This window comes from Aedes aegypti, chromosome 3 (genome assembly GCF_002204515.2).
Source record: "Aedes aegypti strain LVP_AGWG chromosome 3, AaegL5.0 Primary Assembly, whole genome shotgun sequence".
Lineage (NCBI taxonomy): Eukaryota > Metazoa > Arthropoda > Insecta > Diptera > Culicidae > Aedes > Aedes aegypti.
This window is the reverse complement of record NC_035109.1, coordinates 162006349-163159781: the sequence shown is the minus strand read 5'-3', so window position 1 is coordinate 163159781 and position 1153433 is coordinate 162006349. Positions and strand designations below refer to the sequence as shown.

At 38.3% G+C, this 1153433-nt stretch overlaps 12 protein-coding genes and 1 long non-coding RNA gene across 28 annotated transcripts; 6 read left to right on the top strand and 7 right to left on the bottom strand.

The window, feature by feature from the left end:
* Positions 1–37433: 37433 nt before the first annotated feature.
* Positions 37434–46895, bottom strand: LOC23687887 (chorion peroxidase). The gene is made up of 6 exons (XM_021852784.1): positions 46732–46895; positions 46248–46674; positions 38237–39287; positions 37988–38176; positions 37737–37926; positions 37434–37676 (listed from the first exon to the last, which is right to left on the bottom strand). Exons 1-6 carry the CDS (start codon positions 46784–46786, stop codon positions 37510–37512), a joined length of 2079 nt encoding a protein of 692 aa, XP_021708476.1. The 5' UTR covers positions 46787–46895; the 3' UTR covers positions 37434–37509.
* Positions 46896–67813: 20918 nt separating this feature from the next.
* On the bottom strand, positions 67814–70217 carry LOC5578438 (chorion peroxidase). Its single transcript, XM_021853460.1, has 4 exons — positions 68731–70217; positions 68476–68664; positions 68225–68417; positions 67814–68160 (listed from the first exon to the last, which is right to left on the bottom strand). The coding sequence occupies exons 1-4, from the start codon at positions 69508–69510 to the stop codon at positions 67994–67996; spliced, it is 1329 nt and encodes a 442-aa protein (XP_021709152.1). The 5' UTR covers positions 69511–70217; the 3' UTR covers positions 67814–67993.
* Positions 70218–82943: 12726 nt separating this feature from the next.
* On the bottom strand, positions 82944–89906 carry LOC5578439 (chorion peroxidase). Of its 2 annotated transcripts, none has more exons than XR_002502151.1 (6): positions 89616–89906; positions 89131–89560; positions 83796–84834; positions 83529–83717; positions 83273–83478; positions 82944–83217 (listed from the first exon to the last, which is right to left on the bottom strand). XR_002502151.1 is itself a non-coding variant. In XM_001656905.2 (6 exons), the coding sequence occupies exons 1-6, from the start codon at positions 89689–89691 to the stop codon at positions 83051–83053; spliced, it is 2094 nt and encodes a 697-aa protein (XP_001656955.2). In that variant the 5' UTR covers positions 89692–89897; the 3' UTR covers positions 82944–83050. The 2 variants fall into 2 exon arrangements, 1 of the variants encoding a protein (XP_001656955.2); XM_001656905.2 differs by having other exon boundaries at positions 83273–83465; positions 89616–89897.
* Positions 89907–179344: 89438 nt separating this feature from the next.
* On the bottom strand, positions 179345–189839 carry LOC5578440. Of its 2 annotated transcripts, XM_021854631.1 has the most exons (8): positions 189738–189839; positions 189473–189684; positions 189196–189354; positions 187664–187995; positions 182291–182414; positions 179914–181767; positions 179725–179854; positions 179345–179652 (listed from the first exon to the last, which is right to left on the bottom strand). In XM_021854631.1, exons 2-8 carry the CDS (start codon positions 189625–189627, stop codon positions 179626–179628), a joined length of 2781 nt encoding a protein of 926 aa, XP_021710323.1. In that variant the 5' UTR covers positions 189628–189684; positions 189738–189839; the 3' UTR covers positions 179345–179625. The 2 variants fall into 2 exon arrangements, with proteins under 2 accessions (XP_021710323.1, XP_001656957.2); XM_001656907.2 differs by having other exon boundaries at positions 189473–189815.
* Positions 189840–200134: 10295 nt separating this feature from the next.
* LOC5578441 lies at positions 200135–283766 on the top strand. Of its 6 annotated transcripts, none has more exons than XM_021852549.1 (4): positions 200135–200442; positions 200516–200855; positions 213237–213346; positions 283440–283766. In XM_021852549.1, exons 1-3 carry the CDS (start codon positions 200250–200252, stop codon positions 213343–213345), a joined length of 642 nt encoding a protein of 213 aa, XP_021708241.1. In that variant the 5' UTR covers positions 200135–200249; the 3' UTR covers position 213346; positions 283440–283766. The 6 variants fall into 6 exon arrangements, with proteins under 6 accessions (XP_021708241.1, XP_021708242.1, XP_001656959.1 ...); XM_021852550.1 differs by lacking the exon at positions 283440–283766 and adding an exon at positions 217542–217667; XM_001656909.2 differs by lacking the exon at positions 283440–283766 and adding an exon at positions 213675–213777.
* Positions 213205–239135, bottom strand: LOC5578442 (dynein heavy chain 6, axonemal). The gene is made up of 17 exons (XM_021852546.1): positions 238821–239135; positions 238597–238767; positions 238088–238539; positions 235031–235460; positions 234874–234969; positions 234503–234808; positions 234212–234444; positions 232300–234145; positions 230965–232241; positions 230088–230685; positions 227667–230030; positions 227192–227333; positions 226400–227136; positions 226074–226340; positions 222895–225364; positions 213395–213744; positions 213205–213336 (listed from the first exon to the last, which is right to left on the bottom strand). Exons 1-16 carry the CDS (start codon positions 238877–238879, stop codon positions 213400–213402), a joined length of 11793 nt encoding a protein of 3930 aa, XP_021708238.1. The 5' UTR covers positions 238880–239135; the 3' UTR covers positions 213205–213336; positions 213395–213399.
* LOC5578443 (mitochondrial proton/calcium exchanger protein) lies at positions 263898–305187 on the bottom strand. Of its 2 annotated transcripts, none has more exons than XM_001656913.2 (6): positions 304681–305187; positions 265368–267061; positions 265007–265252; positions 264840–264944; positions 264514–264768; positions 263898–264351 (listed from the first exon to the last, which is right to left on the bottom strand). In XM_001656913.2, the coding sequence occupies exons 1-6, from the start codon at positions 304745–304747 to the stop codon at positions 264154–264156; spliced, it is 2565 nt and encodes an 854-aa protein (XP_001656963.1). In that variant the 5' UTR covers positions 304748–305187; the 3' UTR covers positions 263898–264153. The 2 variants fall into 2 exon arrangements, with proteins under 2 accessions (XP_001656963.1, XP_021708239.1); XM_021852547.1 differs by lacking the exon at positions 304681–305187 and adding an exon at positions 267175–267454.
* Positions 305188–312951: 7764 nt separating this feature from the next.
* Positions 312952–328135, top strand: LOC5578444. The gene is made up of 6 exons (XM_001656915.2): positions 312952–313417; positions 313478–313653; positions 318867–319816; positions 319968–320915; positions 327444–327715; positions 327773–328135. The coding sequence occupies exons 1-6, from the start codon at positions 313284–313286 to the stop codon at positions 328044–328046; spliced, it is 2754 nt and encodes a 917-aa protein (XP_001656965.1). The 5' UTR covers positions 312952–313283; the 3' UTR covers positions 328047–328135.
* Positions 328136–337967: 9832 nt separating this feature from the next.
* Positions 337968–338719, bottom strand: LOC5578445 (U6 snRNA-associated Sm-like protein LSm1). Its single transcript, XM_001656916.2, has 3 exons — positions 338564–338719; positions 338315–338499; positions 337968–338260 (listed from the first exon to the last, which is right to left on the bottom strand). Exons 1-3 carry the CDS (start codon positions 338688–338690, stop codon positions 338090–338092), a joined length of 483 nt encoding a protein of 160 aa, XP_001656966.1. The 5' UTR covers positions 338691–338719; the 3' UTR covers positions 337968–338089.
* Positions 338720–339623: 904 nt separating this feature from the next.
* Positions 339624–353992, top strand: LOC5578446 (exostosin-3). The gene is made up of 3 exons (XM_001656917.2): positions 339624–340033; positions 340093–342678; positions 353309–353992. Exons 1-3 carry the CDS (start codon positions 339884–339886, stop codon positions 353411–353413), a joined length of 2841 nt encoding a protein of 946 aa, XP_001656967.1. The 5' UTR covers positions 339624–339883; the 3' UTR covers positions 353414–353992.
* A 10628-nt stretch (positions 353993–364620) lies between these two features.
* On the top strand, positions 364621–537013 carry LOC5578447 (regulating synaptic membrane exocytosis protein 1). 3 transcript variants are annotated; one of them, XM_021855306.1, is made up of 24 exons: positions 364621–364960; positions 380852–381774; positions 405737–406541; positions 414493–414697; positions 426899–427018; positions 427076–427495; positions 427570–427789; positions 466396–466961; positions 476096–476294; positions 476546–476746; positions 477008–477279; positions 477335–477472; positions 477529–477666; positions 484751–484936; positions 485708–485842; positions 497789–498155; positions 498217–498421; positions 501294–501487; positions 504828–504986; positions 509030–509189; positions 527406–527592; positions 527659–527826; positions 527891–528025; positions 536030–537013. In XM_021855306.1, exons 3-24 carry the CDS (start codon positions 406432–406434, stop codon positions 536030–536032), a joined length of 4488 nt encoding a protein of 1495 aa, XP_021710998.1. In that variant the 5' UTR covers positions 364621–364960; positions 380852–381774; positions 405737–406431; the 3' UTR covers positions 536033–537013. The 3 variants fall into 3 exon arrangements, with proteins under 3 accessions (XP_021710998.1, XP_021710995.1, XP_021710996.1); XM_021855303.1 differs by having other exon boundaries at positions 527891–528562; XM_021855304.1 differs by lacking the exon at positions 509030–509189 and adding an exon at positions 505311–505461 and having other exon boundaries at positions 364622–364960; positions 527891–528562.
* A 17212-nt stretch (positions 537014–554225) lies between these two features.
* Positions 554226–1146504, top strand: LOC110679566 (protein couch potato). Of its 6 annotated transcripts, XR_002502595.1 has the most exons (9): positions 613371–613388; positions 614596–615157; positions 716658–717346; positions 1075143–1075274; positions 1075503–1075565; positions 1083625–1083772; positions 1096972–1097174; positions 1107572–1107807; positions 1142866–1146504. XR_002502595.1 is itself a non-coding variant. In XM_021854566.1 (8 exons), exons 3-7 carry the CDS (start codon positions 717116–717118, stop codon positions 1097130–1097132), a joined length of 735 nt encoding a protein of 244 aa, XP_021710258.1. In that variant the 5' UTR covers positions 554226–554921; positions 591805–591838; positions 716658–717115; the 3' UTR covers positions 1097133–1097174; positions 1142866–1146504. The 6 variants fall into 6 exon arrangements, 5 of the variants coding, with proteins under 5 accessions (XP_021710258.1, XP_021710259.1, XP_021710257.1 ...); XM_021854566.1 differs by lacking the exons at positions 613371–613388; positions 614596–615157; positions 1107572–1107807 and adding exons at positions 554226–554921; positions 591805–591838; XM_021854567.1 differs by lacking the exon at positions 1107572–1107807 and having other exon boundaries at positions 613324–615157; positions 1096978–1097174.
* LOC110679568 lies at positions 951814–969665 on the top strand. The gene is made up of 2 exons (XR_002502596.1): positions 951814–952178; positions 969589–969665. It is a non-coding gene; the product is annotated as an uncharacterized LOC110679568 (long non-coding RNA).
* Positions 1146505–1153433: the final 6929 nt, after the last annotated feature.

Here is a 1153433-nt window from a genome sequence, read left to right as displayed (position 1 = left end):
TTAGCTTTTCGGTAGTTGTTAAACTTCCACTCGGCTGGTCAGCCGTAAATCACGATTCATAATTAATTAAAAACAGGCACGTTTGAAGGCCATTCGAAGTCTTAACAGTAACTTAACAATATTTGCTAGCTACCACATTGAAAACATTTCCCAAATTTGAGTTATTTTACGGTTTTAAACAGTGTCGAAAAGTTAGTCGAAAAATGGGGGTAGTTCAAAATGATCATATGGGTGGGTAGAATGCCATTTAGTATGAAAAATTGTGGAATTTCACTGGAAAATTAAAGGAAAATCTATGAGTTTGTCGCAGGGCTGTAGCAGAAACACTTGGGTAAACATTTTTGAACATTATTCGGCAAATTATAAAAATTGAAACGTTCTAGGAATGATCTAATGAGTCAGGTCATTTTACCCCATTGGGCCATCTTCCCCTACTGGATGACGATGTCTTTTTTATTTCGTCACCGCACAGTGACGAATCTGACGATTGTCTGCCCTGGTTTAAAGCAACATGCATTCGGTCAGTGGTATTTCGTATCGTTCCTATCACGCTATACTGCAGAGGTCGTGCTGTACAAACATCAGCATTCTTGGACAATGGCGCCTGAACAACACGATCGCTAATAAGCTGAATGCGGACGGTATTCCAGAGCCATTGGAAGTCATTTGAGCAGAAGCGGTACGAAGAAGGGTCACGGCACATTGATCTTTAAATCTCGGGACGAGAATTTTCGAAACGGTACAAGCTAAAGGAGGCATGCACTGTGAATGAATTAGTGCTTCCAAAACAGGAAGTGAAATTCGAGGAGATAGTCTGCCGATATCGTCATCCAAAGGGACCAGCAATTACCGATTACGGAGTGGAAGTTCCCCGCATATTGATCAGCTTAGATAATCTGCATCTGTTCTGGAATCCAAGGTGGGAAATATCGGCGAACCCATAGCAATTCGTTCACTACTAAATTCACCAAAAGCGTACGTGCAAGGGATTGATATGGATACGCGACAACGTAGCTTTTCCAGACAATAACCCCATGGCGTCGAAACGAAGATGGCACTTGAACGAAGACTTTCCAAGGAACCTCAACTCCAAGCTGAAGTTCATCAACAGATCAATGCTTACTTACAAAAGGGGTACGCATACCTTGCAACTAAAGATGAATTGGATGATGTATGTAGCTCTTATATGTATCTGCTATCTTCCGTTGAATGTGGTTCTTAACGCCACGGCGACTATCAGAGGTATTTCCCTAAATTCCATCTATTAAAATGCCCCGACCTCATCACCTCTTGTTTTGCAATCGACTACAGATGACACGCAGACATTGTACTTTGTCGGAGAGGCCTGTGTCATCCGCAAACAAAGATTTTTGACATCCCTGAGGTAACTCAGGTAAGTCAGATGTGAAAATATTGTATAATATTGGTCCCAAAACGCTGCCTTGAGGAACACCAGCTCTTACAGGAAGTCTTTCAGACCTGGAGTTCTGATAATTAACCTGAAGTGTACGATTTGACAGATAACTTTGAACTATTCTAACAATGTATGTTGGAAAATTAAAGTTTTTTTAATTTTATGATCAAGCCTTCATGCCAAACACTGTCGAATGCTTTTTCTATATCTAGAAGAGCAAAACCAATAGAATAGCCTTCAGATTTGTTGGAACTGATCAAATTTGTTACACGTAGAATGTGATGAGTGGTCGAATGTCCATGACAGAATCCGAAAAAAAAACTGAAATTTCGCCGATGCGGATCATCATTCTGTTAAAAATGGCCTTTTCAAAAAGTTTACTGATTGGACGATAGCTAGAAGCTTTTGCAGGATTTTTGTCTGGTTTAAAAAACCATGGCTCTTTGAGATACATACTAACGTTCAGTACAGTTGTCCAATAACCTGTGGGAACGTTGGCTGAAGGAGTATACACCAAGCTTAAATCATCGCTTCAAATAATTCGCTGAATAACCGCCCAGCGGTTATAAGAACCAGTTATGGACTTGTGAGGCGAGCGACTGATAATCTGGCGGTACTAGAGATCGAGGAAAGTACCGACGCAGCTCCGTTGAATCTACAATGAGTTGCGACCGACGATGAGACAATCGACGTGCCGTGCATCAAACAATCCATCAGCAGGGCTATCTATACACCCATGATATGCAAAAACTAATTAACGAGAAAAGAAGGAGGTTTTTAGAGCTAGAATAGATTACTCACGTTTATCTGAACATTAATACTTTATTGAACATAACTTAAGTATAATTCCCTATGTTTCAATGCTTATTTATATTTCTTCATTGTTCTGATGGTTTAATTTAAGTTTTCTTGAAACATATACTAAATTACGTGAATTTCATTATGAATTTGTTATCTTACCAAAACATTATTAACTTGATATTCTATAATACTGATATATGCCAAACAATTAAAATTTCCTAAAACTAAGGTCCTTAGAAACAAACTAAGTCTAGACAACATGTATGATCAGAATATCTAACGTGTTCTTAAATCTATAAAGGTCAATCACACAACCGATCAACAAGTGTTGGGAATTAACCAGCCTGATGAAATTGGAAGAAAATCGTGTGGTAAGTTTGTATAAATTGAGTACCGTAAAACGGGGTAACTTTGATAGTTTTTTCGAAGAAAACTTGAATATTTATGCATGCTGTTTCAAAGAATAATAATTTATATTTTTAAAACAAGTACTGACATCCTAGCTATCGATTGCAGTCGAAAGATTTCCAAAAGATTTATTATGAATGGATATATAATTTTTCATATAATCGAAAGTTGGTTTTCTGTTTCGGGGTAACTTTGATAATGGAGTATTAATCGAACAAAATTGAATGAATAACGAACATTTGTAGGGCATTGCATACCTCTAGGCGTTTAACGTTATATGGAAATTTCTGACTTAGATTACAAAAATGGTCCCAGTTTGTGAAAATGCTTTTCGCTAAGAGATTTGAGACCGTATTCAAGTTCTTTGATAACTAGGCTGTCAAAGATAAGTGACCAACTATTCAAAACTACATCAAATAGTGATCGTAGAACAGATTGTTTGCAAGCGTTTCGAAAATGCTAAAATGTGTCAATTTTTAATATTCGTATAAAAAGCCTCAAATGCACTTGATTCCAATGAAAATAGCTTTGACATGAAGTGTCATACTAATACTCTTTACTTTTGCATTCGTTTTGCTTAACTGATTAACAGAAACTTCGTTATTTCGTTTCATATGTTGTGGGTCTCGCACTATCAAAGTTACCCGCATTATCAAAGTTACCCCGTTTTACGGTAATTGCTAAAAATATCTATAATAAATCTTATAAATTAAATTAATCTTCAAGTTGTCAACAACAAGACAGCTGAAGACCGTTTGTAGTTCTATCCAAACAACCAGTATTGTAGCACAACTTATGATCTCGCCCGTAAAGTCATTGATACCGTTATTACCAATGGCTTACTGTAAGATGACGAAATTAGGTTGGAGGTTGTGAAAGATTTCTTCATCGGACCTTCGTGGATGATGGGTCTAGTTTGTTTTCATCTAGACTAGCAAATATGAGAATCAAACTAGATAATCTTTATAAACTTAAAACTGAAAAAATAACAGTTTGATCTTTTAAATTATTACATCATCAGCAACCAGCAAATAAACAAGTTTGGCATTAGTATGTCTCTCGCACGATAAACTTAACAACCAATTGACTAAGTTTTCTGATACCATCTATCTATATTGCAATCCCGGTCACAAAGGACCAGGGAAAAAAGATCTGTTGACAGCAATGTAAATCTGCTTTTCGGATAAACATCGCACTCCTCTTCTGAGCTAATACAGGAAAAAGTGGATGCGCAATGTTGTCATTTGCACCGTTGAAAGATGGCATAAATCCACTAAAAACGTGCTAACACCGATGCCAGAAGTGTACTTTCCACTTCATTACATTAATTTTCCGTGCCTCTGCTTTCGGCTTCCGTCATTGGGCTTTTGCATTGCTTTCGTTTCGGTGGCATCACGTTAGCTGCTGAAGGACTTCTTTTACTTCATGCCACGTTAATTTAAAAAGTTTTTCTTGTTTGCCCAAAAATGTGAAAAGGGCGGAAAATTTATCGTAGACGAATTTCTATCCCACCGTTAGCTCTAGACGGTGGTATTTTTTTTTTCCTGTGAGATCCCTTGTTATAAACTGTTGTCACACGTCTAAGACTATGGTTATAAATCTAATGTTAAGGAAACAATACTAAAGTAAATCAAATTCATACTAAGATGAGTGTTGATTAATATTCTACGAAATAATCTGACAAAGACACATTCTGGAATCATGCAATATTTTAACAATCTCATTTCCAGCTAAATTCTGTTCCATTTCATCACACCGCACCGAGCACAGTCTAAGGCAAATAAGAAATGAATTTTCCCCAACGCCCAGCCCTAACGACATCGGATGTATTCCTACTTCGTACGATTGCGGTCTGACAATTGGAAAGATAAATCTTCTAATTCAAATATGGTGCCAGTTATTCAAATTGTTTCTGTAATCTCACAATCCGTCATTGACTTCCGCCTATGGGCCCGACTGGCACTTTCCCAGCACACAAGACAAAATTTATGCTACTTTACACAAAGCCATTAAGCAAATATTATTGCAAACGTTCATGCACATCTACACATATAGACTGAAGCAATCTGTTATCTGAGCGATTCCCATGTTTCCAACCGAATAAGCACGTAGGGATAATGGCGGTGTGGTACTAGATAATCGTACCAAGAATGTCGTAATTACTGTTTCCAGATCGGAAGAAAATGAGTGCCGGGGAACTATCCACTGATGCACTAGCCTAAACGGGTGTACCGGAACCTATGCTGCGAAAGCGTAGGAGATTATTACCTACTGTGGGCAACCCGATCTTATAGGATGGAAATGAAACATGTTACGGCTCATCGAAATAAGGTAGTTATTACCATTGCTGCCACGACAATGCTTTTCGATGGCAATATATTGAAAATTTCTTCGAATTCTGCTTTATGCTCCCATATTTGTCGTATTCATTACTAAGATTTTACATGGGTAGAGGTGATTGGCAAATCACGAACAATTTTTTTTGTCAGAATCAATTTTGTTTTTTTTTTAAGAATTCTACGAAAAGCTGAAAAAATCAGTACAATAGCAAAATGTAATATCATATCAAAAATGTTGTGAACCTCTTAATCTGAATATCAGTCGAAACTTATAGAACAAACACTGAATATCAAATTTTGTGATCACAACTAACTTTTTTATTGCAGAGATGTTTACTATCTTCTATACATAGGGTAGATGTACCAATAGTGGAGGTACTAAGCACGATTGATCTTCATTTAACCGCCTAAATTCAAGAAGCGCAAAGAATGTACATATTATCGTTGTAACGGGAAGTAACAACCAAGAAAAATGATTTCATCGCATTAACCAACGACATGTCAGTGAAAAATAATGCCTCCACTATTGGCACTCATCAATTTTTAGGCAATTTGAACGCTGTTTTCAACTATTTCATGTTTCAACAAGCCAATACGTCGATTGGCAAAGTCGGTTCTGTGGATAATGCAACAAAATCAGTGAAAATGGCATTACCGCAACTATAGGAACACCCACAACTAATGGATCACTTACCCTTACAACAGTTCACACCCCTTTCCACTTACTTACTTAACTTTTGATGACACTACGTCCTTAAGACATTATCTGTGTCACAATGTTACGCCAACATACTCGGTCCAAGGCTGCTTGCCTTCCACATCGTCCAACACTTCCAAGATCCTGCTCCACTTGGTCAAACCACCTAGCTCGTCCGTCAAGATATCTTCATTCTTATCCCGACACATTTCGGTTCACAGCAGAAAACCTTTGCGGGATTTATTAAGTTTCTTGTAGAACTTACACGTTTCTTGAGAACTATACAGCTTCGCATTCCAACTATTCTAGGTGGCGCTTATTACTCCGGAATAGATGTGTTTGCAGCCTTCGCTTCTGGTTGTAACGTTTTACATTTTGACGGATACCTTGCTGCAGCATCATCGAACGCGCTGCATTCTTCTTGTCCAAACCGTCTGACATTCCTCATTGAACCAACCGTTACGTCGATGTCCTTCCACCAACCCAATGGCAACTTCTGCTACAGTCTTAATGACTGCTTTGACACTATTCCAGCAGTCTTCAAGAGGGGCTTCGATGAGCTCTCCCTCATCTGGCAACACTGCTTCAAGGCTTTGCGCGTAATCAGCTGCGACTTCGGCTAGCTTGAGTCGTTCCAGATTATACCATGGCGGACGTTGGTACCAACTGTTGTTCACAACGGAAAGTCTTTGGCATACTTTAACCATCACAAGTTAGTGGTCCGAATCGATGTTTGCGCCGCTATAGGTTATGACGTCGACAGGATTTGCAGAATTCGCTCTCACTTGAGTATGAAGCACGATCAAAGCAAGCAAAGAAAAACATCCCATCTGTTGCGGTCCACGATCGTCATTGTATCGCAAGGTGTAACAAGTCTGATAAATGGAAGCAGCGAGCGAGAGCCCCAAAGAGAGAGCGATGATAAAACCCATTTTACTCGCTTATTTACCGTTGGGGATAGGTGTTTTTCTTTACTGGCACGATAAACAATCCACGAACTTCCAGTAGCAATAGTGTCCCCCAGGCTTGGAGCTTGTTTAGAGGGGTTTTATCATACACTACTATCCCCCCAATCTGATCAAAGTTGTAGCAGTATACGATAAACAGTCTCTCATAATGTGCAGCATGTTATGATAGTTACAGAGAGCGATACGTGAGCGATTCTCTCAATTTTCTCAGGATTCAATCCCTGGACGTCGATTATAACCGAGAAGTGTCGTTAATCAATCAACACGTGGTCACTTTGTGATTCAGTATGTTGTGGTGATCTCCAGGTACTGATACGGGACACTGTGCTGGAAGTATTTACTACGTATGGACATGTTCTTGGAGGCGGCGAAATCAGTGAGTCTAAGGCCGTTGTCGTACGTAACCTGGTGAACGCTGAACTTCCCTATAATCGGTCCAAATTCGTCCTCCTGACTAACCTGAGCCTTGAGTTATCCAGTTCATGGCTTGAGCTGCTGTCTAATTAACGTGGAGCGCGTAGAAAACGTCTTTATCGTCATCGTCACTTGCTAGATGAGAGTTGTGTACGTTGATTATGCTGATATTGAAGAAACGGCTTTTGATCCTAAAATTGCACATTTAAAATAATTCAATTACCTAATGCATGCCAGCTTATCCTACGCAGATACATTATAATGCCAGAAAAGACAAATTAGCGCACAGTTATATTTCTGCATTATAATATCAAATGCAGAAATATAACTGTGCATTTCTGCATCACAAATGCTAATAAATAAATTTCCCACCGATGTACGCTTTCCGTTCCAAACTCCAGACTTTCGACTTTTCAGTCTAAGGGCTTTGAACGGTAGTTTTAACTACTCGAATTTTCAGCTGCACCTGAATGCTTACCTGAAATTTTCACACGATTTGGCACATCTTGCTTTGTCGCTCTTATCAGTCTTGTTCAATTCTCAGGGAAACTGTTCTCGTCTATGATTTTTCCTAGGTCAACACTGTCGATACCCTCATATACCACCTTAAAGTTTATGAACTGAACATGTGATGCCTTCGAACCAGGTATCCACAGCAATTTTGAAGGAATTTCTGTACACTTAAGTTATGATTCGTTGTTTATCGGCCGTCAAAAAGGTTAGCTTGACAACTACCCACGATCACGTTATCTACAGTTATCCCACAGTTATGGATAGTACACAGATATGGAGCACAGTTGGATTGAAACGGGAATACCACATCAAATAGAGTTGCCATTGCGCAGAACACATTTTACCTACGTGAACCATAAATCTGTACAGCATCACAATCAATTATAATATGCTTAAGCATATGTTTTCCGTCCGTAGAAAATAAAATGTTAACAGTATTCTCAGAAGCGTTGACTCATAACTATGGGGCATTGAAAACCATACCACAGATCTGGACTAACATTTGAAAAGGGTCCAAGAGGTCTTGAGCCTTTTTTCAGACATTGCTGTTGAGCCCTTTTAGCCCGCCCACGCAAACTAACACCACTAGCAAAAAGATTGGTGTTAGCTCTTCTAATAGTGGTAATGGTGAGCGTGATCGAGTTGAATTGGGCAAAACAGCGGCTTGCAAAGCCAATGTTTACTAATGTCGATGTGCCCTTTTGAAATGTTTGTCCAGAGTAATGAATCAAAGATAAGACAATTCCAAACCAAACACCAAAACGTATTCTTTCACTAGCACACCATTCGTTGCCTCACAGATAAATTGCCAATAGTGTTTTGATCCATAATAAGGATCCTCCTCTCCCACTGATCCACATCTGTAGGGTGGACATCGTTTAAAATCGACACATTTTGGTGAATACCGCGATTTTTGAAGTGTATTCTCAAAAACAACTATATTCTGCAGTGCTAGGGAGGTAATTTTGTTTTGTACAGCATCACCATGTTTTTAAATCATATTTTGTTCTGAAAAATGACAGATGACAAAATATGATCTGGAATAACACTTTGTAGGCCGCATTCAGAATGGCGATCTCTCGGAAGTTCTCACAATCAAACTTGTCACCTTTCCTGTAGAATTGGAATACTTGTTTTTGAAGGGATTTTCTGCCGTTGGCAGGTTCGTCCCCAGTAGGGTCAAAAAAAAACAGAACAAAAGTGATGTACAGTCAGTGACATAAGTTAGTAACCAAATGCTGTTTTTCGATGCAAAATGACCAAGTTCGGGGTGCTGTATCTTAGCTTCTGGTGGTCCGAATTGACCCAAATTTGTAGGGGAATTATTACATTGCAGTCATTTTACATAGAGTTTCAGAGGGTTGTTCAAAGACAAAAGTAAGTGACCGAGAGACTTTTTAATTTAATTCGAAAACGGTAAGTCGTGGAAAGTTGGTGTGTTCTGCAAATTTGTGTGACTTCTGAAATTGAACAACTTTGTGGAAAAGACCAACCACCCACAGCTTACCGTTTTAGTATTAAATTGAAAAGTCTCTAGGTTACTTACTTTTGTCTTTGAACAACCCTCTGAAACTCTACGAAGAATGACTGCAATATAATAATTCCCTTGCGGGCAAAATTTGAAGGTATTTGTAGTTCGTCATTTTGTATGGGAAAACAGCATTTGGTTACTTACTTATGTCACTGACTGTAACTTAACCTAAAACACAGAGTTTTTAAATTGGCACGAAATGAAACAACAATGAGCTAGACGCATAATATATACCCGTTTCGTATGTGGCTAACGTTCAGAGCGGACAAAAGATCCGACAAGTTTAAAACTACTACAAAACATACATATCTTGGGACTGCAACAGATAGTGGGTTACGATCACGTTAATTTTTCAAGTACGGTATCTCTAAAGCTTAAAGTATAAAGCGTCTGTTCCGTACGGAACGAGCCGTAAACAAGTGCGACTCAAAGTGTATCCGAATGTGGCCCCTTCTCGACCCACCCTGACTACGCCACTGAGTGCACGGGTATCAACAGTAAGCGTGAGTACCATGTGAGTTACCAACAGGAACTCAAGTGTCGTGAGTTCCCTATGAATGATGAATCCCCGACGAGAGCTCTAGTGAGTTCCGTCACTGAGTGTCAGCTGTTCCAGAACGTTCGAGGATGAGATCTTTCGACATTCTTCTAGAACATGTATTGAGCGACTAGAAATACCGAACCGCTTCGCACTAGGAGTCAGTAATGTTTTAACCGCCGCGTGATATACATCGACCGAAAGTGATCAATAGTGAACAGTAGTGCAATAAAGTGCAGTGACTAGCAGAATCAGTGGTGTTGTTCATTTCATCCCGAACAATACAGTCCATCCGACCCGACCGGAGTTGTCCACGGTTAACGCGCCAACAGCGTCCTTTATGAACGAGATGAGTGCCGCCATTGAAGAGGGTTCATCCTGCAGGGCTTCTCGAATACTACCAGAAATCACATACATCTGTCTGAGGCCATCAAAGGCTGGGCAGTTGCAGATACCTCAAAGATCCGATGGAAAGCGTTTCCTTCATAATTTCAGGAAAACGTTGTTTGTCCGGTTCTCAACCAGGGAATTTTTATTTGATCCTTCATTGACCTCATGTCTGTCTAAGCATCAGAGCAACGTTTGATTTTTAGCAGGTAGGCCCCTCGCGACTTCGCCTACTCTGCCTGCCATGTCTGGTGTATGGTTGATTTTACCAACCGTCGAATATCGACAAGGGGCACCCTAGTGCTGTATATAAGGCCGGAAGGGCCAGTTCCTGCTAGGAAGTCTGCGGTTGCATTACCAGGAACATCGCTATGGTGACATCGTACGGAGCCTTTTTTATTATCCCCTGTATCCACGGGTGACGAGGGGCTTCGGATTGGAGCTCTGTGAAGCAGCTCGCTGAGTCGGTGATGATGACTATCGGGCTAGTTGTATCGAATGGACATTTGGTCGAATTGCTTTGGAACATTTATATTGGTAGTTGAATGGAAATTTGGTTGAAAGCTTATTTTCAAATGGTTTATTGAAAGATCATTTGGTAAAATAGATCATTATTTTCTAGTTTTTTTTAAGTTTGTAAGATAACGTAATCTTTTTGATAATCTGATCTTTTAGTCTTATTTTTAAATTTCATACATTTTTTTATTTATAAATTGAAGTTATGCCAAAATCTAGGATTTTGATGATTGAACTTTTTAGAAATAGTTTTCTTGAACATCGACTGAAATATTTAGCTCTAGTGAATTTATTATTCTTTAAAAATAACATCATTCTTTGAAAACTGCTCCACAAGTTATTTTTTTTCTCAACGATGTGAACATAATATTTTTACTATTTATTATTCTTGAGAAATGTCATCGTTCTTCGTAATAAAATGCTGATCTTCATCTGATGGAAACATTCGGAGAGTGTGGTCGGCATCTTTCTTTAAATTTTGGGTCTTGCAGCTTACGGACGTGGGTAAGATTTTTGAATGCGGAAATCAGAATTAAAAAAGCAGGAAAAATTTTTGCTTTAAAGAAAACCTTTATGACGAAGTGAATGTTAGGTGTCGGTAACTCTGGCCAATTGGCTTATTGTGACTACCAGCTTAATAACATTCCTCAAGCAAATATATGGCTTTGCTGACAGTGTTGATGACCTCTGGTGAATAACAGAGTTGGCAGCAGAAGAAATTTTTAAAATAAAAAAATTAAATAAAATAAAATTGAATTGTTTAAAATGAAAATCTGCTAATTCTATGTATCGGGAAAGAGAAGACTTTTGACTGTTTAAGTTGACTGAGGCGACAAAAGTTGCTTCATTTAAAGATCAGCATATCTAGAATCGCAGAACATCAGAACATGTCTGAACGGAAAAGCATCATGAAATGTCAAAAACGCGAGAGGTTGATCAATATGTCGGAAAAGCGTCCATCAAATTCAATAACCAAACTGTAGTAGTCGTGCATACATTGTTGATAAAATGGCTGAGAATCTTTCAATTATTCAATCACTCTTGTATTAGCGACAAAATGCTACTCTCGACGATAGTCAGACTAAACGTAAAACTTAGTTGTTAATGTTGATCGGAGGCCCACGAACCCAGTGCCTAGATAAGAATAAATGGCATCGGACACTTTAAGAAGCTGACAGAGGAAGCACTATTGGCTAACCTGGTAACGGCAGCTTGGGCTTTCCTTCGTGTAGCCAAATACAAATATTTTGACGCCGTTTGGAAGGTCTTGGAAGATGCCGTTCATCATTATCAAGAACAAAGTCACCGATAAGACGGATCCTTGTGGAACGCCGGTCTCTTTCCTGAATGTACCGGATGTGGTGTTTCCAATGACCACCCTGAAGATACTATTGATGATAAAGGTTTTTACAAAGTGCAAAACGTGGCCGGTGATGTCCCAGCTGACTAACTTTTCCAAGACGAGTGGCGTCCAAACCCTGTCCAAGGATTTCGCCTCCTGCAGAGTCTCTCCGAGGGCCGCGAAGTAGGTATAAGTACCGTAACCGGGCCGAAAGGCGTGCTGTCGGTGATCCAGCTGGCCGCGTTGCTGGAGTTGATGCGTAAGCCGACGCTCTACTGCATTAGAAAGGTAGCAGGTGAGTGCATTTGGACGATAGTTTGCTGGTTCTCGAGCTTGATTGTAGGGTTTCGCGATTGGGACAACGATGCTTTGTCGCCATTCGGGCGGGTAGGAGTCATCAGTCCACAGCTAATTTATCAGTTCAAACAGGTTTAGCTTACCATGACCTTCAAGATTTTTCATTAATCCAATATTGTCTAGGCCTGCGGATTTCCCACTACTGCGACTTATAGCATACTCCAACTTCCTAAATGAGAAATGTTGATTAATGGCAAGCGGCACATTACCCTCGGGTACAGTGAAACTGTTCATGTCGTTGGCAGTCGCACCGGGCCGTAGGCAATGATTTCTGGATCCGCAGTACTGTTTCCATCAATATCGAGGGTGGGTGGATTGACGACTCTTTTTCCGTTGAGGACGTTGACCTTGACCCATAGATCAGCGATTGAGTGGATTGCATTGATACTACCCAAGAACTCCTCCCAGATGGCTTACCGACAAGTGTTGCGTTCGATGTGATACCGATCAACGATTACATCTCTGTTTGGATGGTCAGGTGCCATTCTCTTCATGGCACGAAGAGCCTTTCTACGTGCCTCGATCACTTTTTTGATCTCTGGAGACCACCAACGAAGAGTAACGTTTTTGACGACATTAAGCTCCCACAGCAAACTAGCTGAACAACTTGAGGCTGAGACTGACGTACCGTCGTTGGGGGTGAGAATGGGTCAAAAAGGGATATGTACAATTTGTTTATTGAATAACTATCGCAATTTAACTCCAATAAACTTCAAATTTGGTGTGTATGTACTTTGATGGTACATTAACAACTGTTCAAAAAATCAAAGAAAAATATTCATTCACAGCGGCACCACAAGTGAATGAAAAATGACCCAATCTCACCCCATAGAGGGGGTGACATTGGGTCACTGTAATTAAAATAACTTGTTTTTGAGAATATGATTGCAAAACCATTCACAGCTGAAAAATATTGATGAAATACGATGCAAGTAAGACGAAAAAATATCTAAGATGTTTTACAAGTATGATAAACCCACTTAAAAGAACGATTTTACCAACAAATTGAAGAGCTATGAGAAAAAATATGTAAACCCAACATTTACCGTCAAGTTTACATAAATTTTCTTGTTTTTTCCCTCAAATTGTCTTGAAAGCCTCATCCCCATTGCCACAAACCCCATTCAGTTTCCCCAAAGGTGTACTGAAACAGTGATTATTTTAAACCTTCGCAAATAGTTAAATTTCGGTGCGACATACAACGATCAATACATTTCAGGCAGAGGTTGACGTCATAATCCCGGTATTTCAGCGATCCAACTCATCCGTGAGATGTTTATTTAACATGAAAACACTGATAAATAATTAAATTCCAAAATAAAATCCATTTGATAAAATTTTACGATGTTGCTGCGCACGAAACACAGTTGCTAGTTTGAGAAATTGTCAAAATGCGTTGCATTGTCGTTCAATGCACGGAATACTCAAGTAGGCTTGTTTGATGTTTCAGAGATGCTGTGTTTGAAAAGAATAAACACATCTCAATGAAAAAAGAGAACACCGGCACCGTAAAATGTCAAAAAAGTGGACTTACAATTTCATTTACTATCGTTCTTGCTTGACCCAATCTCACCCCAATTTTTACCGAAAAAAATAAAATTTTTGTGGAAAAATCAAATAGATTCCGGAAAATACGTGTGAAGTGTCATGAAAAGACTTTCTACCTTCTACTAATATAACGATAGAGGTTAAAGTACATGCGTGATACTTTGCACAGGAGAAATTTAATGTTGTAAATTTTATCTAATTTCAACATACAAGTTTATTGATATAGTAAACAAAAACTACTATTTCTAAAAATGTATATTGTGATGAATTGCATGTAATAATATGTTCCCTAACATATGAATAATAAAATTTAGTAATATCAGCGTTATTAGCTGAAATATTTCATAAATCATATTTTTCCGCTTTGCCCCAATCTCACCCCCTAGGCCCATTGTCACCCCCATCGACGGTGCGGTAGTGCATGAGCACAGCCCTCCCTCGGTGAAGTTGCGTGATGTAGTTCCGGGGGAGATCGACGCATAGGAGCAGTAGGGAATGTTTTTTAGTAGTTAACCAAACCTAACGTGAGTCCCACACCGTGTCAAAACACAACAGGTCAGGCTATTGAAGCCTTTTGTACCCTACTATAAAAAAAAGTGTAGCAAACTGCTTCTCCTATCAGACTTGATTGTTGTATCGAAGATGCGCTATATACCACCGCACCATAGGATGCTGAACAAGGTGTTGCTGTATTAAAGACTACTGAACCTAAGGCGACTGTACTGAATGTTGCTAGGCTGAAAACTGATGCACTGACGTGACGGTTGTTTTGCCGAAGTCACTATACTTGCAGCTGCTGCACTCGACGCTATTGCAACGTTGCAGCGCTGTGTTCTGCTGTTCCGTTAGTTACTACGCTTAGGGCCGATGTATCGAAAGTTGCTGTACTGAAGGCTACTGTACAGGAGACTACTGAACTGAAGGCTGTAATACCTTCAAGAATTGAGCTGTGTTGCTGAGGTAAGGTGTACGCCTCTTTTAAGTAGGTATTCACTGGTATCAAGTTATATGTTTGACTTTCCTGGTTCCTTTGAACGCGATCAACAATTTTCCTGAACCAAATAGTAGACCAAATCCAGCCTGTCCCATTCCATTTTCCAATTTTCACAAGGACCTGACCATGTCAGTCCTCGATTTGTGAAGGAAATGTCGAACATGTCTACTTACCCTTAGACATGTTCCACATTCCTGTCTTGCGGTAACTATCGAGAAGGAGGCAATCCTCTCAAAACGATCTAGGTCTGTACCACCTATAAATTAATACGGCTTGCCAAATGATAATGGCAATTTGTAATAAATTATTTGCTAATCAAATTAATTCTAGGGGCAACTATTAGTCTATCACCATTTTCTCCACACTATTACAGACAGTTGCAAACAAGAACTTTATGCCCTGCCTGAAAGGATGATGAATACAACGGTGATTCCAATGGCAAACAATACCAGGAAGAAGTCGAGCCTGAAACAATTAAAACGGATTCATTTTCCGATCAATTGTGCTGCCGCTGCAGCAATCGTCGTCGTCATCATGTCGTCATGGAATTGCAAGGGAGAGAGAAAGCCTCCAGCAATTTTCCACTTTTTCCGTATCAACTTTTACCCCGGCAACCATAAATTACACCGCAAAAGAGCTTTGTCAGACGATTTCATCATCGCACCATCTGATCCGACGACAACGATTATGGTAGGTACCGGTGAGCTTGTCGCATGCATTTCACACCAATTTACATACACACCTATACGTACATTCATAAGTGCAAAGCGGAGGAGAAACAATACTAGGTACCTTACGATAGGTTTTCCGCGCTGGTTGCGGTATTATGAAAAGGCAAGAGCACGAATTAAGTCATCATTCAACCGAATTAATCCTTTATGTATGTTTTGCATAATTAAACTATCATTAGCGTTTCCATATTTTCATGAAATTAAATTTTTGTATCAACTTCAACGCGAATGTTGTCAACGATGACGATGATATTCGTCGGCACAGTTGGATGTTGTGGACAAGCTGTGAACGGTGGTTTGGCAGAATGTTGCATTTTTACCATCATGCGTATAATCCGGATCAGTTATAGGGCGATTTGTAAAGGAAGAGAAATTGAGAAAAACTCGAAGTAATCGAAATGATAACCATGAAGAAAATATTATTAAAACACAATAGGTTGTAGTGTAGCAATTCCATATTTCCGTCAGGTTTACCATAGAACAATACGTATTTTTTCCAACCAACCTACCGTCTATTCCATAGTTTCTCAAACTGTAGGTTGCGAAAAATATCTAATATAATATTCTTGCCTATGTTGTTAACCACCCATAAAATCATAAATGCCCCGTATGGATTTTCAAACCAACTTATTGATGAGCTACAATTCGCTACGATGAGTCTGCGGCGAATGTATGAGTCTTCTCCACTGGCTGGGCCAATCGCTTCCAGTCGCCCTGTACGTTAAGTGTCCTTAAGGTGAAACATCTCGGAATCCAAAGATGGCCGGCACAATGGCCGACTTCTCCCCCTACTCACGTTTTCAAAGGCACAAAACTGGAGAAATAGTTGGCAAACGATCCTGATCTTCTTATTTTAAGCTTTCTACCAGTGCACAAAGCCAAAATAAAAAGTGCACTGTTGTGGGATGCTTTCTTCGCAAGATTTGTGCCTTTGAAGTTTTAGTGCAATCTTAGAAGTTGATTCCGAACTGTTTCACCTTAAGTCCTCCTCAACTGCAAAAAGCCATCGTGTGCGCGGTCTAGGGGCGCCTGGGGTAATATGCACTGCCGGGGCAAATCGCACCTTGTTAATTTCTCTGAAATAAACGAGTTTTGAGAGAAAAACACGATGCGGATTGATAAAACTTTGCAAATAATAGACACCCTGAGAATTTGATACATTCTGAAAAACTTTACAGGGAGATAGAACATTAAATTCAAAAAGCACGATTCTGATGTAACTTTCCCGATCATTTCACTTGTTGTTTTACAAGCGACGAATTGAGAATTTTTACAACCATAACCATAAAACAGATGATTGGAGACTGGGTAAGTTGTTGATGACAGCGATTTTTATTTTCCATAACATTTTCTGTTAAGTGACCGGTTGAGGCAATATGCACTCCATTAATCGGGGTACATACATGTTGTTTAGTGTTCATTTCGGCACATTTTCCTTAAGTGATGCATATTACCCCAGTAACCCCTACCACAAAGTCGGTGGCCTAGTCCGGGTTCTCTGTTAATTATTATCTTTGCATGTCGTTCTTCCGGCATACGGGCAACATGACCAGCACAACGCAGCCTGCCGTGTTTTATGCGCTTGCCAATATCAACCTCTTTATACACTTTGTAAGTGTTTGGTTTGTTGATTAATAGTGCTGAAGGGATTTTGTATTTTGTTTGTCCGTTGAAATATATGACAGGAAATGTTTGTAATAGTTGTGTATGTTTTTCCCAGTAGCATTAGGCATACAGCTAGGGCAAACATATGACAGCTGACGTAACCATTCAGGCTACCACCCACCGAGCTCCCAAAACCCACCACCAGATGTCTGGTAGAATAGCGACCTAGGTCAAGAACCTCTTGGGCAGAAAGTACATGACTGGTCGTTCACTTGCCCGGATACAGCTGAAGCAGCTAGTCGCTAAATTAAAGATAAAATTAAGGAAGTTTAGTTGAAAGTATTGTGAGAAAGTAGTGAACGAAAACTGGACACCAGGTAATCGCCAAACCACAATTTCCATTACCGCGGTAGGAGAACGCTGGCGGCCGAAACCAGGCCAAGATGAAGGAGTGGACAGATGGTAGCCAGAAGAAGAAGGGGCCTTAAAAAAAGAACAGGTCAGATTAGTTTATAAGAAAATGGGAAAGAAGTGGATTGTGAGGAGTAGGTTGTAGCCCAAATAAAGCTGTGTTTGTAATACAGAAGGAAACAAAGTAGGAGTTTTAAATTGTGAAGTTTTGTGGATTTTCCCTAATTTCGAGTGCAATGATTCCCTGTCCGCGGTAGACTTAGGTGAGCGTGCAAACCCTGGAGCAATTGAGTCACAGAGACACCAAGACGCTCCCGATTGGCTGACCGAAACATACAACTTAGTACATCTCGTGATTCATGCGACGCCGCTAGATACCGTTTTCTAGTTTAGCACAGAGTGTTGTTCGCAGCACATTACGTTCAAACACCCCGGAAGCTCTCCGATCGACTTCCTTCAATGCCAATGATTCATGGCCATATAGGACAACCGGAAGGATCAGTGTCTTGTATAACGCGAGTTTTGTTTTCGTGTGCAGGCTACAGGACTTCAGCTGGTTGCGGAGACCGTAGAAGGCCTGACTCGCAGATGAAATACCATGATGCATCAATATCCGGGGCAAATGTTCAAATTCAGTTTCGATTATTTTTTTCTCATGTTAAGAATAAGTTCAATTATCTTATAGACAGTTTTATATAAGATCTATGTAATACTGACAAATTTTATGTCTGAAATTATATTTATAACATGTAAATCTCTGATTTAATAAACTATGTCTTGTCCTTAAATCCGGACACCAGAAGTAAGCTTCGTATTTGAATCCGGACGCTTGCGAATCAAAATCCGGACAGCTGCACGTAACATGCATTTTTTATATAGTATTTAAAAAGAATAGCTTTATTCGATGAAATACCTCATTGATAAGAACATTGAACACGATCAGGCTCCATCATACATGATTGAATGAAACATAATTATATTTTAGCTTTAATTACCTCACCTGAAGCCAGAGATATCCGATTCGGAGCTGTGGGATCGAAATATTGCGTTGGTTATTAAAATTGATTTTTTTTAAGGCATTCAAACGGCATTATGTTCACTAATGACACATTTTAAAACGACGTTGGGTTAATATTGTGTTCATATTATTATTTCACACTCGAACACGTAAAACTAGAGACGTTCCGATACTTCCGATATATCGGAATATCGATATTTTGCTTTCGATATTCGATATTTTGGTATCGATATTTCCTATTCAATATATCGGTGATATCGATATTTGCTTCCGATATATCGTAAACCAAGATTTAGATAACAATTGTAGGGTTTTCTCCTAATACAATTAATTTTTAAATGTTTGATGTATCATATAAAAAAAATCATGTCCCTATAGATTAAAATACCGGTAATATTTAGTGTCCAAAGAATTCTTTCTGAATCGTAGAAAATTTAACGCGTGGTATCTAAGCGATACAAGAATTTTGCACCCTTCAAATATATCAAATGATATTGCGAAATATCGATATTTTGATTCAATATATCGGTGGTATCGATACTTTGATTCGATAATCGTATCGAATCGAATATCGATACTTCGCAATATCGGAACGTCTCTACGTAAAACACACCACTTTAAAAAAAATGTTCGGTTTTAGAGCCATTTGCCTGTAATTCCGGGCAGTCTCTGTTCACAACTTTAAATGGCAATTTACACCAAATACAAGCCACGATGTAACACAATTTTCGAAAAATCGTCGTTTTCACTTGTATGCTGCAATCACATATCTAACAATATAATTTAAGCTCGTTTTCGCTGACTAAATGTTGTGAAGCGATTGTCACAGTTCTGTAAAATTGAACCACCACTAGCAAAGGAATGATGTCTAACTGGGGGTACATGTTTGTTTTTATTCCTGTTTATTATTTGGCAATGGTAACTAGATTGTGAATGATAGTGAAATGAGCAACAGTGTTAACAGTATAAGTTACCGTGGTGAATCAAAATCCGGACAGTACCAATATCCGGACACTCTGATTATATAATTGAATTAGAGTTGAAATTAAGGTTTAAAATGTTTGGTATTTATTAACATTTTTTATTGTTAACATTGCTAATTATTCTACATTATTTTTAATCAAGTAGCCAATGACGAATAAATAATAAAAATAAAAACAAATAATTTGTTCGTGGTGGACGTCATTTCGTCGCGATTCAACTCCAATCAAAGTTCAACGGTCGATGAACGCGTGAACAATGTTTGGTTAAAATAATAGTTTGTGAAATATATTTTTATAGAAAGTTTTACCCATTAGTGCTTGAAAAGAGATGTTTTGAACGTATTGAGGCTCCACTGCAGTTACATATGTTGGAAACATATATTTATCCGTGTTTGAAGAGACTGTCCGGCATTATGAGCCAGTGTTTCAAGATCCGGACATCATTTATAAGACCCACGTATAACCAGTGTAAGTGAATTTTAAAGAAGAAAAAATAGAAGGAACAACTATGAGAAGCTTAGTGAGTTAACAGAAATCAATTGAGTGTTAAATAAACAGTTTATATCTTCCAGAATAACTGTTCGAGTCGTATCGGCTGCAGTTCAAGCCATGTCCCCTTCAGCTCAGGTAATCAAGCCACTAAAAACACAAATGTGCTATTATTTTTGACATTGTTGTTGAAACGCGGACAAGTTCAATAAAGATTGATATTTAATTGTGTGGTGAAATGGGTTTCATTCGAATTAAACGAATATTACATGCCAAAATACAGTTGTCCGGATTTCGATTCAAAAGTGTCCGGATTTAAAGACATCGTTTGCATCAGGTGTCCGGATTTATAGACAAGACATTAGGGTGGGGCTTATTTCCAAAAATCTTCCGTAGTCAGAATTTACACAGTGGAAAATGATCATCGTTCCCAAAATAACATCCAGTGAAAAAATTAGAATTTTTGGTGAAGGTTTAGAGGTGGCGCAAAGGGCGTAAGTGCAGTTTTCCCATTTTAGTGAACTCTGAAAAATTTTGGTATGCTTTTCAGCTTGTTTTGGTGATTTTAAGACCCTTAAGGGCAAAAAATCACCTCAAAATTGCGATATCTCCATTCCTTTAGATGATATTTGACGAAATATATATTATGCATGCGATTTTTGGCCCTTGAATAGGTTACGCTGACTGATTACTATGAACCCGAATAAGCATATGAATAGCTGGGGAAAATTCCTATGCTAGTAGAAAGGAACAAGGAGCAAAGAAGAATGATAGAAAGAACAAAGAACACAGAAGAATGTAAGGTGGGGTGGGTTAAACAGGTGGGAGGGTGAAACTAGTTATGTCTTGAGCGTAACTGAGGAATCTAGAAAACGATGATTATATTAATTGACTTCATTTGTTTTTTCAATCTTTATTAACGAGATTTTTAGCTCTTTAGCTGTGGGCTAGTTCATCTCGAGACCAACGGGTTTACTTCCCTTCCGAAGGATGTCGCCACTGAAATTTTTAGTGACTATCTCGGGGATGGGATTCAATCCCAGATCCTCAGCGTGAGAGGTGTGTGTTCTAACCACTACACCAGGTTCGACTCCTTGACTTCTATTTAATATTACCTACTTCAGAAATATTTCGAGCAATTTTTCTTCAAGTAGGGGAAGAGCACCAATTTTTTAACCATCTTTAGTTTTCGACCTATGTATACGATTTTAGATTACTCTTTATGGAAAAATTGCAGTACCGGCTAAAATGTCCATAATTTCATGCGAAGTTTCATCATTATTCTCCTGGTAGAAATAGATAAATGTACGTCACTTTACTGCTTTAGTTCAATAATCGTTTGGTTGTTTTTTTTTTCTGAATGATGATAGCAATTTATCGAAAGGGACCGTTGCAAAATTTACATCCTGGAAAGTCAGCCTCACGCAGTATCTATTAAATTCATAACTAATTTATGTATACATAGGACAACCTGTGAAAATTCTTTCATGTAGCTCTGTCCTAAAAAATATGTTTCAGAACTGTGACGACTTAATTTTGGTTTTATTTGAGAGGTTTTCAACCTGAAGTGCTTTATCTCTTGCACCCTATAGAAGCTCGTGCACTAATTTGAATTTTGACTACCGATTTCTTTTTTCCTTCTGCTGTTGTTTATATACATCGATTTCAAATACAGATGTAGAACGATGTATTGAACTTCATCTGCATTTTCGTTTGTCCGAAGTTATGTTGAAGGTGTTGTGGCGAAAGTGAAGTATTGGAAGCCCAAACGCAATTAATTGCTGAAATGGCATCATAATCCAGAAATTCCTGTGGAAATTCTAACAAGAAGTGTTATTGCTGGTAAGCAAAAATCGTTTATGGATTCACCTAATAAGGATATATCGTGTGGGATCAAAATCAAAACACCTCAGAAATGAATCTAAACCCATCCACTTCATATAAAACTCCTTCTATTTGTATGAAGTGTACGGATTTTGATCCTGTATGGATTTGGGCCCCTCTGTAATTTCTTTCAGATTATAAAAGCAATTGCTGGAGTTATATCAAATGGACATTCTAAAATACTAAATGAGTGTTAAACTTGCATATAATCACATCTCATACATTTAACCGAGATATTTTCACTGCTCCGTAGTTGATTCTAATATAATATCATCAGTTACACCCTCCCACCTTTTTAAACCACCCCACCTTACATTCTTCTGCGTTCTTTGTTCTTTCTATCATTCTTCTTTGCTCTTTGTTCCATTCAACAAGCATAGGAATCCTCCCCAGCTATTCTTATTCGGGTTCATAGTAATCAGTTATTGTAACCTATTCAAGGGCCAAAAATCGCATGCATAATATATATTTCGTCAAATACCATCTAAAAGAGTGGACATATCGCAATTTTGAGGTATTTTTTTGCCCTTAAGGGTCTTAAAATCACCAAAACAAGCTGAAAAGCATACCAAAATTTTTCAGAGTTCACTAAAATGGGAAAACTGCACTTACGCCCTTTGCGCCACCTCTAAACCTTCACCAAAAATTCTCATTTTTTCACAGGATGTTATTTTGGGACCGATGATCATTTTTCACTGTGTAAATTCTGACTACGGAAGATTTTTGGAAATAAGCCCCACCCTAACAAGACATGCTTCATTATTTTAACGATTTTTATGCTAAAATCATGATTCTTACCAGAAATTTTATATGTTTCATAAAGATCTGGCTTGAAACAATCTTTGAAGCAATATTACATTAGGAATTTTCCAAAACAACGCACTCTTTTTACAATTTGAACTTAGGTGTCCGGGTATTGATGCACCACGGTATGTGTAAAATCAAACATAGAAACTTTTGATTTTACTCGTAATTGATAAATATTATCAGAGTGTCCGGCTATTGATACCGTCCGGATTTTGATTCACTACGGTACGTCTTTTCACTACGCGGGTAACATCATTATCGCATGTCACTAGTGTTCCAAGATACACAAATTCTTCCACCACTTAAAACTTTTCATCACCTAGCACCATTTCGCTACCACTAACACGTCCGGACCCACGTTTACCACCAGCTATCATGTACTTCGTTTTTGTGGTGTTGATCGTGAGCCCGATTCCCGCTGTCTCGCTCTTGAAAGGCACGAACGCCTCTTTCACTGCCTGACGGTCAATCCCAATGATGTCGATATCGTCCGCAAAGTCAAGGAGCATATGAGAAATCACACGTTCACACGTTGGAACTGCATACCGGCTCTCCTGATAGCACCGTCGAGCGCTATGTTAAACAGCAAGTTAGAAAGAGCGTCACCCTGTTCCAATCCCCGCAGTGATTCCCAAAGTGGGTAAATTGACCCACAGGAGGCGATTTTCTGCTTCAGGGGGTGGAAATTTATAGAACTGAATTTGGGGGGCGAAAAAGCATTGAAAGGGGGCGAAAGTTCTAATATTAAAGCTAAAGAATCATGCAAATTATAGGATCACTTAATATATCACTTTACCTATTCCAACCGGTCGCTTCACGGAGTTCATAAACCTTTTTTTTATTAGATGACCCTGGAGGGATCTATTCTGCTTTCACTTGTTAAAAAGCAGATCGTTGAACGCGTAATCGACTATTTTTACGCGAAACCAAATTCTTCATTCTGTAAATCAAACATCTTTCCTCTTTTGAATGCCGGCATTCAAGAGATTAAATTAAAAACAATTAAACAACAAATGCTCTGGGTCCATCGCTAGCTTTTCAGGTGAATCCTCATGACCTAATACCCCTCCCAGCCCCCAACTCCGTAGCACTTATGAGGGTGTCGCTGAGTCGGAGGCCTCTCGCTAAGTAAGTGCTACATCAACATTTCCTTCCCCAATCCCAAGTTACGGTTAAGATGGCCTTGGCCGGAAATAGCAATATTCATGCTTTTGGTATTCTTGTTTAAGGTTGGATCAAGGTTTATTTCCTAGCAAGAGGAAAGGAGCAAGAAGGCATTCTAGATGAGATTATCAAAAGAAAAAAACACAGATATTGTTAGTATCCAATCTACGAAGTATACCGTAACTACGCTAACGCTAACGCAAAAAGGCATTGAAAGGGGGCGAAAGTACTAATAATAAAGCTAAAGAATCATGCAAATTATAGGAGACATAACTATGATACCTCTATTTATTTGTACTTTTAAATATACTCATGTTTGAATCCAGATAGAAAAAAAATATCAATGTCAAAAACAAAATGTTTGTATTTTTGAAACATGAATTAGATACTAAGATTTTATCAAAAGTTTTTAGTGACAGATATCATAAAAAGTATTTATAAAGAGAGAGATTTGTTGGAGCTGTTGGATTTTTTTGGAGCTTATTTTAAAATCAGAGCTAATATTAAGAAACTTTTTTGTAGGGGTACTTAAGATTAGGCAGCTAAAGTTTTTATTTGGGGAAACTGTTTTTTTACGAAAAATATCGACATAATTAGTTTTTGAATTTTGGTTTCACATTGTCTTTTTAGTTATCATGATACCAACTATTTCGAAACTTTTGTCAAATCTGACTGACAAAAATCGGGTGCTATGAATAAATCACTTATCATTAAAAACGGAAAATTTTAAATAAGTCTGACACATATATTTACTTTTTTATGTCAAATACCGTCCAACTACTTCAAGAACTCGAAAGTTATGAAAGGACGAAAATTAAATTAATTATATTTTTGACTTCCATAAGATATTTAAAGTTTTTAAGTCCGGTAATCGACGATCGAAAATGGTGAAAACGCTATTTTTCATGACTTTCTTCCAAAATAAAAACTCGTTGAATTAGTTTTTTTGCTTTCAATTTTTTTTGTTCCTTATTTATGTTTAACACGCTGTAGAAATCTGTAATGTGATCGATATGCGGATACGTTTCGTCACGGGACAATTTCCTAATCTAGAAGGCCTTATCTAGAACTCATATTTCATGTCATCGGGCATATCGTTCGTTGGTGTATATATGCTGATCAGGTTGTAGTTGAAGAACCTGCCCTTCATTCTCAACACACAGATTCGATCGCTTACCGTTTTTCACCGAATAACTCGCTTCATCTGCTTCCCAATCACTATGAAGCCAACTCTCCGTTCTGATCTGTCGCCGCCGCTGTAATAGATGTGCTACTTGAATACATCGTGATAGAGAGGCTGCCTCCTCAGTGCCATTACAACCATCCACCTTTGGCTTTGGACCTGAGGCTCTGGTTCTCAATAGTTCAAGTTCTTTCGGACATGCTACTATAGTGAGTTGTCATACGCTAACGGTGTTACTTATACTTTATGCCAAGGTAGTTCAAGACAATTTTTATTAGAAGTTTTGGAAAACAATAGCAACATAATTAAATATATTGATGCGAGAAAAACAATTGTGAATTTTCAGTAAATAAGCGATTATGGAACGATGGTCTAGGGATCTTAAAGTGTCATGGATTACAAGTGTTTATTCAGTAAGGAATAAACTAAAAGAACGTAAAAAAAATAATTTTATTTCAAACATCAGGGTAAAACATATATTTGGACATTTAGGGCAAAATAAAATGGATATTTCCAAATTGTATATGCCTAACGGACTGTCGAAATTACTTCTTTTACAGAATCGACACGTCAATGTGACTGTTTACATACTTTGACGAGATGATTACAGCTTACCAAAACTATGATCAAATCAAGATTTAAATAATAATGCCAAATATGATTTCGATAATATTGATCATTGTAGCCTAATTCTTACGGTTCGTGTGCAAAATTGTTCTTTTGTTTCGCCTGCGATTTGTAGGTTTGGAATGGAAATCGTTGAAATTTCTTATGTAACAAAATTAATGTTTTTAAGTTAGGCAAATATGAGTATCCGATTTGTAATTCACCAGTGGTGAGTGGTACAAAATTTTATGGGACAGTCTTCAACCTTTTGGAGAGTGACTCCTGACGTATCATCCTAAAGCTGCCTTTGCTGATTACTCAGCGCAACAAAAATGACATTATAGCTTGTCTCAAAGATCAAATTATGTGTCTCTAGTAGATTCGGGGTTGTTGAATCTGATGCCGATCTCAAAAACTTCCCAGCACGTTACAATTTTTAGCTACAGGTCGCCAAAGTTGTATGAAACATTGGTTTTATTGATGTATATCTAAAATTTTAAGTATATTTTATCAAACTTTTTTGTGATCTTATCCACCAAGCATGCAAAAGAGGACTTAAACTTTCGTTTTGGATATACCGTTTTGACTCATATTCCGAACACTTAAGGCCGAGAGTGACTTCAAACGCATCTGATAGGCATATTTTAGGCATATTTTAGGCATATTTTAGCTGTTAGTTGTTGGGTGTGCCGATAAAAATGTTTATTTAAACCTGTTTAGCATTGTTTTTACGCTAAAGTATGGAACAACATTTTGATTCAAATGCCGAACACTGCGTTCATTCTGTCTCATATTCCGAACACCTTGATTAAAATTCCGAACAGCACGAATAAATCGTATTCAAATGAATAATTTCGCAAATAAATTCATCTTAGCTGTTTTTACTGACCTTGAACTAGAGAACCATCACTACTACTGAGGTATAAAATAGATTTTAAGACGTTAAAATTGATTTGCAATTGACTGCCATTTACAGGTAATATGGTGACATATTTCAACGAAACATTTCAACCAAATCGCCATACAAAAACCGAGTGTTCGGAATATGAGTCTGTTCGGAATTTGAGACAAAACGGTATTTTGGTTGAAATTTCACGATTAAATTTAGATTAAACCGATCTTTTTCAACATGCTTGCAGTCTCCATACGAAACTCTTCGTTTCTCATATATGGCAAAATACAATACTTTTCTAAACCATCAAAAAATAATTTTTCTGCATCAAAAATATTATAAACTTTGTAGTATTGTTATACACATAAAGTTTGAATTCTGTGGCAAATTAAGCAAATAAATTGCCTTACAAGCTGGCAAACTTGCATGCAACTTGGCTGAAATAGTCAATTTTCGCATTTTCAACAACCAATATCTCAAAAACTAGACGTGCTATAATACTTCTGTAAACGGCAATGGATTCAGCAACCCCGAATAAAGTAAATAGAGGTATTTTGATGCTGGAGACAAAAACGTGTTCCGCAGTGTTATTGATGTTTGCCGCATTTCGAGCTGAAATTGAACGCTTATCTAATAAAGGCAATCTGATGGTCTAAAATAGTTATGCGTTCACAAAACGCATATAACATTATTGCTCACGAGAAACACTTTACACACAAACGCACAGTGCACCGCGTGCAGTGAATGAAGCCATTCTCTAGATTTTTGCTCAAAGCCCCCAATGTCCAACACAGTTGAGCACACATAAATGCACTACAGGGTACGTGAAAAAACATCAACGTAGAAAAACAACGATGTTACCGAATAACGAAAGAAACACCAAAGCATTTTTGAATTGATCATCCAGTGAAGTAATTTTGGGAATTTAATAAATAAAATCACTGTTTCCGAGTGTTCAAAACATGTATCATGTTCGGAATTTGTGACAAAACGGTATTTGAATTGCTGAAGAATTATTCCTGTAATAATGTAGTAAGTAATACCTATACTAAGATATAAATTACATGCAAAACGCACCTTACTTTTTAAAAAATCTATGAATACAAAATGAGATATACAAAAAATTCACTGTATGAAATATCCAAACAACAACAAAATTTTTACAAAGCACGCGTAAGCGACACATTTTTGAGGCACTCTTTATTGCGGACCAGTATTTTATTGAGCAACGTACGGCCCTCCAACGATGTTGCAACAGTAATTAAAATTACCTCATAATTATTTAATAGCGCAATCAGGATTAACATTCGCCAAACACAATATCGCGTGGGAGAAGCACACTGCGTTGTGACATTAAACCAATATTATGCTCAATACAACAAACTAGTCACTAACCCACTATGAGCATGGATCGATTTGATTATTGTTTTTTTCTGTTTTTACGATTTTTGTATACTTTGTAGAGAGTACCGCTGAGTAAGATACAAGCTAAGATAGTGTAAGTTATCAACAAACTATAAGGAGAGTATATGTTTGGTGTAGTTTAATTATATGGAGTAAATAAAAGTCACCCCACCACATTCTAAAGCCACAACATTTTTTTTTTTTTTTTTTGATAACTTATTTGGGAATCGCACAAAAAAAACAAATGGAACGGAATGGAACAAATTTTATGCACGAACAATAGTTCTTCTAATGATACCAACTGCATATATGTATGTATAAGTACAACTGTTTGTATACGTGCCCGACAAATTGATAAACTAACTCCACTTAATCTCATTTATATATGCTAATTGGTATCCCTCCAACATTTTAATAAATGCCCATACTATAGCCAGAAAACTAATTATCAATGGAAATCAAACTCAAACAAAATCCGCCAACAGTGTGGAAGCTGTGATCCCAAATTAATTCCGAGCGACATGCATTGCCGAACGACTAATCCACGGCATCTCAGTGCACACATGACTGGGTACGTACGAAGGGAGAGTACACAACATAATCAGGGAAATATGAAAAGTCAATAAAAAGTAATGATGATCAAAAAGTTATCCTACCGGACACTCAAGTAAGAGTTTTTGAACAGATTTTTTTTTTCTATTTTCTCTTTTTGATTGGTTGCCCCTACGCTTTATGCCTCCATTACGTATAACGATTTTTCAGTTTTTCTCACCCGCGGGTTGTTTACGTTGGCCACGACCGATGGCTAACCTGATGTCCGAGAAAATAACCATTCCGTAAGCGAAGAAAAGAGCAAAAAAGGCTCTACCTAATCCTCGATAAATATTTACACATCCGGAACCCGAAAATGTACGCATCTAATAATAAAAACCTGATTCTAGACCTGTTGTTTGCTCAGGTTGTTGTGTCCGCTCCGTTGAGGTTTAACGAACCCTCGGACACAAACGCTGAACAATTGAGCAATTTTTCGTCCTTAATTTTGATACTAACTTCTACATTATGAATTATAACCGTTGAGAGGCAACGGTTGACAGCGAGTGGCTGAGTATAATTTGAATTCTACTAATTAAAGTTTTTATTTCTAGAGAACAACCAGAAAGAAATGTATACAGTTTGAATTATAAGTTATCTTTATGTTTCGAGTTATGGCAATACATTACAAATATTTATAATGAAATAACTCGTTTGAACTACTCAATCATTCGTTGTTTTCTGCAATAAATCATTTTAATGTAGGTTACCGTCTAACGGAGTAACTTGCAACACTTTTCAACCTCAAAGCCCTGTAGACAACAGTCCAAAAGTTACAAATGAATGAAAAGCAATTGGATGTACTGAACACCACGTGTTGAATATGAATATGTAGTATATTTTACCAAAATTTACGGTAATTTGCAACACATAGTACGGTAATTTGCAACACATAGTGCTACTGAAAGTTAACCATCAATATTTTCATAAATACACTAACATTTTCATCATTCAATACATTACTAAAACAAATGCATGATGGGGACGGACCTGATGTAGTGGTTAGAACACACGCCTCTCACGCCGAGGACCTGGGATCGAATGCCATCACCGAGATAGTCACTAAAACTTTCAGTGACGACCTCTTTCGGAAGGGAAGTAAAGCCGTTGGTCCCGAGATGAACTAGCCCAGGGCTAAAAATCTCGTTAATAAAAATATAAAAAAATGCATGATAATACTCAAACACTAGGAAAAATTGTTTAGGAGAAAATTTAAAATATTACGCTCATTACTTTAACTACAGAAAGGTAATGAAATCATTCTCATTTTTTACTAAACTCCCGTTATGAGTGAGTTCGAAAGGTATGGAAGCCAAACCCATATGATATGTTCTCAAAGAGATTTCTCATCTGATATGTTCTCGAGAGATTTCCCAGTACTTCGGTACTTATGAACAAAACTATGATATTATTGGATTTATACAATCTTTATATACAATACCCTTTAAGTCAATATGGTCTTTTTTGGGTCACGAACAAATATATTTAGATATTTTATCAGGAGTTTTCATACTACTTTTCGGTGATTTTCGGCCACAATCTTGAAGAGTACCGAACTTATTAAATTTGTACCGACGCCATTGGGTTTTAATATGTGTCAAGGGAAATATGAGAAGTAACCCGAGCAAAGTCCAACATCAAAAAGAAGGCAAGTCAAAAGCTTATATTGTTCTCAGCATCGATTTGATATCATAATTTGATATCAATTAATCATCAATATATTTGACATCATATTTTGTTTTCGTTGTGCTATCATTTAATATTTTTGTTAATGTTATAATTTTACATAGTTATTCATTTATTAGTGCTACATGTATAAACACAATAATAATTTTAAAACAAAGCAATCATCTTGTTGCAGACTTTTATCCATATCAAACAAATATATGTATATCTCAGTGAGTTTTAAATTTGCTCTCCATGATAGCAAAAATAGTTTTCAATTTGCTTTCACTGATAGCAAAAATAGTTTTCAATTTGATTTCATGGGAACATTTATCTGCTCTCAGTTTTGATATTTAAACCGTTAAAACGACCAAAATGACAACAATCTGCGTTATCAAAATCTGCAACATCACAACATCAAAATTAGTTTTCAATTTGATCTCAAGCTTTGCGCGGGAACACGTTAAGAAATGCCTAAAATTAATTTAAAAACAATCTATCCGTATTATTCAGCTTGTTATATATAATGGGTCTACCAATGCTAAGCAGCACGCTTCTTATCAAATTACACTATATTATATCTAGCACTGACAATAAAGCACTGAATTCTAAGGATATGTGTCGATTGCAGTTTATTGAACTATAAGCTTTACACAACTGGACTATAATATGGCCATTCGTAGCACCTACTTCCAACATAGTCTTCCGTACCGATACACCTGGAGATCACCACAGCAAACAGATTCGCAAATCGACCACGTTTTGAACGATGGACGGCACTTCTCCGATATTGTCGACGTCAGGACCTATCATGGCGCTAACATCGACTCTGACCACTACCTAGTAATGGTAAAGCTGCGCCCAAACTCTCCGTCGTTAACAACCTACGGTACCGACGCCCGCCTCGGTATGACCTTGAGCGACTGAAGCAGCCGGAAGTCGCCACAGCATACGTCCGACATCTCAAACAAACGTTGCCGGAAGAGGATTCGCTAGCCGAAACCCCTCTCGAGGACTGCTGGAGTACAATAAAAGCAGCCATCAACGTCGCAGGCGAGAACGGAGTCGACGGAACGATTGGTTCGACGAGGAGTGTAGAATGATTCTGGAAGAGAAGAGCGCAGCGCGGGCAGTAATGCTGCAGCAAGGTACTCGACAGAAACAGAAGCGGAAGCATCAGACCGGTCTGTTCCAGGAGAAAAAACGCCGCCTGCGCTTGGAGGAGACGGAATGGGAAGAAATGGAGCTGTTGCACTGCACCCAAGAAACGCGAAAGATCCATCAAAACCTCAACGCACCCCGCAAAGGCTTCGTGCCGCGAGCCGAAATGTACAGGGATAAATATGGGAACATTTTGTCGGACGGACGCGAGATGATCGAAAGGTGGAATCAGCACTACGACGAACACTTGAATGGTGCTGATAGCACAGGCACGGAGGATCAAAGCAGCGGAAGAAATGACTATGTCGGAATGTTGGGCAATAGCAACCAACCAGCTCCCAGTTGGAGGGAAGTTAAGGATGCCGTTGAACAGCTCAAGAATAACAAGGCAGCTGGGAAGGATGGTATCAGAGCGGAACTCATTAAGATGGGCCCGGAGAAGTGTGGAATAATATCTTCTTCCGTCGTCTACACCAATAACAAATGAGCTCGTGGGAAGTTATCAAGCATTCTCGGACAAGTGCTCGACCGATATAGACGTGTGACTCTTTTGCTCCAGTAGAATATTGCGAACAATAGTCCCTCGTGGCTATTGTTCTATTTTTTTGTGATTTAAATAGCGGAATCTTTCTTTCGAGAAAGAGTTTATTATAGCAAAATGGCTAACAGTGTCAGGAAAAATACGGTGAAACTTGTGTTCGGCCCCAACAGCAAAGTGCCCTCGCATTTGGAAGTGCTAAAATTTGCAATCGGTAAACTCAAGCTTTCGGCAGCGGACATCCATACAATTTACAAGGAGGAAACAGGCGGACAGTTCTACGTTAAGCTGATGGACGAGCCAACGTTTTCCGCTTTCATAGCGGATTCTGAGGAGCAGTACATCTTTAAATATGATGACGGATCAGAGACCAGCATTCAAGTCGACCAAGCCAGCCGTATCTTTCGATACGTACGTATCTTCAACCTACCACCGGAGATAGAAGACCGCGAGATCCAATATGTATTGGGACAGTATGGCACCATACGACAGCACGTGAGAGAGCGCTTCCCTACCGAAGTGAACGTGAATATCTTCACCGGTGTACGAGGAGTACACATGGAAATTTCCAAAGAAATCCCCGCACATCTGTATGTTGGTCACTTTCGCGCACGTGTCTACTACGACGGATTGAAGAACAAATGCTTTTATTGCAAGACTGAAGGACACGAGAAGTCGAATTGCCCAAAACTAGCAAACGCTGCCTCGGGAGAGGCAGGTAAATCAGGCAATTCCTCCAAAACAACAGGCTCTACTTCCTTGGGAAGACCCAGCAAGCCAATCATCGACACCGCAGAACCAACACCAGCAACCATGACTGTCCTTTCTTCGAAGAATCGTGGCACGCGGGCATTGGCGACCGATGAATCCGGAAAGAAGACTACCAACACCCCTTCGAAACCGCTGCAGAACATGCCGAATACCGATGATCACGTGGCACCGAGGAAAGAACAACGAACACAATCGGACGTAAGTATTGTGGTTGGCAAAACCGCAAACAACCACATGGACGAAGAAGTAAGCGAAAACGGAAGGGCACTCATTAAACGACCGATGAACACCTCGTCGGAAGGCTCGGACAACGATGAAAACCTGTTAAACGATGGTAAGTCGACGGTTCCATTGAACGATCCAGTTTTGGTGAGTGGCAAAAAAGGAACAAAGCCGAAAAGGAACAGAAAGTAAAGAATAGTGACCATTTCGATTCGTTGCAGACGGTTGCCGTGAGTTCTAAAATGCCCACGTTTTCAAGAAAAATTGCTTCTGTTAACATCAATGCGATCAGCTCTACGCTGAAAAAGAACTTGCTACGAGATTTTGTTTGGAGTAATGAAATTGATATTTTATTTCTTCAAGAAGTCGCTTTTGAGAACTTTAGCTTCATTCCAAGTCATCTGGCTTTTGTGAATATCAGCGAAGATAACAAAGGAACCGCGGTACTGATACGAAAAAACATCGATTTTTCTGATGTTCTTTTGAACCCAATTGGGAGAATAACTTCCATCAGAGTTGGGGAAATTAACTTCATTAACATTTACGCGCATTCTGGATCTGCTTTTCGTAAAGAACGTGACATACTTTTTACTCAAGACGTTTTGACTCATCTGTCACAGAACTGTTCCAACGTGATATTAGGCGATTTCAATTGTATTTTGTTAAAGAAAGATTCAAATGGAACCGTCAAAAATATTAGTCAGGGACTTCAACAGCTTGTTGATAGTCTAGCTCTCCGAGATATTGGCAATTCGATCAGCTCAAAGGCTTCGTATACGTTTTTTAGAGGCGATTCAATGTCAAGACTAGACCGCGTGTATGGGCCAGACACATTTCTTAATACCGTTAGAAGTTTTGAGACTTTAGCAACTCCTTTTTCCGACCACCATTCTCTGATCGTCAAGTACGAAACAGATACCAACTCAAACGTAACAGTATATGGGAAGGGTTACTGGAAAATAAATCCGACCCTTTTGATTGATGAAGACATTAAAAAGGAATTCATCATGGAGATACGAAACATCAAACGAAGGCACGCGTACAATGTGAATTTTGGCGAATGGTGGTTCAATCATCTAAAACCAAAAGCGAAATCTTTTTTTAAAACTAAATCGTTTGTAATCAATAAGTGTATTGCCGATTCAAAGAGTTTTTTGCATGGTTGCTTAAAGGAAATAACTGTGAAAAAAAAATAGCGGCGAAGATGTCTCTGAAGAACTTAGCTACGTAAAGACAAAATTAATGAACATTGAACAATCCAGGATCGACAATTTGAAAATGAAAACAAGCGCGTGCAACGTTTTGGAGGACGAAAAACTCAGTCTTTTTCAAATTTCAAAACGCTGTAACAAGCAAAATAGTCCAATGAAATTAGATGTCGATGGGAATTTATCCTCTGATCCAAAAACCTTGAAAACTGCTATTGAAAATCATTTTGAAGCTCTATACAAAAATGACAATGTGTTTCACCCCGGTGCATCAAATTTTCTTGATTCCATCGATAAGAGATTATCACCTGAACAGTGTACTAATTTGACAGCTCCAATTACACTTTCTGAGTTAGAGCAAGCCTTACAGCAATCAACCAAGAAAAAAAGCCCTGGACCCGATGGTCTAACATACGAATTTTATTTTACCTTTTTTGATGATTTAAAAGAAGATTTGCTACGATTATTTAATGAGTATTTATCAGGAACTACGCCACATTCGTCGTTCGCTGAAGGAGTTATAACACTGATACCGAAAAGTGAAAATTCTTACGCTTTGAAAGACAAAAGACCCATAAGCATGCTCAATTGCGACTATAAGCTGTTTACAAAAATATTATACAATCGTCTAAAACCTTCAATTGAACCCTTGTTAGGCCCAAGTCAAGCGGCCTGTATTTCGGGAAAGTCATGCACAACAAACCTAAAAATTCTTAGGAACATTACGTTAAGAGCGAGTAGATCTAAGAAATTCAAAGGCACAATTGTTAATATTGACCTGGAAAAGGCATTTGACCGTGTAAATCACAATTTTCTTTGGCTTGTCATGGAGAAATTTGGATTTCCAACACAATTTGTAAATTGTATTAGAAACCTTTACAGCAAATCTTCATCGAAGGTTTTGTTTAACGGAATGCTAACAAAAGAAATTTCAATTAAATCATCAGTCCGTCAAGGTTGCCCCTTGAGTATGGCATTTTTTGTTCTTTACATAGAACCTCTTGTTAAGAAAATCAGCAGCAGCATCAAGGGCTGTTTCATAGATAATAGCTTTTACAAAGTTATTGCCTATGCAGACGATATTAATATCTTCATCCGTAACGATGAAGAGTTCGATATAATTTTACAAATTATCAATAATTTTAGTCTTTACGCTAAAATTAAATTGAATATCAAGAAATCGTCTTTCATGAGAATAAATAACTGCAGAACAGGACCACATCTGTTACAAGAAACTGATTCCTTGAAAATTCTTGGTGTAGAAATTGTTCAACTGTACAGTGATACCATTAATCATAATTACTCAAAAGTGATAAAATCAATTAAGTATCTCATTTCATTACACCAACAACGACAACTTAACATTTTGCAGAAGACTTGGATATTGAACTATCTCATTCTTTCAAAACTTTGGTATCTGTCACAGGTGTACCCTCCGACCAATAGTCACATTTCGCAGATCAAAACAATCTGCAGAAACTTTATTTTTAAAGGAATAGGAATATTTAAAGTTTGCTTACACCAACTGTATCTGGACGTAGAAAAAGGGGGTCTAGCTCTCGTAGATGTAGAAAGTAAGATGAAAGCCTTGTTTATCAAAAACATCCTACTCCAAGATCATACAGGTAGGAGAGATGATTTCATGATTTCACAAGAATACAGCCGCTCAATTACCCGAAATACGCGAGAATGGATTCGTATCGCAGCAGATATTGAAAATCTAGGATTTGATTTGACGAGTAAAAGAATATATAGTTTTCTGTTAGACAATAAAAACATTACGCCTAATATTGTAAACAAATACCCTAACAAATGCTGGGATATTTGTTGGCAGAACTTAAATATGAAATTCATAAGCTCAGATGAAAAGCACTTTTTATTTTTATATATAAATGAAATTATCCCAACAAAATACAAGTTGTTTGACAAGAAGATTCCTGGAGTCGCTAATAATTTATGTGAAATTTGTGGAAGAATAGATACGCTTGAACATAGACTAAAGTTTTGTACAAACAGTAAAGTTATTTGGGAATGGATAACGATCAGCATAAAGGAAAAATTAAAAATATCTGTTAATGACCCAGAAGAAATGCTGTCTAGAGTGATTCGAGGAAGACAGTATCAAAGTAAAGTTGCTTTGTGGCTAACAACGATAGGTATCAGTTATTGTTTGAAGAATTTTGGAAAACACGATTTGTATAGCTTTAAAAACATGATTCGTGAAAAACGATGGAACAACAAAATGTGGTATGCAAAATGCTTCAGCAGATGGATTAATGTACTGTAAGAATAGAGTTGTATTAGTATAAGTTTTGTAACGTTTTCGTTTTTTCAATAAAAAAAAAAAAAAAAAAAAAAAAAAAAAAAAAAAAAAAAAAAAAAAAAAAAAAAAAGAAAAAAAGCCGGTTCGAACGGCTGCTTCGACGGCGGACCAGATCTTTACAGTACGGAAAATCCTCCAAAAAATCAGGGGGGTGGATAGCATTACCTGTTCATTGATTTTAAAGCAGCATGCGACAGTATCGACCGCATTGAGCTATGAAGAATCATGGACGAGAACAGCTCTCTCGGAAAGTTACAAGGCTGATTAGAGCGACGATGGACGGTGTGCGAACTCTAGTTCGTTCGAGTCCCGCCGGGGGCTAAGACACTTTCGTGCCTGTTGCTCAACATTGCGCTAGAGGGTGTCATGCGGAATGCCGGGTTTAACAGCCGAGGCGTGGGCTCCAGAAGAACAATCGGTCAAAAAAGATTCGTCCCCGCACCAAATGTACCATGTACAAAACGCTGATAAGTCCAGTTGTTCTTCACGGGCATGAAACGTGGACGGTGCTCGAGGAGGACCTGCAAGCACTCGGAGTCTTCGAACGTCAGGTGCGTAGGACGATCTTTGGTGGTGTGTAGGAGAACGGTGTGTGGCGGCGAAGGATGAACCACGAGCTCGTTACACTCTTCGGCGAACCTAGCATCCTGATGGTAGCAGAAGCTGGAAGAATGCGTTGGGCGGGGCATGTTGTAAGAATGTCGGACAACAACCCTTCAAAAATGGTGTTCGCTTCCGATCCGGCAGGTACAAGAAGGCGAAGAGCACAGCGGGCACGGTGGGCTGACCAGGTGCTGCAAGATCTGGTGGGCCGCAGCCGAGGATGGAGGGAGGCAGCTGCGAACCGAGGTGTATGGCGTGAAATTGTTGACGCGGTTTTATTGTAATAGCAATGTAATACCAATAAATGAATGAATGGACTAAAATAAGTAAATCAAATGTAGGATTTTTATCGAAGATCAGATAAACATGAACAACAAACGCAATATGTATAAAACAAATGCGACAAATACGTTTGCTAAAGAATAAGGAATGTTGTTGATTTTTAATGACTTTTCCGATATACAAACAGATTTATGCACACCTTCAAAGACTACAAAATAGGTGATGTTTGCTATTCATCTCCTGCTTTATTTTGTTTGCATAAATCGCCTCTGAGTTGATGAACCAAGGGTTTCGCGGCACCTGTTCTATTCCACCAAACATCGCCAACAAAGTTACCATGTCAATGGAGTTAATCAATTCCTTTTGAGCTAAAAATAAAAAAAATAGTATCAAACTAAACGTACTAGATTATGTTAGAATTGCAGTACCAGGTGTCAAGAACTGATTCCAGGAATAGAAGAAACGATCACTACACTTCAAATTTTTGAACTGTAAGCATGTCGAAGCTGCTACCGTCCTGGGCATGAAAGCTCCATTTGGTATTTCCTTCTCGAATATTAGAAACAATGCATCTAGATCGAATGGACTTTCATAATGTTTTTTGAAGACGTTGATGAGCTAGAATAAAAGTTCAATATATCATATTAGACACGGTTAGACGATTATTTGAAATACTCACTTCTTCGTAGAATATGTCATTCAAATCATCAAACGATTCATAGCATTTGGTTGGATTTTCTGAGATTCTATCAAAGTAATGTTTGTACAAGACTAATGGACATAAACCAGCGTCGCGGCCTCTTTCCAAATCAAGACACAATAAACAATGTCCATGTACTCCGTCGTCTGTGAAAAATGTGTTGATGAGCTAGAAAAAAAAATCATCGTAGTGTTACATTTGAACAGTTTGTGAAATATTCGTATTTACCGTCTCCGACAAGGTATCAACACGAATCGAGTCGTTGAACATCCCCTCTAAAACACTCTTACAGTCGAATGAACCGAAATTGTGGAAAAACTCAAACACTGGTTTTAGCACTTGTTTTCCACCTTCGGAGAGTGAAAAATGATCAGGGATCCATATGTGTTGAAAACGACCGGGTGCGTTGGTGTACGTCGAGGAAACACTCGATTCCAAATTTTCATCATACTTGCAGTTGAAATCACACTGTTGGAATAAATCGTCGCCAAATAAGCTGTACAACCATTCGTCATAAACTATTCTTTGGTAGACACCAATCGTTAATGAGCGGCATTTTTCTATAATATCCTCTTCTTTGGATTCCTGCCCACATGATCGTACTCTATCAATACAATAATTATGCAGTTGGGCAAACAGACCTGCTATTGCCATGAACTGAATTGATATAACATGATTACGATCGAATGTAGCAGACGCTCCGCAGTATGATGTTTTCAATTTTCCATTTTCGTCGTACTGATCGCCATTACCGTACATTGCAGATAAATCGAGGTAACTAGTCGCGGTATTCCTCTTGGTAGGGTACCTTAAATCACATTGATCATTAGCATTTTCAATCGGACTAAAATTAAGGCATTCAACGTTCTTTGGTCCATAGTTTGAGTCGTCCGGAAGAACAGTCAAAGGCGCCGTCAAAGGTGCTTGATACGGAGATATTCCTTTTCCATCAGCCCTGCAACCTCGGAATCCACCGGTACTGTTGCGAGCACGCTTCATTACTCGACCAATCATATCCGAAGTGGCGAATTCAGCAAACATCAGACCAAATATGCTGAACATTTCATCCGATACATGCCTAGCTGTAATGTTCCTCAATGCACGCTGAATATCGCTTATAACTTTCCGGTTGTTTGGCAATGTTCTTCCGGTTGAGCTTCTGCGCTGTTTCGAAACAAAATCATCGAAACAGGGTGCTATTTCCAGTTTCATGGGATTCCCAGCTTGACCCCACGTCGCATGCTGTAAATTGTTGCAGATACCATTGTACGAGCGATAGCTGCAAAAAAACAAAAGTCAGTTCAATTAAAGCCACATCGCAGGGTCACATATGCTACAACTAGGAACAGTTGAAAATTTAAGTACAGCTTATATGTAAAAGTTTTAAAATTATATAGTTTGGATTTCTTAATCAGATAAAGAACAATGTGAGGACAATGCTGAATCACGCAAACATCGAGAAGGCAGTCCCTCTTCTATGATTAAGGTGTAGAACAATTCTGGATAGATCTATCAAATACTTTACATCAACCAAGAAAAGCAAAAATTAAGTAAACGAATTGATTTCACGGCAAGAGATCTGGAAACGAATGGCAATCAGTACCTAGTACCTACTTCGCATGTAATCTCCGCAAACACATTTATTTGATCTAGGCCCAAACATCAATTCGGATCCAACGCAGGTTGGGAAACATGAAGCTGTAACCACAACGGTGCCGGACTAATTGGCACTGATCAACAACAAAGCAGAAATAACTGGTTCGATGAAGAGTGCCTGGGAGTGATAGACGTGAAGAATGTCAACAAGCACCGAATGGTAATTGACGGCATGCTTGATAGAAACTCCTCTGCGATGCAAAGATAAGGCGATTTTGCCGTTTTTCAGAGAAGTAAAAACTGAACTCAAAATGTTCAACACAGATACTCAAGCGACTCGAGTGAGAGTCCAAAATATGCGGGTAATTTTTCAGATACTCTCTCTCTTGTTGTTATGCTCACCTTTACTCACACTTCAAAAGAACTCTTGAGTGTGCCGCCCAAACAAGACGGTCCTCGGGGAGTTTTGAAGGCATTCTTTTCTATGGAATTTCATTCTGTTGTGTTTTGTGCTGCATCTTCCTCGCTCATTTTTCGTTGCCTCTCTGCTTAGCATTTTTTCCCTCCCTCGCAAAGAGACAAAGGCAGCACGCTGCTCTAGAGTATATCACTGAACTCTGATGATTTTGGGGAGTATTATCCAGCTTGGGTTAAAGATTTCCGAATAGCCGGTTGGGTGCTTCCGCTTGAGACGCTCAGGTTTGCATACCTACACTGATAACCAATTGGATTTACCAAATGCTCAAAAACCGACATCTTATCTGGAGATTGCATCATGCTGCGATACGGAAATTGAGTGTTTACGGATGCCCTCATAAGACTCCCCATGAACTGCGCTATTGAAGCAACTCAATTATAGCGGTTTTCCAACTTATGGATTTTCCGACGACTGTAAAGCTTAGATAACTAGTATGTGCGTAAGCCCCCTTTTCGACTTGATGCAAAATGCTGTGCAGGTATTCGAGAGTTGGTGTCTCCAAAATGGTCTTTCGGTTAATCAAAAAATTAATGCATCTACTGTTTTTTTTTTCACAGAAAGACGAAACCGCGATGGGAATCGACCTATACGTCTTTTTGGCACTGAGATTACGGTAACTGATCAAGTAAAGTATGTCGTAGTCATTTTAGATTCCCAACTTTCCTGGACTCATTGAATTCAGAATCAAGTTAGCTTGCAAGGCCTTCGGTCAGTGCCAATGAACCTTTTGTAGAACTCCCAAGTACCGTTTTGATTCATATTACGAACAGCTTCGAATTCCGGACACTCTACTTTGTATGGGAAACATTTCACAGTAAATGTTTCAATTTTTGCCGGTCAAAAGTTATCTCTTTCGAGGCTCGCTTTAATGAGCATTTTCCATTAATATCTATGAGAATTTGTAATGTCCAACTACCTTAAACGTCTCTTTAGCGGTTTGACGATTTGACTGTTCTACTTATGATTTGCTTGAGCTGTCCGGAGTTCGATTCAAAGTGTCAAATTTTTCACTCATAATTCAAAAGTTTTATATTATGAAGGCTCCATTACGCTAAGGAATCATACAGAATGATTTATTTTATATGCTGTTTGATGAGTTATACTTCACTAAGAGCTTAAGTGTCCGTAATATGAAACGACGGTATATCAAATGGATTTACACAACAGTTGTTCGACCAATATTGGCTTGTGGATGACTTGTGTGGTAGCAAAAGGGCGAAGTGAGAACAATCCAATCAAAATTGGGCCACTCCCACGGCAGCACTCGAGGCTCTTTTCAACGTTGCACACTACACATACATCTCAAATAAGAAGCACTTGCTTGCTGTTACCGCGTATGGGTATTTGATCCACTGGAGAAAAATCCAATGAATCGAAGATCTCCACACACTTCGTTGTTTCAACTTTTGTTGAATTGGGACAAAATTGTCCTTGCTCCAAGTGATCTCACAATTGCTTACCCCTTTCCTTACAGGATATTGACCACACAATTCCCTTCAAGGGAAGAGTGGACGTCTGGCTATTTGTAAAGAAGTATATCAAACAATAGTGTTTTACACTAATGGCTCCCTTCTTGAAGGTAGAGCTGGTACTGGTGTATATTATCGTGAGCTAAGGCCTAATCATGTATACTCATTTCGTAGACACTGCACCAGTTTTGGGCGGAAATATTTGCTCTTAAGTTTCATACATAGATGACTTGATTGGACCTTCCTTAGCCGAGTGGTTAGAGTCCGCTGTTACAAAGCAAAACCATGCTGAAGGTGTCAGGGTTGGATTCCCGGTCGGTCCAGGATCTTTCGTAATGGAAATTTCCTTGACTCCCCTGGACATAGAGTATCATCGTACCTGCCACACGATATACGAATGCAAAAATGGCAACTTTGGCAAAGAAAGTTCTCAGTTAAGAACTGTGGAAGTGCTCATAAGAACACTAAGCTGAGAAACATGCTCTATCCCAGTGAGGACATAATGCCAAGAAGAAGAAGAGGGTGACCTGATATTGCTACACGCTATGTCTAAACCAGCAGATTATACGAATCGAATCTACCTCGGATTTTTTCCCACTAGATATCAGTATTTGGTCTATAATTTCATAATCGGAAGGAATGGAATTTGTTAAAGTTTCAAGAGCATTGTCAATACCAAGTTTAGTGTGTAAAGAAATGTTAATTTTATATCAAACTCCTCCTCCTCCAAGAAATGTTAATATCATGACTAGAGTCAATATATGTTTCATATATGTTCCAATCGGCTCGAAAATAATTGAAAGTGAAGCTGATAGGATTGAGAATCGCTTCATGTGATATTTGAAAAGTAACAGGGACTTGAACAGAATCACAATCGGCATGAGTAACTAATTGGCTACAAAGATGACTAGAGTCGGTTAAGACCAAGTCAATCGTAGATGGATTTCTAGAAGAGGAAAAACATGTAGGGCTATCAGGGTATTGAATTGAGAAATATCCTGAAGAGCATTCATCAAATAAAATTCTGCCGTTCGCATTACTTTGAGAATTATTCCATGACCGATGTTTGGCATTAAAGTCACCAATGACAAAAAATTTTGACTTATTGCGAGTCAATTTTTGCAAGTCAGTTTGGAGCAAATTAACTTGCTGTCCAGAGCATTGAAAAGGCAAATAGGCAGCTATGAAAGTATATTTACCAAACTGTGTTTCAACACCTAAAGTTTCAAAAACTTTAGTTTCAAATGACGAAAACAGTTGATGTTTTATACGCCTATGAATGATGATTGCAACTCCCCCACATGCACCATCAAGTCGATCATTACAATAAACAAAAAAGTTAGGATCTCTTTTGAGTTTAGATCCAGGTTTTAATACGTTTCGGTAATAACTGCTATATGTACGTTATTAACTGTAAGAAAATTAAACAGCTCGTCCTCTTTACCATTCAAAGAACGAGCATTCCAATTTAAAATATTTAAATTATTTTTGGATCCATTAGAAAAACGTAATCCAGTAACAATTTGATTAGTAAATTTTACACCAACTTGGACTGCTTCAGTCATAGTAGTGGCTTTGAACATTGCATCAATCATTAGATTCAATTGTTCAGTTAGAAAATTAAAATCAGAGGCAGAAATATCACTTGAACTGGGTACATTATCTGATGATTTCCCATTAAAATTTTCGGTAGACGAAGATGCGGAGTAGGAGTTACCTGTGGCCGTAGGGTTTTTTTCCATTTGGTTTGAAACAAGTAGAATGGGTACTCATGGAACGAATAGGAGAGGAGTTCAAATTACCTGCTACGATATCGGCAAAGGATTTTCCGTGGGTAAATACATTCAAAATTGAAAGATTCGAACGGCTACCCGACGGATTAAAATTAGTTTGTGAATGAGCATGATTATGATTCATGATTAAGCGATCGTTAACTGATAAATGAGCATTGTTCGATACTCTACCAGGCAAATTCCGGAAACGACCGTTATCGTAACGGATATTATCTTTCATCTGCCTGGCACGAGCCTCAACGACTCTCTTGCGCCACGGGCAAGACCAAAAATTTGACTTATGATGGCCCTTGCAATTGGCGCATAAGAACTTATCGGTATCTTCCTTCACTGGCCAGACGTCCGTGGCGTGAGAAGAATCTCCGCAAATCATACATTTAGCATCCATGCGACAATTTTTTGTACCATGACCCCACTTTTGGCACCGACGGCACTGAGTGGGGTTCTGGTAATTTCTTCAAGGTTTCTGGAAATGTTCCTACGTCACAGGGACATCGAACTTAAGTTTTGCTTTTTCTAAAGCTTCAATATTATTTAGTTCTGTTTTGTTAAAGTGAACTAAATAATATTCTTGAGAAAGCCCTTTCCGAACAATGCCAGATTGGGTTCTCTTTTTCATAATGATTACTTGGACTGGGGAAAATCCAAGTAAATCATTTATTCCACTTTTGATCTCTTCAGGTGACTTATAGTAACTTGAGAGACGACTTTGAACAAACATTCAGTTTTGTCGTCCTAAGTAAAAAAAATGTGCTTCTTCTCTTCAAGATGTTTGAGAAGAAGTTCGCGATCTTTAAGAGTTTCCGGCAAAACGCGACATTCTCTTTTCTTTGCGATTTGGAAGGAAACCTTGATTCCCCTAATGAAGTTCAAGATCTCCTGCCTAAATCCCCCAAATTTGGAACAACTGACCACGATAGGTGGAACTCTTTGCTTGCTCACTTGAATCAAAGAGCCTGGGCTAGAGGCTGCTTCGATTTGGTGTTCGGAAAATTGGTCTAGAGCATCGAACTGATTGCTCATTTCGATACAATTATCAACATTATTCATTTCACCCTTGGAAGAAAGTTCGCATTCCGGAGAAACGTCCTTTCTTCCATTCTTGCCACGTTTAGTGACAGTTTTAAATCCCACTTTTTTGAATGGAAGTTGTGAATTCAGAGATTCACCCTTCCTTCTGTTTGTAGTTGCAACCATGTTAAGTGAAAAAATTAAAGAAGACGTGACCTCCTAAGATTTTTTTCCCAAGACGGTGTCCAAGAAGGATTATCACTGCTAGCTTTCGCCAATGGGCCAACGAAAAATCGAAGGCACGGGTCCAAACAAGAATCGTAAAGGGATCAATAGTAGAAAAAAAGTACTGAATAGTACTATTTTAGTAGCACCGAAAACTTCCAAGAGCAGAGAGAATTCGTGTACGCACAGCACGAAGGTACGATGCGCACTGAAATTTATCAATGATTTGTCTTGCAAATGTTAGGCGTATTCGAAGTAAGTTCAACAAAATTGTAATAAATTTGGAGTAAATTTGATAATGGAACAGTGACAACAAAAAGTTTTCCTCATAAAGGGGCTTACAGAATCGGGTCAGTCCTGTATGAGAAAAACAAAGAATTTTGTATGCTTGCATGTTAAACAAGTCGATTTTTTCTAAGATCAATCATGAATTTTATGCCAAGTTACATATATCTTAAATAAAGGTTAAAATCCTATTTTACATGCATGGTCGGCTAAACCACTAAAAATTTTGATAAATCAGAAAACTGCTTTTTCAGTTCTGACTTTTGCACCATTTTTACTTGGGCCTTAAAAATACAACAGCACGAACACTGAAGTGTTGTCGATTTGCCGTTTTCATATTGACCGTTGCACGAATTTTTAGATTTGAATGAAATTGTTCATTTGCTAGATACATTTGCACACTCACTAAAATCCACAGGGGTATGCTTTGAAAACTATTTATGACGTTTCAGAATAGTTCAAAGCAGTTAAATAGATTGAATCAAAACTTTTTAATTGTTAAGTTTATTTGAAAGCATGTAAAAATTATGCACCGTCCAGCTACACACCACAAACAGACTTCTTTTCCCGACAAATGATCTTTGAAACCGTAAACGGCAACCAATAGCGATCAGCCGTAAGGCTCATCGGGGAGGATTACCTTTGAGAAATTATTCTTACTGGATCCAAAATGATATAATTTTGGAATGGAATCAGGTCCGTTTCAGCAGATTCAGGACGTAATCGATTAGCGATTTGGCATTCCTCCTAACGAAATAACTTTCAGCAATTTAATCTTAATCGTTGTCTGAAGTTCTGACTCTGAACTCTTCGTTTAGTGGTATTAATTCTGCACCAGACACTGGGGCATTCTTTCGATGGCGTTTCCGGAAATGTTTGGATTGCATTCCTAGACAAAGTGAATTTGGTTTACCAGTGGGTAAGTCACAAATTATGTCACGCTCCAAATGGGGAGAGGGGCAAGCCAAACGTGGTAGTTCTTACAAAATACAAAAAGCGAGTCAAAAACGGGAGGGGGCGGTAAAATTGAATGTGGCATAGTTTGTGTTCCATCGCTTATGCTAATCGTTCGCATAAAATCAAAACAAAGACGAAAAAAGTTAGATTGAAGCATGCTGTAAAATTGCAATGTGGGTTTGATTGTGAGGTGTGCAAATGTTCACTGTGCAAAAAAATTCTGAACAGTAGTCTAATAAGGTGCAAAATGCTCAATACCCGAATGAAAATATACCGTCTGATATTCTATAAGATGCTGCTACTCACTTTCATTCCACTTTTATTCGCACTTCTCACGCATTCTAACTGACTCACGTGGCCGCGTAGCAACGTATCCATATGACTACACTTCATCAACATAACGTTTATAATTATGCGCAACTTACGGATAGTTTGGATCACATTTATACAATCTTTGGTGTTGGCATTCTTCCAGAGACAATGCCCGACTAACATTCGGACATCGACCTTCCAGCAGATTCCTCACAGGGCACTTTGCACCACTAGCCAAATATTCCAGCAGAATATCTGTTGTCATCGTATTCTTCACTCCAATTTCTTCATCACTCGATAATGCTCCGGTGGAAAACAAATTGTAATCGTATTCACTATGACTGATCAACGAGCACGGCTTATCCGTGAAGCTTGATTCCCACTCGAAACGAGAGTATGCTTCCTGCTGAGCCCAGCGCTCCAAATCTTTCCAGTCGTAGACTTCCGGGCATCGACGATCGCTTGCACATTTGACGGGTACATGACATTGTCGACTGTATTCGTTATAATGCTTAGGATTATCAGGTAAATGGAGATCGTCTGTAAATGCAGCTCTATATTAAATTCCAGGCAATTTGCGTTAATTGAAAAAAATACCAAAGTATGCAAACACAATCAAAGATAGATTCAATAGAAGTATAAATCGAAGCATTTTCCATGCACACAAATTACTTCAATGCAAAACACTTCTGCCTCTAGCGAGCTTCTTACTTCGGAGTGAAAATAAGTAATTAAACCTTACACTGTTTGTTCGGTCAATTCTCAGATTGGAAAGTACATAGGTCCAAAGTATGCAAACATTGCTGTCTTTTTGCATCATTGTTGTAACTATTTACTGTTATGGCGAGTAGATAAATACTGCCTCTCGAAAAAAAATGTAACAATCGATAACATTCCACCTTTAAGCACCAAGCACGTGTCTACTGTGTACAAGAATATACACGTTAAATAGAATGGACTGCATCAGCAAACATAAACCTGTATTATTTTCTACCTCGATTTTGTCTATCTTTCGTATTTTTCCCTTATCATTTTGTTTTTGCGCACAAGGATGTCTCTCTCTCACTTTTCTTTTTACCCTTCTAATTGTCCTCTTCTCGTCGTGTCTCCAACAAACCGTTTCTGTTTAGTTTCATTACAGATCTGGACATCCTGTCCCTTCAAGCTTCATCAGCTTAGTAGTATAAGTAGTTTTAAAATCCTGGAAAATCCTTCCCTTCCTGTTACAAATGTATTCCCTAACCTTAAAACTTCCCTAAACTAACATAGTTTTTAAAATAAGGGGTCAATCACAAATTACGTCACGCTCCAAAGGGGGGGAGGGGTCGATCCAAGCGTGACAAGCCTTACAAAATTTTCGGAGGACTCATACAAAAAGTGTGACAAAGGAGGGGGGAGAGGGTCGAAAAAGTTGAAATTTAGCGTGACATAATTTGTGTACCATCCCTAAGTACAAATTTCAAAATGTAAATAATGTAAAAAAAAGATTTCGGTTCTGTTATGCCCTACGGCGCCTGAGCCTGCCAAATAAATGAGATAAGAAAAAAAAGGACACCTCTAATAAAAAAGCACCCTTGTGTTTTAATATTTTTTGAGATGAAAAGAATCAATTAGCACAGGAGCAATTTTTCAGGATGTGTAAAGTTATAAACACGACGTGTTGGTCCAAAAGAGCTGCCGTGAATTTTACTTATTTTTGTGTAGCTTTGATTTAGAGTAAATGGAATGTGCAGTAATTGCGTAAACAACATGCACGTGACGCTCGTGTACATCGGTTTTATCGAAACAACATGAACCTATGCATGCTATTGTCGCACCGCCACCAAACCGGATCACGCCAGTGAGACTCGCGACGCGCCTCAAATCGCCGGATTTTGAAATCAGTTTTTTAGTGTGGCGCTGCATTCTAACGATTTTTATGAACACAGCGCACTATTCACAGATTAGCTGCGACGCTCCGGCCCCGAGAAAACAATAGTTTTAAATAAATGTTGGTCTTGATTTCTACCGGATGCATAATATAAAACGTTTGACTTTTACTGTGCGCCCTGTTTTCAAGTTGCCCGTGCGAGTGAGCGAGACAGCACCAACACACGGCGCACAGGAAAAGTCAAAAGAACAAAAGAATTTATGGCACGTACAGAGGCTCATTATTCCAAACAGACAGATAATAATCGTTCATGTTTTGTGAGTGTGTTAGCAGGTGCGTCCCACTCGGGTTCAGATTGGGTACTACTTCTAGTACTGCATTTGGTCCCTTGCTACTGCAAAAGGTACCCAAATTTGATAGATCACAGTACACTTTTCACGGCATTCTAGATTTTGCTCTATTACCTTTTGTGCCTCTAAAGTTCGGACAAGTGCAAAGGACATGAAGGTTTTTATTTCGTCTTTGGTGTTAGTATGACTCACAACGCTGCTAGACATCCCATTGTTTGAGTGTTGAAAAACATCAGCGTTCACTGCTTGGCTTGGCCCGCATTTCCGACCTGTGCTGTTTGGGCTGGCCCGCGTGAGAGATCATTGTTAGGCAAGCTTTGTTCGTAGTTGACAGTCGTAAACCCACCCTGGTTGAACGCCCTACCCAGAGAGAGGATTTTGACTTTGTTTATAAACTATATTTGCAAAGACTATCAATAATTGAGGTCATTCAAACAATATTTTAGTGTGCGTGTCATCCTGTCAGTCGCCATAAGAAACCAAGCTTATCAATGATGTCACTTTCGTATTGCTTTTCACTAACACACATCCATCGTCAATTTTGCGTAACATCTCTTTGAGTCTCATTGAATTTTCTCGATTGGAACCACGTTTGACGGTTCAATTGGTGGTTTCAGAATCCGCGCTTCTCTATATAAACAAATTCTCTGGCCCTACCGAGGTAATGTTCTAAATTGTTTGTATCCTAATATGGAACAACAATGATTCTAACGGAAATCTAAGTACAAGTGAACATAACCTCATGCCGTCAGCCATCGCCAGTACCACGCTCGAACCTTGGCGAGCTTTTTATCCTGATATTAGAATGTGTGGTTACTAATCACTGGTTAGTGTCAACAGGCATTCAGGTATATCGTGGGTTCGATTCTTGTTTTTTTTTTGTATGGAGCATTTTCCGATTGCGCCACTGAGCATTACATGCTGTTTCGTAATTGTGGTGCTTCCTCCAAAGTACAAAATCGTCCATTGGAATTATTAACGTGTTGGCGTGTTATTTTCAGTATATTCCTTTTTGAGCTACTTTATAGAACCACGAAATAAAATGGTGTTTTAAATTGGAAATGATACGTAAAATTCATTTTAAGCATTGAGAGCAAAAACCGAAGCTTTTTAATGTTTTATTTATTTATAGCTAGGCCTGGATTAATTCAAAAATATGTTTATTTTTTGGTTTATAAAGAAAACATAATTTTCAGCATAATTGGCATTATAACTTTTTTTTCGTGTAAATTGTATCTTTAACTAATGAATGAATTGTCGAAAATGTAGTGAAAATTATATTTTGTGAAAATTAAAATGGAGAGAATGGGCAGACTCCACTGGAGGTTATATTCCATAACTTGAAAATTCACCTTCACGTCGCTTGCGCTACCTTTAAATCTTAAAATTTTGGGCTCAAATTTCGAGGTTTATTTCCTTATGCGATTTGAATTCATAGGAGCATGCAAATTTATGGTTTCAAAAACTTTCGAAAAATAAGCCTCATCCTGGTGCCTGTAAAGTCTGGTTTCGGAATAGTAATTCAGACAGGTAGTTAAAAGCACTTAAATTACATTTATTCGTCCGATCGTTTTACAACCCGCGTTCCGCACGGTCTCACTCACTTGCTTTCACGTCAACTCTCCACGGAACTCTCCCGACCGTCGCTAACGTTGCCAACCTAGAAGCTTACATTGAAATGTAGTCTAACTTATGAAAATGGATTATAATATCAAACTCTACATCCCCCCTTAACTTTACTGACCTACAATCAATTATGTTCGATATTCATCAAGATAAGTCGGCTTTCGATGTGTGCGCGTAGGACGTTCCAGCTTTGTGCTAGGGTTGGTTTGATTCGCTCGTTCAGATTTTTCTTCACCAACGGTACAGTGATCTTCGCCAGTTCCTGCTCTTACCGTTATGTCTTCTTCGCTTGTTATCATTGTTTCTGCATGTGCATCTCGAGGAAATAGTTTCAAGTGAGCGACGTTCCGCTTAAAAAGTCGATCAGTTTTCGTTGAACGCAAAGTAGCTTCTGGGCCGTCCAAACTTACTATTATACATTCTTCTGGTTCGAAACTGCTAGAAAGCTTATTGTCCTTCGTCATGCGCTTTGTGACCACTGTCTCGCCTTCTTTGAAAACAGATTGCTTTGCTCCACGTCGTGCATCCGCATACTCTGCTCCTTTGATTTTATTTGTCCAATCTCGATCTCGTATTTCTTCGTCATCGGCACGTCTACCCATTTCCCCGAAAACTGGAATTTTGTCCCGCAAAATACGACCGAACATCAGTTTAGATGGTGAAACTCCTGTAGTCGCATGTGGAGTAGAATTGTACATGAGAAGGAATGACCGCAAGTCCCATATCCAATCTGTGTTTTCCGAAAGTTGACTGATTTTTAAACGTTTAAGTATGGCTCGGTTCGCCCTTTCTACTTCGCCATTGGCCTGAGGCCAATATGGCGTCGTTTTCAATAGTTTTATTCCGTATTGGGCGCAAAATGATTTTAGTTCTTCGCTTATGAACTGTGGACCATTGTCAGATCGGATAGTCTCTGGCATTCCAAACCTGCAAAATGTTTCATGTAACGCCTCAACTGTTCGCTTAGCAGTTGTTTGTTTCATGACTACTGCCTCAGTGAATCTGCTATAGTAATCGACCATAACAAATATCGAATGACCGGAAGGAAGTGGCCCCATAAAGTCCACTGCAATGTCAGTCCATGGATTATCTGGCATTCTAGAGCGACGTATCGGCTCTGGCACTCCAATGGAACCAACTAATATACACTGTTTACAGTTCTTCACGAAGTCTTCTGCATTTTTGTCGATACCTGGCCACCACACTTTTTGGCGCAATCTGCGTTTCATAGCAGCAATTCCAGGATGTGCTTCATGTGCTGCTTCGAGAACACGATGTTGAAGATATCGAGGAATTACCAATCTAGTCCCTCTGAGCAGAACACCTTCAATTCCACAAAGCTCATTAGTAAACGGTTTGAATTCTCTTGGAACATCGTCAAACGACTTTGTTTGTAATGCTATCATAACTTTTTGAATTACTTCATCCTCCTGGGTTGCTTTTACAATGTCACCAAATTCTATTGCTGCTACCGCTGATTGCTCAGCTACTGTACGAATAAACGCATCTACAGGTTCATCAAAATGTTCAGGTGAGGATAACGATAGTCTCGAAATGGCATCAGCTATATTTGCATTTCCCGGAATATGTTCTACGTCGTACGTATAGGCTTGTAATCGAAGGACCCATCGTTCGATTCTGGCACAGGGTTTCGATCTGGTGCTAAATAGGAATTTGAGAGCCTTACAATCAGTCATTAGTACAAACTTTCTGCCTTGTAAGTATAACTTAAATTTTTCTACTCCCCACACAAGGGATAGAGCTTCTCTTTCGGTTTGAAAGTATTTTCTTTCTAGATCCGTTAGAGCCTTACTGGCAAAAGCGATTATTTTTGTTTGTCCATTCATATCTTCTTGTAGAAGGACAGCTCCTAACCCCGTTGGACTTGCATCGGTTATTAGCTTTGTACGGTGCTTGGGATTGAAAAATCCCAAGTGCTCAATTTTACATATATCCGTTTTTATCGAATTGAACGCAATTTTCTCTTTTTCCGTCCATTTAAATGGTACCTCTGCGCGAAGCAACTGTCTCAAACAATCAGTTTTTGCAGCTAGATGTGGTATAAATCTACCCACGTAGCAAACTAGACCCAAAAAACTTCGTAGTTCTGATACGTTTTGAGGCTCCCGAAATTGTTGAATAGCACTCAATCTGCTTTCCTTTGGACGAATGCCAATAGCAGAGAGCTCATGTCCAAGAAATTCTAGTGATTCGGCGTTATAGACGCATTTTTGATCATTTAGCATAATACCATATTCAGATAGTCGTTGTAGTGCAGCGGCCAACCTTTTATCGTGCTCATCTTGATTTGTACCATATACCATAACATCGTCGAGGTATATAACTACTCCTTCAAGTCCGGCAAGAACTGATTCCATAACTTTCTGGAATAGCTCTGGTGCGCAGCTCACACCGAACATTAGCCTCTTGTATCTGGTTGAAAGCAATGGTGGTTAAAAAAAACAATTGGAAGAATAAAACAAATAATTTCAATGGGAGTTCATCTATTTAACATTATACAAAACAACTTCAAATTCATCTGAATAAAAGAAAAAACTTGGAGATAACGTTCTCGCTTTACCTGAATAGCCCGTATTTGGTGATAAATGTAGTAATCGGCCGAGACCTCTCAGAAATTTCCACCTGATGATAGGCATCCTTTATGTCTATCTTCGAAAACCGAACAGCACCATTTACTGACCCCAGTAGTTCTTCAACAATAGGCAAAGGATGAGTTTCGCGCAGCACTGCTTTATTCGCCTGACGCATGTCGATGCATAGGCGTATTTCCCCCGAATCTTTCGCTACCGGTACCATTGGCGAAACCCAGGGTGATGGTTCCGCAACGCGTTCAATTATGTCTCGCTCCAAAAGCGCACGAAGCTTCTTCCCAATTTCTTCCTCCATAGCAATCGGAGGGCGCCTATAGGGCTGTTGGACTGGCTGGACGTCCTTATCGATTGGAATCTCAACCGTGAATCCTCGGATTTTTGGAAAAGGTTTCTTTGGTTCAGAATTTATCGAATTCACATTTAAGCCGATTTTCAATACTTGTAGTTCTTTGGCTGTTTTATCACCCAACAAGCATTGTTGCCCATTTTCCACGACGTAGAATGGTGAAAATGTTCGTCGATTACCTGCTTCGATGTCTGCGTGGAACATACCTTTCATCTTCATTGGTTCGTTCGATGCGTACGCAATGAGAGTTCGATCTACTTCATTGGTCATCTCGCAAACCTTAACTCCTGATTCTTTCATCTGTTCCCAAATGTCGCTTGTTATCACGTTCGCATCCGCTCCTGAGTCTATAGTCATCGGGATGTCAACTCCTCCCACTTTGAACATGAACACGTTTCGACCCATAGCGAAAAAAATGTAATCCGATGATTTCTGCTTTTCGACTTCCTCAGTGATCGCACGAATTCGTTTTTGAGGTGGTCCTCTGCCAGGGGATTGTTGACGTCGCTTATGAGAATCCCCACGAGAATAACATCGTTCGGCCCAATGCCCAATTCTACCACAATTTGCACATTTTGTGCGCTTTGCTGGGCATTCATCGCTGCCTTGTATGTGACCTCTTCGACCGCAACTGTAGCAAATAAAACGGTCGGTTTGACGTTCACTTGTTCGTTTCTCAAAACGAGGTTGTTTAAACATGCCTTCCCGCTTGGTATTCTGAGGTTTCCAATTCCAGCGACGTTCCGAAACTTTGTTGATATCGTGAGATTCTGGTTTCAATGTGGACAATTGATAGAATTTCTTGGAGTGCTCGGCCGATTCGACCATGCTGGTTCCCAAAGCAACAATTTCTTCAAGGCTTCTATCTTTTTGGAGGAGTTTGATACGCAAATCTTCCGATGCACACCCTTGGGCAATTCTGTCCGCAATGAGTTCGTCTACTACATTTGCGCCATAACCACATCTTGAGATTTGTTTACGGAGTCGCATAACAAAGTCCGCAAACCGCTCACCAGGAGTTTGTCTAATTTGATGGAATACGTGACGTTCAAATGTCTTGCGACGAAATGGTTCAAAATATTCATCGAGACATCTGATAGCAACATCGTAGAAAGGAGGATCTAATGTCACATGTGGAACCTGGTTTACTCCCGGAAGGTGACGCAGTAATTCTTGAAGTCCCGGTCCACCCAAGTATGCCAGTTGTGCTCGTCTTTCGGATTGTGTTTCAATACGTTGTGCAATGAAAAACGATTCAAGATCCAGTTTCCATACCTCCCACTCCGATGGTAACCTGCTTGTTTCGATATGCACATCGAATGGCTTAATGCGGCTAGGTATGTTCATCCTGTATTCAAAACATTTAAATGTAACATAAAATCTTACATTTCTTACAAGTGTATTTAGTTGTTGCATTGAACCGTCAATAATGTTGTTATTTGTTTCCAAAGAATCATATCATGATCCGTTACGGAACTCCGTACAATTTAATTCATATAAAAAAAAACAATAAAATTCATGAGCATGTAACATGCGTAGAATTAGTTAAAATACATTAAAATTAAAAAAAATCATTGAACTGTTTTTTTTTTCAAAATGGTGCTACATATATCGGTGAAAATCATAGTATCTGTAAACTGTAATAATATCTGTTATACGACCAAGTCAGATTTCCACTTACCTTGGGAGCTCGAAACGTTTATCGAAAATGCATGATTCTGTCACCCTCGCATATGGCGTGTATTCGGCGCATAACCATACTCCTTTACCTTACTAACATAAATGCAGAACTCATCCAACCACTTACGTTATTCCATTTAATAGTCGCTTTTCCTCAATTAACAATATGTTCATATGTAATCACTTCATTCGCTATTATTTCTTGTATTGTTCGCCATACTTTTTTTTTCTTGTACAGCTAAAACAAGAACTGTTTCACATGGCACACAGCCAAAACTCTTTCCCGCAGTGGTACACAACCTTCGCTACATTCAGAAATAATCCGCACACAGGTATACAGCCTTTTCCATTATATGGTACACAACCAGGACTCTTGTATTATGGTACTCAACCATTTTCATTCTCATTTTATTCAACGCACACAGCAACAAAAAAAAAAGTTTTCCTCCATTGGTACACAACCTTCACTACATTCGGAAAGGATCCGCACACAGGTACATCACCTTTAACTCCACTGTATGGTACACAACCAGAGCTCTTGTATTTTGGTACCCAACCGTTGTCTTCTCAATTTATTCAATACTGCCGTCTCACAAACGCGTCCAAATGCTCAATTTAGGTACACTCTCATCACAAGATCAACAACCCAAAAACAATTTCATTTTCAACCTTCACGTGTCTTATTTTGCAGCTGTAGAATATCCATCTGGGTACACAACCCTCCCATGACGTCCTAATTGAAAACAAAGTTCCATACAAAACGCAAACATAAAAAAATTTCACCACTATTTCTTTTGTTTGCTTTTTCATTCTCATTCTTCGTCGGTCATACCACCGTTCATAAAAACACCGTTAGCACCATTGAAAAAAATATATAAACAAAAACAACCATATTGACGATTCTAACACTGTTTTCGAAGCTCTTCAACAACTACCATCATGTTGTACATAACCTCGTCGCTTACCTTCTGCTGGAAGTCGAGGGCAGATGCTGTGCCTCTTTTTCTTTCACTCACTGCCTTCAGCCTTTGCTCCAGTCTCACAACTGGTATTTCCTCACTTTTTCTGAAAAACTTAAACCGCGAAACCTTTTGAATTTCAATCCTCGTCGCCAGATGTAAAGTCTGGTTTCGGAATAGTAATTCAGACAGGTAGTTAAAAGCACTTAAATTACATTTATTCGTCCGATCGTTTTACAACCCGCGTTCCGCACGGTCTCACTCACTTGCTTTCACGTCAACTCTCCACGGAACTCTCCCGACCGTCGCTAACGTTGCCAACCTAGAAGCTTACATTGAAATGTAGTCTAACTTATGAAAATGGATTATAATATCAAACTCTACAGTGCCCACTTGGGGTCTTTCGCTTATTTAAATGAATATCTGTTTTCTTTATTTTTAACAGATTGTACCTGGCCAACCCTTCAAAACGTAATAATGAACAAAGATTCTTTATCGAATACGGTATCCAAAGATTTTTGTTTCATATTCCTACACATAAAGAAAAACTAATCTGCATCCTATTGACAGATGAATAATAGATAGGTTCATGATCTTAAATCATGTTTTAAGAAATCGAAAAAAAAAATCTTAAAAACTTGTCCATACCAGTTGGGTAATCTTAAGTACTGATTTCTAGTCTAAGCATGTTTTATCTTAAAAAAATAAACATTTAACTCTCTCTCTCTCTCTTTCCGATTGTAGCACATGTGATCCAACGATTTTCAACGAACGCTAGTTAAATCAGATTTGTACGATTAGTTCAATATAGAAACGTTATTATTGAAGAAGAGTTTTCTCCCATATTAAGCTTTTTGGCGCTTTAGGGAATGCTCCTGAAAGCCCAAGTAAAACGGTTTGTTTACGGGACGCCGAGAAGTTTTGCGATTCGCGTTGTGCGAGTGTGAAAAAATATTCGTGCGTAGTCGAGGATGGAAAACCAACTAGTGAGCTCGTTTTATGCTTATGATTACACATTTTTTCTAACCCCCTGAAGAACACGCGCTAGCGCTGAGTAAACAAATTTAAGCTTTGCGCTCATCAAACCACGCGCGGAAGCGACAAAAGTCGTATGAGAAAAAAATATACTATTGATAATCGTTGTGTCTAATAAAATGTAGTTAAATTATCTAGCAATTACGGAAAACTGGATAAATTAATACGCACTTAACACCAGAATGGTAGATAAAACATGAATGTCACATTCCCAATGCCTAAAACGGTATTTTTGGACGAGCTGTCAAAACAGCACCAAATTTTTGGCTTCACTCCAGTGGTTCGTGAATGACAGCCGTTTCAGTCAGCGTTACTTTTATGTAGTTTTAAAACAAACTATCTGTACGGTTCGTCTCTACAAGTGTCAGCACTTTTCTTGTTCTATATAATTCCAATATACATATATTTTCTCTTCGCCATTTTTGAAAACATCTGTTGAATGATTCGACATTATGGATGTTGACGTATTTCTTATATCTACAAAAACTTTTCATTCTTATCCATGGATCGCATCACAAACCAAAGGTGATTCCCAGATCATTTCCTCCCTCACTAATAAACACCCTTCCCGTGATGATTGTGCAGATCCGGAGGTATTCTCGGTCTCTAGAAGCAACAATCATTACACCCTAACATTCCTTTCCCTTCACTACTGACTGTAAGGATTTGGCCGTCGCCATTATTGACCTATAATATCTCAATCTGCTAAAATGTCCACTTCGAGAATAAGCGGAAAGTCCCACTCCTTATTCCTTTGGATCGAAGAGCAATGTTTACCACTTCTGATCAATCATGGAGTAGTAACCATTGCACATTGGGCCAAACCGCAATATAAGGAGGAAAAAAATATTTTGACCGTGAAGATGAATTTTTAGAACAAAAGTGTCTTCAGCAAAAATGTTACATATAATGAGGTGAGGACTACTTTCAACTAAAATCATGAATTTTCAGTAAAAAATGATCGTTTTCACATCAAAATTATACTGTAAATCCTCCAATATCCTCGAGAGATACAATATATCATTTGAATCTCTTATTTATACTTTTCAGATCATGAGCAAATTGCATCCCCGTTTATCCCCCTTTTTGAGATATTGACGTTTGAACAAGAATGGTCATATTTCATGAACTAATGAATAGAATCACTTAACTCTTTCACCAAAATGCGCGTTTCAATTAGTTCTAAAACTTTTTAGAAGACGTAATTTTGATAGAATTTGAAACAAAAAAGTTATGGGCAATATATATTAAAAACTTATAAAAACTGCCAAAAATATTGCCGTATTTTGTAGGACCACCCTATCACCTAATGTCAGAATGTAGAAGACACCGAAGACACTTTTGTTCTAAAAAACCATCTTCATAGTCAAAATATTGTTTTCCTCCTAATATTGTGGTCTGACCCTATGTGCATTGACATGAACATTCAGTCTATGCTATGCTATGAAACTTTTCGGCGTTTCATGGTTGTAATCCTTCGTCATGGACATATTCTAGCATTTGAACAATTTCCCTGATTATTAAAGAGAATTCTAAGTTTTTCCAGGCTGAATGGAATGTACTGGAAATTCCAGGTTCTACAGATTTTTTCAGCTAGTAGACATTCTCTAATCTCTACTTAATTAAAAGAATGTTTTCAAAAAACTTATTGCTTTATCTTGAACAATATAAACTATTGAAATAATTTTGATAAAAATAAGGTTTTAAAAGTGTTTCTACGTGGTGTGACTTGAATTAATTAGTTTACAAGTAATTTGAAGTTCTAAAACAATGGTACATTTTCTGGGTCTATTTCATAATCAAAAGAGTAACAATTTAACAATAAGCAAAAAATGATGAAATCTTGTTCAGTAGAGATATAGGACGTTAGGGTGATTCAAAATTCAAACAAGTTTGAAAATCTCTCATGTTTCCCTTATCAGCCTTACGATAAAAAAATGCTTAGTGAAATTTTCAGCTTTTCCGGTGATGATTTAAAGGTAGCCATGTGCCAAACACGTCCTGTAATGTTTGTATAATCTTATCATCTCATAGTAAAAACTCATTCTTCAAACCGTAATTAAGAATGTTGCTGAATAAGCAAATCCTTTTAGAGCTAATTTTGCATGAGATTTTTGCAGCATTTTTAACATGTAGTCAAATAATAGTAAACAAATTCATGAAAATCTCTACTCCCATCCATTGGGTTGGAATTGGTTTTCAGCAATTACTTTAACCTTCGAGCTGTCGCGCTGTTGTACTTTATACGACAGTTGTGATTTATATGCTATTATTTTGCAACAAAGCTATCTATCGACACCAAACCAAAATGTATTCCTCAAGAATCTTCTTAAGAACAATACTCGACAATTTTTTTACAGTATGACCCATTATAATACGGTAAAATCAACAAATGTACATGGAAGTCGCATAATAATTAACGCACTATGTACGGTTCGAGGAAACCACAGTTTGAAATCGTCATATCTTAAAATCCAGATAATATAGGAACGTGGGGGTCTTCATTAAAGTTGTTCTGGAGGTGAAGCGCTATCTGATGGTACCTCATTTAATTCGGAATTTGACCGCTAAGTGGCACTAGTGGGCATGGTAGATTTATTTTTGTTTTGCAGATATTTCAGAATCCTGACTATTTAGAAGGATGTCGTCTTCGGCCAAGTTTTTTATTAAGTTAAGGACTGTCATTTTTCGAGCTAGTTGATTCAAAATTTTGCCACTAGGCGGCGCTAGTGAACATGAAACTTTTGTTTGCAGATATCTCAGGAGCCTGGCCACTTAGAAAGATAGTGCCTTCGGCAAAGTAGTTCAGTAGCTCATGGGCTATCATTATTTGAGCCAAGAAATAGGGTATTTTACCACCAGGCGGCGCTAGTGAGCATGAAATTTTTGTTTTGCGGATACTGCAGGATCTCGACTTTTTAGACAGGCACCTTCGGCAAAGTTGTTCAGAAGTTCAGGGACTATCATTATTTTACAAAATCTCGTACTTTAAGGATTAAACAAAGAAAGAATTTTAGCTACTGAACAACTCTGCCGAAGACACCATCTTTCTAAGTGATCAGGCTCCTAAGATATTTGCAAAACAAATGTTTAATGCCCACTAGCGCCGCCTATTGGCAAAATTTTGAATCAACTAGCTCAAACAATGATAGTCCTTGAGTTACCGAACAGCTTTGCCGAAGACGTCATCTTTCTAAGTGGTCAGGATCATGAGATCTGAGAAACAAAAGTTTCATGCTCACTAGCGCCGCCTAGTGGCAAAATTGCGAATTTCTTGGCTATAATAGTAATAGCCCTTAAGCTACTGAACAATTTTGCCGAAGACGCCATCTTTCTAAGTTGTCAGACTCCTGGGATATTTGCAAAACCAAGGGTGTTGTACAAAGTACAACGCGCGACTACTCGCGTTACAAAAATTCGCGCGACGAACGAAAGGTTAATTAAAGATTAAGGAATAAGTTTTCAGTATGAGATGATAAGTTTGTACTTACATTACAGCACCATCATGTTTAAAACATTTTTCTAAATTTCTCAATGGTAATCTCTTAATAAACATACATTGTTCTTCGGCCACCCCTAAATCTCCCACCGAAAGAGGCGAAAATTACAGAGAACACTATTTTTATCATAAGGATGGTAAGGACGATATGGGAGATTGGATTTTCAAACTTTATTGAATTTTTAACTGCCCTAATAAGACGTTGATAATTTTACGCCTCATTTTCTCATATGAAAATATAATAATCAGTTTCTTATCAATAAGCAATCAATCGACTCTTATATTAGTTGAAATGTTCAAATACAATTGTAACAATACTTATCAAGTTAGACCAATAACAAATATCGACATATTGTTGTAGATAACTATATGAGCAATTCTCGCTGAAACCAGGCCGCCATCGGCACCCATCGGTAGAATTCCAAGTAACGTCACTGATCGTTAGTATATGCTAAAACTAAAGGGCGGTCCTTTCGGTTTTCTCAAATTGGTGGACCCCTCGTACGTCAGGTAGCTGAACAGTTTGCAAAAAAGCCCATTTTTGATCAATCTTAGCTGTTTCTTCGCATGATGTCTCATATATATCTTGGAACACATAACAAACTTAGTGGCATCGTATAGAGGAAGGATGTAGCTTTCATTTGAAGCTAAAACAATTTAGCTACCATTTTGAATTCGACGACCATCTTGAATTTTGTTTGAAAAATATTTTTTTACCATTAGCGCACCGCTTGTTTTGAATTCTGAGATCACCACAGGCTGAGAAAAAAACTGAGTAAGATAGGCTACACAAACTACGTAAGCAATGGTATTTACCCTATGAAATGATTGATTTTCTAAATCATGTTGTACGATTTTTCGTATATGGCGAGTGCAATCAATTTAAACATCATTTTTTTTTGCACTACAAAGAATCAAGTTTTCAATCGTTGGTGTTTTATTAAAGTCGAATGGAGAATATAAGTGCTGTAATATGATTTAGAAAATCGTTCATTTAATAGGGTAAATACCATTGCTCACCTCATTTTTGTAGCCTATCTTACTCAGTTTTTTCTCAGCTTTCTGATGGTGATCTCAGAATTCAAAACGAGTGGTGCGCTAATGGTGAAAAACGATTTTCTAACAAAATTCAAGATGGCATTTAAATTCAAAATAGCCGCCAATTTTTTTTAGCCTTAAATGAAAGCTACATCCTTCCTCTCTACGATGCCGTTAGGTTTGCTATGTGTTCCAAGAGATGAGACATATCACGCAAAGAAACACCTAAGATTGATCAAATAATGGGTTTTTCACAAACTGTTTAGCTAGCTGCCGTACGAGGGGTCCACCAATTTGAAAAAAAAAAAACTGAAACTAGCGATCAGTGACATAAAATTGGAAATTTAACTATGAGTGCCGATGGCGGCCTGGTTTCAGCGAGAATTGCTCACATTAACATTGAGTGTTGCAAGAACTAGTAAATTATCATCTACCATGACCCCACGGTTATGGATCAATTAGTGTCGAATCCAAACTATTAACACTTCAGTCGTCGCGCTGTTGTATTTTGTACGACACTATTGGAAAAACTACGCTTTTTGTTCACAACAGCAGCGTGGTGTTGCTGACAGCAGCAAACCGCGCGACGACTGAAGGGTTAAATTCAATAAAACAACATAGAAAACATAACACTTTAATATAAAAGCATACCAAATACAATTTGAAACAATACAAAATTATACCGTTTCAAATTGGAACTTCGGTTACGTGTATCATCACTCTGAATTGCATAAAAAATAAAAATTCGCTGGTTTTCTGAAAACATGGATCAAATTGTGTCATATTATGGATCAGTGTGCAAATAAAGAGATTCAATCCATTGGTATTGCAGTAATTTGGTGAAAGTTAACAATGCGTCACGTCTTTTTGAAAAGAATAGAAGAATTGGAAACACGGTTATAACGCCTTTTTATGAACAGTAGGGAAAGGAACTAGAAATGGATCAATAAAAAATATCCGGAGGCGCTTTTCACATTTTATTGACATTTTGAGAAATCACGCAATGACCATTCTACCATGATAATTGTCATTGTTTTCAAGCATATTCAATATCTAAATATGTTGCTACTCTGATTATATATTTTTTGGAGATTTTTTTTTTATTTTTTGATCATATTGGACTGTAGTAATTGAACAAAAGCGATATGGGAAAGGAAAGAGATCGATGCCTTCGGTAGAGCTTCGTGGCGATAAACTGTGCGATTTGGTTTTTGTGATGACTAGAGTAACGAAGCGGGGGCCAAAAACGCCAAAAACCGCTGGTTTTTTCCTATGCCTGTTTACGTTTACGTTCGTGTTTCGATTGCCGGCATCGAGAAGATGGTGAAGTCGTATTGCAGTGAAAAGAAGCAACTTCACGCGTGTTGGGTGCGTGTGTGTGAGTGACGAGCAATGATTCGAAGACGAAAATCGGTGAGTTTGTTCCGATCTGTAGCCAAGGCGCATATTTCGAGTGCTTCGTGAAGCCCAAGCAGGATAGTTCGGTTTTGCGTCGTCGGATAGATTTTGCTCACGGTTTCGCGCGTATTTTCGTCTCCGAAGAATTTTTTTCTGTTTTGGAGCGTCTTGCTGGGTAGGTATTTGGGAAGGCACAAGCAAGACGGTTTGTTGTCGGGACGCCAAGAAGTTTTGCTGTCAGTGTCAGTTTTGTGTTCAGTCGAGGATGGATTACCAACTGGTGAGTTCGTTTCATGCCTGTGATAACACATATTTTCTTGAAAGCGTAACTTTTAAGTAATATTAAAACAAACTTTGTATGGTTCGTCACTATAAGTGTCGGCATTATGTTTTTTTTTCTTATACAATTTCAATTTACATATATTTTTCTCTTTTTGAAATTATTAAAAAATATCTTTTGAATTGTTCGACATTATGAATGTTGACGTATTTTTTAAAACTTCTACCATATCGAGACAAAATGCACAGTAATACTCATATGTAATTTTCAAACAAACTATGTATAGTTCGTCACAACAAGTGTCGGCATTATTCCTGTTTCATATAATTTAAAATATATACATGTAATTTTCAGTTTTCGTCATTAATAAAAACATCTTTTGAATTGTTCGACATGTTGACGTATTTTTTAAAGCTTCTACCAAAAACTTCTCGAGACAAAAGTCGTATATTTCCCCATTGTCCATGGATCGCATCATCGACCAGAAGTGACTCCCAGATCTTTTCCTCCCTCACTAATAAACACCCTTCCCGTGATGATTGTGGAGATGCAGAGGTATTCTCGGTCTCTAGAAGCAACAATCATTACACCCTAACATTCCTTCCCCATCCCAACTGACTGTAATGACTTGGCCGGCGCCGTTATTGATCAATAATATTAGATCTGCTAAAATTGCACTTCGAGAGTAAACGGAAACTCCCATCCCTTATTCATTTGGATCGTAGTGCAATTCTTACCAATTCCGATCAATCACGGAGTAGCAACCATTGACATGTACAGTCAGTCTATGCTATGCTATGCTATGCTATGCTATGCTTCTATTATTCCTAAACTGAATGTTTTATATCGTAGTTTTTTATATGTTTTCGTTTATTTTCTTAGTTAGACTTATAACAGGTTAGGTCATGATAACGCACCCCCAGTGATCGATCAAATTCATAGACATACTGGAATTGATGATTTCCTAATTTATATATTCATAAATTATATAAGTATATATATATAAACTTCCAGGAGCAACATGGAGTCTGCATATCATAGATACTTACTTAATTAATTATTTTCGTATAGCAGCATGCCATTCTTAAATTATATAAAATTGCGTCTGTTCATGTAAACATTTGTTTATCATTATAAGTGTACCTAAACATAACACCAATAATTTCTGCGTTTTTAATCTTCTTTTACATATTTACATTTAAGCGAATGGAATTGTTATTCTTAATATTTTACAGCGATACATCAAGGAAAGTAAGATCAAGCATCACACGCTATGTCTGAACCAGACGATTTTATGGGACGAGTGTGCATCGGATTTTTTCTTGCTAGAGATCAGTGGTTGGTCCATATTTTGATAGTCGTGGGGTTTTAATGTGATCTATCGGTGAATTTTTTTTCCATACATTTTATTTTGTAAGGGCTGAAGTGCGCCGAAAAACGAGGTTTTCATGGGTTTTAGTATGAAAAATAGCTGAAAAGTGAAAACAATCAAAATTCCACCGATAGAATATTTTGAAACCTTCCGATTGTGGAAGTATGGATCGGTTTCTGGTCTCTGGCGGGAGGGAGTCCGATGTACTTTCGATTTTTGTAGTCGTCTGGTTCAGACATAGCGTGTATCAGTGCTTGGTTCTTACCTACCATTCTACATACCTAAAACCATAAATAATTAATAAAGTTTTGTTTTGCAGTTCATTTTATGCCTATATACCATAACAACATTGTATTGTTGTCGTTTCATACAAGGGACTAGTGTGTAATGTTATTTTATGTTATATTGTGTAGCGTTATACTATATCTACTGTTCATAGATAATAAAAAGGTATACAAAAAATTCCTTTGGCTCATAAAATAACAAATAATTTTTATTCCTTATAGCTACTAGTCCAGTGGTGGTGCACGAATTACTTATATATAAGTGTAACAACACTAATTCTTTGACATAATTTCCAGAAGCATCATGGAGTCATCGGAGATACTAACATAATCACTGCTATTAATATTTCAGCCGTTCTATTCCGGAAATTGTAATTCGTCCTTATTTTGGAGACTACCTAACGAGGTTCAATTCGTCACAATTAAAGAATGGAAATTCTGAAACATCTATATTCATATCATATACAACTATAAATTCCATTTTATATATTTACTATAATTATTTTATTTATTATATGCTGGGTATTGAGAGGGTGCATTAGGGCATCAGAAAAGTCACAAATGGACGATGTAGTAGGGTGTCAGCCGGAATCTAGGAGAATGTGCCGTAACATCCTTGCACTACATGTTGCTACTTATAAATGACTTTAATGTAATTGTCTTTGTTAACTACAGTAGGCTACAGCGAATGAAACGAAGCGGCGGATGTAATACTATTTTGTTTGTCCTCCCTAAACATATGGAAGCTGGAATTTTGTTTTTGATGTATCCGGAAACTTTATTAACAAATCGCTGATTTTTTATTTTTATTCAAATTATTTGTTTATTTTCATCATTCTTCTCTCGACATATCATCAGTAGCACAAATATTCAAAAGAAAAATATATGTCGGCCGATATAATACTGCATGCTGTTTCACTGCGTCATATTTTATTGTTACTTTCATTTTATTTTCATATTTTATTATCATATTATTATATATATTATAATCTTATATACTATATAACATATCACTATAATTGAATTTCTCATGTTTTGTGGGAGGGAGGAAGCATCAGGGCATCATTGAATTTACAACTGGACAATGAAGTGGAGTGCCAATCGGAGTCAGGAGGAAAAGTGTTAGTCGTTCGCGTCTAGTACTTCTCTCTCCAACAGTTGTGAAGGATTTGACGCGCCCTTCTTCTAACAAACCTTTCCGTGGAAAGTATTGCAAATTCTAATACTCAATCTGTTGGATCATATGGCTGGAAGGAGATTCTTTATTTCCCGCGGGTTTCGCGTAAGTGTTTCTACTTACGGGTCCGCCACCCCCCTTTTGGCCCTTCATACAGCGATATGTTGAATGCAGATTGGTAATAAAATTTGACCTTACTGTTGAGTGGAGCCGCATGCAGAGCAAGACTCAAGCAAGGATTGGTGGCTACCTACATACATACATACATATATATTGGACTGTAGTAATTGAAAAATGAACTATTTTCGCTCTAGACCAAGCTATTACCTAATTTGTATTGGTTTAAATGTGAAATTTACAATTCTTGATGTTGTTCGTGTTTTATTCTTAGTGCTATTGCCTAAAATGGTCAAATCTAATTGATATGATAGGCAGAAATCTTTTTTCTTTGGAATTGATCCATAATTGTGACAAACGATCAGTTCCCAGTTGTAACTGCTCATATTCAGTATATAGAATAAAACAATATGGAAAAAATAATATCAAGAAAAATGTTGTCTAAAGATAAATTCATACTGAATCTAAGCGAGTGAGCAGTGTGCATGACATAACATTTGATTTATATCACCTGTGGGAGCTTATGAATGCTGATGACACTTCTTACAAAAAACGATGTTGATTCGATAGCTTTCGAAGATCAACTCAACATTTGCCAAAAACACCATTATCTTACGGTTGAATGTTATGCTCAATGTTACATACGATAGAAGACAAATACAGTCGACTCTCCATAACTCGATATTCAAGGGACCATCGACTTATAGAATTATCGAGTTATAGAATGTACCCAAACAAAATATCACAAAATCGAAGGAACAAATTTCTGTATTTTTAATACATTAATGATCACCTCTGTGAGAAAGTAATATTATTTTGTTGATTGTACTTTACAAACTATTATTTAAATACTTTTTTCGAAATGCTCGAAAAATCACATTATTTTAACTGACAATATTTTATTTTTATTTTCATGTTATTCAACTTTTATTACAACTTGCAAGTATTTTTTTCATCTCCAAACAAGAATTTGACCACGTTTCCCCAAATAAGAAAGATTGTAAAAAAAATATCGAGTTATGGAGATAAATTTCCCTCTCACGTGACATCGACTAGTGGAGATATCGAGTTATAGAAATATCGACTTATGGAGAGCACGATGTATGGAAATTTGAAGGGACCGAAAAATCCATCGAGTTATAGAGTATAACGAGTTATAGAACATCGAGTTGTGGAGAGTCGACTGTAGTATGATTTGTTAAAAATATGTTTAACGTCAACGTGAATGTTTTAAGCGAGTTATCCGATATTTAACACCAAAGTGATCCATTACTGTGGGTGATCCGTAACTGTGTGTGGTATTTAAGGATTGTCGATAAGAAAAAATGAGACGAATTAAGCTTGTGTCATCTCATTCTGTGGGTAGGCCGGCCATTGCAAGTTCTACAAAGAATTTGTAGTTTAAGGTGTCGTTTAGATCTTGGTTTTCGTACCGTTCTGATTCATATTACGGACACTTAAGGTTTCAGTGAAGTACACCTAATCGAAACACATACAAATTGAATCGTTCTGTACAAAACTTTAGCGTAATCAGGCCTTGTAAACACTTAAATTTTGAATGGTGGTTGAAGATTCGGATTCCACATCTTTAATTCACTTTAATCAATAAAAATGTTCGTCCTCTTCATGATATTTATTCCGGACACAACCACACTTTTGCTTCATATTCCGGACACTTTGATTCGAATTCCGGACAGCTCTTGAAAAACACACAAGAATAGTTGAATCGTTAAATAAACGCATTAAGCCGTGAGATAGACGTCAAAACTAGTTGAACATTGTAAATTTCCATGGATTGCTATGTAAAATGTTTGTGAAAATCATCTTTCAAATTGGGAACTTTTTCACGGCACATTTTGAAACATTTCGAGTGAAATCTTTCCCATACAAAGTAGAGTGTCCGGAATTTGAAGCTGTCCGGGATTCGAATCAAAACGGTAGATTAAAGTTGAAAAGTGTTGCTAATTATTCCGTTTGACGATAGCTTTTTGGGGTGCAAATTAACAAATTAGAGGGGTGAAACTAAACACTTGATTCGGGTTGAGTAACAATTCTTATATTTCTTTCTAATAACATGCAACTAAATGTGATGCGTTAAAATGAACATAATTATTATTTGTTGTCAGCCTAAATATTACACACCAAACCAAATTGTTGTCTTAATTTTAACAATCTTTGAAACTGTTGTTTTGTTAATTGCTGCACTTCTTTACGAGTTAAACGCTACAGAAAAGATCCGACTTATGATTAAGTTTATTTTGCAGCTTTTTGGCTGGCACTCTTTCAGAATAAATATTCCACGGATCTACGGGAACCTCTTCCATGTCACCGAACATTGCCAAGAGGGTGGACATATTAATCGAGTTGATAAGTTCTTGCAAAGCTAAAAAAATAAGAAAAGTAGGGGTAATACTTTTAATGAACAGAACATAAAAGAACTTTCATACCCGGAGTTAAGAATTCATTCCAGCTGTAGAAGAAACGGTCACTGCATTTCAAAAGTTTGAACTGCAAACACGTAGCTGTCCCTATTGTTTGTGGCAACAAGTTTGTCGGGTCGTCTTGAGTATATTCAAATAGTAGGAATAGCAAATCGATATCATATGGGCTTTCGTAGTGCTTCTTGAAAACCTCTATCACCTGAAATATACCAGTGGATTCAATTATGAATAAATTGCAACAAACAAAAAACACTCACCTCGAGATCGAAAGTATCCGCCAAGTCATCAAACGAATTATAGCATTTTGTTTCGCGTCCAGCTATCTTATCGAAGTAATGTTTGTACAAAATCATAGGACACAATCCCGAATCTCGCCCTCTTTCCAAATCAAGGCACAGCAAACAATGGCCCAATGCTCCGTCTTTCGAGAAGAAAGTGTTGATTAACTGTAAATGTTGAAAAATAACATATTTATCTTCATTCTAATTGAACAATATGAAAAGTTAGATTACCGTTTCAGATAGAGTCCCTGTGTGAATCGGATCTTCGAGTAATCCTTTCAAAACTCCCGAACAGTCATGTGATTCGTAATTGCGGAAAAATTCGAAGAATGGCTTCTGCACACGATCTTCACCTTGTACTATTGTAACATTATCCGGTATCCAAATATGCTGGAAGCGTCCTGGACCGCCAACGTATGACAAAGATATAGTAGATTCGAGATTTTCATCGTATTCGCAATCAAAATTGCATTGGCTATAAGAATCTCCTAATAACGTTGGTAGAACTTCTTCGTAAATTATACGTTGATACACACCGATGGTTAACGATCGACATTTTTCAATGATTTCTTCTCGGTTTTGGAGATTACCACACAGTTTGACTTTATCAACACAATAGTTATGAAGCTGTGTGAATAATCCTGTTACTGCCAAAAACTGTATTGAGAGTACTTTATTACTTTCAAATGTAGAAGAAGCATGGCAAAATGATGAGATAATTTTTCCTTCACTGTCGTAATTACCGTGTTCATATACATGTGACAGGTCAAGGTAACTACTTTCAATATTCCTCTTGGAAGGATATCTAATACTGCATTGATCATTGGCTTGTTCTATCGGGTTAAAGTTCAAACATTCAACATTCAGTGGACCATAGTTGGGGTCATCTGGTGACACACTCATCGGGCAGGCTAAAGGAGCCCTATAGTAAGACACGCCGCATCCATCTGCACGACATCCACGGAAGCCAGTCGTAGCATTTCGAACACGTTTCATTGCTCGACCGATCATATCTGTATTGATGGATTCACAGAACACCAAACCCAACAAGCTGAACCAACTTCCTGATTCTCCGCCAAAATACTCAAACACACGTTTTAGATCGCTTATGACCGCTCTATTATTTGGTAGATCACGTCCCGACGAACTCAAACGTCGCTTTGAAACATAGTCATCGTAGCATGTTGCAATTTCGGACTTGAATGCATTGCCATTCTGACCCCATGAAGCGTGTTGCAAGTTGTTACAGCGTCCATCGTATGAGCGATATCTGAAAGTAAAACAATATTACTATTGTTATTATTATTATTGTCACCATAACTGAGATTTACCTCCCAGTAATAGAAGACATACCTTTGGTACTCGACAGGTAAAAATCAATCACTCTTAAATTTTTGTTTGCTATGCTTTATCAAGATAATAAAGAGCCATCCATACACCCCATGCATAACATACAGGAGGGAAGGGGATACCAAAACTAATCCAAGATCCAACACTAGTCAACGGAGATGGGGGTGGGGTAAAATGAAATGTCTATCCGCGATCTTTCAGTAGTGAATGATCTATTGATCGCGTCGCGCGCTCTTGAGTGGGCGAGCGATGAACACTTGTTCGACGTATAATGCGATTATCGAATTATTTTGCGAATCCGGTTATTTCGTGAATTGGTGACTACCAGATCTCTACTTTTCCCACTAATCCAATATCCTTTCCATGATAACCGTGGAGATGCAGAGTTGATCTCGGTCTCTAGTAACAACGGTAGTCACACTAACATTCCTTCCCTTCCCCGATGACTGTGCCATGTGGTGCCGTTATTGACTTTTAAAATTTGAGCTCTCGATTTGTGCACATTGAGGAATGGTAAGCTAATCCCAAGCCCATTCATTAGATCTCTATGCGACTTCGATTGTTCTGGTCAATCACGGAGTAGCAACTACGAATTGTACGATCATCTATGATTATTAGAGTGGTTCAAAAAATCGTTTTTGCTCCACACCGCTCATTCGATTCTAGATCAAATTCTGAGTGTCCTCTCAAAGTTTGAGCTCAATCGGATGAAAATTGAGACTGCACAAGCCCTTCAAAGTTTATATGGGAATTACTATGGGAAATGCAAGCAAATCATTCAATCGGTCATAGTGTTTGCCCATGTGCTCTTGGGGATTAGAGCTACGTTGATACTGTTAGATACATTCATCAGCTACAACTTTGCCGAAGATCGTTTTCAAATTAGACGCCTCAGTAATTAGTTATTGATTTATATCCAGTCACAAATTCTTCAGCAGTGTTCATTTAACTTCTGAACAGGCACCATTGCTGCACCTGGCGCGAAGGATAGCACGCACAAATCATGGCTAATATGTTTTACTGCATATATCCAGTGATGCCTGCAGAACAGCCCAATAATTATAGCCAAAGTTTCACAACTCATTCAAAAATCAATAGCTAATTACTGGGGCGTCCGATTGAAAAACGGTCTTTGGTAAAGTTGTAGCTGATTATTGCATCTCACAGTATCAACATAATTCTAATCCCCAGAAGTACATGGCCAAACACTATGACCGATTAAATGAATTGCTACCCGAGCAGAAGAAAATAACTACTGAATACCAAATTGAGGTATTCCATACCAGACAATTTCCAATACTTACAACCTGAATGAGGTATGAATGAGCCCTGCATAAGAGCTAAAATACCTCAAATAATACCTTATGCATATTCTACAAATACCAAGCTGATAACTAGATCAGGTATTGTAATACCTAAATAATACTTGATGGATTTTCATATAAAAGTGAAATTTTTCAATACCTCCAGCAGACCTCAATAGCTATCGAATACCAAAATGAAGTATTTTTAATTGTTTTTCAAATACCATTATAATACCAAAATGAGGTATTGACAACTGAATAATACCTAATTATGGTATGATACCAAAATATGGTATGCATTAGTTATTGAGGAGTTATTTGTTCCTCCTCGGGTAGCTTTTCCCATAGTAATTCCCATATAAACTTCAAGGGGCTTGTGCAGTCTCAGTTTTTATCCAAATGAGCTCAAATTTTGGGAGGACACTTAGGATTTGATCTAGAATCGAATGAGCGGTGTGGAGCAAACCACTCTAATGATTGTGCTTATGCTTAACTTTAACCAAATTATCTATTTATCAATCTATCCAACATTTCTGTATTAATTTGTTCTTATGAATTTTGCCCGATTTTTCGGTTCAGTCGTTTAACGAAAATGTGAAATATTTACGAAAAGTTTTTTTTTCTATCATAAGTTGGTAATTGCCTATCTGTAGCTTGTCTTTTGACATAAAAGCGTTTTTATCAAGGAAGCTCCGCATAATACAAAAATAGGTGCTCTTTTTCGTATTCTAACCCTCTGAGGAGAATCTCAATAAAGAAGAGGTGGGACAATGAACACCACTTATTACGGATGGAAAAAAATCAATTAGTTTTTATAACGCACTGACGATTTAGAGTGTTTGTATTGAGACGGAAGTCAATTGAAGTAAAATCATCTACGAAAACCAAGATTTTAGAAATTTTCAAATATGTTTGATTTGCTTACGCATTTTGTTTGATGTTCATTTTTTTTTTTTTTCGAAAACAAATATTCATTTCACCCACAAAGGGCAGGTACAATGAACATTAGCATAGCATTAACGACTGTACAAATCGTGGGTGGCTGTACATTGTACAATGCTCATCACTATCGGTTTTGAGAAATCTATATGTAGTGTCACATAAAATCAATGATGCTAGTCTCTCCAAGATCAAACAACACAATAGAAAAATAGCTTACCCAAAGAAAGATGCGTAACACGATTCTTCTGTTTACTCCTACAGAGGCAAGCGACACTACTGCTCTAGTGCAGGTAAATGAACATTCCCCTCATATGTTGTAAACAACTAAAATATGTGTGAATTACTACTGCTTCAGATAACATCTCAATTTTAATGTTGTGTGATAAACAAAATTAATTGTTTTTTGTTTTTCGTTAAAAACAATATCCTTAAGATGTTCAATATATCACCCTTTCCCTTACCTAATCCCTGCAGAAATTTGCTGAGGAATTCCTTGACATGCCAAAAAAGTAATCACTGTGTTAAGATGCGACGCAGCCAAATATCGAATTTTCCAAAGCATTAATCTAGAGAACCAGGCAACCGGTTGTGTCGAAAATTTGATTGATTGGTCACTTGCTGGTGGTGACTAACCGATCAATGTTTCAGCCCGATCAGTTGTTTGATTCTCTTGATTTGTGCTCTTTAAAATTCGAGGTTTTTCATCGATGCACATTCATCAGTCTGGACGGAATCTTTATTATTTTTCGTAACTTCTTAAAATACGAACCGGTCAGTGCTTCCAGTGAACGATTTACCCTTTGAAGGAAGCACCACGCTAAACAACGGACTAGCATGCAACGCCCAGTGGCACAGTCGAAATACGTTCCTAACGAAAAGTTTTCCGGACCGAAGCAGGAATCGAACCCACATTTCTTGACTAACATAATGACAATAACACGGTGTTTTTTACAATTTCACCAGTAATTTGAAGTTTTGAAATACAATTTCTAAGGCTTCGTGGCCGTGCGGTTAGTGTCGTCAAGTAGTGATCGCATCGTGTGGGTGTGGGTTCGACTCCCAATTCAGCCATTGAAACTTTTCGTAAGGAATTTTTCTCAGCTGTGCCACTGGAACATGCTTGTCCGTTGTCTAGTGTTAACTTTACAGTTTGTGTAGCTAAATGGCGTGTCTTTTTATAATAGAAAAAATCTTAAAACAATTCATATGAACATTTTTTGTCAATTAGCCAATAAGTTTTGGAAAAAATATAATACAAAATTTTGCTCAAATCATTGTAATAGTTATTGGTGTTATTTCAAAAGATTATTAAGATAAAACGCTTGATGGAATACTAGTTGTAATTTAAAGATAGAACCTGAATGACGACACTTATAGGTATCCTTAGGGGAATTTCTGTTCGAATTGTCTTAGGACCCTTAAATTTTTACCTTCTAAAAGAACACGAGAAAAAAATTGCAGAAAAATAAAATTGTATTTCTGAAACACTATATAAATTTCTCGAATTCTTGGAAGATTTTCTTGAAAAACTACTTGTAATGGCCTTAGAAGAACTATTGTAAGAGTATTCAGAGGGATTCTTTGACATAATTCTATCAGAATCGCTAAGAAGTTTCTCGAGAAATTGCCTGAACAAGTTAAAAGTTGAATTGGAAATAGACGGCCATTCAACTGATGAATTCTCGCATATTTCTTGGAAAAAAACCGGAAAGAATTCCTGGAACAATTCATATGAAAATTGCTGAAGAATAAGGTTAATGGATCATTGAAGGTAGTTTTTGCATTTGCTCACCGTATCAAAACAAAGGCGCCACTGTATATGGGATTTAACATTGTGACAGCATTGCTGTTCTGTCAAACACATAAGGCTACGGTGGCGCTATCTATGCCTTCCATAGCGGCCGTTTTAGTTATTTTAATGATCCATTAAAAAAAAAATTAAAAAATATGGCTGAATTTACTCAACAAAAATTTGAAATAACGATGAATTAGGGGAAGCGTACCAATTTGCAACCTAAGACTAATCTTCGACCCATTTATACGATTTTTGTCTACTTTCATGAAAGTCCGAAAATTAGCAAAGAATTATTTTTACCCAATTGGTGCAATTTTAAAAGACAATCCAGTTAAAATTCTGTAATTTAATGACAGAACCCAAAGGACGAAACTCATAGGTCGAATTATCTGAGGACCCTTTACTTTCTGGAAAAACCCGTGAAAATGATAATATTTGTGAACCGATTATAGTGGCGCACTTTCATACAGGTACCAAAAGCTAAAAAAACGTCCAAAACCGATTTATAAACTTTCTTAGATACCAAATATCACTTTAATGGAAAAATAATATACGTATTTAAAATCTATTTTTTCGTTTAATATTGCCAAGATGACGTATCTGATGACCCAACGATGATCGTAGATGACCCAATCTAAAAGATCTCGAATAGAATACAAGGATTTGAAGGGAGATTAAAAGCAGGATTAACCTTTCCAATTCGATTTAAACTAGAATTTTGGCAAAGTTATAAAACAAGGCAAAGATTGTATCAGTAAAATTAAGGTTCAAGATCAATGTGAAATTCAAACCTCTTAAAGCTGACAAGTCAAAAAAAAACCCAAACCTTTGAAAAAAAAAAAAACGCTTGCTTTATTGGTGAAAAAACAAAATTTGTCCATCTAATCCAATTGCAAATTATATGTAATGTTTAGCTCTTCGGTAGTTGTTAAACTTCCACTCGGCTGGTTGGCCGTAAACCACGATTCATAATAAAAAACAAGTATTTATCGAGCAACGGACTCGTGTTCCGTAACCGGTCGTTTGAGAACGTCGCGACCCATTGGAAGCCCACACAATAGAAACCTCAGCCAGCGCAGTTGCTGGCTAGTGTAGTGTGCTATTTCCATAGGGCAAAATGGTCCAAAATACCACTTTAAGGATTGTGACGTTCTAGGAATGATTCAATGAGTCGGGCCATTTTACCCCATCGGTGCATATTGGGCCATCTTCCCCTACCTAAAAACAATGCGCTCTCGGGCTAGGCATTGGATATATACAGAAAGCGTTGTGTTTGGATGGGCATCTAATTCCACGATTCATAATTAAAAACAAGTATGAACATAGGATTGAATAATACCTTTTTTCTATTCCGTTGCATATCACAATTATTTTCATCAAATGGATGAACAACATAACGGCCTACTTTTCATAACAAAAGGAAGAGTATCGAAAAGTGCTACTTTTCAGCACTGTTAACGGTGCTGAAAACTAGCACTTTTCAGTTCTGTTTTTGGTGTCATCAATAATATATCTGATCCTCTTCTTACGCGATTCCTTCAATATTTATAGCTTTCTATTTAACCTAGTAGGAATAGCTTCAAATTATACATTCGCTGGGCGATTGGGACTTTACTACGGTCTTTCTGATATTGAATCAGAACATTCCACGCACATCTATGCCAAGGTATCAAAAATTCAAACTCTGAAATATTTCCAAAGGTATGCAGAACATGAAAGACAATATGTTGTATTATATGAAAAACATAAATTTGATTGAAAATACAGTAAAACCATACCTGAAAAGTAATATAAAGTTTATATTATTTATTGGTGAGAAATTTAGACATTTATCAACATTTTTATAAAAGCACTGTATCACAGTTTATCAAGTGAAAAAGGACTGTTTTATCCGTTAACTAGAAGTGTATTAGATGACACTATTATGTGCGGGTTATTTTTTTCAAACGAACTATTGATTCTTTGAAAACGTATTTTTTCAAATAGTCACATTATTATGGTGTCACGTTACGAAAATTGCCTAATTTTTGACATTGTAGAATAAATACTTCGTATAACTTGTCTTGAAATTAAAGTGCTGTAACTCTTATATTTTGGATTCTCTTCCTACCGTCAAGATACGTGTTTCCATAAAAAAAGATCTAAAATCGAACCATTCTTTGAAATGTTACACTAGGTGCAAAATTATGGTGTCGCGTTACGTTAATTTTAACCGTAAATTTTCCGGATGAAATTACAAAATTCAAAATGCTTGTTCTCAGCAATGCTACAACCGATTTTCGAAATTTTTGGCTTCTAGTAGAAGGAAATAGTTACACTAGCTTTAAGCGTTGGTGCCGCCCCGCTGGAACCCTTTCCGTTCTTGCGAGATGTGAGTATGTCTGTTTTTTCTTGTTTTTCACTAATATCTGGTCAAGTAGCTCTGGTTTTGGAATGAACTCGTTGGATAGTGACTAAAATCTTATCAGACAGGTGCCATTCAGTGCAGGAATAGTCTCTTACATGTTATGGAATACTTGGCTTCGATGGTGAACAACGTGGTTCTCCGGCGGATAATCCGGAATATTCGTAAAAAATGGTCAATTCATGAAAATAATCCAATACATTTTTTTCTGCATACTCATCAGAATTCCTTATTATAGAACGCAATAGATTATTTAAATTGTTCATGGACCTAGGTGGTCACAACAACGGCCTCTGGATGATCCGGAACATCCGTAAAATAGTCATTTCGTGAAAATCATCCTAAATCACTGCGGTTTTTTTTTCATACATATCAGAAATCAATTACTAAACATAACGGATGATTAGGATTGTTCTTGGGTATAAGTGGCCACTATAAAGCTCTTCAGAGGATCTGAAGCAACCGTAAAAAATTGTCATCTCTTAAAAATCATCTACGTGTGTCTATAGTTTTTTTTTTTTTTCAAATCTTCTGGATGTCTTGTCCTGACATTTGTCTATGTTGATATTCATCCTTTACGTTGTATGATAGAGAATTTGATTAATTTTGCAAATAACATCGGTGCTCGAGGTGGTCTTTAATTTCAAGACAAATTATACGTGTATTGTAAATTTTATATGTTCTATAATTATGATTTTTTACGTGTTTATAAAAACACGCAGTGGTCTAGGATGATTTTTACGACCAATTTTGCGGATCTTCCAAAGGGAGTTGTAGTGGTCCATAGGCAGTCCCGATAGGATGATTTTATAGATTGATAATTTTTATAAATATTGATAATTTTCCTGTGATCCAGGTTGTATACTTGGTTGAAGCCAAGCAGTTCCCAACACTGACCGGCACCTTTCTGATAAGATTTGGGTCGCTTTTTAAAACCAGACCGAAAACCAGAGCTATTTGATTAGCTTTGTACAAAAAAAAAGAAACATAATTACCTCTAACAAAAATGCGGAAAGTTTCAGAAGAATGGCGCCAACGCTTAAATCTGGTACAACTATTTCCTTTCAATGAAAGCTCAAACAATCGGTTGAATTATTGAGGAAGTAAATTTTATGAGTTAAAATGTATTCACAGTTTTGTCCAATAATCTGATCTAACAACTCTTCTGTGCGGCAGAATTCCATGATATTCAGATCACTATTTTGAGATCATAAACGTCCTCAACAATTTTGCTAAAACATGATCCTTAAAATACGACCTAGATACTTTGAAATATTATTGGCCCAATATCAGGTTCAATTACACCACTGTGCCACAAAATTCTGTATCCTTCAGACCGCCATTAGTAAATCCTGAAAAAATACACACGTTATGTCTGAATCAGCAGATTATAAAAATCGAATGTACATCGGATATTTTCATCATCTTTACAAAAGATCAAACACACTTAATTTAGAATGCCGAATCTCGGCTAATTTCAACCGAGATTCGCACAGCCGAGTTGTCGGCAAACAAATGTACTGGGATCTCAGGAAAAACAGTATCAGTAAATCGTGCTTCGTGTTGCTAACCCATGATTCAGAGGTCCAGGCCCCCCTGGCCCCACCCTATTTACGCCATTGATAATGGTCTTATAATATCTCTTGCAAGGATATTTAGAGGAATTCTTGAACAAATTTATGTCAGAACCGCTGAAGAGTTTCTCGAGAAATTGCTGCTGTTATACCTGGAATCAGAGGAATCATGCCGGGAAAACTTTGAGATTTCTTGAGTTACCCGCATTGGAAAATGTCTAGAAGTCTCTTAAGTAAAATTCTTAGTTGGATTCTTAGAAAAATCCTAGAATAAAAATCTTTGAAAAATTTCCTGGTAAAGTGTTTGTTGAAATTTCAGGAATCTCTAGAATAATTGTACAAAGAAGAACGCAAGAAACCACTGAAAATTCCTGAAATAAAATCCCTTTAAGAATTACTAAGTTGGTGGTAACGTGCTGCTTCGAATTGCCGGATGCATCAAAAGCCGAACACTCGCTTTTGCAACGGTATTTATAGACTAAATAACGATTTTTTCGCGATCCATCATTATAACGTCTTTCTACATGCTGCATAAGCAAGTTGAATCACTAACAAAATATTTTGAACGAAATTTCGACAATAAAGTACGAGTGATGATTCTGAACAATTACAGGACAAGCCATTACTTGTTACTCGACACTCAGAAATATTTTTTTCGCTAATCATGTATAAGGATTTAAAGCTGAAACATTATTTTCAAGATAATCAAAACAGGTCTGTCATGTTTCTTTACTTTAAGAATATAAAAAAGTACTACATAGAAAACCAGATGAGAAATTAAAAATATTCAAAATACTTACGGGTAGTTTGGATCACACTCGGATGGTGTTGTACGGTGACACTCTTCCAAAGACAAAGACTGGTTGACGTTAGGACATCGACCTTCCAGTAGATTTCTTACGCTGCATTTACCCTGAGTACTTGCCAAGTATTCCAGCAAAATATCCGTTGTCATCGTATTTTTGACGCCAATTTCCTGATCGTACGTCAGGCCTTTAGTGAAGAACATGTTGAAATCGAATTCGTTCTCGCCAATCAAATAGCATTGATTATGTTCGAAGCTAGAAATAAGATCGAACTTAATATTCGCTTCCATCTGAGCCCAGCGCTCCAAGTCTTTCCAATCACAGATTTCAGGACAACTTTCGTCATCGCTACACTTTACTGGTGTATAGCATTGCTGACTGTAGTCGTTATAGTACACAGGGTTATCCGGCAATTGCGTAACGTCTACAAAATCACTGTATTAAAATCAATTTTATTATATTAAACATTGTGTAATACCGTATGCTGCCGATGCACATGACACTAAAATGGAAATCACATTGATTATGAACATATTATTTTTATTATTTTGACCCATCGTCTAATTGCCAAGTAACATGATCCACTGAACAAGTAACCAAACGGACTAATACTTCGGGCTGCGACGACATACTTTATTAGGATGCGCTAGAACATCGATTACTTCTAGGCAACCATAAAAACTAAATCTGTTATGTGGTTTTTGTAGGATACATAGCCCTAAGGGCAAAAAGTGCTGTTACACACTTTGTTAGAATACGTTAGAACATCTAACCTGTCTTCGATCACAACTAAGCAATTGTAAAAACTTCAAATGTTATGATGGTTTTTGTAAGATACAAAGTACCAAAGGCAAAAATGCTGGTACGTGCCTTCATTATAGATAGGTCGTATGGTGGATCTATTTGTTTACGGGAGCGCTATCATTCAATAACAGACAAACACCGTTTGTAGAAGATAATTTTTGTTTTCTCCGTTTTCTTCACTAGATTTTTTTTAATTTGAAAATGTAAATTAGTAGTGTTAATAATATAATATTGCAGGAATAGCTTCTACCGAACTATTGTAAAATTCAGTGAGGTTGTTTACAAGGTGTTAAAAACGGTGTGCTAATTATTTAACTCTGTTAGATTATCGGAAAGCAAAGCTTTATTAGGGGGAATTCCCAAGCGCTGGGGGCCTTCCTTAGCCGAGTGGTTAGAGTCCGCGGCTACAAAGCAAAGCCATGCTGGAGGTGTCTAGGTTCGATTCCCGGTCGGTCCAGGATCTTTTCGTAATGGAAATTTCCTTGACCTCCCTGGGCAAAGAGTATCATCGTACCTGCCACACGATATACGAATGCGAAAATGGTAACTTTGGCAAAGAAAGTTCTCAGTTAATAACTGTGCTCATAAGAACACTAAGCTGAAAAGCAGGCTCTGTCCCAGTGAGGACGTTAATGCCATGAAGAAGAAGAAGAACCCAAGCGCTAGACAGCACCCAATACCGGACATTGTAGAAAAAAATAGAAAACATGATTCACTCAAGATACTGTATTAGAAGAAAAATAAGCTGTTTCAGAAACCAATATTTGCCTGGAAAACAACTTCTTACAATATGCATGCTTTTTCAGAAATTACAAATGTTTGGAGAATACACAATGAATGATATAATCAATCATGTTTTTATTATATGCATACCAACCTGTTACATCAAATTGAACATCACTGCGAAACAAATTATTTCAGTCTTGCAATCTTGATCCTGTTTCGGACAACTTAATTTGATGCGAGATATCATTGTTACAAATAACATGCTTTTTTTAATGTTTTAACGATTGTGATATATTCTAACGATCTATTTTAGCCTAAAATTTTCCAACGCTCTTCAGTGCTTTTAAAATTGGCAACAAACCACTTACTCCTGAAGTGTAAGTTTGAATTTTATTTGAATTTCAAAACTCCGGTATCGCAGGCTGCCTTTTAAAATCGGTAAACATGATACTGAAATACATCATCAAAATTCAATATTAACATTTTTAAATTCGTTTATTGTGCAAAAGTATTGATGATATTTATCATAAACGGGTTTCAATGTCATATAAAACCAGCAGTTTCAGAGTTAAAACTTTGGCTTGGGGGTATGTGTGGGAGGGGTGGATGAAAAAATTGCGTTTTGAATCATGATTTAGAGTTGAAGACTCTATTTTGGGCATAATCATTATATTTTAGTTCGAATAGAACAAAATTGCTGTTTTCCAGCAATGAGACTCTCAACTTAAAAAAATCACCGATCAAGGCACTAAAGAAAAAGAAATGAAAGAAACACGTGTCGTAAGACAATCACACAGTTCTACTTCTACTTTTTCGCCTAAGTGATGAAAGCAAAAGCCATGCGTAAAAATGCGACCTACAAATGCGTAAGAATGCGTACACCACAAACTCTTAGGCGACGAAAAAATAGTATTATCGACTTGACAAAATGGATCCAAACCTCCGACGATCAGTATAAAGTCTCACAAGCTAACGAAGTACCACTAAGGAACGAGCATTTCAATTAACTATGTCCAAACAGTTCAGGGTGGTATTGTTCAGGGTTCCAACGTGTTCGTGCGTAGAACAAGGAGAAAACTAACGTGTCAGTTTGCACGGGAGATTGCATCCATTTTTCAACAGCCTAGTGATTGAGATAAAAACAATTTTGATAATGTCATCGACTGTCTATCAGATCAAATGGACTTATGCTTTGTGACATTACGTCCCATAAGCATAAATTAGTTGATATCTGTTAAAGTTTTATGTTTTTCGCAAAGTCCGGCTGTTAGCTGCTGGGTGTGCAGATGAAATTGTTTATTTAAACTTGTTTAGTATTGTTCTTACGTAAAAGTAGACAACAACATTTTAATTAAAATGCCAAACACTGTGTTCATTCTAGTTTTACTGGTCTCAAACTAGATAATCTCACAGCTTCCGAGGTAAATATATAGATTGGAAGATGTTAAAAATGAAATGCAATTGACTGTCATATCCTTGTAATTTATTGACATATTTTAGCGAAACTTTTCAACAAAATCGCCATACAAAAACCGAGTGTTTGGAATATGAGTCTGTTCGGAATTTGAGGCAAAACGGTACATTGAGGAAATCATTATTCAGCTTTAGGAAGCAAATTCAAGCAAGTGAAAATAATCAATTCTAAGGATCTTGCTATTTGATGTTCTTTTTATACTCAAGTAACACACATTTCCCAATTGAGACATATCAGCTGTTATATGATCAGATCTGGCCTCAATTATAACATGTGTGTTTCTTGTACACACGTTAATGGCAATTTCAAATAAGCGATTGAAGCGAAACAAAAGCATTTTTTACTAGAAAAAATACTTTACACAATTGCAAAGTAACATTAGGAGAAAATTGTACTCTACTGTATGGATTTTGTTCACCATAAATCATCGAATCTTCAGAAGACACTTTGAAAATGCCATTTTGTGCAAGACTTTTTTTAATGCTTTAAAAATCATGTTGTTTTATATTAATACTGCAAACATATCAGTATTCGTGTTTATTATTTTCAATGCTTCATAGCATAATAAATATTTGCTTGATATAAAATTAGTTAAAATTTGATGCATTGCCATTTATCGTTTTGAATGTTTGCGACTACTGTTCGATACACTCCTGCGTCCACGTTTTGGCAGTATTATAGCCCGACGTTTCTGAGATCTTACATGAATGTTTATTGAATTGCATACAGCAGCAAGCCGTGAAATACGGAAGCGCATCATCAGTGGAAGTCGGGCCTCCACAAGAAGCTGCGGTCAAAAAAGATTCACACCCGCACCAAATGTACCATGTACAAAACGCTCATAAGGCCGGTAGTCCTCTACGGGCATGCAGGAAAACGGTGTGTGGCGGCGAAGTATGGGCAGGGCATGTTGCAAGAATGCTGGACAGCAACCCTGCAAGGGTAGTGTTCGCTTCGGGTCCGGTTGGTACAATAAGGCGTGGAGCGCAGAAAGCTAGGTGGGCGGATCAAGTGCGTATCGATTTGGCGAGCGTGGGACAGAACCGAGGATGGAGAGGTGCGGTCACGAATCGAGTATTGTGGCGTGAAATTACTGATTCAGTGTTATCAGTTTAGATGTTAGCTAAATAAATGAAGTGAACAGCAGCAACAATAGAGTCTAATAACCACCGCAATAATAATACACAGACAAAGTTCATTGAAAAAAATTGTTTTGATTTTTCCCGAATTTTACAAAATACCATAATAAAAAATAACACAATAGATAGGATTACTCGAAACGATTATTTTGTCTTATTTACAATAATCTTTGAAATTTGTTTTAGATTGCATTGTTTTTAATTTTAATGAGCGTATTTCTCCAAAACTCTACTTAGAGGCTACAGAAAAGATCGATCTTTTGATTATTCTTATCTCTTAGCATTTGTGCTGACACCTTATCAGATTGAAAATGCCAAGGGTCAACAGGAACCTCTTCCATTCCACCAAACATTGCCAAAAGCGTTGACATATCAATCGAGTTGATTAGTTCTTTCAAAGCTGTTAAAGAAAATAAACGATAATACTTGCAACAATCAAAGTAGGATCCACATACCCGGAGTTAAGAATTCATTCCAGCTGTAGAAGAAACGATCACTGCATTTCAATAGCTTAAACTGCAAACACGTTGCCGTTGCTACTGTTTGTGGCAGTAAGATCGTTGGGTCTTCTTGGTCCTTTTCGAATAACAGAAAAAGCACGTCGATATCAAATGGGCTTTCATAGTGCTTCTTGAAAACCTCTATCACCTGAAACATAACACTGGAGATGGCTGTCAATTACTTTCGACAAGAAAGTACTAAACCACTTACCTTTTCATCGAAAATATCTGCCAAGTCATCAAACGAATTGTAGCATTTTGTTGGGCGACCGGAAATCTTATCGAAGTAATGTTTGTACAAAATCAAAGGACACAATCCAGAATCTCGCCCTCTTTCTAAATCGAGGCACAGCAAACAATGACCCAGTTTTCCGTCTTTCGAAAAGAAGGTGTTGATTAGCTGAGGATTTATAAAAATAATTATAATATATATTAACAATATGAAAATGTAAATTAACAATATGAAAATGTAAATTACCGAATCCGAAAGAGTTCCGGTATGAATAGGATCTTCAAGCATTCCTTTCAATACACCAGAGCAGTCATATGAGTCGTAATTGAGAAAAAATTCAAAGAATGGTTTCTGCATGCGTTCTTTATCTTGTATTATTGTAACATTTTCCGGTACCCAAATATGGGGGAAGCGTCCTGGACCGCCGACAAATGACGAAGATACAGTAGATTCGAGATTTTCATCGTATTCGCAATCAAAATTGCATTCATCATAGAAATTTCCAAGAATAACTGGCAGAACTTCCTCGTAAATGATACGTTGATACACACCGATAGCTAACGATCGACATTTTTCAATAGTATCTTCTTGCTTTTGAAGATTGCCACAGAGTTTGACTCTATCAACACAATAGTTATGAAGCTGTGTGAATAATCCTGTCACAGCCAAGAACTGTATTGAGAGCACTTTATTGATATCAAATGTTGAAGAAGCATGGCAAAATGATGAGATAATTTTTCCTTCACTGTTGTAATTGCCATCTTTATATACTGATGATAGATCAATGTAACTGCTTCCGGTATTCCTCTTGAGCGGATATCTAAAGCTGCAATGATCATTGGCATTTTCGATGGGACTAAAATTTAAACATTCAACATTCAGTGGACCATAGTTTGGATCATCTGATGGCACGCTCATCGGGCAGGTTAAAGGAGTCCTACAGTTGGATACACCGCTACCATCTGCACGACATCCACGGAAGCCAGTCGTAGCATTTCGAACACGTTTCATCGCTCGCCCGATCATGTCAGTGTTGATAGTTTCACAGAACAGCAAACCAAACAAACTGAACAAATTTCCCGAATCAGGGGCAAAATAATTGAACACGCGTTGCATGTCGCTTATGACCGCTCTATTGTTTGGTAGATCACGTCCCGTCGAGCTCAAACGTCGCTTCGAAACAAAGTCATCGTAGCATGTTGCAAATTCGATCTTAAAAGGATTGCCAGCCTGACCCCATGATGCATGTTTCAAGTTGTTGCAGCTTCCATCGTAAGAGCGATATCTGTAAGTAAAACCATATGTGTCATTATTCATATTGTCCCTCCGGCTTGTATCCGAAACGTTCCGTCCGGAGAATGAAACATATACCTTAAGGTTGTTAAAAGAAACTACTGCAAAAAAAACCTACAATAGTTATTTATGCAACAAGTTGCAGAATGATGATTTTTTCAGCACGAGTTGTACATTTATCCAACGAGGCTCGCCGAGTTGGATAAATACAACGAGTGCTGAAAAAATCTAGTTTTGCAACGAGTTGCATACAACATTTTTTGCTGTTTCGAAATAGTAGTTTACGGAACAAGTTGCAGAATGATGATTTTTACAGCACGAGTCGTAAATTTACCCTACGAGGCTTGCCGAGTAGGATAATAACGACAAGTGCTGTAAAAATCGAGTTCTGCAACGAGTTACGTACAACATTTTTTGCAATTTCGTAGAAGACCACTTGAGGGTATCAGAAATTATATCGGAATGCATTCACCATTGTTTTACAATTTCTGAAAGTGTTGTGTTATGATTCATTACGCAACTCAAAACAGATGCGTAATGAAAAAGCGTTGCGTAATGAATCATTACAGCACTGGTTTCAGTTAGGTAATGTCTATTCCCGCACTGCATACTTCAGTGCAGGAAAGTAGGCCGTTTCATGACAGATTGACGTGATGAAAAACAGCCTATTACGATGAGAAATTGCAAAAAATGTCTCGTAAATTTACGACTCGTGCTGTAAAAATCATCTTTCTGCAACTTGTTCCGTAAACTACTATTTTAGCTGGATGAACTCTAAAAGCACAAACAAACATTTCAAAAGAACCCACATGGGTATACAGCCATGCGTGAAATTACGCATTCAGTATTTTTCAATCACGTAGGCTGTGATGCAGTAGTACTCATGAATGTCACAAGTTTTCTCGCTCCCATCGGTATCATGCAGTTCTCTATTCCCTATTGAAGGGAAGAACAGGTAAGACAGCACATACAGTAGCTGACTACAAATGCTGGTCGATCCGATCCCACATCAGAATCACCAGCCTGTGTCAGAACCAGATCGCACAGCGGATATAGACTCGAGTGAAGTGACTCGCCATGTAAATCTAATAGAAAGTCACTTCACTCGAGTCGAGAATTGTCACCTCGCTGTACGAGACCGACAATTCTCACCTCACGCCAATCGTACAAGATACCCAAGAATATGATGCAATTGTGCTTATGCTGTGCGGGATGCAAGACGAGACAAGTTGGTGAGGTATCGACTCGCTCCCATTTGATTAGTCGCCTCACGTCACCCGTGGTGAGAACAACTCGGCTCGACTCACTCGCGCAGAATAAGCACAAATGGCATGAAGAGACTGGGTTATTCGGTTGATACCTACCAAAACAATACTGAAAAGTGCTACTTTTCAGCACCGAAAAGAGTGCTGAAAAGAAGAACTTTTCAGCACTGTTTGTTTTGGTAGGAAAAGTAGGCCGTTATGTTGATCAACTTCTCAATGAAAAGTTGATTGATTTGCAACGGAATTGCAAAAAATAGTTTTATTTATTTGGACCCCAGAAGTTACTGTGCAAGTGTAAGTGGAATTCGTCAGCTCTAAGGGTGATTGAAGTTTGTATGGAGATAATCGCCCAAGTAAATGGTACGAAAGGCTTCCCGTTTGATGTAGTTTTTTTAAGACGCTGACACGTTAAGGCCCAAGAAAAATGGCACAAAATTCAAAACTGAAAAAGCAGTTTTCTCCTTTTAAAGAAGGCTGTGTGTTTTTATTTTCTTTGAATTTGTTGTTTGAAATAAATTTATCGACTACAGTGCCATCTAAACTCCCGTGCAAAATTTTAAGTTCAGAAATGTTTTGTACAGATCTCTGGGATTACATGTTCAACTCTCTATCGCTAATTTGAAAGATAATGCACAGCAAAAAATAAAGTGTAACATCACGTCATTTTCGATGCACATCATATGCGTCTCAAAAGTGATGTATTGTTAAGTTTTATTTGCGACACTTGAAAATGATGTACCGTAATCCGGGGTATCATTGATCAGCGGGGTAACATTGATCGGAATGACTCATCTCGTAAAAAGTTCGTATCATCCTATATTGATGGAACATTTCCAAATCACGAATGGTGCCTCTCTTTCTTATATTCATAAGCTAATGTAAGTGGGGATTTTTGCGTAAATTCCGTTTACATTATCCGTAAATTTGTCAACTTTTCGAAACAATGATTTCAATGGGTAAGGATGACACTACCGAAGATCCATATCTCACATAAGTTCTGCAAGCGATATGAGCAAGGAAAATGCGGTTCTCACTAAAAATGGCATCGCCCAAAACGATTCCGCTGTCAAAACTTTTATAAGTATGTTCAATTAGGCAACATTAACGGATTACTGTTAAGTATGTAAAATTCCCTTAGGAAATTGCCTACCTTTAGGCGTATTTCGCAGTTTGAGGTGTTTTTAATTTTAAATTAACTCAGTAAGTAAATGAGATGTAAGCGTTTGGACATCATATTCGGCTTCAGGGGCCATGATTTAAGTAAGTAACGACATTTTCAATATTACCGAATGTTGTTTACATGGATGATCAATGTTACCCCATATCAGCTAAATGAAAAAATCACATAAAACATTTTTGTAAACGTGCTTAAATCTTTCAAAAAACAAAATACAGTATGTAGTCACGAGCTATGGGTGGCAGTACTTGTTTTAAAAATATAAAACTCAGAACATTTGCATTTTTGAATTAAATATATAAGAAATATCCTAAAAACTGATCAATGTTACCCCGGATTACGGTAGTTATGAATTATAGTAGAAGTACAATGATGTAATATGGAAAACACGTAAAAAATCAGATGTAGTCAAAAAGTAAGGTAAAAACGCTACCGGGTAGGTTTTCATTTCGACTCAATTTTATTCCAATCGCAATCAAATCACTATTTTTTTCACTATCAAATTACTTAAACTTCACCACTTATTTTTGTTAAACACGCCGTTGTAGCCTTTAAATACGGGAAAATTGCAGAAGTAGACTGCAGGACTGCAGGGGCTCAGATAGCCGTAGCGGTAAACGCGCAGCTATTCAGGAAGACCAAGCTAAGGGTCGTGGGTTCGAATCCCACCAGTCGAGGATCTTTTCGGGTTGGAAATTTTCTCGACTTCCCAGGGCATAGAATATCTTCGTACCTGCCACACGATATACGCATGCAAAAATGGTCATAGGCATAGTTAGCTCTCAGTTAATAACTGTGGAAGTGCTCATAAGAACACTAAGCTGAGAAGCAGGCTCTGTCCCAGTGGGGACGTAACGCCAGAAAGAAGAAGACTTGCAAAATTTTAGCGCATTCTTATGAGCACTTCTACAGTTATTAACTGAGAGCTTTCTTTGCCTAAGTTGCCATTTTCGCAACCGTATATCGTGTGGCAGATACGATGATTCTCTATGCCCAGGGAAGTCAAGGAAATTTCCATTACGAAAAGATTCTGGACCGACCGGGAGCGGGAATCGAACCCAGACACCTTCAGCATGGTATTGCTTGGTAGCCACGGACTCTAACCACTCGGCTTAGGAAAGCCTCCAACTATTTTTTGCAAGTGCTCTTCTAAAATTATGAGATCATGGTTCTGATTTGTTTTGAATTTAGGTCGATCCAATGCTGAGAAAATTATCCATGCACACCCCCAAAATTTATTGTGATTTACGAATTTTGGAATGCACATAAAAGAAGCGAATCAAATGACGTGAATTTTTGTCGAATTTTAAATAGGTTAGTGTATGATTCGAAAAATATCGATAACAGTTCCATCGTTTTCGTGTCCTTTAAAATGTAAAGTTATATTTTTTGTTCAATACATCTTCAAGAACACGTTCTTGTGTCGTTCCATCACTTACATAATGTGTCATTCAGTCATAACCAGAATTACGTCACAGTATTTTTTAAGAGTGTGTTTTTTCAGCGTAATTAAAAAAAAATCACAGCTTCAAGTAAATAAATTAGTAAACAAAATTCAAAAAATGTTTTCGTCAAAATGGTAAGTAAGATTAACTAATTTCCTTTTTGAATGAGCCATAGAGGGTTTTAATAAGATGTGTGATCTCAGAGATATAGACAAAAAAACTTTTGTATGTATGTATGTAGGGGTATGTAGGGGAAACTTTTCACGGGAGTGAATGGTCGTAAGTGTAATTATAACCATTTTTACCATATATTTTGTCCATTTTCTCCATACAAACTGCCAATTCGTTTAGTACAGTATTAACTGTTTCCAAATTTAGGAGATTCAAAATCAAATACTTACGGATAGGTTGGATCACATAGATATAGTGACGTACGCTGACACTCGTCCAAAGACAAAGACTGACTAACTTTTGAACACCGACCTTCCAGCAGATTTCTTACGGTACATTTTCCATAAGTGCTAGCCAAATATTCTAGTAGAATATCTATTGTCATCGTATTCTTCACACCAAATTCCTGTTCACTCGTTAATTCTCTAGTAAAAAACATGTTGAAATCGAATTCGTTCTCGCCAATCATGTAGCTTGAGTTATTCACAAAACTCGATAAAAGATCAAATTGAGCATGCGCTTCCTTCTGAGCCCAGCGCTCCAAGTCTTTCCAATCGAAGACTTCTGGACATCTTCGGTCACTGGCACACTTCACAGGTGTATGACATTGTAGACTATAATCATTATAATACACAGGATTATCCGGTATCTGCAAAACGTCTACAAAATCACTCTATTAACATCAGTTTTATTTTATATCGAGACCGTATAATACCGAACGCAGCCAATACACAAGACACTAGAATACAAATCACATTTACTGTGAACATATTGATTTTACTTTGATTCATCGTCTAATTGCGAAGCGAACATTATTCACCGAACAAATAACTGAATGGACTAATCATTTAGACTGCAACGACAGACTTTATTATTATATGATTGAACGTTGCTCATATCCTCGAGCACGATTACAGTCAGATGTCCCACAACACTGCTGTACAGGCAGGTCTCAGTCTCAGTTAATAACTGTGCAAGTGCTCATTGAACACTAAGCTGAGAAGCAAGCTTAGTGCTAGTGAGGACGTAATGCCAAGAAGAAGAAGAAGAAGAATAGAAGGGTTTCTATAACACCCCACCATCAACAGTGTTGTAGGAGACCCGACTGTGAGAAACTTTTGTAAATTAGATAGAAGCAAGTGCAAAACTACTGGTGCGTGCCTTCAATGGATATATGTATACGATTATGGGAGGTTTCACTCTTTCTTTTATTTATCATTTAAGCTAAGAAATATTTGAAATACTTGTCGTGTTTGCATTTTTCCTATAGTGATGTAGCGCTTGCATAGTCTTTGTACATGATTCAAAAAATGCAGCAGGATGCCGGTAGTAGTAGTAGTAGATGATACGAGAACACTAAGTATCGATACTTTCATGAGAGGAATATACTCTAAAAGCCATTAACTGTTGTTTGCAGAAAAATACACACTAAATGTTGATGATAAATTTACATAAGACAGGGTTAATTGTAATGTACTCAAGAATTGCAGTTTTTCGCTACAATGGTAGCTAATGAAATTCTGATAACTTTTTTTTACACGATCACTTATCAGGCATGATTCCATAAATTTAAAGATATGTTAGTCGATGTACCCTTAGTAGACAGTCCCCTATAGTTACACTAGTGGTGTTTACTGCCTTTTTGTTATAAATCGTTGCAACATATTTGTTGATATGAAGGTCAGGAGCATTTTATCTAAGTACCATCGATTCACAGCATAATTTTGATGAAAAGATGATCGAAATAAAAACAGGGTGTCTACTCATTTACGGAAATGAAATACCCTGAGATTTCCAGGTTTTTAAAAATAATTCCAGGTTGAAGAAATCCCTCAAAATATAAAAATAGTAAATTTTAGATGACTAAAACTTTTTTCAAATGAAAGGTATGTTTGAAAAAATATGTATCTAACAAAAAATTTCAAAGTTTTTTTCACTTCAATAAAAAACAATTTTCTGTTTTGTGCTTCGTGTAAACACAGGAAAAATTCAAAAAAAAATGATGATTTTTATTAAATTGCCACGGAAATCAAATGATCTGAGTGTGCCTTAAATCGTCAAAGTCAGATATAAAAAAATAGTCTATTCGACATTAAGAAAAAAATATCCTATCTCTTAAAATGGGATTAAGGATTCCTGGAGAGCATTTTTGGGGAAATCAGAGCTGGTAGTATGACCGTATTAGAAATAAGAAATTTGTAGACCTCTTCCTTGAGAAAAACAAAACGACCAGGAAGCACGAGATGAGCGTTTGATTCCTAAGTTGAACAGACATTTTTCTAAATATAATTCAGAAGCCCTTTTCGGAATTTCTCATGACATTACGACAAGTAAAACAGCTCGATTTATTATAGATTTCTTTCACATATTACTACGCAGATCTCTTCCAGAGTTTGTCTTGAGATTTGTCACGAAGTTTCTAAGTAATTTTTCCATGAATTTCGTTTTATATACCTTTAATAATTCAATCTAGATAATCACATCTGAAATTATCCATCCAAAAGTTATTCCATTGATTTTCTTTTAGAGCATCTTCAAGAATTCAAAATTCCTTCAGGAATGCCCCAAACTTTTTTTTTTTAATTTCTCAAAGTAGTTTTTAAATATTCTTTCATCCAGCGAAATATTAAGGATTTTTTTAGATTGTTTTGGGGAAAATAAAAAATAAATGAGTTTGATTTCAGATGAATTTCGTGTGAGTTCTAAGTACGTCTTGATGAATTCCTTCGAGGATCTCTTTGATAAAATTTTTCCTAAAATATTAAAAAAATAAATAAAAATGTTTAAATAATGTCCTACAAGACGATTTTTGAATGCGGACCGTATCCCTGAACCTTGACTAATGTTTTGAAGAATCGAAGGAAATTTGGTTAATTTTATTTGAAATTTTTTAGAGAAATGTTTGAGCCCTTGCAACAGTATTTCGATGATATGCTGGATACATTACAAAAGAAGTTTCTGGAGGAACCTGATGAGGAATCCTATGCCAAATTTATCGAGGAATTATCGAGGAATGTTTATAATACATATAATTTAATAATGCCTGAAGGATTTTGGAGCAATTCCTGAGAGTAATTGTGGATAAATATTTGAAAAATCCTTATCAAATTGCCTGGAATAAATGACACAATCGGCTTAGGAATTATTGTAGGATTTTGTGGAAAAAAGTCGAAACGATTTTTTCCAAAATCTCTGGAATAAACATTTGTGGAAGCGTTAGCGTGCTCTAAGATTTTTGGACCCAATTCTGAAAAAAATCCTCAAAGCAGCCAATGAAAAATCGCTGGTAGCATCTCTGGAGTAATTTCTGAAGGTATTAAAGAAGAAACCACTCGAGAAATGACTAGAGTTAATGGAACATTCATTGCGAGCTCTACGAAAAATATAATTAAGAACTTGTGGACAATTGAGCTTGAGCTTGAGCTTGATTGGCCGCCCGTGGATGTTACTCCAGTATCGCCAGATCAGCTGCACTTACACAAGGAACCAACCGAATGACTGCTTGGGACTAACAGGCATCCTCAGTGTATAAGTGATGGTAATCTTCTATTTTTAGCGACAATGGTGCCTGCCACGTCAGAATGCTGACCAATGTGGGGAAGGGGGAGGAATTGATGATGCATTAACTGGCTCCCACGTAGACCGTATATACCACTGCATCTAATCCAGTTCATGCGGGAGTGTGTGGATTGGGGGAAAGGCATGGCAGAGAGGTTTGCTTTTGTGGTTCGCAGACTGCCTAATATGCGGCAGTGCCTATGTATCAGGCGTAAGGAAAGGCATGCGCGTGGAAGAATGGAAGCGTTAGGGAAACGGTTTCTTGTCCGTCTCTGGTTCTAGCGTTTGCTATGAACGAATAGTTTGAGTGTGATAGATTTAGAATGGAAGATAGAAGCAAGTGGGAAATATACAACTACAAAGTACGAGGAAAGGGACGGGCCTGGGATTAAACCCATGACCTTCTGCTTATGAAGCAGAAGCGGCAGCCATCAGACCACCAACCCCGTCATTTAAGAACTTGTGGACAATTCGCCAAAAAGTTTTTATAGATTACTTTTGAGCCTTTAGAATTTTGGATCAGAATTCACTGCAAGCAGATTGAAAAAGTGACTTGAGACATATTTTTTATTGAAATGAAGACTTTAAGGACCATAATCAAAAATGGAGACTTGCATTAAAACAGTGATCAAGACTTTTAAAGAAAATTTGCTTACTTGAGAAATGTACTATGTATCGTGCCTGTTGTAATTTTTGCTCATTTCCTACAAAGTTTATTTTTTTAGGCGAAAAAACATTTTTGTTATTTTTTTTGAATGTTTTTAACTTATCAACTGCTCATGAACGCCTCCTTATTGGAGCTGTACTTGCCTTTACCAATTTGGCAATCTTAAGATTCCTGGTCGAAACATGTTTTACGCTGATTAATGAAAAATCGTTGAAAGGACTGAACATGTCAATTAGCGTTTTATTGTGCATTCAGATTAACTTTAGACCGAAGTTCATAAAAGAAATGAAATATCACCAATAAAAGTTCGCCGAAGTTCGGCGTCGGCATTCTACCGAAGTGCTACGCCGACAAAGGTATTCCTTATGCGTCGGCGAAGCACTAAATTAGAATGCCGACGCTGAACTTCGCCGAAGTTTTGTTGGTGATATTTCATTTCTTTTATGAACTTTGGTCTAAAGTTAATCTGAATGCACCATAACGCCGAACTTCTAATTGTCACTCGAATTAACAATAATAGCGGCGCAGCCGAAAATTTTTTGATTGAGGAGATTTTGTGTCACAAAACCGACATATTCTTCCATCTATTAATGTTTCTAAATAACTTCCCTGAGTGTAGCCAAAATTCCCTGAGAATTCCAGGTTTTTTCCAGGTTGAATTAAATTCCCTGATAATTCCAGGTTTTCCAGGCTTTTCCAGGTAGTAGACACCCTGAAAAAGCTTCCAGTACAATTTCAACTCGTTTGCATCTATAGTAAACCTATTTTACCCATAGTCAGGGCTGTAAAATGTCATAAATATCACGTGACTTTGACAATTGAATATTGATAATATCATTCGATGGAACGGTTGGTTCGACGATGAGTGTCAGACAGTTTTGGACGATAAGAATGCAGCGCGTGCGATTATGCTGCAGCAAGGCACCCGTCAAAACGTGGAAACACAGAAGCGAAGACAGCAAACTCATCTATTCCGGGTTAAAAAGCGCCGCCTGGAAGAGTTGGAGTGCGAAGAGATAGAACAGCTGTATCGTTCTCAAGAAACGCGTATAAGAAACTCAATACATCTCGCAAAGGCTTTGTGCCGCGAGCCGAAATGTGACGGGATAAGAATGGAGGTATCTTGACGGATAAACGTGAGGTGATTGAATGGTGGCAGTAGCACTGCGATGAACACCTAAATGGCGCCGAGGAGAAAGACCAAGACAGCAGGAGGAATGGCTTAATCAGTACGGCGGATGAAGAAGACGTGCCAACTCCCACAATAGGTGAAGATAAGGATGCTATCAAACAGCTCAAGAACAACAAAACAGCTGGAAAGGATGGTATTGAAGCGGAACTTATTAAAATGGGCCCGGATAGGTTGGCCACTTGTCTGCACCGATTGATAGCCAGGATCTGGGATACAGAACAGCTACCAGAAAAGTGGAAAGAGGGAGTAATATACCCAATATACAAAAAGGGTGACAAGTTAGAATGTAAGAAGTATCGAGCGATCACCATTCTTAACGCAGCCTATAAAGTGCTTTCCCAGATCATCTTCCGCCGTCTATCGCCACAGGCTGTTTTTCATCACACCAAGCTATCACGAAACGGTCTACTTGCTTGCACTGAATTATGCAGTGCAACTTATAATGATTATTACGCAACGTTTTTTCATTAGGCAACTGTTTGAGTTGCGTAATGCATCATAACGCAACAGTTTAAGAAATTATGGATTAATGATAAATGCATCCCGAAATGATTTCTGATTTCTGACGTCCAGTGGTGTTTCGCGAAATTGCAAAAAAGGTGGTACGCAACTCGTTGCAGAACTCGATTTTTGTGATTCCAAAAAAATAAAGCAAAATATTCAAATTTTCTCGTGATCGAAAATGTTTTGCACCAGAAATGTTGGTTTTAGAGGTATGGTGTCTTCAGAGAAGTTGTTCGGGATGTTTAAGCTCTTCTTAAGAAAGTATTATTTTTGTGATGAATCCACCTAGTAGTGAGATACACCAATGGTGTCTTCGGCAAAGCTGTAGCTAATTTCACTACATGAATATTTGCCGATTACACTTTTGCTCTATCTATTGCATTTTAAGAGATATGGGTCATTTTTGTGAACGACTCCTTAAAACTAGTTTTTTCGTTACCGTTAAACGGGGTGACTTGCAACACTTTTCAACTTCAATCAACCAAAACCATGAACCGTCATCTAAAAATATAAATTCTTTGTAGAACTTTGAATGACCGGCCCGCCTACAGAATGGGATGATAGAAGATTGAATCGATTTTTTTTTGTCATATCAAAAGTAATAAAAAAGGTGAAATTTTTTGAATGTCCTTGTGCGGGGTGACTTGCAACACTCAATGCTAATTATGTTTTTTCCAACAAAATGTTGATATTTTTTATTAGTCACACTTGTTAAGTATTGTTATTCATGTATTTAAGGCATTCAAACCAGTACAGGAGCATTTTGAATACCATTTTGAAAGAAAAAAATTGAGCTATTTTTGTATGGGAAGAAGAGGCGTTAAATCATCAAGGTCCAATATCTTAACTGAACAATACTTTCAACGAGTGTTTGTAGTTGATTGATGAATTATTACTCTTTCGATTATAAAGTAGACTTAACACAAAAGTTTATAACTTTTATAAAACTCTAAATTGCTTAGAAATACAGTGTTGCAAGTCACCCCAATAATTTATATTAAAAAGTTTAACAACTACCGAAAAGCTAAACATTACATATAATTTGCAATTGGATTAGATGGACAAATTGATGTGAAGATTTGCGAAAAAGTTACACGTCTTCTCAGTGAGAATCGAACTCACGACTCCCCGATCTCTAGTTGGGGGCGCGTTAACCACTACGCCATGAGAGGACTCATGAACGCAGAAGTTAACCTGAATTCGATTTCAGCTCAATAATCACGTGGTCCTCTTTCGCAAAGTGCACCTCTTTCGGAAGAATTAGATGCCCATCCAAACACAACGCTTTCTATATATATCCAATGCCTAGCCCGAGAGCGCATTGTTTTTTAGGTATAGGAATAGCACACTACACTAGCCAGCAACTGCGCTGGCTGAGGTTTCTATTGTGTGGGCTTCCAATGGGTCGCGACGTTCTCAAACGACCGGTTACGGAACATGAGTCCGTTGCTCGATAAATACTTGTTTTAATTATGAATCGTGGTTTACGGCCAACCAGCCGAGTGGAAGTTTAACAACTACCGAAAAGCTAAACATTACATATAATTTGCAATTGGATTAGATGGACAAATTGATGTGAAGATTTGCGAAAAAGTTACACGTCTTCTCAGTGAGAATCGAACTCACGACTCCCCGATCTCTAGTTGGGGCGCGTTAACCACTACGCCATGAGAGGACTCATGAACGCAGAAGTTAACCTGAATTCGATTTCAGCTCAATAATCACGTGGTCCTCTTTCGCAAAGTGCACCTCTTTCGGAAGAATTAGATGCCCATCCAAACACAACGCTTTCTATATATATCCAATGCCTAGCCCGAGAGCGCATTGTTTTTTAGGTATAGGAATAGCACACTACACTAGCCAGCAACTGCGCTGGCTGAGGTTTCTATTGTGTGGGCTTCCAATGGGTCGCGACGTTCTCAAACGACCGGTTACGGAACATGAGTCCGTTGCTCGATAAATACTTGTTTTAATTATGAATCGTGGTTTACGGCCAACCAGCCGAGTGGAAGTTTAACAACTACCGAAAAGCTAAACATTACATATAATTTGCAATTGGATTAGATGGACAAATTGATGTGAAGATTTGCGAAAAAGTTACACGTCTTCTCAGTGAGAATCGAACTCACGACTCCCCGATCTCTAGTTGGGGCGCGTTAACCACTACGCCATGAGAGGACTCATGAACGCAGAAGTTAACCTGAATTCGATTTCAGCTCAATAATCACGTGGTCCTCTTTCGCAAAGTGCACCTCTTTCGGAAGAATTAGATGCCCATCCAAACACAACGCTTTCTATATATATCCAATGCCTAGCCCGAGAGCGCATTGTTTTTTAGGTATAGGAATAGCACACTACACTAGCCAGCAACTGCGCTGGCTGAGGTTTCTATTGTGTGGGCTTCCAATGGGTCGCGACGTTCTCAAACGACCGGTTACGGAACATGAGTCCGTTGCTCGATAAATACTTGTTTTAATTATGAATCGTGGTTTACGGCCAACCAGCCGAGTGGAAGTTTAACAACTACCGAAAAGCTAAACATTACATATAATTTGCAATTGGATTAGATGGACAAATTGATGTGAAGATTTGCGAAAAAGTTACACGTCTTCTCAGTGAGAATCGAACTCACGACTCCCCGATCTCTAGTTGGGGCGCGTTAACCACTACGCCATGAGAGGACTCATGAACGCAGAAGTTAACCTGAATTCGATTTCAGCTCAATAATCACGTGGTCCTCTTTCGCAAAGTGCACCTCTTTCGGAAGAATTAGATGCCCATCCAAACACAACGCTTTCTATATATATCCAATGCCTAGCCCGAGAGCGCATTGTTTTTTAGGTATAGGAATAGCACACTACACTAGCCAGCAACTGCGCTGGCTGAGGTTTCTATTGTGTGGGCTTCCAATGGGTCGCGACGTTCTCAAACGACCGGTTACGGAACATGAGTCCGTTGCTCGATAAATACTTGTTTTAATTATGAATCGTGGTTTACGGCCAACCAGCCGAGTGGAAGTTTAACAACTACCGAAAAGCTAAACATTACATATAATTTGCAATTGGATTAGATGGACAAATTGATGTGAAGATTTGCGAAAAAGTTACACGTCTTCTCAGTGAGAATCGAACTCACGACTCCCCGATCTCTAGTTGGGGCGCGTTAACCACTACGCCATGAGAGGACTCATGAACGCAGAAGTTAACCTGAATTCGATTTCAGCTCAATAATCACGTGGTCCTCTTTCGCAAAGTGCACCTCTTTCGGAAGAATTAGATGCCCATCCAAACACAACGCTTTCTATATATATCCAATGCCTAGCCCGAGAGCGCATTGTTTTTTAGGTATAGGAATAGCACACTACACTAGCCAGCAACTGCGCTGGCTGAGGTTTCTATTGTGTGGGCTTCCAATGGGTCGCGACGTTCTCAAACGACCGGTTACGGAACATGAGTCCGTTGCTCGATAAATACTTGTTTTAATTATGAATCGTGGTTTACGGCCAACCAGCCGAGTGGAAGTTTAACAATCGTGAGTTCGATTCTCACTGAGAAGACGTGTAACTTTTTCGCAAATCTTCACATCAATTTGTCCATCTAATCCAATTGCAAATTATATGTAATGTTTAGCTTTTCGGTAGTTGTTAAACTTCCACTCGGCTGGTTGGCCGTAAACCACGATTCATAATTAAAAACAAGTATTTATCGAGCAACGGACTCATGTTCCGTAACCGGTCGTTTGAGAACGTCGCGACCCATTGGAAGCCCACACAATAGAAACCTCAGCCAGCGCAGTTGCTGGCTAGTGTAGTGTGCTATTCCTATACCTAAAAAACAATGCGCTCTCGGGCTAGGCATTGGATATATATAGAAAGCGTTGTGTTTGGATGGGCATCTAATTCTTCCGAAAGAGGTGCACTTTGCGAAAGAGGACCACGTGATTATTGAGCTGAAATCGAATTCAGGTTAACTTCTGCGTTCATGAGTCCTCTCATGGCGTAGTGGTTAACGCGCCCCAACTAGAGATCGGGGAGTCGTGAGTTCGATTCTCACTGAGAAGACGTGTAACTTTTTCGCAAATCTTCACATCAATTTGTCCATCTAATCCAATTGCAAATTATATGTAATGTTTAGCTTTTCGGTAGTTGTTAAACTTCCACTCGGCTGGTTGGCCGTAAACCACGATTCATAATTAAAACAAGTATTTATCGAGCAACGGACTCATGTTCCGTAACCGGTCGTTTGAGAACGTCGCGACCCATTGGAAGCCCACACAATAGAAACCTCAGCCAGCGCAGTTGCTGGCTAGTGTAGTGTGCTATTCCTATACCTAAAAAACAATGCGCTCTCGGGCTAGGCATTGGATATATATAGAAAGCGTTGTGTTTGGATGGGCATCTAATTCTTCCGAAAGAGGTGCACTTTGCGAAAGAGGACCACGTGATTATTGAGCTGAAATCGAATTCAGGTTAACTTCTGCGTTCATGAGTCCTCTCATGGCGTAGTGGTTAACGCGCCCCAACTAGAGATCGGGGAGTCGTGAGTTCGATTCTCACTGAGAAGACGTGTAACTTTTTCGCAAATCTTCACATCAATTTGTCCATCTAATCCAATTGCAAATTATATGTAATGTTTAGCTTTTCGGTAGTTGTTAAACTTCCACTCGGCTGGTTGGCCGTAAACCACGATTCATAATTAAAACAAGTATTTATCGAGCAACGGACTCATGTTCCGTAACCGGTCGTTTGAGAACGTCGCGACCCATTGGAAGCCCACACAATAGAAACCTCAGCCAGCGCAGTTGCTGGCTAGTGTAGTGTGCTATTCCTATACCTAAAAAACAATGCGCTCTCGGGCTAGGCATTGGATATATATAGAAAGCGTTGTGTTTGGATGGGCATCTAATTCTTCCGAAAGAGGTGCACTTTGCGAAAGAGGACCACGTGATTATTGAGCTGAAATCGAATTCAGGTTAACTTCTGCGTTCATGAGTCCTCTCATGGCGTAGTGGTTAACGCGCCCCAACTAGAGATCGGGGAGTCGTGAGTTCGATTCTCACTGAGAAGACGTGTAACTTTTTCGCAAATCTTCACATCAATTTGTCCATCTAATCCAATTGCAAATTATATGTAATGTTTAGCTTTTCGGTAGTTGTTAAACTTCCACTCGGCTGGTTGGCCGTAAACCACGATTCATAATTAAAACAAGTATTTATCGAGCAACGGACTCATGTTCCGTAACCGGTCGTTTGAGAACGTCGCGACCCATTGGAAGCCCACACAATAGAAACCTCAGCCAGCGCAGTTGCTGGCTAGTGTAGTGTGCTATTCCTATACCTAAAAAACAATGCGCTCTCGGGCTAGGCATTGGATATATATAGAAAGCGTTGTGTTTGGATGGGCATCTAATTCTTCCGAAAGAGGTGCACTTTGCGAAAGAGGACCACGTGATTATTGAGCTGAAATCGAATTCAGGTTAACTTCTGCGTTCATGAGTCCTCTCATGGCGTAGTGGTTAACGCGCCCCAACTAGAGATCGGGGAGTCGTGAGTTCGATTCTCACTGAGAAGACGTGTAACTTTTTCGCAAATCTTCACATCAATTTGTCCATCTAATCCAATTGCAAATTATATGTAATGTTTAGCTTTTCGGTAGTTGTTAAACTTCCACTCGGCTGGTTGGCCGTAAACCACGATTCATAATTAAAACAAGTATTTATCGAGCAACGGACTCATGTTCCGTAACCGGTCGTTTGAGAACGTCGCGACCCATTGGAAGCCCACACAATAGAAACCTCAGCCAGCGCAGTTGCTGGCTAGTGTAGTGTGCTATTCCTATACCTAAAAAACAATGCGCTCTCGGGCTAGGCATTGGATATATATAGAAAGCGTTGTGTTTGGATGGGCATCTAATTCTTCCGAAAGAGGTGCACTTTGCGAAAGAGGACCACGTGATTATTGAGCTGAAATCGAATTCAGGTTAACTTCTGCGTTCATGAGTCCTCTCATGGCGTAGTGGTTAACGCGCCCCAACTAGAGATCGGGGAGTCGTGAGTTCGATTCTCACTGAGAAGACGTGTAACTTTTTCGCAAATCTTCACATCAATTTGTCCATCTAATCCAATTGCAAATTATATGTAATGTTTAGCTTTTCGGTAGTTGTTAAACTTCCACTCGGCTGGTTGGCCGTAAACCACGATTCATAATTAAAACAAGTATTTATCGAGCAACGGACTCATGTTCCGTAACCGGTCGTTTGAGAACGTCGCGACCCATTGGAAGCCCACACAATAGAAACCTCAGCCAGCGCAGTTGCTGGCTAGTGTAGTGTGCTATTCCTATACCTAAAAAACAATGCGCTCTCGGGCTAGGCATTGGATATATATAGAAAGCGTTGTGTTTGGATGGGCATCTAATTCTTCCGAAAGAGGTGCACTTTGCGAAAGAGGACCACGTGATTATTGAGCTGAAATCGAATTCAGGTTAACTTCTGCGTTCATGAGTCCTCTCATGGCGTAGTGGTTAACGCGCCCCAACTAGAGATCGGGGAGTCGTGAGTTCGATTCTCACTGAGAAGACGTGTAACTTTTTCGCAAATCTTCACATCAATTTGTCCATCTAATCCAATTGCAAATTATATGTAATGTTTAGCTTTTCGGTAGTTGTTAAACTTCCACTCGGCTGGTTGGCCGTAAACCACGATTCATAATTAAAACAAGTATTTATCGAGCAACGGACTCATGTTCCGTAACCGGTCGTTTGAGAACGTCGCGACCCATTGGAAGCCCACACAATAGAAACCTCAGCCAGCGCAGTTGCTGGCTAGTGTAGTGTGCTATTCCTATACCTAAAAAACAATGCGCTCTCGGGCTAGGCATTGGATATATATAGAAAGCGTTGTGTTTGGATGGGCATCTAATTCTTCCGAAAGAGGTGCACTTTGCGAAAGAGGACCACGTGATTATTGAGCTGAAATCGAATTCAGGTTAACTTCTGCGTTCATGAGTCCTCTCATGGCGTAGTGGTTAACGCGCCCCAACTAGAGATCGGGGAGTCGTGAGTTCGATTCTCACTGAGAAGACGTGTAACTTTTTCGCAAATCTTCACATCAATTTGTCCATCTAATCCAATTGCAAATTATATGTAATGTTTAGCTTTTCGGTAGTTGTTAAACTTCCACTCGGCTGGTTGGCCGTAAACCACGATTCATAATTAAAACAAGTATTTATCGAGCAACGGACTCATGTTCCGTAACCGGTCGTTTGAGAACGTCGCGACCCATTGGAAGCCCACACAATAGAAACCTCAGCCAGCGCAGTTGCTGGCTAGTGTAGTGTGCTATTCCTATACCTAAAAAACAATGCGCTCTCGGGCTAGGCATTGGATATATATAGAAAGCGTTGTGTTTGGATGGGCATCTAATTCTTCCGAAAGAGGTGCACTTTGCGAAAGAGGACCACGTGATTATTGAGCTGAAATCGAATTCAGGTTAACTTCTGCGTTCATGAGTCCTCTCATGGCGTAGTGGTTAACGCGCCCCAACTAGAGATCGGGGAGTCGTGAGTTCGATTCTCACTGAGAAGACGTGTAACTTTTTCGCAAATCTTCACATCAATTTGTCCATCTAATCCAATTGCAAATTATATGTAATGTTTAGCTTTTCGGTAGTTGTTAAACTTCCACTCGGCTGGTTGGCCGTAAACCACGATTCATAATTAAAACAAGTATTTATCGAGCAACGGACTCATGTTCCGTAACCGGTCGTTTGAGAACGTCGCGACCCATTGGAAGCCCACACAATAGAAACCTCAGCCAGCGCAGTTGCTGGCTAGTGTAGTGTGCTATTCCTATACCTAAAAAACAATGCGCTCTCGGGCTAGGCATTGGATATATATAGAAAGCGTTGTGTTTGGATGGGCATCTAATTCTTCCGAAAGAGGTGCACTTTGCGAAAGAGGACCACGTGATTATTGAGCTGAAATCGAATTCAGGTTAACTTCTGCGTTCATGAGTCCTCTCATGGCGTAGTGGTTAACGCGCCCCAACTAGAGATCGGGGGAGTCGTGAGTTCGATTCTCACTGAGAAGACGTGTAACTTTTTCGCAAATCTTCACATCAATTTGTCCATCTAATCCAATTGCAAATTATATGTAATGTTTAGCTTTTCGGTAGTTGTTAAACTTCCACTCGGCTGGTTGGCCGTAAACCACGATTCATAATTAAAACAAGTATTTATCGAGCAACGGACTCATGTTCCGTAACCGGTCGTTTGAGAACGTCGCGACCCATTGGAAGCCCACACAATAGAAACCTCAGCCAGCGCAGTTGCTGGCTAGTGTAGTGTGCTATTCCTATACCTAAAAAACAATGCGCTCTCGGGCTAGGCATTGGATATATATAGAAAGCGTTGTGTTTGGATGGGCATCTAATTCTTCCGAAAGAGGTGCACTTTGCGAAAGAGGACCACGTGATTATTGAGCTGAAATCGAATTCAGGTTAACTTCTGCGTTCATGAGTCCTCTCATGGCGTAGTGGTTAACGCGCCCCAACTAGAGATCGGGGAGTCGTGAGTTCGATTCTCACTGAGAAGACGTGTAACTTTTTCGCAAATCTTCACATCAATTTGTCCATCTAATCCAATTGCAAATTATATGTAATGTTTAGCTTTTCGGTAGTTGTTAAACTTCCACTCGGCTGGTTGGCCGTAAACCACGATTCATAATTAAAACAAGTATTTATCGAGCAACGGACTCATGTTCCGTAACCGGTCGTTTGAGAACGTCGCGACCCATTGGAAGCCCACACAATAGAAACCTCAGCCAGCGCAGTTGCTGGCTAGTGTAGTGTGCTATTCCTATACCTAAAAAACAATGCGCTCTCGGGCTAGGCATTGGATATATATAGAAAGCGTTGTGTTTGGATGGGCATCTAATTCTTCCGAAAGAGGTGCACTTTGCGAAAGAGGACCACGTGATTATTGAGCTGAAATCGAATTCAGGTTAACTTCTGCGTTCATGAGTCCTCTCATGGCGTAGTGGTTAACGCGCCCCAACTAGAGATCGGGGAGTCGTGAGTTCGATTCTCACTGAGAAGACGTGTAACTTTTTCGCAAATCTTCACATCAATTTGTCCATCTAATCCAATTGCAAATTATATGTAATGTTTAGCTTTTCGGTAGTTGTTAAACTTCCACTCGGCTGGTTGGCCGTAAACCACGATTCATAATTAAAACAAGTATTTATCGAGCAACGGACTCATGTTCCGTAACCGGTCGTTTGAGAACGTCGCGACCCATTGGAAGCCCACACAATAGAAACCTCAGCCAGCGCAGTTGCTGGCTAGTGTAGTGTGCTATTCCTATACCTAAAAAACAATGCGCTCTCGGGCTAGGCATTGGATATATATAGAAAGCGTTGTGTTTGGATGGGCATCTAATTCTTCCGAAAGAGGTGCACTTTGCGAAAGAGGACCACGTGATTATTGAGCTGAAATCGAATTCAGGTTAACTTCTGCGTTCATGAGTCCTCTCATGGCGTAGTGGTTAACGCGCCCCAACTAGAGATCGGGGAGTCGTGAGTTCGATTCTCACTGAGAAGACGTGTAACTTTTTCGCAAATCTTCACATCAATTTGTCCATCTAATCCAATTGCAAATTATATGTAATGTTTAGCTTTTCGGTAGTTGTTAAACTTCCACTCGGCTGGTTGGCCGTAAACCACGATTCATAATTAAAACAAGTATTTATCGAGCAACGGACTCATGTTCCGTAACCGGTCGTTTGAGAACGTCGCGACCCATTGGAAGCCCACACAATAGAAACCTCAGCCAGCGCAGTTGCTGGCTAGTGTAGTGTGCTATTCCTATACCTAAAAAACAATGCGCTCTCGGGCTAGGCATTGGATATATATAGAAAGCGTTGTGTTTGGATGGGCATCTAATTCTTCCGAAAGAGGTGCACTTTGCGAAAGAGGACCACGTGATTATTGAGCTGAAATCGAATTCAGGTTAACTTCTGCGTTCATGAGTCCTCTCATGGCGTAGTGGTTAACGCGCCCCAACTAGAGATCGGGGAGTCGTGAGTTCGATTCTCACTGAGAAGACGTGTAACTTTTTCGCAAATCTTCACATCAATTTGTCCATCTAATCCAATTGCAAATTATATGTAATGTTTAGCTTTTCGGTAGTTGTTAAACTTCCACTCGGCTGGTTGGCCGTAAACCACGATTCATAATTAAAACAAGTATTTATCGAGCAACGGACTCATGTTCCGTAACCGGTCGTTTGAGAACGTCGCGACCCATTGGAAGCCCACACAATAGAAACCTCAGCCAGCGCAGTTGCTGGCTAGTGTAGTGTGCTATTCCTATACCTAAAAAACAATGCGCTCTCGGGCTAGGCATTGGATATATATAGAAAGCGTTGTGTTTGGATGGGCATCTAATTCTTCCGAAAGAGGTGCACTTTGCGAAAGAGGACCACGTGATTATTGAGCTGAAATCGAATTCAGGTTAACTTCTGCGTTCATGAGTCCTCTCATGGCGTAGTGGTTAACGCGCCCCAACTAGAGATCGGGGAGTCGTGAGTTCGATTCTCACTGAGAAGACGTGTAACTTTTTCGCAAATCTTCACATCAATTTGTCCATCTAATCCAATTGCAAATTATATGTAATGTTTAGCTTTTCGGTAGTTGTTAAACTTCCACTCGGCTGGTTGGCCGTAAACCACGATTCATAATTAAAACAAGTATTTATCGAGCAACGGACTCATGTTCCGTAACCGGTCGTTTGAGAACGTCGCGACCCATTGGAAGCCCACACAATAGAAACCTCAGCCAGCGCAGTTGCTGGCTAGTGTAGTGTGCTATTCCTATACCTAAAAAACAATGCGCTCTCGGGCTAGGCATTGGATATATATAGAAAGCGTTGTGTTTGGATGGGCATCTAATTCTTCCGAAAGAGGTGCACTTTGCGAAAGAGGACCACGTGATTATTGAGCTGAAATCGAATTCAGGTTAACTTCTGCGTTCATGAGTCCTCTCATGGCGTAGTGGTTAACGCGCCCCAACTAGAGATCGGGGAGTCGTGAGTTCGATTCTCACTGAGAAGACGTGTAACTTTTTCGCAAATCTTCACATCAATTTGTCCATCTAATCCAATTGCAAATTATATGTAATGTTTAGCTTTTCGGTAGTTGTTAAACTTCCACTCGGCTGGTTGGCCGTAAACCACGATTCATAATTAAAACAAGTATTTATCGAGCAACGGACTCATGTTCCGTAACCGGTCGTTTGAGAACGTCGCGACCCATTGGAAGCCCACACAATAGAAACCTCAGCCAGCGCAGTTGCTGGCTAGTGTAGTGTGCTATTCCTATACCTAAAAAACAATGCGCTCTCGGGCTAGGCATTGGATATATATAGAAAGCGTTGTGTTTGGATGGGCATCTAATTCTTCCGAAAGAGGTGCACTTTGCGAAAGAGGACCACGTGATTATTGAGCTGAAATCGAATTCAGGTTAACTTCTGCGTTCATGAGTCCTCTCATGGCGTAGTGGTTAACGCGCCCCAACTAGAGATCGGGGAGTCGTGAGTTCGATTCTCACTGAGAAGACGTGTAACTTTTTCGCAAATCTTCACATCAATTTGTCCATCTAATCCAATTGCAAATTATATGTAATGTTTAGCTTTTCGGTAGTTGTTAAACTTCCACTCGGCTGGTTGGCCGTAAACCACGATTCATAATTAAAACAAGTATTTATCGAGCAACGGACTCATGTTCCGTAACCGGTCGTTTGAGAACGTCGCGACCCATTGGAAGCCCACACAATAGAAACCTCAGCCAGCGCAGTTGCTGGCTAGTGTAGTGTGCTATTCCTATACCTAAAAAACAATGCGCTCTCGGGCTAGGCATTGGATATATATAGAAAGCGTTGTGTTTGGATGGGCATCTAATTCTTCCGAAAGAGGTGCACTTTGCGAAAGAGGACCACGTGATTATTGAGCTGAAATCGAATTCAGGTTAACTTCTGCGTTCATGAGTCCTCTCATGGCGTAGTGGTTAACGCGCCCCAACTAGAGATCGGGGAGTCGTGAGTTCGATTCTCACTGAGAAGACGTGTAACTTTTTCGCAAATCTTCACATCAATTTGTCCATCTAATCCAATTGCAAATTATATGTAATGTTTAGCTTTTCGGTAGTTGTTAAACTTCCACTCGGCTGGTTGGCCGTAAACCACGATTCATAATTAAAACAAGTATTTATCGAGCAACGGACTCATGTTCCGTAACCGGTCGTTTGAGAACGTCGCGACCCATTGGAAGCCCACACAATAGAAACCTCAGCCAGCGCAGTTGCTGGCTAGTGTAGTGTGCTATTCCTATACCTAAAAAACAATGCGCTCTCGGGCTAGGCATTGGATATATATAGAAAGCGTTGTGTTTGGATGGGCATCTAATTCTTCCGAAAGAGGTGCACTTTGCGAAAGAGGACCACGTGATTATTGAGCTGAAATCGAATTCAGGTTAACTTCTGCGTTCATGAGTCCTCTCATGGCGTAGTGGTTAACGCGCCCCAACTAGAGATCGGGGAGTCGTGAGTTCGATTCTCACTGAGAAGACGTGTAACTTTTTCGCAAATCTTCACATCAATTTGTCCATCTAATCCAATTGCAAATTATATGTAATGTTTAGCTTTTCGGTAGTTGTTAAACTTCCACTCGGCTGGTTGGCCGTAAACCACGATTCATAATTAAAACAAGTATTTATCGAGCAACGGACTCATGTTCCGTAACCGGTCGTTTGAGAACGTCGCGACCCATTGGAAGCCCACACAATAGAAACCTCAGCCAGCGCAGTTGCTGGCTAGTGTAGTGTGCTATTCCTATACCTAAAAAACAATGCGCTCTCGGGCTAGGCATTGGATATATATAGAAAGCGTTGTGTTTGGATGGGCATCTAATTCTTCCGAAAGAGGTGCACTTTGCGAAAGAGGACCACGTGATTATTGAGCTGAAATCGAATTCAGGTTAACTTCTGCGTTCATGAGTCCTCTCATGGCGTAGTGGTTAACGCGCCCCAACTAGAGATCGGGGAGTCGTGAGTTCGATTCTCACTGAGAAGACGTGTAACTTTTTCGCAAATCTTCACATCAATTTGTCCATCTAATCCAATTGCAAATTATATGTAATGTTTAGCTTTTCGGTAGTTGTTAAACTTCCACTCGGCTGGTTGGCCGTAAACCACGATTCATAATTAAAACAAGTATTTATCGAGCAACGGACTCATGTTCCGTAACCGGTCGTTTGAGAACGTCGCGACCCATTGGAAGCCCACACAATAGAAACCTCAGCCAGCGCAGTTGCTGGCTAGTGTAGTGTGCTATTCCTATACCTAAAAAACAATGCGCTCTCGGGCTAGGCATTGGATATATATAGAAAGCGTTGTGTTTGGATGGGCATCTAATTCTTCCGAAAGAGGTGCACTTTGCGAAAGAGGACCACGTGATTATTGAGCTGAAATCGAATTCAGGTTAACTTCTGCGTTCATGAGTCCTCTCATGGCGTAGTGGTTAACGCGCCCCAACTAGAGATCGGGGAGTCGTGAGTTCGATTCTCACTGAGAAGACGTGTAACTTTTTCGCAAATCTTCACATCAATTTGTCCATCTAATCCAATTGCAAATTATATGTAATGTTTAGCTTTTCGGTAGTTGTTAAACTTCCACTCGGCTGGTTGGCCGTAAACCACGATTCATAATTAAAACAAGTATTTATCGAGCAACGGACTCATGTTCCGTAACCGGTCGTTTGAGAACGTCGCGACCCATTGGAAGCCCACACAATAGAAACCTCAGCCAGCGCAGTTGCTGGCTAGTGTAGTGTGCTATTCCTATACCTAAAAAACAATGCGCTCTCGGGCTAGGCATTGGATATATATAGAAAGCGTTGTGTTTGGATGGGCATCTAATTCTTCCGAAAGAGGTGCACTTTGCGAAAGAGGACCACGTGATTATTGAGCTGAAATCGAATTCAGGTTAACTTCTGCGTTCATGAGTCCTCTCATGGCGTAGTGGTTAACGCGCCCCAACTAGAGATCGGGGAGTCGTGAGTTCGATTCTCACTGAGAAGACGTGTAACTTTTTCGCAAATCTTCACATCAATTTGTCCATCTAATCCAATTGCAAATTATATGTAATGTTTAGCTTTTCGGTAGTTGTTAAACTTCCACTCGGCTGGTTGGCCGTAAACCACGATTCATAATTAAAACAAGTATTAAAAAGTTGTTGTTACAATTTTCTAAAATAAAATTCGTCATAGTATCACTTATTAGCTATAGAAACAACATGTAGAGTATTACTTTTGTAAATTAAATCTATCTTATGTTTTCAGGTCACGATTTTGAACTTCCATCAAGTATCAATTTTCAAGACATTTAAAAGAATTATGTTTATGGTATAATCATATTCATAATAACAGTTTTAATCGTGACCCCTACTTGAATTGTGAGTCACACGTATTGAAGCACCGATTTTAAACAAATTTTCTGTTGCAATTTGTGTTTTATAGTGCAATTTAGTTGTGAATAGCAATTGTGTTGCAAGCCACCCCGCCGTTGCAAGTCACCCCGTTTGACGGTATATCTTTTTCTGGGTATTTTTGAGTTTTACTTCTGTTCAACAAAGTTGTTTGAATCGATGAAATACGAATTTCTTTAGGAGACATAAAAATTGTATCTCTTATATTTTCGGAGTTATATGATACTTTATGTTGAAAAATCGACTATTTCGCCTTCCTCTAACATTTACAGGGGCAAATTGAGGCAACATTTTAAGCTTGCATATAAAAGAGTAACTCAACAGCTATCAAATCCATGGTAAATTACACGTGGCACTGCTTTCCTTGACTACAAAATATGTTCTGTAAAATGTTTGAAATTAAAATTATGCAGTAGGGTGCGGCTTATTTTTCAAAAGTTCTCAAAACCAAAAATTCGTGTGCTCTACTGAATTCAAATCACATTAAAAGAGAAACCTCAAAATCTGAGCCAAAAATATTAACATTTAGAGGTGGCGCAAGCGTGTTGAAGGTGAATTTTCAAGTTATAAAAAATGACCTGCAGTTCAGTAAACATAACTTTGTTATTTTTCAACCGATTTCAAAACTTTTAGCACCATTTTCTTTCAAATTAAATTTATAAAAAAATTGTAGAACATCAAATTTGTCTAAAATCAAAACTTGTCTTAGTTAAAAATACTTTTATCCAAATTTTGCCTCATTTTGCTAAAAAAAATAATTTTTGTTTGACCATAACTTCATTAAAACTCAATCGAATCCAAATCTTTTTACATACTTTTGAAGCCAATTTATTTGTTTTCAAGCTGTACATACAACATTTCTTTCTAAAAAATATTTTTGTCTTAGGTATTCAACAATGCAATAATATGCAGCTTTTAATAAATACGCCATTCTTCATGGGTCTGGGTCATTTGACATAAAACCATTTGGCATAAGGTTATTTTACATAACGCCGTTTGGCATAAACGACATTTGGCATAACGGTCGTTTGACATAATCGTCATTTAGCATAAACAAATTATATGAAGAACAGGCATATTTTAAAAGAAGGGATTTAACTCTAGTTATGACAAATGGACGCTATGCCAAATGGCTATTATGTCAAATGGCGTTATGCCAAATGACCTTATGCCAAATGACCTTATGCCAAATGGCTTTATATCAAATTCACCGCTCTCATTTTTCATGGCTGAGTGGAAAATTTGCCTGTTCAGTAAAAGCGTGATCTACTAAATAATTACTAAAATATTTTTGGATATTGTTCAAGTGAAATAGCTTGAAATCCAAAGAAAATATTGCACTAAAACTTTAAAGACACAAATCTGGTGATAGAGGCATCGAACCACAGTAATTTTTATTTTAGCTTTGTGCACTAGTAGAAAGCATGAAATAACAATATTAAGCTTGTTAATTCAATATTTGATCAGTTAAGTGCTTTTAGAATGCGGACACTACCATGACATAAGTCGGCAATTGAGACGACCACCTCTAGATTCCGATATGATTCACTTTGAGCACAGTGGATACTGTAAGTAATCAATTCGCCTAATACTACATATCATCTCATAAACTATGTGTCAACGCTAATCGAAAATTTAGAGAAACGACAACAAATCGATGCGGTGTATATTGATTTTTCGAAGGCTTTCGACCAAGTTCCACATCAGCTTGCTGTTGAAAAACTCAAAAGGATTGGATTTCCTGACTGGTTGACAAAATGGATCTCTTCTTACCTCAGCGGCCGTTTTGCATCCGTGAAGCTTGGGGCGGTTAAGTCGGATCCTTTCCAGGTTACTTCCGGCGTCCCCCAAGGGAGCCATCTTGGACCGCTTCTCTTCGTGCTTTTTGTGAACGACCTCTGCAGTGAATTGAAGTCTTCCAAAACAATGTACGCTGAAGATTTGAAAATTTTCCGCGTCATATCATCTCTAGTGGACTGTTGTGCTTCACAAGAGGACATCGAACACGTTTTGAGATGGTGTGAAAGGAACGGAATGGAGGTGAATGTACAGAAATGTAACATAATCACCTTCGCGCGCATTCGCTCTCCGATAGTTTTCAGCTACGCAGTGAAGGATTGCTCTTTGAACAGAGTCTCACTCGTAAAGGATCTTGGTATTCTGCTGGACAGTAAACTACGTTTCACCGAGCACATTTCATCAGTCGTAGCCAAATCGTTCGCTGTATTGGGCATCATAAAACGCAATGCTCGTGAATTTAAAAACGTTTACTGCCTCAAAACACTGTACATATCACTAGTGCGCAGTATTCTCGAGTATGGTGTAGTTATATGGACTCCTTTTCATGCAGTGCATATAGAGCGAATCGAACGAGTGCAGAAGGCGTTTATCAGATTTGCGCTTCGACGACTTCCATGGAGGAATCGGCCTCATCTGCCTCCCTACGAACACCGGTGTGCACTGATCAACCTGCCCACATTGAAAACTCGTAGAACTTATTTACAACGGCTTTTCATCTTTGATCTCCTCGAAAACAACATCGACTGTCCTGAATTGTTGACGCGACTTCGTTTTAATGTCCCAGCAAGAACTACTCGCAGAACGGAATTCTTTCGACGCTCCACGCATCGAACGCAGTATGGTCAGAATAGTCCCCTTTATGTTTGCTGACAATCTTTTAACGATGTGAATCAATATTATGAATTTAGAATAAGTAAACTAGCTTTCAAATCAAGAATTAGATTTTAAGAATTAGTCTGAGCGATTTTTTTTTTGTCGAAGGCTGTAAATAAATAAATCATATGAACACTTATGTAATACTAATAATAATGCAAAATATAGTCTTTTTATGGAGAAAGAAATTGTAGAGTGAGAGAACCAAAGAAATAATCGACATAGCCAAAAATATTGAGATGTGTATAATCGCAAAGAAATATATAAAAAGGGGCTAATTTAAAATTTTCTTCTTCACATTCACAAGAAGTAGTATCTAAAATCCTAAAAATACATACAACAGCGAAATATATAGCTTGTTCATGGTAACAGATGATAATCCGTTAGAAGGTCATTTCGTGACATACGGACACCACTTTAGTTTAATTTTTATAGAAAGATGGACAGATTTATAAAGATTATGTTCTCTTGTAAATCTTAAAAAGCAAAACACCAAAACTAAAGAAAACATTCCTTCTTTTATTATTTTAAGCTTATAATAGGATGACTTCCGTTTTTATGCAAATATATTACTAACATTATTCAATGTGCTTTATACTACGTTCAGAATAGATGTTACGTAACGTTACGTAATATAGGCTCTCTCTTAGATTTCATACATCTAGTTTTCACTGTAAATGAGAAGTATGACATTTGTTATCAAAAAATCCTATCTTAGGCAATATCAGCATTAGCCAAACCGAGTATATAATTGCCTAGTAGACCTGACAATTGTCACTCAGCCCTGAAAACATTGGCGTAAATAGGGAGGGGCCAGGGGGGCCTGGCCCCCCCGAATCATGGGCTTGGCACCCCCGAAATAAAATGGAGAAGAAATGAGAATATAGTTAAAACTAGTTTTTAGTATAAAACATGCACTTATGAAACTAAACGCGTTAAATGCATTTTGAATATAAATTTCTGGATGATCATTGTTTGACAGGCAATAGCAATATGTAATTTTGAAACGTCTTATAGTGCCATACTGTTTCCTTTTTTCCCTTTCCCGATTTTGAAATTCATGAGAATTATGGTAAAATTTTACAAAAAAAATCTCAAAAATAAACAATGGTGCAGCAAGCGAACTATAGTTTCTTCACATTTTTCGCGAACCTTTAAAATGTTTCATATTAAAATTTATTAGTCATTCGATGTATTTGTCTACAAAACGTCGGGAACAGATATGAACTGCTAGTAAATTGACGACAGTGAAGCAGTTGCATTCAATAGTGACAGCTAAACTGTGAACATTGAAATTCCTTTACGTATAGTAAGATAGTGGTGGATTCGTATAAAAAACAACATCAAACCGTGTAAAGGCGTAGATTTCGCAACATTTTTTTTCAATTTTCAATTAACAAAAATGTTCTGAAGTGTTCAGATTGAAAAAATAATAAGACCATGTTACTATTTGTTTCTGTAGAACAAGCGTAAAACCTAGTTCATACTGAAGATTGTTTTAAGACACGCTTTTAATTTTTCTATAAGTGTTTATAATATGACTTTTTTTATTATGTTTTCTTACGCAACATTTTTTGGCGTCTTACGTAGGTTATATGGAAATTATTTCAATTCTTTTTTTGTCTTTGTAAACGAGATTTTTAACCCTGGGCTAGTTCACCTCGAGACCAACAGCTTTACTTCCCTTCCAAATGAAGTCACCACTATAACTTTTTTAGTCATAAGTGACTATCACCGGGATGGGCTTCGATCCCAGGTCCTCGGTGTGTACGGTTAGCGGTTAGACTACACTAGGTCCGTCCCCACATCAATTCGGTTCAGAGATTTTTTTTTCGTTTTAAATATATATGCATTCATGTACAATTTCTGCTATTTGTAAGAAAAATAGAAAAAACTTGTTTCTAGAATAATGAGGAGATATCGATGATGTACTGCATTGTTTTTTATATGTTTTTATTGCAAGTATGAACAAATCTAGAAAGCCTAGGCATCATAAGGATGCTTTGAGGTGTATTGATTGCTACATAATTGCTTGGAATCAATTTTTGACCCATAGTGTGGCAAAAGTTTGAATCAGCGGGGCAAAAGTTCAAGTCATATAAGCTTACAGAGAAATTCACAAATTACCCCAAATTCACACGAAATTTAACGAAATTTGGCTGATCGTGCAAAAAAAGTCACAAACTTTTCACATTTTCACTTAGTTTTGCAAAAAACTGCTTTTTTTGGGCTTTGGGCAATTTTTCTTTTCAACTGCTATTGTTTTCCATCCTGCTTTCTTCAAACAACTGTTATCGTACGAATTTGCTGACAAAGGCTTTATTTGAATACAAAAAAAAACCTTTCAATTCTTCAATATGATGTTAGCCAAGCAGCTTTTGGTTTTAAAGTTTTTAACTCTAAAAGAGTATTATTCAATCCTATGTTCAAATTTTGGTTTCGTGAGGTTTAGAGAAATGAATCGTTCGCTACAGAAATTCTGAGCAACAATAATCCATATTTTCAAACTAGCAAGCGTTATTTTTTTTTCAAAGGCTAGGTTTTTTTAACTTGTCTGCTTCAAAAGGTTTGAATTTCACATTGATCTTGAACCTTAATTGAACTGATACATTTCAATCTTTATCTTGTTTTATAACTTTGAAAAAGTTCTAGTTCAAATCTAAATGGAAAGGTAAATCCTGATTATAGTGTGTTTTTTTAATTCTTGTATTCTATTCGATATCATTAGATTGGGTTGAAATCGTCATCTTGGCAATATAAAACGATAAAATAGATTTAAAGATGAAAGTGACATTTGGTATCTAAGAAAGTTGATCAATCGGTTTTGGACGATTTTTAGGTTTTGATCCACCTCTGTATGAAAGTACGCGACTCGGTTCACAAATATTATCGAAACAAGCATTGTTAAGTTATCTAAATCCCTTATGACTTTTATCTCTCATGAGAAAGGGGCCGTGGCCCCCCTCAAGTCTGATGGCTATTTACGCCCATGCCTGAAAAATGGCGTATTTAAAAATGCCCGATATTAAGAGCTGCATATTTTTAATTTTTAAGCATTTTACGGAACATATTTTGTAGTCAAGTGCCACGTGTAAGTTACCCAAGAGTGGAACAACGCGGAGAAGGGAAGGTGGACTTACCGTCTAATTCCAAATGTGTCACTGTGGGTTAATAGGAAGCATGGAGAAGTGAACTTCCATCTGACGCAGTTTCTGTCCGGACACGGCTGTTTCCGGAAGTATCTGCATCGGTTCGGACATGCTTCTTCACCTTGTTGCCCGGATTGCGAGAATGTGGAGGAAACACCGGAGCACGTAGTCTTCGAATGTCCTAGGTTCGAAGAAGTGAGGAGGGACATGCGAGGAGTCACTGTCGATAACGTTGTCGAAGAGATGTGCCGAGAAGAAAGCATTTGGAACGCTGTCGATAGCACGGTATCGAGAATAATGTCCGAGCTTCAGAGGAAGTGGCGTAGCGACCAACGATCTGCTAGCTAGAGTGAACGCACGAAAAAGAAGAATGGCTGCTCGGTTTCGGGAGATATTCCTTTGCCGGGGAACTTTCTGACGGAGTAGGCTAGATCCACCGTCGGGGACTAGCTGAGTAGACGCGGCGTTGCACCGGTCCCGGGTCGTAGGAGCACCAGTGTACCGGACGATAGGCTTCACCGGAATCGCTGGACTGACTTCGGCACCCTACCGGTCGTCCCGTAAAAAAAAAAGTGAAGATCAGCAGTAGCAGCAGCAGCAGCAGCAGCAGCAGGAGAATCGGTCTCGGGAGAACTTCAATCGCCGGGGAATTCTTCGTCGGTGTAGGCTAGGTCCACCGCCGGGGACTAGTTGAGTAGACGTGTCATAGCGCCGGTTTTAGGGTCGTCGGGGCACCAGTGAACCGGAAGCTAGGCTCCACCGGAATCGCTGGACTGACTTCGGCACCCTTCCGGTCGGCTCGAAACGTAGAAAAAGAAGAATCGGTCTCGGGAGAATTTTCACCGCCGGGGAATTCTTCGTCGGTGTAGACTAGGTCCACCGTCGGGGACTAGTCGAGTAGAGTACGTCGGGACGCTGGTAATGGGTAGTCGAGGCGCCTACGAACCGGAAGTTATGCTCAACCGGAATCGTTGGACCGACCTCGGCATCCTACCAGCTGAACAAAGAAAAGGAGAAGGTCGTCGTAACTGTGTGAGTACGCGCCCTGAATGAGTGCAGAGTAGTGTACAAACTGGAGCCGAAGGGCTCAGAATGTTGCATGTAGGTACTAACAAATTGACGGGTCGCCAATGGGCGAAAATAGGTACTAATAAATTACTAACGTGAGGAGCCGAAGGGCTCAGCATGAGGCACAACGTTGTACGGTTTCAAAACTGCTAACAGGAGCCGAAGGGCTCAGGAGCCAAAGGGCTCAGGAGCCAAAGGGCTCAGGAGCCGAAGGGCTCAGGAGCCGAAGGGCTCAGGAGCCGAAGGGCTCAGCATGTAGAGTAACAAATTGAAGAGGTGCGCTCAGCACGTTAGCCTCCCTTCCGAAGTAATACTGGAAGGTGGTTCCGGAGGGTTATGGTACTAAACCTAGGAGAGTGTTTTTAGTGGGGAAAGCACTAAGGATCCCACACCGCGCCAAAAATTACACTGGCATGAGCATGAACATATACAGGCCAGTCTATGAAGATTTTTAAACTCCTAGTTGCATAAAAAAAAAAAAAAAAAAAAAAAAAACATACCTAAAACGATAAATAATTAATAAAGTTTTGTTTTGCAGTTCATTTTATGCCTATATACCATAACAACATTTTATTGTTGTCGTTTCATACAAGGGACTAGTGTGTAATGTTATTTTATGTTATATTGTGTAGCGTTATACTATATCTACTGTTCATAGATAATAAAAAGGTATTCAAATAATTCCTTTGGCTCATAAAATAACAAATAATTTTTATTCCTTATAGCTACTAGTCCAGTGGTGGTGCACGAATTACTTATATATAATTGGTTGTTACACTAATTCATTGACATAATTTCCAGAAGCATCATGAAGTCATCGGAGATACTAACATAATCACTGCTATTAATATTTCAGCCGTTCTATTCCGGAAATTGTAATTCGTCCTTATTTTGGGGACTACCTAACGAGGTTCAATTCGTCACAATTAAAGAATGGAAATTCTGAAACATCTATATTCATATCATATACAACTATAAATTCCATTTTATATATTTACTATAATTATTTCATTTATTATATGCTGGGTATTGAGAGGGTGCATTAGGGCATCAGAAAAGTCATAAATGGACGATGTAGTAGGGTGTCAGCCGGAATCTAGGAGAATGTGCCGTAACATCCTTGCACTACATGTTGCTACTTATAAATGACTTTAATGTAATTGTCTTTGTTAACTACAGTAGGCTACAGCGAATGAAACGAAGCGGCGGATGTAATACTATTTTGTTTGTCCTCCCTAAACATATGGAAGCTGGAATTTTGTTTTTGATGTATCCGGAAACTTTATTAACAAATCGCTGATTTTTTATTTTTATTCAAATCATTTGTTTATTTTCATCATTCTTCTCTCGACATATCATCAGTAGCACAAATATTCAAAAGAAAAATATATGTCGGCCGATATAATACTGCATGCTGTTTCACTGCGTCATATTTTATTGTTACTTTCATTTTATTTTCATATTTTATTATCATATTATTATATATATTATAATCTTATCTACTATATAACATATCACTATAATTGATTTTCTCATGTTTTGTGGGAGGGAGGGAGCATCAGGGCATCATTGAATTTACAACTGGACAATGAAGTGGAGTGCCAATCGGAGTCAGGAGGAAAAGTGTTAGTCGTTCGCGTCTAGTACTTCTCTCTCCAACAGTTGTGAAAGATTTGACGCGCCCTTCTTCTAACAAACCTTTCCGTGGAAAGCTCGACAAGTATTGCAAATTCTAATACTCAATCTGTTGGATCATATGGCTGGAAGGAGATTCTTTATTTCCCGCGGGTTTTGCGTAAGTGTTTCTACTTACGGGTCCGCCACCCCCCTTTTGGCCCTTCATACAGCGATATGTTGAATGCAGATTGGTAATAAAATTTGACCTTACTGTTGAGTGGAGCCGCATGCAGAGCAAGACTCAAGCAAGGATTGGTGGCTACCTACATACATACATACATACAAGTGCCACGTGTAAGTTACCATCAATTTGATAGCTGTTGAGTTACTCTTTTATATGCAAGCTAAAACTTTTGCCCCAATCTGCCCCTGTAAATGTTAGAGGAAGGTGAAATAGTCGATTTTTCAACATAAAATATCATATAACTCCGAAAATATAAGAGATACAATTTTAATGTCTTCAAAAGAAATACGTATTTTATTGATTCAAACAACTTAGTAGAACAGAAGTAAAAACCCAGAAAAAGAAATGACGAAAATACTAGTTTGAAGAAGTCGTTCAAAAAAATGACTCTTAAAATTCAATAGATAGAGCTAAAGTGTGTTCAGCAAATTTTCATATAGTAAAATTAGCTACAACTTTGCCGAAGACACCATTGGTGTATCTCCACTTTTGCAAAAAAGTAAAAATCTATCTCACTACTAGGTGGATTCATCGCAAAAAGAATACTTTCTTAAGGTGAAGAAGCATCGAAGCCAAATCTAAAATGTTCATGAGCACAAATCTGGAGATCCAAATATGCATTTAAGCTGAAAACTTAATCGATTGGATAATAGCTGGTGGTGACCAATCGATTAGGTTTTGAGCTTAAAAAGATGTTTGGTTCTTCAGATTTGTGCTCTTGAAAATTTGGGGTTTGGCTTCAATTCATCTTCACCTTAAGAAGGGCTTCAAAATCCCGAACAACTTCTCTGAAGACACCATACCTCTAAAACCAACATTTCTGGTGCAAAATATTTTCGATCACGAATTTGGGCCCTTGGAAGCACTGTGCATGAGTTGGTTAAAGTTTAGGTCTTTCAAGAAGCTTTTAAAGGACAAATTTAGCATATGTTTTGCATGTAATGCAAACTATGACAGTGCACAAGTTGGCTCCCGGCGATTGTTTCAGAAATTTGGTTGTTTATCGTCCTAAAAATAGACTTTGAAAATCGCACAAAATTGCAACAAAAATGGCGAAGAACGTTTTTATACGTTTTTAACGATTATTTTGAGAAAAACACATAAAGAAAAACATGTAGAAAAACATTTTTATCCATTTTCTATGATCTAGAGTGAAAAAAAAGCATTGCAAAACACATCGTTCGACCAAATCGGGGGTGGCGCGTTTTGCCCCCTATGGGCAAATTACCCCCAGTTCCCCTATCGCTGAATAAACGAACATAATGAATACTAACAGAACTAGAAAGTTCGAAACAAGTTTGAATCGAACTTGTTCCCTACGTTATGGTAAACATCATTCTATTTAAGCAACTTAAATGAACTTTATGTGAACTGAAGTACTGTTTATGTGAACTGATTACTTAAAAAGTGAGATGTTTAAGTGCGAACTCCTGAACTAAATTTTGAAATCTTATTGCACTGCAAGCATAGTTGTTCAATCATAAAACCATTTACAGGTCGGATTCGATTATCCGGTGAATCGATTATCCGGGATTCGATTATTCGGAATTTTGAACTCGATTATCCGAAATGTTTGAATATTCTTGTTTTTCAGTTAAGATCCTTTATCGCAGATTTTAATTTTTCTTTTAGTGATTCGATTATCCGGAGTGAAAAAATCGATACTCCGGATAATCGAGTCCGACCTGTATTACAAAAAAACGTGATTATTTCAATGGAAATTGCCTACATTTAGGCGAAATGCGCTGTTTTCCTAAGTTATATTTAGGCATAATTTGGTCAAATAAACGAGTTGTAAGAATTTTGACGATATTTTCATAATCACATGACCCTAATTTAGTAGATAGGAAAACTTCTTATTTTCCTAAGCCTGTTTTGTAATATGATGATCAATTTCGCTCCAATGTGTCATTTTCAATCAACTGTCGCTGAAATAAATAGTAATTAACCAAAGACGTTTAGGAAAATTCTGGTGTGTAGTGAAGGCAACAGAACATACCAGATATGCTATACTCAAATGCGAAGGCTTTCCAAAGTACGTGATAAACTGATTCGCTCAACTGTCACGTAAATAATTGCAGGTATTGTGATCTTCTATCAATGTTAAATGAAGTGATAGCAAAGTGAGAATTCGTCGATCGGACGTGCTCATACGGTAAGAAACAATTTGCAGGACGAATCACAATCAAAAATATGTTCTGCCTTGGCACCTACAGCGCAATGATGAACTCTAGCAGCGAAATAATCTTCTTTGTAACAACTATCTCACGTTTTAAATTCGATTTCTAGCATCAAATCAATATTTGAGGTCATATCAAAACGTGTCACATTTTCATCTGCAATGAATGGTCTGCGTTCGGCTCGGGAGCGGTGTATAGTGTATAATAAACTGAGACAGCAAACTGTAGCCACATTATTTATGGCATCAATCGCCTACCTCCATAATGTCTCCCAGCAACGATTACACGTGAAATAAAATCTTATGAAAATTCATCGCCGCATTGGAGATTTACATTCGACACGTTTTGGTAGGTTGTTCATAAACTATGCGCAAAACAGATCTGCCCGTACAATAAACATTGCTTACGAACAACCCCTATGACACTGCATATATTAGACCCATTGCAGCTGGTACCTGCGTAAGTTCCAACGAAAAATATAAAACGCATTTGAGTACGCTCCAGCGCGGCAGTAAAATCGAAAGCGTATGGAAATATCCGAATTCCATTTTATTTTTAATGGAAATTCGAATTGATTTATGGGTTGACTCAATTGACGATGCAAATTTGAACAACACATGTGCCAGTTTTAATATTCAACGTCAAATGCATGAACCAGTACACAAATTCAGACCGTTTTTACATGTTGTTTGTGCGATTGTATTGTGCTTTTTTTACATTCTACACCACATCCTTTTTCAGAACAGGGCAGCGAGAGCTGTAAAAAAGCGAATCCATCACAAAAATAAAAGGCAGTACGAAGAAAGTGTGGTATTTGAAGCACAAGATAGCATGAACCGAAACAATATGCGGAGATTATATTCAACGGTCAACGGCACACGGCACAATGCCGCATAAGGGCCCGCCATGTGCAATAATCAAAAGGGGAATTTGTTGACCGGTAAAACGACTGCCAGGTTAAAAGGGCACTTTCAGCTATAAATGTAAACAGGGTGATGACATCGACGGAGACGGGTGAACTGTGGACCCACCGACCATTAGTTGAAGTAGTTGAAAAAGCTAAGCCTACATAAAGGCTGTCAGCAAGCTAAAGAACTGTAAAGCTGCTGGGAAGTCAGTGGAGGAGACCTTTGTGCCTCTGAAGAGGGAGAGGCCTATCCTCGCCTGACCATTAATTCTACCGAAACGAAGTACATTGTTTCAGATAGAGGTATTGGGGCTGTTTGATGGAAATGTGTTTGAAGTTGTTTAAAAAAATGTTTATAACTTTTTTGATGAACTTCTTCAACAATCAAAAGGCTTTTCGCATTGATCATATAATATTTTTAATAATATTTGTCAACGGCAAGGCAGCACGAAGAAAGTTTGGTAGCTGACGCTCAAGAAAGCATGAACCAGAATGATATGCGGATATTATATGCAACGGTCAATGATGCGCGGCACAATACCGTACCAGTGCCCGCCATGTGCAATGATCGAGAAGGGAATTAGCTGACCGATAAAACGGCGGTGGCTGCTAGGTGGACGGAGCACTTTTAGCAATTGTTGGACGGTGAGAATGGAAATGTATCGAGGAACAGGATGAACATAAATGATGACGATCAAGCTGTGGACCCACCGACCATAGGAGAGGTTAAATAGGCATTCAGCGAGCTGAAGAACTGTAAGGCTGCAGAAAAGGACAAGATCCCGGTCGAGCTTCTCAAGCACGGAAGTGAGCAGCTTTACCAGTCGATCCACCGAGTACTGCTGAAGGTATGGGAGGACGAAGAATTGCCCCCCGGCTGGCTGGTATCTTAAACAGGGGCGAATTGATCACTATTTTACAACTTTTTGTTATATTATCCTAATAAATTGAGTTATTGTCATCCAATCAATACTTCGTTGGTCTCTACAGTGTACGTAATTGACTTTTTATAAAGTTAGCATGAATAAAGCATAAAATTGAAAATGACAGTTTGCGAAAATGATCACCATGTAACGAAACAGGTTGAAGAATGAAAAAAATCAATACCTTCAAAAATTGGATCCACTAAATCAGAAGATGCCGTCAATATTCTTACAGATCCAATTTATTGCAAATTCAAATTTTGGAAGTCAGCATAATACGCCTATTTGTAGAAAATTTTCTTCCAAATAAGAAGGTTTTATAAACGGTTTTACGATTGAAAAACAATGCATGTAATGATGTATGATTTCAAAAATGATAGTCAATAGTTCACACATGAGCTTACAAATTATTTCAAACAATCAAAGTTTGCATTTTGGCTTAGCTCCAGTGGATTGTTTAGTATTGACTTTTCCACCTGTATTATTTACGCCTTCAAAAAATATTTGTATGCAAAACTAAACTAAAAAAAAAATTAAATTCTTTTATGATAACCATTACACATCTCAACTGTTTTATTTCATTCGTATTCGAATAGCTAACGTATGACACATATAAAAAGCTCTTTAAACTAAAGAATAGTTTTCAAGGATGTCCGGATTTATTGTGGTACAAATATTTATTAATTATAGAAAACTTTCATTCCAATATATTTGAGTGCTAAAACTTTCTGTGTAAATCGGTTGATATGTATGACAATGATAGGTCCAGGCCATTCACCGCTCATCTTAATGATGAGGCCCTATATAAAGCACTAGGTAAAATTAATTTAGTTTCATTAGCTGGTTGTTATCATTGTACTGTAATACGACAACATATCAAAATTATATGAATTTTACTCTAATAGAACTTACTCACATTTTGATATGCTACTACATGGTTATAACTTTTATTGCGTAAATTCGTTAAGTTCTTTTTCAAATAGTTCAATGAGCGGAGAATGGCGTTCATATGGTATTAAACTTTAATTCAAAACTTCGTGCTAAAATAAATAAATAAAAATTTAAAAAAATGTGAAATAAATATTTCGAATCACTGCTAATCACTGAGAAAAGGAAAATATTTTTAATAAGTATTAAGTGTAGCGAAGAGAAAAATAAATCGGGAGATTCGCATAAATTTATGTGTGGACGTTTCGCATACGGACGTTTGGCATAATGGACGTTTTGCATAAAGCAGTTTCATATAAGAACAAGTAGCATTTTAAAGAAGGCATATAGTTCTCTTTATGCCAAAAGTCCATTAAGCGAAACGTCCACCCATAAATTTATGCGAATCGTCAATATGCGAAAATAAATCAAATCAAAAATAAATCATTGAAGATATTCGAAGGAAAGTTGTTCTCCCAAAACCATAGATGCACAATAAAAATATAATCAAACATAACACAACTTATGGTGGTTTAAAGATTTTCAGCTTGAAAATTTAACTTCAAGACAATTTTCCCGGTAACCATATCAAATTTCCGGTTTTTCCCGTCTTTTTCCCGGTGGATTCAAATTCCCGTCTTTTTCCTGCTTTTCCCGTTTTTCCCGGTTCGGTGGCCACCCTGCGGGAGTATAACTTGCAGACTCACCATCTGTTTATTGATTTCAAGGCGGCGTACGACTCAATGAAAATAAATGAGCTTGGCAGATAATGTCTGAAAATGGTTTTCCGGCGAAACTAATTAGGCTGATACGTACTACGCTGGATGGTTCGAAATCAAGTGTTCGGATGCTATTAGGAGATCTGGCGTGCAGAGAAATGGCACTATTATCACAAGGTCGCACATGATCCTTGGCTTTGCGGACGATATAGACCTAATTGGAATCGATCGCAGGTCAGTGGAAGAAGCCTTCGTGCCTCTGAAGAGGGAGATAGTGAGGATAGGCCTGACCATTAATTCTACCAAAACGAAGTACATGGTTGCAAGTAGAGATAGAGTCAGGCATGGTGGTGTAGGTGCTGAGGTAGTGTTTGATGGGGATGTGTTTGAAGTTGTTGAAGAATTTGTTTACCTTGGAACACTTGTGACATGTGACAACGACGTTTCCCGCCAAGTGAAAAGACGTGTTGGGGCTGCGAATAGGGCCTTTTACGGACTACATAACCAGCTTAGGTCCCGCAGCTTGCAAACGGAAACAAAATTCGCCCTGTATAAAACATTGATTCTTCCGGTGGCTCTCTACGGGCACGAAGCGTGGACGTTGAAAGAGTCAGACCGGAAAGCTCTCGGTGTTTTCGAGCGTAAAGTGCTGTGGACAATACTCGGTGGGAAACTCGAAAATGGTGTGTGGAGCAGACACATGAATCACGAGTTGTGTCAAGTGTACAAAGATGCGAATATTATCAAGCGTGTAAAATACGGCATACTTCAGTGAGCTGGTCACTTAGTGCGAATGTCGGAAGAAAGAATTGCGAAAATAATATTCAGCAGGGAACCAGGTAGAGGTCGGCGGCTTCGGGGAAGACCACAAATACGCTGGCTATACGCAGTGTAAGAGGACCTGGCGACCCTAAACGTTCGGGGTAACTTGAGAAGTTTCGCCCAAGATCGACGAAGATGGAGCTCTACAATACGCCCGGCAATGGCGTGACGCTACGCTGTAGCCATGAAGGTATCAAGGTAGGTAATATTTGTCAACGACGAACCCATGTAGACTATGAGATAAAGTTTTAGTTTAAAGCAGGGCAGGCAATCGTCAGATTCGTCACAGTGCGATGACGAAATAAAAAAAAGACATCGTCATCCAGTACTGGCAGGTCGCCTTCTCGTCATCGACGAAAGAATGCACGACAACGTCAATCCAAAATCGTCAACGAACCACTTTGTCTTCATTCCGTTTGTTCCCCTTTCTCAAACGAAGGAGGCGTTTATTGTATACTAGTGGTCTCAGCAAACTTCGTCTTGCCATCAAGTAGGCTGTTGGAAAACGTCAAGAAATCCCCTATACAAAATGATACCATAGTCTTCTCCCGTTTTCCCCATTATTCCGGAGATTTTCCTGAACTTTTTCCTCGCACGAACACGTCGCATCCCTCGTGGAGGGCAACAGTGAAAAACTTGCGTCAATCCGTTGACTCGTTCTCGAGCAATTTCGTGAAATACAAAGACCACTCCATTTTTATTTATATAGATTCGCTTGCTATGCACAAAGCGGCGAATGCCATTCCAGAATTGCTTGTATTGGCAATTTAACCCGTACTTCTCAAGCTTCAACAATAGCTCTGTTGGTAAGCGCGTGACGTTGACGATTCAAAGCTCGTTTCGAATTCCGGACACGTTTTGTTGTTTTGTTTTTGTTTTATTTTTCCAAAAAAGGCTCATAATCTATCGACGCCACGGTTCATATTTTTAGTCGGCTCAGAGCTCCCGAACGAAGATTCGACCATAACGAAGGAGGCTTCTCTGTTCGTCATGACGCCGAGCCTTTGTGGCGGACAACTGCAGCAATTCGTCATCCAACGCTGGTTGAGTGACGATGACAACCCTTTTTTTAGTTTCGTCGACGACTTTTTCCATTTGACGGTGTCGATTGCCTGCCCTGGTTTAAAGTTCAGGAAAAACTCAAAGACATAAAAAGATGATTCCTAAAGAAATTTTGCCAAGATATCCTCTTGAAGTTTCAGTAAAAATGAACAAATAGAATTGAAAAGCAAATTTAGTCAAAGATAGTTAGTGCTTTCTTGGAGTGTTAAGAAGAGTACTGTACAAATTATCAAGAACAAAGTATAACATTTTCAAAAAAAATAATTGTAAGGGAACAAATAAAACCCTATTTCATTGTTCTAACTGTTGTTCTAATTTCCATGTTATACAATTGATTATGCGATATATTTGCTTATAAAACACCCGTGTTGAACTAGCATAATGTTAAAAAACACGTTAATAAAGATGAAAAAAAAATGCTTATAAAACAAAAATCATTTAAATCAACCGATAGCCTCATGAGTTTCCAATTTTCTACTCAAAAAGTAAAGCATAATTAATGCTTAAGGCAGTTAATTGTTATTAATGGCACGGGATGCCGCAAGTTGATGTTTTGGACGCAGGTGTCATACCGTCTTATAATGGGGATGAATCTTATGAATTTGCTGTCGATATTCAGTGGGTTGGTTGCTCGATGGGATGTTGCAATCACAAGGACACGAACAATATTTTATGGTTTGGTGCTTGAAAGGCCGTGATTTTCCTTAAGATTAATTAGAAACAATTTTGAGTGTGCGTAAAATTAGCTCACAGTAACGAAAGGACTAGACCTTCAAACTAGCAATCCAAGTAGAAACTCAGAGTACTATACAAACGTTATACAGCCTACTGTATAAAGAGTGTTAAAACAAACGTTGTGCCATTAGCAATTATCAAAATTTGAAAAAAAACTGGTTTGTTCGTTCAAAATTAAAGAAATGTTGATGAAAATGTTATCACTACTTTGCAGACAACGGGTGGAGAACAGTGATAGTTTATTTTTTGTTTTAAAGAATATTTTGCTTCTAAGCGGAAATATATATTTTTTTAATATGGTAATTATTTTTTTCTTAACTTAGAGCTTGATTTGCCATTTATTAATTTTATAACGTGTAGCACGCTCGAAGATAGTAAACGCCTTGCTCTATACTCTGGAAAGCCGAGAAAATTTGAGATTGGGATTGGAACACATTATTCAGCATGGTCTTGCTGAATACTTGTGTGTTTACTGCTATGGCTGTTTGGGTTCTCAAAATCAACAAAAGTATTTTTACTTGGTTTAGAGTGAAATTGGCTTATAATTTTGAAAACTTCATCGAACTAGCCATTTTTTCAGTTAGTATATATATATATATATATATATTTTCTTTTTCATTTATGCTTTCTGACAAGTTCCTGATTTTCATTTAGGTCATTTTGATGGATTTGAAACACAAACATGTCTTTACTTGTTGCAGCCACAAAGCTGCGAAAATCGCTCAAAATTTTGCCTGAATATGGTATATAATAATATACTGATAGCATTTTAATATTCCAAATCTAAATTTATCTGCAATGCCCAAATTTCAATATATTTCATTACCTCGGAAACAACGGAGCTTGTCCTTGTCATAACTGGACAGATTGATATTCAATAATTTCAACCGAAAGATAGCATTCGGTACCTTCACTGGAAATCCATTCGGAAGGTGGAAAATGAAGACTCGAACAAACCAGGCAGTGTGTGCTTTTTTCCGTAAGCGAACGGGAAATAGATTTGAATAAAATCAATTTCCACGATTTTCAGAGCAATTGAATGTTTTGTTCCGCTGTCGAGGAATATACGGTGAACATTTGATGACGGTGATGCCGCTGCTGTGCTCTATTGACTGGAAATCGGGAATTTTCGGATACCGCAATTCGAAAAAGCATCCACAATGACAAGCTTTGAGAGAAAGGGAAGATTTCATTTCGTCTGAAAGAAAAATGTTCGGTGGCTTTTGACACTTTGAAAATTTGAATATGTTTTCCGGAGTAGGAAAGGGAACAGTTCCCACGGAGGCTTCGATATGAATTGATTGATTGACGTATAACGTCTATTCCAGAAGAAATTATAAAAAAATGTCAGTTGGTGTGATGTGCGTTTGACGACAGCTTCCCTCGGTATTAGATTGGTTTTTGAGCGCATTGATTGTAATCATTGTGTTTAAAGGTGAAACAGCTTGGAGTTCAAAGCCAATATTGTACCAAAACATTGAAGTCACAAATCTCGTGCACGAGGCATCTAATTACAGTAGAATTTTTATTTTAACTATGTGCACTAGCGAGTAGCTTAAAATAAAAGGATCAATCACGTTAGTTCACTATTTGTTCAGTTTAGTATCTTTGAAAACGCAAGTAGAGGCACAAGTCAGCCAATGTGACGGCCATCTTTGAATCCCGAGATGTTTAACCTTAAACTTATTTCAAATATGTTTGTAACACCTAAAAAAAGCCTTTTGATTCCTTCCTTTTTTTCAATTTTTGTATTAGTAACTTTCGAAACATTAGGTACTTATATTCGTTTCTTATACGTGTTCTATATTAGGCAACACTGCATCCTAATGGGGTAAAATCAAATTGAACTATTGGTATGAACATTTTGTTAACAACTTATTACATTTTAAATGCAGTAGCAGTTCAGATGTTCACGAAAAACAAATGATACCAAAAAAATACCACCAATAGCATCAGGCTCAACAGTAAAGAAGTCGAAATCTAAACCCAGCATTACAAGACAAAAAAAAAACTTTTCAATTCAGTGCGGAGAAAGTTCCAACTGATGTTCTTTAAAGAGATAGTTTCTTGTTTCATAGTGAAAAATGAACGAACGACAGAAAATCGAAAAATAATCTTGAATCTGTTATTGGTAAAATGTATCGAAAGCAGCGAACGAAAAGACGAAACGACAACAGATACCGCAGTTCTCACAGAACAAGTTGATATAGACGAAAAGTGGTTATATTTATGGAAAAACTTCTCGCAACTGTATCACTCCAAGAGAACCGAATAAAGTTTTACCAACTTTGAAAGGTAGCCGCAAGCACTAAAGAGAAATGGGTTTCCACCAACATGCTGAGATTTGTAAATGCTTTAACTCTAAGTGGCAATATGCACTGCTGTGCAGTAAATCTCTATATATTTTATTAATCATTTGTTTTATTGGCAGTATATATACCCTATATCTGTTAAAGATGTCACATAAATAACAATTACATGCTAATTTCTAAAAAAAATCTCCATGTTTTAGAACATGATCATTTAGGCATTATTATAATCTCTTTGCCTGCGATTCTGCAATTTTGTGTTTAGCTACTGTTTAAGGTTTTCCCAAAAGTCCTTGGGATACACGACATCCATTCTGCAAGCAGCGCAGCTCCGCAACCATCCGCATACAAATATGAAACTTTCTAAAGTAGACCATATTTTCTTAAAGCTAATTTTAAAGCTATATCAACAAAAAAAAACTTCAAACATTTTCTTAGGATTTAGCTTAATAAAACGATTCAAATTTTAATTTTGAAACAAATGGTTTGAATCTACGACAAAAGGTCGGAAGGATAGACAGTCGAGAGACAAAAGGTCGAAGAACAAAAAAGAAGGGACAGAAGATCGGAAATGTTTTTTCAAAGAAAGCAAAACTTCCCAAGCAAATAATTTTCGACCTTTTGTCTTTCGATTTTTTGTCTTTTCGACGTTTTGTCTTTCGACTTTTTGTCCATAAACCATTTTTGTTATTATTTTGTTATTACAATGGCAAAATATGATATTTAGTTGTTATGCCATACAAACTTAGTTATTATTTCTATTTCTAACAAGCAAATAACAAATTTTGACATTCAAACATTTTTATTTTAATGGTGAATTTTGCTATTCATTTGATATTGTCCTCCATCCGGGTAATGTTTTTTAGTATTTTTTAACAAATAACAAATGTTACCATGATAGTATATTTTGTTATTAATTAAATGACTTTCGAGGATTTCAGATCAATGGTAAATTTTGGTATGATTGTATGTTTTGGCTGTTGATGAGATATTTAATGTCATATATCAATAACATAATATTGGTTCAAATAGATATGATGGCAAAATTTGTTTTCGTTTTCTCCATCATTTCATTATTCATCTCTACACGGGTAATTCAATCAATTGTTATGTCAACATAAATTCATGACCATTTGTATCTTAAGATTATAAATAATTAGAAGATAGGAAAATCACTACCTCGTTTTTGATAAAATGTCATCAAAGTTTTCTTCCGAACTGTTTTTTGGTAAATTATGGAGTAACTTTATTTCATTGAACGGAAAAATATCCCGCATAAAAATGTACCGTACTTGCAATATTCACAAATGTAATGGGAACATATTCACTATTGTTACCTATTTACTATATATTCATTCTACATTCCAAGCCAAATGGTAAAACAACAGCGTTGTAATAGAAACTGCAGTTACTGCACCAACTATGGTGTAAATATGTTTAAATAGTGCCACGTTTTAGTTACCATATTTAAATTTAGTTTAACCATATCAGTTATTATACTCTACTCTAGCCGGAGAAAAAACTCAACGCTTCAAAAGAGCTCAAATTTTGAATGTTGAAAACTTGCTTTTATTGATGATTAATCAGATATAATATAAATTTTTAAACATATATTCAATTTCAATACGATGCAAAATATTAAGCAATGGGGCTCTACACAAAAAGTATTCCCTCTCTTTTACTCTTCCATGAAATTAGTAAACAACAAGGCCAGTAAACGTCAATATTCCATACAAAATCAAAACAATGCAGAGGCCTATAGCGGATAACTGCTGGTTAACATTTTGAACTTTGGATCTTGTCATTAGTTAGTCCATTTTTTTTGTGATTATCAGCCAAAACATTCGTGATTTTTCCGGTGTTAAATTTTGCGTGGTTCCAGTACAGAAAAAGTACTTTTTAAACCTGATTATATTGTTTTATCAACGTCGACGAGCATACGCGGATAAAAACGTACCATTCAGGTGATTATAAAACGAAGCCACACCTCAAATTTTCAAGAGCACAAGACTTGAGAACGAAACAGCGCTCCGTGTAGAAAATCTATCCCATTGGTCACCACCAGCAAGCAAGCAATTTGATTGTTTTTCAACGCGAACTGTTGTCACATTCTCTCGTCTTGTGCACTTGAAAATTCAAAGTTTGGCTTCGTTTTATAGTCACCTTCAGTGAATGGAATAAGCCACTAGTGTACAATATAACGTATTGGATACAATACAGCGTATTGTAATTGAATGTCGAAGCAACATTATTCTTGTTTTAATATAGAATTCAAAACAATATAATATGTTGTAACAGAACAATGTATTGTTTTTTATTGGTTTTATACCTTACAATTTTGGTCAAATTCCTATTTTTGCGTAAAACAACTTTGGCTTTTTCCTGTGTAGCTTGACTGAAAGAAGTTAACGAAACAAGTTCAGAAAGCAAGAAATGTTGATGAAAAATATTCAAAAAGTAAAAATAAGTAGTTTTGTGGAAGTCACTAGACATAAGCTGTGACGACGAATGCAACCATGATTATGGAGTTAAAATTCTTTTGCTACTGTTGGTACGAATATCCGGTAAGTTGGCGGACAATCCATACAAAATACAAATTCTATACTTTTCACCACCAATTGAAATACAGTTCGTTGTTTTTTTTTGTATTGTACAACAATACACAAATTGTTAATCAAGACAATACATGAACAATATTGTATTTTCAAAATGTATGTATGAGAAAATATCTATATTTGTATTGTTACGATACTTAACAACCCATACCGTCGTGCGGGGTGACATTGGTCCATAAGGGTGACTTTGGGCCAAGATTTTTACAGCAAACTAAAACCAGAATAATGAGAACAATGTGGCAAGCTTCAAGAATACGTTATAAATAGCCACTGGATGGTCATGGATTAGCTTTTTGCCTCCCGTGCTAGTCAAGAGATGCATGGAAAAGGGCGGTCAAAGTCTCCCTAGGACCAATGCCACCCCGCACGGCCATTATATTGGAAAAATCTCATATAGGGGGAGATCCCCCAGTCCCGGACAGCACCTAATACCGGACAAAGTCGAAAAATTGAGAAATCATGATCCAATCAAGATGGTGTATTAGAAGAAAAGGAAACTCTTATAGAGAGTAATGTTTGCACAGAATAACATATCCTTGAAATATGCATACCTTTTTGAAAAAGTTGAGATGTTTGAAAATTGTTGAAAATTTGACGTATCGCCCTAAATTTGAACCTAATTAATAGTTATTTTGAATACGGCAAAATAATTTGGATCACGCAAACATGATCGAATATAATCATAATTTGAAAGTATGAATGTATTTTGTACCATACTTGAACTAAATATGGTCAAACTACAATTTTGGTCCAGCACCTTCTATCTTCCAGTTTCAGATAGCTTGATTGTTTACAAGATATCTTTTAATGTTCGCACCTTCTCACCTGTGTCTCAAAATCAAGGATGGAAAAAAATCAGCTCTAACGACAAACAACACGGTATCTGAATGGTCCGAGAGGGCCGTCGTTCTTGCAGCAACATGATTTCAACACCTATATATATCCAGCACTAGCTGTCTACCGGAGAGTCTTGAGACTACCGGAGAATTGTTCCCGCCATTTGGAACCCATATCCCAACTGCACTCGGACTCCCTGATGAAAGAAATCATCTTGTAAGTACTAAACTTTTTGTTACCATTACAAAGTGACAAGTGTATCTCGTAAAGTGCATTAGTGAAAATTCTATTTGAGGGGAGAGTGAATATTGAACCCAAACAATTTTTATCTTAATATTCATTTAAAAAGTGCACTAACAGAATTTTGTTTGTGGGGAGAGCGAATATTGAACCCAAATAATTTCTGCATTAGTGTTCTGCAACCAAGCAAACAATTGCTCATTAAGTGTGTTGGAATTCTATTTGGAGTAAGAGCGTATATCGAGCTCAAATAAATTTCGCTAAACACAACCAAAATTAGCTCGAAAACAAAAAGAGCCATACTATTCAACGCGAATAGGAAAGTGGATATAACTAACGAATTGACCAAAGAAGAGCTTATTGCTCACGTACAAAGGTTAACGGAGAACCAGCAATCGCTATTTGATACAATAGCCAAACTGCAAAATAAAGCAGAGGATCCATTTTTGGCATACAATACGCCCGATCCCATAAAAATTTTAAGCCTTTTTAGCGGCAACAAAAAAGAAACACAAGCGTGGATCGAAGACGTTGAAGACACCTTAAGTCTTTTCGAAAAGCATAAAAATACGCCAACATACTCCCAGATCATACGCGCGGTTAAGAGTAAAATTACTGGCAATGCAAAAGAAATACTTATTGCAGCCGGAAACCCGGGCACTTGGGACGAAATTAAAGAGGTGCTACTAAACGCGTACTAGGTGCTACTGGCCTCGCATTTCCAGTCGCTCTTTTATATCAACCAGGGCAACAAAACAATCACAGAATACTATATAATTAAAGGCATAGATACGGCGATAAAATCAACAGCTGCGGTAATGGATGATTACAAATCTAGTACGAAGGCGATAAATAAATTGATTGGTCTTATGACTCTCACAAGATTTATTGACGGTCTTGGGGAAAAGTTATCAATGCACGTCCAAAGTTATCGTCCCGAAACATTAGAAGAAGCTTACAACATAACGATGCAATACTCAAACGCTGCTTACAGACAGAAATTAGAACAAAAACCTAATATTCCACAACAACATTTTTCCAAACGCCCTTCAGGTAATCCAAATCAATATAATAAACCACAATTTAACAATTCAAATAACAATCAAGCCTCAAGCCAGTCTGGACAATTTAAAAATCATGCATCCAAACAGCTGATCGATAACGATGTTTCAATGAGAACCTCCCGTTCAAAAATGCAAATTAACACACACGTAAACGGTAAAAGCGACGACAGCAAACTTGAGCCAGACGAACCAGAATTTGACACCCCACCGGTCGTCGACAGTACTTTGGAATCCGATGAAGACGATTACTTCATTGGAGAAGAGCTAAATTTTCTCCAGGGTCTAAGCGACGATCCAAACAAATAAATAATAACAACTTTCTGCCGTATATTACTTTCGTCACCACTAAAGGCGAGTTGAAATTCTTAATCGACACTGGCGCGAATAAGAATTACATTTCTGCTGATAAAGTAAACCTAGATTACTGTGACATTGTAAAAGGTGTAAAGGTCTCAAACATTAAAGGGGCCCACGAAATTACACATTCGGTTTCATTCGATGCGTTCCAGATCAAGAAGAAACTGAAATTTTATGTTTTTAAATTTCACGAATTTTTCGATGGTCTGATCGGATACGAATCCTTGAGAGACCTAAAAGCTCAACTGAATATTTCCAAGAACACATTGAAAGTCGGAAGAAAAGAGTTTAAAATGAAACAAAAATTTCGCAATGACTTAAGGATCAATACAACGGAACAAGAATTTCAATACTTGACTTTAAAAACTTCAATGGACGGAGATTTTACAATCACCGATGAAAGAAATTTCGGTAAATTTTCAATTTTACCTGGAATTTATAGAAGTCTAAATGGAAAGGCAACGGTAGCAATTCAGAATCATTTGAAAACACCTCTTGAGATAAATATGAACCAAATTGATATCAAGCCGGATAAATGCGAAATTGCAGAGAAACCAAACATCGAGATTTCTCCTAAGAACGTTGATTACTGCTTCAGGAATGAGCATATGAATAATGAAGAGAAAAAAGCTCTCGAAGAAGTGATCCATAAAAACCTAGAAATTCTTTATGACGAAAACGAAAAACTTACGTTTACGCATAAAATAAAACATAAAATTAGAACTACCGACAATTTGCCGATCCACGTTAAATCTTACAGATATCCACAAATTTTTGAACAAGAAATTCAGAAACAAGTGAAAAAAATGTTTAACGATGGTATAATTAAAGAATCAATTTCTCCATATACTGCACCTGTATGGGTCGTACCAAAAAAGGCCGATGCCTCTGGGAAAAAGAAATTTCGATTAGTTATCGATTACAGAAAACTAAATGAGAAAACCATAAATGATAAATATCCTATACCCGATATAACCGATATATTGGACAAGCTAGGTAGAGCCCGTTACTTTTCCACAATTGATCTGGTATCTGGTTTTAATCAGATACAACTTGATGAAGAAGACACTGAAAAAACCGCGTTTTCCGTGAATTCAGGCAAATACGAATTCACCCGAATGCCTTTTGGGCTTAAGAACGCTCCGGCAACATTCCAGCGCGTAATGGATTGTATGCTCAGAGATCTGATCGGAGTTTGCTGCTTCGTCTATATGGACGATATAATTATATTTTCTACCTCCCTTGAAGAACATCAACTTCATCTTGACATGATTATGAAGCGATTAAAGGAGGCCGGACTAAAGATTCAGCTTGATAAGTGTGAATTCTTTAGGAATGAAGTTCAATTTTTAGGTCACACGGTCACCAAAGACGGAGTGTTACCAAATGAGGACAAAATAAAAATCATAAGAGAATGGCCAATACCAAAGAATGTCAAAGAAATTAGACAGTTTCTGGGAACTTTGGGATACTATAGAAGATTCATCAAAGATTTCGCTAAACTAGTGAAACCTTTGACGAACTTACTTCGCAAAGACACCGAGTTTGAAATCACTCCAGAAATGGAGGAATGTTTTCAAAAATGCAAGGAAATCCTTATTAGAGATCCAATACTTATCTACCCAGACTTCGAGAAAGAGTTTATTTTAACGACCGATGCGAGCGATTACGCCATTGGAGCGGTACTTTCTCAAGGAACACCTGGGAAAGATCGGCCAGTAGCATTTGCATCTAGAACATTAAACGTAACAGAAGAAAGATACAGCACAACGGAAAAAGAACTCTTGGCAATCGTTTGGGCTGTAAAACACTTCAAATCTTATTTATATGGTCGCAGATTTAAGCTGGTAAGCTGTGACGACGAATGCAACCATGATTATGGAGTTAAAATTCTTTTGCTACTGTTGGTACGAATATCCGGTAAGTTGGCGGACAATCCATACAAAATACAAATTCTATACTTTTCACCACCAATTGAAATACAGTTCGTTGTTTTTTTTTGTATTGTACAACAATACACAAATTGTTAATCAAGACAATACATGAACAATATTGTATTTTCAAAATGTATGTATGAGAAAATATCTATATTTGTATTGTTACGATACTTAACAACCCATACCGTCGTGCGGGGTGACATTGGTCCATAAGGGTGACTTTGGGCCAAGATTTTTACAGCAAACTAAAACCAGAATAATGAGAACAATGTGGCAAGCTTCAAGAATACGTTATAAATAGCCACTGGATGGTCATGGATTAGCTTTTTGCCTCCCGTGCTAGTCAAGAGATGCATGGAAAAGGGCGGTCAAAGTCTCCCTAGGACCAATGCCACCCCGCACGGCCATTATATTGGAAAAATCTCATATAGGGGGAGATCCCCCAGTCCCGGACAGCACCTAATACCGGACAAAGTCGAAAAATTGAGAAATCATGATCCAATCAAGATGGTGTATTAGAAGAAAAGGAAACTCTTATAGAGAGTAATGTTTGCACAGAATAACATATCCTTGAAATATGCATACCTTTTTGAAAAAGTTGAGATGTTTGAAAATTGTTGAAAATTTGACGTATCGCCCTAAATTTGAACCTAATTAATAGTTATTTTGAATACGGCAAAATAATTTGGATCACGCAAACATGATCGAATATAATCATAATTTGAAAGTATGAATGTATTTTGTACCATACTTGAACTAAATATGGTCAAACTACAATTTTGGTCCAGCACCTTCTATCTTCCAGTTTCAGATAGCTTGATTGTTTACAAGATATCTTTTAATGTTCGCACCTTCTCACCTGTGTCTCAAAATCAAGGATGGAAAAAAATCAGCTCTAACGACAAACAACACGGTATCTGAATGGTCCGAGAGGGCCGTCGTTCTTGCAGCAACATGATTTCAACACCTATATATATCCAGCACTAGCTGTCTACCGGAGAGTCTTGAGACTACCGGAGAATTGTTCCCGCCATTTGGAACCCATATCCCAACTGCACTCGGACTCCCTGATGAAAGAAATCATCTTGTAAGTACTAAACTTTTTGTTACCATTACAAAGTGACAAGTGTATCTCGTAAAGTGCATTAGTGAAAATTCTATTTGAGGGGAGAGTGAATATTGAACCCAAACAATTTTTATCTTAATATTCATTTAAAAAGTGCACTAACAGAATTTTGTTTGTGGGGAGAGCGAATATTGAACCCAAATAATTTCTGCATTAGTGTTCTGCAACCAAGCAAACAATTGCTCATTAAGTGTGTTGGAATTCTATTTGGAGTAAGAGCGTATATCGAGCTCAAATAAATTTCGCTAAACACAACCAAAATTAGCTCGAAAACAAAAAGAGCCATACTATTCAACGCGAATAGGAAAGTGGATATAACTAACGAATTGACCAAAGAAGAGCTTATTGCTCACGTACAAAGGTTAACGGAGAACCAGCAATCGCTATTTGATACAATAGCCAAACTGCAAAATAAAGCAGAGGATCCATTTTTGGCATACAATACGCCCGATCCCATAAAAATTTTAAGCCTTTTTAGCGGCAACAAAAAAGAAACACAAGCGTGGATCGAAGACGTTGAAGACACCTTAAGTCTTTTCGAAAAGCATAAAAATACGCCAACATACTCCCAGATCATACGCGCGGTTAAGAGTAAAATTACTGGCAATGCAAAAGAAATACTTATTGCAGCCGGAAACCCGGGCACTTGGGACGAAATTAAAGAGGTGCTACTAAACGCGTACTAGGTGCTACTGGCCTCGCATTTCCAGTCGCTCTTTTATATCAACCAGGGCAACAAAACAATCACAGAATACTATATAATTAAAGGCATAGATACGGCGATAAAATCAACAGCTGCGGTAATGGATGATTACAAATCTAGTACGAAGGCGATAAATAAATTGATTGGTCTTATGACTCTCACAAGATTTATTGACGGTCTTGGGGAAAAGTTATCAATGCACGTCCAAAGTTATCGTCCCGAAACATTAGAAGAAGCTTACAACATAACGATGCAATACTCAAACGCTGCTTACAGACAGAAATTAGAACAAAAACCTAATATTCCACAACAACATTTTTCCAAACGCCCTTCAGGTAATCCAAATCAATATAATAAACCACAATTTAACAATTCAAATAACAATCAAGCCTCAAGCCAGTCTGGACAATTTAAAAATCATGCATCCAAACAGCTGATCGATAACGATGTTTCAATGAGAACCTCCCGTTCAAAAATGCAAATTAACACACACGTAAACGGTAAAAGCGACGACAGCAAACTTGAGCCAGACGAACCAGAATTTGACACCCCACCGGTCGTCGACAGTACTTTGGAATCCGATGAAGACGATTACTTCATTGGAGAAGAGCTAAATTTTCTCCAGGGTCTAAGCGACGATCCAAACAAATAAATAATAACAACTTTCTGCCGTATATTACTTTCGTCACCACTAAAGGCGAGTTGAAATTCTTAATCGACACTGGCGCGAATAAGAATTACATTTCTGCTGATAAAGTAAACCTAGATTACTGTGACATTGTAAAAGGTGTAAAGGTCTCAAACATTAAAGGGGCCCACGAAATTACACATTCGGTTTCATTCGATGCGTTCCAGATCAAGAAGAAACTGAAATTTTATGTTTTTAAATTTCACGAATTTTTCGATGGTCTGATCGGATACGAATCCTTGAGAGACCTAAAAGCTCAACTGAATATTTCCAAGAACACATTGAAAGTCGGAAGAAAAGAGTTTAAAATGAAACAAAAATTTCGCAATGACTTAAGGATCAATACAACGGAACAAGAATTTCAATACTTGACTTTAAAAACTTCAATGGACGGAGATTTTACAATCACCGATGAAAGAAATTTCGGTAAATTTTCAATTTTACCTGGAATTTATAGAAGTCTAAATGGAAAGGCAACGGTAGCAATTCAGAATCATTTGAAAACACCTCTTGAGATAAATATGAACCAAATTGATATCAAGCCGGATAAATGCGAAATTGCAGAGAAACCAAACATCGAGATTTCTCCTAAGAACGTTGATTACTGCTTCAGGAATGAGCATATGAATAATGAAGAGAAAAAAGCTCTCGAAGAAGTGATCCATAAAAACCTAGAAATTCTTTATGACGAAAACGAAAAACTTACGTTTACGCATAAAATAAAACATAAAATTAGAACTACCGACAATTTGCCGATCCACGTTAAATCTTACAGATATCCACAAATTTTTGAACAAGAAATTCAGAAACAAGTGAAAAAAATGTTTAACGATGGTATAATTAAAGAATCAATTTCTCCATATACTGCACCTGTATGGGTCGTACCAAAAAAGGCCGATGCCTCTGGGAAAAAGAAATTTCGATTAGTTATCGATTACAGAAAACTAAATGAGAAAACCATAAATGATAAATATCCTATACCCGATATAACCGATATATTGGACAAGCTAGGTAGAGCCCGTTACTTTTCCACAATTGATCTGGTATCTGGTTTTAATCAGATACAACTTGATGAAGAAGACACTGAAAAAACCGCGTTTTCCGTGAATTCAGGCAAATACGAATTCACCCGAATGCCTTTTGGGCTTAAGAACGCTCCGGCAACATTCCAGCGCGTAATGGATTGTATGCTCAGAGATCTGATCGGAGTTTGCTGCTTCGTCTATATGGACGATATAATTATATTTTCTACCTCCCTTGAAGAACATCAACTTCATCTTGACATGATTATGAAGCGATTAAAGGAGGCCGGACTAAAGATTCAGCTTGATAAGTGTGAATTCTTTAGGAATGAAGTTCAATTTTTAGGTCACACGGTCACCAAAGACGGAGTGTTACCAAATGAGGACAAAATAAAAATCATAAGAGAATGGCCAATACCAAAGAATGTCAAAGAAATTAGACAGTTTCTGGGAACTTTGGGATACTATAGAAGATTCATCAAAGATTTCGCTAAACTAGTGAAACCTTTGACGAACTTACTTCGCAAAGACACCGAGTTTGAAATCACTCCAGAAATGGAGGAATGTTTTCAAAAATGCAAGGAAATCCTTATTAGAGATCCAATACTTATCTACCCAGACTTCGAGAAAGAGTTTATTTTAACGACCGATGCGAGCGATTACGCCATTGGAGCGGTACTTTCTCAAGGAACACCTGGGAAAGATCGGCCAGTAGCATTTGCATCTAGAACATTAAACGTAACAGAAGAAAGATACAGCACAACGGAAAAAGAACTCTTGGCAATCGTTTGGGCTGTAAAACACTTCAAATCTTATTTATATGGTCGCAGATTTAAGCTGGTAACAGACCATAAACATTTGATATACTCACTAACTAATTCGAACGATAAAATTGTAAGATGGAAGTTACAATTGAGTGAATTTAATTACGAAATCGTCTATAAACCCGGAAAGCAAAATGTCGTAGCGGACGCTTTATCGAGAATACAGACGAACGAAGAATTAAACGTGAATACAGCGGATACTGATGAAGACTTGGAAACCATTCATTCCGCAGATACTAGTGACGATTACTTTATAAAGTGCACGGAAAGACCGATTAATTTTTTCAAGACTCAACTGTTATTCAAAATTTCCAGAATTAAAACAGATTCTCATGAAGCAGTTTTTCCAAAATATAACAGATACATCATATCCCAACCGGGATACACGGAAGAGGATATGGTGAATGTATTTAAAAGATGCCTTAACCCTAACGGAATTAATTGCATAAAAGCCCCTGTTTCCCTTCTACAGCTTATTCAGGAAACATACAAAAATCATTTCTCTGCTAATAAATTATACAAGGTTTTCATTTCAGAGACACTGTTGGCAGACGTCAGAATGGGCACCGAGCAGGACGAATTGATCGAAAAGACCTATGAATATGGACATCGTGGATTGAAAGAAAATAAAAGACAGATTCTCCAAAACTACTTTTTCCCCGAGCTAGAAAGAAAGCTCAAAATTTTTATAAGCTCTTGCGACACTTGCAAACGTAGCAAGTATGATCGCAATCCTCCAAAATTAATACAAAAAAGTACTTTTGGTGACAATGTCTTTGATAGAATTCACATCGATGTATTTTTCATGAAGGGACAAAAATGGCTTACTATAGTGGATTCGTTCTCGAAATTCGCAAACATAATTTCGATACAAACTAAAACCATAGTTGATATGAAAAGGGCAATCACCGAACACATTAGACAGTTCGGAAGGCCGAAAACTATAGTATGCGATCAAGAACCTTCATTTAAATCCATTGATTTCATCGGGTTCCTGAATGACTTAAATATTGAAATCCACCATGCGAGTAGCTCTTGCTCAAATGGAATTGTCGAGAGATTTCATAGTACTCTAATCGAACTTTATCGGACTCTCCATTCAAAATTCAAAGATCTCAGTCTTAACGAAATAATGAACGTTTTGGTCGACATCTACAATAATACATTTCATTCGGCTATCAATCAAAAACCACGGGAAGTAGTCTTCAACACATCGAATTTAACCAATCAGGAAGAAATAGCAGAAAACTTCCATAAAATTCAATCAGCCGTTAAACTCGAGTTAAATAAGAGAAAAATAAATCACGAGAAAAAATTCGCGGATAATGAAAGCCCTAAACAATTAAATCAAAACGACAAACTTTTTATTAAAAACAGTCAAAGGCTAAATAAAGATCAAGACCCGTATAAAATTTCAACAGTTAAAACCAATAATGAACTCACATACATAGATAGTAATGACATTAAAATACACAAAAACCGGATTAAACTATAAAAAAAGCAACACATAAAACCCCAAAACCCATAACAGAATAAAATATTAAACAATTAAAATATATTCCTTTTCAGACTAATCCTCATCCACATGGTAAACGCGACCACATACAAGAAAATATCCAATAAAAATGGCATGGTCGCCATAAAAATAAAAACAGTGCGGATAAGGACAGGATTTGAGAGAACGTTACATAGGATTAATTTAGTATCTCTAGAGGATAACATTAAATACATCGAAAAGATCACTCACTCGTATAAAACCGTTGAACATTTAGAGCAAACCCTTCAGGAGAAGTTAACAATAGCTAAAGAAAAACTTTCTAGTTTGATCCCACGTAGGACAAAGAGAGCACTGATAAATGTCCTTGGAACAGCGATTAAATTTATTGCGGGGAATCCCGATAACGAAGATCTTGAGATCATACATGAAGGATTAGGAATATTAAAAAATCAGGAAAATAGGTTAACTCAAAATCAAATCAAGCAAATCCAAATTAATGAACTTTACAAAAACAAAATCAATAACATAACAGATTCTTTAAGGAAAATTAGTTCTACAATCTCTAGAGAATTCAACACAGTTCAAAACCTTAGATCAAACTTAGAGTTCATCAATCTCATTTGAAATACGGATAGAATAATTCACATTTTGGAATCTATAGAAGAACAAATAGAGTTCTCCAGATTAGGCCTCATAAACAAGAATATCCTTTCGTTAGAAGAAACAGGCAATCGCAGGGAAACTTAGGAAGCAAAACATCCTACTTAACTATTTTGACGAAATCTTTCAGTTTTGCTCAGCAACTATCGGTATCAGCGGCGGACAGGCGATGGTACTTGTGAAGACACCGGTACTAGACGATAAGGACTACGACCTCCTGGAGCTTCACACGCTAAAGGTCAACAATTCGAGGATAGAAACTGACATAAACCTGGTGGCAAAGCACGGCAACCTGATCTACGCCCAAACGGAAAAATGCGACATTTGCGATGGTATCAAGGACGAATGCATCTATAATATCTTAACACATCCATCACCAAAATGCTCATTCGTAAGTACAAAACGAGGATTCCAAGCCAAAGAGATTACGGACAGCGTGATCCTAATTGACACAACAGAGAACATTGAGGTAAACGACTCATGCGGGGATTCAAGAATCATTACCGAACCAACAATAATAGAGATCGGGAATTGCACAATCAGAGCACGCAATTTCACATTCTCCGGTAACATAGATGTCATAAGCCAAGACAACTACCTAATCCCAATTTACAGCAAACCTCTGCAGAAGCCAAACTACACATTCAAGGAAGAGGAAAACGTTATGTTGCGGATTCAGAATCTTGAAGAACTAAGCGAGATTCAACTTTCCCTTAACAGCACACATAAAAGGGTAACTTTTGGAGGCTTAGCCCTCCTGGTTTTAATATCTCTTTGGTTCGTCATTGTTTTTCTTTACAAGACAACTCACAACAAGGATGCCAAGGAAAACCACGTCGACGCTCTGCTGCTTAGAACAAGGAATCTAGGAGAAGTAGAAGCAACCGATGGTCCAAATACTCAAACAACAGGAAAGCATCCCGAGAAGAAGCGGTTGAAACTCATCCCAGAACCAAGGTTCGAGCTCCTGAAACATCAAACGAGGACGCTTGATACTTGAGGGGGGAGGCGTTAGGAACAGAGTTGCCCACGTGCCAGCCAATCAGAACGAACCATCGATCGGCCCATCGATCGATGCAACATAGAAATGATGACCCAGCGGATTATCGAGGTGCGATGGCAACATGCACCCAACCGACGCGAACGACGACGGATCGGAAGGTGTCGATGCAGACTTTGACCGGGACCGTTTTGCTGAGTCGATAGGTTTAGTCAATAAAAGGTTTAGCGGTAGGAAAATTCAATCAGTTTCGAGTGTGAAGTGGTTAATATTTGTTGTAACTTAGTTTAATAGTGAAATAAAATTATTTTTTTATCAAACTCTGATCCTTCAGAGCATTTCTTAGTATTCTTCCAGTACGGTTATGATCTACGCGGGATGTCACAAAATAAAATTTGTTTTGTCTCTACAAAAAAAATTAATTCGGAAGACTTATTATGGAACTTTTGATTGCAGTAGACAGTAAACATTGGACTCGGAAAAATACGACACTTTGTTTTGGGTTCAACTTCTTATCTCGTGGATAAAAATAATGAAATTTTGGGAAATACTAATTAGAACTGTTATGTTTATGTGTGTAAAATTTGTTTCAAGTTGTTTTCAAGATGCATTCGAAACAAGAAGAGCTACACGGAGAAATCAGACTACCCAAAAAATAAGTTCTTTTACTCAAATTTGGGTAAACTGCATTTAGTTTTTACCCACGGTTGGGTTGTTTTGCCTCTCTCGCAACAGCAATGTTGTCAAAACAGAGAGGTTCATGTGAGGATTTGAACGGCTTGTGCATAATTGGTATAAACACAAAGTGGAATAAGAAAAAAACTCAGCAATCATAGAAAAAGAAGACCGTCTTCGCGAGTCTCGTGTAAGTGTTTGATTTGTCAATTGATAGTGTTAAGGTGATTTTGTATTTTGTTTGTTCGTTGAAATATATGACAGGAAATATTCGTAGTAGTTGTGTAGGTTTTTTCCCAGTAGCACTAGGCATACAACTAGGGCAAGCATATGTCAGCTGACCGTAACCATTCAGGCTACCACCCATCGAGCTCCCAAAACCCACCACCAGATGTCTGGTAGCATAGCGTTCGGCGGCCATGAGGGGTGGCGAAATGGGGGCCATCATAGAAAACCCGAATGAAAAAGGGGAATGACCGATGACCTAGGTCAAGAACCTCTTGGGCAGAAAGTAGATGACTGGTCGTTCACTTGCCCGGATACAGCTGAAGCAGCTAGTCGCTAAATTAAAATTAAAATTCAGGAAGTTAAGTTGAAAGAATTGTGAGGAAGTAGTGAACGAAAACTGGACACCAGGTAACCGCCAAACCTCAATTTCCATTACCGTGGTTTGAAACCATTTTTCATTCCACCAGGACCCCGCCGTTTTTTGGTATAAAAACCACTGTATTTCTATTACCGCCCTACGACGTCCTAGAGGGCTATTCCGGGTACTTTTGGGCATCGATATTAGCCGAAGACCGATCCGTCACCAAATCGGTAGCCTAGGACGCGTAGGAGGGTCCCAGCAGGCTGCAGCCGAAGTCCCCCAAGCCAACCCGAGGAGAGCGTGGCCAGACGTGGCCGAAACATACTTGTGTGGAAGGAGAACGCCGGCGGCCGATACCAGGCCAAGAGGAAGGAGTGGACAGGTGGTAGCTGTGAGAAGAAGGGGCCCCGAAGTGAAAGGTCAGATTAGTACATAAGAAAGTGGGAAAGAAGTGGATAGCGAGGAGTAGGTTGAAGCCCAAATAAAACTGCGTTTGTGAAGGAAATAAAGTAGGAGTTTTGTTAAGTGAAGTGCTTGGGTTTTCCTATATTCTAGTGCGAAGATTCCCTGTCCGCGGTAAATTAAGGTAAGCGTGCCGACCCTGAGGCAGTTGAGTCGGGGAGTCTCTAAGACGCTGGCTCACGTTGGGCGCCAAAGTGTAAGTCTCGGTCAGCCAATCGGGAGCGTCTTAGAGACTCCCCGACTGCAGCCTGCTGGGACCCTCCTACGCGTCCTAGGCTACCGATTTGGTGACGGATCGGTCTTCGGCTAATATCGATGCCGGAAAGTACCCGGAATAGGCATCTAGGACGGCGTAGGGCGGTAATAGAAATACAGTGGTTTCTATACCAAAAAACGGCGGGGTCCTGGTGGAATGAAAAATGGTTTCAAACCACGGTAATGGAAATTGTGGTTTGGCGGTTACCTGGTGTCCAGTTTTCGTTCACTACTTCCTCACAATTCTTTCAACTTAACTTCCTGAATTTTAACTTTAATTTAGCGACTAGCTGCTTCAGCTGTATCCGGGCAAGTGAACGACCAGTCATCTACTTTCTGCCCAAGAGGTTCTTGACCTAGGTCATCGGTCATTCCCCTTTTTCATTCGGGTTTTCTATGATGGCCCCCATTTCGCCACCCCTCATGGCCGCCGAACGCTATGCTACCAGACATCTGGTGGTGGGTTTTGGGAGCTCGGTGGGTGGTAGCCTGAATGGTTACGGTCAGCTGACATATGCTTGCCCTAGTTGTATGCCTAGTGCTACTGGGAAAAAACCTACACAACTACTACGAATATTTCCTGTCATATATTTCAACGAACAAACAAAATACAAAATCACCTTAACACTATCAATTGACAAATCAAACACTTACACTCGTCTCAGATATAAACATCGAGTGGAATAAGAAAAAAAAAACTCACCAATCACAGAAAAAGAAGACCGTCTTCGCGAGTCTCGTCTCAGATCCTGATCAGTCGCACAGATGGATCGGCAAAAGGCTTGGAATCCACCATACCACCGTGTCCCGCGTTGTGAAGATGTTCCAGGAGAAGAAGACTATCAAGCGGCGCGCTGGGAGTGGCCGAAACCGAAAACGGAATACCCAGAGAAGGCGCGGATGATAAGGCAGTACTTTAAGTATAACCCGAACCTTTCCAGTGGCCAGTGGCCAAAAAGGTCAAATTGTCCAAGTGATTCGCCCAGCAGACCATGAAGCGGGCTGGGCTACGTGTTTTTAAGATAAGGGCGGCACCAAGCCGGACGGACAAGCAAAACACGGTGGCCAAATTGCGTGCGCGGAAGCTGTACCGTGAGTGGCTGGTCATGCCAGGCAAGCTCGTCATTAACGACGAGACATACATCAAGGCAGACACCAAACAAATCCACGGCCTCGAGTATTTTGTCCGTACGTCCCGCATGGAGGTTCCGATAGAGAAAGATGGACAAATTCGCGACAGGCAACCTGCGAATGCGGACGGTACCGCAAGCCTTTCGTTACAACTGGCACCATAAATTGGCAGATTTATCGAGAGGAACGCTTGCAGAAGCTTCTTCCGCTCTCACCATGGTCCCCGCTGTTCTGGCCGCTTCGTGCCAATACACCAAGCGATTGGTACGAACCGTAGAACGTTAATGTGGTCCCGTAAGACCGAACCCAACAAATACACCAGAACTTTGTCCGATCGAAAAATTTTGGGCAATAATGAAAAAGAAGTTGAAGAAAATCAGAAAACATTCAAAACCGATGAAGCTTTGAAGAAAAACTGGGTGAAATTGTGTAAGAAGGATGGGCAAAGCCTCGCCCAAAATATCATGAGCAGTGTTAAGAGAAATGTACGAGCATTCAGCTTGAAGGAGGAAAATCAACAAATAAAGTATGCCAAAAATAGCTATTATATAGTTATTAAATCCCTGAAAATTTTGAAAAGTATCCGATTTAAAATGATTTTTTTGTGATCATTTTTGTGTGTCTCATTTTTTCCAAATCCAGTCTTTATTAATGATAACAAAGTAACCAAGTAAGTTTGAGTTATGAAACATACATAAATGTCAAGTTTTATATCTAGATGGATCTTACTTGATTTTGTCGTCCACTATGTGGAACGATACTCCATAGCGCAGCTAAATGGAAAAAAATGAAAAGCTTTCAGTAAATATTTTCTGATAGCGAACCGTTTAGTGGCACGTAAACGGTAAATGCATTCTATCACTACGGCATATCTGCTAAGGAAGAATATATAGCAGAATTCATGTCATATTTTATGACTAGTGGCAGGCAGTACTGCAGGCGATAAAAGCAACCGACGTCGCACTTGACTTATTTAATTTCACCTACATAGTGTCATCCGCAATAGACAACAGCATTTGCTTCAGGTATACAAGCAATTTATGAATTCATCGTTGTGACGCTGGAAAAATTTGGTCCAAAATCAATGGAATGCCTTTTATATGCGCAAGCATTCCGGGTGGAGCCTCCACCGTAGTTTGCTCATTTTCCGCAAAACACATAAAATCAAAAAATCCTGATTTTCCATACTGTCTAGATCAGTGATTCCCAAAGTGGGCGAATTCGCCCCCCCTGGGGGCGATTTTCAAGCTCAAGGGGGCGAAAATTTGTAAAACAGAATTTTGGGGGTCGAAAAACCCAGAAAGGGGGCGAAAAGGCTAACATTGGATCATTTGAAACTAATTACGCATAACCTTTGGAGAACACACATCTGAAGGTTAATCAATCAAACTTAAGGGGACACGGGAGACCGTGTTGTTTTCCCTATCTTTCGTCTCACTCTAACAATTATCATCAAAACTTTGTGGAAGCAAATCTCGAGTTTTAGTGAACCGATGAAGCTGAAAATGTATTGGGTTGTGCACTACATATATAGAATCATTGTGATACATTTTTCGCAAGTTTGGGAAGTATTGGTCTAGATGATAACCTCAATGGTAGGTAAAGTTACATGTGTAGTTATGTATTTTCTTATATATGATATTAAATTATGTAGCGTATCAGGGGTAACCAGTTTTTCTTAAGTTAATCATCTGTTTTTACAATACGAGAGACGAACCAGCCTAAGACTGCAATTTTTCATATTCGAAACACAAAAAAACTGTTAGCACAAACATCGCAAGTTTAAAATGAAAAAAGATACCCCTTGAAATTTTCGACTAGTTATTGTATTTTATTATCTGTAATTTTTTTTAACTTATTCAGACTTTTTAATATCCGTGATTTAGGGAAACAATGATCACCCATGTAAAGAATGTTTGGTAAGATTGAAAATGATGTTCTTAACTCATTAGGCACTTGGCATCTAAAAACGAGTAAGAAGACTGGAGTCCTGAATAATTGAGATTATTTAAAAATATAAACGCCATTAACTTTCCGTTAATCGCTCAAAAATACTCCACTGGTCGCATTGTGTACACGCGGAGCTATTTTGATTGGTAAATTAAACAAAAGCAAGATAGCCGTAGCCGTAAAACGCGCAGCTATTCAGCATGACCATGCTGAGGGTCGTGGGTTCGAATCCCGCTGGTCGAGGATCTTTTCATAAAGGAAATTTTCTCGATTCCCAGAGCATAGAGTATCTTCGTACCTGCCACACGATATACACATGCAAAAATGGTCAATCGGCAAAGAAAGCTCTCAGTTAATAACTGTGGAAGTGCTTATAAGAACACTAATCTGAGAAGCAGGCTTTGTCCCAGTTGGGACGTAACGCCAGAAAGAAGAAGAAGAAGATAAAACATTAACGACAAATTTACTCCCCAGCAAACGAACAAAAACTGCAAAATGTCATCGTTTCGTAAATTGTTAATGAATACTTTCGTTATATCTTTCGTATTATCTGAGTTCATTAGAATATTGGAAGATTTAGATATTTCCAATGGTCCGGAATTATTCCGGACTGGGTCATGACAGGTAAAATATATCTCAACTTCCTCAGCATTTATTTATCGGATAGCACCCAATGAACTAATCTACGATGACGTCACGCTGCAACTTCCAGCGGGAAGAAAACCTTTACTACGGGCCGTGTTTACAAAAAAATGAACGATTTCGCTGCGCATTCATCCACTCAATGTTCATTCCTTCACTGGATGTTGGTCCGGATGTCATTTTATGTAAACACGGCCCGCATAGGCCAGGGGAAGTGGTTCACCCAGAGTGAATTTATGGAATTTATAGCAGAGAAAAAGTAGATTTTGTATGAAAATTGACAGAAAAATGAATGACAAGTTCATCCACTTCTCCTGGCCTATTTAGAGGGGAAAAGAAAAAGAAAATCGACAATAAAAGAGAATCGTGGATAAGTTCACGCCCAATGGTATGCGTGCCCTAGTGTAGATGTGGTTGTGAACTTTAGAGGAAAACAATATGCACTCTGTCTTGAAAAACACCCAGAATCCGGGTGTAAATTTTTCAAATAGGGTAATATGTCCATATACATTTTGATGAGTCTGCAAAGCGTGTGCAAGTTTCTTTGAGGAAAACAAAAACAACTAGTCTTCGTGCATTCAAATGTCACTAAGCTCTATAACGGACACCGTCGAAAAATTGAGAAATCATGATCCAATCAATATGGTGTATTCATGATCAAACATCAACATCCCACCGCAAAATCGCTAGTGTTAACCTCCAAATTGCGAAATCATCACCTCCATGTCAGTTATATGAATTATGGTGGCGCGTCGATCATCGCAAGTTTCTCGTTAAACAGTCAATTAGAAGAAAAGAAAGCTATTATGGAGAGTAATGGTTGCGTAGAACAACACATTCTTGAAATACACATGCCTTTTTGAAAAAATGAGTTGTTTGAGAAGTGTTAAAAAGTTGTCTATCGCCTTAAATTTAAGCCTTATTAGTAATTACACAGCGTAACAAAAATGACATTTTTGCGTGTCTCAAGGATCAAATAATGTATCTCTAGTAGATCTTTGGTCGCTGAATCGGATGCAATACTCAGAAATGATCCAGCACGTCACAATTTTTAGCTACAGGTCACCAAAGTTGAATAAAACTTTGGTGTAACTGACGTTTACATGAGATTTAAAGTATGATTCATCAAACTTTGTTGTGATACAATCCACCGATCATGCATAATAGGACTTGAACTATCAATTTAGATGTAATTTAGTTGGAATTCCACGATAAAATGCAGTTTAAATCGATTTTTTTCAATTGGCTTGCAGTCTCCATACTAAATTCTTCGTTTCTTTTATATGACAAAATACAATACTTTTCTGAACTACCAAAAAATAACGTTTTACCATCGAAAGTATTATGAACTTTGTTGATAAGTATTGTCAGCCCTGTCGTCCTGCTTAGTCGCGCTTAGTCGACGACTAAGAAGCTTTTCTCAGATTTTTTTTGATTTTTCACCCGAAGTCATAGAAAAAAATGTGCAAAATTAACAACAATTTAACGCCCCATAAGATATCAACCGAAATTTACAACCTGTACCCAACGCTCTGTTACCCTCTTTCTTTCAGAACTTCATATACAACATATTACCGCCCTGTAAAAATTCCATCGAAATTTTTGAGCTGTATCAACGCCCTAGAGTAATTTCACATTATTACAGTAGATCAAAATTGAAAACTACAAGCTGTATCAACGCCCTAGAGTAATTTTACTTTGTCCCATATAGATCCGTAGCATCCTAACGCCCTGTATGACATCAATTAAAAATTCAAGCGTTATCAACACCGAATAGTAACTTGACCTCCCTTATGTAGACCAAGTGCATCCTTACGCCCATCTTTACGCCCCACATCACTTAAATATTTTAAGCATTATCAACGCCCTGGAGTAACTTGGACTCGTGCCATGTAAATCAGCTGCATCTTAACGCCCTGTGGGACAAATGTCAAGATGTACAAACGCCCTTGACTTATTTGACCTTGTCTCACGTAGATCAGGTGTACCTCAATAACCTGCATTGATTGAAAGCTACAATCTATTGACGCCCTAGAGTGATTTGAACTAGTCTCATATAGATCAGCAACATCTTAACGAACAGGGCTGTAGGACATTATTTAAAAATTTCAAGCTGTTTAAATGCCCTAGACTAATTTAACCTCATCCCAAGTAAATCAAGTGCATCTTGACGCCCTGTGTGACCTCAATAGAAACTCCAAGCACTATCAACGCCCTGGAGTGATTTGACCTAATCCTATGTCGATCAAATAAATCTCATCGCCCTGTAGGACATCCATTAAAAATTCAAGCTTTATCAACGTCCTGGAGTAATGTGACCTCATTTTACGTAGACCAAGTGCATCTTTACGCCCTGTAAAACATCAATTGAATATTCAACGCCCTGCAGTGAATTGACCTTGTTACATGTAAATAAGCTGCATTTTAACGCCCTGTGGGACAAATGTTAAGATGTATAAACACCCTTCACTTATTTGACCTTGTCTTACGAAGATCAGGTGCACCTCAATGCCCTGTATCGATTGAAAATTCTAATCTGTATTGACGCCCTGGAGTAATTTGAGCTTATTTTATGTAGGTCAGGTACATCGCAACGTTCTGTAGGACATAAATTAAAAATTCCAAGCTTTTGCAACGCCCTGGAGTAATTTGGCCTTATTTTACATAGTTCAGAAACATCTCAACACTTTGTATAACATCAATCGACCAAGCTATATCAATGGTCTGAAGTAATTATATTTATTCCATATAGATCTTTGCAAGATCTGGAGGATATTTACGCCCTGTTTAAAATCAATAGAAATTTCTTAGTAGTATCAACGCACAGTATTTCGATCGGCCGAAATCGTGAACTTAATTCTGTAGCACCTTTAAACGTGATTTTTTCGGAATGGTGTCTTCGGACGAAAATTTTCTAAAAATATAGCGCATATATTGACGGTAAATGTTAGTTCGCAACTTTGCCACGGGCGGCGCTGCAAAATATTTTTTTTGAAATGACGATCTTTAAATTTGATGTCTTCGGCAAAGTTGTAGATAATTCAAATACAAACAACTTTGCCAAAGACACCTAGTGTGTATTCAGCCACATTTCCAAAATACGGGAGTATTTAAGGAACGACCCCCTAAAACTAGTTTTTCTCGTATATTTTGAAAATGTGAAGTTTCCGGTAGCAACAATGTTCTACAAAATTATGTAAACAGTCAAAATGAATCATTCTCTAGAAGACACTAGGTTTCTAAAGACCGAGGAAAAGCAGTTATAACCATTTAAGTGCAAAAATCAGTCATTTTTGGGGTCCGTGTATTTATTCGGGTGGCAGCTAGTGGCAGATGAAACCTAGTAGGGTTAAAAATACACCATTAATAGTTGTAAATGTCGATAGTGTCATTAGTATCCACGAGTATCCCTTTTACTTAGAGAAAGTTTCGTCAATGACTTTTTTTTCGTCCGAAGACACCATTCCGAAAAAATCACGTTTAAAGGTGCTACAGAATTAAGTTCACGATTTCGGCCGATCGAAATACTGTGCAACGCCCTGGAGTAATTTGACTTTATCCTTTGAAGATCAGGTGCATCTCAACGCTCTGATTGATGTCATCGAAATTGTCAAAATATAACAACGCCCTGGAATAATTTATTCCTTTCTCACGTATATCTTAACGTCCTATATGCCATCAATTGGAAATTCTAGCCTTCAACGTCCTGGAATATTTCAAGCTTATCTTATGTAGTTCAGGTGCATCTTAACGCTCTTTAGAACATTAATTGAATATTCCAAACTGTATTACCGCCCTGGAGTAATTTGACCTTATTCTATGTAGAACAGGTAGATCTCAATGCTCTGTAGGTCATTACTAGAAAATTCCAAGCTTTATTAACATCCTGCAGCAATATAACTTAAGTAATTTAACTTAAGTCCACATTAATCGTAACGCCTTGTAAAAATCAATCAAATTTTTCATTCTGTATCAACGCCCTGAAGTGATAATATTTTGTTTCACGTAGATCAGCTGCATCTTAACGCCCTGTAAAAAAAAAAAAACAATTAAATTTTGTTTGCTCTCTGACCTTAACTAACGTATATCAAGTGGAGAGTAGTATTTGGTACTTTAGTTAGTCGTCTGCTCTTGCGAGAACGAGCGATGCAATCAAGATCAATGTTGATTGTGTATGCTGAGCAATTTATTAATTATATTCATTTATTTATTTATTGTTGTCAATCATGTTTGTAGACCGTTACAGAGAGTTTCTTATGCGCTAGTTACACTGTATTGTTGTTGAGTTTTTTACGTTTTATAGGGCTCATTCATTTATTTCATAACGCTAAAATTGACCATTTTGGACACCCACCCACCCTTTTGTAACGCTTTTTGTGTGAACATTATTCAATTTTTGTATGGGCCGTAACATCCTTAGGACACCCATCCACCTCCTCAAGCGCTATGATATTTGTGAATGGGCCCACACGTTGTTTATAATATCTATATTTTGTCTCATATTATATTTCCATACTATTTGTCAAACGATTTTGCTACTTTTCCTCGAATGTCGCTTCTGCGAATGACAGTTTTATCCTTTTCCTAGAATCCCATTTTTCCGAATGACCTGTCACTTCGAGAAGTGCAGTTCATGAAGGTGCAAGAATAGTTCTCAGTGACAGAGTGCTACCAGATGGACCAGTCATCTGGTAGCACTCTGTCACTGAGAACTATTCTTGCACCTTCATGAACTGCATCACTTCTCGAAGTGACAGGTCATTCGGAAAAATGGGAAATGTAGGAAGTTGTGAAACGGTATATTCGGAGAACAGACATTCAAGGGACTGACGTTCGAGGAAACGACATTTGGGGAATTAATATGTAGGGCAAAGTAGCACAATCCCTTAATTAAATGGGCTGTATGCGCTTAATTAAATGCGCTGTATCCCAAATATTCGGTATTATTAAATAAATTGTTGGTTAAATTATCTTGAGAGATCCTTCGATAACAGCACGTGATTATTAAGAGGCCCAAGACCACTCTCGAAGTTTGATGAAATATGTTAATGTTTAAAGCTGAAAAAAATTTCAACTTATATGTTCTTAAGATAGTCAGTTCATACCCTTGTTTATTTTGGACCAATAATTTACAAGTGAACTTTCATAATCAGGTATGCAAAAAACGCAGCATTTTCGTGTTATTAAATTTGATAAAATTCTGTAATTGATACTTGACAATTCCAAGATTCACAAATACATCCAACGTAAAACTACAAAAGATAAAACCATAGCGGAATCCAGAGCAATTGTTGACGTTTTTCATTTTGATATCACTTCAAGAGCGATATTTTGTTTTAATTTAAGCCAGCCGTAGCGGTAAACGCGCAGCTATTCAGCAAGACCAAGCTGAGGGTCGTGGGTTCGAATACCACCGGTCGAGGATCTTTTCGGGTTGGAAATTTTCTCGACTTCCCAGGGCATAGAATATCTTCGTACCTGCCACACGATATTGTGTCAAAAATGGTCATTGGCACAGTAAGCTCTCAGTTAATTACTGTGGAAGTGCTCATAAGAACACTAAGCTGAGAAGCAGGTTCTGTTCCAGTGGGAACGTCATGCCAGAAAGAAGATTTGTCTGAAAATTGAACACTTCTTCTTAAAGTTAAAAAAAGTTCGAACGTTCTAGATGTCCTGCTTTTAGAAAACTCAAAAAAAAAGTCTTTGTTAACATAATTATATGATTTATTTTTTTAAAGAAAAAAAAGATAATATTTTTCTATATGTATGTATAATATATGAATACTTTACGTTCAAATAAAATTAATCATTTGAAACATTGAATATTAAATATTAATTTATTAATGCTTAACTTTAAAACTTTTCTTTGCTTACTAATCAAATTTTCTTAGTCTGACAGGACTGAGAATACGCATAATACTTCGTAAAAAATGTTTCGAGTTATGGTTGAGTAAATATCGCTGAAATGTGATTACCATTGGCATACAAAATTAGAATTACAGTTTGTGTCGTATTTCGCTTCAATTTCATAAAACTAGAGGAGAAGCGTTTTGGTTAATTAAAATTGCGAGGCGAATGAACTGGCTAATCAAGTTTAAACCCTCATAAATAAAAAATAAAAAAATAACTCAAAATGCTGAACCCTAGGCTTGACAGTTTGCAAAAAGCTCAGTTTTTTGAAAAAAAAAATCTTTGTATTTCTTCACGTATTTTTCTTCTCATATATTCCTTGAAATACAAAGCAATCTTAGGGGCATTTCGAATTCGACTCCATTTTGAATTTTATCAGAAAAACGTGTTTCACCGTTAGCGCTTCGTTTTGAATTCTGAGATAAGCATCAAAAATCTTATAAAAAACTGAGTTTGAGCAGCTGCATAAACTGTCCAATAATATTAACCGAATGAACGAATTTCTGATTAAATCCAAACATCATATTTTGTACAAGGCCATTTCGTTCTTAGTCAATTTATTAAACAAAAAGAAATACAAGAAAGTCAAGTAATAAAAAATATCACACTATTCAGTTGTATTGTCAAAATTATGCTTTTGACTTTTGACTGTTGCATCAATTTGCTTAACTTTTTCACAATTTTGTTTAAAAAACGAAATGCAATAACAATATATTGTTTTAAAAGCAAAATGCCGAACATAAGAAAAAAAAAATTGAGGCAGACACAAAAACGTTTTCAAATAAACGGTTCGATGAGGTTTTTGGATTTGCACTCGATGATCCGTTTTACATTGAGTGATAGGTTCTAAAAGACTGAGTTTATTTCATGGATTGAGATTAATTTTAAAGTGCACATCGTAATAGTCTTAGTTGTTAGACTCTAATAAATAGTCACAGGTATTGTTATGTTAGTTTCAATTGGTACAAGGAGTAAATAATTTTCACTTTTCACATAAGCAAATTTATCAACTGAATCATTTTAAGCCCATGTACTTGATATCTTCGTTCCATATTTTAATAGAAATGGAATACAAACTAAATACGTGCAAAAGCATATTAGTTCTCATTTGTTAGGAATGTATATTGAAGTATTTGTGATATTTGTAATTTTTATATATTAAATGTTGCTTAGGTTTTTGGATTTTCGTTTATGATATGTACAGACTAAAAGTCGAAAACCCATAGCAAATATAACCTCCGTCATAGTTGATCCCTACATACTAAAATATGTGTGATATTTCTTATGAGAAAACATCATAATGCCTGGAAACAGAAGCGCCCTCTGGGCTAAAGTAACGCCCCCCTCAAAAAGGGACGACTAAGAAGCTCAAATTTTACGACGACAGAGCTGAGTATTGTGTTACACATGAAGTTTGAATTATGTGGCAATTTAAACAAATAAATAGCCATACAATATGGCAAACTTGCATGCGAGTTGGCAGAAATAGTCAAATTTTGCATTTTCAACAGTCAATACCTCGAAAACTAGACGTGTTATGATATTTTTGAAACGGCAATGGATTCAGCGATCTTTAATTAAGCGAATAGCGGTATCTTGGTGCTTGAGATAAAAACGTGTTCCGCAGTGTTACCGGGTACCCACCACATTTTAATTAGTACCCCACTAGTTTGCACATCGTTCATAGATTAAAAATGCTTCAAACGTCATTCTGCTCATTGAACGGTGTAAAGTGTAATGAAATGTGGAACGGAACGCAGAATCAATACGAAACAGCCAAAGGGGTAATCTGAAGTTCGATTTTCTGTTCTTGTTAGGGTGACTAGAAGTTCAAATTGGGGCAAAAAATGAATCCCGATAGTTTACATAAGGTATCGTTTCAATATTGCAAAATAGTTTGGATCACGCAAGCATAATCGAATATGATCATATTTTGAAAGTATAAATGTATTTAGTAAGTACCATAATTAAACTAAATGTGGACAAAAATGTGTTATTTTTCTTCATGTATGAAAGAGGTTTTTGATGGACATCTTGCAATCTAAATAAAACTTAAGTTGTTCTTGTAAATGTTGCAAATGCCTTAAATTAGCTTTGAAGTACTATTCCTGAAGTAAAAACATTCCTTGATGAACAAATTTACAGATTTCGAGTCATTTCCAAATTGTGTCCAGTATTGGGAGCCACCTTTTATGATTGACCAATTCTGGACAAACATTTCAAAAGGGCACATCGACATTGGTAAACATTGGCTTTGCAAGACGCTGTTGAGCCCAATTCAACTCAATCACGCTCACCAATTGAGCTCTCGCCGAGCGGTGTCAGAAAAAAATGCGCAATGTTTGGCCATTGGCCGGTTCATCTCGGAAAAATACTTAAAGGAAACCAGAAGGGTGACCTTTAAATGAAAACCATCTTTTAACATTTGATCACTTAGTTACTAACATCTTTTGGATACGTATTTTTCGAAACATTCATATTAATCAAAATCACACAAAGATGTGTTTCACATTCCGATGGATGGATGGTTTTGGAGATGCAGTAGTGGTAGCAGGAAGCGTCGCCGGGAATCCCTCATTGAACTTATCGTGGATTACAGCGGAGTCGCCGCGATAGATGTTGTAAGATCTAGACGTTTAGTACTACTTCGAATTATATGTTAAAATATAGACATGCGTCTTTGATGAAGCCTATCAGACAGCGAAGCACTGATGGATCGTCGGCCAGGACATTACGGATGCCATCCGGCATGCCTTTTTGTTGACGAAGCATTTCGTATTGTGGACAAACACACAGAATGTGCTCCACAGAGGCTAACGTGTTGCAGATTTCACAGACCTTGTGGAAGGGAACACCAAAAAAGTTGTGAGATATACGAGTATGTCCCGTTCGAAGACAGGATACGATTCGCTGTTCTTTCAACGATTTGACATCAGTCCAGGGATCAATGCCTTGCTTAACTTTACGTAGATGGTGACCTCTAGATAGTGTCCATTCCGTTTGCCATGCGTTGCGGATTGTAACCCCCAGCCACTTTTTGATATCAGCAAGAGGGACGGTTCTGGAATAAATTGGACCGGTACGCCCAGCTCCAGCAAGTTGATCGGCGGCTTCATTACCAGGAAATTCCACTGTGTCCTGGTATCCACATGAAAACGGCGCCAGGAGGAGTTTTTTCACAATAGACCATTTCCGTCAGATCTAACCCCCAGTTTTTGTATTTTTCTTCGAAAGACAATCATTTTTAATGAATATTAACGCTTTCAGATTTTGTTTATATGCACTCCCGATTTTCTTACAAATTTTTGAAAACATGAATACTCACCACATTTTGAAAAATAATTCGAGATGCGGCACAGTTTGTTCAACCCTATGGGTATCAGCGTGGTGATTTTTCAACGGTTTTTTTGATTCCACCCCTGCATTGGGATGCTTGTTTACATTTGCAAACGTCAAATCAGGTGCGCGCTCAAACTGACCGTGATCCTGGTCAGGGCGCCCCAAACAGGAGCGCCACCGAAACTACGCATATACAAACGTTTTTAAACCAGGTTGGAACTGGCGCAACCCGTTCTGAATCACAGTTCCAACTCCAACCCGATTTCACAGCCTCCCTCGGGGATATCCGGTGGTCATAAAAGTAGCCACTTTAATTAAATGCCCACTCTGAGTCTACAGTTACTTTATTCACGACAAAAAGCCGTCGCATGATATGTTTTGGTGTGAAAACAGAAACGTCCCCAATGACAGGTTCCTCCGGGAAATTCCTGTGGTCCCAAAAGTGACCACTTTAGTCAAATATCCACTTAAGGTCTACAATAGCCCTATTTAGCACGAGACATGAAGAATGAACCGCCGCAACAGTCGCAAAATCGAAATGTCCCCAATAAAAGGTTCCTTAGGGAACTACAGGTGGTCCTCAAAGTGACGATTCTAGTTAAATATCCATTTTTGGTCTAAAGTTGACCTACTCATGACTAGACATGAAGAATGAGCCGTCGCACGACGATTTTTGGAGCTCAATTCCAATTTTCCCCAATCAAAGGTTCCCTAGGGGACACCCGGTGGTCCCAAAAGTGGCCACTTCTATTAAATTCCAAATTTGAGTCTACAGTTAGGCTGATACAAATATTAGTTTTCTTTTATGTTACCCCCCCCCCCTTCAAAAATCCAAAAATTTTGAGGGGGAGAAAAAAAAGATTGATCATTTTTCGACATTAGTTAGGTTTTTTCAATTTTTAAAGTAAAAAACAAGTAAAATAATGATCCAGAGGACGTTTGAAGAAAGTTTAACAATAATCGTTAAAAATAAAAATTCTAAAAAATAACTTTTTTTTCATTTTTATTTGTTTGTTCTTTATTTATTTTTATCCCCCCCCCCCTCGTACCTTCCAAGTGGTCTCGGACATAAAAGAAATTTAATATTTGTATCAGCCTTACTTTATTTACGACAAGGCATGAACAAAGAGCCGTCGCATGATATGTTTTGGTGTAAAAACAGAATTGTCCCCAATGACAGGTTCCTCCGGGAAATTCCTGTGGTTCCAAAAGTGGCCACTGTTGTCAAATATCCATTTTAGGTCTAAAATAGCCCTATTTAGCAAGAGACATGAAAAATGAACCGTCGCACGATATGTATTGGAGTTCAATTTCAATTGTCCCTAATTACAGGTTCCCTCGGGGACATCCGGTGGTCCCAAAAGTAGTCACTGTAGTCAACTATCCATTTTGAGTCTACAGTTGTCCTATTTACGACAAGACATGAAGAATGAGCCGTCGCATGATATGTTTTGGTGTCGAAATCGAAATGTCCCCTATGCAAGGTTCCCCCGGGGCACTTGACGGAGCCAAATCTGTACAAGACTCATTTTCAACTTATAATAGGGTATTTTATGATAAGCTAGGGAGAAAGCAGTATTGCGCGACATATTTTGAGTGAATAAAATGTATAATCCCAATTCGGATCCATTACCGACACCGATTCCGGGGAAATGGCCATATCTAGGTTGTTTCTGGACCGATCTTAATGCTTGGCGCACCAATCGCTTCACAATTTGATCTTCTATCTCCATGTGCAGTAAAATTTTGATTTTTTAACCGAGATCTTTGCTAAAAACACGTCATAATTTTACTGCATAAGACATGCTTCCGGAAATCCGGATTATCACCGGTATCCGGTGGTCATAGTTCGTCCCCTTAATGCTACAACTAGATAACTCGAAAATCAATATTTTGAGATGTATAACTTTGAAAATATGTTTTACAAGGTGATGGTTAATCACAGAGAATATGATTGGAAAATAAACTTCAACTTATGTACAGTCAACTTTCGTTCGTTGCACTAAACCCGTGGCCCGATTAGTGAAAGACTTTCACTAATCGGGCTAAGATTTGAGCTGTCAAAACACCGATTACAATAGAAATTCAGGACTACCAACATTGACAAATTGCGGTTTATGTCAGAATGTGACGCTTGTCTTCGTTTTAGGTGGGCTATAGCCCACTTAACGGGAGCCCGATTAAAACGAAGTGCAATTAAACGTAGTGCAACGAACGAAATTCGACTGTATTTTGAATCACACGCTTATGAGCTGTGGATATTTTGCATTTCCTATTGAGAATAATGTTTTGACATATTGAAGTCAAAAATTTCAAATTTAGAGTTATCTAGTTGTAGCATTAAGGGGACGAGTTCATCTCCGTGAATGCACCTCAAAACTAGATTAGTTGACCCGTCCATTACTTTTTAAAGAATTGAAATCGGTCAATTTTTGTCAAAGTTACAGCATTCCCAAGTTGACCCAATTTTTGCCTGTCCCGGTTATTTTGACAACCCCCTGTACATGACATCTGACGCTTTTGGGTGCCGAAAGGTCGTAACCATTGGTTGCGGCCCATTTGGCGATTCTATTCACAGCGGCTTGTGTTTTTCTTACTGTTGCAGCCAATGTAGAACCAGAAACTAGTAGGACGATATCGTCAGCGTACACAAATATTTGAATGTTCACTGGCAAATCATCGAATACGCTATCCATAGCTACGAGGAACAAAGTGACGGCCATTACAGACCCCTGAGGGACGCCAGTTTCTTCAGGGAAGGTTTTTGATTGAATGTTACCGATTGCTACGCGAAAAGTGCGGTTGGACAAGACTGCCCATAACTGCAAAACAGTCACATTCGACATTTTTGACAAAATGGAGTTAATACCATGGAGAGTCATCAAATGATAAATACATTCGATCAACTTACTGAAAGCTATGAGATTGTTCTAGAAAATTCGAAAAAAATACCAAGTTGTTTTGTCACATTGGTAATTATAACCGCATAACAGTCACATTGAGATTATAAATGGGCCTCGTAATGTGATAGCAATAAAATTTCTATCAGAATTATTTTCTGACAATTCACCCAGTATGCGATTTGAGTTGTACAAAATATCAGCCTCAAATAAGCACTTTTGAGTTCCTGGTAATTTTTAGAAATTTTAGGTTCCTCCCATACTTCCATAAAATGCACACTTGGTGTTCCATTTACTCAATGCCTACTTTTGTCGAATGTTACAAATATGCAGTAGACCTATTCATATTTTCAAAATTGTCTGTAAATTCGTCAGTCAACCAATATTTGGATTTTTCATGTTGAAATGAACTTCTGGTCAAAATTTCAGTTATTTCGGAGATAATTTAGGTGTGCTTCAAGTCAATTATGTGTTTTTGGGCTATTTTCAAGCTTTGAAAATTCATAACTACTGAACGGAACACCAAAACTTATCGGAAATACCTCTACATAGTAGTTTATTCAATTTTACGAACTTTTGTCGAACACGAATTTATTATTGGACCAAGTTTTAACATAGTTTGGTTGAGATTTGTGCTTCAAGGTTCTTGAAAATCACTATTTTTGGGGAGTTTTCTGTCTAAAAAACACACCTGTATGAAAATTTTGGATTTCAAATTTCTAGAACATGATGTCTATGCATATCAAAAACCCAATCACTATTAAAGTTACCTTTTATCTTACGAGAATAAATTGTAAAAAATAAGTAATTTGGAAGCACATTTGTAAATCCGCTGTGGGTGAGCCAAGAACACCACCATGTGCTTCAAAGAATGTAAAAAATGAACACGTTAGCACTGCTTTTTCCTAATCGATGATGATGATTGTTTTCAAATCGTTCTGAATAGTCAGTGAAATGCGATCATAACAATCATCACTCGAAAAGAAAAAGCAATGCTAACTTGTTCAATTCATTCATTCGTCGGTACATGTGTCATACATGATAGAACTATCATCAGGTTGGGATGGGTTGTTCGATCTTTGGGCATTTTTCGTCATTTATTGCCTAAAGCAACATGTAATCTGTTAATGGTTAATGAATGCATAGATCTATTTCGTTTGATGCCCGTTGACTAGGGCCTGAAAAAATGATGTCAATGTGTGTTTTATACACCATACATATTTAGAAAACCGTGATTTCTGGGTACTGTGGAAAACAAATCTCGATCAAACAATATTTAAACTTCATTTAATCATATTGGGGTGTTCGACAAACTTTTACAAAATAGAATTAGCAAGTGGTTTTGATTTATGAGTTTTGAGTTATGATTTTTCAAACCTTAAAATAAGCCTAAAAACACATTTTTAACTTGAAGCATACTGAAATCATTATCAAATGAGCTGAAAATTTGACCAGACATTGTTCTTAGCATGAGAATTCAGAATATTACTTGACCGGAAGATTTCCCGACATGATTTCAAATATGAACAGGTCTAATATGCAGTTATGGGCAGAAGAAGCCTTGAATAAAATGTAGAATATGGCCAGTCAGCCCCCAGTTGGCCAGCTTTTCCAAGATTGCCGTGGTCCACGTTCTGTTGAAGGCTTTACAAATGTCAAGCGACACAATCTCGGTGTGATGTCCTTTGGAAAAGGCATCATGAAGAACATCTCCAAGAGCAGCAAAATACGTGTTGGTCCCATACACGTAGTACACGTAGATTTTGAACGGCAGCTTCTTTTTCGGGGTGATCTACGGGAAGGCGCTTGACTGCTCGGAGAGCCTTCCTACGAGCTTTCACTGCTTTTTTGGTTTCACTATTCCACCAACGTAAAGTTTTTCTTCCAGGTCTGCTGCTGCTTTTGGGGATAGATTTCGATGCTGCATTATTGAGCAGGAGCATTTCGGTAAAATCTCTAAGGTTTCCGGGAGGATGGTCTTGGAGCATTTCACCAACGAGAAGGTTGTAGCTGGTCCAGTCTGCTTGATCGTAAAGCCATCTAGGTCGACGGGTTGTAGTAGGGGCGGATACCGAAAGTGATATTTGTATCGGATGGTGATCGCTACTATACTGATCCGTGTTACAGCACCATGAAAAAAGGGGAGCAGTAGAACGATTGATTGCAGTGATGTCGATGGCGGTAGAGAAACGGTTGTTGTAATATGTTGGAGATCCGTCATTTAGGATTATCATGTCGGAACTTTCTAGAATGTCGAAAATAATACAGCCTCGAAAATCGGATCGGTTTCCACCCCAACATGGATGGTGCGCATTGACGTCACCGAGAAATATACGCGGCTCAGGTAAAGAGTCGAGCGTTTTAACTAGTTGATTGCGAAGGTCAGCAAGTTCTCCACACGGTAGATATACACAGGCGATGGAAATCCCGCGGAACATTACTAAAGGACCTATGTACAAATGAGAGATTCTCTCCTCTCTCGTTCTCTTTCGATTATAACAGTGGAATACTGAAGATTTTGGGGAGTTTTTCACTATAGATCGAAAGTCAATTTCCTTGACTAGCGTTTCATACAAAAAACGCAACAGAAGAGATTAATGTGACTCAGTTATTAATGAAAGAGAAAGTAAACAAAGAGAGCCTCTCAATGTTAAATAGGTCCTTTAGTAATGTTCCGCGAGAAATCTTGATTGGCCCTTCGATGGATACTCCGATGACTGGTAGAGTTGTGTCAATTTCAATGGTAGTGAACGGGATGGATCGTAGTACACCAATTGCTACGGAGTGTCGAAAATTGCTTCCAGATTTAAGGACCCATTCATATCGTCCACGGAGTGGTTGAGCTGGTCCGTCGTAACTTTGTTCACTTCTTGTAGGGCTAACACCCATGGGGGATCTTCTGCAGTTAGAAGCTCAATGTCACCAAGGTTGTTGAAAAAACCGTTGACATTCCATTGCAAACAGAAACTACTTGGCTTTGGTAGTGCAGGCGCTTGGAAAGTTGGTTGGCCTTCAGGAATGTTGGCATCATTGCAAGGACATATGCTTGTCGCTGATGGGGATGTCTCTGCCGCACGTAGTGGTAACATACTATGGGATGATGGTGATCTGCTATCCTCGGATAGCTGCTCGTTGATCAACGGTTCGATAGTCAGTGGGAGGGGTGTTCCGGTAGCGGGGAAAAAAGGCACAGCATACGATGACAACGATGAAGATGGAAGTCCACTTATTTCGATACTGTTTTGGTTTTCACTTGCTTTGTTTCCCACGTGGTTCTTAGGGGTATAGGATGGACATCGCTTTTCCGTCCCTCTTCCGACTTTCCCATGGCGCCAAGGGGGAGCCTCCAGTTCCGGTGTGGGAAGATCGTCCGTACTGGAGGGGCCAAGACTACCAGTGGATATCATCGGGTTCTTCGTGTTATCGCTCTTGTATTCTTCTTCGTCCTTCGGATACCAAGGTCGGTTCGACTGTTCCGGTGGATCCATTGTTTCCGGTCTGTCGACGCCCCGGCTCTCCGAGGCACAAAAATCTTCATCTTTTTCCCCAGATAACCGAAGTCGGCCCAGCGATTCCGGTTGGGGTATAGATGCCGGTACGCTGGCGCCTCGGCCATCCTGAGGATGCTGTTGTTGTACTGGGTTACGAAGTCGACACGGCGATTCCGGTTTGAACAAGTCTTCCGGTACGCCGGCGCCTCGGTGACCCAATTCTTTGTTGTTGATGTAGTGTTGGTAGTTTTCTTCGTTTTGCTGATCATTTTGACTATCGTTTTTTATTGTAGTGCGGTTCTGTGGTTATGAGAGAGGCAACATGTTGGAGGAACAAAAAGGACATCAACGTTTGGAAGTACTGCCGGTACCCACTGAAGAAATTTTATGTTTAACTTTTTTCTGCTGTTGTAGATTTACTGGATCGGAGGTATGTAAGGATCTTTTCATTACCGTGTTTTGCGGACTGATAATTGCTTTGATATTGATCGGAACGGGGGTAACCGATCGAAGAGGCTTGATTGTAGGTTGATGGGTTGATGATCTCGATGGACGTGGGGTATGAACTGTCGTGTTGCTATTTGGATTGTGACCTGGCGAGGGAAGGTCGGAGCTAACGAGGGTTTCATCATCACTCGTCGGGTTTTTGCTGATCGGCCGGAACTGTTGAAAAGTTATCATTAGGATCTGGCAGTATAAACTCTGAAGAAGTCGCAATTGGTGCAAAAGAAAGGGTGTCTTCTGATGCCATCACTGAACCTGCGGGCATCACCATGCTAAGAAAAGCAGATAGTTGATCGATGAGCTCCTGGATTTGTTTAGCCTGACTTGTCACAATAGCTTTTAACTCTTCGATTTCTGATTTGTTCGTTGCTGATGGCGCATTGCGCTCTGCCAGGGCGGCGCGAAGCTCATATATTTCGCTGTATTTTCTTGTCCTCTAATTTGAACGGTACCTCATGCAAACCATCGGGGTTCGTTTTTAATTTGAACATCTAGTCACCCTAGAAACGTGTTTCTGGTTACCTCTTTCACTGTTTTGTTTTGATTCTGCGCTCCATTCCACAGCGTTCCATTTCTCTTTACTCTGTTCCATGAGCTAAATGACGTTTGAACCATTTTTAATCTGAACGATGTGCAAATTAGCGGGGTACAGATTAAAAAGTGTTCAGATTAAATGTGGTCAAACCAACGGGGGTCCCCGGTACAATAGTAGTTAGCTGGTCAACATTAGAACTGAGCCGCATTATTTCATCGCTGTTGACAGTTTTTACTGTGTTGGCGAAGAATTTGGTCCCGGGTTCTCGTTGGACTAATCTTCGGGCTGCGGGATAAGAAAGCCCTTGATCAACCTTGATGCGCTGGATATTATTTTCTAGTTTGTATTGCGGGCAGGATCGACTAGAATGCCGTATTCGTTCGATTGGCATAGTTTACAATAACTCTCGTTGGTACAGGCCCTGTTCTCAGGGATGGGATGATCCCCGGAACACTTTCCACACGTGGCCGTTTTGCTTTGGCAGCGCAACTTTGTATGACCAAGAGCCCAACAATTAAAACATTGCATCGGACTGGGGTAGTAGGGCCTAGTCCGACAGCGAATATATCCGAAATAGATATAATCTGGTCGATTGGTACCCCGACACGTGATAATAATCGAAGGAGTGTTTTCCCGTGTGTTATCAACACGACATGTTATTCTGCGTACATCTTTGAGTCCTTGTTCCTTGAGCTCCTCCAATATATCAGCTTCAGGGACGTCGACCACATCACGGCAGCTGACCACGCATCGAGTGGTATTAAGCGTTGGGTGTTCGGTTACCTGGACAAGAGTTCCATCGATCAGTTCCTTCATCGTTAGCAAACGTTTAAATTGCCTGAGGCTCCTGACCTTTAGCGCATATGTGGCCCTATTGGCTTCTGGAAAAGCACCCTCAATACGACCACCGATAAAACTTTGAACGGATTTGCGAATGATAACAGGCACATTAGGAAGCGGTCCATTGATACCAGAGATCCTTAATAGATGTAATTCACCGTGGTTTTGTTCATCGTTCATGTAGGCTGGGAGGGTAGCCCCCGTATACGAGCCATCGATCTGACTAGTAACCCTTGATTGACCATCTCCCCATGATGAAGGAGTTGGTCCCCATGAACTGGCCCCCCGTTCCGGAGAAAGCACCGCTACAACCAACTATCAGAAGGCCGGTTTTGGATTCCGAGACAGTAAAAAATATGCCGAAACAAGCAGCGTTGAGTTTATTTGGAGACCACTGGTTGAAAAAAGCTTAGGGCCACCTCACACAGAAAGTAGTGAGCGTTCTTCTGATGACTTGATATGATTATTTTCACGCCCCTTCTCACTACAAATTTTTCCTCGGATTGATATTTCTTCAATTTATATATATTGTATCTTCAGATAAGAAAGAAAACGACTTGTTCGTTTAACGTGTGAACAGAAAGTGAAAAATTTATTTAAACCAAAGTCATGGCTTACTTATATCTAACACTCCTCCTTAAGCTAGGACTCCTATGGCTTCACGATTCTTTTCAAGCTTCATGCGTGGTAATGGTTTCGTGAGGCCATCGGCGAGTTGATTGTCCGATTCAATGTATTTGATATTTATTATTCTTCGTTCCAGCGCATCCCGTATGTAATGGTGACGGATGTCGATGTGCTTGGTCCGAGGGTTGTAGCCACCGTTCTTAGCAATCGCAATGGTGCTCTGGTTGTCGCAGTTGATGGATATTGGACCCGTCGCTCCGAATTGTGCAGTGAGTCCTTGCCACCACGATGCTTCTTGAACAGTAGCAGACAGTGCCATATACTCTGCTTCGCAGGTCGATAAGGCAATCGTCGGTTGGCGCTTGCAGCACCACGAGATAGCTGCCCCTTGCAGCGTGAAAACATAGCCGGTGGTGGATTTTCTGTCGTCCACGTCGGCCGCCCAGTCTGCATCACTGTAACCATTGATGTTGTTGTCGCCATCCTTGCGGTACACCAACTTCATCGATGCTGTTCCGCGCAAGTAGCGAAACAGGGTTTTCACAGCACCCCAGTGCTGCATTCCGGGATTGGAATTGTACCGACTCAACTGATTCACGGCATACAGAATGTCTGGCCGAGTACATTGAGCGAGGTACATCAGGCTTCCAACTGCTTCCTGGTACGGAATGTTGGTCATCTGCTTCGCTTCTTGATCCGTCTTGGGAGACATGTCCTTCGTGAGCTTGTCGGTCATCGGCACCTTCGCTGGTTTACAGTTCGCCATGTTGAACTTTGCCAGCATCGCTTCTACGTACTCTTCCTGATCAAGCGCTATGGTTCTATCCGTCCGTGTGATTCGGATTCCAAGACAGTTCTTTGCCGCACCAAGATCCTTCATCCGGAAATGACCACTCAGGAACGCCTTCGTTTGCTCAATCCATCCGCTGTCATTGGAGAATATCATAACGTCATCCACGTAGACTGCCACGAATATCATGCTGCTACCCTCGATGCGGTAGTACACGCAGGGATCGTACTTCGCTTGATTCAGCCCGAACTGCTTCAGCATGTGGTCCAGCTTCTGGTTCCAGACTCGACTGGACTGCTTCAGCCCGTATAGCGCCTTGTTGAGGCGACACACCAGGGATGGATTCCGCCGATCGACGAACAGCGGAGGCTGCTCCATGAAGATTTCTTCCGTCAGTTCACCTTGGAGAAAAGCGGTGACAGCATCCATCTGTTGAACCTCCATATTGTGTTTCGCCGCCATGGCGAACAGATATCGCAGCGAACTGTGACGGACTACCGGGGAGTAAGTTTCGTCATAATCTACCCCCTTTCGTTGCGAAAACCCTTTGATCACAAGTCGCGCCTTGTGTCGATCAAGGTTTCCATTGGCATCCAGCTTCGTTTTGTAGATCCATTTGCAACGGATCGCCTTCCTATCCTCAGGAAGTTCCGTCAAGGTCCACGTTTCGTTCGCCATATGAGCGTCAAACTCCTCCTGCATGGCAACCTTCCATTTGTCCGAATCATCTCGACTCATTGCTTGTTGATGCGTGGTCGGGTCGTCAGAAATCGTGGCTTGTTCGTCACTCTGCTGCTGAGAGGCCACACCAGTGAATTGGCTCGAGCGCTCAGGACCCAGGGATGAACCGCTTGCTTCACCGCTCGCCACATCGGAATTCAATGGGTTGTTGTCATCGATTGCAGGAATCTGGGAAAAACGAGAACAGGGCAAGCCTTTGCTCGAAATAGCAAAATCTCTATACTTGCCTGGAAGTTTGTGCTCCCGACCACTGCGCCTCAACACCTGTGACGGAGGTGGATTTGAAGTTTGTCGTGGGGGGAGCACGGTGATGTCAGTCACGGTATCTGTGGAAGAACTACTGATGTTGCTTGCTGCTTCTTCGAATTCTTCTTCGTCCCAATCGCTTTCATCGACTTTAACTGAACCAGTTGCACCATCCGCGGGAGTCGGATGCCCGCCGGTAGCTTCTTCTGGGTTGGGAAACGATACCGCCTCTTCTACGTCTAGCTTGATAATCAGTGGTTTGCTGCTTTTGATTGTCGCCGCCGGTGTACCGGCGTCGCTCTCATTGATGAACGTTACATCTCGACTTCTTGATATAGTCTTCGTTGCCGGGTCGTATACACGATAGCCTTTCGTGTCTTCATCGAATCCAACCAGACGACATTCATGGGCCTTCGCATCCCACTTACGCCGCTTCGGTTTCGGGACATGAACCATCACCTTTGCTCCATAGATCCGAATGTTGGACAAATCCGGCTTCTTTCCGCTCCAGCATTCTTCGGGTGTCATCCCATGACCGCGAGTCGGTGATCGATTGATGAGGTACACCGCCGTCGAAACCGCTTCTGCCCAAAACGATTTTTGCAAGTTTGCTTCAAATAGCATGCACCTAGCACGCTCGACGATTGTCCGGTTTGCCCTCTCAGCCATACCGTTCTGCTGCGGGGTGTAGTCATTTGTTCGCTGATGCCGGATACCAAACTTTTCCAAATAGCTCTGGAATTTCCTGTTGGTATACTCCAGCCCGTTGTCGGTTCGGATGGTTTTGATTTTCGAACCGGTCTGCCGCTCAGCCATCACGTGGAAAGCTTGAAACACCCTCAAAACTTCACCTTCGCATTTCGTTCGTAGGAAGTATACGAACATGCGGCGTGATTTGTCGTCCACAAACAGGATGTAGTATCTGCTACCCCCTAGCGACGGTACCTCCATCGGACCGCAAATATCCGAGTGAACGACCTCCAACAATTCCTTTGCTCGGGAACCCTTTTTGCCAAATGGTAATCGGGACTGTTTCCCTTTGGCGCACACGCTGCAATCACTAATGCTACTTGAATTGAAATTCATGCCACTCACCATACCGCTCGCTAGCTTTTTCAGATTCGCCTCGCTGAGGTGGCCCATTCGCCGATGCCAAACGTCCATGGAATCATCCGTCGGACAAGCCAACGCCTTGCCGGCTCCGCTGCGCTCGTGCTGTTCCAGCTTGAATAGTCCATTTTCGTGGCATCCAGTAGCCACTAGGTCGCCGGTCGAATTCATCACCTTGCAGCCAGCGTTGTCGAACATCATCGAGTAACCTTTACTTACGATTTTGTTGACGGAGAGGAGATTCACGGACAGCTGTGGAATGTAGTGGACATCGCTCACGGATATTTCACTTCCTTGGTCCTTGCAGACGGGCTTGAGAGCAGCGGTTCCTGTTCCCTCGATCTTCATAGCGGCCTTGTTCGCGGCCACCACAGTGCCACTGGACGGCTTCACGTTCTGCAACAGAGCCTTGCTTCGTGTCATGTGAGTCGTGGCTCCAGAATCGAAGTACCAGTCAGCATCACTGGCGGCTTCGAACGTAGACAGGACGGTGCAGAAAGCGTCTCCTTTTTTTGTGCTTCTGCAGTCCTTCGCAATGTGCCCGTAGTTGTGACACTTCCTACATTTCGGTCCCTTCGATGATGTGGATTGCTTCGATTGATTTCCACGGTTGTGGTTGCTATCGTTGCCGTGGCTGGGGTTACCATGGTTACGTTTACCCTTCGACAACAACGCCGCATCAGCCGATGGAATTTGCACCTCTTGAAGCAGCTTCGTCTTTATCGCGTCGCCGGTGATTCTGATTCCAGAATTTTCCAGGGCCATGATCATTGGCCTGTATTCCTCCGGCAGACCGCAAAGCAGCAGGGCACCAATCCACTCCTCCGAAATGTTGAATCCGATTCCGTTGAGTTGATGGGCCGTGGAAATTATCCGATTTACGTATTCGGACATGGACGAACAGCTCATCAGATCGGTTTTCACCAGCTTGTGAAGGAGACCGATCCGCCTGGTTAGGCCGGAATCTTCGAACGCCCGCTCCAGGTTTCCCCACACTTCCTGTGCCGTTTTCGCCTCCTTTACGTGAACATAATTCACCGGTTCGAGGAGAAGAATTACCTTGGCTCTTGCTTTCCGGTCCTTCGCAGGTTCCACGGCTTCGTACGTTCCGTCCTCTCTCAGCGCAGGCTTGACGGCTTCCCAGAGATCTTCCAGCTCGAGGTACGTTTGAACGGCAAACTTCCACGTAGCCCAGTTCTCTCGTCCGGATAACCGCTCGATTCCTGGCAGACTTGAAATCCCTTGCACGGAACTGCCGCTTGATCCTGCTTGACTTCCGGAATTCATCTTGAATTTTCAGAGCTTCGGCTTGAAAACGATAGGCCCATAACCTATTGTATCTTCAGATAAGAAAGAAAACGACTTGTTCGTTTAACGTGTGAACAGAAAGTGAAAAATTTATTTAAACCAAAGTCATGGCTTACTTATATCTAACAATATATATATTTCAAATTTACAGAACCTACATCATCAAACTGTAATGTCAAAATTCCTTAACCCGTTAACGCCCAAGATATCTTACAATTGGAATTCACCTCCGTTTTTGTTATTCATAGTTGTATTCCCATTAGTTAAACCTTATTTCACCAAAAAATATTGCAGAATGATAAATTTTACAGTACGAGTCGTAAATTTATCCTACGAGGCTTTCTGAGCTGACTACGCCCATTCTTGAAACTACCATGGAATTTCAGACCAATTTACTATGTTTACGATACATCCCACCACATTACTGGTACATTTGACAGAAATAATTTAGGCGGCATCCATAAATTACGTAACGCGCTAGGGGGAGGGGGGGAGTAGGCTCAAGCGTTACGACTCATACAAAAATTTAAAATTTTTCATACAAAAAGCGTTACGGAGGGGGGGGGGGAGGGGGTCGAAAATTTCCAATTTTAGCGTTACATAATTAATGGACGCTGCCTTACAACAATCTGATTTCGACTACGGACATGGTAAAAACAAGCGCATTACTGGTCTGCTGAAAATTGCCGGTGCGAGCGCTTAAGTTAACCCCCTAAAATGGTAGTTTTTACCGCACAATTTTTTTTGCGTGTACGTACAACATGTTTTGCAAATTCGTAGAACACCACTTGAGGGTAGGATTTCGTTCTACTTCGTCGTAAGCGCTATTATTCGTCGTATCAAACTTAAAATGTTCCACTACGGCAGATATTCCAACTGACTTGCAACATAGATTCATATTCCAAGTGAATTTTTGTGAAAGCTGTCATGGTTTATACACTTGTACACCAAAAATGCAAAAACACTACTGTATTTCATTAAATAACTTCAGTTAAGTTATCCATTTTGCACTTTTTCACCGAAATCGCATGGACGAACACGATTTGAGAGAAATGCTTATTAACCAAAATTCTATAAGCAATAATATACGAAAAAAATCGCTTTGAATTTCAATTTATAAACTAATGAGTTCAAAACTTGGGCTTCTTGTAGTTTTTCAAGCAAAATAAATTTTAAGTGTATTGAAAAATTAATAGTTTTGCTCAAATATAATCACTGTTCTTGTACAATCAAATTTATTACTAAGAACTACATGTCATTGATTTGCAACTTGATTTGTGGGTATATAGTTATACAAAATAAGTTTTTTCAAGGGTAATTTTTGGTAAAATAAATTTTGAGTATGAGTTTGAGTGGAAATATTTTAATCAGCGATTTTATTTTTTGAGTAGGCTGTTCAATCGAATTTCGCCGGCAAATCGGTGACTTCGTCAGTCGGATGAAAAGGGCTTAAGTCAAGAATCATCTTGAGCAAACGATTTCGTTTAACTTGGACTTTTTTCCGGTGTGATTGTGCACAGTCGTACCAAGCAGGAAAGCCATACGCAACCGTTGGCCTGAAAACGGTTTTGTATAACAGGATCTTGATACCAGGGTCCAAACGGGAGCGTCTTTTTACAAGAGGGTACAGCATTTTGACGACCTTATCGCATTTTCGGAGGCAGTTGGTCAGGTGACAACCAAACTTTAGCTTCTGATCCAGGGTTATACCAAGATAACCAACATTTGGTGACCATGGAATGTCTACACCGTTGCAAGAAACGTATCTCTGGGGTATATGACGAGGGCTACGACGGCGAGTAGAGAAAATGGCTTGCGATTTCGTTTATACTCTTGGATGGAGTTCTGGGCATGCTGTAGCGTGTCGATTATTGTTTCTGCGTCGCGATGTGAGGCAAGAAAACCAGTGTCGTCAGCGAAAAAATAGTACTGGACTCCGTTGACTTTTACTATGTCGGCGGAAAAAATGTTGTATAGTGTTGGGCTCAGAACAGAACCTTGAGGAACACCGTATGGTACGGACATTCGATCAGACGTACAACCGTTTCCTGCCACTTGGAAGGAACGATCCTTCAGGAAGCTTCGCATTATTTTCATGATCGACATTGGAAAATTACCCAGCATCATTTTGTGCAATATCGCTTCATGCCACACTGCATCGTACGCTTTCTCTACATCAAGGAGGATTAGGCCTGATGATTTTCCTTGCTGGAAATACGTTTTATCTCCTTCGCCATCCGCACGATTTGATGGCTGGTAGAATGTCCTTTTTGAAACCCAAATTGTTCATGAGGAATCAAACGAACTGTCTCCCGGTGTTTCTCGATGCGCGTCAAAATGACGCGTTCGAAAAGTTTGCTCAATGTTGGCAACAAGCTGATTGGTCTGTAGTTAGATGGTATGGAATGGTCCTTATTCGCTTTCGGAATGGTGACAACTATAGCGTGTTTCCAGTCAGTGGGAAAGTAGCATAGTTTGAAACAAGCGGAGAAAATTTTAGCGAGAACTACATACCCTTCTCATGGAAGGCGTTTTAGAAGCATGTTTTTGATTCCATCATGACCAGGCGCTTTTTTGGGTTTCAAATTGCGAATGATTGTGGCAATTTCCTTGGGGCGGACTAACCAGGAGTTATCGGCCACATGCGGAGAAAGGTCGATCTGTTCGACAGAACGCTCAACAGCTTCAACTGTGTCCCTATCACTAGTAGCTTGATTGTTGTGAGCAAGCGCGAAATTTTCAGCAAGCAGTTTGGCCTTCTCCTTAGGACAAGTGTATAACGTGTCTCCACTGCGAAGTGGAGGGCTGTACTTAGTCGTTTTTTTGTAGCTCCATTGTAGCTAACGTGTGAGAAAACTTGCTGAACCGTGCGTTTGCGCGTTCCCCATGAATGCGATCATTTAACGAAAAAACAATTTGTTTCAGCATAGGATCTCTGGTTCTCATCCACTGCCGTCGACGCCGGTTACGAAGCTGGATGAGTTTTGTTTCGTCGGGAATTTGCGCTACATCGTACGGACGATCAGCGACACAGCAAACGATTCTGCGTCGAGAAGAGCGTCTTTGAAGAAATTGAGCGCAGTATTAACTCCATTTTCATCGCAGATGTTGGAAAACATAGGGTCGTTTGGACACAGTTTTGTATTTATCAACCGTTGAAAAGCAAGCCAGTCTGCACGTCCATAGCAGCGAACAGTGGCAGTATTTGCCACAGGATCGGCCTACAAATTGATCTCGAAGGTAACTGGCAGGTGGTCAGACGACAGCTCATTGTGAACGATTGTTTTCGACATGTTGACCAAATTGTTAGACAGCACAATGTCTAACGTGGATGGGCTTCCTTGTCTTGCAGAAATAAACGTAGGGGAGTCAGGAAAGTTGATGTTGAAGCCGGAGTGTGACGCCTCTTGACACAGGATAGTTCCAGCTTTGTTAATCTTGACACAGTTCCAAGACAGGGTGTCTACTCGTTTAGCTAAATGAAATTCCCTGATATTTCCAGGTTTTTTCCAGGTTTTATAAACATAATTCCAGGTTCAAGAAATACTGTAATTTTATATGTCTAAAACAAATTAATGAACGGAACTTTCAAGTGCATCAGTATGTGTCTTCTTGAAAGTATTTTGTGTACATATTATGTACCATTCATTTCCATCGGTCGTTTGGATAACTTAGATAGCTTCATGGGCGCTAAATTAAACTTTATTTGGATATGTGGCAATATATCTACAATCTAAATTAACACAAATAATTCGTAAAACTTTTGGATCCCGGATCCATTTTTTTATGATAGAAACACGGATTATCAAGCCCCTGGGTAATCGCGTTCGACCGTATAATATTTGACTGTGGTAATATGATTAAATTATAAATGTTTGCATTTCATTCGAAAAAGTTCTAAATTAGTCATGATTGTTACGAAATTTCGAATTGATTGTTGTTCAAGTTCCAGTTTACTTTTCGAAATTTTTTTCTGATGTTAAATATTTTCCAATAATTTAAAAAATGAATGAGTTTCTTGAAAATATGAAATTTAGAAACCTCTTTCCAGTAAAAAAGAGATTAAAAAGTAATTAAAAAGAGACCGAAAAGTGACAAAACAGTAATCAAAAACCGAAACCTAACAGGAATCAGGACAAAATAGTTTAATCAGACCAGACATTTCTTTGAAAATATGTTTAAAACTTTGTTTTTTTCAAATATTTTATTTGCGACATTACGACGACATACCAGCACATCTGGTATATGCCAGTAAAGGACAAACATTCATTGATGTATTACGAAGACATTACGAAAGGGATGGATTCATATCTATATTTAAAATATTCACTCTCCAAAAATTCCAAAGAATTCCTCCAAAAATTTTGTTTTTTATATCTCAAAATAGAACCAAAATTTTCCCAAACATTATCACAAAAAATACCACAAGGCTTTCATCAGAAATTCCTTCAGATATTTTTTGTGAAAAAACCCTTAGTCCTCGAGGGTCCGGTGATTCACCAATTAGTTTTTTCTAGAACATCCTCCAATGTTGTAATATTCAACTAGAAACTTCTCCAGATGCCTCCAAGGATTTCTCAGGATTTTCTACAAAATTGTTCTTTAGAATTTTTATAAGATTTTGACTACAAATTTCTCTGAGGATACCTTGCGGCTAGGATTTCTTCCTTGCGGATTGCGGCTAGGATTTCTTCTCGGAAATTCTTTTATTAATTCTAAGATATTTCTCAAGGAAGTTTTCAAAACCTTTTTCTCAAGCATTCTTCCAGGAGTTTTCACCAAGGAAATTTGAATGTAATTTCCCAGAAAGCTGAGAATTAAAAAAAAATCCTTGACGTAAATTTATGGGTATCTTCTGTTACAGTTACTTATGTAATTTCTTAGGCCACCCTTGATTAAAGAAGATTTTCAGGAAGACTTACTCTTTAAGAACTTTTAGAAGATTTCCAAGATTATTGCTACGATAATAAAAAAAATAATTGCGCAGGATCTCCTGGAACACTGGACGAAATTACTAGAAAATTGTGTAGTAATAATCATTCCTACAGTCGAAGCATTTCATAGAAAAAATTGCTGTGATGTTAAATTGTGTGGAACCTTAAAAGAACTTTTCAATATTCCATGAGGATTTTTTGAGAAATTCATTGAAAAATGTTTGGATGAACTCCAGTGATCCTTGGATGAAATGCTGGAGAAATTCCTAGAAAAAAAACTCTAAAGAAACTTAATAATGAAACACAGGTCGAATTGAGGAAATTATTTGAAATGTTCTCAATATATTGACTCGACTCGAATAACCCCTCGAGGAGCTTTTGGATCTATTCTTTGGAATAACCGTAGACGAAATGGCGTTGAAATTCTTGTCATGTTTTATTGGGAGAAATTCTGTGGGAAACTTTGGATATCTCTTTGATTAACGACTGTAGAATTCGGTTGGATAGTTAGTGAAAAAATATCTGGAGGAAGTCCTAAGATAGTCTTTGTTCAAAGTATTGCCTGAGAAAAATTTCTAGAGGTATTAACGTTGAAATGTTTAAGGATTTCCTGAAGCAAATTATGGAGGAACTCCTGTAAGCATCCTATGAAAAAAATGCTGAAGCAATTTTTTGAAGAATTCATAATAAAATCTTTAGGGGACGGACCTGGTGTAGTGGTAAGAACACACGCCTCTCACGCCAAGGACCCTGGGATCGAATCCCATCCCCGAGATAGTCACTAAAAAATTCAGTGACGACTTCCTTCGGAAGGGAAGTAAAGCTGTTGGTCCCGAGATGAACTAGCCCAGGGCTAAAAATCTCGTTAATAAAGATAGAAAAAAAAAAAAAAAAAAATCTTTGGAGAAACCACAAGGATATTTCCTGAGGCTGTTCTCGAGAAATACGAGAAGAAATTTTGCATCTCAGTTATCTGCAAGCAAGATAAGGAAAGAAAAGAGACTTTAGATACTATTTTGGTTAAAATAGAGACTTCAGACACCTTTTATCAAAAATAGAGACTTTTTAGAGACTGTATATAAAAAGAAACCTGCTACCAGCCCTAGATATGTTAATCCTTTACCGAATAAATTTAGATACATTAAAAACATCAATCATGTTTTGATAAGCTGATGAAATTTCATACTCGATAGAATTCTCACTGAACAGCTCATATAGTTTTTGGAGAGCGGCGCAGCCGAATTTTTTTCGAATGAAGATAGATTTCTGGCAATTAATGATAGCTCTGGGTTATAACGCAAAAATCCTTTGTCGTGAACATATTATATCATGAATTACTGCTTCAAAATAATTTCCCTGATTGTGATCGAAATTCCCTGAGAATTCCAGGTTTTTTCCAGGTTGAATAAAATTCCCTGATAATTCCAGGTTTTCCAGGTTTTTCCAGGTAGTAGACACCCTGCAAGAACGATGTCTGGCGTTTAAATCCCCAATGACCAAATACGGTGAGTTTTGCGTGACCAAAGAGCGGATTTCACGTCGAAACTGGGACCACTCAGAGGCCCGACGCGTACCAGGGAAGTATGCAGCGATTATGCGTATTTCATTATTACCAGTCGTTGAGATGGTAACTCCTGTAGCCTCGATTTTTTTGGTCGAGATATTCAGCTGCTTGAAAACCAATCCTTTACGCACAGCTCACGGCATAAAAAATTAACAAATATAGTACACCGTGCGCACAGCTATTAGTACACCTCCTCCTCTGCCGCCTTCATCACTTGATGGCCGATCGAGACGAACACAGGAGAAATTTGGATGAAGGAATGCAGTATTTGGGCGCAACCAGGTTTTGGTGACGATAGCTACATCTATGCCATGACGTTGTACAAAGTCGAAAAATTCTAGCAATTTGCTGTGAACGGATCTTCCGTTCCAATTAACTACGCGTAGGCAGGGTGGGCTAGCCATTATACACGTATTTGATAATTAGCTCGGATAGAGCTAGAAATTGTTACTTCTTAGAACGGCAGCCTAGCAACCGATGAAAAAGGTCCCTCGCCAGGCGAAGAAACTCGGTGATGGAAAAAAGATCCGCACGTCGCTCTGGTTGGCCGGAACCTTGCAGTACTTGCGAGAAAGAAAGTCCTTCAGCGACGCTAGGATTGTTCAAACGACTTTGAACGCTGGAATTGATCCTAGGGAGAGAGGTCAGAGGTGTTCGGCATCGTAGTTTTCTTGGAAGCACGCTGACGATTTTCTTCGAGTTGCTTCAGCCGGCTGGGACAACCTCGGAAGTTGGCTGTGTGATTACCACTGCAGTTTGCGCACCTTGAGGTTGGCCTTCACCGGGAGCTTGCAGTTTGCTGTGAGATGTTTCTCCCCGCGTTTGACACAGGATGAAGAGATGTTACAAAAGCGCATTCCATGGCCGTGTTGAACAGAGTCTTAACACCTTGCAGCTCCGAAAGCTTGGTAGATCTTTTCTCGAAACAAATCAGATACAACACAGTTAATTCGGGATCATTTTGCTTGCGAGAGAAAATTCTAACATCTAACGGGCACACTGCATTGAGCAACAATTCCTCCTTCAGCTCTGCCAAATCATACAGCGCGAGACCCGAGAGTATGAATCGTACGGTTGGTGCGATGGAGTGTTAGTGAAAAACTCCGAGTTGGAGTCTTGCAGCACCTTGATGACGGCATTGAAGACGTTCTCGTCCGTCGCATTAAGCTGCGTGCCAGCTTTCAGTTGGTAACCGGACTGCGGGATATCGGCCAGATTCATCAGCTCGCGAGAGTGTTTGGTTCCTTTGTTTGCTTACGATTGTGGTTATCGACGGAGTTTTATCGTAATCACGGCGAATGATTATGTTGGATTGCGAACTTTGCACATTATTGCGCGGAATATTACGGCCCGAGGCGTGATTATCCACTTTATTGGCACGAAGTAATTTAATCGGCGAAAAAATAAGCGAAATCAACGAAAAACAACGCATCAATTGCTTTGACAGCTCTAAACTGGAACTTTTTTATTAAAGCATATGATACGATGATTGGAATACCTACTGAGAACTTTCTCATTATTTTTCTATATATGAATAAACCAATGTGTGACTTTAATGGAAACATTTATTATGCTTGATATAAATTAGTTAATTTTCTACAGTGCCGTTCATTCAACTTGAATTCAGAACATCAAACTGATAGTTGAAGACATTCCAACAACAGTTGGGAGAAAGTGGAAATGCAAAGGCGCCAAAAAATAATCAAACATACTTTAATTGAGCATCCTACTCGGCGATTAAGCAAGGATTAGTTGTATCAATATTGAACAAATATTTATAGTTGAAGTATCCACTGAATACACTTGCATCATATGTGATAAGTATGATTTAATAATATGCTCTGCGGGGATTGTTCTGCCACGAAGGATAAAATGATTAACAAACTATAAAATATTGAGAAAAAGCAAATAATTGATTTGGACTTACCAATGGATTTGGTCGAAAACGGTATGCCAGCATCATGCGTTTACGATAAGCATCGTATTCATTATCATCCACTTCCGGATTATCGGCAGAAATTGTACCTAACCCTTGATTACTATCACGTTGCGATGCTCTGACAAAACAAAAATATAGAATTAGAAACTGCATGCGTCGTTTAATTATAATACAAACTTGTTAATTGGCTCGACTATTCCGCTTCCATCAGCACCCAAGCCTTGTCCGTCCTTCCATCCCAGCTTTTGCAACATTTGAAATCCAACGTTATCCTCCTTTAACTTGTATTCTTTATAATCGCTCAGATTAGGTTGACGACTATTCTTTTGTGCTTCGTATTTTTCCATGAATTTACGTAATTCTTCCGGGGGCAAAAAGTCGCCAATATGATGCTTCCCCTCTGACTTTTTAGTCAACTCATTTGCCCATAGTTGGGTAGCTTCCATTTCTTGTGAACGCAACTTATGCTCCCATGTACCTCCGATTGTATCTTCATCAGAATCATACTCGTATTTGAATTTACCACTCGCAGCTAATCTGTCGATTTCTTGCCTTTTCCTGAGCATATCTTGGTAGAGCAGATTAATCTTGTAGTGATCTTCTGCCTTTTTCCAATCCTCTTCCGAAAGATTGGTGCTACCAAAATTCTGTCGCACATAAGCCAACAGAGCGGGATCGGTACGCTGTACGTTAGTCAATTTGGAGGGAGCAGTGCTTGGTTTAGACGGACCAGGCGTTTGGGGAACAGAGGGCATAGTTGCACTGCTCGAATTGGCAACAGCTGGTGAATGTTGTGTTGTCGTCGAAGACCCAACCTGATCGCCCCAACGACTTTTACGACGTCGCGTGTTCTTATCAGTATCATCTTGAACAACGGCTTGTCGATTGACTTCATGGCGAGAAACAGTTTTACCTCTCAGATCAGGATCCGATGAACTGTACTCACCTCTGGAATTAGTAGAAACAATTTTTGCTTGCTCAAGTTTAAATTTTTTGTATTCCTCAAAACTTGGCATGCAATCATTCGTTCGTTGGAACTTGTTCATCAGGTTTTCGAACTCATCTCGTAGCAAAAAGTCTTCCAATCTAGGCGAACCTGAACGCTCATAGAACTTAGTTATTTCATTAATCCACAACAACACAGCCTCCATTTTATTCGCATTAAGTCGCTTATCTTCTTCGAAGTCTTCTCGCAAATCGTTGTTCCCACTCATCAATCTATTGCTTGCAAATCTCTCATGTGCCTGAATCTTACTGGACATATCTTCGTAAAGCAAACGAATTCTGAAATGCTCCTCTGCTCTTTTCCAACTTTCTGGACTTACTTCAACGGTATCAAAACTTTGGAAAACAAATTGCAAAAATCCAGGATTGGATCTAGAATTCTGCTGCTGGATTTGTCCACTATAAGCGTTAGAGGAGAGTTCGGAAATTGTGATCGCACTGCTATCTTTGCATTCACTAGCATTACTGGGTTCTTCAGCTCCTTCTATTTGGTCTCCCCATCGTGACTTTTTACGGTGTTTCTGACGAGCGGTCCTGCCTCCACTATTTCCAGAAGATTTGTCGCTCATCACCTCTTGCTTTCCGTCAGACGATTCATTGAACTGATCATCGGAATCACTTGTACTATCTTCACGCATATTTCCTGCATTCATAGTTTTGTGCTTGAGGTTTTTCAAATTTCTCTTGCGAGCTTCACGAACATATTCAGTATCGGAATCCGTTTCCGTCGTGGACTTATCGTCGTAGAAGTGTCGTTCATCGCCATAGTAATTAGGCTGCATTTGGATTGGAACATCTTCGCGCTGAGGATGAACCCCGAATGCATGAGGATCCTCATCAACTTGAGTGTCGTCGAGTACATCTGCCGGATCATATTTGGAATCGTCCATGGAAGGTTCTGTTTTATCAGTTTTAAAAGATTGGGCAGCTGGTAGGGCATGCTCGATGCCGGCCGTCTTAAAAAGCCTTGCGACAATCATGTGTCGATAGTTTCTGTAAGCCTCTGACTGTTTGTCAAATAAGAACCTATGCATAACGAAAAGAAGGCAGGATATATCGTGAAAGTAATAAATGTTATCAAACACTATAAAGAACACAATACAGGTGAGAAGTTGAAAATACTCAGAAAGTCATTCACATCGATCCGCTGGATGATAGTTTCGATTGTTTTGGGTTGCCGAATAATTATGCCCAGGACTATTGATTGCTGATTCTAGTTCCGATAAAAAAAAGTTCAGTAGAGTTAATTTAATTGTTGGTTTATATAATGAGAAACTTTTCAGTGTGATCCGAGAATTTGTATGCAGCAAATACGTTTCAACATGATAAAATGTCTCCATTGCAACAGTAGTTTTGATACCAGTTTATCACAAAACGAGCAGCCTCAAAACAATCGAAACAATGTCCATGTCACAGCGCAGAGTGTGTCACGATGAGTTTACGGTTCAGCACACTGTTGTCTCTCTTAGCGTAGTTTCTGCCGTGCTTTATAGGTTTCATTATGAAAGAACAAGGGTAGAAATATATGTATATAAGTAATAACATTTACCAAAGCGATGGATGCAACTCATTTTTACGTGAACTTAATTTTTCTTCATAAACATCACCGATATCGGCAACCAATTCAACTAACTCTTCAACTGTTGTTGGTAATATATCATTCTCTGAAAATACTATACAAAAATTATAACTAAAAGAACAAATGCTTTTGTTATGTTATGTGTGATAAAATACAACTGATAGAATGGACTTTTAGAATTTAGGAATATTTTTCATTTCGTTGTGCATATTTTTCGGGCGAGGTGAAATAATGGTGCATTGCGGCTGTCCATAAGTTACGTTAACTTTTTATTATTTTTATTTGATGTTTTATAGTGACCAGGGTTCTGAATTTTCGTATCAATGATGCGAAATCTACGATTTTTCGCACGTAAGGAGAATGCTTTTGTTCGCTTCCTCGCGTGAACATCTTTTATCGCTCACACTAATTTTTCATGGAGCTACCGATGGAGGATAACCGAAAATCACTCCACTCTGTGGATAATTTGTTTTTCACTCCATTATATTTTCGCTCACCAACTGCTCCCGAGAATTATCACTGTGTGGATAAACAAAAACTAGTGCCGGCGAAGGGATTCGAACCTAGAACATTGCTAAAAACAACCGCGGTGCGTGCACGCTAACCATGCTACCACACCAACTTGACGAAAGGAGTGGTTAATTTGGTGCATAAAAGCAACTGCTGCTCGTGGCGATGGATACAGGAAAAGTTCTCCATGGATCGGAGAGAGAGAAAACAAACTTCTCACAGCTGCGGAAATGTGCAATTATCTATTTTCGCTTTGTTTTGTGGACGGATAAAATTGCAAGGCAGCTGATCGCTGAAAATTGCTGTGAGGGATAAATCCATTATCGTAAGAGTGATTGAGAATTCGGAAGCCTGATAGTGACTTTTTGCATTGGTGAGTAAGCTACTCAGTAACGTGAACTTTTTGGAAAGATGAAGGACAAAAACATTTTTGAACAGATCGTAAGCTCCATTGCATAGAATTGCGGTTTTCAGATCTCAAGAGCACTAATGATTCCTTGATACTAAATGAGGATTCATCTTGACTCGTCTACTCGATATATTTTGAAAAGAAATCGACCATACTAAAGTGTTTTGGTACCAAAATATTTAAACGTTTGAAGAGTCTTTAATGGCTTTGCCATAATACAGTCAACGTTCCATAACTCGATATTGAAGAGACAGTTACAGAACATAAAATCAGTGTAGGGGGATACGGGGCAGTATGGACACCCTAAGGAATTTGCCTATTTTGACTGTAAAAACATGAATATTATACTGTTTTTTATGTGCAGTCTACTTTTTAAAGTTCTTGAGCATTTGTTAAACATGGTTACATAATCAGGAAAAAAATATTTTGTTTTCAAAAAAAGGTTTAAAAAAGCTTATATTTGGTAGTCGCCATCAAGCTAACGGGGCAAAGTGGACACCCCCATGGGGCAGTATGGACACCTCAATGTTTATAGGAAAATTGTGCTGCGATCGTTCTCAAAACCTCGGATAATGAAGTACATATTCAGGAAACCATAGTGACAGGTCACTGTGCCACTGAAAATATGATTAACCCCTCTACCGGCAGCTTCATTTTTTACCGCAAAATAAACATTCAAATCGTTATAACTTTTTTGTTTTTCAATATTTTTGCACCATTTTTTCACAAGTTCTCAAACAACTCTTCTTGTTTAGGAATCCGTGTCGATATTAATTATTGGTGATCTGGTTTTAAAGATATTCCAATGTTCCTTGGGGAACCGACATTTTCCATATAAAATGTCTTTGGCGGCCATTTTGTTTTTGATCAATTAATCAAAAAAAAAAATAAATGTGGGCTATATAATGCCAGGTAATATGAAGCTTCTCTTAAAAAATCATACAAATCGGTTCAGTATTCTTGAAGATATCTGAAAATTACGATATGATGTTTTTTGAAGTTTTTAAGATCTTTATTTGGCCAGCGTGGTTCCAGAAACCTAATGGGTCATTACTTAAAGACGGCTGCACCAAATTGCTTCATTTTTTCACAACATACTCTCATTAATGTATTGTTCCGAAGAGTGAATATCCGAATACGATTAAAATTCTGTAGCCTGAGAAATTTACGAGGGGATCTAGTTACGGGTCGGTCCCCCAAGGAATTTTGGAATATCTTCAAAACCAGATGACCAATGATCAATATCGACACAGATCCTAAAACTAGAAGAGTTTTTTGAGAGCTTGTGAAAAAATGGTGCAAAAGTTTTGAAAAACAAAAAAGTTATAACGATTTGAATTTGAATTTTGCGGTAAAATATGAAGCTGCCGGTAGAGGGGTTAAAATCAATTTACGACATTTTTCGTAGAGATGCTTTCAATATTGCCTCCAGGTTAGTTTTAATCAAGAATTGACGATTTTCAACCGATTTGTGGTTCCACTTCATAATTATTGCATTGAATGCTAAATATTTTTGGATAATTTTGTGTTTGAAGTTATATTTCTTCCTCTTTGAAGTGCCAGCTCTACTTTGCCACCCGGTGTCCATATTGCCCCAACAGTATAAGAAATTTCCATATAAGTTTTTCAATGTCTTAAAGTACCAGAAAAAAATCTACTATATTTTTGAATATAGCATAAATAATTGAAGATTCAATCCAGAGCTACATTATCGGTCAACTTGCAGTCATTTGCTTCTGAAACCTTATTCAGTGATGTGTGAATGTTATAACACAGACAAACAGACGTAACACTTAGAACAAATTTCAATCAAAATCATAGTCACGGAGACATGTACGCCCAATGCTAAAATCCTTGTGTTTGGCCGATGGGCCAACAGATGGCGGTAGTGTGTAAACGTCAAACACGAACAAAACCGATGCGAGCGCTGCGGGTGGTGGATTAGCCACCTACAATATATTTGAATTGACCGTTGAAAAGGTCAATGGATATCAATGAGAGTGTGACGTCTGTTTGTCTGTGGTTATAATTTTCGAACCAAATAAAATCATGCTCAATTTTTCGATTTAAAATCAATGTTTTGAACATTTTTTCTGAAATTTTAGTGGATAGTTTACTCTTCCGATAGTCAACTGAAATATTGTTTGCATTGAAAGTGTAAAAGTATTCGCCTATAGTGGTTATCACGCCCAATGGTATGGGTGCCCTAGTGTAGATGTAGTTGTAAACCTTAGAGGAAAACAATATGCACTCAGTCTCGGAAAACACCCAGAATCCGGGTATAAATTTTTCAAATTGGATAATATTTCCATATGCATTTTGATGAGTCTGGAAAGCGTGTGCAAGTTTCTTTGAGGAAAACAAAAACAAACTGTGTATGACGAGCGTGTGCTAGTCTACGTGTGTTCAAATGTCACTAAGCTCTATGTAAAGATACAGGGGGCACAGACAAACAGACGTAACACTGACGAAATTTCCATCGACCACTCATTTAACGATCATTGCAAATTCGCTATGTTACAAATCTCACAACCAGAGGCGCGCGCATCGTTTTTCTTTGCGTTTGACGTTTCACACTACCGCCATCTGCCGGTCTTGTTGCACGAAACACCTTGTCGTGCAACATGCTCACTAGATGATGATGGTGTAAACTGGGCGATGGATTTTGAAGAAATTTGTTCTAAGTGTTACGTGTGTTTGTCTGTGCAGGGGGTGTCCATACTGCCCCCGGTACCCCTAACTGAGATTCTGAGACTATCGAGTTAGACATTAAAATCAACGTTTACTATGGTTCTCCAACTCGATCTCGAGATACGGAATGTCGAGTAAGGGAGAGTTGATAGTACTAATTACTTGGTACAAGTGTAGGTGAAAAAAATGTGAAATTTTAAATTTTACTGAAAACTATTTTTAGGCAAGTGAGGACTGCTAGCAACGAAGTGTATAAAAAATAGGACCTTTAGAGGGCCAATCTCTGAAAACAGAGATTGAATAGGACCCAATAAGAGAACAAACAGGGACCAAAAAATAGTCCTCAGAGAATATGAACAAACAACTCTTAGAGGGTATTCCTAAGAATTTCTTTGGAGATTCAACGTAGCATTACGCCAAAAATGCAATGATGTAATTAAGATATTTGCTCATTTCTATTTTATATATTACTCTACAGATTTCTTCAGTATTCCTTTTAGTGAATCTTTAACGAACTTCCTAAAGAATTTCTCCAAGAATGAAACAGACAATTTCCCAAATATAGAGAGAATTTGTCCAGAAATTGTTACAGGGAAGTTTCCAAGAAATTGCCATTGACAATAATCCCTGAAGAAAAGTGTGTATAAAATGGTCGGAATAATTGAAATATTATTTATTAATGCGAAACTTTAAATGAAATTTTGGTGAATCCATGTGATATTACTTAAACGGTTACTCCAGACTTGTTTGGAAGAGCTGCAGGAGTAATACGTAGATGAAATGATGGTGTAACTTCAAGATAGATTTATGGAGGGTATTTATAATGAATCAATGATCGAAATTATTGTGGAATTCCTGGAAGAGTTCTCAAGAGATTTCGTGTAATAATTTATGGAAGAAGTTTGGAGCAATTCCGTAGAGGAATTCATATTAAAATGAAAAATGACTAAGGAATAACTGAAAAAATCAGCGTAGGAACCCCTTGGAGGAATTCCTGGAAAAACCTTCAACGAATTTCTCCAATGGTCTAGAATAAACCCTTGAGGATTTTTTTTAAAGAACTCCTGTAGGAATCATTGGAAGATCTGCTAGAGTAAGTACTGGAAAAATCGGTGGAAACCTGGAATTGGTAAGAAACAAATCTTTAAAGGGAATCCTGGACTAGCATTTCAGTAAACTTTCAAAACAATCCCTGGGGAAATTCCTGCTTAGATATTTTAATTAGAGACCAAGTCTCTAGGGGCCCAGATAGCCGGTAAACACGCAGCTATTCAGCAAGACCAAGCTAAGAGTCGTGGGTCCGAATCCCACGGGTCGAGGAATTTTTCTAGTTGAAAACTCTCTCGACTTCCTTGGGCATAAAGTATCATCGTACCTGCCACACGATATACACGTGTAAAAATAACCAATCAGCTCAAAAGGCTCCCAGCTTATTACTGTAGAAGTGCTCATAAAAACACTACGCTGAGAAGCAGGCTCTGTCCCAGCTAGGGCGTAACGCCAGGAAAAAGAAGTTCAAAAAAAACCTGCAACCAGCTCTGTATTCAGAATAACAAAGCAAGAATTCAGTAGATGAATCTCTGAAGGAAATACTAACAGATTCACTGGGGGTCGCAAATTGTTCAGATAGAGAGGATTCGATTTATAAAAGCTATGAGTAAAACGTTTCGTTACACGTTCCAAGTCCATTCCACAGCAATTCTATCACGTAAAATAAGCTACGGGTTACAAACCTTTGCAGTTGGCCCCAACATCCGGTACGTTTTCAGGTGGCGCCTGTACCTGTACTTCCGCCTCTTCAGCCGCACTGGGGGCCGGCATCATCGGCAATGCTTGGACAGTTTCTATGAGGCAAACTTCCGGTATGGGCGGAGGCATCGGAGTCGGTTGGAGTAATGGCATAATTGTTGGAGCCTGGGCCATGGCATAGTAAGTGGCATACGAGATTTCCATAGGCAATGCATTTGGTATGGCCACCGAAACCGGAGGAGTTGGCGGTGCAGGAGGTGGCGGTGGCGGAGGAATAGCTACAAGAACTGGTTCTTCGGTTCTAGCTTTTTTCTCGCTGTAAAAAACAACACGAAAATTAGCAGATATGAACAAAGATCAGTATGGTCATTTAGAATCGAACAACAAATTCCCTAGTTTTGCTTGGTTTTCCCAGTGATTTATTAAAAATTTCTCCTGTACCGAAAACCATAGTGTTACGCAAAAAGACTAAAACAATAATTTATTGTGAAACTTAAGTGGTTTGATGGTGGAATCACCAATATAATTTCTGCACGGATCTCTGTAAATCTCTGTAGCAATGACTAGAATAATTCCGTACTAGAAATAGAATTTTCAGTCGCTGACACCATGATTAATTGCAAGTTGAAAAAGGGACTTCAGAGACCATTTTGGTTGAATTAAACTTTGTAGACCTTTCATTAAAAATAAAGACTAAGTTTCTAAAAAGAAACCTGCTACCAGCAATGTTAGACGACATAAATCGTAATTTCATAAATATGCGAATTTCAGATATATCCAGAAATTTTCCTGAACACCAGAACCTACGGACTGCGTCCTATATTCGAACCTTTTTGATACTTTTTGTTCAATTTGTCCAAAACCAACAATGTATCTTAAAATACTTTGTTTTTAAGCGAAAAATCTTATTTTAAGGTGAAAAACATGTAAAAATTTGAAGTTTACAATTACCTACTGGTAATAATATGAGTATAAGCAAGATATGGGGCCTTCTTTAGCCGTGTGGTTAGAGTCCGCGGCTACAAAGCAAAGCCATGCTAAAGGTGTCTGGGTTCGAATCCCGGTCGGTCCAGGACCTTTCGTAATGGAAATTTCCTTGACTTCCCTAGGCATATAGTGTCATCGTACCTGCACACGATTTACGAATGCGAAAATTGCAACTTTAGTGAAGAAAGCTCTCGGTTAATAACTGTGGAAGTGCTCATACAAACACTAAGCTGAGAAGCAGGCTCTATCCCAGTGAGGACGTAATGCCAAGAAGAAGAAGAAGATAATCAATATATATCATATAATCGAGCAAATTAATATTCAGTGAAAAACTAGACTTGAGACCATATTAACTTCAAAAAAATAAAAAAATAAAAATTTGAAATTCAAATTGGTGCGCACAACTAAGGTTGGTATAAGAAGCCATTCAATTTGAAGGGAAATTTTCCTGGTAATTTCGAATTCCCATTTCCCGTTTACCGCAATTCCCGACTGAACCCTGAACGTTAAATTTGTTGTCCAAACTTACATGTTCGATTCCGCCTCTTCTTCCGCTGGACGTTTAGCTGTCTCTTCGGTAGTTTTGGCTAATTTTTCGCTAAGTTTTTTGAAGTTCTCCAAAAATGAACCATCATTGCTGAAGGGTATCTTGAGTGCGCCCGCTTTTTCCGGCTCCTCCTCATTTTCGCTGTTGAATGCAAAAGTAATAAACATTATGTAAGTCGCCATTGATTTTACCTCGAGTCAGTACATGCAAGTTTTGGTTGACTTCAAGGTAATACAGAAAATAGCATTCCCAAACTTACCCGGTGCTATTTTTTGTCGCTTCGGCTGCAATCTGTTTGGCCATCTGCAATGTTCGCTGTTTTTCCAAAATTTGCTGCCGTTTCTGAGCGATAAGCTGCTCTTGCTTGGACATTTGCGCTATCCGATCCGTTCTAGTGTAGTTTATACGAGGCATTTTGCACTAATGCTTCCTTCCGTGGCTATTCGCAAATGGTACCTCAATTCAGTAGAACTAAAATGAACTTTTTCAACCGTTTTCAATATTGATTATTCGGAAAATATTACAATATTTTGTGCAGCAAACAAAAACGATGATGCATTACAAAATTTTCGCTACCAATATTTTACTGAACAGACGGCAGCGTTGCCAAATTCAAATCTAATCAATCCTCTTCATGACAGCTCTGTCATGGTGTTAGGGGTGTCCTAAAAAAATATCAGAGTCGATCGGATAAATCAGACTACCCAAAAAATAAGTCCTTCACACTCAGATTTGGGTAAACTGCATTTACACCGAGGGGGACGACACATCCAGATTTGTTAAGATTTCTGAATATCATCAAAAATCATTCACATTTCTAAAACAATCAAACACAGCGCACTATCTGTTCATCATCTGTGTCATCTCCATGCATCTTTTCCATCTTTTCGCATCTACTTCTTCGCTGCGCATCCTAGGACTGTCACTTGCGCATCTTTTTGTTGACACATCACCAAAACAGCAAAATGTTTCTTTGAATGGGAAAAAGCTAAATTTATCAATATTGTTGTAAGTTTCTTTCTAAATTGTTAATTAACGGTCCCAGACAGGTAACACATAGGTTGTATCCGAGGCAGTCAATAATTTGTAGGAGTACTAAATGCACTAGGTAAGTCGACTCAACCGTGTGTTTCAGTGAGGTTTTGTTTTCAATTTGGTTTTTAAACAATCTTCCAGACTCGATTTACACGCAAACAAATGTTGTTGTATAATCTACCGAATTCATGGTAGAATTAAGAACTACACCAACGATTTTCAACCGACTACAACAATCTGTTAAGTTTACTATAATCTGGTGAAAATCACTGAGCAGTGCAGTAAATTTGACTATGTCCATAGTAGCATCCACTACAAAGCATTGTATTTCAATCCATGAAGCTATGAATAGGGTCCTAAAATGTTTAATGAAATCTTGTTTTCATTTAATATTTCGAAAGAGCATGTTACTGCAACTACTTTAGAATTTTTTCCCGCTCAAATATCGGATAAATCATATTAAAACTTTAATTTAAAAATTGGATCCATAAATGAACCTTGACATTTGAGATCATGTTTGACGTTCGCTTAGTCGACAAAAATACCACAGGGGTTCAACTTTTTAACACCGGGGTTGTTCTTTTCTGACATTTCGGAAGGGACACGGAAAACAAAATACACCCAAAATTTGAGTTTAAACTAAGAGGTGTGACAAAATTTAAAAAAAAAACTTAAAAAATGTTTTTGGGCTTAAACCATCGGAAAACATTAGAAAATTGAGTAAACATATGTTTTTGACCTAAACTTATGCGTTTGGCACTAAAATTGGAACAGGGCTTTAGGACCCTATTGTAGGGTTCATGTGACTACGTTTACGGAGTACGGTCGAGTTAGTTTAACACCGCGATGGAACGACGGCAGTATGGCAAATCGGCTAAATCAGCCCAATCGGCTGATGGCCACCACAGACAAGTCCCATGAAATTTGGTCGAGGCTTGTCCGCTACGGCGCTAGATGATAGTCTCATATTCATGTTCTGCTCACATGCTCTTTTTTCGCTTAGCAGTTCAATAGGGTCCAAAAATGTTTAATGAAATCTTGTTTTCATTTAATGACACGAAAGAGCATGTTACTGTAACTACTTTAGCATTTTTTCCAGCTCAAATAACGGATATATCATATTAAAACTTTAATTTAAAAATTGGATCCATAAATGAACCTTGACACTTGAGATCATGTTTGACGTTCGCTTAATCGACAAAAATACCACAGGGGTTCAACTTTTTTACACCGGGGTTGTTCCTTTCTGACATTTCGGAAGGGACACGGAAAACAAAATACACCCAAAATTTGAGTTTAAACCAAAGGGTGTGACAAAATTTAAACAAAAAATTAAAAAATGTTTTTTGGACTTAAACCATTGGAAAACATTAGAAAATTTAGTAAACATATGTTTTTGACCTAAACTTAAGCGTTTGGCACTAAAATTGGGACAGGGCTTTAGGACCCTATTGACTGCCAATAAGCACATTTTTACTACCACGTAAGGGCCCATTCACAAATTTCATAACGCTAGAGGGGGTGGGTGGGTGTCTTAACGATGTTACGGTCCATACAAAAATTGAATAACATTCATACAAAAAGCGTTACAAGGGGGTGGGTGGGTGTCCAAAACGGCCAATTTCAGCGTTATGAAATAAACAGGCCCATGGCACGGGACGACTTTTAGCGTAGTCAACATCTCCATGTGTTTACTCAGTTTCGGGTAATTTGAATCTAGAGTGCAATCAGAATGCAAAGTTTTGTTTAATGTTTATCATCCATACTCGAGCAAGTGTCGCAATCAAATCACTGCTTGCTTGCTTGGAAGCTTGCAGGATGCCTTTTAATGTTTGCTCTCCTTCCAAAACCATCGAAATGTTGAATGTGCTTCAACTTTTTGGCACTTTATTAGCTGATTTAACAATATCAAAAATTGATAATCAAACCATAACAAACAATTAAACAAAGAAATGGTCTTTATTTTCACAGTTGTCACAACTGACAGTGGGCGATATTCATTTATCGCCCGGGACATCCTGGCTACGAAGAACACTGTGTATCGATATATGGTTGACATGGGCCTGGAAATAAATGAATGAGCCCTAATGAAAACATTAGGATTTTTATGCATCGAGCTTTTCTTATTCTATCCACAACTGACTAGGTGACTAGGCGACAGTCTTATTGACGAATGGCCACATCTTACCCTTAGTTCACATCTTACTTTCAGTTTTTTTTTATTAATGAATCATTCCTGGGAATAATTCACTCATTACGTGCGACATGTTCACCTAAAATTACCATCGTATGCCACGTATCGAATTTTAGACCCAAACTTCTTCAACATCGCTTAAATCTTTTCGGGCTATGTTAGATTCAGATTTAGTTAACAAGATCTCATGGGCACGATTTTGTTGAGTCCGATCCAGATTATTTTAAGATCACATGGTGAAATCGACTAAGTGCTTCCTTTTGAGTCCCTACCCATTTCATTTAAATTACTCAATCTTGAAATTCTACCTTCTAGGCACCATCCTAAAAATATACGGGGTTATTACAGATACTCTTTAGTAATGTCAAATTCTGTCGAAAAAGTAAATTATTTGTATGGAATTATTATATGAACATGAGAAAATTTTCGCAGCATTCTTTTACTGAATCAATCACTTTGAATCATGTTCGAGCGCGCCAAAATCCTTCCGATTGAAAATGGGTTGGCGGTGCTTAAGGTGCAACTGTTTGCTATCCATAAATGATGATCAATTTTGTAGTTTTGGGGATGTGATATCGGTTCTACCGGACATAGATGAACTGAAAGTGTATCAACATGCCTGTTGTTAGCAAGCATATGGTCCGGATAGATCCTATGATAGATCACCGAATGATCGATATGATATAAAACAGAAATATTTTCTTTTCAACGATAGTTTGAACATAGATTGTTCATGGATGCCACGATGAGTCTATCGTGTGTTACCTTAAGTTCGTTGATAAAGAAGAGGAAACAGGGTCCTAAAGCCCTGTCCCAATTTTAGTGCCAAACGCTTAAGTTTAGGTCAAAAACATATGTTTACTAAATTTTCTAATGTTTTCCAATGGTTTAAGTCCAAAAAACATTTTTTAATTTTTTGTTTAAATTTTGTCACACCCTTTGGTTTAAACTCAAATTTTGGGTGTATTTTGTTTTCCGTGTCCCTTCCGAAATGTCAGAAAGGAACAACCCCGGTGTAAAAAAGTTGAACCCCTGTGGTATTTTTGTCGATTAAGCGAACGTCAAACATGATCTCAAGTGTCAAGGTTCATTTATGGATCCAATTTTTAAATTAAAGTTTTAATATGATATATCCGTTATTTGAGCTGGAAAAAATGCTAAAGTAGTTACAGTAACATGCTCTTTCGTGTCATTAAATGAAAACAAGATTTCATTAAACATTTTTGGACCCTATTGAGCGAAGTTCTCTTTCTGAATTTCATCGGGATGCACAATATTGCAATATCCGAATGGCGAAATATTCAATCCAGATCTCTTGCGCAATGATGGTTTTGAAGACTGGTAGAAGACTTATACATAATTTCGACCAAGTAGAATCTTTCTTTAAGGCCTGTTTGCTACTGACAAGAAAAGGAATCGCCTATCTCGATGCGTGGAAAATTTCTCCCAAGAAAAGGTCAAGAAAATCACTTTTTTCTGATCGCAGTACGCAGTTGAGAAGAAATGTCACTTCAAAGGGGGCTCTCTGTAGGAAATTTCTTGACCCTTTCAGTCAAGGAATTTCTTTACTTTTCTTGAGCGAAACAGCATACTTAGCTTTAACAGTTGGCGGTCTTTGTGATACATACATTGTGTAGTTGTTTTCAGCGTGACGAAATCATAACCGTACATTTCTAGGCATACTTGGATCATTTCTATGAAAAATTTGCCCTGCTGCTTGTTGATTTTCAGTTTGTATCCCCAGATTTAACCCATCACGGGGACTTCGAAATCTAACGCTGGGTTGATTTTTTGTACTGAGCTGTTTTTTTTGCTGTTGTCAAACGAAAACAACCTAATGATAGCTATATCCAGCTTTTTACGAGCGCTGATGGCTGCCGCAAACAGTCTCGCTTTCTGGTAGGGATTAAACGATTTGACGTTTAGCTTGGGTCCGTTCAATAGAAAACGACCCAAGTCAAACGTCAAATCGACATGTCCCTACCAGAAAGCGAGCCTGTTTGCGGCAGCCATTAGCGTTTTTAAAAACCTGGATATGGCAGTTAACCCAAATTTGGGTTCTCCCACGGAAGATCCGAAATGGGTGGGTGAAACATACCCATTTTTTCTAGTAGTGTCTCACCACATTTTATGAATAAACCCGGATTACCCATTAAAGGGATCGTTCAAATATTACGTAACGCAACAGAGGGAGGGAGCGGGTTTTACATAGTGTTACGGCTCATACAAAAATTTAAAATTTTCCATCCAAAAGCTATTACGTGGGGGAGGGAGGGGAGGGCGTTACGTAATATTTGAATGAACCCAAAGCGCTTTAATTTTCACCCATTTTTCAAAAAGGTTCGCAGTTTCAAAATGGGTGAGAACTACCCATTTTGAGGATATTGTCTGTTTCATTCCCAACAAAACGCGCCGCCAACTTTTGAACAGACTGAAAAAATCGTCACCAGCAAAACCAATCGAAGGAGGTGATTTGCCTTTGTGTTGGCAAGACTGGTGAAACGTCAAATACACAGTGGTTGCTTGCCTGGCGACGATTTTGGCGACGGTTTCACCGGCGACGATTACAAATCGTCGCGTCCGATAGGGTGCAAAATTTACAATAATCAATTGAGGTTTAAAAAAAACAATAATTTTGGGATTGTTTTCGTCTCGTTTCATTCACAAATTCCATAACGCCAAAAATGTCAATTTTCTATCTAGCTTTTTACGAGCGCTAATGGTTGCTGCAAGCATGCTCACTTTCTGGTAGGGATTGGTCGATTTGACCTTGGCTTGGGTCCGCTCAATACAAACTAACCCAAGCCAAACGTCAAATCAAACGATCCCTACCAGAAAGCGAGCCTGTTTCCGGCAGCCATTAGGGCCCATTCACAAATTTCCTAACGCTGAAGGGGGTGGGTGAGTGTTGCAGCTCATACAAAATTTGTAGAGTTTCCATACAAAATGCGTTACAAAGGGGTGGGTGGGTGTCAAAAATTGTCATTTTCGGCGTTATGAAATTTGTGAATAAACCCTTAGCGCTTTCAAAAAGCTGGATACCGCATTTTGTATGAATATTTTTCAAATTTTATATGAGCTGTGACATCTTAGACACCCACCCAATTTCCTTTGCCGTTCCGCTAGCATTGCGTTTGGGCCAAAGACAAATTAAAGACCTCCATGTCCCTTGCAGTTGCCCAAAATTTTATGGCTCATAAGGTAATCTAGAATGCCGTGAAAAGTGTACTGCGATTTGTCAAACTTGAGTACCTTTTGCACTACCGAGAGACCAAATGCAGTACTAGAAGTGATACCCAATCTGAGCCCGAGTGGGACGGACCTGTTTGGGCCTCAATTGGGTCCTAAAATGTTTAATGAAATCTTGTTTTTATTTAATGACACGAAAGAGCATGTTACTGCAACTATTTTAGCAATTTTTCCCGCTCAAATAACGACTACACCATATTTAAACTTTAAATTACAAATTGGGTCCATAAATGAACCTTGACACTTTTGATCATGTTTGACGTTCGCTTAATCGACAAAAACACCACAGGGCTTTTAGTTTTAACACTGGGGTTGTTCCTATCTGACATTTTGGAAGGGACACGGAAAGCAAAATACACCCAAAATTTGAGTTTAAGCCAAGGAGTGTGACAAAATCTAAAAAAAAATGTTTTTTGGACTTGAGCAAAAGAAAAACATTAAAAAATTGAGTAAACATGTGTTTTTGGCCTAAACTTAAGCGTTTGGCATTAAAATTGGGACAGGCCTTTAGGACCCTATTTATGAGCAAGCAACATGGCTGGGCTACCGACAAGCATGTTAGAGATGGTACACAAATTATGTCACGCTAAATTTCAACTTTTTCGACAACCTTCCCCTCCCCTTTGTCACGATTTTTGTATGAGTCCTCCGAAAATTTTGTAAGGGTTGTCACGCTTGGCTTGATCCCTTCACCCCCATTAAAGCGTGACATCATTTGTGCATGACTCCTTAAGCGAAGTATACACTTCAACAGAAAAGTAATCGCCTATCTCGATGCGTGGGAAATTTCTTGCAAGAAATGATCAAGAAAAGCATTTTTCTTTGATCGCAGTACGCAGTTGAAAAGAAATGTCAATTCAAATGGAGCTCACTGTACGAAATTTCTTGACCATTTCTTGAGCAGAAATTTTTACTTTTTTTGAGCAGAACAGCATACTTAAGGTTTATTCACAAAATTCATAACGCCAAAAATCTCGCATAATCTGAGATAACGCCCTAAAAGCCATTGGTAACCACGTGTGTAGTTCGTTGTTTCTGAGCAAATTAATGAATAAGCATCCAAACAAACACCACTGGCAGGTTGAGAATGATCCTTTCTCACCATAGAGTTGTTAAATAACGTGTAAATCCATTCAAATACTCAAAAACAACGAGCTACACACGTGGTTACCAATGGCTTTTAGGGCGAGATCATAAGTTAAGCGAGAAATGATCATTTTTGATACCCACCCACCCCCTCGTAACGCTTTTTTATGTGGATATTTTACAAATTTTGTATGAGCTGTAACATTTGCAAGACACCCACCCACCCCCTTCAGCGTTATGAAATTTGTGAATGGGCCCTTAGCTTTACAGTGAATTGTAGGTATTTTACACTGTAAACTCGGCATTACCCTTTAAAAGATACGGACACCGTCTTCAGCCATTTAGCTGCACAGACTGTAACTTAACACTAGACAACGGACAAGCATGCTCCAATGGTACAGCCAGGTCCGTCACACTCGGGCTCAGATTGGGTACCACTTCTAGTACTGCATTTGGTCCCTCGGTAGTACAAAAGGTACCCAGGTTTGACAGATCGCAGTATTTTTTTCACGGCATTCTAGATTACCTTATGAGCCATAAAATTTTGGGCAACTGCAAGGGACATGGAGGTCTTTAATTTGTCTTTGGTACAGCCGAGAAACATTCCCGACGAAAAGTTTCAATGGCTGCAGCGGGAATCGAACCCACACCCCATGACACGATACGCTCATTGCCTGACGACACTAACCGCACGGCCACGAAGCCCACAAATGAGGGAAAAATACCCATTTTGTCTTGATGTATGTAAACGTCAAAATAAAGAGTACTTTCAAATTTTGAATAAAGGGTATTTTTCTCCCATTTCGAAGTTCGGAGCATTTACCCATCAAAGGGTGAAAAAATTCTTGACGTTTTTGGAATCGACCGAGCTTGATCATTCAGTCCAATAGCCGAAAATGAAAAATGATAGACCGTTGATACTCGTTGTTAAATGTAAGTATAAATTATTTATTCTGCTACTTTCTACCACTATACGTCTCACTTAATCCATAAAAATGAATATTTACAGAAAGCGCTGCTTAAAAATGTGGAAACCAACTTGGAACGGCAAAAAATCTTCCGCTGCCATAATCTGGCAATTTTTTCACAGGTGATTCAAGACACAAATAATCGGGAAAAGGAGATATCCAGCATCGCTTGCATCCGTTAGAATATATATCAACCGGAATACCACTCCTTTGGCAGAATAAAAGCTCAAAAGATTTGTATAATATTACCTTTTGATAAATACATAAAAATACTCAACCTACGTATAAAATTGGTCATATTTTATTATCATAAATATTTTACAAAAATCATTCAAATTGAAGTCTTAAAAACAACTAAAATAGAGTAAATTTTACCCACTTTGCTAAACGAACACATTCAGAATAGTGGGTAAAATTTACTCGTCGATTTGACGTACAAGCCCTTTACTCTTTAAAGAGTAAAGGTCCTTTACTCTTTTTATGAGTTAAACTAGTTTCTTTCAAAGAGGGTACTTTTTTACCCATTAAAGGGTACTTTGGTCTTACAGTGTATAGGCCTATTCACATGACGTCTCAAATCAGCTGATCGGGAAGCACTTTGACAGTTCTTCTATGAAAATGACAGGCCAGTGTTAGCACCGGTCCTCCACCGATGTAAACAAATGCATAGACGGATCTGTCACATGAAAAGACCTATTGCAATAAGCCATTTTACGAAGCCTGGTCAAATGACAGGAGACCTGCACGGAGATGGAATTCAACTCAATTTTGGGTTGTTTCAACGCAATTCCGTAGTAGAGCCCAATAATTCAATTTTGGCTAAATTTCCAAGGTCCCCACTAGGTAGTTTGGCTTTAATTCCATTAGAAAAATATACTCAATTTTGGGTTGATTTAACGCAAATTTGAGTTCTTTCGACCCAAATATAAGAAAAGTTGCATTTACCCAAATTTGGCTTATTGGGCCAAAGTACCCCCATTGGGTAGATGCAGCTCTCTCTATTTTTGACAACATTCGTGTGGGAGAAAGAGAAAACCGAGAGATTTTGGGTTGAAACTATAATCGATATATTGTCGCGCGCCCACCAAATCGGAACGCGCGTGTGGGACACGCGACGTGTGACTCGTTCCCGACATAACTGTCATAATGACATGTGCGGCGCTGCATTCTTACGATGTTTATGAACACAGCGCACTATTCAAATATTAGTCGCGACGCTTGAAGATTAAGAAAATAATATATTTAAAAAAAATGTTTGTCCTTATTTCTGTCGGATCCATAATACTTAATTTTGGGTAAAGTAAACTAAAAAATTAGGTAAAAATATTTCTCCGTGTGGGATTTTTCAATCATCGGCGTCAGTTTACGCGATGATGATGGTTGATGACTGTGCGCATTTCTAGCGTAGCTTTTCATCCAGGCGAAAACTTAAATGGAGAAAAATTATTAAAATATTTCTGATCACAAAAGTGCTTTTTTATGTGCAATATGGGTAACAAAGAGGTAGCTGATACAATAACTAGGTGTAATGTTGCAGTAACGAACATTTTTGGATCTCATTTTTGTCATTTTCTCCATGCCCTCGTTTGGTAAGATGAGGCGTTATTGAAAATCACGCTGGATTTAATCCCAGGTCTCCTGTCAATTGACGCCGTTGCGGCGATCAGCTGTTCTGAAACGTCTCGTAAAATGGCTCATAGTATACTCCACTGCACTGTGACGTCACGCATAAATTTTGACAGGTACTGGTCCTGTTGTTTACAGTTTGGACTTCGTATTTTTTTCGAATCATTCTTAATTTCGTGAAAGTTTGCTGCGATGAGAGGTCAAATCCACTGCAGATACCCACAGATCGTATTATTCTATCTTCCTACCGTGGAAAATCGTCACCATCAGCATGCTGGTGATAGAAATGCGAAGATGAAAAAATGATGGAAAAAACCGAAAGTCCGAAACGTAAACAACAGGACCAGCAGCTGTCAAATAAGTGAGGTTAGGCTCGTCATATGCAGCGCTCTATTGTTATTATAAGTAAGGTATGCTGTTCCGTTCAAGAAGAGTAAAATTTTCTGCGGAAGAAATGGTCAAGAAATTTTCTACAGTGCAACATTTGAATTGACATATATTTTCAACTGCGTACTGTGATCAAACAAATATGCTTTTCTTGTGCATTTTTAGCAAGATATTTCCCATGCATCGGAATAGGTGATAAGTTTTCTTTTCAGGTAGATATTCCCCATTACAATATACTGTATTGTATTTCCAATGATACTGTTAAATATAATACGTTGAATTGATTTTATATTGTATTTTTCGAAAACATTCGATTATACGTTTCCGCGATCTTTTTAGCACCCCTAGTTTTTGTTTTGGGTACAAAAAAATGAATAAACCGTTTTCAAATGTGTGATGTGACTGTCTTCATGGCGCTTGTTTTCAGTTATCTGATTTAAATATCTTTTAATTGATTTGAAATAAATTTACCACTAACTTGTAGTTTGAACATGAACGATACTAAACTTCCCTTTAACCAGAGTGATTTGAATTCGTCCTACACAGAAGAGCTTCGTACCGAATTGCAAAAATGGTACAAAACCGAGTTCATAGTGAAAGTACTGAAGCAACGAAATTCGCCGATTTCCGTTGATCAGAGAGCGTTGCTGGGAATGTATCTGAACGACAATCCTCTACCTCTAGGTAAATACGTTGTGACTGGTTTGCAACACCAAATTATGTTGTAATTATAACACATTGCCTTCTTTTCACACAGGTTTGGACCGAATACGGAATGTAGAGTTAAAATATCTGGACCGGCTAAAACTGAACGAATATTTAGAAAATGAAATTATCCTCCATACGAAACCGGCTATTGAAAAAATGTCCCAAATCACTCACAACTTAAATGCACTCAGCAATCCTCCGTACAAAGACTTCCTCGAGGTCCTTGATCTGGAAGCGGAGAAGCGTAAATTAACAGAAGAGTTGATCAAGTTGAAAAACCGTAAAGTGCATTTTATGAACCTTTGTGCAGAAATGAGAACCGGTCCTTATCAGAAAAATACGGTGGAAACGAAAAATGCCGAATGCAAAGCACTACAAATCAAAGCAGAGTAAGTATTATTTTTTCAAATACTGTATAACTAATTATAAAAGAACCCCTGATAAATGTGCACCTTTTTAGTGCCTATCTTTAAATCTGGCCGAAAATCTGACACGTAATTATCGTGGTATTGCCATTATCTCTTGTATTCCAAAACTTTTCGAGTCAAGTGTCAACGAAAAAACTATTTCTTCAAATCAATAATGAAATTACTGACACACAACATGGCTTCTTTAAAGGTCGCTCGACCTCAACAAATTTACTTCAATTTGTTGACTATTCATTGAATCCAATGGACAATGGAAACCAAGGTATCTAAAAGGGAGGTACTTCAATGTGTGGAATTGCTCATTCCGCCATGTTGGAAACGTATATGACAGCTGGCTTGTTTGTTTTGTTAAGACAGACTAGCATGCCATGAAATTGAAAACATTGTTTGGCGTTAGATTCCAAACTCTTACAATGAAATTATCTAACAGTCTGAATCGAATCATTGAAAATGTTATTAATATTTTTTCCTTGGAGCTTACTTATATAATTTGGCCCGAAGGAAGTTTTATTTTAGTTCACGATTCATTCAATTTACATGTAGAAGCAAAATAAAAACACGGTATGAGTGCACTCCCCAGCTTACAGTTCCTTCCAATATCCGCAAAAGGTCTGGACTGTGTTACGCTAGCGCTCTCAATTAGTAGTTAATGCACTGCAAGTTGATTATGGAATACAATAAAATATTCCACATCGAAAGTCACTTGTAATGTATGCAGTTCTGTGCCCTTTCAGTGAAACAGTTACGTTTCGCGATGTGTTTCATATAGCGTCTGCAAATTGAGCTCTGCCAGTGTTTCAATTCCAGGATGGCCATCTTCATAACGTACAAGTATCAAGTTCTAAAATAAAAAAAGATTTACATGTAATATAATGCCACAAGATAATTATTTTGAATAACTTACTTCTCTAGTCAAATAAATCACTCAGCAAAATAAGGAGGGTAGCTGATGCGCGAAAAATTTTCACTTGTGTATTCAAAACAAACATCCCCTAGCAACTCAGTTTCCAAGGTGTTGAAGATACCATCATGCACACAAACTCACCAGCTGTCACCTCCACTTCCCCCACAGTGTAGCACACCGCGCATCCACTAACTGCTTAGATTACTTTACCTAGCATTCCAGGTACCTTGGTAGAAGCTCTTTATACGGACTTTAGCAAGGCATTTGATCGCATAGACATACCAATGCTACATTTCAAACTAAGAAAAATTGGAATCGAGCCAGGACTGCTGAAGTGGCTTAAATCGTATTTAACTGACCGCCAACAAATAATAAAATTCAAAGGAAACAAATCAAAACCAATTCAAGTCACTTCGGGTGTCCCTCAAGGCTCTCATTTGGGACCTCTTCTTTTTATTATGTATGTAAACGACATTTTCAATAAACTCAAAGTGTTAATATATGCCGATGACATGAAGCTCTACCTGGAAATATTAGTAGACATCAATGTATTCCGCAATGAAATAGAAAAATTCTACATATGGTGCAAAAGCCTGAAGCTAAGTATGCTGTTTCGCTCAAGAAAAGTAAAGAAATTCCTTGACTGAAAGTGTCAAGAAATTTCCTGCAGAGAGCCCCCTTTGAAGTGACATTTCTTCTCAACTGCGTACTGCGATCAGAAAAAAGTGATTTTCTTGACCATTTCTTGGGAGAAATTTTCCACGCATCGAGATAGGCGATTCCTTTTCTTGTCAGTAGCAAACCGGCCTTGAATGTAAAAAAATGCAACCTAATATCATTTAGCAGAAAAAGAACAACACCACGAATTTAAATTTCATTAGGAAATAAAAATGTGGAAAAATGTGAAGAAGTAAGGGACTTAGGAGTAATCTTAGACTCTAAGCTTTCTTTCGTAGACCACTACAATACAATAATTCACAGGTCTAATAACATGCTAGGGTTCATAAAACGCTTCTGCTACAACTTTCATGACCCATACACAATTAAAACTCTATATATTGCATATGTAAGATCAATCATGGAATACTGCAGCATTGTATGGTCTCCTTTCTCAATCACACACGAAGAAAGATTATAATCTGTACAAAAACAATTTCTACTATATGCTCTTCGTAAATTAGGTTGGACATCATTTTCACTTCCACCCTACAAAGCACGCTGCATGCTTATTGACATACAAACTTTGAAAGAGCGGCGTGAAATCGCAAGAGTTTCATTTGTAAATGATATCGTTTTGCAACGTATTGATTCTACAGAAATCTTATCAAAATTAAATTTATACGTTCCTTCTAGGCAACTACGAAATCGTAACTTATTCTTGACAAATCATCATCAAACAAATTATGCCAAAAACGGGCCTCTAAATCAAATGATGGCCATTTACAATCAACATTGCGAAACTATTGACTTTACCATGTCTCGGCAAAATCTAAAAACATACTTCAAATCCATTAAAAATCGCAACACATAAAATAAAACAAAATGAAATTAACATTACTTACACTACACTTTCTTTTTCAATATTTTTTTTATAAATTTCATAATTTTAGTATTAAGAAATAAAACAAAAATTATGTATATGTAAAATGTACTAGTCTAAGTCGGTTGACGTAAATAAATATATGCCATATAGTTTTAATATACGTCTTACTAGACATCAAATTTGTATAGTTCAATGTAATCAATGTCGACGTCAGAGGTGCGTCCCCGTTCGAAACCATGGGTAGGACAAACGTTGGCAAATATTGTGCACAGTGGAGCTTTGGACATTAAATGTCTAAATTTTAGACAGTGGACATTTTGGTCAGTTTCGGGTTGAGTATTCTACTGTTTCCAAGCTTTCTAACGATATTTTCAGGTGATTTTCCCGCTTAACAGAAAACAAAAACACAATTATTAGAAGACTGATTTGTTTATTTTTGACTCCCATACAATTAGTATAAAATGGAAAAATGCTAAAGCAAATTTGACTAGTTTTTTGTAAACTATGATTTTGTTGCTGACACCCTTTGTTTCTAATTCCCTCATTTTCATGTCAGTCGTTACCGCAAGACTGAGAAAGCTTTTCACTTCCACCCTTAGTATTTAGAATCGTTCATTAGGTCAACTTGTGTAATCAATTTTATTAAAAAATATGAATATCCTTTCTATTTATATTCTTTTTAAATTAGTTGAATTAAACAAATATGACAAAAAAAACTGCTTGCCCTTACAACCAAAACTTCATAATTTTTTTACACCGAAGTCACTCGGTCAATCGCTAAAGTTTTCGCTTCAGGAAAGATTCTTGAAAAATCTTTCATCGCGCGGAAAATCCCTCAAATATTAAACAAAAAAAAATCTGTCAGAAAACCTAATCTGCTCTGAATATTTCTATAAACGATGCCACATACCATCAGTGGGATCATTCGTAGAAGAACTACTGGGCCAATTTAAAAAAAAAAATCCTAGGAGGGAGAAATTTTGATTTGAAATTATTGAATTAAAAAATCAATATAATCCATTTTAAAATTTTGCAATAGCACTGAAAAAACCTACAAAAACGCTCAAAAAGTTGGCCAAATTGTTCTCAACTAGTATGAAACTGTTACCGTTACTGTTGTTATAATATAATAACACATATATATTTACTACTGACTCAACATACCAGAGTGGCTTAAATATGTTTCCACATGGCCTTAACCAGTAAGCTTAGTTTAATATAATGAAATCACAGAAATAAATTCCAATATGCAATTGATGAAACATTCGATAAACTTGAAACATTCAATGCTGAATATTTTTAATTTACAGCTTATATTTCGACTTTCACACTAAGTGACCAGCCCACCAAAGTCTGTCGTATTTATTTTGCATAATAAAATTTGCTTCTTTGTACATCTGGTACTACGCTTGATGTTTACGTCTAGTTTTCCACCGAGTATTGCCCTCAGCACTTTACCTAAAAAATATCCTGTTCAACATTCTCAGTAACAACTGGATTAGACCTGCACGGAAAACATGATTTCATATATCGAAGATTAACAAAGTCTTTAACAACCTCAAACAAATCCCCAATAAGTACTACTTAAGTATATCAACATCAATATGACTTCCACTCTATATACCTGCAACCATATACTTAGTTCATTTGTTTACGGGATTCATCGTTAATCTGTTTATTGATTTCTAGGTCGCGTTCGACTTAGTATCTAGCTTCTTTAAGCTGATTAAGCTGGCAAATACAATCAAGTGTAAGAATTGTATACGAGGAGCCTATTTTTTTGTAAAATTAAATGGAATGAAAAGAGAAGAGTTTCCGAATTTACTGTTCAATATTGCGCGTTGTCGCGTATACTCCTTGATTTTGCAGACGATGACTTTATTGGAATTGATCGCAGTGCAGTAAAGCAGAGTTTCACTATTTTAAAGATGAACAACTAGCATAAGCTTGTACTGCCATTTACTCTACCCAAACGTATATGGTTTCATGTAGAGAAAGAAGCAGGTTCAGATGTGCTGAAGCAGTGCTTAATGGAAATGAATTTGCTGAAGAGCCATATAACACTTGTGACGTATGATAATAATGTTTTCCGTGTAATAAAAACACGTGGGAGGAAGAACAAATGCCTACTAGTTAGTTGGAAGGTCTCATTTCCCCTTTGTACAAGAAAGGGTATCGACTGCAGTGCGCTAATTACCGAGGGATAACACTCCTTAATTCGGCGTACAAAATCAGGTCTGGAATTCTTTTCAACAGATTGAGAAAAGTATGAGGAGTCCTTTGTAGGCAAATACCAAGCTGGTTTTCAAGCGGATCAAATGTTTACCCTGCGTCAAATCCTAGATAAATTCTGGGAGTACAACTTGCAGACTCATCATCTGTTTGTAGATTTCAAAGCAGCGAACGTTTCAGTCAAGAAAAATGAGTTGTGACAAATTATGTCCGAACATGACTTTCCGGCGAAGCTGATTAGACTGATTCGTGCAACGCTTGATAGACGAGATTTCGTCATTGTTCGTAACCTTAGATGGATTGAAACAGAGTGACGCTCTTTCTAACTTGCTGTTTAACATACACGCTAAACTTCATCCGCTCAGAAATGAGTGCCGAGTACACAAAATCGGCCTCTCTCCATGCAGCACAGATTCTGTGCAAAGGGGGCTGTACACAGTTTTGTGCAAACGGTGGTAAACAAACCGAATGAGTGAAATGCGCACAGAGGAGGAACGCTTGGAATGCGGAATTCGCTTCCATGTTTGTTTTGCTTCTGAAAACATTAAAAAAACATTCCGATTTTGAAGTTTTTCAGAGATTCTTTCATTCGTATAGCCGAAGCGGAAGAGTTCTGTTTGATCCTTCGACCTTGACGCTTGCTCCTGGGCAGTGCGTCAAGAAAGCCCGAACAGTTTTTTTTTATTCTTTTTGGGTCGCGCGCTTATTATTATTTTTTTTCCTGAGTGCTTTTTTATAGCCGAGCAAACGAGTGAAGCCGAAAGTGGATTGTGGCTGCTCAGTCAAGGATAACGGATCAATTGGTGAGCTCGTTTCATCCTAGTATTTCTAATCTATAAAATATGTATGACTGCACATTCAATCGTTACAATGGTGGGATGTAAATATGATTTTTCAACAAACTATGGATGGTTCGTCACTGTGAGTGTCGACACAAACTCTGATTCATGATTTATTTATGTTTAAAATTTTTTTTTCAGAACGCCTCTTATAAACCTTTATTTTTGTAATTAAAAAAAAACTTCGAATGGTTCGACACTACAAATGTAGACTTGCGAAAGGTTCACTTTATTCAACAAACTTTGGATGATTCGCCACTGTAAGTGTCGGCATAAGAATAAGAGTGTTCTATGATGTCCCAACCAATCGAGTTTTTTGTTTCTTTTCAAATGAGTAAAATATAATAACACATGCTTTCGTCCTGACAGCTGTAGGAATGTTACATTTAGGTATTTGTTCAACAAACTTTGAATGGTTCGTCACCTCAAGTGTCGGCATAATTTTCCTCTACATAGAAATTGTTCATATCAAATGAAAATATTGTATTTACGTATAAGCATGTATATATCTCACAAATCATTGTTTATCATGGTCTAATCGCTAATCAAAGTGAATCCTATGACCCAACGATCCTCCCCATTAACAAACATCCCTCCCAGTCCCCATAGTGGGCTTCGTAGCCGTGCGGTTAGCGGCGTCAGTCGTTTAGGCGTATTGTGCTACAGAGTGTGGGTTCGATTCCCGCCCCAGTCGGAGAAAACTTGTCGTCAAACGAAAAATTCTTCGTTGGTCCACTGGTCGTTCCGTGTGTCCGTTGTCTAATGTAAATTATGTTCAGTCTGTGCAGCCTATGGCTGAAGACGGTGTAAATTGTCTTTTTTAGTAACCTTTGTGGAGATGCAGAGGCAAACACGGTCTCCAAAAAGCAAAGGTTACACACTAACATTCCTTCCCCCAATCCCACCTGACTGCAAGGACGTGGCCGGCGCCGTTATTGACCCTGTATAAATAGAGGCACTGAATTATGCACACTGAAGAAGATTATGGCCAATCCCAGCCGAACTTCTAGTTGATTCTTTGTGCATTTTCACTGACTTCGGTCAATCACGGAATAGCAACCATTGATATGTGTAGTCAGTCTAAGCTAAGCTAAGCTAAGATTCTTTCATTCGAATAGCCGAAGCGGAAGCAAATGGGGGAAAAACTTTCTCATTTGCGACCATCTTCCGGCTTTTCGCTGGAAAAAATCCCTGAAAACTCCCCATCTTACCAACGGCCAACTGTTTGCTGCCACGCGGGAGATGACTGACAGTTCCATTTCCATCGATCCGCGCACAGCCAATGGCCAACACATCGGTTACACATAGCATGAGTGCGACTTACACAGAATTTTCACTCAGCCAGAGAGTCCTGCATTGGTTGCCTCATTCTGTGTAGTTTCAACACATGGGCTGCGTTGAGCAGGCTTAGCGTGTAGCGCTCGAAGGTGCTATCAGGAGAGTCGGTGTGCAGAGAAGCGGTACCATTATCCCACGTTCTCATATGCTCCTAGCTTTGCGGACGATATCGACATCATCGGGATTGAATGTTGGGCAGTGGAAGAAGCGTTCGTGCCTTTGAAGAGGTAGACAGCGAGGATCGGGCTCGCGATCAACACCACAAAAACGAAGAACATGATAGCTGGTGGTCAACGTGAAGAAAAGTTTGAAGTGGTGGAGGAATTTGTGTATCTTGGAACACTAGTGAAGTACGATAATGATGTTACCCGCGAGGGGAAAAGACGTATTGCAGCTGCGAGTCGGACTTTCTACGGGCTCCGTAACCAGCTGAAGTCCCGTAGCCTGCAAACGAAAACAAAACTCGCGTTATACAAGACACTGATCCTTCCGGTTGTCCTATATGGCCATGAATCATGGACATGGAAGGAAGTCGACCGGAGAGCTTTCGGGGTGTTTGCACGTAAAGTGCTGCGAACAATACTCGGCGGTAAACTAGAAAACGGCATCTGGCGGCGTCGCATGAATCACGAGTTGTACCAAGTGTATAAAGAGGTTGATATTGTCAAGCGCATAAAACCCGGCAGGCTGCGTTGAGCTGGTCACGTTGCCCGTATGCCGAAAGAACGACAAGCAAAGATAATATTCAACTGATAACCCGGACGAGGCCGCCGACTTCGTTGAAGACCGCGCACACGATGGCTTTTTGCGGTTGAGGAGGACTTAAGGGCACTTAACGTTCAGGGCGACTGGAAGCGATTGGCCCAGGACCGAGCCCAGTGGAGAAGACTCATCCATTCGACGCAGATTCATCGTAGCGAATTGTAGCCCATCAAGTATCAATTAAGTAAAAACACGTGTTCTGACTGCGAATATCTCCTTTTACGGATCATGTAGCCAGCTGAGGGACCTGCAACCAGAGATGCATTTGAACGCGTTCTGTTCGTGTTCTGTTCAAAGCATGTGCTCACGAGAGCCGTGATCAAGTTCAAACAATTAGCTTCGTTTGAACACAGTGCACTGTTCATCGCCTGGCAACCATTTCTATCAGTCATTGTTTTCTCCGCCGGGTGTAGCAAATACTGGTCAATTGGGCAAGTTAGAATTGTTTGCATCAAATATACAATAATTTGCTATTTTTTAATGACAATTTTGTTTCAGGATCATAGATCTAATCCACCAAAATGCTGTTGAAACCCGACGATACAAAAGTGGTCTGGGAGACGATAACTGTTGTCATTCCAAACAGGGACCGCACAATGAGATCTGTTCAACAAACGTTTACAGCAGGCCTGCCCAACCTTTTTTGACTTAAATGGTTGCCGCGTTTGTAATAATAGTCCGATCGGAAATATTTGAACCTCAAATGAAAGCTTGGTATTATATCTGATCGATCCATGCATAAAAATTTAAAGTTGTATCAAACTCTTGGTTACAGATGCAGTTTGGTCAGAAAATTGGTCCGGCCCGCGGGCCGGATTGATTTTTGCCTTTATCCGCATCGCTAGTAAAGAGTTTAATATAACTTTGAATTTTTGTACATGGATCAATAAGATAGAATACCAAGTTTTCATTTGAGGTACAAATATTTCCGATCGGACTATTATTATGAATGTGGCAATCATTTAAGTCAAAAATGAGCCAAAAAGGTTGGGCAGGCCTTGTTTACAGCCTTGTGAACCTTTCTCCTGAAAGTTCACAAAAAAGTGGTCTTGTTCTTGAATGTCCGGATAATTTCAATATATTTTCTAAAATAATTGTATACAATACATCTAACAATGCTCTTTTTATCTGTTACAAATGTTATTTGAAAATCAATCGACATTCATAGTATTTTGGAAGGTTTACTCTTACTATACGAATGCCAATTTGCCCCGCTGCCGATTAACTTCCATCCGTTCGTACATCCCTTTCAAATTATTACGATTCACACATGTAGAGTCATTCGATTTTCGGCAGTGTTTTGTCGAAGGGCAGGAGTTGTTAATGTGCACATTGCGTTATTTTTCAGAATTTTTCCCATCATTTGAAAACTAGCGAATAACATTCGCTTGTTGGAGTGCAGTCGGGGCCCAATCGAAGTATCCGCGTCTAGCTATTCAAAACATGGAATGTTGTATGGAACGCTAAGGTCGAAGTACGCAAATACGGTTTGCGATTTTGCATAACACAACTTCGTGTTCAATCTAGTGGGCGTGTGTTTGATCAAAGAGCTGAACACGAACACGAGAGCAATAAAGGATCATTCGCGAACGCTCAGAGAACATGAGCGTTCAGAATGCATCTCTGCCTGCAACATGCAAAGGGAAACGACAGTTCTACACTGTTGCTTGATAAAGGCTTATCTGACTTCATAGATCCATTTCCAAGTAACAATGATAGCTGAATAAAAGCTTGTTCAGCTAAAACGCGATTTCTACATCCACTTTACAGCTGAATAAACTGTTGTTCAGCTACCAATGTTACCAATGTTACCAATGTTATTTCGTTAATAACTTCACCAAAACACCTCGCGATCCTTTATCGTACAACAGTGAGATGTATTTCGAAAACTAAATCAGTTTCCAATAATAATGCAAAGAGAGCAACGATGAATGCATCCATGCCCAAATGAAACATCATTGTCAATTTGATCGAGGTTCTGCTAAACCGCACCAAGTGCCAAAATATTTATTCCGAGATATTTTACTTTAAAGTCTTTTCCTGTACTAGTTTATCGCGGACGATAATTTTAATGTTTTTATCGCTCACATGCGATTAACAGTGTTTAATAAGTACACCGAGATTAAATATACTAGTAAATCATCAAAAATTAACGATGTAATTGGATTCCATTAAACAATATGGAGCACTCAGTTCACTCTGGCTGAACAAAAATTGAAAAATATTATTCTTGGTTCGGTATGGTTGGATGTGTTTCACAGTTTTCAACAACACAAGTAAAATTGGAGATAAATGATGCTTATCATCACCGTGCATGTTGGAATCCACACAGTGTTTTTGGGAAGGATTCGTATGTATTGAATCAAGGTTCTCACGTGTTCATACATAAATCCTAAAGATCGAAGAAAACCATGAATTCGCTCTGCCAAAGCGCACCAAGTTGCTCCCATTTGGTGCACCTTTGCTGATCAAGTTCACAGTTCAATGCGTAGTGTTCACCAGGAATGACCATCATTTCAGATGTACATTGACCTGCTGATGTTTTACTGCAATATAAAAATAACCACAGAATCTAAAAGTTGTTTGATTTCCATCACCATCGGATAGAACATCAGAAAAAAAAGTTTCATCGGGATTCGAACTCGTGCCTTCTGAGTGGTATTCTAGTGTGCTACCACTAGGTCATCTTCACTTCTTGAAGGAATGGTGATAAACTTGAATCATGTACTGTGCACTTTGTCTGACGGGGTTTGATGGCGAAAATGCCATTTTTTGAACAACTAAAGCGCACCAAGTCCACCTGAGTTGTTAACACAGTAACAGATTAAATGAATTCGTTTTTTCATTACGGCTTCTGTGTGGATTGATAAACATGTTATGTAACAAGCAAATGCAAGTATTTATGACATGCAAATGCCTTTACTTCATGTCTAAATGTGATTTTCAGATAAACAGTACTTAGTGCGGTGTGGCTGGATAAAATTTCAAAGAAAATAGATCAACGCCACCGAAAAAATATTTAATTTTAATTAATCAATTGCTGCCCAATTTCACTGGCCTCTGTTTCTATGAGTTGCTTGGAATGGATAAATTGTAAGAATATAGAAGGAAATTGGAAAAATATAGCTTTATATCTGAAAAATGAATTCTCTCTGATAACGTGCGTTGGTTTATGGTTCACTCTGGCTGAACAAAATTACAGTTTTACGTGTTCTTCCAAACAAAATTTATGATCTAAGATTACAACGGATTGTTCAAATCACTCGATATTTTTATGGTAGAGAGGTTATGATTATTTAAGTCCTTTGGTGTGAAAAACTCAATTTGGGAAAAAATGGCACTTGGTGCGGTTTAGCAGAACCTCGATCATTTGGCCTTTATAAAACGCTGATTCGCGAAAACTATTGAGCGAATAAAATAGGCAAACTTCAGTGAGCTGACAATTTAGTGCGAATGCCGGAAGAATTCATTCAGGTGGACGTCAGCGGTCTCGGGAAAGATATCCACGTATGTTTATTTTGATATTGACGTGAGCGTACCAGAGCAACCAAATCATTCCAGATTTGAAACAAACGGTTGATACTAGCTCTAATCGACTATAAAAGTATTCACATGGCTTATCTTTTAACTATTATTGTGCTACATTTATTCTCAGACCCTTTTTTTTCGAAATAACAAAATTGTTAATTGTTAATATAATATATTTCTTTTACCTTTAAATCGGTTCAACATAGAAAACAACAGTAAAATAATTTAAACCAGTAAAAAAACATACTTAAGCCTTTTCGGTAAGTTAAGTCAGTTGTAAATTTCTAATTTTAACAACGGTAACAATTTTATATAAATTGAGAACAGTTTGGTCAACTTTTTGAGCGTTTTTGAAGGTTTCTTCAGTACCATTTCAAATGTTAATAAGGATTATATTGAAAATTTTAGTCAAAAACTCCAAATCAAGATTTCTCGAGATTCCTCCTAGGGTTTTTTTTTAATTGGTCCAAAGGTGCAGAATTGATCAGATTTGATGGACAATTTTTTACATAATAAAGGTCTTTCGGGGCACCGTGTATTTCATTATTCGATAATTTTCAATCATAACGGTGGTGATTGGTCCCTACTAGGGACTCCCTAGTGATGAATCCTACCTCCGTTCTGGTCACGATCTTCAGATTGATTCGTCAACATTCGTATTGGTAAAGTGGGGGGACAGGCTTTAAGTAAAATTTGTAAGAAACGAATGTCAGAACAGGTATCCACCGGCGACGCCAACGAAATCAGTTGTTTGTGGCCCCGCGTGGTATCGACATTTTTTATCTGGTTGGATTCATTCAAATTTGCGTTTTTCGATATAATGGATTACCCATCTTAAGGTGAAGGTGAATCGAAGCCAAACTTCAAATTTTCAAGAGCACGGATCTGGAGAACCAAACTTCCGTTGAAGCTGAAAACTTAATCGATTGGTCACTAGCTGGTGGTGACCAATCGATTAGGTTTTCAGCTCAAACGGGTGTTTGGTTCTCCAGATCCGTGCTCTTGATAATTTGAAGTTTGGCTTCGATTCATCTTCACCTTAATGTGCACAAATAGTAGAAGAACCTCAAACCAACATAATTATAAAAAAATATTGATGTTTCTATAAATGAGCGCATTTGTCAAGGAGTCTTATATAATGCATCAATAAAACATATTCAAAAATTACAGAATTAAATAATTATGTTTATTTGCAGAACAATACAAAAAGTTATGATTCATGAGGTGACTACAAGTACGGCACATGCATTGAAGGCGGTCAAGGAAGTAGAAGCAAACATCGATGCTCTTCTCAGTCTGAAATAAGGTAAGCAAACTTGTTTTAGTTGTAATTTATCATTTCGGAGGCACCAACCTGGCTTAATCGGTTATTAAAGTAACGAGAGCAGTTCCACGTAAAATCCAATAGTCGGTAGATTTTTTGGTGTCCAGTAGAATAGATAGAACAAAATTTGTCGAATGACCGGTGGTAGAGAGTACACCTGCCCGTACGCTGGTTTTGTAGAGAGGTGCTTCATATCGATTGCCAATATCAAGGTTAACACATGGTTTCAGCCAAACTACCGGTAATCTAGAAACCAATTCTCCAATTTTGGCATCACATAATCCTCCTTCTCGTACGTCCCATCTACCAGCTTCGATGAAGAGTCCGTGGATGAGGATGCCGGAACCAGGTACTTTGAGATCTTCAAACAAGGAATTACTCTGTAAATATATTGAATTGTATTTTAAATGTTATTGCTGAACTGATTCATACAATAGTGATGACTGCCATTAGGACTTATTATATAAAAAATGAAATTTGAAATGCTAAAAACTTAGCACGTAGATATTACAGCTCGACGAATATACGTTTTGTGTAGCCTAACAACAAGTTCTATTTCTTTACTTCATAAATTTAATGTTTTTTTTTCAAATTTTAATGCATTTTTCAAACATACAAAATCATTTGATTTTTCCAGCGAAATATAGGAAAACCCCGCTTGTGCCCATAATAGGAATGTTTACAAATTTGCCGTTTGTTATTATGTGGCCTCCATTTGATGTCCATATTATCCGGCTCGCTGCCGACGTAAGGTAAAAAGGTGTAATACGCCCCCCTTAAGGAAAAACTGCTCTATCGCAGTAGCAAATGCATCATTTCTAAAGTTTCCTATGTCAATGTGTTGCTTATAAAGTTGGCCATGCTCTGCACACAACTCTCTCTTTCCACGTTGCTTCTAAAAAGTGTACAAGATGTTTTTTGTAAACGGTCCCAATGTTTACGTTTCAAAACAACCCGGACAATATGCCTCTCTCATAGAAAAAAGTTCCACTGCGTTGTAGAAACGTTTCCAAGGAGAATTCCACCACCTGCTAATCTTAAAAGGGTCCATTAGAAGTCGTCTTCCGGTAAAAGTTTTTGTATTAAGTACAATAGTAAAGGAAGGGCTTCATTTACGGCAAGGCTTGCTTATCGGAAGCATAATTTTACACCAAAATCCTGATTTTCGATATTTTTAGAATTTCTATTAATTGTTTCTACTTCTCAAAGAACATATATGTGCAACATCATTTTATCGCAAATATTTAAGATATGTTAAGCTTTGATTACACAGTGCGTGCAATGGACGAACGTTCGCTCAAAAAAATTCGTTCGATATTCGCGCGAACTGTTCGAGGTTCTGCATGAACGAACTGTTCGTCCATATAGGGGTGATCGGGGCAATATGGGCCGCCTAAGGAAAACGTCATGGAATGCATAGAAAAACAGCAAAAAATATGGTTTACATGCAAGTGAATTGTACTATAAAATGTTATCTTCCATGTTACGTCGATAAATAATGTTAACATCAACTTGCAAATTATTTCAGGAACTTTTTGGAAAACCATGTTTTTCTACGTGGTCACCAACCATATGGGGCATTATGAGCCACCCTACGGGGCAGTATGAGCCACCTCATTCGATCGAATGATTTTTATTTAAAACAGTATAGAGAAGAGTTAGTGGTGAAGAGTACATTATTGGAAAGGAAATTGTATTAGCTTTGCTTGAAATTATTGATTCTAGCGGCTTATTTTTTAAAGATACATAATACATAGTAAACAGACCATGTTGTACTAGTACTTAATTGCTCTACTTGGTTCAACGTATTTTCTAGCAAAGTGTTCCACTTGTAATGGTGCATAAAGATGAATATGCAGTAAAAACATAATCTGGTATATTTAGGCAACGCATTTATATCCCTGGGCTTGGGATTATATTTTCCAGGGAGCGATGAGTTTTGATAATTGATCGCTGTTGTTGGTATCTTTGATTAGATTTTGGGTGAATTTCAAAGCAATGGCAACCTTTTTTTTTACAAAATTTAGATTTTGTCTTCTGACCTAAAGATTCTGGTTAAACTACTGCATAGTACGGCTATCACTCATCAAAATAACTTTCACTTCGGGAAAATATAATTTCAAACTGGCGAGAAGATTACAAACTGAGGGTGGGTTAGGAGCACAGTCAGACCCTTGAATGTGCAATGTGGGGTAGTAATTGGGAATGCCATTGACGGTTTGTAATCTTCTACGAGGTTTTCGAAAACCAACAGGGCGCGTGCACCGGGTTGCGGATAGGAGCAAAGGGAGATCAATAGCATCTACTTAAAATAATGGAGCAAAAAGCCGTTCCATGATTAGGTAATGTTTAGCGATCTTCTATGGTGTTCTAGTACTATAAAATTCTTCACTCACTGGGAATTCTGGCCTTGATAATATCCATAGTGATAAAAACATAAAATAATACCTAATACTGTAGTAATAAACGAAATAAATCAAATCTTCTATACTTGACAAGGTTTTGAAGACAATCAATGAGTGAAAGAACTACCTATTAGAAAAGCCACATAAGCTAAGGCTATACATATACAAATGTTGGTCATAGGGTCATGGCGAGCATTCGGTTTGTATGTCTATGATTGATTCTTATCTAATAGGGGCACTAGAAGACCACGCGGACAATTTCGAAACAAATTATTTTTATACATCGGTCTTATGATCCGAAAGGCTCAGCTATGCTGTAATGTCATTTTTTAGCTATTCATTAATGCTGTTTAATTGTTTATTATTCTAACAAAACTACATAATTACTCATTACTAATCCTGTTCCTATATTCTCTCTTTCTCACCTTCTTATCTGTTGCATGATTATGATCATTACTAATATAATGCATGAGCATGCACAATAAGAATAATTTCAGAATTGTAAGCAGTCAATGGATAACTGGATAGAATAGCTTCGAAAAGGTTGCTCAAAACAGAATAATTCTGGTCAGGGAAGTATAACCATCATGAGTAAGTAACACATTTCATTTTAATAATATCAAATATTTTTATATAAATCAACACCGCCAATCAGTGAACTGAATTATAATTTTATATCTGTACATGATAAAAACAGATAATGTTTGTAAAATTGTCACTATCGATTGAATTGCGTTCTTTATAGTATGTTCAATTATTATCAACTATTAGCTCCTAAAGCGTCGCATCGTGCCATCAGCAGTTCTTAGCATCACTCTCATATTGTTATTACTTTGTTGTTTATTAAATTTCTATAAAGCGATCAGCTCATTCTTTATTACTTGTACAATTGTTTGGAATTTTAATAAATCAAACCAAACTTCAAAACTCAAATTGAATTGCTCTCAGTACATTTACATTTTGCAGCATTAATCGCATTACTGTGTCAAGTCTTCTCCAATTTCCTATACCCTACCCCAACCCTTCCTCTCATTTCCGATGGTGTTCAAGTGGTCCGCATAGACTATTACGGCCATTACCTATCCCTACCCCCGGCTTTGGACTGACTTGCGCTCTCATTGCCCCACCAAACGCTGCAAAATGAAAATGAAAATGAAATATTTAGGCAACGCATTTATATGTTCAAAACATCGTTTGTTTTGCTTAAATCTAGGTGGCTCATTTTGCCCCGCCCCTTCATCTTGAAAATAAAATATTGTTTATTAATAATTTTGTTTACGAACAAATCTAATTTCGCTCACGAACTGTTCATTATGATCAAAAGTTTCAATGGATTGGTAAAATTTACCAGAATTATAAATATAATTGTCTTATAGGCTTAATTAAAAACTGCCAAAATTATAAGCTTTTCATGACGAAGGACAAATTTGTACATTTTTGTAAATATCTTGAGTGTTTAAACGAATATTCTTATGGTTTTTATTGTGGTGGCTATTTGAGGCATCCTTTAGCAGATCGTAACGACACTAGACATTAAAACACTGTTTTTGAGGTTAAAACTGGGGTGGCTCATATTGCCCCGTATGTTCATATTGCCCCCATTGCCCCTATTACACGGTTCGAACAAACACGTCTGTGGTTCCATGACTGATGGTCGTAGCAACCAATGTGTAGTTTACTTATTGATCGTCAAAATGTCACTGCTGATGTTGCTGTTTTCAAAGTATATTATTATAAACGGTTTCCCTCAACTAAACTTTCTTTATTTTCAGATATAAATTGAAAATATTTCTCAGGAATGTAAGTGATCTTTCAAGGAGTATTTTCGAGGAATTCTCCCATCATACGAGGAATACAAAACCTACCAAAGATCCTTCCAAAAATCCATGCAAGAATGTACTGTATTGTCTTCAGGAATCACCCAAGAGAAATGTCAAGGATAAAATTTCATCGGAAACTCAAGAACTTCACGATTTATAGAAATTCCTTGAGGACATCGTCAATGTTGCAACATATCCTTCCATTACCGTATACAGATTGCATGCTCAAATTAATTAGCGCTTCCTTCAAGGTTTTACTGAGGAATTTACATATGTTATGACAATCTTTCATTAATTTTCAGGAATTCAGGAATCGATTCTTCAGAAAGTACTCATTAAACATTTTTCGTATATTTTTAAACATTCTAGCTTTTACTTAGAGATTTTGTTCTACGATTGTTTTAATACCTCTATCAGGCTTCTACTCAAAAATGTAATTTGTATCTGGAATAGAGAATCAAGCATTGCTGAAACAGATTTTTTACGAAATTATGAGGAAAACTTCCTTGAAGCACTTCTTTATAAATTTGTAAATGTATTTGTTCTAATACAAAAATTATACTCTACAAATTCTCAATATATATTTCCCCGAATAAATCTACAATTGTATCCTGGAATCCTATAGGGAATTCTTCGTTTCATTAGTTGTTCCAGGAATTCTTCCACCACTTTCTCAACAAATTATTCTATACAATCTTTGAAGATTAAACAATTACTCGAGATTCCTCTAGCAATGTTTTTGGCACATATAAGATGATTTTTTCCAATTTTTTTTTAATTCCTAGATGAATAAATCAGAGTTGGAGAAAGTATTCGCTGGAAGTATTTTAGGAAGGACTCATAATAAATTTCTGGAGTTATCCTTCTATTTTTTTTTTTTTTTTGAGAAAAAAAAAACAGGGAAAAATTCTTTTAGAATTCTTGAAACAACTCGTAGATGAATACTATAAGAAATTAGAAGAAAAGGTCCTGGTGGAATGAATTACCTGAAAACTACCAGCAATCATCAGGATTATTTATATTTTCCTTGATTGTTTTTCATTTTGAGTTAATTATTAATGAAATCTGAGAAAAATATTTTGAATGGGTTCTTGCAGTAATACCGGAAAATAATCCATAGGAGAGAAATTTCCTAAAAAATATTTTCCTTAAAAATGTGATTAAGAAGGAATATTAAAAAGTATTTTTGAAGGAAGCCAGTAATTACTTCCTGGAAATTTTCATATTAATTTTTATTTTTATACATTCAACTAATAGAACAGTTTATAATTATCAATCAAACTACCAAATAATTTCATATTTGAACATTGAATATTCTCAAGTTCTTAGTTCTTTTATTGAATGTTTTCGTTAAAAATGTCTACAGATTTTTTTCAAAAACTATTTCAGACATTGCTTGAGATTTTCTTCAAGAATTCTTTCCAAAAATTTCATCTACAAATACCTTCAAATTTTCGTTAGAGTACTTCAATAAAAATCAAAACGACAAAATTCTTTTAGAGACTGTTTATAAAATTCTTTTAATGGACACACTGACAACTGAAATTTACTTCAGAGGGAACTGGTAGTTGTTATATTCAAAAATTCATACGCAATGATACGACGGATCAAGTTTTATGATTATTTATTCAAATGTACAAAAGGATCAAGAGTGTGGTCCTCTTACAACAGTTAGATTTAGCCGGAATACTCCGCAACCGATTCCTATAAGGTGTAACCATTATCAAACCGTCTTATACTACGGTAGCTAAAAATTCATGATATTTTATCCAGATTTAAATAGACACCATGGCAAATATCACAAATAAAATTATTATATCAGGATACCCGGAATTGTTTTCGAAACAGTTAAATTAGTTAATTTTGATAATAAAATCAATTGGTATCATTCAATGAATCATAATTCATAAATTTTACCTAAAGTAAAGAGATATTTAAACTCTACATTTTTCAAAAACTCACTCGCAACCGCAGTTTTGGTAACGGGTCAGCTAGGGCCCAAAGAAAACCTTCTGGGATTCCTTCTGAAATGCCTTCAAGGATTTCTTTGTGATTTTTTTGTAATTGCTGAGAGCTTTCTGCAGAGATGTGTCAAACGATTACTCCACAAATTCCTCCAGAGATTTATTCATCGATATATCCAGGGATTCCTCCCAGACTATTATCAGGAATTTCTACAAAAATTTCTCTAGCGATTCTTCTAAAAAACTTTCGATCGCAACCGTATTTCACTATCAGTTTCGATAGGGCCCTTTACTCCAGAGATTCCTCCAGAGATGTCTGCATGGATTCCTTCAGCAATTTATCGAAATTTCAACAGGAATATTTCCAGAGATTTCTCTTTACAAATTTCTCCAGAGATTACTTCACAAAAATGTCTACATAGGATCCTCCAAAAAATGTTCAAAGGATATTTTAGGAATCCCTCCAGAGAATCCTGCAATTGACTTCTTCAATAGAAATTTACCGGGATTTGGTATTTTTTCTGGAAAAATTCCCCTAGAATAAATACAGGTAGTAATTCCTGTAGCGATTTTAGATTTCGAGAAAATTTCTGGAGGAAACTCTTGGGGAATCCTTTGATAGATTCATTAAGTAATTTCTAATAGAATCCCTAGAGGTGGCAAGTATGCTTGGAGAAATTTCTGGAGTAATCATTGGAGGAGTTCCTGGACAAATCAATGGGGACATCTTGGCAAGAATCTATATAAAGTTTTTACTGGAAGAGCCCTTGGAGGAGTCTCTTAAAGAATTTATGAATGAAACTCTAAAAGAATACCATGATAAATCGCTTCAAGAATCCCTGAATGTATCTCTGCAGTAATCCTTGCAAGATTAATTGGATAAATTCCAGGTGGAATACCAGCAACAAAATTACTGGAGGAATGATTGAAAGCATTCCTATAAGAATTCCATACGAACCTTCTTGCGAAAGAGGAACCTTTGTTGAATCCCTGGAGGAACTTCTGGCAGAATTTCTGGATGAATTACTGAAGGCATTCCCAGAGCCCTATCGGAACCAATCTAAGAAAGGTGGTTGCGGTCTAAAGTTTATTCTGAAGGAATACTAAACACACAACAACTGAAACTACTGAAGCTAGAGTTCGTTTTTGATTTTAAGATAATTATTGGTAGAATCTAGGAGAGAATTCCTGAAGGGGTTAATGAAGGGATAACCAAAAAAGTAAAATAATTCTGGAGGAATTCTTCAAAGAGAATTGAAAAAAAAACATCAAAACTCTTTGGACTAATATCAGAAGGAATATATGAAAGTATTTTTGAAATAATCTTGTGATAAGATTCTGGAACAATTCAAGTTTTTATTTTTACAAGAAAAATAATTTAGTCAACCTCTCATTATTTACCAAACATAACCAGAAAAGGGACCTTCTTTTGCCAAGTGCTTACGTCCGTTGCTACAAAACACAGCCATGCTGAAGGTGTTTGGGTTCGATTCCCGATCGGTCCATGATCTTTTCGTAATGAAAATATCCTTGACTTCCCTGGGCATAGACCTGTACACGATATACAAATGCGAAAATGGCAACTTTGGCAAAGAACACTCTCAGTCAATAACTGTAGAAGTGCTCATCGAACACTAAGCTGATGAACAGGCTCTGTCCCAGTGAGTAGGTATTGCCAAGAAGAAGAAGAAGATCCAAATAATTTTAAATTTAAAAATTGCAGGAACGTTTTCCAAATACACATTTTGAATAAACATTCTATGTTTTTTTTTTGGAATGCTTCATGGGTTTCATTTGGAAACGTTCTTTACTTAACATAATTTTCAAAAGCTCCTTTTAAAAACTTTTTAAAATATTCATCATGAAAAATCGCTTGGAAATACCTTGAAGAATCTATGGACAAATCCCTGAAAAAGTTCATGGAGAAATTTTTAAAGTTATTCCAGGAGGAATCTTATTAAAAATTTTACCGAAGGATTCAATGGAGAAATCACCGGAAGAATTCTATTTTGGAACTCTTTAAGAAACTCGTTGCGAAATCTCTAGAGGAATACCAGTAGAGATTTTCCTGGAGGAATCCTTGGAAGAATCCCTGAAGGAACTCCAGGCAGAATTTCTGGAGGGATAGCTGAAGGTACACCTGAAGCCCTATCTGATCGGGTCTGAAAATGATCTGGTTGCGATCAAAACTTCCCCGTGAAGGAATTTCTGGCGAAATCGTTGTATGTATCACTGTAGAGATTATCTTGGATAAATTCGTGGGTAAATACATGGAGGAATCTTCAAAATCCTGGAGAAATCTCTGGAAGAGCCTTTGGAGAAATCCTCTCCCAACACCAATGTTTTCATTATCAATTTGATTTGCTTTCCTTTCATACTACACAACTTTCTACGGTTACTATGCAACGCAAGTTCGACGAACCAACATGTTTTAATGCACGAATATGTTCCCACAAAATGTTTGCTAGTAGTTCGTGTATATATTACACAGTTCGCGCAAACATTCGTGCAACTTGCACAAATGTTCGTGCATTGCACGCACTGTGTAATCGAAGCTTTACCATAAATACGTACAAAAGAAGCCTCAATCCCGTGAAAATGAAGAGGGGCGTATTGCCCCGTTGGGGCGTATTACACCGAGTTACCCTACTTATTGAGAACCCACCTGGAATTGCTAGTTATGGCCCCTCTTGTGTGATTTAAATTCACAAAACTGTTAAAATATCTGTATTTATGCATCTCAAACCAAATATTTTACCTGAAACTACTGCCTAACAATGAAAACGAAGTTCCTCGGTGAAGTTTTATAGGAATAAGGTTGATTTGAGTGTCAATTTTATGGTTTTTATTTTCCTGTAGGGTGTCGATTCCCGGTCGGTCCAGAATTTTTTCGTAATGGAAATTTCCTTGACTTCCCTGGGCATAGAGTATCATCGTACCTGCCACACGATATACGAATTCGAAAATGGCAACTTTGGCAAAGAAAGCTGTAAGTTCACAACTGTGGAAGTGCTCATTGAACACTAAGCTGAGAAACGGGTTCTATCGCAGTGAGGACGTAATGCCAAGAAGATTTGCTTTCAACCAGGATCTTGTCGTTCTTGGTCCCAAGTTACGACACTTTTTAGGGTCAAATTCGCCTCAATTGCTTGTCTTTCGACTCGACTCGACTTCCACTTGCAATTTTTATGATTATAAACGTAACAGTTTATTATGAACGTAACAAATTATTAAATATTGAAAAAAAAAATGATTAATTTTGAAGAGTTTATAATTTATTAAGACCACGACTTGTTCGTAAAAAAATCAAAAATCTTACAAAATTTTAAGATTCCGCTTACCTTTTGTCCCCGAGCTCGTCGCTCATATATGACCTGTTGATTCAACGTACAGTTCATAACCTCGAAGTCAAATCGCAGGGTGTCGATTGGAATATCGTTCTTCCTCGCATATGTCTGCAAAGTACCGGTCAAGAATGACTGAGGGAAAAATAAGCCGCATATCCACGACGATATCGGTAAGCCATCATCAATCCATGACTGTATGTATTCAATTCGTTGCTGCAGATCAAATATCCAACTTCCTAGCGATTTGGTGGATAAAAAGCCAACAGTGTGCCATAATTGTGGGACTTGATTATTAGAAAATGCACGATATATCATTTCTAGACTCTCTGACATGACTACGAATCCTTGTATGGCTTTCTCCAGGTCGTTCAAGTTGCTATGCATTACACCAAGTAATCGATCAAATCTATCTATTTCCTGTAACAGGACTGTCGTTAATGAAGGTATTCGATTCTTGTTGTCTTTCTTCATCAAATCTGGATATGGGTTATCGCTATTGATATTTTTTGCAATTGCTGATCTTATACTTTGTATTTTTTCCAAGCATATCTTATCCATAGCTGCCAATGCAGCTTCGCTTAAGGAATCACCGCCGCTCATGCTATTTAAAAGAGTGTCAATAAAGAATCTAGTTTCATTTCGGTTGAAAATAATATTAGCATTCTCATGCATTCCAAACATTTCCGGGGGATCATGTATAGACAAACTGTTCGCATAATCTTTGTATTCGTCTAAAGTTTTTGCATCCGGACAGTAGTAGTGACCGCTTTCACTATATTGGTATCCAATGGAAAGTACACTCTCAGAAGAATATATTTTCATAATCGAGCGCAAACAACGCTGGTCCCAGTTATCCGTAACTCGGCCTCCGTAAGTGATCTCACCATTGATGTATTCCAAGGCATCCCAAGGTATGGGCGCTCTAGTTTCCCGTTCGCAATATATGTCCAATGTCCTCAAAGCGCATTCTCGATCACTTTCGTTAAACTCGTACATAATATTCCAGCCTATAGGGCCAAACTTGCGCCGCTCCAATATAATACCGTGGAACATACACAGACCAAAGATCATACTTCTCCAATGTTGTCCAAGTACATGTAATTCAAAGCTTCCTGTGTCAAGATCGTTCAACGAGCGAATCAAATTAGCGCGTAAGCCTCTCGGAGGTTCATTGGTAACTTTTACCGAGTTCTGAAGCACACTGATGGGAAACGTTTTTACGGGCATAGATGAAAGGAATAATCGAAAACCATTATGAACTGGTTGCAATCCCATGGCTATGTTGTTCACAATTCGTTCCATTGACTCCATCCATGAGGTGGCAAGATGACAATTCTGCAAAAACACCCAGTGACCCAGTTTGGTCCCATTTGCCAACAAGGTTTCTGCTGCTGGGCCTTGTCCTTGTCCTAACGAGATGGAGAATAATTTCTCCGAATATTCTTTATCTTGGGCAAATTTGATTAGTGCCGTCATTGGATCAGAACCAGGAGATAGTACAAACACTAGGGGAGTTATTGGAGATATGTCTTCGTATAAGGATGGTAAGCTGGTATTCTTAGGTGGTTCCGTGTAATGTTTTCCAAGTTTCAAACGAATAAACTCTGTTATAGCAATTACTAGACTTTCTTCTTTTAATGCCGCAACAAGCATAAGTTTTTCAGGTGACGTCAAAAAATTGTTCCACTGTTTTGAGGCTACTGTAGATTTTGGCGCTGACGTAAGATTTTCTTTATAATCTTGTATTTGTACTTCTATGTGTTCATGAAGGCACTTTGTCAATCCAGTAAAAGCTGTAAACGTTTCTTCCAAAAATTTGCAACTGAACCATTGGTTCTCTGTTACATGTTGAGGTTTCAGTTCTAGAGGATAATTTCGGCTAGTTGGCCCTCTTAAAATAAAGTTTAATTGATCATCTGTGATTTCATTAGACTCTTTGCCGATTCCTACTGCCAGGAGAAATGCATAGATCAATTTATGCTTCTCTAGCAAGCCTCGTGAAATGTTTGAAAATATAGTATATGTTATATCATCCAGCAACGATGTCAATCGTTCAGGAAGCTCCATTTTTTCGTGTGGTTTGGCTATCACCGAACAGTACACATGTGAGAAATACCGTAGACTAAATTGGTACATGGGGTCGATGTCTGCTAATGACGATACTACGAAGTATAAAACTGCTCCTCGTGATGCTAATATTCGATAATTCTCTCTAGTAGCTGCAATAGCCATCTCAGTTTTTTCTGTTTCCACTAGCCGATCTGCGATAACCATCGAGGTTTCCTTTGATTCATTGAGGGCATCAACAAGTTCTTCATCGTCCAAAATATTGCCTTGAGAACTGTACAAAAGCTTTAAAACTTTGTCTTCTAACATCAAAAGCTGTTGTTTGTCTTGGTTTATTCTAACAATAAGGTCGCTGCGTTGTTTCTCCATATCCGGCAGTTCGATTTTAATAATATCGCTGTAAAAGAAAAAAAAAGTTTACCAATAGTGAATAAGTATATACGATTGAAATAAAATTTAGTTTATTGACTATTTCTAAGCTAAAATAACGTTTCTATTAAAAAAAAGTCGCATTTTTTTTCAAAAACTTTGTTATTGTTTATAAATTGTTGCACTATTACCTAATACATTAATTTATCTCAGTTTGTTGACAATTCGTTGAAAATTAGGGAAGCTTTAGAGCTGCCTTGAGAAAAAGAAGGTTCACATGTACTAGAAAGAATATGAAAATAAAGCGACCGACTCTTTGTTAAATCAAAGGATTCAAACTAAAATAAGATCGCATGTTCGCGGTTTTAAAGAGTGTAAAAAAATCAATTAGGTATGCCTTATTGATAAAGTACTAGCATACTTTCTGGATGTGAGCGCATATATCAATTCTTTTTCAAATCAATATTGACTATGAGGACTAAGTAATATCACCTTGCAACATATAAATGGGAAATCAAAATAATTGACGGGCTTTTAGCTAAATCTTTGTAAATTGAATAAAATTAAGCCAGAGAGAATTAGAGAATTTTGTCTAAATTTATACAAATAAAATTTAGACAAAATTCTCTAAATTTTGAGTTTTGAAGTAAAATGCAATAAAATGTATTATGTATGTATTATTGTTGTTAATGTTCTAAAACTAGGATACCATAAAAAAGTAAATCAGTTCTACTTACGCAAGTAACTGGTCTTCTAATCCACTCCTGGATACCAAGAAGTTTACTAAGCTTACTTGTATACAAATTTCAGGCAGAAAGTGTGGATTCGCCAGTTTAGTAGTCATGTATAGTCTAAAGCTGTGGTCATAATCAACGTCAACATCTCCCAGTTTTATCATTGGTCTGCCATTTTGCATGAAAACTCGTTTGAGTAACACTGACTCCAGAACTGGATCGAGAGTTTCTTGAATGTCTTCTATTAACATAGGAGTTCCCTGCCTGATGCTGTAATTAAAACGGTAGTAATAAGTATTAGAATAAAATTATCATTGATAGCATTTTACCATATCTCTAGTATTCTCATCATGTTTGAATCAGTCAATTTTATAATTCTTAGCTCGTTGTGTGATTCCATATTACGAATCCAGCGATTGGCTTGTTCTTGGGGATCAATAATTAATGGCCATCTACCGGCTTCAGTTGAAATAATTGCATTTTCGATCGATATCTCATCTCTCGGTAAGCCAAATATGTTCCATTGTCGAATTTGAAATGAATCTCCCAAAATTTTCACTAAATTGAACTTATCACTACTAGGAATGTTAAGGTTTCTGCATTCCTCGACCCAATACTTAGTAAGTTCACGCCTATAACCAATTGGAAAAGCTCCAAGATAAGCCACATATGCCGATGCTACTAGAACATCTCCAGGAACAGCAAATTGTTCAGCAGTTAGCTCTTCCACAGTGTCTCGCCAACGAATTTCTTCATCAGCTAAAGCAGATGTTAACCGACCAGCTCGATTCAACCGTGCAGCCGTCAGGTCATTATGATCTTGTAGAACTTTCATCTCTCGTTTCTTTTCATCAAGATTAGATATTAGCATCAATATTTTAGCTTCTATTTCAGCCAGTTCATTTTGCTTGGACTTCAACAGCTTCATAACCTGGTTTAATTCGTCTTCAGCTTCCTTCTGTCGCTTTATTTTTGGCTCAACTACTCTGTATACTTTAGCATATCGTTCGACAGCTATCACCCATAAGCACATCGATTTTGCAACTTTAGACACCTTTTCAACAACCTGTAATATATTCAGATAGTAGACAACCTCCTTGGAAATTATTAGACATACTTACAGGTGGTTGGAAATCTTTATGTTCAATATATGTTTTTAGTTTCTTCAGCATTGAATCTGGAATATGTTCTTTATCGTAATCTTCGAGCTTCTTCAAAAAGTTAACATCAGCCATCACAACTTTAGCAGTATTCCAATCAGTTCTGACAAGATAATAAAATATATAAATGTATGGTTATATACGTTAGTTTCTGAAGCCAATTTTGCATCAGAGGCCAATCCTAACCAAATCTAGCGTTTTGTATCATATAGGCATAATTGCAATGATCTTATTCTCTTCATCGATTTTATCTCTGGATTTTGTAAACTTTCGATTTTCGTTGGATTTTATGGAGAAGGACGACGTAAACTTATTTTTCAAATAAAAATAACTTTCAAAAACATGTGTCGATCACTGCAGTTACGCCGTTGATATCAAACGCAAGAACTGGTTAGAGTCTGTCAGAGTCAGAGGTGCATTCCAGAAGATATCTTACTTTGATCCCAGGAGAATGAGTACAGCTTCCATAACAAACTGTACAAGCTTTGGAGGTTTTTGAAATACTCTTAACTCATTAATATCGTTTTTGTTCAGCGCCTTCAGCGCATCTTGTGCAGCTTGTAAAGTTGGCATAACGATCTCTAAATCTTTTGCTGCTTCATCAGCTATTTCTTGCGTTTCAGCAGCTTTGATTTTGGCTTCGGCTTCATCTTTTGCCACACTCCTTTTAACGCCCTCAGCAATAATATTATCTTTGTCAAGTTTTGCCAGCAGTTCCTTCATGTTTCTAGACTTTTCTTCTAAAATAGGAACAAACTGCTTCAATTCTTCGCCCATTTCTGCTACGACAATATTTGTTTCCAAAATTTTGCTCAGCCCATTGGCTATCCTATCCTTCTTTTGTTGAATCACCTCAATACGTTTTTGGACCAATACACGATACTGATTCAACAGTTGCAGATAACTGCTAGGAGTGGTGTAATAGTGTCGTCGCATTTCTCTATGGAACCTTTCCGAGATGATTTCCACACTTTCATGTATCATTACGCAAACTTGAGCTAGATGCTTGCACTGAACTTCATTTTCAGACACTTCTTTTAGGGATCCTACTGCCACGGACAAAAGAGCTTCCGCTGGCCATTTCACGAACCAATCTATCGTACAACAGTTCACCAAAGAAGGAAACATTCGACAACGTCGTCTGAAGGTATCGCCGACAGGGCTCATGCATAATATGACGTGTAAATTAGCACGAACGCGTTTGATGAAGAATTCAAAAATTCCGTCCCTTGTCGTGTTGGGATAACCACTCTCTAAACAGGGTTGTCGAGCATTCAGGATGATTTTTTCATATTCGTCTCCTTCAAATAGATTGGGAACCTCTCCTGAGTTGAGAATGTTATTTATATCCTCCATAAATTCTTCCTTTACAATTTGAGTGTCGGTTATCAAAAATACGGTAGGTTTATTCAACACTCCAGCGATCCAGTAAATTTTTCTCAAATCTTCGTGGAAACAAGTGTGATCATATCCACGCCTCAAGGCAATTTGATTACACTGATAACCGTTAATGTGTGCTGCCAATCGAGAGAGACTTTGTTTGCCCATTCCGGATACTCCAACCAAGAGACCATTTCCTCGCTCCGACCGCAGTAATCGAGCCAAACGGACGATATGTTCAACAGCATCTCCAAAAAATATTAGATTCATCTCTTTACCTCCAGTGGAGTTGTAATCTTCCAAATAATCGATCAAGACATTTTTCATCTTTTTAGAATCTTTTATCTCTTCATAAACGCGGTCTTCCGTTGCTTGCCCAAATATCATGAAGTCTCCGAAGAAAACATTCTCTTCTTGTTGGACAACCGTAGTCTCGAAGAATTTCTCGCAGCAGTCTTGCAACAATTGTTTGAAATACGACTTGTCCTCCTCACAAATCAAACGATCGTAGAATATTCTCATTGATTCGTGATAAAATAACCGAAGCATTTGTATTGGATTCACATATGATGAAGAATCAGCTTGAAGGATACCCTGAACACATTTAGATAAATCCCGTAGATTGAACACATAATGGGACTTTTTAGGTGTTGGTAAAAGCTCTTCAGAAATTCTTTCGTAAACTGCGACAGCTGCTTCTATGATTGGTTCAGCCAGAGGACGTATAGCCATGCTAAAATCACTCAAAAATCCCACCAGAATTGCTTTGAAAATAGTTTTTAGAGTGTCACTGTTAGGTGTCGGGAACGAGAGTAATGCGAAATGTCTGATAAATCTAGGAGTTAGAATATTTCTTCCACCACCTGGAGGAGCACATGCTGCGCCCAGCGTGACATCAACTATATCTTTCCAGAATAATTTATCTCGATCATAAACTCCGTGGAAATCGAGAAACTGACGAAGTAATTCAATTGGGGGTTGACTTCCATACATATCTAGCTTTGGCATGTTGACATCGTCGATGAAAATTATTATCTTCTTGTTGATTGGCGCTCCCAGTAAAGTCTTCTTACGACGTTCCAGTCTTGATTCAATTATTTCCTGAGTACGAGCACTTTCCGATTGAGCAGAGAAGTTAACAAAAATTGGTATTACATTTTCTTTCATCAATTTGTTCAGAATATCACGTGCCAATACAGATTTGCCAACGCCAGTGTCACCGGTAAACAGAACCGGGTATTGCTCGCGAAATAACATTTCAGCTATGAATCCATATTTTGTAGTATCTAATGTCGGCACAAGCATATCGAAATATGCTACATTCGGATTATAATCAAATTGTGGATGAATAGATAACCAATTTTCCCAGGACTTTATCATCGGGTTTATCCTATAGTCCCACAGTGATCCTTCGGGCAACCTGAAAGGAAATTCGGTCTGTTCATAACTTAAACGTGATTCCAAGGATATAACTTACAGCGCAACATCACTCTCCTCTAATAATGATCTCAAAAATTTTTCAAATCCAACTTTCGACTCATCCAATAAGTTTCCTGCAAACGCCCAAAGTGCACACCATGTAAACAGTTTGCAAACGTAGTTTTTCGCATCTCCTCGTTCCATAAGGTTGATTCCCTGAGTTTGCTTAAGCAGTACCAATAGTAGTTTTGTCATCATCGATAGCTTGCTCACGTTTACTTGATGGATACTCCAACGACATTTCCTATTTATGTACTTGATCATTCCATCATAGTAGCGACTGAATAGCAAATGAATATGCTCTTTTAGATCTTGATCTAAGTAGAACTCCTCAACCGTATTTAGCCAAGACGTTATCAATGGATCCCATCCCAGGTGCATTGGATCAAGATAAACCATGCCGCATCGAGACACCGTTGCAGGTGATGCCTGTGCTAAGTCCTGTACTTCGAATACCATGTGCACCCAGCTCGTTAGCTTAATACGTTCAGAATTGGCCAAACACAGCATCTTATTGTCGTCGAGCACAGTGTTTAAATTTTCTATCCAAACAGCATCTACAGGTCCATCGCAAACCACCCATTGATGTTCTTCTTCTGCGAAATGAACACAGGCAAAGAGAATTATGGGATACAACAGTTGATAAAGAAAATCAAGAAATTGTGATCATAAACAGTGTTAAAGTGAAGATGAATCGAGGCCACTTCTCAAATTTGTATGAGCACAAATCAGAAGAACCATCCAGTCTTTTAAAATAAAAACATAATCAATTAGTTAGAAAAATCGATTTTTTCAGTACGAACGGCTGTCTGGCTATCAAGATTTGAGGTGTGCCTTCGACACAGCTTCATCTTCAGCTTTCGAAATAATATTACCTAGAACATTTACTGCAGCTCGAATTGCCAGACCTAGCAAACCATCCTTCCATTCCATAGTAGCCAAATTCACAAATCCATACAATTCGTCCATACTGATCGCTTTCGGATTAAGGGTTTGAATATTCACCGGTCTGTAATAAGGCCCTTCGACGATGTCATTGTATAGCTTCTCTAATGCACATGCTAGTGTATGCAGCACTGTTGTCTTGCCACTTCCAGTAGGGCCAACCAACATAACACCCCAACGTACAACCATAGTTTCATATAGCTGGAGCGTCTTCAATATTAGCTCTGGGACGGTCTGCAAATTATTCTGCTCCATGCAGATTTCAATCGCTGCCTGCAAACTACCTCTTTCTGGTTCAGGCAAATCGATACCCGGAAACAAATCTCCCAATATACCGGTGAAAAGAACGGCATCATTTGCTAAGAATTTTGGAAGATTAGAATCTCTCAATGCACAAATCAATGTGATATCCTCTGGTTGATCGGGTGATGCGCGTTTAAGAGCCCCTGCCATTACCAAAACGCTTTTTACAGCTCGCATCCCGAAATCGTAATGATCCTGTTGACTTAATTGCTCACTGCAAAGTTTATACATCTGTACCATTTTTTTCGCTAGTACTTTCGATGCTTCAAATCCTTCGGAGTACAATATAACTTCAGCAATCAGAGCATAATCCGGAACCATCATAGATATTGGCCGAAATAGTGCTTTTAGATTGTCTGGAAGTTCCGTTCTTCCTGCATATCCAGGATTCATGGTAATGAATGCAGCACAAGAGGGTTTCAATTTAATTTCACGACCTTCAAACATGAATCGCTTCATTTTCATGGCTTTGGCATTTCTTATTGTTATCAATTGCTGGGCAATCACTGAGAGTACTTCTATATCTATTCGGTTGAACTCGTCAAAGCAGCACCATGCACCCGATTGTGCCAAACCAGTGAAAAACCTTCCCATCATCTTGTAGTCTAGTCCATCAGAACAATTGAACACAACACATTGGATTGCTAGAGCTTTGGCAAGATCCTTCGTTGTTTCAGTTTTTCCCGTTCCAGCAGGTCCCGCCGGAGCACCACCTAAATCCATTTGCAAAGCACCCATTAGGCATAGATAACACCTGTCTGTTAGGGGCGTTATGACCAAAACACCTCCTGCGCCAAGATATTCATAGAAATATGGTTGATTCGATGACGCCATTTTCGTTTCTACCGTATCTGTCTCCGACATCCAGTAATAACGTAGCATTTTAAGCCATTCGAAATCAGACCTGAAATTATAAAAAGGCGATTATATCTATCATAAGAGATGCAGTGTATAATACATACGATTTGGTTACTTTTTTCTCTACCATTAGAGAAACCGTATCCATAGCGTGCACGTCAATAGTGATCAGAGCGCATAGAACCTTTCGCACCAACTTTGATATATTTGTTCTCGCGATAGATGCTAGAATTGCCAAATTTTTAACTAATTTATCTCTGAATGCAAGTAATTTCTTGGTAATTTTTCCTTTGCCGTCAAGTATCTCATGTACATCGGCACACCATTGTTGTTGCGATACAGTTAAAACTATCTGATTAGGGTGCTCTTGCATCCAATACGATCGATCTTTTGTCGGGTAACATCTATATCCCAACCGCATGTACCTTTTCACTGCTAAGAACATTGCTTCCTCTACTTTGGATAACCAATCTTCGACGGCTCCACGTGCTTTCAATCCAATGCCAAAAGTAAGACGTTCACCTTCCGGTGAGACCATTGCAATGATATCATTCGTCATCAAAGATTCTCCACTATCCGTTTTTTTCTTGCCAAACTCAATTCGAGCTATGGCGTCGAAGCATTTTCTCAGATGAGGTTGTACCGCATGTGGATTTTTGGTTTGCGCCAAAATTTCCAACAGTTCGTCGTTCGATAAGAAATAGAATCTCGGAAAAGCCATACGTTTGACTTCGAGATATGCTTCCAAACACCTTGTAACTTTCTCCAATAAAACGTTGTTAATCTGTAGCTGCTCCAAAACCCCTTCAGCAGTCATTGCACTTAAAGCCATTGGTGATTTCTGAGTACGCCTCATAAGATCTTTCCAGCTCTTGTCAACTTGGAGGAACATTTGCGTTTCATGTGGTAGCTGCCTTTGAATATCAGGTGCTGAAAATATTGCCTCCAAATAAATCCAAGATTGCTGGCAGACCAACCACTCATCCAAAGTACGAGAAAACAAATCCAGTTGCTTAGCCCAATCGTCAACTTTTGATTTGATCGGCCCAACGTGTCTTGATGCTGCTATCGTGCTGATGTTAATACTAGATTCATCCAAAACAGTTTGAATTTCATCAGTTCCTGCCAATATAAAAACATCCCGAGCGTCCCTGTGGTTCACAACAGTAAGTTCCAATTCCTTCCAAGCATTTTCAACCTTGTTCAGGAGTGTTTCTAGTCCAGATTCAGCGCTAGCCATGTTCGATACTTCCATTAGTTCGTTAGCAATATCTTCTTCAAATGCATTAGCGTCTTCAAAAGTATGCAAATAAATTTCTTCTTCGCCAGCGAGACGTTTGTTCAATATTTGTTCAATTTTAATCCAGTGCCGATTTTTCAATGCCGGGTTTCGAAGATATGTGAGGACAGGTATTTTTTCTTTAAATATTTCCGCTTCTAATCTCAACTTTGGAATGATATCATTTTTAGGGAGATTCTTATCGAGCATGGCACAGTTTTTCAAAATCTTATTGTTAAGTGCTTCAACCTCTTCGACATTCAGATCGTAGAATCTGATTTCACTCCAAAGTTCTAAGCTATCTTTCCATTGTTGGACGCCGTCCCACAAAGTTTGACGAAGTTTAACTTCATTCATCACTATATCCAGTTTGTCAAAGCGAGTAACTTCCAAGCGAAACTCTTTCTGATATTTCCGATACTCTTGTGCCTTACGTTGACATGAGCTAAGTCTCTCTGATAAGTCTATGAGACAGTCACGGATTTGCGCTGGGTCAGAATTTACGTCCAAAAGCCATTCTTGGAGTACATGTTCGCTTATCTCTTCCACTTCCAAGAATATTTTGGCAATGTCTGTTTGCAAGCATAGGTCGAACTTATTTATCATGTCACGTTTCAGAGTTCGTTTAGTGTCCATGATGTCCTTAATTTGCACCATCAATTCCTCCATGTCTAAAATTTATAATTATTTTTATTTTTTAAAGACTTAGAAATTATGCCAAACAGCCATTCACAAACCTAAATACTTGTCCTTATCTTCGTCTCTAAATGGAATTCTGTATGCTTTCATTATCTTCAATGCTTCGTAGGCGTAATTCAATTCCTTTTCCAAGCTTTCTACTTGTTCATGACATATTTCAAGGAAGTTGAAATAATATATGTATTGATTAGTTTCCTCCGGGACAATCATAAGTTTAGTAGATATCTCTTCGCCTTTCTGGTTTACATAGTTGATCTTTTCCATGGCAAGTCTGTAATGTAAGCATATTAGTAGTTTTGTGTCTAAAAATGCGAAAGCAGCTGCATTACCTAGGTAGAGTCTCGTCTAATACGGATAATAGCTCTTGGCAAACAGGAAGGATTTCCTCGCGAAACGTTAACTGTTTAACTTGAACCAAGCCGAGTCGCTCTGATTCTTGGATGTTTTCTAATTCCGCCATTTCTGAGTTATATCGTTCGCAGAATTTCGCCAAAGTACCCAAGTCAGATTCATTTCTAATCAAGTTTCGATCCATCGCAATTGCCTGATGATAGTTGTCCCGAATTTTATCAAACTTTGCAGTATACTTGTCAACAATGTCGTATGCTTCATTGATATGATTATTTATAGATTTACTAGAACAAGTATAAAAATAAAAACATAAATAGCTAATTCGTTTACCCTACAATTACAAACTTACATATTATTCAAAAGTTCAATATCGTTATCCATTATGAAATTGAAACTTGGCGGGTTGCCACAGAGACGGTCTTCTTGACGGCCCATAATTATCGGTCTAGTAAAGTAAAAAAACATAAGTAAATATTTTGTTATATCATGTTTTTTCTTAATCTTACTCTGTGAATATTGTGAAATATTCATCACTTTGAAATCGTTTGATGCATCTGGTTGATTCTACCACCATCGAACAAATTTTATCCAATAGAGAGACAGCAATTTCCCTCGAAGGATCTACGGCTATGGTGGTCGGTTTCAAAATTAATTCAATCGTCATAAAGGGGGCTTTCCCTCCTAACTCAGTTGAATCGTATCCTTTGAACACATTCGAAAGATTCCGAAAGGACTCGCTCAAAATTTGATGTAACAAATTGATAATCATGTGGTCAGCGTATCCTAAGAATCTAGCGAGCAATGCACATAGTTTACGTTTATTAGCTCTCTCTGTGAAGCTCATGATGTCCTTTAGCTTTTTCTTATTCGTACAGTTTAATGCTTCGTCATTCGGTGAAAACCCTCGATCGGTAAGAGTATTTGTACAAGCATCATCTTGAAAGTAGAAAAAAAGTTTAAACATTTGCTTAACAGAACACATTGAAAAAAAACACGAAATTTTAGAAACTCTTTGTAAATCATAAATACTGTGTTGCACAACGAGCGGCTTGTGGGCTACAACTAATGAAAAAATGAGAAAATGAGTAATTTATGAATAACTCTGTTATTTTAAAATATAGCGTTATGCAATGCTCACACGTTTTTGGTATGGCAAACAATTTTACATATACAGTGAAACCTCCATGAGTCGATATTGAAGGGACCATCGACTCATGGAAATATCGAGTCATGGAACAGAAATGCTTTGGAAAGCAGTTCCAAGGGACCATCATAGTAACCATGAAATTTTGTTCTTAGTATGGTTCCATGAGTCGATATCGAGTCATGGAACATCGACTCATGGAGGTATCACTGTAAAATAGAAGCTCTATTTTTTCTGTTGCTCCTTGCGATTAAAACTAATATTTACACGTCAGAAATTAACATAATAAATTAAGAAAGTCATCTAAATTGAACAGAGATTTGTATTGTACAGTGAAACCTTTATGAGTCGATGTTCCGTTACCCGTTATCAATTCATGAAAACACACTTAAAATCAAATTACATGCATACTATGATAGTCCCATCAAACACATATTTTTATAAGTCGATGATCTCTACAAAATCAATGAGATGAGCCAGCAAAGAGACGAAAATCGCAATAATGAAGAATGAAAAAAAAAAAATAATGGAGAGTTCACTGTACATGACTTTCAGTTCAGGTAATAAATTCCGATTATCAGAAAATCTCGTTTCGTTACCAAGTAGAAGTTGACAATTTGTCATCTGAATTTCAGTTGAAATTTATAAACCAAGCTTTACACAGCTAGCAAACTCAAAATGAATGTTTGTCTCCACTGAAAATATTGCTTCACTTTGCTCTACATTTATAAATTGATCATAATTGAACATAAGTATTTTTTTTCCTTTTTCAAAATTTTCTCTAATACAGTTAACTCTCCCTTACTCGATATTGAAGGGACCATCGAGTTAGGGTGGTATCGAGGTACAGAACACATATTTTTCTAATTTTAAATATTTTATTATTTTGACAAAATACATTCAGAATAGTTATTTTCACGTAAAAAACAATACAATTTTACCACATTTACCTACGTTACACTTTTTTTCCGATCAGCAAAAATCAAAAATTTTAACACCCATAAATTGGCAGTAAACCTTAATTTTACTATAAATTTAATCACAATAATCATATTCATGAAATTTATTCACGTTTGGTGAACATTTGGAACTTTTCATAAAAATATCGAGTTAAAGAGGTAAACTTACTTGGGAAACTGAAACAGATAGCATCGAGTTAGGGAACATCGAGTTAGAAAGGTATCGACTTACAGAGGTATCAAAGCATGCTAGATTGAAGGGACCGCGCGTTCCATCGAGTTAGGGGAAATATCGAGATACAGAATATCGAGTAAGGGAGAGATGACTGTAATAAAATTCCTCGAGTAATTGAGAGTTTACCGTACAATAGTTAATAGGTACGGCTTCGAATCACATTCTAAAGTATTTCGATAGTCCCTTCAAATATCGACTCATGGAAATTTGAGTGCATAAAATTACACAGCATGGGGGCCTGCCTTAGCCGGGTGGTTAGAGTCCGCGGCTACAAAGCAAAGCCATGCTGAAGGTGTCTGGGTTCGATTCCCGGTCGGTCCATGATCTTTCTGTAAAGGAAATTCCCTGGGCATAGAGTATCATCCTATCTACCACACGATATACGAATGCAAAAATGGCAACTTTGACAAAGAAAGCTCTCAGTTAATAACTAAAATGCCATGAAGAAGAAGAAAATTACACAGCGAAAAGAAATTATCGTATACATGCTACATGCAGCTGATTTATGTGCTTAATTTACTACAGTCGCCTCTCCACATCTCGATATCGAAGGTACCATCGAGATAGGGAGAGATCTAGACATAGAACATTTTTTAACGAATACTAGATTGAAAATCACTCTGTTGCCAGGAATATTGAAAACAAACAGACGTCATTTCGTCTTCGCAAATTGTTTTGAATCTCTAAAATCTAGTCTAGTAACCTTTGATAATGGGCATATCCACATACGGAGAGAAATTTGGGGGCGAAAATCCCATCGAGATAGGGAGATATCGAGATAAGGAGGATATCGAGATATGGAGAGCGAGAATGTATGCAGAATGAAGGGACCGAAAAAATCATCGACATAGCGAGAGATATCGAGATGTAGAACATCGAGATGTGGAGAGTCGACTGTACATAAATCAGTTTCAAGGTACTAAAGAATACGAATCAATAAAATTTGTAAAATTTTCGTAATTGAAAAAGACTTATTGATAATTTGTAAAAATATTGTATTTTGCCATATGCAAGCAACGACAGAGTTTGTATGAACACTATGAATATATAATTTATCAGGAAAATTTTAAGCAAACTTTGTCTCGTACAAAAGTTTAAATCCTATTACATGCTCAGTGGATTGAATAACCAAAAAAAAATCATGGTTTAAGGGTGACGTGCTGGAATATTTCTGAGAGCGACAACCGGAGAAATAAAAAAAATATATTAATAAATGGTCACTTACACAGCACTTCACGCATTTTCTTGTTCAAGTTGAATAGCAAATCTCGCACTTGCTCATAAGTCGTCAGCTGAGTTTCCACAAAATATGGCAAATGCCAGTTTTCACATACAGACACATCGAAGTAGCGAAAATGTATCAACTGCTCGTATTGTTCTCTCATATACAGCAGTGCTTTTGCTAAACGAGGCATAGCAAGGAACAAACTTGCGGCTAGCATTTGCTTGGCAGTTTCGTACTTGGCACGCTTAACGTTTTGACGCCATTGACAAAAAGCCTTTGCGAAGCGATAGTTACCGAAAAAGTTTAGCTTTGTTAATTTCTTGTATTTTTCGTAGTCTCCTAACCACTCGTTCAATTGACTGAAATGGTTTTCGGTATCGCTCCAGTAGGTGATCCCATGCCGGCTAACTGTGTAGTACTCATGCTTGTCAACCTTACTGAAAGGGACCTCCCTGGAAATCGAAGTAGTTTTATAGTATTGCATTTAATTTGTCACTTATCATACTCACAGAAACAGGTATGGTCCGAAGCGTTCACTACATCGTGGGAAAGCATATGTTAAGAATAAAAAACTATTATCTTTTAATTTCCGTATCCTTTTCTCGATAAGCTCTTCGATATTGATCGGTGACGGTTTAGGCAGCTTTTGGGTTCGAGCGGAAATTCTTTTTTTACGGGCCCTAGAAAGAACTTGATTAAACTTCCAATCACAATAAATGTGCAATTTACCAACTCGTTCACTTTAGATGGCGCCTTGAAGGTCGTTTTCGGTTTTATCGTACTTGATTTCATCTTTTTGTCAATCCAGTTGTCCAGTTTGCCGGTGCATTTCGGTTTATAGCTAGTTTTATAAAAGTAACAACGTCCCTAACGACGCCTTTCAGTCATAGAGACCAACCGCTACTTAGATACCCGGACATGCAACACGTGGCTCAGCCGCGTGTGGTTCAGTATTTATTAGGGTGGTAGAGTCGTAGCGTGCAGATGGCAAGATTTATGAGCAGGAAATGAGAACTTGATGAGATCGTATTGCGGAGTAAAAATTCAACCTTAGTGGAATAATCCATATTCCCAGAAAAAAGCAACAGTCAAACGAAAAAAATACTCCACAGTGAACCTTCAACATATTGTTACAATTTTGCTGAACGAGCTTCCCTGTCCTTTGGTTCAGAAAGGGGTACGGGCGCGTTCTGCCAACTCGGTCGAGGCAGATTTCTTGTGTGAACAAGTTACAACATGGACGTTCTAAAGTGCCAGAATAAAGTGTTGTGCTTGTGGGGAGCACTTGAAGATGGGATGGAAGGTCATTACTTCGCGTTCGTGCTATACTTCTGCTTATCTATAAAGTTATATGCAATAACCAACCCTTCGCTTAATTATTTAAATTAAAAGTTGCAACTACAATAATCGTTTTGAGCTTACTAACATGTCGTCGCGTTAATTTAATCATAATGATCTTTTATCTACATCCGTCGAACCATTCTGAATGGCCGTTGTGAGAATATCACTAAAAACTTCTCACATGCAATAAAGCTGGATTGTCCTACATTGAAACATTAAGGTTTTCGCTCTTTTGGATTTATTTTTTGTTGTTCGTCATCAGTAGTGTTGAGATGTCCTGAATGCCGCACATGGCGTACAGTGATCATTGCCATGGAGTTTCTCGGAAGCTGCATGGGGATTGTTATCATGGGAATCCAAAAAGCGAATTTTGTATGATTTCATTGTAGGTCAATACAGCAATAAAGCATGTAACAATCACTAACATTTCTTTTCTCTTTATCCTTGTTTTCATATCTAACCCGCCATTACAACGAGGAAAAAATCATCCGAGAGGAAGACATGGCAACGTATTGGCCGAGAAAAGATAAGTATTATGTTTCTGTAAATATTCTTATTACTGATTGCAAGGTGAATAAGATCAACTAAATTTTTAACTAATAACAAATTTGTTCCACAGAGCTATTTACAAAAAACCACACAAAATCCCTCCAATTCGATATCCTTAGGCAAAACACTTCACTACCGCTATATGTATGACTGATTCATGTTCTTTTGGCCTTGCATCATTCATACGTGTATTGGAAGTCAAGAGTAGAAGCAAAACTTAAAGAACCTTCTGGTCAAAGATGTTGCGTTGCCTACTTCCCAAACTCCAAAACCCCCTCGGTGTATTATGGACGGTGTGAGTTTTCAAACTTATGCTGGAGACTTGGCCCCTGACCCCCTTGTACATCAATAAAAAAAAAAAATAAAAATTTTGCTGAACGAGCTTGTGTCAACATAATACCACATTTTAGTTATTACAGCTTAGCTTAGCTTAGCTTAGACTGACTACACATATCAATGGTTGCTATTCCGTGATTGACCGAAGTCAGTGAAAATGCACAAAGAATCAACTAGAAGTTCAGCTGGGATTGGCCATAATCTTCTTCAGTGTGCATAATTCAGTGCCTCTATTTATACAAGGTCAATAACGGCGCCGGCCACGTCCTTGCAGTCAGGTGGGATTGAGGGAAGGGATGTTAGTGTGTAACCTTTGCTATTTGGAGACCGTGTTTGCCTCTGCATCTCCACAAAGGTTACTGGGAGGGATGTTTGTTAATGGGGAGGATCGTTGGGTCAAAGGATTCACTTTGATAAGCGATTAGACCATGATAAACAATGATTTGTGAGATATATACATGCTTATACGTAAATATAATTGTTCATATAATTTCTATGTAGAGGAAAATTATGCCGACACTTGAGGTGACGAACCATTCAAAGTTTGTTGAACAAATACCTAAATGTAACATTCCTACAGCTGTCAGTACGAAAGCATGTGTTATTATATTTTACTCATTTGAAAAGAAACAAAAGACTCAATTGGTTGGGACATCATAGAACACTCTTATTCTTATGCCGACACTTACAGTGGCGAACCATCCAAAGTGTGTTGAATAAAGTGAACCTTTCGCAAGTCTACACTTGTAGTGTCGAACCATTCAAAGTTTTTTTAATTACAAAAATAAAGGTATATAAGGGGTGTTCTGAAAAAAAAAGTTAAACATAAATAAATCATGAATCAGAGTTTGTGTCGACACTCACAGTGACGAACCATCCATAGTTTGTTGAAACATCATATTTACATACCACCATTGTAACGATTAAATGTACAGTCATACATATTTTATAGATTAGAAATAGTAGCATGAAACGAGCTCACCAATTGATCCGTTATCCTTGACTGAGCAGCCATAATCCACTTTCAGCTTCACTCGTTTGCTCGGCTAGCACTTAAGAAAAAAAAAAAAAAAAATAGGCGCGTGACCCGAAAAAAAAAACACGAACGACAGCTCGGGCTTTCTTGACGCACTGCCCAGGAGCAAGCGTCAAGGTCGTCGAAAGATCAAAAAGAACGAACCGATCGCGGCACTTTTTAACTTGCTCCAACCGAACTCCCTGATCACGCCACTTTTTCACTTACGAGATCGACGCGCGACATGTTTGATCCTGCCCTCGTCGCTCGCTCCGGCAAAAACAAGCGTCAAGGTCGAAAGATCAAACAGAACTCCACACTTTGTTTCGTTTTTTTCTTCCGAAAAAACGCGAACCGGACACAATTGATCCGGATCCCGTCGCTCGCCCTCAAAGGAGCATGCAACAGATTCAACGGATCAAACACTACTGACGCGTCGATACTTTTTTTCACCCGCACTTTGTTTTCGTTTTTTCTTTCGAAATACGCGATCCGGACACAATTGATCCGGATTCCTTCGCTCGCTCTCAAAGGAGCATGCAACAGATTCAACGGATCAAACATTATTGACGCGTCGATACTTATTTTCACCCGCACACTTTGTTTTCGTTTTTTCTTCCGAAAAACGCAATCCGGACACAATTGATCCGGATTCCGTCGCTCGCCCTCAAAGGAACATGCAACAGATTCAACGGATCAAACACTACTGCCGCGTCGATTCTTTTTTTTCACCCGCACTTTGTTTTCGTTTTTTCTTCCGAAAAACGCGATCCGGACACAATTGATCCGGATTCCGTCGCTCGCCCTCAAAGGAACATGCAACAGATTCAACGGATCAAACACTACTGACGCGTCGATTCTTTTTTTTTCACCCGCACTTTGTTTTCGTTTTTTCTCCCTAATACGCGATCCGGACACAATTGATCCGGATTCCGTCGCTCGCCCTCAAAGGAGCATGCAACAGATTCAACGGATCAAACACTATTGACGCGTCGATACTTATTTTCACCCGCACACTTTGTTTCGTTTTTTTCTTCCGAAAAACGCGAACCGGACACAATTGATCCGGATTCCGTCACTCGCCCTCAAAGGAGCATGCAACAGATTCAACGGATCAAACACTATTGACGCGTCGATACTTATTTTCACCCGCACACTTTGTTTCGTTTTTTTCTTCCGAAAAACGCGAACCGGACACAATTGATCCGGATCCCGTCGCTCGCCCTCAAAGGAGCATGCAGCAGATTCAACGTATCAAACACTATTGACGCGTCGATACTTTTTTTCACCCGCACTTTGTTTTCGTTTTTTCTTTCGAAATAAGCGATCCGGACACAATTGATCCGGATTCCTTCGCTCGCTCTCAAAGGAGCATGCAACAGATTCAACGGATCAAACACTATTGACGCGTCGATACTTATTTTCACCCGCACACTTTGTTTCGTTTTTTTCTTCCGAAAAACGCGAACCGGACACAATTGATCTGGATTCCGTCACTCGCCCTCAAAGGAGCATGCAACAGATTCAACGGATCAAACACTACTCAATACCACATTTTAGTTATTACAGTTTTAAAACTCATTGTCTTCAACGAACTTTTATCCCAAATCTCGATTACTTTTTCAAATCGACGTAAGTAACTTTCATACGATGTGGAGAAAATAAATTTAGAAGAAACACAACCTGTCTTCTAAAACTGTATTAATAATTTAATATGAGTCATTTTTTTAACATTGGTAGATAGGGTAGATGTACCAATAGTGGAGGTACTAAGCACTATTGAACTTCATTTAATCGCCTAAATTCAAGAAGCGCAATTTATGTAGGGTGGTAAATGACTGGACAATGCGTACCATTGGTACTTCGCGTACCTGCAGGTATAAAATAGATCCCATTTGTGGTCCTTAGCCTCTTGTCCAGTAACTCCTATCCCTACCTCCCCGTGGTGACGCCTGGGGTACGAGTAAACGTAGGGAAGATCGGGTAACCAACCCTGGTGGGACCTCGGTCGTATGCTGACAGGGAAGGGGGGCTCATCTCTTCTGAGGGTGTAGCTTATCAGAGCGTCTGTTCTCCATGTTAGGGGCGGCTCAAAACAGCGTCTGTTCTCCATGTTAGGAGCGGCTGATCATCGTCCTAGTGCCAGCGTGGGACTCTAAAGAGTGCTGTGCACGATGATCCTCCGGCGAGACAGGGGGTTGGTGCAGGCCTTACAAGTCAGCCGTAAAAATCATCAGTACAGGAAGCATACAATGTAAATTCGGACCGGAACAATCGGCATAGACCCAGGCATAGAAAACGGACTAACGATTGGAAACTCGGATCATGGAACTGTAAGTCTCTCAATTTCTTGGGAAGTACCCGCATTCTTTCCGAATTATTGAGGGTCCGCAAGTTCGACATCGTAGCGCTGCAGGAGGTTTGCTGGAAAGGGTCGACGGTACATACGTATAGGGATGGTTATACCATCTACCAGAGCTGCGGCAACACACATGAGCTGGGCACAGCTTTTATCGTGATGGGCGAAATGCAGAGGCGCGTGATTGGGTGGTGACCAATCGACAACAGAATGTGAAAGTTGAGGATCAAAGGCCGTTTCTTCAATATCAGCATAATCAACGTGCACAGCCCTCACCTAGCAAGTGACGATGACGATAAGGACGCTTTCTACGCGCAGCTGGAACGTGAATACGACGGCTGCCCAAGCCATGATGTCAAAATCGTTATCGGAGATCTCAACGCTCAGGTTGGCCAGGAGGAGGAATTTAGACCGATTATAGGGAAGTTCAGCGCTCACCAGCTTACGAACGAAAATGGCCTTAGACTGATTGATTTCGCCGCCTCCAAAAACATGGCCATACGTAGTACCTACTTCCAGCACAGCCTCCCGTATCGGTACACCTGGAGATCACCCCAACAAACTGAATCGCAAATCGACCACGTTTTGATTGATGGAAGACACTTCTCGGACATTATCGACGTCAGAACTTATCGCGGCGCAAACATCGATTCGGACCACTACCTAGTGACGGTTAAAGTGCGCCAACGACTCTCCGTTGTGAACAACATTCGATACCGACGCCCACCACGGTATAATCTGGAACGACTCAAGCTACCCGAATTCGCAACTGATTACGCGCAAAGCCTTGAAGCAGCGTTGCCGGAAGAGGGAGAGCTCACCGAAGCCCATCTCCAGGACTGCTGGAGTAGTCTCAAAGCAGCCATAAACAACGCAGCGGAAGGTGCCATTGGGTTCGTGGAAGCAAATCGACGGAACGGTTGGTTCGACGAGGAGTGTCAGACGGTTTTGGACGAGAAGAATGCAGCGCGGGCGATGATGCTGCAGCAAGGCACCCGTCAAAACGTGGAATGATACAAACAGAAGCGAAGACAGCAAACCCATCTATTCCGGGATAAAAAGCGCCGCCTGGAAGAGTTGGAGTGCAAAGAGATAGAGCAGCTGTATCGTTCTCAAGAAACACGAAAGTTCTACAAGAAACTAAATGCATCCCGCAAAGGCTTTGTGCCGCGAGCCGAAATGTGCCGGAATAAGGATGGAGGTATCTTGACGGACGAACGTGAGGTGATTGAAAGGTGGAAGCAGCACTACGATGAACACCTAAACGGCGTAGAGGAGGAAGATCAAGACAGCAGGAGGAATGGCTTCATCAATACGGCGGATGAGGGAGACGTGCCAACTCCCACAATAGGTGAAGTTAAGGATGCTATCAAACAGCTCAAGAACAACAAAGCAGCTGGAATGGATGGTATTGGAGCGGAACTTATTAAAATGGGCCCGGACAAGTTGGCCACTTGTCTGCAACGATTGATAGCCAGGATCTGGGATACAGAACAGCTACCGGAGGAGTGGAAGGAGGGAATAATATACCCAATATACAAAAAGGGTGACAAATTAGAATGTGAGAACTATCGAGCGATCACTATTCTTAACGCAGCCTATAAAGTGCTTTCCCAGATCATCTTCAGCCGTATATCGCCACTGGCAAGCAGATTTGTGGGAAGTTATCAAGCCGGTTTTGTAGACGGGCGATCGACGACAGACCAAATCTTTATGTTGCGGCAGATCCTCCAAAAGTGTCGCGAATATCAAGTCCGTACGCACCATCTATTCATCGATTTCAAAGCGGCCTATGATACCATCGACCGCGAAGAGCTATGGAAGATTATGGACGAGAATGGTTTTTCCGGGAAACTGACTAGACAACGATGGATAGTGTACAGTGCTGTGTGAAGATATCGGGTGCATTATCGGACCCGTTTGAAACACGCAAAGGACTTCGACAAGGCGATGGTCTTTCCTGCCTCCTGTTCAATATTGCGCTAGAAGGTGTTATGAAACGGGCGGGCTTCAACATGCGGGGCACGATCTTCAATAAATCCAGCCAGTTCATTTGTTTCGCTGACGACGTGGACATTGTCGGAAGAACGTTCCAGGTGGTTGCTGAACAGTATACCAAGCTGAAACGTGAAGCAGATCGGGTTGGATTGAAGGTAAATACGTCGAAGACGAAATATCTGCTGGCTGGAGGAACCGAGCGCGATAGAGCTCGCATAGGCAGACGCGTGACGATCGACGGGGATGAGTTCGAGGTGGTGGACGAATTTGTCTACCTCGGATCAATGATAACGTCGGATAACAACTGCAGCAAAGAAATTCGAAGACGTATCATTGCCGGAAGCCGTGCTTATTATGGACTACCGTTCCATGCAAAGATTGTTAAGCTAAAAATAGCTATTTTCACGTTCCTTTTTAACAGTGACCCCTCCCCACCAAGAACCACCCCCTTTTAAATTTTCTTTTCTTTTAAGTGAAACTGAATCGAACTTTCTTTCCAAAACAGCAACAATCGATTGAAAGTCCGTGAAGTTATTACGATTTAACGCATCGCACAGACAAAAGTTTAATCTGATCTCGCTCGGTACGTCTTCGTCTTGCGGTTTTGATGAAAATGTGCGAAGTGGATAATTGCATTGTTATTTATCAAAATACAGTGATTTTATTGTATTTTTGGCGCGCACATGGACGAACCATAAGTGCTCATAAGAACACTAAGGTGAGAAGAAGGCTCTGTCCCAATAGGAACGTAACGCCAGAAAGAAGAAGAATGGAACATTAAGTTTTATACGACGAATAATAGCGCTTACGACGATGTATATCGAAACCCTATGACAATGCGAAATAATCAAGAAAATATGTTTTCTTCGATGCAGTACGCAGTTGAGAAGAAATGTTATTTCAAATTGAATTATATGTAGAAAATTTTCTTGATCAATTCGGTCAAGGAATTTCTTTACTTTTCTTGAGCGAAACAGCATAGTTACAGCACATACAAACAGACGTAACACTTAGAATAAATCGCGGTCAAAATCATAGTCGTAAAGGCCATGTACGCTCAACGTTAAAAATACTGTTCAGCTCAATGAATTCACCTGTAAAGGTTTCAGCACAGACATGTCTGTTGTTTCAGTGTAGGTTAAGGTGAAACATCTCGGAATCCAAAGATGGCCGGCACAATGGCCGACTTCTACCCCTGCTCACGTTTTCAAAGGCACAAAACTGGAGAAATAGTTGGCAACCGATCCTGATCTTCTTATTTTAAACTTTCTGCTAGTGCACAAAGCCAAAATAAAAAGTGCACTGTTGTGGGATGCTTTCTTCGCAAGATTTGTGCCTTTGAAGTTTTAGTGCAATCTTAGAAGTTGATTCCAAACTGTTTCACCTTAACTGACTGATTGACATGTTTATTGGACTACTCCAATATAACAATTAAGCTTTATTTTACAAAGATGTTTTGTAAATTTTTAATATCGGTAGTCCTCTAATCGGTCTATTGAAATACAGTGCTGTTACAAAAACTTTAAAATCTTATTCACGAAAATCACGACTTCTAAAATTTGATACCCAACTGGAAACACGAACCGCGACAAGAAAAAATCACTTCATTCCTAATGACTATGACTTCAATACTATTGATCAAACTTTGATCATCAAATGAACGAACAAATAAGACAAAAAAACGGAAATATTTCAGTAGAGGAAGTGATTTTTGCAGCCCTATTAAAAATAATCTATCATCTGTGAAATACAGCTACAACTTTATTGTTTCAAAGTGCTTTCAATTTCCAAATAACATCATAATAATTAAATTCGAAAAATATAGTCATTTGGACGAAATAGAACCAGGGATATTGTTCTAACGGTGGTAGATTTGTACGACAATTGAAGAAGCTGTTCAGATTGTTAAAAAAGGCCATCTCTGTGTACATGTAACCGAGTAGTGTGGCATGACATTGTTTTACGCGGTTTTATTTTAATTACAATGTAATAGCAATAAATGAATGAATAGTTGAATCCGTAATTTTTTAAATTGTATTTTATTAACTTGTGACTTTTGCAACTAGCGCTCCACATTCGCAAAAATCGCGACTGTTTTACCAGTCCTGTGAATATTAGGGGATAGTTTGACCATATAAGGTACCCCGGAGGAAGTGGGCCCTAAAAAAACGATAGTTCAAACAAATCGTTCATAAAAAAAAAAATTCTTACTTTTATTTGTTAGGCACTTCGTGACCTTGGCCACTACTATGCCGATTATCATATACAGAAACTATGTATATCCTAGTTCTTATTGTTATTTCTCTTATACTGAACAGGTAAAGGAGAGTTCTGCCGTTGGCCCAATCCATGTCCATTAGAGTGATGCAAATTTTAAAATTTTAGCTCCCCTATGCTTAAACGATTTTAATTATGGTAAATAGCATCCTCCCAAAGTTTGAAGTGATTTAGATGAAATTTGACTGTGCACACGCCATTTGAAGTTTATATGAAGATTACTATGGAAAACGCCAATCTTTTGTGTTCAGCCCTCTATCTCTTCGTCATAATATTTTATGGAAAAGTGAACACACTCATCTCATGTGAAAACTTCCTAGCTACAACTTTGCCGAAGACCACATTTTGATTGGACGTCAGGATAAATTGTTATTCATCATCATAAAGTTGGTTTGCATGTAGCATGCTTCACCAACTGTCCGGCAGGCAACAGTGGTGCTCCTGGCGTGAAGAATAGATCAAAGTAATCCAGGCTACTATGTTCTACAGCAAAGAAGCAGTGTTGCTCTGAAAGTAATTGAATGATCATCTCAGCATGATATAGACTTTGTTATCAATAATAACAAATTATCCTTACGTCCCATCAAAATGTGGTCTTCGGCAAAGTTGTAGCTGGGAAGTTTTCACATGAGATGAGTGTGTACACTTTTCCTTAAAATATTATGAGGAAGAGATAGAGGGCTGGACACAAAAGATTGGCGTTTTCCATAGTAATCTCCATATAAACTTGAAATGGCGTGTGCACAGTCAAATTTCTTCCGAATCACTTCAAATTTTGGGAGGATCATTTTCATCATAATTGACATCGTTTAAGCATAGGGGAGCAAAAACTTCAAAATTTGCATCAGTCTAATGTCCATATCGAAGTCATTGGTGTGCGGTGGTTCATTTTGCCATGTGTCGTGTGAGACAACCGCCTACAAAGAGGGTCAGTGTGTCTCAGTCACCATCCGATACTGACGAAGGATGGATGTGTTCCCCAATACACAGTCCTTCGTGTAGCGTCTTCTGGTGGCTGGACGGTGTTTTTGTGTGGGGGGATTGAGAATCGAACCCATGACCTTTCGCTTACGAAGCGAAAGCGTAACCTCGAGGCTACGGGACCCCCAAAAAAAAATCAAATGTCAATATTTTGCAAATTCAACAACACCGTAACATTTTGATAACGTATTTGGTGATGTGATGCCTGAATTTGATCGAATAATTTCGAAATTGTGAAAACTCTATGAGAAAGTTGTAAAATGAGCCATTAGACACAGTTACCTCACTAAACTAAAGCCATTAGACACAGTTACCAACTAAACTAAGTGGGACCCATATAGTTTCATGAGCAATCCACATCAGTAAGTCAACCATTGCAATAACAGGATTGATAAAAAATATTTTTAATTTTGAGTACATATTCAATGTATATAAGGGATCAACCATAACGCTTTAGGAAGACTATGTACATTTAATGGTATGTCACATCGCATCTCATATTAACTGGAAATTCCTCACTAAAAGCGTAAAGAGGATTATGGATGTTCAAAATATATTATAATAAAGTGGTTCAAAAATCATTTATGGTTCACACCGCTCATTTGATTCTAGATCGATTACTTGGTGTCTTTCTAAAATTTGAGCTCATTTGTAAGAAAACTGAGACTGCGCAAACCCTTTAAATTTTGTATGGGAAAAGCAAGAAATTCATTCAATTGATCATGGTGTTTGCCCATGTGCTCATGAAGGTTGGAGCTACGCTAATACTGTTAGATACATTTGTCAGTTACAGCTTTGCCGAAGACTGTTTTCAAATAGGACGTCAGTAATTAGTTATTGATTTATATCCAATCGGAAATTCTTCAACAGTGCTCATTGATTTTATGAACTGGCACCATTGTTGCATCTGGCGTGAAAGATTGCTCACACAAATCGTGTCTACTATGGTGCACATCATATATCCAGTGATGCCTGCAGAACAGCTCAATTATTACAGCCAAAGATTTGAAACTTATACAAAAATCAATAACTAATTACTGAGGCGACCGATTTGCACTCGGTCTACGGCAAAGATGTAGCTGGCGTATGTACCTAACAGTATCAGCGTAGCTCTAACCTTCATGAGCACATGGGCAAACACTATGACCGATTAAATGAATTTCATTCTTTTCCCATAGTAGATCCCATACAAACCTTAAAGGGCTTGTGCAGTCTCAATTTTTATCAAAATGAGCTCGAATTTTGGAGGACACTCAGAAATTGATTTAGAATCGATTGAGCGGTGTGAAGAAAAAATAATGTTTTGTACTAGGTTACCAGTTAATGGGACGGAATTGTTCTCCGCAAAAAAAATATTCTCATGATGTTTACGAAATTTCATCTATGTATTTGTTGAACTTCAAATTCGTATTTCAACAAAAAAAAAGAAAAAAATATAAAGGAAAATTGACGTTTTCTCTTCCTTATAAACAATTACGTAATTTGAGATTGATCTTTTTTGGTAAAAATCCCGTGGTAGCTTCAAAGCTCCATTTGGTTTCTATGAACACGAGCCATATCGAAGCAGATGAATACTATTCAAGGGGGAACGTCATCTATATGGGATGACGGGGTTAAGACCGTCCGCCTAAGCAATTTAATTCATATGTCAAAATCAAGAATCAATGAATCCTTTTTCGACGAAGCATGTCGTAATTTGAAGCCTTAGGCATGATCAAAAAATATCACAGGTGTTTTATTTCTAAAATATATTTATTTTTTGAAGCTTTAAAAAAGTGATGCCTTATCACGATTATTTTTAGCGACGGGGTAAAACCGCCCACCCACGGGGTAAGAGCGACCACCACGATTTTCGTACACAATTTTACGAAAAAATATATCAGTTCCCTGTGATTCTAAAAAGTATAATGTTTTATAAATTCTACATTGATAAACGTGGATATTGAATCATTTTTAGGATTAATTATTCCTAAAAACTTGAATATATACTTATTAGTACCTTGAAACACCCATATTTTGGAAAAACTATGCGGATTTAACTTGTATTTTTCACAAAATTGATGTCATTTCACTTGAACAGTAATTTACAACGTAGTTACAACTTCTAAAATGGTTTACACAGTTATTTGGTATAAATCAGGGGTGGCGGTCTTACCCCGTCAACAGTGGTCGGTTTTACCCCGCTTGCGCAATTTTCACAACTATGGCCTTATTTCAAAGCTTAATATTTACAATTCATATTTCACTTCACCGAAGCATATACACGGGTAATTTGTTATGTTTTACCAAAAAAATCCCTTCCGAAATCCTTAAGGCTAAGTAGCCCGTCATTCGTTTTAGCAGCAATGATGACTTTGCTGCTTGCATTTCAAAGTGATAAAACTCAGTCTTGATAGTTTATATTGGCTTGAAAAAGTATCACTGTCCGCGCTAACATGCATAAAGTGTGCTGATACTTTTTCAGCTGTGTCAGTGCAAAACCAACTGATTTTTTTTGGTTCGAAATCGTGAGATGAATTAGCAACAATCATCAACGACGCGTACAAATTTCAATGACGGCCTACTTCGCCTTAAGTGAGCATCTGTTAAATGTAGATCAAATTCACTATCGACAAGCAGAAACTTTGTTTTTGACATTTGCTATGAAAAATTTGATGTAAATATCACACTAAATGCTCCGGAATGTCAAAAATCTTGTGTTCATTGAAAGTGCTTGATGAACTTTTAAGAAAATTGTCATTTTCATGCCAAACTGAAGGTGGTCCGTCTTGCCCCGGCGGGCGCTCTTACCCCGTCTTCCCCTATAAATAAAAATGGAATGGTGTTTGTATGTCACGAAATGGCTTACGAACGGGTCAAAGGAATTGAATGATTCTTTCTCCGTTTTGTTCGTCAAGGGTTCCGACGTGTTTGTGTGTATAAAAATCCCAAGATATTCACCGGGAATGTTGGATAAACGAGCGCTAACGAAACTGTCATTTTGTATGGGACGATCAATAGCGTTTTTCAACAGCCTACTTGATGGCAAGACGAAGTTTGCCGGGGCCACTAGTTTGGCATATAATAATTTGGCGTAACGATCGTTAAAAATAGAATTGAAGAAAAGTTTTTTTTTTGTGAATACCGTTAAGTCACCAGTCACCGTGCGGCCTCCATTCACCGTGCATATATAAAAATTCCTACAGAATATTCATACAATTTTCACAAATTATTTTTTTGTCAGCAAAATAAGATAAAACTGATGAAACGAAGTAGTTCTTGTCACAAAGCATTTTGAAAAACCTAGTTTATTTAGTCAATATCATGTGAATTCTGTTTGATAATGAGATTTTTCAATATTCTTTGTAGAAACGCCAAAAATTCACAATTTTCATTTTAACGATAGGGTATGAAATTTTTCAAAATTTCAACAAATTTTCACTGTGGATACAATTAGTTAGATGTATTTCATCGTATAAGCAATGAGATTTTATGCAAATTAGAATTTTTTATTGCGTTTTAGTCGACACCTAAATGCACGGTAAGTGCATGAATCCTTTTCAATATATATGGTTCCTATTACCGTGCATTAGTGTAAAATGCATGAAATTATTCGGTAATATTAGATTTATTGTTATGTCGTCATTAAACTACTTTTAGTTTTTGAGTGTATATGGAATGGTTTGGACAATACAGTCAAATTTCCTATAAGGATTTTAATGAAAAAAAAAATATTTAGCCAATTTTTAAACTTTTTATGGTTTTTATTATAAATGAAGATTTAAATACTCTTAAAAATGAGTGCGCACACTACTAGCAGTATAGTTGCTCCATCCACAACGTTTTTTCAAGATACAAAATCAAATCATGACAAAAACTATACGCACGGTGAATGGTGCACTAGTGTACACGGTAAATGGTGACAAAGAACGGTACGAGGCGACCTTAACATGACATTTTCAAACATAATTTTTGAGTATTTTTTTTGTTATGCAATACTAGTTTTAGATTTTTTCCTGAAGTATTATATAATTGCACGCTACATAGTGGTATTCTAGTACGCTACAAATTATTTGGAAAAGTTATATATTTTTTGAAGTGCAAATTTTTCTTAAATGCACGGTGAAGCTCGACGGTACTATCTATTTTCCTATACCCGCAATTTGGTGGTTTGTGCGCACAGGTCGCACCATTGAAAATCTGACCCTTTTGCATTTCAAGCACTTTTTGTAAAAAACGCCTTTCGTAAAGAAATAATCGTTCAAAGCCGTGAAAAAGGAAGGAGTAAGAAATTTTGTGGAAGAATCTTTTGAAAACATTTATGATGGAATTCGCATATCTCTACACGCAAAAAAAATGTGCGGTAAAAACTACCATTTTAGGGGCTTAACTTAAGCGCTCGCACCGGCAATTTTCAGCAGACCAGGAATGCGCTTGATTTTACCATGTCTGTAGTTGGAATCAGATTGTTGTAAATTATTTCTGTCAAATGTACCAGTAATGCGGTGGGGTGTACCATAAACATAGTAAATTGGTCTGAATTTCCATGGTAGTTTTAAGAATGGGCGTAGTCAGCTAAAATAGTTATTTTTACTACAGAATTTTTTCCCGTGTAGATTATTTTTATAAGTCTCAGGTTCATTTCATCAACAATTTTCAGAGCAGATGACAACGACGAAATCGATGGATTACAGCAAGCCGCGCGCGAAACAAACCGTCACGTTTTTTTCTCCTCTCCGCGTATAATTTCAATTCAACTGTCAAGTTTGTAAATCGGCTGGTGCATGAACAAATTTTCAATGGATTGGATTGAATGGATTCAATGGAATTATAACTAACGCTGCGCCAGTTTTATAACTTATCAATTACACTGTTCGACAAAAAAAGTCGATCTGAATGCACAGAGACCGGACACCCCGGGCTTGAAAGTATAAAAATAAACAAAAATAATGGCGTTTTCAGAATGTTCGTGGCTGCCCCAGGTCATTTTTAAAATATACTTGAACTTTTTGCATTTTTTTATTTAAAAATCTAATCTAATCAATAAACCGACACAGTGTTTTATATTCAGGACAGCGGAATTCATGTGCCATATAATGTTTTCAACTTTAAATACAATATGGAGAGTTGTAATAAGATTTGCAGGGAGCCCTCCGCCCTTTTTTTGTACCCTTCCCATTTTTAAAGTATCGCAAATGATGGAATATTTGATACACAAGGGGTTGTCAAAATAACAAACACACAGGGACAGGCAAATATTGGGCCAACTTTGGAATGCTGTAACTTTGACAAAAATTGACCGATTTCAATTCTTGAAGAAGTAATGGACGGGTCAACTAATCTAGTTTTGAGGTGCATCCATGGAGATGAACTATGACCACCGGAAACCGGTGATAATCCGGATTTCCGGAAGGATGTCTTATGCAGTAAAATTATGACGTGTTTTTAGCAAAGGTCTCGGCTAAAAAATCAAAATTTTACTGCTTGACTCCCACCAAAGCACAAGAGGAATTTGGAGGTACCTACGAAGACAAATATTATTGCAGGAATCTAGCCTTATGAGATTAGAACCAGAAGAATTTATTTATCCTTGCTTAAGAAACATAAACCAAGCTTCTAAGAATTATATAATCAAACTGTTAGGAATTTTCTTCAGTTATCATATTGAAACCAGAGGCGTCGCGTGGCCTAATTATCAACCTGTGCACTTCCAATTTATGTCGAATTCGTTTTTGAACCTAGGTTGGAACTGGCGCAAGGGCCCATTCACAAATTGCATAACGCTAGAGGGGGTGGGTGGGTGTCCCAACGATGTTACGGCCCATACAAAAATTGAATAATATTCATACAAAAAGCGTTACAATGTGGTGGGTGGGTGTCCAAAAAGGCCAATTTCAGCGTTATGAGCCCCAACCTGTTCTGAACCACAGTTTCAACCCCAACCCGATTCAAGTTCGACCGAACTACAATTTGCTTGACGTTGGTTTATTTATGTGCTGATAACCGACCCAGTTCCTAAAAACGGATACAACATTAGTGTCATTTTATATATGTCATTATTAGGTACACCTTGGATTCAAACCATATTTTTCTAAGGTAATACAATATATAATCAATCTTTACTAACCTTCGTTGATGAGAGCTCATTTCCCAGGATCGATCCCATATTCGGTTGAAGAGCAGGTTCTAGATAAGGTAGGACATATATGGTCTACAAATGCCTATCAGAAAGCTTGTGAAATCTTCACTCCATCGAAGGTCGAATGGGCACTGAGTTCTTTTCAGCCCTTCAAATCTTCCGGGAAAGATTAAATTTTCCCAGCTCTACAGCGTTACACTGTCTTACATTCCTAAGGCGTGGCGAAAGGTTCGAGTTGTTTTTATTCCTAAAGCTGGCAAAAGGGATAAAACAACTCCCAAAGCCTTTAGACCCATAAGCCTTTCGTCTGTTTTGCTAAGGACAATGGAAAAAATAATTGATGATTTCATCAAGTCAACAAGCTTAATAGAAATGCCTCTTTGCAAATATCAATTTGCGTATCAAACGGGTAAATCTACTATTACAGCACTACAGACGCTAGTGAGTAAGATCGAGTAATCACTTGAAGCCAAAGAAATAGCCGTGGTTGCATTTCTCGACATCGAAGGAGCATTCGATAATGCATCCTATAGCTCCATGAGATCAGCAATGGAAACAAGGGGCTTGGATAAAAGCATTATTGAATGGGTAATGGCTATGCTCAGAGATCGGGAGATATCCGCTGATCTGGGAGGTGCGCAACTATCTATAAGATCTAAGAAGGGATGTCCTCAGGGAGGAGTATTATCGCCCTTACTTTGGTCGTTAGTAGTAGACGAACTCCTTAAAAATCTAAAGGATCAAGGTTTTGAGGTTATTGGATACGCAGATGATGTGGCCATTGTGATTCGTGGAAAATATGATGACACAATCTCCAATCGGTTGCAATCTGCGTTAAACAGTACTCTCAAATGGTGCAGAAGTGAGGGCTTAAATGTAAACCCTTCGAAAACAGTTATTGTTCCTTTTACAAGGAGGAAAAAGGTGAACCTCAAACAGCCTTTTTTGGATGGAATTCGAATTCAGTTCTCGGAAGAAGTAAAACACCTAGGTGTAACTCTGGACAAGAAATTGAACTGGAATTCTCATCTAAATAAGATCATAACTAAGGGTACAAATGCCCTGTGGGTCTGCAATAAAGCCTTGGGGAAAACCTGGGGCCTACGCCCAAACATGGTACATTGGATTTATTCAGCAATAGTGCGACCTAAAATTACTTACGCTTCACTTGTGTGGTGGCCTAAAACAAATGAGGTAACCACTCAAAAGAAGTTAGCTAAGTTACAAAGGCTTGCGTGTATATCTTTGACTGGGGCAATGAAAAGCACACCATCAGTTGCTTTGGATGCCCTTCTCAATTTACTACCTTTGCATCAATTTGTTAAACTGCAAGCTGCAAAAAATGCCTTGCAATTTATCCGTTACAATAAAATACTAGATGGTGATCTGATGGGACACTTGAAGATCATCAAGGAATTCAACTTGAACTCAGATATAAAAACAGTAGAAGACTGGATGATAACGAAGACAAACTATGATGTGCCCTTCAAAGTGGTTAAACCAAACCGCAATACGTGGGAATCTGGTGGGCCAAGTTTACGTCCAGGGTCTGTTGTATTTTACACCGATGGGTCAAAGATGGGCGAAAATACCGGGGCTGGAGTTTTTGGTCCCGGTATTAGTAAGTCTATAGCTATGGGATGCAGCCCCACTGTATTTCAGGCTGAAATTCAAGCAATTTTAGAATGCACAAATGTTTGTCTCAAAAGGAATTACAGGTTTGCTAAGATCTGTATTTTCTCGGACAGTCAAGCAGCATTAAATACGCTAAAGGCATTTACATGTCAATCGAAGTTAGTGTGGGAATGTATTATCTCTTTGAAGCAATTGGCCAGTAGGAACGAAGTAACGTTGTACTGGGTTCCCGGCCATTGTGGTATTGAAGGGAATGAAATCGCCGACAATCTAGCAAGACAGGGTGCAGCTTCGAGCTTCGTCGGCCCTGAACCTTTTTGTGGAGTTCCTGAGAGTACTCTTAGGATGAAACTAAGAACTTGGGAAATGTCCATGGTAGAAACTAATTTGAATGCCACGGATACAGCCAAGCAAGCGAAAAGATTTATTAGACCCAGTCTGTCAAGAGCCCGGGCCATATTAAATCTTAATAAAAAGAATACCAGGGTAATAACCGGTCTGATGACTGGTCACTGCCCGAGCAGGTATTACCTTTACAAGATTGGAAAAATCCAATTCTCAGAATGTCGATTTTGTTTGAACGAAAACGAAACCGCTGAACACTTGCTTTGCAGCTGTGGAGCATTGTTCAATCAAAGGTTGTCAATATTTGGAAAAGGGTTATTGGAGCCCTCCGAAGTTTGGCAATGCAATCCAAACAGGGTAATAAACTTTATAAAACGAGTTGAGCCTAGTTGGGATAACGTGCTCCATCAACCATTGTCCACCACATCTCAATTGTGAGAGGATATTTGATGAGCACAAAATTATATATGGGTCATACCACAATATTCCTAATTATTGGACGCAGTGGGTAAAAGGCTCTACAGACAAGGAAAAAAAAAACCTTCGTTTTCAAATATATTTTTTTCTAGTCTCTCAGTTGATTAAAAACATTTATGATTGCAGACGCTAATCGGGTTGTTTAGTTTTATTTTTTCCCCTTTTCAATTTTAACGATTGATCATCATTTTTCCCCATTTTGTAAAATTGCATATGAAAATCATTTAAATTATGCAGGTCATCAGTTTCGATTTATAAAGCACTGGATTCTAACTAATATTGCAATATTGAGTTAGTGATCAAAACCCACATATTTTTACATAGAATTAATACAAGATCGTTCGCTTCGTGTACTTGGTGCACGCATCAAGAAAATTGCTCGCTTTTAAACCACACCACAAGCGTTATACTGACGATGACGGTACTGAGGGCACGACCGCTTTTGAATTCATTTTCTGATTGTCTTCTGATTGACCATCACAAGTACCACCGCGCTAATACTGTATGCTGGAAGCGAGGTTCTTAACAAGTATTGTACAAAAAAAACGCGCGGGCCCTGAGTCTCAAACTTACAGAAACTTCTTACCGTCAGCCGTCTAAAAAATCACGCCAGTACTCCACACTACAAGCGTGGTGATGTTGAAAGCGCGAAGGAAAAAAGAGAGCAAGCAAATGGATCTCTCTCGTGAATTGATTTGTCTCTTGCCTCTCCACCGCACGCTCGCATAGATTGATGCGGCAAGACTGTGCACCGGCCAGAGTGCTTTGGCTACTTACACACTGGCATTTGTAGTGCAAAAAACATTCTACCACATATACAGGATTGTGTGTACGACGAAAGGCAACGCGTCTCAATGGTAATATATACCGAGGTGAGGAAGAAGACATTTAGTGTGCGTGACATCCGTGTACGGTGCAAAATGTTTCACAACTACAAGCAAGCGAGCTCCCATAAGAAGACGTAAAAATTAGTGACGTAGTTATTTTTGTTTACGTTTTTTCTCTTTACTAATACATAGCCATTGCTGCTTCTTCCACACCTTAGTATATATTCTCATTGAACGCGTCTCCCGATGAGAGTGCACACGTTAGGTTTCATCGTCACAGCAGCAACGTGTAGCGTGGAACAAAGTGTTGCGTAGCATGCATCGCACTGAGCGCGTAGGGAAAATTAGGGCACAGATCTCGCGCCGCACCAAACAGCTTTTGCATTTAATTTGAATAGCAAAAATATAACAACAAATATTTTGAAAGGTGAAAATTGCGATGATCAATGATAAAGATAATTGAAATAGGCTAAATTTTATTGAGAGAATTAAAGAATCGTACTTCAATGATAGTAAAAATTGTAGGTTGTTATGATGAACGATTTGCCACCTGTGCAGTGCACATGTTGCACATGTGGACGCGACGCCTCTGATTGAAACACCAGAAAACTTAATAGGACTAGGAAACTTTATATTTTATCTTAATATTAACAAGTAATTAAGCAAATACAAATAAGGTTTTACAAAAAAAAATTATGAGCAGTATGCTGAAATTGATTTTTATGTAAAAATGAAAAAAAAAAGTACAGAAGGAGTTTTTGAAAAACGTCTCCTTACATTTCACTTGCCCCACAAGTTTATCGTTTTGAACAATAAATTCATAAACTAACACTTATGTTCACGATTTCTATTAGCTTTAACATTGATAAGGCGTCCCAATGAACAATAACATAAGTAACATGTAAACAAAGAAAATTTTATTCTTATTACTTAAATTTTCTTCTGTTCAGTTATGTTTGTTGAAATGATTCGACAACATTATAACTGCAACATTTCCAATGTTGCTTTTTACATCATGGGGCAGCAATTGCATTTCTGCGCTGTAGAATTTTCACCTTTCGTTATTTGTTCTTAAGAAAATCGGATATGACGTCGGATAACTCTTCGGGAGAAATCAAACGGAATCCTTCAATAAAGAATTTAATAACTTTTTATGTGGATAGACCTATACCCCATTTTTTATGTTTTGAACTAGCTTTACATAGGCATTTCTCGAGATTTCCGTGCGTTCTCTTATATTGGAACTTTTGAATCAACGTCTTCCTTTCAATCGGCTGTCCGAAGTAAGTATATCAATATCGTAATTAATTCTAAACAGTGGCGTCTCGTCCTAAGGTGCACTTGGTGCACTGCACAGTCAAAGATTTCAAACTAACAAATGAAATATATGTATTATAATTCTCAATACTTCCAACATTCATAATGTATAGTTGCTTGAAAATGTTGTTTGATTTCTTCACCTTCAATTGGTGCATCGCCCTCAGTGAACAAACCGTTTGATTCTCCCTCCCATGGTCTTGATCAACCAGCAAGAGAAAACAGCAAAGCGAATAAGACAAACTGCCATGCGTCTCCATCGTATTGCAGAGAATGTTCATTTCAGCCGTGCACTCTTTCTTGTGCACGAAAATAGCTTGTATGGACACAGCAGCAATGTGTATTTGTATTGGCATTTCTAGAGCAACAGTGGCGTTGCATAGGTAAAATCTGGTTCACTCCAATTTGTGCACCCGAGAGAGAAATTGCCCATGACGCTCGCATTGGTTTGCAAGAATTGAGAAAGCGCGCGCAACTGGCGTCACGACGTCTGCTGTTGGAAGAGAAAGCGTCAACGCCATACATGCTTTTTGTGTATGTATGTTGCATGGAGCTTCCAGGTGTCGCGCGATACTAGGCGCAATATTGATTGAAATCAAAACTAGATGTTATAAACATATTGGCCAGATTGATTATGTTTTATCTTATTATATACACCAAATTCATGTGGCTTTGAATTGATTTATAAACTATGTGAGAATATAGCTTTTCTTGCTCAACAGACCGACAACTGATAAATTGCGGTGGGCGTAAAGTGGGTTTCAGCGTTCAACAGTCAGTCATCATTTCACTTAAAAGCTTTGATGTATCAACAAAAGTATACAAGGAGATGTACCAGCGCTGGACATCGTCAAAAAGCTAAGATATCGTGATACAATTAACAAGCTTTTAATAATAAGTATTATTATATAGAATAACAACGTTAGGAATAATGGAGATTCGGAATTTCGCGAAAGCCACGAAATCCACGGAATTTATCCTTCATCGCGAAACTTGGAAAATGACGCGTAAATAGTTGAATTCTGAATGTTTATATGATAATCTCAGAAAAGTTCAGATTTTTGCTCATAAGAATGGTTTATTTATTTGTAAGCCGAGTTTCATATAAAAAAATGTGCTAATCGTTTAGTTTCAAGTTAAACGTCTTTCTTTTTGCTTTAAATTTTGCATTGATAATATGATATATTAAACTTATTATCTCAATTCACAAAATACGAAAAATGCTTGAAATTTACGCATATAAAGTTCATTTTTACTGTAAATATACATTTTTATGTCAAATATGATCAAACTATGATACCGCGATTAATACGCAATTTTTTTCTTGCATCGCCTTGGTATCAGCGAAATGTTGAGAATTTTCCTTGTCCCTAAATATTGTATAAGGAATCATCCGAAATTGTTAAAACATACAACTAGTGATTGAAACGCAGAAAACAAACAAAAAATACGTCCAATGAGCAACAAATATAATAGCTTCCAGACACTTCAAGATTGCATACAGTATTGGAAATTACATTTTAAAGTGTTAATAATAAGAAATTACATTTTAAGCTGAAATGCATTTTACAAAATCAATTGAAAAATTCGTATTCATAATTCAAAATAAACGGTTTGTGCGAGTCAGTGCACAGGTAATCAAATTCCTCACGGGACGCCTCTGATTCTAAAACTTTGCTTATTGCAGTTTAAAACTGTCAGAGGGGACAACTTAGAAGTGGTACAGAAAATTATTTTCCGCAACTTTTTTCCGTTGAAAATATTAAAATAAGATTGCACGCCGCCAACTTGTTACGTAGTGATAGTTGACATGTTAACAATCTTTCGCTCAATTATGCAATGGCTAAAAAATCTCAGAAATCTCTTACCTATCGTAATGTTCTCAATGGCCTCAAAGGTTTACGCATGAGTTTAAGGCGAAGTAGCCCGTCATTCGTTTTGGCAGCAATGATTACTTTGCAGCGTGCAATATCAAAGTGATAAAAATCATTCTTGATAGTTTATATTGATTTGAAAAAGTATCACTGTACGCGCCATCGTATATGAGGTATGCTGATACTTTTTAAGCTGTATCAATGCAAAACCAACTGATTTTCTTTGATTCGAAATCTTGAGATGAATTAGCAACAATCATCAACGACGCAAATTTGAATGACGGCCTACTTCGCCTTAAAACGTTAATTCTTATATTTATATTCCTAACTAGTGGTCCTGGCAAACTTCGTCTTGTCATCAAGTAGACTGTGGATCGTCCCATACGAAAAGACAGTTCCGTTCACGCTCGTTTTCCCGATTTTGCCGGTGAATATCCTGGGATTTTTATACACACAAACACGTCGGAATCCTTGACGAACAAAACGGAGAACGACTCATTCAAATCCGTTGACCCGTTCATAAGCCATTTCGTGACATACAAACACCATTTCATTTTTATTTATATAGATAGAAGATAGATAGATAGATAGATTGCTGTTCAAATGGTGAAGGAAACTGGAAGTCGTCACCCCTTTGGATAGCAAAACCGACTTGGATAATTCGGTGAGTTTGTTCCAATACACTCTTGAAATGTGTTTTTTCGATGACTTTTTTTTGTGTTTATTTATTAGGCTTTAAACTTAATTAGCCAGTTATTTTGTTGTTATTTATTTAAAACTATTACCTCATGGGTGGGTTTTCACGTCTTTCCAGAGAGCGAGAAAAGGCGCTTAAGCCAAGGCTTTTGAGCCAGGGCATAAGGGAGAAATACCTGTATCCCATCCCATGAATATGAGAACCAACACATGGGGTGTGCATTAACATTCTTAGCAACACCACTCCCAACGATTTTATCAATCTCGCTGAAATGAAACGGTTGGTATATATATAGGGGGAGATCCCCCAGTACCGGACAGCACCCAATACCGGACAAAGTCGAAACATTGAGAAATCATGGTCCAATCAAGATGGTGTATTAGTAGTAAAGGAAGCTATTATGGAGACTAATGTTTGCGTAGAATAACACATCCTTGAAATATGCATGCCTTCTTAAAAAAGTACAAAAGTTTGAAAATTTCAAAAAAATTTACGTGTTGCCTTAATGTTGAGCCTATTTAGTAATTATTTTGAATATGAAAAAATACTTTGGATCACGCAAGCATATTCGAACATAAGCCTTTTTTGATAGTCTGAATATATTTTGTACCATAATTGGACTAAATATGGACAAATTACAATTTTGGTTAAGCACCTCCTATCCCCCAGTTTCGGACAGCCTGATTTGTTACATGAAATCTTTGTAAATATTGCATCAGTGTCGCAAAATACATTCATTTTTCATGGATTCCGTCGATCATGGTATCAAAGATGCAATAAAAATAAGGAAAATGAACATTCAGAACAACATCGTAAAATGTGCTATTTTTCATCATATAAGAAATAGGTTTTTTATGTACATTTTGCTAACTAAGAAATACTCAAATTGTTCTTGTAAATGTTGCAAATGCATTGAATTGGCAATTATATACTATTCCTATAGTAAACACATTCAATGATGTTCAAATTTACAGAATTCGAGGCATTTCCAGATCGTGTCCGGTATTGGTGCCACCTTTCAAGATCGATCAATTTGATACTAAAATACATAATCAAAATGCAGTGTTAAAATTCAAATTTATATTTTCAAATTTATTTTTGTACACTATAAAAATGATAATATTTATCATAAATGAGTAACACGAGCACATAAAACATATATTTTTCGAAATATGAATTTAGTGGCTTAAGTGTCCGGTACTGGGGGATCTCCCCCTACGTTTCTTCAACTAAATATTCAAATATTTGCGTTTATCTCGTTATTCATACGTGGATAACTTGATAGTCGTATTGTATTTGAATTATATTCAAACCCAAGTCTGCACAGTGAGCCTGGCCATTTTAATATGTGTACCACGTGTACCATATCACGGATATGATGCAAATATTAATGCTGACTGGGAGAAATTTCGATATTTCCAGGATGCTTTTCAATATTGGCTGTGCAAGCACTTAGAATAAAATAGAAATAACAACGATGCAATCGATGGAGACTGATGTACTAGACTCCCATAATATTGTTTTTTTTTCGGATCAATGAATAAAAGCACAACATTCACATTTGTTCATACAAATGTTTTATTTTCATTTTTATTGTTATGTTCCAAATCATGTCAAATATCTTGAAAGATAGTTGATCTTTGATCGTTTCTTCCAACCTGTTGATTTATTTATATATATATGTTTTTATAAATAAGCTATACAATCACTTGGATGCTGGTAGAAGTAGATAAAACTACTTATTTACTGTACTTTGGATTCTGGCATTTTTGCCTAATGTTATTTTTTCACTGTACATCTGCAACCAATGACTCGCCAAAAGTTAGTTGCCTTATTCTAAAGTCGTTCGTTTTAGGCAAATTTTGGATTCTATTTTTGCATCGCTGGTGAATTAGAACCCTCATTGTCTACCTGAGAGTCTCATATTCTCTTATCCTGAGGAGACTTTGAAAGATCCGATGATGCAGGTGGTGGAACTATGCTGGGTGGAATATTGGGAGTACCCGAAATATGTGACTTTGAGCCCGCATCACTGGGTGTGTCTGTACCAGAGACCGTTTGTTCTTTCCTTTCAGCCGCTTTTTGAAGAATATAACCCTCGAGAACAGATTCGTCCAGCTGACAAGAGAAACATTTTTGGTTTTAGATCATTAAATTTTAAAATATGGATCATTGAATAACATCCGAACCAAACAGATATCGACGGTGCAACTGATGGAATGCTGTATTTTGACAATTTTAGATCTTTACATTAATAATTTTCTCTGTTTATGGACCAACCTTCTTTTCACTTTTGTTTTTCAACTGACTATCCGCCAAAGCCAAATCAGTGGCTTTGTCCTGCAGCTCAAGAAGCTTCTCCTTCTCTTTGCTTTCCTGCTCCTTTTGTTTCTCCTTGGCTTCCAAGCTCTTGCTGAGAGCTTTCTCGATCTTATCCTCTGCTTCCAGGACTTCCTCTTTGTCCAACAAGTCAATTAATTCGTCTAGCTGTTTGGAGTTCAACTGTACATTTTCTTGACCAATTATTTCGATAACCTACATGAAAGAAAATAATGCATGCGGTTAGCACATATGTTTCATCAGAAAATAACACTTTAGTGTTATACCTTCAAAACGTCTTCCACCTTGATTTGACCATCGTGGTCGTCATCAATTTTGCCAAGAATTTTCGCTATCTGGTCCAGCCTAGAATCATCTGGTACTTGTTGAATCTGTTAAAGATAAAAATGTTTAAAAGTAGGTAGATGAAATAAAAGTTTCTATTGGAATTTACCTTCTTTATTGCTGACATCAACTCGTCGATTCTGACTAGTTCCTCAGCAGCAATACTTGCTGGCACATCGACATCAGGTTTACCTGCATCTACGGCGCTTACTTGTTCCTTCAACCGTTTTTCCTTCTTCTCCAAATCTGACAAAACTGTGTCCATCTTGTTGATCATAGAGTTGACCTTTTTGAATAACATTTTGGCCGCTCGCGATTCCTTCACCTTGATCTCTTCAGGCACAGTTGTGATTACCTATGGAATAGATTTAAAGTTATAGTGAATTGTTAAAATTTCCTAGTTTTCCTAATAAGCAAAACTTTGGATTGCCAATTCGGAATCGGCGGGCCTATCTCCAGTGGGAACGTACCTCTTGAAGTTCTTGTACATCTTCTTGATAATCAGCAATTTCTTCCTTCAAATCCTTGATTTCCTCTTTCTCCACTAGCAACTTCTTTTTATCCTTACTGAGTGAACCTAATGCATCTCCCAACGCCTCCAAATCTTTGCTGGAGATTTCTTCCGCAGTTATTACCACTGGAGGTTCCACGGCAGGCTTAACTTGTACTGTGGGTTCTGCAAGATGAATAACTTTCTCATCGGTGACAGTTGGAGCCTTATCCACCAAAGTTTCAGCAATTTCCTTTTGCTTTTCTTTTTCTTCTTCGCGTTCTTCTTTGATCTTTCGTTGTTCTTCTTTGATGACTTCGATTTTAGTTTTATTGTCGATTTTACCTTCCCGTTCACCGATGGCAGCCTTCGTAACAGTTGCAACAGAGTCGGGAAGAACAGAAATTGTTGCTTTAAGTTTGTCGCTTGTAGTGACATTATCCGGTATCATTAGTGCCCTCGAAAGTAACAGCAGTGAAGGTGGCACTTTTTCGTTCAAACTGAGGTTTATCCATTCCCGGAGCTGTGATTGAAGCCGTTCTTCTGTTGTACCGTAAGCTCGCATGCCACGAGCCCGACAAGCTGCTTGCAGTTCAGAAAGATTCAATGATTCTATGCCTTCTTTTTGAATCGTTCGATCATCAGCAGCCAAGCTACGTAATTTCAACCGTAACTGGAAGCGAAGCAAATTCGAGGTACCTATTGGAGACATTTCCAATACTCGGCACAGTGCCTGTAGTTGAGGTCTCGACAAAGAATCAAGAGTAATTTCATCCTCAAAAAGTTTGGAATATTTGATGATGTCCTCGTTGGTTACCGTGAACTCTGAGGAATTGCGCACCTTTGCGAAAAATTCGCTAAAATCTTTAGCCGCCTGTGAACGATGTTCTGTGCTTTGTACGGACATATCATCCAAAGTTTTTTGCAAGAATTTTGCCATCTCCAGTTTCACTTTAAGATTCTGCTTGATTTTATCCTCTCGCTCAGTAGCAGTTTGAAACGTTGATGGCAGCATCCCTGGGAAAAACTTTATAGCCAAAGGAAGTAAAAGCTCCATGAAAGGTACGATGATGAATACCGAAAATGGCACCAGTCGGAACAAATCTGAAGTCGTCCGCACCAACAATCGATGTTCTCGTCGAGTCAGCGTTTTACCGTTAAGTACTCGCCACAGAAGCTTACGGCTTACGTTTATATCAATAAACAGTAACCGAAAGCCATGATAGTAGTGCAACACTTCAGCCCATATCCGTTGTTTAAGGGTTTTTTTGACTGGAGCAGTAGCAACCACCTGATTTTGTGGAGAAGGTGCAGTTGTGCTTGTACTAGCAGTTGCTCCACTTGCTGTTGCAGCTGCTGATACAGTCTGGGAGGAACTAGTAGCAACAGCTTCAGACTGTTGTTCTTGCTTCTTTTGCGACTGTTTGATTTTTTGTACTGTAACTTCTACTTTGGACGACGGCTGGTCGTAGTGCACCACACTTGTCGATATACATCTAATAGCACCATTATTACTAAAACTATAACCTAGTGCATCCAGTAAGGTTTTGTTTGTCGGCGAAATTGCTATCACAGCGACACTCCTACTACTGCTCGTAGGAATCGATCCATAGTATTGCTGATACAATCCTGTCCGATTTGTATGGTAGCTCACGAAACGATTTCGCACATTCGCTGAAAAATAAAAATACAAAAGAAATGTTAGTGCGTCATTCAGTATATAATTCTCAAGGGCATGTGCAAATGACACAGTTTTTACAAATAAAGAGAATATTCAAAAAAATTACCACAACATCCCGGAGCAGCAAAGTGACCCAAAACAATCAGCACCTTCATTTTCTTATTCAAAAAAATAAAATAAATCCTACACGCAACAACTTTGACAGTTGAAATCAATTAGTCGGTCTCTCAACTGAGCGCACAAGAGAGACTATTAGCGAGCACGATTTGAATCAGATATTTACAGACTCAAAGGCGCCGCAGATTGCACAGGCTGGTGTTGTCTATGTTTTCCACTATAGGAAATATATTAGAACACCACAACTTTCTTACAAGAAAAGTTTTATTTGAATGTAGTATATGATTGTTAGTGTTTTTTTTTTTTACTTATTCATTTATTTCTCAGGCTCAAGCGCCATTAGGCATAACGGAGCCGAATTCATTTGATTTTTTTTTTACAAAATCACATTTGCTTCTTAACGTTCTATATTAGTTTTGGGGAACCGTAAAACTCGCGGTTTGGTCGAGATTAGGGAGTACAAAAATTATCGGGGAAGGATAGGATTTAGGGGATGCTCGTTGACGTTCAGCAGCGTTATGTAGTGTTTCGCGTTGTTGCTGCAGGTCAACCGTAGAGTGGACATGACAACCTGTAACGGAACAAACAAACGTATTCCAAGAACACAAGGCGGACAGACGAAGACCAAATGGAGGACGAGTTGGACTGAACAACCAAAGTAGGAAATCAAACAAGGACGTCAATTTGCTTTAAAAATTTGTAAATGAGCATCATAAATTCGAGGTCCAGCCTACCCAGAACATCTCTAATGTCTTCCTTATCTGGTTTCCCTCGGGCCCTGAGGGATTCACATAAATCGGATCTGGCAATGCCGTATTCGGAACAGTACCACACCACATGATTGATGTCTCTGTATCCTGCACCACAACCGCAACGGTTATTGTCTGAGAGCCCTATTCGATAGAGGTGCGATCCCAAAGAGTAGTGGTTGGACATCAGCCGACACATTACCTTGATAAAATCTCGACTCATGTTTAACCCTTTATACCACGGCTTCTTGGACACCTGAGGGAGAATGGAATGCAACCACCTACCCAAGTCACCATTGTCCCATTTTTGTTGCCAACTGAGCAGGGTTTGCTGACGAGCAATTGCAAAAAATTCATTGAAGGCGATTTGACGGTCATAAGTATCGCCTTCCATAGCGCCCACCTTGGCGAGTGAGTCTGCTTTCTCATTGCCCGGTATCGAACAATGTGAAGGGACCCATACCAAGGTGATGTTGTGATTCGATAAAGCACTCAATGAAGATCGTATTTCGCGAAGGAAATACGAGGAGTGCTTTACCGGCCTCATTGAACGAATAGCCTCAATGGAGCTGAGGCTATCCGTAAAAATGAAATATCGATCAGCGGGAAGAGAGGCAATTCGCTCTAATGCATAATGTATAGCCGCTAATTCTGCGACGTATACTGAGCATGGGTTTTGAAGTTTATGGGCGGCACTATGAAATTCGTTATAGACACCAAATCCAGTGGAATCATTTGTTTTTGACCCATCAGTGTAAAACGTTCTGTCGCTGCTGACATGACCGAACTTGTTTGCAAAAATTAGTGGAATATACTCCGATCGGAGATGATCTGGAATTCCATGGATTTCTTGCTTCATGGACAGATCAAAACCTACAGTAGAACTGGAGAAGTCTGGGAAGCAACTACGATTTGGAGCATTCAATGAAGGGTTAACCTCCAGACTCATGTACCAGTAGTACAGTGTCATAAATTTTGTTTGAGGATTTCGTTCGATTAGCTTTTCAAAATTTCCAATCACCAATGGATTTAACACCTCACATCGGATGAGGAAGCGTAGCGATAATTCCGCGAACCGATCTGATAAAGGCAGTACTCCTGCTAAAACCTCTAAACTCATCGTATGAGTTGAGGACATGCATCCTAGCGCGATCCGAAGACAACGATACTGGATACGTTCCAGCTTCAGGATGTGTGTTTTCGCGGCGGATTGAAAACAAAAGCTACCGTATTCGAGGACCGACAAAATCGTTGTTCGATATAGCTTTATCAGATCTTCCGGGTGGGCTCCCCACCATGTTCCAGTGAGGGTACGCATGAAGTTGATTCGTTGCTGGCATTTCTGGTACAAATATTTGATGTGCTTTCCCCAGGTGCATTTAGAGTCGAACCAGACCCCTAGATACATGTGTGAAATACCCTGAGCAAGCTCCTTACCCATGAGTTGAAGCTCTACCTTTGCAGGATCACGCTTCTTAGAAAAGACAACCAACTCAGTTTTCTCCGGAGAGAATTCGATACCCAGCTTCAAGGCCCAAGTAGACAAATTGTCTAGAGTATCTTGCAGTGGTCTTTGCAAATCATCCGCCCCTGGTCCTGTTACAGAAACAACGGCATCATCCGCAAGCTGTCTTAGCGAGCAATTTTCCACGAGACAATCATCTATGTCTCTGACATAAAAATTGTAAAGAAGGGGACTTAAACATGAGCCCTGGGGGAGACCCATGTAACTTATTCGTGAAGTTGTTGAGGTACCGTGAGAAAAGCTCATACGTTTCTCAGACAACAAATTATACAAGTAGTTGTTTAATAATAATGAAAGTCCACAATCGTGGAGTTTGTCTGAAAGGACATCTATGCATACTGAATCAAAAGCCCCCTTAATGTCCAAAAATACTGAGCCCATTTGCTCCTTTTGAGCATAGGCTAGTTGGATTTCTGTTGAAAGTAACGCAAGACAGTCGTTCGTTCCTTTGCCTCTGCGGAAACCAAATTGCGTATCTGAAAGAAAGCCGTTCGCTTCAACCCATTTGTCAAGCCGATAAAGAATCATCTTCTCTAACAGCTTGCGTAAGCACTGCAGCATCGCGATAGGGCGGTACGAGTTGTAATCCGACGCGGGTTTTCCGGGCTTTTGGATGGCAATTACTCTCACTTGTCTCCAATCATCCGGAACAATGTTGGCTTCAAGAAACTGATTGTATAAGTCCAACAAGCGCCTCTTCGCGACGTCTGGGAGGTTTTTGAGCAGGTTGAACTTAATCCTATCCATTCCTGGGGCGGAGTTGTTACATGAAAGGAGAGCAAGTGAGAACTCAAGCATCGAAAAGGGTCTATCAACTTCGTTTCTCTCTGGCAAACAAGCGCGAACCGTCCTGTACACGGGAACGGAGTCAGGACACACTTTCTTAGCGAACTGGAAGATCCACCGAGAAGAGTGTTCTTTATCTTCATTTACCATCGACGCGTTGCGCATTCTTCTCCCGGCGGACCATAATGCTGTCATCGACGTTTCCCTCGAAAGACCGTTTACGAAATTTCGCCAATATCCTCGTTTCTTCGCTTTGACAAGGCTACCAAACTTGCGTTCAAGAGAGGTATAGCGCTCGTAGTTTTCACGAGAACCGCGTTTCCGGTATATTTTGAACGCGGCGGATTTTTCCCGATATACAGCGGTGCACTCCTCATCCCACCACGGGGTGGGTGGCCGACGTCGAACTTTCGATCCCGGTATTGGTCGACGCTGTGCTTGAAGAGCACTGTTGACGATTAATTCGGATAGGAACTGATACTCTTCCAACGGAGGAAGTAACTCGACCGACTGCACGCCATCGATGATCAATTCAGCGTACTTTCCCCAGTCAATATGTTTCGTGAGGTCATACGCTAGGTCGATCTGGCGGGCCTGACACGAATCATTGGTGATTGAAATTTTGATAGGCAGGTGATCACTACCATGGGGATCTTGAATCACTTTCCACGTGCAATCCAATGATAGCGAATTCGAACAGATTGAGAGGTCTAACATGCTTGGAGGAGCTGGAGGTTTTACACGTGTTGCTTCCCCAGTGTTTAAAATTGTCAAGTTGAAGTCGTCGCACAAGTCGTATATCAAGGACGAACGGTTATCGTCATACATTGACCCCCAGGCTGTACCGTGCGAATTAAAATCGCCAACGACTAACCGTGGAGCCGGCATAGCGCAGCAGATGGCTGCAAGGTCTCTGCGAGATACCCTGGCGCTCGGCGGCAGGTACACACTTGCTATGCTAAAGTTTTTGCCTCGTATCGTGACCTGCAATGCGACTACTTCGGTGCCAGTCATCGAGGGGAAGTCAACTCTATAAAAGGAGTGGAGTTTTCTGATCCCCAATAACACCCCTCCATAACCGTCCCCTCGATCCTGACGGATAATGTTAAAATCGTGGAAAGAAATATCTTTATCAGAAGTGAGCCATGTTTCACTAAGGGCGAATATGTCACAGCGCGTGCTGTGGACTAAAAATTTAAACGCATCAATGTTTTTAAGAATGCTTCTACAATTCCACTGTAGGATTTCGATCATATCCCCGACCTCGTTGGTTAAATTATCCATCGAGAGATATGATCGAATCAAGAATCGGCCATTGTGAAAACAGACGTTTCAGAAGAGGTTTCACGAAGTGAAGTGCCATGTTAATGAGGTTTCTTGTTGTGGGAGAAACTTCCAATATTTTGAAGATGAATTCCACAATCCCAGAAAGTGTTAGTTTGTCGGAAGTTTCGACACTTTCCTGTCGAGCCGAAGGAATATTTGCGTGTTGGCTTTCTGGGCGAAAAACTGGGATATCTGGGGTTTTAGATGATCCCGGAAGTGACGGAAAATCTCCAGGGACAAGTCGGAAACCTGGTGGATTTGCTTTAATAGCATTTTCGCCACTTCTTGACTTTTTCAGGGAAGGTCGGAGTTCCTGCTGTGCGTTTTGAGAAATTTGCTGACGATGTCGCAGCTGTCTAGCAACAGCTCGCTTTCTCTTTGATCCTGTTTGCACAATAGTATACTCTTCACCCTCCTCAGAGTCAGAACCTTGCTCATCGTCAGCTAGGGAGGTGAAGATATTGTTGCTAGCTATTGGTTGGGCTGGCGGAGCAACAGCTGGGGCGATCTTCTTCAGCATTTCTGCGTAAGAACGCTTCGACCGTTGCTGTAGAGATCGAATTTGATGTTTCTCCCTCTCTATATACCTAGGACATGTGGTGAGCTCATGTGGAGCTTGACCACAGCATGTACACTTAGGTTCTGTACTGCAGGCACCCTCAACATGTTGCTCACCGCATTTAGCGCATCGTGGTTTGTTACAACAGAAAGGTGTGGTATGACCAATCTGTTGGCACTTATCACAGTGCATGACCGTAGGTTTATAGAGGCGAACGGGTAACCGAAGTTTCCCGATCACCAAGTAGTCCGGGAGCGCCGATCCAGAGAATGTGACGCAAAACGAATTTGAGGGCTGTTTTGTGCCATCAGGAGCCACCTGATTCATTTGTCTGACATCAAGGATAGTGACTGGGGGAACATCACGGTTTTTTAACCCTCCAGCACCAGCTTTGATGTCAGCGCAACTCAAATACGGTTCGGTGACAACCCCTGCGATCTCAATGTCTCGACTCGGTATGTATACTCTGTACTCCATCGAGAAGAGCTCGTAGGAAGCAATTCTATTTGCCTGTTCACGATCACTGACAGTGATTCGGAGCTTGTCACGACTGGGTGCATCTACAGACTCGATGCCCCGAAACGACTTTGCCAAATCTTTTTCGATTTGCAATTTGTTTAACGGTTTACCTTTGGGCCGGAAAAAAACCAGAAAGGGACCCTTAGATCCGGGCGGGTAAGCTTTCTGGCGGGGGTTCGCTTTACCAGGGGTGGAGGGGAGCGCTTGCCGTTGATGTGCAGAGGAAGAATTCACAGATGATGTTTCCATGGGTACTTGTGGACTGACCAATGTTTCGTACGATGGTGATTCAATAGATTCATCCTCAGAAAGATGGGTAATGGAGTTTTCGATTTCAGGCAACCTCACTGGAGTTTGTAATTCAGGCGCTCCTTGTAGGGGAGAAGACCCTGTTTCTAATACGCCGGTCTCCATAGGGGAGACATTTTCAACAAAATTATTGTTTGACTCGTCTTCGGAGGATATCAGAAACTGCGAATCGCCCCCGCCTTCATCATTTGGATCCATTGTGTTGTAATATTAACACAAGGAAAAAATCTAAAACCTAACTAATATTTACAAGTGAACTTCTATTAATTTAGCTCACAGAATATTATTCTATTCTATTGGTTTAGCTCACAGAATGTAGCGTTGTTTACGCTTCGAGGAAAATAACAATGGCAATAACCCAAAAAAAAAGTGATTTGATTGATTTTGCACTGCTATGTGAGTTAATCAATATTAATGCAACACGAAAAAAAAATCAAATTATTAAAAAAAAAATAATAATTCAGCAAAAAAAAAAAAAAAAATTTCAAGGGAAAAAACACTTCAAGACCACTGTGTAAATCAACGTAGATGAAATTGTCCGACCGACGGCAAACAATGCAACCAAGAAAAGGAACAATTTACCTAACCACAGCGTGCTACAGCTTGTTCCTCTGCTTACTGTAGGTAGTCAAACAGGCGTTTTCTCGTATGATGACCTTGGCTCGTTCGATCTGCTGGAGCTGGCTACTACGATGAAAGCGCGTTGATGTTTGTCTGCGATGGGCACGATAGATGACGGGAAGGGGGGACCCCCGGTTTGCCCTTCGATGATGCTTCGACGCACAGTCTAGCCGTAGGACTATGCCAGGACTAGCTGCTTCCACGTGATGCGCGATTACCGTTTCGTTCACTGGTAGGATGAGCGAATGATATAAAAACTCCACTTGGAGAAAAACTCTACCGAAAAAACGAATGGTTCAGAGCACGGAATAAAGTCGACCGTCTCGATAGAGCGCACGACGAGGAATGATTGTTAGTGTTCTCAAAGAGTGCACCAAACAAACATCACAGGAGAAATTCCGCTGTGGTACTGAATAAGCAGGAGACGTGAACAGGGTTTTCCTGTTGGGCAAAGGAAGAATGCAATAAGTCAGAAGTCTCGGTTTCGTTGGTGTATAACATACATCTACATCAGCTTGAAGCTAACTAGCAATACGCACGTATACGTTATAAAGGCATCAGCTGTCTGAGCGCACACAAGTATCAGGCACACATCTATAGTAAGGTAACAGTTTGCAAGGGAAATTATCTTCATTTTATTGTTTGCGTAGTTATCTGGTTGAATGTCTTTTACTAAAGATAAACTTATTGGCTCTAGATAAAGTATTAACAATTTATTTAAGACCTATAGGGAGAACACTAAATAGCGTGAAGCACTACTTCCATGATTCACTTTGGCATGAGGGGTTCTTCTCGTGTCCCTGATAGGCTAGGAAAAGTTGTTCACCTAGATTCTAGATCCTCACCAAATTTTCGATCATTCTTCCAGCAATTTCGTTTGCTGAAACCAATCCAGCAATACTCCATTTTACTGATGTACAGCACTTCTGAAATTTTTTACTGGAATTCAGCAATCTAACTTGCTGGATACTTGTCAACAACATTAGTTTTACTGGCTTTCAGTAATTTATACAGTGGATCCACAATTAAGAATCGTCCACAATTAATGAATCAGCTGACTTTAAATGACAAAATAACAACAAAAATCAACACAAAACATCACGTAAACAATTTTACTCAAAATAAATTATAAGCGAAAATGTTTCCGTGATGTTTTGTGCTATTTTTTACTGTTATTTTGTCCTTAAAAGGCAGCTGATTCATAAATTGTGGGTGATTCTTAATTGTGGATTCACTGTATGACACATGAGTGATAACCAGCAATCCATTTGAAATCTTGCTGCTGGTTTGGGGCGGTCCATTAATTACGTAAGGGTTTATGAGGGAGGGGGGTCTGAGATTTCTTACGCACCATACAATTTATTTTTAATTTTCATACAAAAAATCTTACTATGGGGGGAGAGGGGGTTGAAAAACCCCGAAAAATGTCTTACGTAATAAATGGACAGCCCCTTTACAAACATAACACAGCGTAACAAAAATGACATTTTTGGTGTCTCAATGATCAAATTAGGTGTCTCTAGTAGATTTTGCGACGCGGAATTTGATGCCGTTCTCAGAAATGTTCCAGCACGTCACAATGTTTAGCTACAGGTCGCCAAAGTTGTATAAAACACAGGTTGTATTAATGTTTACATGAAATTTAAAGTATAATTTATTAAACTTTTTTGTGATTTAATCCAACAGTCATGCAAAATACTACTTGAACTTTCAATTTAGATATAATTTGATTGTAAATTTTGCTATTAAATTCAGTTTAAATCGATTTTTTCAACATGCTTGCAGTCTCCATATAAAATTCTTCGTTTCTCTTATATGGCATAAGACAATACTTTTCAGAACCACCAAAAAATAACATTTTACCAGCGGAAGAATTATGAACTTTGTTGAAAAGTATTGTTTAACACATGAAGTTTGAATTTTGTGATAAATCAAGCAAATAAATTGCCATACAAGTTGGAAAAGTTGTATGCAAGTTGGCTGAAATTGTCAAATTTAGCATTTTCAACAGTCATAATCTCAAAAACTAGACGTGCTATGATATTTTTGAAAACGGCAATGGATTCAGCAACTCCTAATTGAGTAAATAGTGGTATTTTGATACTTGAGACAAAAACGTGTTCCGCAGTGTAATTACTGATTTCGTATCAGCAAGTTCTTTGTGTCAACCGATAAGTTTAAAACAAGAAAATTGGAGCTTGAAAAAATATTCAATTGAACAGTCACATTGTTTGTACATGTTTGAGTGAATATCCTTCTGAATATCGTATTTAGTAAGTACTGAATATTTAGTAAGCCATCAAATATTAAAGAATTACTAAAATGTTCATTTCTAGGTGGCATCAATGCGAAACGGTAGACGGTGCTTTTTCTCTGCATCCCTTTATCCCAGAAAAACCGTGTTTATTTGTTTGTGAAAATAAACGTATATGGCATGCAACGTATAAGCATTGTTTCATTGTTTTTAAGACAAGATATTATTATATTAAGGTACCGCGGGGCAAGTGGGTAAATGGGGTAAGTGAAAACAATTGATATATTTTACTGAATATGTGAATTAACGTTTTAAACTCATGCGTAAACCTTTGAGGCCATTGAGAACATTACGATAGGTAAGAGATTTCTGAGATGTTTCAGCCATTATTGCATAATAGAGCGAAAAATTGTTAACCTGTCAACTGTTACTCCGTAACAAGTTGGCGGCGTACAATCTTATTTTAATATTTTCAGTGGAAAAAAGTTGCGGAAAATAATTTCCTGTACCACTTCTTAGTTGTCCTCTGTAACAGTTTCAAACTGCAATAAAAAAAGTAATAGAATTAGTTCGACGTAGACCTAAAAATAACTAAATTTTAACACCGTCGGGCGACCCGACATTGCTGAAAAACAGCAAGAAACGAGAATTTGCTTTGCTGAAAGATCAGCAAATTTTATTTTGCTGGATCGATTGCTAAATTTACAGCACAAAAAAAATCAGCAAAAATTTGCTGGTTTACAGCAATAAAAATGTGGTGTGTCACAGGAAAAGTAGTTGTTGCATGAAAGTTGACAAATATTTGAATGACAAGTTCATCCACTTCTCCTAGCCTACGATTAGTTTTTTAGTTTATTTGAAATAGTAATTTCATAAAAATGACTAGATTTAAAATACGTTCTATGTGGAGTGAATTTCGAATGTAGAGAACTACAATATTTGACATGGTTATTAAATGTTATTTGCCCGGGATAAAATTTGATTGCCATAAAGGGTCAAAAATATGGCGGCATGGCGCATTGGAGATTTAACTTAACGAGACGAATATTAACCCGTATAGGCCTGAGTGAAAGCAAAAATACTAAAACCCTCACCGCTCAGCGAATACGTAACGGATTCAAATAATATTTTGTCAGTATACTGGCTCACATATCTACCCAAGTAACCACGAAGCTATATATGAATACTTTATGTTTGCTCTATAGTATGCTATCAGATTTTGTTTTAAAGTGACATAACCGTTAAGAGCTTTATAAAGCATAATTAAAGTGGAAAAGGGCCCCACAACAACCAAATTAGTAAAGCAGTTTTAATGCACAAGCCCTACTAAGGCATTTATGGTTGTATTTTTAGGGTTCATGATGTATATTAGCTTAAAATTATGTATATTTAGGGCATGCGTTGAAAGTAAACAAAATAATGAGTCCAATGATTCTTCTTTACCACCTCAATGATTTTTTTTTGTTGGAATCAGGATTCGAACTCACAACTAGGATGATGGTGTGCTGGATGCCTGGCGCGTTGGTGTCCTGTGCTAAAGCTGCTGATATGATAAGGTAGGATAAAAGTTTCTTATAAACAAAGCCACTTTGTGTGTTAACCATTACTATTCGCCCAGTTATTACGAATAGAAAGAATTGTCTTCAGCGATTGATTTCCTTTCCTCACCAAATGAAACATCAATAGAAATAATTTGATCACCATTCTTTCTCGTAGAGGAAATAACAGAACTTAATCCACAAAACAAAGCCCTTGCGCATTAAACAGATTTCGGGGGAGAGAAAATGATCGACATTTCCTCTCGCTCCTTATGAATAAAAGAGTCTCGTAGATAAAATACAATAATTTGAATGAATACATATATCCTAAGATCATGAAATGGGGGTTCGAGATGAAAGAAAGTCATTTCATTATTCTTCCATATCCCACAAAACGAAATGAGCGAGTGCAAACGTGCTAGATCATCTTACTTATTTATTACAGATTCGAATGCGTTTAATGAGGTTATGCAATCTTGTACGACAGCATAATTGTATATCGAGAGGGATTCGCGATAAGGGCCTATCTGACAAATCAATAACAATGAGAAAATAACCACTGAAATTGTCATGTGCAATTTTTAATCCCAATTGGAAAAAACATACTCAAACTTTAACCTTTCCACTTAAATACACATTTCATAAACCTAGTTTTAAAATCCTCATCAATACCACACACACCTCCTACAATTTCCCTTGCTATTTCATACTAAAACAAATATTATAAGGTTTCGCCTTAAACGCACTCAAGGATGCCAGTATCGCCCAATGTTATGAGCCTGTAATCGATATTATTTTCAGTGTCGCCTATTACTTTTGCGCCGTGTTTACATTCTGCTTTCAATTAAGCCCGCCATGTACGCCTTGTTTATTTTTTGTTTGCAGTGTCGCCGTTTACTCTCGCCGTGTTTTGATTTCGATTTCAGATGCGCCCATCACTTTGATAAACAAAAACACAGGCGTAATCAATAAAGTGTGTGGTTTGGCATGAGGTGAAGTTTCGTCTTCTACAAATTTGTGTTTTTTGAATAGTTAAATTATCGATAGGGGAAAAGTTCAAGTGCAGTGAATAGACAATCGAGCTACAATTCCAACGCTATATTTTCTTAAATTGTGTACATTGTCAGTTTCGCCTGATTCGCGAATCTTTCTAGATATTCACTCTAAATGCTTAGCACAGAGAAACAGACGTAACACTTAGAACAAATTTCGATAAAAATCATAGTCGCGAGAACATATACGCCCAATGCTAAAATCGGTGTGTTTGGCCGATCGGCCAACAGGTGGCGGTAGTGTGTAAACGTCAAACACGAACAAAAACGACGCGAGCGCTGCGGGTGGTGAGATGGACACCGATAAGAGTGTGACGTCTGTTTGTCTGTGTGCTTAGCATAATGCTATATTAAAATAATGCTACAAAGCATTTACAATGTTATTCAAATGCATCATTGCTTGACAGTTTTTGAATAAATGCATGATAACATTATTAATGCATAAAATGTTGACTTTCGACCAAATTAATGCAATGGTATGATGCTTGTGGTTACTTGGGTAGTTTCTAAAAGTTGCCAGAGGAACTCGGGAATATTCCTGTGGCCGGAGTTATTCCAGTGGCTCACTGGGTCAAGTCGGGTAATAAAGGACGATTTTTTGGGACATGACATGTTAACTTTATTTATTTGTAACTAGTGGTCCTGGCAAACTTCGTCTTGCTATCAAGTAGGCTATAGAAAAATACCATGAAAACGTCCCATTCAAAATTATAGTTCCGTTGAATCTTGTTTTTACAACTTTTCTGTTGAATATCCTGAAATTTATATGAACGCAAACACGTCGGAGCACTTCAGGATCATAACTATGAGAGAATTTTCAAAATCCGATAGCCCGTTCTTGAGCCATTTCGTGACATACAAACACCACTCCATTTTTATTTATATAGATAGATGGCAATAATTTTAATTTGCATAAATCATTAAAATCTGATACTCAACATCCCAAATAAAGAGTTTTTCACCGTTTAGAGAGTACCAGATGTGGCTACTCAGACTTAATGCCCGGAAGAACCGGCTATAGATTTGTTAGATATTAAACCGTTTCAGTTCTCTTGAAGTAGAAATCAAACATAGCAGTTTACTGAAAAGCATTCCCATAATGTTGACACAGATGTTTACATACAAATTGACCACTTTATCGTAAATTTGAGACACCCGGGGACACGAAAATGATCATTTGAAGGATTAAACAAATGCAATACTTAAGGTTATCCAATGAAATCATTTCTCAAAAGTTTTACACTGATGCGTTCACTTTAAACTCCTTGGTAAAGTGGCCACATTATAGACGATTCCGGAAATTATCTGTGACTTGGAATTTGCCTACCTACAGGGGCACAAAACCACGACATTCTTTGCATCCGACCTGACCCAGTGATCCACCGGAATAACTCCGGCCACAGGAACATTTCCGAAATCCTCTGGCCACTTTTAGAAACTAGATATGTGAGCCAGTATACTGACAAAATATAATTTGAATCCGTTTAGTATTCGCTGAGTGGTGAGGGTTTTAGCATTTTTGCTTTCACTCAGGCCTATACGGGTTGACTTGGTATAGATTACTCTTTTAGGGGCCTTCCTTAGCCGAGTGGTTAGAGTCCGCGGCTACAAAGCAAAGCCATGCTGAAAATGTCGGTGCAGCATCTTTTCGTAATGGAAATTTCCTTGACTTCCCTGGGCATAGAGTATCATCGTACCTGCCACATGATATACGAATGCAAAAATAGCAACTTTGGCAAACGAAAGCTCTCAGTTAATAACTGTGGAAGTGCTCATAAGAACACTAAGCTGAAGAGCAGGCTCTGTCCCAGTGAGGACGTAAATGCCAAGAAGAAGAAGTAGGTTACTCTTTAAAATTTATGATTTCAATTGGAAGAAAACTCGTAGTTTATCAAATACCAACTCCGGAAAACAAACTCGTAATACAATTTTTGAAATTCCTGATCATGACGAACTAACTGCAGGCCATGGCCAAAATTTATTGAAGATTTTGAAGTAGAAGTACAACACGAATTACTTTAAGCATTTTTAACAAATCGCTACTAATATCACTATTTAATAATTTATTGTTTAACAATGTTCAAGCACTCATTATAGGAACATCTTTTTTTGTATAGAAATAGTTGATCAAAGTTGTGTAAAAATAGTATCGAGGGTTGATCAATGGAAAAATGTATAGCTTAGGTATTTGTTGGAATTTCTAATGAAATTTCTGAAATTATTTCTTGCACAATTAGTAGTTGGTTTTGAAGCCCTGGACGTGTTCCTGACAAACCCTTTAAATTTTGTTGATTGTTATTCCTAACCGTTTCTGCTTCCGGAGGAGTTTTGATGATATTCTTTCAGAGGGGCAGGTTGAGGTTCCTTCCGCAGATTACTGCGAAAAGTTCAACTAGTAATTTATTCAAGAAGTCTGTCAGTTATTGATCCTGGTTTACGCCAAACTTTATTCAAATATTTCGGCCAGCAAATACAGCCCACAAATGTCTACGAAATATTCATCTGATTTTTTTTTTTTTTTTTAAAGATAGCCTGCAATCCCTATATTTCTTTATGCTTTGATTTTCAAATCACACTCTATTTGTCTTTATAATAACAAATTTCTATTTCTTGCTGTTTGTGTTTGAAAAGCTGATCAGCCTTAAATTGCATTATCCATAGATCACGAAAATAGTGACTTTAGTTACTATTTCTCTGCAAAAGTGACTTTTTGTTGAAAAATAGTGACTTTTTAGTGACCAGTAGGTGAATTCCGGCGCACAATTTCTTCGAAGAGAAGAAATTTTCTTCCATTACGCACCAGCAAGAAAATTTTCTTTTCTTCGAAGAAAATACGCGCCGGAATTCGCCTACAGGTCGAAAAAAGTGACCAAGTAAAAGTAATTACGTAAAGAAATTCTTCTGCATGTATATTTCAAAAAATGACGAAAAAATGCGTTGTTTAAAAAAAATGACGTAGAAACACGTTATTTAAAAAACAATGACGTTAAAAAGTCTTCATGTTTTTGGACGTACATGACCATACGAATAAAAATGTAAAACATTGTTTTGTATGGAAACAAATCTGACTAAGGTTTTTTACGTCGGTTTTTGAAATAACTCTTTTTTACGCCAAACCGCGTCAAAAAAGCGCGTGAACCCGCGCAAAAAAAACGCCTGAAACACACTTTAGTGTATATATTTTTTTGAAAAGGTACATAATTAAAAAAAATCAAATTCTTCTGGGCCCTCATATGAGACTGGTTTGACGTAAGCTATGGTCCAATTTATGTATTTTCACTTAGAATACTTCAAAGTAGTTATGCTTAAAATTAAAATGATCGAAACCCCTGTTGAAATCCGGATTTTGAATAAACATTGTTTAAAAAATAATTTGACAGGTGTCAAAAATATGTCTGCTATCCAAGCAGGGTTGTTTATGATATCAGAACTGACACTTTTTCCTTTTTTTGTATTAGGGTGACTTTTAGCACATATACCTGCGGCTAGTTTATCGCCAGAAAGATCTATCATTTTGATTTTATTTTGAAAATAACTTTTTAAACGTAACAGACCCTTAGTTTGAGATGTGTTATGAAGTGCATCTTTAGAATCACATCATCCAAGGCACAGTATATCTATTATTTTCCAGTTTGACATTCCTTTTCTTCTTTCCAGTGTTTCGCCCCAACTGAGACAGGGCCTGCTTTTCAGCTAAATATTATTATGTACGCTTCCAAGGTTGATTGGCTTGCTCGGAGTATCCAGTTTTTTTACATATTCTGATTCTATGTTAAACGTTGAACTAGAACCTAAAGTTTCAAAATTGTCCGTGTCCTGGAACTGTTTTCAAAATGCGATTGAAATAAGTATGTATATCACTTTTTAATCGCCCCTTGGAAAATTTTATTTTTTTAATTGCATTTGTATCGAGGGAAAAATTATCCCTAAGTACTCTTTTGATACTGATTCTTCCGTGTCACTATAACTATCATCATACAATATATGCAGGTACCTATGTGTCGTTCAGTTCGTTCAACGTTCAAGATCATACACACAGAAAAAAAAATCAAAACATCGAACAGCTGTTTACAGCGATACATTCAGCGTCAGCACACTACGAGAAAGACCATTCAGCTTCTTTGTGCAGCAAAATCTGAACTACGAACACCATCGTACGAAGACCCAGTTTTGTACTATAGCTATATGAAATGACGGACGAGAGGAAGACAGAAACTCATACGACGATGACGCGAATCACGTTTTAAATTTAGAGCTTTTCCGCTAACCAGCAGAATCATGCACAACCCAACAACTGTGCCAAAGGACGACACGAGTTTTCTTTTAAGTTCACCGAAAACACAAAGCTGATTCAGTGTGTCAATGAAGTGTATGTATAGATGAGAATAAGCAGAAGAGTAGAAAGTCCAACAACTTGTTGGTAGGTACCGGCGAACAAAATATAAACCTACATACATACTTTGTAAAATAATACGTCAACAACAGCCTACACGTGACTATTGCGTGCATTGTGATACAAAAAACAGCCAAATTCAAAAAATCAAAATACTTAGCCTTGAATTGATTACAATAATACTATCAGTGACCACAGATAAGCCAACTACGTAAAATTACAACTGCCTAAGAAACTGTACGCAAATCAGACAGGAGTATTTTTTGTCGAAATAGATTAAATCCGGCTTAAAAATATTGCGGCTATGCAGCATGGCCCCTGATGCATCCAATAAGAAAATGCTAAAATAAACAATCCAAGATCATACGATTCCCAAAGTCACGCGTATTTCTAATGAACTGGTTTTTACTGTTTTCTTCTGCTTTTTAACTCTCTATATGTATCTTTGGTACAGGAGGTGTAAGTGTTGTGAACACAGGCGGCACTAGGGGCAGATAAAAGGCATAGAAATGATTATATTTTTCCATATGTTGCGTAATCAGCTATTTTTAAAACGCTGAAATTTTGATTGATTTAGAAGTTTACTTATATCCATTTGCTATTATTTAACCCTCTCTTTCCAGATGCTATCTCCAGAGCTCCTTGAGCTTGATTCAAGACGAATTCGAGGCGAACCGAATCAAATACGTACTATGAATGGGTTTCTAGAAAATTATTTCATACTTATCAGATGAATCCAAAATTCAACTATCCTATTGTACCATGTGGATTTTGTTATACAGCTTTTGGACAATTCCAAGAACCCAATTGGACATTCTTAGATTAGCAGTTAGCATCCAAATTAATATTTTTTCAATCGAATGTTACATTGAAACCCGTTTTTTTCTTTTCATTTTTACTGAAAGGGGTAGGATGGTGTACTTAAGTTCTTGCAGCTCTTGCAAAAAAAATAAGTGTACAAAATCCGTTACACCCACCCCTTCGGGTGTCAAAAATGGTAGTTATGGAGTTTGTGGTTGAACCTTATTCCACAGACAAACAGACGTAACACTTAGAACAAATTTCTTTAAAATCTATCGCCCGGTTTACACCATCAACATCTGGTGAGCATGTTGCGGAGCTCCGCTATGCTTAAACGATGTTGAGGGGCCCAAACGCAAAGTAAGTGATCGATTTTAAGGCAATCTGACGTTTAATCACCTTTCTCTTTCCTGCACACGCACGCATAGGATTGTTTTCATACGGAAACAGTTTCCGTACACGCTAAGATCAGTTTACCCATAAATAGGTAGTTGATTTACCCATATATGGGTTTATTATATAAAACTCATAATATGGGTAAAATTTACCAATATAAATTGGTAAAATTCACTCACATTATGAGTAAAGTCGTTTTACCCAAATATTGGTAATAAAATACCCATATTTGGATGAAAAATAAAACATCAACAATTATCGGCACGATATTCAGTAACAGCAAAGAGGTGATTGCAATCTTTAAGATGTTTTGCTAAAACACTTGGATAATTTAAAGGTATTTATTTATCTATTTATTATCAATAAAAACATACGGAGACTTGAAACATTCTCTCTTTCAGGTTGTATTTATGGCGATATTTGCTGCATCCAATATTCCTCCGTCAAACTCTGGAATACTTAACGTACTCGGCATCCAATCTCGTCAACCAGAAAATTCCAACCTGTGGGACATCCGTTCATCTGGCTGGCTCAAGGTCGGTCACTCTACTGGGACAGTCATTTGCAACCATCTGCATCATGTGCAACGCTGTTGTGCGGATACGTTGGGGATTCGCTCATTGGAGTCCTGCTAGATGGGATGAGTGAATGGTTGGGTGTTCCCTGATTGGAATAAAACCCAACTGACGAGCACTCGAATATCAAAAATCAATTTCTTTATATTTAACTGTTCTATTGACAATACATATTAATTTTTAATAAAATTATTGCATCATGTATTTGCATATTGTAACTAGTTTGTTTATTATTTTCATGATTGAAAATCAGCAAATAAAAGAAAAATGAAAAACTCATATTTGGGTATTTTTTTATTAATTTCGCTCTAAATTAAATACCCATTTATGGGTTTTAAGAGTTTACCTATTTATGAGTAGTTCCCACTTTACCCATAAAATCGGTGTGTGCACTTTTTGGCGATTATGGGTAAACTTTACCCATATTTGGGTAGACTGATCTTAGCGTGTATGAAAATCCCTCCCCTTGGTTATGCGACCTTGCCGCGATGGGAGGGCACAATCCATTAGCCCATTAGATGGACACCAAAGGCGTAACCTGTAGTGGTGGTATCACATTTTGGCATTTTTGCTTAAAACCGCGTCATAATTTATATGGCATAAACGCACTAATATCTCGGATGTGATCCAACAGACGTTCTGCGTCGTTGATAGCGTTGATGCCCATTTCAAATAATTAATCTATTCGAAGTGGACATTAATACTATTCGCGACGATCAGTTTGCCTTTTGCTAACCAGAATGATCCGTAGCCACTTTTACTATTAGCTAGCTAGACACATCGTTATCATATACGACGTAGGGAATATTACTCTGAGGAAAATGACTAGTAGATTCACTGAGTAGAAATAAGTGGCGACAATCTTATTTTAATAGAGTTTTTACATTACCATAACAAGGAATACATCTTTTGTAACAATGGTATAAACAATCTAATTGCAGCTTCATTTTTGCAAAATTTACAATAAAAAGGAAGGCGTTGTGAAGCATTGCATTTGCCACCGAAAAGTGAATCTTGTAGGAGACTGTAATAGAAGCCTAAGATAACTTTACTCTTAAATATTCACTATAATAATTACTATGGAAAGTAAGACGCTGAGATCGATCATTAGGGAATACTTGCTAGTTTCGAGAAATTCTTGAACAGACAAGGAAAGTGACTTTTTTTTTCTTTAAGGATATATGAACGTAATGACCAATAAATACTTAAACAACAAAAAACGAAATTAACTAGAACTACTACTAAACAGCCTAATTTTGTTAAGACTTGACGACAATTGACATTTAAGACTCTAATCTTACATAAAAGACAGGAGTAATGAAAATAGCACTTAAATGACTAGACAGTATTAGCACAGACAAACAGACGTCACACTCTCATCGATGTCCATCAACCACCTTTTTAACGGTCGATTTGAATAAATGGTAGGTGGCCAACTCACCACCCGCAGCGCTCGCGTCGTTTTTGTTCGTCTTTGACGTTTACAGACTACCGCCACCTGTTGGTCGATCGGCCAAACACACCGATTTTAGCATTGGGCGTATATGTTCTCGCGACTATGATTTTTATCGAAATTTGTTCTAAGTGTTACGTCTGTTTCTCTGTGGTATTAGTAATGACACTACTACACTACTGTGTCAAACAAATGCTGATGGAGCTGCTGATTTTCACAATGCTTCCTTTTCTCAGAAGCAAGGGAATATGGGTATTTTTCAAAAACTACCACGTCACAATACGAATAAAAAAAAAAGTTTTCATGTGGGCACCATAGCCTAGTTCGTCTGAGTATTGGTCCTGGTAGAGGGGAAACTTGCCAAAAGCCAGACCGAGGGTTCAGCCTTGACAAGTTAAGCTGTCAGGCAGCTCCAACTGAATACCATACAAAAAAAAAGAGGAAACCGTTTCCCTATGAAAACAGCAAACAAAAAATCCCATTTGATCTTGTTGATGGAAAGATAAGGGTGCGATAGCCTTATACTGAAAAGTTTTACTGTTTCCAAAATTGTATTTTCAGTTGATTGTTTCATCCAACAGGAAGAATAACATAATTTGTATAAGATTGGCTTGTTTTTTGCTTTCTAATTTGCATGGAATTAAAATTAATTCAAAAACTGTCACTTAAACCTCTTTTCTTTTAACCCTCTCAATTATGGTAAAAAGTATCTTTCCATTGTGCCTCTCAATTTGTTCAAACTGACACTTATGTCTATGAACTTTAGAGTTTTTCGAAAAAAAAAATCTTTCCAAACCCAACCAACAATTTTAGCGCTGTAAGCTAAGGTGATTTGCTATACCATTATAATTGTTTCACCTTTTCAAGTGCTGTTCACACATTTTTTTCCAAACTTGAAAAGTTACAATTTCGTAGTTTGAAAATTTGTTCAATTCTACTCATTCAAAATCTATAGAAGTTTTGGCTGACATAACTCAACTTAAACATAGATTTCATGAGATCAATTCTAAATTTTAGTACGTGGTAACGTGGTAGAACATATAATCGTGTCATTTGTCCTGCCGAATATTTTTCTAAGTTGAATAGGGATTCCAAACAATTGACAAACTTCATGGAATGCAAGTGATAGGGTTAATACTAAATATCCCCTAGATCAAGAATTTGACTGTTGAACGTAATTTCACAGACAGACAGACGTAACACTCAAATTTATTTCATCGTCCTGCGAATTAGCGCTCAATTCTTATATTAAGGAGTTGCCTAGCGGCTCATCCGTGCACTATGGGCCAGAAATCATAATTTCGCGACAAAACTCCAAACACTTCCAAAATTAACAAAAGCCAACCTAAAAGTAATACAAACTTAAGGAAGCATGAAAAAGTCGTGTTTGGGACGACTAAGATGCATTTTTAATTGAATTGATAATATTTGTAAGGATCATGAATGTTTGGAATAATATATTAATTAAGGCATTATCAATTCAAATTCGCTCATTTTTCATACTACAAAATTTTCAAAGATATGACTCATACCATACATTACAAAGTATTTTGAAGATACACTATAAAGTTTCTCTGAATAGTTGATAAATACCTGCAAAATGTGATCATATTTGTCATAGTTGTTTGGAATGAATTGGCAACTGTTTATTTAATGTATTTATTGGTTCTTTACATTACATTTGCATTTAATTCATCATTTGCACTATTAAATTTAATAACGCATTGTTTCCAATGTACATAACCTATGACGAAGCCATAAAATCATCACAGAGCCATATAAGCATGGTCCAAAATGGAACAAGATAATATGAACTACATTTTTGTAAATGCTATTTTGTTTTAAAAGATGACAACTCACAATAAAATTGAAGCCTTTTTTCGATCAAAATCACTTTCAAAAAATATTTCCAGAAATATTTTAGCTGTAATGAAGTCGTTACTTGATGTGTTAAAACATCAGAGCATCTAGAATCCATTAAATGATGACGTGCAGCAAATTCTTATATGAGAATCATGATTTTTTGTCCAAATCTCGTATTTGATTGTATTTAAATTGAAATAAATTAATTAAAATTCCTAATATTCCTTTCTTTTTAACAAAATTAGATGATTCATTTATGCACAATTGAATAGTTCACATGATTAAACTACTAACATTCTCCCGACAACATTACGCCGATATTTTTGACAGCAATTTAAAAGGATTCAAACGTTTTTTTTTTAAATTTTCCTTATCGACCTGGCCGTTTTGTGCTGTTTTTTTTTTAAATCTTGTATACTGTATTTATCTGATATTCCAACGTAGTATAGGGAAATAGTACAGGATGTTGATAAGCAACCTTAATATATTTTTTTGATTATATTTTTATTTATTTTATAATCTATTAGGAAATATCAATGCACTCTTAGTAAACCATAAAACTTTAAAACGGGCAGATTTTCGATGTTTCTACTTGTTCTTTATGAATTTTGTAAAATGTTATACCAATGATTCAATCCTGGTTGAAAATTAATAAACAGAGTTTGTATGATTATTTTTAGAAAATTTCTACTAAATTTCTATAAAAAAATGGAAGCCATTGCGACTTGTACAAAAACATAGCTATTTCAGCCGTTTCTTCAAAAATCTATTAACTTTACTTGGATGTTGTCCAGAACCACGCATAAGTTCCTATATTGGGAACCTCAAACAGATTCCTCTGTTATGGTCTTATCACACCATATAAATCATGGCCTCGAAAATTAGAAAAAAATATTATTCTTTATTTTCAATCAACTCAACCTAGATTTCTGAATGTCACCTAGTCCATATACGTAAACTTGCTCAAAAGTAGTGGATTATGACTGCTTCAGTTGTTTTTCATATCAATCAAACTTATTTAATTTGTCGATTGTTTGAAGAGCAGCGAAGTTGAAAATATAGGATTAAAGAATCGACTAAATTTTCGCATGTACTTGAACCGATGTATCTCGGCTATCCGCAAATATATGCAAAAACTTTTGGTAGCACATGAAAGAGTGGAGCCTAGGCTTCCACCTCAAACTGGTTGCAAGCCGAATACGGTGGAATACCTTAACTTTTAAGGTGAACTAGTAAAAATATAGTATATTTTACTGGTACATTGTAAAATGAATGCTAAAATTTAAAATTAACGTTATTTGTATACCAGACATGTAAAATGCGCTTAATTTACTTTCTGAAAATGTATACACAATAATTTTTCTAGCCATTTTTAAACGCAAACTAAATTTTCTTATGATAGGCTGAAATTTATATTTTTCAGTTTAGACAATATTGACCTCCATAAATTACAATGAAGTAACGTTCAACGTTCGCGCACTACTGTTACTTAGTTACCGGTTGGCCCAATCCAGTTTTTTTGGCAATGAGCGTGAATGTCCGAGCAGTGATGGAAAGTGGCGAACATCTCTGCAGAACAAAAACAAACACAAAACCAAATGCTCCCGAGCATCAGAGCGCTGCTTTACTCGCAACTATGGTGGCAGTAAGGGCAGCCTCGAGTCCTCTGGATAATGAGATCGTCAGTTCGATCCCAATAGATGGCAGGTACTATAATTGTGTAACGTTGATAACATTACAACTCGATACGTATGAATTATGACGCTTCGTTTTCGGAACGCTGGGAGTCTGGTTTTTGTTTCGCGTGTTTTGATGGGCAGTGTTTTGAAAAGCCCGAGCAAGACGCTTCGTTTTCGAGACGCCGGGAGTTTGGTTTAGTTTCGCGTGTTTTGCTGGGCAGTGCTTCGGAAAGTCCAAGCAAGACGGTTCGTTTTCGGGGCACCGAGAAGTTTTACTGTTCGCGCTGTGTGAGTGCGAAAAACATTCGTGTTCAATCAAGGATGGATTACCAACTGGTGAGCTCGTTTCATGCTTATGATAACACATTTTTTCATGAAAGCGTTAGTTTTATGTAATATTCAATCAAACTTTGTATGGTTCGTCACTACAAGTGTCGGCATTATGCTTCTTTTATACAATTCTAATATACATATAAAATTTTTGATATTACTTAAGATACTTTTTTGAATTGTTCGACATTATGAATGTTGACGTATTTTTTAAAACTTCTACCAAAGACTTTTCTTCTTGAGACAAAAATGCACAGCAATACACTTATGTAATTTTCAAACAAACTATGTATGGTTCGTCACTACAAGTGTCGGCATTATTCCTGTTTCATATAATTTATAATATATGCAAATATTTTTCTCTTTTCGCCAATAATAAAAACTTCTTTTGAATGGTTTGACATTGTAGATGTTGACGTTTATTTTAAATCTTTTACCAAAAACTTTTCGAGACAAAAATAAAAACTAGCTTTAAGTATAAGTCGTATTTTCCTCCTTATCCATGGATCGCATCACCGACCAAAGGTGACTCCCAGATCTTTTCCTGTTCCACTAATAAACACCCTTTTCGTGATGATTGTGGAGATGCAGAGGTATTCTCGGTCTCTAGAAGCAACAATCATTACACCCTATCATTCCTTCCCCATCCCAACTGACTGTAAGGACTTGGCCGGCGTCGTTATTGATCAATAATATTAGATCTGCTAAAATTGCACTCCGAGAGTAAGCGGAAACTCCCATCCCTTATTCATTTGGATCGCAGTGCAATTATTACCAGTTCTGATCAATCACGGAGTAGCAACCATTGACATGTACAGTAGGCCGTCCCTTATTTTTCGAAAATGCGAAATTTTAAAAGTTCGTCGTTGTCAAATGCTCGTTTTGGTGAGAAAAAAATCAGGTAAAAATTTGAAGTCCGTACGTGGACGCTAAGTGGTCCCCCAACGGCCCTGAAGGTATTGGGTGAAAATGATCTCCGTGCGTCAAATCGAGCTCGCTGCTCTAGTGTACGCAATATGAGTACGAAAAGCCACTAGTAACAAATTGATAATCAGCATAGAATATTAAGTAAAATAGTATTTTATACTGTGGATATCTTCACAACACTGCACGCTGACAAAAACAATCGGAATTACAAAGGGATCGTTCAAATATTACGTAACGCAACAGGGGGAGGGAGGGGGTCTTCCGTAGTGTTATGGTCCATACAAAAATATTAAATTTTGCATACAAAAGCTGTTACATGGGGGAGGGAGGGGGTCTAAAATTGACAAATTTTGCGTTACGTATTATTTGAATCATCCCGAAGAAAACAAACTTCTATGCTGATCATCAACGCATGCAGGAGAATTTGTTAATAGTGGCTTTTCGTACTCACGTTGCGTGCACTAGAGCAGCGAGCTTGGTTTTGCGCACGGGTATCATTTTCACCCAATACCTTCAGGGCCGTTGGGGGACCACTTAGCGTCCACGTACGGACTTCAAATTTTTACCTGATTTTTTTCTCACCAAAACGAGCACTTTACAACGACGAACTTTTAACATTTCGAATTTTCGAAAAATAAGGGACGGCCTAATGTACAGTCAGTCTATGCTATGCTATGATATGCTTCACTTTCTCTACATTTATAAATTGATCATAATTGAACATAAGTTACTTTTGCCTTTTTCGATTTTTTTTCTAATGATAAAGTTCTTCAAGTATCGAGTAATTGAGAGTTCACCGTACAATACTTAATAGGTACGGCTTCAAATCACATTTTAAAGTACAGTCAAACCTCCATGACTCGATATCGATTCATGGAACCATACTAAAATCGAAATTTCATGGTTACTATGATGGTCCGCTCAAACAGCCAAGTCATTTTTGTTCCACTTCTCGATATGTATTTCCATGAGTCCCTTCAGGTATCGACTCATGGAAGTTTGACTGTACAAGTCGAACTCGATTATCCGGTGACTTGATTCTCCGGGATTCGATTATCCGGAATTTTAGACCCGATTATCCGGAGTATGTTTTTTGATATTCTTGTTTTTCAATTTTTATGCATAAATCTATATAAATAAAAATGGAGTGGTGTTTGTATGTCACGAAATGGCTTGAGAATGGCTCGACGGATTAGAATGATTCTTCCATAGTTATGTTCCTGAAGTGTTCCGACGTGTTTGTGTATATAAAAAGCAAGGGATATTTAACGGGAAAGTTGAAAAAACAGGAGTGAACGGAACTTCCATTTTGCACGGAGCGTTCCATGGCGTTTTTCAACAGCCTACTTGATGGCAAGACGAAGTTTGCCGGGACCACTAGTTTAAGATAATTTAGTATTGCAATAAACAATATGAATGGTTTAGCAATCTTGGACGTCTGTAAGAAAAGGGGGGGATTTGAAAAAGTTATTTCTTGTGTATGCTGGTCATTTTTTTTTCTTCTCAAGACCCCCAATGCTCTTAGAAATAATTTCTGGCAACGCCACTGCATCATATAAATAAAACAACACAAAAAGATAATATTTAAGTTCTTTTATCGCAGATTTTAATTTATCTTTTAGTGATTCGATTATTCGGAGGATTCGATTATCCGGGTTGAAAAAAAATCGATACTCCGGATAATCGAGTCCGACCTGTATTTCTGTTCCATGACTCGATAGTCCCTTCAAATATCGACTCATGGAAATTTGACTGCATCAAATTACACAGCGGAACAAATTTATCGTGTTCAAGCTTGTATGCTGATTTATGTAGTAAGAAATCGGTTACAAGGTACTAAAAAACTTTCGTAATTGATAAGGACTTTTTGATGATTTGGAGAAACATGTATTTTGCCATATGCATGAAACAACAGATTTTGTATGAACATCATGAATGTATAATTAATCAGGAAAATTTCATACAAACTATGTCTCATAGACAACTTTAAAACTTATTGAATGCCCAGTGGATTGAAATGCCAAAACAAAAAATAATATATCATGGTTTTAGGTGAAACAGTTTTGAATCAAACTTTCAAGTTTGCACTAAACTTCAAAGGCACTGATCTCACGAAGGAAGTATCTAACAACAGTGCACTTTTTATTTAAGATTTGTGCAATAAAGGAAAGCTGCTATTTCTCCAGTTGTCTGCTATTTCTCTAGTTTGGTGCCTTTAAAAACGTGAGTAGGGGCACAAGTCGACCATTGTGACGGCCATCTTCAGACTCCGAGATGTTTCACCTTAATGGTGACGTGCTGGAATATTGCTGAGAGCGGCAACGAGTTCAGCAATCCCAAATTTTGGTATTTGGACATAATTTGGTCTTTGAATGACGCGAGAAGATTCTTCTTGTTCCGCCGTGTTATTGTTTGCAAATAAATGTTATTTATTAACAAATAAATGTTATTTATTAACAAATAAATGTTATTTATTAACAAATAAATGTTTACTTACACAGCACTTCACGCATATTCTTGTTCAAGTTGAATAGCAAATCCCGCACTTGCTCATAAGTCGTCAGCTGAGTTTCCACAAAATATGGCAAATGCCAATTTTCACATACAAACACAACTTTAACAACTTCAACGCTCCGTCATCGTAATCATCGAAACTTCAAATGCAGTTTTTCTGTTAAAAAAAAAAAATTCGATGAAAATGTGTTCACTGTGTTTCGGTTCGAGAATCGAATACAGTGAACACATTTTCCTGTGAATTTTCTGTGAATTTTGAACGAAAAAACTGCTTTTGAAAATTCTGAAATCAATGACGGATCCTGCCCCCTTAATCCCAGGTCTCCTGTCATTTGACCAGCTTCGCAAAATGGCGTATAGGGAAGTAGGGTGACTTGCGGCTTCGGCATCATTCGACTATTATCAAATTTCAAACGCGAAATACATAGTATGTTTCTATAAAAACACACCAATGAAAATATTCAAAAAATTCTTTGTTCTGCCAGCTTCACGCTGAAGAGATTTCCAGAGTGAACAAAAAATTTCGCCAGAGATGCCATCAGTTCAAATGAATACACCTCTAAATGCGGGTGATCTGCCGAACAGATGAACATTAGCCTGGGACACCGTTGTATGAAAAATTTAGATTCTCGCTCCAGTCCACTTTTTGGATTGCATTTAGGTCCCATAACAACTGTGCAAAATTTCAAATCGATCGGAGAAACTATATTTACGCGCCAGCCGTTCAAAGTTTGTATGGGATTTACTACGGGAAAACTTACTTTTGCAAAGAAAAATCGCCAGAGGTCGCCCATTGACCTCTATAAAAATTCTTAATACAGACCTCAATAGGTATTTTTACGATGAACAACATTGCTGAAGACCGCAAAGCAATCCGATGCTTGTGAAAAAAGTTATTAAGCATAAACTATTCGGAAATTGTGCCCGATTTTGTTATTATTGTTATTCCTTTACGTGTTAATCAACGTCGCCTTGCCAAAAGGTTTTCATTGAATAACTTTTTTCGCAAGTGTCGGATTGTTCCGCGGTCTTCGGCAATATACTTCATCGTAAAAATACCTATCGAGGTCTATGTTCAGAATTTTTATAGTGGTCAATGGGCGACCTCTTTGCAAAATTAAGTTTTCCCATAGTAAATCCAACACAAATTTTGAACAGCTGGCGCTAAAATATAGTTTCTCCGATCGAGCTGAAATTTTGCACAGTTGTTATGGGACCCAAATGCAATCCAAAAAGTGGACTGGAGCGAGAATCTAAATGGGAAAACTGCCGAAGAGAATGAGGCTGCCGACAATAGTCACACTGACAAGAGATGTCCGAAGCGTCGTTAAAACGTTTCCAAAAAGCTTTTAACAAGTATGTCGATGTGAATCGATTGAGGATTGAGCAGTGCATAAATGTAAACGGACAAACACGTAATTTGTCTGCTGCACAGAAAAAAAAAATCGTTCATGTATCCGTGAACAGCAGACGTGAACTCGTCAACAAGCAAATATACACCGTGAACTAGATCAGGTTTATATGAACGCGTTGCCTAGTTCCGAGAACGTTCATGTAAACATGATGGTAGTTCATGGTGTATTTTTGACAGTTCACGTTTACCAGAACGCTTTTTTGAGCGTGTGGTATCTAAGAAAGTTTCAAAAGAAGAGCTTATGTTTATGTTTATTTGTTTATACTAAATCAACAGGCAAGTAGTAGCCCCAATGATGTCTTAAAATATGTGTATATGCAAACATTAACAACAAAGTACAATGACGTCAAAAACAATAAGAATGAATTTAAAAACAAATATTAAATAGTCAGGCAATAAAACTTAAACAAAACACTTAGACTAATTATCTCGTTCAGCGAAAAACAATGAAAATCTTCGACGGAGCGTCTCTCGGGTAATGTTGAAATCAAAAAATGAAGATACTCTGTTGAAAACTCGCTGTAGTCCACTAAGAGCACCGTGAAGTACATAATTTGTTCGAAATAGAGGCAGTCTTAGCATGATGTTGTTGCGAAGCGAGCGTGGTCGGACGTTCAAATTAATTTGTTCCAGAATAGTTCCACATTCGATGCGTCCCTGCAACACATCCGCAATAGTCAAAGCTCTTATGACATCCCTTCTACAGCGAAGAAGGTCCAAGTCTATTAGCTGACAACGACTTTCGTAGCTCGGCAGGCGATCTCTCCACGGTAACTTGCGAAGTGGGAATCGAAGAAATCTTCGTTGGACAGATTCGATCCTTTCCGCTCCATTGTTGTAAGCGGGGCTCCAAACCGCAGCGCCGTATTCCAGCGTGGAGCGCACAAGAGAGCAATAAAGCGATTTCAGGCTGTAAACATCTGAGAATCTGAAGATGAAACCGAGAGTTGTCGAAGCTTTACTGACCGTGTACGAAATATGTTGTGATGATAACTGTGAATCAAGGAAAACACCTAGGTCCTTGATGTGATCCACACGTTCGAGACTCGTCCCGAGCAAACTATAAGGGAACGCTTTTTCCTGGAAAACGTTATGATGGAGCACTTTGATGGATTCACCACCATACCATTAAGAGAGCACCAGCTGGCAAACAAGTCAAGTTGTTGTTGCAGGTAGAAACAATCAGCAGTTGAGCGTATTCGTAAGAACAATTTCAGATCATCCGCGTAAGATAGCCGAGGGGCTTTTAATACGTAATGAACGTCATTGAAATAAAGCAAGAAAATCACTGGACCCAGGTGACTTCCTTGTGGTATGCCGGAAGTAGCATGAAAGCTGTCGGAGCTGCAGTCCCTATCACGACTTTTAACTGACGATCGGTGAGATACGATCTGAACCAGCGCAGGAAGTTACCGCAGATGCCGAACCTGTCGAGCTTTGCAATGGCGATGTTATGGTCCAACTTGGCGAAAGCAGCGGACAGATCGGTATAGATTGCATCAGTTTGAACTCTATCGACCATACTATCAGTTATGTACGATGTGAAGCATAGTAGATTAGTAGTGGTGAAGCCGTGTTGATCGTTGTCAAGCTGATGTTTGCAGTGTGATAGCAATGGTTCAATAATAAAGAGTTCGAAAAGCTTCGAAACTGAGCTCAGAGATGTGATACCACGATAATTATCTACGTCACGTTTTCTCTCTTTCTTATGCACTGGAAACATGTTTGCTACTTTCCAGCATGACGGAAAGATTCCGGTGGAAAGTGATAGACAAAATAAACTGTGCAGCGGAGTAAGCAGACTGTCGATATGCTTCTTGAGGACTACTGACGGAATTCCATCTGGTCCAGGGTTATACGACGACTTGAGTTGCAATGCGGCCCTGGAAATGGCATTATCATCAACATCAAAATTGCCCAGCGTTTGTCCGTTTAGAGGGGCATTGTTGACTGCTAGGATGACTTGTTCATTACTTATTCGAACGTCGCTGAATACGCTGGCAAATTTGGAAGAAAACAACTGGCATATCTCCTGGAAGCACGTTGCGGTTCTACCATCCCATTCCATCGAGGATGGAAGACCAGACTCCTTACGCTGCTCATTCACGTATTTCCAGAAAGACTTAGGATGGCGTTTAAGTTTCTGCTCAATGCTTCGCTGATACTGCTGGAAACAGTGACGACTGACTCGCTGATATTCGTAGTTCGACCTTAGATAGTAACAGCGCGAAGAAGGTGTTCGGTACTCAGTGAACTGCGTCGGCTTAGACGGCCGAGAATACGTAAATTCCCTTAAGTCAACAAAAAAACTTTTCCTCAACTCAGTCTTCAATGATGATGTCAAACGTCCATTATACCAAATGACTATTATGCCAAACGGCTGCTATGCAAAACGGCTTTATGCCAAAAGAAGTCCTCCCTCATTTTAAAGTGAGTTTATATGTAACATGCTTCACCAACTGTTCGGCAGGCTTATCGTGGTAAGAATGAGAAAGAATGGATCAAATTAATCCAGGTTACTATGTTCTTCTGGAAAAAGCAGTTACTCTAAAATAAATTAAATTATCATATCAGTTTAATTAACAATAACTAATTATCCAGACATCCAATCAAAATGTGGTCTTAGAGGGATTCCACGGAGGCATGCAAGTCGATTCTGATCGACCATTTCAAAAATATCTGAAACTTTGCACAGTTTTTCAGTTCCATCTAAATCGTCATTTTCCGATATCAAATCTTCAAGTTGAGTCACGACTAACTTTTCAAAAAGGTGTATGTGAAAATGGTTCAAAAATATTCAAAAAGCTGCACAGCAAAAACGGTTCGTTCGATTGTTAGACAACTAAAGAAACAAAGTTAGACAACTAAATAAAGATTCCAAAAAAGAATACACACAGTAAAAAAATTTTTTTTTTGCATTAAAAAACATCATTTTTGTCACAAAAACTCAAATATCTCAAAACCCTATCGGAATACCAACGTAATTTTTTTAGGGAAAACGGTCCATTATATTAGCTATCTACCATAAAAATTTGGTGATGGTAAGCCAATAAACAAAAAAGTTATGACATTTCAAATATTTCACAAATTTGACACTTAGTGAAAAAAATTTTTTTTTTTCATTGTTAATTTTTTTTAGGTTTGTTGCTGATTTTTTTGTTAAGGGTACCACATGAGGTTAACAAGTTGTTTTCATGATATTTTATTTAATTATTCATAACTATTATAGCATCTATTAGAAAGTTAGACGCGATCCAGTGTTGTGATCTAAAGTCTTGATAGTGTCATATTTTTTATTGTACGTAACTGAAGAAAAATTCTCTCAATAGTGTTGAAACCTTTTGATAAAAGAAACCTATAAGAAATCTAATATTGAAGACAAAAGCTACAAAAAAAGTTTTCTATACAGGTATACGACTAGTTTACCTGCAAAAAGTTTACCTCGTAGAGAACAAGGCGGGTCTATACCCAGGTGATCTAGTATACGTAAAGTAGGTCGGTTTTCTCGGCGCTGATTTTCTACACAAAGTTAAAATCTGATTACACCTGGGTATAGACCCGCCTTGGTAGAGAATAGACTTTGTTAATCATATTTGGGAGAAAGCGAGTAACTTCAACAACATCAAAAACATGATAGGTACATACCATGAACATACTCACGAAAAAGCTAAAAATATACTACCACTATGGTTATAAAAGATTTAATTTCAAGCAAGCGACACCAAACTAGTCAGTAAAAACTTAAAAGAGATTTTGTTTATTAAAATCTAACGAGCAACATGAGTAGTCGCTTTCTCAACTGTTGCAGGCCGTTTGCAGAAAAAAAGTGTTCGAAAGAGCTACGAAATCTCACCGAAAGCACCATAGATAAACTGAAAGCGGCTGGTTATGCTCCAATGTCTACATTGAATACAAATTAACGCATTTGTACGTCCTGCCGTTTAAACGTTGACAAACGGGCAATCTGTACATCATCGGTGGATCAGGTTGCAGGAAGTTCGAAAACAACAACAACTGAGGAATTACTAGATGCACCGACAACAACTGAGGAGTTACCAGAAGTACCAAGTGCAGATAGTCGACATCTGTTTCAACAAATCAATCAGAAGATGAGTGCATCCAGAAGGTCAACATCGAACGCTTCAACGAAGGGATAGCTGGAATAAAAGTGACTCCGATTAAATGGACGAAGATGGGTTACGTCAATTATCCCGAGAAAAAATACCGTGAAATCAACGAAGCTGTACGAAGAAACCTCTTCAAATTAGGACCTGAGGATGTGGAAAATACAGACTACGATGAGGTAATTATGAATATGAAGGAAAGGTTCTCGAATCTAGCCACGACAAGGAAAGAAAAAATATTGATTTTGTCAATGCTGCCAAGCTCGTGGTCTATTCAAGACGCCATTGATGAGTTCAAAACCAATAGAAATACAGCAAAAGAGGCAAAACAATTCAAAAATAACTGTCTTGCAACCAAAAATGCTAGGTCGAGTACTTCATTAACAGATGAGACAAAAGAAAAAATAATTCAATATTTTGAAGACGATGAAGTAAGTAGAGCTATGCCTGGCCAAAAAGATTATGTATCTGTAAAAAAAGATGGAAAGCGTCAAGCAATCCAAAAACGATTAATGATGACTACTTTGAAAGAAGCGTATACACGCTTCAAGGAAATTAACGAAAATATTAAGGTAGGTTTTTCCTCATTTGCAAGCCTTCGTCCAAGGCAATGCAAGCTTCTATCCAATTCAGGAACACATAATGTTTGTGTGTGCACAACACACGAAAATATTAACCTAATCTTACATAGTTTGAAAAGAATCAATTTATCAAAGGATATTAAAATGTTAACTGGTAGTCTTTTGTGTGAAAATACAACATCAAATTGCTATCTACGATCTTGTTCGGATTGTCCAGATTCTTCATCATTGGAAAATACTTTATTCGCTGAGTTTGAAGAAAATTATATTGATCAGTTATCATTTGAGCAATGGGTGACCACGGATAGGTGTGACCTAGAAACTATTGTAAAACCTGTAGATGAGTTTGTGTCATTTTTTTGCTTGAAATTCTTCTTCTTTTTGGCGTTACGTCCCAACTGGGACAAAGCCTGCTTCTCAGATTAGTGTTCTTATGAGCACTTCCACAGTTATTAACTGAGAGCTTTCTTTGCCGATTGACCATTTTTGCATGTGTATATCGTGTGGCAGGTACGAAGATACTCTATGCCCTGGGAATCGAGAAAATTTTCAACCCGGAAAGATTCTCGACCAGCGGGATTCGAACCCACGACCCTCAGCATGGTCATGCTGAATAGCTGCGCGTTTACCGCTACGGCTATCTGGGACCCTTGCTTGAAATTAGAAAGTTTAATTTCTCACGACTTTATTAAAACAGAGCAATCCCGCTTTTTAAAAAATACGAAAAATACATTACATGATGGTGAATTTTTAGTCATTTGTGATTTTTCTGAAAACTATAGCTTTGTATTGCAAGATGAAGTGCAGTCCCATCACTGGACGTACAACAAGCTACAATTCATCCATTCGTTATTTATTTCAATGGAAGTACGCAAATTGAACATTTTAGTTTTATTGTAATTTCCGAAGATTTAAGACACGACTCAGTATCTGTAAATTTGTTCATTGCCAAAATGATTAACTTTTTACGCGTTGATAAGGATAAAGAAATCAGAAAGATATATTTCATGTCTGATGGAGCAGCATCGCAGTACAAAAACCGTAAGAATTTTTCGAGCCTATGTCAATTTAAATCAAAGTACGGAATTGATGCAGAATGGCATTTCTTTACTACGTCACATGGCAAAGGTCCTTGTGATGCTATTGGAGGAACCATAAAGCGCATGGCCACAAGAGCAAGTTTAGCCAAAGAACGTGAGCATCCAATTAAAACTGCAAAAGAACTATTTGATTGGGCGAATCGCAGAAAAGAAGAAGATTTAACAACATTATCATTTTGTTTTACTACTACTGAAGAGTACGCAGCTCTGATGCGCTCAGCGAGCAATATAATAACGCGAAAACGATCCAAGGAACCCAAAAATTTCACTGTTTCATTCCATTGTCAGAAAATAAAATTAAAGCAAAACTATACTCGAACTGTACTGATAATGATGCAAAAGTGTTCGATATTGTAAAAAAAATTGAATAACAATAAATAAATAAATAAATAAGTATTAATAAAATGTTTTCATGATCTCATAACGCATACCCAAATCCAAAACTTTTAAAGTTTATATATAACATTTAGAAACTCATCGATCATACTCTAAAAAAAATATCCTGGTAAAAAAAAAAATTATTTTCGTGTAATCTGTTAATTAATTTTAATTTATACATATATACATATACATATAATATTTATTCATATACATAATATTTATACATCCCTGGGCTTGGGATTATATTTTCCAGGGAGCGATGAATTTTGATAATTGATCGCTGTTGTTAGTAGTTTTGATTAGATGTTGGGTAAATTTCAAAGCAATGGCAACCTTTTTATTACAAAATTTAGATTTTATCTTCTGACCTAAAGATTCTGGTTAAACTACTGTACTATGCAGTTGGGCTGCACTACGCTATCACTCATCAAAATTACTTTCACTTCGGGAAAATATAATTTCAAACTGGCGAGAAGATTACAGACTGAGGGTGGGTTAGGAGCACAATCAGACCCTTGAATGTGCAATGTGGGGTAGTGATTGGGAATGCCATTGACGGTTTGTAATCTTCTACGAGGTTTTCGAAAACCAACAGGGCGCGTGCACCGGGTTGCGGATAGGAGCAAAGGGAGATCAATAGCATCTACCTAAAATAATAGAGCAAAAAGCCGTTCCATGATTAGGTAATGTTAAGCGATCTTCTATGGTGTTCTAGTACTATAAAATTCTTCACTCACTGGGAATTCTGGCCTTGATAATATCAATAGTGATAAAAACATAAAATAATACCTAATACTTAATAAGTACAATGTAGCTTTAATGTAGTAATAAATGAAATAAAATCAATTTTCTATACTTGACAAGGTTTTGAAGACAATCAATGAGTGAAAGAACTACCTATTAGAAAAGCCACATCAGCTAAGTCTATACATATACAAATGTTGGTCATAGGGTCATGGCGAGCATTCGATATGTATGTCTATGACTGATTCTGATCTAATAGGGGCACTAGAAGACCACGCGGACAATTTCGAAACAAATTATTTTTATACATCGGTCTTACGTTCCGAAAGGCTCAGCTATGCTGCAAAGTAATTTTATAAGTTATTCATTACTGCTGTTTAATTGTTTATAATTCTAACAAAACTACATAATTAACTCATTACTAATCACTGTTCCTATATTCTCTTTTTCTCTCCTTCTTATCTGTTGCATGATTATGAGCATCACTAATATAATGCATGAGCATGCACAATAAGAATAATTTCAGGATTGAAAGCAGTACATGGATACCTGGATAGAATAGCTTCGAAAAGGGCGCTCAAAATATAATATTTCTGGTCAGGGAAGTATTTAATCAAGGGTATGTAAATTTTTTCCATTATTAACACCTAGATCACACAAACAAATGAACTAATATCAAATATTTTTTAAATATTTTTACATAAATCAGCATCGTCAATCAGTGTAAAAACAGATAAAGTTTGTAAAGTTATCACCATCGATTAAATTGCGCTCTGTATAGTAATGTTCATTCAGTATCAAAATCTCCTAAAGCGTCGCATTGTGCCATCAGCAGCCCTTAGCATCACTCTCATATTGTTATTATTTTGTTGTTTATAAAATTTCTAGAAAGCGATCAGCATATTCTTTCTTACTTGTACAATGGCCGATCTATTTGGAATTTTAATAAGTCAAATCAAACTTCAAAACTCAAATTAAATTGCTTTCAGCACATTTACATTTTGCAGCATTAATCGCATTACTGTGTCAAGTCTTCTCCATTCCCTATACCCTACCCCAACCCTTCTTATCCTTTCCGATGGTGTTCAAGTGGTCCGCATAGACTATTACGGCCATTACCTATCCCTTACCCCGGCTTTGGACTGACTTGCGCTCTCATTGCCCCACCAAACGCTGCAAAATGAAAATGAAAATGAAAATATACATAATATTTATACATATACATAATATTTATACATATAATATACATAATACTAATGAATACATGAAAACGACTTGTTTAATTCACGCAAGGCCCTTAACAATAAAGCCAGCAACAAACTGCGGTTCCCGTAATAATTTACACCGAAATTTTTTTTTTTCTACTAAATGTGAAAATTGTTACATGTTTGAAATGTCATAACTTTTTTGTTTATTGGTTTACCATCACCAAATTTTTATGGTAGATAGCTAATATAATGGACCGTTTTCCCTCAAAAAATTACGTTGGTATTCCGATAGGGTTTTGAGATATTTGAGTTTTTGTGTCAAAAATTATGTTTTTTAATGCAAAAAAAAAAAAATTTTACTGTGTGTATTTTTTTTGGAATCTTTATTTAGTTGTCTAACTTTGTTTCTTTAGTTGTCTAACAATCGAACGAACCGTTTTTGCTGTGCAGCTTTTTGAATATTTTTGAACCATTTTCACATACACCCTTTGGAAAGGTTAGTCGTGACTCAACTTGAAGATTTGATATCGGAAAATGACGGTTTAGATGGAACTGGAAAACTGTGCAAAGTTTCAGCTCAATAGAAAAAAATGAATTAAAAAATTTACCAAATTTTGGTGCTGTTGCTTGGAATCACTCCTTAGGCAAAGCTGTAGCTGGGAAGATTTCAATTGAGAACAGTTTGTTCATAGGGAAAGTGTACCAATTATGGCCATAGTGGTTCCTTATTTGGCCATATGTGACATTTTGACAACTTTCACATTTTAAATCTTTTTGAATGTTTTAACATCAAGATATATCTTAAATCTAACTACTACAACACACACAAATTTTCAAAATTTGAAGACATTAAAGTAATCACGTATAGCAAAATAGGGAACAACTATGTCCATGACTGGCACACTTACCCTACAATATTTTGACGAGGAGTTAGGGGACTGAACCCAAAAGTTTGGCCTTTTACATATTAATCTATCTATCTATCTATCTATATAAATATATATGGAGTGGTGTTTGTATGTCACGAAATGACTTGAGAACGGGTCAACGGATTGACGAAAGTTTTTCACCGTTACACTCCACAAGGGATGCGACGTGTTTGAGCGAGGAAAAAGCTCGGGAAAGTCTATGGAATAATTGGGAAACGGAAAAAGACTAAGGTTCATTTTGTATGTCCTCCATTCTTGACGTTTTCCAACAGCCTTCTTAATGGCAAGACGAAGTTTGCCGGGACCACTAGTTTACATATAAACTTCAAATGGCCTGTGCTCAGTCTACTTTCTTTTAAATCCCTTCAAGCTTTTGGGATTTTTTTTATCACAGTTGACACCTTTTAAGCATAGGGGAACAAAAACTACAAAAAATTGGCTTTAGTCTGCTGTTCAATCATAGTCTTGTACATCAGTTACTCATGCCTGACTACACTAATGGTTGTGATCTAGCCATCCTCCACATAAGATTGCGCAGAAGTAAGCAGGTATGTATTAGAAGGAAAAAAAAATCTGCAAATACAACTAACCAACACGGATCACGAACGAGTGGTAAGAGTATACAAGCAAACCTTGGCTTTCAATTTCAATACAAACGCGAAATTACATCAGCGTTGCAAAAGTCTAACCCTGACGATGAGCCCTAGCCAAATTTGCTGTGTGACTTCCGAAGGGAAATTGCCTCTACTGACATCATGTACTGATTTAAATCTCTTTAATGTTATTACGTAAACAGCACCGGTCCCTAAAAGAGCAAGGGAACCACCTAGGCTTAGCATACTCACAATCGACACAGCGATAGTGCTGTCCCAAACCAAGAACCACCTTGGGAACTCGGAGAAATGCACTCATCTCGAATCTACTTCAGCTTCCGGATCGGTCCCTATTTTCATCCAATTCGACTCCCGCTGCACTACGTTGTTGCCCTTTGTGCTTTTGATCAATACACTATTTTTCCCTTGGCACTGCTGGCTTTCGCTCCACGTATTCCACTAAACACACAATCGGTAATTTTCCACACGCCCGTCGAAATGAAAAATGCTTTTATTCGCACAGCCAAAAAGTGGTTGCTGGATTAGTTTTCCGAACTTTTCACGGCCTGTTTCACGACACGATTTCCCAAATCACGAAAGCAGTAATATTCCATTTCAATCTGGCCAGACTTTTTGTAGCCGATTCCGCGATACGCAACACCGCTCACGATTGCCGAAAAATGAAAAGTAATGCGCTGCTGTTTTGGCCTGCTCTGGGGTGGTGTGTTTCGCTTTTTGACTGCTGGACGTGCGAAAAATCATTCGATGCGAGCAGGAGACGATGATGACAGCTGTCAGGTGCTCGCATTGTCCCAGTGCTAGAAAAATCCTTATTTGCACGATGTTGTGATAAGGAGGTTTCAAACATTTTAGCCCGCGGAGCATTTTTTGTGTTCTGCCACCAAACGCGCTCGTTCCTTGAACAGTCAGGAATAGTCGCGAAGAAGACACCACAACGGTTTGACGTAACTGAAACAATCTACAAGCACAGCATAAAATCGAGAACATACTGCTGTTGTTAGTCACGTACAGGTCTTTTTGCAAGACGTATAAAATCTGTTTTTTTTTTGCAGCACTTTCATAGTTATTCTTTGCAGATGACAGACCCGTGTTTACACCGGTCCTCCACCGATGTAAACAAATGTAAAGATGGACCTGTCACATGAAAGGCCTATGAATGTTTGTGCAAATGTTCAAATGTGGTACAAATAAAAGCTCACACATGCTTAAACAAAGTCAAACAAAATTGAGTACGATTCGCACAAAATCGAGCTCTTCTATAGACCAACATATCAGGTGTGATTTCTTTTTCTTTTTAAAGCTAAGTATGCTGTTTCAGGGTTGGGAAAAAATCTGAAATTCACTCTACAGTAGTCAAACACAGTCAGCGAAGTGAAACTCACGCCCATCGCTGCTGTAGGCAAAAAACCTTGAAAATAGGGTCCTAAAGCCCAGTCTCAATTTTAGTACCAAACGCTTAAGTTTAGGGCAGAAACACATGTTTACTCAATTTTGAAATGATTTTCATTGGTTTAAGTACAAAAAACATTTTTTTATGTTTTTTTTAGATTTTGGTTTGGTTTGATTGGTTTAAGGCCCAAACGCAATGATAGCGGAACGGCAACGGAATGCGGAACCGATTCGCCAGCATGAACTATAACATGCTTGTCGATTCAGTGTCGGTTCACTTTCATTCGTTGTCAACTCAGTCGAGATGGTGTGATTCTTGCTGGCGAACCGGTTCCGCATTCCGTTGCCGTTCCGCTATCATTGCGTTTGGGCCTTTAAACTCAAATGTTAGGTATATTTTGTTTTCCGTGTCCCTTCCGAAATGTCAGATAGGAACAACCCCAGTGTTGAAACTATATGCCCTGTGGCATTTTTGTCGAAAAAGTGAATGTCAAACAAGATAACAAGTGTCAAGGTTCATATTTGGAACCATTTTTAAAATTGAAGTTTAAAAATGTTATAGCCGTTATTTAAGCTGGAAAACTTGCTAAAGTAGTTGCAATAACATGCTCTTTCGTATTATTAAATAAAAACAAGAATTCATTAAATATTTTAGTACCCAATTGCAATATAGGCTACTTGATGACATTCACGATTTTAAACTACTGTAGTGAGAGAGCCACGTGAAGCCAAATTCAAGCCTACTACTATTAGGGGTCATGCACAAATTACGTCACGCTCCAAGGGGGGGGGGTCGAGCCAAGCGTGACAAGCCTTACAAAATTTTCGGAGAACTCATACAAAAAGTGTGACGAATGGGGGGGAGGGGGTCGAAAAAGTGGAAATTTAGCGTGACATAATTTGTGTACCATCCCTTACCATTCCCAGCACTGTGCTGTTTCGCTCAAAAAAAGTAAACAAATTACTTGCCTGAATGGGTCAAGAAATTTCCTACAGAGATCTCTATTCGAAATGACATTTCTTCTCAACTGCGTACTACAATCAGAAAAATGTTATTTTCTGGACCATTTCTAGAAAGAAATTTTCCACGCATCGAGGTAGGCGATTCGTTTTCTCGTCATTAGCATACCAGCCATTACAAAGGTATATGATGTTGGAATAGAGGTAGTGTCGCACCTCAGGTAGAAGAAAAACAAGATTTCATTCAACATTTTATGACCCTATTGTTCTCTTTTGAAATTCAAAGCTGATAAATCTGTTTCACTTAACCAAAGCTGGAAATAGAGGGCATGATTGGCGGACTCAGTAAGATGACTTTGGAAGATGTCCAAAGTTATGAGGACAAGATAAGATTGCAAATTATGAACCAGAACGAGTTCACCAGCATCATCATTGGCCATGCTTAATGCTTTAGGAGACTGTTGGGGAATTCTCTCCGTGGATAAGGAACAAACTTAATTTATAATCTTTATTTTGATTGCCAATCTTGTACTTATGAAGTAAAGCTTATGGGAGAGGGAGGAGGTTGATTTATTTCCAGCTTTTCTAGACGATTTCTACTTTATTAAATAATTGGTTTATATTACAAATGAAGTCTTAAAATAAGTTTGGTCCACATTGGAGCAGTGGAGAATCTCTCCGTGGAAGGTTTCACAGAAGCTTGAACGTAATATGCCCTTCATATGCCGTTGAAATGTACCAGGTCACATTCATCGCCATGTTGTAGTTTCACAATCTTTTACATAAAATATAAGTCATCCCAGACTGCAAATATAATTTGTCTACATTAACTCTGAAATTGAACCGTGAAACTGCGATCAATTTGAAAGGCAAAGATCTATCAACTCAATCGCTTTGTCAGCGGAACGACGCTGTCCTAGTCAACTACCAGCAAGTCACTTAACAGCTTAAATGCTTACAGGGAAAGAAATACCGATTGTTCCCGTTCCTAATTGCTTTGCAGATCATTAAGAACATCTTTTTGCCAGGCTGCCAGCTTTTCGTACTGATATACTTTCATAACAAACAACGACGCGTTACTATGATAACAAAATGAAGTTTTCAACCTCAGGGCTAAGTTGATGTGAATCACGAAAAAATGCATTTAATGCCATTCAATGTACATTTGATGTGCATCAAACAAGTGATTCACCCCTTGTTTATGTATCATTTTAGCATCACCCCACATCAACACACTTAATCGTTGAATTTCATCTCGGTAAACTTAAATGACGAATTCAGCCGGTAAAACATATTTTTACCGAAATCTCGTTCAATTTTGACAGTTGAGCGATAATGACAGATGCAAATTGACGAAAATCGGTAGTTTACATAAATAACTGAGACTCGGTAATCTATTTTACCAAAACAATCAGCAAACAAATATGTTTACTGAATTTCGGCAAAGTGCATCTGTCAACGCCGAAAAATCAGAGCTGTAGAAACCAACATGTGCTCGATTAAAACGTTCGTGGAAAGAGGGAGAGCGCCTCCATGTAAGTATTCACATAACTTATTGTATTATGGCGTACATTTGTGCCCATAAATGATTCATTCAGACGAGTCAGCTCAGTTAATGCTATTTTTATTACACTTTTAGGAATATTCCCCGGGAAGTACTTGGAACAATTGAAGTGCATCGAAAGTGGTTGTGCTGCTATTATGTTCCAAATATAAGAGCACGAAATTTCACCAATTTTGTGAAAATTTAGATGTTTTCTGTGGTGGTATTTTGTAACCCAATTAAATATGTAATTTTATTAAATTTGTTTCGATCATTGAAATTTATGTGAGTTTTTTTCTTCTTATTCTTCTTCCAATAGAAAAAAAAATACCATTTACCGAATCTCGGTAGCGGTGTGCCGAGATTTTCAGCAAATGATTGCCGATATTTTCGTCAAATTTTGACAGCTGGGTTGATTTAACATTTTGCAGTTCAATCGGCACTTTGAACTTTTACCGAGATTTTTGCCGAAATCTCAGCTGTTGGGTTCTCGGCAATTATTTTTACCGGCCTCGGCGAAATAAATTAAGTGTGAAGGTGTTGATTGGCGAGTGTTGTAATCCTAAGGTACTTGGTTTGATTCCAGGTTGCCTCGATTTTCTATATTCCAGTTCGCTGCGTGTAGAACTATGGCGAATGTAACAAGATCAATATCTATACATGGATCCTTTCTTCTGTGAATAAAGGGGGCATGATACAAGTTTGTTGGTATGTTTTCACTTCAAGATTGCACCGTCCGAAGGGATCGCAAATTTCATAACACCAAAAATGGAAATTTTTAACCCCTTCGTAACGCTTTTTGTATGAATATTCTTCGAATTTTGTATGAGCAAAAAACGCTTTGGCAAATTTTCCAAACAACATTAAAATCATAAATCATACGTTAACTGATTCCAATATTGTGGCTTGATTGTGTTACTACAAATATATTTCGGTTTTGTACTGTATCTCACACTACATCTACTGCTAACGGTTACCGTATAGCTAATTGCTATCAATCAGTTCCATATAGTCCATACTTAGAAAATATGAATAAATCAACTATCTCTAAACTTACGTGGGTTATATCGGAAACGGATACAATTTGGCAAAACATTCAAATATGATTGCATACTATTTAGTATCATGAAAAGTTGTCACACATACGGTGAAGTCTTATGGTTTGATAGTAAACATACCGTACGCGGTATAGTTATATTGCACTTGTGTGCGTTTTGTGAAACCGGAGAAAATTTTTCACCAGTAAAACTGCCATATTTGTGTTCATTTCTGCGAATAGAATGTCGAAACTTGTTTGGTAAGATATTTCATGTTAAATTGCTCAAAACAACGTACTTGATTTGGTTTCTGTGTTTACAGAAGTGAACGCATATTTCTTAGGACTTCAGAGTGGTGCTGCAACATATCTACAGGTAACTGTTATTATCATTTTTCATCGAAGTCAGAGTTGACAATGTTCTTTTTCTTTTAAGAGTTTCTGAAAGATATTACAATAGCGCCGTCGGATCGTGGAACCAGAATATCATCCCCAATGCTGAATCTAGGCGCTGAATTCAACTTGAACCTGTTTCGCAACTTTCAGCGGAAGTAAAGTTTCTGGAGTAGCCCACAGACAAAATATAATCGAGCTAAAGGTGGTGGTCGGAATCCCTACCGCTGATTAGGACAAGATCGACTATGATTGATTTTATATTGTTTAACTTAGTCAATGCAATATTAAGCTTTGAACATATTAATACAACATTTGTTCGTAGATACACGAATTGTCTTGTTTCATTATTATGAATAGGAAAAAAATAGTATGGCATAGGGTTGATATACCGTTGACTGCCATAATCCTATAATTTCACAAATATTAAACGTTTTTATTCAAAATATATTGTTTTACAATTCTAGAACTGTTTCTTTTGTGGTAGATTGAGTGAAAAATGGATAGTATGTCTACCATCTGATGAATAAACGAAAAATTTGGTTCGATAAAATCGACGATTTTTTATGGTTACATAACTTAACTGCCTATTCCCCACATTGTTATTTGTCTGATTACCGTTTCCCATACTGGCAAAACAGTCTGTGGTACTGTGGGTATATTGTTATTCTGAATTTTGTTCGGAATGGTTCAGATATCGTTTGAAGTAGTTGTAGACAATATTGCAAACAGTGCTAATATGGTTCATGATTATGCGGGGCTGTAACATTTCGAGGACACCCACTCATCCTATTCAGCGAAAGGTGGAAAGGTGAAATTGGTGAACAGGCTTTAAAGTGAAAACATGCTAAGAAACATGCATCTTGTCACCTTTAAGCGAAGTATGCACTTCAACAGAAAAGTAATCGCCTATCTCGATGCGTGGGAAATTTTTATGCAAGAAATGCTCAAGAAAAGCATTTTTCTTTGACCGCAGTACGCAGTTGAAAAAAAATGTCAATAGGGTCCTAAAGCCCAGTCTCAATTTTAGTACCAAACGCTTAAGTTTAGGGCAGAAACACATGTTTACTCAATTTTGAAATGATTTTCATTGGTTTAAGTACAAAAAACATTTTTTTATGTTTTTTTAGATTTTGGTTTGGTTTGGTTGGTTAGGTATATTTTGTTTTCCGTGTCCCTTCCGAAATGTCAGATAGGAACAACCCCAGTGTTGAAACTATATGCCCTGTGGCATTTTTGTCGAAAAAGTGAATGTCAAACAAGATAACAAGTGTCAAGGTTCATATTTGGAACCATTTTTAAAATTGAAGTTTAAAAATGTTATAGCCGTTATTTAAGCTGGAAAACTTGCTAAAGTAGTTGCAATAACATGCTCTTTCGTATTATTAAATAAAAACAAGAATTCATTAAACATTTTAGTACCCAATTCAAATGGAGCTCACTGTAGGAAATTTCTTGACCATTTCTTGGGCAGACATTTTTACTTTTATTGAGCGGAACAGCATACTTAGCTTTATTAGCAGAAGAGAAGATCGATGCAGAGAATGGGGTGTTTTATGTATTTTGGACAGAGCGTTACGCGTATATAATTTGGCCACCTCCGTTTGATTTTGCCGTAAATGGCCAAATTATTGTTAGTGCAGACAAAAACAAGAACGAACACAAACTTCGCTCAACTATTTCGCGCGACCAAAACGTCGCTGGTCGTTAGCGAACTTTTAATGTTAGTGCTCGAGTGAATCAGGCTATTTCAATGCGTCGCTGGAGCACTAAACTGCAAAGCGCTCAACACTCCAGTGACGCGACAGTTGAGCGACGTTGCAGCGATTACTCGTATGCATAATATTGCGCATTTCTTTCACCACTGGACTATCGCAGAAGTTTTTACATGTGCGGAAACGCTAATAAAAGTGCGCAATTGCATTAAATCGGGTAGGTGTCCTCGGAGGACTTATTCTTTGTAAATCAAAGAATAAGTGCTCTGAAGACACCAACAGGATTGAAAGCAATCCCGCACTTTTATTCTCACTTTCGCACTTATGAGACCGCACATCGCAGTCCAGTAGTGAAAGAAATACACAATATATACGCGTAACGGTCTGTCCAAATTACTTTGATCACCCTGGATCATAGCTTTACGCCCTTATTTGAGCACACGTTTGAGATATTGTTTTTTTCTCTCCGTGCACTGAACGAAATCTCCCGCCATCAATTGAATGATTTTTGCCTCATCTAAGCCCCATACCTATTTTCAGACACAAACAAGATGATTTTCATCGCTGTCAAAATCATTTGTTTACAAATAGCATCGTATGAAAATCATCCAGTCGAAAAATGATTCATATTGAAGTAAAATATGTTTAAAATTGAATGATTATCACACACACATGTAAACAAACCCCATTGCATTCTATTTCGTGATTTAAAAGAAATCTAATTGAAAATAAGTAATCAGCCATTGGTGGTTTCCACAAGTCATCATTTATTTTGATGATAATAGGCAACATAAAAATCAATTAACAATTCACGCACTGATGAGCCACCTTTAATATAGCTGTTTGAAGCATTCTGGAAGTGTCCACATTATCCACTCCAATGTCCCTGGATCGAACCAGGATTATCGGTTCTTGGTCACCTTGAAAATAATTAACAAATTACAAGTAAATATACTTCCCAATGCTTCTATCAAAATGAGCAATTACCTGCGAAATCCGAGAAGAAATGCTATGTTCCGCTGCTGCCGCCATGTTTTTGTTTAGATTGACAAGGATGATTTCAAGTCAAGGATCATTTGCTATCCGAATGAAGTTTTAGACTATAATTGAATGATTTTTGATTTGGGGCATGGAAGAAATGAATATCCCTCATAAGCCGCATGTTACTCATTTGTGTTGTTAAAGTTCAACTATCAACACATTGTCATACAGATGTATACTGAAAGTCATCATAAAATTGGATGATTTTTGTTCGGCAGTTGATGGGTGCATCATATTGTTTAAAAATCATTCAAAACGAGTAATATGCAGATTTGTAGCCATGTGAATTACAAATCATTCAATTAGTGGTAGGAGCTTTTGTTCAGTGTGTGTGAGAGGTTGTTTCGCGGAACGCTCGCAAAAGGCGCTGCACAGAAAAAAAATACAAAAAATATGTTTTCAAACTGAAAAGGCCTTTTCGTTTGTGACAGACCGACCGCGGTCAAAAAATGTCGGTTTGTGTTTAGTGGGCAGGTACAAGTGGACTGCACTTATCCACTTTATAAATTTGTTTTATTTTGATTAGAATCCTAGATTTTATGTATATTTTATCTAGTTTGATAGGTTTAGAAACAGTTTTGCACTTGATTATGATGTTTCACTAATACGTTATGATAGTAAGCCATTTATTTCATTCTAAATGACGACTCGTCTATTTGTGAGCTAAACGTCTAAAAATGTTAGAATAGAATGAAATATTGTGAAGAGTGTTGAACTCAGTCTTCCTGACTTAAACAAGCTGAAGGGAGTCTTCGAGATGTGTGACAAGCCGAACTCAGTGCGGTTGGACCAGGAAATCGCTGATCGATTGAAGCATGACCACCCGGAACAATTTCTTACGCTAGTCAGGATGCACTTATCGTTCGAGCTGGATTTGAACACAGATACCGAGTTAGTGTGGAATAAGTATTTTGTAATGTGAATGCAACTATTACCCAATTTATTTTACAGAAATGATCCTGCTAGCTTGGAGAAGGTAAAAGTAAAGAAGTGGAAAGGATTTCACAAGAAGGCTCGAGGATGTGCATCTACAAAATCAAATTCACCGGAAACGGCCAAAACAGTGTTAACTACCCAAAACATCCGAGTTGTAAGGCAGCTAATAGATTTTCTCATACAGGACAAAAGTAAGTTATCAGTTCGTTAGTATAATTCTCGCTATACTTAATAATATCATCTAATTAAAAAAATCATTGGTAATCAAATGTGTAGCATGGTGTTACTGAGCAGACGAATGGATTTACAAGTTTTGACGTTAACTACGTCTTACGGCAATATACTGGGTGTCAATTGAAAATCTAAAATGTTGCGACCGTCACGATATTATGTTAGAGTTTGAACTAAAGGAAGGCTGCAACTATGAAAATCGAGTAAAATTCAAATGCAAAAAAATCACTTGGCGTAGTTAACGTCATGCGGTCGTGTCTTGTACACAACCCCCTCTGATTTTTTTCAACAATGATTTTTCTTCTTCCTGGCATTACGTCCTCACTGGGACAGAGCCTGCTCCTCAGCTTAGTGTTGTTATGAGCAATCCACAGTTATTAACTGAAAGCTTTCTTTGGCAGCCAAGGAAATTTCCATTACGAAAAGATCCTGGACCGAGCGGGAATCGAACCCAGCCACCTTCAGCATGGCTTTGCTTTGTAGCCGCGGACTACAATGCTACAATGAATGATAAAGAAGATCCTTTCATATCTAGGGTTTTGTTCTACTTCGTCGTAAGCGCTACTATTCGTCGTATCAAACTTTAAATGTTCCATAACGGCGGATATTCAAACTTACCTGCAACATAGATTCATTATCCAAGTGTAATTTTGTGAAAGCTAATATGGTTTGTACACTCCTACACCAAAAATGCAATAAAACTACTGTATTTCGGTAAATAACTTCAGTTCAATTATCCACTTTGCACTTTTTAACCGAAATCGCATGGACGAACACGATTTGAGAGAAATACTTAGCGATCGACTGAGCCACACCACTTTCCAACACAAGTTTCTTCCCGCCCCTGTGGGTGACTTACTTCGTCGGGCACTTATTTTCACTATGGAAATCCTTCGTACTTCTTCACTGAAGGATTTCATTCCAATCACACGCCGTAAAACTTCAATAAATCACCAAATTTTACGAAATTTCCTCAACCGCTGCGTATAATTGAGAATGTAAACAAAGTTAAATCCGTCGTACTGAAAAAAAAGCTTTGCGCATCAACGTGTGCGCGACGCTCGACGTAAAAATACGGTTCCTTTGAATGTGTTGTTTTCGCTGCACTGTGAGCAAATGCCATAATTGTACGGTCAAAAGGAATTGTGTTCATATGTTTGGGCTGAATTTTGATGACGAACAATTAATTTCAAAGGAAATTAGTATATTCCATCATGCTGAAGGAATGGAGGGAGATGCCCGTAGATCTATATATTCTAGTCAAACATTTTATTATAGCGTTGATATGTTGTGTTTTAACCAGGCGTTGCAGAATTCGCTCTCATTTGAGAATGAAGCACGATCAAAGCAAGCAAAGAAAAACATCCCATCTGTTGCGGTCCACGATCGTCATTGTATCGCAAGGTGTAACAAGTCTGATAAATGGAAGCAGCGAGCGAGAGCCCCAACGAGAGAGCGATGATAAAATCCATTTTTCTCGCTTGTTTACCGTTGGGGATAGGTGTTTTTCTTTACTGGCACGATAAACAATCCACGAACTTCCAATAACAACAGTGTCCCCCAGGCTTGGAGCATGTTTAGAGGGGTTTTATCATGCACTACTATCCCCCCAATCTGATCAAACTTGTAGCAGTATACGAGAAACAGTCTCTCATAATGTGCAGCATGTTATGATAGTTACAGAGAGCGATACGTGAGAGATTCTCTCAATTTTCTCAGGATTCAATCCCTGGTTTTAACCACTCAATACACACAGTGAGCCGTAAGTTGTGAGACGAATCTGGAAGCTGACTGCGACGGAGTTGAAAACGATACGACGGATTGAGAATAGATGCATTTTCTTTGCATTATTTCCAAAAAGAGATCAAGATTTATCAAAATGTTATTGTACAACGCTAAAGCCGTTTTGAGAAAGAATTGTTTGGCATCGGTTTGTATCAGCATCATTCACTGCAATACTGAGGAAATTACAGTTCTCACTGATCAATGCTTAATACGATGGCTACTAGCACATCACCCTACCAGTGGTTATAGTTTTTGTCTTTGTCCGTTCATTTGCTCAAAAACAACGAGCTACACACTCGATTACCAATGGTGTTTTTACTGCTTGAAAGTACACACCCGTAATGGCAAACAACAAACGACCTAATGCCAAATGGCTCGCTCCCATTGTGAGCCAAGCACTAAAGAAATCTCGTCCAGCACGTCGTGGGCGTGTAGGGTGTAATCTTTCAATACTTAAGAAATAATGCACTCTCGGCTATGCATTGCATGTACACAGAGAATGTCTAGAGCTGTGAAAAAAACATGCGTTTCACTCTAAAAAAAATTGAGATGCAGAACTACTTGAACACTTCCATGATTCACTTTGGCATGGGGGGTTTTTCTTAGCCGAATGGTCTGAAACCTTGTAATAAGAATCGCTTCAGTACGACGCATATTATGGCCAAATATGAGCTCTGTAGCTTTTAAAAAACCCACTGCCGACGTAAATCAAAAGTGCCAAGAATAAGATCCGGCTCCCTGTGCGTCTCCCATTCTCTGCGAGTAAATTCGAAGCAAAGTCATTTTGTTTTTGTGTGAGACAAAGCAAAGGGATCATCCAAAAATGACGTCCATCGTTTAGGGGAGGGGGGGGGGTCTATAAAAGTGTGACACTGCATGTATTAGGTATGGGAAAACGCGTGACAGAGGGGGGAGGGGGTCTAGAAATCTCGAAAAACGATGGACGTCATATTTGAATCGTCCCAAAGCACAATCTCTATTCTTTCAATCCCTTTCGTACCAGCACAAAAAAAATAGGAAAATTTTAGCAAGGTATGCTTTGAAGGCAGACAAGCTTAATAGGTGCTTTGCAAAAAATTATAGTTGTGGATTTTAAACGTCGCTCAACTATCGCGTCGCTGGACTGGCGAGCACTTTGCAGTTTTGTGCTCCAGCGACGCAGGCGGAGTTTGTGTTCGTTCTAGATTTTGTCTGCACTGACTATATGTAATAAAGTCATAAACATAAAGTGGTAATGATTTTGTTCATCGTGTGTAATAGTTTTGACAGTCACATAAATATTAGTGAAATGAATTCAAGTGGAATGTTTGGCGCGTGAATTACTCTTGCACGTATCTTTCAAATTTAAGGTGCTGTCTCCTAGCAGGGCGTGTAGCACTGAAAGAGATTGAGTCGCTCCCCATCCCTAAATAGAAAACGTTGTGTTTGGATGGTCGTCTAGGTGCGAGGTGCGCTTTGCAAAAGAGGACCACGTGATTATTGAGCTCAAATAGAATTCATTCTGTCTTCTGCGTCCATGAGTTCTCTTGTGGTGTACGAATAACGCGTCCTATCTAGTTGAGCTTGAGCTTGAGCTTGAGCTTGATTGGCCGCCCGTGGATGCACTCCAGTATCGCCAGATCAACTGCACTTACACAAGGAACCAACCGAATGGCTGCTTGGGACTAACAGGCATCCTCAGTGTATAAGTGCTGGTGATCTTCTATTTTTAGGCAACAATGGCACCTGCCACGTCAGAATGCTGACCAATGAGGGGAAGGGGGAGGAGTTGATGATGCATTGAACTGACTCCCACGTAGACCGTATATTCCACTGCATCCACGTCAGTTCATGCGGGAGTGTTTTGGATTGGGGGAAAGGCATGGCAGAGAGGTTTGCTTTTGTGGTTAGCAGACTGCCTATGTATCAGGCGTAAGAAAGGCGAGCGCGTGGAAGTAGGAAGCGTTAGGGAAACGGTTTCTTGTCCGTCTCTGGTTCTAGCGTTTGCTATGAACGAATAGTTTGAGTGTGATATATTTAGAATGGAAGATAGAAGCAAAGTGAGAGATATACAACTACAAAGTACGAGGAAAGGGACGGGCCTGGGATTGAACCCATAACCTTCTGCATATGAAACAGAAGCGGTAGCCATCAGACCACCAACCCCGTCTACGAATAACGCGTCCTATCTAGTGAACAGGAAGTCGTAAGTTCGATTCTCAACGACGAGACGTGTAACTTTTTCGCAAATTCACTTCAATTTGTCCAAATGCAAAGTATATGTAATGTTTAATTTTATGGTAGTTATTTATCATCTGTTCAATTTACATACTAACTCGATCAAAGTCGTACTTATTCTTATGGAGGATGGGAGACACGGTACGGTTTTCTCATGCCTAACTGTAAGAATTATTACAAACACTTTTTTAACCGTTAGAAAACCTAAATGCGTTAACTGTAAAGTAATTAGTAACGTTAAATCTGTGAAAACCTTCAATGTAATCCGTCTTGGCTAGCCCATCTGGCTAGTCTTTTTGTTGTTAAAAAGTGGCGAACTCGCCAAGGGCGAAAAGCCACTCAAATAAAGATTAATAATTGCCTGCTAGAAATGATCATGGACTATTCAACAATAACTTGCTGAAAGGAACAATCTTCTTTTATAGTTTTTTTCGAGTGTTCAAAGATTTCGTCAATGTTTTTTTCTAAAACACATTTTTTTTAAGGATTACTCCAATGAAATAATAAAAGTAGCATTTATTTTGCTTCGATATAACGTAACGAAAATAAAAATCGAGTTACTTTATTTCGAGGTATTATTGCAATGCATTTTGCAATTATTCTCTGAATATAAACACTGATCGAGCAAGTGGCAGGATAGGCTCGATGGACGACATTTCTTACAGATAGTAAAACATTTATTTCACATTCTTAATTTAACAAAGTGTACACTCAATCGGACTAGACTACGTTGTGTTATTGATTAACTATGTATTAGAATGATGCAGTAGTAGATGCTGTAGAGGAAGAGCTCAGAGCCGATCATACGGTTGGATGTGATGGTGATGGTTTGCCCAAACAAACACTATTGCCTTGTTCTTCACGCATTCATGATAAAAGTGTCCATAATAACAGCGAGTGCAGTAGAATTAATCGGAGTGATTTTCTTTTTGTACTGTTACTTGCTTCATCGTAGTGCTAAATTCCAAAAAGTTTGTGAGATTTCGCTGAATTTTAGAAAAAATCAAAAGAACTTAACTCCAAATTTTGAACTAATTTTTCAAAATCCAAACAGGGGTTTGCCATTTTGGGTGTGTACTTTCAACATCTGAAGATAGAATTTTGTTCACATTCGATAATCTCGAAAAAATTGCACTGTGTAATAAGTCTGATATAACGTTTCTATTTGCAGATATATCTCAAGAAGGTATTTTCCGAAAAACTGGTTCGCTACAACGACAAAGTGAACTTAAAAATGCTCTTATTCATGGAGTTCCTATCAATTTGGAGAATGGAGACTTCACGGCTCATGACTGCGCAAGCGTTCTAAAAAACTTCCTAGCTGATCTCTCTGAGCCCCTTTTGACTGAACATTACTATCCAGCATACTGCCAAGTGGCAGATTTTTGTCACTCTAAAGATTCGATAGCTTTTCGGGAAGAACGATTACTGCATGTTATACAGCTTCTGGTACTTTTACTTCCCAAGGAGAACAATAAGCTTTTAGAATGTATAATTGAAATGTTATATAAAACCGTGCAGCACGAAGGCACCAATAAGATGTCTGCGGATAATTTAGCCACAGTTTTCACGCCACATTTAATATGCCCCCGAAAATTGTCCCCAGAAGCTTTACATGCCACCACTCAGCAAATGTTTGGTATAATAAGTTTTATGATCAAGACTGGACCACGGTTGTTCCACATTCCACCCAAACTGGCAACGGACATTCGGGCTTATTTTGTGGAGCGAAAGCGGCGCAAAACAATGTCCCCGGAGCACATACTGGATGAATCGGTAACATCAGATTCCGTAGCAAATACGGTTTACACTTTCGTCGATCGCGAGAAAACGGCAGAAGCACACGTCCAGAATTCAACCGATACTGCCCTGGCTCAACTCTATGCGCACATTCAAAGTCTACCGGAATCCTCCAAAAAGAAAAAGCTTATCAAACAGTTCAATCGTGAAAATGGACACGGTACGCCACTGCAAGTGCTGATGCTAAGAGAGAAGAATTCCAGTGGTTCGAGTAACAAAATGGTTAAATCTTTCGGTGATTCGATAAAGCGACATATTTTCCACAAGCATCCGATATCTAAGACTCCGAAACGAAATAGTCACACTCCAGTTAGTATACAGGTAAGGTCACTTTGCTTCAACTACCATGAAACACGATCATTAACTGCATTTCTCTTTGCATGCTTGGCATCCATTTCATTGTCACTAATGCGCATGAATCCATGTTTCGGCTCCTTTGAAATCATGCTTTCGTGTCCTATTGATCGATCAGACTCCAAATGGGTCAACCCCGCTCATTCCCAAGCAGCGAGTTCTATTCCAGAGTCCACTACCTGCAACAGTGGATTCTCCTGGAATGTTAGGAAAGCGATCTTCTTCCACGTCAATCTCGTCATCGTCGTCATCTTTAGAGGGTATCGCTTCAAGCTCATATTCCCAATCGCCCGCATTGTCGTCCATAGTCAAACGAAGCAATAGTTCCACGTCTAGCACTTCGATGGATTCGTATCGATGTACCACCAAAGAACCCGTCGTTTCATTAGAGTTAGTTGAAGAAGATGATGTGATTGTCAAACGATTTCGACTGAATCCGGACGATGAACCTCCACCACCCGAGGACGATGAAGATTTCGTTGAACAAGAAGATGATGATATCGGTGACGAAGACGATGACAGTCACGAGATTCACGACGCAGAAGGCAGAACGCTTAGCGATAACGAAGAAGATAGATACTGCTCACCTAATTTGAGTGATAGTCGGTCAAAGTATAAATCGGAACCGAACTTGAGCTCGATCATGCAGGAAGATCGCCACGATCGAGGAAGCAAGGAGAAGAAAATGTCTTTCTTGAAAAATAAGCTCATCAAAGGTGTATCGATGGGTAGCCTTCGATTTCCATTCGGTCAGGATCACAGATCTGGCAAAAAGTGCTCTTCGGCGTCGTTGCTCAAATGTTGCTTCGAGGATAACTTGAGAAGCGCGAGGAAATCGATAGGGGGTAGTGAAGAGAGTTGTCGGATTATTGCAGTTTCGAAGCTTCTCGGTAATACGAAATCGTTTCCCAATGAGGACTACGCACAAACGGTAAACGAGAACAATGCAAACCTAGAGGTCAACGCGTGGAACGTCGGATACCTGACGAGTACTCCGGCGATTAACGGTAGGAACTCGATGTCACCGATCACCAAATCTACTCAACGGATGCCCAAATCGATGCAGGTTGGTACTATTCAATGGTTCCTTATGTAGTGAAAGTGTTTCTAGTTGCAGAATCAGTTTAGTGCCTTTGAAAGTCTGCAAATTGTTATCGCAATTCGTAGGAGTTACAGCTCTATTAGAGCGCTATTAGAAATGTAATTTCTAAAGTGGGCACGTTGTTTTCTTTTTAATGTGTTAGTGAAAATGTTTTCTATAAGGTATCGCGGGGCAAATGGGTAAATGGGATAAGTGAAAATAATGCTGTGAAGTGAAAATATTTTACTGAACGGTTGTTTTGTCCAGGGTTGACCAGGCCCTACGTTATTTTTCTTTTTGGTCCCGGAGAGGCAGACGAAATAACGAACAAACTGTACTTCTACTACTGACGATGATTTATTACCACCACCGAGAGGCAGTGCTCCTGCTCGGTGGGGAAACGATACTCTACAGTTACAGTCACAACTTACAACTAACTCACAACTGAAAGGGTGCCTCTTTTATATCCTAGAGGTAATACGGATGATCTTTACATTACAAAGCACTGTGTTTTAATTCCTCGTTTTCATGCGCTTTTTGAATAGCGCCCTAACCGTTGATTTTAGCGATATAGTTTGTTTGGAGAAGTTTCTTGGTATATTAAGGCGCAACTTTTGACGAAAAAAAATTTGTGATCAATCCACCTAGCAGTGAGATAGAAAAACTATTTTTTCAAAAAATTTAGATAGACATATGGTGTCTTCGGCAAAGTTGTAGAATTGGCAATTCGAAACAACTTTGTCGAAGACACAATTTTTCTATCTCTTATACTTTTTGAGATATAGGCCGTTGTATGTGAATGACCCCTAAAAAATAACTTTTTTCCAAGATTTTTAACATTTTTTGTGTTTTCTACAAAGTTGTTTGTCATAGAAAAACCCGTGTTTTTGCTGAACATATCATCACCCTATCTTTTGAAGTAACAAAGTTATTCATGAATTACTCTTTTTAGAAGGGGTAGTTTAGGCCTCTACAACTGGCTTCGGCGCAAAATGGCGCAGACAACTCTTACAAATCATGAAAGTACCATATCTTCCCTTTCGGCAGTTGATAAAAACTTTTGTCTATAAGCGTCTTTGCATGGGTTTTTACTATCAAACAAATAAGCCTTATTAAAACGAATTCGACTGGTAATTATTTTACTTTAAGAGATAGAGAGGTGCAATGTTCAGCAAAAACACGCGTTTCAAGATGTTTAACAACTTTGTAGAAGATATGAAAAATGTTAAAAATCTTGTAAAAGAGTTACGAATTTTTTAACTTAAAGTACACAAATTTGTATGAAAAAAATAATTTAAAATCATTTTCGATTATAACTTTTTACTTAAATTTTTAACATTTTTCATGTCTTCTACAAAGTTGTTAAACATCTTGAAACGCGTGTTTTTGCTGAACATTGCACCTCTCTATCTCTTAAAGTAAAAGAATTGTCAGTCGAATTCGTTTTAATAAGGCTTATTTGTTTGATAGTAAAAACCCATGCAAAGACGCTTATAGACAAAAGTTTTTATCAACTGCCGAAAGGTATGGTACTTTCATGATTTGTAAGAGTTGTCTGCGCCATTTTGCGCCGAAGTCAGTTATAGAGGCCTAAACTACCCCTTGAAAAAAGAGTAATTCATGAATAACTTTGTTACTTCAAAAGATAGGGTGATGATATGTTAAGCAAAAACACGGGTTTTTCTATGACACACAACTTTGTAGAAAACACAAAAAATGTTAAAAATCTTGGAAAAAAGTTATGATAAAAAATATAATTTTTAGGGGTCATTCACATACAACGGCATATAAAGCATAAGCATAAGCATAAGCATAGATGACCGTACAATTCGTAGTTGCTACTCCGTGATTGACCAGAACAATCGAAGTTGCACAGGGAATTAATGAATGGGGCTTGGGATTAGCTTACCATTCTTCAATGTGCACAAATCGAGAGCTCAAATTTAAAAGTCAATAACGGCGCCGGCCACGTCCTTACGGTCATCGGGGAATGGAAGGAATGTTAGTGTGACTACCGTTGTTACTAGAGACCGAGATCACCTCTGCATCTCCACGGTTGTCATGGAGAGGATATTGGGTTAGTGGGATAAGGTAAAGATCTGGGAGTCACCAATGTTTGGTGATGCGAGCCATGATATAATCACGCCTAACCGGATTCGCGAAATAATTCGATAATCGCATTAAACGCCGAACAAGTGTTCGTCACTCGCCCACGCAAGAGCAAGCGACGCGATCAATAGATCAAACACTACTAGCGATCCGCGGCGCTTTTTCATTTCTCTGAGCGAACGACGCGCGACAAGTTTGATCCTGCCCCATCGCCCGCCCCCGCAGGAGCAAGCGTCAAGATCGAAGGATCAAACACTACTTACGAACCGATCACTTTTTCACCGCTTCACTACCGACGCGCGACATATTTGATCCTGCCCTCATCACCCGCTCCCGCAGGAGCCAGCGTCAAGGTGGAAGGATCAAACACTACTAACGAACCGATCACTTTTTCACCGCTTCACTACCGACGCGCGACATGTTTGATCCTGCCCTCATCACCCGCCCCAGCAGGAGCAAGTGTCAAGGTCGAAGGATCAAACACTACTCTATTCAAAAGATGTTTTTATTAATGACGAAAACTGAAAATTACATGTATATATTTTAAATTATATGAAACAGGAATAATGCCGACACTTGTAGTGACGAACTATACATAGTTTGTTTGAAAATTACATATGAGTATTACTGTGCATTTTGTCTCGATATGGTACAAGTTTTAAAAAATACGTCAACATTCACAATGTCGAACAATTCAAAAGATAATTTTTAATAACGTATAAAAGAGACAAATATATGTATATTGAAATTGTATAAGAAAAAAACATAATGCCGACACTTATAGTGACGAACCATACAAAGTTTGTTTTAAAATTACTTAAAAGTTACGCTTTCAAGAAAATATGTGTTATCACAAGAATGAAACGAACTCACCAGTTGGTAAACCATCCTCGACTGAACACAAAACTGATACTGACAGCAAAACTTCTTGGCGTCCCGAAAACAAACCGTCTTGCTTGTGCCTTCCAAATACCTACCCAGCAAGACGCTCCAAAACAGAAAAAAAAAATCTTAGGAGCCGAAAACACGCGCGAAACCGTGAGCCAAATCTATCGGACGACGCAAAACCGAACTGTCCTGCTTGGGCTTCACGAAGCACTACCCAGCAAGACGCTTGAAAACAGGAAAAAAAAATCTCCGGCGACGAAAACATGCGCGAAAACGTGAGCCAAATCTATCGGACGACGCAAAACCGAACTGTCCTGCTTGGGCTTCACGAAGCACTACCCAGCAAGACGCTTGAAAACAGGAAAAAAAAAAAAAATCTCCGGCGACGAAAACATGCGCGAAAACGTGAGCCAAATCTATCGGACGACGCAAAACCGAACTGTCCTGCTTGGGCTTCACGAAGCACTACCCAGCAAGACGCTTGAAAACAGGAAAAAAAAAAATCTCCGGCGACGAAAACATGCGCGAAACCGTGAGCCAAATCTATCGGACGACGCAAAACTGAACTGTCCTGCTTGGGCTTCACGAAGCACTACCCAGCAAGACGCTTGAAAACAGGGAAAAAAAAAATCTCCGGCGACGAAAACATGCGCGAAACCGTGAGCCAAATTTATCGGACGACGCAAAACTGAACTGTCCTGCTTGGGCTTTACGAAGCACTACCCAGCAAGACGCTTGAAAACAGGAAAAAAGAAAAAATCTCCGGCGACGAAAACATGCGCGAAACCGTGAGCCAAATTTTTCGGACGACGCAAAACTGAACTGTCCTGCTTGGGCTTCACGAAGCACTACCCAGCAAGACGCTTGAAAACAGGAAAAAAAAATCTCCGGCGACGAAAACATGCGCGAAAACGTGAGCCAAATCTATCGGACGACGCAAAACCGAACTGTCCTGCTTGGGCTTCACGAAGCACTCATTTTTGACAAATTTCAGTTAATACCATGAAGAGTCATCAAATGATAAATACTTTCGATCAACTTACTGAAATCTGTGAGATTGTTCTAGCTCATTCACATACAACGGCATATATCTCAAAAAGTATAAGAGATAGAAAAATTGTGTCTTCGACAAAGTTGTTTCAAATTGCCAATTCTACAACTTTGCCGAAGACACCATATGTCTATCTAAATTTTTTGAAAAAATAGTTTTTCTATCTCACTGCTAGGTGGATTGATCACAAAAATTTTTTCGTCAAAAGTTGCGCCTTAATATACCAAGAAACTTCTCCGAACAAACTATATCGCTAAAATCAACGGTTAGGGCGCTATTCAAAAAGCGCATGAAAACGAGGAATTAAAACACAGTGCAAAGGTGTGATACGCCAACAGCTAGCATCACGCAGCCCAAAGCAACAGCATCAAAGCAATTGGGCTGCTTGCTGCTATCAGGGGCGAAAGCAGGGAAATTGAATGCACACGGCTGCGCTGCTGCTGTTTACGAGTGCGCCTAGCCTAAAGCGAATGGGAGATATCGTTGCGGTGAGACCGAACAACGGTAATTCACATACCGTTTTAAATTCATGCGTAAAATTTTAAGACCATTCAGAACATTATGACAGGTGAGAGATTCCTGAGATTTTTCAACCATTATTGCACAATAGAGCGGAGCATAGTTAACCTGTTATTACTCCGTAACAAGTTGGCGTCATGCAATCCTATTTTAATATTTTCAGTGGAAAAAGATTGCGGAAAATAATTTTCTTTGCCATTTCTAAGTTTGCCTGATTCGATGTAGGCCTAAAAATAACTAAATTAAAATACCGTTCATCACGCGGGGCAAGTAAAAAGTTTCTCACTAGAGATTGAATTTGTGTTAGCTTTTTAGGTAGCTATGAGTAAACAAAGTTCCAATAACCATAGAAAAACAGAACATGCTGATAATAGGGTCCTAAAATGTTTAATGAAATCTTGTTTTTATTTAATAACACGAAAGAGCATGTTACTGCAACTGCTTTAGCAATTTTTCCCACTCAAATAACGGCTACCCATATCACATTTAAACTTTAATTTCAAAATTGGATCCATATATGAACCTTGACACTTATGATCATGTTTGACATTTGCTTAGTCAACAAAATTCTATCTGACATTTCGGAAGGGACACGGAAAACAAAATACACTCAAAACATGAGTTTAAGCCAAGGGGTGTGACAAAATCTCGAAATAAACATAAAAAATGTTTTTTGGGCTTAAATAACCGAAAAACATTAAAAAAAAATTAGTAAACATGTGTTTTTAGCCTAAAGTTAAGCGTTTGGCACTGAAATTGGGACAAGGCTTTAGGACCCTATTCAAGAAACACTTTACTCAAAGCATTAAAAGCTTTAAAACATCATGAGACTTTTCTAAAAGAGTTTGCCAAACATTACAATTTTAATGTGTATACTTCGGACAGCTGATTGAAAGGAATACGATGATTGAAAAATTACAATTATAAGAGAACGCACGGAAATCCCGTAGAATGTGTATGTAAGTTCAAGACATGAAAATGACAAAACAGATTCTGAACACTTCTTTGAAGGTTCCGTTCCAAGAAATGATTTCTCCCGAAGAGTTATCCGACGTTATATCTGACTTCCTCAAAAACAAATAACGAACGGTGGAAATTCTATAGAGTAGAAATGTAATCGCTATCCCATGATGTAAGAACTAACATTGAAAATGTTGTCGTTATATTGTTGTCGAATCATTTGAACAAATATAACTGAACAGAAGTTATTTGAATTGCCAAGATTAATACTAATTTTATTTACATCTTACCTTCATATGTTATTGTTCATTGGGACTCCTTAACAAATGTTGAAGTTAATAGAAATCGTAAATATAACTGTTAGTTTTTCAATTTATTGTTCAAAACGATTGTGAAAAGTAGGGTTGTTTTTCAAAAACATTTTCTGTACTTTTTCTTCAATTTTACATAAAAATCAATCTCAACATACCGCTTATATTTGGTGGGAGCTAAAAAATATAAACGACCTCATTTATTTCAATTTACAGTCTTTAGAATTTAAAGAATCTCAACTGTACGATTTCCATTATCAACTTGCCCCATGGTACCTTATTCTCCCTTAGTTTACCTTAATCTCGTATAGCGGGGTGTGAAAGTCTCGATTCGAATAATAGCGTTTGCAATATGGAGTGATATGTTTTGTCGTTTGTTTCTACAAATAGGTACCTATCTATTGTGTAATTGCCTTTATTTTTTCCCTTTTATTCTGTCTTATGCTATGGAAGTAACGACAAATCTTTTTCCGACAAACTGTTATCGTATCCTCACTTCTTCTTTACTAGCGTACTACATATTCGGCTTATCGTTAACAATCCGCTTTCAAGCTTCTTCATATTTCATTTGAATGAAACATGATTTATTCTTGCTTAAAGTATGACTTCTAGTATTTTTTTAAATAAACATGAGCATTCTAACTCTTGATCCTCCATCTAATTCTATCTCATTAGGAATCGATTATGACCCCACGCTCCCGCAAGCCGGTAATGCTGCTGGCGGGATTGAACACCGCTGATCAACAACATACCACCTACACCAGTCAAACAAGTTTTTCCAGCTTGCGAGAGGAAGATGAAGACGACGTTACGTCGGAACCACCACTGAAACCATACCCGATTACCGATAACGCATCGCAGCATACGAATAGCGGATTGGACCATAACGGCGGTTCGGTAGTACAAGGTACAGATGAAGAAGGAAGTTCTTTGACAAGTACATTCAGGTACGGGTCATTGTTCTGGATAAATGTATTATCATTTCAACGAATCATTTATTTCAGGGACTATCTTCTGAGTCGTAGCGTTATGACGGACAGCCCGGCAGATTTGTCGTTTTCAAGCCAGTCGGACGATTATGACTCCGATGCTGATTTGGAGCATTTGAGCGAATCAAAAATGAGCGAAAGTCTACTGTTTTGTATGAACGGAAATACGCCCGATGAGGACAATGAAACGATCATTGGTGCTCGAAGTGTTAGTGCTGAACAGCTGAATGAAGCTGGTAAAGATAGCGAACTACCCAACAAATCGGAACTAGACGAAACGTCTCTATGACGAGGCGTTGCTTTCAGAATGGACATATGCTGGAGGTATTCTTAGTTTTTTCAGCAAGTAATCAAATATATGGAACTTACTTAAACCTATTCCGCTTTTTTGGTACTACGATTGATGACATTTTAAAATTATTTTTCAGAGTACATGTACCTTTGTCTTAAACATACAATATTTTTCTTAATAAAAAAAATAGCATTTAAAGTTCTGCCGACAACACCCCTCGGTGCAGCGACGCCGTTACCAATGACGATCGGTTTCCAACAGGTCGTTCTTGAACGATCTGTCTGCGATAGGGGAGACCGTAGAAACGTCAAGGATAGAGAAACACGAAAGTCATCTATCTAACTATATTTCCATTGTGTATAACTCAGAGCAAAACTGTTATTGAACTTACGATAAATCTTTACGCTGCAGTCTATTGAATTTAACAGAAACGTAATTGTATTTCAAGGCAATTTTCATTTTTTTCCAATTGAATTTATTATTGTAAGTAATCTATGAATTTCTTCAAATTAATTAGATATGTTGCTAACGAATGCTCTCTAAATTCCCAGCCCTTATAACATTATAGTAGTGCTTACGATACGATTCATTCATACTCCATAGTTTGTACACTAAAATTGTGAGTACTTTAGTAGTAAGCATTGAGAAACCATTCAAATAAATTAATTAATTTTCTAGCTTGAAGCTAACAACGACAAAGAGTGTGTTTGCTGTCCAGATTTGGTGATACTTACCCCCACCCCAACAAATCTTCAAGAATTTTATCTACACGGGGTTGTGGAATGGAAGGACATCGTAAGCCTGCCGGTTACAGTTGCCAGTCTTGTACAAGGCCAGATACCGACGACGAAAACTGGGTTGCGTGTGATGGATGTAGCCTTTGGGAACATTTCTATTGCGCAGGAGTGGACGAGTCGGTGAAAAACCAACCGTATATTTGCAGGAAGTGCAAGGCAAAGTCAGCCGTCTCCGGAACGTCTTCATCTCGTATCAACAAACCACCGCCGTCAGAAGGAAGATCTTTAAGATCGTCGACGGCCAAATCTGACCTAAAGCCGGTAAATAAGGTTACCCAACTGGCATCTAAGTTCTCGCGAAGTGTAAACAGCACGACTTCGAGTGTGCGCGCTGCACGTCTCCAGGCACAGATGAAGCTCGTCGAGGAGGAGCAATTGCTGAAGGAGCAAGAATTGGAAGCGCAGGAAGCAATGAGGAAGAAAGAGATGGAGGAAGAGGAACGTCAGCTAGAGGAAAAGAAGGCGCTCTTACAAGCTGAGACTAAACTGCGACAGCGTAAACTGCAGGAGGAGAAAGAATATCAGAAGAAGCAACAGATGATAAGAAAGGAATCGCTGGAGAAGAAAAACACCATCGCACGGCAGCTGAGCGAGTGCAGCAGTAGAGGTGAATCGATTCCGGATTCTGAGCAACAGGTAGCCCGTTGGCTTCAACAATGTTCCCCAGAGCAACTCGAAAACAAAGATTATATTTCGAGAACGGGTGCTGGAGAAGCCTCGCCGTTGATCAGACCGAACCCACCATTACAAAGCCAACACCAAGTCTCGGACCGACAATCACACGTGGAGCAGCAATTTTCTCGAATCTTGATTGATGCCTCTGACAACGACCCGCCTGCAGCTATTCATGCATTCGTGAACCATGATCCGCCACAAGAATCATTATCGCAACTACAAGCAGCCAACGAAGATTCAACTAGCCACCGACTCGACAGAGAGTTTCGTGCAAACTTCTCTGATCACACGATGTTTCATCGTCTGTATGCTGATCGACGAATTCCAGGGACACAAATGGAGCAGCCACAGAAGGCGTACAAACCATCTCAACATGTACCACACTCGTCACGTCAGCCATACATGGATCCGGAAACAGTGACGTTCTCTGCGGTACTTAGTGCAAATCAACTAGCTGCCAGACAGGTAATGGGGAAGGAATTGCCGAATTTCTCCGGTAATCCTGAGGAGTGGCCGATTTTCATTTGCAGTTTCGAGCAATCTACAGCAACCTGTGGCTATACCGATACTGAAAATCTGATTCGGCTACAAAGATGCTTGAAAGGGCATGCTCTCGAATCTGTGCGAAGCCGACTTCTTCTCCCTTCGAGCGTTCCACAAGTTATCAGCACGCTTCGCACACTTTACGGCAGACCAGAGCTTCTCATACGAACACTGATTGAAAAAGTTCGCCGCACTCCTGCCCCTAGACATGATCGTTTGGAGACTGTGGTTGAGTTCGGCTTAGTCGTGCAAAACCTGGTAGATCATCTGAAGGCGGCAAAGCAATATACGCACCTAGCCAATCCGATTCTGATGCAAGAGTTGGTGGAAAAACTTCCAGGTTCAGTGAAGATGGACTGGGCAGTCTATAAAAGCCGGCAGCCCTATACAACTTTAGCCACTTTTGGAGACTTCATGACCGGGCTACTAGATGCAGCAAGCCAGGTAACATTCGAACTGCCGCACCCCATTAGAAACTCTAAATTCGAGGAAAAGCGAACAAAAGAAAGAGGTCTGCTTCTTGCACATTCAATGCCTGTTTATACAACGGAGGATATAAATTCGCAATCAACTATAAAGAAAGCAGGTAAGCCATGTGCAGCGTGTGGTCGAGAAGGTCATCGAGTTGCAGATTGCCACCAATTCAAATCACTAAACGTTATCGAACGCTGGGAAGTTGTCCACAAAAAGGGACTGTGTTGTACGTGTTTGAATGGGCACGGTAAGTGGCCATGTAAGTCTTGGCAAGGATGTGGGATTGAAGGGTGTCTCCTAAAACATCACACACTCCTTCATTCTTCTTCCACTTCGCTCCCTTTGAATGTCTCCGTCAACCATTCCATGCAGAAGAGCGGAATCTCACCCATATTTCGAGTACTTCCAGTAGTACTATATGCAGGCATGCAAAAAGAAGTTGTATTCGCGTTCGTCGATGAGGGTTCGTCAACCACATTCTTAGATGAAACCATAGCTGACCGCCTGGGCGTATCCGGACCCGTAGAACCTCTGACTCTACAGTGGACCGGTAACATCACACGGGAAGAACGAAATTCGCAACGTATTCAACTGGACGTCTCCGCTGAGGGAAGTGAACATCGTCATAAGCTGTGCGAGATTCGAACAGTTAGCTGTTTGGTATTGCCTACACAAACGTTGAACTACAACGAACTGTGCAATCTATAGCCACACTTGCGAGGGCTCCCATTGAAATGTTATGAGATGATCCAACCAAAGCTTCTAATTGGTTTAGATAATCTTCGTCTTGCTGTGCCGTTAAAGATTCGCGAAGGGGGCCCAAGAGACCCGATAGCCGCTAAGTGCCGTTTGGGTTGGAGTATCTACGGGAGTGTAGGGGAAACATCTCCACCACGAGCTGTTGTCCACTTTCATGTTGCTGCCGCTGCCCATAGTGACAGTCAATTGAACGATCAACTCCGAGATTATTTTGCACTGGAGGACGCTGGAATAAGAGGATTTAGTGAGACGATTGAGTCCGTTGAAGAGCAACGAGCGAGAGAAATATTACAACAAACTACTCGGCGCACAGAGCGTGGATTTGAAGTCGGACTTCTGTGGAGAGAAGATAATCCTAATTTTCCAGACAGCTATCCAATGGCTGTTCGACGCCTGATGTCTTTGGAGCGTAAGTTGGCGAAGAATCAACCGCTGAAAAATCGAGTCTGCGAACAAATTGCCGAGTATTTGATAAAAGGTTACGCTCACGTTGCGACTGAATTGGAACTGAAGAATGCTGACCGAAAGCGTACGTGGTATTTGCCGCTAGGGGTAGTCGTCAATCCTAAAAAACCAAACAAAATAAGATTGGTGTGGGATGCACCGGCTATGGTAGACGGGGTCTCTTTCAACTCTAAGCTGTTAAAGGGTCCTGACCTGTTAACACCATTGCCAGCAGTTCTTTGTGGGTTCCGTCAATATCCTATTGCGGTATGTGGTGACATCAAAGAGATGTTTCACCAGCTTCAGATACGTGAACAAGACCGTCTGTCACAATGCTTTCTCTGGCGGAATACCACTACAGAACCAATACAAGTCTACATCATGGATGTAGCTACATTCGGCGCGACGTGTTCTCCTGCCGCTGCGCAACATGTAAAAAACCGTAATGCGGAGGAGTTCGCTGAAGTCTATCCACGTGCAGCTACCGCAATAGTGAAAAAACATTACGTGGACGACTACTTGGATAGCTTCACGACCATCGAAGAAGCAGCAGCAGTAGTGAAGGAGGTAGCAATGGTACATTCGCTAGGAGGCTTCGAGATTCGTGGTTTTCGTTCTAACTCAACTGCACTTCTTCGTGAAATAGGAGACTCAACCGCTGCTGATCCAAAGAACTTTATGCTGGAGAGGAATTCTACTACTGAGTCCGTACTTGGAATGACCTGGGATCCTGTGGATGATTGTTTCTCCTATTCTTTCAATCTGCGGAACGATTTAAGATCAATACTCGACGAATCACATGTTCCTACTAAAAGAGAAGTCCTCAGAGTAGTTATGAGCCTCTTCGATCCTTTAGGGCTTGTCTCACACTTTCTAGTTCATGGAAAAGTGATCATTCAAGGAACGTGGGCAGCTGGAACAGGATGGGATGAGCCGCTGAACGAAGAGCTCATTAAAAAATGGCGCCAATGGGTGTCACTTTTCCCAAAGCTTAACGATTTGAAGATTTCGCGATGCTATTTTTCGCCATACCAACATAGGCGATATACAAATGCATACATTTGTAGACGCCAGTGACATCGCTTATTCCTGTGTGATCTACTTTCGACTAGTTCATCTTGGCCAGGTACAAGTGGTATTGGTGGGCGCTAAAAGCAAGGTGGCTCCCCTGAAGACATTGTCTACCCCACGACTTGAGCTGAAGGCCGCTGTACTAGGAGTACGATATGCTGCGGCAATTAATGAGTATCACTCGATTCCTCTAACAAGACGGTTCTTCTGGAGCGATTCCACTACTGCACTAGCATGGATTCGGTCTGATCATCGTAAGTTTCACAAATTCGTGTCGGTGCGAGTTGGAGAAATCCTAACATTGAGCGAGCCACAAGAATGGAGATGGGTGCAATCTAAATCTAACGTTTCCGACGAGGCAACCAAATGGAATGATGGACCGAATCTTGATTCCCACAGTCCCTGGTTCAACGGGCCCAAATTTCTTCGTCTCGAGGAAGCGTCATGGCCAGAACAACGAGTCATGAGTACGACACTGGAAGAAATCCGGCGAATTCAGATTCACCGGGAACATGAACCGGCGATAGAGTATTTCCGTTTTAACAAGTGGACTAAATTACAACGCACAACAGCCTATGTTGTTCGTTTCATCGATAGCTTGCGTCGACGTAATGTTGGCCAAAACCTGCAACGAGAAATTCTCACCCAAGAAGAGTTGGCACTAGCTGAAGTTCTCCTTTGGAAGATGGCGCAAATGGAGGCGTTTCCGGAGGAACAAATCGTGCTGACGAAAACGATGGGTCCCCCAAATGTAAAGCATGCTAATGTTTCCAAATCTAGCTCAATATACAAAACCTGGCCGTACATGGATGCACAAGGAATCTTGAGAATGCGAGGACGCATTGGAGCGGCATATTACCTACCATTTCAGGCAAGGTATCCAGTAATTCTTCCAAGGCAACATTGGATTACAACTTTGATTGTTGACTGGTTTCATCACCGCTATCGCCATGCTAACCGTGAGACCGTGATCAACGAGTTGCGTCAACGTTTTGAAGTGGCAAAGTTGAGATCTCTTGTGCAAAGAGTGTCGAAGAACTGTGTATGGTGTCGGATTAACAAGGCCTTTCCAAAACCCCCGGTAATGGCCCCTCTTCCCGAGGAAAGACTAGAACCATTTGTGCGCCCTTTCACTTACGTCGGCGTGGACTATTTTGGACCATTATACGTAAAAGTAGGACGATCTCAAGCAAAACGATGGGTTGCACTGTTCACCTGCCTATCGATCCGAGCAGTTCATATGGAAATTGTGTATAGTCTGTCTACAGAGTCATGCGTTATGGCTATCAGAAGATTTGTATCACGCCGAGGTTCACCTGCTGTTTTCTTCTCGGACAACGGTACCTGTTTCCAAGGTACCAGCAAGCAGCTGAAGGAAGAAGCTAATGCCAGAATTGAAGCAATCGCGGACACCTTCACAGATGCCGAAACTAAGTGGAAATTTATCCCACCAGCCGCCCCCCATATGGGTGGCGTATGGAAACGTTTAGTCCGGTCGGTGAAAACAGCACTAGGAACAGCATTGGAACATCCTCGAAAGCCTAACGACGAAACGCTGGGGACAATTATTCAAGAGGCAGAAGCACTGGTAAACTCCAGACCACTCACATACATCCCGTTAGAATCGACAGACCAAGAATCGTTGACACCAAACCATTTCCTTCTGGGTAGTTCAAGTGGAAATAAGATAGAACCAGCAGTCGTAACAGAACACGCTACACTCCGTAGCAGTTGGAAGATGTCGCAATACATAGTAGGAGAGTTCTGGAAGAGGTGGGTGAAGGAGTACTTACCAGTAATAACTCGGAGGTGCAAGTGGTTTAAGGAGGCCAAGGACCTAGCAGAAGGAGATTTGGTTCTCGTTGTAAACGGGACAGAAAGAGCTAAATGGGTAAGAGGACGAATCGAGAAAACATTTGCTGGTTGCGACGGACGAGTTCGCCAAGCTCTAGTGCGTACAGCAAACGGAGTATTGCGGCGACCTGCTGTTAGACTAGCCGTGTTGGACGTCGAAGAAAGACGTGAACCTAAGAAACTTCAGGAAGATCCAGGAAATCACCTAGGTTCACGGGCGGGGGTATGTGCCGACAACACCCCTCGGTGCAGCGACGCCGTTACCAATGACGATCGGTTTCCAACAGGTCGTTCTTGAACGATCTGTCAGCGATAGGGGAGACCGTAGAAACGTCAAGGATAGAGAAACACGAAAGTCATCTATCTAACTATATTTCCATTGTGTATAAATCAGAGCAAAACTGTTATTGAACTTACGATAAATCTTTACGCTGCAGTCTATTGAATTTAACAGAAACGTAATTGTATTTCAAGGCAATAAATTAATTAATTTTCTAGCTTGAAGCTAACAACGACAAAGAGTGTGTTTGCTGTCCAGATTTGGTGATACTTACCCCCACCCCAACAAAAGTATAATAAACTTCGTTGATAAGTATGATTTAATACATAAAAATTGGTTTCTGTGACAAATTCAGTAAATAAATCGTCATACAAGCTGATAAACTTACATGTAAGTTGGCTGAAATCGAGAAAAACAGCCAGTACCTCAAAATCCTGATGTGCTATGAGATTTTCAAAAACGGCAATGGATAAATCGAGGTATATTGGTGCTTGAGACAAAAAATGTTCCGAAGTGTAACAATTACGAGTAATTTATATGCTCATTTATCTCATTCGATACAAAAGTTAGTGCCCTAAGAGTAAAACTGGTGATAAACAAGCAACTAGCTATTGATTTTCAGTTGAAAATTGTGATTTTGAAAATTTAGCCTATTGGAAGCGATTTTTCTCTTAGCATTTTTTTACCAGGGTTAATCTGCTCACAGACGCCTGAGAACTAAGGAGGTGTAGGAATGCTGCACCAACGACGAACCACTAAAACCAGCCAATGCACTACTTGAGCAATTTTTTGTTAGAGCAAAAATAGGAAAAAAGTTACTTTAAGAGACTATTTTGCTTCAAAATGAAAGTATATAAGGGGTATTCACTTAAAGTAGCGTAAACTGTGGTATTTGCGTTGAAACATTTCAAATGAAATATTCCTTTCCTGACTTCAAGCAGCACAAAATAAGAAGTTTATAATCTAGTTACCCAATAAAAAAATATACCAGACTTGTCAGAAGCTTGTTTGATTGTTTGAGTTAGATATTTTATTTGATTCGTTTCAGCCAATAACCATAATTGAAGTCCGTTCGGTTGTTTCTTTCACGGTACCCAGAATTGTTTTCAGATCGTCACCAAGCTGATGCTACAAGAACTCTCCATGCAACATATTATTGCCAAAGTGGTTGCGGCTTCTGTTTGTTTATTTCTCGCAATCATTAAAGTGATCCCACATGAAAATTCTTGCTTGTTTCAGAATCGAAATCTACACCTCAACTAATAAAATGCAGAACGCCTTTACTGATTAGAACAAATTTTGATGACAAATAATGGGAGTCGTTGCGCGTTGTGTTCAGTGTGGTCAAGACTCTCAGGTCAAGACGTCAAGACTTTTGCTTAGACTTATACACGACATTCTTTCACCGAATAATATCCGGTTATAGCAGTAACTCTTTCATTTTTCCCCTACCATACTCATCGTTCTCATATAAATGTTTCCTCAATCATTTTCTAATAAACTCCTCCAATTTTATAGAAAATCGTACTCTCACCATCTTTTTCCAACCACCTTTATTGCTTTGTCATAAATACAACCAAATCAAACCTAGAATCTTAGCAAGTTTTCTATCAACTTGCGTTTTGAAAATTGTTATTTGTTGATAAACAACAGGGGTATTCACTTAACGGCATAAATCCCTGCGTATATCGTGTTAAACTGTTTATCTCAAATGTTTCACAAAATTTCGTAAACTGCGTAGGAAACATTTCAAGCCGTTGAAATTCAACAGTCAACCAATCCAAGAATGCGTCAGTCATCATAGCAACTTGAGTACGTTATTTACAAACAAACAACAAATCATGAAAAACAACTGGAAAACGTAGATGAGAGTAGGATTGTCGATAGGTAGATCTAGGAGAATTAAATAAAAGACTGGGGAAAAGTAAAATGAATAAATGAGTATGATCATAGAACGAGTTGTTTCAAGTGAAAGAGGTTCTGTTCTTATCGGATATTGAATCGTCACAGTGAGGAATAAAATGAACTAGGTGCAGAGTGTTATGTCTGAGTCTAAGCAATATTGGGGCTATTCATTTATCACGTAAGGGGTTATGGTGGAAGGGATGGGAGTTTGAGTTTTCTTACGCGCCATGCTAATAACTTTTCATTTTCTTTCAAAAATCTTTTCGTGGGGGAGGTTGTCTTAGGTAATTAATGGACAGCCCCTGACTTAACCAAACTGAACGCAAGGCACATCGACTACCATTTCATCCCATCGATTTGGGTTCTAGCGGGTTCTGCAATTGGATATTTGAGTAGGTATAAAGGCTGCGTTGTTTTCCGTTTATGAATCACAAGTAAAATTTCCCTTGGGATCACTTGAATGAAATTGAAAAATTATTAAAAGCGGTGGTAACAATTTTGACAATAATAAGTTGAATAAAATGTTCTTGGAGCAACAGTACAAAGGTTGGTTTTCGTTGACGAACTGGAAGGAGTTCTGGGTGCTGTGAATAATACAGGCGAAGGTTCGTCAACTAAGGTGAACCTTAGCTGAAACGATTCGAATAAAAGTTCGTAATTTATATAAACAAACTGTTGACAAGCTTGATAGTTTTGTTGGGTAACTAGGTTATAGATTTTTTGTTTTTATCGCCTGGAGCCAGAACAGGAATATTTCATTTGAAACGTTTCATCGCCAATATCTCAATTTACGCTACTTTAAGTGAATACCCCTAACATATTTTATGACGGTTGCTATAATGACCGGCGCATTCTTAGATCGGATGGCTGTTGAATCTCAACAACATGAAATGTTTCCTAAGCAGTTAACGCAATTTCGTGAAATATTTAAGATAACAAGTTTATCACGATATACGCAGGAATTTACGCCGTTAAGTGAATACCCCTATAGACTTTGTATTAAAAATAGACACTTGCATTTAAATACCAGAGATTGACCAAATCTCTAAAGAGACTTGCCGCTAGTCCTGCGTTAGGGAATATGCTCGATTTTTCAGAAACATTCTATACACAAACTCGTTTACATGCTGTTCCATTATATTGAAGGTAGATTTAAAAGAAACATAAAAACGCCATAAACTCAAGAATATTTCACAACGTAACCTAAGTTAATGGAATAAGACAACCTCTTCCATCGGTTAGAATTCATCCTGCGTGAGCTCCGAGTTCATATTCAATCCTCGCTCTTTCAAAGCCTTTGATATCAGTCGGTGCTTTTCCTGCTTGGCTTCCTGTTCTCTTCGTTGGGCATCCAGAATATCGTCGACGGATATTTCTTTCAGAGGAAGATTGTTTTCCTTCTCACGATCCTGCAATGGAATGCGGCATAATAAAGCCAGATCTTAAGAACTTTCGATACTCACAATTTCACCCAGGAGCACAACATTCTCGCCTCGTATGATGAAAACCCCGCGCTGTATGTCGCCGTATTCATTGCCGACGTGTATCCGCTCGATTGTCCGGTGAAGAACCAGATTTGCAAACTGATCAACGCTTCTCAGGTATCCAATCAGTGTTCGACCGTCACGCAGCAAAACCATTAGTTTCTCTGATTGAAGACAAGCGGTACAATAATTATAGCGTTTATTAGGAAGATATACGTGGATACTTACTATCAACTTCATCCAGAAGATGGGCCGTTCCGAATAGAGGATTTTCCATTTTGTTTCGCTTCAGATTTCCACAAAAATAAAGAGATAGTTTCGTATTGAAATTCACACAGCGGTAAATGGACAACATTTAAAGTAAACAAAGGAGAACAAAGAAGAAAACAACCAACTTTTTGTTTTCCTTAAAATGTCATTTTTAAATTTGTAAAGGCCTTTCCAACACCCAATGAAAATAAAATGACAGTCTTGATGGAGGCTTCACACGGAAAAAAGCTACAGTGGGCAAGATGAAAATTTCATCTTAACCTTCCAGTAGGGGCTTATTCACAAATTTCATAACGCTGAAGGGGGTGGGTGGGTGTCTTCGTGATGTTACAGCTCATACAAAATTTGTAGAGTGTCCATACAAAATGGACCGATGCACGAGTTCACTATTTGACGTTTGAGCGGTGCCGTGTTATTTATGGAACCATGGCAACCAGTGAATTCGGCACCACTCAAACGTCATATTAGTGAACTCGTGCATAGAGCTTAGTGACATTGGAACACACGTACACTAGCATACGCTCGTCATACACAGTTTGTTTTTTTTTTCCTCAAAGAAACTTGCACACGCTTTCTAGACTCATCAAAATGCATATGAGAATATTACCCAATTTGAAAAATTTACACTCGGATTCTGGGTGTTTTTCGAGACAGTGTGCATATTGTTTTCCTCTAAGGTTCACAACTACATCTACACTAGGGCACCCATACCATTGGGCGTGATAACCACTATTGGTCCATACGTTACGAAGGGGTGGGTAGGTGTCAAAAATGGTCATTTTCGGCGTTATGAAATTTGTGAATAAACCCTAGTGAAAGAAATTGGCAATGGACGGATGCACGAGTTCACTAATTTGACGTTTGAGCGGTGCCGAATTCACTCGTTGCCATGGTCACGTAAATAACACGGCACCGCTCAAACGTCAAATAATGAACTCGTGCATTGGTCCATTTAAGCCTCTGAGGTCTTTTTGAAAAGTTACGCGAGATTATTTTTATTTTTTTATTAGTGCTGCAGGGCAGCGAAATGTCACAAATGTAAATAAAACACATCAAAAAGTTGATCAGCCAATCGAATTATTCGAAATAGTTCATAAAAAAATGGTTATACGAAATAAATTGCAAGACTATTGCTAAATTGCGTTTAAACAAATACTTTCGGATACATCCCAGTTCAAGAAACGTGATAATAGTGATTGTTTTTGTTTCCGCGCGGCTGCAACTTGGGTTTGTTTGTGCTCGACAACATGAAGCAGTGAGGAGAAGGTAGAAAGAATCATGACGAATTACGAAGCGCTGGCAGGAACCAGCTCATCTTCCGGCGGTCCTTGTCATTGGTTGAAGCACATGAAGTTGTACCGCATCGGAATAGTTATAGCAGCATGTCTTCTGTTCGCCACGTTTGTATTTTATTATCTTCTGCTGAACGTGAGTATTGTCATATATGTTGCAGTATCCTGTTGTTTCAAAAAAGGATTATCTTTCAGGATGAATCTAATGTCCCCAGCAATGACATCCATCGGTCAAGATCGCAGTTGGAGGCATTCGACGAGGTGAGTCCACTGAAGGCTGCTGATTTAAAGCTGCGGATTGACGAGATGCTTCGGATAAAGGGAACCGTGTCCTTGGAGCTGCGAGATTTAGAGGCTCGGCGTCAGAAATTACAATCGGATATTGGGTTGTATAATCAAAAGATAGACGAACTGAAGCAAGAGCTAGCCCGGCAACAAACAGAGCTAGAAAGATTAAAAATATCGGTTGAACAAGCTCAAGTAGCCCAACGCGAAGCAGTGCTCCGAAATACTCCGGAACTGGCTCTGCCAAAAGCACTGTTCTCACTTTCCGTGCCGGAACACAATCGACCTATCCCAAGGGCATCGGTGCGAGAATGTAAAATGAGTACCTGCTTTGATCATTCCAGGTGTAGTTTAACTTCCGGGTTTCCGGTGTATTTGTATGATCCGGATGTCAGTTCGGTGGTAAATTCGAGATACGATGTTGATGGATTTCTAAAAACGACCATCAAACAAACCCTGGGATATAATGCACATCTAACGGATGATCCCAAAAAAGCGTGTATTTTCCTGGTGTTGGTTGGTGAGGCACTGCCGGAGCAAGAAACTATCCGTAATAACCGTTACGGAGTGACAAATCTAGAAAACGGAGAGCAGCCCGGTGGCTCGAGTTTAAATGTGACAAAACTGAAGCTACTACCGTTTTGGGGAGGCGATGGACGGAATCACATTTTACTTAATTTTGCCCGTCGTGATTTGAGCATTGGAACGGGCAACATATTCCGAAACGCCGACACCGGTCGGGCAATGCTGGTGCAATCAAGTTTCGAAGACGGGCAATATAGGAAAGGCTTCGATCTGATAGTGCCTCCGATTCTGGGACCACCAGGTGGAGATGTATGGCAGGAATGCAGTGCAATGCTGCCTGCGAGAAGGAAATATCTTTTAAGCTTCCAAGGCGAAATGAATGTGCAGAATCAATCCAACCTGCATCACGTCGATGACGAAGCCGAAACCGTTGACGATTTTATACTGGAACACTTGAAAGAGATGTCATCGGGGCATACACAGGATAAGTTCCTGTTGCAGTTTGAATGTATTCCAGCGACAGAACAACGAGACCCTTCCACAGTTAGAGATTGGTCGCTTTGTGGAACTGATAATTCCCGAAAGTCCGTATTGAAGGAGGCAACGTTCACGTTGCTGATGGCACCCGGAGGAAACAGCATCAGCTCAACATTGTTGCAGGCGCGACTGTATGAAGCTCTTAGGGCCGGTGCAATTCCGGTGATTCTTGGAGGGGATCAAATTGAACTCCCATATGCTGAAACGATTGAATGGCGAAGAGCAGCTGTATCGCTACCGAAAGCTAGAATAACTGAGCTTCATTTCCTGCTGAGAGCTATTTCGGATGCCGATCTTCTAAGCATGCGTCGTCAAGGGCGTCTCATTTGGGAAAGATATTTAAGTTCAGTGCAAGCAACTGTTGATACCATTATCGCTAGCTTAAGAGATCGCCTTGGAATTCCACCAAAACCAGTTCCTCCGGTAGTGGCACACAGTGTGTTCAACTCAAGCTTCATTCCACTAAAATCCGATCCTGTGCTGGATACTGAACCGGAAGAATCCCTCGGACCTATTGAACCGCCTTACCCGAGTCCAGCTTTTCGTCGAAATTATACCGCTCATTTGATACAATCTCGCGAAGCTTGGAATGATTGGGCAGATCCATTCGCTTTGTACCCTCAGCTACCTTTCGATCCAGTGTTACCATCTGATGCCAAATTTATTGGATCACATATGGGTTTCCGTCCAATTGGGAAAGGAGCAGGAGGTGCAGGAAAAGAGTTTGGAGAATCTCTAGGGGGAAATCATCCCCGTGAACAATTTACCATCGTGATACTAACCTACGAGCGCGAACAGGTCTTGATGGATTCGCTCAGCCGTCTCTACGGTCTACCGTACTTGCACAAAGTGATAGTCGTTTGGAATTCCCCTAAACCACCTCTGGAAGACCTTCGTTGGCCCGATATTGGTGTACCAGTTCATGTTGTAAGAGCACCGAGAAATTCGTTAAATAATCGGTTTCTTCCTTACGATGCCATAGAAACAGAGGCAGTTCTTTCGGTCGATGATGATGCTCATTTGAGGCATGATGAGATTCTTTTCGGATTCCGCGTGTGGCGTGAGCACCGTGATCGCGTCGTAGGATTCCCAGGGCGGTTCCATGCTTGGGACACTAACACACTGGACGCATGGAATTACAACTCCAATTATAGCTGTGAACTAAGTATGGTGCTAACGGGGGCAGCATTCATTCACAAGTACTACACATATCTATATACGTACACGCTACCGCAAGCAATACGAGATAAGGTCGACGAATATATGAACTGCGAGGACATCGCGATGAACTTCTTAGTGTCACACGTGACGCGTAAACCACCGGTAAAGGTGACCTCTAGGTGGACATTCCGCTGCCCTGGTTGCCCTGTGTCACTCAGTGAAGACGACACACATTTCCAAGAGCGACATAAATGCATCAACTTCTTTACGAAGGTAAGTTCAACTTTAAATTGAAGTATTAAATTGTCTTTGTTCCATTATTTTATGCTAAAAACCCATTCCCGTCTTTTTGTTTACAATAAACAACATTCAGTGTTTCAGAAATCGCAAGATTTACACTTTTCATTCGTGATAATTACCAATCATGATAATTCTGTACCAACGGAAGAATTTTTTATTCACCGGTAATAATTTAATGAAAATCCAAACAAATTTGTAAAAGTTATCGTAGATGGAACGCGAAGGACATTCAGATCATTTTGAAGCCTTGAAAAGCCTATATAGTATGTACACTGTACAGCCAGGAGAAATTATCGAAAAAACTTCTTTTTTTTTCAATTTCGAATCCATAATTTTAGCTGATAAGCGGATCCATCGGATAAGTTCAAACAAGTTTTTGCCTGAGACAAGATGTGACAACTGGCTTCTTGTTAGTTTTATGCTCGCGTAATGTGGGCTTACCCCATTAGCACTTACATGGGAACCAAATACATGTCCAGCCGTGGTGGTATCACATCATAATATATTTGTTTATTGTCGCGTCATAAATCATCTGGTATTATTTATTTATTTATTTGGCTTTACATCAATTAACTTGATAAAACCTCGCCAACAATATATCGCCAATTCACTCGGTTCATGACCGCTTCTCTCCATCCTCGATTGCGACCCACGCTCTCCAGGTCCTGGTGCCCCTGGTCAATCCACCTAGCTCGCTGCGCCCCACGTCTTTTTGTTCCGACCGGATTCATAGCGAACACCATATTTACAGGGTTATTGTCCGGAAATCTTGCAACATGCCCTGCCCAGCGTATCCTTCCAACTTTGACTACCTTCACGATACTGGGTTCGCCGTAGAGTTGAGCGAGCTCGTGGTTCATCCTTTGCCGCCACACGCCTTTCTCCTGCACGCCGCCGAAGATCGTCCTTAGCACTTGGCGTTCGAAAACCCCAAGAGCTTGCAAGTCCTCCTCGAGCATAGTCCACGTCTCATGTCCGTAGAGGACTACCGGTCTTATGAGCGTTTTGTACATTGTGCATTTGGTGCGGGTGTGAATCTTTCTTGACTTCCGCTGATGATGCGCCTTCGTATTTCCCGACTAACATTGTTGTCAGCCGTCAACAAGGATCCGAGGTAGACGAACTCGTCCACACCTTGAAGGTATCTCCGTCTATCGCAACACTGCTTCCTAGGCGGGTCCTGTAGCGCTCAGTTCCGCCAACCAGCATGTACTTTGTTTTCGACGCATTCACCATTAGCCCGACTTTTGTTGCTTCGCGTTTTAGGCGGGTGAACAAATCTGCCACCGTTTCAAATTTTCTCCCAATTATATCCATGTCGTCCGCGAAGCAAACAAATTGTCCGGATCTCGTGAAAATTGTGCCTCGACTGTTCAGTCCGGCTCTTCGCATGACACCTTCAAGTGCAATATTGAACAACAGGCACAAAAGTCCGTCGCCCTGTCATAGGTTCCGCCGAGACTCGAACGATCTGGAGTGTTCGCTCGACATCTTCACGCAGTTTTGCACACCGTCCATCGTTGCTCTAATCAATCTTGTGCTGTTGAATGGCATCCTTAACTTCCCCCATCGTGGGAGCTGGTTGGTTTCCGCTGTCCGCTGTGCTGACGTAGCCATCGCCTTCGTTGTCCTGACCTCCTGTGCCTGTGTTCTCTGCGCCATTCAGGTGTTCATCGTAGTGCTGCTTCCACCTTTCGATCACCTCGCGTCCGTCCGTCAAGATGCTCCCATCCGTATCCCGGCACATTTCAGCTCGCGGCACGAAGCCTTTTCGGGATATGTTGAGCTTCTGATAGAACTTCCGCGTTTCTTGAAAACAGTACAGCAACTCCATCTTTTGGCATTCCACCTCTTCCAGGCGGTGCTTTTTGTCCCGGAATAGGCGGGTTTGCTGTTTCCGCTTCAGTCTGTATCGTTTCACGTTTTGTCGCGTACCATTCTGCAGCATTGCAGCCCGCGCTGCATTCTTCTCCTTTAAAACCTCCTGGCACTCTTCGTCAAACCAATCGTTTCTGGATGTCCGTTCTACATAGCCGACAATGCTTTCGGCAGCGTCGTTAATGGCTGCTTTGACTGTCCTCTAGCAGTCCTCAAGAAGGGCCCTATCGAGCTCGCCCTCATCCGGCAACGCTGCCTCAAGATGCTGCGCGTGCGCATTGGCGACATTCGGTTGTTTCAGTTGCGCTAGATTGTACCGAAGTGGCAAAATCTATCAGTCGTAGGCCGTTCTCGTTCGTCAGCCGGTGGGCGCTGAACTTTCCAATCGTCGGTCTGAACTCTTCATCCTGGCCAATCTGAGCGTTCACATCTCCTATGATGATCTTGACGTCGTGGCTTGGGCAGCGGTCGTACTCGCGTTCGAGCTGCGCGTAAAATGCGTCCTTGCCATCATCAGTGCTTGCGGAGTGTGGGCTATGCACGTTGATTAGGCTGAAGTTGAAGAATCGGCCTTTGATTCTTAAATTGCACATTCACTCATTGATCGGCCACCACCCTATCACGCGCCTTTGCATGTCACCCATCACTAGAAAAGTTGTTCCCAGCTCGTGTGTGTTGCCGCAGCTCTGGTAGATGGTGATTACCTCTAAACGTTCGCACCATTGATCCCTTCCAGCACACTTCCTGCAACAATACGATGCCGAATCCGCGGTCTTTCAGCACGTCGGCAAGTATGCATGTGCTCCCGATGAAGTTGAGAGATTTACATTTCCACGTACCGAGCTTACAATCACTAGACCGTTTTCGTCGCTGTGGTCTTCGTTGATTATTCATTGCTTGATTTTTTTACGGCTGGCTTGCTGGGCCATAGTGCGCAGTTTAGCTTAGAGTCCTTCTCTGGCACTCGGACGTTGATCAGCCGCCCCTGACATGGGGAACAGATGCTGTTGTGAGCCGATCCTAACATGGAGTTCAGACGCTTCAGGCTTGCAGAAGCAAAAGCAAACCCCTCTTCCCTGTCAGCATACGATAAAAGTTCCCATCGGGGTTGGTTATGAATATAATTTACATTTTTGACGATCCTGATTTGTTTTATTGATAATTAATTATAAATAATAATCAATAAATGAGAAATACAACATAGAACAGCCATCATACTAAAAACGGAGGAAATCCACGACCTAACGTAGGGGACGTGTATTTCATAGGAAAATAGGTAACATTACATACAATAATTGAACATAGAAATTGATACATCAGGAGAGACCTACGAGACTGAGTGATAACTAGGAAAAAGCTTCAAAAAAAACTACCACGCCACAATATAATGAAAAAAAAAAAAACAGTGTTTAAGTGGGCACCATAGCCTAATCCGTATGAGTACTGTTCTGGTAGAGGGGAAACTATGTTCGGATCAGGATCTTTTCGTTAAAAAATTCTTTGACTTCCGTGGGAATAGAGTATCTTCGTACCTTGCTACACGATATACGAATGCGATAATGGCAACACAGTTGATAACTTTGAAAGTGCTCATTGAACACTAAGCTGAAAAGCAGGTTCTGTTTCATTGAGAACGTAATGCCAAAAGAAGAAGAGGGGAAAAAAGTTAGAAAACTCAACTGAAAAGCTGAGAAATATGTTTTCATAAATTTCTCCTTTAAACCTTAAAAAGTGCTACAAAATGATGCTCTAAGATGTAGGTTTTTTTTTATCTCGGAGAAATCACTCATTTTGTGCGGACAAATTCAAAGTGAGCAGACTTTAATTCCGTTCCTTGCACCAATCATGGGAAACACTCACTCAGTTATTGCGTTTCCCTCACTCGCTTCCACGTTTGGCTTTCACTTCAAGTTCAAATTAATTGACACAAAAATGTTCATTAATCATGCCATAGATCCGTTAAGAACGCCACGTGAAAAATGAACCATGAACACCTTTGACAGAGCGAAATACAGTGGTTCACAACTGGGTGGCCTAGGCGTACATTGAAAAATTCACTAATTACGCATTTTTATTCGTTTTTGCTTCTTTTTTTGCAACTTGGGCCGGGGCTACTCAGTTAGGAACCATCGGGCTATGCTTCAATGCTCTATACTTGTTTATTTTTCAATTTTAAATTTCAGCGTTACGTAATAAATGGGCGCGTATTACCAAAATGTTGGCGGCATGAATACAAGTACCGTGGACGTACCATATTTGACGCGGTTAAGAAAATTCTAAATTCAAACACTTGTCAAATCGTCTAAATCTATCCGATTTTGTTGAAATTTGAATCTATGCTAGCTCAACTATTATAGAATTAGGGAAAAATCAGTAAAAAAATATTAAACGATTTTTTCTTCATGTTTGATTGACTTTTTGTGGAACACATTAGGTTCCTTAATTGACGCATCAATTCTTCAATGTGCCTAATTTGACGCATTATGTTCCTTATTTGACGCACTTACAAATAATTGCTAAAGTTTAAAATATACAACAGTTTCAGTATTCAATAGTTCAATTAATTGAAAAAAAGCGTTTTAGAGAGGACATAAAAGTTAGAACCTTTGGAAAAAGTTTTGAATGACGTCATCCGGTAGTCACTTTAGCTATGTGTTTAGTTAGTGTAGAAAGTAAAACCGGCGATTGAGTTCAATCCATAGTTGAGCATTATTGTTTAGTTTAATGTATCTTCGTCGTGATATTAAACAAGGGAAAGATTTGAAAACTATGTTGCGCTGGAACGGGGAAGGTAGTTGCTAAAATAAGGACAAATTGGTCAAAAACTAGAACGAAAACAATCGGTTCCAAAAATGGCCGTTTGATAATCTTCGTTACTTATAACACGTGAACTACGCCTACTTGTCCCATGTTCTATGTCACCCTTATGGACCGCGGGACAAATATGCGTAGAACCAACGGCAGTATGGGCCTCGAAATAGATCGAGAACCATATATGGGTCATACATTAAGTACGTCATATTATTAGGGGGAAGGAGGTGTTCTGCAAGATGTGACGAATCATACAAGTTTTTTGAAGGCTCCATATAAAAAGTGTGAAGTAGGGCGAATGGGTGGGGTTTTTGTAGAAAATGGTATGTTTTTGTGACACGTATCTCATGGACACACCCCCTATTGTATAAATTATACGAAACAAATCATTGTAGCTACACCTCACCTCCTGACGCATTTATTGAAGCTTCCTTGAAACATTAGGGGACGTCCATAAACCGCGATAAATTGTACAATTTTCAACCCCTCTCAACCTTGGCCACATTTATTTTATGAAAAGTGCGAATATTTTGTATGAATCGTTGCGTTTCCTTGAACCTCCTCCTCTTCCTAAAAACGTGACGTAATCTATGGATGACCCTTTACATCCGATTACATAAAGCCTCGGATTGTTCTGCGGACGGATTTTTTGAATGCAAGCACCATAAATATTTATTTTCCTATTTTCGATTCAACAAAACATGCTGAACAAAATAGCAAATAATTAGGAACATTGTGTGCCTAATTTGACGCACAAGATTTTCATACAACAATATGTCTTAAAGCTTAAAAGTAGAAAACTTTCGACGTCAATTCATGAATAAAATAATATTACTGACTGTTGTTGATTATATTGCAGTTAAACAGCACAATAATTTCACGAAAATTGATCAACAATAGTTAGCACATTCACTAAGGAATGAAAAAATTGACGCACTTGTCGGATGCATTTTCAAATAAATTTTATTTTTTAACTATTATCAATCAAATATAAACTTTTTTCGATTGGAATCCTTCAATAACATGTAAATAAAGATTAAGCAATACATTTTTGAGTGCTAGTCTGATCTAGAATTAATTTATGATAACATTAATTAGAAAATGCGTCAAGTTTGGACCCGCGTCAAATATGGTACGTTTACGGTATCGACGATTGTCGCATAGCCGTCTTGGATGCCTGCTACGACATTATCGTCTTAACCGAGACTTGGCTTGACTCTGCGATCGGAATCCAAACAATAGCTGTAAACGCACCGGAGGCGGTGTTCTTGTGGCGGTTCGCTCTGGACTGAGAGTGAAAGCTCTTGACAACGGCCTGTGGAGGTGCTTGGAACAAGTCTGGCTATCTATCGTACATTGTTTTTGTGCGCCTTGTACATTGCACCCGATCGGGTGCGCGACATCGAACTTATTAATGCTCACTGTCAATCTGTGTTCTCTATAATGGAGCCAGCATCCCCGACGGACGAAATAATCATTGTCGGTGACTTCAATCTTACTGGTGTTTCGTGGAAACCGTCTCACAGCGGTTTCCTCTATTCGGACCCCGAGTGCTCGTCGTTCCATGCCTGTGCGATTAATCTGTTGGATAGCTACAGTGCCGCCATATTGACTCGAATCAATCACGTTGTCAATGAAAATAACCGTAGTCTGGATCTATGTTGCGTTAGTTTCCAGGAAAAAGCACCAATAATTTCCGAGGCTCCGTGCGCCTTATTAAAAGATGTCGCTCATCATCCTGCGTTGATGATATCTATTGAAGGTTACCAGATATCCGAATTCGACGATCGCCCCGCCTCTGTTTCGTACAGCTTTGTGAAAGCCGATCATCGTAGCATTGCAGATGTCCTGTCAAGTATCGATTGGGCAACTATTCTTGACCCCCGCGATGTTGAAGTCGCTGCAACTACTTTTTCAAATGTTCTCACATATGTCATCGACAGGCATGTACCAAATCCCATACATCTTCAAGACGCACATCCTCCCTGGCAAACAAAAGAGCTTCGCCAACTTAAGTCGCAGAAGAGAGCCGCTTTAAGGAAACTAACAAAGCATCGCACGCTTTCTCTAAGGGACGATTATGTGAGGATCATTAACGAATATAAAAGATTAAGTCGCTTATGTTACTCTCAGCACCAGCGAGATATAGAGCTTAAACTTAAAAATAAGCCCAAGTCCTTCTGGAAATTTGTAAATGAACAACGTAAGGAATCTGACCTTCCGTCTTCTATGGAGCAAAACGGAGAAATCGCATCTACCACGCAAGAAATCTGTCAGAATTGCCAACGTATTCAACGATGAGGGCATTACCGAGGACCAAGTAAGCCGCGCAGCCAGTTATGTTCCTCTGAATTGTCAATCGTTGAGTGCTATCGACGTACAATTCGACGCGATCATCAAGGCCACTTCAAAGCTCAAATCCTCAAATAATCCGGGGCCAGACAGTGTCCCTTCCGCACTCCTGAAAAAAACACATCGATAACTTGCTAGTACCTCTCCGTCGTCTTTTTCAAATGTCGCTTTCCAGTGGTACTTTTCCGTCCTGCTGGAAAATCGTCTACATGTTCCCAGTACATAAAAAAGGAAGTAAACGCGACGTGAATAACTACCGAGGAATTGCGGCGCTGTGTTCCGTCTCTAAACTTTTCGAGCTGGTCGTTATGGAACCTTTGCTCTCACACTGTCAGCAGTATCTCAGCCCCGACCAGCATGGTTTCACTGCTGGCCGGTCAACTACCACTAATTTACTGTGCCTCACATCCTACATCACAAATAGCATGACGGAACGTACGCAGACGGATGTCATATACACCGATCTCTCTGCTGCATTCGACAAGCTGGACCACGCTATCGCGATCGCAAAACTCGACAGACTTGGTGTCAGCGGCAATTTGTTATGTTGGTTCCGGACGTACCTCATCGGTCGTCAATTGGCGATTTCAAATCTAGTAGCTTTTCTGCTTCTTCTGGCATCCCACAAGGTAGCCATTTGGGTCCGTTGATCTTTCTGTTGTATTTCAACGATGTTCATCTGCTAATCAAAGGTCCTCGTTTGTCTTACGCTGATGACCTAAAAATTTTCCTACAGATCCGCTCTATAACCGACTGCCTCTTTTTGCAACAACAGATTGACGCTTTCGCTAACTGGTGCTCTATTAATAGGATGGTAGTTAACCCAGTCAAATGTTCAATTATAACGTTCTCACGACTGAAGCAGCCGACCCTATTCGCCTACAGTCTGTATGGGACGATTATCAAACGCGTTAATCACGTGAAAGATCTGGGTGTCATCATGGACTCACAATTGTCTTTCAGGCAGCATGTGTCGTACACCGTAGACAAGGCGTGCAGAACCCTTGGATTTATCTTCAGGATCGCCAAAAACTTCACGGACATCTACTGCCTAAAGTCGCTTTATTGCTCCCTCGTTCGTTCCACTCTGGAATATTGTTCTGCAGTCTGGTGTCCTGCATACAACAACGGCGCCGAGCGAATCGAGTCGGTTCAATGCCGCTTTCTACGTTTTGCGCTTCGCAAACTACCGTGGACGAATCCGTTCCGCCTACCTAGTTACGAGAGCAGATGCCAACTAATAGATCTCAAGCTACTCCGCACGCGAAGAGACACAATCAGAGCATTGACGATCGCCGATACGCTTCAGGGACGAATAGACTGCGCGTCAATCATGGAACAAATCGACTTGAATGCTCGACCACGACTGCTCCGCAATAGTTCGCTCCTAAGGCTTCCTCTCCGACGGACGAACTACAGTACTAACGGTGGGAATTACTAAAACTTTTCAACCGAGTCGCATCAATCTTCGACTTTCATCTCACTCGTGAGTTCTTACGTCGAAGATTTTATCCTTTTTTGTTGGACGAAACAACTGACAACGACTTTGAATGTGCATTAGATTAAGTTTTAGCTCTTGACTTCCATATGTGTTATTTGTAGATTTGACCTTTCTTGTCTCGATTTGTATGTTTTTAACTATCAACATCATTGGGGCCTCACTTTGCTTGTTGATGTAACAAATAAATGAATAAATAAATAAATAAATTTCTCTCGCCGTTCCCTTACGGTACCTCCCTGGCCACGATCACAGGGTTTGACGGTGCCAAAGTAGAAGGTGCACCATAATAATACCCGTCTGTGAAACATATCACCTTCCCAATACTTTGGCACACCTCCAACGGTTCATGATTTATCATGAAACGGCTGCATTCAGGTGGAGGATCTGTTAATATGTTTCGGCATATTATCAGGTCCTCTTCGAACGGAGGGACCGCCAGGGCTCATTAGTTACTTATAAACCAGTGCTGGTTGTTTGATGTTTCAATTCGTTTACACGAGCTGTGGCATCCTTTGTACTAATCAGCAATGGTGGTTAAGTTTCGAAGCCAACGTGTGATCAATCGTTTTATAATGCAACATAAGAATGGGTGTTTGGTGGAACTGTGCGTTACACTCGTCGTTATTAAATTTAGTGATTGTGAAGGTGCTAATAGTGATTTTATAATTAAATCTATAGTGATGAAAATTTGAAAATTAAGGTGGAAGTGATTCTGATAGTTTTGGTAAAAATATAATAATAATGATGTGAACTCTACTAATTTAATAATGGCCATAATACATTGTGCAATCATTTTTCTGAATATAAACTTAATTGCCTAGTTCTTTAAACGTGCATGATAAAAGTGTTAATGACAGCGAGTGCAAAAGAATGGATCGAAGTGATTTTGTTTAATGTAACTCTCTTGATCATAGTGCTAAATCGTAGTTTGAATAGTAATGACTCTGCAGCAACAAAAATAATGATACAGTTAAATTGAACATCTTTTAATTATTTAGTAATGCTAACAGATGGTAATGCTAACAGATTTATATGAAAATGGTGTGATGTGAAAAGTGATATAATAGAAAGTATATCTGAAGTGTATTACGAAAGTTGATGAGTGATAATCGGTGATATACGTGATAGTGTCAAAAATAAAAGTGATGATAGTGAGTGATGAAATGAAATGGGGAATGAGGACCTTTTGATAAAACTATTTCGTTCTTCACTTTAACCACTCTAGTAGCATTTCAGGCCTTATCATAGTTTGATAGTAGTCTGAACAACTAGACTGCAAAACTACGGCAAGGGCTGATTGCTGCTAGCGTACACAGTGACCATTTGAGCAACATTGCTTAGGAACGTCTGTGTGATGAACGCAATAGAGGCTTATAAAAGCAAATGCTGGGAAGGAGCTTAGGGCAGATTAAGAGTGCCAGTACTACCCCTATCGCTACCGACAAAAAAAAAAAAAAAAAAAAAAAAAAAAAAAAAAAAAAAAAAAAAAAAAAAAAAAAAAATAAATTTCTCTCGCCGTTCCCTTACGGTACCTATCCATCTAGTATTCATTGCTTTCTTCTCCATGCTCCCTCTTACTTCGAGCAAAATAGACCGATATGCCGATAAATAAATTCAAAATAAAATCATCACGGTCGATACCTTTGTATGTTAAATAAATAAATAAATAAATAAATAAATGGACGCTGTTTTATAGAAATTATCCAAAAATAAATGTAGTTTAGTTTGGGCAACTTCTAATAAAATCTAATTTAGATGTAAATATTTATTGTCTAATGTAGTAGGTAGGATACTTTGGCACTTTTATGATTCATTTTGACATGGGGATTTTTTTCTCAACCGATATTTCTGAAACATTGCATTGAGAAGCACTTCAGTGCGACGCAAATCGTATTCAAATATATAAGCGCAACAGCTTTTGAACCCCCTCCCATGTCGAAGTGAACAAAAAGTGCCAAGAATAGGATCTGGCCCCTGTCTATTAAGAAAAAATGTCGATGTTGCGGAAACAGTTTTACTTGGAACGTATATACAATTCACTCTCCATTTTTCTCTTTGCAGGTTTTTGGATACACGCCGCTACTTAACACGCAGTATAGAGCCGATTCCATCCTTTTCAAAACACGAATACCCCACGATAAGCAGAAGTGCTTCAAATTTATCTAAAATAAGTCGAGAAACAGTTTCTTCACTAAAAAGAACAGGCCCATCACAACCTCACAAGCGGCGACTAGGAGAAATCAGTATGGAATTTCCACTAGAAATATGCTAGATTTCAACCTCTTATGCAGCCAGCACGTTTTTAACGTTATACCAAAAATCATAGAGCTATGCACGGACAAAATTCCACTTACACCAGACGTAGATTAATAAAACCTTTCTAATGGCAGCGTACATCGACAGTTTATAGTAGCTAGGTGTATCCGCATTTTTAATTGTATTCTAAACCTTCGATTCACTTTAAATGGTACTCTTATTTGATATTTATAGGACATTTTTTTATTGACAGATTAGTTAACAAATTGTACAACTTTAACTTTCAAATATTCTTTGAATGTTTACTAGTTAACGCTTCCAGTGCCACATTAGGTTAATTTAAATGTTTAGGTTTTATCATGTGTTGTGTCTTTGTGGAAGGATTGCATTTGAATAGAATGTTGTAAACGTATCATACGCTTTATACTACGTAACCGTCTATGAATTAGCTTTCAATGTAATAAAGGTATTGTCATCTATTCTGCCAAACATTTCGAGTTTATTTTTTGCGAAATCCATCCTTACTAACCAAGTTTTGATAGCCTAAAAAAATCACAGGGAAAGAAATGAATCTTAAGATTGATTTAACAATGGTGTGAATTTATTATTTCAACTTTGAACGGGCACTGGCTTATTTTGGTTTGTAATAGAACAGAACTACAAGTATAATTGGTGATTTCTTGATGGTTAACGAATAAGGTATACCGTGATATGCCCTATTACCGTGAGGTTAAGAAATCTGAAAAAAAAAGTTTGATTACTGGGGACGGACCTGGTGTAGTGGTTAGAACACACGCCTCTCACGCCGAGAACCTGGGATCGAATCCCATCCCCGAGATAGTCACTAAAAATTTTAGTGACGACTTCCTTCGGAAGGGAAGTAAAGCCGTTGGTCCCGAGATGAACTAGCCTAGGGCTAAAAATCTTGTTAATAAAGATAGAAAAAAAGTTTGATTACTTACAAGTTTTTTATGTTTTATATAATAGACCGTTTTATATATTTTGCACAAAAAAAAAATGATTCGCACTATTTTGAAAATTATAACCCTCTAATACCCAACCCCGCCCTTAGACGGGGTACACTTTGGAATTTTGTGCATTTTTTCGTAGCTCGGAAATCAAAATGATTTTATTTTTTCTTTAAACCTTGACTCATAACACGCATATAAGAAAAGTTTTTATGATTTTTGAAATTTTTGAAAATTGTTTGAAAAATTATATTCTTATATAACCTACAAATGCCTGGGGTTCATTTAACGTGTAATATAAAAAATCGTACCTTTTATATTTTTCTACTAGGGTAGATGTATTAGTCTTCGTCATGCTTTAGTTTTCGCCCCCTTCATACAAATTTAGATTTTTTTGTATGAGGGGGCGAAGATTGGTGCAAATTTCTTGGGGGGCGAGGGCTAGATTTTTACCCTATCAACCTATCACAGAAGAAAAAAAAAATTTCAAACCAGTTTTTCCGTTAATTACACGGAAAATAAAAATATTTCCAGAAAAATATTAAAAATTTAATATATTTTAAAGTACCGTTAAAACTTGAATTTTTATTATTGCCAAACATCGGTAACTAGAAGAGGCTTTAAGAAAAAATGAAAAAAAGTAAGGAATGTTTAAAAATAAAAATTATAAAACACATTGCCCAAAACGTGTTTAGAACGATTTTAGATAACTAAAAATGATATTTAGATCAAAAATAAAAATTTGGGTATTAGAGGGTTAAGGTGAAGATGAATCGAAGCCAAAGATCAAATTTTCAAGAGCACGGATCTGGAGAACCAAACATCTGTTTGAGCTGAAAACCTAATCGATTGGTCACCACCAGCTAGCTTCGATTCATCTTCACCTTAACCATAGTTTTTTTTAACCATAGTGCATCTGATTCCGACGACCGGGTGGCACCTTGAAATATCTTCCAATTGAACGAACGAAGCGCATCATAATTAAAAATGTTATATCAAACAACGGTTTGGTATGATTGACTCAGGAAATAAAATATATATTTTACTCAGCCATTTTGGAATTATAGCTGAAACACGGTATTTTTTTCTTATTTTTTTTTTAATTATTCTTTAGTATCATTCCAAATATTACATTCATTTCTTATACCTAGGTGTTCTGTATTAGACAACACTATCATCCTAATTTGGTAAAACAAAATAAGGCTTTTATAAACATTTGGTTAACATTACATGTAATAACATTTCATTTGCCGTAGCAGTTCAGAAAAAAAAAACTTTCAAGAGCAGAGATAATTCGTTACGCACAGCACGAAGGTACGATGCGCTCTGTCTGGTTTCTCATTCTGATTTTGATTCTGATGAGATCCCTGTTACATTTCAAATATCCCATAAAGCGATCTCAATCCTATCAGCTCCACTTTCATTAATTATTTTCGAGCCGACTGGAATATATATGAAACACATATCGGTAGTAATCTTGATGTTAATATTTCTTTACAAACAGAACTTGATATTGACAATGTTCTTGAAACTTTAACAAATTCTATTGTTGAAGCCAGGGGCATTACAATACCAAAATGTGAAGTTAAATTTGAATCCGTGATTATAGACGATGATCTTAAACTCTTGATCCGTCTTAAAAACGTGAGGAAATGGCAATTTCAACGCATTCGCGATCCTGTTATGAAAATTATATGGCAGGTTTTATATCTTTGTGTTCTGATTTATAGCAAGACCGTGATTGCGTTAGTGAACTGTAGAAGTAGAATTCCGATAATCGAATGAGACCTTCGCCTCGTATATTTTTAGTTTTGTTTCTTTTTGGATCTGTTTTCGACCATTCCGTTGAGGAAAAGGTTTATACCGAAAACCCACAAGGGCTTATTCTCTTAACAAAACATCGAACAAGGGGTTCTATAGCATTTGGTGAATAGGGTCAAAAATTCACATAAGGATACAACAGTAGGATATGCAGAAAAAAATAAAAAACGATTTTCACAATTAAGAAACAACTGAAAATAAAATGTCTCATTCGGACCCTGGCTTTAAGCCCTTTTGAAATTATCTAAAATTTTGAAAAAACCGCATAAACCAATACCGGCATTGAAAGAGGAAAATAAGTTATTACTAACTAATTGCGAAAAAGCTCAAAAACTTGCTATGCAATTTGACTTCGAAAACATTCTCAATCTAGAGAACGTTTTTGAAAATTCCTGGGAGACTGATTTGGAAGAAGTGAGAACAATTTAAAAAAAAATCAAAAATATGAAAGCTTCTGGCGATGATGGAATTTTCTACATCCTCATCAAAAAACTTCCAGAAAGAAACTTAGATGATTTAACAATTTTTTTCAGTTGGCAATTTTAAAACCAGACAAAAATCCTGCAGAAGCTTTCCTCCATCAGCAAACTTTTTGAAAAGGTCATTTTGAACAGAATGATGGCCCACATCAACGAAAATTGAATTTTTGCCAATGAACGTTTCGGATTCCGCCATGGACATTCGACCACTCATTAACTTTTACGTGTAACAAATTTGATCCGTTCCAACAAGTCTGAAGGCTATTCTAATGGTCTTGCTCTTTTAGACATTGAAAAAGCATTCGACAGTGTTTGGCATGAAGGCCTGATTGTAAAATTGAAAAACTTCAATTTTCCAACATACATTGTTTTAGCATAATCAAAATTATCTGTCAAATCGTACACTTCAGGTTATTTAGGTTATTTTTTATTAAAATTTAAAAATGATTCTGAAGCTTCCTTCCTGGTATAGTATTAATGAGTTAATAGAATACCCAAAGTTGAAACATTGAAACAAATGTCAAATAAAAAAAATAATTTTAAACAAAAATCGTTGCAACTACTATTGTCACGATAAATGCGTTATATATTTAGGTTAAGTAAATTGAAAACTTTTTTCTCTCTTATAAGCAGATGAAATCAGCACTCAAACTGCTACTGCAAATTAAATGGAATATGTTGTTAACTAAATGTTAATAATAGCTTAATTTTGTTTTACCAAATTAGGATGATAGTTTTGTCTAATACAGAACAAGTAGATATAAGAAATAAATGTAATGTTAGGAATGATAGTTATGAAGAATTAAAAAAAAAGATAAGAGTGGCGTCAATGTCAGATTTGGAACATCGGCGAACTGTCATTTCCATACAAAGAGCAGTGTGACATCGACGCAACCAGTAAGACCATCCACCTTAGAAAGGGCCCGCAGGGCACCCAGGTGGCGGCGATCAGGCTGCTGTACGCAGAGGCCAACAAAGCGAAGAACTTGGACATATTCAAGGTAGGCTGGTGGGTTTGCCGGCTTAGCTCCTGTAGTTTGCTTCAAGTGTTTCGGGAAGGGTCATAAGTCGTGGAATTGCAATGGTCCCGACAAAAGTAAGATGTGCAGAAAATGCGGCACCGAAGGCCATAGGGCAAGCGATTTTAAGCAGGTCGCCAAGTGCCTAATATGTGTCGACAGAGCAGACAACGGACACTTAAGGTGAAACAGCTTGGAATCAAAATTCAATAATGTACCAAAACTTTGAAGGCACAAATCTCGCGAAAGAAGCATCAAACTACAGTGCAATTTCTATTTCAGCTTTGTGCACTAGCAAAAAGCTTAAAATAAGAATATTGACTTTGTACGTTGATTATTTTAGCAAATTAGTGCCTTTGAAATCGTGAGTAGGGGCACAAGCCGGCCATTGTGCCTGCCATGTTTAGATTCCGAGATGTGTCACCTTAATGGACGGACCCAAATGTCCGGGCACAAGCGGAGTATCAAAGTAACCAAAACGGAAGTAACACAGTTAAATTTAAACCACTGTGATGCAGCCCAGCAGCTGCTTTGGCAGTCAGTCTCGGAAACTAAGACTGACGTGGTGTTTCTATCAGACCCGTTCGGTATACCAGTCAACAACGGGAAGTGGGTGGCGGATAGGTCTCAACAGCTAGCAGCCATAGGTACGACAGGACGATATACCCAATACAAGAAGTAGTCTCTATCTCAAATCAACGGCGTGTTCTATTGCAATTGTTACGCGCCCCCAAGGTGGTCGATTGAGGAATTTTCTCACATGGTCGACATCATGATAGCCGAACTAGCTAATCAGCAGCCAGTAGTGATAGCTGGTGACTTTGATGCATGGGTGGAGTGGGGTAGCCGCTGTACCAACCAAAGAGGTCAGCTATTGTTGGAATCCCTGGTCGCATTAAATGTAGAGCTGGCAAACGTGGGTACAGTGAGTACCTTCCGCAGAAATGGTGCAGAATCGATTATAGACGTGACGTTTTGCAGCCCTAACCGTTTAGGTACCATGAACTGGCGCGTTGATGACGGTTATACTCATAGCGATCATCAATCGATGCGCTATAGTATAATACCAGGCGGGCGGAAGGCAGCGCGATGTAAACTCGACCCAAGCCCGAGGTTGAAAAACAGCGCGCTTTGACGGCGAAGTATTCACTGAAGCTCTGAGGCGCGAACGGAACACTCTGGACCTAAACGATGAAGAGCTAGTTGCTGTGATATCACGAGCGTGTGATACTTCCATGCCGAGAAATGCCCCTCTTAGAGAGAACACGCCACTGGTGTACTGGTGATGCGAATCAATTGAAAATCTTCGAGTAATCTGCCTCCGGGCTAGACAAAAAATGCAACGCGCATGCACAGAAGCACAAAGAGAAGAACGCGGTGCAACATTCAGAGAGGCAAAGTTGGCTCTCAAAAAGGGAATCAAGAGTCGAAAACGGGCATGCTTCGATAGTTTATGCGAGAGTGCAAATTCGAGTCCATGGGGTGACGCCTACTTATTGGTAATGGCTAAGACCAAAGGTGCCATGGACCTATGGACGAGTTCATTATTTGACGTTTGAGCGGTGCCGTGTTATTTACGTGACCATGGAAACTAGTGAATTTGGCACCGCCCAAATGTCAAATTAGTGAACTCTTGCATTGGTCCATGGACCGATGCATGAGTTCACTGATTTGACGTTTGAGCGGTGCCGAATTCACTGGTTTCCATGGTCACATAAATAACACGGCACCGCTAAGACGTCAAATAATGAACGCGTGCATTGGTCCAAGCGCCTCAAGAGAAGTTGCTGCGATTGATAATCGATGTACTCTTCCCGCACCATCCCACAAGCCCATGGCCCCCAGCGCCGTATACGGCAGATAAAGGAGGAGGAGTGGCGAGAGTGACGAACGAAGAGCTGGCAGAAGTCGTGAAATCATTCGCGTCAAACAAGGCACCGGGACCCGATGGTATCCCGAATGTTGCCTTAAGCGGCAGTTAATGCGGATCCAGATATGTTCCGAACCACGATGCAACGGTGCATTGATCAAGGAATCTTCCCGGATATATGGAAGCGACAGAAATTGGTGCTACTACCAAAGGCGGGGAAACCACCAGGTGACCCGTCGACGTATAGACCTATGTCTACTAGATACGACGGGCAAGTTATTGGAGAGGTTGATTCTCAACAGGCTAGTACCGTATACGGAGAGTGTGGACCTCCTTTCCAACAACCAGTTTGGATTCAGGAAAGGTAAATCTACTCTGGACGCTATTCAGTCGGTCGTTCAGACAGCTGAGGTGGCAATCGAGCATAAAAGTACTAAGGTATGGAGGACCAGTCTGGTCAAAAGTGCTTTGAACAAACAGAAACCTAAAGCGGTTGGAAAGCACGTACAGGATAATGTGCTTAAGAGTAGCAAGTGCACACCGGACGGTATCTGAAGAGGCCGTGAGCATCATAGCCGAGATGACGCCCATCGGACTCATCATCAAGGAAGATGTTCAATACTTCAACCAAAGAGGTACCAGAGGACTCCGCGACACGTGTAAAGAGGAAACGCTTAGAAGTTGACAGCAGGAATGGGATAACTCCACTAAGGGTAGAAGGACCCCCGTCGGCTAATACCAAATCTGTCAGATTGGTATGAAAGAAACCATGGGGAAGTAAACTTCCACCTGACGCTGTTTCTGTCAGGACATGGTTGCTATAGACAGTACCTGCATAGGTTCGGGCACTAAGAATATTCTGCGTGCCCCAATTGTGCTGGTGTGGAGGAAACAGCGCTGCATGTCGTGTTCGATTACCCCCGTTTAATTGTTGTGAGAGGTCACATGCTCGCTATATGCAGAGGGGACACGTCCCCAGACAATACAATAGAGAGAATGTGTACGGATGTCGAGTGCTGGAATGCACTAACTACGGATGTAACTCATATTATGTTAGAATTGCAACGCCTATGGAGCGCCGACCAAGAGTTGGCTGCAGAGGATTAGCCCTGCCGAGGATGGTCCCTTGTAATATTGTTTAAGTCGGATAGGAGAAGCAGTTTGCCTAGGTTAGTTCTGCTACATGTGTTGTGCTATATGCACTGACTTCTCCTCGAAGAAATACAGTAAGGTGGTTCCGGGAAGATAAGGGTCTGAAACCAAGGGCCATGTCGATGAACTTTCAAAAGCAGCAATTCAAAAAGAATTGCTCAAGTACAGTGCATGGGCTAGTTTTAGCGGGTCGTCGCTGGGTGCGTCATCTCCGCATTCCCTGAGTTACCTTCTCGGGGGATCTGTTTGCAGATTTCCCCCTTATAAAAACACAAAAAAAAAATACAAATTCGCGTTCCAACTGAGCAGGAGACCTGTCAAAATTGGAACATGACGTCACTCTTGTTTACAAGCACTCTACGCTTAGGGAGTCGAATTGGGCATCTATGAGAGCTGAAGGAGATGTAGAGTTGTGTGGGGTTGTGACGGACTTTGGTTTCAGGTTGCCGACGGCGCTGTAGAATCGTTACCCGCCTTGTGCAACTCCCTGAAGAAAGCGTCAGTTCTTGAAGCTAGCCACCATATGCGTGGCGTTAGTGCTGAATAAACAACTTTTGGCTTTGTCCTTATGAAACCCCGTGCGATAGCGACAAATGTCGGATGAGAAAAAAATGGTTTATCATTGTGCCTAATAATATGTGGCTAAATTATAATAGAATTGCAGAAAACTGGATAGAGTTATACGCACTCAACAGCAGAATGATAAGTAAAATATGAATGTTGCATTCGAAAACTGGTGTGTATCGTGCCTAAAACGGTATTTTTAGACGAGCTGTCAAATCAGCACCAAATTTTTGGCTTCACTCCAGTTGTTTGTGGATGACAGCTGTTTCAGTCCTGTGGTTTAGTGGCGTAGTTGGTTAACGTGCCCAGTCTAGCATCGTGTGATCGAAGCCCACCAGAACGATTCCATTATTTTTCACAATTTTACATCTCAATTTGTGCATTTAGACTTTTGTGTCTACGAGCTTCAGGTTTTTATTCCAAACACTGTCGGCTGGTTTAAGCCGTAATAGACATGACAACCCTAGTTGCATATTATGTTATTCTTTATTGGCAGGATATAAAAGAAGTAAAGTACACAATTTATTGAAAAATCACCTACAAAAGTGGTTTAAATTGCTATATTTGAAGCAAACATCGTTATAAGTCTATACAAGTTTGTTTAAAATTATATTTCTGTATAGATATAGATTGATTCTCATGTTTCGTTATTCTATAACTATGCTCTCAACGATAAGTAACAAATCCTAATCACAACATGCTATCACTATCGCAGAACAGATTGTTGTTAGCGTTTTTAAAATGCTAAAATCTTATCAAGGTCATGAATGTTCACGATTTCAACAATAAATAGCTCTGGCATGAAGTGTCATAATACCATGCCCACACAGTTACGGATCACCCACAGTAACGGATCACTTTGGCGTTCAACATCGGATAACTCACTCAAAATATAAACGTTGACGTAAAACATATTTTTGCCAAGTCATACTATTTGTCTTCTACCATTTTTAATGTTAAGCACGACAATCAACCGCTAAATAACGGTGTTTTTGACAAATGTTTAGTTGGTACTACACTATAGCTATCATTACATGGTCGTTTTCTGTAAGAAGTGCCGTCAGCATTCATAAGCTGCCAAAGATGGTAAAATTCAAATTTTATAGCATAAAAAATACTCGTTTGTTTAGATTTAGTATAAATTCATCTTTGGAAAACATTTTTCTTGATTGTTGATTCTGAATATTAGCAGTTCTAACTAGTGATCCTTAATATGGGCCAGGAAATGATTGTTTACCACGGTTATTGATCACTTCCAAAGAATGTAGATTTTTGCCATTTTAAGCATTAGATTCACCATTTTCAAACAATAGCACTAAGGATTGAACTTATAAAACATCAAGGTTTGTAAATTTCACTTTTTAGCAGACACAAATGAGTGAAAAACTTGGTGTGGAACGAATACAGTTCATGCAAAGACAAATTAAAGACCCCCATGTCCCTTGCAGTTGCCCAAAATGTTATGGCTCATAAAGTAATCTAGAATGCCGTGAAAAGTGTACTGCGATCTGTCAAACTTGGGTACCTTTTGCACTACCGAGGTACAAAATGCAGTACTAGAAGTGGTACCCAATCTGAGCCCGAGTGGGACGGATCTGGTTCATGTCTCAGCTACTACATTATCACAAAAAAAAATCTAAAACAAAACATAAAACTTTAGCAGCAACTTCTTTAGAGAAGAAATATGCTTCCGTGCAAGCACAATTACCATGATTGAATGGTCATAGCAGGGTGTCTGAAAAGTGTAAACTATCTGAAAAGCGCCTTCAGGTTTTATTTATTGATCCATTCCTAATTCCTTTCTCTAATGTCCATGTAAGGGTATTTTACCCTTGTTTCCAGCTCCAACACTGCTATTTTTTGCAGTAATATGTGATGCATTGTTAGCTTCCGCCAAATCATGCAACACAAATGCATTTAGTACAAAATATTTTGATTTTGCGCACTGATCCGTAATATGTCACAATTTGATCCATATTATGAAAATTGATCCATAATATGGTTTTTTGTAATTTCTCATCGTAATAGGCTGTTTTTTATCACGCCAATCTGTCATGAAACGGCCTACTTTCCTGCACTGAAGTATGCAGTGCGGGAATAGTCACTACGCAACTGAAACCAGTGCTGTAATGATTCATTACGCAACGATTTCTCATTACGAAACTGTTTTGAGTTGCATAATGAATCACAACACAATCATTTTTCAGAAATTGTTAAATAATGGTGATACCCTCAAGTGGTCTTTTACGAAATTGCAAAAAAAAAAAAATGTTGTACGTAACTCGTTGCAGTAAATTTACTACTCGTGCTGTAAAAATCATCATTCTACAACTTGCTCCGTAAACTACTATTAAGAAATCGATAGAATTTTTAATTTTTATGTAGAAATAGGTAAATATTACACTCAAAATAGTTTACTAACCGAAGTTCCAATTTGAAACGATTCAATTCGTGCTTTTACATTTAAATCTTAAGTTTTCTATGTTGCTTTATTGCATTATATAGGTTGGACTCAACACTATTTGATCCATAACTGTGGGGTCATGGTAATACTCCATACTTTTGCAGTCGTATTCATTAACTGTAATTTACATTTTTTTATATAAATAAACATTCTTTAGCACAAAAAACTTCACAACATACAATTCGACAATAGTTAAGATAAACAACTTTTATTTACTATAGGTTGCATTGATATTTGTGCTCTATTAGTAAGAAATAAAATCGTATGACTTGGTAATCAATTCTAACCTGCTGATCAATTTCACCCAAATTTACGGTACATTTTACGTTACAGATCAGACTCGACTATCTAGGAACTCGTTTAACCAATCAGGGGCTATATTATCCGTAGTTTGATTATCCCATTCAAAATGGAATGCATAAACTTTAATGAACTCCTTGTGTTGGTTTAGATTTGGATAAGTTGAAATGTGTTGCAAACGACATTTGTAACAACGATTAGCAAATATAACTATTTTTGCTTTAGACTAATATAAGTTCCTATATAATTTCAATTAGGATCGAGAATGGTAGAGATCTAAAGCATATAAAATAAGCGACCGGAATCATTGGCCATTCCTGCCACTAGTTCGAGAATAACAGTTGTTGCTTTTGCTCCATCATTATGTTGAACGTTTTGAATTCACCATTTCACCTCAACTATGTAAGCGAAATTGTCATCTTCTATGTTTGGCAGAATCTGATGTGATTGAAGTTATCTTATGTTGCATTACATCTACCAACAGAGCATACTGAGAAGATAGATAGCAAACAAAGCTACGAAATATGGGGTCAGGGAATCAAAGGAAAATCGATACTTATACGGTCGAATGTGTCGAAAGCCGCCAAACATTAGGTTTCCAAAAAAGGAACTTGTAGTGACAAGGTAATTGTGTTAAATGATAAACTTGAAGTCGACAGCTTTTCTAGCGCATCTGAGAATTTCCATAGCAATGAATTGTCGAGTACACTAACATACTAAGTGATGGTATCCTGAAATCCAGACGTGTTACATTCTATTGTGCCAAGTGAATCCAAGCCAGATATGATTTGCACTATTCGTGTGTGAACTAAACTAGCAGGTAAATTATTATTAAAAATATACAATCATAGCTACGTACGGGGACGACATAGAACAATTTGAACCGTACATAATGAGCGGAAATCATTTTCCTCTTTTGACACCCCATGTGTCCTCTTGTGATGTTTGTAGGGCAAAAAGTTGATAGCTCTGGAATACAGATGGCTAGTGATTGTGCACAAGGAAATCGGGTGCTATTATATAGATGAATGATGTCAGTTTAAACATGTATTGTTTTGTACAATATTGACGTATAGTTATCCTTTTTTTAATGATATGTATTATAGGCAATTAGAGCTTTTTATTAGCATAGACTGTGCAACAGCAATTGAAAATGCTAACATGTCGAAGACTATTGAAAGAAAATTATTATTGTCTAGAAAGCTCAATCGGTCATTGTAAATTTTCTTGATTTCACAAGATATATGAATGCAAAAAGGGAAAATCTTTAAATAGTGCATTGATGCAGACAAAAACGCATTTAATAGAGAATACTCTTTGCTAGAATCTGTGAATCAATTGATGACTGAAGCACAATTTTCACATCATTGATAGTCACACGAACAGCCGTGTAAAGGAATGTTGAAATTAATTGTTTCACGAAAATACTCGAATAACGGACTAACTTTCGTTGTACACAGACTAGGATGTATCGTTGTCTCGGCTAAGGGGCTTTCCTTAGCTGAGTGGTTAGAGTCCGCGGTCACAAAGCAAAGCCATGCTGGAGGTGTCTGGGTTCGATTACCGGTCGGTCCAGGATCTTTTCGTAATAAAAATTTCCTTGACTTCTCTGGGCATAGAGTATAATCGTACCTGCCACACGATATACAAATGCGAAAATGGCAAATTTGGCAAATAAAGCTTTCAGTTAATAACTGTAGAAGTGCTCTTGAGAGTACTAAGCTGAGAAGCAGGCTTTGTCCCAGTGAAGACATAATGCCAAGACAAAGAAGAAGAAGAAATAAAAGAAGAAGAAGAAAAGGAAGGATAAGAAAAAAAAGAAGAAGAATATAATCCTTTTTGGACCATTTACATGATGTTGACTTATGAAGTACCATGCGTCTCCTTTGTTATAGTTCTTTTTCAATGAGAATGATGGAGCGCGGCATACTTAATTAAAGGCTTAAGGCTAAAATTCCTCATGAATTTTAGCTAATAAGTTCCATAAGCATTGCTTTTTTGTCCAACATACAAGAGTACGGTGGCGTTATCCGTTTTGGTCATTTTAATGATTTATTGACGTATAATCTCATTCTAAATTTTGAAAAGAACGGGTGTGCGTTGATCTTCTTCTTCCTCTTCTTGTTGTTACAATCCCCACTGGGACCGAACCAGCCTGTCAACTTCTACAAGCACTTCGACAGTTATTAGGTCAGTTATTAACTGAGAGCTTCCTACACCAAAGTTCCAATTTTCGCATTCGTATATTATGTGGAAGCTATGATGATACTCTATGCCTAGGGTAGTCAAGAAAATTTCCATTACGAAAAGATTCTGGGCTGACCAAGATTTGATCCCTGACACATTCAACATGCTTTGTAGCCGCGGACGTTACCATTAGATTGAATAACAATCATTTGCCCGTGCTTTAATCATTACACCCCAATACGCGCCTCTTCCACATGTCAACGTAGTTCATAAACGGTATCCAAAGCGAAGTTTTCTCATTTTTTTTAATTACCTTCCCACTGGAACAGCTTTGAACTAAATTGTGGGCTGCTTTGAACTAAATTGTATTAAATATAAAAAATCAATATTTCTTAACTATTGTAAGCAATTTTTCCTGGTGCTCATTTTTTTTTCTATGCTCAATTTTTTGTGAGATAAAATTGTTCATATTTGAAGTTCTCAGTACACATTTTGTTTCAATTACTCATAGGGGTACAAATCTTCAACATGTCAAAGTTCATAATTTTGTATGAAAACGTTGAAAGTTTCCTCGATATTTTTTTTCGGCTGGGTCATTACATGTACATTAGGCCGTGTCGATGTTTGCAAATTTTCGAAATCGGAAAACCGCATAGTCACAAGTGGTAGCAAATGGGCCCTAACAAAACCCTGCAAAATTTGAAAATTCAAAAAAAAAATCGTTTTTCTGCTACTAATGTTACTTGAGTTTGTATGCTCACTAGCGCCGCCTAGCGGCTGAATTCCTAAAAAATAGGCTCACCAAGGGGTAGCCCTTGAATTAGGTAACAACTTTGCTGAAGACACCGTTCTTCTATTTAGTGAAAATCACAAGAATATTCAACATTGAAGTAAAACGAGTTTCAACAACTACTTGGCACCTCCATCCAGTGGGTGGTGATGCGGAAGACGGCTTTGCCACCCATTTTTTTTACATAAAATGCACCGTGATGCCAGATTAAAAAATGGCAAATCATGCGTATAAAATTTTCGGAGCTTACAAATTTTATAACTCGTTTATTTGAAGAGCTATTAGAAAGTTGTGTTCTAACGAAATGTTCACTATTCCATGCCCTAAATTATCAGCTAGGGAGAGAATTTTTAGTACGCCCTTAAAGAACCTTTTTCTATTTATTTTTGAAAGAGTTCGTTTCCCCATACCGAATAAATCATTTTCCCATACTTAAGTTCAAGTCGCTTGCCGAGTAGCTAAACGATTTTCTAGAATTTCTAAATTTTGCAGGGTTTCGTTTGGGCCCATTTTTTACCATTTGTGAAAATTTGCCAAAATCGACACTCCCGTGCAAAAGTTTAGGTTATCCGCATTATTTGCCATTTTTTAATCTGGCATCACGGCATATTATGTAGGGTGGCAAAGCCGTCTTCTGCATCACCGCCCACTGGATGGAGGTGCCAAGTAGTTGTTGAAACTAGTTTTACTTCAATGTTTAATATTCTTGTGATTAGATAGAAGAACGGTGTCTTCATCGAAGTTGTTTCCTAGTTCAAGGGCTATACCTTTGTGAGCCTATTTTTTTCAATTCAGCCGCTAGGCGGCGCTATAAACTATGCACAAACTCTACAGATATATGCATGTAACTCAAAATCCTGATCAATTAAAGGCATGTTTTCTTCTGTAAGTTTGTTCAGCTTGGGAATTTCTGTCAATTAAACATTTTGGAATCCAAGATGGCGGCCTAGAAAACAAGATGGTAACTTCTTGTCCATGAAAATCATTGTATCTCAAGATCCTGATCATTTGAGAGCATGATTTTTTTCTACAAGTTTGTTCAGGATGAAAATTGCTTTCGATTGAACATTTCGGAATACAAAATGGCGGCCTCAAAAACAAGATGGTGAATTTCGGTCCATAAAAATCGTTGGAAATCTATGCATAATGGGTATTTTCAGACTCATCAGGGCTCATTAATTAGATGTTGAAAATGGATGTGTTGCGTTCCTGTAACGCTCCCAATAACAGTTTACGAACAAAGTCGTTTGTATATACGAATTGCATCACACCCGCACTACATATTGGATGAAATCGTTTGATCGATGAGTTTCCTCGCATTAAACTCTATTTTATGAGCTCATATGTACATTTCGTTTACTCGTACAAAGTAAATAGGACCAATCAGTAGTAGCTGTCAAATCATCTTTGTTATCATAAATTAAGTCGCAAAAGAGTACAGATTAGCTCGTAACGGTGTAAATTGTCTTTTAATTTTATTTTGTAAACCAAGAAGGAGATCCAGAACTGATTGCGTCTTTGGCAAAGTTTTTCAGTAGCTCAAGGGATACCTTTATACAAGTCCTGAGATTCAAAATTTATCAACTTGGTGGCGTAAGTGAACATTAAGCTTTTGTTTTGAGGACATTGCACAGTTGATTAATGGTCAAGTTATATATAATTCCCGCCAAAGGAATCTTGCTGTTATGAGGTTTTGACGTTTTGAAGTTTACATGCACACGAAGAACACTTGTTAAATGTACAAATTAAAATTGAACCTGCAAAAACAAACCACGTTTTGTTTTAAGGATATTTCTGAATCGTAAAATTTTCTATAAAAATAGTTTCTACAACTACTTGGCACCTCCATCCAGCGGGCGGTGATGCGGAAGACGGCTTTGCCACCCACTTTTCTACATAAAATGCACCGTGATGCCAGATTAAAAAATAACGAATCATGCGTATAAAATTTTCGGAGCTTAGGTACAAATTTTATAACTCGTTTATTTGAAGAGCTAAGTTGTAAGTTGTGTTCGAATGAAATGTTTACTGTTTTATGCTCTAAATTATCAGCTAGGGAGAGAATTTTTAGTAGGGGAACTGTGGGTAAAATGAACAGGGGGGTAAAATGAACAGGTTTGTGTTTTACGGTAATTATGCTATAAATCTATGCAAAACATAGCACCATCCTTAAATCTCAGACTAAGAAACTATTTGGACAACTCTAGCGCGATCTAGAACTGTCAAAACCTGGAAAAATAAACAAAACCAAAGTACGCCTCTCCGTTTTCTCATATGATGTAAATTTTCACTCGTGGAATTTAAGGTTTTTATTACTAAAATCATCAAAAATCTATTGAACTGCGAAGCACATCATATCTTTAAGGTATTTATGATAAGTAGACGGAAATTGAAAGTATTTTTATCTTATAAATTCTTAGAACAAACGATTTGATTATTTTGATTCTTTGGGGTAAAATGAACCACTCTAGATGGGGGTAATATGAACACCATGGTAGGGCGAATACTACTGAATTTTTTTCAGATGCCGAGAGTTTTCCGAAGAAAATACAAAGACAGAAACCGACAATCATCCAAATGGTTGCAGCTAAACGTTCCATAGATTCCAGAATGCCTGTGAGATATGCATTGATTATGTACCAGATGCCGAGAATCATGGCGAACCCGTTCAATTTGAATGGTGTTCATTTTACCCCCACTGCATGTTCATTTTACCCCCAGCATGTGTTCATATTACCTCTAGTATATGTTCATATTACCCCCATTGTATGTTCATTTTACCCCCAAGTGTATGTTCATATTACCCCCGTTGCATGTTCATTTTACCCACATGTTTGGAACATTGACTCTATGGAAAGAAATTTTCAAAATTAAAATAATGTTGATAAAATTCTATTTCCATCACAATATTTCAACTTGTTACATTGCATAAACATCTTTCTTCAATTCTAAGCTATTGAAAAAGAATCTGACAGCTTCAAAAGCAAGAAAACATGAAAATTGCTTAGGGTGTTCATTTTACCCCCAGTTCCCCTACGTCCTTAATAAACCTTTTTCTATTTAGTTTTGAAAGTTTCGTTTCCCCATCTATCTATCTATATAAATAAAAATAGAAATGTGTTTGAATGTCACGATATGGCTTTTGACCGGTTCAACGGATTTGAATGGTTCTGTCTCCGTTGTGTTCATCAAGTTTTCCGACGTGTTTGTGTGTATAAAAATCCGGGGATATTCACCGAGAAAGTTGAAAAAATGAGCGTGAACGGAACTGTCATTTTGTATGGGACGATCAACAGCGTTTTTCAACAGCCTACTTGATGGCAAGACAAAGTTTGCCGAGAGCACTAGTACTGAATAAATCATCTTCCCATACTAAACTTCAAGTCGCTTGCCGAGTAGCTAAACGATTTTTTAAATATTGCATGGTTTCGTTTGGGCCCATTTGCTACCTTTTGTGACTATGCGGTTTTTAGATTTCGAAAATTTGTCAAAATCGATACAGCCTAATGCACATTGTCTAGATTTAGTTGATGTCTGTGCAGCTAAGGTTACAAGTTTCGAATTCAAATCCCAACAGTTCACGCAAACCCTTCTAATAACCCATATGCATCCATATAATGTCATTATAATATTTTTCTGTTTGATCGGTTTGATCTAGGTTAAATCATAAGCATTGAGTATATAAATAAATCTGTAAAAATATGTGTTTTTTTTCTGTTTGGAGAGCAACATGTTTTTCTCTACAAATTACCGAAAACATGTAGTAACCTTTGAAAAAAGCTACCGTAAAATGAGGTGTTAAGGACTAGTGGGGTTTTAAGGGATTGAACTTTTCCATCAAGTTTGACAAATCACAAAAACGTCGAAAGTCGATATATCAGTCATCTGAAATGATAGATTTGTTCGGAGGATTGTAAGCTGCATTGTGTGATAGGGGATGTCTATTAAAATAAAATATTGTAGAGTCAAGGTATTGAAAACGATTCAAAACATTTTTGTTCGAATTTAATAGGCCAAATACATTTAATGGAGATCACAACGTGGACAAAAATTTTTGAAAATTTTATCTAGATTTCGACTTTTAATTCTTATGGAAAAAATCTCTTTTTAAAAGTAAGTGGAGTGTTAAGGGATTATCTTTTTCACTTTTTACTAGTTACAAAACTCATTCGATTTATGCCGTAATATATATATATATATATATATATATATATATATATATATATATATATATATATATATATATATATATATATATATATATATATATATATATATATATATATATATATATATATATATATATATATATATATATATATTACGGCATAAATCGAATGAGTTTTGTAACTGTATATATATATATATATATATATATATATATATATAAAATATACTTTTGACTTGTTCCGTGAAGTAAAACTGCATTGTAAAAGGTAAGGGGTCTACTTTGTTTGTTACTGAATGTCACAAAAATGTCTAATCTCGGAAATCAGTAAAACTGGTAGGAAAATCTTGATAATAACATTTTTGTTTCTTGATACTATTTCCAAAACTTGTTCGATCACACTGGTACAATGTTTGGAAAGTTTGAATGATTCTTTTATTTGGAAATGGTTGGAAATGGAAATGGAAGCCATTCATCCTTTTTGTGGTAATCCTATGGAGCGGTTAATAATAGTAATATTTAGTCATTTCTCAGAGTCTATAAATAAAGCGTTGCGCGAAGAGTGAAACCCAATCTGCCTATCGAACTGTCAAACCATCTGTCTACCTATCGAGCAGACCAGCAGAAATAGGGTCTATTTTAGAAGATGAAGGAGAACAATCATTCAAAGAAGGCCCTTCGCGCAACTCTCTGTATATGAATTTTGTTATTTGTGAACTCTGTTTGAGAAACTTCGTGGCCTCGTCGGGCACTAAACGCATTGTGTTATAGAGGGAGCGTTAGATTTCCGCACCATACTGGAGTATTTTTTTGATTATGCCACTGGGTGTTGCATGCAAATACTTTGTTCAGTGTAGTGTTTTATTTACAGGGCAAATTGGCCATTTCCCCTATTAAAACTTTTTGAAATTATCCTTATATTATAGATTATTTATACAGTTGCTCTGCATAGCTTATAGGATTCGTAAATTGCAAATATAAAGGTTTTGATCATGTTTCATTTAGGTATAAAATCATTTCAACACAATTTTACGATGTATTAATAATTTCCAAATAAGATTAATAACTATGAAATATTAAGCAGTTAAAATAAAATGGTTTGAGTTTGCAGTTCCAAGTTCAATTAATGTATAATCTGATTAAGGTTGAACATAACTTATGAAATTGAATGAATGTATCAAAGCTATTGACCAAAAAGATTATTTGTTGTGGTTGGCAAAATATGGTTTCATTTACGAAACTCAAATTCCTTAACATCCCGTTTTGCATTTCTGTCAAAAATCACACATTTTCATGATTATTTCAGAAATCTGTCATAGGATCCTCATAATTGTATTTGGCTTTTGATATACACGACAAGAGAAAGGTAGGGTTGTCGTTTGTTCAATTATTGACATACTAGAAGCTACTTGAAATTCGAGTCGAAAATTTTTTTTCCATCCTTTAACACCCCATTTTACGGTAGGGCAAACGCACCGGTTTTGGCCAGCCTAAGAGAAATTGTCGATAAGAATTAAATGGGAAGCCGTATTTAAACTATAAATATGTCAAATGCAAGCTTTTAATCCATATTATGTGTGTAAAATATCAAAACTGAGCTAAAACCATTTTTTCGCTTTGAAAATCCTGTTGGTCAATATAGGCCAACGGAACCAGTTTCGGCCAGAAATTTAATTTCGGTTCCTAAATTGGCCAATCGCATTGATTTCTCATAAGAGTGGCCAAATTAGGAGTGCCCTTGCCAAATTATGTGTATGGTAGTTAAAATTATAAGGAAAATTAATTGTTTTTCTTGTGTTTTGAATCAATTTGGACGAGTATATGAATGTAGCGATATCATGTGAATGTGATCTACTGAACACAAAAGGTTTTATGCTGATTTGCTATGTAAAACGATGTATAATCCCCTATGACTACAACTGGCGTATGGCCAAAACCGGTGCTTCTACCCTACCTCATAAGATTTTTTTTCCAAGATGCACTTCTATACAATGACGATGTTGCCAAATTTCTGTTTTTTTCTTCTTTTTCTTCCTGGACGTTACGTCCCAAACTTGTTTCTCAGCTTAGTGTTATTGTATGAGCAATTTTACAGTTATCAAATGAGTTCTTTGTCAATTGATTATTTTGAATGAATAATATCGTGTGACAGGTACTATACTACTACTCTGTGACAGGATTCGAACCCAGGACTCTCAGCATGGCCTTGCTGAATAGCTGTGTGTTTATCGCTACGGCTATATCGGTCGAAGTTTCAGTCCCGAAGCTTGTAGCGAGGAGAAAGTGACAGTGATAAAAACCTACGTCTTCCTACTACCATACATTTTCATGGGAGGCTTGTGCATGGATATAATTAAATTAAGATCAATGACGGATCAAAATCCAGGCGCAATCCCTATAGAGATCGCCCACCATTCTGACACGACCTGCAACCCACGCCTGTTCGCCTTCAAAATGATAGCGTAGTCATGCTAACCAAGTGCACTTAAGCATTGACGCCAATCCAACCTTTTGCTAGTGTTAGTTAGTCGAGGTTATCCAGGATGGGATATTTCATTAATATCGGCGTGTGATAACGATAGTTAATTATTTGACATTAATGGTTGCTCCTCTTCGGTCGGTCGGTCACTTATCGTATGGTGAGTCGTCCGTCCGTCCGTCCGTCTGTATGGTACTCCCTGTCACTCAATGTCGGCAAAACCTACGTACCTACGTTGTTATGGAACTTTTGCACGAGCTTGTATGTGTGTACCTTCTCCCCAAAAAGGGTGGCTGTGGCTAGATAGGAAGCAGCATGTGCTTGTAGGGGATAGGAGACAACAATGTGAGTGTTTTGGAGTTAGCATCGTAACATTGACTGTTCTACCAACTTGATGTTGGAACTACCCATGGATAATTATTTTTGTTCCAAATTGTGGTTCAATCTCCAGCTCATATTTCAGTTTGGTGGTTCTCTACCAGCAGTTTTCAGATCTTAAGGTTGGTATGCAGAGCACTTTCTAATGGATGGAATAATTAGTGTATTAAAATCTAAACCTGATAATATAGTTTCCTGTTAGTTGTTGTTTAGTATGTTCTCATTTTGTTACAAAACCAAATAATATCTAAATGACCTAAGCACTAAGAAGTGGATTCGGCCGTTCACAAATGTTCAAAGTATACTAAGATTAGATAGCTATGTCGAAAAAGTATTTTAACCAATATCAGGAAGGTTACGTCTGTCGTTTAGAAATGTTAAAAATGCCTTTCTTAGTTCAAACATTGGAGTGAGTATTTTTTCGAGGTAAGCTGTACGTTTTGTCGAAAACATGCGTGAAAATTATGGCATTTCACATTAATGGAAGCGTGATAAGGTTGGCATATTACACAACAAGTAGGAAAATATAGCAAGGAGCAATTTTAAATAAATAGGTTAATTTTATATGAATCAAGTAGGGTGATGTGCTAGTATCCATCGTATTAAGCATTGGTCAGTGAGAACTGCAATTTTCCCAGTATTGCAGTGAATGATGCTGCCACAAACCGATGCCGAACAATTCTTTCTCAAAACGGCTTTAGCATTGTACAATAACATTTTGATAAATCTTGATCTCTTTTTGGAAATAATGCAAAGAAATTACATCTTACCGTATTCTCAGTCCGTCGTATTGTTTTCAACTCCGTCGCAATCAGTTTCCAGATACGTCTCACAACTTACGGCTCACTGTGTGTATTGAATGGTTAAAACACAACATATCAACGCTATAATAACATGTTTTACTAGAACATATAGATCTACTGGCACCTCCCTCCATTCCTTCAGCATGATGAAATATACTAATTTCCTTTAAAATTCATTGTTCGTTATCAAAATTCAGCCCAAACATATGAACACAATTCCTTTTGACCGTACAATTATGGCATTTGCTCACAGTACAGCGAAAACAACACAATCAAAGAAACCGTATTTTTACATCGAGCGTTGCGCACACATTGATGCGCACAAGCTTTTTTTTCTCAGTACGACGGATGAAACTTTGTTCACATTCTCAATTATACGCGGCGGTTGAGGAAATTTCGTAAAATTTGGTGATTTATTGAAGTTTTACGGCGTGTGATTGGAATGAAATCCTTCAGTGAAGAAGTACGATGGTTTTCCATAGTGAAAATAAGTGCCCGGCGAAGTAAGTCACCCACGGGGGCGGGGTGAAACTTGTGTTGGAAAGTGGTGTGGCTCAGTCGATCGCTAAGCATTTCTCTCAAATCGTGTTCGTCCATGCGATTTCGGTGAAAAAGTGCAAAGTGGATAATTGAATTGAAGTTATTTACCGAAATACTGTAGTTTTATTGCATTTTTGGTGTACAAGTGTACAAACCATAACAGCTTTCACAAAATTACACTTGGATAATGAATCTATGTTCCAGGTAAGTTTGAATATCCGCCGTAGTGGAACATTTAAAGTTTGATACGACGAATAGTAGCGTTTACGACGAAGAAGAACAAAACCCTAGTTTCCCGCTTTAACGTGTTTGTGTCTTGAAAATAAATCTCATAAAGGCTAAGTAGCACGTCATTTACTTTGGTAGTCATATTGACTTGTTAGCTCCCTTTTACAAAGTAATAAATCTCCTAATAATCAATATAGATATGGAGTAGGTAAGTGCATAACATATAAAAAGTTTGTCGATAATTTTTCAGCTGTGTCAGAGGAAAATCAACTGATTTCATTACCTTGAAACTGTAAAATGGATGAACAATAATCATCAATTAGGCATATAAATTTTAAGTACGGTATACTTCGTCTTAATTCTAGAGTCAAACCTCCATGCGTCGATATCTAAAAAGACCATCGAGTCATGCAAATATCGAGTAATGGCACATAAATGCTTTATTAAGCGGTATGGCGAGACCATCATAGTAACCACGAAATTTTGTTTCAAGTACGGTTCCATGAGTCGATTTTGACATTACCAAATTTTGGCCATAAACTTAACCAAAATAGTATTGATTCTAATATTCCCAGAAAAAGCAGTTTTCCGCAAAACTAAGGTACTTAAACATTCAATTTTTGTGACTTACACAAATCTGAAAACAGATCCCCTGAGAAGGTAACTCAGGGAATGCGTGGATTACGCACCAACGACGACCCGCTAAAACCAGCCTATGCACTGTGCTTGAGCAATTCTTTTGGAATTGCTCAAGTGGTGAACAGTGCATAGACATGACCCTTGGACTCAGACCCTTATCTCTCTGGAACCACCTTACGGTATTTCTTCGGGGAGGGACCAGTGCATATAGCAAAACACGTGTAGCAGAAGTAGCCTAGGCAAACTGCTTCTCCTAGCCGACTTAAACAATATTACAAGGGACCAGCCTCGGCAGGGTTAATCCTCTGCAGCCAACTCTTGGACGGCGCGCCATAGGCGCTGCAATTCTAACATAATGTGAGTGACAGCCGTAGTTACTACATTCCAACACTTGGCATCCGCACACATTCTCTCTATTATATAGAGCTTTGTGACATTTGAACACACGTAGACTAGCATACGCTCGTCATACACAGTTTGTTTTTGTTTTCCTCAAAGAAACTTGCACACGCTTTCCAGACTCATCAAAATGCATATGGAAATATTACCCAATTTGAAAAATTTACACCCGGTTTCTGGGTGTTTTTCTAGACTGAGTGCATATTGTTTTCCTCTAAGGTTCACAACTACATCTACACTAGGGCACCCATACCATTGGGCGTGATAACCACTATTGTCGGGAGACGTGTCCCCTCCGCATGTAGTGAGCATGCGACCTCTAACAACAATGAAACGGGGGCATTCGAATACGACATGCTCCGCTGTTTCCTCCACACCAGCACAATTGGGGCTCGCAGGAGATTTTGAGTGCCCGAACCTATGCAGGTACTGTCTATAGCAACCATGTCCTGACAGAAACAGCGTCAGGTGGATCTGACACATTTGGTATTAGCCGATGGGTCCATCTACCCTTAGTGGAGTTATCCCATTCCTGCTGCCAGCTTCAGAGCGTTTCCTCTTTACACGCGTCGCGGACTCCTCTAGTACCCCTTTATTTGAAGCAATGAACATCTTCCTTGATTATGAGCTCGATAGGCGTCATCCCAGCTATGATGTACACGGCCTCTTTATATACCGTCCGGTATGCACTTGCTACTCATAAGCACATTATCATGTACGTGCTTTCCAATCGCTTTAGATTTCTGCTCGTTCTAAGCGCTTTGGACCAGATTGGTCCTCCATACCTTAGTATGGATAGCGCCACGCTTGCCAGTAGCTTGCGTTTGCTGGCAATTACAGCAGAGCTGTTAGACATCATCCTCGAAAGCACCTCTATGGCCGTAGATACCCTTTTTTTTATTTATTTATTTATTTATTGGAGTAGGGAAAAGCCCCTAGGAGTGGCGTTCCTTTCGAAGCACTTCTCCTAGAGGCATAAGACCTTCTCTTCTTTTCATCAAAACATTACAATAAACATGCACTTCCAGTGAGAAATAATTCTCTTTGAAGGGAGTGCGGTAAATCTAATTCAATTAATTAACTTGAAGCTGAGCTTGTCATCGACCATTACCCCAAGATGCCTAAGGGATCACTTTGACTCTATGGTGCCATCATCTACCGATATAAGCGCCCGTTGCTCGGACTTGCGGTTGTTGACCACCACCACCTCAGTCTTGTGACGGGCCAGTCCTAGTTTCCTAGACTTCATCCATTCCTCAACTATGGAAATAGAGTGCGCTGCTGTTAACTCTACTTCCTGCATCGATTCACCATAGACCACTAGGGTGATATCGTCGGCGAAGCCAACAATCTTAACACCCGTCGGAAGGGGCAGCCTCAGTACGTTATCGTACATCGCATTCCATAACAGCGGGCCCAAGATTGAACCTTGAGGTACTCCCGCGGTTTATGCTCGATTGCCACCTCAGCTGTCTGAACGACCGACTGGATGGCGTCCAGAGTAGATTTACCTTTTCTAAATCCAAACTGGTTGTTGGACAGGCCGTCCGCACTCTCCGTATACGGTACTAGCCTGTTGAGAATCAACCTCTCCAATAACTTGCCCGTCATATCTAGCAGACAGATAGGTCTATACGCCGACGGGTCACCTGGTGGTTTCCCCGCCTTTGGTAGTAGCACCAATTTCTGTCGCTTCCATACATCCAGGAAGATTCCTTGATCAATGCAGCGTTGCATCGTGGTTCTAAACACATCTGGATCCGCGTTAACTGCCGCTTTTAAGGCAACATTCGGGATACCATCGGGTCCCGGTGCCTTGTTTGACGCGAATGATTTCACGACTTCTGCCAGCTCTTCGTTCGTCACTCTCGCCACTCCTTCTCCTTCATCTACCGCATACGGCGCTGGGGGCCATGGGCTTATGGGATGGTGCGGGTAGAGTACATCGATTATCGATCGCAGCAGCTCGGGCGACTTCTCTTGGGGCGCTATGGTACCTTTGGTCTTAGCCATTACCACTCTGTAGGCGTCACCCCATGGTCTAGAATTGGCACTCTCGCATAGACTATCAAAGCATGCCCGTTTTCGATTCTTGATTTCCTTTTTGAGAGCCAACTTTGCCTCTCTGAATGCTGCACCGCGTTCTTCTCTTTGTGCTTCCGTGCGTGCGCGTTGCATTCTTCGTCTAGCCCGAAGGCAGATTGCTCGAAGATTTGCAATTGATTTGCACCACCAGTAGGGGAAGTGGTGGAAAAATGAACAGGGGTGGTAAAATGAACACCGTGCCTTTTACCGAAAAAAAAAAACAATTTTGAATGAATTTTTATCACGCACGGACGATTTAGAGCATAAATAGGAGTGTTCGGGTTGATATGGAGGTCAATTGAAGTAAAAATGCCAACGTGAACTAAGATTAAAAAAAAACTTTTGAAAATTTGAACTGACGTAACTTTTGGCTCGGGAGTCTTGAGGTTTTTCAGTGAGGTCATTATCGTTATGATATGATGTCAAATCTAATACCTTTAGATTTCTTTTTAAATGGGTTACAATCATTAATAGATATATTTTCTGGAATGCAACGAAAATTTTCAAAAATATTTATTTTACTCACGTTTTTTGCAAGATGTTCATTTTACCACCAACAGCTGTTCATTTTACCCACATAGTGCAGGTAAAATGAACATTTACATCGTTTTATGCTAGCGATAAAAATATGTGAAAATTTAACTATTTCAGTAAGAATTCGTGTCGCTGCTATAGATAACATCCCTATTTTTGATGTTGTGCGGTACAACTATACAATTTCTTCGTTTTTCTATCAGAATCAGGATGATATCCTTAAGGTGTTCATTTTACCACCCCTTCCCCTACACCGGCGGCCTGTTCTCTCTAGGAGGGGATTTTCTCGGCATAGAAGGTGTGATGCTCGTGATATCACAGCAACTAGGGTTCAATGCTAGTAATGGACCCCTTAGTAGATGAAACTAATTCTTGACGCTTTTCCGTAATGATATCTCAGACGCATATACGTTTTGTGGAGTCTAACAAGTTCAATGTTTTTACTTCATAGTACGCCTATGAAACATACAAAACCATTCGATTTTTCCAGCGAAATATGCATTTGGAAAACTGTTGACCGAATGCCTATTATGGACCCTCCCGGGGACAAAGCAAACACATGACGGATAGGTAAGAGCAACTGCTCGATATACGATTTCACGAAGGAAGAAGGAATTCCATCGGGGCCGGGATTGATCGAAGATTTCAATTGGGTGGCAGCTCTAGCAATCATACCATCATCGACACTAAATGCGTTCAATGTCTCCATGACCAACGGAACGTTACTAGCAGCAAGTACTTCGCCCCTCTAAGAAAATAATAGGGGGTTCAAAAGTGCTGCACTCTTCCTTAAAGTTGGCGCCTATGCGTTCGAATCACTATGACATTTATCATATTTGTTTTTAGTTGAACCTTAAAATTAAACTTTTACCTTACTCGAACTTTTGACCCATCTTACTCTACTGTCTACTAGATGGTACCCTGAATCAATCTGTTGTGGATTTATGACTGAATTTTAAGTGTGATTCTTATAAGGAGCTTCCTAAAGCTATTGGAAAATGATTTTGATTACTTATTTATTTCAAATTTGGACCGTTTTAAGCTTTAAGGCAAGTTATGAAAATGTTTGATTTTTTTTCGTCAAAGTTCTTCGTCAAAATTTCATAACATTCAGACCATTACAAAAATAAATACAGGTCTCTAACCATGATCATTGTCAACGGAAATTGATTTTTTTTTACTTTTCTGTTTCCAACACTGTAATCCAGAGCATAATTCTCACAAAACATTATGACAGACTTCTCAAATTTTTACAATGTGAAATTATATGTAAAATATATGGAATAAAATAAATTCATATGTAAAATAAACAAATTTGGCTTAATGTTACCTGACTTGTACATCAGTCTATAAATATAAAAATAAGTAGATAGCATATCAAATCGATGGTGTTTCCTTTTCTGCCTACTCTCCCCTACATCAACAGCAGTTTGCTAAAGACTAACATCTAATAAAATTTTTCTTCGCCTATCTCTTTCCAGCACGATTTTTGCTCAGATTCTGTAGCACACTTCCGAGGAGACGACAGGGTGAAAATCACAAAAAGGATCATATATCTACGGGCTGTCAAAGAGTAAAATCGTGCTCGTAAAAGGTGGAACAATGTGCCCATAATTTTGCACCGTTCCGTTGTTCAGTTTAACCTATCATCTAAATGGAAGGCAATTGGAAAATCTTTCGCGAGTGATTGAGCTGAAACTTACTTTCAGCGGAAGAGGTCAAAATGTTCGAAACATCCCCATTTTCATGGGCGGCCGATGATAGGACAATGTGGAAAAGTTTGGTGAACTCGTACTTAGATGCGCGCTGATGATGGAATTGCCAAGAAATCGAGGCGTGTGGTAGTGTTGCGTGGTGGGCTGTGTGTGTGTGTCGGTCGATGGTGAAGAGAAAAGCTTTTGTGTGCAACCCGTGAAAATTTTCTCGGTTTTTCACCAACATACTTGACGCGAAGTTGAAAAGTGTCTCTTGATAAGTGTCTTTTGCAGTGCAATTTCCGTGAAATGTGCAACGAATCTACGAAATTGTGAAACATAAAGATGCAGAAATTGGAATATCCGCGGAAAACATGGCTAACGTTCCTAGGAAAATGCAAGAATGTGGCAAGAAAAATCGAGGATCAATCTGTGCTCACTTCGGTCCCAAAAGATGGAGAGTAAAACAAGGAGTGTATATGCAGCAGCGTTTTCCTGCACAAAAGTTATCAGAATCCTAATGAATTGAACAAATTAGTCATGAAAATTATTGGGTGATGGGGTATTTTCAGTGAATACTATTTAGTGACAGCTATTTATTTAAACAATGGAAACCAGTTTGTGCAATCGTTTTGGAGTTCCGCGAACGTAGTAAATCCAGCTGTGAAATGGAACTGGTATCGAAGCTGTACCCACCGTAGTGCAAAATGGTAAATTGATTGAAACATTACTACAATTTCATTGAATCTTTAACTATAGAGATAATTTATATTTTTCTATTGGCTGAAATAAAAAGGGAACACAATGGTCCAAACGAATAAAGGAAAATTCAATATCAGAAGCGAAGGCAGACCATCTCGCTTCGGAGAGAGAGAAATTGTGAAAGAAAGTGAACTATATTGAAGATAGGAGGGGTAGTAAGAGAAATGGTGGGAAACTCAAGTGAAAAATCAATATGTTGAAAATGAAAGATAATTATTACTTATATCGTTATCATTGGCTTGGTAACTGATGCTGTGATTCTTTTTCTCCGATAACATCGAATTTGGTATAGGCCACATTCATGAGAGCAGGCTTGATTCGGACCAAACTTTGGCTCCACCAGTAACAGCTGTGACCCCTTTTATTGTCTGTATACCCACACTGCTCTTCCTGTTTCTATGTAGGTTAAACCAGAGATAGGATGGGGATACCGTCGAAAGAAATTAATATCAAATGTGGATAATACATAAACATTCTAAAACTTTTATTTCTACACTTATGGTTACAATTAGTTGCTTTATACCTAAGTAAACATTTTGAAAGATAATGAAATTGGTTTTCGGAGGTTTTCGGAGTTTTATTTTTTTATCATTATTAACGAGATTTTTAGCCTTGGTCTTGTTCATCTCGGGACCAACAGCTCTACTTTCTTTTCGAAGAAAGTCGTCATTATTGCTATAATATCAAGGTTCATAATTAGAGGTTTTCGGAGTTTTCAGGATCATATTGAACGATTTTTCTTTTATCCTAGATTTCAGAAGATCAGCAATGTTCAGTTAAAATATGTATAAAATGTTCTGTGTACTCTCATACAAATTCGAGGTACGATTTTTTTCGCTCTTGTCTTATTTATATTGTTGATAATCATATGTTTCAAAAAGACGTTATAATTATATACTGATTCTTTACCGAAAATATTTCGAAGTTATTTGAATTATCAATTTATTCCATTACCTAAAATTCCGTCATTCATTCAGCTACAATTGAACGTCTGAAATTCTTCAGATTTTGTGGATGTTGTTCCATCGAAACCGTTGTTTTTGTTCTAAATCTCCATTCAGCTCAATCTAGCTCGACCAGCCGTACTTCGTAGCGGGCGTAGATCTTAACATCTATTTTTAAGGTGTTTTGAATCGTATTTGGTCCGTTTACTATTTGAGAATGTCAAAATATTTATAAGCTTTTTTTTACATATTTTCAAAGCTTTTGCAAGGTATCTAGAAAACGTTTTGTTTTGATTTAAATTACGAACTGCTTAAAATTCTGGACACTTCACTTTGTATGGGAAATATTTGACACGGAATGTTTAAAAATTTGTCCAACAAAAGTTCCCACTTTAGGAGCTCGTTTTAATAAGCAATCTCCTTAAATATCTTAGAATTCCCAACTGCCTTAGATGGATGACGTTTTCAATTATGATTTTCATTACCTGTCTAGAATTTGAATCAAAGTGTCCGGAGTATAAGGCAAAAATGAGGTAGCGTCCGGAATACGAGTCAAGAAAAGGCTACAAATTTTTTTTATTGAAATTTTTAAGTTGAAGAAGCGTAATCTTTACCTACCATTCTAAAGTCAAGTTTGATAACTAAATAATCATACACCATTTTATATGATCTTTGCTCGGATATACTTCACTAAGCCTTTGAGTCCGTAATATGAATCAAATCAGACCATTACCCAAGTAGCACGCGAAACATCATCCAAAGAGATGCTTTTCAAAAATGGTTTCAATCGCGTATCAATAAAAGCATCTGTAACTTACCTGGTTCTAGTTCAGTTGCATATGAATATCAAAACTCATAAAGTTTCATTTCCGTTCCAATGAACATGTATTTCACTCCTTGTTTGACGTTCAACATTTTTGAAACGACAATATTTGTTGCAAATTTCCATTGCAAATAGCAATAAAGTCAAGTTTATCAAGATGTTCTCAGGAATTTTTCAAACAAACTCTTGAAACTTCTCCCAAAATGCCGGTTTTAATGTTATGTTTCAAATTACTTTCATTTAAAGCATCCGCAACTTGCATTCAATTTTCGTTCCCATACCCACAACTCACGAAGATTCATCGCAGTTGCGAGAAAGTTGCACTAAACTACGTGTTTGTTTCAATCCAGTTGCAATATGGTTGAGTTGCACCTTACGTATCATCTAACAACTAAAGCATGGTCTAGCAACAGTTTGTTTGTTTAAATGGTGTTTTTCATGTGTTGCGCGGAAGTTTTTGCGAAAACTTTAGATTATTTCAGTCGTGGCCTAATTTTGCCTAACTCGTATTCCGAAGAGTGCAATAAAGTTGAAAGCAACAAGCTTTGATAAATGGGCCATGTGGTCGCTTTTATAGTGTATTGGCGAAGCAATTGTTCGAAAAGCTGGTGGAGTAGTGAGTAGAAGAGAAGATCGGTGGTCTTGAGGTCGGAAGTTCGATTCTCGTTCGTATTTTTGTTTTAATTTTTATTTCTTTTAAGTATTTTGCAACAAATAAGCGATTTCGATATAACTCAAATATGTTGCAGACTTCGCCTCTTGCGCTTTTTGCGTTGCGATCCAATGCAATTGTAAGTTATATTTTCAACAATTGACAATTCTGATTAGTTTCAAGAGATAATTTTATTCTTGAGTTGAAACCAACTGTGCTGCTTGGGTAGATCATCAGATTTGTTATACTGCACATGTTTGCATGTTCGATGTAACCACCAGTACTATTATTGCCGGGTATTCCCGGCTGCATGCTTGTATTGTGCAATCAAATAATCTGTGCATTTGCTAAAGATTTAAGTGCAAAAGCTAACTGAGGGAGATTTTTTGTTTCATGCCATAGTTTTGTCAACTAATACGCTTACTTCATTGTATCCGATCAAACAGTTTTATGATCGATTATATGCATGAATTGACATACCGTAATCCGGGGTAACATTGATCATTTTTCTGAATGTTTCTTCAATATTTCGTTTTAAAATGCAAATGTTGCAGGTTTTAAATTTTTAAAACAAGTACTGCCACCCATAGCTCGAGACTATATACCGTATTTTGTTTATTGAAAGATTTAAGCATGTTAAAAAAAATGTTTTAGGCGATTTTTTATTTAGTTGATATGGGGTAACATTGATCACCTATATGAACAACGTTTGGTAATACTGAAAATGTCGTTACTTACTCAAACCATGGCCCTTGAAGCCGATTATGATGTCGAAACGCTTACATCTCATTTAGTTTTTGAGTTATTTTAAAATTAAAAACACCTCGTAGTAAGTAGTAAGAATCACATTTTGCTTGCTTATATCGTTTGCAGAACTTAGTGTCATCCTTAACATTTAAAACCATTATTTCGAAAAGTTGACAGATTTACGCATAAAGTAAACACAAATTTCACAAAAATATCAACTTTTATTAGCTCATGAATATAAGATAGAGAAACACCATTCATGATATGGAAATGTTTCATCAATAAATGATAATACGAACTTTTGATGAGGTGAGTCATTCCGATCAATGTTACCCCCGGTGATCAATGATACCCCGGATTACGGTACTTATAAAAATCTGGTCACTATCATAGAAACTTTGTTTATACGCTAAACTATCCGAACAAAAAAAACTAGGCTAATCGTGTTTTTGTTGGGGGCATCCGCAATCGCCAATTGACACAATTAAGAGAAGAGAAATGTAGAAAAGAGATATCGGTTTTTGTGCATTTTAGGGTTCATTCACAAATTTCATAACGCCAAAAATGGCCAGTTTTGACACCCCCTTGTAACGCTTATTGTATGAACTTTCTACGAATTTTATATGAGCTGTAACATTTTGAGGACACCCACCCACTCCTTTCAGCATTATGAAATTTTTGAACAGACCCTTATAAATCCAATTCTTGCATAATCTGAGATAACGCCCTAGAAGCCATTGGTAACCACGTGTGTAGCTCGTTGTTTCTGTTCAAATTAATGAATAAGCATCCAAATCAACATCACTGGCAGATAGATAATGATCCTTACTTCACGATAGAGTTGTTAAATAACGTGTAAATCCATTCAAATGCTCAGAAACAACGAGCTACACACATGATTACCAATGGCTTTTAGGGCGAGATCATAAATTATTGGTAATCATTGTGGGTAGCCTGTGATTTCATGTAGCTACCAATATTACATCGAATGATGCGCTACAAAACACCAAAGCATGATTGTTTTTGAGCGTATGCTTTCTCGATATCGTTATAGAGTCACGTTGGTCTTTTCAGATTAGTTAGCATAGGGTAACGGGTTGTAAAATGGTGAGTCGACAACCAGGAAGGAGCGTCCAACATAGCTCTGGTCCTCGCAAGTCCCTACCTCACGCTTCCTCGGGTCTAACGATGACAAAGACCGCTAGCTAAGGGTTGCGTACTTAGCTGGTAGTGCAACCTGGGCACTGTTGTCCTTCTGACATCAGCTAGAGTGAGGGGGTGCGTTCCGAGCGTCTGTTCACCAGGAGGTGCGGCTCAAACAGCGTCTGTTCTGGTATCCAGCGGCTGAGTATGAAATGTTGTATCACGTCAACTAACCTAAGGTGGCAGCCCCATCAACGTGATGTAGGTAGCGCAACCCCGGTAAGGTAGCATATCGAAATTCTTACCTACCACGAAAAATGGAGAAAGAAGAAATAACGAACGATATTTTCGGCAACCGACCTGGCAACGAAATAAGGACTATGAATGGAAACTTGGTACCTGGAATGTCAGGACGTTAAATGAACCCGGACGAGCGAGCCTTTTGGCTCGTGAACTGCAGAAGGTTGGAGTGGGCGTGGCCGCCATTCAAGAAGTGCGGTGGCCTAGATCTGGAGAACGTGAATTCCGGGCGGTTGATCCCATCGCCAACACTACGTTCAAATATAACATCTACCACAGCGGCGGCGATAAGGCAGAACATGGAGTCGGTTTCATAGTGATCGGGAAGCAGATGAAACGCGTTATGAAGTGGAAACCGATTAGCGAACGAATCTGTGTACTGAGGATACGGGGCAAATTCTTCAACTACAGCTTGATCAACATCTATGCACCGACGAACGACAAACCTGATGACGTGAAGGACGCGTTCTATGAAGGCCTTGATAAGGCCTATGGAGAGTGCCCAAAACACGACGTGAAAATCGTTATCGGAGATGCGAATGCGCAGGTCGGAAGAGAGGACTTTTTCCGTCCGATCATCGGTAATGAGAGTCTTCACTCCGTTACCAATGACAACGGCCTACGACTAGTGACTTTCGCTGCTGCCAGGGGGATGGCCATCTGCAGCACCTACTTTGCACGCAAGGATATTCGGAAGCACACCTGGAGACATCCAAATGGTGATATTTGCAACCAGATAGACCATATTTTGGTGGATGGCCGACATTTCTCAGATGTCATCGATGTTAGGAGTTTCAGGGGTCCTAACATTGACTCGGATCACTACCTCGTTGTCAGTAAAATTCGAGCGCGGTTATCAACTGTAGCGAATTCAAGACCACAGCGAACAATGCGATTCAATATCCAGCGCTTCTCAGCAGACGGTGTTACAGCTGAATACCACCAAAAGCTGGACGAGCGGATAAGTGAGGTCAATGTGAGCGAAAACCTCAACAATCTATGGGATGCAATCCATGGAGTGGTGAGTGAAACAGCGCGAGAAATGATAGGTACTGCTCGAAGACGCCCCAGAAGCGGATGGTTCGACGAGGAGTGCCAGAGGGTGACGGATGAGAAGAACGGGGCCAGACGTCGGATGTTAGTGTCTGGTACCAGGCTGAACAGAGAGCGGTACAGGGAAGCAAGATCAGCCGAAAAGCGAATCCATCGCAGGAAGAAAAAAGAGTTTGATGAGAACGTGATAGCCGAGGCGCAAAACTGTATGGAACAGAACGATATGCGACGATTCTATGAAACTGTCAATGGCGTGCGGAGAAAGTCAGCGCCGTCTCCCGTCATGTGCAACGACCGTGAAGGTAATTTGCTGACAGATAAAACGATGGTGGCTGCTAGGTGGAAAGAGCACTTCGAAACGTTACTGAATGGAGGGAACGATAGAGCATCGGAGAACAGAATGAACATCGACAACGACGGTCAAGCTGTGGAGCCTCCATCTCTAGATGAGGTTAAGAAGGCGATTAAAGAGCTGAAGAACAACAAGGCTGCTGGGAAGGATGAGCTCCCGGCCGAACTTCTCAAGCACGGTAGTGAGCAGCTGCATAGAATAATTCACCATATACTACTAAGGCTATGGGAGGAAGAAGAACTGCCTGCTAGCTGGATGGATGGCCTCATTTGCCCTCTCTTCAAAAAAGGGCATAGATTGGAGTGCGCCAATTACCGAGGAATAACACTCCTCAATTCGGCGTACAAAATAATGTCACGTATTCTGTTCAACAGATTGAGACCGCTTGAAGAGTCCTTCGTCGGCGAATACCAAGCTGGTTTTCGTGAGGGCCGATCGACGTCGGATCAAATGTTTACCCTGCGACAGATCCTCGATAAATTCCGGGAGTACAACTTGCAGACTCATCATCTGTTCATTGATTTCAAGGCGGCGTACGATTCAGTTAAAAGAAACGAGTTGTGGGAAATAATGATGGAACATGGCTTTCCGACGAAGCTGATTAGACTGATTCGTGCAACGTTGGAAGGATCGAAATCAAGTATACGTGTTGCGGATGAGATTTCCACATCCTTCGTAACCTTAGACGGATTGAAGCAGGGCGATGCACTTTCAAACCTATTGTTCAACATAGCGTTAGAAGGAGCAATAAGGAGAGCTTGCGTGCATAGGAATGGCACTATTATCACACGTTCGTATATGCTCCTTGGTTTTGCGGACGATATCGACATAATCGGGATTGATCGCCGAGCCGTGGAAGAGGCATACGTGCCTTTTAAAAGGGAGACAACGCGAATTGGGCTCATTATCAATACCACGAAGACAAAGTACATGGTCGCTGGTAGACATCGTGGGCCCATAGGTGATGTTGGTAGTGAGGTGGTGATAGGTGGTGATATATTTGAAGTAGTTGAAGAATTTGTGTACCTTGGAACTCTAGTGACTTGCGATAATGATGTTACCCGCGAGGTTAAAAGGCGTATTGCAGCTGCGAGTCGGGCTTTTTACGGACTTCGTAACCAGCTAAAGTCCCGCAGCTTACAGACGAAGACCAAACTCGCGTTGTACAAGACTCTAATTCTTCCGGTAGCTCTGTACGGCCACGAATCTTGGACGTTGAAAGAGGTCGACCGGAGAGCTTTTGGGGTCTTTGAACGTAAAGTGCTGCGAACAATACTCGGCGGTAAATTGGACAATGGCATCTGGCGGCGTCGCATGAATCACGAGTTATACCAAGTCTATAATGAAATGGATATTGTTAAGCGTATAAAACACGGCAGGCTGCGGTGGGCTGGGCATGTAGCTCGCATGTCGGAGGAACGTCAAGCTAAACAAATATTCAGCAGGAAACCAGGAAGAGGCCGTCGCCTCCGTGGAAGGCCGCGCACCAGATGGCTTTTTGCAGTTGAGGAGGATTTAAGGTCGCTTAACGTTCAGGGCGACTGGAAGCGGTTGGCCCAGGACCGGGTCCAATGGAGAAGGCTTCTTCATTCGGCGTAGATTCAACGCAATAGCAAGGAATTGTTGCCCATCAAGTATCAAGTATCAAGTAGGGTAACCAATATATTTTGGACCTCTATATATTTTGGACCCCCTGGGCCATTTTCCTTCAAATTTCCCAGTTCAAATCGAAAAACCAACTCAATTTGCATGCCATTTGGAAAGATTGGATTATTCCGCAGTTGCATCAACCATTTGTACAAAGAAAATGTGTTTATTTTATTTGAAATTAATTTAATTTAATCGATTCATCCATGCAACCGTTACAACACGTTACACACAAAAATTGGAGCCGTCAGAATTTTTCCAAAAGTAAACAAAAACTTATTTCAAATTTCTGATTTATAAGCGTAGAATTTCTTCGGTTTTCCATTGTCAATGGATTGATTAGACTATGGGCAAACATATCATACAATCAGTGTCGTGGACTTTGTCACCAAACGATAAAAAATGCCGGGGGTCCAAAATATATACTTTGAGGGTCCAAAATGTATTGGTGTGTCCAAAATAATGAAAAACAGAGCTTCACAATATAATTGTTTTCGCCGTTTTTTGGAATCTACATGACCGTATGGACATTTTTATCTCGTAGAGGAAGTTTTTCTCTACATGTTGGCATGTCCTTTGACTTAGTTATGCTGTGCAACTAATTAGTTGGGACAAAAAACTAAAATCACTTCCTTAGGGGGTCCAAAATACGACCGTTACCCTATTTGCCAAATAAAAATCATGGATGTAATGATCGATAATGAATTACAGTATTTTCAGCAAAAAAGAGGCCAGACTGATTAGTCTAAAACGTTGCTCATACGACGCACGTCTCCCTTTTGGGATAAATTGTATAGTAATATCATTTCACGATCTGGAATTGCTCCTTAGCAAAACAGCTTATGAGTAAATTATAAAATATGTACTTGTAAGAAACAACAAACAACTCAAATTCTTTCTGAAGCAGAACAGGATTAATCCTATATGCTCACAAGCAGCAAAACTATTACCCTTACGCCTTGGGGTCATATTGACCTTTAATTCAAATCGTGATAACTTCACGGAATTGCAATCAACTTTCGATTTTTCTGTTGTTTTGGAAAGAAGTTTAATTTAGTTTTACCTAAATATATTAAGTCTTGGGTAATTTTTCGGTTCACTATCGTGCCTACGCGGAATCGTTCTCAAATATGTTAATTTGAAAGCGGGGTTCATGGAGGGGAGAAGTTATTGTGGAAAATGATGTGAAAAAATATTGTATAATATGATACCAAAATACTGCCTTGAGGAACACCAACTCTTACAGGAAGTCTTTCAAGCTTGGAGTTCTGATTATTAACCTGAAGTGTACGGTTTGACAGATAACTTTGGATTATTCTAACAATGTATTTAAAAAAAATCGAAGTTTTAAATCAAACCTTCATGTCAAACACTGTCGAATGCTTTTTCTACGTCTAGAAGAGCAAGATCAGTAGAATAGTCTTCAGATTTGTTGGAACGAATCAAATTTGTTACACACAAAAGTTGATGATGTCCATGTCGCAATCCGAACTTTCCATTAGCAAAAAATGAATATTCATTGATGTGAACCATCATTCTGTTCAAAATGAACTTTTCGAAAAGTTTACTGTAGGGGGAAATGAAACTGATTGGACGATAGCTAGAGGCTTCTGCAGGATTTTTGTCTGGTTTTAAAATTGGCACATTTTTCCATTTGTCAGGAAAAAATGCCAACTTAAAACATTTGTTATATATATCAACCAAGAATAATAAGCTACTTTCTGGAAGTTTCTTGATGAGGACGTAATAAATTCCATCATCGCCAGGGGCTTTCATATTTTTGATTTTTTTTTTAATAATAGTTCTTCCAAATCAGTCTCCGAAGAATTTCCGAAAACGTTCTCTTGATTGAGAATGTTTTCGAAATTCTGAGTAACTTGATTTTCAATTGGACTAGTACCTAAGTCCTAAATTAAAATTTGTGTGTTTTCAAACTGCATAGCAAGTTTTTGAGTTTTTTTTGCAATTAGTTAGTAATAATTTGTTTCCTTTTTTCGATGCCGGAATTGGCTTCTGAGTTTTTTTTTTTTTAATTTTAGATGAGTTCCTCTTTTTTTTCGACTTTAGCAGTCAGCTATTTTTATTTTTAGGGGAAAGGTATCCAATACACAGCGCAACAAAAATGACATTTTCGCGTGTCTCAAGAATCAAATTATGTGTCTCTAGTAGATTTGGGGTTGCTGAATGTGATGCCGTTTTCAGAAATTTTCCAGCACGTCACAATTTTTAGCTACAGGTCGCCAAAGTTGTATAAAACATTGGTTTTATTGATGTTTACCTAAAATTTGAAGTATATTTTATCAAACTTTTTTGTGATCTTATCCACCAAGCATGTAAAAGAGGACTTAAACTTTCGTTTTAGAAATATTTTGGTTGAAATTTCACGATTAAATTTAGATTAAACCGATTTTTTTAACATGCTTGCAGTCTCCATACGAAATTCTTCGTTACTCTTATATGGCAAAATACAATACTTCTCTAAACCATCAAAAAATAACTTTTCCGCATGAAAAGTATTATGAACTTTGATGATAAGTATTGTTATACACATAAATATTGAATTCTGTGGCAAATTAAGCAAATAATTTCCCTTACAAGCTGGCAAACTTGCATGCAAGTTGGCTGAAGTAGTCAATTTTTGCATTTTCAACACCTAATATCTCAAAAACTAGACGTGCTATGATAATTCTGTAAACGGCAATGGATTTAGCAACCCTTAATTAAGTAAATAGAGGTATTTTGATGCTGGAGACAAAAACGTGTTCCGCAGTGATATCGACAGATAGAGATATGTTTGCCAAATAAAGTGTAATTGTGGTAACATTGTGCTAAAAGATTATGTAGCCGGCGGGACTTGAACGAAGGGTATGCGTGTAGTTTGCATGGTGATACGAAACGAGACGATATGCGGAATTTACAAAACTGTTCGTAACTAAATGAAACAAATAATTAAAATATTCCGTGAAAACTGATACGAAATTAAAATCATCGCGAAATGTTTCGAGACGAAAAGAAATTTTTCTAAATATTCCGCGATATTTTTTGTGTGGTGATAATTTTGGTTTAAGTTAGAAGCACCGGTTTTGGCTATACGCCAGTTGTTGTCATAGTATGTTATACACCGTATTGCATAGCCAATCAGCATGAAATATTTATTGTCCAGTAGTCCACATTTACATGATGGAGCTACATTCATTTACTCGGCCGAATCGACTCAAAAAATAGGGGAAATTATTAATATTCTTTATAATTTTAACTTTAATTAATATTCCTTATTATACACTTTATTCGGCCAGAGTCCTACTGATTTAGCCACTCTCATAAAAATAAATGTGATTGGCCAAATAAGGATTCGAAGTTAAATCTCTGGCAGAAACTGATTTTGGTGATTTATTTTAACCAACGAGATTTTCAAAGCAGAAAATGGTTTCAGTTCAGTTCTGATATTTATCATACATAATATGGATTGAGAGCTTGCATTTGACGTATAGGCAGTATATATTGGGCTGCTTTATATATATATATATATATATATTAAAAACATTTTTGCCATACGGACCAACACCAGTGCTTTAACAATATATTCACGTATTGACTTCTTCTATTTTTGACAGCTTCATTCAGTTTGTCAGAAAAAGGTTTTTCCGTTCATCTTCCGTTATCCATGTGGAAATTACTGGAGGTATTTACGGTAGCTTTCTTGAGCAAATACTGGAAAAATATTGTTTTCAGAAATCTGTGAAGGAATTTCTGGACGATTTCAGTGCGAATTGGGTTCTGAAGAGTTTTGAGAATATTACATTTTAGGATTCTTGATTTTAAACTGACTTCAAAATCATATTTACAATAAATGTTTAACCTCGAAAGTATTTAAAAAATTAAAAAAAAAGTTTTCATTTTAGACAACATATCATTGAGGAACTGCTATTAGGTTGAAAAGATAATCCATGTTCGCTCATACAATCCGTCTTTCAATGAGTGAAATTTTATGTTTGCCTACCTTATATATTGATTTCTGAGTTCTGTTTGATCCTTCGACCTTGACGCTTGCTCCTGGGCAGTGCGTCAAGAAAGCCCGAAGAGTTTTTTTTTTTTTTATTATTTTTGGGTCGCGCGCTTATTTTTTTTTTCCTGAGTGCTTTTTTATAGCCGAGCAAACGAGTGAAGCTGAAAGTGGATTGTGGCTGCTCAGTCAAGGATAACGGATCAATTGGTGAGCTCGTTTCATGCTACTATTTCTAATCTATAAAATATGTATGACTGCACATTTAATCGTTACAATGGTGGGATGTAAATATGATTTTTCAACAAACTATGGATGGTTCGTCACTGTGAGTGTCGACACAAACTTTGATTCATGATTTATTTATGTTTAACATTTTTTTCTTTCAGAACACCTCTTATATACCTTTATTTATGTAATTAAAAAAACTTTGAATGGTTCGACACTACAAGTGTAGACTTGCGAAAGGTTCACTTTATTCAACAAACTTTGGATGGTTCGCCACTGTAAGTGTCGGCATAAGAATAAGAGTGTTCTATGATGTCCCAACCAATCGAGTTTTTTGTTTCTTTTCAAATGAGTAAAATATAATAACACATGCTTTCGTCCTGACAGCTGTAGGAATGTTACATTTAGGTATTTGTTCAACAAACTTTGAATGGTTCGTCACCTCAAGTGTCGGCATAATTTTCCTCTACATAGAAATTGTTCATATCAAATGAAAATATTATATTTACGTATAAGCATGTATATATCTCACAAATCATTGTTTATCATGGTCTAATCGCTTATCGAAGTGAATCCTATGACCCAACGATCCTCCCCATTAACAAACATCCCTCCCAGTAACCTTTGTGGAGATGCAGAGGCAAACACGGTCTCCAAAAAGCAAAGGTTACACACTAACAATCCTTCCCCCAATCCCACCTGACTGCAAGGACGTGGCCGGCGCCGTTATTGACCCTGTATAAATAGAGGCACTGAATTATGCACACTGAAGAAGATTATGGCCAATCCCAGCCGAACTTCTAGTTGATTCTTTGTGCATTTTCACTGACTTCGGTCAATCACGGAATAGCAACCCTTGATATGTGTAGTCAGTCTAAGCTAAGCTTATATATTGATTTCTCGTGGTTCAGGTGTGCGAAAAATCGGAAAAATACTGTTGTGCTTTTCCATTTAGAAATACCGTAGGTGCCCCAACAAATTTGGACCTAAAATCGGAATCATCAGAACCATGCAAAAATCATGTCACGTTATAAGAGGGGGAGGCGTGAATAAACCTAGCATGTTTTTATATAAAACAATGTACGCACCTTCCTCGTTTAAGGTGAAAATGAATCGAAGGCAAACCTTAAATAATCAGACAGTGATTTGTCGTACAATGCTGTTATCGATTTATATTGCTAATTCGGTTGAATATATTATGAATCGCATCCCCAACCATAGGTGACTCCCTTATACCATTGACTCAATATCCTTTCCATGACAACTGTGGAGATGCAGAATATTCTTCAGTCTCTATTAACTAACAACCCTTTCCTTCCCCGATGGGCGTAAGGACATGGCCGATGCCGTTATTGGCTTTTAAAATTTGAGCTCTCGATTTGTACACATTGAGAATGGTAATCCCAGTCTCGTTCATTAAATCGCTGTGCAACTTCGATTGTTCTGGTCAATCACAGAGTAGTTACAACGAATTGTACGGTCGTCTGTGGTCATGCTCATGCTCAACATTGATGACTTTTGTCCCACAAGAGTATTGCGAAAAGGTTTTTCCTTATATTTGTGTGGGCGATACACTACATAGGAGTAAAAGCATGTGCTATGCCGTTTTTGTTCGAAATTATACTCGAAATTCCGTTTATATTCAATTTTCCGCGGAGATATTTTTCAAATTTTGCGGACGATACAAAATCGTAAAATAAAAATTCCGCCTGTATGAGTTCCTGGGGCCCAGATAGCCGTAGCGGTAAACGCGCAGCTATTCAGCAAGACCAAGCTGAGGGTCGTGGGTTCGAATCCCACCGGTCGAAAATCTTTTCGGGTTGGAAATTTTCTAGACTTCCCAGGGCATAAAGTATCATCGTACCTGCCACACGATATACGCATGCAAAAATGGTCACTGGCATAGTAAGCTCTATCACTCGATCACTAAGCTGAGAAGCAGGCTCTGTCCCAGTGGGGACGTAACGCCAGAAACAAGAAGAAGAGTTCCGTGGATTCCGCGGAATTTAATTTCGAAGTGTGTTTGAAGGAATCATTTGGTATTTCGCATGACGTTCAAGTTCAAGTCCCATCGGCTACATAATCTATTAGCACAATGTTACCACAATTACACTTAATTTGGCAAACATATCTCTATCTGACGATATTGAATACTTCTTCTTCTTCTTCTTGGTATTAACGTCCCCACTGGGAGAGAGCCTGCTTCTCAGCTTAGTGTTCTTATGAGCACTTCCACAGTTATCAACTGAGAGCTTTCTTTGCCAAAGTTGCTAATCGAACCCAGACACCTTCAACATGGCTTTGCTTTGTAGCAGCGGACTCTAACCACTCGGCTAAGGAAGGCCCCTTGATATTAAATGCCTTTGCCCTGAAAGTTAGATGATTTTCAAAAGGGTCTAATTGAGAAATTTTATTTTAATTTTTTTTGTTTTTCAATTGAGTAAACCGTTTTTGAATTTCTTTTTGCAGATCCTGTCATATGATTTTTATAGCAGGATCGCGAGTGCGTTGAAATTGCCGTTAAGACGTTAAGACGGATCAAGAGTTTAAGATCAATCAAATCAGCGTGAGTAATTAGTTGGCTACAAAGGTAACTATAGTCGGTTAAGACCAAATCAATCGTAGAAGGGTTTCTAGAGGGGGAAAAACAAGTGGGGCTAACAGGGTATTGCTTTGAGAAATATCCTGAAGAGCGCTCATAAAATAAAATTCATAAGCGATGTTTGACGTTAAAGTCATCAATTAAACAATTTGACTTATTGCTAGTCAATTTTCGCTAGTCAGTTGACTGCTTCAATCATAGTGGTGGTTTTTAACATTGCATGAATCATTTGATTCAATTGTTCAGTTAAAAAAATAAAATCGGTAGACGAAGAGGCGGAGTAGAAGTTTCCAGTGGCGGCAGGTTTTTTTCTATTTGATTTGAAACAATTAGAACGGTTACTCCTAGTATGAAAAGGGGAGGAGTTTACTTTCACATTACACCCGATTCTGTTTTTGCACGGGGGATGCGTACCGTGCAAAAAAAGTTTTCGGTTCAAAATTTCAAAAACCGTGATAAAAAAGTAACGCCATTTCTCGAAGTTTCATGCAAAAATAAGGTTTTAGTAAAAAAAAATGTATGGAAACTTTTTTTGCACGGCCGTGTAAAAAAATCCGTCCAATAACAGAATCGGGTGTACTTCCACAATATCGGCAAAGGATTTTTCTTGGTTAGATCCTTTCGAAATTGAAAGATTCGAACGGCTACCCAATGGAATAAAATTAGTCTGTGAATGAGCATGATTATAATCTTCCTGATGGGTATGATACTTAATCAAGCGATCGTTATGTGGAAAATGAGCAATGTTAGAGTATCGACCAGGGGAATTCCGGAAACGACCGTTATCGTAACGGACATTACCGTTCATTTGCCTCGATGACTGGCCTACGCGAAGCGTAAGCCCAAAAATTTGGCTTATGATTTGCGCATTCAAACTTATCGGTATCATTCTTCACTGGACATACGTCCTTAGCGTGAGAAGAACCTCCGCAAATCATGCATTTAGCATCCATTCGGCAATGTTTTGCCATGATCCCACTTTTGGCACCGACGGCACTGAGTGGGGTTCTGCAAATTTCCTCCACGTTTCTGGAAATGTTCCCATGTCACACGGACATCGAACATGAGTCTTGCTTTTTCTAAACCTTAAATTTATTTGGATGTTTTTTGTTGAAGTGAACTAAATAATAGAAAGAGAAGCCCTTTCCGAAGAATGCTAGGGTTCTCTTTTTCATAAAAATTACTTGCACTGGGGAAAATCAAAGTAAAACATTTGTTCCATTTTTGATCTCTTCCGGTGACTTACTGATTGCTCATTTCGATGCAATTTTCAACATTATCCATTTCTCCATTGGAAGAAAGTTCGTATTCCGGAGAAACGTCGTTTCTTCCATTCTTGTCGCGTTTAGTGACAGTTTTAAACCCCACTTCTTTGGAAGGAAGTTGCGAATTCAGAGATTCACCCTTCCTTTTGTTAGTAGTTGCAACCATGTTTAGTGAATAAATGAAAGAAGAGGTGACCTTCTAAGAGGTTTTTTTTTTTTCCTAAAACGGTATCCAAGAAGGATTACCACTGCTAGCTTTCGCCAACGGGTCCAACGAAAGATCGAAGGCACGGGTCCAAACAAGGATCGTAAAGGGATTAATAGTAGAAAAAGGTACGAAGGTACGATGGGCACTGAAGGATCAAATTATGTTTTTCTAGTAAATTCGGCGTTGCTGAATACGATGCTTATCTTAGAAATGTTTAAGCATGTGATTATTTTGAGCTTTAGGTCGTCAAGGTTGTATAAAATACTTATATCATCAATTTTCATATGAAGTTTAAACTATCAATTTTATTGATTTATCAAAATACTTATTGATCTTATCCACCAAGCATGTATATTACTCAAGCATTTGTGTAAGATGTAGTTTGGATTAAATTGCACGTTTCAATTACGATTAAACTGATTTTTTCAACATGGCAGCAGAACATTATGATGTTGATTAGTATTCTTTAAAACATAAAGTTCAAATTCTGCGTTAAATTGAGCAAACAAAATGCCATATCCAGCTTTTACGCTAGCATGCCATAAAATTTGAAGCTCCCCTTTCTGACATTTCTTGCCAAAACTATAATTTTTTAAAGTTGGTTCATAGCAATCTTTGTGGTGAAGCTAATTTTTAATGTTGACAAACTGTTTCCAGGAGACCAAAACTAAAAAGTGTTTTCATAAAATTTCATTTTCCATACATACTTTGTTTTGCTTTTACTTTTATTTATCATAGGATCACATTAAATAGGATTAGAAGTAATTAGATTGCAAAACTGAGTTATGGACTTGTTGCAGAAACAATAAAGCTTATAGAAAGATTTATTGAGTCGTCAAAGATCAACGGAGTGAAGTGTTATGCTCCATTAACACACAATACCATCTGAGCCTGCATGTAGGCTGGTATTTTTTTTATCAATTACCAAGAAAACTGGTTTAACTTGTCTTTGACTAGCAGCTCTGCCCAAAACTGCATATTTGTCACATTGGACATTTTTAACAATTTCGAGTTAATACCGTGGAGACTCATCAAATGATATATACTTTCAATCAACTAACTAAAATCTGTGATTTTGTTCTAGAAAATTCGAAAAAATACCAAGTTGTTTTGTCACATTGGTAATTGTAACCGCATAACAGTCACATTGAGATAATGCATGATTTAGTGATTTAGTAGTAAAAACATTTCTATCAGAATTATTTTCTGTCTATTCACCCAATAAGCGATATAAGCTGTACAAATTTTCAACATCAAGTAAGCATTTTTGTGTTCCTGGTAATTAAAAAAAAAGATTCTTTCTATACTATCATAGAATGCACACTTGGTGTTCCATTTACTCAGTGCCTACTTTTGTCGAATGTTACAAATATGCAGTTATGGGCAGAGCAGTCATTATTCGTAACTTCGAGCAGGGAAATCGTGGATCCATTATTAATAATAGTGTTAAAATTCAATATTCGACAAGGATGTTTGTGGAATTAGAAATAATATTGATCTCAGGGAGGACTTTCTTGGTCAAACTTAAAAAAATGCGAGGAATTTGCGATGTGGGTTATTGTCGTTCAATAAAACTAAATGGACTAAGGTCATAAGAACATAACGTACGGCAGCTTGCCATTAGAAATTGGTACTGCTTTCATTGCTAAAAACGTGAAAACAGCAGGTTCCCATGAAATGTTTTAAACATTGATTTTTCGATAGCCATTTAATTCTATTGTCTTGCTTTCGTATAAAAGTTTTCTACAATTCACACAGATTAGTCCAATAATCCAAAAATTGTAAGGGAACTCGTTCACACCAGTTTATTTATAATGGATCCTAATCATGTATTGCCTGAAATCATACAAAATAATTTAAGATTATAAGAAAATTGTTTATGTTAAAATAAAAAAAAGTTGTATACGAAAATTGACAGTTCAATAAACAAAATAAAACTATTGCCTGCTATGACTTACCTATAAAATCTGTAGGTAAGAAATGTCAAAATTGAATTACCCCTTGTTGATTTATAGCTAGCGTAAACAGCTGGATAAGCTGATAATCTTGCATACAAGTTGAATGAAAAAGGTAAATAACGCATTTTCAACAGTCAATTATCCATTTACTAGACGTTCTTGATCGCTTATTTTATAAATGAAATTTTGACAGGAAGCGGTGTCGTAACGTGTGAAAGTAACAGCAATATCATCAGTGTTACCGTTTCGTAAAATGGACTATAACTCAACAACTAGAGGTGAAACGATATTTTCGATAATGAAAATGGACTCAGCAGCCTCAAATTAAGAAAATAACGATATTTGAGTACTTGAGACAAAATAATGTTTCACAGTGAATTAGAAGTTTTGCTGTCCAAATTCGGTATCGAATTTCAAAGGATTCTCTGCAAGATCCATGTTGGAATCCCAACGAAATTTTTTAGGAGTTTTTCGAGCTTGAAGTTTGACTCCTATCATTATTGAAGATGTTTCTTATGACGCATACATTCCAATAAGATGATAACCACAGCAAACATTTGAAAAATTTGAACATTAGAATAATCTCTTTGCACAGCAGTTAATATATTTTTATTACTTTTCCTCTCTGGTTCTGACATGGCCTCCACTTTCTTGTTCGTGTGTAAACGGAATGTATGCATTCTAACTAAAAAACAATATGCAATTGTCCGCATTGCAAACACTGGGTAGAATTTTCAGTGCGATATATTTGATAGATCATCTGACTTAGCGAGAAAATACACGCCGTGACAATCTGTACTAATTTACCATTTTTGTACAGTTAACTCTCTCTTACTCGATATTCCGTATCTCGATATCGAATTAGAGAACTATAGGTTTTCGTAGCTAACTCGACGGTCCCTTGGATCGCAGTTGCATTGGTTCTGTGTTCTGTAACTAGATACCTCCCTAAATCGATGGTTCATTCAATATCGAGTAAGGGAGAGTTTACTGTATTTATATTATGTGGAAAGCATGATAATATTCTATACCTCATAAGGTCTAAAGGCCTATAGGCAAATGAGAATATTCCCAACCCTACCACATACTCGACCGAATCGAGATTTGATCCGCCACCCTCAGTATGGTTTTGCTGAGTTGATGTTCGACTATTTAGGCAAATAGAAATTTGAAAGATTAATTTCTATTGGTACGCCTACTAATTGCCTATTTGGTTATTTTCAATTGACGTCCCAAAACAATGATGATTTAATGTGCCTGAATTACACGTTCATAGTTCGATACATAAACCCAGAAGATAGGTCTCGTCTCCTGTCTGTCATTCTACACAGTATACATTATTGGTATGTAGCAGGGCGCATGTGCCGCCGGGAGGCAGACCGTTCCGTGCATCTTCCGTGCAATGTTGACAATAACAGGCCAACTGAAGTGCAGAGTATAGGAAAAAAAACTGAGTTCCCGAGAGAAATCCTTGTAGATCCAACAAAAATGTGCTGGTATAGTGACATTGCCACGGAGACGCCGCGTCAGAGAGGAAAATGAAAAATGAGTACATTGTCAAAAGTGATTTTTTTTCTTTCTGACACATTGGAGTGAAAGCCAACAGCTTGCTAGTGGAGAACGACTAAGCGAAAAGCGATAAGACTAGCACTAGATTCATAGTTCATCTAATACAGACTATTTAGCTTAGGGTGGGTCATCCGTTACATAGGAAAACACAAATTTAACTGAATTTCTGTTCCATGGCTCGATATTTCCTAGAGTCTATGATCCCTTCAAAATCGACTCATGGAACTTTTATGTATATGCAACTGTATAGCGTTTAATAAAACGTAAATACAGAGGATTATATGAACCTTTTGAAAAATAACTTGGTTGCTTTGGTTAGAGACAACTTAGATTAATATCGACTCATAGTTTTTTTTCTATCTTTATTAACGAGATTTTTAACCCTGGGTTAGTTCATCTCGAGACCAACGGCTTTACTTCACTTTCGAAGGAAGTCGTTGCTATAACCTTTTGTCATTAGTGACTATCTTGGGGATGGGACTCGATCCCAAGTCCTCGGCGTGAGAGGCGTGTGTTCTAACCACTAACCCAGGTTCGTCCCCTCGACTCATAGTTTCACAGCAATACAGAGCCGCTTACACACTTAGATTTTTTTCACGAGCTCGGCTGTGCGAATCTTGGTTTTCCAATTTTAACCGAGACTCAGCTAACAAATTCGGCATTTGTTTTCTGAGATCCCAGGATTTTGTTTTGCGACTACTCGGCTGTGCGGATCTCGGTTAAAATAAGCCGAGACACGGCATTCTAAATTAAGTGTATATCATAGAGTAAAGTGGGGCAAAAGTTCGAGTGGGGTAAGAGTTTCTTTTTAAGATTTCTAGCTCAATTCAGAGCCCAGATAGCCGTAGCGGTAAACGCGCAGCTATTCAGCATGACCTTGCTGAGGGTCGTGGGTTCGAATCCCGCTGGTCGAGGATCTTTTCGTTAAGGAAGTTTTCTCGATTCCCAGGGCATAGAGTATCTTCGTACCTGCCACACGATATACACATGCAAAAATGGTCAATCGGCAAAGAAAGCTCTCAGTTAATAACTGTGGAAGTGCTCATAAGAACACTAATCTGGGAAGCAGGCTCTGTCCCAGTTGAGACGTAACGCCAGAAGGAAGGAAGAAGCTCAATTCAAAATAGAGTTTCCAATTTTCCCGGGAATTCACTTCCCGGGAAATGGGAAATAAAATTGTCATTTCCCGGGAATTCCCGGGATCCCGGGAAATTCTTAAAAATTATAAACTGCTTATTTGATGGATTTTTTTTTTTCAAATAATTTGTATATTATGTATATTATATTTTAGCCCATTACATTTGTACGATTGTTTTTTCTCTTTTTTTGTGAGTAATTTATTTACAGTATTGAACAAAACATTTGCTTTTTCGATTTTCTTGGATCTGAGTCATTTATGAACCGATTTGAATGAAATTTTTACAATGCTTCAGAAATATTAAAATTTAAGTTATACATTTTTGAGTGATTTTTCCAACCACGGGTTTAAAAGCAATAATGGTTTATCTGAAGTGATTTTTTGACGATTTTTTATAATTGACATAACTAAGCAAATTAAAGAAATACCTTTATCTTAAGCAAAGTTGTAGATTTTGACGAGACGAACATTTTTTCTGAAAACAGTTTTTTGTAGGGCCATTGGATTTTCAGATAAACAGTTTCGAATTTTTCGACAAAAATTACTCTTTAGTAAAATCGTTATTACTTTTAAACTCGTGATTGGAAAAATCATTGAAATATATATTTCGAAATTTAAGTTATGCCCAATGTCTTGTGAAAATTTGATTTAAATCGGTCCATGAATAACTGAGATCTAGCTTACCAAAGTTGACCATTTTGTATGGAAAATCGAAAAAGTTGCAAATGTTTTGTCCAATACTGTATGTTTTTCCTAAAGAATGTTGGCTTTGTTTTTTGCTAGGCTCTATAACCAAAAAAATAATAAAATTAAGTAAAATTATATGTTGAGGTCATTTTAACCCAGTCGTATGAAGTTATAATATTTGCAAACATTTAATACATCTTTTCAACACTAAAATAAAAAACAAACAAATAGAAACCATGAAAGCTTTATAACCCTACTCAAATCATAAAATAGATTCCTCAAAAGTTTCTTTATATTGTATTGCAAACTTGTACTGCCAAGCAGTAGGCTGTGAAATAAGCCATGCAAAAATCACCTACAAAATGTCAGTGAAATGCATCCCGCTTTGTTCCCTTTTTTCGGTTGATTTTACCCAAAATTTTAATTCACAAACACGTCGCATCTCTAGTGAGGACATTGTTTGATATGATATGAAAATTAAATTGTGCGATGTTTTTATTTGAAAATAAATGGTCAATTCTGAATTTAAATAGAGCTTCCCGGGAACTATAGAAATCCCGGGAAATACGGGAATCCCGGGAAACAGAAAATCATTTCCCGGGAAACGGGAATCCCGGGAAATCTCATTTCCCGGGAAATGTTCCCGGGATTGGAAACTCTAATTCAAAACAAATCTTATAAATATCATGGTGGTTCGAATGCTATTCAAGTAAGAGACTTTCAATCCAAATATCATAAAAATCGATTGAGATTTGGAAAAGTTATGGCTTTTTGTTGTTTTTCGACGTGAATATTGTAATTTTTGGTCAAACTTTCGTTGCATGGAACCAATTAAAGATAAAATCTTTTTCAATATTTTATGTAAGGGCGTTCCTAGGTCTATCATAAGGTTGCTTTGAGGTGTATTAGTTTTTGGATAAATGCTTGAAAACAATTTTTGGCCCATAGTGGGGCAAAAGTTCGAATCAGCGGGGCAAAAGTTCGACCCATGTATAAAATCACGGAAAAATTTGCAAATTACCTAAAATCCACATATTATCTTCAAGTTTAGTTTAATTTGTCTGATCGTGTGAAAACTGTCACCAAAATTTTACATTTTCACTTAGTTTTGTGAAAAGCTGCTATTTTTGAGTATATTACAATTCACACGGTTTTGGGCAATTTTTTGATGAAAATTTAGTGTGTATTTTTCGTCAAACTTAAATTTACAGCTGGTGTAAAGTATGCCTGTCATATAAGGATCGATATTTTGTGTTTTAGCTAGCGAACTTTTGCCCCACACTAGATTCGAACTCTTGCCCCACCGGTGGGGCAAAAGTTCGAATAAGACAATCAATTTTGAAACTTTTATAACTAAAAATGGGTAAATACTTTGACACAAGTTTGTTCAGCAAAATTATAGCCAATATGTTGAAGGTTCACTGTACGTTATTTGTTTTGTTTAAACTGCTATTGTTTTCCCTGAAACTTTGATTATACCACTAAGGTCGAACTTTTGCCCCACCTTACTCTACTTTATTGAAACCAAATTCACGGTTCTTGAGAATGCACAGTTTAAGGTGAAATATATTTATGTCTCCAGCGCTGCAGACATGAATACTTTTTATCATTTGATAAGCGCGAATTATTTGACACATGATATGATGATTTTTGCATTATTTTTATGAGCCATACTGTAAATCTGTTTTTGAGAACTCAGTTTAAAAGCTGCCAATCTTAGACTCGTTCCACGTCCCACCCTATAAAGCGTGCGGTGTGACGGAGAGATTTTCTTTACTCCATCCGTATCGTGTTTAATGTTGAAAGTTCCTTTGTTGGCTCCATGGAAAAGATCGCTCTTCTTATTATGGTACGATGTATGAAGCAGCTATCTAGGGGAATATGTTCCAAAACTAATCGACGAGGTAATATGCCCCCAAATTATTGATTTTCCTCTTTATTTTCAAGAAGAGAACGTGTGCCAAATTTCCTGAGGCAGCCCATAATAGTTATCTTACAATATAGCTATGGGAATAAAACAGAGGAATTGTCGAAAACGACAAAACGGCGCGTTCTGGTACACTCTTTGTATTATGTGCCATTGATGGCTGGTGCTTTGTAAATCAGCAACAGTGCCTACATTTAGTAATTAATGCTACAGAACTAATTATAGATCCTTTATTCTGAAATTACTTTTGGCATTACTTTTCAACTGGGACAGATTCTTCTTCGTATGGCAGTCACGAAGATATTGTATGCTCTGGAAAACCGAGAAAATTTCTATCACGAAAAGATCCTCGACCGATGTGACTTGAATTATCGAACCTTATTTAGTGTGATCATGCTGAACAACTATTCGTTTATCACTGCAGCCTTGAAACATAAATATTCGAATGGTTTTTATTTTTTTTCTCGGTATTCCACTAAGGACTCCTACAGAGATTTATATAAATATTGTTCCCATATAAAAATCGCTAATTTTGAGATAAAAATATTGTCGAGCATTTTTTTCGCATTATAGGCAAATGTCTTTTTTTGTGAGAAAAACTATTGTTCTGATACTCGTATGCATTTTATTTTTTCTAATCCATGTTTTTTTATACTCATTACAGGTCGCCTCGCCATTTGTACGGCCACACAGCGACAGCATGGAGCGGTATCTACAGACTGTTGTGCGTGAAAACTGCATGTTTATTTGATCGTAGCAAAAGTCAACATCTCTTCGACTGTGTCCGCTGGCGGAAAAAGTGAAAATGTTTACCAAAAGCAACCGCGATATTCGTTTCTCAAGTGTAGCCAACGGTGAAGACAATGACAACAAGTGCAGCGAGTATCAGTTTTCAAAATGTGAAACCAAACTGAAAAAATACAAAGTGACATGTTCCGATGTCTGCCCATCGGACGAATGTGCGATTAACGACGAACGTAATCAAGTGAACAATAGCAACAATAGTGCATATAGCAACGGATATTTTCTATAACGTTTGCTCCTCTAACGAAGCATAGGCATAGTTGAGTATAATGAGTTGTATATAGTGTGGGGAAATGGAAAATCAACTTATGTAGAGATAGCATACATCTGAGAAGAATAACGAAATAACATTTAAGTCATACATACCTATAGTGCTTCGTTTTATGATTTTGCAAGATGGAGGAGTAAAAACGGTACATAGAGTAAGAATAAACGACAACTTGGACCCTACTGCAGTTTCAGTGGATATAAATAGCTTACTTACATACAAAAGATAGCCAAACTTCGAAATACGTAGCATATCGTATTTCATTGCATCACTAGGATATTACCAAAATGGCCGATATGCCTGATTTATCTCATCTGACACAGGAGGAACGAGCTATCATTGAAAATGTTATGCATCGACAACGGCAGGAGGAGGAGCGGGAGAATGAGATTATGCGGTAAGTTTACTTTGAATTTTATTTATACACAAGAAAATGAATTTGTGTACCAAAAAAAAAAAAGGTTTTAGAAAAGATAGCACAATACAAAAAAACAATTCTGTATACAAATTAGGGCTGTGCGAATATCGTTTCGTCCGATATTTTCCGATATCGATAAATCTGATGTCCGTCATTATCTATAAAACTGAGTCCGACATTCAGAAGATCATTTATTGATTTTATTACATACATTCATTTATTTAGTTAACATCTAAACAGATAACACTGAATCAATAGTTTCACGCCACAATACTCGGTTCGTGGTCGCATCTCTCCATCCTCGGGTCTGCCCCATGCTCGCCAAATCAATGCGCACTTGATCCACCCACCTAGCTCGCTGCGCTCCACGCCTTCTTGTACCAACAGGATTCGACGCGAACACCATCTTTGCAGGGTTGCTGTTCGGCATTCTTGCAACATGCCCTGCCCATCGCATCCTTCCAGATTTGGCCACCTTCTGGGTACTGGGCTCGCTGTAGATTTGGGCGAACTCGTGATTCATCCTTCACCATCACACACCGTCGTCCTAAGCACCCGATGTTCGAAGACACCAAGTGCTTGCAAGTCCTCCTTGAGCATCGTCCGCGGTGCGGGTGTGAATCTTTTTTGACCGCAGCACTTAAAACATAAAACCAAGTAGAAAAGGTTTTACAATGAAAGAAATTGAGCATATTATTACTATTATCTTAAGACGCATTACGGAGCCGAATGAATATCGATATTATTTATCATGACACCATTGTGTTGTTTGCTATCTACGATAGTTTTGGGAATCGATGTGTTTGGTATTTTCTTCACCCAGGTGAGAGACTTCTTCTTCTTCGTTCCCCGACTGGGACAGAGCCTGCTTCTCAGCCTCTACAAACCGTTATTATGAAGAAAAATTGTCCATCAAATCTGAGAACAGGGCTCGATTCCTGAGGTTATTCTGCAGCACTGAACCAATTAAGAAAAAATCCCTAGGAGGAATCTAGAGAAGTCTCGATTTGAAGTTCTTGACTAAAAGTTTCAATATAATCCTTGTTGAACAGCACTGAAAAAAACCTAAAAAAACGCTCTAAACGTTGGACAAACCGTTCTCAACTAGTATAGCATTGTTCTTCTTCTTGGCATTAAGGTCCTCACTACGACAGAGAATGCTTCTCAGCTTAGTGTTCTTATGAGCAGTTCCACAGTTATCAACTGAGAGCTTTCTTTGCCAAAGTTGACATTTTGCATACGTATATCGTGTGGCAGGTACGATGATACTCTATGCCCAGGGAAATCAAGGAAATTTCCATTACGAAAAGATCCTAGACCGACCGGGAATCGAATCCAGACACCTTCAGCATGGCTTTGCTTTGTAGCCGCGGACTCTAACCACTCGGCTAAGGAAAAGGAAGGCCCCCAGTATAACATTGTTATCGTTGTCATAATTAGAAATACTTACAACTGGCTTAACTTACCGGAGTGGCTTAAGGCGAAGCAGGCCGTCATTGAAATTTGTACGCGTCGTTAATGATTGTTGTTAATTCATCTCACGATTTCGAATCAAAGAAAATCAGTTGGTTTTGCACTGACACAGCTGAAAAAGTATCAGCATACTTTATGCATGTTAGCGCGTACAGTAATTCTTTTTCAAGTAATATAAACTATCAAGACGGAGTTTTATCACTTTGAAAAGCATGCTCATCATTGTTGCCAAAACGAATGATGGGCTACTTAGCCTTAAGGCTCAAGAATTCATCATTCAATCATCAGCAGTCATCAAAAATTAAAAACCAGTTTTATCGTTCAAATTTGAAGAAATCCTCGTAAAAATCCATCATTGCATTACAGATAGTAAGTGTAGTGCAATGATAGATTTCCATGAGTTTTGCTTTGATTTTGAGCAAAAAAACTTGTTTTGAAAATTTGCAAAACGATGATGGTTATTTTCCTCTTAAGTATGTTTTTTATGATTTAAAGTTAATTGATTGTTGTTTTCTATGTTGAGCCGATTGAAAGGTAAAACAAATAAATTAACAATGTTGTTATTTAGAAAAACCGAACCTGAGAATAAATGTAGCACATTAATAGTTAGAAGATAAGTCATGTGAATACATTTATAGTCAATTAGAGCTAAATCAACTGTTTGTTTCAAATCTGGAATGATTTGATTGCTCTGACCTCCACCTGATTCATGCAGCTTTTTCTTCTGACATTTGCACTAAATGACCACTGCAGCTTGTCTATTTTATTCGCTCAATAGTTTTCAAGTGGAGGATCAGGATCAATTAAATGTGCTTAGAGAGCCAAGACTAAGCGTTTTATACAGGACAATCGACAATGATGTTTCATTGAGGCATGCCTGTATTAATCGTTGCTCTCTTTGCATTATTATTGAAAGTGTTTGGCCGAACGCCGTTTGACTGAATGTCGTTTGGCCGAACGCCATTTGACCGAATGCCACACGGTGTGCTAGAACACACATATTATGGAACTTGCATGAGCCTCAGATCTTTTTGCACTAAAAGTTAGCCTTGGTAGTCAAAAAAAGCTTGCGGTATATTAAAAAATCTTTCATCGGCAAAAAATTGAAAAAAACTCGATTTTTGTATTTTTGACCTTCCCCCATATATAGGTTCATAGGAGAATATTAGAGTTACACTAATTTTGTTGAATTTCAACGAATAAAAACCAATTTGACATACCTTGAGGACGAATGAATTATCCGAGGTTTAAATTTGAGCATCATTTTCTACGTACACTAACACAATAGGACCAGCCCATGGTGGTATGCCGCATTTTATATAACCATAAATTTCACCTTGACCTTCAGAATAGTAAACTATTCATAAAAATATTTTGTATTCTTTCTGGTGAAACGTTCCAACTGAGATAGAGACTGCTTGTTCCATGTGCACTTCCACAGTCATTCAGCATATCGTTTTAACTATTTTGAATATTTCGTTTCCGAACTAACGATTTGGAATTCTGTAGATTTTTTCATAAAAAATAGTTCTAAATAATAAGGTGATAAAATGCGGTGAAAATCAATGTTTTCTTTAGTAGTCACAAATTATGAATGTATTTTCCATCAGGTGTCTTGTTTCCATACCCATGGGTTATATTGTTTGTCATATTTTGACGTATACGGCAGAGTTTCTCAATCAAGAGCGAGATTATGTCATGAACCCCAGATAGCCGTAGTGGTAAACGCGCAGCTATTCAGCATGACCATGCTGAGGGTCGTGGGTTTGAATCCCGCTGGTCGAGTATCTTTTCGTAAAGGAAATTTTCTCGATTCCCAGGGCATAGAGTATCTTCGTACCTGCCACACGATATACAAATGCAAAAATGGTCATTCGGCATAGAAAGCTCTCAGTTAATAACTGTGGAAGTGCTCATAAGAACACTAATCTGAGAAGCAGGCTTTGTCCCAGTTGGGACGTAACGTCAAGAAGAAGAAGATTATGCCATGAACATGAAACATAAATTTAAGTATTTAGTTTCAGGTAGGTGAATGTAACAAAGGATACAATAATGATGTGAGATTCTTTAAAATGCACCAGCGGCAGCAAGATTTCAATACAAATTTGCGTGAAAACTTTATAGGTATTGCATTAAATTGTTACATATGTAATGCCATCATAGATTTTTTTTGGTTTGAAATCTTTCATTTTTTGTATCGAAACCTTACATTTTCTGTATATGTAACGTTATTTTACAAAAAATGTATAAGCTCTAATTTTGAATGTAAATATATCGCATATATCGTACGTAAAAATCTGTTTTAATCTTTCACTCTTTCATACAAATTTTTAACAATGAGGCCAGTAAGAGTGAAAATGCTGTACAAGATTAAAACAGAGTAATACTCTTTATTTTTATAGCTTTATGTAATTTTATAATTTTTATTTACGTTTCTAATCTTCATAAAGTTTCATATACAGTTAAGAATTCCAATGATTTAAATTATTTAGCATGTTTAGATTGATGAGTTGTAGTATGTTAACTCTAATTTTTTTTATAAGGTTATGTCAATAACTGAAGTCGATGAAGCACTGCATACCACGATGGGCTGGTCATATTGTGTGATTGTAGGAAGAAATTATGATCAGTTTCAATTGTCTGATAATTATTTTATGTTCAAGATATGTCAAATTGATTTTAATCCAATGAAATTCATCAAAATTAGTGTAACACTAATATTCTTCTATGAACCCATAAATGGGGAAAGGTCAAAAAAACAAAAATCGACTTTTTTCAATTTTTTGCCGATGAAAGATTTTTTAATATGCCGCAAGCTCTTTTTGACTACCAAGGCTAACTTTTGGTGAAAAAAGATCTGAGGTTCATGCAAGTTCGATAATAAGTGTGTTCCAGCACACTGTGTGCCATCTGGTCGAACGGGTCGTTTGGCCGAATTACGAACAACAAATTGCCTCAACGCTGAATGTGACCCAAAAACTAATTGATTTGTTGAAATGTATGATATCACTATATAAGTGCTCCAAGAGAACGATAAAATTAACCCGTTAATTCAGGACAAGACTCTGAGCCGCGCAAGACTCTAAGCCGATGTTTAATTCGCATCTGAGTTACCAACGGTGTTAGGGTTTCCAGTGTCTTTAATGATTTCATCAGAAAGTTTTCCTATTTTCAAACATAGGATATTCTTTCGAGTTATTATGGTTTCATCGCTATCGGAAATAATTTAGCTTATATTTTAATATTACTATTGGGAATTGAAGTGTTTTACATAGATATTGGAATTGAGGCTTTAATACGTTCAAAAAGAGTCCTATTAAAAAACATAAATTTAGCACGGGTGTTAAATTAGATGATATGTCATTTTCCTCCAAGATTAAGATAGCAACGTGTGAACTGAACTCTGCACTATTGCTTGCGTATAGCGACTCGGTGAACACTTACGTAAAAGAAGCTCACGCTTTCTCCTTTGTGTGCCAAAACTTGTGGAGTTCTGTTTGATCTTTCGACCTTGACACTTGCGAGGGCGGGTGACGAGGGCAGGATCAAACATGTCGCGCGTCGGTCGAGTAGTGAAATTAAAAAGCGCCGCGGATCGTTAGTAGTGTTTGATCTATTGATCGAGTCGCTTGCTCCTGCGTGGGCGAGTGATGAACACTTGTTCGGGGTACAATGCGTTTATCGAATTATGTCGCGAATCCGATTAGGCGTGATTATATCATGGATCGCATCACCAACCATTGGTGACTCCCAGATCTTTACCTTATCCCACTAACCTAATATCCTTTCCATGACAACTGTGGAGATGCAGAGGTATACTCGATCTCTCGGTTATGGAGTATCTACTGAGAACAACAAGGAATGTGTGACCGATACCGAAATAAATGATCATTTCAAGGGAAAACTATATTGTCAAACTAGTGGGAGTGGTATCCCTTATTGTCACTCTCCCTCTCTTTGTACCACTCCTTTCTTGCACCAATGCATAGAATATCTCATTTTAAGCATTTTAGATATAATTTTTCACATTTCTAATATACCGTAAAATCGGGTGCAATTGATCAGAAGGGTGAAATTGATCATTGTATCACACGATTTTTTTATGCGTAATGGAGCACAAATATCAATGTAAGCTGCAGTAAATGAACGTGCTTGTCGTAACTATTGTTGAATTGTGTGTTGTGAAGTTTGTTGCGTTAAAGAATGTTTATTACTATGAAAATAATGTAAAATTTCATAATCATGCACGGTGCAGTTTTGACAAACACCTATTAACTTCTATTTATAAGCAAGGATTTGAACATGGTATAAACCTGAAAGTTTGTGAGGATGCTTGAGATATATCCCTAAACCAGATTTCATCACCAAAACTTGTACCAATCAGCTCATATGGTTGAAATGATGGAATTTCTGTTAGATATCACTGAATTCTTTAGGAAATTGCATACATTTAGGCGTTTTCCACGTAATTCTTGAAATTTAACTCTTCGTTATTTATATAAATATTGCATTGTTAAGAATTTGACAAGCATATTCGGATTCAGGGAGCTCAAATTTATCATATAGAGTTGTTTTGAAAACTAACAATTATGGCATTGACAAGTGATCAATTTCACCCCGAAATGAGATCCTCTGATTTTTTATTTTAGAGATATTTGTTAACACTAAAATGACATTTGTTAGAAAATTTCGGTACATAAGTCGATGAGGCTCACCTTCGTACTTGTTTTCCTGCATTTAGTTGTTTGGTATTGTTAACATTATAGAAAACAGACTAGAAAAACCGTGAAAAATGATCAATTTCACCCGAAATTACGGTACCACAGCAAGCGTAAATCGCTACAGGATTATATAAACACAAATGTCACCAGCGCGATGGGAAGTGTTTTACAAGATTACTCATAACTTTTGATAAAAAAAACATAGGTACATCTCTGATTTATATATATTTTGTGTAAAAATAGCTCAGCATTTCAATGATGAAAAAACTTTTCGAATCGATGGTTGCGAGACCATGAAAATTCAGTTTTTTCCGATAATATCCAATATGGCTGCCAAATTAAATATGGCCGCCGAATATTTTTATTGCAAATGAAGTCCCTATGTTTTCTATTTCCAAAACAATGTTATTGTAAAGGCGTTGTTGAAGATATTTCTGGCAGTTTGAGTGAGCCCAGAATTGCCAAAAATCGAGGGGCCTTCGAAAACTGTTTTAATTATAACTACCGAGGGATCTATCAATTTGACCAACCGAATACAGTTTCTTTACTTAATCGACAGAAGATTTCGAATAAGCATAAATTTGAACATTTTGAATGACTAAATGTAATAGTGGGCCCTAGGGGGTACAGTCCAAGACCGCTGTATGAGGGATGCCTCCTTCCTGTCCGTTACCATAGATAAAGATTTAGGACAAATATTTGCCTATTTGACGAAATTGACCCATCCTTGTATGGAGTTAAAAAAATAAAATAAATCGATATTTGATCATACAATTTAAATCAAACTATTGCTCATACAAAAAGTTTAAGTACTATTTGGCATGCTTGATGAATTGAATTACCAATACGTTTAATAAATCATAGCTTTAATTTCACTCAAACTTCTATAAAACCATGTCAAACATCTTTGTTGACATGTAGCACACAATTGTGACGTTATGGAACATTTATAAAAGCTGCAATCCCAAATTTACAGGAGAAAGATGATTTGAACCTTGAGACAAGCGAATAGGTTATTATTGTTCCGTTTTGTAATCTATACTCGAAAGCACGATCGTTTGTTTTGTGTGATCAAGTTTTTCAACTAATCGATCAAGTTTTCAGCTTGAACCGTTGTCTACTTATCTAGATTTGTGCTATTGAAAATTTGAGATTTTGTTTCGATTTATCTTCACTTTAACAATTACACTACTGATTTAGAAAATTCAAATACCCAGCATAGGCTGCTTGATAAGATTCACGATTTCAAATTACTGTAGTGAGAAGAGCCACGTGAGTTTCACTAAATTCAAGCCTACTGCTATTACAGTCCTAGCCCTGTTTACAATATACAATCAATACTAATTCAAATCTTCTAAAACAAAAAAATGGATAAAATATTTTTAGAAACATGCTTAAGATTCAAAATATACACGATACAATCATTTTTAAATTCAAATTAGAGACATATCTGAAACAACTAATCAATCTTACAATTAGCCCGGCTTATGATAGTTCCCAAGGAATACCTATAGCGTGGTTGTTTCTTTCCTGGGGAAGACCTCATGTACTTTTGATCAAAAGCGCTTATAGTTTTCGCATTTTAATTTTTTGTTTGGAGTAAATAATTATATTAAGAGGAATAATTGTAAAGAGTTTTCAGCTCAGTACAAAATGGGAACATAATGTTAGAAAAGGGATGACAATTAAATTCTGTGCAATAATAATAAAAAAATCTTTCTTATGTTTTGTTGCAGGAGAAAGCAGGACGAGGTGGCAACGCTCGTTGATTCAATCAGGCAAAAATCGGAACAGCAGAAAAAGGCAGGAGTGGAACTGGACGCTACCTGTCACATTTGCCTCAAAACCAAATTTGCGGATGGCATCGGGCACATCTGCAATTATTGCAACATCCGTTGTTGTGCCAAATGCGGGGGAAAAGTCACGCTGCGTAACAATAAGGTGAGTTGAGTATCTTTTGGTTTAGGAGCCGTGAATGAATTCGACTACAAGAGAGACAACGATAGCACCAGCAAAATTGGATTGGCTCATTGGGATTCCTGTGGTGGTGTTTCAATGCTGTATAGTTTTAGTTTATCATCTCATATATTTCGGCATGAATATCAAGAAAAAAAAATATATAAGGCAGACAATGCAAAACTGGATTGCCTCACTATTGTTGGGATGTAGACGTTCATTTTAAATAGCAGGCACCAGAATTCCAGGCGCCTGTGCCGCCAAGATTAAACCAACATTAGCAAGCGTCTGAAACGAAAACATTCAGAGACAATGGAGTGAATTGATTCAATTGGAACATAATTTACTTATTCGGACGTTCTATGAGTTTCTCATAAGTTCGTGATAATTTTAAGGTGCTTTCTATGATTTTCACGAAATGATACCTAAAAATTTTAGGTCATGATTGATTTTGGATTGCAGTTCTCAATACCAACAGTTGTAAATTGTTTATCGCAGCCATCAATTGTAGTTTTATAAAACAGTTTTTTATGAGCTTGGTTATTTAATCGTTTACGATTTTGCTAAGTTAACACTAAGATGCTATAATGTTCTTTGTTAAATACCGTAATTTCGGGTGATGTTGGCGCGATAGAAGCGGCTGGCCACCCTATGTGAGGCATTTCATAAGAATAGGCCAAACGAAAGTCAAATGGAAAAGAAAATTGTATCTTGAAGATAGAAGTCGATTGAATCGGGTAATAGGTCGAACCGAAATATTAAAGTGTAGGTCATAATTTAACTAGTAATTATTGTCTGAAGTCAAGAAATAAGTGCGGATGAATCACTGAAGATTGTAAGTACAAATATTGTGTGAAATCGATCTGTAATATTATACTGAATAAATGTGTTTTAGTTTAAGCTGATCAATAAAATCAACGAGTCTTTGATCTGCTCTAAAACCCAGTGTTGACATCGCAACATTCTTAAAAATCTTCAACTTTCAATCGCATTTGCTTTAAAATGACGAAAATCACACCAACAACAGAAATGATGAAAATTCAGATGGAGTTTATACAGAGAGAGCATGCGATAAAGATGAAGGCAATATCGGACCGTGAAGCTGAGGAGTTGAGTTATGAACGAAAACGTTATAACTTATTACGATCACGAACGAAGAACGACAAAGATGCGTCGGATTTTAATTTACTCGACGTGGATAGTGATGTGCGGGATGAGATGAATAGTCAAAATAGCGATTCTACTCCAGAAGCATTTGAATCCATTTCGTCGGCAAGCAATATACAACCGCCGTCCACCGGTGTTGTACTCACTTCTCAACAAATATGTGCTCGGCAAGTCATATCACCAGACTTGCCAATATTTACAGGCGATCCAGAGGATTGGCCAGTTTTTAATAGCCAATACAAAAACACCACCTTGGCTTGTGGATATAGTAATGCAGAAAATTTGGTGAGGCTACAGAGGTGTATAAAGGGGAAGCCTTTGGAATATATACGCAGTAGGTTACTTCTACCTGAGTTAGTACCCAAAGTCATGGGAACGTTAGAAATGCTATACGGTCGACCAACAATATTAATCAATTCATTGATAAACAAGGTTCGATCATTTCCTGCACCAGACATGGAACACTTAGAAACAGTGATCGATTATGGAATGGCAATACAAAACCTCTATGATCATCTTACTGCTATGGATCAAACGGCACATCTACAAAATCCGACACTGTTGCAGGAGCTTGAAGCCAAACTTCCAGGAGAAATGAAGTTAGCATGGAAGGGAACGTGGATCATCATCACTCAAAACATTGCATGAATATATGAACGAAGTGGTTGAAACCGCTTGTGAAGTAACGTTTGTTGGGCAGCAAACACATAGATGTCGAACACTGAGCCCTACATACAACTCTGCTGATATCGCAACGACAAGTCCGGAGATAGAGAACAATAGCTACTGCCTTGTGTGTCGAGCACAGAATCATTGCGTGAAAGATTGCAATGTATTTCAATCGTATGAAGTGTGTCACCGTTGGAGATTAGTTGGGGAGCTAAAATTGTGTAGATGCTGCCTCAATCGTCACGCCGCTAGATCTTGTCAGACAGCTTACGAATGTGGAATAGATAGATGTCAATTACTACATCATCCATTGTTGCATCAAAATAGAACTCAATAGGGTAACCAGTATGAAGAGCGCAAATAGTGAACAGAAAATCTTCATCAAATATGTAGATTTACGGGGGTGGGAATGTTGACGCGATAGAAGCGGCTGGCCACCCTATGTGAGGCATTTCATAAGAATAGGCCAAACGAAAGTCAAATGGAAAAGAAAATTGTATCTTGAAGATAGAAGTCGATTGAATCGGGTAATAGGTCGAACCGAAATATTAAAGTGTAGGTCATAATTTAACTAGTAATTATTGTCTGAAGTCAAGAAATAAGTGCGGATGAATCACTGAAGATTGTAAGTACAAATATTGTGTGAAATCGATCTGTAATATTATACTGAATAAATGTGTTTTAGTTTAAGCTGATCAATAAAATCAACGAGTCTTTGATCTGCTCTAAAACCCAGTGTTGACATCGCAACAGGTGAAATTGATCACTTTTCACTGTTTTCCATGTCTGTTTTCTATGATGTTGCCAATTCCAAACAACTTAATGCAGGAAAACAAGTACGACAGTGAGCCTCATTGATTTATATACTCAAATTTTCATACAGTTGTGATTTTAGTGCTGAAAATCGTCTCTAAAATAAAAAGTCAAGGAACTCCATTTCGGGGTGAAATTGATCACCTGTCAAAACCATTATTGTTAGTTTTGAAAACAACTTTACTTATTTAATTTGAGCCTCCTGAATCTAAATATGCTTGCCAAATTCTTAACAACGCATAATTTATGGAAATAATAAACAATTAATTTTCAACAATACCGCAGAAAACGCCTAAATGTAGGCAATTTCTGAAGGAATCTTCTGATATCAATAAAAAATTCAATTATTACATGAAAATGAACAAATTGGTACGAACTTTGATGATAAAATTCGTTTTGGGGATATATATTAAGCATCCTTACAAATTTTCAGGTTGACACCATGTCCAAGTACTTGCTTAAAACTATAAGTTTATTGATGTCTGCCAATACCAAACAGAACACGATTATGGAATTTTCAATTATTTTCATAGAAATAAATATTCCTTAACACAAAAAGCTTCACAGCTCTATTAGAGGGAAATAAAATCGTGTGACACAGTGATCAATTTCACCCGAATTTACGGTACCCCAAATCATCACAGACAATGATTTTCTCAAAGAATCAATAATAAACTCTTCTACGAGCTTTTGTCAATTTACTAGAATTGCTCAAAATATTTGTCTAGAAATTTTGCATAAAATTGCATTTGGAATTTTTGCTTGAACTCATTCAGGAATTATACTCGAAATTTTAGGCTTCTTCAATCTAAACGATCCGGCTTAAAAAACATTTGTACAAATGTTTTCAATTTGAGTGAAGTCAGTCAAACTTCCTCGGATGTGTCCCAGTAAACACACCATCGTATATGATGGGATATAAGAGTACAAATGTGGAGGCGATATACGTACATCTTGCATGCAGCCTTATGGCGCATGTACGTATATCGCCTCCACATTTGTACTCTTATGCGCTATCAAATACGAGTTTGTGTTTACTGGGGTGGACATACCCGAGGAGGAAAGAATAACTCGCAATAACTTATGCATAACATATTTTGATATCAAACCATAATTAGGTATTGTTCAGTTGTCAATACCTCATTTTGGTATTATAATGGTATTTGAAAAAAAAAAGTGTTTAAAACAATTAAAAATATTTCGTTTTGGTATTCGATAGGTATTGAGGGCTGCTTGAGGTATTGAACTACAATTAACTCTCCCTTACTCGATGTTTCGTATCTCGATATCGAGTTAGAGAACCATAGTAAAAGTTGGTTTTCATGGCTAACTCGATGATCCCTTGAAACTCAGTTGCACTGGATTTGTGTTCTGTAACTCGATACCTCTCTAACTCGATGGTTCCTCCAATATCGAGTTAGGGAGAGTTAACTGTATTATTGAAAAAAAAAATCACTTTCATATGAAAATCCATCACGTATTATTTAGGTATATGGGGGCCCAGATAGCCGTAGCGGTAAACGCGCAGCTATTCAGCAAGACCAAGCTGAGGGTCGTGGGTTCGAATCCCACCGGTCGAGGATCTTTTCGGGTTGGAAATTTTCTCGACTTCCCAGGGCATAGAGTATCTTCGTACCTGCCACACGAAATACGCATGCAAAAATGGTCATTGGCATAGTAAGCTCTCAGTTAAAAACTGTGGAAGTGCTCATAAGAACACTAAGCTGAGAAGCAGGCTCTGTCCCAGTGGGGACGTAACGCCAGAAAGAAGAAGATTATTTAGGTATTACAATACCTGATCCTATTATCAGTTTGGTATTTGTAGAATATGCAGAAGGTATTATTTGAGGTATTTTACCTTTTATGCAGGGCTCATTTATAACTCATTCAGGTTGTAAGTAGTGGAAATTATCTGGTATGAAATACCTCAATTTGGTATTCAGTAGTTATTTTCTCTTGCTCGGGTAGCATCTACGTAAGAACCAAATGTCTTTTCATGTAGTTACTAGTCGCTGGCTTCGGCTCACAGTATTGTAATTACTGAATCGATGCAATGGGCACTCAATAGTTTTGCCCCTTTCAAATCTCCAGGAGCAGATGGGATTTATCCTGTTCTGCTCCAGAATGGATTTGAGTTTATCAAACATGTTTTGAAAAAGCTACTCGTAAGCAGTTTTGCTTCCGGGTATATTCCCAGATCCTGGCGTGATAGTACCGTATACACGTTTTACACAAAGTTGTATACGATATCGAGAAAGCATTCGTTCAGAAGCAATCCTGCTTGGGTGTTTTCTTGGATATTGAGGGTGCCTTTGATAACATGTCTTTCGATGCCATATTGAAAGCTGGACAAAACCATGGGCTACCTGCAATGAATACCAATTGGATTCATCAAATGCTCAAAAACGATTCGAAAATTGAGTGTTTGCGGATGCCCCCAAGGGGAAGTCTTGTCACCACTTTTGTGGAATCTCGTAACAAACACTCTATTGAGGCAACTCAATAATTGCGGTTTTCCAACTTATATGGATTTGTCGATGACTATCTAGCTTTGATAGTTGCATAATCGAACAGAAGATTTGATGAAAAGTGCTATTCACTTAGTCGAGAGTTGATGTCGCCAATATGGCATTTCGGTTAACCCGAGTAAAACGTCTATTGTTCTTGTTACGGAAAGACGAAACCGTGATGGAATTCGACCTTTACGTATTTTTGGCACTGAGATTAATGTGAGTGATCTGATTAAGTATGTCGGAGTAGTTCTAGATTCCAAACTTTCTTGGATACCTCACATTGATTTCAGAGTCAAGTCAATGCCGGGGAACCTTTGATAAAACCGGGGGTCTCAAACCCAAGTATATCAAATGGATTTACACAACAGTTGTTCGACCAATATTGGCATATAGATATCTTGTGAACAATCCAAACAAAATTGGGCCATCTCCAAAGGATATGCTTGATGGCGGTGTCTGATGTGTTCTCTACGATTCCCACAGCAGCGCTCGTAGCTCTTTTAGACATTGTGCCACTACACATACACCTTAAACAAAGAGCACTTTCTTGCTCTTACCGTTTATGGATACTTGATCTACTGGAGAAAAATTCAGTGAATCGTAGATCTACGCACGATTCGTTGTTTCCACTTTTGGTGAATTGGGACAAAATTATCCTTGCTCCAAGTGCTTGTCACTTTCCTTACAGGACATTTACCACACAATTCCTTTCACGGGAAAAGTGGACGTCTGGCTATTTGGAAAGAAGTATATCAAACAATATAGTATGTTACACTGATGGCTCCCTTCTTGAAGGTAGAGCTGGTGCAGGTGTATATTCTTGTGAGCTAAGGCTGAATCAGTTTTAATCACTTGGTAGAAACTGTACCTTTTTTCAAGCGGAGATATTTGCTCTTATGTGTTGAGTGCAATCAGCACTTCAACAGCGCGTAATGGGTAAAGTCTGTTCAGATAGTCAGGCTATTATAAAAACTCTTGCTTCGAAGCTTGTTATCGCATGTCAAGCTCAAATCGAGGAACTGAACTCAACTCTGTAAACCTTCTATGGAGCTATTTCAATTTCGAAGTGCTGGGTGAAGCTCCAGATAAATTTTTTGGGCGGCAACTCAGCACAATGAATATTGGAATAGTTTGTATAAAATTGTACATTATTGAGCCATCCCCAAGGGTGGTGAAGTATTTAACAATTCTGTCAAAGCAGAATTGCAGTCTCGGCCGATTCAACTTTTACATGGCAAATATTCAGCGTGCTTACTCAGTTGTGTGTGATAGTTGTTATTTCGATTATGGAACTTCGTATCATCTGATATGTAACTGTCCAGTTTTCGCGCAACTGCAATTCCGATTATTTAGTAAACACTTATTAAGTGAAACTGATTTCAGGAGTCTAAATCTTCAGGACATTCTGTTATTCTTAACCCGTTGTGGCCATGAGTTATATGCTCTCTTTTTGCAGTGCCTTTTTTGGGGCACTGTTCGAACCCCTTGTGGTATGACGCTAAATGCATCCATTTCGCTTATGCAAATTTCCATCTTCAACGACTCCACCCTATTGCATCCCATCTTTTCCTTCTCTTTTCTTTCCCATCGGGTAATCAATAAAATAGACTCAAATATGGCGATGGCACAAATCTCCCCATTGGCGGGGAACGTGCTTTTGGAGCCGGCCTTGTGATACCTGATACTGTATAAAATTTTAGTTCGATCGATGAAACTATAATTTAACGCCAATAGTTCAAAGTTTGTATGGGATTTACTATAGAAAAACTTACTTTTCCAAAGTAAAATCGCCTGTCTGAAAATTTTGAACACAGACTCCAATATGTATTTTTACAATGAAGAACATTGTCGAAGACCTCAAAGCAATCCGATGCTTGTGAAAAAAGTTATTGGGCGTTGATCATTTAGAAATTTTGCTCATTTTTATTATTATTTTTATTCTTTTGCGTGTTAATCAACGTCACCTTACCAATTCTGCAATGTTCTTCATCTTAAACATACCGATCAAGGCAGAAGGGTGAATTTATTATGAAAAGGATAGCTATAATATGTACAAAATTAGGATGTAGTAAAGTCTCTGATAAGACGTCAGCACTCTTCCCGTACTCATTTTTGTAGGTGTAGGGCTACTAGCATTGAGGTCTTCTTAAAGATTTTGTTTCGTACACGATGGTAATGGAAGATCACCCTGAGATAGTCACAACAAGTGTTGTTCTATGGAACCCGCTTCAAGACCAACCTGATAGACAACCGTCCCGCTATAGTAAGGAAACGTTAATACACTTGTACATGTTAAAAAACCGGCGGCCTCTGATTGCCGCTACAGTAAAAACTTTCGTTGGTTTGTGGGATCATTAATTTAAATTTCGATGAGATCACCTTTTTAATGAAGAAATGATGATGGCAGAAAAGTGGTGAGCAAATCTATTAGTGACCTGTCTGTTTTAATACAAGAAGATGATAGAAAGGGAAAATTTCTAATTAGAATTTTAGCACTTTTGTGAATGCCTTCAGGATACATTCCTTTAAAAACAAGCTGTTCTAAATGGAAATATAAGTAACTCGCTTACCCAACGAAAACTTGAAAGAACAGCCTATATAAGAAAGAAGGGCAAATTTCTGGTGAAATGTTTGATGTGAATGATCACTGTAATAACGTGATGCTATGGCACAGCAACCTATATTCATAAGAAAGGAAAATATTTGTTAAAACACAAAATTGAAATATGAACACTACCAAGAAGTCCAAATACCAGTGATCACGCAGCTGATCAGCAAGACCATATTTAGGGTTATGGGTTCGAATTCCTCCAGCGACGGAACTTATGCATTGGAAGTTTGCTTGACGTCCGCATGGCATGAGACACATGTACAAATATGATAAATTGACAAGGAAAGCTCTCAGTCAATAAAAGGCTCATTTTATTAGAAGACCATTCACAAATTTTGTAACCTTGAGGGGGACAAAAAATGTGGTTGTCCTAAAAATGTTACAGCCCATACACAATATGTAAAATTTCCATACAAAAAATGGTACAAGGGGGTGTCAAAAAATGGCAATTTTTGGCGTTATGAAATTTGTGAATGACCCCTTGAACTGCGAAAGAATGATAAGAAGATACAGTCGACTCTCCACAACTCGATGTTCTATAACTCGATATATTTTATAACTCGATGGATTTTGCGGTCCCTTCAAATTCTCATAAATCATGCTCTCCATAAGTCGATATTTCTATAACTCGATGTCTCCAATAGTCGATGCCACGTGAGAGGTAATTTTCCCTCCATAATTCGATATCCATCTAAAAATCATTTTTTATACAGGGAGACATGGACCATTTCTAGTTTGGCAGTGAATAAAGGACTTGCAATTTGTAATAAAAGTTTAAAAACATAAAAATAAAAAAATGAATTTTTAGTAAAAATAAGGGACTTTTCGAACATTTTGAAAAAAGTGTCCAAAGATATTTTTTCAAAACACTTTCAACAAAATGTTGCAGACATGATCATAAAAGTATTGGAAATATAGAAATTTAAACCTTGGATTTTAAAATAAGGGACTTTTCGAACATTTTGAAAAAAGTGTCCAAAGAAATTTTTTCAAAACACTTTCTACAAAATGTTGCAGACATGATCATAAAAGTATTGGAAATATAGAAATTTAAACCTTGGATTTTAAAATTTTTGGTATCGGTATGTTCTATAACTTGTAATTTTTCGTGTGGTGTCCTCTCCAGTGGATTGCTGTGCACTACAGGCAGATGTTGACAAAGTTCTGATCTGGTGCGAGAGAAACGGAATGGAGGTTAACATACAAAAATGCAACATCATTACCTTTTCACGAATCCGCGCTCCAATTCTTTTTGAGTATTCGATGCAAAGCTGTACGTTGAAAAGAGTCTCAACCATTAAAGATCTAGGTATCACCCTGGACAACAAACTGTGTTTCAACGAGCACATATCGTCGGTGATAGCTAAGGCCTACGCAGTACTCGGTGTAATCATCAGGAACACTCGGGATTTCAATGATATTTACTGCCTGAAAACATTATACATCTCGTTGGTTCGCAGCTTTTTGGAATACGGCGTTGTGGTCTGGAGCCCGTATCACGCTGTGCAGATTGACCGCATCGAACGTGTTCAGAAATGCTTTGTCAGGTTTGCACTTCGTAGACTACCATGGCGTAATAGATTTCGACTCCCTGCTTATGAAAACCGATGCGCACTCATCAGTCTTCCGACGTTGGCAACTAGGAGAACATATCTTCAGAGGCTTTTCGTGTTCGACCTACTGGAGAACAACGTTGAATGTCCGGATATTTTGGAAAAGCTTCGTTTCAATGCTCCAGGTAGAACGATACGGCGTACTGACTTCTTTCGACGATCGGCACATCGCACACAGTATGGACAACACAACCCACTCGATGTTTGCTGCCAAGTTTTTAATGATGTGTATCACATGTATGATTTTAATTTGTGTAAATCTGCGTTCAAATCGAAGACTGTAAATAAAAAAAAAAATAACTCGATAATTCTATAAGTCGATGGTCCCTTGAATATCGAGTTATGGAGAGTCGACTGTAGTTGCCAACAAAATATTTCGAAAGAATAAAAGACAATTTACACCGTCTTCAGCCATAGGCTGCACAGACTGAACATAACTAACATTAGACCACGGACACATGGAACGACCAATGGACCAGTGAAATTTTTTTTCGTTTGACGAAAAGTTTTCTCCGACTGGGGCAGGAATCGAACCCACACTCTGTAGCACAATACGCCTAAACGACTGACGCCGCTTACCGCTCGGCTACGAAGCCCATTGCTGAATATAAAAGAAGGAATAGCTGAAAATAAAAGAAGGAAAAATATATGATGAACATTTTACCGACGAATTTTACGCGCCACTAATCACCAGCTTTCATTAGAGACGCATTTTTGCCCGCAAAATAAGATACTGCACTGTATCTCATACTATTCGGGGTAGTGGCGTTCGGGGTAATGAGCCATTCGGGGTAATGGCTTTCGGAGTAGTGACCCATTCGGGGTAGTGGCGTTCGAGGTAGTGGCATTCGGGGTAATGGGATGGAGCTGTGAAAGTTGGATCAACGGTCTCTGCAGTGCACCCTGCACAGATGGTACGCCCCAGGGGCCCTGCCTAAGCGTTCTTTTTTTAGCCTGTACGTAAATAGTCTGCCGCAGGGACTCAAGTGCAGCTACCAGCTGTACGCAGACGACCTACAAATATATGTATCCGGACCAAAGCAAGACATCGATAGGCTTGTAGCGTTGGTCAACACCGATCTTTATCACATTGAATGTTGGGCCGGTATCAACTCACTTTTCCCAAGTCCAAAAAAACTCAAGCTATCATCTTTTGCAGAGAAGGAACAATTACACCGATTTCAGACATCACCTTTTGCGCCGAAGCCATCCCACTATCCGATAGCGTCACTAACTTGGGTCTACAAATGGACAGGAATCTTCGATGGCTCACTCAGGTTAATGGAATCACAAAAAAAGGTTTTTGGCACTCTGCATACCTTTCGTCGTTTCTCGCCTGTGCTGACTACCCAAACCCGGAAGAAACTAGTGCAAGCCGTGGTGATTCCTTTCTTCACCTATTGCGATGTAGTGTATCACCCCGGCCTGTCCGTAGCACATAAGAAGCAGCTGAACAGATGTTTTAAGGCAGCGGTCCGTTTCGTATATCGGCTTCGTCGGAGAGAGTCCACCGAAGAAGTGAGGAACACCATCTTGGGGTACGATTTAGCAACGAACTATCGGAACCGTATTTGCAGCTTTATACGGCAGGGATATGCCAAGGATCTGCCCGACTATTTGCTGCAGCACCTCGGTGCTTTACCATCCCAGCACACACGACGTCCCAAAAGAAAAGTATCCTCATTGCAGGAGCTTTTAGCTGGAACGGCGTTCCTCTTCAAATTAAGCTTGAACCAACAATTAATTCATTCAAAGCAGCCGTCGAACGATGGCAGTAGATAATAGGTACCTAGATTAAATTTAATGACACTGACAGTCACTGTAACTTGTAAAACCGTGATTTAATGACTAGTTTCCAATGTTTAATATCCAAATTTACTTCGTTCGTTTCCTTGATCTGAGATATAGTTTGTAAACTGACAGGGTATCGTAACGTTAATAAATTACAATTACAATTACTAAATCTCATGCAAACGTCGAGAGGCTGGCGCTGAATTATAGTTTCAGCCTGGAGAGGTTTCTCTTCGTTTGCTGTGCTGTCGCCCACACGTCCCATATTGAGATACATTAGTTTGACATATTTGTATCTCACTAGCGCCTTCTAGTTGTAGAATTTTGAACTAGGCAAACATGCAACGTATAGGGCTCTGCACAAAAATCTATCTTTCTCTTTCACTCTACCTTGAAATTTGTAAACTACAAGTCCAGTAAACATCAAAATCCCATACAAAATCAAAACATTGCAGAGGCCTATACTGTCCATAACTGCATGTTTGTCACATTCGACATTTTTGACAATTTGGAGTTAATACCGGGGAGAGTCATCAAATAACAAATTCTTTCGATCAACTTACTGAAATCTGTGAGATTGTTCTAAAAAATTCGAAAAAAAAATACCAAGCAATATAGCCCTTGAATCAATGAGCAACTTTGCGAAGACATCAATTTTCAAAATTATCAGAATATAGAGCTATCCTAAGATCTGGTTATAGAAGCTTATAGTCGTTTAGTGTAATTATAAAAGATGCTTTCTAAGCTAGCGCTATCATGCGGTAAAACTCCGAACTAACCAATGAATAATTTTGTCGCCAAAGTATAATTTTATGGATAACTGTTTCTGAGATGCTTGCGTTTGAAGTTTTTAAACAGCGTCATACCGAGGTACCAGAGTCAAATTTAGAGCGACATAATTTGTATATATTCCCCTATGAACCTAATTGGTGTATTTGATAAGATTAGTTACTTCACGGCAAAATTTAGTTATCAAAATTCTAACATACTTTATTCTATTTCTTTCCAGGTGATATGGGTGTGCATCGTTTGTCGGAAGAAGCAAGAGCTCTTATCAAAAACGGGTCAATGGATTAACAAAAGCACCAGTCCCGATGGGACAGGTCGTCGATATGAAGGAGATCCCAGGGTAACTATCCATAACCTAAGCAATCGTTGCAGAATTATTCAGTTTATTCATTTTTAGGGTTTCCCACAAACACTCGATCCACACGATCCCTCCGACAAACGACCAAAACTGGAACGAGCGAAAAGTGCTGCCGAAAAGGAGAACAACCCCATGCAACGTGCTGGCAGTCAGCTTAGGAGGCAATATTCGCAGCAAGATCCTATACCACGACGATTGTCGCAATCGGATAGCGGAGTGGATATATCGACTGCACCCTCGCAAGTTCGATTACCAATGCCACGGATGCATTCTCAAGGTGGCCAACAGCAAGGTCCCTACGGCCAGTATACGCAACATCCCGGTCTTCCTCAGCCTCCCATGCAACAGTCACCATACGGGCATCCTCAATCTCATATGAATCCTCAAGTGCAGATCACTCGACCCAGTGGAAACGTCGGGATGGGTGGTTATGCACAAGAGGACCCCAGTTATTATCAGGTAACTAGGAAATGCTTTTGCAGCGCGTATCACTCATATTACAATCATCGTAATCATGTATCATTCATAATCAGGGTGAAATTGAAGATCTAATGCGTGCTCATCCGCATTTGGTTCATCCTCGGCAGCAGCAGCACTACGCAGAATCAATGCAATCCGGAAGTAGCAGTGGGATTGTGCTACCACCAGAACCAATGAAGAAACACAAACGCCCCATGGGTGGTCCTTATCTCCCGCAGCAGCGGTCGTATAGCAGCTCCGACGAAGATATTCGATCTACGCCGGAGTACGAAGGTCAGTTTGCTCGTTTATTGTCGTTCAATCTTTCCGTACAAATGATGATTTTCTTTTTGTTCGATTTTCACTCTTCTCTCAAGTTATTGTTTGTGTTCTTAATCCCTAATTTTACTGAAATCAACAGTGTCAGTAACTATGTCAGATGACAGAGTGTTGGCAAGAAAGACAAAAATATTTAATTAATAAAATGTGGGTATGAAAGTAACGAAAATGTTTTTTTCTACTCGATGAAACAAACATCTATTTAGGAATGACATTGTAAGTTGAAACGAATATGTGACATCAGCAAACTTTGGTTTGCTAATAGATCTTTTACATTATGTATCTCACAATTTTTGAAAACATTAAAATATCAACTTTTCAGTAAAATTGTTTGATACGGGGTTTCTATATATGCAAAATGTGATGCGGTACTGCAGTGATGCATTTAAACTGAACGCGAGCCAAAAGTGAACTGAACGCGTTCTAATTTACACGAGAACCTAGTAGACATTGAACTCTCGTGCAAGATTCTGTACCTGCTCAATGCAAAATGCACAAACCCGAAAAAACCTACATCAGAACATATTGAATTCCTATCATTACAAACACAGGGCGGACTCGATTATCCGGCGACTCGATTATCCGGGATTCGATTATCATGAATTTTAGACTCGATTATCCGGAGTATAGTTTTTGATAGTCTTGTTTTTCAATTCTCATGCATATATTCGAGATAATTTAGTATTGCAATAAACAATATGAATGGTTTAGCAGTTTTCGACGTAGGTAGGAAAAAGGGGGTTTGAACAAGTTTTTTTTTTGTGTATGCTGGTCCAAAAAATTGTTTTTTTCTCAAATGTTCATAGAAATTATTTCTGGCTATGCCATTGCATCATAAAAATAAAATTACAAAAATAGATAATATTTAAGTTTTTTTTAAACGAAGATTTAAATTTTTCTCTTAGTGATTCGATTATCCGGAGTGAAATAAAATTGATACTCCAGATAATTGAGTCCGACCTGTACATGAAACCTAAAACGTTTCTTAACATCTTTGCAAAACTTCCGCATTGAAATATGTCGTGTGTCTGCCATGAGGACAGTTTTCATTTCGCGTTCAATGTTCAGCTAAAAAATTGCAAATTATTGAACTGCTCAATGTTCAAGCCTACTTGATCCCTTGTTCGAAAGTTTGAACTTGAACGCAAACTGAACGCGTTCAGCAACGCTGTGGTACTGTTTTCCACTCTTTTGACTTAATCTGATCAACTATTGGGAAAATATTATTAAAATCTTCATAAAGAACTTTCTTGATACTTAATTATGTATTTTTTTATAACTATTTCGAGCTCATATTTGTATTGTTATGCAAGCTTTTAAATGCAGAAAGAAAATTCATGTTTTTGATCATAGTTTGAAAATGATGGATTTCTGTCATAACTTTGAAGTAACTTTTGCCAACTGAACAATGGAGCAACCTAACAATAGTATTATTTATGCAAAAATGGAAGCTTTTCTGGCTATACGTTTACCTTGCAAAGTATCAAAGCAATTGTCAAAATGCTCGTATCTTCAATGTTTCTTCGTTTTTCGCAAGACTTATACTTAAGGAACTAACTATTGATGTTAGCTCCATCCTGTTATTCCGGGTGAGTAACCAAAAACTATCAATGATACATCAATAATCAATGTGCAGATATGCAATTCTCAACCTCGATTACAGTGTGTTTTTTTTAGAGAAATCACTGGTCACCGGTGGTCAGTCATCTAAGCTTCATCCACATAACAGGGACTACACAGATAAAAATATTTAAATGTCAATGTAGTGTAAACTGAAGAGTACTGTAAAAGTAAACCAAATTAATGTATTGTCACAGCATTATGTAAACCTATATGTATATACATTCAATTTTCAGCTTAAAATGCTTGAATGTTACTAGATCGTGTAAATTTAAAGTGAGCTCAATTTAAAAATAATAGATTGGTCGTTGAAATTTAAGTTTATTTTGATGATCCAAATATGTGCATAAAAATAAACTTAAATTTACAACATTTTTTTAGCTGTGTAGCCAACGTTAATCACAAGTCAGTGTTATCTGAATTTTCGTCAAAATTGTTAGTATTCAGCATATCTTTCTATAATTTTTCAGCTGAAAGAACGAGACAACACAATTTGTTCAGTAATGTTAGGAAAAAAACACCCAAAACTGGACGTTTCAGCCATCTTTATGTTTTTCTCGGAAAAGTATCGTAGTGAAAAAAAAAATTGTGAATGTTTTATGACATTCGTGACTTTTTACAGATAGGACTGATTTGCGATTCACGGCAGTTTGACTTTTCTGAAGATCCAAATTATTCGTAAAATATGTTAAAATGATCATAAGCAGAGGATTCTATTCATGGCAGTTTTGATTCACTGTGGCAAGAGCTTTTTAAAGCAAATGCTGCCACATTCTGTAATGATACTGTCCTTACATTTTTTACGTTTTTTTTTACGTGGGGGCAATCTGCAAACAAACCCCCTGAAAAGGTAACTCAGGGAGCGTGGGGATGCCGCACCAACAACGACCTACTAAAACCAACCCATGCACTGTACTTGAGCAATTCTTGTTGAATTGCTCAAAATGCACTGACATTATCCTTATTGTCCTTACATGAGAGTATCTTACTGCATATTTCCAGATAACTTAACCAAAAAACTCTGATGTCAATGCACATTAGAGTGATGCAAATTTTGAAATGTATGCTCCCCTATGCTTAAACGATTTTAATTATGGTAAATAGCATCCTCCCAAAGTTTGAAGTGATTCAGAAGAAATTTGACCTTGCACACGCCATTTGAAGTTTATATGGAGATTACTATGGAAAACGCCAATCTTTTGTGTTCAGCCCTCTATCTCTTCGACATAATATTTTATGGAAAAGTGAACACACTCATCTCAAGTGAAAACTTCCCAGCTACAACTTTGCCGAAGACCAATTTTTGATTGGATGTCAGGATAAATTGTTATTCATCATCATAAAGTTCGTTTGCATGTAACATGCTTCACCAACTGTTCGGCAGGCAACAGTGGTGCTCCTGGCGGGAAGAATAGATCAAAGTAATCCAGGCTACTATGTTCTACAGCAAAAAAGCAGTGTTGCTCTGAATGTAATTGAATGATCATCTCAGCATGATTTAAACTTTGTTATCAATGATATCAAATTATCCTTACGTCCCATCGAAATGTGGTCTTCGGCAAAGTTGTAGCTGGAAGGATCTCACGTTAGAAGAATTTGTTCACTTTTCCATAAAATATTATGACGGAGAGATAGAGAGCTGAACACAAAAGATTGGCGTTTTCCATAGTAATCTCCATATAAACTTAAAATGGCGTGTGCACACTCAAATTTCTTCATTTTCATCATAATTGACATCGTTTAAGCATAGGGGAGCAAAAACTTCAAAATTTACATCAGTCTAATGCACATTGGTTCAGAAAGATACAGTCACCCTTCAGTCGATAGTCAGAATAATGGGCTTCGTGCGGTTAGCATTTAGCTGCATCGAGTTCGATTCCCGCTTCAGTCCGAAAAACTTTTCGTTAGGAATGTTGCCTAGTGTGGTCAACCGTGTCGATGTCTTTAAAGAAATACATTTGCCTGTGTGAACCCTATATGTACAGCTTTGCTATCGATTTGAATGAATCTTTACACATTTTCCCTATTCCTGGAATATAAAATGTCTATTATACTTCTCGCAGCGTTCATTCATATCTGTGGTGTTTTTAAAACCATACCTTAGATATGAGACAAAGATTCATTTATCTCGCAGAAAAATTACTGTTCTAGTGTTCTGATCCATTATATGAGTTGGTTTGATCCATAAGAAGAAACCATTTCTCTTCTGTGGGATAGACCTCCATATATTCGGCAGTACTAGTGATGTGATCAGATTTTGTACAGCGTCACACTTTTATCATATTTTGTTCTTTAAAATGACCATTAGTTGATTCATAACTGTAGAGTGACTGTATATTTAGATCGAGTTACTTTACTCACCAAATATTTTATTGGAGCACTAAAAGAAATTAGTAGATCACTTCGATGAGATATTAGAAATGAAAACGATGGAATGAAAAATAATACTTTGCTATGAATCATTTCTATGAATTCCATGTCAACATAAGAAAAACAACTGTTAATCGGTCAATTTAAGTGCTACACATTTTTTTTCTGAATTTCCAATATTCCTTGATTCTTTTTCTTCTTCTTGTCATTAATGTCCCTACAGGGACAGAGCCTGCTTCTCAGCTTAGTGTTCTTATGAGCACTTCCACAGTTATTAACTGAGAGTTTTCTATGCCTAAGTTGCCATTTTCGCATTCGTATATCGTGTGGCAGGTACGATTATACTCTATGCCCAGGGAAGTCAAGGAAAATTCAATTACGAAAAGATCCTGGACTGACCGGGAATCGAACCCAGACACCTTCAGCATGACGTTGATTTGTAGCCGCGGACTTTAACCACTCGGCTAAAGAAGGCCCCTAATATTACTTGATTACGTTTATTATTTTAGAGGACCTGAAAATTATCACTCAGGCATTAAAAACTGTAGTATTTAAAAATATGTCGTAAAATAGCTGCAGAATTCCAAATTCCAAATTCCAAGGAAAATAGTGCCTAGTGTTACTTACCACAGATTTTATAGCTATTGAATTACTCTATCAAATGCAAGCTAAAAATGTTGCTCAGTTTTTCCCGTGTAAATGTTGGAAGAATGTGAAATAGTCGATTTTTCAGTATAAAACATCACATAACATTCTGATTATAACACCATGCTCCTCTGACCGTTATTATCAGAAAAAAATCTCTATCAAATCTGTGCTCACTAGTCGTTTTCTATAGCTAAACTGAGTGTCTGGGCAAAATAAAAAAAAATCGTAGGGCCCGTGTTGAAATTACACCCTTTTGATTGTAGGTACAAGTCCAGTATATAATTGTATAAGTCCAAGGAAATCTAAGATAATTAAAGGGGTTTTTATTGGCGTGATTATCAGAAGAACTATACCATCAAAATTTGTGTTAAATTTAGTTTGTTTATTTATTTGTAACCTCTTGGTGAAGTTTTAAATGTGAAGATGCACGAAATTTTGAGTAACGTCGTTTTGGAAGTGTAAGTAACCATTGAAAACACCAATTTCAAATAGTTTAATTATAGAATCTTTTAAGCAGGCATTCCGTTAAGCATATTAAAATGTTTTCGATGACACATTGCATTTACATGTCGCCAAAGTCTTTCACAATTGATTATTTTTTCAAAAGCTCAAGCGCTATAAAGCATTACAGCGCCATTTTCGTGCTATTATTATTCATTGTTGTTATAACCCAATTGGCTACCCCCTTCGGATATTCCGGGTAATTATGTCCTGCCCCAGAACTTAAACTTCAATTGCTAAGTAATGCACTATTGGCCAAACTATAGAACCCTAGACCAATACTTTTGTAATCATTTTTAGCATACATTATTACTTTTAGATTTTTCACAAATCTACAATTATACTTTTTGGTTTCTCGGCCTTTTCGATTACACAAACACGTAAGAGTTCTGGATAAATGCAATAGTGAAAGAATTGTTTAAATCAGTCAACCCATTTTCATGCTGACTCGTGAAGAGAAAGCCTCAGAACTTGAAATATGCTTAAGAAAAGTAAGAAACATGCGTTATTATTCGGTTTCATTGAATTTAAAACCATAACGCATCGATGATCTTCGATCATCGATGAACACCATCTTTGCAGGGTTGCTGTCCAGCATTCTTGCAACATGCCCTGCCCATCGTATCCTTCCAGCTTTGGCCACCTTCTGGATACTGAGTTCACCATAGAGTTGGGTGCGCTCGTGGTTCATCCTTCGCCGCCACACACCGTTCTCCTGCATGCCGCTGAACATCGTCCTAACCATCCGGCGTTCGAACACTCCAAGTGCTTGCAAGTCCTCCTCGAGCATCGTCCACGTTTCATGCCTGTAGAGGACTATCGGCCTTATGAGCGTTTTGTACATGGTGCATTTGGTGCGGGTGTGAATCTTTTTTGACCGCAGCTTCCTGTGGAGGCCATACACCCGATTCTGTTTTTGCACGGGGAATGCGCACCGTGAAAAAAAAGTTTTCAGTTCAAAATTTCGAAAACCGTGCAAAAAAGTAACACCATTTCTCGACGTTTCATGCAAAAATAAGGTTTTGGCGGAAAAAAATGTATGGAAACTTTTTTTGCACGGCCGTGTAAAAAAAATCCGTGCAAAAACAGAACCGGGTGTACTAGGCCCGATTTCCACTGATGATGCGCTTTCATATTTCACGGCTAACGTTATTGTCAGCCGTCGGCAAGGATCCAAGGTAGACGAACTTGAACCACCTCGAACGTATTCCCGTCTATCGAAACAATCCTACCTAGGCGAGCCCTGTCGCGCTCGGCCCCACCAGTTAGCATGTAGTTTGTCTTGGTCGCATTCACCTTCAGTTCAACTTTTGCTGCCTCGCATTTCAGGCAATTGTACATCACAAATGTTCGGCCGACAATGTCCATACCATCAGCGAAGTGAACAAATCGACTGGATCTCGTAAAAATCGTTCCCTGGCTGTTAAGCCCGGCTCTCCGCATAACACCATCTAGCGCAATATTGAACAAAAGGCACGAAAATCCATCACCTTGCCATAGTCCCCGGCGGGATCCAAACAAACTGGAACATTCGCCTGAAACCTTCACACAATTTTGCACACCTTCCATCGTCGCTTTTATTAGCCTCGTGGGATTCACGGGAAAGCTGTTCTCGTCCATGATTTTCTATAGCTCTAGGCGGACGATACTACCGTATGCCGCCTGGAAATCGGTATAAAAGCGATGCATTGGGATCTGGTTCTTCTTCTTTCTGGCGTTACGTCCCAACTGGGACAAAGCCTGCTTCTTAGATTAGTGTTCTTATGAGCACTTTCACAGTTATTAACTGAGAGCGTTCTTTGCCGATTGACCATTTTTGCATGTGTATATCGTGTGGCAGGTACGAAGATACTTCTATGCCCTGGGAATCGAGAAAATTTCCTTTACGAAAAGATCCTCGATCAGTGGGATTCGAACCCACGACCCTCAGCATGGTCATGCTGCGCGTTTACCGCTACGGCTATCTGGGCCCTGGTATTCACGATATTTTTGAAGGATTTGCCGCACAGTAAAGATCTGGTCCCTTGCAGATCGGCCGTCAACGAAGCCGGCTTGATAACTTCTCATGAACTCGTTTACTACAGGTGACAGACGACAGGAGATGATCTGGGATAATACTTTGTAGGTCGCATTTAGAATGGTGATCGCTCGAAAGTTCTCACAATCTAACTTGTCGCTTTTCTTGTAGATGGGGCATATCCTTTCTTCCACTCCTCCGGTAGCTGTTCTGTTTCCCAAATTGTGCCTATCAGCCGGTGCAGACAAATGGCCCGCCCCCCGGGCCCATTTTTATGAGTTCAGCTCCGATACCATCCTTGCCAGCAGCTTTATTGTTCTTGAGCTGGTGAATGGTATCCTTAACCTCCCTCAAAATGGGGGCTGGTTGGTTTCCATCCTCCGCAGTACTGACGAAGACATTTCCTCCGCTGTCCCGTCCTTCATTGCCTATGCTCTCAGCGTTATTCAGGTGTTCGTCGAAGTGCTGCTTCCACCTTTCGATAATCTCACGCTTGTCCGTCAAAATGTTCCCATGCTTATCCCTGTATATCTCGGCTCGCGGCATAAAGCCGTTGAGCTTCTGATAGAACTTATGTGTTTCTCGAGACCGACACGGCTGACGCGCACTCCATCTCCTCCAGGAGGCGTTTTTTCTCCCAAAAGAGGCGGGTATGCTGTTGCCGTTTCCGTCTATAACGTTACACGTTCTGCCGGGTCCCTGTGTGTATGCAGCTGCTACATCCGGTTGCTTAAGTCGCTCTAGGCCATACCGAAGTGGCCGTCGGTACTGTGCGTTTTGAAAGACGGACAGTTTTGGGCGCAGTTTAACCATCACCAGATAGAGGTCAGAGTCAATGTTAGCGACACGATAGGTCCTGACGGTGATAATGTCGTAGAAGTGCCATCCATCAATCAGAACGTGGTTGATTTGTGATTCTGTCTGCTGTGGTGATCTCCAGGTGTATCGGTATGGAAGGCTGTGCTGGAAGTAGGCGCTATGAAAGGCCCTATTCTTGGAGGCGGCAAAATCAATTAGTCGTATGCCGTTTTCGTTCGTCAGCCGGTGGGCGTTGAACTTGTCAATAGTTTGTCTCAACTCCTCCTCCTGACCAACCTTGGATCGTGGCTTGGGCAGCAGTCGTACTCGCGCTTGAGCTGCGCGTAAAAAGCTTCTTTATCATCATTAGTGCTTCAGAAGTGAGGGCTGTGCACGAGTCTCAACTTGCACATTCTTTCATTGATCGGCCACAATCCAATCACACGCCTCTGCATATCACCCATCACTATGAAAGCTATGTTGTCGCAGCTCTGGTAGATGGTATGGTTAACTCTAAACTTTCGCACCATTGATTCCTTCCAACACATTTTCTGCAACACTACGATGTCGAATCCGCGGTCCTTCAGCACGTTGACGAGTATGCTTGTGCTGCCGATGAAGTTGAGAGATTTACAGTTCAACGTACAGAGCTTCCAATCGCTAGTCCCTTCACGTCGCTGTGGTCTTCGCCGATTGTCTCGGTTCGTATTCTCTCGTTGATTATTCGTTGCTTGTTTTTTTTTAACGGCTGGCTTGCAGGGCCTGACACCAACCCCTTAGATTTCCGGAGACCATTCCCCCTAAATGCTTGGAGGGCTATAGTGCATAGTTTAGCTAGTGTCCTTCTCTAGCACTCGGACGATGATCAGTCGCCCCTGACATGTGGAACAGACGCACCGGTTTTGCAAGAGCAAACGTCCCCCTTCCCTGTCAGCATACGATCAAAGTTCCCACCGGGGTTAGTTACTCGATCTTCCCTCCGTTTGCTCGTATCCCGGCCAGTACCACGAGAAGGTAGAGATAGGTGTTGCTGGGCAGGAGGCTAAGGACCGCACAGAAGGGGCTAAGAAAATTAACTATTTAGTTTTAGTATAAATTTTGAAAAATGTAACAGCTTTAAGTTGAAATGCAGTAAGCAAAATTGAAAAAAAGGTTCAATCAAAATACCTGCAAAATAAGGTAAGCTTGTCTTCCGAATGAGCCAAAAAAATCTGGTATGTATTTTTGGGCCTTTGACGCATTTACTACCAGTTTGAGTCACGTTTCTAATGTTCGACTAGCAATATCCATATCATCCAAAAGCAAACAGAATGACTGGTTGTGTAGAAACTCGTACCCCGTGTATTAAACCTAGCTCTCCTCATAACACATTATAGCGCAATATTGAACAATAGGCACGAAACTCCATCACTGTGTCGTAGTCCCAGGGGGGATTCAAACGAACTGGAATGTTCGCCTGTAATTCACACACTTATGCACATCTTCCATCACCGCTCTTATCGGTCTTGTGAGCTTCCCGGAAAGCTGTTCTCGTCCATCATCGATGAAAAGGTGATGCGTAGGGACCTGGCATTCATGACAGTAAAGATCTCTTCCGTTGTCAATCGATCGTCTTGACAACCGACTTGATAATTTCCCACGAACTCATTTACTACAGGTGACAGAAGACAGAAAATGATATCGGATAACACATTGTAGGTCGCATTTAGAAAGGGAATCGCTCGGAACTTCGCACATTCAAACTTGTTGCATTTCTTGTAGATGAGACATTACCCTTCTTCTCCTCTGATAGCTGTTCGGTTTACCATATTTATGAGTTCAGATCCGATAACATCCTTACCAGCAGCTCTGTTGTTCTTGAGCTGATAAATGGTACATAACCTACCTTAAAGTGGGAACTAGTTGGTTCCCATCGTCCACAGTAGTGACGAAGACATTTCCTCCGTTGTCCTGACTCTTATTGCCTGCGTTTTCAGCACCATTCAGATGGTCATCGAAGTACAGTGGGATTCCGTTTATGGCAACAAAGTCGAAATTTTCAGTTGCCAAAAACGGAACGGTGCCAAAATCAGAACCAATATTTTAAATTTTATTTTTCAGCTATTGGTTTCAACAACATCAGTAGAATGTCTTGATTCTTATGGAACCATATAGCACCAAGACTTCGGAACGGTTCACCCAGAGTCAGTTTTTTGTAGGGTTGTATTATGCTATATATCTATAGCCCAGTAATGTTAATTGTGACAAACGTTTAACATACTTTTTCACCTAAAAATCTTCAATGATTTTTTGGAAGCTTTATGCATACTATTTGTATGAGTGTGCCTCGTAAAATCAAAAATCGCATTAGTGACCTTTATTCAAGAACACGACATTGTCTTAAAACTGTGTGAGAATACGAAAAAATAAAATGTATTACTGCTTTCTTACAAAGACGTATTTGTAAAACAAAAGCGCTGAGTATTGCAAAACGGCTTACCTTTTTTTAATTTGATGATTAGTAAAAATCAGTTAAACTTTTAAACTTTAGGAAAACGATAGGGCTCTGAATTATATTGCTAGGAATCCGTAGGATCTCACCTAGAATTCTCAGATATACTCAAGAATTACGTGATTTTTTTTTCTGAAAAGTTCCCCAAGAACCGAGAATCCCCAACAGATTTTCATTGACCCAGCTCAAAAGGAATAATTCGATTATGTTCTGACCCGTATTCTTGATTAAAAATCTTGAATAGATTTCTGGATCGTCTCTTAACAAATCTAACGTCTTACAGAACCTCTAACAAAGAGGGAACGTAGCTATAAATAGTTGACGCAGAAATCTATATAAATAAAAATGGAGTGGTGTTTGTATGTCACGAAATGGCTTGAGAACGGTCCAACGGATTACCGCAAGATTTTCTCTGTTGCACTCCTCAATGGATGCGACGTGTTCGTGCGAAGAAAAAAATTGGGAAAGTCGCCGGGTTTATCGGGAAAACGGGAGAAGACTAAGGTGTAATTTGTATGGGGAATTTCTTGACGTTTTCCAACAGCCTACTTGATGGCAAAACGAAGTTTGCCGGGACCACTAGTATCAATATGAATGCCAATGCCACAGACAAAAAGTTAAAACAATGTCAATCGTTTATATCGCACGATCCAATGATAGTATTGAGAATAAAGTGTAGTTTGGACTGTGTTCGCATGTCATGTATATCATGGTGCCAGTGGAAAAAAAAATAATGTAGAATGCAGTAAAATATGCAGTCTTTTCATGGATTATGTATTGACACTTCTTCAATTCTCTAGACTAACTCAATTTATTCAATGAAATTCCCTAAAAGTTATGATACACGACATTTTGCTGTATTTTTATCTATTGCGGTGGTGTGTTCTTACATACGCAATTTATGTAAATCCATAATAATAATAACAATGAGCCAAAAAGTTGAGACGATATTTATGATTGTAACTTTGTGTGAGCCATAGAATTTTTGTTCCTCTTATGTCGGTGCTTGTACTCAAACAAGCTGTTCCAATTATCGAAAAGTGTTTTTTTAATGTATCATCTACTGGCAGACTCAAGTGGGCTGGTCACTCAGCATGAATGCAAGAAGCAAGAAAAGAATTTGGTATCTAGTTGAGATTATTGGCCTCGGGAAACGTTGCGAATGCATGACCAATGACCATCCCAAAGTAAATAAGCGCGTACGGTAGCCCTTAGTGATTGGTGAGATTTGGTAATATCGACGAAAATGGAGCTCTGGAATGTAATCGGTGTGGAGTTGACCTGTTATTCAAATAACTACATCAACAGACATGAAAATATTTACAAAAAATTACAAATTTTAATGATATTCAAAAATGTTGCCAAAAACGGATCCATTTTGTTGCCAAAATCGGGGGGTGCCAAAAACGGAATCCCACTGTACACCCGATTCTGTTTTTGCACGGATTTTTTTACACGGCAGTGTAAAAAAAGTTTCCATACATTTTTTTTCGCCAAAACCTTATTTTTGCTTGAAATGTCGAGAAATTGTGTTACTTTTTTGCACGGTTTTTGAAATTTTTAACTGAAAACTTTTTCTACACGGTACGTATCCCCCGTGCAAAAACAGAATCGGGTGTACTGCTAATACCTTTCGAGTACGTCAAGTTCGTCCGTCGAGATGCACCCATTCTTATCCTTGCATATCTCGGCTCACGACACGAAGCTATTGCAGGTTGCGTTGAGCTTCTGATAGAACTTCTGCGTTTCTGTAAATTGTTGACAACTGTTCCATATTCTCACACTCCATCTAATCCAGGAGGTGTTTTTTTTTCTCCCGAAAGAAAAGTGGGTCTGCTGTTGCCGTTCCCGTCTATAACAATTGGCATACAAAGCTTGAAATTAAAAAGTACGGATTTCTCATACAGCACTTTGCTAAGGAGCTGGCTTTGTCCAACATATCAGATTCTAAGATACGTGACGTTAGAAGGAAGAAAAAAACGCTTCCTAGCAGACTGATTAGTATAAGTTGGATCGAGCATCAAAGAACAAAAGTTATTGCCGCAGCATTTTTTGCGTAATGGTTTGCCCCTTCAACTTTGGAACCTAACACCAAAGTTGGCGAAACTGGCATGCATAAGCTAGCGGATACCACACTGCAGTATCTATTGTGAAAATCGCTCATAAATTATGAGCTGTTATAAATTTCATCATTGACGTTATTATTTTTACCATCTCCTTCTGGTGTACTGATGTTTTGGCTTCTGTTGTTGCTCGTGGCATTGATAGTATAGCAACAACGGTATATGTACTTTACGCTGCTGGTAACATTTTTATCGTCATCCCGATCAGTTGACTGCTATCGCAGCCTCATATTTGTCGTCCTGTTTTATATGAACAACAAAGGCCAATGCGATGGAAAGACAAAACCACTTTGTTTCCATTTAAACAGAGCAGTGCTGAAGTATTGTAATTGACACGTATGTGCATCTCTGCATTAGGGTGATTCTTTTAAATTTTGTATTTCTGCATTTACTAAAATTTAGTTTATTTCCACAGCTCGATATTGAAGTAACCAAAATAAGTGCAGGGATTGGCATAGCTTGTGCATGACCCCTTAGTGATATTTTTCCTAATACAGTGTAATTTGAATCCACCCTAAATTACACTGGTGCATCAAAAAGCGGACGCATGGTCAATTGTTCGAGGGGTTGGCTAGGCATACCGTATGCTTATAGATAACGATTCTTTCGAAGCATATCGTTCCCTATACACCAATGCTTGCGCCTTGCTCCTGCATTCAGCGATGGGCACAGAATGTTGAAAAGCATACTCATTGACAAATTATTTCCTACAATGCTGCCACAGTATTAGTGTGATAAAGTTCGCTCCGCTACATAGACTGGTGCCGTATTCTGCTGGCTAATGAATGTTTAACAATGACCTTGGATAAGGGATGCTGCTGAAATCAATGAGCACGAGAGAATGAGCTATGGGGTATCACTGTTGGCTCTCTTGCTCACGTTTGACGACGGCAGTGATGGTCATTGGAGGATTCTTCTCGTGAGATTTTGCTAATAATATTGTAAAGATACATGTGCTCTGCCGGATCATTCAAAAATGATGATTTCTGCTTGGGCAGCATGTTTTCCTTCAGATATGTTGGTACGAGATTGTTTAAGAATTTTTGGGTGGATTTTGTTTTTACTGAACTAAATATTTGTACTTCAGAATTGTGTACAAAATACTCTTGAAAAATAGGACTCAACTACAATGCATTCCAATAATGACTATTTTGTTCGATTTGATAAAAGGCACAAAGTTCTTCTGGACAGTCCTTGGAGATTTCTGTAGATGCTCAAGAGTTTCACAATAAATTATTTTATTTTAATCTTGATCGAAAGGGTCAAGAAATTTTCTACGGCAAGCTCCATTTGAAATGCGATCAAGAAAAAAAAACTGTCTTTTTCAGAGAAGTAATTTTTCATGTATCGAGATAGGTCATTATTTTGAAATTTGGGTTTGTAGTCCCCATAAGGAGGTAATATGTACTCAATATTTCAAATTTTAGTTTGTGGTTGCTCTAGATAAGAAAATCTGGGGTCTTGAACATTATAACAGAAAAATGGACTGCCATTGAGATGGCTATCATTCAATTCTGGCATCCATTTCCTTTAACAAAATTGATGCTTATTTTTGACTGCTTCGCGAATACAGATGTAATATTTAGTTTAATATGTCTTTAATCAAGATGAGTTTGTTTTTATTTAACAGTACTTCAGAGTTCTAACGTTGTGGTCTAATGGCTACTGCTTCTGCTTCATAAGCAGCAGTTCATGGGTTCAATCCCAGGCCCGTCCCTTTCATAGTACTTTGTTGTTGTACGCTTCCATTCTTTCATCAATATAGCGCGGCTTTCCTTACGCCTGATACATAGGCAATCTACTAACCAAACAGCAAACCTCTCTGCCATAACTGGCTTAGACGCAATGCTATATACGGTTTACCGTGGGAGCCAGCTTAATGCATCATCAATTCCTCCCCCTCATTGGTTTGCATTCTGACGTGGCAGGCGCCATTGTTGCCTCAAAATAGAAGATCACCAGCACTTATACATTGGGGGTGTCTGCTAATCCCAAACATTCATCCGGTTGGTTTCTTGTGTAAGTGCAGCTGATTTGGCGATAGTGGAATAACAACCACGGGCGACTAATCAAGCTCAAGCTCAACAATACTTCAGAGTTCTGTTGAAAATAAAGTCGGATTTTTGCAGGGGTGTTGTTCGGCATTCTTACAACATGCCTCGCCCAACGCATTCTTCCAGATTTTGCTACCTTCAGGGTGCTAGGTTCACCGTGGAGTACAGCGAGCTCGTGGTTTATCCTTCGCTGCCACACTCCGTTCTCCTGCACACGTCAAAGATTGTCCTGTGCATCCAACTTTCGAAGCCTCCAAGTGCTCTGTCGTGTTCGGCTCCGCTCACCAACATGTAATATCGACGCATTCTCCACAAGTCCGACTCTTGTTGCAATGCGTTTCAGGTGAGTGCACATTTCTGCCACTGTTTCAAAAGTTCTTCCGATTATATCCATGTCATCAGCGCAGCAAACAAATTGACTGGACCTTGTGAATATCGTGCCCCGGCTGTTAAACCCGGCTCCCTCTAGCGTAATGTTTAACAACAGGCATGAAAGTCCATTTCCTTGAAGACGTACAAGCAACCCAAGATTGAAGCCTATAATTAATCGTAGTATGCTGTTTGTAAAATAGAGTAGAAAATATATCATTAGTAGTCACACACTTGAAGAGATCGGTTGGTTTTACTGCAACTTCCAATAGGTTATGGGCCCAGACCACGCTAGTAACCATCGCGACCGATCAACAAGTGAAAATTTTTTCAAGCTCATTTTCATTCTTCAAGTTTTTTCAAGACAAAATGGAGCGAATTGGAATTTTCAAGCTTAACGGAAGCAACTACGGAACCTGGAAGACAAAGGTTGAATTCCTGTTGGTTCGAGACGATCTATGGCGGTACGTGATCGGGACAAGTCCGGCGGCAAGTGCCGGGGCTTCCGGATTGGGCGCTACAGCAGCTGAAGTTGAAGCCTGGAACACCGGCGACCAGAAGGCGCGTGCCACGATTGGGCTACTCCTGGAAGACAGCCAATTGAATCTCATCAAGACCTCAACCACGGCGAAACAAACTTGGGACGCGCTACGGGGCCACTATGAGAAGGCCACGTTGACCTCAAAAGTCTCATTGCTGAAGCAAATCTGCGACAAACGGTATACTGATGGCGAGGACATCGAGCGGCACGTATTCGAGATGGAAGAACTCTTCGAGCGGCTGTCGGTGGCAGGCCAGGTATTGGACCGAAATCTGCAGGTGACAATGGTGCTACGAAGCTTGCCCGAGTCCTTCAACACCCTCACGACGGCGTTGGAGACCAGGCCGGACAACGAGTTGACCATCGAGCTTATCAAGTCGAAGCTGACGGATGAGGTGGCCAAGCGAGGAAGTAGAAGTTGCGGCGAATCCGTGCTCAAGGCTGACATCAAGAAACAGAAGAAAACGGTAATTTGCAACTATTGCCAAAAACCGGGCCACAAACAGAGGCACTGCCGTGCTATGATGGAGAAACGCAACGAAGAAGCCAAGTCGAACGAGCGGCAGGAGAAGCGCTACCACCCCAAGGTCAAGGCGGCCCGTGAAGGTTTCAAGGACCATTCAACGCAGGATTTTTCGTTCTTGGCTTTGCAGCAGGTGAGTGGACGTGATGCGTGGATCATCGACTCCGGCGCGACATCCCACATGTGCGTCGATCCGAACAGTTTCGAAACATTGGACAGAAGCGTGAAGCAGGAAGTTTATCTTACGGACGGCAAGAAGGTAACCACGGAAGGAATTGGTTCGTGTAAGCTGATCTGGGTATCTCCGGAGGGTGAACGCAGCACTGTTCTTCTCACGGACGTGATGTATGTCCCGCAGTTCGAGACCAATCTCATTTCGGTGAAGAAACTTGCTGCCAAGGGAGCCAAGCTCGTGTTCGATTCGGATGGCTGCCATATTCTCAAGAATGACAAGGTGCTTGGAGCCACAACCACGTCAGGCGGACTGTACAAATTGCGGACAATCCATGCTGCACTGCGGGTGAGTGAGACCAAACATAATCCTTCCTGTTTGCATTCTTGGCACCGTATTCTTGGACATCGTGAGCCGGATGCGATTCGTGATCTGGAGACCAAAGAGTTGGCGACCGGGATTCACATCGAAGATTGTGGGTGTTACGTGACCTGCGAATGTTGTCTCGAGGGCAAGCTGGCACGTACGCCATTTCCAAAGAAATCCAAGCGGAGATCCAAGCAGCGAATATCATCCATACGGACGTGTGTGGACCGATGAAGACGCGGACGCCAGGGGGTTGTCGTTACTTTCTAACGATGATTGATGACTACTCCCGCTACACCGTAGTGTACTTTCTGAAAAAGAAATCGGAAGTTACTGAGCGAATCAAGGATTATGTGCAGCTGGTGAAGAATATCTTCAAGAAAACGCCCAAAGTGATTCGGTCGGACCAAGGTGGTGAGTACCAGAACGAAGCCCTGGACCGTTTTTGTCGTCAAGAAGGTATCACTCAGCAGTTTACCACAGCGTACACCCCACAACAAAACGGAGTTGCGGAGCGTAAAAATCGATCGCTAGTGGAGATGGCCCGCTGTATGCTGTTGGACGCGCAACTGTCACACAAGTACTGGGCCGAAGCTGTGAATACGGCCACATATTTGCAGAACCGTTTGCCAACGAAGCCCGTATCGCAAACACCGTTCGAGCTCTGGACTGGAGAGAAGCCTGATCTCAGCCACCTCAAGGTTTTTGTTCCTGGGCTTACGTTTGGATTCCATCTGAGAAACGTTCCAAGTTGGAGGGGAAGTCCAAGAAGATGTTGTTTGTCGGCTACTCTCTGCACCATAAGGCTTACCGTTTCATCGATCCCGAGACGCACAAGCTGATCACGAGTAGAGATTGTCGCTTTCTGACACATCAGGAGGATCGGGAAACCGAACCTTCGCAGGGAAGTATCGTTTCATATCCTTTTTCTGAAATTTCTCCGATGAACCGTGGCAAAGCTGATGATGTTCCCGCTTTTACAGCACCAGAGGAGGACGACGATGATGCCACGCCCGCCGAGAGCGACGATGACCAGGATGACGACGAATCAAGTGAATCTGAATTCAACGGTTTTGAAACTGCTACATCCAACGACGAAGATGACCAAGACGATACCATCCGTTTTGATGACGCCGTCGTTGAGCAGGACCTGGCCCAGGCTACCGAGGGACAGGAGGAGTTTGGCGATAGAACCAGTGTCCGTCGCTTCACCCGTGCTACCAAAGGGATCCCACCTCAGCGATTCCCTGATGTAGTCGGTTTGACCATCCAGGAGTACTCCGAGCCTCGTTCGTTCGAAGAAGCAATGAAGGGCCCGGATCGTGACATGTGGATGCGCGCTATGGAGGAGGAGATCCAGTCCTTGCACGAGAATGCGACTTGAGAGGTCGTTCCATTACCCATTAACGATCGCAAACCTGTAGGCTGCAAGTGGGTGTTTAAACGAAAGCTGGGAAGCAACGGCGAGATCACCCGATATAAGGCAAGGCTCGTCGCTCAAGGATTTAGCCAGCGATATGGTACAGATTACGACGAGGTCTTTGCCCCCGTCGCGAAGCAGACTACGTTCCGTACACTGCTGTCGATTGCCGCTAGGAGGAAGCTATTGGTGAAGCATGTTTACGTAAAATCGGCCTACCTATACGGGGACCTGGCCGAGACGATCTATATGAGGCAGCCGATTGGTTTTGAGACCGGAACGAAGAGCGACGTGTGCCTGCTACGGAAAAGCCTGTATGGATTAAAGCAAGCTGAACGAGTGTGGAACCGCAAAATTACTGAGGTGCTACAGAGTTTGGGATATCAACCGTCGGAAGCAGATCCGTGTCTCTTCGTGCGGACAAAGCATGGTCATTTATCATTCGTGCTACTTTACGTGGACGACATGCTCATTGCTTGCCAGGATGAAGCGGAGTACAACAGAATTGAAGCAACTCTAAAGAAGAACTTCAAGATCACATCGCTCGGGGACGTTAGCAACTACCTCGGTATTCGGGTCCAACGAAGACAGGATGGACGATTCGTGCTGGATCAATCTTCGTACATCCGTACGATTGCTGCAAGATTTGGACAAGCAGACGCAAAACCATCCCAAATCCCAATGGACCCCGGTTATCCGAAGCTACAGCAAAAGGAGGAGGAATCATTGCCGCGGAAGGACGACTTCCAGAGCTTAGTGGGTGCTTTGCTGTATGTCGCGGTAAACACGCGGCCCGATATTGCTATCAGCGCGTCCATCCTGGGGCGCAAGGTCAGTCATCCTACCCAAGCTGATTGGACGGAGGCCAAACGGACGTTGCGATACCTAAAATCGACTGCTGATTTGAAGCTGGAGCTTGGTGGATCCGGAGAACTTCAAGCATACGTTGACGCGGACTGGGCTGGAGACCATCAAGACCGGAAGTCAAACTCGGGATTCATCTTTCCCCTAGGTGGACCGATTTCCTGAGCTGCTCGGAAACAACAATGCGTTACTCTTTCGTCCGTCCACCGAGGCGGAATACGTAGCGTTAGCCGAGGCCTATCGGGAGCTACTCTGGTTGCAGAAGCTGATGAAGGACGTTGTTGAGAAGCCCACCGGACCGGTCATAGTGCACGAAGACAACCAGAGCTGCATAGCGATGCTGCGAGACGAAGGAGGTAGTCGCAGAACCAAGCATATTGACACGCGGTTCAATTTCATTCGGGACCTAGTGACCAACAACGTCATCAAGGTTCTCTACTGCCCTACGGAGACAATGGTCGCTGACGCTTTGACAAAACCGTTGCCAAGAGTAAAACTCGAGATCTACCGAAGGAAAATGGGACTTCAATCGTTGCAGCTTGAGGAGGAGTGAAGACGTACAAGCAACCCATGATTGAAGTCTATAATTAATCGTAGTATGCTGTTTGTAAAATAGAGTAGAAAATATATCATTAGTTGTCACACACTTGAAGAGATCGGTTGGTTTTACTGCAACCTCCAATATTCCTTGTCTTAGCCCCCGGAGGGATCCGAACGAACTGGAGTGTCCGCCAGAAATATTTACGCAGTTCTGCACACCGTCCATCGTCGCTCTAATCAGTCTTGTGAGCTTCCTAGGAAAGCTGATCTCGTCCATGATGCTCCATAGCTCTATGCGGTCGACACTGTCTAATTTATTGTCCAACATTCCGACGTAGTCATTTCTACCGCTGCCTTGAACCTCCGTGCATGTGCTCTCAGTGCTATTGAAGTGTACACAGTTAAAAATAATGAAAATTACACGTCATGTAAACTTCATTTATACGATGTAAACATGACGTCATGTAAATTTAAGTATGAAATCATGTAAAAATGGGTTATATGTCATGTAATCACTCAGAATCCTGCTGGATTACACGACATATAATTGAAGTTTACATGACATATCATGTAAATATCCATGATATTCCACGCTCCAATTATGTGCATTATATGTCTCAGAAATTTACACGTTTCGTTCGAACTGTGTACGTCGTAGTGCTGCTTCCATCTTTCAATCTCCTTACGTCCGTCCGACAAAATGTTCCTTTTTATTTATCCCTGAACATTTTGGATCGCGGCACGAAGTCTCTGCGGGATGCGTTAAGCTTTTGATTGAACTTTTGTGTTTTTTGGGTACGGTGCAACAGTTTCATTTCTTACCATTCCGTCTCCTCCAGGCGGCAATACCGTATGTTGTTAACGACGGAGAATTTTGGGCGAAGTATTAGCATTTCACGGGATCAAATCCATTCTCAAAATCTGTAATCTGAGTCATGATTTTGGGAATAAAGTGTGTGTTTTAAGTTATTAAAATACCCCATGAATAATATTCATGAAATCATGAATTATATGAAAATGCGAGTCGGTTGGAAGTCAGCCATTTTTTGGATCCCTTTTACCGTTACCACTTACCGTCTGTTTGGTCGAAATCCGGTCCGCTGAATTAAATTCGCAAACACTGTCTAGTACACATCACTAGCGCTTCGCGAAATCTATAAAAAATATATTAATACTGTCAACTCTCCCTAACTCGATATTGAAGGGACCATCGAGTAAGGGAGCTACCGAGATACAGAACACATATTTTTCAAATTTTGAAATTTTGTAAATTTTTCAAAATACATTCAAAATAGTTATTTCAACGTGAAAAATTGTAAAATTTTTACAACAAAAAACAAAAATTTAAAGTTTTATCACCCTGATATAATTTAAAACCTTTATTTTTTACTATAGGCATAACATCCTAATTTATGGGATTTATTAACATTTGGAGGATATTTGATACTTTTTATGAAAATATCAAGTTAGAGAGGTAAACTTGTATGGGAAACTAAAACAGATAGCATCGAGTGAGGGAACATTAAGTTAGAGAGGTATCGACTTACAGAGGGATCAAAGTATGCTAAATAGAAGGGACCGCGCATTCCATCGAGTTAGGGGAAATATCGAGATACAGAATATCCAGTGAGGGAGAGTTGACTGTAGTTTTAATTTAAATTAATAATACAGGAAATCCTCATTTTCTAATTCTTACAAACAACACTGATACGTCCGATCGCCAAAGACGCAGAAAATTTTTAAACTTATTCTTAAAAAATGGAAGAGCCCTTAAAGCTTATATAGATTCACTTGTTTTTAATTATGAATCGTGGTTAGCCGTAAACCAGCCGAGTGGAAGTTTAACAACTACCGAAAAGCTAAACATTACATATAATTTGCAATTGGATTAGATGGACAAATTGATGTGTAACTTTTTCGCAAATCTTCACATCAATTTGTCCATCTAATCCAATTGCAAATTATATGTAATATTTAGCTTTTCGGTAGTTCTTATAAAGATATTATTAGCGGCTTAAGTGTCCGGTATTGGGGTAGAAGGAGTCCTATACTGTTCGATAAAAAAAATAAAATCATAACTATAAGCAATGCGAGCAATTAGTGACTGACTGATTCGTTACTGCTTGCGTGTGACCACAGCACATGGTGCCCGCCGAAGAAATGCATTTCTTTTTTGAAGAGCTTCCCCATACTTTGTGTCATATCTACTAATTTCCGTCGGAGGAAGGCCTACGACTGGCTGTATTTTCGGTGTCCTAGAAAAAGGCAAATAGCACGTGAGTGTCTCACGTGTATGATTGCGTGTACGAGTTCCAACAACATTGTAGTCGGCTCGTCCCATTCGGTCCATTTGGCAAAGGAGCCAAGAGTGCGCGCCTTGTCTGAGCAATTGCTGGAGAGCGTGAGTATTGGGGAGCCTCCTTGGCTGGCAATGAGCGCACATTTTCGCATTCGCTGGGAGAAAAGGGAAACTCATGTAAATCGTCCTTTGCATATTTAGTTTACTCTTGCCAGTCATACAAAGCAGTAATAAAACTGGAAAAGGTGGACGGTACCGGCCGTTCTTTAAATTTTGCAAACAAAAATTACTTTTCGGGTCCATTAGTTTATAATGCGGGATGCACCCGATGTGGTGAAATCCATCTGTGCACTAGCATTTTCCGTAGTGTTGACTGGATCCGTAGTGTTTACCAGGGCTTGTTGTGTTGACTGGCATAGTGTTATATCACATCATTGTGCGGTTGAAAATACAGCATAGTAGTTTCGTGTCAGTGAACCGAATTTTCGCTCGACCATTTTGGACAAATTGATACCGGATAATTTTCAAGAGATCTACCCTTTGGAATAAAGTGGGCTGCAACCTTTTTGGAATGAACAATTGAATGTGCTATGCCGATATCGATTTTGTGGATCAAAAAAATCTAATTGTTTGGCTATGAAAGAAGAGTAGCCCAGCGAAAAGGATACGTAGCGCAGAACTTCGACCACAAACCAATGCTGCAGTAGTGGAGGTGGTGTTTATTAGTGCTTTTGCTGTAAATTAGTGCGTAGTTCCTGATTCAGTGATCCTGAGCCGCCAAAATTCTCTCTTTTTCTCTCGACAGTACTCTCGGTCTATATTTAACTGCGGAAATTTTGCGTGGAACTGTGTGAGTGCACTGAATTGTGCTAAAAATAGCTTTGGTATTACAAAAAATAAAAATAAAAAATAAATCGAGTGTTTCGTAGCATACAAGCATTGTTTATTGATTTACTACCTACATTCGTTTGTGTCGATACCGGGTCCGTGTCATTTGGTTCAGGGAAGAAACTTGATATGCCAGTAACGTGAGCAATCTTTTGTGCAACTCTAGTGCCTCGTGTCATCATAGGAAGAGTGTCTGCAGCAATTAATGTGGTTTCATCTGCCGACATTTTCACCCGGGGAGGAGATTACCACCCTGTGATCGGCGCCCAGTAAAGAAACGGTCGGTGTGATTAATTTTTGCAACTCTGGATAACGACATCTGTAGTGATCCTATTTACACTAATGTGAGTTTTGCAACTTTCTTTCTCATTGTTTGATGACGCAAATGGACGTTATCTAGTATTCCTTCGACTGGTTATGTTATTATACTATTGCTAAAGGAAGTATTGTAGAATTTTGTTTTGTTTACTTTTTTAAATTCAACATTTGATTCTAGATATTTATAATAACTTGAATACATGCAGAGCAAGTATTTACAAAACTTAAAAACCACGATTCTAAGCCCTTCTGATGATTCTTAAGTACTACTTTAAGTATAATGTTACATTATAGATATCTCATTGTACATTTAAGTGGGTCATCGCAGATAAAAGTTATGTTGGGAGTTTGAAGATCAATATTACACTTAAAGTAGGCTTTCAAATATAAAAAGCCAAGACAAATCTAGGTGCGCACACTGCAAACGGAACCGTTCACTCACAAATTTTGCATAGTTGTTTGGGGTTCCAAAGGCAAAATTTTATCTAGTATATTATAATTTTAGATTTTCATACTTCGGATTATCCACTTTATTGTATATTTGAATCACGAAGAAGGCCTTCTGATGTTTTTATAAAAGATATATACTGAATGGGGAAATTATATCATCGCTGTGGATTAGAATGGGATGAATACTTATCTCCAAATCGATTTTTGAAATACTTCAGTAAATTGACATAAAATAAATTAGTTCAAAAATACGTATATTTGTGTTCAGAATATAATTATTTTTAATTCAACACGAGAAATAGAAAAATTTCTTTCATATCAGTAATATTCCTACAAAGATTCATATAAGAATTTTACTGCGGATTAATCTGAAAACTTCTCCGAAATAGTAACATTGATCCACAGCATCATTTCTTGGAATCCTTTTAAATATAGTTTGAATCAAAAACTCTAGAATTTTACATACATTTTCCCAATAATGCTTCAAAAATACATCCATCTACTTCTTAAGGAGTTCCATTGCTTTACTCCTCCAAGGATTTCTCCATGATTTTTTTTTCTATATGCCTTGCAGAAGCTTATGGAATCAAAGAAGACATTTCCTTTGCAGTCTGCAGTTGGTGTTTGATAAATATCTGAAGCGTGTCCACGTTCTAAACTTAAGTTAGAACAAACGTTGACAAATGTTTTGTGCACAGTGATGCAAAAAAAAAAAATAATTCTATGGAATCCTAGGCTGGAAATTGTAAGCTACAATATTTAAGGGACTCAAGAGTGCTAGTCATTACCACAAGAATAAGAAAGCTTTTCGTCTTTACGTGGCTGGTAGTGACTGAGGATCTTAAAAATAGGAAATTAGAGAACTCTTGCCTGAAAAACAGAGACCTAAAGAGAATCAAAAAAGGCCGAAAAAAGACAGGAACCAAGAAAACAAAACGAAACCTTATAACAGCCAGAATATAAGCGTTTGATTATTCATACCATCAGAGTAGATATTTCTCTAAGATCTTGGACTTTTTTTTTTTTTGAAATTCCTCGTTACATTACGACAAATATTACTGATAGTATTTAGTACATGTATTTTAAATGATCTTCTCTTGGTATTTCATAAGTAATTATTTCAGGTATGTTTAAATAATACTCCGGAAATTTCTAAAGGAGTACATTTAGTAATTAATTCCCAAGGAATTTCTCCATACGGGATTTCCCCAAGAATTTCGTTGAGGAATTGTCAAGAAGCAACCTGGGTTTTCCCAAGGAGTACCACAGAAAAATAAATCTGTAGGGAATTTCTAAAGAAAATCCTAAAGTAACCTATGATAAAACTTGTGTAAGTTTCAAAATCATCCATAATAAACAAGAATCTCTGAAAGAACTTCTGGACTTTCGAAGAAGTTTTAGAAGATTTCATAGATACAATCCGTCAATCTTTCATAGAAAAATAAATCGGAACTGTGAATAGTATTCCGCAGGGTTTTCTAAATATTGGGCAGAAAAAATATGCAAGAATCATTGGAAAAATTTCTGTAGTATTAACTGGTGTTAAAACCTTTTAAGATTGAATGGGAATTTTTTGAGAAACTTTTGAAGAAATGTTTGGAGAAACTGCGAGAGTAATACTGAATGCTGAAAAAATTCCTTGAAAAAAGTAGTTTTGTTTTAAGAACCCCTCAAGGAACTTTTGATTTCTGGGAGGAAACGTTATGAAATCTTGAAGGAATCGACATGAACAGGCGGAGGAGTTTTGGCAGGGTGTCTTGCAAAAAAAAAACCTTGAGCCATTTTTATTTATTTATTTTATTCTTTTCAAAAACTGAAGTAAACCTTTGTGGATTTCCTGGAGGGAAATTCCGTAGAAATCTTTCGAAGATCTCCTAAAGTAACAACTGAAGAATTCGATTGAAGAAGAGGTAGTAGCTTTGTAGTTTTCTTGGATTTCCAGGAGCAAATTCTGAAGAAAATCCTCTAAGCATCCTTTGAAAAATCGCTAGAATTATTTCTGGGAGAGTTGGTAGAGGACTCTCGACGAGAATTTCAGGAGAGGTCTCCCTAGAAGACCCTGAGATTATTCTAAATAAAATCACTATGATAATTCCTGAAGCTTTTCCTTAGGTAATCTGAGACGAAATTCTTGAAGAGGTTGTTGAAACCCTTCCCAATCTATTTATTGAATAAAATCGACAAAAACTACTTCCTGAAATTAATACGGCAATTCTGAATCAGCCAAGAACTTCTTGACGTTCTGAGAGTTCTATGGGAGTTGCTCTAAAAATCGTCAATACGTCAATACTTCGATAGATTATATCAAGAGTGATAGCACGTTCAGAAATCGCTAGCAGCATCACACTCGTACTGTGCATTAAACGATGCAAACATTCCAGAAAGAGAATTTTCGAAAACTTATTCAAACACACTCAAGTCAGAAAAATGAACAAACTTACATTATCGTACCTGTTTCGCAGACGAAATTCTCTAAACCAACTCGATTTTTCACTTTAAGAGCGTTCAATTTCAGAATTTATAAAATGGCGTAAGATTTTTAACTTTTGTAACCTATCCATTACATCAGTATTTTTTGCTAGAATTATTGATGCAATAAATGAAGGAATTCCTTATGTTTTGACGAAATTTTTGGTAGAATTTTAAAGATGCATTCGTTGACGAAATTAAAGGCATTTACAGGAATGATTTCCGGATATAAATTCTGGAGTGATTGTTCAAGAAATTCCTTGAAGAAAGGAAAAAAAAATCATGCGAAGAAATCACAGGGGATGTTTTTGAATTTTTCGATGTGTTCTCTCTGATCTCTCTGATGTAAGTTCTTTGGTATAAATCATTCGAGTTCCATAATGGATTTTTGGCGAATTCCTCTCAAGATTGTGGACTGTTGATAAAATCTTTGAATGATTACAAGTTATATCTTTGGTGAATTCGAAAAAAAAAATCTTTGGCAATCCCACAACCCAGGGAGGAGTGAGGCAACGCTGAAGTCTTTGATTAATTCCTGGAAAGATTTTTGGCAGAAATTAGATTTTCACTTGGACTTAAAGAACTATTCAAAAAGTTTATCATGACGTTATGCTCTATAAATATGAAAGCTGAAACAATCTTTAAAATATTCAAATAGTATATTAACAGGGGCCTTCCTTAGCTGAGTGGTTAGAGTCCACGACTACAAAGCAAAGTCATGCTGAAGGTGTCTGGGTTCAATTCCCGGTCGGTCCAGGATCTTTTCATAAAGGAAATTTTCTTGACTTTCCTGGGCATAGAGTATCATCGTACCTGCCACACGATATACGAATGCAAAAATGGCAACTTTAAGGCAAAGAAAGCTCTCAGTTAATAACTGTGCAAGTGCTTTTAGAACTAGTTGGCTCTGTCCCAGTGGGGACGTTAATGACAAGAAGAAGAAGAATTAAACTTTGTATCAACTGTTTTTTTTCGTCAGGCAGAGTAGTAAACTGCCCGCCCTATTCTCCCCTCTGGCTACGTACATGGTTTGAGCCTTGCAGTTTTTTAATGCCCATAATAATAAATGTTTGTTTTCGAAAACCTTAGGTTTTGCCTCAAATTTGACTATTGAACTTGACTTGAATCTTTACCAAAAACGTGATAATTTAGTTTTCAGCTTAATGTTTACTGTTTGGTAACTCAATCGTACCTAGATTCATCATTCCAGGATGACAAATTATCTTTGTGTATCGTCAAATTTACTAGTTCAACAACTATTACCAATGTACGCATTAATTTGTGACGTTGAGTTGAGAGCTTTAAAACTCATATAACCCAATGGCCTATAAAAAACTTAGAAAGGATGGATTTCTTTGAAAAATTCTCTTAACTTTGTGTGGATTCAACCAGAATGTTTTAAAATTCTACGATGACTTCAATAATCAAAATCAAACACATAGGGTAATTCGCAAATTGTTGAACAGCTAAAATGATTTTTAATTGTTGAACACGTCATAAGGAATACACGGGTTGTTCAACAATAGACGAGGTTTTTAGCCGGAACATCGGATTATCTTTAAACGCAAATGACCAATAATCAATATCGACACGATAATTTGATAACTTCTAAAAAAAGGCTCAAAAATATCGAGAAACAAAAAAAAAAACGCGAATTCAATATTTATTGTGGTAAATTATAAGCATAAGCATAGATGACCGTACAATTTGTAATTGCTACTCCGTGATTGATCAGAACAATCGAAGTTGCACAGAGATTTAATTAATCGGACTTGGGATTAACTTACCATTCTCAATGTGCACAAATCGAGAGCTCAAATTTTAAAAGTCAATAACGGCGCCGGCCACGTCCTTACGGTCATCGGGAAGGGAAGGAATGTTAGTTCGACATCCGTTGTTACTAGAGATCGAGATCACCTCTGCATATCCTCAGTTGTAATGGAAAGGATATTGGGTTAGTGGTATAAGGTAGAGATCTGAGAATCACTAATGTTTGGTGATGCGATCCATGATATAATCACGCCTAACCGGATTCAAGAAATAATTAGATAATCGCATTGTACGCCGATCAAATGTTCGTCACTCGCCCACGCAAGAGCAAACGATGCGATCAATTGAAACACTACTAACGATCTGCGGCGATTTTTCATTTCACTGAGCGAACAACGCACTACAAGTTTGATCTTGCCCTCAAACACTACTCAACTCAATATTCATTGTGGTAAAGAAAATTAAGTTGCCATACAGAGGTCCAGTTTTTTTTAAGTCTAAGAAATCGAGTAGAGAAAAATGTTCTTACCTAAGTTTGCCTAAACATTCAAACTTTGTCAAAAAGATAAGAGCTTCAATATATATGGAAAACCGCAATTTTGTTCAAATTTTGTTCTATGAAAACCATAACATAATTAATATGTCCAAAATAGGGTCTGCACCCCTGAATCATGTTCCACAACGCTTGTCATGATCTAAACTTGTCAAATATTGAGAATGCGTAATTTTTGCATTGAATTTTTGAGTCTGGTCCAATATCTGCCTGTAGAGGTGTTAATAACAGTTAATCGTTAATAAAATGGCCATGTTGAATGTTCAAAAGCAATTGAAATCAGTTGAACGCATTTCATCGGCCGAAAGCTCTTCTGTAATTTTTGTACGTTTGCAGCTACTCAGATGGAACTCTGTATCGATCCAACGGACATGGTATCGTAATTGTTTCATACATATACATACTTCTAACCGAAAGAACTTCTGATAAAACGATTCTTTTCCCGATTATTTTTCAACCTGGTCCATCCTCTGAGAATGTCGTTGTAACTAAAAATAATTCTCAAAAGCGGATCTTGATTCGATAATAGTCCTGTGGTAACCGCAGTAGTACTTTCCTTTTCTAGCGGGAAAATAATTTCTTCGCTGAGTAAGGGATGCTGATAAAAATAACAGGTACTTGTATGGTTTTTCTGGCCTCGGTACTTGTTTCTCCTTGCTTCACATTTTTCCATGCACGAATGGACGACACAGCCTATGACTTGTGACACCGTGAGCATGATGTGCTAGTTATCGGTTGTTAGTTAGGCGAATCCAGTGGCAAGCAGTTCGCTACATAGTTACTAGGTAATTTTTGCCCTTTCTTTTGCTTTTGAGACGTCACGAGTAGGTCTTATTATGCCCAAGGAGCTCAGTTGACGTGCATTTTTGTCAATATCGATCACGACGATATATGAGTATGGCGAATGTGCACTTCTTTGACTTTGACCGACATCTATAAGTATGTTGCTGGTGTCTAATTGGGCTGACTGTGGAATAGGTAAAGTGAAAGGAGCTTATATGGGGTTTAATTTAATTGTTTGAGGAACAGCGGTGTGATTTGAAACACCGATAACTGTTTATTCAAGTCTTGATTTATTTAACAGGTTCAAATGATACTATATAGTGAATTACACATGTCCAGGAAAGAGAATGTTTCAATTTCATAAAGATTCTTGACCGTTCGAATATCGAACCCATACACTTCGGCATGGCATTCCTTGACAATCAAGGACGTTATTACTAGTCTAAATAAGGCCTCACTTTTAAGGTTTTAATCAGGCATAAATTTTCGGTCAGATAAATAAAATACAAAACAAATAAATACGAAATTTATGTACATATTTTTTTTATCATGCATTTCATTGGTTTTTGACATGACAGTATATTTTTTGAATAATGCATTGAAAATTTTGAATTCGGTGGTAGTTCCCGATTTAAGTTCGAATTTGTTGGGATACCTAGGGTGATGCAGAAACTTCTTTTTTTTTAGTGAATCGAACATTGATATATTTGATAGAATATATCATCTGTATCAGTTTGGAAACTTTTTAGGGAACACGGTTACCAGATATCGGTTCCGGTAGGGCCTTCCTTAGCCGAGTGGTTAGAGTCCACGGCTACAAAGCAAAGCCATGCTGAAGGTGTCTGGGTTCGATTCCCGGTCGTTCCAGGATCTTTTCGTAATAAAAACTTCCTTGACTTCCCTGGCCATAGAGTATCATCGTACCTGCCACACGATATACGAATGCGAAAATGGTAACTTTGACAAATAAAGCTCTCAGTGGAAATGCTCATAGAATACTAAGCTAAGAAGCAGGCTTTGTCCCAGTGAGGACTTAATGCTAAGAAGAAGAAGAAGAAGAAGATGGGACCCTGAGGGGCCATTTCCAGAATATCATGCACTGATACCTATCGACGGCTTAAAATTCATGATTTTTGTTCAGATGTGATTAAATATCGTGTCATGAATTATAAAGTGATTCTGACCATTTTCGGACACTTGATGTCTGGTTTCAATAGGGTTCCAAATGTCTGATTTTGGGACCTCTTCTGCCGTTGTCGTATAATGGCTTGGATTTTATGATTTTTCACATTATCGTGATCTGGCATTACATTACACAAAATCAGAGGCTGTTTCTCAGCTTGCTATTTCACATTTTTTGATATGAGAAGTTTCTTTGAAAATGGACCATTTTTCGTATTTGCACGTAATAGTCTCCAAACTGGAATAGGTAATACGTTATGTTAAATAGATAAATTTACATTAAAAAATATATAAGATTTTGCGTTTCACGATTATTGTGTTTTTAAAAAGACACCGACACGTTGGACGATTATGTCCTCTGAAGGAAGCACCACACTAGACAACGGACTAGCATGCAACGCCCAGTAGCACAGTCGGAACATGTTCCTAATAAAAAGCGGGAATCGAACCAACACTTCTTGGCTCATTGCGGTTGAATGCTTGGTAACACTAACCGCACGTCCACAAAGCCCACTGTTTATGAGGCTTTAAGGTGAAGATGGATCGAAGCCAAACTTCAAATTTTCAAGAGCACAAATCTGGAGAAGCTTACACCAGTTTGAGATGAAAACTTTATCGATTTGTCACCTCTAGCTAGTGACCAATCGATTAAGTTCTCAGCCGTAGAATTGTCTAATTCATCTCCAAAAATGAAGACATCTAACATTTAAAACGCACTGAAAGGCAAGTATGACTAGAAGCTGGCCGATCACAATATTCGCAACGGAAAAAGGAATTGTAGGACTGGGTGTTCTGAAGCAAGTGCCTCATTGTTTCTACGATTTGCACTCCACCATCCCGATATGTGCTGTTCGGTTACATAGCCCATATAATGTTACATTTGTTGCGTTTTATTTTCCAAACAATGCAAACGTTAAGGATATTATTGATGGTTTTAATCTGGTCCTGGCAACCATGGATCCTCTGTATGTCATAGGCGGTGACGCAAACGCTGCTCACGAGGCTTGGGACAGCTCCAAAACATCGGTAAGGGGGCGGTCGTTACTGTCTTGGATTGTGGATAACGACTTGATAGTGCTAAATAATGGTGCTCTAACTTTCCTGAGTGATACGCATTGCTCTTTTTCTTCTATCGACATAACTTTTGCTTCCAAATGTCTCGCTCCCAGATATTTTTGGGAGGTCTTGGAGGACATAATGGGAAGCGATCATTTTCCCATTATGAATTATCTCGACGCTGACGATTCGTTTAAAGAAATTTTGAAGAAAAAGTTTCAAATAGCAAGAGCTAATGCCCGAAAAGTTATCCTAATAAGCTAATCAAATTTCTTGGGAACAATTTTGCGAAACATGTACGCCTTCAACAAGTTCATCACAAATTTGGATGAACTTCAACCGACTTTGTGGAATGAAAAACTATAACTATGATCATCAATAAAACGCACGTTATCGATCCAAGTGAAATCGCGGAGTATTTTGCGGAAGTTTACGAATTAAATTCCAAAGCAAATTACAACATCTCTAACGCACATGCTGAGGTCAGAACAAAACAACAATCTTTTAGTACCGTAGAACCATCTGCTTTGGATAAAGACTTCACAATGCAAGAATTGCTTCGTGTAATCGATTCAGTAAAAGGTTACTCAGCGGTGATCGACGAAGTGGGCTATCCGATGATCAGGCATTTGCCGCTGCACGCAAACATGCGAATGTTGATGGCATATAGAGTTTCCAATCCCGGGAACATTTCCCGGGAAATGAGATTTCCCGGGATTCCCGTTTCCCGGGAAATGATTTTCTGTTTCCCGGGATTCCCGTATTTCCCGGGATTTCTATAGTTCCCGGGAAGCTCTATTTAAATTCAGAATTGACCATTTATTTTCAAATAAAAACATCGCACAATTTAATTTTCATATCATATCAAACAATGTCCTCACTAGAGATGCGACGTGTTTGTGAATTAAAATTTTGGGTAAAATCAACCGAAAAAAGGGAACAAAGCGGGATGCATTTCACTGACATTTTGTAGGTGATTTTTGCATGGCTTATTTCACAGCCTACTGCTTGGCAGTACAAGTTTGCAATACAATATAAAGAAACTTTTGAGGAATCTATTTTATGATTTGAGTAGGGTTATAAAGCTTTCATGGTTTCTATTTGTTTGTTTTTTATTTTAGTGTTGAAAAGATGTATTAAATGTTTGCAAATATTATAACTTCATACGACTGGGTTAAAATGACCTCAACATATAATTTTACTTAATTTTATTATTTTTTTGGTTATAGAGCCTAGCAAAAAACAAAGCCAACATTCTTTAGGAAAAACATACAGTATTGGACAAAACATTTGCAACTTTTTCGATTTTCCATACAAAATGGTCAACTTTGGTAAGCTAGATCTCAGTTATTCATGGACCGATTTAAATCAAATTTTCACAAGACATTGGGCATAACTTAAATTTCGAAATATATATTTCAATGATTTTTCCAATCACGAGTTTAAAAGTAATAACGATTTTACTAAAGAGTAATTTTTGTCGAAAAATTCGAAACTGTTTATCTGAAAATCCAATGGCCCTACAAAAAACTGTTTTCAGAAAAAATGTTCGTCTCGTCAAAATCTACAACTTTGCTTAAGATAAAGGTATTTCTTTAATTTGCTTAGTTATGTCAATTATAAAAAATCGTCAAAAAATCACTTCAGATAAACCATTATTGCTTTTAAACCCGTGGTTGGAAAAATCACTCAAAAATGTATAACTTAAATTTTAATATTTCTGAAGCATTGTAAAAATTTCATTCAAATCGGTTCATAAATGACTCAGATCCAAGAAAATCGAAAAAGCAAATGTTTTGTTCAATACTGTAAATAAATTACTCACAAAAAAAGAGAAAAAACAATCGTACAAATGTAATGGGCTAAAATATAATATACATAATATACAAATTATTTGAAAAAAAAAAATCCATCAAATAAGCAGTTTATAATTTTTAAGAATTTCCCGGGATCCCGGGAATTCCCGGGAAATGACAATTTTATTTCCCATTTCCCGGGAAGTGAATTCCCGGGAAAATTGGAAACTCTAATGGCATACAACACATTATGGAACGAAGGCCGTTTTTCTGAGAAATGGAAGGAAGGTATCGTGATACCAATTCCTAAACCTGGACAACCACAACAACATGCAAAAAGTTACCGTCCAATAACTCTCCTTAGTTGCATTCGCAAAATTTACGAACGACTAATCAATCATTGACTCATGGTTTATTTAGAATCAAATGATCTCTTGAACCAAAACCAGCATGCGTTTCGAACTGGAAAGGGAACCACTACCTATTTTGCTGACCTGAATGAGATTATGATTGATGCTCTTAAGAGAAAACTGCATTGTGAGTTAGCCCTGTTGGATCTGCGAAAAGCTTACCACACGACATGGCGTCCTCATATTATCCAGTGAGTACGAGAACTGAGTCTAGGGATAAACATGACGAAAAGTATTGAAAGCTTCTTGAAAGATAGGAAATTTTGTGTCAGTTTCGGGGGAGATAGTACTCCCTTCGAAGACTCAAGAGGATGGAGTCCCACAAGGGTCGGTGTTGTCTGTCACACTCTTCATTATAGCAATGGACACCGTAATCCGGGGTAACATTGATCACCGGGGTTAAATTGATCGGTATGACCCCTCTCGCTAAAACTTCGAATCATCATTTATTGATGGAACATTTTCAAAGCATGAATAGTGGCTCCCTTTCTTACATTCATGAGCTAATAAACATTGAAGTTTTTGCGAAAATTGCGTTTAGTTCATGCGTAAATTCGTCAACTTTTTGAATCAATGATTTTTATCATCATGAATGACACTACCAAAGATTCCTGTCTCACATGAATTCTGTAAATGGTATGAGCAAGAAAAATACAGTTGTTACTAAAAATGGCATCGCCGAAAACGATTCCGTTGTCAAATCTTTCATAAGTTCATTCAATTAAGCAACATTAAAAAACTACTATTACGAATGCAGAATTTCCTTAGGCGTATTCCGTGATTAAAAGTGTTTTATTTTTAAAATATCTCAAAAAGTAAATGACTTGTAAGAGTTTGGTCTTCATATTCGGCTTCAGGGGCCATGATTTAAGTAAGTTACGATATTCTCGATATTACCGAACGTTGTTTACAAGGGTGATCAACGTTACCCCATATTAGCTCAACCAAAAAATCACTTAAAACATTTATTTAAACATACTTAAATCATTCGAAAAGCAAAATACAGTAAATAGTTACGAGCAATGGATGCCAGTACTTGTTTTAAAAATGTAAAACTTGCGACATTTGCATTTTTAAATAAAAAAAAAAATAAGAAATATCCATAAAACCGATCAATGTTACCCCGGATTACGGTAATTCCAAAACAGCAAACCGACTTCCAATCATATGAAAAATTATATATCCATTCGAAACAATTGTTTTTGCAATCTATCAATTGTAATCAATAGCTAGGATGCCAGTACTTGTTTATAAATTATAATTCTTTGAAACAGCATGGATAAATATTTACGGATCCTCAATATTTTTTCAAGATTTCTAGGCAATTTACTGTACAAATCACTCCATATCAATATCCTGATTTAAATCAGATTTTTAGAGTTTTAAAAGAACCTTTAAAAAATGTGGATAATTTTAGCTTAAATTGAAATTGAAAAAAAAAAGACTAAATTCTTGTGGAAAAATTCAATAATTCACCGTAAAATTTCTGAAACATTTTGGTGTCGTTCCTGACAATGTACCTGACAGAAAAGCTTATGTGGTTTTTGAAGGATTTACCACAAAAAAAAAGTGTTTTTAATCGTCTTTTACAATAGACAATGAAACGAATAGGTTTTTTGTATTTGTATCTAACATAATTGGAAATATTTTGCCTCAATTTTAAAGTTTCATAATACTTTGGCGAACAGATTAATATAAAATCCAATCTCTTCCTACTTGAATAATCCCAAGCAAACCAAGACTATTTCCATCCATTGTGGTAGAATTGCAGAAGTTAAATGTAAAACTATTTGCGGTATTTTTTTAAGAACATTGCCAAAGATGTCTTATGGCTAAATCCCATAATGTAAAATTTAGGTAAAATCTTTCAAAGGCATAGATTTTCTTGTAAGATTTAACCTAATTTGAAAGTTTGAGAAATCCTCCGGAAAATCTCTTGCGATTCTTTCGGAAACTCCTTTCACATTCTTCCGAAAATGATTCTACCTTAAATTCCTCTTAAATTCTTCCAATAATTCTTCTGGGATTTCTCTGGTCTTATTCCCAAAATTCTTTTGGGAATTTTCTAAAAATCCTCCTTAAATTCATTGGAAAACATGTACGGAAAACTTCCGATAATCCCTTTAAGATTTTTGTCAGCAATTGCGCAGAGTTTCTCCGAGGATGCCTTTGAAATTGTTCCGCAAAACCCTCTGAAATTCTTTCACTTCTTAGATTCTTGCAGAGATTTATTTATTTATTTATTATTTATTAAAGAGGGTTTCACTGGTGTTATTTGCCTCTGCTTGCAGAGATGCTTCTGCGATTATTCCGGAAATATTTTTTTATTTTTTTCCGAAAATCGCTATATGATGCTTCTTGAAACCTGTTTGGAAATCTTTCTGGAATACTTTCGAAAATTCGTTTTTCTTCATGAAATTGCCCCAGCAATGTTCTAGAAATTGTATTCATGTGGAAATTGTATTCTTGTGGAAATACCTAGGGATTTCTTCCGTAAATAATTTAAGAGTTCTTCCAAACATCTTTCGAAAAGCAACCTGGATTTTTTTTCCGGAAAATCTTCTGCATTTTCTTCTGACTTAATTCTGGGATTTTTCGGAAAACCCTTCTAGAATTTCGTCAGAAATACGTCTAAGATTTTTCCGGAAATCTCTCCATGATTCTTTTGGAAACATCTCTGGCATTCTACTGGAAATCATATTCTTCTGGACCTCTGGAATCTTTCGCAAAGTTATTATTATTATAAAATTTCTAAACTTGAAGATTTCAATAATTATTTTATGATATTTGAAAAAATCCTTCAGGGATTTTTTTCGAGAATTCTGCTGTGATTTTTCTAGAAAACCCTTTCGCGCTCTTTCGGGAATGTGGCTGCAATTCCCTCTGGGATTTTCTGGTTTTTTTTTCTGGAAATCGCTCTGTAATTCTTTCAGATATCTCTTGATCTTTTTTTTTTTCCAAAAAAGTTGGTCTTGAACTCTTCCAAGATGCTACCAGTACCTTTAAGAATGCTTGCAGAATCTTTCCCTGATGCTTTTAAAATGCTTCCCGAATCCTTCCGAATTTCGCAAGTATATAGCAAGAGTTTTGGAAGCAAGGATTTATTCTTAATGTATAGGGATAGGATGCCAGGAGTATCTCGAAAGGATTCCTACAGTCGAGAATGACTGGCAGCTACTTAGGAGTCCCTTACTAGCAATAATACTCTAGTTTAAAAAGCGTTATAATGGGGTGTTTTATTATTCCTGACTCGTAGGCTGATGAATCTTTTTTTGCATAACACAATAATCAGAATTCTAAATAATTTACGTCTAATGCCTCTAGAGTTGTTCTACATAAAACCTCAACTCATGTTTTATACTTATTAAAATAAAATAAAAAAAAAACATTTGCTGCAAAACCCGTTCGGGTTTTAAAATTTGTTCTATTTTTATTTGAATATTTGTTGTAAAATTAAAAAAAAAAAAACACTGTTAAATTTAAGACTAGTAGTTATTTTCAAAATATCTAAAGATATATATGACATCGTGTCAATGTAAGGTGACATTAAATTATACTATTCCAAATTATTGCCATATGTGATATAACGATAAGCGCAATGTTAAATTCATTATCAAAGTTAATGACATCGAGCAATTGAAACTCTTAATGAAGCTGACACTTGTCAAACAACAAATATGACAGTATGTTTTCTTTTTTATATATTTTTAGTGTCGTAATTATATTTATCAATATGCACTTTCATGATTTCGTTTCTTGATCGATCACTCAATTAACTTATTGTTTCAAATTGATTCTGTCACTTGCAAAGTACTTTCTCTGTGTGTGTGCTGTTGTTGTCCTTTCTGAATCCTTTGTACTAAATTCCTTCTTTATTGTCTCAGTGCCTTGTCGAGCGCAATGTAATGTTGTGAATTTTGAAATTCCCATTGAACGTAAGCAATTCAGCCGCGTCGCATAGCTTAGATTTATTTACCTTAATTTACGATCCATCTTTCGTTTGGGTTTGATATGTATGTAGGTATACATGGAAATAGAGCTCTTTGTTTGATTTTGTCGTAGTCTAGGTCCTCCAACGCTGCTCTATCCAGGCAGTTGACAATCCATCTGTCATTTTTCGCATTGGCATGAGTTCAGTACCGTAATCTCCAGTCACGTAAGCCATAATACGCGCTGTAGATCTCTTATGACGTTACTTTCTTTTGCTCTTACTTACTCCTTGCCCTCTACATCATTTTAATACTCTTTCTCTATCAAACTGTTTCTCACTTTTCTCGATTTGCTCTTATCAGTATATCCGAGTATCTCGTAATGCGCACTCTCCATTCTGCTATAGTGTAGGTAAATAATTCTCCCATTCACATCTGTCCCAAACTACAACATAGTGGTTTATTGCATTCAGGTTTGATTATCATAATATTTTGCGGACTTACAATGTTATTTTGTTTTTAATTAGAAAGAAAATAAAACTAATTGAGATTGATAGATGTAGTTCATGATGTACCTTACTTCGACGGTTTATTGTGTTTATCATTCTGATAACATTTTTCATTATATTGTACGTGATATAGGCAGCAACGCCAAAATATTTGTTTAACCTTCTTGAAATACTTTCTACCGTTACTAAGCTAGAACATAGCCCAATGGAAGATACGGTAATGCAAGTTATTTTTGTGTACCGGTAAACGGAACTAATTTTAATGGTTTTGAGCAATGTGACGTGCTCAGGCTTAAGAAATTGGGATTAATTTCAAAAATCATATTGTGATGAAACGTTGATTTAAAAACTATGAGTCTCGTTTTACTAGAACGAGTAAAATATTGCTGTATAAATGTAAACAAAAACGACGAGGGTTTAATGATTTTTGCACTCGTACTGCGACTGAAATGTTGCGACATTTTTATAGCAAAAGGAGCTGATTTTTATAGCCTACAATGACACTTTTAATTTGAATACCAGTAAAGAGAAATTCTATTTGGATTAATGCAGAATAAGTAGGTAAAATTAGGGATAAATTTGAATGGTCGAATTTTATGTTTATTTTAAGTTCTGCGTACATTTTCATTAGTTAGTTTTTGTGACCTTGTATTAATTTCATCCCAATTTTTAGTAGAAGATTCATAATTACTAGCAAATGTTGAGCGTTGTTCGCTTTCGACCCTTTTGCAGCCGGGCACCAAAAACAGTATTTTGATAATCACTCTCGACTGAATCCAAGCCTAACTGATTACCGGGCGAGTAAGCTGGATGTACAACAAAGAAATAGCTATAATCGAACGAACCATAACCGGTACCATAGTCAGCAGTTGAACTCGCAATTTCAGCAGCCACTACCACAGGTAGTGGTTGCAGACAGCACCATTACTTCGTTGGCGTACGATAATAATAATCATCAACACGGTAGCAGTCATCATCAGCATAGTCATCAGTCAGTGCCGGAGTCCCATCAAGCTCATAATAGCCAATATCAGTTTATTCAGCAGAACAGTCGATATAACTCCAGTTCTGCTAGCAATGAACAGCCGGACCCGTATTGGGATGATCCGGCCGATAGTCGACGATTCACCGAACGAAGAAAGAAAACGGTGAGGTTCGATGGACAGGACGCTGATGACTGGGGACGATGGGAGTCGGAAAGACAGGGCAGTCAGGATTCAACTACTAAGGATTCTGGTATCGATACCAGTAGTACATTTACAAGTAGTGAAGATTCGAATCGAGGCGATGGTCCCAAGGTATCTTAGAAAATAATCTATTTCTCATGGTTACTACACTAAACACTTACAACATAGATTTCACGAACCTTCACAAACAATACTTGATTCATATTATACAACTGTATTTACTCGCAAATACTTCTGTTTCATTATTGAATTAACCTGATTATCGAGAGTCTGTTGACACACAAGAAAGTTGCTTATTTTGATTGTTTTTGCATGAATACTGTAGTGCTTCTGCATGGGCTTCAATTCCGTAAATCGCACATTTTTGTTTCTGACTATAATTGTATAATTACATTTTATTAAAATCAATATCACATCTAGTTTTCATGCCAAGAACTATATATATATATATATATATATATATATATATATATATATATATATAATATAATTCTCAAAATCATTATGCACTGAAACAGAGTTTTATAGTTGAGGGACTCAAAATCAAAGGGGCGTAAATGACATGTTTGTCGGTTTTGGTTGAGTGTACTGTAATATTATACTGTTTTCAAGCCTTTCTACAGTGTTTTAGACGTTTTTTTTTTGTCAAACAGGAAAAATGTTCCAATTTGGCTTATTTTTTCTCTGGCTCACATATAACTAGTATCACACAAGTAGGTTCTTTTCACTCACCCTCCTTTGCTTTTTTACCCCCTTAATCACAAAAAGAGCATTCTACAAATTTGTACTACTTTTCTCTGAATGCCACGAATGGCTCGTTTCCCCGAAAAGTGATGCAGTTTAAAAAGATGCTAGAATTGTCTTCAGGTGTGATACTAAAAGCGATGACAAGCATTTAGTCATTTTCGACTTAAAGAAAGTTGCCAAAATGTGCCGCAGTTCTCCTTCCGAATATTGAATAAAGAAGGATGTATAATATATATTTAGGGTGCCATTCACAAATTACGTAACGCTCGAAATAGGGTGGAGGTAGCCTTAAACGTTTCGACTCATTTAGAATATTGAAATTTTCCTTACAAAAAGCGTTACGGAGGGAGGGATTTGTGATTTATCATTTATCATTTGAGCATTACGTAAGCCACGGGAGACATGTTGGTCGATTTTGAATAAGGTATACTAAAAAATTCTCGAGAAACTTTTCATAAGGGCTTAATTAACATAAAGAGAGTTCTTCTTCTTGTTCTTGGCGTTACGTCCTCACTGGGACAGAGCTTGCTTCTCAGTTTTCAATGATCATTTCCACAGTTATTAACTGAGAGCTTTCTTTGCCAATGTTGCCATTTTCGAATTCGTATATCGTGTGGCAGGTACGATGATACTCTATGCCCAGGGAAGTCAAGGAATTTTTCATTACGAGAAGATCCTGGATCGTGAACTTTATTCTTTCGGCTAAGGATGGCCCCAACATTAAGAGTATCTGTTTGTTTATTTTCTCTTTTATTAAAAACTAATCCACGTTAACGTCTTCTGTTGCTTATATGAAACGCTAGCCGAGGGCATTGTTTTACGATCTATAGCGAATTTTTTTTCAAATGCTCTATTATTGCACTGTTATAGTCGAAAGAGATAGAGAGAAGATAGAATCTCTCATTTTTACATAGGTCATTTTGAAAGATTACGCGAGAATTCTACTGTTTCATTCCAAGCTTTTTAACGGTATGTTTAGGTGATTTTTCGTCAAACAAATATACAGTTAACTCTCCCTTACTCGATATTCCGTATCTCGATATCGAGTTAGAGAACCATAGTAAAAGTGGTTTTTCATGGCTAACTCGATGGTCCCTTGGATCGCAGTTGCATTGGTTTTGTGTTCTGTAACTCGATACCTCCCCTACTCGATGGTCCCTCCAATATCGAGTAAGGGAGAGTTGACTGTATAACATAATTCGTGAAAGATTGTTGTTTTTTTCCTCCAATGCAATTTGTGTGGGAAGAGAAACTGCTGAATATACTTTAAAGTCGATTATCTCAAAAATAGGTTTTTGACATTTACACCCCTTTGTTTGTCAATTCCTCATTTCGCCTTCAATTGCCTATTCGAATATTTTTCTGTCCGACTATTCGGGGAAACGGGGTATTCTGGGAATAAGCGCTCTATGCAATGGCGTTCGGGGAAACGCGAAATTCTGGAACAATAACACAACCGTTTAGTCCGTCTATCTCGAGTTAACTTATTAATTGGATAGTACTCTTCCGTGCATCAAGGAAAGTCAAATCAATGACCATGCCATCCTTTGGCGCCCGATGACTTTCAAACCGTTGCATTGTCACGACGCCCTTGAGCACGTGCTGATCGGATTTCTCCACGTTTTGTCCGTTCTGAGCTACCTACATTGTGAAGCAGTGCTGTAAATGAATAGTTGCTAATGAGGAACGTACAAGAGGCAAGACTTCACGTTGGCATTTTAGATTATTGATTTTTGATATATTTAACTATGGTAGGGTAGTAATGTTAGGAGATGGAAAAAAATACACTTCAACCTCTTTTTGCGGCCGTTTTTTTTACGACGGTTCTTTTTACGACCACTTTTTAACGATCGAAATTTAGATTAACAACCGTTTTTATGAATGATCAATTTCTTAAATAGTAAAAAAATAAAGGGTATGTTCAGTAGATTATGGGGTAATATGCGGTTGTCATTGAAATGCGGAATGCTGCCACTAGGCGGCGCTAGTGGGCATCGACATTTTGTTTTTCTGATATCTCAGGATCCTGAGCACTTCGGGAGATGGCGTCTTCGGCAAAGTTAATCAGTAGCTCAAGGACTATCATTAGAAAAGCCATGATATTCGAAACAAAAGTTTCATACTCACTAGCGCCGCCTAGTGGCAGAATTACGAATTTCATGGCTCAAATAATGATAGTCCTTGAGCTACTGAACAACTTTGCCGAAGACGCCATCTTTCTAAGTGGTCAGGATCTTGAGGTATCCGCTAAACTAAAGTTAATTCGTCTTGAACAGTGTTGACATTTGTGTTTCGGCCTACAGCTATGCAGTCACGCAACACTTCCTTCAACTTTGGTGAACATTCAGCACCGTTAAATTTAAAATCTTTTGGTATTTGCATATAACACCCCCATATAATTGGCTATTTTGATAACAATCGAGCAGTGTTGCCATTAATTAGCATTTTGACATTTTTTATGGCCATTTTAGAAAGTTCTCAATCAATGCTTCAACTTTTTTGAACATCTCGGATAAGTTTTTCCGCATCTAGATGTTGTATTTTTAAAAAAAACTTAATTTTAACCCTGTTTTTTATACGACCCCCCGATAACGGTCGTAAAAAGAGGTTGGGGTGTATGTAAAAACGACGATTGGTTCAGAGCAAAAAAGGAAAGATATTTTGGCTTATAAGGGCTTTGCCGCAGCCAGTGCTGTAAACATTCGACATTCGTTTCGCTTCCATGGTCAGCAGTGAAATGTTTTCACTTCTCATATACAGTACGAGTGGTAGAATGAACATCGAGAAACACAGAAACTGTGAAATAAATGTCGTCTGACACGATGATTTTTTTTATGAATCATAAATTTTGCATAGATTTCAGAATAAATCCGACCATAAAGAACAAGAATAGATTAGTAATGCTTGTTATGTCTAATGTGACGCACGTACAGCTATGGCAGCATTTATTATGAAAAAAGTTAGAAATATACAACACCGTACAGTTCAACGAATGTCAACGAAAACGTGTCGACTACCGTGAATACTCACAACACCGGTGGCAGCCTTATAACTTTGATTGTATTTTACACAAAAATGCAAAGTATTCAAAAACTCAATGGAAATTCGAGTATTGATTTTTAATTCAGGGCTCTCTAAGCAGTTTCATTACGAAGATACCACAAAAAATTTCAAACCTGTGAAAACTATCACGAATTGCAATGTAATATGTGTCAAATAGTTTGTCACCTGGTAATCGTAACAAAATAAACAAGAATCTAATCAAAGGATCGATCCAATGGGACCACCCTTGGATAAAAAAAATAACTCTTTGTTGACATTTTAAATTTTATATTAGGGTAGAAGGACCGGTTTTGGCCATACTCCAGTTGTGGCCACAGTGAATTATACACCGTTTTAAATAGCCAATCAGCATAAAATTCTTTGTGTTCAGTAGAACACATTCATATGATAGGGATAAATTCATTTACTCGTCCGATTATGAAAAAAAATAGAAAAACAATTCATTTTCCTTACAATTTTAACTCCCATACACCTAATTTGACCACTCTCATAAGAAAACAATGTAATTGGCCAATTTAGGAACCGAAGTTAAGTCTCTGGCCGAAACTAGTTCTGGTGGCCTATATTGATCAACTATATTTTCAAAGCGAAAAAATGGTTTTAGCTCAGTTTCGATATTTTACACACATAATATAGATTGAAAGCATGCATTTGAAATATTTGTAGAATAAATACGGCTTCCCATACAATGTTTATTAACATTTTCTTTTAGGTAGTAGTTTAAAACTTGAATAGAGGGCGAATCTTCTTCCAAAAATTTATGCATCTTAAAGTTATTGAATGTTTGATACCATGATCGACGGAATCCACGAAGTGATAGAGGAGAGGAAGATAGTATCCCTATCTCAAAAACCTCTCATGATGATACTATCAGTATAACATTTCTCAATTAATAATGGTGGATGTTCTATTTTTATCAATTGATAATATTATAGAACAAAATATGGTGGACTATGGGGATAGAAAATTAACTAAATTCCAAAGTTAGCAATCCAAGGTGGCGACTTCAGGCATGTAAGAATTGTTGGAAACCCAGACAATATGGTAGTTCTTGAATTAGAATGACGATGTGATGACAAAAATCGATGTCCAACGCCATTTGAAATTTAATTCTATAAGAAAATAATTGAAAACCCATGCAATATGATTATTTTCGGAACGGACACGACAAGGGGATAACAAAAAACGATGTTCGACGCCATTTTGAAATCCACAATAGCGGTCTCTAGTTTTTGAAAACACATGCAATATGGGTATGTTCCGTACGGGAACGATGAGGGATGACGAAAATCGATGTCTGGCGCCAAAGATGGCGGTTTCCGGTTTGGTAAAATCATTGAAAACCCATGCATTATGGGGATTTTCGGAACGGGCACGACAAGGGGATAACGAAGATCGATGTCCGACGCTTTTTTGAAATCCAAGATGGCGGCCATCGGTTTGGGGAAATCATTGAAAACACATGCAATATGGGTATTTTCGGTTCAGGAGCAATGAGAGTTAACGAAAATCGATGTCCGACGCCATTTTAATATCCAAGATGGCGGCCTCTGTTTTGGAAAAATTTGAATCGTTGCCGGACCGGTACTGGGGGATCTCCTCCTATAGATCTGGGGTTTTGTGGATCTTCTTCTTCTTCTTTGTGGCATTACGTCCCAACTGGGACAAAGCCTGCTTCTCAGATTAGTGTTCTTATGAGCACTTCCACAGTTATTAACTGAGAGCTTTCTTTGCCGATTGACCATTTTTGCATGTGTATATCGTGTGGCAGGTACGAAGATACTCTATGCCCTGGGAATCGAGAAAATTTCCTTTACGAAAAGATCCTCGACCAGCGGGATTCGAACCCACGACCCTCAGCATGGTCATGCTGAATAGCTGCGCGTTTACCGCTACGGCTATCTGGGCCCCTTTGTGGGGTTTTGTGGATAGATTAGACAAAAATCACATTAACTTGCTTTTAAATTGGTTTTATTATTTGAGGAAGTTAGATGCTAAGGGGTGTAAGTGTCAAAACCTAGGTCTGAGGAAATTGGTTTTCAAATTTGCTTCATCTAATTTTTATTACATGGAAATTGTATGAGAGCCAAGAAAAAAATCCAATCAACAATGGCCCGAATCGACCGAATCGAAAATTTAGCAGGAAAAAAGTATTTCTTCAGTCTTCAGAGAAATTATTCGTGATTGAGTTTTGCATCTTCTAAGAAATATGTTCAAAGAGTGGTACGTATTTAAGTTTGAATATTCACTCAAACTTTTTATTTGAGGAAATTCTTCTGCAAACTTTTAGAAAATCTAACTTTTCGTTTGAGCTTAATCAATATATTCTGAAAGTTTAAACTTAGGGTGGACCCGAAAAATCATTTTTTTTTGTCTAACTTCTTTGTTTTACGTAAATGTGGTCTTCAGAAAAGCTGTAATGAAAGTAATGATATATATTTTCGCTAAACATTGCAAGTTTGTAATTCTAGATAGTTCTAAGCAAATTTAAGTGAAAAACTATGAAATCCTTAGATGTGCATGTTTCATGGAGTTGGTTCGATATTTTTTTTTCTTTTAGTGGCATTCGAAAGGCCATATTAGATAACTTGTGTTGGAGAAATTGTGAGAGTGACATTTTTGTTAATTGTGAAAAAATACTTCAAAAATACATTTAAATACTCGGAATTCGACGAAACACCAGTTTTAAAGTTAACGGCGTGCTGCTTTCAGCAAAGTTGTTGGTTTTAACTACATCTACAACTTTTCCCATGTGAAACTCAATGGATATATGTGAAACAAAAATGTGGAACCTATGTATTAGGTAACTTCTACTGGAGGAACTGTGAGAATGACATTTTTGGAAATTGAGAAAAAATTGCTTCAAAAATACACTTAAAAAAACTCAAAATGCGCCTGTAATTCACAAGGTTTTAAAGTTTACGGCGTGCTGCCTTCAGCAAAGTCAGAACTAAATTCTAAATAAGCGCTACACTATACAACTTTTTTCTTAGAAGATTCATTTGAAGACATCAGAAGTTTCTCTGAAGATACCATCCGTCTAATATTGAAGAGAACAGAGAAAACACCTTTTTCCTTTTTCCAAACTACCTCTGCAATTATTGCGTTATTTTTAAAGTATTTTGTTGTACAAATTTGTTGCTTTGGCAGAGACTGACAAGTTTAAAATTTTTGATTTAGTTATATGTGGGAAAAATATAAGTGTTTTTTGAGTTTTGAGAAAATCGACTTAGATGTTTCTTCAACAGTTTTTGATTCCATACAAATTATATAAGAGCCAAAAAATCAAGGTAACTTAACTCAGAACCGACCAAAATACTTACACCCCCTTGCGTTTGGACCACTGAAATGTTTTCAAACAAAGTCATCATTATGATAATCAGTTATGAATAGGTCTACTTTCCTGCATCGACTTATACGTGTCGTAACAATTCATTGAACAACGCCAATTTTTTACGTACCTATTTAATCTTAATTGTGAAATGACTCATTACGGAACTTGACTCATACGGAACTTGACGCAGAGCTCTATTTATACATCACTTGTCGTAGTTATGAACTCGTTCTGTAATAGTAGTTTACGCAACAAAATGCAGAATGACGATTTTTATAACACAAGTCGTACATTTGTACGTTTACACGAGTTGCGTACACATTTTTTGCAATTCCATAAAAGGCCACTTGAGGGTATCAGAAATCTTATTGAGATGCATTCCCCATTATTTAGCAATTTGGAAACAAAAACAATGTTATGACTTATTACGAAATTCCAAACAGTTACGTAAAATTCAAAGAGAAATTAAAAATAAATCTTGTTGTGTTTACTTCTATTTTATTACAGCGAAGAACCAGATAGTTTTTGTTATTTTTTTGAATCAAATTACGCAGGTGGCAATTGAAATATAAAAGTACAAAATAACTGATTGTTGGAAAAAGTATTATTATTTTTGTTATCAAAGTCTTGCTTTTACTTCATGGGACTCTATTTTTATTACAACTCTTCCTTAAGAAATAATTATTCGTTCACAAGTTTTTCAAAAGACGACGCTTATCATCGAGTTAATCATCTCTACAATTGTGTTAGCATTATTATGCATACATATATCTACCGCGTTGCTCAAGTTGATTGTCAGCGTTTCTTTCAGTACAATTGCTTATCATAAACTTGAAGTTGGAATTGCTTTTGATTTTGCTATGAAAACCTAAATCAATTAGCGTAGATATAATCACAAGGACAGGGTATGGATCGTTAGGTGTGATTTATCAAAACATTTTTATGATAATTTTTGGATAAGTGGTTTACAGTGCAAATATCAAATGAAACTGTATTACATATTCATCTGTAGCTCTTGACATAGACGAGCTTTTATATCTTGTATCAAACTATTCTTATATGTGCCATTACAAATCTTAAAAGCATCACCTTTTTTCAACGTGTTTGGTGTAAAAAATTGAGTAAATTTATGTAATTTTCATTTATAGCGTGAAACAGTAGTTTCGAAGAAATATGCACGTCTTCTTTTTCCATGTTCTCTTAATATGTCTGGGCAATATTCAACAAAACAATCAAAATGAATAATCAATAAGCGTCATAAGCAACATACATTTACCAATTGTTTTAAAGCTCTATGAAAGGTGACTGACAAGCAACTTGGGCTACTTCGCTTAAGTTTTAGAAAATTATACATTTAGCTATCTATTATCCATTAAATACCTTTTTTTTATTCAAGACTAACGTTGCATGCGGCTTTCTTGCTTTAATTTAAGACCTCTATCCATGGATCATATACAACTTTTCTATAGTCAATTTCTTCTCTATGTAGCACCTTTGTATCGGTATCTAGAACACATTTTCTGCTTTCACTGATGGTGCCCGAGGGAGATTTTTATGGTGTTTTGGATCCCATCTGTGCCTCAACTGGAATGTGGCTTCAATGAATCGATTATCAATCATCTTGGTGTAAATAAACCAAATTCGTTTTCCATCATTTCTATGTGTCTGAGAGCATTGTTCTTTATCTGTTTACCATTGCATTTTTCATAATCGGTGCCGCCGTGTCCTATGGTACACTTATTCCACATACATACATCTGTCACCTATCCAACTGTTTAGTTTTCTTTTTTCATGTATTGATAGCGATATTATTGGTCTGATTCGTTAGTTTCTCATTTCGTCTGTACTGCACACGGTAAATAACAATCAGATTTGGATTTTCGTTATTCTGTTTGTTCATTCTGGTTGAGAATTGCTACAACAAACAATCAATACAATTAGTTTATGGTATAACATTGTGTTACTTAACGAAATTTGTTCCTGTGTGCGTTGGATAGACGCCCTCAGTAGTAAACTCCATTAAGTAATGCTAAAGAAAACTATTAACGCACCAGAGTTAACCGTAACAATGAAACATCAAATATGACATTATTTTACACAGAATCCTGTTAGTTGGCAAGTGTCAGCAGATGGCAGTCGTATGATTGGTCATATGGTTTTGCAAAGAAATAGTGACAGCGAAGACGTTTTGGGATTGAGAGTACGGGGTGGACAAGTTCTGCCTCACAACGAAAAGGGAGCAATAGTTGAACAAGTGCAGCGTGGTTCGATAGCTGACCAGGAAGGACACATTAGGCCAGGTAAATACCACCCGTTCTTGTTTGGTACGTTTTGAGTAAAACCTTTTACTGCTTAGCTTGGATGAGTGTTTCGCTGACGGTAAACGGTCTGAAAAGAATAAAAAAAACATTACTTGCTCGATGTAGGGTTCTATTAGCTCCATTTTACCACACCGTGATCCTAACTATAGCTATGTTTTCCTAGCAAGGTGTTAAATACAGGCTTGACTTTGCCAGCATTCAACTTTTCATTTCCGTCCACACGTTTTCAGGTGATGAAGTAGTGGAATGGAATGGCCACTCGATGCGTGGGAAATCCGCGTCGAACGTATACGATATTATAAGTGCTAGTAAACGGGAACCGTTGGTAGAATTACTCCTAACACGTGAGATTGCGATAAATCGTAAAAACACTCAAGCATCTTGGCGAAAATCTCATTCCCCAACGCGCATTCAGACTCACCGTGGAGCAGGTATTAGCGACTGCTTTTCCTGTCAGTAGAAGAAATTTCTGTAGCGACTCAAATCGATAAAACAATGATTAAGATCTTTGGCACCCTAATAGCTAATGTGCTAACCAAAATCCACCAAAATTGTACGCTCCAAATTAGGGATCTAAGAATGTTGATGTGTTATATTTAATTAAAATTTTAGTGTGTTTTTGTTTGTATTTTTCCCTTTTGTGCAGTCTTAATACTAGTAGAATCAGCTGATGACGGTCCTTATTTCCACAGAAAACTACATCCGACGAGATAAGCCAAGCGTGTTAGTCACATCTCCCGGATCGCCAGACTTGCACAGTGTTCGTAATTATTCCACCAATCTTCGTTACCCTAATAGACTGACACCGGCTGCGACAGCAACGCAGCAGGAGAATAGCGTTGGAGGACGAGTTCAATTAAAGCTAGGCTTCGATCCAAGTTCTCTGCAGCTGATCGTGACCATCCTGGGCGCCAAAGATCTGGTTCCAAGGGTCAACGGAGCGGCACGAAACCCATACGCCAAAGTGAGTAGTGAATATAATGTTAATGAATCGTCAAATCGTAACGCATCATTTCCAGATCTGCTTGCTTCCCGATCGAAGTGAAAAATCCAAAAGACGAACGAAAACGCTAGCTCTTACCAACGAGCCTCGTTGGGGTCAAACATTCGTATACGACGGCCTCCGTAGAGCTGATCTGCAGAATCGTCTCTTCGAAGTATGTTCTTTCTCCATTTCTCTCGAAAATCATTAAATGCCATTCATCCATTTCAGATCACTGTTTGGGATTACGTCCGCTATGGTGCCAACGATTTTCTCGGTGAAGTGATTCTCGATTTGTCCACGTACCCTTTGGACGACGAACCAGAGTGGTTCAACCTGCAGCCGCATTCGGAGAACCTCCGAGATGCAGTACGTATTCGATAGACAAGTCGTTTCCAAGTGAAATCGTTCGTTCTTGCATATGCTCCGAGTTGATCCGTTTGGTTTTCGTCAATTGTTTGTAGTGTATTCCACATGAATTGTGCAGTCAACGCTGCATACCGGGAAATGAGATGAACAATGGCCTACATGTCATCTTCTTAGAATTTGAAATTTCATCTGCGGAGGTTGGATGGATAAGAAGTTGACTGTGCAATTTGTTTCATATTCTTTGCTAATATATTTAGTAATTTCATAACCTTCTATACATTTTCGATAACGATAAGTTATAAGAGTAAAAATATGCTTGAATAGTTTTACCGTTTAAATGCTAGACCGTTGAAGTATGAATTGGGTTTATTTGTAGACATTGAAGACATGCGCTTGGAGATACATATTCAATGGAATCCAACATTCAACGTAGATTTTTTTTACAGTATTGTGTATATCATATATTATGCAAAAATTAATTATTGGGAAAAGTAGGTTAGTCTAGGAATTTTGAAATAATAAACATCGTGGTCTTGAACTTTTTGTACGAAATAGTTTGAACAAACAATTCATCTACTTTTTGTACGAAAGTGTAATGAACATTCAAAGCAGATCTTTGGATCTACAACATTTATACTGTTTACAACAACTATACAATTTACAGTTACTATTGATCGCCCTACCTACATATCTGGATGGTTACAGCGTAGCTTCACGCCATAGCAGGAATACTTTCCCAGTTACCCCTAATGGCACTCTTTATCAAACCAATCGTTTCGATTGTCGTTGACCAGTGCAAATAAGGCTTTGCACCGTTGTAGTAAGAAGTTGTAGGACAGGTCTTACGAGTTGTTGATACATACTTTGCAAAGGTCTTGTTTCTTTACTTGAAACATTTAAAAAAATACATTTATTCCTTACATTTAGGTATGCTCTGTTAGGCATGAGTGTTTGGTTGTTCAGGTGCGTTTTATTGCATTGCGTGGTAGCGAAGTACTTCGTTATTGCATACCGAAAACTGTAATGCTTAATCCAATTGCTTATGGAAAACTATTTTTTGGAAGAAAGAGCTATCCAATCGGAATTCAGAGATGGAAAGACATGACATTATCCATTGTCATCCATGCTTATTTTCTCCGTTACGAGGGAAGCGACTCACCGACGCCCTCGTCACGGAGTTTGATGATGGGAAGGATTCACCATACGCAAGTGCCTACTTTGTACCTAGTACTTTGATAGCTACAGCGTAGCGTCACGCCATTGATGGGCGTACATTTCGCAATTATTTTTTTCCCGACATTCGCACTAAGTGACCAGCTTACTGAAGTCTGCCATGTTTTACATGTTCATAATATTCGCAACTTTATACACTTGATGTAACTCGTGATTTAGGCGTCTGATTTTCGAAGTTTCCAACTGAGTATTGTCCGCAGCATTTTACCCTCAAAAACATCAAAGGTTTTCCGGTATGCCTCTTTTAACTTCCACACTTCCAATTCAATATTTTATACTAGCGAATAATCTATCTCTACCTGCAACCGTGTACTTTGTTTTGTTAGAATTAACGGTCAGGCGTATCCTCGCTGTCTTCCTCTTCAGAGGCACGGTTGTCTCCTCTACTGACCTGCGGTCGATTCCAATAAGGTCGACATTGTCCGCAAAGCCAAGGAGCATGTGCGACCATGTGATGATAGTGCCGTTTCTCTGCGCGCCAGATCTCCTAATAGCACCGCCGAGTGCAATGTTGAACAGCAAATTCGAAAGAACGTCTCCCTGCTTCAAACCGTCTAACATAACAAACGAAGTTGACAGCTCGTTTCCAATCCCAACACTTGATTTCGTACCATACAGCGTAGCACGAATCAGCATAATTAGTTTCGCCGGAAAACCATATTCAGACATTATTTGTCACAGGGTGTTAGGATTGTTATTTTGTCGACGATATCACCCTAGTGGTCTAGGATGAATCGATGGAGGAAGTAGAGTTGACAGCAGCGCACTCTCTTTCCATAGTTTAGGAATGGATGAAGTCTAGGAAACTTGGACTGGCTCGTCACAAGACTGAGGTGGTGGTGGTCATCAACCGCAAGTCCGAGTAACGGGCGCTTATCTCGGTCATCATAGAGTCCAAGCGATTCCTTAGGCATCTTTAGGGAAATGATCGATGACAAGCTCAGCTTCGCTAGCCACGTTGAGTATGCCTGTAAAAGGGCTTGTACGGCTATAGCGGCACTTTCGAGGATGATGTCTACCAGCTCAGCTGTAATTGCCAGCATACGCAAGCGTGACGCTATCCTACTATCGCTACTAAAGTATGGAGGACCAATCTGGTCAAAAGCGCTTAGAACGAGCAGAAATCTAAAGCAGAAATCTAAAAGTATAGCGTATACCGAACGATATCTAAAGAGGCCGTGTGCATTATAGCCGGGATGACGTCCATTGGGCTCATCATCAAGGAAGATGTTCAATGCTTCAACCAAAGAGGTACCAGAAGGGTCCGCAACGCGTGTAAAGAGGCAAAGCTTAGAGGCTGGGAGCAGGAATGGGATAACTTCACGGATGGTAGATGGACCCATCGGATAATACCCAATGTGTTAGATTGGTATGAAAGAAACCGTGGGGAAGTAAACTTCACCTGACGCAGTTTCTGTCAGGATATGGTTACTATAGACAGTACCTGCATAGGTTCGGGCACTCAGAACCTCCTGCGTGCCACAATTGTACTGGTGTGGAGGAAACAGCGGAGCATGCCGTGTTCGATTGCCCCCGTTTCATTGTTGAAAGAGATCACATGCTCGCTACATGTGGAGGGGACACGTCCTCCGACAATATAATAGAGAGAATGTGTGCAGATGCCGAGTGGTGAAATACAGTAACTACGGCCTATAGCGTGCCGGCCAAGAGTTGGCTGCAGAGATTTAGCCCTGCCGAGGCTGGTCCCGTGTAACATTGTTTAAGTCGGCTATTAGAAGCAGCTTGCCTAGGCTATTTTTGTTACATGTGTTGTGCTACATACACTGGCTTCTCCCCGAAGAAAAACCGTAAGGCGATTCCGGGGAGATGAGTGTCTGAGGCCAAGCGTAATGTCAATGCACTGTATACCACTTGAATATTTCAGCAAGAATTGCAGAAGTACAGTGCATGGGCTGGTTCTAGTAGGTCGTCGTTGGTGCGGTATCCCCACACTCTCTGACTTACTTTCTCAGGGGATCTGTTTGCAGATTTACCAAAAAACAAAGCTTCCCCGTGGCAACCGATCTTCCTTGCTCCAGGCACTGGTCACATCGAAACTGATCTACGGGATCAGACTGGTGAGCCGAGAAGGACCAGCATCTCTGCAGATCGTTGCTCCGGTGTACAACTAGATGGTTCGGTTCGCTTCTGGTTCATTTGTGACCAGCACGAAAACATGGGCACTTTGCCATTGGACCCTCTAGCGGTACAGTTTTCAGCAAGGACAGCCATCCGAATTGCAGCTAAAAATCCTGATAACAAATTTCCTCTGATCCGGCGAATATCGGACCGACTGGTCGAACATAAGGGATCAGCGCTCCCCACTGTTAGTCAACTTGTGAGACAAAATGATTGCGAGTGGCACGCGCGGAAACCAGTGATAGCTTGGAATGTCAAGAGGAGTATTAGAGCTGGTGACCCATCGGAAAAAGTCCACCCGTTAGTGCAACATCTGCGTTCGACCCGCTTCCGTTAATCGACCGTAGTATACACCACCCAGAACATTGCCAAGTGGCAATAATACAGGTCTGGCTGGCACGTACAGTTTACCGTAGCAGTGCAGTGTCTTTTCCGCCTTGAAAATGGCAAACTCAATCCCGAACGTAGCTAGAGAGATGACGATCCTCACGGATTCGGCTAGTTGGGCGGGAAAATTGAAACTCCCGTACATTCAATACAAGTCGATCCGATTCTGCTGGATCCCTGGACATGCAGGTATCAGCGGCAACAGTGAAGGCGACTAGCCAATGAGGCTAGAAGGAAATCGGTAATCGATACCCCTATACCAGGAGAGGACGTGTTGAGAGCTGTCAAGCAGCTAATACGTACGGTGCAAATGGAATGACTAGTGGTTCAACACTCGTGATTCGAAACTTCGGGAAGTGAGGCAAGATTCACTTCGGTGGACGGGACACGGAGCGCAGCCGACAAGCATGTGCTTACACGGCTAAGGATCGGCTATACGCGGCTTACCCACAATTTTGTTAAAAAAGGAACCGCTAACAACCTGCGAATGTTGTGGAACAATGGTGAATGTGCGACATTAAATTCTGTGATGCAGAAAATATGAAAAAGAAAGGCAGGAGAACACAAAGACACGACAAGTTTCAGAGACGCTCTAGTGAATGATGAAGAAGAATTGAAATTTTTATTAAAGTTTCTACATGAAACAGCGTTAAGTTCGCGTTCCAGTTCAATTTATAGAACGGAGTGAGCTTGCTCATTGTTCAGTTCAAAAATTTGAACGTAAGAGAGCAGAAAATTGGAGGAAGATGGTTTTGACAGATTTCACGGCATCTCAACGTTCCAAAGTTGTTTTGAAAGTGCTCAAAGCAAGAAATGCTATATTCATCATAATTCAATTGAACTTACCATCAATTCAAGAAATATTTCCGAGGTATAAACCTAAATCCATGCTTCGATTACCATTGCAAGGCATTGCGATCAAAACGGGCAGTCCGAGAGCAGCGACAAGCTCTGGCTCGAGAGTTCAATGTCTACTGCGTTCTCATGCAAAATTTGGCTCGCGTTCAGTTCAAAATGCATCACTGAACAGGGCTTTACAACAAAACTGTATTGCATTTAAGATGCAAACCTGGACTAAATGTCCTCTAAATGCGGTAATACAAAACAATCAAAGGACACCTAGCAACGATTATATAAATCACCGCCGCCCTATCAAGCAAAATCTATCTTTAACACCGCATTTCTTGTGAAAAAATTATACCGCGTTTGGTGTTCCCGCATTTGATATTTGCATTTCAAATGCACACAGCAAATATCGCCGAATCTGGAAGATTTGGGTCTATTCTACGAGTGGCATGAGGTGAGAATTGTCGATCTCGTATAGTAGGGTGACAATTCTCGACTCGAGTGAAGTGACTCGCCGTGTAAATCAAATGGAGAGTCACTTCACTCGAGGCGAGTATTGTCACTTCGCTATACGAGACCGACTATTCTCACCTCACGCCACTCGTAGAATAAACCCAATTATCTTGAGAACATAATTATGAGCAGGTCAAATTTCTTCAGATTCTAGAATGAAATTTCGAAAAAAAAAATGCTGAGAACAATTCTTACAATAACCTGATCTGGATTCTCAGCTGGATTCTCGCAAAATTTAGGTCGCGACCTCCATTTTTTTTGCGATTTGGAAGAAAACCTTGATTCCCCTAATGGTATTCAAAATCTTCTGCTTAAATCCACCAAATTAAAAATGCTGACCACGATTGGTGACAAACTCTACCTTTCTTCTTGAATCGAATGGCCTGGGCAAGATGATGCTCCGATTTGCCATGACTTGAGTTATCAATAGTCTTTATCTAGGGGGTGCGGTAGAATATTTGAATTGTTCAAATTGAACACAATCTTTTCCGCGAGTGCTAACCGTTGTTTTTTGCTTGTCTCGCAGGAAACCACATCCAAAGTGCACTCTTAAAATGCTTCACACAAAGTATCATCAATTCAATGCTGACGATTGTAAAAGGCATACTCGGATCATTTTTACGAAAAGTTTTGTTTGACAGCAACCTGGCTGCTTGTTGATTTTCATTTCGCATCCCCTAGGTCTTTATAATAACTGAAGATTTCATTCGTTAAATTTGAAAATTCACATCTCAGGACCATGATTTTTATTAGAACCATTGACTCAGTTCTCCTTTCCATATCATATACAGTATTGGACAAAACATTTGCAACTTTTTCGATTTTCCATACAAAATGACCAACTTTGGTAAGCTAGATCTCAGTTATGTATGAACCGATTCGACTGAAACTTTCACAGAACATCAGATATAACTTGAATTTTAACATATATTTTTGAAAAAAATTTCCAATCACGAGTTTATAAGTAATAACGGTTTGACTAAAGTGTAATTTTCGACGAAAAATTCAAAACTTTTTGTCTCAAAATCTGATAGCCCTACACAAAAAATGTCTTCAGCAAACTTATTCGTCTCGTCAAAATCTACAACTTTGCTGAAGATAACATTTAGCTATTCCATCAATATGTTTAGTTATGTCAATTATAAAAAATCGTCAAAAAATTCACTTTAATCAAACTGTTACTGCTTTTCAACTTGTGATTGTAAAAATCACTAAAAAATATATGTTAAAATTCAAGTTATGTCTGATATTCTGTGAAAATTTCATTCAAATCGGTCCATAAATAACTGAGATATAGTTTATCAAAGTTGGTCATTTTGTATGGAAAATCGAAAAAGTTGCAAATGTTTTGTCCAATACTGTAGCTGTTTGCGTTCGGCGTGCAAACCGTGAATAACTAGGTTTCAAATGCGGTAACACAAAGCAATCAAAGGATACTTAGCAACCATGATCCATATCACCGCCAACCTAGCAAAGAAAATCAAACATTGACTTCGCCTACCTTGTGAAAAATCTTACCGCGTTTGGTGTTCCCGCATTTGATATTTGCGTTTCAAACGCACACAGCAATATGTATTCTACCTACGTAAATGATCAGCTTGTAATCCATCGAGCATGTAGTTATAATATGTAGTTGTCCGTTGTAGTAATCTGCCATTTATCTGATTTTTCATGTCTACAATGTACGGTTTGTCCGTCCATTTTCACGGAAGAGCTGAAGTTTTATAATATAGTCGATGATGGTCAGTAATCGAATGTGATAATTTTGTTCATCATTTGTATTTTCGATGTAGCATTACTGCGCATTCAAATTGCGTCTCTTTGTGTGATGGCAGTTTTTATAAGAGTGACTTTTGAATATAAACAGCTAACCATTATTTTACTATTAACATTGCAGATTTTTTTACTCCATTTATGAACCATTTCTAAGAAAACCCATCACGCATTTTTCACGATTTATCCGTAGTTCCGTAGAGACGATAGAGAACCTGGCAACGAACTGGATATGATTTTATCCCCGATCGATCATTTATCGCCGCCGAGCACCACTTCAAGGTGTACTGACTCTGACACGACCTCCGAATGCGATATCGATGGTCTGATGACTGCCCGAGACGGTGCTAGCGTATCATCATCAAGTCCTCCACCAGAGGTAAAATTGGTCATCCATTTCTTTCATTCATTACCACTTTCATAATCACTAAATGGTTGAGCATAAAACTAAAACTACACTGTAAAAAGCGTTATCACTATTTCCTGCACCTTTCATATGACACGTTTCGTTCGATTTAGTATTTTTGTTTTGGGTAATGGGAGTATAGTTTGTGTATAACTCGTGTGAACTCAATTAACAACACTGTTTTATTTTTCAGTTCTGTCGTCAGTTCCTCTACAGACGTTTGCCCTGTGAATACCATTTTACGTTAGTTGAAAGAACAAACAATCATTCCGAATCGTATCGGTTCAAATAATCTCTCACAAAACAAACACTAGCGAATCTCATTCACTTTTATCATACATTAATCATAGTAACATAACGACTTTCAACATGTGACTACATTAAAACCAATAATTTGCTACGAAGAACAAAGTTGTATATGAGAAATATGGAGGGTTCAGCTTATATCATTGCTTTACTTTGATGCTACCTGATCTGCAAACCAAACTATAGCTTTTAGTAATAACCCTTTATAGATGCAAAGAATTATTTTCGCAGAATAGTTTTACTATGCCGTTGATTTAATTTTCTAAGTTGAAATTCTATACAGCTTTGCTTATTTAAACACGAGTTCAATCTTATAGCCCAGTAGCCGTAGTAAACAAGTACTCAATTCCTTGATAAAACCAACAATTATGTACTACAACACATGGATGAAACCAGTATTAACATAATTCGTTTGGCATTCTCTGGTGCTTATTTCAGGTTGATCTACAAGAGCGAAGGTCTCGACGGGATATGTCACCGCAGGGACGCAAACGAGTCGCTAGTATGGTAGCAAAAGACTATCGAACGGTGTCGGGCGTAGGGCAGGGCTTTCACAATCAAATGACGAACGAGGTATGTTTTAGATCAGCGATTCCCAAAGTGGGCGAATTCGCCCCGCTGGGGGCGATTTTCGGGTTCAGGGGGGCGAAAATTTGTAAAACTGAAATTGGGGGGCGAAAACGCATAGAAAGGGGGCGAAAGTACTAGTAATAAAATTAAAGAATCATGCAAATTATATACCTAACTATGTTACCTCTATTTGTTTGCACTTTTAAGTATATTCATATTTGAATTATGATAGAAAAAACTCCATGAATGTCAACAACAAAATGTTTGTATTTTTGAAATATGAATCAGATGCTGAGATTTTTTCAAAATATATCGTAGATTTGAATAGTTTTAGTCACAAATATCATTGGAAGTATTTTTGAAGTGAGACATTTACTTAAAATTAGTCAACTAAAGTTTTTATTTTTGGAATCTGTTTTTTTCACAAAACAAAATCGACAAAACAAGTTCATTTTGAAATTTTGGTTACACGTGATCTTGTCATATATCATGATACCAACGTTATGAATACTTTTGTCAAATTTTACTGACAAAAATCGGGTGCTATGGATTAAATCACTTATTGCAAAAAACGTAAAATTTCAAATAGGGCTGATATTTTTTTATGTCGCGCACCATCCAACTCTTTCAAAAAGTCGAAAATTATGAAATGGAGGAAAAAATGTATTATGTTTTTGACTCCCGTAAGATATTGGAAGCTTTTAAGTCACCAAGCCCGGTAAAAAGACGATTGAAAATGAAGTAAACAAAAACGCTTTTTTATCATGACTTAGTTCCATAGTACTAAAAATAAAAGCTCGTTGAATTAGCTTACTGCTGTCAATATTTTAGTTTCTTTTTTTCTAACACGTTGCGGAAATCTGTAATGTGATTGACGTGCGGATACGTTTCGTTACGGGACAATTTTATTTAGGGGTTCTAATCTTACTGAACAAATATTGTAGTATTGTTAGTGAAGCTGAAAGATCAATGTACAATTCGTTGAAAAATGACATCATATTTAGGAGGCGATTCTGAAATATGTTAGGCTCAAAGGGGCGAAAGTCAAAAAAGTTTGGGAAACACTGTTTTAGATAATCGATGAGATTGGTTCACAAAAGAAAAAACAATCGGTTTGGTTTGAAAGAGTGGTTTCAGAGTGTACTGCGAATTGACAAAATAAATATTTTTTTAGGTGGACAAAACTTCTGCCAGCTGCGTTTGCTTCTTCAACTAGAATTCGGTGTTTTATACATGCACCTAACGAATTTTGATATATTCACATTGGAAAATAAACGCACGGTTTTAACACCGTGGTTGGCACATCACGTATTCCAGAGTGTTTTATGTATGTCGGCACCATAATTTCAAATTTGTTCTGGTAGCGAAAACACATAATCCAAATGATGTATATTTCATTATTGTAGTCGAATATGCTTTCAAATTGGTGAATATCGTCGAAAATAACAAATAGCTACTGCGTGAGGTCTGTCAACATTACTGCAATTTTCACAATGTTGACATTTGTAGAGTAATGTTTGACGTTTGGCAGATTAAAATCTATCCACTAAGCAAGAAGCTTTATTTAATATATTTCGGTGTTATAAACATTATTGAGAAAACAATAAAATGATTTTTTAGATAATATGTTGAAAATATGTTCTTATGATGTATTATTGACTTATAATAACAATCTAAACCCTCTAGTTAAGATGCTCTAGAGACGTTATTACAACGTAATTTTAACTCATATCTGAATCAATATACACAAACATTTCACATTTTGCTAAATAAATAATCAGGCTTACAGTACTGTTTGAAAGGTTGAATCACCTTACTTCGAATATGTTTAATTTGCATATGATTATATTGAATTTAAAAAATTGATTAGAAATCAGAATCAATTTGATAAGTTCGGTTTCATACTCAATTGGTTTTCATTGCGATATAAAACAATTGAGTATGAAAAATTTAATAAAATAATTGAACCGTTCGAATATTTTTGGAGGCGCTGCAAGCCATATTATATTATATTATATTATATTATTATATAGCTTTCAAACAACGTCACAATAACCAGAACATTTGCATGTATTATAATCTAGTCATCTTGTGCCATATATATGTGGTTTGTTCTTTAAAATAGCTCAATTACAGCACATGAAGAATGTCGTTATAAACACTTGAATTGTGAGTATTTAATGCAGAAAAAAACCTAATTAAAACAACTGTTCATTATAACTTATATTCTCATCTTTATTATGTTGAGAGTATGTTTATAAATCGTCAATGGTATGTGATTATAAGTGGTTGTCAGACCTATGAGATGTTATATAAGCCACCATTTTTTGTGCTGTTTTGGCTATACAAGTGTGAGATATAAAGTAAATATCACTAGAAAAAATACAACAGAATGTGTTAAAAATTGGAATTTTTATAAATTATTTTATAATTATTTTATTTAAACATCAATTAAACCAGTGTTTTGTACAACTTTGTCGACATGTAGCCAAAAATTGTGACGTGCTGGAATATTTCTGAGAATGGCATCAGATTCAGCAACCCCAAATCTACTAGAGACACATAATTTGATCCTTGAGACACGTTTAAATGTCATTTTTGTTATGTTGCGATACGATTATTGAATCAAAGTATCGATACTATCAATATATTCATTCAAAAGGTATCAATCGGAATATCGTATTATAATAATATTCGGATGGAAACTTTTTTTTCCAAAAATAACAAAAAAAAAACATATTTTGAGAAAACCCTACAGATGTTTTTTCATATATTAGTCTTCAATATAACGAAAAAAAAAACATCGAATATCGAAAGCAAAAAATCGATATTTATCGATAGTATTTTGGCGTACTCAGCGTTCAGCAGTTTCAGCTATCCCACTTTCTTCGTGCTGCCTTTGTTCTGTGGTGGATTTGCTTTTCTTATGCTCTCGCTGCCCTGACCGCTCTCTGTTTATAGGGTACCGGCCATAAGCATACAGTTTCTGGCGACATTCTTCATGTCTGTCACTCTCTTGCACTCTTCGTCAAACCAAGCGTTTCGTTTTTGTTGTTGATCAGTGTCAGTTCTCGCACCGTTGTTGTCATATCTTCATGGATAGGATCCCACTGGCTGTTGACATCACCAGAAACGTTAATTCTTTCCAACTGCTCGTCAAGCTGCTGGCGGTACTGTGCAGCTATCCCATCAGTTGACAGGCTTTGGATATTTAAGTGCAGCGTTCTATTAGTTCTGAAACTCGTGACGCTGGATAACCACGCCCAAATTTTAGTTACAACGAGATGATGATCCGAGTCAATATTATCTTGTTACCCTGGATTACGGTACTTATTGTTTGAAAATCCCTAGAATAATTGGTCGGTGTTCAGACAGACTGGACCAAGTGTATTTTTAATGGTTTCAGGAAAATGTACCTCAATCATTCGAAATGTCAAAATATTTGCATTGTTTACTGCGATAATGTAGTTTATATATTTGATGATACATCTGTACAGAAATAGCATCGAAAAAAATAAAATTGATGGAGTCCTTAACGTATCTTTAGGACACCAAGATATCATCTAGTCCGGTATGTCTGGACACCGACCAATTGTTAAAAATAAGCTCCATAAAACCTTATTACAGATATTGTGGTGTTTTCCTCGAATCTTTAAAATACAATGCAATTCAAATATAGTTATTAATTTATTATCACTTATGTTGCACTAATACAAACTGATTGCATTCCACTGCTGGTAGAAAAACTAACTGACTCTCGTCCTCATTTTTCACCCTATGTCTGCTATGATTTTGTTAATTGGAATTTCTCGCAAACCACCACATCTCCTTTTTTCCATAAGCGAGGATCTATTCATCATCAGTGGTATGTATGACGTAGTCCTGGTGCCATGATGGTCGATTTGCACAACGGCTTGGACGTGGTGCATCAGATCCGGAAACAGGTTGTTGACCCTCGACTGCACGATGTTTTTCTGTTTCAGGATAGATTTCTTCAGATGTGGAAATTTTCTTAACATGAGCCACATTCCTCTCAGTTATTCTTCCTGACACTGAATCTGTTATTTTCACCCGATTCCCAGTTCTCTCCAAAACTTCATATTCCGTTTTGTCGTATGTAGCGGTTAATTTGCCAGCTGAAATAATATTCTGAAGAAGCACTTTGTCTCCTACCTGAATGTCTGAAGGCCTGGCATGACGTCTCAAATCTTCTCTCTCCTTTCCTTTATGCTTCATAACCGTGTCTCTATCGTGAACCCCGGTACTTGCTGGTAATATTGTTTCAAGGTCGGTTATAGATGGCAACTTTGAGCGAATTACTCGGTTCTGTAGAAGTGCGGTAGGAGCTTTCCCGGTTACCGTGTGCGGGGTGCTGTTGTACATCATCATATATTGGAGCAGGTCTACTTTCCAATCTCGATTGAGAGAGTGGCTAATCTTGAGACGCTTAAGCAGTGAGCAGTTTTGTCGCTCCACCTCTCCATTAGCTTGTGGCCAGTATGGAGAAGTATGGTTTAGAGTAATGTTTCTCGTGAAACAGTAGTCTTCAAAGTCCTTACTAATAAACTGCCGTCCATTATCCAGTGTTATTGATTTTGGATACCCCAATCGTACAAAAATCGGCTCGAGACGCTTGATGGTTTCTTCTGATGTGATTTTGTTCATTACACAAATCTCCTTATATCGACTGTAATAGTCCACAACTACCAGCAGATACTCATTGGATGGTAACGGACCTAGGAAATCCATTGCGACATCTACCCATGGTTCATTCGGCATCTTTCGACGCTGCATCGGTTCCGGAGCTGAAGGCTTACTAACCAAGCGACAGCCTTCACAGTTCTTTACAGTTTTTCGTGCATCTCCATCGATTCCCGGCCACCACACTCTATCTCGCAGTCTGGTTATCATAACCGTTTCGCCTGGGTGACCCTCATGTGCAAGTTGCAACATCCGTGAACGCAGTTGCTTCGGTATCACTAGACGACATCCTTGGATGACGCATCCTTCTAGCAAACTAAGATCTTTTTGGAATGGAATGTATGCTTTAGCCCCTGTTCTAGTTACTTCGTCATTCCAATCTGATCTTTTTTTTTCCTTACTTTTATTTGATAGGCACTCCGTGCTCTTGGCCACTACTATGCCGAGTATCAACCTATTTATAGTTCATATTGCTATTTCTCTCAGCAAGGTAGAGGAGAGTGCTGTCGTTCGTCCAATCCATATCCATATCGAAGTCCATTGGTGTGCGGTGGTTCATTTTGCCATGTTTCCGTGTCGTTTGAGGCAACAGCCTACAAAGAGGGTCAGTGTGTCTCAGACACCATCCGATACTGACGAAGGATGGTTGTGTTCCCCAATACACGGTCCTTCGTGCGGCGTCTTCTGGTGGCTGGACGGAGTTTTTGTGTGGGGGGATTGGGAGTCGAACCCATGACCTTCCGCTTGGCGAAGCGAAAGCGTAACCTCGAGGCTACGGGACCCCCGTCAATCTGATCTTAATAAAGCATCTCTTACCAAGAGTAACTCAGGGTCTGTTTCTAACGTATTCTTAATTTCAGATACGTCGATTGCTACTGATTCTGTAATCGCGTTTATGTACAGATGATCTTCCGAGCTGTCAGTGTCTTCGTCATCACTTGGAATGGATAGACGTGATAACGGATCAGCGATATTTTCCTTCCCTGGCTTGTAAATTACACGAAATTCAAAGGGCTGTAGCCTTAGGACCCATCTTTCGATTCGGCCAGGAGGTTGCGAAGAGGATTTGAAAATTGTAGTGAGGGGTCGATGATCAATTTCTAACTCGAATTCCCGACCGACAAGATATAGCCGGAATTTTTCAACGCTCCAAATTATAGCCAAAGCTTCCTTTTCAGTTTGGCAATAACGACGTTCTGATGCGGACAAGCTTTTGCTGGCATACGATATGATTACCGGGCGGTCGTCAGTTTCGTCTTCGAATTGTAATAAAATCGCCCCTAATCCTACTGGTGACGCATCAGCAACAATCCTGGTCCGGCGTTCATTATTGAAATATCCTAGTACAGGATACGAACATACTACTTCCTTCAGCTTACTAAACGCGATCTCGTGTTGAGGAGTCCAATGAAACGTACGACCTTCAGATATCAATTGTCGAAGCTCAAACGTCATTGTTGCACGATCAGGAATAAATCGGCCAATGTACCCTACCAGACCCAGGAGTGCTTCGTGAAGCCCAAGCAGGACAGTTCGGTTTTGGTCGTCCGATCGATTTTGCTCACAATTTCGCGCGTTTTCGTCGCCGGAGAATATTTTTTTCCCCTGTTTTGGAGCGTCTTGCTGGGTAGTGCTTCGTGAGGCCCAAGCAGGACAGTTCGGTTTTGGTCGTCCGATCGATTTTGCTCACAATTTCGCGCGTTTTCGTCGCCGGAGAATATTTTTTCCCTGTTTTGGAGCGTTTTGCTGGGTAGGTATTTGGGAAGGCCCAAGCAAGACGGAACGCCAAGAAGTTTTGCTGACAGTGTCAGTTTTGTGTTCAGTCGAGAATGGATTACCAACTGGTGAGTTCGTTTCATGCTTATGATAACACATTTTTTCTTGAAAGCGTAACTTTTATGTAATATTAAAATAAACTTTGTATGGTTCGTCACTATAAGTGTCGGCATTATGCTATTTTCTTATACAATTTCAATATACATATATTTTTCTCTTTTTGACATTATTGAAAATTATCTTTTGAATTGTTCGACATTGTGAATGTTGACGTATTTTTTAAAACTTCTACCATATCGAGACAAAATGCACAGTAATACTCATATGTCATTTTCAAACAAACTATGTATGGTTCGTCACTACAAGTGTCGGCATCATTCCTGTTGCATATAATTTAAAATATATACATGTAATTTTCAGTTTTCGTCATTAATAAAAATATCTTTTGAATTGGTCGACATTATAGATGTTGACGTATTTTTTAAAGCTTCTACTAAAAACTTCTCGAGACAAAAATACAAAACTAGCTTTAAATATAAGTCGTATATTTCCCCCTTGTCCATGGATCGCATCACCGACCAGAGGTGACTCCCAGATTTTTTCCTCCCTCACTAATAAACACCCTTCCCGTGGTGATTGTGGAGATGCAGAGGTATTCTCGGTCTCTAGAAGCAACAATCATTACACCCTAACATTCCTTCCCCATCCCAACTGACTGTAAGGACTTGGCAGGCGCCGTTATTGATCAATAATATTAGATCTGCTAAAATTGCACTTCGAGAGTAAGCGGAAACTCCCATCCCTTATTCATTTGGATCGTAGTGCAATTCTTACCAGTTCCGATCAATCACGGAGTAGCAACCATTGACATGTACAGTCAGTCTATGCTATGCTATGCAATGTACCCTACCAGACCCAGAAAAATTCGAACTTTTTCGGCAGTTCTGGGGGATCTAAAGTTCATTACAGCAGCTATTTTATCATCAGTCGGGCTGAGCCCACCTCGGGAAATATGATGACCTAGGAATTCAGTCTCAGTAACCTTGAATTTGCATTTCTTGGTATTGAGAACTACATTATGAGCCTCCGATGTTTCAAGAGCACGCGCAAGAGCAGCATCATGCTCTTCTTCATTTGATGTGGTGGGGCCAACATTACCACTTTATCAATCACAGCAGCATATTTACTCTCGCGTTCAGTCGACCCGAATTTGTTGGCCATTGTCTTTGCCCTCAACAAGAACTTATCGAGCGTTTCACCAGCCGATGATTGTAAGTTCCAAAATGAGTAGCGCTCAAACGTGTCATGTCGCTTTGGTGAGAAGTATGCATCCAACCTACGGATCACGGTGCTGAACTCGTCCTCATCTTCTGTGGCATCGACATCGTGGGTTGGAAGGCTTTCGTAGACTCGTTGAAGTTGTCGGCCTCCCACGGCAAGAAAGATACTCTTCAGCTTCTTCCTATTCTTTTTGCTGACAGCCTCAGCAGCGTATTCAAATTGCTTTTAAAGTCGAACCGGAGTTCAGATAGGGGAACGGTCTCGCACTCGAATGGTGGAATTTTGAATAGTTGATCTTCCATTGCTATTCAACGCTGTTTTCTCGTACACTCGTGGATTTCTCGTCGCCAATATGTGGTGTTTTACTCGAATCTTTAAAATACAATGCAATTGAAATGTAGTTATTAATTTATTATCACTTATGTTGCACTAATACAAACTGATTGCATTCCACTGCTGGTAGAAAAACTAACTGACTCTCGTCCTCATTTTTCACCCTACGCTTGCTATGATTTTGTTAATTTGAATTTCTCGCAAACCACCACGGATATCGTAAGGAAAATATAGAGGCAAATTCTAAAAAAATGTTTGGAAGATATTATTTGACGATTTCTTCGGGGCATTCCTGCTTGGACTACTGGTCTAATGAGCGTTTTGTACATCATGCATTTGATGCGGGGGTGAATCTATCTCAATCATAGTTTCTGTTGGATCCCATAGTACTTCCACAGATGATGCGCCTTTGCATTTCACAAATTACGTTATTGTCAGCAAGGATCTGAGGTAGACGAACTCGTCAACCACCTCGAAAAAAATCCCCGTCTATCGTGACATTGCTTTCTAGGCGAGCTCTGTCGCGCTCAGTTCCGCATGTACTTTGTTTTTGACACATTTACCTAAACACCTGAACAAATCTGCCACCGTTTCAAATTTTCTTCCGGTAATATCCATGTCGCCGTGAAGCAGACAAATTGTCCGGATCTCGTGAAAATCGTGCCTCGATTATTAAGTTCGGCTCTCCGCATGACACCTTCAAGCGCAATATTGAACAGCAGGCATGGAAGTCCCTCACCTTGTGTTAGCCCCCGGCGGGATTCGAACGAACTGGAGTGTTCGCCCGAAATCTTTACGCAGTTCTGCACACCGTCCATCGTTGCTCTAATCAGTCTTGTGAGCTTCCAGGGAAAGCTGTTCTCGTCCATGATTCTCCATAGCTCTATTCTATACTGTATGCTGCTTTCAAATCATTGAACTCTCGAACAAGATTCTGCACCTGTTCATGAACGGCCCGTTCTATTCGAAATGCACATTGAAATTAAAACCTGGTAGTTTTTTTTTCAGAACATATCGAATTCCTATCATTACAAATACATGGAACCTTCAATGTATCTTAACATCTTTGCAGAACTTCCGCATAGAAATACGTCGTGTGTTTGCCATGACGATAGTTTTCATTTCGCGTTCAGTTTTCAACTCGCACGGGTTCAAATTTTTGAACTGCTCAATGTTCAAGCCTACTTGATCCCTCGTTCAAAGGTTTGAACTGGAACGCAAACTGAACGCGTTCGAATGCAACACTGCTCAATAGTTCGTACCTGGGAGGGAGAAACCAATACAAAATTTCTGTACGTCATAGTGAGCCGAGATTCCGCTGTCACGAACTGTCACTGTGAGCCCAGTTCTCAAACATTGGACTAACATGAAAAAAGCACGTAACTGATTAAAACACATTTTCGAATTTCTTCAAAAGTGATAAAAATTGAATAAAAATCAATTCATGCACATAATGCAAGTAATGTCACGTGAGCACCATTTAATCTGATTGAACATAAAGCATTGAAAAACGCATCGTTCTACTTTTTCCAATGAAAATGAATATTTAGTGCATAGAAAACTGTGGCCCTTTTTTCATGTTTGTCAGGAAAGATCGAAGGTGCACAACAAAAGGAAACTACCGATTTTCTCGAAGCCTGCCTTGATTGTTGTTGGAGTTATCTTGCACACAGTTAAAAATTATGAAGATTACACGTCATGTAAACTTCATTTATGCGATGTAAACATGACGTCATGTAAATTTAAGTCTGAAATCATGTAAAAATGTGTTATATGTCATGTAACCACAGAGGATCCTGCTGGATTACATCACATATAATTGAAGTTTACATGACCTACCATGTAAATATCCATGATACTCCACGCTCCAATTATGTGCATTATATGTCTCAGAAATTTACACGTTTCGTTCGAACTGTGCAGTTCAAAAAAACGTTGTCTTATATTTCGTGTGTAGTATCGGTGCCTCCCTCCCAGGTTCGTACATTCTAGCTTGTCGCCCTTTTGTAGATAGAGCATGTAGCCCCTTGCTTCCACACCTCCGGTAGCTGTTCTGTTTCCCAGATTCTGCACAATTAAAAATAATGAAGATTACACGTCATGTAAACTTCATATATGCGATGTAAACATGACGTCATGTAAATTTAAGTCTGAAATCATGTAAAAATGTGTTATATGTCATGTAATCACACAGAATCCTGCTGGGTTACATGACATATAATTGAAGTTTACATGACATATCATGTAAATATCCATGATGTTCCACGCTCCAATTATGTGCATTATATGTCTCAGAAATTTACACGTTTCGTTTTAACTGTGTGACTATCAGCCGATGCAGACTGGCGACCAATGGGCCAGAACATTTTAATGAGTTCCGCTCCGATACCATCCTTCCCAGCTGCCTTGTTATTCTTGAGCTGTTAACGGCATGCTTAATTTCCCTGAAAGTGGGAACTGATTGGTTGCTATTGTCCAACATTCCAACGTAGTCATTTCTTCCGCTGCTTTGAACCTCCGTGCCTATGCTCTCAGCGCCATTTAAGTGTTCGTTGAAGTGCTGTTTCCACCTTTCGATCACCTCGCGTCCGTCCGACAAAATTTTCACATCTTTATCCCTGCAAATTTCGTCAGCCGGTAAGCGCTGAGCTTTCCAATCATCTGTCTGAACTCCTCCTCCTGGCCAACCTGATCGTTTAGATCTACAATGATGATCTTAATGTCGTGGTTTGGGCAGCGATCGTATTCACGTTCGTTGCGCGTAAAATGCATCTTTATCATCATCAGTGCTTCCGGAGTGTGTTCATTGATTATGCTAATGATGATGAATCAGCCCTTGATCCTCAACCAGCATATTTTTTCATTGATCGGCCACCACCCAATCGCGCGCTTTTGCTTATCACGATGAAAGCTGTTCCCAGCTCGTGTGTGTTGCCGCGGCTCTTGTAGATGGTATGATAACCTCTTAACGTTCGCACCATTGAACCCTTCCAACAAACCTCTTGCAGCGCTACGATTTCGAACTTGCGGTCCTTCAATGCATCGGAGAGTTTGCGCGTGCTTCCGATGAAGTTAAAGAATTCACAGTTCCACTTAACGAGTTTCCAACCGGTAGTCCGTTTTTGCCGCATTGGTCTCTTCCAATTGTTTCAGGTTTAACCGAGGTTTAACCGAGGAGTGAAACTTAAACTCAGAATTCATAACACAAATCCTCAATTGATTCGAGCGAGTGACATTTCCGAAAAAAAAACATGCCTCTCGATGCTGTGATGCCTATTATGTTTTGTGCCGCATCATTCTTTTTATGTTTGATACTTTTTCACTCCCTCACAAAGAAGCAACAACAACAGCAAGCTGCTCTAAAGCATGTTGCGGACCTCTGGTGATGTTGAGAAGTATTATCTAGCCAGGTTACCGGTATACTTAATGGTCGTTAGAAGTGTTGTATATCCCACACACGCTGCTTTCATACCATCACAGGGCTGCAGAAGGTAAGAACCATTATAAACTTTCAACCAACTTTAGTTGACAAGATTGACGTATAGTTATGCTAGGTTTGTTGCAAACTACATCCTCTTGCGTTGATGAGTCGGTTTCTCCACTTGGTCGCATTGAGGTGGTCGGTTATGGCAACTGGTCTTCGATTACTAAGTTTGTTTTTCAATCAAATTGTATGCTAAGTAAAACTTATTCAATGTGAAGCATAGCAGCTACCATTGCTAATATATCTTTCAAAGGATTGAACAATATTGCATTTACGAGAATTCGCCGGTCAAAATTGTGTGAGAAGTTTCTGAACAACTATGTTCTTAATTTCTGAAGTTTTCTGTGTTTTTGGATCTTTTACTTTTGCTACAGGCATCCGCTTCCTATCGTCGGAACGGCACGATGGCACTGAACCAACGAAGTCAATCGGCGGCACCGAGTGATAGCTATCGAGATGACCGGCGGGACTCATTGTCGCCCCAAGATGATAGATATACCGAATATCCAGTTCTTCCATTACATCAGTATGCGCCAAGATTTCAATCACGATCAGCGACTGCGACACCAACTGGTTCACCGAAGAAACGACAATTACCACAAGTACCTCACGTGTCACGAAATGCAGCTATGCGAGAGCGGTTCGTACAGGAGTTTGAGGAGCGCAGTGGGGGACGTTTTTCCCGGTACCGACATCGCCAAAGCCATCATCTGCCAACGTATCGAAGTACGGGGATGGGAGGTCAGTTTTCGTATTTGTAGTTTTGTCGCTTATTGTTTTATTTTTTTTCTTCCATATTCAGGATGGGAACAACGCTATACCGGACTTTCTGACAGTGATCTGACGACACACTCATTAGACAGTAGAATTAGACCTAGACACTCGTTATCTCCGGATAAGGATTTTATGGGTGATTTTGCTGACTCCGATATGGAGTCGGTGGTTAGTGTAACTTCAAGTGCTTTTTCAACTCAGTCGGAGCGACCGCGTGGATCAAAAGGGATAAGGTAATTGAATAGTTTCTTGTTTATTTTTAACACATATATAGCATGCATCGATACTGACTAATCGTTTTCGAATCGGAAGGAATACGCACAATAGGCGTCTTCAGCATAGAAGTCTCCCATCGGGTTGGGCAACAGCTTCTTTGTGTGCGCTTCCAAGCAAGAACCCATTCGGGCATCCAGTCAGCGAGGCAGAACAAGCAACAACACTTCCTGGTGTTACTCAACCTGGTCTTAACGTTCCCTCTTTCGATGTTGCACCTGACCAAGGCTTTGTACCCTCTAACGAGAATCTCCAAATTTCATCACAGACCCCTTCATATTCCCCCATGGCTCCTAATTCCAGTGTTGTTGTTCCCTCGACTACTGAAGACAATAGGCTTGTTCCAAGTCCCGCTATTTCAACCTATGAGCAATTCCCTATCCTTGAGCCTGCAAGTAGCAGTTATTTTAGCAAACAATGCATTACGCTTAATCCAGATAAAAGTACCATTCAAAGCTATGTTGTTAATCCTGGCAATGATAATGTGATGACCACATCTTTGAATGTTTCAAACATATCGTCGATGGAACCAACCTCGTTAGAACTGCAGACTGAATCGCTTCCGCTTAGTAGCTATATGCCTTACAGCGCCAATCATATGACTTCATCATTGCAAGGCGATTCGTTTTACAGCAACCAGTTACCCGACAATAATCAAACAAATAGTCGTACTTCTTATGTAGCTCGTTCAAACATATCAGAACCAAACTTAAACACTATGAACATTGTTCGTCGTTTGCCTAGAGAACCGAAAAACTTACGCAAGGAATCGATTTGTATATCCAACCAACAAAGACCAATAGTTAAACAACAAATGCCATCAGCAGCAAATCAGATTGTGCTAAAGTCTTCCTTTTCGGATCAGAATTTGCCAAACAGTTTCATCTATGAACAAAACAACAGTCAGACAGGCAATATTTGCATCTCCAATGTGTATGACCCTAATACAGGAATTAAGAACCAAACAATCACGTGTATTCGAAATAGCATGGAGAATTTAGGGGAAAGCAATATCCGTTACTCCAGTAATCAAGATGGAACATTTTGTGAATTTTCTGCTCCGGACTTACAGTTTCGATCTTCCGTTGGCAGTCTTGTTGATGTGCATGGAATATCTCAATTTCCAACTTCGATGATGATTGCGAACCAAAATCAAGATATACGTCCAGAAGATGATTATAATGCCAGTCGCTTGGAAAACGATCTGGGAGTTGAGTTCAGAAACCCTACCAAACTTCTCATGTATCCAAGTAAACAGCCATTCTATGGCCATACTGAAATTGGATTCAAAGAGACTTACCTGGGAAACACAATAACTAATCAAAAGGACAAGCTGAATCGATCGCATTCATTGATCTCAAGTGATCAGGTGATAGATATTGAGTATGACTCAGATACGGGTTACAAAACAAAAAGTGTTCGAAAAAATCTCATTTCGAACCGTGTTGAAGAGAATATTTATCGTAATCGGACTAGATCGCTTGATGGACATAACTCGTTGGAGAAAGAATACAACGATAACAATTCTGATACTATTGGATCGAAGTCAAGTTTAGATAAGAGCAATATGACTTTGAACATTATAAAAATTACAGATGAGCCACAACATGGTAATAAGGATAAAGATAATAATAGAAAAACAAAGCAACAAAGCCATATGGATCGAACCAAGGCTGAAGATAAGAAACCCAAGCAGCTTGTGAAATCGAAATCATCGGCATCACCTGCTAAAAAAAGCTCGAAAATGGCGAAGAAGACTTCAAGCTCTAATTCACTGAATCGAACTGGCTCTGCAAAATCTAAAGCTTCGTCCTCCAAAGAGTCCATTACAAAATCAAAAGTTGTGGATAAACCAAAATTCAGAGAAATTGATCCAAAGCAACAAAAATCATCTAATCAAAAAATAGACAGCAGAAGTAGAGTGGACGAAATCAAAGGCGAGAGCGAAATTCTGCACAGCAGCTCTGAGTCAATCAAATCGATCATCGATGAGGTGCGTCTGGAGCTATTGCAAAAACCACAGAACTTCACCTATTTGAGTGACGAAAGTCCAACATTTTTGAACAGAAGCCACTCACTCAGCGATGGCGAGTCGAGCCACTACAGGAGAGCTAATGAGAAGTATGATAAATATGAATTCATTGAAGGTCGAAAGCATTACATCTTAAAAGAGGATAACATTAACCGTAAGGTAGATGAAGAAAAGTATGGATTGGAGAAATCAAAGGGTTACGATCGTTCCCATTCAGTAGATAATCGGCGAGTTACTCGAAGTAATAAAGAAGCGCAAAGTAAATCTAGAAACGCTTCCGGAGACGTGTTTACAAAATGTCGTACACGCAGCTCAAGTGTGGTGTCTAACGAAGATCGTTGTAATGATAACGAGGATGATGTGTCTGACGACGATGTGTTTGAAAGTCCCTTTTCAAGAGGAAGGAATTCATCATTCAATGGAAAATCTTCCAGCAAGCGTAGATCTCGGTTAGATACTAGACGAACTTCCAGTTTAGAAGACATTAAAAAATTCATCTCCCAACAAAATGTCGACAGCACTTGTAAAGGCAGTAAAGGCGATAACACTAGACACAGTTCAGTCAGTATTAATGACAAGCCAGAGTACTTTGAGTACAGTAAATCCCCTTCACCCCTCCCCAAGTATGACGCTAGAAATGCTAATTATGCTTCCAATCGTTCCAAATCCTCCAATGGTATCGCCCTTCTGCAAACCGAACCAAAACGAACCTCGTTGAAAAAAACCCCACCGGATGGTCCCGCTGCGGCAAAATCATCCACCCCAACACGAAAATCCAACTCCCGCCAACACCACCAAAGTGATTATGATGTGAGAGACCGGGGTCGGTATGGCAATAATGGTGGACGGGATACGTATCGGCAGCGTGATCGTGACCGAAACAGTAGTGATCATGAACGGGACCGTCTGAGTGACGGTCGGCGGGAATCGCGGGATCGTGCTGAACTGGACCGAAGTCTTTCGAACAATGAGGGTACACCCGAGGATAAAATAGGTGAGTAATGCAACTAAAGTATCGAAACAAGGCATCGACAAGTTTCATTTTTTTATTTTACTATAAGTTTTATAATATTATTGCTCTTTTGTAATCTACGAACTATTCTACCTTATATTTAATTATTTGGTAAATTACATTAATATCGCGTCAACAAATCTACACCAAAACCCCGGATTTTCATTAGTTTTGAATATTGATCTGTCACGTTTTCATCGACTCCGCAAATTATTAGATTCGGCTGGTGAAACGGCTGGTGCAGTTTTTGTAACAAAGTGTTTATAGCGGAAATAAACCGGTTTATTCTTCACGCGTTTTTATGGACAGTCCTTCGTTGAAGCCTAAGCAGAAGGTGAAGATGCATCGAAGCCGAACTTTAAATTTTCAGGAGCGCAGGTCTAGAAAGCCAGACAACGTATCGGGCAGAGGATGAAATGGTCACTCGCTGGTGGTGACCAATCGGTCAGGTTTTCAGCTTGAGCCGTTGACTGTTGACTGTTCTCAAAAGGTGCCCTATCGGGCTTGTTCTCATCCTGCAACGCTGTCTCAAGATGCTGTGCGTATGCATTGGTCACATCTGGTTGTCTCAGTCGCCCTAGATTGTACTGAGGCGGGCGTCGGCACTGTACATGACGGATAGTTTTGGGCACATTTTCACCATCATCAGCTAGGGGCCCAGATAGCCGTAGCGGTAAACGCGCAGCTATTCAGCATGACCATGTTGAGGGTCGTGGGTTCGAATCCCGCTGGTCGAGGATCTTTTCGTAAAGGAAATTTTCTCGATTCCCAGGGCATAGAGTATCTTCGTACCTGCCACACGATATACACATGCAAAAATGGTCAATCGGCAAAGAAAGCTCTCAGTTAATAACTGTGGGAGTGCTCATAAGAACACTAATCTGAGAAGCAGGCTTTGTCCCAGTTGGGACGTAACGCCAGAAAGAAGAAGAAGAAGAAGAAGAAGAAGAAGAAGAAGAAGAAGCTAGTGGTCTGAGTCAACTTTAGCGTCATAGTTGGTTCCAAGGTGTGTGCATTGTACTCTGTACCCAGAGTTAAACCGCCTTGGTTGGTTATGATTTTCAAGAATATGATCATCCGTAGCACCTATCTCCAGCACAGCTTCCCGTATCAGTAAACTTGGAGATCACAACAGCAGATAAAAACGTAAATCTCGACACTTCTCCGAGGCGAAATTAATCAGCCAGAGGCAGTTCTCTATCGGCATTCAACGTACCATTCCTCCTGTAGTACATTGGAGTACACACGTATTTTCGATGGAGTTGTGAGAATAACAGTTCTACGTATCGAGTTTCCAATCAATAGTCCAGTTTTGTTGCTGTGGACATCGACAAAAAAAATGTGCCGTAACGCTTGATTCAACTCCTTCCTACCCCATTGAACGTTACGTACTTTGTGGACGGCGCCTTACGCTCTAAGTTAGCAGAAGCAAACCTTCCTTCCTTCCTTACAAGAAGGTAGGCATAGGAGTTGTTGATCAAAACGCCAAGGAAATCGCAGTTACAGCACTACAGCCCAGCGTGTTCTTCTCTCCCAGAATCACTTCTCGTTGAATCAATCGTTCCGTTGATTCTGTTTAATATGTTCGACAATACACTAGCCCGCGTTGTTGATGACTGCTTTTATTGTACACAATACTCGCTACATGGCCGTATCTCTTCAGTGCGCTCGCTAAATCGACGCGGACTTGATCCGCCCACCTAGCTCGCTGCGTTCCACGCCTTCTTGTATCAATCGAATATGTAGCGTATACCATCTCTGCAGAGTTGCTGTCCGGCATTCTTGCAACATGCCCTGCCCATCGTATCCTTTCAGCTTTGGCCATCTTCTGGATACTAGGTTCGCCGTAGAGTTGGGCGTGCTTGTAGATCATCCTTTGCCGCCACACAGGAGTACAGATGTTCCAGTTTTGCAGAAGCAAACTTCCCCTTCACTGTCAGCATAACACCAAAGTTCCCACCGGGATTGGTTACCCGATCTTCTCTAAGGTTGCTCACCCCGGCTAGTACCGCAAGGAGGTAGGGATTGGAGTTGCTGTGCAGGAGGCTAAGGACCACACAGAGGGGTCTATTTTATTCCTGCAGGTAGGCGAGGAACCAATGGTACGTCTTGCCCAGCATTTACCAACCAATAGGTACTCAATAGACTGGCCCTTAAACAAAAAAGTTGTAAAACTCAACGGGGCACCCCCTAGATATGTGCCTTAGGGTAAGAAAAAAGCTCTCTCAAAATTTCAACTCAATTGGTTGCTCAACCAGCTGGCGCATTCAATGCGAAGTTTGTATGGGATATTCGTTTCAAATATATTGAAAATTGACCCTATGTCACTGTTTCGTTCCGTATACTAGTTGATCACATTCAATCGAGCCCAGAATGTCAAATACACTAGTTGATACCCTAATGAACATAATTGCAGAAGGTTGCATCTCAATTGAAGCTCATTTTCATTAACATTTCAGTTGTTGAAAATTAGGCTTAGGTCAGAACTCACGTACAATCACATATATGCATGCGCCTTGTGCAGCAGCTCGCCCTGCGTCATAGGTGGCTATGATGCGCCTGATGGCTGCCACCAATATTGCTTGTATTTAACAAATCTGCTTCAGATAGTTAAAACACCAACTTTTTCAATTTTAATCATGATACAACCTTCTACAATATTGTTCGCTATGGTATCAAGTAGTGTTTTTGACATTGACATTTTGACAACTGAACGCGATCAACAATTTGCCTGATCCAAAAAGTAGACGATGTGCTGTTTCCCATATGTTTGAGCTTGAAATCTCATATTATCTTCAATTCAAATGCGCCAACTCATGGAACGACCAAATGAGCTGAAATTTTCAGGAAGTCACCCTCTAACACTAAGGAACAAACGTGGGGGGTGCCCCGTGGAATTATACAACTTTATTTTTCTCTCATACTGAGCTGGGCCAGTCTAGTACTCAAGCAGTCCTCAAAAAGGGGCTCTGTAGGCAAGTCCTCTTCCGGCAACGTTAGCTAGTATCTTGTTTGGCGTGCGATAGTCCGATGGTACTGGTAACCTTCTAATTAATTGGGTCACCAAGTGGCTCGGCAGCTTAGTTGGTAAAACATTCGTCTAGTATACAAGAGTCGTGGGTACGAATCCCTCCTAAGCACGTGGATTTTTTTTTCATAATTTCACTTATAATTTATCCTTTTTTGCCACGCGTAATGAGTTATACAATTTATTTTCCGTTTTGTAATGTACATTGAAATATTCTGGCTTATTATTAATGAACTCGCTCCCAATGTCTCCACAAAACCGTTATATCCTATTCTTATTTCGTTCCATTTCCAGACGGTAGCTTAAGTGACACGGCCGTGATACAAAGCTTGGACTCGCGGCGTAAGCTGGATCAACGATCACCCAAGAGTGAGACCCCAACGAGGGAACGGGATCTCTTCGGTCCCGGTATGGGCAAGAAGAGTAGTTCCACGTCGCAACTGTCGGCAACAGGTAACTTGCTCAAAATTTTATCAAAACTGCCTTTTTCGGTTTTCATTAAATTTTGAGTTTCTTTATTATGAAGTTCAATCATGTGAGATTATGTGCGTCTAGCGCACAAAGTGAGAGAAAGGTATCGAATTACATTTAAAAAAAATCTGCTCTGGCAGACAGTAGTCGTAATGTAAGTTATTAATTGGATTTCAAAAAATAAATGTGTAAATTATAAGGCGAGAGATTAGCTCCATGTGTCGCATCGATGTACAAGAATCCCATCATGACACTCTTTGAACTGACCATGTTTTGATAATCAATTTCATTCAACATATGAAAAAGGTCGTAAGCGCCGAATGGGGTTTGGTAAGCGTGGCAAGAACTCCTTTACCGTGCACCGAAGCGAAGAAGTGTTACCAGGGGAAGTTCGCGGAGGCCTATCGCGTGGTTCTTCAGCGTCTAGCGATGGTGAAGGCAGCGCAGATGGCGACAGGTTCGCTCCAAGTTTTCTGTTCCTTTTTTCATTTCACTCTCGTTTCACCATCCATCCTGTTGTTCAGTTTTGGCTCTGTTTAACATTTTTTATTCTAGTATCACAACCGTCAACCGTGTACGCTAGTAATAGATTATTATTTTTGTGTTCAAGTCGTCATTCTGTATTGTTGCTGTAGTTGGTTCCGTAGAGATTCATCAAATTTGTATGACCTTATTTCCTAGAAAAGTTTCCCATTTCAACGAAATTCACATAGCGAGCTCCGATCAGTGTATATTGCTTCACGCCAGTCTCAGAGATAGATTGTATATTCACACGTCAGGTTTAAGGTCAATAAACATGTTTACGGGGAGACATAGAATTAATACTAATAATAATCAAAAACCTAAAAACAGCAATGCAAGGAGCGTAGTAACGTTTCGTTTATAGGGTGCTTCATAGATGCGAGTGGTTTACGTAATTGGAATGGAATGTCATGAGGTAGAATTGATTATTGTTATCGGTTAGTTCCATACACACATACTCAAATACTTTTCAATACTATCAATCGAAAGCTTTCTTCTTTAACTTCTATTTTACGTTTTACTGTTTTCTTCTAAAATAACTTTTGATTTAGCACTATTTATACCGACGTTTTAGATAAAGCATGTTTAAAAGTTTGAAGGCGGATATCAATTTTATTCACTGCTGCAATAGTGTATTACGTAGGAAATCTAGGTCAATATACGGATTATTTAAGTAGCGGTTAGTAGCAAAAGGAGTAGGTGACAAAAATGATTTTTCTTAAGCTTAGCCATCATTTAAAAATTTCGTTTTTTTCTGCTGGACAGAAAAGTTACCTAAAATACCGTTTAAAAGCTTGGAAACAGTAGTATTTTTAAATATACTTAACTAAAAACCTGCCACATCACTTACACCCGTTTCCGATCCGCCATATTAAAGCAAGTAAAATGACGTAAATCAAAGTTAAAAGTGACGTAATTTTCGGTCATATTGAACTGGATATTGATCGGATCACAAACACTTGCAGTCACATTTGACGTAAGTTTACAATAATGACGTATTTTACATCGAGTATTTTTCCAACTATGAAATTTACGTCATATGTATGTAATATTATAATAAATAAATAAATACACTCCCGTGCAAAAGTTTGGGTTCACCCCCTCAAAAACATATAAAAGTGTTCTGTCCATATCTCTGCGATTACACGTCCAATTGAAACTCTTTAAGCCGCATTCGAAAGGCAAAGAGTTATTCTTACTTCGTATGTATTTTTCCAAAAACATTTTTTGAATTTTGTTTACTAAATTGTCTCTTGAAGTTGTGACATTTTTGAATAAACACACTGAAAAATCATATCTAATTTCCTTAGCATTGGGTCGACCAAAATTTTAAATCAAAGTGTCATTAGAATCGTAATCTTATATTCTTTGAAGAGACCCCACGATTTTTTTGCGGAAAAATCTGAAAAGTATTCAAAATCAATGAAACATTCAGTCAAGTCATCGTGCAAAAGTTTGGGTTCACTCCTCAGTATGGTGTATCGTGCAAAAGTTTGGGTTCACCTGAACTTACTTAAATCTGTGAAACCTCAAACCAATCATGTACGCGCCATTATTTGCGGTCAAATAAGCTTTAAACTATTAAAATCGGTTGAAAATTGGCAGAGATATTGACAAAAATGATGTGCGTGCGGCTCAGGTGAACCCAAACTTTTACACGATTTGCATCATACTGAGCGGTGAACCCAAACTTTTGCACGATGACTTGACTGACTGTTTCATTGATTTTGAATACTTTTCATTTTTTCCGCAAAAAATTCGTGGGGTCTCTTCAAAGAATATAAGATTACGATTCTAATGACACTTTGATTTAAAATTTTGGTCGACCCAATGCTAAGGAAATTAGATATGATTTTTCAGTGTGTTTTTTCAAAAATGTCACAACTTTAAGAGACAATTTAGTATACAAAATTCAAAAAATGTTTTTGGAAAAATACATACGAAGTAAGAATAACTCTTTGCCTTTCGAATGCGGCTAAAAGAGTTTTAATTGGACGTGTAATCGCAGAGATATGGACAGAACACTTTTATATGTTTTTGAGGGGGTGAACCCAAACTTTTGCACGGGAGTGTAAATATTAGTTTTTATTAGTGTGTACATACTAACTTTGAGAGTTTAAAATGTTGTGTAAGTTTAAGTGTGAACTGCTGGACTCATTTTTGAAATCACTCAACATTATTTATGGCTCATAAAACCTTTAATTGTCGAATAACATGCCTATTTCAAAATAAATGGCCTACATTTAGGCATATTATGCGAAATTGAAAAGTTGATTTTGCAAAAAAAAATATCAAATACACGAATTGTAAGGATTTTGACATCATTTTTAGATTCAGGAAATCCAAATTTAGTAGATAGTGTTTTTTAAATTATTTGTTTATTATTTTCAATTTGATATTAACAATTATTTTAATAAAATGTTGAATGTTATTTCACAATAAAAAAAAAACAATTACATAAACTGATAAAAATCAATGCAGTACTGATTTTGTCGAAACAAGTTTGACAAATTTTGAATTCCAAAGGATAACATAACTAAAAGATGTGAAATAGAGATTAAGATCCCGGATAAGGGTAGCTGAACAGGATGCTTGTGTTACTTAATACAGGACACATAGATTCTTCTTTTTCTTGACATTAAGTGGGACAGAACTTGCTTCTCAGCTTAGTGTTCTTATGAGAACTTCTACGGATATTAACTGAGAACTTATGTTGCCTAGTTTGGCATTTTCGCATGTCTATCGCGAAAACACCTGATATAAGAAATAAATGATACTCAAAAATTAAAAAATCGAGTTTATTTAGGTTTCATTAATAATACATGTACTAGTGTCTCCATAATTTACAATAGATTTACAGGCCAAAAGATAGAGAAACAAAAAATAGATTGGAATACCTTGTACCTTTTAATTCCGCCCTAATTGCTTATCTTTGATAGATACGCGTATTTCGACTTTCATTTGCAGCAGTCTTCTTGAGTATCAGCTACTCGTATCCACTTTGCAATCGTGCATTCGTGTAAGTTTCGTTTATTTTGAATTAAACTATAATTAAAAAAAAAAACAGATGCAAAATAATAGAGCATCTTAGATGTTTGCAATTTATATCCGTATAATATAGGAAAAACATCTAAGGATAAATTATAAATTGATATCTGACCTTCTTGTTTATTTGACAGAAATAAATACCTTCAAGAATGGAACACAACATTTCACAAACTTAAAACTCTGTTTCTTGCACTTTATTATGTTTATTTTGTCTATCTTACACAATAGCAATCTCTTGTTAGATTTGACATATGTGAGCTGAACTGCTGGGTGATTGATATCGAATTGCCCATCCGCCGAGTTGACATTTCGTTCATCATTGCAATGCATTGAGGGGATTCAGTGCGAAATTTGAGACAAAATATGCGCATTATTTCGATACCGATTTGTCTTTGTTATTTTTTATGTCATTCCGTTTTTGTAAACATTGTAAATACACGCCTAATCACTCACAGACCAAGGGATATCGCCATCATCCTCGTCGTCTACATCGCAACGCAAACGATCCTCAGCGGGATCGATCCAACGATCAGTCGAAGTGACACCGATTCCATCACAGTCGGGGGCCAATCGTGCCGGAAGTTTACACTCAATCTCTAGCTCCGAGGGCTCCTCGTAAGTTTCCCCTTCCGCTGCGGGTGTAAACTATGTGTTGCCTTTTTGTTATTTCATATTGCTCTACCACTCACTGTCTGCGTATAATGAGTTGAAGTCGTTTTTCCTCGATAATTCTTCGTATTTTGTGGTTGATTCTATGTGTATTGAACTTCTCGTTGCTGTCCTATACTATATTTTGCAAGAGTGTTTATGAATTACGGTTCTATTTAAGTTTGAATATTGTAATACAAATTCATGAAATATTAGCCATATGCTTTTTTAACCAGAAGAGTTAATATGTGAATTACTTTATTTTTTTAATTTTTGTTGATGATTATGAAGATACCTAGCCAAAGAATAGTTTCTCAGCAAATCGTGCATTAAGTACTAGTGAGTGATACAAGAAAGCTATGTAAAGTACGTGGTGGTTTTGAACATATAATATCAATAAGTAGAAATTTCATGCTGTAAAAATACTTCTTCTAAGCAATAAGGTTTTTTAAACATTTAATAAACAAAAGTGAATCTGTTTGTGTTTATAATAATTATGATCTCAAATTAAATTATTAACATGTTTTCATACAAGTTTCATTAACTTTTCAACATTGAAAGTCTGATACGAAAATCCACGATGTAAGGATTTGATTTAGCGATTTCATCGTCAAGTTTTTTGTTTTTAAGTTTTTTACTTTCTATATCTTATAGTATATTGTAATGTATGTATGCATTTGCAACTCAATAATTTAAATCTGTACTGCACCTCAATTTTTATTTAAATGTTTTTCTATTATATATCTGCTTGTTGCATGCATTGAAGCTAACTAGTTATGCAGTATTAAGAAATAAATCGACATTTTCGGAATAAACTTCTTCAAACTATCTATCTCTCCCTGTAATTCAAATCTATCGAAATAGAATGAAGAGACCGAATAGCTGAATGTACTATTCTCCATCCAAGGCATATGTTCAACTTGTAACGATGCAATATTCTAACCCCTAGTGTGAATCTCATCTATTCATTGTAAACAGACCTTTGTACTACCAAACCTTTGGAATCTGACTGTTATGAATGCCCTGTATTGAACAGTAATTGACATGTCGCATTACTTTGAGTCGTCACAATGATAGTCAAGTACATTCTAATGGGGATGAATACTAGTTGTTCCCTATTGAAACGTTCCACATACCGTTCGTTATAGTTCTCTCTGAGATGGAAACTGCTGCATCATACTCATACTTGATTCCATGCTTTGCGTTGTCTCATTCACTCTTCGCTTTCGTTTTGTGAACACACCTTCATTAGAATCATCATCACTTTTCAGATCTCACTAATAAATGTAATAATTTAAATTATAGTCATGGTCTCATTTTACATGCTTTTTGTAGTTGTATAACAAATTTATTATCACAAGAAGTAGTCCATCATATTTCATCAAACGGTTTTTGAATGGATTAGTTGAGCAGAGACCCAAATCTTATCAGAGAGCGCTGTTCAGTGAGGAGGTAGTTACATACATGGATCCCCGGAAAATTCGGAATATTAGTTAAAATGGGCAATTAATGAAACCCATCCTAAACAGTTGCATTTTTTTTGAAACCCATCAGAATTCGTTATTATACAGGGTGATTACTATTTCCAGTCAGTAAATATGCATAATAAATGCATATATGAATTTCAATTTCTAGTGAACAGTTTTTTTTATATCTCTTAAATGTTTGTGAACACGAAGTATAGTTCAACTTGCGTTTAGAATCATACAGTCTTATCCGTAGGGATCGATTTCTCTTCGTCTATTTTTTCTTCGGATTAGTACACAAAATTAAGTCAATTTATTTAACATTTTACGATGCAGCATGACGAAGGACGATGAGTAGTTTCTTTTGAATTAAAAATAGCAGTCAAAAACGGTTGCCTGGCAAAAGAGAAAATTGATGAAAATAAATCGAGCATTGCAGTTATGCTTTTATGATACTGAACGCGAGAGATCTTTCTTTATTTACCATGATTATTAGTTACATGCGTTGTCCCAAAGACGTTATTATCCGTTTCACTTTAACAACATTTTAGCCTCGGTGGTCAAAAAAGCTTTCGGCATATTGAAAAATCTTTCATCGAAAAACATTTGAAAAAAGTCGATTTTTGTATTTGTACCCATTCCTCATATGAATCCAAATAAAATAATACTATAATCATTATTACACTAATTTTGATGAACTTCAACGACTAAGGGACCAATCCGATGTATCTTTAAGATAAATGAATTAGCATACATTTCAAATTGAGCATGAATTCTTGCGTGGCACTCACACAGTATGGCCAGCCTGTCGCAGTATGCCGTATTTGATTATAATTACTAATATAACCCGTTCTCATCATTATGCAAATCGACATTTGAAATACTACAACTTTCCAATCCTATCAATGTACCCAATTCTTGTAAATGATTGAAATATTTGTATAATTATTGTTTTTTTTTTACCAAATTTTGAAATTTTCTTGAGATAGTAGAAATGTTATAAAAATGTACTATCATACTTATATGAGATTTTGATTCTTACTTGCCGTGTTGTTTCTATCTTTTCAAACACTGAAAGATAGTAGAAAATTTTTGTAAAGATCCAAATCAAAAGCTAATACAAATATTACATATACATAAAAAAATGTGAGTCATTACATAAAATGTTAGATTTAATTACAAATAATCCATAATAGCATCATACTTCATTACATAAAATGTTAAATTTAGTAACAAATAATCTATAATAGTATCATACTTCTTGTAAATGTATAACTATATTTCACATTATTTTTAAGGTTTAGATGCACAACTTCATTGATATCTTTGCCTTTTCAAAACCTCACATCATAAACACATCATTAGTTGAATTTACCCACCTAAAGCCTAACCCGTATAGGCCTGAGTGAAAGCAAAAATACTAAAACCCTCAACGCTCAGCGAATACTAGACGGATTCAAATAATATTTGGTCTGTTATCTAGTTTCTAAAAGTGGCCAGAGGAACTCGGGAACATTCATGTGGCCGGAGTTATTCCAGTGGGTCACTGTGTCAAGTCGGGTAAAAAAGAGACATGTCAAGTTAGCTTTATTTTTTTGTAATGGCAATAAATTTAATTTGCATAAATCATTTAGATCTGATTTTCAACATCTCAAATGAAGAGTTTTACACTGTTTAGAATGTACCGGATGTGGTTACTTGGAATTAATGCCTGGAAAAACCGGCTATAGATTTGTTGGATATTGAACCGCTTCAATTCTCTTAAAGTAGAGACCAAACATAATAGTTCTCTAACATGCGTTCCCATATGCTTGACACAGATATTTGGATACAAATTGGCCACTTTATCGTACATTTTAGGCGCTCGGGTGCCCGAAAATAATCATTTGAAGGATTAATCAAATGCAGGGCACATGCTTCTTTAATTCAATCGTTTCTCAAAACTTTTACGCTGATGCGTTTTACTTGAAACTCCTTGATGTAGTGGCCACATTATAGACAATTCCAGAAATTATCTGTGACTTGAAATTTGCCTTCCTATAGGGGCACAGAACCGGTGGTAGGTCATTTGACATAAAGTCGTTTGGAATAAAGTCGTTTGGCATAATGGTCATTTGGCATAATGGTTGTTTGGCATAATGGTCGTTTGGCATAATAGTCGTTTGGCATAATGGATCTGAAACTAAGCATTTCTTAAGATGTCATTCGTTTTTACGTTTCTATTGAATCTTTCTGGTGACATCAGGCTTGTTTTGGAGTCAATTGATACAAAATGACACTATTCAACAATCTTATGCTCTTGAATAAACTAAAGCATATCAGGAAAGTTATTGTCAATAGTATTTATCCAGAACTTACCGTTCTTTGAAATATTAATTCTTCTTTTGAGTTTCGCTATTGGAATAAATTTTTGCACTGTTGATTTTGATATATTAGGCACAAATTTGCCCTTCTGTTAAACATTCTATGTTTTTTTTCTAAATATCATTAAACCATAATTATAGGCATAAAAACTGTTGATCTAAAATATAAAAAAAATTCACCTTCTTTTATACATAGGCTTTTCTTTGGTGCTATATTTTTCAGAATTATTAATTAATTTTTGTTTCCAACTGACAAAAGGGCGGCTAACAATGATAACATTGATCTGCTCAAGTAATAAGCGAAAAGGGAATTCGATTACTGCAGTTACTTTGATGGGTTGTGCTACTTTTCCCCGAATGTCGGTTCCCCGAATGTCGGTTCCCCGAATGTAATTTCACCGAATGCCAGTTCCCCGAATGCATGACCCCAGAATATCCTGCTTCCCCGAAAACTTTTTGTGACTAATAACGAACTGGCCTTCTAATATGCACCCTTCTTTATTTATTTGGCGGTTCTTCCGAGTTTAACCGTCCTCAGCATTTTTGCCATCCCAGAATATCTTCTTCTTTCAATTGCTTATAGTTCTTTCTCGTTCACCATTCAGTCACTGAGACTATTATAGCACTTATTTAAACTGCACCACTTTTCGGGGAAACGGTTCATCTGGGGAAATGGCTTTCGGGAAACTGGCATTCGATTTTTATTTATTTTTTATTAATGACACTTTACACTATTAGTGCATTCGTGTCAACACCTTACTCTACATTGCTCTATAAACATCAATTACAATATTTAGCTATAAATTTGTCTTGTCGTTTCGAGTGTTTGTTGAATTTGACAATCCATTCTGCTGTATCGTTTGGATCGGGATCAGGACCTGAATCTGTGTCTGTATCCGTATCAACATTTCTTCCACATTCCATCTCACTGTTGTTTGCCGTTGCTACGCTTTTTTCTGCTTTCTTCCGTGGTGGTGAATTTGTTTCCATCGGACTCATCTTACGAACATTTCGCTTCGACTGCGGCGGCCGACGGTTCTGCGTTTGTTTGCATCTTTCACTTACTTTGTTGCTGCTATTTTCGATTGCGAGACTCATCTGCATTCGGTTGTCAGCCACACTTAGGCTTACCAGGTGGTATCCTTTGGGAGGACATGTCCTCCTTTTTGAACCTGTGTACTCCCGTCCTCCTTTGGGTTGAAAATGTCCTCCTTTTCCGAAGTAATTGAACAAATAATTTTGTATCTATTTTTTCATTAGAATCTCTCAAATGATGATGAAGGAGTTTTTACGCTAAACCCAATGTTAAATTATGCGAATTTCCTTCAGTGTTTTTTTATTAACCTTTGTGAATTTTACATTTTAAAATATTTACATGTCTAAGGCTTCCAAATCGAATATGGAACAGATTATTGATATCCTTTCTAGATAATATTTGATATTTAAAGCTTAAAAAGGATAGCTTGTAGTTTGAGCTGAAAATTGAATCGATTGGTCACCACCAGCTAGTGATCAATCGATTAAGTTTCCAGCTCAAACGGATGTATGGTTTTTCAGATTTGTGCTCTTGAAAATTTCAGGTTTGGCTTCGTTTTATCTTCACTTTAACACTTTGCTAAAAAAGTCGAAAAAAATATCTACCACATTCACTTAATTTTCCCTTTTTCAAGAAACCACAGATCAAAACTTTTGCAATTCTTATATCAACCTATTTTATAGTTGAGTATGAAAATGACCTTAACCATCTAAAGATGCCCTTAACTTAAGTTTGGTGTCTAAGAAAGTAGAAAATTTAATAATTTAAATGAAAAAAAAAAAAATAAAAATTGATTTTTTATTCTGGTAGGGCAAAATATTGAAATGTCCTCCTTTTTCAAAACAACTAAAGCAAATTGTCCTCCTTTCTGAAATATCCTTCTGGTAAGCCTAGCCACACTTGGAGTTTTCGTTGTTGCTTGGGTTCCCACTGCTGATGCTGCTGCTGCTTCGGAGCACTTTTGCTTCGGATGTGCGTTGCGCTCACACCGCTTGCATGTGGGAATTTGTGAGTGGTAAGAGACTGTCGTAAGATTGTCTTGAATTCGAATGAATGACGGTATGTGTTTTTGTAGTTCAATCCGCACCACACGAACGCCGTTCGGGACACCGGGAAAGAATTTTCGCCACAGTCACTGACACTATTTTTTCTTATTGTTTCAAATGATCGGCGACAACGGCATTAGGTATACCGGGTGGTAGATCATGAAGGCGGACATTGGTTGCCATGTCTTCCATGTAGACCGGGATGTTGACGTTTTTCGGTCCAACTGGCATGGAATGCTTCAAGTGATGTGAAGCAGCTACACGCTCCGCTGCTTCCAAATTGCACATCTCTATGAGAACGCAATTTCCAATGTTGTGTATTTGGAGATTTCTAAGTACCGTCATCTCAATCCCCAACTTGTCGCACAGAAACTTTTGTATGTCTTCTGCATTTGTTCGCACGGGAAGTACACTGAAATCAATTACAAGCGTATTTTTTCGTGTGGTAGCCTTTGTTATCTAACAACAGTAGTTCACAACGATAGTAAACCGAGAGTTTGCTATGCAGCAAAAAGCAGACCGACAAGATCGAGTGCTAGCTGACCTAGGACAGGACGTGACAGCTCAACGAAGACTGCCCGTTGTTTTTCAGTCAATAACCTTGACGATACTAAATCCAGTGTTACCAGTAACCTGTTGAAGCAAATCTTGTGAACAAATTTAAATATCAAAACTTATAATTTGATTGTTTCTTGCACGGTTAATTCATTTGGTACAACAGAGGATGCTATATTTGCAAAAAATCAGGGTTAAATTCAAAACTGGCGACATTTTTTGAGAGAATTGACATAATTAGCATTATATTGGTTACAATAAAGTATTTTTTTTATTCATTTTTGCATTGTAGGAGCCCATGCTTTGAAGTTGAGTTCGAATATAAATAGATTTGAAATAAAAAGATTTTATGGAAACTTTCCGAACTTTTGATAAAAATTCTAATCTATGAACTAGCAATACGGCCGGGCTAGCAACAAAATGTCCTGTTGCAATACAACTCAACTGTGAAAGTAGGCCTTTGCCAAAACGACCAATGGGAAGTGGTCTTTTTTGACAGGCAATTGGTTTCGTTTTTGTACTTTGACCTGTCACGTCTTGACAACTGATCACTTCGATGATTCTGAACGTAATTTTTGATGTCTTTTCGTTTTATTATGCCGCAATAACTTTTGGCGTCCAATCTTCTATTGGTTAAATCATAAATTTTGCCTTCTTTTAAAAATAGGCTGTTCTATACATTTATACTGTTTTATTTTTTAGTAAAGCTAAATGTTCACCATTTCCATTTGTTGCTGTTTTATTTATTCTTGCAAGAGGTGCTGTTAGAATGATAATAACTTTAGAATCTGCCAATATTCAACATATTTATTTTTGCAAACACTTGATCTCCTTTCGAGATATTCTGGAAGAAATATTATTTCAATCACAAATTTTCCCTTCTTTCAATAATATACGGTGTTTTTGATGTACACTTCCAAAATTAAAGTTGAATTGAACCGTTAAAAACCGTTCAAATGATTTGACACAAATATTTATTTTTTAATTTGTGATTCATTTGAGTTATGCTGTGAGAAGATTTTTTTTGCGTTAGAGCCTTAAATATTTTTAACGAAAAATAATCTCAAAATAAATCAAATAATTTTCATCAAGCGTGACTTCCAAACTGGGATAGAGCTTGACCTGCAGCGAAATATTCTATGAGCATTCCCTTTATTAATAACTTGGTGTGTAAACTCTGAGGTAGAGTATTGTGCCTTTCAATTCCACCCTAATTGCTCATTTTTTGACATTAGATAAGCACAAGATAAGTAATTAGGGCGAAATCGAATGGTACAATATGCAATTCCACTTGTTGATTATATTTAAATTCTTTCAAACTTGTACGATTTTGATCGTTCAAAGAACTGTTTCAAATGTTGCATCAAGAAGAATATATATATATTTAACTGATTTTGCGTATTGTTTTGTAGGTCTACTGGGTGTTTCGTGTTGTCCGTTGCCTAATGTTCGTGATTGTTCAGTCTGTGCAGCCTTTGCCAAAACTGATGATTAGTTCAAGGTTGTTTTGAAAGGTCTCTCAAGTGACTATAAGTCACCTGAAGAGATCAAAAATGGAATAAATGATTTACCGTCAAGCTACCATTCACCGTGCATTTAAGACAAATTTGCACTTCAAAAAATTATATAACTTTTCCAAATAATTTGAAGCGTATTAGAATACCACTACGTAGCGTACAATTATATAATAATTCAGGGAAAAATCTAAAACTAGTGATGCATAACTAAAAATTACTCAAAAACTATGTTTGAAAATCTCATGTTAAGGTCTCCTCGTGCCGTTCTATGTCACCATTTACCGTGCACACTAGTGCACCATTCACCGTGCGTATAGATTTCGCCATGATTTAATTTTGTTTCTTGAAGAAACGTTGTTGATGGAGCAACTACAGGGGATAGGCAAAATGATTGAGATAGGCAAAATTTTGCCCAAATTCAAATGCTTGTAACTTTATGAAAAATGGATGAAATTGGATGCATCTGGAAGCAGTCGACGGCAAATTTGGTCCAGTTTTAGGAACTTCCTTGGCCATGCATATTGGCCACTGGACACCGGAGATGTTCCGGATTTTCTGAGGTCATGTCCAAATGTCATTTTTTCTGTCGCTTGTATTTTTGTGTGGTGTAAAGTTAGATAGATGTTTGCAATTTTCCTAGAAACTAGAACTAATAGGAAGTTGAATGCCACCGGACGCATTAAGATTGGTTGGAAAATTTCAGAAATATGACCATTTCCGTAAAACTGGTTCCGGAAAGCATGGTCAGTCATGTTTGTATTTCCAATCATGTAAATATTATCCGGAGCTATATCCAAGTGGACATCAACCTTAAAAATGATGTTTCCTGCAGCGTATTCAGAACCATTAGATGCACAGACCACTCTATAGAAGGTTCAAGGTGCCCTGGGGGAAGTGGTCAATTAAGAACATATCTGGAATCATATCAATATGGGCATCAAACTTCATGATTTTCAAAGGTTATGCTTTCCGAAGCATTTCCAGCACCACCGGCTGCCATGACCACTTTATAATAGATTCCAGGTGCCCCGGGGATGTGGCCAATTCAAAACATGCCCGAAAACACATCAATATGGGTAAAAACATCAAGATTTTTGAAGGTGATGCTAATAGAAGTATTTACAGCGCAACTTATTTATATGACCACTGTATAGTAGGTTCCATGGGCCCTGGGGGATGAGGTCATGTTTCGAGTTGGCCACATCTCTAGGAGCCCCTGGAATATACTATAGAGTGATTATTATATCTTGTGGTTCTGAAAATGCTCGCCATTTTCCAAGTCACGTGGATCTTACTGTTTATGGTAGAATGTGATTCTAAACAGATGAACAGACATGTTCCGAATTGGCCACATCCCCCGGGGCACCTGGAACCTACTATAAAGTGGTTATGGCAGCCGGTGATGCTGGAAATGCTTCGGATAGCATAACCTTTGAAAATAATGAAGTTTGATGCCCATATTGATATGGTTCCGGATATGTTCCTAATTGACCACTTCCCCCAGGGCACCTTGAACGTTCTATAGAGTGGTCTGTGCATCTAATGGTTCTGAATACGCTGCAGGAAACATCATTTTTAAGGTTGGTGTCCGCTTGGATATAGCTCCGGATAATATTTACATGATTGGAAATACAAACATGACTGACCATGCTTTCCGGAACCAGTTTTACGGAAATGGTCATATTTCTGAAGATTTCCAACCAATCTTAATGCGTCCGGTGGCATTCAACTTCCTATTAGTTCTAGTTTCTAGGAAAATTGCAAACATCTATCTAACTTTACACCACACAAAAATACAAGCGACAGAAAAAATGACATTTGGACATGACCTCAGAAAATCCGGAACATCTCCGGTGTCCAGTGGCCAATATGCATGGCCAAGGAAGTTCCTAAAACTGGACGACTGCTTCCAGATGCATCCAATTTCATCCATTTTTCATAAAGTTACAAGCATTTGAATTTGGGCAAAATTTTGCCTATCTCAATCATTTTGCCTATCCCCTGTATGTTGCTAATAGTGAGCGCACTCATTTTTAAGACTGTTCAAATCTTCATGGCTAAATAATTATTTTTTCATTAAAATCGTTAAAGGAGATTTGACTGTATTGTCCAAATCATTCCATATTCACTCAAAAACTAAATATGAAGTAGTTTAATGACGATATAACAATAAATCTAATATTACCGAATAATTTCATGCCTTTTACACTAATGCACGGTAATAGGAACCATACATACTGAGAGGGATCCATTCACCGTGCATTTGGATTTCGACTGAAACACAATATAAAATTCTAATTTGCATAAAATTTCATTGCTCATACGATACTTATAGTATCCACAATGAAAACTTGTTGAAATTTTGAAAAAAATCATACTCTATCGTTGAAATGAAAAATGTGAAATTTTGGTGTTTCTACTAAGAGTGTTGAAAAATCTTATAATCAAACAGAATTCACATGATTTTGACTGCATAAACTAGGTTTTTCAAAATGCTTTGTGACAAAAACTACTTCATTTCATCAGTTTTATCTTATTTTGCTGACAAAAAAATAATTTGTGAAAATTGTATGAATATTCTGCAGGAATTTGTATATGTGCACGGTGCATGGAGGCCGCACGGTGACTGGTGACTTAATGGTACTTGGATTTTCCCCATTCAAAGTAATAATTATGAAAAAGAGAACTCAATCTGGCATTCTTCGGAAAGGGCTTTCTCAAGAATATTTATTTTAACAAAAGTGATGCAAATAATATTAAAGCTTCAGAAAAAAGAAAGACTTATGTTCGATGTCCGTATGACATGGTAACAATTCCAGAAACCTGGAGGAAATTTTTAGAATCCCACTCAGTGTCGTCGGTTCCAAACAAGGGGTCATGGTACAAAACGTTGCCGCATGGATGCTAAATGCATGATTTGCGGAGGTTCTTCTCTCGTTAAGGACATCTGTACTGTGAAGGACCAAAAAGATTGTATGCGCAAATTGCGCTTGCAACCATATGTCCAATATTTGGGATTGCCCATCGCGTACGTGATTCGTTGAAGCTCGTACTAGGCAGATGAACGATAACGTTTTTCGATCCCGGAATCCCGGAAGCAGAATCTCCAACAATTCTTATTTTCTCAGTTAATGATCGCTTGTTTAAGAACCACACCCATCAGATAAATTATAATCATGCTCCTTAACAAACCAATTTCCTTCCGTTGGGCGACCGTTCGAATCTTTCAATTTCGAATTCCAAGCAAACTCGTTTGTCGATATTGTACTTAGGAAGTAGTTTCTGCTCCTCCGCTTCAAACTTTTTTTTCGGGTAACCAATCTCATGGTTTCAAATCATATGGAAAAACCCTTGCCGCCACAGGCAACTCGTATTCCATCTCTTCATTTACGGATAATCCAAAAAATCATTAGAAAATGCACAACTTCTAGTAAAATCTCTCACTCTGATTTTGATTTTCTAACTGAACAACTGAATCAAATGATTGATGCAATGATGAAAACCACCCCAATGGCTGAAGCAGTCCAAGTTGGTGTAAAATATGCTTACAAAATTGTTATGGGATTACGTTTCTCATATGAAACCGAATATTTTTTTTTTTTAATTTTAAATTGGAATGCTCGTTCTTTGAATAGCAAAGAGGACAAGCTGAGGCTTACAATATAAATATAGCAGTTATTACTGCAACTTATTTGAAACCTGGATCCAAACTCAAAAGGGACCCATTTTTTTGTTTATCGTAAATATCGAGTTATGAAAGTTATATGGAAAGATCTCAAAAATAAGTTCAAAAACTGATTTCTCAATTAAGAAACAAAAAATTTGAAAAAAAAAAAAATCTCAATTGGACTAAGCCTTTTTGGAAATTATCAAAATAAATTTAAAAAAAAAGTCAGGAGCCAATTCCGGCCTTGAAAGGGGAAAACAACTTATAGCGAAAAAGCTCAAAAACTTGCTATGCTTCATACTGCATAAGCGTGCATAATTTTAATTTAGGGCTCAATCCAAATATAAATCAAATTTTTGGAAATTGATTTATATTGAAGTTCCTTGAAAACTTGAAGGCATCAATAAGCATGTTGGAAGCGAAGCTCATAGCTTTGAGCCAACCCTTTTCCAGTAGAGAAGATAGGCAAAATACAGGACGCTTCGTTGCTTAGGGGTCGTCCATAAATGACGTAGCTTTTTAGGGGGGAGGGGGGTCTCCACGAATTTGTGACGATGTGTGACGAGGGGGAGGGAGGGGTCCTAGCTAGTGGACGTAGCATTTTGAATCACGTCGGTAAAATGAGAGGCGCTGAAAAAAATGACACGTAATTTGACTATAAAGTTGGGTTCTAAAATGATGATTCAGCTTCAACACATTCCTATGACAAGATTAAAAAAATTCAAAGAAATTTTTGATTTTCTGTGTTGCAATCAAACAGATTTTTTGAACACTGTGTGATTATGTGAACATTATATTCATGTATTAATCTCTTAATTTATAAATATATAAATTGAAAGATAAATAAATTAATTAAAAATCAAGGCTTTAAAGACTTGGAAAACATTGTTTTAGTTCTATTCATATTTTCTGTTAAAGCTTATTTCTTTAAAAAACATATGATCGCTCTGGCAAATATTACATTACATTAAAACAAGATATTAATTCCGTGTATTATGCTCTCAATGTTGCAGAAGATCTCCACCCAATCAACTCATCGATTTGTTTTGATATATCAATGCTCTTGATGGAATAGCCTGAACTAAACTTGATGGAAAAACCTGGACAACAGATTTGAGTGTTATCGAAATTGTTCTATCATTCAATTTTCATAATAACTCGGTAATTTGAAGGAAGATTATTTTTAGTAAATAATTGTTGCGTTATAGGTTGTGTAAGATTGTTTCAGTATGGGGATCGATAGTGAAGTGAAGTTGAAATATTAATAAAGTTGAATAACTTGTATAATAATTGCTAAGATATTCTGAACATTCCAAATATTACAAGTGTAATCTTTTCTACATCTGGCACCTGATTGCTAAATGGATTTGATTTTGGATAATAATGACGAATACATTTTCATTGAAATCCGTTTCCTAACAACGACTAATTAAAAACCAATCCTCTACTATAACTAAATGTCTTTTCAACATATTATAAAATCTATTGTACCCTAACTCGTTACTGAACCTATCAATCCAATCAAAGATTTCTTCTTTTTTTTATATCTTCAGCTGTAAACTAATTTTTCATGGTAACAACAGCAAAAGTAATACAATTCAGCAAACAACTTAAAAAGGAAAAAGTTAATTTAAAACTGTTTTACAAATTACTTTTTTATTAAGTATAATTAAATTTAAAATTAATCAATTAATAATTTTAATAATAATAAATTACTTTTGAGCGCTACTGCAAATCAAACATTTATTCGTTTGATTATCCTTACGGTTCAGTCAGTAATTAATATCAAAACATGTATTCAACTTCTGAATTCCATTGTTTTGTTGTAAACCTAAGGAAAACAAATAAAAAAATTGTAGGGGGGGGGGGGGTTGCTTGATATGCTACGTATTTTCCAAGGGGGGGTATCAGCATTTGTGACGAAATGCTACGAGGGGGGAGGGGGGTGTAAAAAATCAGTGAAAAAATGTTACGTCATTTATGGACGGCCCCTTACTGACTCTACAATGGCTTGCTCAATTTTCACCATCTAAACAAGTTTCAATCCTGTTGCTCCTTTGCGAAGCCTATTCATCTATTAATTTCCATTATTTGCAAAAATCTTCTATAGAATCCCTTTACTTTTGAGTCGCATCACCGCTATAGCTCTAATAAAATAATATGAACAATCACGGTCAATATTTTTTCCTATTATTAACAATTTTAGACGAATATCGTTTGAATCTTTAATTGCTACAAATCGTCCCCTTGATGCTACATAGCATAGCATAGCATAGACTGACTGTACATGTCAATGGTTGCTACTCCGTGATTGATCGGAACTGGTAAGAATTGCACTACGATCCAAATGAATAAGGGATGGGAGTTTCCGCTTACTCTCGAAGTGCAATTTTAGCAGATCTAATATTATTGATCATTAACGTCGCCGGCCAAGTCCTTACAGTCAGTTGGTGAGCAAAATCTATCGGACGACGCAAAACCGAACTGTCCTGCTTGGGCCTCACGAAGCACTCTGAATAATATCTCAATCCAGTGATTGGATACAAAGTTAGTGTCTTTGACAAAGTTGAAGAACTAAATGAGACCTATTCGCCTGGTAACTTATTCTACAAATCGTCCCCTTGATGCTACAACTAGATAACTCGAAATTTGAAATTTATGACTTCAATATGTCAAAACATTTTTCTTAATTAGATCTGCAAAATATCTACAGGTCTTAAGCGTGTGATTCAAAATACACAAGTTAAAGATTATTTTTCAATCATAATCTCTGCGATTAACCATCACCTTGTTAAACGGTCATACTTTCAAAATTGCACATCTCAAAATTTGGATTTTCGAGTTATCTAGTTGTAGCATTAAGGGTACGAAATAATGCATTATAAATTTAGGTTAAGTTAGATTGAGGCAATTTAAAGCGTCTTTTTTTCTGTCTATTAAGCAGGTAAAATTAACTTACATGTAAAAATTCTTAACTGCTACGGCAAATAAATGTAATATGGATTCTACCCCATTACCCCGAATCCCATTACCCCGAATGCCATTAACCCGAACGCCATTACCCCGAATTCTAAAACCCCGAACGACCCATCACCCCGAATGACATTACCCCGAATTCCAATATCATGGGGAAATGTCATCCATATCATCATGTCAAGATAATTGTAAATTCGGGGAAATAGCATTCGGGGTAATGGAATTCGGGGTAATGGTTGCATTCGGGGTAATGGAATTCTGGGTGATGGGTAGAATCAAAAAATGATTGTTATGTTTGAAATGCTACTAGTAAAGAAATAAACAGAAACTTTTGCTATGTTACGTTTGGAAAGAATCGCGTTGATCTGTTCTGAATCTTCCGAAGGACGTAATAGTTGCCACCGATGTTTATGAACAATTCCAATAATCAATTTTGATCTATATATAGCTATAATTATGAATTCTTGTGTAGTTAAAAAAATATATGACGTAGTCTTGGCTGTTTTATACGACATATTCTGGATGTCCCGGAAAGCATTAGTGATAAGCGTGGTCCATGGACAATTTGAATCATCTATTACATTCTATGTTTATAAATTGTGATGAATTTGCAAAAAAATACTGCTGACTGGTCTGAATTTCACGAATTGCCCATCCGTTAATAATTCAAAGCTTCCGAAGAACAACCTGTTAACCGTATCGGTACCAAGTAATCCTGAATATATGTGTAACTATCCCGTCACCAGGGATCGAATCGTGAGAAAATTGAGAGTATCTCTCACTTATCGCTCTCTGTAACAATCATGACCAGCAACACATCAAGCAAGCTCTTAACCTCTACTACAGCTCTGATTAAATCAAGGGGATAATTGTGCGATAAAACCCATAAAAACAATCTCCAAACACATGGGATTTATTGCTGTCGGATACGCGAGGTTTGTTAAGCGTGTCAGTAAAATAAACACCTACCCCCAATGGTAAATAACACAGCGTAACAAAAATGACATTTTTGCGTGTCTCAAGGATCAAATAATGTGTCTCGATTAGATTTGGAGTTGCTGAATTCGATGCCATTCTCAGAAATGTTCCAGAAAGTCACAATTTTTAGCTACAGGTCGTCAAAGTTGTTTAAAACACTGGTTTTATTAATGTTTACATGAAATTTAAAGTACAATTTATCAAACTTTTTTGTAATCTAATACGCCAAACATGCAAAATGGAACTCAAACCTTTATTTCAGTTATAATTCGATTGAAATTGCACGATTAAATTTTGATTAAACCGATTTTTTCAACATGCTTGCAGTCTCCATAGAAAATTCTCCGTTTCTCTTATATGGCAAAATACAATAATATTCTAAACAATCAAAAAATAACTTTTCCGCATCGTAAGTATAATAATCTTTGGTGAAAAGTATTGTTATACACATAAATTTTGAATTCTGTGGTTCACGTAGATAAAATGTGTTCTGCGTAATTGTAACTGTATTTGATGAGATATTCTCCGTTTAAGCCAACTTTGATCCATATCTGAGTGCTATCCATAACTGTTGGGTGACTGTACATTGTGGATTATGGACCGATACGGATGGGATGTTTTTCTTCGCTTGCTTTGATCATGCTTCTAAATCAAATGAGATCGAATTCAGCAATGCCTAATCCTTCGAGAAATGTGGGTCGATCGGCTTATTTGGATCAAAATCCAAAACGTGAGAATTATTCTATTAGAATATGAAAACCATTCCATCAAACAAAACGACTCAAAAATTTAATATTGTTTATAGTTCATTCAAAGTACCATACCCACACAGTTACGGATCACCCACAGTGACGGATCACTTTGGCGTTCAACATCGGATAACTCGTTCAAAACATAAACGTTGACGTAAAACATATTTTTCCCATGTTATACTATTTGTCTTCTACTACTTGTAATGTTCAGCACAACATTCGACCGCTAAATAACGGTGTATTTGACAAATGTTTAGTTGGTACCACACAGCTATCATTATATGGTCGTTTTCTGTAAGAAGTGCCGTCAGCATTCATAAGCTCCCACAGGTGGTAAAATTCAAATGTTATAACATATTTTATGCTCGTTCGCTTCGATTTAGTATGAATTCATCTTTGGAAAACATTTTTCTTGATTGTTGATTCTAAATATCGAATATTAGCACTTTTAACTAGTGATCCATAATATGGACCAGGAAATGATCGTTTACCACGGTTATGGATCACTTCCAAAGAATGTAGATTTCTGCTATTTTGTGCATTGGATTCGACATTTTCTGACAATAGCACTAAGGATAAAACTAATAAAACATCAAGGTTTGTAAATTTCATTTTTTAGCAGACAAAAATGGGTGGTAAACTTGGTGTATAGCGAAAACAGTTCATGTCTCAGTTACTACAATGCAGTACAACAAAAAAGGGCATTTTACCCTTGTTTCCAGCTCTAACACTGCTATTTTTTGCAGTAATATGTGACACATTGTTAACTTTCGCCAAATCATGCAATACAGATGCATTGAGTTGAAAATCTCTTGATTTTGCGCACTGATCCGTAATATGTCACATTTTGATCCATAATATGAAAATTGATCCATAATATGGTTTTCAGGAACCGATACAATTTTTAATTTTTATGCAATCCTATGTAAATATTACACTCAAAACAGTTTACTAACCGAAGTTCCAATTTGAAACGATTCGATTCGTGCTTTTATATTACAATTTTACGTTTTCCATGTCGTTTTATTGAATTTTATAGGTTGGACTCCACACTATTTGATCCATAACTGTGGGGTCATGGTACACATCGCTTAAAACGGACCAGAAATAATACAGTCAGCTCTCTTATTAGACTACGACCCAGTTTACGTCCATCGTGATTTCTTAGCTGCCGTTCATTTGACTCTAGTGAAATTTTGTATGTAGATATCAAGCTTTGCATCAGTCACAAACAACAAACCAGATTCAACCGATTGTAAACAGCTGGGAAATTGCGGTGGGAGGAAAGCGGGTAGTGCGTCTTATTGGAGACCTGACTCTATTAGGGTTTTAGAATGTTTTGTTTAATGGAATGGTTTTCATATTCTAATAGAATGTTTCTTTGAACGTTTGATTTTCAAAATAATTCACAAATAATGTTTCAGCAATCAACATTTTCATACACCTAATCCATTGAAAGATTCTTTAGATTGCTCTGCTATAAGACTTGTTAGATTATGATTTTGCATTCAGCGGAACGACCAATTATATATTATTTTATCTCATTTGTATTCTCAAAGAACATTGTACAAAAGCATGTCAGAATATTAGCCTACAAAGTTATATTTCATTCATCAGCCAAGCTATCAAATGCACTGTATCATCACTCGTCGCTTGCCAATCACATTCAGTTAAACCATTTCCTGTAGTTGATCCCTGCATGCACGAACTTAAAATTTTATGTGATCATCTTGCTGTAAATTTCCACATCACATTTGGCGTAAACTATTCTAACATCACTATTCTCGATATCCCCCATTCTTACGTTATGAAACATCGATCTGATAGGTGGTCACCATCGCTACGGATGACCGGCGATACTGGACCATTGTCGGACTTCATCGAGGGTTTGGGACCAGGACAGCTTGTTGGGCGCCAAGTGTTGGGCGCTCCTGCCTTAGGTGATATTCAACTGTCTATGCACTATCAGAAGGGTTCCTTAGAAGTTGAAGTGATAAGAGCGAGAGGTTTGCAGGTTCGTATACAGATTTTTTGCGTTATAATGGAATAAGGTTTGCTAACAAATTACTATTTTTTCTAGGCACGTCCTGGCTCAAAAGTACTTCCAGCGCCTTATGTTAAAGTGTATTTAGTTTCCGGTAAAAAGTGTATAGAAAAAGCTAAAACAACGACTGCTAGGAAAACATTAGATCCATTATATCAACAACAATTAGTGTTTAGAGAACCGTTTGCTGGCTGCATATTACAAGTAAAATATGTCACTTATTGAAATACGTATATAAACATTGATTCGATTTTGATTTTTGTTTCAGGTGACGGTATGGGGTGATTACGGACGAATGGAGGGCAAAAAAGTGTTCATGGGTGTAGCTCAAATAATGCTGGATAACCTTAACCTATCACATTTAGTCATCGGATACTACAAACTGTTCGGAACCACATCACTGGTCAGTGGACCACCTAGTTTGGGTCTATCTAGGCGATCCTCAATTGCATCACTCGATTCACTTAAGCTGTAAAACTCATTGACATCACTATGTTTATTTTTCTCCTTCGGTATTGTTTTGGTTTTCGACTTTGGTTTGATTTTGAGAACTGTATCACTTTTGTTCTCGGTTCGTACTATGAGATGGTTTGGTGTTGTTAATTTTTGATACGAACTGAAGTTTTGTCTAGCGGCAGTCATCGTTTTCCTTACATAGTTACTACAACCCGTCTTAGATTGAATCGTGGCAGCTGTCGCAACAGCTTTGCCATAGCATTCCTACAACTTGTGAATAATTTCTTAGCCGTCAAGTTTGTTTGATATAGCCTTACGATAGTTGACACTCTAGCCAATAGTTTATTTTCGAGTCATCACGGTCTTCTCGAAATGTGGCTTGAAACACCCTCAATTTCTACAAGGATGCTATTCTATTGCTGATTTTCAACGGATTGCGAGCGGGATCAACAAAGATTGCTATTCGTATAGCGAATATGTCTAGGTTCGTGAGAATTTCAGTATTTATAAACCCGTAATGGTTTTGCTTTTTTCAAAGTTTCAGTAACTTTTGGTATGTATCTAATTTGCCAGAATTCATTGAGTATTTTAAATTTATCAAATTTACCTTAATGGAATCATCATTTCATGTCTGGTCATTTTTTGGATTATGTCAATGAAAAGTTATGCTGATTCCATGGGTGGTAATTTAAAAGCAACTTTGCTCGCATTCCTTCTGTATCGCTCGTCAGAATAGTTATTTTTCTCAGCGCAATGCGTTACCGCAGCAATTAAAATGCTCAAAGTACGATCTTCTCTTGCTTAATCTTAGTTGAAACGCCCTAAAGACCTGTGTTAATTGGTTTAACTATCATTTGGATCCCCCCCTACTCTAATCTGTTGTGGCTTCCTTGATTTGTTTGATTTTGTTTGTTTTGACTTTATAATTTGTTATTCTTTATCATAGATGCAGTGTCGAAAGCACTTTTCAAAATAGTGTGTTTTGTCCAATCCGATCAATCAAATAATCAAAGTTTCCTAAAATCTATACAATGAAATCTCACAAAAGTTAATAGAGCTAAAAGTGTTTTATTTAATCATAGGTACGTTAAAATTTTATGCATGACTCTGTGTTTCCGCTGTTTTGCAATCTGTTGTTAGGAATACTTTCGTTCGAAACTAGTAGCTCAGGAAGATCGGAGTTAAAACACTGTTTTTCGCCCTTAAAAAACAGATTGATCTAAAGTAGCTCCCATGCTCAAAGCTATTTGGTAATGCATAAATTTTTGAATTGAGCTTTATGCACTAGAACAATTTCTAAACACGTCGATGTGTTTAATTCAAATGGGCGAATTGTCAGTATTTTAATTCTTTGAGTTAGGCACTTTATGTTTGTTCTGCTTAAAATGTGTAACCAATCTAAGTTTCAACAATTAAGAGCACTTTAGCTAGATTTCACGTAGTTATTTATACATCTTAACCTAGGAACTTTTTGAATATCTCATTTATCCATACAAATCATAATTGCTTACGAAAGGATTAGAACAGTTTAGCGATAGTTTTATTTTAGATCAAAATGTAGTTTTGAAGTGAATCATGTCAATTGTGTTACTTTTAAAATGACTGATGTAATGTTTACTTTTGAACGAGTTTTCATATCATGATACCAAATATTTCCGTGAAATTGTATGCAGCATACACGGAGAAAAAAATCAATCTCACTTTGAATTTTTTTCACTAAATTCGGCTCTTCCGTGGGATAACCCAACTTTGACTTATCTGGCATTTGGTTATCAGTGGGTAGTTTTCGTTTGACAACAGCGTAAAGTGTCAACTGTGCAAAGTTTTTTTTTTCTACGTAGTTAAAAAACTTAAATTTAGGTAAACTCGACAACACCCAAATTTGGCTTATTCCACGGACATTCGACGGAGACACGCAAAACAACCCAACTACGGGTAAAAACTAAAAACGTTTTACTCAAATTTAAGTTTAAAGAACTTATTTTTTGGCTAGTCTGATTTCTTCGTGTAGGATATTTCAAAACACCTTTTGCCAATAATCTTTTTCGTAATGGACGACCTCTTATCTTGATGACCACAGCTGTAGCTGTACGCCAGGGTGGGGCGTATTGTAAAGCTGGATCTTCGTCGATCTTGGGCAATACTCCTTTACTGCATTCTGCTAACATATTCATGGCGTTCCACTGAGCCGCTGACCTCCATCTGATTCCCTGATGAATATTATGTTCGAAATTTCTTCCGATAATCGCACTGAGTGACCAGCCCACTGAAGTCTGCTGGATGTTATAAACTTAATAATATTTGTTTCTTCATACTTTTAATACTACTAATCAATGGTGCTGAATAGTGATCGGAAACACGAAGCACGATGAATTTTCCTAACCATCAAAACAGAATCTGTGAATAACCCGAACAACTGTTCGGGTGCTTCATTCGTTCGTGTTTCATTTTCGGATCGCTTTTTCTCCCGACGCTATATTATCATCGGGTGATTTTCCATCGCTTAGTAATGAGAGCGATACGATCCACGCTGCCTGCTCTTCGCGTAGAGCAGGAAAATATTCACTTCAATTATCTTCATGCGGGCTCGCAACACGCAGGTGCGCCATGAAAGACAGGATTGTTATGCGGGTTATTGATTGATTTATTAATCAGGAAAAGCAAATTTATTTGCATGTACCTACTGTAGTTTATTTGAATAGTAGAAAACCTGTTATCTTCCAGACTCCCCAGTTAAAAATGTTATTTTTAACAACATTTAGGTGAACTAAAATTAGCTCAACTACATTATGACACAAGCAATTCTTTTAAATAGTTTTATACCTTTGAATCTCATTAATAAAAAGTGTTGAAGTCGATACATTCTGCGATTCGTATACATGCCATCGATACTATGTTGCAATTGTACCTAAACATTATCAGAAAATTGTTGTGCAATTAGCTTAAGAGCTGTCGTGCTCCAAGGCAATGCCTTGAGAGCTTTGCAAGCAACCTATCGGTGTGTTCATTTTGCTTCTTCGGCGTTGCATCCGTTCGCTTTTTGCAATGCTCTTCGTGACGCAAAAACGAAAAATGAATTTTGGCGAATGTTGGATCGCGAAGATGCGTAGATTATCGTTCGCGAAGAAGATCCATCGCAACCCTGCTACTAATGATTGAATGATGACAGATTAGACAGTCCTTCTTCACTTTCCATCGCCTCACCTTTGTTACTGCGTTCTCCTCACATGTTAGGAGTCAAGGTTGATCCAGCAACTCTGGATGGAGCATGGATGGATGGATGGAGCACAAACTACTTGAATAGTCTCCAGTTGTGGAACTAGCATACTCTAACGGATAGTTCACCGACGAAGGAAGATCTCCCAAAACCGATTCTTACGTTGCCACTTATATACTACCAGCCCGGTAGAGTGTTGAGGTCGGACCTGCCTTCTGATTGTGGTTAGAGCCTGAACCAGTTCACCAATGCCCGATGACCCAATAGTTTACTCCGCTGGAGAGTTCCTCGACCATGGAAGAGCTCCCGCAACCTATTCTTCTTATTTCTATCACGCATTTCACCACAATTGGTCAACTAGTCCTGAACATTAAGTGTCGTTGTGACCTCCTCAACTGTCCGTCCGGGTTCTCTGTTGAATATAATCTTTGCTTGTCGTTCTTCTGGTATACGGGCAACGTGACCAGTTCAACGCTGCTTATCGTGTTTTATGCGCTTGACACTATCCACCTCCTTATACACTTGGGGGCGGTCCATTAATTATGTAAGGGTTTATGGGGGGAGGGGGGGTTTGAGATTTCTTACGCGCCATACAATAGTCAAAAATATAAAAATCGTGCTCGATAGTCTTCGATTTGGATTAAATTTTGCACATGTTTCTGGTATGCTAGAATAAGTGTTTTCCAAAGAAGAATTGATCATTTGGACTCAAGTGTAACTTTTGAAAATGGCCTATTAATTTTTGCATGCAACTTGTTTGAAAAATTCTAAAATTCTAATTCTCCATCAAGGAAAATAAGTAAGTGGAAAGAAATACGGTCTTTACTCTCGAAAACGTATTATTATTAATGGAGAAACGCGAATAACTTATGAAAATGGCCTATATTAATATTTTAACAATATTTTTTGCATTAACCTCGATATAATTCGAAAATGGCTACTTCTTATGAAATTATTCATATAATCATTATGGTTTAGAATCATTTCAAGATGCTTACTGTATCATCAGAACGTATTTATTTTGACAAAATATCAAAATTTTGAAAATCGACCAAAAGTTGTTCTTAGAAAAACTTTTTTAATGAAAATTTCTCCATCATGAAACTTTGTCCCAAACATCTGTTTACTTTCAAGATTCTTTGGTGAAAATTTAAAAAATATTTCAAATGGGGTTTTTGTGTAATTTAAAGTTTAAGTTTTATTTTTGATTTTTCTATGAAAATAATAAAATATTTTTTCAGTGTATATTTTTTTCTTGTAGTCCAAACGGTTCACTACAACTTCTTCATAGAACATTTTTCTCTAAAATCAACAGTTTCGGAGTTAGAATTTTTCAAATAAGTTGCATGCAAAAATTAATAGGCTATTTTCAAAAGTTAACTTGAGTCCAAATGATCAATTTTTCTATGGAAAACACTTATTCTAGCATACCAAATACATGTGCAAAATTTAATCCAAATCGAAGAAGGTCGAGTTCTGTGACTGACCGATTTGACATGGAATCCGTCACTTCTTTTCATATCGCGGGTAACATCATCATTACACGTCGCTAGTGTTCTAAAATACACGAATTCTTCCACTACTTCAAACTTTTCACCATCTAGCACCATTTCGATACCACTAGCATGTCCGGACCCACGTTGATCATCTGTTATTATGTACTTCGTTTTTGTGGTGTTGATCGTGATTTCGATCCTCGCTATCGTCCTCTTGAATGGCACGAACGCCTCTTCCAATCCCCAACGGTCAATTCCGATAATGGAACGTGTGATAATGGTACCGGTTTTCTGCACACCAGCTCTTTTGATAGCATATTCGAGCGCTATTTTAGAAGAAGGGGCGTAACCCTGTTTCAATCCATCTGAGGTTACGAAACGATGACAAAATCTCATCCACCACATGCGTTGCACGAATCAGAATAATCAGCTTCACCGGAAAGCCATGTTCGGACATAATTTTCCACAACTCGTTTCTATTTACTGAATTATACGCTGCTTTGAAATCTACAAACAGATGGTGAGTCTGAAAGTTGTACTCACGGAATTCCCGGGATTTAGGATCTTACGCGGCAAGGTAAACATTTGATCCGTCGTTGATCGATCCTCTCGAAAACCAGCTTGGTATTCCCCGACAAGGGACTACTCATGCGGTCTCAATCTGTCGATCAGGATTGCAAACAGGATTTTGTACGCAAAATTATGGAGTGTTTTGGTTATGGTTATTGGCACACTCCAGTCGATGCCCTTTCTTATACAAAGGGCAAACGAGATCATCCAACCAACTAGTAGGCATTTGTTCTGCCTCCCATATCTTCGAAATGATACGGTGAAGGTGTTCGTGTAGTTGATCTCTTCCGTGTTTCAGAAGTTCGACCGGGAGCTCGTCCTTCCCAGCAGCCTTGTTGTTCTTCAGTCCATTCATAGCTTTTTTAACCTCATCTAGCGTTGGAAGTTCCACAGCCTGTCCATCGTTATCGATTTGAATTCTGCTACCAGATCCACTTCCGTTTTTTCGTTTAACAAAAACTCGAAGTATTCTTTCCACCTGGCGGCTACCATTATTTCATGTGTCAACTAGTATCCTTCGCGGTTGTTGCACATTATGGGAGACAGCGCTATTTTTCTCCGCACATCATTTACAGATTCGTAGAACCGTGGCATGTCGTTCTGTTCCATAGCTTCTTGCGTCTGAGGAATTACTTCCTGTTCATGCTCATTTTTCTTTCTGCAATGGATCCGTTATTCGGCTGCCCTTTTCCTTATACCGCTCTCTGCTTTCTGCTCTGACGGGTACCAGACACCAACATCCGGCGTCTTCTCGTCCGACTCATAGACGTTGATCAGGCTGTAGTTAAAGAGCTTGCCCCGAATCCTGTTGATGTTGATCGGCTTTCACCTAATAACGCGCTTCATATGCTACCCGGTCACTTGGAAGCCGATTCCGTGTTCAGCTTTATCGCCTTCTCTGTGGTAGATTTTATATTCAGATGCAATGTTGACGATGGGTTCCACCACCCTGAATTCACGTTCTCCAGGTCTTAGCCACCGCACTTCCTGAATAACATCCATGCAAACGTTCACTTATCGTAATTCACGAGCGAAACGGCTCACTCGTTCAGGTACATTTAAGGTCCAGATATCGCGTTTCTAATCATTGTCCTTATTTCGTTGCCAGGTCGGTGGCCGAAAATAACGTTCGTTTCCTCTTCTGTCTCCATTTGTTGGGGTGGTTAACGAATTCTGACATTTTCTGATATTCTTGAAAGTCGAGAAAGTTTCCCAACAGAAAACATCCTTGACCGACGAGATGTCAACCCACAACCCGCAGCATGGTCTTGCTGAATAGCTGTTTACTACGACGGCATGGGTTCCTAATAGGGTTGGGAAAAATCTTGAAATTCACTCTACAGTAGCCAAACAAAGCAAATCACAGTCAGCGAAGCCAGTGAAATTTACGCCCATCGCTACTGTGGGCTCCCTATGTTTTGAACTCATTGCGCTAAATAACCACGCCTGAACGAGATAGTGAATTTTGGATCTCGGTATTTTCTTACGCCTGAAAAATGTCCCCATCTACCAAAACATGGTCGATTTGGGAGTAAGCATTGCCAATTGTGTGTCATCAGGTGTGTTTGCGGATATTCCTACGGGCGAAGTAGACACTAGTGATCAATCCGCAGGCTATTCCAATTCAATGATGAGTCGGAAGAACGCATTCTCTGTAGGCCTCATCTAGGTTTTCATAGACCACCGTTTTCACAGGATTACTCGCTCTATCTGCTTGTTAATCCCTATGAAGCGAACTTCTCCTGTGCCGCTGCTATTGTAGATGTGGTACTTGAATGGATTGCTCAACCCCTACAAGCCACCACTCGGAATTCATTTATGAGACGACGTATTTCATGGATAACTACAACATCATGCAACTAACAAGTCTTATGCCCAAAACAAGCAATTTCAATCAAAATGATTTCGGTTTAATACACGAAATTCCCATCATTCTCGTAAAGTCAATTCGTTAGCTCTATTTTTGGTTTTCTCGATTTATGTGTGATCTTCGTTAGGCCTCCAAACCAGGGTTGCGTTAACTACATCATGTCTTGATGCTGATACGATAAAGCACTGTTTGCCGATTGTTTTGAACGTCATCATAGACTTCCCAGAAAACCAGAATGTAGGAACAACGAAATCACCTTTTGCGTTATGCGATGCTTATATGCGCAAAGTTTCACGTATAAGATGTTGCGAAAAGGCCTTATACGTACAAAAGTGGAGGCGATATGCGTGCATATTTTATATGTTGAAAAGTAACATGAAATTACCTATCTTTTTTAGTAACCCTCACATCGGTTGAAAAATCTGGTTGGCACAGTTCCTCCCAGTCATCGCAAAGCTGACGTCAGTATTGGCTGTTGTTGATCTTCTTCTCTGCTTCATTATCTCCACTTATACCAAAACAATAATAATCATCTAGTTATTTTCTCAAAATACATGAGTTGAGCTCAACCAACCTTCATGATTTCAAAATTATTTAAATTTAAATTGTTAAATTTTATCTTTCATTTTAAAATGTTGTTTACTCCATACTATTGGAAAAGTTGATTCAAAATAGATGTATAGTTTGCCTTTCGTAACAGTGCAATTGACATGATTCACTAGCTTTCTGTTCCGCATCTGTATTGATCTGTTCGTCAGGCTAATTTGACTATAACCCCTTCTTACTATTCTTTCACAGTAAAAGTAACCTTGATAAACCTCAGCATAAGTTTCATCGGCGTACCTACTATCTGGTTTACCAAATCCACATCCTATTTTTTCGTACAATCCAAGCCATGACAGTTAGTACTAGGAAGCCAACAACCGAACGTAACGGCAACATGTTCCAGTATAGGAGACTAGACTAAAACAAATTAACAAATTCAGCCTGTGAGACGAAGCGGAATGCAACCAAACAAAAAGAAAAAAAAACCACAGTCACACATGAGCACGAAGAGCGTGAGCAATTTTCAGATTTTTCGCGTATTTATTAAAACAAAGCAAAAATACATCTAAGGAAAAATGAAACTCAAATCTGTGAATTTATTAAAAGTAATATTAAAAGAAAAAAAACAGTAAGGATACAAATCATAAAGCAGCATCAGACGATTCATAACAAAGCAAGTGAACAACTACTTTGTATAATAAAGAACAAATAATCAAGCCTTCCATTATATTTATGAAACAAGGAACATTTAATTATTAATTATCAATTTACCAAAACTAAATTTTTGAAAACAAAAATAATAAACCCAACATACGGTTCCACACGAGCCACGTCATTCTTATTCATTTCACTTTTGAATTGTAGATCCAAGCAGAACTATCGTATCGTAAATCACATTCGTTCCCTCTCAGATAATTTTCGCCAAATTAACACGCATTTTCATGTAATTTCTCTTTCCTACTTCACTTAAAATCTCATGAGACTATAGAGAAAATAGAACGAACAAAGCGACCGCCACTTAGTGTACAGCTGGTATGGAACAGGAAAACAAACTTTTTCATAAAGAGAGTAAAAAGTTAAGAGTAACTCATTGAACAAAGCAAATTTGTAAATTTACTAAAACAATAGGCAAAATCGATCGCGAAAACATCTTGTAAATATAAGTTAAAGTAAAAAACTGAAAACAGAAAATGGAACGTGAAAACACGAGTGCACTGAGTTGCATTCGAGTACTAGTTCCGCAAAAACATAAACAAAACAGGAGTTGGAGCGATGTATAAATTAAATAAATAAAATCAACATAAGTTTTGCCTTAGACTCCTACCAAATTACGCGAAACCGATGCCATGGGCCCAGAGAACCGCAGTTTGAGCAACTCATGGACAGTTTGTTACCTTTGGGAGTGTAGTCGACTTGAATGGTGTTGAATTCATGTGACGGTTCGAAATATTCTGCATAAATTTTCTCAATACAGCCATTGTTTAGAAGTCTTATTGATTGACCGACGTCTGCTTCATTTTTCAATTTCAAAATTAATCATTATCTTTGTATTTACCACCGTAATATTTTTCTCTTGGCAATGCCCTCCTACTAAAGAGTTAAAAATCTATCTATCCATCTATTCTATCATATCTCTCATCTTCCCATGCACCCGCCTTTGCGAGAGAGTCTGCTTTCTCATTGCCATAGATTGAGCAATGTGAGGAGGCCCACAAAAAGTCTGGTATGGTGTTTCGATCAGTGCACACATCTGCTTTCTTATTTTTGTAAGAAAGTGTGATGTATAGTAATGTGACCATCCGGCAATTGAAGTTGATTGTTACCAGCTCAGCAGCATACACCGTGCAAGGTTCCTGAAGTTTTCGGAAAGCGGATGAGTTTACATTGAAGACACCCTTTGATACAGGACTCGCCAGTGAAATATTGTAGGAATCGAAATTCTGATACTTTTCGTTGACAAAACTTGGGATTAATTTGGTATCTATGTTAATTGAAAGTTCCACCAATAGGTTGTTTCTCGGACAGATTGTTTTCCCTCTGTCGAATACAATCTGTCCGAGAAATAACCTATTCGTAGAACTGCAAATCAACTTTAATACCAAACTATACCCCGTTTTTTCAATTTTTGAAAATCGATTGGACTGTCATTAAGAAAGCGTACACCTTTAAAATCATACCATAGAATACTTATGTCAGATTACGTTATTATTATTTGTTTGGTTCTGCATCAATCAACTTGATAAAACCTCGCCAACAATATTTCGCCAATTCACTCAGTTCATGGCCGCCTCTCTCCATCCTCGACTTCGACACACGCTCTCCAGGTCTTGGTGCACCTGTTCAATCCACCTAGCTCGCTATGCCCCACGCCTTCATGTTCCGACCGAATTCGAAGCGAACACCACCTCTACAGGACTGTTGTCCGGCGTTCTTGCAACATGCCCTGCCCAGCGTATCCTTCCAGCTTTAGCCACCTTCTGGATACTGGGTTTGCCGTAGAGTTGAGCGAGCTCGTGGTTCATCCTTCGCCTAATCGTCCTAAGCATCCCGAGAGCTTGAAGGTCCTTTTGGAGCATAGTTCAAGTTTCATGCCCGTAGAGGATTACTGGTCTAGTGGGCGTTTTGTGCATCGTGCATTTGGCGCGGGTGTGAATCTTTCTTGACCGCAGTTTCTACTGGAGCCCATAGTAGGCACGACTTCCACAGATGATGCGCCTTCGTATTTCACAACTAACGTTGTTGTCAGCCGCCAGCAAGGTCTAAAGTAGACGAACCCCTCGACCACCTCAAACGTAATTCCGTCTATCGTAACACTGCTTCCAAGGTTCGTCTCGTCGCGCTCAGTTCCGCCTACCAGCATGTATTTTGATTTCGACGCATTCACCATCAGTCTGACTCTTGTTGCTTCGCGTTTCAGGCAGGTGCACAAATCTGCAACCGTTTCAAATTTTCTCCCAATAATGGCGCTACGTCCTTCAAGACATGACCTGCGTCACAATGTTACGCCAGCTAACTCGATCCATGGCTGCTAACCTCAAGCTTCTCGATCGCCCCTCACTTCCAAGATCCTGCTTCACTTGGTCAGACCAACTAGCTCATTGCGCTCTTCTTCGTCTTGTACCGGCTTTTCTTTCTTCTCCTCCATACGCCGTTCTCACATACTCCGCTAAAGATCGTCCTAAGCACACGTCGTTCAAAAACTCCTAGCGCTTGCAGGTCCTCTTCGAGCATTGTCCACGTCTCATGCCCGTAGAGGACTACCGGTCTTATCAGCGTCTTGTACACGGTACAATTAGTACGGAAGTGAATTTTACCAGACCGCAAGGTTTTGTGGAGTCCGTAGTAAGCACGACTTCCAGCAATTATACGTCTTCGAATTTCTCTGCTGCAATTGTTATACTACGTGATCAATGATCCGATGTAGACAAATTCGTCCACCACCTCGAACTCATTCCCGTCGATCATCACGCTTCTGCCAATGTGAGCTCTATCGTGCTCGGTTCCTCCAGCCAGCAGATATTTCGTTTTCGACGTATTTACCTTCAATCCAACCCGGTCTGCTTCACGTTTCAGTCTGAAATACTGTTCAGAAACCACCTGGAACGTTCTTCCGATAATGTTCACGTCGTCAGCAAAACAGATGAGCTGGCTGGATTAATTGGAGATGTTGAAGACCGCCCGTTTCATAACTCCTTCTAGCACAACAGGAGGCAGGAAAGACCATCGCCTTGTCGACGACCTTTGCGTGTTTCCAACGGGTCCGATAATACACCCGATATCTTCACACAGCACTACACACTAAGATGATATGGGAAATTTATAGGCTGCGTTAAGAATAGTGATCGCTCGATAATTCTCACATTCTAACTTGTAACCCTTTTTGTATACTAGGGTACATTACTCCCTCCTTCCACTCCTCCGGTAGCTATTCTGTATCCCAGACCCTGGCTATCAATCAGTGCAGTCAAATGGCCAACCTGTCCGGGCAAGTTCCGTTCCAATACCATCCTTTCCTGCTGCTTTGTTGATCTTGACCTGTTTGATAGCATCCTTAACTTCACCTATTGTGGGAGTTGGTACGTATCCCTCATCCGCCGTACTGATGAAGCCATTCCTTTTGCTGCCTTGGTCTTCCTCCTCTGCGCCTATTAGATGTTAATCGTAGTGCTGCTCCCACCTTTCAATCACCTCACGTTCGTCCGTCAAGATACCTCCATTCTTATACCGGCACATATCGGCTCGCGGCACAAAGCCTTTGCGGGATGCATTGAGTTTCTTGTAGAACTTACGCGTTTCTTGAGGCAGCGTCGTTAATGACTGCTTTTACTGTCCTCCAGCAGTCCTCGAGAGGGCCAGCTTTATGTGGCCACAAACGCTGCTTTAAGATGCTGCGCGTACGCATTGACGACGTCTGGTTGTTTCAGTCGCGCTTTAGATTGCACATCGTTGATGACGGATAGTTTTGGGCAAATTTTCACCATTACCAGGTGGTTAGAGTTAATGATAGCGCCACGATAGGTTCTGACGTCGATCATGTCGGCGAAGTGCCGTCCATCGATCAAAACGAGGTGATCTCCAAGTGTATCGATACGGGAGATTGTGCTGGAAGTAGGTGCTACGAATGGCCATCATCTTGCGACATTTATCAGTCGTAGGCCGTTCTCGTTCGTCAGCTGGATCAGATGACGTGTTGTAGAGATACAATCTCATGAATGTTGACTGAGTTTTTTGTTTAAGCATTTTTTCGAAGTTTTCGATAACGTATGTTTCCCACAAAGTGGCAATTTACTACACTGACCATGCTCGCAAGGTCGACGTAAGCACTATTGACAATTTCAATACTCTAACTACATTATTTAGCGTATGATCGTAATTAATATGATTTGATATCCATAGGGCGTTTATTTCATCGTATTCTAGATACCTGCGTGGAAAAAATCTAAAAGCATTCATAATTTCTCGTTAAATTAACAAAAAATTGCCGAAAACGTCAGTGACACTTACGTCATCCATGCGAACATGGACAGTACAGGTCATGCTTTAAGTACTTTGATCAAAAATCTAGGAAGTTTCCACGACAATCCATAAGGATCCGAAAATCCATTCGATTTTTCACGATACTACTGGTAAACTAGTCTACCCAATAATGACCATTTTCAAAAGATGCACTGGAAACTCGTTGTTCATTGAATTCTAACGAACTTTTATATAGAGAGGTCCAAAGGATATTATGGGCAAGTAATTACTACCATGAGGATCATCGAACACTTTCCACATTCAATACAATAAAAATGGATTCTGAAGAGATTCTTTTATAAGTAAATAAGTAGGGCACCTATCATATCAAATGGGTCTCTCGTATGTTGGGCACTATGCGAGATGATTTCTAATATTGGTGTCATGAAGATTTTCGTGAAAGGGCACTCGAAACGAGGCTGACGGGGAAAGCAGCTTCTCATTTCCTTCCATGGAAACTTATTGCAATTGATTGCAATCCAGATCAGTCCACATCAGAAATCGAGTGGTCTTCAAAATCATTTATGCTAGTCTTAATGTCATCGCATTTCCACTCGCGTCAGTTATTTTCTCTCTCACCTCAGCTTCTTGTGAAGGTATGTTAACGTAATATTATACAGTAAGAGCTAGCAGTTGCATTCGCAGTTGATTCAGAATCAATGGAAAAAGTTACCATTGGTTTAAACATGACATCACATCATAATTAATGAACCTTCACCCTTTTTCCCAGTAATAAAGTACCTAGTTGTACAGTATATTGGTGCAAATCTGGGTAGCTCTGATAGAATCTATGACAAAAGGTCGAAAGACAAAAGGTCGAAAGACAAAAGGTCGAAAAGACAGAAAGTCGAAAGACAAAAGGTCGAAAGGACAAAAGGTCGAAGAACAAAAATAAGGGACAAAAGATCGAAAATCAATTTTCAAAGAAGGAACAATTTTCCACCAAATAAATCATTTTCGACATTTTTGTCCATAAACCGCTCTGATATATGTGATTCAGTGCAAAAATCTCATACAACTAGCATAAAAACTTTGATTGTTTTCGGAGTGTATGACTGATGGGATCTTTAGCTTGTCATTCACATGTCATTACAAAATTTAAGTCACTTCAGCTACAACGACACAAACTGTCGTAAGTACTCTGTGAAACCCATTTCCACAGCTCATACGAACCGACGGTATTTGGGACCATGGCTGGGTACAATTCTGTAGAGGCAATAACGTCTTTACCTCCACAGAGCTTCGTAAAGTTGAGCAAGAATCAGTGAGCCGGGACGCATTGCATGGAAGCGAAACAAAACCTTAAAAGTAAAATATTTATCTTAAAACGAAAAAAAAAACAAGCCAAAACCATATCTTTAATATAAGAAACTTAAACGATTAATTGACATAAAAATGAACAAGAGCAACAGAAAAAAAAAACAGGATACGCCAACGTTTCATTTGACTTATTATCATTAAAGAACGGGCTTTTTGGGAATTGACACTAAATTTCGTTACTAGCAACAAAAGTGAAGAGAAGAAAAATGATACAAAGTACTATTTTTATAATCCCCCTCGTTGAGAACAACGGAAGGTGAAAGTGAAATCAAAATGATTCATCTCACTGAGAACGAAACATGAGTATTTGAGATGGATGAAGTTATGAGAAATAGTGATCAATATTCCGTTGCGTTGCAGATATGTTTATAGCGCATTTCTATCGAAATCTTAGAAGACAGACTTCGTTTTGTGAAAGAAAGAACAAATCTTAAACATCTAACAAATGTTCAGCCGCGTCGAACGAAGGCGTCATATCACCAAAGCACTATTCCCAGGTTTTCGTTTGGAACAATCACCATAGCAGGACAGACTAGACGAAGCGTTTTGTTTCATTTGTTCTAGAGATTTATCGGACTGAAGGATGAATTAGTTGATTTTATCAGATTTTAAATGATGTTGAAATAGTTTGCGTATTGGTTGACAGAAGACTAATTATATAGCTCATTCCATAATTTCCCAATCAGATTACACTGTTCAATCAGTTGCATGATACAATCCCTCTAACAATGTAACAACGTAGATATTAGGGACATCTTCTCAACTGGAAACATGAATTGTTTGCGTCGGACTTTTCGCATATATGAATTAGAACAACGAAGTTTCACTTTCTGCTTTTCAGGTGGTAACAAATAAGGCAAGTAGAAATTGTAAATTTACTTCCGCGGATATGATAATGACCAAAATAAAAGAAAACGATAAATAAAGGATCCCATGTTACATTTGAGTGTCACACCCACTGGACTTTACTGAAACTTTTGTGCGCATTTCTGATCCGTCCATTGATTCTCGCTAATGCTAGTAAGGCACTGTTAAACTTCTGAAAATCGATTCCAAGCCTAGAAGAAACGATGCTTAATTCACCTCCTCATGAATTTTATAAAAATGCTTCAAAAGTACAGCGCACATATTGGAACCTTCTTTCTATTTATTGTCACGTGCTTATTACTCCGGTATGTTTTTCAAGCAAAGATTTCATTAGAATATAGCCATTGAAGAGAAGTGCACGGATGGAAAAGAATCGAAAAGATGAGTGGAAAATATTTGGTGCGATTATGTGAATCTTGAAAAAGTACTAAAATATGGATAACAAATGGCCTACTGAAAGTAGTTATTTTAGTTTTAAACCATAGCGAAAATATATAAATTTTCCTATGTAGTTTTAAAGTTTGCATTGATAAGAAAAAAACGAACCAATTGCTGTTATTTAGAAATGTATATTGAATTTGTGGCGGTTTATTTGTTTTATAATACATAATTTCCAAAATTGATTGCGATTTTCACTTTCTAGTGATCAGTTAGTTACATAAGTACCGCCTTAGTGCCATATAATGTTATTTTTTGCATACTTCAACTAACGTAAGGATCAATCATTTCGTTTATCGAAGTATTTTTTTAGAGTACGGTTTGAAAAAAGATCATTCAAGATAAGAAGGATACAAGAAACGATTTGGAGAGCGGGGTGCGTTGATGAAGGAATGAAAATATTTGTGTACATTGCGAAATGATGAGTTTTAATTATTTTACAAAGAAAACATACTAGTAAGCAAACTATTCAAAACAAGTGGTAAACCAGAGAGAAGCAAAAATGGAGACGGCAAACCAAAACATATTAATTTAAAGAAATTAATTTATATACATATGAAAAAAGATCAAAGAGATTGAAAAGAAAGAAAACAAAAAAACGATTACTAAGTAAATAAATAGGATAACTAGGGTCAAGAACAATAGTGCGTCAAAGGAAACAAAAAAAAAAATGAACATGATTCAAGAGAGTATTGTAAATTCAAATTTCTATTATTATTACCATATATAAATATACTGAAAATATATATTAAAATGTATCCCCTCTCGGCTAAGGTAATGTCGAGAAACGACAATAAAACTGTGAAAATTGAAAAAAACTAAATAACGTGTTTTATTTTTTTTTTAGTTGTGTATGATTTGCAGTACTGTAAACTGAGGGCAATGTCCATGCTGTTTCGCTATTCCATGGCTGCACTAACTCTCGCCAATTCCTGTCGCATCTTATCGGGTTATTTTAACTTTCAGAGCATCTCTTTAATGAATGTTTCAGAGCATGTTCATAGTCTGCTCCCATCGAATTAGAAGCAAACACGGTCTTAACGGCATTTGTTCAACATTCCCTGACCTTTGTATCTTTTCAACTTTTGTCAAAATCTGGAAGCTGGGTTCGCCATAAAGAGTTAAAATACTTGAATATTATTATTATTGTTTAAATTATTTGAAACTTTACGATTTGTTCTATACATTATAATAACCGTTGTACGTGAAAACATAGATAAATTTTCTCAGTTCAAAAAAAAAAAAAAAAAATTAAAAAGCATATTTTGCAAGATTAATGTTTTTAAAACTTTTAACATAGTTGAAAGTGTTAAAATTGATTTTGAGATTGCTGAACTGGAATATCATTGGTCACCGATGTAGACGATATTGTGTAGTGTAGTGCACGATCTCTTGAAGCCCTTGTGAATCATTTACACTTTGAGTTCGTTGAAAATTAGAAATATCACAGCATCGTGATGCGCCTAAATGTAGGCAATTACTATAAATAAATTTTGCACTCCTTATTGTAATTCATTTATTACACTGAATTGAACAAACAAGCATAAGCTTATGCATATAAGAAAGATAAGCACTATTCATGCATCGACAATGTTTCATTAAAATACGTTGATATGAATTTTTACAAGGATGGTCATTCCGATCAATTTTCCCTCGCTTATCAATGTTGGCACGTTTAACGGTATTCACGGCACCTGATCTATTCGTGCGGATTTGGCCATTCAAAGGTCATTTCATCCCGTTTTTGTAGGAATTTAGAACAAATTTATTTGTCATTATATATCTCAGGATTCCATGGAGGCAGAAGCGATCATTTTACCTCAGAAGCAAAATATTTTCATGAGCAGTTCAACTGTGGAATTTGTATTCAAGCAACTTGTGTTTGCACGGATCTGGCCAATGAAATGTTAGTAATATACCGTAATTTCGGGTGAAATTGATCATTTTTCACGGTTTTTCTAGTCTGTTTTCTATAATGTTAACAATGCCAAACAACTAAATACAGGAAAACAAGTACGAAGGTGAGCCTCATCGACTTATGTACCGAAATTTTCTAACAAATGTCATATTAGTGTTAACAAATACCTCTAAAATAAAAAATCAAAGAATCTCATTTCGGGGTGAAATTGATCACTTGTCAATGCCATTATTGTTAGTTTCCAAAACAACTCTATATGATAAATTTGACCTCCCTGAATCCGAATATGCTTGTAAAATACTGTAAACAATGCAATATTTATATAAATAACGAATAGTTAAATTTCAAGAATTACGCGGAATACGCCTAAATGTATGCAATTTCCTAAGGAATTCAATGATATCTAACAGAAATTCAATTATTCCAACCATATGAGCTAATTGGTACGAGTTTTGGTGATGAAATCTGGTTTGGGGATATATCTCAAGCCTCACCTCACAAACTTTCAGGTTTATACCATGTTCAAATCCTTGCTTATAAATAGAAGTTCATAGCTGTTTGTCAATACTGCACGGTGCATGATTTTTAAATTTTACGTTATTTTCATAGTAATAAACATTCTTTAACGCAAAAAACTTCACAACACACAATTCTACAATAGTTACGACAAGCAACGTTCATTTACTGTAGCTTACATTGATATATGTGCTCCATTACGAATAAATAAAATCGTGTGATACGATGATCAATTTCACCCTTCTGATCAATTACACCCGATTTTACGGTAATATGCGTTTTAGAAGACTCATCTATGAAGGAGGTAAGTACTCCGAATATCGCTCATTTCAAAGAATATGAATTACAGTTGTCAACACAAAATCATGGCCTTCAAATCAAAACTACTAAAGTATATTCTCGGACTTTTCGTTGTAATGTTTTTTTTTTTCTTTGGTGGTTTAGAAAACGTAATGAAGTTCCTGACAGAAACATATCCGAAAATGTTTATCGTGCTGTTTCTGTAGCTTTGAAGCGTATAACATGCATTATTCATGGTATTACTAAATGCAAAGTGACACCAACGCCAATAAAGCTCACGGTAATTTCACCATATACACTCCCGTGCATAAGTTTGGGTTCAATTTGTATACTAAATTGTTACCTAAAGTTGTGACATTTTCCAAAAACACATCGAAAAAAATAGCTAATTTCCTCAGCATTGGATCGACCAAAATTTAAAAAAAAACATGGTGTTATTAGAATCGTAATCTTATACTCCTTGAAGACCACTCACGAAATTTTTGCGGAAAAATCTGAAAAGTATTTAAAGTCAATGAAACAGTCAGTCAAGTCATCGTGCAAAAGTTTGGGTTTACCCCTCAGTATGGTGTATCGTGCAAAAGTTTGGGTTCACCTGAACTTACTTAAATCTGTAAAATCTCAAACCAATCATGTACGTGCCATTATTTGCGCTCAAAAAAGCTTTAAACTATTAAAATCGGTTGAAAAATGGCAGAGATATTGACAAACATGATGTGCGTGCGGCTCAGGTGAACCCAAACTTTTGCACGATGGCTTGACTGACTGTTTCATTGATTTTGAATACTTTCCAGATTTTTCCGCAAAAATTTCGTGGGGCCTCGATTACGATTCTAATGACACTTTATTTAAATTTTTTGTCGATCTAATGCTGAGGAAATTAGATATGATTGTGTGTTTTTTTTAATGTAACAATTTTAAGTCAAAAATTAGTACACAAAATTCAAAAAAATGTTTTTGGAAAAATACATACGAAGTAAGAATAACTCTTTGCTTTTCGAATGCGGCATAAAGAGTTTCAATTCGACATGTAAATGTAGTGTAAGTAAGTGGGCTTCGTGGCCTTGCAATTAGCGGCGTCAGTCGTCTAGGCGTATTGTGCCACGGGGTGTGGGTTCGATTCCCGCTCCAGTCAGTGAAAACTTTTCGTCAAACGAAAAATTCATCGCTGGGTTGCTGGGTGTTTCGTGTTGTCCATTGCCTAATGTTAGTGATCGTTCAGTCTGTGCAGCCTTTGCGCTGAAGACGGTGTAAATTGTCTTAATCACAGATATATGGACAGAACACTTCTATTGTTTGTTTTTGGGGGGGTGAACCCAAACTTTTGCACGGGAGTGTATAGGGACATGTGCAAATAGGACTCCAGTAAATCCTTCAGGAGTCCCTTCAGAAAAACCTACAAAGATTCCTTCAAGAAATCTTCTCGAAATATCTCCAAAAATTTTTCCACCCACTTCTGAAGGAATTCTTTCAAAGATTCCTCCAGGGATTTTATCAGAAATTCCTCCAAGGTGATCTCTATCGCTGTGGGAATTTAGCGTTTTTTCAGGAATTCCGCTACGGATTTTGCCAGAGATTTCTCCAAAAAGAACTTTTTATTGCTATCAGATTTTTCAAATCGATTCCTATAGAGTGCAACGAAAACATTCAGCAAGTTCTACAGGAATTCCTCTAGCGATTATACAAGGGATCTTGATGGAAAATCTCATCAAAGATTCCTTCAGAGGTTCCTTAACCCTTAAAGCCCGGGACAGACCTTTTATTTTCAATCGACTGGTGCTCAGAAACAAATTAGTTTAACGAAAGGTGGTTTTCACTACAATCGATGGGATGAGTAAGACTTCCTACGAGTGGGGTTTTCAAACCGGAAGTTCAGGTCTGGACATGTTTTTCAACCGGAAATAAGTGTTCTCTAATCACATATTTTACAACTTTAACAACGAAACCAAAGTTTAACGATAAGTTTGAGCCATTTTTAGACATTATGTAACGAAGACTATTTGGTTTATTTTCTTGCATGGGACGAAAGCCGGAACCTGATTCCGGAAGTACTTTTCAGGTAGGAGCCGAGGCCAAGGAACACATGTAAATTTGACCTGAAGCAACATATGCGGCTACTTGAACGTCATGAAATCAATTCAGAAAGCCAATACAAGACATCTACTCTCAATATTGTCAATTTTACCTTATGACCAAGGCTGGGTTGTAGGATCACTTCCGGTGAACGAGGAGACAAACATAAATAACAGATAAAACTAGACATGCGACCGCTCAAACTTCATGAAATAACCTCAGCATTGCTGTAAGACCATGCTTCTTACCTGTATGGACACTTCGTCCAAATGACCAGACAATGACCGGATTTTGAGGTCACTTCCGGTGAATCAGGAACAAACATATATAATGGAAAAAACTCGCAGGAAGTATAACTCCCATCGATCATAGTTAAAACCGCATTTCGTTAAACTTATTAGTTTCTGAGCACCAGTCGATTGAAAATAATAGGTCTGTCCCGGGGCTTTGAGGGTTAAGGAGTTCCTGTGGGAATGCCTCCAGTGATTCCTTGAATGAATGGGTTTTCTTTATTAAAGAGACTTTCAGAAACAGTGATTCCTTAACAGATTCCTTCAATAAAATATTTACTGGGAATCTTCCAGGAATTTCTTCAAGAATTCTTCCATTCTCCATTGGTTCATCGATTGGTTTTCGGCGATAAATAAACGCAAATTTTATTTGCCAGACTGTCCGGACGTTTCGGTCGATATCCTGGCTTTCGACCATCTTCTGCGGACTCTGAAATATATTTTAATTAAAAAAAAAAACACATAAAATACATCAAAATTAAAAACTCACAATCTTCCAGCCGTTTGCTTACATTCGACGGCTATTACTTTTACACTAATTACAGTCCCTACATACATTACATACAAACATATCTTTTACATACATACATATTTTCGTTAGGTGCTAGGAGTGGATTTAAGTTTATTGATAATAGCGTTGTACGCTGTTTTGAAATTTGCGGAATCTCTTTGTATGTTGACAACATTTTCATCGCCCCTTATCTTTATGTAAAAAGTCTCTGTTATTAGTCTACACAATAGTAGTATTAGTAGACAGAGCATTGAAATTGACGCACGCTAAGTATAGAATAGACACGTTAAAAACTGTTAAACAAATTCTTGTGAATAACAACTACCCTTGTTATCTTGTGGAAAAAGTTATAAGGGAAAGACTACTTAAAATGTATAACACGGTACAAGACAACCAAAACGCTACTAACAACTTTATAACAATACCAAGGTTTAGGAGAAATACTGTCTAGATATTTACGACAACATGACTTTAAAATAGCTCATATACAGTCGACTCTCCACATCTCGATGTTCTACATCTCGATATCTCTCCCTATGTCGATGATTGCTTCGGTCCCTTCATTCTGCATACGATTTCTCTCTCCATATCTCGATATCCTCCTTATCTCGATATCTCCATATCTCGATGTGTTCCTGATGATTTCATGTTCCCCATTTTCTCTCCATATGTCGATATGAACATAATCAAAGGTTACTAGACCAGATTTAAGAGGTTCAGAACAATTTGAAAACTCGAAATGAAGTTTGTTTGTTTATTATTTTCCTAGTAACGGAATGATTTTCAATCTAGTGTTCATTAAATTAGTCTTCTTTGCAGAGTTGCCTAATATCAATCATATCAGCTGATGGCTGATGGTCTAAAACTATCAATATCACTTGCGAGCTATCAATATCACTTTGATTTGACAACCAACAGCAGTGATGCGACATCGCACTCTAGATCAAAATCACTGCAGAATGAGTGATCACGTGGTCATTATCCATGCTATTAATGTTTTTCAGTGACCAACACATAGTATCAATCTATCTGCAACACTATCGTAAATATCGTACTGATAATTTGCCATTTTATCTGCTTAATTTAAAGCTAAACTTAACCCATCAGTGATATCCATAGTCTATCGCCATCAATGCACTGGTGATGGAGTAGACAGCATGATGTTGATGTGATATGGAATGATCCGATTTGTATCGCAGTCGGCCTGTACAAATCAGCAAATTTTAAGCATTGATAGTGACATCGAGCAGCTCTGCTTCTTTGTCTCGATCTCTCCCTATCTCGATGGTCCCTACGATATGGAGATGTGGAGAGGCGACTGTACCAGTTGACAAAATTAAAGATAGTCTATTCACAAAATCAAAAGACAAAATAACAAAAAATAGAAACATAAACCTAGTTTACGAAATACCATGTGGTGCATGTGAGAAATCTTACATTGGCGAAACAAGTCAGTTTTTATATAAACGTTTAAACCAGCAGAGGTACAATGTAAAAACAAGAAATATTTCCGGCACTGGTCTGAAACAACACGCTGTAGAAGAAGGACATGTTTTCGATTTTGACAAGACAAAAATACTTGACAAAGTTACGAACAGCTACACTAGACTAATAACAGAGACTTTTTACAGGGACTGTAGTTAGTGTAAAAGTAATAGCCGTCGAATGTAAGCAAACGGCTAGAAGATTGTGTGTTTTTATTTTTGATAATAAAATAAATTAAAATATATTTTAGAGTCCGCAGAAGATAGTCGAAAGCCAGGAAATCGACCGAAACGTCCGGACAGTCTGGCAAATAAAATTTGCGTTTATTTGTCGCCGAATATCAATCGATGAACCAATGGAGAATCAAGTTCGCCGCGATTGAACCACACAAACCATTAAGAATTCTTCCAGAAATATTTCTACAAGAATGTCTCCAAATACTTAACGAATTCCTCAAGAATTTTCTTCAGAAATTCTTCCAGTGACATCGCCAAGAAAATCGCACCATGAATTACTCCAAGGATTTCTCTGGATAATCATCAAGGGATTCCCCAGGAACGTCTTTGAAGATTCGAACTGGGCATTTGAAAAGTCCTCCGGTGATTGCTCCAAGAGTTCCTCTAGAAATTCTTCCAGAGATTTTCCCATGAATTCCAATAGGAATGTCATCAGAAATAAGCCCAAGAATTTCTACAGAGATTACATTAGGACAATCTATACATGGATTCCTCTAGTGAAGTCTCTAAAGAAATTTCGTTTGGAAAATCCCTTTATGAACTCCTTCAGAGCTTTCTCATGGAATTTCTCCAATGATTATTCCAGTGATTTCTTCATAAAAATCTCTTCAGAAATTTCTCTTGGAAAATCTTAGGATTTCTGTTAGAAAATGTATACAAGGATTCCTGCAGAGATTTACCCATCAAATCCTTTAGGAATTTCACCAAGGATTACTTTATATGGCTTCCTCTAGAAATTGTTCCAGGGACTTCCTCAGTAATTCCTCTAGAGATTTCCTCGTGCATCATTCCAAAGACTCCTACAAGAATTAATCTACTCTATTTTTTTTCCTAGAGATTCCTTCAGGGATTGTTGAGGGATTTCCTCCAGGAAATCATTCAAGGATTTCTCCCAGAAATCTCGTCAAGAAAGGAGTTTCTGGAGGAATTCCTTGAATTTAGGGAAAATCCTTGGAATAATAATTATTTATGTAGCGATTTTTGTGGAGGAATGATGACGTAAACTCTGGTGAATTCCTTGAAGTTGGTAGAAAGATCAAAAATCATAGAAGAATCTCTAGAGGACTATCTGAGGAAATCTTTACAAGAACCGTAATCCGGGGGCAAACTAATCTGTTGAAGCCTTAAGTTGAATTCAGATCCACATTAGAGAGGTTTCACTGTACGTTCGGTAAAATGTAACAATGTGACAATTGAAACAGTATGCAATAATTGATCATGTACATAAGCACTTTCCTCAAACAGAACAATGGGATTTAAGGTTGAATAGTCAGTCGAACAGTATTTTACCCCAGCCATATTCTAGACCAAACCAGTATCAAAATAGTATACAACCGTGCCGTTATTCTGTCTCGCGTCTGATCATACTACTTATGTGATAGTTTGTTATATTAAACGTTAAGAAATATACGTCCAAGTGTTTAGTTAAGTACTTGTATAGATATTCAGATAATCCGTGCAATACAGACTTGACTTAACAGACCAATAAACCTCAGTTATCAGACATTCAGAACACGTACTTCCAAGTGATTATCATTTGTGGAACTCCAGTGATTAATGAGACATCGACAATCCATTTAGACGCTCTTATGTGCGCGAACATAATCACTGGGGTAAATTTGATCAGGTCGGTACCAACAAACATTCCCTCCCAAGGATGCTGAAGGTTTCGTTTGCGCCGCAGACATTCCATGTTTTCTAGTTTATAGATGTCTAATGATGATTTTGAACTATTTCATTTTTATTAGGGTCAGTTTCGCATAGAAATATTCAGACTCTTTGAAGGTGTAAGAAATACAGTTGGAATTGTCGGTGCTAAACAATCCATTGGTGCTAGGCCTACATGTCAACTTTGAGTGATTAAAATATTGTGTAAGCTTAAGTATGGACTACTGAACTCATTTTTGATATCATACAGCATAGCAAGTATAGATTTTTGCTCATGAAATTGTTTATTTTTTTATTTTTTTGACAATATTTGAATTCCGGAGGATAACACTACTACAAATTTAAAATAGTGATCAATTTGCCCCCGGGGATTTTCTGGAGAAATGTCAGAAGTAATCCTTGAAGGGATCGTCGTGTTCTCAGGAAGGATTTTTTGTTGAATATCAGGAGAATCAACTCAAAGAATCTTTGAAAAAATCTCTGGGGGAATTCCTGAAAAATTCCTGGAGATATCCCAGTAAACATTTTACTGGAGGAATCAATGAAGGAATAATTGGTTGGATTCCTGCAGTACCTACTTAAGAAACTCAATAGAAACCAAAAGTTGATCAAATATTCCAATAAACAACCTTATTTTCTATGGTATAATCGCTTTGAATTGTGAATCAAATTAAGGGAAATCAAGAGTAGCTATTAAATAACACGACATGACAGAAAAAAACGATTATTCGAATCGAAATATAGCAGTGTAGACTACGTAGATACGGGAGTAATAAACTTCTTCCCAATTTTCAAGTACACGCTGATGAAGTACGGTACTAATTATACAGGTTTTTTGTTCATGCGCATTTCTGGCCGTAAGCAAAACTTTTGCAGGTAAAAGATACAATAGGAAACTTGAAGACATACAAATATGAATATTGCACCAAATAAATAATACTTACAACAAATTTATTGTAACACTTCACCTAGTAAGAACCGTTTCAAAGAACATACTGAAACAGTTTGATAACAATAGTCAGCTGCAAATGATTGTAACTGCGGAAAATTACACAGCATAACAAAATTAATATGTTTGTGTGTTTCAAGGATCAAATTATGTGTCTCTTGTAGATTTGGGGTTGCTGAATCTGATGCTGTTCTTAAAAACGTTCCAGTAGTGATCTTATCCACCAAGCATACAAAATAGGACTCATATTAGACATAATTTGGTTGAAATATGCACGATTAAATTTAGATTAAACCGTTTTGTTCAACATGCTTGCAGTCTCCATACAATTTTTTTCTCTTATTTGGCAAAATACAGTACATTTCAAAATCATAAATAAAAACTTTTCCGCATTGAAAGTATTATAAACTTTGATGGTAAGTATTGTTATACATACATATGAAATTTGAGTTCGGCAAACAAATTGCCTTACAAGCTGGCAAACTTGCATGCGACTTGGCTGAAATAGTCATATTTTGCATTTTCAACAGCCAATATCTCAAAAACTAGACGGCAATGGATTAAAAATCAATAAGTGAGTAGCGGTATTTTGGAGCTTGAGACAAAAACCGTGTTCCGCAGTGTTATGAATAAAGATAAAATACTCTGACTGCATATTCTTTTTGTTCTAAAATCTTATCAATGGGCCGAGAACACAAATTAATCACACCCCTCGTTATCCTTATTCACCACCAAACATACATTGATGCCAGTGTAGGGTGGCATTCGCTCCCGCCGTATCCTTCAGTGAACGATTGACGTTTGGCTCCACACGGCGTCTGCGCACATCCTTTCATCCATTTTATCACTCAATTGAACTGTCCAATACTTTACATATCATAGAAAATGTGTACACGGCAGCGGGCTTTCGTTTGCTGAAAATTGTCCTATTAAATGAAACCGATACATATCATTGCAGTTCGGAAGTAATTGTTATTAATCTTTATCCGAGAAGCGTGATTCTCATACATATCATTAGATTTAAAAGCTAGAAAGTGGTTAAGTGCAGTGGTTAGGTGCAGTGAAACTTTTAATTCGAGAAGTGTTGATTTTAGCCACCACTTAATTTGATAGAGGTGACAAGATATACATGCAATAGAAGTATCATCAACGAGTTTTGAAAGTCTTGGCAGCGCGAAGGTGCACAATCATTCAATGGTGTTAAACTAGAAGATTTCTGTGGGGTGCCCTCCGTGGTTTCGCAACGACGGTATTTTGGTTGAGAAACTTGCAAGAATTGCTTGAAAAGCGCCACAATTGTACCACAAGAAAATATTCATGTGTGTGTTTGTGTTAGTGTGTTGATACAATTGGAACTTCGTAACGATCAACATAGATCGGGAAAAAGAAGAGAACCAAAAATAGATTTGTGAAGAACGTCAATGTTTATATAAGTAGAAGATATCTGAACTACAACAATTAGCTTGTGCATACAGTGAATAAACAGTTCTCCGATACAACAAAACATACTACAAGATTCAATTCAACCAACAAAGGACGTGTCTAGGCGTTATACCAGTAAGTAATGCTTCTTTCATTCGGAACGACCTATGACTTTACGTCCATTCGACTTTTTCTTCTCCTTCTTGGCATTACGTTCTCACTGGGACAGAGCCTGATTCTCTCCTCTCCTCAATAGTTGTTAACTGAGATCTTTCTGTGCCAATGTTGCCATTTTTGCATTCATATTTGTATCGTGTCGCAGGTACTCTATGCCTTGACTCTGATACTCTATGCCCAGGGAAGTCAAGGAAATTTTCATTACCAAAAGATCCTGGACCGACCGAGAATCGACCCCAGACACTTTCAGCATCGCTTTTTAGCCGCGGACTCTCGAGATTTTTCAAGAAAACACTCAAATGGATGATCAACTCTTCTATCATGCAAGTCCTCTACATTTAAAAGTAGTGAGAATATCAATTCTTCCTTCCTTTCTTCCTTCTGGCGTTACGTCCCCACTGGGACAGAGCCTGCTTCTCAGCTTAGTGTTCTTATGAGCACTTCCACAGTTATTAACTGAGAGCTTACTATGCCAATGACCATTTTTGCATGCGTACATCGTGTGGCAGGTACGAAGATACTCTATGCCCTGGGAAGTCGAGAAAATTTCCAACCCGAAAAGATCCTCGACCGGTGGGATTCGAACCCACGACCCTCAGCTTAGTCATGCTGAATAGCTGCGAGTTTACCGCTACGGCTATCTGGGCCCTTATATCAATTCTTACCTTTGCAATATCCACTGTTCGGAATATGATTCATGTTCGGAATTTGAAACAAAACGGTAACATAATCATTTGATATTTGAACCGACCTTCACCGGTTTAACGCAGTAATAAGTAGAGAAACAGGTCATGTGTCTGTGAGGACGTAATGCCATGAAGAAGAAGCACATTTATCATTTTGGTAATTTGTTTCGGCGTATCAACACAAAATATATACATTAAAAACGAGTTCATCGTTGTATGAATATTGTACCTGGATGATGATGTCTCAGTTAAACTATTGCGAATCTTTCTGTCTATTATAGCCAGCTGTAAGTGGTACTTGATATTTATTGCCAGTGAGGTTCATTTTTCAACCGATAATTCAATTGATCCATTCAGAACATGAATAGAAATGAGGAATTAAATTTGCCCAAAAAAAATCTGTATCGTTTGTATGATTTTACGAAGAAGTATCCACCTTGCGCAGTTGGTGGGATTGACAGAAACTCCTCTGCGAAGCAAAAATGAGGCGTTTTCAATGTTCATCTGAGAAGTACAAATTGAACTCAAAATTCATAACAAAAATCTTCAAATGAGCGACATGGCGACAAAATGCGAGAATTTTTTTTCTGTCACTCTTTCTTTCTTGTTTTTTTACCCACTAGAGTGGTTCAAAAAATCGTTTTTATTCCACATCGCTCATTCGGTTCTAGGTCAAATTCTGAGTGCCCTCCCAAAATTTGAGCTCATTTGGATGAAAACTGAGACAGCACAAGCCCTTCAAAACTTGTATGGGAATCAGTATGGGAAAAGCAAGCATTTCATTCAATCGGTCATAGTTTTTGCCCACGTGCTCTTCAGGTTTAGAACCACGCTGATACTGTTGAATACGTTTATCAGCTACAACTAAGTTGCACTCATTCTTAGAAACAATTTCTATTTTACGAAGACGAAAAACAATCATGTTAGCGGAATTTGGGGCAGGTGTGCCACCTTAAGCAAATTGTTCTCTTACTATGCCTAAAGCTTAAAAAATCCACCAATTCAGCCTCATGATGCTAGTTTTGCATCTTTTTATAATCACTGTGCCATTTATAAAGAATGAAATTTCGAAAAGTATTAATTTTGGAGCTTGTAAAATATCATCCGAAATATCCTATTTTTCGACACTATGGGGCAAGACGGCCACCGAATGAACATCGCATGTAATTCTACTTGCAATAAAATTTTCTTTATTTCCTATTAATATTACTTACAAAGCAGACGCTAATCGATATTTTAAAAAATAATTTTAATTTAACCGGAATAAGTGGATGCTTTATAACAAGGTTCAAAGCATGTGTAACTCTCTATTACTTAATTCGAATAACTAAAATGGTTATTTTTGTTTCCATTCAATACAATATATGTATTACCCTTGTATTACTGCGAATATGTATAATATTACACTAGATCAGCACTAAATAACGGTTAAATATTAATGTAGAGATGTAAAACGGTACTTAATAAGCCTAAAAGATGTAATTGTAATATTTTGAGAAATCACTTTGGGGGGCGAAAATGTTAGTTATTCCCCTACTACACTTCAGAAATCACTATTGGTGCCTCATTTTGGTTTATTATTATGATTTTGTTGATGATGTTTACTTTTTTTTAATGTTTATTTCAACAATTTGTGTTAACCAAATAGGTACCACACTTGCCCCAATAAGTATACCTTTCAAGCAAACTGGATTTCGTGTATAAAACTAAATATTTTTTTCGTTCAAATGCCACAATAACGTATACATTTGAATAGTTTCACGATGAACAGTAATTTACCATTTACCATGCTATTTAGAAACAACGAAATCTTATAAAAATCAACTAAAATTTGATTGTCTTTGCAAAAGTCGATGTAAATACGTGAAAAATAGAGCAATTTTCATCATATTTTGATCATTGTATTGTGAACTATAAGGGAACATAATGTTAAGCTCATAGCGCATCCTTAGCTGAGTGGTTAGAGTCCGCGGCTACAATGCAAAGCCATGATGAAGGTGTCTGGGTTCGATTCCCTGTCGGTCCAGGATCTTTTCGTAATGGAAATCTCCTTGACTTCTCTGGCCATAGAGTATAATCGTACCTGTCACACGATATACGAATGCGAAAATGGCAACTTTGACAAAGAAAGCTCTCAGTTAATAACTGTGGAAGTGCTCATAAGAACACTAAGAGATGTAGGCTCTGTCCCAGTGCGGACGTAACTGCCAAGAAAAAGAAAATTGTTAAGGAAAGGGAAAATATATTGTAGTTTTTATAAAAAGCAAGGGTGGCTCACTTGCCCCGAAGTCCGCTACCGAAACCCGTCTCTTTCAAATTACATTCAAATTAACCAGCCAGTCTCAAACTAAACGCTGGTCTCATTCGAAGAAAGGATGCGATGCGCTTTGCAGGACATTGACGGGAAGCAAACAGGTATGAGCGTTACAAACCTTATGTGAGAGAGGGAAAGAATACAAAAAAAATAGTTCCAAGGCGACTTGACGTGTAGTGAAGTGGAAACCAGACGAAGGCATAATACAGTGAGACAGGTGGTAGGTACGTTACCCCTAGGGAAGCAAGGGACACGAACGGTGACTTGCACACTGTGCACGGCACATAAGTCATTGCATTGTGTCATTCGTCCCTTCGCTATCGACACGCAATTCTCATCGCATTTCAATGAAGCAGAGCCAGCTCTGACGCGAGGACGAAAATTACGGAGAAAGGTTATGTAAGGGGCGATAAAAAATACTCTTACCTGGTTGTGCACGAATCTTTCGGGAATAAATCGTACTTTACACACTTAAAAAAATTACGGATTACGGTGAAATTTCACCGTAATCTCAACAACTGAAGGTACGGTGAAAAATCACCGAACAATCTGTAAAGTCTTTGAACAAAATCATAAAGAAAAACAAGAAAATGGCCCGACCTGGAACCGAACACTCGACCTTCCTATCAGGAAGCAGACTTGCTACCACTAAGCCAGCTTTCACTACTTGATAGGGGTGTGCAAAAACTTAAAGAAAAGGAAGCTCTTGCCTGCCAGAGCGGCTTTCACACGATTTCACCGAAACTCGGTGAAAATAATGCTGTCACCGAACTGTTCTTTAGTATTTCACAGATTTACCGTAAAATTGTGTTTTTCACGGATTTCTTTAGGTAAAATAGTAGATTTCACGGATTTTCTCTGGTAAAATAGTTGATTTCACGAATTTTGTCTATAAAATAGTAGATTTTACAGGAAAATATGTATTTTTGTTACTTACAGTTCAAATTCGGTGATTTATTTCACAGGATACTGTGATTTATTTTAAGTGTGTAAGAAGGCGAAGTTTTAAGAAAATTTTCATTTTCTACTATTTATCCAGAAATTTTTCAAGTTTTTTAGACAAAGTGGTAATGATAAAATAAACACCTGGCTGATTTCAGAGCAATCAGGCTTGAGTGAGTTTTTTTTATCACGAACGAATATTTAAGAGAATAAAATAAAATGTTTAATGGTACATTTAAAGGATGCAATTAGGAGACAACTTTTACGTCAACGATACAATTTTTAAATTATTTTCTGCACAATAGCTTGGCGTGGTAAAATGAACACCATTAAACAATCAAATAATGAAACTAATAAGGAAATATGACGATATATTACTAACGATCCCAGTATATGACCCAGTATATGTATGTTTTTTATTGTCGTTTATTATGTACATTTTTAAACTCTATGCTGAATCATTTTCAAAAGTTAAACTAGATTTTGATGGATCGTCCTTAACTTAATGAAAGCTTTGCTCGTAAATCGAAATACAATGCATAGTGGTCCAGATAACAGTTTCACGAGGAAAGATTCATATAGAGCTTTAGAATGAAACATTAGACGAAAACGGTCTTCTAGAAAGTTGTTTGTAGATGGATGGATATTGCACAAAATATTTAATTTCAATTCTTATGTGCCAATGTATTGATTGCAATCCATTGATATGTAATTAAATTAAACTTAGAATAATCAAGAATACATAGAAAACTAAATTTCTCTGTAAGTGTAACTGACAAAACTGAAACAACATGATATATATGACTTTCTAATACTAACATCGCTTAATGTTGCCACCGATACCATCACGACGAACGAAGCATTTTTGCTAGTGAATTCTCAGATGCACATGAAAACCAAGAAAATACAGCATGCTTTGTTCTTAATAATACAAAGAAACAAAAATCTTCTGGTGTTAGCAACCAAAGACAATCTTCCCGGTTGAAAAAATTGATAGTATTAATATGAAAATGTAAGTTATATACTGAATAATTGAATAAATAAAATTTAAAAAAAAATCTTATTTGTACCATAGAAAAGAAAGAATCCCTTTTCAGTGTAATGAAAAATTGAGGCAGAAACAGTTTTTTTCAGTTTTTCTTAGCGGTGGAATTTTTCATGAAAAATATCATCCATTCCAACTTATACTTCATTAAAACCAATCCCATATTTTTTTTTCAGATGTTTTAGAAAATTTGCAATTGCTTTGATAAAAAATCTTTGTTTTTCCGATGCTTCGATTGAAATATGGGTTTTTCAAAGAAAATGCTTATATGGTCATTCTCCACAAAATTGGCCATAACTCAAAAACGAAAAAAAAGTACATTCGAAAATTTTCAGCGATTAAAGCTTATGAAATTACCTTCTCAAAAATATTTTTTTGAAAGTTTTCCACTAATTGGAACATAGTTTTTCCAGCTTTTCTTTACGAATTTTCTCAACGGTGGAAAATTTTGTGGAAAGCTGTTTCCAGTTAATATTATTTTTATTCCTAAGAAAATTTGCTTTCATTTTCATAAAAAAACTTTGTTTCTACGATGCTTCTTTCTTGAGTTTTGATTTTTCAAAGAAAAGGCTCAAAATGGCACATTTGCACATATTTTACAAAATTGGCCATAATTCAAAAACGAAAAAAAGTACATTTCAAAAATTTCAGCGATTAAAGCTTATGAAATTATCTTCTCAAAAATATTTTTTTAAATTTTCCGCAAGTTGGAGCATAGTTTTTCTGGCTTTTCTTTACAAATTTTCTCAACGGTGGAAAATTTTGTGGAAAACTTTTCCCAGTTAATATTTTTTTATTCCTGAGAAAATTTGCTTACATTTTGATAAAAAAAACTTTGTTTCTACGATGCTTCGTTCTTGAGTTATGATTTTTCATAGTAAGTAGTGTCAGAGGAAAACAAAAAAAAATCCAAATGAGTTTTCCGAGAAAATAAGCGACCCTGAATTTTTCTCATTTTTTTATTCATATATTGATGAGCCCTGCCTGTGGAAAAAATTTCATGGAAATCTGAGACCCTTCGGCCCACTTTGTACGGAAATAAAAAAAATCCCCAACACGAACTGACATTTCGTGGAAAGGATAGTGCTCGAATGTAAATAGTATGGATACAAGGTTTTACATTTAGTCTGACTACTGTCGAGAGTAGCATTTTGTCTCTAATACAAGAGTGATTAAATAATTGAAAAAGTGTCATCCATTTTACCAAGAATCCATATGCGATTCGCAATATTTTGTTATTCAATTTGATTGACGATCTTCCAACATTTTGAGCAACCTCTAGCCTTTTTTGACATTTCATGCTGCTTTTTCGTTCAGGAATGTTCTGCGTTTCGAGATAAGCTGATCTTCAATGGATACAAGCCAACTTTTGTCACCTCAGTTACCCTTACCTGACACATAGAATCAGCAAAGTTTTAATTTTTACTAGTTCAATGCTTCTACTGCAAACTCTGTTATTCACCCGAGGGCATCAACATTGTCAGTAAAGCCATATATTTGCTAGAGAGCTGGAAGTCACAATAATCCAATAAGCCATAAGAAGAGTTACCTACACCTAACATTCAATTCGCTTGAAAGCATTTTCTTAAAGCATATTTTTCCTGCCGCTTCTGATTTCCGCATTCAAAAATCTTACCCACGTCCGTGAGATCCGGAATTCAAATTATGATCCCGAGCACTCTTTCCGAATGCTTCTATTAGATGAGCTGATAGTCTTCACGAAGAACGATGATATGTCAAAAGAATAATAAATAAAGAAAACATTATGTTCACATCGTTGAGTAATACAATAACTTGTTAATAAGTTTTACAACGAATGATGATATTTTAAAAGAATAATAAATTTATTGGAGCTAAGTATTTCAGTCAATGTACAAAAATACTACTAAATAGTTTCTTTCAATAACCATTGAAATTCTAGATTTCGGCATAATTCAAGTTGCAAATAGAAAGGTGTATGGAATTTAAAAATAAGACTACAAAAATGTCCCATTTTTTTTATTCAATAACAGGCAATAATTCATATTATTAAAAAAATATACGTTATCCCATTCAACCAAATTTCATTTCGACTAAATGTACTTTCGACCAAATGTCATTCGACGACCTTAGTACATTGCCATGCTATAATGATTGAAGGGTGGAAGCATAGGGAAAAGGATTCTTATCCGTCTCAGGTTCTAGCGATTGCGAATAGGTTGAGTGTGATAGAGTGAAATTGAAGATAAAACTACAAAGTACGTGGAAAGGGACGGGCCAAGGATTGAACCCATGATCTTCTCCTTGTTTATCTGAAGCGGTAGCCATAAAACCACCAACCCCGTAATTTCTGTGTAAATAATCATGAAATTCAAACCGTCACACGACAACGACACAAGAGGTTTAAAGAGTGGCCTCCTGGAATTCTGTCGGAACCTGTCTCTGAGTGTCCAGAAATGGCCAGAATCACTTCATAACTCATGATTTGACAGTTTTCACTTCCGTCGAAGTCGTCGAAAGGTATCAATCAATTAATAACTTAACAGTTATTCATTTATGGGTAGAAAATCATGAATTTTCAGCCGTTGAAAGATTATGCATGCTATTCTGGTAATGTAAGGGTCTCTACCGGAACTGATATCTCCTTAAGGATAACACATTTTCTGTCAAGTAAATTAATGTAACTTTTTTTATTATTAAATTTCTGGTGAGGTTTCTTGCATTTATTCTAAAATTTCCATTACTTAAAACCTTCGATGCAGCCAGAAATTTTAAATTAAAGTCAAAACATTTCTGAAAACATCATTAAATTCTGCTCGAAATATCTTACAGAATTTTGAAACTTTGCTGTCGGCACGCAAAACTGTAAACGTTACTAATAATAGCAAATCGTAACTTCGGGGGGTTCAAATCTTTAAATAACGGATGTAAGATCTCAGAAATTCTTGTTCGCCTTTTTCCCAAACATCATTGATCACCTCTTTTTCTTGATGATTACTATTTATAAGCCGGCCCTGTTTCGATGCGAAAATATGGGTGAAGAAAACAGGGGTGACACATTGTTTGTGATATCGATAACTGATAGGAAGAAGAAAAGTGATCAGAGTTTAGCATGTCATACAATGTGATTCGAAATGACCGAAAAAGCCGACTTCTTGGTGATGCTTCTTATAAGGGAAAATATTTCATCGAATTTGAAATTTCGAAATAGTAATTGAGTTTGGTAATTTCAATCCTTTTGTGAACAATTAAACTGACTCTGAGAAGACAAAAGATAGGCTAATTGAGTCAACCTACCCGTTTATACTTTTACTACCGGAATCACCCATGTATGCACATATGTTGAACGTGTGGGAGCCGTTATATCGTTGACCCGATACAAGAGAGCTAACCAACAACTTACTTAATTCAATTCTGATTCTATGGCACCAGCTTAATTCAATTAAATTATTGATAATGTCAATTTATCGCGTCATTCCTCCACGACGCGCCGGACAACGACCAGGCTCTTGCTATATAAGGTTCTCTCTACAGCAACCATACATTAATTGATTTTTATCGATTTATGTATTCGAAGCAATTTGGGCCATATTCGGACGGTAGCTAAAGTTTATTTGAAACAGTTTTATTATTGGAGGACTCCTCTAGGGAGATGTGCAGTCACGAGAATTTCAACTAGAATACCAACAGCAACATCAATTTAGGAGAGTGGAGGGTTCTTGGATTTCAGTAGCTAGACGCTATTTTCTGGAACAAAACATCCAACCACTTTCCCCTAATACATTTTAGTTGGTTTCATTTCTCTATCACGTTGGTAGGTATATGTTTAGTTACACAGAACATTATGACTACTTATCCACCTTGTGCGGAGGGGGGTATCTAGAGTAACATGCACCACTGGGGCAAAATTATTTTTCGGAATGTCGATGAACATTCTACGAAACATTTTAGCATGACTGATGTAGCTCGTTGTTTCTGAGCAAATGAATGGATTAACACGTTTTTTAAACAAACCTACTATGGAAAAAATCTCTCCTACCTCGTAGTGCTGATAGTTTTTATCTCTGTTCATTAATTTGTTCAAAAACGATGAGCTACTAATTTGGTTACCTTAAAGCCATTGAGGGCGAGAGTTGAAAGTTTTTTTTTCTAGGAATTTGTTTGTAAAAATGCATGTTGTTCGACTGTAGTTTCTTGTTGATGTTGGATTGGCTTTCAGCCTTGACAACATTAAATACTGTTATTTTATTTGTCCAACGCACAATGGTCGGGCTCCATATAAAGGGGCGGCCAAAACTACCAAAAACTTGAAATTGAACTAAAATTTAAATTTATATGACTTTTATGACAGCAAACTGGCTGAAGTCAAAAAATTGAAATATGTAACAATAAAATAAAGCACAACATTTATAATTTCGGAATGCAATATTTCCCCAAAGTTACCCACTATCTGAAAGCTTATGGTTCAACACTTGTATCGAGCATTAGGATGGAAAAAAATATTTGGTTGAAGTTTTAATACTATTCAATATTACACATTAGTAGTTTTGATGATTTTGAACATGAAAAACAGCTCTTGTCGCGTCATGTCGCCGTCGTTTCGAATATTGCACATCAAAAAGCATCCTTAGATCTTACAAAAAACCTTTGAATTTTTTGCAGAAATTTGCTGATTTGCAAGTTAGAGCCATTTGAACAATTCAATATTTTACATATATTTTGACGATATTTTTCATACAAAGTATATTTAAAATATATTTAACCACTATTCATACACATTTTGATCAAACTCGATCGAATATAAACAAAACTTGTACTTTCAGCCCAGTTTTATAACAATTTTAATTTAAAAAAAAATCTTTTTTTTAGGTTAAGTTATTTGTGAATAACCCCTTGTGAAACAACAAAAACGCCAAATAACATATTCAGAGTACATATTTCATCGATTAAAGCGATAAAAATAGTTTTGGCCAAACTTCACTTTTTTCCGACCATTGTGCAACGTTTCGGTTCGGTAGACAGGTTACAGGTTCTACCAAACCACACTGGACAAAAGAACTGTAACAATTGAGTCCCTGATGAAGATCCCAAACGGCCCGAAACGTTGGACCAAACAAAATAACAGTTTTTAATATTGTCAAGATTGAAAAGCCTTTGTAAAAATGTCTGCTAAGGATCGGAACCAGTGCTGTAAACATTCGACATTTCTCTCGACGATCGTTTTGCTTCCATAATCAGCTATCAACTGATTTCTCTACACTCGTCCGTTACCTTACCTCTGACTCATAGCACGAGCTCGAAAAACACAAAAGCTGTGGAATGAATGTCGTCTGAAATGATAACATTTTCATAAATCATAGGCATATATTTCTGAAATATCCGATCATAAACTACAAGTATAGTTCAACCTTGCTTATTATGTCGAATATGACACATATACAGTGAAAGTAAGACGCCGTCCACAAATTACGTGAAGGTAGCCTAAAGCATTACGGCTCATAAAAAAATGTTTTAATTAGAAAACCGTTACTTGACGATTTTTGCTTCAAGGGTGCATATTACCCCCGATTCCCTCACCACACTGGTTTTTACGTTACCTTTTTTATTGATGATCGTCTCTATAATTTTGTTCCTATGGTAACGATAACTCACGGCAAGCTATAAACATAGGCTCGCGTGGTTGTTCGATATAAGCGCTTCTGCGTGGCTGTCGAAAAAGAAACACATTGAAATCAATCCGCTAGTTGGTAGACCATTTGTTTCTTATGAACTGTTTTCCTATGAAAATTCTGAAAAGGACGGAAGCGAAGTGTTTTACAGTCAAAAAAGTAATGTTTGTTATATTTGAAGATTCTACTCTGGTATCATTTAATTATATTTTGTTTTCAGTATTAAGCAACACATACATACTTATTTAGTAAAACAAAATTGAGCTATCATGAAAAATTTTGCTTGAAATATATAAAAAATTTAGAATTAAAACTATACTAAGCACTAACCGCAGAAATAGAAGATTGTGATTACTAATACTAATCTGTAATACAGTTTTTTTTAATAAAGAGAACTTGACGGTCACGTGGCTAAGTACGTATTATTGTGTTTTGTCTAGTCACATAATTGCAATTTATTTGAAATATATCATGCATTCACCGCTTCTCATCGCCCAGAAGCGTAAAATGCAAAAAAACTAAAAGTAAGAGTCCACACCACAGGTTTTCCGAACAATTGTAGACGTCGCCTCGAGACGTGGAGTGGGTGGGTGAAATTCCTTCCTAAGGTTCGCGTTTCGATTGAACGATTCCGAAACGCCAAGTTTTGCACTAAATATACCCGAACCGAACAAAAATGCGCATATGCTTGTTGTTATTTATCGTTGTTTTTACTGGATTGCTCTTCATACTTAGCCATCATGTCGTTCATCGAACTGATAACAAAACAATCCAAATGGGGTTTGATATTAAAATATTCGTCGGCGAGTAGCTCGTGCTTTCCATTTGGTTGGACGGAAGGTTCATTGAATCAATAAACGAGGGTATTGCATACTTTCTTCGCTGTTCATAGGAGCTGGTGTTCGCTGAGTTATGCTTGGGAATGAAATTCGTTTGAGGCAAGATACCTACAGCTATGTGATAAAATTAAAACGATATGTTCAAATGTTTTTTTTTTTTCAATTCATACGTTCCTAATTAACGTTTGAGTTGCTATTCAACTAAACACTTCAACCTCTAATGAACCCTCCCTTGCAGCACAAACGAAACTAGTAGTAAAACAGATGTATTTGGATTATTTTTCTTTTTGACGTTACAAAAGAGAAAGGAGGAACGTTTGAGGTTTTCTTTCTAAATTCAATATGTTTTAAAGTTACTGTTTGTGATGAACTTTGATGGAGTCATTTTCCATAAGAGCAACAGGTTTAACAAAACATATTACTTCCAAGGAGTGCTGCGATAATCATAAGGTAATGATGTGTAAAATCTTTTTTGAAAATCGATAAAAAGGATTTGATCCTTGCTCTTCAAATTGTGCTTCTTCGATTTGTGATTTTTTTCGCACATTTGAGCGTATCGAGTTGTTTATTTTGCACATGAACTTTCTTCAAATATCTTGAAAACCAGTCTGAAAAAATTATAAAAATCGGGGTATCAGAGAATAATATTTTCTGTGATTGCGCCATCATGCGATGGAATTACCAACTAACCAATGCGTAACATAGCAGCCTTACCCCTGTTGCAGATCTTTAACGAAGAAAATATCGTTTTATGTAAAACAGCTTTTGAGATATAAGCGTCTACATTTAACGTTTTTTATTTCTTTTCTTCTTCTTTTTACCTCTCATTTATCCAAAATTTCAGATGAATTTTATTCTTATATTTGTGTATGTTAAACAACCTTGCTTCGAAAAGTTATCCGATAAAACTGTACAAAATATATTATTACTTTGCATTTTTTTCTAAATTCATAAATAAGTAGTTTGTAGTGCGGTATTGATTGGGTGAACAGCCTCTTGGGCACCTCTAAAATTCAGTTTTGCATCGTTTATTTTTTATCTCGGAAGTGACATGAATTTATACACCAAACAAATTGTTGCAAAACATAAGCCAGTTGTGCTCAAACAGTGATTATCGAGAACGTTAATTGTGGCCCATGAACTTATTTTGTAAAATACACAAGCGAGCCGCTCATCAGCCGAATCGATATTAAATTCGATTATGTTTCTGAAGTTGGTGAGTTAATACATTTTGCAGATCAAGCAAGGAGCCTTCCTCAGCCTAGTGGTAAAGTCTGAGGCTACGAAACATAGCCGTGCTGAAGGTTTCTGGGTTCGATTTTCATTCGGTTCAAGATCTTTTCGTTATGTAAATTTACTTAAACTGCCTGGACTCGATTATCCGGGATTCGATTATACGGAATTTATTTTTTGATGTTCTTGTTCTTCAATTTTTTTTGCATAAATTTGAGATAATTTGGTATTGCAATATATAATATGAATGTTTTTGCAGTTTAGCACGTATTTAAGAAAAAGGGGGTTTGAAAAAGTGGGTTTGCTGGTCAAAATTTTTTTTTTCTTGTAAAGACCCCTAGTACCCCTAGAAAAAAATTTCTGGCTTCGCCACCGCATCATATAAATAAAACAACAAAAAAGGATGATATTTAAGTTCTTTTATCAAAGATTTCAATTTTTTTCTTACTGATTCGATTATCTAGAGGATTCGATTATCCGGAGTGAAAAAAATCGATACTCCGGATAATCGAGTCCGACCTGTATATCATCGTGTCTATCACACCATATATAAGTGCGAAAATGACAATTTGGCCTCTCAATTAATATATATGAAAGTGCACAAAAAAACCATTGCTGAGGTTAAACTAATTTTAAAACTCAGAAATGTGCTTAGCTAAAGTTAAATATAACAAGTTCTGGTTAAAAATTAGATTCCATCGATGTTTCTCTGAATTGTGCTAAGGAAACTCAGAATCCCGCTAGAACACCTTAGAACCGTTCTTGGAATTTCTCACTAAGATTCTACCAACAGTTTCCGCTATATAAAAAAACGAACGAACAAAAGATTTTGTGGCACGTACAGAGGCTCATGAGCCTCATTGAGTTATGAATATTGAGATGTATTTGCATTATGATTATCTTTCGTTGCTCTATGGTTCAGAAATCAGTTTTACGCGGAGAGATGCATTTTAAGCTACAGACGAAAACAGTCTTCTACAAAGTTGTTTGTATTAGTTCATAGAAATTGTGTTACTTACTTTCTTGTTTGTAGAAATTATATTATACATGCTTCAGCAAAGTCGTAGACCATTCAACTTCAAACAACATTGTCAAAAAAGTTTTTTTGTATCCCTTAAAATGTCCGATTTAGAGCTTGTCTCCTACGGCGACATAGGGTGGTAAAAAAACTGGTTTTCTAGCTCTAGCGTTTTCAACTCACATATTTCATCAAAATAGTCCATGAAATATTTCTTTTATTTTTATCACTCCAATAAAACGCCTTGAAAAAAAAAAAAACAAAAACAAATAATTTTCATCACAAAAACTCAATAACTTTTGAAGTAAAATAGATACTAACAAACTTTTTGCATGTAAAGTTGTGTTTTTTTATGTTGTTCAAATTTTGAGCTACTGAAAAACTTTATTTGGCAAAGTTGATCAAAATTTGACATTCTACAACTTTGCGAGAGTATATACCATTATTTTTGCAAATAAGAAAGTTGATTATATTATTTATGTGATCGTGTGGTCCATCCTAGTCAAAAAAAAAAAAAACACAGTATTAAAGCTTACATTTTGATAAACAATTTTGTAAATAGAAGATCATATTTGTCTAAAATTCAATTTTCATGCCCAAAATGCAAAACAATAAAAAAACATACGATTAAAATCTTCAAAACAGCTTGATTGCCCTATCTTTCTTATTTCCGATTTTTCGTCAAAGTAGTCTATGAACGACTTTTAAAACGTAACAAACCCCAAATTTCCATGCAATAGTATTGATGATATCTATTTTAGCTCAAAAGTTATTGAAGTTTTTACCTTTGTTTTTCAAGGCATTCCATTAGGGTTAAAAAATAATACATCTGTATTTTTTTGATATAATGTACAATTTTATTTTGTCTTTTGAATGCTATCAGAAGATATTATTTTATTTTTGCCACAATCAGAAATATTCACAATCAAAGTAGGAATGTTTTTGTGAGAAAAACAACTATAACTCTCAAATGGAAGGAAAAAGCGAGTTTCTTCTAGACGCTAGAGCCAGAAAACCAGTTTTGTTTGGACCACCCTATGACACCGTAGGAAAAAACCTCTGAATCGGGTAATTCAAGAGACATTAACAATTTTATTCTGGCAAAGTTGCTTGAAATTGAATGATCTACAACTTTATTGGAGCAGGTATACTATAATTTCTACAATTAAGAATATTAGTAACACCATTTCTATGAAAACGTTGACCACCCTAACACCAAATAAAGGGCCTAACTCATGGCCTAACTAATACAAATAACTTTGTGGAAGCCCGTTTCCGTCTTATGTTTCATTCTAAAGTTCAAATATTGATAATTTAGACCTTTATAGTCGAAGTCGTAGTAATAGAGTAAGGTGGTACAAAAGCTCTACCTGTCGTTAATATATTATAAAAATCCACCTTTTCCATTCTCAGTGCGCAAAGTGGAGTACAAAACTAGTTAAGGTTCAATTTGATGTCTGACTTACGTGTACATTAACGGTTTGGAAAATGTCGAATTAGAAAAAAAAATAATCTAAAATTAGAGATTCTTATATTAAGTTCATACATTTCCTTCAGGAATTCTTAAGATAGATTCCATCAACATCTGTTCTGAATGTCACTCCTAAATAAAATATATTGAGATTCCTTTAAAGATTTGTCTAGGATTTGATTTTATTTTTTCCTCCGGTTATGTAGTATATCAAGTGAAAAACTTTGAAAACGTTAATGATGAATTTCATACTAAAATTTGAAGCACAGGCTCCTCCATAAACCATTCGAATATTTTTTCTCGAACTTCTTCAGGAATTGTATTCGGAATTCTTTTATGGACTGTTTCAGGAATACTGTTAATGTTTAATACCAGAATCAATTCAATAATTTCAATAATTTCAAAAATTTCTTTAAAATTTAAACTATTTTTGTTTCTTGGGATATCGTTGAAATTCGTTTGTTATACATTATTCCCAGTTGTTAAGGGACTCTGTGATACATGTTCAAGAATACTGTACAGAATTATTTCAACAGAGAGGAATTTAATTCAAGATTCTTTATGATATATATCTGAGAATTTCCCCAAAAATTCTCTCTGATAAAACTATTTTTTTTATTATTTTTTGTTTTTTGTTCCTGCCATACTTTCTGGAATTCTTGCAGAATTAATACCAATCAACACTCTCAGAAAAGAGTACTCTCAGACATAAGAACTTTTCTTCGGATTTCTTTAGAAACTCCTAAACCTCTCCATAAAATTCCGTTGATCCTAAATTAAAAGATTCCTTCAGAACTTAATCCAAGGTGTTACTACATAAATTTCACCAAGAATTCCTTGGTCCAAATCGCCATTATAGGGTGTCCCAAAAAGTATGGGAACGACTTTACCATACTGCCATTTCGAAACTAGGCAGACAAAAATCTGATTTTCACACATATTACTCTCACACGTATTAAGAGCAGATTTTTATTTTTGTGTAATTTTCCCGCTACCTGTTTGTATGTGGTGTAACATTTCTGGGAGCTCCTCTTATCAGGTCTGCATAAATCGCGTTATATCTGAGCGACTATGTTGTAAAAATTATTGTGCTAGGACATGAAGTACGTAAAATGAAAATCTAAAAAAATATATTCATCATTAAATGGTCAGAATATAGCTTACTTTATTGGAAATCATAAATTTAAGCATATGAAATTTGAATGGAAACTTAAAATCCGATTTCAGCTGTGGTCTATTTCTGAAAGGGTCAAACCAAGTTCTTCCGTAAAAATCTAAAACTTGTATTGCCTATCCAAAAGTATAGATATTTAGCAGAAGTAAATGTGAAATGAATTGTTTTTATTTATATTAAAAATACTTGAAAATATATGATTTGGTGAATTTGTCTTATGTGGAGAGGAAAATTAGCGATTTTTTAGAATTTAATAATTTTTACAAGTGCTTTCTAGCAAAGCCGAATAAAAGTTTATACAAAACTTCTTGTGGAACATCTTTGATTCAATGTACTTGAACTCACCTCATTGAAGGATTTCGATAAAAACACTTATTATTAGTTAAGTTCCAACAAAACTCTAAAGTAGGGTCTGTGCTGGCTAGATAAGAATAGATTTTCTAATGTCAAAAATTTTAATCTAAAAAATTATTTTATCAAACAAAATTTTCATAAACATCATTTGAAATACCCCAAGGAAAAATACAAAAATATAAAAAATATATTTGGTTGGAAAAATATTGTGATATTTGCTATCAAAGTCGTGCCCATACTTTCTGGGACACCCTATAGCGCCGGAAAGAAAAAATATTTTGTATATTCTCGTTGATTTTGGACGTTCGATGTCTTCAGAGAAGTTATTCGTAATTAAGTTGTGCATCTTCTAAGAAAAAAGTTCAATAGGGTGGCCCTTATTTAAGCTTAAATTTTGACTCAAACTGTTTTGTTTGAAGAAATTTGCGGCTGCGTTCTTCTGCAAACTTTCAGAAAATGTTTTTTGAATAACTTTGTCGAAGACACTTTTAAGCTAACTCTTCATTAGAGTTAATTAATTGATTTTGAAAGTTTCAACTTATGATGGACCCAAAATTCATCTTTTTTTTATTTTCAGTTTAACGATAATGTGGTCTTCAGAAGAGTTGTAGAGAAAGAGATGATTCACATTTTTGCTGAACATTGCAAGATTGTAATTCTTGTAATTTTGAAGTTATAAGCAAATTTAAGTGAAAAACTAGGAAATCTCCATAACTCATGGAGTTGGTTCGATAAATTTTTTCTTTAAGTGGCATTCAAAAAGCCATACAATAGGCAACTTTTGATGCAAAAACAGTGAGAACGTAATTTTTGTAAATTGAAAAAAGGCACTTGAAAAATACACTTAAAAACTCGAAATTCGCCTGTAACTCACAAGATTTTAAAATTTACGGCGTGCTGTCTCCAGCAAAGTTGTAGAATTTATCTAGGATCCACAACTTTTTCATATTGAATCTTATGGAGAAGTGTAAAAAAAGTTAGACTAAAATTATTAATTTTTTGGGTCCACCCTAAGCAAAAGCTTTCAAAATCGAAGCTCAAATGAAGAGTTAGATCAAAAAATTTTCAAAATAACTTTTTCTCAAAGTTTGCAGAAGAAAACAGCCACAAATTTCATCAAACCAAAATGATTGAGTCAAAAACTAAACTTAAATAAGGGCCACCCTATTCAACTTTTTGCTTGAAAATTTAAAACTCAATTTGAATCGAACGGCTAGAATCGACAAGAACAGAGAAAACACTTTTTTCCGGCTAAATTGTCGATTCGGACCAGTGTGCAATCCATTCAGATAAAAAATACCTGCCAAATAAATACCAGGGTCTTTTCTAAAGAATATTTTGAAAACTTAAGGAAATAATTTACGAGGTTATACCTTAAGGAATATCTTTGGGATTCCGCAGATTAATTTTTGGTCAAGATCAACCTGAAGCAGTAGATGACATCCTGAAACAATCTCTGAACTATTTTCTTATGTACTTATAGAGGAAATCTAATAAAACATATTTCAGAGAATTCACAGGAATAATTCCTGAAGAAATTGATGCGGGATATATAAGATAAACTTTTAAGGAAATCTTAACATATGGATTTTTACTGAACTTTATAAAAAGTTCTTTAAATAGAAGGCAGGGCTATTTGGGATATTCCATGATACGCTTTGACATGTTTTTCTTGGCTGAATCATATGAAACTTTGCAAATAGAAGCATAAAACCCCACTGCCGAAGTGAATCAAAAGTTCTAAGAATAGGATCTGATTCTAAGTAAATTTTTGCAGAAACTGTAATGAGAACCGTTTCGTGTGATACCTGAAGTTATTCCTAGAATAATCGGAAAAGGAATAGTTGGAGAAATAACAGGGAAAATTTCTTTAAAAAATCCAACTATCTGAAAAATTCTGAAAACTTCCTTGAAGCAATCGAACCAGCATTTCGTGAGAAATTTGTAGGATAATCTCCAAAAACTACTCGAATTCCTTGAAAAATCCTTGGAGTATTTTTTTGTAATATCACTGCCGCAGACAATGCTAGAGATGTTCTCAACGAAATTCCTGTTTCGATGTGAATTCTATAATAATTTCAGATGGAAAATGGAATTTCTGGAAGAATATCTATAAAAGTTTTTGCAGAAGTTCTCATAGGTTTCTCCAAACAATCATTTAGATTTGTCACAGGTTGCATCTCATCAGGGAAAATTATACAAAAATGGATTTTGAAGGGGTTCTAGGATTACTTTATGGAGTTATTAAAGGCATTTTTTTTAAATTTATCAGTATCAATTTCTAAAAAAATATGTTAAGGGATTACTAAAATTTTACAGGGAACTAAACAAAAGATTCTTGAAGTGAGTCTCAACATAATAAGAATTCCAGGGCATAATTATTGATGAAATTTTCGATCATTTTAAAGATACAATTCCTTGTATTTAAAACAAAAGTGACGCCAGGATTCCATAGATAAATTACTGGAGATGTCTAGAGAAAAACAAATTCATTGTGAAATTTTTGTAGGTATATCATAGAAATTCTTGAATGAAGTCATAAATGAATTTGTGCTATAGAAAAAAAATAGAAGCTTAAATAATTTTGAGATATTACTGAAGACTTTATGGAGAAATTTGAACTAAAAACAAGAATATAATAGAATAAATTATTGGAATGGGTATTGAAGAAGTTGCATGAAAAACTTAAGAAAAATATGCTGAACAAAATAAAGAGGAATCTTAGAAGGAATTCCTGACGAATATGTGGAATAATTTTCTATTAAATCCCTAGGCCTAGACAAATTCCAATGTGAATTGATAAAGCCTTGGAAAGATTATTGGTAAGATCATCGGTAGAAGTCTAATTTAACTTTAACTCAAAGATATATTCGAAAAGTTTATCATGACACAAAACCATGAATGCTGAAGATTATCTTTTTAAAATCAAAACAAAAAATGTTCTTCTCATTTGTAGAAAACCAGTTGATTTTGATTTCTTTCGTCAGGCAGGGCGAAAAAAAAAAAGATTTCAACACAAAGCTAAGTGTTCCAAGGCTGACTAGAGCTAAGGAGTTCTGTGTGAAAATAGGCGGATATGGAAGTTTTGCATTATATTCTAATGAAAATTATATTTGCTTTTTCGTTTGAACATCGTTAAAAAATAACGATCAAAACCTCTTTTTTTAAAAAGGTTTAAGCGCCGCCAGGCGAATGTGTTTAAAATGTTATTGAAATTTCGTCCAAAACTAGCATTGCTGTTAATATATGGATTTCTAAACTAACACATTATTTTTATCGTAGGTCTTTTATGGAAGATAAGGTAGATAATATTAATGTGCAAGAAATTATGGATAAAATCAAATAAAGTTATAAAATTCACGTGAAAACCTTAAATATATTTTTTCTTTTATTTCACAGCGTAATGAAAACGACATTTTTGCGTATCTCAAGGATCAAATTATGTGTCTTTAGTAGATTTGGGGTTTCTGTATCTAATGCCGTTTACGGAAATATTCTAACACGTCACTATTTTTAGCTACAGTTCACCCACAGTTGTGTAAAACACTGTTTTCATTGATGTTTACATGAAATTTAAGGTATGATTTATCAAACCTTTTAGTAATCTAATCCACCAAGCATACAATACATGACTTTAACTTTCATTTCAGATATAATTTGGTTGAAATTTGACGATTTGACGAAACCGTTTTTTTTTAATATTGCAGTTCTCATACAAAATTCTTCGTTTCTCTTATATGGCCAAGTACCATACTTATCGAAACCATAAAAAATAACTCTTGAACATCAAAAATATAATGGACTTTGTTGTTATATTGTTATACACATGAATTTTGAATTCTGTGGCAAATTAAGTGAATAAATTTCCATACAAGCTGGCTTGCTTAGGAGAATTTAAAGGTAGATCGAGTATTGTACTTTTGAGTTCCGCCCTAGTGTTTACGATGTTTCAAAAGTACGTCATCAATTGCATTCGTTTTCATTAACGTTTTAATCGATCTTTATGATTGATAAGATTGGAAATTAGTAGACTTTGTTAAGAAACTGCTTTACCATCATACAGGTTTTTTTCAAAAATGTTCCGTTAATTACACGGAAAACAGAAAGTTGTCATTAAAACCGACTATTAGAGAAAAAAACACGAAAGTTATTTAATTTCGTTAAATTAAACGCTTGCAATAAACGTTTTAGTGGATCGAAAAAATAAAAAAACATGCTAGGCGATGTTGATTGGAATGATTATTACGGTTATCGTTAAATAGCAAATAATGTTAGGACGCAAATAAGGATGGTGTACACCAATAATGCTTATCAGCATGTAATCTCTCATCTACAATCGAATTATCCTAATGAGTGTTGATCAAGCAAGCTAAACACATGATTGCGCTCAATGAATGCAACAATCTAGCAAACTTCAGCCTATTATACCTCTCGAGCAGTGTCAATGTCTTGTAAGTGCCGCGAGCCTATGGATATAATAAATTTTCCACCCCGTCAGGCCAACGTGAAAATTGAATCAGTGACCACACTGATAATCTCTCCTCCAAGGGTGCTAAATTAACTCCCGATGAGCCAGTCTGCTGTGAAAATTGTTTTCCATTTGCTTGCGTCCCATGTTGTCTAGACGTAACGGCTGCTGAGACATCACATCTGTATAGCACCTCCAAACCATGCGTTTACCGGCTCAAGCAGGGGAAGTTGCTCGTTAGTAACGGATGAACACTTGTACTCTTGTCTCCAGTCGTGGATTGACGATGGTTGGTGAGAGCAAGAGAAATATAAATGTTATCTCTCCATCGTTATTACAGTCGTAGTCGTTGTCGTCGTCATAATCGTCGTTGCCCATTTGAGGCTCATGTTTTATGCAAAAAGCTATAATTGTGCGAACGCTTCGCAAATTCAGTTGCTGCCTACACCGTACCAAAAAATAATGTGATTTACGTCTTTTGGGATGCACATAAAAGAAGCGAGCCGAATGACGTGAATTTGTGTTCAATTTCAAATACGTTAGTGTCTGATTCGTGAAATGTCGATCACATTACCGTCATATTCGTGTCCTTTAACATGTAAAATTACATTTTTTGTTCAATACGTCTTCAAGGACACGTTTTTGTGTCGTTCCATCACTTACATCAAGTGTCATTCAGTCATAACCAGAATTACGTCCAGAGTAATTTTCATTATTTTTAAGAGTGTACGACAGACGTCTACTTACTCCGGTAAGTAAAATCCTCTGTACGTGTACGACTGTTCTGGTACAGTGGCACCCCTTTTCATGTTTATTGATTGTTGGCTACTCCTTTGATGTTCACTATTTATGGACATGGAAAGCTCGAAGCACTAGTTCTTTTTTGCGCTTCGGTTCTTCTTCCATTCGTTTGCTTGCATATTTAATCATCATGGTAACCCTCGTGTTTTCCCACTCATCGTGAAAACGAAACTCAGTTTTCTCATTTTCTCTTTCGACTCTCGTGGATATGAGTTGTAGGTGTATTGAACGATGGGTTATTGAAAACTGAAATGAATTTAGATTTTACCTGTGTGGCTGTTCATCTCTATTAGTACGCGGTTTGGTGTGGGTTTTGGCTTTCCAAAAGTATTGTATTTTGGATTCACACGAGTAAAGTGGTGATAAATTAGATCTTAGCGCATTTTTACTGCAGGGGGATAACGGAAGGTTACCTAAATTATGCGTGCCGTCTGATCGAGTACATATTGCTATTAGAACACAACACAACCTATTATTGAATCATTGAATTGAGGAAATAAATAAAACGGGGAAGGTTGGGCGTTCTCAAAGGGCAATCTTTTCGTTAAGCTTATCAGGACACATCGGTAATATTGACCCAAATTTTATGTTATACTGTATAAGATCAGATACGGTGCATACTTTCTACGGAAAAAATGTGCCTTCAGTTGTTATCTTTACAGCTAAACTTAGAACTAAAAAAATGCTAGTTGTAAGGGGTCATGCACAAATTACGTCACGCTCCTAGGGGGGGAGGGGGTCAAGCCAAGCGTGACAAGCCTTACAAAAATTTCGGAGCACTCATACAAAAAACGTGACAAAGGGAATGGAGGGGGTTAAAAAAGTTGAAATTTAGCGTGACATAATTTGTGTACCATCCCTAAGTCTATATGCAGCACTGTTAATCAATGTTCTCACTTACTTGATGTTAGATCTCCAAATTAGTCTCAAGCTAATTCTAGTTAAACTAGATCAACTAGGGCTGCCATGATGTCCTCAAAAACGCACAGGGGGAAAATATTTTAAAATATTTTCCAAATCGGCACCTAATCTATACGACTGATTGCAGTTCTCGAAAAATATCATATTCCATGGAAAAAAAAGTAAAGCAATCGAATGGTGACAGTCTCACTATTCGGAATCGTGTGTGAATTTTACGTTTTGCGCTATTTTTACATTAGAAAAGGCTATTTTCCTGGGATAAAGAACAGTTGTAACTGATCGCTGTACACTGAATGTATTATCAATGCTGTGTATTATTTCGAGTAATATGAAGAGACACACTTCATTTGGTACCTTTAACTGAAAGTACCCGTTTTGCGCCATTTTCTCTGAAATTTGTTTTTTTTTTATATTGAGGAGTATTTACAACTGATTGCGGCGACTCAAATTATACTATTCCGAAGTAGAATCACCTGGGGAATACAATGGTCTACATTTAAACTGGTCTTGGTAACATACTTTTTTGATGAAGAACCATGTGTTGAATAATTCAACTGGTGTCGATGACTGAAAGGCCTTTTTTGCCCTAAAAATGTCATTTTTCTGGGTCAAAGAGCAGTTGTTTATCAAAAGCAAATCAAACGGAGAATACAATGGATTACATTGCATCCACTTTCGATAACTGAAAGAGCCCATATTGTCCCATTTAGCCCTTAAATGCTATGCTAAAGTTTATTATTTAGTTGCCCTAGATTGCGTCAATCAAAGTAAACTCAGGCAGAAAGACTCAGTTTGCCTCATTGCCCTATGGGGCTCTGCTCTGTTTTGATTTTATATAGGATTTTGACGTTTACTGGCCTTGTTGTTTACTAATTTCATGGCAGAGTGAAAGAGAGATGATGATTTTTGTGCAGAGCCCCATGTAACTATTATCTTGAGATTGGTATTAAGTTTTGTAATTCAGATTGCATTTTCCAGATGAGATAATCCTCCTCCTAAAAAAAATATGGAATTCCAGATATAATAGAAAATACCGTAATCCGGGGTAACATTGCACTATGGGCCAGAGAAGCAATCTGGTGGGACAAAATAAATAACTCGGTAACGGCGCGTTTCCGGTATTTGGTGTTTTCGGCAAAGTTTGACCGATGACGATCTACTGACATAAACGGATATTTCGTAAATCGTCCACATATGTGCCGCCACAATCTATCTTTTTACTGTGAGTTTCTACAGACTTGGCATGTTCGTCAAAGTTGTTCATTGTGATAAAACAAACAGAAGACGCCAAAATTCCACAGCACACTGTTTTCAAAATTTCAGGGAGGTATATTTTGGTGCTTTTGAGATGTTTTCATTTTTTTTACAATGAATGATTGGAGTAATATGCAGTTACATTTCCATGAGTAGGCTGTGGAATTTCGATGTCTTCGAGGGAGTTGTTTATTTTATCAAAATGAACAACTTTGTCGAACATGCAAAGCCTTTAGAATGTCACAATAGGCCTCTGCACTGTTTTGATTTTGTATGGGATTTTGACGTTTACTGGCCTTGTTGTTGAAAGAGAGACAATGATTTTTGTGCAGAGCCCTATGGAAAGTAAGATTGTGGCGCTACCTATTGAGATCATTTACAAACTATTCGTTTTTGTCAGTAGACGGTCCTCGTTGTTACAAATAACTTTGGATTTAGCAGTAAGTAGGTTGACATGGATGCTACCAGTGTTGAATACCGCGCGAATGTAAACGCAAGCTCCGTACGCTCTTTCCGACGCATCGGAAAATCTGTGAAGCTCGAGACTCACGACACTGGTGGTGGCGACAACCCATCGGGGTATACTGAGGACGGCCAGTAAACGAAAACTATCTCGAAGCTCTAACCATTGATTTTGAAGACATTTTATGAGCGGCTCCCTCCGTTCACAACCGTCTCTCCAAAAATCTTGGAGAAGAAGCTTTGCTTGTACCAATATAGGATCAGCTAGACCTAGAGGGTCAAACAAGCGAGCTATGTCCGACAGTACTGACTGTTTAGTGATCGGGATTTGCGTGGTGTATTTCGGAACGCTGAACTGCAACAGATCCGAAGTAGAGTCCCATTGAAGTCCCAATGCCTTTATGGGTGAGGCTGAGGAATCGAGCTCGAAAAGAGTTCGCTCATTCCTCAGATGCGAAGGTACTGCTTCTGAAACGGCCGAACTGTTCGAGGCCCATTTTCGGAGAGGTAGACCAGCTGAGTTAGTCAGTTCGATAAATGCTTGGCAGAGATTCCGACCTTCATCGATGCTATCGGTTCCGGTGAGCATGTCGTCCATGTAGAAGTCACGACCGAGAACAATGCCAGCAGCGGGATGACTTTCGGCATGTTCTTCGGAAAGCTTCTGCAGACATTTTGTCACAAGGTACAGGGCCGAAGAAGTTCCGTAAGTAACTGTAGTTAGCTGGAAAGTTTGCAGTGGTTGAGGCGGCGAATCTCTCCATCGTATCCTTTGTAATGGCTGATCTGAATCCCGCACTCGGGTTTGCCGATACATCTTTTCGATGTCTGTGACGATGTTAAACTGGGACATTCGGAATCTAAGGACGATGGTCAGTAAGTCGTCCTGGAGACCTACTCGAAGAGCGTCGTTGAGGGAAATGTCGCTGTCGGTAGTACAAGACGCATCGAAAACCACCCGTAATTTGATGGGGAGGCTATCTGGTCTGATAATGCAGTGGTGAGGCAAATAGTAAGCCGGAATGGACCCGGTTGTACATCTTCTATTAGCTTAATATGTCCATAAAGTATCGAAAAGTGGCTGGTTTGTGGGGCAGGGACTGCGGTGGCTTGGGTTTGGGTTTCGACTTGCTGAGACTGTTTATGCAGAAGACTGTACTAAGGACAGTTGGTCGTTGTTGAAAACGACGATTGCTGAGAGTCTGACGGTTTGATGGTCGGTTGGACCTATGGGCTATTCGAGGCGACGGGTCCTTGATGCAACATCGTGTGGTGTCTTTGCTTGTACACTCTGCAGGTTCCACTCATGCAAGCTTTAACGATATGCAAAGGTGACATACAGTTGATGCAAAGCACGTTTTTCTTCATGGCTTCAAACCGCTGTGTAGGAGTCATTTTTTGAAACATTTCGTATTGGTTTGGCGAGTGGGTTACCTGTTTACAGAAAGGGCAGGATTTTTGAGCGGTAATGGCTGAATGTGCTAAATTCAGCTTGATTGCTTGTGAGGGTGGACGTTGTCCACGTTGGGATCGGATGGTCGACCTCTGGAAGTGTCGATTGATTGCAAGAAGAGGCCATGGCTGCGTAGACAATCTATGAGTTCAGTGTATGCAGGAACCATGGTTGACTTTCGATGAGTCTCCCAGTGACGTAACGTTGCAGGATCTAGACGAGAACTGATCATGAAGACCAACAACGTACTCCAGTTGGCGGGCTGTTCTCCTGCTTTCTCTAACATCATCAAATTACGCTCGAAAGTATCTATTAAGCGATGCAAAGACTCATAAAATTCCCTCTTTATTGAATCGACAGAAAACAGCGCTTCAACATACGATTTTACAATAAGGTATTTGTTCTCATAGCGCATCTCAAGGAGCTCCCATGCCACTGGCGGCCATAAGGCGGAGGTTACCTCAATCACCTCGACCACACGCTTTGAATCCTTTGAGAGTGACAAAAGAAGGTAGGAAAATTTATCCGCGTCGCTGAGTTGCGGGTTTGAGGCAATAAGCGACTGAAACGAATCACGAAACGACGGCCATTCTTTAATAGTGCCATCAAAATTTGGCAATTTGATCTCCGGTAGTTTTACCCTAATCTACTGTACTGGTGCCTGGACCAGTATGGGTTCCCGAGGAATATCCCCATTAGCGCGAATTTTGGGTAAAATGAAACCCTTCAGTCTCAAATACGTGGATTCAAAAGTTGCACGTACTTCTCTATTCACTTGCTCGAGAGATTGTGGTTCACCTTCAATTCCTGCCTCATATTATATAAAAATTTATCATCAAAAAATCACATTGAAAATCATTCTGAAGGTTCCTCCCTGGTATACTTGTGTATACATGGGCTTCATAGAATATCCAATGTTGAAACATTGGAACAAATGTTGAATAAAATTATCAATAACCTTAGGCAAAATCGTTGCAATCTTGTATTGTCACAATTAATGCGGTACATATTTAGGTTAAATTGGGTTAAGATAATTGAAAGTGTTTTTTTTTTCTCTTTTATAATCAGGTGAAATCAACCTAAAACATTCTAAACTACTACAGCAAATTAAATGTAATAAGTTGTTAACAAAATGTTTGTGGTAAACTTAGTGTTGGTTTACCAAATAAGGGTGATTTAGAACAACTAGATATAAGAAATGGATGTAATGTTAGATACTATTAAAGAGTCTAAGAAATAGAAATACATCATTAAAAGAACACAGAATCATTGCAGGTGCGTTTGAAAGAATCATATGATTCTATTGAGATGTGATGTACAACTGCATATAAAAAATACCTTAATCAGTCTTGAATAATTTCACAACACAGCTCCAACCTTTTTCCTACTGTTCAATGAGCATGATATCCCACATAGCACCGAGGGAAGGACAAATTTCTCTCCAATAAAAGTGTCACAGAGCAGTAGCTAACATGATAGATCGAGATATGGGCAAGCTTCATCGGTCACCGCCGTTTCCTGCTCGGACTTAGTCTTGTATATGGGGTAGGACTAAGGAAGCACAACGAAAACTAAACAATAAAAATAATAACCGGTAGTGTAGCATCTGTCATCAACTTTTCTCATTCCTGTCAGATGTTACACAGCAAATTACGGCGTGCTTACTGCCTTTGTTTTATCACTTAGATCATGTACGAAGCAGGGTGTGGTATCGTGGTTTGATAGATTATTGTTTTTGGAAGCTAAGACGGTACCCCACCGATGGGGTAAAAGTTCGGTTTAGATAACAATTTAGAACTGTTAAAATGGATTAATATTCCTACATACGTTTGTTCAGCAAAACGGTAGCCAATATATCCAAGGTCCACTGTGTGTTTTTTTTGACTGTAACTGTTGCTCTGGAAATATTCATTATTCTACTAAGATCGAACTTCTGCCTCACTTTACTATCTCTGGGTAGCTTTAAAACCTTGCTGTTTCATGGATTTTAGAAAGCTATCTAAACTATTAAAAATTTTGAGTTGTTCATTATACTCCATATCCACTTAACACTCAACACAGTCTGCCGAGGGGTGCTGACCAATCAAAATAAAAACCAAATGTTACAACAATGCGGTTATATTGATGCTTACAGTTTATGCATAGAATTAGGGTTCGGCTAGTGCCAGCCTGTGACCATTCAACTCGAAAATCCCAAAAAAAAAAGGTCAATGATCACAAATCAAACGTACCTAGTGCCTTTCCTGCGTGGTCCTAAAACGTACCGCAAGTAGCATAGAACGATAATGCGATACTGACCGGCTTGCCCAATGGCTTACCTTCATCGGCAGTGGCATTGAACGACGTAACTGCGTAAGAGAAAACGAAACGGAGGAAGTACCGTAGTTCGGGGTCAAATTGATCACTGCTGCGAATTTGAGAAGGTCGTTACCAAATAGTATTTCCGTTCAAGGTTGCTGGCAGACATTCCAAGTTTTCTTGTTTATATATGTCTAACAATGATTTTCCAAAACCAAGGGTTCGATTCTCAAGGTCAGTACCAAACAACTGTGAGTGTTTGTGCAAGCAAATTTCTGAAATGATTTTTCCAATTTTACAGCATTAAACATATAATTATTTTAGAAAAACATTTTTAATTCAAGCGCAATTGCTTACATTCAGGTATAATCCCAAGTAACATTGACAGCTGAATAACAGCTTATTCAGCTAAAATGTTTTTTTTTTCACCTGAATAAACTGTTATTCAGCTACCAATGTTACCTGGGATGTGCTGATTTACCAAGTTTAGTTTTGCAATTGAATGGGCAAAAATCGATTAAGTAAATTGATGTAGATCAATGATGTACTGATTTTATCGAATTACTACAAAAGATAAATTGTAAAAAAAGACCAATTTTTCCCCGGTTTACGGTAGCTTGCTTCAGGTGATTTCTCTTCTTTCCGTACTTAATTGTTCTGAGTGGCGTTCTCTGGCATGGCTTCTTGGCCATCTCGGTTTGACCGGCGATAGTGCCGGCTGCGTCATACGTTTCCTTTCGGGTTTCTCGTTCTTTATCGAGTGCGAATTGCGTAAATTTTTTCTGTGGCCGGTGGTCAGCTGTTAATGGGAAGGTTTGGATAAAACCGTTCTTAAAAATAGATTCGTTTTCATTGCTGGTGAAAGCGAAGTTTAAAAGTTATATTATTTGTTCAGCCATCCACCTTGGATAGGAACGGTTGGTAAGGCTCAATTTGTTCATATGATTATAACTTATACTGTTAACAAGTCTTTGCAACCCATGCCAAGCGTCACGAGCAGGTGTTGAGCATTGTGCAAATCATCTGAACGGAGCTACAAAGCAATCTTGGAAATTAGACCACATCGAAAGTACTGTTAGAAGCACATCAAACTGCGTTTAAGCGATATGATAGCATCCAGCTACATACTTTTGTGGGGCATACCATCTTCGTAGATTAGCAAAACAATTAATTTACGGTTGAAATTGCAAGGTTTACGATGCATACATACTGCTCGAGGTAAGGGAATTCATGCTCAACCTTACCGATCTATGGGAAGCAACAACCTCGATATGCAATGTGAATCATCTATGCTAACGAAGTCAACGTCCGTGAAGAAAAGTGTTCAGTATGATCTTACTTTTGCGCACTTAGTTTGCTATAATTGTTGCTTTGAGGTTGAATCGTAGTACTAAACTCTTTTATAAATTATTATTAAAATTTGTTTCAAAGCTGATGTTGAACATCCAAAATAATGTATTTTTCAACACTATTGAGCAAGATGACCACCGAAAGAAGCTATACCTACGAGAAAAAACAAATTCTTTATTTTCTATTTATATCACTCACAAAGCAGACTCTTTGTGCCAATTTGAAATATTTATTTAAGTTTACCGTCATAATGGACTCTGCCTCATAACAAGGTTTAGCACTTACTGAAATATCTAAATGTTAATTCTGCGATATTTAAAAACTGAAAATGTCATTTTCATATGCATACCTTAGAAAAAATGCAATTCAATTAAGACGTTCAAAATGTCACACTAAATCAACACCAAATTACGGTTAAAACGTGATGTTTCGCGTTCTTTGATTTTTTTTTAAATCGTGAAGCTGCACTCATATTGATTATTTGTTATTTGTTTTTCGGGATATTTATTATAAAATATCGACAATCGTGAAACGATTGTAAATAAAGGATGTGGGATGCGGGTGATTGAAATGCACACGAATTTTTTCGACAAATGGTAAAGTTTGTCCACATTAAAATTACAACACGTAAAATGAATAGCCAAATATCAATCTTTTGAATAATAGTCTTGAAATGTTCATTTTATTTAACTAGCATTTTAAATCGACATGTTCTTACTTTTCTTTTAAGACCCTCCATGACATTTAGTACGACATTTGAACCGACCACTTTTTATTTACTGACTTGTGTACGAAGTTGAACTTATTTTCCTTATACCATTCCTGCACTTGTTTTGAATAGTGGAAGATAAAAATAAAATTTGGGCTATTATGCGATCTTAGCAATGGAAGGAGACGTTTTTGTAAACATTCCCTAACGTATACTTGGACATTCAAGATTGAAGTGGTCACGAATGGAGCACTTCGCATCCCGCATGTACAGATTCGATTTAGAGGTAAAACGGTTGGTGCAGTTTTTCTTTTTTTCATAGCGGAAATAACACGGTTTGGCAGTGCTTCGTTAAAGCCAAAGCAGAAGGTAAAGATGCATCGAAGCCAAACCCTCAATTTTCAGAAGCACGGGTCTGGAGTGTCGGACAGTGGATCGGGATGAGGGCTTGATCGAATGGTCACTCGCTGGTGGTGGCCAATCGCTCAGGTTTTCGGCTTGAACCGCTGTCTGGTTCTCTAGATTTGTGCTCTCTTGGGGGTTTGGGTTTTCGCTTCGTTTCTTCTTTACTAGAAAAAAACGATTTTTTCTTGCGTCGTCGCGTCGCCGAAATATTTTATTCTCGTTTTTGTTTGCACGCGTGCTGAGTGCAATCTAGTTCTGTTTTTCGCGACGCCGGAGTGATGTTTGGCTTTTATGAAATGCACATGATGATGAAAGTAGCTAAAGCTGTTCAATCAAGGATAGATGATCAATTTGTTGAGCTCGTTTCATGCTTTTATTTGGAATTTACAATATATTATGAAACGTAATTTTACCGGTTAGAACGCTACTCAAATAAATTGATTGAACAAAATATGAACAGTTCGTCACTGTAAGTGTCGACATAGACTTTTGTACATTAACATTAAAATCCCATACCTGTTTTTTATCATTTTATCATACCTTTGAATGGTTACGGTAATCAGTGCTTATGCTTATGCTTAGGCAGCGTCCATTTATTACATAACGCTGAAATTGGAAAGTTTTGACCCCCTCTTCCCCTCCGTATCGCCTTTTATATGAAAAATTTCAAAATTTTGTATGAGCCGTAATGCTTGAGCCTACTCCCCCCTCCCCCTAGAGCGTTACGTAATTTATGGATGTCACCTTATTCCGTAGTTTTGACTAAATATAAATTCTTTGGAAACGATAACATAAACGAGAAAAATGCAAAATTTCGGTACATTTACCAATGCAAAACATTGGAACGGTCTGCAAAAATTGAAAATTTTATCACCCCAAATGGATTGTAACCTTTATTGTACCATAATTATAATATTAAAATTTATGCTATTTTTAACCCTCTCTTTCCCATGGTAGCTCCAATGATTTTCAACGAACTCTAGACAACCCGAATTGGATGAATACCTAGCTATAGTTACTAGAATTTGATTTATTACTCATCAGATTGCTCCAAAAGGCAATAGAAAAACTAATGATAAACAAACAAAAATGTTGAAACGCTTTCAAAAAATTTGGACCTTTTGCTACAACAACCAGGTACTTTTTATAAAAACCCTTTTTGCCGCGAAGAAATTGTCGAGCAAAGTCGTGGGATAGAGAGGGTTAATATCTGAAGGATGTTTGAATTTCTTTTTATAAATAAAAAACACTTGGTTGGAGAAGTTATTTTGCATTGATTCGATTTGGGGAACATCGAGTTAGAGAGTGGGAAAATAGATCATGTCTCATAATATTTTGTACAAAAAAGAAAAGAAAACATTTATTGTCAACTGTGGTTGACTTGCTCATTGGCATACTTGCCCCCAACTCTGCTTGTTCTTGATTTTGAAAGCTTTTTAAATCAAGAAAATATTTTTGTCAAATCTTTGGAATTTGGATAAATTGAGAACAAAAATAAATTAATTAAAAAATATCAAAGCCCCAGTGTCTTATCCTTCTTGATAAATATATTCTTCTTCTGCTTGGCATTAACATCCTCAATGGGACATAGCCTGCTTCTCAGCTTAGTGTTCTTATGAGCACTTCCACATTTATTAACTGCGAGCTTCCTTTGCCAAACTTGCCATTTTCGCATTCATATATCGTGTGGCAGGTACGATGATACTCTATGCCCAGGGAAGTCAAGGAAATTTGACTCTCATTCTCTACGTTTTAAGCCTCATTCAGACATTCATCTAAGTGCTACTTCCAGCTTTCGATCACCTTGCGTTCGTCCATCAAGATGCTCTTATTCTTATCCCTGCACATCTTGGATCGTTGCACGATGTTCCTTGAGTACGGCACATCTGTTTTATCACGTCGCACTCCGCTCCCTTCAGGCACTATGTTTTTCCCTGAAAAAGTCATTCTACGTTCAGCCGAGTCATTTATTGCAGCATGCTCGCCCGCACTGAAGCCTAATCCCTCGGAATCTGCCTATATTTCTCTTCGAACCAGTCATTCCATCGACCCCGTCTAACGTACCCGACGCTGCTTTGTTGAGGCTGCTTTTACTGTATTTCAGCACCATTCAAGAGGGGCATCAAGCTTCCGATAAAGCAGCCTCAAAGTGCGTATGCAAATGCAGCATCCAATTGCTTCACCTGCTCTAAGTCATACCAAGGCGGCCGGCGTCGGTACCGTAATCTGGGGGAAAATTGATCACTGGGATGAATTTGATCAGGTCGGCATTGTGGCGTATTGAAAGCAATGCGTTTACACGCTGCAGCAACAAGCAAGACGGCACAAGCGTGGCGTTGTTAAGCATTGCTGCAATGCAGCACTGAAACTTTGGAGATCTGTTGGCACCTAGCAACCAGACATAATGTATATGCGCTTCATATCAAGAGCGTGAGATCAGCTTGCCATGAGCGCACAAAAATAATCGCGCGCTTGAGCACGTGCTATGATGAGGCACGTATTTTTAGATCTCATGTAGCAATGTACTAGCTCAAACGATCACATCTGCTCATGCGTCGTCTCATGAGAAAATTCCAATGTGCAGTGCATTTGAGACTCGTTGGTTACGATTTCAGAAGCAAGGAAAAATTATTAAACCATGGATTGAACTGCCCGTAGGCAGTTTGGAAGGACTGACGCGGTTCAACGTTGTTGAGATTCTAGCATTTCAATTGGAAAGCTTGTGCTGGCCACCGAAGAAGCACAGGCATAGACCGAAGCCGTATGCTTCCGTGGAGTTATTGTACTAGGAAAACATAACTGCATAAAAATACTCCTAGTAAGCGCATGTGACGAGCCTCACGAGACGTCTCATGAGACTCGCTCACTAAGACATATTTTGTACGTATATGCATCTCGTGTCTCACATGGTACACTAGCTCATTTAGGTATACATGAGAAATACGACACTTTGCTAGCAACCAACCGGATGTTGATTTATACTGCTATATAAACCATCCAATTTCCATACTCTAGTCAGTTTAAAATCCAACTTCAATGAAGAAACAACCAATATTCAAACAGGTCTTCATCAATATCTTACCAGGTATCTTTCTAGGATGCTTATTGTTTCGTTGGCATCACAGACATTTCATGTTATTTAGCCTATAGATGTCTTATGATTATTTTGAACTGTTTTATTTTTCATATAAATCAGCTTTACATAGAAATATTCACAGGTTTTGAAGGTTTAAGCAATACTGTTGGAAATATCAGTAGTAAATAATGCGCTGTTGATAAACCTACCAAAATTTGAGTGTTAAAAATGTAGTGCAAGCTTAAGTGTGAATGTTATTTCATTAATTAAATGATTGCATAAACTGTTAGAGATCCATTAAGTGAAGGAAGCGGAATAAAATAAAAATAGCAATCAATCAAACAAAATAAAATAAAAATAGTGATCAATTTGCCCCGGATTACGGATTCGGATTGTTTTTGAGGGATAAATCTGGCCGCAATTTAACTGTCACTAGATAGGGGCCATAGTCGATAATCACTAATTTAGGCTTTGACATCGATAATGACAATAAGTTGTCGAAGTAATGTTTTATATATACACATCAGAATTTCTTTAAAATAAGATAACCAATGGTGAATGCAGATTCTGAAAATAGAAAAGTACTATAAAAAATTATGGAAAAATCGGGAAAAAATAGGTCACAACGGATTAAATACTGTTTTTATGTTTGTCAAACCAAGAAATTAGTAAATCGATATTTTCCGAATTCCAAATAGGTACTCATTCATCCATGCGTTCTTTTGCAGCGACGATATTGCAGCAGAACATGATTTATGGGAAAAGTTTTGTCATCTCACTGCAATATGCGATGGTGGTATTTTTTTGTTTTTGTTCCACCTCACCCATCTTAGGAGGGATTATTCTTTTTTGAAGGGGCAGCTCGAGCACGGTCCTCCCAAATTGCAAGAAAATCCCAACCATTGGCACAGCCCGTGCGATCATTGTGCTCTGTCAAGCGGAAGGCAGAGAATGGTGTGATGTTGAGCTGAGCCTCATCCGGAATTCCTGGTGGCAATTTCACGCTACCTACTATGTAGCATCAACATCACACGCCAGAACAGAAACTTTACTTACATGTGTTGGTATCCAAATAGTCATTGTTGGTTGGCTGCAGTTATACCACAGGCAAACAAACGTAACACTTAGAACGATCTCCTTTAAAATCCATCGAACGCTAAATTTGACTGGCATGTTGCACGAAAAAAGATGAGTCTTGCAGAAGATGTTAGTTCGAAACGTCACGTCTGTTTGTCTGTGGTCATACCATTCACCATGCACTGTCGCGTTCCAAAGCATTCATATCGACGCGTCGCTGTTGTCACCGTTGCGTCGTCATCTTCATCAGGTGTGGAAGATAGATCGGATGCAATCCAATCTGATACGTACCCATGCGAATGAGTGGTTATACTTCCGCAATCGCAGACCGTTATGCTATCGCAACAGCGGCCCGGGCAGGAATAGGGCAATTTTCGCTGCTCTGTAACTGAGACGTTTGTCTGATGCTACTGCCTGCGGTTGAATTGGAAGGCACGGGATTGAGTTACTACGCAATGCGTCGATGTCTAGATGCTCTTATGAGCACGGGATGAAATCTGAGTGGTCATATAACTGAACACAGAATGAAATTTTGAATGTAAAAAATACCTTGTTACCTACTACAGATTGTATGTCTATTCGAGATATATCGAAAATCATATATGGAAATTTTGGGAACGTTTAAAACACTTGAGATTTTAAAATTACATATATGCGTGCATCAGAGTATGCTATCATTAATAAATCTGTCATTTTTAAAACGATTTTTAATCTTTCAACTTTCAACTTTTTTTATATTAAGGTATCCAGCATAAATCAAACCGATTGTGCTTGACAAGGGACACGCCCTCGCTGAGATGCATGTCTCTGTAAGGGTGGAAATAGCATGACCTTTTCAATTTCTCCATTCAATTGCATTTCTCCATAGTCTTTTGTAATGAATAATCATTGGCGTTGAAAGGGATGGAGTTTTTATGAGATAGGTATTTAACATCTTGGAGAACGTTTTGCTAAGCTCTGAAGTTACATGACACTACAGTCGACTCTCCACAACACGATATACTCTATAACTCAATGGCTTTTTTGGTCCTTTCAAATTTCCATGCATCGTCCTCTCCATAAGTCGATATTTTTTTAACTTGATATCTCCACTAATCGATATTTCGTGAGAAGAAAACTCGATATCTGCCCTAGCCTGCCAAATAAATGAGATAAGTTAAACAAAATCGGTGTCTATTTTAAAATTATTTTTGGTTGGGGAAACTAGTTCTAATTCTTGTTTGTAAGTGACTGAAAACCTGCAAATTGTAATAAAAGTTTGAAAAACACGAAAATACAAAAAAAATAAATCAGTACAATAACGTGAAAAATACTATCGACAAAATAATATTGCTTTCTTACAAAAGTGATCATATAAGTTTCGGAAATATAGGAATTTGTTCCTACGGTTTTGTGATTTTTTGTGTCGTTATATTCTTTAACTCGATCCATTTTATAAGTCCAAGGTCCCTTAAATATCGAGTTATGGAGAGTCGACTGTATTGCAAACAGATTGAGATGAAAACTTTTTTTCCTACTACACTGATAAAAATCCACACCTTAGATAGTTTCATGAACGTTACTATCGATTTGTTGTATCTTATAAACTTTGTGTGTATTAACACATTAAATTCTTTTATTTTGCTTTATGGACTGATTCATCAACCGACAACCAGGATTTCATCATTTTTCCACATTTCTGAAAATTATTTTACTCCCAACGTACACGGTGACGCTAGATAAGAAGCTGACAAATTTAACTTTATTTTAAATTAACTGAATGTTTATTATTATGGTCAATTCAGTTGTTCATATTTCAAAAAAAAAAAAACATTCAGTAAATGTATTTTTTTGCTCTTTATAGGTTGCGCATATATCTACGACGCACTGCACAAAGGGTGAGTACTCAGTATAGCAAGCAAATGATGAAAAATTTAAATTTCTAAATTTTGATCTATTTAGATTTACTCACGAAACTTAGCTTTGAAAACAAAACAAAAACACTTTATAATTGTATTTTTTAGCATGCCAACTAGAATTAACAACCAACTGTCCCCAAAACTCACTCTCATTCAAATCACATATGACAACGGTCCCTAAAAGTTCGAACCGCACATCCAATGCGGATATCCATCCCATCCAATTAGGTTCCCGCAATGCAAGGGGTTTGCCCACAAGCAAAAATCACACTATTACATAAAACTTTTTCCCAGCAAACCAATAAATCAGATAGCCATCAATTTCTGAAATTAGATAGAGTATCGATTATACCCCCGCGGGACCACATGACTCGGAAAACCGCAAGCAAGCCCAACCCAGGCCCGAACGACGCAGCCAGCACCTGACAGACTAACTGTCGTGACAGCACGGATGAACGAATAAGGTTGTTTTTTTTCTCTTCTCGGCTCGTTCGTCTCCTTCCATAGGAGAACGCGGTAAACACACTGATGGCTTCCTCCCGCACCTGCATCTTGACGAAATCGAATGATTCACCTGTGGTGCATGTGTGCTAGTAGGGATAGGATATACAGATGCAGATGGGAGTCGTGAATGCAACGGCGACGTCATCACTGACTGACTCTGGCAAGCTGAACTGCCAAGGACGGTAGAGCGGTGTTCGGGTGGCCTAAAGGCTCTTCGAATGTTTGGTAGCAATGTGACGTTCGAATCGAACATTTTAGGAGATGAAAGAGCTACGAGTGCCAAACAGGGCAGTATGACACTTTATTCGGGTAAGGTGGAGCAAAAGTTTGACCTTAGTGAAATCATCGATATTTCCAGAAAAACAATCACAGTTGAAAAGAAATAGACACACAAACCGAAAAATTTATTATATTTTCATGCACATACTTGTACCATCAAAACTAACGCAAATTTCAACGACCAATTTCTCTTTTTTTAACCAAATTTACCTTCAATTTATACGGTTCTGGAAAATATCAGTATTTCAAATTCATTGTTGAACGTATATTCAAAAAAAAAAAAATGAAAGTATATTCAATTAAGTATACTATAACACTACATGAATTTCTTTTTTTAAATCATTTATATCATTTATCAACATATTACATTTCATTTGCCGTAGCGTTTCAGAAATTTTACAGGTGAGTTGATGTCACCTGCATAATAAAAAAAAAATGCTTTCAATTAACCTAAACTAACATAACCTTAACATATAATGCAATAATCGTGACAATAGAAGATTGCAACGATTTTTGTCTAAGATAATCGATAACTTTTTTCGACATTTGTTCCAATGTTTCAACATTGGATATACTATGCAACTCATTAGTAATATACCGGGGAGGGAGCTGCATTATTTTCAAAATTTTATTTTGAATCTTCTGCAGAGCTTTCTTTTTGGTATTACTACATCTAGTCAATATTTATTCAGCATACAACAAGGCTGGCCTGAAAATTTGTTTCAAAATCAAAATGTGAGTTTTGAAAGTTAAATTTGTACCTAGCATGAGCTCTAGATACTCGACATCATCTGTCCATTTCATTGAAACTCCTCTCATCGTAGCATGTCTACTTGAAGGTATCAAATAAAGAGCTTTTGGTTTATATGGGAATATTATTAGTTGAGTTTTGGAACCATTAGGAGAAATTTTCCATTTTTACATGTATGAAGAAAAAACATCCAATGCAATCTACTACAGATGACATACAGATTCTACCCCATTACCCCGAATTCAAATATCACGGGGCAATGTTATCAAGGTGATTGAACAGTCGGGGCAACAGCGTTCGGTGCAATGGAATCCGAGGTTATGGTACATTCGGGGCATTGGCATTCTGGGAGATGTTATTCGGGGTAAAAGACATGCAGACTTCGTCCTTTGGCAGAGAGGCCTGTGTCATTTGCAAGCAAAGATTTTTGACATCTCTGAGGTAAGTCAGGAAAGTCAGATGTAAAAATATTGTATAATATTGGCCTTGGTATAATTGGTATAATATGCTGCCTTGAGGAACACCAGCTCTTACAGGAAGTCTTTCAGACTTGGAGTTCTGATAATTAGCCTGAAGTGTACGATCTGAAAGCAAACCTTGGATTATACTTACAATGTATGTTGAAAAATCAAAGTTTTTAATTTTACAATCAAGCCTTCATGCCAAACACTGTCGAATGCTTTTTCTATGTCTAGAAGAGACAAGACCATTAGAAAAGCCTCTAGATATGTTGGAACGGATCTATTTGTTACACGTAAAAGTCGATGAGTGGTCGATTGCCCATGTCAGAATCCGAACTGTTCTCTGGTGAAAAATTGAATTGTTTGTTGATGATGGCTCTTAATTCTGTTCAAAATGACCATTTCAAGAAGTTTACTGATGGAGAAAAGCAAGCTGATTGGACGATAGCTAAAAGTTTCTGCAGGATTTTTGTCTGGTTTTTAAATTGGTACAACCAATGAGTTTTTCCTTTTGTCAGGAAAATATGCCAACTGGAAACATTTGTTAAATTTTTAAATGTTTCACCCAAGAATTATAACCTACCCTCTGGAAATTTCTTGAAGAGGTTGCTATAAAATCCATCATTGCCAGGTGCTTTCATATTTTTTTATTTTAATAATTGTTCTCACTTCTTCCGAACCAGTCCCCCTTGTATTTTAAAAACGTTCTCTTAATTGAAAATGCTTTCAAAATCTTGAGTCAATTAATTTCCAATTGGACTAGTGAATCATTATTTGGGCTTTTGAACTGCATAACTAGTGTATGAGCTTTTGCACAATTAGTATTTTAATGCCGGAATTAGCTTCTGAGGATTTATATCATTTCAGATAATTTAAAAGGGCTTAGAGGAAAGGTTCAATTGAGGAATTTTATTTTCAAATTTTTCGTTTATCATTTGAGAAAAGCGTTTTTTTATTTCTTTTGCAGATTCTGCCTTATCAATTTCATATCAAGATCACGAGTGCGTTGAAATTGTCTCTTTATTACGTTACTAAGACGGATCATAAGTTCAATATCATCGTCTATAGTCACGGATTCGAGTTGTACTTCATATTTTGGTATTGCAATACCCCTTGCTTCAACGATTGAAATAATTAAAGTTTCGAGAGCATTGTCAATGTCATGTTTTGTTTGCCAAGAAATATCATCATCACGATTACTATCAATATACACTCCAACCTCTTTTAACGACCGTTTTTTACCGACGGTTTTGTTTACGACCACTTTTTTACGACCGAAATTCAGATTAATGACCGTTTTTATAATTGATCCATATCTTAAAAAGTATTCAAAATAGAGGGTCATGATGTTCTGCAAAATTGTTCAGTAGTTTAAGGTGGTCATTGAATTGCGGAATTATGCCACTAGGTGGCGCTAGTGAGCATCGAAATTTTGTTTTGCGGATATCTCAGGATCCTGATCACTTAGAAAGATGGCGCCTTCGGTAAACTTGATGAGTAGCTCAACTTTGCCCAAGACGCCATGTTCATGTGGTCAGGATCCTGAGATATCCGTAAAACAAAAGTTTCATGCTCACTAGCGCCGCCTGGTGGCAAAATATTGAATCGCCAGCTTCTATAATGATAGCGCTTGAGCTACTGAACAACTTTGCCGAAGGCGCCATCTTTCCGGTATCCGGAGATATACGCAAAACAAAAGTTTCATGTTCACTAGCGCCGCCTCGTGGAAAAATCTCGATTCTCTAGACTACAATAATAATAGCCCTTGAGCTACCGAACAGCTGCACCGAAGACCCCATCTTTCGAAGTGGTCAGCATCCTGAGAAAAAAATCGTGCTCACTAGCGCTTCCAGGTGGAAAATCTAGTATCTCTTGACTAGAATAATGATAGCCCTTGAACTACTGAACTTCACCGAAGGCGTTATTTTTCTAAGTGATCAGGATCCTGAGCTATCCGCAAAGCAAAAGTTCTATGCTCTCTAGCGTCGCCTGATGGCAAAATCTCGAATCGCTTGGCTAGAATGATGATAGTCCTACTGAACAACATGGCCGAAGTTGCTATCTTTCTAAGTGGTCAGGATCCTGAGTTATCCGCAAAACAAAAGTTGCATGCACACTTGTACTGCTTGGTGGCGCAATTTCACTTAAGCAGTGTTGCCAGCTACGACAAAATTTTGAACCCTTCATGAAAAACTGGATTACAGTTGAAGAGCATTGCTATGTTGCTAAGCATTCTATTTTTCTATTCCGCTCAAGTTTTATGGTTATGATCTTTTTTTTATTCTTCTTAAACAGTGTTGCGAGCCATATGAACATTTGTGATTCGGCCGACTGTATGGCACGCAACACTTCTTTCAACTTTGGTGAACATTCGGTATCGTTTTCTTTAAAAAAAATTTGGTATTTGCATATTACGCCCCCATAAAATTGGCTCTTCTGATAACAATCGAGCAGTGTTGCCATCTATTACCAGAATATGAATACATGAACGGCCATTTTGAAAAGTCATGGGTCGAGAACTTTTTTCAGAAAAAATATAAAAACCTGAATAAAAATGTGTATATAAAAATATATATAAATTTCCAGTTTTTTATATTTTTTCATGTGAAAATTTGTTTTTCAGAGTTTAACATTTTTTCTGAAACATTGAGAGCTTTCATTCCATAAAAAAAGATTGAAAATAGGTTGAGCTGTTCAAAAGTTATGTTTTTTTTTTAAATAAAAAAATCTAAAGCGCTAAGACCTACAGTGTGTGCCGATTAACAATGACTGATTTTTTATTTTCAAAAAACTATACCTCAAAAACATACATCGCTGAAAATTCTACAATAAACATTACATTTTCTGAACTTTCAAGGAAAAATGAAAACAGAAATAGCCTTTTTTATCCCTTCAAAATAAGAAAAAACCGAAATTTTTCATATATTTGTCATGTAAATGAACATTTATTGTTTAATTTTATATTTTTCTAGAAAAGTCAAAATCTTTAGCTTTAATTTTGTCCAAGAAAATTGTAAATCGGTCAATTGAACCCTTATGTTATGATTTAAAAGAATAAAAATTTTGCAAAGTCGCGATTTTTTAGGTCACCTTATTTTGGAAATGGTCACCCTAATAAAAACATCCAAAAACATATGTATCCTTATTTCGGATAAGGAACACAATAGCAAATTTCCACGAAATTCAGTGACCCACTAGATCGGGTTTTCATGGAATTACTGAATAAGAACATTTTCAAGAATAATATATCCTATACATACACAAATACGTATAAATGCCATACTGCTGAACAGTATGCGTGCCAAAAATGAACTAACTCCATTGCGCAAAAATTCTATTTCGATTTCATATATGTGGAACCAAACGAGTTTTCAATCAACCACTACTAAATAATCTTTCGACAAAATGTTCTGGTCATTCGACCAAACGTCCATTCGACCAAATGTCCATTCAACCAATTGTACTTTCGACCAAATGTCATTCGACCAAAGGTCCTAAGGCCGATCAAATTACCTGCTACAATGGACCAATGCACGAGTTCACTAATTTGACGTTTGAGCGGTGCCGAATTCACTGGTTGCCATGGTCCCATGCATAACACGGCACCGCTAAAACGTCAAATAATGAACCCGTGCATAGGTCCATATTGCCATAGGATTTTCCTTAGGTAAATCGATTCGTTATTAATAGATTCGAAAGATTGCCCGATGGAATAAGTTAGCTTGTGAATGAGCATGATTATAATTTACCTGATGGGTATGATTACACTGCGGAACACGTTTTTGTCTCCAGCACCAAAATACCGCTATTCACTTAATTAAGGGTTGCTGAATCCATTGCCGTTTTCAGAAATATCATAGCACGTCTAGTTTTTGAGATATTGACTGTTGAAAATGCAAAAAATGACTATTTCAGCCAACTTTCATGCAAGTTTGCCAGCTTGTAAGGTAATATATTGGCTTAATTTGCTACAGAATTCAAACTTTATGTGTATAACAATACTTATCATCAAAGTTTGTATTACTTTCGATACGGAAAAGTTTTTTTTTGATGGTTTAGAGAATTGTTGTATTTTGCCATATAGAAGAAACGAAGAATTTTGTATGGAGACTGCAAGCATGTTGAAAAAATCGGTTTAATCGAAATTTAATCGCGCAATTTCAATCAAATTATGTCTGAAAGTTCAAGTTCAATTTTGCATGTTTGGTGGATTAGATTACAAAAAAGTATGATAAATTATACTTTAAATTTCATGTAAACTTCTATAAAACCAGTGTTTTATACAACTTTGGTGACCTGTAGCTAAAAATTGTGACGTGCTGGAACATTTCTGAGAATGGCACCAGATTCAGCAATCCCAAATCTACTAGAGACACATAATTTAATCCTTGAGACACGCAAAAATGTCATTTTTGTTACGCTGTGTTATTAAGCAAGCGATCGTTCGCTGAAAATGAGAATTGTTGGAGATTCTGCCCATTGAATTCTGGATACGAAAAGCGTTGCCGTTTATCTGCCTGATCCGAGCCTCAACGATTCGTTTGTGCGAAGGGCAATCCCGAAAGTTAGACTCATTGTTGCCTCCACAATTTGAGCATACAGACTCTTTGGTATCCTATTTCGCATGACATACGTCTTTAGCACGTGAAGCACCTCCGCAAATCATGCATTTAGCGTCCATGCTACAATGTTTGGTATCATGACCCACTTCTGGCACCGACGGCACTGATTTGGGTTCTGGAAATTTTCTCCAGATTTCTGGAAATGTTCCCATGTCATGGATATCGAACGTAAGTCTTGCTTTTTCTAAAGCCTTAATATTATTTGAATCGATTTTATTTAAGTGAACTGAATAATATTCTTGAGAAAGCCCTTTCCGAAGAATGCCAGATTGGGTTGTCTTTTTCATTTCTTTTACTTGGATTGGGGAAAATCCAAGTAAATCATTTATTCCATTTTTGATCTATTAAGGTCCCTTGAGATACTTTTCAAGGCGATTTTCAGTTTTGTCGCCATAAGTAAAACAAATGTGCTTCTTCTCTTCAAGATGTTTCAGAAGAAGTTCGCAATCTTTAAGAGTTTCCGGCAATACGCGACAGTCTCCTTTTTGCGATTTGGGAGGAAACCTTGATTCCCCTAATGGAGTTCAAGATCTGTTGCCCAAATCCTCCAAATTCGGAACAACTAGCTACGATAGCACTGTGTTTTATTTTCTCGATTTCATGCGCTTTTTGAATAGCGCCCAAACCGTTGATTTTATCGATATAGTTTGTTCGGAGAAGTTTCTTGGTATATTAAAGCGCAACTTTTGACGAAAACAGTTTTGTGATCAGTCCACCTAGCAGTGAGATAGAAAAACTATTTTTTCAAAATATTTAGATAGACATATGGTGTCTTTGGCAAAGTTGTAGAATTGACAATTTGAAACAACTTTGTCGAAGACACGATTTTTCTATCTCTTATACTTTTTGAGATATATGCCGTTGTATGTGTATGGCCCCCAAAAATCATATTTTTGATCATAACTTTTTTCCAAGATTTTTAACATTTTTTGTGCTTTCTACAAAGTTGTTTGTCACGAAAAAACCCGTGTTTTTGCTGAACATATCATCACTTTATCTTTTGAAGTAACAAAGTTATTCATGAATGTCTTCTACAAAGTTGTTAAACATCTTAAATGCGTGTTTTTGGTGAACATCGCACCTCTCTATCTCTTAAAGTAAAAGAATTATCAGTTGAATTCGTTTTAATAAGGCTTATTTGTTTGATAGTAAAAACCCATGCAAAGACGCTTATAGACAAATCTTTTATCAATTGCCGAAAGGGGAGATATGGTACTTTCATGATTTGTAAGACTTGTCTGCGCCATTTTGCGCCGAAGCCAGTTATAGAGGCCTTAACTACCCTTTGGCGGGGCCCAGATAGCCGTAGCGGTAAACGCGCAGCTATTCAGCAAGACCAAGCTGAGGGTCGTGGGTTCGAATCCCACCGGTCGAGGATCTTTTCGGGTTGGAAATTTTCTCGACTTCCCAGGGCATAGAGTATCTTCGTACCTGCCACACGATATACGCATGCAAAAATGGTCATTGGCATAGTAAGCTCTCAGTTAATAACTGTGGAAGTGCTCATAAGAACAGCTGAGAAGCAGGCTCTGTCCCAGTGGGGACGTAACGCCAGAAAGAAGAAGAAGAACTACCCTTTGAAAATAAAAAAATAATTCATGAAAAACTTTGTTACTTCAAAAGATAGGGTGAAGATATGTTCAGCAAAAACACGGGTTTTTCCATGACAAACAACTTTGTAGAAAGCACAAAAAAAAATTAAAAATCTTAGAAACAAGTTAGGATAAAAAATATGATTTTTAGGGGCCATTCACATACAACGGCATATATCTCAAAAAGTATAAGAGATAGAATTCATTTTGCCACGTTTAGTGACAGTTTTAACACCGTTTTTTTTTAAACGAAGTTGTGAGTTCAGAGATTCATCTGTTTCTTTTATTGTTTTGTTTATTGAATTAACGAAAGAAGAAGATACCTTCTAAGAGGTGTTTTTCCCAAGACGGTGTCCAAGAATGATTACCACCGTAAGCTTTCTCTAACGGGTCCAACTAAAGTCGAAGGGATCAATAGTAGAAAAATTGTACTGGAAAGTACTGTTTTTGTAGCACTGAAAAGTACAGTTGTTGTAGTACTGAGAGGTACTGTTTAATTGCTTTAGGTAGTTTCAAAAACTTCCACAGCACTGAACAAGCATTTGTGAAGAACATCATGTTTTTTTTTTCGAAAAATCTGCTCATTAGGATAAAATAAGAAATCAGATAATTCTCATTAGCCATATTTGATCAACTAAGCCATTGATATTTATGAAACTCATTCTCAAACGTTGTATTCTAAATTACACTAAAATGCATTTTTCAATATTCTTCAGCATATATACCGCTTGGGGATTAATTTATGCTCATCAATTTCGGACACATTTAAAAGGGCTTGGCAGCAATAAGTAACAGATACCGACCATTGAGTTTTTTTTACCACTTACGCTCATTTACTTTTGGGTTCCTCAACTTTTTATCTACAAAATTTTTAAATTTGTGTAAAGCAAATTTTTAGTTTGATTGCTCCCCCCAAAATTCCACGTGATTCATTAAGAGCCTCATAGATAAACGTACTGAAACCTTCAAAAACTTCATCATCCCCTACGAATCAACCAGTCATTCATACAGTCAGTCAGTCAGTCGGGCATTCTGCAGCAATAAATACAATTCGGAGTGAACAAACCATGCGGGAACAGGTGGGAAGAGACTTGAACCTCACTTGGAAACATGGTTCGGTGTTTCCCGTGTAAAAGTATAAACATTCGCCAGCAGCACACCAACCAGCCAGCCAACGTTCACTCGGATAGGGTTCCCAATGAGCTGATGCCAGAACGAAACTCTGCTCAGTAACAGTAGCATGATTGAGTTGTACAACCGATGGATACTCTGTACCCGTTGCGGGTTGCGGCATATGGCGGCGGTGAGTCAGGTTGTTGGCGTTATTCTCCCACTGGACTGGAGCGAAGTAGCAAGAGGCATCCATGCATGGATATAGCCGGTAGCTTGTATTGGTGCCCAAAAAATGGAGAGCATGAAGTAACTTCTTCCAATGGATAGAGGCACGAATACAACTCCGTGGAACTGCTGGCAGAGCAGCTTGTTTGAGTTTATGGATGGCTAATGGATAGAACGAAAAATAACAGAACCACGAAGTCTACGGCGGACGAGGCCGAGATGGGACGAGGTACAATTTGCGCCGTTTGTCCGACACAGACCATCCGGTGCGGCGGGGCTATCGAGCTGCCCAGCGTGGAAGTCGCGAAACAAAAAAGGGGATGCGGTATGGTTTTTTGTTACACTCGGTACGAAATCCAACACGGCACGATTTTTTTTAAACGAAACGACGTTTACAATATAATTTTGAACATTCAACCTTTTTCGATGGAAATACCTAATTTAATGAAAAACAGGAGACAGAATTTTACTTTTCGAAAGGCAGAAAACGTTTGCCATTATTTGCTTAGTATCATTCCAAGAACAAAAATCAGTTCTTATATCTAGGTGTTCTGTGTTAGAAAACACTAGTACCCTAATTTGGTAAAACTAATTTAAACATTTATCAACATATTGTTAACAACGTGTTACCTGTTCATTTGCCGTAGCAGTTCAGAATTTCCAATTTTTTATGTTCCAACATTGGAAATTCTATGTAACTCATAAGTATTATACTAGAGAGCGAGCTTCAGAATCATTTTCAAATTTTTATTTTAAATCCTCCGTAGAGCTTTCTTCTTGCTATTACAACAGCTAATTTCGATTTTCTGTTTATAAGTGAATACAGACATTTTATACAGTGAATCCTCCATGAGTCGATATTGAAGGGACCATCGACTCATGGAAATATCGAGTCATGGAACAGCAATCCTTTGGAAAGCTGCTTCTAGGGACCATCATAGTAACCATGAAATTTTGTTTTCAGTATGGTTCCATGAGTCGATATCGAGTCATGGAACATCGACTCATGGAGGTATCACTGTATATTCGTTACATTTGGATGGAATGCCTGCAATGTGATTTTTGTAAGGTATTTTTTTTATTTAGCACGAGCTCTAGATACTTAATTTTATATTATCAAGTAGACATGTTGTCACTCTCATCGTAACAACATGTCTACTTGAAGGTTTCAAATAAAGAGCTTCTGGTGTATGTGGGAATATTATTAGTTGAGTTTTGGAAGCATTAGGAGAAATCTTTCACTTTTGCAAGTATGAAGAAAGAATATCCAAACTTTTTTGCAATCTACTACAGATGACACGCAGGCTTCGACCTTTGGCTGAGAGGCCTGTGGCATCCGCAAACAAGATTTTTGACAAACCTGAGGTAATTCAGATAAGTCATTTGTGAAAATATTGTATAATATTGATCCCAAAATGCTGCCTTGAGGAACACCAGCTCTTACAGGATGTCTTTCAGACCAGGAGTTCTGGTAATTAATCTGAAGTGTGCGATTTGACAGATAACTTTGAATTATTCTAACAATATATGTTAGAAAATTAAAGTTTTTTTTTTAAATTTTACAATCAAACCTTCATGCGAAACACTGTCGAATGCTTAGACCAGTAGAATAGCCTTCAGATTTGTTGGAACGGATCAAATTTGTCACACGTAAAAGTTGATGAGTGGTCGAATTCAAAATGACCTTTTCAAAAAGTTTACTGATGGAGAAAAGCAAACTGACTGGACGATAGCTAGAAGTTTCTGCAGGATTTTCGTCTGGTTTTAAAATTGGTACAACCTTAGCATTTTTCCATTTCTGAAAAAAATATGCCAATTGAAAACATTTGTTAAATATATAAACCAAGAATGATGAGCTACCCTCTGGAAGTTTCTTGATGAGGATATAGAAAATTCCATCATCACCAAGGGCTTTAATATATTTGATTTTTTCAATAATAGTTGTCAATTCTTCCAAATCAGTCTCCCAGGAATTTTTTAAAACGTTTTCTTGATTGTGAATGTTTTAAAATCCTAAGTAACTTGATTTTCTATTGGGCTAGTAAGTTCTAAATTATTCGCTAGTAAGTATTAAATATCGCATACCCTTTGAAACAGAGGCACAATGCTGCAGGTGTCTGCGCGGGGCCTTCGCCTCTCCGTCGCGTTTTGGTTTGGTTCGTCGCGCTTGTATCTGGCTTAATTCGCCCGCTCAGCGTTCATTCGAGAGTGAAGCGTTAAATGAACCTTGTGTGCGCCGAGAGCCGTTATGACCTGTTTACGAAGTGGGAGATGGGCATAATGGCAAATAAAACCATTACACCTTTGGAGACCGAAACGAAAAAAAAAAACATGTCTTGTATTGGGGTTAGTTTGTAGCCTTAAATCGGAAGTAATAATCACCGGGACGTACGGAAGATTGGATTTCGAATTTGTTTTGGCACGTTTGCTGTGACACAATGGAATTGATGAGGTGATCGTTTGATGCTTGTTGGATGATCTAGTTTTGATTGAATGCAAGATTTTGAAAGACTGATTTTGGTTTTGGCAGTTCAATCATCAAGTAGCAACAAAGAAACATTTGATAATTGCAAGCAAAGTAGTTAAAAACAATTGCCAAATCCGAAGCAATAAGAAAATAACAATAAACATTAAATAACTCGTTAACTGCCGTGAATCGCAAGTCAGTCCCATTTGCATTTTCATCAAATTTGAATTGGGTTCAGTTTTCAACATATCTTCCAATGCTCTTTCAGCTGCACTGATGAGATAATTTGGTTTGGTCGGAAAAATTAAGAAAACATAGTTAGTCAAATTGTCCCTTAATGAAAAGTAACCGCATATCAGTCCCACTACAGTTTTCAGCACCGTTTAACACAAAAACGAACCGTATTTTGATCATCTTTATATTTTTTTCGGCAAGATATCGTAGTAAAATGCAAATTTTGAAAGTTTCATAAATATTTGAACACGTTTCAATCCTCTGGAATTGTTTGAATATTCGTATGGAAAACGAGTTTGAAAACTTCACAGTCCATTTTCTCAATGCGTACTTTTTACAGATGGGACTGACTTGCGATTAACGGCAGTTAAGATCTACCCATTGTACTCTTTTTGCATGGTCTCTTAATAAGCCGCTAGAGTCCTACATATTTGTCCTAGATTATGAGGAGGTTGATAAGTAAAATTGACTCAAACAGCAATAGAGGCTGGTTTCAATTATTTATGATAGTTCTATCGTTACAAGGTGTCAAGAAAATAAGCAATTGGTGGAGTTGTGGAATCTCAACTTCAACAATAAGTTTTATATACTTGTAGTAAAGGCAAGATGAGATATAGCACGTTCACATCAAAAGAGGAGTAGACCTAAAGAGTTTAATGCTGATTTTTTTATTCTTCATAAGTACAGTATCGGACATATAAAATGCATTAAAGCCGTTTTCCCATACAAAATGGTCAACTTCAGAGAAATATGTCTCCGCCGTTTCTCAACAGATTCTTCTCATTTTTTCTGTGACGAACTACAAATTACCTCAATTTTTGATAACTATTGAAAAATTTGTGTGAAAACTATTGGTTTAAAAGTTACAGATAAGTTGAATTTTGACATAAAAAACGCACCAAGACGAAATGTTATGTTTCGGTGTCTTCAGCGCATTTGGTCCTTATTACGCAATGAACAAATGCACTGAAGACACCAAGATGCTACGACGCGTAGTTTTTCTGCTTCATCACTTTGTGTCTTGGTGTATTTTTATGTCAAAATTCATATCATGTCTGTTACTTTGAAACCAATAGTTTTCACACAAATTTTACATTAGTTTTGAAAAATTGAGGTAATTTGTAGTTCATCACAGAAAAAATGAGAAGAATTGGTTGAAAAACGGCGGAGATATAGCCCTCTGAAGTTGAACATTTTATATGGAAAATCAGCTTTGGTGCATTTTCTATGTCCGATACTGTATCATGAGGCTTGCGGAAACATTTTCAGAACTAGAATTTCCAAAGTTCCTGGGAAACGGGAATCAAAATTGCCATTTCCCGGGAAATCTCTGGATCCCGGAAAATTTTCAAAACCGTGAAAATAAAGCAAGTTTATTTATTTTGCTTTTTCAAATTATCTTTTTCGTATATACTTATTTTATACCAGTAAATTTGTATGGTTATTTTTCTTTTGTTGTGAGTAATTTATTCATGTTTCTTAAAAAAAATTTAAAAAAAAAACTTCGTTTTGAAAGCTAGGCAAAAGTTGTTTTGCATACAGAAAAAAATTGAAATTCATGCCTTTTTTGATATTTCGTTAATGCGATATGAGATTATTATTTTCTTTTCTGCTATTTATTAGTTTTGAAATGTAACTTAAAGATCTAAAACGAAACAAAATACATTTTTAGCAATAAAGGAGTCATGTCCGTGCTACAATATTATTCTCGACGCTGATTAAACTCAGCGCTGCTGGTTTGTTGCCAAATCATTTCGTTTTACTTCTGCTAATCATATGAGAGATCATTCATGGTACAAGTATCCAACTTCAACATTTTTGATGGTGATGGAAGCATTTTCAGAAACAATGGCTACCATGATCACTCCAGATACCAGGTGCTCCGGGGGATTTGGACAATTCAAAGCATATTCGGAGCCATACCAATATGGGTATCGATCTTGAAGGTTCTTGAAGATGATGCTTCCGAAAGCATTTTTAAAACAATCAGTTGCTATGACTACTCTTTAGTAGGTTTGAGGGAAGTACCAATTTTGAACATCTTCCAGAAGCATCATTTTCAAAAATATTGAAGGTCAATTCCCATATTGATATGGTTCCAGACATGGATGAAATTAACTACTTTGCCTGGGGCTCTTCGAACTTTGTACAGGTTAGTCATGGCAACCATTGGTTCTGAAAATGCTTCCGCAAGCCTCAGCTTCGAAAGTCTTAAAGTTTTTTATCCATATTTATATGGTTTTCGACATATTTTAAATTGACAACAACCCCTGGGGTACTTGGAACCTAGTGATCTTAACAGCCAGTGGTTCTGGAAATTCTTTTGAAAGTATTACCTTTGACAATCTTAAAATTTGATGACTATGAAAAAGAAAGAACGCAGAAAGCAATCATAAGAAGCAGATAGTTGGTCATTGTCAACTACACACATATTGCTGTATTCAAAATAGTTTAAAAATACGATACAAAAAAACGTTTATGAATACTGAGAACAATACAGTCAACTTTCCCCTACTCGATATTCTGTGTTTTTGCTTCCTGACTCAGTAAAATGAGCAGTCCCTTCAATTTAGCGTACTTGAACTCCGAAATGTAAGTCGATACTACACCAACTTGATTTTCGGAGGCACAAAGTTGCCTGTTGCAGGTTACCTTACTCATAGTTTTATAACTCATATAAAAATCTATAACTAATTACTGAGGCATCCGATTTGAAAACGTATTATCAACGTAGCTCTAATCCCCAAGTGCACATGAGTAAACAATATGACCAATTGAATATTTTGCTTGCTTTTCCCATAGTAATTTCCGTATAAACTTTGAAGGGCTTGTCTGCCGTGAATCGCAAATCAGTCCCATCTGCATTTTTGTCAAAATTGAGTTGAGTTCAGTTTGCAACATATATTTCAATGCTCCTTCAGCTACACTAATGATATAATATGATTTGTTCGGAAAAATTAGGAAAAAACAGCAAGTCAAATTGTCCCATAATGAAAAGTAACCGCATATCAGTCCCACTACAGATTTTCACACCGTGTAACACAAAAATGAGCCGTGTTCTGATCATCTTTATATTTTTCTTGAAACGATATCGTTGTGAAAAGCAAACTATGAAAGTTTCATCAAAATTTGATTATATTCCAATCCTCTGGAATTGTTTGAATTTTTGTATGGAAAACGATTTTGGAAACTTCACTGCTCTTTTTCTCAATGCCTACTTTTTACAGATGGGAATGAATTGCGATTCACGGCAGTTGTGTAGTCTCAATTTTTATACGACTGAGCTCAAATTTTGGGAGAACACTCATAATTTGATCTTGAATCTAATGAGCTAAAATTAATCTAAAAACTTATTAAAATATTGGTTTTAAAATTTAATTGCTAACATGTTTGAAGCACAAAATAATCGCAAAATTCAAATACCCGTATCCCGTGCTTTCGAAGCCGATACGATCTTGTAGTAAAATTTATTGTTAATTGTACGCCAAATGAGTAAGCAGCCATATTAACCTGTGCCTGATCTAGTAGCCACCATGGGGTTTTCAATTACTTGTAGGAGATCTTCCTTCATTCATCCAGGTTGTAAAACAGTAGCACATATGCTTAATCCTGAACTACTTTTATTGACGTTCACATATTCGATTTATTTGGTAGAACAATTTACATATATTTTCAAGTAATTTACATTTAACAATTATGCCGTTTGTTTAGAGAGCTTGATGAACACTAAAAATTGTTCAATCGTACACTGCATATCTATCTATATAAATAAAAATGGAGTGGTGTTTGTATGTCACGAAATGGCTCACGAACGGGTCAACGCATTTGTATGATTCTTTCTCCGTTTTGTTCGTCAAGGGTTCCGACGTGTTCGTGTGTATTAAAATCCCAGGATATTCACCGGGAAAGTTTAAAAAAAACGAGAGTGCACGGAACTGTCATTTTGTATGGGACGATCCTTAGCGTTTTTCAACAGCCTACTTGATGGCAAGACGAAGTTTGCCGGGACCACTAGTTCTCTAATAATGATCGACGACGATGACGTCATATGTTGCTCTCATCCAAATATAACTCTCTCAGTGAGGTCAGTGGAGTCTTGAGATGAGGGTAAGATGGTGGGGTTCTTATCCATGCAAGTCTTGTTATTGCCGTTCGATGCAGGGATGTAGATCAGTGTGGATGTGTAAGCCTTAGTACCAAACATTATGGAAAACGCCAACCTTTAGTGTTCAGCCTTATCATAATAATTTATCTTCATCATAATATTTTATGTTAGAGTGAACAAACTCCTCTCATGCAAAATCCTTTGAGCTAAAACTTTGCCAAAGACCGCCCAGACAGCCACAAGTTGCATAACAGTTTACGAGCGAAGTCGTTCATTTATACAAATTTCATCACATCCGCACTGCATGGTGAATTTGTTCGATTAATGAGTTTCCACGCATAAAACGCTATTTTTTGAATCATACAAAGTAAGTCGGATCAATCCGTAGCAGATGTCAAATCTATTTTGTTATCATAAGATAAGTTGCATAAGAGTTCAGATTAGTTCGCAATAAAATCTTCCCACTCGCATTGCATGTTATTTTATCTCATATGGAACATGCACGTATATCACCTCCACTTTTGTACACATAAGGCCTTTTCGCGACATCTTATACACATATAACAATATTTATATTTCAATGTAGCGTAAACAGAAGAGTATAGTTAAAGTAAATCAAATTCATCTATTGTTACAGCATCACGTTTAATTTTCAACTAAAGATGCTTGAATGTTACATGATCGTTTAAATTTAAAGTGCATTCGGGATGTCGTGCTGTTGTATTTTGTACAACAGCTGTGATTCATATATTATCATTTTATAACAAAGATATCTATCTACACCAAACCTAAATGTATTCCTCAAGATTCTTCTTAAGAACAATACTCAACAGTTTTTATATGATAATGATAGTTCTTAGGCTACAGAATAACTTTTTCGAAGACGCCATCCTTCTAAGTGGGAAGATTCCTGAGATATTCGCAAAACACTTTCATGCGCACAAACGCCGTTTGTAGGGCGACCTTCACTTAAATGTAGGTATATCAGTCACCTGTTTAAAAACTGATAAATTTTTCAGTAAATATGTTTTTCTATAATTTATTATATAATTTTATACTGAGTGCGTCGAGAAAGTTCGGGCAGTGCGTCGAGAACGCCCGAGAAGTCTCCATTTTTTTTACCTCTCGAGTAACGCGTTCTTTTCTGCCGGGCAGTGCGTCGAGAATGTCCGAGAAATCGTCAGTTTTTTTTCCTAGGGTTGCGCTTTCTTTGGAGAGCATGGAGAAAGCCCGAGTAATTTTAGTTTGTTTTTCCTCGGCCCGCGCGCCGTATTTTTCTGATTGCTTTTATGTGGCCGATCAAACGAGTGAAGCTGAAAGTGGATTGTGGCTGCTCAATCAAGACTGAAGAATCAATTGGTGAGCTCGTTTCATGCTTTTTTCAAATCTGTTAAATATGTATGACTGCACATTTAATCGTTACCTAAATATGATTTTTCAACAAACTATGAATGGTCCGTCACTGTAAGTGTCGGCATAAACTCTTATTCATAATTTTTTATATAAAGTCCCTTACCTTTATTTTAATAAATAAAAAAAGCTTTGAATGGTTCGGTCTGTTTGTCTGTGCTAGAAGTGTAGACTTGCAAAACGTTCATTTTATTCAAAAGACTTTGAATGGTTCGCCACTGTAAGTGTCGGCATAAGAATATTATGTGATGGTCCAGCCATTCGATTTTTTTCCAATTTGAGTAAAATATTGTAACACATGCTTTCGTCCTAACAGCTGTAGAAATGTAGCTTTTAGCTATTTGTTGCTTTATTGCTTCGAATGGTTCGTCACTTCAAGTAACGACATTGCTTTCTCATATTTGGAAGTTTTTCATGTCAATTATTATATTCCTAAGTATGTTTATATCTCACAAATGGTCATTTGTCATGGTCTAATCGCTTAGCAAAGTGAATCCTGTGACCCAACGATCCTCCCCATTAACAACCATCCCTCCCAGTGGCCTTTGTAGAGATGCAGAGGAAAACACGGTCTCCAAATAACAAAGGTTACACACTAACATTCTTCTCCTCAATCCCACCTGACTGCAAGGACGTGACCAGCGCCGTTACTGACCATGTATAAACAGAGGTACTGAATTATGCACACTGAAGAATATTATGGCCAATCCCAGCAGAACTTCTAGTTGATTCCTTGTGCATATTCACTGACTTCGGTCAATCACGGAATAGCAACCATTGATATGTGTAGTCAGTCTAAGCTAAGCTAATTTATTATATAATTTTATACCAGTAGGATTCCTTTTTCGATTTTTAGTACCGTCGTTGGGGGATGAGAATGGGTCAAAAAGGGATATGTACGATTTATTTATTGAATAACTATCGCAATTAAACTCCAAAAAACTTCAAATTTGGTGTGTATGTACTTTGATGGTACATTAACAACTGTACAAAAAATTAAAGAAAAATCTCACCCCATAGCGGGGGTGACATTGGGTCACAGTAACGGAAATAACTTGCTTTTAAGAAAATGATGGCAAAACCATTCACAGCTGAAAAATATTGATGAAATATGATGCAATCAAGACAAAAAAATATCTAAGATGGTATGGTATGGTATGGTATGGTAAACCCACTTTAAAGAACGATTATACCAAAAATATGAAGATCTATGAAAAAAAGTAACCCTTACATTTATTGTCAAGTTTACGTATTTCTTTTTGATTTTTCCCTCGAATTGTCTTCAATGTCTCATCCCTATCGCCATAAAGCCTATTCAGTTTCCTCAAAGTACTGAAACAGTGATTATTATAAACCTTCGCAAATAGTTAAATTTCAGTGCGACATTTCACGATCAAGACAATTATGGCAGATGTTGATGTATTTGTATTTCCGTGAGATGTTTCTATAATATCAAAATACTGATAAATAATTTAATTACAAAAAAAAATCAATTTGATAAAATTTTACGATATTGGTGCTCACGAAACACAGTTGCTGGTTTAAGAAGTTGTCAATTGTGTGTCATTGTTATTCAATGCACGAACTACTCAAGTAGACTTGTTTGATGTTTCAGTGATGCTATATTTAGAAAGAATAAATACATCGGAATGAAAAAAGAGAACCCTCAGCACCGTAAAATGTCAAAAAAGTGGACTTGCAATTTCATTTACTATCGTTCTTCCTTGAATCTTACCCCCATTTTTGATGTTTTAGACACCGTACTGAAAAGAATGAAATTTTTGTGGAAAAATCAAATAGATTTCGGAGAATACATGTGAAGTGTATTGAAAAGACTTTCAACTTTCTACTAATATAACGATAGAGGTTAAAGTACATGCGTGATACTTTGCACAGGAGAAATTTAATGTTGTAAATTTTATCTAGTTTCAACCTACAAGTTTATTGATATAGTAATCAAAAACTACTATTTCTAAAAACGTATATTGTGATGAATTACGTGTAATTATATGTTCCTTAACATATGATTTATTAATTTTAGTAATATCAGCGTTATTAGCAGAAAATATCTCATAAATCATATTTTTCCGTTTTGACCCAATCTCACCCCCTAGACCCATTGTCACCCCCATCGACGGTATCCTACATTTGAACAGCAAAGGGATATTTTTAACTCAATGAACAAAATTCAACCCATCTTGTTTACTTCAAACAGCTGTTATCGTACGAATTTGAAGTCGACAGCTTTATTTAAAAAAAAATCAATAGATCAATTTGATGATAGCCAAGTAGCTTTAGCATGTAAAGCCTTTAACTCTAACAAAAAAAAGTATTATCCAATCTTGAACATAGGATGTTGGGAAATTTCAAAATTTCAATAATGGCACCTTTTGTACCTTTTAAAAGGTTAAGAGGGATAAATTGCTTGCAACTGAAATGCTGAGGAACAATAATGCATATTTTTAAACTTGCAATCGTTTTTGGCATTGTAGGTTCGTTTTTGACTTCAAGAGGATAAATTATTACATTGGTCTAGCACCTCAATTCAACTGATCCAACATTTAATACTTCATCTCGTTTCCTGACTGTTAAAACACCTGTTCAAACCGAATTGGAAAGATACATTTGCCTCCCCTTTTATTTTTTTTATTTCCTTCAAGATCTATGTGGTTGGGTTAAAAAGATTATCTTAGTAATATAAAACGTATTAAAATATATTTTAAATACGTTTACTCCTTTCCCAAATAAAAATAAATTTGGTATCAAAGAAGATCAATAGATTTTGGTCAATTTTCAGATATTGATCTACCTCTGTATAAAAGTGTGCCACTATAATCGGTTCACAAATATTATCGAAACAAACATTGTAAGGTGATGCAATTTACGCCTACGCCCATAGGAAAAGTTTTAAAATAGATATAAATTTACCCCTGGCGTATGGTACCAATGTTGTTTATTTTTACTGATATTGATAAAAAATCCTTTGACCCATTCGACAATTCATGTTTATTGTGCTCGTGTTAAAAATTCCTAACCAAATAAATAATCAATTCCTCAAGATACATATTAATTTAATGTTAGCAACTAGCCAAATAACGAGAAGCTAATCTCCCCATCTACGCTGTGTATGAAAATGATCAAATCGGCTTCTCTAGCATATTTCCCACAGCTGAAGTACCTACTCAGAACGCACGTGATCGATTCTAAATGTGTTTTCGCAGCAGCAAATTTCCATCTAATCAACTTCCAATCTCTAGCGTCACAAGCTTAACCGTAGGAACCTACATACTCTATACCTAGTCATAGGTACAAGCGTCTGTGTATAATTGCGATGTAATGTGTGGTGGTTGCCGGTAGGGGGGCGACTGCCGCCTCCAAAATGAACCCACTCGTTTGCCACAATCAGGTGGAGCGGAACATTACAACCAACAGCGTGCGCCCGACTGGAGCAGTGTTTGTGCAAGTTCGTTTCGTTTGCTCTCGTTGAATGTTCCGTTGTTCTCCGAGTAAGGGGAAGGAAATCGTTCATTCGGATGAACTTCGCTGATGGGTTTTCCATGCCGGGTTTTTCTCTAGAGCTCCACGCGCGCAAAGTTCTCTCTCGCGTGCTCTTTCTCGCGTTAAGTGTGTCTCTCGTTTGCTGCTAGAGATCGCGCACGAGGAGCCAGTGGACGTCGTGTGTACACAGCTGGAAACTCGTCAGGCCTTCAGTCTACTGTTAGCAGTCGGGAAAATCGCATTGAATGAAAACTAGCCTTTTATATCGGTATTTAATCTTAGAGTTTGTGAGGGAAAAGTTGCACAGAAGTTCCCTGAAAGTGTGAGAAAAGTTCGATTCGGCACGATCTACGTCCACCACCAGTGGTGTTAAGGATCGTTGCAAGGTGTTAACAGTGTTCTGTTGGATTTGATAACGGTTCGGTTTTTCTTTCCGTATGATAAGTGAGAAAATCGAACGTGGAAAAGCTCAACCCACCTTTTCAAGTGAAAACTGCAGGTGGAAGTATTCGTGCAGGGTTGACATACGTGTGCAATTTTTGTTACGTTTGTTGCTTTTGCCCCGTGTCGTATCGGCGGCTAATTGTGTTGTATCGATTTTTCCTTGGCGTTGAGTTAAGTTTCAAGTTTCTCGGTTCCGGCTTGGCCGCAAACGTAAGGAAGCAACAACAGCAACGGTATCATCAACACGGCGAGCCGCAGTTTGGAAATAGCGTGAGCGGTTGGAATAGGTTCTGTTTAATTCTACTGAGTTGTTATTGCTATTTTGTTGCATTAAGCAGCAGAGCTCTGTCATTACTTGGCGAAATCGGCGTGTTAAGCAGAATTATCTAGCACACAGTCCATGTTGTGTATTGCGCAAAGCGTAACTAGAATACCCAAGGTGTTTATAGAGTTAAAAGTTGAAAGATCCGTCGGCACGGTTATTATTGAAGAATAGAACCAAAACAAATTAACAAATTAATTCAAACTGCCACACCAAGTCAGTGAAGTGTAAATACATCATAGTTCATTAGACGTGAGTTCAACGAAATGCTTAACTATTCGTTTGTGCATAGATTACCGCCAAGAATTTTCAATGAATAGCTACGCATAACAAGAATACCTACGGGAAAGCTATTGCAGTAGAATCAAGTGTAAATACCTTCAGTGTGGGAAACTTTAAAACAAATTAAACCAAAGTCTAATCACAACCAAAAGCCACCAAAGAAAAACCAGTTAAATAGTTGCAGTTACATTTGAAGCTCCCTCCGGCAGACACTGTATTTCGAATATAATAACCGTCTTTGTGTAGTGTGTGTACAGTAAGAAGCTTGAAACAAAGCCCCAGCGCTCAAGTGTACGCGTTTATGAGCTGACGTGATCGCGTCTAGCGAAGACAACTAATACGGAGCACCGCGGGAAAATAGAGCAGAGCATCCAATACCCCTAGTTAGTACGGCAAAAATTATTCTCATCAGTTACCCTTTCAAAAGGCTTTGTGCATAAAAAATCGAAAAAAAACAAATGATAGCATAACTAATCGCGGAAAGGTAAATAAACTAAGAGATATAACCATACGATCCGTGGAGCAATCCGTTGCCAGGAGAGAAAGAAGAAATAAGCCACCGACTGGAAAGAAGAATCAGCAGAAAGTCGGAAACGTGAAGTTGTAACGAGGAAGAGAAGAGTGAGTGAGTGTAGCGTTCAAGCATTGGCTTTCGTTCAACCGAGGAAAGCACAGTTTCAATCAAAATATTTTTGCTACTAGACGCGCAAACCGACTGCTGGAAATCTGCTACAGCAGATCTGAGCTTGGGGAGTGCACGGAAGAATAAAAAAAAAGGAATTTTTAATTTAACCCGGTGGAAACGGTCGCATTAGCGTGATTTTTTTCGTTCACCTGCGCCACCGCCATCATCCGCCAAATCACTCGTGTCCAACAGCATAGCGGGAAAAGATCGTCATCGGTGCTAGCCACCGTCACTCCTGTCGTTTGCCCGTAGCACCATCACCTCCATAGAAATCGCTGGAAAATCCAATTACATTCGGACTTTGGTAAGCATAATGCATTTGATATCCATGGAGGGGCCGAGGTTGTGGCATGGGAAAGGGTGGCTCGTGATGTACTTTCCAATTGAAGGGTGATCGATTGAAAAAGGGTTGATGCGGAGGGGGCTTCAATGCCGCAGGTGGATGTGCCGAGATGAAACTCGAATGTAGGTTTCCAATCTGGTGGGAACATTTTGATACGGTTAATCTGGTGCATCTGCTAAATGAATGTTTCAATCCCGATGTGAGTGGCATTTGGATGACAGATTCGTTGTTTTAGTGTACGTTTTGAAAACTATGACTTTGTTGAATCAATTGAATAGATTACATGTGGGATTTTGGGGAGGTAGTCGTTTCGGGTATCATTGAATATGAAATCGACGCATGTGTATCATTATATAATTGAGTGTTGTATTAATATTTGTATAGACATCCCCTTCAGTGTTGTACTTTCCCCCTTTTTTGAAGTATCGAAAACGATGTCATAATTGATATAAATGGTTAAAAATAATACTTTAAATTATACAACAATCCACCAGCTTTCCCTCGAAAGATAGCGTGATTTATGAACAATCTATTCACTATACTGTTTATACTCGCATAACTATTTTATTTACACAGGAAATCCCATATAATATATGACTATTATACGAATATGGGCAGTATATTGTAGAGCCATTTTAAGGGGGATGGAGGGAGTAAAAGGTTATGGTGAAGATGAATTGAAGCCAAACTTCAAATTTTCAAGAGCACATATGTGGAGATCCAAAGCTGAAAACTGAATCAATTGGTCACCTCCAGCTAGTGACCAATCGATTAAGTTTTCAGCTTAAACGGATGTTTGGTTCTCTAGATTTGTGCTCTTGAAAATTTGAGGTTTGGCTTCGATTCATCTTCACCTCATGGTTCAAATAAATTGAAAATAATGGAAAATTGATCACTAAGGAAGAAAAATAATTAAAAATCTCAAAAAAATTTACGTGGTCTATGAAGGATCCAATGTAGAGTACTATGTTTCCTATTTACTATTCTGAATATAAGATTTAAGGTGAAGAAAAGCCGAAGCCACACCTCAACTCGTCAAGAGCACAATCCTGGAGACCCAGGTAGCGGTTTAAGCTGAAAACTAGATCAAGTGAGTGACCTATCAAAGAAAAAATTTTTTTAGCTTGAATAACTGTCGTGAATTAGGTTCGCAGATCCCACCCCTTCTGTGTTATGAAATTTGTGAAAGGGCCTTTAAATCATGGTAAATCTCTCCACAATGAAATTCAAGTTTAAAACGTAATATGATTCCAGAATTCTGCCACACTGAGTAAGGTGTTGATTAATTTAGATAGTGTCATCGCAAACTGCTGAATGTTCAAATTTATCTTAAAGCGTCCTGAGACAAACTCAAAATTTTTTAAAAACGTTATTATTTTTCGTTTTTAATGTACATACTTTGAAGCCCAGGGTGGCGCGTCTCTAGATCGACTTTTTTTTGGCGAATAGTGTTACATTAACCTTTTCGAATTGTGATATGTCTTGAGGTTAATTATTCTGCTTGATGGTTTTTGTGATTAATTGAGTACAAGTCGGATCCTATTTTTGGCACTCTTGATTAACTTCGGCAGTGGGTTTTTCGAAAGCTACTGATCTCATATTTGGCCACAATATGCGTTGTGTTGAAGTGCTTCTTATTGCAAAGTTTCAGGCAATTCGATCGAGAAAAGCCACCCCCCCCTGTCAAAGTTAATCATGGAAGTGCCTAAATAGATCTGCACCCTATCACCACGAAATTGCAGTAATTCTTGCAAGTGCAGAAGAACAAATAGGAGTACTAAACCACACGCGCTTCAATTTGCACTTTTTAGTGCTCATGAAGATTGTTTGTGCAGATCAGCAGTTTTCAGTGCGTTTTTTGAAAAATATTTGAAATTGATTTCATTCAAGATCAAGTTACATATGTATCAATTTTATGATTCAGGGTCGAATCTCAATTTAACTTTAGGTGAAACTTTCTCGCATCCACTTATCAATGATTGATTATGATTATTGCAAATTATTAATCTCAAGAAGGAATCAACCAAAATATTCATTTTTGATTTTGTTTTTATCACTTACAGTAGCTAAAATTGAAAAGATAAGTTTCGGTAAGCCAACAGTTATTAAGGAACCATTGCATATGCTAGTAGGGGAACAAATCGGAATGCATCAACTTATATCTGATTTTTATATATTTTTCATAGAGGTTTGTCTTGGAAGTGTAATCCAAGTCATTCGATTCATGTATATTTCTTATCCATGAATGTTGTCCTGTCTGATCATTATCATTAATCCAGAGTTCAATTGGGCTGATAACATTTATCATCGTACATATCTTCATCTCTGATGAATTAATAATTTAAAGTAGAAGTTTCTAGGAAATCAGAGGTATCAGTTCGTCCCCTTAATGCTACAACTAGATAACTCGAAAATCAAAATTTTGAGATGTATAAATTTGTAATTATGACCGTTTTACAAGATGATGGTTATTTGCAAAGAATATGATTGGAAAATAAACTTCAAGTTATGTGTATTGAATCAACCGCTTATTAGCTGTAAATATTTTTCAGATCTAATTAAGAATAATATTTTGACACATTGAAGTCAAAAATTTCAAATTTAGAGTTATCTAGTTGTAGCATCAAGGGGACGAGTTGTGCCAACAAGTTTTAGAGGTAAATCGAATACTGTAAATGCCGCATCAAAGAGCGTCGTGTGGCATTATTATTATTTATTTATTTAGTTGGTATTACATCAATTAATTTGATAAAACCTCGTTAACGATGTTACGCCAATTTACTCGGTTCATGGCTGTGTCTCTCCAACTTGGATTTTGGCCCACGTTCTCCAGATCTTGTTGCACCTGATCAAGCCACCTCGCTCGCTGTGCTCCTCGCCTTCTTGTGCCAACCGGATTCGACGCGAACACCATCTTTGCAGGATTGTTGTCTGGTAGTCTTGCAACATGCCCTGCCCAGCGCACCCTTCCGGCTTTCGCAACCTTCTGGATACTGGGTTCGCCGAAGAGCCTAGCGAGCTCGTGATTCATTCTCCGCCGCCACACACCGTTTTCCTGTACTCCGCCAAAGATCGTCCTAAGCACCCTTCGTTCAAACACTCCAAGTGCTTGCAGGTCCTCTTCCAGCGCGACTTCCACTGATGATGCGTCTCCGTATTTCACGACTAACGTTGTTATCAGCCGTTAACAAGGATCCGAGGTAGACGAACTCATCAACCACCTCAAAAGTATCCCCGTCTATCGTAACACTGCTTCCTAGGCGGGCTCTGTCGCGCTCGGTTCCGCCTATCAGCATGTACTTTGTTTTTGACGCATTCACCATCAGGCCGACTTTTGTCGCTTCACGTTTCAGGCGGGTGTACAGGTCTGCCACCGTTCCAAATGTTCTGCCGACAATATCCATATCATCCGTGAAGCAAACAAATTGGCTGGATCTTGCGAAAATCGTACCTCGGTTATTGAACCCGGCTCTCCGCATGACACCTTCTAGCGCGATGTTGAACAGCAGGCACGAAAGTCCATCACCCTGTCGAAGTCCCCGGCGAGATTCGAACGAACTGGAATGTTCACCCGAAATCTTCACGCTATTCTGCACACCGTCCATCGTTGCTCTTATTAGTCTTGTGAGCTTCCCGGGAAAGCTGTACTCGTCCATGATTTTCCATAGCTCTTCGCGGTCGATGCTATCATAAGCCGCTTTGAAATCGATGAACAAGTGATGCGTTGGGACTTGGTATTCACGGCATTGTGGCATTATTAAATAATATGAATATCAACGAATACAATCACCAGTGCAAATATCATGTGTATAAAATCTTTGGAAAAGTTTGAATGGATTTGATTGTTGATTGGGCAATACTGACAATTATCTATGGACTTAATTTTGGGGTGTTATGCACAACGTTAAATTAATAAATCATGAATTATGGATGTAGCCAATTCGGTAGAGTTTGTAGATATTGAAGACTATGACTCTGGAGTACTATCAACAACCTAGGTTGTCGAAAAGCTTATGAAAATCTTCCAATTTTAGTTGAACGGATGAAAACCGTATGTGTAGAGGGCCCAGATATTATTTTACAGCATGCAGCTCATGAAAATCTTATTTCCATAGTTATTTGCATGGCAAATATGATTTAATGCTCACACGGACAGCAATGTGCTTCATTTATCGATATTATCAAACAAAAATAGCCATCTAAACTTTTAACGTCAGTTTGTTTATTTAGTTGCTCTGCACCTCTGGACCGATTTAAAAAAAAATCGTTAGGCCAAATTTTGAGTTACGTCCTTTTGAAAGTGTAACGCTATGAGGCATTAGGGAGCTTATTTCACGGTATAATTATATATCAATATAATTCTTCAACAAAGAAATCTCAACACATAAAAGATTATGAGCTCAATCCAGAAACAATACATTTTTCATGCACTAAATGAACTCCATATTATAATACAACGCGTATGTTCGCTTAAAAGATTGCTTATAAGCCTTTAACTCACGTATGTTGTATGTTTTCCCAGTTATCCCACGTATTGTACGTATGTTTTCCCAGTTATCATTTTTTTGTGAGTATTGCTCTAATCCAGTGCTTCCCACACTTTTTCAACCTTCGCCCCCTTGAGACCGATATTTATCTGAAATCGCCACCCTGATTTGTAATTCAATTACTTTAATTCAGCGCTGTGCGCCATAATTTCTTCTTCTTCTTTCTGGCGTTACGTCCCAATTGGGACAAAGCCTGCTTCTCAGATTAGTGTTCTTATGAGCACTTCCACAGTTATTAACTGAGAGCTTTCTTTGCCTTTTGACCATTTTTGCATGTGTATATCGTGTGGCAGGTACGAAGATACTCTTATGCCCTGGGAATCGAGAAAATTTCCTTTACGAAAAGATCCTCGACCAGCGGGATTCGAACCCACGACCCTCAGCATGGTCATGCTGAATAGCTGCGCGTTTACCGCTACGGCTATCTGGGCCCCACAATTTATCTTCGACTAATACAATAACTCTTATGTTCGTCAAAAACTATTTGATTAATATCGATAACCCATAATTATTAGGAATGATTTACTGGAGTTTAATTTCTAATAGCAATTTTAACAATATCTTGCGTGCATTACAGGCTATTGAATCAGTCTTCGATACAAGTTCTGCTCAGATTCAGCTATTTAAATGTAAAGTATGTATTGGTATAGATGGGCGAAAAACTCTCCTAAATTGAACCAAATTCAATGTTTTCCAAGCAAACGCTCTTCTTTTCACATGAATATGTCATGTTTGGGTGAACTGCATTGTTTTTTTTTTCATTGCAATTGTGCGTTTTTGAAAGGTCTCGCAAAGTTTGCATACAAAAGTTACTTATATAAAATATTGGGCATTTGCAAATAAATCTTAGACACATATTATGAATGTACAGTTGTTTGATTTAAATGTTATCTGTGACTTGGGTGACTTTCAACCTTGTGAAAATCTTTCGACCTTGTGAAAATCTCTAATACCGACCATTATAAAACATTATAAAACTCACATGATATTGAAATACATGAATGCAGAACACAAACATTTTGTGTGTGACAATCATCAAGTGTTGTCTATCATAATTTTGAAATGACCATGATTAGAACTATAACAATCTAAGGTAAAATAGTCCTGAAATTAGTAGAGTTTGGAATTGATTAAAGTACAGATGTGTGTGCTTTAAAGGAAATGTGTACTTATTATTTTTTCAAATGCTTCCGTGTTAGCTTTTTCGCCCCCTTTCTGGATTTTTCGCCCCCCAAATTCTGTATTACATATTTTCGCTCCCTTGAGCCTTACAATCGCCCCTAGTGGGGCGAATTCACCCACTTTGGGAATCACAGCTCTAATCAATGAAGAAAAAGAACTTCAGATATATTCTGAATCTTCCATGTGTCGATAATGAAGAGACTATCGCTCCATGAAATGTCGAGTGTCGAGACAGAAAAGTTAACTCCAGTTTTGCTCCTGATATGGTTTCATCAGTCTACGTGGAGTCATGGTTTCATTGTAGTTGATGTGGTAGTCGAAGATCTTTTCGAGTTGGAAACTTTTTGAACTTTCGTGTTTGCCGCACGATGTACACAGGCGAAAAATAGCAAATGAGCAAAAGAAAAAAAAAACTCGATAATAACTGTGGAAGTATTCATAAGAATAGGGGAATCTAGAGTAATAAACACTATTGAGGCAATATACTGTGAGTGGTATCAAAATAATTAGACATTCAAAGTAATAAGACTTTTGTCATGTCATTTTAGACATGTCAACTTTCAAAGTGATAAGACATGCATTTTTTCCAAGAGCAAATAGTTGAGATTCTCATCATACGATTTTAGCTCAGACTGATTATATGATATATGTGTGTACACATATCAATAGTTGCTATTCCGTGATTGATCGAAGTCAGTGGAGATGCACAAAGAATCAACTAGAAGATCGGCTGGGATTGGTCATTATCTTCTCCGGTTTGCATAATATTAAATTTAGTTGATATGGAAACATTCGAAGCTTGTTGAACAAATAGCTTAACAAAACATTCCTACAACTGTCAGGGCGAAAGCATATGTTATCATGTCTTACTCATATGAAAAGAAGAAAAAAACTCGACTGGCTGGACCCTCATAAAACACTCTTATACCGACACTTACAGTGGAGAACCATTCAAAGTTTTTTTCAAAGTACAAAAAAATAATTTGTTTCCAATTAAAAATAAATTAATTATGAAAGAAAAAATCTGTAAACATAAATTATTTATGAATAAGATTTTATGCCGACACTCACAATGACAAACCATTCATAGTTTGTTGAAAAATCAATATTAAATCACTTTTTTAACGATTTTATGTGCAGTCATATTTTACAGATTTGAAATAAAAGCATGAAACGAGCTCACCAATTGATTCTTTATCCTTGACTGAGCAGCCACAATTTACCTTCAGCTTTAAAGAACTTAAAGAATATACACTAACTAAGAAACGCGATTCTTTTTTCGCACTAGTACCACGCTGATCGAACACGATTGGTATTGATTCCGTCACTCATTCTACAGGAGCATGCAACCGAATCGAAAGACCACACACTACTCAAAGATTCTCATCATACAATTCCACTTAACAAACTCCGAGATATATTTCAATGTTTCTTGTACTTTCTTAAGAACTTCGAAAAGCCGTGCATATTACTCCAGATACCCTAATAAGCTGAGAAACATACTTAGTAGCATTAGTTATTCTCAACCAAAACCAAGATTATTCATAATGTTTTACTAACAAGCTTAAACGTAGAACATCCATCATTTCTTAAATTTTTAATTTCATAACACCTTTATTTTCCTTTATAGGCTCTTTGGAACTGTTTGGACAGTTTTGAAGAGAATAAATTTTTGCTTATTTTACTGATCATCTTCTTCTAGTTGTCAATGAATGAAGGATGACTTTTGAATTATCACGATAGACATGTGAAATCTATCTTTTCAAGTGCTAGCAGCAGTGTGAATTTGTTCACACATATGTATTAAGGAATACCGCGGAGTATTACAATCAATACACCCAAGAAGAACCTAAATCCGTATATTTCATATAGAACGCCAACTATTTGTGTGAAGTAAACGCATTCTATGCCTGTACAAGTTTTGATGCATTCTACTCTTTAAAACTTTAATTTTAGTTTTTACCATACACTACTTGTAATATGTGCCTGATGGCAAAATCTCGAATCTCTTGCCTAGAATAATGATAGTTCTTGAGCTACTGGACAACTTTGCCGAAGACTTCATCTAAGTGGTCAGGCTCATGTGATATCTGCAAAACAAAAGTTTCATACTTAGTAGCGCCACCTGGCGGCAAAATTTTAAATCAACTGGCTCAAATAATGATAGCCTCTGAGTTACTGAATAACTTTGTTGGAAACACCATCTTTCTAAATGGACAGGCTCCTGAGATATCTGTAAAACAAAAGTAAAAGTTTCATGCACACTAGTGCCATATGGTGGTCAAGTTCCGAATTAAATGAGGTACCATCAGATAGCGCTCCACTTCTAGAACAACTTTACTGAAGACCCTATGTTTCAAAATTATTTGGATTTTGAGATTGTAGTCTATTCGAACTTCATTATTATGCGACTTCTTTGTACATTTGTTGATTGTACCGCATTTTAAAGGACCATTATGTAAATCGAAGCTGTTTAGTATTGTTCTTAAGAAGATTCTGGTTTGGTGTCGATAGATATCTTTGTTGTAAAATGATAGCATATAATTCAAAGCTGTTGTACTAAGTACAACCGTGCGACAGCCCGAAGGTTAAGGAGATATAGGTACAGCAATGCGCTCTGAACATGAGATGATTCTTTCAATATCCTTACTGAAGCAGCTCTTAAGATTTCCAATGATGCAACACACTTTGGTACTTCAATTATCAGCTAATCCAATCAAGGACTTAGTTTTTTCAAATATTGATAAGGATCCTCACTACTGAATCGAACACGGTTCGTATCCACTTGCATCATCTTGCTCACAGTAAAGAACGTCAATTGAAGTATGGATACAATTGTTCTTGGAATTTCCAATAGATTCCCATCACGTATGCATGCAGTGCAACTGTTGTATGGACCAGACCTGCAATACCATGTAGATGTATTTACGAGCAGAGTAGTAGAACCGTGTTGCATCGCACCAAGCTCGAGAGCGCACGGTGCGGAATTGTAAGCGAGTTGATTCTTGCGAGAGCGAAATAAAAACACAATTCACCCCACGCGACCCCTACCCGGACCATCAGGCAGCAAGCAATTGATCCACGCGATCTTACGATAAGATTATTTTTTTTCTCTGTTCGCTGACAGCTGCTTACCGGCATCCATGTGGGTCTTGCTATGTGCAAGCTTGGGCTATATAGTAGGGTGCGGGTTATTTTTCCATAATTTTTAAAATCAAAATTCGTGCACTTTTCTGTTTCACTTTTTTGTTTTTTTTTTTTCATAAACTACCGTTTTGACTCACATTCCGAACACTCAAGGCCAACAGTGACGACTTAAAATGCATCTAATAAGCATAAATTAGCAGATATTTGTGAAAGTTATAATAACTTCGCAAAACTTGACTGTGAGCTGTAGGGTGTGCTGAAAATAATGTTGATTTAATAAACATTAACATTTTGATTCAAATGCCGAACACTGTCATTCTGTCTCATATTCCGAACACCTTCGTTCAATCTCTAAACAGCACGAATAAATCATATTCAAATGAATGATTTCACAAATATACTAGTTCTACTGATCTTGACATCTCTCAATCTTAATGTTTTTAGATAAAATTTTGAAGTTTTCCCTTTTATGTTATTTGAATTCAGAAGAGCACACAAATTTTTGGAGAGAACTTTTGAAAAATAAGTCACACTCTACTGTATAGGCTTAGCTCACTTTGGCTGGTTGTGGTGGTCAAGCCGGTGTGTGTTGTTTATATCGTTCGCCTCTTCACCACACACTTTATTACTCTTCTCGCGAACAAGAGCATGCACTGTGAACCGCGTGTACCTCCTCAAGTAAGTGTGCAGTACCGAGCCGAGTGACTGACTGACTTAGTGAATAGCTAGCTGATGTGCTGTGCTGGGCAGAAAAGAGAAACATTCCACACACCGACTTAATTAATGTTAATCATCTCAATCATTCTGGAAACAATTCTACAATTAGTTTTATAATACCCACACTGGGCTGGTGAGCTGGGTGGATCAGAACGGAGCGCGACGAGCACAGTGCTGCGATTGTGTGCGAATGAATGGAAGAGCAAGCTTGCACTAGTGCTCCACGTACCAAGTTTTCTAAGTAGGATTTTTTGATACTTCAACAGGTTTCTGATATGAAAGATTGCATTTACATTCGTGGGTGCTGTGGTTGACGTTGTTTTGCCATTTCTGGAGATTGATATTTTGTATCGATTTACTGCTCTTAATCCAATGTCGCTTATTTTTGTATATAGCTGAAATCTTAAGATACATTTGTTACTTATCAACATTTGATGGCTTATTTAACATGACAAAACTGAGTAATAGCAATGAACTATCAGTGAAAAGCTGTCGCTGGCATGCTAAAATTTGCTTGCAAACAAATGAAAAAGAGCCTTGATTACCATACAGTTTGTTGTTATTATTCTGATATTGACCAGAATAATAAAAGTTACACAGAGATTCTATGTATTAGCTAACCATACTCAATGTGCACAAATTACACAAATTTACAGCCCAGCGTCTGGTGCCGGCTTTGTCCTCACGATAATTTAGGAAGGAAAGGAATGTTAGTTCGACAACCCTTTCTAAAACTGCTTCACATATTCGTTGTGCATTTCTTATAGTTCACATATTTAGTTCTTGAACGCCTGAATTACTATACTAAATTTGATATTTTTTCAAATCGAATGGTTCGTTATTATAACAAAGCTATTACCATTGTTTCAAGAGACTTTGCCATGACGCCTGCCTATGTCTCCTATTTTTTCAGCTATTTAATTCAAAATATACTGTTATTGTAAATATTGTATCTATTCATAAAAGTGTTTGTTCAAGTCAAAAATTGGTTAAGATTAGAGTGGTTAATGAGCTCAATGAGAAGAAATCGGGTCAAAACTTCTTGGATATTGGAGCTGCTTGTCCTAGGCTCAAAAAATGTAGTAGAAGCTTAAACGTTTAGTAATATTCAAAAAAATAAAATCGCAATATATGGCTCTTTTTCAGTGGTAGTAAAATCGAAATTTCGAAGAGAAGGAATCACTACGGAAGAAGCAACACATAATGTTACCTGTGCACATCATACTTTATTTATGTTCATTACTTTTTCAATACATCAACTTATTTTCAAGTAACCTTTTTAACTTTTCGGTTGTCGCGCGTTGTACTTTGTACAGCACTCTTGGTTTTTCATGTTCAACACGAAATACCTCGCGATATAAAAAAAATATAGGAAAGCTTTCTTCGGCTAAGTTGTTTAGAAGATCATTGTTTGAGCTAATTGATGACATTTTTTAAGTTTTTCAGATATTTCAGGAGCCTGACCACTTAGAAATATGGCCTCTTCGACAAAGTTGTTCAGTAACTCGAGAGCTATTGTTATTTGCGTCAAGAATTTCAAGATTTGGCCAACAGACAGCGCTAGTGAGCATAAAGGTTTTGTTTTGCGGATATCTCGGTATCCTGATTACTTAAAAAGATGGCTTCTTCAGCAAAGTTGTTCAGTAGCTCAAGAGCTATGATTATTTGCGCCAATACATTCGAAATTTTGACACCAGGCGGCGGTAGTGAACATGAAAGTTTATTTTGCGGATATCAATCCTGACCTGACGTTTTCGACCAAGAAAGATGCGATTTTTCTTATTGGTCAGGATAATACCCTCAAAACAAAAATGTCATGGGGACGGACCTGGTGTAGTGGTTAGAACACTCGCCTCTCACGCCGAGGACCTGGGATCGAATCCCATCCCCGACATAGTCACTTATGACGTAAAAAGTTATAGTGACGACTTCCTTCGGAAGGGAAATAAATCCGTTGGTCCCGAGATGAACTAGCCCAGGGCTAAAAATCTCGTTAATAAAGTCAAACCAACCAACCAAAAATGTCATGCTCAGTAGCGCTGCCTGGTGACAATATCTCGAATTTCTTTGTTCAAATAATGATAGTCCTTAAGCTACTGAACAACTTTGCCGAAGACATCATATTTCTAACTGGTCAGGTTCCTGAGATATCTGCAAAAAACAAAAAATAAAGTAACAATTCCGAATTTAATAAGGTACTATCAGATAGCGCACCATCTCCAGAACAACTTGACTAAAGGTCCCAAGTTTCTTGAAATATACCGTTTTCAAATTGCGGTTTACTCGAACCGTATATAATGCGTTCAATATCATGCGAATCCTGTGTACATTTGATAATTTTACCACATTATAAAAGGTTATATTGTAAACAAAAACTGTCATGTATTGTTTTTAAGTAGATTCTTGAGGAATAGATTTTGGTTTGGTGTCGATAGATCTATTTGTTGTAAAATGAGGGCATATAAAACACAACTGTTGTACAAAGTGCAACATAGCAACAGCCCGAAGGTTAATGATTTTTCATACGATTTGACAGTTCTCGACTATTATTCCTCCATGAACTTGCGTTGGAAGTTTGAGAAATTAGAGAATCGAGCGTGGCACGCTGAATGAGCGGAATGAAAACAACAGTGTCGTTGATAGGAACTGATTGTTCGAAAGGTTGTTGTCTGTTATTTTTTTGCTGTTGACGCCAACTGCTAGCAATAATAACGATGTAAAAAGTCGTTACCCTTTTGGTTTTCAATTTCAAAAAACAAAGCAAAAGTATAGAAACTGTTAAAAATACATCAATTAAGGAAATATCAAGAAATACTTAGCTGTTGATTTCTGAAACAGTACAGTACAGCTTTTGTAAAACATCTGATCAATTTCTGAATGCCGGTTTTCCCTTAGGAATTTATCTTGGTGACGAATTAACAATTTCAATTTGAATCAATATATGTGTGCATTGTACGAATTCTCCGGAGGAATTTGTTTTATATATTCAGAACTAATTTTTGAGAAATCTAACAGGATCAATAAAATTTGTGTGAAATTTCTAATAAGTATTTAAGGAGAATTCCTAAGCAAGTCTTTGGAGTAATTTCTGTAAAGGTTCTAGAATTATCATAAAATTTATGTACAAATGCTTTAGGTGTTGGACGTGTTCTCAGAAGTACTTCTGAATACTTGCATGTATTTCATTGAGTATCTCCAGATAAATTCCTCACAAAAGGGACCAAACACATTGCCAAAAACTCTAAGGACGGAAAAATTCGACAGAACCGCTAATCGAATAAGGAAGGGTGCATATCCGATGGCCGATTCGTTCACCACCTTGAAATGAAAACAATTATGACAATTATGAGCGCAAGAAACTTTTGAAGGAACTGAGCATTTCGGAAAAAGGGGTGTTCAGGGAACTGGCATTCGGGGAACTGGCGTTTTATTCCTGAGAAGATCAAGAAGGATTTATTGGTGAAATTCACTGTTCAAATCTTTTTAAAATACAATTAACAACGTCTTCAGCTCAAGGCTGCACAGACTGAACGATCACAAACATTAGGCAACGGACAACACGAAACATCCAGTAGCCCAATGATGAATTTGTCGTTTGACGAAAATTTTCCACCGACTGGAGCGGCAATCGAACCCACACTTATGGCACAATATGCCTAAACGACTGACGCCGCTAATCGCTTGGCCACGAAGCCTACAACATGATAACAAAAAAAAAAAAACACTAATTGAACATTAACACTTCACTTCACTTTTACAAAAGAAAAAATCAAATACTGAAAATCGCTAGTAAGGCGAGCAAATACCTTTAAACTCTAATATGTTGCTTATCTTGACAGATAGGCCTATTTTGTCTGCGACTTACAGATTTCTTCAGTGTCGAGTGCTCGATTCATCTTGGTTGCATCTTTGGAAAATTCTTCTATCATAATTTGACGGAGTGACGTAAGCAATATTTACATTTTTGACTTGTTTTGCCATGTATCTGCAGAAATAATAGGAATGTGGTACACTAAAACCTCAATTTACGAAGTCTATTTTAATGCAACCTGAATTTAAGTCACATTTTTACGAAGCACTGAGTGTTGAACTAGCTTTAAGTTAAAAAACACTAAAATAAAGAAAAAAAACGAAGCGCTTAAATTGAGTTTAGACAATTATGATGGAAATTATGTAATGGATTGACCTTCGGGCACGACAACAGGATGTCGAAAATCAATGTGCAACGCCATTTTGGAATCCAAGATGGCGAATTCCGGTTGGAGAAAATCGTTGGAAACTCATGCATTATGGATATTTCCAGAACGGGCACGACAAGCGGTTGGCGAAAATCGATGTCTGACGCCATTTTAAATCCAATCACTAAAACCTCAATCAACGAAATCTGTTTTTTTCGCAAATCTAATTTACTTCACTTTTTTACGAAGTAAATTCAAGAACATCAGTACATTGATCCATTTGCTTATATTAGGAGTTAAGATTTCATATTATAATCATAATCATCAATGTACAACTACTTACCCTAAGTAACAATTTCAATGCTTTTTGATCTTTGATGATATTTATGCAGGTTTTATAAGAGATGCATCAAATCCTAACATATTTAATAAAGTATTGAAAAAAGCTGATGATTATTATGCAGAGAATCATGAGTTAATCAGAACACGAAAATAAACTGGCAAACATTACTCTCTTAGAATTATCAGAGTACCGTGTGTGGGGGCCCGGGGGCCCAGGCCCCTTAGACCCCCGTCCTGCCGCTCATTAATCATTCTATTGTTCGGAAATTTACTGTCACGCAAAAAATGATTTTTGAAATTTATTATTATGAGTCGGCAGACTCATAATGGTTTCAATTTTATAAGAAAGGTTATGATTTATAAACAAATTGTTGACCGATATTTGTTCGATAATTCGCTCTTAACAATGGTTTTACTCCGTGCTTAAGGTGAAGATGAATTGAAGCCAAACTTAAAATTTACAGGAGCACAAATCTGGATAACCAAACATCCATTTAAGCTGAAAACTTAATCAATTGGTCACTAGCTGGTAATGACCAATCGATTAAGTGTTCAGCATTAACAGATGTTCGGTTCTCCAGATTTTTTGAAAATTTTAAGGTTGGCCTCGATTAATCTTCACCTTAAGGATATCGCAAAAGATTTAATACCGCTAGTTGAGCTCAATAATACTGTACTATAGCTCTTATGCATGCATTTAATAGTGCACTACAAGAATATATGTAGTCATACTATACAAAACTAAGAAGTTTATAAACGGTTTTAAGATATACTTTTGACAACCTTTTGTAGTGTAGTGTGTTTTATTAAAGGTTTATTATGGTTGTTAACCTTTCGGTTGTCACGCGAATTTTTGTAACGCGAGTAGTCGCGTACAACACCCTTGGTTTTGCGAATATCCCAGGAGTCTGACCACTTAGAATGATGACGTCTTCGGCATAATTGTTCAGGAGCTCAAGGGCTATTATTATTTTAGCCAAAAAGTTCGGGATTTTTCCACTAGGGGGCGCTAGTGAGCATGAAACTTTTGTTTAGCAGTTCTCAGGATCCTGAATACTTAGAAAGATGGTGTCTTCGGCAAAGTTGTTCGGTAACTCAAGGACTATCATTGTTAGAGCTAGTTGATTTAAAATTTTGCCACCAGGTGGCGCTAGTGAGCATACCACATTTGTTTTGCAAATATCTCAGGAGCCTGATCACTTAGAAAGATGGCGTCTTCGGTAAAGTTGTGCATTAGTTCTTTCTTTGTTTAACCCTTGAAGTTCGAGATTTTGTAAAATAGTGATAGTTATTGAGCTTCTGAGCAACTTTGCCGAAGGTACCTGTCTAAAAAGTCAAGATCCTGCAGTATCCGTAAAACAAAAACTTCATGCTAAGCAGCGCCGCCTGTTGGAAAAACATCCTATTTCTTGGCTCAAATAATGATAGTCCTTGAGCTACTGAACAAATTTGCCGAAGACACTTTTTTCTAAGTAGTTCGACTCCTGGGATATCTGCAAATAAAAGTTTCATGCTCACTAGCGCCGCCTAGTGGCAAAATTTTGAATCAACTAGCTCGAACAATGATAGTCCTTAACATACTTAACAACTAAACGAAGACGACATCCTTCTAAATGGTCAGGATCCTGAAATATCTGCAAAACAAAAGTAAAACTTCCATGCCCACTAGTACCACATAGCGGCAAAATTTCGAATTAAATGAGGCACCATCAGATAGCGCTTCACCTCCAGAAAAACTTTACTAAAGACCCCAAATTTTAAATTATCTGGATTTTGAGATATACCGATTTCAAACTGTGGTTTACTTCAACCGTATATAATGCGTTCATTACTATGCGACTTCTATGTACATTTGTTGATTTAATTTTTTTTTTTTTGATGGTGGTAACAATAATTTGTGTTATGTGAAAGAACTAAAAACGTCACTTGGGTACGTTTGTAGACACTCAGACCTATATATCGTGGAGTCCTTGGAAGTCCTTGGAACTTCCAATTACTTATTTCGGTCGTAGATCCCAAGGCCTATATTCAATGAAGTCTTTGGAGGACCAAAACCATCCATACAAACCAATAAAATATTTCGATGACTTGAATGAACGGTTAAGAGACTGTGTCATAGCGTTAACGTTAGCGTAGTTACGGTATACTTCGTAGATTGGATACTAGCAACATTCATGTTTCTCTTTGATGATCTCATTTAGACTGCTTTCAAGAACAAGGCTGGGGAGTAAACCTTGATCTAATCTCCAACAAGAATACCAATAGCATGACAATCGCTATTCCCGGCCACACCCATCTTTACCGTAACTTGGGATAGGGAAAGGCCTCCAACTCATCGACACCCTCATAAGTGCTACGGAGTTGGGGGTTAGGTGGGGTAAACGGTCAGGATTCGTCTGTAAAGCAGGCGATAGACACAAGGCTTTTGTTGTTTAGGTGTATTAAATTAATCTCTTGAATCCCGGCTATTCAAAGAGAAGACTGTTGTTATTTACTTTATAAATAATTATGTTTCGCGTGATATATAAAAAGCAGAACCGATCCCTCCAAGGTAATCGAAAAAAAAAAAGAACATAAATTCCAACGAAAAAAAACCGTACGCCACGTCCAAACTAAGAAAAATAAAATGAAACCATGAATGAAATAAACCCAACAAAAAAAAAAAATAGAAAAATACTCCGCGTTTATATTCAAAAAAAGCGAAAAACAAATCCAACGAGAAAGAAAATTTCACGTCGCGTTAAACTAAAACCCGTATTGTATCGAATAGTTGGAAAAAGGGAACCGAAGAAAATGCAAAAATTAAACTACATAATGGTTCCTTAGTATACAGGACCAACGAAACACAGATTTACAAGTGAATGAAAACTAAATTGTCCCATTCTATAGTTTTTTAGTGTTCTATTGCAAGCTAAATACATCTAATTATAATATAAAAACATGGAACAAACTCACCGGATCACCAAACAGGATATCAGCTGGTGAAGATGATTGTGCATTCCAATATTACTGCAAAAAGCGTGGCTAGCTGATGGATAAAGTGATACACAACACCGCGGCATAAACATTAACAAGGCATGTTCTTCACTTCTTATTATTGTACACTGTGTGTCACACTAGAGTTAAAATAATCTCAATTTGCAAAACCAATCTAACGAAAAGAACTTCGGAGCATTATGAAAACCACAACACTAAATTCTTCGCTCATTGTCAAACCGCACTTTTTCTTCAACCTCTTTACTGCCCATAAAAGTATAACTGTCCCATATGGATTTCCGAACCAACACCTTTTTTCATCGAAACATCCATTTTTTAACATATACTTTACGACGCATATACAAATTTACACATTTTGTTTGAAAATGTTGTGGAAAAATATGAAGTTGGTGCAGTCCCATATTGAAAAATAAAGGCATAACAGTCTCTATATGAACTACAAATCAAAATAGCAACTGAAAAACGTGAATTGTGTTCAAGTTTATATTTTTTGCTGATCAATAGAAGCAAAATGAGTTATCTGTACGGTAATGCCAAATGAATATGAAACGCAGAAATGTACTAGAAAATTATGAAAATTTGTATGAGAAGACAAACTTCAAACTGTGTGCGCTATTTTCTCAATGCCTACTAATTCAATATGGGACAGTTATGCTTTTATGGGCAGTTTACAAACTTTCAACAACGAAACATTCTGCTCTCATTATTGATAACCAAATCCGTTGCTGCAAACCTTTGAGTTCACGTTCTCATTCCCAATAATCACACTTTTCAAACTCAAAAAACTAATCAGGTGGCATAGTACCAGTTGAATTAGCAGAGGAATCGTGTCACGCAGAACGCGAAATAACCGTCACAAGCAGTTTCAAACGCGACCGTTTGCGGCAAGGCCTACTGCGCTCTTTACAACGGTTAAGAGACTGTGTCATATTAAAAAACTATCAATAGTCCATTGATAGCGTTTGTAGATTCAAAGACCTATATTCGATGAAGTTTTTGGAGAACCTAATATATCGGTACAAATTATAACAATACAGGTCGGACTCGATTATCCGGTGACTCGATTATCCGGCGACTCGACTATCCGGGATTCGATTATCCGGAATTTTAGACTCGATTATTCGGAATTTGTTTTTTGATGTTCTTGTTTTTCAATTTTTATGCATAAATCTGAAATAATTTGGTATTGAAATATACAATTTGAATGGTTTTGCAGTTTTGAACGTATTTAAGAATAGGGGGATATGATAAAGTGGTTTTCTTGTATGCTGATAAAAAAAAATGTTTTCTTTTTGAGACCCCTACTGTTCCTGGCAATAATTTCAGGCTACGCCACCGCATTTTATAAATAAAACAACAATAAAAGATAATATTTTTGTTCTTTTATCGAAGATTTCAATTTCTTTCTTAGTGATTCGATTATCCGGAGGATTCGAAAAAAAAAATCGATACTCCGGATAATCGAGTCCGACCTGTACTTATTTTACTGCTATATATACATAAGGGCCTGTGCCATATCAAAAAAGCATCTATTGATAATTGGTTACGCTTGTAGTTCTTAAGACCTACATTCGATATAGATTTTGGAGGACCTGAGACATCTGCACATATTAATACAATACATCGTTTACTCACAGGAATGGTTAGGGGCCTTTGGAGTATTTGAAAACTAACTTCTAATCACCTATTACGGTCGTAGATCCCAAAGCCTACATTCAATGCAGTCCTTGGAGGACCGCCGATCTAGATCGTAAATTGAGATTACAGTGTAATTCTGTATGATGGGTGAGGTTGTGCTGTTCATTAATCATCGAGAGGATTATTTTTAATTCATTATTAGTGTCATGCCAAACTTAACATTCATTTCTTATATCTAGGTGTTCTGTGTTAGACATCACTATCATCCTAATTTGGTGAAACAAATCTGAGCTTTTATTAACATATTGTCAACAACATATTACATTTCATTTGCTGTAGCAGTTATGAAATTACAACTGCAGCTGTTACAACAGCTAGTCCATATTGGAACAGCATTCAACATGGCTGGCCTGAAAATTTGTTTGAAGATCAAAAGCTTGTTCTTAAGACAAAGTTTCGATTTTCAGTTATTAAGTGGATACAGACATTATATATATGCACATTTGGCTTGAATGCCCACAATGTGATTTTAAAAAGTTAAATTCTAATCTAACATGAGCCCTTGATAATTAATTTCACCTGACCCATTTATTGGAACCGCTCTCATCGTAACAACATGTCTACTTGATGGTTTCAGATAAAGAGCTCTTGGTTTATGTGGGAATATTATTGGTTGTGGTTTGGAAGCATTAGGAGAAATCTTCCATTTTTGCAAGTATGAAGAAAACATATCCAGCTTTTTTGCAATCGACTACAGATGGCACGCAGACTTCGTCTCTGGCGGAGAGGCCTGTGTCATCAGCAAACAAGGATTTTTGACATACCTGAGATAATTCAGGTTAGTCAGATGTGAAAATACTGTATAATATTGGTCCCAAAATGTTGCCATGAGGAATACCAGCTCTAACAGGAAGTATTTCATATTTGAAAATCTGATAAAAAATGAATGGTTGTTTGCTAGAAGTTTGTTGGACGAATTCTAATTTTCTGGATCTTTAACTTTCTTTCAATTCATTCATTATTTTATAACAACTTTTCATCCCTTCAAACAAACTTGTTCGTCTGTCATTGAAAAGAATTTTAAATCATTTTCTTCCTCGATAAACACAAAATGTAAGAGCCACACCCAGTCGTCCAACTTTCGACGAAAATGATAACAGGACTTGAAATTGGTTCCCCAAAAAATACACAACTACTGTTTGCCGTAGGTTCAAACGAGGCAGAGGGCGATGTCTGCCTTGTTGTCTCGTTCGTTTTTTCCTATTTTTTACGGGAATGCAAATATTGATAAAACTTTTTATTCACCGTTTGCCGTTGTCACAAATGCCGATTCGTTCCCGTTCACTCAATGGTCGTCGTCGCGTCGTTACCAAACTAACAACACCACCCATCCGGAACAGCCGAAGAGCGTTCGACTTCTATTTCCGGGAGTTTGTTTTGTGAGGTTCATTTTCCGCGGTGTTGTTGTACCAACAACAACGACAATGGCCTCGGCGAATGAGAAGAATGGTTGGTACAAGCACAGGAGAAAAGCAAAAGGACCAAAGAAGAAGTTCAGCGATTCGAGAATCCTCACGATAAATAATAATTACCATCCAATTAAAATAGCTGTACGACCTATTCGCTTGCTCTCTCTCGTTCTTGCTCCGGTGAAAGAACCTCTTTGCGAGCCATGTGGAAAACCCCTTTCGGATCGGAACGCAATAGCCCATTCTTCTTTCTTGGTTTACCGTGTCAAATTCCAGCGCCACGGAAAAGCCTTCACGTCACAACGCAGTCAAAAGAGAGCGACAACGCACAGTGGCCGCACTCCATACAAATGCTGGACAAAAGTACTGAAGTCATACCAAAATCATCTCTGACGTGGTTTTTAAATGCTATTTGAGGGAACAATTGCCAAAAATCTAATGCTTCCGGTAGATTTCGAAACAATTTAGCAGTTAACTCTCCATTAGTCGATATTAAAGGGATCATCATCCAATGATCAGTGCGCATCGTACCTTCGTGCTGTGCGTACACGAATTCTCTCTGCTCTTGGAAGTTTTCTTAAAAACTACCTAAAGCAATAACACAGTACTTTTCAGTGCTACAAAAACAGTACTTTTCAGTGCTAAAATTAAAAACGGTACTTTTCAGTGCTACCAAAACAGTACTTTTCAGTACTATTTTTTCTACTATTGATCCCTTTACGATCCTTGTTTGGACCCGTGCCTTCGATTTTTCGTTGGACCCGTTGGCGAAAGCTAGCGGTGGTAATCCTTCTTGGACACCGTCTAGGGAAAAAACCTTTCGAAGGTCACGTCTTTCTCGTTTATTAACTAAACATGGTATCAACAACTAACAAAAGGAAGGGTGAATCTCTGAATTCACTACTTCCTTCCAAAAAAGTGGGTTTTAAAACTGTCACTACACGTGGCAAGAATGGAAGAAAGGACGCTTCCCCGGAATGCGAAGTTTCTTCCAAGGGTGAAATGAAGAATTGTATCGAAATGAGCAATCAGTTCGATGCTCTAGACAAATTTTCCGAACACCAAATCGAAACAGCCTCTAGCCCAGGCTCTTTGATTCAAGTGAGGAAGCAAAGAGTGCCGCCTATCGTGGTCAGTTGTTCCGAATTTGGGGGATTTAGGCAGGAGATCTTGAACTCCATTAGGGGAATCAAGGTTTCCTTCCAAATCGCAAAGAAAGGAGACTGTCGCGTTTTGCCGGAAACTCTTAAAGATCGTGAGCTTCTTCTCAAACATCTTGAAGAGAAGAAGCACAAATTTTTTACTTATGACGACAAAACTGAACGTTTGTTCAAAGTTGTCTTGAAAGGTCTCTCAAGTGACTATAAATCACCTGAAGAGATCAAAAATGGAATTAATGATTTACTTGGATTTTCCCCAGTCCAAGTAATCATTATGAAAAAGAGAACCCAATCTGGCATTGTTCGGAAAGGGCTTTCTCAAGAATTTTATTTAGTTCACTTTAACAAAAAAGAACTAAATAATATTAAAGCTTTAGAAAAAGCAAAACTTTTGTTTGATGTCCGTGTGACATGGGAACATTTCCAGAAACCTGGAGGAAATTACCAGAACCCCACTCAGTGCCGTCGGTGCCAAAAGTGGGGTCATGGTACAAAAAATTGTCGCATGGATGCTAAATGCATGATTTGCGGAGGTTCTTCTCACGCCAAAGACGTCTGTCCAGTGAAGGAAGATACCACCAAATTCATATGTTGTAATTGCGGGGCTAACCATAAGTCCAATTTTTGGAATTGTCCTTCACGCAAAAAGGTCATTGAGGCTCGTGCCAGGCAGATGAAAGATAATATCCGTTACGATAACGGTCGTTTCCGGAATTTGCCTGGTAGAGTATCGAACAATGCTCATTTTTCAGTTAATGATCGCTTGATCATGAATCATACCCATCAGGAAGATCATAATCATGCTCATTCACAAACTAATTTTAATCCGTCGGGTAGCCGTTCGAATCTTTCTATTTCGAATGTATCTACCCACGGTAAATCCTTTGCCGATATCGTAGCAGGAAATTCGAACTCCTCCCCTGTTCGATCCATGGGTACCCATTCTATTTGTTTCAAATCAACTGGAAAAAACCCTACCGCCACAGGTAACTCCGCTTCTTCGTCTACCGGAAATTCCAATGGGAAATCACATGACATGTCTGCCTCTGATTTTAATTTTCTAACTGAACAATTGAATCTAATGATTGATGCAATGTTCAAAGCCACCACTATGACTGAAGCAGTCCAAGTAGGTGTAAAATTTACAAATCAAATTGTTATTGGATTACGTTTTTCTAATGGATCCAAATCATAATTTAAATATTTTAAATTGGAATGCTCGTTCTCTGAATGGTAAAGAGGACGAGCTGTTTAATTTTCTTACGGTTAATAACGTGCATATAGCAATTATTACCGAAACGTATTTAAAACCTGGATCTAAACTCAAAAGAGATCCTAACTTTTTTGTTTATCGTAATGATCGACTTGATGGGGCATGTGGGGGAGTTGCAATCATCATTCATAGGCGTATAAAACATCAACTGTTTGCATCATTTGAAACTAAAGTTTTTGAAACTTTAGGTGTTTCTGTTGAAACACAGTTTGGTAAATATACTTTCATAGCTGCCTATTTGCCTTTTCAATGCTCTGGGCAGCAAGTTAATTTGCTCCAAACTGACTTGCGTAAATTGACTCGCAATAAGTCAAATTTTTTTGTCATTGGTGACTTTAATGCCAAACATCGGTCATGGAATAATTCTCAAAGTAATTCCAACGGCAGAATTTTATTTGATGAGTGCTCTTCAGGATATTTCTCAATTCAATACCCTGATAGCCCCACATGTTTTTCCTCTTCTAGAAACCCATCTACGATTGATTTGGTCTTAACCGACTCTAGTCATCTTTGTAGCCAACTGATCACTCATGCTGATTTTGATTCTGATCATGTCCCTGTTACATTTCAAATATCCCAAGAAGCGATTCTCAATCCTATCAGCTCTACTTTCAATTATTTACGAGCCGACTGGAATATATATAAAACGTATGTTGACTCCAATCTTGATGTTAACATTTCTTTAGAAACTAAACTTGATATTGACAATGCTCTTGAAACTTTAACAAATTCCATTGTTGAAGCCCGGAGCATTGCAATTCCAAAATGTGAAGTAAAATTTGAATCCGTGATTATAGACGATGATCTTAAACTCTTGATCCGTCTTAAAAACGTGAGGAGAAGGCAATTTCAACGCACTCGCGATCCTGCTATGAAAATTATATGGCAGGATTTGCAGAAAGAAATCAAGAAACGTTTTGCTCAATTAAGAAACAAAAATTTTGAAAATAAAATTTCTCAATTGGACCCTGGCTCTAAGCCCTTTTGGAAATTATCGAAAATCTTGAAAAAACCTCAGAAGCCAATACCGGCATTGAAAGAGGAAAGCAAATTATTTTTAACTAATTGCGAAAAAGCTCAAAAACTTGCTATGCAGTTTGAAAGTGCGCACAATTTTAATTTAGGACTTACTAGTCCAATTGAAAATGAAGTTACTCAGGAGTTCGAGAATATTCTCAATCAAGAGAACGTTTTCGAAAATGCCTGGGAGACTGATTTGGAAGAAGTGAGAACTATTATTAAAAAATTCAAAAACATGAAAGCTCCTGGCGATGATGGAATTTTCTACATCCTCATCAAGAAACTTCCAGAAAGTAGCTTATCATTTTTAGTTGATATATTTAACAAATGTTTTCAATTAGCATATTTTCCTGACAAATGGAAAAATGCTAAGGTTGTTCCAATTTTAAAACCAGACAAAAATCCTGCAGAAGCTTCTAGCTATCGTCCAATCAGTTTGCTTTCCTCCATCAGTAAACTTTTTGAAAAGGTTATTTTGAACAGAATGATGGCCCACATCAACGAAAATTCAATTTTTGCCAATGAACAGTTCGGATTCCGCCATGGACATTCGACCACTCATCAACTTTTACGTGTAACAAATTTGATCCGTTCCAACAAATCTGAAGGCTATTCTACTGGTCTTGCTCTTCTAGACATAGAAAAAGCATTCGACAGTGTTTGGCATGAAGGTTTGATTGTAAAATTAAAAAACTTTAATTTTCCAACATACATTGTTAGAATAATTCAAAGTTATCTGTCAAATCGTACACTTCAGGTTAATTATCAGAACTCCAGATCTGAAAGACTTCCTGTAAGAGCTGGTGTTCCCCAAGGCAGCATTTTGGGACCAATATTATACAATATTTTCACATCTGACTTACCTGAGCTACCTCATGGATGTCAAAAATCTTTGTTTGCGGATGACACAGGCCTCTCCGCCAAAGGACGAAGCCTGCGTGTCATCTGTAGTCGATTGCAAAAAAGTTTGGATATTTTTTCTTCATACTTGCAAAAATGGAAGATTTCTCCTAATGCTTCCAAAACTCAACTAATAATATTCCCACATAAACCAAAAGCTCTTTATTTGAAACCTTCAAGTAGACATGTTGTCACGATGAGAGGGGTTTCAATAAATTGGTCAGATGAAGTTAAGTATCTAGGGCTCATGCTAGATAAGAATTTAACTTTCAAAAATCACATTGAGGGCATTCAAGGCAAATGTAATAAATATGTAAAATGTCTCTATCCCCTTATTAATAGAAAATCAAAACTTTGTCTTAAGAACAAGCTGTTGATATTCAAACAAATTTTCAGGCCAGCCATGTTGAATGCTGTACCAATATGGACTAGCTGTTGTAATACCAGGAAGAAAACTCTGCAGAGAATTCAAAATAAAATTTTGAAAATGATTCTGAGGCTTCCTCCCTGGTATAGTACCAATGAGTTACATAGAATATCCAATGTTGAAACATTGGAACAAATGTCAAATACAATCATTAATAATTTCAGGCAAAAATCGTTACAATCTTCTATTGCCACGATTAATGCGTTATATGTTTAGGTTAAGTTAGGTTAAGTATATTAAAAACGTTTTTTTACTCTTATAAGCAGGTGAAATCAACTCACCTGTAAAAAAAACTGAACTGCTACGGCAAATGAAATGTAATATGTTGTTAACAAAATGTTAATTAAATCTTAAATTTGTTTTACCAAATTAGGATGATAGTGTTTTCAAATAACACAGAACACCTAGATATAAGAAATGAATGTAATGTTTGGAATGATACTAATAAAGAAATTAAAAAAAAAAAAAAAAAAAATCATCCAATGAAAATATCGAGTCTTTGAACAGAAGTGCATTGAAAAGCTTTTTAACGGGATCATTATAGTTAATCATGAAATTTGACCTCTCTTATGGTTCTACAAGTTTATGACAAGGAATGGAACTCATGGAGCTTGTACTTGAATTTAATAATAAAAACGTTTTTTCTTCTTCTTCTTCTTCTCCTTGGCTTTACGCCCGCACTGTTTGTCAGCTTGTTGTTCAATGAGCACTTCCACAGTTATTAACTGAGAGCTTTCTTTGCTATAGTTGTCATTTTCGCATCCGTATATCGAGTACGATGATACTCTATGCTCAGGGAAGTCAAGGAAATTTCCATTACAAAAAGAACCTGGACCAACCGGGAATCGAACTTAGACACCATCAGCATGGTTTTGCTTTGTAGCCGCGGACTCTAACCACCAATACTAAAGAAGTTATAAAGTTTGTGGGCTTTGTGGACGTGCGGTTAGTGTCGTTAGGCAGTTGAGCGCATCGTGCCATGGGGTGTGAGTTCGATTTTCGCTTCTGTCTTTGAAACTTTTTGTAAAGAGTATGTGCTGTGTCATTGGAGCATTATTCTTCGGTGTCTAGTGTAAAGTTACAGTTTGTATAACCGAAGACGGTGTATGTGTCTTTTAAAACATATGGATGGCAAAAATGAGAAAAAAAAATCACACCCAACTCTGTGGGCCACTGTGCACCGGGAGGAGGTATATGGCAAGTGCCAGCATCAAGTGCCTCAAGATCAAGTGTACGTATTCGAGTGATGTTTATTATTCCTCCCCTCGTTGCCGGATGGTTGCACTTTCTGAAGCGTTCGCCATACGGTTGACTCCTGCTGTGAGCTCCGAGCATTGTACCTTTACACAAGGAACGACGAGTGAGTGCTATTGTGGATAGGCACGATGCCCGTCACAAAGCCCATAGTCCGTGTAATAAGCCATTCATTTGGTGGAATAGGACAAGAAGCAGAAGGAGAAGTGAGGAAGAGACGGAAGCAAAATGCTGCACAAGCCCAATGTTGGAAAGGAAGGAAGCAAATATGACCCTCTTCCGCCCAGGTTCATTGTAATGAAGGATGAAACGAAAGGATGACACTAGCAGAAATGGAAGCATTCGTTGGCTACTGTTGTTAGTCAGTCAGCTTTTTATCCTTTCTCACTATCACACCAGAGTCCGGGATCACACCTTTCCTCTATGGGCTTGGTAAGCAAAGTTTTTTTTTCTCTTCTTCTACAGCATGGTGATGGTACATCAAGCATGTCGTGTAGAGGCTAACGGGGTACTTTTTTAATAAGCTTTTTCATGATCACCGAAGGTACAATATTGAGCGCATGAAATGGAACGGAAAGAAATAGAATTTTTAATAAGCAGCTGGATGGTTATGAGGGCGCTCTCCCTCTGCCCAACATGCAAAACAAAGCATTCTTCCTTGTTTCGCTATGGTGGCCTTGGAATTAATATATTGGGTCCGTTGGCCCACAAAGAGGTGTTAATGGGCGTTATCTAGCAACAACGGTGGTGCAGTAAACTGGCCGTTTGAGAAAATTACTAGAACCAGAAATGGACAGGAAACCGTTTCGTTGATCGTAGTAACATTTCTTGCGCTTAATATTTGGAATAACTGCTAACAAAGGTGAGTCTGTGTCAAAAACAACCTTTCTACGGAAACTGAATAAAATCCGCTTGAGCTCATTGGTAATTTTCTTCGATTTTTGATCAATGTTTCAACATTGGATATTCTATGTATTTCATTAGCACTACAACAGAGAGGTCATAATAATATTTAAAATGTAATTTAATTGCTCCGTAGAGCCTTCTACTACTTATTATAACAGCTAGTCCATAAGGATTCAACATACACCATTTAGCAGAAGCCCTAGAAACGTAGCTATACCTACCCACTTTATTGGAAATCCTTTCTTCTTGTAGGTTTCAATCAAAGAGCTTTTGGTTTATAAGAGAATAATAAAAGTCGAGTTTTGAAAGCATAATGAGAAATCTTCTATTATTGCAAGTATAAAGATAAAATATCCAAACTTTTTTGCAATCGACTACAGATGACATGCAGGCTTCGTCTTTTGGCGAAGACTGATTTCACCTGCTTATAAGAGAAAACAACACGTTTCCAATTTACTTAACCTAAATATATAACGCATTAATCGTGGCAATAGGAGATTGTAACGATTTTTGCCTGAAATTATTTATTATTTTATTTGACATTTGTTCCAATGTTTCAACATTGGATATTCTATGTAACTCATTGTTACTATACCAGGGAGGAAGCTTCAGAATCATTTTCAAAATTTTATTTTGAATTCTCTGTAGAGCTCTCTTCCTGGTATTACAACAGCTAGTCCGTATTGGTACAGCATACAACATGGCTGGCCTGAAAATTTGTTTGAATATTAAAAGCTTGTTCTTAAGACAAAGTTTGTATTTTCTATTAATAAGGGGATAGAGACATTTTACATATTTGTTACACTTGGCTTGAATGCCCTCAATGTGATTTTTGAAAGTTAAATTCTTATCTAGCATGAGCCCTAGAAACTTAACTTTATCTGACCAATTAATTGGAACCCCTCTCATCGTGACAACATGTCTACTTGAAGGTTTCAAATAAAGAGCTTTTGGTTTATGTGGGAATATTATTAGTTGAGTTTTGGAAGCATTAGGAGAAATCTTCCATTTTTGCAAGTATGAAGAAAAAATATCCAAACTTTTTTGCAATCGACTACGCATGACATGCGGGCTTTGTCCTATGGCGGAGAGGCCTGTGTCATCCGAAAACAAGGATTTTTGACATCCCTGAGGTAACTCAGGAAAGTCAGATGAGGAAATTTTGTATAATATTGGTCCCAAAATGCTGCCTCGAGGAACACCAGCTCTTGCAGGAAGTCTTTCAGATTTGGAGTTTTGATAATTAACCTGAAGTGTACGATTTGACAAATAATTTTGAATTATTCTAGCAATGTATGTTGGAAAATTAAAGTTTTTTAACTTTACGATTAAGCCTTCATGCCAAACACTGTCGAATGCTTTTTCTATGCCTAGAAGAGCAAGATCAGTAGAATAGCTAGATGTGTTGGAATGAATCAAATTTGTTACACGTAAAAGTTGATAAGTGGTCGAATGTCCCTGTCAGGATCGAAACTGTTCGTTGGAAAAAATAAAATTTTCTTTGATGTGGACCATCATTCTGTTCGAAATGATCTTTTCAAAACGTTTACTGATAACTTCATAGTCACTTCGGATATCATTTTCAAGACCCTTATACGATCAAAACCCTTTACGTTGCTTATGTGAGATCCATATTAGAGTATTGTAGTGTTTTCTGGTCCCCATATTTGAAATCACATGAAGAACGAATAGAGTCGATTCAAAAGCAGTTTTTACTATACGCACTCCGCAAATTAGGATGGAATGTATTTCCATCATATAAAGCACGATGCATGTTGATAAACATTCCAGTGACGAGAATATGCCATGGTCGCATTTGTTAACGATATCGTTTCTCAACGTATTGACTCAACAAAGCTTTTATCCAAATTAAACTTTTATGCTCCTAATCGACAATTGCGTCACAGAAATTTGTTTATTTTAGATCGTTATCGTACAAACTACGCCAAATTTAGTCCTCTAAATCAAATGATGTCTGTTTACAATGAGCACTGTGATATGATTGATCTAAGTATGCCCCGGACCAAATTGAAATCATATTTTAACTCACTAGGAAATCTTAGAATATAAGAAACTATGTAACTATGTAGTATACAAATGATTGACGAAATAAATAAATAAATAAATAAATAAACTAAGCAAAGAAGTAGGCTCTGTCCCAATAGGAACATTAAGCAGGTGTAAAGAAGAAAGTGTAACATTCCATTTCCTGCTAAAATGTATTGTGGTTAGCTAGGTATTTATACGAATACCACTTTCTTCAAAACATGGCTCCGAATGGGAAATCCAGTCACTAACATGTCGAAAAAATCATCTTTTTAGTTACTTTTCAAATTTCCTTGAGTCTTTAAGCAATTGGAACCCCTGTTTTCTTAACGATAATCTGTATGATTTGCGCTGATCAAATGCTAAAAAATAAGCTCTTCCATCCGACAGTTGTTGAAAACAGATGAAACATTGGACCAAACCTGGTACAGTAGGATTGGAGCAAAACCAGTACGAAAAGCGGATTTGCTTAATTCTCAGCAAATGTGAGTAACTCAGAGTTTGCTCGATGCGCATTACCTGCTCAGAGCAAAAGCTGTCTTCCCCCTTGGCAGTGGTCTAGAGTGCTACAGTTTAACCAATAGTGCATTACTCAGCAATAATTGAAGTTTAAGTTCTGCGGCAGTACAAAGTTAACCGGAACAACCGATGGGCGGTTTTTTGGGGTTATAACAATATATTAATCTAATATTCTGATAATTATATAATACCAGGCTTTGAAAAATTTAACGATCATTGACACACGAGCCATAATTTCATCCCATTTATCCGCCTGCATTCATACAACACGCATAACATTTATCGTTCGTGGAAGATAACCACCCACTGTTTAGTGCCGATTACTGTGTGTCACCACTTGCAACATTCGCTGACACACTATTATTTTGATCAAGAAACAGAGGCGAATACTTTCCATCTTCTGTGCTATGTTTACAACCAAAGGGGTACTTGATGTTTCAATAGATTTCAATTAGGTTGTTAAAGGCTGCATTACCAAAAAATGTGGAAGTTACTACCATTTTTTTCTGATAATAACGGTCAAGGGAGCACCGTGGTATAACATTAGTACTGTTTTATGATCATGCATCGGAAACCGTTTGTTTGAAGAAAAATCCCCAAAGTTAGACTTCTGATTGCCCCAGAAATTTGCGCATATAATTTTTTGGTATTTGCTTCCACATGATTTCAATCATCAGAAATTCAATGGTTCTCCAGTTCTAATTCTATCTTTATGTTTTGCTTCATTTCAGGTATGTACACGTTTTTAAATCCAAAACGAAGCGTAACAGAATTCAGGGGCACAATCCTCAAAGCAAGACAGCATGTATGTATATTTCGATTCTCCGAAAAAAAAAACTGATGATGGATTTGGATTACAATTTGAATAAGGGCTAGAAAGTTTTCTTTGAATTAATTTGAAGTATGTCACTTTAAGACGTTTCGGAGTAAATTCATTTTGCATTTCAGTCTATCGAGTACTTCGGTTATTCCAATAATAGGAACGTTAAGCCCAGATAGTCGTAGCGGTTTACGTGCAGCTATTCACCAAACCTAGCTGAGAATCCTGAGTTCGAATCCCACTGGTTGAGAATTTCTTTGTTAGGGAAATTTTCTCGATTTCCCAGGGAAAAGAGTATCTTCGTATCTGCTACACAATATACATTCAAAAATGGTTAATTAGCAATAAAAGCTCTCAATTAATAACTGTGGAAGTGATCACGAGATAGCTAAGCTGAGAAGCAGGCTCTGTTCAAGTTGGGACGTTACGCCAGAAAAAAAAAGAATGTCAATCAAAGAAGATCTGGAAAAAACTCAGCAGTCATTTGGAAGCAAACGTTCTCTGATGGAGTTCAAGATCTCCTGCCTGAATCCAGCAAATTTGAGAATTCTGACCACAATTGGCGGACCTCTTGCTTCCTCACATGTTTCAAATAGGCTGGATTATAGGCTGCTTTAATTTTCAGCTCGTAAAATTTGTCTTAAGCGTCGAGATGATTGCTCATTTTGATGGCATTTTTAACATAATCCATTTCATCCTTGGATGGATGGTCGCAATTCGAAAACACAATTTTTTAAGTTTTGTGACATTCAATTACGGTTTTACAACTCGCTTTTGATCATCAATCTTCAAGCTGTTTAGTGGAATACCTATCAGTAGATGAAAAACCCAATTTAGTACTATACCATTTGATCAAGCAAGTGGTAGGGTTTCGGCTCGATTTCCCGCGCGACAAACTAGGCTTTTATGAAATTACATATTCGTTTATTGACTTAAACTTATTACACATAACAATAGACGTCTACAGTGTCCTACGTTGTATTACAGACCAAAAATATATCACAGTGATTTGCAGTGTGTTCATGTGGAGGTAGGGATGGAAGAGCTATGCGCCGACTATGCATCCCGCAGAAGCGGCGGTTTGTCCGAACACCATTCCACTAAAGTTTGTATCCTTTGACAGATACGCGTATTTCGACCTTAACTGTAAGGCCGTCTTCAGTTTCGTGTACTAGACTGGACTCGAGTCGCAAAGTCGAGTCTAGTACACAACACTGAAGACAGCCTTACAGTTGAGGTCGAAATACGCGTATCTGTCAAAGGATACAAACTCTAATTAAATTAAATGGTATAGTGCTAATTTGGTTTTTCATCTACTTAACACGCTTTTGCCAACGGGCCCAAGCATAGATCCTAATAAGGATCGAAAAGGGAAAATGCTTTATAGTTAGGGAAAGTGTACCAGTTATGGCTATAGTGGTTCCCTATTTCGCCATATGTGTTTTCTTGAAAACTTATATTTTCAATATTTTTGAATGTTTCAACATCAAGATTCATTTGATATAAAACTACTAAAACACACTGAATGATCAAAAATTTGAAAATGATCAAATTATCACGTGTGGCGAAATAGGGAACTATTATTTCCATAACTATTACCTCTACCCTATCAGTTGAAATTATGTTCCATTCATTCATCATTTTTTCAATTCATCTATGCACGCTACAAACTGAGCATCTGACTTCAAAGTTAGAAAAAAAAGTATCACAAGGACATACAGCAAATACAGCAGAACGTGAAACAGCGATGCGACGAACGGAACATCGAAAGAGAGAAATAACCTGGAGAGTAAAACACATCACGCGTCTTGGTCCTCAGTTGCGGTCCAGTGCACTAGCCATCGTTCCTTGCTTAGTCATCGCTGCAAAAAAGTAGCAACCGAACCGCTATAAGGCTTCTCCCCTCAGCCCAATAAATCGGCTCTCGTAGCATGTTTTCCCACTAGCGGTGGCCAACACCAGCGGTGTGCGGTAGACCACGGCACGGCAGACATTAAATCAAAATCCAATAAATTCTGGATTCCACAGGCACACAGGTATCTTCTAACTGCATGCACATACATAGAGCGCCTTCGCAAACCGAGCAGATCCTGCAATCAAAATTTCATTACTGACCTCACAACCGGAAGGAACCGACGGGTTCGATGAACAAGAGCATCGTGAGGTAGGCTAAAACCTCCGTATGAACACATTCCAAAAGGAGAAGGCTAACACATTCGTGATCGTGACCACAGTAGTAGCAGGGGGAAAGGACACCTCCTGTTACGCGACCCAAAATGGGGCACTCCTTACGCTCGTTTGCTTGCGAAGCGCAGGAAGGATAGAGAGCGTTTCCAGCACAAAACGCAAATTGAAATAGAGTTTTCGGACTGAATATTTTCGAAGAAAATGAAACATTGTGATTATTAGTAGCTATCCGATATGACATTTATCTTTTGCAAAATTTCTTAGTCTATGTTTTTCATAGATTTTATTTATTCATTTTTTATAATTTTAAGACTTAATGCTCAAAAACAACGAATTTCATTAAAATTATGACTTTCAAGAAGTTCCAGTAAAGAAGGACTGAACGGAATAAAAACAACAGTGTCGCCGTTCGGTTTTCAGTGTTGGAAACTGTATGTTTGGTAGGTTTTGTTTTGCTTGCTGGCGCCAAATGTTAGCGTTTCAAAACGATTTAAACAGTCGTTACTTTATTTGATTAAAGTATTTTTTTTCTCTACACCTACCTTATATACCTAGATGGCTACAGCGTAGCATTACGCCATTGGCGGGCATATTGTAAAGCTTCTCCAGATGCCCCAGACGCTTAGGGTCGCCAGGTTCGGGATTTTTTTCAAACATTATATCCAGCATCTCTCAGTGGTTTCCTCTAGTTATTCTACTTTGATGTTTTTTCCAGGATTCCATAGGTTATACTAAGGATTCCACCAAAAATTCTACCCGGGATTCTACTAGGAATTTTATTAATAACTCCTTTAGAAACTTATCCTTAAGATTCAACTAGAAATTCCACTGGGGGTGATCCTTCAGGCAAATTATCAGGTGGCATTATTCCAGAGATTTCTTTAAGTTATTTAAGTTATTGTTTCTACAATTCTTCAAAACTTACTCAAAGGCTGCCTCAAAGAATTTCTCCAAAGATTGCTTTTACAATTTCTTCAAAAATTCCATCAGGAATTCATCTTGAAGTTAGTTCCAAAGATTTTTTCATGCGTTATTCAGGAATCACATCACGAATTCTTTCAGATACTTCACAATGGATTCCTCAAGAAGTTTATCACCGGAAATTCCCCACATGGATTTCACCTGGCACTTTTCTTAGAGCTTGTTCCTGAAATTCCACAAGGAATTTTTCAGCGATTCTTTCTAGTACTTTTTCTACAGATTCCTCCAGGGATTTATATTAAAACTACGTGAGGGATTCCTTCAGTGATTGCTTCCCTCAATAATTCCACCAAAAATCCTCCAGCGAAACTTCGGGAATTTTTAAACAGATTCTATCAGGATTTTTCCCACCGGAATTTCTCTAAAAATTCTTATAGAGATTGCTCCTTCCAAGAAATAATACAGGAATTCCACCAAGAATATCTACCAGGAATCTCTCCTATCAACAATCTTCCAATGATTTTACTAGTGATTTCCCTAGTTATTCCTCAAGAAAATCCTTCAATGATGTTCTTTAGAACTTGTTTCAAACATTCCTACAGAAATACATGCAGAGATTTACTCCACCATAAATTCCTCCAATGATTCCACCAGAAAACCTTCAGGGATTTAACGAGAAATATTGCAAAAAAATTCATCAAAACTTTCTACACGGGATATCAGCAGGAATTCTTTTAGAGATTCTACTTGCCATTTTTGAGAGGTTCCCCCAGGTTATCCTCCAGTATTCTTATAGGGATTTCTTTTATGAATGTTTCCAGTGTTTCCTTCAGCAGATTCTTCCTTGTATCTCTGAAGGGACCCTACGAAGCATTTGTCCTGGGATTTCTGCAGGAATTACTTCAATAATCTACGATAAATTTCTCCGATGGTTCCCAAATGAACTTATCTTTGAATTCCTTCTAGTATTTCTTGAAAAACTTTTTTCTAAGGCATCCACCAGGAATTATTTTAGAGAATCCTCTAGGAACTTTTCCAGGGATGGCTTTAAAAGTTGTTCTAGAAATATATCGAGGAATTTCTCCATGGAATTCTATGGAAATTTATCAAGTGATTAATTTGATTATTTTCCTACGGATTTCTCATGAAGTTGCTCCATGGATTTTTTCAGAAATTTTCCAAACAAAATCGTTCAGATACACTTCTGGGACTCAACCTGAAGGCATTCAGGGAAATGTTTTGTTTGATCCTCTGAGTTAAAATTAATTTGTTCCCTAAATGAATTTCTGATAACCCTGATGGTGGAAACTCTAGCGAAACTCTGTTGATATTCCCAGTGTTAACCCAAGAAGAACTCTTTGTGAAATTCTTTAAAAACATTCTCACGCGAAAAATTACAGATGAAATAATTACAGAAAACACTGGTGAAGTCTCTGCAGGAAGTACATGTCAAATCCCTTAGAAATTCGTTATGTGATCATTGGATCATTTGGCGGAATCCACGGAGCAATCTTTGGTGGAATTAGCAGAAAAATCTCTGAAGGAGTTCTTGTTTTGAATCCCTGGAGAAATCTGGGGTAATCCCTTGAGGATTTCCGGAATTGATTCCTTAAGGAATTTCGTGAGGAACCACTTGATGAATTCCGTGAGGAGTCCTTTGAGAAATTCCGGAAGGAATCTTTTGAGTAACTCCGGTGATGAAATCGTTATACGAAACTTATCACAAAATCCCTGGAGTAATTCCTGATAACCCTAGAGAATCCCTGAAGACATTCCGGTAGGAATTTCTTAAGGCATCCATGGATTGATTCCGAGAGAAACCCCTTTAGGAATTCTGGGAAGACTACTTCAAAGGGCTCCTGGATTGATCTCTTGAAGAACTCCTTAGAGAAGCCCCTGGAAGGAAATTCGGGAACCCAGAATAACTCTAGCGGGATTCCTGAATTTGAGAAATTCTTGATACAATCCCTGACAGACCTTCATGGGAAATCCCAGAAGGTGTTCATGATGGAATCACAGGAGGATTTCATAATTAAATCATAGAAATTTTTCTAATGGAATCTATGAAAGAACTTCTGATTGAATCCCTGCAGAAACTTCCAATGAAATCTAATGAAGAACTCCTGATAAAATTCCAACAAGAACTTCTGTTGAATGACAAAATCCCTACAGACACATCCCTTGAGGAATTCTTGGTAAAATATCTTAAGAAAATGCTAATGAAATCCCTAAAAGAACTCCTGATGTAACCTCAGAAGAACTCCTGATGTTCCCTAGAACTTCTGATGTATTCGCTGGAGGAGTTCCAGGTGGAATCTCTGAAGAAACTTTTAATATAATCGCTAGAGAAACTATAGGAACTCCTGTTGAAACTTCTAAAGCAATCAATGGTGATTCCCAAAGGAATTCCTGATGGAATCTCTGGAGAAACTCCTGATGGAATCCGGAGGAAATTCTGTTGGAATCCTTATAGGAACTCCTTGAGACATTCTTGAAGGCACTCTAGATGACATCATTGTAAGAACTCCTGATAGAATTCCAATAGGAACTCTTGATGAAATTCTTGGAAGAATTCCTGATGGAACTCCTGATAGAATACCTAGAGGAACTCCTTATGATATGCCTAGAAGAAATACTGATGGAATTCCTCGGGGAACTTCTGATTTAATCTCTGAAGGAACGCTTGGTGGAAATCCTGGAGGAACCCCCGATGAAATTTTCAATAAAACTCTTGTGGAAGCCCTAAAGGAACTCTTGATAGAATCCCTATTGGAATTCCTGATAGAATTCCTTAAGGAACTTCTATTGGAATCCTTGGAGAAACTCCTACTGTATTCCCTAAAAGATCTTTTGATGTAATCCCTAGAGGAACTTCTAATGGAATCTCTGAAGGAACTTCTGATGGGATCCCTCTAGGAACTCCTAATGAAATCCCTGAATAAATTCCTGATAATATGCCTGGCGGCACTCCTTATTAAACCTCAAGAAGGAATTCTGATGGGATTCCTTGAGGAACTTCTGATATAATCTCTAATAGAGGAATTCCAGGTGCAATCTCCGAAGTAGCTCTTGATGGAATCCCTATAGAAGTGCTGAAAAAACCCTTAAGAATTTCAGGTGAAATCGCTGAAGGAACTCTTGATGCAATCTCTAAGGAACTCCTGATGTAATCCCAACTAGAACATCTGTTGTTATCCCTGGTGGAATTCCTAATTGAATTTTATTAGAAACTTCTGATGGATCTCCTTGAGTTACCCCTGATATAATCTCTACTAGAGGAATTCCAGGTGCAATCTCCGAAGGAACTCTTGATGGAATCCCTATAGAAACTTCTTAAAGAAACCCTGTAGGAATTTCAGGTGAATCTCTGAAGGCACTATTGATTAAAATCCCAACAAGAACATCTGTTATTATCCCTGTGGGAATTACTTATTGAATTCCTATAGGAACTCCTGATAGAATACCTTGGGGACCCCAGATGAAATTCAAATAAGAACTCCTGTCGAAAGACTAAGGATAACTTCTTACGGAATCCCTACAGCAACTTTTGAAAGAATCCCTGAAGGAATTCCGGGCTGGGGGTGACCCATTTCGCATAAAGACGTTTCGCATAAATCAGTTTCATATAAGAACAGGTAGCATTTTAAAGAAGGCATATAATTTTGATTATGCCAAATGTCCATTATGCCAAACGTCCGTATGCGAAACGTCCTTATGCGAAACGTCTTTATGCGAAACGTCCCACCCCCTTCCGGGTGGAATATCTAAAGAAAATGCTAATGAAATCCCTGAAGGCTCTCTTCATGAAGTCCCTAGAAGAATTCCTGTTATAACACCAGATGAAATCCTGATGTGATCGCTGGAGGAGTTCCAGATGGAATTACTGAAGAAAATTCTGATATAATCTCTATAGGAACTCCTGTTGAAATTTCTGAAAGAATTCCTGATAGAATCCCTGGAGAAACTCCTGATGAAATTCTTGTAGGAACTCTTAAAGGTATTCTTGAAGGGACTCCAGATGAAATCTTTTGAAGACCTCCTAATGGAATCTCTATAGGAACTCCTAATGAAATCTCTGGAAGTATTCCTGATAATTCCTGATGGAACTTCTGGTACGATCCCAAGAGGAACTTTTTATGATAACCCTAGAAGAAATCCTGATGGAATTTCTCGGGGATGCTATCAGGAGGCATCTGTGGAGGAATGCCGGGGGGAATCTCTGAAGAAACGTTTGATGGAATTCCTGAAGGAACTCCTGATGAAATCCTTAAGAGAACTCTGATGGAAGCCCTAAAACTGCTGTTGATAGAATCCCTATTGGAATTTCCTGATAGAATCCCTGAAGTAGCTCCTGATGGAATCATTGAAGGAACTCCTAAATATATTCTTGGAGGAACTCCTGATCAAATCATTGGACAATATTTTCTGTAGAATTCCTAATGATATTCCAAGAGGATTACCGAGAGGAATTCATTGTGAAATTTCTGATGGAATCCTTGTAGGAATTCTGGTACAAATCCTGTATTATGCTTATCTTCGTTTAGGACACATGGCATGATTTCCGTTTTGGGCTGGAATCGCTCTAGAGAGCGGGACAGAAGCACTAAACCGTGCCAGACAGAATAACGTAAGAGGGTTCACTTTACTGGCACTATCAAATTACCATCAATTTCTTCCCCAGTCGGAATATCCTTTTGCGGCTATCCTGCCACACGAAGCACGAAGCGAACCCCTTAATTTTTAATCCAATCGGACTTTCGGAGCCACCTTGCTGACGCTATAAAATATTCCCCGGTGTCTGGACTGCAGGCAACGAAAAAAAAAACGAACTCTGTCATACATAATTGAAACAAGCTTCGTCATCTTTCCCCTCTTGGCACTGCCCTCTACTCGCATGGTAACAAACTAGAGTCATGTGATAGTGCGACACCGAGGACGAGGACGACGACTACGAAGACCATACATGCAACAGACAACCTGATGTCACGAACGGAATTAAAAAAAAGGAGACGAGGAAAAATGGGTGGAACAAGCCGGAAAATTGCTGAATCCCAAGACGGGTAGCGAGCAGCACATAGAATCTACTAGGTGCTAGTTGCTGTTCGAAAAAAGCAAACTACTCTACGTTGTGCTTGCTTCTCGTATGTGCTTCCAACGTCTGGTCAATTTGTAGTCGCAATTGGATGAGAATCCCTGATAACGGATGGCTTTGTGAGGGCAAAGATTTGTTTTTCTACACGAAGGCAAGAGGTGTAAGTTTGGAATAAATGAATAAATTTTAAAAGAATTTTGTAAAATTCTTCTTTTGTTAATAGGTTTCGATTTCAATTCGATTTCGATTCGATTTCGATTCGATTTCGATTCGATTTCGATTCGATTTCGATTCGATTTCGATTCGATTTCGATTCGATTTCGATTCGATTTCGATTCGATTTCGATTCGATTTCGATTCGATTTCGATTCGATTTCGATTCGATTTCGATTCGATTTCGATTCGATTTCGATTCGATTTTGATTCGATTTCGATTCGATTTCGATTCGATTTCGATTCGATTTCGATTCGATTTCGATTCGATTTCGATTCGATTTCGATTCGATTTCGATTCGATTTCGATTCGATTTCGGTTCGATTTCGATTCGATTTCGATTCGATTTCGATTCGATTTCGATTCGATTTCGATTCGATTTCGATTCGATTTCGATTCGATTTCGATTCGATTTCGATTCGATTTCGATTCGATTTCGATTCGATTTCGATTCGATTTCGATTCGATTTCGATTCGATTTCGATTCGATTTCGATTTCGATTCGATTTCGATTCGATTTCGATTCGATTTCGATTCGATTTCGATTCGATTTCGATTCGATTTCGATTCGATTTCGATTCGATTTCGATTCGATTTCGATTCGATTTCGATTCGATTCGATTCGATTCGATTTCGATTCGATTTCGATTCGATTTCGATTCGATTTCGATTCGATTTCGATTCGATTCGATTCGATTCGATTTCGATTCGATTTCGATTCGATTTCGATTCGATTTCGATTCGATTTCGATTCGATTTCGATTCGATTTCGATTCGATTTCGATTCGATTTCGATTCGATTTCGATTCGATTTCGATTCGATTTCGATTCGATTTCGATTCGATTTCGATTCGATTTCGATTCGATTTCGATTCGATTTCGATTCGATTTCGATTCGATTTCGATTCGATTTCGATTCGATTTCGATTCGATTTCGATTCGATTTCGATTCGATTTCGATTCGATTTCGATTCGATTTCGATTCGATTTCGATTCGATTTCGATTCGATTTCGATTCGATTTCGATTCGATTTCGATTCGATTTCGATTCGATTTCGATTCGATTTCGATTCGATTTCGATTCGATTTCGATTCGATTTCGATTCGATTTCGATTCGATTTCGATTCGATTTCGATTCGATTTCGATTCGATTTCGATTCGATTTCGATTCGATTTCGATTCGATTTCGATTCGATTTCGATTCGATTTCGATTCGATTTCGATTCGATTTCGATTCGATTTCGATTCGATTTCGATTCGATTTCGATTCGATTTCGATTCGATTTCGATTCGATTTCGATTCGATTTCGATTCGATTTCGATTCGATTTCGATTCGATTCGATTCGATTTCGATTCGATTTCGATTCGATTTCGATTCGATTTCGATTCGATTTCGATTCGATTTCGATTCGATTTCGATTCGATTTCGATTCGATTTCGATTCGATTTCGATTCGATTTCGATTCGATTTCGATTCGATTTCGATTCGATTTCGATTCGATTTCGATTCGATTTCGATTCGATTTCGATTCGATTTCGTTTCGATTCGATTTCGATTCGATTTCGATTCGATTTCGATTCGATTTCGATTCGATTTCGATTCGATTTCGATTCGATTTCGATTCGATTTCGATTCGATTTCGATTCGATTTCGATTCGATTTCGATTTCGATTCGATTTCGATTCGATTTCGATTCGATTTCGATTCGATTTCGATTCGATTTCGATTCGATTTCGATTCGATTTCGATTCGATTTCGATTCGATTTCGATTCGATTTCGATTCGATTTCGATTCGATTTCGATTCGATTTCGATTCGATTTCGATTCGATTTCGATTCGATTTCGATTCGATTTCGATTCGATTTCGATTCGATTTCGATTCGATTTCGATTCGATTTCGATTCGATTTCGATTCGATTTCGATTCGATTTCGATTCGATTTCGATTCGATTTCGATTCGATTTCGATTCGATTTCGATTCGATTTCGATTCGATTTCGATCGATTTCGATTCGATTTCGATTCGATTTCGATTCGATTTCGATTCGATTTCGATTCGATTTCGATTCGATTTCGATTCGATTTCGATTCGATTTCGATTCGATTTCGATTCGATTTCGATTCGATTTCGATTCGATTTCGATTCGATTTCGATTCGATTTCGATTCGATTTCGATTCGATTTCGATTCGATTTCGATTCGATTTCGATTCGATTTCGATTCGATTTCGATTCGATTTCGATTCGATTTCGATTCGATTTCGATTCGATTTCGATTCGATTTCGATTCGATTTCGATTCGATTTCGATTCGATTTCGATTCGATTTCGATTCGATTTCGATTCGATTTCGATTCGATTTCGATTCGATTTCGATTCGATTTCGATTCGATTTCGATTCGATTTCGATTCGATTTCGATTCGATTTCGATTCGATTTCGATTCGATTTCGATTCGATTTCGATTCGATTTCGATTCGATTTCGATTCGATTCGATTCGATTTCGATTCGATTTCGATTCGATTTCGATTCGATTTGATTCAATTTCGATTCGATTTCGATTCGATTTCGATTCGATTTCGATTCGATTTCGATTCGATTTCGATTCGATTTCGATTCGATTTCGATTCGATTTCGATTCGATTTCGATTCGATTTCGATTCGATTTCGATTCGATTTCGATTCGATTTCGATTCGATTTCAATTCGATTTCGATTCGATTTCGATTCGATTTCGATTCGATTTCAATTCGATTTCGATTCGATTCGATTTCGATTCAATTTCGATTCAATTTCGATTCAATTTCGATTCAATTTCGATTCAATTTCGATTCAATTTCGATTCAATTTCGATTCAATTTCGATTCAATTTCTATTCGATTTAATTTCAAATAACTAGGTTTCATTTTGTATAGTTGGTCCGTCATTCCGTAATTTGAAACCATAAATCTAACCAATGATAAATCAGCAATGAAATTTAATTAATTGTTATCATTACCCAATCGACGACAATTTCCCACCCACTCTACTCCAAAAAAAAGTAAATGATGAGCAGCTACCAGCAGTAGCTCCGCAATTGAGTTACGTTGCCTGTTCTTCCTATTCTATGAAGACCTTTTCCGTAAAAAGACAACCAGCAATTACTCTCTCGCGTAAGTCCATCTTCGGCGTCGTCAATGGTTGGCTGCATCTAAGGCATCATCACATCAATGGCGAAATGAGCGAGCGTTTAAAAAAATGGAAGCAGCAAAAAGTTACAAGCGGCAAGACTTAGAACAGAGCATCTTTGACTCTCTTGCGTTCGAGTGTAGGAGGAAGACTTTAAATTTAATAAACGTCGACGTTTCAGCTTGGTGCCTTATATGAGATGGTTCCTCTCGGCCAGCTGGTCGAAGTCGAAGCGGAAAGCGCCACCATAGAGCCACTTGTTTGGTACCTACAGAACCATCCGAGTGGCAGTTACTAAATTTAAAAAATATTATCATGGCCTGGAAAATGGATCATCATCAATTGTCCATTTAAAAACAGGCATCAGAATAATTCAAAATATATAATATTCAAGTGTACATTAGCATTTTGAAATTCCAGGAAAACTTTTTATATTTTTTGTATGAATAGCGCAATAGAAAATATAATATCAAAATTTAAGAAATAAATATTCTAAAAATATCTAAAAACAAAAACTACATTATTAGACAAATTTTAAATATTGGAAAATTTTAAATTTTATGGTGCTTATTTTATTTTTGTGCGTATATTTATTGATTTACCGTTAAATATGTATTGTTAGCGTTATTTCTGTAATTATGTTCAAATGATTGATATGTTTAATTATTTATTGACTACTTTTCAGCAAAACACAGAGTGTACCCCTTTTTTAAATGTGTGTTAATTTGGCTGCCATAACTGAATGCGGGAATCGGTTTAGTGGGTTGACGCTGCCGTCGAGTCGTCGTCTTCGTCGCTTACAGAACTTGGGAAACCACCTAACTGGACTTGGCGGGCTTTGAAATGCGCCTACGTTCCATTGAGCGGAAACCGTTTGTTCTTTTCTTTGTCGTCATTCCGTACAGACGTATTGCTGCCAGCAGGTTTACTTTGTTTTGTTTTACTTCGTTTTCTATGAAGGTGGGAGCACGACATCAGTTGTTTTTTTTTTACGTTATTATATTATAAAATATGGCAAAGCACAAGCAGCTTATATGCAGAATTTAATGGAACCTTTAAGGTGGTTATAGAACGAAATAAAACAAAAATGAATAGGATACTCAAAACAAGAATGTAATGTAAAAAAGATAAAGTATATAACTAATTCACTCATTGCGCTTGTGGAAAGGCCGACAAATTTTAAATAAAATTACAATAAAAAATCAATTTGCTTAGATGGGACTCTAACCCACGACTCTTCTATGCTGGACGAGCACCTATAACTAAGCTACTGAGCTACTTGGTAACTCTATAACTCAGAAGGTTATAAGGTCCAAAGGAATTCTTTGTGATCACTATCATCAACATCATCATCATCATGACAATCTGATTAAAAAAAACTAAATGATGATTTCAGGTTCCCATTAATAGATCATACTTTTTGTAGCTGGCAACACTGCTGAACTAATGCAAGCTTGCTAAAGAATATAATTACAAAATTTGGCGTGAATTGTACAATCCAATGCTATATATATATATATATATATATATATATATATATATATATATATATATATATATATATATATATATATATATATGATAAATAGTTCGTGTAACAGTCAACAGCACTAAAACACCACATGAACGAGCTCGCCTTTTCTTCTGTTCATGTTTATTGAAGATGTTTTGGGTAGAGAAATGTCTGAATAAAATCCTTATAAAAACGGGGAAAATTTGATGCATTTGCAGCGGAGTGTTAAAGATAACGCACTCGAAGCAGTGAGAAGCTCGCATCTGGAGGCAGACTGTTTATGAACGACCAGATTAAATTATAAACTCCTTTCTGCACAAGGTTCACGCAACTCCGTCTTTGAAGCCGGACAAGTTAGAAACGTTGGAATTCTTTGGCCTTGCATGCCCTAACCTTTTTGGCCTTCTTTGTGCAGCTGGGCATCAAGCTCATTTCCCCAATCGAGCTTTGATTCAGAAGCTAGCTGCCCGAAAATATTGGGCGCTCTTCAAGCAAGAAGAAGTCGACCTTGGAACTTTCGGTAATTACATGGCATAACTTGTGGTATTCTTTTTAATAGTAGGGTACAAAAAAGCTTCAAAAGCCTGGCCTGTTGTATGTTGGCGCGGTGTTGGACTCACTTTAGGCGTGCTTAACCACGAAAAAACTTTCCTTGATCCCCCCGGAACAACATCAGGCAACTTCAACGGGGGAGGGCTGTGCTCATGCACTTCGCCAATCTCAGCCTCTAGCTGTTCTGCTAGTTCGCTGTTGGAGCTTAATTTCATCAAAAACGCTGATCACAACGACATTTCTACGGTGTCTCTGCGACTACTCGTTTGCCCAATTGGCGGTTGAAGATCACGCCGGGGCTTTGGACAGCTTTCTGTGCGACGACGCATGCTTCTCTTGGTCTGGCCTCGCGTCAGAGCCCTGTTGAACTTCTACTGGACGCTCATGTGCACTTCGTTGCTCTACTACGACTCGTTCTCCACTCCTGCTACTCGAGCTCCCCTGATTGACCAGTTCGATGCCGAGGTCGGTCCAGCGATTCCGGTAGGAGGATGGCTGCCGGTGTACTGGCGCTTCTTCTTCTTCTTGGCATTAGTGTCCTCACTGGGACATAGTCTGCTTCTTAGCTTAGTGGTTTTATGAGCACTTCCACAGTTATTAACTGAGAGCTTTCTTTGCCAAAGTTGCCATTTCGTGTGGCAGGTACGATGATACTCTATGCCCAGGGAAGTCAAGAAAATTTCCATTACGAAAAGATCCTGGACCGACCGGGAATCGAACCCAGACACCTTCAGCATGGCTTTGCTTTGTAGCCGTGGACTCTAACCACTCGGCTAAGGAAGGCCCCATTTACTGGCGCTCCGACGACCCAAAACTGGTTTGTGACGATCCATGCTACTCAGCCTAGTCCCTGACGGTGGAGCTAGCCTCATCCGACTACGCGCTTCTTCATGCTTCGATACTGGCTGGTGGAATGCCGAAGTTCCGGTTGCAGGATGGCTTCCGGTTTACTGGCGCTCCGATGACTCAAGCCGGTGATACGCTACGTACTGCTCAGAGTAGTCCCTGACAGCGGAAGATCTCCTCAACCGATGCTGACTGGGCAGATGCCGAGGTCGATCCTGTGATTCCAGTGGAGGGAAACTTTCGGTTCACAGGTGCCCCGACGACCATTTGCTGGTGCTGTTTCGCGAATTACTCAACTAGACCTCGGCGGTGAACTAAGCCTACTCCGACTCGACGTTGTTCGGCCAAGTACCAGGGTCGGTTCTGCAATTCCGGATGGACGATGACTTCCGGTTTGCAGGCGCCCCTACTACTTTTAACCGATACTACGCTACGCCCGCTCTACTCGGTCTAGTCCCCGACGGGGGATCTAGCCTACTGTGATCGCGATCCGGAGTTCTCTGGTCTTCACGCCATCTCCTTTGCAGCAACGACGTAATCGCCCATATTCCCCTGTTCATCGCATTCCAAGTGCTTTCATGCTGGCAAATGTTCTGCAGGATATTGTCCGGATTCAGCTTGCGGTTTCTGGCATCATCTTGCATCGTATATTCCTGAACCGAGGGCAGTCAAATATAATATGTTCCGGAGTCTCCTCGATATTTGGGCAGGCTGAACAATGTGGAGACCCTGTGTGGCCAAATCTGCGCAGATATTTCTGGAAGCATCCATCGCCTGACAAAAACTGACTGAGGAAGAAGTTAACTTCTCCATGTTTTTGGTCGTCCACACCGACACGGTTGGAACTAGTCTGTGCGTCCACCTTCCATTCTCCGAGTTGTTCCACTTCTGCACTTCGCCATTGTATCAACGTTGCACTTCGCCATTGTATCCATTCTGATGGTATTTCTCACATTCCTTGTGTCCCTTTGGTGGCAGCATGCTATGTTCTCAGCCAGAGTGATGCAGATGGGGACCATTCCGGCGATAGAGCACACTGCCTCCGACGATATAGTGCGGTAGGCACTCGCCACCCGTATAGCCATGAGCCGAAACGTACATGCCAGCTTCTCTCGGTAACGTTTGGTTCCCAACGCTGCAGCCCAAGCCGGGACTCCGTACCTCAGTATAGACGATGAAACAGTCACAAGATGACGCCTCGTACTGCTTCTTGGTCGTCCAATGTTGGGCATGATCCTAGCTACAGTGTTAGCTACTTTTGCTGCCTTTTCGCAGGCATAGTCTACGTGGCTGTTGAAGTTTAGCCTGTCGTCGATCATTACTCCAAGGTGCTTTAGAGAGTGCTTAGATGAAATTGCGTGTCCTCCGACGTTGATATTGAGCTGCTGAACCGCCTTGCAGTTACTGACCAGCATCATCTCTGTTTTGTGATGAGCCATCTGCAGCTTGACTCCAGCCATCCATGATTCAATGGTGTCTAGTGATTCCACCGTCAGCTTCTCCACCTATTCCGCAGTCTCGCCGGTTATCGCAAGAACGACGTCGTCTGCGAATCCGACGATCTCGACTGCATTCAGTAGTGTCATGGTTGACACTTCATCATACATCATATTCCAAAGTGTTGGGCCAAGTATGGATCCCTGTGGAACTCCCGCCGTGACTTCGATTTACATCCGTCCCAGGTTTGTGTCGTAAACCAGTACCCGGTTCTGAAAGTAACTTTGCAGAACTTTACACGGATATTCGGGAACCCGCAGCCTGCCAACTGGCACTGTTGAACGCGTTCTTGACGTCTATTGTTACCAACGCGCAGTATCGATTGCCTCTCCTCTTCTGCTTGGACGCTTTCTGCGCGCACGCGATGACTGCCCGAATAGTCTAAGTCTTTTACGGAATCCGAGTTGCCTTTTCGACAATCCGTTCTTGCCTTCCGTGTAAGGAGAGACTCTTTGTCACCGGACATTCGTCTGGGACCCCCGCCGGAAAATGTTGGAAGAAGACAACAAGCAGGTATAGTAGGAGACCGAAATCATACAGGCTCAAAATCCGTACACTTCATACAAATAGTAGGACCTATTAGAGTTGTGGTAGTACCTACTAGAGTTGTGCAGGTCAAAAGAACGAGTGATCCGTGCCTCTTTTTTTTTGGCAAGAGTCGATTCGTTTGATCAGCACGTTTTATACATAAAAACAGGTAAAAAAACGAAGCGATTGTTTTCCCCTATTGTTCTTTGTTCGTTTCTTGGCTTTATTTTAATGCTTGACATGTGCCTTGCTTTGCGCGCCATGACACACATGCAAACACCATTTACTGCAGCTTCGCACTCTCAGCGTACACAACCAATCAACTAATGTGCCCCGCCCACTTACATACAGGCAGATGAGAGCAGTGTCGTAAAAATTCAGCCGAATGATACCCGATCAGTGCGAAAACGAACAAAAACAAACTCCGCTAGCACGAATCCAATCTTACTATGAGAGCGAATGCGACGTTAAAGAGAGTGGGTGCAACACACGCACACAATCAGTTTCACCCACAGTTGGTGTCATTTCAAAATTCAATTTCACTTAGAGGAACTGAAATTGAAAATTTAATATAAAAAATACAAATGAATGCCATATTACTGGTGTAAGGACGAAAACTTCAATGAAATGCCTCTAGTTTATGAATTATGATTGTCTTTTAATAAAAATAAATACAATTTTTGCAATTTGCGGATGTTTTTGTGGGGTATTTTGATGGAAATGATTTGTTTTTCACAAGAGAAATTTAATTTGCTGCCACCGAATGTCAGTAGGTGGATGGGAATCAATGTAGTTCTACCAGATTCGTGCATGTTTTGTCAAAAAAAAAAACATTCACACAAAGAAGAATTCAACAATGACAAATCCCACTGAGGGTCGGCGCTGTTAACTGTATATTGAAATATGCAGACACTGGATGAGAGACAGAGAGCAAGAGTGCTCACTTGAATATCAAAGCACATTGAGCTTCTTCCTTTTAGTTCGGGTAGGAAAAATCAACCAAGTACCTAAATCGTGAGTTTCAGGGCAAGATTGTACGAAGAATGAGAGAGTGAATATCTAAATGTATCGAAATGTACGACGCATGTAAAGTGCACATGGAAAGTTTTCTTGCAAGGTTCAAGGACCATATTCAACTGGTTTGTCGCATAAACAGAGAACTTATTCACATCTTCTTCTTCTTCTTGGCATTAACGTCCTCACTGGAATAGAGCCTCCTTCTCAGCACTTCCACAGTTATTAGCTAAGAGCTTTCTTTGCCAAAGTTGCCATTTCGTGTGGCAGGTACGATTATACTCTATGCCCAGGGAAGTCATGGAAATTTCCATTACGAAAAGATCCTGGACCGACCGGGAATCGAACCCAGACATCTTCAGCATGGCTTTGCTTTGTAGCCGCGGACTCTAACCACTCGGCTAAGGAAGGCCCAGTTGTGATACCCAAATAATACTACTTTACTCAACTCATCATCGACAGCTATCATCGGCGGTACAAACATTGCAATGAAGAGACTTGGTATGGTTCGTTCGGTGAAGTGTGCTTTTCCTGCGTTGTCTGCCGAACATAAGCCAAACGAAGAAACTTTGGGCACTCTTCTTGATGAAGCAAAATCTGTGTAGAGCACGAGGCGCTTACGCCAAACTGCTTTCTGTTGCTGAGTACTATCGACCTTCAAGTAAGCTTTCGGACAACAAGCTGACCTTGCAGTTCAACTGATTTGATCTACTGAACCAGTTCTGGCTTCGCTGAGTCGAAAGAATACCTGCCCACCATCACTAAATGAATCAAGTGGTTTGTTGAAAGCAAACCAGTCTCGGCCAGTGACCTAGTAATGATTGTGGAAGACCGACTGCGGAATGGATGGATCAGGGGACGAGTTCTGCGAGTGTTCCCTGTGCGATACGGCAGATCACGTAGCGCAAATGTTAAAACTGCAACCGGGGTGCTACGTCGTCCAGTATCCAAGTTAGCCGTCCTTAAAGTGGCAGATACTGTTCGTGAGGACACGGAGCAATACGAGTTGGGGGATGTTCAGGACGACACCCAGTAGTCTGAACTATTAGCTGCGGGGCGAGCAAAGTTACAGAAGATTCGGCCCAGAAAAAAACCCCCATACAAAAGTGAATCATGGAAGTGACCAAGTAGCATCCTGAATCTAACGAATTGAAATGGAATTTCAGCTAAAAGCTAACTCAAAAATTAAATCCAATTTTTGCTCAGCGGATGGTCCAAAGCCCCATCACCTGTGCTAACAGTGTTCAAGAAGGATTACCAGCGCTAGCCTCCAAACAAGGATAAAAAGGGGACCAATAGTTGATAAAAAGTGCTGAAAAGTACTGTTTTTCTAGCACTGAAAACTAGTGTTTTATTGCTTTAACTAGTTTTTTCAAACTTCCGAGAGCAGAAATATTTTGTGTATGCACAGCACAAGGGTATGATGCACGCTGAAAATTTATAGTACCCTCTATTAATGACATCGATCAGTGATGAGCTTTGGTAGACAGAATATATATATTTATGAACCGTTATTTTGGAGAGCTTTTAAAAACTTGCTTTAATTCTGTTGAATTACTTGGATTTGTATTTTGACATCTCATTCTTGCATTGTTCGTAAACATTATTCTGAAGTCTCATATTTGAGCTGCGTTCTAAGACCTACGACCTACGACCATTGATGAGGCGTTTGAATGATTTTCAGCCTTTATTTTGCAAAGAAAACTGTTAGAGCCACACCAAACGATTTTCGAATCGAGAAGCTAGTGGTCGTTCGTTGCTATTTATGAGCAAACGCCAAGACGCAGTGCAAAACATGCACGAGGCTGCTGTTTCGACGATACCTACCCACCAACCCCGGTCGTCACGTCAGCTCTATTGAATGGTGGGAAAATATGAAGCAATTTTCGCGCATTAACCGCATTCGGGTTGATTTACGGCTTCGGCTATATCTACGTAGAACCCCCAACCCAACTCCAAGCTGCGATTGCGGCGCGCGGTGTGCCTTCTGGTAATTAAATTGACTCACAGTAGCTCCCCCAGAGGGGTCGTCTTTACTTTTTTTCAGAACTGAATGAATTAAATAGATTCGCCCTTAACGGTTAGACCGTTCAACACGTTGTTAACCCAGTGCCGAACATGAAATGCTACTTACTTGTGAGGTTACACGATGGCATGTAGATACCCGTACAAAGTTATCAGAAGATTTGTCTCTAGACAAATGGTGTTCGGCACGCCGTATTCCACTAATTATGTTTGCTGCAATTAATGCTCAGACTTTTCTATCGCTAAACCGAATCCAATTTATTTGATATAAGGGAAACTTTTTCCCTTTTTGGAACTGACATTACTCAGAAGGAGTATAATTCAGTTATCTCTTTGTTGCTTTCCACCGCTCTGTTGTTCTGATCTTCTTTACTCTGTGCCATCATCTCTGCGGAGAAATCTTATTAAAACAGATTAATTCCGAACAACTTTGTGAGTTTTCGTAGGGATGGTTTAAGGTCGAAGTCAATATTAAGGAAATTTCAAAACTGAAAACTGCTTTTACTTTTTAAAATTTACGAATCAAAGAAAATAAGAAAAACGCCTCGTTTTTTTGCCAATAAAACTGTTTTTTTTTTTAATGTTGATGTTTGCTCCATTTCTCCTTTGACCACAATTGTATTTGCTGTTCTGAAATGAAAGTTTGCTGATGTAAAATGAAAGTTTGAACAATGATTTATCATGACCCAGCTGATTATCAGCGTGTTTTATCCACCCTTTTTTATGAGTAGACAAACTATCACATTTAGGTGTTAGAATGAATACATCGTTTTGGTAAGCAATTCAAAGCGTGATGTATCTGTATTTTAACTCTTCTAGCTGGAGTTTTGTACCGTATACGCTACGAACACCTCCTCTACCGAAAGGAGGAACAATACACGATTGCAGGTTGAGAAACGTATCGTACTGACTGACAGTTGCCCTATGGACTTTGCTAATAAACCTCTAGCTCACTACTGTGAGTTTTCTGTTCGTTATTGTGTAGGAATTGTGAGATTATATAGCAGAGATACCGCGCAGTGCCAGATTGGTTTCCGACTTCTGGACCTTACCCAGTATAGGGTGTATGGAATCTCTATTTGCAAATTTGTGAACTGATGAGACTTGAAAGTTAGCTCTACATTAAGTCCATACTGAAGGAACAAAGCAAAAAGCAATCCATCAATCTCCATCTCCATTCATTGTCCCACTACCCAACGCTCCCCTATAGCGAAGCAACAACCTGTCGAACTTGGGGGAGAACCCTCCCGTGGTTTTCGGTTGCAAATGAGTTGAACCAGCGGGGGGCCAGTACCTTGCCTGGAACCACTGGGATTATAAAAGCATAATATCATTCCCCAGCTGGAGGATTATTTTTCCATCAAATTTACCGCATTTAGTGCTCTGCCGGAATGATTATTGTACGGGTGGATGATACACAATCTTGCGACGGAGATAGGAGTCACGGATCCTATAAATCCATACCATTTTTTTTTTCAAATAAAAAAATTAACGATTTCGCTAGAAATTTTTCATACACCATGTGGTCATTTCTTGGGAACCAGAATCCAGAATAACCTTTTTTTAAATAGTTGAAATGGACATGGCCTAAAGAGTACAGGAGGAATGGAACCACACGATCAATGAAGTTTTATTTCGAACACTATTTTATGCTTGATTTTTTCACACATTGTCTCCGGTATTAATTTCAATAAAGTCTTGTATTATGATAAATTCAAAGAAGAATTTAGATAAAAACTTAGTAATTTTCCGAATTCATTTATCTACAATATCTATTTATCTCCTAAAAAATCCACCAGGAATATCTTTGAATTTCGTACACAAATCTCTCCAAGAATACCTTTAAGTATTTACTTAGAAACGATTCCACGAATTCCCCTAAAGATTCTTATAGGTAAATTTTACAGTGACCCTCAAAAAGTTACCATAGAAATACATTCATTCATATAATTCATCAACTCATAACTTTCGGAGAAGCCTCTTCGAAAACATTAAGCACTGTTTCTTGGATTCCTTCAGCTACCTCGCAGATATGTATTCAAAACGGCGTTTTACAGGAATTTCTTCATGAAAGTTTCCGGTATACACTCTCCCTCAAATAATTCCACAGTAGGTTCTCCAAAAATCTTGTTAACATATTCCTGGAAATTTACTAGACTCCACTAAGCAAGAGATTGTGTCAGATGGCAAAAATGTTGGAATACGGCTTAGAGGATAATTCTGGATAAGAATACTGAGAAATGCAACGGAAATCCCTTAGGCAATGTCCAGCAAAACACCTTATAAGTTTCTAAAATATCGTATATAGCTTTTTTTTTCTTTTAAAGCTTTTTTGTAGGAATATATGGGGTAATTACTTAGAAAACATGTTGAATATCTCATAGAAGAACTTCTAGGAGGCTCTTGTGAAGGTTTTCGAAGGAAATCACTGAAGTAGTTCCCAGGACAAACAACGTAGGGTAATAAAAAAAATTGTTGCTTTTTTGTCTTAAATTTTTGGTGCAAGCTCAACAGAAATATCTGACAGTTTCCAGAATGAATCTCTGGAAGAATTCCCTAGAATTAAAAAAAAACTTGAAAAAATACATATACTAACTATGGAGGGAAGCTCTGAAGGACTTACAATTTATATCCGGAAGGAATCGATGGGAGAACTTCTGTAAAAAGTCTATTATAATGAATTTCACTCTTAAAAGTGAGCACGCCTTTTTTAAATCAGTTTTTTACTAGCACGCCGACATTTAGTGAGTTTTAAAACTCACTTTCTTGGATAATTAGTACCTGGATTTCCTTGGAGAAATTTCTAAGGGAGTTATTGGAAGCATCTAACGCAGAATGTATGGAGTCAACTTTAGAAGAATTGAGTAATCGTGAGAGGAATTTATAGTATAATTACTGTCACAATCTCTAGATTAATCTCTTGAAGAGTGTCTGATTGAAATTCGCGGAATGTGGGGTTAGGATGCACCAACTCTCGACAGCAAACGCAGGATTAGGTGGGTTTAGCTTCAGGCTACTATAAATTTATTTATTAGGAATCTGCATGTTAGGTGTTCTAAATTATGTAAATTTACTTACAAATTTCGTTACCGCTATCAATACCCAGAATGGGTCGTATTTGAATTATGTTGTTGTTGTTGTTTGAGAGGGACTTTAACCCGAAGGTCATTCGTCCCTTATTTGAATTATGTGGTAGACACAGTAACGACCGAACAATCCTGAACTAGACATATCGTTTATTTAACATAATTTGTAGGTTTGCAGCAACGGTGTTTAGTGTAACTTACAGTCTATCATTAGATATAATTCACGCTGATTTTCTCGAAACAGTGTTTTACAATTAATGAAGATTCTAGTTCACTTTATTTCACTTCTATCCACTAATCGCCTGTAATTTCTCTTCCGATATCCCTCATCATCTACGCTGTGATCGATCAACGTAGCGCTGTGATTGATAAGGTTATCGAATCGAGGGGTCTTGTAGGCACATACTCCCGCCCGTAAACCTTGATAAGAATCCGTAACTTCTGGAATTCCATTGAGAGGTTTACGTTCGTCCAAGACATCTATTTTTTTTTTTTTTAAGACGCTCCGTGCTCGTGGCCACTACTGTGCCGGAATCATTTCGTCTGTATCTACTATACCGATACAGATCTAATTTTAACTAAACTATATTTACATCTGCTTTTACTCTCTTCTACTCTTTTACTCTCACACCGAGCAGGTAGGAGAGAGCTCTGCTGTTCAGTCCAATCGATTTCCATAAGCCATAGTCCTTTGCTCTTGCGGTGGTTCATTTTGCCGTGTTCCTAAGTCGTTTGAGGCTAGCTGCCTACGAAGAGGGTCAATTTGTCTCAGTCACCATCTGATACTGACGGAGGATGGATGTGCTCCCCAAAGCACGGTCCTCCGTGCGGCGTCTTCTGGTGGCTGGACGGGTTTTTTTGTGGAGGGGCTGGGAATTGAACCCATGACCTTCCGCTTATGAAGCGAAAGCGTAACCTCAAGGCTACGGACCCCCCTTCCAAGACATCTAGAACAATTAGTTTTACAGCTGCTCTTAGGAAGACCCCTGCCTATGTTCGCACCAAAGACTGCCGTACTCTACCATCCTTCCCATGATAAACCTCTTCAAGTAGTCACGAAGCTGCACGTCCAATTCCCGATCCGAATCCGATACAGCACCGACGTGAAAGCTGACTATTGCAGTTTGAGGCGACTGACCGAGCACGCAACCGTAGATGCTCTTCTATAGTCTACTTTCCACCCCGATTGGATCCTTCGGCCCCCCTTCTCGCAGCTTTAGCGGACCGCACAATTTAAGATTGGTCAGCCCTATCAACAACTTAGATTAAACTAGTTCATAGCCTTCCAGGGGAAGACCACGAAGATGAGGAAACCGATTGCTCAGTTCTCTGTATTTGAGAGATTGTGACGGTAGGCAGACTTGATAGAAACACCTCTGCGATTTTCCGAGGAGGATGCGAGGATTTTTTCTGGTACTCTCTCTCTCTCTTTATCTCTTGTTGCGATGCTCACCTTTACTCACGCTTCAAAAGAACTCTTGAGCGTCCCGCCAGAACAAGACAGTCCTAGGGGAGAGCTGCTGTGATAATTAGAGCGGAATCCATCAACTCTTAGGAGGGACGAAACGAGTTTGAGGATTTCGCTCTAATTTTCAGAGTAGCTTCTAGGGATCCAAATGAACCAATTTGAGGTTTTTCAAGCTTATTTTTTTCCTTATAGGAATGGACCATCCTTGTAGGAACATTATTATCGTCTTGTAATATTTCCAGTTTAATTCTGTTGCAGGGGAAGAGATCTAAATTTCCACCTACAAAAATTATATCAATTTTCGCATTTTATACAAAGTAGGCCAAAACCGTCTGAATGGGTCAAAAACTAATGCTTGGTCGAAAATTGATGCGCTTCCCCTATAATATCGGTGTCCATATACCTGGATTTTAGCAGTCCTAGGCAGTGATGGAAAGTGGCGGACGCTTCATCTGAACTAGAACAAAAACAAAACCAAACGCTCCCGTGCGTCAGAGCGCTGGCTTACTCGCATCTGTCGACTCCCGAGTAACTGAAGCTAAAAGTGATTTGCGAACGTGTTCGAAGCTGCTCAGAGTCATATTTTGCTTTTGGGAAAAAAGCTGCTTACCCTCCGAGATTTATGGTTTTCAAGGGCTTTTGACTACAAACGAATAGTTTACTGTCGATATGATGGTTATACAATTAATTTGTCTATCAAAACCATAATAAATCACACCTTGCTCGGTTACTCGCGAGTAAACGCTCGCGAGCTTGTTGCTACTTCTTTTGACATGTTCTCCCGAGCAGACGGGTGCGGGCTTACTCACACCTAGCCAGATCCCGAGTCTGTGATGTTTGTTATGCGTTGGTATACACTCGTGAGCTGCTTCGTGATGCGAACTTTTCCAGCACTGTTCCTAGGATCTTTAATTTTTTTCTGGGGAATGTCCCATTCTGGGGAATGTCAATCTGGGGAATTCTGGGAAATCAGTTTCCAGCGTTCGTCCAAACTCCAACCGATGTCCACTTTGACCGCACGCTGCACACGGCGTTTCAAACTTACGAGGCTTGTATGCTAGACGGCCACTCAACTAACTAAGCTACGAAGCTTTGGTAATTCAATCAGAAGTTAAGTCACCAAGAGGCTTCGCTCACTTTTACTAGTGTCATTGATATTGGCTCTCGACTGAATGAGATGGATCAATTTAAATCGAATCAATGATATCCAGAAAAACATGTACATATTATAAGTAAGTTTTGTTTCCTCGATATTTCCTACGAGAGCAAAAAATCCTTTATTTGTCCCAAACTCATTTGAAAAAAATATATATAAAAATCAGTAGCTATCATTTATGAAGCTGCTAGATTATTTATGTGATTCAATTCTAAAATTACACAACACCGATTTCCGCATTACAAAGCTCATCAATTGGAAGCTTTGATCAAACGTTCCAATTAGCGCAAGTCATTCCAATTACTAATAATGTCTCCAGTCGTTTGACTTGGAACAAACATGATTTTGCAAAGCATTCCATAAATTGCTACCCGGCGAATCAGTTACAACACGCCACGCTTTAGCTAGGTTGATGCGTTGTTGTGGTAGGAACAGGCTTTTGTCGGTTTGGCTTTTCAATAAGGATTAGGGCATCAACAGCTCGGCATTCATTGTGGTTTTCCTTGGGAAGTCTTCCGTTATCATCTCACCGCAAACTCGGGGCCCGGCGAAGCGGATGATAGTGGTAGTGGTGGTGGCGCACAGAAGTTCGGTTTTTCAAAACCTAAATTTCGAACATAGTTTTTAGCTTGAGCTTGATTGGTCGCCCGTGGTTGCTACTCAGTATCCAGTATCAAGAAACAAGCAGATCCAATTAGTCGGGTCTAACAGACACCCTCAGTGTATGAGTGCTCTTCTATTTTTAGGCAACAATGGCGCTAGCCACGTAAGAATGCAGACCAATGAGGGAAGGGGGAGGAATTGATGTTGCATTTTAAAACTGGCCTGCTGTAGAAAAGATATATCTCTGCATCTACGCCAATTCATGTGAGAAGGTATAGAGGTAAAGTTATTTTATGGCAGAGAGGTTTTGGTTAGCAGACTGCCTATGTGTCAGGCGTAAGGAACATAGGACTACAATGATGGAAGAATGGAAGCGTAGGGAAACGGTTTATTTTCCGTGTCTGCAATTGCAATGAACGTTTAGATTGCGTGTGATAGATTAGGAATGGAAGATACAATCAAGTGAAAGATACTACAAAGTACGAGGAAAGGGAAATATTCATCTACAATATAAGTTGATAACACATGAGTGAATTAAAATACAAACTTAATTTTTGCTTCAAAACTCTACCAAAGCTTTAGTTTCAATTTTTACAATAGACTAGAAAAATAGATTTATGTTGTTATTCCTCTATAATATGACGGATAATATTTACAGAAATGATAAAACTTTTTGTTTCTAATGATAATTAGGCCTTGATAGTTAAGATCAAACTTATGATTTTCGAAAAAAATTTCAGGACTGCCATGCTGTACCAGACAATATAGCTGTTATAATACCTGAAAGAAAGCTCTGCAGAGGATTCAAAATAAAATTTTGAAAATGATTCTGAAGCTACCTCTCTGGTATAATACTAATGCGTTAAACAGAATATCATAAATTGAAACAAATGTCGAATAAAATTATTAATGATTTTAGACAAAAACCTTTACAATCTTCTATTGCCACGATAAATGCGTTATATATTTAGGTTAAGTTTGGTTAAGTAAATTGAAAGTGTTTTTTTTTTTTTTCATCTAAGCAGGTGAAATCAAAATGTAAATAATTTGAGCTGCTACGGCAAATGAAGGCATTCAAATAAGTAAAACATCAAGAATGCATTTTTAGCCATTATTTCTCAATTCTGGACCACTGTGTGCCGGTCGATAGGACGCGATTGAAATTTTGCGTAAACGAAATCGGATTTCTGACGGTACCAAGTATACTTATCTACAGGTATATGTAGGAAAGCTACCTGTTATGTAAATCGCTCCCTCACAGCAGCGTGCACACAGAACGCGGAATTGATTTGCTAGGCTTTCGGTTCTATAGGTACATTGATACGCTTTTCAGCTGCCATTGACTGGTTTTACGTGGGGGCGTTCCGCGTGAAATTGAGAACGAAAGCATTTTCTGAAATCGTACGCTTAAATGCAAACAATCCGGTCACGTGGTCGTTTTTCGTAATATGGAATGCCGAATTTTGAAAGCTTTATGTTGGGAAGGGTCATAATGGGCCGCGTTCCGAGCAATCCTTTGAGGTTTATTTAAATGTCAATTCAATCACCGAACCAGTGTCCTCTTGCGTAAATTTGAATTTCATATTTTTTTACCGCTTTTCTCCCTCAAGGGCGAGAGATACTGTTGCAATGAACTCGTTTTTTGCTACCCCTTTCGTTGCACACGCATTGGTATTGGCTTAGCAGCATGAAATTTGTGCGCTCATAAAAATAACAATAAAATACAAGCTGTTATTAGAATGGCCAGCTAACACGGGGCCGCAAACCGCCGATACGAGTCGTTGTGCATTGTAATGAAAATAATTCCACGCTGAATAAGATTTTCACCTTGAAGCACAAACACAATTGCACATACACACACACTCGTGCTCATTACCACCCACATGCCCCACTGTCGGCAATGCGATCACCACCGCGGAAAGCTCTTCAACAATGGATACAATGGACAGTGATCACTTCGATAGTACGGTTTTGAGAGGCCGTAGAACATGGTATCTTTGGTAGTGGGGGAGTGTTTCTCAAAGTTTTTTGAACCATCGCACCTTCAAAAACAATGAAAACTGATAGCGCCCACCTGGTATGCATACAATGTGATGGATTTTACTAAGGTGGCGCAGATGATTGAAGCGTGCCACTAGTTCTCTCTTTCATTCTCCGGCTGTTCTTATGCAGCGCAAATAGTGACGTCACTATTTGCGCTGCATAAGAACAGCTGGAGAACAAAAGAGAGAACTAGTGGCACGCATCAATCATCTGCGCCACCTTAGTAAAATCCATCACATTGGTATGCATATAACAAAACCAAGGAGCAATGTATCAAAACCCAGGATTATCGTCTGCTTAGTTCACATTGAAATCCCTTTAGAAATATTTCAAATACATAAACATCTAAAAAACGCTAGTTTTTCTGAGGCTCGAACAAATCTTCAAAATTTCCAGAGTTTCAGTTTTTTAAAAACCTTAAAATTTCTTCATGGACCGATTCTTAAACTTTTAGTCTGAAAATGCTTCATATATTTCCAAGTCTCTTTTGTTATTTCATTTTCAAATACAATCAAACATCCCTAATACTTTACATTTTTTTGTTTAACATCTACAATAATTCTAAACTATCCATTTCCACAATTTTTCCTCTCTTATCTGAAAATACTTCACCGAAATTCTTAAACTCTTAAATTCCTTTTGGCTTAATTCGCACTTTTAAAACCACAACTGTAAACACTCTCAATCCATTTGAAGTTCGAAACGGCGATGATCGTTACGGCGAGTGCTGAATGTTTTGGTACATCACCCATTTACGAAGCTGTGGGAAGTGGGCACGCTTCTCGATGTGTATTGCTTCGTATACTTGAATGGCGTGTGTAAGAACAATGCAGCAAAGTTGTTTGAACAGGTACCTCTACCTACGACCTGACGGATGACTAGCCTGTCCTACAACGGAGAATGACGCAGCGATGATGGAGGCGGCACTGCATCGTCACAGGCACAGGTGATGCACGTTATCGCGCAATTTTTCTTTCCGGCCGTCGAGATCGCTGTATCGAACATGGCAAGTTAGTAGAACGAATCAAACCACAGCGATTGCAACTGTGCGGCAAAGATTCGGATGATTCGAAAGGTAGCTGTAGTAGGGTTTCTAACCACTAGAGCAAATGTACGATTAGTGGAGCACCTAAGAGAAAACAGCTAAAATATACTAATAATAAATCTTTGACCTGTTCAGTCGAATAACTGTTAGTAAATGAAAACCGAAATTAGTACTATATTATCCCGACCTGTGGATTACAACAAAATTGTATCACAATAATATCAAAATTTTGTAGCAAATAACTGGAGATGGAGGAAATTATAACAAGATTAAAACAAAATCTGTTATAACAACATAAGCTGTTTTAAATTTGTTTTAAATAAAACATATATATAGCACAATATGTTGAAGAGAACTTGAGAGCAATTACTTAAACATGGCCAGCTTTATTTCATGTACGAAAAATAACAAGTTTTGTTAAAATTCAGTATTGGAAAATAATAAATTTGGTTTCTATTTTATTTAATAGCAAGAAAATTTTGTTATATTTTAAGTTGTTTTTCCTTCTAACCAGCCAAAGTAATAACATATTTTGTTAGCAACGTGCGAACTCAGTAGCAACATTTGTTACAGTTCTGTAGTTATTCACTGATCGGGATTTAATTACACTAAGTTTGTATTCTTCGACAGACACCTGTACTTTGGCCTCAGCTATAAAGCCATTATGTCTATATCATTTTTTGCATCGTTTAACATATAAAATTATCTAATAGTCATTTCTTAGTGCGAAACATGTCAAACTACACTACAAACCTCCACTATTGGAACTACTTTCACTAATGGAGCGTTTACCCTACTAGTCACCTATTGCAATACGCAAACATTGCGTTCACTATCAGATTCCTAGACCGGTGCTAGTTATAAAATGTTCATGTTTTGTTAGTTCTGATGCTGTTCTTTGATAAAAGATTATGTGTGTTGGAATATCTGAAACATTTTCGTTTCCAAAGCTCATTGAGGTTCATATTTTTGTGTAATAAACAGATTGTACTTTATGCATTGGAATATTTGAACGAACCTGTCATTCAGGTTATAAAGAACATTGTACTCAGTAGAGAACTTTTATAGAATGCCGGCAATATGTGCATATAATGGTATTTTCATGTTCACATACAAGAGCCAATGTGTGACTCGTGTCAGACAGATTTTTAATTGCCTGTTTTCATTAGCGTAGCTTAGGCTTAAACAAAGGGAGAGCTTAATCCATTTCCTGAGCATAGTTGTAAAACGGGGCTCAATTTTATCTTTACCCGAGGTTTAGCCCACGTATTCTTCCTTTTTTATTGGTATTATTCCAAACATTACATTCATTTCTTATATCTAGGTGTTCTGTGTTATTAGACAACACTATCATCCTAAAGAAAGTGAACTAAATTATGTTCTTGAGAAAGCCCTTTCCGAACAATGCTAGATTGGGTTCTTTTTTTCATAATGATTACTTCGACTGTGGAAAATCCAAGTAAATCATTTATTCCATTTTTGATATCTTCAGGTGACTTATAGTTACCTGAGATACCTTTCAAGACGACTTTGAACAAACGTTCAGTTTTGTCGTCATAAGTGAAAAATTTGTGCTTCTTCTCTTCATGATGTTTGAGAAGAAGATCACGATCTTTAAGATTTTCCGGCAAAACGCGACAGTCTCCTTTCTTTGCGATTTGGAAGGAAACCTTGATTCCCCTAATGGAGTCCAAGATCTCCTGCCTAAATCCCCCAAATTCGGAACAACTGATCACGATAGGCGGCACTCTTTGCTTCCTCACTTGAATCAAAGAGCCTGGGCTAAGGGCTGCTTCGATTTGGTGTTCGGAAAATGTGTCTAGAGCATTGAACTGATTGCTCATTTCGATACAATTATTCATTTCACCCTTGGAAGAAAGTTCGCATTCCGGGGAAACGTCCTTTCTTCCATTCTTGCCACGTTTAGTGATAGTTTCAAATCCCACTTTTGTGGAAGGAAGTTGTGAATTCAGAGATTTACCCTACCTATTGTTTGTTGTTGCAACCATGTTTAGTGAATAAACGAAAGAAGACGTGGCCTTCTAGAGGTTTTTTTCCCAAGACGGTGTCCAAGAAGGGTTACCACCGCTAGCTTTCGCCAACGGGTCCAACGAAAAATCGAAGGCACAGGTCCAAACAAGGATCGTAAAGGGATCAATAGTAGAAACAATAGTACTGTTTTAGTAGCACTGAAACGTAGCGTTTTTAATTTTAGCACTGAAAAGTACTGTTTTTGTAGCACTGAAAAGTACTGTTTTATTGCTTTAGGTAGTTTTTAAGAAAACTTCCAAGAGCAGAGAGAATTCGTGAACGCACAGCACGAAGGTACGATGCGCACTGCGATGTGAAATGCTGCCCAACAGGAACAACTTGTTTATTTTTAATTTTATTATTTCTTGCAATGGTAACTAGATTCAAACTCACAGTAAAATTATGGAAAATGGTGAAAGTAAAGAGTAGGATTCAAATTCAATTAAAATGATAGTGAAATTAAGCTTTAAAAAGTGAGTTTAATCAGCGTGTCCGGATATTGGTACCGTCCGGATTTTGATTCACCACGGTATCTATATGAATAAAAATTGAATGGTGTTTCTATGTCACGATATGGCTTGAGAACGCGTGTACGGATCAACCTGATTCGTTTACTGTTGGATTCGACAGGCAACGCAGCGTGTTCATGCATAAAAAAAAGTTTAATTCGGAAAAGCGAAAGAAAAGAATTATATCATAATGTATGGCAAATTGCATGGCATTCTTCAACAGCCTACTTGATGGCAAGACGAAGTTTGCCGGGACCGCTAGTTTGTTATATATAAGTACAAATGTAGTTGATTTCGAAATCAAAGTGTCAAGAAAAAAAGGGAATTCTGGTAGACATTTACAACGGAAAAGAAAGAAAAGGAAATTTCTGTAGGAGATTCTGGCAAAACTTAGAAAGTGACTTTAAGTTGAATTCGCCGGCTAAAATAGTTTGATAAACTTTGTCGAAAACCAGGACCAATACCCGACAGATCTGCTGAATAAATTACTAGTGAACCTTCTATATCAATCTGCGACTATAGATGGAATTTTAAATCTGACTTCTAAAAGAATCTCTTCAAACTCCTCTAGAAGCCAGAGACGGTCCTGAAAAAAAAAAAAAAAATCAAAGATAATGTAGAAATTTGGTCCAGAAATGTATATGTGAGTTATAATTTTGATAGAAATTATTTGAAAAATTACTTCACAAATTCCAACCAATAGAATACCTATATACTTATCCATTCACTAACCCTTGCAATCGTTTTAACAGAAGTTTGGTCAACTGTTTTTGTACAAAAAAACACGTTCAATAATGACTGCTTGAACATTGATAGACAATAATGATTCATAAATAGTATCGAAGCTCATCCAAAAAAACATAATCTCAAATCTTTCCTCCTAGCTGGCGTTAAATCATAACCAGATCAGCATATGTGTCTCAGTTTACTCTTTCGCGAATACTTTTACATTCTTAGGTCAAAACCATTAAACATTTTTTTATATTCGTATGCAATAGTCTCCAAACTCAAACAGGTGATACAATTTTTAAAATAGATCAATGTATAATCAATTTTCAAAATTTTTTACAAGATTTTTTAAATCCGAAACCACTATTGAATTCAAGAATTTCCATTTATGTATAAAACACATAATTCATATGTGAGTTTTCCTAAAAACTTCATCAAATAGATGAGAGTAAGGTAAACTTACATAATTTTTAAACTACGATGTTCACACATAATACTGTTAAGGTTTTTAGCTGTATTTTGGAGCTTGAGACAGGTTTCGCGTTGTTATTAGTCGAAGTTAAGTGAGGGGTTCAAATGCAAAGGTGCGTAAGTGACATTTTGATTGGTTTTGAGTTAAGTACACTGAAAATAATAGAATGTGTTATTTCTGGTTTTTGGTCACCATACATTGGTGCGTGGAACGAGAAATTGCCGAAAACACTTCAAACTCGTTTTTCTCAAAAGCAGATTTTTGTCACACATCCCTTTATTTCTTACTTCCTTCAACTCAGATAAGACCAAGTGCAAATCTTGAAAAAATAGAATATTCTGTCATTAGACGCAGAACTTTATTACCATCATGTCAATTTGATAAACTCGATCAAATTGTTTAGTCAGAGTAAACCAAATTCTTTCATTCACAACAGCTAAAATGATCAGCTGAGAATTGTGAGAAAATAGGAACCATTTCGAGTAATTTGTTGATTTAAATTTTAAAATAAATAAAAGTGCAGATATATTTACGTAGGTCACCTCCCTTGTCGTCATCAATTTGAATACAACTTAATTTGTTTCAATTGGTTTGAATCCGCATATTTTGTGAAGATAAAAAAGCCTATGGAACGTAACGATATTTTGCTATGAAACCAGAAAATGTAATAATCCGTGAACCCAAAGCGGATTCCTATTCATATGTTGATCCTATTTCCACATGATTGCTCATCAATTTGTAACACGTCTAATAGTTTATTTTGTTTTCATCTACTTTCAGGTAAGATCGCAATTAACCATATTGTCGTAAGTATACTGATACCACAAAACAAATTGAAACGAATGCTCTCTTATGGAAATCTGTTACAGCTCTGGGGGGGCTAACAGTTAACATATTCATATTTCATGAAACTAGATAAAGTTTCCCGCTTCATGCTTCATGTTTGCGGTAACATAAAATTTCTTCAACTTTCTAGGGTTATACACGACCAGGCGGAAGACACAAATAATAACAGAGTGTGTTCCTCTGATATGTTTTTTTTTATGTCACCAGTTGCTTTAAAATAGGTACCGTTAGCAGCTTAAATGACAAAAATTCTTACAAAATTTGCTCCAAAAAAAAAACAACAACAAGATAATGTTACAGTTCATAATTTCGAATGTTAACAAATTGAAATAAATGTGTTATAGAAGATATTACATGTTTAGAACAAAGCCATCATGATAAACAAATTATAACAACTTCAGTTATTTTTAAATGTTGCTGGTAAAAATGTGTTGTTATGTGATTCTAGTCTGGTACAATGATGGAAAAAATCGTCTCTAGCGACAAAAAACAAAGTATTTGAATGGTCTAGGAGGGCCGTCGTTCTTACAGCAGCATGATTTCAACAGCTCACTACGCGCACGTAGAACGTATATATGAAGCATCCGATGCACTGTTTGTCGTGGGACAAAGAGTTTATCGGATGTTGTTACAAGTCGCGATCAACTTTAATCATGCTGCAATCGCGCTATTATTTTTCGCTCAAATAATGTTCGAACGATTTCGGAATCACAAACAGCATGTCCGGACTTAAATCAATAAGTAAAAGTAGAAAAATCTTTAAAACAATAGAACTTTCATTCGCGATGCATCATGTATTTTGTCATGATCATCCTTGGTCTGGTATGCTTGTTTGAATTTTAACAAAATTTTACGTATCCCAACCTTTATGTCTAAACGCTGTACGTCACATTGATTTAATCTATTCAACAACAACAATCTTTTCTGTGATTTTATGAATAATTTTTGACCTAAAAATACTAAGTTTGTATTCACATGGAAGTTCTACGAATATTTTGCCAAATTTCTCCATAATCTGGACCACCTTCAATACACTGAAATGGCTGAATATTTGCAATATATCTATTTCCATCATAAATATTGTAAGAAAGGTGTGGGAGATAGGGGATTCTATCTTTGTTTGTAATTTTAATGATTCTTCTTGCATTACTTGTGGAAACATACAACTTAATTATCTGATTGTAAGGTTATTCTTCTTGCTGTATTGTTGGGTAATAAACATAATATAGATTTGGTCTTTTCGTACCTCATTTAGACTTATTTTAAACCTGGTCTCCTCCGGACCTGATTAAATTCAAATATCGGCTGCTTGGGTACGTCAGGAGTTAATCATCAATATTAACCTCCTTTTCCCGAACAGCCTAGATAGCCGCGTAGTGTCGGTAGCGGTTGTTTCAACTGGCTAAGAATTAACACTACGGACTGGCTGTTCCGGTGGTAAAAGTCCACCTCACAGGTGACCCCTAATTAATGGTGTGATGCGTACCGTGCATAGGAATGAATGGTTAGGGGGGTCTAAATAAAACCTAACCGCTAACGGAGCCTGTGGGGTACCAGGTCGCCTTCCACAGTATTGAGTCCTTCCTGTGCTACCCGGAGCAATGGTGCAGGTGACCTTGTGGTTCTCCGAGATAATCGGCTGCCCTTCTTCAGTCTCTATCCTGAGGCTTAATAAGGGTGGGATTATGAATATGTTTACATTTAATTTAAATTATCACCTATATGGATTCGCATTATGCGTTTTACACAGTGTATTCTGTGCTTTCTCGCCTTTGGCGACTTTAAATAGATACCGATCTGATTTTTTCGTTGCTGGTCTTTTTCATGCTGAGATTTCAAAAAGCTTTATCCTGCCTAGTTTAGGTAGAAGCTACGGTTAGGTTAGCTCAGATCAATCTTCAGCATAAAAGAACAGCAACGATCAATCTTTGCAGACTCATGCAAAATGGTGCAGCCCAAGTGGCGCTAGTTCAAGAACCCTACTTTCGTAGAGGGAACTTCTATCTAGGTAACCTTGTGGACCCAGTTTTTGCTACTTTCAGCAAACTTGAAATGGCAAACTCGCGCTCCATGCCCCGCGCATGCGTGCTCGTTAATAAAGCAATCGTGGCTACACTCATTTCTGAGTTAACTACCAGAGATGTATGTGCTGTCACAATCGATGTTTCTGTTGGTGACCTCAACAGGAAATACGTCTATTGTTCGGTATATTTACCACATGATGAACCATCCCCAACGGATGACTTCAAACGAGTTGTCGTACACTGCGTAACAAAAGGCCTTCCGCTGATTGTGGGCAGTGATGCCAAAGCTCATCACATCATCTGGGGCAGCTCAGATATCAATTTGAGAGGCTCCAATCTGATGGAATACTTAAGTAGTACAGACCTTGGATTACTTAACATAGGCAATCGCCCAACCTTCATGGTTTCTAATAGAGAAGAAGTGTTAGACATAACGCTCTGTTCGAATAGAATCAGTCACGAGTTGACGAATTGGCATGTATCAGATGAGGAAGCATTACACAGCGTAACAAAAATGACATTTTTGCGTGTCTCGAGGATCAAATTATGTATCTCTAGTAGATTTCGGGCTGCTGAATCTGATGCCGTTCTCAGAAATTTTCCAGCACGTCACAATTTTTAGCCACAGGTCGCCAAAGTTGCATAGAACACTGGTTTTATTGATGTTTACATAAAAATTAATCAATGATTTATCCAAAATTTTTGGGATCTTTTTCACCAAGCATGCAAAATAGGACTTAAACTTTCATTTCAGATATAATTTGGTTGAAATTGCACGGTTAAATTTAGATTAAATCGATTTTTTCAACATGCTTACAGTCTCCATACAAAATTCTTCGTTTCTCTTATATGGCAAAATACAATACTTTTCTAAACCAACAAAAAATAACTCTAAAGCATCGGAAGTATTATGAACTTTGTTTATAAATATTGTTGTACATATGAAGTTTGAGATCTGATGCAAATTAAGCAAATAAATTGCCAAACAAGCTAGCAAACTTGCATGCAAGTTGGCTGAAATAGTCAAATATAGCATTTTCAACAGCTAATATCTCAAAAACTAGACGTGCTATGATATTTCTGAAAATGGCAATAGATTCAGCAATCTTTAATTAAGTTGATAGCCGTATTTTGGTGCTTGAGACTAAACCTTGTTTCGCAGTGTTATCTGATCATCGCTACATCTTCTTTGAACATTCAAATGTAACTGCGCAGACTTTGCGTTTTAGGAATCCCCGGTCAACAAACTGGGAACTTCATATTGAATTGGTTGCGACCAAATTTCATGGATATTCTCCGTCCATTGAAAATCCAAGCGATCTGGATGATGCCGTTGATACTACAACATCCTACATTATGGAAGCTTTTGAAGAAGCATGTCCTCTGCGGTCTGTAAAGACTACAAGAGGGACCCCATGGTGGAATTCCGATCTGACTAGACTCAGGAAACAATGTAGAAGGAGTTGGAACAGACGCCGTTCTGCTGGATCATAGTCGTTCAAGTCGGCTCGCAAGGCTTACAAGAAGGCTCTTCGTTCTGCTGAACGATCCGGCTGGAAAAACCTTTGTACAAATGTTTCCAGTTTGAGTGAAGTCAGTCGGCTGAACAAAATCCTTGCAAAATCTAAGGATTTCCAAGTGAACGAAATTCGCTTACCTAATGGTGACTTTACTTCTTCCGATGAAGAAGTTTTAGAATGTTTATTAAATACCCACTTCCCCGGATGTGTGGACATAGCATCTACGGATGAACCAAATGTCTTTTCATGTAGTTACGAGTCTCTGGCCTCGCCTCGCAGTATCGTAACTACTGAATCGATTCAATGGGCACTTGAATAGTTTTGCTCCTTTCAAATCTCCAGGAGCTGATGGGATTTATCCTGTTCTGCTCCAAAAGGGATTTGAGTTGTGCGTCGTATGAAGAAGCGAAGAGTTTTAGACCAATCAGTCTGACCTCTTTTCTTCTGAAATGTCTGGAATGCATTATCGATCATCACATCCGTGATGTTTATTTGGCAAACATGTCTCTTCATGTAAATCAACATGCTTACCAATCTGGAAAGTCCACTGTGACTCTTTTACACAAAGTTGTATACGATATCGAGAAAGCATTCACTCAGAAGCAATCCTGCTTGGGTGTTTTCTTGGATATTGAGGGTGCCTTTGATAACGTGTCTTTCGATGCCATATTGGAAGCCGCACGAAACCATGGGCTACCTACAATGATTACCAATTGGATTCATCAAATGCTCAAAAACCGACATCTCTTCTCGACATTGCGTCAAGCAGCGATTTGAAAATTGAGTGTTTGCGGATGCCCCCAGGGGGGAGTCTTGTCACCACTTTTGTGGAATCTCGTAGCAGATACGCTATTGAGGCAACTCAATAATTGCGGTTTTCCAACTTATGGATTTGCCGACGACTATCTTGCTCTGGTAGTTGGTATGTGCATAAGCACCCTATTCGACCTGATGCAAAGTGCTATTCAGGTAGTCGAGAGTTGGTGTCGCCAATATGGCCTTTTTGTTAACCCGAACAAAACATCTATTGTTCTTTTTACGGAAAGACGAAACCGCGATGGAATTCGACCTCTACGTCTTATTGGCACTGAGATTAATGTGACTGATCAAGTAAAGTATGTCGGAGTCATTCTAGATTCCAAACTTTCATGGATACCTCACATTGATTTCAGAGTCAAAAAAGCTTGCATGGCCTACGGTCAATGCCGGCGAACCTTTGGTAAAACTTGGGGCCTCAAACTCAAATATATCAAATGGATTTACACAACAGTTGTTCATCTCCAAGGGTGGCAAAGTATTTAACAAATCTGTCAAAGCAGAATTGCGGTCTCTTGGTCAGAGCGTTGACAGGCCACTGCCGACTCAACTATCACATGGCAAATATTCAGCGTGCTGACTCATTTGTGTGTGATAGTGTGACTCCGATTATGGAACTTCGTATCACCTGATATGTAACTGTCCAGTTTTATTCGCAAATGCGATTCCAATTACTTGGTAAACACTTATTAAGTGAAACTGAATTCAGAAACCTGAATCTTCAGGACATTCTGTTATTCTTAACCCGCTGTGGTAATGAGCTATAGGCTCTCTTTGCACTCATGCGTTTTGCAGTGCAGGGCGCTGCTCGAACCCATTGTGGTATGGAGCTACATGCTCTCATTTCGCTTATGCGATCTTCCCTCTTCAAGGGACCCCACTCCTATTTCCTCCCATCTTTCCCTTCCCTTTCCTCTCTCATCGGGTAGATGATGAAATAGGCTCAAATATGGCGATGGCAAAAATCTCCCAACTGGTGGGGAACGTGCCTTTGGAGCCGGCCTTCTGATACCTGATACCTGATACCTCATTTAGACTTATTTTTAACCTGGTATCCTCCGGACCTGATTAAATTCAAAACCTAATATCTAAGGCATAGTTTTTCTTCGAAGGTGCATTCTTCGTAGCAGAACATAGAGAATACTCATTACACTCGTAAATAATTGCACTCATTCATGAACCCTAATAGTTCAATGAATTTCAAGGCAATACATTAACGGCCACCCATGCAATTAACTGTCGTCGCAATATATGACACTGAATGTGGCTTAAAAGCGCCGGTCACTGTTGCTGACTTCCATTACCAAAACGGTAGCAGCAACGCCAAAATCACAGCTTCATCAATCATACCGGGTTGGTTTGGTCCGGCTAAACATAGGTGCGCAACCCCACCTACATCGCTCTTCGATCCGGCGAGTGACTGTCACCTTCAACCGGTAGCAATGTCGGGTGGATTAGGACAAAAAGTCCGGAACAAAGCGGGACAGATTTGTCAATCACTCCACTGGCGCAAGTGATCAGTTTTGCCCAACCCTGATAAAAATATTATGAAATCAGCATAGGTTTTATTGTAACAACATTATATTTTTAAAATGGATTATTATAGAATAAAATGTATTTTATTTGCAAAATAATAGAATCTATGATACTTTAATTGAATGGGTTTCAAGGCATGAAATTTATATGATACTAGTTTATAATCAGAAACAAATTGAATTTTAATACATCACTACACTTTGCAGTAAAAGGAAAATATTAAAAATCATCAGTACGACGATCCTGTTAAAATCTAATATGTTGCTAATCCTTTGACAGATAGGCCCATTTCGTCTGTGACATATAGACTTCTTTTGTGTTGAATGCCCGACAACTTTATCAAATTGATTGAAAATTTTTCTTCGGGCTCCTCGTCAATGCTGTTCTGCAGATGGCCCAACCGCCGTTGACTGTCGTTCTTGTCGTCCATTGGGAGGTGGTGCTGGCTTGGTGGAAAGGCGAGATTCAACATCATCCTCGTTCCAAGTTTTGAACCGAGGTGAGTGACGATAAAACAAGCTCCGCTTGATGAATGAACCGAGCATGATCTGTGCAAAGAGCGTACTGAAGAATGAAGCCTTTCTCTCGGTGTGATTTGCAAACTAGGTATAGGGACGTTGAGGCACATCATGACGTGCTGATTTGAATTCACCGGACGCTTCGTGGGACCATTTTTCAAGTTCTTGTTTAGAACGTGTACGTATAATATGTACCTATTTGAGTTAGATTTAATTTTAGTGTTGCAAATAAGATTTCGAATATCACTGGCGAAGTCTATGCCATAAATTATGATACAAAATGATAACCATGAATGCCACATGCACTCAGGCAAATGGGCAGTTGAATTACATAGAAACGCCTTATGAAAATTCACCACGTGAAACAGGGTTGAATTTAATAAATTGGCCTTAAGAACCAACACTCGAGAAAAAAGTTTTTGCCAACTGGATTTGAACCAAGAAACTTTGCGATCGATAGGCCCGTGCATACATCACGCGGCTATAGGCGCCTTGAAAGTTTTCATTTGAGTGTCTGTTCTTCTTACTGTCTCTCGGGTCACAATTTCAAAAGTCATTTTCGTTGTGTGTGTGAGTGTAACCAACGTTAATTTTGCAAATGAAATTATAAACACTTTTGAATTAAATATTCGTAGCACTTAGAGTTTCGAATTTTCTGAAACAAAAAAGAGTTTGGCTAAACCAATGTCGACTACTGTATTATTTGATATCAAACACAAATACGTAGCAAAATAAAAGTCTCCAAAACCAGTCTGTTCACTTATGTCGCCATTTTCATAAAACGAATAGGATTGGAGTGACATATTTTCGTCACTCCAATCCTATTCGTTTCATCAATTCACAGATCATGTCGATTGGATTGGAAAAGCATCATCCAAGCAACAAAAAATATATTTGAACACCCCTATCCGCTCACATTTTGGCCTCCACAGTACCCTACTAGGATGCAACCGAACTTGGTGTTGATGAGGATGATGTGGCTGGCACTGTCAGCAATCATTCTGGGAATTACGCCCTCATCCACCGATTTATTCATCGAGCAATTACAGCTCAAAACTCAAATAGAAATAACATTTTCAGACCATTTTTTCTTCAATTTGACATTTTTTATTAGAATCATGAAAAATTTTCTAGACTACGCACAGTGTGTTGCTCCATAGACAAAAATCAAATTTCAAAGTTATTTCATCCCGCGATAATAAGTATGCAGAAATGTTTAACATCCGTTATTGAAACAAGTATTTATATGCTTTACAAAGCACTAAAACTATCACAACAAGCGTCGAAAGAGACAGTTGTCGGAGTGTTTTCAGCATTCCTTTCAACTAGTAAGGAGAGCGTTGAAATCAATATATTCAACCAAAATCTAAAAAGAAACATGGTTGAAGGTTGGTACAGTATATTTGATGTAATGAGAACACCAATTTTAATTTTGAATATGAGATATCGGCACGTTGATTTGGCTATGAAATCAAACTTCTAAAATACTAACATGTAATTTTGATTATCGATTTAAGAAAAAAGTTCCATCGAATTCCACCCTGAATCACGCACAGACATATTTCTTAGAGTGTCCTCTAAGAGGTTTGAAAAATACAGCTGCAACTCCCTGCAACTCTATGTGGTCTCGGCTTAACCTGACATTACACCATAGCAAGTTTATGCTTAAAATTATATGTTTTAAATGTAGCCTCCAAGATTTTTTTTTAATCTGATAGTAAAAACTGGATATGTTATTTATGCCAAGTGTAGCTCTTTTGACCATAAACAACTTTTCCTTCCATACCAAGGGGCTCAAATTGTTTAATCTTCTTATTTTGATTTTTGTCCTGCATCTTCACGCACTGGTCTACGTTTTGAATAAAGTCTAGCAATAATAAGGATTTTTTTAATTTGAAAATATTTTTTTATTTATTTTTTTGATAAATTGTTAATTGTAAAAATTGGCTTTATAAATAATCATACGTGGATTTACTATGATTGTTTCTCTCAGTGTATTTTTAAATGGTCCATGTTGCACAATAATTAGAGTAATCTGTTTTCAAATTGTAAAAATCCTCATCTTTGATAGGCCCAGTTCAAAAAGTAGTCTAGAAAGTATAGTAAAATTTCGGGAAATGTCATATTGGATACCTCTTAAAACATGTTTTATTTAAGTCGGAAATGGTAGTGTCCACGCAATTTGAGATTTAAGCTGGAAAGGCTCCATAAGCACTGCTGAATGCTGCTGTATCGTCGACAGCAAAGAGTGTTCTGAAGATAATGTTGATATTTGTGACATAAGGCACCGTGAACAAGTTCACGCTTCGGCGGACCACTTGGGATCCTAACAAACACTGCGATCTCAAACCATTTCATTGCGCACTGTCAGTAGGGAACAGTGGTGGCGATTCTTGTTTTTTTTTTTCTGGAATAACATCCTAATTGAGACAGACTACAAATAAAAGCTTGTATCGCAAAATCCTGATCATTTAGCAGGATGATTAATTTGACAAGTTTGTCCAGGTTGCAAAATGATTCCAACTAAACTCTTTGAAATCCAACATGGTGGTCTAGAGAACAAGATGGCGATTTGCGATCCATGAAAATCATTGTATCCCAAGATCCTGATCATTCAGAAGGACGATTTCTTCGACAAGTTTGTTCAGCTTGAAAATTGCTTTGAATTCAATATTTTGGAATCCAATATGGCGACTTTCAGTCCATGTTTGTTAAGGTCCGTTTTCCCATACTGAAATATAATTTTCCTATACTTAACTATACTAAACTTCAAATCGCTTGCCGAGTAGCTAAAAGATTATTTGAGTTTTTTTAATTTTGTATGGTTTCATTTTGAGCTCATTTGCTACTATTGTGACTAAGCGGTTCTTCGATTTCGAAAATTTGTGAAAATCGATACAGTCTGATGTCAAAAATAAATTTGGTTTAAATTTGGGGACCTTGATTTGGCTCCTTCAGATTCAATTCTACGAAGCTATTTGGAAAGCAAAGTATATGCAAGAAAATCTTGGAGTTATGACGAGCCCAATGCCGCAGTCATCGCAAAAAAAACTAGAAAAAGAAAAAAAAAATGCTGCAAAAGGAGATCGTTTTTCTACCAATAATAAATGCAGCCACTTGATTGGTGTTGTTTTCAATGAATTTCAAAGGTCCCGATTGAATAAAAATAACTCAATTATACAAATTGATATTGATATTTCATAAAGTTACCAAATTTTCCCATAACGACGTAAAAGATGACGTACCCTGTATATTCCATTTTCAAATTATCAAAAATCTCAGTTACCTCTTTATTATTTGAGTCTTCAATGCAGATATGTTAAATTAACAATATGGTTCGCTTCCAATTAGGGATGGTACACAAATTATGTCACGCTAAATTTCAACTTTTTCGATCCCCTCCCCTTTGTCACACTTTTTGTATGGGTCCTCCGAAAATTTTGTAAGGCTTGTCACGCTTGGCTCGACCCCCCCCCCCCCCTTGGAGCGTGACGTAATTTGTGCATGACCCCTTATCCCATACACAAATTTGGTGACCCGTTTAGCATTGCCAAGAGCGTCATCTGTTGACGAAAAAGGTGATTAACCATGCTTTAGTTAATTCCTTTCGATCGTGTACAGTGGTTTGACGTCATCTCGATGACATTTCTCGTTGTTTTTTTTTTTAAACTAGTCGTCGCGGCAAACTTCGTCTTGCCATCAAGTAGGCTGTTGAAAAACGCTTCTAATCGTCCCATATAAAATGACAGTTTCGTTCGCGCTCGTTTTTTCAACATTCCCGGTGAATATCCTGGGATTTCTATACACACAAACACGTCGGAACCCTTGACGAACAAAACTGAAAAAAATTGTTGATCCGTTTGTAAGCCATTTCGTGACATACAAACACCATTCCATTTTTATTTTTATAGATTTCTAAATTTTGACCTTAACATTTAAAAATGTACTGTAGGAGCTTTATGTATTTCAGTTAGGACATGACTCTTGAATAATTCCCATTAGTTATCATGATCTTAGCTGTGATTTACGTCATACTGGTTTCATTGAAGTTCGAATGAAATTTAAAGTGAAATATATTATTTTTTGGCGATTCATTTGCATGCAAAATATGACTTGTGTGAGACATTTGATTGAAACTTTCCGATTTAAAATCGATTTAATCGATTTTTTTAATTTGCTTGCAGCCTCTATCAGTGTTGCGAAAATCTCAAATTCTGATATGAAATTTTTCACGCTTGAGTTGGGGCTCACCGTTTGACTCATTGGCTTATATTTTCACACTTTTTTTTACTGATTTCCCCCTGAAAAATAACAAACATTTGTAAACAATAACAGTGGGTTTTGATAGATTCCCGATTAGTTTTTTGACGGCTTGAGCGCTAGAAAGTGATTTTGTATCAAAATCTCATAAGTTAGTTTTGCGAAGCTGATCACAAACCACCGTCTTCAGCCATATGCACAGACTGAACATAACTAACATTAGACAATGGACACACGGAACGACTAGTGGACCAGTGAAGAATTTATTGTTTGACGAAAAAATTTCTCCGACTGGGGCGGGAATCGAACCCACACGCCAAAGCACAATACGCCTAAATGACTGACGCCGTTAACCGCACGGCTACGGAGCCCACATTTTTTATAAAGTAAGTATTTTGATGCTTGATGTGCTTATTTACAAACTCTCATGAAGCATGGTGCATACCTGAGACGAGACTCGCGAAGACGGTCTTCTTTTTCTGTGATTGCTGAGTTTTTTTTTTCTTTTTCCCCTTTATGATTATACCAATTATGCGCAAGCCGTTCAAACCTTCACATGTACCTCTCAGAAGAAAATGATTGAGTTTGTATCACATCGAATCATAAATAGCCGTTTAAGTGAAATTTCATGCCAGCAAACGTAGTAGACATTAGAAATAATTAATCTTCTGCTTAGATTTATCAGCAACTTTGGAAAAAAACTGCTCCGCTGACTGAGGTTTTTAATAACAGTTTACTTTGAACACAATACTTTTCACTTTTTCAGCCATAAAAACGGTGGGCTGCATTTGACATTTCGTGAGAGGGGAATCTGGGCTGCATATTTTTCCTCTTCGCGAGCCTCTCAGGTACATACCATACGTAGTGCCTAATTTGACTTTTCATTTGCCCCTTTTTCAAAGTTTGTATAATGTTTCAGCAAATAAATTTGTTAATAATACAGAATGGTCTTCTATCGTATGTGAACAAATTACTTTGAAACTCTGCAAAAGTTCATTCATATTTTAGATTGGTGTTTTTGATATGTTACGCTTATAGAAATATTAGTAGTAGAACGCTAATGGCGTTGTTGTCACAAAACTGATTTTAATTATTATTACCTTAAATTATGGATTTCCATTGTTTGTTCAATACCATGTCGTTGTTTTGGTTTCTATAATTAATCTGACACTTTGAGGCCCGATACTCAGGCTGTCAGTTCGTGGCAAACTAGATGTTGGTAACACGAACAGCAGCGACATTAGCATTCTTAGGTTAATGCTTCTACTGTTACGCTGGATATGATATGAAATGTCACTTTAATGAGCTCAAAATGTTTAGAGTGTAGTAGTTGCCACGATTGCCTTGTGTGGCACTACAATGCAAAAAAGAGGATCGCCAGAAATCAATGAGAGTGAATCATATTGTTAATTTGTTTTCAGAGTTTTCTTTAGTTTTATGGTAACTTGTGGTAACATCTGTTCCCACACTGAAGATATCTGGGATGAATTCCCGGTTAGTTCAGGAAGTTGTTGTTATGGAAATTCATTTGAAACTCCTGAGCTTGTCACATGGTATGCTTACACGAAAATAGAAATTACTTATGAAAAATTTGAGATTCTCGAAAATGTTGGTGAACCGTTGAAAAGTTCTTCTCCAAACAATCAACTATTGTCAAGTTCATGCAAAGGCTTGACCGGTTATCTGTTTCATATATTCCAGTTATGTTTCCCAAACTCAATTGCGAATTTGCATTGGTTGTTGACTGGACAACCAATCGTAAGAGTATTGTGTCTTGATTCATATTTAATGGCTTAAAAATGAGTGACTAGAATGTTTTTTATTTTTTTTATTTTTGGAAACATAGCACTTCACCCCGAAATCAAATATTTTAAGTTTTCATTCTCAAAAACTGTTTCAATTATTATAACAACTTTTTGTCAACGTTTTGATTACATAGCTCAATAAAAATCGCATCAGAACAGGTTTCAAAAACATTTACATATTAATTATTTTTCGATTTTTTATGAGGTATAATCACTGCATGACATAAATATTATGAAAATATGACCTCTTAAATTTGAAAATAACAATGTTATGAATACTCTCATAACATTGTTATTCTCAAATTTTAGAGCTCTTAGCATCATTTTTCGAAATTAAATTCATGAAAACTTTGTAGAATATCAAATTTGTCTAATATCAAAACTAGTAAAAGTTAAATATTGATTTCTCTCAGTTTCCTCTCCTTTAACTAACAAAAAGAAAACATTTTTGTTTGACCAAACCTTCATGGATACTCATCCGATTCCATGCTTTCGAAGCTGATTTAGTTGTTTACAAACTGTGTATATTGCAAATTTAATTGAAAAATTGTTTTGACTTAGTTGTTTAACAAAAACTACTCCGAACTATGATTTTAAAGGAAAAAATCTTCTAAATTGATTTTATTTCGCCGGAAATTACATTTTTACTATTAACCTGAATTTTATAAAGCATCTTGTTTAAACTATGAGTTGAATAATGCATAGGTTTTTAAAATAAAATCAGAAATATTTTTGTTATGAAATTTATGAAAAAAAAAAAAATGTTTCTTAGACATTTTTGAAGGTTAAAAAATGAGAAAGTCCAATTTAAACATAATTTCTAACGATTTAAAAAGACACGGACACCGTTGTATTGACAACAAATATGTAAATGTAGTATTTTCCGCAGGAAGTTCTTGTTTTTAGATATTTTATTATTAAATAGCTAGGTCAACACTGTTTTTAAATTAATGTGTTGTATCCACAGTTTAGAAGCTATTAAATTCGCTTCAAAAGCATGTTAGAAGAATTCAAATCGGTTAAGTATTCATCAAGTTATGGTCAAACAAAAATGATAATTTTAGTAAAAGAAGAATAATTTGGAAAAAAGTTACTTTTAATTGAGCCTAGTTTCAATTTAAGACAAATTTGATATTCTGAAAATTTTTTATAAATTAAATTTTGAAGAGAATAATTCTTAGAGCTTCGAAATCGGGTTAAAACAACAAATTTATGAAGACTTCACTAAAGGTCATATATGATAACTTAAAAATCCACCTGCGCCACTTCTAAATTTTGATAGTTGTGGTTCTAAATTTGAGATTTTCCTTCTTATGTGATTTGGATTCAGAAAAGCATACGAACTTTTGAAAGACAAGCTGCACCCTATTGCATATACATTCTACCAGGTTTTATAAAACAGAACAGCTCAAATGTAAGCAACTTAACCCCATTTCATGGTACCATAATCAAGGGTAACATTAATATTATTTTTTTTATTTTTATCAAAAAAGTAAAACATGTGAGAATGTAAATATTGTAAGTTTTGATTTTTTTAAACAAGTACTGGCACTCATCACCGTGACTATAAACTGTAGAATGCTTTCATAATGTTTCACCCATGTAACAAAATGTTTGGTTAATTGAAAATACCGTTAATTTCTGTAATCATGGTCCCTTAAACCGAATAGGAAGGCCAATTACATTAACATTTTGAGTTATTTTAAAATTAATCCCTCTACTAGCAGCTACATTTTTCAACGCAAAAACTTATTCAAATCACGATAACCTTTTTCTTTCTTGAAATTTTTGCCTTATTTTTTTACGACAAACTCTACTAGTTTTAGCATTTGGGCAATATTGATCATTGGTCATTTAAATTCAGAGAAATTCCAAAATTCCTCAGGGGACCGACGCGTAGCCATAACTCACGTGAATTTCACAGGCTATAGAATTTTTATTGTATTGGGATACGTATTCGGATTCGAATATTCACTCTTCGGAACAATGAGAGTATGTTGTGAAAAAATGAAGCAATTTGGTGCAGCCGTCTTTGAGTAATGAGTTTTCTGGTACTAAGGCTAAACAAAAATCTTGAAAACCTCAAAAAACATATCTCCAAAAAAACATAACCAATTTGTATGTTTTTTTTTTCAGATTAGCTCCTTATTGCCTGGCATTGTATAGTCCACATTTGTTTAATCTATGCACGTGAAACTAAATTGCCGCCAAAGACATTTTATATGAAGAATGTCGGTCTCCCAAGGAACATAGAAATAACTTCACAACCAGAACACCAATGATTAATATCGACACGGATTCTTAAACTAGAAGAGTTTTTTGAGAACTAACGAAAAAATGGTGCAAAAATATCGAGAAACAAAAAAGCAATCGCAATTTAATTTTTTTGCGGTAATGAAGCTGTTGGTAGAGGGGTTAAAAATACTTTGAACTACTGAGTACACCTAACGGTAGACACCTTCCTTAAGCAAGTCTGAATTCGTTACAGTTATTCATTAATGTTGCTGATTTGAACGTGTTTATGAAAATGTTGACAACGCAATCGTTTTCAATGATATTCTCCTTCTTCTTATTTTTCTTGGCATTATGTCCCCATTGGGACAGAGCCTTCCCTTAAAAAAAAAAATAGAAAAAAGCTTAGTGTTGAGCACTTCCACATTTATTTATTGAGAGCTTTCTTTGCAAAAGCTGCCATTGCGCTGGTACGATGATACTCTTTGCCCTGGGAAGTCAAAGAAATTGTCATTACGAAAAGATCCTGGACCGACCGGGAATCGAACCTAGACACCTTCAACGTGGCATTGCTTGGTAGCTGCGGACTCTCACCACTACTTAATAAAAATGAGCAATAATAGGCATTGCAGATTTCGTTCTCAATTAATTCAAAGCAAAGTTTGTTATATGAAAATCAGTTTGCCCAGTGTGTTATTTTAAATTTTTATTTTAAAGACAATTTTATCAAACATTATATTTAAAAATAAAAAAAGCATATACGTCAACTGATAGAGATAAACATAGTACTGATTTCGTTCATATAAATACAGTTGCCAGTATACCTATTTCTTAGGATAATAAAGCAAAAAATTGTAAAGTAGTAATCAATTTGTATCCGGATTACGATACCTTCTTTCACCGTTATTAACTTAGAAACTTTAATCTCGTTGCTGCCCTTTCTCCCCTACGCAACTACATCCAAATCTTTGAACTCGTCACTGTGTCTACGTTCATAACTCTAGTTTTCCATTGTCCACCGACAAGCTACTATGGCTAAGGACGACGACAACATTAGGTACTATTGTTGACGGGATTGCTTGCAGAGTACAAGCCGTGCCAACTGACTGAGGCCAATCCCAGCTCCATGAGAACAGCATCCGTATCGTAGCCGGTGCGATAATAGCTGCAGCAGTATGACTTCAAAGAATGTGGCAATGATGAGACTGGTGCGTTTGTTGCCATTGCACAATGGTCGGAACGAAATATAATCTGGACAACACTTTTTGTGTGTTTTTAGGCTTTAGAAGGGAAGATACACAAATCATGTTATATTTTTGAATCGTGTATGTACTTGATTTATTGAAAATGCACGCAAATTTGATTAAAAATTCCTAATTTTGTACAAAGAAATTTAAATTTCTGTACGATTTCTATCAAGGATCATAAGAATATGATAAAAAATTATATGTTTAAAATTAATAAACAAAACTCAAAATTATTTTTGGTTCACACATATATGCACATATAAGAGAAACAAGCCAAATGACGTAAATTTGTGTTGAATTTTAAATACATTAGTGTCCAATTCTGGAAGTGTCAATCATAGTTCCGTCGTTCTTGTGTCCTTTAACATGAAAAAGCACTTTTTTTGTTCAATACTTCTTCAAGGACACGTTTGTGCCATGTTTTCATAATTTTTAAGAATGTTGTTTTGGCCACTTTTTATATGAATTCCGACCATTGTGCATGGTTGCTGTAGGTAGCAAAAGTCCCTAGCAGATGACGACGATGATAATAGTGATGATGGTAATCCGGACGCTCTGTGAACTTCGAATAAGAATTTAAATCGTTTCCGTTCACACTAGGAGCGGTGTTTCCGGAGTGGCAGCGATGGCCCCGGGTTAGATTGGAAAGATTTGCTACCATTATTACAGTCGGTGGGACACTGCTGCTTTGTTCTCTGTTAATCGCTTCGGATATTATCGCCGAGGTCAGAGAAAATGAACTTTGAGGATGAATTTTGAAACGGTTTGTTGCTGAAGGTTTCTGATTGCTTAGATTTGACACAGATTTGTAGAAAAAACTATTTGTGATTTTTACAGAATTAAAATAACATAAATAAGACTACGGCTACGTCGTTATCGTACGAATTATGTTTTCAAGATGCTTAACAAACTCCTGGAGCTGTATTTTAAAGAAATATTGAAAATATTTTTTCAAGAATTTGAGAATTTTGGGCTCTTTAAGCGCAAACCCGGCACTACAATTAACACTTCCATTTGTTATATTCTGCAATTACGCAATGGAAATGAGTATGAACCCACTTCCACTCTTTTCACATAGATTTTTCCTACCATCTTTTGTCGTCAGTTCAGTGTTTTAGTTTCAAGCAATCTGAGCACAAAAGATCCATTCATTAATAAAATGCGAATTTCCTGCCCAATCATCAACATCAAAAGTTCTCTCAGTGCTTCACAGTTTGCTGGATTCTTCAAAATTCGGAAGCTTCCGTTGAAGTGAAGCGCTTCACACAAACTCTCGCTCATCAACGCTTTCAAAAGCACCGAACGAGCACTGCGGCATGGCTTTAGCTTTCATTTGCCTTGTTCAGAAGGCGTGTGCCTCGGTCGGTCGGGCTGTTTTCATCTTTTTATGCTAATTAATTATCTGAAGCACGACATCACGCGGCAATAAATCATGACTTCATCCTTCCGCACTGCCTTGGACCCCACCTCGGGTCCTTAGACGAAAGGCGGCGAGCAATCAGTGACAGCACGCACGGTGTGTCTGAAACCGTTAAAAAAGGAAAATAAATGATCATCAATTCCACACGGAAGAAATGGTATCCTAGAATGCTAAAGATGTAATTTTTTTTAAAGATAGAAGATAGAAGATAGAAGATAGAAGAAAGAAGATAGAAGATAAAAGATAGAAGATAGAAGATAGAAGAGAGAAGAAGATAGAAGATAGAAGATAGAAGATAGAAGATAGAAGATAGAAGATAGAAGATAGAAGATAGAAGATAGAAGATAGAAGATAGAAGATAGAAGATAGAAGATAGAAGATAGAAGATAGAAGATAGAAGATAAGATAGAAGATAGAAGATAGAAGATAGAAGATAGAAGATAGAAGATAGAAGATAGAAGATAGAAGATAGAAGATAGAAGATAGAAGATAGAAGATAGAAGATAGAAGATAGAAGATAGAAGATAGAAGATAGAAGATAGAAGATAGAAGATAGAAGATAGAAGATAGAAGATAGAAGATAGAAGATAGAAGATAGAAGATAGAAGATAGAAGATAGAAGATAGAAGATAGAAGATAGAAGATAGAAGATAGAAGATAGAAGATAGAAGATAGAAGATAGAAGATAGAAGATAGAAGATAGAAGATAGAAGATAGAAGATAGAAGATAGAAGATAGAAGATAGAAGATAGAAGATAGAAGATAGAAGATAGAAGATAGAAGATAGAAGATAGAAGATAGAAGATAGAAGATAGAAGATAGAAGATAGAAGATAGAAGATAGAAGATAGAAGATAGAAGATAGAAGATAGAAGATAGAAGATAGAAGATAGAAGATAGAAATAGAAGATAGAAGATAGAAGATAGAAGATAGAAGATAGAAGATAGAAGATAGAAGATAGAAGATAGAAGATAGAAGATAGAAGATAGAAGATAGAAGATAGAAGATAGAAGATAGAAGATAGAAGATAGAAGATAGAAGATAGAAGATAGAAGATAGAAGATAGAAGATAGAAGATAGAAGATAGAAGATAGAAGATAGAAGATAGAAGATAGAAGATAGAAGATAGAAGATAGAAGATAGAAGATAGAAGATAGAAGATAGAAGATAGAAGATAGAAGATAGAGATAGAAGATAGAAGATAGAAGATAGAAGATAGAAGATAGAAGATAGAAGATAGAAGATAGAAGATAGAAGATAGAAGATAGAAGATAGAAGATAGAAAGATAGAAGATAGAAGATAGAAAAAGATAGAAGATAGAAGATAGAAGATAGAAGATAGAAGATAGAAGATAGAAGATAGAAGATAGAAGATAGAAGATAGAAGATAGAAGATAGAAGATAGAAGATAGAAGATAGAAGATGGAAGATAGAAGATAGAAGATAGAAGATAGAAGATAGAAGATAGAAGATAGAAGATAGAAGATAGAAGATAGAAGAAGAAGATAGAAATCACTACAATTTTCATTTCCCTCGATGAAACATTTTAAAAATTCACTAGAATACTATATCTACCGAATGTTGAATGCAGAGTTGATAGTATTTTTCGTTATTAACGACTCTAAACACACCGTGCCCACATTTCCCACTGCAGGCGCTTATGTTGGCAACAAACAACAGCAATCGATCCGCTGACGGCATGGAATCATGACTGGTTTGGTCATGATTTAATTGAGTTATCACTTCGTTTGGATAGCTAACCAGGTTTAGACAGCCTTCCGATCCGTGTTCGACCGAATATCAGTGGGAAATCTGTCTCCCAAAGGCTCATCTTCGCAAATTGATGGCGCATTCATGCGGGACTTCCATTTTGATCGCACATTCAGGCGTTTGCCAATCCATCCTCTGGATGTCCAAATGGAGGAGGTCTTTGAATGCGTGCTGCGGTCATTGACAATCTTGAGCCGTCGTTACGCATGGTTGAGGGGCTGGCGGCTTTTAGGATACGCATTGGTGAACATTGCTCGGCTGCCATCGAATGGAATGCTTTCATGTTGGTGGTGGTGTAAATGAACTTGGCATATGTTTTTATTAGAAATTAATTGACTGTAAATTTCAATCAGATTCTCCATTGGCCTGGCAATCAATGTAGGCTTCAAACTGCACCGCAGTCACTCATTTGCGAGTTAGTTATGGCTCTCCCACATGAAGTCAACTGCAGGTGCGCTTATATCAATAAATGGATGTTTATCTGACGGTATGATGGCAGCTTTGGAGTGTATGGTATTTATTATTAAAATTTTCATTAGGGTTGAAATGGCGTGAAATTGCTGCGATGATTAGAAAATGTATCTGCTTTGAACCCGTAGTCAGCTGAAGTAAGTTCGGATAGTATGTCAGGTTATGAAAGTTAACTCAGAGTAATTGAATGCTGTATTTCATTAGAATAAACTATTGAAGCAGAACAGGAAATGTGTTGCAATTGGGCGTAAGCATTATTGAAACTGGTCACATTTTAGCTTGTTTTGCTTTAACCATTTAGGTCATCATAATAACCATTATGCAGTTTCACGTGACATTATATAAGCAATATATTTGCAAAAGGTCAGTCATGTTTTGTATTTGGGATATATACGCAGATTACAGTACAGAAACCGCTTACCGTTTAATGCTACTCTATATGAGAATATTTTATTTATATTCAACTTCTTATAACTGTGCACGTCTATTCTTCGTGCTAAAACTCCAAGCTAGTATCATTGATTTTCCAATGGGGAAGCGATGATATTCACAGAAATTAGCAAAATAGAAACACGTAGTGCCATTGCGAACTTGGACATGAATTACGCTATTTATAACCCGAAACAAACATCGTCACAGCAATGAAGACTTCAATGCAAGGCGATGCCCGGTGGCAACGATCGATCACATCTGGAAGAAGACTACTGTCAGCCACCCTGCACCTGCCGTCCGTAAAGTTAAGCGAATGGATGTACTGCATTCCCGTTTCGTTTCTTACTGACATAGTTTGGTGTTGCTCCTTTGCGCGGCTATAATTTCGCCAGGTGCACATCAGATCCAACTCCAAACTAAACAGTGCAGTCGCTGACACCACTCCACTGGATGTGGCCACTTATGTCGCGTCGCTAGTACGTAGCACAGTTTACTTATTCGGTTTCTCGCTTCATTCAAGGTACCCCCACTGCAAATCAGCCGTTTTCCGTTTCGAATGTAGATTACAGCTGAGGGTGGTGTTTCTGACGCTGTCAAAGACACCATATTTGAAGATCGTCATTTCAGAAATTTTAATTTTACAGCGCTTCCTGCGGCAAAGTTTCGAACTAACATTTACCGCCAATATATGAGCTAAATTTTAAGAAAATTTTCGTCCGATGACACCATTTCATAAAAAAATCACGTTTGAGAGGTCTACTGAATTAAGTTCACGTTATCGACCTTTCGAAATACTGTGCATTGCACGACTATGTATGTTGAAATTTTCTTTATTATTTCTAGAATAATTGAAAAAAATGTTTTTTGTTTTTTTTTTATTATCTAAGGGTGGTGAGGGTAAATTGGACAGGCGGAATAAAGTGAAAAGTTTTTGATTTAGCCATTTTACTATCAATTTATTATATTATATTCTATGAAAAATAAACAATTGAACATTAATTTGACAATATGTCTCGCAACTTCAGAATGTTGTCCTTTAATGGAAGGAAACACACCCAAGTAACAATTCTACAGCAATTTGGCATTCGTGTGGATTAATAAAAGTTTTATGACAGTTACGCGAACGCTATGATAGCTAGAGGCGACATTTAACGTTGCTAGAAGATGATATTTTGTAAATCAGCTCTTAGTTGTTTTCAAAACCTCTCAGAGACAAACTATAATGTTAAAATTTTGTGGCTACAAAACCAGCTTTATTGCAGCATATACATAATACCTCAATTAAACTGCATATGGTGGCTGCATGACACTTATTTGTGACGGCTATGATAAAAGATTGATATAATACACCTTGTTGTCATAAAAGCTGCTTTTAAACTGATTGACTTGCACTTGAATCTTGATAACTTACCTTATTAATACCACTGAAATCAGTGTTTGGGCTATTCATATGCATTGCGAACACTTATTCCTGACAAAAAAAAACGACAAACTAATGTCCTTTTTCATTGTTTCTGCGTATATTCTTCATAATAACATACCCAAACTGCAAACTTTGTTGAATGCTGCTTGGTTACCATGAAAAGCGAAAAAAAGCTGCATCATCTTCAATCAGCATTTTTCAAGGCAATTTTACATCCATAAATGCCGAATCATAACAATGTGCACTTATTTGTGTATTTATGATGACAAAACAGCATTTGTTGATGACAATCAATCAATTATGGTTCCGCCATATTAATTTCACTCCGGTTGCCACAATTTCACTTTTCAAATCATATTATCTCCATGAATTCGAGCATTTTATGCTAAGGTGTGATGATCAAACTGACTGAATATAGTTTAAAGCACAATTACTGCCCAATCTAACCAAGAAATGTTGAATATGTTTTATTCTTCACCTGGGGGTTTATTTTAGCAAATGCTAAATATCTCTAAATATACCACTTTCAGAGGGGGCACCCACAATTTCACTTCTTTTTTATCACATTTCACAGTAAATCTCACTCGGCACTAAATATTTGAGCACTAAATCCAAATTTATCACTTTGAATATAAATCAATACGAAATTTATTATCACAGATGTGTTTTCAATCTTATTTTGTTTTGTTTACGTTGTAATAAGTCCGGCAAGATCGACGTTATGATAAAATCATATTCGAGATGATGCGACATTATAGTTACCATAAATGCTATTTTGCTTTATTCGTGTGACATAATTATACACTTCATAGCCTCTTTCGGAGTGGGCCAACTAGTCACGTTATAATGTACAAGAGGTTTTGGGGAATGCGATGAAGGCGACAGTGCCTTGACTGTGGTTTTATGGGCGTTTATTTATAGCACCCTGGAAGTAAATCGTAAAACTAAAATTGTTACTTGGGCAACTAACTGGAATTGAAACAACTAACTGAACCGAAGAAATAATTGAAAGCTGTCAAAAAAATGATTGTATCCGGCACTTTAATCAATTCCTGCGTCAGAATGCATAATCTCTGTAACTTTATACTGCATTTATGCCGATTTACTGAATTACTGAAATTACTCAGCTGTCGCTTATCTTAAGGTGCCCACTTCGCCCCCACTTCCCATACTAACTTAATTCGTGGCTCATGAAATCATGAAATCAGGGCTGCCAACTCTGTTGTTTTTTTTTTTAGACTTAAATGGTTGGTGCGTTCGTAATAATAGTCCGATATGAGAAAATGTTACCTCAAATAAAAGCTTGATATTATGTTTGATTGTTCCATAGCATAGCATAGCGTAGCATAGACTGACTGTACATGTCAATGGTTGCTACTCCGTGTTTGATCGGAACTGGTAAGAATTGCACTACGATCCAAATGAATAAGGGATGGGAGTTTCCGCTTACTCTCGAAGTGCAATTTTAGCAGATCTAATATTATTGATCAATAACGGCGCCGGCCAAGTCCTTACAGTCAGTTGGGATGGCGAAGGAATGTTAGTGTGTAATGATTGTTGCTTCCAGAGATCGAGAATACCTCTGCATCTCCACAATCACCACGGGAAGGGTGTTTATTAGTGAGGGAGGAAAAGATCTGAGAGTCACCTCTGGTCGCTGATGCAATCCATGGACAAGGGGGAAATATACGACTTATATTTAAAGCTAGTGTTGTATTTTTGTCTCGAGAAGTTTTTGGAAAAAATACGTCAACATCTATAATGTCGAACAATTCAAAAGACGTTTTTATTAATGACGAAAACTGAAAATTACATGTATATATTTTAAATTATATGAAACAGGAATAATGCCGACACTCGGGTTGCAGTGAAACATGATCCACCTTACAATATATTCTTTTCAGACACTGCAAGACTGTAAATTTCCAAAATTGAAAATCTCTCCGATAATATAAGAATTTTGTACCAGGAACTTCTAAGCCATGGAAATATTTGTAGTTTAAAGATCTTAGGAATAGCACGCTGCTTTTGGAAAGGTTTTACAAGTATTTCAAGAGTAAATTCGGAATCTATCATAGATCTATCAAGTCAATGTCACTTCAGGCCAGAAAATGAAACACGCGAATGTTGATGCAGTCTCAATTGTAAGCATAGGAACCAAACCCCTAAGCATTAGCTTCAAAACAAATTCCCTAAAGTTCCTTTTTCATGTCCCAATTTCGTGCTACACATTTTTGTCACGATACAGCCACACACATACGTCACACAACATTACACAACAACAGACAACACAGTAGAGGTACAAGACACTTCCATCAAACAGCGGCAATAAAGCTTTTCCTGGGGGAAAACGATACGGAAAATTGGACCAGAAAAATTAATTAACTCTGTAGCTGTGAGTCTTGTTCAAAACAACCGATGTGCGCCGGATATTAGTTCGGCCGCCGTTATGTTCCCAGAAGCTGAAACGGGACGACAAGGGCGGTGTGTTGACAATCGGTCGATGCCATGGTTGGAGCATGAAAAAAAAACAGCGTTTGTAGGAGAGAAGTCACTTGAAATTTGACTATGCTTTTGATACATGTGAAATTTACAGAATGACAATTCTGTTACAGATTAGTTCTCTTGTGTTTCAACAAATTTGACCTAAAACGAATGACAATGTCATCTGGAATCAAATGCTTGCATGAACTGAAAAAAAATGATGTATGATTCATGAACAAAAAGTCATTATATCAAAACATTTTATGAACCATTATCTCATGAAACCATGACTATTACTTATAAATTCATGACTGTAGTTACTATAAAGAAGAGCCTCATTCATGATTTTATGACTTCAATTAATCTAACAATGGCAGGTATCTTAATTCATTATTGCTTATATTTTCATAAACTGTGTTTATGATTTCAAATCATATGCTTCATCATTTCATGAACTTTTCATATCAATATTAGGAGTCATAAATGACAGGCAAGTAAACAAATGAATAGTGTTAATGTTCTTATGAATCTCATTTATGATTTCAGCATATACATTTCATGATTTTATGATTTAAATTGACACTTTTCATCACTAAAAATTGAAAAAGTAATGTACAGCTGGCATTGACTCATGATTTCATGGTCATTTAATATTTAACATAAAAAATACACGTTCCTCCTGAAATTATGATTCCTTTTGTTTGTTTAGAGCACCGGATTATCCGCATGCAATCTTTAGTTACGCTATTTTTCATAAACTGGAATTCCAACAACAACTTTCTCCTTCTTAAAACGCCTGCGATGCACGCAAAATCTCTCGAAAGGCGATAAACAGTGTAAGCAACAAATCACAGATATCGCCAAAACAAAACCGCATTCCCGCCTGCGCTGTTCGTCCAACTGAACTGACGATAGACTTGCGACAGTGAATAGATATGAAAGGGGTTCCCACCCGTTTTCGCCCACATTCCTTTCAAGGTTGTTCACGAAACCGAACAGTGCCAAGTTCTGGAAAGGTGCCGCGCGTTTCTGCACACACGCGCTGATCAGCTGAAAGCTGTTTTCCTCGTTTGTTTTGGCTTCACTCGTGCTGGCTGGTTGATTCGACAGTTTAGTGCAATAGAGTAAATGTACCGATGTAGATCCTAAAACGTTCAATCATACTTTTCTTTAACACAAATTCATACATAATTAAAATTTTCTTTATTCCTCAACAACGTTGTCAAAACATTATGTCAAAAAACATTTTCACTCACAAAAAATAATTATAGAATTATTTATTATTCCAACTTTCCAATTTCTGCCACCATATAATTTTCAAGGTCCTCAGAAAACAAAAAAATGTCACGGCTCTTCAAAACTGTTATCTTCTTCTTCGCAACGTTTTTTCAAACCCGAATGCGACATGACTGACACGATTTTTCCGGTTTTGGGGGTTTTGCATATTTGCTCGATAAAGGCGGCATCAAATTGAACTTGTTTATGTACCTATATATCGCAAAGGAATAATTGTGCTCTTGCTGTTAGCGCTAATAGATTTCAATTAGTTGAAAATACAAGCGAAATATTAGCGGTTGAATTATTTAACATTTTTTCCAATCATTCACCTTAGGATGGCTGCCCGAAAACGATCATAGTGGAGAGACAAAAACATTCAAGCAGTGTGTGAACTGTTGGCAGCGCAACGCCTGATGATATTGATGCTGCTGTTGCTTTGTGTTTTGGTTGACTGGCAGAATCGATGAACTGTGGTAAATTGTGGTCACAGTTCCCAAGCCTGGTTGCATACCTCTAGGCGTTTAACGCTATATGTAAATTTCTGACTTCGATTACAAAAATGGTCCCAGTTTGTAAAAATGGTATTTATGTTCTACTACAACTAGGCTGTCAAGGTTAAGTGATGAACTCATTATGGCTTCATTAAATAGTGATCGTAGAACAGATTGTTTGTGTGCTTCAAAAAAAAAAACGCTTAAATTTTATAAATTTCTAATATTTGCATATAAATCCTCAAATGTATATAATTCCAACTAAAATAGCTTTGACAAGAAGTGCCATACTAATACTCTTTATTTTTGCATTCGTTTTGCTTAACTGATTAACAGAAAATTTGTTATTTCGTTTAGTATGGTGTGGATCCCGCACTATCAAAGTTACCCGCATTATAAAAGTTACCCCGTTTTACGGTAGTCGAAAATGATCAAATATCTTATTATTTTGATTGCTTATTGTTCTCTCTTGTTTATTACACTAGCTTTTTTTTTCAATTTCGATTTATAATTATGGTACCTTCAAAGTGCTCTCGGGCATAAAAGAAAAATAAAAAATCCTTGTAATGTTTAGTTTTATAGCCTAAATTTGAAGACATAGTTTTCCGATCTATATCAGGCGATTCTTTTCTAATTAGGTCGCCAATAAAATTATATGTTCTATCAATTTTTGGTATCGTGATATTCTTTCATAGTTTACGGCTTACGTTGCGGCAAAGTGAAGTTATTCAGAAAGATCAAGCTGAGGTTGGTAGAATTGAATACCGTTGTTTCAAAATTATTTCTAATTGACAAATTTGACAACGTTTCAGAGTAAGAGTACTTACATACTTGTAAAACTATGAACGAATGCAAAAATGGTCGGTTGACATAGGCTCCCAGCTAATAACTGTAGAAATGCTCCTACAACAGCTGAGAAGCAAGTTTTATCACAGGTGAGTCGTAACGCCGGCAAGAAGAACAACATATTTGGTTAGTCTTTTGAAATAGTGTTTATGGAAACCGTGTACTGCGCAGCAATGAAAGGTCATCAAAAATGGAAGATTTGGCTTTCCGGGTAATGGTGCATTCCGGTAAATGGTTTTTCCGGGTAATGGTACATTCCGGTAAATGGTCTTCCGGTAAATTGCATTCCGGGTAATGGTATTCCGGGTAATGGTATAGAATCAATATTTAATTCAATGCCTCAATTTATACATGGCCAATAACGGCATCAGCCACGTCCTTGCAGTCAGGTGGGATTGGGGGAAGGAATTTTAGTGTGTAACCTTTGCTATTTGGAGACCGTGTTTACCTCTGCATCTCCACAAAGGTTACTGGGAAGGATGTTTGTTAATGGGGAGGATCGTTGGGTCACAGGATTTACTTTGATAAGCGATTAGACCATGATAAATAATTATTGGTGAGATATAAACATGCTTATATGTAAATATAATATTTTCATTTGATATAAACAATATCTATGTAGAGAAAAATTATGCCGACACTTGACGTGACGAACCTTTCAAAGTTTGCTGAATAAAGTGAACCTTTCGCAAGTCTACATTCGTAGTGTCGAACCATTCAAATCTTTTTTTAATTACAAAAATAATGGTAAAACTTTTTCCTTTTCTGTTTTGAAAAAAAAAAAAATATATAGACATAAATAATTTAAGAATCAGAGTTTATGTCGACACTCACAGTGACGAACCTTTCATAGTTTGTTGAAAAATCATATTAACGTCTCACCGTTGTGGCGCGGTAAATGGCTGGGCATGGCGTACCATTGGTACCTCGCGTACCTGCAGGAATAAAATAGACCCCTTTGTGCGGTCCTTAGCCTCTTGCCCAGCAACTCCTATCCCTACCTCCTCGTGGTACTGGCCGGGGTACGAGTAACCTTGGGGAAGATCGGGTAACCAAACCCCGGTGGGAACTTTGGTCGTATGCTGACAGGGAAGGGGGGGTTTGCTTTTGCAAACCTGGAGCGTCTGTACTCCACGTTAGGAGCGGCTCACAACAGCGTCTGTTCCCCATGTCAGGGGCGGCTGATCATCGTCCGAGTGCCAGAGAAGGACTCTAAGCTAAACTGCGCACTATGGCCCTCCGAACATTTAGGGGGAATGGTCCTCCGGAAATCTAGGGGGTTGGTGTCAGGCCCTGCGAGTCAGCCGTAAAAACACATCAGCACAGGAACGTCAACGAGAGAATACGGGCCGGAACAATCGGCAAAGACCACAGCGACGAAAATGGACTAGCGATTGGAAACTCGGTACGTGGAACTGCAAATCTCTCAACTTCATTGGAAGTACTCGCATACTCTCCGATGTACTGAAGACCCGCGGTTTCGACATCGTAGCGCTGCAGGAGGTGTGCTGGACAGGAGCATTGGTGCGAACGTTTAGAGGTAATCATACCATCTACCAGAGCTGCGGCAACAGCTTTTATAGTGATGGGTGATATGCAAAGGCGCGTGATCGGGTGGTGGCCGATCAATGAACGAATGTGCAAGTTAAGAATCAAAGGCCGATTCTTTAACTTCAGCATAATCAACGTGCATAGCCCACACTCCGGAAGCACTGATGATGACAAGGACGCATTTTACGCGCAGCTCGAACGCGAGTACGACCGCTGCCCAAGCCACGACGTCAAGATCATCATAGGAGATTTGAACGCTCAGGTTGGCCAGGAGGAGGAGTTCAGACCGACGATTGGAAAGTTCAGCGCCCACCGGCTGACGAACGAGAACGGCCTACGACTGATAGATTTTGCCGCCTCCAAGAACATAGCCATTCGTAGCACCTATTTCCAGCATAGCCTCCCGTATCGGTACACCTGGAGATCACCTCAGCAGACAGAATCGCAAATCGACCACGTTTTGATCGATGGACGGCACTTCTCCGACATAACCGACGTCAGAACCTATCGTGGCGCCAACATTGACTCCGACCACTACCTGGTGATGGTGAAACTGCGCCCAAAACTATCCGTCATCAACAATGTACGGTACCGACGCCCGCCCCGGTACAATCTCGAGCGGCTGAAACAACCGGATGTCGCCAATGCGTACGCGCAGCATCTTGAGGCAGCGTTGCCAGATGAGGGCGAGCTCGATAGGGCCCCTCTTGAGGACTGCTGGAGGACAGTCAAAGCAGCCATTAACGACGCTGCCGAAAGCGTTGTCGGATATGTGGAACGGAGCTCAAGAAACGATTGGTTCGACGAGGAGTGCCAAGAGGTTTTAGATGAGAAGAATGCAGCGCGGGCTGCAATGCTGCAGCATGGTACGCGGCAAAACGTGGAACGATACAGACTGAAGCGGAAACAGCAAACCCGCCTATTCCGGGACAAAAAGCGCCGCCTGGAACAGGTGGAATGCCAAGAGATGGAGTTGCTGTACCGTTCTCAAGAAACGCGGAAGTTCTATCAGAAGCTCAACACATCCCGCAAAGGCTTCGTGCCGCGAGCTGAGATGTGCCGGGATAAGGATGGGAGCATCTTGACGGACGGACGCGAGGTGATCGAAAGGTGGAAGCAGCACTACGATGAACACCTGAATGGCGCAGAGAACACAGGCACAGAAGGTCAGGACAGCGAAGGCGATGGCTACGTCAGCACAGCGGATAGCGGAAATCAACCAGCTCCCACGATGGGGAAAGTTAAGGATGCTATTCAACAGCTCAAGAACAACAAAGCCGCTGGCAAGGATGGTATCGGAGCCGAACTCATCAAGATGGGCCCGGACAGGTTGGCCGCTTGTCTGCATCGGCTGATAGTCAGAATCTGGGAAACGGAACAGCTACCGGAGGAGTGGAAGCAAGGCGTTATATGCCCTATCTACAAAAAGGGCGACAAACTGGAGTGTGAAAATTATCGTGCAATCACCATCCTAAACGCCGCCTATAAAGTGCTATCCCAGATCTCTTCCGTCGTCTATCACCTATAGCAAACGAGTTCGTGGGAAGTTATCAAGCAGGTTTCATCGACGGCCGCTCGACAACGGACCAGATCTTTTCCGTGCGGCAAATTCTCCAGAAATGCCGTGAGTACCAGGTCCCTACGCACCATTTGTTCATCGATTTCAAGGCGGCATCAACCGCATAGAGCTATGGAAAATCATGGACGAGAACAGCTTTCCCGGGAAGCTCACAAGATTGATCAGAGCAACGATGGACGGTGTGGAAAACTGCGTGAAGATCTCGGGCGAACAGTCCAGTTCGTTCGAGTCTCGGCGGGGACTACGACAGGGCGACGGACTTTCGTGCCTGTTGTTCAATATTGCGCTTGAAGGTGTCATGCGGAGAGCCGGACTTAACAGTCGAGGCACGATTTTTACGAGATCCGGACAATTTGTTTGCTTCGCGGACGACATGGATATTATTGGGAGAAAATTTGAAACGGTGGCAGATTTGTTCACCCGCCTGAAACGCGAAGCATGAAGAGTCGGGCTAATGGTGAATGCGTCGAAAACAAAGTACATGCTGGTTGGCGGAACTGAGCGCGACAGGACCTGCCTAGGAAGCAGTGTTACGATAGACGGGGATACCTTCGAGGTGGTGGACGAGTTCGTCTACCTCGGATCCTTGTTGACGGCTGACAACAATGTTAGTCGGGAAATACGAAGGCGCATCATCAGTGGAAGTCGTGCCTACTATGGGCTCCAGAAGAAACTGCGGTCAAGAAAGATTCACCCCCGCACCAAATGCACGATGTACAAAACGCTCATAAGACCGGTAGTCCTCTATGGACATGAGGCGTGGACTATGCTCGAGGAGGACTTGCAAGCTCTTGGGGTTTTCGAACGCCGAGTGCTAAGGACGATCTTCGGCGGCGTGCAGGAGAACGGCGTGGGGCGGCGAAGGATGAACCACGAGCTCGCTCAACTCTACGGCGAACCCAGTATCGTGAAGGTAGCTAAAGCTGGAAGGATACGCTGGGCAGGGCATGTTGCAAGAATGCCGGACAACAACCCTGTAAAGATGGTGTTCGCCACGAATCCGGTCGGAACAAGAAGGCGTGGGGCGCAGCGAGCTAGGTGGATTGATCAGGTACACCAGGACCTGGAGAGCGTGGGTCACAGTCGAGGATGGAGAGAAGCGGCCATGAACCGAGGGAATTGGCGAAATATTGTTGGCGAGGCTTTATCAAGATTACTGATGTAAAGCCAAATAAGTAAGTAAAGTAAGTAGTCTCACCGTTGTAACGATTAAACGTGCAGTCATACATATTTTATAGATTAGAAATAGTAGCATGAAACGAGCTCACCAATTGATCCGTCATCCTTGAGCAGCAACAATCCACATTCAGCTTCACTAGTTTACTCGGCTATATAAAAGCACTCAGAGAAAATAGGCGCGCGACCCGAGAGGGAAAACAATTGACGACAGCTCGGGCTTCGTGACGCACTGTCCAGGAGCAAGCGTCAACGTCGAAAGATCAAAAAGACCTAATCAAACGCGGCACTTTTCACTTTCACTCGACCGACGCGTGACATGTTTGATCCTGCCCTCATTGCCGGCCCTCGCAGGAGCAAGCGTCATAGTCGAAGGATCAAACACAACTCGTGTTATCATATTTTACTCATATGAAAAGAAATAAACTCGATTAGTTTGACAGTCGTAACGATTAAATGTGCGATCATACATATTTTACAGATTTGAAATAACAGCATGAAACGAGCTCACCAATTGATCATTCATCCCTTATTGAGCAGCCCTAACCCACTTTCAGCATACTGACTCAGCATAGGAACGAACGAAGTGCAAACCGAGAAAAAAAAAAAAAGGAAAATCACTTCGGACACGTGCAAGCGAACTCGATCGCTTGGGCCATTGTACCGTACTCTCAAAAATAAAACTTAAATTTTACATAACACAAAAACCTCATTTTTATTATTTTTTAAGTTTTCACCATGGAGCCTTGATATCAAATATATGTGTGAGACAAAGTGGATATATTTTTAATTACCATTTTTTTATGAACAACTATTGGAAGATTTTGATTTTAAATTTTTGTCAAAATTGATACGTTTTTATGATATTAGAATCCTAAAATTTTGCTGAACCAAAATGATCATTATAACCACTTTTCTAAGAGCAGCCATATGCGAATTATTTGAAGTTTATTGCAAAAAATTATTAATAAAATATTAAAAGAGGCCATATTTTATAAATTATTCACGATCCTCCATTAAAAAAAAACAATAATTCGATACAGAGAAAAATGACCTATACTCTCGATAATTGATTGTTCTTAATGGAATATCATGAATAACTTACGAAAATAGCCTCTTTTATTAATTAACTAGCTTACCCTATTTAGCTAGCTACGTACCAACGGAATTTAAAAAGAAAAACTATGCATGACCTTTCTACTATGAAGTAGTAGACCTAACGATATTGTATCTGTGTTAGAATGTAAAATAAAAACTTAAGCTAGGAAATTTATTTTTCAATAGCTGTGAAAGTGATCTGAGAACGCATAACAGCTCAGACACCGTCCCAAAGAAGATGTACAGTCACCCTACAGTTAAAGATCAACTGAGGGATATTTTTTGGAATAACATAGGATTTTAAATCATGGTGACGCTACACAAAATAAAATAACATCACTGGTGGTGCAGAATACAGTTGTTGTCGGGATTACAACTCAAACTTCGCGATTTTTAATGAAAATGTGACGATTTTGATTGAAATCGTTGTCTATCCAACAGCCGTGGATTAGTGGTAGAAGAAGATCCTTTTTACAGATCAAATCGACTCATATTATGAATCAAAACACTATAACAAATATTTATCGGTAAATGGCGTGTAAGTGAATGCATACGTGCTGGCGTTTGTTTCGGAATCGTCTTATCTTTGATTGATAACTGTGGTACCTATGGTTTTCATTCTCCCAATTATCAATCAACGCTTTTAGGAATACGATTACATCTTATTTCCAACGGACTTAAAAATTTGCCCAAGCATTATATAATTGATAAATTAACGTAATTGAAATGTTTTCTGAGTAATTCCAGCTCTGTTTGATGAGACATTCTCCGTTTAATCCAACTCTGATCCATATCTATGTGGTGTCTGCAAAGCGTCTGAACTTTTGCTAGTACTTTACTTATTTGAGCTGCTGTTATAAGGCTCTAAACTCAAATAATTAGAGTTCAATATGCTGTTACAGTGTTTCTTTTTTTGCTAGAGAATGCAATAGAAAATTCTCGAATATTCGTTGTTGTAGTACTCTATGATTTATGTCGTAGAGCTCAATGAAGCATTTTGGTGAAACATTTTTAAGCGTTACTGAAAGACAGACAAGTCTGGGATTTTATATGTATGATAGCTGTTGATGTGCTCAATAATTGTAATGTTCTAGCGGTTATTCAAATAGACTGTTGTAGTGCCCTGTAGCTCTTAACACTTCAGTCGTCGCGCTGTTGTATTTTGTACAACACTGTAGAAAAACATCGCTGTTTATTCACAACAGCAGCGTTGTCGCTCTGACGGTGGCAAACCGCGCGACGACTGGAAGATTAATTAAACTTTTCGATGAAACATGTCAAACCAGTTCTTACAGACAAGCTACTCTTGAATTTTATTTATATGATATCCACATTTTCTGTCGATGTCTGTAATTTCTGAAAACGTTTTCCTGCAATAAAAATTAATGTGAAAAATATATCCTGAAAAAAATAAATAAATTTGGTGCATATCCATCTTATTCATATTTATCTTGCTTCTGAAAAAAAGCTCGGTAACATTCCTTGAATTGGGAAGAACAATGCTCCTGAATATTCTAAAATGTTCTGCTGAACAACTGTTGTAGAGCTCTATTATTTGCAGTAGTAATGTTCTAACATTTAAGTTTATTTGTTCAGCAAAACTGTTGTAGTGTTTTGAAATTTCTGTAGTAGCTCTCAATGAAACTTTTCGATGAAACATTACAAAGCGTTACTGACAGACCGCTCTGGGATTTCATATATAGTAGGGGTTCTGCTAAACCGCACCAAGTGCCAAAAACTTTATTCAGGGATATTTAACTTTGAAGTCGTATCGTGTACTAGGGTAACGTATATAACTTGGACATTCATATAATTTGGACAGGCTAGTCGTTGTATGCTCATTTCCAATGAGATGGTGAGGAATATATGTACGGGAAATCATGTATTGCATTATTAATACACTATGCTGCTTATTAATGATGACCATTCCCATAACAATTACAAATTGGCTTCATAAATATCAAAATTGTAAATTGTATCAACAGAACATCTGTGAAACCTACGAATGCAAGAGGATGTACATTTCATGAACATACATTAAATGCAATAATAGCGCTCAGAATTGGCATTCATAAAAAGTTTAAAAGTGGCAACATGATAAAATATGTCTAAAATTTAAGCTAAGTTCATCTAAAATCTTAACATGAGTATATAAGGCATAAATCAGGTGATGTCCAAAATATATTATGGTTTTTGTTCAGTTGATATAATTTAGCCATCTGATGAAACACACTGGAATGTTACATGCATGCATACTTGCAGGCGTTTTTCGTGTATCTGATGATATTTGCTTGCATTACATGAAATTATTGATTATCAGTAATATACACATCCGATAAGCGAAAAAATGCATAAGTCACATGTAAACTCCTAAAATTTTATGATATGATCGTCTTTTTAAGAAACCATTGCATGGATATTGAGATAACGCCCCTGTCCAAATTATATTCACATGAGGGTGTCCAAAATGTATATTTGGTGTCCGAAATGTATAACAGACAGGTCGCCAAAAAACGCTATTTTGGAAGCTAATACTACAGTTTGTAAGCTTTTGCTCCCCAGAAACTCAAAGTACAATGGGACATAAAGCATGTAAGTAACATTAGGTAATAAAATATTAGTATATAATGCAGTTAATCAATCGCCGTTTACAGACATATCCTTAGCCTGTCCAAAATACATAATTTACCCTAGTTGATCGTGGACGACTAATTTTATTTTTTATCGCTCACATGTGACTAACATGGGGCCTTCCTTAGCCGAGTGGTTAGAGTCCGCGGCTACAAAGCAAAGCCATGCTGAAGGTGTCTGGGCTCGATTCCCGGTTGATCCAGGATCTTTTCATAATGGAAATTTCCTTGACTTCCGTGGGCATAGAGTATCATCGTACCTGCCACATATATACGATATGCGAATTCGAAAATGGCAACTTTGACAAAGAAAGCTCTTAGTTAAAAACTGTGGAAGTGCTCATAAGAACAAAAGATGAGACGCAAGCTCTGTCCCAGTGAGGACGTTAATGCCAAGAAGAAGAAGGTTTGGAAAGCTTGGGAATATGGTCGAAATGGTTCCGGAGTTATTCAGAATTGTCTTGGTTCTACAAAAATTGGTCAAAACCATTCATTCAACGGATACCTCAAGACCATGATCAACTAGAGTTAAGTAGATCAAGGACTATCTGGTAGAAGCAAACTGAAATGGGAACTTTGCCATTACGTGACGCTTTTAACATTTTCTTCAATATTGTATATGTATCTCAAAATTATGATCAGCTAGAATGCTGGTGTTCTCGGCAAAGTTGTTTAGCAGATCAAGAACAATCTGGCAATAACGAATCATTTAGAGAATTTATCCACTGGGTGGTGCTAGTAACAAATTTTCTTCAATCTTCGATACCTCGAAATCCTGATAAGCTAGAAGGTTGGTGCCTTCGACGAAGTTGTTCTGCAGATCAAAAGTTTTTTGACAGTGGAATATCCAATTGAAAATTCATCGCCTTGAAAAACTGTGTTCAATGTTGTATGTCGAGTCTTGAGGAGCTTGAATGTCGGCGTCTTAGAAAAAAATGTTCAGCAGATCAAGGGCCATCTGGCAATAAAAAAATTGATAATGAATTCATTTGTTAGATGGCGCTTGTAACAAATTCTCTTCTATATTCTGTATTTTGAGATCCTAATAAGCAAATTTTTGACTCTCTTTCCAATTGTTAGATTTTTTCTATGAAAGTTAAACACATACATGGTTAATGGAGACTCTTTACTGTACGATCTTGTATGATCTAAGCTAGTATTGTGATTGACGTAAATTCAAGAATGGTCACAGTTCACCCTTTACGACTATTTTAGAAGCACAATGTGTCTCATCCACCATGTGAAATAAAATAACGCATTTCGATTAACCATTGCCTATCGCCCTATTAATAAACTTCCGATACAATGAGTACCACTTAACATCGCATGTACCGACGATGAATAACAAATGATGACAGGAAAAAAGCAGTTTAAGGCACACATTAAAAGGCAACCCCCAACCGGTCATGGCAGCGACCCTTGGCGTTGTCCTGTTATTGAAGGTCGAGTTTAATTTTGTATTAATGAACAATTTAAAAACAGAGCGACACCATTCCGTCGTCATCGTCGTCGCCGTCGTCATTTGGTTTCGTTTCGACACATTGGGATTGGTTCTGTGAATCGAGAACTCTCCTCGAGCGAGGGGGAATGACGACAACCATGACGTCGACGCCTCACCTGTTCGAAATACATTTTTAATTATAAAACATATTAATTATGCAAAGTATAGATTGGAAACAGACACATCCAGCTGATTGATGTGGTATGGCCAATCTGTGTGCAGGGGATTCGGCTGCTCTTATGGGTTGGATTGCATTCAAATCGGTCGCAAGTAGGTAGAGCTTCGCATAGGGGAGCAGTCAGTACTGATGGTGGAAGAATCAAGCAATTTTTATATCTGATATTAGCATTGGCGTAATTGGGGGGCTGGGGGCAAGAAGGACATCTTAAAATATATCATGGTTTATGAGCACAATTTCAAAAGATTTTCCCAGTGTAAGGGAAAGCTACCCTCTAATTCTAAATGATGTAATCGATGGGATTTTGAAAAATATATAATACATGTCGGTTTGAAATTTTTCACAATGCCCCCTCTTATGAGGTGTTTTAACATGGTACGGGGCAAATGTGCCACTTATATGGGGCAAGAAAACCACCAGAATAAAATGCAACAAATCTTATATATTATTATTTTCTCAACATTCTAGGGCAAGTGCAGGTAATAAATGCCGTAAAGAAGTTAACTTTATAGGGGTAACCAATTTCACATAAAGCACTGATAAAAATGACAATAAAATATAAAATATAAAATATAAAATGATGATTCAACTACAAAACATTAATTAGATGATATTAAAATTTTTAATTTTCCTGGCAATCAAACAGATTTTATGAAGCTTTAAATAGTTATGTGAATAATATATTGTTCTAATGTCCACACTATTTTATTTATGAATGAATAGATTGAAAGTTTGATAGGTTCAGTAGAAATCAAAACATAGTTGATTCTTGGACACTTAGTAAAACTTTCTGTATACAAGCCAGTCTTTAAATATATATTACACATTGTGTAACCTCCTTATGCAAACGCCTGACGCTACCGACGAGCAGCCATCAGCTGCTGTAGGAAAAGCATTTGCATGTGTGCCTATGAGTGATGAATCCACACACGTGCAAGAGGTAGCTGTATATTGAAAAATAATTAATTATGCAAAACTCGATCAATGAACATCGGTAATTGAAATTTTAATCAATGCTTCCAGCCGCAAATTTCACCCACATTTTAATTTATGTGTCTCTCTGTTTCTCTTCTCTCTTTACCTTCCAGAATCGGCACATGGTGTTCGATTCAATAGTGCGTCCATAAATTCCGTCACCATTTCGTCGACAGTGGTGAAACGAAGGCCAGCGCCGCAAATCACGGTAGCGAGCGCCCCACAAGTCCTATCGCCGAAGCGTCTGTGTACGACTCCGCTGGCCGGTGGAGCGACGATTCCGGCCTTAGGTACCTGTCTGGTTTCTGCCCATCCACCGGCTTCGGCTGCAGCCGCCGCAGCCGCCGCAGCACTGTTGCAACATCACCAAGCCCAGGCGGCCCAACATCACCAATTTCAGCAACAGCAGCAACAACAACAGCAACAACATCAACAGCAGCAGCAACAGGCTCGGCTTCAGAACCAACATCACCAGCTGCTAGAGTCGACCGGCGTAACCGTACCGACTTCCGTGCATCAGCAGCAGCTAGTGTCACTTCCGCTAGCCATCAGCAGCAACAGCCCGCAACCAATGTTCACATCACCGATCGTTGCCCAGTCTAATCCGGCTGTCAGTACGCAGTCCATCAACGGATCGTTGAACGTGAACGCGGCCAACAACAACCACAACCTCGGACAAACGCAGAACAGTCTCGGCAGTGCGACGAAAATGGACAACTCGATGGGACAGATGACCCCGATGGCCCCGCTGGCCCTCTCGCAGAGCATGGATTCGGTCAACACAGCCAGCAATGAAGAAGAGGTAAGTGTGGTTAAAAGATTGTGTATTTTTTTTATTTTTGAAATGTGACGGTTCAAAATGAACGTTGTGCGATGTTGAAGTACTGTCATTGTTAAATAGTTTCATGTATACCTCAGACAAAAGAATCCAATAAGTAACGCGACTTTCATATGAATCCCCGAAAATATGCCACCGATAGAACTGTAACATACGCAGAACAATATAGTTAACAGGTCGAGGCGACAAATTTTTGCCTGTCTAGTGCTAGTAGTGACCAAAACTACATCACATAGTTATTCAAAACCAGGACGTTAAGCAACAATTTGTCGTTTCGATTGAGTTGTTCATATATGGCCCTCTGTTAATTTTCAACTTCTATTCATTTCTCTCATCGCTCGCTTGCGATTCCATCCAACATATTCTTTCATTACTATCCTTACTCCCTTCCGCTTTGAGTAGTATCTCTTTCACAAAAAAAGCCAATAAATTGATCATTAAGGTAGATTTGAAATGTTGGAAAATCATATTAATCGATCCCAGGGCCGGATATGGCTGTCGGGTGGCCGGGTCAGATTGCATAATAAGGGCCTCAACACAAAATTCATTTTATTTTTCATTCCACAATTCGGAGTATTAAATTCAAGTATTAAATTGTATGTTTGGTCAAAAAATATGGAAAGAGCACTTTTTGATTCTTCCAATTCTTATGTCACTCAAGCCAAGAAAAACAAATTCTCTAGGCAAAATGCACCAATTTTCGACTCTGGTAGTCATTTAAATAATATGATGGACAAGTTTGTATGGATCGGAATTCTCGTTGGTCAAAAATGAATGCTTTTCCTCTGGTAGATATCCTAGCAGAATTGTGGAGAAATGAGGCTATTTTGAATGGAATCTTGAATACCGCGAACAAGGGTAATTATCAAAAATTCAACAATTTGGGTATCAGACGGGCCAGTTCTTATCGAGTTCATTATAGTCCATTGGCATTGCTTAGATAGTTTCTGGCGCTCAACATTATAATCACTTCAAATGATTCCGTACACAAAACGAACCATATGCATTTTCGTTGAATAGTTTGTTTAGGTTATAATGTCCTGTGCATTAAATGTTAATTTAGAATTAATCACATCTCTCTTTTTTTCAAAAGCATCACAGTTCTCATAGTTTTCCGTCCTGTCACTGCAGAGTATGCATATATCTTTTCAAATTTGATTGCTTTTAGGGAAACTGGCATTCGCAGAAACTAAACAAGGGATCTGATCGTTATCCAGCTAGTATTATATAATTTTAAATAAAACTTTAAATAGACAGTCCCCACTAGCCGCGTTAGTGACTTTTAACGTTTTGCTCTAAATCGTTGCAAAATATTTTTTGACATGAAGTTAATGAGCTATTTATCTAAATACACCCGATTTGGTTTTTGCACAGGGGATGCGTACCGTACATTTATTCCCATCGAAATTTACAATCGTGATGGCACCGAACATTCAAAGTATTTCTCCGTTATCAATTAGGCTAGAACACACCATAAACATAAGTTTCACAAACTTTTTCATCAACCGAACCTTGTAATGCCTTGTTCGTACGTTCATCGATCGTTTAACTGAAGTTTAAATGAATCGCGATGTAAAAAAGATGTCCAATAGGAACAACTTGTTTACTTTCAATTTTATTATTTTTTACAGTATTACCTAGACTTAAAATTATAGTCAAATTATCAATAATGTTAAAAGTGAAAAGTACGAACAAAACCCAATTAGAATAACAGTGAAATTAGGATTTAAATGGTGAGCACAATCAGACTGTCAGGATACTGGTACAGTCCAGATTTTGATTCATCAAGGTAATAGGGAAAGAGCTTAAAATATTTACTCGCTTCCGTTTCACAAAAAAACTTCTGTCAACACTTTTTATAGAATATTATAAATGCTTGATAGGGATTTTGAAATTCTGATGAGTAATCCGAGTCTGATCCATCCATAATAATAGTTGCACCATTATAAGTCTATAGAAAACAAAAAAAAAATGCATCATTTTGAGTCCAAAGGACAAAACTTTATGTTTACAATAAGGTGGGGCAATCGTTTAACATTAGTTGAATAATCAATATTTCCAGAATAACTATAACAGTTGAAAAGAAATAATTACCATACATACCATACAGTGAACCTTTAACATATAAACTACAATTGTGCTGAAGAAACTTGTGTCAAAATGTTTGCTAATTTTAATCAAAACTATTACAGTATTGATTGTTTAAACGAACTTTTGGCCCACCTGCTCAAAACTAGTGTTGGGTAGAAGTGCGTATACAAATTCTTTTTGCTTTAGAAAGTTTTTACATACATACATAAAGAATGTATGTTTAACAAAATCACCTTTATGCGAATGTATGTTTAACAAAATCGCCGTTATGCGATGCTTATATGTTCAAAGTTTCACGTATAAGATGTTGCGAAAAGGATTTATACATACAAAAGTGGAGGCGATATACGTGCATTTCAATGCAAAATAACATGCAATACAAGTGTGCAAATTTTATTGCGTATTAATCTGTACCCTTATGCGACTTTATTTGACAGCTGCTACGGATTGATCCGACTTACCTTGTACGAGTATACGAGACGAAACGTAATGGACGTATGACTCATAAGAGCGGGAGTGATACGATTTGTTTAAATAAACGACTATGTTCGTTGACTGTTATGCGATTTCTGGATGTCTGGGTTATTACTGAAACTTATTTGCATGTAGCATGTGGGGGAGTTGCTATTATCAATCATGGGCGTATAAAGCATCATTTTTTTGTCATTTGAAACTAAAGTTTTTGAAACTTTAAGTGTTTCTGTTGAAACATGGCTTGGTAGATATACTTTCATAGCTGCCTGTTTGCTTTTTAATGCAATGAACAGCAAGTAAATTTGCTTCAAACGGAATTGCGAAAACTGACAATAAGTTTTTTTTTGTCATTGGTGACTTTAATGCAAAACATCGCTCATGGAATAATTTGCAAATCAATTCAAACGGTAGAATTTCATTTGATGATTGCTCTTCAGGATATTTCTCAATTCAATACCCTGATAGCCCTACTTCTTTTTCCTCCTCTAGAAACTCTTCTACGATTGATTTAGTATTCACCGACTCTAGTCAGCTTCGGGGCCGACTGGTTCTACTGGCCTTATATCTTTTATCTTATTAGGCCAGTAGAATTATACAATATTTTCTGACTTACCTGAGTTACATCAGTGTCATTTGTAGTAGATTGCAAAAAAAGTTGGATAAGTTTTCTTCATACTTGCAAAACTGAAAGATTTCTCCTAATGCTTTCAAAACTTAACTAACAATTTTTCCACATAAACCAAGAGCTGTTTATTTGAAACCTTCAAGTTGACATGTTATTATGATCAGAGGGGTTCCAATAAATTGTTCAGATGAAGGGGAGTATCCAGGGCTCATGCTCGATAAAAAAATAACTTAAAAATCACATTGAGGGCATTCAAGTCAAATGTAACAAATATATAAAATGTATGTATCCACTTATTAACAGAAAATCGAATCTTTGTCTTAAGGACAAGCTTTTGCTCTTCAAACAAATTTTCAAGCCTACCATGTTGTATGCTGTACCAATATGGACTAGCTGTTACCAGGAAGAAAGCTCTGCAGAGAATTCAAAATAAAATTTTGAAAACAATTCTTAAGCTCCCTTCCTGGTACAGTATTAATGAGGTACGTCCTAATATGGAATATTGGAGCAAATTTCGAACAAAATTATTAATAATTTTAGACTTAAGAGTCATTGCAATTTTCTTTTGCTTTTCTTAGCTTAGCTCAGATTTACTACACATATCAATGGTTGCGAAAATGCACAAAGAATCAGCTAGAAGTTCGGCTGGGATCGGCTATAATCTTCTTCAGTGTGCATGATTCAGTGCCTATATTTATACAGGGTCAATAACGGCGCCGGCCACGTCCTTGCAGTCAGGTAGGATTGGGGGAAAGAATGTTAGTGTGTAACCTTTGCTATTTGAAGACCGTGTTTGCCTCTGCATTTTCACAAAAGTTACTGGGAGGGATGTTTGTTAATGGGGAGGATCGTTGGGTCACAGGACTCACTTTGATAAGCGATAAGATCATGATAAATAATTATTTATTAGATACTAGTGGTCCCGGCAAACTTCGTCTTGCCATCAAGTCATCAAGTAGGCTGTTGAAAAATCTCATGGTATCTCCTATACAAAATCACATATTAGTACTCCCCCGTTTTACCAAATTTTCCGATAACTTCTCTAAACTTTTTCTTCGCACGAACACGTCGGAGCCCTTCAAAAAGACAACAGTGAAAGAATTGTGCAAATCGGATTTCCTTTTCTCAAGTTATTTCGTGACATACAAACACCACTCCATTTTTATTTATGTAGATAAACATGCTTATATGTAAATTTAATGTTTTTATTTGATATGAGCAATTTATATGTTGAGGAAAAATATGCCGACACTTGAGGTGACGAACCATTTAAACAAGTTTGTTGAGCAAATACCTAAATGTAACATGCCTACAGCTGTTAGGATGAGAGCATGTGTTATTATATTTTACTTATTTGAAAAGAAACAAAAAACTCGATTGGCTGGAACATCATAGAACACTCTTATTCTTATGCCGACACTTACAGTGGCGAACCAGACAAAGTTTGTTGAATAAAGTGAACCTTCCAAAAGCCTTCACTTGTAGTGTCGAACCAATCAAAGTTTTTTTTTAATTACAAAAATAAAGATAAAAAGAAAGGGGTGATTTGAAAAAAAAAAAGATAAACATAAATAATTCATAAATCAGAGTTTATGTCGACACTCACAGTGACGAACCATTCGTTGAAAAATCATATTTACGTCCCAACGTTGTAACGATTTAATGTGTAGTCATACAATATTATAGATTAGAGATAGTAGCATGAAACGAGCTCACCAATTGATCCGTTATTCTTGACTGAGCAGCAACAATCCACTTTCAGCTTCACTAGTTTGCTCGGCTTAATAAAAGCAATTAGAGAAAATAGGCGCGCGACCCGAGAGGGAAAACAACTGACAACTGCTTGGGCTTTCTTGACGCACTGTCCAGGAGCAAGTGGCAAGGTCGAAAGATCAAACACTACTCAAAATCGTTGCAATTTTCTATTGCCACGATAAACGCGTTATATATCTAAGTTAAGTTAGGTTCATTTAATACAAAGCGTTTTTTTTTTCTGTAATAAGCAGGTGTAATCAACTAACCTGTAAATGTTCTGGACTGCTACGCAAATGAAATGTAATATGTTGTTAACAAAATGTTGATAAATGCTTAATTTAGTTTTACCAAATAAGGATGATAGTTTTTTCTAACACAGAACACCTAGATATAAGTAATGAATGTAATGTTTGGCATCATTCCTAGTACAAAATTTAAAAAAAAAAAATAATCGCTTGTTACAAAAAAAAACATTGTCGTGATACATTACCGATCATGGATCGATACAGATGGGAAATATATCTTCGCGTGTTTTGAACCTGATTCGAAATCAAATGAGAGCGGTTTCTGTAATGCCTATTGGCTCCAAGGAGTTTTTGGAGAACCTTACAAAGTTGTTTTGTTTAAATATAGATAGAAGATAGCCGGAATGCCTGTGAAAAAATTTCCAAAATGTATTTTCCAGTAATCCCTGGCTAAGTTTGTCGATGCTTATCTTGGATTGTTTTAAATAGTCGTTGAACGCAAAACTTGACCATTCCTGTTTGGTAACTTGTTCTAGTTCGATTTAGTCATGTCTAAAATTCAATTTGTTTCCATCACCAACACTCAAAATTCTACATGTGACACAGATTACGTGCCCGCAACTGATGACACTTCATATCGAAACCAAACATTCGTAATCTCCAATTTTTGCCCATCACAAACTGTCCTGGCATATTGCTTGTTCCGTCCAAATCGAGGGATTATCTTCCATCCAATCTAAATTAATTTCCGTCATCAATATGCAGATCCCACATGCAGTGTCAGTGCCGTTGTGTGTGACAGTAACGCAAAAGGCCGCCTCTGCCACTACTGTCGCCCGATCCATAATGTAGGTTGGAGTCCACTGTCTGCACATATCGCCATATCGATATTAATTACAGACACTAAGTAACGTGTATTCAATCTGTTGGTCCGGCAAGGGATTAGTGGCTGAGGGTATGCGATATTTGGAATGATTCCGTAAAATACCGAGGAAAGGTATTTTCAACAAAATATCACGAAATCCAAAAAGGCATTTTTTTACGGTTTCGTTTTGTTAAAACACCCTCAAAATTTTATTTTTAAATTTTTGTGTTACGTTCGAGGAACTGATCGACACATCTTCTTCTTCTTCTTCTTCTTCTTCTGCTTTTTCTTCTTGGTATTGCATCCTCACAGAGACAGAGCGTGCTTCTCAGCTTAGTGTTTTTATGAGCACTTCCGCAGTTATTAACTAAGAGATTTCTTTGCCAAAGTTACCATTTTTCGAATTCGTATATCGTGTAGCAATTACGATGATACTCTATCTCCAGGAAAGCCAAGGAAATTCCCATCACGAAAAGATCTTGAACCGACCTGGAATCGAACCAAGTCACCTTCAGCATGGCTTTGCTTTGTAGCCGCGGACTCTAATTACTCGGCTAAGGAAGGCCCTACACATATATAATTGAATTTTTCGTGATAATTAACTTCCATATCGTATCGGATATTTTATTAAGCTTCACAAAACGTTTCCATATATCGTTTCGTTTCGTTATTATCAATCTTAGAAACTTCGTACATCGTATCAACATAAAACAAAATATCGCATACCCTTACTAGTAACAGTTCGATGTGTGGTTCCCACTCAAAGCCAAGTAGACGACATTGAACGATGCGAGGCGATGGTCGTTCCTGGCCAACTAGCCCCGAGTAGGTCCCAATCATCTCCGAATGCCACTCAGCGTCACCAGACAGCCGCATGTACCAATAATCATTGCGCTGAAATAAATATTTCACTTTCAATTGGCAAATATTATTAAATCTGGTGGAAAATAAATTCGCCCAGAAGGAGGGGAACGGTTTTGATTTTGCGCGGACATCAAGCTAGAAGGGGAACAGCAAGTAGTGGAGTAGTAAAAATGCTTTCACCACTTACCGTGCCTTCCGTGGTTCCCTTCCCTTTGATTCCGTCTGAATTCTTGCCGAGAATCGACTCCGGCACATTAGTGATTTATTTTTCACAATCAGCTATAAAATTGAAAAATTATTTCATTTTTCATATATTTAGAAAATGAGCCGAGCGGTTTAGTCTTCGAATCGTATCGGTGTCTATAGGGTAGGTGTACCAGTTATGGACATAGTGGTTCCCTATTTCGCCATACGTGATTACTTTAATGCCTTAAAATTTTGAAACTTTTTTATGTGTTGTAGCAGTTAGATTTAAGATATATCTTGATGTTAAAACATTCAAAAAGATTTGAAATGTGAAAGTTATCAAAATATCACATATGGCCAAATAGGGATCCACTATGGCCATAACTGGTACACTTTCCCTATTTGCCATTGCGGCTGCACAAAATTAATTGAACCTAACAGACAGCTCACGGCTTGGATTCCCTTGATCCCTTGCTACTGGCTACCGCGCATAAGTGGAGCCAGGTTTTCCATCAGGGAGGCGGGTTGGTTGGGTAAGCGACTTCAGATGTTCATTCACGAATTCCATGCTAAAACTGACCATTTTACATGATCTCTACACTCTTTTTGTATGAAACGTAACACTGTGAAGTATGTTATGCCCTCCTTGGTTGTGGTCGCTCTGATCCGCCATTTTACCATGGTTATTCAAAGACCTAGTATCAGTCTTAGTCGGTGTTTGTACATGACTGTTAAAATATGTTAGGGTTTCTTCAGTTCTTAGAAAAAACTGTATAGAATGAGATTCTCTGCATTTCTTCCCGTAATGACTTCAGAATTTCTTTAGGCATCCCTCAACCAATCCGACAAATATTGCCTCATAAATTTATCTATTTATTCCTGTAGAGATTTTTCAAAGATTATGTTTAGTTATTTCAGTTCCTATTCCATTTAAAGAATGATTACCTTCAAGTAAGAAAGGAGTTCAATGCAAATTTGTTAAGCAGCATCTATTTATAATGTAACACTAGAATAGCGAAAACGCCTCTTCTCTCCTTCCGTAACGCCTTTTTCATGGAAATTTACAAACTCGAGCCGCCCTCTCCATACCCCTTCAAGCGTTCCGTAATTTGTGAACGGTGCCTTATGAACTTTCTAGCTGTTGATAAGTGCATGAGGAACTCTTTCAAGTATCATGTTCTCTTAATAAACATAGCGTTCTCTTAATTAGCGAAAAAGTTACACTGAAACTAAATGTATACACAAAGTGTACTTTAGAGTTCACTGCCTAAGTACAATCCGCAGTTTTGGTTGTTTGGGTTGCCTGGTCTATTTTTTTTACAATTTCTCACCTATTTTGAAGTTGTTAGCATGATTCCTTTTAAAATTTAATTTATGAAAAGTTTGCAGAACATAAAATAAATCTAAAATCATCTGTAAATTTTTACTAAAAAATCATTTTTGTTTGATATTAACTTCATGCGAACTCATTCGATTGCAGATCATTTAATATGCTTTTGAAGCTTTTTTAGTTATATCCAAACTGTGTATACCACCAATTTGATTTTTTTTAAATGGAACTCTCGATTTTTTTAGTCGGAAATTACATATTTACTGTTTAATTGTAGTTTATACAACATCTTGTTATAAATACAAGTTGAACAACGCATATATTTTTACAAATGTTCACAAATATTTTATTTATCAATTTTTGAGAAATGGCATCTAAGGCCTTTTTAAGGTTTAACAAATGAGAAAAACCAGTTCAGCTTAAGTATTAACATTTAGCTGAAAATATATTTTGTATTTTCCGTTGGAAATACATGTTTTGGGAAGATTTTTTAATAACGAAATCAAAACTATATTTAAAATAATTTGTTGTAACCGTAGTTTAACAATCAATTTTGCATAAAGACATGTGAACAGAATTTAAATCGGTTGAGTATTCATGAAGTTATGGTCAAACAAAGATGTTTTTTGTTTTAGTAAAAAGATGAAAACATTGGAGAAAACTAATTGAAACCAAGACTAGTTCTGATTATAGACAAATTTGATATTCTGTGTATAAAATAACAATGAATGTTATGAAAACAGTTACAACAGTTGTGAAAACTTCACTGAATGTCCTATTGCATAACTTGAAAATTCACCTTCAAGTCGCTTGCGCCACCACTAAATCTTAATATTTTTGGCTCAAAGCTTGAGAATTACCATTCAATGTGATTTGAATTCAGAAGAGCATACTAATTATTGGTTCTGAGAAATTTCGGAAAATAAGCCGCACCCAACTATACAATTTGTAGTTGTTACTCCGTGATTGTCTTAAACATTAAACATTGCACAAGGAAACAACAGGATAAGCTTGGGAGTAGCTTGCCATCTTCAGTGTATAATGTTGAGAATTCCAATCATTGAAGAGTCAATAATGACGCTGACCACGTCCTTATGGTCATCGGAGCTGGCAAGGAATGTTGGTGTGACATCCATTGCTACTGAAGACCGAGTATACCTCTGCATCTTCATGGTTGTCATGGGAACGAGTCGTTTTGGTTACTGATGCGATTGATGTAACTTCAATAGGGTCCTTTTTTATTATTTTCATTTGTTTTATAACTCTTTAGAACCTTCCTTAGCCGAGTCCGCGGCTACAAAGCAAAGCCATACTGAAGGTGTGTGGGTTAGATTCCCGGTCGGTTCAGGATCTTTTCGTAATGGAAATCTTCTGGACTTCCCTGGGCATAGAGTATAATCGTACCTGCCACACGATATACGAATGCGAAAATGGCAACTTTGGCAAAGAAAGCTGTCAATTAATAACTGTGGAAGTGCTCATAAGAACATTATGCTGAGAAGCAGGCACTGTCCCAATGAGAACATTAATGCCAAGAAGAAGAAGAAGAAGAAGAAGACGAAGAAGAAGAAGAATACGAAAAAACATGTTTTTGTAACTACTTTAGCAATTTTTCCCCGCACGAATAACGGCTATAACATATTTAAACTTAAATTTGAAAAATGTGTCCATATATTAACCTTGACACTTTTGATCATGTTCGACGTTCACTTAGTCGACAAAAACGCCACAGGGGGTTTAGTTTTAACACTGGATTGTTCCTACTTGACATTTCCGAAGGCACACGGAAAACAAAATACACCCAAAATTTGAGTTAAAATCAAGGGATGTGGCAAAATCTCAAAAACCGTAATAAATGTTTTATGGACTTAAACTAACGAAAAGCCTTAACTTAAGCATTTGGTACTTAAATTAAGGCAGAGCTTTAGGACGCTATTGAAAAAGTCATCTTTGACATAGACGAAGACTAAATATAAAATATGTCGACACCTATGGTGGCGAACCATCCAAAGATTCTGTATGTACAAAAAAATATATTAAGGATTTATTTTAAATATCTCCACTGAGGAATTTCTTAGTAGATTCTGAGGACCCTTGTAAGAATTCTTATTGGTTGTCATACAAAATTTCGTCAAGTCACATTGTTGGAATTCTTTCCAAATTAACATCAGCAACTACCTTATGTTAAAAATTGCTTCTAAATTACCAAAGAATTCTAATACTAATTCTTAATACTCCTCAAGAGTACTTGCCATCATTTGGAATGCTGAATACTAGTTCAGAATTTTTGTTGGAAGATTGATTGGTCGGTATGCAGACAAAGTGGACCAAGTGCTTTTTGATGGTTTCAGAATATCTTACCCCAGGCATTATTTGTATTTTACGCTGTGATAATGGAACCTATCTATTTGATGATAAATCTGTATTGAAATAATATCGGAAAAAGCAAAATTGTTGGAGTTCTTAACGTATCTTCAGAATACCAAAATATAGTATAGTTCGGTCTGTCTTAACACCGGCTAACTGAAAACACAAAAGCTAAATCAATGCATGTTAAACAAAATCGAATTTAAGATACAATCAAGTAATTGAAAATTGTTTTTATATACGTCGAGCTTATCTGTTTCAGAATTTTTTATAGACTTGCAAGTCAAATTTCAGTTTAGGTTCTATGGCAGAATTTCTAAAGATCTTTTAAGTGAAATTCTGGGAAAATCAGATTTTAATGGACGTATTTATAAGTGATAGAGAGAAAGAGACTTCTTGTAAAATGTAAGTAAAGTTGTTAGACAATTATTGAATCTTTGATGGAATACTTGTAAAAATACTTGGTCGGTTCCTTGAAGGAGTCTCAAAAATTGTCTATAACAACGAATCTACCGATTATGCCAAAACAAGTTTTTTCGTGGATGTTCCAGGTTCTGCCATATATTCGTTTAATATAATTTCATGTCATATAAATTCATGTCCTGCAAAATAGTTCTGTGCTTTTGGATTTCTTCTTGGAATTTCACGCACCGACATTTTCGAATTTTTGGACTATATTGAGGTCCAAAAGTCAGATACGCTAGTTAATTTATCAATGTAATTGATGAAACCAGGGATTCCCAAATTGGTGGTTCGCGGACCCTTAAGGAACCGTGACAACTTCTTAGGGGTCCGCGATGCGATTACAAATAAGTGGCTTGTTTTATAGGTCAAGCCAGTGCACAATGGTCCGAATCGACAATTTTGCAGGAAAAGTGTTTTCTCTGTTCTCGATGGTATTAGACATATGATGTCTTTAGGGAAGTTGTTGGTAATTCAGTTTTGCATCATCTTAGAAAAAAGTTGAATAGGGTGATCCATATTGAAGTTTTAATTTTGAACCAAACTTTTTTATTTGAGAAAATTTGTGATTGAGTTCTTCAGCAAACATTTAGAAAATGTTATTGTGAACATCTTTGTCGGATTCATTTTTGGTCTTACTCTTCAGTTGAGCTCATTCAATCGATCCTGAATGTATCAACGTAGGGTGGATTCAAAAAAATAGCTACTTGTGTCTTACAAGTTTGTTTTCAGTTTTAATTGGACGTGATCTTCGGAAGAGTTGTAGTAGAAGTTATAATAATTTTTCTTGCTGATCGTTGCCTAATCGTAAATTTTGTCATTTAGAAGTTATTAGAAAATTGAAGTGAAAAACTATGAAATCTTTAGATGCCCATAATGCATAGAGTTGGTTTGATAACATTTTGTTTTTGTTAGCTTTCGAAAGGGCCACACATTACGCATTTTCCGGTGCAACACTATGAGAACGTATTTTTTATTATTAAATTGCGGAAATTCACATCAATATTACCCTTCAAAAACTCGAAATTTGCCTGTATATCACAAGTTTTTAAAGTTATCGGTGAAAAAGTTGTAAATTTTATCTAGGTCTACAATTTTCCTGAAAGCAACGTTTTGGAGAAATGTCGAATGCTGCCAAAAGAAGAAAAAATGTATTCTACCAATCCCATGCGTTGTAAAAATCTAAACAGTTCACAGTTTTTATCGCTAACATGGAAAAAAAATCAAACATGCGAATTCTAGCAAAAAAAGGATTATTACTTCTTCTACAATTCTTCTGAAGATCACATTAACGTAAAACTGGTCCACCCTGAGTTCAAACTTTCATAATTTATTTTCTGAGCTGAAATGAAGAGTAAGCAGTATTGCACAGAGTAAGTGTATTGCACAAAGTTGTTCATTATTACATTTTCTAAAAGTTTGCTGAAGAACGAAACCAAAAATTTTCTCAAATAAAAAAGTTGGTTCAAAATCAAAACTTTTTCTAAGAAGATTAACTGATTTGTAACTGAATTACGTAAAAATTTCACTGAACACATAATACGTCTAAATCCAACTATAACAGAAAAAAAAACATTTATTTGCTGCTAAATTGTCGATTCGGACCATTGTGCAGTGTTAGGAAAATCTTAAATTCGCATATATAACACAGTGGAACGCGTTTTTGTCTCAAGCCAAAATAACGCTATTTATTTGATCAAGGGCTGCTCGTTCACAAAAAGCACGAAGAGAAGCGGTCCAAGATGGCTCCCTTGGGGGACGCCAGAAGTAACCACGGATGCAAAACGGCCGCTGAGGTAAGAAGAGATCCATTTTGTCAACCAGTCAGGGAATCCAATACGTTTGAGTTTTTCAACAGCAAGCTGATGTGGAACTTGGTCGAAAGCCTTCGAAAAATCTATATACACCGAATCGATATGACTTCCCTGGGCGTAGAGTATCATCGTACCTGCCACACGATATACGAATGCGAAAATGGCAACTTTGGCAAAGAAAGCTCTCAGTTAATAACTGTGGAAGTGCTCATAAGAACACTAAGCTGAGCAGCCGGCTCTGTCCCAGTGGGAACGTTAATGCCAAGAAGAAGACATAGCTATTTGACAAGTTAAACCTTGAGTTGTTTTCTAAAGAATCCGAATAAAATGCTTCGTTATACTCAATAGACTTAACAAGGAATCAATGCAATGTAAATTTTTGAAGTATTTCAGGAAACAAATTAGTGAGTTTTTTATTAGTTTTTGGATGTGGGATTTATGGACGGATATTTGAAGAAACTTATCAAGTCAAATGCTTCTTTGCCCCTCTCCGACTACACCTGTGTTACTGACGTACTCGTCTGTGATTAGTTCACTTCTACCACTGAATGACAATCCAATTCTTCATTACAGTGTACTTCAATCTGAACGTTGCTTCCAAAACTGTTGGTGCATTGCAGAAAATCATGTAGCAACCATAAAACGACATTGGAACCAAAGAAATCATGATCGCGTATGTCCTAACTTATAAATTACATCCATTTTGAGTGCATGTTGATACAAAGCTAGGGAGCTACTGTGTCAATAGTAGGGTATGTGTATCACACTATGGTGCCAAATTATGTGAGTGAAAATATCTTTGATCGTGATCTGTGACATTAAGCTTCAGAACAAACGTCGACGATAAAATTAATTCAGTTATATACTCATGTTCTGTGAGATCTACTAAGATATAATATAAGATAGTGATCATCGTAACTGTTGGTACTTTTGCCCGATATATGCAATAGAACAGCAGCTTGTCATGAATGAGTATAATGTGACATGTGAAGGAGTGCAATTTGAGAAGTTCTTCACACAGAAAAAAAGTTTCCCAATTCTTTCCTTTGTAAGTTTGCATCTGTTTCGAGATTGACCTTTCCGAAACTAGAACAACGACTCGAAAAGATATCTACGTTTTGTATGATTCATGTAAATTTTCAACATATTTTTTTCACAGTGCCTCTTCTAAGCAGTGACATACTCGATATTTGACGACACATCCAGTGGAAGACGCTTCAGGTTCAAACCAATAATAATCGTCATCACCGAGCGGAAAAGTGCACTCACTAATTATACAGCCACTGGTGATGGGCGATATTTTCGCCAGAATCTGTCACTGACAATAACACACACCTAGCAGCGCGAATGCATCTTCTCGATGATGGGTGATATTTGATCTTGCACTTTCATACCTTCGCCGCCGTTCGTTCCGCAATCTAAGATGCTGCTGCTGCTGCAACCTGTGTATTTCTGAGTGAGTCCCTTGTGTCTCGTCTTGCAGAGTACCGTTTTGTATCAAATTCCGAACAGTTGAGTTTTTGTTTATAGATTTCGTTGAAACATTTCTTTGAAATATGTCATAAATCGAAGCCAAACCTCAAATTTTCAAGAGCACGGATCTGGAGAACCAAGCATCCGTTTTAGCTGAAAACTTAATCGATTGGTCACTCGCTGGAGGTGATCAATCGATTAAGTTTTCAGCTCAAACGGGTATTCGGTTCTCCAGATTTGTGCTCTTGAAAATTTGAGGTTTGGCTTCGATTCATCTTCTCCTTAAATGCACTTAATACTGATTTAAGTTGTAGGAGTTTTAAAAGTTATGTGTTTAAGATCGTAACAACTGGCTTAGATAAATTGATTTACTATATTATGAATTTAAATGTTTTCTATTAAAGCTGTGCGAGAATTTGAATCAAGGTGTTAGGAATATAAGACAAAATTAGAACAGTGATCGGCATTTCCACCAAAATTTTGCTCCGTAATTAGAGTATAAATGGCATAATCATGTTGAAACATTATTTTATTAGCACGTTCAATAGTTTACAGTTCATTCGATTTTGCAAAATGGTAAATTTCGGTTTAATCATGTATTTGAAGTCACTGCTAGTCCCAAGTGTTCGGAATACGAATCAAAACGGTACTCGGGAATGGTCAAAATATGATTTACTCCTGACCGTAACTTGAGCGACCCATATGCTGAGGAATGCCTCTGTGTATGAGAAGTGTGCATCCATAGCATGTCTGCTAGGAAAATATCATCTGGACCATGACTACATAAATGTATAAGGTGATATGGTCAACTCTGCGGAATCGACTGGCAGTAATTGATATGAACTCAGAGGGCACGAGTAATTCAATCATTGTAATTCTCGTTGCTTACGATCGTATATATGGGATGAACAAATGTCTCTTTTATTGCCTCTAACTTCGTGGTATGGTGCGTTACCGATAACCTTTACGAAAAAATATGTAATTTTAAAGTCTCCATCTCCATCGAGTTGTTTTCTTGTTCAATTCAGACACCCAGTTTTGTCTATATTTTTGCTAGTATTTTTTTTAATATGTAGGTAATTAAATTAATATAAATGCACCTTTTCAAATTGTCGATCTTAAAGTATCATGAAAAATCTCACATTCACGCCCATGATATGAATTGTTACTGGGACGCTTTGGCAAGCTTGAAAACGAGAGACGATTCATTTGATTTGTTCTTATTGACATGATTCCTTTTTCATTTGGCCCAACGTCACCCTCTCAAATGGGCAAATTTACAAACGTTTCTTAGTGATGAAAAAATATACAAATTATAAATTTGTTTCTTGGGAATCATTTTTTCGCGAATATTTAGGGTATGTAATCACATTTAGGTGTGAAAGAAACATCAATCCCTTGAAAATAGATTACATACCCTAAAACCCAAACTTTTGCACGATGACTTGACTGACTGTTTCATTGATTTTGAATACTTTTCAGATTTTTCCGCAAAAATTTCGTGGGGTCTCTTCAAAGAATATAAGACTACGATTCTAATGACACTTTGATTTGAAATTTTGGTCGACCCAATGCTGAGGAAATTAGAATTGATATTTCAGTGTGTTTTTTGAAAAATATCACAACTTTAAGTAAAAATTTAGTATACAAAGTTCAAAGAATAATTTTGGAGAAATACATACGAAGTAAGAATAACTCTTTGCCTTTCGAATGCGGCTTAAAGAGTTTTAATTGGACGTGTAATCACAGAGATATGGACAGAACACTTTTGCATGTTTTTTAGGGGGTGAACCCAAACTTATGCACGGGAGTGTATGTTACATTCTTCCAATTTTCTGACTGCAATCAAATTTACTTAAATAATCAATGTTGATGAAAAAGTCCATATTGAATGACAATTTATCAAACAATTAATAATTCTTCTCTTCTATTAGAATGCGCTGATCTGAAAGTTAAATATGAATGTAATTAATTGGTTTGATTGATTGATTGACAAATCAAACATATTGACTGTTTGTATAACAAAGAAGAAACATTGATTACCAAGAGGATAAAAACGATAGAAAGCACATGGAAACGATTAAAACAATTGTGAATGCTCTTAAAGCACTCCGCAGGTATTTCAAACAATCCACCCGAAAGGATCGATAAACTACCAACTTGGTTTTCCTCGTGGTAACCGCAATGTGCCACTACTGAAAGTGCCCTTCATTTCCATTTCCATTTCCATCCCATCATCCACCACCCCAATCAAGGCTGGCTCGCATAGGTAAACACACTTAGCAGACGTCGATGGAATGGGTATGGCGCCGATGACGATGTCGACCACGACCACGACGACGTTGAATACGACGACGACGACGGCCGACTGGGATGACGATCGTCGATGGGTAATTGCCGTGCATGCGTTTACTGGGAAAATAACAAAAAAATAGGTTTCAAATTGAGCGCACCAACTTCGATGTACCTACGATATATAGGGACGAGCTTCACCTGGGTGCACGCATTCACTCACGCACGCAAGCAAATACAACTACTGAGTGCACGGAGGGGTTGAAACGGGGTGGAGCTGTACAAAAAGGCGCTTGTGGAATGGGCTTATTGAAACGAGCTGTTTTATAGTTAATACATAATAACGACTAAACGAAATTCTTATCAAACATTTATGTAAAATTTTCAATTTTTCAGATTCCATAAAGTTTTGAAGAATTATTGTCATAGTCAGAAGCGGGCATTTTAAAATTCTCTGTTCCGGTATGAAAATTGAACTAATGTTTGAATGTTACAAAAACAAAAAACATCACTTCTTTTTACTTTTTTTATTGAGAGATTTTCTACCGTAGGCAACTCCATCCCCAGTCCAATAAGCAGGACGAGCCAGAAGGACGACCCAGGAGGACTCGCCTGAAAAAATCTACAAAGTGTTTTGAATTAATTTTAGAATCTAAACTCAGTTGTTACGCAATCGTGGGATAGTAAAAAAAGAAATAGCAATATGTTAAAAGCTACATCACAACAATTGAGGGTAATCACGGGACTACCAAAACATGAATTAAAATAAAAGTTCAGAACGAATAATAACCGAGATGCTTAAAGTTCACAGACGTATATAGAGCGAAGAAAATTAAAGCAAGGTTTGCCGCAAAACATTGAATCAGGATGTCAAAGAAAACTGAATTTTAAAGTACAGTCCGGCATCTTTGACGAAAGGTATTATCGATGCAGTTGAGTTTGGGTCGTCTCGAACAGACGATTTTCAGACTTTTTTGTGATCTAATCCACCAAGCATGTTTAATAGGACTTTCATTTCAGATATAATTAGTTTGAAATTGCATGATTAAATAAAGATTAAATCGATTTTTTCAACGTGCTTGCAGTATCCACACATTTTTCTTTGTTTCTCTTATATGGCAAAATACAATTCTTTTCTAAACCATCAAAAAACAACTTTGGAGCATTGGAAGCACTATAAACTTTGTTGATAAGTATTGGAATTACATAAAGTTTGTATTCTGTGGCAAATTAGGCCAATAAATTGCCATACAAGTAAGCAACTTGCATACAAGTTTGTTTACATAGTCAAATTTTGCATCTTCAACAACCAATATCTCAAAAACTAGACGTGGTATGATATTTTTGAAAACGGCAATGGATTTAGCAACTCTTCTAGACTCTAACCACTCGGCTAAGGAAGGCCCTTATTTAAGTACCGTAATCCGGGGTATCATTGATCAGCGGGGTAACATTGATCGGAATGACTCATCTCGTAAAAAGTTCGTATCATCATTTATTGATGGAACATTTCCAAATCACGATTGGTGCTTCCCTTTCTTATATTCATAAGCTAATGTAAGTGAGGATTTCTGCGAAAATTGCGTTTACCCTATGCGTAACTATGTCATCTTTTCGAAACAATGATTTCAATGGGTAAGGATGACACTACCGAAGATTCATGTCTCACATAAGTTCTGCAAACGATATGAGCAAGGAAAATGCGGTTCTTACTAAAAATGGCATCGCCGAAAACGATTCCGTTGTCAAAACTTTCATAAGTATGCTCAATTTGGCAACATTAACGAATTACTGTAAAGAATATAGAAATCCCTTAGGAAATTGCCTGCCTTTAGGCGTATTCCGTGGTTCGAGGTGTTTTTAATTTTAAAATAACTCAAAAAGTAAATGACTTGTAAGCGTTTGGCCTTCATATTCGGCTTCAGGGGCCATGATTCAAGTAAGTAATGATATTTTCAATATTACCGAACGTTGTTTCCATAGGTGATCAATGTTACCCCAATGGGAAAAGCAAGCAATTAATTCTATCGGTCATAGTGTTTGCCCATGTGCTCTTGAGGATTAGTGCTACGTTGATACTGTGAGATACTTTCATCAGCTACAACTTTGCCGAAGACCGTTTTCAAATCGGACGTCTCAGTAATTAGTTATTGATTTATATCCAGTCACAAATTCATCAACAGTGCTCATTTCACTTCTGAACAGGCAACATTGCTGCATCTGGCGCGAAAGATAGCACGCACAAATCATGGCTACTATGTTTTACTGCATATATCCAGTGATGCCTGCAGAATTGCCCAATTATTATAGCCAAAGTTTTACAACTCATACAAAAATCAATAACTAATTACTGGGGTGTCCGATTTAAAAATGGTCTTCGGCAAAGTTGTAGCTGATGAATGTATCTCACAGTATCAACGTAGCACTAATCCTCAAGAGCACATGGGCAAACACTATGACCGATAGAATTAATTGCTTGCTTTTCCCATAGTAATTCCCATATAAACTTTAAAGGGCTTGTGCAGTCTCAGTTTTCATCCGAATGAGCTCAAATTTTGGGAGGACACTCAGAATTTGATCTAGAATCGAATGAGCGGTGTGGAGCAAAAACGATTTTTTGAACCACTCTATTACCCCATATCAGCCATATCAAAAAATCACTTAAAATATTTTTTTAAACATACTTAAATCTTTCAAAAAACAAAATACAGTATGTAGTCACGAGCTATGGGTGGCAGTACTTGTTTTAAAAATATAAAATTTGCAACATTTGCATTTTCAAACGAAATATTTAAGAAATATTCAAAAAAATGATCAATGTTACCCCGGATTACGGTAAATAGCGGTATTTTGGTGCTGGAGACAAAAACGTGTTCCGCTGTGTTATCTGTTCAGATTCGGTGGAAACGTGTCCCTCCAAGATCGTGGGAGATCCTCGTATGGCCGGTTCTCAGCCGGGAGATGACTCTCCTGGGAGATGGCCCCTCGCGCTCTAGTCCACTCAGCCTGCCATGCCAGGTGCATCGTTTATTTTACCCAACGTCAAATTTCGGCCAGGAGTACCGTTGTTGTATACCGGTGGTCGTGAAAGCCGGAACCTGCAAGAAGATCGGCTCAACTATTACCGGGAACGCCACAGTGCCCTGGAACCCACATAATAGTAACCCCGGGTGGAGCGTGTCGGATTATCCACGTGTCTTGAAACCACGGATGGCAGGGAGCTTCCGATTCGAAGCTTACGTTGAGAGGGAACCATCTGTACAACGCCGTTGATGTGTCGTATAACCGGACCGTAGGAGTTCGGCGACGGATTGCTTTAACCGTGTTGATGACTCTCCTGCCCTGACGTTGTCCTTTATTCTGCCGTCAATTTTTAGAGACAAGTGGCGCCAGTCACGCTCAGCGTACCAGTGGATCTTGGCGATAGGAGGGAGCGTCACGCCGACTTTGCTATCCAGCAGGATGTCGACCTCTTCTAGTAGGCGGGTTCTGTCGTTTCCAGAGGTCCTCTCCGCATAAGCGGCCGCTTGCTTACAAGTGTAGCAGTGATCAGGTAGCGGAAGGGAAGAAGGCCAGTCTCGAAGCAGGCTGCGTCGGTCGGAGTGGACGGGAGAAGACCCGAAACTATTCGTACGTAGCAGTTATAAATGGAACACAGCGTCTCAATTAATCTGTTCATCGCAAGGAAAGCGGTTTTTAGATCGACTGTCAATGAGAGCAGCGGCGACACGGACTCCACGGCGACTCCAAGAACTTTTGCTGTCTTACGAACAGGGTTGGTTGTTGGTGACGAACGGAGGCCCACTGACCCTATGTCATGATGAGCATATGTGGCACCGAATGCTATTTGAGGCCGACATGGAAACCAACGGAGGCAGCCCATTTAGCTACTCGAAAGATGGCTGCATGGGTTTTCCTGCGTGTAGCTGCAATTGTCCGTCTAGACACTACTATTACTATATCGTCCGCGTATACATATATTTGGACTCCAGTAGGAAGACCCTTGAAAACGCCATCCATCATAATCAGGGTTACCAATATGACAGAACTCTGCGGAACACCGGTTTCCTTCTTAAAGAATGCAGATTTTGTATCTCCAATGACTACCTTGAAGCAACGGTTTTTCAGAAAGTTTCGGATAAAATGCAGAATATGACCGGTAAGGCCCCAGCTGACCAGATTTTCTAGTACGCAAAGCGTACAAGTGCGGTTAAAGGCTTTTGAGATGTCCAACGCAATCATCTCGGTGTGATGTTTCTTATTCTTCGCTTTTTACAGTACCTCGCAAAGGGCCGCAAAGTAGGTACCCTGGCCGGAAGGCGTGTTGCCGGTGGTCGAGTAGACCATGTTGCTTTAGGTGGTGCGTTAGTCGGCGGTTTACCATCCTCTCTACTATCTTCGAAAGGCAGCAAGTGAGGAAAACTGGCCGGTGGCTTGCTGTTTCCTGCATTTGATTTCCGGGTTTCGGGATAGGAACGACGAGACTTTCACGCCACTCAAGCGAGTAAGTGTTGCTAGTCTACAGGAAGTTAATAAGCTCTAGCAGTACTAGTTTCCCTGGTCCGTCAAGCCTCTTTAACATAGGGTAGCCAATGTAATCAGGACCGGTGGACTTTCCTTTACTTCGGCTTAGAACGTATTACAGTTTTACTACCAAGAATGGTTGGTTGATGGAAAGTTGGATCTTGCTCTCAGGTTGAAGTTGACTATGTCATTGCTCGTGACACCGGATCGTCGGATAAACTCCGGATCGTAGCTGTCAAAGGCAGCAAGATTAGCAAAGTATTTGCCAAGACCATTCGCTTTAACCGTTGATTCCGCAGTAAGGTTTCCATCGATTATGAGTGCGAGTAGAGCGTCGATTCATTTGCCACTAAGAGGATTAACTTTGGCCCAAAGATCGGCTGTTGTTTGTGTAGCTTTAATACTGTCGAAAAAGTCTTCCCAACAAGCTCTTTTGGCGTCCCGTAGAACTTGCTGGCATTCGTTGCACTGAAAACGATATCTGACAAGCGTCGCACTTCCAAGACGCCGAAGTCGTCCAAGCGATTCCAGTTGCGGTAAAACTTCCGGTACGCTGGCGCCCCAACTGTCAGGGAAAATGAACAGACTATTGCGGTCGGCCAGATGCCGGAGTCGACCCGGCGATTCCGATTGGGGAAAGACTTCCGGTTCGCTAGCTCCCCGACGACCTGAGACCATTTGCTCTGCGCTGTGCTGCTGATTGGAGGACTTGTGACGGGACGACGAGGTATGGATGGTTATTTTGTTTAGTTGGGGTGGCGGGGTGAAAAGGAGGTAGGGTTGATGATCTTACCGTGACATGGGAATAAACCCTAAGCTATCCGAGGGGTTTTCATATTTAGATTTTTTTCGGTGCTTATTCCGAATTGGAGTTCATCTTAGCAGCTCCAGGGGCCGAAATCCTAGAATGGGTAATTTTAGGAATATGTAGTAAAAACACGGATTTTTCCGATAGGGGGCGAAGAATTCGTCATTTAGACTGAATTCCGCAGGAGTATTGTCGGAATCAGAACGGTTTCCAGTAGCGGATCGATTTTTTGGTTTGTAAGCTCGGATTTAGTCACTACCGTGGGTACGACGCAGGTAGCGGCTTTAGGAGAATTTGGAAGATGACACTGGGGTTGCAGATACCGATGCAGTGGTTGATGACACAGAGGTTGTTAATACAAGATGGTCGAAACGGATAAGTTGGCAGCTGGCATTACATCCTTCAGGATAACAGAGATTTGGTCCGTTAATAGTTGAATTCGCTCCGCTTGTCTGGCGATGACGGTTTTTTAGGGATTCGATCTCGTGAGTGATGGACGCCGGAGGAGTTGGCCGGGTTGCAAGAGCTGCGCGGAGATCGGAAATTTCCGCGTCCTTCGGAGCAAGAAGCTGGTCGATTCTTTCATTTGTCTGTTGGAGAACATCATTAGAAAGAGGCCCTACAACATTGACGAAAGATTTCCCACCACGTTTCTGTTCAACTATTCTACTGGCTGCTGGATATGAGTTGCCTTAGTCAACTTTCACTCGTTGAATGGAACTCTCAAATTGCCAGAGGGGGCAGGAGCGGCTAGATACCCGGCAATGTTGATAGACTCATACACAAATCTCAATCAATATGCTCTCCCGTGAGAGCAAACTCATTAGAGATCTGCTTCGCAAATCTCACGCTTGAGATTTTGATGCAAAATCACTCAATAAACTCAAACCATAAAAAATGATTCCGACCCAAAACCAGTCAAAAACTCGTGAAACCCAAATGTTGTTGTTTACGTTAGAAATAATTATTATAATTCTACCAGACTAACAAGAAATTATTGCCGTGAGTGAGCAAACTGTGGAAATACGAGACAATGAGTCAAAAAGGTGAGCCAACTCGTCCATGATTTTTTGACTGCTGAGTTGCGTGATTGATAACTTACGCATGAAAAATCTCAAGCGTGAGTTATGAGAAATTGAGTTTGCCACAACACTGATATCCGGTGTACATTGCTGTTGCACGTCTTACAAAACTGATCAATGCATTCCTTGTTCTCAGTCATCGGGTGATCTTTGAAACCAGTTCCACAAATTGCCGACTTGGCCTGACAACGCAACTTGGTATACCCGAACTACCAACAGTTGAAGCGCTGCATGGGGCTCGGATAGTACGGTCGCGTCTGGCAAGAACATATCCAAATTCATTTACTACCGGACGATTTGTACCGCGACAAGTAAGCACAATCGCCGGTGTGTTTTCACGAGTCTGTCCGTTATTTCTGGTGATTCTTCTAACTTCCTTCATTCCCTGCTCTTTCAGCTCTTCAAAACAGCTTGACAGCTTACGACGCGCCTAACTGAATTCAGGGTCGAGTGTTCAGTTACTGTGACTGCTGTTCCATCGTTGAGACTCTTCGCCTCACTAGATATAGCTGCTGGCTTTGGTCCGGCTACGTACTTCTGGCTTGCAGAAATAAAATCTTGCTTCGCTAGAAATGGCAACGATTGACACACACACACACTTTTTGGGATCAAGCTCGGTTAAAAAAGTAACTTTTTGCTAAGTTTGCACAAATTTAGACCACTAGACGAGTGTCATCATTTTTTATTTGATGCACAACACAGGCCCTCTTGCGGTTTAGCCGGCTCAAGGCTTTATTTTAGCTTATTGAACACGTACAACTTTCGATTTGAGCGGCTTATACGATTTCCCGTGTACGCGAATACAATCAGTGTTATATTTTACAAATAAAGCTAAGTATGCTGTTTCGCACAAAGAAAAGTAAAGAAATTCCTTGACTGAAGGGGTCAAGAAATTTCCTACAGAGAGCCCCCTTTGAAGTGACATTTCTTCTCAACTGCGTACTGCGATCAGAAAAAAGTGATTTTCTTGACCATTCCTTGGGAGAAATTTTCCACACAGAAAGAAAAATCCATGTGAAATTCAGCGTAAAATCATGCACATGAAGGGAATGCCAGATATGTTGCAAATTTACACGTCACATCGTGTAACATTAAAATGGCATCATGTAAGTTTCCGCTATATATCGTGTAATCTAGGATGGGCTCTAACCGATTATGCGACAATTCGCATAAATTTACATGATGTTGATGTAATATTACACGATGTTTCATGTAAATTTGCGACAAATCTGGCATTCCCTTTATGTGCATGATTTAACGCTGAAATTTACATGGATTTTTCTTTCTGTGCACGCATCGAGATAGGCGATTCCTTTTCTTGTCAGTAGCAAACCGGCCTTAACCCGCAAGAAACACATACTTAGTACGCTTACAAACACGGTAAAGCAATAATATAACAAGCAAAAACTAAAGCGACACGGCCGCACGTCTACTTTTGTAAATCAGAATGCAGAAATTATCTGTTTTTCTTTCGAAAAACTGTCAATGTAACGAAACGATTACGTTTCATAGAAATCCTTTAATATTCTTATGATGTCGGCTCTGCTTTGAAATTTTGCGGTCAAAAATCACATAATACGTCACTCCACTGTGCTCCCCGAGCGGCGAACATGTACGTTGCACGATTCCACGACGTGTGTAATTTTGTGTTGCGATAACAAATATTGAATTTATTGGTACGTGCAAAATATCCATCCATTTTCGGCATGGCAATATTTGCTTTTTATTTGTCTCGTTTCAAATAATTGTCACCCTCCCAGCTGCGCTTTGAAGAGTAGAACTCGCCATTTGAGAAAGGATGGGAGTCGTGCGGAGCCAGCCAGCGGCCAGACCCGGAACCAATTTGGTCGGGAAAATGTGTGGGAAAATGGTTTGGATCATGTTTACCGAAACTCGCGACTGGAATTGCGAATTGAGTGTTATGTGTTTTCGCGGGCGTTATTTGAAGTGCGTTGGAAGCGAAATGAGGCGGCAATGAAAGTGCGTTCGGTCATTATCCGGCGGTAAACATGAATCTCAAAATGTTTGCCGACTAATCTTGCGGGTGATTGTTAATTGTATTTGGAAAAGGTTGAGTACACTGAGTTCGCAATAAAACGAGAGTCATTTTAGATTTAATGTCTGTGAGAATCCAGATTTAGGCATTATTGTATCATATTTTGCGTTTGACACAAGGTAAAATTAAGATCAACTTTCGAAATCAACATTTTATTTTTCATTTTTGAGAAAATGTACTGTAGACCACTCAGTAAATAAAATTCTGCCATTGGAATCGCTTTGCGAATTATTTCATGAGCGATGTTTTGCATTAAAGTCCCCAATTACAAAAAAATTAACTGATTGCAAGTCAATATTTGCATATCAGTTTGTATGAAATTAACTTGCTGCCCAGTACATTGAAAGGACACACAGACTGAAAGTATATTTACCAAGCTGTGTTTCAACAGAAACACTTAAAATTTCAAAAACTTTGGTTACGAATGACGAAAAAAGTTGATGTTTTATACGCCTATGAATGATGATTGCAACTCCCCCACATGGCCCATCCAGTCGATCATTACGATACACAAAAAAGGTTTAGATCTCATTTGGGTTTGGATCCAGGATTCAAATAAGTTTCAGTAATAACTGCTATATGCATGTTATTAGCTGATAGCTCGTCCTCTTTTACTCATACGGAATGTTTCATTCTACTTTTGTATTCACCAAGTTCGATGAACAAGGTTTTTGAATTTCTGGTAGACCTATCAAATTTGGATAGAGTATAATAGAGTCATTTGATTTCTTCGTGCCGTGATGTTCCAATAATTTTATATGCAAACATACTTAGAGTGTCTTTTGATTATAGGTACATCAGAAGTTTTTTCTTCAATGAAATTAATGCATAGCATTCACTCTTCTCCGACTCAGCTAAAAACCGGTGCACACATACACACATGAATGCATATCTACATTTTTGGATTCAATTTATCGCTTGTTTGCATCCTCCTGCTTTCAATCGAACAGCATTGGGGGTGGGCACAGAGAACGGTTGTCGGAAAACGATTGCAGCACACATACCTATCCGGTTTATCGCTCTGCCATTGGCATGCCAGGAGTGCAAAATGGGAGGGCAAAGTGATAACGAAAGGATGAACGAATCCCCAATGTAGATCTGGTCCAAGCGAGGCAAATGGAAAGTCCATTTCAATGTGAATAAATTCAAATTAAAATATTGTAGGTTTGGATACAAATTGAATCCTAAATTGCGTTATAAATTCAATTCATTTCTGCAAATTACTTCTCGGAACCCGGCTAGCGCTGGCCGAATGCTCTTGGTCTTTTTTTTTTCCAAGTCGGTCAGATTCTGTTGGACACATGTAGTGTTTATTTGAAAGCAAGTGAAACATGACCGGGCTGTGAACGAAGGATCGATTTTGGGATAAATTGAGTGGGTAACGTGGACAAGGAATTGACGTTAGTTTCAACAAGGTTTAATAGCTGCACCAATGCTAGAAGAGTTGAATATTGGCAGTGCTATTCTTGTAGGTCAGTGTTATAATGACGATTGGATGTTTTAGACCTTCAGCAATACGCTTAGAAAATTGTATGGTGGCAATTCAGTTGAATGAAGGATCATTTAATTTAAACTTATATTAATGACTTGGAAAACGAAAAATAATCATTAAAATAATCATTGATTACTATACCGTTAAATTGTGGAATAATGATGGAAAGGTATAGCTTTTCTGATTTTCTTGGGCACGATTAGTTATTGTTCATGCAAATCATAGTAAAGATAGCTTAAAATCAATAGTGGTGAATATCATCCATTTTTTCTGTTCGGAACATAATCCACTGCGACCAATATTTAATCTATTGTAGTATATCCCGTGTCCTTTGTTTAGTGCATGTCGTGTTAGGTTCCGCTAGTTATACCCTTTGAAGAGTGTGGTTGGTACACTCTCCACAGGTGCACCCTTTTATCAGTCAAAATCGGATCCCTTGATAAAGTCAAGAAATTACACCGATATTGTTCATGCATCAGAACCCTGGTCCTCACTTTTTCAACCTAGAGAACAAAATAAATAAAAGATTAGAAAACAAATTGTTGAATTCGACTCAATTTTTTTCCTTGTCTCAAGATCATTCTCAGCCAACTGGGGAAGCCAAGACTTGTCACTTTTAACAAGGTTTAAAATGTAACAAGGACTAATAAGTGTTCCTTTGATTACTATAACATCCTGTTCTCTTCATTTGAATCAGTCAGGACTAGGGTTCATTGGTGGATCTTTACCCCATAACGCACCAGGAAAAGGTGATCTACCCGCGTTATGGGTGAATATTACCCATGAAATTATTTATTCCAAATCCGTTAGTCAACGTTTTTCATATAATGTGTAAAAAATTAAAAATTCATACGATTATGGAATTAACTTTTCACTAATATGTTTTCGATGAGATATATTAATGTTTGAATATTCCGACCGAGTTTCCTAAAACAAATCACTTTTATGAGTATAAGATTATCTTGATTATATATTACAGAACATATTCTTGTGAAGGTTTTACAAAATGAAAATTTATTATGTATGCTGTGTGAAGTATAACAAATAATCTGCCTTTTAATGTCATCAAATTCCAAATCATTTTAAAATTATGTGCACCAGTACAGGGAGTTGATATTATTACAAAAATACCGATGGCTTTAAGCCTCAGTGATTGAAGATGGTGGGAGCATATGCATTTATGACTACCCAAGTAATCACTAGCACTAACGATTAGCCCTTATCAGCATACATCTTCTTCTTCTTCTTCTTGGCATTAACGTCCCCACTGGGACAGAGCCTGCTTCTCAGCTTAGTGTTCTTATGAGCACTTCCACAGTTGTTAACTGAGAGCTTTCTTTGCCAAAGTTGCCATTTTGCATTCGTATATCGTGTGGCAGGTACGATGATACTCTATGCCCAGGGAAGGCAAGGAAATTTTCATTACGAAAAGATCCTGGACTGACCGGGATTCGAACCCAGACACCTTCAGTATGGCTTTGCTTTGTAGCCGCGGACTCTAACCACTTGGCTAAGGAAGGCCCCATATCAGCATACATATACGCATTATAACAACATTGTATATTCAGACATGTCTAATAACAGCATTTCTAGCGTTTAGAAACCTTGTTACTGGCCCTTTAATGCTTTTTAATCTGATGCGTAAAGGCACTGAATAAGCACTATATTGGCTCTTTATCTGCATATACGGCATTATTAAATGCTATTCAGTATTCGACAGGCAAGCTATATGTTTAGTGTTTGCATGAGAGAGCAGATCATAAAAGTTGTTACTGTTATTTATCACTATTCTTCAAAGTAGTACATAATAAAAATTTTGAATGGTTTAGATGTGAACGTTGTAAACAATTGTTGAATTTATTATACCTTCAAAATACTATCAACTATGGAAACAATTGACTATCATGTAATTTCATCTGGCATCACTGTAGTTATAGTTGTTGAAAAACATTTAGGGGTCATTCAAAAATGATGTCCATCATTTGGGAGGGGGGGTCTACGAAAGTGTGAAAGTACGTGTATAAGATATTGGAAAAAGCGTGGCAGAGGGGGGAGGGGGGTCTAGAAATCCCGATAAACGATGGACGTCATATTTAAATCCTTCCTTACCCAAAGTATTTTTCCGATTTTTCGTGTTTTATTTCGTTTATTTAACTTCATGTCGTGATTGTTTGATTGATTAAGATTTTCGTGCATAGTAATCACTTGACTGCCCGTAACTGCATATTTGTAACATTCGACAAAAGTAGGCATTGAGTAAATGGGATACCAAATTTGCATTTTATCGCAGTATGGAAGGGAAAGTGCTTATTGGAGGCTGAAATTTTGTACAATTCATATTGCTTATTGGGTGAATAGTCAGAAAATAAATCTGATAGAAATTTCGTTGCCACTGCATTACGAGGCTCATGTTTATTCTCAATGTGATTGTTATGCGGTTACAATTGCTAATGTGACAAAACAACTTGGTATTTTTTTCGAATTTTCTAGAACAATATCACAGATTTTAGTTAGTTGATCGAAAGTATTTGTCATTTGATGACTCTCCCCGGTATTAACTCGAAATTGTTAAAAATGTGGAATGTGGCTGTTATACAGTTATGGGCAGCGTAATCACATTTGAAATCTAGGCTCCGAACATTTAAAAACGGAAGGGTTACCAACTACTTTGTTTCGTCTATGATTCACTTAATTATTAACATAATATAATCCAAGAAATAAGGTAAAATGTTTTTAATATATTGTACATGTCAAATACTTTCTTAGTTTTGTCAATTTTTGGATAACTCTGTGTATCAACGAAAGAATGGCACCGATAATCCGAATACATATTAAAAATAAACCTAAAAATGATGCCCTTTTGGTTTAATTTCCTTTCCTCCACTTGTCATATGTTTCTTTCTACAATGTTATACTTTTCGACCAAATGTCTATTCAGCAAAATTCCAATTCAACGGAATATTCGTTCGACCAAACGCACTTTGACCAATCGTAATTCGACCAAATGTCATAGATTCTCCCTGAATGCACATGTAACGATATTATCGTGCCGCATTATCTTGCTTACTAGATACTAGAGATGGGCGACTCACTCACGAATCATTCAAAAGAGTCGACTCTCGAAAATGAGTGAACGAATCACGGTTCTTTTCAAAAGAGTCATGATTCATTTGCACCTAATATTTTGGAAGAGGGCTTAAAAGTTTACTAGGAATCAAATTTTCGAGTTGCAACTGTCATAGTCAAACAATTCGAACATGTATTAATAGTTAATGCTACTGTACGAAAAATATTCTCATTCAAAAACTGTTATACTTTTTGTTTCTTGTGTAAAATACATGATTTATTTTTGGTTTTATAAAAGAGTCACCGAATCGATCAAAAGAGTCGATTCACTTTTGTGAGTGAGTCACTCACTCTTAAAATTTGATCATTTTGCCCATCTCTACTAGATACAGTGCCGGATTTGGGCTACGAGGGGCCCAGGTTAGATCTCTTGACGGGGGCCCTTGGTATAAAATGAGCAGCATGGTGCGCAAAATAAATCATCTGCACTGGTGATGCTGTCCTCATATGTGGTGATTATAACCAACCACGTATGCGCTGGTGTTTCGTTGATAGCGTCATTCAATGCGACGGTTCTCAACTCCCATTGTCCAGTAGCACTCTTCTGGATGGTATGAATTTTCTGTGCCTTGGTCAAAAGAATCTCGTCCGGAATTCACTTGATCGCATTCTTGATTTGGTTTTTTGCCTGTCGGATTGTGAAGCGGAAGTAAATTCTTGTTCCATGCCATTGCTTCCCGTTGATTCTCACCACCCCCGCTGGAGATCTCTCTACCATCCCGCATGGTGCATGACGTTGCGCAGATGCGCACTGGAAATGAACGACCGCTTAACTTCCGTATGATTGATTTCGATGCTCCTTTGGCATATTTGTCAACAATTGATTGGAATGTCATTGTAACCACCGTTGATGTTGATGAAATGGCAGAATCTTTTTGTTCCATTCTGAATGACTGGTTTGCCTCGAATGTCCCTCGAAGTCGGCCAGCAGTTTCACCTCCGTGGAGCACGAGTCGTTTGAGGGAGCTAAAACGTGTACGCAATGCCTGTCAACGGAAAGTGCGTCGTCATCGAACATCATTCGATAAGCGGAATTTCCATCAAGCCAGTAATGCGTACCGACTCTTGAATGTCACTCTTTACAAGTCTTACGTTTTGCGCGTACAATCGAGTTTAAGAAGGAATCCACGTGATTTTTGGCGCTTCGTGAATTCTAAACGTAAAGATTCAGTGATACCAGCCAATGTATATTTGAATGAAGCGACGGCTGCTTCTGCGATAGAATCAAGCAAGTTGTTTGCAAGGCACTTTGAGTCAATTTTCGTGGCAAGTTCAGCAACAAATTTGGAAATAGAAGAAGCCATACGTGATGTTCCTTGTGATTTAGCTGACATAAGAACGTTCATGATAACTCCAGAAATGGTTTCACAGGCTGCGAAAAAGATAAAGAAGTCGTTTGTTCCGGGTCCTGATGGTTTACCTGCAGTCGTTATTTGCCGCTGCATTGCAGCTTTAGCACAACCGTTAAGTGATATCTTCAATCGTTCATTCCAACAAGCAAAATTTCCTCGGATCTGGAAACAATCGTATATGACGCCCGTTTTCAAGCGTGGTGACCGTCATAACGTTAGCAACTACCGTGGTATTACGAGCCTATCTGCTGTCTCGAAACTGTTCGAAACCATAGTATGTGGAGTTATGCTTGATGCAACCAAATGCTACATATCCAAGGATCAACACGGATTCATGCCCGGCCGTTCAGTTACAACAAATATGCTGAACTTCACGTCAAAGTGTATTATGAGTATGGAGAATAAAGCGCAAGTCGATGTAATTTACACCGATTTGAAGGCTGCGTTCGATAAAATTGACCACATGATACTCCTGCGCAAACTATCTCGGCTTGGAACTTCTAATCAGCTCGTCTCTTGGCTAGAGTCGTACCTCACGGAACGGGAATTGCGGGTGAAGATTGATAGCTGCGTATCACCACCGTTCACGAACAAATCCGGCGTTCCGCAAGGTAGCAACCTTGGGCCGTTGCTGTTCGTACTGTTTTTTAACGATGCTGCTTCAGCTCTGGGCGATGGATATAAGCTTGTTTACGCTGACGATATGACATTGTATATGGTAGTACGAACAGAAGACGATTGTTTGTGCCTGCAGCATTCACTGAATATGTTTGCTGACTGGTGCCGTAGAAGTAAACTGGTACTAAGCATCGAGAAATGTCAGGTGATTACTTTTCACCGTATTGTGAATCCAATCTTATTCGACTACCGTATTGAGGGCAATACTCTTAATAGAGTTTCCAGCGTGAACGATCTGGGGATTCAGCTAGACTCAAGATTGACATTCGACTTGCACCGTTCATTGATCATAACGAAGGCAACACGTCAGTTAGGATTCATCTCCAAAGTGGCGAGAGATTTTTCGGATCCTCATTGCTGGAAATCGCTATACTGTGCTCTTGTTCGTCCAATTCTTGAAAATGTGTCCGTTGTATGGAATCCGTATCAAGTAACGTGGAGTCTGAGGATTGAAAGAATTCAAAAACGATTCGTCCGCTCTGCCTTGAGGAACCTGCCGTGGAGAGATCCTGCCAACTTACCACCATATCCAGATAGGTGTAGGCTGCTTGGACTTGATACCCTGGAACATCGACGGAAAATCCAGCAATCGCTGCTTGTGGCCAAAGTGTTGACCGGTGAAATTGATAGCCCAGAACTGTTGTCGCTGATCAACTTTCGAGTACCGAACCGATCCCTCCGAAACACGACGTTACTGCAGCCAATATTTCATAGGACCGCGTTCGGGTATAATGAGCCTATAACTACTTGTATTCGTGAGTTTACGGCTGTTGAAGATCTGTTCAATTTTGACGAACCAACTGAACGATTTGCAAATCGAATTAGGTCTGTAGTTACTTAGTATAGTTTTTTATTCATTAAGACGAAATATTGTCAGATGAATTATTTTAAATACAAATACAAATACAAATAAAGTACTTGAAAAGATGGGATTGAATGTTGACTGAACCATTCTGAGTCAAGTCTAAAATTCCAATTGAAACCAAGACTATATGGTTCATCGAGACTTGGATTACAATAGCAAAGATTATATGATTATTTTTTTTTTCAATTTTACTGCAGATATTTCCATTTGATGAATCGTTCAACAGTCTTTATTGAAACAATATGCGGCCCTCCTTAGCCGAGTGGTTAGAGTCCACGGCTACAAAGAAAAGCCATGCTGAAGGTGTGTGGGTTAGATTCCCGATCGGTCCAAATTTTTTTCGTGATGGAAATTTTCTTGACTTCCCTGGGCATAGAGTATAATCGTACCTGCCACACGATATACGAATCGAAAAATGACTAGTTTGGCAAAGAAAGTTCTCAGTTAATAACTGTAGAAGTGCTCATAAGAACACTAAGCTGAGAAGCAGGCTCTGTCCCAGTGAGGACCTTAATGCCAAGACGAAGAAGAAGAAGTTAGTTTACAAATTATTACAGCAAATAGATTACCTATTTTAATTTATTGTGTAGAAATTTTCAGATCTCTGATAATGGTTATTGTTGAAAAAACTGATGACATGATTTAATAATATGTTTTCAAATACTCAATTCGATATTCGTAACGGTAAAGGAACAAACAATTGTCAAGCATTGCTTCAATCAGATCTATTACTTGTATTTGCGTATAATTAGCAATTGCTTTCAGAAAAGCACATGAGCTTCACTGTGGGTTAACTAACAACTTTCAGAATTAGATAAATTAACCTTTCCCTCATGTCTTTTTTTGTTGGGTAGCTTAAGCCACTGCTTATGTCCTCATGTCTTAGTCCCTTGCATTATAATTTAAATGTTCCAGATATTGAACACAGTATGGAATTATTAAGATTATGCTATAGTCTCTGTTGCCACAAGAGCTCAACCCAATGAACGCAATAGCTTAACCTCCCCAACAAAAAAAAAAAAAAAACATTGTTAACAGTCCTCGAGCAAAATCCTAGCCAAAAGCATAGTTAAATTACCTCCACTTTTGTATTTAAAAAAAAAACTGGAAAAAATAAATTCTATTTGAATTTTGTAGATTTAGGTCAAAATTATAATAAGTGTTAAGCTTTTAGTAAAAATTACAATGTTTAAAGGAATTCTGAAGATTTGGGTCAAAATTATAGCAATTTCTAAGCTCTTACTAAATTGCAAAAAAAAATAGACAAAACAATGGAAATTAAAATAGAAAATTATTAAATTTTCGCACGAATAGAAAAAAATACTATAGAATATGTATTCCCGAACACAGAGCACTTAAATTTTGATAGTGTCTTTCCAGAAAACTGTATAGTTTTCAATATAACCTTAAGGTGAAACAGTTTGGAATCAAGTTCTAAGATTGCACTAAAACTTCAAAGGCACACATCTCGTGAAGAAAGCATCCTACATTGGCATTGGCTTTGTGCACTAGCAGAAAGCTTAAAATAAGACGATCAAGATCGTTTGTCTACTATTTGTCCAGTTTTGTAATTTTTTGCTTATTATTTAATAACAAAATCTAATGTCGCAATAACTATGTTTAAATTTGTGTCGGATTTTTATTTTGATTTTGAAAAAAAAAAGAAAAAAATATTGAATTATGTTTCATTTTTTGCACATCTCGGGGGGCCCTTGGCACCCCCGCAAATCCGGGCCTGACTAGATACTTGGGTATAATTGCCTAAATTTCCCTAAAAATAATATTTTTTTGGGAATTTTTTTGTGCCGATATTGAATGTTATGTTTTTATGTACTAGTGTAAATCGCCAAATGTTGAACGGTTAAGATAGACGTTTTTATGTTATTTGATTTTAATGGAAATTCTGATAGAAAGGCTGCTAAATAAAGCATTCAACACTGTAGGCGATTGTTTAACATTATTCCTGCTACATTTTTGGCACTGTGATGTCTATTTTGAAATAAAAAATATATATTTTGAAAGATAGTTCTATACTCAATTGTTGAACGCTAACATAACCCATCTTATCCTAATGTTAAACGATTGTCGCCAAATGTTGACCGCTCTACTCCCGCATTCATTCAACTTGCAAGTTCGCGCTTCTCGTCCGTTGTGAGGACAGGGTAAGGTCCGTGAAGCACTTTCCCTGACCACTCTGGGCTGAGACGGAAGTGAATCGTCCCCTTCGGCACTCCATAGATTTTAGCGGCTTCTCCTAATGTGCATTACCTTCGACATTACAGCATCAATCGCGAGATTGAGGTTATACACCGGATAAATCGGCAGCCGATGCGTAATTTCAATCATGATGTTAGCAAACGAACAGTGTTGGCATTGATGCCATAGTGAAGATAGTGAAATCCAAAAAAAATTCAGGATATAGCCAGGGATGCAATTAATTATATTTTACTGAATTGCGTTTTTCATCATTGCAACAGACACCATTATAGGATTTTAATAATCATTATTCAACAGATATTCAAAGTAATAAACAATACTATATTGTGTAATACAACATTCCATTTCAATATAGGTGTTTGCTTCGAAAACAAATAATCTGGCAATACTGTTGATGAAACCAAGACTGTCATGTTATGCTTGTGTTCAACAAATGGAAAATGTACGTGAAACGAAAGTGCAATTGAAAATGTTTTTATGTAATTAATAGGTACGAGTAAATTGTACGGAAGTTTAGAAAATAACTAAAGTAGACTTTTACTGATATCGTGAATAGGTGCTTAACCCAATATTAGTAGTATGTTTTACTACACAGCTTATTTCATAGCAGCTCCAGCTTAGGTTTTTTTTTTAATAGTATTGAAATTTCGTTTCTCCTACCGATGAAATTTTTCAATAAATTTCAAATTTATTGTGTCCAATAGTACAGCTAACTTACAAAATAATATGTATAATTTATTGAAGCTATTTGAAAATGGTTCAATTTCCTCTTTTCATATGGTTTCTTCAGATTGTTCAACATTTGGGTAGCGTTCAACAATTAGCGAATTACCCTATACATTAAGCTAATTCGCCCGGAATCCGCGATTTTCACCGTAATTTCAACATATGAACAGTTCAGTTCATTAAAATATTGTAATTAGCGTAACTCCGTTAGTTTACTTAACCGAACTATAGTTTAGGTGTTTAGAAGGTTATGGGATTCCCACTATCCTATTCTATCAATGAGGCTGATGGCCATCGATATTTAAGAATAATATAGAGTGCCCAAAACAAGCGCACATCATTTGTATCTGTTTGAAATTGGCGATATTAGAACATCGATTATTTGTTATACCTCACATTAAGCATGATTGATAACTATTTATTTTGTAATGTTCACAAGGACATGTTGGTTTTTTATTTTATCATGATGACCTCACGGTGTCAAAATCTCGATTATTATCGATCTTTCGTGTACCTCGAATATGTTAAGACGTGCACTATTTGGGCGAAGAATCAATAATTGGAAGGTTAAAAATATTTTGTTAGCGAAAATTGTCCCATACATATTCTATGGAACAATTTAAGCTTGAATTTAGTATGGAAAATAGTCCTTAGAGTTGAACAAATCTTTTTTCTCTGACAGAATATTTTCAAATTTTCAGAATGTGCGATTTTTATCGGGATACTAATCCTTGTCAAAAAAAAAACAAAAAAAAAAAACAAAAAAAAACAGTGGAGCATCCAAGTTTGATAAAATAAGATATTTTGATGACGTACAGGGTGTCCGCAAATTATCCGAACAGCAAAATATTAGAAAGATGTCCTCGCATTGAAAACAATGAAAAATCAATGTCCATGTACCTTTTATAATATATCTATATGTTAACACAAAATACAACTTTAAAAAATTTCGAAATAATTGCTTGTTACTGAGATAGGCAAATTTAAATTTTTCGGAAACGTTTTTCCTGAGGGCCGCTAGTCATACTGGAGATGTGTTATCCCTAAAACCTAAAAGAGATGAATCCAAATGTCCTATTATTATTTGAAGTAATCTACAGGTAAGTGGCTTCAAGTTAGACTGGAAATAGAAAATTGTACGGTGCAAATCCAGTGAGTTGTATGGACATTTCTCTTCCGTCATAAAGCTCGGAAAACAGCTCCCTTCAAGACACCTCAATACATTTGGGTTGGTTGTGCAATTATTTGAAATCGGAAATGTGTCAAACTTACTTCTTAAGAATATAATAAGCCAATTTTAAAAACCATGCAAGAATATTGAATTCATTATGCTTGATTGTATAGAGCCATGTCTTCAAAGTTTGTACGGATAATTTGCGGACACCCTGCATGCCTGACAATGACAGATTATTTTGGTTGAGAAACTCGTCGAAATCTTTAAAAAATGATATAGCTATTCAAAAACATACTGTTGTTAACATATGACATATATAATTTTTAATCTGCTTAATTCTTTTGAATACGTTGCTGGATTAATGCACTGTTCATCTCAAGAAAACCATTTCATGCAAAATAACATTTTTTCGAGTTAAAACATTCTCTAAATCTCTTTAGTGTGGAAGTCATTATTTTTTTCCCACCATTGGGACTTTCTCCATTGTACATTGTTAGAATTGTTGCATTACATATTATTCACACATTAAAAAAAAACTAAAAAAATCAACACTATTTTTTGAACCATCTTTTTTTGTTTTCCGTTCATTTTGCCGGTTCATTGCTTGATTATCTTCGATGGATGTTATTCAAGCTTTTTTCATTGCCTTGCTTTTGGATATGTGTAGGTTGATACATAACCCATACCCATAAAATACCCTATCTCAACGACAAATGGCTTCGTTCCCTGTCCGACGACGACGCGTGGTTCAATAGACTACATTAGCATGGGGCAGGAAAGGGTTGGGAAATGATATCAGCAGCTTTCCACTGAAAATAGAATTTTCCATAGCGCTTAAAGTGAAAGGACATTGAAGCAACGAACAACCCTCCGGTCAGGTGAAGGTGGAAAGGTTGCTGATTGAAGGACGCTCCGCGATCAGGACTGGTGTCGTCGGGAGTATGCGAGAAGCAAGCAGGGACTGGGACAGCGCATAGATGGATTGGGGGGTATCATTTGTTGATGTTTTTACATGCGGGTTGCGTTTTGTTCGTGCGGAACAATATCGTGTAATATGTAATCACCAGAGCTTTTTATGCATTATGGTAATTGTTGAGCTAGATAATGCGGTTTTGGTGTTTAGCTATGCCGGGCTGGATTATTCAGTCATCACATGGGAATACGTTTTGTATTACTTATCATGCACAATTTAAATTTGTTTGGCGCTTCGTAGCATAATGAGGGAAAAGGAACAGATATATTTTTGATCACTGCGCTGTAGGCATTTTAGATATGTACCTTTATATCAAAACATTTTTATCTCGAGTTTTTCTTTAGTTCAAACTCAAACAACTTGGGTAGGGCAGCTTTTCATCTCTGAACAAAATATTTGAAAAATCAGAATAAGTTCTTGCAGGAATGTTTTAGGGAATTCTTATAGGAGCATTAACGATTTGCTGTAGTAACTCAAGCAAGTTTTGAACAAATTCTTAGTTATTTTAAATTTGACAATAAAAACAATTCCAAAGCAACTTTTGTTAACATCTCCTCTGAGAAGATCCAAAAATACTCCAAGAAAACACGGTTAGGAGATTTTAACAAATATTAATATTGTTCTATGGACAAAAGACCATGACGGCGGAGGTAAGGTTCTGAAATTGAAAAAAAAAACTGATCACAAGGCTTATCGATAACTTCTATATGAAGTCTGATTTTGTGAAGTTAGTGTCAAATAATCGACACGAAGAGATAATTTAACGGTTTTCATTTATATTTCAATCAATTTTGATGTATTTCTTCAAAATACAGAGGTCTAAGGACTAATCATTTGAGAACTGAATTCCGTTCTCTTCAATTATTCCTTCCATTCTACAGTCCAGGTGCAAACATAAATCAAATCACAAGTTTGTACGACCTTAAAATAACTGATTCGACTATTTGTCCCGAACTGTTATTTTACGGCAGGAACGCTACATTCAATTTATTGGCAGATTACCAGTGACAAAACCAAACCCGATTGCCTATTGGACACGATTGACGATAGATGATAGTTCAATGATGTTTGGCATCGTCAGTCGTTGCGGTAGGTAGGTACGCAGTACGTCATGTACTACGTGCCAAAGGAAACTTCTCGTTGGCTGTCGGGTGTGAAGCATCGCACTGCCAAATACTTGCGCATGACTTCGCGCTTGGACACCTCATTGATTACGATCAATCACTTTTTGGTTGGACGAAAATGTAGATATGTGGATTTACACACAGCAGAAAATAAATCACAACCGGCGACGTAAATTCTAATTATGATACTGAAAATCATATAAGATTACACTAATTTGTAAATAATATTCGATACAAATTATATCGATTGCACGTTTGCCACAATGCAATGGAACATGTATATTCGAAAAGAACTGTATGAATAAAACAAAACAGCAATAAAAAATAAAATTATTTTTGATTAATAATTTTTTTTTCTTTTCAGGTGAGCAACGATTGATTACCATGTGTAATGAATAAGCTTGCGTGGTAAGTTATTTTGCGTTTTTAAATTAGCTTGGAGAAAACCACTGAGTCGAAATTGAAGAATCACGTTAAAACCTGGCTTACTATAAAATAGAAGTCTGGTTTACAAAACTACTTTCGATACCAAGTTTTTCATTGATTACAATCATTTTTTGTCCTCCTTTTCTTCCTACAATATATGAATCCAAGATAAGAAAACTGTTCATCAGTAAGCTTGAAAGCTTATTCCCTTCAAGACCCTAGCTTCTAAGTGTCAGTCCGGACTGCTCCGGAGCACTAAACTCTCCAGTAAAATCACACCATAAAACATTCACCTCTCGGTAAATGTAGAAAACGGGTCCCGAGATGGAAGCCATTTTTTCGTGCTCGGAAAATTGAAACCATTTTAACCCCAGTTGGTCGATACTGGCTGAATCAAACGATGCGCCTCCTCCCACTACTGACGTAAGGGAAGACAAGTCCACGTGAAAACGATGAAACGACATTGGTCTACGATGACTGCATGCATTTTTCGGCACGCTGAACAAACATTCGACCGCTGAGACCGGAATCATTCGGTAGAACTGGTTGCATCGTTTAGGGTAGCGAGAGGGTAAAGTTTTCCGATACACGTGATTAAATATTTAGAAGGTTCTCGTGCCTTTTCGGCGATCGGAAGGGCAGGAAAATTCTTTTTCTGGTCCGGTATAATTTAAACATTGAATTTGTATCGAGCGATTGAAAGTCTGAAAGGTTACATACTTTAAATTAGCATTCTGCGGAAAAGTATTCCAAAACAATTTATTCAGTTGCTCATTTGTGTGCACGACCAGCAACTTATCAGAGTATGTACTCAATGAGAAAACCTTTGGCTCTCAGAATCCAAGTGCACTTCCACATGTATGTACTATGTAGCATGTACTTTGTCTTGTTCGAACTCACCGCCAGTGCGACTTTTGCTGTCTCACGTTTCAGGCGGGTGTACAGGTATGCCAGCTTTTTAAATGTTCGGCCGACAATGTTCATATCATCCCAGAAGCAAACAAATTGACTGGATCTCGTAAAAATCGTACTGCCGCTGTTAAGCCCGGCTCTCCGCATAACACATTCTAGCGCAATATTGAACAACATGCACGAAAGTCCATTACCTTGTCGTAGAACTGGAATGTTCGCCTGAAACCTTCACACAATTTTGTACACCTTCCATCGTCGCTCTTATCTGTCTCGTGAGCTTCCCGGGAAAGATGTTCTCGTTTTTCCATAGCTCTACGCGGTCTTGAAATCGATGAAAAGGTGATGCGTTGGGACTTCCCACGAACTCGTTTACTTTAGGTGACAGACGACGAAAGATGATCTTGGATAATACCTTGTAGGCCTCATTTTGAATGGCGATCGCTCTAAAGTTCTCACAATCTCACTTGTCGCCTTTCTTGTAGATGGGGCATATTACCCCTTCCTTCCACTCTTCCGGTAACTGTTCTGTTTCCCAGATTGTGCCTATCAGCCGGTGCAGACAAATGACCTGCTTCTCCGGGCCCATCTTTGTGAGTTCAGCTTCGATACCATCCTTACCAGCAGCTTTATTGTTCTTGAGCTGGAAGATAGCATCCTTAACCTCCCTCAATGTGGGAGCTGATTGGTTTCCATTGCTCGCAGTACCGGCAAAAGCATATCCTCTGTTGCCTCGACCTCCATTGCCTGTGTTCTCATCGCCATTCAGGTGTTCGTCGAAGTTTTGCTTCCACCTTTCGATCACCTCACGCTCGTCCGTCAAAATGCTCCCATCTTTATCCCTGCACATCTTGGCTCGCGGCACGAAGCCATTGCTGGATGCGTTGAGCTTCTGATAGAACTTACGTGTTTCTTGAGACCAGCACAGCTGTTTCATCTCCTCGCACTCTATTTTGTTCGCCCGAAAGAGGCGAGTCTGCTGTGACCGTTTCCGTCAATGACTACCTACGTTCTGCCGCTCCAATCTTCTCCTCCAGAATCTGCCTACATTCCTCATCGAACCAATCGTTCCATCGACTCCATCCCACGTACCCGACGTTGCTCTCAGCTGCGTTGTTGATAGTTACTATCTCTGTACTTCTGTAGTGTTTAAGAAGGGCTTCATCTAGCTCACCGTCTTCTGGTAATGCATCCTTGAGGTATTGCGCGTATGCAGTTGTAACATTCGGTTGCTTAAGTCACTCCAGGTCATATCGGGGCGGCCGCCGGTACCGTACGCTGTTAAAGACGTAGAATTTTGGACACAGTTTAACCAGAGTCGATAGGTTCTGACGTGATTCTGTCTGCTTTTTTGTGGCTCCACTGGACCTTGACACAGCTGCTTTCAACAAATCAAACCACCGCCTAGCTATTGCAAAGCTAGATAGACTGGGATTCAACAGCAGCCTGTTGCAATGGTTTCAATCGTACCTCACCAGTCGTCATCTGATCGTCGATTTAGAAGACTGCTAGTCGCCTAATTTTGCTGTCACATTTGGACTTCCACAGGGAAGTCACCTGGGACCTCTGTTATTACTGATTAACTTCAACGATGTCAACCTGGTGATCAAAAGACCACGGCATTCTTACGAAGATGACCTGAAGCCTTTTCTTCGAATCCGCTGATAACTGATAACTGCAGATTTCTTCAACTTCAGCTGAACCATTTAAACCAGATGGATGTTAACCCTTCAAAATGCTCAAAGATATTGTTCTCGCGCAAAAAAGAGACCTCCAGTATACCTTTTTTGTTCAGGATACAGAGCGTGTAAACCAAATTAAGGACCTGGGAGTTATCCTGGATACCAACTCTCCTTTAAGCAGCACATCTTGTTCGTCGTCGACAAAGTTTCCAAGATACTTGGGCTTATCTGTAGAGTTTCAAAACATTTCTCGGATATCTACACTATCTCGAATCCCTCTATTGTTTCCTCTCTCTCGTTCCGTCTAAAAGTACTGCTCGGTAGTTTGGACGCCTCACTACAACAATGGATTTGAGAGAGTTGAATCCGTTGAATTAGATTTTTGAGATTTGTATTGCAAAAAGTACCACGGTCGAATCCCTATCGACTGCCAAGCTATGAAAGTCGTTGTCAACTTATTCACCTGGAACCCCTGTCCGTTCGCAGAGATACAGTTTATTGCCGATATTCTGCAAGGACAAATAAACTGTCCTGCCCTGCTGGAGCAAGCCAACATAAATGTGCAGCCTCGAAACTTTCGCAACAACGTGACGCTGAGATTACCTCTTCAACAAACGAATTATAGCATTGCGGGCTTTTCAATAGAGTTTCTGCTCTCTTTGATTTAAACTTGACTCGCCAGCTACTTCGACGAAGATTCGGTTTGTTTTTTCGATAGATCGCAAGAATGACAGATGATATCACTGGGGCTTTGAAGCCTGTTGGTGATACAAATTAATACTTCATGAAGCAGTAGCATGGAAGGAGTTAAGGATGGATATGAAATGAACCCTTTCATCAGAGGATATCTTAGTGAGATCACTCCATCAACTGATGATCAAGAAGCAGACCTCACAGCAGCAAAGACAATGCGAGAGAATAACCAAAGAAAACAGCCAAAGCAACAGCAAGTTCCCGGCAACAGCAGAATACATCAACATTAATATTACGTGTTACCTACCTTCACAAAAGCCGAAGGCAGTAGCACTGGGTAGATTAGAAATGGACGATTTTGTTGATCAGAATAAAAAACAATTACACAAGTTAAAAGTTTAGAGTTGGAATAACATGCGGTGTAAAGAGCAGGCAGAGTAGAGAGAGAACTGGTGGTGGCCAAAATCGACTTGTGATAGCAGCATTACAGCAGGAAAGATCATGCACGAAGAGAAAGGAGTAGATAGCGCGAAGAGGGTATACGCCGGTTTCCACGGCCAGAATCAATCAAGAGGAATTTTGTGAAGAAGTGTGAAGCATTGGTAATGAAGGCGAGTAAGGAGCTAACTTCCAGGCCTTACGTACACCATCAGGACAGCACTGTTACTGAAATATCTTGGCGTTGACGTACAGTAGGTCAAGCGCTTGCGGGCTGGAGATATGATCCTTGAGCTGTTCAAGGGCTCGAAGTACAAGAGCTCATTATACGAGATGCTTACTGAGAAGGTCTTCGATGATATGCGGCCCAAGTGAAAGCTATGATGTCAGAAGGTTGGACCATGTCGAGATCACATAGGCTAAGAAAAAGAAGAAGAAGAAGAATAGGTTAGAATCGCTATGAGGCAATAGGAGTTAAGCAACATCGAAAATGTGATCTGGCTAAAACGTCGACCTCCTAAAACGACGTCGACCTCCTAAAACGCTGAAACTTACAGTATACGTAACTAATAGAGCATTGAAAAGCAATAAAATCGGTTGGTTGAAGTGTCCGGGGACAAATCAAAGCGAAGAAGTAGCTAAGTCGTCCACATAGCACAAAGTTGTATGTGTTGGAAATAAAACTACACAAAACCAACTAGGCGTTCCAATCAGACTACTGACTTATATTTCTACCATGTCAGCACCTCTTCATTATTCAATGGACAACATATTTACAATCTAATTAGCTCATAGTGCTACCTCTACAATTCTCACCAACAAACATCTCCACCGCTGGGTGTGTGATGTTCCTGCTCTCCAACACTCCGCCTCATCACACAATCTCCGAACCGCAAATCTGCCACTGAGCTCTTCCTGTCCTGTGAACTTATTCTGGCACCGAGCTCCTCCTAAATGTCGAACTCCTAACTTCGAACTGTTCCTGGTCAGCTGCACCATCATCCTCTTGGTCAACTGTGCCGTCTTCCAAGCTCCTTTTGACTTTCGAATTCCGTCAGCTCTTAAGAACTCGTCCTTCGATCAATCAGTACTCGCCGCCAGCCTTGAATGCATATTGGCCTACGACTCTTGTTTACGCTTCCACGGTGCCCCGACAGACCGTTATGATGAAAAAAAAAAATGTCCTTCAAATCTGAGCACAGGGCTCGATTCCTGAGGTCATTCTGCATCTCTGGGTCAATTTTTAAAAAAATCCCTAGGAAGAATCTCAAGAAATCTTGATTTGAAGTTTTGACTTAAAAATTCCAATATAATCCTAAGGGACCAGCCCACCGAAGTCTGTCGTATTTATTTTGCATAATAAAACATGCATCTTTGTACATCTGGTACAACTCATGATGTTTATGTCTAATTTTCCACCGAGTATTAACCTAAGCACTTTACGTTAAACATATCCTCTTCAACTTTCTCAGCCACAAGAAGATTATAACTACATAGGAAACATGATTATCATATGTCACAAGTGTTCGAAGATTAAAAAAGTTTTTAACAACTTCAAACAAATCCCCAATAAATACCAATTCAGTATCAACATCACTAGGACTTCCACTCTATATACTTGCAACCATATTCTTCATTTTAATGTGTTCGGGATTTATCGTCAATCCGTTTATTGACTTCTAAGTCACGTTCGACTCAGTAACGAAGATTTATTTGTTGCAGGTAATACCAAAGACTTAAAAATAAGACTTGAAGCTGATTATGCTGACAAATACAATCAAGTGTAAGAATAGTACAATAGGAGCCTATTATTTTTGTAAAATTACATGGAATTAAGGTGAAGATGAATAGGAGCCAAACTTCAAATTTTCAAGAGCACGGATCTGGAGAACCAAACATCCGTTTAAGCTGAAAACTTAATCGATTGGTCACTAGCTGGAGGTGACCAATCGATTAGGTTTTCAGCTCAAACGGATGTTTCGTTCTCCTGATCCGTGCTCTTGAAAATTTGAAGTTTGGCTTCTATTCATCTTCACCTTAAAAGAGATGAAATTCCGAATTAACGGTTCAATATTGCGTTTTGTCCCATATACTTCTTGATTTTGCAGACGATGACTTTATTGGAATCCATCGCAGTGCAGTAAATCAGGGTTTCACTATTTTGAAGATGGACAACTAGGATAATATTGTCATGCCATTTACTCTACCCAAACGTATATGGTTGCATGTAGAGAAAGAAGCAGGTTCAGATCTGATGGTGCTGAAGCAGTGCTGGATGGAGATGTAGATGAATTTTTTGAAGAGCCATATAACATTTGTTACGTATGATAATAATGTTTACCGTGTAGTAACACACGTGTTCTGGCTACGAATATCTCCTTTTATGGATTGCGTAACCAGATTAGGGACCCGCAAATTGCAAAGGGATACAACATTTCTACACTGTTGCTTAAAAAAGGCTTATCTGACTTCATAGATCCATTATTTCGTTAACAACTTCGTCAAAAAACCCCGCGATCTTTTATCGTACAACACTGAAAAGTGTTTCGAAACTTATATCAGTTTTCAATAATAATGCAAAAATATGACGATATTGTTCTGTAGGCGCTTGTTACTCTCATGGCCATGCGGCAGGACGTGCTGTTGAGCTTGTCCTGATTGTGCTTGGTTTGCAGTGTTGCATCCCAGGCCGGAACTGCTTCTCGGGCCATGAGCGTTCGGCATGATCCTTGTAAGTGCGTTGGTCGCCTTTGCCGCCTTCTCACATGCATAGCCTACGTGGCTGTTGAAGTTTAGCCGAACGGCTATCATCATGCACAGATGTCTGAGTGACCGATGTGTTGCTATGGCATGTACGCCGATGGTAATCTCAGCGTGTTGAACCGCTTTGCGATTGCTGACGTTTTGTGGTGGGCTTTCTTTAGTCTAACTTCATTCATCCAGTTCTCGACTTTGTCCATTTACTACGTGGCTAGCACTTCCATTTTCTCCAGCGTTTTGCCTGCTACTGTTAGGACGACGTCATCAACAAAGCCGACGATCTCGACGCCCAAGGGTAACTCCAGTGATAGGACCCCATCGTACATCCCATTCCACAGCATTGGACCCAGTATGGACCCTAGCGGAACTCCCGCCATTACTCTTAACTCCTTTCGGCCGGCGCACAGTGGGACGAAATCAAAAAAAGTGGGACATGTGTGTTTGTGCTGAAACTATTGGTTTTAGCGTTTCGACATGTTCTACAAAGTTTCACCATTTATTGAGTACTTTATATAGACACTGAAAAAAATTCACTTAAAGTGATATACACTGAGAAAAAAAATTAACTCTTTTATTTATTGTCAAAATTGAAAACTGTCTAAGGAAGTATTGTAGGCGACATCATTTCATGAAACTTTGTCGAAGACGGAAAAGCTCTATCTCCTACACTGACGAAGTTAGGGGGTAAAAATGATGGGTACCTCCTTAAAACTCATATTTTCTCCATAACTTCTTAATTTGAATTTCTACATTTTTACAATGTTCTACAATGTTTAAGGTGCTGTAAAAATACACATTTTTGCCAAAGACAAAAAATAACAAATAGAAAAAAAACAATAATTAATATTTAGAAAACATACATTTATTTATAGGAAATACAATTTTCAATTAAACAAAGTGCGATGAGCCCCGCTTGACCCCGCAATTATTCGTACACATATAAAAAGGGAAAAGGTTGAGGAACAGCATGATGCTAGAATTAGCTGCTACTACTTGCAACTTTACAAGATATACACACTTAAATATGATGTGAAAAAATCAGAAAATCGTTCGTAAATCTTCAACGTGAAGAGCTAGCGCTTTAGTGTCTTTGGCAAAAATGTGTATTTTAACAGCACCTTAAACATTGTAGAACATTGTAAAAATTTAGAAATTCAAATTTAGAAGTTGTGGAGAAAATATGAGTTTTAAGGGGGTACCCATCATTTTTACCCCCTAACTTCATCAGTGTAGGAGATAAAGCTTTTCCGTCTTCGACAAAGTTTCATGAAATGATGTCGCCTACAATACTTTCTTAGACAGTTTTCAATTTTGACAATAAAAAAGTTAATTTTTTTTCTCAGTGTTCTGAACGCGTTCTTAAGGAGAAGATGAATCGAAGCCAAACCTCAAATTTTCAAAAGCAAATCTGAAGAACCGAACACCCGTTTGAGTTGTAAACTTAATCGATTGGTCACCACCAGCTAGTGACCAATCGATTAAGTTTTCAGCTTAAACTAATGTTTGGTTCTCCGTACAGTTTACCAACCTGTTCAGGATAACCCGTTCCAAGAGATTGCCCAATGTATACAGCAAGCATATAGGCCTGTATGATAACCTCGTGGTTTTCCTTGCTTCAGTTGCAGCACCAGTTTCTGAATATTCCGTATGCCTTGGTAGTGACCTTCGTCCAGGCGTTTCTGCATCACCTTCCGAAATATATCTGGGAACGCTAGAATAGCCGCTTTCAGTAATACATTAGGTATTCCATCCGTTCCGGGGGCCTTCCTCACCTTCAATGCTCTCGCCGTTGCTATAAGTTCGTCATTGGAGACCTGACGATCTTCGGTGTTTGCGTCTTCCTCGTCGTTGTGGGCTTCGTGGCCGTGCGGTTAGCGGCGTCAGTCGTTTAGGCGTATTGTGCCACGGGGCGTGGGTTCGATTCCCGCTCCAGTCGGTGGAAACTTTTCGTCAAACGAAAAATTCATCACTGGGCTACTGGGTGTTCCGTGTTGTCCGTTGCCTAATGTTAGTGATCGTTCAGTCTGTACAGCCTCTGGCTGAAGACGGTGCAAATTGTCTTTTTTTTTTTAAATAACCCTTAGCTTTTTCTTTTTGGATTTGCTTATGGTAATTGGTAAACTACACGGCGAGGTTGCAGATCTCGTCATAGAGGCGATGGATGCCGTCGAAAACTGAATATATAGGAAAAAGATGGAATCAGCGCACTACAAAACCGAAGTGGCAACGAATAGAATTAGGCGTAAATTGCCGAAAATTAAAAAAAAAGTTCGTCACAACGAATCAAATAGACGATAAACAGGAGGAAATTTAGTTAGTGTTATGAAGTATTAGAAAAGAGCTTCGTTAAGTTTTGGCTTATAAAATACTTGAAGTTGAAAGTGCGGCTTATCCCTTATGAGAGTATAATTCTGACTAATCACGAACAAAAGAGGGATAAATCTCGAAATTGTCCTTCTGAAGTGGAGTATCTTAATCCACGCGGTATCCCGAAAGCACACAGGTTAGATTTTCACTGGGAAAACAACTTTCTAATCTCTCTAACCTGTCCAGAAAAGGACACTGCAAACAGTTTGCTTTTCCCTCTCCAGTGTTTGTATGTATTTGATATAGCGTGACGACCTGCGTGTGTTCGGCGATAAATAAGAGACCTACACAAACTCCCAGCTCGGACTGTGACGGAAAATCCAACATGGGTGGCTGAGTAGACATCCCATCCCCGAGAGAGCTTTGTGGTTAGACAGACATACAGCATCAACAGCCCTCCCACCTAATGCGAAACTAGTAGAGCTTGAGTAGGGAAACATTTTTTTTTGCGATTATCCTAAGGGACCGTTTTCACAAACCGCACTGGATTCCAATCCAGTCGGCAATCATCCGACGATGGCAACACGTTGCTTCCGATGTCGGGGTACGGTCTGACTGGTCAAGTGCTTCATATTGTTTTTATCCTTTTTTTGCTGGTTGTAGAACTGTATCGTCCTCTCACTGAACCGGTCAAGCTTTACGCAAAACACAAACAGACCGGACTCGATGCTTGTCCATTCAGTTGCTCAAACAGCCACTGAATGCTGATTTGCATATTTAAACTGACAACGAGGGGTGTGGGAAAGTTTGAACACGCTTTTCAAAAAATATGAAGAGAACTCTTTCATCTGTCTGGTTTGCTACGTCAGCACTAATGCTTATCACGTGTATGGTGCATTATGCAGTTTTGTTTCGGCTCTGGTTGGGAAACATTGTGGGAAAAATGCTATTAAATTGTAGAAAATGGGGGAGATTTCTCAGAAGGCTTATACGCAAACAGTCGGAATGAATATCTGTCATGTGGTGCGGATATACTGCTTGAAAGTTGATGTTGGTAAATAAATTTAGAACTTGAGGCTCATATATGAGATAAATAAAAATGATGAGAGTGTATTGAAATGATAAAAAAAAACACCGAGACTGCAAATTGCTACTCAACTGATTCCTTTTAACGTGATCATCTGTTGCTAAAATGGTAGGCTGCTCAAAAACAACTCTAGTTGCTGCAAAAGGGTTTTTGAGTTCGATTATTATAAGCTTTCAGCAAAATTAAAAAACTCCGATTTTAAAATTTTTCTAGTGCAGATAATAGGTTTCTAATTTGAAGTTCATTCTCTCTCTGTCGTTAACGTTTCTTGTTTGCGTGATGTTTATTTTTCAAGCGACATAAAAAATAGGTTACAAATTTAGCACGCTAAAATCGTTTGGAAACGACTGGCGGTCTACTCCGAAATAATTCCGTGTATTACCTAATTAAGCATCCTGGGGACTACTGCATCGCATTCTATTATTACGCGAATGGCTTATGCGCCACCTCTGTTAAGGATCATTCGCACGTGTTAAAATGCCCGGCATGAGACCTAACCTTAGGTATGTTCAGTTCGATCCTAGAAAAAGATAAGAAAGCGGTTTGGCTGTCTCAACATCATCATCTCCGGAGATCATGATACTGGGACGATGGGTTTCACTGTCTCGATCACATGGTGTCCTGGTGGTCGATGGGAGTGCTGGCTGGATGGGAGGCGCCCAAAACTTATTTTTGTCGCTTTGGACGCCTCTAGAGCTGTTGATGGCCTGCTAGCACGGCAGAAGGCTGTTTCGAAAGGCTACGAACGTATTCCTCCTCGCTGATCGGTTCGCTTGGGCACTAAGGTGACTTTATGACCCCTTCTGACCTAGGGTGACGGTTGGTCAGGGAATTGCCACACCGGTGGCTTGGATGAAGGCGGTTGGATACGAAATCTAGACTTGAGAGAAAAAGCCGTAAAACGTCTGTGCGACAATTTTTAAGACAGGCATTTGGCACGCACAGAATCAATTTTTGATTTTCTAACCAGCTCACAATTTATTATTTTCACTTTTGCTTAAGCTAAATGAAACATATTATATTAGAACTGGAAAGATTTTAATAACTTCTAAGTGTGGGGAGTTGGATTGGATGGCATCATTCATTATTAGGTTTATCTCTCGATGTATTACCCCGAATGCTCGCAGAGAAAACTCTTCTGGAAGACCGTCGGGACCCGGTGACTTTTTGGATGTGCTTGGTTGGATAGCAGAAAGAATCTCAGTGGTGGTTATATCGTTCATGCAGGCTTCGTTCGTGACATCTTGTTCGGGAGTAATCCTCTCGCATCGAAAAGGACTTTTTCCATATTCAATTTCTATATTCTCCCGTGAGTAGAGACTGATGAAATGGTGGACCATGTGATCGTGGGTTTCGTTATAATCGACGATTATTTCATCTCTCTCAATTATCAACTTCTCGATGATGGTTTTTTTGCGCGCTCGTTCACCCATCAGGATCTTGAGATACAATGATTATCATGGACAGAAAGTTGCCATCGTATTTTCTAGGCCGCTATCTTGGATTACAACATGTTCAATCGAAAGCAATTTTCAACCTGGACAAACTTGTCGAAGAAATCATCCTTCTAAATGATCAGGATCTTGAGATACAAGTATATACCTATAGAGTATGCTCCCTAGCATCACCTAGCAGATGAATTTCTTAAAAATAGGCTCACCACGGGGTATTCCTTGAACTCGGTAACAACTTTGTTGTAGACACTGTTTTTCTTTTTCGTGAAAATCACAAAACATATTTAACATTGAAATGAAAATAATATCAACAACTACTTGGCACCTCCATCCTGCGGGTGGTGATGCAGAAGACGGCTTTGCCAACCTCTTTGCTACATAAAAATCAACGTGATGCCAGATTAAAAAGTGACAAATCATGCGTATAAAATTTTCGGAGCTTCCAAATTTTTTAACTCGTTTATTTGAAGAGCGACAAGGAAGTTGCGTTCTAACGAAAAGTTCTCGGATACCTACCTTGATGGCTACTGCGTACCGTCACGCCATTGCCGGGCGTATGGACCAATGCACGCGTTCATTCTTTGACGTTTTGGTGGTGCCATATTATTTATGTAACCATGGAAACAAGTGAATTAGGCACCGCCCAAATGTCAAAATAGTAAACTCGTGCAACGGTCCATTGTAGAGCTCCATCTTCGTCGGTCTTGGGCGAAACTTCTCCAGTTGCCCCGAACGTTTAGGGTCGCCAAGTCCTCTTCCATTGCGTATAGCCAGCGTATTCGTGGTCTTCCCTGAAGCCGCCGACCTCTGCCTGGTTCCCTGCTGAATATTATGTTCGCAATTTCTTCCGACATTCGCACTAAGTGACCAACCCACTGAAGTCTGCCGTATTTTATACGCTTGATAATATTCAAATCTTTGTACACTTGATACAACTCGTGATTCATGCGTCTGCGCCACACACCATTTTCGAGTTTCTCAACAAGTATTGTCCGCAGCACGTTACGCTCGCGAACACTGAGAGCTTTCCGTTCTGCCTCTTTCAAGGTCCACGCTTCGTGTTCGTAGAGAGCCAACGGAAGAATCAATGTTTAATACTGGGCGAATTTTGTTCCCGTTTGCAAGCTGTGGGACCTAAGCTGGATACGTAGTCCGTAAAAGGCCCTATTCGCAGCCGCAAAACGACTTTTCACTTTGCGGGAAACGTCGTTGTCATATGTCACAAGTGTTCCAAGGTAAACACATTCTTCAACAACTTTAAACACTACCTCAGCACCTACGCCAACATGCCTGACTCTATCTTTACTAGCAACCATGTACTTCGTTTTGGTAGAGCTAATGGTCATGCCTATCTTCGCTGTCTCCCTCTTCAGAGGCACGAAGGCCTCTTCCACTGACTTGCGATCGATTCCAATTAGGTCTATATCATCCGCAAAGTCAAGGAGCATGTACGACCTTGTGATAATAGTGCCACTTCTCTGCACGCCAGATCTCCTAATAGCACCCTCGAGTGCAATGTTGAACAGTAAATTCGAAAGTGCGTCTCCCTGTGTCTGCGATCCGAACACTTGGTTTCAAACCATTCATGTTCAGACTTTATCTGCCACAGCTCATTTATTTTCACTGAGTCGTACGCCACCTTGAAATCAATAAACAGATGGTGAGTCTGCAAGTTATACTCCCGGAATTAATCTAAGATCATTCGCCAGCTAAACATCTGGTCTGTTGTCGAAAGGCCCTCATGAAAACCAGCTTGCCGACAAAGGAATCCTCGAGAGGTCTCAGTCTGTTAAACAGGATGCGCGACAGAGTTTTGTACGCCAAATTCAGCAGGGTAATTCCTTTGTAATTTGCACACTCCAGTCTGTGCCCTTTCTTGTAGATTGGGCGTATGAGGCCGTTCAACCAGCCGGTGGGCAATTATTCGTGATTTTGTTCACTGATACACGTCCTAAATTATCAGCTGTAGCGAGATGTTTTTAGTACGTCCTTAAATTGTATCTGTTTTCTAGAGGTATTCTCAAGATATTTCTATTGACATTACTTTCGTAACTTTTCTAAGAAATTTTTTTCCAAGAACTTCATCAAGGATTCTTCCATGGATTTCTTTTCGGGAAAAATTTTCTGAAGGTACTTTATGAAACTCTCTCTTCTATCAAAATGATATCTCCGAACAAAAAACAAAAATTCTTTACGTATTTCTCACAGAAATTCACAGGATTCTCTTGAAATTACTTCATTAATTTCAGAACATCTTTCAGATCACCAAAAGTCCTACAGAAACTTTGAGGTTTAATTCATTTAAGAATTTCTCCTTGGATTTCTTTTGAAACTCATTCAAAATAGCAACAATAATTTCCGCAGGAGCTCTTCTTGTAATCCTTTGTGGCGTAATATGAAACAATTCGAAGAATTTCATCCAGAGATTTGCACATAGATTATCCCAAGAATGTATCGAAAATTCATCCAGATGTTTCTTGAGGAATTTCCTCTTTCCATGCTCAAGAAATTCTTTCACGAACTCCTCCAAGGGATTTCTCAGAAATGTTTCGTAATATCCCTAACATAAACTTGTAAAATCGAAGTTTCAATATGTTCGGAAACTTATTAAAATTATGCAAAGTGTTTTTTTCGGTGCTCTGAGAGGTATTTACAAATAATATGATAGTTTAACCCGAAGTAAGTATTAGATAAAATCCTGAAAATTTGTCTAATATTATTCATAACGCATTTAGTAAAGGGATGTCATGAGAAAAATCTTGATTTTTCTAAAAATAATTTAGAAAAACTTTTAGAGAAGTTCTTAAGAGAACTCCAGTGAGAATTTCTTGATTGAATTCTTGGAAGAAATTCCCTAGTATTGCCAAGGAATTCCTTAAGACATTTCTGCAGGAATCGCTGAAGGATCTTTCTATGGAAAACTTGGAGCAAATTTTTGGAATGATCCTGGTAGGAATGCTTAAAACTGTAGGGGAAATTCCAATTATCAGAGCTATTCTGAAAACTTCTTCTGGGGAAATTCCCAGGTTAGTATCTAAAAACTTTTAAAGGCAAATTGCTTCGAAGGTTCCCTGAGCAATTTATTTGGACATCCCTGCCTTAGGCACTGCTTGAAGTTGTTTCAAGTTCCTGATCGAATCCCTAAAAAAATCCTGAAAATTCTTTAGACAATCTTAGTTTTTCGTTGAATTGTTTAGAATGATCACAACAAATTGGATTTGGTGTAAGTTCCGAGAATAAGTGAAATTTATGTTAGAATCTCTGGAAGATTTCTTGAGGAAGTTCTCAGAGGTACCCCGGGGCATATTTTTTACAAGTCTATAGTTGTATTCTATAGATTTCTGAAAAATGTCAGAAAAATGGATTCTTGAGGGATACTTGAAGGTTTTTTTGGAATTATTAATAGATTCAAACAAAAATAACAAATAATAAACAGGAGAAGTTACGTGATGGAATATCTTGAGGAATAACTATAGATGTCAATAGTTAAAAACGGGACAAATTTTACAAGGAACCAAAAGAAAAAGATCTGAAAAGTGATTCCCAAAAATATAATTTCAAAAACGAAATTCCGGGTAATTCTCTTGAACGAGTTTGAGGGAGAATGCATAAACAAAATGGAAATAAAAAATGTGCATAAAAATTCGCGGAGGTAAAATAATTGGATAAATCCCTACAGTTCTGTGGTGAAAATCACTGTTTCAACTGGTAACGCCCATCCCTGAAACTACCATCCTAACCATTTAATTTACAGAAATCATTTTCATCAATCTGATATTGACTACAGACATGGTTAAAACAATCGTATTTTTGATCTGCTGAAAATTTCCGGTACGAGCGTTTAATTTAGTCCCCTAACCATTTTTTTGCGTATAATAATTTTCCAGTAGGTTATTTGCAACAACATTGTATAAAATTCGGAGAAAACTCTACCATGTTGTAAAATTTTGAATATTTATTAGTTTTTGTTGATTTTTTAATGAAACATTTTTTTAAATTCTTAATAATTATGATCTTTTTTTCAAAATTTATCAAACTGTTCTTTATTTTTATGCTTGTGAAAATTCTCCTTATTTATTCACATTGGCATCGGTTTTTTTCTGGAAAAGTGATAGATTAATAATGATTTGATGATAATATTGATTGATTTGTTGTGAATTTCTCCTTTTTTTGTTTTTTTTTTTCATGAAGGTTGCAAAAACTTCTTGGAGAATTTTTATGCTGATTTCAATGTATTGGATTTATTCGAATGATATATTGAACATTAATGATTTTTAGAATACCTGAAAAACATTACGTTTGATAAAAGTGTTTTAGACTTGTCTGAAGTTATTTGAATAATTTTTTATTTATTGTTCATGTTCATCCAAAAATTATGTATTTTTAACCTTCGAATTGCCTGTGATTTTCCTGTCATAATATGCTGGTCATTGCGATTTGGTGCTTTCTGGACTTTAAACATGCTTAGTCAAGCCTGATGCTTGACTTTTTGTACAATTCAAACTTTTCACATGAAGGACAAAACAGTTATAGCTTTTTGCAATTTTGTAATTTTAACATGGACAATCTTTATTTTGGACTATTGATGCAACCTTCGAATTATTTGTGGTGAGATCGTTGGCAGAAAATTAGATTTTAGTGAAAAAATTTCATCCTCCAAAAAAAAGTGAGTCGACTTTAAATTCTCAGAATGATTTTAGTAAAAAAAACTCAGAGATCTGATTTTGAATTTGACTCTAAGAATAGTCCCAAAGTTTTATCATATGACGCAAATGTTATAAAAATATGCATGTTTAAAACAATATATTTTATTTCAATTTTCTCCATCCAGAGGGGAGGGCCGGGTCAACGACCACTTCACTGAATTGTGAGTTCAAATTGCAGCAAGCGACAAAAATTTCTAAAAAAAATTAAAATGATACAAACAGAAATAGTCTGAGTGCGGTAACGACAAGTGAAAGGCGAGACCAACCTGGGGGTCGTTGTTACAAATTCCACCCGTCGAGAATCTTTTGATAAAGAAAATTTTCTCGACTTGCCATGACATAGAATACCTAGGAATGGCCAGTCGACAAAAAAAAGTTCTATGTTAAGAACTGTGGAAGTGCTTTTAAGCATACTAAGCTGATAAGCATGCTTTGTCCCAGACCCAGGGACAATATGTCAGAAAGAAGATGATGGAATATATATTTTATTCCATTTTCTTGTTAAGATTGTAAGTATATAACTAATTGATACTGAAACAGTAACTGTAAAAGACGAATATACATCATCACTTGTCCCACGCTGGTATCGACAACCCCAGCACGGAAGAAGTTACGAAGTGGGTGTTTACTAATTCGAGGTATACCAGTATGCAAGATGGCATGACGAGAAGAACAATAGCTAAAGTACATACGGTGATGGCCAATATACAGTCCATAGTTGTTTGTCAGTCCTACCATAAACTGCTCGCCGTAAGCTTTAGTTGTACCTAATGTAAGGTCGAGTGCTTCCATCGATGACTGGTCTGAAACAATTGGCTCAAGCTTTGAAACAATTTCCGAATCTGTTTAATCGTAAATCTATTCGGTTGTACGGTATTTGTTCTCACTATTGAACTTTCTGATTTTCAACTTACCTCCCGCAACCACCCCCAATCACTTAAATCAACAACACTTGCAAAGTTCTCTGTCCCTACCATCGTTCTTGTCTGGATTCTGTCTTCCTCCTAGAGCTAGACTGCATCCCAATAATGGAAACGCCGCACACAAAGACACCCACTCGACTTTGATTTCAAAGTGCCCACTTGAGTGATGACGGTTCGGAAAGAAGTACTGTATTGATCTGCGCTTGCCGGTACATTCTGCCGACCGACAGTTTGGCTTTCCGTTAGCTTTCCCGAGGAAAAATCGCCCAAGAGAAAGTTATAGAATGCGCAAAAAAGTTTTCCATTTTCCGCACACCCACCCGCGTTGCCTCAGGCGTTTCCAAGCGCTGCAAAGTTCATGTCAAGTCCCTTAGGCTGATACCGCATCCTTATCCTTTCGGCAACTGGCGGCGAATATCCGTAACCGGGCAAGATTTATTCTCTGCTAATTTCAACCAAAGAATGCCTGCCGAGACTTTGACCGGGGAATCCAAATTGGTAAGCACACGTTTCTGCTAGATGGTTGGAGGGAGAAAGGTCCGCTGGATTGTTTGGGTGGTATGAACAGTAGAATTCTTCTTTTTATGGGCATTACGTCCCCATTGGAACAGAGCAAGCTTCTCAGATTAGTGTTCAATGAGCACTTGTACAGTTAACACTGAGAGTTTTTTTTGCCAAAGATGCCATTTTCGCATTCGTACATCGAGTAGCAGGTACAATGATATTCTATGCCCAACGAGGTCAAGGAATTTTCCATTAGGAAAAGATCCTGAATCGACCGAGAATCGAACCCAGACTGCTTTGTAGCCGCAGAATTTACTATCAGGCTAAGTAAGGCCTCCATGAACAGCAGAATGCGGGAGTGGAAACAGAAACAGAAGCTGCTTTGCAGTCGGTCGGAATGCTCTGCCAGCAGTTAAGTGGCGAAAAGTGCGGTCTGAAAATTAACGCTGTGGTGTCTGTCGTTTGCGGTGTTGGCCAGCTGAAGTGCGGTTCCACACTTCCGGTTCGCGTGGTTGGCCCTGCGGATAAGTATGGTGGGAGGAAAATTAACTTTTTCGAAGTGGTTCGCAATCTTTTTGGCCAATTGTTAGTTGGATGATAGCCAGAAAATTATGCTAAACTAGTTTGCGGAGTACAATTGAAATGCTTTTAGTGTAGAAATCATGCAGTATTTTCGATGTTGTTAGAGATGGAGTGCTGTTTCATCATTGGTAACAAGTGGCGAATTGTTTGAAGTCGGAAGAGTGAAATTGCGTTTTCGAAATTTGATACAGCTAGCAATTTTAGATCAATTCCAGAATCTTCTAAGAAGGTGATGTTGCCTTGATTTCTCTATATATTAATGGCTTTGTGAACGAGTAATGATAGTGCAGTTTCTCTGTACGGTAGATCTCGCTTGAGTGCAATATTGAACAGTTGATTCAGAAGTATATCTCCTTGTTGTAATCCGTCCAACGTCATAAAGAAGTTTTTTTATAGCATTTGTGCACTTCTAACAAAGCTAGAAACTTTCACCTAACCCGGTTATCTTGTGTGCTAATGGGGTTTAGTCTCTGTAGTTCTCACTCAACGGTCTGCTAGGTCTATTACTCAACGGTCTAAAACGGATGTCTCGACAGAGAAAAACAACTATGTACCACGCCATCTTTATTTAGCTTGGGCTACAAGTCCGATGTCCCCCGGAACCTCCTCATGGTATTACTTCAGGGGGCTGAGGACTTGTTGATGCCTCTTCGCCATTTCGTTACCTCTTGCTCTATTTGCTCTGACTGCACTGTGTCTCTTCAACGTCACTCACATTTTGGAGCCGGCCACAAGCCTGGGTTATGTTATAAGGCTGTAAACTTCAAACAAAGCCCACCTAACAATCATCTCTCACGTGGGCCGGCCAAAATAGCACAGATCGAAAACGCGGGCCAAACCAAGCAGCAAACGATGATGGTTTTAAACACTCAACCAACGGGATAACTAGCAGCGTTGTGAGCTACACTAACACACTCACAAAACATGAACGGTAGGTGTTAAAGGGACGAATGACCTTCGGGTTAAAGTCCCTCTCAAACAACAACAACAACATGAACGGTAGGCGTACCTCGTTGCGTATACCTCCCTGGTTATGTGAAACGTTTTCCAATAGATGCTAGCCTACTCCGATGGAGAGTTCTCCGACGGAGGAGTATCTCTCGAAACCGGTAACGTTACGCGTTGTTTTTACTTCGTTGTTGGCCGGTGGAGTTACGCTCGAATTACTCGGTCCAGTCTCCGATGGAGGATGCAGCAGACTGTTACAGCGACGATATGATATGCGTTATCGCGTGTCACGTACTTACGTGTTGACATATTTTCTGCACGATGTTGTCGGTGCTTAAATCTCCGTCGCTGCTTCCGAGCATTTCGTTCCGCACTTCCGCGAATCTTGGGCAGTCAAAAATTACATTTCTGAAACATCCATGACCTGATAGGAGCTGTGTTAGGTAGAAATGGTGCTTCCTATTCGTCCCCGTTAACAGGTTTGAGTTGAGCCGATTGGTACATTTCTTTTTCTACGCGCAGTCTCACTCGTGCTGCCACCACGCCTTAGATCCAACTCTGGCTACCTTCCGTACGTTTCTAATGTCTATTCGTTGATAGCAGACTCCGTCAAAGTGATGCAAATGGGGATTATAGCGGCTATAACGCATGTAGCATCTGACAATACCATTCTATACGCACAAGCGACTCACACTGTCATCAGCCGAAATTCAGCTTTTCCCGGTTTCACTATGTTTCTAGTGCCTTGCCCCAAGTAAGGACCCCATACCTCAATATCGATGACGAGACGTTAGCTAGCAGACGCCTCGTACTACTGTTTAGACCGCCTAAGTTTGGCATGATTCTCCTTATTGCGTTCATTGCCTTCCCGGACTTTTTGCATGCGTAATCTACGTGGCTGTTAAAATTCAACCGATCGTCGATCATTACTCCACGGTGCTTCAATACGCGCTTCGGTGCAATCACATGGCTCCTGACGTTGACCTCCATCTGCCAAACCATCTTGCAGTTGCTGACTAGTAGTACCTCTGTTCTGTGATGAGCTATCTGCAGTTTGTTTCCTCTCATCGAGCTCTCGATTGCGTCAATTGTTTCTATCGTTGCACGAATCTATGGAGACACTTTCTGAAACATCCATGACCTGATAGGAATTGTGTCAGGTAGAAGTTCGCCTTTTCATGCTTCCTATTCATCCACGTCGACAGGTTTGGGATGAGCCGCCCAACAAACATTTCCACGGAATAAGAGTTGAGCCAACCACTCTCAAACATATTTCAGCTGAATAAATTGTTGTTCAGCTACTAATGTTTGTTGGGCGGTGGGGCCATCTTCCTTTCTCCACGCAGTCCCCCTCTGCTTCCATCTTGCCATAGATCCGACTCTGGCCATCTTCCGCACGTTTCTGATGTCGCTTCGTTGGTAGCCAAAGTGATGCCAATTGGGATCAGCATAGGACGATATCGTTCTATATGCACTCGCGACTCGCACTACCATCAGCCAAAGCGCTCTGTTCAGCTTTCGCGGTTCCGCTTTGTTTCTAGTGCCTTCTCCCCTTAGTAGCGATGACGAGACGTTAGCTAGCAGAAATCATGTACGGCTTTTTGAGCTGCCCATGTTTGGCTTGATTCTCTCCATTGCGTTCATTGCCTTCTCGGACTTTTCGCATGCGTAATCAACGTTGCGTTAAAATTGAGCCAGGTGTTTCAATATGCTCTTCGATGCAATTACATACCTTCCGACGTTGACCTCCATCTGCTAAACCACCTTGTAGTTGCTGGCTAGTAGTACCTCTGTTTTGTAGTTAGCTATCTGCATTTTGACTCCACGCATCCAGCCATGCGTCAATTGTTTCCCTTCACCATTAGTGACACATCATTCTCAAAACCAACAATCTTCGCTTCTCTGGGTGGCCACAGTATCAAGACTCCGTCATACATTCCATCCCAAAGAGTTGGACTGAGGATGGAACCTTGAGGGACGCCCGCTGTCACTTACATTGACTTCTGCCCTTCATTTGTTTCGTCCACCAAGATTCTGCTCTGGAAGTAGCTCTTTGAGATCTGGCACAGATAGTCGAGAACCTGCATTCTATGCAATGATGCCGCAATGGCCTCCCAGCTGCTGCTATTGAATGTGGTTCTCACAACTATCGTTACCACGGCGCAGTATCGATCTTCTATTCGTTTCTGCTTCGATGCCTTTCCATCACCCTCGAGTACTGCTCGAATTGTGTCTATCGTCGATACGCCGTTGCGGAATCCAAACTGCATTTGCGACTACCGCGCTCACTCTCCGTACACTTCGTCAACCCGTTAGGAGTTTCCTGAGCGTATCTAGCAGGCTTAAACGAGGCTGGGTCTCCAAGTGGTTTCTCTTGGCAGGCAATACCAGTTTTTGGATCTTCCATATGCCTGGAATGTTACCTTTGTCAAGACACTCATGCATCATCTTCCTGAATAAGTTCGGATATGCCAGGATGGCAGCTTTTAGCGCTACGTTCGGTATTTCATTCGGACCAGGGGCTTTCTTCGATTTTCTTCGTTTCACCATTTCTACAAGCTCGTCGTTAGACAATTGCCGGTCCTAAGCGATCGCTTCTGCGTCTTTACCATACGGCATTGGTGGTCAGGACTTTGGATCGTGCTTCGAAAAGAGATCCTCCATAACCAACTTCAGTTTGTCTGGGCACATCTCATCTGGCGTCGAGGGGCCCTTGATATTTGCCATAGGACATGATACGCATTACCCTGCGGATTGGTGTCTGCGTCGCGGCACAGCTCCTTGTAGCAATTAGATTTAATAAGTTAGATCTCCCGTTTGAGTGCAGTCTTAGCTTCTCAAAAAGCCGTCTTTCGTTCCTTTCTATCTATCTCCATCAATGCGAGCTGGACAACTTGTTTGCAACCCGATAACTCGTTTCGAATTGCACGTATCAACTTAATAATGTGTATCTGCACTTCTATTACGCTCTTGACGTTTTCCCGCTCTGTGCTCTTGCTTGTGGTTTGCTCTTGCATGTTGAGAAGACTGCCATTTCTTCTTCCTCCACTTATCTGTCTCCTACTGTCGTTTATCCTCTTCTTCCCTTTTCAATTCCTTTTCCTCCTGATTTACCGCGACGTTGAAGGTTGTCACCAGTCCGCACTGATGGTGCCCCAACAACCAACAGTTATCGAAGGGGAGATCTTCGTCTCCTTTCTTCGTCAGGCTGACTTGAGTGCCGAAGTCGGTCTAACGATGCCGGTTGTGCGTTGACTTCCGGCCTTCCCGACGTCCCGATGCCAGGCACTGTTCTCTGCATCTCGTTTCGTTGCTTTTCCCGCCAGTTTCTCTGCAAGATAGAGTTATCTCTACCACTGTATGTTAGCCAGATTCCAACGGTCAGGAACGCTTACCATTTTGCTCACCATTCTGTCTGCATTGAAGTCCTGTCCAGAAGCAGCCGCCGCCGCGCTTCGTTCCATGTTGTACCTCGGGCAGTCGAAGACAACGTGTTCTGGCGCTACCTCTCTCTCCCTACACATGGGACAGAACGGTGACAGCGCGTGGCCGAACCGGTGCAAATACCAGCAACCGTAACCTGACAGGAACTGTGTCAGGTGGAAGTTCACTTCGCCAGGTCGGCACATTCGGGATGAGTCTGTGGGTCCACCCACCATTCTCAAAGGCATCCCATTCTTGCTGCTACTCGACCAGCGAACCGTCCTCGCCAATTTCCTCACCTGTCTAGTGCTTCTCCGCTGATAACACTCGATGTCTTCTCCCAGGGTGGTGCAAACCGGAATCATTCCGGTGATCACACATACTGCCTCCGACGATATTGTGCTGTATGCGCTTGCTACTCCCATAGCCATGAGCCGGAACGAACGTGCTGTTGAGCTTGTCCCGATTGCGCTTGGTTCGCAGTGCTTCACTCCAGGCCGGAACTCCGTATCTCTGTACCGACGACGATACGCTAGCCAGAAGACGCCTCCTAATGCTTCACGGGCCATGAGCGTTCGGCATGATCCTTGTAAGTGCGTTGGTCGCCTTTGCCGCCATCTCACATGCATAGGCGACGTGGCCGTTGAAGTTTAGCCGATCGTCTATCATTACACCCAGATGTCTGAGCGACCGCTGTGGCTAGCACTTCCACCTCCTCCAGCGATTCGCCTATTACTGTTAGGACGACGTCACCAGCAAATCCGACGATCTTGATGCCCATGGGTAACTCCAGTGATAGGACCCCGTCGTACATATCATTCCACTGCGTCGAAGCCAGTGTGGGCCCTTGCAGAACTACCGCCGTTACTCTTAACTCCTTTCGGCTGGCGTCGGTTACATACACCAAAACCCGAATCTCGAAGTAGCTCTGCAGAATCCGGCACATATAGTCAGGAATCCGCATTCCATGCAGCGCTGTGACGATAGTCTCCTAACTGGCGTTGTTCAACGCGCTTTTAACGTCAATCGTAACTACGGCGCAGTATTGATTTCCTCTACGTTTTTGCTTCGAAGCCTTATCTGCCCTCTCCAGGACCGACTCCACAGTGTATTCAGTAAGGTGGTTTTCCTGGCCTCGGTAACAGCACCAGCTTCTGGATCTTCCATATATCTGGGAAGTAACCTTCGTTCAGGCATTTCTGCATCACCTTCCGGAACATATACGGGTACGCTAGGATCACCGCCTTGAACGCACCTTTAATGCTTTCGCCGCTGCTACAAGCTCGTCATTGGAGACCTGACGATCTTCGGCTTTTGCTCCTTCTATTGTCGACATACGGTGTGGGTAGCCATGGTGTCGTATCATGCGTTGGGAATAGACCCTCGACAATAACCTTCAGCTTTTGAGCACACGTTTCAACTGGCATTGATGGACCCTTGACTTTTGCCATGACCATTCGATAAGCGTCCCCCAAGGGTTGGCGTCAGCTGCTTGGCACAGCTCCTTGTAGCACTCGCACTTGCTCAGCGTTATCTCGCGTTTGAAAGCAGCTCTGGCTTCAAGCAGCCTTTTACGACCTTTTACCAGTAAGTCGTCGGGCAAGGGAAGGAATGTTAGTTAAATATCAATTGTTACTAGAGCCCGAATATACCTCTGCATCACCACAGTTGTCATGAAAAGTATATTGGATTAGTGTGGTAAGGTAAGGGTCTGGAAGTCACCTATGGTTGGCAATAGATCCTTTATACGTTCAGGCCTTGCCGGAATCATGATATTTCTCGATTAGTACAATGCATTGTCAAACATTGATGATTAACTTTTTAAGTGCCCAACTTTTTTCAAGCACATGAATGTGTTATGTTATAAAATCAAACCAGAATGATATGCTTCGACCATATTCACAATAATCGGAGCAGTTGTTCAAATTACGCCTCATACCATTCTTCCACTGAAAACCTCCTACATCACCAACTTTAGTGTGTGTGTATGCATATCTCAAGCTCACATTGTAGATGCAACTTAGTTAGCACTTCAGTCGCCCGTTCCCCCCCAACCGATCCGAGAAAGGCAGATAGTGAATATGTCGTACGACTGCAGTTTGAAATAATACTTCCGGTTTCCTTGGGTTGTTTTTCTCTACGTCGGCTTTTCCACACGAGAAGTTTATGCTCCTCCGTTCCGATACGTTGGTACTTCAACTCCTCCGTTCTCTCCATCTGACTGGATCATGATTGGTGTGGAGATTATAAATTCATGTGTTTACACAGCCAACGTCATAAAGTTTAGTCAGACTTTATCCCAACCTATGGAACGCGGCTTCACACTATATTCCAGGACAGGATGATGCTGCTGCTGCTGCATTGGGAGCGGGCTTTGGCACTGATAGTGCTGAGTAAAACAAAATAGTGGAAAACTGAAAATTATTAAAAACTATAAACACTAATGCACTAAGGGGAGAAAGGTGCCGGCGGTAGAAACTACGAGAAATGTGACATGAAGTGTTCAAGAGAAGAAATAGCAGAGAAGGCTAAACGGCACGAAAGATTTATGAAGAAACTTTGTGTTGTTTGTTTTTTCCCTTTTTCTTTCAGCCATTTTCCTGCGATCAGCTTGCTGTAGATGCCGGCAGTGGAAAAAGTGTTGAGGAAAGTTGTTCAAAATGCTCTTTTGGGAAGTTATTGAACTCAGAGAAAATTGGCAATATCGCTTATCGCTCTCGGTAATAATCATGATCCGCAACACATCATGAGAGTCTGTTTATGATCTTCTGCTACAGCTCTCATTTGATCAGGGGGATTACAGTGCATGGTAAAACCCATCTAAACAAGCTGCAAACTTGGGGAACTGCTATATGATGTTCGGGGATTGTTTATCATGACAGTAAAATAAAAACCCTTACCCCCAATGGTAAATAATTGTGAAAAACGGGTTTCATCAACGCTCTCCCTTTGGAGCTCTCTTTCGTCGATGCAATGTTTTTCTTCGCTTGCTTTGATCGTGCTTCAAAATCAAATAAGAACGAATACTGAAATGCCTAATCGTAGGTCAATATATCTTAGTTTACATTTTAATAAAATTTGTTCTAATAAGTGATAATTAAACATTTTTTCTCGAATTCAGCGTTTTTATAATGAAATCAATAAATGGAATAAACAATCCGCGTTTCAAACAGCCACTGCGTATTCGATCAAAGCTGCAGAAAAAAAACACGTTAGGGGTATTGCTGAATATTATTTTGATTCACTATAGGAAATATTATAAACTAATAATACGTTACAAGATTTGTGCACAACTATGCCATAACTCTGTAAAACGTGATTGAGCTTATCTTGGCATTTTGTACCATCTTCCCCTACAGAAGGCGAACCTCTTCCTCACACTTCACGGAAAAGGCTGTGTGGTCGTGACATCGGAGATTGGCAGAAATGGAGAAAGGCTTACCTGAGTTGTGCATTGCTGCCAACAAGCTATATGTATGTTGGTACGGTGAAGCTTCCTTCTCTCGCAACAGAGTGTTGGTTGGTTGGTTGGTCCCTTCGCGGGGAGACATCATTGAAAGCTTTGGCGTACCGCAAGTCCTGCAAGCTGTCTTGTGCCAAACGACAGTAACTGATGGTTTAATAATGACAAAATAAATGGGTTGCTCATTTTCATGCAAATTTCTGGTGGAAAATCTGCATTTGTGTTTCACCGATGTTTGGCTTTGCTGTCAGTTTGCTCTTGGGGAGTTTTCGTTTTTCTTAGCGTCCTCGGTTGACTACGTCGTCGTCGGTGGAGGTCACTTTGAGATGATAAATTGCATTCCATCGAGGGGAAGCCACGAAGGGCTCTGTTTTTTTTCTTTAGCTTTTGCTACTGGAATGATGAAGCCCTGATGGGAAATTAAAAATGATAAAATAAAGTAGAAAGTAGGAACTGTGGCTTTGAACTTGACTAGGTAAATGGGCGAACTCGTTCCATTCAGAGACACTTAAAGAACCAATTAAATATGAAAAATCAAATTCATATTGCTGAAAAACAGTGTTCCTTTGCTTTTCATCTGAACATAATTCGAAGTATTCATATGTTGCCTAATTAGTGCAGCAACGACGATTGCCGGAATTTAGGTCACATTACAATATTAAAATGATAATGATGGGGAATCAAAATTCCAATGTCAGGGCATCATTCTGACTAAATTAATTGGAAATACGATCCGTTTTTGCAACAAAGCATACAAAATCCAAATGATGTGAAATGACTTGATGAATCAGAGCTACCGAGGCAACGTGTTATTATTCAATGTAGAATAAAATGGGAGCCTACACAACACGTGGCAGTGTGGGAACAATGATGAGTTCGCTCAGGTGTCTTCCTCCATTTGCGCTATAGATGAAAGCCGGCGTAGATTGAAATGATTGTTTGGACAAAGGGTAGGTGGTAGGGCATCTGTAGCTGTACTGATAACATGTGCGAACAAGATACGATACAGCGACATTACAATATTGTTTAGAATGACAATGGGGAATGGAAATTCAAAATTATCATTCCTCAAATACATCGTAATAGAGGCCTATTTTTCAAATCATGCTGTTTTATGTGACTTGTCAGGTCTCCAGAAAGCACGAAAGATTACCAATTTAGGAACAACAGGCTCCTTGAGGATGGAAATTTTTTCTCGAATGTCTCGGTATGATTATCACAAAATTTAAAAATCCTAGCAATGGCAGGCAAGAAAGCAGTTCTTATGAATACTATGATTAATTATTAATCATCAACATGACCATAAGTAGAAGAGGAAGTTCCGAAGGGCCATAAATGAATAGAAGTGTAATATGGCGATGAACCACGGGCTGAAAATCTTGATGATAGTAAATCTTCGAGCTGTTTAGTATAATACCTATGAGTAGATGAAAAAACCGAATTTAGTACTATACCATTGAATTCCACTAGAGTTTGTATCCTTTGCCAGACACGCGTATTTCGAATGAAAACCATTGAAGTTACCTCAGAGATTTTATTATTAACTAGTGGTCCCGGCAAACTTCGTCTTGCCATCAAGTAGGCTGTTGAAAAACGCTAAAGATCGTCCCATACAAAATGACAGTTCCGATCACGCTCGTTTTTTGGACTTTCCCGATGAGAATCCTGGGGTTTTTATACACACAAACACGTCGGAACACTTGACGAACAAAACGGAAAAATAATCATTCGAATCCGTTGACCCGTTCGGAAGCCATTTCGTGACATACAAACACCATTCCATTTTTATTTATATAGATTACTCAAAAAAAAAAAAATACAATAAAATGATAAGTACCTTAAAAATATACCCGATGATTTTATCATCATTTTCTTGAAACTTCCATCAAGATTCCCGTTTACAATATCTTCAGGATTTTTCGATCAGAATTTTTTTAAAGATTTCAACCAGAGAGTTCCTTCATTAATTACTTCAGAGAGTTCCTTCATTATTATCTTCAATTTTTTTTTTTAAGAACTGTTAAATGATTTTTTTCTTAAAAGAACTCCTTTAGGAAATTTTGGAAGATTTCATATAGTTATAACTGGAGTATAAAAGAAAAGGTTAAGATAAGCGTTGTAGTACTCGTGGATTTTCTGGAATAAATAACGAAGAAATTCTTCTAATCTTCTCTTGAAACATACAGCGTTTTTTTGGGAGAATCAATAGAGAAATTTTTGAAGGAGATCCCAGAGGTTTGTTGAAATCACTAGTAGAAATCTTGAAAAATTTGTAAAAACATCACATAAAAGTCTCTGAAGGTCTCTCTGGAACGTCTTGAATTTGGCAGCAGGATTCACTACAAGCAGAATATAGAAAAAAAATACTTTAGATACCACTTTGCTTAACTCTTGAAATCTTCCGTTAAAAATAGAGACTAAACCTCTAAGAAGAGACCTGCTACCAGCTCTGAATGTGTACGAATATATGTAATTGAAATGAAAATTGGCTTGGTCTGTAATAAACCTCCTACTCAGAACCAGATACGATTATGGACCCGCAAATTTAAGCAGATCCATCTGAATTTAAAAATTAAACCAAATTGTCGAGAACGAATCAGAGTTGCTCGCTGTCACTATCAACGCCTAAAATTTGCCGATTTCGACAGGCCGACTGCGATACAATTTGGATCATTTTGTATCCTATCAGTATCATGCTAGTTATTCCATCACCAGTGCATTGATGGCGATAGACTATGGATATCACTGATGGGTTAAGTTTAGCCTTAAATTAAGCACATAAAATGGCAATTTATCAGTACAATATTTTTAACAATGCTTCAGATAGATTGAATCTATATGTTGGTCACTGAAAAACAATAAGAGCATGGATTATGACCACGTGATCACTCATTATGCACTGATTATGATCTAGAGTGCGCTGTCGCATCACTGGTGTTGGTTGTCAAATCAAAGTGATATTGATAGTTCGCAAATGATATTGATAGTTTTAGAGCATCAGCCATCAGCTGATATGATTGATATTAAGCAACTCTGGAACGAATTTTGAATAGGTATTTAGGCTACTCTAATCAGTAATAGCATTGATCATGGGCTCCTGCACATTGCCAATCAAGGTCACCTTCAAACTGAATTTTAATCTGATTGTTAACGAGTTTGTTTTCTAGAAATCAAATTTATAATATTAAATGGAATTTTGGGCCCCCATCGAACTTCTTACTTTTTAATAGCTCAGCTACTGCTTCGAAGTATATTATTTTTTTTATTCCATACTTATTGTATGGAAGCCAAACAAAAATATGCCAATCCTTCAACTGTTAGACCGAACAATCTCCTATAATACCGTTGAAAAGCTTGAAAAGAGTAGAAGTTTTCCAAAATACTTAAGTGAAAACCGATCGAAATGTCACTTGCGTTTGGACACCTCAATCGCTTTTTTGCATTATAACTATTATTTATTACCTATAGTAGGACCTGTGTGAGCTTAGCTTAGCTTAGCTTAGCTTAGACTGACTACACATATCAATGGTTGCTATTCCGTGATTGACCGAAGTCAGTGAAAATGCACAAAGAATCAACTAGAAGTTCAGCTGGGATTGGCCATAATCTTCTTCAGTGTGCATAACTCAGTGCCTCTATTTATACAAGGTCAATAACGGCGCCGGCCACGTCCTTGCAGTCAGGTGGGATTGAGGGAAGGAATGTTAGTGTGTAACCTTTGCTATTTGGAGACCGTGTTTGCCTCTGCATCTCCACAAAGGTTACTGGGAGGGATGTTTGTTAATGGGGAGGATCGTTGGGTCAAAGGATTCACTTTGATAAGCGATTAGACCATGATAAACAATGATTTGTGAGATATATACATGCTTATACGTAAATATAATTGTTCATATAATTTCTATGTAGAAGAAAATTATGCCGACACTTGAGGTGACGAGCCATTCAAAGTTTGTTGAACAAATACCTAAATGTAATATTCCTACAGCTGTCAGTACGAAAGCATGTGTTATTATATTTTACTCATTTGAAAAGAAACGAAAGACTCAATTGGTTGGGACATCATAGAACACTCTTATTCTTATGCCGACACTTACAGTGGCGAACCATCCAAAGTTTGTTGAATAAAGTGAACCTTTCGCAAGTCTACACTTGTAGTGTCGAACCATTCAAAGTTTTTTTAATTACAAAAATAAAGGTATATAAGGGGTGTTCTGAAAAAAAATGTTAAACATAAATAAATCATGAATCAGAGTTGGTGTCGACACTCACAGTGACGAACCATCCATAGTTTGTTGAAACATCATATTTACATCCCACCATTGTAACGATTAAATGTGCAGTCATACATATTTTATAGATTAGAAATAGTAGCATGAAACGAGCTCACCAATTGATCCGTTATCCTTGACTGAGCAGCCACAATCCACTTTCAGCTTCACTCGTTTGCTCGGCTAGCACTCAGAAAAAAAAATAGGCGCGCGACCCGAAAAAAAAAAACACGGACGACAGCTCGGGCTTTCTTGACGCACTGCCCAGGAGCAAGCGTCAAGGTCGTCGAAAGATCAAAAAGAACTAACCGATCGCGGCACTTTTTAACTTACTCCAACCGAACTCCCCGATCACGCCACTTTTTCACTTACGAGATCGACGCGCAACATGTTTGATCCTGCCCTCGTCGCTCGCTTAGGCAAAAGCAAGCGTCAAGGTCGAAAGATCAAACAGAACTAACCGATCGCGGCACTTTTTCCCCTATAGTAGGACCTGTGTGAGGTGTATTATTTCGAAACTGTGGGAAACATAACCGTGACTCTCTAGACCGTTATTATAAGAAAAAAAGTCTCCGCCAAAGCTGAACTTAGAAGTCGTTTACTATAGCTATCTTGCATGTCTAGGAAAACACTTAGAAGAACGTAGAGCCCGTTTGATGTTACGTCCTTTCGATGGTATACGTCTAAAAATTCAAAGAAAATTGTAGATATTTTAACGGGTTTTCATTGGCCGTGACTATCAAATGGAACTGACCAACAATAAATGATTTAGAGTTGCTTGGTTAAGTAATTTGTAGCATCTGGGCGTAGTTTTTAATAAAAAAATCAACACAATTTAATCATTAACTTTTAATAGGTTATTGAGGCATTTTAATGCCGCTTATCATGTTTAAATGTGCTCTACGACAAACCGTGATTACTACATTAAAAGTGTTCCACATATAATGGATTTTTATAGGCTCAAGCTCTATAATGCATTACGAAGCCAATTTCATCATGTTACTAAAATAGTTTTTGCAGCACAATAATCAAGGTTATTTGGTGAATCCATGCACTCAGGTTTCAATTAATTTTACATGCATCTCATGGATACATTTTGTATAACGAATCGCATGTAAATCTTAATGAAAATTTTTGGACTTTAGATGTTGATTTTGGGCAACTATTTGTTATAGTTTGTTCAGTCATTCCTTTCCAGGTTTAATTTTTTGATCGAGTACTACCAATTCAACTGTTAGAATTAAATTTTAGTACTTTTTAATTTCAGTGTTAATAGTGTGTGAAACAAATGGAAATTAAAAGCATGGACAGCAGTTGTACCAAATGGAAGAAAATAGTGAAAAGTACAGCCACATCATATATAATTTGTTCCATGAAATTTGTATTCAAACTCATAGCTATGTAACTAACAACCAAAAGAAGATGTCTATCTTCAATATAAGTTGACAGTTGTTTAGTGCCAGCAGTACAATTTCTTTGGTTTGCCTTTACATGTTATAGCGACTGGTGCGTCCAAATTAAACCAAAATTTGTCAGATAAAAATCATAAGAATAATTCTTCAATTAGTGTAGTATTTAATCCACTAAATGGTAAACTAGTCAGCATTGCTCTAGAACAGTTTAAGGTTTTCCGGAAACAAAAGCTGAACGTTGCACAAAATTCATGAAAAATTCTTTATAAACAATATTTTACAAATGTGTTGAGATGATTTCAGGCATAACAATCTAAATTTCCTATTTATTGGAGTTTCTGCTTGCTGAAATAGTTACTTAAACCAATACAATTATAATTTATGAATAAGGCATGCAAAATCAAGAATTGTAAGGTATGATTATGAATTCGTTAGAACCTAATACTTACGGATAGTTCTTGCATTTCATAAGCGTCTTCGCTACAGCTACTTATTTCTATTCAGTTTTCTTGCATTGTTGGAACTAAAATTACATTAAATTACAATGACTTGGATTGTACCGTTTATTAAAGTAAGCTTAAGTCTTGCTATTGGCTTATGTGGGAATATTATTCATTAAGTTTTGGAAGCATTAGGAGAAATCTCCCAGGAGGTCTGTGTCATCAGCCAACCAGGATGTTTGACATCCCTGAAGTAATTCAGGTAAGTCAGATGTGCAAATATATATATATAATCTTCTTCTTGGCATAAACGTCCCGCTGGGACAGAGCCGGCTTCTCAGCTTAGTGTTCTTATGAGCACTTCCACAGTAATTAACTGAGAGCTTTCTTTGCCTAAGTTGCCATTTTCGCATTCGTATATCGTGTGGCAGGTACGATGGTACGCTATGCCCAGGGAAGTCAAGAAAATTTCCACTACGAAAAGATCCTGGACCGACCGGGAATCGAACCCAGACACCTTCAGCATGGCTGTGCTTTGTAGCCGTGGACTCTAACCATTATATGTATAATATTGGTCCCAAAATGCTGCCTTGGGGAATACCAGCTCTTACAGGAAGTCTTTCAGATCTGGAGTTCTGTATCTAGAAGAGCAAGCAAGAGCACTAGAATTATCTTCAGATTTTTTGGAGTGAATCAAATTTGTTACACGTAAAAGTTGATAAGTGGCCGAATGTCCATGGCGGAATCCGAACTGTTCATTGCCAAAATTTAATTTTCATTGATGTGGACCATCATGCTGTTCAAAAAGACCTTATTAAAAAATTTACTGATGGAGGAAAACAAACTGATTGCACGATAGCTTCTGTAGGTTTTTTGTCTGGTTTTAAAATTGGAACAACTTTTGCATTTTTCCATTTGTCAGGGAAATATGCCAATTGAAAACATTTGTTAAATATATTAACTAAGAATGATAAGCTACTTTCTGGAAGTTTCTTGATAGGGATGTAGAGAATTCCATCATCGCCAGGAGTATTCATATTTTTAAATAATAGTTCTCACTTCTTCCAAATCAGTCTCCCAGAAATTTTTGAAAACGTTCTCTTGATTGAGAATGTGTTCGAAGTCCTGAGTTACTCGATTTTCTATTGGACTAATAAGTCCTAAATTAAAATTGTGTGTGCTTTCAAACTACAAAGCAAGTTTTTGTGCTCTTTAGTTAGTAGTAATTTGTTTCCCCACTTCCAATACCGGTATTGGTTTCTGAGTTTTTTTTTTTAATTTTAGATAGGGGAACTTACGTATTCTCGGCAGTTTAAGCCGATGCCGTGCTTCTTTCGTAATTTTCTCGGACATCAGTAGACAAATTCCGTGTTTGTCTACTTACATTTATGCGTTGCTCAATCCTCTATCGATTCACATCGACAGACTTGTCAAAATGCTTTTGGAAACGTTTTTAGAACGCTGCGAACATCCCTTGTCAGTGTGACTATTGTCGGCAACCTCAATCTCTTTGGCAACTTTCCCATAACAACTGCTGGTGAATCTTTTCGGCAGCTCCAAAACAGTCGCATTTTGTGGCGTGCTCACTTGAATTGATGACATCTCCGGCGATATCGTTTGTTTAGTCTCGGAAATCTCGCCAGCGGGAAGCGGGCAGAACAAAGAATCATCAGAATGTTTCCACTGATGTGTTTTGATAGAAAAATACTGTATATTTGGCGTTTGAGATTCTGTTGCCGATAATAGTCGAATGGTGCCGAAGCCGTAAGTTTCCCTAATTAACAAAAGGGCTAAGAGCCAGGGTCCAATTGAGAAATTTTATTTTCAATTTTTTTGTTTCTTAATAGGTCGGTGTTAAGACAGACCGGACTCAATAATATGTTGACGTTCTAAAGATACGTAAAGAATTCCATCATTGCTGATTTTGAGATGTTATTTCGATACAAATGCATCATCAAATAGATAAGTTCAATTATTACAGCATATAGTGCAAAAAAGTGGATATTTCGAATGACTGTTGTACGTTTTTCTGAAATCATGTAAAAGCACTTGGTTCAGTCTGTCTGAGCACCGACCAATTGTGAAAATCGTTTTTTAATTTCTTTCTGCAGATCCTGCCATTTAATAAGGCCTGGCCTGTTGTGTATAAGATAGTTCACTATTGGAGCTTAATGTCGTCAAAAACGTTGCTCACTACGACATTGCTACGGTGTCCCTGCGACTACTCATTTTACCTAATTGGTGGTAGCGACACCGGTTGGAGGATGGCTTCCGGTTCACATGCGCTCCGACGACTCATGCCGGTGATACGTTACGTACTACTCAGAGTAGTCCCCGGCGACGGAAGATCTCCCAAGGGAAGCTTCCAGTTTAAAGGCACCCCGACGACCATTAGCCGGTGCTACTACGTAATCTACTTAACTAGTCCCCGACGGTTAACTTAGCCTACTCCAAAGCTGGCCAGGCAGATGCCTCAATACTGGCAGATGGATAAAATAAACTCTATGTAGGGTAAGTGTTTTCTTAGTTGTGGGTGTTCCTATAGGGGGAGATCCCCCAGTGCCGGACAGCACCCAATACCGGACAATGTCGAAACATTGAGAAATCACGGTCCAATCAAGATAGTGTATTAGTAGAAAAGAAAGCTATTATGTAGACTGATGTTTGCGTTGAATAACACATCATTTAAATATGCATGCCTTTTTAAAAAAGTAGAAAAGTTTGAAAATCTTTAAAAAATTGACGTATTCTCTTAATTTTGAGCCTATTTAGTAATTATTTTGAATATGAAAAAAATACTTTGAATCACGCAAGCATGATCGAACATAATCCTAGTTTGATAGTATGAATGTATTTTTTACAATAATTGAACTAAATATAGACAAATTACAATTTTCGTTACGCACCTCCAGTCCCTCAGTTTCGGACAGCAAGATTTGTTATATGATATCTTTGTAATTATTGCGTCAGTGTCTCAAAATACTTTCATTTTTCATGGGTTCCGTCGATCATGGTATCAAACATGAAATAAAATTAAGAAGACTGAACATTCGGAACAACATCGTAAAATGTGCTATTTTTCATCATATATGGAAGAGGTATTTGATAGGCATCTTGCAAACTAAGAAAAACGCAAATTATTCTTGTAAATGTTGCAAATGCATTGAATTAGTAATTATAAACTATTCCTATAGTGTACACATTCAATGGAGTTCAAATTTGCAGAATTCGAGGCATTTCCAGATCGTGTCCGGTATTGGGTGCCACCTTTCAAGATCGATCAATTTGGTACTAAAATACATCATCAAAATGCATTGTCAAAATTCATATTTATATTTTCAAATTTATTTTTGTATACTATAAAAATGATAATATTTATCATAAATGGGTAACACAAGCCCATAAAATCAATATTTTTCGAATTATAAATTTAGTGGCTTAAGTGTCCGGTACTGGGGGATCTCCCCCTAGTTGCGGTAGTGCCGTTTTCACTGATTTTATCACTTTAGCTACAGCACCGACACTGGCAATCGACGTATTGGCTTGTTGATATATGGAATAGCTAAAAAGAGCGTTCAAATTGCTTTAAAACTGATGAAATATCACTAAATTTGATGAAACTTTTCTTACTTGTATCAATAGTTGCGGCAAAGTGTTCCTATAGTGCAGGATCCCATAAGAAAACAACGGATACCGCAACTATAGGAACACAAATTAAAAATATACCGCAACTAAAGGAACAGTGTACCAATAGTGGAGGTATTATTTTTCACTGACAAGCCGTGGATTACTGCGATGAAATCATTTTTCTCATTAGGTTAATGGTCGTTACATTCCCGTTACAACAATAACATGTACATTAGTTGCGCTTCTTGAATTTAGGCAGTTAAATGAAGTTCAATCGTGCTTAGTACCTCCACTATTGGTACATCAACCCTATATGTTTGCAAAGCAAATAGACATTTTTGCAAAGAATTACTCTCTGTCTTGAATATAATAAACTGGCAACTGGCTAAGGCTAAAGGGTCTTCCTTAGCCGAGTGGTTAGAGTTCGCGACTACAAAGCAAAGTCATACTGAGGGTGTCTCAGTCCAGTGTCCAGTGGGGACGTAATGACTAGAAGACGTATAAAATATAAAAATTATAAAATTGTAACAAAAATAAAACGAAACTATTATTAACTATTATCAATTTCAAGTGCAAAATCAAATTGCAAACTTTAAGTTTATCCTTCACAAAACTGAATCATACTTATATCACATTCCTCCGGTCAGTATCCACCTGCTGCTTCCGTTCGGACGCTTGGTATGAGATCTGACATTTCGGCCCAAACCCGCCCAATCCCTTTAGTCTCCGAGATGAAAAGAAAACAAAAAGTTCCAAAGACCACCCGAAAGGGGCGGGCGCTTTCTTCGGACACAAAGAAAAATTGTACATGTTTAGAATAGCAAAATTGAATAAACTTTGGAGCAAGAAATTTGTTTGATGATTTGCTGCTGCTTTTCTCCCGGCTCGTGTGCTTGCAATCCGTTTTGCTTCTGATCCAATAGACCGACAGGATGCCTCGCACGTACTCCCATAGTCTTTGCGCCGAAATTCCGCAGTTCAACATGATTATGGTTATATAAATGCACATTAGAGTGATGCAAATTTTGAAATTTTTGCTCCCCTATGCTTAAACGATTTATATTATGGTAAATAGCATCTTCCCAAAGTTCGAAATTATTCGGAAGAAATTTGACTGTGCACAAGCCATTTAAAGTTTATATGGAGATTACTATGGAAAACGCCAACTGTTTGTGTCCAGGCCTCTATCTCTTCGACATAATATTTTATGGAAAAGTGAACAACCTCTGCTCATGTGAAATCCTTTCAGCTACAACTTTGCTGAATACCACATTTTGATAGGACTTAAGGATAAATTGCTATTCTTAATCATAAACTGGGTTTGCATTTTGCATGCTTAACCAACTGCTCGGCAGGCAACAGTGGTGCTCCTGGCGGGTAGAATAGATCAAAGTAATCCAGGCTACTATGTTCTACAGCAAAAAGCAGTGTTGCTCTGAAAGTAATTAAATGATCATCTCAGCATGATTTAGACTTTGTTATCACAAATAACAAATTATCCTTACGTCCCATCAAAATATGGTCTTTAGCAAAGTTGTAGCTGGGAAGATTTCACATGAGTAGAGTTTGTTCATTTTTCCATAAATTATTTTTACGAGCAGTTAGAGGATTGAACACGAAAGGTTTGTCTTTTCCATAGTAATTTCCATAGAAACTTCAAATGGCCTGTGCACAACCAAATTTCTTCCAAATCACTTCAAATTTTGGGAGAAAGATTTTCATCATAATTGACACTGTTTAAGCATAGGGGAGCAAAAACTTCAAAATTTGCATCAGTCTAATGCACATTGTTATAAGCTTTTAACAGGGCCACAGTACGAATACTGGGCTGCTCTGCAGCCAGCTGGAAAGAAGGCTGGAGGCCAAGCCTTCCTCGGCGAACACCGGCATTCAAGTCTGTTTGTTCTTTTTATTTGTAGCATTTTTTATGATGCTTTATCGTTGGAGAAATGCGCTGCTTTCTCGTCTCCTGTATAAGGATTGTACTCGGAAAAAATGGAGTGGACAAAAATTCTTGCTGAGTCGGATATTTTTGAAACTCTCGAAAATTAATAAGCACATACTAGCATACACAGCTAAAAATATGTTTTTAATTTAAGTTTATTTTCATGCACATATTTGAAGCATCAAAATAAACGTTAATTTCAACGACCAATCCATTATTTTTCAATTGAATTCACTTTGAATTTACACGATCATGTAACTTTCAACCATTTTTAGTTTAAAATTGAATGTATATTCATTTAAATTTACATGATGCTGTAATAACACACGAATTTGATTTATTTTTACAGTAGACTTCAGTCTACATCACATTGAAAATTAAATATTTTTTTCTGTGTAGTTGGTTTATTGAATACTCCTCCATTGCATTTTTTCGAGTACAGTCCTTACGTGGTATACTATGGATTTTCCACCCGCACTATACTTGCAATCTCCCAATAAATGGAGCCTTCAACAATGGCCCGTATTGAGCCGAATTTCGACATTTATGTATTCGACGTATCACATCGCCGCGCATTCGCCGGTGGAGATGGTGGGATAAGCAAGGAGGATTGGACTGCACTGAAACTCGGTATTCAATCACTACGACTGTGCGGAACGTGGAGTTGGAAGTGTTTCCGCTGTTTGACCCTTGCACCTTCGCCGTCATATCGAAAGGCGGCTAGATTTCATTCATGGAATGCTTTTTGATAATGACGATGGTATGAATGCGATTCCGGTGCTAGGAATAGACATAAATCATTAGATTGACGTTTTAAAAGGTCAATGGCTAGAACGAAAATGCAGTAAAGGCTCCTTTCAACCCTGTGAGGCTACTTGACTCACAACTGGTCTCGGTTCATTGCAGCTCAACTTGAATTTTGTATGGCCTTGAGATTTTCAAATTGTTGAATCCCACAGTTTACTTATTTCCGAGTTATTCGGAATCCATTACTTAGTCTACTAATGTTACAAGAATTATGAAAATGTTCCCTCTTTTCTTTGGTTATCACTAACACTCCACGATTTTTACAGTGTACTCTGTGCATTTTTGCTATTTGCGTCTTTCAACGGATAGTGATCTGTAATTTTTGCTTCTCTCATTTCTTATCCTATGAAAAAGCTTCTTCTTCTTTTTTTGACATTACGTCCTCACTGCTTCTCAGCTAAGTGTTCTTATGAGCATTTCCACAGTTATTAACTGAGAGCTTTCTTTGCCAAACTTTCCATTTTCGCATTCGTATATAGTTTGGCAGGTACAATGATACTCTATGCCCAGTGAAGTCAAAGAAATTTCCATTACAAAAGGATCCTGGATCGACCGAACTCAGCCTGGAATCGAACTCAGATACTTTCAGCATGGCTTTGCTTCGTAGCCGCGGACTCTAACCACTCGGCTAAGGGAGGCCTTATGAAAAAGCTATTTTAGCTTATTCCTACCTGTTTCATTGTCAGATCTTCTACAGGAGGGGTGTTTTGAGTTTCTCATGCACCATACAAATTATTTTTGTATGCCATACAAAAAGTTGTTCCAATTGATTCACTGAGCACTCAAAAATATTTCGATTTGCAAAGGTACTGCTATAAAACTATAATCATGATTGTTTAAATAACGAATTATTTTTTGTTTCCTTACACTACCTCCACATACTGGAATTCGGTCCGAAGCCAATCCTTCTTCCCAAGAACGTCTCGAAGCTTTAGTTGTAGTTTGTTCAGCGTAGTTATTCTGCCGCATCTCATGGTTACAACTTTTGCCAGTGCCACACCACAACCCACGTTCCCTCAGGAGTATTGGCCAACTAAAGCAACCAACCAAAGCCGGGGTCGTTCCTCTGCCAAACAACATACACAGACGCTGAACTGAACCAACACACTCCTCGCCTCGTCGATTGAGCATAACCTACGAACGACGGCATTTACTGTTCGGTTCCAGTTGGCTAATCAAGCGAAAACATGAACAACCATGCTGCTTGGGCTGACTGCCTCTTGCTTACCACGATATGGCTTGGCCATTCGCCGCATGTACTTTTTGCTGATGATGCACCCTGTGTTGTTCGTTGCAGTGACGACGACGACGCACGGTGGCCGTATTCTGTATAAATGCTGGCCAAAAGTACAAATCTTACTTAAATCGTTCAAAACTCCTAATTGTTTTTCAAAATAGGTTATTCTAAAGCAATTTGATGGTCAGTGATAGAAGTTAGTAAACAAACGCTGTTTTTTTTTCCATACAATATGCCCAAACTTGAGGCTCTGTATCTCTAGAATATGTATTTGAGCCTCTAGTAATAAAAAGACAATTTACACCGTCTTCAGCCAAAGGCTGCACAGACTGAACGATCACTAACACTAGGCAATGGACTTCATGGAGCACCCAGTAGCCCAGAGATTATTTTTTCGTAATCCGAATTAGCTCAAATTTGAAAATCGACCTACTTATAACCTTAAAACTTTTTTGTGTATCGAAATAATCACCTGGATGGAGCATGTGGTGGAGTTGCTATCATCATTCATAGGCGTATTAAACATAGACTTGTTTCGTCATTCATAAACAAATTTGTTGACACTTAGGATATTTCTGTTATAACATTGCTTGGTCAAAAATCAAATGTCTGCATTTTTGTCATTAATTGATAACTTACCAGTCTGATTGAAAACCAAGTAACTTAGGACTTTGAAAGCATTTTCAATCAAGAGAACGTTTAAAAAAATTAAAAATAGGAAAGCCCCTGGCGATGATGGAATTTTCTACATCCTCATCAAGAAACTTCCAAAGAGTAGCTTATCATTCTTGGATGATATATTTAACAAATGTTTTCAGTCGGCATGTTTTGTTGACGAATAGAAATTTTAAAACCGGGCAAATCTCTTGCAGCAGCTTCCAGCTATCGCCCAATGAACTTGCTTTCCTCCATGAGTAAACTTTTCGAAAAGGTCATTTGTATCAAAATGATGGTCCTTATCAACAAAAGTCATTTTTTGCAAATGAACAGTTAGAATTCCAACATGGACATTCGACCGCTCATCAACATTTACATGTAACAAATGATAATTTACAAACCCAGCATTTTCAATTTTGACCAGCTTTGGACCACTGTGCCGACGGGTGGATTGTTGGCATGCTACATGGCGTTCCCAAACTGTACGTGCTTTTTTTGTCCTGTTTTTCCCGCTGCTGGCAACTTCCTGTTCTAATATGCAGTCCTTTCCATACAAAGTTATTTGTTTCTATTTGACAATCGAAAGCAGCAGTGCCAGCGCCCTACCGGTAATCTATATGTTCAATTGGTATACCCAATGCTAATTCCGCTCTACCATGTGTATTGTGACCCCGAGGAAAGGTTGAATTAATAGTTATTATTAGTGGGAAAAGTTGAACATCGATCGCGCTGAAAGCAATCAATAAATTGTGCTTCCCAATACTTCTACAGCGTGATACCACTTGGTGGAAGTTTTGTCAACACGATATGGTGCAAGAAACAAACAACGGCTGTAAACTTGAAGTTAAAGAAATTTCAGCTTCGTAACTGAGAAAATTTGTGAAGAAGTAACAATCGGAACAACTGGCGCGCATTCAAAAACTTTCAGATACCTTCCGGTATCGACCTTATACTAGGGTGTACAAATCGACGAACCTTCACTTACCAATATCGCAAATTAAAATTAATATTGAAACAATACGAAATTACTTTCGTTGTAACATTGTGCATCATCAGAATGCACATTTCGTTCGTAAACCCTTGCTGGTGCCAGACTTTTTCACCGTTGCCCGGGACAAACAATCGGCAAAGTTTTCGCTTGCAGAAATGAGAGCACTTATTGGAAATCAGATTCAAAACTTGTATCGTTAGGAAAAAAAAGTTGAAGTTGCCAAGCTGGAAAAAGTTTCCATTGATCGGCGATGAAAATGATAGTCATTCGATGCAGTTTTACTCCCAAGGTGGGTGTATGGGAAATGTTTTCGAATTGTTTGTGAATGGTCAGCAAGCTGTCGCGTTGGATGACTTGTTGGAAAGTCGGTACACGAAAGGAAGAAAGTGATCTTTAACAGTGGAATCTACTGAAGATTGAAGTTAAAAGTCTGTTATGGGACCAGCATAGTTGCGACAAAGAAATTGAAAACATACAAAAATGGAATCACGGACTTCGACCATATTCGGATCCAATGTTCATTCAGCCCAATTTTTATGCCAATCGGACCAATAATGTTGATAATATCCGGGTAGAGGTCAATATCAAAATAATGATAGAATAAGAACAAATTTAGCAATCATATCTAGTTTAACCATTATTATGTTGTTAGTATATGATATAAAATACCTCATCAATAGCAAAACATACAATGATAGCAACATTTGGCATTGGTCTGTTATTCTTGAAAGTCATGAAATAACTAATCAATAACAAAATAAACTATCATTGTAAAATTTGTTACTTGTACAAAAATACTAAAAAAACATTAAGTTTTGAAAGAATAACAAACTTTGCCATATCAGTAATATATGCCATAATTTTGATATTTGAAAACTTTGTTTAATTAATTCCTGAGAACAAATTAATATCAAATTTTGCCATAATATCTCATTTTACTATTCATATGATATTCATTCAAGATTTCAAAATCAAATGATTTTTACAGGAAAACAAAAAGTTTATTTTTCATTCCTGCTAAATTTAGATATTAAAGTCATTATTAATTATTTACCTAAAATAACCATTATTTTTATCTACTCGTGAATAGCTTATTTAGTTATTATTTTGCAATCAATATCTATATAATAACACATTTAGTTATATACTGCTTATTTAACATATAGGCATGTTTGTTATTATTTTGTTATTAGAATAGCATAATATGATATTATTTAATTTTTACGCCATACAAATTTAGTTATTATTTTTGTTATATTAACTCTTATTCCAAACAAACAAAGAACAAATTTTGCTATTCAAGCATTCAATTTTCAATTTTCGACGGGGATACATATCTGTCGGGGAAAATCAAACTTCAAATCAAATTCAAGAAAACTCAATTTTGCAGCTTAAACTTTTCCGTACAAAATGTATAGAAAAACTTGCACTGACAGACTATTTTCAAGCTTCTTATTATAGAATCGTAGCTCGTATGCTAAACAAATATCCGAGGTTCATTAAAGTTCAATGGTGATCAAGTTTTTTACACCATATGTATTGAAAACACGTAAAAACTGTGTTTCGTCATCAACGTCATAACGTCAAAGTCATAGTAAGATGCAAATGAATGAAAACAACCTCTAAATTTTCAATATTATAAATCTAGAAAACAAAACAGGGCTCTTAAACAAATATACGATCGATTGGTAGCAACCAACGAGTAACTATTCGATCAAAGGCATTGGTGCACATTTACAAAACTGTCGGAGCACCTTCTGAGTACTTGCGGAGGACCAAATGCTCCGTGAAGCAGCATATGAAAACCACTGCTCTAGAGTAGCGTGCTGTATTTGCCTCTTTGTGAGAGAGCGAAAAAATACTAAGCAAAGAGGCAACAAAAAATGAGCGAGAATGATTCGACACAAATACAACGGAGGAAAATTCCATCAAAAAGGAGTGCCATCACAACTCCACGAGACACGTTTGGTTCGGACGGGTCACTCAAGAGTTCTTTTAAAGTGTGAGTAAGGGTGAGCATAGAAGCAAGAGAGAAAAAGTTCCAGAAAAAATACTCGCAGTTCGAAGCACTCTCACACGAATTGTTTGAGGATGTGTGTTATAAATTTTTATCCCATTTTTCACTTCTCAGAAAAACTTCGGAAGCCCCTAAGCTTTTCATCGCGGAAGAGTTTATGTCAAGCTTGATGAAACTAACACAAATAATTGCTTGAATAACTCAAACAGTATGTTTATGACAAAAAAAAATCGGATTTAGGAAAAGTGTACCTGGTAAGCATGACTTGTTAATGTTAATTTATAGTTTGAAGCCATGGCAAACAGATGAATTGGATGTAAACAGTTTTAATACTGAACTGAATTGAAGTTTCAAAAAATTGGTTTTTAGAAGCGTTGTCTTTGTTCCAATTATTGCAATATCGTTCCTACTATTCACCACAAAAGTGTACTAATTACACTGCGGAACACGTTTTTTGTCTCAAGCACCACTATTTACTTAATTAGGGGTTGCTAAATTCATTGCCGTTTTCAAAAACATCATAGCAGGTCTAGGTTTTGAGATATTGACTATTGAAAATGCTAAATTTGACTATTTCAATCAACTTGCATGCGAGTTTTCCAACTTGTATGGAAATTTATTTGCTTAATTTGCCACAGAGTTCAAACATCATGTGTTAAACAAAGTTCATAATATTTTCACTGATAAAATATTATTTTTTGATGGTTCTGAAAAGTATTGTATTATGCCATATAAGAGAAACGAAGAATCTTATATTGAGAATTCAAGTATGTTGAAAAAATCGATTTAAACTAAATTTAATCGTGAAATTTACAATCAAATTATATCTAAATTGAAAGTTCAAGTCCTATTTTGCATGCTTGGTGGATTAAATCACAACAAAAGTTTGGTAAATCATACTTTAAATTCCATGTAAACATTAATAAAACCTGTGTTTTACACAACTTTGGCGACCCTTAGCTAAAAATTGTGACGTGCTGGAAGATTTCATCAAATTCAGCGACCCAAAATCTACTATAAACACATAATTAGATCCTTAAGACACGCAAAAATGTCATTTTTGTTACGCTGTGTTATTAACTAAGGACTGTATAGAAAGAAAAAGCAACAATTATGATGCTTGTTCTTCAAGCCTAATGTATATTTTTGTACCGGATTTTCTGGTAAACCACCAATACCATATAATAATTTGGACAGTGTAATAAGTTTTTTTTAAAGATTTGTTTGTATTAAAAAAAGGTTGAAATTTTGCCATCACTTTCATTTTAAGTTAGCACAAGGTGCAGTTTTTCGAAAGTTTTCGAGCAAATAATTAATTAACTATCAAGGGTCCAAAAATGTTGGAAGTGCAAATTTGACCTTGCATATCTCTGTCGTTTTCGAAGCGATTTTCAAAAATTTTAATAGAACCGGACACTATTCAAAACTGATGTTAATTTTTAGGTTGCGTCCAACCAGAGTTATAAGGCAAAGTGCCTGGGAGCTGGATCCTATTCTTGGTACTTATGTTTCATTTCGGCAGTGGGTTTTTTTTTTGGAAGCCACAGAGCTCATATTTGGCCACAATATGCATCACATTAAAGCGCTTCTTATTGTAAAGTTTTAGGCAATTCGGTCGAGAAAAAACACCCATGCCAAGGTGAATCATGCATGGAAGTGCCCAAGTAGCTCTGTACCCTACCTAGTTTTTTTTTTAGAAACGCATTGTTTTCACAAATTCAACAATAAAACAATATACAGAGCAGTGACATATTTTTTTTTGACATAAATTTGCTTATTTGAGTGAAGTAAACATGTTTACAGGGTGATTACTATATCCTGTCAGTAAAATAAGTAATCATAGAAAAAAAAATGGTTAAATGAATTTTAATAACCAGTGCATATCCAGTTTAGGACATCTATAACATTTGTCTTTGCTATACATAGATAACACATTTTTTTTTTACCTCAATTTCCAGCCACAAGCATTGTTTCAGAAGCATTACAGTTAACACGCACGTTATTAAAAAGCATATATTTTAACCAAAAACTACTTTTTTTTCGCTAAAATTTTCCATAATCAGTCTCATCCTATTCCCTAGTAAGTCTAAAAGATTGTTGTAACATGCTGCTTCAATCAGGCAATTTTTTCAGCGAAGTTTAGTCAAAAATACATATCTGTGGAAAACGTGCGTGCCAGGTGCAATGCCTTTAAAACAACACATCTGACTGAAAACTAAGGTAAATGAAAAAAGATTTAATCTTTACTTTGTTAAAACAAACTTTATAGATGTGCATAACAGGATGTACACCGGAAATTAAAATCCTTACATAATCTTTTATTTACGAACATTTACTTTACTGACAGGAATTAGTAATCACCCTGTAAGCAGAAATATAAATTTTTGATTACCCTCAAAATTCCTTTTACTTAAGATACTAAGTAAACTCGTTTTTACGGAGCCGTTCTCTGTAACTCAATACCCACCATAAGTATGGAATCGCATATTGCAACACTCTTACTGAATATTTCAGCACCTTGAAAAGTTTAGCATCACCTAAAATGAATATTATCTCGTGATTTTAAGGTGCTAGATCAAAAAATTTTAAATGCAATAAATAACACTCAAAATTTATATAACTCAGAAAATGTGTTTCTTGAACATTTTTGTCCGTAAAAATTTTTTTCGGCATTAATTTACTTGAAGAAATTAAGTGAATATGTTTGAAAAGAAAAAGAGATTTTTGACAACACTCAAAATCTTGAAAACAAAAAAAAAAGTTTTACTCTCAAAATTTATTTTACCCAGAAAACGAACATTAAACGTATTTCATGAGCATTTTTGTCTGCAAATCAAAATTGAGGGCGATGACATGTAGTTTTTACGGTATTAACTCACTTGTAGAAGTAAAGTAAATTTGTTTGAGTAGAAAAAAGATAATTTTAACTGCACTCAAAATTGTTTTTACCTAAAACTATGAAATGTAGTTTTTTTGCATGAATTTATTGGTCAACTGAACATGTTTGAGCAAAAAACATAATATTTGATTACACTCAAAATTTATTTGACTTAATATACTACTAAAACCCTTATTTTTTGGAGCAACTTGCCTCTAATTTTAAAGCAATGCGGTAACATACAATTTTTTTCAGCATAAAATTGATGTTGAAAGTCAAATAAAAATGTTTGAGTAAAGCAATAATATTCCAATTACACTCAATCTTTTTCTACCCAAAAAAAAACACACAGAAAACGTATTTTCTGAGCTTTTTTGTCTGTATTGGATTTAAAACAAACATTTTTCGACACTGATGTTATCCATAAACGAAATTGGCCTATCTGCCAAAATAAGCAACATATTAGAGTTTGAAGGTATTTGCTCGCCATACTAGTGATTTTTAGTATTTTATTTTTTCTTTTGTTAAAGTGAATTGAAGTGTTAAAGTTCAATTAGCAGTTTTTTGTTTTTAAATATATTCTAATAATCCTTTCAATAAAGAAATGTAGTGAAATATATTTATGTCGAAAACACTACATGTCTTAGGGTTAAATTGCAATTTTCAAGCAAATGGATCCAGATAATTGGTGTTTCGTAGTATTTTAAATAATAGAAATTTTGTGTATGATTATAAATTTGTTTTTCTACTCAAATATGTTCACTTGACTTCTACAAGCATATTCCTACACTACAATTCACTTCCACAAGCAAATTCATTGAGCATGAGCATAGATGACCGTACAATTCGTAGTTGCTACTCCGTGATTGACCAGTACAATCGAAGTTGCACAGAGATTTAATGAATGTGGCTTGGGATTAGCTTACCATTCTTAATGTTCACAAATCGAGAGCTCAAATTTTATAAGTCATTAACGCCGGCCACGTCCTTGCGGTCATCGGGGAAGGGAAGGAATGTTAGTTCGACAACCGTTGTTACTAGAGACCGAGATCACCTCTGCATCTCCACAGTTGTCATGGAAAAGGTATTGGGTTAGTGGGATAAGCTACAGATCTGGGAGTCACCAATGTTTAGTGATGCGATCCATGATATAATCAAGCCTTACCGGATTCGTGAAATAATTCGATAATCGCATTGTAAAAAAATGTTAAAAGAAAATGTAATATTGTATCTTGACATGCGCAAGGGTTTCCAAGTCGGAAATAAAAGCGTCTTTTGTTTTGATAAGGAAATGTCATACAGCTGGACTTTAAATCGAATAGGGTAAAAATGTTTGAAAGTTATCATCAGGTCTAGTTTGAACTACTTTATTCTCCAGTTATTTTTCATATATGAATAGAATGAAAATTGGCATGTCAGAAATAACAGAGCAGGATTAAAAAACAACCCCGTGTACACCTGAGACCCGATTTGACCTGAAAATATGCTATACATCATGTAACCTCATCAGCCGTGGCTCGTAACTTTACCGTATCCTATCAAACATAATGCACCGACTGCCCTGTCATGGCGTCGTGGGGCACGCAAGCGTCAAATAAATATTTATTTTCGTCTCAATCCTGTTTATCATAGAGCGACATTTTATGGGCCCCGATCCACTGGATACTGGATTCCATCTGGTCTGGTGGATGTGTCCTCCCCCCAGCCCCTACGAGCAGCAGGAGTGACAGCAGAAATTGCTTCCAAAAAAGTTCTGAATGCTGCCAAGCACCCGAAAATGACGCGCAAAGGGCAACTCATAAAACTCCATTATTTATGGATAAACACTAGAAACTTTATTAGTCCCATGCAGTAAAATTCCGGCTAAGATGCTTGAGCTTTATACATTGACTTGTTTTTGCTTCGGTTCACATTTGCATAGAGCTATTTCTGTTATCTGTCTATAACCGAACCTGCAATAAAGCTTTTCATCTAAGCCTGTCAAACTTCTGTTACTTCCTTCAGGTAGGTCTTCTATTAGACTATTAGAGGTTGACAGCCATTTCTTAGCCTTCCTTAGCCGAGTGGTTAGAGTCCGCGGCTATAAAGTAAAGCCTTGTGAAGGTGCCTGGGTTCGATTTCCGGTCGGTCCAGGATTTTGTCGTAATGGCAATTTCCTTGACTTCCCTGGGCATAGAGTATTATCGTATCTGCCCCACGATATACGAATGTGGAAGTGCTTATTGAACATTAAGAAGAAGAAGAAAAAGACAATCCTGAATATTTCGGTCTTAAAAGGACAAGTTTTCCGAAATATTCTCAAAATTTCAACAAAATTCAACAAGAAATAAGAAAATTTGGTAGTATGGTTTTCAGCATGTGAAAAGTTTGTTGGCTCGATGATGGTGAATGTTCTTTGCCAAAGAAACTTACAGGTTTCCTTCAGCAATCTTTAGTTTATATTTCTTGATGTGTTGAAGTGTTGAGATGTTTTGAAATTCACGATAATAAAGCTTCAAAATGGTCAGAATTAAGTAAAGAATCATGTCACATAATTTTGACTGTTTCATCAGAGAATTGCTGATGAAACTTTTCCAACTTCGGATAACTTCACCAGTCAGAGCTACCGCCCGCTTTCAATACTCATTATCATTAATATCGATTGAGCTCGCGCTATTTTAACGAGAAACACTTACCTAGATTGCAGCATACTTTTCGCCAGAACTGAAAGCTTCTGCACCGCTGGCCAACGAACTGGACAACCGTGGACTGTGCTTCCTACTACTTCAGTTTCTATCATCTTTCTGTGCAAAACGGACGGTGAGCCGTCTGTTTCGCAATTTGTCAGTTAATATCCTCGACAAAATCGGATAAAACGTCTATCTGATTAACTAATTGACCGGAAAATCGATTTGTTCCCAGAAAGAGAGCGAATCGGAGGAGGTAGGATAGGTAGCATGGAACGAACGAGAAAACGGCACAGAATCAGATCGGATCGGAGCCGGTAGGAACTTTCACTGAGCAGTTCGAATATAACAGGAAGACGGGGTAATATGCGCCCACTGAGGAAAAACTGAATTTAACTGTGGATTTCATCAAGATCTTTATTCCAATTGAGTGTACAGGAAACTCGCATAAATAAGCCGGCAATTACTGAAGGAGATAATGGATTGGGCTTATATCTATGAAATTAAACTTTAAAGAAATAAAACACTATTCAATATACTCACAGTGTGTTTCGTAGAGCAATTTCAAAACAAAAAAATTCGGCATGTCTGAAATTTTGACACAAGAAAACCATGATTTGCCCCTTTCATTTGCAACCAAAACGAAAATAATCGGTCGGGGGGTCTAGAACAATATTTTTTTTTTTTTTCAATTTTTTTACGGAGTTTGGGATATAACTGAACCTTAGTAAGGACCTTGGGTCGTTTTCGACCCATTTCAAAATTCAAATCATTGTAACTTTTGATTAAAATAACCTAGCAATTTGACGTTTTCTGACAATTAGGTATTTTTTGTGGGATCATTTATTTTTGCGGAAACAAAAGTTTTGTATGTCCTCTTAGGGAGCTTCCATAAAATAAAAGTTACAAATTGTGATTTAGGGTCGTTTTCGACCCGAGAGTTCAAACAGCTCGAAAAAATCAGTGTGTTGACTGAATTTAGTTCTGTTGGGCTGAAATGAAAGGTACACATGTCGATTTTCGGAAACCCATCCGGAGATCTGGAATTGCTTAATTGTGGCCACCGGTAACCTGCTGCATCTGAAAAAAAAGTCCCTTTAGAGACCCTAACTTTGACAACCTGTAGTTTCGTAACTAAATAAGTAATCTGAAGCGTCCTCATATTGTTGACTAGGTATTTACGTGGACTGTAAATAGAGATTTTCAAATCATTCAGTTATTCATACCCGGTTCCGGAAATCCGGAACATACGAAAAGTAAGTTTCCATCGCACTTTTGTGTGTAATTCACATCGGTACTATTCGGTTGACGGATATTTTGTCATAAAATTTATCTGTAATAAGGAACCAATTATCGGTGCACATCCTTTGAAAAACTCGGTCCAATATGGTCCATGCGGAACCGGTTCCTGGAGACCCAGAAGGTAGCCAATCGGGACAATTCGATGAATTACTCGGATTGATGCCAAAAAACCAAATGAATTGTGTCCAACTCATAACGATTTATCATGTTTAAATGTATTTTGTCAAAACAATGAATTGATGGTTTTTCTGGTTTTAGCACCAAAAATAGGCATGCGACAGCTCGAACTTCATGATTTTGAATCCCTGTGACTCTTCTAAATCGTTTGATGGAAGATTAGCATCAAAAGTCGTTCGAGCTGGCGCTTTCATAAGTTTTGAACACAACAAAGCTATACAAAACATAGTAGGTACTTGAGATCTGCTGAATATGTATTGCAAACAAATCTGTATGCACTAAATTTCACCTTTTTTGGTGTAATCGATTCACTTGATATATTTGTTAAAGCTTCGTATGATTTCGTTGTTAAGCTAGTAAAATCGTAAAAATACTGAGAAACATTTTCTAAGCTGATTGAATGTATTTGTTTTATGAATTAGTAGGGGCTCCTGGGGTAATATGCACTGTCGAGGCAAAACGCACCCTGTCAGTTTCTCTGAAATAAACGAGTTTTGAGAGAAAAACACTATGCGGATCGATGAAACGTTGCAAATTGTTGACACCCTGAGAATTTGATACATTTTGGAAAACTTAACAAGGAGATAGAGCAATAAATTCGAAAAGCACGATTCTGATGTAACTTTCCAGATCATTTCACTTGTTGTTTTGAAAGCGATGAATTGATAATTTTCACAACCTTTCACCATAAAACAGATGATTAGAGACTGGATAAGTTGTTGATTACATGATTTGGCGAAATAACAAAACGATTTCTATTTTACATAACATTTTCTGTTAAGCGCCCGGTTGGGGCAACATGCACTCCATCGGTTGGGGCAGAACGATCCAGCCCAAAATAAACTACAATCACGAAAGTTAGGTTCTTTGAAGTCTTTACTAATGTATTTATGCACAATTATATCATCTTATACACGAAAACTATCAAAAAATCGTGTTTTTACGATAAATAAAATTACGTTTAAAACACGATGGTGCATCTTGCCTAATTGTTGTGGTGCATCATGCCCCTTTGTTTAGGTGCGTCTTGCCTCAATGTTGTGGTGCGTTCTGCCCCAAAAAGCGGTGCATCATGCCCCGCATAAATTCTAATTCACGCAAAAGTAGTGTTTGAAAAAAGTTAAATTTCCCAACAATCTAAATTAATTATGATGAAAATTCGCTCAACACCATGTAGGGTGAACCCAAACCAACTAGATTCGTGTATTAAAACACTACATGCATGTTGTTTAGTGTTCATTTCGGCACATTTTCCTTAAGTGGTGCATATTACCCCAGGAACCCCTATAGAATTTCGTACAACTCTAATAAAACTATGCTAAAACTAAACATTACAGCACTTATTGAGATCTCTTAGCAAAATGTTACGATCACACGATCAATCTTTCACAGGTAGATTTGTTATAAATAAAACCTTTCGATGTTTGTATGAATTGATTTGCACTTTTTCTATAATCAATTTAAAAAGTAAGTATATTCGTCAGCATTATTATTAGTAGTTTTATCTTTATTTACGAGATTTTCAGCCCTAGACTGGCTGCTAATCTGAGAATATTTGTCAGCAATTCTGTGTGTTTTACCATCGCAAACAAAAGCAATGTTCCGTTAATTCTCACAACAAACAATTGGACAATAGTGTCAACATTGCATTGCTATTGCAATTGGGTTGGAATACAAGGCTATTCATGAGGACTTTTCGTGATAGGAATGACAGCTGAAAGTGTGAATGCAACTGTCTTGTCTTCTTTTTGTCTTTCGACTTATTGTCCTTTCGACCTTTTGTCTTTCGATCGCTTGTTCCTAAACCAAGTCAGAAAGATGAATATTGCTCTTGAGTTACAAATACTCCCAAGGTTGCCAAAATCGTTTTCAATTTTACTGTGTAACGAGTTTTTGTGTCTAGCACTAAAATATCTACTTATTATATTAATATTGTTCAACATTACTATTTACTTAATTTAGAGTTTCTGAATCTATTGCTGTTTTAAAAAATATCATAGCACGTCAAATTAGTAAGGTATTGACTGTTAAATATGAATTATTTGTCGATTTCAACCAACTTGTATGCAAGTTTATCATCTTGTATGGCTATTTATTGGCTTAATTTATCACAAAATTCAAACCTTATGTGCTATAAAATATTTATCAATAAAGTTGAAAATACTTTCGATGCTCGATAACTCGATGTTTAATGCTTTAAAATGTATTGTATCTAACAAAAAGGAAAACGAAAAATTTTGTTTGGAGGCTGCAACCATTTTAAAGAAATTTTATCGTATTATTTATGCCAAACTATAGTTAACACAAAACTATAAGTTCTGTTTTGCATGCTTGGTGGGGAAATATTTTTCCGTGATTGGCATTTAAATTAATAGAGATGACGTATGAAACGATCATATATGATTAAAATACGTTATATCATAGAGATATGAGATGGCGCGTCTTACACTTAGTTCTCCTAGTACTGAAGGTAGTTCTCGACCGTAGTCAATTGGGACAGGTTACAAGGTGTACGACAGCGAAAGATTTCCCGGTCGAGATGAATGGCCGGAGTCAACACATTGTACATTACCGGGAACGGGTGCTCCAATCGGATGATAACCAACTTCAAATGCCGTAGGGTTACACGGAAGAATTAAGCTGCAGCACTCTCGGCACCAGTGCTTAGCATTAAATCAGAAGGAGAGCACAATCGCATGAAATTAAAGTAATTGGTGTCGGTTGGTTCAGGTGCCTAAGGTGGTGACTTATTTAGATGGCTGGGGATTAAAGCTCTTTATATTGCTTGGTCGGATAATCGACTTCTACGGTTTTAAGCAATCTAAGTTCATGATTTGATTTTTAAAAATCAATAGCTTCCTTAATGTGATTTTTGAAAGTTGAATTTTCATCTACCATGATCCATATATGGTCGGGGTTCTGCTAAACCGCACCAAACGCCAATTTTTTCAAAAATGAGTTATTTATACTAGAGGATTCAGATTATCATAACCTATCTACATTTAAGATATCGAATAATTTGAGCCATCACTCGTTGAGTAAATTCAAAATTTTTCTCTAGCAGGATATTTAAAACTGAAATTGTATCCAACCAGAGCGAACCATAAACCTTAGTTTGTCATTGGAAGTAATTTAGAATTCTGAATAAAGACGGCATTTTTCTTAATTCTTCCTCAAATATTGCTAAGTGGCCATTCCGGACAACATACAGTAACAACACCAACGGATTTTAGTATGTCATGTAAGTTACCGGCTTTGTAAAATACAGTATTGTTTCGGTGGTGCTGATCATTCCAATTTTGTTCAGCCACACCGCACCAAGTACCATTTATATAAAAATCGTGTTTTTGTATGAAGAAAAGATACCAACATTCGCAAAACGCTTGCCTTCGCATTATATATAATATGTCGATGGGTCCATGCAGGAGCCGTGATGAAATAACAAGACATTTAAATTTGATGTTGTCTGAATAATTTGCAAGCACTTGGTGCGCTTTAGCTGTTCAGAAAATGACGTTTTCACCTGCTTTCAGCATCAAGCCTCCTTGATCAGATCGCGCACAACTTGTTTCGAGTTATTCGCTTTAAATTCAACAGTTCAAAATGACCGAGAGGTAGCACGCCTAATCACCACTCGAAGGACACGAGTTCGAATCCCGAATAATATTTTTGTTACGTTGTCCCTAACAGGGAGTCATAAAAAATCAATCAACTTTCAGCTTTAATGACTATTTTTGAACAATAAAGCACAAGCAGTTTCATGTACAACGGGAATGATGAAATGCATGCCATTCCTGGTATGCACTTCACATAAATAATCGTGAACTTGTTCAGCCAAAGTGTGCTAAATGGGAGTAACTTGGTGCGCTCTGGCAGATCAAATTCATGATTTTCTTCGATCGTCACATTCTTTAACTTCATCATTATTGTCTTTTTCAAATCTTTGAATGCGTGAGGGACTTGGTTCAATAACTCTTATGTTGAAATAGATAATCCATCAAGAGAAAGTCGGTAGAATACGTTAGAATACGAATTAGCTTGTACCAATTCATACCACTACATTGTGGCCAGTTCTATGGAAAATTACAAATCTTTTCTATTCATAGTGCATAAACATTTGTGACAAGCATTCCAACATGTATGGCGATGATATGAACCCTTTTTTTTCCTTTTTTTTTTCTTTGTTCTTGGAAATCATGAAACACATTCAGCCATACCGAACTGAAAACCATTTTCCTCAATTTTTGTTCAGCCAGAGTTTACTGAGTACCTCTTGATTTGAAATCAAATCTAATTAAATGGAAAATATTTGATGATTTTTTTGAATATTCTATCTTGAGTTACTTATTGGACCCTGTTAGTCATTTGTGAACGGTAAAATTTTCAAAAGAGTCTTTTGTGATTTACTCGCAAATGAGTGAACTTTAAACATAAATATCTCAAAATAATACTTTTGGCACTTGGTGCGGTTTAGCAGAACCCCGACCATATACTTAACTTCGTCTGTCCAATTTATTGGTACTCCTCTCATCGTGACAACATGCCTATATGAAGGTTTCGAATGAAGAGATTTTGTTTTATGTGGAAATATTATAAGTTGAGTTTTGGAGGCATTATTAGAAATTTTCCATTTTTGAAGTATGAATAAAAAATATCCAATCTTTTTTGCAATCTACTGCAGACGATATGCAAGCTTTGTCCCTTGGCGGAGAAAACTGTGTCATCCACAAATAAGGATTTTTTACATCGTTGAGGTAACTGACGTAAGTCAGATGTGAAAATATTGTATAATATTGGTCCCAAAATGTTGCTTTGAGGAACATCAGCTCTTGCAGGATGTCTCTCAGACTTGAAGTTCTGATAATCAACCTGAAGTGTACGATTTGACAGATAACTTTGGATTATTCTAACAATGTATGTTGGAAAACTAAAGTGTTATGAATTTCACAATCAAGCCTTCATGCCAAACACTGTCGAATGATTTTTTCATGTGTAGATCTCCCCCGGAACTACATGACGCAACTTCATCGGGGGAGGGCTGTGCTTTTGTGCACATGCACTTCTCTTGGGCTGTCCTCGCGTCAAATCCCTGTTGAACTTCTACTGGACGCTCAGGTACACTTCGTTGCTCTACGACGACTTGTTTACCGCTGATGCTGTTCGAGCTCTCCTGGTTGACCAGTTGGATTCCGAAGTCGGTCTAGCGATTCCGGTTGGAGGATGACTTCCGGTTCACTGGTGCCCGGTCCACTTCCGGTCCACTGACAACTCAATCCGGTGATACGCTACACACTACTCAAAGTAGTCCTTGGCGGTGGATCTATCCTACTCCAGCAAAGATTTCTCCGGTGCCAGACGATCTCTCAAACCGATGCTATACGGGCAGATGCCGGGGTCGGTCCTGCGACTTCGGTGGAAAGAGCTTCCGGTTCACAGGTGGCCCAACGATCTTTTGCCGGTGCAACAATGCGTTCTACTCAACTAGTCCCCGACGGTGGACTTAGCCTACTCTGAAGCTGGCCGGGCAGATGACGAGGTCGGTCCTACGATTCCGGCGGAGGGAAACTTCCGGTTCACAGGCGCCCGACAATTTGTTCGCGAATTACTCAGCTGGATCATCTTCTTAGCAGCAACGACATAATTGAGGGATTCCACGGAGGCATGCAAGTCGATTCTGATCGACCATTTCAAAAATATCTGAAACTTTGCACAGTTTTTCAGTTCCATCTAAATCGTCATTTTCCGATATCAAATTTTCAAGTTGAGTCGCGACTAACTTTTCAAAAGGGTGTATGTGAAAATGGTTCAAAAATATTCAAAAAGCTGCACAGCAAAAACGGTTTGTTCGATTGTTAGACAACTAAAGAAACAAAGTTAGACAACTAAATAATGATTCCAAAAAAAATACACACAGTAAAAAAAAATTTTTTTTTGCATTAAAAAACATCATTTTTGTCACAAAAACTCAAATATCTCAAACCCTATCGGAATACCAACGTAATTTTTTGAGGAAAAACGGTTCATTATATTAGCTATCTACCATAAAAATTTGGTGATGGTAAGCCAATAAACAAAAAAGTTATGACATTTCAAATATTTCACAAATTTGACACTTAGTGAAATTTTTTTTTTTCATTGTTAATTTTTTTTAGGACCGCAGTTTGTTGCTGAATTTTTTGTTAAGGGTACCACATGAGGTTAACAAGTTGTTTTCATGATATTTTATTTAATTATTCATAACTATTATAGCATCTATTAGAAAGTTAGACGCGATCCAGTGTTGTGATCTAAAGTCTTGATAGTGTCATATTTTTTATTGTACGTAACTGAAGAAAATTCTCTCAATAGTGTTGAAACCTTTTGATAAAAGAAACCTATAAGAAATCTAATATTGAAGACAAAAGCTACAAAAAAAGTTTTCTATACAGGTATACGACTAGTTTACCTGCAAAAAGTTTACCTCGTAGAGAACAAGGCGGGTCTATACCCAGGTGATCTAGTATACGTAAAGCAGGTCGGTTTTCTCGGCGCTGGTTTTCTCCACAAAGTTAAAATCTGATTACACCTGGGTATAGACCCGCCTTGGTAGAGAATAGACTTTGTTAATCATATTTGGGAGAAAGCGAGTAACTTCAACAACATCAAAAACATGATAGGTACATACCATGAACATACTCACGAAAAAGCTAAAAATATACTACCACTATGGTTATAAAAGATTTAATTGTAAAAATTTTCTTCAGCCGAGCAAACGACACCAAACTAGTCATGATTTTGTTTATTAAAATCTAACGAGCAACATGAGTAGTTGCTTTCTCAACTGTTGCAGGCCGTTTGCAGAAAAAAAGTGTTCGAAAGAGCTACGAAATCTCACCGAAAGCACCATAGATAAACTGAAAGCGGCTGGTTATGCTCCAATGTCTACATTGAATACAAATTTACGCATTTGTACGTCCTGCCGTTTAAACGTTGACAAACGGGCAATCTGTACATCATCGGTGGATCAGGTTGCAGGAAGTTCGAAAACAACAACAACTGAGGAATTACTAGATGCACCGACAACAACTGAGGAGTTACCAGAAGTACCAAGTGCAGATAGTCTTGCCACGGTACCATCAGCGACATCTGTTTCAACAAATCAATCAGAAGATGAGTGCATCCAGAAGGTCAACATCGAACGCTTCAACGAAGGGATAGCTGGAATAAAAGTGACTCCGATTAAATGGACGAAGATGGGTTACGTCAATTATCCCGAGAAAAAATACCGTGGAATCAACGAAGCTGTACGAAGAAACCTCTTCAAATTAGGACCTGAGGATGTGGAAAATACAGACTACGATGAGGTAATTATGAATATGAAGGAAAGGTTCTCGAATCTAGCCACGACCAGGAAAGAAAAATTATTGATTTTGTCGATGCTGCCAAGCTCGTGGTCTATTCAAGACGCCATTGATGAGTTCAAAACCAATAGAAATACAGCAAAAGAGGCAAAACAATTCAAAAATGACTGTCTTGCAACCAAACATGCTAGGTCGAGTACTTCATTAACAGATGAGACAAAAGAAAAAATAATTCAATATTTTGAAGACGATGAAGTAAGTAGAGCTATGCCTGGCCAAAAAGATTATGTATCTGTAAAAAAAGATGGAAAGCGTCAAGCAATCCAAAAACGATTAATGATGACTACTTTGAAAGAAGCGTATACACGCTTCAAGGAAATTAACGAAAATATTAAGGTAGGTTTTTCCTCATTTGCAAGCCTTCGTCCAAGGCAATGCAAGCTTCTATCCAATTCAGGAACACATAATGTTTGTGTGTGCACAACACACGAAAATATTAACCTAATCTTACATAGTTTGAAAAGAATCAATTTATCAAAGGATATTAAAATGTTAACTGGTAGTCTTTTGTGTGAAAATACAACATCAAATTGCTATCTACGATCTTGTTCGGATTGTCCAGATTCTTCATCATTGGAAAACACTTTATTCGCTGAGTTTGAAGAAAATTATATTGATCAGTTATCATTTGAGCAATGGGTGACCACGGATAGGTGTGACCTAGAAACTATTGTAAAACCTGTAGATGAGTTTGTGTCATTTTTTTGCTTGAAATTAGAAAGTTTAATTCCTCACGACTTTATTAAAACAGAGCAATCCCGCTTTTTAAAAAATACGAAAAATACATTACAAGATCGCGAATTTTTAGTCATTTGTGATTTTTCTGAAAACGATAGCTTTGTATTGCAAGATGAAGTGCAGTCCCATCACTGGAACGTACAACAAGCTACAATTCATCCATTCGTTATTTATTTCAATGGAAGTACGCAAATTGAACATTTTAGTTTTATTGTAATTTCCGAAGATTTAAGACACGACTCAGTATCTGTAAATTTGTTCATTGCCAAAATGATTAACTTTTTACGCGTTGATAAGGATAAAGAAATCAGAAAGATATATTTCATGTCTGATGGAGCAGCAACGCAGTACAAAAACCGTAAGAATTTTTCGAGCCTATGTCAATTTAAATCAAAGTACGGAATTGATGCAGAATGGCATTTCTTTGCTACGTCACATGGCAAAGGTCCTTGTGATGCTATTGGAGGAACCATAAAGCGCATGGCCACAAGAGCAAGTTTAGCCAAAGAACGTGAGCATCCAATTAAAACTGCAAAAGAACTATTTGATTCGCAGAAAAGAAGAAGATTTAACAAAATTATCATTTTGTTTTACTACTACTGAAGAGTACGAATTAACGGCATCAGAGCTCAGCGAGCAATATAATAACGCGAAAACGATCCAAGGAATCCAAAAATTTCACTGTTTCATTCCATTATCAGAAAATAAAATTAAAGCAAAACTATACTCGAACTGTACTGATAATGATGCAAAAGTGTTCGATATTGTAAAAAAATTGAATAACAATAAATAAATAAATAAGTATTAATAAAATGTTTTCATGATCTCATAACGCATACCCAAATCCAAAACTTTTAAAGTTTATTTATAACATTTAGAAACTCATCGATCATACTCTAAAAAAAAATTATTTTCGTGTAATCTGTTAATTCATTTTAATTTATACATATATACATATACATATAATATTTATACATATACATAATATTTATACATATAATATACATAATACTAATGAATACATGAAAACGACTTGTTTAATTCACGCAAGGCCCTTAACAATAAAATCTGCAACAAACTGCGGTTCCCGTTATAATTTACACCGAAAAAAAAAATTTTTTTTTTCTACTAAATGTGAAAATTGTGACATGTTTGAAATGTCATGACTTTTTTGTTTATTTTTATGGTAGATAGCTAATATAATGGACCGTTTTCCCTCAAAAAATTACGTTGGTATTCCGATAGGGTTTTGAGATATTTGAGTTTTTGTGTCAAAAATTATGTTTTTTAATGCAAAAAAAATTTTTTTTTACTGTGTGTATTTTTTTTGGAATCTTTATTTAGTTGTCAAACTTTGTTTCTTTAGTTGTCTAACAATCGAACGAACCGTTTTTGCTGTGCAGCTTTTTGAATATTTTTGAACCATTTTCACATACACCCTTTTGAAAAGTTAGTCGTGACTCAACTTGAAGATTTGATATCGGAAAATGACGATTTAGATGGAACTGGAAAACTGTGCAAAGTTTCAGCTCAATAGAAAAAAATGAATTAAAAAATTTACCAAATTTTGGTGCTGTTGCTTGGAATCACTCAATTTGCGTAATCCCTCTGTTCAACGCATTCCAAATGCTTTCATGTTAGCACATGTTCTGCACGATGTTGTCCGGATTTAGGACGCTTGCGATATCCGATATCATCTCGCTTCGTTTATCCCTGAATAGAAGGCAGTCGAATATAACATGCTCCGAGGTCTCTTCGTCAATTGGACAGGCCGGACAATGCGGAGACTCTGCATGTTCGAATTCGGGCAGATATTTCCAAAAGCATTCATGGCGCGAAACTAGTTCAGGAAGAAGTTAATTTCTCCATGTTATCTGGTCATCCACACCGACACGTTAGAAATTAGCATGTGGGTCCACCTTCCTCTCTCCGAGTTATTCCACTCCTGCTGCCACCTCGTCATTGTATCCATTCTGATGGTATTCCTCACATTCCATGTGTCCCTTTGGTGGCAGCATGCTATGTTCTCAACCACACACTGCCTCCGACGATATAGTGCGGTAGGCACTTGCCATCCGTATAGCCATGAGCCGGAACGTACATGCCAGCTTCTCCGGGTAAGGATGCTTCCCAATTATGCAGCTCAAGCCGGAACTCTTCCAATTTTAGCGTTCCGTAATAAATGGACGCTGCTTAACATGCTTCGCTGGTTTGTGTCGTGAACCAGTACCCGGTTCTGAAAATAACTTTGCAGAACATTGCACAGACATTCAGAAACCCGCATTCTATGTAGGACTGGGGCGATAGCCTCCCAACTGGAACTGCTGAACGCGTTCTTGACGTCTATTGTTACCACTGCGTAGTACCGATTGCCTCTCCTCTTATGCTTGGACACTTTCTCCGCGCACGTGATGGCTGCATGAATAACATTCACCGTCAAAATCTTTTTACGCAATCCGAACTGCCTTTTCGACAATTCATTCGCCTTCCGTGTAGATCGTCAGCCTACCAAGGATGACCTTCTCCAGAAGTTTACCATCTCCTGGCAGTTTTCCCGGTTTTGGCAGCAACACCAGCTTCTGTACCTTCCATCTGTCTGGGAAGCAGCCTTCCGCTAAACACTTCTACAACGCTTAATCAGATATATCTGAGAACGCCAAGATTGCTGCCCTTAGCGCTACGTCGGGGATGTCATCTGGGCCGGGAGCTTTGTTTAGCTTCAATCCTTTCGCAATCGTTATCAGCTCAGCGTTAGAAACATGGATACCGGCAATTCTAAACATCTTCGTCAGCGTACGGGGTGCCACCCACAGCGGTGGAAGCATGCATAGCAAACAGATCGTTCACTATCAACTTCAGTATGTCGGGGCACATTGGGCCTTTAATCTTCGCCATCACTACTCGATAGGCGTTGCCGCAGGGATTTGCGTCAGATTCCCGGCACAACTGCTTATAGTAGTTCGATTCACTCGTCACTATCTCCCGTTTAAACGTGGCTCTGGCCAGCCGGTAGGTCTTCTTACGCTCTTCCATGCTGGCTTCCGATCTAGCTCTCTGCACGCATCTTCTGGCTCTTTAGCAAGCAGGATGTCGATGGTTCCTTGGCTCCGATTATTTCAGCATAGTTGCGTCACACGCTCTCGCCAACGCTTCTATCAGCTCTCCTGCGTCCATATTTGGAGCGTCGCTTACTGCTCGGAGTGCTTCGATGAAAAAATCTTTGTCGAAATGCTTCGTCTTCCACCTACGTTCTCTGACGTAGTGCACTACTGTCTGGTCTATGCAGTAATGGACCGCTTGATGGTCACTGTGTGTGTTCTTCGGTAACTCTCCAGTTCATATTGGTGATCAGCGACCGGCTGCAAAAGCGCACGTCGATGATGGATTTCCTACCATCTTTGCGAAATATGCTACCGAGACCGTCGTTGCACAGCCTTACATCAAGCTTCTCTAAAGCTTCCAGCAAACTGTATCCTCTCGAGTTGGTCAGTCGGCTACTTCACTCCACGGTCAAAGCATTGAAGTCTCCTCCGATGAACACTGGCGTTTGACCGACAGTAACAGCAGCTCACGAAGATTCTGTTAATTTTAACGATCATGTATGGCGGCATCCACAAATTACGTGACACTCTAGGGGGAGGGGGGAGTAGGCTCAAGCGTTACGGTTCATACAAAAATTTGAAATTTACGGAGGGGAGGGGTCAAAAATTTCCAATTTTAGCGTTACATAATAAATGGATGCTGCCTATGAGCGTTCGACTTCGACTACTTCTTCGATAGAAAATCACCCCATTACTTGGATTGGCGTCATCTCTGCTCTGTCTTCTACCCAATTTTCGTTATCGTGAGGAACCCGAGACGGTTCTGCAATGATCGCAACGTCACACTTTGTTTCCGTTGTCGACTGCCACAGCAGTTGTTGTGCGGCGTCGCAATGAATGAGGTTCACCTGCATTATCTTCATCATCATTACTGCCCTGCCTTCGCCTTATGATATTTGGCTTTTGAAGCCACCCATCGTATGGGCGTTACTATCCTCTGCTTTGCACAGCATGCATCTAGGTGTCTTCAGACAGTCCCTGCCAACGTGACCATGTTCACTACATTTCCTGCAGTGTTCAGACTGAGGGTTTAGATTCAAAGTTTTTTTGGCTGCTGAAACTGGTAATCGAATCGTCGCTATTCGCATATCACCTTACGCTTTCCTCTGCCAGATAGACTGCGGCGCACAGTGCTTCGAACGTATGGCACTTGGGGACAAAAGTCATAACGGGATGTTTTATACGATTTTGCCCTACGATGTTGAGGAGGATCTCGTTATACACAAAAAAAAACTCATTATTGGCATTAATGACACATATTAAATAAGTGATGGCATGAGTGGCTTATATGTCAAATTTTACATTTTACACCATAGAACAGTGCTCGCTTGGAAGAAATGTTCAAAATGAAAATGCATGAAAAAGTACTTGAGTCGTTTGCATGAACGATGTATGTGACATGCGTAACCATAAAAGTGTCTCAATAACCATATTTTTATAAAAAAAATATTGAAGTACTGATTATTCCAATGAACAAAATGAAATCCAATAAAAAAAGGTTGAATAAAGTTTCTTTTTATTAGCAACACAATTCATTTACGAGCTATAAATCATCCGAGAACGGAATTATTGGTACAAAAGAAAATTGAAATGTCGTTTGACCAGAGGGTTTTATTTTCTTTTATTTCGATCATTTTCAACGGAACGTCGCAATGGTCCCGGTCAGCAAACTTCCATCCGATTTTCCTGCTTCCGAAACTATTTGTTTGTACATGCTGTGTCCTGAACTTCCATCGAAGCCCCACTTGAAAACCAGTTTAACAGCAGTAGAAGCTTCCAACGAGGTATTTTTCATGAAACTGGATGCAGTACAATTCATGAGCTGTTATAGATCGACTGTAGCAGCTGTTTCTGATGCAGAAATCGATTTCGGAATTATTTTTTGTTTGTCTTGTTTTAGCGCATAAAGGCTAGGAAGCTAGTTCGGATGTAATTCGTTCAAAGTGGTTCGAAGCAAATTGTACTTTCGTTCCGACAGATCTAAATCAATGTTCAAAGCTAATGCCTGTGCTGCAGTCATGACTTGTACTTGATCCTCACTCGAAGAATTTGATAAATTATCAGCGAATGCGAGCTCTTCGTTGATAAGATCTGCAACACGTCCCTTTTTAGCTTTCCTTGAACATTCATTGAACGGTTTGTGAGGCCCCATGCCAGCCTTTGCAGCCGAGCTGGAAATATCTGCATCGTCAGTTTCCTGATTGCGCAAGAGCTGAACTGGTTTTGCTAACCAGTCGGAGTTTTGCTTCAAGAAAATTTTGTATGATCTTCCACATTTAGCCCACTTTTGGTTTATTTCGCAACAATAAAATTTGCAAAACGTCTTTAGCTCGTTCTCAAATATCTTGGAGAATGAATCAGTGCCATAACAATTGCACATGAAATTCAGAACATGATTTTTCTGATTGGGTGGAGCGGCAGAAAACTTTTGCTCGAAACAATCTTTATTTATGGTTGTGGCAGCATATCCTAAAAATCATAAGATGACATGCAATTGGCAAACAAATGCAGCTGGAATCACTTCCAGAATTTAAAAAATACTTCAAATTTTATTTTTAAGTGGATTTCAGAAAGGTACTTTGAGGTACTTTTTTGTATGGGCAAAAAGAAGATAAGTGTTTTAATTTTCTTCTGTATTAAAAAACATGTAGCTCAGAAGCATCTTTTTCAACAATTGTTAAAATATATCACAGAAAATTGAATGGAATGACTCCTACTTACTTGTTTCAATACGGTCCATAACGATTTTCATTTTGAAAATATAATAAAGATGGGAATGAAGCGAATTGTAGAGGGACTGGATTGACACGAAAACAATGAATAATATAGAACGATGAAACAACTAGTCAACACGTGGTGTTTTGGTTTGTTTTGAAAACTGCACGAACTTTCTAATATCTGTACTACACGCTCAAAACATATGTTAACATCATGGCCTACTTGATTCGGTCGAATATGAAAGTTGATTTTTTTACTTTTGTCCAAGGGACGAAGCACTGTGCGGCGCTTCTTCCAGGTTGCATATATTACATGTAAAATTTGATGAGTTGATGAATGTCCATGGCGGAATCCAAACTGTTCATTGACAAAAATTGAATTTTCGTTGACGTTCCTTTTCAAAAAAAAAAATGTAGGATGCAGGAAGGCAAGCTGATTGGACGGTAGCTGGAAGCTTCTGCAGGATTTTCGTTTTAAAATTAGTACAACTTTGGCATTTTTCTATTTGTCAGGAAAATATGCCAACTGAAAACATTTGTTAAATATATCAACCAAAAATGATAAGCTACCAGGCGAGATCGAAATCCGTACACCTAAGAAATGAATCTAAATCCATCCACTTCATACAAAATGCATACTATTTATTTGTATGAAGTGTACGGATGTTGAGTCTCAACGGATTTCAGTCCCCCACTGTATTCTCTGGAAATTTCTTGATGATGTTGTAAAAAATTACATCATCGCTAGGGGCTCTCATATTTTCAATTTGTTTTTTTCATAATAGTCTTCCAGAATTTTTCGAAAACGTTTTCTTAATTGAGAATGTTTTTAAAATCCTGAGTTACCGTAATTTCGGGTGAAATTGATCATTTTTCACTGTTTTCCTGGTATGCTTTCTAAACTGTTATCAATATCATACAACTAAATGCAGGAAAACAAGTACGACGGTGAACCTCATTGGCTCATGTACCGAAATTTTTCAACAAATGTGATGTTAGTGCCAAAAATGTGGTCTAAAATTAAAAATCGGGGAATCCCATTTCGGGGTGAAATTGATCACTTGTCAATGTTATTATTGTTAGTTTCGAAATCAACTTTACAAACTTAATTTGGGCCTCCTGAATCCAAATCTACTTGCCAAATTCTTAACAAGACAATATTTAATGAAATAATCAATAATTAATTTTCAAGAATACCGCGAAAAACGCCTAAATGTAGGCAATTTCCAAAGGATTTCCCTACTTTGTTGTAGAAAATTGAATTTTTCAACAAAACGAGATAATTGGTAAGAGTTTTGATAGTAAAATCTGTTTTGGAGATATATTGTTAGCATCCTCATAAACTTTCAGGTTTACACCATGTCCCAATCCTTGTTTAGAACTAGAAGTTTATAGATGATGATCAATTTCACACTAAACTTGATTCTAGAATTTTACATTATTTTCATAGAAATAAACATTCTGTGGCACAAAAAACTTCACTATATACAATTAGACATTATTTAAGACAAACAACGTTCATTTACTATAAGTTGCAATAAGCTTGGTGCACTATTAGTAAGAAATAAAATCGAGTGACACGGTGATCAATTTCACCCTACTGATCAATTACACCCGAATTTACGGTATCATGATTTTCAATTGGACTAGTGAGTGCGCGCTTTCAAACTGCATAGCAACTTTTTGAGCTTTGCCGCAATCAGAATTTGAATTTGCATCTAAGGTTTTTTTTGTTCAAAATTTGAGATAATTTTCAAAAGAACTTAAAGCCAGGGTACAGTGAGTTATTTTATATTCAAAATGTTTGTTCTCATTTGAGTTAAACGTTTTATTAATTTCTAATCGCAATATTGGATATTTGAAATGTAACAGGAACATGACCGCATTAACAAAAAAAAAACAGCGTTAGTAATCTGTTTTCTTATCAATCATAGAAAGATTTCTGGAAAAGGAAAAACTAGTAGGGCATTTAGGGTATTGAATTGACAAAAATCCACCAAATCACTCATAAAATAAAATTCTGCCATAGGAATTGCTTTGTGCATTATTCATGAGCGATTTTTGGCATTTAAGTCATCAATGAATTATTGCGAGTCTATTTCCGCAAGTTTTCGCAAATGAACTTGTTCTCCAGTGCATTGAAAAGGCAAATAGGCAGCTATTTAAGTGTATTTTTCAAGCCGAGTTTCAAAAGAAGCATCCAAAGTTTAGAAAACTTTGGTTTCAAATGACGAAAAAAAAGGATGTTTTCACATGTTTCATCATTCATCAATGATAGAAATTCGACCACATACTCCATTCAGTCGATCATTACGATAAACAAAAAAGTTTGGATCTCTTTAAAGTTTGGATCCAGGTTTTGAATAAGTTTCAATAATAACCGCTACATGTATGTTGTTAGCCATTAGAAAATTAAACAACTCGTCCTCTTTGTCAGTCAAAGAACGAGCGTTCTTATTTAAAATATTTAAAACATTATTTGGATTTGTTAGAAAAACTGTTGTTGTAATCCGATAACATTTTTTTTTCTTGGTATATTCTACACCATATTGGATTGCTTCAGCCATTGCGGTGGTTTTGAACATTGTATTAATCATTTGATTTAATTGTTCAACTAAAAAATCAAACCAGAGGGAGACAGTGAAGTAGGTGCAGTTTCGGATGATTTTATGTTGCGGTTATCCGTTAATTAAGAAAGGGAATAGGAGTTGCATGCGGTGGCAGGGGTTTTCCCCTATGATTTGAAACAATTTAAACGGTTATCCATTGGAAGACCATTTGAATGAGAGGAGCGAAAACTGCCAGCTACAATATCGGCATAGTTTGTTTGGGTAAATGCATCCGGAAGTAAAAGATTCGAACGGCTACTCGAAGAAAGAAAATTGGCTCGTGAAGGAGCATGATTATAATTTACCTGATGGGTATGACTCTTAAGTAAGCGATCGTTTACTAAAACATGAGCATTGATAGAGATTCTGCCAGGAGAATTCCGCGTACGAAAAACGTTACCGTTCATCTGCTTCATACGAATCTCGATTCGCTTCGCTCACGCGAAGGGCAATCCCGAAAGTTAGACTGATGGTTGCCCCACTATTTGCGCATACAAATTGTTGGTATCTTCCTTAACAGGACTGACGTCCTCAGCATGAGAATAACCTCCGCAAATCATGCACCTCACTTTTGGCACCGACGGCACCAGGTTTCTAGAAATGATCCCATGTCACACGGGTATCGAACATTAGTCTTGCTTTATCTTATTCTTCAGCTTTAATATTATTTAGATCACTTTTATAAAGTGAACTTAATAATATTTTTGAGACAGCCCTTTCTAAACAATTCCAGATTGGGTTCTCTTTTACTTAATGATTTCTTGGACTGGGGAAAATACAAGCAAATCATTTATTTTATTTTTGATCACTTCATATCACTTATAGTCAATTGATAGACTGTCATCATAAGTAGAAAAATGTGCTTCTTCTCTTCAAGATGTTTGAAAAGAAGATAGCGATCTTTAAAGTTTTCCGGCAAAACGCGACAGACTCCTTTCTTTGCAATTTGGAAGGAAACCTTGATTCCCCTAATAGAGTTCAAGATCTCCTGTTGAAATCTCCCTAATTCGGAACAACTGACCACGATAGGCGGCACTCTTTGCTTCCTCACTTGAATCAAAGAGCCTGGACTAGAGACTGCTTCGATTTGGTGTTCGGAAAATTTGTCTAGAGCATCGAACTGATTGCTCATTTCGGTGCAATTATCAACAATAACCATTTCAGCCTTGGAAGAAAGCACGCATTCAGGAGAATAGTTCTTTTTTTTTGCCATGTTTAGTGACAGTTTCAAAACCTTTTTTTTTTCTGTTGAAGGAACTGGTGCATTTAGATATGTAACCGGAACGTAAAGATCTTCTATGATGATTTTTACATTGTGGCATGTTGAGTCGGACTTACCTTAAATTTCTAGTTGCTTTAAGTAATTTCACTAATGCTATTATCTCCTTACAAAATAGATGTCCAGGAAAGTTGAGGCAAATACAAATCATGTCACGTAAATAATTCTAGTTACCGCATTTTTTGCAAGGCTAAAGTACCTACAAATGAACAACCGAGCCAGGCACTGTTTCAGAGGCAGAGTCGTTTGTGAGGCGCCATTGCCGCCAGTGTGGCTGTCGCTCTCCAGCGAAGCGTACTTCCGCTGAGCAGACATTATGAGGTTATTCATGGACTGACAAAGAATAGAAATGTCGCGTTTTTTGTAGCCATCAAATACCTACCTTAGGTATGTCGAGACCGGGATGATGATTATGATGATGATGGAATGCTATGTCGGTACAACAGCATTGCGCGTTATCTTACTGGAGTAGCGTTCCGATATGAGCGCGTTTGTTGGTAGGGTGGTTCATATTACAAAAGTTTGAATATCTGACCTACCATATTTTTCCTAATATTTTTTTGATGGAAATAGAGTTTTGTCAATTTTTTAGCCATTTTGATGGCGATTTAACTCGTATAGGCCTGAGTGAAAGCAAAAATACTGAAACCCTCACCGCTCAGAGAATTCTTAACGGATTCAAATGATTTTTTGTCAGTTCACTGGCCCACATATCTAGTTTCTAGACGTGGCCAGAGGAACTCGGGAATATTCTTGTGGCCGGAGTTATTCAGGTGGGTCACTGGGTCGGGGTCGGGTAAAAACGGGCTGTTTTTTGGGACATGCCAAGTTACTTTTATTTATTTGCAATGATAGTTATTTTAATTTGCATAAATCATTAAGATCTGATATTCAACATTATAAATGAAGAGTTTTGCACCGTTCAAAATATACCGGATGTGGCCATTCGGATGTTATGCGCGGAAGAACCGGCTATAGTTTTGTTGGATAATAAACCGTTTCAATTCTCGAAAAGTAGAAATCAAACATAATTGTGCACTAAAATGCGTTCTCATAAGCTTGAAACAAATGTTCAGATACAAATTGGCCACTTTATCGTAAGTTTGAGGTGTCCCTGGACCCTAAAATGGTCATTTGTAGGACTAATCAAATGCAAAACTCATAGTTATCCAATTCAATAGTTTCTCAAAAGGTTTACACACATGCAATTTTCTTAAAATTCTGTCATGTAGTGGCCACATTATAACCGATTCCGGAAAATATATGTGACTTTAAATTTGCCTACCTCCACGGGCACAAACGCACAGTACCCTTCTCACCCGACCTGACCCAGATCCACCGGAATAACTCCGACCGCAGGAATATTTCCGCGTTCCTCTGTCCAGTTCTAGAAACTAGATATGTGTGCAAGAATACTGACAAAAATCATTTGAATCCATTAAGAATTCGCTGAGCGGTGAGGGTTTTAGAATTGTTGCTTTCACTCAGGCCTATACGGGTTAATGATGGCCTATGTATGTATGTTTGTGGAAAATTTACTATGAAGAACTTTAGAAAAAAAATATGATAAGCCCGGTAGAACTTTAAACTTTTAATAAACGTAATTTCAAATTACCCATTCAGCTTTTAAGGAAGATATGGGAGGTAGTATTCTCTAACTTTTCGTTATTTGAACCACCCTAGTGTAACAGTTGAGATGTGTACGATGCTTAGGCTTCTATGGGTGGGTGACTGAAGAAAAAAAAAAACGTTTCGTAATTATTAATAACGCACAGGAAGCTAAAATGGCAAATAGCCTATAGTACTAGGTAAAAAACTACGGTTGAACCAGTGTTAAAATCGAGGCAACACCAAAGGGAAATATCACGAACTAATGAGCCTGGATTTATGTCTTTATGGCATTTTCATGATGAATACCATTCAGCGATAGATCTCTGCTTTTTGACACCGTTCTTGCCCTGCTTCTAACGATGTGTTTCTTTTCCTTTTCATTACAGGTGAGTTTCCCAGTGACCGGGTGTGGTGCTGATGGATTGGGAGCAGAAGCACTGTGTACTATCGTGCTCTTTATTATCTTGCGGTGACAATAATTGAACAAAGCTAGTATTCGGCAGGTTTAGCTGCTGTGGTTAATTACGTGCTATTTGTGTTCGCTTTCGTATCGCAGAAATTGGACATTGACGAGAAATGTGAGTATTTAAGGATAGGTATCCTGAAATATGACGGCAAATGGAATGTGAAAATGGTAGTCCACTTCCATGCTACCATCATAATAAAAGCTTTCCAGTAGTGGTCGAACAATTTTGAGGAATCTAAAAAATAAAAACGTTAAATTAAGAATTCTTACCTGTACCCACCCAGCAAAAAAAATCGGAGATGGTTCTCAGGGACTTTTTAACTAGGGGTTTCTACTCAAAAGAGATCCAAGCATTTTTTTTAATCGTTATGGTCGACAGTATGAAGCATGTGGTAGTGTTGCTATCATTGTTCATAGACGTATAAAATATCAAGTTTTGTCGTTATTTGAAACTAAAATTTTGAAATTTTAGGAGTTTTCGTTGAAACACAGTTTGGCAAATACATTTTATTAGTTGCCTATTTGCCTTTTCAATGCAGTAGGCATCAAGTTAATTAGCTTCAAACAGACTTGACTTTGTAATTGGTGACTTCAGGGCCCAACATTGCTCACGAATTAATTGGCAGAGCAATTTCAACTGCAAAATTTTATGTAATGAGCGCTCATTGGGATACTTCTCAATTTAACACCCTGATAGCACCTCTTCTGGAAAATCTTCTACGATTGATTTAGTCTTTATTGACCTGTGTTGCCACATGGTTACTCACGCTGATTTTGATTCTGATCATGGCCCTATTACATTTCAAATATCACATGAAGCAATTCTCAATTCTATCAGCTCCTGTAACCAATGAGGCACGAGGAGCATATCTCGATAAGTATTTATGAAGAAAACTTAATTCAATCATTTGTCATTATTTTATTTTCCATCTAAATTTAAAAAAATCCGTTACTTCTTGCGATAATGTTTTTAATCCGAATTAATCATACGTGATTGCCATTCAATCACCTCCGCTCTTGCCAATCATGCCTTTGAATACATCCAATCACTGCTCCTCGCCACAAGGCACATAACATTCTGGACGTCTTCTGTGGACCATTCGTTGACTTAGGAAATATGTTCCTCTTCAGACATTTCCTGCATCGAAACGTGAAATGGAACATTCATTGGATTGCTCTTTAATCGCTCTGGAAAATGGGAAGCACTTTTCCACTTCCCGTCTGTTGCTACTTCCTAGCTTTACAAATCCTCTCCATGGTATTCACCTTTCCACCGGTTTTTTATGTATGTACCTTCCGCAAAGTTTCCCGATCCAGCTAGTATGTGACCAAATCTTTTGATAGATTGAAAATTGCCGATTTAAACTGGGCGAGTAGCTCCATATATAGGATGATGGCAATTGCTCAATGGTTTGCTCCGCTTCAATGGTTTTCCTCCACGCAGTTGACTGGATTTCTTCGATTTGGCTTGAATGGTGCTCATTCGGGTGGAATTAGAAGATGACTGATAGCCAGCAGGCAAGGCGAGGCATCGAGGAGTGGCATCTGCCAAGATACGAGTAACGGAAATTAAATATAATAGAACTTGTTATATTTTCGAGAGATTTTGCTTTAACTGCGTTTCATACCAGTTTATACAGAATTGGAAATCTTTGACATTCTAAGATTGAATTGGTGTTTTTTTAATTTTCAATCAATGGCATTTTAAACATTTCGTTAATTTATTTTATCTAGGCAGCGTAAATTCCTTGTAAACCCTAGAAAGTCCCTAGAAGCCATATGGTAAACTTTTGAAAATTGTAAACATAATTGAGCATTAATTGAGGATGTTAAGGACTCTGGAAATTATTTTGGAATTATCGTTGTGGAGCAAATACAAATTAAAATTCCTAATATACATGTTCACTAGATTAGTTTGCATAAATGTTAAATCTTTTCATTCATAACATCTCGCAAAATTAGAATGATAAATCTGCTAGCTATACCTTTTCGAACAGTCACTTTTGCAATCGCAAGCCCGGTAGTATAGTAAACCTGAAATCATCTCCGTCCATGTAATGCACACGGATGACAAAATAGCTGAAATCATCGCTAGCCCAAAGCGGTAAAGTCGGCAGCACATTTACAATACGCCCATCTTGTCACACACAAAACGCGAAATGGGAGTGTGTAATTTTTTGCCCCCGAACCCAGTGCCATACCTATCTCCGCTCAATGGAAAATGGGCTTGGCGGGCTTTGACAAAGACGGGGATGTTGGACGCGCACGTTGGGGTCGGAGTTTTGACCGGGTCGAGAGGAAGCTCGTTACGTTCACTGCACACGAATAATTGCATGTGCTGTATCGAAAACATCAGTGTGCCTCTCTTCCTGTGTCGTCCCCATCCAGAGAGGTGCACACGTGGTACTGTAATCGTGGGTGAAATTGATCATGGTTGCACACGTTTACATATCTTTTAAATTAGGCACCAACTCCCATGTAACCCGTAATATATAGTCGTTGTTTGGCTTAACTTGAGTCAAATAGTGTGTTATGAAGTTTTTTGTGTTTAAAATATTAATGTCTATGAAAATAATGTTAATTTCCTAAGTCATGTTTGGTTTGATAATAACTGACATTATTAAGCTTGTAGTTTGATACAAGATTTGAAACATGGTGACAGCCTTAGAGTTTGGGAATATGCTTAAAATGCATCACCGAAACAAACTTTATTATCGTACCGGTTTGTTAATTTGGTTGAAATAAACGAAGCTCTATTAGAAGACAAGACATTCCATAGCATATTGTCTACTTTTAGGCCATGTTTAAAATTACACATTAAAAAAGTAGAGAAACTTTAAAGTAGATGGAGTACCGTGTACCTTTTAATTCCGCTCCTAAATGCTTATCTTTGACAGATACGCGTATTTCGACTACCACTTGCAGTCTTCTTCAGTGTCAGTTACTCGTATCCAGAATGGATACGAGTAACTGACACTGAAGAAGACTGCAAGTGGTAGTCGAAATACGCGTATCTGTCAAAGATAAGCATTTAGGAGCGGAATTAAAAAGTAAACGGTACTCCATTGTAGTATAATGGATAAGGCATGTCAAATGAGTTGAATGGAAAATAATATATCTGAACAAAATTATTCAGTTGCTTTTCCAGTGTGTTCTTTCTTCGCACAGATCTATCGAGAGCCGACCGTGGGGGACCTTGAGAGTGTAGAGACGAACGAAACACGAAGCTGTTCATCGCTACTCGGCAGGCAAATTCACGCTGTTGCGGGATGATGGAATCGATGACATGCCTTATCCATTATACTACATCCATCTACTTTAAAGTTTCTCTATTTGAGATTCTGCTCAGAGGATTCGAAAATTCATTAAAGAATTAAAAAAGTGTTCACTTGAACATCCAGAAAATTTCTGTGAAAATTTGAGTATAGTCCATCAGTCAGAAGCTTCTGCCCGACCAGTAGATTACAGAGATCGGAGAGTCGTGAGTTCGATTCTCACTGAGAAGACGTGTAACTTTTTCGCAAATCTTTACATCTAATCCAATTGCAAATTATATGTAATGTCCAGCTTTTCGGTAGTTGTGAAAAAAAAGTTTTCTTGTTAGAATTTCTGGGAGAATTAATGAAGCAATCCCATTGTTGGAGCGATTTTCTATAGCAAATTGCGAAGAAATATATTTTGGCACAGCTTGAGAAATCATTAAAAGAATTTCAAACTGAACTCCTGACATAAAAACTATATGAATCTTTACAATAATCTCCGAACGAATCTTTGAATATATTCCTGAACAAAACTCTAAAAGTTCTGAAGCTCTTCTATGATGAATCTTTAAATCTATGGAATAGTCGTGTAGTAATCTTTGGAGTTCGAACACTCATTTTAAAAGACTTGGAGACATGATTTCAGGGCCCCTAGAAACCTGGGGCCCAGTGCGGACCACACTCACCGCAGCCCCCTAGCTTCGCTATTGCTTCTATACGATGTCACTGAGTTTGTTATGTGTTCCAAGGAAAATATGAGACATTTCACGCGAAAAAATACCTAAGATTTATCAAAAATGGGCTTGTTTAGCAATTTGTTTAGATAGCTGGCGTACGAGGGGTCCACCAATTTGAGAAAATCGAAAGAACCACTTTTTTGTTTTAGCATATACTAGCGATCAGTGACATGTAATTGGAATTCTAACGATGTGTGCCGATGACTGCCTGGTTTCAGCGAGAATTGCTCATTATAAGGTTTCTCCTGATATGGTTGTTATGTCACCAATTGTTATAGAAAAAAATTTACACCACACAAAAAAGAAAAAATCAAAAATATAACAAAGAAATAAATATAAACTGGAATAAATGATCAATATCACCCGCAGTTACAGTACCTACTGTCAAAGACAAAACAATTTGATTCGGTTCGTAAAAAGAGATAATTCCCCGTTCATAAAGTGGTGAGGAGTAGTTTGGGCTGGTGGGTGATCGCTGGAAGGTACGTAGTTAGAGACACAATAGGCATATTGGCCGCGATACGTTCTTTCCGAGTATGATTGATGCTAGAATCGGCGGAAACCGGATTGGGAGTGGCGATTGGAATTCAATTATTTCTCTCAGCTTGAGATTGTCGCTGGATCCATGATTTCGATTGCAGCCTGATGACTATTTGAGTCCATTAAGGCAGAGTTGCTTTCCACCAATCGATTCCCATTCATAGCAGAAAATAGGAAAAGTGATCGTGCAATAAAATGGGGAAAACAGGGTCTAGCATTCTCTTCAGAACCTCTCTCAGAATCGTGTAATATATAAGTTACGATTGAACCCTTTAAACTTTAATAACCACCTGCTGGTTGGAGTGAGCACTTGGCTAAGTGTCATTCTTCTCGGGTTTCAAACACCCCCGAAAAAGCATTCAACCGTCATCACTGTCGTTAATTTTTATGCATACCAACTAGCTAAAAACTCTCAATGGTACGATACCAACCTTCGTCGCGTGTGAAACAACGTTAATTATTGTTTGCTTTTTTGTTCAGAAAAGTCCCCTTCGTGGGTTCCCATGGCCAAACAGCTCGTCGTCCCTCTGCTAACGTTGTATGGATGCTTGTCGAGTTGAAAGTAGTAGGTAGGATGGCAATAGGACTTTCTCGCGGTAGTACGGAGCAGAGTTCGAGAGCAAACAGATTTCAGAAGTAGGGACACCCTTTCTCGACAACGTCGTGACTAATTTAGCACCCTCTCCGGTTCTGAGAGATGAAGAACTTGAACATGACGACACCTGCAAATGTGTTAGCCGATGGGAATATTGATAGCAAAACTCAAATTTAAAACAGTTCATGAAAGATACACGGCTTCCATATATTATTATGAATGCTTCTTTTAGACATAGAAAACGCATTCGACAGTGTTTGGCATCAACGTTTGACTGTAAAAAAAATAAAAAAAAAAAACAATACATTATTACAATAATCCAAAGATATCTGTCAAATCGTACACTTCAGCTTAATTATAAGAACTCCAAGTCTGAAAGACTTCCTGTAAGAGCTGGTGTTCCCCAATGCAGCATTTTGGAACCAATATTGTACAATATTTTCACATCTGACTTGCCTGAGTTACCCCAGGGATGGCAACAATCTTTGTTTGCAGATGACACAGGCCACTCCACCAAAGGACGAAGCCTGCATATCATCTGTAGTAGATAGCAAAAAAAAAGTTTTGTCTTCATGCTTGCAATTTAGAAAATAAAAATTCGTAATTATAAATTTGAATTGAAAGGGCTAGCAATCACTGACCCGTGAGTTCCACATATTGATATAATGTTTTGCGAGTACATAGAACAATGACAACCACGAGTGATATGGGGAAGTAACCGCAAGGTATTGTGGCTTTTTACTGAAGTCATTAAATTAATGCCAACAGCTTTGCTAATGGAGAATAATTGGGAAAACTGCTTTCACCGGAGCCCACCGCAAACCGATTGAAGGGAATCGTTTGTGTTCATAGGTGAAGATGATGTATGTGAAAGAATTCCATGTTGTTTTCAGAAAGCCTGAATCGCTCAAAGTGTGAATCGATGCAGAATCAATCTTCGATTTTTTTTTCTGGTAAGAGTGAACTATCAAAAGCTCTTTCGTGTTTTAAAGCTATTATGTTAGAATGAATAGGGTGGTAAAAGGCTCGCAAAGTCAGAACAATAAAACGGCCAAAAGTTGGTTTTATGGCGTCATATTTCGAGCTGCCAAGATGGTGGCCGCGAGCCACATTATGGCACCGGTTATAAATCGTGTTGCTAAAGAGAGAAAAAAAAATCTAACGATAACCACCACAATTGTCCATGATCGTTTCAGGTGAGTGTCGTATAAAATAAAACGACCGGAGCAAAATATGGGTGACTTTAACACCAACCAAACAGTGTGCTCGGAGCATGGAGCTCCCACTCCAAATGCCCCTTTTCGAGCAGTGAATTTAACACTGCCCTCTGAATGGTTGCAGTAATGGAGGGTGAAAACTCGAAAAGGTATTGCTCTTTCACCATATTTGTCACGCGAGCATTGATTTTTTCGTCGTTCAATTCCTCCTTCCACGTTAAAAAATAAAGATAAGAAGTCGAAAACTTCCACCTAATAGCGATAAGTAGTGTTTATACTATTAAATTGACATTTTCCATTTCAAAAAAAGTTAAAAAAAAAAAATCTTGACTTCATTGTGAGCTAGAGGCTAGCAAAAAAGTCTATGAAATTAAGCAAAAGTCCATGCAATAAAATTAAGAGTATATCTAACTCTTGACAAATTATTTAAAGTTAAAATCATATTGGCCCACATAAGATTAAGATGCAACTAGAGTCTTACGTTAAAATTGTAACTTTTACATTGAACAGATTCCTTGAAGAACTTTATAAATCTAAATGGCATTAAACGGAACTTCCCGGGATATATGGGAATCCCAGGAAACAAAAAGCTTTTTCTCTGGGATGTAAATTCTAACCTAAACTTTTACTTACGTAATGAGTCAAGTCACGTCAATAATATTTTATGAAAACAAAATCATTATGTAGAAGTATTTTAGAAATGATTACACTCTGAATCCAGTTTGTATGAAATTTTATCAAATATCAAATATAAAATAGACTTCAAACAAGACTTTTTTGACAAAGTTTGATAAAGCTATATACCAATTTTCCTTGGTGTTCTAGGTAAGTCATGAGTACCGTGAGAACCATTCCTTTAGATCTAGCGTAACTACTAAGCTCTCGAAGGATTATGTACAACGTAAATACCTACTACTATAGGCTCATGAAAACATATTCCGTCAAGCGTAACGAGTGACCTTTCGGAATCTTACAAACTAGGATTGTATGTATACAGAGTCATATAGTAAGCTTTTACAAAACATTGAGTTCAACGATTATTAAACGTTATTGTCACAAAAGCTGAATTAGCTGGCCAAAGTGATTAAAATATCCAACAAGGAATTAAAAAAAAAAAACAATAAGGTTAACCAACTACAAGCGTAACTTATGATCTCTCGATGGTTTATGAACAACTTTTATACACAATCAGACTCATAAAAACAATTTCTGTCAAGATTTTAGTTAAAATTTTAGATTTAGATTTTAGAAAGTGATAGGTATCACAATGGCATATTCAATTATACTCTACTTAGATTTGAATTCATTTACTGTTTAAGGTCATCCAAAAACTACTTTGAGTACAGATCATCAGATCTACAAGCATAAATTGTGACTTTTCAGAGCATAACACGTAACGATAATACTAATAAAGTTCAACAGCTATTTGAGGTTGTCCAAAAACTCCATTGTGTGAAGGTCTTAATGTTAAATAACGTAATCAGTGGTATTATAAAAGATTATGAACAATATTTATGCTCACATAGGGAGTGTATGGTTTTTGATTCCGTTCAGTCAGGTTCGCATTGTTCGAGTGCGAAAAGGTATTTATGTTCAATCGAAGATAGATTGTCGAATAATAAGCTTGTTTCATGCTTATAATAACACATGTAGTAGTCATGTAGTCACTTGAGTGAGAACGACACGATGATAGCCTTCCCACATCTTTACTCTTCCACAATACAGTTGTTGTGGAAGCGATGTAGGTACGATAGGCAAACAGTTTCAACACAAATAAATCACACTCGCTCGTTCCGCTTGTGTAGGAACATGAGATGGATGGATATGGGTTATGAAAGGGGTCCGCGTGGTCTGTAGGGATTTGAATTCTAAAACTTGTAACCAACTCAGTTATTGGGTCACCAAGTGGTTCAGTAGCTTAGTTGGTAAAACGCTCGTCTAGCATACAAGAGTCCTGGGTTCAAATCCCAGCCGAGCACGTGGATTTTTTTCATAATTTCACCCATAATTTGTTCATCTTTACCACGCGTAATGAGTTAATAAATTTGAATTTTTCAATGTTGGTGACTAATGGTGATTCTCTTACCTATATTAGGTTGGGTTCATGCATACATTTCTCAACTTTTAGAAACAATGATTTCTATGATTATGGATGGCACGATCAAAGAATCATGTCTTACATGAGTTCTGAAAAAATATGAGCAGAGAAAATAGATTGTTACTTAAAATGACATCGTTGAAAACGATTCCATGGTCAAAACATTCATAAATATGTTCAGTTAAACAAAATTCACTTATTACGATTTTTAAATTTTTAAATAACTAAAAAAATAAATGATTTGCAAGAGTAAATAGTGTCAACAAAACATCTGTAAAAGCTACGCACACAAGAGGATGTACATTTGACTGATGCAAATTTTGCTTTCCTATGCTTAAATGGTTTCAATTACGATGAATGTCATTTGCCCAATATTTAAAGTGATTTGGAAGAAATTTGGTTGTGCACAGGCAATTTGAAGTTTTTATTGTAATAACTAGGGAAAAGGCAAACTTTATGTGTTCAGTTCTCTAACTGCTCATCATATTATCTATGGAGAAGTGAACAATCTCTTCTCATTATGTGAAATCTTCCCAGGTTCAACTTTGCTGAAGAGCACATTTTGATGGGACGTAAGTATAATTTATTTTTGATAACAAAGTCTAAATTATGCAGAGATGATCATTCAATCACTTACAGAGCAACACTACTTTTTTTGTTGTAGAACGTAGTAGCCTGGATTGCTTTGATCTAGGTACCAGGAACACCACTGTTGCCTGCTGAACAGTTGGTGAAGCATGCTACATGCCAAACCCACTTTATAATGACGAATTACAATTTTTCATGATGTGTAACCAAATGTGGTCTTCAGCAAAGTTGTAGCTGGGAGGATCTCAAATGAGAAGAGTTTGTTGACTTTTCCATAAAATATGATGACGAAGAGATAAAGAGCTGAACACAAAAGTTTGGTATTTTCCATAGCAATTTCCATATGGATAAATTTCAATTGGCATGTGCACAAACTTTGGGAGAATGCTATTAACCATAAGCATAGAGGAGCAAACATTTCAAAATTTGCATCACTCCAATATACATTTCAAGAAAAACCATCAAATACAACGATAGCGCTCAAAATTGACACTCATAAGAGGTTTAATAATATGAAATATTTCTAAAGTTAAAGCAATGCAATTCAAAGATTGCTAAGACATAAGACATAAATTAGGTGATGTCCAAAATAGATTTGGTTTCTAAGTAGTCGAAATAATTTAGCCATCTTATGAAACACACTGGAATGTCGTATTCATGCATACTTGCGGGCGTATTTCTTTAGGTGATACTTATTTGCTTGTATTATGTGAAATTATTGATAATACACATACAATAAGTATCGCGATTTTACTCGTAATTACTTGGATCCTCAATTACAGTCTTTTATATTCGTGTGGAATGATAATTTACAGCAAACGTACAATTTAATGGGAAAATCATGATTATGCTTTATTATTAAAAAAAAATTGCTCAGAAAAAAATCTTCTAAGCAAGCTTAATTTCCAAGTTAAAGCAGCCGTTCAGAGCAGCATCCTTCTACATCATCTACCACATGGGAAAAATAGAAGACATACTAACGAAGCGGAAACCCCGACCGCACATTTGCCTGATTGGGCCTGCTGTAGACCGAGGAAGGATATTATAATATCAACTTAGTACGTAATCAAGTCATTACCAATAGGTGGAGTGGGGGGGGGGGGGTAATAATACCTGCGAGGATTCTTATTTCCAAATGGAAATTGGAGTAATGCAGTATCTAGAGATGTCTGTCTGAATGAGCATATTATACATCCTCCCTATTTTTCCGCCTTCATATGAAGCGTGCTTCGTGAGGTGTGTTTGAATCAGTGGGTGAAGTGGGTTCATGAAGAAGCGACACGGTTCAAAAATTGAAAATGCTGAAAGCACGCACGAAAAAAGTGAGCCTCATCGGTTGAACGATGCTGCATAATATGGGCGATAGAAATCAATTTTCGAACCCAAAATCATAACCATAAAATGCTGACTCAAAAATTCCGTTTTTTTTCTACATTTCACTGGAGCTCTGCATATGGATATGAATGAGGTGGAAAGTGTAAAGGGGCTGAAGTTTACATTCCATCAAGCAGCGTCGTTCTCGCTGGCTGGCTGTTGACGCAGGTAAGGACCTGGGCAAAGCATGGCAAACGTTCATTACGGCAGTAGGGTGTAATATTTTTTCCACACGCCCTCTCGGTTCTCCGTTTTTTTTTTCGCCTAGATCGGCGTGATAGGACACTCTCCGGCAGAATTAACTTATACCAGCTGGGGAGCCGGATTTTATGTGATATGGTTCCCTGTAGGCTAACGGCGACGAATGATTTTACATGTTTTGGTTGCTATTTCATTTCGTTTTTTTTTTCTTGTTCGCGCAAAGTATGAGTTGATAAGCATAACCGAGCAAACAAATGATCACGAATTGGGTGGAATTTAATGGAAATAGGTAAATATTGTGCTAATCAATACTGCTTTCAACGTTATACTTTTGGCTAGAAGTACCGGAAATCACATCGTTCTTAATGGGAGAATACGCGGGGGTTTCGTAGAAGGAAAATGTTTCATTGGATCACGATTGTATGTTAATTACCTTTGATTAGGCGATAGAAATGTTCCATTTTATGAGGTAATTTTTATTGTCGATGATTGAGTTTTATTGGTGGCGGATTTTTCTCTCATTAACCTTCGTGCCATAGTTGTTCCGAGTCGTTTGACCTTGGTTGATAAGGTTCCTTTGATTTTTTTTAGATTGTCTTGATTTTCTAGAGCTTAGAGCCGTTTATTTATTTATTTCATGTCGTCAATCAGAAGTAGACCATTTTGATACAATTTTAAACTTAATATTATATAATTTAAAAACGTTATTTTCTTAATCTAGTTCGAATTTTGATATGACATAAATTTTTGTTTTAGTTCCGATTTCGTCATAGTAAAGTCAATGGTTTCGCAATGTTTATTGTAAACAGACATTATTTGATTTAAAGGCTCAAATTTGGCATAATTTGTGCGGTGATGGTTTGTATAAAAAATACTACGACTTCGCAGTTGTCTTGAAGGAGCATAAAAATTTAATTTTGACAAAAGTGTCATCGAGTCAATACGATGCGAAACTATATCGTTTACGAACGAGACCATTGCAAATTCGCGACGTTTCTTCAATGTATGAATATTAATGAGCATGCATCGTGCTTCATAAGATGGTAGAGGTGACCTTGTCCAACCTAATTTTCGAAGTGCGAACAACAGAAATTGTTTTTGAACTGATTCTATACGATTTTCATGGGTTGATGAAAATGGTGACCAAACTATGCTACAGTATTCTAAAATTGAACGCACATAGGTTATGTATAATGTTTTTATAGTGTACTAGTGATCCAGGCAAACTTCGTCTTGCCATCAAGTAGGCTGTTGAAAAACGCTATTGATCGTCCCATTCAAAATGACAGTTTCGTTCACGCTCGTTTTTCCAACTTTCCCGGTGAATATCCTGGGATTTTAATACACACAAACACGTCGGAACCCTTGACGAACAAAACGGAGAAAAAAACATTCAAATCTGTTGACCCGTTCGTAAGCCATTTCGTGACATACAAACACCATTCCATTTTTATTTATTTAGATGGATCGTGAAAATTATAGCTAAATAGTTTTATAAATGCTAACATCTTGTTTGCCTTGTTGATAATTGTATTATAGTGATCTATAAGAGTAACTTTGGAATCTAAAATCACTCCTAAATCTCTTATTCCTACGCATTTTTCTACTAGTTGGTTCCCTAGGTAGACTGTTGTGTTAGGTATACTACGCTTTCTGCTAAAAGATATAAAATTACATTTTTTCACGTTCAATTGGAGAAGGCTTTTATTGCACCATTTGTAAAACATATCAAATTCATTTTGAAAAGTATGTATATCTTCATCGTTTGCTATTTCAAGAAACAGTTTCATGTCATCAGCATATATGAGAGCTTTCACTTTTTTTTTAGAATGAAGGAAATGTCGTTAACGTATAAAATAAAGAATAATGGCCCTAAATGAGACCCTTGAGGAACTCCCGATGTTACTTTAATTGGAATAGATTAATCTTACTTTAAAATATATGACTTGAATAATGATAATTGAATAATGATCGCTTGACAAAGTAAGCTAGAAATAAACAAATATTGGAAGTGCTCCTAGAACACTAAGCAGAGTAGGAAGAAGAAGATGTACTCAATGGATTTACAAGTTCAAAGAAGTTGAAATGTGTGTTTTCAGAGCTATCCAATGGGTTTTAGAGTTTTAAGTGATTTCAACGATTTCCAAACTTGTTTGCAATAGTTTTTCAGTGGTTTTAGAGGGGAGTTATATGTTGCTATCTTGAGCTTCAGCTACCACACTTCCTTTGTGCTGCCTTTTGTTTCTGCGGTGGATTCGATGATCCTCGGCTTACGCTCTCTATTCGATCAAGTACCGACCACAAGCATACTATTTTTGGTGATATTATTCCCAGATGTCACTCTCTAGCACTCTTCATCGAATCAGTCGGTTCGTCTTCGTCGTTGACCAGTGCCTATCACCTCTTACGCCATTGTTATCACAGCTTTCTGGATAGGGTTCCATAGGCTATTGACATCTCCAGAAACGTTGATTCTTCCCAACCTAACAAATAAGTGGAATAAAAATTGAACAAACCACTTTTTTATCATCTTTTCACGAGATTTTTAGCTCTTGGCTAGTTCATCTAGTGACCAACGGCTTTTGTGGGGTTCGTAGCCGTGCAGTTAGCGGCGTCAGTCGTTTAGGCGTAATGTGCTACGGAGTGTGGGTTCGATTCCCGCCCTAGTCGGAGAAAACTTTTCGTCAAACGAAAAACTCTTCACTGGCCCACTAGTCGTTCAGTGTGTCTGTTGTCTAATGTTAGTTATGTTCAGTCTGTGCAGCCTATGGCTGAAGACGGTGTAAATTGTCCTTTTAATGTCATGACTATGTCGGAGATAGCATTCGATCCCAGGTCCTCAGCGTGAGAGGCGAGCCATTACACCAGGTCCGTCCCCCGTAAAAAACCATTCTAAAGCTTGAAAATATGGTTGTACAGCTACAAATGTTAGTTGCGAACTGCTCGTCTAACTGCTGGCGGTATTGTGCAGCTACCCTATTAGTCAACAAGCATTGCATATTTAAGCGCAGCGTTCTGTTATTACTCAAGATAGTAATGAAATGTGTTCCTCTGTTCTCAATAATAGTTCATGTCTTCCATTAAATTTTTTAAAAGGTTATGTTCCTGCTTGGTTCTTGCAATGTAAATTTTTGCCATTCATTTATTAATTTCATCATATTTCTGTATCAGTATTTTATCGGTATCGGTGATATACAGGATATAGTATTTTCGATATCGAACAGATATCCGATAATTGACATATGAAAAATCATATTTTATTCTCTCACATGATACCACAGTTTCCATCGGTACTAGACAATACAATAAAGGAATAATATTTTTGATAAAGTCGGATTATCTATGTTTTTTTTTGTATTCGAAGAAAGTGCTGCCAACTTTGATTCCTGAACTTTTCAATATTTTCAAGTAAACTGTTAAGAAAATATTTACTCACCTTTTGAATTTAATTGAATACTGAGAAGATTATGCATTTTATTTGTTTAGTTAAAAAATGACACGCTAAAATTTAATTCAGGAAAAGAAAAAAAAAGTTCGATTTCCTAAACAGTGGCCATTTTACGATGCATAGATGGTTGGTAGTAAACACAATTACCTATTTATTTTTCAAAATCAACTTCAAACTTCGAAAATCATTAATGTTTTCAGTGTAGGCCACAAATGAAACAACTTTAAAAAAAAATCTTGAAAATTTAATGTTAAGTGGTTAGACCACCGTAGAGAAACGGTTTGTTTTGTCCTTCTCGGGTTCTAGCAAATGCTATGAACTGTGATATATTAAGAGTGGATGATAGAATTAAGCGAACGATACAACTACAAGGTACGAGCAAAGCGACGAGCCTGGTATTGAACCCATGACCTTCTGCTTATGAAGCATAAGCGGTAGCCATTGGACCACCATCCCAGTTATCTTATATTGATAAAAAAGTGATAAAATAGTTTAGAATTGGAGACTTTAAAAAAAACAAGAGAAAACTAACCTGTCATTTTGTATGGGAAAGTGCATACCATTTTAAAACAGCCTGTTTGATGGCAAGACAAAGTTTGCCGGGACCACTACCCTTCTTAGTCAAGGTCCCTGACCAGTGGATTACAACGAAGTTATATCATTATATCAAAATTTGCTACAAACATTTTTTTTTATTTTTGTTACAAGTCATATGAGTTGGTTACCGAAGTTATAACACTATCGAAATTACATCAGTTGTTATAACAAAGGGGCCTTCCTTAGCCGAGTGGTTAGAGTCAGCGGCTACAAAGCAAAGCCATGCTGCAGGTGTCTGGGTTCGATTCCCGGTCGGTCCAGGATCTGACTTTCCTGGGCATAGAGTATCATCATACCTGTTACACGATATACGAATTCGAAAATGGCAACTTGGCAAAGAAAGCTCTCAGTTTATAACTGTGGAAGTGCTCATTGAACACTAATCTGCGAAGCAGGCTCTGTCCCAGTGAGGACGTTAATTCCATGAAGAAGAAGAACAAAGATTGCTTTAAAATTTGTTTTAATTATATGCAAAGATTACACACTAACATTCCTTCTCCCAATCCCACCTGACTGTAAGGACGTGGCCGGCGCCGTTATTGACCCTGTATAAATAGAGGTACTGAATAATGCACACTGAAGAAGAATATGTTCAATCGGAGCCGAACTTCTAGTTGATAATTTGTGAATCTTCACTGATTTCGGTCAATCACGGAAAAGCAACCATTGATATGTGTAGTCAGTCTAAGCTAAGCTAAGCTATGCTAAGCGATGTCCGAGAAAATGTAAAATGGCTTAAACTGCCGAAAATACGTACCAGCCAAAATTATAACATATTCTGTTAAAAAAAAACAGAGTAACAAAATCTATTACAACTCTGTTGTACTGTTTTGGTTGAGTCTACACATACATACAATTTCATTGTAAGCTGAGAGGGTGCTGCCAGCTCGGAGTAAGATTTGGTGCGAAATGAGTCTTTTTATTAGCTATGACGAATTCCATCCAGAATGAGACGAAATTAATGAAATCGTACCCGATCATCGTTGATTTGGATATCATTTTATACATGTTCCTCAGTATGATAGAATAAGTGTTTTCCATAGAAAAATCAACCATTTTGAATTTGGAATAACTTACAAAAATGGTCTAAGAGAATTTGAGTGCAATTTATTTCAAAAAATCTTACTTCAAACATAGAACTGAAGAGCGTTCTATGAAGTAGATGTAGTGAATCGTTTGGGCTACACAAAAAAAATACACTTTAAAAATATTTATCTTTTGTAAAAAAAATACATATTAAATTTTACAAAAATCCAGTATTCAATTGTTTTTTTTCGTCATAGTTTCTTAATAATTAATAGATATTTGGGACGAAACACTTTTATATTTTTATATGTTTAGTAAGTTTTTGTGTTATTTAAAATATAAGTTTTATTTTCGGTTTTTTTTTTCAAAACGAAAAATAAATATTATTACGTTTATATTTTTTTCTTGAAGGCCATTATGAAGTCTCTATAGAACGTTTTCCTCTAACATGAATTGAACAGTTTCAAATCTACAATTAATAAAATAGTATGCTAAAAACATATAGGCCATTTGCAAAGGTTAATGTTAAATCAAAGTCATATTAAATCATAACTCAATTTGTAAGAAAAAGTTTGATAACTTAGTAATAATGTCTGTTATAATTTTGTTACCATTTAATGGTTGGATTAGTTAAGGGTAGGAATCAAGAACTTCGAACTAAATAAAAGCATAGATAATAATAGTTTTGATCAAATAGAGTTTTGATATAATATTGTTTATTTAATTTATATTATTTAGATTAGTGTTTTTAAAGGTACTATTTTTTTCTTGAAACTTCTGCAAAGACATCGTATCAATCCAATTCACCGATTTAAAATTGTTTCGCAGCAAAGTTTTGTTGGAAAATGTCATATTGTTAATGTTCTATTACATGCTCAAAGTTTTGTTTGTTTTCAAAACAGTTGGTCCAAAAATGCCACTTTTATTTGCAAGTAGAATGGGAGCTGCTCTGTGCTCACTTTTGCACATTCACCTGCTCGTTCAACGCAACACATAACGACTCCAGTCCCAGCACAGAGTACTGATTTCTCGTTAATCTCCATATAGACAACTCGACGGCTTTTCGACAGACCTTTGGCTGATATCATTACGAGTCGCTAGGAGAAAATGACGATTACGGTCCCGCGAGCTCTGGCGTTAGCAAATTGGGACGCATTCATTATTCATCATCGATCCTGACAAATGTCACCAAAACAGTGACAGTTACGAGGAATGGCTTTTCCCCGTTGTTGGGCGCAGACTTTTTTCTGATGGCATGTCAGGAAAGTGATCCATACACACGAAGTGAACCAGTAAAAAATCACGACATTTCAGGTAACCTTCCTGTGTAGAACAGTGGGAAAATGTACAAAGATAAAAGACAAAACTGAAAACAATGGCTTGAATTTCTATAAACTATAATCAACTCTTAGGACAATTTGAAATAAAAATTTAATAACTTCAAATTTAGATTGAATTTTTCGCATTTTCCCACTGTTACTTTGTGTTCAACTTGCCTCTGAGACTTTCAAGCCAGCGAAATTTTATTCAAGTACAACTCATCCCGAATGACTTGACTTGATTTTTGCATCAAAGTGAGTTGGCATAGCGTTCCAAGCAGGATCTGCCGATGTGTGCCACGCATCTGCACAAAGTTCGTCAAAAGAAATGATGATACGCGGGATGGGAAGTCTCCAAAAATATGCAAAAAAAATCGTACATCTACCAGACACGTGTATGCGGAAAATCACATACAGAAAAAAAATGAAATACGATAAAAAAAGAACTCATGTTCAAAGTAGATTCAAGTTCATAAAGCTTACAAAATGAACGCGCAGGCAAAAGTGCAAAAAGTCTGCAACGCTTTATGCCAATAGACATGCTTTTTCCCTTCTCCTAAAAGAGGCGCATTTCTGGTCGCCATCATCAGCAGCCAGTCATTTAGCTATGGATAGATGTACAGTTTTTTTTTATTCGACGTGCAGGAAAACTTTTTCATCTTGTAGCATAGGGAGCGACTGACATGAACTGAATGCGATACCGTCAAAGGCAACGACGACGGCATATCCTAGGGTACTTTGTAGAGGGAAATTCGTTAGGAATTAGTGGAATTTTCCCATTCTCACGCCCGAAATGTTTGCAGTTAGATTGTTGAACTGAACGAAAAGGGAATATACTTCACATGTGAACCTTCAAATTAATGAAGATTAGAATACATCAAAACGAAAGCATGTACTGAATAATATATGTACTTGTCACGCTTCAGAAGCTTTTGTAATTGTAATTTAATCTGGATTTAAGACATCCAGCTGTTTCTTTTATGAGTCCTTAAAACGTACAAAGCCGGAGTAACTTATGTTGATAACCTTGTGGTATATGCTTTACACTCTGACAAGGACAAGAAATATGAAGCCCTTCCAATATGCCAATGAATTGCCACCTCCCATCTTGTTGCAGTCATTACGGAGCGGTGAAGCTCATTTATGGCACCATCATTCTATTAACGATTCCTTCATCCCGCCTCCGACAACCGCCCCAGTCTACTACACAATGGTCGGAAACAAATAAAGTTGGGCCAGAACTAATTTTTTCGCCCTTATCGTAAGAATACATCATACTTATATGCTATTCGGTGTTTTATTGTTTCAGACGGTTCTTTTGACAAATAACTGAATATTTTGAATCGTACATAGCATGCAGAGCTACTTGTGCAAATTGTCTGAAAATTTTCAATTATAAGCGCTTTAGTACGACGAATATTCTTGCAAAATATGATTTCTGTAGCCATAACAAAAAATCTCACTGCTGAATCAAAAGCTCCAATAATAAGATCCATAACCCTATACAAATTTTTTTTATTAAATGTAATCAAATTTGATAAAGCACTCAAATTTGATTTGTATTTGTTCAAGTTTGATAGAAAAGTGTATGAAGGATAGGAAAATATTCTGAATTAATATATGTATTAGAAAATCTATATATATATTATAAAGTACAAACGTGTAATCGATCTCCGATTTCAATCAAATTTTCATTAATTAGAAACATTTAAAAATCCAAATTGTTATGCCAATATCGATCAATCATGAACTTAGAAGAAATAAACATATCATCTTTTTGTTCAGTAATTGAAATATATACTTAACTTATAATAAAATTTTGATTTTCTATACATTTTTCGCATATTTGAAAGCACAGCAAATTCATACTTATTAGAACATTCAAACATATATTGTGATAGGAAATGAGCTTTTAATTTATTTCATGTTCTCTTAGTTTGTTATTATTTTAAACAATTCAACTTAAAAAGTTAATTTGGTAACACTGCTGTGATTTTTCATTGTATTTTAATAAATGGTCCCTCATCAGCTCAGAATACCTTAATATAGCATAGAGCAATATTTTTGTCGGATTCCGGATTAACTTGGTATTTCATATTGAAAACTTGGACTTTTAAATTTAAAAATCAATTTCTCACGATTGGCTCTGCATACCTTGGCGATTTAGGTGTTTCGATTGTAAAAATTGATTGAGAGTTTTAAATTTGAAAATAAGTATATTTGGCCAAAACATTCTGGATACTGTGAGCAAAATTATGTTTTTTTTGGCATTTACAATCACGGGGTTGCACTATGGGCGATCAGGTTACCAATAATCGAAAACTGACTGTTTCTGATAGGTTTTTTTTCCTCTACAGCATTCCATAGTTAACACTCATATTAATTTGTTACTGGAATACAATTCCAATAACAATAATAATACAATATCTTTCATAGTTTCATGCATACACTATGTCAAAGTGAGAGTTTTTAACACAAGGTATATTTTGAACGAAATATACTGCACAATCCTAATATTTTGTATAGATCTTAATACACTGCACAGTGGACTTTTCTGCAAAAAAATGTCTTGAAATTCAATATCTCTGGATGCCGCTGGAATAAAATTGATCTTTTTACCGCAAAAGAAAGATTTTTTCATGGGCTAAATGCTTATGGCAAGAGAATTCACTGCACGTTATTTTTTCGTACGGTTTTGGCCTATTAAAGGTCATTTTACCCTATTTTCAATGGAAGTGATACATTCATAATTCAATATCTCTGGATTCAGCTCGAATAAAATCGATCTTTTTACCGCAAAAGAAATATTTTTTCATGGGCAAAACGATAGTGAGGTGAGAATTCACTGTTCGTTATTTTTTTCTTACGGTTTTGACCTATTAAATGTCATTTTACCCTATTTTCAATGGAAATGATATATTCATAATTCAATATCTCTGGATTCCGCTGGAATAAAATCGATCTTTTTGCCGCAAAAGAAATATTTTTCCATGGGCAAAACGATAGTGAGGAGAGAATTCACTGCACGTTATTTTTTCTTACGGTTTTGACCTTTTAAATGTCATTTTACCCTATTTTCAATGGAAATGATATATTCATAATTCAATATCTCTGGATTCCGCTGGAATAAAATCGATCTTTTTACCGCAAAAGAAATATTTTTTCATGGGAAAAACGATAGTGAGGAGAGAATTCACTGTTCGTTATTTTTTCTTACGGTTTTGACCTATCAAAGGTCATTTTACCCTATTTTCAATGGAAATGAAATATTCATAATTCAATATCTCTGGTTTCCGCTGGAATAAAATCGATCTTTTTACCGCAAAAGAAATATTTTTTCATGGGCAAAACGATAGTGTGGTGAAAATTCACTGCATGTTATTTTTTCTTACGGTTTTGACCTATTAAATGTCATTTTACCCTATTTTCAATGGAAATGAAATATTCATAATTCAATATCTCTGTATTCCGCTGGAATAAAATCGATCTTTTTACCGCAAAAGAAAGATTTTTTCATGGGCAAAACTATAGTGTGGTGAGAATTTACTGCACGTTATTTTTTCGTGCGGTTTTGACCTATTAAAGGTCATTTTACCCTATTTTCAATGGAAATGAAATATTCATAATTTAATATCTCTGGATTCCGCTGGAATAAAATCGATCTTTTTACCGCAAATGAAGGACTTTTTCATGGGCTAAACTGTAGTGAGGTAAGAATTCACTGCACGTTGTTTTTTCGCACGGTTTTGACCTATTAAAGGTCATTTTACTCTATTTTTTATGCGAATTATATGTTTATAAATGTATATCTAAAGACTCCGCGGAGATAGAAACGATCTGTTCGCCTCTTAAGACAGATTATTTCATATTTAAATGGATGGTGGGATGAGTATTTACGGCAAACGAGTATTTTGCACGAGTTTGTCCGACCGATTGTCATACTACTGTTTTTGTTAGAAATTATATGCTTCTTAATCAATATCTCTGAATTTTGCAGAGATAGAACCTCAAAAGAAAGACATGCTCAATAGCAAAACAATATTGAGGTAAGAAGGTGGGGAACGTGATTTTTGAGTACGATTTTTGCTAATTAAAGGTTATTTTTTTTTTAAAGGATTGCGATATTCATTAATCGTTTCTTTTGATCCCGCTGAAATTTTTGATTCTTTCGAGGTACAAAGATCGTTAGTAAATCTTTGTACCTCGAAAGAATCAAAATTAGTAAATACTGAGTGCAGATGTCTAACTATGCAGGTGTCACTATCGTTTTGCTCATGGAAAAAATCTTTCTTAAGCGGTAAAAAATCGATTTTATTCCAGCGGAAACCAGAGATATTGAGTAATGAATATTTTACTTACATTGAAAATAGGGTAAAATGTCCTTTAATAGGTCAAAACCGTACGGAGAAATAACGTGCAGTGAATTCTTACGTCACTATCGTTTCGCCCATGAAAAAATCTTTCTTTTGCGGTAAAAAGATCGATTTTATTCCAGCGGAATTCAGAGATATTGAATTATCAATATATCATTTCCATTGAAAATAGGGTAAAATAACCTTTATTAGGTCAAAACCGTACGGAAAAATAACGTGCAGTAAACACTAATCTCACTATCGTTTAGTCCATGAAAAAATCTTTCTATTGCGGTAAAAAGATCGATTTTGTCCCAGCGGAATCCAGAGATATTGAATTATGAATATATCATTTCCAATGAAAATAGGGTAAAATGACCTCTAATTGGTCAAAACCGTACGAAGAAATAACGTGCAGTGAACACTAATCTCACTATCGTTTAGTCCATGAAAAAATCTTTCAATTGCGGTAAAAAGATCGATTTTGTTCCAGCGGAATCCAGAGATATTGAATTATGAATATATCATTTCCAATGAAAATAAGGTAAAATGACCTCTAATTGATCAAAACCGTACGAAAAAATAACGTGCAGTAAACACTCACCTCACTATCGTTTCGCCCATGAAAAAATCTTTCTTTTGCGGTAAAAAAATCAATTTTATTCCAGCGGAATCCAGAGATATTGAATTATGAATATATCATTTCCATTGAAAATAGGGTAAAATGACCTCTAATTGGTCAAAACCGTACGAAAAAATAACGTGCAGTAAACACTCACCTCACTATCGTTTAGTCCATGAAAAAATCTTTCTTTTGCGGTAAAAAAATCAATTTTATTCCAGCGGAATCCAGAGATATTGAATTATCAATATATCATTTCCATTGAAAATAGGGTAAAATGACCTTTAATAGGTCAAAACCGTACAAACAAATAACGTGCAGTGAACACTCACCTCACTATCGTTTAGTCCATGAAAAATTCTTTCTTTTGCGGTAAAAAAATCAATTTTATTCCAGCGGAATCCAGAGATATTGAATTATGAATATATCATTTCCAATGAAAATAGGGTAAAATGACCTTTAATTGGTCAAAACTGTACGAAAAAATAACGTGCAGTGAACACTTATGTCACTATCGTTGAGCCTATGAAAAAATATTTCTTTTGCAGTAAAAAGATCGATTTTATTCCCGCGGAATCCAGAGATATTGAATTATGGATATATCATTTTCAATGAAAATAGGATAAAATGACCTTTAATAGGCCAAATCTGTACAAAAAAAAGTGCAGTGAACACTTATGTCACTTTCGTTTAGCCTATGAAAAAATCTTTCTTTTGCGGTAAAAAGATCGATTTTATTCCAGCGGAATCCAGAGATATTGAGTTATGAATATTTCACTTCCATTGAAAATAGGGTAAAATGACCTTTAATTGGTGAAAACCGTACGAAGAAATAACGTGCAATGAATTCTTACCTCACTATCGTTTCGCCCATGAAAAAATCTTTCTTTTTCTGTAAAAAGATCGATTTTATTCCAGCGGATTTCAGAGATATTGAATTATCAATATATCATTTCCATTGAAAATAGGGTAAAATGACCTTTAATAGGTCAAAACCGTACGAAAAAATAACGTGCAGTGAACACTAGTCTCACTTTCGTTTAGTTTATGAAAAAATCTTTCTATTGCGGTAAAAAGATCGATTTTATTCCAGCGGAATCCAGAGATATTGAATTATGAATATATCATTTCCATTGAAAATAGGATAAAATGACCTCTAATTGGTCAAAACCGTACGAAAAAATAACGTGCAGTAAACACTCACCTCACTATTGTTTAGTCCATGAAAAAATCTTTCTTTTGCGGTAAAAAGATCGATTTTATTCCAGCGGCATCCAGAGATATTGTATTTAAAGACATTTTTTTGCAGAAAAGTCCACTGTGCACTGTTCGAGGACGTATTAAAAAAAACTATCCTCGAAAATTAATTAAATAAAAATTCACATTTTAGCTCGGATAAAAGTGAGGACCACACTGAAAAATATATTCGATTTTTTATCGAAACTATAAACATCCCGTACTTTTCATCCCAAGTCGTCCCAGGCAAAAATTAAAACCAAATGGGAGATTTTTCCAGGCCCGAGTAATCGTAAGCTTGTTTTCCTCTCGGGTTAATTTTTTTTCGGGTAGTGCGTCCAGAAAGCCCAAGAAATCGTCAGTTTTTTTTCTCTCTCAGGTTGCTCGCTCTTTTTGAACGGCAGTGCGTCGAGAAAACCCGAGTTATCGTCAGTTTTCTTTCCTCTCGGGTTGCTCGTTCTTTAGTCGGGCAGTGTTTGGAGAAAGCCTGAGGAATCGTTAGTTTTTCCCTCTCGGATCGCGCGATTTTTTTTCGGGTAGTACGTCGAGAAATAACGAGTAATCGTCAGTTTTTCATCTCTTTCGGGTTGCGCGCTCTTTTTGCCTGGTAGTGCGTCGAGAAAGCCCGAGTAATCGTCAGTTTGTACTCTCTCTCGGGCTGCGCGCTCTTTTTACCCGGCAGTGCGACGAAAAGCAAAAGTACAAGAGTGATTTCCTTCTCCGTTAGTCTGTACGCAACAAGTAAAGCTGGAAGTGGATTGTGGCTGCTCAGCCAAGGATGAAGATTCAATTGGTGAGCTCGTCTCATGCTTTTGCTTCTGATTTGTAAATCTGTAAATGTATGACTGCAATTTAATCTTTACAACCATGGGACATTAATATAATTTTTCAACAAACTACATATGTGTGTAAGTGTCAGCATAAACTCCAAAGTTTTTGATATTTTTTTGAAGCCTTTTCTTTTTACTTTTATTTTTGTAATTGAGAACAACTTTGAATGGTTTGACAATATGATGAAAAACGAGCTATTTTTCAAGGTAAAGATCTTCAAAATTACTAAGATTTAACCCCTCTACCGGCAGCTTCATTTCTTTTACCACAAAAAAAAAATATTCAAGGAGCAAAAACTCTTTTGTTTTTCGACATTTTTGCACCATTTTTTCATAAGCCTTCATAAAACTCTTCTACTTTTAGAATCTGTATCAGTATTGATCATTGGTCATATGGTTTTGAAGATATTCAGATGTTCCTTGGGGAACCGACATTCCCCATATAACATTTCTTCGACTGCCATTTTGTTTTTAGTCAATTTATCAAAAAAAAAAAATATATGGGCTATACAATGTCAGGCTATAAGGAGTTCCTCTGAAAAAATCATACAAATCGGTTGAGTTTTCTCCAAGAAATCTAAAAAATACAAAATGATGTTTTTTGAAGTTTTAAAGATCTTCGTACGACCTGATTATTACCAGAAACAAAAATGTTCATTGCTCAAAAACGTTTGTACCAATTTGCTTCATTTTTCACAACAGACTCTCAGTGAAGTGTTGTTTCGAACAACGAATAATCGATAATGAGAAAAAATGTGCAGACTGAGATATTTACGTAAATTTTGGCAAAATGACGGTCGCTCAAAAAAAATTATGAATATCTCCGGAATCAGGAGCCCAATGATCACACAGATTCTAAAAAAAAGTGAGGGCTTGTGAAAAAATTGTTCAAAATATCGAAAAACAAAAAAATTATCGCTGTTTGAATATTTCTTTGTGTTTATAACCTGAAGCTGCCTGTAGAGGGGTTAATATTGAATATCGTAAAACGGGGTCACTTTGATAGTTTGTTCAAAGGAAAATTTGATTATTTCTCAATTCTGTTATCGATTGCAGTTGAAAAATTGCATAACGATTTATTTTGATTGCTGCTTTATTTTTTATATATGTAATCGAAAGTCGATATTCGGTTTGAGGTAACTTTGATAATGGATTTGTTTTCACATGGAAATCCGCAACTAAACTACTTATTGGCATCATTGCAATTGGAACTAGATTAGAGAGTGTTAATAGTGAACGTGGCCGGCTATATTGGCCTCAGAAACATAACATTATTATATCCGAATATCCGTAACCATATCAGTTGTACAAAATTTGGAGAATTTGGTATAACAGCGAATAGGCATCATTCGAAAAGCCATTACTCGTGTTTTGTACCTATAGGTAAATGAATAAGAACATTTGACCGCAAACGCAATTTTGGGACCATCTCAAATAAGGCTCCAGGGAATTCCCCAGTTTCTTTTAAGAAAACCTCCAATAATTACTCCAAGTATTTCTCCCAATCTCCAGGAATTTTTCTAGACACTTTTCGTGAAGTTTCTCAAGAGATTTACTAGAAATTCCTCCGCGATAATCTACAGGATTCTTCTTTCTGGCGGTACGTCCCAACTGGGACAAACCCTGCTTCTCAGCTTAGTGTTCTTATGAGCACTTCCACAGTTATTAACTGAGAGCTTTCTATGCCAATTGACCATTTTTACATGTGTATATCGTGTGGCAGGTACGAAGATACTCTATGCCCTGGGAAGTCGAGAAAATTTCCAACCCGAAAAGATCCTCGACCGGTGGGATTCGAATCCACGACCCTCAGCTTGGTCTTGCTGAATAGCTGCGCGTTTACCGCTACGGCTATCTGGGCCCCGATCTATCTACAGGAATCTCTACAGTAATTTCTCCGGGAATTCTACTAGAGATAGTACAAGCGATTTCTCCAGGGATTCCTTTGGGAAGAACTTTAAATCAGTTTCCACAAAAAGGCATTCCATTGATTCCTTCATAGATTCTTAAAATAAAATACTTCAAGTGGTTTATCCTGATATTTTTCAGAGATTCCTTCAGAGACTCCTTCATGGATTCATCCTGGAAAAACTCTATAGGGATCCATGCAGAGATGTCTTCAAGTTTTTCTCCAGGAGTTGCACAAGAACAATCTTTTCAAGGATTACTCTAGATATTTTATTAGAATTTCTCCACCAAAAATACATACTGGAATATCCACAGTAGAGGAATTCAGGGATCCATGAATTCCTCCAAGGATCGCTCCAGGGATTCTACAAGAAATTTCTCTAATAATTCTACAAGAAAAATTTTTATGATTTTTCTGAGGGATTGCTCCAGAGCGTTAAGGAATACCTCCTGGAAAATCGCTACGTGAATTACCCTAAGGAGTTTTCCAGGTAATCTTCCATGGACTCCCTCAAATTTTTCTTTTTCAGAGATTCGTTCTGGCTTTCTAAAAATTTCTCCGGGAATTTATTCCTTCAGAAAATCCTGTAAACACTAATCATGGAATCATTCTCCAGGAATTTTATCAGAAAAAAACTCTAAGAATCTCCTCTGGAATACCATTAGAAAAATCTCTACCTATATTCCTCTAAGATAATTTCTTTATAGATTCCTCCAAACATTTCTCCAGAAATTTCCTCATGGATTCTTTCAATGATCATCAACGGATTTCTTCAGAAATATCTCTGCAGGGATTCCTCCCGCATAATCTTTAGATTGATTCTTTCAGGGATTCCTTTAAGGCGGCGTCCATTTATTACGTAACGCTAAAATTGGAAATTTTTGACCAACTCCCCCCCCCCCCTCCGTAACGCTTTTTGTATGAAAAATTTTAAATTTTTGTATGAGCCGTAACGCTTGAGCCTACTCCCCCCCCGCCCTCTAGAGCGTTATGTAATTTGTGGATGCCGCCTAAGGGTTACTCCAGGAATTTCTTCAAGGATTCCTCCTGAGATTCCAGGTTATCCAAGTTACTTCAAAGATGTCTTCATCAATTAATCCAGCAATTTCTTCAGGAATTTCTCCAGGAATTACCCCAGAAAAATCTAAATATTTTATCCTATTAAATATGGTACAAGTGTTCCAGGCATTTTTCCAGAGATTTCCTCGGATAGGAATCTTCCAGGGATTAGACAAGGACTCCGTAAAGGATTCTCCCAGATATAACTCTTATGATTACTGCATGGTTTTTTTTTCTAGAGCTTTTCAAGGGATGGCCCAAAAATTTCTCCATCGATTCGTCCAGGAATTTTCCTAGCGCCTTCTTCAATAAAGGATTTCCTTCAAAAATTACTGGAAAAAATTCGGAAGGAATCTCTGGAGGCACTTCTGGGGTCACCATATTTGTTTCTAGAGAAATCATACTCCAAGGATTTCTTCATAAAATTTATCTAAAGAGTCCTCCACGGTTGGCTTAAAGAATTTTTCCAGCGAGTCCTTCGGAAATTTATCCAGGGGCTTTTCAAATTGAATCCTTGCAGGAAATCATGAGCAATTTGTACAGGAATAACGAATATCTAGAAAAAATTCTAAAGGAATTCCTTAAGCATTACTTGGAAAAATCTTTGGAGCATTTCATAAACACGCAAAATAATATGCGATAAAAACCACCACTTGCATCTGAAATTTTCAGCAAACCTAAAATGCGCTTGATTTTACTATGTCTGTAGTCGGAATCACATTGATGGAAATTATATCTGGCAAATGTGGTATCAGTAATGTGGTGGGATATTTTATTTTATTTTTTTGGGTAGGTTAAGGCATTGCGTCCATTGGATTGAACTTTTGTGGCATAAATGGTGGGATATACTACAAACATAGTAATTTGTCCTGGGTTTCCATATTATTTTTAAGAATGGGCGTAGTCAGCTAAAAGAGTAATGTTTTTTCTCCCGAGTAGCGATTTTCATATAGATAACTCTAGGATAATCTTGTTAAAACCCTGGAGAAATTCCTGGCTTAAACTCTGAAGAAATTCGTGGTGGAATCTCTGAAGAAATCTTCGTAATAATTTCTTCAGGAATCTCGAGAGATCTACACGGGGGCTTTTTTTTAAGTATGCTTGTGGGAGTTTCTACAGAAATCACTGGAAATATAATAGGAGTAATTCTTTCAGTTCCCTGGAGGATTTCCTGGATAAAGCCAAGAATTTTTGTAAAGATGTTACTGGTGGAATCCTTCTGGGCAGATTTCTGGAGGAAGCTCTAAAGGAATATCAGGAGAAAACGTTTGAAGAAATCATTGAAGGTATACCTGGAGCTTGAAAGGTTCCCGGAAAAATCCTTGGATAAATTACTGGAGGAATACCAGAAAAAATAAAACTGGAGGAACGCATTGAGGAATCACTGGAGAAACTCCTTTCAAAATCTCTAGAAGAATTCTTTAGAGATTTTCCTGCAGGAATCCCTGGAATAATCTGTGAAGGAATTCCTAGATGATCACCTGACAGGATTGCTGGAGGTATTCCAGGAGCCCTGCTGGAACCGGTCTAAACATTTTAGTAACGATCAAAAGTTCTCATGGGAGGAATTCCTAGAGGAATTATCGGGGAAATCTGGCGAAATCCTTAGCGAAATTCCTATTGAAATCGCTGTAGGGATTACGATAGAGATTATCTTGGAGGAATTTCTGGTACAATGCCTGGAGGAACCTAGGAAGCAATTTCTGGAGAAATATCTGAAAGAGTGTCTGGAGAAATGGATAGTAAAAACATTGAAGATATTTTGGGAGATCTAGATGGAATAGGTAGAAGTTCTCCTAGAGTTAGGAAAAATCAGAAAATTTCAGATTTTTGTCACTTTTCTTTACGAAGCTACAGCTTCTTTAGAGTGCCGATTGGCAAAAAATGCACAAGGAAGGTTAAACAAGGACATTAAAAATATAATGAATAAGCTATGCTTTACAATTTTGCAAATACAAAATTCCCAATTCTGTTTTGGTAATTTTGGTCACCTTTTTGTATGGAGCTCGACCATTGTGTTGTTACCGGCCAACCAACCAAGGATTGTGAGACAGTAGTGGCAGAAGAAAGTGAACCAGCAGAAAAGATTTTTCCTTCCACAAGTTTCGCAACAAGCGTTGCTACCCGTTGCTTCCTTCCGCTGCCAGGTTGACTGTCACGGTTCCAGGCACGAAGTACAAGGAGCACGTATTTTGAGCAGGAACTGCCATCATTTTTCCAGCGCGCTGCGACTTCCACTATATAGCCCCATGTATTTGTCATAAAGTGGCATATTCATCATGCCAGGAGCTTTCGGTAATGACTTTAATGCATAATTTATTAGTAGACTCCCTCACCGTTTGGCCTCTCTTTATGATTTGGGTATTTTATCGGTTGTGTGTTAGACTCGCTTTCCTTCCCGCTTTAGTGTTTTTTTCTGTTTAACGACTGTATGTTAGCGGTACAATTTTGATATGATAATTACGGATCTGGTAATATTTTTGTTCTTTTTGGGATTGTGCTGAGAAAGGTTGCTCATTTTGTCACGAATTCAAAAACAAGTGTGTTCTTAGAACTTGTGAAAAACCTTTGCAAAAATATATAAAAAATAAGAAAATTATTGCGATTACAATATTTTTTGTAATAGAAAACGATGCTACTAGTAGGGAAGTTAATATAAGAAACACTAAATTAAAACATCATACTACTATGCAACTTCGACTCAATGATATATTGTTTACTGATTGATATTGTTCTCTTTTATTTTCAGGTAACAATTCATTTCTGGGATCATAATCAATTGAAAAATTGTGAACTGTGCTCAACTAGGTAAGCTTAGACTTAAAAACATTACCGTACTGAGGCGATGATGTGCAAACAAGAATGTTCGAGACACATCCACCAATATCGCAACAACACAGTACCCTTCAAATCTACTTTACCAATCCTCTACCGGCGCACTTTCACCCTTCCAACTATTTATCATCGGAAAAACATCACAACCCACAGCTCCTTCGGGAAAGAGCTGCTTGCACCTTCTAAAAGTATCAAAATCCAATTGATCACTTGTTAAATTGCTTTTAAACTTTCCTCCCTCACATCATTCTCCAGTTCCTTCAACCCGAAACCTCTATAGGTATCGACCGTGGAAAAGTGAAATAATACATCACCCTTCAAAGTTGGTTGGTGAAAAATATCGCATTATGAATGCTCGTCAGGGCTAGTCCGGGCTAGCTTCTAGGTGGGGTAGCAAGGAAAAATCGAATTCAGTTCGCACCGATCCCGGACCACCCAGGGCCCTAATGGGAATACAAAGAACTGAACGTAATAAATTTAAAAATAATGACCAATTTACAGACGATGTTGGGATATGTTGCTGCTCCTGGAAAGGGGATACTTTGCACCACCTCAGAGGTACCTCGAAACATGGAAAACCATCCATGGTAAATGGTTTTCAATCGATCTGGACGGGTGTTTTGATTTAATGCCTCTCGATAAAAAGAGATAGAACGTGCCCGGTTAGTTATTGGTCCGTTTATTTTTTGGACTTGTTGATACGCAGTTCAGTGGTTCCTTAGGAAAGCATTGGACGGAAGGCAGGATGGGTCTTAATTTTGGGGTCAGTATGAACAATATATAATCCAACAAACATGTTTACAATGCAAGTTTATAGGTCGTAAATTTGCTTCATGTGGAATATCCTTTGCTTGAAAAGTAAATTGAACGATATCCAATCCAAATCCAAAAGATCCAATCCAAAAGATCCAATAGGGGTTACCGGGGTTATATGCACCACTTAAGGAAAATGTGCCGAAATGAACACTAAACAACATGTATGTAGTGTTTTATTACACGAATCTAGTTGATTTGGGTTCACTCTACATGGTGTTGAGCGAATTTTCATCATAATCACATTAGATTGTTGGAAAATTTAACTTTTTTCAAACACTACTTTTGCGTGAATTAAGATTGATGCGGGGCATGATGCACTGCTTTTTGGGGCAGACCGCACCACAACAAGACGCACCTAAACAAAGGGGCATGATGCACCACAACAATGAGGCAAGATGCACCTTCGTCTTTCAAACATAATTTTTTTTATTGTGAAAACACGTATTTTGGATGATTTTCGTTTACGAGATGGTACAATTGTGCATAAATACGTTAGTAAAGACTTCAAATGACCTAACTTCTATGATTGTAGTTTATTTTGGAATGGATCGTTCTGCCCCGATTAATGGAGTGCATATTGCCTCAACCGGTCGCTTAACAGAAAATGTTATGGAAAATAAAAATCGTTTTGTTATTTCACCAAATCATGTCATCAACAACTTACCCAGTCTCCAATCATCTGTTTTATGGTTATGGTTGTAAAAATTCTCAATTCGTCGCTTGCAAAACAACAAGTGAAATGATCGGGAAAGTTATATCAGAATCGTGCTTTTCGAATTTAATGTTCTATCTCCCTGTAAAGTTTTTCAAAATGTATCAAATTCTCAGGGTGTCTATTATTTGCAAAGTTTTATCAATCCGCATCGTGTTTTTCTCTCAAAACTCGTTTATTTCAGAGAAATTAACAAGGTGCGTTTTGCCCCGGCAGTGCATATTACCCCAGGCGCCCCTAGTGATTACTTCAGTGAAATTGACTTGATTCAACATTTTTCGGCGACATCGGCGCCAGCTTTCATTGGCGTGAGGAAATTCAACATGAACATGTTTGAATATTCATTTATTTAGTTAACCTTTCGGTTGTCGCGCAAATTTTTATAACGCGACTAGTCGCGCGTTGTACTTTGTACAACATGCTTGGTTTTGCGAATAGCCCAGGAGCCTGACTACTTAGAAAGATGGTGTCTTCCGCAAAGTTGTTCAGTGGCTCAAATGCTTTGTTAAATCCTTAAAGTTCAAGTTTAGCTAAAATAATGATGCCCCTTGAGCAACTTTGTCGAAAATACCATCTTTCTAAAATGTCAGGATCCTGAAGTATCCGCAGAACAAAAATGTCATGTTCACTAGCTCCGGCTGGTGGTAAAATTTTGATTCAACTAGCTCGGACAATGCCCTTAACTTACTGAACAACTTTGCCGAAGATGCCATCCTTCTAAATGATTAGGATTCTGAAATATCTGCAGAACAAAATTAAAAGTTTCATATCCACTAGTGCCACCTAGCGGTCAAATCCCGAAATAAATGAGGTAACATCAGATAACACTCCACCTCCAAAACAACTTTACTGAAAACCCCATGTTTCGAAATTATCTAAATTTTGAGTTATACCTATTCAAAATTGCGGTCTACTGATTATTATGTGACTTCTATGTACATTTATTGATTTTACCGCTTTATAAAGAGCTATTCTGTAAACAAGAACTGTTGAGTATTGATCTTAAGAAGATTCTTGAGGAATACATTTTAGTTTGGTGTCGATAGACATCTTTGTTACAAAATCATAGCATATGAATCACAACGGTTGTACAAAGCACAACAGCACGACAGCCCGAAGGTTAAAATCTAAACAGATAACACTGAATCAACAATTTCACGCCACAATGCTCGGTTCGTTGCCACATCTCTCCATCATCGGTTCTTCCCCACGCTCGCCAAATCGATACGTACTTGATCCGCCCACCTAGCTCGCTGCGCTTCACGCCTTCTTGTACCAACAGGATTCGAAGCGAACACCATCTTTGCAGGGTTGCTGCCCGGCATTCTTGCCACATGCCCTGCCCATCGTATCCTTCCAGCTTTGGCCACCTTCTGGATGCTGGGTTCGTCGTAGAGTTGAGCGAGCTCGTGGCTCATCCTTCGCCGCCACACACCGTTTCCCTGCACACTGCCAAAGATAGTCCTAAGCATCCGACGTTCGAAGACTCCAAGTGCTTGCAGGTCCTCCGCAAGCATCGTCCGCGTTTCATGCCCGTAGAGGACTACCGGGCTTATGAGCGGTTTGTACATGGTACATTTGGTGCGGGTGTGAATCTTGTTTGACCGCAGTTTCTTGTGGAGGCCATAGTAGGCCCGCCTTCCACTGATGATGCGCCTCCGTATTTTACGGCTCACGTTTGCAAAGATCCTTTATAACGAACTCGTCGGCCACCTCGAAAGTATCCCCGTCTATCGTAACACCAGCCCTGTTGCGCTCGGCCCCATCCAACTACCATGTACTTTGACTTGGACGCATTCACCACCAGTCCAACTTTCGCTGCCTCGTGTTTCAGACGGGTGTTCAGCTCTGCCACCTTTCCAAATGTTCGGCCGACAATGTCCATAATATCTGCGAAGCAAACAAATTGACTGGATCTCGTAAAAACCGTACTCTGGCTGTTAAGCCCGGCTCTCCGCATAACACCTTATAGTGCAATATTGAAAAACAGGCACAAAAGTCCATCACCTTGTCGTAGTCTCCGGCGGGATCCAAATGAACTGGAATGTTCGCATGAAACCTTCACCTACAATTTTGCACACCTTCCATCGTCGCTCTTATCAGTCTCGTGAGCTTCCCGGGAAAGCTGTTCTCGTTCATGATTTTCCATAGCTCTACGTGGTCGAGACTTTCGTATTCAGCCTTGAAATCTATGAAAAGGTGATGCGTTGGGACCTGTTATTCACGACATTTTTGGAGAATTTTCCGTACAGTAAAGATCTGGTCCGTTGTCGATCGGCCGTCAACGAAACCGGCTCGATAACTTCCCACGAGTTAGTTTACTACAAACAGACAGACGACGGAAGATGATCTGGAATATTACTTTGTAGGCTGAATTTAGAATGGTGATCGCTCGAAAGCTCTCACAATCTAACATGTCGTTTTTCTTGTAGATGAGGCATATTACTCCTTCCTTCCACTCATTTGGTAGCTGTTCTGTTTACCAGATTGTGCCTATCATCCGGTACAGACAAATGGACAGCCTCTCCGGGCCCATCTCTATGGATTAAGCTCCTTACCAGCAGCTTTGTTGTTTTTGAGCTTGTGAATGGCATCCTTAACCTCCCTTAAAGTGGGGGCAGGTTGGTTTCCATTCTTCGCAGTACTGACGAAGGCAGTTCTCCGTTGTCCCGTCCTTCATTGTCTGTGCTCTCAGCGCCACTCAGGTGTTCGTCGAAGCGCTGCTTCCAATCACCTCATGCTCGTCCGTCAAAATTTGGAAAAAAACTTCTTCTAACTTGAATTGAAAAAAAAAACTAACTTCTAACTTGATTTTAGGCAAATTTGATATTCAACTAACTTTTCGTAAATATTATTTTAAAGAAAATAATGGCTTCAACATTGGTTTGAAAATAACAAAGTAATGAATAGTTTAACTGGAGGGCTATTTCATAATATGAAAACTCACCTTCAAGTCGCTTGCGCTACCTCTAAATCCTAATATTTTCGACTCAAAATTCAAGGTTCCTCTTTTTATGTGACTTGAATTCAGAAGAGCACACGAATTATTGGTTTTGAGGACTTTCGAAGAATAAGCCGCACCCTATTGAACAAAGTATCGAAATAATTTCTTGATATTGGGTTTTGAAAATCGTGGAAGAACCTGAACAAATCCTTGCTGAAATATTTGGAGGAATCTATGAAGATTTGATGGAAAATTATTTCAATAAATAGTTAAAGTAATTTAAGGAAAGCTTTTTTTTCAGGTTTATTGAAAAAAAAAAATTAAAACGAATACTGGCGGGAATGCTTGAAAAAACTTCCACTAGAATCTCGAAACGAAAATGGAGAATCTCTGAAAAAATCAAGAAATAAATCACTGTAGGGCTCTAGTGAAAGCATTACCTACTGGAAAATCTTAGATTTAAGTTCTATAAGCTGAGCAAACCTTACAAGAAATTGGAGCGTAATTGGAGGAGATTTAATTTGAAAGAATCCTTCGAGTCATTCCATACAAAATGTTCAAACAACAACTCGCGTTCAGTATTAAAAAAGCGTATCTGCTGTGCGTGATTTATCATCGTATTTTTTCTCTTCTGCCATGTTGCATCCCTGAATATTGAGAAGATCGATTGAATCGCATTAACCCCAATCGACGAAGAGAAATCGCTCAAAGCAGATAGATATGCTTGTATGACACTGAACGCAAGAATCCTGGAAAAATATTTGGAAAAGTTACTGTAGGATTAACTTAAGACTTAAAATTCCTTATGAACTCTTTTGGGAAGATATTTGAAGGACTGCTGTCAGATTTTTGTGAGAATTTATGATGAGTAATTCATGAAGCCTCCTTGTACATATCGGCCAATTTTACAAAAGGTTTCATTAGAGATGTTATCCTTATATACAGGAATCCTCAATTTGATTTGGTATGAGCCCTATCCAGAATTTCTATGCAAATTGGTAAGGATATAAGGAAAACTCTTGAAAAGTTCTTGGCAAGAATTTCTGAAGAAATTATCGGAAAACAATTTTTGCAAAAATCTATTGAGAATTTTTTTGAGAAATTTCCAGATAAATCGTAGCAGGGCTAACTACCAAACAATGTTTTAAAATTCACCTCAACGTTTTTGAGGAATTAAGAATAAGCAGAAGAAGAAGAAGAAGTTGAAGAGTGACTCTTATAGTTGTCCTTGATAGAGTTCTTTCAGTTTTTTTGTTGTTGTAATGTATGTGAAGTAGTTAAATAATCCCTGTAGGGGTTTCGGCTAATATGCCAAAGGCAATTTCAAGCAATAATGAATCATAAGCATAATTCCTACAACAATTCATGGCACAAATCTTGAAAACCCCCTGCAATGTTCCTGGAGGTATCGAAATAACACATATACATAATTGGGAAAATCACCAGTGGTGGAAAAATTCACATCACAAAGCAGCTCACGAGTGTACGCCAACGCATAACAAATATGACAGACTCGCGAACTGGCTAGGTGTGAGTAAGTCCGCACCCGTCTGCTCGGGAGAACATGCCAAAAAACAAGCTCGGGAACGTTTATTCGCGAGTAACCGAGCAAGGTGTGATTCATTACGGTTTTGACAGACAAATTTATTGTATAACCAACAATTCGACAGTAAACCACCAGTTTGTAGTCAAAAACCGTTGGAAACTGTAAATCTCGGAGGTTAAGAAGCTTTTTACCCATAAGCATAATATAACTCTGAACAGCACCGAACACGTTCCCAAATCACTTTAGCTTCGGTTACTCGGGAGCAGAACTGTTCACCTCTTTCCATCGCTGAAAATCGCTGAATTCTATTGAACAATCCTTAAAAATCTTTAAAAGATTTTCTACAGAAGCGGAATTTCTATCACGGAAGAGAGAGGGGATTATGAAAGTTCATTCATGATTTTCACGCAATTATCATTATACACAATCTTGGCACGTTTTTCGCATGAAATCTTAAACTATGAAGGACATGCATCCTTTTGATTTTCAGTTAGCAAAGAGGAACTCAAAACTCTTCTTTGTTCTTTTTTTAGTGACTATGATGTCCATTAACGGTTTGGAAAAGTCCATTCTAAAAAAAAGTTCGTAAATTCGATTAGTCGACATCCGGTTATTTATTGACACCGGATATACCTCCTTCAAGGATTCCTAAGATTCCACATTTTTTTTTTATAAAAGTAACTACCAAATGTCGCAGGCATCCCTAAAATAGTTTTTTGAATTATTTGTCTGAAGAATCTTCAAAGATTTTCCAAGCAAACTTAATAATAATTTAATAATTTTCCCGCAAGATGTTGATGTAGGAATCTGCCGTCATTATTCCGTCGATATTCACGAGGCTTCATACTCCACCCCATGAAAAACACCCCCAGACCATACCATTTCCTCCTCCATGCTTCACCGTTCCTTGGATGTGGTGCTCTGAACCACACACGAGCCCGCCGCTTTCGGTTAAACAGCTCGAGCTTCAGGAGCGCCACATCCAAGGAACGGTGACGCATGGAGGTGTGATGTGATGAAATGTGATGGTCTGGGGGTGTTTTTCATGGAGTGCAGTAGGAAGCCTCGTGAAAATGGACGGAATAATGACGGCAGATTCCTACATCAACATCTTGTGCGAAAATCTGGAGGTTTCGCTGATCCAGACGGGCCTTGAAGAGAAATTCATATTTCTTTAGAACAACTACCCGAAGCATACTGCCAAGAAGACCAAGTCTTTCTTCCGGTCTTGTCGGATTAAACCGCTGGAATGGCCTCCACAAAGCCCAGACCTCAACCCCTTCGAGAATTTGTGGGCGATTCTCGATGCCAAGGTTGGCAAAACTGGTGTTACCAACAAAAATAATTATTTTGAAGCCTTGGAGCGCGCCTGGGAAGAACTAGATCCACAAAACCTACAAAATCTGGTGAAAAGCATGCCGAAGCGCCTCCAGCAAGTCCTTAAGGCCAAAGGAGGATACATTAACTATTAAATTGCTTTTTATTTTTCTTAAATCATCTTTTCTGGGGCCAAGAAGGAAGTGGTCATTTTTTTGTCACTATTTGTTTTTTTCAATACAAATTGATTTTCTTTTTCTTTGGGTAAAATTCTTTTTTTATCAAAATTTCGTAAGTGCAACTTTAAAAGAATATCAAAAATAAAATATCAAAAAAGATTTAGGTGTGTTAACTTTAATTTGAACCAAATCAATGAGAGAAATTCGAAAACTGGTAAGGTGGGCACTTTATTTTGCCTATCAGTGTATCATCATGAAAATGCGAGAACTGTGGCGCGATGCTGATCGTCGTATGGCGTGCCATCAAAACTTCATTCGACGTGAAACAAAATTTATCATCGGCGGCAGTAAGAAGGTCTGTCCTTGAGTGAATTTTTGGTAATCACAACAAAATCTCAGATAACATTCAAATTTGTTTTTTCGTTTCCGTATTTCATTTATTGTTATCAACATTGCCATCAAACAATTTTATGTAGTGTACTCTGTCCACAACCTTATAGAAAATTGGCTCAATATATATACTGAATGCTATATTACTGAGGTATATAATTTTAGCACTCCAATGGTGCCTTTTCAATTGGCAGTCATGTGATGGAAGCTCATTAACCTATTTTGAGATTAGACTAGGAAGGTTACCTTTCTAGCTCAAATTCAAAAATTATAATTACATCTTTCCTAGAATAGCGGCCTGAACCAAAAACGAAATCTGTACATTAGCACACGTTTTCATTCTATGCTAATCATAAATCCACCCAAACACGAAGCGCAATAAATATTGCAGGATTTGGTACCTCTCGGTTAGGTGTGAAATTTATTCAACTGTGTAACGTATTCATAAGAGTAGATTTTTTTCCGCGTTGCTACTAACTCGAGTAATTTGCTCACTGTTCTGGATCCAAACGTTCTGACCTTTTTGTTTATTCCAGCAAAAATTAACCCAATTGTGATTATCAAAACGTATTCCATGAATAATTAATACGCAAACTATTGCCAACTCCCCCCTTTGGCTCGGCGTAACATATCCAAACGGCCGCAAATGATGAATATGGTAACAAACCCCGAGTTTTCCATCGGCGACTGCTGATGGAGTCATGTATTTATTAAATTCAATAACCTTCGTGTACTATTGTGGCAAAAACGTATCAGAACATTTTTTTTCTTCTTCGAACCAACCTCCGAGACCGGGAAGAAGGCGTTAGGGGCTGAGGTCAAATTATTCTGAGCTATGCGGTGGCCACGCAGCAAATGGCAACAGCACGCAACTCATAAATGCGATATTCGGTAAATGTAAATACATGAGCGCCCAGGACGACGATAATTAAATATTGAAATAGGGGCCTTTTATGGAGTTTTCATGTTGGTTATGACCGGTTGGTCGAGTCCAGGTCATGTCGGTTGTTCGGTGCTCCCTGGACTTATTGGTGTAATACATTCCGTTCGGCCGACCGATGACCTGATGGCGGGTAGAGTCGCAAATCTTAGGTCAAAACTATACACACGAACATACCATATTTATTAAGACCACATTCTAGTAGAAAACAGGTTGCAAAACTAGGGTTTTAATATTTATGTTAAACAAAAAGTTGTTTTTTTTCGAGCCTGGATAGCCGTAGCGGTAAACGCGCAGCTATTCAGCAAGATCAAGCTGAGGGTCGTGGGTTTGAATCCCACCGGGAGTGGATATATCGGTTTTAAAATTATCTCGACTTTCCAGGACAACGATATACACATGGAAAATTGATCAATCGGCAAAAGAAGTTAATAACAGTGGAAGTGCTCATAAGAACACGGAGAAGAGGAGCAGACTCTGTCCCAGTTGTGAAGTAAGCTAGAAAAAAGAAGAAGTATTTTTTCCTAGTCTCAAATCTAAAGGCTCCCCCAAATGCAATTTTTTTTTAACAACAGTGACGAAAAATCGTCGCAAATCATTCGTTGTGTCGCTGCACGCACTCTTATATGATACTATCTAGACCAACGCGACAAAAATCGCATCTTCAGACGCATATCAATCACTGCAGCTGAAACTACCTCCTTCCAATCCAGCTGGGAGATCACGTACAACTCACGCAGCGAAACATCAGCAAAATCCAGAGTTGCTCGCTGTCACTATCAATGCTTAAAATTTACTGATATGTACAAGTCGACTGCGATACAGTTCGAATCAATCTATATCACATCAACATCATGCTGACTACTCCATCACAAGTGCAGCGATGGTGATAGACTGTGTATAACTGATGGATTAAGTTTGGCCTTCAATTAAGCTAATAAAATGGCAATTAACCATTACGATATTTTTGACAGTGCTGAAACTATGTAATGGTCACTAAAAAACATTAAAATCATGAATAATTACCACGTGATCACTCATTCTGCAGTGATTATGATCAAGAGTGCGACGTCGCATCACTGCTGTTGGTTGTCAAATGAAAGTGATATTGATAATTTTAAAGCGTCAGCCATCAGCTGATATAATTGATATCAAGCAACTCTGGCGAAATCGCGGCGATTGTTTGTCGCTGTAGCCGTAAAAAATCGCCTTGATTTGGGGGAGCCTTAATGCAAAACTATCACATGAATTATTTCGCATTATACGTTTTACGCAGTGTTTTATGTGCTACTTCATCTTTGGTGTCTTTCAATAGTCGGGCAGCAGGGACGACAGTCCAGGGGCTTAACGAACCCCCCAGGACCTGTACGAGTTGGGGAGTTGCACAGGATGTGGTGGAGTTCACAGTGGGCTCTGATAAACCCTCATTAAAACCACAAAAATCAAATGCAACTCTGTCAAAGCGACCGGTACCGCTTTAAGTACCAAAGCACCCTAGCTGAAACTAACAGGAGTGCCAACCGGCACATCAGGATTGATACCAGTAAGATCCTGATTATGTCATACAGGTTACGATACAAACGGACAAGGCATGGAATTACGAGTAGGAGTGCTTCGAGCACATTGGGACCAACGCCAGTACAGCCCCAATTATGTATACTGGCAGCGCACTACTAAGGATAAGTAACGGTATATGTACTAGATAACATGCGTTGAGGCTGACAGCGACGACAATCTACTCCCTTATTTGGGTTGGGGTGACACTGGCGAGTGGGCTAATGGCGCAGGCTGCCCCAGTCCCGTAAAAACCGTGTCAGGCCTTAGAGAACGCTCCAAATCCGTCGCCTGGTTATTCCAACTGGGCGGGAGTAGGCTCAAATGCCATTACCTGACGTGCGTCAATCCGGCTCTGAACATAGTACCCCATAGAGGACTATGTCAACCTAGCATGGCCTCCTTGCATTAGCATTAGCATTAGCATTAAGGCTCAAGAATCCATCATAGGGGCTCAGATAGCCGTAGCGGTAAACGCGCAGCTATTCAGCAAGACCAAGCTGAGGGTCGTGGGTTCGAATCCCACCGGTCGAGGATCTTTTCGGGTTGGAAATTTTCTCGACTTCCCAGGGCATAGAGTATCTTCGTACCTGCCACACGATATACACATGCAAAAATGGTCATTGGCATAGTAAGCTCTCAGTTAATAACTGTGGAAGTGCTCATAAGAACACTAAGCTGAGAAGCAGGCTTTGTCCCAGTGGGGACGTAACGCCAGAAAGAAGAAGAAGAAGAATCCATCATTCAATCATCAGCAATCATCGAAAACTAAAAACCAGTTTTTTCTCTCAAATTTCAAGAAATCTTTTTGAAAATCTATCATTACATTACACATAGCAAGCACAATGCAATGATAGATTTTCGTGAACATTGCTTCAATTTTGAGCAAAATAACTGGTTTTGAAACTTTGTAAAACGATGATGGTTATTTTCCTCTTAAGCATTTCGCAAAAATTCGTAGGTGGTACAGTCCTAGACCATTGTATGAGGGTTGCCTTCTTCCTGTCCGTTACCGAAGTCAGAGGTTTGGGGCTAACCTCTTACTCTTAGACAAGATTGACGCATCCTCCAATAATCGAGAGCTGTCCTGGCCACGTCTTTGCAAAAGATTGGGAATGGGAAAGGATGATTGATTGAACACCTACTTAAGAAAGATGCAGAGAACTTTACGACCTTTCATAGGTGTTACGGGATGTTGTGGAATGTTAATGGAAAGGGTAGTGCCATAGGATACGTTCGGTAGACGTTCTGGCCGACAAATGGTTAGTATTTACGCATTGTGATTATGCGCTGCTGATCAGAAGAAACTCACCAAATTCCTATTTCGAAAATCCTCTGCAATCAACGCACTGCAATTCTTAATCCATCCCGAGCCGAATATCCACGAATCACATTCAATTTTTGAATGAAACGAATTCAATTGATGGTGCCATCACAGAGCACTCTCGAGCAAAACGCAAGCAAATCGAATAAAAGTAAAAACAAAACTTTACAAATCATCTTCAGATATAATCTCCGATAAAAAAAACACATCTATCACTTTAAAAAACTTGTTTCCACACAACATTTGCACCATCCGCCGTATCTAATTTTCACCAGCGAATTTGAAAAAAAAACGCGGCGAGGTAAACGTGACACAAAATTCAAAGCTCAGCCGCCCCCTAGCATGGCCTCACTGCTTGCATAGATAATCATGGGATCATAAAGGCGACTATTCCAGTTGGATAGCGGCTCTTAGGGGGACCCGTAAGAGATGATCAACCAAAACAAACAAATAGCGGAATGTAAAGGAGAGGCTTCTGGACTCATCAGTAACCGGCTAAGGTTCCCGCCAAGGAGGCAACCAACATCAGCTTAAGTGAGAACAGTGTAGGCAAAAGCCTGGCCGCTCCAGTGCAACATGTGATATGGCGGCATCCACAAATTACGTAACGCTCTAGGGGGAGGGGAGGAGTAGGCTCAAGCGTTACGGTTCATACAAAAAAATGAAATTTTTCATACAAAAAGCGTTACGGAGGGGGGGAGGGGGTCAAAAATTTCCAATTTTAGCGTTACGTAATAAATGGACGCCGCCTATGACCGATGGCCCGGGACTGATCGCTCCCAAAAATGCAGGTAGTTGATGAGCATCATGTCATCATCGAGTTTGTTAAGAGCAAAAGCAATTTTTTTATTATTATTATTATTATTTTAAAGGCACTCTGTGCTCGTGGCCACTACTGTGTCGGATTCAGTTGATCTGTAGCTTCTTTACCGATACAGATCTATTTTTAACTTATCTATATTTACATCGACTTTCACTCTCTCCTACTCTTTTACTCTCACACCGAGCAGGTAGGAGAGAGCTCTGCGGTTAGTCCAATCGAGTCGTTTGAGGTATGCTGCCTGCGAAGAGGGTCAGTTCTGTTAAGAGCAAAAGCAATTTTTTTATTATTATTATTATTATTTTAAAGGCACTCTGTGCTCGTGGCCCCTACTGTGTCGGATTCAGTTGATCTGTAGTTTCTTTACCGATACAGATCTATTTTTAACTTATCTATATTTACATCGACTTTCACTCTCTCCTACTCTTTTACTCTCACACCGAGCAGGTAGGAGAGAGCTCTGCGGTTAGTCCAATCGAGTCGTTTGAGGTATGCTGCCTGCGAAGAGGGTCAGTTTGTTTCAGTCACATCTGATACTGACGGAGGATCCCACACAACCAAAATGTACATATAACGAAATCACCTTTTGCGTTATGCGATGCTTATATGCGCAAAGTTTCACGTATAAGGCCGCACGGGACGTCATCATAATCACCCTATCCATTTCAAAAAGCAAATCCCAAGAACCACTCCATATATCGATGCGAAAATGTATCACTATGATTCTTTATATGTAGTGCACAACCCAATAAATTTTCAACTTCATCGGTTCACTAAAACTCGAGATTTGCTTCCACAAAGTTTTGTTGATAATTGTTAGAGTGAGACGAAAGATAGGGAAAATAACACGGTCTCCCGTGTCCCCATAAGATGTCGCGAAAAGGCCTTATACGTACAAAAGTGGAGGCGATATACGTGCATATTTTATATGATGAAAATTAGTATGCAATGCGAGTGTGTATATTTTATTGCGAACTAATCTGTGCTCTTATACGACTTAATTTGTAACAACAAAGTTGATTTGACAGCTGCTACGGATTGATCCGACTTACTATGTATGTGTATGCGGGACGAAACGAAATGTACATATGAACCCATAAAAAAGCATTTTATGTGAGAAAACTCGTCGGTCAAACGATTTCGCACACCATGTAGTGCGGGTGTGATGCAATTTGTACTAATAAACGACTTTGTCTGTAAACTGTTATGCGACTTCTGGTTGTCTGGGATGGATGTGTTCCCCAACGCACGGTCCTCCGTGAGGCGTCTTCTGGTGGCTGGACGGGTTTTTTGTGGAGGGGCTGGGAATCGAACCTATGACCTTCCGCTTATGAAGCGAAAGCGTAACCTCAAGGCTACATACCCCCTAAGAGCAAAAGCAATATCAGCAAAGACTTGAAAACAAGTTTACTGAAATTGCGACAATCAGTCTTAGCTGCAGGGCAGGACTACGAGAAAGCTAAGGAAGGCAAAAATGACACTAAGTCGTGTCAGATCGAAGTGTTTTCTTTCACAGGCAACGCCAATATATCTGATCATATTATTCGATACGCGATGCGAAAGAGGGGACCTTCCGAGGATGAATACGTGACAAAAAGATGTATGGTTGTTAAGGGAAATGTGAACTACGCGGCCGTCCTCAAGAGCAGAAAAGCTGGCACGTGCCAAGCTCCGCGATCAAGAGGACATAACAATAGTGAAGAGGCCAACACCAAGCCCAAGGCCAAGAAATCCACGAAAAAAGATCCACGGGATAGCCCGAACCTTGCAATAGCAACCCGAGGGTATGAGTCGGAAACAAGAATTGAAGGAGAAACCCTAGAAAGGAGCCAAAGAAGAATGCCAAACCAAAAACAGCGAAACGTACGAATTTACGCGAGGCTCTCGTTATCAAAACGGATAAAGCGAAATACGTCGAGCTCCTGAAGGTAATGAGAAGCACGTAGAAGTTATAGCATAAGGCGTACTAGGATTGCTGAAATGATTCTAGTCTTAAAGAAGGACGCCAGGCAAAAGCCAACAAAGCAAAGAACTTGAGCATACTCAAGGTAGACTGGTCGGTTTTCCGGCTGAGAATACAACAGCCTCCTGAAGTTTGCTTCAAGTGTTTCGGGAAGATCCATAAGTCATGGAATTGCAATGGTCCCGACAGAAGTAAGATGTACAGAAAATGCGGTATCGAAGGCAATAGGGCAAGCGATTGTAAGCAAATCGCCAAGTGCCTAATATGTATCGACAGAGCAGACAACGGACACTTAACGGGCGGACCTAAATGTCCGGGCAAAAGCGGAGTATAAAGGTAGCCAAAACGGAAGTAACACAGTTAAATTTAAACCACTGTGATGGAGCCTAGCAGCTGCTTTGGCAGTCAGTCCCGGGAACATAAACCGACGTGGCGCATACCAGCCAACAACGGGAACTTGGTGGTGGATAGGTCTGAACAGATAGCAACTGTAGGGACGACAGGTCGATATTCAATTCAAGAAGTAGTCTCTACCTCAAATTACGGTTTTGCGATAGCAAAATCAACGGCGTGTTCTATTGCAGTTGTTATGCGCCCCAAGGTGGTCGATTGAGGATTTTTTCCACATGGTCAGGATAGATGATAGCCGAACTAGCTAATCGCAGCCAGTAGTAATAGCTGGTGACTTTAAAGCATGGGTAGTGGAGTAGGATAGCCGCTGCACCAGTCATAGAGGCCAACTATTATCAGAATCCCTGGCCGGATTGAATGTAGAGCTGACAAATGTGAGTACAGTGAGTACCTTCCGCAGAAATGGCGCAGAATCTATTATCGACGTGACGTTTTGTAGTCCCAACCTTTTAGGTGCCATAAACTAGCGCGTTGATGACGGTCATCAATTGATTCGCTGTAGTATAAAACCAGGCGGGCGGTGGGCAGTGCGATGTAACTTGACCCAAGCCCGAAGTTGGAAAACAGCGTGCTTCGACGGCGAAGTATTCACTGAAGCCCTGAGGCGCGAACGGAACACTCTGGACCTAAACTGTAAAGAGATAGTTGCTGTGATATCACAAGCTTGTGATGCTTCCATGCTTCCATGCAAAGAATGCAACGAGCACGCCCAGAAGCACAAAGAGAAGAATGCGGTGCAGCATTCAGAGAGGCAAAGTTGGCTCTCAAAAAGGAAATCAAGAGTCGTAAACGGGCATGCTTTGATAGTCTTTGCCAGAGTGCCAATTCTAGTCCGTGGGGTGACGCCTACAGAGTGGTAATGGCTAAGACCGAAGGTGCCATGGCGCCCGAGTCGATGTTATCGATAATCGATGTACTCTTCCCGCACCATCCCACAAGCCCATGGCCCTCAGTGCCTTGTTGCTTTGAAAGCGGCAGTGAATTCGGATCCGTACATGTTCAGAAACACGATGCAACGCTGCATAGATCGAGGAATCTTCCTGGATGTATGGAAGCGACAGAAATTGGTGCTACTACCAAAGGCGGGAAAACCACCAGGTGACCCGTCGGCGTATAGACCTACCTGTCTACTAGATACGACGGGCAAGTTATTGAAGAAGTTGATTTTCAACAGGCTAGTACCGTATACGGAGAGTGCGGACGGCCTTTCCAACAACCAGTTCGGATTCAGAAAAGGTAAATCTACTCTGGACACCATCCAGTCGGTCGTTCAGACAGCTGAGGTGGCAATCGAGCATAAAAGGAGCGGCATCCGTTACTGCGCGTTTGTCACTCTGGATGTGAAGAATGCGTTCAACAGCGCAAGCTAGGAAGCGATAGCTCACGCGCTTCACCACTTCCGACGGGTGTTTAGATTGTTGGTTTTGCCGACGATATCACCCTAGTGGTCTATGGCGAATCGATGGACGAAGTAGAGTTGACAGCAGCGCACTCTATTTCCATAGTTGAGGAATGCATGAAGTCTAGGAAACTAGGACTGGTCCGTCACAAAACTGAGGTGATGGTGGTCAACAACCGCAAGTCCGAGCAACGGGCGCTTATCTCGTTAGGTGATTGCACTATAGAGTCCGAGCGATCCCTTAGGCATCTTGGGGTAATGATCGATGACAAGCTCAGCTTCGCTAGCCAGGTTGAATATGTCTGTTAAAGGGCATCTACGGCTATAGCGGTGCTTTCGAGGATGATGTCTAACGTGTCTAATGTATGCAAACGCAAGCTCATGACAGGCGTGGCGCTTGAGGTATGAAGAATCAATCTGGTCAAAATCGTTTAGAACTCTGTTTCTCAACCTTGGTTACGGCGAGAAAACGGCTCGCTATGAGGTGTTCGTTTCAGCGTGCTTTATACAAGGTCGGGGGTCCACGGATCCCTTGTCGAGAAACGTGGGTTTAGAACGATCAGAAATTTAATGCGGTTGGAAAGCACGTATAGGACCATGTGCTTAGGAGTTACAAGTGCATTCCGACCGGTTTCTAAACAGGCCATGTGCATCAAAGCCGGGATGACGCCCATTGGGCTCGTCATCAAGGAAGATGTTCAATATTTCAACCAAAGAGGTACCAGCGGAGTCCGCAATGAGTGTAAAGAGACAACGCTCAGAGGTTGGCAGCAGGAATGGGATAATTCCGCTAACAGTGGATGGACCCAACGGCTTTTACCAAATGTGTCAGATTGGTATGGAAGAAACCATGAGGAAGTGAACTTTCACCTGCTGCAGTTTCTGTCAGAACATGGTTATTTTAGGCCGTACCTGCATAGGTTCAGACACTTAGAATCTCATGAGTGCCCCAATTGTGATGATGTGGAGGAAACAGCGGAGCATATCGTGCTCGCTACATGCGCTACAAGTCGGACAATACAATCCAGAGAACGTGTGCGGAGACTGAGTGCTGGAATGCAGTAACTATGGCTGTCACTCACATTATGCTAGAATTTCAGCTTGTGATAGCTTTTTGATTAGCCAACCATATCAATGTGCATAAAGAAGAGCTTAATATTTAAAAGCAAATCTTGGCATTGGCCACGTCCTAACGGTAATCGGAAATGGGAAATTTCAGAGACGGAGAATACCTTAGCATATCCATGTCTGTCATGGAGAAGAATGTTATCAGTTGGAATGCGTGTGAGTCAAGAGACCACCTGTGGATGGTGATGACTTACTGATTCGCAATACGTATTACTTGATCATCGCAATATGCGTGTTGCACGCCGAATATATTTAATCCTGATTCATTACTCACCTCTGAGGAGACAACCAATGTAGTAGAAGGGTCAAACATTACTCAGAATAAGGTTTTCAATTCAAAATCAATAAAAAATGTGAAATTCTCCATTTAGAAAAAAAAACTTGACATACAATTGAAAATTATTAGATTTTATTACAAGCAACGTTTCAATTGCTCATGTACTTCAGAATGATTAACAATCCCTCGTATAATAACAGAAGGTCCTTACCAACAGTTTACCTCAGTTCAAAATCGGTGCACTCAAACTGGTTAAAGTTCACCGAATCGAATAAGCGCTGCACTGCTTTTTCCTTGCCTTCAAATGCACCATTAAAGTGCACTGCTTCTCTGCTCGTGCTGGTTGGGAATTAGTTTTTACAAGTGGCGGCCGTCATGCGCATATGTAGCTACCCACTTTTGTTAACTATTGCGCTCGTTGGCCGTAGCAGTCCGAAAGAGTGGTCCTGTGAGTGCACCGACTATTTAAACTAAATTTTAATTTAAACTTTGGTTTCACTTTTCATCAAGTGAACCTTTTTTTTGCCCCGGCAAAACCGGCCAGCCACACGGGCATGATTGGTGTACGGTGTGCGCTCGCACATGCACTGTTACTGTAACTGTTGGCCAGTGGTTTTCAACGATCAAAAGAGCTAGACAAAATTATAGCAACAGGTGTTATTTTTGGATTTTTTTTAATATTAGGGTGTGTTTCAATATGAATGTAATAATTTCCAAAGTGTCATTCTACTTTTAAAATACAACAGTTTAAAACAAAATAACACTACTTTTAAAACAACCTGAACGCGATGGGAGTTGAACTCAGGTCTTCAAAATGTCCGACATTGCCTCAATCATTGAGGCTTCCAGTGCACATGAGTTTGTCCTGCTCTTTAAGACATAGATAATGCATTCAACAGTGTGAGGCATGAAAACTAGATTATCAGAAATCCAAGTCAGAAAGACTTCCTGTAAGAGCTGGTGTTCCTCAAGGCAGCATATTGGGACCAATGTTGTACAATATTATCACATTGCAATTCACAATAAAAAAAAAATGATTAGTTTAAAGAAGGTTGCGAACCACTGCAGCCTGTGTAGGAAGGACGTCGTGGGTTTGGTGATGATGCTACAACGAACACGGAGAGCTTGAACTAATAAACGAAGTTTTGGTCGGTGTTTATCCTGATGAAGCGGCGCGTGAGTGTCGGGGATGGGATGTTTCAAAGTGAAGCCAAACGAGGAAGTTTGCGATGAGTTTTCATATGTCTGAAACAAAAACTGATATTCATTCTCGGACCCGGCCGGGAGTCTCCGAGTGGTGTGGAGATTTTCGTTTAATGGTTAGACATGATCATTTCGTTTTGTTTCCATCATGATACTCACATCAGAATGGGTGGGCGGCTGCTGCAAGTTAGACGGAAGAATGTTATTGCATTTGGGCAACTTTCAGAGTAGTTGAAACTTTGATTTGATTCGCCCATCGCTCTAAATTTAAACACATTTGAATATTTGTTTTTCGCAAATGTAATCAAATGATGTGATTTTCTCAGGATGTAATCTGTTTTGCTATGTAAACTTTAGACAAAACCTTGGTGTGCTACATTTATTAGACAGTGTATTCAGATATTGGTCTAGTTTGTCAATAAAGTTGAGTTATTTGAACAAAGATTTTAAGAAGAATCTAAAAATTGAGGTACCGTCATGCGGGGTGGAATTGGGCTTAAGAGGTGTCTTTGACCGCCTCTTTCGATGCATCTCATGATTAGTAGGAACACCAAAAAACTACTCTATGATCAACTATTGGCCATCTATAACGTATTCTTTAAGCTTCACACATTGTTTGTATTATTCTGGCATTATCTTGCTGTAAAAATTTTGGCCCAAAGTCGTCCTTATGGACTGCACGATGGTATATAACTAGATACAGAGCTGGTAGCTGCAGATATAAGTTTAAGTTTAGGTTTCAAAATTCATTCCATGGATAACTTGGTGAATTGTTCTAGAAAATCTCAAGACATGTTTCGGAAAATTCATGCAGAGTTCTTTTCTGAAATTCAGGAATTACTAGTTGGCCGTGGGTTCGAATACCACCACACAATTTACGAATTAAACATTGTTCAATTGGCAAAAAAATCTCTCACGTACTAACTGTAGAATTGCTCATATGAACACTAAGCTGAAAAGATTTTCTTCTCTATGGCATTACGTCCTCACTGGGACAGAACCTGCTTCTCAGCATAGTGTTCAATGAGCACTTCCACAGTTATTAATTGAGAGCTTTCTTTGCCAAAGTTGCCATTTTCACATTCGTATATCGTGTGGCAGGTACCATGATACTCTATGCCAAGGGAAGTCAAGGAAATTTCCATTACGAAAACATCCTGGACCGACCAGGAATCGAACCCAGACACCTTCAACATGGCTTTGCTTTGTAGTCGCGAGCTCTAACAACTCTGCTAAGGAAGGCCTCACATGCTAAGAAGATGGTTTGGGTCAATTGGGACGTAACGCCAAAAAGAAAAAAATAACTAGGAGCACAATCTCTAAACTCTACGCATTGATTGAAAGAACATTCAAAAAATTGAAAACGACACAATCGACGAGAAAATTTGTCAAAGGCGTGAAATTAATGCATTACAAAACATCAATCTCTGTAATTAAACGCTGACCTGATTTACCACCAAACCGCCGATCGATATTTGGCTCTGGTTTTCCAATTTTTCAACCTCAACCCACCTTCTCCCGGCGAAAAGTCCCATCCTAACCTCGCTTCGCTGATTGCCATAGTTTTAATGAAACCACGTACGATATGTACATACGACGAAACGTTCCTGATTTTCGCTCTTCTGACAGGATGATGTATAAGAACACTTTGCAAAGTTGCTCCCCATTTTCAGCGCCCTCCTCCGACGCGTCTTTCCCCCTTTTATCACTCCAGCCGAGCTTGAGCAATCCATTTGTCTTCATCTTGTCGCACTGACGTCGGTCGTCTTCATCTTCACTTGCCAGTACTTTTAGGTGCGGAATGCTGTGAGTTCGCCATTTCTCCCAAAAACTCCGTAACGTGCGCCTCCATTGCTGCAGTAGGTACTGTGCCTCTGCTCGTTTTATGTTGATGGGGTTGAAAATTTCAGGAATGCGTCTAACTTACATGTTAATCTAAAGGTAACGACTCCGCAAGCATGGCCGAGCTTGGCTCCGCTATCGGGTTACCAATTTTACCAGAAGGATGCGCCTTCAGATTCTTTCCCAGTTTGGTGCACATTTCAAGCGCACTTCCAGGAGAAGCCCACAACCGCCGAGCCGTAGCGATACCGGGTTAGGTGTCCTCTTGCTGTTGAAAAAGTCAAAGTAATCCACCTAGTGGAGGAAAGGATTGAAAAGTTATCATGGAAAGGATTGAAAAGTTATCATATACATTTAAAACAATCTTCGAAATATTGAGTTTTTTTTTCGCAAATTAATTATAACGAGATCTTTACCATGTATTTAAATGTGATGTTGTGATGTTATTATAAAAACACAAATTACAAACACAGGTCAATGAAAATATTGAGCAAATATAAATCAGATAGACAAAAAAATAGTAAACTTTTGAAAACTCCTAAAAATTTAAGTCAAAGAAGATTTATGAGCATGATTGACCGCCCGCAGTTGCTACTCCGTTATTGCCAGAACAGTTGTACTTACACAGGGAACTAACAGACGCTACTCAGGATCAGTAGCATCGTCAACATGTAAGTACTGGTTCTCTCATTATTATAACAAACAATACCGGCGCCGGCTGCGTCCGAATGCAGGTCAATTTGGGAATGGGAGGGAAATGTTGACGTGTTACTTGCTTTATGGAAGCCGAGGAGTCCTCTGCACTTCCACAAGAAAACACTGGGAATTTGGATATGGGAAAGGATTCGTTTTGGTAAACGATAAAGATGTAATTTTAAATGAATACGTGAACATATACACGGATGATCGATACCGATAGTGCGGTTACTATGCGATCCGGACACGATCCGAATTCCGTCGCTCGTCCACAAAGGAGCATGCAACAGATTAAACGGATCAAACACAACTCATTTAAGTCAAAGAAGATTTATGAAATATAAAGACAAATTTACAAACAGTCAGTGACACAAGTTAGCTCAGCTGTTGCTTATCCGAATGGGTGAACAAGTCGTGTCTAGTACACGACACTTGTGCCGGCCTTACAGTTGAGGTTAAAACACGCGCATACTACTTGATACTTGATGGGCAACAATTCCTTGCTGTTGCGTTAAATTTACGCCGAATGAAGAAGTCTCGCGGAACATTACTAAAGGACCTATGTACAAATGAGAGATTCTCTCCTCTCTCATTCTCTTTCGATTATAACAGTGGAATACTAAAGATTTTGGGAAGCTTTTCACTATAGATCGAAAGTCAATTTCCTTGACTAGCGTTTCATACAAAAAACGCAACAGAAGAGGTTAATGTGACTCAGTAATTGATGAAAGAGAAAATAAACAAAGAGAGCCTCTCAATGTTAGATAGGTCCTTTAGTAATGTTCCGCGAGAAGTCTTCTCCATTGGACCTATTCGCTCTTAGTCGCCCTGAACATTGCTTTATTTCTTTATTTGATTATTATTTCAACTGATCTTTGAACGGCTGGCGCGTAAACATATGGGACCTAAATGCAATCCAAAAAGTGGACTGGAGCGGGAATATTTTGTCCCACACTAATGCCCAGCCCACCGCAGCCTTCCGTGTTTTTAATGCTCCATTTTTCTATAAACTTGGTATAACCCGTGATTCATGCGATGCTGTCTGATGCCATCATCCAATTTAACGTCTAATATTGTTCACAGAACTTTACGTTCAAAGACCTCAAATGCTCTTCGGTTGAGCAACCGAAACAATTGAAGTTTTATACAACGCTTTTGCTATTCGTCCGTACGTTGCGGGACTTTAACTGGTTACAAAGTCCATAGAGTAAGGTGGGGCAAAAGTTCGACCTTAGTGGTATAATCGAAATTTCCAGAAATACAATAGCAGTTGAAAAGAAATTAATACCACACAATGAACGTTCAACATATTGGCATTAATTTTGCTGAACAAACTTTTGTGAAAATAGTTACCCATTTTTAGTTATAACAACTTTTGCCCCACCGGTGGGGCAAGAGTTCGTATCTAGTGTGGGGCGAAAGTTCGCTGACTTAAACACAAAATATCGATACTTTTACGACAGGCATACCTTATACAAGCCATAAACTTATGTTTGACGAAAAATACACACGAAAATTTCATCAAAAAAATTCACAAAACAGAGGTAATTGTAATACACCCAAAATTAGCAGTTTTTCGCTAAACAAAGTGAAAATTCGAATTTTTTGTGACTTCTTACACACCATCAGGCAAATTTCGCTAAATTCTAAGATACTATGAGGATTAAAAGCAATTTGCTAATTTTTCCATAAGTTTATATAAGGGTCGAACTTTTGTCCCCCTGATTCGAACTTTTGCCCCACTATGGGCCAAAATTTGATTCCAAGCATTTATGCAAAAACTAATACACGTCAAAGCATCCTTATGATAGGTCTAGAAACGCTCTAACCACAAAAATCGAAAAAGATTGTTTTTTATTTGGTTCCATGCAATGAAAGTTCGACCAAAAATTACAATTTTTACGTCAAAAAAACAAATAGCCATAACTTTTCGAATCTCAATCGAATTTTATGATATTTGGAGTGAAAGTCTCTTACTTGAATAACATTTGAACCACCATGACATTTTTCAGTTTTGTTTTATAATGAGCTAGAAATCGCAAATAGAAATTCATGCCCCACTCGAATTTTTGCCCCACTTTACTCTAATCAAAGTTTCCAGAAAAACAACAGCAGTTGAAACAAAATAAACACCATACAGTGAACCTTCAACATATTGGCTATAATTTTGCTGAACAAACTTGTGTCAAAATATTTATCCATTTTGAGTTATTACAGTTTCAAAATAGATAGGGGGAGATCCCAAAGTACCGGACACTTAAACCACTAAATTCATAATTCGAAAAATATTGATTTTATTGGCTCGTGTTACCCATTTATGATAAATATTATCATTTTTATAGTGTACAAAAATCAATTCGAAAATATAAATATGAATTTTGACATTGCATTTTGATGATGTATTTTAGTACCAAATTGGCCGATCTTGAAAGGTGGCACCCAATACCGGACACCATCTGGAAATGCCTCGAATTCTATAAATTTGAACATCATTGAATGTGTACACTATAGGAATAGTTTATAATTATCAATTAAATGCATTTGCAACATTTACAAGAATAATTTGAGTTTTTCTTAGTTTGCAAGATGCCTATCAAAAACCTCTTCTATATATGATGAAAAATAGCACATTTTACGATGTTGTTCTGAATGTTCATTCTTCTTAATTTTATTGCATGTTTGATACCATGATCGACGGAACCCATGAAAAATGAAAGTATTTTGAGACACTGACGCAATAATTACAAAGATATCATATAACAAATCAGGCTGTCCGAAACTGAGGGACAGGAGGTGCTTAACCAAAATTGTAATTTGGCCCTATTTAGTTCAATTATGGTATAAAATACATTCATACTATCAAATAAGGATTATGTTCGATCATGCTTGCGGGATCCAAAGTATTTTTCATATTCAAAATAATTACTGAACAGGCTCAAAATTAAGAGGATACGTCAGTTTTTTTAAAGATGTTCAAACTTTTCTACTTTTTTAAAGAAGCATGCATATTTCAAGGATGTGTTATTCTACGCAAACATTAGTCTACATAATAGCTTTCTTTTCTGCTAGTACACCATCTTGATTGGACCATGATTTCTCAATGTTTCGACTTTGTCCGGTATTGGGTGCTGTACGGTGCTGGGGGATCTCCCCCTAGTCTTTTGATGACTTTTGCTTCATCGGTGGAGTCATCACAGCTACCAAATACTTGTTTTATAGAAGTAATGTCAGTCGCAATAATCAAGGTTTTCACAAATTTCGTAGTTTTAACAGATTTGTATTGATTTTATTTATATGCTTTTTTGTCTCATTTCGCGGCACATCAGTGATATTTGTGAATTTCAATTTTCGCTACGTAATAGATTCATTGTTTTTGTAAACCAGTCGAAAATCTTTCAAAAATTCAAGCAAAAACAACAATCACAGGGAAGTTTTAATTATTTTTTCACGATTTTTTCAGGTATTCAACCATGTGCTTTGATGAAATTGCTCTAATAATTCCTACGGGCTATTTTTAAGTACTCCTCCACCAGTTTTCACAGAGTTTGTCCTGGTATTCGCACGGAAAATCATTCCCAGACTTTCTGATCTTACCAGAAAATTTCTCGAAGAATCTCTATCAAATTCTACTCTACTCCAATAAAAAATCTACTTTTTTATTACATAATAATTCCAATTGTTAGCTTAAAGTATCCTCCAGTTGTTCACTAATCATTTGTTTGGGATTTTCAGGAATTACTTATGATTACTCCAAATTTGGTATAAAAATTCTAAAAGTCTCATCAAAAATATTTGCAAGGCCACTAAGCAAGGATTCATTCCACGAATTCTTCAAATAGTTCACCAGCAGTTTTTTCGACTTTACTTTCGAACTTCTCCCCAAAGTTCTCTACAGGATTGTTTGAAAAAATTGCAACAAAAATTATCCAGACTTCCTGCAAAAAAAAAAATGGTGTTACTTCAAGGATTCCTCCTAATATTCCACAAGAATTTCATGAGCAATTGAAAGAAATTCGATTGGGAAAATGTTATTAATGATTTCTCAAAGAAGTTTTCGCAGATCTATCTGCGTTTTTTCTCAGATAATAATTTTTCAGATTTATCTTAAATCAAGACCATCCCGCATTCCTTCAAAACTCTCTCGAAAATATTTTTTATTGTTTACAAAAATGCCTGTCTAAGGAATGTTTGAAGTATTCTAACATTCCTATAAAGTTCCTAGCGAAAAACGTTCAATTGTTCTTTCAAAAACACTTCCGCTAAAACACTCAAAGATTTTCCGAATAATCTTTTTTATTAGTTTCTTAGAGAAGATCCTCCCGAAAAATGTAACAGCGATTAATTTAGGTATTCTCCAGAGATTTTTTTTTTGAACCGCACTAACGATAATTCTGGGAATTTTTTGAAGTTTTTTTTCATAAGATTTACTAAGATTTTACAATATATTTTTAACATCTCCAAAAACTTTCTCCAGAAGTTCTTTCAAGCATTCTTCCAGGTTTGAGAAATATTTTTTTCCCAAATGGTAATCTCAGGATTCTTGCATAAATAACATTTTAAAAATTTATGCACTCTCTATTTGTTGGTTCAAAAACTATTCCAGGAATATTTCAAAAATTTAAAGGATTGCTTTACAAATTCCTCTACAAATCACTTCATATCCGTTTTCAAGAGTTGTTGGTTATTTTTTGAATAATTCCAGCTATAATATAATTCGGAAAAAATCACTAAATTTCTGTCGTAAAACAGATTCCTTCACCGCTATAATTATTTTGAAAGCAGAAGTTTTCTTCAGTTTTTTCAAAAAATTTCCTCTGAAGATTCAAAGCCAAAAGACAAATTTCTACAAATTTCTTAAAAGGCAAATTTCATTCACATGCTTGAAAAATTGGAGGGTTTCAAAGCAAAATTTCTAGAAAAAAAACCATAGAAGAATTTTTGCAAATTGTGATGTCATTTAGAATAATTTCTTAAGGACTTTTGATGCACTTCGCGGAAGAATTCTTATTTTTTTTTTTGAAAACTTATTCTTTAAATTCACAGAAGAATTTCTAGTAGAACTTTCAGAGATTAGATTTGACAGAATCAATGATTTTTTGGAGGAATTGCAAGGGAAAACTAAACATTTGAAAAATTAAGTAACATTTTGTTGTTGAATCCGGTATCATATTTCGAAATCATTTATTATTATTATTATTATTATTATTAGCTTTATTAGGGAGATTTTCAGCCCGTGGCATCTCCGTATGAAAAAAAAAAAAAATCTGGAGCTACCTTAAGGGTACCACCAGATTACAGAGTTCCACAGATATTTTTTTTTTTGTTATTACAGAGCATCGCTTGAGGCTAGATACTTATTTTTAAAACTAGTGTGAAACCAAATGTCAAAGTGTATTATGAAAATAAGTGTGATAGTTACAATAATTTTGTTGTTTTGTACGGTGCTTTTTAAAGGAAAGGGGAGTTGCTAGTACAGAGGATTCGTGTGTTCGATCGAGGTATTGGCTGATTTAATAAAAAAGTAGACTTAGAATGAATGGTTATCCATTAGGAGGAATTCGCTTTAAAAGTAAAAAGTCCTACAATATTATTTGACAAATTTCCAAGAGATTTGCATAAGTTCTGAAGTTAGTATCTAAGATTTCTTGAAAAATATAGTTTAGGCAATAAATTTATTCATGCAAAAATTTTTTAAAAATTATTTTCTTATTGCCGAAAAAAAACACTGGTCGATTTTGTTACATATTTCACACCAGGTTTACTTTCTGCCATTTATCTGAAGAAAACTTGGCCATGCCGAAATTCCTTGAAAGTTAAACAATACTTTTCGACCAAAATTTCCGCTATGTTTTGTCTGAGAAATCACGTAAGTAATTTTGTCATTTTTTTTTTCGGACATATACGAGTTGAAGTTGGATTTTTCAGTGAAATCAGCATCACCGGACACCTCGAGCAGGGTATCCTCAAAAAACATGAGATAAACGAATGCAGTGAATATGCTGTTTTATGCTGAAACAGCATTATTTAGATCATAAGAAAGTGTTTTGGAAATAAAATTTCCAGGTTATTGACGTTTTTTTGTACCATTATATTTTTGCAACGAAGATGTCGAAAAATTGCGCTTATCGCATAGAACATGAGGCTACTTCTAACCGTTGAGCTTTCAGTCAGAACCACCACGCTGATGATGTGTAAGATAAGCGAGGTTTTCTCTAAAATAAAGTAACTTCTGAAGATTTTTTTTGTCTATAACAAGAGTCATGTACATTGATTCAGATGATTTAGCTTCATACTAAAAAATGGGCCTTCCTTAGCCGAGCTACAAAGCAAAGCCATGCTGAAAGTGTCTGCGGTCGATTCCCGGTCGGTCCAGGATCTTTTCGTAATGGAAATTTCCTTGACTTCCCTGGGCATAGAATATCATGGTACCTGCCACACGATATTCGAATGCGAAAATGGCAACATAGGCAAAGAAAGCTCTTAGTTAATAACTGTGGAAGTGCTCATAAAACACTTATCTGAGAAGCAAGCTCTGTCCCAGTGAGGACGATAATGCCAAGAAGAAGAAGAAGAAGTTGAAAATGAGATCAACCACCTGGAATTCGCATTCTCCAGATCTAGGCCACCTCTTGAATGGCGGCCATGTCCACTTTAACCATCTGCAGTATACAAGCCAAAAAAGTTCCTTCGTCCGGGTTCTTTTGACGTCCTGATATTCCAGGTATCAAATCCCCATTCATAGTCCTTTTTCCTCTGTCAAATCGGTTGCTGAGAATTTCGTTCTCTATTTCTTCTTTCTCAGTTTTACGTGGTAAGTTGAAGATTCGGTACGCTACTCTACTGACCTACACCGCGTTGATGGGGCAGCCATCTTAGATGTAGCTGACGTTATACAGTACTTCATACTCAGCCCAGACAACCAAAATGTACGCATAACGAAATCACCTGGAGGCTTTGTATGTCCAAAATTTCACTTATAAGATGTCGCGAAAAGGCCTTCTACGTACAAAAGTGGAGGCGATATGCGTGCATATATTATGTGATGATTAATGACATACAATGCGAGTGTATAAATATTCTCCCGAACTAACCTGTCATCTTTTGCGACTTAACTTATGATAACAAATGTTGATTTGACAGCTGCTACGAATTGATTCGACTTAGTATGTACGAGTGTACGGGACGAAACAGAATGTACAAATGAACTCAGAAAAAAGTGTTTTATGCGAGGAAACTCATCAATTTGACGAGTTTATCCACGGTGTTTTGCGGGTTTGATGTAAATAGTATGAATAAACGAGTTATAACGTGAACTTTCATGCGATTTCTGGTTGTCTGGGAGCCGCTGTATGCGCCGCACCTCCTTGTTGAATAAACGCTCTAGCTGATGTCAGAAGGACAACAAAGGCCAGGTTGCGCTACCAGCTAAGGACCCAACACTTAGCTGGCAGTCTTCATCATGGTTTGATCCGTGCAAGCGTGAGGTAGCGACTCTTGAGGATGCTAGTCGACTCACCATTTTGCAACCCTTCACTTAACAGCTTTATTATAGCCAAAAGGTTTACAAATCCATTAGTTCAAAAGTATTGGTTAATAGCTAATCGCAAATGTGCTTTTACGCCATTCTTCAATAATTTCATATACAACCGTCTTAAAATTGTTAATTTTATCCATTATTACAATACATAAAACGATTTTAAAAATCGCATAAGAATTAATTGCATTACAAATGGATACCGTGAAATGAGATACCTTCGACAATGTGGGTTGCGTGACCTACAACATTACTTACTTTAATTTTGATGGTGCTACGTCCTTCAAGATATGACCTGCGCCACAATGTTACGCCAACTAACTCGGTCCACCGCTGCTAACCTCCAGTTTCTCGATCGCTCCACACTTCCAAGATCCTATTCCACTTAGTCAAACCACCTAGCTCGTTGCGCTTCCCTTCGTCTTGTACCAGCCGGATTTGAGGTGAACACCTTTTTTGCGGGATTGTTGTGCGGCATTCCCACAACGTGTCCCGCCCATCGTACCCTTCAAGCTTTGGCGACTTTATGGATACTGGGTTCACCGCAGAATTGCGCAAGCTCGTGGTTCATTCTTTTCCTCCATACGCCGTTCTCACATACTCCGCCGAAGATCGTCCTAAGAACACGTCGTTCAAAAACTCCTAGCGCTTGCAGGTCCTCTTCGAGCATTGTCCACGTCTCATGCCCGTAGAGGACTCTACGTGACCCACAACTTACCAAACGAAATAACATAATTTCTATAAATTCGTTTAGAAAAACGAATGCATAAGTAGAGATATTAGTATGAAACTTCATGTGAGAGCTTTTTTTCGCAGGAATCGAGAGCATTTTAGCCTTTATTTTCAAATATTTAAAATTAGATGGGATTCTGGCATTTTTGAAACGCTAACAAACAAACTGTTCTATGATGAACTTTTAAAGAGTCACCTATCCTTAACAGCCTAGTTATAGTAGAACTTGAACGGTCTCAAATCTTTTAGTAGAATGCATTTTTACAAATTAGAGTCAATTTTGTAAACAAAGTCAAAATTTGCATGTAACATTGAACGTTTAGAGATACGCATCGCTCTATGCACATGATGTAGTTCATTCGATTTTTATCGAAATATATCAATTTACATTTCAAAAACGGTTAATTAATGGTGAATTGAATTTTGAAACATGAGGATCAGTCGATATAAATTTAGAATCAATAATTTACACAAACTCCAATAGATTAATAAATATTTTCTATAAATTCTGTTCTCTAATACGTAAAATTTAATCCACATATTCCATTGACATTCTCCAATACAGTTCCAGCTGCAATTATGACGAACAGTAGTTTGGTTACATATTTCCATGTGTTAGCATATCTATTATCGAAGTTACCCCAAACCCGAAAATCGACTTTGGATTATATGAAAAATCGGACGGACATTCAAACTTATTCCTAATGCAATAATTCATCTGCAATTAACCACTAAGGTATCAGTACGTGTTTTGAAAATATTTAAGACGGAATACAGAAATAATCAGGATTTCTTCCAAAAGACTATCAAAGTTACTCCGTTTTACGATCAACAACTAATTGATCAGATAGACTCTTAAACCAAATTCTTAACATAATATTTTACCTAACGAATGCATGACCTTTCCTCTGTCTTTGGTTCTGATTCGATGCCAAACAGGATGGCAAGGAATCTGAACCTGGCGGTAGGGATTCATGCTTGACATTAAGCTAAATTGCATGGAAAGACGTTGTACAGCTGTTGTCGTTTATTCATATATCAGCGAGTGGGTGGATTGTGAGTGGGGAGGGGCGAGTGCGATACTCGTGTTATTTTCCCAACGAACTTGCTAAAAAGGACGGAGGAATGTTCCATGCCATGCCTGTCTGCGAATACGTGACTGGAAACGCTAAAGAAGCTTTCTGCTGTTCAAAATAATGGTTACATTTTAAATCTCACATCTGTAAGTGAAGGTGTGTGTACCGGGTAATATATAGACGTGTGTAGGTGTAGTTGTATTGCTTTCGGGTAGCCGTGCGATGACAGTTGTGATATGTTTGCAACAGAATTCGTAGTGGTTTGAGATTGAATTGTCACCTTGAAATGTCGTGCTAATTTTATCCGAATGGTATCGTTGAACTTGTGTTTTTACTTTGCTTTTTGGTGATGGGTGGAGGAGCTTCTACGTAAGTGGGCATGTCATGCTGTGACTTATGTCAAAAATATTTATGTATATGGAGATGAAATTTCCTGAATGATTCTTCTTCCTTCTGTTGATACATCTTTATTTGAACAGAGCCTGCTCATCTGCTAAGTATTCTATGAGCACTTCCATAGTTATTAACTGAGAGATTGCTTTGCAATTTGACTGATTGTATTTGTATATCATATGGAAAGCACAAAGATACTCTGGGGTATCGTGAAAATTCGTTATAGTTCATATCACTGACTGACAGGATTTGAACTGACAACTATAAAGCATGGTCTTTCTGAAAAGCTGCACGCTTACCCTGCCTAAGAGGTAAAAAAAAGTAGCACTATAAATGACTGTTGGCTTTTCAAATGGTTTAAAAACCATGAATTTTCGAAATGAATACGGAAATAAAAAATGATTTAAGTGACAACTTGAACCACCTTCTTTTACTCCTTTTCGCACCTGCAGTGACCCTCTCTCAGCTTTTCAAATAACAAAAAAAAACCACACACGTCCAAGACCCAGGCACCTTCAAATGACATTTTCTTGCACGTTGGTGCCGTCGCCAAATGGGAGTTAATTTTCATTTGATTACGACGTCGTAAAATATGTTTAGTGTTCCAGTAAATATCGTCCCAGTCAACATCCGAGCACGAGGCAAGCGCGCAATGGACCTTTCCCGGGTGGACCCAGTGATATACGGGCGGTCTCTGATGAGTGTACTTTCTTCTCCCGCTCTTCTCAGTTGTCCTGGTACTGTGACACCACAGTTATGGATCAACTTGATTGAAAAACCATTAAAAACATGGTGCCACTGTACAATACAGAATCACCTCACTGACAGTGCAGAATATAATTGTTTTTATGAATATGCCTCGAATGTCATGGTTATTTGCAAAAATATAAATATCGATTTCAAGAGAATTTTAAAATTTTTCTATCCCAAGGATGTAGATTAGTGAGAAAGGCCGACCCTTATTATGAATCAATTCAATTTCTTTTAATTAGTTAACATCTAAACACACTTAATCAACAATTTCACACCATTATACTCGGTTCGTGGCCTCAACTCTCCATCCACGGTTCTGCCCCACGCTCGCCAAATCGATGCGCACTTGCTCGCTGCGCTCCATGCTTTCTTGTACAAACCGGATCCGAAGCGAACACCATCTTTTCAGGGTTGCTGTCCGGCATTCTTGCAACATGCCCTGCCCCCGTATCCTTCCAGCTTTGGCCACCTTCTGGATAATGGGTTCGCCGTTGAGTTGGGCGAGCTCTTGCTTCTTCCTTCGCCGCCATACACCGTTTTCTGCACACCGCCAAAAATCGCCCTAAGTGCTTGTTATCCGCCAGCAAGGATCGAGGGTAGATGAACTCGTCAACCACCTCGAACCTATCCCCGTCTATCGTAACACTGCTACCTTTGCGAGCGCTCAGCCCCACCAGCTAGCATGAACTTTGTCTTGGACGCATTCACCTTCAGTGCAACTTTTGCTGCCTCGCGTTTCAGGCGGTTGTACAGGTCTGTCGCCTTTTCAAATGCTCGAAGCAAACAAATTGACTGGATCTCGTAAAAATCGTACCCCGGCTGTAAAGCCAGGCTCTCCGCATAACACATTCTAGCGCAAAATTAAACAACAGGCACGAAAGTCCATCCCCTTGTCGTAGTCCCCAGCGGGATCCAATCGAACTGGAATGTTTGCCTGAAACCCTTGCACACCTTCCATCGTCGCTCTTATCAGTCTCGTGAGCTTCCCGGGAAAGCTGTTCTCGTTCATGATTTTCCATAGCTCTATGCGGTCGATAATATCGTATGCTGCCTTGAAATCGATGGAAAGATGATACGTTGGGAGCTGGTGTTCACAACATTTTTGGAAGATTTGTCGTATAGTAAAGATCCGGCCGCATTTAGAATTATGATCGCTCGAAAGTTCTCACAATCTAACTTGCTGCCTTTTTTTTAGATAGGGCATATAAACCCTATATTTCACTCCTCTCGTAGCTGTTCTGTTTCCCAAATTGTGCCTTTTAGCCGGTGCAGAAAAATGGCCAGCCTCTCCTGGTCCATTTTTATGAGTGCTGCTCCGTTTACATCCTTACCAGCAGCTTAATTGTTCTTGAGCTGGTGAATGACATCCTTAACTTCCCTCAAAGTAGGAACTGGTTGGTTTCCATCGCCCGCAGTACTGACGTTTCCTCCGTTATCCCAACCTTCATTGCTTGTGCTCTCAGCGCCATTCAAGTGTTCGTCAAAGTGCTGCTTCCATCTTTCGATCATCTCTCGCTCGTCCTTCAAGATGCTCCCATCCTTAACCCTGCATATCTCAGCTCGCGGCACAAAGTCGTTGCGGGTTGCGTTGAGCTTCTGAAAAAACTTACGTGTTTCTTGAAACCGGAATATCTGTTCCATCTCTTTACACTCAGTCTCCTCCAGGCGGCGTTTTTTCTCCCTAAAGATGCAGATCTGCTGTGCCACCGCCTCCTTTGCAGCAGCATGACCGCTCGCGCTGCATTCTTCTTCTCCAGAATCTGTCTACATTCCTCGGCCCACGTACCCAACGTTGCTCTCAGCTGCATTGTTGATGCCTGCTTTCACTGTTCTCCGGCAGTCCTCAAGAGGGGCTTCATCAAGCTCACCCTCTTCCTCTAATGCAGCCTCGAGGTGCAGCGCGTACGCAGCTTTGACATCCGGTTGCTTGAGCCACTCTAGGTCATATCGGGGCAGCCGTTGATACCGTAAGTTGTTAATGACGGAGAGTTTTGAGCGCAGTTTCACCATCACCAGATAGTCGATGTTAGCGCCACGATAGGTCCTGACTTCGATAATGTCGGAGAAGTGCCGTCCATTAATCAGAACGTGGTCGATTTGTGATTCTGTCTGATGTGGTGAACTCCAGTTGTATCGGTATGGAAGACTATGCTGGAAGTAGGTGCTACGAATGCCCATACTCTCGGAGGCGCCGATATAAATTAGTCGTAAGCTACAAGAGGACTCATAGACGCAGCAGTTAACCTGAATTCGATTTCAGCTCAACAATGTGCTTTGCGAATGAGGACCACGTGATTATTGAGCTGAAATCGAATTCAGGTTAACTTCTGCGTCCATGAGTCCTCTCGTGGCGTAGGGGTAAAGCGCCCTATCTAGTGAACAGGGAGTCGTGAGTTTGATTCTTACCGAAAAGACGTGTAACTTTTTCGCAAATTTCACATCAATTTGTCCATTTATTCCATTTGCAAAGTTTATGTAGTGTTTAGTTTTTCGGTAGTTGTTCAAACGTTGACTCGGCTAATTCACCGTAAACCAAGAATCTTTATTAAAAATTATGTTAAGTTGTTTAAAATTGATTGGGAACACAAATTGATATACCTACATTCTTTTTTGTGATATACACATCTATTCGATGAGAAATTCTCTGTTCAATCCAAAATTGATCCATAACTGTAGGGCGACTGTACACAGTGCAGAAAACTCGCGAGCTGAAGGACATAAAGATCGCAATAAACGGCTCTGTTGGCAGCCAGAGTTCGGAAACTCCCACGGGGATGACATAAAGGCGCCGAATACGTACGCCGGTTAGGCCCAGGACGCAAGAAAATAATTTATTGCCAATTAGCTAAAATTTTCCCTCGGAATCCTGCGCCCACCCAGTGGAAAAAAGACACCAAAATCAGCGCTCGGAATCGCCGGTATGCCAAGCGGCGGCGTCTCGTTGAAATCCCACTAGCAAATATGGAAGCCAGGTGAGGTGTTTTTGCCGAGCCTTTATGGTTCGTTTTCTCCGTAATGGAAGATGCATGGATCTGTTGCAAGGATGTTCATATATGTTGAGCGGACATTCAATGAACACCTCGCTTGGTGACATCAATCACCTGCAGACGGTGTGGGGTGTAAATCTAGTTAAGGCTCATCCTTTGAATACGATATGTTGAGTGAAGGATTTTTTCTTCTTCGTACTAGAGTTACGCCTCAACTGGGACATAGTTTGCTCCCCAGCCTAGTGTTCCACTCTTTTATTCTTTTACCAATATTGGCCAATATCTTCTCATCACTAAATGCAGCTTAAATGTGCACTTCGAGAATAAGGTCCCATCTCTTATTCATTTTGATCGAAGTGTACAGAAAACGTACAGATCTCAAAAAACTCAACATTATGTGTTCAAATGCCGCAACAATTTGTACATTTGAACAGTTGCACGATGAACCGTGCATTAAAAAAATCCTTTTATGATTTACCTTATGCCATTCTTTTCGAACAAATCAAATTTTCCGAAAACCTATTGATATTTGGTTGTTCATACAAGTTTCGACTTAGAACGTGTATAAATAGAGTCATTCTGATCATGGTACCTTTTTCCCAAAATTCGCTACTTTTTAAAATGGATTATATTTGGAGTCAAAACAGCTAAAGAAATCTATATTCCTAACAGTTCATTGTCACATTAAGATACACGTTCTATAGTCGAAATGGGTCATTACAACGCAGCACATGATTACTATTTATGTATGCATTCAGCATCCTTGGAAGCTTTCCAGCTCACCGGAAGTAACGCGGCATGCTTCCCGCGCGCGAACCTTACAGCTAAAGACCGAAAGTGGACCATTTATCACTAGCTTTTACCGCCATAATTTTTCACTTTTCCATCCCGTCCTCCATCTCGTGTCGCGTATGTTTGCACTGGTGAAACATTGGAATACTCAACTCCGGGCATCGCCGCCAGTAGAACGGATCCGGCACAAGCCATGCATGCAGTGTCATATTTCAAAAGATTATTCGTTTTATCCCGCGATACGAACTGGCTTGATTCAATAAATGGCGGAGATTTCCCCTGTGACCCGGTGGCCAACCAATCGTTTGTTGTCCAATTTGAATTTCAGCAGGAGGGTGTGAGAACGGGAAGGTTGCAGGTATTCTGATGTTCAGAAAAAAAAAGGATTGAATCACTTAAGGAGCACAGTTGAATTTCAGCTTTGATTTTTTTGTTCAAAGAATCTGAACTCTTTATTGACTTAATCCGTCACTCTATACGTCCACACATAAAGCCCGCATCCATCGACTATATCAGCTGGGGACCTTATATAGTAACGTAGTCCGTATTCGTAGTTGCAACTCGTCTTTTCTTTTTGAAGGAAAAATCATTGTCACATGCCACAAGTGTTGCAAGGTTCTTCAAAAACATTCTCAACAAACACTACCTCAGAACCAACGAGCACTAGCACAATATTGTGCCATGCGCTGTTGACCATTTCTTAAAATCTCCACATATCGTTCCAGTTCATGCTATCCTGTGCTTCAGCTATTACACTTTTCTTTGTTCTATCTTTTTTCTGTGAAGCTTTCGCCTTTTTTCGGCTCTCGCTGCCTTTTACCGTTCTCTGTTCAGCCGAATACCAGTCCCTACTAACAATTCCTAGCCGGATTCTCCACGTATGTCACTCTTCATCGAACCAGACGTTTCATCTTCGTCGTTGATCAGTGCCAATCACATTTAGCGTCCTTTGGATATGAATCCGTAATCTGTTGACTATCCAGTAACGTGATTCTTCCCAATCGCTTATCTTACTGCTGGCAATAGCTACTTTATTCGATAACATGCGGTGAGTATTGTATGGAATCGTCTTGTTATCTCTGGAACTTATCCAAGCGTCGATATTGGGGCTTCATTAGGTCCTGACCTGAGAGAGACTCGCGAAGAGGAAAAATATCAACGTCATATGCAGCCCAGATTCCCCTCTCACGAAACGTCAAATGCAGCCCACCGTTTTTATGCACGGTAAAAAATCAGTACGTTCGATTGAATAGATTGATCACTTGACTCAATTCAAAACACCAATCACCATGATTTGAAGGGTTCTAACTTTGGATTTGCTCTACTGTCTCTAGAAGTAGACTCTGAAGTGAAAAGTCGTTGATTTTGAACATCATGTCTTTTGTATGAAAGCAATCATTGACAGCTCGTTGTAGAAAGTGATTGAGATCAATTCAACCCCTTTCAACAGATGCAAGTTGGTGCCGAGGTAAGACACTAGACTTGCACTCCGAAGATTGGTGATTCAAATCTGGGTTAGGCGGAAATGTTTATTTTAACTTTTTTTTTATTTCAAATCAAAACATGCAACGTTGAATTCAAGTGCTGTTACCTTGATTTTGTCAAGATTAAACAGTAGTGCGAAACCAAGTGCAGAATTATTGATAGCATGGTGCTTATTTTTTACCGTGTGGCTGAAAAAGTGAAAAGTATTGTGTTCAAAGTAAACTGTTATTAAAAACCTCAGTCGGCGGAGCAGTTTTTTCCAAAGTTGCTGATAAATCTAAGCAGCAGATTAATTATTTCTAATGTCTGCTACGTTTGCTGGCATGAAATTTCACTCAAATGACTGTTTATGATTCGATGTGATGCAAACTTAATCATTTTTTGCTGAGAGGTTCATGTGAGGATTTGAACAGCATGCGCATAATTGATATAAACACAAAGTGGAATAAGAAAAAAACTCAGCAATCACAGAAAAAGAAGACCGTCTTCGCGAGTCTCGTCTCAGGTCCTGACGTCTAAGAAACGACGCTCATCGTTTGGAAGCCGAAATGAGGAGTGCCGTTTTTATTACTATTCGCCTAATACATTCAAGTCAGTTGTTTTTCTGCTCACAACTTTAACCGAGTATGATGTAGTTTTCTTTTGGTTGCACACTACCATGCTTTAAAAGATCGACCGGAGCTCGTCTTGCCTATCAGCTTTACTGTTGTTTAACTCTTTGATCGCTTCTCTTATACCATATAACGTATATGACTCAATAGATTGTCCGTCGTTTCTGATGCTTAGTCTGTCCTCAGTCGCACTAATGTTCTTTTCACTCAACAAAATCTTGAAGTGCTCTAACTGAAAGCTATCATTGTTTTGCTTGTCGGTAAGTTACCTTCATGGTTATTGCACAAGACGGAAGAACAATCTGCTTTTATTCTATGCTTTTCTGCGCTTCAATTTGACAATTACATTCACCTCATAATGTTATTTTCTTTCTTAGGTGAATTGTTTTCAAGGCTGCTCGCACTACCATGTATCGCTCTCAATTCTGCCGGGTACCCGACACTAACATCCAGCTTATGTCAACATTCTTCCAATCCGTCATCTTCTGACACTCCTCATCAAACCATTCATCTCTGTGCAGTACCTACCACTTCTCGCGCTGCTAAGCTCACCATTAGTCTCTCACAGATAACACTACTTATGTTCCATTGACTAATTTGGTGTTATTAGACGATTGGTGATTCTAAACTGATTGTTGAGGTTATCGTCTGCGTTGTTTCCATTATCCGTATATCAAACTTCTGGTGGTATTCGATTGTTTTAGCTTATATAAAGCTTTCATATTGAAACCACAACGGTTGCTGTGCTGTTGTGTTTGATACGTACAGTGGCCGTAACAGTGCAAGAATTTTACTGAAAACTAGATAATGATCAGAGTCGATGTATAGGTTGTTGCAAGTTTCCCGGTATGGGTAGAGCAGAACTACCTAAGCGAAGGGACCATAATACCAAAATTGCAAACACTGAGAAGCTAAAGCCCAACTACAAATCAATAAAACCAGAAGTTGATTTACGTAACATACATTCTAAAATAGTTTACATTTTGTCTAGCAACTTTGGCTTCTTCGCTCTAAAGGCATGATCCATCAATCATAAATATAATGTCTACTCACGGATCCATGGTCTGATACCACCTTTCTAGCCTTTCGCTCAGGCATTTCGTTCGTCGTCTCGGTGAGCTGCATTCCCTCTTCTTGGTCATCAATTGATCAACCCTCGACATCACGCTGCTCACAAATCGTCTGCTTCCTCGCACTCGTCTCACCAGCTTGCACCGGTAGATCTACTCGGTGACGTTAAGGTGAAGATGAATCGAAGCCAAAGTTCAAATTTTCAAGAGCACGGATCTGGAGAATCAAACATCCGTTTAAGCTGAAAACTTAATTGATTGGTCACTAGCTGGTGGTGACCAATCGATTAGGTTTTCAGCTCAAACGGATGTTTGGTTGTCCAGATCCGTGCTCTTGAAAATTTGAACTTTGGCTTCGATTCATCTTCACGTTAATGGGCCGCTGGCACTGCTAGAGCTGGACCTGCTCTCCGGCTCGATTCTTTCCGCTGGCATCGAAATCCCTCCAGTATTCGTTCGCTACTTCTGTCGCCCCGGCTGTCGGCCAGACTCGCTTTCTAGTTGAATTGAATTCCGACTCGCAGAAACCCTCACCGTTGCGTCAGCACGTTCTCGCAAACAAACGTTCCCGCTGATTTCCTGTCAACGAGACCAAAAAATAAAGACTTGAGGCCGCACATGTCTCATCCTTTTGATCGGTCGCTCGAAACCAATGCATTCTTACCCGTTCGGAGCTTTTGTTGGCTCGTGTGTCACCAGTCTAAGTGGCTTGGATGATTCGCCGTTGGATATTGCGTCACTCGTCCTATGAGGATCACCCGATTAGTTCAAGCGTGTTCAATTGGGAATATTGCGATTTATCTCATTTTCAGAAAAAGCTGTTCCTCGTGCCACGCTTACTTTTGGGCTTGATTGCGTGCCTCGTGACCTAGCCGATCAAGAGTCAATCATAACGTGCAAAGTTTGAGGTTATGCTGATCGTGCACTCGTAACGCATAACTGGGAATGCAAGGTAGCGGTTATGATAATGCCGCCTTCGGCACATGCTGACACTGTGCGTGTTGCGTGGGTGCCCTTTGACTGACGGATTGGATCGAAAAATGGCTGCGCTTCTCCGGCACGTTACTGGGTCCCGAACCGTATCAGTTTGCCGTTCCAGTCGTAATCGGTTGGTTCTGGCTCTTCCCTATCGGTTCCGACAAACTTGCTGGTTGCGGGAAACGGATCCCAACAAATTTTGGGGCACAATCAAACTAGCACAGGCGGTTTTTTGCCGTTCTATGATAGCGGCAGCAGAGAATCGAATGAAATGCTTTGCTGATGTGCTTCCTTTCGATGAACTCTTCAGTCCGACTGTGAGTTTGTGCGTATTGCAGTTCTTCTGCTTCGCGTTCAATCCGAAGCGTTGCTTTGTGAAATATTTCACGTTGCTGAACGGAATGAAGGTACGGGTGTTTTGATTTGACGGTTGATAGCACCGTCACATTTGCACTTAATACTACATTCATATGATTTGTTCTGAAATGCTACAGATTCTTTGCTTATCAAACTCAAACGACTGCAGGCGATGACAGTCCATCCAGATCCAGGGTTCATCTATATGTACTTAACACTTATTTGGTGGTGTTTATTATCGTTTGAACCATGGAAGCGTTAGATACGGCCATGTGAGGATAAGAGCTATGCTGTTCTTTCCAGGAACGTAGGCACTCCTTGGAATCTACAAACCCACACCTTGGAGGCCATTCTGGGTGTCGAAGCAGCAGAGAATACGGACCTGTACAATGAGTGGAGCTTTTATTCCCGAAACACTGATAATGACAACAATACCACAGATATATCTGTGACGATACATTCTACACGCAATTCTAACGCAAGTACGACTTCTGCTCACCCCACGACGTCAAGATCATCGAAGGATATTTGAAGTTTGATATTTGAAGTTTCGCGCCTCCAAGAATATGTCCATTCGTAGCTTCCAGCTTCCGTATTGATACAGCTGAAGATCATCCCTGCAAACGGAATCGCAAATTGACCATGTTTTGATAGACGAACAACACTTTTGCAATAAAATCGACGTCAGCGTCAGAAACTATCGTGGCGGTACCATTATCTTCGACTAACTGGTAAAACTGCGCCCAAAACTTAACGCGCAGCATCTTTAACGTTACCGGATGAGGTCAAGTTCGACGGAATGTCTTTTTTGAGGAATGCTAGACTAAATTCAAAGCAGATGAAAATATTATTCAATACGTGGAATGAATCCCAATAAATGATTGGTTTGGCAAGGAGTGGCAGGAGGGCTGAAATGCTGCAGCATGGTACTCGGCAAAACGTGGAGCGATACAGCAAGACATAAAGTAGCTGTACCGTTCTCAAAATACGTGTAAGATTTACCAGAAGCTGGGATGTTTTAAGTTTACGGCCACGAGCTGTATAGTGCAGGGTTTAGAATAGGAGCATCTCAACAGAGAAAGTGATGCTGATACGATCGGAAAGTAATGGATACATTTAACAGCTTAACAACAGGGCTGCTGGCTTCTATGGAAATGGGAAAGTTACGGAAGCAGTAAAGACGAGAGATTGCAATATCTAAACAAAAAGAAGACAAAGTTGGTCTTTGTGGCCTTGCGGTTAGCGGCGTCAGTCGTCTAGGCGTATTGTGCCACGGGGTGTGGGTTCGATTCCCGCTCCGGACGGTGAAAACTTTTCGTCAAACGAAAAAATCATCGCTGGGCTACTGGGTGTTTCGTGTTGTCCGTTGCCTAATGTTAGTGATCGTTCAGTCTGTGCAGCCTATGTGCTGAAGACGGTGTAAATTGTCGTTTTGTAAATAAAAGACAAACTGGAGTGTGGCAATCATCGTGAGCTATGGAAGATCATAATTAAGAATAGTATTTCTAAGAATCTCACAAGCGTAAACCTGTGTGTCGCTTGTATAACGCCAAATCCAAGCGATTTTGCGTTAGAAGCTTTTCTGCAAGCTCCTGTAGCAGTCGATTTAAGTGGCTACAAGTACGTATACTTGAACGCAGTGTTGTGAAAAACTCAATTTCTCATAACTCACGCTTGATATTGTTCATGAGTTGTCAATCACGCAACTCAGCAGTCAAAAAATCATGGATGAGTTGGCTCACCTTTTTGACTCATTGTCTCGTATTTCCACAGTTTACTCACACACGGCAATAATTTATTGTTAGTTCGGTAAAAATATAGTAATCCTTTCTAACGTATACAAAAACATTCGGGTTTCACTAGTTTTTGCCGGGTTTTGCGACTGAATCATTTTTTTACGGTTTGAGTTGATTTTGCATAAAAATATCAAGCGTGAGATTTGCGAAGCAGATCTCTAGTGAGTTTGCTCACACGGGAGAGCGTATTGATTGGGATTTGAGTGTGAGTCTATCGACACTGCTTGAACGGTACTTACGGATATCAAACAATCAAGACCGACCAAGATAGACCGAGCCAAAGAAAAGAGCTTCCTCAACACTCATTCAGTAGCCGATCCAAAGAAGGAATTAAAGGAAGAGACATGTAATTTGGCATGCAACGGTGCCGAAAATAAAGTTAATGAGTTCTCCGATTTCAAAAAGTGGGATTCAAAAGACTGGTGGAAGAATATGCAAAACCACTAGTTGTGTCGACCATGTGTAGGCAAGCATGGACGTCAACCATACAAATCGCAGGCTTCATGTGGAATCTAAGATTGTTATCAACGACTCCATCAGCTGTTCCACACACTACCGCAGAAGTCACAACCTTCAGCTGAGGGTGGCAACACGGTGAGTCGACAATCAGGAAGGAGCGTCCAATATAGCTCTGGTTCTCACAAGTCCCTACCTCACGCTTCCACAGATCAAATGATGGCAAAGACCGCCAGTTAAGAGTTGCGTACTTAGCTGATAGTGCAACCTGGGCGCTGTCGTCCCTCTGACATCAGCTAGAGTGAGGGGGTGCCAGGTGAGAGCTTAGGATTCTTGCTTGTTTCCAAGCGAAACTCATCCATACAGCCGCTTGAAATACCATATTTAGCATTTCCTCCAAGAGGCGGCCGCACTTCTGCTCCATCTGACCAGGAGCTCAAGCATGGTCTACCTAAGATGTGACGGAAGTTCATCAGTAGACTCTGTGGAATCTCTACAAAAAAAAAAACACATATCTGAGAGTAGTCCTGAACAAGCGACTTGGTACCGCTTTCAAAGTGCCTCTGAAGTGTTTATCAGCACATCAGGATGGGTGTCAGTAAAATGCTGATTATGACAACGGGAGAACATAGATTACGGATTACAAACTTCATTACGACACCGAGCTGACAGTCGTGTTATTCTACTCCCCTAGTAAGGAAAAGTGATACCAACTTGAAACAGCGAGTAGGCTTATAGTGCGTTTGCCCCCGTCCCGGGAAAACCTTGACATGTCTCTGGATGTGTTCGGAACCTGTCCATCTTAAGTGATGAGTACAAGGCTCGGATAACCAAACCCCGATCTACGCTGATCCGGCTCTGAATACGATTCTCATAAGGGATCGTGTCAACCCTTGCATGGCCTCCCTGCTTGAATCTAGGCTGGCCCAGCTCAGTATGGGAGAAAAATAAAGTTGTATGATTCCACGGCGCACCCCCCAGGATTATTTCTTGGAGTAAGAGGAAGCCTTTCTGAAAAATTCAGCTCATTTGGTCGTTCCATGAGCTGGCGCATTTTAATTGAAGTTAATATGGAATTTTCAGCACAAACATATGAGCAACAGCACATCATCTACTGTTTGGTTTAGGAAAATTGATGATCGCGTTCAATTGGACCCAGAATGTCAAAAACACTACTTGATGTAATAGCGAAGAATATTGTAGAAGATTGTACCATGATCAAAATTAATAAAGTTGGTGTTTTAACCATCTGAAGTATATCATGCAATACTGCTTGCATTTCTTCAACATAGCTTGGAGGTAGCCACTAAGCGCATCATAGCCACCTATGACGCTGGGCGAGCTGAGGCACATGTCGCATTCATATAAGTGACTGTACGGGAGTGCTGATCTAAGCCTAACTTACAACAACTAAAAGAGTAGAGAAAATGAGATTAAATCCAGATACAACCTTCTGCAATTATGTTCATTAGGGTATCAACTAATGTATTTGTCGTTCAGGGCTCATTCGAACGCGAATAATTAGTAAACGGAACGAAACAGTGACGTAGGATCAATTTTCAATATATTTGAGACGAATATCTCATACAAACTTCAATTCTAATGCCCCAGCTGGTGGAGCAACCAATTGATTTGAAATTTTGAGAGAATGTTTTTCTTACCCCAAGGCTCATATCAAGGGGGTGCCCCGTTGAGTTTTACAACTTTTTTGTTTAAGGGCTAGTCTAATAGATACCCATGGGATCATGAAAGACGACCAGGTACGGCGGGAAATGTTAACGGCCCAGAGGAAGGACGTTCAAGAATGGAAGAAAGTCTTATTGAAATCGGAGTAGGCGCGGTGAACCCTTTCGCCAAAGGTGGCTTAGATCACCATTATCGAAGCTTGACAACAGCAGCGCGATCAGGAAGAACAGAAGCAGCAGCAATAGCTGCAGTGCAAGGTCGAAAGTACCGAAGCTACCGAGAGTTGTAGCAACTAAGAAACTGGTGGACGAATTGCATGAGTTCGTCGATAAAAGACGCAATGTACACAAATACATCAATACATTGGTGCTGAAGAACCCTTGGACTAGCTGTCAAGGAATGGGCATCCGTTGCACAAAAAGCGAAATCAACTGGGAAGGAGTTGTCAGCGGCCAAGATTGGCTAAGAAATAAGACCAGCGTAGACTCAACAAACGGTGATGTCAAGCACTTTTGCGAGGGAAACCAACGCAGAGAGGGACAAACCCTAAAGGACGGAAAGCGTACCCTTTACGCCGAAGAGACCAAGGGCATCACCAGGAGATGCAAGACGGGGTCGTTCCAAGATACACAAGGGTGCTCCCGTCAATGCGACAGGCTCAGCGAATGCAGGAACCACCAAGGAAGGCAACAATAATCCATGGGAAATCTTCAAGAGAAAATATCGAAAGACGAAAACAAAGAGCAGGTCCGAGAAACAAAACTCTTCAAGGACCGAAAAATAGGCAATGCACTTCTAGTCAAAGCAAGCCATGACTCGTACGAGAGAGTTCTCCTTGCAATGCGGACAAAGCAGGAGCTCAAACAACTAGGTAGACGTGCGGGAAGTCAGACAATCCTCAACTGAATCATAAACATTGAAATCAGACAAAGGCAAAGGTATACCACTCATCATACTGAAGAGAAGTCGACGCTATTTCGAAACCTTCCCGTTCAACTGTTTTGGAACGACAAAAATCTAGCGTGGCAGCACGCTAATCTACGGGGACTACCGATCAAAAGCTACAACTCAATTGCGCCAGGTATCCTGATTGCATTATTCCAATGCTGGTTTGATCGCAACGTTGAAACTGCGCGAGAGACAACTAGGCGATCCAATAACAGCTAAGACACGCCTAGGCTGATATGTTTATGGCTACGCAGCAAATCATAAGAAGACTTAAAACTTTGATTTTCATATATGCGAGTGCCAAGAAGAACAGCTGCATACCCAAATCAAGCAACATTTCTCTACTGAGAGTGTAGTAGTTTCAGCAGATCGCGCTAATGAGCCAAATGAAGGCAGGCAAGCTCGTCGCATCTTAGTGAAGACAACGAAGCGGACTTCAAAACGTCTCGAACCAAGTTTATTTACTGTTGCGAACGGATTCTGTAGATCTCCCAAATATGTATTTATCATTGGGCCATGCTATGTTTACACTCTATCTCGTTCAAATCTTTCTGAGGGATACGACAGGATAATGGACTTCCATGTTTCTGTAATACAATTTTGCGATTCAATACAAGCACCAAGCTTCATGCTCCTGATGGTTGGGTCTCAATCAAAAGCTCAATCGTTGCCGAATGATCAATTTAACAAGCGATACAACGCTTTTCGGTTCAAAAAGCTCCCAAGGAAAAGGTGAAAATCCTTAACCCATGATGTGATTCGTTTTTTTCCCCGCTGTGGGAAAATTCCAAAAATCATGAATGTCCTGTTCGTGCATTATACGGTATGAACGAGGAAAAAAAAATATCCTGGCGAAACGTCTATCTGCGGATGTGAGTTCCGAATAAAAAATCTGCAAATTCATGCATATTCAAACAGGCGGCAGGTGATCTGCCGATGGCGTTAAGCAGTAGCAAGCAGTCTGGGCTCGGTACATGTACTACACTACACGAAGGCCGTCCTGTGAGAGGGGGTGGACCAATGCGATGACGCGACAAAGCGAGTGCGTTTCCACACACTACGACTGCGGGCCGTCGTCGTCGTGTCGAGTTTTATATTCGTTTTATGCAGTGTCAGCAGTTCATTTCACTGACGATGTGGGGTACAGCTTTTCTGTAGTTTGTTGTTAGAGAGTTTTTTGTCATGCTGGAAAAAATGGAAAATTTGTACGTATCAGCCTCGAGAATGCAAAGACTATTGCGAAAGCCAAAGGTCAAGTGCTGCGTGATTTCCAGTTTTCGGGTTTTCTTTTTAACTTGCGGTTGGAAGAATTATGTAGTTTTTTTCAATTCAGATCAATTTTTGAAGGTTTATTTCTGTAAGAGCTTCAATCAATTTGAGTACGACGATTACCTCGACTATTCCTTCACTCAAATTTCAACGATTCACTAACATTTTTAGTGGAAAAGGTAGCTTTTGGAACTCAACAAATGAGAAGTAGGTGTTTTTTATCAATGAATAGATGCATTCCACGAGTGACACGAAGAGCTGTCGGAAAATAAATAATTAAACAGTCTTCCATGAACAAAAAACTACAATAATCCGTAACATCACAACATCGCACATGTTTGATGCCGCTTTCATCAAACAACTTTAATTGCACCCTTTCCCACTCAATCTGATATCAATGACAACATCCTGCCGATCAAAAACCACAACTCCGGAGCCGACGTTGTGGCAAATTAAATCTATACCCGCTCACAATACAACTATTACTCACTCATCGACCGTCATTATCGCCATTCCCGGTCTCGGTTGATGACGTACCTCTTTTTCACAGCATCATCGGATGTTGGGGTCCGAGGTTAGTGGTCATCCTCCCGGCCCGGTCCCTTCCGGTCGTGTGATATCATCAAATGCCGTCTGATCCTTGCTGGAGGCCTTTAATGCCCTTATCAATAGCGCCACCCCCAGCATTTCCAACTCAAAACGCAAATCGCGTGGACGCTATCTTTTCTGAATCGAATGAAATTTTGTACATGTATTAATAAAGGCTATGCAATATGACATTTTACACCAATTTTTTTTCTAAATTTCTAAAACATCGTTTTGAAAAAGGCTTAGCAAAGAAAATAATGTGTTTAACTTGAAAATGTTTAATTTAAACACAAAGCCTTCGATGTCTTCGAAAGAGTTTCAATTATAATCAAGTAGAATCTACGCAAATTCTTTCAACTACAACAATGTTTTGTATCGCTTACCATTCTCAAGCTTTTGCAAATATATATGTTTTTACTATGTTGGTCAATTTCGAATGTAATTCGCATTAATATTTTTCAGCAATCTTAACATCTTTAAAGTCTGAACATGACATTTTAATTTTCGTTTTAAACTGGAAGTGCTACATTGACACCGAACGTTTGCCAGCATGCTGTCGTTGTCACACCGGACGGGGCTCTTGAAAATAGTGGTTCCGACGGCGGCAGTCGAGCGCGCTAGGATAAACATAAACGGGGTAAAAACGGAACATCTGCTGCAGGCGTTGATTGTCTTCTTTCGCCGTTTGCCAACTTCATCGATGCCACGTCGCCAAAGCTGCCATCACAGCATCCAATGCCACACACTGCTGATGATAATGCTGGCTCCCGCAAAAACCGGCACGCGGTGGGTGGGTTTTGCTGCACCACGACCACATGAGCACCTACCTCTCTGATCATGGAGTGGAGAATAAGTTTATTTTCATATACACCTACCTGCCCGTTATTGATGATGAATCTCTGTCAAGTGAGAGTTTCATTCATGAAATCCCTCGTATGAGTATGGCCGTACTATTATACTCACCAATGGGTTTAAAATTTTGCTTAATCCAGGAAATCGGTTTACACCGTTTCAATATTGGATGACAGACTTTAGGGCGGAATTTTATCAAATCAAATACTTTGCCGAAGCCTAAATACCTATAGCCAGTAGTGTGGGAAGTGGGTACGACAGGTAGGACATGTACTACGCATAAAAGCACTACACACCAACAAAATCTTAGATTTACACTTAACGTAATTTTAGCTTCAATCATGCAAAGCCATTTCTCATGTATTGTTCAATGACAAAACCTACAATCACATCTAGTATATCCAACATTGCTAGCAAAATCCTTAACATTGAGCACGAAACGTCTTCCCTTAAATAATATTGCATGCAAACGGTTTACATAATTTTCACGCTGAAAATTCAATCATAAATAATGCACATCAAATGACAGGCCGTCGATTCATCCATGTGCATTATATATGACAGAATATTCAGCGTAGAATCATGTAAACCGAGAATTGTTGTTTGCAAGAAAGCGTGCAATAATGTTGGATAAGGGATCATGAAATGTTTCAGTTTCACTCAAGATTGCAAGCATTTTTGGATGCAATGAGACAGTTTACAATATTTATCGTTGAATATTCAGTTATAACTCGTTCTACATGATTATCATAAAAGTTTACATGTCACGTAAATTTAAGATTTTTTTGCTGTGTATGGTAGGACAGTCCAAGGGTTGTCCTACCTATGATTCAATAAAAACTAATATCAATAAAGAGCTTGGAAAATCAATTATTAAATGTACATTTAAATTTGATCAAGTTCGTACTTATTTCTATGAAGGATGGAAGACACAATAAGGTTTTTCGAGATTTTCTCATGCCTAGTGAAGCGTGACATGATTTGTGCATGGCTCGTTTTAAGAACCATTGAGAACATCTAAAGTGTAAAATCCTGCGAAGCTAACTGCAAGAGTAGTTACAAGAAACTTCTTTTGCCGGAGAACAACTAATGGAAGTAGATGTAAAACCCAATTATGTACTATACTATTTAATTTCACTAGAGTTTGTATCCTTTGACAGATACGCGTATTTCGACCTGTACTATAAGCCTATTCACATGACGTTCCAAAACAGCTGATCGGGAAGCTCTTTGACAGTTCTTCTATGAAAATGACAGCCTCATGTATGCACCGGTCCTCCACCGATATAAACAAATGCATAGACGGACCTGTCACATGGAAAGGCCTATAAGGCCGAAAAACGTGTGAAGGAGAGTATATAAAAAGGGAACGAAAGCAGCAAACCCGCCTATTCCGAAACAAAAAGCGCAGCCTGGAAGAAGCGGAATGTGAAGAAATGGAGCAGCTGCATCGTTCACAAGAAACGCCTAATTTCTACGAGAAGCTTAAGGCCTTTTGGTGCGTCATCACAAAATGGCTTCTTCCAAAATCATTAACATATTGTTATGATAGTATTGGTATTTGCAACATCGATGAAATATAACTGCTTATCACCTGATGTAATGGATAATTTAGGCGAAGAAAAATGCTTCAGGAGGTATTTCAATATTTAATCATCACTTTCAGATACAGCATTATCAATTTAGCGACAATATACATGAGATTTATATTCTCAAAAAAAATCTCCGATTTCATGCCGCATTTCATTGCCTCACACAACTACACTTGTAAATAGAAGGTGCTTACCTTTTCGATTGTAATTCAGCGGCAAGCATTTGTGTTTTGGATTCCATATTGCGTTCACTACACTTCCACTAAACAAACCTTTTATTCACTTTCCTTAAAGGGACACATTTCCACCGGGATTTCAATATTTATAAAGTTTTATCAACCGCATCACTCAAAACTATTATGGCGATGGTTTTCACTTGTTGCGGATCGACGCCACCACCGCACACTGCGACATGCCTGTGTTTATAGTCTAAAATATCCAACTGTTTTTCTGTTGTATTAATTTTCATTACGGAAAGGTTTGCAAAGCATGGAAACTTGGAACTCATGCGCTATTTGTTTGCGATTTTCTCAAATTACAGAAACCATCTCTACGAAGCATAAAATCATACCAAGTGTTTATCAATTTGGACCACCCAAAATAATTGAAAAGCTCCACAGTGCGATGCGTCGGGATGCGTCGGGACGCGTCTTTCGTGTATGCACAATCATCGCGATCGTTGAGCGCAGTGATGTCAGAGTTTCTATCTGTAAAATCATAGCATTTAATGTGGATTGATCACAAAAATCATTAAAATTTTATTAAATCAGTGATCTTGTGATGGAAAACTATTTGCAAAATGATAAGTTTTTATAATTTGCAGCAAATGTTTTGAAAACAAGCATATAACAATTGCTAGAAAAATCTGTCACCAATAACCTGGCAACACCGTCATCCCTTGTAAACATAAACCGTACCGATGCATAACAAAACTATGCGATAAATCCAATAAAAAACAGAGAAATTCCGTTGCCTTTCATTAAATTGGAATGTTTTCTTTTGATATGTACGATTGAACAGTTGATTTTGATTTCCAATACTCGTCAATCTACTAAATTTCCCATGTGTTTACATAAAAATATGCTTAACACAAATGTTATATTTTTTGTTTGTTTGTTTTGAAAATATACATGGAAAGGCGACACTACTACTGTTACATCAATGATGATTCTAATGATTCTTTGAGTTACACGCCGCTTCACCTTAACGCATCCCGAAAAGGCTTCGTGCCGTGAGCCGAAATGTGTAGGGATAAGGACGGAAGCATCTTGACGGACGGACGTAAGGTGATTGAAAGGTAGAAGCAGCACTACAATAAACACCTGAATGGCAATGAGAACACAGGCGCAGATGGTCACGACAGCGGAGGTAGTGACTACGTTTGCACGGCGGATGAAAGAAACAGCTTTGGAATTTACGTTATGAAGTTTTTTCTATTAAACCTGATATGTTGGTGAAAACCCTTCGAAGTTATATTAATATTGAACAATTTATCGTCTACTTTTTCAAACCGACGTAAGTAAATTCCAGACAGTTTTGAGATTTTTTTATTGAGAATCACAACCTGTTTTTGAAAACTGTTATAAAATGAATACCCTTTTTAACATTTTTTCGCCGAGTACTTTGCTTAAGGACTGTTCTTTTTATAAAGTGAACCCCTTGTGCATGCTATCCCGACCGGTGGATTACAACAAATATTGTGACTCAGTCAGCGCAATTTTTTTTACACTAAACAAAATTGATATATAAATTGTTATAATTTAAACAAAAAAATATTAATACGTATTATTTTTATTTAATTTCTATTTATTTTATTATTGTTTGTTCAATTTATTTTTTATTTGTTTTTTTTTATTGTTTTATATTATTGTTATTATATATTATATTTAAAATCAAACAATAATACAATTAGTAACTGGTTTATAACAGAATTTGTATTTTTTTTTACATGCATAAAAGCGTCATGGAAGCAATTACTCTCAGATTATTTAAAACAGATTGCGTTATTATTATGTTCTCAATTGAAACACATTTTAAACATTCTTTGTTAATATAACTGATGTTTTTTCAAATATTGCATTACCTCCTCCATCAACTCAATGTGCTTCTAACAAAATGTGTTATTTGTAACAAATATGGATATAATTGTGATACAATTTTGTTGAAATCCACGGGTTGGGTTTCTGTTTTTGTCCGACTCACATTGGCTCAAGAATTGGCTCCAGAACATCCCGGAAGTACTTGTAAATGACCATATGTTACTAGCAATCATACAATATCTCCTTATCCAGGGTCCATAATCGTCTCCAGAATTACCCCCAAGTAGTTGTATGCCCCTATGTTGCAAGAAATTACTCAATATGCATCATACTATACTCCCAGTGAAAAAACTTGAAGATTCATGTGTCGCATGACATGAACTGCAATCATCGGATTGACTTCCTTTTCTGGGATCCTGGAACCGGCCTTAGGATATTCCGGAAGTACTAATAGTTGACTTTTGTTGCATACAATTATTCAATATTCATTTTATTCTACTCCCGTTGTAAAATCTTGCAGATTGATGTGTCGCATGATATAGTTTGTGCTGATCATATTTTGGTCCCCAAAAGATGCCCCACAAACCGGTTCTAGGGAATTCAGAATCGGCCAGAATGTTTTCAAATGAGTTGAAAGAGTTGACATGTATAGGGTAAGTGTACCAGTTATGGACATAGTGGTTCCCTATTTCGCCATACGTGATTACTTTAATACCTTCAAATTTTGAAATTTTTTGTGTGTTGTAGTAGTTAGATTTAAGATATATCTAGATGGTAAAGCATTCTAAAACATTTAAAATGTGAAAGTTATCAAAGTATCACATATGGCCAAATAGGGAACCACTATGGCCATAACTGGTACATTTTCCCTACTAATGATTAATGATTTCGTTACAAACACTTTAGGTTTGGAGTATACCCTATTAGGCATGAAGACGTTAGGCATAAGGACGTTAGACATAAGGATGTTAGGCATAATGGACGCTAGGCATAAAGACATTAGGCATAATGGATGTTTGGCAAAAAATACGTTAGGCATAACGGACGTTTGGCATAAAATAACTTGCACGTCTTATATCGAAAATTGCTCGGGCCCATTTTCAAATTCCATTACGCTGATGGGGGTGGGTGGTTGTCCTTAAGGTGTAACAGCTCATAAAAAGCGCAAAGCTCATACAAAAAGCGTTACGAGTAGGTGGATTGATTGGCTGGTATTAAATGACTTTTTTCGAAATTATGAAATTTGACAATGAACCGAATGACAGATATAGAAAAAAACGTTACGATTTGTAATCAAAGTGTTATTTGTTGCTAAAGATGTTTATTTTAGTGAGTATATGACATTTTTTGTTATATTTCTCTTACATAATTGCGTCAATTCCAAATAAGGGAAATCTTCCCTTAAGGTGATTATAAAACGAAGCCAAACTTTGAATTTTCAACTGCACAAGACGAGAGTATCTGACAACAGTTCACGTTGAAAACCAATCAACTTGCTTGCTTGCTGGTGGTGATCAATGGGATAGATTTTTAAAGCGGAACGCTGTTTGGTTCTCAAGTCTAGTGCTCTTGAAAATTTGAGGTGTGGCTTCGTTCACCTTAAGTAAGTATCAGTACTTATAATGCAAATGATTACTTTGAAGACAACGATCAGTCAAGTCAAGAATTTGTGTTATGATAGGTGACATTATCTTCAACAATAATTTTCAGGTAGTATGACAACCATCTTCTTGGCGTTACATTGCTACTTCGAGTCTGCTCATCAATTTAATGTAGTGAGAACAGTTCCTTTGCTTCTTCTGCAAACAATTTTCAATGGTTTTCAATCGCGATTTTCCAAAAAACTATTTGAACAGCAAGAATACAAATAACAACATGTTATTGGAAGAAGGTGATTTCTCAAACAGCCTTTTGCTCCAGTCATTAAATTAATCGTATGGGTATAAAGAAAAGCCTATGATTCAAAGAATTGAGAATGTATGATGGAAATATTAAGAGCAATAATGACATTATTTATTGAATTAATATTTCTCGAAAGAACAGCTTATTTATAAAAGAAGGGAAATTTTCTGATATAGACATTCGCAGCACTAAATCCAATAATTTTGTTGACATTATATCTATAAAGAACAGCCTTCAATTTTAAGAAGGGATAATGTCTGATGAAAAAATTGTCAGTTTTATGTGTAAAATCAAACCCAAAAGATGAGCAGCAGGTTATGTATAGAGTCGTTCTTATTCTTGACATTACTACCCAACACAAATTCTCTTTCTTCGAGAATTCGAGAAGTACAAATTCTTTGCTTAGTGTTCTAGGAGCACTTCCACAGCTATCAACCAAACGATTCTTTGCCAAAGTAGCCATTTTGCATTCTCATTTGTGTACGATAATAGATTATGCTTCAATGCCAAGAAAGTGAAGAAAACGAAAAGATCCTGAATCGACTAGGAAACGAACTAAGATACCTTCAGCATGGCTTTGTTCTATGGTCGCAGAAGTTGCCAGAAAGTTAATGAAGGCCCTTCACAGCATCATGATCATTTGATCAAGTTTTGTCATAAAGATTGACCTCAAAGTATGCACAACTATAGAATGTCTGCAAAGCAATCGCATTTCAAAGGACACGCTTTTGCTCTTTGAAGTCCTTCACAATTTTTAAAAAAGTCAATACACTTTTCATATAAGCGATTTCAATTTTCATCTTGAAAATTATGCTTATCGTTTATTATGCCTAACGTCTATTATACCAAATATCTACTATGCCAAACGTCCATTATGCCTATCGTATTTATGCCAAACGTCGTGCACCCGTAGGTTTGTTTGATCCGTCCAAAATAAATATGGAAATGCCCCAAATGACTTTCAGACAAATCCCTCTAGACTTCCGTATAAATCCGAAACCGAGCATCCGACTTGAGTACAGGTCATGAAACTCAAATAGTGTTGTAGTGTTGTATCAAAATCTCATTTAAATTGGCTGAAAATTGTTTAAATTAGAGCCAAGAGGAAATTTGATGAAAAATAGGGCAGGGACACACTGCCGTGAATCGCAAGTCAGTCCCATCTACATTTTCGTCAAAATTGAGTTGAGTTCAGTTTTTAACATATTTTCCAAAGCTCTTTCAGCTGCCCTTATAAGATAATAAGATTTGTTCGGAGAAAAGTAGGAAAAAAACAGCACGTCAAAGTAGTCAAAGTAACCGCATATCAGTCCCACTACAGATTTCCGCACCGTGTAACACAAAAAAACGTGTTTTGATCATCTTTATATTTTTCTCAGAAAGCTATCGTAGCGAAAAACAAATTGTGAAAATTTCATTTAGATTTGAACATACTCCAATCATCTGGAATTTTTCGAATATTCGTATGGAAAACGAGTTTGGAAACCTCACACCCCATTTTCTCAATGCCTACTTTTTACAGATGGGAGTGACTTACAATGCGTACTTCAAAATTATATCACAGGACCACGCATTCCTCCCAGGATTAGGACATTCTATTATTATAAGTCATTGGATTTTATTTCTATGAAACTAAGCTAATTTACTTTTTCTTTTTCTTCTACTTGCAGGTAAGAAGCGGTCCATATATTAGATTGAGTTTGAAAACATCCCCATCTCTCTGCAATGGTCGATGGTAAAAATTCAATCACCATACATGAATATCAGATGAAAATCGGGTCAGAAAAAGTGTTCTGTAGTTGAGTATTTTAGCTACAATTAATGTGAATTTGTTTGTTTCAATAACTTTAAACACTTATTTAATCTTCATGATAATTGATCAAAACACAAAAACATAAACTTTGCCCCTAATTGGAACCAATTCCAGTAAGAAACCTGCTGAATACCAAAGATCCATCCCTCTCGCTACGTTGAAAAATTTTATTGCCAGAACGTGTAAATCGTTCCAAATTTGTTAAACGAGGCATCATGCTTGCGAACCTCTCAGGGCAACGAGCGGCATCTCAATCAACTGGAAACTGGATGAATTCCAGTCAGGGTCTCGATGTGTTGGATCAATTCACGCTGCTGTTGGGCCTTATGCTTCGCTGTCAAACTGAGAGGGATGTGGGCCTCTGATTAGGAAATTTTTCAGTGGAAGTAACACCCCAAAAATGTGTTCTCCAGTTTTCAACGGAAGGACCTGTGGCCGGGAAAAGTGAGAGTTGGCTGCGAAAAGGTATACGAAAAATGAGGGACCATAGTTGCCTGACGTGGCGAGAGAAACGATATTGATGAGGGTAATCGACAGGAAAAGCATCTATTCTTGGCACTAACGATTATTTTGATGATTCTGAACTTTCTCCTACGGGAAGATAATCTGCCAATCAATTTTGAAGCGCCACATTGGCAGAGTGTAAGGAGAATGGATGGAATGTTTCACCTGCTTATCTTTGGTGGGTCATCAGGCCGCCGTCGTTCTAGTGGATGAATGCGTCTGTCGAATAGTCGGTGGCCATGGCGTGTTGGTTGGCAGACAATAATTGCTAGTATCTATGCGAGAAGTACTTTTGTTTTGTCGTGTCAATTAGTGCGCTATGCAGAGGTTAATGGGTACCGAACGCTATGTACAATTAAGGATGGCACTGTTGGAGAGACTTGTATCGAGATGCGAGCAGCAATTGACTGCTTTAGGCCATCCCGATGCTCTGAGTAGGGGGAGATCCCCCAGTACCGGACAGCACCGAATACCGGACAAAGTCGAAACATTGAGAAATCACGGTCCAATCAAGATGGTGTATTAGTAGTAAAGGAAGCTATTCTGGAAACTAATGTTTGCGTAGAATGACACATCCTTGAAATATGCATGCCTTTTTAAAAAAGTACAAAAGATTGAAAATTTCAAAAAATTTGATGTATTGCCTTAATTTTGAGCCAATTTAGTAATTATTTTGAATATAAAAAATACTTTGGATCACGCAAGCATATTCGAACATAATCCTAATTTGATAGTATGAATGTATTTTGTACCATAATTGGACTAAATATGGACAAATTACAATTTTGTTCAAGCACCTCCTGTCCCCCAGTTTCGGACAGCCTGATTTGTTATATGATATCTTTGTAATTATTGCACGAGTGTCTCAAAACACATTCATTTTTCATGGATTCTGTCGATCATGGTATCAAACATGCAATAAAATTAAGAAAAATGAACATTCAGTACAACATCGTAAAATGTGCTATTTTTCATCATATGAGAAAGAGATTTTTGTGATGGACATCTTGCAAACTATGATATACTCAAACTGTTCTTGTAAATGTTGCAAATGCATTGAATTGGCAATTATATACTATTCCTAAAGTAAAAACATTCAATGATGTTCAAATGTACAGAATTCGAGGCATTTCCAGATTGTGTCCGGTATTGGGTGCCACCTTTCAAGATCGATCAATTTGGTACTAAAATACATCATCAAAATGCAATGTCAAAATTCATACTTATATTTTCAAATTTATTTTTGTACACTATAAAAATGATAGTATTTATCATAAATGGGTAACACGAGCATATAAAATCAATATTTTTCGAATTATGAATTTAGTGGCTTAAGTGTCCGGTACTGGGGGATCTCCCCCTATATTGTGGAAGCGTTTAATTATATTGAAAAAGCCAAATTCAAATTTTAAAAATTTAAACTTTCAAACTACAAAGCAAATTTTGGCAAAACTGCAAAGCACATAAAGTTCTGCCGTTGGAATGGCTTTGCGAATTATTCCATTATGGATGTTTTGCAATAAAGTCACCAATGACTTTTTTTTGTCTTATTGCGAGTCAATTTCCACAAGTCATTTTGAAGCAAATTATTCTGCTGCTTAGTGCATTGGAAAGGCAAATAGGCAGCCAAGAAAGTATACTTACCAAGCTGTGTTTAAACAGAAATACTAAAATTTTCTAAAACTTCAATTTCGAATGACGAAAAATGTTGATTTCTTATACCTTTATGAATGATGATTGTAACTCCCCCGCACGCCCCATCAAGTCAATCATTACGATAAACAAAAAAGTTTGTATCTCTTTTGCGCTAGGATCCAGGATTCAAATAAGTTTCAATAATGACTTCTATATGTGTGTTATAAGCTGCTAAGAAACTAAACAGCTCGCCCTCTTTGCCATTCAAAAAACGAGCGTTCCAATTCAAAACATAAAAAAATGGATCCAATAGAGCAACTTAATTCCATACCAACTTAGATTGCTTCAGCCATAGTGGTGGTTTTGAACCGGGATATGAAACTTGTTGTGCAATCCATAACTATGTATATTATTGAAGATTTGTTGTACATTTCGGTACACAAAAATCCCTTAGTTCGAAGAGCAAACATCTTGTATGTTGCTTATTACTCTTCGATACAAACCTTAGCCAAAGATAAAGCATTCAACAGTACCTGTCATGAATGTGTCAAACCTGAAGCAAACAACAATGTTTCTGCTTACATTGTAGGAATAATTCCAAGTTATCTGTCAATTTGTATTCGGTGTACATTTTCCATTCACCTTTTACTTTAGTTGCACATAATGTTAAAGAGTTTATTCCCCTTTCATCAAACCTGTAATCAACCTCCCACTTTTCCAGCAATTTAAAAATGAGGCGATATTGCACGGCCAACCAAGAAGGACCTTGTGAATTATTCAACCTTCTATTATAAACGCATCAATTTTTAATGTCCACCGTTGATACTAGTCGGCCGTTAACCGAAGAACCTTCTATGTATATGTAGGTTTCCGTGCGAAATTGCCACCATTAATTTGTATTCTGTATTATCGTCAAAATGGGGCTCCTCCCCATCAGTCGGTAATGGAAAATCAAAACGTTGTGCAAACCTTTTCCTAGAACTCCAGTTCTACACAAGGAATAATTCCCACAATTCTGCGGGGTAAAAAATCTTACATTTGTAACTCACACTGTTACCATTACCGTTTGAATGGAAAGCATTTCCTCATAAAATCCAATAGCACCATTCCGCATTCTGGGCCGTTGGGTTCCGTGGAAAACCCTTCAATTGCAGAAGCGGGTACCTGAGCGGTAACTTGTCGCATTTGATGGGATTAAATTGGAGGGAAACGGACAGAGTGTATTACGTCTAACGGGAGTCGCGAAAACTGTTTCCTTCCATTTGCGCCACGTGATAATGAGAGTTAATGCATCGGTGGGTCATTGTGGCACCTTCGTTCAACGTTCAAGCAAAAGTTCTAGATTTTTCCCGAAAAAAAAAACCAGGCGTTACACCTGGCTGTCTGAGGAGACAGGACGATACTACCCGCTAAAGCAATGATAGCGACGGGCAAACTGTGTAAAAAGTGACACATTTTCAGTGTGATTTTACAGCGCAACCGGACCGGAGTAGGATTACAGTAGGGGAAGGCAAGCCAATACGCATCGACTTAGTTTTCCTGTTTTTTATTATTTATTTTCAATATTTTTAGATAACTGTTTGTGCTACGGAGTGCATCAAAAAACGTTTATTCATATAAAAATCATAAAAAAATCATCAATTATCACGGTCCAAGCTATTACTAGACTTTGGTTATATTACGGTTCCATGAACCAATTTTTGTATATAAAAGAGTTAATCATAATTTTATTCTTTTTTAACGAGATTTTTAACCTTAGGACAATTCATATTGGGATCATTGGCTGTACTTCCCTTCGAAGGAAGTCGTGACTATAACTTATGGTGATTTTATGTGTTCAAAATACTACACCAGGCCCGTCCCCAAGACCACGAAAAAAACTAAAATGAAACCTGGGTATTTCTGGTAAGCACACAATTGAGTACTTTCAAGTACTAATTAAACGGTTAAATGGAGTTTCTTTACATTTGAGGCTAAGCAGCATCCGTTCAGCACATACTCAGGAATGTTTTGTAAACTCAAAATATTCAATTGATGTTTCATAACCTCATGAACTATTTGGAGTATAGATATCCAGATTTATAATGGTAACCAGCACTCATAGTAGTTTATGCCCACTTAGGATCAAACAATTATAATATATTTTGTTTTAAGTTAAACGCCTATTTATGGTAACCCAAGTTCGCACGATAAATTATTAATAATTTTCACACCCAATCACTTTCAATAATACAGGTCCAAAACTACTAATTGAACTGTAACGCTTCACTTTTCATAAAAATAAAATACTAATATCACTAGTAAGGCGAGAAAATACCTTTTAACTTTAATATGTGTTGCTTATCTTGACAGATAGGCCTATTTCGTCTGCGACTTAAAGACTTCTTCAGTATTGAGTGCTCGTTTTGAAGAGAACATCGTATGGATCAATCATCTTCAAGTCGAGCACTCGGCACTAAAGAAGTCTGTAAGTCGCAGACGAAATAGGCCTATCTGTCAAGATAAGCAACACATATTAGAGTTAAAAGGTATTTGGTCGCCTTACTAGTGATTTTAGTATTTTATTTTTTGCGAAAAGTGAAGTGTTAAAGTTCAATTAGTAGTTTTAAACATACTCTAATAATCCCTCCCCTAAATTTAATAAAACAGTGTAATACAGGTCCTACTAAAGATTTCACTCGGAAAAATGAGACACAAAAAAATGATCACCGAAAATTCATTTTGAACCCAATACTTCTCAAATTTTCAGGTATTGCATACCTATATATCAGCTATGTTTTGGCAAAATTTATTTATTGAATTCCCTCCCCCAAGCTGAATGCTCGTACATTTCTCTAAACACTGCTCATGAGATCTTGGGCGAGGCTTTGCCCATTTTTTTACACAATTTCTCCCAGTTTGTCTCACAATTTCATCGATTTTGAATGTTTTTCGGCTTTTCTTTAACTTCTTTTTCATTATCACCCAAAACTTTTCGATTGGACGAAGTTCTGGTATATTTGGCGGTTTCGCTTTCTTTCAGGACCACATTAACGCCCTTCGTATCGTACCAATCCATTACAGGCTTGGCATAATGGCACGAAGCGAGATCCGGCCAGAACAGCGTTAGACCACGGTGAGAGCGGAGGAAGGGCGAAAAGCGCTTCTGCAAACATTCCTCTCAATAAATCTGCACGTTTATGGTGCCGGTTGTAACGAACGGGGTGCTGTACCATCCGAACTCGCAGATCACCTGCCACAACAGGTACTTCTTCGCGAATTTGTCCATCTTTCTCTTCCAGAACATTTCCTGAACCTCCATGCTGCACGTACCAACAAAAAACTCGAGGCCGATTATTTGTTTGTTGTCCACCTTGATGTATGTCTCGTCGTTCGTGACGAGACAGCCTGGCTTCACCTACAGCCACTCACGGTACAGCTTCCGCGCACGCAATTTGGCCACCGTGTAGCACGGGTAGATCATATTCGAGGTGCGTTACGTGGTAAGATCTACCATATTGCACTCTTGTTGTATCTGTTCTTGTCAATACTTATAAGTTAAGGTCCGAAGAGTAACAAGCCAAAACAACCTATTTGTCCTAGATGATGAGGAGGTTGAAGTGTAAAAAAGACTCAAACTGCATCTGAGGCTGGTTTCAATTGCATGAGACAAGTTCTTAAGTAAAAGTGCTTATCTTTGGATATCTAGAGGGTAAACGATTCCGAATCAGTGGAGTAGCAGATCTTCTACATTCTAAAATAAGTTTCTTGTTTCAAGGAATTCAAATGTCTTATGCGATGACACCTGTTCACAGTTACAAAAAACGACTTTGAACATTATAAGTAGAACCAATAATTTGATACGCTAGAGTACCGATGCATGGTCAAAATCAGTATCATTCATCCACTAAGCTGGCCGAACCTGAATGAGGGGGGCGCTTTTGAGAGTTTCATGGTGACAAACTGTTTTATCCAAAAGGTAGAAATAGCGATATCTCTTTCTAAAGAGGCTTTTTGCAAATTGGTAAAGAATGAAAATTGTATAAAAAACGACTTCTTTATTATTTCTCAATAGTAATGGAGTAAAACGACATGCACTAAACAAAAGACACTTATTATTAACTCTTATATGACCAGATCTGGTCATATAAGAGTTATTCTGCCTCAATTATAACATGTGTGCTACTCGGGAGTGGTTCATTCTGAACAGAAACAGAAGTATTTAGGTGGGTTGCCTCCTAGTGTTCTGGTTCTTTATACAGCCTAGGCGTAAGCGCCACTACTTGCTCTGGAAACAAATATTTTTATTGAGAAGAACTCTTTTAGTTACTCAAAACTTCAAACGAAGACTAAGTTTATGTCAAAAACTTCTAGTTGACTACATTAAATCATATGCTCATCACATTCTGTTGATTATTTCTGAACCTTTACCGATAATCCATGATCAAAATTTAATTTTCCAGGAGTTCTGCCAAAAAATAAATGAACTCTCTTGCACTTCTGTTGAAAGCCAAATTTCAAATGTATTTTCTCCCAACACTTCAAATATTAGCCCTCTAACACCATTTTTTTTACTCAAGTATTATTTTTAATAATTCATTTTTATTCGCGAATTTTTGAATTTTGGTTTTTGATTTTTCTAACTTTTATTTTTGAACATCCCTATCCATTTTCATTTCTTCATGTTACCGATTTTTGAAATTTTTTTTTTTTCTGATACAGATTTTGTTTTCCGGGTACCTAATAAGAAAGACAACAGTTTTAGTGTAAATTTTATACCACCAAATTATCCTTCTATATTAGATGGATTGTGGAAAAATATAAAATGAACACCCAGCCAACCAATTGTACGTATAACGAAATTACCATTTGCGTTATGCGATGCTATTATGTGGAAAGTTTCACGTATATGATGTCATGAAAAGGCTTTATACATACAAAATACAATATAATGCATTTTATATGATGAAAAATAGCATGCATTACAAGTGTGTAGATTTTATTGCGAACTGAACTATTTTGTACTCTTATACGATGATGATGATGAATTTATGATTACAAAGTTTATTTGACAGCTGCTAAGGATTGATCCGACTTATTTTGTACTTATTTTGTACTCATAAAATAACGAGTCATGCGAGGAAACCGTTTGATCGATAACGATTACATCCACCATATAGTGCGGATGTGATGCAATTTGTGTAAACAAATGATTTTGTTCGTAAACTGTTATGCGACGTCTGGTTGTTTGGGCAATTTTTTGTATTATGCTTTAAATTAGAATCAAGCATTTGTAGTTTATGAAATATATATTATAATTTTTCATACATTTTTGAAAAATACTAACAAATGTTTCCAAAGTTAGCAGCAGTTTATTTCCAAATACGCACATGGGAATAAATGATGTTCCAAATCCTTGTCAGTTGATTTGAAAACCTGTACCGTCATTTTGGGGCAAATTGATCACTCTTTTACAACTTTTTGTAAAATTGTGCTGAGATAATCTGATATTTTAAAACTAATTTCGACAAAATCAATACTTCGTTGATCTTTGTGTATGCGCAACTGGGTTTCAATAAAATAACATAGAAGCATAATGAAGCGCCGTCCTCAAATAACGTAACGTTGGAAAGGGGAGGGGGTTAGCTTAAGCGTTACGACTGACACAAAAAAAATATTTTGTTCATATAAAAGCGTAACGTGAAGAAAAGCGGGTTAAAAATTTACAATTCAACTCAAAACACGTAATGATATTAAAACAAATACTCCAGTGGATATTTAAGTATTGCATTAGCAATACAAACAAGACATTAAGCTGGTTGGTTGGTTTGTCCCTTGGTTATTAACGGTATGCTAGGGTTTGAAGTGTTTTTGATTTATTTAACCGAAATGTTTCCCTTTTTTGAACATAGGCTATTCTTTCTGTCGAGAGCACAGCGAGGTGGTATGCACGAACACTTTCGATTTTTACTGGTTTCTTCACTATTGGCAATAATGCAGCTTAAATTTGATTGGAAACATTACCTTCTTTGAACCATTCTTTGTAGTTATACTGAAATAATAATTATTTGCATTCTTCTTCTTCTTTCTGGCGTTACGTCCCAACTGGGACAAAGCCTGCTTCTCAGATTAGTGTTCTGATGAGCACTTCCACAGTTGCTAACTGAGAGCTTTCTTTGTCGATTGACCATTTTTGCATGTGTATATCGTGTGCCAGGTACGAAGATACTCTATGCCCTGGGAATCGAGAAAATTTCCTTAACGAAAAGATCCTCGATCAGCGGGATTCGAACCCACGACCCTCAGCATGGTCATGCTGAATAGCTGCGCGTTTACCGCTACGGCTATCTGGGCCCTTGCTATTTGCATTATACTTGCTTAATTTTTTATAGGAGATTTCTCCTTATTTTGATCATAGGCTTTTCTTTCATATTTGAATCTTCTTTGAAATTCAGCTTTGAAATTCATTTCAAATGCATGCTAACTGTGGTTCACTTTTGTTTTCAATTTCGACCAAACGGCATTCGACCCAATGACCCTTTTGGCTAAATGGCGTTCAGCCAAACGATATTCGTCCAAATGGCATTCAGCCAATTGACCCGGAACCCAAATCTGGAGAACCTAACACCCGTTTGAACTGAAAACCTAATCGATTGACAACCTCCTGCTTGTGCCCAATCGATTGAGTTTTCAGTCTAAATTGAGGTTTGATTATCTAGATTTGTGCATTTGAAATTGTAAATTTGGCTTCGATTCATCTTCACCTTATCAGGCTTCAAGAATTTCAGATTTCCCAAGGAGAAGCTTCAGGAATTATCATAGTGATTTATATAACAATACTTCCACGTTTCCTCCCTTAAATCCAAAATTCCTTGAGGGGTTCTTCGAACATTTTTTTTCTAGGAATGTTTCCAGTATTTTATTCAAGTATTAAACTTGCAGTTTTACCAAACATTTCATAAAAAAGTTTCTCAATAAAATCTCATGCAATCTTTAAAAGTTTATTTAAGTTTTCATACCAGTTGATACTACAGCAATTTTTCTATCGATCATTCAGGATCAGGAAACCTTCTAAAACATCCTCATGAGTACAGAAAATAATCTTGGCATTTCCCTGGAGATATTCCTGGAAGTATTCCTGAACAAAAAATCAAGACTTACTTGAGAAAACTCCAAAGAATTACTGGGGACATTTTCTACAGAAGAAGGAATCTCTGGAGCAATTGCTTAAGGTATCTTTAGAGAAACCTTGTGTTGAATTTTTATACAAATCCTTATATACAATTTTAAAGGAAATCCCCAGAAATTTTTGAAGAAGTTATAGATTTAATTTTAGAAGACGACCGAGAGTCTTGGAGGTGTCCCAGGGAAATCGATGAATGATTCACTGTATAAAATCTTGGAGGAATTATGACTTTCTTGAAAAATTTCTCAATGATTTTTTTAAGAAATTCAGATAATTTCTGATATAACATTTAGATAATTTCAATTTCTGTGGATACCTCAAAAATGCTTGGAAATGTTCTCGGGGAAATAATCACTAAGTGAACTCCTTCAGAAACTTCCGGAATAATGTGAATATATATTTGAATATTCGATAGAAGCAAACTACCTATGAAGAACAAAAATTTACAAAACACACGAAAGTACAAATTTATACCTTCATAGTTATTTGGATCAAACCATAACTTCTATTTATCAATTGACATAGATTAAAAATCTCTTAACACTTATATATTTCCTTGTTCTCCAATCCATGGAAATGATAGGGAAATAGTTCAATCCAATATACAAACATAAGAGTTGAAATTGTCCCTGGTCATACAGCATCATCGTACCCGTCACACGATATACGAATGCAAAAATGTCATCTTAGGCAAAGAAAGCTCTCAGTTAATAACTGTGGATGTGCTCATAAGAACACTAAGCTGAGATGCAGGCTCTGTCCCAGTGGGGACGTTAATGCCAAGAATAAGAAGAGCTGAAAATCATTAAAAAAGCACTTCCTCCATGGGATGTTATACCCAACTATAAGTTTTGAATGGCGAGTTCGCCAAGGACGAAATCCACTTAATAAATATAATAATACTGATAATGATACGTTTTGGACTGCTCCCCCCTATCAAAGTAGATAGACCCAGGCATGGAGAGAATCTGAATAATGGAGTCGCGCTCCTGATGCGTTTTATTTTTTTGCTCTATTCGAATTGGCGGTCCTTTCTGCCATAATGCTACTCAAAACGTGGGGGTGGAAACGTTCCCTAGCAGGATGGTGTCCTTTATTGTAGTTGCTTTTCCAGCTCGTTTGACAGTGATAAAGAGTGAAAAGCGGTACGATGAGTACGGTTAAAAGCACTTGTTTGACTTTAATTATCATACTTTTTTGCGGCGGCTCCCGAACCGAGCACAGAAACCTCAACGGCGGCGGCGGGATGTAACGATGTTTGAAAGATGCATGATGTAAACTTTGCGTTGTAAAGTGAAGTTGGGCGAGTGCATAGCAAAATATTGTAGTTAGCGTAATAAGAGCGTAATACATATTCAAATATATAAGAAATACCGAAGGACGTTGAAATTGACTAGCCATCCAAACTTCTGACGATCTGATGTCTAGTATTAGGCCTTCAATAACTTCCGATTGGTTAATCAATATGTCGAAAAACAGTGGGACAGAAAAGTGGTTGCCAATTCTCATGCGCTGGAAATTATGATCAATAGCATAAATGTGATATTAAAATTATAACTCCCTAGATATCACAAAATCGTTAATTAGTTTGTGCTGATGGAAATTAATGATGACCCAACCAAATGACTGGTGGATTTGATTTCGTGAGAAAATACTTGGAAACTTTCCGATTCCCATGAGAGCCGTTCCGTTATTCGATATCAATTTTAATGTGGGTTAGTTTTAATGTTTTGGAAGCGTGTTACTACAGCAAGTCGATCTATTGAGCTTAATCAAAAAGTTTTGCTCTTTCATCCACTTTGGAACCTGTAATAATTCATAATTTATATGCTGATGAACTTGATTTATTATATGCGCATAACTTTTACGCTACCATTCGATGGACGGTCCCAACGAAATCATAAACACTTCAACTAATTCTGGCACTGTTCATTATATGAAAAATGATAAGCTTTCAGGAAATTTATTCAGGAAGTCTTTAGTTAATGCGAAAGAATTATTGCGATTATTCTTGGTCACAGCACTCACAAAAGAGCCCCCTTGGTGATTTATGAATGAAGAAAAATCGTCTTACACGAAGAAATACCCGAGGACCAAAAGAACACACCACCTTTGGCTCGCTTCCAGGAGATTCCGCTTCTTCTTACCGACACGTTGTTGGATGGTGGTACCTTTGAATGACAAAATCTCTTGATCCAGTTGCAAGATACCACCACCGAGTGTAAGCACAGCCAACCTCGGCGGACTGAAGAGCAAACTCATGTCTAGTGGCACTTGTTGATAAAAATTTTACTCTCTTGCGCTAATGATGGCAGCAGCCAAGTAAACCTCAAGCTTGACACGGTGCGGCGCACAGTGGCGGGTTTTCATGCAAAAGTCGGACAAAATCTCAATAATTGTCATAAATAGGCCGAAACGTTTTTTTAACCTTTCAGTCGTCATCGTTATATCCACCACGCTGATGTAGTGCACGAAAAGCGAGGTTTTTTCAACAGTGTTGTACAAAATACAACAGCGCGACGACTATAGTGTTAATTGGTATAATCATTCACTGGTGTATAAAACATCATTTTTTTTTGTCACTTGAAATCAAAATTTTTGTAATTTTGTGTATTTCTGAGGAAACACAGCTTGGTAAATAAACTTTAAAAAAATACCTATTTGCCTTTTTAATGCAGTGGGTAGCAAGTGAAATAGCTTGAAACTGACGGAGATAAACTAGCAATAAGTCAACATTTTTGCAATTGTTGGCCTTGATGCCAAATAGCGCTCATGAAGTAATTCGCAAAGCAATTCCAGCGTCAGAATTTGGTTCATTCCAACAAATCTGAAGGCTATTCTACTGGTCTTCTAGACATAGAAAAAGCATTCGACAGTGTTTGGCATGAAGGTTTGATCGTAAATTAAAAAACTTTAATTTTCCAACACACATTGTTAGAATAATTCAAAGTTATCTGTCAAATCGTACACTTCAGGTTAATTATCAGAACTCCAGGTCTGAAAGACTTCCTGTAAGAACTGGTGTTCCTCAAGGCAGCATTTTGGGTCCAATATTATACAATATTTCTTCGACTTTCCGCCACAGTGTGACATGGCACGAGAAAGATGTTCCAACGCGACGTTGACTGGCTTATCCACCCGGCGAGGCTCGACCTGCATCATTAAGCGCCATTCTTAACGGTTGGTTTTGCAAAGAGGGCCAAATGGATAGCAATGTGCCGAGATTTGCGACTCGGCATCCAAGGCAAGCATAACTACACTTGCTGCTGTTGCTGCTTCCGTCAACGGAAAGCGTAGTGGGCTTGTTATAATGGTTGCATACTGTTAGGGGGCTGGAACATGTTTGCTCTCGTGTCTATGTAAACATATTCTGTGGAGTGTTTCCTTTCATGGATGATAAATATTCTTTCCCTACGAATTGCCCAGAGCTATGCACAAGTGTTTGAAATTTCTTTTGGTGCTAGTTTATTTTGAATACATATGTTTTTGGTTCTGTTGAATCTTCTGCAAGGATATGGAATTTGTGTCTATCGTATGAAACAAATTTCCGATTTTTGGAATCATGTTGAACATTGCAATACGACATTTTCAAACTTGCATGATATTTTTCGTACTGGACCGAAACCAAAATGTTCGATCATTTTTTCTTTAGAGTCCATCGTTTTTCTCTTCTTACTTATTCAGTTGTCTGTGAGATTTCAGTCAAGATGGAAGCAAATCAGGAAACTATTCACGAAAAGATTTAGTTTACCAACATGCAAAGTCCTGGATTGTCGCATCGTGCCTTGAAAAAATTGTACAAAATTATGTATATTTTAAAGGTTTCACGAAAGGTGCCAGGGACGGAATGCAGTGGGCAAAAATGTTGTTGTATTTGCTGTTGACCGTTTAAAACTGAAGAAGCTTTCGATATTTGATTGTATTGAGATAACTACATATGATTTATCAATGAATCTATAACCCATTGCCAAATGAGTAAGTCTACTGGCAGTGCCGTTCTAATAACGATAAAGAATACACCAATGCCAATGTTGTAGAAAACGACTTCAGAGGCAGCGTAAAGGAACAATGCGGGTGGATCTATTGATTTTCGATCACTCTCCGTATTTGTTAAAAGAATAAATTTCACACAAGTGAGACCACAATGAAACGTTGATTGTAACACAGTCTATTTTATCCTTGATCTTAAGCATAAAAGCATATAAGAATTTCATAAACAGCATATGACAACGACTTCCTTCACCAAAAATAATTGTTTCTTGATGGTTATAGTAGAGTAACTTCTTGACAGAGAGACTTCGATCTCATACATAATTTCGTGGATAAGAGAAATCATGAAGAAGCCAACTTCGACTTTCGTTAGTTTATGTTAGGCCCAGCAAACAACTCTACCGATAAAAAATAGTATCTGCTGTCACCGATTGTTCAGTGACAGCCGAAAGCTTCTGGAGTCAGCGCAATCCCGACAAATCGCAAACGATTGAGATAAACCGAAAACCAAAATACTCGCGGAGTGGAGTTAGAACCAATAACCAGTAAGCTCTCATCAGCACTCAATCACGAATGTCGCTCGAAGGAACGGAATCAGGAAGTAAATAATCATTCACTATTGCAATCGGAAGCCTTCGGCACATGAATAATTATTTTTTGTTATGTTGCCGTTTTAGCCTAACTTATCGTTCGGCAAAGTAGTAGAATGCGCATAGGGAATTGAAACACACAGCTTTCTTGGAGAAACGGCAACCCAGCTCTTGCTTACGTATGAAAGTGAATAAGGGAAAAACAATGATCGAATGAGTGTTTCCAATACTTGAGGTCAAGGATCTTTTAGGAAGAAAAAATCCCCCGGCATTAGCTCAGGTTGTCCGAACATCAGAGAAACACCAGGACACGTGTTATTCGACTACTCTTGATTCAGGGAAAACGGGTGGAGTCGATTTTTTCCTCCGATCGCACGCGTTCTGCTGGTGAGCTCATTTCATGCTTATAATAACACATTTTTATCGTTTTTTTTTCTAACGTTACGTTTATGCAATTTTCAAACAATCTATGGATGGTTCGTCACGTCTGGTGTCGGCATAAACCCTTATTCTTATGTTATAAAATATTATTATACATAGCATTTTTCATCTCGTCATTATCAAAAATCTCTTTTCAATAGTTTAGCTTTTGAATGGAGACTTATTTTCTTACCTATCTCTTTTCTCCACGAATCAATAATTCAAAACTAGTTTACATGGACTCCTCATACATGGATAGCATCACAGACCCAAGTTGACTCCCAGATCTTTTTCTTTCCTCACTAATAAACACCCTTCCCGTGGTGATTGTGAAGATGCAGAGGTTTTCTCGGTTTCCAGAAGCAAAAATACCTACAAGCTAACATTCCGTCCCTATCCCATTTGACCGTCAGAGCTTGGTCGGTGCCGTTATTGATCGATAATATGAAAAAAAAAAAAAAAAAGATAATATGAGGACTGCTAAAATATGCACTTTGGGAGTACGCGGAAAGCCCCATCCCTAATTCATTTGAATAGAAGTGAAATTCTTAACATTTCCGATCAATCACGGAGTAGCAACCATCGACATGTACATTCAGTCTATGCTATACTATGCTATGGTATTCTAGATTCAGGGAAATACGAAGCGAGAGGTTGTCAGGAATCGGACCCAGACAATGACATGTATAAAATGTACCATACGCAATCACGTGGAATGCGGTGAGCAAAAGCGCCACGTAGATAAGATCGTTGATACAGATTATAGTGTCCATTTCCCGGCCATTTTGCTCGTCCGGGATTCGGGACAAAAATTTAAGCTTATCCCGGGAAAACTAGTATTTTGGTTGAAATAAAAGTACAAATTCAACAATACAAAATGTTTCCAATGTAATAAAAAAAAGATAGTTACATATCAAGATAATATGTTATTATTACAAATCACATTTTATGTATGACTTTACTATTCTGATGAAGTAATTTAACAAAAAATCAAAACTGAGCTTGACTAATTACGGGTTAGCTAGGCATTTTTCAAATTCTCTCAAAAACTTATATATGGAAGTATGGTAAAACTTTTACTCATAATATTAAACCAATTTGCTTCGAACATTTCAAAAATCATCAACATTTTTAAAACTTTTGAACGAAGGGCCGATTACATATCATTAAAGGTATTGTAGAAGATCATGCAAAAAGTTATTTACTGAAAATTATTGACTGAAGTTTAGATGTACTTTCAAATTTGCTTCCTCAGCCTAGGCTTATGAAAATGTTGAAGAAAAAACATGGAAACTTTGAAACTAGACAAATAAAAATCTGTGTTTTTTTTTCTTGATAAATAGGTATTTCCATGAAAATAATTACTCCCTCATTCTCTTTTTCATGATGTTTTTCTATTTTATCAAATAAGGCTTGATAGTGAGGAAAAATGTAATTGTTTTCTATTGAAATTTAGTGGTTTTCATCAAATTCTACGTACATTTCGGGAATCCCGGGATGTCAGAACTAAAATCCCGGGAAACGCGAAATCCCGAAATTTGTCAAATCCCGGGATTTTTTGTCCCGGGATGTCCCGGGATGGACACTCTAATACAGATGATATGGCGTAAAGATCAGGGACAACCAAATCACGATCAGATAAGGTTAAATCTGTGGGAATTACTTAACCACGTAGACCCACCAGGTACATAGTAGCACTGACAAAATCACCGCCCAGACAACCAAAATGTACGTATAACGAAATCACCTGGAGGCTCTATATGTGCAAAATTTCACTTATAAGATGTTGCGAAACGGCCTTCTACGTACAAAAGTGGAGGCGATATGCGTGCATATATTATGTGATGAATAATAACATACAATGCGAGTGTATAAATATTCTACCGAACTAACCTGCAATATTATGCGACTTAACTTATGATAACAAATGATGATTTGACAGCTGCTACGGATTGATCCGATTTACTTTGTACGTGTGTACGGGACGAAGCAAAATGTACAAATGAACTCAGAAAAGAAGTGTTTTATGCGAGGAAACTCATTAATCTGACGTGTTTATCCACGGTGTTTAGCGAGTTTGATGTAATTAGTATGAATAAACGAGTTGTAACGTGAACTTTCATGCGATTTCTGGTTGTCTGGGCGGGTGAATTTCGGTACGCATAAATGGGAAATAACGCAAGACACAGCAAAGTGCGTTTGCTCGTTGCGGCGGTCGGTTTATTACAAACATAGAACAACAAACAACATACATACAGATCACAAGGTCGGTGCAGGACAATGATGATAAACACCGTATACATAAGCTAGACTGGTCAAATTTTCAAAACTCCTCCCCTTTGCAGTTCTTTGACTATTGTCTCTCTTCACCATGCCTTCTGCGATCTTCAAATCGAACAGCTCACCACCAAGTTCTGCTACAGCTTGCAGTTTTCTTACTAATATTTCATTGGTTTTACCATTCTCATCACTTCAGGAAGCCTTCTCCTACACCAGTGGATTTCAGCACCGAGCCATTCGGTCTCGTCGATCTTCGTTGTATCGCTGGTCATGTGTCTCGTACAGCCTTTGACCACAAACCAGTTGCTCCACTTTCCCTAACCGTCAACACCAAAAGAAATTCCGAGCAGGCTTGAGAACTGTGATCACAATTTGCCACAGTTCATCGATTCTGCCAGTCAATCAAAACACAAAGCAGAAGCAGCATCAATACCATCAGGTATTGCGCTGCCAACGGTTCACACACTGCTTGACTGTTTTTGTCTCTCCACTATGACCGTTTTCGGGCAGCCATCTCGAGGTGAATGATTGAAAAAAATGTAAAATAATTCAATCGCTAATATTTTGCTTGTGTTTTCAACTAATTGATATCTATTAGCGTTAACAGCAAGAGCACAATCATTCCGTTGCGATACATATAAACAAGTTCAATTTCATGCTGCCTTTATCGAGCAAAAATGCAAAACCCCGAAAACCGGAAAAATCGTGTCACCACTGGGCTCGAGTCATTTCGCATTCGGGTTTGAAAAAACGTTGCGAAGAAGAAGATTACAGTTTTGAAGAGCCGTGACATTTTTTTGTTTTGAACGGTCATGGTTTGCTTCGGATTTTGATGGTCGTGTAGAAAAATGTGAATGTCGAGGTGATAAATGTTTGCTACAGTACATTTCTCATCCCTGATTCCGAGATTTTTCTCCACAGCTTTCTTCACTTCCGACTCTTCTTCTTCATTTTCACGTATCAAACGTGGTGCTCCAAACTACCATACCACGAGATGCTGCAAAGTTGACACACCTTAGCCGTTGTCGTTCGATACGGCGTGCAAGCTGTTCCGCCCGATCACCGGTCTGTACATCTCCTGATGTCCTACCTGTGCTTTTTTTTACTTTATTTGTGTGAATTTTAACTGCGTTCATGTCGACAACAACGATTTTTGCGTCAGGCGGCGAACATCCGTCATATATCTGCTCCAGCTGCGCGTAAAACGTCTCCTTTTCGTCGCTGGGTCACTCTTCGTGTGGACAGTTGATGATGTTGTAGTTGAAGAAACGGCCATTTATCCTCATCTTGCACATCCTTGCGTTGATCGGCTGTCACCTTATGACGCGTTAGCGCATCTTTCTCAACACTATAAAGCCAGCTCCTAGCTCATTTGTGGTGCCACAACATTGGTAGAAGGTAGCCACTCGATGCTCGATTTTCCACACCTTCTGTCCAGTCCAACAAAGTCGTAGATGAATCTGTCGTATCCAGCGATTTCGTCGCGTGGGTCTTTTCCGATTGTTCCAGGTCGTTTTTTTCTCCTATGTTATTCGAAATAAGTTTTTTTACGGGTGGCTTATTGGACCTACGCCAACTCTCCTGTCTTGCCAGAGCGCCATCGTGCCAGCTCTGCGTAACGTCCCCCGAGTACGCAGATGGCTCTACCTCCTTAGATTTAGCTGTGCGCGATTCGGCATTACTTGCTCAGCCGCTGGATACCAGAACAGACGCTATTTGAACCGCACCATCTAGACAGACGCGCGAGACGTACCTCCTTAATCTAGCTGATGTCAGAAGGACAACAGTGCCATGGCTGCACTACCTGCTAAGTACGCAACCCTTAGTTGGTGGTCTCTGTCATCGTTTGACCCGTGTAAGCGTCAGGTCTGTCATCGTTTGACCCGTGGAACTTGTGAGGACCAGAGCTGTGTTGAACGCTCCCACCTAGTTACTTACTTACTTATTTGGCTTTACATCAATTATCTTGATAAAGCCTCGCCAATAATATTTCGCCAATTCACTCGGTTCATGGCCGCTTCTCTCCATCCTCGACTGTAACCCACGCTCTCCAGGTCCTGGTGCACATGGCCAATCCACCTAGCTCGCTGCGCCCCACGCCTTCTTTTTCCGACCGGATTCGTAGCGAACACCATTTTTACAGGGTTGTTGTCCGGCATTCTTGCAACATGCCCTGCCCAGCGTATCCTTCCAGCTTTAGCTACCTTCACGATACTGGGTTCGCCGTAGAGTTGAGCGAGCTCGTGGTTCATCCTTCGCCGCCACACGTCGTTCTCCTGCACGCCGCCGAAGATCGTCCTTAGCACTCGGCGTTCGAAAACCCCAAGAGCTTGCAAGTCCTCCTCGAGCATAGTCCACGCCTCATTCCCATAGAGGACTACTGGTCTTAGGAGCGTTTTGTACATTGTGCATTTGGTGCGGGGGTGAATCTTTCTTGACAGTTTCTTCTGCAGCCCATAGTAGGCACGACTTCCGCTGATGATGCGCCTTCTTAATTCCCGACTAACATTGTTGTCAGCCGTCAACAAGGATCCGAGGTAAACGAACTCGTCCACCACCTTGAAGGTATCCCCGTCTATCGTAACACTGCTTACTAGGCGGGCCCTATCGCGCTCAGTTCCGCCAACCAGCATGTATTTTGTTTTCGACGCATTCACCATTAGCCCGACTCTTGTTGCTTCGCGTTTCAGGCGGGTGAACAAATCTGCCACCGTTTCAAATTTTCTCCCAATAATATCCATGTCGTCTGCGAAGCAAACAAATTGTCCGGATCTCGTGAAAATCGTGCCTCGACTGTTAAGTGCGGCTCTCCGCATGACACCTTCAAGCGCAACAGGCACAAAAGTCCGTCGCCCTGTCGTAGTCCCCGCCGAGACTCGAACGAACTGGAGTGTTCGCCCGAGATCTTCACGCTGTTTTGCACACCGTCCATCGTTGCTCTGAGCTCCCACCTAGTTGTCGACCGTTAAAACAGAGTATTTCTACATAGATATACTGGTTCAATTCGCTCTTCGTCGTTTTTGAACGAGATACGTTCTTGTTGCCGATCTACCTATATGACAGACCAAGTGTCAAAATGCAATGAACAGATTTGGTTTTGCATTTTTAAAAGTCGATTCAAGAGTCCGATAGAAGTTTTTGGTATTTATACGGTCTCTGAATGGAGTATTCCCTAATCAGCTTGTTGAATACGTATATTTAGGCCGGCACTGTTGTTTGAACACTTATTTGAATATTACTGGTTTTCACAACCTCTATTTTTGAGGTATCGTAATTTCACTAATATCAGAATAGAAGGTGTGGATTCTTGAATGACTAACGATACTGATGTCAAAGGATTATAATAAGCTTATTGTCAAAATGTGAAACCAGTTTGACCATGCAAACATTAAATTATTGTTATTTTCCAATAAATTGTTCTGTTAGAGTGCACCAAATCGCTGAACGACAGTGATGAAAAATCAGAACATCAGAATTAAACAACAACAAAATGCTCGCGAGCATCAGAGTGCCTATTTACTCGGATCTGTCGTGCTCGCGAGTAAGCGAAGCTAAAGTTATTCGATAAGGGCCCATTCTTACTTGATACTTGATGGGCAACAATTCCTTGCTATTGCGTTGAATCTACGCCGAATGAAGAAGCCTTCTCCATTGGAACCGGTCCTGGGCCAATCGCTTACAGTCGCCCTGAACGTTATCGACCTTACATCCTCCTCAACTGCAAAAACCCATCTGCTGCGCGGCCTTCCACGGAGGCGACGGCCTCTCCCTGGTTCTCTGCAGAATATTTGTTTAGCTTGACGTTCCTCCGACATGCGAGCTACATGCCCAGCCCACCGCAGCCTGCCATGTTTTATATGCTTAACAATATCCATTTCATTATAGACCTGGTATAATTCGTGATTCATGCGACGCCACCAGATGCCATTGTCCAATTTACCGCCGAGTATTGTTCGCAGCACTTTACGTTCAAAGACCCCAAAAGCTCTCAGGTCGACCTCTTTCAACGTCCAAGATTCGTGGCCGTACCGTGGAGCTACAGGAAGAATTAAAGTCTTGTACAACGCGAGTTTGGTCTTCGTCTGTAAGCTGCGGGACTTTAGCTGGTTACGAAGTCCGTAAAAAGCCCGACTCGCAGCTGCAATACGTCTTTTAACCTCGCGGGTTCCAAGGTACACAAATTCTTCAACTACTTCAAAAATATTACCACCTTTCACCACCTCACTACCAACATCACCTATGGGCCCACGATGTCTACCAGCGACCATGTACTTTGTCTTCGTGGTATTGATAATGAGCCCAATTCGCGTTGTCTCCCTTTTAACAGGCACGTATGCCTCTTCCACGGCTCGGCGATCAATCCCGATTATGTCGATATCGTCCGCAAAACCAAGGAGCATATACGAACGTGTGATAATAGTGCCATTCCTATGCACGCAAGCTCTCCTTATTGCTCCTTCTAACGCTATGTTAAACAATAGGTTTGAAAGTGCATCGCCCTGCTTCAATCCGTCTAAGGTTACGAAGGATGTGGAAATCTCATCCGCAACACGTATACTTGATTTCGATCCTTCCAACGTTGCATGAATCAGTCTAATCAGCTTCGTCGGAAAGCCATGTTCCATTACTATTTCCCACAACTCGTTTCTTTAAACTGAATCGTACGCCGCCTTGAAATCAATGAACAGATGATGAGCCTGCAAGTTGTACTCCCGGAATTTATCGAGGATCTGTCGCAGGGTAACATTTGATCCGACGCCGATCGGCCCTCACGAAAACCAACTTGGTATTCGCCGACGAAGGGCTCTTCAAGCGGTCTCAATCTGTTGAACAGATTACGTGACATTATTTTGTACGCCGAATTGAGGAGTGTTTTTCCTCGGTAATTGGCGCACTCCAATCTATGCCTTTTTTTGAAGAGAGGGCAAATGAGGCCATCCATCCAGCTAGCAGGCAGTTCTTCTTCCTCCCATATCCTTAGTAGTATATGGTGAATTATTCTATGCAGCTGCTCACTACCGTGCTTGAGAAGTTCGGTCGGGAGTTCATCCTTCCCAGCAGCCTTGTTGTTCTTCAGCTCTTTAATCGCCTTCTTAACCTCATCTAGAGATGGAGGCTCCACAGCTTGTCCGTTGTTGTCGATGTTCATTCCGATGCTCTATCGTTCCCTGCATTCAGTAACGTTTCGAAGTGCTCTTTCCACCTGGCAGCCACCATCGTTTTATCTGTCAGCAAATTACCTTCACGGTCGTTGCACATGACGGGAGACGGCGCTGACTTTCTCCGCACGCCATTGACAGTTTCATAGAATCGTCGCATATCGTTCTGTTCCATACAGTTTTGCGCCTCGGCTATCTCGTTCTCATCAAACTATTTTTTCTTCCTGCGATGGATTCGCTTTTCGGCTGATCTTGCTTCCCTGTACCGCTCTCTGTTCAGCCTGGTACCAGACACTAACATCCGACGTCTGGCCATGTTCTTCTCATCCGTCACCCTCTGGCACTCCTCGTCGAACCATCTGCTTCTGGGGCGTCTTCGAGCAGTACCTATCACTTCTCGCGCTGTTTCACTCACCACTCCATGGATTGCATCCCATAGATTGTTGAGGTTTTCGCTCACATTGACCTTATCCGCTCGTCCAGCTTTTGGTGGTATTCAGCTGTAACACCGTCTGCTGAGAAGCGCTGGATATTGAATTGCATTGTTCGCTGTGGTCTTGAATTCGCTACAGTTGATATCCGCGCTCGAATTTTACTGACAACGAGGTAGTGATCCGAGTCAATGTTAGGACCCCTGAAACTCCTAACATCGATGACATCTGAGAAATGTCGGCCATCCACCAGAATATGGTCTATCTGGTTGCAAATATCACCATTTGAATGCCTCCAGGTGTGCTTCCGAATATCCTTGCGTGCAAAGTAGGTGCTGTAGATGGCCATCCCCCTGGCAGCAGCGAAAGTCACTAGTCGTAGGCCGTTGTCATTGGTAACGGAGTGAAGACTCTCCTTACCGATGATCGGACGGAAAAAGTCCTCTCTTCCGACCTGCGCGTTCGCATCTCCGATAACGATTTTCATGTCGTGTTTTGTGCACTCTCCATAGGCCTTATCAAGGCCTTCATAGACCGCGTCCTTCACGTCATCAGATTTGTCGTTCGTCGGTGCATAGATGTTGATCAGGCTGTAGTTGAAGAATTTGCCCCGTATCCTCAGTACACAGATTCGTTCGCTAATCGGTTTCCACTTCATAACGCGTTTCATCTGCTTCCCGATCACTATGAAACCGACTCCATGTTCTGCCTTATCGCCGCCGCTGTGGTAGATGTTATATTTGAACGTAGTGTTGGCGATGGGATCAACCGCCCGGAATTCACGTTCTCCAGATCTAGGCCACCGCACTTCTTGAATGGCGGCCACGCCCACTCCAACCTTCTGCAGTTCACGAGCCTAAAGGCTCGCTCGTCCGGGTTCATTTAACGTCCTGACATTCCAGGTACCAAGTTTTCATTCATAGTCCTCATTTCGTTGCCAGGTCGATTGTCGAAAATATCGTTCGTTATTTCTCCTTTCTCCATTTTTCGTGGTAGGTAAGAATTTCGATATGCTACCTTACCAGGGTCGCGATACCTACATCACGATGGTGGGGCTGCCACCTTAGGTGTAGCTAACGTGATACAGCATTTCATACTCAGCCGCTGGATGCCAGAACAGACGCTGTTTGAGCCGCACCTCCTTGGTGGACAGACGCTCGAGACGCACCTCCTCACTCTAGCTGATGTCAGAAGGACAACAGTGCCCAGGTTGCACTACCAGCTAAGCACGCAACCCTTAGCTGGCGGTCTTTGTCATCGTTTGACCCGTGGAAGCGTGAGGTAGGGACTTGCAAGGACCAGAGCTATGTTGGACGCTCCTTCCTGGTTGTCGACTCACCATTTTACAACCCGAAGGGCCCATTAACAAATTTCATAACGCTGAAGGGGGTGGGTGAGTGTCTTCGTGATGTTGCAGCTCATACAAAATTTGTAGAGTCTCCATACAAAATGCGTTACAAAGGGGTGGGTGGGTGTCAAAAAATGTCATTTTCGGCGTTATGAAATTTGTGAATATACCCTAACATAATCGCAGTTGTTGAAAGTCAATTGCGCTTTCGAGATAAAGCTATTTCCCTCCGAGATTTATGATTTTCAACGGATTTTGAAGACAAACTGGTAGATTTACTGTCGATTTGATGAACATATTATTGATTTATCTTCAAAACCTTAATAAATTACACCTTCTTCCGTTACTTGCGAGTAAAATGTTAGCGAACTTTTGACTATTTCTTTTGATATGTTCCCCCGAGCAGGCATATACGAACTCACTCACGCCAATCCAGTTGAAGAGTCTTTCATGTTTGTTTTTCGTTGGTTTACACTCGGATGGTGCTTTGTGATGAGAATATTTCCACCACTACTGAACGGTGTTCTTGAATTCGCTCAGAGTGGGCCAAGTGTACTGGATTATTAATGATCATCACTTCACATTATACTGTTCGAAAGTAACATGAAGATGTGTGTCACGAGTTGAAAAATTGCACGTTAAGCCCATTTTTTCTTAATATATGAAAAATGTCACTTCATCCACTTTGACTAAACGCCACCACACTGACCTTCTCATAGACCATTGCAAAATAATACCAGACTGGGATAGGATGATTACCAAAAGTGGACGAACTTATTTATGGATATTTTTGATCTTGTACTGTGTGTAGGAAAACTACAATAATTTTGCATTGAATTATTGGGAGGTGCGTTTTCTGTCGACATCAGCCAAATAAATAACGTATTTTTTGCTTAAAAATGTGTTAAAGATATGGTTTGTTCAAGGGAGAATGTTTTTCTGCAAGGAACACAAAACTGTAAAATTGTGCCGGTTTTTTACGTTTTCTTCTCGAACCTATAGAGAAATTTGACAAACTCATTTGTGACAGACACTTTTCCGTTTATCTTATGGATTAAAATCAAGCTACCTCCCACTTGCAGCTAGACTGTAGTCATCGAAACGGCAAACCCTAATCCAGTGACAGACACTTTGTCAAAGCTCTATAAAGCTATTGGCTTCTTCCGGAGGACATTTCTCAGCTTCAACCAGAGAGAGAGAGAGAGAGAGCTACCAGGTCGCCTGGGGAAGTGAAAATATGGATATTTTAATTTTTAATGTCGTAATGAATATAAATGTGCTCCTGAATCACAATATGGAAAGGAAGCATTTCGCGCCCAGGCAAACGCCGGACCTCGAAGCCTCAGTCTAGTGCTGCCAAGAACCGGTTCACTTTGTTCGGGGTAGAGGAAATCGCCTCAGTTTCACTCTTCTGCTGGTGAGGCGTGAGCATCGCTTCTATCTCTGTTAGTCAAGCTAAAGGACGACGCTAGTACCAAGGGGAAAGCTGCCGATGCTGAGATGGCAAAAGAGTGCCGGAGCATTCCACTGGGGGCAGTTGTAAAATAGAAGAGCATTTGAATATTGAATAAATATAAAATAAGCTTTTGCTGTCAGGTGGTAATTTAATCAGTGACTGTTTCGGGATGCTTCAACGGTTCGATGGCAGAATGTACCTTGTGTGATTGAATGTATGGGAAAATTGTAAATATGAAACTCTATTAGTCGATGCTTTTACTAGTCTGATATATAATAGGATCGGCATCGATTAATTAGTTAAGCTAAGAAAATGTGGGTCAAGATATTTCAATGCACTTTTACTTTTTTTTACCATTCCGGTTAAAGTGTAGTTACAAAAATTTCTAGAAATAAGTTGCCTTCATCATCAGCGATATTTTCATAACTCATTAGTGCTTTACCAGAAAGGAAGCTCCAAAATCATTTTCAAAATTTTATTTAGAATTCCCTGCAGATCTTTCTATCTGGTATTACAACAGCGGCTCCATATTGGTACAGCATACAACAGGGCAGGTCTTAAAATTTGTTTGAAGATCAAAAACTTGTTCTTGAGATAAAGTTCTGATTTTCTGTTAATTATTAGGTAAAAAGATTTTCCATATTTTTTACATTTGGCTTGAATGTCCACCTGACCAATGTAATGGAACCCTTCGTGACAACATGTCTACTTGAAGGCTCTTGGTTATGTGGGAATATCATAAGTTGAGTTTTGGAAGCATTAGGAGAAATCTTCCATTTCTGCAAGTATGAAAATAAAATATCCAAACTTTTTTGCAATCTACTAAGAATGACACGCAGGCTTTGTCCATCGGCGAAGCGGCCTGTGTCATCAGCAAACAAAAATGTTTGACATCCCTGAGATAGCTATAAAAAATGGTAAAATATTGTATAATATTGGTCCCAAAATGCTGCCTTGAGGAACACCAGCTCTTACAGATTTGGAATTCTTACTCTTTAAGACTGGAGAGAGCTCTAACGTATCAGTGGAAAACATGGTGCTGCTTTTTTAAGCAAGCTGGGTGCATAATTTTTTTTGAACAATAAACTAAAAATAATTGAAGTGGACGTTTTCCGAGCCTAATCATTTAAATTTTAAATTCACTCTCTCGCATAAAATGCGATAATTGTTAAGAAAACCACTCTATTACCGTGACCGGTACATTGAACCGTAAAAAAAGGATCAACAATCACGGCTCGGATCACTTTCAGGGTACGGAACGGAAAACCTCCCCGAGAAGACCGCCACCATCGGTGTCTAATTTGCTTCAGCTTTTCCCTTCACGCTTTCGTGCCTTCCGCCCGTGGATGCTGATTTTACACTCTTTTTTTTTCTTTCTCTTTGCGCTCTATTACGGTTTATCCTTTTGTTGAATCGGGGGCTCCGGAAAATTCCTCCAAATGGGTTCACAAATCAAGCAGAACAATTTGGAGCGCGCGGTTTCTGTGGTTGACGCCACGCGAGACACCCGTTTCTGCGATGATTCTGACCTGCGATAAGAATGATTTGTGGGGGTGGTATATAAGGGTGATGGAGGAACGGAGCGGGTCCATTTGAAATAAAAAGCGTCAGGTAAAAGAAACCTTTGCTTCATCAACGTCCGTCCCGTGCCACTATGGGACAGAAGGTGAAATTTCGCGACAAAAGTTCATATGATGATGTGCCTCCGTATTTCACGGCTAACGTTATTGTCAGCCATCAGCAGGGATCCAAGGTAGACGAACTCGCCGACCACCTCGATCGTATCCCCGTCTATCGTGACACTGCTACCTAGGCGAGCCCAGTTGCGCTCGGCCCCACCAGCTAGCATGTACTTTGTTTTAGTCGCATTCACCATCAGTCCATCTTTTGCTGCCTCAAGTTTCAGGTGGGTGTACAGGTCTGCAACCTTTTCATATGTTCGGCCGACAATGTCCATATCATCCGCGAAGCAAACAAATTAACTGGGTCTCGGAAAAATCGTACACCAGCTGTTAAGCGCGGCTCTCCGCATAACACCTTATTGCGGCGCTTATATTAAATCCACATCCAGCGGCGGCGGTAACGCACAGAAGATATGCGCGCAATTCAAACGCAACGTCAAAATTCAAGTAGACTTGGATTTTTTCACCCTTCAAGGACACTAATGTTTCAAATTTGCTAAATCTGAAACATTTGGTGATTTTCATCATCACTGCGACGGTATACCGACATTTTCAGATAATCGCACTACGTGGATTTATCTTGCAGAGCACAATATAGCGCAATATTGAACAACAGGCACTAGAATCCTTCAGCTTGTCGTAGTCCCCGTTGGATCCAAACGAATTGGAATGTTCGCCTGCAACCTTCACACAATTTTTAACTCCTAACATCGTTGCTCTTATCAGTCTCGAGAGCTTCCCGGAAAAGCTGTTCTCGTCCATGATTTTCCATAGCTCTACGCGGACGATACTATCGAATGCCGCTTTCAAATTGATGAAAAGGTGATGCGTTGGGACCTGGTATTTACGACAGTTTGGAGGGTTTGCCGTACAGCAAAGATCTGGTCCGTTGTCGATCGACCGTCAACGAAACCGGCTTGATAACTTCCCACGAACTCGTTCACTACCGGTTTCAGACGACGGAAGATGATCTGGGAGAGTACTTTGTAGGTCGCATTTAAAACGGTGATCGCTTGGAAGTTTTCGCAATCTAATTTGTCGCCCTTCTTGTAGATTGGGCATATTAGCCTTTCCTTCCTCTAATCTGGTAGCTGTTCTGTTTCCCAGATTGTGCCTATCAGCCGTTGCAGACAAATAACCAGTCTCTAAGGGCAATCTTTATGAGTTCAGCTCCGATACCATCCTTACCAGCAGCTTTATTGTTTTTGAGTTAGTGAATGGCATCCTTAACCTCCCTCAAAGTGGGGGCTGGTTGGTTTCCATCACCCACAGTACTGACAAAGGCATTTCCTCCGTTGCCCCGTCCTTCATTGCCTGTGCTATCGGCGCCATTCAAATGTTCGTCGAAGTGCTGCTTCGCGGCATGAAGCCGTTGCGGGATGTGTTGAGTTTCTGATAGAACCTACGTGTTTCTTGAGACTGGCACAGCTGTTCCATCTCCTCGCACTCCATCTCCTCTAGGCGGCGTTTTTACCCGAAAGAAGCGGGTCTGCTATTGCCGTTTCCGTCTATGATGTTCCACGTTCTGCCGGGTCTCTTGCTGCAGCAAGACTGCCCGCGCTGCATTCTTCTCTTCCAGAATCTGCCTACATTCATCGTCGAACCAATCGCTCCCTCGACTCCGTCCCACGTACCCGACTTTGATCTCAACTGCATTTTTGATGGCTGCTTTTACTGTTCTCCAGCAGTCCTCAAGAGGGGCTTCATCCAGCTCACCCTCCTTCCAGTAATGCAACGTCGAGGTGCTAAGCGTACGCAGTTGCGACATCCGGTTGCTTAAGCTGCTCTATGTCATACCGGGGCGGCCGTCGGTACCGTACGTTGTAAACAAAGGAGAGTTTTGGGCGCAGTTTAACCATCACCAGATAGTGGTCAGCGTCGATGATAGCACCACGTTAGGTCCTGACGTCGATAATGTCGGAGAAGTACCGTCCATCAATCAGAACCCGGTCGATTTGTGATTCTGTCTGCTGGGGTGAGGTCTATCGGTATGGAAAGCTGTGCTGCAAGTAGGTGCTACGAATGCCCATATTTAAGGAGGCGGCGAAATAAATTAGTCGTAAGCCGTGTTCGTTCGTCAGCCGGTGGGCGCTGAACTTTTCAACAGTCGGTCTGAATTCCTTTTCCTGGCCAAGCTGAGCGTTTTGATCCCCTATAGCTTGGGCAGCTGTCGTAATCGCGTTCGAGCTGCGCGACAAAACCGTCTTTATCATCATCAGTGCTTCCGGAGGAAGGGCTGTGCACGTTTATTATGCTGAACAAGAAGAAACGGCCTTTGAGCAATTTGCACATTCTCTCATTGGTCGGCCACCAACGGATCACGCGCCTCTGCATATCACCCATCACTAAAGATAGCTGTTCCCAGCTCGTGTGTGTTGCCGCTGCTCTGGTAGACACACTTCCTGCAACGCTACGATGCCAAATCCGCGGCCCTTCAGCACGTCGGCGAATATGCGTGTTTTCCCGATGAAGTTGAGAGATTTACAGTTCCACGCACTAAGCTTCCAATAGCTAGTCCATTTACGTCGCTGTGGTCTTCGCCGATTGTCCCGGTTCGTATTCTCTCGTTACTTATTCGTTGCATGACTTTTCACGGCTAGCTTGCAGGTCCTGACATCAACCCCCTAGATTTCCACAGGACCATTCCCCCTAAATTTTAGGTGGAGCATGGTACACAGTTTAGCCTAGAGTCCTTCTCTGGCACTCGGAGGATAATCTGCCGCCCCTGACATGAGGAACATACGCTGTTGTGAGTCGCTTTTAACGTGGAGTAGACGCTCCAGGTTTGCAGGCAAACCGACCCTTCCCTGTCAGCATGCGACCAAAGTTCCCACCGGGGTTGGTTACCAAATCTTCCCTGAGGATGCTCGTACCCCGGTCAGTACTGCGAGGAGGTAGGAATAGGAGTTGCTGGGCAGGAGGCTAAGGTCCGTACAGAGGGGTCTATTTTGTTCCTTTAGTTACGCGAGGTACCAATGATACGCCATGCCCAACTATGTTTTTCGTAATAACCGTCAAGAACAAACATGGTGTTTACAGTTGTAAAAGGTATAAAATAGAAACTAGAAGCTAAAAGATAAAAGCTAGAAGCTAGGAGCCAGAAGTTAGAAGCTAGAAGCTAGAAGCTAGAAGGTAGAAGCTAGAAACTAGAAGCTAGAAGCTAGAAGTTAGAAGCTAGAAGCTTAAAACTAGAAGCTTAAAGCTAGAAACTAGAAGATAGAAGCTAGAAGGTAGAAGCTAGAAGCTAGATGGTGAATACTAGAAGCTAGAAAGTAGAAGCTAGGAGCTAGATGCTTGAAAGTAGAAGCTAGAAGCTAGAAGCTAGTAGCTAGAAGCTAGAAGGTAGAAGCTAGAAGCTTGAAGCTTGAAACTAGAAGCTAGAAGGTATAAGCTAGAAGCTAGAAGGTAGAAGCTAGAAACTAGAAGCTAGAAGCTAGAAGCTATAACTTCTAGCTTATACTTTAAGCTTAAAGCTAGTAGCTAGAAGCTAGAAGGTAAAAGCTAGAAGCTTAAAGCTAGAAACTAGAAGCTAGAAGCTAGAAGGAAGAAGCTAAAAGCTAGATGGTAAAAGTTAGAAGGTAGAGGCTAGAAGCTAGAAGGTAGAAGCTAGGAGCTATAAGCTTGAAAGTACAAGCTAGGAGCTAGAAAGTAGAAGCTAGAAGCCTGACGCTACAAGGTAGAAGGAAGCTAGAAGCTTGAAGCTTGAAACTAGAAGCTAGAAAATAGAAGTTTGAAGCTAGAAGGTAGAAGCTAGAAGCTAGATGGTAGAAGCTATAAGCTAGAAAGTAGAGGCTAGAAGTTAGAAGGTAGAAGCTCGGAGCTAGAAGGTAAAAGCTAGAAGCTAGAAGCTTGAAGCTAGAAGCTAGAAGCTAAAAGATATATATTTTTTTAAACATTTTCAAAGAAAATGTGTTAATTTTTATATATTGGAGCATGAATGTAGCGATGAAAAACAGTGTTGGTCCGAAAGTCCATATGGGATAGTTATGATTCTATGGGCTTGTTTCCGACCAAATAATGATTCTATGATTATCCATGATTCCATGGCTTCTACAAAGGTTATCTACAGAAAAATAAAAAAATGCACAATCTTATTTTCTTCTGAAATGCGAAATATCGTTGAACTTTTTTTTTTTCATTATCACGCCAACTCGACACGCGATTGGCAGCACCCCTTCAGAATTCAATGAAACTTTCTGGATATCAAAAGTATGAGAAACTACTTATATACTATACTACTATATACTATACTTTGCATATTTTGTTTTTTTTTTTTTCAAAATCTGGATGACTAACATTTGGAAAAGGTCAAAGTTTTTTACTTGTTTTGTATAAACCCGTATAACTCAGAAACGGTAAGACCTACAAAAAAGTGTTGTATGGAAGACTGCCGTTGAATTTCCTGAAGTTTTAGAAAAAAAATATTGAAAAAATTAAAAACATCGTCTACACTGAAAAAAAAAATGATTCAAGACTTTAAACCAAAAAGTTTCGTAATTAAATTTACTAAAAGTCGTCCATACATTGCAAATTAGGTATATATTAAGGGAAAAAAGATTTTCTTTTATCGATTTTTTTAAGTCCAAAAACATTTTTTTAATTAACTCATTACGCGTGGTAAAGATGGACAAATTATGGGTGAAATTATGAAAAAAATCCACGTGCTCGGCTGGGATTTGAACTCAGGACTCTAGTATGCTAGACGAGCACTTTACCAACTAAGCCACCGAGCCACTTGGTGACCCAATAACTGAGTTGGTTACAAGTTTAGAATTCAAATCCCTACAGACCACGCGGACCCCTTTTTTTTAATTCTGAACTAAGCCGTGTTTGATCGATTTTATAATTTTGAATCATTGTTTTTTTCAGTGCAGAAAACGTTTTTTTTTTCAATGTTTTTATCTAAAACTTTAGGAGATTTCATGACAGTCTCCCATACAACACTTTTGTGTAGGTCTTACCGTTTTCGAGTTATACGGGTCAATAAAAAAAGTAAAAAAAAACTTTGACCCTTTCCAAATGGTAGTCTAGATCGATTTTGAAAAAAAAAGTATGTGAAGTATCTATGTTTCACATAGTCTTCACACCCAGAAAGTTTCATTGAATTCTGAAGGGGTGCTGCCTATCGCGTGTCGAGTTGGCGTGAAATCCGTCAAAATAATCCAAACAATTATGTGATTCTGATCATACTTTTAATGCATTTTAATTTTTTTCTGAGAAACTTTAAAACATTTCTTCAAAATGTATGCAAGCTCTTCGAAAATCGACTTTCCAATTCATGCATATTTATCACTCCAAAGACTCCTTTTTTTTTGAGTTGATCTTTTTTTTATAATAAAAGTGCATGGATTTTTTTTTCGCGAAATTTTGATTTCTGGCCCATAGTGAAAAACGATGATGACGACGACCGCATCGGAAAATGTAAAAATGCTGACACCTGAACCAAGGACTGTGGTTTTTCCCTCCACGTCAAAATTTTACGCTATTGCAATTTTCCGGTAAGTGGAGTGGATCACGATTGCTTCTGATGTCAGGACAGCTCAATTTTTTTGACGAACGGGTTTGGCGTTGGAAATCGTAAGATGCTCTTATACATTTCGTGGTGTCAATTACCGTTGCCATTGGCTCGAAAGGAGGCATTGAAATTTAGGGTACAATTTAGCGAATGTAGGGGCCCAGATAGCCGTAGCGGTAAACGCGCAGCTATTCAGCATGACCATGCTGAGGGTCGTGGGTTCGAATCCCGCTGGTCGAGGATCTTTTCGTAAAGGAAACTATCTCGATTCCCAGGGCATAGAGTATCTTCGTACCTGCCACACGATATACACATGCAAAAATGGTCAATCGGCAAAGAAAGCTCTCAGTTAATAACTGTGGAAGTGCTCATAAGAACACTAATCTGAGAAGCAGGCTTTGTCCCGGTTGGGACGTTACGCCAGAAAGAAGAAGAAGAAGGTGCCAAACGCCAATGGACAAGCTGTAATGAATTGTAGTGTAGGGTAGTATATGGTTTTGTTCAATTTTTCGAAGACCATGTCGTTGAGATTAAAAAAAATGGACGCAGTGATCTCACACCCGACAGAAGGAGAAGAGGAGAGAATGTCGTTGAGATGGATTTTAAATAGGCTATCTCAGGATTCATTTTCAAGACAACCTTCAACATATGCTTTCAGCTACCAGTACAATGATGTCTCCAATTGCATTGGCAGTGATAATTATGCAAACTAGGTATACATTCCAGCAAACACATAATCAAATTTGCCGGGTAAACATGAGTGCTATCAACAAACAATAAAACCCGTCTCATTTATAAGATGCATAGTTCCATTAATCATAGTTTATCCATTCCATCTACTCCGGCAAATTAACGCTCGATTTTCCACCACAGCCACTACCGCATCGCACTGCCGTTTCCTCATTAAGACTGGTGTGTTATGGTAATAGTTATAATTTAATTTTCTATTAATTATTTAACCTTCAGCAGATGTGTACGCACTATCAAGTGTCTACGTTTCCCGATATATAGATATCTGCATATTCCAACCCACACCTCCACATTCCAGTCAACGTGCGTCCTAGTTTCGATCCAGTACAAATTAGCTCGAAACTTCCGATCCCTGGCGTGTTCTGAGGGGCGACAGAGCATCGATGCGAGGATAGTTAATAATTAGGGATATGTGATATGCATTTTTGCATGTCGGTGCGAAACGAAACGATGTACGGAATTTCTAACACTGAAAGTAATGAAACGAAATATGGCACGGATTTTTTTCTGTCCATAAACTATGTGGGTTTTAAAAGCATTAAAGCAAGGAATCTCGTCAAAAATGGTATTATTTTTGTGGACCATTAGTGTGAAAAAGGAATGAAAAGTCTACGATGTCCAACATTTATTCCATTAGTTTCACTAAACGAAATCCAAGCAAAATTTGCCTCCATAGATTTTGTAGTATTCCTTTTCGGTAGCATTTTACGGAGCCATCCGAAATATCGCATACCCTCAGTGATTGAGTGCTAGACTTGGAGTAGCTACATGATGCGTGCCCCGAACGGCGAGTTTCGAACGCAGTGGAGCGAACCATGGGACTCATTCACACGTTAGCGACGCGAGGAGTGTCAATTGCTTGCCGCTACCACCACTGGGCTAGTAAATGAATTACTTATTAAAAGGCGACCCCGGCGAATAGGTCCGGTAGCTACCAGCACCTGCTCCAACCAATCAATAGATGAACAGATACGAACGGTTCGTAGACCCGGCTGCTACCATGTGGTGAGTTTATCGAATGGATCGAAATATGATGAGTTGGTAAAATTTAGTTTTTGGAAGCAGCGGCAGTGCGCAATTGAAGTCAGGGCTGGTTCTACCAGAGGTAATAACTGCTTATAATTGTTTTGGGTTCAACTCTTTTTGAACATGTTTTCTTTAAATATCATACAAGGTTTTTACGTACACCAATGAATCAAAACTTGAGTTTCGTATCTTCTAATTAGGAATATACTATTCTTAGAAGCTTCAATCGTTTCAGAGCCGGCCCTTTTGTATATTTGATGTCAGTTCACCCAAATGATATATTGCTTCAAAATATATATGAGTAATTGCAGCCACACACGCGTGAAAAATTTTGGGATCATTTATTAAAATAAATAATTGACACAGTAGCGCAACCAAAATTTGATTCTAAGAAGGGAGAGGGCGGTTAACAAACTTGCAAAAAATGAGTTTTCGAAAACTATTATTGTGTGAGGGGGGCACATGACGGGGTTTGTGGTCTAATGGCTACTGCTTCTGCTTCATAAGCAGAAGGTCATGGATTCCATCCCAAGCCCATCCCTTTCCTCATACCTTATAGTTGTATCATTCACGTGCTTCACTCTTAATGCTAACCACAAAAGCAAACCTCTATGTCCTGCCTACCCGAGGAGGAAAGAATAACTCGACAATAACTTATGCATACCATATTTTGGTATCATACCACAATTAGGTATTGTTCGGTTATTAATACCTTATTTTAGTATTATAATGGTATTTGAAAAAAGGTTAAAAATACTTCATTTTGGTATTCGTTAGCTATTGAGGACTGCTGGAGGTATTGAACAATTATTGAAAAATTTCACTTTTATATGAAAATCCATCAAGTATTATTTAGGTATTACAATACCTCATCTAATTATCAGCTTGGTATTTGTAGAACATGCAGAAGGTATTATTTGAGGTATTTTACCTCTTATGCAGGGCTCATTCATACCTCATTCAGGTTGTAAGTATTGGGTATGAAATACCTCAATTTGGTATTCAGTAGTTATTTTCTTCTGCTCGGGTAGGGAAGGCAATCGTCAGATTCGTCACCGTGCGGTGACGAAATAAAAAAAAGACATCGTCATCCAGTATAATAACTCAGGCAGGTCGTCGTCGCGTCATCGACGAAATAATGCACAACTAACTTCAGTCCAAAATCGTCAACAAGCAAATTTTTCTTCATTCCGCTTGCTACCCTTAAGGCCCAAACGCAATGATAGCGGAACGGCAACGGAATGCGGAACCGGTTCACCAGCATGAATCACAACATCTCTACTGAGCTGACAACGAATGAAATTGGATCAACACTGAGTCGACAAGCTGATTTATAGTTCATGCTGGCGGTTCGCCAGGGTGAACAATAGCATACTAGTCGACTCAGACTTTGTTCACTTTCGTTCGTTGACAGCTCAGTCAGGATGGTGTGATTCATGCTGGCAAAACGGTTCCGCTTTCCGTTGCCGTTCCGCTATCACTGCGTTTGGGCCTTTATTCACAAGAAGAAGGTGTTTAGGGTAGGTGTACCAATTATGGATGCAACATGCCAACAGGATGGATAAAAATCAAGTTTTAACCACTGTTCTAAAACGTACGCATGACTTGTTGGTGTTAATTACGAGTTTGAAGTCTTGCGAAACAGTTGAACTAAACAGTTTTAGTACTAGATTGACTTTAAGCTTCTAAAAATTTGTTTTAAAAAGCGTTGTTTTTGTATCAATTATAGCAATAGCGTTCCTAGCATTCGACATAAAAGTGTACCAATTATGGACTATAGAATTTTGCACAAAATGAACTCAAACGCTATCCAGAGCGAATGATGATGCAACGCTAATATGTAATGAAGTGATTGGTCATAAATTTTCCCAAACAAATTGTTTTAAATAGATGTTAAATCAATTTATTGCAATGGGTTCATGGGAGCAAATTAATTTTCGAAAAGGAGTCGAAATGTAGTGAAAATGCATATTATGATACAAAACAGCATTAATGAACTCACATTACCTTTCCAGTGCATTATTTTTACGAAAAAAGAGGGAAAATTCAGAAATCAAAGTCGCTAAAACCCTCAACCATGAAATTAGTATCTTCCGCTTGCGAACGTTTTCGTACGTGTGATTGAAAAATCTTAGTAATTGAGAACAAATCTATAATAGCTCTGTTGGTGAGCGTGGGAGTTAACGATTAAAATGTCGTTTGTTCGATTCCAGACGTGTTTTGTTTTGGCTTTATTTTTTCAAAAAATGCTCTTAATTTGTCGACGATACGATTCATATTTTTAGTCGACTCAGTGCTCCCGAACAAAGATTCACCCGTAACGGAAGAATCGTACTTGTTCGTCATGACGCCGAGCCTATGCGATCAGATCTCTGCGGCAAATCGTCATCCGACGCTGGTTGAGTGACGATGACGATGCTTCTTTTAGTTTCATCGTCGGCTTTTTCCATTTGACGGAAACGAATGTCTACCCTGGCATGCCTTTCCCCCAATCCATACACTCCCGCATGAACTGGCGTAGATGCAGTCGGACTCGACTGTCATCAGTGGACTAGTATAAGTGCAACATCATTTCCTCCCCCTTCCTCTCATTGGTTTTCTGATGTGGCAGGCCTATAAATAGAAGATCACCAGCACTTATACACTGAGGGTGTCTGTTAGTCCCAAGCAGTCATCTGGTTGGTTCCTTGTGTAAGTGCAGCTGATCTGGCGATACTGGAGTTGCATCCACGGGCGGCCAATCAAGCTCAAGCTTTTATTGAATATGAAATAAGGCAAATAATAATAATTTTATTAGAAAGTATTGAGTATCGGGAGATACAGATATGTAACCTAACTTTAAGTGTGATTATTGTAACATTAAGCTAAATTATTATGAAGCTAGCCAGAAGGTGTATCAGAAATGCTTTATAAGTTCCCTCTACAACCATTCAAAGAAATCCACTGGAAATTCCAAAATTTCACTCACTTTATTAATGAAGAATCTAAAGAAAATCTTTGAAAATTTATACATATTTGTAATTGTCAATATTTTTGCCATTTGAAAAGCAGGTCAGCCTCACTCCTTCCACATATCAGAACTCCATTTCCGTCGATAATTCCCCTAATCGCACCAAATACTAGGCCGCTTCTGTGCGCGCTTATTTTATTCGAGATGGCCATATGTTTGAAACGTTTCATCTTTTCTCAGGCATTCACACTTTGTAACCTAATTTCTTCAGATTTGCAGCAGCTCGTTTGAACAAACCACAAACTTTCACACAAGGACACCAAAAAGTACATAATTCAAAAAGATTTCAATCACATGTTTTGTGTCGCCTTTCGCTTCACTGTTCTTGTTATTGCATGAAACGAATGACCGATCGTTTAGCAGCATCACCATTACAAATACAAGAACAGTCTAAACTACTTTTTCTTTCAATAAGATCACTAAATCATGTTGATTGAGGATGTTTTAGCTGTTTGACTGTTGTATGAGTTGTATGAGTATATTGATTACGATTGACCTGTTGGCGCTGTTGTTGATGAAATTGAATTTGAACATACTCCAATCAATAACGAAGAGACTGCAACAAATCGGAAGTCTTTCAGTGTAGAAGCAAAAGAGTTATACCTTGGAAAACCATAATTCGATTTTCCTACTTGGGTGGAACGGTGGTTGGCGTAGAGATGATCCAACATTCTATACCAGAAGTGTTCATGCTGGAGTACACTGCATTACACATAATTATTTAAATCAAGTATATTGGCTATATTAAATAGTTAAAATGTTCCTTACGAGATCCCGGTAATTTTGTTCAAGGTATATTAGTTTTCTTAGTATTTCCTGGAGATTCCTTACGGGATGAATTTTAGAAAATAAATGAGTGTAATGCTACTGTAAATATTAATTTTCTTTAAAGTCCGTGAAGACTTGGGTGGTCAGTGTGGGTGGGTTTTTCTCAAAAATAAAAAAAAAACGAACAAAACAATAAAATGCAAATCATACAGATATTTATTTTAAATTTAATTCACAAAAAATAGACAAAATTATGATTCACATGTCCTAAGATTGTTCTTTGGGTAGTTGTTCCACCTGGGTTTATGACTTTGAAATCGTTAAAAGTCTAATAGCGTTATACAAATCAATAAATCACTTTCTTACCCTTCAATATTTTTGACTTGTTCAAGAGTGTGTAGCATGAAAATAATTTTTTTGCATCAACCTGGTACTAGAATCAAAAAGTCTCAAGAGAATATTCATCGAAATTCATTGATCTATGCGCAAATAAAATAAGTCCTGAAACTCATAAATACATTTTCAGATATTCAAAGAGAAATTTGTAAATACCTTCTGTCAGATTATATTTTAAAATTGTATTGATTTTTTTTTTGCAAGATGATAATTAAACTATTCTTAGAAGTTGTTTCATTGAATAAATTGTTTGGATTTCTAGGATAAAATTGTATTTGTAATTCACTAAATCTTTCCTAGAAATTTCATCTGAATGATTTCCATACAATTTGTTAAACCTTTTTGACAAATAGAGTCCCAAAACAAATAACATCACTTCACTCCAAATATTTTGCCATTGACTTCCCCAATATGTAGGTAGGTGATTTGCTTTCATTCAAAAGCTACGGCAGAAATTCTTCCAAGATTCAGAGTACAAACATCTTAAGTAATGTAAATGTTAAAGAAATTTTGCAATTCCACCTGTAATTAGAAAAAAATGCGAAATGCATCAATTTCGTCAATATTTTTTCCAAGATGTATCTTCTATACTGCATTTGAAATATATCTACAAATTTAAAAGATTATTCCAATAGAAGTCCACTAACTATTGCTCAAGAAATCAAACCAATATTTGTCTAAGAATATTCATAAGAATTTTTAATTGAAAATTATATTGATGTTGCCCAGATAGTTCTGTGAAAAAAATTTTCAAGTTTTTTTTCTGAAAATAACTTTACGTATTTGGACCCATCAAAAAGTTCAAAATAATCTTCATAAACTCCATTAAATATTTTGAATATTTCCAAAGTCTTAAAGAATTTTTGAAGTTTTCCCAGGTGTAGTACTTGATGAAACTACTGGATTGATAAGAAGGGTAAAAATTGTGAAGTATTCCAAGAAGAAATTAATGGTGAATCTCAATTCAATTAGAATTGCGGCTTTATGGGATGTTCATGCCTGAAAGAATTGCAGATTTTGAAATTTATTTCACACAGATTTGAAAAAGTCGTGGTGGCAATTTGTAAAAGAATATAAAAACTAAATCCTAAAGGAAACTCTGAAAAGATTTACGTAGGAATACTTGAACGAAAAGTCAAACATTTCAATGATTTTTCAATGTTTAAGTAAGAAGGAATTTCTAAGAGGTATTTCGATGAAGATATTTCTAGTGGAATTCGCAGGTGTTCATAACTTTGAAAAATCATTGGCTAAAGAAAATTAAATTCTTAGAAGGAAGTCTTAGAAGAATCCAAGATATATATAAGAGAACTTCACACGTTATTACCAATCAATGGAAACTGTGAAAGGCTAAGGACGTCTGTCCTGAGAAGTAAGATACCAACAATTTGTATGGACGAATCGCTGAAGCAACTATAATTCTTACTTTTGGGATTGCCCTTCTCGCAAATGAATCGTTGAAGTTCGTACCAGACAGATGAACGCCATCGTTTTTGTAGCCGGAGTTCCCTAGGTAGAATCTCCAGCAATTCTCATTTTTCAGTGAAAGATCGCTTGCTTGATTACCCATCCGGAAAATTATATTTATTCTCATTCACAAGCTTATGCTCTTCCGTCGATACTCCAATCGAATGGGAAAACCCGAGCAAATTCTTACGCTCATGTTGTCGCTGCTGATTTCAGCTTCTCTCCTCGAATTTTCTTTCGAAAAATATGTTTCATTGCATCGTCTTAATCTGTTCCATTTGATTAAAACAGATCAGCAATAATGCCATCAACAGTCATACAATAATTCTTACATTCAAGGTTAAACAGATATCGGAAGCTGGAAATCGTTCACACTCAATAACCTCTCCTATCTCTCCAAGCAGTCAATCAACTTAAATTGCCCTCGCTTTAAATCAACATTCTTTTCTTTCGTTACAGGTTTGTATTACACCACACTGCTAACACCCAGATTATCGTCTAGTAAGTAACAGATTTCGCGTAATTAAATTCCTCCCGGAAATCAAATCACTCACCGTCAAGACTTAAGCTGTATCAGCCAACAGCAGGACAAAGAAGGAGCCCCCCCCCTTGCTTGAAATTTTCGCACCATGCTTGGAATTCCTTGCAGGATCATACTAATTTAAACTGCCATAAAATCCGTCGTCTCGTCTTCGCTAGCCTTATTATCTAGATTGGCGTAATTATCAGGCACACGAGCAATAAAACGGCACCTCGCCGAGGGTTTCGTGGCTCTTTTCCCGGCTGCTCGCCGAAAGTGCCTTTCTCAAAAGATGATAGTGGATGTTCCGTTCGGACTGCCCAAGCAAAACTACTCGAAAGAAGCTTACGCTTTTCGATTCCGACGTGGTGGAAAATAGTACTTGTGCAAATGAGCTCGGTGAAAAAAGAAGACTTTCCGCAAGTCCTCATTGCGCTTAGCGGAGCGTTTCGCTTATTTACGGACCTAATAAAATTTATATTTCCAATTTTCATATTATTATACTCTTAAATATCTCTCCCGTTCTGCTCCTGGATGTTGATGACGGCAATAAAGCGAAGTCGTCCTCCGTGTTGTTTGCACAGACGGTTGATGGCAGGAGCGTAAAAAAAAAACTTGTTGAAGATGGCACGCGTGATGATGGGCCTGACAGTAAGACGACGACGACGACGACGACGACGACGTTTCGTTGTTTTCCTGTCTTTGCGGTCTGAAAGACAAAGTTTGCGCAAATGAGAAATAATTTACGGACTACCGGATTGGAATCAGTATGAAAAACTGAAATAACATTCCGTTGGATTGCACCTAAGCTTGAGATTATGACGGAAGTGAAAAACCATGTAGAGCAATTTATTTAGATCTGATACTTTGTGATTGTTGCTTCACTGAAAGCAATAATAATAATTTCGTTATCTATTGTTTGATTTGGACATACATTAAAGGGATATAGCAAAATCCGAGAAAACTAGTTAATGAATCAGATTTTTTTGGGTTTTAGATAACTATTCCTTCATTATTAACATTCTTGGGGTTTAGTACCGCTTCTCCTGACATTGAATTTAAATATTAGGAAATTGTTTTCGTTTCATTGGTATGGCATTTGTTTAATAAATTTTATTTAAATATCACCCAAAAATTAATAAAATCAAAACAATTGCTGCTAATCGTTTAGTACGTTGATTGATGTATGTATTTTTTGTTATCATTATGAGTACATTTTGTATAATGTTTGATTTATTTTTCTATATGTAAATTTGTGAGTTCTCCTTTTCAGTTGTCGGGTTCTGACAATAGTAAAGAGAAGCTCGGTAATAAAACGCTCCAACCGGGCTCCCCCCTTTGATTTTCCAGGACATCTAGGCTATTTTCTATTTGAATATGATTACATATCTGATTCGTTAAAAAAGGTTGTCGCGCATATATTTTTGTTGAGAAGTACAATGAACCCAACCTTCGTTGGTCTTGAGCGCTATTCATCCCGTTGCCCTGAACGTTAAGGGTCGCCAGATACTCTTCCACTGCGTACAGTCAGCGTGTTCATGGCCTTCCACGAAGTTGTCAACCGCCACCTGGTTCCCTGCTGAATATTATTTCGCAATTCTTTCTTCCGGCATTCGCACTAAGTGACCAGCCCACTGAAGCCTGCCGTATTTCACATGCTTAGTAATCCATTTATTTAGTAACCATCTAAACAGATAACACTAATTTAACAATTTTATGCCACAATACTCGGTTTGTGGCCGCATCTCTATTGGGTAACCAAGTGGCTCGGCAGATTAGTTGGTAAAGCGCTCATCTAGCATACAAGAGTCCTGGGTTCAAATCCCAGCCGAGCACGTGATTTTTTTTCATAATTTCACCCATAATTTGTCCATCTTTACCACGCGCAATAAGTTTATTAATTCAATAACCATGCGGATTGGATTACCGAACAACTCAATATAAGCGTCAATTTAAATTCCCTACAGTTTCAGATCGATCGGTGTATATTTAGATTTATTTCAGACTGTGGCCTTGCTATGAACGAATAGTTTGAGTGTGATAGATTAAGTATAGAAGATAGAAGCAAGTGAGAGATATACAACTACAAAGTACGAGGAAAAGGACGGGCCTGGGATTGAACCCATGACCTTCTGCTTATGGAGCAGAAGCGGTAGCCATTAGACCACCAATTTCGTCTTCCATAAAAATTGTATGGGAGCAAAAAATAGAACAAACTTCTACTAATTATGTTATTTTTTCTGTTGGACGTGAAAATCTACTAAAAACCGTTGGAATGCTTGGATACAATAGATTTTCTTATAATACTAAACTCAAAACAGACCAAAACGTTACTTACACTCCTTAGTGTTTGGGCTCAAATATAGTCACTTTCAATTTACAGATTCCATACGGTTCAATATTTTCTTAGCTTCACAGTGCACACAATATTTGCCAACGGTTGTCCTATCTATGGTTTCGAACGCGGATGCGCCACTCATAATCAGCATTATGTCAAAAGAATCACCAGGCTCAAGCCTTAGCAAAAATTGAGCAAATTTAAAAACTAAAAATCAGTTTTCTCTGTTTATATCGACAAATAATACAAAAAAACACAGATGATTTGTTCCAAAACTAAAATAGATCTGTGACCTCTGAATTCAAAGATTGGTTGGCTAACATTAGTTCTGCAACATATCTGTAGCTCATGAGCGTATAGTTCAGAAAAAAATCGAATTTTCAATGTTTCTCGTCCCAAAATGTCAATTTTTGTGTTTTATCTACTATGGGCAAATTATGCGTTTTAATGCAGCACATCATTTCAACAAGTTTCCACAACAACATCAACATCGAGCGCCAGAGTGTGTCTCGAATCAAACAACAACTTTTGCATCCAGTCAGAAAAGTGCTCCGACGCCATCTGCCTACGTATTCACTCTGTAGTTGGAAATTGAGAAACTTTTCAGGAGAACAACTTCTCACGTCATCATTCGTTCGCATTCCGACTCGAGTTGCCATTCATTCACGGTGCTCTCGGACGGCAGTTTGGCAGTTTCCGGTGCGGAGGTAGATATTGACAATAATGGACAACCGAAGCTGGCAGCACTAACAAACAATATCATTGTGCATCTGGGAAAGTTTCTAGCCGGATCTCCCGTAGGAAACGCAATGGTGGAGTGCCAGTAGAAACCAAAGCCACAGCATACCGTTTTCAAATATATGCGACAAATTTGACGCACCCACGCCACCTTTTTGTCGGAAATGGTCCTTCGAAGTGAAGCTGATAAGCACATGTTGGTCGTGATAGACTGCAGACTTCTGCTTGGAGACACGACGCTTTGATTTTATGTGCATTTGGGTGGCTCAAATAACGACAAGGTTTTAAAACCCCATCTTCCATATTTTCTTCATAAAGACGTTAAAGGTTTATACGAGAAATCACAAAAATACCAAATATCTTACACCCGTAAATTGTAATGAAATGATGTTCAAAATGCATCACAAATTCTTATTACTCAAGCTTCAACAAAAAAAAACTGCTAAATGCACTTTTGCCCATTTTCATTTAAGGATTTTGCAGAATTTTACTGGACTATACCATAATGAACTAAAAAAAAGCACATACATGTTTGGATACTATGCAAATATTTCTCCTAGTCATCAGTTTGATGTATTCTCTTCAGCAGCTGTTTTCGAAATTTCTCCATATCCTTTTTTCTTATTTCTTCTTCCTGGCTTTGTCCCATCAGTATTGTTATGAGCACTTCCACTTTTTTTTCTATTAGTATCATTCCAAACATTACATTCATTTCTTATATCCAGGTGTTCTGTGTTAGACAACACTATCCTAATTTGGTGAAACAAAATCAAGATTTTATTAACATTTTGTTAACAACATATTACATTTCATTTGACGTAGCAGTTCAGAATTTTCACAGGTGAGTTGCTTTCGCCTGCTTATAAAAAAATAAGCATTTCCAGAGTTATTAACTGAGAGCTATTATTACTGTTAATCACAGTCGAGAGAATTGTCTCAAACTCAAGACCCTCAGCTTATTCTTGCTGAATATGTAGCTGCACATTTAACGCCACGGCTATTTTTTAGCGACGTTCAAGATAAAAAAAATCTCAAAACAATCTTCAGTATCTGTACAGTAAAAACTCTCCGACATGCGATGCAATGCCACAGAATAACGACTTTCAAATTTTTCCTATTTGTTTCTCATCTCTGTCGTCATCTCTAGAAGCACGCGGCGAAAAGCAGTCGGAAGACGTTTACACGCTCAGTTTACCTTTTCATGAACCGAATGCGGAAAATCCACCGCCACCACCATTAACACGCCGCACAGCGGTCCAGTTTCGAATAACCATGGCAAAAGTGACGTATTCTTCAAATTTCACTAGTTTTGATCATGAGAAGAGCTGTGGAACAAGTTTCAGAGCAGCAGACCTTATTTCGAACATAGTTATCACATTTTGGTTTTCATACAACAACATTTTAGGGAAATTGTTATTTTTCAAACATTTTGAAGTTCTCAACATAAAAAAAATATTTTGATAAACTAAGGGATAAGGACTCTTTTCAATTTTATTTCAAAGACTTAGAAGGACATTCGAGCAAGATTCTTCGTGAGGAGCAATTTGTGTAGTTTGAATGATTTTTAATTAAAAAAAAATAAAATCAAGTTTTTAAGCACGATTTAGATTTTTTGGACAAATTATTTTCTTTTGAAAGCTTATTATGTGTTGACAACTATCTGGTATTGTAGATGAAAGTTCAACTCATATTTCAACTAAAACCGGTTTTTAATTTTAAATTTTGTCAGTTTCTCAGAAAACTGTACCCCTGTGCACCGCGGCTGACACTGGTCGTGTTTGGATGCGGGATGTTGTTGCTGCTTTAGCAGAGAAAGATGGGTGTCGTTAGGAGCGATTTGGCCGGGATCCATTACTCTCCGCGAAGAGGCAGTGCGACAGTGTCTCCTAATGAGTACGTAACATATTCATTATTGTTATGCTGGCTGGTGCCCTTCGCGGCAGAGTTGGAGAGATGAGTGGGTGGGTATTAAGAGATGGAATGGATGATGGGGAGTATCCTGGAGTTTCGTGTGGAGAGAAGTCATTGTTGGTCCGGAAGTGAGATGAAGATGTTTCCCTCATTACGATGAATAAACATCTGGATGCGAAGCGTGGAGACACTAGTAGAACAGTATTTAGGGGAAGATAACTTTGTATGATGTTTGTTCCATGTATCATACAAAGTAAGTTAAAATTTCACGATCTTCATTTCGATTTGCAGGAGCATCGAATGTAAGATCGGACCGGAACTGGTGGTCGGGTAAAGTGTAGACATTTTTAGACTATCATTTAATACCATCATACAAATGCTCAAAATTCATTCATTTATTTAGTTAACATCTAAACAGATAACACTTTATCGACAATTTCACGCCACACTACTCGGTTCGTGGCCGCATCTCTCATTTTTTTTTTAATTTCTTTATTAGTATCATTTCAAACATACATTAATTTCTAATATCTAAGTGTTCTGTGTTAGACCACACTATCATCCTAATTTTGTAAAACAAATTTAAGATTTTATTAACATTTTGTTAACAACATATTATATTTCATTTGCCGTAGAACTTCAGATTATTTACAGGTGAGTTGATGTCACCTGCTTCGAAGAGAAAAAAAAACACGATTTCAATATACCTAACCTAACTTAACCTAAATATATAACGCATTAATCGTGGCAATAGAAGATTGAGACGATTTTTACCTGGAATCATTGTTTATTTTATTTGACATTTGTGTCAATGTTTCAACATTGGATATTCCATGTAATTTAAACTGCTAGTGGTGGCTGAGTGACACTTATTTGTGACGGCTATGATAAAAGCTTGATATAATACACCTTGTTGCCATAAAAGCTGCTTTTAAACTGATTGACTTGCACTTTAATCTTGATAACTTACCTTATTTATACCTCTCAAATCGATATTTGGACTCTTCAGATGCATTACGAATGCATTGCAATGCATTGCGAACACTTATTCCCGACGAACTAATGCCCGTTTTCATTTTTTTGCGTATATTCTCCATAATAGCGTACGCAAACTGCAAACTTTGTTGAATGCTGCTTGGTTGCCATAAAAAGCGAAAAAAAGCTGAATCATCTTCAATCAGCATTTGTTGAAGCAATTTTACATCTGCAAATGCCGAATCATAACAGTGTGCCCTTATTTGTGTATTTATGATGACAAAACAGCATTTGTTGATGACACTCTATCAATTATGATTCCGCCATATTAATTTCACTCAGGTTGCCACAATTTCACTTTTTCAAATAATATTATCTCCATGAATTCACTTATCAGATGCTATGGTGTGATGATTAAACTAATTGAATATAATTTAAAGCACAATTACTGCCCAATCAAACCAAGAAATGTTCAATTCTTCGCCTAGCGGTTTATTTTATCAAATACTAAATAACTAGAAATTTGCCACTTTCAGAGGGAGCACAGGCAAATTTACTTCTTTCTCATCATATTTTACAGTAAATCACACTCGGCACTAAAGATTTAGGCACTATATTCAAATAAATCACTTCAAATAATTAGCACTAAGAAATAAACTATCACAGCCATGTTTTCAATCTTATTTTCTTTTGTTTACGTTGGAAAAAAACCGGCAAGCTCAACGTTATGATAAAATCATTTTCAAGATGAAGCGACATTCATCTAGAACAGGTGGCCTCAAAATAGCTACCATAAATGCTATTTTGCTTTATTCGTGTGACATAATTATACACTTCATAGCCTCTTTCAGAGTGGGCCAACTAGTCACGTTCTAATCTACAAGAGGTTTTGGGGGATGCGATGAAGACAACAGTGCCTTGACCATGGTTTTATGGTCGTTTATTTATAGCACCCTGGAAGTAATTCGTAAAACTAAAATTGTTAAGTAGATGAAAAAACCGAATTTAGTACTATACCATTTAATTCCACTAGAGTTTGTATCCTTTGACAGATACGCGTATTTCGACCTCAACTGTAAGGCCGTCTTCAGTGTCGTGTACTAGACTCGACTTCGAGTCGAGTCGAGTCTAGTACACGACACTGAAGACGGCCTTACAGTTGAGGTCGAAATACGCGTATCTGTCAAAGGATACAAACTCTAGTGGAATTAAATGGTATAGTACTAAATTCGGTTTTTTCATCTACTTATAGGTATTCTACTAAACAGCTCGAAGATTTATTATAAAATTGTTACTTGGGTAAAGTCGGTTAATATCAAATCAGTCGTAGATGGATTTCTAGAAGAGAAAAAAAACACAAGAGCTATCAGGGTATTGAATTGAGAAATATCTTGAAGAGCACTCATCAAATAAAATTCTGCCGTTGGAATTACTTTGAGAATTATTCCATGACAGATGCAGCATTAAAGTCACCAATGACAAAATATTTCGTCTTATTGTGAGTCAATTTTTGCAAGTCAGATAGGAGCAAATTAACTTACTGTCCAGAGCATTGAAAAGACAAATAGGCAGCTAAGAAAGTATATTTACCAAGCTGTGTTTCAACTGAATCACCTAAAGTTTCAAAAACTTTTGTTTCAAATGACGAAAACAGTTGATGTTTTATACGCCTATGAATGATGATTGCAACTCCCTCACATGTAATTCAGTAATAACTGCTATATACACGTTATTAACAATAAGAAAATTGAACAGCTCATCCTCTTTACCATTCAGAGATCGAGCATTCCAATTTAAAATATTTAAATTATTATTTATAGGATCCATTAGAAAAACGTAATCCAATAAATTTTACACCAACTTGGACTGCTTTAGTCATAGTGGGGGCTTTGAACATTGCATCAATCATTTGATTCAATTGAAGTGGGTACTTTTTCTGATGATTTTCCGTTACAATTTTTGGTAGACGATAAGGCGGAATAGATGTTACCTGTGGCGGCAGGGTTTTTCCATTTGATTTGAAACAAGTAGAATTGGTACTCATAGTACTAATAGGGGAGGAGTTCAAATTTCCTGCTACGATATCGGCAAAGGATTTTCCGTGGGTAGATACATTCGAAATTAAAAGATTCGAATGGCTACCCGACGGATTAGATTTAGTTTGTTAATGAGCATGATTATGATCTTCCTGATGGCTAAGATTCTTGATCAAGCGATCGTTAACTGAATAATGAGCATTGTTCGATACTCTACCAGGCAAATTCCGGAAACGACCGTTATCGTAACGAATGTTATTTTTCATCTGCCTGGCACAAGCCTCAACGACTCGCCTACGCGAAGGGCAAGCCCAAAAATTGGACTTATGATTGCCCTTGCAATTGGCGCATATGAACTTAACGGTATCTTTCTTCACTGGACAGACGTCCTTGGCGTGAGTAGAACCTTCGCAAATCATGCATTTAGCATCCATGCGGCAATTTTTGGTTCCATGACCCCACTTTAGGAACCGACGGCACTGAGTGGGGTTCTGGTCATTTCCTCCAGGTTTCTGGAAATGATCCCATGACACACGGACATCGAACACAAGTTTTGCTCTTTCTAAAGCTTTAATATTGGTTAGATCTTTTTTTATTGAAGTGAAATAAATAATATTCTTGAGAAAGCCCTTTCTGAACAATGCCAGCTTGGGATTTTTTTTCATAATGATTACTTGAACTGGGGAAAATCCAAGTCAATCATTTATTCCATTTCTGATCTCTTCAGGTGACTTATAGTCACTTGAGAGACCTTTCAAGACTTTGAACATACGTTCAGTTATGTCGTCATAAGTAAAAAAAATGTGCTTCTTCTCTTCAAGATGTTTGAGAAGAAGTTCGCGATCTTTAAGAGTTTCTGGCAAAACGCGACAGTCTCCTTTCTTTGCGATGGAATGTCCCTAATGGAGTTCAAGATCTCCTGACTAAATCCAGCAAATTTGGACCAACTGACCATGATAGGCGGCACTCTTTGTTTCCTCACTTGAATCAAAGAGCCTGGGCTAGAGACTGCTTCGTTTTGGTGTTCGGAAAATTTGTCTAGAGCATCGCACTAATTGCTCATTTCGATGCAATTACTAACATTATCAATTTAACCCTTGGAAGAAAGTTCGCGTTCCGGAAAAACGTCCTTTCTTCCATTCTTGCCACGTTCAGTGACAGTTTGAAATCTCAATTTTTTGAAAGGAGGTTGTGAATTCAGAGATTCACCCTTCCTTTTGTTTGAAGTTACAACCATGTTTAGTGAATAAACGAAAGAAGACGAGACTTCCTAAGAGGTTTTTTCGCAAGACGGTGTCCAAGAAGGATTACAACCACTAGCTTTGGCCAACGGGTCCAACAAAAAATCGAAGGCACGGTCCAAACAAGGATCGTAAAGGGATCAATAGTAGAAAAAATAGTACTGAAAAATACTGTTTTAGTAGCACTGAAAAGTACCGTTGTTAATTTTAGCACTGAAAAGCACTGTTTTATTGCTTTAGGTAGTTTTTAAAAAACTTCCAAGAGCAGAGAGAATTCGTGTACGCACAGCACGAAGGTACGATGCACACTTGCCGCATCTCTCCATCCTTGGTTCTTCCCCATGATCACCAAATCGATACGCACTTGATCCGCCCACCTAGTTCACTGCGCTCCTTGTATTAACCGGATCCGAAGCAAACACCATCTTTGCAGGGTTGCTGTCCAGCATTCTTTCAACATGCTCTGCCCATCGTATCCTTCCAGCTTTGGTCACCTTCTGGATACTGAGTTCGTCGTAGAGTTGGGCGAGATCGTGGTTCATCCTTCGCCACAACACACCGTTTTCCTGCACACCGCCAAAGATCGTTCTTAGCATCCAACGTTCGAAGACTAAAAGATCATCATTTGAGCTGGTGGAGAATCGACTGTATGGTATAATCAATTAGGCGTAGCCGAAAAGCATAATTGATTATCATTTGAAAATTGTGGTACTAGTTCATGCTTAAACAACTCTTCAAATAATAAAAACAATCCCACAAGTCACACAAAAAAAGCTGTCAGCTTTCCACAACTTTCCCATCTCTCATGGCCATGACCAGCACAAAAGCAAAACACCGGGAACACATTTGACATTTCAACATTTTAATTTTCTGACTGATCCTGACATCCCTCCGCCCTGTGACCAACATCACTGGACAGGCATTCCTAGCGCACTCTCTATTGGCACCCTTCGCCCAATGGGAAGAAACAATCCATTTACCGCCCAGGAATCTCACTTACCCTCAATTTGTCCAGCAATGCAGCCAGCCAGCATCCAGAGCATCACCATGGAACGCCGAGCCGACCCCAGAGCCATCACTTTACGGGACGAGTTCGCCAAAATCATCAATTTTTCACAAGTTCATTTTGCAGCTCTTCCGCCCGAGAAGATGTCGGAGCAAAAACTTGCCTCCAGGGTGGCAGACAGGAATTTCGCCGTTTTCCACTGACTTGACAGCAACGTCGACACGACCCACAGTGGCAGGCGTAATTACAAAAGACGGACAAAACCTTAAAACTGTCCAAAATGGCTTAAAGTTTCATTTGCTCAAATGCCGTCAATGTGAATTTTGAAAGTTAAACTTTTATCTTGCATGAGCCCTAGATCTAACTTCATCTGACCAATTTATTGGAATACCTCTCATCGTGACAATCTTCCATTTTTGCAAGTATAAAGAAATAATATCCACACTTTTTTGCAATCTACTACTACAGATGACACGCAGGCTTCGTCATTTGGCAAAGAGGTCTGTGTCAACCGCATCCAAAGATTTTTGACATCCTTTAGGTAACTCAACTTGACTACATGACTACTCAAGTAAGTCAGTTGTGAAAATATTGTATGACATTGGTCCCAAAATGCTGCCTCGTTACTCAATTGAAAAACCGTTTCCTAATTTCTTTTTGCAGATCCTGCCAAATAACTTTCATATCAGGATCGCGGGTGCGTTGAAAGCTTATTTTGAATATGGTATATGGACATCATTTTTTTTTAGATTTTGTCCTGACTTTCCGCCACTGTGCGACCGTTCGCCGTTCGGTTCGAAGTCCGTGGGGTGGCTTTTATGCGCTTCCGCGAACGAAAGGATGCCATGTGAAAACTTTGTAACGGAACCATTCTACCATTCTGATGGTGCGAAACGGGAAGTTCAGGGACCTTGGACGAGGGGTGCCTAACTAAGCGCACGGTATGTGACGCTACGGCACCTTGTTGCCGGACATGAACTTGATCTTCCCGGTTGCTGCCGGCGAAAGGAATTCGTGGAATTTCGCTAACTCTGTGTCTCGGTGCGGCGCGGTGGCATGGTGAGGATACCCGAGGTGACAAGCTTGTTAGGAATTTTAACTGAGATATTAGCAGGGGGAATAATAAAGGCTACGTTGCTTGATTGGCAATATTAAAGCGATTAATTCTCGAGTGTATGAAAGCCAATTACTGTTCGTACAGGGATTTATTTTGTGTACCAAAAAGAACATGAGTTTGGTGATACGAATTACTTTTTTTTTGTGAATCATAACTTTTTTTCGACAGATAAGCATATTTCGACGCAAACTGTGAAGCCGTCTCCAGCATCGTGTACTAGACTCGACTTCTCAGTAGAGTCGAGTCTAATCCGGGGCTGACACCTCGTTTGCAATTCGAACATTTGATTTTGAACCATCCTGCATAGCACGTATTAGCCTAATTAGTTTCGCCGGAAAACCATGTTCCTGCCACAGCTCATTTCTTTTCACTGAGTCGTATGCCACCCTAAATTTGATGAACAAGTGGTAAATTTGCTAGTAATACTCCTGGAGTTTATCTAGGACGATTCGCAAGGTAAAAATGTAATCCGTTGTCGAGCAGCTCTCACAAAAACCAATCTGGTATTCGCCGAAGAAGGACCCTCGAGCGGTATCAGTCTGTTAAACAGGATGCGTGATAATATTTTGTACGCCAAATTCAGTAGGGTAATTCCTCTGTATTTTGCACACTCCAATCTGTGCCCTTACTTGTACGTTGCGCGTATGATGCCATCTAACCAACTGGTAGGCCTTTTTTCTCTCTTCCATACCTCCAGGAGATCTCGGTAAATTGACTGGTAAAGCTGCTCACTTCCGTGGTTGAGAAGATTGAACGGGATATCGTTCTTTCAAGCAGCCTTGAAGTTCTTGAGCTCGCTGCTAGTGTTTTAAACTTCTCGTGTGGTAGTTGGATCCACAGCTTGGTCGTCAACATCATCATAGCTATATTTCCATTTTCACCGTTCAAAAATTGCTAGAAGTGCTTCTTCCACCTGGCAGCCATCGCCGTTTTATCGGTCAGAAAATTCCCTTCTTGATCATTGCACATGGCGGGCACACTAGTACGGTATTTCGCCGCGTGCCATAAACCGTTGCATGAAATCTCCGTATATCGCTTCGGTTCATGCTATCTTGAGCTTCAGCTACCACACTTTCTTCGTGCTGCCTCTTCTTTCTTCAGTGGATTCAATTTTATTCGGCTCTCACTGCACTGTACCACTCTCTGCTCTGTCAGGTACCGGCCAAAGCATACGGCCTCTGGCAACATTCATAACGTCTGTCACTCTTTGGCACTCTTTATCGGACCAGTCGTTTTGTCTTCGTCGTTGACCAGTGTCAATCACCTCTCACGCCGTTATTGTCGTGGATGCAGCTACCTCATTAGTCGACAAGAGTTGGATTTTGAAGCCCAGCGTTCCCGTTAGTTCTGGAACTCGTGGCGCTAGGTAACCGCGCCAGATTTTTAGCTACAACGAGATAATACTCCGAGTCGACATCAGAGCCTCGAAAGGTCCTGAAATGTTGCCCATCTACCAGCATGCGGTCTATTCGGAAGAAGGCATCGCCCCTCGTGTTTTGCCAGATGTGTTTGCGGATATTCTTTCATGTGAAGTAAGGACTGCTGATTGCCATCCCTCTAGCAGCAGCGAATTATAATTATCATTGGTAACGGAATGGAGGCTTTACATTCCAATCACTGGTCGGAAGAAGTCTTCTTTCCTAATGTGCGCATTTGCATCGCCGATGACTGTCTTGACATCTTGTTTTGGGCACTCTCCGTTTTAGAACTCATCCTTCATGTCGTTCGTTGACGCATATATGCTGATCAGGCTGTAGTTGAAGAACTCATCCTCAATTCTCAACACTCAGTTCCGACTATCCAATAGTTGTCCTTTATTCGTTGACGGATCTGCTGCCGTAAAACCAATCTTGGTTGTTCGACTGTAGTTTTTTGTTGATGATGGATTGGCTTTTCAGTCTTGACGAAATAAAAAAAAACATTTATTTTATTTTGTTCAACGTTTCGGTTCTTTTGGGACCTTCCTCAGCGACTCAATTGTTTCTTTTCTTTTGTCCAGTGTGGTTCGATAGAACCTGTAACTGTCTGGTAGATCGATTTTTCCCGCACAAAGAAGTTCAAATGCAAAGGATTGTAAGTGACATGTTGATCGGTTTTGACTTGAGTTGATGAGATGATTTTTCCGCTCAACAGAAAAAAATAACGCAGTTTTTACCAGATTGGCTTGTTTTTTAACTCTCATACAATTCGTATAGAATGAAAAATTTCAAAATTCAAAGTAGATTTTCTCAAAACTACACCCCTTTGCTTCCAATCCCCCCATTTTCATGGGAGTAGTTACCACAATTAGCGTTGGGCAAATTTGTCCATAACATCGATGTTACAGAATCGATTTTCTTTTTATTTTTATACTGCTCTTATTGATCTGTAATTCATCGATTTGATCGAATCCTTTGCATCGACGTTTCTGAATCGATTCGAATCGAATTGAAACGAATTGAAATTTTTGAAATTTGCAACGAATTAGCATTAGTAATAAGCCACCCTTGAGGTTTTGTTTTGCGCATGGCTCAGTACCCGAAGAGGAAAGAATAACTCGCAATAACTTATGCATACCATATTTTGGTATCATACCACAATTAGGTATCGTTTAGTTATCAATACCTTATTTTGGTATTATAATGGTATTTGGAAAAAAAATAAAAATACTTCATTTTGGTGTTCGTTAGCTTTTGAGGACTGCTGGAGGTATTGAACTACTATTGAAAAATTTCACTTTTATATGAAAATCCATCAAGTATTATTAAGGTATTACAATACCTCATCTAATCATCAGCTTGGTATTTGTAGAATATGCAGAAAGTATTATTTGAGGTATCTTACCTCTTATGCAGGGCTCATTCATACCTCATTCAGGTTGTAAGTATTGGAAATTATCTTCTTCTTCTTTCTGGCGTTACATCCCAACTGGGACAAAGCCTGCTTATCAGCTTAGTGTTCTTATGAGCACTTCCACAGTTATTAACTGAGAGCTTTCTTTGCCAATTGACCATTTTTGCATTTGTGTATCGTGTGGCAGGTACGAAGATACTCTATGCCCTAGGAGTCGAGAAAGTTTCCAACCCGAAAAGATCCTCGACTGGCGCGTAGCTCAGTAGCCTGACATCTTAGGAAGATGGCATCTTCGGCAAAGTGGCTCAGTATCACAAGGGCTAACATTATTTGAGCCAAAAGTTTCGAAATTGTGCCACTAGGCGGCGCTAGTGAGCAAAGAACCTTTGTTTTGCGGATAGTTCAGTAGCCTTACCACTTTGAAAGATGGTGTCTTCGGCAAAGTTGTTCAGTATCACAAGGGCTTACATTAGTTGAGCCGAAAGTTTCGAAATTTTGCCACTATGCTGCGCTAGTGAGCAAAGAATTTTTAGAAAGATGGCGTCTAATGGGAGACCTGACTGAAATCACCTTTTAGGTTATACGATTCGTATATGAGTATAGTTTCCTTATAAGATATCGTAAAAAAGAGGCGAGCGTACAAAAGTGGAGGCGATATATTTTTATATTTTGTACAATGATGAAAATCACTCCGGACGTAATTCACATTATGACTGAATGACACATGATGTAAGTGATGAAATGACGTAAAAATTGGTTCTAAAAGATTTATTGAAAGAAAAATGTAATTTTACATGATGAATGACATGAAAAGGATGCCGCTATGATTGACAATTTCCGAATTAGACACCATCGTATTTTAAATGTGACACAAATTCACGTCATTTGGCTCGTTTCATTTATGTGCAACCAAAAGACGTAAAATCGCATTATATTTTCGCAATGTGTATTATTACCAATTGATCGGTAGTTTTACAGCTGCTACAGATTGATCTGACTTACTTTGAACGTTTATGCGGGACAAATCAATATGTACTAATGACCCAGACAACCAAAATGTACGTATAACGAAATCACCTGGAGGCTTTGTATGTGCAACATTTCACCTATAAGATGTCGCGAAAAGGCCTTCTACGTACTTAAGTGGAGGCGATATACGTTCATATATTATGTGATGAATAATAACATACATTGCGAGTGTATAAATATTCCACCGAACTAACATGTGATCTTATGCGACTTAACTTATGATAAAAAATGTCGATTTGACAGCTGCTACGGATTGATTTGACTTACTTTGTACGAGTGTACGGGCCGAAACAAAATTTACAAATGAACTCACAAAAGTAGTGTTTTATGCGAGGAAGCTCATCAATCTGACGAGTTTATCAACGGTATTTTGCGAGTTTGATGTAATTAGTATGAATAAACATGAACTTTCATGCGAATTCTGGTTGTCTGGGGAGCTCATAAACATGCGTCTTATATGAGAAAACTCTTCAATAACATAATTCCCCTCACCGTGTTGTGCGGGTGCGATGCAATTGTACCAATAAGCGTCTTTTTGTGTAAATTCTTTTGTGATTTCTGGTTGTCAGGGCAATCAAATCACGTGGACCCGGTTTTGGTATAGATTCCGTAGAGCGTTGGCAAATTTAATTGATTTGTTAGAATAGGAATGCAATTCAATAAACCTCTGTGTTATAGTTTTTATGTCTATTGCCTCAGTCACTGACACGTCAGTTAAATGAATATTTGAATAAAAAAGACAGTATGAGCTTAACTATTGATTACGCTGACTATCTCTTCATCCTTTAGAAAACAAGAATGTGCAATTTAGTCGTTTTAAGACATGACTTCCGGACTGTCTTCATACTGTCTATTGGAAAAACACCTGTCGTCAAAGTAGGGCAGCTGGAAATGCCGCACGAAACTGACAACAAACTTTCAGCTTTCTTTTTCCCTTCCAAGAATATATGTCATCAACGATACGATAAACCATTTTTTTCGTTCGACATTGTTGCACAACACAAAAATAATTGATGGCTGTGTATAAATGCAATCCTTCGGAACCAAAAAAAAGTATACGATAGAATGTAAAAATAAAACCGTCAGCAAAAATATCCAATGTTCTTCCTGCCTTTGGCCACCCCCACCATGCTCCGAAAAGGTTATTAATATTCAAACCGAATACCGCCAGGTAATCGGCCCGTTTCAGTTACCGGTTTTAATGAAAATGTTTATTTTCGCACAAATGATTACATTTTAATATAAATACCTGACACTTGCTGCTGGCCATCCGAACGCAACGTGATATCAGTTGAAACTGTTGCGTTTCGTTGAATAAATGTGGGTTAATAAAGCAAATATGATAATGGTCATTCACGTAAAAATTTGCTCCATGTAATCAGCTGTCTAATTAGAACAACGAAAGTAATTCTTTGATACAATAAATACTTTTTATACGTGGATTAATCCCTCAGCCCGCACTCTCATTGACCAACGCTTTTCCCGAACACGCTGTTCGCCAACAATTGATAAAACATCGCAAAGAAGTTGACAATTACCGAACGCAGCGAAATTGAAACACGATATTTTCAATTATGATTGCTTTTATCAACACTGCTGCTGATTGCATTGTTTTCGTGTCACGGGTCTTTTTTCCGCGTAATTTTCACTTAATAGGGGGGAAAATGGTAAGTACAATGGCCACCGTGGTTAAATGTATGGGTCGATGGTGGAGAGGCAGCACTGGGCATTCAAAAGGGACTTGACTTGTCATTTTATATAGTCAATTAATTCCCGAGTGATTTCTAGTGGTGTTCTATTTTATTTAAAGTACATGAAACTTACATCCTCAAACATGAATTGATATTGAATTTTTATCATCTTTTCTTTAAATATTAGTTAAACAGCTCCGAATTAAGTCACTTTGTATTGAGCCATATTATTTCCATCAATATTGCATTCTCGGGATTTTACAGAATTACCTTTATCCTATACAACTCCAAAAACTTCTATAACAAATATGCGTTTCTTGGCTTCACATATCACAGGGCACCTTCGAGAGAGATAATCCTTCAAATGTTGCTTTCTTTTCGGTGATCCCTCGTTAGTTCGATTCCAACATTATTTATTGAAACGGAAAACCATCATCTCTAATTCTCGTCTTACCTTTCTCTCCTGTTCCATTTCAGGTACGTACGCTCATCCCTCGCATGTGATATGCGCAACATTACTCAGAAGCACGGTCCTCAAAGTATGACAAGATGTATGTATATCTCAATCCTCCAAAGGGGAAACCGATGATGGATTTCGATTATAATTTGGGTAAGGGCCGCAAAGTTTTCCCTGAATTTATTTGAAGTATGCCACTCATAAGACGTTTGGGAGTAAATGCGCTTTTCCTCTTAGTCTATCGAGTACTTCCCTTATCCCATTTATGGGAACGTCAAGCGAAGAAGATATTCAAGTGCGGTCTTCAGTCAGTTCCTTCGGAATGAGTTAGCCGAGGGAAGAAAAAACTTGCCGCTTCAGCAACCGTAGAGAAGAACTTTTCCATTTGATCACCCCACTTTCTCGCACAAGGAAGCTCTTTTGACAGCCTTTAGCCACTGAAATGATTGTCCGCAAATTTCTTGTGGTTGCATTTCCACAACAATCTATGTCGGATCAGCACTGGTGGTACACTTTCCATCTCCAGCCACTTCCTTCGACAATCTGTTGCTGATTCTTGTCAGCGCACAGAAGAGTGAGTAGTACAAATACGATTGCCTTTCGAATGCGCCATAGAGAGTTTCAATTGGTCGTGTAATCAAAGAGATATGGCCAAACACTTTTGTATGTTTTTAGGGGGTTAACCCAAAGTTATGCACGGGAGTGTATAGTAAACTGATTTTTCAATCATAATCTTGATACGTTACATTTTTAGTCGATATTAGTCATGAGAAAAACCTAGAGGGCAGAACATAATTTTGTCCACGATTGGTCCACATCAATCCTGTGTGCAGTGGTGCGAACGGGAAACGGTTGTTTATGCTGGGCTTATAATATGGAAGGCGTTCCTAACAATTTACAGTGCCACAAGGAAGATACCGCAAAGCTCTAGGATACAAATTTTATTGCGGATGGTGGTGAAGAGACGATGATTCTCACCATTCGCTCGATGAATCTCAGAAGGAACAACAAAACAGGAGGAACGCAGACCGAAGCATTCCAGGCATTACTTTATTTGTCAGCAAACATTTACAGAAGATACAGCGCGTAAAGCTCCACTTGTTCATTGGTTGGGGAAATGTATTTTCAGCAGCCACGCACAGCCTTCATCGCATAAAATAGGAGGAACCCCGCTGCAAAAAGTGTTGTCTATATTTGGCGTGTCTATTTGGGTAATATGATCTTGGGAGGCCTAAAGCAGATTGTAACTGTGGGTCTATGATCAATATTTGCCAATTGGGAGTATGATGTGGTGAATGTGTAATACAAAGAAACATATATGTCTCAGTTGGGGTTTTCAGTCAGATTCATGCTCGGTGAGACTTCGATATGTCTTATTCCATGGAAATTAGGTATTTATCTGTCCTTATCTCTCAATTTCCAATAAACAACAAATCTACTACCACAATTGGAGTATCTTAAATCGCACACATTAAAATGGTAAGCAACACCGTCGAATCTCGGATTTTACGTTAAGTTCATTAAATAATTTAATTTCAAGCAACACATCCAGCTTTTCTATTTAGGTATTTTGTAACAGACAACACTATCATTCTGTTTTTGGAAAAAATAAATAAAACTATTTTTAACATTCTGTTAACAACATATTGCATGTTTTAGGATAGCAGATAAAACTGTTTAAATATAAATTGTATTCACTTGCAAACGAAAGAAGAAAAAGAAAATTTTCGATAAACCAAATTTAAATATACAAATCACTTTTCAGGGCAGTTTAGCCGCTAGGTGGCTCTAGTAAGCAAGTAAAATTTATCATTTATTTTAATTTTTATCTTGTGATCCACATGGGGTAGAAAGTTCGAGTCTTCGGCAAAATTGTTCATAAGATCAATGACATCCGAAAAGCAAACAGTTTGGTTTAGAATTTTTCCGCTAGGTGACGCTAGTGAGCATGTTAACTTGAGCATTCTAAGCATGTTCTATGTTGTGATACTCTTGAGATAGAATGTTCGAGTCTTCGGCAAATTTGTTCAGATGGGTTTGATGAAGACTGATAAATTAGTTCAAAATATTGCCGCTAGGTGGTACCAGTGAGCATATGAAAATGAGCATCTATCTCATCATCCAAATAAGACAGATAGACGGAGTCTTGGACAAAGTTGTTCAGCAGATAAGGGACTGTTCATTAGTTCCCTATATTATTTTTTTTTGTATGAAAATCAAAAATAATTTGTATGGCACGTAAGAAATCTCAAACCCTCTCCCCCACAAACCTCTACGGAATTAATAGACGACCCCTAAAAGACACCCGAATGGCAACCTGCACGCTATGTCTAAACTAGCAGATTATGCAAATCGAATGCACCTCGGTTTTTTTCCCGCTAGATATCAGTATTTGGTCTATACTTTCATAATCGAAAGGTTTCAAAATATTCTATTGATGAAATTTTTCCCATATATTTTGTATGGGCTAAAATGTGTAAGAAAACGTGATTTTCATTATTTTTATAGGCTGTATATGAAAAAAATAGCTAAAAAGTAAAAAAAAAAATCAAAATTTCACCGATGGAATATATTAAAACCTTCCGATTATGAAAATACTACCCAATTACTGTACTCTAGCGGAAAAAAAATCCGAGGTCCATTCGATTTGAATAATCTTCTTGTTCAGACCTTGACCCTTTTGGTTCCTAATTTAACTGCCAGGAGACACTTGTAAGCATATTTAATCAAACTTCTGAAACAAATTTTATATTGTGAACCAGATGAGGTAGAACCTTCGAATCTTCGGCAAAATGGTTAAGAAAGTCAAGGCCGTACAGAAGACAGTTTGGTTTATAATTTTGCCGTCAGGTGACGCCATCGATCATGTTCAAATGAGTACTTTATACTATTTCTATTTAATAATTTTGATTATGAAGAATGTTCAAGCTTTTGGCAAAGTTGTTCAGAGAGCAAAGGATGCTTAAGGTAATGCTTAAGGTTTTGTTCATATTTTTGGCATTAGGTAGCGATAGTGAACATGTTGAATTGCTAATTTTTAACTAGTTTTCTAGTGTGATCCTGATGAAATATAATAAATTGCATTCTGTCATAAATTTATTCAAAAACATCGTTTTTGAGTTCAAAAACATAAGCATTGTTGCACAAAATTTTAATAAAATAGAAATAAGTAACATTTGCGCGTTTTGGGATTGATATGCTTCATAGTAATGACTGGACAATGCGTACCATTGGTACTTCGCGTACCTGCAGGTATAAAATAGACCCCATTTGTGGTCCTTAGCCTCTTGTCCAGTAACTCCTATCCCTACCTCCCCATGGTGCCGCCTGGGATACGAGTAACCGTAGGGAAGATCGGGTAACCAACCCTGGTGGAACCTTGGTCGTATGCTGACAGGGAAGGGGGGCTCCTCTCTTCGGAGGGTGTAGCTTATCAGAGCGTCTGTTCTCCATGTTAGGGGCGGCTCAAAACAGCGTCTGTTCTCCATGTTAGGAGCGGCTGATCATCGTCCTAGTGCCAGCGTGGGACTCTAAACAGTGCTGTGCACGATGATCCTCCGGCGAGACAGGGGGTTGGTGCAGGCCTTACAAGCCAGCCGTAAAAACCATCAGTACAGGAAGCATACAATGTAAATTCGGACCGGAACAATCGGCATAGACCCAGGCATCGAAAACGGACTAACGATTGGAAACTCGGATCATGGAACTGTAAGTCTCTCAATTTCTTGGGAAGTACCCGCATTCTTTCCGAATTATTGAGGGTCCGCAAGTTCGACATCGTAGCGCTGCAGGAGGTTTGCTGGAAAGGGTCGACGGTACATACGTATAGGGATGGTTATACCATCTACCAGAGCTGCGGCAATAGACATGAGCTGGGCACAGCTTTTATCGTGATGGGCGAAATGCAGAGGCGCGTGATTGGGTGGTCGCCAATCGACAACAGAATGTGCAAGTTGAGGATCAAAGGCCGTTTCTTCAATATCAGCATAATCAACGTGCACAGCCCTCACCTAGCAAGTGACGATGACGATAAGGACGCTTTCTACGCGCAGCTGGAACGTGAATACGACGGCTGCCCAAGCCATGATGTCAAAATCGTTATCGGAGATCTCAACGCTCAGGTTGGCCAGGAGGAGGAATTTAGACCGATTATAGGGAAGTTCAGCGCTCACCAGCTTACGAACGAAAACGGCCTTAGACTGATTGATTTCGCCGCCTCCAAAAACATGGCCATACGTAGTACCTACTTCCAGCACAGCCTCCCGTATCGGTACACCTGGAGATCACCCCAGCAGACTGAATCACAAATCGACCACGTTTTGATTGATGGAAGGCACTTCTCGGACATTATCGACGTCAGAACCTATCGCGGCGCAAACATCGATTCGGACCACTACCTTGTGACGGTTAAAGTGCGCCAACGACTCTCCGTTGTGAACAACATTCGGTACCGACGCCCGCCCCGGTACAATCTGGAGCGACTCAAGCAACCCGAAGTCGCAACTGAATACGCGCAAAGCCTTGAGGCAGCGTTGCCGGAAGAGGGAGAGCTCACCGAAGCCCCTCTTGAGGACTGCTGGAATAGTCTCAAAGCAGCCATAAACAACGCAGCGGAAGGTGCCATTGGGTTCGTGGAAGCAAATCGACGGAACGGTTGGTTCGACGAGGAGTGTCAGACGGTTTTGGACGAGAAGAATGCAGCGCGGGCGATGATGTTGCAGCAAGGCACCCGTCAAAACGTGGAACAATACAAACAGAAGCGAAGACAGCAAACCCATCTATTCCGGGATAAAAAGCGCCGCCTGGAAGAGTTGGAGTGCGAAGAGATGGAGCAGTTGTATCGTTCTCAAGAAACACGCAAGTTCTACAAGAAACTAAATGCATCCCGCAAAGGCTTTGTGCCGCGAGCCGAAATGTGCCGGGATAAGGATGGTGGTATCTTGACGGACGAACGTGAGGTGATTGAAAGGTGGAAGCAGCACTACGATGAACACCTAAACGGCGCAGAGGAGGAAGATCAAGACAGCAGGAGGAATGGCTTCATCAGTACGGCGGATGAGGGAGACGTGCCAACTCCCACAATAGGCGAAGTTAAGGATGCTATCAAACAGCTCAAGAACAACAAAGCAGCTGGAAAGGATGGTATTGGAGCGGAACTTATTAAAATGGGCCCGGACAGGTTGGCCACTTGTCTGCACCGATTGATAGCCAGGATCTGGGATACAGAACAGCTACCGGAGGAGTGGAAGGAGGGAATAATATACCCAATATACAAAAAGGGTGACAAGTTAGAATGTGAGAACTATCGAGCGATCACCATTCTTAATGCAGCCTATAAAGTGCTTTCCCAGATCATCTTCCGCCGTCTATCGCCACTGGCAAGCAGATTTGTTGGAAGTTATCAAGCCGGATTTGTGGACGGTCGATCGACGACAGACCAAATCTTTATGTTGCGGCAGATCCTCCAAAAGTGTCGCGAATATCAAGTCCCTACGCACCACCTATTCATCGATTTCAAAGCGGCCTATGATACCATCGACCGCGAAGAGCTATGGAAGATTATGGACGAGAACGGTTTTCCCGGGAAACTGACTAGACTGATCAAAGCTACGATGGATAGTGTACAGTGCTGTGTGAAGATATCGGGTGCTTTATCGGACCCGTTTGAAACACGCAAAGGACTTCGACAAGGCGATGGTCTTTCCTGCCTCCTGTTCAATATTGCGCTAGAAGGTGTTATGAAACGGGCGGGCTTCAACATGCGGGGCACGATCTTCAATAAATCCAGCCAGTTCATTTGTTTTGCTGACGACGTGGACATTGTCGGAAGAACGTTCCAGGTGGTTGCTGAACAGTATACCAGGCTGAAACGTGAAGCAGATCGGGTTGGATTGAAGGTAAATACGTCGAAGACGAAATATCTGCTGGCTGGAGGAACCGAGCGCGATAGAGCTCGCATAGGCAGACGCGTGACGATCGACGGGGATGAGTTCGAGGTGGTGGACGAATTCGTCTACCTCGGATCATTGATAACGTCGGATAGCAACTGCAGCAGAGAAATTCGAAGACGTATCATCGCCGGAAGTCGTGCTTACTATGGACTCCACAAGACCTTGCGGTCTGGTAAACTTCACTTCCGTACTAAGTGTACCATGTACAAGACGCTAATAAGACCGGTAGTCCTCTACGGGCATGAGACGTGGACAATGCTCGAAGAGGACCTGCAAGCGCTAGGAGTTTTTGAACGACGTGTGCTTAGGACGATCTTCGGCGGAGTATGTGAGAACGGCGTATGGAGGAGAAGAATGAACCACGAGCTTGCGCAACTCTACGGTGAACCCAGTATCACGAAAGTCGCCAAAGCTGGAAGGGTACGATGGGCGGGACATGTTGTGAGAATGCCGGACAACAATTCCGCAAAAATGGTGTTCAACTCAAATCCGGCCGGTACAAGACGAAGGGGAGCGCAACGAGCTAGGTGGTTTGACCAAGTGGAGCAGGATCTTGGAAGTGTGGGGCGATCGAGGAATTGGAGGTTAGCAGCCATGGACCGAGTTAGTTGGCGCAACATTGTGGCGCAGGTCATGTCTTGAAGGACGTAGCGCCAGCAAAAGTAAGTAAAAAGTAAAGTAAGTATGCTTCATAGTATGATGTTTGTTTTGGAAATAACAAATAAATTATTTGGCTAGTAAGAAACCACAAATAAACTCCTTCTTACATAAACCCTTACATAGCTCCTTCTTACATAAACCCTTACATAGTAACATAACGACCCCTTAATGAATTTTTGTCTTTTCAAAATTTGTTTCCTCTCGAGCATTTTAAATATCACTCATTTTTTGGGTTTTGTGCAACGTAAGAACCATATCACAATCACACGACGTGACGCGAGACAGGACACAACACTTATGGTTCTTACTCACGCTTGTAAGAACCATAAGTGTTGTGTCCTGTCTCGCGTCGCGTCGTGTGATTGTGATTTTTAATATGTCTAGTTTTTTTTTTTAAATTGGTAGGTCTTCGTCATTTTTTGGATATATTAATACATTCCCCCTTAAAGGCTATGTTGTGTGTAACGCGTAATGTAATATTTACACGTCAAAAGTTAATAAACAGGAACAAACTCAAATGTTCCGATTTTGTCAGCCTAAAATTCATCGAGGGGCTGACAAAATCAGGTATTTACTGTATGCAGCAAAAAAAATGGTATAAATGTGTTGCTCTCAACCACACTTTTTCATAAGTTTTACTTGAGATCAAGTGTGCATGTATATTTGGAAATATTCTAGAAGGTTCTAGCTCATGATCCTGTCCACATAGAAAGTTCGTGTCTTCAGCTAAATTTAACTGTTTGGCTTGCAATTTCGCCACTACGTGGCGCTGTTGTGTATATAATTTTGGCTATATTCTAGAAGGCTCTAGCTCATGATCCTGTCCTCCTAGAAAGTTCGTGTCTTCAGAAAAGTTGTTCAGAAACTTTAAAATAATTTAAGATAGAACTTTTAGTTAGCAAATTTGCCCCTTGTTTTGGCGCTATAGTGCATGCCATATTCTAGAAAGCACCTAATAAGGTTCGTGTTTTCAGCAAAGTTGTTCAGAATAATTTTGCTGAAGACACGAACCAAACAGTGCTACCTCAAATTGTTTTCAAGATGGATATGATATCGCCTTCTAGAATATGAATGATTTTACATGCACACTAGCGCGACGTAGCGGCAAAATTTATAACTAAACAGAGCTGCTTCAAATTTATTTCAAGCTTCTAAAAAACTTTGATGAAGACTAAAACATGAACATATTTACATGCACACTATAGCCATATATCAGCAAAATTACTAATTAAACAGTGTTGCCTTAAATTACATTTAAGCTTCTGAACAACTTTTCTGAATACACGAGCCTTTTTAGAAAGCCAGGATCATGAGCTAGAGCCTTTTACAATATAATCAAATGTATATGCACAACAGCGCCACGTAGTGTCAAAATTGCTAATCAAACAATGCTGTCTAACATTGCTTTTAAGTTTCTGATCAAATATGCTGTAGACACGAACTTACAATGTGGACAGGATCATGAGCTATAGCCTTTTTGAATATAACTAAATTTATATGCACAACAGCGCCACGTAGCGGCAATATTGCCAACCAAACAGCGCTGCCTCAAATTCCTTCCAAGTTTCTGAACAACTTTGTTGCTTAGCTTAGCTTAGCTTAGACTGACTACACATATCAATGGTTGCTATTCCGTGATTGACCGAAGTCAGTGAAAATGCACAAAGAATCAACTAGAAGTTCAGCTGGGATTGGCCATAATCTTCTTCAGTGTGCATAATTCAGTGTCTCTATTTATACAAGGTCAATAACGGCGCCGGCCACGTCCTTGCAGTCAGGTGGGATTGAGGGAAGGAATGTTAGTGTGTAACCTTTGCTATTTGGAGACCGTGTTTGCCTCTGCATCTCCACAAAGGTTACTGGGAGGGATGTTTGTTAATGGGGAGGATCGTTGGGTCAAAGGATTCACTTTGATAAGCGATTAGACCATGATAAACAATGATTTGTGAGATATATACATGCTTATACGTAAATATAATTGTTCATATAATTTCTATGTAGAGGAAAATTATGCCGACACTTGAGGTGACGAACCATTCAAAGTTTGTTGAACAAATACCTAAATGTAACATTCCTACAGCTGTCAGTACGAAAGCATGTGTTATTATATTTTACTCATTTGAAAAGAAACAAAAGACTCAATTGGTTGGGACATCATAGAACACTCTTATTCTTATGCCGACACTTACAGTGGCGAACCATCCAAAGTTTGTTGAATAAAGTGGACCTTTCGCAAGTCTACACTTGTAGTGTCGAACCATTCAAAGTTTTTTTAATTACAAGAATAAAGGTATATAAGGGGTGTTCTGAAAAAAAAAAATGTTAAACATAAATAAATCATGAATCAGAGTTTGTGTCGACACTCACAGTGACGAACCATCCATAGTTTGTTGAAACATCATATTTACATCCCACCATTGTAACGATTAAATGTGCAGTCATACATATTTTATAGATTAGAAATAGTAGCATGAAACGAGCTCACCAATTGATCCGTTATCCTTGACTGAGCGGCCACAATCCACTTTCAGCTTCACTCGTTTGCTCGGCTAGCACCCAGAAAAAAAAAAAAAAAAAAAAAAAAAAAAATAGGCGCGCGATTCGAAAGAAAAAAAAAACACGGACGACATCTCGGGCTTTCTTGACGCACTGCCCAGGAGCAAGCGTCAAGGTCGTCGAAAGATCAAAAAGAACGAACCGATCGCGGCACTTTTTAACTTACTCCAACCGAACTCCCCGATCACGCCACTTTTTCACTTACGAGACCGACGCGCGACATGTTTGATCCTGCCCTCGTCGCTCGCTCCGGCAAAAGCAAGCATCAAGGTCGAAAGATCAAACAGAACTAACCGATCGCGGCACTTTTTCACTTACGAGACCGACGCGCGACATGTTTGATCCTGCCCTCGTCGCTCGCTCCGGCAAAAGCAAGCGTCAAGGTCGAAAGATCAAACAGAACTCCCAAGTTTCTGAACAACTTTGTTGAAGACACAAACTTTATAGGAGGTCGGGATCCTGAGATAGAACCTGCTAAAATAGGACCAAATTATATGCACACTAGCGCCGCGTAGCGCCAAAATTGCTAACCGAACAACGCTTTTGCTAACCGAATAGCAATTTTGCTAACTAAACGATGCACCCTCATATTACTTTCATGCTTCTGGACAACTCTGCTGAAGACACGAACTTTCTAGGTGGCCAAGATCATGAGATAGAGCCATCTAAAACATGACCATATTTACATGCACACTACCGCCACGTAGCGGCAAAATAACGCATCAGAAATTTTACATAATGAACGCCATAAGGCTTCTGAACAACTTTGTTGAGGACCGCAACTTTGTAGAAAGTAAGGATCATAAATATAATAGTTTTAGGTGATGATAAGCTTTTTGGAGGGTACTGCAATATTCAAGAGGGGTGTTGCAATACTAGGTGATGCGTTTCCATAATTATGGTGGATAGTGTATATACAAGCAATGAAGAGTATTTGTCTATAATAACTAAATAATTCCAATTTACTTGAGGCATCGAACTCTCTCTCTCTCTTCATCAATGGAATTTGTTAAAAATTTCTTGATAGAAAAATGACACTGTCTTCAATGACGACTCTAACCTTGGATCAGAGTTCAATCATTTCCGTAAAACCTACAACTCACACAAGTCCTTGGATGAAGCACATTGGTAAAGATACTTCCTCATAGCTATTCCCATTAACAGTGCAACGTGGAAAATCACCTTTATACATCATCCTGCGGTTACGCGTGAAGCAGCGGCTCCCAATAGTGGGAACAATGATGAATAACATACGCACACGAACGTAGGCTAGGCAGGTACGTTCTAATCCCACCACTAGCCTAAGGCATTTCCACACGAACGTCACCACTACTGGCAGTCAGCGGCGCACAGACTGTTGGCTGGCAGTTACAATGAATCGAGCATTACGTCCCGGGGAAAGTGCATCCACTTGTACACGTCGCAGTCAATTGCAATGTTACATCTAGCAATTAAGCTGAACAAATATCCCATCCACACCGTGGTCGCGCGCCACTACATCATGCACACCGAGCTTAACATCAGGACATACACACAAACAGCACAGTGGATCGGGATGTTTTAAGGGTATGCGGTACTCTGAATCATTCCAGCAAATACCGTTCGAAATAAAATTCTGTGGGGATCCACGGAATCCAATTGATCGAAATTTAATCTTAAGCAATTTAATCTTATACACATTCTTATCAAACACTACACCGACACAAACACCACTAGGCCTACCTCTATCTCTACCGGCAACCGTACATACACCGTTTTGGTAGAATTAACGTTCATCTCTATTCACAGGCACGAAGGCCTCATTCACTGACCTGTAATCGATTCCAATGGTCAACCTCGTATGCAACCGAAACATTTGATTCCGAACCATCCAGCGTTTCACGTATCAGTCCAATTAGTTTCGCCGAAAAACCATACAGTACAGTATCCTACATCCTCTTTGTCGTAATCAATAATGCTGAAAATAATATTCTGAGCAACAAAATCAAAATTTCGAAAGTTTCCGAACTGTATCGGATTTCGTATTGGAAATCATGAAATGTTTTTATATTCTGTTTGGCCTTGTCATTATTAGCAATAGAAACAACATGTATCGTTTAATTTTGTATCGACAAGCAAAAAAAAATGCACGTCACATATCCTTAGCATGGTTTGATGCCGTAGTTAGTAAGAACCCGTCGTCGGTTTGGTAGACGACTACTCCGGAATCGTGATTCAATCCGTGTCGGACTAAGATTTCCCAAGGGATGCAACCGAGAGTGCACTTCTGAGGTTGAATTCGCATCGAAATGAAAACCCATGTGGAGCCATAAAGAAGCACCATCCGCAAGTCGTTCGCGTAGGCAGAGCGCTCCGTTGGCGGCCTACAGATCAAATCCAGTTCTCGTTGCATTTCTCATTTGCCGTTTCTGCATAACTTCTGCATGGCTCCTTGCTCCTTGATTCCATATTGCTGCGCCGACCAGCTTTACGCTTGAATGCATCATTCAACTGTACCGACGCGTCTGCAGCAATGGGTTTGGAGGAAGTGGTTCGGTTGCACAAATAGCGTCCAGCATCCTTAAACCGAGCAGCGGACGAACGAAATTGCAAGATTGTAGCGAACAGCAGCTCGTTGGTGCTCCCCAGTCATTGCGGAATATGTGTGTTTTCACATGGAACCTATGCTGCTGTAGAGTGGGGAAGCAAACGGTAAAATAGATTTTACTCATTCATGACGACGTGGTCTTGGCTACTCAGAAGAGCCGGGCCGTAGTTGCACTGCGAGGGCTGTTTCACAATTGGGCTCACTAAAAAGTAGCAGTTTAATTCATATTTCAGAGAAGGTTCTCAAATTCATTGGTCATTGTTAGGGAAGGAGGTTGGTGAATTAAATGCTTTTCGTTGTTCTTTCTTTGAAGCTTCAATGCTTTTTCAGTCGGTTGTTTTTGAGAGGAAAGATTTCAGGATCCTGATAACACTGCAATGTACAATGTACATTGTACATGTACATTGTACATAAAATGCTGAGGCCTCTTTTGATTCAGTGAAAACTATCGGATAGAAATGTAATCAATCCAATGAGTAGTATTATTTTGTGTATTTGGTAGGCTCAGTCATAATAGAGCCGAAATCAATTCACTTTTGTGCAATTTATCACATAATTCTTCTTTTTTATGGCATTACGTTCCCACTGAACATAGTCTGCTTCTCAGCATAGTGTTCTGATGGAGACTTCCACAGTTATGACCTGAGCACTTTTTATATCAATTGACCATTTTCACATGTGTATATCGTGTTATAAGTACAACCAGCATTAGCCTTAGAATACTAATATCGCGACTGTTCGTGTTACCAACATCTAGTTTGCCACGTATTGACAGCATGAGTACCGGGCCTCAAAGTGTCAAATTAATTCTAAAACCAAACAGCCCTGTCGTCCTGCTTAGTCGCGCTTAGTCGACGACTAAGAAGCTTTTCACAGATTTTTTTTTAAGAATTTTTCACCCGAAGTCATAAAAAATAATGTGTGAAATCAACAACAATCGAACGCTTCATAAGATATCAATCGAAATTTCCAACCTGTACCTACCAGCGCTCTGGAATAATTTTACTCCATTTCATATAGAACTTCATATAGAATAGGAGTATATTACCGCCCTGTAGAAAATCAATCGAAATTTACGAGCTGTATCAAGGCCCTAGAGTAATTTCGCCATTTCTATCGGCCTGTAGAACATCGATTAAAAAATGCAAGCTTTATTAACGCCCTAGAGTAATTTGACCTTATTCCACGTATATCAAAATTGAAAACTCCAAGCTGCATCAACGCCCTGGAGAAATTTTACTCTGTCCCATATAGATCCGTAGCATCCTAACGCCCTGTATGACATCAATTGAAAAAAAATTAAGCTTTATCAACGCCTAGGAGTAAACTGACCTCCCTTATGTTGATCAAGTGCAACTTTCGTCCATCTTTACGCCCCACATCACTTGAATATTCCTAGCATTATCAACGCCCTGGAGTAATTTGGACTCGTGCCATGTAAATCAGCTGCATCTTAACGCCCTGTGAGACAAATGTCACGATGTATAAACGCCCTTGACTGATTTGACTTTGCCATACGTAGATCAGGTGCACCTCAATGCCCTGCATCGATTAAAAACCCCAATTTGTATCGGCGCCCTAGAGTAATTTGAACTTGTCTCATTTAGATCAGCTGCATCTTAACGCCCTGAAGGACATTATTTAAAAAATTCAAGCTGTATAAATGCCCTGGATTAATTTGACGTCATCCAATGTAAATCAAGTGCATCTTGACGCCCTGTATGACTTCAATAGAAATTCCAAGCTCTATCAACGCCCTGGAGTAATTTAACCTAATCCCATAACGATCAAATACGTCTCAACGCCCTGTAGGACATAAATAGAAAATTCAAGCTTTATCAACGTCCTGGTGTAACCTTATTTTACGTAGACTAAGTGCATCTTTACGCCCTGTAGGACATCAAGTGAATATTCTAAGATTTAATAACGCCCTGGAGTGATTTGACCTTGTTGCATGTAAATAAGCTACGTTTTAACAACCTGTGGGATTTGTCAAGTTGTATAAACGCCCTCCACTAATTTGACCTTGTCTTACGTAGATCATGTGCACCTCAATGCTTTGTATCGACTGAAAATTCCAATCTGTATTGACGCCCTGGAGTAATTTGACCTTTCCTCACGTAGATCTTAATTAAGGTACATATTAACGCCCTGTAGGACATAAATTGAAAATTCCATGCTGTATACAGGGTTGCACATATACAGATTTATCTGTATTTTACAGATTTTTTCGAATATTTTGTGACCAAGAATCTGTACTTACAGATTACAGATTTTTTTTTGTAAAAATACAGATTTACAGATTCTGTATACAGAATTCGGCCAAATTTATACAGATTTAACAGATTTTCCAAGTTCGCTTGAAAATATATATTACTTTAAACGTTTAAATTTATTCTTAGATTTGACAATTCTGCATTATAATTAATAATAACTGGTATTTCTTTGAATTTTTCATGAAAATCTAATTTTTTTTCTCAATTTTTGGGGATACAGATTTAAAAAAAAGATATTTTGCTTCAGGATGCAGAAATACAGATCTATTTTCTTTGTTTTACGACCTTGTTTTACGTAGATCAGGTGCAGCTCAATGCCCTGTATCCATTGAAAATTCCAAGCTGTATCAACGCCATGAAGTAATTTGAACTTATTTCATGTAGATCGGGTAGATCTCAACGCCCTATAGGACATCAATTAAAAAATGCAAGCTTTAGCAACGCTCTGGAGTAATTTGGCCTTATTGCACGTAGTTCAACAACATCTTAACGATTTGTATAACATCAATCGATCAAGCTATATCAACGGTCTGAAGTAATTTGACTTTAGTCCATATTGATATTTGCCAGATCTGGTGCTTATTTACGCCCTGTTGAAAATCAATAGATATTTCTTAGCAGTATCAACTCCAGGGCGTAATTTGACTTTATCCTTAAAAGATCAGCTACATCCTAACGCTCTGATTGATGTCATCGAAATTTTCAAAGTATTTCAACGCCCTTGATTTATTTTTATCTTTTTTTCACGTATATTAGGTACATCTTAACATACTCTAGGACATCAATTTCAAATTCTAGCCTGTTGAACGCCCTGTAATAATCCAAACTTGTCTTATGTAAGTCAGGTCATCTTAACGCCCTTTACATCAATTAAATATTCCAAACTGTATTACCGCCCTGGAGTAATTTGACCTTATTCTATGTAGATCAGGTGCAACTTAACGATCTGTAGGGCATGAATCGAAAATTCCAAGCTGTATCAATGCGCTGGAGTAATTTGACCTTATTCCACATTGATCAGGTGCATCCTAATGCCCTGTATGGCATCAATCGAAATTGTCAAGCTGTATAGTAATTGCTATTGTCTCATGTAAATCATATTTACGCTTTGTAGAACATCAATTGCAAGTTAAAATGTGCATGCTTCTGAGAAATATCAACACCCAGGAGTAATTTGACCTCATCCTATGAAGATCAGGTACATCTCAACGCTCTGTAGGAAATAATTTGAAAATTCCAAGCTCTATCAACATCCTGCAGTAATTTCACCTTAGTCCACATTAATGAATTAAATCGCAACGCCCTGTAAAAATTAATCAAATTTTTAAATCTGTATAAACGCCCTGAAGGTATTATACTTTGTTTCACGTAGATCAGCTGCATCTTAACGCCCTGTCGAAAACCAATTAAATTGTGTTTGCTTTATGACCTTAACTAACGTATATCAAGTGAAGAGTAGTATTTGCTCTTTTAGTTGCGTTACCTGCTTATGCGGGAATGAGCGATGCAATCAGGATCAATGTTGGTTAGCGTATCGGTTAGCCCAGCAATTTATGTCTTATATTGGTGAGTTCTTTCCGTTTTATATGTTGTTTATAATATGTGTATTTTATCTCATATTATTTGTCCATAGGGGTCATGCACAAATTACGTCACGCTTAAAGGGGGGAGGGGGTCAAGCCAAGCGTGACAAGCCTTACAAAATTTTCAGAGGATTCATACAAAAAACGTGAAAAAGGGGGGGGGGGTGTCGAAAGAGTCGAAATTTAGCGTGACATAATTTGTGTATCATCCCATACTATTTATCAAACGATTGTGCTACTTTTCCTCGAATGTCCTTTCCGCGAATGACTGTTTCCCGAATAACCCTTTTCCTCGAATCCAATTTTTTTCGAATGACCTGTCTCTTCGAGAAGTGATGCAGTTCATGAAGGTGCAAGAATAGTTCTCAGTGACAGGGTGCGTACCAAATGACTGGTCCGTTTACTACTCTGAAATGTAAGAAATTGTGAAACGGGATATTCGGAGTACAGACATTCAAGGGACTGACGTTCGAGGTAACGACATTTGGGGAATCTTTGTTTTGGGCAAAGTAGCAGAATCCCTTAATTAAATGGATATTACGATATAAAAGCATTTGCCTACAGGGGTGTATGTGCTTGATCCCTAATATTTTCGGTATTATTAAAGAAATTGTTGGTTAAATTATCTAGAGAGATCCTTCGATAGAAGTACGTGATCATTAAGAGGCCCAAGACCACTCTCGAAATTTGATGAAATATGTTAAGGTTTAAAGCTGAAGAAATTTATTTGTTCATAAGACAGTCAGCTCATACCCTTGTTTATTTTGGACCAATAATTTTCATGTGATAGTGAAAACTTCCAAAATCAAGTATGCACCAAGAGCAGCATTTTCGTGTTTGTAAATTTAATGAAATTAGTTTGAAACCCTTATTTAATTGATACTTGACAATTCCAAGATTCACTAATATATCTAACGTAAAACTACAAAAGATAAAGCCATAGCGAAATATATTGAAATCCAGAGCAATTGTTGACTTTTTTCATTTTGATATCACCTTAAGAGCGATATTTTATTTTTAATTTAAGCCATTTGGCTGAAAATCGAACACCTCTTTTTAAAGAAAAAAAAAACAGTTCAAACGTTCTAGATGTCCTGCTTTTAAAAAACTCTAAAAATTCTTTGTAAACTTAATTATTTGATTAATTAAAAATAAATATCATATACTTCTATCTGTATGCTTCTTAACGTTCTGATTCAAATTCCGGACAGCTTCTAATTCCGGACACTCTACTTTGTATGGGAAAGGTTTCAATTGAAATTAAATTCATCTGAGCCGCACGCACATCGTTTTTGTCAATATCTCTGACATTTTTCAACCGATTTTAATAGTTTAAAGCTTTTTTGAGCGCAAATAATGGCGCGTACATGATTGGTTTGAGATTTCACAGATTTAAGTAAGTTCAGGTGAACCCAAACTTTTGCACGATATACCATACTGAGGGATGAACCCAAACTTTTGCACGATGACTTGACTGACTGTTTCATTGATTTTGAATACTTTCCAGATTTTTCCGCCAAAATTTCGTGGGGTCTCTTCAAAGAATATAAGATTGCGATTCTAATGACACTTTGATTTAAAATTTTTGTCGATCCAATGCTGAGGAAATTAGATATGATTTTTCAGTGTGTTTTTTGAAAAATGTCACAACTTTAAGTAAAAATTTAGTATACAAAGTTCAAAGAATATTTTTGAAAAAAACACATACGAAGTAAGAATAACTATTTGCCTTTCGAATGCGGCTTAGAGAGTTTCAATTGGACGTGTAATCACAGAGATATGAACTGAACACTTTTGCATGTTTTTAAGGGGGTGAACTCAAACTTATGCACGGGAGTGTAAGGCATTGCTATGGTAGATTCAATTGATACAAGGACAAAATAACTTTAACTTTTTACATTAGCAAATTTTTCAACTAAATAAGGTTTAAGCCTATGTACTTGATCTCTTCGTTTCATATTTTAATAGAAATGGAACACAAACTAAATACGTACAAAAGCATATCGGTTTTCGTTTGTTAGGAATGTGTATTGAAGTATTTGTGATGTTTGTATTTTTTTTATATTAAAATGTTGGTTTTTGGATTTCCGTTTATGATTTGTATAGACTAAAAGTCGAAAACCCATAGCAACGTTCGAGAAAACGGCACAGTTGATCCCTATATATATATATATATATATATATATATATATATATATATATATATATATATATATATATATATATATAAATAAATATATATGTATATATATATATATATATATATATATATATATATATATATATATATATATATATATATATATATATATATATATATATATATATATATATATATATATATATATATATATATAAATATATATATATATATATATATACATATATATATATATATATATATATATATATATATATAAAATATTTGTGCTTTTTTATGAGAAGACACCTGGGAGGGAGGCACCGATACAACACTCGAAATATAGAACAACGTTTGTTTGAACTGCAAGATAACTCCAGCTTGCCAACAACAATCAAGGCAGGCTTGGGGAAAACCGCTAGTTTTCTTTTGTTGTGTACTTTCGATCTTTCCTGACAAACATGGAAATAGGGCCACAGTTTTCTATGCACCAAATATTAATTTTCATTGGAAAAAGTAAAACGATGCGTTTTTCAATGCTTTATATTCAATCAGTTGAAAGGTGCTCACGTGACATTACTTGCATTTTGTGCATGAATTGATTTTCATTCAATTTTTGTCACTTTTGATGAAATGCGAAAATGTGTTTTAATCAGTTACGCGCTTTTTCCATGTTAGTCCAATGTTTGAGATCTGGGCTCACAGTGACAGTTCGTGACAGCGGAATCCCGGCTTACTATGACGTACAGAAATTTTGTATTGGTTTCTCCCTCCCAGGAAGACACCATTAACGCCTGGGAATATAAGCGCCTTCTGGGCTATAGTAACGCCCCCCTCAAAAAGGGACGACTAAGAAGCTCAAATTTTACGACGACAGGGCTGAAACCAAAGCAACTACTTGGTATTGAAAAAATAATGGAAAACCATTATTTAAGGTACTAATAACAAAAATTAGATTTGTGACAATAGCGCCACTAGCGTTCTACGACTAATATTTCTATTGCACTACCAAACTTTGTGTCCTAGAAAGTACAACCCGAAGAGATCTCCGACCGGTGGGATTCGAACCTACGACTCTTAGCTTGGTCTTGCTGAATAGCTGCGCGTCCACTGCTACGGCTATTCGAGCCCCGTAATAACACAAAAATAATTTTTATGTATCTAGCAACATTGTTCATTTTAATTTATTTATTTAATCAACAATTTAACGAGACAATACTCGGTTCGTGGCCGCATCCCTCCATTCTCGGTTCTGTGCCATCCGACGCGAACACCATCTTTACAGGGTTGCATTCTTGCAACATGCCCTGCCCATCGTATCCTTCCAGCTTTGGCCACCTTCTGGATACTGGGTTCACCGTAGAGTTGGGCGAGCTCGTGGTTCATCTTTCGCCGCCGCACACCGTTTTCCTGCACACCGCCAAAGATTGTCCTAAGCACCTGACGTTTGAAGACTCCAAGTGCTTGCAAGTCCTCCTCGAGCATCGTCCACGTTTTATGCCCGTTAAGGACTATCGGCCTTATGAGCGTTTTGTACATGGTACATTTGGTGCGGTTGTGAATCTTTTCTGACCGCAGCTTCTTGTGGAGGCCATAGTAGGCCCGACTTCCACTGATGATGTGCCACCGTATTTCACGGCTAACGTTATTGTCAGCCGTCAGTAAGGATCCAAGGTAGACGAACTCGTCGACCACATCGAACGTATCCCCGTCTATCGTAACACTGCTACCCAAGCGAGCCCTGTCGCGCTCGGCCCCACCAGCTAACGTGTACTTTGTCTTGGCCGCATTCACCACCAGTCCAACCTTTGCTGCCTCGCGTTTCAGGCGGGTGTACAGGTCTGCCACCATTTCAAATGTTCGGCCGACAATGTCCATATCATCCGCGAAGCAAACAAATTTACTAGATCTCGTAAAAATCGTACCCCGGCTGTTGAGCCGCGCCCGGCATAACACCTGCTAGCGCAATATTAAACAATAGACACTACAATCCACCACCTTGTCGTAGTACCTGGCGGAATCCAAACGAACTGGAATGTTCGCCTGAAACCTTCATATAATTTTTGGAAACCTTGTTAGGTAGATTGAAAATCTGAAGTGCTCTCGATTATGTCTAGGTTAGAGACTTCATTTATACGACGAAAAAGAAATATATGTTATGGATTTTTTTCTGCCAACACTGCAGGAACCCATTCAGAAGTTTTGATTTCTCGGATTTCACTAATAAATAACTCAAAATAGAAAACAATAAAAAAAAATGAAAACAAATCTGAAGGTTGCTGGTGATTTTCCACTTCGAATGACTTTTTTTCTTGATTTCTTGTAGTATTGAGTTTTTTCAAGAGTTCTAACCGAATCTCTGCCTAGTTTTTTTTTTCTCAAAAAAAAATCTACGAGGGTAACTGCAGAAATTTATTATGAACTTTTCCTAGAATTCTTCCAGTGAAACCTTACTCCAACTTGAATTTATTTATCTAGGAATTAAAACAAAACCTTTAGAATTTATTGAGATTGGAAAAATCCATCTTATATAAGCCAGAAAACATTGTTTGTAGAATCTCGAGAAACTATTGAAAAATCTTCAAGGGTTGTACAGAACAATGAAAGAATTCTTGAAGAATTCTTTCAAGAGAAGGCATTGGAGGAATCTCTAGAAGAAAATAAGATTTCTAATTCTAATAATTTTCGAAGAATGGGACGTAGCAAGCTAAGAGATTAACTAGTGTTATCTTTCTTCATATCATAAAATTAATGATAAAGATTCTTCCAAAAATTTGCAGAAATATTAAATTCCTTAGTAATCCTTGATTATTGTTTTGGATTAAGTTTAGACGATTTATGAAGAATGTTCCTGAAAGATTGTAATAAAATATGTATATTCCCTAGCAAAACCTTTGCTAAGCATTTTGACGATTAACAAATCAACCTACTACTTAGTTGATGAACTTTGAATGGATTGAGAATCTCACAACGAATCATACAGCTATCTCCCGTCCTCTAACCTGTTCCGTGAGAGTTGAGATCCCCAATGAGCAACCGTGGCTCAGACATAACTGACAGGAATTCTTAGAGGAGACCCAGGAGAGTTTTTGGAGGCCCATAACGAATCTCTGAAGGAATTTCAAATTAAATCCCTGAACGATTACCTAAAAAATCGTTAGAATAATTGGTCGGTATTCAGACAGACTGAACCAAGATGTTTTTTAATGGTTTCTGTAAAATATTCACAATATTCGTTGTAATATTGGAACTTATCTATTTCAAGATATACCTGTAAAAAAAAACATCGAGAAAATCAGAACTAATGATGTCCATAACGTATCCACCGGAATAACTCCGACCACAGGAATATTTCCGCGTTCTTTTGTCTATTTCTAGAGACTAGATATGTGTGCCAGTATACTGACAAAAAATCATTTGAATCCATTAAGAATTCGCTGAGCGGTGAGGGTTTTAGAATTTTTGCTTTCACTCAGGCCCATACGGGTTAATAAGCTGTTGATGCAAAACTATCGTTGTTGTTACAAGACAATATTACAATATTGAATCGACCACCTCAGCACACAAAATCTAATATATATGATCGCTTTCCGGTTGGTAAATGGCTGGGCATGGCGTACCATTGGTACCTCGCGTACCTGAAGGAATAAAATAGACCCCTCTGTGCGGTCCTTAGCCTCTTGCCCAGCAACTCCTATCCCTACCTCCTCGCGGTACTGGCCGGGGTACGAGTAACCTTAGGGAAGATCGGGTAACCAACCCCCGGTGGGAACTTTGGTCGTATGCTGACAGGGAAGGGGGGGTTTGCTTCTGCAAACCTTGAGCGTCTGTACTCCATGTTAGGAGCGGCTCACAACAGCGTCTGTTCCCCATGTCAGGGGCGGCTGATCATCGTCCGAGTGCCAGAGAAGGACTCTAAGCTAAACTGCGCACTATGGTCCTCCGAACATTTAGGGGGAATGGTCCTCCGGAAATCTAGGGGGTTGGTGTCAGGCCCTGCAAGCCAGCCGTAAAAACACATCAGCACAGGAACGTCAACGAGAGAATACGGACCGGAACAATCGGCAAAGACCACAGCGACGGAAATGGACTAGCGATTGGAAACTCGGTACGTGGAACTGCAAATCTCTCAACTTCATCGGAAGCACACGCATACTCTCCGATGTACTGAAGATCCGCGGTTTCGACATCGTAGCGCTGCAGGAGGTGTGCTGCACAGGTTCGATGGTGCGAACGTTTAGAGGTAATCATACCATCTACCAGAGCTGCGGCAACACACGTGAGCTGGGAACAGCTTTTATAGTGATGGGTGATATGCAGAGGCGCGTGATCGGGTGGTGGCCGATCAACGAAAGAATGTGCAAGTTGAGGCTCAAAGGCCGGTTCTTCAACTTCAGCATCATAAACGTGCATAGCCCTCACTCCGGAAGCACTGATGATGACAAGGACGCATTTTACGCGCAGCTCGAACGCGAGTACGACCGCTGCCCAAGCCACGACGTCAAGATCATCATAGGTGATTTGAACGCTCAGGTTGGCCAGGAGGAGGAGTTCAGACCGACGATTGGAAGGTTCAGCGCCCACCGGCTGACGAACGAGAACGGCCTACGACTGATAGATTTTGCCGCCTCCAAGAACATGGCCATTCGCAGCACCTACTTCCAGCACAGCCTCCCGTATCGATACACCTGGAGATCACCACTGCAGACGGAATCACAAATCGACCACGTTTTGATCGATGGACGGCACTTCTCCGATATTACCGACGTCAGAACCTATCGTGGCGCTAACATCGACTCTGATCACTATCTAGTGATGGTGAAACTGCGCCAAAAACTATCCGTCATCAACAATGTACGGTATCGACGCCCGCCTCGGTATAACCTAGCGCGACTGGCCCAACCGAACGTCGCTGCCGCATACGCGCAGCATCTCGAGGTAGCGTTGCCGGAAGAGAGCGAGCTTGACGAAGCCCCTCTTGAGGACTGCTGGAGCAACATAAAAGCAGCCATCAACAACGCAGCCGAGAGCATCGTCGGGTACGTGGAAAGGAGGACATGTAACGATTGGTTCGACGAAGAGTGCAGGCAGGTTTTGGAGGAGAAGGATGCAGCGCGGGCTGCAATGCTGCAGCAAGGAACGCGACAAAACGTGGAGCGATATAAAAGAAAACGGAAACAGCAAACCCGCCTATTCCGGGACAAAAAGCGCCGCCTGGAAGAAGCGGAATGTGAAGAAATGGAACAGCTGCATCGTTCTCAAAAAACGCGAAAGTTCTACGAGAAGCTCAACGCATCCCGAAAAGGCTTCGTGCCGCGAGCCGAAATGTGTAGGGATAAGGACGGAAGCATCTTGACGGACGAACGTGAGGTGATTGAAAGGTGGAAGCAGCACTACGATGAACACCTGAATGGCACGGAGAACACAGGCGACGAGGGTCACGACAGCGGAGGAAATGACTATGTCAGCACGGCGGATGAAGGAAACCAACCTGCCCCCACATTGAGGGAAGTTAAGGATGCCATCAGCCAGCTCAAGAATAATAAGGCCGCTGGTAAAGATGGTATTGGAGCTGAACTCATCAAAATGGGCCTGGAGAGGTTGGCCGCCTGTCTGCACCGGCTGATTGTCAGAATCTGGGAAACCGAACAGCTGCCGGAGGAGTGGAAGCAAGGGGTCATATGCCCCATCTACAAGAAGGGCGACAAACTGGAATGTGAAAACTATCGTGCGATCACTATCCTGAATGCCGCCTACAAAGTGCTATCCCAGATTATCTTCCGTCGTCTATCACCAATAACAAATGAGTTTGTGGGAAGTTATCAAGCTGGTTTCATCAACGGCCGCTCGACAACGGACCAAATCTTCACTGTACGGCAAATCCTCCAGAAATGCCGTGAATACCAAGTCCCAACGCATCACTTGTTCATCGATTTCAAAGCGGCTTATGATAGCATCGACCGCGAAGAGCTATGGAAAATCATGGACGAGTACAGCTTTCCCGTGAAGCTCACAAGACTAATAAGAGCAACGATGGACGGTGTGCAGAATAGCGTGAAGATTTCGGGCGAACATTCCAGTTCGTTCGAATCCCGCCGGGGACTTCGACAGGGTGATGGCCTTTCGTGCCTGCTGTTCAACATCGCGCTAGAAGGTGTCATGCGGAGAGCCGGTTTCAATAACCGAGGTACGATTTTCACAAGATCCAGCCAATTTGTTTGCTTCGCGGATGATATGGATGTTGTCGGCAGAACATTTGGAACGGTGACAGACCTCTACACCCGCCTGAAACGTGAAGCAACAAAAGTCGGCCTGGTGGTGAATGCGTCAAAAACAAAGTACATGCTGATGGGCGGAACCGAGCGCGACAGAGCCCGCCTGGGAAGCAGTGTTACGATAGACGGGGATACTTTTGAGGTGGTTGATGAGTTCGTCTACCTCGGATCCTTGTTAACGGCTGATAACAACGTTAGTCGTGAAATACGGAGACGCATCATCAGTGGAAGTCGCGCCTACTATGGGCTCCAGAAGAAGCTGCGGTCGAGAAAGATTCACCCCCGCACCAAATGTACCATGTACAGTGAGAGGCAAAATAAAGTGCCCACCTTACCAGTTTTCGAATTTCTCTCATTGATTTGGTTCAAATTAAAGTTAACACACCTAAATCTTTTGTGATATTTTATTTTTGATGTTCTTTTAAAGTTGCACTTACGAAATTTTGATAAAAAAAGAATTTTACTTAAAGAAAAAGAAAATCAATTTGTATTGAAAAAAAAGTAGTGACAAAAATAAGTGCCCACTTCCTTCTTGGCCCCAGAAAAGATGATTTAAGAAAAATAAAAAGCAATTTAATAGTTAATGTGTCCTCCTTTGGCCTTAAGGACTTGCTGGAGGCTCTTCGGCATGCTTTTCACCAGGTTTTGTAGGTGTTGTGGATCTAGTTCTTCCCAGGCGCGCTCCAAGGCTTCAAAATAATTATTTTTGTTGGTAACACCAGTTTTTTCAACCCTGGCATCGAGAATCGCCCACAAATTCTCGATGGGGTTGAGGTCTGGGCTTTGTGGAGGCCATTCCAGCGGTTTAATCCGACAAGACCGGAAAAAAGACTTGGTCTTCTTTCCAGTATGCTTCGGGTCGTTGTTCTAGAGAAATATGAATTTCTCTTCAAGGCCCGTCTGGATCAGCGAAACCTCCAGATTTTCCAGCAAGATGTTAATGTAGGAATCTGCCATCATTATTCCGTCGATTTTCTCGAGGTTTTCTACTCCACTCCATGAAAAACACCCCCAGACCATCACATTTCCTCCTCCATGCTTCACCGTTCCTTGGATGTGGTGCTCTGCATCACACACGAGCCCGCCGCTCTCGGTTAGACAGCTCGAGCTTCAGGAGCGCCACATCCAAGGAACGGTGACGCATGGAAGTGTGATGTGATGAAATGTGATGGTCTGGGGGTGTTTTTCATGGAGTGGAGTAGGAAGCGTCGTGAAAATCGACGGAATAATGACGGCAGATTCCTACATTAACATCTTGCTGGAAAATCTGGAGGTTTCGCTGATCCAGACGGGCCTTGAAGAGAAATTCATATTTCTCTAGAACAACGACCCGAAGCATACTGGAAAGAAGACCAAGTCTTTCTTCCGGTCTTGTCGGATTAAACCGCTGGAATGGCCTCCACAAAGCCCAGACCTCAACCCCATCGAGAATTTGTGGGCGATTCTCGATGCTAGGGTTGAAAAAACTGGTGTTACCAACAAAAATAATTATTTTGAAGCCTTGGAGCGCGCCTGGGAAGAACTAGATCCACAACACCTACAAAACCTGGTGAAAAGCATGCCGAAGAGCCTCCAGCAAGTCCTTAAGGCCAAAGGAGGACACATTAACTATTAAATTGCTTTTTATTTTTCTTAAATCATCTTTTCTGGGGCCAAGAAGGAAGTGGGCACTTATTTTTGTCACTACTTTTTTTTCAATACAAATTGATTTTCTTTTTCTTTAAGTAAAATTCTTTTTTTAATCAAAATTTCGTAAGTGCAACTTTAAAAGAACATCAAAAATAAAATATCACAAAAGATTTAGGTGTGTTAACTTTAATTTGAACCAAATCAATGAGAGAAATTCGAAAACTGGTAAGGTGGGCACTTTATTTTGCCTCTCACTGTACAAAACGCTTATAAGACCGGTGGTCCTCTATGGACATGAAGCATGGACCATGCTGGAAGAGGACCTGCACGCACTTGGAGTGTTCGAACGAAGGGTGCTTAGGACGATCTTTGGCGGAGTGCAGGAGAACGGTGTGTGGCGGCGGAGAATGAACCACGAGCTCGCTAGGCTCTACGGCGAACCAAGTATCCAGAAGGTTGCGAAAGCCGGAAGGGTGCGCTGGGCAGGGCATGTTGCAAGACTACCGGACAACAATCCTGCAAAGATGGTGTTCGCGTCGAATCCGGTTGGCACAAGAAGGCGAGGAGCACAGCGAGCGAGGTGGCTTGATCAGGTGCAACAAGATCTGGAGAACGTGGGCCAAAATCGAGGTTGGAGAGACACAGCCTTGGACCGAGTAAATTGGCGTAACATCGTTAACGAGGTTTTATCAAATTAATTGATGTAATACCAACTAAATAAAATAATGATCGCTTTCCGCTCCATTCTCATTATTTTCCCATCCAACAATGTAGCCAGGCAGGAATGAAACAATTTTCAAACGAAATAACAATGAGCCTTCAATGGACCACGTGTACCAATCGATAGAAAACTCCCACCAGAAGTCAACCACGTTATGTATTCCCTTCAACCGCTGCCTCACCGAGTCCCTCGCCACAGTGTGATTATGTCAGACCTAGATTCGATTCGTTCTACGAAGGCGAAGCTATTATCGCAGTAACATGCAATTTCGCCGTTATTTACACCGTAATGCGAGTATTAAAGCCTGTTTTTTGCAATGTGTAGGAACTTGTGAGGGGTTAGGGGAAAGTAGTCAACAGTAAGAGGAGAAAGTAGTCTGTGGTAATAGGTTTTGGTCAACGTTTTTCAGAATTGCAGCAATTTTTATCATACGAAACACTAGGATGCGGATTAATATCCGAAATCTAAATGTCAATGTGCTGGTGCTGCGATTTGACGATGAATTTTCAAATTGTAAAATATAACCTTCAGTGAAGTTGATTTTGCTCTTCAAACAACTTGAAATCTATACCCCAACTAACGTTTAGTGCAAATGTAAACATTCTCTAGGCCCTCTTTATACGGCTTTATGCTGAGTAAAGGCGCTGTACATACGAACGAAAGCTTCTATACGATCCTTTTACCAACAAATCTGGCGAATCTACTCAGCTTCTTTTAAGCTGTGTTGGCAGCTCTTATTCATACCGATCATTGCTCTATCTCGACAGTTATATGACAAGTAGCTGTGTATAATTATTATACAGCATCGCTGTATTATCGATTAAATATTATTTTCAAGCTGTTTCACAGCTTCCGGAATCCATATCATAAGTATCTGAATATAATGTTCCCAACGTTATCTGCCACCGCTTGGAATCGAACTCACAATCTCTGCATCCACAAGTCTCGACGCTGTCCTTGTTGTCACCACAGTCTATATCGAAAGGCAAAGAAAACACACCGTTTTGTTCTACATCGAAAACGGTTCACACAATATTTTATAATGATCGTAAAAGATGCCATAGCCGCGCTTACACCACTTCATCAGGCTGTAAAAGGGTGCGAAACGTCCAACGCAATGTTTACATCCAACAAGCTGTGAGCATTGATGATGGCGAGTTTTATTCCACATCATTAGGTTGCTATCTTTTACGGTGTTGAGTGACAGTTTAATGAAAGCAGCAAAAGCGATAACTGACGAAATTTATTCAGCTAAGATTTGTAGCTGCAAAACGTTTGCGTTTCAGCTGTATTAACGCTAATCGTTCAATTTTTGACAGCTTTCATTTTTTGCTGCGTTCGCTGCTTCAATTCAACTATTATACAGCACAAAGCAAATAATCTTGGCTTAAAGCGCTAAAATTGTAAGTTGGGACTCTTCTATATACAATTAAAGAAGTGTGTTAAGCATCTGATTTGCCTAAAACTGTAACTGGTTTTAGGCTAAAGCAATTTCTTTCATTTTTTTTCATAATATCTCTGAATAAAGTGGACTTTTTTGGCCATAACCGAGTTCAAATCTTTCACGTGCTTTTGAAGATAATTTGATTGCCTTTAAACACTGTGAATATAACTTTAAGTTGAATAATCATTTTTAATTTGTTATTTACCAAAAAAAAATAACATAAATGCTCAACAAAAAATGCCACAGTCAAAAGATCTTTGACCATCTAAACGTTAATATTTGAGATTTAAATAGATACCGTCGTTGGGGGTGAGAATGGGTCAAAAAGGGATATGTACGATTTATTTATTGATTAACTATCGCAATTTAACTCCAATAAACTTCAAATTTGGTGTGTATGTGCTTTGATGGTACCTTAACGACTGTTCAAATAATAAAAGAAATATTTATTCACAGCGTCACCACAAGTGAATCAAAAATGACCCAATCTCACCCCATAGAGGGGGTGACATTGGGTCACTGTAATTGAAATAACTTGTTTTTGATAATATGGTTGCAAAACCATTCACAGTTGAAGAATATTGATGAAATACGATGCAAACAAGACAAAAAGATATCTAAGACGTTTCACAAGTTATATATACCCACTTAAAATAACGATTATACCAAAAAATTGAAGAGCTATGGGGAAAAAGATGTAAACACAACAGTCATCGTCAAGTTTACATAAATTTTCTTTTTTTCCCTCAAATTGTCGTCAAAGTCTCATCCCTATTGCCATGAAGCCTATTCAGTTTCCCCAAAGGTGTACTAAAACAGTGATTATTTTAAACCTTCGCAAATAGTTAAATTTCGTTGCGACATTCCACGATCAATACATTTCAAGCAGATGTTGACGTCATAATCCCGGTATTTCAGCGATCCAACTCATTTGTACTTCCGTGAGATGTCCTTTAGCTTGAGCTTGAGCTTGTAAAAAAATGTATGTACACCATCGTTTTAGGTGTAATTATCTGACCAAAAGCTACAAGAGCGAACTCTTACAGAAAATGATGAGACCACTGAAGCTTTCGCGAATTTGAATTTTGTGAGTGCCTCCACTCAAGATCTCATTCCACAAACCGGCAAAAGGAGTTAACTGCAAGTTCGAGAATGCGTAGTGCAAGGCGTATGCAAATTAAATACACAAATTAAAACAATATTGTGTGGGCGCGATAAGGATGCACGATTGGAAGATTCACAAAAGGAAATTGTGTTCCCAACAAAATAGATAGCCTAGTCCTATTTAGTTCCTGCGATTATTGTTCGCAATTGTTGAACAAGTTCAGTACCACACGTCGACAAGAACAGACGTGTATCCACATTAGGCAAAAGTCTATATCCGTGCCAAGTTAGCTTCAAGTTAGTGGAAAGTTATTTCTCAAGTCACATTGAAAAGTGAATTGTAAGTTCTAAAATTGTCATACGTTGACTTTGTTCGAAACGAATTTGTGAATTGTGAGTTTTTCCTTAGTATTCTTACGTAAAGTGGAATCGAATAACCTAGTTGAGACTGTCCGGTAGTTGATTCTCGGACAAGAGACGGTAAGCCCAACGGAAGTCACTCATATTTGAATGTGGGTTAATTAGTCGGAAACCCCTTGATCAGAATACTCGCTGATCAATGCGGGTATTTTTCCCTAGGTTTGGAACTCAGCGTACTCTGCGGAGAAGCCCGCGTGCTTGACTAGTGAGCGGCTCTCTCACAGCCAACGAGACCTTCACCACCAAACCACCACCCACCGCCCCGTGTCGCATGGTGCTTGCCCTACTCCCGTGGTGCAACAACAACAACCACCGGCGTGACATCGTTAGCTCCGTCACCGCCACACTCATAGTATTGGAGTCGTGCTGATACACCACCGGCATTACACCGTTGTGCGAAGCCACGAACCACGATTGGTGTCCGTGCTACCGTTTTGGAAATAGTGCGGTGTTGGGTGCATGTTTTTCGTCTCCGTCTCAACGAGCATAAGCGAGCATACGAAGCGATCGCATAACTGCATTGGGCGATCTTGGCAGAATAATCGATATTGCGTGGGGAGAAGATTATTTTAATTCGAAGCCGATCGGATTGCTGCGAGGGATTTCGTCGGAAGGTTTGTTCCCGTCGATTCGCAGCGAAAGAAGGTCAGATAGTATTTGTAAGGATAGTTTTAAGCAGATTATAGTTTATAAGCCGAAAAAGAGTTAGATTAGAGTGACGTCACCTTTCGAATAGCTTGCTGATAGGCCTTTGTACAGTTATGGAATGATTTTAAATACACGATTTTGAAAGCAAGCTTGGATTTCGTCTAGGAAGATTGACGAACGAAACGGTACTTGTTCAATTTTGAATCTTACTTAAATATTAGGCTATAAATCCGATCATGGGTTCTTAGTTTGTTTAGTTTTTCCATTTTCCAATATCATTTTGTGTTCTTGAAGTTAGTAGTTGACATCTTTTGGCTACGTTTGGGATTCGTTGGAATGATTTCGAGTGTTTGAGCGATCTATTAACTTGCCCTATTTGAAGAGCCTCTGCCGGGCCCCCAAACAGCCTCAGCAGTCTCTCCCTTCGGAGAGTGGCGCTTAAGCTGCTGAAGGTCAGGACTCGTTCATTCGTTACAAGCTTGATTGGCCGCCCGTGGATGCACTTACACAAGGAACCAACCGAATGACTGCTTGAGACTAACAGGCATCCTCAGTGTATAAGTGCTGGTGATCTTCTATTTTTAGGCAACAATGGCACCTGCCACGTCAGAATGCAGACCAATGAGGGGAAGGGGGAGGAATTGATGATGCATTGAATTGACAGCATTGAAAGCAGAATATCAACAACAGGAAATCCTTTGATCGCATCGCGTTCGTAAGAAAGGCGTGCGCGTGGAAGTAGGAAGCGCAAGGGAAACGGTTTCTTGTCCGTTTCTGGTTCTAGCGTTTGCTATGAACGAATAGTTTGAGTGTGATATATATTTAGAATGGAAGATATAGGCAAGTGAGAGATAAACAACTACAAAGTACGAGGTAAGGGACGGACCTGAGATGGAACCCATGACCTTCTGCATATGAAGCAGAAGCGGTAGCCATCAGACCACCAACCCCGTCACTGTTCTTCCGTGAGATGTTCTTTAATATGAGAACACTGATAAATAATTGAATTCCAAAAAAAATCTATTTGATCAAATTTTACGATGTTGCTGTGCACGAAACACAGTTGCTGGTTTGAGAAGTTGTCAAAATGCGTTGCATTGTTATTCAATGCACGGAATCCTCAAGTAAACTTGTTTGATGTTTCAGAGATGATGTGTTTAGAAAGAATAAATACATCTTAATGAATAAAGAGAACTACCGGCACCGTAAAATGTCAAAATAATCTCACCCCCATTTTTAATGTTTTAGACATCGTACCGAAAAAAATGAAATTTTTGTGAAAAAACCAAATAGATTCCGGAAAATACGTGTGAATTGTATTGAAAAGACTTTCAACCTTCTACTAATATAAGGATAGAGGTTATAGTACATGCGTTATACTTTGCACAGGAGAAATTAAATGTTGCAAATTTTGTCTAGTTTCAACACACAAGTTTGTTGATATATTAAACAAAAACTAATATTTCAAAAAATGTATATTGTGATGAATTATGTGTAATAATATTTTCCCTAACATATGAATTATAATTTTAATAATATTAGCCATATTAGCTGAAATATTTCATAAATAATATGTTTCCGTTTTGACCAATCTCACCCCCTAGACCAATTGTCTCCCCCATCGACGATATTAAACTTTGTTAGATGGTTGAAAAGGTTTAAACAATGCACTATTGTCCAGAAAGCAGTTTAACGCGAAAATATGCATATTGAATTCTACCCCATTACCACGAACGCCATTACCCCGAACGCCATTACCCCGAATGCCATTAACCCGACTTCATTGCCTCTAAAGCCTCTAAAACTCTAGGTTTTATTTTCCGCGTCGCTAAAAACTTCAGAAATATTCAATGCTTAAAATCATTGTATTGTTCTTTGGTAAGGTCTATTCTTGAAAATTCGTCAGTTGTTTGGGCACCGTACTATCAAATTAACATATTTCGTATTGAAGCAATTCAACGAAAATTTCTGCGATTTGCTCTGCGACATCTCCCATGGAACGATCCAATTAACTTGCCCAGTTATGAAGATCGTTGCAAGTTAATCGGCTTAGAATTGTTGAGTATTCGCCGTGAAGTTTCAAAAAGTCTTTTTGTTTCCGACCTTCTCCAATCGAGAATAGATTGCGCTCAACTATTATCTCTCCTCAATATAAATGTTCCATACCGTCAACTTCGATCGAACTCCTTCCTATTTTTGCACGGTTCTCGCACAAACTACGGGCATCACAAACCATTTAAAAGTATGTGCCGATCGTTCAACCGTTGTTTCAATGAATTTGATTTTCATCTTTCCCGTTCAACTAAAAAATTCGTAAAAAATTTCATCTGGTTCTGGCAAGCTAGGTTTAAATTAGTCATAGTTATTAAGTAGATTTAAGTAATCTTTGTATCAGTTGTAAACGAATGTAATAGTAGGGTGGGGCTTATTTCCAAAAATCTTTCGTAGTCAGGATTTACAAAGTGGAAAATGATCATCGGTCCCAAAATAACATCCTGTGAAAAAATTAGAATTTTTGGTGAAGGTTTAGAGATGGCGCAAAGGGCGTATGTGCAGTTTTCCCATTTTAGTGAACTCTGAAAAATTTTGGTATGCTTTTCAGCTTGTTTCGGTGATTTTAAGACCCTTAAGGGCACAAAATCACCTCAAAATAGCGATATCTCCACTCCTTTAGATGATATTTGACGAAATATATATTATGCATGCGATTTTTGGCCCTTGAATAGGTTACAATGACTGATTACTATGAACCCGAATAAGAATAGCTGGGGAGGATTCCTATGCTTGTAGAATGGAACAAAGAGCAAAGAAGAATGAGATAAAGAACAAAGAACACAGAAGAATGTAAGGTGGGGTGGGTTAAATAGGGGGAAAGGTGTAACTGATGAATGATGATATTATATTAGAATCAACTATGGAGCCGTGAAACTATCTCGGTTGGATGTATGAGACGACGGTCCCTTGCGATGTCGTTATAACAAGCTTCGAATGTATATGCACTCATTTAGTATTTTAGAATGTTCGTTTGATATAACTCCAGCAATTGCTTTTATAATCTGAAAGAAATTACAGAGGGGCCCAAATCCATACAGGCTCAAAATCCGTACACTTCATACAAATAGAAGGAGTTTTATATGAAGTGGAAGGGTTTAGATTCATTTCTTAGGTGTTCGGATTTTGATCCCACACGATATATGCTTATTAGGTAAATCCATAAACGATTTTTGCTTTCCAGCAATAACACTTCTTGTTAGAATTTCCACAGGAATTTCTGGATAATGATGCCATTTCAGCAATTAATTGCGTTTGGGGTTCCAATACTTCACTTTCGCCACAACACCTTCAACATAACTCCGGACAAACGAAAATGCAGATGAAGTTCAATACATCGTTCTACATCTGTATTTGAAATCGATGTGTGTAAACAACAGCAGAAGGAAAAAAAATCGGTAGTCAAAATTCAAATTAGTGCACGAGCTTCTATAGGATGCAAGAGATATAGCACTTCAGGTTGAAAACCTCTCAAATAAAACCAAAATTAAGTCGTCACAGTTCTGAAACATATTTTTTAGGACAGAGCTACATGAAGGAATTTTCACAGGATGTCCTATGTATATATAAATAATTATATAAATTAGTTATGAATTTGATAGATACTGCGTGAGGCTGAATTTCCAGGATGTCAATTTTGCAACGGTCTTTTTCGATATATTGCTATCATCATTCAGAAAAAAAAACAACCAAACGATTATTGAACTAAAGCAGTAAAGTAACGTGCATTTATCTATATCTACCAGGAGAATAATGATGAAACTTCGCATGGAATTAATGACATTTTAGCCGTTATTGAAATTTTTCCATAAAGTCCAATAAAGTTGCAATAAGTTCCAATAAAATCGTATACATGGGTCGAAAACTAGAGATGGTTAAAATATTGGTGCTCTTCCCCTACTTGAAGAAAAATTGCTCGAAATATTTCTGAAGTAGGTAATATTAAATAGAAGTCAAGGGGTCGGACCTGGTGTAGTGGTTAGAACACACACCTTTCACGCTGAGGATCTGGGATCGAATCCCATCCCCGAGAAAAAAAAATGAAAAAAATGAAGTCAATAAATATAATCATCGTTTTATAGATTCCTCAGTTACGCTCAAGACATCACTAGTTTCACCCTCCCACCTGTTTAACCCACCCCACCTTACATTCTTCTGTGTTCTTTGTTCTTTCTCTTATTCTTCTTTGCTCTTTGTTCCATTCTACTAGCATAGGAATTCTCCCCAGCTATTCATATGCTTATTCGGGTTCATATTAATCAGCCAGCGTAAACTATTCAAGGGCCAAAAATCGCATGCATAATATATATTTCGTCAAATATCATCTAAAGGAGTGGAGATATCGCAATTTTGAGGTGATTTTGTGCCCTTAAGGGTCTTAAAATCACCAAAACAAGCTAAAAAGCATACCAAAATTTTTCAGAGTTCACTAAAATGGGAAAACTGCACTTACGCCCTTTGCGCCACCTCTAAACCTTCACCAAAAATTTTCATTTTTTCACAGGATGTTATTTTGGGACCGATGATCATTTTCCACTTTGTAAATCCTGACTACGGAAGATTTTTGGAAATAAGCCCCACCCTAATGTAATAGTCTGTTGATACGAAAAGAAGAGGAGGTTTTGCGCCCATTTGAGAAAGAGCTCAATATTGCTCAGCTCTAATGGGCTTTCCCCTGCTCCAAATAAACAAATAAACAAATAAAAAATAAACCCGAATGCCATTACCCCGAAATCTAAATCCCCGAACGACTCATAACCCCGAATGACATTATCCCGAATTCCAATATCATTGGGAAATGTCATCAATGTCATCATGTCAACAACATTGTAAATTCGGGGAGATGGCATTCGAGGAAATGGGATTCGGGGTAATGGGGTAGAATTGCATATTGAGCTTTAGAATGAAATACTAGACGAAACCGGTTTCAAACTGATATAATGAAACAATAATTTGGTGTGTATAACTAACTTTCTTATTAGTTAAAATTATAATATACATGCTTGAGCAAAGTATACTTGTAACTTCTCGTCAGATTTGCTAAACTTCTCGTCAAAGCAGTATATGTATGTCTGAACTAAAATAGTGGACTTTAAATAGTGATTTTACTAGAAAATCCAGAAAATCTTCAGCAATTCCATCCATGCATTGCAATCCCAAGAAGCTCCATCCACAGCAAAATCAAAGCTAGTTTGCAAATCAAACAAGGGATGTATACGTTCCTTCCTTCCCCCAACTACTGCTTCTGAAGCCATTTCGCCATAGCGCATGTGAAGGAAAAGCGTTTAACCTAGCACGTGTTTTCAATTGGAGCAAATCTTTTCCTCAAACATTCTGTGCTCCTTATTTAAGTAACCGGCTGCCAGAGCGCTTTGGTACAATTTTCTAGACAAACGTCCACATTGGACGTTTTGATTTGAGTTTGAATTGGAGATAGAGAGCTCCCCATAAATTTTTTTTTGGACTCATTCAATGTGCAATACAAACTATCAATCTTGGAGTAAGTCGTTCAGATTGGCTTGCTGTTTAATTCCAATTGCGTTACATTCAATACCGCACAATACGATCCATCACTGTGTTTGGCCAAGTTTGATCAACCGCATTGAGTTCAATTTCCAGACATACACCGTTCAGTTTTCTTCGAATGACAATCGACGACGACTATTTCAAGGGCTCTTGTGCTGTGAGCTAGTTATTCACCTGCATAATTTGTGGGTGTTATGGCAAGGGAAGATTGCACTCCTGAAATAGGATGTATTCTATTTTGCATCGTGTGCTGCAGTGAAAATAAACCCTGCATTGGAATCGTTAGCATACTAAGAAATGGAAAACTAGATTTTTTGCTGCCTTGTCTATTTGCGCTGCTGACTAGCATCCGGATTGAACCTTACCACAAGAGTGTTCTATGGATTGTTCAGGGTTGCAACATTGACCCCTTAATACCCAACCCTGTCTGTTTTGCTAATAACGAACAGCACTGTAGATTCCTGGCATACAAGTTGTGTGATTCAAACTTGTATGAAAGTTTTATAATGTAAGTTGTCCGTTGTATGTTACAAGAAACGTCAAATGTACGTTGTGTATGTAAATAGAATACACAGCGTAACAAAACTGACATTTTTATATTTATATTTATTATTTCACCGTCTTCAGTAAAACTGTACAGACTGTTTAACTTATCTAATAATAAAATTTCAATACAGCAAATAGAAACATAAGATAAAACTGTTTGGCTGATAACATACTAACAAACTATTTTACATCAACATTTCGAAACAAACAAAAATTAACAAAGACAAACGAAAACAATACAATTTTCACATAACACAGTCATTGTACATAATGCTGAAAGTATGAGATAACTATTCTCTACACTGCTAAAGGCTTCCATGGATCTTTCTTTCTGTTAGCAAATTCTCGAAATATGACTCCGCGTGGCCAGGTAGAAGCAGTCATTGCTAATAGTTTCCATCGAATTGGCAACACTATTTTGAATGAGATGTAGTCCAGATCATTGCAGTTTTTCCAACCCGATACCAATTTGGTTACATTCGCACATTCGGGTTCAGGAGCACCAAGACATTGAGACACAGACACAGACAACAGATGATTTCATTTTCAGACACTTGTCTGTCGATGTTCGTCAACAGCAGCGGGAACGTATCTTCACGATTGTGCGATGACGATTGTGACCATCCGGACGTACATACACTTGCACTGCTTAACGGTTGTGACGAGTGATTTGGTGTTGAGTGTCGTTGTGTTGAAACCGACGGGATAGACGAAGAGATGGCAATAGTTAGTTTCGCAATAGATTCGTTTATACGATTGACTTGCGTTCTTAGATCATCCAAACCAGCTGTGAATGAGTTTTCATCTATCGGTTGATTCTTTGGAGATACCGGAGTATGATCTCTAGCTTTGCAAAACTCGATCATGCAATCGTCACATATCCAGATGATGTTTTTAGAGAGCGCACACAAACCATTCTCCGTAACACCAACACACGTAGCGTGGAACTTTTTGGCGCATCTACCTTCACAAACAGTGTAAAGACTGTTCATAACATCGATGTCTGCGGAGCACTTCTTACAAGGAGTATCCATTGCAATTTTTGAAAGAGGTTCACTTTCGACTTCTGGATTGCGGTGTTTTACGAGGTCTTATAATTCCAATCGATATTTTTCCAGAGCGGAGAGGTAATGATCGGCAATACAAAATAGCAATCACTTGATCAGCTAATTTACGAGAAAACTTTTACGTAAAAGCAAAATTAAAAGACGGAGCGATAAAAAAACGACAGACTTGACCGTAAGCAAACACACACAAATTGCGTGTCTCAAAGATCAAATTATGTGCCTCTAGTAGATTTTTTTTTCTGTTATTATTATTATTAACGACATTTTTAGCCCTGGGATAGTTCAAATTGGGACCAACGTCCCAATCAGCTCGTCGCGATTAATCTGATTCGAAAAATATGCCTGAATGAGAAAAATGACATCAAATTAAGCCAAAAATGCAAGGATTCAATCAATTTTGTGAGAAAGTCAGTGTGAGCAACTGGAACCTTAAAATATCATTCATCGCATATTGTAGAGTTGATGTTTGTTCAATGAATTTCATCAAAGCAATTGTCTTGAACTATATCCTGTTGTTCTAGGATATGCAACCTTCAGTAATAACATGGCTTCTATCACTGTGTATTAATATCAAAATATCACTCTGTACGACAATCTGAAATATCCCTTTTCGACCAAATTTTCTACTGAATGTCCTTCCGTCCAAATGTCATATGTTTATAAAGCAATCAAATTCTTTTCGACCAAATGTCCATTCGACAAAATGTCCATTCGACCAAATGTCATTCGAACAAACGTCACTCGACCAAATGTCATAGATTCGTCCTTTAGTTAGGTTAGACATTTCTTGCGGTTTTTCAACATGGTATACATGTGCATGAACTGACAATAAAAACATCACAAAAAATATTGTATGTAAAATTCAGTATTAAATCATGCACATTAAGAGAATGTTAGGACTGTTGCAAATTTACGATACATATCATGTATAATCACAAAACATGATGTAGATTTATGTAAATGTTTGCATAATAGTTTAACGTCAATGGATTACACGGTGTGTAGAGGAAATTCACATGATATTTATCTAATTTTACCCAAAATGAAATGTAAATTTGTGACAAATCTGGATTTTTTTTTTATGTTTATGGTTTTACGCTGAAATTCACATGGATTTTTATCTTTCTGTTCATGTTTATTCATATTGAAAAGTAATGTATGTAAGTTTATTGAATTCTTTAATATTAATTTACGCAACAAGTTGCAGAATTTAAATTATTACAGCACGAATCTTGCATCCCACGAGGCTTGCCGAGTTAGATAATTGCGACAATCGAGCTCTGCAACAGGTTGCGTACAACATTAAAAAAAAGCGTTGTGAAATAGATATTACGCAAATTATTTCAGTATTAACATAAGATAATGAATATGACATTGTTATACAACATCAGCAAATATTGTTCACGATGTTTTTGAACCTAATCATTCAAATCTTAACGGGTGATGGTTTATAATTGATAAAAAGTGTTATTCGATGCGTCAAAATAAACTAAGTGGGATATATTCATGCTATTTTTTAATTGCGATATGCGTTTTATAAAGTTTCTGAAACATTAACATTTCATAAAAAAAATCATGCTAACATATGAGTTTCATTCAATGGTTTTTTATATTTCGAAAAAAGCTCGTTTTCCTACCACGTGTAATATGAGAAAAAAACACCAATAAGCTCTAACCTTTTTTAAGACCCTTGTTAAGCTTAGATTAATTCTTCGTAAAAGGTGATAAAGGCCTTAATTGCTTCCCAACAAACTTTTTTTTCTATTCTTTTTATTTTTACTGGCAATTTACGAATATAAACTATGTTAATGCTGGGCACTTTTTAGCCAGTACTGTATGAGGATATAACGAGTTGCTCAGAATTAAATTATGGAAATTCATTTTCATTGTTTCAAATATACAAATTTTTCAAAGCTCTTAATTAACTATTGATAAATTTTAAATCGAAAAGCCTATCTAACTTGATTAAAAAAATATTACACGTGTATAAGACCACGACTAATTTCCGTTTTTTATTCTATTTTCAGGTAATATAAGGCGTAGTAAAACAACAACCAACTAATGGGCCGCATCAAATTTGCATTACATCTTGTGCTGTTGTCAGGTATCTCATAATCATCAATCAACCTGACAGAAAATCTCTGTTTATCTATATAGAACTTGTCTGGCTTATATCTGATTGTGAATCCCACATTATATCCCCATTAATTCAGTATTTTCCTTTTTGTTTTGAGTTGATCCAGATAAGGGTCACCAAAGGAAGTTTAATGAAATTTAAATTTACCAAACCACATTGGATGTTTAAATATGACTAGCCTTGCCAAATAAACCTGTTTTGTCTTCGATTGAAGTATCGTTAAATTTACGATTTCCTATAATAAAAATATGTGACAGTTTTTCATTGTCAAAAAATGGATGTTCCCTGGGAACTACTTTTCACTTCCTTAAGGTGAAGATGAATCAAAGCCAAACCTCAAATTTTCAAGAGCACAAATTTGGAGAACCAAACATCCGTTTAAACTGAAAACTTAATCGAGTGGTCACTAGCTGGTGCTGACCAATCGATTAAGTTTTCAGTTTAAACGGATGTTTGGTTCTCCAGATTTGTGCTCTTGAAAATTTGAGGTTTGGCTTCGATTCATCTTCACCCTATATGCCATTAGCAATGTGTTAATGAAACATCCGCCTTAAAAGGATAATATTCGAAACTTCTGACACAGCTCTCTTTGCGAGAACAAATTCACCGCGATGCGAAAAGTTAATCCCCATAACACCCACTTAGTTCAACCCAGCACTGGTGAACAAGTGGCAGATTTAGTTACACCCTCCCGCAGAACAACTCTATATTCATACACAAACATCCATGCCCGGCAGCTTCCCAGTCACCAGAACCGAGTCCGTTTCTTGGCACTATCTGGAACATCGGAACTGCAGCAGCACGTTTTTCTTGCTTTTTTATGACTTGCCATGAGCACTTTAAGGAAACGGCAAAAGCCTTACGATGCATTTTAAACACTTTTTTATTTGAGGTCTTGTTGCCTCATACATTCTGTAGGTTGGTACCTTCATCCTTGCCTTATAGGTAATTCCTCCAAAGCCACCGACTGACTGCAGCATCAATCCTTTGTACGTGTGCTTGCGTGTTTGTGTGCACTTACTGTGGTTTCTTCAGTCACAAGAAGTTACCATCCTATACTGGGAAAGAAATATGTTAAGCAGAGGTGCCTACATATGATCACACCGCATCGGTACAACAGTCAGTGTCAGGAACGAGGTGGAAAATTGTTTCTGCCCGTCTTATGGGAGTTACATACTCACATGACTACGACCCAACGTCGTACCCGGTGCTGATAGAGAAAAGATGCCATTTAGTTTTGGTGGTGGAATTGCTGGTAGGTACTATGGGTTGACAGGTATCCAAGTACTACGCGACGAAGACGACGTTATCCGCCTTTTTACCGCATGTAAAACGAGATGCTGAGCTTTCCTTTAGAAGCAAAATGGCATTTTCCGTATCACGTACGGATGGTGTCGTCATTGCTGGGGGTGGACGGTGTTTCGGAAGCTGGATTTTTGGCATGATTTTTTTTTCATCTTGTATTTACAAACTGTAACGCATATACCATACCCACACAGTTACGGATCACCCACAGTGACGGATCACTTTGGCGTTCAACATCGGATAACTCGCTCAAAACATAAACTTTGACGTAAAACATATTTTTCCCATGTTATACTATTTGTCTTCTATCATTTGTAATGTTAAGCACAACATTCGCCCGCTAAATAACGGTGTATTTGACAAATGTTTAGTTGGTACACCACAGCTATCATTATATGGTCGTGTTCTGTAAGAAGTGCCGTCAGCATTCATAAGCTCCCATAGGTGGTAAAATTCAAATGTTATAACATATTTTATGCTCGTTCGCTTCGATATAGTATGAATTCATCTTTGGAAAACATTTTTCTTGATTGTTGATTCTAAATATCGAATATTAGCACTTCTAACTAGTGATCCATAATATGGACCAGGAAATGATCGTTTACCACGGTTATGGATCACTTCCACAGAATGTAGATTTCTGCTATTTTGTGCATTGGATTCGACATTTTCTGACAATAGCACTAAGGGTAAAACTAATAAAACATCAAGGTTTGTAAATTTCATTTTTTAGCAGACAAAAATGGGTGGTAAACTTGGTGTATAGCGAAATCAGTTCATGTCTCAGTTACTACAATAAAGTATCACAAAAAAGGTCATTTTACCCTTGTTTCCAGCTCTGACACTGCTATTTTTTGCAGTAGTATATGACATATTGTTAACTTTCGCTATACCATGCAATACAGATGCATTGAGTTGAAAATCTCTTGATTTTGCGCACTGATCCGTAATATGTCACATTTTGATCCATAATATGAAAATTGATCCATAATATGGTTTTCGGGAACCGATACAATGTTTAATTTGTATGCAATCCTATGTAAATATTACACTCAAAACAGTTTACTAACCGAAGTTCCAATTTGAAACGATTCGATTCGTGCTTTTATATTACAATTTTACGTTTTCCATATCGTTTTAATGAATTTTATAGGTTGGACTCCACACTATTTGATCCATAACTGTGGGGTCATGGTATTTCATAATAGTGGATTACATTTGAGACAAATTACTTGCGACTATGGAATCAAAATTTAGCATGGATACCTCTACAATCTTGCATATCTTTAATGACATGTTAACCTTTCACTGTATATGGATTTTCAATCCATTTTTCCCATGAAATAAAATAAATTCAAATTTTTACCGAATCTGAGAAAAACGATTTCTTGAAAGTGGAGTTCAACTGAGAATTCAACATTAAATTCATCTAATACTTTAAATAAACGAATCTCAAAAAGGAAGCAATAATGCACTAGCAGAAAGGTTAAAATGCGAATAGCGGATGCGCTGGTGTAAAGCAACATTTTTGAAGTCACGACCCCTTTTGGAGCTTTACAAACGTATAGTGGACCCCTAAAGATCTTTTTCTACTTCTTCTTCTTGGCATTAACGTCCTCACTGGGACAGAGCCTGCTTCTCAGCGTACTGTTCCTATGAGAAATTTTAACAGTTATTAACTGAGAGCTTTCTTTGCCAAAGTTGATATTTTTGGATTCGTATATCGTGTGGAAGGTACGATGATACTCTATGCCCAGAGAAGTCAAAGACATTTCCATTACGAAAGGATCGTAGACCGACCGGGAATCGCACCCTGACACCTTCAGCTTGGCTTTGCTTTGTAGCCGCGGACTCTAACCACTCGGTTAAGGAAGGCTAGATATGGCTTTACCAAAAATCATTGCATATGATACCTACCTTAGTAGGGTGGGGCTTATTTCCAAAAATCTTCCGTAGTCAGGATTTACAAAGTGGAAAATGATCACCGGTCCCAAAATAACATCCTGTGAAAAAATGAGATTTTTTGGTGAAGGTTTAGAGGTGGCGCAAAGGGCGTAAGTGCAATTTTCCCATTTTAGTGAACCCTGAAAAATTTTGGTATGCTTTTCAGCTTGTTTTGGTGATTTTAGGACCCTTAACCCTCTAATACCCAAATTTTAATTTTCGATCTAAACATCATTTTGAGTTATCTAAACTCGTTCTAAACACGTTTTGGACAATGATTTATTTTTTATCGCAAATTTATGAATTTTGGTTTTTGATTTTTAAAATTTTTATTTTTGAACATCCCTATCCTTTTTCATTTTTTCTTGAAGCCTCTTCTAGTTATTGATTTTTTGCAATAATAAAAATTCAAGTTTTAACAATACTTTTAAAAATATTAGATTTTAATTTTTTTTCAGAGATGTTTTTTATTTTCCGTGTAATTAACGGAAAAGCAGGTTTGAAATTATTTTGATATCACCAGGCTCTTCTTCTGTGATAGGTTGATCGCAGAAAAATATAAAAGGTACGATTTTTTATATTACACGTTAAAAGAACCCCAGGCATTTTTAGGGTATATAGGAATACAATTTTTCAAACAATTTTAAAAAATACAAAAAAGTTTCAAAAGTCATAAAAAACATTTCTAATATGCGTGTTATGAGTCAAGATTTAAGCCAAAAATAAAATCATTTTGATTTCCGAGCTACGAAAAAATACACAAAATTCCAAAATGTACCCCGTCTAAAGGCGGGGTTGGGTATTAGAGGGTTAAGGGCAAAAAATCACCTCAAAATTGAGATATCTCTACTCCTTTAGATGATATTTGACGAAATATATTTTATACATGCGATTTTTGGCCCTTGTATAGGTTACGCTGACTGATTACTATGAACCCGAATATGCATATGAATAGCTGGGGAGGATTCCTATGCAAGTAGAATGGAACAAAGAGCAAAGAAGGATGAGAGAAAGAACAAAGGACACAGAAGAATGTAAGGTGGGGTGAGTTAAACAAGGAAAGGTGTAACTGATGATATTATATTAGAATGAACTACGGAACCATAAAAATATCTCGGCTGGATGTATGAGATGTGATTATATGCAAGTTCAACACTAATTTTGTATTTTAGAATGCCCGTTTTATATAACTCTAGCAATTGCTTTTATAATCTGAAAAAAATTACAGAGGGGCCTAAACCAATACAGGCTCAAAATCCGTACACTTAATACAAATAGAAGGAGTTTTATATGAAGTGGAAGGGTTTAGATTCATTTAATAGGTGTACGAATTTTGATTCCGCACGATATATCCTTATTAGGTAAATTCATAAACGATTTCTGCTTTCTAGCAGTAACACTTCCTCTTAGAATTTCCACAGGAATTTCTGGATTATGATGCCATTTCAACAATTAATTGCGTTTGGGCTACCAATACTTCACTTTTGCCACAACACCTTCAACATAACTTCGGACAAACGAAAATGCTGTTGAAGTTCAATACATCGTTCTACATCTATATATGAAATCGATGTATATAAACAACAACAGAAGGAAAAAAATCGGTAGTCAAAATTCAAATTACTCACGAGCTTCTATAGGGTGCAAGAGATAAAGCACTTCAGGTTGAAAACCTCTCGAATTAAAACAAAATTTAAGTTCTGAAACATATTTCTTAGGAATTGCGACAGAGCTACATGAAGGAATTTTCACAGGATGTCCTATGTATATATAAATGCTTATATAAATTTGTTATGAATTCAATTAATACTGTGTGAGGCTGAATTTCCAGGATGTATATTTTGCAACGGGCCATTTCGATAAATTGCTATCAACATCCAGGGAAAAGAAAACCGAACGATTATTGAACTAAAGCAGTGAAGTGGACATGCATTTATCTATACCTACCAGGAGAATAATGATGAAACTTCGCATGGAGTTGAGGACATTTTAGCCGTTACTGCAATTTTTCTATTAAGAGTAATCTAAAATCGTATGCATGGATCGAAAACTAGAGATGGGTCAAAAATTGGTGCTCTTCCCCTACTTGAAGAAACATTGCTCGAAATATTTCTGAAGTAGGTTATATTAAATAGAAGTCAATATAATCATCGTTTTCTACTGGAACTTTTCTCCATTGCGTAAAATCGAGATTTTACAAGATTCCACAGTTACACTCAACACATCACTAGTTTCACCCTCCCAACTGTTTAACCCACCCTACCTTACATTCTTCTGTGTTCTTTGTTCTTTCTCTCATTCTTATTTGCTCTTCGCTTCATTTTACTAGCATAGGAATTCTCCCCATCTATTCATATGCTTATTCGGGTTCATAGTAATCAGTCAGCGTAACCTATACAAGGGCCAAAAATCGCATGCATAAAATATATTTCGTCAAATATCATCTAAAGGAGTAGAGATATCGCAATTTTGAGGTGATTTTTTGCCCTTAAGGGTCCTAAAATCACCAAAACAAGCTGAAAAGCATACCAAATTTTTTCAGAGTTCACTAAAATGGGAAAATTGCACTTACGCCCTTTGCGCCACCTCTAAACCTTCACCGAAAATTCTCATTTTTTCACAGGATGTTATTTTGGGACCGATGATCATTTTCCACTTTGTAAATCCTGACTACGGAAGATTTTTGGAAATAAGCCCCACCCTACTACCTTAGCTCTCAGAATGATTTTACTGATGTACCAAGCCTGCGCACACCTATCAATCATTTCTGTAATGTACCACAGATATCAATGGCAAACTCATCAATGCAAGAGTTCTGCTGCAATCTTGTGAAGGAGTCCACTATGTATTGAGCCAGGAATCTACCTAGAGTACGACAACGAGCTTCTATAAGCAATCTTGATGAAATCCACCAAAAAACATCATGTAGGACAAGTGGAAAAAACACTCAGGCAGTTCCATAATTCACTTATTAATTTTCAAGGAAAATCCTTCATCTTTTTACCTGAAACTCAGCAGTAAGCCGCACATATGTATGATTTCAGATTAGAGTAAAGATCAGTGTGCATCGTACATTTGTGCTATACATACACAAGTTCTCTCTGCTCTTGGAAGTTTTTAAAATTAAGCAATAAAACAGTACTCCTCAGTGCTACAAAACCAGTACTTTTCAGTACCGTAAGACAGGGTAACTTTGATAGTTTTTTCGAAGAAAACTTGAATATTTATGCATGCTGTTTCAAAGAATTATAGTTTATATTTTTAAAACAAGTACTGGCATCCTAGCTATCGATTGCAATTGGTAGATTGCCAAAAGATTTATTTTGATTGGATGTATAATTTTTCATTTAATCGAAAGTCGGGTTTCTGTTTTGGGGTAACTTTGATAGTGGAGTATAAATCGAACAAAATTTAATGAATAACGTAACATTTGTAGGGCATTGCATACGTTTAGGTGTTTAAAGTTGTATGAAAATTTCTGACTTAGATTACAAAAATGTTCCCAGTTTGTGAAAATGCTTTTCGCTAAGAGATTTGAGATCATATTCAAGTTCTATGATAACTAGGCTGTCAAAGATAAGTGATCAATTATTCAAAACTACATCAAATAGTGATCGTAGAATAGATTGTTTGGAAGCCTTTCGGATATGCTAAAATCGTGTCAATTTTTAAAATTCGTATATAAAGCCTAAAATGCTCTCGATTCAAATTAAAACAGCTCTAACATGAAGTGTCATACTAATATTCTGACTGTAAGAAATGCAAAAAAAAAAGAAATGTTAAAAATGCAAAGGAAACTTGCATGCAAGTTTGTCAGCTAGTATAGCTTTTTATTTGCTCAATTTGCCACAGAATTTAAACTTTACGTGTAAAACAATTACTATCAATAAAATTTTTTAATACGTTTGAAAGTTAAAAGTAATGTTTTGGTGATTCAGAGAAGTATTGTATTTAACCATACAAGAGAAACGAAGAATTTTGTAAAGATTGCATTTTGAAAAAAATCGATACAATTTAAATTTTGCCACCTATCGTGGTCAGTTGCAGGCAGGAGATCTTGAACTCCATTAGGGGAAACAAGATTTCCTTCCAAATCGCAAAGAAAGGAGACTGTCGCGTTATGCCGGAAACTCTTAATGATGGATAAAAAATTGGATTTTGCAACAGAATAATTTAATATAAGTTAAAATGTGTGGACTTTTTATGATTCTAATTCCGGACTTTCCTCACTTTTGCTTTATATTCGGGAAACTTTGATTCGAATTCCGGACAGCTTATGAAAATCATAATAAGAAATGTGAAACCCTCAATTGAAATCACACAACTACTATAAAGACGTCTAAGACGGTTGTCACAACTGAGTTGTGCAATCAACATTTTTTAATAGATATCTCTGAAAGATTCTAATTGAAACAAGCCACGAAAGTAGGATCTTTTGAACGGTAAATATTTAAAAAAAATTATGGGATCCTCCACTATAGGAACACTTTACCGCAACTATTGGAACAAGTAAAAAAAGTTTAAGTAATTTTAGTGATATTTCATCAGTTTTGAATGAATTTGAACGCTATTTTCAACTATTCCGTGTATTTCAAGTCAATACGTCGATTGGCAGTGTCGGTTCGGTGGCTAATATAATAAAATCAGTGAAAACGGCACTACCGCTTCTATAGGAACACCCACAACTAAGGGAACACTTACCATACATAATTTCTGTTTGCTCAAGGATAAAGAAAAAGCTTAACCTTAAACCCGTTTAGGCCTGAGTGTAAGAAAAATTACTAAAACTCTCACCGCTCAGCTAATACTTAACGGATTTCTATTATGTTTTGTCAGTATACTCGTACACACATCTAGTTTCTAAAAGTGGTCAAAGAATCTCGGGAATGTTCATGTAGCCGGAGTTATAGCTGTGCATCACTGGGTCAGGTCGGGTGACAAGGGTTTTGCGCTTATGTGCCCCTAGAGGTAGGCAAATTTCAAGTCACTGATGATTTCCAGAATCGGCTATAATGTGGCCACTATATCAAGGAGTTTTAAGAAAAATGGATCAGCATAAACCTTCTGATAATCGATTAAATTGAATAATTATGTCAACTGCATTTGATTGATCTTACAAAAGACCATTTTTGGGTCCCCGGGATGCCTCAAATTTATGATAAAATGCGCAATTTGTATCTTAACATCTGTGTCAAGCTTATGAGAGCGCATTTTAGAGAACTATTATGTTCGATCTATACTTTTAGACAGGTGGAAGCTTAACGACTGTAGTTTGATCCGGAATTGTGATGTTTTCGGCCTTAGCAGTCTAAGTAGCAGCAAAAACAATTTCGCATCTACATCCGACGGTTTCGGTAATATATATTTAAAAATATATTACCGAAACCGTCGGATGTAGATGCGAAATTGTTTTTGCTGCTACTTAGACTGCTAAGGCCGAAAACATCACTATACTTTTAGAGATTTGAAACAGTTTAATGCCTAACAAATTTAGAGCCGGTTCTTCAGGACATTAAGCCCAAATGGCCGCACCTGATACACTCTAAACAGTGCAAAACTACTCATTTATAATGTTGAATATCAGATTTTAATGATTTATGCAAAATAAAATGAATGCTATTGGAAATAAATAAAGATAACTTGGCATGTCCCAAAATATCGCATTTTTCTACCCGACTTGACCCAGTGACACACCGTAATAGCTCAAGCTACAGGAGTATTTCCGAGTTTCTTCGGCCATTTCTAGAAACTAAATATGTAGGCCAGCATACTGACAAAACATATTCGAATTCGTTAAGTTCAAGTTTTAGTAATTTTTCCTTCACTCAGGCCTAAAACAATAAAGATTTTTATATAAATCACTTTGGAAAAAAATTGAAAAATCTTTCACACGCATTAGTTCTGTAATGTTAGTTAAAAATTTTCATCTCGAGGTGGAAACTCAATCTTCAAACCATCATGAATGAATTTGCTGAAAAAAACATTTCAACCTGACAGATGGGAAAAAAATTGTTCATGAATTATTTTGCTACTATATGGCCAAATGTTAGATAATAGTCCGTTGTTTCTTCAGCAGCTTCATTTATTATGGTTTGATGAATGAGCTCTCACTATGAGATGTTAAGTTAGTATCGTAATCCGGGGTATCATTGATCAGCGGGGTAACATTGATCGGTAGGACCCATCTCGCAAAAAGTTCGCATTAACATTTATTGATGGAACATTTCCAAATCATGAATGGTGCTTCCCTTTCTTATATACATGAGCTAATAAAAGTGAATATTTTTGCGAAAATTGCGTTTACCTTATGCATAAATTTGGCAACTTTTCGAAGCAATGATATTAACGGTTAAGGATGACACTACCAAACATTCATGTCTCACATAAGTTCGGTAAACAATATGAGCAAGGAAAATGCGGTTCTTACTGAAAACGGCATCATCAAAAACGAATCCGTTGTCAAAACTTTTATAAGTACGTTCAATTAGGCAACATTATCGAATTACTGTTATCAATGTAAATTTCCCTTAGGAAATTGCCTACCTTTAGGCGTATTCCGTGGTTCGAGCTGTTTTTAATTTTAAAATAACTCAAAAAGTAAATGACTTGTAAGCGTTTTGCCTTCATATTCGGCTTCAGGGGCCATGATTTAAGTAAGTAACGACATTTTCAATATTTCCGAGCGTTTTTTATATAAGTGATCAATGTTACCCCCATACCAGCTAAATCAAAAAATCGCCTAAAACATTTTTTTAAACATTCTTAAATCGTTCAAAAAACAACATAAAGTATATAGTCACGAGCTATAGGGGGCAGTACTTGTTTTAAAAATATAAAATTTGCAACATTTGCATTTTCAAACCAAATATTTAAGAAATATTTAAAAAAAATGATCAATGTTACCCCGGATTACGGTACAGTGTCTTACCGATTTTGGCAACAAGGCGTGATTTTTATGTTGCCAAATTGGGGATGGTGCCTAAATCGGGAATGTTGAAATGTTTATGTTAATGTTATGTAAATAAAATGAATGTAAACTATCACGAATAATGTAAAAAATATCTGGCAGCCTTCTTCAGTTCAGCATAGTGTATCATGTACTGGTTAGATGCACTATCTGAAAAAGTACACTTGTTGCACGTATTACTAGCGTGGTATTCCTTTCAGTGGCTATTTGCGACTGTTCTAGAGTGCAAATGTGAAACTTTAATGCAAGACCATATTGAAAGTTGCAGATTCAAAATACAGGATCCTTTCTAGCGGGTTTATTTTTAGGATTTCCTGAACATAGAGTGCAATTGTGTTTATCACACGTTTTATGTAGTGGACAAGGTGCCAAGTTGAAAAAAGTGGAAGTACTTATGAATAACTATGCTTAAGGTGATTATAAAACGAAGCCACACCTTCAATTTTCAAGAGCACAAGACTTGAGAACCAAACAGCGCTCCGCGTTGAAAATCTATCCCATTGGTCACCACCAGCAAGCAAGCAATTTGATTGGTTTTTTTAACGCGAACTGTTGTCAGATTCTATCGTCTTGTGCACTTGAAAATTCAAAGTGTGGCTTCGTTTTATAATCACCTTAAATCAATGTTATTACAGACGAAATGTTATGTCAGGTATGAATATAAAAAGAGAAGATGAGAGATATCCTTAAAATATTTACAGCAATTCCCGAAAAAAACTACACTTTTTTCATAGCAGCTTTATTATCGAAAGCACTTTGCACCATAGAGTTAATGACGAGATCTCATCAAGCATTATGTTTGTTTTCTGAGATGCGTGAAATATTTTGCTGAGAGCAACAAAATGGATTATAGGAGGATTATAAGGAGTTTCTTGAAAAAAAAAAAATCATGTTAAAAAAGGAATTTTTGCCGCAATTGCTGAAGCAACATGAGAAGTAATATTTGAATCAAATATTGGTGAACGTTATGAAAGTTTTGCTGCTGAAATTCAAAATTTTATTAATTTCATTGAATTTCCAAGAATACCGTTAGATGTTTACGAATTCTTGAAGAAACTGCTTGTGAAATCACTTTGAATTTTCTCAAGGATTTTACCAATAGATGCTTTGGATGAAAATACCATCGATGCAACATGTCTAAAGAAATACAACTAACTTATCAATGATCACGACATTATACGAATATATGTTCAGGTTCATCAGAGCGCCACACATAATTTTATTGATATGTTATACAAGCACAACAACATCACATATTCGATCAACACAGTATTGCTGAGCATCTTAACATTTGAAGCTTTTATTACATTCGATATAACTGTCGATTTCCATCGTATTCCACCAATTTGTGATGCCTTTCATACTATGTAGAAATAATTTATTCAGCTTGCCTGCTGTATAAGACTCCTCTTATACGTGAAACTTTGACTTTGGATTATGCGAGTTCTACGTGGTATATCACGTTTCTTGCTCGCAATGGTCACCAACATTTTCATTTTGACTTATTTTCACTTTGTTTAAACTCAAAATGTTAGGTTTCAGTAGTTAATAATCAATTGAAAATATTTTTCAATGTGTTGCCAAAATCGGGAAGAAAATGTTGCAAAAAACGGGTGTTGCTAAAATCGGGGGTAGGGGACGGACCTGGTGTAGTGGTCAGAACACACGCCTCTCACGCCGAGGACCTGGGATCGAATCCCATCCCCGAGATATTCACTGACAAAAAAGTTATAGTGACGACTTCCTTCGGAAGAAAAATAAAGTCGTTGGTTCCGAACTAGCCCAGGGCTAAAAATCTCGTAAATAAATAAAAAAAAATCGGGGGTAGACAAAATCGGGTGTTGCCAAAATCGGGAAGGCACTGTATATCTAAGTGCTTTAATGGCGAAAATCGTGAAAAGCTCGAAAAAACGTTTTTCGCTGGTTACGTTGTAACTTTGTGTTATGTTAGGTCTTTTTTCAGGTCGATAAACAATAAAATTTTTTGAAACTATCACCGAGAATCGCCTTGTGCACTCTCATGTTTTGTATTCCATGCGAAAAAAAGTGTTGAATTTATCCTCAAAAAGCGTATTGAAGGACTTAAACTTTAATCAACCCGTGGGGCAAGACGGCCACTCCTATTTCATAACACCAAAACAGCCGTTTGAATTGAAATTCCAGCAAACGTAATGCTACGCTGTAGTTACGTGGCAATTTAAACCTTTCAAATGCACATTTTTCGAATCAGCGTGTATACTATAATTGAACAATAACATCTGATCATACGCCCTTATGTATGCAACCTTTATGCAAGCATGATCGCGCATGCCTGCGCGCGAACGGCTAACGCCGAGCTCAGTTGGCGCGTTTTACCCCACAAAAATATAAATGCAGATAAGCAAGCATTTTTTTAAATTGATTTATTAAATCCAGAAAAAAAAAATGGATGGCTGTTTCTATTATTTGATATAACAACATGAGTGTCTATGAGATAATGATTAAAAAAGTGCTTATATTAATGTACTTCATAGATTTAAACGCTTCTCTCCTTAGACGGCACGTTTTGCCCCCAGTTACCCTACTAACATGTGTGGAACATATTTTCATTTTTTTTCATGTTAATTTCCATTTAAACGTACTTTATGTTTGGGCCACGTTTAAATCACCACCGAAATAGCTGACAAATATGCCGCATTTTTTCCATCCTAAGGATGATAAGGAAGATATGGAAGGTATGATTTTTAAACTTTTTTTTTTTTTAATTTGGTATCGCTCTGTTGTAAACTCCTCATGTTATTCTCTTTAATGAAGCGTTATGAATGAGTTGGGCTTATTCTGGGAGTGGCGTGAGTTGAGAATTCTTGGTCTCATATAGCAAAGAGGCAAAACTTGACTCGAGTGAGGTGAATTCCCATTTGATTTGCACAATGAGTCACTCGTAGAATAAGCCCAAGTAAGAACTCATGTCTAGAAGGAAGATGACATAAAATTGGTTAAAATAACAATGGCAAGAAAAATAAAATTTGGAAATGAGTTCTTCAAATTATGCCAGATGACGTTATGTCAAATGGGGTAGAGCCATAATGTCTTAATCTTTAGGAAAATCTGGAACATCTGTAGAAATGGACATTCCAAGTAACCAAAAAGCACTTTTATCCACCCTGTGTGATAATGCTATATAATAGCCCTATAAGGCCAAAACGGTGAATAAACGAGTCAGTGATTACTTGGAATATGCTGACAATTGACCTACGTAGCTGCAAATTCTTCCAAATATTCTAAAAACGTCCTTTCAGAATCAAGTAAATGTCATTGTCGTCTTTTGGTGATGAATGTCCACTTTGTGGTCCTTCGGAAGATAAGGAACATCCGGAAAAATGGAAATTTCTTGGAAGTTGATCAAATCAGAGATTTCCTGAGTCGTCTGGAAAAAAATCCCAGCTTTTACTGATGATCCGGATTTTCCAGAGGAACCACGCTGTCTACCAGCGATCATGTACTTAGTTTTGCTGGTGTTGACGGTAAGTCCAATCCTCGCTGTCTCCCTTTTAAAAAGCACGAATGCCTCTTCTACGGCTTGACGATCAATTCCGATTCTATCGATATCGTTCGCAAAACCCAGGAGCATATGCGACCGGGTGACGTTGGTACCGCTTCTTTGTACGCCCGCTCTCCTTATAGCTCCTTCGAGAGCAATGTTGAACAAAAGGTTCGAAAGCGCATCTCCTTGCTTCAATCCATCTAAGTTTACGAAGGAGGTTGAAGTCTCATCCGCAACCCGCAAACTTGATTTGGATCCATCCAACGTTGCACGAATCAATCTAATCAGTTTCGCCGGAAAACCGTGTTCTATCTTTATGTGTCATAACTCATTTCTCTTCACTGAATCGTATGCTGCCTTGAAATCAATGAACAGATGGTGAATCTGCAAGTTGTACTCCCGGAACTTATCAAGTATTTGTCGCAAGGTAAATTCGTCGTTGATCGGCCCTCACGAAAACCAGCTTGGAGTCCTTCTTCAGCGGTCTCAATCTGTTGAACAGAACACGCGACATTATTTTGTACGCCGAATTGAGAAGGGTTATTGCTCGATAATTGGCGCACTCCAATCTGTAACCCCTCTTATATAGAGGGCAGATGAGGCCCTCCAGCCAGCTAACAGGCAATTCTTCTTCCCCTCATATCCTTAACACAGTACGGTGCAGTATTTCGTACAGCTGCTCACTACCGTGCTTGAAAAGTTTGGCTGGGAGCTCGTCTTTTCCAGCAGCCTTATAGTTCTTAAACTCCTTAATCGCTCTTCTAACCTCCATGGGCGTAAATAGCCATCAGACTTGAGGGGGGCCACGGCTCCTTCTCATGAGAAATAAAAGTAGAAATGATTTAGATAATTGTACTGTGCTTGTTTCGATAATATTTGTGAACTGATTAGAATAAAGTATATTCGCACGACAACAGTTGTTTGCAAAAAAACAATATGTAAAGTATTTTGCTCTAGGATTTAATAATACAGTCAAACCTCCATTAGTCGATATGTGAAGGGACCATCGACTCATGGAAATATCGAGTAGTGGAAACAAATGCTTTGGAAAGCAGTTTGAGGGGACCATCGTAGTAACCATGAAATTTTGGTTTTAGTATGGTTCCATGAGTCGATATCGAGTTATGGAACATCGACTCATGGAGGTATCACTGTATCCCATTAGAGTAAAGTAGGGCAAAAATTCAACCTTAGTAGTATAATCAAAATTTTCATAAATACGATAGCAGTTGAAAAGAAATAAATACCACACAGTGAACCTTCAACATATTTGCTATCATTTTGCTGAACAAACTTGTATCAAAATATTTACCCATTTTTAGTTATAACAGTTTCAAAATTGATTGTCTTGAACGAACAATTGCCCTACCGGAGGGGCAAGAGTTCAAATCTAGTGTGGAGCAAAAGTTCGCTGGCCAAAACATTAAATATCGACACTTTTATGACAGAAATACCTTATACCAGCCATAAATTTATGTTTAGAAATAACTACACACTAATTTTTCATCAAAAAGTTGCCCAAACCAGTGTCAAGTCAATTGTAATTTACCCAAAAATAGCACTTGAAAATGCAAAAATCAAAACCAAAACCCAACCCGAAAACCAATTGAAAATTTGATATGGTGATGACATTTTTCACACAATCAGGCAAATTTCGCTAAACTTGAAAATAATAAGCGGATTTGGGGTAATTTGTAAATTTCTCTGCGAGTTTATATGTGGGTCGAACTTTTGCCCCACTATGGGCCAAAAATTGATTCCAAGCATATATGTAATAACTAGGTGTATTATTATTAGAGCATCCTTATAATACACGCAAACAAATTTTGTAGTATAATCTACCGAATCCATGGTATATTTAAGAACTGCACCAACGATTTTCAACCGACTACAAAAATCTGTTAAGTTTACTATAATCTGGTAAAAATCACTGAGCAGTGTAGTAAATGTGACTATGTCCATAGTAGCCTCGACTACAAAGCATTGTATTTCAATCCGTGACACCCACCGTACAACACAGTACGGTGAAAAGTACAATGCCAAACTTGTCAAATCTAGAATGTTTCTAGTCATAAATACTACAACTCTGGTTAAATAAACAGAATATAATTTCTTGTTGACTATGTTATGGTAGAGTTAACAGATTAATGTAGTCGGTTGAAAATCGTTGGTGCAGTTCTTTATTTTACCATGGATTCAGTAGTTTCTACAATAAAATTCATTTCAGTGTAGGCTGAGAAACGCCCTTGAATAAAAAATCGAAGAATATGTTATCCTTATTTGTTTCCATGCAATGAAAGTTTGACAAAAAATTACAATTTTTACGTCAAAAAACAACAAATAGCCATAACTTTTCCAAATATATGATATTTGTAGAGAAAGTCGCTTACTTGAATAACATTCGAATCACAGTTAGGAATAACTGTTAGGTGGATTAGCCAATAGGAGCACGACGTGGCGCATCACGCCACGCGGTCAGGTGTTAGGGCATGGAATGCGCTAGCTAAGCATAATAATTCAATAAAAGTGACCCGGCATCGGAGCTCGCTCTCTTTTCTCACTTGTCAGTGTAAGTAGTTGGTTTTTAAAAACGTTAGCCGGAAAAAGAATTCCCTGACTGGTGTCAGAAGTGGGATTTCTACATAGTGAGTGTGAAAATAAAGGTGATTGGTGAAACTGCTCCAGGAGGACCGGATCACGCTAGGCATAAGCACGAGGACTTCAACATTTGCAGACCTTCGAGCATCGCAGCGACATCGACCTACTAGGACGACATCAACCAATCCGCTCACCGAACCTGAGGACCGGATGCTACAGATTTTATTGTAAGTACCAATCCTCTTTTAATACCGCTTCGCTTTCCTACCACAATGCCACGTGACAATAGCAGTGAAATTGAGCAGCTCAAGCTCCAAATAGCTGAGCTTACAAACATAATCAGCGGCAACGCTAATGCATACAGCGTCCCTGATCCCATTAAACAGTTATCGGAATTTAACGGTAACAAAAAGGAATTAACAATTTGGCTCGACGAAGTCGACCAATTATACGATACATTTAAAATAAAGGGCCAGAATGGTGGACCCGATACCATGAATGCCTACTACGTGCAGGCAATAAAAAACAAAATCGAGGGTGAAGCCCGCGTAACACTATGCGCAAACGGCAACCCGACCTCCATTCCGGAGATAAAAAGAGTGCTTTTGCAGCACTACGGCGATCAGCGCGATATCGCCACAAATTTGAACTTACTATTTAATATCAGAAAGGGTGACAAAACCCATAATAAGTTTTACATGGAAATTAAAGAGTTGGAAACGAGAATTAAGTCCAACCTGCAATTAAACCCTTTATCAACTATAGAATTGCTAGAGAAGATAACAATAACAAAATACTTGGATAATATCCAAGAACCACTAGCTAGCATTATAAGAACCACTAATCCCAGCAATCTTGAGGATGCGTATCAATACGTTACGTTGAATCAAAATGCCGAAAGGCGAAAACCAGTGTACAAGCAAAAAACGTTCAGTGCCCCGCAACAAACCAGTGCCAGCAGTGCAAGTGCAAATAAATTTAGGAAACCTGATGCCGCCTCACAGCGACGGTCGTTCCACCAAAGACCACGTATAGAAACTAACAATACCGAGGAAGTAGATCTAGTGGAAGACGAATATGTAGAAGAAGAGGAAGTTGAAGAAGAAGCAATTGAATTGGTAGAAGATGATTTAAATTTTCAAAAGGTTCGTGTAAAGAACGCGAAGACCTAAATTTTATACCATACTTCAGATTTCCGACGACTAAGGGCTACCTGAATTTTCTGATCGACACAGGAGCCAATAAGTCCTATATTAATCCGGAACACGTTAAAAAGGCTTCAATAGCTAAACATCCATCGATAGTAACAAACAAAAATGGAAAGTTTACCATAGATAAACTGGTACACGCAAATTTGTTTTCAGAATCATTCTCCGAAACACTTCCCTACCATTTATTTAAATTTCATAAATTTTTTGATGGTCTCGTTGGCTACGAGAACCTAGCCAAGATGAAAGCCAAAATCGATTCCGGTAAACATCAACTTGTCATTGGAGATACAAGGTATCAACTATCAAAATACAGTCCGTGCTCGATTAACCTTCATGAGCAATCGGATAACTTGCTTGAGATAAGCACCACATCCGATGGCACCTTTCTCATTGAAAATGAAATGAATTTAACAAGCAGCGTCAAGTTACAACCTGGACTGTATTTAGCCAAAGGTAACCGTGCTAAAGTTCATTTATCTAGCACCAAGCATGTCAAGGTAAAGGAACTGCAACCTTTCGAAAATGAACACTTCGTTCTTAATCAAAACGAAACGCATTGTAAATTGAATTTCCCCGCGGATCACCTGAACCAAGAGGAAAAGCGTGAATTGATAAAGGCTTTGAAACCATTCAGAGATGTATTTTTTTACGAAGAGCAAAAGTTGACTTTTGCACATGAAGTCAAACATCGTATCGAAACAAGTGATGATAAGCCAATACACCAAAAAACCTACAAATATCCGTATCATCTGAGAACGGAAGTTTCTGAACAAATTCAAAAAATGCTCAACTCGGGCATAATAAGGGAATCATCTTCTCCGTGGATTTCACCCATTTGGGTCGTCCCCAAGAAGCTGGATAACTCGGGCAAAAGAAAATACCGGATTGTCGTAGACTACAGGAAGTTAAATGAAAAAACTCCTGCAGATCGGTACCCAATCCCGGAAATTAGTGAAATCCTCGACCGGTTGGAAAAAGCCCAATATTTTACCGTATTGGATTTGGCCAGCGGGTTTCATCAAATAGAAATTGACCCGAAGGACGTGCCAAAAACCGCATTTAATGTTGACCATGGCAAATTCGAATTCGTTCGAATGCCATTCGGGTTAAAAAATGCGCCGGCCACGTTCCAGAGGCTGATGGATTCAGTACTCCGGAAGCATCTAGGAATTCGATGTTTCGTCTACATGGACGACATCATTATTTTTTCGACGTCCCTAAAAGAGCATATCAAAGATATTTCAATGGTGTTAGAAACTCTTCGTAATGCCAACCTTAAGGTTCAGTGCGATAAGTCCGAATTCCTTCGGAAAGAAGTTGAATTCCTTGGACACATCGTCACAACGGAGGGCGTAAGGCCAAATCCTCAGAAAATAAAGGCTGTTTTAGACTGGCCTTTACCTAAAACTCCAAAAGAGTTAAAATCTTTCTTGGGAACCGTAGGATACTATCGGCGATTTATCCCAGGTTTTGCTAATATTGCTAAGCCCCTCACTAGCCAGTTGAGAGGAAAGAGCAAAATAATAAATTATGAGACAAATGAATTCGAAACCGCTTTTACAAAACTTAAACAAATCATGTCCTCAGACTTGTTACTAGTTTATCCCGATTTCGGAAAACCATTTATATTGACGACAGATGCTTCCAACATTGCTATTGGAGCAGTACTGTCTCAATTGGAAGACGGAATGGAAAGGCCAATAGCCTACCTCTCGCGTACACTTTCTAAAGCTGAGGAAAAGTATTCAGCTACAGCGAAAGAACTTCTTGCTATTTATTTTTCTGCAAAACGGTTTCGGCCATACTTGTATGGAAGACCTTTTGTAATTTACACGGACCATGAACCACTTACGAAAGAACTGAAGTTGACCGATGCCACGGGTAGGGTGACACGTCAACGACTATATCTTGAACAATATGATTTCAAAATCATTTATAAAAAGGGCAAACAAAACGTAGTAGCAGATGGGCTGTCAAGAATTCCACCCAGTGAATTAAATTTGCATGAACTGTCGAATGAATGTTTTGATAATGACGAAATATACGGGCCAGAAATTATCAACAAATTTAAAAATCAAATTATAATAAGGGTGAGTAACGACCCCTCGAAAAGCTCTCACATCATATGCAAAATATTTCCTGGACAAGTCCGCCAAGTATTTCATCAGGAAACTTATACTAAAGAAAATCTTACTGACATTCTGAAAAAATACATAAACCCTTCAACAAGCAACGGAATTTTCGCACCAGCTGGAATTATCAGAACATGTGACGAAATACTCAAGCAGCATTTCTCTAAACGCCTTAAGTTTCACTATTCTAATATTCTTTTACCAGATATCATTTCAGGAACGGACCAACAAGACTTCATCGAAAAATGCCATAACTTTAATCACAGAAACTATAAACTGACATACGAGGAAGCAAGAAAATCTGCTTACTTTCCTGGTATGTTAGGAAAAATTAAAACGTTCATCAAGAACTGCGGAGATTGCAAATTCGCAAAATACGAACGTAAACCTTTCAAAATTCCGATTTCTAGAAGAATATATGAAGGTCCTTTTGAAAATGTTTTTATCGACGTCTATATTAAAGAACAATATAAATTTTTAACATTAGTAGATTCTTTTTCAAAATTCGCGCAAATTTTCCAAATTTCAAATGAAACTACGGACGAGTTGATCAGTACTCTAATCGAGTATTTCAAATTCTTTGGTTTGCCAAAAATGATCACTTGTGATCAGGCACCAGGATTTAGAAATCCCCGATTCAGAGAATTCCTAGAACAACAGGGCATCGCATTGCATTTCGCCAGCAATAGCAATGCTAATGGTATTGTGGAACGCTTTCACAATACTTTACTTGAGATGTATTTGGCGAACAGACAAAAATTTGAGAACCTTCCATTACCTGAAGGTTTAGCATTAACTACCTCACTCTACAACGACTCAACCCATAGCACGACGAGCCTTAAGCCTCGAGAGATTATTTTCGGCAATTGTTCTTCTTTGAACCGAGCTGAGATTAATGCCTCGAAACTTAGGAAGATACAGACTGCAAGAGACCATATAAAATCCATAGCAGACAAACATAATAGCAAATTACCCGTAATAAATAAAGACGACTACAAGACTCTTACAAATCCCATTCTAGTGAAAGGGAAAGCAAAACCGAGCCCTTATGGTCATCGATACCGTCAAGTAGAGATTGTTAACCAGACTGAAAAGACAGTGACAGACGGACAAAATATAAAATCACACAAAATAAACGTAAAGAGCACTTAATTGATTAATACTTTTCAGATTATGTCTACTGACGACGACGACACACGCGGACTTACTAATACACGACGTAGGGAAAAACCCATTGATAATCATTCCAATAGGTACAGCCAGAATCAGCAGCGGTTACTTGAGAATAGGGCACCACATTAATTTAAATCTTCTCGCAAATACTATTCAAAATTTAGATACAACAATTCAGGCGAAAATCTCTGACCAACACATGTTAAGTTCGATTGTTAAAGTAAAATCTAAGAAGCTTCACTCTATGTTTAAAAAATTGAGACCCTCTAGGCAGAAACGATGGGAAAGCTTAGGCCGTGCGTGGAAATATGTGTCTGGTAGTCCAGATGCAGATGATTTGGTAATTATTAACAGCACACTTAATTCTCTCATTGATCAGAACAATAAACAGGTCAGAATTAATAGCGCACTCGAGATCAGATTGAAAAACATTACCGAAGCTATCAACTCAATTGCAAATATTCAGGGCAATTTTCAGAACAAAATTATAGAAGGCTTTGACTCCGTTAATTTGATTTTCAATTTAGATGAGCTAATTGATCAGCTAGAAGTACTAGAGGAAGCAGTTACATTGGCCCGAAGCAACATCCCCAGTAGCCGCATCATTTCACCAGACGAGATAACCATAGCCCAGGAATTCCTCAAGAACAGCGGTCTTAGAATGAGTCTACTGGATAACATATTAGATATTTCCAGTGCTTACGTGCTGTTTGGTAAGGATGAAATTATCTATACCCTCAAAATTCCACGAGTCAAGGAGACAGAGTACCAATTATGCTACATAGAACCAGTCATTTCCAACAACCATAGAATTCATTTAACTACAATGTATTACCTGAAGGGACCGAATTCGTTCCTATCCAGTACACCATGTACAAGATATAAGAATGAATATGTCTGCAAAAGCTCTCAACTAGAACCACCAGGTGAATGCATCCAACAACTAGTCGCTGGTAAACCAGCTAGTTGTCCCATCGAAAAAGTCTACAACCAGGACGTGATTAAGAGAATAAACGATGCCAACATCTTGATTAGCGTAACGAACATCACCTTGACGTCAAATTGTTCGGGACAGGGACGAGATCTACAAGGATCATACCTTATCCAGTTCTCCGGTTGTACCATCAAGCTAAACAACGAGGAGTACTCCAATAGTAATGTTGACGTATCACCGAAATTATATCTTCCAACAACGGGACTTACGGTAACTCCTTCAAAAGTTATCTCATCAAGCAACCGAGGATAATTCCACAATAACAAGGGCCGACGAAATCTCCGCAGCAGCAAAGGATCGTGAAAGCCGGGGACGGCTTTCGAGTAGACGGGGAGGAGTTAGGAATAACTGTTAGGTGGATTAGCCAATAGAAGCACGACGTGGCGCATCACGCCACGCGGTCAGGTGTTAGGGCATGGAATGCGCTAGCTAAGCATAATAATTCAATAAAAGCGACCCGGCATCGGAGCTCGCTCTCTTTTCTCACTTGTCAGTGTAAGTAGTTGGTTTTTAAAAAGGTTAGCCGGAAAAAGAATTCCCTGACTCACCATGACATTTTTAAGCTTTGGTTCGAATTGAGCTAGAAATTTTAAAAAGATACTCTTGTCCCATTCGAACCTTTGCCCCACTTTACTCTATTGTTCAGTTTTGGGCTGCTAAAAATCGAAAAAGAAATCCGGCCGTTTTCAAAATACAAACGTACGACTTAGAAATACATATTTACTGTACAATACATAAGCTCATTCTTGAAAAACAATCAGATTTTATACAGGTGTTTAACATCGATGTAAGTAAAGGTCGCCTAACAAACGGCTCTTTCATTGGACTTGGTAAAATAAGAAATCTGAGCCAAGAGAAATTAAAAATTATTTTGTGATATTTGTGAATGTTAGTGTAACTTACATACAGAAAATCGTTTGCAGTTAGTCTTTCTAGATTTGTTCAAACTTGCAATGAAAAACATATTTAATACAAAGCAGTACATCTCGTCATCAATCTAGAAGCAAGTTTTATCTATTTTTCTTACAAGTACTGCAACGTCTTCTAATTACAGAAATTTTACATGAATGCAGATATATTTAAAACGATAAAAGATCTCTGAACAGAATTCATGTGGGGGCGGACCTGATATAGCGGTTGGAACACATGCCTAATCGAATCCCATCCCCGAGAAAGTCACTTATGACTTAAAAAGTAAAAGTGACGACTTCCTATATATGAACTAGCCCAGGGTTAAAAATCTCGTTAACAAAGCCAAATAAATAATTGTAAAAAAAACTAAGTAAGATGCCAAAAAAGTTGCGTAATAAAAATTAATAAAAAGTAATAAAAAAGGTCATATTATGGTCATATTAATTTATCAATCTAAAGACTTCAGAAAATTGGTTTCAATATAACAATAAAGAAAATTGTTGCGACATCTACGACTTTACTCGATTCGATATGGTTTTTTTGTACGAATCCGCCACTATCTTACTACCTATACATAAAGGGAATTCAATGCTCACAGTTTTTCTGTCACATTTGAATGCAACTGCTTCATTGTCGTCTGCTTTCCAGCAGTTCATATCTGTTCCCGACGTCTCAGGTACAAATTTGGCTCATAAATTTAAATATAAAATATGTGAAAAAATATATAAAAAAAATGGCTTGCTGCATCAATGTCTATTTTTGAGACATATTTTTTGTAAAACTTTACGATAACTCTCATACATAAATATATCCCAGTAACAACGATTTGTCCTAGATAGGTAATGGATCACAAATATCGAAGAGACTTTGGTTTTCTGATTGACAATACCTCTACAAATAGATCAAACCATGTGTGCTAATTGTAAAACGTGCTACAATGCATTTCAATATCGGGAAAAGGCGAAAGGAAAACAGTATGGCAGTATGTAACGTTTTACAACTACATATTGCTATTGCCATCCATTAATTTGCATTCAAAATGCATTTAACGCGTTTAAAATAAGGGTATGTTTGATACTAAACACCAGTTTTTTTATTCATTTTTTTTCAGGGGGGCCAAGCTCATGATTCGGGGGGGGGGGGGGCAGGCCCCCCCTGGCCCCTCCCTATTTACGCCAATGCTAACTTCATCTAGCGTCGGGGGCTCCACAGCTTGTCCATCGTTGCTGATGATAAATCTATTCTCAGACGCGCTCGAGTTCTCTCCCTTCAACAATTGCTCGAAGTGTTCTTTGTACCTAGCAGCCCCCAAGATTTTGTCTGTCAGTAAGTTACCTTCGAGGTCATTGCACATGACGGGAGACGGCGCAGTTTTTCTCCGTACGCCATTGACAGTTTCGTAAAATCTCCGCATATCATTCGTTCGTTTCGCTCGTTATTTCTCCTCTCTCCATTTTTCGTGGTAGGTAAGAAATTCGATATGCTACCTTACCAGGGTCGCGAAACCTACATCACGATGGTGGGGCTGCCACCTTAGGTGTAGCTGGCGTGATACAGCATTTCATACTCAGCCGCTGGATGCCAGAACAGACGCTGTTTGAGCCACACCATGGGGGGAAATGGAGGGATGCTAAAAGTTGCCCATGGAATCTCATTTCTGTTAATTCTTTATTAGTATCATTCCAAACATTACATTTATTTCTTATATCTAGGTGTTCTGTGTTAGAAAACACTATCATCCTAATTTGGTTGAACTAAATTGAGCTGCTTTTTAGCAATTCGGTCACAACATATTCCATTTAATTTGCCGTAGCGTTACAGAATTATTACAAGTGAGTTTATTTCACCTGCTTATAAGAGTGAAAAAAATCTAACCTACCTCAATCTGAATATGTATATAACGCTTTAGTCGTGGCAATAGAAAATTGCAACGATTTTTGTCTAAAATTATTGATAATTTTATTCGATAGTTGTACCAATGTTTCAATATTGGATATTCTATGTAACTCACTACTACTATGCCATGAAGGGAATTCTCTGCAGAGACATTTTAAATATTTATTAAATTTGGCTTGAATGTCCTCAATGTGATTTTTTAAGGTTAAATTATTATCTAGCATGAGCCCTAGATACTTAACTTCAAAGGACCAATTTATTGGAGCCCCTCTCATCGTGACAATATGTCTACTAGAAGGTTTCAAATAAAGAACTGTTGGATTATGTGGGAATATTATAAGATGAGTTTTGGAAGCTTGAGGAAAAATCTTTCATTTTTGCAATTAGAAAGAAAATATATCAAAACTTTGTTTGAAATCTACTACAGATGACACGCAGACTTCGTCCTGTGGAAGAGAGGCCTGTATCAGCCGTAAACAAAGATTTTTGACATTTTTGAGGTAACTCAGGTTAGCCGGATATGAAAATATTCTATAATATTGGCTCCAAAATGTTTCCTTGAGGAACACCAGCTCTTACACGAACTCTTTCAGACAGAACTCCAATTAACTTGAGGTGAACGATTTGACGTATAACCAGAGTTGCTCGCTGTCACTATCAACGCCTAAAATTTGCCGATTTCGACAGGCCGACTGCGATACAATTCGGATCATTTTGTATCCTATCAGTATCATGCTAGTTATTCCATCACCAGTGCATTGATGGCGATAGACTATGGATATCACTGATGGGTTAAGTTTAGCCTTAAATTAAGCACATAAAATGGCAATTTATCAGTACAATATTTTTAACAATGCTTCAGATAGATTGAATCTATATGTTGGTCACTGAAAAACAATAAGAGCATGGATTATGACCACGTGATCACTCATTCTGCACTGATTATGATCTAGAGTGCGCTTTCGCATCACTGCTGTTGGTTGTCAAATCAAAGTGATATTGATAGTTCGCAAATTATATTGATAGTTTTAGAGCATCAGCCATCAGCTGATATGATTGATATTAAGCAACTCTGCGTATAACTTTGGATTATTCTAACAATGTATGTTGGAAAATAAAAGTTTTTTAATTCAACAATTAAACCTTCATGCAAAACACTGTCGATTGCTTTTTGAATTTCAAAATTTAGTCAACTAAAGATATGATTATTCAAATCTTTGAACAAGAATCGTAAAAGAGTACTCTTACAAGAAGAAAATTTGCAGTGTCTCGTAAAAGAAACACTTTATTAGAGAAAAGGGGTAAACAATAAAGATCAAAATCTTCGACTCGCGAAAACCGTTTTTCTTTACTACTCCTGCCGCCATCTGATAGCAAAGTAGACCTGTTTCCATAGAAGTGGATGGGGAAATCCAGAGTCGGCTTGACTTGGCCCCTCCAACCGGGAACGAACACGCTGAGGCTGGAGTGAGTCAGCCAATTTACATTTTCGAAGGAAAATTGTTTTGTTAAAAAGTTTTCCAACCAGGTGTAGGTGAATAAGTGTCTGGTAAATGGGTGCGAGCGTGGTTAAAGTACTTTTCGATGTTCATGGTACAGGTAAAGTTTTGCCTCGGCTTGCGGTGCACACGATGTCGGTGTTTTCGGGGTAGAGTTTGTGATATTGTCGAGTAAGTAGAGCTGAAGCGGGGAGCGGGCAAATTGGAAGTGTTTTGAACACTTTTACCGGTTCCCTTCTGAGCTTCAATTAGTTACAACTTTTGCTAAATTAGCAAAATGCTGATGGGTTGAGACAATTCCGTTTGTTTACGGGCGGCATCCGTATTGATAGAAGATATTGAATGGTTTTCCTTTTCAGTATTTGTCTATTTTGTTATTATGTAATGGTACGACTTGGTGTATTGCATGAAAACAGTCGAAATGGTAGGTACACTAGATAGTTGAAAGTTTAGATGTGGCAACGGAGCTTTTCCTAGTATCTTGGTTGCTTGTATATATCATTACAGAAACTTGTAAAACGCATTAATCACAATGCACACAATGGACTGTAAAGCGATATATTATCAACATACGAAAGAAGAAAAAAAAGTAATTCTCAATTGCTTTTCAGTTCAAGTTGACTTGCATTTTTTAGAGTTTCTTCCAGGAAAGCCACTTGGAACTTCGCACACTATTCCTCCTGAAAGACCTTCTTGGACCTAGCCGGGAATTTTATCAGTTATCCCTTCAGGAACTCCTCCAGGAATGCTTCCTAAGATTCCTACCAAAATTTCTTTTGAAGTTCTTCATGAATTTCAACAAGCAATCCTCTAGGATTTCTTTCAAATTATTCTTCTAAAAATTCTCCTAGGATGCTCCAGGATTTTCATATGAAACTCTTCTGTAATTTTTCCAGGAATTCGCCCATAAATTACATTTTAATTTCTTCAGAAAATTCCTCTATGAATTTTACCTAAAATTCCTCTGATAATTTCTCCTGGAATATCTATAGAAATTTCTTCAGCTATTCCCATAAAAATTCTTCCAGTAGTACTTCCATTGATACCTCCTGACATTAATCAAATTGGAATAAATTCAGTAAGCCGGATTTTGTTATTTATCGTCATTTTCAACCTGCACTTATCAAGATTATCCAAGAGCATGCAAGATGATTTCGATTTCTTAATCCTTTCCAGTCACCGAATTCAATCAGTGGTGCTAGCATCTCAAGAACATCAACAACGGCACACTAACAAATCAACTTAACTTTCCTGCACAAAGGATACCACAAATGGAAAAGTAATTGAAACTTTTTCTCTTTCTTTTTGGCTTGGTGCGATGGTTTCGGTTATTTATCTTTGCTTCGACTCACAGACCTCAGTACATTTGCGGTTCCTATGGGATTTCCCCTGCTTTTTCTAGTCCTTTCGATTGCGTACATTTTTGCGCCAAATATTTTTGCCTGCCTGGGAATGAGACAGTTGTCGTTTGCTAAGGACTTTTTATTCTTCGGATTTACTCGAGTCGTTTCCTCCACTTTTTTCGCGAGTGGAATTATATGGAGCATTCTTTCTTAGTCTTACATCGTGTTCCTTTATCTACTCCGGTGAAAACGATGTCGTTCAACAAATTAATGCTATTACGTTTGATAAACAAGGTTCGTACGGTCTCCGGCAGTTGGCAGCTCAACAATTTGTTCCAAAAGACTCAGCATCATCATCTTGTTGTAATCTTCAATTCCGTAAACTCAAGTTTGCTTTAAATAACAATTTCTCAACAACGAGCTCTTAACACTCAGGAACATCCGAGTCTCCTCCACGTCCCACATCTATGTTTCTGAGCTTGAAGAGCGTTTCGTTAACCTCCGGAGCCAGCCATGACTTAGCAACTATCATAAATTTTCCACTGCATTATTTATTGCAGCGTAGGGGTGCAAGTGGATGTCGGTAAAAGAAGAAATGAAAAGGCACAATTTTCTTACAGCCCTCACTGCTTACCCCTCCATTTACTCAGGAAAACTCGTCGGACTGGATCCTGTGTAACGTGTTAGGGGACCTTGCTGTTCCTGTTGGCGGTATGTTGAGCCACTCCAACACCCATTTACATGCTCACCACATAGGAAAATGTTGGACCAGTTTGTACCAGCAGCGGAGCAGACCGGAATAGACGAATCGGTTTCCGAAAGTGAATAATCGAGCCAGCACAGTTGCCGAGTTGCGGTGTGCAGAACGCTCAACATAGTTTCCGTAGCGCTGTCGGTTACCTGCTGTTGTACTACTGGTTGAGCCTTTTTCTTTCACAGTTACAGGTCATAGCCGCACAGGATGCAAGGAAAGGCTGCTACCAACCGGCGCACCACCACCACCAGAGCGGTAGACTCCATTTAACGGGTAGTGGGCTGTAAGATGCATTGCAGTTGCATAGATATTTTATTTTCTTTGGTGGGCAATGGTGGCTATGGGGTGAGGAAGGGAAAATGCTGTATGTGGACTCCAGGGATATTCAAGGAAAGATGTGAATTTTTCATGAGAGGATAAACCTTCGATGTTGCTACGGCAAGTGTCAGTATCGAACACGACTGTGTATGTCTTACGAATAATCAGACTAGCTGGGAGATACTACCTACTGTTAATTTATGTACGAGTGTGGTGTCACACGATAATTGAAAAGTGTAATTCATAATTTCAAAAATTACGAACTCCCAATGGAAAATGGAAAACTAACAAAAACATTTGTATTCCAAGCCAGCAGTTGGAAAAGAAATGAGAATGGTTCCAAAAAACAGTACCCAATTATTAGCTTCAGATTGACTCATACAAAACATACTAAGGAGCGAGGTCGATAACATGGATATCAAAGTAAAAGTGATAGGAATTCTATGTTTTCGTAAGCTATTATGGACACTATGATAAACATGGATGGAATCCTAAATCATATGCACAGCAAACATAAAATTGTAAAATCACGTCGTTTCTACTGCCATTACTCGCGTGCTTAAGATTACCCTTTTGACATATGTATAAAACCTCTGCATATCATTCCAATCAATGCTTCTTTGCACATGAGCTAATCAACTTGATTTGTACTGCCTTTCTTTTCAACAGTGGACTTGCTTTGCTTGTGATCATGAAACCCTGTGTCGCTTTTAATCGAACCAGGTTTCTCCGAGTTCAAAAGTACCATGACCCCACAGTTATGGATCAAATAGTGTGGAGTCCAACCTATAAAATTCAATAAAACGACATGGAAAACGTAAAATTGTAAATGAAAAGCACGAATTGAATCGTTTCAAATTGGAACTTCGATTAGTAAACTGTTTTGAGTGTAATATTTACATAGGATTACATAAAAATTAAAAATTGCATCGATTTCTGAAAACCATATTATGGATCAATTTTCATATTATGGATCAAATTGTGACATATTATGGATCAGCAAAATCAAGAGATTTTAAACTCAATGCATCTGTATTGCATGATTTGGTGAAAGTTAACAATGTGTCACATATTACTGCAAAAAATAGCATTGTTAGAGCTGGAAACAAGGGTAAAATGTCCTTTTTTGTGATATACTGCATTGTAGTAACTGAGGCATGAACTGTTTTTGCTCCACACCAAGTTTTTCTCCCATTTTTGCATGCTAAAAATTAAACTTACCAACCTTGAGGTTTTATTAGTTTAATCCTTAGTGCTATTGTCTGAAAATGTCGAATCCAATGCTTAAAATGGTAGAAATCTACATTCTTTGGTAGTGATCCATAACCGTGGTAAACAATCATTTCCTGGTTCATATTATGGATCACTAGTTAGAAGTGCTAATATTCGGTATTTAGAATCAACAATCAAGAAAACTGTTTTCTAAAGATGAATTCAAACTAAATCGAAGCGAACGAGCATGCTTTATGCTATAACATATGAATTTTACCACTTGTGGGAACTTATGAATGCTGACGGCACTTCTTACAGAAAACGACCATATAATGATAGCTGTGTGGTACCAACTAAACATTTGTCAAATACACCGTTATTAAGCGGTTGAATGTTATGCTCAACTTTACAAATGCTAGAAGACTAATAGTATAACATGGAAAAACTATGTTTTACGTCAACGTTTATGTTTTGAACGAGTTATCCGATGTTGAACGCCAAAGTGATCCGTCACTGTGGGTGATCCGTAACTGTGTGGGCATGGTACGTGGTCCTCCGGTGATCATTCATGGACTATTTCAGAGGCCACAAAGGACCTCTGTGGTTATTCGATCATGATTGTGTAAAAACAGGAGAGAGACGGGGTTGGTGGTCTAATGGCTACCGCTTCTGCTCCATAAGCAAAACGTCATGGGTTCAATCCCAGGCCCGTCTTTTTTCTCGTACTTTATAGTTGTATATCCTCTCACTTGCTTCTATCTTCCATTCTTAATCTATCACACTCAAACCGTTCATAGCAAATGCTAGAACCAAAGACGAACAAGAAACCGTTTCCCCAATGATTCCATTCTTCCAAGCGCACGCCTTTCCTTACGCCTGATACATAGGCAGTCTGCTAACCACTAAAGCAAAACCTCTCTGCCATACCTTTCCCCCAATCCATATACTCCCGCATGAACTGGCGTAGATGCAGTCGGACTCCACGGTCTACAGTGGGCCAGTATAAGTGCAACATCATTTCCTCCCCCTTCCCCACATTGGTCTGCTTTCTGACGTGACAGGCGCCATTGTTGCCTAAAAATAGAAGATCACCAGCACTTATACACTGAGGGTGGTCTGTTAGTCCCAAGCAGTCATTTGGTTTGTTCCTTGTGTAAGTGCAGCTGATCTGGCGATACTGGAGTAGCATCCACAGGCGGCCAATCAAATGTAACTCAACGGTACTATACCAGGGATGAATATTTTGAGCATCATTCGTGCTCGCCAAGGTACGCTGCCACCATCTTCGTATTTCGATATCTGTTTTGTTCTGTACACAAGCGTCCATCACATGAAACTTTCTTGGTTTTACCTCTGGTTTGTTAGAATGTTTAACTTTTTCCGAGACATCTTCGTAGTCGCGAATAGCTGCATTATTGTAGACGAACTGTGTTTGGGATTTTTTATTACACGAATTAAGCACAGTTACCGATTTATCGTGTCTATTTCTCCTGCTATAGAATCTTCGTACTGCTTCCTTCTTTGCATTAAATTCAAATTCAATTTTCGCAGCGGCTGCCGCATAATACTTCTCAATTTTAGCTAATTGGTGCTCGAAATCTTCCTTCATACGCCTTCCTTTTTCCATCTGCCATTTTCGCCATAGCTCTTCTCGCTTATTCAATCCCTCGAACTGTTGTTTGAAATCTATCGCAAATTCTTTGCGTTGATGAGATATAATCATTGAAGTTTGTTAAGAGAAGTCGCTTCTCATTCAGTCAAACACATATTGAGAGCAGCGTATGCGTAACGTCAGCTTCAGTGCTGCAATCTTTTATTAAAATTTATTTCTATTTATTTTATTTGTTTACAATTTAGTAGTTTACACGATAGTTTCACAATCGACACGTCCAGAGACCCTTGCTCTAGAACCGATTTCTTCACACTACTTACGAATTAAAGCACAAGCGAGTAACCGACTTGCAGATTGCAGTGTCACCAGTTTCACTGAAATACTCTCTAAGCGGTCGAAACAGGAGTACCGTAATTCGGGGTGTAGTTGATCAGTGGGGAGAAGTTGATCATTCCCGTACCCACATGTATAAACTGCCAAGAGAGCTATTATCCGTTTTCGATTATCACAAGTTATGTCATATCGTATTACCTGAAAGCTACTCTTGATGTTTCCAAATTCAGTTCGTCGTTCAAGATAGTAATATAATGGAAAAACAGATTTTTAAGGAAATGTTTGATGAACCGTTGAAGAGTTCTACCCCAAACATTCGACTATTGCCAAGGCTATATAAAGACACCATTGAAATAAACAGTTTCGTACATTCCATATATGTTCTGTGAACCCAGTTTTATATTTGCATTGAGGATAAAAAAATCATTTTCAGTGATAAAAATGTTCTTTTTGTGAGCGAGTTGCTAATTTCAAAAGAAAATTGCCTACCTTTAGGCGTTTTATTAGGTGTATTCTGGATTACACAACATTTAATTCTAAAATTGACCGATTTATCAACAAGTTGTAAGATTTGTGAGACTTGATTCGGGATCAGTGATCCCAAATTTAGTAAAAAGCATGTCTCTTTATTTTAGGAAACGTGTCACAGTAATTGATCAACTTCACCCCGGAATCGAAACTTCCATTTTTTGATTTCTAACATATGTTTTTGTTATTATGATAACAATTCGTTTCGTTTGTATAATTCGATAAACATCCAACCAGTACAGGTTTGAAATATATTAGGGTGAGAATACATGCATCCTACTACGAATTATAGAACAGAATCGCTCAAAAGTGATCAACTTCACCTCTTTTTACGGTAGTAAAATTATTTGCTGAAGCAGTTTCAACAGTGATCTTTGAAGATTCATCCATGAACGGAGTCTTGTTATTTCGCGAGAGATACAGTTTGTCCAACTAATCCTATGACGTAGTTGGTGATAATTTTTTTTTTATCTTCGGCTTACTAAGCCGAAGGTCATGTGTAAATCCTACTTCCGTCTCCTATATTACCAACCTTAATCGATAACAAAACGTATTCTTTGACGAATTCCTTCACATTTTTTTAATTACTCTATATATAGATATTCTGGTTGTTCTAGCAAATATCTCTTTTTTTGTTCCTTTGGCATATGGCCACGAATTAGCTATCTCGATTATTTTTCAAGTTATAAACCTTTCTTTGTTCAAAAATACATTATTTTCAAAATATTGTTCATCCCTCCAAACAGAAAACCTCACAGTTTTAACACCATTATTAGAGAATCTTTATAATGACCACAAAAGATTGAGAATCAGCATTTTTTATCGTTTGTCGACAAAGTCCACGACACTGGTTGTATAATATGCTTGCCCATAGTCTAATCAATCGATTGACAATGGAAAACCGAAGAAATTCTACGCTTCTAGTGCAGAAATATGAAAAACATTTGTAAAATTTCTGACGGCTTCAATTTCTGTGTGTAACGTGTTGTAACGGTTGCATGGATGAACCGATTAAATTAAATTAATTTCAGATAAAACAAACACATTATCTATGTATAAACGGTTGATGCGAGTGCGGAATAGTCCTATCTTTCCAAATGACATGCGAATTGAGTTGGTCTTTCGATTTAAACTGGGAAATTTGCAGGAAAATGGCCCATGGGGTCCAAAATATATTGGTTACCCTAAGTCAATTTTTGTCACCTAACTTAACTTGTCTCACTTCTCGCGACACGTAGGATAAAAACAATTTTTGGTTTGATTATCCTCGATTAAATTAATAATCAGCTTATTATCCATCGAAACCGTCATCAAAGCGACATGCAGGCTTGATAGAAACTTCTCTGGGATTTCATCGAACTCTAATGTCGTTGAGGAGAATTATCAAGTCTGGCGATATAAAAATTTAACAATAAACCAGGCTTTGAAAAAATTAACGATCATTGACACACGACCAATAATTTCATCCCATTTATCTGCCCACACGAAGATACTCTATGCCCTGCGAATCGAGAAAATTTCCTTTACGAACAGAACCTCGACCAGCGGAATTCGAACCCACGACCCTCAGCATGGTCATGCTGAATATCTGCGCGTTTACCGCTACGGCTATCTGGGCCCCATCACATGACAGTAAAAAACCAACAAAAAAATACACGCCAGGACATAAAAGTCGTGATCACTGACTTTTACATCATGGCGTGTAATTTCTTTCGAATCTTTTCATTTTTCCAGAGCTGGGTTGTCGTGTGCGTACTTGGGTCCTCCAAACCACTTACCTTTCTTTATGAGGCATTTGCTGATAAAATCAAATCCGGAGGGCAACAAGTTGGAGGAATCATTGGTCACTATTCCTTACCGCTTGCTGTCTGCATTACATGCACAAAACTCAATTACATGCACTTTTCCACGAACTTCGAGGACAGGAATAATAATTTAAACAATTGCTTCCTTTATAAAAATGCACATCATATAGTGAGGCAATGATTGCACGAGATGGAATTCCATTTGGTTAAACAAAGCAGCATTTAACTGAACACTGTTGGCAACGCGATAAATTTAACTTCATGAAACCAACGCACAACCAACCAACTTTCACAATGCCAAAGACATTTCTTCCAAACTTGTGGAGTTCCACGTCAAATTTTTCACACACTCATGGATCGAAACGGCACCTTTTATAAGCTGTATAACTTTATCTTATGGTTCATTAAAACAAGAACATGTTGATTTTCTTTATTTTTCAACTGTTTTCCCACATAGGGCAAGTGTACCATTAGTGGTGCACCTAAGGGAAAACTGCTAAAACACGGTGTTAAGATCATGAAATATATGATTTTAACGTATCATTCGATAGATCTCAAATCCTTCTATCATTCAAATGTATAAAAATCACGATTCATTTGAAATTTCCCTGCAAAAAGCCTTGCACCAAAAATAGGAACACTGTTCCTTTAGTGGAGGTATATTTTAAGGATGGTTCCTTTAGTGGCGCAAACCATTGATTTCTTATGGGACCCTCCACTATGGGTACTGATGCACCACTATAGGTGCACATAATCATTTATTAGCGCGAAACATGCCAAAACACACTACCTCCACTATTGGAGCTACCTCCACTAAGGGAGCGTTTGCCCTAATCACAAACGAATAAAATCGCGACGTATAACACCGGCCATGTTTGAAAACAAAACTCAATGATGCCGATCCCAGATCCGACGGCAGAGTCAAATGCCATATAGATTTACGTCTATTAACATGTAAATTCCAGTTTAAAGTTCGTATTTTACGAAAAACTAAATGGGAGATGACACAAACGTTATATGGTTTTGTAAAGATACATTGTTAGACGGAATACTCAATCTAGTTCTATTTGAAATTATGCTTTGTTGCACGATTTCGAGCAATAAGTTAAAACAAACATAAAATTGCGTTATAAATGCGATCGCGTCACAACATATTTAAGTGCTGGCTAATTTAGGTCACATGTAAAATTCTATTTCTCTTAAGAGTGTATGGTACAGGCGGATTATTTGTTGCACTTTGTCAAAAGCGTTTCCCAAAAGCCATGGCCATCAAAACTGGCCCATATGTCTATGTATAAAGATACGTACAGTCACCCCACAGTTATGGATCAACTAAGGGTCATTTTTCAGAACAAAGTATGATTAATAATTATGGTGGAGCTGCACAAATCAAAATTAGCTTACTGACACTGCAGAATATAGTTGCTTTTGAGAATACATATCAAAATTCATGGTTATTTACCAAAAAGTATTGTTTTCAATAGAAATTGCAAATCATGTCCACCCCACAGATGTGGATCAGTGGGAGAGGAGGATCCTTATTATGGATCAAGTCGACTCATGCACTGAAACAAACGTTGAAGTAATGAGAACCATGAACAGTAGGGTGCGGCTTATTTTTCAAAAGTTCTCAAAACCGAAAATTCGTATGCTCTACTGAATTCTTATCACATTAAAAGAGAAACCTCAAAATTTGAGCCACAAATATTAAAATTTAGAGGTGGCGCAAGCGTCTTGAAGGTAAATTTTCAGGTTATGAAAAATTACCTTCAGTGAAGTGAACATAACTTTGTTATTTTTTTACCGATTTTGAAACTTTTAGCATCAATACCTTCAAAATTAAATTTATGAAAACTCTATTGAACATCAAATTTGTCTAAAATCAAAAATAGTTTTAGTTACAAGTAATTTAATCAAAATTATTCCTCATTTTTCTAAAAATTTCAACTTTGTTTGACCATAACTTCATGATTACTATTCATGATTCCAAATCTTTTTACATGATATTGAAGCTTATTTAATTGTTTTCAAACCTTTCATACATCATATTTCACTAAAAACATGTCTTAACCAAGTTTGTCAGCAAAAACTGAACAAAAACATGATTTTTTTTACGAAAAATGCCAGTTTTTTAATTTCTTGCCAGTTAAATATTATCTCTAAATTTGAAAATGGTTTTTCTCATTTGTTTAACCTTTGTGAATGACTTTGCAACAATTTTTAAATAATTCTGCAACAAAAATATTTTTGGGTATGTAAAAATATATATGCACTATTCAACTCTTAATTAAGGCAAGATGCTTTATAAATCTAAGTTTTATAGAAAAAATGCAATTTCCGGCGAAAGAAACTTAAATAATCAATAAAAATTTGATTTTTTCATTGAAAAATCATGTTTCTGGGTAGTTTTTGTTGAATAACTAGGTCAAAACCATTTTTTAGAAAAATGTGTTGTATGAGTAATTTAAAAACAAATAAATTTGTTTCAAAAACATGAAAAAAGATTCGGAATCGATTGAGTAATTATGAAGTTATGGTCAAACAAAAATATTTTTTCAGTAAAATGAGGAATCATTTGGATAAAAGTATTTTTAACTATGACTAGTTTTGTTTTCAGACAAATTCGATGTTCTACAAAGTTTTTACAAATTTAATTTTGAAGGTATTTATGCTAAAAGTTTCAAAATCGGTTGAAAAATAACAAAGTTATGTTTATTTCACTGAAGGTCAATTTTCATAAGTTGAAAATTCACCTTCAAGACGCTTGCGCCACCTCTAAATGTTAATATATTTGGCTCATATTTTGAGGTTTCTCTTTTAATGTGATTAGAATTCAGTAGAGCATACGAATTTTCGGTTTTGAGAACTTTTGAAAAATAAGCCGCACCCTAATGAACAGGTTTTTAGATTTACTATTCCAACCAAGATTGAGCTGTGATTTGCGCTTTTTATTTGCGTTTTGTTCCCTCTCAATCCAACCGCATCGATAGCCGTGCGGTAAGCGTTCGCGCTTGACAATCGCCAGATCCTCGGTTCCAACTGGGCGGGAGTAGGCTCAGATGCCATTACCTGACCTGCGCCGATCCGGCTCTGAACATAGTACCCCATAAAGGACTATGTCAACCCTAGCATGGCCTCCCTGCTTGCATAGATAACCATGGGATTATAAAGGCGACTATTCCAGCGGAGATGGATAGCGGCTCTTAGGGGGACCCATAAGAGATGATCAACCAAAACAAACAACTAGCGGAATGTGAAGGAGAGGCTTCTGGACCTATCAGTAACCGGCTAAGGTTCCCGCCAAGGAAGGAGGCGACCAACTTTATTGAAAACAGTGTGGGCAAAAGCCTAGATACTGTGACGACGGCAGGCACTGGCCGCTCCAGTGCAACATGTGTGGTGACCGATGGCCCGGGACTAATCGAGGCCATGGATCGCAATAGGGAGTACCTCCCTAAAATGCAGGTAGCTGCTGAGCAACTTGATGTCATCATCGAATATGTTAAAAGCAAAACAAATATCAGCAAAGACTTGAAAACAAGTCTACTGAAATTGCGACAATCAGTCCTAGCTGCAAAGCAGGACTACGAGAAAGCCAAGGAACAACTGGGCAAGGTAGAACGCCAAAAAGACACTAGGTCGTGTCAGACCGAAGTGTTTTCCTTCACAGGCAACGCGAATATATATACGCGATGCGGAAGAGGGAAGCTTCCGGGGATGAATACGTGGCGAAAAGACGTATGGTTGCTAAGGGAAAAGTGACCTACGCGGCCGTCCTCCAAAGCGGAAAAGCTGGCACGAGCCAAGCCCCGCGATCAAGAGGACATGGCAACAAAGGAGAGGCCAACACCAATCCTAAGGCCAAGAAAGCCAAGAAAATCCACAGGAACCACGGGCGCAAGGCAACAGCAACCCATGGATACGAGTTGGAAATAAGAAAAAACAGAGGAAACCGAAAACGGAGCCCAAGGAGAGCGCTAAACCGAAAACAGCGAAACGTAGGAATTTAGGCGAAGCCCTCGTTATCAAAACGGAGGAAGCAAAATACGCCGAGGTTCTGAAGGCGATGCGAAGCACAGAGAAGCTATCGCCATTGGGCGCAGACGTGCGAAGCATAAGGCGAACTAGGATTGGTGAAATGATCCTAGTCTTAAAGAAGGACGCCAAGGAAAAGGGTGCAGTCTATAAGCAACTGGCACAAGAAGTACTTGGTGACGAGGTTGATGTAAGATCCCTTACTGCTGAAGCGACTCTCCAGTGTAAAAATCTGGATGAGGTCACCGATGCAGCGGAGGTCTCGGCTGCCCTCAAAGAGCAGTGTGACATCGACGTAGCCAGTAAGGCCATCCACCTTAGAAAGGGCCCGCAGGGCACCCAGGTGGCGGCGATCAGGCTGCCGGTCGCAGAGGCCAACAAAGCGAAGAACTTGGGCATACTCAAGGTAGGCTGGTCGGTTTGCCGGCTGAGCATACAACAGCCTCCTGAAGTTTGCTTCAAGTGTTTCGGGAAGGGCCATAAGTCGTGGAATTGCAATGGTCCCGACAGAAGTAAGATGTGCAGAAAATGCGGCGCTGAAGGCCATAGGGCAAGCGATTGTAAGCAAATCGCTAAGTGCCTAATATGTGTCGACAGAGCAGACAACGGACACTTAATGGGCGGACCCAAATGTACGGGCACAAGCGGAGTATCAAAGCAGCCAAAACGGAAGTAACACAGTTAAATTTAAACCACTGTGATGCAGCCCAGCAGCTGCTTTGGCAGTCAGTCTCGGAAACCAAGACTGACGTGGTGTTATTATCGGACCCATACCGCATACCAGCCAACAACAGGAACTGGGTGGCGGATAGGTCTCAACAGCTAGCAGCTATAGGGACGACAGGACGATACCCAATCCAAGAAGTAGTCTCTAGCTCAAATGACGGTTTTGCAATAGCAAAAATCAACGGCGTGTTCTATTGCAGTTGTTACGCGCCCCCAAGGTGGTCGATTGAGGAATTTTCCCACATGGTTGACAGGATGATGGCCGAACTAGCTAATCGGCAGCCAGTAGTGATAGCTGGCGACTTTAATGCATGGGCAGTGGAGTGGGGTAGCCGCTGCACCAATCAAAGAGGCCAGCTATTGTTGGAATCCCTGGCCGCATTAAATGTAGAGCTGGCAAATATGGGTACAGTGAGTACCTTCCGCAGAAATGGTGCAGAATCGATCATCGACGTGACGTTTTGTAGTCCTAACCTTTTAGGTACCATGAACTGGCGCGTTGATGACGGTTATACTCATATCGATCATCAATCGATTCGCTATAGTATAATACCAGGCGGGCAGAAGGCAGCGCGATGTAACTCGACCCAAGCCCGAGGATGGAAAACAGCGCGCTTCGACGGCGAAGTATTTACTGAAGCCCTGAGGCGCGAACGAAACACTCTGGACCTAAACGGTGAAGAGCTAGTTGCTATGATATCACGAGCGTGTGATGCTTCCATGCCGAGAAAAGCCCCTCCTAGAGAGAACAGGCCGCAGTGTATTGGTGGTGCGAATCAATTGCAAATCTTCGAGCAATCTGCCTTCGGGCTAGACGAAGAATGCAACGCGCACGCACAGAAGCACAAAGAGAGGAACGCGGTGCAGCATTCAGAGAGGCAAAGTTGGATCTCAAAAAGGAAATCAAGAGTCGAAAACGGGCATGCTTTGAAAGTCTATGCGTGAGTGCCAATTCTAGTCCATGGGGTGACGCCTACAGAGTGGTAATGGCTAAGACCAAAGGAGCCATAGCGCCCCAAGAGAAATCGCCCGAGTTGCTGCGATCGATAATCGATGTACTCTTCCCGCACCATCCCATAAGCCCATGGCCCCCAGCGCCGTATGCGGCAGATGAAGGAGAAGAAGTGGCGAGAGTGACGAACGAAGAGCTGGCAGAAGTCGTGAAATCATTCGCGTCAAACAAGGCACCGGGACCCGATGGTATCCCGAATGTTGCCTTAAAAGCGGCAGTGAACACGGATCCGGACATGTTCAGAACCACGATGCAACGCTGCATTGATCAAGGAATCTACCCGGATGTATGGAAGCGACAGAAATTGGTGCTACTACCAAAGGCGGGGAAACCACCAGGTGACCCGTCGGCGTATAGACCTATCTGTCTACTAGATACGACGGGCAAGTTATTGGAGAGGTTGATTCTCAACAGACTAGTACCGTATACGAAGAGTGCGGACGGCCTGTCCAACAACCAGTTTGGATTCAGAAAAGGTAAATCTACTCTGGACGCCATCCAGTCGGTCGTTCAAACAGCTGAGGTGGCAATCGAGCATAAAAGGAGCGGCATCCGTTACTGCGTGGTTGTCACTCTGGATGTGAAGAATGCGTTCAACAGCGCAAGCTGGGAAGCAATAGCACACGCGCTTCACCGCCTCAAGGTACCGGTGCAGTTGTGTAAGCTTCTAGAAAGCTATTTTGATGGTAGGATTCTACTGTATGACACAGAGGAGGGGCAGAAAAGCGTTCGAATTACCGCGGGAGTACCTCAAGGTTCAATCCTGGGCCCGCTGTTATGGAATGCGATGTACGATGACGTACTGAGGCTGCCCCTTCCGACGGGTGTTAAGATTGTTGGCTTCGCCGACGATATCACCCTAGTGGTCTATGGTGAATCGATGGAGCATCGCACTCTATTTCCCTGGTTGAGGAATGGATGAAGTCTAGGAAACTTGGACTGGCCCGTCACAAGACTGAGGTGGTGGTGGTCAACAACCGCAGGTCCGAGCAACGGGCGCTTATCTCGGTAGGTGATTGCACCATAGAGTCCAAGCGATCCCTTAGGCATCTTGGGGTAATGATCGATGACAAGCTGAGCTTCGTTAGCCACGTTGAATATGCCTGTAAAAGGGCATCTATGGTTATAGCGGCGCTTTCGAGGATGATGTCTAACAGCTCTGCTGTAATTGCCAGCAAACGCAAGCTGCTGGCAAGCGTGGCGCTATCCATACTAAGGTATGGAGGACCAATCTGGTCAAAAGCGCTTAGAACTCATGTATCATTTGGATTGTATGTTTTTCTGTTGGTACTAAAAGATGAGGAGGTTTTGCGCCCATTTGAGATAGAGCTGAGGTGCTCAACTCAAACGGGCTTTTCCCTGCTCCAAATAAAGAATAAAGAATAAAGAAAGAATAAAGAATAAAGAACGAACAGAAATCTAAAGCGGTTGGAAAGCACGTACAGGATAATGTGCTTAAGAGTAGCAAGTGCATATCGGACGGTATCTAAAGAGGCCGTGTGCATCATAGCCGGGATGACGCCCATCGGGCTCATCATCAAGGAAGATGTTCAATGCTTCAACCAAAGGGGTACCAGAGGAGTCCGCGACACGTGTATAGAGGAAACGCTCAGAAGCTGGCAGCAGGAATGGGATAACTCCACTAAGGGTAGATGGACCCATCGACTAATACCAAATGTGTCAGATTGGCATGGTAGAAGCCATGGGGAAGTGAACTTCCACCTGACGCAGTTTCTGTCAGGACATGGTTGCTATAGACAGTACCTGCATAGGTTCGGGCACTCAGAATCTCATGCGTGCCCCAATTGTGCTGGTGTAGAGGAAACAGCGGAGCATGTCGTGTTCGATTGCCCCCGTTTCATTGTTGTGAGAGGTCGCATGCTCACTACATGCGGAGGGGACACGTCCCCCGACAATATTATAGAGAGAATGTGTGCGGATGCCGAGTGCTGGAATGCAGTAACTACGGCTGTCACTCACATTATGTTAGAATTGCAGCGTCTATGGCGCGCCGACCAAGAGTTGGCTGCAAAGGATTAGCCCTGCCGAGGCTGGTCCCTTGTAACATTGTTTAAGTCGGCTAGGAGAAGCAGTTTGCCTAGGCTACTTCTGCTACACGTGTTGTGCTATATGCACTGGTCCCTTCCCGAAGAAATACCGTAAGGTGGTTCCGGGGAGATGAGGGTCTGAGTCCAAGGGTCATGTCGATGCACTGTTCACCACTTGAGCAATTCTAAATGAATTGCTCATGCACAGTGCATAGGCTGGTTTTAGCGGGTCGTCGTTGGTGCATCATCCCCGCATTCCCTGAGTTATCTTCTCAGGGGATCTGTTTGCAGATTTCCCCCTTGTAAAAAACAAAAAAAAAAAAAAAAGATCCTCGGTTCGATGCTGGCTTGCTGAAAGTTTTTAACCATGTTATAGCTTGAGCTGAGCTTGAGCTTGATTGGCCGCCCGTGGATGCACTCCAGTATCGCCAGATCAGCTGCACTTACACAAGGAACCAACCGAATGACTGCTTGGGACTAACAGGCATCCTCAGTGTATAAGTGCTGGTGATCTTCTGTTTTTAGGCAACAATGGCACCTGCCACGTCAGAATACAGACCAATGAGGGGAAGGGGGAGGAATTTGATGATGCATTGAACTGACTCCCACGTAGACCGTATATTCCACTGCATCCACGTCAGTTCATGCGGGAGTGTATGGATTGGGGGAAAGGCATGGCAGAGAGGTTTGCTTTTGTGGTTAGCAGACTGCCTACAGTATCGGACATATAAAATGCACCAAAGCCGTTTTCCCATACAAAATGGTCAACTTCAGAGAGCTATATCTCCGCCGTTTCTCAACCGATTTTTCTGATTTTTTCTGTGACGAACTACAAATTACCTCAATTTTTAATAGCTATTGAAAAAGTTGTGTGAAAACTATTGGTTCAAAAGTTACAGATAGGTTGAATTTTGACATAAAAAATGCACCAAGACACAAAGTGATATAGCAAAAAACTACGCGTCGTAGCATCTTGCTGTCTCCAGAGCATTTGTTCATTGCATGATAAGGACCAAATGCGCTGAAGACACCGAAACGATACGACGCATAGTTTGTCTGATACATTACTTTTCGTCTTGGTGCATTTTTTATGTCAAAATTCAACCTATCTGTAACTTTTAAACCAATAGTGTTCAGAAAACTTTTTCAATAGTTATCAAAAATTGAGATAATTTGTAGACCATCACAGAAAAATTAGAAAAATCGGTTGAGAAACGGCGGAGATATAGCTCTCTGAAGTTGATCATTTTGTATGGAAAAACGGCTTTGGTGCATTTTATATGTCCGATACTGTATGTATCAGGCGTAAGAAAGGCGTGCGCGTGGAAGTAGGAAGCGTTAGGGAAACGGTTTCTTGTCCGTCTCTGGTTCTAGCGTTTGCTATGAATGAATAGTTTGAGTGTGATATATTTAGAATGGAAGATAGAAGCAAGTGAGAGATATACAACTATAAAGTACGAGGAAAGGGACGGACCTGGGATTGAACCCATGACCTTCTGCATATGAAGCAGAAGCGGTAGCCATCAGACCACCAACCCCGTCATACTGAAAGTTTTTAATCATGTTATAGTAATTTTTACTGTCGAAATGATGCCATGGTAAAATTGAAAACACAAACTGTTTGAAATAAATACGAATTTAGTCTGCACAAATCAATTGGCATTGTGCATTTAATTTAACCCTCTTATATAGTATTTTCAACCGCAACGCTGTTCTCAGTGTATTATGGATCAAAACACTATAACAGCAGTTTATCTGCGAGGTAAAAGAATGGTGTGTTAGTGAAAGCATATGTTTTGGCGTTTCTTTCGGAATCGTCTTATCTTTGATTGAAAACGATTGACATTTTATTTCCTACCAACGGAAAAATATATACTTAAGCATATTATGATTGATTGTGATGCTGTACAGATTTATAGTGCACGTAGGTAAAATGTGTTCTGCGAAATTGCACCTGTATTTGACAAGATATTCTCTTTTTTATCCAATTCTGATCCATATCTGTGTTTTATCCATAACTGTGGGGTGACTGTATATGCAGACAATCTGAGGTGGCCAAGTTGTTCTATTGCATTCAAAATTTTTACCCTCTGTCGTACGTTGTAAAACTAGGTATCAAGTTTTTTTTAAGATTCCGAGCACTGACACTGAGAGTAATCATAAGCTAATGTTCAGCAGTAATATAGAAAGTACGATGACATTTTGAAAGAATAATAAACTCAACAACAAGTATTTTAATAGCTGAGCAACGAAAATATTTAGGAGGCATTTTTCCAAAGAAAGATGATATTTCGAAAGAATAATAGATTCAACAGAACATTATATTTCCAACGTTGAGCAACAGTACTACTGCACAGTACTATTTGCCCAAAATAAACCTCAGATCCAATGCTCATCCGTTGTGCAAAATTTTTAAGAATCTATGACATTTGGTCGAAAGACGTTTGGTCGAATGACATTTAGTCGAATGACATTTGGTCGAAAGTACATTTGGTCGAACGGACATTTCGTCGAATGGACATTTGGTCGAAAATGTTTAGTTGCAACAGGGAATCTACGACATTTGGTCGAAAGACATTTGGTCGAATGACATTTAGTCGAATGACGTTTGGTCGAAAGTACATTTGGTCAAACGGACACTTCGTCGAATGGACATTTGGTCGAAAATGTTTATTAAGATTTGATGGACGCTCTCAACATATTGATCAACCTCGCGTTTTTTACATTTCATGCTGCTTTTCCGTTCAGGCATGTTCTGATGTTCTGCGAATCGAGATAAGCTGATCTTAAATGAAAGCAACTTTTGTCGCCTCAGTCAACTCGTTTTCCCTTTCCCGATACATAGAATTAGCACTATTTTCATTTCTAATAAGTCAAAGCTTCTACAGCAAACTGCAATTCACCAGAGGTTTTTTTTCTATCTTTATTAATGAGATTTTTAGCCCTGGGCTAGTTCATCTCGGGACCAACGGCTTTACTTCCCTTCCGAAGGAAGTCGTCACTGAAATTTCGATTCGATCCCAGGTCCTCGGCGTGAGAGGCGTGTGTTTTAACCACTACACCAGGTCCGCCCCCTTACCAGAGGTCATTAACACTGTCAGCAAAGCCATATATTTGCTTGAGGAATGTTATTGAGCTGAAGGCACAATAAGCCAATTGGCCAAAAGGGATGGTACACAAATTATGTCACGCTAAATTTCAACTTTTTTGACCACCTCCCCCGCCCCCCCCCCCCTTTGTCACGTTTTTTGTATGAGTCCTCCGAAATTGTTGTAAGACTTGTCACGCTTGGCTTGACCCCCTCCCCCCCCCTCGGAGCGTGACGTAATTTGTGCATGACCCCAAAGTAGAGTTACCAACACCTACCATTCACTTCGCCATTAAGGTTTTCATTAAAACAAATTATTCCTGCTTTTTTAATTCTGATTTCCGCATTCAAAAACCTTACCCATGCCCGTAAGCTGCAAGACCAGAAATTCATAGAAATATCCCGACCACATTCTCCGAATGCTTCCAACAGATGACGATCAGCAGTTCATTATGAAGAACGATGACATTTCAAAAGAATAATAAATAATAACAACATTATGTTAACATCGTTGAGTAATAAAATAACTTGTTGAGCAGTTTATTTTTTTAAAGAATGATGATATTTTCAATGAATAATAAATTCACTAGGGCTAAATATTTCAGTCAATGTACGAAAAACTACTTCTTAAAAGTTCATTTGAACAATCATCAAAATCCTAGATTTTGGCATTACTTCAAATTACAAACTTCAAAAAATTTAGAAAATAATATGCAATTTTACTAAATTTATTTATTATTAGTTTATTTGTGACACTTTACCACCAGCGTGGCATTCGTGTCAGATTAATTATTTGTAATAGTTAGTTACATTCCTACTATAAATGAGTTATTAAATTTCTTTAAACAAATTACATTCTATCAAAAATCGTATTACTGCTTCCTCTCTGTCTTTGTTGTAGGCTAATATTTCAGTGAGCGATCCGGTAATACCACAGCGTTTTCTACTTGGCTCCAATCCTTTGCAGTCAACCAGAAGATGATGAACTGTTATATGCACTCCGCAGAAATTGCATGTTGGTGGGGGGTTGGAACTCATCAGATGAGCGTGGGTGATGCGTGTGTGCCCTATCCGCATTCGTGACAAAACTCGTTGTTCGCAAGGAGACTTCCGGTCTGGATACCTAGTGGGTGTTGGTTTGATTTGTCGTAGATGCACTTGACTTCGATGCCATTCCAACTCCCAGACTTCCCATAATTTACTTTTCATAGTACGAATCACGTCTTGGGCTGGTATGGGAATGTCCATAGGCGTTAGAGTCCTTCCTTGCTTCGCTAGCTCGTCCGCTTTTTCATTGCCAGCAATGCCGGCGTGTCCAGGAATCCAGCTAAAAGTGATATCTTTTCCCACAACCATCTCCTCGATAGATTGGATCCATGGGTGTTTGGATCGACCTCCACCTAGCGCGTCAATGCAACTCGCCGAATCAGTCAAAATAATCGTTTTTGACCTTTGTACATTAGAGACAGCTATTTTTAAAGCGAAGGCTTCGGCAGAAAATATTCCGCATGAATCTGGGAGGCGGAAGCTCAGATTGCTACTACACGTGACTACACCGGCGCCGATATGTTCGTTATCTTTGGAGCCATCCGTATACAATTTTTCATGTCTACTGTAGCGAGTCGTGATAAAATCATTGAACTTAGGCAGTGCAGTGATCTTGTTTTCACCGGCCTTGATATTACGTTTAAGACTAAGATCAATAGTTGGGGATGGCGAGTGCCATGCTCTGTCTGCGGTTCTCAACGTTTTACAGATATCGGGAAGGCACCATCCAGTTAGGTCCATCAACAGTGTTCTGACCCTTTGAATTAAGGGAAGCCCGGCTACATCTTCAGTTTTTTCAAGTAGTCGAACTGCTAGTTGAGTTAAGCGTTGGATTATCGCAAAGTGAAAGGGGAGACAGCCAGCTTCGGCCATAATTGAAATGATTGGGCTTGTTGCGAATACCCCTGTTGCTTGCCGAATAACATCGTTGTATGTTGGACCTAAAATTCTTTCCATGTCTGCAATGTTGCCACTTGTTAGCCCTATGCCGAAGTACAGCTTTGAGTGGACGAGTGCGCATCCTATTTTCAAGAGTGTTGCTCTACTGCTTCTTTTGAGGCGATATCCAAGTATTCGAAGAATTTGAGTTCGTCTTTGACAACTTTGCTTTATAGACGAAAAGTGTTTTATAAAATTTAATTTGGAGTCAATTACTACGCCCAGAACTTTCAAACTTCGTACTCTTGGGATAGGAATATTGTCTATTTTGATTGCTCGACCACATTTGCGGTGGCGTAAGGAGCAGACATGCATTAACTTCGACTTTGTAGGAGCTATAGCAAATCCCACATCAGTGGCCCAACCGACAGCCGCTTTGACAGATTTTTTCATAATTCTACGAATATCTCCGTGATTTTTCCCCTTCACAATAAGGAGCACATCGTCTGCGTAGAGAAGGATTTCTGTACCGAATGGGATAACGTCAAAAATAGGCTGCATAGTAGGGTGCGGCTTATTTTTCAAAAGTTCTCAAAACCAAAAATTCGTATGCTCTACTGAATTCTAATCACATTAAAAAAGAAACCTCAAAATCCGAGCCAAAAATATTAAAATTTAGAGGTGGCGCAAGCGTCTTGAAGGTAAATTTTCAGGTTATGAAAAATGACCTTCAGTTAAGTAATCATAACTTTGTTATTTTTCAACCGATTTTTCAACTTTTAGCATCAATACCTTCAAAATTAAATTTATGAAAACTCTATAGAACATCAAATTTGTCTAAAATCAAAAAAAGTTTTAGTTACAAGTAATTTATTCAAAATTTTTCCTTATTTTTCTACAAATTTCAACTTTGTTTGACCATAACTTCATGAATACTCAACCGATTCCAAATCTTTTTACATGATTTTAAAGCTAATTCAATTGGTTTCAAACCTTTCATACATCACATTCCACTAAAAAAATGTCTTGACCAAGTTTTTCATCAAAAACTGAACAAAAACATGACATTTTAACGAAAAATGCCAGTTTTTTGTAATTTTTTGCCAGTTAAATATTATCTCTGAAGCTGAAACTGGTTTTTCTCATTTGTTCATCCTTTGTGAATGACTTTGCAACAATTTGTAAATAATTCAGCAACAAAAATATTTTTGCGTATGTGAAAATATGTATGCACTATTCAACTCGTAATTAAGGCAAGATGCTTTATAAATTTGAGTTTAATAGAAAAAATGCAATTTCCGGCGAAAAAAATTTAAATCATCAATAAAAATTTGATTTTTTCATTCAAAAATCATGTTTTTGGGTAGTTTTTGTTGAATAACTAAGTCAAAACTATTTTTTAGAAAAATGTGTTGTATGAACAATTTAAAAACAAATGAATTTGCTTCAAAAACATGAAAAAATATTCGGAATCGATTGAGTAGTTATGAAGTTATGGTCAAACAAAAATGATTTTTTTAGTAAAATGAGGAAAAATTTGGATAAAACTATTTTTAACTAAGACTAGTTTTGATTTTAGACAAATTTGATGTTCTACAAAGTTTTCACAAATTCAATTTTGAAGGTATTTATGCTAAAAGTTTCAAAATCAGTTGAAAAATTACAAAGTTATGTTTATTTCACTGACGGTCATTTTTCATGACTTGAAAATTCACCTTCAAGACGCTTGCGCCACCTCTAAATGTTAATATTTTTGGCTCATATTTTGAGGTTTCTCTTTCAATGTGATTAGAATTCAGTAGAGCATACGAATTTTTGGTTTTGAGAACTTTTGAAAAATAAGCCGCACCCTACTGCATAGCCACAAGAAAAAGTGTCACGGAAAGAATCGAGCCTTGGGGCACACCGTTGTGTGCTTTCCTGAGTGAAGACAATGAGCCATTTGCAGCAACTCGAAAGTACCTGTCGCAGAGAAAACTGGAAACAATGTTCATCATTCTTCCTGAAATAAGCCATCTGGATAGTGTACGTAGAATCGCTGGTCTATATGTGGTGTCATAGGCTTTTGAGACATCAAGAGAGACGATTTCAACGTGCTCATCCGGTTTGAGGTCAATGTGTGATTCTAGTGTGGCCAGATGAGAGTCGACACCTTTCCCAGATCTGAAGGCATGTTGGCGTCCATCGAGTTTGCCACTGGTTTCCAGCTCGGTGATAAGCCTACGGTTCACCATTCTCTCGAACAGCTTACCAAGGCAACTTAAAAGGGTTATAGGCCGAAACCCTTCAGGTTTACTACGATCTGCATCATGTTTTGGGATTGGTATTACTGTACCAACTTTCCACTGCGATGGGAAAATTCCGCTGTCCCATATTCTGTTGTACAAGTTGAGAAGGGCTACTTTTGCAGAAAAGGGAAGGCGTTGCAGGAAGGTGTAGCTCACGTTGTCTGCGCCGGTCGAGCTGCCACCTCGTCGGTTAAGTGCCCAAATCAGTTCTTCTATTGTGAAATCTGTGTTGTAGTGCTTGTGGAGGTTGGACCGCTGATTTTTGAAGGTTTCACAGTTATCTGCTTTGTGTTTTCTTCTAAACTGTTCAGAGTAGTGTTCATCCGAAGATTTTTTCTGATATTCGTCAGCCAGAGCGTTTGCTACTTTCTCACCGTCGTTGGTGTGCCCAGTTGGCAAGTTCAACGCTATAGTACTGTTTTTTCTTTTGCCTTGAAGTCTGTTGATGTTATTCCACACTTGGGAAGTTGGTGTGTCAGGGTTAATGCTTTCTACAAAGCTCTCCCAGCTTTTGAGTTTCGCATCGTTGATAGTTTTGCGACAAATGGAACGAGCCTCTTGAAATTGCTTTAAAGCGGCGATTTTCCGTGGGTCATTGTCTTCGAGACGACGGAGGGCTCGTAGGCATTTTCGTCTAGCTTTGATTGTTGCCTCCACTTCACTGTTCCACCATGGTACATATTTCCGTCCGATGTTCCCTGTAGTTTTTGGAATGCTGGATTCCGCGGCAGATATAATTTTATTGGTGAATTCGTCCACCGTCAGAATAGCCCCCGAACAAATACTATTTGTGATGATTTGCTCATAGAGCTCCCAGTTGGCTTTACCAAATATCCATTTGGGTCTGTGTTGTGTTTCAACTCTATTGCTATGGGTATCAATTAGAATTGGGAGGTGGTCGCTACCAGAGTATTCTAGAAGAGTGTTCCATTTGAATTTAGCTGCATGTGTTGCAGAGCAAAAGGATACATCGAGGGCTTGCGATGCTCCAGTGGATGGGTCAATACGTGTGTGAGAACCGTTGTTTAGAATGACCATATCGTGCTGCACTATCATCTCCAGTATGGTTTCACCCCTTTTCTTGCATTAAGATGCTGAATTAGACATCCTACTTCCCCATGCAGTATGGTGAGCGTTTACGTCACCAAGTATGAGAGTTGGTTTGGGCAGCTCATTCAAAAGCTCGTCCAGCGCTTCGACGGCATTTTTATCCTTCGGTGGGAGGTATATTGAGGCAACCGTAATTGGTATCGGTGTGAAAAGTTTCACAGCAACCGCTTGAATTTTGGTTTTCAGATTGATTAACTGGAAGGGAGTTCCAATCTTGATGGCCATTCCAGCACCTTGCCTACCGTGCGGGGAGCAGTGGCTTAAGAAGAGTTTGTAATTCTTCCCAAGACTATTTTGGTCTAATCGTTTGCTATCAGCGTTTGTTTCTTGCAGGCCAATTATGATAGGCTGATACTTGCCAATCAAGAGCTGGAGTTCGGCTAAGTGCGAGCGAAGGCCACTAATGTTCCACTGAACGGCAAAGGATGGAGCAGCGTTCCCACCAGAGGGAAACGATTCGGAGTCAGTCGATGCTTGAGATGATGAGGGTGAGATGGGTCTGCTAGTAGTGTTGTGGTTGGTATTCGTCGTTGGGGGTTGCACGGAACGTCGGTCGGGTGTATTGCTTTCGCTGATGACCTCGCCTGTATCTTTCCAGACGGTTGTTGAGTGCGATGTTGAAGTTACTACTTTGTCGTTCCTTTGATGATGTGTGCTAGCAGGTTGGTTGATTGCCTCGGCACCGGGGATGACTTCTGTACTGGATCCTGCATTAGCGAGGAAAAATGCGGAAGTGGACGGATTTTTGTATTGAAAGTGTGTTGTGATACTTGCCCGGGTATAGGGCCAGCCCACGCCAACTGCCGCCAGGGGCTCATCGGAGAGCTCCGGAACATCCCTGGTCAGGGTCGACGTGGGAAGCCTCGCGCTTGGCGAATCAGGGTGTGGTGGGGTTGATGTCACACGTTGTGGAGATGTGATGCTGCTAGGTCTGTCGGTTGGTGCTGAAGACGACAAGGGTGTGTTCTGAGTAAAGTTGATGTTGGTCGTGTGCTTTTCTGCGTTGGTATGGAAAAAGGCGGGATTTGACTGTTCTCGATAGAATAGTGGTGTAAGGATACTTGCCCGGGAATACGGGCGGCCCACGTCAACTGCCGCCAGGAGCTCGTCGGAGTAATCCGGAACATTCCTGGTCAGGGTTGACATGGGGGGCCTCGCGCTTGGCGAATCAGAGCATTGGAAGACTTCAACCGATGATTTTATGCAGGAACGTCCTGAATTAGAGGGGAAAAGGCTGGCAGTTGTCTGTTCTTGAGATGAAAAACTTGAGAAAATACTTGCCCGGTGGAGTGGGCTGCCCACGCCAACAGCCGCCAGAGGCTCGTCGGAATAATCCGGAACATCTCTGGTCAGGGTCGACGTGGGGGGCCTCGCGCGTGGCGAATCATGTTGTAAGACACTCATTGTCTTGCTGGTTGATGGGATGCTATTGAGGTGATGAATTCTATCGTATTCGGCCGCTGTTAGGGCAGAATGTTTCGGTACAGCAGTTGTGGTGGTAACTTTTCCAATATTTGTGGTTGTTGAGTCTGCGGAGGTCCTTTTTTGTTGATCTGAGTCATTGTCCGAGTTTTTGCAATTGTCGAGATTGCCGAAGGTCGGGGGTGGAAGTCGTTTATTTAGAGTCTTGTCATGTTTTGTGGCGGGGTCATTCTTGTTGGTGGTCTGGTGAATTGCCTTAGGATGATCCTGGCCCATTATTTGTCTCGGCGTTGGTGGATGCGCTGCTTGTATTCGACTGTGCTGATATTCGCTTTCCCCGGTTGTTTACGGTTTCGGTAGGCGATATTTCCATATGCCGCTTGCTACTTCTGCTGCGCGTTTGTACATTGTATTGCTCCCTATTGTTTCTGAGGTTTTCTAGTTGGTCAGTTTGCGGGGTGATGAAACAATGATCTTTTCTAGATAAACGGTCGCGCTGTGTTGGTTGGTTTTGTGGCGTCGTAGTGTTCGATGGGTTTTTAGACGACGATCTTTGACGGGTGGTTGCTATTTGTTGATCACGTTGCGATGTTGATTGACTCTGAGTGCTGGATTTTAAAACGTTGCTCAATACGGCGACTTCTTTCGTCAGTGCTGCCACCTGTTTCTGCAATGTGACTATCAGGACATCTTTGGCCGCCAGTTGTTGTTGGATTTGTTCCTGGACAACCCCTGCGAATGTTTCCTGTTTATTTTCTTCTGCGAAGATACGTCTTGCTTCAGTGATAGAAACGTTTCTGTCCACTTTAAGACGGACAATTTTTTCCTCCTGTTGGTATTTTGGACAATCGCGCGAAGTTGCTTGGTGTTCAGCTTTGCAATGAAGACAGCTTGGAGGATTGGTGCATTGTTCCCCTTCAGGCGTGTCGTGTTGTACTGAACATCGAAGGCAGATGCTGGGCTGCTGGCAGAATTTTCTGGAATGTCCATAGGATCCGCAGTTAAAGCAAATCATAGGGGAGGGGTAGTAGGGACGGACTGCGATCCGAAGTAAGCCAAAGTAGACGTAATCGGGTACTACTGTGCCGTTGAACGAAAGGACCAACAGTGGTGTATTTTTGAGGGTGCCATTCACTCGCTTTTTAATGCGTCTTACTGATTGTACGCCCTGTGGCTTAAGGTATTCCAGTATCAGATTTTCATCTTTGTTGACGGTGTCCAAGTCATAGACTACACCTTGAACAGTGTTGAGTGTAGGATGGGGAGCGATTTCGATCTCAGTGCCGTCAGTTAGATGGGTGATTTTGGTGAGCTTTTCGAGTATGCTTCGAGAGTTAGTTCGAAGGATGTAGCGTGTTCCGCGACCTTCACGAGTTGCATTCGTTGATCTGGCTTCTTTAACTCCTATTTTCAGCTCTATGGAAGCTCCCACAATTATTGAGTCTGGCAAAGTTGCTTTATCTTGCGTTTGATCACCAGCGTCATTTTCCTTTAGTTTGCGACGCAAAACAAGCACCATCGTTTGTCCCAAGTCATCTGGACCAGGGTTGGTAACCATCGGTTTCGTCACTGACCGATGACGAAAAATTGAGAAAAATATTCAGTGCGTAAAAGATCGTCATTTTCTTTGTCTTCAATGACTGGCAAGAAGACCACGACAAAACAAAGCCGCAAAAAGTCCACGAGTAATATTTTTCGTCACTCTTCCCGTCACCCCTCCGCACTGAACCAACATAAGCTTCTAATCGTCACCGAGCGCACAATTGCAGACAAAGAGAGTCTGAGCTGCAAACTACTAGTCAACAAGGTGTCTTGTGCTAGCAATTGGGCAAGCACATTTTCATGAAGTTGTATTAGTTCTGTCGATAGGCGCGTGCTACCGATAATCAAGAGGTTTTTTGTACAACTCCGGAAGCACGCAGATTTTTTTTTTTCGAGTTCCTTTTTTGGTCGGCCTTTCAATTGGCACCGATTAGTTGTCTGCCTTTCCATTCAAGCTGAACATGTTCAACGAAAACACATACAAAGAGAAACGGCAAAGATTTTTCGTCGCGACGAGGTGCTTGGTTGCTGGTAGTTGGGCGTCTAAGTTTGCGCTGAGCTGAGGTAGTGACGAAAACTTTTTATTTTTCGTCACCGTCACTGAAAGTCTGTCGAATCCGGCGACTAATAACAACCCTGATCTGGACCAAGCATCCATTCTGGCACATTACTGCGGCATATCGTTCTCTCTGTGCCCCCAGAGGGGCCAGGAGATGCGCCGGACATTAGTCCGGATTGTTAAGTACTACTTATTCCACTTTTCTTTTCGACAAAACTTTTTCAACGTAACTGAATTTGATTCTTCTCCGTTATCACCTATCACTCGGTATATTGTGCTTTGTTTTCACTATACAGCGACGGCGTGTGTGTGGATAAATCAATACACTGCGACGCAACCGCGTGATATGTACACCAACAGTTTATTGTAAAAATCACTTCGGTGGCATTAGATTTCACAATAACTTCACTATACCGGCGTAGATTCACGTAACGTCTATCGTTTGGCCACAAGCGGCTGATATTTAACGGTGTTAATTATGCAGAAGAGAGCTAATTCAATATGAGCTATTCGCGCGTAATGATGGGTTGCTGTATCCCGAGCACGAATTGATTTTACTAAATGATCTTTCAATAAACCATTTGAAAATAAGCTTTCAACCAAATCTCCGTTCAACTAAACGAAATTGAAAAAAAATAAATGTTCCAAAGCAATTCGACCAAATGTCCATTCGACCAAATGTACTTTCGACCAAATGTCATTCGACCAATGAAATGTTCTAAAGCCATTCGACCGAATGTCCCTTCGAGCAAATGTCATTCGACCAAATGTCATTCGACCAAACGTCATTCGACCAAATGTCCTAAAGCCGAAAAAAATGTCTGAAAAATATGGAGAAACTTTCCCGAAGACACCATACATCTAAAACTGACGGTTTAGGCGCAAATATTGTTGTCTTTCTAGAAATGGGACCAATGTGCAACTCAAAACCAAAATCCACAAATTTTACTACACTTTTACTATGAATAAAAAATCTGCTTTCGAACATGAGCTTTTGCTATATACGGGTTGCAGTTAACTGTCAACTGATGCTGCACGTGGGGAAAACTTTAACTTCCTTTAAAGATGTTCCCAGGGATTTCATTTGAAATTTATTAAGAGTTCTACATGGATTTCCATATATATTACTCGAAAAGCCTCAAGAAATTTATTGTTGATGAGAAATTTCTTGAAAAATCTGCCTGCAGAAATATTAGTTTATGATAATATACATTCGAGCTCGTTGTAAAGCCGTCTTTAGTGTCGTGTACTCAACAGTTAAGTCTAAAAAGGTTTTTGAGTCATTCCCTCCCGAACAGGTATTATTTGTAAGCTCTCCTGCTATTTTTTGCATATTGGAACCAACTGCCCAAAGAATTGTTTAGCTGAACTGCTGTGGAATCCTTTGAGGCCATTTCACCTACTACATATTATCTTTTTGTATTAATCCTTCCTAAAGCAGCGCCAACAAATCACTTCCAGATTTATAGAGAAAAACTTGTTAAAGATCTGATTCCAGAGCTTCACCTTCTGCCACTGACTTTCCTCCAAACCAGCTGCACATTTGCTCTGAATGTCTTGTCACCCAATTTGCATTTCTATTAGCCATGTACGGGGATGGTGTCTTCTGTGTGATGCTCTCCGTCTGTCCTGAATTCAGAGACCATCACTTTCGAGGGAGGGAGGCTTTAACGAGTCAAGATGATAATCCCCCTCGATTCTGCTATCTGCTATATCGTTTTGTTTACCATTGAATCACATCTCAGAAATCGACAGCCGGGGCAGAACGATGAAGACGAGAAAGGAGACGATAAAGAAAAACTCCAGTCTGACAACTTTATTTGCATAATTTTCGATTCACTTGCGGGTCTTCGGAAGACTTCCTCAGGACGATACGTCACCCACAGCCGACTGGAGTATAGAGTTTAACGTTCTCTCACATTGACTACTGATGTTCCGAGGGGCAAGGACTGCTCCAGCAATGGGAATATTTTCCACCATCCTCACGTGGTTTTCCCTGACATCGATGCTAACCCAACCAAGGTGCTATACTGTTCTGGTAGTCGTTGTTCCGGAGTCTTTCGTGTCCTCTTTCCCCAGTCAGAATGATAATAGCGACAAAATACGGGTAAACAATTTATGAGAGACTGAAATCTGCACGAGGTGCTCTCTTTGGGGAGCCGTATTCCACCGCAGAGCTACAGCTTGTTTTGCACAGTTAAATGAATTCAATTAACATGGAAAATTTGTTGACATCCTCGTACTGTTTCAACCACGCACAGATGATACAGTGTCTACTAATAGCGGCAATCCTCGTGACATATTGAGATATACGAGCTAGCTAGGCGAAGTGGAGCAAGTTCAGGACGCATGGATACTCGTGGAAGACCATCCTTTGGATGAATCTGTTTGATTTCGCTTTTATCAAGGCTAATAGATGGACATCTCCTAGCGCCAAGGGTGATGGAGAAACTGTTGGAATGTTCCGGCAATGTGGCGGGTCGAGAAGATTTATTTGCGTTAGCTTTGGTATTCCTAGAGTTGGTTCTTGATGTCGTAAACAAGGACAAACAGTTCCGATGGAAATCAATTGACTCGAAGATGGTATTTGCACAGCAAATTGGTCTTACTTATGTTCATTAGCAGGGTTTTGAATAATAATCGAATGAAGTGCAGTCAGTAAAGGATGTTTGTAATGCTTCGAATGAGGACAACAGGATGTGATTCTACTGGAATGGTTACAGCTGATAAGGTTGCAGAAATTCTTGAGTGAAAATAGCTCTAATGTAAGCAAGGTATCATTTGTTCATGTACATTCCTGAATACAGCTAACGAAAATTTGCTCCACTCTGCATTCGACAACTTTATTAGATTGCTGTTGATGATCGAAACATCCAAACGTCCAAACTAGCTGGTGGTGACCAATCGATTAAGTTTTCAGCTCAAACATATATTCGGTTTTCCAGATTTGTGCTCTTGAAAATTTTAAGTTTGGCGTCAATTCATCTTCACTTTAATCCTTGAAGTTTATATGAAACTGCCATGAATATCAAAAATACTCTGGAAACTCCATTGTAATATTGAAGAACTTCTTGAGAAATGCGTATGAATACCCTAAAAAAGTAGATCTAGGATTTTGTATCGAAATTCCTGAGTTACGTTTGGCTTCTTTAGAATGCTACCTGCTTTTGTACGAAACTAATTTATGCGACTCGTCCGTTATGCCAAGAGTCTTTATGTGAAACGGCATGAAAAATAGTCCATCCTCTCTAAAATTAAGCCAAATCTATTTATGACAATATTAAGTTGAATTGAAACTTCAGAAGAACAGAATAACAATGTTAAAGTTGAATCAAGATCCCACAGCATTCCTCAAAGAAATCCACAAACCAATGACTTGCCGAAATGTTATAACACAGCTCAACAGCATCCAAAAGTTTGCGAAGCCTAGAAAGTTGTCTCCCGATTAAGCACCGTCACCGAAGCGAAGAATTAAATTGAATTAATTAGTCTACGCAAACCGAGCGATTTTCAATCGTATCCAGGGGAGGGATGATACGGTGAATTGTTTTGTAGCATTAAATGTTGATTTGAAGACTTTTAGGACTTTAAGTAAATAGTCCGAATTTGTAAGTTTATTTTAAATGGAATGCCTTTCAAACATGGTATGACACTTTCCCGTTCTAGTAAGCTAAACCCTATCGTTCAAAAAGCACGCTTGATACCACTCAGCGGGAATGCTAAATTGGTAACAATATCGAACCACTTAACTTCGGCCCAGGTTGACTGCAAACCTGTAGGTAACGATGGAGTAGTACAGCAAAACCGGGCTATCGTAAAATAGTGCTATCCAATTTTCATATCTTCCTCGGCCCGCATGGCAGCGGCCATTGGCGTAGTTGGGATATTTTTGGAGGGTACCCAGGGAGGAGCAACAGTTGTGGTTTAAGCAATGTAAAATATGTCACAATAATCAGAAATTTCCTGAGATTTTTTCCAGAACACTATTAAAATTTTTCTCAGCGATGCCTGCAATAATTTATTAATAGATTTTCCAGGAATTATTTCAATGAAATTACCTGATATTACTTAAGTGGTTAGGAAATTTTACAGAAATTCATTCAGCGTTTTTTTTTTTCAGTAGGTAAATTATTTGCAGATTTTTATTGGAATCCCTTGGTACGTTCCTGGGAAAATTCTTCAGAGGTTTCTGCAAATTCCACTAGAAAGGGAGCCGGTTCCTATTCTTGGCACTTTTGATTAACTTATTGAAAGCTAATGTGGCCACAATATGTGTCGTATTAAAGGGCTTCTTATTGCAAAGTTTAAGTCAATTCGGCCGAGAAAAACCCCCCATGCCAAAGTGAATCATGGAAGTGCCCAAGTAGCTCTACACCTTTTTTCACCAAGTCATTTAATTTGAAATTCTTTCAGAATTGGCTCCATTTTCACCTCTAGATATGTTGAAGAAATCCTTCAGAAATTCAATAAATAATACCTTAAACTGTTCTTTTTTTCAAACATAAATTCAGAAATATCTCTCAAAAAGTTTCAAAAAAAAATGTCGATAATTTACATTGAAATTCTTCCAAAGATATCTGAAGATCTAGAGTTTGTTTCGATCTGCAGCAAATGAATTACACTACAGTGCCTTCCCGATTTTGGCAACAATTTTTCCCAAATTTTGGCAACACATTGAAAATTATTTTCAATTGATTATTAAGTATTGGATACTAACATTTTGAAAGAAAACAAAGTGAGCACACATCATAATCAAAACGGCGGTGAACATTGAAAGCAAAGAAACGTAATGTGAGAATTAGTTATGAGCAGAACTCTTACATATTAATGTTTATGCTTAACGTATAGGAGAAGTATTGTAGAGCAAATAAATTGGTGGAATAGGATGCCGATGGACAGTAAAAGCGAACATAATGTGAGCATCACATGAAAAAAATAATTTGTTATATTGTGTCAATCACAATTGTTTTTGTAGTTACTGTGCTTGTAAGAGTTTTTAAACATATAAATTGTATTGGGTTCGATCGAAGAAGTTTGATGATCTGAAAAGCCTGAAAACGTTTTCCAATTATCTTTTGAGCTTCCAACAGACGTTAGGAACAATTTCGGTGTGTCATTGCAAAATTTTCATAACGAAACAATAAGAGCGAATCGTGAAAAAAAAACCATGTTCAATGTTCTACAGACATTGCTCCGCAAAAATCTGCTTTTTTATTTATGGATTCGTCTTGATTCTGACAGATGGTATAGAAAATCCTGCAGAATTACTTTCATTAATTTTAACTATACGTGGCCAACTGCTTATTTTTCCAACAGCAATAATTGGTTTAATTCTGGAGAAATATAAGAAAAAAATCAATTAAAAATTCTCAACTCAAAATTAAAATTAAATCTTTCAGACAGATGTGCCTCATCAATTTCACATGTATTTTTTAAAAATTCGTAAAAAAATCTAACGGTATTCTTGTAAAAATAGGAAATTCAGTGAATTGTTTTAGACTTTCAGCAGCAATTCTTTGCAGTATTTCCATTATTATTTCATTAGAGTTCCACAAAAAATGCACCATCTCCTTCAGAAACTTTGCAAACTATTTCACAACGCATTACAACAAATTTGTTTCATAAGATTTAACAAGAAAAATCTTCTACTTCAATTCTTATACCAATAAACCAACTAAAAGGTAATCAATATTTTCTAGGAACAATGTTTGAAGTTCAAACAGAACAATTGCTAGAAATATACGCATGAAACTTTAACATTATATCTGAAGCTCTCAGTACCGTGACTAAAAAGTTTCCCACCAAAAACGATCTTCAACTGAATTTATATTGCCAAACGTCCTTATGCAAAACGTCAAACGTCATCGAAAACAATGAATTGTTAATAGTTTGTGCGTTCTGCCAATGTGCGTAGCTTCTGAACGAAAATAACTTTACCAAACAAATAAACTACGCACAACTAACCTTTTTTTTTAATTATATTAAAAAATCTCTCTTACTTTGATGAGCATGAGCATGAGCATAAATGACCGTACAACTCGTAGTTGCTACTCCGTGATTGACCAGAACAATCGAAGTTGCGAAGAGTTTTAATGAATGGGTCTTGGGATTAGCTGTGCACAAATCGAGAGCTCAAGTATTAAAAGTCAATAACGTCGCCGGCCACGTCCTTACATTCATCGGGGAAGGGAAGGAATGCTAGTTGGACAACCGTTGTTACTACCCGGCCAGAATCACATAATAAGATTTTAACATATTCCTATCAGCAGCAGTTACAAATAACAGAAGTTGATAAAATTTTGTTATCAAGATGACTTTGTTCTCAACTTGTTATATTTATAACAACTTTTGTTATATTTTTGACATCGCATCTATAAGTTTGTTGCAAATAACATCCGATCCCGACCAGAACCACATAACAAGATTATAACACATTCCTATCAGTAGAAGTTAAAAATAACAGAAGTTGATAAAATTTTATTATCAAGATGGCTTTGTTATTAACTTGTTATATTTTTAATGACACATTTATAACAAAATTTGTTATATTTTCGACATCGCATTGAAAAGTTTTGGCAAATAACATCCGATGTCATAAACAGTAACATAGTTTGCAATAATTTTATTATTTTTTAACATCCTTGCAACATATTGTGTAATAATTTTGATATAATTGTAACAGCGTTTATTGTATTTTAGTTTGATTTGGTGCAAATTTTGTTAGAATTTTTGTTATTTAAACTACTAACGGTACATATTTTATAACAACTGGTGATATAAAAAAAACATATCAGAGGAACACGTTCTGTTATAATCTTGTTTCTTTCGTCTGCTCGGGTAGAGACCGAGATCACCTCTGCATCTCCACAGTTGTCATGGAAAGGATATTGAGTTAGTGGGATAAAGTACATTTCAGAGAGTCACCAGTGATTGATGATGCGATCTATGATACAATCACGCCTAATCGAATTCACGATATAATTCGATAATCGCGTTATACGCCGAACAAGTGTTCATCACTCGCCCACGCTAGAGCAAGTGACGCGATCAATAGATCAAACACTACTAACGATCCGCGAAGCGTTTTTATTTCACTACTCGACTCGTCGCCCGCCCCACAGGAGCAAGCGTCAAGGTCGAAGGATCAAACAGAACTCTATTAAAAAAATCTTCCTTACTTCGATGTTTGAAAAACTATCTGAAGCTCATGGAGAACGACCTCAAAGTAATATATTTATTGTAGACAAAATGTCAAGTTACTTGAAATTGCTGACCACTAGAAGCTGAGATACAGAGCCCTGAATTTGGGCATTTTGTATGTGAAAACAGAATTTGGTTTGGGTAAATGTTAACCCAAAATGTTGAATTATTTATTCTTTGGAGAGATCATTTTCCAAAGAATTTTCGGCGTTTCCTAATTCTCACATTTCGATGTTTGTACAATGCAAATTGGTCCACGGATCGAAATCAAGTGGAATTAATTAATAACTTGAAAAAATATAAGGGATAGGGTTTTGGTGTCATCTGAACATTTGTTTGTCTTGTCAAGGCGCGTTATACGCAAAAGTGTCCTATGCGCCAAATTTCATAGCTTTCGAAATTCGCTCTCTAACTTTTTTATTTCAAAAGATAGCGCAACAAAATGTTCTACAATATTGAAGATTATAGAAAATATGGAAACTTTTAGAACATAATTTTTGTCTATGTATGAAAAATCGGTTTTTCCCCAATACTAACGAAAATATTGATTTCTCAGGACTACTTTGTTTTAAAGAAATTTAGATATGAGCAAAATACACATTTTCTCTGAAGACGTCATACCTCTACATTTTCATATGAAGAATATAAAAGCTTTTTTGTAGTTTTTTCATCCACTCTTCCAAGCGTAACATTTCAAAATGGCGCAAGGAAAATCGAAATATGGTTCCGCTACTTGAATAAGCATATCTTAAAGTATATTTTAAGAAACTTTGGTGGTAGTGATTTTCGATTTTCTCAAATAAATGTGTTTTGATCTACCCCTAAGTTTTACTTAGAAAACAGATATTTTTCAACATCTTGAGATTTTAATTTTATTTCATTCGAACATTTTGTAATACATTCATAAATAATGAATCATTCTTAGCATGAACAAGAAGTGTGTAGATGTTAAGCATGCCAAATTTTCATTGATATCGGTAATAAATTAAACTTCAAGGATCAGGAAATAGAAGTGTTTCCCAGTACCGGACATTTACTACCAAGCATCAGCCAAATATTAAGAAATAACCTTTGATCTAATCCTGAACATGTATACAAGCCGCAATAAAATTAATGTTTATATCTTCGCTTTTTGAAAACTTTTTTGTTTATCGTAATGATTGACTTGATGGGACATGTGAGGAAATTGCTATCATAATTCATAGGCGTATAAAACATCATTTTTCTTCGTCATTTATAACTAGTTTTTGAGGCTTAAGGTGTTTCTATTGGAACACAGCGTGGTAAATATACTTTCAAAGCTGCCTATTTGCCTTTTCAATGCATTGGGCAACAAGTTTATTTGCTACAAACTGAATTGTGGAAATTGACTCGCAATTAAACAAAAAAAATGTCATGGCAAAACATCGCTTATGAAATAATTTGCAATGTAATTCCAACGGCAGAATATTATTTGAAGAGTGCTCTTCAGGATATTTCTCAACTCAATAACCCGGTAGCTTTATTTGTTTTTCCTCTTCTAGAAACCCTTCCATGGTTGATTTCGTCTTAACCGACATTTTCACTTTTGCAACCAACGCTGATTTTTATTCTAAACATGTCCCTGCAACATTTCAAATCCCCATGAAGCGATTCTCAATCCTATCAGCTACCCTTTCAATTATTTTTGAGCCGACTGGAATATATATGAAACATACATTGATAGTTATCTTGATGTTAACATTTGTTGGCAAACTTGATAATAACAATGCTTCCGAAACTTTTGAACAGAATGATGGTCCACATCAACGAAAACTCAATTTCAATGAACAGTTCGGTTTCCGACATGGACATTCGACCACTCATCTACATTTACGTGTCACAAATTTGACTTTTCCATCAAATTTGAAGGCAATTCTACTGCTCTTGCTCTTCTAGACATAAAAAGTATCTGACAGTGTTTGGCATGAAGACACACATACACATTGTTAGAATAATCAAAATTATCTATCAAATCGTACACTTCAGGTTAATTATCAGAACTCCATGTCTGAAAAACTTTCAGGAAGAGCTTGTGTTCCTCATGGCAGCATTTTGAGACCAATATTATATAGTATTTTCACATCTGACTTACCTCAGGGATGTCAAAAATCTTTGTTTGTGTATGACACATGCCTCTCCGTCAAAGGACGAAATTCGCGTGTCATCTGTAGTGAATTGCAAAATAGTTCGAATATATTTTCTTCATACTTGCAGAATAGGAAAATTTTTCCTAATGCTTACAATACTCGACTAATCATGAGCTTGAGCTTGATTGGCCGCCCGTGGATGCACTCCAGTATCGCCAGATCAGCTGCACTTACACAAGGAACCAACCGAATGACTGCTTGGGACTAACAGGCATCCTCAGTGTATAAGTGCTGGTGATCTTCTATTTTTAGGCAACAATGGCACCTGCCACGTCAGAATGCAGACCAATGAGGGGAAGGGGGAGGAATTGATGATGCATTGAACTGGCTCCCACGTAGACCGTATATTCCACTGCATCCACGCCAGTACATGCGGGAGTGTATGGATTGGGGGAAAGGCATGGCAGAGAGGTTTGCTTTTGTGGTTAGCAGAGTGCCTATGTATCAGGCGTAAGAAAGGCGTGCGCGTGGAAGTAGGAAGCGTTAAGAAAACGGTTTCTTGTCCCGTCTCTGGTTCTAGCGTTTGCTATGAACGAATAGTTTGAGTGTGATATATTTAGAATGGAAGATAGAAGCAAGTGAGAGATATACAACTACAAAGTACGAGGAAAGGGACGGGCCTGGGATTGAACCCATGACCTTCTGCATATGAAGCAGAAGCGGTAGCCATTAGACCACCAACCCCGTCTCTTACAAAACTCGACTAATCATATTTCACATAAACTAATACTTAAGCCCAGAGAAGTCTAATATATTTCCATTACGAAAAGATCATGGACCGACCGGGAATTGAACCCAGACACGTTCAGCATGGCTTTGCTTTGTAGCCGCGGACTCTAACCACTCGGCTAATGAAGGCCCCTATGTCTATGGCTTCTGCTAGATAAATATTTAACTTTCAAAAATCACATTGAGGGCATTCAAGCCAAATGTAACCAGAATGTAAAATGTCTTTATCTACTTATTAGTAGAAAATCAAAACTTTGTTTTAAGAACAAGCGTTTGATCTTCAAAAAAATGCTCAGGCCAGCCATGTTGTATGCTGAACCAATATGCACTAGCTGTTGTATTGTAGTACCAGGAACAAAGCTCTGCAGAGAATTCTAAATAACATTTTGAAAATGATTCTGTAGCTCCCTCCCTGGTTTAGTACCTATAAGTTATACAGAATATCCGATGTAGAAACATTGGAACAAATGTCAATATTGTGTGGAACAAAATTGGAACAAACAAATGTCGAATAATTTGGTTTTCCAAATTAGGATGACAGTGTTTTCTTACACAGAATACCTAGATATAAGAAATTAATGTGTGGAATTATACTAATAAAGAATTAAAAGTAGGAAAACATTATTTTCATTTTCATTTTAAAGCTTGAAATGATGACCAACATTCTGGAGGGGGTTTTCAGAATTTTGTGAGGAGCAGGCTGGCCCCTCCTGTTCCTACGCCAATGACAGCGGCGCGTCATCGTCGTGATAGTTCGCCCATCGTGGGAACTGTGGGCAGATGTTGCATGTATGTGAAGGAGCGAGTCATTAATTTCCGGCACCGTAATATGCTCATCATTAATTCAGCCATTTTCCAAGGTAGGTACTAGCTTGAGGTGTGCGACCACATGGTTCTTCTTTGTGATCGTGGAAAGGGGTCCTGACTCCACTTTGTGCACTTCCCTTGTGCGTTGCCCTCTCCCCCCTAGAAGGATAAATCTTTGTTAAGCAAGTTGTTTAAAATTTCATAGAGGATCCTCGCATGAACTAGTGGCGAGGGTGGGGCAGATAACATGGGGCACAAATGTTTCGGACAGGTATGATCCCCGTCATTATTCATAGTTGGAGAGTGGCCCAACAACGGAAGGAGGGGGACAGAGTCCGTTGTGCTCTAGAATATTGAATTAATTTCGACAGGCACTTTCGAACTCGAACAAACTCACTCGTACGAGGACACCTTCCCATCATCACATAATTAGATAGAGGTTTTGCGCACCGGAGGAGGTTGTTTGTAAAATTTTCATTCGATGCGAAATAATTTATCAACCATTCAAGTGCCTTTGTTTCGTGCTTGACAGAGGGTCTCTAAGCAAGCCGAAGGCGGACAGGTTCTCGTGGGAGGGTGTTGCTGATAACAAACTTTGCCTAAGTTATTTCGTACGTCAGTAAATAATCTGGTGACGAAGGTGTCAAATTTCATACCTTAAGCGGCAGAAAATAGATGGGTTTGAAAGTTGGAAGACCTCTCGGGATTGAATATTTCCTAATGTGATAAGATATTCACGAAGCTGTGATTGGGCGATGAAATCCATGGTAGGATCAGATTTGACTTTATTTAGTATGCTATTTTAAACTTAAGGGTTAATCACATAAACTAAGAAATGACAAGAGAATTGAGGCCTTTCTTAGCCGAGTGTTTAGAGTCCGCGGCTTCAAAACAAAGCCATGCTGAAGGTTTCTGGGTTCGATTCTCGGTCGGACCAGGATCTTTTCGTAATGGAAATTTCCTTGGCTTTCCTGGGCACAGAGTATCATTGTATCTGCCACACGATATACGAATGCGAAAATGGTAACTTTGGCAAAGAAAGCTCTCAGTTAATAACTGTTAAAATTGCTCATAGGAACAGTACGCTGAGAAGCAGGCTCTGTCCCAGTGAGGACGTTAATGCCAAGAAGAAGAATGTAGTTGTCATAAGTATTGAGATGAATTCTTCAGGGTTCTAAAATAAAAGTTCTCTGAAACTTTTATCGATGAAATGACCGTCATGTAATGTCATAAATAATAATTATATCTAAGCAGCTCTAAGAATCTTACTATCGCTGGAACACTTTATTATCTCACTTGTGCCGGGTAACATCATATTCATTTCACTTCCAGTTCCTTAATATATGCATATAATGGGTGCTGTTTTTTGATTCCTATAAATCGGATGGAAAAATCATTTCTGAAATATCTCGCAAAAAATGCCGTAATCCCATCGATATTCACCATCGGATGCAGGCTTTTACTTTTCCAATTTTAAATCCCACTCTCTGATCTCCCTATTTATAATCCACTCATTTTCTCCCTTCCCTTACAGGTGCGCACTCTATTCGTCAGTGGGTTACCAATGGACGCAAAGCCTCGCGAATTGTACCTCCTGTTCAGAGCCTACGAAGGCTACGAGGGATCCCTGCTAAAGGTTACTAGCAAAAATGGCAAGACAGCATCGGTAAGTAAACACGATTCAGGGTACAGCATCGCAGGGTGGGCCTTGACTTTGTGTGTTCCCGGCTCTCTGTCCGTAATCCGTGAGTCGGGGTTGGAAAAGCAGTCCTAAAACACGCAATTTTCCGTTATCAGATATCGAGGGGCCGGCTTTGGAAAGCTGCCGCCGCTTAGAACACGGATAATTGGATTAAAAGTGATGGGAAATCTATTGAATGTTTTCTTTTTGCAGCCGGTGGGCTTTGTCACGTTCAGCACACGTTCCGGAGCAGAGGCGGCCAAACAGGATCTGCAGGTAATTAAATTGCTATAGAGCACTTTTCTTCCTTCTGTGTTTTGTTTCGTTAACTCCAAATTTTAGCTCTTATAGACTGAACGTGCTCCTTCTCGGTAGTCTTCGGTTTTGTATTTTGTTTTGAGCCTTACTTTATTAGTTGTATTCCCCGGGCAGTGCGCACTTACAAATTCCGAGTTAATCCACTTTAGACATAAAATTTTACGGTGATATTGAAGTCAAAATTTGTTTAGAAAAAGTAAATTTAACACGTGTCTAGCTGACAGATAGAAAATTATGTCACAGTTCCAAAGTACAACCCTAATCAAATATCAAATCTATATACACCTAGTGGTAGCACCGCAATCAATGCGAGTTTGGAACACTCTCAAACGACTGATTTCACGTGGAACTCACCCCTTTTGCTAACACCACTTTTCCTACAATCACTTCACACCCGGAAGTTTGTCACCGTTCTGGCCAATTATCAAACCCGATTCACTACGCGCAAATACTTTAAAAATTCATCACCAAACCATCGCGAACAATGTTTTTTTTTCTGTTATCATTTTTTTGGTTAAGTGTACTTCTCTTGTAAATTCTGTTCTTTTCTTTTGGTTATCTGGATTTGAATTTTGTTCTTGTTTTATTAAACCATACATTTTGCTTTGCTCTATAATATGTAATACTGATTGGCTACAGATAATGTTTCAATGAAATTTTTTTTTTTATTTTTTCCTTATTGCTACGTTATGTTTTTTATTTGTGTCGTATTAACATTTTCGGTAGATGAAACCGCTAGCTATTCAATAAAAATGTTTCACAAAAACAAAATTCAAACGTTTGTATCAATGAGTATTCCACGGAAATTTCTTTAGCGACCGGCAGCATAAACCAATATAGCAAACATTCAAAAGAGGGAGATATCCAGCCATTTTGCACCACTTCCACACCGTTTTGTTTATTGAACTCTCTATACCTTGCTCAATTTTTATATTGCAAACTAGAATCAGTGAACCGAAGCAAACCGTGACAGCAACGAGAATTTTGCAATGAACCATCTCTTTTTTGATTTTTGAGGAATTTTCGATAGTTTTATACTTTCGGTTTCAATGTTCAAGTTTACCGTCCGATACATATTATAAATAGCCTGTACAAAAACTCTTAAGTTACTCTTTAAATGCCCGAAACGAACCTTGATTTGTTAAACGGTCACAATTCGGAGACCAGTAGATCAATTAATTTGAAATAAACTTTAAAGTTAATGCTGTTAGGTAGTGTTACACTGACCACTGATCTTTCCCCTTTTCTAGGAAACGGAAAAAGCGTGAACACGAGGGGTCCAAAATAGGTCTTAAACGGATATCTTAACAACCAAATGAGCTAAAAGGTTGGTGTCTTCGGCAAATCAGCAGATCAAGGGCTATCTGACGATGCAAACTATGACTGAGAATACATCCACTAGGTGGCGCTAGTGACAAATTTCATACAATCAACTGTATATCGAGATCTTTTTTAGTTCGAAGGTTTGTGTTTTCGGCAAACTTGTTCAGCAGATCAAGGACTATCTGGTAGTGTCTGATTGGTAATTCATCCTCTAAGTGGTCCTAGTTAAAAGAAATCTTTATATCTCGCGTTTAGTATCATACAGGCGTATCTGCAGTGATCGATTTCTCTTCATCGACTTTCTCTTTGGATTGATACTGGACATTCGATCGATTTTCGGAACATTCTATGATGCAGTATGACGAAGGACGATGAGCACTTTCTATTGAACCAACAATATTGACCGAAACCATTCTCCCGGCCAAGTAATTAGCCAAAGAGAAAATCGATGAAGAGAAATCGATCACTGCAGTTACGCCCTTATGATACTGAACGCGAGAATATTCTCTACCTCAAGACCTTTATCATAAATCATTATAAATGCGTTACTTAAACAGCTATTAATTATTCAAACAAAGTCAATGCAACTGCGCTTCAAGAGACTATAAGGGAAGCCATGAAAACCAATTTTTTATATGGATCCAGAACTCAGTATAAAGGTTCTATATATATAGCTATGGAAAAATTATTGTAGCGCCATCTGTCTGGTTATTCTTTAATTAGATTCTACCGTCAGACACCAACCTGCAACGTTTTCAGTTAACAACTTTAGGTTATGGCAAACGTCGTAACTGTTTGAATCGCATTGGTAATAATTCCTGGTCGGCCTTACATTGATGTCATATTTCCAACCCCCAGATATACCTTAATCTGTGCCGGAGACACTTTGAGATAGAGAAGATAGAAGACATCCCTTTACTAGCGCAACCTAGTGGATGATTTTCTGATCAGACTCCTCACCGCCAGATCTGCTAAACAGCTTTGCCGAATACACAAACCGTCTAGCTGATGAGGGTCCTGAGATACAAATTGAATGAAATTTGTCACTAGTGCCACCTGTTGGATGAAAACTCTATCAAATTTTTCATCGCATCTGCTTTTCCGAAGACTCCAACCTTCTAGCTTATTTGGATGTTGAGATATCCGTATGAGGCCAATTTGGACCCCTCTTGTTCCGTTACCTAGAAAAGGAGTAGGAGTCAGGGGGGATATTTCACCCAAGGATTAGATTGGATAATTTAATCTTATACGTAAGCATTTGAAATTGTGATCTATCTGACTATTAATACTTTCCAAGTTTGGAACACATAATCCATTATCGCTATTTTCTTTTCTCACTAATGTTGGGTAGTTTAAAACCGTTCTGAAGCGTTGGAATTAAAGCAACATTCAAGATTTACATAATGCTCACGGCGTGTTGAGTAATTTAAAAAATAAAAACGTTGATAAATTTTGCAAAATGGCATACAGCATATGCAATTTTTCATGCAACATTTGTGAAATTTGTAAAAGTTTATTGAATTCTCTTTATACCTATCGTTCCTCGCATACAATATGCCTTTAAAAACAATGAACATATGGGACATCCCACACTAGCTTTCAAAAGCATGCGTAATCGACAATCACGGACATCAACCAAATTGTAGTCAAGTGGTCATTAGGGTGCGGCTTATATTTTGAAAGTACTTAAAACTAGAGATGGGCAAAACAGGTCATTTTCGTGAACGGATCCGATCCGCATCACTCATTTTAGTGAACCGGATCTTTTGAACGGTTCAGTGTTTCAGCGGCTCGCAAAGGAAGAGCGAATTGAGCCGAGATAACGAGAAAAAGAACGCTTCACTTTCTGTTGCGCAACTTGTGTCGTAGCTTCTTCGTACATTCTCCCCCAGAAACTGACGTTATACTCACTCGGCCGTTTTCTCCTACCCGAATCAAAAGGGAGAAGCAAAATGTGCTTTGCCATTCAAGTGGGCTGTGTATGCTACTGATAGGGGCGAATTAGTTGTTTGACTATGTATGCTCTGAGAGAGCGGAGCTGCATGTGTGCCGTGGCGCGCAAAGCAAGGCACTTGTCAAATGTTATAATAAATCGAGAAAAGAACGAAGGAGAATAGGGGAAAAGAATCGGTTTGTACTTTTCCGGGTCATTTTTTGACAGATCCGTGCTGATCAAATGAACCAAATCTCGCCAAAAAAGAGTCACAGATCACTCGTGATCCGGATCTTTTGAACGGCTCCGAATCTTTTTGCCCATCTCTACTTAAAACTGAAAATTCGTATGCTGTTTTTAATTCAAATCACAAAAAAAGAAGAGGTGTTTGAACCAAAACTATAAAAATTCAAAGCGCAAGCAACTTGAAGATGAAATTTTAAGTAATAAAACATGACCTTCAGTGATGTCTTATAATATTTTTATCCGACCAATTTTGGATCTTTTGGCATCATTTTTTGCAATTGGATTAAATGGACAAATTGATGTGAAGTTTGCGAAAACAGGTGGTTTTGACTAGTTTTTTTTATCGCAAACTGCTTAAATTTATGAATTTTTAACCAAAAACACATTTTGTTTATATTTGACTGTTAATTATTCGCATTAAAACTATAATTGGTTTTGCTCTTTTAACTTCCTTAACAAAATTCATGGGAACATTTTTTTATTAATTTTATCACAAATATATCTATCCGTTTGTATAAAATATATGCGTACTTTTCAACTCGTAGGTTTTTAAAATGTTTATAAACTCTAGTTAAGTAATTAAAAAGAAATGCCAGCAAGGAAATATATTAAAAAATACGTAGAAATTAGATTAAAAAAAAAAATTTTTTGGACCACTTTTTTTTTTTGAATAAAATGTGTTGTATACACAGTTGAAAACAACTAAATTGGCTTCAATATAATATTTAAACATTTGAAATTGGTTCAGTATTCATAAAGCTATGTTCAAACAGAGATGAATTTTTCAGTAAAATGAAGACAAAAATTGGAAAACTACTTTTAATAAAAACTTGTTGTTATTAGAGACAATTTTGATGTTTTGCAAATTTTTCATAAGTTTCATTTTGAATGGAATGATGCTTAAAGCGTCGAAATTGATTAGAAAATAACAAAATAAATAATTTGATAACATTGAAATTCACCTTCAGGTCACATGCGCCACTTCTCAACCTCAATATTTTTGGCTCACATATTGAGGTTTTTCTTCTCATGTGATTTGAATTCAGAAGAGCACACGAGTTTTTGGTTTTGAGAGATTTAGAATAATATGCCGCATCCTAATGGTCATTCACATTATATAAAAAAAGAAATTCCAGAATTTGTCGATAAAATTAGAAATCGTGCTCGATAATCTTCGATTTTGGTGTTTTCAGTAGGTAGAATAAGTGTTTTCAAAAGATCGTACGTTTTGTTTAAGTATAATATTACAAAATGGCTTAAAAGTTTTTTGCATGCAATTTATTTAAAAAAATATTGTTCTGAAATTGTTGATTTTAGAGAAAAATATTACATGGAGAAGTTTTAGTGAACCGTTTGAGCTATAAGAAAAAAATATACACCAAACAATATCTTATTTGGTATCATGGAAAATTGAACAATAAATCTTAAAATCTAAATAACACAAAATTCGCATCAATCATTTTTTTTTAATTTCACCATAGAATCTTGATAGGAAACAGATGTTTATTACGATGTTTCATGATAATTATAATCATTATGGTGAAGAAAAGTTTCAAGATCCTCATTTAATCCTCAAAGCGTATTTATTTCGACAAAAAAAATAGAATCGACCAAAATTTGTTGTTTAAAAAACTCTCTCATTTTTTTTAATCATGAAATTTTATCCCAAACATCTTTTTTCTATCGAGATTCTATGGTGAACATTTGAAAAACATCAAAAATGTGATTTTTGTGTAATTTAAATCTTGTAATTTATTTATGAATTTTCCATTAGAAAATAAAATATTTTTCAGTGTATATTTTAAACTAGTGGCCAAAACGATTTATTACAACTTCTACATAGATTTTTTTCTCCAAAGCCAGCAGTTTCGGAACTAGAAATTTTCAAATTAATTGCATGCAGAAACTCAAAGGCCATTTTCATAAGTTATTCTTGAGTCAAAATGATTGATTTATCTATGGAAGACACTTATTCTACCATACTGTTGACATGTGCAAAATTTACTGTGACTGACCAATTTGACATGATAAATTTGATGTCGATCAGAACCCTTGGCCTCTGTGACCACTACCCATGATTGAGCTTTTAACGTGTAAATGTACTTTTTTGTTAACTTTCAAAATTTGATAGTTTTACCTTCAGTGATTAAGGAATCATTAAAGAAATGTTTGAACAAAAAAACAAATGAATACAGTGTTGCCAGATATACATGTTTTCCATTTTAAACATTAAATCGATTTTCCGTCGTTTATTTTCTAATCTCATTTCATTATGTGTTTTTAGACATTTTCTATCGAAAACACTCAACTTTTCTAGGTATTTTAAGTCAATACCAAGAAGTATCAGTTTTAAATTAAAGAGACAGAATTTCCCATATATATATATATTTATGACTTAGCGCAAAATGAAGGTAGTCAGCAGAGTGCAGCTGATTTTTCGAAAGTTCTTGATACAAACAAAATCGTGTGCTGATCTGCATCACATAAAAAGCGAAACCTCAAAGTTGCAGCCAAAAATATTAAAATTTAGAGGCGGCGCAAGTGGTTTGAATTTTCAAGTTATTACATATGACCTTCAGTGAAGTCATCATAAATTAGTTATTTTCTGACTAATCTCAAAGCTTTTATCCTCATTCTCTTCAAAATTTAATTTACGAAAGTCTGTAAAACATCATCAAATCCAAAATCAATCCAAGTTTAAGTTACAAAATGTTTTCTCCCAATATATCTTCATTTAACAGAAAAAAATAATCTTTATTTCGCCATAGCTTCATGAATACTTAACTGTTTTCTAATCTTTTCATATGCTTTCCAAACTTATTAAGTTGTTTTAAGATTGTGTGTATACAATACAATCAATCAAAAAAATGCTTGACCTAGCTATTTACATGAATTTTTAATTCAAATTAAGGCACTTTTCAATTCGTCTCCTTAATGCTACAACTAGATAACTCCAAAATCAAAATTTTGAGATGTGCAACTTTGAAAGTATGACCGTTTAACAAGGTGATGGTTAATCGCAGCGATTATGATTTAAAAATAATCTTTAACTTGTGCATTTTGAATCACACGCTTAAGACCTGTGGATATTTTGCAGATCTAATTAAGAAAAATGTTTGATATTGAATATTGAAGTCAAAAATTTCAAATTTCGAGTTATCTAGTTGTAGCATCAAGGGGACGAATTGTTTCCAGTTAAATGTTAATTCTAATGCTAAAACTGGGTTTTCTTATTTTTTTTTAACCTCTTACAAGGTCTCAAACAACATTTTTTTATCAATTTAGATCAAATCAAATGATCATTTCGAACTTTTATTCCTAAAAATGGCATTTTTTTTTTTTGGGATTGGCTTATAAAACATTAGGAAAATACGTGTTTATGTCAGATAAACATGATGGAATTAAAAATTCTGACGTCACTTAGCCACTCATCATTTAAAAATTTGATTTTAGGTTTAAATATCTTAAATATGCGTGTATTACTATATCCAAATGTTATTATTATTCTAGATTCCTTAAATTATATCCTTAAAAACTGCTTTAGGTTTCCATCATATCAATTATATTCAAAGATGTTAAAATAAGAAAGTAAACAAAACCATGGCATTTTGTCAAATTGTCAATCACAGGCCGAGGGGGGTGTCCCATAAGCCGAGGGGGGTGTTCCGAAAGGCAAAAAGATTGGCTTTTTGTATAATGAATGAATTTTTATCAAATTTTGGTTGAAATCTATGATGGTTAATTACACGTTTGCACATTTTCGTGATCAATACATTCGTCATCACATTTTGGAACACCGAAAGTTTGTCGTAGTGTTGGTAAAGTAGTCCACAAAAAAATCAAAGGACAAGGCATTTCACAGTTTTTCCAATAATTTTTTTGCTTAGTGGACTTTAAAATACAATACCACTTCTGTGTGCAAAAATAAATGCATTGTTCTGCGCGCTTGATTTTTTTTTCAACGCAGTGGAAAATCTTTGAATAGACTTGATGTATTAGCAGTCCAGAAGCTTTCTTTATTTTGAACATTTGGACTCTAAACCCTTATCTACTTATTTTTTAATAAGTTCAAATATACATGCAATTACAAAATTCAATTGGTCCATTGTAGCAAATAAAAAATTAAAATGCAATAACTCTTATTTTTATTTTTGAATACAGAATAATAATATAGAACAATAAACATATTAACTTAACAAGCTTTTTGACGCAGGAAACTGAAACCCCACCAACCCGCGGAAACCAGTTTTTGATATCCGTTTTGCTGAAACATTTTTGTCGTGAACTAATTTTTGACATTAATTGTTTTTTTTTTTCATTCCTGTTACGTTTCGTGATTAACCAATTACTAAAATACGACCAATAAGCGTACTATTTTTGTTTGTACTTCTTCTAAGTGCCAGTTTTGAGTCTGTCGATTTTTCATATCTCTGTGTACCGATACTTGAACTCTTACAACTTATCAATGTCATACTGTTATGAATCACAAAATCAAACCAAATATAAATATTGCAGCAAGGTGTACGCTTCGATCCTGATATGCCCCAAACAATACGCTTGGAATTCGCCAAGAGTAACACTAAAGTGAGCAAACCAAAACCACAACCTAATACAGCGGCCACAGCTGCACATCCTGCATTGATGCACCCACTTACTGCTGGACGTAAGTACTTTTTATGTTATTTTCTCTCTCTCTCTCTCTTTCTATTTTTCCATCTTTCCATGACTTCCCTCACCCATCTATACTGCTGTATTGATCCTCAAAGAGCTTTTATCTATCACCCCTATCGCTCCCCTCAAAGCTGCCTTCCGTCAGTAAATGCATACAGTACTGGACAGTATAAAGTACATATTGGCAGTTTTTCATTAAAAAAAACCCAAGTTTGAAGGTCTGGATCTCAGCTTCCGGTAGTCCGATTTTCATCGCAATGAAATAACATCAATTTTGGTGAAATGAAAATCACAAAATTTGAATCACAAACTATTTAATTATTGAAAGTCTCTAATTTCGTAAAAACATGGCAATTAAAAATTTTATAATCTTGACAAAATATAAATTTTGCAATAACTTTAAAGTTTGTTCATAAAAAACATTGCTGCAGTGAAAAAATCAGGCCAATCGAACTTTTCGAACAAGCGATCAATGTGTACCTTATTCTGCCCAGTACTGTATGCTAGTATGAAAGCACCGAACCAATTGGCTCTGAGGTCACAGGATAATCATCCGATTATACTAAGCACCTTTTGCCATCACATCGTGCGGTAGTTGTCACACCATGAACCCCACTTACTGTAGTCTTGCGCGCAATCTTATCGTCATCAACCTGTACAAATATTTATATTCGTACGAACACCCCATTTGAGGCCAACCGTAGATGTAGTTCAGTTTTACTCCCGCTAGTTTCAGCCTTTAAACGCAAATACCGTGAATACTGTGTACACCAGCACCTTCCAAAGGGCACTGGGAATGGCACCGTAAAGCACCAATCGATGGCACACGTTTGCAGGTCTGGAATAGGTTTTCGACAGAAGATGGCGTTAGTCGCGATGTTTTTCCTCTAGGAAAGTTTTATCGACGGTATGAGTAGTGGTACATTTGCTTATAATTCCATTAGTATGAATCAATCGATTGAGAGCACAATCTACTTTAAAAGGTACGGTACATCACCATACTTCAAAGGATCGACATAAATGTTCTGAGGAGTTGTTGTTTGTTGGGGCGTAGAACCACTGCGTCCATTGAGTTGAACTTTTGTGGTATGAGGAGTTATATATGCACAGAAACGATCAACAAAAGTTCGTTGTCCATATCACATAAAATCATTGTATAATAAATTATTCACATAAAGCCGTTTTTTACAAGAGCAGGCGGCATATTGAAGAAAGTATATTTCTCTTGTTTTAAATTCCTTAATTTATTTATTTATTGATTACTTCCATTGGACATCAAGGTCCTAATGAAAAAAAAAAACATAATACTCACATAAAATCTAAACTTAGTCAATTTGTAAAACGTGTTCTGTCCCAGCGTAGCCTAAATGAATTTGATGACAAGTTTAAATCAAACACATCCAAAGTATGACGGAATTCATTGCAGATAGAATTCACCTGATCGTTTGCTCCGTAACCAGTATTCCTGGAAGCAATCTGAATCAGTAGCCTTGACCGTAATATACGCTTTGGAGCATATGATTGCACACGTTGAAGCAGAGCAGGACAGTCAACCTCATTACGAATAATTTTTGATCCGTACACAGCTCGGGTATTCTTACGCCGGACATACAGCGGTTCCAGTCCCAGTAACGTACAACGATGGTCATACGGCGGCAAGTTTAAAGGATCACGCCACGGCAGATTCCTCAGAGCATGTCCTACGAACTTGCGCTAAACTACTCTAATTCTGGTTATTTATACTGTCCCATAAGGTGACTATACTAAGTACCTATGCAAATTCTAACACGGATCTAACCAGACAACAGTACAATGAACGGAAACACATCGGGTCGTCGAATTCTTTAGTTTCAGGATGAACCCCAGTTGGTGATTTGCCTTGTCGATAACAGCAGCATAATGCAGTTTGAATGTCAGTCTTTGATCCAATAAAACGCTAAGATCCTTTACCTTGTCCACATGTTCGAGTTCTTGACCATTAATATTGTAATTGTTCAAGATTGGGGATTTCCAGTGACGGCATGAGATTACACAGCAATTGGAGACAGTAACAGCCAGGAAATTCATTCTACACCATCGTGCAAAATAGTCCAAAAGTCCACAATAAGGAAATTTTTTAGCTCGTCCGCGTAGAATATAAAACTGCCATTTGCCAGAAGAAACAAGAAGAAATGAGAAGGCAGCCAATTACACATTCTTACTGAAACAACAATTCGGAGTAATTTCGCCAAGAAAATTTCGTGGCTTACGCTGTCGAAGGCAGCCGTGATAACCGTGTAAACGGCATCTATTGGCGCTCCATAATCCATGGACCGGATGCAGGTGAAGTCAATCATGTTATTTTCCACAGAGCGCCGAGGGTAGAATCCGTGTTGAGCCTCGTTGATATAGCTACTGAACGAGCTGAACATTGGTTTATTAGCAATTGTTTCAATAGTAGCCTGTAGTAGGGATGTTATTCTACGGAAGTTAGCAAAATCGGTCTTGTCGCCTTGCCAGCCGCATGTAGGATGTTTTCCAAGCAGTTGGAAACCATTGCGATTGAAGCGATTTGTTAAAAATGCTTACCAGTGGAGCCACCAACAAAGCACCGCATTATCTGAAGATGCACGACGGAATACCATTGAGCAATTCGGTAAGTCAAGTTTCTGCAACATAAACCATCTATTCATTGACATGAAAGATATCAAGGTCAACAACGTCACGTGGCACTATGCTAGTGGCGGCTTCAGTTTCCTCAACAGTTGGAATTTGGTTAACTAAAACGCTTGAAAACTGTTGTTCAAGAAGCGTACACTTTTCAACTGCACTTCTTGTGAAAACATCTCATCGGTGCATTGTTGTTGGAAGTCCATTCTCTTTTCGTTTTTAATTGACGAAGTTTCAAAAACTTTTCGGATTCCTGCGTAGATCATTCTGTTTCCTCAAGGTACAATTTTTGAACAGAAAGCGGTTGTATCCACGGTACATACGACTTGCCTCATCGTTTGGAATATGCACATTTTTGATTATTGTACTGTTGAAGCAATTTATCATGTCAACGTTGGAGAACACGAAGATATCGGTAAGACCACGTAAGACCACTTCGGTTTGTAACTTCCTCCCAATCGCGTACCTGCTCGGTGGTACATTTCACTGTGGTTGCCCAACGCCAGCTTTGCGTTGCAAAATCCTTCACCGCCGATTCAAATTCACCGTTGATCAAGCTAAACTTTACAATCATGTTCCCTACTTGTTCACGTTTAATTTAGAGCAAAATGTTACCCGACGGTAACAAAACCTAGGAAACCCATGTCTTGACGGCTGCTTGGGCACGTCAGGAGTCAATCATCAATATTAACCTCCTTTTCCCGAGCAGCCTAGATAGCCGCGTAGTGTCGGTAGCGGTTGTTTCAACTGGCTAAGAATTAACACTACGGGCTGCCTGTTCCGGTGATAAAAGTCCACCTCACAGGTGACCCCTAATTTATGGTGTGATGCGTACCGTGCCTAGGAATGAATGGTTAGGGGGGTCTAAAAAAACCTAACCGCTAACGGAGCCTGTGGGGTACCAGGGCGCCCTCCACAGTATTGAGTCCTTCCTGTGCTACCCGGAGCAATGGTGCAGGTGACCTTGTGTTTCTCCGAGATAATCGGTTGCCCTTCTTCAGTCTCTATCCTGAGGCTAAGTAAGGGTGGGATTATGAATATGTTGACATTTAATTTAAATTATCACCTATATGGATTCGCATTATGCGTTTTACACAGTGTATTCTGTGCTCTTTCGCCTTTGGCGACTTCAAATAGATACCGATCTGGTTTTTTCGTTGCTGGTCTTTTTCGTGCAGAGATTGCAAAATGCTTAATCCTGCCTAGTTTGGGAATCTATGACATTTGGTCGAAAGACATTCGGTCGAATGACATTTAGTCGAATGACGTTTGGTCGAAAGTACATTTGGTCGAATGACATTTAGTCGAATGACGTTTGGTCGAAAGTACATTTGGTCGAACGGATATTTCGTCGAATGGACATTTGGTCGAAAAGGTTTGGTTGCAATAGAAAGCATATAATATTTGGTCTAGCCGACATTTCGTGGAAAGAATAGTGGTCGAATCTAAATAGGATGGAAACAAAATTTAACGTTTAGTCTGAATATCGGCGAGAGTAGCATTTGATCGCCAATACTAGAGTAATTTAATAATTGAATAAGTATCAGCGAATAAGATGCGATTAGCAAAATTTTGTTATTCAATTTGATGGACGCTTTTACAACATATTGATCAACCTCCTGCGTTTTAGACGTTTCATGCTGCTTTTTCGTTCAGGCATGTTCTGCAATCCGAAATAAGCTGATCTTAAATAGAAGCAAGCCAACTTATGTCAACTCTGTCAACTCGTTTTCCCTTACCCGAACATAGGAGTAGCACAATTTTCATTTTTAATAATTCAAAGCTTCTACTGCAAACTCTGTTATTCACCTGAGGTGGTCAGGAAGGAATGTTATTAAGCTGGAAGTCACAATATGCCAATTGGCCATAAGTAGAGTTAGCGACACCTTACATCCACTTCGCCAGAAAGGTTTTCCTTAGAGCAAATGTTCGCTGCCGTCTTATTTCTGACTTCTGCATTAAAAAATCTTACCATGCCCGTAAGCTGCAAGACCCGCAATTCAAAGAAAGATCCCGAGCACTCCATCAGTTGAAGATCATCAGTTCAATACTTCTTCGATGACATTTCAAAAGAATAATATTATAATTAATAACCCAAGTAACCACTAGTTCACTAATTCGCCTTATAGGGCTTATATGTTACTTTTGGCTTTATAGGGCTATTAAACGGCTAGTATAGGGCATGCTGCGTTATAGCACTATATTGGCACGCAGGGCGACTTTAGGTGCTATTTGGTTACTTGGGAATATAAATAAAAACATTATGTTCACACCGTTGAGTAATAAAATTACTTGTTGAACAGTTCTTCAAAGAATGATGATATTTTCAAAGAATAATAATTTTATTTGAACTAAATATTTCTGTCAATGTACAAAAAACAAACTACTTTTAAAAAGTTTATTTGAATAATCCTAGGTTTTGGCATAACTTCAATCTACAAATAAAAAGATGTATGAAATTAAAAACCCAGGGTACATAAAATGTCCCATTTTTAATTCAACAACATTTAATGATTCAGATTATTTAAAAGAATGCGTTATCTTACCAACTTTGTAAAACTTAGAACTATAATAATTTAACCATATGAATAGTCATTTGAAAATAAGCCTCCAACCAAATTTTCGTTCAACCGAACGTCATTCCAAAGCAATTCGACCAAATGTCCATTCGACCAAATGTCATTTCGACTAAATGTACTTTCGACCAAATGTCATTCGACCAAACGTCATTCGACCAAATGTCATTCGACGAAATGTTCTTAAGCCCTAGTTTGGGTAGTGGCTACGGTTAGGTTAGCTCAGATCAATTTTCAGCATAAAAGAACAGCAACGATCAATCTTTGCAGACTCATGCGAAATGGTGCAGCCCAAGTGGCGCTAGTTCAAGAACCCTACTTTCGTAGAGGGAACTTCTATCTGGGTAACCTTGTGGACCCAGTTTTCGCTACTTTCAGCAAACTTGAAATGGCAAACTCGCGCTCCATGCCCCGCGCATGCGTGCTCGTTAATAAAGCAATCGTTGCTACACTCATTTCCGAGTTAATTACCAGAGATGTATGTGCTGTCACAATCGATGTTTCTGTTGGTGGCTTCAACAGGAAATACGTCTATTGTTCGGTATATTTACCACATGATGAACCATCCCCAACGGATGATTTCAAACGAGTTGTCGTACACTGCGTAACAAAAGGCCTTCCGCTGATTGTGGGCAGAGATGCCAATGCTCATGACATCATCTGGGGCAGCTCAAATATCAATTTGAGAGGCTCCAGTCTGATGGAATACTTAAGTAGTACAGACCTTGGATTACTTAACATAGGCAATCGCCCAACCTTCATGGTTTCTAATAGAGAAGAAGTGTTAGACATAACGCTCTGCTCGAATAGAATCAGTCACGAGTTGACGAATTGGTATGTATCAGATGAGGAATCATTATCCGATCATCGCTACATCTTCTTTGAACATTCAAATGTAACTGCGCAGACTTTGCGTTTCAGGAATCCCCGGTCAACAAACTGGGAACTCTATATTGAATTGGTTGCGACCAAATTTCATGGATATTCTCCGTCCATTGAAAATCCAAGTGATCTGGATGATGCCGTTGCTACTACAACATCCTACATAATTGAAGCTTTTGAAGAAGCATGTCCTCTGCGGTCTGTAAAGACTACAAGAGGGACTCCATGGTGGAATTCCGATCTGACTAGACTCAGGAAACAATGTAGAAGGAGTTGGAACAGACGCCGTTCAGCTGGATCAGAGTCGTTCAAGTCGGCTCGCAAGGCTTACAAGAAGGCTCTCCGTTCTGCTGAACGATCCGGCTGGAAAAACCTTTGTACAAATGTTTCCAGTTTGAGTGAAGTCAGTCGGCTGAACAAAATCCTTGCAAAATCTAAGGATTTCCAAGTGAACGAAATTCGCTTACCTAATGGTGACTTTACTTCTTCCGATGAAGAAGTTTTAGAATGTTTATTCAATACACACTTCTCCGGATGTGTAGACATAGCATCTACGGATGAACCAAATGTCTTTTCATGTAGTTACGAGTCTCTGGCCTCGGCTCGCAGTATCGTAACTACTGAATCGATTCAATGAACACTTAATAATTTTGCTCCTTTCAAATCTCCAGGTGCGGATGGGATTTATTCTGTTCTGCTCCAAAAGGGATTTGAGTTTATCAAACATGTTTTGAAAAAACTACTTGTAAGCAGTTTTGCTACCGGGTACATTCCCAGATCCTGGCGTGATATTACTGTAAAGTTTATCCCGAAAGGAGGACGTGCGTCGTATGAAGAAGCGAAGATTTTTAGACCAATCAGTCTGACCTCTGAATCCGTGATGTTTATTTGGCAAACATGCCTCTTCATGTGAATCAACATGCTTACCAATCTGGAAAGTCCACTGTGACTCTTTTACACAAAGTTGTATACGATATCGAGAAAGCATTCGCTCAGAAGCAATACTGCTTGGGTGTTTTCTAGGATATTGAGGGTACCTTTGATAACGTGTCTTTCGATGCCATATTGGAAGCCGCACGAAACCATGGGCTACCTACAATGATTACCAATTGGATTCATTAAATGCTCAAAAACCGACATCTCTTCTTGACATTGCGTCAAACAGCGATTCGAAAATTGAGTGTCTGCGGATGCCCCCAAGGGGGAGTCTTGTCCCCACTTTTGTGGAATCTCGTAGCAGATACGCTATTGAGGCAACTCAATAATTGCGGTCTTCCAACATATGGATTTGCCGACGACTATCTAGCTCTGATAGTTGGTATGTGCATAAGCACCTTACTCGACCTGATGCAAAGTGCTCTTCAGGTAGTCGAGAGTTGGTGTCGCCAATATGGCCTTTCGGTTAACCCGAATAAAACATCTATTGTTCTTTTTACGGAAAGACGAAACCGCGATGGAATTCGACCTTTACGTCTTTTTGGCACTGAGATTAATGTGACTGATCAAGTAAAGTATGTCGGAGTCATTCTAGATTCCAAACTTTTATGGACAGCTCACATTGATTTCAGAGTCAAAAAAGCTTGCATGGCCTTCGGTCAATGCCGGCGAACCTTTGGTAAACCCAAATATATCAAATGGATTTACACAACAGTTGTTCGAACAATATTGGCATATGGATGTCTTGTGTGGTGGCAAAAGGGCGAAGTGAGAACAATCCAATCAAAATTGGGCCATCTCCAAAGGATGTGCTTGATGGCGATGTCTGGTGCGTTCTCTACAACTTCCACAGCAGCGCTCGAGGCCCTTTTCAACGTTGCACCACTACACATATATCTTAAACAAGAAGCACTTTCTTGCTCTTACCGTTTATGGGTACTGGATCTACTGGAGAAAAATCCAGTGAATCGTAGATCTACACACACTTCGTTGTTTCCACTTTTGGTGAATTGGGACAAAATTGTCCTTGCTCCAAGTGATCTCACAATTGCTTGTCACTTTCCTTACAGGACATTTACCACACAATTCCCTTCACGGGAAGAGTGGACGTCTGGCTATTTGGAAAGAAGTATATCAAACAATATAGTATGTTACACTGATGGCTCCCTTCTTGAAGGTAGAGCTGGTGCAGGAGTATATTCTCGTGAGCTAAGGCTGAATCAGTTTTACTCACTTGGTAGAAACTGCACCGTTTTTCAGGCGGAAATATTTGCTCTTATGTGTGGAGTGCAATCAGCACTTCAACAACGCGTAATGGGTAAAGTCATATACTTCTGTTCAGATAGTCAGGCTGCTATAAAAGCTCTTGCTTCGGCCAACTCAAGGTTGAAGCTTGTTATCGCATGTCGAACTTAAATTGAGGAACTGAATTCAGTCAACTCTGTAAACCTTGTATGGGTACCTGGCCATTCTTCCATCGCTGGAAATGAATTGGCTGATGAGCTAGCTCGCGATGGAGCATTGCATGACTTCATTGGCCCTGAGCCGGCTATTCCAATTTCGAAGTGCTGGGTGAAGCTTCAGATAAACTCTTGGGCGGCAACTCAGCACAAGCAATTTTGGAATAGTTTGGTGTCATGTCGTCAAACAAAATTGTACATTACTGAGCCATCTCCAAGGGTGGCGAAGTATTTAACAAATCTGTCAAAGCAGAATTGCAGTCTCTTGGTCAGAGCGTTGACAGGTCACTGCCGACTCAACTATCACATGGCAAATATTCAGCGGGCTGACTCATTTGCATGTGATAGTTGTGACTCCGATTATGGAACTTCGTATCACCTGATATGTAACTGTCCAGTTTTTTCGCAAATGCGATTCCAATTACTTGGTAAACACTTATTAAGTGATACTGAATTCAGAAGCCTGAATCTTCAGGACATTCTGTTATTCTTAACCCGCTGTGGTAATGAGCTATAGGCTCTCTTTACGCTCATGCGTTTTGCAGTGCCCTTTTTAGGGCGCTGTTCGAACCCATTGTGGTATGGAGCTACATGCTCTCAATTCGCTTATGCGATTTTCCCTCTTCAAGGGACCCCACTCCTATTTCCTCCCATCTTTCCCTTCCCTTTCCTCTCCCATCGGGTAGATGATGAAATAGGCTCAAATATGGCGATGGCACAAATCTCCCAACTGGTGGGAAACGTGCCTTTGGATACCTGATAACTAAAACGCTTGAAAACTGTTGTTCAAGAAGCGCACACTTTTCAACTGCACTTCTTGTGAAAACATCTCATCGGTGCATTGTTGTTGGAAGTCAATTCTCTTTTCGTTTTTAATTGACGAAGTTTCAAAAACTTTTCGGATTCCTGCGTAGATCATGCTGTTTCCTCAAGGTACAATTTTTGAACAGAAAGCAGTTGTATCCACGGTACATACGACTTGCCTCATCGTTTGGAATATGCACATTTTTGACTATTGTACTGTTGAAGCAATTTATCATGTCGACGTCGGAGAACACGAAGATGCCGGTAAGACCACGTAAGACTTTTCGGTTTGTAACTTCCTCCCAATCGAGCTACCTGCTCGGTGATACAATTCACTGTGGTTGCCCAACGCCAGCTTTGCGTTGCAAAATCCTTCACCGCCGATTCAAATTCACCGTTGATCAAGCTAAACTTTACAATCATGTTCCCTACTTGTTCACGTTTAATTTAGAGCAAAATGTTACTCGACGGTAACAAAGCCTAGGAAACCCATGTTGTCAAGAAGAATTTGACTGGCTAATAAAATCTGAGAGTTCAGTGGATCAGCGAAAGCAAAACCGTTGCTCAATTGCCACGACAGACGGGTTTGGTTAAAATCACCAAAAACAGCCATTCGACTAGCGTCACTTCGCAAACTGCAAGCTTCGGAGATAACATCAAGATGGAGCTGCATAAACGATCTATCTTGACTTTTGTCAGGTGTAATTTACGAAGCATCAATAAAAAGATCAACCGCTTGAATCGATATGTTAACCCATAGTTGTTCGATATCAGCTCGAGTAGAAACAGGTAGAAACAACTGTTTTTCCAAACTTCTCTTTAACGGCGATAAGCACACCACCACCGGCGGCGAGAGCTGTTGGTAGCCAATCCCAAATAGGAAAAAGCAGTTCACGAGATTCAATGCATTCATCAAGCCCTTGTCTCAGTGAAAACGTCGATATCATAGTCCAATTCCGCTGTAGAGAGGAAGACATCATCGATCTTCGTTCGGAGGCCACGTACGTTCTGATAGTAAATTCGCAAATAAAACGGCATACCACGTGTTGTTTAAGTGGGGAGTTTATCATGTATAGGTCCACCAGATCCATCAAATAGAATTAGTAGTGACGGTTTCGCTATTGACCGATGTTTTGGAACTGCAAAAATACAAGTAGAATTCCGTGAACTGGGAATCGCCTAATGAAGTCGTTCATAAATCATACACTCGTGAGTTGGATAGTGCATCCTTCGGAATATGCCATCTGGAATCGACGATCGGGGGCGTAATGTTCGGAATATCAGCATACTTGCCTATTGTAGGAGTTCGGACGACCCCGTCCCCCAGTTCACGCGGCCAATGCGCACTTCATTCTGTTCAGTAATGTAAATCAAAAGTTTAAGCAATGCTTTTTCAACAATGAACCAAAATTTAATTAGTTTATAACGTTTTGATTCATATTATAGTCATTTAAGGCCTGTACCAACTCTTAAAAAGCATATAAAATAAGGCATTCTGTTTGATTCTTCAGCGTTATCAAGTTTTGAAAACACTTGACTTTCGAATGGTGAGTAAAATTCGCTTTCGCAACTTGGAAAGTTTTGAATAAAGAGAAATATATGGCCTTTTCGAGATTCTCATTCCGGACACTTTCTTACTTTTGCCTCATATTCCGGACACTTTGATTGGAATTCCGGACAGCTCATGAAAATCAAAATTATAAATGTCAAATAAGTTATTAAACTAATAAAGCTATTAGAAAGAGGTGTAAGGCAGCTGGCCAGTCTAAAAATTCCATTGATTACTATGGAAAATGCTTATTAAAATGTGTCAATATAGTGAAAGCGTTTCATAGCGTTTTTCAACAGCCTAATTGGTGGCAATACAAAGTTTGCCGAGACCACTAGTTAAATATAATAAGCTTAAGCATATTTTTTCCGTCTGTAGAAAAAAAAAATGTCGTCCATATTCCTATAAGCCTTGATTCATAATTGTGGGAAAGACGATTCCGACAAAAACGCCAAAACGTATGCTTTCACTAACATACCATTCGTTTACCTCACAGATAAATTGCTATTATAAAGTTCTGATCTATAATATGAGTCGGTTTGATCCACCATAAGGATCCTCCTTTACTACTAATCCACATCTTTGGGATGGACAAAGTTTGGAATTTCCATATAAATCGACACTTTTTTGTAAACAATTGCTTACTTTGAGGTATATTCCCGAAAACTACTATATTCGGTACTGCATGGAAAGTGATTCTGTTTTGAAAATCGTCACCATGATTTTAAACCATATTTTAGCTTTAATAAATCAAAAATGATCCTTTATTGATCCAACTGCGAGTTATCCCACTTTTGAACGTGGACGCGCCTCTGCTTATGACCTACAAAAGGTTATGATGACGACAACTTTCGGAGTAAAGCCGTTGGTCCCAAGATAAACTAGCCCAGGGCTAAAAAGATCGTTAATAAAGATAGAAAAAAAAATCATACTGGCATTGTTCAATTTGTTTTTATAAATTCTTTCTTTGGTTTGGGACTGAAAAATTAGTAGAGATTTAAAAAACTAGGCAAGGCAAGTTTGTACTAAGAAGAACGATGATTTTTTTTTTATAAAATAATAAAACTGTCGAAAGTGTTCACGGCTATCAGTATTAGCTAAAAAATCGATGAAGCGAAATCGATTATTCCGTAAGACGCCAAACTCAAGAAGATTCATCTGTTTCCAGAATGTCTCAGTTTAAACACCATAGAATACGAATGGGTTTCATGCGATGTTAACCTTAAGTAATTAGTAAAATATCCCAGAAACCCCATAAACAATAAGGAGGTCTCCATAAACCACATGGTGTTGTTTTTGGATTTTCAGACATATTCTCGTGGTATTTTTTACACACGAAAATTTTAAAATTTGTATTGACATACAAAAGGAAAAGTATTTGAGAATTCCAACTACCACATCGAAACAGACTTCTGCTGAAACTTTTTCGGTTCGATTGTACAAATAACAGACATGAATCTTAAAAAGAAAACAAATAAACTCAATAAATCAAGATGAATTTTTATGTCTTTACAACGACGTGAAACGTGTGAAATCAAACACGTGAAGAATGTTGAAGGCTTTGTTATTAACACCTTGATTTAGTAGAACAAATCGACCAAAACTACACTAGAAATGCACATAGCAAGATGCTGAGATGATCATTGAATTACTTCCATAGTAATACTGCTTTTTTGCAGTAGAACATTGTAGCCTTAATTGTTTTGATCTATTCCTCATGCATGCAGATCCCTTGCATTGTTGCCTATTGAGCAGTTGCTTAACCATGCAACATACACTCTGTACCTATAATTATGAATAGCAATTTATCCTGACGTCCTATAAAAATGCAAAGCTGTAGCTGGATAGATTTCACCTAAGACGAGTTTTTCCAAGAATATATGAGGGTTAAGACGATAGTCTGGCCATTTTCATATAAATATTAAATGACGTGTGCACTGTACAATTTCTTTCGAATAACTTCAAGTTTTGTGAGTTTTTACTACAATTTACATCGTACAAGCATAGGAGAGCCACAACTTCAAAAATCGCATCAGTTTACTGTATATACTGCTACAGATGATTATCTGAAAATCAAAAAGTATCTAAAGTATCACTTTCGGCTAATCTTCATAACATGATCGAATGTACCACTACCGCTTCGCTGTCAAAATATGTTTGTGCATCTATGCGTGTACTCAACTAAATTCATAGACAAAGATGGTTGGATGTAACGTTTTTTCCCCTCTAGCCAAAGCTCTTATATTTTCTCTTAACATAAACCTCTTTTCCCCGTTCAATGTTGTATCTCTCCCATATTTTAAATAGAACAAGTCCTAACTTAAACTTTTGTCAGACTTAGGTACTCCGTTTTTTCCTGGGAGCCACGAGCTATGGCATCATCCGTTAGCGTTCTCAGCAGCCGCTGCTGAACTGCCCAGTGCTGCCGCCTTGCAGCATGCGACCCTTGTCCATCCGGCACTGCATCCTCAGGTCCCGGTGCGCTCCTACCTCTGACTAAATACGGACAAAGTCCTCGAGCAGCAGACAATGCACCAAGTGAGTATATGAATCTACTCAAAACTCCCTCGAGTGTGTTCTTTGATGCCCTTTGTACACGTCCCTTTTATGAGTTTTGTTTTCTGTCTGTATAATAGATCACCTTTCATGCCAGGTATCCATTTTTTATTTTTTTTTCTACGTATTGTACGCTCTACTCATCACCACTCACTACCAACCGAGATTCGAATGAAAACTTTGACACAATGCCAAAAAAAAAGACAAGAAGCATTCCAGTCAGTGTAGCAAACGTGTTTGTTTGCCCGTTCTTAGAATTTGCTCCAGGCTACGGAATAATGATGCCATACACTAAATGAGTGGAAGGAGTGTATTGTACATAGACAGTTTGGAGCTTTCATTTCTCAAGGCAGTGAAGCACCATGAGAACTTGCCCTCCTAAAATCAACTAACCCATTGTCGTCAGTATCATCATATCCACTTCGCTTATTCATACAAAAACACGTTTACACTCTAGACACCACCCACAACCAACCCGTGGAAGTCCTTCTCTTGCACTTTTGATAAAGCACATGTACCGACACAGGCACTCCTAATCTCATCTCAGCTTTTTACACAACTATCCTTTTCATTCTATTTTAAAACAGACCCTCGAGTACCCAAACGACCCAACCTCCCGCATTCACACGTTCAACTTACCTCCAACCACCCTTTCAAACTACTAAAAAAAACAACAAACGATGTGAAAATAGACCAGCCCTCTTGGTGCTCACGTCCATACAAACATATGCTACCTACTCTGAAGACATCGTCATTTCTCTGATCCCCATTCCCCTCATCAACACCCTCGAAGCTCTGAACCTCTGAACTTCTCTGCGATAAGCATTCATAAGGTTGACAGGGAGCAAGAACGTAAAACTTTACACCTTAATTAGCCCACAGTAATGGCTTTTCATCCTCAACAACGCTAATAACGATACACCCAATAGGAAACGCCACACACTCAGAGATGATCTGTTCATCTGTCCCAGTTGTTTTCTCATGATTAGAAAAATGAAGGAATTATCCTCTATGATAATACAGCCTAGAATTCGGTACACGCTTATTAATTTCGAGAAAAAGCTCGTTTTTCCGAGAAGAATTTGATTGAAGTCTTCACTATCCCTAACCAAATATCGTGGAACGACTCTCCAATTTTCATCAGCCTTTGCCCCGAAGCGATCCAATTTATCACCGATTTAAATAATCACTTCCTTAATTAAAACTTCATTATTATGTAAATTGAAAACTCTTCCGGGACGACCTTCCACCAAACACGGAGCCAGTTACGCTAACTTTGCGCCATTGACACTGGAAAACTATATTAGATATACTAGCTGGGACACTCTCTGGACAGGCGTTGATGAAGCGTGAAAAAATGGATTGCCAAGAAGCAGTTAAGGACCTCCTAGAGTGAGGGGCTCAGTAGAAGTAGGAAACAATTTGAATGTTCCTTGATGTTTCTAGGCCCCAAAAGTGGATCACAGCTTTGAATTATATTTTAATACAGAGGTTCTTAACAGCAAAAGCATCCTCAATTACGTCGACTCATAAGGGTTTAGAGACAAAAGGTCGAAAAGACAAAAGGCTGAAAAACAAAAAAAATGAAATGTCAAAATACAAAAGGACGTAAGAACAAAGAGTCGAAAATAATTTGCTTTGGTGAAACTATTCCTTTTTTAAAGAAGGCATTTAGATTATTTGGTCTTTTTCGATCTTATGCTCTTTCGTCCTCATGCTTCTGGACCTTCTGCACTGTCGACGTTTTGTCTTTCGAACTTTTGTCATAGATTTAATTTTATTTTAAATACATTTATACAATAAACCGTAAAGCGGGGTAATTTTGATAGTTTTTTCGAAGCAAACTTGAATATTTACGCATGCTGTTTCAAATAATCATAATTTACATTTTTTAAACAAGTACTGGCATCCTAGCTATCGATTGCCGTCGATAGATTGCCAAAAGATTTATTTAGAATTTAGATTTTATTGTTTCATATAATAAAAAGTCGGTTTTCTGTTTTGGGGTTACAGTCGAAGCACGTTATAACGACATCGCAAGAGACCGTCGCAATAGAGAAAAGTCGTTATAGAAAAAAATTATGACATCGAAATGTTTTTCATGGGACCGAAAAATGTCACTATTGAGAGCTTCTGTCGTTATAACGAGCTTCGACTGTACTTTGATAATGAAGTATAAATAAATCAAAATTGAATGAATAACGTGTCATTTATAGGGCATTGCATACCTCTAAGCGTGTAATGTTACATGGAAATTTCTGACTTAGATTACCAAAATGGTCCCAGTTTGTGAAAATGCTTTTCGCTAAGAGATTTGAAACCATATTCAAGTTTTTTGATGACTAGGCTGTCAAAGAAAAGTGACCAACTATTCAAAACTATATCAAATAGTGATCGTGGAACACATGGTTTGTAAGCGTTCCGAAAATGCTAAAATCTCATCAATTTTTAATATTCGTATATAAAGCCTCAAATTTTCTCGATTCATATGGACACAGCTCTTACATGAAATGACATTCTTTAATATTGCATTCGTTTTACTCTGCGATGCAAAGAGGAGCCGATTTTGCCGTTTTTCTGAGGAGAAAAAAATGCACTCAAAATTTTTAACATAGATCCTCAAGCGGTTCAAGTGAGAGTTTAAAAAAATGCGGGGTTCTCGAACTCTCGGTCTCTTGTTGCGATGCTCACTTTAACTCACGCTTCAAAAAAAAACTCTTGAGCTTCCCGCCCGAACAAGACAGTCCTCGGGGAGCAGGCTTGAGAACTGTGACCACTATTCACCACAGTTCTTCGATTCTGCCAGTCAACCAAAATACGAAGCAGCAGCAGCATCAATACCATCAGGCGTTGCGCTGCCAACGGTTCACACACTGCTTGACTGTTTTTGTCTCTCCACTATGACCGTTTTCGGACAGCCATTCCAAGGTGAATGATTGAAAAAAGTGTTAAATCAATCGTTCGCTAATATTTCGCTTGTATTTTCAACTAATTGAAATCTATTAGCTCTAACAGAGAGAGCACACTCATTCCGATGCGAAACATATAATCAAGTTCAATTTCATGCTCCCTTTATCGAGCAAAAATGCAAAACCCCGAAAACCGCAAAAATCGTGTCACCACTGTGCTCGAGTCATTTCGCATTCGGGGTTGAAAAACGTTAGGATGAAGAAGATTACAGTTTTGAAGAGCTGTGACATTATTTTGTTTTGAACGGTCATGGTTTGCTTTGGATTTTGATGGTGGTGTAGAAAGATGTAAACGTAGAGGCGGTAAATGTTTGCTCCAGTACTTTTCTCATCCCTGTCGGGGAGTTGTGATGGCAATCTTTGTTGATATAACTTTACTCTGGTGTGTTTTGTGCCTCTCTTCTTAGCATTTTTTCGCTCCCTCGCAAAGAGACAAAGGCAGCACGCTGCTCTAGAGTATGTCACCAAACTCTGATGAAGTTGAGGAGAATTATCAAGCCTGTGTGTAACTTGTTGTTTCTTAGCAAACAAAAAGATTAACACGTTAGTCAACAATGCAACAATGAAGAGAAGATCCTCCTCTATCTCCTAGTGCTGAAAGTTTTTATGATGGTTAATTCACTTGCTTACAAACAACGAGCTACAAAACTCGGTTAAAAAAGGTTTTTAGGACAATATCAAAAGTTATACGAGAATCGATCTTTCCCTGGTAGGGGAAGAGCATTAATTTTCGACCCTCAATAAATCTGTGCTTAATTCCGGAATTTTATGCAAAGTAGGCCTAAAATGTATGAATGGGTCGAAAATAGGGCGATATTCAAAATTGAAAAGGCAGATGTTTTTTTTAGTGGTAGTAAACACGAAATCTTGAAGCAAAGAAAACACCTAGCGTGGTTAACTATTTACATTACGCTTGATTTTTATTCACTACTTTTTCGATCCAGTCAGGAGCAATTAGGCAAGTAATTAACGTTCAACGCTCCGTCATTGTAATCATCGTCATCATCGAAACTTCAAAAGCAGTTTTTCTGTTAAAAATTCAAAATTATTCGATGAAAATTTGTTCACTGTTTTTCAGTTGGAGAATAGAATACAGTGAACACATTTTCCTGAATTTTGTTTTTGATTTTGAACGAAAAAACTGCTATTGAAGATTCTAATATCGATGACGGATCCTGCCCCCTTAACGTTTTCAATTATTTTCCATACGTTTTGACAGTTCTGACCTAGCATGCGCTTGTATTGGAAATTTGAGAACCGTGCGTAGTGTGATCAGTGAGTGAAATACAAACATTGGTGTCGCCGCACGACGGCCAGTGAAAGAAACTGATTATTTGAAAGGTTGTTGTCTGTATATTTAGCTGCTGCCACTAATTGTTAGCATTTAAGAACGATGTAAACAGTCGTTATCCTATTGGTGCTCTTCCCTTATGCGTTTTTTTGCAATTTGATAAGGCAATTTTTCTGCAATGCGTTTAAGCTAATTGACGAATCAGCTTTTGCGTTCTTCACAATGTCATAGAGTTGGGCGAGCTCGTGAATCATTGTTCTGATGAAGATAGTTCTACGCAGCCATTGCTTGAAAGTTCTGCTTGCAGATCTTTTTTGACTACAGTTTTTTTCTTGAGTCCACAACAGGCACGACTTCTACAGATAATAGGTTTTTGTTTTTCTCGACTACCGTCAGCAAGGGTTCGTAGTAAATCAGTATTCCTGTCTATCGTGACACTGTTGCGTAGCCCACTCGAGTTCAATTTTTCATTTACTTTGATTATAAGGTGAAGATTCCGATTCATCTTCACCTTAAAATCAAAGTAAATGCCAAATTGAACGCGACTGGGCTACGCAAAAGTGCCAAAACTTATATTTTCCTCTCAAAATTTGGAGAACCAAACATCCGTTCGAACTGGTAGCTTGATAGTTTGGTCATCACCAGACCAATCGATAAAGTTTTCAGTTCAAAAAGGTGCTCGGTTCCACAGATTTGATTTTCAGTTTCGATTTCACGTTAACGTGTTCACCACCAATCCTAGATTTGCCATTCTATGCTTCTTGGATGTACCAATCTGCCAGCATTTCGAATATTCTGCAACAATATCCATCACATCCGCGAAGCAAACAAATTGACTGGATCTCGTAAATGTTGTGCCTCATTTGACACTTACTAGTGCGATCTTATTCAGCAGGCGTGAAAATCCATCACCCTGTTAAAATTCCAGGTAATATTTAAACAAATTGAAGCTTTGCTCGATATCTTCACTCATCTACCGTCCATCATTAATTTGTGTATCCACAGAAAACAATTCTTAGTGATTTGCTATAGCTCTGCATGGCTAATAATGTCGTTTGTCTGGTGTATACGACATCTTTGAAGAATTTGTGACACACAAGAGATCTGATCCTTTAGCGTGCGATCTTTGGTAAATTGTCACTGTGATAGAATAAAGGAAGATAATTTGGCTTTGTGAGCCGAATTATTGATAGTGATTTCGAGACAGTTCTCACACTTCAGTTTACCAGCATAGTAAATGGAGCATCATTTTTGGTCCACACCGCTCACTTGATGCTAGTTAAAATTCTGAGTGTCCTCCCAAAATTGGAGCTCATTCGGATGAAAACTGAAACTGAACAAGCCGTTTAAAGTTTATATGGGAATTACTATGGGAAAAGCAAGCAATTTATTCGATCGGTCATAGTGTTTGCCCATGCACTCTTGGTGATTAGAGCTACGTTCATACTGTTAGATACATTCATCAGCTACTACTTTTCCGAAGACCGATTTCAAATCGGACGTCTCAGTAATTGATTATTGATTTTTATCCAGTCATAAATTCTTCTAAAGTGCTAATTCAACTTCTGAACAGGCAACAATGCTGCATCTGGCGCAAAAAAAGCACACACAAATCATGGCTACTTTGTTTTACTTCATATATTCAGTGATGCCTGTCGAACAGATCTATTATTTTAGCTAAAGTTTTATAACTCATACAAAAATCAATTACTAATAACTGGGGTGTCCAATTCAAAAACGGTCTTCGGCAAAGCTGTAGCTGATTATTGTATCTCACAGTATTAATGTAGCTCTAATCTCCAAGAGCACTTGAGGAAACACTATGACCGATTGAATGAATTGCTTGCTTTTCCCATAGTAAATCCCATATAAACTTCAAAGGGCTTGTGCAGTCTTAGTTTTCATCCGTGTGAGCTCAATTTTTGGGAGGATACTCAGAACTTGTTTCTTCTATAAGTGATGAAAATAAAATTCCGTAATTAATTTGTAAATGAAATCTAAAAATAGTTATTTCAACATTCTTGGAAAAAATCATGGGGGAATATAGATGTATGGGTACTAGGCCACGTCGATTTTGGCAAATTTTCGAAATCTGAAAATCACTTAGCAAATGGGCCCAAAAAAAACCCTGCGAAATTTAAAATTTCTAAAAAATTGTTTAGCTACTCGGCAAGCGACTTGATGTTTAGTATGAGAAAATGATTTATTTAGTATGGAAGCTTTTCAAAATTAAATTGAAAATGGTACTTTAAGGTCATACAAAAAAACCTCTCCGTAGCTGATAATTAGGGGAAATGAATCAGTGAACATTTCGTTAGAACACAACTTTCTAGTAGCTTTTAAAATAAACGCATGATTTGCCATTTTTTAATCTGGCATCACGGTGCACTTTATGTAGGAAAGTGGGTGGCCTTCTTCCACATCACTGCCTGCTGGATGGAGGTGCCAAGTAGTTGTTGAAACTAGTTTCACTTCAATGTTAAATATTCTTGTGATTTTCACTAAAGAGAAGAACAGTGTCTTCAGCAAAGCTACCCCTTGGTGAGCCTATTTTTTTTAGGAATTCAATCATTTCACGTTTTCGAGAGTAAAGACCATATTTTTTCCACTTACTTATTTTCCTTGATGGAGAAACGCGAATAAGTTATGAAAATTGTCTAGTTTAATATTTAAACACTATTTTTTACATTAAAAACGATATATTTCGAAAATGGCTATTTCTAGAAAAATTATTCATATGATCATTATGGTTGACAATTATTTCAAGATGCTTACTGTATCATCAGAACGTATTTATTTTGACAAAATATCAATATTTCGAAAATCGATCAAAAGTTGTTCTAAAAAAACTTTTTTATAAGAATTAATTACTATCAAAATTCTATGGTGAAAATTTGCAATATATTAAAAATGGGGATTTTGTGTAATTTAAAATTCAAGTTTTGTTTTTGATTTTTCTATGAAAATAAATAGAATATTTTTTCAGTGTATATTTTTTTCTTATAGTCCAAACGGTTCACTACAACTTCGGTGCTATCCCGTTAGGCCGAATGCCGTTAAGCCGAATGCCGTTAGGCCGAGTGTCGTTAGGCCGAAAGCCATTAGGCCGAATGCCGTTAGGCCGAAAGGGTCATTAGGCCGAAAGGATCATTAGGCCGAAAATTGTCGATAGTTCTAATGAACCGTAAGATTGAATGGGTCACTAACAGAGATAGGTCAGGATAATTTGCATTACCTAGAAAAATGAATGAATGAATTTTCAGGTTGTATAAATTGAAAGTTGGTAGATCAGGATAATTTACATTATCGAGAAGCCCCTAATAGCCTCTGTGAAATATATCTAGAAAGAACAGCCTTTGATTAAAAGACGGAAAAAACACTGATGAATGTGTTAGCCATTTGACACAGTAATTAATTATCAATGGCCTTCGGCCTAATGACCTGCACCCTTTTGTTGAAACATAGGTTGGTAAATATACTTTCATAGCTGCCTATTTTCCTTTTCAATGCACTGGACAGCAAGTTATTTTGCTTCAAAATGACTTGCAGGAATTGACTCGCAATAAGTCATTTTTTTGTCATTGGTGACTTTAATGCAAAACGTCCCTCATTGAATAATTTCGAAAAGTAATTCCAACGGCAGCATTTTATTTCATGAGTGCTCTTCATGATATTTCTCTAGAATTCTCTAGTATCGACTCTAGTCACCATTGTAGCCAACTGATTACTCATGCTGATTATGATTCTGATCATCTCTAAAATATCTATCAGCTCTATATTCAATTATTTTCGAGCCGACTAGAATACACATGAAACATACATCGATAGTAATCCGTGATTATACGATGATTCAACTCTTGATCCGTCTTAAAAACGTGAGGAGAAGGTAATTTCATCGCAAAACTAATGGCAGGATCTGCAAAAAGAAAATAAAATAAAATAATAAAAATGTTTTTTATTAATTAAGACACGAAAACTTTGAAAAAAAAAAAAACAATTAGACCCTGGTTCTAAGCCCTTTTGGAAGTTATCTCAAATTTTGAAAAAAAAACTCGGAAGCCAATTCCAGCCTAGAAAGAGGAAACCAAATTATGATGAACTTGTTGCGAAAAAGCTCCAAAACTTGTCCAATTGAAAATCTAGTTATTCAGGACTTCGAATGTATTTTTCAATCAAGAAAACTTTTTCGAAAATTCCTAGGAGACTGATTCGGAAGAAGCGAGAACTATTTTCAAAAAAATCAAAAATGTGAAAGCCTTTGGCAATGATGGAATTTTCTACATTCTCATCAAGAATCTTCCAGAAAGTAGCTTATCACTCTTAGTTGAATGTTTTCAGTTGGCATATACCAATTTTAAAACCAGACATAATTCTGCAGAAACTTCAGCTGCAGCATTTATGTGTTCGTCGTAATGGTGCCATCATCTTTCAATTATCATGGCACTGATATTTCTAAATATTTACATGTAGACATTAGAGAAAACTATTAGTGTATGATTCTTCAGTTACCGACTAAACAGAATCCCCAGAACTGAAATTTACGGATTATATCCACCCAACAATCCCCTATACACGCCACTGGCCCAATCCAAGCCAAAGGAAGAACTCACTAGAAAAAGGCAAAAGTCTCCTCCCGGGCACACCGTATCAGATAATAGCTTTTCCGCTTCCCGTCACTCTCCCGGTAAATCGTGTCGTTCTGATTCACTGCAGGCGTGCCGAGACGAATCATAAAATCTGTCATCATTATAACACGGATAAAAGATAAACTTATTTTTCACTCGTTTTCGGTATTTAGACTAGCTTATCTGCATCTCCCACCACCTCTTGTTTCACCCTAGTGGTCTAGTGGTCCTTCTTTCTTGCTCCAAGCCTCCTCAAAAGCTATCATTTGCCTACGGCTGATCGTGTTGGCCCGTTGAAATAAATCTCATCTCTTCATGGCAAATAACGAACTGTGGCAAAAACCGATCGATGTCGGCACACAGGATGATGAAAATTAAATGAATCCAGACGGACAATTTGCCTCTTTGAGAAGCAAGGCGAGTGCACGTACTGGATAATCCCGGACTCACTTTCACACTTTTCCTCATCTTTGGGTAATCTAATTGTGAGATACTTAATTTGCAAAGCAAAAGCAAAGAGAAGATTACAAGCATCGCTTTTTGATATTGTGGTGTCGAAATGCGTAATTGGGGAGTAAGGTCTATCAACAACCTTAGCCTTCCTTAGACGAGTGGTTAGAGTCCACAGCTACAAAGTAAAACCATGCTGAAGGTGTCTGGGTTCAATTGCCGGTCGGTCAAGGATCTTTTCGTGATGGAAAATTCGGGACTGGCAAACTTAAAATTTTTAAACAGCTGCTAGGTAAAATAGATTCAATAACAAAAACTGTTGCCAGTAACAAAGAATTTGTATCAGGAATTCTTAAATTATCAGCACATATTACCTAGCTTATTAGCTCGATGAGGCGCCCAAATAGCCGTTGCGATAAACTCGCAGCTATTCAGTATGGCCAAGCTGAGTGTCGTGGGTTCAAATTCCACTGGTCGAGAATCTTTTCGTAAAGGAAATTTTCTCGATTTCCCAGGGCATAGAGTATCATCGTACCTGCCACACGATAAACAAATGCAAAATGGCCAATTGGAAAATAAAGCTCACAGTTAATAACTGTGGTAGTGCTCATAAGTACAGTATATTATGTATAAGAATCCAGCTCTGTCCCAGTAACGCCAGCAACTCAACGATTGTTAAGACAAAATTGGGTTTTCTAATTTGGAGGTGGAATAATGTTTGGTCAAACGTTCGGAGCGTAAATGGGATGCTTAAGCCAAGCTCAATACATTGTGCAAAGTTTTCATTCATGGATTACACGTACTCGAAAAAACAATTACTATTTACTAGATGTCATCACAATCTGCAACCCTCTCAAAAATATCGCTTTGAATCTTAGCCAACATAAGCCCCTTAAAATCCAATCCATAGTGAACAATAAAACAAACACCAGAAAAATCTTCCAAAGCGCATCGTTCTACTTCCTCGATTTCAACATCCACTATCCCCGTATCCGTCTCATGTCTCAGCCTCTATCACACTGTATTTATGTATGTTCGTTCTAGCAACAAATTCAAATGCCACATCCGACAGCAATACACCCAGCATCGATGCATGTTTCGGCCGGATTACCAGCGAACCATTTTTTACCAAGTCCGGCCTTGGCGAGTCCAGTCGGCAGCACCGGTGGCAGTCAGCCACCTAATCCGCCACTAGCCGCCAATGCTCCCTGTTCGACGCTGTTCGTTGCTAACCTGGGCCAGTTTGTGTCCGAGCATGAGCTCAAAGAAATATTTGCGAGGTGAGTTTCACACACACGGTGGAAAACGCGTCGCGCACAGAAAAGGGGGAGGGGTTGCGATTCTCTAGTCACCACACCTGCCTTGGTCCTGTTCTCTGCTCATCCATCATGATAATCATACTGCGGTAGCCGTAGTTTATCAGTCCATTTTTCCCCTTTTCCATCTGAGGGTTTGTTTTGCTTTAGTACCTTTCGTTGATGATTTTCAAATATGTGTTGTTTTCAGTACACTTATCATCTTTTTATTAGTTATAATACGATGCTGTTTTATGAATTATTTGTTTTACGTTTGTACTACCACCAAGCTTATGATATGAAACAAATGAATTTTTAAAAAAGGTTTAATTTTTTTTTAAGAATAATAATGCTTTTTCCATAGCTTTGTGGTAACGTTCACGAATATAGAGCGAAGCCAAGCTGAATGTGACTGTTTTCGATTCCCGGTCGGTCCAGGATAATTTCTTTATGGAAATTTCCTTGACCTCCCTAGGCATAGAGTATCATCCTACCTGCCACACGATATGCGATTGCAAAACATTAGCAACTCTCAGTTGAAGACCTTAGAAGTGCTCTTAGAACACTTAGAAGCGATCTTAGGCAACAATCCCGACATCCAGAAGTCGCATAAGTATTGACGTGAGAAGTAGTTTAATCATACAAGGTTCATCACACTCGCACTACATGGTAGATGAAATCGTTTAAATTACGAGAATCCTTGCAAAAGACGTTACTTTTTAGGAGTATTCATATATTTCATTTCTCCCCGTATACATGTACGAATCAATCCGTAGCAGCTATCAAATTTGATTCGTTATCATTAATTAAGTCACAAAAGATTGCAGATTATTTCGCAATCATACACATACATTGTATGCCACTTTGAATCATTTAAAATATGCAAGCATATCGCTTTTACTTATGTGCGTATAAGATCTTTTGGTGACATGTTATACGTAAAATTTTGTACAATAAGCATCACAAAACGCAACAGGTGATATTCTGGTATATTCTGGTTATCTGGCCAGACAACCAAAATGTACGAATAACGGAGTCGTTGTTTGCAGCATACGATGCTTACATGTGCAAATTTTCATGTTTAAGATGTCACGAAAAGGTTTTATACGTACAAAAGTGGAGGCGATGTACGTGCATATTTTATATGATGAAACATTGCATACAATGCGCGACTATAACCCAGACAACCAGAAATCGCATGAAAGTTCACGTTAAAACTCGTTTATTCATACTAATTACATCAAACCCGCAAAACACCGTGGATAAACTCGTCAGTTTGATGAGTTTCCTCGCATAAACACTTTTTTTCTGAGTTCATTTATACATTTCGTTTCGTCTCGTACACTCGTACAAAGTAAGTTGCATCAATCCGTAGCAGCTGTCAAATCAACATTTGTTATCATAAGTTGAGTCGCATAATATCACAGGTTGGTTCGGTAGAATATTTATACACTCGCATTGTATGTTATTATTCATCACATAATATATGCACGCATATCGCCTCCACTTTTGTACGTAGAAGGCTTTTTCGCGACATCTTATAAGTGAAATTTTGCACATATAAAGCCTCCAGGTGATTTCGTTATACGTACATTTTGGTTGTCTAGGAAATTTCCTGGTGAATTAATCTGTAACTTAATGCGATTAAATGTATGATAACAAATGTTGATTTAACAGCGGATTGATTCGACTTACTTTGTACGATTATACGGGATGAATCCAAAATGTACAGGGGCCCAGATAGCCGTAGCGGTAAACGCGCAGCTATTCAGCAAGACCAAGCTGAGGATCGTGGGTTCGAATCCCACCGGTCGAGGATCTTTTCGGGTTGGAAATTTTCACGACTTCCCAGGGCATAGAGTATCTTCGTACCTGCCACACGATATAATATACACATGCAAAAAAGGTCATTGGCATAGTAAGCTCTCAGTTAATAACTGTGGAAGTGCTCTGAACACTAAGCTGAGAAGCAGGCTCTGTCTCAGTGGGGACGTAACGCTAGAAAGAAGAAGAAGACAAACGATCTTAAAGTAGCATTTTATACGAGGAAATTCATCAACTCATCACGATTCCATCGACCGTGTAGTGCGGATGCAATGAAATTTACATGTATAAACGAGTCATTACGTACACTGTTATTCGGCTTCATGGTGGGAGATGATTCGTTCGAATTATTTTTTTTTTCGTTTATTCCCAACATGGGACAGAACCTTCTTTATAGCTTAGTGTTCTAAAAGTACTTCTTCAATTATCAATCATGAGCTTTTTTCAAAATTGATCATTTTTGAGTTTTTCAATGATAAATATACCATATGTTTTAAGATGAGTAGAAAATTTAAAGGTCCACCGAATTCTAAACCACCGCCATTTGCACGGTCTTTGCTCGTTCAGTCTAAGAATTCAAGTCTTGAAATTGTGAAAGATTTACAAATAAACTTCGTGTCAATCAAGTAAACATCACATTTTGTGGTACAGTCACCAAGAAAACGTAGGTAAAGTTCATACAGGAATCGATGAAGGAAATCCATTGAATGATTTTCAGGAAGACGTGCTAAAAACCGAAAACGGCATCTCCTGTTAACATCTCATAATTAACTTCTATCAAAACACTTCTTGCTCGATTTCGTCCCGATTTTTTTTTTGTTTTTTCATCGAGAAACGATTGTTTTCTGTAGAAACTTCATGTGTGTTTGTTGAAACAATCCTTAAATAGTTTCTGATGTATTTTCCGGAATATTCTTGAAATAAAAAGCTCTGGTAGATATTCCTAAACAAAATCCTAGAAATTTCTGGGAGAATTTTTGTTGTAATTTCTTTGTTCGAAAGCTAAAACATTATCTGGAGAAAATTTCTCACAGCATTTCTTGAGAAATAATTTAAAAATATCTAGACGAATTGCTGAGACAGTTGCTTAAAGAATCTTTATAACGATTTCTGGAGGAGTGTTTGTCCGTATTTCTGAAGAATGTTTTGAAGGAATCACTAGAAGAATTCTTGAAGATTTTCTACAAGATAACTATGAACCTATAGAATAGTCGCGTAGTAATCACTGGAGCTTCGTGAAATTTCATCAAAATTCATTGCAATGCATATAAAAGACAAGGTACTTAAGACGCTGTTTTTGCGCTTTTGTATTTTTCAAGACCATATAAACAAATAAAATTTTATATTAAATAATTTTATATAATGAATAATTTTGTAAATTTTTAAGTTTTATTAATTTTATATTATTTTAGAAATAATAATTAATTGATATAAAATTATTTATAATAAATAAATATAAAAATAAATAAGGGGTTATTTTTATATGAGATTTAATTTAATGAGGATTGAACTAATAAAATTTTATATTAATTAATTTTATATAATTAATAGTTTTGTAAATTTTTAAGTTTTATTAATTTTATATAATTTTAGAAATAATAATTAATTGATATAAAATGTGTACAAACAATCATTTCGGCTTTTCGGCTTGGTTCAGGGTACGGCTCAAAATAAAATATTTTCAAACCTGTTCCTGACTTTCTCAGGCTCAAACTGTACAGGGCCGGATGCACGATGCTTTAGAACAATGTATTATTCAATAAAAAAAAAGATGATCTGGAGAACTCTATAACGTTGAAATAAATGCTACCTTAATCAATATACTGGATGCTATAGGGACCCTTACACATTTTTAATTTGGGTCTCCTCCAAACTCGATTTTCCTTGCCTGTATACATTTTAGCTTGTTGAAAACTCAACTTATATTTGATATTCACACCCTCCCTCTAGTTGTACCCTCCCACCCTTTCTAGGGGAAAATTCAAGCATGATGTCCATGATATTTCAGAATTTCTAGTCCCCCCTCCCGACTAATTCCAAAACCTGATACATGCATTGTCACATTTTCATTGACGCCCTACTCTCCCAAATTATGGACGTCATTTTTGGATGACCCCTAGCACCAATGCTTATAATATCTAATGTAAAAGAATGTAGAGATAATATTTCACAATTCATATACATCACAGCGAGCGTAAACCTCTATAACACCATTTGTAAAGGGACGAATGACCCTTGGGTAAAGTCCCCCTCATCAAACAACAACAACAATATAACACCATTATTTGACCGCAAATTGCACCAGCGCGGTAAGAAATGTTTGAAAAAATCGCACATAACTTTTGATAAAAAACATACACCTCTGATTTTTTCAAAATTTCATGCAAAAACTTAAAAAAAATCGGTGGTAGCAAACACCATGAAAATTCAGTTTTTCCGATAATATCCAATACGGCGGCCAAATTCAATGTAGCTGCCAAATATTATTATTTTTGCTAATGAAGCATCTATGTTTCCTCTTACTAAAACCATGTTATTGTGAAGGGATTGTTGAAGAAATTTTCGAACTATGGCAGTTTGAGTGAGCCAAGAATTGTCAAAAATCAAGAGGTCCTCATAAACTGCTTAAATCATAACTACCGAGGGGTCCATTAATTTGACCAACCGAATACAACTTCTTTACTCACTCGACAGGGGCTTTCTAATAAGCATAAATTTGTACATTTTAAAAGACGAAGTGTAAATAGTGGGCCGGTCTTAGCGAGAATTACATTTGCATCGTGCTCTTTGTATTTGATATTTACGCATTACCTTCATCTGGTTTATTCATTGGCAAAATATGATTATTTCAATATTGGGTGTACACATCGTTGATGATTTAGTTCACGGCTTGGGCTAAATGTTACGTCTGTTTGTCTCCAAATCGAAGCTTGGGAGCCTGACATTAGTACAAACTCTACTTAGTTTGATTTTCCTTTGTTAGTTTATATAAATTCATTTGCAATGCCATCATTCTTCATCATCATTCCCATTGACTCAACTTATCATATAGAGCGATATGTTGCACATTGTTTGCACTTTCTGTCTAGTAGAATTCCTCAAATATTCCATTTTGTTCCATTTGTAACCCACATATTCTCAATTGAAATGACTGTTCAAAATGCACTTGTTCTAAAGAATGTATTTTATATTTATCTATGTCCCGGCACACCGCTCACCACCCAAACAATGAATCAACAAAAATATACTACTCTCCTGCTACTACTACTACCCACCACCATCAATCATCACCAACACCACCAAAACCAAAAAAACTGATCAACTGACAGCCTGCCTGGCTTTAGTCGCCTCCGAATGCACAGTAAGGGCACCTCAACTGCTGCTGTTACTACTACTGCTACTACTACTGTTACTGCTACCCCTACCACCATCAGCACCCCTTTCAACAATATCAATGCCGCCGTCAACATAATCAACAACAACCACAGCAACAACAACGCCATGGCAAATCCCAACGTTCCGGTTGCGTTTGTTGAGTTCAAGGACGTGGCCAGTGCCGCCGCCGCCATGTGCGCCCTGCAGGGCAAGTATCTGCTCTCGTCGGACCGCGGTGCCATGCGCATCGAGTTTGCCAAATCCAAGATGGCGGCCGACGTTTCATCGCACCACTTTTACCATCTGCACATGCAACAACGAGAAGTATGTAGCACACTTTGTTCGTGTTCTTTTTTGTTTGGAATCACTTGGGTTGTCGTAATACTTTAGTTGGAATCATTGTTTGGCATGGATGTTTAGAGCACTTTCAGTTAACTTGCACTTATTCACTGAATAAATTAAGAAAAAGCACTTCTGCATCTTTTAAAAATTTACATAGTAAATAAACATTACCGTTGTATTTCATAAGAAACGATGATGAAGCATCGATAACATAAGCGTTTTGGCAGTTTTCCTAGGCTTGCGGTAGAGTTGTGCGAGTATGAGTTCAATTCAAGCACTCCCTCTCGCCCTGCTCCTGCACTAGCGTTGGGCAAATATGTCCAGAACATCGATGTTACTGAATCGATTCACATTTGAACTGCTGAATCGATTCACATTTGAACTGCTGAATCGATTCACCGATTTAATCGAATCCTCAGAATCGATGTTTTCGAATCGATTCGAATCGGATGAAAATTGACATTAATAAAACTTGGAATAAAATTACATGCATTTGCATTCGATTTCAGCAACTTTCAATGAAATCAGTTTCTAAAATCAATAGAACAGATTTACTATTTCAAGATTATTTCAAAATATGGTTTCTTTTCCACAAACTCATTAAGAAATATTTAACGATTTCAACAAAATGAATCGAATCAAAGAATCAAATGAAGAGAATCGATTCTCCCGATTTTAAGTGCTTCAAACATCGATTCAAAAAATTGATTAATCGGAAAGCAAAAATCGATTTTCGGAACATCGATTCAAAATCGCCCAACGCTATCCTGCACACCGCTTATAATGATACTGAGAATACGTCTCACGAAGCTTGCAGATTCGAGATTTAATTTCGTAGATCACACACATGATATGGAGGATAATAATTTACAACCACAGTTTGTCACAGTTTGACATCCACAGATGATGCTCATTTGTATTTCTCGGCTAATGTTGAAAGTATTTCCGTCTGATGTTTCGCCAATATCTACGAGATCCATGTTGGCTCTTACATGTGCGTGTCTACCTATTAGTATATACCTCTTGTGCTTTTATCTAATTTATTGGTCCTAACCTAACATAAAATTAAGTTTTCCAGATCTACCACCATTAAAAAATAAGCTGGTATTGATCATATCATCCGTGAAGCAAACAAACTGACTTGATCCGTTGAAAGTCATAATGAAATCTTCAAGTTTTGTAGAATTTGTCCTAAAATTGTGGATAAAGCTCAAAAAGGGCCTTCCGAAATAGGTAAACAATTACTCTGCAATTCCGAATCAAATCGTTGACGCACGCCTGTAACTCTATCAGAAAGAGATACAACTCGTCTTCCTACTACTGTGTAAATGACACAAGTTCTCTTGAACCTTGATGTTTTGAATGATCAGTTGGTAGCAGAAAGATTGATCTGTCGGAAGATTTCTGTCTGTCCCTTCTCCGGAAACATATCTATACTTTTGATTATATGCATTGAGTGCTTTCACTTTAGCACTCACCAACAAGGCCAAATCTAGCTAAGTCTCCTCCCAAAATTATGCATTAACCTTAGTTAGATACTGGGGTCATAATGACCCAAAATCGAATTTCAACCTGCAATATCTCTGTTGTTATCAAACGGATCTATCTGAAATTCCCTGACTTTTAATATTTTGTGGAAACGAAGCGCAAGAACAAAAATTTTTTTTCTTAAGGTGATTCTAAGATGGCGCCACAAAAAAACAACTTAATAAGATACTGGGGTCATTATGACCCAGAAATGTATACCCCTATAAATCAGCGAAATATCAACCGAATAATGAAATTTATGCCGCATTCGAAAGATATGCTCCTCAAGATTCTGATCACTACCTGGAATACCGGTTCCGGATCCAGTGGCCACCGGGAATCGGCTACGAAGGGGACCATGTTGGCCACGTGGAATTTCAGTACACTCAGTCCAGAAATCTGCAGTCATCACCAAATTGTATAAGATGCAGGCCATATAGGAATGTACTGTCTTCAGCAAACTTGCTTCGGGACCAAGAACTTCCACATGGGATACAATTTAGTTCAGAACTCGACCACCGCGTGGCGCTAGCGTCGATATGAACTTCCGGTAGGAGCTAATTATGCGATAACTCGAGATTGCGAGCACATAGAAGGATGCTGTCTTCAGCAAAGTTGCTCAGGAGGATGAGAACTTCCTTTTGAGATACAATTTAGTTCAGAACTCGACCGCTGCGTGGCGCTAGTGTCGATATGAACTTCCGGTAGGAGCTAATTATGCGAAAACTCGAGATTGCGAGCACATAGAAGGATGCTGTCTTCGGCAAAGTTGCTCAGGAGGATAAGGACTTTCACATGAGATACAATTTAGTTCAGAACTCGACCACCGCGTGGCGCTAGCGTCGATACGAACTTCCGGTAGAGGCTAATTATACGATAACTCGAGAATGCGAACACATAGAAGGATGCTGTCTTCGGCAAAGTTGCTAGGGAGGATAAGCACTTCCTCATGAGATACAATTTAGTTCAGAACTCGACCACCGCGTGGCGCTAGCGTCGATACGAACTTCCGGTAGAGGCTAATTATGCGATAACTCGAGAATGCGAACACATAGAAGGATGCTGTCTTCGGCAAAGTTGCTCAGGAGGATAAGCACTTCCACATAAGATACAATTTAGTTCAGAACTCGACCGCTGCGTGGCGCTAGCGTCGATATGAACTTCCGGTAGGAGCTAATTATACGATAACTCGAGATTGCGAGCACATAGAAAGATGCAGTCTTCGGCAAAGTTGTTCATGAGGGTAAGGACTGCCACATAAGATACAATTTAGTTCAGAACTCGACCACCGCGTGGCGCTAGTGTCGATATGCACTTTCGGTAAGGGCTAATTATGCGATAACACGAGATTGCGAGCACATAGAAGGATGCTGTCTTCGACAAAGTTGCTCAGGATAATAAGGACTTCCACATGGGATACAATTTAGTTCAGAGTTCAGAACTTCCGGTAGGAGCTAATTATGCGATAACTCGAGATTGCGAGCACATAGAAGGATGCTGTCTTCGGCAAAGTTGTTCAGGAGGATAAGGACTTCCACATGAGATACAATTTAGTTCAGAACTCGACCGCTGCGTGGCGCTAGCGTCGATATGAACTTCCGGTAGGAGCTAATTACACGTAGAAGAATTTCTGTATGTTAAGATTACAATCCTGTCAATTACTTTTACCTACGCACAAATAGTTGTTCCGAAATAAAATTAACTTACGCCAACACTAAATTAACGTCAAATCAAATAAACACACTTCTTTGATTGAGCTATCCACTTGTACTTATAACAATTATAATTTTGATAATTATCACTATTCGGAAACATTCACCTCCCTAGAAATCAAGTCATGCTCACAAATCTACTTACTTCTAACTTGTAAGGAATAGTGTAGGTGCTAAGATGACCACCTCTCACGCAGGAGACCACATATCAAGTTTGTCGACTCCTCCCTTTGTTTTCATTTTTGCAATGTTTTTTTTTTAGATCGATAAAGCAGCACCGAATCTTTTCAGATATGTTGATAAAGTAGAACAAAATGCTGAGTAAACATTGTAAAATATTGTAAACTCAATAAAATTCACTTTGAGTCAACAAAAATATAGTTAAATTTTGACGTTTGACGTTTGTAAATTCAATCAAAAATATAGTTATCAACAACTATATGGAATAGTTATGTTTAACAATATAGTGTCAATTCAACTATATCTTTAGTTATATCCAAATTAACCTTAAAATATAGTTAAATTGACCGGAAAAATGATTACGAACACTATATTTTGTTCTCCGTGTATGCGATAACTCGAGATTGCGAGCACATAGAAAGATGCAGTCTTCGGCAAAGTTGTTCATGAGGGTAAGGACTTCCACATAAGATACAATTTAGTTCAGAACTCGACCACCGCGTGGCGCTAGTGTCGATATGGACTTTCGGTAAGGGCTTATTATGCGATAACTCGAGATTGCGAGCATATAGAAGGATGCTGTCTTCGGCAAAGTTGCTCAGGAGGATAAGGACTTCCACATGAGATACAATTTAGTTTAGAACTCGACCACCGCGTGGCGCTAGCGTCGATATGGACTTTCAGTAAGGGCTAATTATGCGATAACTCGAGATTGCGAGTACATAGAAGGATGCTGTCTTCGGCAAAGTTGCTAAGGAGGATAAGGACTTCCACATGAGATACAATTTAGTTCAGAGCTCGACCGCTGCGTGGCGTTGGTGTTGCTATGAACTTCCGGTAGGAGCTAATTATGCGATAACTCGAGATTGCGAGCACATAGAAGGATGCAGTCTTCGGCATAGTTGTTCATGAGGATAAGGACTTCCACATGAGATACAATTTAGTTCAGAACTCAATCACCGCGTAGCGCTAGCGTCGATATGGACTTCCGGTAGAGGCTAATTATGCGATAACACGAGATTGCGAGCACATAGAAGGATGCTGTCTTCGGCAAAGTTGTTCAGGAGGATAAGGACTTCCACATGAGATACAATTTAGTTCAGAACTCGACCGCTGCGTGGCGCTAGCGTCGATATGAACTTCCGGTAGGAGCTAATTACACGTAGAAGAATTTCTGTATGTTAAGATTACAATCCTGTCAATTACTTTTACCTACGCACAAATAGTTGTTCCGAAATAAAATTAACTTACGCCAACACTAAATTAACGTCAAATCAAATAAACACACTTCTTTGATTGAGCTATCCACTTGTACTTATAACAATTATAATTTTGATAATTATCACTATTCGGAAACATTCACCTCCCTAGAAATCAAGTCATGCTCACAAATCTACTTACTTCTAACTTGTAAGGAATAGTGTAGGTGCTAAGATGACCACCTCTCACGCAGGAGACCACATATCAAGTTTGTCGACTCCTCCCTTTGTTTTCATTTTTGCAATGTTTTTTTTTTAGATCGATAAAGCAGCACCGAATCTTTTCAGATATGTTGATAAAGTAGAACAAAATGCTGAGTAAACATTGTAAAATATTGTAAACTCAATAAAATTCACTTTGAGTCAACAAAAATATAGTTAAATTTTGACGTTTGACGTTTGTAAATTCAATCAAAAATATAGTTATCAACAACTATATGGAATAGTTATGTTTAACAATATAGTGTCAATTCAACTATATCTTTAGTTATATCCAAATTAACCTTAAAATATAGTTAAATTGACCGGAAAAATGATTACGAACACTATATTTTGTTCTCCGTGTATGCGATAACTCGAGATTGCGAGCACATAGAAAGATGCAGTCTTCGGCAAAGTTGTTCATGAGGGTAAGGACTTCCACATAAGATACAATTTAGTTCAGAACTCGACCACCGCGTGGCGCTAGTGTCGATATGGACTTTCGGTAAGGGCTTATTATGCGATAACACGAGATTGCGAGCACATAGAAGGATGATGTCTTCGGCAAAGTTGCTCAGGAGGATAAGGACTTCCACATGAGATACAATTTAGTTCAGAGCTCAACCGCTGCGTGGCATTGGCGTTGATATGAACTTCCGGTAGGGGCTTATTATGCGATAACTCGAGATTGCGAGCACATAGAAGGATGCTGTCTTCGGCAAAGTTGCTCAGGAGGATAAGGACTTCCACATAAGACACAATTTAGTTTAGAACACGACCACCACGTGGCTAATTTTTAATGAAAACAAAGAAATAAATTGCTGAAAGAAATTCGTGAGAAACTCCAAAAAGACCTAAACAGTAATTTAAGGAGTAATTTTTAAAATCATTGGATAAATAAATAAATTGATAAAATTACGCCTTGAGTAGTACTGGGGGTGTCTCTCCTAGGAAATAATTTATAAGGATGTCACCGAAAAAAAATTCTGTGGCGTATCCCTAGAAGAAATAAGAGATAGAATTCCGAAAGAAACTCTTGAGCACATTTCATAAAAAACTTCCTACATTTTCTTACCCCTACTTAAAAAAGTGCACGTCATAAAATTTAATTTGAACGTAATCTTCTGTTTGAGTTGTGATTATCTAATCACCTACACTATTCTTCGCAAGTTAGAGTAAGTAGATTTGCGAGCATGACTTGAAGTATAAAGATGTGAATGTGTTCGGATAGTGATAATTATCAATATTATTATTGAAATAATTAAAAGTTTATAGTACAGTGAAACCTCCATGAGTTGATATTGAAGGGACCATCGACTCATGGAAATATCGGGTCATGGAACAGCATTCCTTTGGATAGCAGCTTCTAGGGACCATCATAGTAACCATGAAAGTTTGTTTTTACTATGGTCCCATGAGTCGATATCGAGTCATGGAACATCGACTCATGGAGGTATCACTGTAAAATCAATAGAGTGTGTGAATTTGATTTAACGTAAAATTTAGTGCTGAAGTAGTTGATTTGATTCAGAATCAATTATTTTTGCGTAAGTAAAAATAATTAACAGGATAGTAACGCCAACATAAAACATTCTTCTCCGTTAACTTCTGGACATTTCTTTTGAATCAGCTTCTGCAGAAATTTCAACAAGAATTTGCATACAGGTTTTGTATGATAACAATATTGGCAGGAAGAACTCAGAAAAATTTCGTCAGATTTGTAAAAAAATTAAGCAATTTCGCAAACACCAATGAATAAATCCCAAAAATCCAAATTTCTCGTAGAATTCTATAATAAAGGATTAGAAGAATCAAATTAGACTTATGTAGAACTTCGAGGAGACCTTCAGTAGATTTCTGGAACAATTGAATAAATGACCGTGGAGGAATTCATACATTAACTCGAACGAATGTTGGAAATATTTTATGGACTTATACTAGAAAGAACAGCTGGAGGAATTTCAAAAATAGCTTCATTGGGACGCATTATTAAAAACTACTCTGAAGTGTTTTTAAAAAATCCTCTTGAGCATATTCAAAATTATCCTTTAGAAAAAAAATCAGACTATTATTCCGTCAAATCCAAAAATAATAACTTGAGAAATACCGAAAACAATTTTAAAATCAGATCGTAGAAGAATTCAATAAAAAAAAAAATACCTGTGAGGGAATTGCAAAAACTCTGAAGAATTCACTCCAGATAGATTTCTCCGGGAATTAATCCATCCTCAGGGAAGTTTTCCAGGAATTATTGCATAGATTACTTCAAGCAATTCTCCAGCGATTTTTCCAAAGATTCTTCAAGCGATTTCTCCTGACATTCCTCTAATAAAAAATAAGAGATTCCCCTAAGGATTCCTCCAAGAAGATCTCTACAGAGATTTTTGCAGAATGTCAGCGGTTTCTCTAAGTAACATTTCTTCAAGGATTACTTAAAATATTTCCACAGTGAATTCTCTAGACATTCCGCTGGTAGTCCTCTCAAGATTCCTCTAGGATTTACTTCTAAGATTTCCTCCAGGGATCGCTCCGAAATTCTATAACGAATTATTCCAGAGATTCTACCATTCAATTGGGGATTTTACAAGAAATTATTTTATGAGTTCTTATAGGGGTCGCTGGAGAAATTCTTGCAAGAGCCCAAGAAGGGATTCTCGAGGAAAGCTCTGGAGAAATTCCTTACAAAAATCTCCGGAACAGCATACATGATTTTCAGTTACGCAGTCTTTATTTTTTTCAACGTTCTATTTATGATGAAGACTGCGTAGACGAAACTCATATTTCATTTATTTATACAGTCAAATCTCTACCAGTTCATTCCTGAAACGATATCTACAGGAAACCATGTAGAGATTTTTCTGAAGCGATCCTTGGAGAAATTCCTGAAGAAAAAGCTGGAGAAATCTCTGCAGGAATTCCTGTAAAGATTTGCATAGAGAAATCTCTGTAGGAGTCTTTGGATAGACTCATGTTCTGCCCATAACTGCATATTTGTAACATTCGACAAAAGTAGGCATTGAGTAAATGGAATACCAAGAGTACATTTGATGACAGTATGGGAGGAAACTAAAATTACTAAAAATTACCAGGAACTCAAAAGTGCTTATTTGAGGCTGATATTTTGTACAACTCATATCGCATACTAGGTGAATAGTCAGAAAATAATTATGGTAGAAATTTCATTGCTGTTACATTACGAGGCTCATTTATAATCTCAATGTTACTGTTATGCGGTTATAATTACCAATGTGACAAAACAACTTGGTATTTTTTTCGAATTTTCTAGAACAATCTCACATATTTCAGTAAGTTGATCGAAAGTATTTATCATTTGATGACTCTCCATGGTATTAACTTCAATTTGTCAAAAATGTCGAATGTGACAAATATGCAGATATGGGCAGTGTAGGCATCCATGAAGGACTCTTGGAGACATCTTTGGAGGAATCACTGATGAATGGACGTATCCTAGGAAGAATCGATGTAGAAATTTTGCAGGTGGAATCGCTAGAGAAATCCCTGGAAAAACCCCTGTAGATTTTTTGCTTGAAAAACCCCTGTAGATTTTTGTTGGATAAATCCCTGAAAGAATCCTTATAGGAGTATTAAAATAGAAAAATTTCTCGAAAAATCTAAGGAGAAATATCTAAAGAAATCCGTGAATAGATTTAAAAAAAATTATAGAGATTTTACTATAGGATATGTAGAGACTTTTTTTAATGAAATCCATGGAGAAATTTTTAGCATAAGTTCTGATAATATTCTAGCAGGAATTAATGGGAGAATCTCTAGAGAAATTTCAAGAAGAACTCTTGGGGGAATCCATGGAGTATTATTGAAGACCCAGTACGAATCCCTGGAGAAATTCTTGGGGAATCCCTGGAAGATTATCTTGAGAAATTCTTGAGGCGTTTCATGAAATTTCCTTGAGGAATTCGTGAATATTAGAACACCTGCAGAAATTCCTTGTGGAATCCTTGTAGATTTTCCTCGTAGAATCATCCCTGGAGGAATCCCGGAATAACGAATCTCGAGAGAACTGCTTGGGGATATTTTTGTATGTATCCGTGGAGGAATCCTCGGAAAAATTTCTGCAGATATCATTAGAGAAAGATCTTTAGTAATCCTTGAAGAAATTGTTTTAAGTGTTACTCCTGGAGGAATTCCTGAAAAAAGCCTTGAAGATATCTGTGCAAGAATCCTTGAAGACATTTTCCTGGAGAAATCCTTGCAAAAGTCTGTGGAAAATTTTATAGAGGAATACTAGAAGAAATAACTTAAAAACTCCCTGGAGGAATCGCCGGAGAAATTTCGAAGTATTCCTGAAACGAATCCTGGAGGAATCCTTGGAAAAACTCCTGAAATCCCAATCCCAATAAAGATTTTTCTGGAGGATTCTATGAAGGAATCACTAAAGACATTTCTGCTGGAAACCTTTGCGAAATCTCTAAAGAAATCCTTAAACATATTTTTTTTTGTAGGAATCCTTGTAAAAATTCCATGTCAACTCCCTGGAGGAAGCTATTCCATGCATGGCAAACAAGAGTTCTTCCTGAAAGAATCTCTGGCAAAAGTCCTAGGGAACCCCAGAAGAAATCATTGTAGAGATTAAGGTACAGAATAGCTTGGATTATTTTCTGGTAAAATACTTGGAGGAATCTTCGAAAGATTTCCTGGAAAAATCTTTGGGAGAGTCTCTGGAGATATTTCGAGAGGATGAGGACAAAAGGGCATGGGTTTGTATTCCATCGGATGAGCTCTCGGTAAATAACTGTAGAATACATCATACAAATCATTTGAGGTTACTGGACTATATCCTTTGAATAACTCCGATGTGAACTACGTCTTGAGATCTAGATAACTTTTTGGAGGAAATCCAGAAGGAAATACTGGTATAAAGTCATAAGATTCCTCCGGATCCAATTAAAAACTAAAGTGCACAGTTACTGCAACAACTTCTAAAGAAAATTAGAAGTAATTGTTTTTGCAACTTCATGACGTTATCTGTATCTGAACTCTTGTTGGAATTTTAGAAGTGAGTACAATATAGTTCATATCATATCATAGAGCTCATTTTATATTATATACAATCGACTTTCCACAACTCGATATTCTATAACCCGATATACTCTATAACTAGATGGATTTTCTGTAACTCGATATCTCCACAAGTTGATGTTACGTGAGATGTGAATTTCTCTCCATAACTCGATATTTATTTCATTCTTTTTATTTTTTGGGGAAACGTGATCTAATTTTTGTTTGAAGGTGAATAAATACTTACAAGTTGTAATGACATGAAAATGATAAAAACTATTGTCAGTAAAAATAACGTGATTTTTCGAGCACTTCGAAAAATGTTTTCAAATAATAGTTTGTAAAATGCTATCAACAAAATAATATTGCTTTCTTACAAAAATGATAATAAAAATATTGGAAATACATAAATTTGTTCCTTCGATTTTGTGTCGGTATATTCTATTATAACATAATTCTATGAGTCGATGGTCCCTTGAATATCGAGTTATGGAGAGTCGACTGTAGTTTATATCGTAACATATATTTACTACGCAGAATTAAAAAAAAAACTGAACAACTTTGCCGAAGATAAAACCTTCAAAAAAGAGTTCCTTCTGGAAATACATATAGACGCCAGCACCACATGCTGGTTAAATTTTGAACGTATGTTCATGACTAATTCCTTATTCTCTCGAACAATTTTACCGCAGACAGCATCCTTCTATAAGTCGGGTCTCGGGTTTTCAAACCCGAACTCGAATGGTGCGGGACGGATTTGAAGGCTAGAACATTTTTTTCGAGTACGTCGGAATCGGGCTTGTAAAAATTCGGATTTAGGTGGACTTTAGTAAGAGTTATGGTAAGAGTAACAACCAAAAAGCTTCCTTATGCATCAGAAACGATGAATTTATCTATTTTTAAAAATAGGTCTTTTCTTACAAAAAATGTTTAGGTTTCGAGTCAGATTCGGATTTGAACAGCGGATTTTTTTTTCAAGTTCGGGTCAGGTCTGAGTACGGGTCGGGTCCGGGTTTAAAAAAATAAAGTAAGTCGGGTACGGGTCGTGTTTGGGCTCAAAAAATGTGAAACCCCCCTCTAATAATTAACCTCTATCGGAAATACAAATCGACGTCAAATCCACCGGGTGGTCGAGCAATTTGTGGAAGACAGCATCCTTTTAAATGACCCATAACGCGGGTACGTCATAGTTTCGTGGTGCGTTATGGAGAAAAGATATACCAGTGGACCCTAGTCATGACTGCTTCAAACGAAGAGAACAGGATGTTCGAGTAATGAAAGGAACACTTATTAGTCCTTGTTACATTTTAAACCTTGTTGAAAGTGACAAGTCGCGGTTTTCCCAGTTGCAGAGAATGATCTGACAATGATCGAGACAAGGAAAAAAATGAAGTCGAATTGAACAATTTGTTTCATAATCCTTCATTCATTTGATTCTCTAGTTTGAAGAAGTAGGGACTATGATTCTGTTGCACGGACAATATCTGTGTAATTTCTACCGAAAGTGCATATCGACGCTAGCGCCACGCAGCGGTCGAGTTCTGAACTAAATTGTATCTCAAAAGAAAGTTCTTATCCTCCTGAGCAACTTTGCTGAAGACTGCATCCTTCTATGTGCTCGCAATCTCGAGTTATCGCATAATTAGCTCCTACCGGAAGTTCATATCGACGCAAGCGCCACGCGGTGGTCGAGTTCTGAACTAAATTGTATCTCATGTGAAAGTCCTTATCCTCCTGAGCAACTTTGCCGAAGACAGCATCCTTCTATGTGTTCGCATTCTCGAGTTATCGCATAATTAGCCTCTACCGGAAGTTCGTATCGACGCTAGCGCCACGCGGTGGTCGAGTTCTGAACTAAATTGTATCCCATGTGGAAGTTCTTGGTCCCCGAAGCAAGTTTGCTGAAGACAGTACATTCCTATATGGCCTGCATCTTATACAATTTGGTGATGACTGCAGATTTCTGGACTGAGTGTACTGAAATTCCACGTGGCCAACATGGTCCCCTTCGTAGCCGATTCCCGGTGGCCACTGGATCCGGAACCGGTATTCCAGGTAGTGATCAGAATCTTGAGGAGTATATCTTTCGAATGCGGCATAAATTTCATTATTCGGTTGATATTTCGCTGATTTATAGGGGTATACATTTCTGGGTCATAATGACCCCAGTATCTTATTAAGTTGTTTTTCTTAACATCCGCGGAAGGTTAAGATGCTGCTCATACGTCTAAACATCAGTCACTCTTGATCGTCTCGCATGCCATAGCACTGTTGTGATGTCCGTGACTACATAGCGAAGCCAATGGTTCACAAAACAGACGGTCTAGGATTTTTGCATTATGGAAAATCCCTTGATTTCCATGAGTATAGAGTATTCTGGTTCCTGTCATACGATATAGGAAACTATTTTGACAGATAATGCTCTAGATTCATAACTGTGGATAAGCTTTTTAAACACCGAGTTAAGATCTAAGCTATGCTAGAAGGATGTGATGCCAAGCAAAGTATGAAGAAGAAAATATTTATATAAACTACAGAAATAAGCAGACTATCTGTTCCAACCGCAGCCTACTAACTGACATCGCTACTATGCCAGCTAAGAGGCGCTTCAATTGCTGGGTATAAATATATTTACAATCTATTTCGCTTATGACGTTACCTCTACAATTCTTACCCGCAGACATCTCAACTGCATTGTGTGATGCACCTGCTTTTCAATACTCCTCCTAATCACACAACCTTCAGATCACACATCTACCACTGAGCTCTTCATGTTCTCTCAAATCTTTCTGGCACAGAGCTTTTCCTAGCTGCCGAGCTCCTTCTAGCATTGAGCTGCTTCTGGTCAGCTGCACCATCCTACTCTTGGTAAACCGCGTCGTTCTCCAAGCTCCTCCTGATTTCGAGTTCCACCAGCTATATTGAGCTCATCCTCCGATCAGCCAGCGTCCGCACCTGTCCAGCCTCATTCGCAGCAACTTTTGGATACCTCGTCCAAGCCTTACCAGGTCCTGTCTCCTCATCCAGGTCCTGTCTCTTCGTCCAGATGCTTCCTCGTGGTCCCTCACCGAAATGGCCTCAGCATCCTCAAGACGTTTCAGAGCCTACACTTCTGAAATTCTTACCCACAGACATCATCACTACAGGGTGTGTAATGTACCTGCTTTCCAACAGAAAATTTAACTACCTTAAGGTAATATATCAGGCAATAGCTACAACTCCTAAAAATTTCGCTGAAACCGACTTCAGCTCTGCGTGCCACAAGTGCTGTATTTCTGTCATGATCTAGATAACGGCAGCCGTCTACACTGCTTCCTATATTCGACATCTCCACATATATTACACAGCGGAACACGATTTTGTCTCAAGCACCAAAATACCGCTATTTACTTAATTAAGGGTTGCTGAATCCATAGCCATTTACAGAAATATGATAGAACGTCTAGTTTTTGAGATATTGGCTGTTGAAAATGCTAAATTTGACTATTTCAGCCAACTTGCATGCAAGTTTTCCAGCTTGTATGGCAATTTATTTGCTTAATTTGCCTCAGAACTCAAACTTCATGTGTATAACAATACTTATCATCAATGTTCATTATATTTCCGATGCTCAAAACATATTTTTTGTTGGTTTAGAAAAGTATTGTATTTTGCCATATAAGAGAAACAAAGAAATTCGTATGGAGACTGCAAGCATGTTGAAAAAATCGATTAAACCTCAATTTAATCGTAAAACTTCAATCAAATTATATCTGAAATGAAAGCTTAAGTCCTATTTTGCATGCTTGGTAGATTAGATCATATTATTTTTTGATAAATCATTGTTTAAATTTCATATAAACATCAATAAAACCAATGTTTTGTACATCTTTGGCGACCTGTAGCTAAAAATTGTGACGTTCTGGAACATTTCTGAGAACGGCATCAGATTCAGCAACCCCAGATCTACTAGAGACACATAATTTGATTCTTGAGACACGTAAAAATGTCATTTTTGTTACGCTGTGTTATGGACAATTTCGTTAGGGATACATCCCCCATGCGCGAGCAGTCGAACACGACATACTTTGCCGTTCCACCCAGTGTTGTGAAAAACTCAATTTCTCACAACTCACGCTTGAGATTTGTCATGCGTGAGTTTTAAATCATGCAACTCAGCAGTCAATAAATCATGGATCAGTTGGCTAACCTTTTCAACTCATTTTCTCGTATTTCCACAATTTACTCACATACGGCAATAATTTCTTGTTAGTCTGGTAAAATTATGTTAATCCTTTCTAACGTAAACAACAACATTCGGGTTTCACGAGTTTTTGTCGGGTTTTGCGATTGAAGCATTTTTTACGGTTTGAGTTGATTGAGTTGATTTTGCATCAAAATCTCAAGCGTGAGATTTGCGAAGCAGATCTCTAATGAGTTTGCTCTCACGGGAGAGTGTATTGATTGATATTTTGAGTGTGAGTCTATCAACACTGGTTCCACCTACACCAGAACGCAATCTGCATGCCGTGTACCAACTGGTTCAAAGTGAGACCAATCAACACCCAAACTTTTCTATCCCTTGTTGTACCAGCTGCGTTCCGTTCCTCAGCTAGTACGTACCATATGATCGAGAACAATTTCTTCTTGGTTAGCAGCGATTCCAAATGCAACTTCCAAACAGCGTATTTTGTCCCATCCAGTTCACCAAAGTCACTGTAACCTGTTTTGGACTAACCTCTTCAGCAACTTGCCTGTCGTGTCAAGCAGACAAATCGTTCTACACGAGGACGGGTTAACTGATGGTTTTTTGCCTTCAGTATCAGCCTCTGGTACTTTCAACGTTCCAGGCGTTGCATCGCAGTTCCATAACGCCTTGCGGGAGTCCATCTGGCCTGGGGAGGAGGTCTTTTCTAGAGTCCATCAGGGACTTCGCAATATTTCCCAGCGTCGAATGAAAACGCCACTCCCATAACTTCGTCCTCACCATCGGGCATCGTACGTCGTCAAGCACATGGGACATGGTACTTCTATTATTGCTCTCAGCAGTTTGGCTATTCAACTCCAGTTTCTGTGCTGCGGCACATATCCTTTGACTGATTCTGATCTCATCTGAATTACAAACAACTTAGACCGGTTACCCGTGCTGTTTTCACAAATGAGACACTTTGCATATTACTTGCAGTCGCGTCCGACATGTAGCCTTCGTCGCCGAACTATCCGCTTAGCTTGTCGCACTCAGGGCCTGTGTTCAAAACGCCAGTGTTCTTATGTAGACTCTTCAGTTGAGATTACCAGATCCCATATAATTCTTCTTCTTTCTATCGCAAAGTCACAAACGAGACAGAGCCTGTTTCTCAACGTAGTGTTGTTTTGAGCAATTTCACAGTTATTAACTTAGAACATTAATTGCCAATTGGCCATTTTTTCATTCGTGTATCGTGTGGAAGGTACGAAGGTAGATCCCCTGTCATCTATTGTTGTAATGTTCTACAAATCTATGTAACAATAGAAGAGTTGTGTTTTTAAATGGAATTTATGTCATTTATCTAGTTAATTTCTAAACAGATAGCATTGAATCATCAATTATACGCCATAATGCTGGGTTTTACGCCGCATCTCTCAATCTTTGGTTAGACTTCACGCTTACCAAATCCTCGTGCATTTGGTCCGTTCATCTGCCACGCTGCGATTAACGTTATCTTGCAACAACCAGTTCTGTAGCGATAACAATCTGTACAGTGTTTCTATCCGGCATACTTTCTTTTTTTATCTTTATTAACGAGATTTTTAGCCCTGGGCTAGTTCATCTCGGGACCAACGGCTTTACTTCCCTTCCGAAGGAAGTCGTCACTGAAATTTATGGTGACTATCTCGGGGATGGGATTCAATCCCAGGTCCTCGGCGTGAGAGGCGTGTGTTCTAACCACTACACCAGGTCCGTCCCCCCGGCATTCTTACAACATGACTTGCCCATCGTATCTTTCCAGCTTACGCTACTTTCCGACTACTGGGTTCGTCATAGAATGGGGAGAGCACATGATTCATTCTTTTCCGCCACACATCGCTCTCCTGCACGCTGCCACCAAAAAATGGTTCTAAGCATTTGGCATTCGAAATTCCCTAGAGTTTGCAGGTCCTCCTTCCCCCGACGTCGGAGGTTGTCACCAGTACCGGTTGGGGAGACGTCCGAACTGATGGTGCCCCAACTACCGGCGGCTATCGCAGGGGCGATATTCGTCTTCATTCTTCGTCAGGCTGATTCGAGTGCCGAGGTCGGTCAAAAGATTCCGACTGTGAGTTGATTTCCGATTCATTAGCGCCCCGATGACCCGATGCCAAGCACTGCTCTCTGCCTCCTGATTCGCTTCTCTTCCCGCTAGTTTCTCTGCAAAATAGACGTTGTCTTCACCACCATATTGTCCGTCAGATTTCAATGGTTAGGATCGCTTACCATTTGCTCTCCGCTGATAACACTCGATGTCTTCTCCCAAGGTGGTGCAAATCGGAATCATCCCGGTGATCACACATACTGTCTCCGTCGATATTGTACTGTATGCGCTTACCTACTCTCATGGTCATGAGCCGGAACATGCTGTTAAGTTTGGCCCGATTGCGCTTGGCTTGCAGTGCTCCACCCCAGGCCGGAACTCCGTATCCAAGTACCGACGATGATACGCTAGAAAGAAGACACCTCCTACTGCATCTCTGGTCATGAGCATTCGGCATGATCCTTGCAAGTGCGTTGGTCGCTTTTGCCACCTTCTCACATGCATAGTCGACATGGCTGTTGAAGTTTAGCTGATTGTCTATCATCACGCACAGATGTCTGAGTGACCGCAGCGATGCTATGACATGTCTCTCGGCGGTAATCTCAGCGTGTTGAACAGTTATGCGATTGCTGATTAGTAGCAACTCCATTTTGTGGTGGGCTATATTCAGCTTGACTCCATTCATCCAGTTCTCGACCGTGCCCATTGCCTCCTTGGCTAGCACTTCCACTTCCTCCAGCTTTTCGCCTATTACTGTTAGGACAAAATCATCAACAAAGCCGACGATCTCGACGTCCATGGGTAACTCCAGTGATGGGACCCCATCGTACATCCCATTCAACACCCGATTCTCGATGTAGCTCTGCAGAATCCAGCACTGATAGTCAGGAACCTGCATTCTTTGCAGCGCTATGGCGATAGCCTCCCAACTGGCGCTCCTAACGCGTTCATTCTTAACGTCAGTCGTTTAGCGTTGGGCGATTTTGAATCGATGTTCCGAAAATCGATTTTTGCTTTCCGATTAATCGATTTTTTGAATCGATGTTTGAAGCACTTAAAATCGGGAGAATCGATTCTCTTCATTTGATTCTTTGATTCGATTCATTTTGTTGAAATCGTTAAATATTTCTTAATGAGTTTGTGGAAAAGAAACCATATTTTGAAATAATCTTGAAATAGTAAATCTGTTCTATTGATTTTAGAAACTGATTTCATTGAAAGTTGCTGAAATCGAATGCAAATGCATGTAATTTTATTCCAAGCTTTATTAATGTCAATTTTCATCCGATTCGAATCGATTCGAAAACATCGATTCTGAGGATTCGATTAAATCGGTGAATCGATTCAGCAGTTCAAATGTGAATCGATTCAGTAACATCGATGTTCTGGACATATTTGCCCAACGCTACAGTCGTTACTACGGCGCAGTATCGATTCCTCTACGTGTTTGCTTCAATGCCTTCTCGACCCTCTCTAGGACCGTCCGAATTGCATCTTTTGTTAGTCCGTGCTCGCTCTCCATACATTTAGCCACCCTGTTATGGATGACCCGTTCCAAGAGTTTGCCATACACTGGGCAAAGCATATAGGCCTGTATGATGATGGATCATCGGGTGGTTTTCCTGGCTTCGGTAGCAGCACCAGCTTCTGGATCTACCATATATCTGGGAAGTGGCCCTCGTCCAGACATTTCTGGATCACCTTCCGGAATATATCCGAATACGCTAGGATCGCCGCTTTAAGTGCCACAATCCGGTATTCCATCCGGTCCGGAGACCCGTCTCACCTTCAATGCTCTCGCAACTTCTACAAGCTCGTCAGTGGAAACCTTACCATGATTGACGTTTGCTCCTTCCTCGTCAACATCAGACATCATGTACATATACGCGCTTCATATCAAGAGCTTGAGATCAGCTTGCCATAAGCGCACAAAAATAATCGCGCGCTTGAGCACGTGCTATGGTGAGACACATTTTTTTAGATCTCATGTAGCAATGTACTAGCTCAAACAATCCCATCTGCACTGGCTCATGCGCCGTCTCATGAGAAAATCTCAAGGTGACAGTGCATTTGAGCCTCGCAGGCGAAGGTTTCATAAGCAAAGAAAAGGGATTAAACCATGGACTAAAATGCCCGTAGGCAGTTTGAAAGGACTGACACGGTTGAGGTTATAGCATTTGAATTGAAAAACTTGTTCTGGCCTCCGAAGAAGCATAGGCATAGACCGGAGCCATATGCTTCCGTGAGGTTATTTTACTAGGCAAACATAACTGCATAAAAGTACTCCTAGTAAGCGCATGTGACGAGCCTCACGAGATGTCTCATGAGACTCACTCACTAAGATATATTTTGTGCGTACCCGCATCTCGTGTCCCACATTATCTGTGAGCTGCGATATGACACACTAGCTCATTTGGGTATACATGAGAAACACGACACTCTGGTCAACATACGATGTTGACTTTCGCAATGACAACTCGATATGCGTCCTCCAGGGGTTGGTGTCAGCTGCTCGGCAGAGATCCATGTAGCACTCGGACTTGCTCAGCGTTATCTCGCGTTTGAACGCAGCTTTGACTGCTTGAAACACGACCTTTCGCTCCTCTGTGACTTCTTTGACTCCTTGCTCTCTGGTAACGCCTCCTGGCTTTAAGGCAAGCAGCACGGAGGGCGTTGAGGGCCTCGTTACACCAGTACGCGGGAAGTCGATCGTTGCAGGGCTCCCATTTTTGCGGCATCGTTGTATCACATGCTCTTGCACTCGCTGTTGTCAGCCCTACCGCATCCATGTTCAGGGCATCTCTTTCGGTGTGAAAGGTCTCTTTTTGTCGAATACCTTCGACAAGTCACTCCAATCAGCACTGGTTTTCGACCAACTAGCTCAGTGATGCTCAGACTCATTTTTCAATTGCCCGTATTTCTGATCGAAGATAATTATCCGAAGAGATCAGTGTGCTATTCAGGGGCCTTCCTTAGCCGAGTGGTTAGAGTCCGCGGCTACAAAGCAAAGCCATGCTGAAGGTGTCTGGATTCGATTCCCGGTCGGTCCAAGATCTTTTCGTAATGGAAATTTCCTTGACTTCCCTGGGCATAGAGTATCATCGTACCTGCCACACGATATACGAATGCGAAAAATGGCAATTTAGGCAAAGAAAGCTCTCAGTTAATAACTGTGGAAGTGCTCATAAGAACACTAAGCTGAGAAGCCGGCTCAGTCCATGTGGGGACGTTAATGCCAAGAAGAAGAAGAAGCTATTCATGATAATTTTAGGTGTAATACAGCCTCCTGACGAAAAAATGTACGAAGTTTTTCACATTCGCGGGCCACACTTCGGCCACCATGGAACTAGCTCTTCGTCAACTCCTCCAATATCCAACTGGAGGCGCGTAGCAGCTGCAAAAGTAGGTTCCGTTGCTTTTAGCGATCACGAACTCCGTGTTTGAGCTAGCAACCACTTCCTGGATAGGAAACCTACCCGTCACACGTGTTACCGCTGGCGTAATTGTGTGGTACTCGATACGGTTCAGCTATTATCGCAACATCACACTTAGTTTCTGCTATCGACTGCCACAACAGTTGCTGTGCGTTGTGGAAGTGATTCAGATTGATCTGCGTTACCTCCTTTACTGTTGGGCTGCGATCGCCATTCGGTACGCACGGCAATTGAAGCTGCCCGTCGAATGGGTGTTTCCTTCTTCCGGTGAGCAGAGCAAGCACCTTGGTTGATTTTTGCTGTCTTTCTCAAAGTGACCTCTTCCTCCACATTTCCTGCACAGTTCGGTTCTGTCTGGACCTTTACAGCTCGCCGCCGGATGTCCGAAGTCCATGCACTTGAAGCATCGCATTATTGATGGCCTATCTGCTCGTGTGACGAGTCTCAGTAGGCATCTTTGCCGGTTTGTTATCATGCATTTTTGCAACATGGATACTGGGTTCAACCTAAGCACTCGACGTAAGAAAACTTCAAGTGCTTGCAAGTCTTTCTTGAGCATCGTCCACGTTACGTGCCGATAGAGGACTACCGGTCTTATAAGCGTCTTGTAGATTTGGTGCGGGGGTGAATCTTTTTTGACCACAGCTTCTTGTGGAGGCCATAGTAAGCCCGAATTCCACTGATGATGCACCTCCGTATTTCACGGCTAACGTTATTGTCAGCCGTGAGCAAGAATCTAAGGTAGACGAACTCGTCGACCCCCTCGAACGTATCTCCGTCTACCGTAACACTACCTAAGCGAGCCCTGTCATACTCGGCTCCACACACTAGCATGTACTTTGTCTTGAGCGCATTCACCACCAGTCCAACTTTTGCTACCTTGCGTTTTAGGTGGGTGTACAGGTCTGTCACCTTTTCAAACATTCGGCCGATAATGTTCATATCATCTGTGGAGCAAACTAATTGATGTCAATCTATCCAGCAGGATACTTTTCACAAAAATGAAAACTAATACCGTATCGTGCATGTACCAACTGCGTACCATAGCGTACCTCGCGGGATTTTGAACGTACCTCACGTTTTCATCAAAAACGGTGATCCTGCTGAATAGATGGTCGATTTTTTGAAAATCTAGGCAAACCGTTCCGATTTTTTCGGAAAATGCATGTACCAACGACGTACCTTCCGGATCTAACCTCGGTTTTAAACGTACCTCAAAATTTTCCATACTTCCTTATATAAACTTTTTCAAATCGCTTTATATGTTTAATAATTGCACAGAATCGGATTCCTTGTAAAATTTTAGCCCGAAAACATGTAAAAAACTTTATACTTAAGTTGAAATTTGACAACTTTATGGCAAAAAACGTAATCTTATTACGCTATATGTGAGATTTCGAATAAACCCCTTAATGTATACTACAAGATGTGTTCATATAATTGCCTGGATGTATGCAACACTCAAAATTAAACATAGAAGCACATATCAAATATTAGCCATGATGTGAACGGGTTTAATATGTAACATATAGAATATAAATGATACTAGGGATACATAAGTAGCAACTATGATATATTAGGAAAGTTTAATGTAATGCAGTAAAGTTTACTAAAATCATCTGAAAATCAATCCAAGGTTTGTAAACTACATTCCCACTGTACTCACATTGAACGTACCTCGATATATTTCATATTTAATGAATAATTTGTATGCATATGAAGAAACACCCATATATAGAGGTTTCAGCCAAAATTGTTTAAGTACGTTGCATAATTCTTACTTAAATGTACTTAAGTCACCTGAAAATCATTTATAAGATTGTAAACTACATTTCCACTGTACTCACATTGAACGTACCTCGATATATTTCATATTTTATAAATAATTTGTATGCATATGAAGAAACACCCATATATACAGGTTTCAGCCAAAATTGTTTAAGTACGTTGCATAATTCTCACTTAAATGTACTTAAGTCACCATAAAATCATTCCTACGTTTGTAAACTACATTCCCACTGCACAGTGGGACGGATTGGGGTTTTAGGAGGAAAGCTGGAACTCACGCTTTCAATTGTGATTTTACGTAAAAATGATGTTCTACAAAGTTGTTTCTATTATAAAAACAATTTTTTTGGTCGGAACGAAAATTAGGGTGGCCCTTTGTAAAAAAAGATAACCATCAAAACTTTTTTTATTTTAAGGAATATTGAAATAGTTTGTTCTACAAAGTTAAAGATCGGAAAATTTTAAGCTGATTTGACAAAAAAAAGTTTTTTCCTAGCTCCAAAATTGACCGTTGGCCCATCAAAAATTGGTTGTTGTGTTTTATTTTTATTATTTCAAGTTTCTCAGCAAAACTGTCTTCCCATCACTTTTCGAGCTAATTGAAACGCAAACATAAAAGATATAGCTAATGTTTTCGTAATGAAAATTTAATTTACTTCCTTGGACATAAAGTATCATCGATACTAATACATACGATACACGAATGCAAAATGACAAAAATGGCAAAGAAAACTCTCAGTTAAAAACTGTGGAAGTGCTCTTAACAACAATAACCTGAGAAGTATGATCTGTTCCAGCGGGGACGCAATGCCAAAAAAAAAGAATATTGATACAATTTTTTTCTGATGAAAAGTTAAAGACTTCTTAATAACAAAAAAAAAAAACATTTTCTATATGTTGGTTTAGTTGGGAAAACAAGAAAAAAAAATGTGTTGACATGACGATAGCTTGAAAATGTGAATAAAAATCGTATTATTCTTCGGTGGATCTGTTTGCTAACGATATGACTGGTTCATATGTTAATAACCGTTAATAACAGATTTGTAAAAGAACTCTCAAATTAACTATCTCTAAATTATAGCCTTAATTAGTCAAAAAATCTAAACATGATCAAATAATGCATTAAGTTATTCTCCTTAATCTAGGCTTGAACGTCAGCGTCATAATCAGGAATCGTACTTTAGTAATATACCGTTTCAGATACGATATATCTCCTACGGTGGACAAATTACTTGTAAACGGATTTGCAGCAATTAAGCACTCGTAACTTTCAATCAGAATGTTTCCCAAAAAGCCTGACAAATCCCAAAAAAGAAGTACTTGGATGTTTGGGAGGAGCCATGCCGGGAAGCCACACGGTTGAATGTGGTAAATTTAGAATTTATTTTCAAAAGACTTTTCTCCTTATTTTTATTGCTGAACTCTTTTAGCGTTTGTTTTATATGAAAAATGTTTATAACTATCACCTACAAAATTGTACAGACCTCAAAACATGCGTCTCAATCGGCTCTAAAGATGAAGGGAAGACAACTTTGCTGAGAAATCTAAAAAACACACACAAAAACCTATTTTTGAAGGGCCACCCTACATCAATAGCGAAAAATGCTCTAAAACGGTCAATTTTTGAGCTAGGAAAAAACTTTTTTTGTAAAATCAGCTTAAAATTTTCCGATCTTCAACTTTGTAGAACAAACTATTACAATATTCCTTAAAATAAAAAAGTTTTGATGGTTATCTTTTTTTACAAAGGGCCACCCTAATTTTCGTTCCGACCAAAAAAATTGTTTTTATAATAGAAACAACTTTGTAGAACATCATTTTTAAGTAAAATCACAATTGAAGGCGTGAGATCCATCTTTCCTCCTAAAACCCCAATCCGTCCCACTGTGCACTGTACTCACATTGAACGTACCTCGATATATTTCAAATTTTATGAATAATTTGTATGTATATGAAGAAACACCCATATATACAGGTTTCAGCCAAAATTGTTTAAGTACGTTGCATAATTCTTACTTAAATGTACTTAAGTCACCTGAAAATCATTCCTACGTTTGTAAACTACATTCCCACTGTACTCACATTGAACGTACCTCGATATATTTCATATTTTATAAATAATTTGTATGCATATGAAGAAACACTCATATATAGAGGTTTCAGCCAAAATTGTTTAAGTACGTTGCATAATTCTTACTTAAATGTACTTAAGTCACCTGAAAATCATTGATAAGCTGGTAAACTACATTTCCACTGTACTCACATTGAACGTACCTCGATATATTTCATATTTTATAAATAATTTGTATGCATATGAAGAAACACCCATATATACAGGTTTCAGCCAAAATTGTTTAAGTACGTTGCATAATTCTTACTTAAATGTACTTAAGTCACCTGAAAATCATTCCTACGTTTGTAAACTACATTCCCACTGTACTCACATTGAACGTACCTCGATATATTTCATATTTTATAAATAATTTGTATGCATATGAAGAAACACCCAAATATACAGGTTTCAGCCAAAATTGTTTAAGTACGTTGCATAATTCTTACTTAAATGTACTTAAGTCACCTGACAATCATTCCTACGTTTGTAAACTATATTCCCACTGTACTCACATTGAACGTACCTCGATATATTTCATATTTTATAAATAATTTGTATGCATATGAAGAAACACCCATATATACAGGTTTCAGCCAAAATTGTTTAAGTACGTTGCATAATTCTTACTTAAATGTACTTAAGTCACCTGAAAATCATTCCTACGTTTGTAAACTACATTCCCACTGTACTCACATTGAACGTACCTCGATATATTTCATATTTTATAAATAATTTGTATGCATATGAAGAAACACCCAAATATACAGGTTTCAGCCAAAATTGTTTAAGTACGTTGCATAATTCTTACTTAAATGTACTTAAGTCACCTGAAAATCATTCCTACGTTTGTAAACTACATTCCCACTGTACTCACATTGAACGTACCTCGATATATTTCATATTTTATAAATAATTTGTATGCATATGAAGAAACACCCAAATATACAGGTTTCAGCCAAAATTGTTTAAGTACGTTGCATAATTCTTACTTAAATGTACTTAAGTCACCTGAAAATCATTCCTACGTTTGTAAACTACTTGTGAAATAATGCAACGTACTTATATAATTTTGGCTGAAACCTCTATATATGGGTGTTTCTTCATATACGTACAAATTATTTTTAAAATATGAAATATATCGAGGTACGTTCAATGTGAGTACAGTGGGAATGTAGTTTACAATCTTATAAATGATTTTCAGGTGACTTAAGTACATTTAAGTAAGAATTATGCAACGTACTTAAACAATTTTGGCTGAAACCTCTATATATGGGTGATTCTTTATATACATACAAATTATTTACAAAATATGAAATATATCGAGGTACGTTTAATGTGAGTACAGTGGGAATGTAGTTTACAATCCTATGAATGATTTTCAGGTGACTTAAGTACATTTAAGTAAAAATTATGCAACGTACTTATATAATTTTGGCTGAAACCTCTATATATGGGTGATTCTTTATATACATACAAATTATTTATAAAATATGAAATTTATCGAGGTACGTTCAATGTGAGTACAGTGGGAATGTAGTTTACAACCCTATGAATGATTTTCAGGTGACTTAAGTACATTTAAGTAAAAATTATGCAACGTACTTATATAATTTTGGCTGAAACCTCTATATATGGGTGATTCTTTATATACATACAAATTATTTACAAAATATGAAATATATCGAGGTACGTTTAATGTGAGTACAGTGAGAATGTAGTTTACCAGCTTATCAATGATTTTCAGGTGACTTAAGTACATTTAAGTAAGAATTATGCAACGTACTTAAACAATTTTGGCTGAAACCTCTATATATGGGTGTTTCTTCATATGCATACAAATTATTTACAAAATATGAAATATATCGAGGTACGTTCAATGTGAGTACAGTGGGAATGTAGTTTACAATCTTATAAATTATTTTCAGGTGATTTAAGTACATTTAAGTAAGAATTATGCAACGTACTTATATAATTTTGGCTGAAACATCTATATATGGGTGTTTCTTCATATACGTACAAATTATTTATAAAATATGAAATATATCGAGGTACGTTCAATGTGAGTACAGTGGGAATGTAGATTACAATCCTATAAATGATTTTCAGGTGACTTAAGTACATTTAAGTAAGAATTATGCAACGTACTTAAACAATTTTGGCTGAAACCTCTATATATGGGTGTTTCTTCATATGCATACAAATTATTCATAAAATTTGAAATATATCGAGGTACGTTCAATGTGAGTACAGTGGGAATATAGTTTACAATCCTATAAATGATTTTCAGGTGACTTAAGTACATTTAAGTAAGAATTATGCAACGTACTTATATAATTTTGGCTGAAACCTCTATATATGGGTGTTTCTTCATATACATACAAATTATTTACAAAATATGAAATATATCGAGGTACGTTCAATGTGAGTACAGTGGGAATGTAGTTTCCAAACCTAGGAATGAGTTTCAGGTGACTTAAGTACATTTAAGTAACAATTTTGCATCGTACTTAAACAATTTTGGCTGAAACCTCTGTATATAGGTGTTTCTTCATATGCATACAAATTATTCATTAAATATGAAATATATCGAGGTACGTTCAATGTGAGTACAGTGGGAATGTAGTTTACAAACCTTGGAATGATTTTCAGATGATTTTAGTAAACTTTACTGCATTACATTAAACTTTCCTAATATATCATAGTTGCTACTTATGTATCCCTAAGTATCATTTATTTTCTATATGTTACATATTCACATCATGGCTAATATTTGATATGTGCTACTTTGTTTAATTTTGAGTGTTGCATACATCCAGGCAAATATATGAACACATCTTGTAGTATACATTAAGGGGTTTATTCGAAACTCACATATAGCGTAATAAGATTACGTTTTTTGCCATAAAGTTGTCAAATTTCAACTTAAGTATAAAGTTTTTTACATGTTTTCGGGCTAAAATTTTACAAGGAATCCGATTCTGTGCAATTATTAAACATATAAAGCGATTTGAAAAAGTTTATATAAGGAAGTATGGAAAATTTTGAGGTACGTTTAAAACCGAGGTTAGATCCGGAAGGTACGTCGTTGGTACATGCATTTTCCGAAAAAATCGGAACGGTTTGCCTAGATTTTCAAAAAATCGACCATCTATTCAACAGGATCACCGTTTTTGATGAAAACGTGAGGTACGTTCAAAATCCCGCGAGGTACGCTATGGTACGCAGTTGGTACACGCACGATACGATATTAGTTTTCATTTTTGTGAAAAGTATCCTGCTGGATAGATTGACATAACTAATTGACTGGATCTCATAAAAATCGTACCCCGGCTGGTAAGCCCGGCTTTCCGCATAACACCTTCTAGCGCAATATTGAACAACAGGCACGAAAGTCCATTACCTTGTCAAAGTCCCCGGCGGGATCCAAACGAACTGGAGTGTAAGCCTGAAACGTTCACACAATTTTGCACACCTTCCATCGTCGCTCTTATCAGTCCCGTGAGCTTCTTGGGAAAGCTGTTCTGGTCCATGATTTTCCATAGCTCTACGCGGTCGATACTATCGTATGCCGCCTTGAAATCGATGAAAAGGTTATGTGTTGGGACCTGGTATTCACGACATTTTTGGAGGATTTTCCGTACAGTAGCGATCTGGTCCGTTGTCGATCGGCAGTCATCTAAGCCGACTTGACGACTTCCCACGAAATCGTTTTCTACAGGTGACAGACGACGGAAGATGATCTGAGGCAATACTTTGTAGGCCGCATTCAGAATGGTGATCGCTCATAAGTTCTCACAATCCAACTTGTCGCCTTTCTTGTAGATGAAGCATATTACCCCTTCGTTCTACTCCTCCGGTAGCTGTTCTATTTTCCAGATTGTGCCTATCAGCCGTTGCAGACAAATGGCCCGCCTCTCCGAACCAAACTTTATGAGTTCAGCTCCGATATCATCCTTACCAGCAGCTTTATTGTTCTTAAGCTGGTGAATGGTATCCTTAACCACCCTCAAAGTGGAGGCTGGTTGGTTTCCATAACCTGTAGTACTGACGAAGGCATTTCTTTCGTTGTCCCGTCCTTCATTATCTGTGCTGTCAGCGCCATTCAGGTGTTCGTCGAAGTGCTGCTTCCACCTTTCGATCACCTCAAGCTCGTCCGTCAAAATGCTCCCATCCTTATCCCTGCACATCTTGGCTCGCGGCACGGGTCCCTTGCTGCAGCATAAACGCCCGTGCTGCATTCTTCTCCCCCCAGAATCTGCCTACATTCGTCGACGAACCAATCGTTCCGTTGACTCCGTCCCACGTACCCGACGTTGCTCTCAGCTGAATTATTGATGGTTGCTTTCACTGTACTCCAGCAGTCCTCAAGAGGGGCGTCATTCAGCTCACCCGGTAATGCAGCCTCGAGGTGCTACGCGTATGCAGCTGCGACATCCGGTTGCTTAAGCCGCTCTAGGTCTTACCGGGGCGGCCGTCGGTTACGTACGTAGTTTACGACGAAGATTTATGGGCGCAGTTTGACCATAACCAGATAGTGGTCAGAGTTGATGTTAGCGCCACGTTAGGTCCTGACGTCGATAATGTCGGAAAAGTGCCGTCCATCAATCAGAACGTGATCGATTTGTGATTATGTCTGCTGTGGTGATCTTCAGGAGTATCGGTATGGAAGTAGGTGCTGCGAATGGCCATATTCTTGGAGGTGCAATCGCAATCAATTAGTCGTAAACCGTTTTCGTTCGTCAGCCAGTGGGCGCTGAACTTTCCAATAGTCAGTCTGAATTCCTCCTCCTGGCCAACCTGAGCGTTTAGATGATGATGATGATTTTGACGTCGTGGCTTAGGCAACTGTCGTACTCGCGTTCAAGCTGCGCTTAAAAAGCGTCTTTGTCAACATCAGTGCTTCCGGAGTGAGGGCTGTGCATGTTTATTATGCTGAATTTGAAGAACCGGCCTTTGAGCCTCAACTGGCACATTTTCTCATTGATCGGCCACCACCCGATCACACGCCTCTGCATATCACCCATCACTATAAAAGCTGTTCCCACCTCGTGTGTGTTGCCGCAGCTCTGGTAGATGGTATGGTTACCTCTAAACGTTCGCACCATTGATCCCTTCCAACATACTTCCTGCAACGCTACGATGCCGAATCAGCGGTCCTTCAGCACGTCGGCGAGTATGCGTGTGCTCCCGATGAAGTTGAGAGATTTACAGTTCCACGTACCGGGCTTCCAATCGCTAGTCCCTTAACGTCGCTGTGGTCTTCGTCGATTGTCCCGGTTCGTAGTCTCTCGTTGATTATTCGTTGCTCGATTTTTTACGGCTAGCTTGCAGGGCCTGACACCGACCCCCTAGATTTCCGGAGGACCATTCCCCCCAAATGTTCGGAGAACCATAGTGCACAGTTTAGCTTAGAGTCCTTCTTTGGCACTCGGACGATGATAAGCTACTCCTGACATTGGGAACAGACGCTGTTGTAAGCCGTCCTAATATAGAGTACAGACGCTCAAGGTTTACAGAAGCAAAAGCAAAAGCAACCCCCCCCTCTTCCCTGTCAGCATACGACCAAAGTTCCCACCGGGGTTGGTTATCTGATATTCCCTAAGGTCACTCGTACCCCGGCCAGTACCGGGAGGAGGTAGGGATAAGCGATACTGGGCAAGAGGCTGAGGACCACACAAAGGGGTCCATTTTATTCCTGCAGGTACGTGATGTACCAATAATAGTACGCCATGCGCAGCCATTTACCAACCAGTGAATTATACTTAAGCACTGTCAATTTTTAATCGTTTTCTGCTAAGTTTTCACATAATTATTTTTATTAGAAAAAGAATGTCTATTATGCTTGCATTCAAACATCTCACCACTAACACGTAAATGTAGTAAAGTACGCGCTTCCATCGTGCCAAATCTTTGATTGATCATTGAAATTGAATTATCATTTTTTACACACAATGTCCTATTTTGGAACTCTTCTAACCGAAATCAAATTGTCATTTTCAGGGGAGCGGGTTTGGAGCCAAGAATGGAACACCATTTGGGGAAGAAGAGTGAACGAACCGATCTCAACACCTACTTGATGGCTACAACTTGACCCCATCAGCAACAGCAACAACCATATCAGCAACAAAACCACCATCAAACAGCAACAGTCATCGGCAACTCCTACATCAACGGATCTAACGGAAACGGACTGGGATTTGAGTTCGGAAACGGCATATCCGCTGGACGTTTCAATCATGTGAGCAACAACTGCAACAACAACAACGGACTCTACACGATTGCCGTTCCGCAGCCCAGGGCGTGAACTGTGACGGCGTCTTTTTGAAAGAAACAAGAAAAACTGGAAATGAAGTGTATAAATATTGCTGTGAAGTATTCACACGCCGTTTGTTTTACAAATTCATCCTAGAGGAAGCAGAATCGTTTAGTTGTAAATGTGATAAATGAAGACCATGTTTGGCCCCCCAATTGAACCATAATGTGCCCTAGAACGATTTTTATACGAAACTTTGTTGAACTTCTTCTTCTTCGACTTTCTTCTCGGTTACACCTGTTATCAGCCTATTGCTTTTTCGTTGAACCGTACTTACGATAGATATACAATTCGAGTAATGGGACGATGGTGAAGCTCCCTTTGGAAAGACATGCACAAAAGTGCTACACACAAAAAACAAGAATAATACATGTGATTAGGGTTTCAAAGTGTTTCAGTTAGTTTTTAACGAAACCATGGAAGAAGAGTAAACAAACAAACGGTAGCTCATAGGAAAATGGCGTATAAGCAATAGCAAACTAAATTGTAAATGAAAATATCCATGCATATCAAAGATTTTTTTAAATCGACAAAAAATGGGAACGATATAGTTTGTAAAACTGCATACATAGTTACGTAAGGACGCATACTGTAGGAAGTAACTGCTAGGCAATATTGAAGGGCATACAAAACCCAAGATCCGTTTCCGACAGGTTAAATTGAGTGGGAGATTTTTTGTTGATAATTATCGTTTAACGAGCGGCATTATTATCATACTGTGGTCAGAGTAGCAGTAACAAACAAGTAGCATTGGGACAGACATGCTCGGAGTAGTTATAAATCATGTTTCAGACAAAATTATTGCTCTTCATCAAAAGTAAATTTTATCCAAGAAAGAAATCAATTCAATGCTAAATTTATCGTTATCATCAAACTAAGCTAGAGTTAGGTTAATAAGTACATCATCACAGATCGTCGGTGTGAATTTGGCGGATTGAAGCGGAACTATCTGGGATCTTTCTGAAAGCAAGATCTGAAGTCTACAAGATACGCGAAGTTACCGTCAATTACACATTAGAGGACACCAAAGAGACGTATCGGTTCCTGTCAGCAGTAAAGCAGAGGAAATCGACCAGTCAATCATGTTGAAATTACGAAATTATGCAACATAGAAGCTATAAGTACCAAAGTATGCTTGCATTCCAAGAGATTCCCAGGCAACATCACGTATACTGTGCATGGAGGGTCTCTTCTGTCAACCGAATTCACCACCAAGATCAGAAGAAAATTACATCATTTGTATAAAATATCTCTTAGAAGTAAAGGTCGAAGTACCGGCTAATCGGTCTTAACATAGCAATAAGTAGTGAAACTTTATTCGGTGTTCGATTCAGTGAGTGAATAAAAGCTTCTCTGGAGGAAATCAGCAACACAATTCTAGGCAAACATTACCAAAAGTGAAGGAAGAGGCGTTGCAGGTTGAGAGCACGTGACAGATATCTACTTTTTTTCAAACTAACTAATTCGAATCCATAGAATTCCGATTGGAAAAGTTTGAAAGCAAAGGTTCGGTGATGTGCATTAACCTGTTTCGCCAAGCAGTGCAGCCAGACGAATGGATGCGATAGAAGGGATAGGAAAGCAAAAAAATAGAAAGGGGAAAATTTCACCGAAAATTTCCAACCATAAGGTCTGCAAGGAAAGCAAGAAAACGAAGGAAAAGGCACATGAAGTGAATAATCATTCCGTCCAATACAGTGTGTAGTTAAATCGGATGAGTATGGATCTGTTTTCAAGATGACAATCTGTATCTTGATCCGGCCCCCAAAGGAAAGTCCGATGTGTCCCAAAAACGATTCCGGCACTGCTGCTCACAACTGGAACAGTACCCGGGCAAACCGAATGGGATTCCCCGGAAACTACTTTTGCGTGGGAGCTTAATGAATACATATCAGCTTTGGGTTAAACATTACATTGTAAGGAAAGTGACATAGCTTAGGTAACAAACAGTAGCAAGTAAGTGAACTTTATTGTCTAACTACTCCAGCGAACAAATTTTATCATCTCTGGCAAACAAAAAAAATAACAAAAAATATTGGGAAAATATCAAAAAGTGAATCTTACATGAACGCTGGATTTTTCTTTTCAACATTTTTATTGAACACTAGGGATATTCATCTTATTAAACTAAACAATAGGGTATGTAGCTTGAATGAATGTAATTGTAATAAAATATGTGATAAATGATCTAGAAAAAAAATGTTGAGCTGCGTAAGCCGCCAAGAGAAATCTGGCACAGAAAATCAAACTGATCGAGTCTTGTGCAATAACAAGATTCGGCGTTTGTGAAAAAAAAGATGTATCAAAGAGCAGACGAGGCCGATTTTATCAACACATGAAAACAAATAGACACATTCTCTCACTTGTTTATATGTACACCGCTGCAATGAGTGTAGTTGTAACTTTGAGTAATCGAATGATATCGTTTCTAACGACCTAGGAGTGTTGACATAACTATCATATTAACGGAATAATTTTAAGCATCCCCCATACAGGAGTTTTTGAGCGATCTTTTTGAGAATTTAGTAAGTCTCAGATTACTAATCAAACTTTAAATGCCTTCTAGCTTTATTTAAAACTACTTGTTGACTATATGCCGTCTTTGTAAAGCTAAGTTGTAGCTGTCCGGTTCTTGGGTTTGATTTATTAGTTCTGTAATGAAGAAATGAAATCGATACAAAATGATTCAAACAAAATGCATGCAAACTAGACTAAATGGAAATAAGTAAATGAATTATTCTATGGACAAAAAGTGTTACGATAAATCAATAATTCAAACATATCAATTTCGTGCCCGATCATATTGAAGAGAAAATTTATTGAAGAAATGTAAGCATATATAAAAACGTAGCTGACGAGAAATATAATATATTAACTATACATTTACTACTACATTGAGCAAAATGAAAGTATCACTAAACAATTAAAAGTACGCTGAAATTGTAACTTGTGAAAAAAGCAACTAATATTGATGTATCTGTTCAAACAATATGATAGGATCTACCGATAACAAGCGGATTAAAACGAAAAAAAAAAACAAACACGTACTACCTTTCGGCTGTCATTCAATTACTCGCACTAGAATCATGAAGCTGAGGGTGTCTTTTTCCATCCAACGAATCGTTTTTGCTCTCTGACTGTCTCAATCGATGTTCGAAAGTCAACGAGTGATCAATACTGACGTTCATTAGAGGTTAACACTGAACATGGTATCGTGCGGTTGTTAAGACGCGACACTATTGGGTGTAAGATGTTATGCGTCTTGCACAGTGTATTCTGTGCTTTTCGGTTACTGGTGTCTTTCAATGGATGCCGATCTGATGTTTTGCAACTGTTTTTTCTCCTCAGGTGATCAAGTGATTACAAATAGCTTGATCCTACCTTGTTCGGCTTGTGGCTTCTATTAGGAAGCTCAGCTCAAGTGAAAATTCGAGCTTTGTCATACTTTTTTGTTTTCAATTCAAAATAGATCATCAACTGAAAAAGTTTTTTGGGCAGGTAAAATTTCAGCATAAGAGAACAGCAAAGATGAAACAATTTGTGCTACTTTCAGGAAACAGCGTGCAAGGCAATCGTTGCAATACTCATTCCTGAGCAAACTACTAAAGAAGCTTGTGTTTTTACAATAGTTGTTTCTATTGGTGACCTCAATTGAAGCAGATAGGATTTATCCTGTTCTGCTCTAGAAAGTACTGCCATTGGTTAGCGCGATTTCTTGTAGACGATCTAACTTTTGGTTTAGATTCATCAACATTGAATGACGTTAGCCAAACGACAGATCTTTAAATCCCTAATACGAAACGGAGTTGATTGTGGCAACTATTAGCGAACTACTATTTGAACTTTTTGAAAGTCTTAATGTACCGTTTAAATTTCACTGCGGAACACGTTTTTGTCTCAAGAACAAAAAATATCGCTGTTTACTAAATTGAGGGTTGCTAAATCCATTGCTGTTTCAAAAATATCAGAGCACGTCTAGTTTTTGAAACATTGGCATGTGACATTGAAATTGCAAAAGTTGACTAAGTTAGCCAACTTGCATACAAATTTGCCTGCTTTTATGGCAATTTATTCGCTTAATTTGCCACAGAAATCAAACTTCATGTGTATAACAGTTATTATCCACAAAGTTCATAATACTTTCCATGCTAAAAAGTCATTTTTTGATGGTTTCAAAAAGTCCTGTATTTTTCCATATAAGATTTCAACCAAATTATTTCTGAAATCGAAACTGAAGTCATATATTGCATGTTTGGTGGATTATACCACAAATATTTTCACTTCAAATTTCATGTAAACATCTATGAAAACAGTGTGTTATACAACTTTGGCGACCTGCAGCTGAAAATTGTGACGTGCTGGTACATTTCTGAGAACAGCATTCGACAACTTAGAATCTACTAGAGACACATAATAAGATTCTTGAGACACGCTGGGTTATTACCATTTAATCGTCAAACTGAATCGTTGAACTCGTTCAACACACAACAAAGCTGTACGAACCGTCAAATTACCTTCTCGAAATGAGCATTATTGAGAAAATGTTGAACACTCGTTGAACTTCGGACAAATTCCCACTGAAACGTCGAACAAAAAATTCAAAACAATGAGCTTCAACCAATTGAAACTGAAATTCGTGATTTTGACAATCAAAGCATTCACCTTTTAATCGCTTTCCAGGAAGAATACGGTGCTCTCACATTCACTTTACTGCACTGAGCATAACTAGTAATTTTACGAAGACTTATCTTTTAGGAAACTGTAAGCAGGAAGAGGATTCAAGATGGAATGCGAATATGACACTCGAAGCCTTGACTCTAGTACCGTACATAGTCTTTATCGTTTTTTATCGTTTCCACCATGCAACCGAATTTAAACAAGATAAAAAATTAACCAAAGATAAGTGTGTTTTATTTTTTAAATTATTTATTTATTCTTGAAGCAAATGCTTATTTATTTTTAACGCTTTTGTTTGGTAAACTTCTATCTTTAGCATTAACATAGAACGAGTATATTTTTATTTTTTCAAGTAAACCAAAATATATTACAAATATTAAACATTACAGTGAAAATATTTAGCTATAGCGTTTGTAGTACAATGGTATGTAAAATCTAGGCAAAAGCATAGAAGGATGTTAAATGATCAACTGGAACTAGTATCAAGCTATTTGGACAAACTTTCAATAAACGCATAAGTTGAAACGACAAGCAAATTTATTAATAAATAATGCTACGTTGACATCAGTTTATCAACAAAAAACGATGAATTATAAACTAAAACGTATGAAGAAAACTCACTTTAACTTGCCACCTATTTTCAAACAAAAAAAAAAACCTTACTGACTCCACTACAGTAGGAGAGATAACTGATGAAACAAAGCCTGCAAAACTAACCAAACAGCAAAAACAAGCAATTAATCTACGCTATCTCACTTGTTTTGTTTGTACACATAACAGATTCGATATAACTTACAAGAAAACATTAAGAAAAGTCGTGCATCATCGCAAACAAAAAACATTGAACAAATACCTTACTATGTGAAACTGTTATCGATTTATAGGAAGAGCGAAGAAAAACAACGTAAAAACACAACAAAAGAAGAGACAATTCTACCAAAAACGCCTTCAGCGATATCTACAAACTTGTAGCTGAGACTTTTAACCTAGTCAAAATATTATTTTTATAAACTAAAAAAACAACAGAACAATAAAACCCCAAATATTTCGATGGTCTCCCGCTCGGGCGGGTCTTTGACCGAGGTAATTTTGAGCACGGTTTTCATCGCTTCTCAGCTTTTAGTTTTCGACTGGTTTCTTCCAATGCTAGCGAAACTAAATTTTCACTTTTTCCTATCACGCAACGCATTCGATCCCCTTTGAGAACGGTCACACTTATCATCCTGGCAATACTTCTCTCTCTCCGTCTCTCACACTCACACTCGCGCGCGTGCACATCCGACGCCAATACTGGACGTCACACTAACACACGTACAGCACATACACGCAGCAAAAAATAAACGTCTTAATTCCCGACGAAAGCGAGTTGAAACAATGAGCTAACTATGAAAATGATCGTTTTTGTTTTCTTGTGATTATCGAATATGCACACAAACATACACACACACGCAGAGTGAGCACACACAAATACACAGACATGAACACACTCAGTCACGAAGCATGGAAAAATCATAAAAAATATATGCACAGAGTTAGTAGCGAGGTGATGGAATCTGCACAGTTGAGAGCAACTGCACATCCACACTCCACAAAATGAATTATTAACGTTTTTTTTGTAATTTTAATGGTGCACAATCTTCTTCAATTTGTTTTAACCCCTCAAACATTCACCCACTTGTCACTGATTTACACTTCTTCATGTTTGTTGACTTTGATTTCCGTTTTCTCGTTCTGTTCATCCACTTTCAATTGAATGAGATGCATTCTTGTTGTAAATTGAAATGATTTCGATAATAATTTTATCTGTACGATATATGAAAAAGAGGAAATTTTGGACAAATATTTTTATCTATTCTTAAAAAGTGATAAAATATATTGAAAAAAAGAAGGAAAGGAAATAATATTGAAACTTTTTATGAAAGTCTTATATATAATTGTAATAAAACCTAGAGCAAAACAAGAGGTTAAGCATTCGAAGAAGCAGCAAGTAATAAATAAAATTAATGTATATCATATAAGCGGACAAACAGCAAAGAACGCGCTGAAGAGAATCTCAAGCAAATGCTGGTCGCGTAGAGTGAAAGAGAATCTTTCAAGATGAATGTGATTAACGTTTTTCCTTTAAAGCTAGAATTCGTTCCAAAGATTTTTTCCCTTTACTTTTAGACTTTTAAACTACACGTTTTTCTTTGAATTTTTTATATAAGTTTTATGACGTTCCCATGTGTACTGCTCAGCACCCGGCGAAGATTGAGTAAAATGGTTTCAAAATGAGAAATTATCATTGATCTCTCTTCACTGACGAACACTAATTAGTATACCGACCTCCTTGGGAGGTTTTCTATGTACCATTAACTGCGCTGCTCTCTTTGGCGTAATTCTCATTTGACGCCGACGATCTCTGGCAACACTGGAACGTCACATCACTTGATTATTGTGCACTGTTATAATTTTAATAGAAGAAATCCTCTAATCGAAACAACTGTTCTGAATTGTTAACTTTCAGTTTGTGATTTTCTCTCACTGTCTATACACAAATCGAATAATTTTATTTCTGATGTGAGTTAATCGAGCACAATCTTCTGTTCCATCTCGTATAAATTGAAGCTGTTTTGCGGTTTATCTATCAAAACATTTAGAAGCAGGTTTGAGTTTTTGTCAATTTTTATGTACCCATTATTTTTTATTTGATTTTTCTTTCCTCAAAAGACATGCAATTCAGAACAGGAATGGCCTTAAATACAATTTTTAAAGAAAAAATATAAGAATAACAATTAATGAAAAATAAAGAAAACAAGGATATTTAAATTGATTTTTTAAAGTTTTTAACAAAAAAACGAAAAGAAAATTCAATTAAAATACATAAACATGAAATAATACTTCGAAACATAAAATACCAAATGATACACAAAAGAGAATCACTCAACAGAAACATCAACAAAAATACCATACCAGTCTTTGAATACTGATCATCGCAACAGATAGCGTAACAGTTTACAATTACAAACAGACATAAATCTCAAATAGAACAATGAACTAGACAATGTTGTATTCGAACAATTATAAATCCCCATTATCCCAGACCTCATTGCTTTATTTCGAAAAAGAGAAAGAAAACGACGCGAAATGTTAAAATATGCATAAATTTGAAAGCAACATCCATTCCAGCTTCAGAGAGCAGATTCGCACGTTGCAACGTGTGACATCCGTGATATAAAGCAGATTAAAAAAAACGCTAAAACTATGATGTATTATGATAAAACCAAAACGTGGGATGATCGAAAGACAAAAAACCAAAAACTAAGATCGATAAGAACATCTCAGAACGAATGGACTACCTGAATCACAAGACACACACAAAACAAAAGAAAACAAAGCCAAAGGAACATACGACGGCAAACTCTCTTCCACACACGCAACACAGTTTGAGTGTGTGAGTGTGAGTGCTGCATCTGAACACGAAGTTCTTGGCGCTGCTAAATCTAAAAGGCAAGACAAGGAGAATGGAGAACAGAAAACAAAATGATGATACATTGTACTAACTATCAAATGCTAGATATAATTAACATTGTATAGGGTCCAAAGGTGGGGAAAAGTAATGAATTAAATTACAAGTAAATAAAGTATGTAATAACAATATGCCGGTGGAGTTCTTTCTTTCAGTATCCGATATTATCAAGGTTTGATTCTGAGTAATGAATAGAAGTGCCCCATTGATAAATATATCTGATTTGACAAAACGTGTTGACTATTGCAGATCAAACCCATTATTAACCATGGATTTCCTTTAAATTGAATTAATGGTCAGACCCTGGGAGGGAGAAACCAATACAAAATTTCTGTACGTCATAGTGAGCCGGGATTCCGCTGTCACGAACTGTCACTGTGAGCCCAGATCTCAAACATTGGACTAACATGGAAAAAGCGCGTAACTGATTAAAACACATTTTCGCATTTCATCAAAAGTGACAAAAACCGAATGAAAATAAATTCATGCACGCAATGCAAGTAATGTCACGTGAGCACCTTTCAATCGGATTGAATATAAAGGATTTAAAAACGCATCTTTTTACTTTTTCTAATAAAAATGAATATTTAGTGCATAGAAAACTGTGGCCCTTTTTCCATGTTTGTCAGGAAAAATCGAAAGTACACAACAAAAGAAAACTAGCGATTTTCCCCAAGCCTGCCTTGATTGTTGTTGGCAAGCTGGAGTTATCTTGCAGTTCAAACAAACATTGTTCTATATTTCGTGTGTAGTATCGGTGCCTACCTCCCAGGTCACACCTTTCTCGTTCTTCAGAAGCACAAAGGCCTCCCCCACTGACCTGCGGTCGATTCCAATAAGGTCGTTGTCGTCCTCAAAACTAAGTTGCACAAGCAATAGTGTAATGAAAATGCCGTTTCTCTGAACGCCAGATGCCTTATAGCCCCCTCGAGTGCAATGTTGAACAGTAGATTATACAGTGTGTCTTCTTGTATCAATCTGTCTAACGTCTCAAACGAGATTGACACCTCGCTTTTAACACTTGGTTTCGAACCATCCAGCGTTTCACGTATCAGCCTAATCAGTTTCGCCGGAAAATGATGTTCAAACATTATCTCGCTAAAACCCGCCTGGAATTCAGGATAGGCAAAAGTATTTTTCCAGTTTGTGCCCCTGCCGAAGAACCGTAGTTTTTATTTTGCGAAGATTTCCTCGCTGGACTTTCGACGATGCTCAACCACTCCTTACATAGTTAAAAAGAAAAATTTGGTGTAAGTTGCAAAACCCCCTTTCCCTATGAGTAGTAATCCTTTATAAGAGAGATTCGCGGAAGCTGATATTTCTTTCAAAGTGTGAGCCAATCGAGCAGCGAGAGCTGTCAAAGTGTGAGCCAAACGAACATGCGTTATGTTTGTTTTGAAATTTTCTTGAGGAGTAATGTAATCCGCTTCAAATTATTTCGGTAAGAGTAATTTTGCATGAAGCAAAAACATGAAATGTTTTTCTTTTATTAATATTTGTCAATGCGATTTTTAGTTGTTGATATTTTCAGCTGTTTATTAGTTTGGATATGTAGCTCAAAGATCTATAATGAAACAAAATACACTTTTTAGCAATGAGGAAGTCATGTCCGTGTTACAATATTATTCTCGACGCCGAGCTAAATCAGCACTGCTGGTCTGTTGCCAAATCATTCCATTTTACTTCCGCTTATCTCTCTATAAAGGATCACTACCTATGTGCATACGACTTTGGTTCACTTCACAGTGGGTAAAAGCTGATACATAATCGGATTTATTTAGAAGCCGCTGAATTAGAATCATTGAATGGTACATTTCCAAAAATAAAATGCTCAATAAATCTTTTGGCACAGGGTTCATCCAGTGCAGCCTCAGGAAGTGCTCCTTTGTAACATTTTCCCTGAACTGCTGCCTTTTTAAGCTGAGTTCTGCATAATACCAACAGGTATCAGAAGGTCGGCTCTAGAAGCACGTTTACCATCAATTGGGAGACATTTGATTCACCGGGAAAGATGGGAGGAAATAGGGGTCCCTTGAAGATGGAAAATAATATAAGCGAAATGGCAGGATA

What these genes read in the sequence shown, in the direction of transcription:
- LOC5578445 (XM_001656916.2), bottom strand. Translation starts at nt 338,690, where the DNA reads ATGTTGTCCATTTACCGCTGTGTGAATTTCAATACGAAACTATCTCTT. An exon ending in TCTTCTGGATGAAGTTGATA is followed by an intron (nt 338,500 to 338,563) that starts GTAAGTATCCAC and finishes GTCTTCAATCAG; the next exon opens with AGAAACTAATGGTTTTGCTG. An exon ending in TTGTGCTCCTGGGTGAAATT is followed by an intron (nt 338,261 to 338,314) that starts GTGAGTATCGAA and finishes ATTCCATTGCAG; the next exon opens with GATCGTGAGAAGGAAAACAA.
- LOC23687887 (XM_021852784.1), bottom strand. Translation starts at nt 46,786, where the DNA reads ATGCTTCGATTTATACTTCTATTGAATCTATCTTTGATTGTGTTTGCA. An exon ending in AAATGTGATCCAAACTATCC is followed by an intron (nt 39,288 to 46,247) that starts GTAAGTTGCGCA and finishes GTTTTTTTGCAG; the next exon opens with CTATCGCTCGTACAATGGTA. An exon ending in ATGACATATTCTACGAAGAA is followed by an intron (nt 37,927 to 37,987) that starts GTGAGTATTTCA and finishes CTTTTATTCTAG; the next exon opens with CTCATCAACGTCTTCAAAAA.
- LOC5578440 (XM_021854631.1), bottom strand. Translation starts at nt 189,627, where the DNA reads ATGCCTCGTATAAACTACACTAGAACGGATCGGATAGCGCAAATGTCC. An exon ending in TGTTGGGGCCAACTGCAAAG is followed by an intron (nt 182,415 to 187,663) that starts GTTTGTAACCCG and finishes ATTTTTGTATAG; the next exon opens with TATTTTCAGAGAATGATATA. An exon ending in ATAGTCGAGCCAATTAACAA is followed by an intron (nt 179,855 to 179,913) that starts GTTTGTATTATA and finishes TTGTTTTGTCAG; the next exon opens with AGCATCGCAACGTGATAGTA.
- LOC5578447 (XM_021855303.1), top strand. Translation starts at nt 406,432, where the DNA reads ATGGCCGATATGCCTGATTTATCTCATCTGACACAGGAGGAACGAGCT. An exon ending in GATATGAAGGAGATCCCAGG is followed by an intron (nt 427,019 to 427,075) that starts GTAACTATCCAT and finishes ATTCATTTTTAG; the next exon opens with GGTTTCCCACAAACACTCGA. An exon ending in TGCAGAATCGTCTCTTCGAA is followed by an intron (nt 477,473 to 477,528) that starts GTATGTTCTTTC and finishes CATCCATTTCAG; the next exon opens with ATCACTGTTTGGGATTACGT.
- LOC5578441 (XM_021852549.1), top strand. Translation starts at nt 200,250, where the DNA reads ATGAACGATACTAAACTTCCCTTTAACCAGAGTGATTTGAATTCGTCC. An exon ending in CGACAATCCTCTACCTCTAG is followed by an intron (nt 200,443 to 200,515) that starts GTAAATACGTTG and finishes CTTTTCACACAG; the next exon opens with GTTTGGACCGAATACGGAAT. An exon ending in GCACTACAAATCAAAGCAGA is followed by an intron (nt 200,856 to 213,236) that starts GTAAGTATTATT and finishes GTTTATTTGCAG; the next exon opens with AACAATACAAAAAGTTATGA.
- LOC5578438 (XM_021853460.1), bottom strand. Translation starts at nt 69,510, where the DNA reads ATGATCGGTCGAGCAATGAAACGTGTTCGAAATGCTACGACTGGCTTC. An exon ending in CAGGGACTCTATCTGAAACG is followed by an intron (nt 68,665 to 68,730) that starts GTAATCTAACTT and finishes CAACATTTACAG; the next exon opens with TTAATCAACACTTTCTTCTC. An exon ending in CGGATACTTTCGATCTCGAG is followed by an intron (nt 68,418 to 68,475) that starts GTGAGTGTTTTT and finishes GGTATATTTCAG; the next exon opens with GTGATAGAGGTTTTCAAGAA.
- LOC5578446 (XM_001656917.2), top strand. Translation starts at nt 339,884, where the DNA reads ATGACGAATTACGAAGCGCTGGCAGGAACCAGCTCATCTTCCGGCGGT. An exon ending in TTTATTATCTTCTGCTGAAC is followed by an intron (nt 340,034 to 340,092) that starts GTGAGTATTGTC and finishes ATTATCTTTCAG; the next exon opens with GATGAATCTAATGTCCCCAG. An exon ending in GCATCAACTTCTTTACGAAG is followed by an intron (nt 342,679 to 353,308) that starts GTAAGTTCAACT and finishes TTCTCTTTGCAG; the next exon opens with GTTTTTGGATACACGCCGCT.
- LOC5578439 (XM_001656905.2), bottom strand. Translation starts at nt 89,691, where the DNA reads ATGAATCAAAGTAAAATCAATATGTTCACAGTAAATGTGATTTGTATT. An exon ending in TTGTGTATTGGCTGCGTTCG is followed by an intron (nt 89,561 to 89,615) that starts GTATTATACGGT and finishes GTGATTTTGTAG; the next exon opens with ACGTTTTGCAGATACCGGAT. An exon ending in GAATGAATTCTTAACTCCGG is followed by an intron (nt 83,218 to 83,272) that starts GTATGTGGATCC and finishes TTTCTTTAACAG; the next exon opens with CTTTGAAAGAACTAATCAAC.
- LOC5578442 (XM_021852546.1), bottom strand. Translation starts at nt 238,879, where the DNA reads ATGAAATCAAGTACGATAAAACCGAAAACGACCTTCAAGGCGCCATCT. An exon ending in GAGAAAAAAGTAACCAAATC is followed by an intron (nt 232,242 to 232,299) that starts GTATGTATTATA and finishes TTATAATTTCAG; the next exon opens with GTCTGATTTCGAATGGCTTA. An exon ending in AGCTGCAGTAAATGTTCTAG is followed by an intron (nt 230,686 to 230,964) that starts GTAATATTATTT and finishes TTCATTTCGCAG; the next exon opens with AAGAAGAACATCAATGGGTG.
- LOC5578444 (XM_001656915.2), top strand. Translation starts at nt 313,284, where the DNA reads ATGTGTGACAAGCCGAACTCAGTGCGGTTGGACCAGGAAATCGCTGAT. An exon ending in ACACTCCAGTTAGTATACAG is followed by an intron (nt 319,817 to 319,967) that starts GTAAGGTCACTT and finishes TTGATCGATCAG; the next exon opens with ACTCCAAATGGGTCAACCCC. An exon ending in GGATGCCCAAATCGATGCAG is followed by an intron (nt 320,916 to 327,443) that starts GTTGGTACTATT and finishes CTATCTCATTAG; the next exon opens with GAATCGATTATGACCCCACG.
- LOC5578443 (XM_001656913.2), bottom strand. Translation starts at nt 304,747, where the DNA reads ATGAGTGCATTTCTCCGAGTTCCCAAGGTGGTTCTTGGTTTGGGACAG. An exon ending in AGGTGGAAGACGTTTTGAAG is followed by an intron (nt 264,769 to 264,839) that starts GTATAACACTAA and finishes TCTTTCATGTAG; the next exon opens with GTTATCGAAATAATTGGTCA. An exon ending in AAAACAAAAGTGAAAAGAAG is followed by an intron (nt 264,352 to 264,513) that starts GTTGGTCCATAA and finishes TTCTCTTGTCAG; the next exon opens with CTGGACGAATCTGTTCTCGA.
- LOC110679566 (XM_021854566.1), top strand. Translation starts at nt 717,116, where the DNA reads ATGTTCACATCACCGATCGTTGCCCAGTCTAATCCGGCTGTCAGTACG. An exon ending in CGGCCAAACAGGATCTGCAG is followed by an intron (nt 1,075,566 to 1,083,624) that starts GTAATTAAATTG and finishes TAAATATTGCAG; the next exon opens with CAAGGTGTACGCTTCGATCC. An exon ending in GCACCCACTTACTGCTGGAC is followed by an intron (nt 1,083,773 to 1,096,971) that starts GTAAGTACTTTT and finishes AACTTTTGTCAG; the next exon opens with ACTTAGGTACTCCGTTTTTT.